This window comes from Scyliorhinus torazame, chromosome 11 (assembly GCF_047496885.1).
Source record: "Scyliorhinus torazame isolate Kashiwa2021f chromosome 11, sScyTor2.1, whole genome shotgun sequence".
In the NCBI taxonomy this organism is placed as follows: Eukaryota; Metazoa; Chordata; class Chondrichthyes; order Carcharhiniformes; family Scyliorhinidae; genus Scyliorhinus; species Scyliorhinus torazame.
This window is the reverse complement of record NC_092717.1, coordinates 109,554,428-110,368,436: the sequence shown is the minus strand read 5'-3', so window position 1 is coordinate 110,368,436 and position 814,009 is coordinate 109,554,428. Positions and strand designations below refer to the sequence as shown.

General features: G+C 50.1%; 1 protein-coding gene across 3 annotated transcripts; it reads left to right on the top strand.

Annotated features, from left to right (window-relative positions):
• The first annotated feature begins 355 nt into the window (after positions 1-355).
• On the top strand, positions 356-701,839 carry c11h8orf34 (chromosome 11 C8orf34 homolog). 3 transcript variants are annotated; one of them, XM_072467615.1, is made up of 14 exons: positions 356-697; positions 220,690-220,828; positions 224,333-224,464; positions 226,524-226,652; positions 262,322-262,347; positions 326,597-326,754; positions 333,142-333,308; positions 468,491-468,617; positions 524,574-524,665; positions 592,883-592,956; positions 624,791-624,908; positions 629,447-629,925; positions 678,396-678,489; positions 701,135-701,839. In XM_072467615.1, exons 1-14 carry the CDS (start codon positions 632-634, stop codon positions 701,137-701,139), a joined length of 1,806 nt encoding a protein of 601 aa, XP_072323716.1. In that variant the 5' UTR covers positions 356-631; the 3' UTR covers positions 701,140-701,839. The 3 variants fall into 3 exon arrangements, with proteins under 3 accessions (XP_072323716.1, XP_072323715.1, XP_072323717.1); XM_072467614.1 differs by having other exon boundaries at positions 468,491-468,626; XM_072467616.1 differs by having other exon boundaries at positions 681-814; positions 468,491-468,626.
• Positions 701,840-814,009: the final 112,170 nt, after the last annotated feature.

Sequence of the window (814,009 nt, the reverse complement as noted above, 5' to 3'; positions counted from 1 at the left end):
AAACTTCGTACTTTAAGTTAACATTCTTGATGAGTCAAGTGCATACTGCTTACACCAGCCATCAATAATTTACTGGGCGGACAACACATATAACCATGGGAGCAATTGGAAAATAAATGATAGGATTTCTCCACTGCCCAATTTCCCTCCCTCCCTCCAAACCCAGCAAGGGCAGCTCTGGTGCTTTTTGCCATGCAGCCACTGGGCGCAGTGAGGAGGCGGGCTTTGAGCGGGAGCTCGGTCTTCATTGGCCGGCAAGGCTGGCTGCGGATACCGGGTGGAAGGCCAATGAGCGAGGTGATTCTCTGCCGACTGTCTGAAAGGCCGTCGCTAGGGAGCAACCGGGAGACGCTCCGCCGCCGTGTGATCGCCAGGAAACGGCAACGAAACAACTTGAGCCTGTGAGAGAAAAGGCGATAAGCTCCCCTCTCGGCTTCCCCAACTTCAACATAACCACACAAGTAGAAAAAGTGTACCGTCCGTTGGTTCCATTCGGGAAACGTTGCACATGCAGTAAAAGAAAGTTATTCTTTCATTTTTTTCCCGCTTTTTACAATTTCCGTACATTTAAAAAAAATAAAAATAAAAACGGCGTTTGTTCCACCGTCCGAGAGAGGGGAGGATATTTTTGATGGCGTCTCAGCAGTCTCGAATTCAAACCTACCTGGAGCAGAACAAGATTGGTCCTCTGTTCGAGGTGAGACTGATTTCTAATCACATTTGACATGGGCGAGAGCGCGGCACACGACGAGGGAAAGGTGAACAAGAGTAGGCGTTGAAAGCTGGAGTTACTGGAGATGTCAATCTGGAAAGGGTAACACAACAATACATCAAACCACTGAGATGCATTCGGGCTGCTTACATGCAATGTGTAGCGAATTCTTAACAGAAGAGGGGCACTTTTGTAAAATGTTTGATCTGTTGGGACTCCAGCCCGCCTGAGATTTGGCTGCACATTATGTGGGGATTGCTCTTACTGGGCGGTCTGTTAGAAACCTGGCAGTGTAAATTGATGTGGTTTTTCACAAATTAAGTGACATCTAAAGTAGGAAATGGTTACTAGATAGTGCAGGAATTAGTTAATTTTCTTTCTGACCGAAATGGCCATATTAAACTTCCTTAGGTTAATAGATCAGGACCATTATTTGTTTTTAAATTATCTCACTACCCAGGCGTCCTGAACTTGTGGTTGTGTTGGAGAGACATGTCAGCACTCTGAAGGGGGACACGGGGGATAAGTGGAGAAACGCGCGACTTTGACGAGTAAAGCTTTCTCCTGCAACAAAAACAGAAAATGCTGGACAGTCTCGGCAGGTCTGGCAGCATCTGTGGAGGGAGAGAGGAGCTAACGTTTCGAGTCTGGATAAATCTTTGTCAAAGCTTTCTCCTGACCCCGACACTTTCACAACGTTACCCATCTCCATGTCAACTCGCTCTGGGATTTTCGCCCAATTAATGTCTTTATTTTCCCCTGGCTTTCATCTTTGGGTTTAAAACCCTTCGTGCGGTCATCGATAGGATAACCTGCCCCCCTCAGCCTGCGGGCGAAGCCATCTTTTTTTATTATTAAAAAGGGATATTTGTGCAGCAAGTAGATTTGAAGAAGCCAGCACAAAGTGCAGAGAGAGTCCCTTCAGTGAAAATGATGGGCTGGGGGAATGGACGCGTTTGCATGTGTCAGCGCGCACGCCTGTTTCAGCAGCAGCAGCTACAAGTCCATTGGATTGCCTTTTAAAGGGACACTGCCTCCGTCAAATAACTGAGTATTTTTCGTTTGATTACAATCACATAACCTGCTTTGAGGGGGGGGGGGGGCTGTTTTCAAAGCTCAGTGCCCTCCTGACGAATTGGTGACACTTCATTTTTAAGGAAAGGCAAATTGGGTTTGTCGAACACTTCTGAATGCGATGCCCTTTTATATCTGGGTATCCTTTTTATTCAGTCAGTATTTTCAGAGTCAGCAGATCGTCAAGAAAAATTATAATCACACAGCGCCGTGCGCTTGCTGTTTTAGCAATTAAAATGTGCAGGCACGGTCATTTATTTAAGCGCAACAGCTAAAATGCCATTATAGATAAAACTGTAGCTTGTTTCCAGAGGGGTTTTTCTTTGCTTCTACTTTTTTTCTTTCCTGTTTTATTTTTCCCCTCCAGATTGTTATTGACTTGTGCTCGTAAAAATCATGCTGCAAGCTATTTCTCAAAATCCTCCTTGTTTTATTCGGGTTGAATATTCAAGTTAGTTGAGGAATAGATTTTGTAAAAGTAAGACGAGTTTTAAAGAGGTTGACGTTGTTGGTGAATTGCCTGATGTCAATTTTTGAAGTTTTTTTAATGAAGGGCAGCACGGTAGCCTTGTGGATAGCACAATTGTTTTACAGCGCCAGGGTCCCAGGTTCGATTCTGGCTTGGGTCACTGTCTGTGCGGAGTCTGCACATCCTCCCCGTGTGTGCGTGGGTTTCCTCCGGGTGCTCCGGTTTCCTCCCACAGTCCAAAGATGCGCAGGTTAGGTGGATTGGCCATGATAAATTGCCCTTAGTGTCCAAAATTGCCCTTAGTGTTGGGTGGGGTTACTGGGTTATGGGGATAGGGTGGCGGTGTTGACCTTGGGTAGGGTGCTCTTTCCAAGAGCCGGTGCAGACTCGATGGGCTGAATGGCCTCCTTCTGCACTGTAAATTCTATGATAATACATTTGAATACTAATTCAAATCTTTGGGGCACAAACAATTATATGGAATGTTCTGGCATATTTTTTGAAGTGTTTCTGATTTGTCAATACATTGTCAATCAATAGTAAAACAAAGTTACACTATTACTAGTAAGGAGAGCATAAAAAGGAAGTCATTCTGTGCTCTGGATAAGACCTTTGCTGCTCATGGTTCAAGATCAATAATATTTTAAAATCTGCAATAATATTTTAAAATATGAGCATTGTTTGTAGCTTGTCACACAGCAGTAGGACATTTGTGCATTCTGCAATGTTATTGTCATTTGTGATTAACAGACTCCTGTTAGATAATTACAATCAATCATAATCGCAATAATAATAGGCTTTTAGTCAATTTTGTTAAAGATGACAACACATGTGGCTGCATGTACTGTCAATGTACTGACATAACAGCTTTGTGAACAAACTTATTGCAGTAGTAAATATAATTAGAAAATTGCACAAATTGCATTGCAGTCGTACAAATCTGGAGTAGCAAAGTAGAGTTTTTGGAGAGTGGTGAAATGTAGTACTTTGATTGATGTTCTGTAACATTTCAAAAATGTGAGATAGTTGTGCTTTTTGTTACAGTCAGTACAATATTTGAAAGACTAATCAAATAACAACTCTCATTATAAATGATAAACTAGATGCATGCAGATGAAGGTTTACTGGAAAATTACCAAAGAAACAACTTTCAAAGAACAGCTTATTATGGTCTGGAGTACTTTACAACCAATAATCTGCTTCTGAAATGCAGTTGTCATGTTTTATAGGCAAACACAGCAGCCAATTTACACCCGACAAAGTAATGCAATAAGTATATCCTTTTAGTTGAGGATGGCTGGCACCCAAAGCCTTCTGGTCTAAAATAGGGTTTATTTTCTATATTATGAAACTGTTTCATGTGCATCTTTTTAAAACCCCGCTTCATATTCACACATTTACTGAGCCACTTTCTGGCAACCTATTTTCACAGTATTGTTGCGAATATCTGGTTTATGGTTCGGAATATAAATTTTAGTTTTAGTGATTAACATTTTAACTGCGGATAAACTGGGACATCTGATTGAGAAACCTTGAAGTTAATTAAACTGAAAAGTTAACCTAATATCGTAGAATTACAAAAGCAATAAACAATAGGTGATCTTCTATTTTGTTTAACAGTACAGAAGGTCTCTGCTTACTTTAATAGACATGATGTGGAGATGCCGGCGTTGGACTGGGGTGAGCACAGTAAGAAGTCTTACAACACCAGGTTAAAGTCCAACAGGTTTGTTTCGATGTCACTAGCTTTCGGAGCGCTGCTCCTTCCTCAGGTGAATGAAGAGGTATGTTCCATCACCCTCCCCAATTCACCTCTTCATTCACCTGAGGAAGGAGCAGCGCTCCGAAAGCTAGTGACATCGAAACAAACCTGTTGGACTTTAACCTGGTGTTGTAAGACTTCTTACTGTACTTTAATAGAATATTTCAATTATGTACAGTACGAAGTCTTACAACACCAGGTTAAAGTCCAACAGGTTTGTTTCGATGTCACTAGCTTTCGGAGCGCTGCTCCTTCCTCAGGTGAATGAAGAGGTCTGTTCCAGAAACACATATATAGATAAATTCAAAGATGCCAAACAATGCTTGGAATGCGACCATTAGCAGGTGATTAAATCTTTACAGATCCAGAGATGGGGTAACCCCAGATTAAAGAGGTGTGAATTGTACCAAGCCAGGACAGTTGGTAGGATTTCGCAGGCCAGATGGTGGGGGATGAATGTAATGCGACATGAATCCCAGGTCCCGGTTGAGGCCGCACTCATGTGTGCAGAACTTGGCTATAAGTTTCTGCTCGGCGATTCTGCGTTGTCGCGGGTCCTGAAGGCCGCCTTGGAGAACGCTTACCCGGAGATCAGAGGCTGAATACCCTTGACTGCTGAAGTGTTCCCCGACTGGAAGGGAACATTCCTGCCTGGTGATTGTTGCGCGATGTCCGTTCATTCGTTGTCGCAGCGTCTGCATGGTCTCGCCAATGTACCATGCTTCGGGACATCCTTTCCTGCAGCGTATGAGGTAGACAACGTTGGCCGAGTCGCACGAGTATGTACCGCGTACCTGGTGGGTGGTGTTCTCACGTGTAATAGTGGTATCCATGTCGATGATCTGGCACGTCTTGCAGAGATTGCCATGACAGGGTTGTGTGGTGTCGAGGTCACTGTTCTGAAGACTGGGTAGTTTGCTGCAAACAATGGTTCGTTTGAGGTTGCGCGGTTGTTTGAAGGCAAGTAGTGGGGGTGTGGGGATGACCTTGGCAAGATGTTCATCGTCATCAATGACGTGTTGAAGGCTGTGAAGAAGATGACGTAGTTTCTCCGCTCCGGGGAAGTACTGGACGACGAAGGGTATTCTGTCGGATGTGTCCCATGTTTGTCTTCTGAGGAGGTCGGTCCGGTTTTTCGCTGTGGCGCGTTGGAACTGTCGATCGATGAGTCGAGTGCCATATCCCGTTCATACGAGGGCATCTTTCAACGTCTGTAGATGTCTGTTACGCTCCTCCTCGTCTGAGCAGATCCTGTGTATACGGAGCGCTTGTCCATAGGGGATGGCTTCTTTAATGTGTTTAGGGTGGAAGCTGGAGAAGTGGAGCATCATGAGGTTATCCGTGGGTTTGCGGTAAAGCGAAGTGCTGAGGTGACCGTCCTTGATGGAGACGAGTGTGCCCAAGAATGCAACTGATTTTGGAGAGTAGTCCATGGTGAGTCTGATGGTTGGATGGAACTTATTAATGTCATCGTGTCGTCGTTTCCGTGATTCTTCGCCGTGGGTCCAAAGGAAAAAAATGTCATCGATGCATCTGGTGTATAACATCGGTTGAAGGTCCTGTGCGGTGAGTAGGTCCTGTTCAAACTTGTGCATGAAGATGTTGGCGTATTGGGGTGCGAATTTGGTCCCCATGGCTGTTCCGTGCATCTGGATGAAGAACTTGTTGTCGAAGGTGAAGACGTTGTGATCCAGAATGAAGCGGATGAGTTGCAGAATTGCGTCTGGAGATTGGCAGTTGTCGGTGTTGAGTACTGAGGCTGTTGCAGCAATGCCGTCGTCATGGGGGATGCTGGTGTAGAGTGCCGAGACGTCCATTGTGACGAGGAATGTACCTGGTTCAACTGGTCCATGGGTGCTGAGTTTCTGTAGGAAGTCCGTCGTGTCGCGACAGAAGCTGGGTGTACCTTGTACGATGGGTTTCAAGATGCCCTCGATGTAGCCAGAGAGGTTCTCACACGGGGTCCCATTGCCTGAAACGATAGGGCGGCCTGGTGTGTTGGCCTTATGTATTTTCGGGAGGCAGTAGAGATCTCCAATGCGGGGAGTACGTGGGATGAGAGCACGTAGGGTGCTCTGAAGATCTGGATCCAAGGTCTTGATCAGTCTGTTAAGTTGGCGGATGTGTTCCTTGGTCGGATCTGCGGGTAACTGTCTGTAGTGTTCTTGGTTGTTCAGTTGTCGGTATACTTCTTTGCAGTAGTCCGTTCTGTTCAGTATGACAGTGGCCCCTCCTTTGTCTGCTGGTTTGATGACGATGCTGAGGTTGGTCTTGAGAGCGCGGATGGCATTGCGTTGTGCTTGGGTGACGTTCGGGGCTGTCTTGTGAATGCGACTGATGAATCTGGCATTGACGCGACTCCTGACGGCTTGAGCATACATGTCGAGTCTAAGGCAGCGGCCTTCCGGAGGGGTCCAATTCGACTCTTTCCTCTTTGGTTGCCGCACCTCAGATCTCTCGGTCTGCTGTTCCGGTTCATTGGTAGTCTGCTTGGGTTCGCTGTTGGCCTCTTGGGGTCTGTGGAAGAATTCCCGGAGCCTCATTCGCCTGATGAATTCCTCCGTGTCTGCCGCGAGACTGATGGGGTCCATTTTGGTGGTGGTGCAGAAATTAAGCCCTCTGCTGAGGACTTCGATTTCGTCTGGTTGAAGGGTGTAGTCTGACAAGTTGACAATAGATTTCCCTGTATTGTTTTCTACTGTGACACCGGGGGTGGCTTGGTTGCTGCTGGTGGTGATGCCAAGTTTCTCAAGCTTCCTGTTCTTGGTATGCATATGGGTGGCATAGTATTGTTGTCTCATCTGTTTGGCGGTGTTCCGCAGCTGGTCTGCTGCGTCCTGAGCGCAAGTTGAGAATATGGCCTCTATCTTGGTTTCCAGGTTGCGTCGTCTGCTGTAGAGCTGGCGGACGAGGTGGTTGAGGAGTGTGAGAGAGGTGCGACGGCAGAGTCTCTCAGCGTAGTCTGTGTTGTAGGTCGACTTGAGTGGGTTTGTGATCTGTAGCCCTTTCGGGATCTTGTCTGCTTTCTTGCATCTTTGTAGAAACTTAATATCAGTGTCTATATGCGCGATCTTCCTGGAGATCCTCTCCACTTTGAGCCGGCAGTTTGCGGTGTCGATGGTAGCCATGATGTGGAGATGCCGGCGTTGGACTGGGGTGAGCACAGTACGAAGTCTTACAACACCAGGTTAAAGTCCAACAGGTTTGTTTCGATGTCACTAGCTTTCGGAGCGCTGCTCCTTCCTCAGGTGAATGAAGAGGTCTGTTCCAGATTATGTAGGTGAGGCAAATGTAGCTGAACACAGCTTTGTAAACATGAAGTTTCTTTGTGTATCCAGGAAGTCTGCAGAAAAGGTCATAACACACTATTAACAATATACATTAGTCAAAAGTCAAAAATTATAATGAGAGGGGCTGTTTAGCACAAGGTTAAATCGCTGGCTTTGAAAGCAGACCAAGGCAGGCCAGCAGCACGGTTCAATTCCCGTAACAGCCTCCCCGAACAGGCGCCGGAATGTGGCGACTAGGGGCTTTTCAAGTAAACTTCATTTGAAGCCTACTTGTGACAATAAGCGATTTTCATTTCATTTCATTTCATTTCATTTCATTCATTTCAATCTGCCATCCTTACCTGGTCTGGCCTGAATATGACTTCAGATCCACAGCAATGTGATTGACTCTTAACTGCCCTTTCAAATGACTGAACAGTTGCTCAGCCCCATGAAAGAACAAATAAAAAAAAGGGTTACAAAATCAGAGGAGCATGGAAGGTAAAATAATTTATTTACATTTCTGTCTGAGAGGATCCCAAAGCATGATAATTGTCAAGGAGATGGGATGTGGAGGTAGAAAATTCCTTTCTTTAACTTATCTGTGTGTGTTTGCTGACAGAATCAAGCATTCAATTTGGGGGGTAGTTAGAGGCAGTTGCAGCTTTGGTCTAGGAGTAGACTGTAACTCACGGAGTTCGGAGGGCTAAAGGAAATAAATGTTAGTCAGGCCTGCATTTAAGCAGAGAAAATAGTAACTTTATTGTTCACTGCGCAGAATGCAGGTGAGGCTCGAACTCAGTTTGGAATTCAAGAAGGGAAAAGAAGCTGGAAGATTTGGTCTAACTTGCAGCTGGTGAAAGAAATCTAAAATTGTCCTCAGAGTCTTGTGGAAAAAAGCAGTCAGAATTTGCTTCGAAAATTGTGAAAAGGTGTTTGGCTATTTGCTGGCAACCCAAACACAGAGCTGAGGCATCCATAGTCATGGAGGTCAGTAAAAAAAAAGGCAGAGTGTCATGTAGCCAAAAAGGTAATGGAAGGACCACCATAGAATCCCACCTTGGAGAATAACTGGAAGACTTGTATGCCAAGGTATACAAGGCTAAGGGTTGGAAAATGGAATTATTAATATTAGAAGGCGTATTTTTGACTGGCGCAGATGTGATGGACCGAAGGACCTTTTCTGTGTTGTAGATCTTGCAACCTATTTCTGTCAGTTAATTGGGGAGGGTGATGGCATAGTGGTATTGTCACTGGACTAATAAACTAGTAGACCCAGGGTAATGCTCGGGGAACCCAGTTCAAATCCCTGCCACTACAGATGGTGAAATTTAAATTGAATAAAAATCTGGAATTGGAAGTCTACACATGACCGTGAATCCATTGTCGTAAAAACCCATCTGGCTCACTAATGTCCTTTAGGGAAGGAAATCTGTCGTCCTTACCTAGTCTGGCCTACATGTGACTCCAGACCCACAGCAATATGGTTGACTCTTAACTGCCCCCTCGAGGAGAATCAGGATGGGCAATAAATGCTGGTCATGCCTGCGATGCTCACGTCCTATGAACGAATAAAAGAAAATTACTGAATGTTGGGTGTTCGGGTTTTTTCTTTAAATCTTAACAGTCATAACCTGATCGTAACCACAACCATATTTTGGATGTAAGTTTATGAGGTTGGGAGTTTTACATGCTAACAAGAAACTGGTGGAGAGGCCAATGACTAGGAGGCATAAATTTAAGGTAAGAGGCAGGACGTTTAGAGAGGATGTGAGGAAAAATGTTTTTACCCAGAGTGTGGTGGGAGTTTGGATTTCGCTGCCTGAAAGGATGGTGGAGGAAGAGACCCTCATAACATTAGGAAGTATTTAGATGTGCACTTGCAATCCCAGGGTATACAAGGCTAGGGGCCAAGTGCTGGAAAATGGGGTTAGAATGGTTAGGTGGTTGTTTTTTGACTGGCAGACACAATGGGCCGAAGGGCCTTTTTGTGCTGTTTGACTCCATCAGCGGGATTCTCCGACCACCCGCCAGGTCGGAGAATACCCGGGGGCGGCCCCTAATCCCGCCCCGACACTGGCTGGCGTATTCTCCGGCTCCGTTTTTCGGGCGGGGGGGGGGTTCACGCCGCGCTTGTCGGGGGCTGTTGACAGCGGCCCCCCGGCAATTCTCCAGGCCCCGATGGGCTGAGCGGCCGTCTGTTTTTGGCCAGTCCCGCCGGCGTGGGTTACGCATGGTCCCACACAGCGGGACCTGGCAGGTAAGCCGGATGGGGCGATCCTCGGGGGGGCGGGGGGGGGGGACCCGACCCCGGCGGGTGTCCCCACAATGGCCTGGCCTGCGATCCGGGCCCACCGATCTGTGGGCGGGCCTGTGCCGTGGGGGCACTCCTTCCTTCTGCGCCGGCCATGGCGGAGCCCTACAGGGGCCGGCGCGGAAGAGAACCCACAATGGGCCGAAGGGCCTTTTTGTGCTGTTTGACTCCATCAGCGGGATTCTCCGACCACCCGCCAGGTCGGAGAATACCCGGGGGCGGCCCCTAATCCCGCCCCGACACTGGCTGGCGTATTCTCCGGCTCCGTTTTTCGGGCGGGGGCGGGGTTCACGCCGCGCTTGTCGGGGGCTGTTGACAGCGGCCCCCCGGCAATTCTCCAGGCCCCGATGGGCTGAGCGGCCGTCTGTTTTTGGCCAGTCCCGCCGGCGTGGGTTACGCATGGTCCCACACAGCGGGACCTGGCAGGTAAGGCGGATGGGGCGATCCTCGGGGGGGCGGGGGGGGGACCCGACCCCGGCGGGTGTCCCCACAATGGCCTGGCCTGCGATCCGGGCCCACCGATCTGTGGGCGGGCCTGTGCCGTGGGGGCACTCCTTCCTTCTGCGCCGGCCATGGCGGAGCCCTACAGGGGCCGGCGCGGAAGAGAACCCAAAACACGCTGGCGGTTCCGCGCATGCGCGAGATCGCGCCAGCCCTTCGGCGCCGGCTGGAGCGGCACCAACCCCTCCACCGTCCACCTAGCCCCCGAGACAGGTGAGAATTCCTCACCTGGGGGGCCCGTTGACGCCGGAGTGGTTGGCGCCGGTTTTCGCGCCAGAGTGGGGACTTAGTCCCCGGAAAGGAGAATCCCGGCTTATGACTAATAGTTATGAGCAATTAAAACTATTTCCACACCTTATGGTCAAAGGATGAATATATAATTACTTGTCACATTTCCTGATCATTGCAGAAAACCTTTCAAAATCGAAACTATATTTTTTTCCCTTTTTATTTGGACTAAATTGTCTTGGAGGGTATGACTTGTGCAACTTTAAGGACATTTACAGTGGAAGTCAGGAAAAGGTTTGTGAGAAACTTTGCCTATTGTATGTTGGCCCTTTGTTGTGATTTTACCATTACCCAACCTTCTCTTAATTGTGTTAAATGGGAGAAGAAGGCTTTTAAGTTCTTTAATAAACCAAAAGTTAATTATAAAAGGTAATGAAAGGGAATATCATTCAGGATTAATAATGTACTCTGGCTCTCTTCAGGAAAAGGTATCAGTTGATACATTGCTGCTCACTCAAGTGAAAAATCATCTGAATGGTAGGCCATATAATCGAGGCTAAGACTACTTGATCAACTTCATTGTAAGATAAGGTTTAAGATGAAAGCAAACCAATCAAATGGCAATGTAGAACTAATTTTAAGTGTTTAAATCCAAATAGTAAGTCTTAGAAAGACATGTTTCCAGCTCAGTGCAGCTCAACCTCACTCCACTGACTTATATTTGTTGTCCAAACAAGGGAAGGACTTAAAATATACCTACCATCTTTCGTTATTGTTTTTGAAGTGCAAGTCACAATCACTTAAAAGACTGATGTGAAGTTCCAATGATTACATAACGAATAGCAGAACAAAATTTCATGAATACGGGCAACACGGTAGCACAGTGGTTAGCACTATTGCTTCACAGCTCCAGGGTCCCAGGATCGATTCCCGGCTTGGGTCGCTGTCTGCACGTTCTCCCTGTGTCTGCCTGGGTTTTCTCCGGGTGCTCCGGTTTCCTCCCACAAGTCGCGAAAGACGTGCTTGTTAGGTAATTTGGACATTCAGAATTCTCCCTCCCTCCCGCAGAGGTGCCGGAATGTGGTGACTAGGAGCTTTTCACAGTAACCTCATTGCAATGTTAATATAAGCCTACTTGTGACAATAAAGATTATTATTTATTATTATGATTTATGTCTTTTGCTGTCAAACTAAATAAAACTAACATCAAACATTTACTTGGGCAATTAATGCACTCAACTACAGAAACGATATCCCTGCTTAACCTATTCACACAATGGAAACCCAATGCCGTGTTTATACATTGTACCAAATTCTTCCCAGAAACATTTCTAAGTATGGTAGCGAGCGGGAAATGCTGGGAGCTCTCTTTCTCACCCCCACCCCCCCCCCCCCGAGACCCTTCCTCCCCCTTGGGTGCAACCACCATCCCAGCTCTCCAAGCAACCCCAACCCCGCCTTCACACCCCCTTTCCCACCATTGTGAACCACACTTGTGGCTAACGGTGCTCTCTGTGTCTCTGAAGTAAACGTTCTCCCACAATCGGCAGGAGAGGGTCCAGACTGGCGGAGGAGTGCCAGACATATGGGGCGAAATTCTCCGACCCCCCACCGGGTTGGAGAATCGGCAGGGGCTGGCGTGAATCCCGCCCCCGTCGGTTGCCGAAGTCTCCGGCACCGGAGATTCGGCGGGGACGGGAATCGCGCCGCGCCGGTTGGCGGGCCCCCCCGCTCGATTCTCCGGCCCGGATGGGCCGAAGTCCCGTCGCTAAAATGCCTGTCCCGCCGGCATAAATTAAATCACCTACCTTACCAGCGGGACAAGGCGGCGCGGGCGGGCTCCGGGGTCCTGGGGGGAGGGGCGCGGGGCGATCTGGCCCCGGGGGGTGCCCCCATGGTGGCCTGGCCCGCGATCGGGGCCCACCGATCCGCGGGCGGGCCTGTGCCGTGGGGGCACTCTTTCCCTTCCGCCTCCGCCACGGTCTCCACCATGGCAGAAGCGGAAGAGACTCCCTCCACTGCGCATGCGTGAGAAGCTGTCAGCGGCAGCTGACGCTCCCGCGCATGCGCAGCCCGGAGATGTCATTTCCGTGCCAGCTGGCGGGGCACCAAAGGCCTTTTCCGCCAGCTGGCGGGGCAGAAATTTGTCCGGCGCCGACCTAGCCCCTCAATGTTGGGGCTCGGCCCCCAAAGATGCGGAGCATTCCGCACCTTTGGGGCGGCGCGATGCCTGTCTGATTGGCAACGTTTTGGGCGCCATTCGGCGGACATCGCGCCGTTTCCGGAGAATGTCGCCCAAGAATCCTCACTTCCTTCAAGGAGCGTGGCCTGGAGGTGACTGGTGTGGCCGAGGACAGATCGGTCAGCCGTGCGGGGTCTGGTTGCGCTGCAAAGGCGAGGAACCATTAGGCTCTACCCTGAGGACCTGTCAAACGGGAGTTGCTGTTGCCTTACTACTGAACCATCCCTCCCACTGACCACATGTCCATTTTCCCACAGGTCCTCCAGCCGACGGCGCCGGCCCAACCTGGGCAGCCCCCTCTCCTGACTCCAAGGAGAACACCGAGGAGGAAGCTCCGAGGATGCCACCATGGTCGCGGCATAGATTTCATCCCCTCCCCCGCCCCCCCCAATCGGCACAAATACACATATCTCGGTGGGAAACATTAGTGGATAGACTTATGGGGCACAATCTGGTGAGCACCATACTACTGATGATGCATTTCAGATGGAGGCAGGAACCCCCAGGCAAGACATCAGTCCGAGGTCTACTGGATCCCAGGACCCTGCTGGGTGCCAGCCTGATGCTGCGCTGTGGTACAGAGGTACTCGGAGCTGATGGTGATGATAGGGAGTGGCCGGGATGTTCAGAGGGAGATGTCAACGTTGCTCCAGCAGATCCATAGCAGATTGGAGGAGTCCCAGAGGCTAGGAGGTGTCGCCGGCAATGAGTGGCGCCGAGGCCTCACTGCTAGGGTGGCCAACATAGAGGAGAGTCTGGTGCACGACGACGACATCATGAATTAAGGTGTCCAAGGCATCGCGCATTCGGTGATGGCCATGGCTGAGGGCCTTGGCAGAATGACCGTCTTGCTGGGGGATGTCACCCAGCACCAGGCCGATCTTGATGAGGTTCTGCGGGGCACGTCCCGCTTTCAGATGGGCATGGCTGAGGCCCTGTGGAGCTTGTCCCAATCGCAGGTGGGCATGGCCAAGGCACTGCAGAGCATGTACCAGTCACTGAGGAGCATTGCCGAGGGCGTCGCCACCATGGTGCAGACCATGTGGAACCGCCAGGGCTGGCAGAACCAGGCGGTGCAGGGGCAGTCGACGCTCAAACCAGTTGCCCCTCTGTCCCAAGGTGGACCCCAGGTCCCTGCCAGGAACATCGAAGGCAACGGGTCAAGGTAAGCAGCTGACTGCTTCCACCTCTGATGTGCATCCTAGGGAATCACCACGATGTAGTGACAGAGCTGGGAGGGCCAACCATGTTGAGGATCACTGAGGGCACCAATGGGGCTCCACTGAGGGGTGGGAGGTAGGGGGTGGGGGTGTTGGGGGCTGTTGGGGTAGGGGGGGGCGGCATATTGGTAGTGGGATATTGTACAGCACATTAAACAGCTTTTTGCAGAACCATTAAGGTGCCTCTGGCACTTCCACAATGCGGGCTGACCCCCGGACCTTTTGCCCATCTCTCCAGACCTCCCCCGGTGGTGCTCACCCACCCTCCGGCCGTGGACATGTTCCCATAGCTGTGACCCATCCCCTGGGTGTTCAAATGTCCCGTGTGTCGTGTTGCCTCCCGCAGTGTTCAAGCACAGTGTCCAGGCATCAAGATGTGATTGGAATGGTTGCTAATGACCCCCACATGCTACACGGCCCGCCGACCCACGGGAATCCACTTGGCATGTGTCAAGTGCTCACTTAACAACGATTGCCAATTCCATATTAGCGATAGTCTTTAGCCATGCAGCCAGAGTCCTCAGCAGTCAGGGGCTGTGGGAGATCGGTGGAGCAGATAGGCAGAGACAAGGGTTGCACCCAGAACGGGTACACACGGTCCAGTGTTTGGCATGGTGGTGCTGCGAGCGATTGCCCCCCGGTTGTCCCCCAGCGCCTCTTCCCCTCCCCCACCCCCCCAAAACGTCCCACCCCTGCAGAGGGTCCCCCTGCCCCAGCTGAGCTCCCCCCCCCCCCCCACCCTGCCGAGCACCGGGTGGCAACCCCAGCACCCCTGGTCTCTTTCCCTGTGAGCAAAGATGGCTACACACCTCCTAGGTTCCCCACAGAAACCCTTCCCCCAGGTTCACATTTTTCAATAGGAGTACTAATCGGCGCCAGCGTCACCACTTGCTGGGGCGGCTGCTGAATGACGGCAGGCCGTTGGATATGAGGTTGCTCTTATTGATTGTATGGAAATGGGGTTTAAGCGGTGATAATTGGTTTCTCGCCATGCTACGGTGAGATCCCAATTTCGCCTATGGGAGTGGGCCGGTTGCATTGCAAACTGTTTGGCGCCCGGTGGGGCTCTCGTTTCTGGCCTCTCCCACTAGATACCAGCCTCGTTGTGCTTGAGTGAGAGCGCAACGAGGCCAGAGAATCACGCCCATGTTATCTTAAGTTTAAGTCCTCACCACATTAATCGTATTTCTTCTCACTGTTTTGCCAAGATGAATCTTTGTGTCCTTTTAAACCAAGTTCTCATCACTCAAACCTTTTGAGCATGTGGTAATACCAGGTATTGCGGTACCTGAGAGGTGGATGACCATTGGTTAGACCCAGGAGTCTACCATTGGCTGATGTACATAGCTCCGCCCTGAGAGGCGGAATATAAGAACCGGTGCTGTCCCAGCAGCCTTCACTTTCTGTATCGAAGCTGCTGGGGAAGAGTTCTAGCAGATTAAAGCCTTCAGTTATGAATCACTTCGTCTTGAGTAATTGATTGCGCATCAATTTAATCTGCTACAACTTCAGTTGAAAGGATGGTTCTCCGTATCAAACCGGAGTCCTTCAGCTCAGCACCCACGCGGACAACTCTGCTGCTATTTTCAAACATTAGCTGGCGTGCTTTAAGGGCTACCTCGACACGGCCGCCGACGCCCCCACGGAAGGACAAAAGGTGCATCTCCTACGCTCACGGGTCAGTCCTGGGATCTACCCTCTTATCGAGGAGGCGGCGAATTATGTTGCCACGATCGAGCTGCTAGAAGGACATTATATCCGCCCTGTGAACCAGGTCTACGCTCGTCACCTGCTGGCGACTAGGAGGCAAAGCCCCGAGGAAACGTTGGAAGACTTCTACCGAGCGATGCTGGTGCTGGGCCGAAACTGTGGCTGCCCACCAGTTTCGGGGAGCGAGCACATGGAACTTTTGATCAGGGTTGCTTTTGTGGCAGGTATGACCTCTCCCGATATCCGCTGAAGGCTCCTAGGAATGGACACTCTGGGACTTAGAGGCACGGGCTCTGGCAGGGTCCATGGACGTTGCCTATAAAAACGCGCTGTACTTTGCACCCGATCGCGCGGCGGCTCCCTGGGCTGCGTGGCACCCCGTGGCGGCAGCCTCTCAGACCTTTCCCCTGACCCCGCAAGCCTGCGCGGCGAGACGGCCCGCTAACGCCGCCGGACACCGCTGTTTCTTCTGCAGGCAGGCGAATCATCCCCGCCCGCGCTGCCCGGCCCGCACCGCCACCTGCAAAGGGTGCGGCAAGAAGGGCCACTATGTGGTGGTCTGCCAGGCCCGCGCTGTGGCCGCGGTCTCCAGCGACTATCGGCAACCCCCCTTTCAGGCCCCGACCGCCCAGCGCTCACCGCCACCCCCCTATCCTAAGGCCACGTGCGACCCGCGGGCGTGGCCATTTTGTCCCCCGGACACCACGCTGGACGGGTGGGCGCCGCCATTTTGTCCCTCGCCGCCGCCATCTTCTTCATCCCCGGACACCATGTGCAATCCATGGGTGACGCCATCTTGGATGGGGCCCCAGGCCCCCAGCACAGCCAACCACAGGCTGCCCGACCAGAACTCTCCATTACTGCAGCTGGCCTCGGTGACTCTGGACCAGAGTCGGCCCCGGACGCTTGCAAAAGCTACAACGACGATCTCCATCAACGGCCACGAGACGTCGTGCCTGATTGACTCTGGGAGCACGGAAAGCTTTGTTCACCCTGACACGGTAAGGCGCTGTTCTCTTGTCACCCATCCTGTAAATCAAAGGATCTCCCTGGCCTCCGGGTCACACTCGGTGGAGATAAAGGGGTTCTGCCTAGCGAACCTCACTGTCCAAGGCAGGGAATTCCACAATTTCCGCCTGTACATCCTGCCGCACCTCTGCGCAGCCACCCTCCTTGGGCTGGATTTCCAGTGCCATCTGCAAAGCCTGACTTTTAAATTCGGCAGCCCTATACCCCCCCTTACTGTCTGCGGCCTCGCGACCCTTAAGGTCGACCCGCCTTCCCTGTTTGCGAACCTCACCCCGGATTGCAAACCCGTCGCCACCAGGAGCAGACGGTACAGTGCCCAGGACCAGACCTTTATCAGGTCGGATGTCCAAAGGGTGCTGAGGGAAGAGGTCATCGAAGCGAGCAACAGTCCCTGGAGAGCTCAGGTAGTGGTGGTAAAGACCGGGGAGAAACATAGGATGGTCATTGACTACAGTCAGACCATCAACAGGTTTACGCAGCGGGATGCGTACCCTCTCCCCCGTATAGCCGACCTGGTGAACAGGATCGCACAATACAAGGTTTTCTCCACGGTGGATCTCAAGTCTGCCTACCACCAGCTACCCCTCCGTAATGGTGACCGCCAGTACACTGCCTTCGAAGCAGATGGGCGGCTCTATCACTTTTTAAGGGTTCCCTTTGGTGTCACGAACAGGGTCTCGGTCTTCCAGCGAGAGATGGACCGAATGGTTGACCGGTTCGGCTTACGTGCAACGTTACCGTATCTGGATAACATCACCATCTGCGGCCATGACCAGCAGGACCATGACACCAACCTCCGCAAATTTCTCCAGACCGCGAAAATCCTTAACTTGACATACAATAAGGATAAATGCGTGTTTAGCACTGACCGTCTAGCCATTCTAGGCTACGTAGTGCGAAGTGGAGTCATAGGCCCCAACCCTGAGCGCATGCGCCCCCTCATGGAGTTCCCCCTCCCTCACTGCCCCAAGGCCCTAAAGCGCTGCCTCGGGTTCTTCAACGATTATGCACAGTGGGTCCCCAATTACGCAGACAAAGCCCGACCCCATATCCAGTCCACAACCTTCCCCCTGTCGACGGAGGCCCGCCAGGCCTTCAGCCGCATCAAAGCAGACATTGCAAAAGCCACGATGCGCGCCATCGACGAGTCCCTCCCCTGCCAGGTCGAGAGCGATGCGTCCGATGTAGCTCTGGCGACCACCCTCAATCAAGCGGGCAGGCCTGTGGCTTTCTTCTCCCGTACTCTGCATGCGTCCGAAATTCGCCACTCCTCGGTCGAAAAGGAGGCCCAGGCTATAGTAGAAGCTGTGCGACACTGAAGGCATTACCTGGCCGTCAGGAGATTCACTCTCCTCACGGACCAACGGTCCTTTGCCTTCATGTTCGATAACGCACAGCGGGGCAAGATTAAAAACGACAAGATCTTGCGGTGGAGGATAGAACTCTCCACCTACAATTACGAGATCTTGTACCGTCCGGGGAAGCTGAACGAGCCTCCTGATGCCCTGTCCCGCGGCACTTGTGCCACTGCACAAGTGGACCGCCTCCGATCCCTCCACGAGAGATATACTCCACTCCCTGAGAGGCGGAGTATAAGAACCGGTGCCGTCACAGCAGCCTTCACTTTCTGTATCGAAGCTGCTGGGGAAGAGTTCTAGCAGATTAAAGCCTTCAGTTATGAATCACTTCGTCTTGAGAGTAATTGATTGCGCATCAGAGCATAATAGATTGGACTCCCCATTGTACGGTTTGACTGGATACCATGCTTTCTGATTTTTCACAATCTTTTGTTTCCTTAAATACGGGTGGGTTTCATCCTCACTAACCCTGCACTTGTTGTTTAATCCAAAAGTTGTCCTTCTGTTTAGCATAGCAGCACCTATTGTATGGTCTCTCCTGCCCTTTGGACTGACTGATTCGGAGAGGCTGCAGCAGTAAAGCAGGCTGCCTTTTCCTTTGTGTCCAGGTATTAAAGAATACATTTGCCTTCGAATAAGATTTCAATTTGAGTTTTTGCCTTCATTACTCCATTTTACCTTGAATTAAAGGCAACATTTAAACAGAACTATTGTATAAAACCTTGTATTCAGGTCATTTGAAGAACATCATCTTGGCTTCCCTAAGATCAAAGCATCTTTATGTCAACTTTTTATGCCACTGACATAAGTCTAGAAACTACCATGGATTTAGCATCAGGTTGCCTTCTGATAGATCACTCAGTATGGCTAAAGTCTGTCCCATTGTCTGATTAGATTGTTTAAACAAATTTGCTTTTTCAAAGACAAAACTGGACTTGTTAACTGGTGCTTTAATGAGGAAAAGCAATTTTACTCCCATCTGAGTCCTTTTTGTACTTTTTATGAAAAAACACATTTCTCAGTGATAACCTGCAGCAGGGTGAAGCCTCACTTCTGCCACAGTCCCATCATTTCAGCTCCGTTGAAAATTCTACCATTACATTACCTGGCAATTCTGGCTGCACTTATCCTTGAGGCACTCAACCAGATCTAAGAGTTCTCAGCAAAGTGTAAAATACAGTATCAAGAATTTGGCATCAAAGTAATCTGGAAACAGACACTGACTGATATGTAGTACCTGGTCTCTAGTTTTGAGCTTATAGCTGGTGTAAATTTTAAATATTTATGGTTATGGTGAGGGTTATTAATACTGGGAAATAGAACTCCCGAAGTAGATATAAAGCAGAGATCCTTCCAACTTGCATTAATCTCCCTGATATCACTTCCGTGCTGAACGTTATGCAATTTTGAGTTGAAGGTTGATTCCGAATGGGCGTTTGGAGACTGCCCAAACTCACTAAAGGTGGATTTTGAATATAAAATATCAAACTCTCTCATTAATTAAAAAGCATTTACACCATTGTTTGCATTAATTGGCTGGAGACTGGATGTCCATCCCTCACTCAAAGTATCACCTCAGAGAGCTGCTGGCCAATCATATTAGCACAACCTCGAATCGCAGCAGCACCAGTGGCAGCAATGGTCAGGACTGGAATTGCAAGCAGTCGCCAGATTCTAAATCCAGGATCGAGTAAGTGCAGGGGATTTTGCAGAGGGAATGTAAGGCCTGGAAAAGGGTGGTGGGAGTGGGTGTGGTACTAATGGTGGGGACTTTGATAAAGAGCACAGGGAATCAGGGAATACATGCATGGACAGACCTTGGCAGGGGTTGGGGGGGAGAGGGGGCGTGTCTTTCATTAATTAGGGTGAGGCACCTCTTTCTTGCTGGAGCACTTGAATCCCAAGCAGGATTATCTGTCAGGCTTCACCTTGCCCCTGAAATCCTTCCGCCAACCTCAGAATTAAGACCGGGTGGGAACCTGCTCTCAAAGCTATTTAAGGTTCTCAATTGGGGTAAGAGCTTACTCATCCCATGTAAACTTGCAGACAGCTCGGGGCAGGTAGGAAGGCAGTTAGTTGGTCACCCAGGGAATTCTACTGGCCCAATTTGCAGGTAGGGCCCATAAAATTCTGCCCATAAATTATCACGTTATTTTTTATCTAAAGACTTTACACAATATATTTTCACAGAATCATAGAATTTATAGTGCAGAAGAAGGCCATTTAGCCCATCAAGTCTATACCGGCCCTTGGAAAGAACACCCTACTTAAACCATTTTGTGAACTCTTCCCCAATATATAACATCTGCCAAAGGAAAACTTGCATAAATGCTCTGTTAATAAAACTCGCTCTCCCTCTCTCCATCCCTCTCTCCTTAATAACTGGCAAAATAATGGACTTGATCATTAGGAAAGTACTTTGGGAATAGCTTTTATAAAAAATAATTTGACATTAAATTTAGAAGAATCACAGGTAATCTCATTGAGTTTTGTAAGGGCCCCGAAGAATCCAGCACGAGTTTTAAGGATACAAAATAATAACGTTTATTTACTATAACAATATATACATAACAGTAGCAGTAACTTCCCTTGCTACCTTCTCCTTCCTCCTGGTTCCTGGACTGGCCAGCTTATTTATAGTAGGAGTTTCTCCGACCCCCTCATTGGGGAAGTTCATACTCCCATAGGATTGTGGGATAGTCATTAGTCCCCAGCCAATCGTCAGTAGGCAGGTTATAACGTCCCTCCCCCCCAAAGTCCAAGGAATCCACCGTAGGCCCTGGCGAAGGAAGGCGTCGAACTCGTTTGGCCGCAGGCCGGACGCCATTTGCACGCGGCGCTGGATCAGGCGGCGTATAACGAGACGGAGACCGGCGCTTCCGTGATGAACGGCGCGGTTGTACATCCACGGCCTGTGGACCCGAGGATTCCCCCTCTGATTCATCCTGTGTCTCCATCTCGGAGTCAGAGTCTGCTGCCTCCGTCATGTCAGCGTCTCTGTCCCCATTCGGTCCTGTCATGACCTGCGCAGGCTTCGAGTGAGGCACCAGTGGAAGATTTGGAGGACTACCTTCCCTGGTTTCTGGTCTTTGCCGCTGTTGAACTGAGCTCCGGGGGCGGGGAATCTTTTGCGGGGATGATCTTCTGGACCGGACGTGGTCTACATGTTTTCGCTGGAGACGACCCTGGGCTTGCATTTGGTACGATATAGGGCCCGTTTGGCGAAAGATTACACCAGGAACCCATTGGGCACCACCAGCAAAATTCCGCACGAATACTGGGTCACCGGGCGCAAACTGCCGAATCGGACGATGCCGAGACAATCCCGGTCCCTGCCGTTCTTGTGTGCGGCGTACTTTTGCGCCAATGTCCGGGAAGACCATACTAAGGCGGGTGCGAAGTCTCCGGCCCATTAGGAGTTCTGCGGGAGCTACCCCAGTCACTGTATGGGGGGTGGTCCAGTACGTAAACAAAAACCGAGCCAGTCTCGTGTCCATTGATCCGGAAGACTGCTTCTTTAGGCCTCTTTTGAATGTTTGCACTGCACGCTCTGCCAACCCATTTGAAGCCGGGTGGTAAGGGGCAGTGCGGATATGGCGGATGCCGTTCATCTTTGTAAACCTAGCAAACTCCTCACTCGTGAATGGAGTGCCATTATCCGTGACCAGCACCTCGAGGAGGCCATGCGTGCTAAATGATAAACGCATTTTTTCAATTGTTGCGCAGGACGTTGTCCCCTGCATCTTATGCACCTCCAGCCATTTGGACTGGGCGTCAATTAGTAGAAGGAACATGGATCCCTGAAAAGGGCCTGCGAAATCTGCATGTAAGCGTGCCCAAGGCCGCCCTGGCCATTCCCAGTGATGTAGGGGCGCGGCCGGCGGAAGCTTCTGATTCTCCTGGCAAATGGAGCAGTTTTGGGCCACCTTCTCAATGTCGGTGTCGAGGCCTGGCCAGCAGACATAACTCCGGGCCAACATTTTCATCTTGGTCACGCCCGGATGCCCATTGTGCAAGTCTGATAATATCAGCTCCTGGCCTTTTTCTGGGACAATCACACGCGTCCCCCACAAGAGGATGCCGTCTTCCACGCTGAACTCTGACAGCTTGGAGGAAAATGCCCGCAACTCGCCTGGGAGCTGTCTATGCTGCCCACCATACAGGACTATGTGCCGAACCTTTGACAGGGCTGGCTCCGTCTGGGTCCACTCACGGATCTGTGATGCCGTGACAGGCAAGGTGTCCATAAAATTTAGGGTTGCGACCACCTCACCGGTCGTGGGGGTCGACATGGGGCCGGTCGATAAAGGCAATCGGCTCAGTGCGTTGGCATTTGCTAGCTGCGTACCTGGTTTGTGCTCCAGAGAATACTCATATGCAGCAAGCAACAAAGCCCAGCGCTGGATCCGTGCAGAAGCAATGGGCGGTATTGGCTTATCCTCTCTGAAAAGTCCCAGCAGGGGCTTATGATCAGTCACGATAGTGAAATGGCGGCCGTACACATACTGATGGAAGCGTTTCACCGCGAAAACCACTGCCAGGCCCTCCTTCTCGATCTGCGCGTACTTCTTCTCCGCTGCAGTCAATGTGCGGGAGGCGAAAGCTATCGGTCGCTCTGCCCCGTTCTCCATCTTGTGGGACAGGACGGCCCCAATACCATACGGGGATGCATCACATGTGACGAGCAAAGGCTTTCCCGGATCATAGTGGGTTAGTAACCCAGACGACGACAATTGTTGCTTTACCCGCCGGAAAGCGGTTTCTTGCGGCTGACCCCAAACCCAGGTGTGATTTTTCTTTAGCAGCAGGTGTAAGGGGGCCAGCGTAGTTGCCAGATTGGGGAGGAACTTCCCGTAATAGTTTACGAGACCGAGAAAAGAACGAAGATGCGAAGTGTCAGTCGGGGTGGGGGCATGATGAATTGCACGCACCTTCTCTGCGACGGGGTGCAGACCCTCGCGGTCCACCCGATAACCTAGGTAGACTACTTCTTTTGCCTGAAATACGCACTTTGTGTGACGTAAACGGACTCCAGCCTCCGAAAGGCGTTTAAGGACAGCCTCCAGATTTTCCAAATGCTCTTGCTCCGACGTCCCTGTAATCAACACGTCATCTAGGTAGACAGCCACACGTGGTAAACCTCTCAAAATGCCCTCCATAACACGTTGAAAAATTGCGCAGGCAGAGGATACTCCAAAGGGCAACCGTGTATATTCATACAGGCCCCGGTGTGTGTTAATTGTTACATATGATCGGGAGGCAGGGTCCAGCTCCAACTGCAGGTAGGCGTGACTCATATCTAATTTTGTGAATGAGTCCGCCTGCAAGTTTCGCGTAGAGATCCTCCATGCGAGGCATTGGGTATCGGTCGAGTCGGGAAACTGTATTCACTGTAAGTTTATAGTCGCCACACAAGCGAACTGTGGCATCTGGCTTCATTACTGGTACAATTGGTGCTGCCCAGTCAGCAAAACGGACGGGCCTGATAATACCCAAACTCTCCAAACGAGTGAGCTCCCCTTCTACCTTCTCGAGCAAAGCGTAAGGCACTGGGCGCGCCCGGAAATAGCGCGGTGTGGCTCCTGGTTCAACTTGGATACGGGCTACGGCCCCTTTTATTTTCCCCAGACCAGGCTGGAATACCTCTGGGTATCGTCCTAGCACCTCAGTCAACCCTCCAGAAATTTTTGGAGGATGTGCTGCCATTGCAACCGCAAATGGCGCAACCAGTCCCGACCCAACAGGCTGGGCCCATGGCCACGCACTACGATAAGTGGGAAACGCCTCTCCTGGCGTCCATAGACAACGGGTCATTGTAGTTCCTGCAATGTCCAGTGGTTCCCCCGTGTAGGTGGCCAACCTGGCCTGTGAGTCAGTTAGTGTAAGGGTCTGTATACCCTGCTTGATGCGGTCGAATGTCCTCTGGGCGATCACGGAGACCGCTGCGCCAGTATCCAACTCCATCTCCAGCGGGTGGCCATTGACCCGTACTGTCACCTTAATGGGGGCCACACGGGGAGCTGCCACACAATGCAGCTGCAGGCAGTCGTCCTCCGTCTCCACGTCCTCAGGAGTGGTCGCCGCAGGTTCATCCACATGGAAGGTACGGCCTCTGGGGTGGTCCCAGTTACGGCCCCTGGACTGGTCCCAGTTTCGGTCGGAACAACGGCGCCTCTGGCGTCCCCAGGACCGCCGTCCGCGACGGGGTCGGCGCCTACAAGTCTGACACGGACATGGTTCCTCATCCATTGGCTCTGGAGAAGGCTCCCTTCGGGGAGGAATGTCCGATGGCCACTGGCGTCGGTCTGGTCGTTGCCTCGCCCAAGGTACCGCAGGAGTGCGGGGGGACGTTTTTGGGCGGAAAGGGTTGCGCCCCAAGGCATGCACTTCCATTCTCTGTAGCTCCTGTACTCCTCGCTCTGCGCTCTCTCGGGACAAGACTATTTGTATTGCCTGTTGAAAAGTCAATGTTGGCTCCGCTAACAACTTTCTCTGGGTGGCCGCATTGTTAATACCGCAAACCAAACGGTCGCGTAACATTTCTGACAAGGTCTCACCGTAGTCACAGTATTCCGCAATCCCGCGTAGCCTGGATAAAAAAAATCGGCAAGGGATTCTCCAGGGGTCCTCTCAGCGGTATTAAACCGGTAACGCTGGACTATCGTGGACGGGGTTGGGTTAAAGTGTTGCCCCACTATATTCACAAGTTCGTCAAACGTTTTGGTGTCCGGCGCAGCTGGGTACGTAAGGCTCCTAATCACCCCAAACGTATGCGGCCCGCAGGCGGTGAGCAATATGACCACCTGGCGCTCGTTTTCAGTGATATTGTTTGCCCGGAAATAGTAACGCATCCGTTGCGTGTACTGGTTCCAGCTTTCCAGCGCAGCATCAAAAACATCCAAACGTCCGTATAGAGGCATGGTATAAAAGATAAACAACTTCCAACCTGTATCCAACAAAAATCCAGGGAGGTGGCTTCAGCAGTGTAGACAGCTATTCACTTTTACCTTCGTCGCCAGTTTTGTAAGGGCCCTGAAGAATCCAGCACGAGTTTTAAGGATACAAAATAATAACGTTTATTTACTATAACAATATATACATAACAGTAGCAGTAACTTCCCTTGCTACCTTCTCCTTCCTCCTGGTTCCTGGACTGGCCAGCTTATTTATAGTAGGAGTTTCCCTGCCCCCCTCATTGGGGAAGTTCATACTCCCATAGGATTGTGGGATAGTCATTAGTCCCCAGCCAATCGTCAGTAGGCAGGTTATAACATTGACAATATAATATTCTTAAGTGGCTTGACAGGGTAAATTCCCCCTCATGGGAACGTCAAGGACCGGAGGGCATAGCCTTAGATAAGGAACAATTTCTTCTCTCAGAAAGTTGTGCTTCTTTGGAACTCCTTGCTGCATAGAGCTGTGGGGGCAGAGACCATGTATATATTTAAGGCTGAGGTGGATGGACGGGGATGGATGGATTTGTGATCAGTAAGGGAATTGAGGGCGGGAAAGGGGATGTGAGGAATGTCAGATCAGCCATGATCCGATACAATTGCAAAGTAGCATCGAGGGGCCGAATGGCCTACCACTGTTTCTATTTCTGATGGCTCTATAAGCCTTTCTAATTAGCCTTATTTTTTTCTGACGTGTCATGCAAAGTATATATTAGAAAGCACATGATGTAGTGTCTAGGGCCTTCAACAAACCATTTGGTAGAGTCCCACAGACTTGAAGCTATTTGAGGAATTGGCTGTTTGAGGAATTGGCTGAAGTGGATGTATTATTAGTTGACAGTGTGATGTGAAGCTGGAACAATCCGCAAGTGGAGCGGGCCCCTGTTTTTACTCAGTACAGCGTGTGCATACGCATGCATGTCTCCCAATTGTGGCAGGAGCTCACGTAGTCATCCAAGGAGCAAAGGAGGACCTCAATAAACCTTTGAATTGGGCACAGCATTAGCAGGTGAAATTTAATACCGGGACATGTATTATGAAAGAGTGTATTGCAGCACAGTGCTGTTGGTTATAACAGGTGTCTATCTTCCAAATCATATACTGTATCCTCCAGCCTCGTGCCAGAACTTGCTTAGCACCTAAATGTGACTGACCAATGCAAGGCCAATTAGTTTGTATATATTGGCACATGGACTACAACAGTTAAAGAAGCATTGCCATTTGTTTTTCGAGGGCAACTTGAGCTCAGCATTAAATTTTGAACTTGCAGTCATGCTATTATCCCAAGAATGAATAGAAGTAAAATTATTTAGCACTTCGAACAAGCATTCATAGCTTGCTGAAGACATGCCAATGTTTCAGGGCTGGGATTTATGGTGCTGACTGCTCTTGCTTTTGTTCTTAAAATTGTGCTACATTTTTGGCAGAAAAATAGTGGGGAGGAATTCCTCCATTCACCGACCAGGCATTTGAAGTCCTGCTGCACAACAGAATGAAAGGGACAATTTATTTCCTTGGGCGGGATTCTCCATCCTGGTATGCCCGGATCACGGTCCCCAACGGGACAGAGAAATGTGCATCGGGACACCGACCTGAGCACGATACTCCAACCCCCACTGGCATCGGGAACGAGGTCCACGCCACATGCCAGCAGGAGCATGGAAATAAATGCAAATGGGTCTTAATGACTTACTATGCTCCGGCCTCCCACAATTCTCCAGTCCCTGTGGCCGGGAATCACATGGGTACAGATCACTTGTAAGTATTACCAGCATGGGCCTTGCCCCCTTGGCCTTCCGCAAGGTCCACCACACCAGGGCTATGCTGGTAAACACCATCAGAGCCCATCCGAGGGCTACCCACCCCTCCCTCAACAATGCACGCATGCCCACGCCTCCTCTATCAATATTCTCTGCCCCCACAGGGACCCTTTTAATAGGAGAATCCCCCCACAGGGACTCCTGTAATTGGGGCCACCCCCACACACAGACCCCCCATCCCCCCTCCCCAGAAAAGGGACGCCTGTCTGGAAGCTAGAGAACAGTGGCAGTGGGAAGCATTATAGCTGTAATACATATTTTGCAGCTCCACGTCTCCAATTCTCTAAGCTGAGCAACTGTGCCTGCATCTGGTTCCCACAGATCCATTAGCTGCAAGATATTCATAGCTTTAGAGTAGAGGTCTGTGATTGACAGCTTCTACAAACCATCTGCAGCTTTGATTCATTCATAATCCTTCATGGTTCAGTGGCCTAAATGGTGAAATCCCAATGTTTGTAAACATTGTCCACATCAAAGAGATATAAGTGCATTCCAATCACTCAAGTGGGTGATTTCTCCCTATTACAGGGATTCCTGAGGGGGGCAGGTTGGGTCACCCTCGTACTTGAGGGTAAGGGGGCACCCAAGCAATCCGGGGTGGGGGGTTGCTGTTCGGGGCCAATTTGCAGTGGGGTGGGGCGGCCGGCTGTGGGATCTCGCTATCGGGCTGCCCGCTCAGGATGGCGGCCCGATAGTGGGATTCCCTGCGGAACATTGAATTGCATCCTGCCTCACAACTGGGATCGTAAAATTGTTGCAATTCAGTTCTGACTGGAGAATAGTCACCCGAACTAAGTATTTCTTTAAGTTGTATTTGGAAGGTGAGCAAAACCTCTTTAAAGGAACCAGATGGGAAGGGAGAGGAGCAGGGACCTCTGGCATGTGCCTGCCTTCCTTTGAGGGGAGGGGACGATAAGGAGACATGGTTAGTGAAGGGTCTGAGGAGATATAGATGGAAGGTAGGAATGCTTTGTTTGTGAAAGATTGGGAAATACAAGAGACAGGGGATAGAAAAGAAGGTTTTGTGGACTGACTGCCCCATTTTCCCTTTCATATTCACTGCAGTTAGTAATTTCTTGCTCTGCCATCATACAATGGCACCCACCATTTCTAATTAAAAGGGGGGTGGGAAAAAGCTCGAGAGAACGAAACAAGTAGATCCAGCGAGAATGAAGAGGAATATATGATGCAAAGAAATAGCAACATGACCCCAGCAGACCCAGATCAGACAGAGTCCATACTTGCTGACTTTGTGTGCAACATGATGGGAAATGGACTCGCAATAAAACGATTTGAATGCAAAAAACTATTCTATGTACCTTTCCCAATTAATTATTTACACAGCAGTTTGAATTGTCTTCAAATACTAAATATAGCCAAAAGCCACTGTTGTACTTTATAACTTTTTCTTGCTGTCTCAGCATTACCAGCTGCTATTATTTTGTTATGAACTTGCTGGTGTCCCAAATTAGTTCTACACGACTTCTTTTATACTAATCCAGGTCATTTCAGTTTATGGGACATGAGGGATGATTTTGTTAGACAACACACTGTGGAAATATTTCCTAATATTTTTTGTGGAAACCCTCCTGTGTAAACTAAAACCATGTGCAGGGCAGTGTTGATGCTAATGAAGGTAAATGTGAGTCAAATGGGACAGATGACTGCGGTGAAAACCAAATGCATTTATTTTTAGTAACAAGAAGGAAGTCACTCCAATTGCATTGTATTATTCTCAGTGGCTGAAAGTTGTAAATAAGGAATTTCTTTCCGACTTAAATTAGAGAGGGCATTGCGCAGAGATGTTGTTAGTACTGAAGAAGACTGTGACAAATAGAATACATTAATACACTTGCAGAAGAAATGTATAAATGGTAAATGAATTCAATATAACTGGTTAGAAGAATAAAATACCATGTATTCATTGAAAAATAAATTCAAATGTACAGAAGGGCCAAGGGATCTAGGAGGTATGGATGCACAACATTAAAAGTGGAAACATAAGTTAACAAGGCCATTAGAAAATACAATTGCAGTAAAAGCACTTGGTTCATTTCTAAACAAATGAAAATAGAAATTCGTGCAGATCCTTGGTTCAACCAACTCTTGCACTGTGTACCTTTTCTGGTATTCATGTTGCAAAAAGGACAGAGGCACTAGTGAATGTGGCAAAAAATATACGGGCTTGGTGCCAGAGTGAGTTGATGTCGATAGACAGAACCTTGCAAAGGCAACACGAGTCATGACTGCTGCTTGGAGAGCTGTGCTGTCTCTTTTCGAGAAAGCTTGCTGCATCTTGTGCCATCTGAGACACTTAACCGGCTAATGGCAAACCTTCTCCTGGGATCGAGGACCCCTGGAGCCAAAGTTCTGCCCATTGAGCATTTCTGGCCAATCAGAGGCTGGCAGCCCTGGGAGTTGACATGCAAACACACCAGAATTTGCTTGTTGTGCTCCCTCTATCGGAGTCCCCCGCCTATTGTTGGCCTAATACCAGTGGCAATGGCTGATGCTCTTAAATGGACAATAATTGCCCATTTGAGCAATCGGTGGTGGGGCTGGAAGGCCTTTCCTCTGGACTTAATTGGGGTGGAGGAGGAAGGTGGTGGGCTCTCCACCTGCCACCCTCCTGCCTGATTGAATGCCCTCCTACCACCACAACTCTCCATGGGAGAGGGCATAAAATTCCACCCCCTGTGTCTGCCTGGGAAGGTTGATTAGGCTGCAGTTCATTTCCCTGGAAATGAGAAAGCTGAGGGCTTCACTTAATAATAGAGATCTTTAAAATTATCAAGTTGCTTGCTTGGGTAGATGTTGAGAAAATGTTTCTACTTGTGGCCATGACATAAGATGGTTCCTAATAAAAACAAAAAAGAATTCAAGAGAAACGTCTTTATCTAAATCGTAGTGAGAATGTAGAACTTGCTATCATTTCGACTAGTTTGGCTAATGAGATAACAAGGGCAGAGAGGAGATGAAAGGTCATTGAGTTGAAACATCAACACTGACTGGCCTGGATTTTTGCTCAGGAGTTGGAAATTACCCAGTTTGCTACATCCGCTTCAGGAGAAACTCCCCCTAAAATGGGGTGATCTTCGCTCCAGGTGGAGCAAGCAGTGGGGCCTTTCATCTCCAAGAAAAGACTAGAAGCAGCCACAGGGGCTGCCAAGTGTCAAAGGTGGGCTGTTTAATATGTCCACCTTTTAAACCAAATTGGTTCTCTGGGTCGTTATCCCAATTATTTCCTTATCTTTTAGGTGCTCTATCCCTCATTCTTCACACCCCACTCTTTGTGCCTCCTCATGCCCCCAGTGGTCTCTCATAACCTGCATGTCAGCTCATACCTCCACCCAACGCCCTGTCACTTTATAACTCTCCAATACAGGTTTGTGAAAATCCACCTACCACCCTTTACCTTATACTGTCTGCAATTGTTGGTGAGGGAATCAACAAGAGGAAAAAGCTTATCTGACCTCACCACTCCATCTGTCACAGGTGCATCAGTTGATGGCAGTTTGGTAGGTTTAACCTTGTGGAGAGAAAATCCATTGAGGACACTCCAATATGCTAAATGGGAAAGATTTTGAACAGATCTAAAAACGCAAGACCACACACCCATAAGGTGCACTGTGTCATCAGCAGCAACAGAATTGTATACAGCCACAATCTGTAACCTCATGGCCTGGCATATCTCCCATTACAATCCAGCCGGAGTTCAACCCTGATTCAATGAAAAGTACAGGAGAGTATGCCAGGAGGGGCATAAGGTATACCTAAAAATGAGGTGGCAGTCTGGTGAAGCTGCAACTCAGGGCTACTTGCATGCAAAACCGTGAAAGCAGTGATAAATGGAGCTAAGTGGTCCCACAACCAAATGATCAGATTAAGCTCTGCAGTCCTGCATATCCAGCCGTGAATGGTGGTGGACAATTAAGCAACTCAATGGAGGAGCAAGCTCCACAAATACCCCCAATTCCAATGATGGGAGGGTCCAGTGCAAAAGACAATCTTCAGTCAGAAATGCCGAGTGATGATCCATTTCAGCCTCCTCCTGAGGTCCCCAGCATCACAGATGTTAGTCTTCAGCCAGTTTAATTGACTCCACGTGATAGCAAGGAACAGCTGAAGGCACTGTATTCCGCAAAGGCTTTGGGGTCTGACAATAGTACAGAAGACTTGCGCTCCAAAACCAGCTGCGATGCCCCTCACCAAGCTGTTCCAGTACAGCGACAATATCAGCATTTACGTGGAAATGTGGAAAGGCGCTCCGGTATATCCTATACACAAAAAGCAAGACAACTGTAGACACGAAAATACTCGCAAAGGTCTTGGCCAAAAGGCTGGAGAGCTGCGTACCAGAGGTGCTCGCAGAGGACCAAAAGGGCTTTGTCAAGGGTAGGCAACTCACTGCGAACATCAGGCGGTTGCTGAATGTAATAATGACCCCCCTTGGGGAGAGAACACCAAAGGTGATCGTCTCCCTGGATGCAGAAAAGGCCTTCGATGGAATCGAATGGAGGTACCTCCTCTAGGTCCTGGAATGGTTTGGGCTAGGAATGGGATTCACCGCCTGGATGAGACTCCTATACAGTGCTCCCAAAGCAAGCGTTCGAACCAACACCACCAGCTCTGAATACTTCCAGTTGCAATGAGGCACAAGGCAAGGATGTTCCTATTCCCCGCTCCTGTTCGCATTAGCAATTGAACCCCTGGTAAAGCCCTGCGGGACGCAAAAAGCTGGAAGGGCATTCAGAGAGGAGACAAAGCACAGAGTCTCACTCTATGTGGATGACTTGCTCCTGTATGTCTCGAAGCCATAGGAAGGACTGAAGACAGTCATGCAGATCCTGAAAGAAACTGTCTCTGGTGACAAACGCAACCTGGGCAAAAGCAAGGCATTCTCAGTGAACCCAAACGGGGGAGGGATAGAGCATGAGGGGCTCCCGTTTAAAACAGCCCAGAACAGATTCCGATACCTGGGGATCCAAATAGCCAGAGACTGGACACAGATCTACAAGTGGAACCTGACCAGCCTGGTGGAGGAAGTTATAAAGGACCTCCAGAGGTGGGGAACACCCTGGCGGGGAGAGTGCGGACAATGAAAATGAATGTGCTGCTGAGGTTCCTCTTCCTGTTTAGATCCATACCGACCTTCATTCCCAAGGCCTTCTTCTAAAACGTAGACAGCTTAATCATGGCATTTGTGTGGGGGGCAAGAACCTGAGAGTTCTGTCATGTGAGAGCACCTTTAAGAAATGGGTGTTTTTATAGAATAACTAGTGGGTGTACCTTTAAGAAATGGGTGTTTATCACTGCAGTGATGTCAGAGAGTGGGTGGAGCTGGGCTGTCTGTCAGCTTTTTACTTTCGCTTTCGGCTTTTTGCTGCAGGGTGGGTTTGGTTTCATTTTTAGTTTTGGAGAAGCTGCAAACACAGCAGGATGTGTGTGAATCTCTGCAAGCTTATATGAGTGTCCATTTGCTGATTTCAACGTGGTAACTGTTCTCAGTAATGAAATTAAGCCTGATGTCTTTCTGTAAAAAGGTAACAAAGTCTTATGGATGTTAAAAGGAAAGCTTAAAGGATTACTTAATGTTGTAGTCTTTGGGGGTTGTAATTGAATTAATGGTTGCTAAGATGGTCACTGTATGTTTTAAAAAGGTTAACTTGCCTTCATAGAATAAACATTGTTTTGCTTTAAAAAGTACTTTTCCATTTCTGCTGCACCACACCTGTAGAGTGGGCCGTGTGCTCCCCATACCACAATCTATTAAAAGTTGTGGGTCAGGTGAACTCCATGATACACTTTGGGGTCCTCTAAACCCTGGCCCATAACAGTTCCCAAACCAACACAGCAAAGGAGGAAAATCAAAGGTGGCCTGGCATTACCAAACCTGCAGTACTACCACTGGGCTGCAACGGTGGAAAGAGTGAGGGGATGGGTAAACAAACCCAATTCGGAGTGGGTGCGGATGGAGGAAGCCTCCTGCAGGGGGTCTGCCCTCCGGGCCCTGGCTAAGTAGCACTCCCATCCCCCTCGGCAAAATACACATCAAGCCCAGTGATAGTGGCTACACTGAAAACGTGGGCCCAATTAAGACAGCATTTTGGGCTGAGTCGGATGTCCCGCATGGTTCCCACCTGCGGCAATCAAATTCCCCCCAGCCTAGGAAATGGAGACGGGATGGGGGGGCACACTAACACTTAGGAACTTTTACGTAGGCACAGACTGGCGACACTGGACAAACTGATGGAGTAATAGGATCTGCCAACTGGACAGGAAATGAAACACCTGTAAATAAAGCACTTCCTCTGTAAAGAGACAGTAGGGTACCCTGGGGCCCTGGAGGCTACACTATTAGAGGACCTGATAAATACAGACAGTAAAGAAGGGGGACTCTGTGGGAAAATGCATGGACAGTGCAATAACCTGCACAGGACTCATCCAGCTGGGGATGATTGTTCCCCGTATTCAATTGGACTGAGTTAACCCAGCACTAGCATAAAGGGTAGCGGCCAGAGCAAAGTCAGATGCATCGCTCTCCACCTGGAACGGGATGGACCTGTCCACAGCGTGCATCGTGGCCTTGGCAATGTCTGCCTTGATGCGGTTGAAGGCTAGGCGGGCCTCTGCCGACAGAGGAAAAAGTGTGGATTTGATGAATGGACAGGCCTTGTCCGCATAGTTGGGGATCCACTGGGCATAGTATGAGAAGAACCCCAGGCATCTCTTCAGGGCCTTGGGGCAGTGGGGAAGGGGAAGTTGCAGGAGGGGGCGCATGCGGTCGGGATCGGGCCCTGACCACAACGTAGCCGAGGATGGCTAGGCGGGTCGTGCGGAAAACGTACTTCTCCTTATTATACGTAAGATTAAGGAGCTTGGCGGTGTGAAGGAAACGCTGGAAGTTAACATCATGGTCCTGCTGGTCATGGCCGCAGATGGTGACATTATCCAGATACGGGAACATGGCCCACAGCCCGTACTGGTCAACCATTCGGTCCATCTCCCGTTGGAAGACCGAGACCCCATTGATGACGCCGAAGGGGACCCTGAGGAAGTGGTAGAGACGCCCATCTGCCTTGGAGGAAGTGTATTGGCGGTCCTCCGGACGGATAAGGAGCTGGTGGTATGCGGACTTCAAGTCTACGTGGAGAAGACTCGGTACTGCTCAATCTGGTTGACCTTGTCAGATATGTGAGGAAGGGGGTACACATCGAGCTGCGTGTACCGGTTGATCGCCTGACTGTAGTCGACAACCATCCAGAGCTTCTCCCCAGTCTTGACGACCACCACTTGGGCTCTCCAGGGGCTGGTACTGGCCTCTATGATCCCTTCCCGCAGGAGTCGCTGGACCTCTGACCTGATAAAGGCCTTGGCCCGAGCACTGTATCGTCTGCTCCTGGTGGCGACGAGCTTACAATCCGGGGTGGGGTTAGCGAAGAGCGTGGGTGGGGCGACCTTAAGGTTCACGGGGCTACAGACGGTGAGAGGGGGCAGTGGTCCACCAGAAGTTAAGGTCAGGCTTCGGAGATGGCATTGGAAGTCTAAGCCTAATAAAAGGGGAGCGCAGAAATAGGGGAGGACGTAAGAGTTTAAAGTTAACGTACTCTACGTCACGTATCACAAGAGCTGCGCCACAGTACCCCCGGACCTCAACAGAGTGTGATCCGGAAGCCAGGGAGATTGGGACGCAGGAAAAATTCGGAGGGAGCAGCGCCTTACTTTATCCGGATGGACGAGGCTGTCCGTGCTCCTGGAGTCGAATAAGCAGGTCGTCTCGTGCCCGTTGATCCGGACGGTCATCATGGAGTTCTTGAGATGACGGGGCCGAGACTGGTCGAAGGTGACGGAGGCGAGCTGCGAAAGGTGACTGGTCTGGTCGGTGGTAGCGGGCGTCGTCGAAGATGGTGGCCAAGATGGCGGCCCCCATGAGTCGCACGTGGAGGGTCGCGTCGGAGATGGCGAACAGATGGCGGACTCCACGGGTCACATGAGGCGGATGACGCATTAGAAGGTGTCGGTCCCGACAGGCAAGATACCACGAGGCGGGATTTGGACGTTTTAGGCCGGGCCTGGCAGACTTTTGCAAAGTGGCCCTTCTTACCGCACTCGCTGCAGGTCGTGTTCCGAGCTGGGCAGTGTTGTCTGGAGTGCTGACCCTGGCCGCAGAAGTAGCAGGACGGTCCCCCGGAGTTGGCGGGCTGCTGTGCGGCACAGGCTTGTGACACCCCCGGATCGGGAGATGGCTGCGCCCAGGACGCCCACCAGGATGCCGCGTGGTCGGGCGTGAAGGCATCCATATTCTGGAAGGCCACTTCCAGGGTGTTCGTGAGCCGCACCGTGTCGTTTAGGTCGAGGGTACTCCCTTCGAGCAGGCGCTGACAGATGTAGTCAGACCTAACGCCGGCCACATAGGCGTCCCGGATCAGGAGCTCGGTATGTTGAACTGCCGTTACTGCCTGGCAGCTCCAATTCCAGGCGAGTATCCGCAGGTCACACAGGAACTCGGCCAAAAATTCTCCTGGGTGCTAACGCTTCATGGCGATGAGGTGCCGGGCGTACACCTCGTTTACCGCCCTCACGTACTGCCCTTTGAGGAGTGTAATCGCCTCGTTGTACGTGGCTGCGTCTCTAATGAGGGTAAATATTCGGTGGCTCACCCGGGCGTTGAGGACCCGAAGCTTGTGCTCCCCTGAGACGGCGTCAGTGGAAGAGTCGAGGTAGGCCTTGAAACAGCTTAGCCAATGCTGGAAGATCGCGGTGGTATCAGGCAAGATTTACAGCAGAAATGCACTTACACATTGGATGCTATTTCAGTCTCTGAAAGACGGGCAAGGTGTTCAATTTGATGCTCGGGAACCCAAAGATGTTTGAAAGATATACTTCCAATAGCGAGACAAAGGGAGGATGGGAATGCGTAATAGGCAGAAAGATATTTAAGGAATGGAATTTCCAGGCAGATTGATATTTAAAGAATGGATTTTCCAGGGAGGATGAAGGTTTGTAGGTGATTTGACGAAATGGATAATCATATCATAGAATTTACAGTGCAGAAGGAGGCCATTCGGCCCGTCGAGTCTACACAGGCTCTTGGAAAGAGCACCCTACCCAAGGTCAACACCTCCACCCTATCCCCATAACCCAGTAACCTCACCCAACACTAAGGGCAATTTTGGACACTAAGGGCAATTTATCATGGCCAATCCACCTAACCCGCACATCTTTGGACTGTGGGAGGAAACCGGAGCACCCGGAGGAAACCCACGCACACACGGGGAGGATGTGCAGACTCCGCACAGACAGTGGCCCAAGCCGGAATCGAACCTGGGACCCTGGAGCTGTGAAGCAATTGTGCTATCCACAATGCTACTGTGTTTGTACTGAATAAGGCCATTCGGCCCATCGACTCTGCACAGGCCCATGGAAAGATTACCCTATCTATGCCCACGCCTCCACAATATCCCCATAACACCATTTACCCTTTTTGTTGGGAGAGGGCCAAGACTGGCGGAGGTGTGCTGAATGTAGGAATCCTCACCTCCTTTGAAGAACGAGCCCTGGAGGTGACCGGGGTGGCTGAGGGTGGAGCGGCCAGCTATGTGGAACTTGGCGGAAGGTGCAGAGGTGAGGAACCACTGGGCCCACCTGGAGGACCTGTCAAACGTGAGTTGTTATTGTCTCACTGACTGACCCATCTCTCCCGCAGGTCCTCCAGCTGCGCCCCCTCCCCCCCTCCAACCTCCCATGAAACCACCTCGGAAGGGATCTCCAAGGAAGACATGATCGAGGGGTCACAGCTCTCATCCCCACTCTCCACCAACACAGATGCACGCACCTCCTTAGGGCAGCATGGTAGCACAAGTGGTTAGCATAGTTGCTTCATAGCTCCAGGGTCCCAGGTTCGATTCCCGGCTGGGTCACTGTCTGTGCGGAGTCTGCACGTTCTCCCCGTGTCTCCGTGGGTTTCCTCCGGGTACTCTGGTTTCCTTCCACAGTCCAAAGATGTGCAGGGTAGGTAGATTGGCCATTCTAAATTGCCCTTTGTGACCAAAAAAGGTTAGGTGGGGTTACGGGGATAGGGTGGAGGTGGGCTTAGCTAGGGTACTCTTTCTACGGGCCGGTGCAGACTCGATGGACAGGATGGCCTCTTTCTGCACTGTAAATTCTATGCACTGTGCACCTCAGTGGGAAATGGTAGTGGACAGGCTTCTGGGGCACAATCTGGTGAACACAACACTGCTGCTGATGTGCATCAGGTGGAGGCAGGAGCCCCCACGTGAGACAGTAGTCGGAGGTCTGCTGGATCCCAGGACCCAGCTGGTTCCCAGCTGAGCCTTTGGTACAGGATTACCCGGAGCTGATGGAGATGTTAGGGTGCAGTCAGGACATTCAGAGGGAGATGTCAGCGTCACTCCAGCAGGCCCATAGCCAATTAGAGGAGTCCCAGAGGCTACGGGCGCAGGAGATATCACCGGCGATGTGAGGCCAACACTGCTAGGGTGGCGACCACAGTAGAGAGCCTGGTGCACGACGCCGGAACCATTAGTAAAGTTGTCCAGGCGTTGTGAAGTCTGCTGAGCGTCTCGGCAGAATGTCCGACTCGCTGGAGGACATTACCCAGTACCAGGTGGACCTTGGTGAGGTTCTGTGGGACATGTCCGGCTCTCAAATGGGAATGACCGAGGCACTAGCGAGCTAGTTCCAGTCGCTTGTGAGCATCGACACGATGGTGCAGCCATTGGGAGTTTGCAGGGCTGGCAAGCCAGATGATGCAAGGGCAGCTGGGGCTCAAACCAGCTGGACTCCATCCCAAGGTGAACCCCAGGGCCCTATGGGCACCGAGCGGGAGGAGGGGGCGCTGGATGCCAACCCAGACCTGCCCAATGGAGTGGCGATGGTGGCCCCCGGGTTCTACCCCTGTAATGTGGCCGCGTCTCACAGTCCGTACACGGGACAGGGTGGCACGGCTGTGCATCTTCTGCCAAAAAGTTTGCCGGGGCACTCTGGCCCCAGAGCCCCCAGAGGATGCCCACCTGGGGCATCGAAGGCCACGGAATGAGGTAAGCAGCTGGCTGTCTCCACCTCTGATGTGCATCCAGGGAGACACCTAGATGGAACGGCGGAGCTAGGACGGCCAAGCACAACGAGTACCACAGGGTAGCGGGGAGGGTGGGAGGTAGGGAAGGGGTGAGGGCAAGGGTGGCACCATCAGGAGAGTGGGGAATTGTATAACGCATTGACCACCCTTGAGCACAACCAGTATGATGCCTCTGTCCCTTCTGCAATGCGGGCCGACCTCCAAATCCTTGGCCCATCTTTCCAGGCAACGCCCCCCCCCCCCCCCCCCCCCCCAACCCCAGGCACACCGCGTGCAGGTGACGGTCATGAGCGAGCACTCAACAGACAGGCAGGGATGAGACTATGGCATAGATTGAGGAGCATTAGAGCTCAGCTCTCTGCAGTTTATCATCATCCACCTGCCCTCGACAGTGATCCGGTACCCTGGGTGATGTGACACAGACCCTAGGTATTCGGATGTTAGCTACTGCGTGTGTGGTATTTTCTCCTGCAGTGTTCACGCACAGTGTCCAGGCAGCACTGTCTGACTGGTGTGCTAGGCAATTACTCCCACATGCCTCATGGCCAGTCCACCCACGTCTTTGCGCTTGGGATGTGTGATGTGCTCACTTAACTACGATTGTATTTGGTGCATTGTATGTTTTGTCGACCATGGAGTTAAGCTGTTTTGAAACCAAATCACACATCATCCAGAGTTTACTTGATCTGCATTGGGGAGAAATTAATAGCTTAACATTTGGAGAACTGTTTCAGATCATAAGGGAGTTTCATTGGTGTGTCCTCTATCCAGTTACCACACTTGTGCAAACAGGACACAGAGTCACTTTCATATTTAAAAAAAAAAAAAAAAAATAGACAGCAAGACCATTGAAGGAAGCAATTACCACCACTGGTTTTGTATAACTAGCTATAGCAGACATCTACAATTGATCGAGCTGGAGTAAAGTTGATTTTAAGAACTGCTTTAGGAATAAAGTTAACCTCCTCACAACAGGTGGGAAATGGGCAGAAGGGGCAGTTAAATCAACAAATATACAAAATCTGACCTGTATATATCACAAATGTGCTTTTTTCTGTTTTAATTGTGGCAACCTTTTAACATCCAAAGAGCTCGTTCTGGAGAAGTGGGTCTGTTCTTGCAGTTGCATAAGGGTCCATTCTTAATGTTTTGGCAGCCATTTGTAATATAAATATGATTGGTTGGCCATATTTTCCAGTGTTTGGAAACTGGAATGTTGCATGGCGATGGGTGCAGTTGGATCCTGCAGCAGAGTGATTCTGTTTAAATGCCAGAAGGAACAGGAATGCTTTTCGCGCAATCCACCTGACACTTCAAAAAATCTACTGCTGCCATTGATTATTGGCCTCGACTTTCTTTCGAGCCAGTAGCCGGCCACCAATGTATGAAGTTTTCTGGATGTTTCTGATGGAAGTTTTCTGCCTCAAAATTCTATCTCTGGCTTTTCTGCCCAGCCGCTGGACACCCTATAAATATTTCTAGGTGTTGGAGGAAAATAAATACAACAGTTTCTGCTGTTGAATTTGACTGGTGCCTGGATTTTTGTGGCATCATGGAGACTGAGTGGCATATCTAAAATCGCAGAGACCCAGTGTCTTGCTCCTATATCCATTTTTGGTTGGGGGATTGGGATGGGGTGGGAATCCTAAACTTTGTAGGGCCATTTGAATATGGTGCTGAGTACAAACTGACTCTGGAGCATGAGGCCTATTATACAGTGTGTGTGTTATCAATCTTCAGAGTAGACATAAATGCTTTGAATGGCAGAAAAGATCTGTAGAACTAACCCCCACCCTTTTATATTTCAAACAAAAGGGCAGTACGGTAGTTCAGTGGTTAGAACAGTTGCTTCACAGCTCCAGGGTCCCAGGTTCGATTCCCGGCTTGGGTCACTGTCTGTGCGGAATCTGCACTTTCTCCTCGTGTCTGCGTGGGTTTCCTCTGGGTGCTCCGGTTTCTTCCCACAGTCCAAAGATGTGCATGTTAGGTGGATTGGCCATGCTAAATTGCCCTTAGGTTAGGTGGGGTTACTGGCTTACGGGGATAGGGTGGTGTGGGCTAAAGTGGGGTGCTCCATCCAAGAGCCGATGCAGACTCATTGGGCCAAATGGCCTCCTGCACTGTAAGTTCTATGATTCTATAATGTTTGTTTTGATAAGGAATTAAGTACTTGAGGGGATTAAAAAAATTGAATGGGCTTTCATGAATTGGAGGGTTTTTTCCCCACATAATTAAGTCTATAATAGATATTAGGGACTTTATTCTATTTAATCATAGCATGGCCCCTGAGGTCTGTCGAAGTTGGATACTGGGTGAATTGGCATGGAACATGTAAGAGCAGAGTGGTTGGCATGTGTTGGTGCTAAGTTGACATGGAGGCGGTAAGAGGCATGAGTTGGAACTAAGTTGGCATCGGGTTATAAGGAGTCTTTGTGCATTGGGGCATGGTTTGGCATGAGTTAATATGTGTGGGCAAAGGAAGTGGGTGGTTGAGTGAGGAGTAAGGGCTAGATGGCCTGATGTTTAAGAAAGCAACTGGGACAAAGCCCCAGAGACTGAGGCAGGCCTTTTTAAACAGCCTGCCTCGACACTTGGCAGAGCCAGCTCCTCTGATCTGCATCTGGGGCTGGCATGCCACACTTCACCCTGCACACACCCTCCAGAATGAAGATCCTGCCATTCCAGGCGCTTTTTCTGAGTCAGTGGGGTGAGTTGGGAACCTTTGTTTTGCTGCACTGGATTCAATAATAATTTTCTTGTTCAAACTTGGAATGCTTAGTTATTGAGCTTTCGTAGTTCTTATTTACTACAAAAGTAATTAGTTAGCTGTAACGTTCTTTTGGGTTGTCTGCCTCTATGAAAGGCACAATGTTATTTTTTTAATAAACATTTTATTGGGGTATTTCTTTGGCAACAAAATCAACAATGTACAAAACAAGGAAAATCTTAACATAGCGCAAACACCACCTCCCTCTCCCACAGGTCCCACCATTAATTACCCCTCTAATCTATGCTAGCCTAACCCCCCCCCCCCTTCTGCTGACGATTAATTATCTGTGAAGAAGTCGATGAATGGTTGCCACCTCCGGGCAAACCCTAACAGAGACCCACTCATGGCGAACTTAATATTCTCCAGACAGAGGAAGCTAGCCATGTCAGATAGCCAGGTCTCCGATTTTGGGGGCTTCGAATCCCTCCATGCTAGTAATATCTGCCTCTGGACTACCAGGGAAGCAAAGGCCAGAACATCTGCCTCTTTCTCCTCCTGGATTCCCGGATATAAGAACATAAGAACTAGGAACAGGAGTAGGCCATCTGGCCCCTCGAGCCTGCTCCGCCATTCAATGAGATCATGGCTGATCTTTGTGGACTCAGCTCCACTCTCCGGCCCGTACACCATATCCCCGAATCCCTTTATTCTTTAGAAAGGTATCTATCTTTTTCTGAAAAATGTTTAAAGAAGGAGCCTCAACTGCTTCACTGGGCAAGGAGTTCCAGAGATTCACAACCCTTTGGGTGAAGAGGTTCCTCCTAAACTCGGTCCTAAATCTACTTCCCCTTATTTTGAGGCTATGCCCCCTAGTTCTGCTTTCCCCGACCAGTGGAAACAACATGCCCGCATCTATCCTATCTATTCCCTTCATAATTTTATATGTTTCAATAAGATCCCCCCGCATCCTTCTAAACTCCAATGAGTACAGTCCCAGTCTACTCAACCTCTCGTCATAATCTAATCCCCTCAACTCTGGGATCGACCTAGTGAATCTCCTCTGCACTCCCTCCAGTGCCAATATGTCCTTTCTCAGGTAAGGAGACCAAAACTGAACACAATACTCCAGATGTGGCCTCACCAACACCTTATACAATTGCAGCATAACCTCACTAGTCTTGAACTCCATCCCTCTAGCAATGAAAGACAAAACTCGATTAGCCTTCTTCATCACCTGTTGCACCTGCACACCAACCTTTTGCGACTCGTGCACCAGCACACCCAGGTCCCTCTGCACAGCAGCATGTTTTAACATCTTACCGTTTAAATAATGATCCATTCTGCTGTTATTCCTCCCCAAATGGATAGCCTCACACTTGGCAACATTGAATTCCATCTGCCAGACCCTAGCCCATTCACCTAACCAATCCAAATCCTTCTGCAGACTTCCGGTATCCTCTGCGCTTTTTGCTTTACCACTCATCTTAGTGTCGTCTGCAAACTTTGCCACAATGCACTTGGTCCCCAACTCCAAATCATCTATGTAAATTGTGAACAACTGCGGGCCCAACACTGATCCTTGAGGGACCCCACTAGTTACAGGTTGCCAACCAGAGAAACACCCATTTATCCCCATTCTCTGCTTTCTGTTAGTTAACCAATCCTCTACCCATGCTACCACTTTACCCTCAATGCCATGCATCTTTAGTTTATGCAGCAACCTTTTGTGTGGCACCTTGTCAAAAGCTTTCTGGAAATCCAGATATACCACATCCATTGGCTCCCTGTTATCTACTGCACTGGTAACGTCCTCAAAAAATTCTACCAAATTAGTCTGACACGACCTACCCTTTATGAACCCATGCTGCATCTGCCCAATGGGACAATTTCCCTCCAGGTGCCCCGCTATTTCCTCCTTAATGATAGATTCCAGCATTTTCCCTACAACCGAAGTTAGGCTTACCGGCCTGTAATTACCTGCTTTCTGACGACCTCCTTTTTTAAACAGTGGTGTCACGTTTGCTAGTTTCCAATCCTCTGGGACCACCCCAGAGTCTAGTGAATATTGATAAATTATCACTAGTGTATTTACAATTTCCCTAGCCATCTCTTTTAACACTCTGGGATGCATCCCATCAGGGCCAGGAGACTTGTCTACCTTTAGCCCCATTAGCTTGCCCAATACTGCCTCCTTAGTGATTACAATCATCTCAAGGTCCTCACCTATCATATCTTTATTTCCATCAGTCACTGACACGTTATTTGTGTCTTCCACTGTGAAGACTGACCCAAAAAACCTGTTCAGCTCCTCAGCCATTTCCCCGTCTCCTATTATTAAATCTCCCTTCTCATCTTCCAAAGGACCAATATTTAACTTAGCCACTCTTTTTTGTCTTATATATTTGTAGAAGCTTTTACTATCTGCTTTTATGTTCTGAGCAAGTTTACTTTCATAGTCTACCTTACTCTTCTTTATAGCTTTTTTAGTAGCTTTCTGTTGTCCCCTAAAGACTTCCCAGTCCTCTAGTCTCCCACTAATTTTTGCCACTTTGTATGTTTTTTTCTTCAATTTGATACTCTCCCTCACCTCCTTAGATATCCACGGTCGATTTCTCCCCTTTCTACCGTCTTTCTTTTTTGTCGGTATGAACCTTTTCTGAACACTGTGAAAGATCGCTCGGAAGGTTCTCCACTATTCCTCAACTGCTTCACCATGAAGTCTTTGCTCCCAGTCTACCTTCGCTAGTTCTTCTCTCATCCCATTGTAATCGCCTTTGTTTAAGCACAAAACACTAGTGTTTGATTTTACCTTGTCATCCTCCAACTGTATTTTAAATTCCACCATATTGTGGTCGCTCCTTCCAAGAGGATCCCGAACTATGAGATCATTAATCAATCCTGCCTCATTACACAGGACCAGATCTAGGACCGCTTGTTCTCTTGTAGGTTCCATTACATACTGTTCCAGGAAATTATCCCGGACACATTCTATAAACTCCTCCTCAAGGCTGCCTTTACCAACCTGGTTAAACCAATCGACATGCAGATTAAAATCTCCCATGATAACCGCTGTACCATTTCTACATGCATCCGTTATTTCTTTGCTTATTGCCTGCCCTACCATCCTGTTACTATTTGGTGGCCTATAGACTACTCCTATCAGTGACCTTTTCACCTTACTATTCCTGATTTCCACCCAAATTGATTCAACCTTGTCCTCCATAGCACCAATATCATCCCTTACTATTGCCCGGATGCCATCCTTTTTATTAAAAAAAAATGTTTTATTAAAGTTTTTTAACAACACAATTTTCCCCCTTACAAACAGTAACCCCCCCCCCCCCCCCCGGTAACAAAATAACGCAAAATCTCCCTGAGCAAGATATATACATGGCAAGATGGTATATTTACGTAGCTTTATACACTGGCTCTTGGCCGCACGTACCGTTTCCCCCCACCCTCCATGCTATCTCCCGCTCGTCCATCCCCTCAAACAATCTCTCGTTCCCCCTCCCCCAGGGTTGCTGCTGATCGACCTTCTTCTAACGCTCCGCGAGATATTCTAGGAACGGTTGCCACCGCCTGTCAAACCCCTGTGCAGACCCTCTCAAAGCAAACTTAATTCTCTCCAATTTTATGAACCACACCATGTCTTTAATCCAGGTCTCCTTCCACAATAGCAAGACCCTTCGCCGGCCTACTAGGGACGCAAAGGCCAGAATTCCTGCCTCTTTCGCCTCCTGCACTCCCGGCTCATCCACTACTCCAAATATTGCTAGTCCCCAGCTTGGCTTGACCCGGACTTTCACCACCTGGGATATTACTCCCGCCACACCTCTCCAGAACCCCTCCAATGCCGGGCATGACCAAAACATATGGACATGGTTCACCGGGCTCCCTGAACATCTTTCACATCTATCCTCTACCCCAAAGAACCTACTCAGCCTCGCCCTCGTCAAATGCGCTCTGTGAACCACCTTAAATAGTATCAGACTGAGCCTGCCCGGATGCCATCCTTAAACAACAAAGCTACACCACCGCCCTGACCGCCCATTCTATCGTTTCGTATAGTCTGATACCCTTGGATATTTAACTCCCAGTCGTGACCATCTTTTAACCATGTTTCAGTAATGGCCACTAAATCATAGTCATTCATGATGATTTGCGCCATCAACTCATTCACCTTATTCCGTATACTACGAGCATTCAGGTAAAGTACACTTATGCTGTTTTTTATGTCTTTGTTATGAATCCTAACACCTTGATCAGTAACTTTTCGCAAATTATTTTTCCTCTTACCCTTTCTCCTAATTTTCCTTGTCTTTGAACCCATATCTCTACATAATAACCTGTCACGTAACCTGCTGCCTTGCTCTCCATTAACCATTATACTGTCCATAGCTTTACCCTTCCCCCCAACTTGCTAGTTTAAAGTTCTTGTGACCAACCTATTTATCCTATTCGCTAGAACACTGGTCACAGAATGGTTCAGGTGAAGACCGTCCCAACGGTACAGGTCCCTCCTGCCCCAGTACTGATGCCAATGCCCCATGAAATGGAATCCCTCTTTCCCGCACCACTCCTTTAGCCACGTGTTAACTTCCCTAATTTTCTCAACCCTATGCCAATTGGCACGTGGCTCGGGTAGTAAACCAGAGATTATAACCCTGGAGGACCTGTTCTTTAATTTAGTCCCTAGTGTTTGATAATCCCCAAACAGGTCCTCTTTCCTAGTCTTACCTATGTTGTTAGTCCCAACGCGGACCACAACAATTGGATCCTCCCCCTCCCTCTCCAAAATCCTTTCAAGCCGATCAGAGATGTCCCTTACCCTGGCACCGGGCAGGCAACATACCATGCGGGACTCACGATCTGGCTTACAAAGGATGCCATCAACCCCCCTAATTATAGAATCCCCTACAACTACCACTTGTCTTTTTGCTCCCCCCTCTTGAATGGCTTCATGTACCACGGTGCAGTGGTCAGTCAACACATCCTCCCTACAGCCCTCTTCCTCATCCACACAGGGAGCAAGTACCTCATACCTGTTGGACAAGGGCTGAGGCTCCTCAACTCCTAAACTCAGGATCCCCCTACCTGCCTCCCTTGCAGTCACACCACTCTGTTCCTGACCACTGTCCGAATTAACAGTACTTATTCTACCGGGTGTGACTGTCTCCTGAAACAAAGCGTCCAGGTAATTTCCCCCTCCCTGATGTGCCGCAGTGTGTGCAGCTCAGTCTCCAGCTCATCAATTCTGAGCCGAAGTTCCTCGAGCAGCCAACACTTGCTGCAGATGTGGTCACTGACAGTCTCAATGGGATCCACCAGTTCCATCATCATACAGCAACAGCACATCACCTGTCCAGCCATATTCAACTAGTTAATTAATTTAAATAATTTTTAAAACATTTTTTTTAAATAGAACCTCAAGGATAAACCCGAACACCAACAAAAACACAGCCCTCTCTCGCCACTCACCCGAACTCAGTCACTCACCTAAACTCAGATGCACTCTGTTCCAATCAGCACTCCCGTGTCTAAAGGCACTTCTGCCACACCTTTTGTACCCTGCCTGATTTCCAATGAGCCAATAGGCCTGCTCCAGGAAGTGAAGTCTCTTTTAAATATGCACTCACCTCTCCATAGCAACCCTGCAGCCTGTGGCCTGCTCCAGGAACTGATGTCTCTTTTAAATATGCACTCACCTCTCCATAGCAACCCTGCAGCCTGTGGCCTGCTCTAGGAAGTGAAGTCTCTTTTAAATATGCACTCACCTCTCCCAGCAGCCCTGCAGCCTGTGGCCTGCTCTCGGAACTGAAGTCTCTTTTAAATATGCACTCACCTCTCCCAGCAACCCTGCAGCCTGTGGGATCCTGAGACACCCCGAAAATCGCCACCTCTGGACTCATTGCCACCCTCGTATTTAATACATGACGTCGGCAAACCCCTGCCAAAATCCCCTCAGTTTTGGACATGCCCAGAACATGGTTCGCTGGCCCCCCCACACACTTCGCACATCTGTCCTCCACCCCAAGAATCCATTCATGTGAGCCCGGTAAACGACCTTAAATTGGATCAGGCTGAGCCTGGCACATATTGCGGTCGCGTTGACCCTGCCCAACGCGTCCGCCCAGAGGCCCTCCTCTATCTCTCCCCCCCAGCTCCTCCTCCCACTTTTGCTTCAGCTCCTCGGTCTCCATCTTCTCCGAACCCATAAGCTCTTTATCTATGTCCGAGACGCTCCCCTCTCCTATCCATCCTCTAGAAACCACCCTATCCTGAATCCCCCTTAGCGGCAGGAGTGGGATGGTTGGTACCTGCCTCCGCAGAAAGTCCCGCAGATATTGAAATTAATTTCCCCCCGCCAATGCAGACTTCTCCTCCAGCACCCTCCTACTCGGGAAGCTTCCTTCTATAAACATGTCCCCCATCCTCTCAATCCTCGCTCTCCGCCAAATTCGGAACCCCCCCATCAATCCTCCCCGGGGCAAACCGGTGATTATCGCAGATTGGGGACCACACCGATGCCCCCTCTGCTCCCACATGTCTCCTCCACTGCCCCCAGACTCTCAGGGCCGCCACCACCACTGGACTGGTGGAGTATTGCGCCGGCAGGAATGGTAGAGGCGCTGTTACCAACGCCCCCAGACTTGTGCCCTCACAAGAAGCCGCCTCCATGCACACCCATGCCGGCTCCGCCCCCATTAGCCACCTCCTCACCATGGCTATATTAGCCGCTCAGTAATAATTGCTGAAATTCGGCAGCGCTAGCCCACCATCCCCCTGACTCCATTTGAGCATTACTCTCTTCACTCTCGGGGACCTGCACCCCCCACACAAAGCCCACAATAACTTTATTGATCCGCTTAAAAAAGGACCGTGGGATGAAGATGGGGAGGCATTGGAAAACGAATAGGAATCTCGGGAGGACGGTCATTTTTACCGATTGAACTCTGCCCGCCAGAGACAACGGGAGCGCATCCCATCTCCGGAAATCCTCCTTCATCTGCTCCACCAGCCTGGCCAAGTTCAATTTATATAGCCTGTCCCAATCCCTCGCCACTTGGATACCCAGGTACCTGAAGCTGTCCCCTACCACTCTGAACGGCAGCTCCCCAGTCGCCTCTCCTGACCCCTCGCCTGGACCACAAACATCCCGCTCTTCCCAATATTGAGCTTATATGGAGTCCAAAGATGTGCAGGTTAGGTGGATTGGCCATTCTAAATTGCCCTTAGTGTCCAAAATTGCCCTTAGTGTTGGGTGGGGTTACTGGGTTATGGGGATAGGGTCGAGGTGTGGATCTTGGGTAGGGTGCTCTTTCCAAGAGCCGGTGCAGACTCGATGGGCTGAATGGCCTCCTTCTGCACTAAATTCTATTAAATCTATGAAATCTATACCCCGAAAACCGGCCAAATTCCCCCAAAATTCCCATAATTTCATCCATCCCCTCCATTGGGTCTGATACATACAACAGTAGGTCATCCGCATACAGCGAGACCCTGTGCTCCACCCCCCCCCTCCCGGACCCGTCTGAAGTTGTCCTGTTTGTCCGTATACTGGCAACCGGAGCCCGGTACAGCCACTGAACACAGTCAATAAAGCCCCTCCCAAAACCGAACCTCCCATAAATAATCCCACTGAACCCGGTCAAAGGCTTTCTCCGCATCCATCGCGACCACTACCTCAACCTCCCTACTTTCCGGAGGCATCATGATCACGTTTAACAGCCTTCTTACATTGGCCACCAGCTGCCTATCCTTAACGAACCCCGCCGGATCCTCCACAATGACGTTTGGCACACAATCCTCAGTCCTGGAGGCCAATATTTTGGCCAGAAGTGTGGCACCTACGTTCAACAAGGAAATCGGCCTGTAAGACCCACATAGCTCCAGATCCTTGTCCCGTTTCAGGATGGGCGAGACTGTGGCCTGTGGCACAGTCTGGGGCAGAACCCCTCTTTCCTTAGCCTCATCAGCACCGGCCCCAATATTCCGGAGAACCTTTTAAAGAACTCGACTGGGTACCCGTCTGGTCCTGGGGCCTTATCCGACTGCATGGCCTTCAAAACCTCCACTATCTCCTCCAGCCCGATCGGGACCCCAACCCTTCTACCAGCTCCCCATCCACCTTCGGGAAAGTCAGCCCCGCCAGAAAGTGCCTCATCCCCTCCGGCCCCGCAGGGGGTTCCGACCTATACAACCTGCTATAAAAGTCCCGAATGGCCTTGCTCACCCCTGCTGAGTCCCCAACTAAGTTCCCATCCCCGTCAATAATCTTCCCTATTTCTCTAGCTGCCTACCTCTTTCTGAGCTGCTGTGCAAGCATCCTGTTGGCCTTCTCACCGTGCTCGTAAACCGCCCTCCTCGCTTTTCTGAGCTGTTTCACTGCCCTCCCTGTGGTTAACAAACCAAACTCCACCTGTAGCCTCCGGCGTTCCCTTAAGAGCTCTGCCTCTGGAGCCTCCGCATACCTCCTATCAACTCGTAGAATCTCTTTTACCAGTCAGTCCGTCACTGCCCTATCCGCCCTGTCCCTGTGAGTCCGGATCGAGATCAGCTCTCCTCTCACCACTGCCTTCATCGCTTCCCAGACCGCCGCTGCTGAGACCTCCCCTGCATCGTTTACCTGCAGGTAGTTCAACATGCACTTCCTCAGCCTCTCGCACACCACTTCGTCCGCCAACAGCCCTACATCCAACCTCCATTGCGGGCGCTGCTTGCTATCCATACTCACCTGCAGGTCCACCCAGTGCGGAGCATGGTCCGAGATCGTGATTGCCGAGTACCCAGTGTTTACCACCCCAGCCAGTAGGGCCCTACCCAAAACAAAGAAATCGATCCGAGAGTACACCTTATGTACGCGGGAGTAAAAAGAAAATTCCTTCGTCCTCGATGCCTAAATCTCCATGGGTCCACCCCCCCCCCCCCCCCAATCTGCTCCATGAACGCTTTCAGCTCTTTTGCCATTGCTGGCACCTTGCCCGTTCTCGAGGAATGACCGGTCCAGCCCGGGATCAATAACCGTATTAACATCCCCTCCCATGATCAGCTTGTGCGAGTCCAAGTCCGGAATCTTCCCTAGCACCCTCTTCATAAAATCCCCGTCATCCCAATTTGGCGCATATACATTGACCAGCACTACCTTCACCCCCTGCAGCTTGCCACTAACCATGATATGTCGACCTCAAATGTCACCCGCTTGTTTTTTTTTCAAAATATATTTTATTAAAGTTTTCAAACACAATTTTTTCCCTTACAAATCAAAAAAAAAAGGTAACATGACAACTGCAATATAACATTGTTTAACTAACATGGTAACCTAACCAAATAACACAAAGTAATACTCCCCCCCCCCCCCCCCCCCTCCCCCTGGGTTGCTGCTGCTGGCCATCTATCTTCCCTCTAACGTTCCGCTAGGTAGTCGAGGAACGGTTGCCACCGTCTGGTGAACCCTTGAGCCGATCCTCTCAGCGCAAACTTCATCTGCTCTAGTTTTATGAACCCCGCCATATCGTTTATCCAGGCCTCCAGTCCGGGGGGTTTCGCTTCCTTCCACATGAGTAAAATCCTACGCCGGGCTACTAGGGACGCAAAGGCCACGACATCGGCCTCTTTCGCCTCCTGCACTCCCGGCTCATCCGCTACTCCAAATGTAGCTAACCCCCAGCCTGGCTTGACCCGGACCTTCACCACCTTCGAGATCACTCCCGTCACTCCCCTCCAATACCCCTCCAGTGCCGGACACAACCAAAACATATGTGTGTGGTTCCCCCGCACCTCCCACACTTGTCCTCCACTCCGAAGAACCTGCTCAACCTTGCTCCCGTTATGTGTGCTCTATGCAGCACCTTAAATTGGATCAGGCTAAGCCTGGCACACGAGGAAGAGGAATTTACCCTGCTTAGGGCATCAGCCCACAAATCCTCCTCAATCTCCTCCCCAAGCTCTTCAGTTTCTCTTCAGTTCGCCCACCAACTCCTCCCCCTCTTCTCTCATCTCCCAGTATATCTCTGACACTTTGCCCTCCCCGACCCACACCCTGTCCTGGATCCCTTGTGTCGGGAGCAGCGGAAATTCCCTCACCAGTTGTTTCGTGAACGCTCTCACCTGCATATATCTAAAGAAATTTCCCCGGGGCAGCTCATACTTTTCCTCAAGCGCTCCCAAGCTCGCAAACGTCCCGTCTATAAATAAATCTCCCACTCTCCCCGGTGCCAGCTCTGGAATCCTCCGTCCAGCCTCCCTGGGGCAAACCTATGGTTGTTCCTGATCGGGGACCACACCGAGGCTCCCAGCACACCCCTCTGTCACCTCCATTGCCCCCAGATACTTAATGTTGCCACCACCACTGGGTTCGTGGTAAAATTTGTTTGGGGAGAGCGGTAGTGGCGCCGTCACCAGCGCTTTTAAACTCGTCCCTTTGCAGGACTTCATCTCCAACCTTTTCCACGCCGCTCCCTCTCCCTCTATCATCCATTTACGAATCATCGCCACGTTGGCGGCCCAGTAGTAGTTGCCCAAATTCAGCAACGCCAGTCCCCCTCTGTCTCTGCTACGTTGTAGGAACCCCCTCCTTACCCTCGGGGCCTTCCCTGCCCACACGAAGCTCGTGATGCTCCTATCTATTTTTTTGAAGAAGGCCTTAGTGATCAGTATAGGGAGACATTGGAACACAAATAGGAACCTCGGGAGGACCATTATCCTAATTGCCTGCACTCTGCCCGCCAGTGACAGCGGCTGCATGTCCCACCTTTTGAAATCTTCTTCCATTTGTTCCACCAGCCGTGTCAGATTGAGTCTGTGTAAGGTTCCCCAGCTCCTGGCTATCTGAATCCCCAGGTATCGAAAGTTTCTTTCCACTCTCCTTAGCGGTAGGCCATCTATCCCTCTACTCTGGTCCCCAGGGTGTATCACAAAAAGCCTATATCCCGAGAAATCTCCAAACTCCCTCAATATCTGCATGACCTCTGTCATCCCCCCCACTGGGTCCGTCACATACAGCAGTAGGTCATCCGTGTAGAGTGACACTCGGTGTTCCTCTCCCCCTCTAATCACCCCTCTCCATTTTCTGGAGTCTCTCAGCGCTATGGCCAGTGGTTCAATTGCCAACGCGAACAGTAATGGGGACAATGGGCATCCCTGTCTTGTTCCCCTGTGTAGTCGAAAATACTCCGACCTTTGCCGACCTGTGACCGCACTTGCCGTTGGGGCCCCATAGAGGAGTTTAACCCAGCTGACAAACCCGTCCCCGAACCCGAACCTCCTCAGCACCTCCCTTAGATACTCCCACTCCACCCTATCAAATGCCTTCTCTGCATCCATTGCCGCCACTATCTCTGCCTCCCCCTCTGCTGGGGGCATCATTATCACCCCTAATAGCCGTCGCACGTTGACATTTAGTTGTCTCCCCTTTACGAACCGTGTCTGGTCTTCGTGCACCACCCCCGGGACACAATCCTTTATCCTCGTTGCCAGCACCTTTGCTAGCAACTTGGCGTCCACATTTAGCAGTGAGATAGGCCTATAGGACCCGCACTGCAGCGGATCTTTATCCCGCTTCAAGATTAGCGATATCGTCGCCTCCAACATTGTCGGGGGTAGGGTCCCCCCTTCTCTGGCCTCGTTAAAGGTCCTTACCAGCAGCGGGGCCAACAAGTCCACATATTTTCTATAGAATTCCACCGGGAACCCATCTGGTCCCGGGGCCTTCCCTGCCTGCATGTTCCCCAGCCCCTTGGTAACCTCGTCCACCCCAATCGGCGCCCCCAGGCCTTCCACCTCCTGCTCCTCCACCCTCGGGAACCTTAATTGGTCCAAAAACTGCCGCATCTCCTCTTTTCCCTCCGGGGGTTGGGACCTATATAGTCTCTCGTAAAAGGTCTTAAACACCTCGTTTATCTTCCCTGCTCTCCGCACCGTAGCTCCCATTTCATCCCTAATTCCCCCTATCTCCCTCGTCGCTGTCCTCTTTCGCAGCTGATGGGCCAACAGGCGACTCGCCTTTTCCCCATATTCATATCTCATCCCCTGTGCCATCCTCCACTGTGCCTCCGCCCTCCTTGTGGTCAACAGGTCGAACTCCGTCTGGAGTCGTCGCCTCTCCCTGTATAGTCCTTCATCCGGGGCTTCCGTGTATTCTTTATCTACCCTCAAAATCTCCCCCAGTAGTCTTTCCCTTTCCTTGGCCTCTATTTTCCCCTTGTGGGCCCTGATGGAGATCAGCTCTCCTCTGACCACCGCCTTTAGTGCTTCCCATACTACTCCCACTCGGACCTCCCCGTCGTCATTGGCCTCCAGGTACCTTTCGATACATCCCCGCACCCTTCCGCAGACTCCCTCATCCGCCAGTAATCCCACATCCAGTCGCCAGAGTGAATGCTGCTCCCTCTCCTCTCCTAGTTCCAGGTCCACCCAGTGTGGGGCATGATCTGAAACAGCTATGGCTGAGTACTCAGTTCCTTCCACCCTCGAGATCAGTGACCTTCCCAAAACAAAGAAATCTATCCGGGAGTACACCTTGTGAACATGGGAGAAGAAGGAGAACTCTTTGGCCATCGGCCTAACAAATCGCCACGGATCCACTCCCCCCATTTGGTCCATAAACCCCCTAAGCACCTTGGCCGCTGCCGGCCTTCTTCTGGTCCTAGATCTAGATCTATCTAACCTTGGGTCCAACATGGTGTTGAAGTCCCCCCCCATTATCAGGTTTCCTACCTCCAGGTCCGGGATACGTCCCAGCATCCGCTTCATAAATCCCGCATCATCCCAATTCGGGGCATATACGTTAACCAACGTGACCTCCATTCCCTCCAGTCTGCCACTCACTATCACATATCTGCCTCCGCTGTCTGCTACAATGTTCCTAGCTTCGAATGACACCCGTTTCCCCACCAGTATGGCCACCCCTCTGTTCTTTGCATCCAGCCCTGAGTGGAACACCTGTCCCACCCATCCTTTCCTTAACCTAACTTGGTCCGCCACCTTCAGGTGCGTCTCCTGAAGCATGGCCACGTCTGCCCTCAGTCCTTTCAAGTGCGCGAACACTCGGGCCCTTTTAATCGGCCCATTTAGGCCTCTCACGTTCCATGTGATCAGCCGAACTGGGGGGCTGCCTGCCCCCCTCCCCTGTCGACTAGCCATCACCCTCTCTAGGCCAGTCCCACGTCCCAGTTCCGCGCACCCACCCGTTCCCCAGGTGGCGCATTCCCGCCCCGACCACCTTTTCTTTTACCAGTTCCTCTTCGATCTCTGCAACAGCAACCCAGTTACCCGCCCCCCCTGCTAGATCCCCATCTAGCATGATTACTCCCCCCATATTGCTTCCGAAAGTCAGCTGACTTCAACTGACCCCGGCTTCTCCCGCTCTCTCCTTGACCCCACCCCCGTGTGGGGAACTCCCATCTACCTTGCGCCTATCTTCCTGCCATCATCTTTCTGGCGCGGGAACAAGAACAATAAACCCCGTGTTCTCTAGAGCCGTCCCGCCCCTCATGGCGCAGCTCCCTCTGCCGCCCCACTCCCATTCCCCATCCCCCGCCTATGTCTCTTCTTTCCCCCCCACCGGCGCCCACATTTCTCAGTGTCCCCCCCTCCCTAATTTACATCTCTATATACATCAGCATTGTCGTTTCCCCTCCAACATCAGTCCCTCAGTTCTGATCCAGTTTCTCGTTTTTAATGAAGGTCCATGCTTCTTCTGCCGTTTCGAAGTAGTGATGCCTCTCCTGGTGCGTGACCCACAGTCGCGCCGGCTACAACATCCCGAACTTCATCTTGTGTAGCACCTCTTTGGCTCGATTAAAACTCGCCCTCCTTCTCGCCACCTCCGCACTCCAATCCTGGTACACCCGTACCACCGCATTCTCCCATCTACTACTTTGTACCTTTTTGGCCCATCTCAGAACCACCTCTCTGTCATTGAAGCGATGAAATTGCACGATCGTCGCCCTAGGTGGTTCTCCCGCCTTTGGTCTCCTCGCAGGGACCCGATGGGCCCCTTCCACTTCCAAGGGGCCCGAGGGGGCCTCAGCTCCCATTAGCGAGCGTAGCATCGTGCTCACGTAAGCCCCGCCGTCCGCTCCTTCCACTCCCTCGGGGAGACCCAGGATCCGAAGGTTCTTTCTCCGTGATCTGTTTTCTAGGACTTCAATCCTTTCAATGCACTTTTTGTGGAGCGCCACGTGCGTCTGCGTTTTGACCGCCAAGCGCAGGATCTCGTCCTCGTTCTCCGTCACCTTCTGCTCCACCACGCGGAGCTCCATCTCCTGGGTCTTTTGTGCCTCCTTAAGCCCCTCAATTGCTTGTAGCATCGGGGCCAGCACCTCCTTCTTAAGCAGCTCCACACACCGTCTCATAAATTCGTCTTGGTCCAGCCCCCATGTCGCCTGGGCTCCCTCCGCCGCCATCTTGCTCCTTTTTCCTTCTGCCCCTGTCCTCGAGGATTCTTCGCGATCTGGCCGCCGCCGCCGATATTTTTCTTTTTCGTTGGGGGGGGACTCCCTGTTGTCTCACCCCACACCGGGTTTCGTCCCGAAAAAATTCCCCGTTGGGGCTCTTAAAAGAGCCCGAAGGTCCGTTCGAGCTGGAGCCGCCGAAAGGTGCGGCTTAGCTGGTCATCGCCGCAACCGGAAGTCGTCACCCGCTTGTTAATCAAGATCGCAATCCCTCTACTCTTTGTATCCAGCCCGAGTGGAAAACCTGACTAATCCAGCCTTTCCTCAACCTGACCTGGTCCACTACTCTAGGGTGCGTCTACTGCAACATTACCACGTCTGCCTTCAGTCCCCACAGGTGCGCAAACAAGGTGCCCGCTTTACCGGCCCATTTACCCCCCGAACATTCCAGGTGATCAGCCTAGTTGGGGAAAACTGTCCCCCCCCACCCCCCGCCGATCAGCCATCCCCTTGCTTGGGCCCGCCTCCAGCCCCTGCGCCGCACCTCTTTTGGCCCGCCCCACTGCAGCCCCCACCCCTGATCTCCTCAGTGTCCCTTCACCGAAGTCCCTCTCTCGTCAGCAGAACCCATCCCCCCTTCCCTCCTCCAGCAACACTACTCTGAAACCTAACCCATCTAGTAAACTAAACGTATACACCCCCCCCACTGTGTTTCCGTGAGCTAGCTCACCCAGCTAGCTCGGTGGCCCCCGGCGCCAAGATGTCTCCCACCTATCGTTCCCTCGCTTCCCTCCCCCCGCTCATACAAACAAACTCCCTCATCTAACACTCCCCAAACAAACACCCAACAGCAAGAAAACACAAAAACAAAAGCACCACCCACGGAAACTCAAACAGGCACGTCTCCATCCCACAAAAGTGCACATCAATAAAAACAAAAGGGACATTGCCAACATCCACCGAGAAAAAGAGCCCAGAAACTAAAATTTGACTTTCCACCCCCCTCTTTTCTCATAAACAGATCCCCAAAAACAGACACGAAACAATAAGAGAAGGCATAACCAATTTAAAAACAGATAAACAAACACCCCCCCCCCCCACCCCCCAAAAACCCCCCAAGGGCAAAAAACAGAAAAAAGGGGCCCAATATAGGCCAACAAGTTGTCTCAAAGTTCGAGAGTTCTCAGACCCCCACCAGTCCTTTTCCTTTAGCAAAGTCCAGCGCCTCATCGGGTGACTCAAAATAGTGATGCTGGTCCTCATGTGTGACCCAAAGACGCGCCGGATACAGCAGACCGAACTTCACCTGCTTCTTGAAGAAAATAGACTTGACTTGGTTAAAGCCTGCTCTCTTCCTCGCCACCTCCACGCTCAGGTCCTGGTACACCCGCAGGATACTGTTGTCCCACTTACAACTCCGCATTCGCTTGGCCCACCGAAGAATGCATTCCCTGCCCAGGAACCTATGGAATCTCACCACTATTTCCCTCGGAGAGTCCCCCGCTCGCGGCTTCCTTGCAAGCGCTCGGTAAGCCCTGTCCACCTCCAACGGTCGGGGGAATGCACCCTCCCCCAGCAGTTTTTCGAACATATCCGTTACATATGCCCCAGCGTCTGCTCCCTCAGCCCCCTCCAAGAGCCCGACAACTCTTTTCTGCTGGCGGGACCGGTTCTCAAGGTCCTCCACCTTCTCCAGGAGCCTTTTCTGCTGTTCCCAAAGCATCCCCACCTCCAGCTCCACCGCTGTTTGATGCTCCTCCTGCTCAGCCAGCGCCTTCTCAACCTTCTGAATCGTCCAATCCTGAGCGTCCAATCTGCTCTCTAGCTGATCGATCAATTCTTTAATCGATCCAAGCATTCCCGCTTCTGCCTGGCAAAGCCATCCTGGATGGCCTGCATCACCGGGTCCGTTGGTCGCTGCGCTGCCACCTCAGGGGTCCGGTCCTCGGCCATACTGTCTCCCGCTGCAGTTTCAACACAGCTCGTGGCTAACATCTTATTTCTGCCCTTTCGTGCACTTCTGGTTCTTTGCTCCAGACACTAATACATGGAAACGGTGCCCAATTGCCTCAGCCTCCGAGTCCACAGTTCAAAACTAGAAAAAAGTCAGGGGGAAAGGTCCAAAACTCCAATCAGAGCGGGAGCCACCAAATGTGCAACTTACTCCTCCATAGCCGCCACCGGAAGTCCGAAAGGCACAATGTTAATGTATGTTTGTGTGTTTTTTATTCCTCTGAGTCATCAATTTGTAGGTTTATTTGTACACCTGAATTGTACACAAGTGAGCCGGGGCTTATTGATAGAACCCTGCTTCTGTGTCAGAAGGGAAAAGGTATGAGATCCACTCTACTCTATTTTTGAATGGATCCTAGAATATGTGGCTACTATCCAGCAAGGTCAATATATCCAGCCAATGTCAGAAGGGTTACGTTTGGGCCCCATTTCAGAGTGCCCAACTGAATAGAGCACAGGGCTTTGGACACTGGGTTGATATCTGAGGATACCTGCATCTAATGATTCAGGTGTTTTTTTTCAGCCCCATCTCCCCCCCCCCCCCCCCCCCCCCCCCCGCATCTACAGTGTAAAGGGTCTTTCACTTTCTCACCTCGGATGCACCTCCCTGCCTGAGATGAGGTACTCTGAAGATAAAAACCATGGGAAAAACAACATTAAACTTGCCGTGGCTACTCTTTCCCCAGTAAGTCGCCAGAATATCAAATGTGACATTTCAGTTGGGACCTGCCCTAGGGGGACTGTCAGATTCTGCTGGTAGAAAATATTTCCAAACTTTACTCTTCCTATAGCCAAAAGGAAACCTGCTGTGCAAATATGCACCTTGCTGTGAATTACTGGGAAATCCAATCCAATTAATTAAATTATGTCTGCTGAAACTCAAACTGATAGATATAATGCACTCTAAAATATGCATGATCAGGATTTTTAAAGTTCCAGGGGACATTATAGTAATTGGCATTACCTTGTGCTTCAACCATCGCTGGCATGGCAGATATTCAATTTTTGTCTTTACTGCCCAATTAGCTGTATTGCAAGTCATCCAGCAATTAATAGGATTTTCTGAGATGTAGGATGCTGCAGAAATCATGTGATTAAAATTTGCTGCAATTTCACAGTGCCACTGGATTATCAATATCAATTTGATCATGGTATAAAGGTTATTTGAATAATGGGGATAAAAGTGTTGATTGTTGGTTCGTCAGTCGATAGAGGCTAGAGCATAGAGCACAAAACTGATATATCAACCCACGCTCGGTCAACTAAATATGTCACCTCGCATATATATTGAAGGAGAGACTCTGGAATATGTTGAGTACCTCCCATACTCAAGCAGCCACCGCTCTCAAAAGGACCACCATTGATGAGGAAATCCAAAACTGGATCTGCTGTGCCAAACTAGCTCAGCAAGGTTTTTTAAAAAATGATCGTGTACAGAGCAACTGTTCGTCGCGGGGGGAGAAAAATTTGTACAAACTGTACAGTTGTGTGATGGGGAGTTGTGTGTTGGGAGTTTGCAATCGGAATTGTTTTTGTTTATGTTTTGTAACCTATATAAATTTGGAATAAAATGCAGTTTTTAAAAAATAGTCTGGAAAGGGATACAGACAGTTAAGTCTGCAATATTTAGCAATTGGACTATAATGTGAGCAAACATAATATTGTTCACTTTGGCAATAAGAATAGAAAAGCAGAATATGATTTAACTGGAGTGAGACTGCAGAATGCTGCAATACAAGAGGATCCATGTGTAATTGTACATGACTCTCAAAAACATTACTATACAAATACAGCAAGTAATTAGACAGCACATAGGACAGCCTTTATTGCAAGGGGAGTGGAGTATACAGGAAGAAAGGTCTTGCTACAACAGTGCAGGGCATTGACAAGACGGCACCTGGAATACTGTGTACAGTTTTGGTCTCCTTAAGGATGGATTTATTTGCATTGGAATCAGTTCAGAGAAGGTTCACTCAGCTGATTCCTGGGATGAAGGGGTTGTCTTTTGAGGGAAGGTTGTGCTGGTTGGGCCTATGCACATTGGAGTTTAGAAGAATGAGAGGTGAACGTCTTGAGCAATAAAAGATTCTGAGGGAGCTTGACCAGGTATATGCTGGGAGGATATTTCCCCTCCTTGTGCAATCTGGATCTAGGAGGACACTGTTTTAAAATAAGGGATCTCCCATTCAAGGTGGTGATGAGGAGGAATTTCACCTCTAAGGGTCAATAGTCCTTGGCATTCTCTTCCACAGAGAGCAATGAAGGCTCGGTCATTGAATATAGTTAGCGCTGAGTTTGACAGATTTTTAATCTATAAAGGAGTCTAACATTATGAGGTTCATTCAGAAACATTATAGTTAAGGCCACAATCAGGCCAGCCATGATCTTATTTACTGGCAGAGAAAGGACTGATGAACTGAATCGCCTACTTCTGCTCCCATTTCTTATGATCTTATGATTTATGAGAAAAAGAAGTGTGTTAGTGATATGAGTGGTGCAATGTGCAGGTCACAAGATGATGCACCATTTGATGGGCCTCACTGTGGATTGCTCATGCTTTTAGGGATGGGTGCATGAAGGATAATATGAGATCATTTCCTGTGTTGCTGCAAAAAGTGTGTCTTTACAGCCTTGCTGTAGACTACTATGGAGGTGAGAGGCAAATTGAGAGTTGCAAGACACACATTTTCCCAACCCTCAGTCATTAAAATTCTCCCTGCACTGTTTGTTGGTCCTGTTAATCACACTGCAGCTGATGACCACCTCTGCTCCCTCCAGCCATACCTGCCTTGATAAGCTGGCTGGCCTGCTTATTCGATTCTCCAGAAACAGCGTCTGCTGCATGCCCTCATCACCTGCAATATAACCTCCAGAGAGGCAATAGTGAAACGTGGTGCAGCCTTTCCCACTTTTGCTTACATATCCTGCATAAGGTGCTTGTCCAAATCTGCAGCAATCTGACATCAGCCACTGTGAAGCTACTGTTGAGTCGCATCCTATGAATGAGTATTAAAAAATGTATGCTATAAATAACGTCCTGTATTTTGGGGAAACCTACAATCTCTGGAGAAAAGTTACCTATAAAGAAAAGCTGATAGTTGAGCGACTACAGCATAGCTCATTAATTATGTCCCTTTGCCAGCCTGGAGACAGCTAGAGGCAAAAATATAGAGCTAACTTGCTTGCAGCTAGCTTCGCCATGCTTGCCTAGAGGATGGCTGCACCAGTCTCTTACTGCCTCACTGGAGAAGCATGGACTCCAGAAGAATTGCTATTCAGTTAACAATGCAGACTTTACATTTAATTGGGAGAGTAGAGGTGGGAGCAATCAATCCTCCCTACATCCTAACAATAGTTTTTCTGCATCGTTCATCTTACTGGAAATAGAAAAACCAATACTGGGATACCAGGCGGGAAGGAGGGGCAGGGGGCAGATAGCTCATTTGGCTAACCAGCTAGTATGTAGTTCTGAGTAACACCAACAGAGTGGGTTTGATTCCTGTTCCAGCTGAGGTAAACTTGGAACCTGCTTCTTCATGTCCAAGAGTAAAAGACAATGACAAACCACCACTGACAGAAGCTGCCAAGAAAATGTTTCATGATGAAGCAACCACAGGTAATTATCCAAGAATCTGCCTTTGGACAAAGCATATGTGAATGAATCAACCTGGAGGGACCACCATAAATCAAAGCAGTAAACTACTTGGCAACAATGGACCTTGGAAAGTTTACTCTTGGAAATGCTTTCACGTATCCAACTGCCTCTATTCATCAACAAATCACTTATTGCAGCCAAACATGAAATCAAATTTACTGTCTAGATTTGTTTTGGGTTATTCTAGTGTTCAGCATCACTGGTCCATTACTTACAAATCTCAAGAATGCAACAACATGACTTGGCTTCACTCTGTACACTGGCTGGTGGAATGAGCTTCCCTGTTCACTCTCCTGCCAGAACATCTGACTGGATAATCACATTTACTAAATTGTGACTACAAACCAATGTGGAGGGAGGGGATATCATGAAATAGACAAAATAATTGTACAGTTTAACACAGTGAAATATATTGTATACTTAACTGACAACGGAGCAATTTTCTTTCTAAATAATTGATCTGAGTCTGTATGAAGTTGAATAGAACAGCAGTTTAGCATTAAGGGTGTTCCTGAGCACTGCCGAGATGCAATGTGTGTTTGACAGTGGCACAAAATGTTTCAGATTATAAATAATGGCCCTCTGCATTGATTAACTAACATCAGATCGTCACTTTGGGTTGAAGCAATCTCCCATCTTTTAGTCTTTTCCCAGACAGCACACCTGCTTTGAGTTGGAATATGTGCACATGTGAATGAACTGAGGGATCTTGAATATTAATTATTTACCTGTTGCTCCAAGCAATACAAACTATAAGCTTAATTTAAGAAAAAAATGAAAGTAGACAAAAATTCATTGCAATAACATGGGGTTATCTCCTAAATCCTTTGCATAGATTTATAGATCAGAAAGGAATCATTTGGCCAATAATGGCTGTTTAAGCTCTTTGAAAGAGCTGCCCAGTTAGTTGCTTCCCCGCAGTCCTGAAAATCTATATTTTTAAAGTTTTTATCCACTTCCCTTTTGAAAATGACTGTTGAAATCTATTTCACCACCCTTTTGGGGAACACGTTCCAGATCTTTACAACTCGCTGAGTTTTCTCTCCATCTCTCTTGGCTTTGTGGCCACTTATCTTAATTCTGTGCCTCTCATTGTTGACTATCCTGCAAGTAGAAGGAACTTTCTTCCTATCTATTTTAAATCCCAAGATTTTGAACATCTCTGGTTAATCTCTCCTTAACTTCCTCTTTTCTAAGAAAAACAATCTTGGCTTCTCTCGTCTGTCCAACTAACCTGAATTCCCTCGTTCCTGGTACGATTGTGGTAAATCTCCTCTTGACCTTCTTCAAGACTTTGACGCCCTTTTTGATGTGCGGTGCCCAGGATTAAACACACTAATCCATCTGAGGTTAAACCAGTAATATCTAAAGGTTTACCGTCACCTTCTTGCTTTTTTTATTCCCATGGGGCTGATGTTCGTTCTGCAAGTGAATGGATTTCCATGAGGTAACATCTCAAACCCTGCCCAGAATTGTATGCACCCCCTGCCACTCCACTGCAACAGGTTTCAAACTGGAGGTGTTAAGTTTGAAATTAGTTCAATTTGAAATTGAACAAAGTCAAATTAAGCAATCTTGTACAAAAGGGAATGATCTTGTAATCCTCGAGTCTGAGCAGCATATCTGGGGTTAAGTAGAATTTTCTGAGTTGGTAATGGTTGGGGGCAGGAGGATTTGACTGAGAGTCAGGCAGGTATGGGGAGCCAGCATGCAGTGGTGGCCTTGGCTCTTGTTTTTGACAAGTATATCAAAGGGGAGGCAATGGTGTAGTGGTATTGCTTCTGGACCGTAATCCAGTAAACCCTGGATAAGGCTCTCAGGATCCAGGTTCAAATCCTATCATAGCAGATGGTGAAATTTGAATTCAATAAAAATCTTTTGTTGATTGTTGTAAAACAAACACCTCCTTCACTAATGCTCTTTCAGGAAGGAAATCTGTTGTCCTGACCTGGCATGGCCTTTGTGACTCCAGATCCACAGCATATGGATGCTCTCAGGGATGGGCAATAAATGTTAGTCCACATCCCATGAATGAATAAGAAAAAAGGTGCGAAGTACTAGGAGCAGTGTGGATGAGAAAACTGACTATGGCACCATTGTACAGCTCTTCAAGTGAGGTAGTGAAAATAAATCTGGCAGTGGCAGTCATAGGAGACAGCATAGTCTGGGGAATATAGGTACTGGCTGGATTCTCTGGTCCCCCAGCTGCGTGCTTCTCAATGGCACGCCGTTTACTGCTGGTGGAATTCACCAGTCCCGCCGCTTGTCAATGGGATTTCCCATTGAAGCCACCCCACACCGCCGGGAAATCCGCAGACGGGGTTGTGTTGCTGGCGGAAACAGAGAATCCCAACAGACGGAGATTTCACTGTTTTCTGTAGCTACAACTCCAAAAGGTCGCATTGCTTGTTTTGTGCTAGGGTTAAAGATATCTCCATGAGGCTGAGGGGGTGAACTTGGAATGGGAGGAGGAAGATCAACTGTTGCAATTCATGTAAGAACCAATGATGTAGGTAGAATTAGGAATGTACTTCTACTGAAAGTTCAGATCCAAATTAGAACACACGTCAAAGGTTCTCGGAATTTTTCCCTGAGCCATGCACCAATTGGCATAAACCACACAGATTAGAAAATAGATTGTGTGGCTCCAAGAGTGTTGTGGGAAGAAAGGGTTTTGATTCATAGTGCACCGGCACCAATACTGGTGAAAGAAAGCACTGCTCTTTGGGATGGGTTCCACTTAAACCTGTCAGAATCAGCGTTCTGGCAAATTTGTGCGTGTGACTTTAAACTAAAAGAGGAGTGGAGAGATCAGGTGAAGGAACATTTAGAAATCTAAAGAGAAAGGTTGAGGCAATGAATAGTGTAGCGATCTGGGTAAAGAACAGCAGAGTGGGACAGGAAGGGACAGAAATCAAGGATAAGAGTGTACCAGTAAATAAAGCCAATGCAAAGAATAATGATTTGAAACAATTAAAAGCTGTTTATCTGAATGCAAAATGCATTTGCAACAAAATATATGAACTAGTGTCGCAAATAGAGATAAATTGATTTGGGATAAGTACAATTACAATTGAGAAATAAATATTTTGAGGTTAGGGTTTTGAAAAGACAGGCAGAATGAAAGCTCTGACTGAAGAATGGCACAAGCCCAGTAATAAGGAAAATTTTGGTTCAGAACATCAGTAAGGGCGCGATTCACTGGCCGCATTGCGTTCTCCCTTGAGCGCGGTGTGGCCGATGAATGCTGGGAGAGCCCTCATGCGGCCTTCCCAACAGTCTTCATACCTCGTGAGATTCACCCAAGTCCCACGAGGCGTCCGAATCCAGTTGGGTGGGAGGGTGAACTGTGACGAGGATGCAGAGATCCTACAGCATGATCTGGACAGGTTGGACAAGTGGGCAAACCAATGGCAGATGCAGCATAATTTGGATAAGTGTGAGGTTATTCACTTTGGAAGCAAAAACAGGAAGGCAGGTTACTACCTGAACAGTTGTAAATTGGGAGAGGGGAGTGTGCAGAGTGACCTGGGTGTCCTTGTGCACCATTTGCTGAAGATAAGCATGTAGGTGTAGTAGGCTGTAAAGAAGGCTAATGGTATGTTGGCCATCATTGCGAGAGGTTTCGAGTACAGGAGCTGGGATGTGTTATTGCAATTATACAGGGCCTTGGCAAGGCCACACCTAGAATATTGTGTGCCGTTTTGGTCTCCTTTTCTGAGGAAGGATGTTCTTGCTCTCAAGGGAGTGCAGCGAAGGTTTACCAGACTGATTCCACGGACAGCGGGACTGTCATATGAGGAGAGATTGACTAGGTTACGATTGCTCTCACTGGAGTTCAGAAGAATGAGGGGGCAGCTCACAGAGGCTCATAAAATTCTAACAGGACTAGACAGGGTAGATGCAGGGAAGATGTTCCCGATGGTGGGTGAATCCAGAACCAGGGGTCACAGTCTGAGGATTCAGGGCGAAACATTTCGGACAGAGATGAGGAGACATTTCTTCACCCAAAGAGTGGTGAGCCTGTGGAATTCATTACCATAGGAAGTAGTTGATACCCAGGTGGCACTGCCAGGGTGTCAGGCTGGCAGTGCCAAGATGCCTGGGTGGCATCGGCAGTGTCAGGGTGCCACCCTGCTCAGATAGCAACCACCCAGGGGCCTCGTGTCACTTGGGAGAATCAACAAAGTGCCGTTCCATCTGGTCCTCAAGTTCTAGATTCCACCATGAGGAGAAATATTGATTCAGCATCTACCCTGTCAAGCCTCCTGCGACACCTAGGAAGAGCCCGCTGAGGATCCTGAGGATGGTGGCCAGGCAGAGGTGAGGGTGTGCATGGGTGCGAGGGCTGGAGGTGCTCTCATTACTTCACGGAGAAAAATGAGTGACAGCTTGACAATCTCACCCACCAGGCATCATAAATGTCTGCGACCGAGGATGAAGGTGGCCAACCTCTCAATCATCAGTGTGCTGCGGCTGGGGAGTCCTTCAGTACCTACTGCATTAGGGTGATGGTGACTCGCAGTGAGAATGGTCTGTGATGCATCTCAGCTACTGCTTATGCCTGACTCCTGTCTGTCTGTTGCCAGCACGATGACTCCCAGCTCATGTCTGAGTGAGGTTCTGCGCTACATTCCTTTCTCCATTTGCTCTAGAGGAGGTTAGGGGCAAGGATTTGGGGTTAAGTAAATCATGCTGAGTCCTCTGTCTGCAATTGAAACCTTGCTTTGAGAGGAGCTAACTGTCTGGTGGGCATGGAAGTCCACTGAAAATATCTGCGTCCCGATGGGGCGAAGTGCCATGCTAATGGGAGGTGGTTTAATGATGTTGAGGTGTTAAAATGATGAGCAACAATAATATTTTTAATGTGGTGAGATATCAAAATATGACAAGTGACAATGTCCCCCAACTGCTCGCGCCTAACTTCACCCATTCCCACGTTGTGCCACTGTAAATGTTTAGCTTGTGAACCCTCCCATTACCTTTGAGTGTGTTCCTGAGATGGTCTGCTGCCTTCCACACTTGTTGCCTGAGATAGCCTTGGTGGACCTCTGTAGGACTGGGACTTGGAGGGCCCCGGACTACTTTTAGATGCCACTGATATTACCACATCACCCTGTTCTGCACGCGGTGCCTGAGTTGCGCCGATCTCAGGAAGGGGAGGATTCATATTGGCTAGTCACTCCCAGGGTCTCCTGGGTGGAAGGCCCCGGGCTGTGCTCCAGTGGATCCTCCACCCTCCGGGTGCTCGTGCACCCATGGGTCACTCCATGGGATGGAGGAGCAGCTGGAGTGAGATCCAGAAGCCGCAACGTCATCTGGTGTTGCCAGTTCTGGAGGCCCACCATTGTCTGAACAATGTAGTTGAAACCGTTAACCATAGTCCTCAGGGACCATGCAGGACACTTTGGAGTTCTTCTGTCATGATTTTAACCTCACCCCAGGATTTCTACTGTGGACTCCACCATTGCAGTGTTGGCCTGGGTGCCACACATTGTCAGCACCGTCTCCTGTGACAAAAAGCTTTGGGACTCCTTCATTCGACCTCTGCAATCGCAGGAATTTTGCTGACACCCTCTCCTGTATTCCCAGGTGCATCTCCGGCAGCTGAGGGATGAATGCGTCCAGAGGCACAGAACCTGTTTGGGGTACAGCTGAGTCCTGGGGTCCACCTGTTTGGGGTACAGCTGAGTCCTGGGGTCCTCAGACTCCCTGATCTTTGGGACATTCCTGCCTCCACCTGATGTGCACAGAAGCAGTGTGGTGCTCACCAGATAGTGACCCAGAAGCCTGCCTGCTAAGGTTGCCCATCTGCAATGGTGGATGGTGCAGCTGATGGCTATGACCTTCATTCGTATCCACCTCCCAGGTGGTGTAGTGGGTGGGCAGTGAAACATTACTGGTGGATGGGCCAGGCTCTTCAAGTGATATTCTCGCAATGCAAGGGTCATGGTTTTAGTACATGGCCTGATCAAGGGTTTGGAACACACAATGCGCATGGGACTGGTCATCTGGATGAGAGTGCAGTGGCTCCTCATTTTTCTCTCTCGCAGGCCCACCTTGCTCTCAGTGCAGGCTCGCTCCTGCACGTCCTCTGCAACCTTCAGGGCTCTCTCCTTGCACAGAGTCAGGATCCTCAGCTCAGGCATCCCGCCGCCCATCTTCTCTCATTTGCGTCAGATGTAGGCAAGCTTCTCCTGCCAGAACACAAATAGGGATAATAAGCTGGCCACCTGGTGGGTCAGAGGTTGATGATACCTGGCATGTATGGGCACCGTGCATAAGCATGGGGGGGGGGTTCTGATGAGGAGTGCTGGGGTTGCGATGGAGCATGTTGTAAGTCAGGTGGGTGTTGAGGCCCTGCTGGGTGGCAGCATGTGGGAATGAGGTGACATTCTGTGGGGCGACAGAAGGGTGGAGTGCAGAGAGGAGACAGGGAGCACTTACTCTGGCTGTTTGGAGTAGGTCATTCATCTTTTTCCAGCATTGCACACTCGTCCTCTTGGTCAGGCTGCTGGTACTTACCAATACTGCGACTGTCTCCCAGGCGGGACTTGCCACCTTGCTAGAGGGCCCTCTGCCAGCCCAAGGGTATATTGTTACCCGCCACTCCTCCATTGCATTCACCATATGGATGAAGGCACTCTCCATGAATCGAGAAGCTGGTTTCCTCACTGGCATCTTCCTGGCTTGAGTGAGAGCAAGTGCTGTGGAGCCGTTTAAATGTAGCGCCCAAATCATTGAAGTGCTCACATGACCCCCGGGACAGACGAATCAGACACTTTGGGAGGGATTCGCTGATCGCCGACGGTGAAATTGTGTTCGGCGATTGGCCAGAGAATCCATTAATCCATTTTTACGCCGGAATTGGGGCGGTGCCGTTTTTCCGATGCTCCGCTCCATCAAAAACGGCATACTCGAGTACGCTGCATGCCATCGGAACGGCCTCAAGACATCAGCTGAGGGCCTCCCCGATGCTCCGCACCTGATGGGCAGAGTCCCCAATGGCGTGGGGGGGGGCGTGTCTTCCCACTTTCCGGGGGCCTCGCGTGGGGGTGGGGGGGGGAGCTGTTCCGCTGGCAGGGGAGGGCTTTGACGGGGGCTAGGGGGATTGGTAGGGGGTGGTCCGGGGGCTACAATGGTGCAATTTTTGGCAGGCCGCGTCTGCGCGCGGTCGGTGCCATGTTCTGCGGCGCTGCCGCCGCAGGTCGCCACCATGCGCATGTGTGGTCGCAGACCCAGCCTTTCTGCGTCTGTATCGGCAGGTAAAGCCGGGGGCTTTTCGTGGCACAACTGCTTCCCCCCCACCGGGCGGAGCATCGGTGCAGGGGTGGCAACGACATTTTGGTTGTAAGACCAGATAGATCCTACGGACATAGCTGCAGAATCAGAGAATCCAGTCCATTTTTCCGTGTCTAACAAAAATTCCAAGTGCCTGAAAATTGCGGCTCGGATTGCTGGGCCCATCAGGAATCGCACCATTTTTCTCTCTGCAATTGACTTCCAGAACTTTCCAGCTAATCACCCTGGCGGGATTTCCGGTCCCATTGCCAGTGCACCCCCACCAAGGGTTTCACAGCAGCGAGTGTTGTATTCAACAGGAAACTCCGCTGTATCCCGCTGCCAGCCAATGACAGGCCACCTCCTGCGATGGGTTGCGCGGTAGATCCTGCCCAATGTAATTTTTCCAGAAAATTCTGCTCATAATATATCTATTTGGTAATAAATATTTTTATTTGGTATCATTTTTGAATTCTTGGCACTTATGGTTTATTAATTTATGAAAGTAGAGAATAATATTTTTCGGCTGTCAATATCTGTATTCCAGAAAATGTTAATCTCAACATTTGGATTTACTTATATGATTATTGTACATGTTTTAGTTTAGCTGCTAGTTTATTTATGACATTCATTCGTACATTTAATGCATGCACTTCATTTTGTATGAATGCTGCATCTAGTTATAATGTAGTGCAATGTATTATATAAAGTGTTCTTTGAATTAAACCTACTGAAGTTATTCATGGAAAGAGTGCAAGAAACTTGTAAATGGAAATTGTTTGCTTATGGGGCGGCACGGTAGCACAGCTGCCTCACAGCGCCTGGGACCCGGGTTCAATTCCGGCCTTAGATCACTGTCTATGTGGAGTTTGCACTTCTCCCGTGTCTGCGTGGGTTTCCTCCGGGTGCTCCAGTTTCCTCCCACACTCCAAAGATGTACGGGATAGGTGGATTGGCCATGCTAAATTGCCCCTTAGTGTCTGGGGATGTGGAGGTTAGGTTGTGATGTTGCAGGGATAGGGTGAGACATCGGTGCAGACTTGATGGGCTGGGTAGCCTCCTTCTGCACTGAAGGGATTCTATTCATGACTTGATATTTTAAAAAACTAGTACTATATTTATAATTTGTATTTCATCAATTTAGCCCCATCCTCATTATAAGCTTTCCTTGTCTGGTCTCAACAACCAAGCAAGATCCCCAAAATCTTTTTTGGAAAAATTCTATTCTCTTTATTTTAGCATAATTAATGTTGGAGAATTGACATTTTGTCTTTTGTTTTATCTTGACCATAACCATTTTGATCAAATAATGCATTCCCATCATGTTTGGCGGTTCTAATCTTTCCCTTCAACTAATCTTCACAGTAACTTAATTGTAATTAATTGAATCATAATTTGATCAAGCAAGAAGTTAATTAGCCTTTGCTAAAAAGAAACACTTGAATTCAGCGGGAAGCCCAAAAATCGGTACTAGACTGGTGTGAATTTCCCGTGGGATCTTCTGGTCATGCCCACCACGGTGAATTGTGAAACGTGCTGGGAGGCCAGCATAATTTGTATCCTGCTAATGGGATGTAGATGAAAGACCGATCGGTATCATGTCTCAGCAACGCCAGCGGAAAAACACACTGGTCCAGAAAAAATCTGGAAAAACATGATATGCAAAAATCGGGACTTAGCTGACGGGTGCCTGGGGTTACCTCCAGAGTTCAGACTGGAGGCCACCAGCCACGGGGACGCTCGAACACTATAGCAGAGGGTGGCAGGGGAGTGTCTATTGAGTGGATTTTCCAGCTTCAATATCATTAAGGAAGTCCATCTTCCAGCCTCGACAATGTTCCTGCAGATCCATTGGGCTGAATTCTCTGCGGTTGGGATTCTCCGTTTTGCCAGCAGCCCAGGGGTTTCCCGACTGCGTGGAGGTGCCCCACAATGGGAGAAACCCCACTGACCAGCCGGCAAAACGGAGAGTCCTGATGGCATGCCCATTGTCTTTCTTTAGTAGGTCCATCTTCTTTATTCAGGAAATCCATCTTCTGTCTTCAGGAGATCCATCTTCTTTCTTCAATGGTGGGTCACTGATGTCAGGCATTTATTAAATATTGGCACCCAGATATAATGGTAGGACATGCAAAATCACGCCCACTCCACCACTGAATATGGCACGAAACCCACAGATGCATAATTCATGAGGTTGGGATTAGAAGAAAAGGCATGGGGCGGGATTCTCCGTTGCCCGACGCCAATATCATAATCGGCGATTCAGCGGAGAATCCGTGTTTACAACTGAATCGGGGACGGTGACTGTTTTCGCATTTTCTGTCCCCTCCAAAATGGGGTCACCGAGGAGTACTGCACACGCCATTGGGACCGCCTCAGGACATTACCTGAAGGCCCTTCCCAAATGCTCCGCCCCTGGTGGGCCGAGTTTCCGACGGCGCGGGACACGTGTGCTCTCAGTTTTCGTGGAACTGGCTGGGTGGCTGCGGACCGTGTCCAGCGCCGCCACAGTCGGGGGAGGGGGGGGAGCCGTGCCGCTGGCCAGGGGAGGCTTTTGAGAGGGCTGGGGGGACTGGTGGGTGACCCGAGGGTGGCGATGAGGTGTCCGGAAGCACTACCTGGCAGGTAAGGTCCACGCGCACGGCCGGAGCCATGTTGTACGGCGCAACCGCTGCAGGTCGTCGCCGGGCGCATGCGCGGCCAGGGAACTGCCAATTCTCCTGCCGTTTATTTCATGAAGGCTGTGTGTCTTACGTGGTGCGGCTGCTAGCCCCTCACCGGTCGGAGGGTCGGTGCTGGGACCTCACCGATTCTTTTGTCGCGAAACTAGATACTTCCTCCAGACATAGCCTCAAAATCGGAGAATCCAGCCACTGGGCTGGATTCTCCAATACCCGAAGCCGAAATTGCATCCGGCGACGGGGCGGAGAATCCCCGATGACGTCAAAATCGGGGCGGCGCTGCTTTCGCGATGCTCCGTCCCCGACCGGCCGAGTTCCCGACGGCGTGGGACACGTGTGGTCTCACCTATCGGGAACTCAGCGTGGCGGCTACGGACTCAGTCCAGCGCCACCACAGTCGGGGGAGGGCCGATCCGCGGGCAGCGGGGGGCTTCATTCGGGGCTGGGGGCACTGTTGGGAGGACGGTCCGGGGCGCGTGAGTGGCCGAAGGGGGGGGACTGATTTTGCAGTCCGGATCCGCGGGTTGCATCCGCCATGAAGCACGGTGTGGCCGCTCCAGGCCGCCATGCGCAGGCACTGACCTGGAAATGCTCCGGGCCATATCGGCAGCTAGAGCTGGGAGCTCTCCGCTATCTGGCGTGGGGACTTAGTCTCCCAAACGGAGAATCTAGCCCAAGATCTCTAATTAAAGTCAGCATTTGTTACAAGGGCTGAGCAGGACTTGAATTTTTGAGGCAATCACAGTAATGGAGAGGAGATTGAGAAGGCTATCCCTTGGGTGTCTCATTTTTAACTGGAAAGCCTACTGGAGGATTTGAGGGGCTGCAGTGAGGTGAACTCTTCCAAAGGTGAGAGGAAGAGGACAACCTCGTCAAAGAAGCAAGTATGGATGTAAATGGCTGAAAAAGGCCAGGTGCCAAACTCCACAATTTGACACTCTTGGCATTTTTCTGCAGAACATGACTCAGGTCAGCATATATTGCATCTGTGTATTCCTCTCTCTTCAGGCATCTGACATCCCCAAATGAATCACTAAGACTCAAACTCTCACAACCATGTCTCATCGTCACCACCACAAATCGTGTCCTTTTCTTCTCACAACTCCCTGCTTTCTCTCCTTGCCTGATCTTGGTGAGAGGCAGGGACTGGTGGGTGGAGAGTGATCTTGGCAATCATAGAGTCCCCACAGTGCATAAGGAGGTCATTTGGCCCATTGAGTCTGCACTGACATTCTGAAAAAGCATCCCTTCGAGACCTACGACCCGTTCCATCCCCATAACCCCACCTAACCTTTTGGACGCAAAGGGGACATTTTTTAGCATGACCAATCCACCTAACCTGCACATCTTTTGACTGTGGGAGGATGCCAGAGCACCCAATGGAAACCCACGCAGACACGGGGAGAATGTGTAAGCTACACACAAGACAGTCACCCAAGGTTGGAATCTAACCTGGGTCCGTGTGAGGCAGCAGTGCTAACCACTGTGCCACCATGCTGCCCATAGTGTCAGGTATCTTGTTGCCCATCGGCAATTATGCTCATTGTCAAGACCAGCCTTATTGAGTAAGGGTCACAACCATTCAACGCCTAGTGCGGAGAATTTCACAGGGGAGTTTTTCCAGGTAGAAAGAGTGTACTATGGATTGGCTCAAAGCATGTAACTAATGAAGCAACCTTTAAATAAAGCTTGTTTTTTCAACTTAAATCTCGGGTGTATATCTGCACAGCAATGTGTGCCCATGTGTCCCACTTTGAAGAAGCTCTTGTTCTTAGTGGTTAAAAATGTCAGTGAACCAGGCTTGATGCCTTGGTAAGATGGTAATGCTGGAGTGGAGAATATGCCGGGCCATGAAGTTACGGATTGTGATTTCGTACAGTTCTGCTGATGATGACTCGCACACTTTAAAGGTAACCAGTTATGACCTTTTAGATCTGTTCTGTATGTTTCTCATTAAGCTTGGGAGGGCAGTTTCTCAAAATGAAGATGAAACATCGTTTCCACAATGACTGTGTGGTGGTCGTCCCTACCAGTGCTATCGTAAACAGATGAACTTGTGATGAGAGGACAGGTTTCCCCTGTTTTGGTGTTCTCCATCACCTCCTGCAAGGCAGATATATCCTTCAGTGCTTTGCCACACAGTTTGGATTGGTACTACTATTTTGTGTTAACCAATTAACTAAATGAAACAAATTGAGAGAAAAAGTAAAGGGACGGCCCCTTAAACGGATACTGCATTGAACAAAATAAAGATCTACAAAGATAACCTTGATATGATTAGGGGATCAGTAAAGCACCCAATCCCCACAGTGCCCACTGGAGCTTATAGACTCTGCGTGCTCCCTCTTCAGGGTCATCTGACCGTAAATGTAGCCATGATAGAGAGGCAGTCAGGCCGGACAACCCCCTCGGTTGCCAGCTGCCTGGATCTGTTAATGGCGGGCTTTGTCAAGCCCTGGAGCAGGATCACAAGAAGGTTCTCCTCCTTCCCCACCCCGCTCCACACCAGGAGCCATGGACCAGGAGCATGGGACTGAAGTGCAAACAAAACTGTAACAAAAGGTATTTTAGGTAACTGAAAAGGGGGTGCAGTCTAACACAATTCATATGTGTGGCCCGCGGACTCTCCAAGACCACAAAATGTGCAGGCTCTTGGTGAAAGACATTGACATCCACCACCCAGAATACTTTTGCCAAGTGGTGTTCAATATGGGGAAAGTACTGATTCATCAACTGAATGAGGGTGGTCGGTGATAATCAGCAAGAGGTTTCTTTTCCCTGTTTGACCTGATACCATGAGTATTAATAGGGTGTGGAGTCAATTTTGGAGACTCCCAGGGTCCCTCCCTCCTGAGTGTGTACCACTTTGCTGCCATCTCTGGTGGATCAAGAGAATTCCTGACACTCTGCAGAAGATATGTCAGAATCTAAATGCTGGTCCATGAAAAAGATTATTAACTAGAGCACTTTGATCCATCTCCTTCTGTGTCTGTGCCATGTCAGCCATCGCCTGGGCAATGCTGCGCCAATGCTCTTAGCCGTGGCACGCAGTGACTGGGCACGCTCAAGAGCATCGCTGCCATGTCCAGGTGGCTCTGCCACATAGCTGCCTGGTGTAGGGACTCAATCCGCACCCCAACGGACGTCACCTGTGCGGTGTTGGCCTGGGTGGCTTGCATCGCCAGCACTACCTCCTGCTCCTGCACACAGTTGGACTCCTCCACCTGTGTCTGCACGTACTGGATGTTCGCCGTCAACCCCTCATTTAGTCCCTGGCGCTGCGAACTGCATCTCCACAATTGACGGGACTGTCCGTTCCAGAAGCCCGAAACCCGCCTGGACAGCAGCTAGTCCCTGGAGTTTGCCTGCTCTCTGACCATCCGCCCCCTCGGGAGTTCCAGCTCCACCTCATGTACCGGAGCATCTGTGTGATGCGCACCAGAGAGTCCGGATGGGGTTGCTGGTGGTGCTGACTGCCTCTGCCACTGCGTCCAGGCACGGCGAACAGCGGTGGCTGGCAGCCTCCTTCCCGGGTCGGGGTACAGGGTGGCCCACGTCTCCACCACGACGTCCAGGAGTGTCTCAAGCTCGGCTTCCGTGAATCGTGGGGCCACGCGCCTTGCTGCCATCTTGTCGGCTGGAATGGTGTGTGTGTGGAGTGAAATGTGTATATGCAGCTGCAGCTTGTCAGCCTCCTGCGTGTCAAGTGCGAATCTGGCAAATCCCGCACCGTTTCTCATTGGAATCGATTGTTTTCCATGTGGCACTTGTGCCAGCCCCTTAACAGTAGCTGAGAGGGACACTGGAGGAGAAGTTCGAGTTACCCCCGGGAAATGCCTTTAGATATATGCAGGTGAGGGCTTTTGTGAGGTGACAGGTGAGGGAATTCCCGTTGCTCCCGGCACAAGAAGTTCAAGATAGGGTGATCTCGGGGGTATGGGTCGGGGAGGGCAAGGTATCGGAAATACACCAGGTGTTGAAAGAAGAGGGGGAAGCGCTGGTAGAAGAGTTGAAGGGTAAATGGGAGGAGGAGCTGGGGGAGGAGATCGAGGAAGGTCTGTGGGCTGATGCCCTAGGTAGGGTTAATTCCTCCTCCTCGTGTGCCAGGCTCAGCCTGATACAATTTAAGGTGTTCCACAGAGCGCACTTGACGGGGGTGAGGTTGAGTAGGTTCTTTGGGGTAGAGGACAGATGTGGAAGGTGCTCAGGGAGCCCGGCGAACCATGTCCATATGTTTTGGTCATGTCCGGCACTGGAGGGGTTCTGGAGAGGAGTGGCGGGAGCAATATCTCAGGTGGTGAAAGTCCGGGTCAAGCCAAGCTGGGGGTTAGCAATATTTGGAGTAGTGGACGAACCGGGAGTGCAGGAGGCGAAAGAGGCCGGCATTCTGGCCTTTGCGTCCCTAGTAGCCTGGCGAAGGATCTTGCTAATGTGGAAGGAGGCGAAGCCCCCCAGCCTGGAGGCCTGGATAAATGATGTGGCTGGGTTCATAAAGTTGGAGAGGATTAAGTTCGCCTTGAGAGGGTCTGCGCAGGGGTTCTACAGGCGGTGGCAACCGTTCCTAGACTATCTCGCGGAGCGTTAGAGGAAGGTCGGTCAGCAGCAGCAGCAACCTTGGGGGGGTGGGGGTGGAGGGGACGTCCTGGGAGTGGGGGGGGGAAAGGGGGGACTGCCTGGGAAGGTGGATGAGCAAGAGATAACATGAAGGGTTGGGGAAACTGGCACGTACGGGTGAGGGGCAGTGTACAAAGCTGTGTAAATATATCATTTTGCCATGTATTTTTTGTTACGAGGGGGGGGGGGTTATTGTTTGTAAGGGAGAAAAATTGTGTTAAAAACCTTTAATAAATATATATATTTTTTAAAACAGTAGCTGAATCAGTCCAGGTGTGGCACCGGTTTTGCTGTCATGGAACTCCATGAATCCTGCCCATGCATCAACACTGAGTCTCAGGAACGAAGAATCCTGCTGGACGTCTGTGCTAAATTGATGGAGATTTAAAAAAAAAAACGAAAATAAATAATCTTTATTGTCACAAGTAGGCTTATATTAACACTGCAATGAAGTTACTATGAAAAGCCCCTAGTCGCCACATTCCGGCGTCTGTTCAGGTACAGGTCTGTTCAGACCCTCTCATGGCGAACTTAATTTTCTCCAGGCAAAGAAAGCTAGCCATGTCCGATAGCCAGGTCTCCGATTTCGGGGGCTTTGTGTCCCTCCATGCCAGTAATATCTGCCTCCAGGCTACCAGGGAAGCAAAGGCCAGAACATCTCCCTCTTTCTCCTCCTGGATTCCCGGATTCTGTGACACCCCGAAAATCGCCACCTCTGGACTCATTGCCACCTTCGTATTTAATACCTTGGACATGACGTCCGCAAACCCCTGCCAAAATCCCCTCAGCTTTGGACACGCCCAGAACATGTGGAAAAGGTTCGCTGGCCCCACTACACATTTCGCACATCTGGCTTCCACCCCAAAGAATCTACTCATCTGGGCCACCGTCATGTGAGCCCGGTGAACGATCTTAAATTGGATCAGGCTGAGCCTGGCACATGTTGCGGTCGCGTTGACCATACTCAGCGCGTCCGCCCAGAGGCCCTCCTCTAACTCTCCCCCCCAGCTCCTCCTCCACTTTTGCTTCAGCTCCTCGGTCTACGTCTCAACCGATCCCATAAGCTCTTTATCTATGTCCGAGACGCTCCCCTCTCCTAGCCATCCTCTAGAAACCACCCTATCCTGAATCCCCCTTAGCGGCAGGAGTGGGAAGGTTGGTACCTGCCTCCGCAGAAAGTCCCGCAGATATTGAAATTCGTTCCCCCCCGCCAATGCAAACTTCTCCTCCAGCGCCCTCCTACTCGGGAAGCTTCCTTCTATAAACATTATTACATTGGGCAGCACGGTAGCACAAGTGATTAGCACTGTGGCTTCACAGCGCCAGGGTCCCAGGTTCGATTCCCCGCTGGGTCACTGTCTGTGCGGAGTTTGCACGTTCTCCCCGTGTCCGCGTGGGTTTCCTCCGGGTGCTCCGGTTTCCTCCCACAGTCCAAAGACGTGCAGGTTAGGTGGATTGGCCATGATAAATTACCCGTAGTGTCCATAAGGGTTGGGAGGGGTTATTGGGTTGCGGGGATAAGGTGGAAGTGAGGGATTAATGTGGGTTGGTGCAGACTCGATGGGCCGAATGGCCTCCTTCTGCACTGTATGGTCTATGTCCCCCATCCTCTCAATCCTTGCTCTCCGCCAAATTCGGAACCCCCCCATCAATCCTCCCCGGGGCAAACCGGTGATCATCGCAGGTTGGGGACCAAACCGATGCCCCCTCTGCTCCCACATGTCTCCTCCACTGCCCCCAGACTCTCAGGGCCGCCATCACCACTGGACTGGCGGAGTACCGCGCCAGCGGGAACGGCAGAGGCGCTGTTACCAATGCCCCTAGACTTGTGCCCTTGCAAGAAGCCGCCTCCATGCACACCCACGCTGACTCCCTCCCCCCCACCCCCACCCCCACCAGCCACCTCCTCACCATGGCTATTTCAGCCGCCCAGTAATAATTGCTGAAATTCGGCAGCGCAGCCTGCCCTCTCCCCGACTCCGCTCAAGCATTACTCTCTTCACTCGCGGGGACTTGCCCCCCCCCCGATACAAAGCCCACAATCACTTTATTGACCCGCTTAAAAAAGGACCGCGAGATGAAGATGGGGAGGCATTGAAAAACAAATAGGAATCTTGGGAGGACCGTCATTTTTACCGTTTGAACTCTGCCCGCCAGAGACAACGGGAGCGCTTCCCATCTCCGGAAATTCTCCTTCATCTGATCCATCAGCCTGGCCAAGTTCAATTTATGTAGCCTGTCCCAATCCCTCGCCACTAGGATACCCAGGTACCTGAAACTGTCCCCTACCACTCTGAACGGGCAGTTCCCTCAGTCGCCTCTCCTGACCCCTCGCCTGGACCACAAACATCTTGCTCTTCCACATATTGAGCTTATACCCCGAAAACCGGCCGAATTCCCCTAAAATTCCAATAATTTCTTCCATCCCCTCCATAGGGTCTGAGACAAACAAAAGCAGGTCATCCGCATACAGCGAGACCCTGTGATCCCCCCCCCCCCCCGCCCCCCCCCGGACCAGCCCCTTCCAGCCCCTTGAGGCCCTCGGAGCAATTGCCAGTGGCTCTATAGCCAGCACAAACAGCAGTGTGGAGAGGGGGCATCCCTGTCTCGTCCCCCGGTGCAATCTAAAGTAGTCCGAAATCGTCCTATTCGTCCGTACACTGCAACCGGAGCCCGGTACAGCAACCTAACCCAGTCAATAAAGCCCCTCCCAAATCCGAACCGCTACAGCACCTCCCATAAATAATCCCACTCAACCCGGTCAAAAGCTTTCTCCACATCCATTGCGACCACTACCTCAACCTCTCTACTTTCCGGGGGCATCATGATCACATTTAACTGCCTACTTACATTGACCACCAGCTGCCTGCCCTAAACAAACCGTCTGATCCTCCACAATAACATCCGGTACTCAGTCTTCAATCCTGGAGGCCAAAATTTTGGCCAGCAGTTTGGCATCTACGTTCAACAAGGAAATCGGCCTATCAGACCCACATAGCTCCAGATCCTTGTCCCGTTTCAGGATTAGCGAGATCATGGCTTGTGACATTGTCTTGGGCAAAACCCCACTTTCCCTAGCCTCGTTAAACATCTTCAACAGCACCGGTCCCAATATTCCGGAGAACTTTTGTAGAACTAGACTGGGCACCCATCCGGTCCCGGGGCCTTACTCGACTGCGTGGCTTTCAAACCACCCACTATCTCCTCCAGCCCGATCGGAGCCCCCAGCCCTTCTACCAGCTCCCCGTCCACCCTCGGGAAAGTCAGCCCCTCCAGAAAGTGCCTCATCCCCTCCGGCACCGCAGGGGGTTCCGACCTATACAACCTGCTATAAAAGTCCCGGAAGGCCTTACTCACCCCTGCCGAGTCCCCAACTAAGTTCCCATCCCCGTCAATAACTTTCCCTATTTCTCTAGCTGCCTCTCTCTTTCTGAGCTGCTGTGCAAGCATCCTGCTAGCCTTCTCACCATGCTCGTAAATCACTCCCCTCGCCTTTCTGAGCTGTTCCACTGCCCGCCCTGTGGTAAGCAAGCCAAATTCTGCCTGTAGCCTCCGGCATTCCTTTAACAGCCCTGCCTCTGGAGCCTCCGCATACCTCCTATCAACTTGTAGAATCTCTTTTACTAGTCGGTCCGTCTCTGCTCATCCATCCTGTCCCTGTGAGCCTGGAACGAAATCAGCTCACCTCTCACCACTGCCTTCAGCGCTTTCCAGACCACCGCTGCTGAAACCTCTCCCGTATCATTCACCTGCAGGTAGTGCAACATACAATTTCTCAGCCTCTCGCACACCGCTTCGTCTGCCAGTAGCCCTACATCCAACCTCCATTGCGGGCGCTGCTTGCTATCTAGACTAACCTGCAGGTCCACCCAGTGTGGAGCATGGTCTGAGATCGTGATCGCCGAGTACCCAGTGTCCACCACCCCAACCAGTAGGGCCCTACCCACAACAAAGAAATCGATCCGAGAGTACACCTTATGTACGTGGGAGTTAAAAGAAAATTCCTTCGCCCTCGGCTGCCTAAATCTCCATGGATCCACCCCCCCCCCCCCCCACCTGTTCCATGAACCCTTTCAGCTCCTTTGCCATTGCTGGTACCCTGCCCGTTCTCGAGCAGGATCGACCCAGGCCGGGATCAATAATTGTATTAAAATCCCCTCCCATAATCAGCTTGTGCGAGTTCAGGTCCGGAATCGTCCCTAGCACCTTCTTTATAAAATCCCCATCGTCCCAATTTGGCGTATATACATTGGCCAGCACTACCTTCATCCACTGCAGCCTACCACTGACCATGATATATCGACCTCCCACATCCGAGACTATCCTTCCCACCTCAAATGTCACCCGCTTATTAACCAAGTTCGCAACCCCTCTAGTCTTTGTATCCAGCCCCAAGTGAAAAACCTGACTGATCAAGCCTTTCCTCAACCTGACCTGGTCCACTACTCTAAGGTGCCTCTCCTGCAACATTACCACGTCCGCCTTCAGTCCCCTCAGGTGCGCAAACACACATGCCCTCTGTACCGGCCCATTTAGCCCCCGAACATTCCAGGTGATCAGCCGAGTTGGGGGGCAAAGTGCCTCACCCCTCCGCCGATCAGCCATCCCCTTTCTTGGGCCCGCTCCAGCCCCAGCATTGCACCTCCTCCGGCCTGCCCCATGGCGGCCCCCACCCCCGGCCTCCCCACTGTTCCTTCACCGAAGTCCCTCCCTCGTCAGCAGAACCAATCCCCCCCTCCACCCCCCCCGCCCTCCCCCAACAACATTACTCTAAAACCTAACCCAGCTGCTAAACTAAACATATGCACCCCCCCCACTGCGCTTCCGTGAGCTAGCTCACCCAGCTAGCTTGTTGGCCCCCGCCCCCGGCGCCAAAAAGTCTCCCACTTATTGTTTCCTCGCTCCCCTCCCCCTGCTCATACAAACTAATTCCCTCATCTAACAATCCCTAGACAAACACCCAACAGCAAGAAAACACAAAAACAAATGCACCACCCACCGAAACTCAAACAGGCACATCTCCATCCCACAAAAGTGCACATCAATAAAAACAAAAGGAACATTGCCAACATCCACCGAGAAAAGAACCCTAAAACGAAAAATCGACTTCCCACCCCCCCTTTTTCTTATACAGAACCCCAAAAACAGAAATGAAACAGTAAGAGGAGGCATCACCAATTTAAAACAGGAAAGAAAACCCCACAAAACAAGGGGGAAAAAGGGCCCAATATAGGCAAACAAGTTGTCTCAAAGTCCAAGAATTGTCAGACCCCCACCAGTCCTTTTCTTTTAGCAAAGTCCAGCGCCTCATCGGGAATCGCGCCGCGCCGGTTGGTGGGCCCCCCCGCGCGATTCTCCGGCCCGGATGGGCCGAAGTCCCGCCGCTAAAATGCCTGTCCCACCGGCGTAAATTAAACCACCTATCTTACCGGCGGGACAAGGCGGCGCAGGCGGGCTCCGGGATCCTGGGGGGGGCGCGGGGCGATCTGGCCCCGGGGCGTGCCCCCACGGTGGCCTCGCCCGCGATCGGGGCCCACGGATCCGCGGGCGGGCCTGTGCCCTGGGGGCACTATTTCCCTTCCGCCTCCGCCACGGTCTCCACCATGGCGGAGGCGGAAGAGACTCTCTCCACTGCGCATGCGTGGGAAGCTGTCAGCGACCGCTAACGCTCCCGCGCATGCGCCGCCCGGAGATGTCATTTCCGCGCCAGCTGGCGGGCCACCAAAGGCCTTTTCCGCCAGCTGGCGGGGCGGACATTCGTCCGGCGCCGACCTAGCCCCTTAAGGTTGGGGCTCGGCCCCCAAAGATGCGGAGCATTCCGCACCTTTGGGGCGGCGCGTTGCCCGTCTGATTTGCGCCGTTTTGGGTGCCAGTCGGCGGACATCGCGCCGTTTCCGGAGAATTTCTCCCCTGGTTCTTTGCTCCGTACGCTAATAAGTGGAAACGGTGCCCAATTGTCTCAGCCTTCGAATTCACCGTTTAAAACCAGAAAAATGTCCTGGGGAAAGGTCCAAAAATCCGACCTTATCGGGAGCCACCAAATGTGCGACTTACTCCTTCATAGCCTCCAGCGGGAGTCCTTCTACTGGGGGTATTTAATGGGTAAGATGCTCTAGTTTTGTGGACTGAATTAACAACCCATAGCTTGTTCAAACCCTACCAGGGCAATTTGTAAAATTGAATTCTATGAGGTATGTAGTTTGTGGACTACCATTTGAAGAATATATATGAAGAGCTTCCAGATTGCTATCCATTTCTATCTGTGGGAGTTGCTTGCAAGGTCAGTATTAATTGCCCATCCCTAATTTCCTCCATTGAATGGAACCTACCTCTTGTTGTCTTCTGAAGTAGCAATGAAAAAGAAAAGCTACTGCAAAAATAAATCCTCATCACAGTAAGACTGCAGTAGTTCAAGTCTTCTAAAACCACCAGCTTCTCTGATCAGCTTAGTAAAGGCAGTGCATGTCTTCATCACCCACATGTTCAGCATGTGTAGCTGCAAACTTGCATTCAGAACAAAACTGGAACTGTAATTTTTGAGTGGGGTTTTAGCTCTAAGCCTCCCCAAACTATGTTCCACTTTGTTCACAATGAACATGCTGCAAAATGGAAAGTAGACATTTGAGTTTTTTGAGGTAATTTATTGCAAAACCAAAAAAAAAGATTAAATACCTGGGCTTCAGACTGAAGTTTAGCCACAGTGTCGTCATAATTCTGGTGACTGCAATAAATATGCATGACTTATAGGGCGTGCAGTGAAGTTCAAAAAGGGAGCTGCCAGATTGACAGAAACTAATTGGGGCTCACATCCATACTGCAAGAGAGGTGCAGGTTAATGAAGAATGCAATTATCAGGAAGGTCCATAATATTGAAATATCCCAGAGCAAATAATAAAATTAGCACTCTGGCATTTATGAATAAAAATTATGAAAATATTTTACTCCGTGAATGTTGCGAGTTAGGAAATATTTGTGTTTTATCGGTGTCTGTAACTCCATTTTGCAAATACTCAGTATTAACGGCTAAAAGATGGATCCACTCCATTAGATTTGGATAAACCCCTCCCACCCCCCACCCCCCGCGATGAACAACTTCTCCAACATGGTCACGAACATTCCCCACCTTTTCTCAAACCCCTCTGCTGAGCCCCCTGAGCTCATACTTTTATCTTTTCCAAACGCATTAAGTTGTACAGGTGATCCAACTAGGCCGCTACTTCCGTGGCGAGTCGACGGCCACTCCAGTAGAATTCGTCGCCAGGCAATCAGAGACATTGACCTTCCTCCTCTCAATGAGCCCCGGCTTTTCCGAAACACAAATATCGCCACCAAAGGGCCCAGGTCCACCTCCTCCTCCGCTATCCTTGCTAAGGCCGTGAACACTCCCACTCAGAATCTCTCCAATTTTTCACAACCCCAGAACATGTGCGCGTGAGTCGCCGGTCCCCACCCACCCCTCTCACACTCATCTGCCACCCCCTGGAAGAACCCATTCATTTTTGCCCGAGTCATATGTATCCTGTGTACAACCTTAAACTGTATCAGGCTCATCCTTGAGCACGAGGAGGTCCCGTTTATTCTACACAGTGCCTCACTTCACATTCCCCAGTTGATCTCCCCTCCCAACTCCCCTTCCCATTTTTCCTTCATCTTCCCCATCCGCTCGCCTCCCTGCTCTCCCAGCCACCTGTATATAGCCTGAATTCTTCCCTCCCCTTCCACATCCGGAAGCAGCAGTCGCTCCAGCAGGGTGTATCTCGGCAACCTAGGGAACTCCTTCTCGACCTTTCGTGCAAAGTCCTTCACCTGCAGGTACCTGAACTCACTACCCCTCAGTAGCTCTACCCTCTCCCTTAGCTCCTCCAAACTGGCAAACACTTTCTCCAAATACAAATCCCTCACCTTGACCAGCCCCAGTTCCCTCCACCTCCTGTATACACTGTCCATTCCCCCTTGGCTTAAACCCATGATTCTCACAGAACAGCGTTAACACCGACATCTCCTCCACCCTAAAACACCTCCTCAACTGGTACCAAATTTTATCGTGGATTGAGTACGGGCTCCCTGAATACCTACTCAACGCCAGTGTCAACACTGCCATCACCATGGCCCTTAGGCTGGATCCCTTACAAGATTCCTCCTCCATCCTAACCCATTCTACCCCTGTAGTATTATCATAACTATCAGCATTACAAGGGTTAATGTAGTACCATGAATATCCACTAGAGAGAGCTTCAGATACGACTATATAAAGCAATGATGCTAGACCTTCGGGGAGTAAGCAGGAGACAGCTAGAGAAAGGTCATCAGAGCAGTTAGTGTGAGAAGGTTAGATTATAGTTATACCAGTGAATGAGATTAGCAGTAGGTGAGTGTAGTTAGATGTTATTGATCAATTCTACATTCTAAAAGGACGGAGTGTTGAAACCCAGTTTAGTAGTGCAAATAAAATCATAGCTTTGTTATACTGTGGTCTTTGTGGAACGCTATAGAATACATCCCAAATAAGCAACACAAAGAATACCATATGGTACCAGGAGTGTTTTCCTTGAAAGAATCAGCAATTAGATTAGTGTAGAATAGCATTGGAGACTGAAGAAAGCAATCTAGAATCATAGAATTTACAGTGCAGAAGGAGGCCATTCGGCCCATCGAGTCTGCACCGGCTCTTGGAAAGAGCACCCTACTCAAGCCCACAACACCACCCTATCCCCATAGCCCAGTAACCCCACCCAACAGTAAGGGCAATTTTGGACACTAAGGGCAATTTATCATGGCCAATCCACCTAACCTGCACATCTTTGGACTGAGGGAGGAAACCGGACCACCTAGAGGAAACCCACACAGATAGGGGGAGAACGTGCAGACTCCGCACAGACAGTGACCCAAGCCGGGAATCGAACCTGGGACGCTGGAGCTGTGAAGCAACTGTGCTAACCACTGTGCTGCCCAATTTGGTGCATACACATTTACCAACACCACTGGTGCCCCTTCCAATACCCCACTCACCATCACAAGTCTCCCATCCGGATCCTTCACTTCCTTCGCACTCACAAATCCCATTTTCCTGCTCATTAAAATTGCCACTCCCCTCGATTTCAAATCAAACCCCGAGTGGAAAACCTGCCCGACCCACCCTTTCCTTAACCTAACCTGGTCCTTCACACGGAGGTGTGTCTCCTGCAAAAAGACCACCTCCGCTTTCAAGCTTGGATTTGATTTATTGTCACATGTACCAAAGTATTGTTTTGCGCCCGAGGGAACGTAAACAGTACGTACAAAAAGAATAATCAACAGAGTACATTAGTTACAGTGCGGAACAAGGGACCAAACAAAGCAAATACATGAGCAAGAGCAGCATAGGGCCTCAAACCTGTAAGAAAACATAGAAGAACATTGTTAGTAATTATATAAGAAGTGGAAAATAGTTTTAGTAGGTCAGAACGGTGATACGAGATAAAAGAAAAGGGACTGGGGGAGAGAGTTCGCAGAGTCGCCATGCGCAAACACCTGTGACCTTTTAACCGGCCATTCCATGTCACCTAGCGGACCAGAGGCTTATGCCTCCATTCCCCCCTACCGTCCGTCATCTTCCCCACTTAACTCCAGCCCTGTTAATTCCACCCTGTACCTACCCATCCCAAATGGCCTCTTACTCCACCCCTGACCATGTCATCTCTCATCCCCTGCTACGTCGCGTCAACCTCCCCTCCCCCACCCCCGCCCACTCCCCCCCACCCACCCTCAGCCACCTCTCTCGGCCACCTGTCTCGGCCACCTCTCTCGGCCTTCTCCCCCACATCACTTCCATCCACCAGCATTACTAGCTCATGTGGCAACTCCTGCCCAAAGGTTCCTCCCAATGACCTCCTCTCCCCCTCCCCAACTCCTCTGTTCAGGGAAGAAGGCTCCCTGCTGACCTTGCCCTCCCCGACCCAAACAACGACTTCTCCTGAACTCCAGGTTACCTCCGCGAAAAGCAAACAAACACTAAGCACAAATATCCCCATAAAACAGGAGGGGGGATGGGAACATCCATCCCCACATAAACTTTTCACCCCTTACTAACCCAACAGTAAACAGCCAACCCAAAAATAGGATCCCCTCCAAACCGGAGGGAATGAAAACCTCCCAATCCCTACCCTCACTTCAACCGTATTCCCAACCATTACAAAATGCCAGCACCCCAGTTCCCCTGCATTGTCCACTCAATTCTCCTCCAGTTTATGCTCCTTGATGAAGTCCTCGGCTGCTTCTGGGTACTCAAAGTTATATTCCCAGCCTTCAAACATCACCCATAATTTCGCTGGGTGGAGCACCCCAAATCTGATCCACTGCTGGTACAGCACCGCCTTGTCCTTGTTGAAACTTGCCCACCGTTTCGCCAACTCAGCTCCGATATCCTGATATATTCGGACCTTGTTCCCTTCCCATTCGCAGGTGCGTTTTTACCTGGCCCATCACAGAATTTTGGCTTTCTCCATGAACTTGTGGAGTCTCATGATCACCGCCCACGGTGGCTCCCCAGCTCTAGGCTTCTGCCTCAGGGACCTGTGCGCTCTGACCACTTCAGGGGCCTTATCTAGCACCCCCTCCGCCACCAGCCCCATCAGCATGGTCGAGATGTACCTCGTGGCACTCACACCTTCCACTCCTTCAGGCAGGCCTACTATTTGCAGGTTCTGCCATCCCGAGGTGTTCTCCTGCTCCTCCACCTTTGCTCTCAAAGTTTTGCAAAGGTCTCCTAAGGGCCCCACTGTTCCGCCTTCAGTGCCACCACACGATCGCTGTGGTCCAAGATCACTCCTTCGATCTCTCGAATCTGCGACCCCTGCATCTACAAGCACTTCTCCACCTGTTCCATTGAGCTCTTCAGGGGTGCCACAGCTCCTTCAATGGCATTCGAGTGATCTTCCTGCATCTCCTGCCTCTGCTTGCGGAATTCCTCCTTAATAAAAGCCATCAACTGCTCCATCTGGGGTTTTCCACCTTGCACCAGCCTTTCCCCCTTCCCCATCCTTCCACCGGCTGCTGCGCCACAGGTTTCTTCCAACTCTTTTGCCAGGTCTCTCACCGTCTTCCGCTGGGTTTGGTAGCCAGTGGACATACCACTCCTGGGGGAAAATACTCCTCCGACCTTCAACGACACCTTTTCGTTAGGGCGGCACGTGGCACAGTGATTAGCACTGCTGTCTACGGCGCTGAGGACCCGGGTTCGAATCCTTGCTCTGGGCCACTGTCCATGTGGAGTTTGCACATTCTCCCCGTGTCTGTGTGGGTTTCACCCCCACAACCCAAAGATGTGCAGGTTAGGTGGATTGGTCACGCTAAATTACCCCCTAAGTGGAAAAAAATAATTGAGTAATCTAAATTAATTTTTAAAAACCTACACCTTTTTGTCGCAATTACAGCCAATATCAGGTAAAAAGGGTTATTTCCTTTGCCTTCAAGCAGGAGCTGCCCTGTGTGTGACCACTCACACCATGGCCACCTCCGGAAGTCCACCTGAGTTCTCTTTCTAATTCAGCAGCTTGCTAACACTTTGTGACCAGGTTCCCAAATGAAGAGTTGCTATTTCTTGAAGCTCCCACTGCTTGTGGAACAGAATCTCTGCATGGGTTCCCCCATTTGGAAAAGGAGGGAAAGAAATTGAACAATCAAAGTAAACAAAGAGGACATAGGAACACACTGGAGACAATTTTCAAAAAGAATTCTCAGATGCAATAATACACTGGTGATATAAATGCAAATATGCTCCAATACTGGGCCTGTTAGTTCATCAAAGCTAATGCATTCTTGAGCTGTTTTCTATATGTGCCACAAATAAAGAATGGTAAATAACATGAATGAATATATTTTTATAAGTGGCAGGATTATTTCAAACTAGAAACAATGAGCTAATGACAAAGGGTCACCTGGGCTCGAAACATTAGCTCTTTTCTCTCCCTACAGATGCTGCTGAGAGTTTCCAGCATTTTCTTTTTGGAGCTAATGAAGCATCTATTTTGCTAAATCGGCAAAATGCATACTTAATATTTTAATTCTGGACTGAATTGTTCAGCCCATAATATTTCTCCAGTTTCTATAATATGGTGGAGTAAGAAATGCTGATGGAATTTCAAAACAGCAAGGATGTGAAGTTCTCCATGAATTTTTATACTTTTTCCAGCTTAAACTTGTAAGTGATAAATGTAAGAGCACGATCTTCCGAAAAAATTTCCAAGTGTGATAACGAGCAGGAATTGTCCCAAGTTTCCCGGTGCTCGGCCCAGTGAGGCCGACAACATTATTCAACGTTAATTGGTCCACTTAACGAGGCCTCACGGGATTCTCGCTCCGAATGCCAGCTCACCAGCTGATTCGCCGGGACCGTGCTCGCCAGCCCCCCGCTAACAACATCGAGCAGCACTTAAGCTGCACTTGCTCAGCCAACCCCATCCAGCTCGCAACAATAGCGCCGAGGGGACCGGCCCCAAGATTCAGGGATTCTGACCTAGGGAGGCCCCTGGATGCGGTGGAGGCCAGGAGGGATGTCCTGTTCCCCCAAGGGCCCCGGAGAGTCAGCCACAAGTCAGCCAGTGCTGGTAGTGTGGTGCTGGACATGAGAATCCTCATCTCCTTCGAGGAGCGGGCCCTGGAGGTGAAGGGTGTGGCCGAGGATAGGGCAGTCACCCACGCGGAGACTGGCAGACGCCCCAGAGGTGAGGAACCACCGGGCTCCACCCGGAGGACCTGTCAAACGTGAGTGGTGATTGCCATAATGACTGACCCATCCCTCCCACTGACCACATGTCCATTCTCCCACAGGTCCTCCAACCGACAATGCCTGCACATCTGGGGCGGCAATCTCTCCTGGCCCCAGTGAGAACACCTCAGAGGGGAGCTCCGAGGATGCAACTTTTATAGTCGCAGCATAGCTGTCATCCCCACCCTCCACCATTGAAGATACACACACCTCGGTGGGAAATGTTAGTGGACAGTCTTCTGGGACACAATCTGGTGAGCACCACACTGCTGATGATGTACATCTGGTGTCGGCAGGATCCCCCAGGTGAGACAGCTGTCGGAAGTCTGCTGGATCCCTGGATCCAGCTGGGTCCCAGCCTGATGTTGAGCCTCTGGGACAGAGTTACCCGGAGCTGATGGAGACGATAGGGACAAACCTGGACGTTCAGAGGGTGATGTCAGCGTCACTCTAGCAGATCCATAGCCGCTTGGAGGAGTCCCAGAGGCTACAGATGCAGGAAATGGCGCCGGCAATGAGTGGCATCGAGGCCAGCACTGCTTTGGTGGCAACCGCAGTGGAGAGCCTGGTGCACAACGTCATCACCATTAGTGAAGGTGTCCAAGGCGTCCCACAGTCAGTGACGGCCATGGCTGTGGGTCTCAGCAGTATGTCTGCCTCGCTGGGGAATGTCACCCAGTACCAGGCCGACCTTGATGAGTGATATACCTTCAATTCACCGAGAGGCAGAGAGAGCGATTTATATTATATATGGTTACAGTACAGTACCTGGAAGCAGCTCGTATCACCACTTCCAGGTCATAGGTTACAGTATCATGCATTATGTGAATACATTCATCACCATGAGGTTCTGCGGGAAATGTCCCACTCTCAGATGGGAATGGCTGAAGCGCTGCACAGCTTGCCCCAGTCACAGGTGGGCATTGCCGAGGCACTGTGGAGCCTGGCCTGGTCACTGAGGAGCATTGCCGAGCGGAACTGCCAGGGTTGGCAGAGTCATATGATGAAGGGGCAGCCGGAGCTCGAACCAGCTGCCCCTCTATCTCAAGGTGAACCTCAGGGCCCTATGGCCCATGACCGGGAAGAAGGGGTGCTGAGTAGCAGCCCTGACCCGTCCCATGGAGAGAGGATGGTGGCCACCAGCTCTCCTGGGTTCCACCCCTCCGATGAGGCCGCATCTTGGGGTCAGCACAAGGGACAGGGCACGGCTGTGCATGTGCAATTGACATGTGAGCCGGGGCCCTCCTGCCCCAGAGCCCCCCAAGGATGCCCGCCAGGGGTATCAAGGGCCATGGGACGAGATAAGCAGCTGGCTGCATCAACCTCAGATGTGCATCGTGGGGATACACCAAGATGTAGTGGTAGAGCTAGGAGGGCCAGGAGCACTGATGTCACTGGGGTAAGTTGCGGTGGGGAGAGGATTGGGGAGGCAACACTCTCGGGAATGAGGTATTGTACAGCACATTAAACAACCTTTTGCACAACCATTATGATACCTCTGTCACTTACATCCGCAACACGGGCTGACCCCCGGACCCTCTGCCCATCTCTCCAGGCAACCCCCCCCTATGCACTCTGTGGTGCCCAGCCAGCCTCCGGCCGTGGATATGTCCCCTGAGCTGTGTCTCATCACCTGCGTGGTTGGATGTCGGATGCTGCGTGTGTGGTGTTATCTCCCGCAGTGTTCAGATGCACAGTCCAAGCATCAAGGTGTGATTGGGATGCTAGGCAATGACTTCCATATGCTACATGGCCGGCGCTCACCCACAGGAATACACTTGGCATGTGTCAAGTGCTCACCTAACCACGATTGCCAATTCCCTACTAGCGATAGCCTTCAGCAGCGCAGCCAGAGTCCTCAGCAGTTGGTGGGGGATACGGGTGATCAGTGGGGGCAGACGGGCAGGGACAAGGGTTGCCCCCGGAATGGGGTTGGGATCCAGGAGTTGGCATGGTGCTGCGAGCGATTGCCCCCCATCTTCCCATAGCGGCACATCCCTGCAGAGGGCCCCCCCCCCCCAGCTGAGTGTCCACCACCCCCCGCTGAGCACAGGGGCACCAAGCCCCTTGCCCCCTGGCTTTTTTCCTGTGAGCATAGATGGCTACTCATCTCCTTGGCTCCCCACAGAAGTCTTTCCGCCAGGTTCACGTTTTTCAAAAGGAGTACTAATCGGCGCCACCGTGAGCACTTGTCGGGGAGGTCACTGAATGACGGGAGGCCGTTGGATAAGGGGTGGCTCCTGTTAATTGTATGGAAATGGGGCTTAAGTGGTGATAATTGGTTTCTCACCATGCTGTGACGAGATTCTGATTTCACCTACGGGAACTGGCCGGTTGCATCACAAGCTGTTTGGCGCCTGGCGCAGTTCCCATTTTTGGCCTCTCCCACTATTCACCGGCCTCGTTACGCTTGAGCGAGAGCGTACGAGGATGGAAGATCGTGCCCTAAGTCATTTTCATATGTGAAGGAAGTCATATTTTGATATATATTTTTTTTAAATTATGAAATTAGATGCTTTAAAGACACAACTTGGGTTTTATCAATTTATTTGTTTTTTTTCCAAATGCAGCATCTTAAAAATACAAGGACAACACATAAAAAGTGATGTTTGATCTAATCATAGAATCATAGAAGTTTACAGCATGGAAACAGGCCCTTCGGCCCAACCAGTCCATGCCGCCCAGTTTTTACCATTAAGCTAGTCCCAGTTGCCCGCACTTGGCCCATAACCCTCTATACCCATCTTACCCATGTAACCATCTAAATGCTTTTTGAAAGACACAATTGTACCCGCCTCTACTACTACCTCTGGCAGCCCATTCCAGACACTCACTACCCTCTGAGTGAAGAAATTGCCCCTCTGGGCCCTTCTGAATCTCTCCCCTCTCACCTTAAACCTATGCCCTCTAGTTTTAGACTCCCCTACCTTTGGGAAAAGATGTTGACTATCTACCTTATCTATGCCCCTCATTATTTTATAGACCTCTATAAGATCACCCCTAAGCCTCCTACGCTCCAGGGAAAAAAGTCCCAGTCTATCCAGCCTCTCCTTATAACTCAAACCATCAAGTCCCGGCAACATCCTAGTAAATCTTTTCTGCACTCTTTCTAGTTTAATAATATCCTTTCTATAATAGGGTGACCAGAACTGCACACAGTATTCCAAGTGTGGCCGTACCAATGTCTTGTACAACTTCAACAAGACGTCCCAACTCCTATATTCAATGTTCTGACCAATGAAACCAAGCATGCCGAATGCCTTCTTCACCACCCTGTCCACCTGTGACTCCACCTTCAAGGAGCTATGAACCTGTACTCCTAGATCTCTTTGTGGTGTGGATTCGGTTTTTGTGGCACAGGGAAAGAAATAGGTGCACCGGAAGGAATAGAACCAAGATAAAGACTTGCTAGAAGGTGAACGATAGAGCAAATGTAGTGAAGCAAAATTGGATGGCTGTTGATATACATCAAAAAGAAAGTTCAGTTTGGATACAAGCAGAAATTTGAGAACAGTGAGAGGTTAGACCATTTTGAGACTTGTAGAAGCCAAACGGGATGAACAACAGGAACACAAGGTGGCATAGAAACTGGTTTATTACGGTATACATAAAGCTACTACTCCTCACCCCAAAGGGCCACCCTCCTCGACCTGCACCCAGGTCAGGAAGTTTATACAGAGCAATTTTCCCTTGTTAAGGGGAAACCCCACCCCCAATTACCGGGGAGTTCATACTCAGCTGTGTCAGGGGGAAATCAAATGGAGCAAAGTCCTTGGCCCCTAAGGGGGTCATAACCCTCTTCCTCCACGACCCTCCCCCAAAGTCTGGAGAAACGGCCACGTCTTCAGGGTGAGGAGGCCCTCTTGTTCATTTGGGGATTGGACGGGGGTCAGGGAGGTGTGTAACACACCGGTGACTGACCTTTTTGGGCAGAGCGTCAGGGCGGGGGCGGTGCGGTTGACAATGGTGCCGGTGTTTTAGGCGGCTGGATGACCACGGTGGGCAGGCCTGTTTCCATGTCTCCAAGTCTGTGTCGGAGCCTTCTGATGAGGCATCTGGCATTTCAGCTTCTTGGGCTTCGACGGGCAGAGGCCACAGCGACCGATGTGGCAAACTAGGCGGTGACGGGGACCATGGGCGGACCTGGACTGGTGTATCCGGAGTTAGTTCTGGAGGATTGTGCATGCAGCAGCGGATGTGGTCCAGGCGGCAGCTGGCTTCATGTCCCTGTCTGGACCGATGAGCGCTGGCGCCAAAATTGCGAACTTATACAGCATCTCCCGTGTGCTGCTGCGATCATCGACCTGGGGATGGGCCCCAGCTCTGGGCACATGTCTGCGGCCGGGTGTGCGTGGGCAGTGCATGGCAGGTGGGGGAGGCGGCATGGCTGGGGGGGATGGGGCATGGGATTGGTTGTCGGCCAACATCATGGAATAAGGAGCCAGAGGCATCATGCTGGTTGTATTAAGGTTATCTTAATGTTCCTCGTCCAAGTGTACACCGGTGCCCCACTATCCCGATGGTGCCTCCCCCACAACCCCTTTCTCCCTCCCTCCACAATGCACATTCCACTCCTCACCCGCCCACCCCCCATCCCGGTGCCCTCAGTGGTGCTTGGCCTTCCTTGTTCGACCACTACATCCAAGTGTATCCCCAGAATGCACATCAGAGGTAGAGGCAGCCAGATGCTTACTTCATCTTGTGGCCTACAATGCCTCTGGCCGGTGTCTCCTGGGGCCGGAGGCCCATGCTCCTGAGTGATTGGGCAATACCCTGCAGTGAATCTGCCATGCCTGCGACTCGGACAAACTCTGCAGCGCCTCGGCCATTCCCATCTGAGAACAGGACATGTCCCGCAAAATCTCATCAAGGTCAGCCTGGTATTGGGTTAAGCCCCTCATCGAGTCGGACAGTCTGCTCAGGCTCTCAGCCATAGCCGTCATCAACTGCTCCACGCCTTGGACACCTTCACGCATGCTGCCGACATCATGCACTAGGTTCTCCACTGTGGTTGCCACCTTAGCAGTGTTGGCCTCGGTGCAACGCATTGCCGGTGACATCTCCTGCGTCCATTACCTCTGGGACTCCTCCAATCGGCTATTGACTTGCTGCAGTGTCGCTGACATCTCCTTCTGAATGTCCCGGCCGCACTGTAACGTCTCCATCAGCTCCGGGATGACCTCTTCCACAGGCTCAGCATCAAGCTTGGACCCAGCTGGGTCCTGGGATCCAGCAGCCCTTTGACTCCTGTCTCACCTGGGGGTTCCTGCCTCCACCTGCTATGTATCAGCAACTGTGTGGTGCTCACCAGATTGTGCCCCAGAAGCCTGACCATTAACAATTATCACTGAGGTGTGTATATCTGCGCTGATGGAGGGTGGGGGTGACAGCTGTGTTGCATCAACTGCGGCATCCTTGGAACTCTCCACCGAGGTGGCCTCGTGGGAGGCAGGGGAGAGAATGCCACCTTGGATGGGCCGGCGCTGTCGGCCTGAGGACCTGCGGAGGAATGAACACCTGGTCAGTGGGAGGGATGGGTCAGTCAGTAACACAATAACAACTCATAAGTGGCAGTCCATCCGGGTGGGGCCCGGTGGATCCTCACAGCATGCGCCGCCCATCCGGGTGGGGCCCGGTGGATCCTCACGGCATGCGCCGACGTCCGTATTGGTGACTGCGCTGTACTCGGCCACCCCCGTCTCCTCCAAGGCTTGTTCCCCAAATGTTGTGAGGAACTTGCGTCCAGCACCCCTCCGCCACTATGGGCCCTTTCCCGGTGATTGTGGGAGAGCTTCTCCTGCGGAGACACAGACAGGGCACCATTAGCCACACACAGTGGTCACAGTGCTGCGGAGGTGAAGGGAGCGGGGTGTGAAGGATAGGTTGGGAGAGGCAGTTGGAGGATTGGGAATGGCTGGTTGCATTGGGAGTGGGAAGGTTCTGGGGGCATGTCAACTCACCTGTGCTGCCTGGAGTAGGCCATTGACCATGCATCACTGGAGGCAAGTCCTCCTGGCCATGTTGCCTCAGCTTACGGCCGCAGCCACTTCGTCCCAGGCTGCCCTGAGGCTCACCCTCCGGATCCTCGGGGGAACAGGACATTCCTCCTGGCCTCCACCACATCGAGGTGCCTCCCCAGGTCCGCATCTCCAAAGCTTGGGGCCGGTCGTCTTTTTGCCATGGCTGCGAGCTGAGTGGGGCTGCTTGTGCAGGTGCTGCTCAACTGCTTCTCGACCTTATTAGTGGGGGGTTGGAGAGTGCAGTCCCAAGGAATTGGCTGGCGAGCCTTCATTTGTGGTGTGAAGCTCGTGAAGCCTTGTTAAGAGGACCAATTAACGTTGAATAGCGTTGTCGGCCTCACCGGGCCGAATGGCGGGAAGCTCACGACAATTCCCACTTGCAACCACACTTCGAAATCTTTCCAGAAAATCGGGCCCTTTGGGTGAAATCTTATCAGAATTTGGCAAAGTGTCGGGCTCAGACATAAAACTATCCTGTAACTTTCCAGTTGCACAGACCAGTTTTCCAGTGGAATCTTGAGCCACTTAGAGAAAAAAAGGAGCTGGTGTGGCTTACAACATCACTTTGGTGGAACCGTGATTTGGCTCCAAAGAGATCGGGGTGCCATCTTTAAAGGGCATCTCAATCAGGGTTATAGCCTTATGGCGTTCCAGCCCCCATTACGAAGGTATTGGGACTCTCACCTCCCCACCCCCACCCCACCCCACCTTTCACACTCAGATCCACCGCCGGCATTAAACCCCTCCACTAACACTGCGGAAATATAACTGACAAACCCTTGCACCACAAATCAATGCCCCCGCATGGGGTTTCCAGTAGGCCCTGTCCTAGCACTGCCTCCTGGCACATGTCTTTTGGCACAGGTTAACACTGTCAGGTTGGCACTGCACCAACCTGGCCATGCCAACCTGTACCAGGGGCAGTGTACCCCCTGCCCCAGTGGAGGGATCCCCCCAACTTCCTCATGCCTGGCCAAATCTGTTGTAAACCTCAGCCGGTGAGGTCTCAATATTAATTGAGGGGGGAGCATTTGGTGGGGTGGGGGGTGGCGGGGGGTGGGGGGGGAACACGCTAATATAATGTAAATCCATTCTAACGAATTAGAATGAGGCATGAACCTTGTGGCGTCACTGGCGAGGGGACAGGGAAAATTGGGAAACGTGATATCTCCCGAGAATCGTGTTTCCTGATTCTTACGAGACGTTCCTCCTGCACATACCGATCCCTTGGATGGCAAGCGCCTTAAAATCATCAGTGACAAGTTAACTGACCCTAAAACATGGGTCAATTTGGATAAATCAGTCAGTAAGTAATCATTCTGAGTGACATTCCCTCTAATAATAATAATCTTTATTAGTGTCTTACAAGTAGTCTTACATTAACACTGCAATGAAGTTACTGTGAAAATCCCCTAGGCGCCACATTCCGGCACCTGTTCAGGTACACAGAGGGAGAATTCAGAATGTCCAATTCACCTAACAGCACGTCTTTCGGGGCTTTGTGGGAGGAAACCCCGGAACACCCGGAGGGAACCCACACAGACACGGGGAGAAGGTGCAGACTCCGCACAGTGACCCAAGCAGGAATTGAACCCTGGACAGCTCTCAGAGTGTAAAATGGTGAGAGAATGCTGGTGATGATATTCAAAAGAAAATGAATTTTTTGTAACCTGCAGACTGAAGACTCAACAACTTTAGGTTATATTTGTATTAAATGTGCGATACACAAAGTACGAAGTATTAACTATGAATAAGTTGGCTAGATATGGGAACTGTCTGATAATTAATTAATATGTATGAGGTGAACAGCATTTTATACTGCTTTATGTTTCATTGAATCAGTCCTAACTTTTCATGTAGAATAAAATATATTTGTATGCTGCCAAGTATTGGGTTCAGAAAAAGACAGAAATGGAAAATGTCTGCTTCGCAGCACAGAACCATTGAATAGTAAGTATTGGGGATAATGAATTTGTGTTCTTTTTTTCAAATTCCCTCAGTACTTGACCCTTAAGCCGTTAATCAGATTAAAATATGCATTCTGAATAAAGATTAATGATTTATGATGAGCAAATTACAGTTTGAAATCTGGGGAAACAAAAGCAAGATTTATTTTTAAGTAATAGGTCCTTCGGCAGAATTAATTTGAACCTGGCCAAGACAAAAGGGACTAGACGGAATGGCACTCATTGGGGTCTCACAGGGGATTGGAGGCCCCCATCTGCATGCCCTTTGGGCAGGGTGGCGCCCTGGCACTATCAAGGTGTCCAGGTGGCACTGCCTGCTGCCAGGTGGCCACCCAGACCCAAGAAAACGCGGGGGGAAACCCCACCCAAACAATCACCCCTTACCCACAACCCTCATAACATACTGCAAACCATTAATTCGAGTCCAACTTCTCATTTTTTGATGAAAGTCCACGCCTCATCCGGCGTATCAAATAGTGGTTTACCAGTCCTGGTATGTGACCCACAGCCTCGCCGGCTGTAACACCCCGACCTTCACCCCCTTCCCGTGGAGGACCGCCTTGGCCCGATTGAATCCTGCCCGCTTCTTGGCCAGCTCTGCACTCCAATCCTGATAAATCCGGATCTCGGCGTTCTCCCACCTGCTGCTCCGCTCCTTCTTCGCCCATCGCAGGACACACTCCCTGTCGGTGAAGCGGTGGAACCTTACCACCATAGCCCTCGGCGGCTAGTTCGCCCTTGGCCTCCTGGCCAGGACTCAGTGCGCCCCATCCAGCTCCAGGGGCCTCGGGAAAGCCCCGGCGCCCATCAGCGCCACATACGCCCCAGCATCCGACCCCTCCACGCCTTCAGGGAGACCTAGAATCCGCAGGCTCTGCCTCCTCGGCCTATTCTCCAGGTCCTCCAGCTTCTCCTGCCATTTTTTTTGCAGCGCCTCGTGCACTTCCACTCTAACCGCCAGGCCCAGAATCTCGTCCTCATTCTCTGAGGCCTTCTGCTGCACCTCCTTGATCGCCGTCCCCTGCATCTTCTGGGTCTCCACCAGCCTGTCGATCGACGCCTTCATAGGGGCCAACATAGGGGCCTTCAAGTCCGTAAAGCAGCTTCTCAAAAACTCCTGCTGCTCCCGAGACCACTGGGCCCACGCTGCCTGATCACCGCCCGCCACCATCTTGTTTTTTCACACCCGTTCTCCTCTCTTCTCTAAAAGCCACTTTTTTGACTGCTCTACTCCTGGTCCACTCCATACAGCAATGGGGGACCCTCACTTTTTCCTTCCCACACCGGGAATCGTCATCCAAATGCTGCTGGAGCTCCTTAAAAGGGCCCAAAAGTCCGTTATTGGCGGGAGCTGCCAACTGTGCAACCTACCAAGCCTTAGCCGCAACTGGAAGTCGGGTGACCACCTTTTTGAGGTTCAGTTTTTTAAAACCGTTTTACTAGCTTTTGGAACTGGAAGGATCTTAAACCTTTGCCTATCAAAGTCAATGCTTCCAACAGGAAACACGACATCTGGCTATTCTACTTGCCTTCACAGAATGTTCTGAGCTTGTTCAGTAATGGCTTTTATCCTGGAATCAGGGAGGCAACACACCTTTTAGGACTCAGAGTTGTGTGTATATTCCTATAACAATTACATTTCTACTCTTTTCTGTGCCCTCCTGTACTTCCAAGTCTCCCTCAGGGATTTATTTCTGACAGCACTGACCTGAAACCTCCTCACTCTCCCTATTATTCAACACTAATTTACAAATGTCCCATTCGTAAGGATATTGCCTACCTGTTTTTCTTTGTCGGTCTAGTGGTCACCAATTCCCTTCTCCTGAAATCTCCAGCAGCAGGCTGACCATCTCCTGCAATGTGCTAGCCATAAAATTCTCAGCTTTTTGTATGCACTACTGTGATGTTGGGGAATCACCTCAAATATTTTAATTAAATCCCTCTATCTCTGAGCAGCTGGTACGTTCTCCATATGTAGCACAGTGTTACCACTGTTTCTTCACAGGGACCCGGGTTCGATTCCCGGCTTGGGTCACTGGCTGTGCGGAGTTTGCATATTCTCCCTGTGTCTGCGTTGGTTTCCTCTCGGTGCTCTGGATTCCTCCCACAAGTCCCGAAAGACGGCTTGTTAGGTGAATTGGACATTCTGAATTCTCCCTCGGTGTACCCGAACAGGCACCGGAATGTGGCGACTAGGGTATTTTCACAGTAACGTCATTGCAGTGTTAATGTAAGCCTACTTGTGACACTAATAAAGATTATTATTATTATATGTTGTTTTTCAGGGCACACTGTTCTGGAGTTTTCACAAGGCACAGGATGTATAAATGGTAGACCCCAACTGTGTTGCCCTATTATAAGAAATATTACAACACCAGGTTAAAGTCCAACTAGCTTTCAGAGCGTAGCTCCTTCAAAAGCTAGTGATTCCAAATAAACCTATTGGACTTTAACCTGGCGTTGTAAGACGTCTTACTGTGCTCACCCCAGTCCAACGCCGGCATCTCCACATCATGGCCATATTAAAAGAATTATTTAGAACTATTTGTTCAACTTTAAGGCTATCTAACTGTTTAATTAACACTAAAACATTAACCACTTAAATTTCTAACAAGTTAATAAAACACTAGCCTCTTAAAAAAATGAACCAGTGAATTAAGTATTCACCCTGACTTACTCTGCTGCTACTCCCTGTGTTGTGACTTTGCTGTCTCTTTGAGATCCACCATTCCTTGTTGCTCTTGCGATACTCTGTCTGCCATTGATGGTTCTCTCCTCTTTGCAAAGCTGCTCCTCAGGCCTTTTGCAATGTCCATAAAGTATTCCATTCTCATAAATACAAAAGTTGCCCAGGTACTGAAACTCGCAGATTAAATATGAAACTCTAGAGCTCCCAGAGAGACAGCCAAGACTGTAAAAGCTAAACCTCTTCCAGGAATTTCTGACAATTTTCAGATATATGCAAATTTGTATTACTTTATAAATGTTGCTTTTAGCTCCCCTAACTGGAGAAAAACATGGTGCATTGGAAGTAATTATGTAAGTGATTTGGTTAATTTGATGGTGCTGGTTGCTGTATTTGAAAAATAACTGCGTGAATTGATTGTGTAATGATGCTCAGCAAAGTTTCCTTGTTCCTTTTTGTATTACCTGCCTATCATTGACTGAATCAGCAGGGCTAGTTAGCATAACAATTAGCATGGAGGGAATGCGAGAAAAGAAGATTTTTGATGCTACAGGGATACATAAAATATAATGTTTTATACACAAGAATGGTGATTTTCTTCACCAATTGGGCTGAATTTTCCTGGCTGCCTGAAAGTGAATTTGGAGACATGGGGCCTGGGAAAATGTGGGTGGGATGGGGGGATGGAGGAGAAGAGCCGTGCCAGGATGGCTCCCTAATGTATTCCTGTTGCCAGGGAACTTTCTCAGGTGCAGGTCGCCTGCCTGCTCCATACAGAAGAGAAGCCAATTAACATTGTTAAGGTATCAGTGAGGGGAGATTTAGCAGCCTTGCTGCCAATTTTCAGGCATCTGAGGTGCGTCGCCTGCACACACCAAGGCCATCAGCTCAATGAAGGCAACCACCATACAGTAGGCTGAGGAATCATCAGTTCTGGAACCTTCGTGCTGCACAGGGTAGTCAGTGTGCATAAAAGACAGTCTGCAACCTTTTTATTTGCTTACTGTTTCAACCTTACGCTTTTTTTCAACCTGCTTCTGCAGCACCCACCTCTTCCAGTAGGGCTGCCGTGGCTCCAGAACTGCTGTGGTTGGGTGGGCACCCTCAAGGGTTTGCTAACTACTTAACTAGGTGCTCAGCATAGAGATGCCCAATTAGGAGTCCACCTCGGAGAAGATTGTTCTGCCAATCTTGCTCTCAGCCAATGCCAGCTTTGGACTCCCCATTTATCTTCAACACTGGGATCCTCAATTCTGCATTGAAATTCATCCCATTGGGAAAAAATTCAGGGGAGACTTTTGGTGGCCCGCGTACTCCATTCTAAACTCCTCGTACTCCATTCTAAACTCCTCGAGTCTAAACAGACTCGCTAGCGAGGGGCACACTGCCACCTATGCTAGCACAGGCCTCAATCCCGCTGATACCTAAGAAAGATAAAGATCCAACGGAATGTGGGTCATGCAGACCCATCTCACTGCTGAACGCAGGTGCCAAAATATTGGCCAAAATCCTAGCCAAAAGGCTAGAAGACTGTGTACCAGAGGTGGTCGCAGAGGACCAGCCGGGCTTTGTCAAAGGTAGACAGCACATAATACCCTACCAGTTACTTTATTCTAACTTTTTTTTTTGTTGATGCTTGTTTTGTTTTTTGTGCGTGTTCCCTTCTCTTCTATGTACATATACATGTATTCTATTTTGTGTGCATAACGGTAAATATATTTATTCAAAAACCATTTATAAAAAAAAGGCACAAATGAGGTAAATGAGGAAGGATAAAAGCTGATTTCTTGCTGTATCGCTTAGAGTCATAGAGTCATAGATGTTTACAGCATGGAAACAGGCCCTTCGGCCCAGCTTGTCCATGCCGCCCAGTTTCTATCACTAAACTGGTCCAACTTGCCCACATTTGGGCCATATCCCTCTATATCCACACTGCCCATGTAACTGTCTAACTGCTTTTCAAAAAAAATTGTTCCCGCCTCTACCACTGCCTCTGGCAGCCCGTTCCAGATGCTCACCACCTGTGTGAAGAAATTTCCCCTCTGGTCTCTTTTGTACCTCTCACCTTAATCCTATGCCCTCTAGTTCTAGACTCCTCTACCTTTGGGAAAGGATGTTGACTATCTTATCTATGCTCCTCATTATTTTACAGACCTCTATAAGATCACCCCTAAGCTCCTACAGTCCAGGGAAAAAAGTCACAGCCTATCCAGCCTCTCCTTATAGCTCAGACCATCAAGTCCTGGTAGCATCCTCGTAAATCTCTTCTGCACTCTTTCTAGTTTAACAATATCCTTCCTATAATAGGGTGACCAGAACTGAACACAGTATTCCATGTGTGGTTTTACCAATGTCTTGTACAACTTCAACAAGACGTCCCAAATACTGTATTCAATATTCTGACCAATAAAACATAGCATGCTGAATGCCTTCTTCACCACCCTGTCCACCTGCGACTCCACCTTCAAGGAGCTATGAACCTGTACCCCTAGATCTCTTTGTTCTGTAATTCTCCCCAACTCCCTAACATTAACTGAGTAGGTCCTGCCCTGATCTGGGGCGAGATTCTCCGACCCCCCGCCGGGTCGGAGAATCGCCGGGGGCTGGCGTGAATCCCGCCCCCGCCGGTTGCCGAATTCTCCGGCACCGGATATTTGGCGGGGGCGGGAATCGAGCCACGCCGGTTGGCGGGCCCCCCCACCCCGCGATTCTCCGGCCCAAATGGGCCGAAGTCCCGCTGCTAGAATACCTGTCCTGCCGGCGTAGATTAAACCACCTACCTTACCGGCGGGACAAGGCGGCACGGGTGGGCTCCGGGGTCCTGGAGGGGGCGCGGGGCGATCTGGCCCCGGGGGGTGCCCCCACGGTGGCCTGGCCCGCGATCGGGGCCCACCGATCCGCGGGCGGGCCTGTGCCGTGGGGGCACTCTTTTCCTTATGCCTTCGCCACGGTCTCCACCATGGCGGAGGTGGAAGAGACTCCCTCCACAGCGCATTCGCGGGGATGCCGTGAGCGGCCACTAACGCTCCCGCGCATGCGCCGCCCGGAGATGTCATTTCCGCGCCAGCTGGCGGGGCACCAAAGGCCTTTTACTGCCAGCTGGCGGGGCGGACATTCGTCCGGCGCGGGCCTAGCCCCTTAAGGTTGGGGCTCGGCCCCCCAAGATGCGGAGGATTCTGCACATTTGGGGCGGCGCGATGCCCGACTGATTTGCGCCGTTTTGGGCGCCGGTCGGCGGACATCGCCCCGATACCGGAGAATTTCGCCCCTGATCTACCAAAATGCATCACCTCACATTTATCCAAATTAAACTCCATCTACCATTCCACGGTCCACTGTCCCAATTGGTCAAGATCCTGTTGCAATCTTATATAATCTTCTTCACTATCCACTATGCCACCAATCTTAGTGTCATCTGCAAACTTACCATGCCTCCTACATTCTCATTCAAATAATTTATTTATATAACAAATAACAGCTTAAAGAGCTGTGGTGAATGTAAATACAGTTAATTCACTAGTTATGTTCTATGTTTGTAAATACAGTTAATTCACCAGTTATGTTCTATGTTATTAACCCTGTGTGGTAATACCAGGTATTGCAGTACCTGAGAGGTGGATGCCCATTGGCCAGACCTAGGAGTCTACCATTGGCCAACGTACGTAGCTCCGCCCTGAGAGGCGGGGTATAAGAACCCATGCCGTCCCAGCAGCCTTCACTTTCTGTATCGGAGCTGCTGGGTACAATTCTAGCTGATTAATGCCGATTAGTATGACTCTCCTTGTCTCGAGAGTAATTGACTGTGCATCACCCTGTGGGTTTTATCTGTGGGCCATTGTATGGCTTCACCCACAGGGGGAGATGTTGGAGGATGTTGGAGCATGTACGGGCTCTGCCCATGGCCCCGCCCTGTTGAAGGAGTATAAGAGTAGCTGGCCTGTGGGACTGTCCTCAGTATGTACCGTCGCAGGCAAAGTTGATAGTTAATTAAGACCACTGTTTTACTCCGACACGAGTCCTTGAGTGAATTGATGGTCGCATCAAGAGCAAAATTCAAATTCTGGCCATAGCATCCATTTTTTGAAAATCTTCAGCTAATATAGGAAGCCAACTTACAAAGTAACAAAGTATCACAGCAAAATAAAATACACTTGACGCATGTTCTCCAGCTGCGCTGAAAGTAATATGGATATCTGGCTCCAATATGCATATTATCTCACCTCGAGCAGGTAGCCCCAACATGCATATGATCTCACCTCTGGTAGGCAGATTATGTTGAACAGGGAATAGAAATGAACACCTTCTGGAGTATTGTCATGAGGCTATGCCTCCTTTTGTTTTTGAGAACATGATTTTTCAACTTTCAACTGACTGGAAATTTTAAAATTTGAACTGAGAGAAAACTGCTTAAAAATGCAAGGCGACATTCCAAGGTGAAGGTGAGAAACAAACAGATCCGTATGTGGGCCTGTGGAGAGAGAGAGGCATTTCCTGAAATCCAGACACCCATTGAAACGTGTAACTGCTTGAGGAAGAGATGATAAAAATGAAAAGTATTGGATATTGAAACAATGGCTGTCATAGACAGACCTACCCAAAACTTCTTGAAAATCCACAATTGTTAAAAGTATTTCAAGGCAAAGCTGCCCAGCTACTGGGGCAGGTTGTACATGACACAGGCGGTGTCAAGAACGTCTTTAGCAGAAGAAACAGACTGATGGCTGCTCTCTGTTTTGGAATAAGAGTGGCACCCAGTTGGGCAAACCAAGTCTACCAACATCTCCTGTATTTGACCACATCCAAGAAACCAGCTAACCCAAATCAGCCGCAACATTTAAAATCTATGCTTCAAGCACAATCAGAGGACACTCAATTGAATTTTTAAAAAAAAAATTTGAACTCTTATTTCACATATTTCTGTGCAGGTTGCATGCTTGATGTCATGTTGGTATTATTTTTTTCTTCCGTTTAGTGGTCAATAAATTTGCTCTTTCTTTAACTCAAGAAAACCATGGGCTGGATTCTCCGATTTGAAGACTAATTGCAGACGCCAGCTTGGGAACTGAGATACCCTCAATTACCCTCAAGGCTTTTATGATGGGCGGGTTCTTTGTCAGCCGGCGCCAAAATCGGGCAAGGCGATTGGACGGAGAATTGGTCTTGACGCCGAAGTCATGGCCGGTGCCGGGTTCACACCAAGTCGCAATTCTCCAGTGTCTCGACAGCGACATCAGTGCGTTCTACGCCGCACGTACAGTAAATATAATTTGTATATTATTTACAGGCTTGACCTGGTATTCTCTGGGATCTCCGCAATGCTCCGCCTCCACTGGGGGAATTCCTGACGGCAAGGTTCACTTGTGCTTTTAAAAAATCGGGAAACAGGCACCATGGCTGATGAGGGAGAGAGAGGAGATAGGGCACACAGAGGCGCGACCACGGGCTGCCAGTCCTGACACTTGCCGCCCTGGCTGAGGGAGGTGGGTTGGATGCCTGCCAGGGCTCAGGGGGGTGGTGGAGAGTGACCAGGGGGCAAGCATTGGGGCCGTCTCCGCAAGACTAGGGCATTGTCCAGGCACGGACCACCATTGCCCCGGCCTGCAAGGCAGGCCACAGTAGTCCCTATGGGGCAGGGAGGGGTGTGTGCCAGATAGGGTCCGCGAAGCGTACCGCTGGCAAGGGCAGCATCAGCCGATGGTACCCCTGGCAACAGGGACGGGCGGTAGGGCCAGAGGCCTCCATGCTGCCATGTACCCACGGTGCCAGGGGTGCAGAGATAGGGGAGGAAAGGGGACATCTGGGGGCAGGGTCCGCAGAGCCAACCGGGTCCCCTGTGTAGCCCATAGACCTGGTTGGGCATGGGGACACGCAGCATGCTAACATGTTGGCCTTGCCCCTTGCAGACAATGGATATTGGAATTTAGCCAGCAATAAATTTCAATTTTCTGGAAATTGTATTTTTGGAAATTGGAACCCATCCCCTGGGGAATGCACTGAGGCTGTACGAGCTAGAACTGCAAGAGGAGGAGGACGCTGCAGCAGCAGAGCCTGCCCAAGAGGAACAGGAGCCAGTGATGGCGGCCAGCTCTCCATCCAACAGGCCGAGGAGGAGGAGTTGTAAGGAGGCGGCGCATGAAGCCTCGTGTGAACCGGCATGTCATTCGAGGACCTGGTGGGCCGCAAATGCTGTTGAAGACACCGGCTGAGCAGGGAGACAGTGCAACATATCTGCCAGATATGGCGCACCGTGGACAAATGGGGGAGGACACCCGCTCCCGGTGGCCGTCAAGGTGATGGTCGTCCTAAACTATTACGCCACGGGCTCCTTCCAGGCGCCGAGTGGGGACCTGTCTGGAATCTCTCCAAGCTTGGTGCACAGGTGCATCCACGCTGTCACAGAGGCCCTATATGCCAAATCGGCAGAATATATTCACTTCAATGCTGACCGAGCCCAACAGGATGCCCGGGCAGCGGGGTTCACCGCTGACGCCAAGCACCCCGGGACCAGGGGTTGATCGACAGGATGCATGTCCCCCAGGAGCACCAGGTCACAGGGCATCTTCACAAAACGAAAGGGGGTCCACTCAATGAACATGCAGCTGGTGTGTGACCATAAGATGCACATCATGCACGCCTGCGCCCGATACCCGGGCAGTGTGCGTGACACCATCATCCTGGCGCACTCGACAATTCCTGACATGTTCAAGAGACTCCACCGGCTGAAGGGGTTGGCTCCTGGGCAACAGGAGCTATCCACTGCGGCCATGACTGATCACTCCTATCCAAAGGCCACAGATCGATGCGGAGACCCTCTACAACAATGCCCATACCATGACCATGATTGAGCGGTACTGCGGCATCGTGAAGATGCGGTTCAGGTGCCTGGACTGCTCTGGGGGGGGGGGCCCTCCAGTATAATGCTCCCACATCATGATGACTTGCTGCGTCCTCCAGAACATCGTGCAGTGGAGGGGCAATGTGCTGGAGCAGGAGGATGAATGCCAGTCATCGTCCGATGAGGAAGATTCAAGGGAGGGCTAGAATGAGCAGGACATGGGGCCCAAGCAGGCACGGGAACAGCACAATGTGTACGCCTGGGCCAACTTGCACAGGACGCTCTAATCGCCTCCAGCTTCACTGCCTGTGGGGGACTGTCCAGGGGCACAGACACAGCATCCCACCTCCAACACTCCCTCCCCCCTCCCCGGCCACGTGCTTGCAGTCCCCTCCGTGATTCCTACCTGCCTTGCTATGGGGTGCGGGCCCTTGGTTGGTAGTAACAGCGGGTCTGGCCCATGGAATGGAAGGCTCTGGGTGCTCCGCATTGTTTAACGACATCTGACTCCAGCCCACGGTACAACATTCCACCGTCCACCTGGATGATCTCTACATGCGAGCTGACCATTCCATCACACGGTCCCATTGAATCCCTGGGGTGGCAGAGGTGGGGACGGTGCGAGGGGTGGTGCCTGAATCCGTGCCAACGTAACTGGTGTATACTTTTCTGGCCTTACGGGCCCTAATGCTACATCTTGGCGGATCCCCAGATGGTACATCAGGAGTGGAGGTGGCCTGCTGTGATTCCCATCCTATGACCTGGGTCCACTTTGGCGGCCGTCTTCTGGGGCGACTGGGCCTGGATCGGCCCGGCTGCTGCCCGGGTGTCCCAGGTGGCGTAGTGCTTCCCTGTTCTGCCTGCTACCCATGGTATGTGTCAAGGACAGGAGGATGGGGAATCCGAGGTGCTGTCGTATTCTGGCAACTCCTCTGCAGGAGTCACCGGCACAGGCCCCATTAGTTCATCCTCCCTCGGGGTGCTCGGTAGCCCCCGGCCTAGTCCATGGGATGGGGGTGCGAGTGGAGTTAACCCCAGAGGCTCCTCCGCCACCTGGCGCTGCCAGTCCTGGAGGCCCGCTCTCGTCTTGACCAGGGCCTGCAAGCTCACGGCCATGGAGCACAGAGAATGGACCACCTCCATCTGGGACTGCACCACATCACGCTGTGGCTGTACCACCACCTTCTAGGTGTGTGCCACATGAGCCAGTGACTGCGCTATCTCCCTCTGGGACTGGGCCACCTCCCTCTGTGTCTGCACCACATCCGCTGGTGCCCGGGCACCGTTTCTCATTGGAATCGATTGTGTTCCACGTGGCGCCGGTGCTCGCCCCTTACCAGTCGCTGAATCGGTCCAGATGCGGCACCAGTTTTGCTGTCGTAGAACTCCACCAATCCTGAACGGTGTGAACACTTCCAGCTGATTAATTTCTATATGACTTTGCAGTACTGGATAACATGGAGAACAAATTGCTTTCTTTTGTTTCCATTTGTCGAAAGTTAGAATGTAGGTTTGAAGGTGGCATCGCATGGCAATTGTTTTTTTGCCACTTTATTTTCCTGCCAGTTTTTCTTCCCCTCCTCTTCAGGTTTGATGGCATTGCAACTTCGTATTGTTCCACATGTGTTGTCTGATTTCTGGAAATTTACTTTACTGCAATGCTTGATGCGGTGTAATGCCCCTCGAGCAATAAACCCCTGGCGACTGATTCCAGGAATAATTAGCTTCAGAAACCGACAAAAGTCTGACCTATGCACCATCAGGGTGTGGAAAGATTGAGAGGGAGAGCTTTCCTGAAAGTGCATACATGTAGATGGCATGCATGCTGTGGTAGTCACCACTGATGTATATATTGTATATATAGGATGTTGATATAGGTGCTTTACAGTAAGGCCCCTGTACTACAGGTACGGGGGTAGAGCCCTGCCTGCTATGCATGCCAACTTGCGAAGCTTGGAAAAGCTGATAAAACAGTTTCAAAATGGCTGATAACTCAAAGGGAAAGTGCACATCTGAAAAATCATGTTGACCAGCAACTGAATGCACTGCTTCAAGATCTCGATTGGAACATCGGGATCTTCAGCCAGTTTAAGATGGTCTTATATTAACACCAAAAACGAATCTTTTTAAGTATGATATTTAAATATATTTAGTTGGCATCAAAGTACTCTGGGGCATGAACATGATATGGCCAAGTTTCAGTTATTCCCAAAATGTTAAGCATAGCATTGAAGGGGGCGAGAAGGGAGAGACCACTGAAGTACACAAGTGCAATTTTTACATTTAGTAATTATCTGGAGGTGAACCTGAGGCCTGGAATTTTGTGGAAACCTGGCGACTGTGGTCTTGTACAAATGGCAGGAAGGACCTGGATGCAGCACCACCCAAAGCTGCAGACTGGCTGGCTGACATTTTGGAATTTCTGCACCTGGACCTGGATGATTCCTATTTCCAACAGATCCACCAGTCGGGGAACGGCAGTGGGACATGCCTCACATGAAGGGAAAATTAATCTTAGCAGGGCAATTTAAACTCCATGCAGGGTTCACCACATTTGTCAATTGTTGAATAAAAATAACTGTTTAAAATTCTGATCCTGCTTTCTTTTTTTTTTTGAAAATCTTTTTATTGGCTTTTCGCATATTTATAAACAGTTGTTACTTATATACATTACATTTTTTCTTGCATACGCTAATTTGCTTTATTTTACAGAGAGGTTTGTTTTGTCCTTCATTTGAATATCTGTATGTACATTTTGCTGCCCTCTGGATTGGTCGATGATTGGCCGAGCAGGATTCTCCGACGTGCGATTAGGGAAGCGAAAGCAAGGGCGTTGGCCCCCTTCCCCATCTGTAACTCTGGCTGCTCCGATACCCCGAAGATTGCCACTATTGGGCATGGCTTCACCCTCACCCCCACAATCTTGGACTTTGCCTCAGAGAAGGCTGTCCAGAACCTAGCAAGCTAGGGGCAAGCCCAAAACATGTGGGTGTGGTTGGTCGGGCCCCTCTGGCACCGTTCACATTTGTCCTCCACCTCCGGGAAGAACCTGCTCATTCGGGTTCTGGTCAGGTGCGCTCTGTGCACCACTTTGAGCTGCATTAGACTTAGCCTTGCGCAGGAGGAGGTAGAGCTCACCCTGCTCAGTGCTTGGCTCCAGAGTCCCCATCCTACCTCTGTCCCCCAGTTCGTCTTCCCATTTTTGGCTGGTCCCTTCCAGTGGTGTTCGGGCTCTGTCCAGTAGCTGTCCATATATTTTCCCACATAGCCGCCCCTTCTCGCTGCTTGTGCCTATCAGGTCCTCTACTAGTGTGCTTTCTGGGGCCCCGGGGTACCCTACTGTCTCTTTGCGGAGGAAGTGCTTTATTTGGAGTTGTCTCAATTCCTGTCCTCTTGTTAGTTTCCACTTCCTCGTCAGTTCGTCCAGTGTCTCTAGTCTGCGTCCTACGTTGAAGTCCCCGACCGTCAGTGTGCCCCCGTCCCGCCTCCATCTTTTGAAGGTGGTATCTAGCATGGCTGGGGGGAATCTGTGATTGATGCAGATGGGGGCCATAAGGGACATTTGGTTATCCCAAAGTGCTGTTTCAACTGGGTCCACGTTCTCAGCGTGGCTGATACCACTGGGCTCATTGTGTACTTTGTTGAGGAGGATGGGAGTGCTGCTGTGGCCAGGGTCCGGAGGGTCGTTCCTCTACAGGATGCCTCCTCCATTTGTACCCAATCTGTGTCTGGTTCTTGTATCCATCCCCTCACTTTTTCTGCCGTTGCTGCCCAGTCGTAATATTGTAGGTTCGGTAGAGCCAGGCCCCCTCTGACTTTCCATCTTTGCAGTGTCGGTTTGGGAATTCTCGGGTTCTTGTCCCCCCCCACACAAACGCCATGATTAGCCTGTCTATGTTTTGAAAAAAGGCCTTGGGGATGAAGATCAGGATGGATCTAAACAGGAAGAGGAACCTTGGCAGTACGTTCATCTTGATCGTCTGCACTCTTCCCGCCAGGGAGAGTGGGAGTGAGCCCCACCGTTGAAGGCCTTTTCTTACTTCCTCCACCAGGCTGGTCAGGTTCCACTTGTGGATCTGTGTTCAGTCTCTGGCTATTTGGATCCCCAGGTAATGGGATCTGTTCTGGGCCGTTTTGGACGGGAGCCCCTTCAGCTCTGTCCCTCCCCCTTTTGGGTTCACTGGGAATGTCTCGCTTTTGCCCACGTTAGGTTTGTAGCCCGAGAAGGTTCCAAACTCTTGCAGTATTGCCTTCAGGACCTCCTGTGGCTTCGAGACATAGAGGAGCAAGTCATCTGCATAGAGTGAGACTCTGTGCTCTCTGTCTCCTCTCCGGATTCCCTTCCAGCTTTTTGCGTCCCACAGGGCTTTCGCCAGTGGTTCGATCGCTAGCGCGAACAAGAGTGGGGACAGGGGGCAGCCCTGTCTTGTTCCTCTCTGTAGCTGGAAGTATTCAGAGCTGGTGGTGTTAGTTCGGACACTCGCTTTGGGAGCATTGTACAGGAGCCTCACCCAGGCGGTGAATTCCGCTCCTAGCCCAAATCGTTCCAGTACCTCGAGGAGGGAGCTCCATTCGACTCTGTCAAAGGCCTTTTCTGCGTCCAGGGAAACGATCACCTCTGGTGTTCTCTCCCCGGGGGGGGGGGGGGGGGGGGGGGTCACTATCACACTCTGATCCTGCTTTCTGACATGCTTTAGTTGGCCCCTAACTGAAGCAAGAGATGTGTTAACAAGCTACCTATTTTGCATGATCAAAACTGGCAAAGAAAGAGTAAAATGGACGTAAATTAGTGTCTACCCAGCTTGTGCAAGTCAGTTGATATGGGTTTCCACAGCTGAGGTCCTTGTTGTCGCCACATGCTGCAGATGATGTGGTGCTCTCCTTGCAGCTTCCCAGCCTTTATTTTACAAGAACTCCAACTTGTCCAAGACTCTGCTGCACTTTCTTTCGGTCTTTGCCCAAGTTTTGCTTATTTCTCAATCCAGTCCTCACTGGCCTACACTGCCCTCTGTGTCCCAGTGAAATATTTAAAATATAATGTAAATTTACCACTATAATGAGAGAACATTAAAGAAAATAGACATTTTATTATTACATGCAACAGAATAGGTTCAAACGACGTTCAGTGATATTAGCAGGTGTAGGAGAACATCATCACTTCGAAGTTCCTCTCCAGCTCTCACATCATTCAAACATGAACATATATTGACCAGTGCGGATCATGAGGATTGTCAGGATGCTGCCATGTGGGGGTGACAGTGGCCCCATGGAGGACGAATATGCTGTCCTCTCTCAGGATGACAATGTTTGTGCTTTCACTAATGCCACAATGCCAGTAACAGAGTCTGCTGATGCCCATGGCAAGGTAATGCAGTCCAAAATCGGGTCTTCTTATACCGGAACCACTCAAGGTAGTCCTGCAAGACCATCTGCAGACTCCCTCGTGAAACTCCACTCACCATGCTGCTGTTCTGGGTGCAACACTCTGTAGGACAATTAAGACAGGCAAGAGCCACTGCAAGATAGGGGCTAAGGAAATGTGCAATGGTGATAATGCATTGTTCCTTGTATAATTACCTATGTTGCTGGATAAAAATGTTTTGCAAAGGTTCTTCTTTGTGGCTTTTAGAATAATAATAATAATAATCACTTATTGTCACAAGTAGGCTTCAATGTAGTTACTGTGAAAAGCCCCTAGTCGCCACATTCCGGTGCCTGTTCAGGGAGGCCGGTACGGGAATTGAACCCACACTGCTGGCGTTGTTCTGCATTGCAAGCCAGCTATTTAGCCCACGGTGCTAAACCAGCCCCAGCTGGCTTATTGCTGAATATTGGGCGAGACGATGTTTTGATGAGGGTGAAATGGATGTATTGGTGACTATTGGTGGGTACATAATTGAGTCACGGTAGCATTGTGGATAGCACAATTGCTTCACAGCTCCAGGGTCCCAGGTTCGATTCCGGCTTGGGTCACTGTTTGTGCGGAGTCTGCACGTCCTCCCCGTGTGTGCGTGGGTTTCCTCCGGGTGCTCCGGTTTCCTCCCACAGTCCAAAGATGTGCAGGTTAGGTGGATTGGCCATGATAAATTGCCCTTAGTGTCCAAAATTGGCCTTAGTGTTGGGTGGGGTTGCTGGGTTGTGGGGATAGGGTGGAGGTGTTGACCTTGGGTAGGGTGCTCTTTCCAAGAGCCGGTGCAGACTCGATGGGTCGGGTGGCCTCCTTCTGCACTGTAAATTCTATGATTCTATGAGTCTTCCAGCTGTACTTGGCCTTGCTCTGATCTGAAATTGACTCCTCTAATAGAACTGGAGCTTGTGCGTTTCTGCATTTACATCTGGTTGCATATGTATATCAGGTTTTTACGCCTGGTTGTCCCCCCACGTTAGACTGATTGTCCTTCCATGCCCAGGGAGCATTGTCGGGGCAGTGCCAGGGAGGTTCTGTGGGGTTAGTGCCAGGGGTTCTGTGTCCATGGGTGGGGTTACTTTGTGGAGTCCTGAGGCTGGATTCTCCACCCCGCCGAATCACATTTCTGCCCGACCCGCCAGCGGGATTCCACGTTATGCCGGCCGGTGAATGGGGTTTCCCATTGTGGGGCAGCCCCACGCCGTCGGGAAGCCCCCAGGCGCCGGCAAAACGGGGAAGCCCGCCGACGGAGGATCCTGTCCCTTGTTTTTCCATTTTTTTACATCGGTCACCTTTTTGAGAGCCGAAGTTGGTGGCGGCAGACTCTCATGCCATCGTGGGACATAACTCCTGGTTTTTATTTTGTCTAAGTGTCAAAAAATATGGCAGGCAAAGTAGCCAGTGCAGTTGGCAGGCTACTCTGCTATTCCTGCCTGCGTTGGCACTTAAATCATAAAATTCCACTCATGGTATCTTTGCAACGGTAGTCTTTGATGTAATCAGTAAGGTAGGTAGATTGGTGTGTTTTGAATTAATAGAGTGGGGGCAGGCACTGTCTTTGTCTGTGAGAGACTCACCACAATTTTTACAATCTTCTACAGATATGGGGCTGGACTCTCCGATTGTGAGGCTATATCCTCACGCCGGCGTGGGAACTGTGGTGTTTTACGCCCAAAGATTCAGCACAAAACGGCCACCGATCCTCCGTGTAGCTGGAGGCTAGCATGCCGGCAATGTAGAGGACCCGGAGATTTGCCGGCTCGTGGCGATGCGTGCGCATGGCGGCGGCCTGCAGCGGCCACGCCGTGCAACATGGCGCCGGCCGCTCGTGGACCCGGCCTGAAAAATAGTGCCCCCTTTTGGCTGGCTCGTGAGCCCCAGACCACCCCACAACAATGCCTCCAGCCCCTGATAAAGTCCCCCTTGCCTGCGGATCAGCCCTCCCCTGACTGTGCCGGCACTGGACTGAGTCCGCAGCCGCCACGCCGAGTTCCCGACGGATGAGACCACACGCAACCGTGCCATCAGGAACTTGGCCGGTCAGGGATGGAGCATCGGGGGGGGGGTCTCAGACAATGTCCTGAGGCCGTCGGTACACTGCTTTGGAGCGGGCGGAGCATCTCGAAAGCGGTGCCGCCTCCGATTTGGTCGTGAACGGGGATTCTCAGGCCAATCGCCGAACGCGATTTTGGCGTCAGCGACCGGAGAATCCCGCACATGGTGTCCTGCACATTGATGGGTTGGGCAAGGGTTTGGGATAATGCTGTGAATATGTTGGGGGATAAATTGGGCAAATTGCTGCTGCACTACTCAATACTCCTGGACATTGGTTTCACTGGGGAGCTTTCTAACTTACCAAACATTTGATTGTGAAGGTCCATTGACCTTTTGGAGACTGGCCCTTCAAAGTCATCATCTGTTTTTTTTTCAGCACGACCAGTGTGCAATCTTGCCCCGTGGAGAGCTGGCTCTCCACTATCCTGTCCTGACTCTTGAAAATGAAAATCGCTTTATTGTCACAAGTAGGCTTCAAATTAAGTTACTGTGAAAAGCCCCTAGTCGCCACATTCCGGCGCCTGTTCGGGGAGGCTGGTACGGGAATTGAACCGTGCTGCTGGCGTGTCTTGGTCTGCTTTCAAAGCCAGCGATTTAGCCCTGTGCTAAACAGCCCCTTGCACACCTTGCACACCAATACTGCCTGATTGATGATGTGAGTGGGTGGGTGAGGTGGTACAGTGATTGAGCAGTGGATGAGGCTAGTGGAGCAGTTGGTAGAATATGCCATTTGAAGATCTAACTCTCTAACCTGGGGTGAAATTCTCTGGAAACGGCGCGATGTCCGCTGACTGGCGCCCAAAACGGCGCAAATCAGATGGGCATCGTGCCGCCCCAAAGGTGCGGAATGCTCCGCATCTTTGGGGGCCGAGCCCCAACTTTGAGGGGCTAGGTCGGCGCCGGAAGAATTTCCGCCCCGCCAGCTGGCGGAAAAGGCCTTTGGTGCCCCGCCAGCTGGCGCGGAAATGACATCTCCGGGCGGCGCATGCGCGGGAGCGTCAGCGGCCGCTGACGGCATTCCCGCGCATGCGCAGTGGACGGAGTCTCTTCCGCCTCCACCATGGTGGAGACTGTGGCGGAGGCGGAAGGGAAAGAGTGCCCCACTCGTGGGCCAGGCCACCATGGGGGCACCCCCCGGGGCCAGATCACCCCGCACCCCCCCCAGGACCCCAGAGCCCGCCCGCGCCACCTTGTCCCGCCGGTAAGGTAGGTGGTTTAATTTACAGGCATTTTAGCGGCGGGGCTTCGGCCCATCCGGGCCAGAGAATTGAGCGGGGGGGCCCGCCAACCGGCGCGGCGCGATTCCCGCCCCCGCCGAATATCCAGTGCCGGAGACTTCCAGAGACTGCCGGGGGCGGGATTCACGCCAGCCCCGGCGATTCTACGACCCGGCGGGGGGTCGGAGAATGTCGCCCCTGATGACTTTTGTCAGACCGTTAAATTTCTACCTGAAATTCACCACTGTTTCAAGTCCTCCAAGGCATTGGGTGCCATCAATCGGTCACGTTGCACCTGAAAAGTCAGTGTGCCACGCCGCAACATGGCCGGTAAATGGCGGGAGACCCCAGTCACGGGATCTACCCGGTTCGCTATGCTTCGCAACATCTAATCTGAGGTAACTGAGGTGTTGGTATCTATCCCCTTTGTCTTAGGGACCTTGGGCGAGATTCGTTCAGTACTGGTCCCCATTTACTCGTGGGAGCCTCGCAGGGGATTGGAGGCCTCCAGGTGCTTGTCTTCTGACCAAGGGTGCCACCCTGGCACTGCTGATGCCAGGCTGGCACTCTGGTAGTCCTAGCCTGGCAGTGCCACCTGGATGCCAGCCTTGCACTGCCAAGGTACCCAGGTGGTACTGCCAGCTGACAGGAGCACTGCCAGGGTACTAGATCGGCAATGCCAAGATGTGTTTTTTTTACTGACGGTTGGGCTTTGGGAGGGATTGAGGGTCATGTTGGGGGAGGGTTGATAGATCAGCATTCCCCGCTGAGGCCCTGTATCTAACCAGAGTCGCATTAGTTAACTTGTTCCAGCGCAGAGAAACACGCAGCTAAACAAGCTCATGATTGGACTCTGCTCACATTTGGTTAGATCGGGCCTATTGTCAGAAAACCTTGGTGCACACCATTCTTGGATTGAAACATCATAACAGAAACCTTCAAAATCAATTTATTTCCAGACAGCGCTCCTAGCAGTCACAATGCACCACCTGTTCAAAAGGCTACCTTGAAGCAGCATGAACCATCCAAGGTGGCTGAAAGAGTGGTGTGGGGAAGAGGGTTCCTTTTCATGGGACACTGGCATCAGTTTTGGGACAGGGGGGACCTATACCGTTGGGATGGTCTCCACCTGAACCGAGCTGGGACCAGTGTTCTGGCGAAAAGAGTAAATAGGATGGTCAATAGGACTTTAAACTAGAGATTGGGGGGGAAGGGAAAGTCAGGGAACCAAAAGGTGAAGTAATCAGTGGGAAGCGTAGCTGCTTAGGAATACAAAAAAGCACGAAAAGACAGAACTCAGGAGAGGTTACGATAGTCCCCATCTCACAAAATATGACACAGTGTATGGAAAGGCTCAGTAAACCAAGGTCCACCACACTAAGAAAACAAAAAGGGACGGTCAATAGAGAATTAAAGGTGCTATATTTAAATGCGCGCAGTGTACGGAACAAGGTAGATGAGCTTGTGGCCCAGATTGTGACGTGCAGGTATGATGTGGTGGGCATCACAGAGACGTGGTTGCAGGGGGTTCAGGACTGGCATTTAAACATCCAGGGATTCACAACCTATCGAAAAGACAGAGAGGTGGGCAGAGGGGGCGGGGTTGCCTTGTTAATTAGGAATGAAATTAAATCAATAGCACTAAACGACATAGGGTCAGATGATGTGGAGTCTGTGTGGGTAGAGTTGAGGAACCACAAAGGCAAAAAAAACCGTAATGGGAGTTATGTACAGGCCTCCTAACAGTGGTCAGGACCAGGGGCACAAAATGCACCACGAAATAGAAAGGGCATGTCAGAAAGACAAGGTCACAGTGATCATGGGGGACTTCAATATGCAGGTGGACTGGGTAAATAATGTTGCCAGTGGACTCAAAGAAAGGGAAATCATTGAATGTTTACAGGAGGGCTTTTTGGAACAGCTTGTGATGGAGCCCACGAGGGCATAGGCCATTCTGGACTTAGTGTTTTATAATGAGCCAGACTTGATAAAAGATCTTAAAGTAAGGGAACACTTAGGAGGCAGTGATCATAATATGGTAGAATTCAGTCTGCAATTTGAAAGAAAGAAGGTAGAATCAGATGTAAAGGTGTTACAGTTAAATAAAGGTAACTACAGGGGCATGAGGGAGGAAATGACGAAAATCGACTGGGAGCAGAGCCTAGTTGGAAAGACAGTAGAACAGCAATGGCAGGAGTTTCTGGGAGTAATTGAGGACACAGTACAGAGGTTCATCCCAAAGTAAAGAAAGGTTATCAGAGGGGGAATTAGGCAGCCATGGCTGACAAAGGAAGTCAGGGAATGCATCAAAGCAAAAGAGAAAGCCTATAATGTGGCAAAGAGTAGGGGAAGTCAGAAGATTGGGAAGGCTACAAAAACAAACAGAGGATAACAAAGAGAGAAATAAGGAAGGAGAGGATCAAATATGAAGGTAGGCTAGCCAGTAACATTAGGAATGATTGTAAAAGTTTTAAAAAATATATTAAAAATAAACGAGAGGCAAAAGTAGACATTGGGCCGCTCCAAAATGACGCTGGTAATCTAGTGATGGGAGACAAGGAAATAGCTGAGGAACTAAATAAGTACTTTGCGTCAGTCTTCACAGTGGAAGACATGAGTAATATCCCAACAATTCAGGAGAGTCAGGGGGCAGAGTTGAATATGGTAGCCATCACAAAGGAGAAAGTGCTAGAGAAACTAAGAGGTCTAAAAATTGATAAATCTCCGGGCCCAGATGGGCTACATCCTAGAGTTCTAACGGAGATAGCTGAAGAAATAATGGAGGCGTTAGTTATGATCTTTCAAAAGTCACTGGAGTCAGGGAAAGTCCCAGAGGATTGGAAAATCGCTGTTGTAACCCCCCTGTTCAAGAAGGGAAAAAGAAAAAAGATGGAAAATTATAGGCCAATTTGCCTAACCTCGGTTGTTGGCAAGATTCTAGAATCCATCGTTAAGGATGAGATTTCTAAATTCTTGGAAGTGCAGGGTCGGATTAGGACAAGTCAGCATGGATTTAGTAAGGGGAGGTCGTGCCTGACAAACCTGTTAGAGTTCTTTGAAGAGATAACAAATAGGTTAGACCAAGGAGAGCCAATGGATTTTATCTATCTTGACTTCCAAAAGGCCTTTGATAAGGTGCCTCACGGGAGACTGCTGAGTAAAATAAGGGCCCATGGTATTCGAGGCAAGGTCCTAACATGGATTGACGATTGGCTGTCAGGCAGAAGCCAGAGTTGGGATAAAAGGTTCTTTTTCGGAATGGCAACCGGTGACGAGTGGTGTCCCGCAGGGTTCAGTGTTGGGGCCACAGCTGTTCTCTTTATATATTAACGATCTAGATGATGGGACTGGGGACATTCTGGCTAAGTTTGCCGATGATACAAAGATAGGTGGAGGGGCAGGTAGTATTGAGGAGGTGGGGTGGCTGCTGAAAGATTTAGACAGTTTAAGAGAGTGATCCAAGAAATGGCTGATGAAATTCAACGTGGGCAAGTGCGAGGTTTTGCACTTTGGAAAAAAGAATAGAGGCATGGACTATTTTCTAAACGGTGACAAAATTCATAATGCTGAAGTGCAAAGGGACTTGGGAGTCCTAGTCCAGGATTCTCTAAAGGTAAACTTGCAGGTTGTGTCCGTAATTAAAAAAGCAAATGCAATGTTGTCAATTATCCCAAGAGGCTTGGAATATAAAAGCAGGGATGTACTTCTGAAGCTTTATAAAGCACTAGTTAGGCCCCATTTAGAATACTGTGAGCAATTTTGGGCCCCACATCTCAGGAAGGACATACTGGCACTGGAGCGGGTCCAGCGGAGATTCACACGGATGATCCCAGGAATGGTAGGCCTAACATACGATGAACGTCTGAGGATCCTGGGATTATATTCATTGGAGTTTAGGAGGTTGAGGGGAGATCTAATAGAAACTTACAAGATAATGAATGGCTTAGATAGGGTGGACGTAGGGAAGTTGTTTCCATTAGCAGGGGAGAAAAGGACCCGGGGGCACAGCCTTAGAATAAAAGGGAGTCACTTTAGAACAGAGATGAGGAGAAATTTCTTCAGCCAGAGAGTGGTGGGTCTGTGGAATTCATTGCCACAGAGGGCGGTGGAGGCCGGGACGTTGAGTGTCTTTAAGACAGAAGTTGATAAATTCTTGATTTCTCAAGGAATTAAGGGCTATGGAGAGCGGGTAAATGGATTTGAAATCAGCCATGATTGAATGGTGGAGTGGACTCGATGGGCCAAATGGCCTTACTTCCGCTCCTATGTCTTATGGTCTTATAAGGTACCAGATCCCTTGCTGATGCATGCAGTCAATGAAGAGCCAAGGTGAGTGCAGGCTACAGGCAGCAACTTTGGAAATCAGCAGGCAGCACAAATCTAACATTCAGCCTGCTGTAAAATGAATGGTAGTGGGTTAGTCACATACAGAGATCTCCTTTTTTTTCGCTCTTGTCTAATCTAACCCTGACTGTGATCACTTAAGACTTGGCAGACACTGTGCTAAATCCGAATTTAACTGATTTTTAATTTTGGATTAGTTCCATGTTTGGTTACCTGAGTGCTCTCCAGACTCATCAAAACAAAGGCGTATAATTGCTGTCACTATTCATTTCAGAAAATAAATATTTGTCCAGAATACTTGTCTTTTATTTTGAGTCAAGTGTAAGATTTACTGAATGGCATTCCAGTGATTTTCTTCTTGTTTCTACTTCCAGTTCATGTTGAGCTGATGTCCGTTCTCAATCTCCTTGCATTATTTACTTCTGTTGGCTGAAATTCAAGACACATAATTAATATAAGTATTTTTGTTGTTCCTTTTTATTTAAATATTTGTTGATAACATTGAAGGAACTAGTTTGAACGAGTTGATGAGCCTTGGCTGAGTATGCAGACTGAGTTGATAGCCTCAGTTGCAAGTAACACTGTTAATGTTAATTAATCTCCTTGACACAGATTACCAGTGACATAATACATGCAATCATTGTTTAAAGATAAATGTACTTTTAGAAAAATAATATACATTGTCCAGAGAGAGAATATGTAAACTGTTCAGAATTCTTAAGCATTTTAAAGGAGTAATAATGGCAATTGATTACTGCCACTCTACAGGCTATTCCTGTCTGTTCTACAGGAAAAAAAGTAAATAGAATTAGATGAAATGCATTAAAATGCTTTCTGAATACCATAATTAAGATCAAAGCCACACGGGAGGATTTTGCTGCAGGCACTGACATCAATCCTAGTTACCAATAGCAGGGTAATCTTAGTTTAATTCTATTCTTCAGTGTGCAGTAATGCTTACTCTTGCTACTTAAATAATTTAAACACATCAAACTGTAATTGTTTCAACTGGGGGTAGAAATTCTGCTACTCTCCTTGGAGTGTGAATGCTTCTGACATCACTAAGTCAGAACCTATGTTTCATTCTGTTAGTCAGTACAACAGGTGGTGAAATCACATGACTGTACAGAATAATTTTAAAAAGGAATTTCCTGCCTGTATTGCTGTTACACACTGTGAATAACACGTACAGAACACAATGGCCATATCTATAAAATTTATGTTGCTACATTTTGTAAAATAATTATTGAATGGAGTTGGTTGAAGGTAAAGCTGTTGATGTTCGAAATTGGAATGAGATTTTCTGCTGTCCCTAGCAATACTGATAGAGTTCCTTTGTTGAATGAAACACAAACATAATGTAATTATTTTATGTTGTATAAAAGCAAATTGTAATTTGTATCAAAAAAAATATTCATGAATCAAAGACTGAATTGTATGCCCCCTTCCCCGCACTGGCATTAAAAGTTGCCTGGGGGTGGGGGGCACCTGAAATTTATCCATGACAGGCTTGTAATGATATGTATACATGTATAGAACTAAAGGGTTATTTACAACATCTAATTGCAACACTACCACTAGAGGGCATTACAAAATCCACTATAAGTACCAGCTCCCAGAGGTTCTTGGTCTCTTTCAACCCAGGAGTGATTAGTAAGCAATAATGACGCTTAGAGATTAAATTGTAAAGAAGGCTTCATTAGACTAATAACTATGCTAGAGCTAGAGACGAGAGCTGACTGTTGCACAGACCATGAGGCAGCCCTTTATGTATGGCTCCCTGATGGGCGGAGCCAGAGGCGGAGTCCCCAGGGTTCCAAGCCCGGTCTTAAAGGGGACATCACCTTACACTGTCCTTACACTATCTCTTATACTGTCTCTGTCCTTGTCTGTGATTGGTTGTTGTGTTGTGTGTGCTGATTTGTCTGTTGGTCTGTCTATCATGATGTGTGTGTTTGAATATCATGACATCCCCCCTTTTTCACAAGATTATGTGCCTACGTGGTTATAAATATGAATGTGTCCTGAGTGCAGCTAAACGTGTGTATGCGTGATATTTACAGCATGTACATGTGGCGTAACTATATACATGGGGCGATGTCGGGTGTGTCATGCTAACGAGGTTGTACCATAACAAAACAAGAAGAAAAAACTTGTGGTCCGGTCAAACGAGATCTGGAATGATAAAACAGTAACATGTTACAATACAATAGTTTCTAAACTTTAACGTGTGAACAGTCTCATAAGTCCAATCTAGTAGGTGTGCGACGAATTCGGGTTGACCGCCTCAAGGGTGAGGTGCGAGCCTGGCCACGGGTGGCGATGGAAGGGGCATGGTCTGTGGCAGCTCCACGAAGTCACTCTCAGGAACCAGTGGAGGACCCGGCATGTGTGTACGGTTCCGTTGCGAGCGTGGAAGGCGGCAAAGGGCTCGCCGATTGCGCCTACGCACGGATCCATCCGGCATGCGTACTAGGAACGAGCGGGGAGCTACGCGTCGGAGAACTTCGGCAGGTGCTGACCAGCCACCATTTGGTAGACGAATGCGGACTTTATCCCCAGAGGCCAGGGGGGGAAGATCAGTTGCCCTTGTATCGTACAGACTCTTCTGGCGATCACGCTGCAGTTGCATCTTGTGCAGTACCGTAGCATGGTCCGTTGTTGGTGCCAGGATGGAAGGCACAGTTGTTCAGAGGGTGCGACCCATCAGTAGCTGTGCTGGCGAGAGACCCGTGGCTAGCGGGGCCGATCGATAGGCCAGCAGGGCGAGGTGAAAGTCCGATCCGGCAGCAGCAGCCTTGCAGAGGAGCCGCTTGGCAATGTGAACGCCCTTCTCCGCCTTTCCATTTGACTGGGGATGCAGAGGGCTGGACGTTACATGTGTGAAGCCATATGAGGCGGCAAAGGACGACCATTCATGGCTGGCAAAACAGGGCCCATTGTCCGACATGACAGTCATCGGAATGCCATGGCGAGCAAAGGTGTCCTTGCAGGCCCTGATGACCGCAGACGACGTCAGATCGTGTAGGCGTATGACTTCTGGGTAATTGGAGAAGTAGTCTATGATGATAACATAGTCCATGCCAAGCGCGTGAAATAGGTCGACACCCACCTTCGCCCAGGGGGACGTCACCAGCTCATGGGGCAGAAGCGTCTCAGGAGGTTGCGCCGGCTGAAACCTCTGGCAGGTTGTGCAGTTGAGCACCATGTTGGCAATATCGTCACTGATGCCCGGCCAATATACCGCCTCTCGGGCCCTCCGTCTGCACTTCTCGACCCCCAAGTGGCCTTCGTGTATTTGATTGAGAACCATCTGGCGCATACTGTGCGGAATGACGATCCTGTCTAGCTTCAGAAGGATCCCATCAATGATGGCTAGGTCGTCCCGTACATTATAGAACTGCGGGCACTGCCCTTTGAGCCATCCTCCCGTCATGTGGCGCATCACTTGCTGTAGAAGGGGGTCGGCCGCTGTCTCTGTGCGTATGCGGGCCAGACTGGAGTCGTTAGCCGGCAGATTTGCCGCTGTCAAGGCCACTTGTGCCTCAACTTGACATACAAACCCCTCCGCATCTGGTGGTGTACTCACTGCTCGGGATAGGGTATCCGCCACGATGAGGTCCTTCCCTGGAGTGTAGATCAGTTGGAAATCATACCTCCTGAGTTTAAGTAGGATGCGCTGGAGGCGAGGGGTCATGTCGTTCAGGTCCTTGTTTATTATGTTGACCAGGGGGCGGTGGTCAGTTTCGACCGTGAATCGTGGAAGACCATATACATAATCGTGGAACTTGTCCAAACCAGTTAGCAAGCCCAGGCATTCTTTTTCAATTTGCGCGTGGCGCTGTTCTGTGGGGGTCATGGCCCGTGATGCATAGGCAACCGGGGCCCATGACGACGTGTCATCTCTCTGCAGGAGCACTGCTCCAATACTGGATTGGCTGGCATCAGTTGAGATTTTGGTGGGACGAGACGTGTCGAAGAACGCCAACACTGGTGCCGTGACAAGTTTGTGTTTGAGCTTCTCCCATTCCAGCTGGTGTGTATGTTGCCACTGGAACTCTGTAGATTTTTTTACGAGATGGCGCAGAGCCGTTGTGTGGGAAGCAAGGTTGGGAATGAATTTCGCGAGGAAGTTGACCATGCCCAGGAAGCGTAGGACAGCTTTCTTGTCGGCCGGCCGCGGCATGGCTGTGATGGTGCTTACCTTGTCTGCATCGGGACGGACCCCTGATCGGGAGATGTGGTCCCCCAGGAACTTCAATTCGGTCTGGCCAAAGGAGCACTTGGCTCGGTTGAGGCGCAGGCCATTTTCCCGTATGTGGGCAAAAACGCGTTGGAGACGATGTATGTGCTCCTGCGGAGTGGTGGACCAGATGATGACATCGTCCACATATACGCGCACCCCTTCCATGCCTTCCATCATCTGCTCCATGATTCTATGGAAGACCTCGGATGCCGAGATGATGCCAAATGGCATCCGGTTGTAGCAGAATCTGCCGAAAGGGGTGTTAAAGGTGCATAGCTTTCGGCTGGACGGGTCCAGTTGGATCTGCCAAAATCCTTTGGAAGCATCCAGTTTGGTGAATATTTTGGCTTGGGCCATTTCACTGGTGATTTCCTCCCGTTTAGGTATGGGATAATGTTCCCGCATAATGTTATTATTTAGGTCTTTAGGGTCTATACAGATGCGGAGCTCGCCAGAGGGCTTCTTGACACACACCATGGAGCTGACCCGTGGCGTGGGCTCCGTGACCCTGGATAGGACCCCTTGGTCCTGGAGATCCTGCAGCTGCAACTTGAGGCGGTCTTTAAGTGGCGCAGGAACCCTGCGAGGTGCGTGAACGACCGGGATGGCGTCCGGTTTGAGGCGAATTTTGTATGTGTATGGCAGTGTTCCCATGCCTTCAAATGCCTCCTGGTTGTGAGCGAGGAGCGATTGGAGATTTGCGTTGAACTCAGCATCCGGGAAGTCAGATGTGTCGACTGGAGAGAGAGACATAATTCGCTGTACAAGGTGGAGAGCCTTACATGCCTGTGCGCCCAGCAAGGAATCCTTCGATGAGCCAACTATTTCAAACGAGAGAGTGTGGCCGTGTGCGTTTTGTGTGTCACCTGGAGCTGGCAAGATCCCATGGCCGGGATAACGTTCCCGTTGTAGTCAACCATCTTGCACCGGGATGGCTGGATAGGTGGTTTGACCTTCATGGCATGGAATGCTGAATATGCTATGAGGTTGGCGGATGCGCCAGTGTCCAGGCGGAAAGTGATCTGCGGCCGGTTGACCGTCAGGGTGGCACTCCATTCATCGGCCGGATTGATGGTGTTGACCCTGTTCACATCAATGACCGCAACCCGGAAGGCATCTTGGTCATCTGTGTCATTGGGCTGGATGTCCTGATGTGCGGGCTGGACGGTCCTTACGTGTCTGTGAGGTTGTCGGAGATGTGTAGGATCCATCGGTTGAACTGCTCGACAGTAGGCAGCGTCGTGGCCCATCTTGCCACAGCGTAGGCATTGTCGTTTTTTTGCAGGACATTGCCCTTTTAAATGCGCAGCTCCACAGTTGCCGCACGTCACGACGTCACGGCGTTCATTACGCCACTGCGCATGCGCAGTTCGGTCTTGCATCGGGCGCACCTGCGCAGTGCGTCCCTCGATGTTGCCGTTGGTTTTGGCGCGCACAAGCGTGGGAGACCTCGAAAAGCGCGCAAAACGGCCGCCCTCGTCCGGGCCGCGGGCCGGGAGATACTCGATTGCCTGGACGCGTTCGGCCTCGTGGGCGGCCTGGCTTGCCGATTCAATCGCTAGGGACCCCCTCCGTGCCGATTCGGTCGCCTGAAATTGGGCAAAGCAGCTGGTCGCATTTTCATGGAGGACACAGGCTTCCACCGCAGATGCTAAGGTCAGGCCTTTAATTTTAAGAAGCTGCTGGCGTAGGCCACTGGAGGCAACGCCAAAAATGATCTGGTCCCAGATCATGGACTCTGAGGTGGTGCCGTAACCGCAGGACTGCGCGAGTATGCGGAGGTGCGTCAGAAAGGGTTGAAAGAGCTCATCCTTACCTTGCAGGCGTTGCTGAAAGATACACCTTTCAAAGCTTTCATTTACCTCAACGTTAAAGTGCTGGTCGAGCTTGAGGTGGACCGTGTCATACTTGGATTGGTTCTCGCCTTCCGTGAACACCAATGAGTTGTATACATCGATGGCGTGCTGACCTGCGGTAGTGAGGAGCATCGCAATCTTTGTTTCGTCCGAGGCACTCTGTTTCTCGTTGGCTCGCATGTACAGTTCAAATCGCTGCTTGAAGAGCTTCCAATTGGTGCCCAGGTTCCCAGCGACTTGCAACGGCTGCGGTTTGTTGGTGATGTCCATGGCTCAGGATGGCAGCTTTGCCGGCAGGTATCGATCCACTCACTAGGTACCATGTGGTGTTGGGTGTTCTGATGTACAAATGAGCCAACACGGTTGCATTTGGTACAACGCTGTTTTATTCTAACATGCTATTTACAGTTCTGTTTTGATACTCTGCACGTGGTGACTCCCTGAGTGTGTTGTTAATCAGGTCCTGTCCTTGTCCTGGTCTCTAGATGGACTGGCCACCAGGTGTCGTGTTTCTTCTCTTATACCGTCTCTGTCCTTGTCTATGATTGGTTGTCGTGTTGTGTGTGCTGATTTGTCTGTTGGTCTGTCTATCATGATGTGTGTGTTTGAGTATCATGACAATACTGAGCGGAAATCCCAGTAACTTTAGGTGCACAGGCTGGTAGCGGGCAAGATTGGGGAGGGTCTGTAGACCGAGTGGTCAAGTGATGACAGAGCTACTTAACGGGTCATGTGTCAGTGGCATGAGAGTTCTCCTGGAGCGTGGGCAGAGACACAGCATAAAAAGCTCCACCGTTACTGTTACTAAACATATAGGGCATGATCTATTGGTTGCGTGCTGCTGGAATCGGGTTGGGACATGGCCGGCACGTCCAGTGAGAGGCCTCTCCCCGGATTCCCGACAGTCCTTACACCTCGCAAGATCTACCAACATCTTACGAAATGTCGCGATCTGGATCCCACCTACAATGGGTGGGACCCAGACTCACATAGTTGAAATAGCTTAAAAGTTAATTAAACTATGCTCACGCCGGATTGTACAGCCACCTGGCATCTATTGGTCTTGCTGAGGAGACAATCTCATCAGGTCTGACAGCACCTGTGGAGAGAGAATGGAGCTAATGTTTCAAGTCTGGATGACTGAAGTGTTTAAAGGAAACATAACAGTTCAGCGTTCATGACTAGTAACAGTAAAAATCAGACCAAAAGATGAAGGGAAATAACTCACTGACATTTAAAGCTGTTTGCTGTGAAGTAGTCGGGATATAAATTGAATGCAGTCACGCATGAAACAATGATTTACATTTGCCCAAACAATTGAAGAGCCAGCCTGCTAACTTGAGAAACTTACTTTGAGCCTTCTTAATATAATGAAAGAATTAATGCTCTCACATCTTTCCCATAGTGTTAACAATTACTCCGACAGAAAGTTGATCTCTGTGCATGTGTCCAAACACCATTACAATATGCTTTTGTTGTTAAGATCAATGTAACCAGTAATGAGGTGCAGTCAGCAGAGTGAATTAGATTTGGCATTTGCAAGATCTGATCTGCAGATATTATGAGAGCACTAACTTGTGGTATTATGGCACAAGGGACTGAACTTGGAATTGTTAGCAGAGTATTAAGTGCATTCCTGCTCATATCTCAAGAACGAAAACATGTCAGAGTAAGCAGGTGAAGCTACAACCTGATCACACATTTCCATTTTGATCTTCCCAGATCTAGGTCTAGAGAGCTGCTTGAAGCTGTGAAGCACACAAACAATATTATCTGACCATGAACTGTTCACAATTAGTAGATCTGCCAAATCATTGACATTGGTGGGCCAGGATTTTGAGTAGTGCTCAGATGTGGAGTTGGGAGGGGAAGGTTGGGGGGGGGGGGTGGTTGGAAGTCACTGAAAGAAGTTAGTGAATGATGTTGTGTCCATTTTGGACACCCAACTTTAGGAATAACGTAAGGGTGTTGGCTGAAGCTGCCCCCACCCTAATTGCTGAGAGGCAGTTATCTGTCAGTTACCTAAGGCCTGTTTAGTGGCACAAGGGTGTACATTGTATTCTTCTGTTTGAAGCTTAAGTAGTGTGACTCATCTTGTTTAGCTGAGTTCTGTATAAAAGACAGACACAAAGCGCACTCAGTAAGCTTTGCGCAGGTGAAGGAGACACATCCTGAGTGAGTGAGACACAGCCAGAGTGGGAATTGGAACTTGGTAATTTGGGCAGTGTGGTAATTCGGCGCGGAGTGGGAGGAGGTGCTGTTTCCCTTTTTGTTTTGTTTCCTTCATTTGGCTTTGGAACTGGTAATCTGCAGGGAGAGATCCAGAGTGCATTCCGGGAAGCATGGAGAAAACCAGGGAGCACCCTGAGAAGGCAGGTGATATAAAATCTTACCTCCAGGTTCCAGCGGCCTTCATTTTCGAGAGCGGGAGAGAGAGTCGGGAAGCAGCTTGGGAACAGGTAAGTGATAGATATTCTGCTAGTCTGAGTGATCCGATTGGGGGGGAGGGGGGGGAAAACTGAAAAGTGACGTCACAGGAAAGCTGTGACCTGATTGGCTGGTAGGGAATCTGCGCTAAATTTAAAAATTAAACATTGTTAAACTAATTAAACATAATTACTTAATCATAATTTAGAGGGGTGTCTAAGCCAGAGACCGGAGAGTACTGAATTTAGCATTTACATTTATAGTAGAAATCTAGTGCTAGGAAACATATAGTTAACAGTAACTTTTTAAAAAAAACATTTTAAATTTAATTTACTAATTAGTCAACGCAATGACAATTAGAGGGGTGCAGTGCTCTGACTGTGAGATGTGGCAGGTCCGGGAGGCTCCCAGCCCGGGATGGCTACATCTGCAGAAAGTGCACCCAAGTGGGGCTCCACAGAGACCGCATGGTTCGGTTGGAGCAGCAGTTGGATGCATTTAGGAGCATGCAGGTGGCGGAAAGCGTTATAGATAGCAGTTATATAGATGTCGTCACACCTAAGGTGCTGGCAGAGAAATGGGTGACCACCAGAAGGGGCAGGCAGTCAGTGCAGGAATCCCCTGTGGTTGTCCCCCCCTCGAACAGGTATATCCCTTTGGATACTTTCGGGGGGAATAGCTTTTCAGGGGAAAACAGCAGCAGCCAGAGCAGTGGCACCACGGCTGGCTCTGATGTTCAGCGGGGACAGTCAAAGCGCAGAAGAGCAATAGTCATAGGGGTCTCTATAGTCAGGGGCACAAATAGGCACTTCTGTGGACGTGAAAGAGACTCCAGGATGGTATGTTCCCTCCCTGGTGCCAGGGTCCAGGATGTCTTCGAACGGGTAGCAGGCACCCTGAAGGGGGAGGGCAAACAGGCAGAGGTCGTGGTACATATTGGTACTAACGACATAGGCAGGAAGGGGCATGAGGTCCTGCAGCAGGAGTTCAGGGAGCTAGGCAGAAAGTTAAAAGACAGGACCTAAAGGGTTGTAATCTCGGGACTACTTCCTGTGCCATGTGCCAGTGAGGCTAGAAATAGGAATGATGTGGAGATGCCGGCGTTGGACTGGGGTGAGCACAGTAAGAAGTCTTACAACACCAGGTTAAAGTCCAACAGGTTTGTCTCAATATCACTAGCTTTCGGAGCGCTGCTCCTTCCTCAGGTGAATGAAGAGGTATTTTCCAGAAACATATATATAGACAAATTCAAATATGCCAGACAATGCTTGGAATGTGAGCATTAGCAGGTGATTAAATCTTTACAGATCCAGAGATGGGGTAACCCCAGGTTAAAGAGGTGTGAATTGTGTCAAGCCAGGACAGTTGGTAGGATTTTGCAGGCCAGCTGGTGGCGGATGAATGTAATGCGACATGAATCCCAGGTCCCGGTTGAGGCCGCACTCATGTGTGCGGAACTTGGCTATAAGTTTCTGCTCGGCGATTCTGTGTTGTCGCGCGTCCTGAAGGCCGCCTTGGAGAACGCTTACCCGGAGATCAGAGGCTGAATGCCCTTGACTGCTGAAGTGTTCCCCGACTGGAAGGGAACATTCCTGCCTGGTGATTGTCGCGCGATGTCCGTTCATTCGTTGTTGCAGCGTCTGCATGGTCTCACCAATGTACCACGCTTCGGGACATCCTTTCCTGCAGCGTATGAGGTAGACAACGTTGGCCGAGTCGCACGAGTATGTACCGTGTACCTGGTGGGTGGTGTTCTCACGTATAATGGTGGTATCCATGTCGATGATCTGGCACGTCTTGCAGAGATTGCCATGACAGGGTTGTGTGGTGTCGTGGTCACTGTTCTGAAGACTGGGTAGTTTGCTGCAAACAATGGTTCGTTTGAGGTTGCGCGGTTGTTTGAAGGCAAGTAGTGGGGGTGTGGGGATGACCTTGGCAAGATGTTCATCTTCATCAATGACGTGTTGAAGGCTGTGAAGAACATGTCGTAGTTTCTCCGCTCCAGGAAAGTACTGGACAACGAAGGGTATTCTGTCGGTTGTGTCCCATGTTTGTCTTCGGAGGAGGTCGGTGCGGATTTTTGCTGTGGCACGTTGGAACTGTCGATAGATGAGTCGAGCGCCATATCCCGTTCGTACGAGGGCATCTTTCAACATCTGTAAATGTCTGTTACACTCCTCCTCGTCTGAGCAGATCCTGTGTATACGGAGAGCTTGTCCATGGGGGATGGCTTCTTTAATGTGTTAGGGTGGAAGCTGGAGAAGTGGAGCATCGTGAGGTTATCCGTGGGCTTGCGGTAAAGCCAAGTGCTGAGGTGACCGTACTTGATGGAGACGAGTGTGTCCAAGAATGCAACTGATTTTGGAGAGTAGTCCATGGTGAGTCTGATGGTTGGATGGAACTTATTGATGTCATTGTGTAGTCGTTTCAGTGATTCTTCGCCGTGGGTCCAAAGGAAAAAAATGTCATCGATGTATCTGGTGTATAACGTCGGTTGAAGGTCCTGTGCGGTGAGTAGGTCTTGTTCAAACTTGTGCATGAAGATGTTGGCGTATTGGGGTGCGAATTTGGTCCCCATGGCTGTTCCGTGCGTCTGGATGAAGAACTTGTTGTCGAAGGTGAAGACGTTGTGATCCAGAATGAAGCGGATGAGTTGCAGAATTGCGTCTGGAGATTAGCAGTTGTCGGTGTTGAGTACTGAAGCTGTTGCAGCAATGCCGTCGTCATGGGGGATGCTGGTATAGAGTGCTGAGACGTCCATTGTGACGAGGAATGTTCCTGGTTCAACTGGACCATGGGTGCTGAGTTTCCGTAGGAAGTCCGTCGTGTCGCGACAGAAGCTGGGCATACCTTGTACGATGGGTTTCACGATGCCCTTGATGTAGCCAGAGAGGTTCTCACACAGGGTCCCATTGCCTGAAACGATAGGACGGCCTGGTGTGTTGGCCTTGTGAATTTTCGGGAGGCAGTAGAGATCTCCAATGCGGGGAGTACGTGGGATGAGAGCACGTAGGGTGCTCTGAAGATCTGGATCCAAGGTCTTGATCAGTCTGTTAAGTTGGCGGATGTGTCGCCGAGCAGAATTGCCGAGCAGAAACTTACAGCTAAGTTCCGCACACATGAGTGAGGCCTCAACCGGGACCTGGGATTCATGTCGCATTACATTCATCCCCCACCATTTGGCCTGCGAAATCCTACCAACTGTCCTGGCTTGACACAATTCACACCTCTTTAACCTGAGGTTACCCCATCTCTGGATCTGTAAAGATTTAATCACCTGCTAATGCTCGCATTCCAACCATTGTCTGGCATCTTTGAATTTGTCTATATATATGTTTCTGGAAAATACCTCTTCATTCACCTGAGGAAGGAGCAGCGCTCCGAAAGCTAGTGATATCGAAACAAACCTGTTGGACTTTAACCTGGTGTTGTAAGACTTCTTACTAGAAATAGGAAGATAGAGCAGCTAAACACGTGGCTAAACAGCTGGTGTAGGAGGGAGGGTTTCAGTTATCTGGGACCATTGGGAGCTCTTCCGGGGCAGGTGTGACCTGTATAAGTAGGACGGGTAGCATCTAAACTGGAGAGGCATAAATATCCTGGCTTGAGGTTTGCTAGTGTCACACGTGAGGCTTTAACTAGTATGGCAGGGGGGTGGGTACTGGAGCAATAGGTCAGAAGGTGAAAAAATTGAGGGAGAACTAGGAAATAGGGCCACTGTGGCTCTGAGGAACAGCAGACGGGGAGATGTTGCTGAAAACAGCAGGACTGGTGGCCTGAAGTGCATATGTTTTAATGCAAGAAGTATAACAGGTAAGGCAGATGAACTTATTTGGATTAGTACTTGGAACTATGATGTTGTTGCCATTACAGAGACCTGGTTGAGGGAAGGACACGATTGGTAGCTAAACATTCCAGGATTTCGATGTTTCAGGCGAGATAGAGGCGGATGTAAAAGGGGTGGAGGAGTTGCGCTACTAGTTAGGGAGAATATCACAGCTGTACTGCAGGAAGACACCTCAGAGGGCAGTGAGGCTATATGGGTAGATATCAGGAATAAGAAGGATGCATTTCGGGAACAGTGACCACAATTCAGTAAGTTTGAAAGTGCTGGTGGACAAGGATAAGAGTGGGCCTAGAGTGAATGTGCAAAATTGAGGGACGGCTAATTATAACAATATTAGGCGGAAACTGAAGAACATAGTTTGGGGGCGGATGTTTGAGGGTAAATCAACATCTGACATGTGGGAGGCTTTCAAATCTCAGTTGAAAGGAATTCAGGACCGGCATGTTCCTGTGAGGAAGAAGGATAAATCTGGCAAATTTTGGGAACCTTGGATAATGAGAGATATTGTAGGCCTCGTCAAAAACAAAAAGGAGCCATTTGTTAGGGCTAGAAGGCTGGGAACAGACGAAGCCTGTGTGGAATATAATGAAAGTAGGAAGGAACTTAAGCAAGGAGTCAGGAGAGCTAAAAGGGGTCACGAAAAGTAATTGGCAAATAGGGTTCAGGAAAATCCCAAGGCTTTTTAAACGTACAAAAAAAGCATGAGGGTAGCCAGGGAAAGGGTTGGCCCACTGAAGGACAGGGGAGGGAATCTATGAGTGGAGCCGCCAGAGGAAATGGGTGAGGTACGAAATGAATACTTTGCATCAGTATTCACCAAAGAGAAGGAATTGGTGGATGTTGAGTCTGGAGAAGGGTGTGTAGATAGCCTGGGTCACATTGAGATCCAAAAAGACGAGGTGTTGGGCATCTTCAAAAATATTAAGGTGGATAAGTCCCCAGGGGCTGATGGGATCTACCCCAGAATACTGAAGGAGGCAAGAGAGGAAATTGCTGAGGCCTTGACAGAAATCTTTGGATCCTAACTGTCTTCAGGTGATAGGTGATGTCCCGGAGGACTGGAGAATAGCCAATGTTGTTCCTTTGTTTTAGAAGGGTAGCAAGGATAATCCAGTGAACTGCAGGCCGGTGAGCCTTTTGTCAGTGGTAGGGAAATTACTGGAGAGAATTCTTTGAGACAGGATCTACTCCCATTTGGAAGCAAGTAGTCGTATTAGCGAGAGGCAACGCGGTTTTGTGAAGGGGAGGTCGTGTCTCACTAACTTGATTGAGTTTTTTAAGGAGGTCACAAAGATGATTGATGCAGGTAGGGCAGTGGATGTTGTCTATATGGACTTCAGTAAGGCCTTTGACAAGATCCCTCATGGCAGACTGGTATTCACTCCAACTATGCAATTCTTGCTGTTTAGCTTCTTTGATAACTTTTTCATCTAATTGATTTGAAGCCACCAAAATCTCACGTGCATGTGGGCTTCTACTCCTATTAGTATTTGTAGTCTTACTCATGTTCCGAGATCTTGACAAACTACGTCCCCTCTCCCGCCTGGTATCTCGTTCTGTACTGCTACTGCTTGATCTTTCCCATCTGCTGTGGGATGTCCTTTCAGTCGTTCTCGACATTTTCCTGCGGACCTGTTCACTATCCGATGTACTATCTGAACTGGCACTGCGTTTCTGTGCCCTCCATTTTTGAACGTTGTTTTCCCAATCTATTGTCTTGACTCCTTCCCCTGAATTTTCCATTAGCAGGGGAGACTGGGACCCAGGGGCACAGTCTTAGAATAAAAGGGAGTCACTTTAGAACAGAGATGAGGAGAAATTTCTTCAGCCAGAGTGTGGTGGGTCTGTGGAATTCATTGCCACAGAGGGCAGTGGAGGCTGGGACGTTGAGTGTCTTTAAGACAGAAGTTGATAAATTCTTGATTTCTTGAGGAATTAAGGGCTATGGAGAGAGAGCGGGTAAATGGAGTTGAAATCAGCCATGATTGAATGGTGGAGTGGACTCGATGGGCCGAATGGCCTTACTTCCGCTCCTATGTCTTATGGTCTTAATGCTGTACATTCAACCCATGTTTATACTTCCAGTGGTCTTCCCTGCTCTACTAATAACAGTTGCATCCTTCCATTGACTAGACCCTTCAGGCAAGTATGTCACTTTTGTACCAACTTTTGGCAGTTACCCTTTCGGAAAAATGGCCTGGTCTAATTCATCAAAAGTGTTGTGTTCCTCCACAGAAACGCTGGCTATATCAGTTAATTGGTCCTCATAGTTCTGTAACACATGCGTACCAGATGACTCTGGTTCCTCGTCATGTCTGTATGCTCTGTCTAAATTTGAAAATTTGTAATCTGTACCCGTTATCCTTGATGAATGTCCCCGAACAGTTTGATTACCATGTTGCAAAATAATTGTTTTGCCATCTATGCCTATGATCTTCCCTGGGCCTTTCCATTCATTAGAATTGTCTCTCTTATAGTATACCATGCCTCCTTGCTGAAAAACGGCATCTGATGGCCGTACGTTATGTCTTAAAGCTCTGCGACTTCTTTCAGAGACTTCTGCTTCCAAAAAAGCTTTTCTACTGCTATGTAATGCATTTAAATGTTCAGCAAAACCAGAGCTAATTGTAGTCCCCTCCCAAGCTGGAGGCTGGTCATCCAAAATGGACGGAATTTTAGGATTTCTACCAAACACTAATTGATAAGGACTATAGCCCCCAACCATCTGCAATGAATTCTTTGCATGTACTGCCCATGCTAAAACTGAATTTAGCCTGCAATTTGGTCGATCTGCCAAAATGTTCCGAAGCATGTCATCGATGACAGCATGATTTCTTTCACAGACACCATTACTAAATGGGCTTTCTGCAGCCGTATTCATAACTCTGATATTCATGTTTTCACACATATCCCTAAACTCATCATGAGCAAATTCTCCCCCACTGTCCGTAAGGAATTTTGCTGGTGGACCCATTCCTGTCCCTATCCATTTTTCCACGATTTGATCCAGAATTACTCTCTTTTCTTTACTTCGTACAATCGTTGATTGACTAAATCTGGTTGCTAAATCTACAAAATGCAAAATAAATATATTATTTGCTTTATCCCAAGTATAGTCGTCAACCCTTACCCCTGCATCCTTTAATAAATTTTTCAGCCTCCGAGGAGACGGATGTGCAAATTGCCTATGCAGTTTTAATACCACGAGCTTTTTATCAGCTAAAGTCCCATTTTCAACTGCCATTAACACATCCTTAACCACTCTACTTGAAATATTATTTGTCAGTAATGGAATATAATAGTGTCCCGACTGTAAATTGTAAATCCACCGTCTTTCCAAAAACTGTTGCCTTATCCTGTTCCATATCCAGTTTCATGTGTGCTTTCTTAATCGAAGGTCTGCTCAGAAGCAAAGGTATCTCACTTGATACAACATCCGTGCTAATGAAATGATTCACTCCGGCAATATTGCAAGGGATCACCACTCTTTTCAGCGACTTCAGAGTATTATCATCCCCAAACCTGAAACTTGTGGAACTTTCAAATTCCTTAAACTTGTTACGATTTTCAGCATTCAAAGAGTCCAGGTAACATTTTAACCAGTCAATTCCACACACAGTAGATGTGCAGCCAATGTCCAATACAGCACAGTTGAAGGATTCTGCAACCAACACCCTCATTACCGGCGTAAAACTGCTTGTCAATAGGACAATGCCTTCTTTCTGGTCACTATCTTTTTCCTCTTCTGACTCTTCCGTGTCATGTGTCGCTTCAAACACTCTATCATAACGAGTTGGACAGTTGAAAGCATAATGGTATTGAGAGTCACATCGAAAACAGCGATTTATCATGTCCCGTGCATTTCTGGGGTTCATCTTCCTATTGTAGGTTCTAACTGGGTTTCTGGCTTCATAATTTCCTTGTCTCGGTCTCCTTCTATAGTCTTGAGCCCTGTTCGTAGCCATACGATTTCACTGTCCTGTTAGTAGTGTATCTTCCATATTCTGCCTTATTGTAGGCTGACCTATTTGGGTCATCAGAGCCATCGGAATCGAATGTTTCCCCACAAACTTTTGTAAAGCTTTTGTCATCTGTTCGAATAAGGTATCCTTTTTAAAAAAATATATTTTATTAAAGTTTTTCGATCAAACAAAAACAAAAATTTCCCATTTCACAACTTTGTAATAATATACACATTGATCGTTTTTAAATAAATAATATACTAACTAACGGCAGCTGCCAACAACAAAATAAGAAATAACAGAAATAGTAACTAAAATAGTAGCTTCGTAAAATCAATATAAATAACTAATATATAAACACACACATAAAACCCCTGAGGACCCACATGAGTCCCCCCCCCCGGGTTGCTGCTGCTGTCTTTCCTATTTTCCCTTATCGCTCTGCGAGATAGTCGAGGAACGGTTGCCACCGCCTGGTGAACCCTTGAGCCGAACCTCTTAGTGCGTGCTTCATCCGCTCCAATTTTATGAACCCTGCCATGTCGTTTATCCAGGCCTCTACGCCCGGGGGTTTAGCTTCTTTCCACATAAGTAGAATCCTTCGCCGGGCTACTAGGGACGCAAAGGCCAAAACATCGGCCTCTTTCGCCTCCTGCACTCCCGACTCATCTGCAACCCCAAATATAGCCAACCCCCAGCCTGGTTCGACCTGGACCCCCACCACTTTTGAAATCACTTTTGCCACACCCACCCAGAACCCATGAAATACCGGACATGACCAGAACATGTGGGTGTGGTTTCGCTGGGCTTCCCGCGCATCTCCCGCACCTATCCTCCACTCCAAAAAATCTACTCAGCCTTGCTCCAGTCATATGCGCCCTGTGTAGAACCTTGCATTGTATCAGGCTGAGCCTGGCACACGAGGACGAAGAGTTTACCCTACTTAGGGCATCTGCCCACAGCCCCTCCTCAATCTCTTCCCCCAGCTCCTCCTCCCATTTTCCCTTCAGCTCCTCTACCATCGTCTCCCCCTCGTCTCTCATTTCCCTATATATATCTGACACCCTGCCATCACCCACCCATGCCCCCAAAATCACTCTGTCCTGGATCTCTTGCACCGGGAGCTGCGGAAATTCCCTCACCTGTTGCCTCACAAATGCTCTCACTTGCATATAGCGAAATGCATTCCCAGGTGGCAGCCCATATTTTTCTGTCAGTGCTCCCAGCCTCGCGAACGTCCCGTCTAAGAACAAGTCCTTCAGTTTCACAATTCCTGCTCGCTGCCAAGATTTAAATCCCCCATCTATCCTTCCCAGGACGAACCTAGGATTGTTCCTTATCGGGGACCACACTGAGGCACCTGTCACTCCCTTATGTCCACTGCCCCCAAATTTTCAGAGTTGCCACCACCACTGGGTTTGTGGTGTATTTTTTCGGGGAGAACGGCAACGGCGCCGTCGCCAGTGCTTTTAGGCTAGTTCCCCTACAGGACGCCATCTCCAGTCTTTTCCACGCCGCTCCTTCCCCTTCCCTCATCCACTTACATATCATTGACACGTTGACGGCCCAATAATAATCACTTAGACTCGGAAGTGCCAGTCCCCCTCTGTCCCTACTGCGCTGCAGGAACCCCCTCTTTACTCTTGGGGTCTTTCCAGCCCACACAAAGCTCATAATACTCTTGTCCACCTTCTTAAAAAAGGCCTTTGTAATCAGTACAGGGAGACACTGGAACACGAAAAGAAACCTCGGAAGGACCACCATTTTAACCGCCTGCACCCTGCCCGCCAATGACAGGGGCGCCATGTCCCACCTCCTAAAGTCCTCGTCCATCTGCTCTACCAGTCATGCCAAGTTACGCTTGTGCAAGGTTCCCCAGTTCCTGGCCACCTGGATCCCTAAATACCGGAAATCCCTTGTTACCCTCCTCAACGGTAAATCATCTATTCCCGTGCCCTGTTCCCCGGGGTACATCACAAACAGTTCACTCTTCCCCATATTCAATTTATAGCCTGAAAATTCTCCAAACTCCCTGAGTGTCTGCATTATCTCAGACATCCCCTCCACTGGGTCTACGACATACAACAACAAATCGTCCGCGTATAACGACACCCGATGCTCTTTCCTCCTCTAAGTACCCCCCTCCACTTCCTAGAGCCCCTCAGCGCTATGGCCAATGGCTCAATTGCCAACGCAAACAGTGACGGGGACAAGGGACATCCCTGTCTTGTACCCCTATATAGTCGGAAGTGGTCAGATCGTTGCCTATTTGTGATCACACTTGCCACCGGGGCCCTGTACAGGAGCTGAACCCATCTAATGAACCCCTCTCCAAATCCAAATCTCCTCAATACTTCCCACAGGTACTCCACTATCAAATGCTTTCTCTGCATCCATTGCCACCACTATCTCTGCCTCCCCCTCCGGTGGGGGCATCATCATCACCCCCAGCAGCCTCCGTATATTAGCATTCAATTGCCTCCCTTTAACAAACCCCGTTTGATCATCGTGCACCACCCCAGGGACACAGTCCTCCATCCTCGTCGCCATCACCTTGGCCAGAAGCTTGGCATCTACGTTCAAGAGGGAAATAGGCCTGTATGACCCGCACTGCAGCGGGTCTTTGTCTCTTTTCAGGATCAGCGATATCGTCGCCTCCGACATCGTCGGGGGTAGTGCCCCCCTTTCCCTAGCCTCATTAAAGGTTCTCGTCAGAAGTGGGGCCAGCAGGTCCACGTATTTCCTATGGAACTCCACCGGGAACCCATCCGGTCCCGGGGCCTTCCCTGCCTGCATGTTCCCAATTCCTTTTACCACCTCCTCCACCTCAATCTGCGCTCCCAGTCCTGTCATCTCCTGTTCCTCAACCTTTGGGAACTCCAGCTGGTCTAGGAAACGCATCATTCCGTCTTTCCCTTCCAGGGGTTGAGCCTGATATAGCCTTTCGTAAAATACCTTAAACACCCCGTTCACCCTCTCGGCTCCCCGTTCCATCTTTCCCTCCTCGTCTCTAACCCCTCCGATCTCTCTCGCCGCCCCCCTCTTCCTAAGTTGTTGGGCCAGCAGCCGGCTCGCCTTCTCTCCATATTCATACTGCACTCCCTGTGCCTTCCTCCATTGTGCCTCCGCCTTACCCGTAGTCAACAAGTCAAAGTCCGTGTGCAATCTCCGTCTTTCCCTGTATAGCCCTTCATCTGGAGCCTCCGCATATTGCCTATCCACCCTCAAAATCTCCCTCAACAATCTCTCCCTTTCTTTACCCTCTTGTTTCCCCTTATGGGCCCTTATGGAGATCAGCTCCCCTCTAACCACTGCCTTCAGCGCCTCCCAGACCACTCCCATCTGGACCTCTCCGTCATCATTGGTCTCTAGGTACCTTTCAATACATCTCCTCACCCTTACACATACCCCCTCGTCCGCCAACAGTCCCATACCTAATCTCCAGAGTGGGCGCTGTTCCTTTTCCTCTCCTACTTCCAAATCTACCCAATGTGGGGCATGATCTGAAATGGCTATAGCCGAATACTCCGTACCTGCCACCTTCGGGATCAGCGCCCTTCCCAGGACAAAGAAGTCTATCCGGGAGTACACTTTGTGGACATTGGAGAAGAAGGAAAACTCTTTACTCCTTGGCCTAGTAAATCTCCAGGGATCCACTCCTCCCATCTGCTCCATAAAGCCCTTCAGCACCTTGGCCGCTGCCGGCCTCCTCCCGGTCCTAGATCTGGACCGGTCCAGCCCTGAGTCCAGCACCGTGTTGAAGTCCCCCCCCCCATTACCAACTTTCCCATCTCCAGGTCCGGGATGCGCCCCAACATACGCTTCATAAAGTTTGCGTCATCCCAGTTCGGGGTATACACATTCACCAGCACCACCGCCTCACCTTGCAGTCTGCTACTCACCATCACATATCTACCCCCACCGTCCGCCACTATGTTCTTCGCCTCAAACAATACCCGTTTCCCCACCAGTATTGCCACCCCTCTGTTTTTCGCATCCAAGCCCGAGTGGATTACCTGTCCCACCCATCCTTTCCTTAATCTGACCTGATCCGCCAGTTTCAGGTGCGTCTCCTGAAGCATGACCACGTCTGCCTTTAGCTTCTGTGTGCAAGTACCACCGCCCTCTTAATCGGCCCATTCAACCCTCTCAAGTTCCACGTGATCAACCGGGTTGGGGGCACTTTACCCCCCCCCCCTCGTCGACTAGCCATCCCCTTTTTTAGACCAGCTCCTCACCCGGTTCCCACGCACCCGCTTATCCCCCCGACGGCACCCTCCCGTCCCGACCATCCCGTCCCGTAACAGCTCCCCCTTCCCCTTAGCTGCAGCAACCCAGTTAAACCCCCCCCCCCCGCCCCCCCCCCCCCGGCTAGATCCCTCTCTAGCTTAGTTGCTCCCCCCATATTGCTTCCGGAAGTCATCAAACTCTGGCTGACCTCGGCTTCCCCCGTTTATCCTTAGCCTCCCATCATGTGAGGCCCCCTCCTTCCTGCGCCCCCTTTTCCCGCCACAATTTCCATAGTGCGGGGACAAAGCCTGCGCTTCCCTCTCGGCCCCGCCCCTGATGGCGCAGCTCCCTCTCTCCTTCCCCCTCCCCTTCCCCACCGGCGCCCACATTTCTTCGTGTGTCCCCCCTTTGAGGGGAAAGAGAATTTTCCCCCATCTGATTCACAGTCCCTTGCCACCACCTCACTACTTCATTTCAAACACTCTTTCTCCAATCTAGTCCAACTTCTCCTCTTCAATAAATGTTCACGCCTCTTCTGCCGTCTCAAAGTAGTGGTGTTTACCCTGGTGTGTAACCCACAGTCTTGCCGGCTGCAACATTCCAAACTTCACTTTCCTCTTGTGGAGCACCGCCTTGGCCCGATTGAAACTCGCCCTCCTTCTCGCCACCTTCCCACTCCAATCCTGATACACGCGGATCACCGCGTTCTCCCACCTGCTGCTCCGTGTCTTTTTCGCCCATCTCAGGACCATCTCCCTGTCCTTGTAGCGGTGAAACCTCACCACTATTGCTCAAGGTATTTCTCCTGCCTTTGGTCTTCTCACGAGGACTCGATATGCTCCCTCCACTTCCAGGGAGCCCGTCAGGGCCTCAGCTCCCATTAAGGTATGGAGCATCGTGCTCACATATGCCCCAACGTCCGCTCCCTCTGCCCCTTCGGGAAGACCCAAGATTCTTAAGTTCTTCCTCCTCGAGCTATTTTCCAGGGCTTCCAGTCTCTCCATACACCTCTTATGCAGTGCCTCGTGCGTCTCCGTCTTCACCACCAAGCCCTGTATCTCGTCCTCATTTTCGGCAGCTTTTGCCTTCACTCCACGGAGCTCCATCTCTTGGGTCTTCTGCGCCTCCTTTAGCCCCTCAATCGCCTGCAGCATCGGCACTAGCACCTCCATCTTGAGCTCCTCCACACATCGCCGGAGGAACTCCTGCTGTTCCAGGCCCCATACCAACTGGCCTCCCTCCGCCTCCATCTTGCTTCTCACTTCCCTTCTTTGCCGCTGCTCCAGAGGATCCTCCGCAATCTGGCCACTATTATCTCTTCTGTCCATTCACATCCGGGGGGACTCCCTTCTATGTCGCCTCACAGTGGGTTTATCCTTGGAAAATTGCCGTTGGGGTTCCCGATAAGAGCCCAAAAGTCCGTTAAAACGGGAGGTGCTGAAACGTGCGACTTAGCTGGTCATCGCCGCACCCGAAAGTCCCGAATAAGGAATCCTGATCAGTAAACTGAACTCCTGTCAAAACCAGGAGCCTATCCATGTTGCTCACTCTAGCACAGTCAAGTAATTTAAAGGCCAACACAGACTGTGGAAATTCCAGGTTGTGTTTCTGCAGCCTTTTATATAGTCTGCCAATTCCATTATATAGTCTTCCATGGAGATATCCTCCATTTTCCGCAACTTATCAAAATCCGACCATGCTTCATATGCACTTAACAAGTCATCTTTCTTATAAATCTTATGCATATAATGTAATAAAGACTCCAGACCTTTTTCTGAGTCTAACTCTTCCAATTCCAGCTCAGAAAGCACTTTGTTTCGGATTTTACTGCCATATGGTAGAGAAAGAGCCAATGCCATACCTTGTTTTCTCTTTCCCAAAGCAGTTACCTTAGTCCACATAACTACTGCACTTCTCCATTGGTCGTACGATTCCCTTCCAGAAAATAAGGGAGGATAGTCATAGCCAGCCATCTTTATCCTCGGTTCAGCCATATAACCCTTTATTTTTTTTTTCTTTTCTCACTCACTCCTTGGTTTGATCTGGAAAAGTTGTATCTTTCAACCCTTCACATTTACACAGCAACCATCCTCTGCTACCAATTGTCAGCCATTTTAGTTGCTGTGATATGAAAGGTCTAAAGTTCTGTTCCTTTTTCACCAACACACATTTATTCCATTCCAACAGCCTTTGCACAAAACTCTAATTATCCATCACCTGACAGAGGCCACCTGAAGCCCCTTTACATATCAGTGTCAATTAATGGATACTTAACATAAATGAGACAACTAATTGCAATGTCTCTTAACCCATTACTTAACACAATTACTAGGGGGCATAGGTTTAAGGTGGAAGGGGCAAGGTTTAGAGGAGATGTACGAGGTAAGTTTTTTACACAGAGGGTACTGGGTGCCTGGAACTCGCTGCTAGAGGAGGTGGTGGAAGCAGGGACAATAGTGACGTTTAAGGCGCATCTTGACAAATACATGAATAGGATGGGAATAAAGTGATACAGACCCCGGAAGTGTAGAAGACTTTAGTTTAGACGGGCAGCATGGTTGGCGCAGGCTTGGAGGGCCGAAGGGCCTGTTCCTGTGCTGTACTTTTCTTTGTTCTGTGCAAAAGATATTAATTACGGTAATCTTCAGGGTTGAGAAGCTTGAGTTATGTGGAGGGACTCGAGTAACTGGATTCTTATAAGTAGAAGATTAAGAGGAGACCTGTTCAAAATTTTGAGGATTTTGATCTGGTCAACTATTTCTGTTGACTAGTAATTTGCTGAGGGCATAAATTTAAGATTCTATGTTCTCTCTTTGTTCCGTTGATGGTTAGAACATATGGATAAATACTTGAGCAAGAAACATTTGAAAGATAATTGAGAAAGAACAGTGAAATTGGATGAAATGAATATTTCATTTGAACAACTGGCATGGGCACATTGTTCTTTGTGGTACCTTTTGGACATCAACTTGCATAACATGAAAAGGATTTTTCTGACTTTGATCATCAGTCAGGTGCTTACAGACAGCTAAGGATAGAAATGTTTTCGTACATTTTGCGAACACGTTTCAGTTTACAATGGCATTTACCTCTATCATATTAGGACTGCAAATTGTTGCCAGTTCTTTAAATTATTCATTATAACACTGACTATCAAAATGTCTCAATGGAGATGTTTGCTAGTTCTGGCGACCATTTCCCCTTAAGAAAAGGCTGCAGTGTAATATTATGAAATGCATTTCTCATATTTACGTGGATTCGTGAATGACCTTTCTTCAAAAACACTTATTGCTCAAAATCTTCACTTCCAGACATATATCATGCTTATTAAGATGTTGATATATGCAGGGTCCCCAACAGAAACGTAATATGGCTTCAGGGCTTGCCATCAATCATCATAAATAATTTTGTTTTATTTATCTATTTCCTTTTTATTGTGATTTTTGTGTGTCTAATTGGTACACTTTATTTTTAAAAAAATCTATTTTATTACAGACACGTATCAAAACAGGTTACAGCACATAAACACCCCGGGAAAAATACTTCCCACCAATCAACAATACAGTCTGTACAAAGTTTCCCCCCTCTTTCATGCCTCCCCTGCGACGAACAGCTCCTCAAACATGGTCACAAACATCCCCCACCTTTTCTCTAACCCCTCTGCAGAGCTGCTTAACTCACATTTTATCTTCTCCAACCGCAGGAAGTCGTACAGGTCACCCAGTCAAGCCACTAACCCCGGTGGCGATGCCGACCGCCACTCCAACAAAATTCGCCGCCGTGCAATCAGAGAGGCAAAGGCCACAGCATCGGCCTTCCTCCTCTCCATGAGCTCCGGCTTCTCTGAAACCCCACATATTGCCACCAAAGGGTCCGGGTCGACCTCCTTAATTGGTACACTTTATACAGGGAAACTATTTTGGTTCCTCAGTCTACACAATATGGGATAACTGAATTAACAAACACAGCAGGCTTCCAAAATCTTGGGCTGGATTTATTGCCTCACGACTCCGGAAACGCAAATCGCGATCGGGTGGAAAATTGGGCATCCGGCAAAAATCAGGGTTCGCACCTGCTGCTGATTTGAGCACCATGCTCCAGTCCCTCTCCGGCGGTGAAAACGAGGGTTGTGCCCTGCGCTGGCGGGGGCATATAAAACCAGCATTGGCATGCATTTAAATGTGATTCGTGGCTTGGACAAAACATTCTCCACCTTTCCGCAGTAGTCTACCTCTCTTGGGCGAAAGTCTCACGGCTGCAAATTACTACAAGTATTTACAAACGGGGACTGGGCGCCAAGGCTGTGGAGGGGGAACAGGAAGCTAAAGAAACAATGAAAAACCATTGAAAAGTGCTCACATTGCTGAGTGCTGCCTGTATCGTATAAATTCTCAGCAGGTCACTGGTCACCTGGGCGCTCACCCAGTCCGCCCCTCTGAATACCCTCATACCTCAGCTGTATCATCAAGGGAATGGGGATGACCAAGTTCAATCAGGGGCTCACCAGGTGTTGGCGCTCAGAAGAGCTGCCCCACCGCAGTTAATGGGCTAGCACTGGCACCACGTGGAACTAGTACAATTCCAATAATAAACTGTGTCTGATTCGCCAGGGTATGGATTGGTATACTGTTGCAACCCGCCTGATTACTATTGGCTGGGGACTATTGGGTATATAAGGAGTATGAGTTCCCCCAATGAGGAGGGCGGAGAAATCATTTGCAGTTTCACCTGCATAAATAGAGCTGACCAGGATGTTACCAGCTGGAGGAGTGAAGCAGTGGAGAAGTACTACTATTGCTGCTGTCTCTATGTAATTGTAAATAAAGCTATTTCTTTTGACTCGACAAACTCATGCTGGATTCTTCATGGCCCTCACACAACATACAAAAGGCTGACAAGCTGCAGCCGCAGAAAAGCGCTCCACTCCCCACACACAACCATTCCAGTCAACAAGATGGCAACCCACAGACTGGCACCTCGGTTCGCAGGTGCGGAGCTTGAGACCCTGCTGGGCAACATGGAGGAGAGACAGGGCACCTTGTTCCCCCACGTGGGGAGGAGGCTGCCACCATACACCGGGCCTTGGCGCAGGTGGCAGAGGTCGTGAGCATCGTGGGCCCCACTACCAGGACCAGCCAACAGTGCCAGAAAAAGTTGCACAACCTCCTCAGGGCAGACTGGGTGAGTAGCCATCACCATTGCCCTGGCACCAACTCCTATCCCACACACCCACAACCTCCCCCACCCCGCCCTCACCCAGAGGGCAACCTGCGGCCCCTCACCGTTGCAGAGTGGCGGGTACTGGACCTGGTTGGTGGGCTCGGAGAGATGGCAATCCCCGAGGGAGAGGTCGGCATCGGGGAACCAAGTGAGCTCCCGCTGAGTAGCAATGTCCCTGTGGCACATGTGGCACCACACCCACACCAGTCCACCCCGCCACACACCACCACACCACCCCTCCAGGTGGAGGGAGGAACCCCCTGAGCAGGCGGACGGTCGGAGGGCAGCCCTCACCCAGGGACTAGCTGCCATCCAGACTGCTTTCAGGCTTCTGGAATGGACGGTCCCATCGATTGTGGAGATGCAGTCGCAGAGCTAGGGACTACATGAGGGGTTGTCAGCAAGCATCCAGCACCTGCAGCTGCAATTGGAGGAGTCCAACCACCTGCAGGGGCAGCAGGTGCTAGCGACCAAGCCACCCAGGCCAACACCGCACGCGTGGCATCTGTGGTGGAGGCCTTGAGCCAAAGGTACTGGCCAAGGGTCAGGATGTCCAAGGCCTGGGCAATCTGTACAGGCGGTCACCAAGGCACATGACAGGGCGGCCCTGTCAGAAACAGTCATGTACCAGAGCCACCTGGACATTGCAGCGGTGCTTCAGAGCTTGGCCCAGTCACAATGGGTCATGGCTGCAAACGTTGACGGCATTGCCCGGGAGCTGGATGACCTGAGTCAGTCTCAGGCACGTGGTACAGTCCCAGAGGGAGGTGGCCCAGTCCCTATGCTTCATGGCGGTGAGCATGAGACCCTGGTCGAGTCGGGAGCGAGCCTCCAGAACCAGGCAGCGGCAGGTGGTGGGGGAGACCCCGGAGCCCGCTCCGGATGAACCCCTGTCCCAATGAGTAGCCCGGGAGCCATCGGGCACCCTAAGGGAGGAGAAGTTGATGGATCTCATACTGGTATCTGCGTTGGTCTGTGGCTTCCAGTTAGGTGTCATCAGCCACAACCATAGTGGGCAATGTTCAAGAACCAACCCCTCACTCAGGGTTGCGTTAGGAACCATCGTGTGGGCCAGTGTAGCGTTGTGCACACTGTATCGGGCGCAGACATGCATGATGTGCATCTCATGGTCACACAGCAGCTGCACTTTCATCGAGTGGAACTGAGAGCGGCCTGACATGGGCTGAGGGGACAGGCGTCCCATCGATCATCCCCTGAATAATAATAATCGTTATTATTTTCTCAAGTAGGCTCACATTAACACTGCAATAAAGTTAGTGTGGAAATCCCCTAGTCGCCACATTCTGGTGCCTGTTCGGGTACACTGAGGGAGAATTCAGAATGTTCAATTAACCTAACAAGCACATCTTTTGGGACTTGTGGGTGGAAACCTGGAGGAAACCCACGCAGACACGGGGAGAGCGTGCAGACTCCACACTGACAGTGACCCAATCGAACCTGGGACCCTGGCGCTGCGAAACAACAGTGTGAAGCTGGGGCACCCCAGCGTTGGTGGCGCACCCCGCTGCCTGGCAATCCTGGTGGGCTGATATATTGTGCCAACCAGGCATATGGGGCCTTCATACGCACCGAGGTCTGTGAGATCCCTGACAGGCCCCCACTCGATGCCTGGAAGGACCTCGTGATGATAAGGTCACCTTGACGGCCACCGAGAGCGGGTGCCCTCCCCCATTCTCCCGGGGTGCCAAGTACGCCATGATCTGGCAGATATGTCGCACTGTCCCTTGCTCAGTCGGAGTCTTCAATGGCATGCCCGGTCCAGCAGGTCCTCAAATGACAGACGCTGCTGGTACACACAAGGCCTGATGCAGTGCCTCCTTCCCACCGCGTCCTCAGCCTGTTGAGTGGCTGGCTACCCATGCTCACCAGTTGCCTCCTATTCCTCTGGGGCAGGCTCCACTGCTGCAGGGTTCCTCAAGCACCTCCAGCTCGTACAGCTTCAGTGAATCCCCCCCACAGCAATGGCAGTCCTTGCCTGGACAGCCTGGTCTCAGACAGACACTCCAATCGCAGGGCCCAAACCCTGCTCAACCCCTGCTAACCCCCCCCCCCCCCGGCAGGTGCCCCTCCTCCCAGGGAGCCATGTCAGTGGCAGGACCGCCAGCCCATGCTCATGCCTCTGGGAACGTGACCTACCTCCTCTCTCTACCTTAGCAGCCACTGAGCCTGTTTCCTGATTTTTTAAACCATAAGTGAGACTCGCTGTTGATAATTCCTCCTTGGCGGATGCAGAGCATCGCAGGAGCCCCGGAGAATACCAGGTTGGGTCCATTAATGATATGCCAATGCCGTTTAATGTATGTATGGTGTAAAGTACATTAATGCTGCAGTCGAGGGACTGGAGAATGGCATTCCATCGGGTGCCTGGTCCAGCCTCGATTTTCGGCTGACGTGTGATTCTCCACCCGATCGTGCCTCGCAATTCCGCGATCGCTGGTCGGAGAATTCCGCCCATGGTCTCCCAAACGGAAAATCATGGGGCGTCATTCTCCGACCCCCCTGCCGGGTTGGAGAATCGCCGGGGGCTGCCGTGAATCCCGCCCCTGCCGGTTGCCGAAGTCTCCGGTACCGGGTATTCGGCGGGAGCGGGAATCGGGCCGCGCCGGTTGGCGGGCCCCCCCCGCTCGATTCTCCGGCCTGGATGGGCCGAAGTCCCGCCGATAAATTGCCTATCTCGCCGGTGTAAATTAAAGTACCTTTCTTACCGGCGGGACAAGGCGGCGTGGGCAGGCTCCGGGGTCCTGGGGGGGGGCGCGGGGCGATCTGGCCCCGGGGGGTGCCCCCACGGTGGCCAGGCCCGCGATCGGGGCCCACCGATCCGCGGGCTGGACTGTGCCGTGGAGGCACTCTTTCCCTTCCGCCTCCGCCACGGTCTCCACCATGGCAGAGGCGGAAGAGACTCCCTCCACTGCGCATGCGCGGGGATGCCGTGAGCGGCCGCTGACGCTCCCGCGCATGCGCCGCCCCGATATGTCATTTCCGCGCCAGCTGGCGGGGCAACAAAGGCCATTTCCGCCAGCTGGCGGGGCAACAAAGGCCATTTCCGCCAGCTGGCGGGGTGGAAATCCCTCCGGCGCCGGCCTAGCCCCTCAATGTTGGTGCATTCCGCACCTTTGGGGCGGCGCGATGCCCGTCTGATTGGCGCCGTTTTGGGCGCCAGTTGGCGGACATCGCGCCGTTTGGGGAGAATTTCGCCCCTTGTCTCCAGTGTTTGAAATAATTCAACTTCTCCTGGTTTTTTTTCGTCTTCCTCTATTGGAGGATTGCTTTTCCATGCTTTCCCCAAACCAGTTACACTGAATCACTTTTAAACAAAAAACAAATGAAAGAAATGTTAAAGGCAATCATAATTTATTCTAAGTATTTGGCTTTTAATCAATGGAAACATTTGCTTTTGATGGTTTGCATTTAATTCTCACATGAAGATAAGCACTTTTTGTACCACTGTGTTGTGTTGTGGTGTGATGAAAAGTGGTGGAATAGTTCCTCTCTCTTTCTGCGACTCAGTTGACGGCCACAAGTGTTTCAAAAATAATTTGCTTGACAATTTAGTGAGTGCTTAATTATTGAAGTACTGAGGCGATAGAAAACACACACCGGCAAGTTTTCTGCTAAGTTTTAAAAGAAAAGGAAATAGCATTTCACGAGTGAGGAGTTCTCAGGGTTTTTGATGGCGAATGGTCTCTGGCACATTTGTTCCGGCCCGTGTCACCCGACTTCTAATGGTTTAGCAGAACAGGTGGTCAGGCATTCAAAAGAAGCCTCAAGAAGCAGTCTTCAGGTTTGATGGACGTAAGGCTGGCCCGTTTCTTATTTTGCTGCAGGACCACTCCACGCGCAGTGACCGGGGTGGCCCAGGCTGAAATGCTGATGGGGCGTAGACTTCGTACCCGCTTTAGTATGATTTTACCTGACATAGGTGCGAAAGTGCGCCACAACTAGGAGGTGAAAAATGAAATGAAAATCGCTTATTGTCACGAGTAGGCTTCAATGAAGTTACTGTGAAAAGCCCCTAGTCGCCACATTCCGGCGCCTGTTCGGGGAGGCTGGTACGGGAATTGAACCGTGTTGCTGGCCTGCCTTGGTCTGCTTTAAAAGCCAGCGATTTAGCCCTGTGCTAAACCAGCCCATGGTGCAAGGGCGTTTCCCCGTTTGTTGTCGACAACCCAGACGCTTTGTACCAGGTTATTCGCTGTATATTCAGAAGGCACCAGTCGGGAGGAGAGGGTGCAGAGTACCAAGCCAGACCCGTCCCATGGATAGCGACGATGGGCACCAGCTCCCCTGAGTTCCACCCCTCTGATGAGGTCAGGTCTCGAGGTCAGCATACGGGGCATGGCTGTGCATGTGCCGCCGACAAATGGGCCGGGGCCATCCAGCCCCAGAGCCCCCAGAGGGTACCCGCCAGGGGCATCGGAGGCCGCGGGACAAGGTAAGCAGCTGGCTGCCTCCACCTCTGATGTACATCCTGGGGAAACACCAAGATGTAGTGATAGAGCTAGGAGGGCCAAGCACGTCGAGGACCACTGAGGGCACCAGGAGAGGGGGTGGGGGTATAGGTGGGGTTTAGGGGTTGGGGGGCGGAACCATCGGGAATGCGGTTTGTACAGCACATTAAACACCTTTTTGCAAAACCATTATGATGCCTCTATCGCTTCCTTCTGCAATGCGGGCTGACGGCTGACCATCAGACATTTTGCCCCCCCCCCCCCCCCAGCGCACCTTCCCCCTCTCCCCCCCATGGCTGCCCACTCCTGCAGAGGGTCACCAAACCACCACTAAACACTGCGGTGGCAAGCCCAGCGATCCCAGGCTGTTTGCCTGTGGGCAAATATGGTTACTCACCTCCTTGGCCCCACACAGAAGCCTTTCTGCCAGGCTTGCGTTTTTCAAAAGCAGTACTAATCGGCGCCAGTGTGAGCACTTGCTAGAGAGGCCGCTGAATGACGGGAGGCCGTTGGACATGGGGTCGTTCTCGTTAATTGTATGGAAATGGGGCTTAAGTGGTGATAATTGTTTTCTCGCCGCGCTACGCCGAGATCCTGATTTCGCCTACGGAGCGGGCTAGTTGCATCGCAAACTGGCACCTGGCGCGGATCTTGTTTTTGGCCTCTCCAGCTATTCACCGGCCTCGTTAAGCTTGAATGAAGCCAGAGAATCGCACCCAATGTCTCTAATTAACTACTATGCAGAGCAACCTCTTAATATAAATAACAGTCCATTAGCCCAAACTTTTATGATGCTTTAATTGCACCTCTGGCTCCAAATACCCGAGCTATCTTGCTAACCAGCAATTTTAAAAACACTGCTGCAACAGTCATACACACAACCAGGATTTTAACTCTTCCTGCACCAAATACATAGAATATAATATATCTGAAATTCCTATATTCATCACAATAGGTTAAATTATTTGAGTGTCCAAAAGGAAGTCAGTCAAATATGGATCTTTAAATTGATGCATTGGTTGATTTCCAGTCTTGTTTGGTGACTTTTTCCTGGATTTTGCAAAGTGAGGATTAAAGTCTTGATGGAGGATGCATCTTTATCCTCTGAAGTCAGCAGTTGTTTGGTTTATATTAATGACGCTACCTACAGTGTTTGACTGGCTTTAAAGAGGCAGGGCACATACCTGCAGAATAGCTGGAGAGAAAAAGGGACAACAAGATGTCCACTCACCCACTCTCTGTGACTAATTTATTCTGGAAAAGCAGTTTTGTTTTCACACTTAGGGTTTGCTTGCTGCCACATGATCTTTATGCACAATCTGGCCAGTTACTAGATACAGTTACAGGAAGCTGGGGAACCCTCATTCCAGGTCCATTGTTATGTGTTAATTGCTTACCGAAGTGAGTTGTCCAAATGATCTGGGCAGAGACTCCCCTCAGCCAGGATCCATCGTCTAAAGTGATCAGATCAAATGGTTGGTGAAGCCTGTGTCAGCCAGGAGCCAATGTCCAAAGCTGATAAATTGGCAAACATCCAGATGAACACATTATGTCTGGATGTTTCTTGCTAGTCTAGGGGCAGAGCCATTCATATTCATTGAAGCCAATTGTTCTGGTCCATTTCCAGACAGCAAGTCTCCTTTCTGAAGGCTTTATCATTTGCAAGGTGAAGTCATGCAAATATTTGGCCATGTCAAAAACCGCTGTTTAAGCCAGGTACAAATACTGTTGTCAGCCTTTTAAAAACTTTCCCCATGGTTTCAGTCCACTCAAGAAAGAGTCATTTTTTTTGATAAAAACATGATTTTATAACAGTCACAATAAGTAAACCTGTCCCTTTTTGCTGCTGCCGCTCACTCTGTGGGCATGATTCAGCAATCATGCTGTGCCCAGCGGGGAGCTGGGCACGCTGGGTGAATCCCGGGAGAGTCCTAAATCGGGCTCCGGGCCAGGCCGATTGTGAATCACCCGACTCGCTATTAAGCTCATTTAAATACCTGATGCTGGATTCACATGGCGCCCAGGAGTCAACTGCCATGCCTACGAGGTCTCGCCAGGGCACTGTTCAATCCTGATCTACACAAATGTGGATCAGGTGGCAACGGCACCTCTGGTGTGGAGGGGGGGGGGGATCTGACAGGGCATTAGAGACCATCCAGGTGGTCGGGCCAGGGCAGGATGGTCCCCTAGTATGCCCTGTGGCACCTTGGCACTGCCAGCCTGGCATCCTGGCAATGCTGCCCGGGCACTCTGGGTGTCTATGTGCCAGGTTGGTACTTACCGGGGGGGAGGGGGTCTCTCCAATTGAAGGAAGGGGTGAAAGGGAGGTTCCGAGGGGCCTCGGCAAGGGGTCCAGAGAGGGGGGGGCATGCCCAAAACATGTGGACATGATTTGCCTCGCACGCCTATCCTCAACCCCGAAGAACTTACTCATCCTAGCCGCTGTCATGTGTGCCCGGTGGACTACCTTAAATTGTATCAGGCTAAGCCTGGCGCATGATGAGGAGGTATTAACCCTGCTTAGGGCATCTGCCCATAGACCCGCCTCTATCTCGCTTCCTAGCTCGTCCTCCCACTTGCCCTTAAGCTCCTCCTTTCCTCCGCCTCCGAAAGCTCCTGGTAAATATCCAATACCTTCTCCTCTTCCACCCAGGTACTGGAGACTACTCTATCCTGTATCCCCCGTGGCGGCAGCAGCGGAAAGGACAGCACCTGCTTTCTCAGGAAGTCTCGCACCTGCAAATACCTAAAACCATTCACTGCTGGCAATTTAAATTTATCCTCCAAAGCTTTCAAGCTGGGAAAGCTCCCGTCTATAAATAGATTCCCCCATGCTTCCAATTCCTTCCCTCTGCCAACTCCAGAACCCGCCATCTAGCCTACCTGATGCAAACCTGTGGTTATTATAAATCGGGGTCCAAATCGATGCTCCCTCCACTCTTATATCTCCTCCATTGCCCCCAGAACCTCAGAGCCGCCACTACCACCGGACTTTAGTAGGGAAGATGCTGGAATCTATCATCAAGGAAGAAATAGCGAGGCATCTGGATGGAAATTGTCCCATTGGGCAGACGCAGCATGGGTTCATAAAGGGCAGGTCGTGCCTAACTAATTTAGTGGAATTTGTTGAGGACATTACCAGTGCGGTAGATAACGGGGGGGGCCAATGGATGTGGTATATCTGGATTTGCAGAAAGCCTTTGACAAGGTACCACACAAAAGGTTGCTGCATAAGATAAAGATGCATGGCATTAAGGGTAAAGTAGTAGCATGGATAGAGGATTGGTTAATTAATAGAAAGCAAAGAGTGGGGATTAATGGGTGTTTCTCTGGTTGGCAATCAGTAGTTAGTGCTGTCCCTCAGGGATCAGTGTTGGGCCCACAATTGTTCACAATTTATACAGATGATTTGGAGTTGGGGACCAAGGGCAATGTGTCCAAGTTTGCAGACGACACTAAGATGAGTGGTAAAGCAAAAAGTGCAGAGGATACTGGAAGTCTGCAGAGGGATTTGGATAGGCTAAGTGAATGGGCTAGGGTCTGGCAGATGGAATACAATGTTGACAAATGTGAGGTTATCCATTTTGGTAGGAATAACAGCAAAAGGGATTACTTTTTAAATGATAAAATATTAAAATATGCTGCTGTGCAGAGACACCTGGGTGTGCTAGTGCATGAGTTGCAAACGGTTGGTTTACAGGTGCAACAGGTGATTAAGAAGGCAAATGGAGTTTTGTCCTTCATTGCTAGAGGGATGGAGTTTAAGACTAGGGAGGTTATGCTGCAATTGTATAAGGTGTTAGGCCACACCTGGAGTATTGTGTTCAGTTTTGGTCTCCTTACTTGAGAAAGGATGTACTGGCACTGGAGGGTGTGCAGAGGAGATTCACTAGGTTAATCCCAGAGCTGAAGGGGTTGGATTACGAGGAGAGGTGGAGTAGACTGGGACTGTACTCGTTGGAATTTAGAAGGATGAGGGGGGATCTTATAGAAACATATAAAATTAAGAAGGGAATAGATAGGATAGATGCGGGCAGGTTGTTTCCACTGGCGGGTGAAAGCAGAACTAGGGGGCATAGCCTCAAAATAAGGGGAAGTAGATTTAGGACTGAGCTTAGGAGGAACTTCTTCACCCAAAGGGTTGTCAATCTATGGAATTCCTTGCCCAGTGAAGCAGTAGAGGCTCCTTCATTAAATGTTTTTAAGATAAAGATAGATAGTTTTTTGAAGAATAAAGGGATTAAGGGTTATGGTGTTCGGGCCGGAAAGTGGAGCTGAGTCCACAAAAGATCAGCCATGATCTCATTGAATGGCAGAGCAGGCTCGAGGGGCCAGATGGCCTACTCCTGTTCCTAGTTCTTTTGTATCGGGCCGACGAGAACGGCAGAGGTGCCATTACCAATGCTCTGAGACTGGTGTCTTTACATGATGCCGCCTCCATCCGCTCCCATGCTGACCCCTCCCCCACCACCCACTTCCTAATCATGGCTATATTAGCCACCCAGTAGTAATTGCAGAAGTTTGGCAGCGCCAACTCACCCTTCCCCCGACTGCGCTCCAGCAACACTTTCTTCACTCGCGGGGTTTTACTCGCCCACGCAAAGCCCAAAATAATCTTATTCACCCGCTTGAAAAAGGCCTTAGGGATAAAATGGGGAGGCACTGAAAGACAAACTGAAATCTGAGAGGACCATCATTTTCACGGTCTGTACCCTCCCCGCCAGTGATAGCGGGAGTATGTCCCATCTCTTAAAGTCCCCTTCAATTTGTTCTACCAACCGGAATAGGTTTAACTTGTGTAGTACCTCTTATTTCCGGGCCACCTGGATTCCCAGATATCGAAAGCTCTTCCTTACCATTCTAAGCGGCAGCTCTCCTGGTCTCTTCTCCTGTCCTCTTGCCTGGATCGCGAACATCTCGCTTTTCCCGATGGTCAATTTATACCCTGAAAAATTGCCAAATTCCCCCAAGATTTGCATTTCTTCCCCCATCCCCTCCAACGGGTCCGAAATGTACAAGAGCAGGTCATCTGCGTAAAGCGAGATCCGGTAATCCCCCCCCCCGAACCAGCCCTTTCCAGTTCCTAGAGGCTCTTAACGCCATGACCAATGGCTCTATGGCCAGAGCAAACAGTAACGGAGAGAGGGGGGCACCCTTGCCTCGTCCCTCGGTGTAGTTTAAAATACCCCGACCTCAGCCGGTTCGTACGCACACTCGCTACTGGTGCCTGATAGAGCAACCGCACCCAATCAATAAAGCCCTCACCAAACCCAAACCTTCCCAGCACCTCCCAAAGGTAATTCCACTTGACCTGATCATAGCCTTCTCTGCATCCATCGCTACCACCACCCCTCCCCTCCTTCTGATGGCATCATAATAACATTTAGAAGCCTTCGAACATTGGCCTTGAGTTGCCTGCCCTTAACAACTCCCGTCTGGTCTTCCCCTATCACCCCCAGGACACAGTCCTCTATCCTTGCGGCCAGTATCTTAGCCAGCAGTTTGGCATCCACATTCGGTAGAGAAATCGGCCTGTATGAACCGCATTGCGCCGGATCCTTCTCTCGTTTCAGGATCAATAAAATTGAGGCCTGCGACATTGTTGGGGGCAGGGCTCCCTTCTCTCTTGCTTTGTTAAATGTCCTCAGCAGTAATGGGGTCAATATCTTTGAAAACTTCTTATAGCATTCCACCTGGTAGCCCTCCAGCCCCTTGATTATTTCCTCAATCTCAATTGGGGCTCCCAGCCCCTCCACCAGGTCCTCCTCCACCCTCAGGAACCTCAACTGATCCAGAGATTCCCTCATCCCCTCCACCCCAGCCGGGGGTTCCGATTCATATAATTTACTACAAAAGTCCTTAAACACCTCGTTCACCCCCGCTGGGTCCAGGACAGTATTACCGTCTCTACTCTTTACGTTACCTATCTCCCTGACCGCCTCTGTTTTCCTGAGCTGATGCGCCAACATTCTGCTTGCTTTTTCCCCGTACTCATTGATCGCCCCCCTTGCCTTCCTCAACTGTTCCACAGCATTCCCTGTGGTCAACAGCCCAAACTTCACCTGTAACCTCCGCCGCTTGCTCAGTAGCCCCGCGTCCGAGGCCTCCGGGTATCTCTCTCGCCCTCACTGTCACCCCCACACCACCCTCACCCTCACTCCCGCAACACTCTCACCACAGCCCCACACAGGACCTGCTGGAGATAGGGGCTGACCCATCTGGTGACCCCGCCCACAGCTAGTGCCACAGATCCCCTTCCCCGCCACCCCCACCGTGAGCCAAGCACCCCCGATAAGAGCAGCTAGGACACCAGCCCTACACCCGAGACACAGGACACCCCAGAGTGGGAGTCTGAGGATGACACTGATTTGCCGTCACAGCTGTCTCCAACACCCTCCACCATCCCAGAGACACTCACCATTTAGTGAAGAGGTTCCTGGGACACTATCTGGTGTGCACCACATATGTGATCCGGCACAGCAGGTGGAGGTAGGGGGGGGGAAGGTCGGAGGACGGGCCGACCCCAGGAAGTAGTTGCCATCTAGACGGGTTTCAGACTTCTGCAACGGACAGTCCCATCGATTGTGGAGATAGAGTCGCAAAGCCAGGGATTTCATGAGGGATTGTTGGCGAGCATCCAGCATCTGCAAGTGCAATTGGACGGGTCCAACCACGCAGGAGCAGGAGGTGGTGGTGACAATGTGTACCATCCAGGCCAAACCCCACAGGTGGTGTCCGCAGTGGAGGCATTGGGGGCAACGGTTTTGGCAATAGATCAGCTTGTCCAAGGCCTGGGGCATTCTGTGCAGGCACTGGCCGAGGCCCAGGACAGGGTTGCCACCTCACAGGCAGCCATGTGGCAGAGCCACTTGGACATTGGAGCTGCACTCCTGAACATGACCCAGTCACAGCAAGCCATGGCTGCGACCCTCGGCGGAATTGCCCAGGAATTGGTCGACATGGCGCAGACACAGAGGGAGGTGGCACAATCACTGACTGATGTGACACAGACCCAGAGGGTGGTGGCACAGTCAATGGATGATGTGGCGCAGTCCCAGATGGAAATGGTCCACTCCCTGTGCTCCAGAGCTGTGAGCATGCAGACCCTAGTTGAGGCCAGAGCGGGCCTCCCGCACTGGCAGAGCCAGGTGGCGGGAGAGCCTCCGGGGTTAGCTCTGCTCACACCCCTGTACCATAGCGTAGCCCGGGGGCCATCGGGCTCCCGAGGGAGGAGGAGGTGATGGGCGTCCGTATCGGTGACTCCCGCAGGAGAGGCGGCGTAACATCGCAGCATCTCAGACCCCCCCATTCCTTCGTGTCCCTGGTGCATCTAGTGGGCAGCGGGCAGAACAGGTAGACACCAGTTAATTTGCCACAGTTGCAGGGCACAGTTTAGTGATGGGGCTAGGGCACAAATCTGTATATACATTGTTCACCTTAAACATCTGTTACCACTCTTACAACCTTCCTCGGTGCTCTGTCAGAGGTGTGTGAGGAGTGGGCTGGTCGCAGATCGCGTTGTCATCATCCTCCAACCCATGGACCAGACCCAGTGGTACTGCCAACCCAGGGGCTGCACCCCATAGTGCGGCAAGTATGCATCACGGAGGGGGTTACAGGACGGGGGGGAGGGGAGGTGGAGGGGGGGCGGTCTCCATGTGCCTCACCTGTTTCCCCCTCCCCACCAGTTGGTGATCTGGCACGTTGGCCCAGTAACACACGTAGTGTGGTCTCCCGTGCCTGCCTGGGCCCCATGTCCTACCCACCATCCTCCTCGTTGGGCGAGGCCTGGGCTCCATCCTCCGCCTCCAGCACATCGCCCCTCTGCTGCGCGATATTGTGAAGAACGCAGCAGGCCGCCACGACGTGGGTGATCTTCTCAGCATCATACTAGAGGGCCTCTCCAGAGTGCTGCAGGCACCTGAACCATATCTTCAGGAGGCTGAAGCACTGCTCGATCACGCACCTGGTTGCTGAATGGGCGTCGTTGTAGCGAGTCTCCATGTCGGTCTGTGGCCTCCGGATAGGCGTCATCAGCCACCACCATAGTGGATAGCCCCTGTCACCCAGGAGCCAGCCCTCCAGCCAGGGAGGTGTCTCAAACTTGTCAAGAATCGTCGAGTGTGCTAGGAGGAAGGCGTTGTGCACACTGCCCGGGTGTCAGGCGCAGACCTGCATGATGGTCACATATCAGCTGCACTTTCATTGAGTGGAACCCCTTTCGGTTGGTGTAGGGTGGCCTGTCATCTGCAGGTACGGGGTATCCCGTCGATAACCCCGTGGACCTGGATTGTCATTAATGGTGGCGATCCCCACTGCCCGGGTATCTGGTGGGCTCAGTCCACAGTGAAATGGATGTACTGAGCTGAGTGGGCATAGAGGGGCCTCCATGTTGCACCTGTGCACAGAGGTCTGTGAGATCCTGGACAGGTCCCCACTCGGTACCTGGAACCCAACTCGGCTCCTGGAAGGACTGTCACCTAAAAATTCAGGCGAACATCACCTTAACGGCCACTGGGAGCGGGTGTCCTCCCCCATACCACCATGGTGCCAAGTTTACCATGATCTGGCAGATATGTTGCACTGTCTCCCTGTCTCAGCCTGTGTCTTCGACATGCCAGGTCCGACAGGTCCTCGACAGCCGGTACACAAGAGGCCTCATGCAGTGCCTCCTTGGCACCTCTTCCTCCTCAGCCTGTTGGGCAACTGGCTCTCCATCCTGGACGACTGCCATCTGCCCCTCTGCAGCCCGTTCCGCTGCCGACTGCTCCGATGCTGCAGCTTCCTCCTCGAGTAGCTCCAGCCCATACAACCGTAGGGCATCCCCCAGGGCTGCGGCAACTAGCAGAAGGCCACCATTGTTGGTTGAATTCCAATATCTATTGTCTGTAGGGGGTAAAAGGCCGACATGTTAGCATGGTGTGTTCCCTCGTGCTCAACCAAGTCCAACGGGCTACATGGTGCCCCTCGTTGGCACTGCAGGCTCCCACCTCACATCCCCGCCCCATCTCTGTACCCCTGGCCCCATCGTTGCATGGCGCCGTGGGGACTCTGGCCCTGATTCCCATCCCTGGTGCCAAGAGTACCGTCAGATAGCACTGCCCATACCAGTAGTGCGTAGCAAGGTGGCTGCCTAGCCCCAGCCACTCAGCCTGTTCCCCCATCAACCCCCTTCCCCCGGCCTGGGCAGGGCCTCCCCAAACCCCAGCCAGCCTGGCCAGTGCCCAGTCTGGCAGCCCACAGTCGCGCCTCTCTGTGCCCGACCTCCTCTTTCTCCCTCATTAACCACGTCGCAAGTTAGCGATTTTGAAATGCACAAGTGAATAGTGCAGTTGGCAACTTGGCCCATCAGAAGCGGAGAATCGCGGAGGCTCCGGAGAATACCGGTCAGGCCTGCTAATGACATGCAAACAGTGTTTATTGTACGTGTGTTCCGGTCCACTATTGAGGTGACGGAGAATTGACGCCACTATTGAGGTGACGGAGAATTGCAATTTGTCGTCAAATCGGCCCCCGTCGCAATTTTGCCGTCGGAACCTATTCTCCGCCCAATCGCATTTCTCAATTTCAGCATCAGCCGATGGAGAATCCTGTCCCTGCTCTTTTACCGGGTCTGCCGCGGTTGGTCCCACCACGGCAGGGTGAGGGCTGGAAATCCCAGCCTATAATTTTGTATATTTAATTTAGATATGTAGAATGTTACATAGTTGATTTTCAAATCTTTTTTCTGATGAACATTTAATAAACAAAATATTCTCAACTCTCAATTGCCTCCTCGAAGGTTCAGGTGCCATGTCTCAGAGGATGATTAGTGCACTGCATGTCCAGCAAACATTGATGCTGAATAGTGTAAAGGTAAAGTCGCCATAGTCCCAGATGGTCATAGGCTGCTTTCCCCTTTGCGGGGGAGAGCTGACTGCTGGTGGTTTAACGTGAGGATCACCACACCTCAGGCGAGGGGCAAGGTTGAGAAGGTGGGCCTTCATGAATAGTGTATCTGTACTCTAGGACTGTCAACACCACAGAGGTAGCTGCCAATAATCCAAACACTAAAGAGCAGAGCTTCACCTCTGAGGATCCTCTTGCGGCCAAACAGTAAGTGTCTGGATGAGCAGAAGGCAGCTAAGCTCGGCCTCCTTAATGTTCCTGGAAGAGGTCTGAGGTCTCAGAGCTCCTGTTCTGGCTGGCGGCGAGTGTGCAGAGCAATGTTTGCTAGCTCAGCTGGCTCGCTGGATGGCACTCTGGGAGAGTTGGGACAGTCATGGTAAGGGTGGGGATGATTTGGGGGATTTGAGGGTCCAAGGATGGAAGCCCGAACAAATTGGCGGTCTCTCTGCTTCTTCATTCCTTCCAGATAAAACTATGTTATCTGGGGCGAAATTCTCCGGAAACGGCGCGACGTCCGCCGACTGGCGCCCAAAACGGCGCCAATCAGACGGGCATCGCGCCGCCCCAAAGGTGCGGAATGCTCCGCATCTTTGGGGGCCGAGCCCCAACATTGAGGGGCTAGGCCGGCGCCGGAGGGATTTCCGCCCCTCCAGCTGGTGGAAACGGCGTTTGTTGCCCCGCCAGCTGGCGCGGAAATTACATCCCCGGGCGGCGCATGCGCGGGAGCGTCAGCGGCCACTGACAGTTTCCCGCGCATGCGCAGTGGGGAGTCTCTTCCGCCTCCGCCATGGTGGAGGCCGTTGCGGAGGCGGAAGGGAAAGAGTGCCCCTACGGCACAGGCCCGCCCGTGGATCGGTGAGCCCCGATCGCGGGCCAGGCCACCGTGGGGGCACCCCCCGAGGTCAGATCCCCCAGGACCCCGGAGCCCACCCACGCCGCCTTGTCCCACCGGTAAATACCTACTTTAATTTACGCCGGCGTGACAGGCAATTTCTCGGCGGGACTTCGGCCCATCCGGGCCGGAGAATCGAGCGGGGGGGCCCGCCAACCGGCGCGGCCCGATTTCCGCCCCCCCCCCGCCCAATCTCCGGTACCGGAGACTTCGGCAACCGGCGGGGGCGGGATTCACGGCGGCCAACGGCCATTCTCCGACCCGTTGGGGGGTCGGAGAATGACGCCCCTGATGTGGATCCCGCTGATCTGTCCTCGCTTTGCTTGTGGCAGCTGAGGTGGGCAGATGGCATAGAAGGCAGCAACAACAACACAGGGCTCGAGGCAGGTCCCATGTGCAGAGGGCCGCCGCACACCCTGAAGGCCTAACAACCCATCAGGCTGAGGATGGAGCCAGTAAGCGGGCCACCGATGGCAAAAGGTGTACAGGCCTTGTTGGTCATTCCATGAGCTGACAGATATCATATGCCGCAAAAGACTCCCTCTCAGCAGAGATACAGTGCAACACCTGTGCCACATTCTCACGGACATGGCACCCCATTGAGGAAGAGGACACCCGCTCCCGATGGTTGTGTAGGTCACTGCAGCCCTCAACCTCTATGCCACCGGGTCTGTCCAGGCGACCTGTGTGACATATCCCAATCTTCAGCCCACACGTGCATTAGGGAAGTGTCAGATTCTCTGTATGCCCAGGCATCAGGCTATATCATCTTTGACCTGGACCAGACCAACAAGATGCCCGAGCTGCAGGATGTCACAGTCCTCAGCCATGGTCATCACAGACTGAGCCACGCCTTGGGCACCACCACTAACACGCAGACATCATGCTCCATGTTTTCCGCTGCGGCCGCCACCCTTGCAGTGTTAACCTCGGTGCTATGCATTGTCGCCACTATCTCCTGCACCTGAAGGCTTTGGGACTCCTCCAATCGGCCTTGCCGTTACTGGAATGTCACTGATACCCTCTCCGGAATCTCATGGCTGAGTCCTATTATCTGCATCAGCTCTGGGAGAACCTTGTCGAGAGGCGCGACATCGGGCTGGGACTCAGCTGTGTCCTGCGATCCAGTAGACCTCTGACTCCTGTCTCCCTCCGATGTTCCTGCATCAATCTGGTGTGCTTCAACTGTGTGGTGCTCACGAGATTGTGTCCCAGTAGCCTGTCACTAATGTTGCCCACCAAGGTGTGTGGCTCTGCACTGGTGGAAGGTGCGGGTGATAGCTGATACCTTTCCGATAGTCTCCTCGGAGCTCTCCTCCAAGGTGTTCTCTTGGGTGGCAGGGTGGTGTTTGACTCTGCATGGCTTGGCCTCATCCTGTGAGTCAATGGACATGTGGTCAATGAGAGGGAAGGATCATTTTGTCTGACATGAACTAACTTGAGACAGGTCATTTGGATGAAGGAGCAGTGAATACTCAGCTCTCTGGCACAGGCCAACCTCGCTGATGGTGACTGCTCTTTCTTCAGGTAGCCCCGTGAATTCCAGGGCCTGTTCCTCATAAGGGATGAGGACTTGAATCTCTGGGGTTCCTTCCCCCATCTTGGCCCTTTCTTGTTTATTATAGACTACCTTCTCCTGTGGGGACAAGGAGAGGGCATTGTGAGTCACACCCTTGATGGGTCGGGGGGGAGGGGGGGTTTAAAGCAGGTGGCATGTGTGGACACCTCACCTGGACATGAAGGGGTTGTGCGTCAGAGGGTTCTGAGGAGCAAGCACAAAGACCGGATTGGGTGCGAGGTGTCAGCCAGTGATTTGTGGGGAGTGGGGTTGGGAATTTGAGGGGTGGCAGGCAGAACAGATGTCAGGAGAGGGGTGCTAACGTAGCCTTGCAGCTCGTTGGTCTTCTTCTGACATTGGACGGAGGTCCTCCTTGTCATCTGCCCCCACTGACAGCCGCTGCCTCTACCCCCCAGGAGGCATTGCTGACTTTGCTGCTGGTCCCCTGACCACCTCTGGGGATCAAGGTGCCCTGCTTTTCATCCACAGCGTCGAGAAGCCTTGTGAGGTCAGCATGCCCAAAGTGAGGGCTAGGGCTGCGCTCTCATGCTTGTGTGTTGACTGGGAGTGGTGACGGAATGTTTAAAAGCAGCTCCCCCTTAGTGGCGAGTAGCAAGTCGGGGAAATCTGACGGTGAGACAGTCAGTAATGTCAAGAATCTCATTGGGGCCTCATCTTTGGCATTAAATGCTGTTGAATTTGGGCCATGGTCTCGCTAATGCAGCCATTGTGAACCTCCTTGCCAAACTAGGCCAAAACTGGACTTTAGCTTTGGTCCACTGAACTGTTCCTATAATTTCCTCAAAGCATTCTTCCATTGTTTGTGTAATAACTCTCCAGTGTGTTTTACAAATTAAATGAGTACTGTATAATCCAGTCCCATTTCAGATTACCGATTTGTAGAAGCATAGAGAGAAGGAAATTATTGTTTACTTGCAGTGTGCTACGTATATTTCCACAATTTTGCTGCTGTAATAAACATTACCACATCATGAAATGAAAATCGCTTATTGTCACAAGTAGGCTTCAAATGAAGTTACTGTGAAAAGCCCCTAGTCGCCACATTCCGGCGCCTGTTCGGGGAGGCTGGTACGGCATTATGTTGTACCAAATAGAGCAAGCTCGAATAGATATAAATGGTCAGTATAACATTGCAATGTTGTATCTGTCCAATTCAGATACTTCAACCAGCTCCTTAATTAAATTTACCCAGCTGTCTTTATTGATGAGTAGAACAAAGTACAGACACGGATATAATGCAACACACTTTATTAGATATAGTTAACCTGCAAATTACCCACTATACATACACGAAACACCCAGGATTCGACTATTCTACCAGCAAAGGTGGTTTGGTATGTTGTAGATCCGATCCCTCTGGTTCCTCTTTGCAAAGCTGCCTCGCTGGCTGTTTCTTGCTTGCTTGCTTCCTTCTAGTCTGGACAGGGTCACCTCACACACTGAGTCTTTACTTCGAGTATTCTGCTTGCCTTCTGCAGCTTCTTCTGCTCCGAGATGCCTACTTTTATTCCCCTCCCTCACTTTTCCAGAAACTTCTCTGGCCTCCGGCCAATGAGGTCTCGGGAGGGGGTCCCAGCAGCCAATGGCCCAGTTGATGACTGACAGGCCACCTGAGCCCGCCCCAGGTGTGCTATCTATGATGGTGCGGGCTTCACATGATCTGTTCCCATATAAGGCAACAGTAGATACTCTCGGTGACGGAAAGTCTGGCTCGATCTGGGCTGTGAACAACAGACTTCCTGAGGTTTGACTGCAGTATGATTTTAAAATGACCACAGTATCAAGTAAAATATTGTTGACACAAATGCAGCAATTGAATCCCAAGGTTTGTGGTTCTTCAACTATTTTATTTTCACTCCTGTGGTCAAATACACTATTCAAAAACTTCAAGCTAACCATCGCCTTCACTTCAACCAACCGTTACCAAATATGCAAAGTTGTGCATGTGATACATACGTAGAAAACTAGAATCATTGTTATTGTAAGCTGAAATGCCATAAAAAAGCTACCTAAACGATTTCAACAATATAGTATTCGGGGATACATAGCCAAAACAGTAAAGCGTAGGCCTTGAATGAATCGAGGGAGCCTTTTCTGAACTGCTTCGAACACAATGTTTTCAAATTTCAAATAAAGATACACAATATTCAAGATGTGGGGCGGGATTTAACCAAATGGGAACAAAGTCGCATTGCCAGCGCGTTCCAGCCACATGTTTCCCGCCGCTTGCAGTGCCGAGAAACACAACCCTATTAAATGGCACCCACGCTAGATAGGGGGCTTCAGCGCCGAATGCACGGCCGAGGCCACACACAGCCCCGTTTTGTGCACTGAAGAGCCCCGCTCATCGGAACTCCTCAGTGTAGTGAGAGATCAAGGTGCCATTTTTAAATGGCGTCCTGATCTCTGGAGTCCCAGGTGGCACTATCAGGGTGCCAGGCTGGCCCTGCCAGGGTCCCCAGGTGGAATCAGTATGGGGCTTGGGGGTTTCGGGGGTTGCGTCTGTTGTGTTATGTAATTTGGAATAACACAAGCTGCCACTTGATGCAGTTTTGAGTAAAAGATGCTCCAGACTTTGAAGTGAGTTCAATGTGTCTTATTGCACTATTAGCTTTCTCAATGAGTTCGACTCTCTGCTAATCTAAATGTAGTAACTCAGTCTAACTGAACCAGCCTTGCTCTAAGCCACGTGCTGGGGTGTGATGCTGAGGATACACCCTGTCTCACTCTGTAGATGTTGGTCTGTGGAAAGAGGCGTGTCCTATTCTATGTGTTCATTCGCTGTATGTTTGCATATCATGACGTCTCCCCTTTTTTTAATGTTTTGTTGGTGTATGTGAACGTATTTACAGGTGAATGAGTCTGTCTAACGTGACTGACGGAGGACAATAGAACAGAGCAAACAAAACAAACATTCAAAAGTCCAGTCTCTGAGGCTTGCGTCTGATCCTGGTCGACCGCCGGAGAGGTGGAGGAGGGGATGACGGCGCCTTGACAGGCGGGATGGAAGCCTGACTGGGGCCTCGTGATGCGAGGTATCAGGAGGTGCCAATTCAACATATGGAAATGGAGGAGAAAGTGGTTGCGGGCAAGAAACTTTGTCCAGTGCCCGTCGATTCCTTCGCCTGAAGGAATCATCAGCCATACATACAACATAAGAGTGGGGCGCGGCCTGTCGAACAACGACAGCCGGGGCAGACCACCCATCATCCTGTATCTTGATCCTGACAGTGTCTGTTGAGGATAGCACGGCCAGATCGGTGGCATGGGCATCATAGCCCTGCTTTTGCCGGTCTCTGAGCTGTTGCATCACCGGGAGGTGATCCAGGTCGGCAGGTGTATGGCTGGAAGCGTCGTCCGCAGGTCCCTGTTCATCAGGAGTTGAGCCGGCGACATGCCAGTGGACAATGGAGTCACCCTGTACGTGAGCAGTGCAAGGTGTATGTCGGAAGCAGAGTTTGCGGCCTTGCAGATGAGCTGTTTCACAATGTGCACCCCTTTCTCGACTTTTCCATCGGACTGCGGATAGTGCGGACTGGAGATGACATGCTGGAAATTGTATGACCTGGCAAATGTGGACCATTCTCGACTGTTAAAGCACGGGCCATTGTCGCTCATGACTGTGATTGGGATGCCATGCCTTGAGAACGTCTCCTTACCGGCTTTGATGTCGGTCCGAGAGGTGAGGTCCGGGAGCTTCAGCACCTCAGGGTAATTCGAGAAATAGCCGATGATCAATACGTAGTCGCGACCATTCGCATGAAAGAGGTCGATGCCAACCTTGGACCACGGAGAGGTCACTATGTCATGCTGTTGGATCGTCTCCTTGCTCTGCGCTGGCTGGAACCGCTGACAGGTAGCACAGTTCAGGACCATGTTCGTGATGCCGGGCCAGTAGACAGCTTGCCGGGCTCTGCGTCTACACTTCTCGATGCCCAGGTGTCCCTCATGAATCTGGCGCAGCACCAAGCTCTGGAGACTGAGCGGAATTTAAATTCTGTCCAGCTTGAGGAGGATACCATCAATCACCGTCAGGTCATCCTTCACATTGTAAAATTGTGGGCACTGCCCTTTCTGCCAGCCATTGGTGAGGTTGTGGATGACGCGCTGCAAGAGGGGATCTTTGGCTGTTTCATCACGGATGAGAACTACCTTGTCATCAGTCGCTGGGATAGTGCTAGCACACAGCTGCACCTGCGATTTGATGTGCTGGATGATCTCCAGCGGCTCACTGGGCTAGGTGACCGAGCGGGACAATGCATCAGCGATGATGAGCCAGGTGTGTACACCAAGTTGAAGTCATATCTCCTAAGTTTAAGCAGGATTCTCTGCAACCGAGGCGTCATGTCGTTCAGGTCCTTGTGGATGATGTGGACCAGAGGCCTATGATCTGTCTCGACAGTGAATGTCGGCAGGCCGTAGACATAGTCGTGAAACTTGAGGATGCCGGTGAGAAGACCCAAGCACTCCTCAATCTGAGCATACCTGGTTTCAGTGGGCGTCATCGCCCTTGATGCGTAGGCTACTGGTGCCCAGGATGATGGCAGGACTGGTGCAGTGGTGAGCTTGGCTTTCAGCTCCAGCCACTCTGTCTGGTTTGCCGTCTTCCACTCAAAGGCAGTTGACTTTTTCACCAGGTTGCGTAGGGCCGTGGTGTGTGTGGCCATGTTTGGAATGAACTTGTCCAGAAAATTGACCATACCCAAGAAGCGCAGCACCACCTTTTTGTCCTCAGGGACCTTTATCGCCTCGAAAGCCTTGATTTTGCCTGTGTCCGGGCACACACCATGCTGTGAGATCTGGCCGCCTAGGAACTTGAGCGTTGATGTGCCAAAACAACATTTGGACCTGTTTAAATTTAGGCCGTTGGCATGTACACGGCGGAATACCTTCTGGAGCCGGGTCACATGTTCTTCAGGGGTCGTAGACCATATGATGATGTCGTCCACGTACACACGAACCCCTTCAATGCCTTCCATCATCCGCTCCATGATGCGACGGAATATCTCCGATGCCGAGATGATGCCAAATGGCATGCGATTGTCGCAGTATCTGCCAAAAGGCGTGTTGAAGGTGCAGAGCTTTCTGCTGGACTCTTCCAACTGGATTTGCCAAAATCTCTGTGATGCATCCAATTTGGTGAAGAAGCGCGCGTGTGCCATCTCACTTGTGAGTTCCTCATGCTTCGGGATGGGGTAGTGTTCCCGCATGATATTCTTATTGAGATACTTGGGATCAATGAAAATGCGCAGGTCCCGAAGGCTTCTTTACGCACACCATCGAGCTGACCCAGTCAGTCGGTTCGGTGACCTTGGATATGATGCCTTTTTGCTGAAGATCCTTGAGCTGTGCCTTCAGGCGCTCTCTCAGTGGAGCAGGGACACGACGTGGTGCGTGGACACTGGCTTGGCATCAGGTCATAGCAGAATCTTGTATCGATACGGCAACATGCCCATTCCGTTGAATACATCTGGATACTGGGCGAGGATGTCGTCGATGCCGGCCTGGAGATCCACATGGGAGGATGTTGTGGTGTAAACCCTTTGAATGAGGTTCAGCTGCTTGCAGGCGTGCGCACCTAGTAGGGATGCCCTGTCCGGCTTAATAATTTCAAAGCGTAACCGTGCTTGTGTGTGTCGGTTGGATACGTGCAGATGGCAGGATCCCAGTGCTGTGATGGCATTCCCGTTGTAATCCAGGAGCTTGCAGGCAGCTGGAAGGACCGTGGGGGGCTTCTTAATGCGTCTGAAGTCTGCCTGTGAGGGGAGGTTGGCAGAGGCACCTATATTCAGCTTGCACTGGATGGGGCAGTGGTTGACCTTCATCACTGCTCGCCAGTCGTCCTCGGAATCCACAGCTAGGATTGACTGGACTTGCGATTAGTCTGTACACACGTTGTAATAATGCCCACACGGTAGGCACTGTCCAGGCATTCATCATCTGGATCAGTTGCACTGCCGGGATCAGCATCCTGTAGGCATTGTTGCACACTCCGGATGCGCCATCGTCGGAATTGGGAGCGCTGGCTCCTGACTGGTGGTGCAGATCTGCACAGGGCTGCATAGTGGCCTGGCTTCCCGCAGTTTAAACATCGTCTGCCTCTTGCAGGACAGTGTTTCATTAAATGGGCGGTGCCACAGTTCGAACACGTCATGACGTCGGCGTCCTGACGCTCCGTGCGTCGTTGCACATGCGCAGTGCGGTTCTCAGACGTGTGCACCTGCGCAGTGCAGGTTTCGGCCGCTTTGTTATCCCATTCGCATCGCGCATGTGTCGGGGCCCCAGGAAGAGCGTGCAAAATGGCCACTTTCATCAATGTTGAGGCGCTGCATCCGGGTGATGGCCTGCACACTCTCTGCCTCGTGGGAGCCTAGTTTATCATTTTCTGCCATTTTGTACTGTGTATAGCGATTTTCACTGTGCATGTTTCAATCACGACTGGCAGGGTCATATGCTTGATCTTCAGTAACGGCTCTCTCAGAGGATCAGAGTGAATTCCAAAAATGATTTGGTCTCTGATCATGGAGTCAGTGATATCACCGAAATTGCAGGATTGCGCTAGCAGTCTAAGGTTAGTTAAATGTGAGTTGAAAGATTGGTCTTTACCTTGCAATCGCTGCTTGAATATGTAGGCGTTCAAAGATTTTGTTGGTGTCCACCTCACAGTTGCTGTCAAACTTGTCCAGGATGGTCTGAAACTTGGTCTTGTCCTGGTCTTCGGCGAAGTGAAAGGAGTTGAATATTTTCAAAGTGTGATCACCTGTTGTGGTGAGGAAAAGAGCTATCTTCCGTGCATCAGACACACCATTGAGGTCTGATGCTTCGATGTAAAGCTGAAATTTCTGCTTGAATGTCCGCCAGTTGGCACTGAGATTGCCGGTGGTCCTGAGCTGGTGAGGAGCCGGAATCTTTTCCATTGTGCCGGTATACATTTGCTGGTCGTCACGAATTTTGCTGAGTTGAACTAACTAGATTGAACAGACTCCTGGTATCATGTTGTGTTATGTAATTTGGAATAACACAAGCTGCCACTTGATGCAGTTTTGAGTAAAAGATGCTCCAGACTTTGAAGTGAGTTCAATGTGTTTTATTGGACTATTAGCACATTGTCAATGAGTTTGACTCTCTGCTAATCTGAATGTAGTAACTCAATCTGACTGAACCAGCCTTGTTCTAAGCCATGTGCTGGGGTGTGATGCTGAGGATACACCCTGTCTCACTCTGTAGATGTTGGTCTGTGGAAAGAGGCAGGGTGTGAGTGCCTCACCCCTTTTATAGTGAGATACCACCCTTGAGTGTCCTGACTGCTCATTGGTCATGTCCTATTCTATATGTTCATTAGCTGCATGTTTGCATATCATGACAGCGTCGGGGGCTCAAGAGACCAGGATGGCTGCCGGCAAAACGGAGCATCCCGCCAGCAGAGAATCCCGCCCCAGATTCTCACCAACTTAAAAACAGTTTGAAATTCTCCCAATGGCAAGCTAATGGCAGGTCGGTTTTCCTGCTGTCTGATGGTGTGAAGGCAATTTGCATCTCATTAAAACAGCTAATCGCTGAAATCTCATCAGTCCCTCCAATCTTGCATCACGGCAGCAGGAAATCATGTTGGCCTCAAACCCGTTTGAAAAAGAGTGCACAAGGCAGATTTCACTTCACTTCACTTGAGAATTTGTGACGAGTGCAACATTCATAGCCTACCTGTCATCGTGCTGCACCGCTCCTGTTATGCTGAATGCCACTCTGCTTGTGCCATCCAGCTAAGTGCCAAGCAGCTCTTCATGAACAGCATTGTGCTACTGGACTCATGGACCCTCACATTTCACTGACTCGGAACAGTACTGTGTCCAGGGCTCGGGGGTGCAGGGGCCTGCTGTTCCCGGTGCCACTCATTGTTCTCTGTCTGGACAGCACTGTGCTGTTGGATTCATGCAACCCCCCCCCCCACTCCAGAGGACCTAGGTTTGAGCTGGGTGGAGTGCGAGGTGAGGGGGATGAGGGGCTAATGATGATCAGGGAAACAATCAGGGCTGTTCAAGTGGGGGGGGGAAACACGAGGGGCAATGTGGAATGAGGGCTGTGCAAGGGCATCAGGCAAAGGGTGAGTAGGACACGATGGAAGGCAAGGAGATAGATGAGGATGACGGACAGAGAAAGGCAGAGGGAAGACAGAAGTCTGGGAAGCTGGACTCCAACAAGGCTACATGAAGCATTGACAAACAAGGGAGACCACATCATTTACTGGAAAGGGATGCATGTAGCCTCCAGAATGTGGGGTGCCAGCCTGTTAGTGTGGCACATTTGGGATGGTTTGTACCAACTCAAGACCAGGCTGCAGTGGTTTGGGAGGGTCACCGCTGTCCTTGGTCATCATCGGAAATGGGAACTACATCATGGTTCCCGCTTTAGTTCAGGGGCTGGAAGACAGGAGCCACAGAGTACAGACATTCCGGCTGCAAAATGGTAAGGAGTCATACAGATAACAGGCAGTAATGGAAAGGAAAGTCACCATAGTCCCAGATGACCGTAGGCTGCTTTCCCCTTTGAGGGAAGAGCTGACTGGTGATGATTTAACCTGAGTATCTGCACACCTCAGGCAATTGGCAAGGTTGAGAAGGTGAGCCTTCATGAATAACCTCAGCCGGTACAGGAATTAAACCCATGCTGCTGGTCTTGTTCTGCATCACATACCAGCTGTCTAGCCCACTGAGCTAAACCAGCTCCCATTAAATCATATCATAGAATTTACAGTGCAGAAGGAAGCCATTCGGCCCATCGAGTCTGCACCGGCTCTTGGAAAGAGCACCCTACCCAAGGTCAACACCGCCACCCTATCCCCATAACCCAGTAACCCCACCCAACACTAAGGGCAATTTTGGACACTAAGGGCAATTTATCATGGCCAATCCACCTAACCTGCACATCTTTGGACTGTGGGAGGAAACCGGAGCACCCGGAGGAAACCCATGTACACACGGGGAGGATGTGCAGACTCCGCACAGACAGTGACCTAAGTCGGAATTGAACCTGGGACCCTGGAGCTGTGAAGCAATTGTGCTATCCACAAGGCTACCGTGCTGCCTTGGCCAGGAATTGAACCCAGGCCTCCCACGTGGCAGGCAAGAATTTTACCACTGAGCCACCAATCCAGGAGCTATGTGAACGTTACAGTCAGACGTCAGAGATGTGAGACAGTGCAGTGGACTCACAGCAGGAGCAATCATTGGAAACATGGGTCGTAATTCTCCAAAAAACCCAAAATGCTACTACCAGCAGGAAAACCGATGCGTTTCCCGCTGGTCCTGGCAGCGCTAATCACTATTCAACAGAACTTGGAAATTTAAAGGGGAATGAAATTGACTGAACGAAGCACTGTTTCTAACACATCAAAGAGACGACTTTTACCTTCACTGTACAAATCTTTGAACTTGGCATATTGGGAACAACTCCTAAGGGGTCCAACACATCAGAGGGAAGATGTTGAACTAGAACTTGACATGGTGAAAAACAGTTTAATGATTTTCAAAGCTGCAGAGGGAAGACCTGCCACACATACCATATTTTGACAAAGATCCAACACCTGAACCCCTCCACCCAGCCTGAGCCCGAGCCCCCCCTGACCCCCAAAGTGTAGAGAGGGTACTCACCCCCTTGCCCCAACTTGGAGTCCATGGCGCCTTGTCAGGACCAGGTGATATTGGCACCTGTGGAACTTACAACTGGGGGAGGGAGGAGGGGGCATAACGAGAGTCCAGACAATTCGCCTCAAACCCGATAATTATATTTAGATGCATGTAGATAGCTGTAATCAGGATCTCGCCCACTTTGGGTGAATCTTGATTTGGCTCTCTTTATTTCAATGGCCATGGCGAATCCTGGTTGGGGCTAGCAGCCTCGGAGAATCACGGCCATGGTGTACTCTGGCAGCAGGAGGCGGGGCGGTAAAGTGTTGTGTGCTCCGCAGGGAAAATGCACAGCTTGGCGTGCAGGGCTGTCTTGCAGTCAATGTCCCTGGCCTTGGTGTCCTCTGTACTGGGCTGCAGAGGGAACGGTGATGGTCACTGGGGGATCTTCATCAGTAGATAGGGAAGACATAATACAGAAGGGGCACTGTGCGTATTGGTGCATACAGCCTCCGGATGGGATGGGTTGAAGTCCATGTGGCGCATGGGTGCCTTGCAGGTGATGAGCTTGGATGGTGGGGGGGGGGAGAGAGAGAGAGAGAGAGAGTGTGGGGCGGGGGGGGATTTGGTATGTCCACCATAACAACAGAGTCCAATATTAGTGGGGAGGCTGAAGAGCAACAGATGGCATTTGCACATCGCGAGGCTCCAGGAAAATCAGCGCCACATGGGGACTACAGAACTCTGTCCAGTAGTAAAGATGAAGCTTCACCATCATGAAGACCCAGAACATTGGCATTAAGCAAAACCGAAAGCCGGATCGGTCCTGTAAAGGAGGGGTGTGAGACAGTGGGGAGAACAAGTAAGTTTGCCTTCAGGGCTCCTTCTTTGGGTGCACACACACTTGTTGGTGCAGCTGCAGTGGACAGGATCCTGGTGCATGATACAGGACAGAGACGTCATTGGGCACCTTGGCACTGCCAGCCTGGCCCCTGGGCAATGCACCTGCCAGCTTGGAAGTGCCACCTGGGAACCTTGGCAGTGCCAGGGTGGTGATGCTAAGGTGCCAGCTGGGCAGTGCCAAGGTGCCGACGTTCCAGTGGGAGGTCCAGGAGGCCACCCTGCACTTACCCTGACCGCCCAAGGATTTCCGTGGGGAGCCAAAGAGGTGAGAAACCATCTTTGCTCCCAGTCAAAGACCCCGGGCGTGCTGGCTTGCCATCCCAGTGTTTGACTGGGGTGGGGGGAAGGTGCTGATAGACAACCGGGGGATGGGGGGGCAACCAGGTGCGGCACACCATGCCAACCCTGGATTGTGTTTACCCATTTTCTCCATGCCCATCTCGCCCACGACCACCCATAATCTATACTGACTGATGAGACCTCTGGCTGAAGGCTATTGCTAATAGGGAATTGGTAATCGTAGTTAAGTGAGCACTTCACACAACCCAAGTGGATTCCCGTGGGTTGGCGGGCCATGTAGCATGTGGCAGTCATTCCCTTGCATCCCAATCAAACTGTGATGCCTGAACACTGCAGGAGCCAACACCGCACATGCAACAGCCAACACCCGAACACCCATGGAATGGCCAGAGGGTGAATGAGTGCAACGTGGAGGGAATCACCACCTAGTCCAGGTGACGTTACGAGTGGGTATCCGGGGTACAGGGTCTGGGGTCCAGTGAGGGGGATCCCGCTGTGGCCGGGAGTGCGTGGAAAGGGCATTCCGGGGGGGGGGGGGATCAGTGGGGGAATGGATGGTCCCGGGGTGGGAGACACCACTGTTTGCCAGTCTAACACCCTCTCGCAATTCCTTACAGATATTGAATGCTGTGGCAAGGATATTGGATGCACAACTTGCCCTAGTGGTGCTGCTGCTAGGCCAGGCAGCCAGACGCCAGAGATGGTGGCAGCAGCATCAGTGCAAGCTGGACCCCGCCCCATATCCTGAGGTCTCGATTGCCCATCAGGCTAGGGAAGGACCCAGAGGGGGAGTCCCGCAATGGCCCAAGAGGTACAGGCATCGCTGGTTATTCGAAGAGATGACATTGCGTGCCGCAGGAAGCTCCGCCTCAGTCATGAGACAGTGCAGCACCTGTGCCATGTCCTCGCGGACTTGGCACCACATAGTGGAGGAGGGCACCCCCACCCGGTGGCAATCAAGGTCACCGCAGCCCTGAACTTTTACGGTTCAGGATCATTCCAGGGCCTCAACATACAGCTCGTGTGCAACCACTAGATGAAGATCATGCATGTGTGTGCACACTTGCTGGGGAGCGTCCATAGCAGCTACGTCCTGTAGGTTGAACATAGAACATAGAACATAGAACGATACAGCCTTTCCTCATAAGATTTTCCCTCCATACCAGACAATATCCTGGTAAATCTCCTCTGCACCCGCTCCAAAGCCTCCACGTCCTTCCTATAATGCGGTGACCAGAACTGTACGCAATACTCCAAATGCGGCCGTACCAGAGTTTTGTACAGCTGCAACATGACCTCATGACTCCGGAACTCAATCCCTCTACCAATAAAGGCCAACACTCCATAGGCCTTCTTCACAACCCTATCAACCTGGGTGGCAACTTTCAGGGATCTATGTACATGGACACCTAGATCCCTCTGCTCATCCACACTTCCAAGAACTTTACCATTAGCCAAATATTCCGCATTCCTGTTATTCCTTCCAAAGTGAATCACCTCACACTTTTCTACATTAAACTCCATTTGCCACCTCTCAGCCCAGCTCTGCAGCTTATCTATGTCCCTCTGTAACCTGCTACATCCTTCCACACTGTCGACAACACCACCGACTTTAGTGTCATCTGCAAATTTACTCACCCACCCTTCTGCACCTTCCTCTAGGTCATTGATAAAAATGACAAACAGCAACGGCCCCAGAACAGATCCTTGTGGTACGCCACTTGTAACTGAACTCCATTCTGAACATTTCCCATCAACCACCACCCTCTGTCTGCTTTCAGCTAGCCAATTTCTGATCCACATCTCTAAATCACCCTCAATCCCCAACCTCCGTATTTTCTGCAATAGCCTACCGTGGGGAACCTTATCAAACGCTTTACTGAAATCCATATACACCACACCAACTGCTCTACCCTCGTCTACCTGTTCAGTCACCTTCTCAAAGAACTCGATAAGGTTTGTGAGGCATGACCTACCCTTCACAAAGCCATGCTGACTACCCCTGATCATATTATTCCTATCTAGATGATTATAAATCTTGTCTCTTATAATCCCCTCCAAGACTTTACCCACTACAGACGTGAGGCTCACCGGTCTATAGTTGCTGGGGTTGTCTCTGCTCCCCTTTTTGAACAAAGGGACCACATTTTGCTATCCTCCAGTCCTCTGGCACTATTCCTGTAGCCAATGATGACATAAAAATCAAAGCCAAAGGTCCAGCAATCTCTTCCCTGGCCTCCCAGAGAATCCTAGGATAAATCCCATCAGGCCCCGGGGACTTATCTATTTTCCGCCTGTCCAGAATTGCCAACACCTCTTCCCTACGTACCTCAATGCCATCTATTCTAATAGCCTGGGTCTCAGCATTCTCCTCCACAACATTATCTTTTTCCTGAGTGAATACTGACGAAAAATATTCATTTAGTATCTCGCCTATCTCTTCAGACTCCACACACAACTTCCCATCCCTGTCCTTGACTGGTCCTACTCTTACCCTAGTCATTCGCTTATTCCTGACATACCTATCGAAAGCTTTTGGGTTTTCCTTGATCCTACCTGCCAAATACTTCTCATGTCCCCTCCTTGCTCGTCTTAGCTCTCTCTTTAGATCCTTCCTCTCTACCTTGTAACTATCCATCGCCCCAACTGAAACTTCACACCTCATCTTCACATAGGCCTCCTTCTTCCTCTTAACAAGAGATTCCACTTCTTTGGTAAACCACGGTTCCCTCGCTCTACGCCTTCCTCCCTGCCTGACCGGTACGTACTTATCAAGAACACGCAGTAGCTGATCCTTGAACAAGCTCCACTTATCCAGTGTGCCCAACACTTGCAGCCTACTTCTCCAACCTATCCCCCCCAAGTCACGTCTAATGGCATCATAATTGCCCTTCCCCCAGCTATAACTCTTGCCCTGCGGTGTATACTTATCCCTTTCCATCACTAACGTAAACGTCACCGAATTGTGGTCACTGTCCCCAAAGTGCTCTCCTACCTCCAAATCCAACACCTGGCCTGGTTCATTACCCAAAACCAAATCCAACGCCTCATTACCCAAAACCAAATCTATAGGCCTCTTGTTGGCCTGTCAATATATTGTGTCAGGAAACCCTCCTGCACACACTGTACAAAAAATGACCCATCTAATGTACTCGAACTATATCTTTTCCAGTCAATATTTGGAAAGTAAAAGTCTCCCATAATAACTACCCTGTTACTTTCGCTCTTATCCAGGATCATCCTCGCCATCCTTTCCTCTACATCCCTCGAACTATTTGGAGGCCTATAGAAAACTCCCAACAGGGTGACCTCTCCTTTCCTGTTTCTAACCTCAGCCCATACTACCTCGGAAGATGAGTCCCCATCTAGCATCCTCTCCGCCACCGTAAGACTGCTCTTGACTAGCAGCGCCACACCTCCCCCTCTTTTGTCCCCTTCTCTGAGCTTACTAAAACACCTAAACCCCGGAACCTGCAACATCCATTCCTGTCCCTGCTCTATCCATGTCTCCGAAATGGCCACAACATCCAAGTCCCAGGTACCAACCCATGCTGCCAGTTCCCCTACCTTATTTTGTATACTCCTGGCATTGAAGTAGACACACTTCAAACCACCTACCTGAACATTAAAGGGGGAGCTGGGGTGGAGAAAGAGTTGGGGGATTGAAGGGGGAGGAGGGTAGAGGGAGGGTTGGGGGTTGCATGGAGAGTTGGGAGGTGGATGCTCCTATGGGGGCGGAAAGGTCTTGGGGGGGGGGGGGGGGGGGGGGCTTGGTGACTACTGACTCGTGCTGTAGGTCATTGACCCTCTTCCTGGAGGCTAGTCCTCCTGGTCACTCTCCCCGAGCTCACTGCCGCCGCCATCTCGCTCCAGGCAGCACTGGTGGCACAATGGCTGACCCTCACTCGGGGGAACAGGACATCCCTCCTGGTCTCCACAGCATCTAGCAGCCCCCCCAGGTCAGCGTCCCCGAATCTTGAGACTGGTCTCCGTGGCGTCATTATTGCGAGCTGGCTGGGGTTGGCTGTGCAACTACAGTTTAAGTGCTGCTCGACCTTGTTAGCGGGGTGCTGGCGAGCGCAGTCCCGGTAAATCAGCTGACAAGCCTTCATTTGCAGCGGGACGCCCATGAGACCTCGTTAAGTGGACCAATTAACATTGAATCACGTTGCCGGCCTCGCTGATCTGAGCGCCGGGAAGCTCACGCCAATTCCTGCTTACTGCAACACTTAGAAATCTTTCCAGAGAATCCCGCCAATTGTTTTGAGTTTTCTTTGTGAAATTACTAAGAATGGTTTGGTTGTGTGTTTACCTTTACAATCAAACAGCTAACTTAGAAATAGTTAGTCAATAAAGCAGACAAAAGACGAAAGAATCTGCTTTTTGGATACAGTGAGACATTCTTTCTCATTTCTACATTATCTCACGTGAATAATTCTTATATATTTCTGTGTTAGCCAAGGGAAAAAGGGAGTGAGCGGTGCTCTAATTATAAACCATGAAAGCTCCTTGTATTGGAAAAAGGCCATATATTGGGCTGGAACAGTGCAGTATTCAGGATATTTGCTTGCTAAAGCTATTGTCATTGGCTAAAGTCACTGTGGAGTCCGGGGGGAGAAGCTTTGCTCTGTAGCGTATGTTTTTTAGATGCTAATTGATTCCTAAAGGTCACAAATTGGTCCTAGATGCCCACATACTTCTGACGGGAAGTTAGCTGTCAACATACTCATTGGATACATTGCGAATCTGTCTTTGGCTGGCAATGTGGCTGTGGGGAACACTATCACTGCATCTCTCATTTCATGATTCTTATAAGCAGCTCAATTCCTATTAGGCAAGTCAATCGTGGCATTAGGATTGGAAGCAACAAAAATATCTCTGACCTATTATCACTACCTCAAGTTAGTTTTTTTTTATATGTAGAAATTTTACATTAAAAATATCCATTCAACAAAAAAGGGAAATTATAGATTGTGGCATATGTTCCAATAGGAGATTTTTATGGAGGGTGATAGTTTACATGCACACTTATTTGCTTCTCTCAGAGTCAGTCATGGATGAGAGCAGAATGGTGAATGTTCTCTTCATAAACTCTACTTGACAAGTATCATTAGCGCAGCATCAGCAGACTGGGTAGATGTTCCTTCTGACAGAAGACCCAGTTAGACTGCTGGGCGCCCAGCCAAAATAGTTAACGGTTGACGAAGAAAGCCAGCACAAGCTAATTAGAGGCGGAGACATTAAAGAAATTTCTTATTTACAAAACTAAATATTTTGTTTACTGCAAAATTTATCACTGTTTTAAATAGACAAAATTAGTTTCCCAACATTACAACTGTCAGTGCACTTCAAAAGTGCCTCATTTAGTTACAAAATGCTTGGAGTGTTCTGAAATTGTGAGAGATACTACAAATGCAAACCCTTTTATTTTGTAATTTAGTAATTTAGTCAAAATTCAATAGCCGCGATCTTCCCAAAACGGAACAAAGACCCAAGCGCGCATGTTTAGCCGCATGTTTCCCGGTACTCGCAGTGCCGAGAAAAACCTGAGTACTCAATGTAACTCACTTTGAATAAGGGGCCTGAATGGGGAACGCGCGGCCGAGGTTGCAAATAGCCCCGTTGTTTACAAAGGGGAGCTTCCCTCGTCGGAACTCCCCGTTGTAGCGAGTGATTGGGACACCATTCTTTAATGACGTCCTGATCCAAGGGTGGGGGGGGGTGGTCATGCCCATGTGTGGGGACCAACAAACTCACTTCGAGATCAGGGCACCCTTTCGAAATGGTGACCCGATCTCTGAGTTCAGCTCCTTAGAGCTGAAAAAAATTCTGTGGGCAGGATTTACCGACCAACCCGCCACTGTTTTCCAGTGGTGGCGGTGGTGCTCCAGCGGGATTTACTGACCTCGCAGTTGTTAACGGGATTTCCCGGTGACTGCACCCCTCGTCCCAAGAAAACCCGTGCACCGCCATGAACAGCAGGGTTGTGCCCTGGCATTTCTGGTGCCACCTGGGTACTCTGGCACTGGCACCCTGGCAGTGCCCAGGTGGCACTTCTACCTGGCAGTAGTTGGCAGGGCCAAGCTGGCATTTTATGCGCATGCGTGATCGGGCAGGACTTGCCCGGAGTGGGTGTTGGGTGGTGCAGGAGTGGGGGCCGGGAGACCCTCCCATATTTGTGTTCGGGCTGGGGGGTGGGGGGGGTGGAAGTTGAGGATTCTTTCTGGGGCCTCGGAGATTGGGATGCCATTTTGAAATGACGTCCTGATCTTTTGCTACAAACATAAAAACATGCAAGATAGGAGCAGGAGGAGGCCATTCGGCCCTTCGGCCATGCGGAGATCCCCATTGTAAAAAAAAAAAAAACAGGGCTATGTGCTTTATTCAAAGCGAGTCACGTTGAATAGCCATATGTTCCGTGGCTAAACATGCTCGCTCGGGGACCTTTTTCTCGTTTGGGAAGATTGCGCTATGTCGTTAGATAGCGGCGGGGAACTCACCAGCAGAACCAGCGGGAAATTCCCAGCAAAATCCGCCACAAATGACGCTTAGAAACTTTTCCCTTAAATCGTGCCCTAAGTCTCATTTGTAACCTAATGTGAGGTCTCTAAAATTTTGGGATTTTTAACAGGCATTTCCAAACCAGATTGATTAATTATCAGTCCTTCTGTGCACATGTACTCAATTATTCACATCTCCGCAGACATCTGGGGCGAAATTCTCCCCCAACGGCGGGATGCCCGCCGACTGGCGCCAAAGCTGGCGCAAATCAGACGGGCATCGCGCCGGCAAAAAGGTGCGGAAGTCTCCGCATCTTTGGCGGCCTAGCCCCAACATTGAGGGGCTAGGCCGACGCCGGAGGGATTTCCGCCCCGCCAGCTGGCGCGGAAATGCGGCGCATGCGCGGGAGCGTCAGCGGCCGCTGTCAGTTTCCCCGCGCATGCGCGGGAGCGTCAGCGGCCGCTGAAAGTTTCCCGCGCATGCGCAGTGGGGAGAGTCTCTTCCGCCTCCGCCATGGTGGAGGCCGTAGCGGAGGCGGAAGGGAAAGAGTGCCCCCACGGCACAGGCCCGCCCGCGGATCGGTGGGCCCCGATCGCGGGCCAGGCCACCGTGGGGGCACCCCCCGGGGTCAGATCGCCCCGCGCCCCCCCCCAGGACCCCGGAGCCCGCCCACGCTGCCTGGTCCCGCCGGTAAATACCAGCTTTGATTTACGCCGGCGGGACAGGCAATTCCTGGGCGGGACTTCGGCCCATCCGGGCCGGAGAATCCAGCGGGGGGTCCCGCCAACCGGCGCGGCTGGATTCCCGCCCCCGCCCAATCTCCGGGAGCGGAGACTTCGGCGGGGGCGGGGGCGGGATTCACGGCGGCCAACGGCCATTCTCCGACCCGGCGGGGGGTCGGAGAATGACGCCCCTGAACTATGGAGAGCGAACTGCAGGAGAAACCAGAAGTGGGGGTCTACTGAAGCACAGGAGCCGCCTCCTTGAAGTGTATGAAGTCGGAGGCCTGATGTTGCTGCGATTGTGCTGGGCTTTGAAATTGTTTGCTGCTTGGAATTTGATACCTTTTGGCTGTGCTTTGTTCTGTAGTCCACTAGAAAAGTGTTTAGATTACTGCTTTAATTATTAACCTTAATAGTAATTTGTAGTGTTGTAGATTGCTGCTTTAATTGTTAAATTGTATTGTAAATTTAGTGTTGTGGATTGGTTCTTTAATTTGATCACTATTAATAAGTAGTAGTACTGTTGGAAATCAATCCTTATGCTTAAAATGTGGATTGATTGCAGCTTTGATCACAATTGTATTTTGAGTTTATATTAGGTGCATGTTATCAGAGGATGTAGAGCGATGAGACAGGGGCGAAATTCTCCCCAAACGGCGCAATGTCCGCCGACTGGCGCCCAAAACGGCGCCAATCAGATGGGCATCGCGCCGCCCCAAAGGTGCGGAATGCTCCGCATCTTTGGGGGCAGAGCCGCAACATTGAGGGGCTAGGCCGACGCCGGAGGGATTTCCGCCCCGCCAGCTGGCGGAAACGGCCTTTGTTGCCCCGCCAGCTGGCGCGGAAATGACATGTCGGGGCGGCGCATGCGCGGGAGCGTCAGCGGCCGCTGACAGTTTCCCGCACATTCGCAGTGGGGAGAGTCTCTTCCGCCTCCGCCATGGTGGAGACCGTTGTGGAGGCAGAAGGGAAAGAGTGCCCCCACGGCACAGGCCCGCCCGCGGATCGGTGGGCCCTGATTTCGGGCCAGGCCACCGTGGGGGCACCCCCCGGGTCAGATCGACCCGCGCCCCCCCCCCCAGGACCCCGGAGCCCGCCCACGCCGCCTTGTCCCGCCGGTAAATAGGTGCTTTAATTTACGCCGGCGGGACAGGCAATTTATCGGCGGGACTTCGGCCCATCCGGGCCGGAGAATCCAGCGGGGGGGCCCGCCAACCGGCGTGGCCCGATTCCCGCCCCCGCCGAATATCCGGTACCGGAGACTTTGGCAACCGGCGGGGGCGGGATTCACGGCAGCCAACGGCCATTCTCCGACCCGCTGGGGGGGTCGGAGAATGACGCCCCTGGTCTGGATTGAACATCTAGCTATGATTGACAGCTGATAAAAAGAGGAAGTGAAAGAAGTGAAAAAACTTATCTCCTAGATGTTTATAAGTATTGTGCTTCAGTTCACAGAAGGGTACTTGAGAAGCATTCAAGCGTGAAAGGAAATGAAATTAAACAATCCAGTCCCTTGGCTGTAAGGAAGCTATTACCCTGTCAATTACAGCCTACTAAAAATGATTTAATTTTGAAAGTGAATAGAAGCCTCACAGATCAAAGGATCTGAGGGGGTTTAAAGCCTTGTGTTATGTTTTGGCTTTCTATGAAGTAACAAGTGCTGCTTTTTATATTTCTGTCTAAAGCAGCAGGTGTAAGGGACAGGCAAGTGAAAAAGCAGTGATTTTTCACTGTTTCTGCCTGGACTGATCTTTAGCTTCCAGGCAGGAGTGACTGATGGGGGAGCAGGGGGGTCTCTGATAGGGGAGAGTCTCTGATATGTGGGGGGCTCTCTTATATGGGGGGGTCTCTGATATGGGTCTCTGAGGGGGTCTTTGATGGGGGTCTCTGATGGGGGTGCTGGGGCACATTGTGGGGTGAGGGGGCCCTCCGATGGACTTTGAGGACATGTACAAGAAATACCTACCCCTTAGCCCACCGAGAAGTCTATCGCATTAAGGCCATGTCGAGCATCACGGAGGCATGGAGAATCTGGGGTGGGACCCTCCGCCCCGCCAGCTCATATTCCTGCACATCATGCCCTAGTCGGCAGCATGATTCTCCGTTCGTGCAGTCGGCCAATGGGGACCACCCATGCCGTCAGGAAAAATGTGGGGCAGGGGAGCGCTGCCGGCGGGCCGGAAGATTCCACCGATGTAGAATCCCGCTGGTGTGGGGTTTGTAGCTCGTTGCTACTGCCGGAACTTCGGAACTTGTGCCGATCCCGTTTATTGCTCGATATATTATTTAATATTTAAATATATTACAAATCTACTCAAATGAGGTTCATGGCCTTTGTAGGCGTGAACATTGTGATGTCATCAGTGAGGGGTGGCGAAAATCGGGAAGTCTGATCACCCCAGAGAGAATTAACGTTTCCTGATTCTGGATTTTCCTCCTGCATCGCAATCCCATGCACGCTATATGGGCTCAAAATCACCCCCATTGTTACTGTTCCATTTAAAGAAAACAAAATTCAACTCCAGCAGAATCATAAGAAAGCGGATGCAAATTTAATATTAGTTGCTCTTTTGATCCCAGTGTTGGTGTAAGAGCTCAATGATTGATTGTATATTCATATTCTTTTAACTATCATTCAGTTAAAAAAAATTTAAAATCAAATAACATTTACTGTTGATGCTATTAATTTGTTTTTTGTAGGTGTGTGGCACTGCAGAATAGTTAGGAATTTCCAGATTTGTCACCTTGGGACATTTTAAAAATTTACAGCTGAACTTTGAAGTTTATTGCTGAATGAAAACTTTGATTTTTCGACTTGGAGCAACATAAAAGCTTGCCTTGATCTCCTTATCTGTAACTTTTAAAAGAAAGAAATCACTACAAAGCCAATGGAAAGAAAAGAAAACCATTGGACAAGATTTCACTTTTAAAATCTTTTATTGTAACAAACCAACTAAAATCAGCCTAATTCAAACATTAATTAACAGGTGAAGGATATTTCAAATTAAAAAATTGATTTAACTTTAAATAGGTGATACAATAAAGATACGTCTCATATAGATACAAGGACTTGCATTACTTCCTGCAAAACTGTGGGACCACATGAAATCTGTCTTTCAAGGTTTCATTTTGTAGGATTTTTCACTTTCTAACCTATCATTTTGGCCCTTGAATTGCAATCACCAGTGGCTGTATTCCATCTATAGTCCCTAGAAATGGTTATCACTGACAAGGCTCCCGTCTGTGGACCTTAGACAGCCTGGTGGGCTCTGGCAACACAAACAGCAGCAATGGTATTGTCCAATCCACAATCCTTCACCTTTAGGTTCTGTTCTTGCCAACTGTATAACACACAGTAACTGAGACTTCTATTCTCAGAGCTTTGCCTCAACACTAGGATCAGTTCTAAAACTGCAAAACCGGAAACTGTTCCATTTGGAGAGAACCTTGCTTGTTTTTACCTTAAATGAATTCTGTGCGTTTCGAACTGCCAAACAGAAAAGTCTGATTAAAACCCAAGCCACTACAACGTGCTTTCTATTTCCCTATGCTTCTTAGCTTTTTATCCCCATGGCAACCCCAGGCCACATGGGCATTTCTTGGCGCCTAATGATGTCATTATCAGAAAACCAATTGACCTTCACCAGAATACACCCCAGCCCACTTGGGACATCTGACTGAAAGAAAATATATGCTTCCAAAGGCAGATGGGTCATCACCCTCTTTTAATTGGATGTCCACACTGAAAGAAACTTTGGCACATTTTTGATCAGAAACCTTAGATTTACAAGCAGTTTTAAATGGCACAAGCACCCAGTGCATTTGGGTGCAATGGTCTCTTCTTCACATGATGAGCATGAATTAACTTCTGACTTTCCACAAAATATGTGTGATCACGTACTGGAGGCGATGTACCTGTGCAGCTTTTGTCAAAATGTCTTGCAGGAAGCACAACAAACATTGGCTATAGTATTATCAAAATAGAATATTCCAAGACATCTGCCTCATTCACCAGCTCAAAAAACAGTTATTATACCCGGTAAATATAATCCTCTGTTAAGATAGTATGGGCGACTGATAACAGGTAGAATTTTTAAGAAGGTTTTTGTGCAGCATTTTCAGATTTAGCAATGCATTTTGTTTTTAAAAAAGCTCTGACCTATTAGAGATTAAATAAGTCAGTAAAATGGTCCGTAAACCAACTGCCTATCTTTTTGGATTATATTTGAAAAACAGAATGAGTCCCCACATTGAATTGGCGTGATTGCAGAAGAGGTTTACAAGAATGATTCCAAAGTTGAGAAACTTCAGTTATGAGGATAGATTGGAAAGGTTGGGAATGTTCTCCAAGGAGAGAAGAAGGCTGAGATGAGATCTAATAGAGGTGTTCAAAATCACAAGGGGGCTGGACGGAGTAGATTGGGAGAAATTGTTATCCCTCGTAATAGGATCAAGAATGAGTGAGCACAGATTTAAGGTGATTTGCAAAAGAAGCAGATGTGATGTTAAAAAAAACATTTTCACACAAGTGATTTGGGTCTGGAATGCACTGCCTGGCAATGTAGTGGAGGCAGGTTCAATCAAGGTATTCAAGAAGGCATTAAACGATTATTTGAATAGAAAAAATGTGCAGGGGTAGGGGGAAAAGTCAGGGGAATGACACTAAGTCATGATCCCCATTTGGAGAGCCGTGCAGACACAATTGGCCAAATGGCCTCCTTCTGCGCTGTAACAATTCTGTGATACTAAATCTCTTGAACAAAAATGTGGCTCTTAAGTTGAGAAATGGGGTTGATATGCTTATGTATTAAAAAAATTAATGGAACTTTTAACGTGGAACCAATCTCAAAATTAACTAAACAAAGGTACCTTCGACAAATGGAATCAAGCTTCAGGCCTCACAATTCAAGTTGGTATTTTGTAGGGTCAGCTAACTGAGGAGTGGGCCAGCCATGAAGTAATGAAACAAATATGCCCTTAATAGTTGGCTTTGAAATAAATAAATATGCCTGTTCTAATTGAAGTTCATGCAGGATAGACCATTTGCAAATTAATAAATTAAATACATGTAAGTGTGAATTGGCTACAAGGGCCGGCCAGGATTTAATGAGTTAAATATGCTCTGAATTACTGCAGAACAAATCAAATTATATTTTTTGGCAAGCATCAGAAAAGCCATATATTAATTAACTAAATGTACCCTCAATAAATGCAGCACGACTTTGAGACAGAGTAGCTGCAAATTAATTAGATAAATAAATGGAGATTGAGTAAATGAAATTGAACTGTGTCCTTTCACCCAATCTTTGCTCTTCTTGGGCAAAATTCTCTGGAAACGGCGCGATGTCCGCCGGCTGGAGCCCAAAACGGCGCAAATCAGTCGGGCATTGCGCCGCCCCAAAGGTGCGGAATGCTCCGCACCTTTGGGGGCCGAGCCCCAACTTTAAGGGGCTAGGCCCGCGCCGGACGGATTTCCGCCCCGCCAGCTGGCGGAAATGGCGTTTGTTGCCCCGCCAGCTGGAGCGGAAATGACATCTCCGGGCGGCGCATGCGCGGGAGCGTCAGCGGCCACTGACGGCATTCCCGCGCATGCGCAGTGGAGGGAGTCTCTTCCGCCTCCGCCATGGTGGAGACCGTGGCGAAAGCGGAAGGGAAAGAGTGCCCCCACGGCACAGGCCCGCCCGCGGATTGGTGGGCCCCGATCGCGGGCCAGGCCACTGTGGGGGCACCCCCCGGGGCCAGACCGCCCCGTGCCCCCCCCCAGGATCCCGGAGCCCGCCCGTGGCGCCTTGTTCCGCCGGTAAGGTAAGTGGTTTAGGCATTTTAGCGGCGGGACTTCGGCCCATCCGGGCCGGAGAATCGCGGGGGGTGGGGGCGCCAACCGGCACGGCGCGATTTCCGCCCCCGCCGAATATCCAGTGGTGGAGAATTCGGCAACCGGTGGGGGCCGGATTCACGCCAGCCCCCGGCGATTCTCCGACCCGGCGGGGGGGTCGGTGAATCACGCCCATTCTACACTGAAGTATCACCTTAATTTGTAAGAAGAATTGCTTCCGCTCACCTTCAACCTTCATCCCTGAGCTGCCCCACCCATTCTTTAGATAGTCTTTTGATCTTTATGTGCTTATAAAACGCTTCTTTAACTTCTTTCATTTGAAAAAAAAGTATTTCATTAGGATATTTGTAGTTTTTATAATAATAACGATAACAGCAACATAAACATGGTACATAAAACATTTCCATCCCTATCATGTTCTTCACACCCCCAACAATGAAACAATAGCCTAACCCCCCCCCCCAAGATTTCTGCCTCTGCTGACATTTTAATTTTCTCCGAGAAAGTCGACGAACGGCTGCCACCTCCGGACGAACCCTAGCATTGACCCTCTTAGGGCGAACTTTATTTTCTCCAGACTGAGAAACCCAGCCAGGTCACAAACCCAGGTCTTTAATTTCGGGGGCTTCAAGTCCCTCCACATTAATAGAATCCGTCTCCGGGCTACCAGAGAGGCAAAGGCCAAAAGACAGCCTCTCTCGCTCCCTGGACTCCCGGCTCTTCCGACACTCCAAAGATCGACACCTCTGAACTCGGCACCACACGTAAGTACCGTGGACATAGCCTTAGCAAAACCCTGGCAAAATCCTCTAACATGCCCAAAACATGTGGACATGATTTGCTGGACTTCCCGCGCACCTCGCACACCTGTCCTCTACCCCAAAAAACCTGCTCATCCGGGCCACTGTCATGTGTGCCTGGTGGACTACCTTCAATTGTTCTGGAAACTACCCTGTCCTGTATCGCCCGCGGTGGCAGGAGCGGGAAGGCCAGAACCTACCTTCTCATAAAATCCCGTACCTGCAGATACCTAAACCCATTCCCTGCTGCCAGTTCAAATTTCTCCTCCAAATCCTTCAGGCTAGGGAAGCTCCCACCTATAAATAGATCTCCCATCCTCTCAATTCCTACTCTCTGTCATCTCTGAAACCCTCCATCCAGCCTTCCCGGTACAAACCGATGGTTATTGTAAATCGGGGCCCAGACCGATGCTCCATCTGCTCTCCTATATTTCCTCCACTGCCCTCAGACACTCAGAGCCGTCACTACCACCGGGCTTGTGGAGTACCGGGCCGGCAAGAATGGCAGAGGTACCCAAACTTGTGTTCGTACACGATGCCACCTCTACTCGCTCGCACACTGACTGACCCCCACATCCTAATCATGGCTATATTAGCCGCCCAGTAGTAGTTACAAAAGTTTGGCAGCGCCAACCCACCCCCCCCCCCCCCCCCCCCCGACTACTCTCCAACAACACTTTCTTCACTCACGAGGTTTTACCCGCCCACACAAAGCCCAAAATCACCTTATTCACCCGTTTAAAAAAGGCCCTCGGGATAAAGAAGGGGAGATACTGAAAGACAAACAGAAATCCGGGGAGGACCGTCATTTTCACGGTCTGTACCCACCCCGCCAGTGACAGCGGCAGCATGTCCCATCTTCTAAAATCCTCCTTCATTTGTTCTACAAGCCGAGACAAGTTTAACTTGTGCAATGTCTTCCATTCCCGTGCCACCTGGATTCCCAGATAGCAAAAGCTCCTTCCTACCATTCTAAATGGCAGCTCTCCCATTCTCCTCTCCTGCCCCCTGCCTGGATCGCGAGCATCTCACTTTTCCCCATATTCAATTTATACCTCGAAAACCTGTCAAATTCCCCTAAGATCCGCATAATCTCTCCCATCCCCTCTAATAGGTCCGGAATGTACAGGAGCAGGTCATCCGCGTAAAGTGAGACCGATGCTCCCCCCACGACCAGCCCTTTCCAGTTCCAGGAAGCCTTTAACGCCATAGCCAATAGCTTTATGGCTAGTGCAAACAACAGCGGGGAGAGGGGACACCCTTACCTTGTCCCTCGGTGCAGTTTAAAATAGTCCGACATCAGCCGATTCGTACGCACACTTGCTACTGGTGCCTGATACAGCAACCGCACCCAATCAATGAAGCCCTGTCGAAACCTGAACCTTCCTAACACCTCCGACAAATAATTCCACTCCACGCGATCAAAGGCCTTCTCCGCGTCCATTGCAACCACCACCTCCATTTCGCCCGACTCTGAGGGCATCATGATAACGTTTAAGAGCCTTCTAGCATTGGCCATGAGTTCCTAGCCCTTTACAAACCCCGTCTGGTCTTCCCCTATCACCCCCGGGACACAGTCCTCTATCTTTGTGGCTAATATCTTAGCCAGAAGTTTGGCGTCCACATCCAAAAGGGAGATCGGCCTCTATGACCCACATTGCTCAGGGTCCTTCTCCGTTTCAGAATCAATGAGATCGAGGCCTGCGACATTGTTGGGGGAAGGACTCCCCTCTCCCTTGCCTCATTAAATGTCCTCACCAGCAGTGGGCTCAATATTTACGAGAACTTCTTGTAGAATTCCACCGGGTAGCCGTCCAGCCCCGGGGCCTTACCCGACTGCATGACCTCCAGCCCTCCATTATTTCCTCAATTACTATTGGGGCTCCCAGCCCTTCCACCAGTTCTTCCTCCATCCTCGGGAACCTCAGCTGACCCAAGAACTGCCTCATTCCTTCCACCCCAACCGGGGGTTCCGACTCATATAACTTGCTACAAATGTCCTTAAACACCTCATTCACCCCCACTGGGTCCAGAACTGCATTCCCACCTCTGCTCTTTACTCTCCCTGTCTCCCTGACCGCCTCCCTTTTCCTCAGCTGGTGTGCTAGCATTCTACTGGCCTTTTCCCCACACTCATACACCACTCCCCTTGCCTTCCTCAGTTGTTCCACCACCTTCCCTGTAGATAACAACCCAAACACCACCTGTAACATCCGCCGCTCCTTCAGTAGCCCCGCATCCAGGGCTTCCAAATATCTCCTGTCCATCTGTAGTATCTCCCCAACCAACCTATCTCTCTCTGCTTGTTTCACCTTTTCCCTATGGGCCCATATCAAAATTAACTCCCCTCTAACCACTGACTTCAGAGCTTCCCACGCCGTTGCTACCGAGACTTCCCCAGTATCACTTATTTCCAAATAGTTCTGGATGGACTTGCTCACCCGCCCACACACACCCTCATCTGCTAATAGTCCCACATCCAGCCTCCATAACGGGCGCTGTCCTCTCTCCATACTAGCCCGTAGGTCCACCCAATGTGGGGCATGATCCGACACTGCGAATGCGGGTATCAACCACCCCCGGCAGTAGAGCCCTGCTCAGGATAAAAAAGTCGATCCGAGAATATACTTTGTGGACATGGGAGAAAAAAGAAAACTCCTTCACTCTTGGTCGCCCAAACCTCCATGGGTTTACTTCCCACATCTGCTCCATAAACCCCTTTAATTCCTTCGCTATGGCTGGCACCCTCCCTGTCCTAGATTTTGACTGGTCCAATCCTGGATCAATAACTATTGAAATCTGCCCCCATGATCAGATTATGTGACTCTAGGTCCGGCATCTTACCTCACACCCGCCTCATAAATTCCACATCATCCCAGTTTGGTGCATATACATTCACGAGTACCACCTGCACCCCCTCAAGCTTCCCACTCACCATAATGTACCTGCCCCCCCCGCATCTGACACGATTCTCCCTGCCTCGAATGCCACCCGTTTGTTAATCAGGATCACGACCCCCCTGGTCTTAAGAGTCCAGCCCTGAACAAAATACCTAGCCAACCCACCCCTTCCTCAATCTGGTCTGGTCTATAACCTTTAGATGTGTCTCTTGTAACATTGCCACGTCCGCCTTCATCCTCTCAGATGCGCATGCGCGATCACGCAAGCCCTCTTAACCGGCCCATTTAGCTCTCTGACGTTCCAAGTAGTCAGCCTAGTGTCCCCTCCCCCCCACCGCCCCCCTGCCCACCCTCGACCCCCGATTAGCCATCACCTGCCAGCCGCCAGCTAGCGTCCCTCGCCTCCTCAGGCCCGCCCTCGGGCATCCGCCGTCCCTGACCTCCTTCTTGTCCCCTCGCAACGGTTCCTCCCCTGTCAGCAGAGCAGCTCTCCCCCACCTCTCCCTCCCCACTAGTAACAGCACCAGAAACCCAACCCCCCCATATCAAACTTATCACCTGCTTTAACTTCTTTCATACTTCCTCTTTGGAATCTCTCTTTAATTTCCTTGCTACATTTTCTTTATTCTTCCTAATTATTTTAAGTCTTATGGCCCTAACTTTTATCAAATGTTTCTGTTGATGTTCAATCACTCTGTTTATCCATGGAATTCTCTACTTTGATGCACCCCATACTGACTCTGTAGAACAGGGGTTCCCAACTGGAGACCATGGAACCCCGGGGTTCAATGAGAGGCCTCAAGGGTTCTGATGAACCTCCAGCAGCCACATGACAAAAAGGCAGTACTTCTTTTAGTAAAAAAAAATGTGTACTAGCATGCATGCGTAAGTCTGTTGAACAAGCAAAGATTCGAGAAAGAGCAAGGGCTCTTTCACCCTTGGGCGCAATTCACCTGAAAAATGATTGTCATTTTGGACGGGCCAGGCTTTTGGGTTAGATCCAAACCTGTGTTCACCCACACTTAGGGCATGATTTACTAGCCGTAATCGGGATGGGACACGGTTGGTATCCTCTCCCAGGAGTTTAAGAACTCATTTAACTCTGCCAACGTCAGACGGACCCGGCTCCCGGGATCTACTGGTCTTGTCGAGGAGACCCCGGCTGGGTGCCGTACAGCACTGGTCCCCAAAAAGGGCCAGGCGGAACAGCAATTCAGGGAGTTTCCTAGGCGACCGGAAGCGCCGGGTAGCTAATATGTGGGCCGGATGGCAAGCTGCACAGCTGATGCCACACAGGCACCTTAGTACTGCCACCCTGGCAGTGGTATCTGGGCACTGGCAGTGCCACCCAGGTGCCAGCCTGGCACTGCCAAGGTGTCTAGTTGGCACTGCTAGGCTGGCAGTATCAAGGTGCCCATGTGACACTTTGCCTGTGATGGAGATCAGCCCGGGGTGCCCTGCTCGTGTGAGGTGGGGTCTGGGGGGCTCAAGGGAACCCGGACAGGTGAGTTGGTGTGTAGGAGGAGTCTGGGGGGTCAGGTCGGGGGCTTGTCGGAGCTCCTCGGTGCTGGAAATGATGCTGAGTACAGCCTCAGAGGCCCGGGGTGTTCGCCGCCAAAGCCCCGAAACACAACAGAGTGCCGTTATATAGCGGGGCTCTTCCCAGCACTATTGCCAGAATTGCACAGAATTGCGTACAATTCTGATTGTGACACTACCAGAAGGATGTGGATGGATGAGAGGGTACTGAAGAGGTTACCAGGATGTTCCCACATTCTGGACATAGTCAGTCTCTGATCATAGTCAACGTGGTGCATGAACAACCCAGGTCTACTCATTCTCGCTGCTATGTGTTTTCTGAATTTGAAAGGGGTTGTGTATTCACTGTCCGCTCCTTGTTATTTGGTGGCACAGATCCAGTAGGCCCAGTGATGTTCTGTCAGAGCCTCTGGACTGAGACGTCACAGCCTCCACTGCAACCTTTGGAGGATGGGCAGCTTGCAACCCAAATGCAACCATCAGGGGTTGCAACCCGCCCTTTGGGAAACCCTGGATACTGTCCTTTTAGTAATTTCTATGTCAAAGACTTCAAATTTACTTCTATTTATGTCTTTGGTTCCACATGGACCTTGACTTACATCTGCTCTTCCCTCCTTTTTTAGAGATTTTTAAAACCATTCTGTAATGCCCTTTGTTTTGGCACCTGGGAAGCAAAGTACCATTTATGACTCCCAATCAGAACTGCAGTAAGAATGTGCTATCATCTGACTATAGATTCTCAAAATAATCTTGGTCTCTAATGTTATTCACTCTTGAGATTTGCATTGCTGGCAAGTCTTTCCCATTCCTCAGTGTCTTTGAGCCAGTGGTAGTGAGCCAACTTCTTTTAACTGCTGCAGTTTACGTGGTGTAGATGCATCCATAGTCCTGTTAGGAAGAGTTCCAGGGTTTTGACCCAGTGATGGGAAAGGAATGACAATATATTTCCAAGTCAGGATGGTTTGTGATTTGGAGGGGAACTTGGAGGTGGTGGCATTTCTATGTGTCTGTGGCCATTAGGTGGTGGGCGCAGCAGGTTTGAGAGTTGCTGTTAGAGGAGATTTTTGAGTTGCTGCAGCGCATCTTGTAGATGGTACACATGGCTGTCACTGCCTTCTGTTGATGGGCAGAGTGAGTGATTAATGTGGTGGATGGGATGCCGATTAAACAGGGTACTTTGTCTTGGATGGTGTTGAGCTCCATGAGTGTTGTTGCAGCTGCACTCATTCATAGAGTCATAGATGTTTACAGCATGAAAACAGGCCCTTTGGCCCAGCTTGTTCATGCCGCCCAGTTTCTATCACTAAGCTACTCCCACTTGCCCGCATTTGGCCCATATCCCTCCATATCCACCCTGCCCATGTGACTGTCTAACTTTTTTTTAAGGAAAACATTGTACCCGCCTCTACCACTGCCTCTGGTAGCTCGGTACAGATACTCACCACCCTCTGTGTGAAAGAATTTCCCCCCTGGTCTCTTTTCGATTTCTCCCCTCTCACTTTAAACCTATGCCCTTTTGTTCTAGACTCTCCTACCTTTGGGAAAATATGTTTATTATCTACCTTATCTATGCCCCTCATTATTTTATAGAGCTCTATAAGATCACCCCTAAACCTCCTATGTCCAGGGAAAAACATCCCAGCCTATCCAGCCTCTCCTTATAGCTCAGACCATCAAGTCCTGGTAGCAAGTGAGGAGTATTCCATCACACTCCCGGCTGATGCCTTGTAGATGGTGGACAGGCTTATGGGAGTCAGGTGGTGCGTTACCTGCTGTAGAATCCCCAACCTCTCACCTGCTCATGTAACTACAGTATTTATATTCAGTTTCTGTCAATAGTAACCCCTAGGATGTTGATTGTGGGGAATTCAGTGATGGTAATGCAGTTGAATGTCATAGGGTGATGATTAGATTTTCTCTTGGGGGAGATGGTCATTGCCTGACACTTGTGTAGTGCGAATATTACTTGCCACTTATCAGCCCAAGCCTGAATGTTGTCAAGCTCTTGTTGCATACGGACATGATCTGCTTCAGTATCCGAGCAGTTGAGAATGGTCCTGAACACTGGTGCAGCATTTAGGACATGTCACCAAAATATCTTTCACTTTAACTGATGCAGCCTCATGTCATCAAAGGAGGTGCTTTATGGGTTGACCTAGCAAATCGGAGCAGTCATTGCCTCTATCTGATGGTTGCAGTAACCAAATACTGTTGTGCAAGAAATGACTCTGATCAAGGGCATGATTCAGTGGAAAAATTTTGGTATCTTTTTGGGTAAGTTTGACTGTATGTTTCGTGTCGGTTGCATTGGCGAGATCGCAGGCTGTATTCAACTGCACTTAGTCACAAAAATGAGCCCCCATGTGAATCTTGCCATGCCTGGCTCCCTTGCCATCTGATTCACACAACTCGCGCTTCAGCTAACAAGAGGGAGCTGCTTTTAAATGCTCCCTCCACTCTCCCTCCCAGTCAAGAAATGAGGATGGCAGTGCAGAGACCTGCTCCCCGCTTGGGGGATGCCGACTTGACCAGGCTTCTCAATGCAGTGGATGAGAGGCGGGGCACCCTGTTCCCCCAAGGGGGTTGGAGAACCAGCACAGGGTTAGCAATGCTGCCTAGGAGGCAGCGGCTGTCAGTGCGGGCAGCGTGACCAGGAGGACCGGCATCCAATGTCGGAAGACGACAAATATCCTCCAACAAGCTGCAAAAGTAAGTTGCCACCTCTCTCCTGGCATCAGTCCTGCCTGCCTCCCTTCAATTTGCCAAACCAACCCCCCCAATTCATTGGCTGACATCTTGCACCCTCGCAACATCCGACCTTCAAGCTTGTTCCTCAGAACCCCGTGGCACTCACCAGCTCAACCTTTTCATGTCTAGATGCAGTGTCCACACCTGCCATCTGCTATAGACCGCCATGACCCATCAACCGTGCGGCTCTCAATGCCCTCTCTTTTTCCCTGTGGGAGAAGATGGCCCATGATAAGACGGAAAAGGCCCTGGATATTGTGGTGTTGACCAAGAAGAGAGCAGTGAGTGGCACCGATTTTGGCCTGTGCCAAAGAGGTGAGGATCCACTGCCCCTTCATCCAGATGACCATAAATCGTGCCCCACCCTGCCACCCAAGTGAGCACCTCTGAGGAGAGCTCTGAGGAGAACACCGGTGATGTGTCACAGCTCTTATCCGCACCTTCCACCAGTACAGAGGCACACACCTTGGTGACCGTCATAGTGGACAGGCTTTGGGGGTACTATCCGGTGAACACCACATAGCTGCGATGCGCATCAGATGGAGGCAGGAACATCCAAGCGAGTTGGAGGTCTGCTGGATTCCAGGACTAAGCTGGGTCCTAGCCAGATGTTGAGCCTCTGGGCAAGGTTCTCCTTGAGTGGATGCAGATGATAGACCAGAGCCATGAAATTCAGGAGGTGATGCCAGTGACATTCCAGAGACTGCAAGGTTGATTGGAGGAATCCCAAAGCATTCAGGTGCAGGAGATGATGCCAGTAAAGCGTGGCACCCAGGCCAACACTTCTAGGGAGGTGACTGCAGTGGAAAACCTGGACATCCACACCTTGAGTGGTGTCCAAGGCATGGCACAGTTTTTGACGACCATGTCTGAGGACCTCGACATTATGTCCCAGTCAATGAAGGACATGTCCCAGACAGAGGTGGATATTACCGAGCCACTCGGGAGCGTGGCCCAGTCAATGAGGAGCATGGCTAAGGGCCATAAGATCCGAGGACATAGGAGCAGAATTAGGCCATTCGGCCCATCAAATCTGCTCCACTATTCAATCATGGCTGATATGTTTCTCATCCCCTTTCTCCTGCCTTCTGCCCATAACCCCTGATCCCTTATTAATCAAGAACCTATCTATTTTAGTCTTAAAGACACTCAGTGACTTGGCCTTCTATGGCAAAAAGTTCCACAGATTCACTCACTGGCTGAAGAAATTGCTCATCTCTGTTTTAAAGGATCGTCCCTTCAGTCTGAGACTGTGCCCTTGGATTCTAGTTTCTCCTACCAATGGAAACATCCTTTCCTCTATCTGGGCCTCTCAGTATTCTGTAAGTTTCAATGAGACCCCCCCTCACCCTTCTAAACTCCATCGAGTACAGACCCAGGTCCCCAACCACTCCTCATCTGGCAAGTCCTTCATTCCGAGGATCATTCTTGTGAACCTCCTCTGGATTCTCAGGCTGTTGACACCATGGTGCAGACAATGGGGAGCCTCCAAGCCTGGCAGAACCAGATGACTCTGAGGCTGTTGGAGCTCACTCCAGCTGCCCCACCTCCCCATGGAGTCACGCAGGGCTCTATGATCACCCTCAGGGATGAGGAAACGCTGGAGCCCAACTCAGGGCCTGCCACCAAGGAGACTATGGCGGTCTCCAGGTCTTCTGATTCCACCCCTCCCCTGATACCGGCGCAGCTCAAAGACAGCGGGAAGTACAGGGTGGCACTCCGACGCCTGTGACACCGGTAAATCGGCCGGCGCCCTCTGGCTCTAGGCCCTCCAGAGGATGTCTGCCAAGGGCATCATAGGCCACAGAATGCGGAAGGCAGTAGGCTGCCTCTACCTCTGATGTGCATCCTGGCGACACAACTAGACCAAGCACTGGACCACGAAAGGTCAAGATAAGCACTGAGTGGGCACTGGTGAGGTCACTGCCCAAAGCTAGGGGTATTGGAAATCTGTCACATTAAAACATTCACCATTAAAACATTTCACACCTGTACGCACTAAGAGGTTCGGCTCAAGGGTTCACCAGGCGGTGGCAACCGTTCCTCGACTATCTCGCAGAGCGATAAGGGAAAATAGGAAAGGTAGCAGCAGCAACCCGGGGGGGGGGGAGGGGGGGGGGGGGGAGGGCTCATTTGAGTCCTCAGGGGTTTTATGTGTGTGTTTATATATCAGTTATTTATATTAGATGTTCGAAGTTATTATTTTAGTTACTATTTCTGTTGTTTCTTATTTTGTTGTTGGCAGTTGCCGTTAGTTAGCATATTATTTATTTATTTTTTTTAAACGATAATGTATATATTATTACAAAGTTGTAAAATGGGAAATTTTTGTTTGATCGAAAAACTTTAATAAAATATATTTATTAAAAAAATGTTAAAAGACATTTCACACCTGATACATGTGAAGCCTGTCACTTTAATCTTCACAGCAGGCCTGCCCGCATCCCGACCCACTGTTCCCCCCGCTCCCCCCTGCCTCTCACCCTGGTCCGAGATCAAAATGCCCCGATGCAGACTCTTTCATGAGGACGGGTGTGAGCACGCTGTCAGCAGAAAGATAGGAGCCAGACTTTGTCAGATCCTGAGGAACACCACAGCTTTCCTCACAGGCTTTCCTCCTTGTATAGTGACCCGCTGACAGTGCCAACAGAGGCCCATCACCTTGGAGTGATGATTGACGAGGGGAAAATCAGGGAGCGAAATGGAGGGTTGTGGGGGGGTTGTTAAATTGATGGACACAGCCTCGGCCTAGGAAAATCTGGATATAATGAGGCCGTCCTGGCATGTTGGATCCTCTCTGCAACCTGTCCTCCATCCTCCAGCTCCTCGGGTTGTCCTCCAGCCCCTCCTGAACTGCCTCCTCTTTCGAGGAGGCTGTATGTCCTTCCTCCTGGTCCTGCACCTGCTCCAGCATGTCGCCCGACTGCTGCGCCAGATTGTGGAGGACACAGTAGACCATCACAAAGCGATAGACCATCGGGGCTTGGGGGAGGGGAATACTATAGGGCCCTGCCGGAGTGGTCAAGGCATCGGACCCTCATTTATAGCAGCCTGATGCACCGCTCAGTGACAGCATGGGTGACGGCGTGGGCCTCACTCTATCGGTTCTCCGCTTCGTCTCAGGCCTTTGCACCGGCGTCATCAGCGATGACTTTAGCAGCTTTCACTTTCCCCCATGAGCCAACCTGCCATCCTGGAGTGCTGGGGATCACAGTGCCCCAGTCTGTAGCTGTCATGCACACTCCCAGGTTAGCAGGCACACACATGCATGATTCTGAGGCGGTGGTCACACACAATCTGAACATTAAGAGAGTGGAACCCCTTCCAGTTAATGTAGGGCACTCATTCTGTTCCAGTGCTCACAGGACAACATGTGTATCATCGATCTCGAGGCTGGGGGCATATCCTACAGCCCGAGCATCTTGGTGGGCCTAATCCAGGTCGAAGGTGATATAGTCCGATGCCCAGGCATACAGAGCATCTGTCACCTCAAGGTACACCTGGGGGCTGATGTCTGTAATATGCCACACAGGTCTCCGTTCAAACCCTGGAATGACCCGGTGGCATAGAGATTTAGGGCTGCAATAACCTTCACGGTCACCAGGAGCAGGTGTCCTCATCCACAGGGTGCCATGTCTCCTTGCTAAAGTGGAGTCTTCTACGGCATATGTTATACTTCAGCTCATGGAAGGACCAACGATGCCTGTACGCCTTTGCCCGTTGCTGGCCTTCCCTTCTGGACCCCTCCTCAGCTTGATGGATGGCTGGGTCTTCAGGGTGCGCGGCGGCCCCCTGCACATGTGGTGCTGCCTTCAGCCTATGTTGTCGATGCTGCCATCTGTGATGTCTGCCCGCCTCGGATGCTTTAAGCACAGCGAGGGTAGCCTCCGCGGATCAACACCTGGAAGGAATTGGAGAAGGAAAGAGACCGACAATGAGTTTGAGCTTCCACCCCGGGACCCTCAAATCCACCAGACCTCCCCCACCCTTACCATGCCTGTCTACCTTCTCTCAGAGAGCCATCAGCGAGCCAGTTATGCAGGCTAACCTCTCTCTGCACACTCACCTCCGGCAAATCAGGAAACCCTAGATCCCAAATCTCTGTCAGCAACATTAGGGAGGCCGTGCTCATCTGCACTCCGCTCACCCAGACACTTACCTTTTACCCATGAGAGGCTCCTCAGTGGTGAAGCCCTGCTCTTTACTGTTTGATTGGTGGCAGCTGCCTCTGTGGTGCTGATGCTCCTAGTGTTCAGGCACACTGTTCACGCACCAAAGTTTGCAGGACATTCAGTCCACCAATCATCCTCTCAGACATGGCACCTGTGCCTTCGAGGAAGCACTTAAGAGTTCAGTAGTGTGAAGTGCTATCATAACTAACAAGACTAATTCCTCATTTGAAATAGCCTTCAGTTGAGAAGCTAGAGGCTTCTCACAGTCGAAGGGAGTGAAAGTGACTTTCATGAGATGAGCAATGGGGCTCTGACCTGGGAGGGTTTAGTAGGACTAATGGGCTGCAGCCGTTGTTGCTCTTGTTTTGGGTCTCCACAATATTTGAAGATGGCTTGAAGACGCAGAGCATCCTACACCCCCCCCCCCCCAAGGCCCACGGCCGATCCCCTGACCTAGAATGCTCCAGACCCCACTGAACAAACCCAGCCGCCCTGTAGGCCCCCTCCTGAGCACTGGCGAAGCAGTTCCGGTGCTCTTGAGCTGCATTATTTCGGTAAGTGGAAAGGGTTACTCATCTCCCGACTTCCCCGCAATAGCCATTGCATCAGATTCACGTTTTTGTGAAGGAGTACCAAATGATGCCCGCATAACTTCTCACTGGGGTGTCGGGTAACTCCCGGGAGACTTAATGAGCTTCTCGCCATTTTTAGGCGTGATCCGGAACTCGCCATCGAGAGCGAGTCGGGTGAATCGCAAAATGGTTCGCGCCTGACGCGAATATCGATTTTTGCCCTCTCCCTGATTCAACTGTCGTGCCCAGATCTGCGTGCGCAGTGGCTGAATTGTGCCCAAGTGTCCACATTTAGAGAAATGGGAAGGATTGAAACATCCCATGTTATGGTTGTTATTACCCCACAGTGCTCTCTTCTGGCTAAATTGATATATTCCTGATCTCTGTAACCACCTCCAACCTTGAAATCCTCTGAGATCTCTGCACTCCTCTAATCCTAGCCTCCTGCTCCACCTTTGGTAGCCATGCCTTTAGCTACCTAGGCCCCAAGCTCCGAAATTCCTTCCCTAAACCTTTTCCTCTCTCTATCTCCTATGCTTTAATTTGCCCTTTAAAACATACCTCTTTAACCAAGTTTTTGGTCACCTAATGTCATGTTAATATCAAGGAATGGCATGGTGGCACAGTGATTAGCACAGCGCTACCGGCCCGAGTTCAGTTCTGACCTTGGGCGACTGTGTGGAGTTTGCATATTCTCCCCATGTCTGTGTGGTGCTCTGGTTTCCTCCCACAGCCCCACAATGTGCAGGTTAGATGGATTGGTCGTGCTAAATTGCCCCTTAATGTCCAGGGATGTGTAGGTTAGGTTAAGGGGTCATTGAGATAGGGCGGGGAAGTGGGCTTGGGTAGGGTGCTCTTTTAGATGGTCGATGCAGACTCGATGGGCCAAATAGGCTTCTTCTACACTGTAGGGATTCTATGATTCTACGTTATGTGAGTTTCTGTCAAATTTTGTTGACAAATTGTTGCTATGTGAGATTGCATCAGTGACTCTTGTTCTTGATCAACCTATACTCCTAATGCCATCCCTCCTGACAACCTCAGTGTGTCCTTCCCTCCCCCAATACCCTCAGGGAGACCCGGTTCTCCTCCATCATTTCGGAACTGCTGATCAATTGCACAGTTGTAGATTTTTGTAGGAGTGTGCAAATACACCCTTGCACACTAACAATACCCTTTGCAGTATATAAAATTGTGGCTCTTATAAATTACTTCCAGTGGGAAATGTAGAACCATGTTATCTCCTTTAAAAACAATAAAAGGAATGGGAGTAAATTGTGTTGAGAGACATGAAATAACCTTCTGATTTGCTACTTTTGCTTTGTCAGATGTTTCACAGAAATAGATTACAGTATGGTTTGTATTGGGTGATTGCAGGCTGTGAAAACGCACTGTCTGTTTTCATCAAAAAGTGCATAACTCACCGTGCCTCAGGGGGTCAGCACAGTGCAAAATGAAGGAATTATTTATCACGAGCAACCCTGATTTGAGGATGGTGACTATTTTAGTCGTTCTCTAATAAATTATCAATGAGACAGGAGCCCGTGACAGTTTTATTTTGCTCTAGGAGAGTTTAAATGTATTTGCTAACTGTCTAATTAAACAGCCATATCTAATTAGTTTTATTTCTAGTTGCAACTTTATGTACCTATTTTCAAATCGATTTGAGCCAGCAAGTAATGTTAAATAATCATCCTGGAAAATGAAGCTGCATCAGTTAAGTTGTGTGTAATCATACATTAGAGATAGTCTCACTGAATTGGTACTAAATGTTTAACAGCGTATTCAATCTAAGTACCGTTGGTTTTTTTTCCCTGACAGAAAGTTCCATCTTAAAAACTGCACTCTACAGATAGAAAAGAGTATTTTGTATTTTATTTGGTATTTAATTCTCATTAAAACAGTTCATTCCAAGTCAGATACTTCATTATATTTGTGCTATTCTAAGCTAATGCTATATGTGATAATTTGATGTAATTTAACCTGTACACTTCAATTACTTTAAATGGATTGGTGGAAATGGTGGATTATTAATGAATGGTTATTTAAGATGGTTGATTTTCTGTCCCTTTGGCCTGATGCTTTTTAAATAGAATTTTTTATCAACTCCTTTTTGCCTTTCCTTTTCTTGGGGCAGGGTCTCAATGATTGCATTAACTCAAGTCCAAAGGTGTGCAGGTTTGTTGGATTGGACATGTTAAATTGCCCCTTAGTGTCCAAAAGATTAGATGGGGGTGACTGGGTTACGGGGATAGGGTGGAGGTGTGGGCTTAGGTAGGGTGCTGTTTCCAAAGGCCAGTGCAGACTCGATGGGCCAAATGGCCTCCTTCTGCACTGTAAATTCGATGATTCTATGATTCTGGATTGCTTTCTTCAGTCTCCAATGCTATTCTACACTAATCTAATTGCTGTTTCTTTCAAGGAAAGTACTCTTGGTACCATATGGTGTTCTTTGTATTGCTTATTTAGAATGGATTCTATAGTGTTCCACAAAGACCACAGTATAACAAAGCTATGATTTTATTTGCACTACTAAACTGGGTTTCAACACTTTGTCCTTTTAGAATGTAGGATTGATCAATAACATCTAACTACACTCACCTACTGCTAATCTCATTCACTGGTATAACTATAATCTAACCTTTTCACACTAACTGCTCTGATGACCTTTCTCTAGCTGTCTCCTGCTTACTCCTCGAAGGTCTAGCATCACTGCTTTATGCAGTCGTATCTGCAGCTCCCTCTGTGAACGTGGTAAATAATTTGTTACAGAACCTCCCCAATAGTGCTTGTAACAGACAACAGGGAGTCAAATAGAGCCAAATTAGAATGGAGATGACTGAGAGAGGGAGGAAAATTAAAAAACGCAAAACGCTGAAAATACTCAACCGGTCAGACAGCATCTGTGCAAAGAGAAACAGAGTTAATCTTACAGTCAACTACCATTCGTCAGAACAATTCTTAAGAAAGACAGTGAAAATAAGCGGGGGGTGGGGTGTAGAAAGGAAAGAATTAGCTGGAAGGTCATGTTAAATTGCCCCTTAAGTGTCCGGAGATGTGCAGGTTAGGTTATGGCGTTGCGGGGATAGGGCGAGGTAGATGGGGTAGAGTACTCTTTCAAAAGGCCATTGCAGATTTTATGGGCCAAATGGCCTCCTTCTGCACTCTAGAGATTCTATGATGACATGATTTATAATGAATTCATTTGTCAATGCAAACAATTACAGCTCCAGAGGATGTGGACAATTGAAACATCAAGATATGGGGCAAAATTCTCCCCCAACGGCGCGATGTCTGCCGACTGGCGCCCAAAACGGCGCCAATCAGATGGGCATCGCGCTGCCCCAAAGGTGCAGAATGCTCCGCATCTTTGGGGGCCGAGCCCCAACATTGAGAGGCTAGGCCGGCGCCGGAGGGATTTCCGCCCCACCAGCTGGCGGAAATGGCGTTTGTTGCCCCGCCAGCTGGCGCGGAAATGACATCTCCGGGCGGCGCATGCGCGGGAGCGTCAGCGGCCGCTGACAGTTTCCCGCGCATGCGCAGTGGGGAGAGTCACTTCCGCCTCCGCCATGGTGGAGGCCGTTGCGGAGGCGGAAGGGAAAGAGTGCCCCCACGGCACAGGCCCGCCCGCGGATCGGTGGGCCCCGATCGCGGGCCAGGCCACCATGGGGGCACCCCCCGGGGTCAGATCGCCCCGCGCCCCCCCCAGGACCCCGGAGCCCGCCCACGCCGCCTTGTCCCGCTGGTAAATACCTACTTTAATTTACGCCGGCGGGACAGGCAATTTCTTGGCGGGAGGTCGGCCCATCCGGGCCGGAGAATTGAGCGGGGGGGGGGCCCGCCAACCGGCGCGGCCCGATTCCCGCCCCCGCCGAATATCCGGTACCGGAGACTTCGGCGGGGGCGGGGGCGGGATTCACGGCAGCCAACGGCCATTCTCCGACCCGGCGGGGGGTCGGAGAATGGCGCCCCAGATGGCTCATTTTCTTTTTCTATGCTGCACCAGATGGCCTGTCACTCAAACAATTCCAGGAGCAAGTTAAAGCATCAGGCCATTTTATTCTATGTTAATGTACTGCAGACCTTTAAATCACTTCAAAACATGGCAGGAGATTTCCCAAGCTCAGGTTCCTATAGTTTTGAAAGCATAATGGCCCGTTTTCTTTGGGAAAGCATCTCAACAGGAACACAATGCTGTCAATGTAATGGCCAACTTAACTTTTCAAGATCCAGTGATCAATCACTGTAGTAAAACACATATATAACTGATAAGACAGCATCTAATGATGACATTTGAAGTTGTCAAAAGATTTAACACTTACCCGCCAGAATAGTCCTGCTTCTCTAGCAGGCCTTCCCCAAGGCTCCTGAGCTCACTCAACTTTCCCAATAGCTTCCAAAACCCACCCAACATAATAAAAATATGGTGGGACAGGAAAATTGCCCCTAGGCTTGCCAATAACAACTCCTCATCACAGGTTGTGCATTTGGGGTCATGACCTGCACAAAACAAAGAACCTTTGTACTCATGGGAATTTTGTGTGGGATGCTTTTTGAAGAGGAAATTCAAATTTCCAGGCCAATTGCCTTCGTTTTTCCAATTTGTTCACTCATTCTCAACTTTGTGGGGGCATGGATACCTAGCCCCATGCTTATCTTCCAGTTCAGATGGATGCAAAAGATTCCAAGGTATACCTTGCAAAATAGTGGCAGGCAAGGGAAAGAGGTGGTTCCTCCAATATCATGACAAATATTCATCCTCATTACCAAAACAATTTTAAGCAGTATTTAAAAAAAAAATATTCATTCATGGTATGCGAGGAGACCAACATTTATTGCGCATCCCTAATTGCCCTAGAGAAAATGGTGGTGAGCTACCTTAACATAGAACATAGAAAATACAGCACAGAACAGGCCCTTCGGCCCACGATGTTGTGCCGAACCTTTGTCCTAGATTAATCATAGATTATCATTGAATTTACAGTGCAGAAGGAGGCCATTCGGCCCCCCGAGTCCGCACCGGCTCTTGGAAAGAGCACCCTACCCAAACTCAACACCTTCACCCAACACCAAGGGCAATTTGGACATTAAGGGCAATTTATCATTGGCCAATTCACCTAACCTGCACATCTTTGGATTGTGGGAGGAAACCGGAGCACCCGGAGGAAACCCACGCAGACACGGGGAGGACGTGCAGACTCCGCACAGGCAGTGACCCAAGCCGGAATCGAACCTGGGACCCTGGAGCTGTGAAGCAATTGTGCTATCCACAATGCTACCGTGCTGTCCTTGAGAACAAATAAATCTACACTATATCATTTAACCGTAATCCATGTACCTATCCAATAGCTGCTTGAAGGTCCCTAATGTTTCCGACTCAACTACTTCCACAGGCAGTGCATTCCATGCCCCCACTACTCTCTGGGTAAAGAACCTACCTCTGATATCCCTCCTATATCTTCCACATTTCACCTTAAATTTATGTCCCCTTGTAATGGTTTGTTCCACCCGGGGAAAAAGTCTCTGACTGTCTACTCTATCTATTCCCCTGATCATCTTATAAACCTCTATCAAGTCGCCCCTCATCCTTCTCCGTTCTAATGAGAAAAGGCCTAGCACCCTCAACCTTTCCTCGTAAGACCTACTCTCCATTCCAGGCAACATCCTGGTAAATCTTCTTTGCACCTTTTCCAAAGCTTCCACATCCTTCCTAAAATGAGGCGACCAGAACTGTATACAGTACTCCAAATGTGGCCTTACCAAAGTTTTGTACAGCTGCATCATCACCTCACGGCTCTTAAATTCAATCCCTCTGTTAATGAACGCGAGCACACCATAGGCCTTCTTCACAGCTCTATCCACTTGAGTGGCAACTTTCAAAGATGTATGAACATAGACCCCAAGATCTCTCTGCTCCTCCACATTGCCAAGAACTCTACCGTTAACCCTGTATTCCGCATTCATATTTGTCCTTCCAAAATGGACAACCTCACACTTTTCAGGGTTAAACTCCATCTACCACTTCTCAGCCCAGCTCTGCATCCTATCTATGTCTCTTTGCAGCCGACAACAGCCCTCCTTACTATCCACAACTCCACCAATCTTCGTATCATCTGCAAATTTACTGACCCACCCTTCAACTCCCTCATCCAAGTCATTAATGAAAATCACAAACAGCAGAGGACCCAGAACTGATCCCTGCGGTACGCCACTGGTAACTGGGATCCAGGCTGAATATTTGCCATCCACCACCACTCTCTGACTTCTATCGGTTAGCCAGTTCGTTATCCAACTGGCCAAATTTCCCACTATCCCATGCCTCCTTACTTTCTGCATAAGCCTACCATGGGGAACTTTATCAAATGCCTTACTAAAATCCATGTACACTACATCCACTGCTTTACCTTCATCCACATGCTTGGTCACCTCCTCAAAGAATTCAATAAGATTTGTAAGGCAATACCTACCCCTCACAAATCCGTGCTGACTATCCCTAATCAAGCAGTGTCTTTCCAGATGCTCAGAAATCCGATCCTTCAGTACCCTTTCCATTACTTTGCCTACCACCGAAGTAAGACTAACTGGCCTGTAATTCCCAGGGTTATCCCTAGTCCCTTTTTTGAACAGGGGCACGACATTCGCCACTCTCCAATCCCCTGGTACCACCCCTGTTGACAGTGAGGACGAAAAGATCATTGCCAACGGCTCTGCAATTTCATCTCTTGCTTCCCATAGAATCCTTGGATATATCCTGTCAGGCCCGGGGGACTTGTCTATCCTCAAGTTTTTCAAAATGCCCAACACATCTTCCTTCCTAACAAGTATTTCCTCGAGCTTACCAATCTGTTTCACACTGTCCTCTCCAACAATATCGCCCCTCTCATTTGTAAATACAGAAGAAAAGTACTCGTTCAAGACCTCTCCTATCTCTTCAGACTCAATACACAATCTCCCGCTACTGTCCTTGATCGGACCTACCCTCGCTCTAGTCATTCTCATATTTCTCACATATGTGTAAAAGGCCTTGGGGTTTTCCTTGATCCTACCCGCCAAAGATTGTTCATGCCCTCTCTTAGCTCTCCTAATCCCTTTCTTCAGTTCCCTCCTGGCTATCTTGTATCCCTCCAATGCCCTGTCTGAACCTTGTTTCCTCAGCCTTACATAAGTCACCTTTTTCCTCTTAACAAGACATTCAACCTCTCTTGTCAACCATGGTTCCCTCACTCGACCATCTCTTCCCTGCCTGACAGGGACATACATATCAAGGACACGTAGCACCTGTTCCTTGAACAAGTTCCACATTTCATTTGTGTCCTTCCCTGCCAGCCTATGTTCCCAACTTATGCACTTCAATTCTTGTCTGACAACATCGTATTTACCCTTCCCCCAATTGTAAACCTTGCCCTGTTGCACGTACCTATCCCTCTCCATTACTAAAGTGAAAGTCACAGAATTGTGGTCACTATCTCCAAAATGCTCCCCCACTAACAAATCTATCACTTGCCCTGGCTCATTACCCAGTACTAAATCCAATATTGCCCCTCCTCTGGTCGGACAATCTACATACTGCGTTAGAAAAGCTTCCTGGACACACTGCACAAACACCACCCCATCCAAACTATTTGATCTAAAGAGTTTCCACTCAATATTTGGGAAGTTAAAGTCGCCCATGACTACTACCCTATGACTTCTGCACCTTTCCAAAATCTGTTTCCCAATCTGTTCCTCCACATCTCTGCTACTATTGGGGGGCCTATAGAAAACTCCTAACAAGGTGACTGCTCCTTTCCTATTTCTGACTTCAACCCATACTACCTCAGTAGGCTGATACTCCTCGAACTGCCTTTCTGCAGCTGTTATACTATCTCTAATTAATAATGCCACCCCCCCACCTCTTTTACCACCCTCCCTAATCTTATTGAAACATCTATAACCAGGGACCTCCAACAACCGTTTCTGCCCCTCTTCTATCCAAGTTTCCGTGATGGCCACCACATCGTAGTCCCAAGTACCGATCCATGCCTTAAGTTCACCCACCTTATTCCTGATGCTTCTTGCGTTGAAGTATACACACTTCAACCCCTCTCCGTGCCTGCAAGTACTCTCCTTTGTCAGTGTTCCCTTCCCCACTGCCTCATTACACGCTTTGGCGTCCTGAATATCGGCTACCTTAGTTGCTGGACTACAAATCCGGTTCCCATTCCCCTGCCAAATTAGTTTAAACCCTCCCGAAGAGTACTAGAAAACCTCCCTCCCAGGATATTGGTGCCCCTCTGGTTCAGATGCAACCCGTCCTGCTTGTACAGGTCCCACCTTCCCCAGAATGCGCTCCAATTATCCAAATACCTGAAGCCCTCCCTCCTACACCATTCCTGCAGCCACGTGTTCAACTGCACTCTCTCCCTATTCCTAGCCTCGCTATCACGTGGCACCGGCAACAAACCAGAGATGACAACTCTGTCTGTCCTGGCTTTTAACTTCCAGCCTAACTCCCTAAACTTGTTTATTACCTCCACACCCCTTTTCCTACCTATGTCGTTGGTACCAATGTGCACCACGACTTCTGGCTGCTCACCCTCCCCCTTAAGGATCCTGAAGACACGATCCGAGACATCCCTGGCCCTGGCACCCGGGAGGCAACATACCTTCCGGGAGTCTCGCTCGCGACCACAGAATCTCCTATCTATTCCCCTAACCATTGAATCTCCTACAACTATTGCTTTACTATTCTCCCCCCTTCCCTTCTGAGCCCCAGAGCCAGACTCAGTGCCAGAGACCTGGCCGCTAGGGCCTTCCCCCGGTAGGTCATCCCCCCCAACAGCATCCAAAACGGTATACTTGTTTTGAAGGGGAACGGCCACGAGGGATCCCTGCACTTTCTGACTGTTTGTTTTTTTCCCCCTGACAGTAACCCAGCTATTCTTGTCCTGTACCTTGGGTGTGGTTACCTCCTTGTAACTCTTCTCAATCACCCCCTCTGCCTCCCGGATGATCCGGAGTTCATCCAGCTTCAGCTCCAGTTCCCTAACACGGTCTTTGAGGAGCTGAAGTTGGGTGCACTTCCCGCAGGTATAGTCAGTGGGGACACCGGTGGTATCCCTCACCACCCACATCCTACAGGAGGAGCATGTAACTGGCCTAGCCTCCATCCCCTCTTACCTGACAGAATATAGCTGCCCTGTGGACTAACTAGATCTCCGCCCACCGACCCTGCTCCCAGTCAGCTACACTTTCTGTAAACTCCTGGCTCTCTTCGCACTCTTTGCGGAAATGTCGGAAACAAAATGAAAGGAGCGCCTTACTCCCTCCTCACCTAACTCCCTCGGTCACCAAACTCTCACTATCGCACTCAAATGCACCAAATTCAGCACTCCCTCGGTCACCAAACTCTCACTATCACACTCAAATGCACCAAATTCAGCACTCCCTCGGTCACCAAACTCTCACTATCGCACTCAAATGCACCAAATTCAGCACTCCCTCGGTCACCAAACTCTCACTATCACACTCAAATGCACCAAATTCAGCACTCCCTCGGTCACCAAACTCTCACTATCGCACTCAAATGCACCAAATTCAGCACTCAGTGCAAACAAAGTCTGCACTGTAGGGGATCACTTTTATACTGTGAATCTAGCCTCTGAAAACTGGCCTAATCCAATTAACTAATTAACAAGCTCCAGCTGCAAGTGCCTACAAGTAGAAGCCGGTTTAAAGCTTATTGAAAATTCACCTTCTTCTAAACCAAACAGCAACTTTTAAGCTAATTAACTAAATAAAAGAAAGACTAAACTTTAGATAAAAATGAAGCCTTATACTCCCTCGGTCACCGAACTCTTACTATCGCACTCAAATGCACCAAATTCAGCACTCAGTACCTTCTTGAATCACAGCAGTCCATGTGTGGTAGGAAAGCCCAGAGTGCTAACTTATCTCACTTTCCTTTCTTTAGGACCTTGGGCGGGATTCTCCGACCCCCCGCCGGGTCGGAGAATCGCCGGGGGGCGGCGTGAATCCCGCCGTCGCCGAATTCTCCGGCACCGAACGTTCGGCAGGGGCGGTCGGACGGCCCCCCCCCGCGATTCTCCGGCCCGCGATGGGCCGAAGTCCCGCTGCTGTCATGCCAGTCCCGCCGGCGTGAATCAAACCACCTACCTTACCGGCGGGACTAGCGGCGTGGGCGGGCTCCGGGGTCCTGGGGGGGGGGGGCGGGGACGATCTGGCCCCGGAGGGTGCACCCACAGTGGCCTGGGCCACGATCGGGGCCCACCGATCCGCGGTCCGGCCTGTGCCATGGGGGCACTCTTTTCCCTCCGCCTCGGCCACAGCCTCCGCGATGGCCGACGCGTAAGAGACACACCCCCCTGCGCATGTGCGGGGATGACGTCAGCAGCCGCTGACGCTCCCGCGCATGCGTGGACTTCCGCCGGCCGGCGAAGTTCTTTCGGCCCCGACTGGCGTGGCGCCAAAGGCCTTTCCCACCGGTCGGTGGCGCGCAAACCACTCCGGCGCGGGGCTAGCCCCTCAAGGTGAGGGCTTGGCCCCTAAAGGTGCGGAGAAATCCGCACCTTTGGGGCGGCCCGACACCGGAGTGGTTCATGCCATTTCATCCCGCCGGGACCCCCCGCCCCGCCGGGTAGGGGAGAATCCCGGCCCTTGTGTGTGAATTGGGTTCTGCATTTGTAAACTTAAAAATCACCACTAACCCTATCAACATTGTGAGGTTTACCATTGACCAGAAACTGAACTGGACTAGTTATACTGTGTTTACATGAGCTGGTCAGAGGCTAGAAATCCTACAATGAGTAACTCACTTCCTGACTCCCAACAACTGTCCACAATCTACAAGGCACAAGTAAGGAGTGTGATGGAATACTCTCCACTTGTCTGGATGAGTGTAGCTCCAACAGCTTTCAAGAAGCTTAATACCATCCAGGACAAAGCAGCGCACTTGATTGGCACCCTTCCACATACATTCACTCCCTCCACCACCACGCACAGTGGCAGCAGTATGTACCATCTACAAGATGCACATCAGGAATTCACCAAGGCTCCTTCCACAGCACTTTCCAAACCCACAACTGCTACCATTTTGAAGGACAAGGGCAGCAGGCACAAGGGAACACCACCACCCAGAAGTTCCCCTCCAAGTCACTCATCATCCTGACTTGTAAATATATTGCCATTCCTTCACTGTCAATGGGTCAAAATCCTGGAACGCCCCCGCCCAACAGCACTGTGGGTGTATGGTGTACCTACACAACGTGGACTGCAGTGGTTCAATAAAGACAGCTCCCCACCACATCCTCAGAGGCTGGAGACCCCATGGCCATCCATTCAGGTAACTCAGAGAGTGTGTAGCCAATCCTAATCTCCTCGGCTTATGACCCTATCACCTCCAGTTTTCAGGCTGAGGAAGGTGTACCTGACCCACAGCAAGGCACCCATAGCAGGCTGGAGTTCTCCAGTTCTCGACCCTTGAAGGACCCCCACCAAAGTCACCCAAGACAACAGGCTTATCAGTTAGCAGGCGGCCTTCACCTCTGCAGCTCGATGAAGTCGTAGAGTTAGAAGAATTAAGAAGCTTGGAAATTATTTCTGGGTCACCTGTGTTCAACCACTGAATATCATTCCAATTCTCTTCCTACACCTGGTGGTTTACTAAAGCAGACATTTGTCTGTTTCCTTAGCTAGAGGCTTGAGGGGTGCCACTCCACATTAAACATGGTTGACCAGGAGTCCATCCCATTCTTGCCACCAGTCATTGGCGTGTCGGATGGATTTTGTAGGTTGACGCTCAACCAGTTTGGCCGTGCTATAAATGCACCTTCCTTGGCCATCAAGTCCTGGTGCGAAACTCAAACCCAGAGTATCTGGCTACTCACTTTGCCACAAGACCTCCCATTGAATACCATGCACCTTTTCAAATACATTTGCTGTTCATGCGAGTGATGTCATCAGTTGAAAGCATTGTACATATGCATCTATGTGCCCTCTTATTGCGAGGTGATCCATGCTCCCACTCAATGTTCACCTCCCTTTGTGAGTCTCACATGGGATGTGTAAGTGTCTCATGGTAGTCACTCTATCCTTGTGTTATGTCAGGGAGATGTGTCAAACCCTTTATTGAAGTGTCTGCAAAATGCTTCTCAAAGGCGGCCACCACTGCATCAAGACGTTTAATACAGCATTTACATTCCGGCATCAATCCCTTCCCATAGTGCGCCAATGGAGTGTTCACCCTTTCCACTGAATTGAGCCTATTGAATCATGATGGTTAAATGTGCAAGCCGAATGTTGAAATTGCTTTTGATGTCATTGGTTGTAAAGGCCTTTCAGTCCTCTGGAATAGCACAAAGGATTGGCAGGGATCTAGCTATGTCCCACTGTACCTTAATCATTCTGGCTCTCAGTGTGGTATGGACACCTCTTTCACATCCTGATTCTTCGAGGGCACCCTCCGGTGGGAGCTGACCCTCATCTCCCAATTCAAGTTCCTGCCCTTCCTCCTCTTCATTGTCCAAGAAGCTCTCAGCCTCCTCTATGTCTACCTCTGGTATGGGGATCAGTCCCTTTGAGATCCCAGGTTGTAACGGGTGCAACTGACCACGATGAGGTGGGACACCCTCTCTGGAGAGTGCTGCTGAGGTCTCCCTGAGTGGTCCAAGCATCAGAAGCGCATTTCAGGATGCTAATCATCTGTTTGATGATGAATCATGTAGCCTAATACTCCTCATAGTATCTCTCCTCTGAGTGACTCAGAGGATGAGCATTAGTGTCATGAGCCAGCACATCTCCAAGCAGCCATCCCTGTAATCACTGAGGTCCTTTGAATATGTGAGGTGCCTAGGAGTAACTCAGGATGTATGAGTCATAGGAACTGCTCGGGTACTTGGCATGATGTGCTTCTGATGATTACACACCAGTTGAACATTGATGGAGTGGAACCCTTTGCAGTTACTGAACATCACGTGCTGGAGCCATGGAGTTCTCAGTGCCACGTGAGTGTGGTCAATTGTATCTTGTATTCTAGGGAAACTTGAGATATCTGCAAACCCCCCAAAATCTAGCAGCCTGGTTAGTTTCATTGAGTGTGAAGTTCACACAATGATAAACCGTATACCAAAGAACATCTATCACCTCCTGGATACATTTATGTGCTGAGGACTATGGGATCCCCGGAATGATCCGCAGGCAAAGAATGTGACAGATATGATCCACCGCCTCTCTTGACAAGCAAAGATGTGCACAGCATTGTCTGTCACTCATCTCCAGATAGGAGAGTCATCTTTGGTACATCCTTGGTCATCCGAGTTGCCTCCATGAGATGGGTCTAATCTCCTCAGACTCTGGTCATTGCTGAGATGGACCAAGGGCTGGGCCTCCTCCCGAAGCTGGGCTAAGCAGTGCCAGGCCCTTCTCCTCCTCAATTGGAGCAATGAAATCAAGAAGGTGACATTGACCACAGGGTTCATTAATCAATACTCCTCCATCCTGCGGAATGATAGCTGCAAGAGATTAATGAACACTGGTCAAATATAGTAGACCTCACCCGTGCAAACAGACAGACAATAATATACCCCAGAGCCGCATCTGTGCTAATAGCTTCTTGCCGATACAGTCATCCAGCTGAGGCACTCTCTCGGTACCCATGGTGCCAACCTTAATACTTTACATCTCAATCCCACAGAATGTTTGCGAGCTTTGGACACATTATGAAATGTGCGACCTTACCAAAGGAACTCCTGCAATCTATTACCTCATTTGCCAGTCAACCTTAACTTGCACATTAGCAAGGAATGAATGCCCTTTGCCTTGTGATCCATTCAAATAGGATAAAGCTCATATCAGGCTTTCATTGATGATCTGGCATACATGCAGTTTCTTTTATGCTTGTCCTCACTTCCATTCTCATACCTCTCTGTTGAAGCTGAAAGGGAACAATTGCATTGTGAAGCCATTGAGTCCTGCAGCTTCTCATTAAATCACAAAAAAGGCAATTGCTCTAATGGTACCTTCTCAAATCTTCCTCTTTTAGATCAGCACTGACTCCATTTCAGGTGAGGTTAGAGAGGGGTGGGAGACAATGGCATGCTGATGGGAGACTGAGGATGGGGACGCTGAAGCCCAAATTTAAAGGCTGAAACACAGACACAGTAGGTTGTGGAATGGGAACAGAACTGCACGAATTGGAGAGGATGCACACAGACTCCAGAAAACAAGAGGGGCTTGTGTTAGTGTGGTACAAGAGTGGTGACTTGTCCAGAGGCTCATGGAGGTGGGAAGCAACGGGAGGAAGGACACTGTGTTGTCAACAGTAAGGAAGGAATGGAAGAGCTCATTAAAAACAGTCACAGTCACTGGTTAGGGTGTGAGATTAAAGGCAATCCTGGGCTTTGTGGGCCATGCTACAATTCGTGGCACGCATGTCGTTCTCCTGTCCAGGGAGCGTGCACTTAAATCCAGAATGTGCTCTTATTCTTATCTCTGATATAAAGCAGAATTTACTTCAAAACACCCAAAATCTATAGGATAGCTGGACTACATACTAATTTATTCGCAGTGCATCATTCAATGGCTGGGAATTTCCACTCCCATTCGCGTCGGGCTGTTTCGATGACAGCAACGGAAAATAACGCAAGAAGGGCAAAGTCGCATTTTACATCGGCATGAAAAACTTGCCACTATTGTCCCCTCCTCCTGTCAGTGCAGGCCACGTTTCCTGTCACACTCTGGGTGAGAGGTGGTACTGGAATTTGACTTGGGGACACCAGGCTTGGTTGGGTTTTGACTCGGAGGTACCAGGCTTGACCCAGAGGTACAGGGGCCAAAACAGGAAGGGGAATTGGGGCCAAGACCAGGCCAAGACGGGAAAGGGTAACAGTGCAAAATGGGATAGGAGACTGGGCAAGATGGGAAGGGTACTGGGGGTTTGACTACATGATACCGTTAGGTTGACTCCAGGGTACCAGAGGATTGACTCCTGGGGAGCCCAGTGCTTGACTGTCAGCGATGAAAAGGACCTTTCTTGAGGATGCTTTCCTCTGCCCAGCCATGGACTTCCTAGAAGGGCCTCACACAAAAGGAATGAAAACTTGGGGCAGTGTGCTGGGGAAAGTTCATCATGGACTGACAGTTCTGGGGTGGGTGGGAGACTTATGAAAGTGGCATGTTACCAAGGGCAAGAGTAATTGAAAAACCTGTCTGTTATCAGTATCCTGTTGCAGCTGAGACAGTTCAGATGTAACTCAATTGACATGCCTGGAGTCAAACCCATCGCGCAATTGTACCCACTCAAGAACCACTTCGGTGTGGGAGTGCCACTGATTGCTGCTCTGCATTTAACCCATGGCTCACGACTTCCAAAATCAATGGTATCCATGGCATCCACTACCAGTGTTGCTGAAAGCTACTGCGGAACTCAATTTTTAAACAAATGGTTCCTTCCAGTGCTCCACAAGTGATATCTGTGCGATTTCACAAGCCTCTGCACACAGGTACATCCAAGAGGTGATGGATGCAATCTTCGCGAGGGCATACAGCTTTGTCCATTTTACCGGGATCAGACAAGCCAGGAGACAAGAGCGATGGGCTTTGCACAGATCTCTGGTTTTGCACGGGTGTGGGGAGCCATCAACTACACTCATGTGGCACTCAAATCTCTGGGACATCAAGCTGTGAACTATGTGAACCTCAGGTACTTCCACTCGATGAATGTTCAGCTGGTTGATGACCACACCAAACAAATCCTCCAGGTGTGTGCCTGGTTTGTGGGTGAGTGCACGATCCTTACATTCTGAGCTGCTCTCAGATCCCTGACATAATTCAGGGCCCACAGAGGCTGCAGTGCTGGCTACCCACTGAGGAGGTGGCTGATGCCACCTGTGCGTAGGTCACAGAGTGCTGTTCATAGATTCTCATAGAATTTACAGTGCAGAAGGAGGCCATTCGGCCCATCGAGTCTGCACAGGCTCTTGGAAAGAGCACCCTACCCAAGGGCAACACCTCCACCCTATCCCCATAACCCAATAACCCCACCCAACACTAAGGGCAATTTTGGACACTAAGGGCAATTTACCGTGGCCAATCCACCTAACCTGCACATCTTTGGACTGTGGGAGGAAACCGGAGCACCCGGAGGAAACCCACGCACACACGGGGAGGATGTGCAGACTCCGGTCAGACAGTGACCCAAGCCGGAATCGAACCTGGGACCCTGGAGCTGTGAAGCAATTGTGCCATCCACAATGCTACCGTGCTCGCTGTTGAGACAAGATACAATGAGCTCATGCTGCAACTCATACTTTGGTTGGAGCAGATAGTAGGGATGGACTGGGCTGATGGAGCCCTGCAGTACAATCTGCAGAGGGTGTCACATGTTGTCATTGTCTGCTATCCCCTACACAACCTTGTACTGCAACAGAGGGAGGAGATGGAGGTGCAGCATGTTTCCTCCGGTGAGGAGTACAGCGAAAGGGACGAGGCTGAGGAGGTCCTTAAGGGAGAGGATGTCGTCCATGAGGCAATGACGATGTCCAGATTAGGCAGACGAGCTTGGGACGTGCTCATTGCCACTCAGATTCACTGGATGATGAGGACATCCAGTGACGACATCCTATTATCTTCAACATTGTTTCTGTGAGCATTGCCCTCCCATCTGACTGATGGCAGCGCACACCCTCTGATAAGGCTCCTGTCATGGAGGTGCATCGGATGCCCATAGTCCCTACATTCCATGAGGATGATGATAACTCGCAGTGGGGACAGTGCATAGATCCTCACAGAGCTTCTGTGAATGTCTGTGAATGAAGGCAGCTTGCTTGCTCTCAATGACTAGAGTCATATCATGGTGATGCAGAGGGGAAAATGTCCCTTCTCCTGGCGCTTCACCATCCTTCATGAGCTGCACCCTTGAGGTTCAGTGTCACCGGAGGATGAAGTGGCTAGAATGGTGGTGGAGGGGGGGGGGGGGGGGTGGGCAGCTGCTGGAACTCAAAAGATGCAGAGAGCACACATGGACAATGACTGGACTGAGTAATGCTGGCCCTGTAGCTGCCCTAGGGCAGCACGGCAGCCTTGTGGATAGCACAATTGCTTCACAGCTCCAGGGTCCCAGGTTCGATTCCGGCTTGGGTCACTGTCTGTGCGGAGTCTGCACATCCTCCCCGTGTGTGCGTGGGTTTCCTCCGGGTGCTCCGGTTTCTTCCCACAGTCCAAAGATGTGCAGGTTAGGTGGATTGGCCATGATAAATTGCCCTTAGTGTCCAAAATTGCCCTTAGTGTTGGGTGGGGTTACTGGGTTATGGGGATAGGGTGGAGGTGTTGACCTTGGGTCGGGTGCTCTTTCCAAGAGCCGGTGCAGACTCGATGGGCCGAATGGCCTCCTTCTGCATTGTAAATTCTATGATAATCCTGTACATTGTAGAAGACTTCATTCCCTACGAGAGACACGCATGACTGTTGTGTTCAGTAACCATGAAGGGATGCTATCAATATGCTGGGAACCTTGCACAAAGCACATGGAGGAAGCCTTGGAGTGAGAACACTGTCTTTATCTTGTGCACAAATCAGGTTTTCAGGTCAGGATTACAGGAACACAGAAGAAGGAACCACAGGAAGGGTTCAATCAGTAGGAGTTTATTTCCAGAGGTGAACATTATGTACAATTGCCTAATACCCTTGCCCATGATGTGTATCTAGAGCTTCTTAATCTTTCTAATCCTGCCGCTACATCTTGGTGTCTTCCCAACATCCAGAGTGGAGATGGAGGCCGTCTGCTGTCTGCCACACCCTGTTGACTGGGATGACCGTGGCAGGCGTCCTCTGGAAGGCCGGGACCTGGGAGGCCTGGCCTGCATTTGGGGTCCTGCTATGTGGCTGTGCCACCATACTTGGCCTGTGGTGTTGGAGCTGAAGTAGTCACAGGAAGAGGGGATTTGAATGGGTGGGACATTCCTGGAGTCACTTGGGTGGATGGCCTAGGGTGTGAACCAGTTGCTCCTCCTCCCAATGGGTGCCCCTGGTGTCCTCCTTAGGAGCGAGCTCAAGAAGCCCTGCCGTCCTCTGGCATTGGCACTGATGGATCCCAGCAAGTGCCTGAATGTGTATGTCGTGCAGAAGTGCAGGACAAATGTCTTGCACCAAGCTCTCCACTGTGGCTGCTCTATTGACCTAGTTGCATTGGTGTGCCAGCACAGTCTCCTCAGACATAAGGCAGATATACTCCTCCATGCAGCCTTTCAAACGAGGAGGGTACGAAACATCCCTTCCTGATTTTTTCCGTCACCGGCCTTTGGAACTCCAGCAATTAAGGCACGACCAAGTCCAGAGGAACGCCATCTGAGGGACTTTGCAGATTTCTGGCTTCCAGCAATCCTCTGAGTGCCAGCACCCTTAGATGTCCCTGCCTTTGCCTGCTGTGGATCTGGAAGTGTAATGTGTTCAGCAGATTATGATGCCGAGGTTACTCTAGATCTAGGTCCCACCGAAGTGTGCATCTGCACTGCTGGAGGGTCTGCGTGTGTGTTGTGATGTGTCTTCAATGTCGGGGTCTGTGAATTCCTTTTCTGCACTGGGGCTCTTAGGGTTGGGTTGAGGACTTGCTGCTCGACTCACCCGAAAGGAAGGACAGATTATTAAGTGCATGGCCAGGACCTGAGAAACAGGAGATGTGATTTACAGCATTGCTGTATGATGGATGATGTAGTGCTGGATCCTCACTTATTTCATCACTTCACCATCAGCACCGGAACGGTTGACGTGCTCCTGGGCTAGTTGGATGGCTCTGTCCTCCAAGTCAACAATGACCTTTGGCTCTCGTATTCCTCTGCCCACCTGGTATCACTCCCTCTTTTTGTGTTCCAGCTTCTCCTGCATCAAAACAGGTGGAGGGAGTGTAAACAGGACACATGCCAGGGCAGATAATAAGGATGTCTGCAATGTGTGGATGGTGTGTGGGACCAGCGAGGTGATGAGGACATGACCCACAGGGGCGATGAAGATGTGTGTGGGAGAATGAGTGGTGGTGTCCTTTGAGGAATTTCCCTGTGGATGTGTAATGGGTTGTGAGGTGAGAGTGATGAGGAGAGTGACTTCCCCTGGCACAACGGAGGAGATCATTCAACCTCTTACGGCACTGGATAGCTGTTCTCTTCTGCAAGTTGTAAACGTTGACCACACCTGCCATTGCCCCCCATGCTGGGTTGGTGATCTTGTGGCAGGTCTGCGCCCAGAGCATGGGTATGTTACATTGTGGTGGGCCTCCACTTCATCCAGCCGTGCTCCAGGAAGGTGTTGGTGAAATGCGGGACAGTATGCTTCTTAATTTCGCAGCCATGATATCCCAATGGCAAGTGTGCTAGCTGTTGCAGTCTTTTTAAAAATAAATTTAGAGTACCCAATTCATTTTTTCCCAATTAAGGGGGAATTTGGCGTGGCCAATCTACCTAACCTGCACATTTTTGGATTGTGGGGGCGAAACCCACGCAAACACAGGGAGAATGTGCAAACTCCACATGGACAGTGACCCAGAGCCGGGATCGAACCTGGGACCTCGGTGCCGTGAGGGAGCAGGGCTAACCTACTGCGCCACCGGGCTGCCCTGCTGTTGCAGTCTTTAAATGTGCTGCCCATATAATTAAAGTGCTGAGGTGGTGGTGAGGCAGGCGAATCAGAGGCCATTCACCAGCAATACGGTGTGGAACCTGTGCATGAACGTTTTTGGCAATAAATGCCTCACTGTATGGGGTGAAAATGAGCCATTGTCGCCAGTAGGCTAGACATCGCTTCTCCCGCTCACCATCGGCCTGAGAAAATTTGTTTCTATGCTAGAAGTATATCTTTGTTCTTATTTATTTATTTTTAAAATAAATTTAGAGTACCCAATTCATTTTTTCCAATTCAGGGACAATTTTTGCATGGCCAGTCCATCCAGCCTGCACATCTTTGGGTTGTGGGGGCAAAACCAATGCAAATACAGGGAGAATGTGCAAACTCCATACGGACAGTGACCCAGAGCCGGGATCAAACCTGGAATCTCGGCGCCATGAAGCAGCAGTGCTAACCACTGCGCTACCGTGCTGCCCTCTTTGTTCTTATTTTTAACAAATGTTAATGATTCCAGCATTTATAGCTTTCAAACCAAATGCTACAGTTCCTGTTTCAATGCAGAATCAACAAGCTCCAATATCCAGTCTAGACACTGACACAAAGGGTGGGATTCTCCGACCCCCCCGCCGGGTTGGCGAATTGCCGGGGGGCAGCGTGAATCCCGCGCCCGCCGGCTACCGAATTCTCCGGCGCTGGAGATTTGGCAGGGGCGGGAATCGCGCCGAGCCGGTCGGGGGCCGCTAGCAGCGGACCCCCCCCCCCCCTGCGATTCTCCGGCCCGCAATGGGCCGAGTGGCCGCCCATGTTTTGCCGGCCCCTGCGGCGTAAATTAGAGTAGGTCCTTACCGGCGGGACCTGGTGGCGCAGGCGGTCTCCGGGGTTCTTGGGGGAGCATGGGGGGATCTGGCCCCGGGGGGGGGGGGGGGTGCCCCCATGGTGGCCTGGCCCGCAATCGGGGCCCACCGATCCGCGGGCGGGCCTATGCCGTGGGGGCACTCTATTCCTCTGCTTCGGCTGCTATTCCTCCGCCATTGCCGATGCGGAGATGATCCCCCCCTGCACATGCGCTGGGATGACACGCTGGCACATGCGGCAACTCGCGTCGCCCGGCGGAGGCCCTTCGGCACCGGTTGGCGTGGTGCCATGCCCCTTCCCCACTGGTCGGCGTGGCGCAAACCACTCCGGGGCCTGCCTAGCCCCTAAAGGTGCAGAGGATTCCGCACCTTTGGAGCGGCTCGACTCCGGAGTGGTTCACGCCACTCCTCGCCGCCGGGAATCCCCGCCCCACCGGGAAGGGGAGAATCCTGCCCAAGGTTTGTATGCAAAAGGTTCAACAGTATTAAACATTTTTAATAAGGTGTTTTTCATAAAGTATTCTGAAACAATTCATCTCCTAGAATCTGTACAATAAAGACAGCTGAAATTATATTCAGTGTTAAGTAAAAAAAATAGGTTGGCTGTGATCAGGTTATTTTGATTTATTTCAAGTGGAAAAACTATGCTGACAATGCTTTTGTGTAAATGTGTAATAGATGTTCATTGTACTTTAAAGTTTGAAGTTATTTTTGGGACAGGGATTTGTGGCACTCCCATGGGGGCACTTACGCTGCACATTTCCTCAATGTCAGCAAGTTTGGCTTTGAATCAAAGTGATTACGATTGAGTCACCAGAAAGTGGTGTAGAGCTGGCAATACTTCAAACCAGACAAGCCATGTCGTTCTAAGAGGTTACAGGCTCCAATAGGTGGAATTTAACTCCCACCCTCGGAGTGGGCTAAAAAATGGGGGCTTTGGGCTGTAGTATTGGGAGTGAAGGCAGGGGTTGGAGTGAAGGCAGAGGTGGTGGAAGGTGGATGACAGCCTCCCTCCTGGAGGAAAATTGAAGCCATTAACAGGCATTAGCAACTGACAGCCTTTTGAGGGGTGGGGTAATGGTGAGTTGTCTTTTGGGCTCCCATTGAAAGATCCTGGGCGCGATTCTCCGCTCCCGCGCCGGTTTGGAGAATCGCCTGGGTCGCCAAATTTTCCCACGACGCCGTTCCAACGCCCTCACGGAAGCGGCCAGATTGGCACAATCGCGTTTTGCGCGACGCAGTCCAGTGAATCGCCCGAGACAGCCAAAATGGCGATTCACAGGTACCCCCGTGATTCTCAGTGCCGGATGGGCCGAGCGGCCTGCCCAAAACGGCGGGTTCCCCCCGGCGCCGTCCACACCTGGTCGCTGCCGGCGGGAACAGCGCAGGAACGCTGGGGGGGGGGGGCCTGCGGGGCGGGCGAGGGGGGATCCTGCACCGGGGGTGGCCTCAAATGGGGTCTGGCCCGCGATCGGTGCCCACTGATCGTCGGGCCATCCTCTCTGAAGGAGGACCTCCTTCCGCAGCCCCGCAAGATCCGTCTGACATCTTCTTGCGGGGCGGACTCGGGGAGGACGGCAACCACACATGCGCGGGTTGGCGCCGGCCAACCGGCGCTTGCGGGGGTGACGCCAGTTATGCGGCGCCGGCCGCGTCATGTATGCGGCACAGCCTTTACGTGGCGCCAAGGCCTGGCGCGCGTAAATGATGCGGCGCCGCTCCTAGCCCATTTTCGGGCCCTGAATCGGTCGGGATAGGGGCCGTTTTGCGCCGTCGTGAACCTCAGCGGCGTTCACGATGGCGCGAACACTGTCTCCATTTCGGCGAATCGCGCCCCCTATCTGTTCTCCACAGTGACATATCCCACCCTGGAAAACCTGACAGGCCCCAGCAAGCCCTCCTACTTCCTGCACTTACGCTGGATAATTCCCCTCCCTACCCCATCCGTTAGATTGTTCATTCCCTTGTTCATTCTGCCGTCGTGAAAACGACAGGTAGCCCCGGGCGTGCACTTTGCGAGCACAGCCCGCCAGGTGAGTGCACTGGGGCTGGTTTAGCTCACTGGGCTAAATCGCTGGCTTTTAAAGCAGACCAAGGCAGGCCAGCAGCATGGTTCAATTCCCGGACAGGTGCCGGAATGTGGCGACTAGAGGCTTATCACAGTAACTTCATTGAAGCCTACTTGTGACAATAAGCGATTTTCATTTCATTTCATTTTTTCATCATGTCCAGGCCACTGACTGGGCACTGTCCCTAGCACTGCTTAGGAAATGCTGTGGGGGGTTCCCTGGAGGGGCGCTGGGGAGGAGGCGGGGGGGGATTTTGTGGGGTTGTTCCTTGATGTGGAGAGGGGTTGTTGAGGAGGCATTTTCTAATTTTAATTTCTTGTATTGGGGTGCCCGATCGTTTAAAGATGGCTACACCACTCTGTCTACTTTTGGGAAACCGCTGCCCATTGTGTGAGTAAATTTTATTGGTCAGTGTTGCTACCGGCCCTGGAGAACAACAGACTCATTTGTACATGTTTTAAAAATAATAAAAGAGGTACAAGTGGTGGTGCTAAATAACAAATATTTCAAAAGTCATTTTTCTATTTCCTTTTTCACTCAGGAAATGATGACAAAACTGATAACAGAGACACCAGACCAGCCAATTCCATTTCTAATAAGTCACTTACAAAATAAGCAAGGGAGTCGGAGCCAGCTTCAAAGAACACTTTCAGGCTCAGCTGCACTGTGGGCTCAAACTGGTAATGGCAAAATTGTCTTCAGCACAGTTCTTCAAACATGTAGAATCTAAATAATTTTCAAATGTCTTTCTATACTTAAAAGTTTAGATCATGCATAACAGGTCACTTTAGGATTTTCTGGCTTTGTTGTAAAGTTAAATTATGTAAATTGATACTGGACTAAAAATTCCACATCTTGATGAAAATTGTTGGCTGGGGAAGGACAGAACATTGAGGCATTATGCACTTCTGCTGGGTTTCTGCACTTTATTGGCACCCATGTGAACTTCAGATGGAAGCAGGAGTTGAGTATTTCTTCTTCCCATCCCTTTTGAAGATATCTGGCAGGATCCCAAGCTCTTCCGGATATCCTTCCTTCCAGTTACATCTTCTACAAACAACGTTAAATTCTGCTACATGAAGCAGGTCTACCTAAAGTGTATTGGGCTGCTCACTGAAGTTATTATTGAAGAACTGGTGGGTGTTCCAGGGACATAGGGCCAGCGGAAGGAAATCAGAGATCGGAAGAGGCAGTTGAAGGTGAGTACAAGGATGTTAAAGTTGAGTGAATGGGATATGCAGAGCTTGATGAAGATAGGGGTGATGGGAACACTGTCCTTACTACATGAAATCAGATTTCAGTCGCTGAAGTAAGTGGTAGGGACGGTGGTGGAGGAGTTCATTTAAAGTGTTTTTTAAAATATATTATTTCACAGGACATGGACATCGCTGGCTAGGCCAGCATTTATAGCCCACCCCTAATTGCTCTTGAGAAGGTGGTGGTGAGCTGCCTTTTTCAACTGTTGCAATCAGGGCAGCACAGTAGCATAGTGGTTAGCACAATTGCTTCACAGCTCCAGGGTCCCAGGTTTGATTCCCGGCTGGGTCACTGTCTGTGCGGAGTCTGCACATTCTCCTCGTGTGTGCGTGGGTTTCCTCCCACAGTCCAAATATGTGCAGGTTAGGTGGATTGGCCATGCTAAATTGCCCTTAGTGTCCAAAATTGCCCTTTGTGTTGGTTGAGTGGGGTTACGGGGTTATGGGGATAGGGTGGTGTGGGCTTGGGTAGGGTGCTCTTTCCAAGAGCCGGTGCAGACTCGATGGGCCGAATGGCCTCCTTCTGCACTGTAAATTTTATGATTTTATAATCACGGTGGCATAGTGGTTAATACTTGTACCTGGGTACAATTCCAGCCTTGTCTTTGTGGAGTTTGCACATTTTCCCTGTGGCTGCATGGATTTCCTCTGGGTGCTCCAGTTTCTTTCCTCAGTCCAAAGATGTGCAGGTTAGGTGGATTGGCCATGCTAAATTGCCCCTTAATGTCCAGGGATGTGCAGCTTAGTTTATGGGATAGGGCAGGGTGGCTGGGGCAGTGGACCTCGATAGAGTTCTCTTTCAGAGGGCTGGTGGAGACTTGGTGAGCTAAATGGCCTTCTTCTGCACTGTTGGGATTCTATGATTCCAAGTAGTGTGGGTACATCCAGTGCTGTTAGGATGGGATTTTGACCCAATGACACTGAAGAAGCAGCGATATAGTTCCAAGTCAGAATGGTGAGTGACTTTGAAGGGATCTTGCAAGTGGTGATGTTGCCATGCATCTGCTGCCCTTCTCCTTTGAGGTGGTAGAGGTTGCAGTTTTGAAAGCTGTTGTTGAAGGAACCTTGGTGAGTTGCTGCAGTGCATCTTATAGATTGTACACACTGCTGCATTGAGCGTCGGTGGTGGACAGAGTGAATGTTGAAGGTGGTCGGTGGGGTTCCAAATCAAGTAGCCCGTTTTATCTTGGATGGTGTCAAGCTTCTTGGTGTGGGCCAGACATCTAGGGGAGACCATTGCTCAAATGTCACATCGCAACAGAGATGGCAGTGGAGCGTAGAATTGAACTAAGGCTGGTAATGCACACACATTTGTAGATGTCAGAGAATTGTTTCAATTTTATGAACATTAACCTGGAATCAGATTGGCGGATGGGGGCATGATAGCAACATGTATGTGTTGATGGAGGAAGTGATGAACCAGAACTGGAAGCTGTCAGCGTACACATGATGGCTGACCCTGTACTCCGCGATAACATCCCCAAAAGATAACATAAATGATGAAGAGTAGAGGGAGTCAAGAATTACACCAAATGTGGAGATGGAAGGAGAAACTTTGGAGTTGAATTTGAGGTGAAAAATGGAGGTGAAGTAATGTGTATAGAGTGACTAATAGAAGTAGAATCAGGAGAGGGCAATGTCACCCTGGGCTGTGGAGAAAAGATACTTGGCGAGTGATTGAGAGTGGCAATGCAGAGAGTGCAAGTTTGCAGCAGCATTTAAAATGGCAAAAATATTCTGAACTGACCATTGGCAGGTTTCCTCATGATAGTGGGAATCCCTATGGGAATCCACCATGAATGTTTAATCATCACAGCGAATGGCTCAAGGTTGAGACACCTTCAGAGGGGCAGGTGGATACCTACCCCACGGAGTAGAACCTAACTTCATATATTCTGACGATATCTGATGTAAGGAAGGAGTTTTATAATGATATGTAGTTGGAATATTAAACAATTTGGGATACAACTGGGCCGTTAAATAATTTAATGCCAAAACCTCTGAGCATAATAAGCATGTGTAAACATTCACAGACTTATTTCATAAATGGCATTGTCACTTAGCTTAAAGCAAAATACCGTGGATACTGGAAATCTGAAATAAAACAGCAAACAGCAGGGCTGGTAGCATCTGTGGAGAGAGAAACAGAGGGCACGATTCAGCGGACTTGAGTTAAAGTTGGCATCGAAAAACATCCCGCTATTCACAGGACTTCTTTGTTTGTTTTGGCCTTGGAAAGATTCTGTCCACTGAGGCTGCACTTACAAGCATTTAGAGGGATTTCCTGCTGAAACTCGCCAGGCTCCTCACAGAGCGGGGTGCCACTTTGTCCGTCAGTCCCGATCTTTTCCCCCCCTTCCTTTCAACCGAATCCGCTAACCTTGGGGAGGCCTCCGGGCACCCTCCTCACCCTCACTCCACTTGGCAGCCCCCCACATGCCCTGGCTCGATCCCTGGCAGTGCCATTCTGGCGCCAAGGCACCCTGGGTACAGCTTGAGTGCTAGGCTGCCACCCTGCCCTGACCACCTGGGTATCTTCATTGGCCTGGAAGACCCTCCCCAAATTTGTGTGGACCACTACTAAATGGCGGCCTGGCGAGGTCTCCCACGTGTAGCTGGTGAGTTGTGGACATTGCGTGAATCCGGTGAACATATCACCCCCAGTGAGGACGAGATCCAGATCGCGATGTCAGAATCTTGTGAAACATTTTGAGTGTTGATCTCGCGAGGGGCCTATCAGGAGATTCAATGGCCTCGTCATGACACCAAGTCGGGCGTGACGAGGTTGCTGAATCATGCCCAGAGTTAATACTTTGACTCCCTAGAACTGTTTGTCATTAGTCTCAGTTTTTCCAGCATTTTCTATTTTTATTCACTTTGCTAGTTTCTAGTTTGTCCTTGTTGATTTAATGTTTGCTTTTCTTTCAGAAAACAAAGGGTCACGGCGTGATTGTAGAGGCTATGATAAACCATGGCTAACAAACGCCAAAAAACCTAAAAAGTCAAAGAGTGACCTTGCTGTCTCCAACATATCACCACCATCACCAGAATCAAAATCCCGTAAGCATGACTTTATTTAGCTGCACTTCCTTTCGGTTATTTACTTCATTTCAATGGTTAGTGCTGCACCTCTTGTGTCCTCTTGAAATGAAACCTGATATGCCTGTATTCCTAATATTGTGGGATGAATGGAATTCCATATAAAAATAGAAGTCCCTTGCTACTGGTTATTTAATACTTTCTTTTCTGGCTCTATTCCAGAACAATATAATGATGTGAGCTAGCTTGAATTTACCAACAATGCTATAAATACTGATAGTGAACCAAATAGTCTACATGCAAGCTGTTAATTAGACTCAAAATTGAATTGTATTGCTGATGTCTGAAAACTAGGGAAGAGGAGCTTCTGAAAATACTATTCCATCCAGCAGGCCAGTGTTATGGATAAAACAAATAAAATCCACATAGATAAAATAATGTACATGTGGTGAATGTAATGTTGTAGGGAAAAATCCCTTGTACCAGTGCAGTCAAGAGGCCGAGTCTCAAGGCAAGGTTCAAAGCATTGTTCTTTATTGTACAATTACTGAAGCCTTCAGGGAGACCCACGCAGCCAGCTCAGAAACAGTGGCTTGGTCCACGTTGCTCTCAACAATTACACATTCACTCTGGATTTTTATAGGAATCCAAATTCGAGCGGGAACATTTGCTCATACATAATAATTAAAGGGTAGTTTTGATTTAGATCTCTCAGACAGGTTTAAACTGAGGATATGCATCTTTGTCAATTTGCATCTGTATGGTGTGTGTCCGTGTTGATGAGATTATCTGTGCTCGCTCCGGTGTCCCTCCCTTGTCAATTTGCATCTGTATGGAGTGTGTTCGTGTTGATGAGATTATCTGTGCTTGCTCCGGTGTCCTTCCCTTCTTTAATGTGTTTCCCATTATCTCCCCGATGTGTCTCCTTAGCTAAATCGACCTCCGATGTCTGTGGCTGTGCTATGCTTTTGTTTCTGTGTTTGCTAGATGACGTGTTAATGTCATCTTTGTCCTGCTGTGTGTGTGGGGGATGCTAATCTAATCTATACATTTCTTTTATTCCTCCTATTCTGGTTTCTTTGCCTGCCTTGGCCATTTCATTAATATATTATTTCATTCTTTCATAAGTCTTTGCAATACAGTTGTGCCACATATCCCACTGCCAGGGTCTTGACTCGCAGATATCCCGATCTCCTGGCCATGGGGCTGTTTTAAGATGCAGCTTCGTGCTGTTGCTGGGCAGAACAAGTGTCTTCCATCAGTGCAGAAGGGGATTTAAACGAATGTCCATCCGGGTGTCCCCTTCTGCATTGTGGGCACATTATATCATAAACGGTGCCAATCAGTCCAATAAAACAGCCCAATAAATGCTAAACGGTGTCAATCAGTCCAATAAAACAGTTTCATAAATGAAGAATGTTTGATGAGATGAGATAAAAAATATGGTCTTGGAAAATGGCCTACTTCAGTAAATACAGTTAATTCACCAATTATGCGCTATGTTTGTAAATACAGTTAATTCACCAGTTATGTTCTATGTTATTAACCCTGGGGGTTTTATCTGTGGGCCATTGTATGGCTTCACCCACAGGGGGAGATGTTGGAGGATGTTGGAGCATGTACGGGCTCTGCCCATGGCCCCGCCCTGTTGAAGGAGTATAAGAGTAGCTGGCCTGTGGGACTGTCCTCAGTATGTACCGTCGCAGGCAGGCAAAGTTGATAGTTAATTAAAACCACTGTTTTACTCCGACACGAGTCCTTGAGTGAATTGATGGTCGCATCAGTACATAACCCTGTTAATGTAAATCAGAAATTAGTTTATCCTTTGAAAAGCATTCTCATCCAAATGTAAATATTTGCAAATTTCATGCAAATATATACAGTTCGATAAAATTAATTTCAAAGCTCATCTTTCCAATGGGGATTCATGTTCCAGATCATGCATTCTTTAGTTAAATTAGTTACTGGACAGTGTCAAATAAAGTTAACCCTCTATTCATGAAGAAAATATGCGCAGTGCCAGTGACATTCATGAAGAATAGTTGCTCACCTGAACTTACAATTTTCTTGATGTTTACAGTGCCAAGGTCAATAGAACATACTACATGGGACTGGCGAACAAAACCTGAAAGTCAGAACTTTGATGAACTGAATCACATCCTTCAGGAAAGCAAGAAATTAGGCAAGGCCCTGGAGAACCTTTCTCGTAGTGAGTATTATTTGTTATGCTTAGCATAGTGACAGGAAGTTTTACTCACCCCTTTTAAACAGGAGATCGCAATCATCCTATTGACATTTTACAAAATACTGCTACACGAGGCTGGAGCTTTATTTTCGTGCACTTAGGAACAACACATGTGATATTTTCAAGCTTTTCTGTGCCTGTGATCGAGTGAGGGGCAAAAGACTTTAGAATAACCCAGGAACAGGGGCAGACTACTTAGCCTCTTGAGCTCATTACAGCATGTGATAAGATCATGATTGTTCAATGACCTAACTCCATATTGGTTGATTGATTGATTGATTTATTGTCATATGTACATTAACAAATAGTGATTGGTTACAGTGCGGAACAAGGGCCAAACAAAGCAAATACATGAGCAAGAACAGCATAGGGCGTCGTGAATAGTGTTCTTACAGGGAGCAGATCACCCGCCTTTGCCGCATATCCCTTCATATCTTTGGTTAATAAATGTCAATCTCAGATTTAAGAATATCATTTGATCTAGAAACAGTTGCCATTGAGAGTTCCCAACTTCCACTGTTCTTGGTGTGTAGAAATGTTCCCTAATTTCGCTGCTGAAAGAGCTGGCTCTAATTTTTCTACAATGCCACCTAATCCGTGACTCTACAGCCAGTGAAAATAGTTTCGCTATATCTACCGTAACTGTTCCCCTTAATATCTTGAAAACATCTATCAAATCACTCCTTAACCATTTAACGTTCCCAAGGAATACAATTCAGTTTCAGTGATCTCTCCTCATACCTTAACCCTTCGAGCCCAAATACCGTTCCTGTAAATCTGTGCTGCTTTCCGAAGGCCATAATAGCCTTCCAAAAGTGTGTTGCCCAGGGCGGCCTCTGCTTCCCTGTATTATAGAGCCCCATTCCATCAGCTTTTTCGACTATTTTCTGCACTTGTTCATGACATTTTAATGATCAATGTACATGAACCCCAAGTCTCTTTGGTCCTCTACTATTTCCATAGAAGTACTCTCTTTTATCCATTTTAAGTCCGAAATGAATTACCCCACATGGTGCTTGTACTGAAATCCATTTGCCACAGTTTTGCCCATTCATGTAATTAATCAATATTTATTTGCAATGTCATGTTTCCACCTTTACTGCAACAACTGTGGTTCAGTGGCATAGTGGTTAGCCCTGCTATCTCACAATGCCAGAGACCCGGGTTCAATTCTGACCTTGGATGACTGTCTGTGGGGAGTTTGCAGGTTCTCCTCATGTCTGCGTGGGTTTCCATTGTGTGCTCCGGTTTCCTCCCACAGTCCAAAGATGTGCAGGTTAGGCGGATTGGCCATGTTAAATTTCCCCTTACTGTCCAGAGATGTGCAAGTTAGGTGGGGTTACGGGGATAGAGAGAGGGAGTGGGCTTTGCTAGAGTTCTCTTTTTAGAGGGTTGGTGTGGACTCGATGGGCCGAATGAGCTCCTTCTACATTGTAGGGATTCTATGATTCTGTCTTTGACAAATTTAGATGTTTGACTTTCTATCATATCATCTATGTCATTTAATCAAAGTGGTGAATACATGAGATCCTTGCAGGCACCACTAATCAGGAGTCTAGCAGGAGACGGCTCAGGGCACAGACCTCATTGCCAGCCACTCAGACAGTCACCATGTGCTGAGTACCAGAGTTTACTATGTCAATAGTTAAATGAAATAAAACAGCGTTGTACCATTTGCAACCGTGTTGGTTCGTCTGTGTCTCAGAGCACCCAACACTTCAGTGGTGATAATGACTAAGAAAGGTGCTGGCATTAAGAGATCAGATTGTGTTAATGGCAGAACAAAGGTATGCAGTGTGTCAAAGGGCTACTTGGAACAGGGGAAAGATGGCCTTAACGGGGTGGGGTGGGGAGACACAGTGGTGAACGAAAAACCATTTGATGGAAGAAATAAAAATAAATTGATAAAAATAAAAAATGGGGTGAAGGTGGAACAGTGTTCACAGAGGGCAGCACGGTAGCATGGTGGTTAGCACAATTGCTTCACAGCTCCAGGGTCCCAGGTTCGATTCCGGCTTGGGTCACTGCCTGTGCGGAGTCTGCACGTCCTCCCCGTGTGTGCGTGGGTTTCCTCCGGGTGCTCCGGTTTCCTCCCACAGTCCAAAGATGTGCAGGTTAGGTGGATTGGCCGTGATAAATTGCCCTTAGTGTCCAAAATTGCCCTTAGTGTTGGGTGGGGTTGTTGGGTTGTGGGGATGGGGTGGAGGTGTTGACCTTGGGTAGGGTGCTCTTTCCAAGAGCCGGTGCAGACTCGATGGGTCGGGTGGCCTCCTTCTGCACTGTAAATACTATGATCACATCTTGCCAATTAATGTTCCTGCCCATTATCCTGACTCTGATTCTTATCACTCAGTCCTAACCAGGAAGAAGATGCTATTCACCTTTAGCTTGGTTAGAGAACTTCAGCTTCACCTTTCCTTCTAGGCAGGAGGTTCAAGAGGATTACTCAAGGGAACCAATAATTTGTCATTTCTGAACCCTTCTCCATGTTGGGTTCTTCTCCTTTTATTATGTGCCTTCTGGTCTTGCAAGCAGTGATAGAAATCTTGAATGTTGTAAATTTAAGGAACAGATGCAGTGACTGACTAATGTTATGGGCAAGGCGTTTTCAGAACCCCAAAATGTATCATGGAGTTCAACCAACCTCTCCCTTTAATGGGTGTGTTGCTTTTCCTAGCACACAGCCTTTTTCCCTAGGTTGGAATTACAATTATGGACACGTGGGTTTTTAAACACAAAACACTGTTTATTCCATGAACTCATCTTAACATCTTAAAGAAACATTGGATCTCTTTACACCCCTTACTTCAAAGATAACTCAGAAAATATTGCAACACTAAATACTTCCTTTCCAAGAGACTTAACACCTTTAAGCAAAATCACATCAGGTTAAAGGCTTCACTATCAGAAGTTTAAATCACCGAAATGATCCAGAGATAGTCTTTCATGGGAGAGATCCAGCTCACTGCAAAACACCAACACATACACAAGCTGTTTTTAAACCTTGCAGCTCTCTGGAAACACACAGACACACTGTTTTTAAACTGAAACTAAAAACCTTCAAAATGGCTGACCTGACCTCAGCCACACCCACTCTCTGACATCACTGTTTTCTTCAAGGTACATTGCTTAAGCATCCATGTCTTAAAAGAACTCTCACATGACACCTCCCCCCAAGAAAAAAAAATAAACCATCAACTTCAAGATGGTTTCATTTTTCACTTTTGCACCATCCACTAAGAAATGTACACAGTAAATATAACTTTTCATTTAAAAAAAAACAACACATGCAAACAGGTATAATAATATAGTCCATTTTTCTTTGTTCTTCTTCCTCCAACCGAAAACCTTCTCGATTGACAGTCGTGCAGAGACAAAGGGCGAAATTCTCCCCCAACGGCGCGATGTCCGCCGACTGGCGGCAAACACGGCGCCAATCAGACGGGCATCGCGCCGGCCCAAAGGTGCGGAATGCTCCGCATCTTTGGCGGCCTAGCCCCAACATTGAGGGGCTAGGCCGACGCCGGAGGGATTTCCGCACCGCCAGCTGGCGGAAATGGCGTTTGTTGCCCCGCCAGCTGGCGCGGAAATGCGGCGCATGCGCGGGAGCGTCAGCGGCCGCTGACAGTTTCCCGGCGCATGCGCGGGAGCGTCAGCGGCCGCTGTCAGTTTCCCGCGCATGCGCAGTGGGGAGAGTCTCTTCCGCCTCCGCCATGGTGGAGGCCGTAGCGGAGGCGGAAGGGAAAGAGTGCCCCCACGGCACAGGCCCGCCCGCGGATCGGTGGGCCCCGATCGCGGGCCAGGCCACCGTGGGGGCACCCCCCGGGGTCAGATCGCCCCGCGCCCCCCCACAGAACCCCGGAGCCCGCCCACGCCGCCTGGTCCCAGGGACCAGGGACAGGCAATTTCTGGGTGGGACTTCGGCCCCGGAGAATCCAGCGGGGGGTCCCGCCAACCGGCGCGGCCCGATTCCCGCCCCTGCCCAATCTCCGGTACCGGAGACTTCGGCGGGGGCGGGGGCGGGATTCACGGCGGCCTACGGTCATTCTCCGACCCGGCGGGGGGTCGGAGAATGACGCCCATGGTCTCTGCACAATCCATCCATTCCTCTACTCGTTGGCATTTCTCTTTAGAATCAGATAATTTAGTTCAATCTGACTACAGAGCCCCTTGCAATTCTCCAATACAGGAACATTGATTACCACAGCTTTCAGGCAGTCAAATGCCTGTTGAAAGTCTGCTGTCCATTGAAGTTTTTTACATTTCTTCAGCAATTCCATCAGTGGAGTAATCACGCCACAAAACCTTTGCACAAAGGTTCGATCAAATTCATTCATGTTAAGAAATCGCATTATTTCCCTTTGTCTTGAGGATATCGGAAACTCCTCAAGGAAAGTGATTCGGATTCTCCAAATTCACTTTCGGCTAGGTTCATCACCAAACCCGCCTCCTGAAGTCGATCGAAGAACTCCATATGATGCTTTAAATGTTCTTTCCATGTCTGGAAGTTGTAAATAAAAGCAGATTGTCCCACTTTCTCCCTGCAATCCTTCAATGGTGGGACAGATAAGAGTCCGTTCTTGTAACTGCATTCACATTTCGATAGTTCACACACAACCGTTGGGTACCGTCTGGTTTAGGTACCATCACTATGAGTGAGCTCCATTGGCTGCAACCCATTTCAATTATGCCATTCTTTCGCATACTCTCAATCTCTCTGTTAACCTGTGCCAATTTTAAAGGATTAAGTCTACATGGATGTTGTTTGATAGGAACAGCATTTCCCGCATCTACATCATGTATAGCCATTTTAGTACTTCCCAATTTATCTCTACAAACTTGCCCATGTGATATTAATAACTCTTTCAGGTCAGTTTGTTTTTCCTCTGGAAGGTAACTTAATTCATCCCAATTTTTAAGAACATCCTCATTTTCCAATTTAATTTGAGGTATGTCAAATTCACAGTCATCTGGATTTGGTTCGTCACTTTGAGTTAGAATCATTAAAACCTCCTTTTTCTCTCCTTCCCTTTCAAAGTACCTTTTAAGCATATTCACATGACACACTCGGTGAGTCTTCCTTCTATCTGGTGCTTTTACCACATAATTCACCTCACTTAATTTCCTTTCAATCTGATACGGTCCATAAAACCTAGCTTTTAAAGGCTCCCCTACTACTGGTAACAACACTAAAACTTTATCCCCACTGGCAAAGCTACGAACTTTGGATTTCTTGTCCGCTACCCGTTTCATCACATTTTGTGCAACTTTCAAATGTTGTCTAGCCAATTCACCTGCTCTATTTAATCGTTCCCTAAAATTTGACACGTAATCCAATAGTGTAATTTCCGATTTCTCACCCACCAATTTTTCCTTAATCAATTTAAGTGGTCCTCTTACCTTACGAATGGGATTCCTTCATCCCAATTCTCTGGGTAATCTTGACAATACGCCCTCAACATTGTTTTTAATGATTGATGCCACCTTTCTAACGCTCCCTGCAATTCTGGATGATACGCAGTTGATTTAAATTGTTTTATTCCTAAGCTATCCATAACTTCTTTGAATAACTTTGAAGTAAAATTTGTTCCTTGATCCGATTGTATTTCTGTGGGTAGTCCATATCTAGTAAAGAATTTAAGTAACTCCTCCACAATCCTTTTAGCTGTAATATTACGTACTGGAATGGCCTCTGCAAACCTAGTAGACACATCCATTGCAGTCAAAAGATATTGATTCCCACTTTTTGTTTTAGGAAGCGGTCCTACACAATCGATTAGGATAAAAGGTTCCTCAAATGCTGGAATGGGTATTAAGGGCGCTGGTTTTATCGCTGCTTCAGGTTTCCCTATCACTTGACATGTGTGACATGATTGAGAAAATTTAACATCTTTATGTAGTCCAGGCCAATAAAAATGTTTCTGGATTTTAGCTTGAGTTTTCCTTATTCCCAAATGACCTCCCACTGGTACCTCATGTGCAACTCGCAACACCTCCTTTCTATACTCTACCGGCAATACTACTTGATGAACCTCTGCCCACTTTTCATCCACCTGCATATGTACAGGTCTCCGTTTTCTCATCAAGACATCATTTTTATGGTAATAACTCTCAGATTCCTCTTCCGTATATGCTTTCTGATATATCCGTTTTATTTCTACATCTTTCTGTTGTAACTCCGCCAATTTTCCTGAACTAAAAATATCCGCCTCATTTTCCACCTGTTCTTGTTCTACTCTCACATGACACTAACATGCAGCCCAACTTGTGCCATTAACTGGACATACAGCTAGTATGTGTCTCACTGAGAATCCTTAAGATTTTGTTGTGATAGTTTTAGATATGACAGTTGTGATTCAACCACCGCATTGCACCTGGCGTGAATCTGGGCAGGTCGAGTGAATAGCGGTAAATGGCAAAATCGAGATTCACGCTGGGTTTGATATCAGTTTGCAATTCACCTGACCAGCTCCCGATGGCGAGTTCCAGATCACGCCCAAAAATGGCGAGCATATCATTACCCTTACTTTGCATTCATTTAAAATTGATTTGGCGAGATTGAAGTCGAATACAGCGGCCTCTTGGGAATTAACCGACTCTCCAGCGAGAAATCATGTGGGTGTTGTTCAGTACTCTTTTCGAAAAATGTGAAGCTGGCGCAATGTCAACTGAGGGGAAGGGAGGAGGTGAGTAGCCATTTCCATTTTCTAGCATGCAACTCAAGGGCACCGGGCCTGCTGGCAGTGTTCCGGGAGGGGGTTGGGGGAGGAGTGGGTGTGCTGGTGGACCTCTCAGGGGGGTTAGGCTTGGTCTGGGGACTGAAACGTTCTAGGTCAGACGTTGCCCCTGGGCTGTGGGGAGGTGAGGGACTTTACGTCTGTGAGGCCTTCGAGCCATCTTTTAATATTGTGGAGACTCATAACAGGGGTAAGCTGTAGCCTGTGTTTACTGCTTGCTCCTGCTGGTGGGTGCAAATGCCTGGAGGCTGCTGTTGCTGTTTCCCTCCTTTTCTGTAGCTGGAAAAAAGGACAATTTTTGTAAGATACCTGGGAGCTGGATCACCGGGCTCAGAGGGATGTATGAGTCCAGAAAGCAATCCGGTTTGAAACAAGAAGACACTGCTGGACCTGGTGCGTGTCATTGTTCCAAATGGGCCACCTAGTGACACGGCTGAAGAAATATTTTTGCAGATTGCTGATGCTTTTGTTGCTGGTGGGGTGAGTGCTGCATGTAACTGGCAAGCCAAGACTGTTCAACTACACGTTGAAAGCCAGTGGAATATGTGGATGCCAGGATTTGATCCCGATGAGATTGGGCCATGTGGGGAAGGCCCTGCACAGCTGTAGCTCCTGGACGGAGAATGGCACTGATACGTGGAACAAGCAACACATTGATGTACAGGTCAATTTTATGACAAAGTTCTGGACATGATAACACATTCTCAGCCTTGTCCTCTGTTTTTGCTGAGGAAAGTGTGAGGGGTGATACCGTGTGTTTTGTTTTGTGAAAATGAGCTGATATAGTTTTGTATTGGCATCAATATGGAATGGGGATGTTTCATTGTTGTTTAATGGTTATTTTGATATGTGGAATGTTACTGTTGACCATTTAATAAACAAAATATTCTCAGGTGCTGCAGGTTGTGCTTCCCTCTTGGTCCTGCTGCTGGCTGAATATGCCTGAAGACCATTTGTTTGTTTGCTGCTGACTATTTTGCTTCTGTGGTCTTGAGTAAGGAAAGGGAGGATGCAAGATGACCTACTGCCAGCGCTGGAGAAGGGGAAGGGATGATTTTTCTCTCTTCTGGCATTCCTTGTGTCAGTTTGACTGTCCTGTGTGATTTGCCACTGTTGAGAGTCTGTTGCTGGGAGCTACAGATTGAGAGAGAGAGGCCATCGATCCGAATGCAGCTGTAGCTGCCTGGATGATGTGTTGTTTCGATTAAACAACTTGATGAAGGTGTTAAAGAAATGTTTTTGCAGATTGCAGGTAACTTGGTTGTACTGTTGATGGGCAGCATGGTAGCACAGTAGTTAGCACTGTTGCTTCGCAGGGTTCCAGGTTTCATTCCCGCTTGGGTCATTGTCTGTGCGGAATCTGCACGTTCTCCCCATGTCTGCGTGGGTTTCCTCCGGGTGCTCCGGTTTCCTCCCACAAGTGCCGAAAGACCTGCTTGTTAGGTGAAGTGGACATTCTGAATTCGTGCTGGAGTGTGGTGACTCGGGGATTTTCACAGTAACTTCATTGCAGTATTAATGTAAGCATATTTGTGACAATAAAGATTATTATTAATTATTATCAATATTTAAATGCCTGGAGGTAGTGTGTTTGTTTACTGCCACCCTTTTTGTTTCTCCATATTTTTGGGGTCCTGTGCGGATTGATACAGTGCGTTTAATTTTCTTTCTCCAAATGAACTGTTGCAGTTTTGTGTTTGTACTGATATTCTTTAGTGCAAAGGTACTTGCATGTATGGCAGGGTACCTTTTGCTTGTTGATTAATGGTTGTGTTTCATCTTTTTGTACACTGGTACCATTGATGTTTAATAAACAAAATCTTCTCAAGTGGCTGCAGGTTGTGTTTGCTGCTCGCTCCTGCTGGTAGCTACAAATGTCTGAAGGGGTTTGTTTGTTTGTTGCTGCCACTTTTGCTTCTGTGGCCTAGAGTAAGGAAAGGGAAGATGTAAGATGACCTACTCCCAGCGCTGGAGAAGGGGAAGTGGTGCTCTTACTCTTTTCTGGCGTGCTCTGTGTTGGTATGACTTTCCAGTTTGACTTTCCACTGTTGAGAAGCTACTGCTGTGAGCTGCGGTAGGGGAGAGAGAGGAGGATTGATTTGAATGAACGACTGGACAAAGGTGTTGAAGAAATGCTTTTGCAGCTTGCTGGTGACTTTATTGCACTGTTGACTGTTAATGTTTAATGCCTGGAGGCTGTGTGTTTGTTTGCTGATGCCTCTTCTGCTTCCGTGGCCTGGAATAAGGTAAGGGAGGATGTACGATGACCTGCTGTCAAAGCTGGAGAAAGGGAGGGGGTGCTATTTCTCTCTTCTGGCGTGTCGTGCATCGGTGTCACTTTCCACTGTTGAGAGTCTACTGTTGGGAGCTGCGGAGGGGCAGAGAGTGGCAGATTGATCAAACAAGCAACTGATTCAAGTGTTGAAGAAATGCTTTTGCAGTTTGCTGGTGACTTTATTGTACTGTTGACTGTTTAACGTTTAATGCCTGGAGGCTGTGTGTTGTCTGCCGATGACTCTTTTGCTTCCGTAGCCTGGAATAAGGTAAGGGATGTACGATGACCTGCTGTTAATTGTGACCAAAGGGTAAGTGTGTGGATCATGGGAGCGCACCAGAGCAAGGCCTCCCTAGTGTTCCCGGCAGAGATCTGGGATCTGGGGCGAAATTCTCTGTTATCGGCGCAAAGTCCGCCGACCGGCGGCAAAAAGGGCGCAAATCCCACTTGCATCACGCCGCCAAAAATGTCGCAAAGTCTCCGGCCCGGAATGGGCTAGCAGTGACGTGACGCTATCCGCGCTGGCTCATGCCGTGCGGCGTCATACACGCCGTGCGGGTGACGGCTCATTAAGGACGCGCTGCTCCCCCCACCCGACCAGAACACCCGACCGGATGGCCGCCCGCCGCTTAGCCCCGAGGTTCCAGCCTCGTGACATTGAGGCGCTCCTGGACGCAGTGGAGCAGAGGAGGGAGGCCCTGTATCCCGGGCACGGCCGCAGAGTTGCCCCACGCCACAGCCGGCGTCTGTGGAGGGCGATGGCAGAGGCCGTCACCGCTGTGGCCCTGACATCACGGACAGGCACCCAGTGCCACAAGAAGATGAACAACCTCGTCAGAGCAGCCAGGGTGAGCCTCCCTCCCCTGCCTGATATCCATATCCCCCATATCCCCCCTCCCCCATATCCCCCTTATCCCCCCTCCACTATATCCCCCTCCCCCATATCACCTGATCACTGCCTGTGTGTCTAACCATGCATGCTTCATTGTGTATCGCAGGAGCAAACGTCGAGGCACCCATCCCCGCAGATGCAGACCGCCCGCATGATGCCCCTCGGAGACCACGGGGGACGGAGAGACCCGGACCCTCTGGCATGCGACGCCCGCAGGATGCCCCTCGGAGACCACGGGGGACGGAGAGACCCGGACCCTCTGGCATGCGACGCCCGCAGGATGCCCCTCGGAGACCACGGGGGACGGAGAGACCCGGACCCTCTGGCATGCGACGCCCGCAGGATGCCCCTCGGAGACCACTGGAGATGGAGAGACCCGGACCCTCTGGCATGCGACGCCCGCAGGATGCCCCTCGGAGACCACTGGAGATGGAGAGACCTGGAGCAACAGGGAGATGACGCCCCCGTCTCGTGCGGGTGCGACGACGCAGGCGTGTGCCACCCAGCGACGAGAGGGGCAGCCACAGGCCCCCGTCACAGCCGAGCCACGAAACCACTACCCAGGACACCACTACCTCGGACACCACTACCCAGGAAACTGAAATACAGGACAGTGACACAGATTGGATGGGCGGAGACGAACTGCCACCCCAAAGTGCCATGGACTCAGAGTGGGAAGATGCGCACGACACAACGCCACTGCTGTCACCAACACCCTCCACCATCGCAGAGACGCGCACCTCGGTTGGGCACTTTAGTGATGAGGCGTCTGGTACACTCACTGGTGCGCACAACACAGCCGTCCTGGTACAGCAGGTGGAGGTAGGAGCAGCAGAGGGGCCGGGCGGTCGGAGGGCAGCCCAGCCCGAGCGAACATCTGCCGCCCAGATGGATCCTGGGTTCCTGGAGTTACCACACCCACATATAGATCCGATGCAACCATCGAACCAGAGACGAGCAAAGAGGGTGACGGCTGGCTTGCGGCGGCTGCAGTCGCAGGTGGAGGAGTCCACCCGTGTCCAGGAGCTGGGAGTGGTGCCGGTCATGCGTGCCACCCAGGCCGACACCGCATGGGTGGCGTCCGCGGTGGAGGCAATGGGTGCGACGGTGTCAGACATGGGGAACGGTTTGCGAGGCCTGGGGCTTTCCGTGCAGGCGGCGTCTGTGGCCCAGGACATGGCTGCCCTCTCACAGGAGGCCATGAGCCAGCGCCAGCGGCAGATGGCAGAGGCGCTCAACGCCATGGCCCAGTCTCAACAGTCCATAGCCCAGTCTCTGCAGGCCATGACCCAGTCTCAGCAGGCCATGGCTCAGTCTCAGCAGGCCATCGCTGAGGGCATCGGCGCCATTGCCCATGTGCGAGCTGGCGTCGCACAGTCACAGGCAGGGTTTGCCAATCCCCTGAGCTCCATGGCTGCAAACCTGCAGATCCCTGTCGATACCAGCACGGGCCTCCAGGACTGGCAGCGCCAGATGTCGGGGGGGCGTCGGATGGCCAGTCCGTTCGCATCCCCCACCCATGGAGAGGCCTGGGGGCCATCGGGCACCCCGAGGGAGGTGGAGGTGCTGTGGTTCGTCCCGGGTCCCCCTGTAGGGGAGGTCCCGGAACACCGCGACACCTCGGACTCCCCCCCCTTCCGTCCCAGGTGCATCGGGTGGGCAACGGGCAGGACAGGCTGGCAGCTCGCCATCCCAGCCGCCCAGGCCGCAGCCTGGCCCATCTAGGCCAGGACGCCCCAGGAAACGGCCTCCAAAGGGATCCTGTGTCAGAGGGCAGGAATCATAGGAGTCCACCTCCAGTTCTGCTGTACCGTCTGGGGAACCACGTAGATGTAGTCATAGGGTCCGTAAGGCCAAACAATTAGACACTGAGTAAGTTGGCACGGGTGCAGGGCACAGATGAGTTTTAGGGGCTAGGGCACGTGCATGAACTCCTTTGGTTATTAAAGTCAATGTTACACCTACAGAAGCTGCCTTTGTGCTCTGTCCAAAGCATGCGGGGTTGTCATGTATGTTGAGCGCAAGTGTGTGTGTGAGGGGTGGTCTTCCCTCAGCAGGTGAGTCTGCCCCCTTCCCCCTGGGCCGCCATCAACATCCCCCCGGGCAGAGAATGGGACCGTGCGCTGCAGTGTCACAGCCGCATGCAGGGATGGTCCGGGTGGATGGTGGTACTGTGGCAATGGGTCAGACATAGTCCAACGATGTGGAGCCAGGAGCTCATCGCAGGGCGGGTTGTCATCATCCTCCATGGCCTGCAATAGACACGCGTCCACCGGCAACTGTGTGTGCATGCGGGTGGGGTGGTTGGGGAGGGGGGTGAGGGTGCTGGGTGGGTGGATGGGTGGGGGGTGTAGGTGGTCGGCTGTTGCCATGGTGTGCGGTCTGTGGCCATACTACCCGATTCCCACGCCCATCTAGTCAGTGAAGCGGGCGGCTATCAGCCTGTCCCGTGCCCGCTGGCCCAGCCGGTAACGGTGGACAGCCATCCGCCCGTGTCTAGCCCGTCTGCCCTGACCATTGCCCCCATCCCCCTCATCTGGGAGGACTGCGCCTCTTCCTGCTGCTCCTCCACTCCGCCCTCCTCTGCCTGCGGCACATCGCCCCTCTGCTGGGCTATATTGTGCAGGACGCAGCACACCACAATGATGCGGCCGACCCTATCTGACCGATACTGGAGGGCGCCCCCAGAGAGGTCCAGGCACCTGAAACGCATCTTCAGCACGCCAAAGCACCTCTCTATCACTCCCCTTGTCGCTACATGGGCATTATTGTAGCGGTTCTCCGCCTCATTGCGTGGCCTCCGTACAGGCGTCATCAGCCACGATCGCAATGGGTAGCCCCTGTCGCCCAGCAACCAGCCCCTCAGCTGGGGATGACGTCCCTCGTACATGCTGGTGATGTATGACCGCGACAACACGTATGAGTCGTGTACATTGCCCGGGTAACGGGCGCAGACGTGCAGGATCATCATGCGGTGGTCGCAGACCACCTGTATGTTCATCGAATAGGTCCCCTTCCTATTAGTGAACACGGCCCTGTTATCTGCAGGTGGCCGCACGGCGACGTGCATCCCATGAATCGCGCCCTGGACCATGGGGAATCCGGCCACGGCAGAGAAGCCCACGGCCCGGGCATCTTGGCTGGCCCAGTCCACAGGGAAGCGGATGTAGCGGTGCGCCATGGCATATAGGGCGTCTGTCACTGCCCGGATGCACCGGTGCACCAATGTCTGCGATATGCCGGACAGGTCCCCACTCGGTGCCTGGAATGACCCCGTTGCATAAAAGTTCAGGGCCACCGTAACCTTGACGGACACGGGGAGAGTGTGTCCCCTGCCAGTGCCACGCGGTGACAGGTGCGCCAGCAGGTGGCAGATGTGTGCCACTGTTTCTCAGCTCATCCGGAGTCTCCTCCTGCATTCCAGGTCCGTGAGGTCCTGGTATGACTGCCGGGGCCGGTACACATGGGGCGCCCTCAGGTGCCTCCGTTGCCGTGGGGCCGGGACGTCCTCCTCCCCCTCCTCATCCTGTCGGTCAGGTGTCCCTCCAGCCTGGGCGGCTGCCGCCTGCCCCTCTGCGGCAGCCAGCGCCGCCTCTCTGGCACACTCCTCCTCATCCAGGGCAACATGGACATTAGCGGCTGCCGCCACGGCGGCCAACATCGCTGGCTGATTGGAAAACATGACGGCCTGGGAGGGGGGAGTGGGGGCTGGCGTGGGGGGGGGGGGGGGGAACGACGGCATGTCATCATTGCCCATACCCCCTCCTCCCCCCAGCCAGGTGGCATGGACCGCATGGGTCCGACTGTTGTAGGCTGGCACCTGGCCAGGTGGACCAACTCACTTGCCCCCCCCCCCCCACGCCACTCCCCGGCACGGACCCCGTCCCCCCATCCCCCTCCCCGGCACGGACCCCCCCCATCCCCCTCCCCGGCACGGACCCCATCCCCGGCACGGACCCCATCCTCATCCCCGGCACGGACCCCATCCTCCTCCCCGGCACGGACCCCATCCTCCTCCCCGGCATGGACCCCATCCCCCTCCCCGGCACGGACCCCATCGCCCTCCCCGGCACGGACCCCATCCCCCTCCCCGCCACAGACCCCCCCCCCCCCCACATCCCCCTCCCGGCACGGACCACATCCTCCTCCCCGGCACTCACGCCCCCTCCCGTCACTCCCCCGGAGCCCACCCACTCTAACCACCCCCCCCCCCCGCCGCACACACACACACAAAACCCTACACACACCTCTCCCCCACACATTCAGACTGCGGCCACGCCATTGCCTCTCCAGCGGCCAACCCCCCAGGCCGTCACCCACCTCCACGCTGGTCGGCGTAAACCTTGAGCACTGGTTGACGCCGATTGAAAGGTGGTTTGATTTACGCCGACGTGACCCATCATCACTTCGGCGGGACTTCGGCCCATCCGGACGGGAGGATATCGGCAGCCCCAAAATCCATTGCCTTGCGCCCACCCGTGCCATTCTCCGGGGTGTGCGGCGCCATTGACGCCCCGCCGACTTTTCTCCCTTTGGACACATCGGCGGGCGGCGGGAACGGAATTCACGGCGGCCAACGGCCATTCTCCAACCCGCTGGGGGGGTCAGAGAATCTCGCCCCTGGTGTCTGGGACCCAGGGTCTCCTGCTGTGGCAAGGGTTTGCCAGAAATTTGGTCAAATCACATTAATCATGATGTAGGCTGGAGGCAGCACCCCATGAGCAGTGGGCCGCCCCACAACCCGAATACCTGGCCGCCCATCAGGCCAAGTAGGAACCCAGAGGGGTAGGCCAGTGCCCAAGGTGTCCGGTGTCATTGGTCTTTTGATGAGATGATGGACAGCATGTGTTGCAGGAGACACCGTCTCAACAAAGAGACAGTGCGGCACCTGTGCCACGTCTACGTGGACATGGCACCCTGTGGAGGAGGAGGACACCTACTTCCAGTGAGCATGAAGGTCACCGCAGCCCTGAACATCTATGCAACCAGATCATTCCAGGGCTCGAGTGGGACCTGTGCACCATTTCTCATGCTACATCCCACAGGTGCATCCGGGAGGTCATGGATGCCCTGTATTCCTGGGCATCATATTATATCACTTTCAACCTGGTCCAAGCCGACCAGGATGCCCGGGCAGCAAGACTCTCCACCCTCACCAGGATGCCCCAGGTCCAGGGGGCAATAGATGGCACACATGACGCCTTGCACACACCGGGGCATCATGGAGTGCCTTTCATCAACAGGAAAGGGTTTCCACTCTCTGAATGTCCAAATGTGTATGACCACCACCTCCGTATCATGCATGTGTGTGCCCTCTACCTGGGGAGTGTGCATGGCAGCTACCTGCTGGAACACTCTGAGATCTCCAGTGTCTTCGAGGACCACCCCAAGATAACGGGTTGGCTCTTGGGAGATGACGGGTAACCACTGAGGCTGAAGACACCGGTACGAAAGCCTGAGACCAAGTGGAGACCCGATATAATGAGGCCCATGTTGCCACCCGTGCTGTCATTGAACAGTGCATCGGACTGCTCAAACTGCAGTTCCAATGCCTGGACCACTCTGACGGTGCCCTGCAGTATACCCTAGAGGGTCTCCCACTTGGTGGTGATCTGCTGTGCCATCCACAGCCTGGAACAACAGCGGTCGACATGCTGGAGGAGGAGCAGGAAGGACATGCAGCCTCATCTGAGGAGGAGTGGACCTGGAGGGGCTGGAGAACAAGCCCGGGGAGGAGCTGCAGGAAGTACCAGAGGATGGAGGCCAGGTGGCGGCAAAGGTCTGGCACGCCCGGAGGATTAGGGAGGCCTTCATCCACATCAGATTTACGCAGGAAGAAGCGATGTCTGTCAGCTCAATCCCTCCTTCCCATTTTTCTCCTTTTCCCCCCACATTTCCCTCCTTCCCCCAACCCCCCCCCCCAAAACCCTCTCCTCCCATTTCCCTCCTTCTCGCCAATTCCCCACTCCCCCATTTCCCTCCCTCCCCATCACACCATCCCTTACCCAACCACCCTGATCGATCCTCCAAGGGTCTGTGTAACATCACTCCAGGGTGATGGACCTGTGTCTCCACTGTCAGCATGTCAGTATACAAGGCAGAAGAGTGATCATAGCTCACTGTGAGGAAAGCTCATGTGCTACTCAGTTTATGCCAAGTTCTGCCTCCTGTCTTTGTGCTGACAGTGTGCTCACACTATCCACTGAATGAGGGTCTGCATTGGGAGTGTTTGATCTTGGGCCTCCATGCCCGAGGCGGGGGGGGGGGGGGGGGGGGGGGGGGGGGGGTGGACTGGAAGGCATCAGGGGGCAGGGGTGCAGACAGGCCCGCTGTGAAAATTAATATGACAGAGGCTTCACGTGTATCAGGTGTTGCCAGTTTTAATAGTGAACTAATGACATTTTCATTCCCCCTGCTACCGATAGTGAGTACCACTCCCCCCTCCCCCACCACCACCACTGTGCCCACTCAGTGTTGCTCAATGTTCTTGATCTTTTGTGGTCTACTGCTACATCTAGGTGTGTTCCCAGGATGCATATCAGAGGTTGAGACAGCCTGCTGCTTTTTGGGCCCTGTGGTCTTTGATGTCCTTGGCAGACATCTTCTGGCGGGCCTGGAGCCGATAGCCCCGGCTGACATATCGGTGTCACTGGAGTCACTGTGCTACTCTGTTCTGCCCACTGCCCTTGAGATGTGCCGGTGTAAGGAGGGGGGCGGGATTCAGGAGAACTGGAGACCACTGTCATCTCCTTGGTGAAAGGGCCCGGGTTGGCTTCCAGCATTTCCTCTCCCAGACGGTGCCTGTATGGCCCTGGCGTCTCGATGGGGTGGAGGGGTTGCTGGAATGAGCTCCAAAGGCCTCTGAGTCATTTGGCTTTGCCAGCCCTGCTGGCTCCCCATTGTCTGCACCCATGGTGTCGACGACCTCAGCGATGCTTCTCTGTTATTGGGCCACCTCTGGAGTGCTTCGGCAATGTCTATCTGTGTCTGGGACATGTCCCTCAGTGACTGGGACATGATGTTGAGGCCCTCAATCATGGTCATTGCAAACTGAACCATACCTTGTACATCATCACTTCAGGCGCCGCAGTCATCACACTAGCAATGTTGACCTCGGTGCCGCGCATGGTTAGCAACATCTCCTGCGACCAAAGCCTTTGGGACTCCTCCAATCGACTATGCAGTTGCTGGAATATATCTGACATCCCCTCCTGAATGTTATGGCTGTGTCCTGTCATCTGCATCAGCTCTGGGATAACCTGTCCAGAGCCTCGTTTGGGACCCAGCTAAGTGCTGGAATCCAGCAGACCTCTGACTGTGGCCTGCATTGGATGTTCCTGCCTCCACCTGATGTGCATCAGCAACTGTGTGGTGCTCACCAGATTGTGCTCACAAGCCTGTCCGCTGATGTCGCCCTCCAAGGTGTGTGTCTCTGCATTGGTGGAAGGTAGAGTGATAGGTGTGACACCCGTTGCTCATAGAGGGTGAGGGTTCAGATCTCTGGGTTTCCTCCCTCCTGCCTTGGCCCTTTTCCGTCTATTATGGGTTATTTTCTCCTGTGGGGACAAAGAGCGGGCATTGTGAGCTGCACACTTGATGCATCATGGGGTCGACAGCAGGTGGCATGTGTGGGCACTGCACCTGGATATGAAGGGATTGTGCTGGTGGGTGCCAGCGATGTGGAGGAACAAGCACTAAGATTGGTGTAGGGAGGGTGTGAGCCAGTGATTCGTGGGTGAGGGATTTGGATTTGGATTTGGATTTTGTTTATTGTCACGTGTGCCAAGGTACAGTGAAAAGTGAAAAGAGGGTCGTTTAGGAGTCTGGTAACAGCGGGGAAGAAGCTGTTTTTGAGTCTATTCATGCGTGTTCTCAGACTTTTGTATCGTCAGCAAACTTGTAGATGGAGTTGGAACCAAATTTTGCCACGCAGTCATGTCTGTACAGGGAATATAGTAGGGGGCTAAATACGCAGCCTTGCAGGGCCCCAGTATTGAGTACTATTGTGGAGGAGGTGCTGTTGCTTATTCTTACTGATTGTGGTCTGTGGGTTAGAAAGTCAAGGATCCAGTTGCAGGGTGAGGAGTCAAGTCCTAGGTTTTGGAGCTTTGATAAGAGCTTGACTGGGATTATGGTGTTGAAGGCAGAGCTGTAGTCAATAAATAGGAGTCTGAGGTAGGAGTCCTTGTTGTCGAGATGCTCTAGGGATGAGTGTAGGGCCAGGGAGATTGCGTTTGCTGTGGACCGGTTGCAGGGGTATGCGAATTGCAGTGGATCAGGGCGTTCTGGGAGAATGGAGGTGATACGCTTCATGGCCAACCTCTCGAAGCGCTTCATTACGACTGAAGTCAGGGCCACCGGACGGTTGAGGCACGTTGCCTGTTTTTTCTTTGACACCGGTATGAGTGGTCTTCTTGAAGCAGATGGGGATCTCGGAGCGGAGTAAGGACAGGTTAAAGATGTCTGCGAACACATCTGCCAGCTGGTCTGCGCAGGCTCTGAGTGCACGACCAGGGATCCCGTCTGGACCCGTCGCCTTCCGAGGGTTCACTTTCAGGAAAGCCGATCTGACTTCGGAAGCTGTGATGGTGGGTATGGGTATGTTATGGGCTGCTGGAGCAGTTGACAGCGGATCGTTGGTTTCCTGCTCGAACCGAGCATAGAATGCATTGAGTTCATCGGGGAGGGGTTCACTGCTCCCGGAGATACTGATCGGCATCGCTTTGTAGCCTGTTACGTTGTTCAGGCCTTGCCACAATCGCTGAGAGTCTGTAACAACGCTAGTCTGTGACTCTAGCTTGGTCTGATATTCTCTCTTGACATCTCGGATGTCTTTGCGGAGGTCGTACCTGGATTTCTTGTATAGATCAGGGTCGCCTGACTTGAACGCCTCAGACCTGTCCTTCAGTAGGGAGTCAATCTCATGATTGAGCCATGGTTTCCGGTTTGGGAACATATGTACTGCTTTCTTTGGTACGCAGTTGTCCACACGTTTGCTGATGAAGTCTGTGACGGTGGTGGCATACTCATTTAAGTTGGTCGCTGAGTTCTTAAATATGGACCAGTCCAATGTCTCCAAGCAGTCACGTACGAGCTCTTCTGTTTATTCGGACCAGCACTGCACGACCTTCTTGGCTGGATTCTCCCGCTTGAGTTTCTGCTTGTATGCCGGGAGAAGGAGCACCGTCTTATGGTCTGATTTTCCAAAGTGCGGTCGGGGGATGAACTGTAGGTGCCCTTGATTTTTGAGTAGCAGTGGTCAAGAGTGTTGTCGCCCTTGGTGGGACAGGAGATGTGCTGGTGGAAGTTTGGCAGAACACTCTTGAGGTTGGCCTAGTTGAAGTCCCCGGCCATGATGAACAAGGCCTCCGGGTGTTCTGTTTCGTAGTTGTTTATAACTGTACAGTTCGTCCAGCGCCTTCTTCACTTCTGTCTGGGGTGGTGTTATGGGCCAGGGTTTAGAGAACCCCAAAGTGTATCATGGCGTTCACCTGACCCACAACTTTTAATAGATTGTGGTATGGGGAGCACACGGCCCACTCTACAGGTGTGGTACAGCAGAAATGGAAAAGTATTTTGTAAAGCAAAATAATGTTTATTCTATGAACTCAAGTTAACCTTTTTAAAACAACCAATGAACATCTTAGCAACCATCAATTCAAATACAACCCTCAAAGAATACAACACTAAGTAATGCTTACGCTGTCCTTTTAACATCCAGAAGACTTTAAAAAAACATAACCTTTAACAGAAGCACATCAGGTTAATGTCACTTTCTGAATTCACCAAATGATCAAGAAATAGTCTTTTCATGGCAGAGAGAACAACAGTACACCTGCTTTGTCTGGCTACAGCTCCAACACTGAAAACGAAACTAAAACACACCCTGCAGCAAACAGCCTAAAACGAAAGTAAAAAAGCTGACAGCCCAGCTCCACCCACTCTCTGACATCACTGCAGTAATAAACACCCATTTTTTAAAGGTACTCTCACTACAGTTATTTATATACACACCCATTTATAAACATCCATTTCTTAAAGATACTCTCACATGACAGTGGAATGTAGACTGCTGTGATAATGGCTGAAGTGAACTCACGTGGAAGATAGCATGGGCGGCACTTCAGGGGCAGGTATTCCAGGTCCGGAGAGCAGTAGGTGCCCTGGGTCGCCACATTCAAGCACCAGGAGGAGTTGATGAGGCGGCAAACCCCTCCACCCTTCGCTTTGCCTGATGACCTGGTGTGGTCCGCCCAATGAATTGAGAAGCCTTCAGGTTGTATGGCAAAGTCCGGTGAGGCGGGGGTGAGCCATGTCTCTGTGAAACAGAGCATACAGCAGTCTCTTACTTCCCTCTGAGAGATAAGTCTAGTGTTAAGTTCATCCAGCTTGTTTTCGATCGCTTGTACGTTTGCCAGGAGTATGCTGGGGAGAGGGGTCTTGAAACCGCGTTGCTTCAGTCTCACCTGCAGACCGCCGGGTTGGGGTCTTGAGTTGGGGTTTGGGAATTTGAGGGGGGGCAGGCTGAGCTGATGCCAGGAGAGAGGAGGTAACTTACTTTTGCAGTTCGGTGGAACTTGTTGGTCTTCTTCCGATTGCGCTCCTCCTGGTCATGCTACCCACACTGACACCGCTGCCACTGCCTCCCAGGTGCCATTGCTGACCCTACTGCTGGACATCCAACCCCCTCAGCGTGACAGGGTGTCCCATCATGAAAAGGTTGGCCAGGTCGGCATCACCAAAGCAAGAAGCAGGTCTACGCATTTCCATGCTTGTATGCTGACTGGAAGTGAGTGGTCAGGGAGCACTTGTTAGCGATGAGACGCTGAGGCGCCAGTCTGGTGAATCATACGTACTGAGAGACAGCCAGTAATGGCGAGACTCACGTGAGGGCTCATTTTTGGCACTAAATGCCATTGAATATGGGCCGCAATCTCACCAATGCGGCCATTGTGGAACACCCCACCAAATTCACCCAAAATGACAGAAATGTTTCTGTCGAGAATCGCGCCCGACAGTTTTAGATATAGGTCTGAGCCTATAAATGTGCCATGCTCTGCATACTGTGCAATGAATGGGCTGAGAAAGATGACTAGCCACAGGTTAAACCTTTGAAGAATATTAAATGTATCCCTTTGTTCCAGGGAAGTCCAGGAATAATCGAACACCAGAAACTCTTTCCTTTAACCTGGCCCAACTGCGTTCCAAATGCTGATACCAGCAGCATAGAGCATATGTTTGTCTAAGTGTCTATTTATGTCAGTGACCTTTAAACCATAGTCGTGCTTTTTTCCTTCGGGCCAAATCAACAGAATATTAGCTAGTTTTGGTGGGAATCTGTTGAGCCATTGCTTCTAATTTCTTCTCTCACTTGAGAGATAATTTTCTATTTGTGCCCTCCAGTTTTGCAACCACGGTTTTAATAAACTGTTTACATTTGGGACAACTGCTTAAAGCCTTGGCTCTCTCAGTAAGCAGCTGGTGCCCTGCTGCAGTCACTTGGGTTATTATTTCATAAATCAGGATTTAGAGAGCCAGTTAAATTGTGTGCTTTTAAAAATATTCGTTCATGGAATATGGGCATCGCTGGCGAAGCCAGTATTTATTACCCATTCTTGAGAAGGTGATGGTGAACTGCCTCCTTGAACCACTGCAGTCCATGTTTTGTAGGAACACCCAGTACTCTTCTGGCATATGCTATGGGTTGGTTTTTTCAGCTTTATTTTAAGTTTTAAGTATGCTTTTGACATGCAGTTGCTTTTTTGTGTCTGGTACATGGGGCGCGATTCTCCGACCCCCCCCCCCCCACCGGGTCGGAGAATCGGCGGCGGCCGGCGTGAATACCGCCCCTGCCGTGTCCCGAATTCTCTGCCACCAGAGATTCGGCGGGGGCGGGAATTGCGTCGCGCTGGTCGGCGGGAATCGCGCCGGTCGGCGGGCCCACCCCCGGCGATTCTCCGGCCCGCGATGGGCCGAAGTCCCGCCACTGTCAACCCTCGCCAGCCGGCGTGGATTCAACCTCCTTTTGAACGCCGCGACAAGGCGGCGCGGGCAGGCTCCGGTGTCCTGGGGGGGGTGGGGGGTGGCGCGGGGCGATCTGGCCCAGGGGGGTGCCCCCACGATGGCCTGGCCCGCGATCGGGGCCCACCGATCCGCGGGCGGGCCTGTGCTCGGGGGGGCACTCTTTTTCTTCCACCATCGCCATGGTCTTCGCTATGGCAAAGGCGGAAGAGACCCCCTCCCCTGCGCATGCGCGGGGATGCCGTGAGCGGCCGCTGACGATCCTGTGCATGCGTCACCCGGCGAAGTCCTTTCGGCGCCTGGCGTGGCGCCAAAGGCCTTTCCCGCCAGCCGGCGGAGCGGAAACCGCTCCGGCGCGGGCCTATCCCCTCAAGGTGAGGGCTTGGCCCCTAAAGGTGCGGAGTATTGCGCACCTTTGGGGTGGCCCAACGCCGGACTGATCCGTGCCGTTTTTGGCGCCGGGTAGCGGACATCGCGCCGTTTGCGGAGAATCCTGCCCGTGATCTCAGATCTTCAGCAATTTCTTCAAGAATCCAACTGCCATGCACATCAGCCCACTGATGCTGGTAAGGAATCTTACTAGATTTATTGTTGTCATGAAAGTCAATATTCCCAACCATTTCATTCTGAGTCTGGCCGAAAAATTGACTATCCTAATTATCGGAACAATGCTGCTTTTTTTTAATGTATCTTTGTCTGTACTCAGTTTTGTGTTAACTGAAGCTGCCAGTGGTGAGATCCATCAGTTATCCCATCTCAAATCGTACATATTTCCTTGTGTACAAGACGGCGTCTGTTAGAACAATCTTGGGGTTTGTTAAAATCAGAAATGTTAGAGGAACTCAGCAGACTTGCAGTATCTTTCCATCAAACTGATAAATTAACAAAAATAATTACACCATCCATCAGACTGATTGACCTCATAAACTCCACTACTTGTGACATGTTTCCACTGCGGTTGGTTTTCTGACTCTTTTTGCATGCTCTATTACTTTTCATTAATTGAGTCATTTTAAAGGATTGATTAGAATCCAAGCTAATAAAAAGTCCAGAGATTTGGAAAAATGGCGCACACTACATTTAAATAGCACTGTGATAGTTTTATGTTTTATGTTTTCAGTAGCAGCTGTGGTAAATGTGGAAGCATGGGCTGAACTTTATGGGCCACCAACGGCAACAAAGCAGATAGGGGAACCCATAAATTAAGGCCCTGTGCCATTTCCAGCGTGCTTGGCATTGGTTGATTAACTCCGCAGGCCTCTAGCCAGATAAAGACGGTGGGGTACCTCTTGGTGGGGCCATGGTGGCAATCGGAGGTCCTCACCACAGTTCTAACTCCCCATGACCAGAATAATTTTATGCTCCTGCCTCGGTGAGTTTGAACATAAGAACATAAGAACTAGGAGCAGGAGTAGGCCATCTGGCCCCTTGAGCCTGCTCCGCCATTCAATGAGATCATGGCTGATCTTTTTTGGACTCAGCTCCACTTTCCGGCCCGAACACCATAACCCTTAATCGCTTTATTCTTCAAAAAACGATCTATCTTTATCTTAAACACATTTAATGAAGGAGCCTCTACTGCTTCACTGGGCAAGGAATTCCATAGATTCACAACCCTTTGGGTGAAGAAGTTCCTCCTAAGCTCAGTCCTAAATCTACTTCCCCTTATTTTGAGGCTATGCCCCATACTTCTGCTTTCACCCGCCAGTGGAAACAACCAGCCCGCATCTATCCTATCTATTCCCTTCATAATTTTATATGTTTCTATAAGATCCCCCCACATCCTTCTAAATTCCAACGAGTACAGTCCCAGTCTACCCTACCCCCCCTCATAATCCACCCCTTCAGCTCTGGGATTAACCTAGTGAATCTCCTCTGTACACCTTCCAGCGCCAGTACGTCCTTTCTCAGGTAAGGAGACCAAAACTGAACACACTACTCCAGGTGTAGCCTCACTAACACCTTATACAATTGTAGCATAACCTCCCTAGTCTTAAACTCCATCCCTCTAGCAATGAAGGGCAAAACTCTATTTGCCTTCGTAGTCACCTGTTGCACCAGGAAACCAACTTTTTGTGACTCATGCACTAGCACACCCAGGTCTCTCTGCACAGCAGCATGTTTTAATATTTTATCATTTAAATAATAATCCCTTTTGCTATTATTCCAACCAAAATGGATAACCTCAGATTTGTCAACATTGTATTCCATCTGCCAGACCTTAGCCCATTCACTTAAACTATCCAAATCCCTCTGCAGACTTCCGGTATCCTCTGCACTTTTTGCTTTACCACTCATCTTAGTGTCGTCTGCAAACTTGGACAAATTGCACTTGGTCCCCAACTCCAAATCATCTATGTAAATTGTGAACAATTGTGGGCCCAACACTGAACTCTGAGGGACACCACTATCTACTGATTGCCAACCAGAGAAACACCTATTAATCCCCACTCTTTGCTTTCTATTAATTAACCAATCCTCTATCCATGCTACGACTTGATCTTATGCAGCAATGTTTTGTGTGGCACCTTATCAAAAGCTTTCTGGAAATCCAGATATACCACATCCATTGGCTCCCCATTATCTACCGCACTGATAATGCCCTCAAAAAATTCCACTAAATTAGTGAGGCACGACCTGCCCTTTGTGAACCCAAGCTGCATCTGCCCAATGGGACAATTTCCATCCAGATGCCTCGCTATTTCTTCCTTGATGATAGATTCCAGCATCTTCCCTACTACCGAAGTTAAGCTAACTGGCCTATAATTACCCGCTTTCTGCCTACCTCGTTTTTTCAACAGTGGTGTCACGTTTGCTGATTTCCAATCTGCCGGGACCACCCCGGAGTCTAGTGAATTTTGGTAAATTATCACTAGTGCATTTGCAATTTCCCTCACCATCTCTTTTAGCACTCTGGGATGCATTCCATCAGGGCCAGGAGACTTGTCTACCTTTAGCCCCATTAGCTTGCCCATCACTACTTTCTTAGTGATAAAAATCATCTCAAGGTCCTCACCTGTCATAGCCTCATTTCCATCAGTCACTGGCATGTTATTTGTGTCTTCCACTGTGAAGACAGACCCAAAAAACCTGTTCAGTTCCTCAGCCATTTCCTCATCTCCCATTATTAAATCTCCCTTCTCATCCTCTAAAGGACCAATAATTACCTTAGCCACTCTTTTTTGTTTTATATATTTGTAGAAACTTTTACTATCTGTTTTTATATTCTGAGCAAGTTTACTCTCATAACCTATCTTACTCTTCTTTATAGCTTTTTTAGTAGCTTTCTGTTGCCCCTGAAAGATTTCCCAGTCCTCTAGTCTCCCACTAACTTTGCCAATTTGTATGCTTTTTCCTTCAATTTGATACTCTCCCGTATTTCCTTAGATATCCACGGTCAATTTTCCCTCTTTCTACCGTCCTTCCTTTTTGTTGGTATAAACCTTTGCTGAGCACTGTAAAAAATCGCTTGGAAGGTTCTCCAATGTTCCTCAACTGTTTCATCATAAAGTCTTTGCTCCCAGTCTACCTTAGCTAGCTCTTCTCTCATCCCATTGTAATCTCCTTTGTTTAAGCACAAAACACTAGTATTTGATTTTACGTTCTCACCCTACATCTGTATTTTAAATTCCACCATATTGAGATCGCTCCTTCTGAGAGGATCCCTAATTATGAGGTCATTAATCAATCCTGTCTCATTACACAGGACCAGATCTAGGACCGCTTGTTCCCTTGTAGGTTCCATTACATACTGTTCTAGGAAACTATGGCGGACATATTCTATAAACTCCTCCTCAAGCTGCATTGACCGAGTTCTGAGATGAGAGGGGGGTGGGGTGGAATTCGCTCCAGGATCCCTCCCACCCCAGCTCGGAGGCAATTTTACTGTGGGGCGGACAGGGCTTTGGATGGGAAGCCCGCCCTTGCCCCTGTTAAAGCCTAATGGGCATTGAAGGGCATTTTCCTGCCCAGCCTCAATTTTTAGTTTGGCAGGAGCCATTTGGATCAGGGTGGTAAATAGAAAAAGGCTTCACCCTCGATCTTGAGCGGGGAGTGGAGGGAGAGGGGGGTGTCTCAGTCTGAAGACCCTTTCAGATTTGGAGTCCCCTTCCCTCAGGGATCTGGGAGCTCCGCCCTACCCCGGCCTACCCCCCAACACCAAGATTGCCCGCCGCCTGACCCCTCAGGGCATTCGGAGCACTCGCCATTCAGAAAATTCAGGCCTATGGTTTATACAAGGGAGGTTGGCAATTGATGCTTCAATGGGTTTTCAATCTGTTCCAGTGCAAAATATGGAATTTTCAGTGTTCCCATGTTGATACATAAAATATTCTAAACCACATACTTGCAATGATACTTAAACATTGTAAGCGAATCCACTTAAGCGTCAGTACTTGTGCACAATCTATGAAATCAGAAGTTGAATTTTATGTATCCAGTTTATCAAGTATGAATCCTCGGGCAGACTTTTCAATCCGCATTAGCTGTCAGCGAGGATGGCGACCTGGATACAAAATCCTGCGAGAGTCGGAAATTAGATTCTAGCTGACAAGATCGCATTTCCCAATTTTCCATGCCTCTCACCAATGATGACACTTTAATAAATTATAATATCATCAGCGGTCCCTCCTACCTGGACTTCCCCCTCACTGAATATTCATTGCATGCTGCTGCTATACAACCACTGTATAAAATGAGAACCTGGAGACCTCACCTCTGAAGGGAATATCAGAGATGAGCTCTAATGCCGCAAGGTGGGATGGTCTCCCTCTGTCACAGGCGGGTCGGGTACAGGCGGTTAAAATGAACATGCTGCCGCAATTTCTGTTTATTTTCCAATGCCTGCCGATTTTTCTGCCAAAGGCATTTTTTAGAGAGATTGAAGGAATGATTACCTCGTTCATATGGGGAGGGAAGGTGGCCAGAATTAGAAAGGTGCTACTAAAGAGAGGAAGGCAGGCAGGGGGTTTGGGTCTTCCGAACCTGGGGCGGGATTCTCCGACCCCCTGCCGGGTCGGAGAATCGGCGGGGGTCAGCGTGAATCCCGCCCCCTGGCGGGATTCGGCGGGGGCAGGAATCGCGCCCTGCCGATTGGCGGGCCCCCCCCGGCGATTCACCGACCCGCGATGGGCCGAAATCCCGCTCGTTCTATGCAGGTCACGCCGGCGTAAATTAGAGTTGGTCCCTTGCCGGCGGGACCTGGCGGCGCGGGCGGGCTCCGGGGTCCTGGGGTGGGTGGGGGGGGGGGTGTGAGGCGATCTGGCCCTGGGGGGTGCCCCCACGGTGGCTTGGCCCGCGATCGGGGCCCACCAATCCGCAGGCGGGCCTGTGCCGTGGTGGCACTCTATTCCTGTGCGGCGGCCGTGTAAGCCTCCGCGATGGCCGACACGTAGGTGAACCCCCCCTACGCATGCACAGGGATGACGTCAGCAGCCGCTGACGCTCCCGCGCATGCGGGACCTGCGCCGGCAGGCGGAGTCCCTTTGGCCCTGGCTGGCGCGGCGCCAAAGGCCTTCCACGTCGGCCGGCGGGGCGCAAACCACTCCGGTGCCGGCCTAGCCCATGAAGGTGCGGAGGATTCCGCACCTTTGGGGCGGCCCAACGCCGGAGTGGTTCCCACCACTCGCCGTTTCTGCCCGCCCCGCCGATTCCTGGAAAATCCCGCCCCTGATATATTATTACTGGGCGGCAAATGTGGAGAAGGTATGGAGCTGGGTCATAGGGGTTGACTCCCAGTGGGTCAGAATGGAGGAGAGTTTGTGTAGGGGGTCGGGTTTAAAGGCGTTAGCAACAGCGCCGCTCCCGACAGCCCCGGGGAAATACTCAGGGAGTCCGGTAGTAATAGCTTCATTGAGAATTTGGAGGCAGTTTCGCGAGCACTTCAGGTTGGCGGCAGGGTCAAGGGAAAGTTGGGAACCGATTCAGGGGAACTATAGATTTGAGCCAGTGAAGTCCAATGGAAATTTTTGGAGATGGGAGGAGAAAGGAATTAGGACACTAAAAGATTTGTTTCTTAGGGGTCGGTTTGTAGGATTGAAGGAGCTGGGAGCGAAGTATGGGCTGGAGCAGGGGGAAATATTTAGATACATGCAGGTTCGAGACTTTGCCAGAAAGGAGATGCAGAGTTTCCCAGTAGAGCCGGCTTCCACATTGCTGGAGGAGGGGCTGACAATAGGGGGGTGGAGAAGGGGGTAATGTCGGCGGTTTATGGGGCTATTTTGGAAGAGGAAAAGGCACCGCTGGAAGGGATCAAGGCAAAGTGGGAGGAAGAGTTGGGAGAGGGCATGGAGGAGGGGTTCTGGTGCGGGGTGCTCCGGAGGGTTAACGCCTCCACCTCGTACGCGAGGTTGGGACTCATACTGCTGAAGGTGGTATATGGAGCACACCTCACAAAGGCGAGGATGAGTCGGCCCTTTGAGGGGGTATAAGATCTGTGTGAACGTTACGGGGGGGGCCTCGCAAACCACATTCATATGTTTTGGTCCTGTCCAAAGCTGGAGGATTACTGGAAGGAGATTTTTAGGGTAATCTCTAAAGTGGTGCACGTGAAACTGGATTCGGGCCCTCAGGAGGCCATATTTGGGGTGCAAGGCCAGCCGGGGTTGGAAACGGGTGCGGAGGCAGATGTTGTAGCCTGCTCCTCGTTGATCGCCCGAAGGCGGATCCTGTTGGGATGGAGATCAACCTCTCCACCCTGTGCCCTGGCGTGGCGGGGGAACCTGCTGGAATTCTTGACGCTTGAGAAGGTCAAATTTGAACTGAGGGGACGGCTGGAGGGGTTCTACAGTTCATGAGCGTTATTCATTATGCACTTTTGAGAATTGGATGACATCGAACATTGGGAGGGGTTGGGAGAGTTGGGGGAGGGGGGCTGTATGTGTAATGGTGACTATGGGTGATTCCTGATTCCTTTTTGTTATTTGTTTATGTTTAAATGTGGGCCAATGTCTGGGGTTTAGTAGGAGGATGGGATTGTTGTTATTGATATGGGGATTGACATTGCATTCGTTACTGATTATTATTTTATGTTGTGTGTAAATTTGGGAGAAAATGTGAAAAAAGGAGAATAAAAATATTTGAAAAAAAATAATGGAGTGCCTTGTCACATGACCACTGTCTCGAGATCGCATGGTGTGGCTGTACCACACCTGCTGGTTGGAGGTCGCACCACCAGCCATCTATGAAATTGTTTACAGGCATATCACCACACCTGGGACAACTCTGCCTCCGCCTGCTGTGGATCATCAGGTGTGAGGTCCTCACCAGTGAGTGATCTAGAAGTCTGCTTAATACTTATTCCTGCTGAGGTGCGAGTATCTGCACTGGTGACAGCTGTGAAACCTCTTCAATGCTGGTCTCTGAGATGTCTCCCTCGGAACTGCTCGAGTCCGTGGTGTCCAGGGGCTATGAGGATGGTCCTCACATGTTTGCTGATTGACCTGCAACAGAAGGGTGATGGTATTAGTGCGGGGCAGGGGAACACTGACAGGAGAAAGGTCACACACATAAGGCTTCTGTGGCATTATCAGGTATTGCAGTATCCGAGAGGCTGAAGACCATTGGTTAAACCTAGGAGTTTACCATTGGCTGTTTGGTATGTAGCTCCGCCCTGACAGGCAGGGTATAAGAACCGGTGCCGTCCCAGCAGCTCTCATTCTGTACCGAAGCTGCTGGGGAACAGTTCTAGTCTATTAAAGCCTTCAGTTATGTTACTACTTCGTCTTTAATCGTAATTGATTGTTCATCAGCTTCCGCCATGGCTGGATGTGTTTTTGGCTTCAACCTCATCCTCTGCACAAGTGCGATCCTTCGCCTCGCTAGCAAGCTCAAGGGGTTGTTCCTCAAATGGTGTTAGGGTCTTCAACTCTGATATCATTCCTGCTGGCTGTGCCTGCTCCCGCCTGTTGTGCTCAGGTTTGTCCTGCAATGAGGCAGATGGGGAGACTATAGGCAGGAGTCGTACCAGGTCAGATGGTAGTGTTTTGTGGTATGCAAGCAGGGTGAATGGCAGCAAGAGTGTGAGGATCAGAGGAGATACTTGGGGAGGGGGGGGGGGGGGGGATAATGGGCAGGGGGTTGTCGGCATGGCAGGTATTAGGGCCCCACGAGGTGGGTGGGAGTGAGATCTCCATGGAAGTGTTAGGGGGTGCTGTGGGACATGAGAGAAGGTAGATTCACCATGGCTGCTTGAAGAAGGTCATTCATCTTCTTACAACACTTTAGCTTTGTCCTCTTATGGAGTGAGCTGGTGCTCATGACCTCAGCAACAGCCTCCCAAGCGGGATTGGTGACTTTGCTGCTCGAAAGTCTGCCTGATTGAGGGTAAAGGGTCTCCTGCCTTTGCTGGACCCCATCCAGAAGCTTGCTGAGGACTCCGTCGGCAAAGCGTGGTGCAGCCTTTCTAGCAGCCATCCCCCAATTTGGATTTGGAACAAGTGTTGGGCAGCGCTGGGGAGGTGTTTAAATGGTGAGCCTCACTGATTGCAGCCATTAAATTGTGGTGGGGTTAGCGAATCAGTGGCAGGCTGCCATGGGCGTGGCATAAAACCTGTGGAAAAAAGCATTTTTGTTACAGAGTCTGAATATATAGCGACTGTCCGATTTTCTCGGTGGGACTGACATTTTGGGAAAAAATGTCGGAAAATTCCCCCCGTAGTTTTTATATTGGATTGTGGGAATACATTTTACAGCTGAAGGACAGTGAATTGAACTCATCATGCCATTGTGTCAAGGTGGGATGGGAACTTTACTACCTATTACATCACTGATTCCCTGATCTCAGATTTTTGAAGGAGCAGAGGCAACATTTTTTTCACAGAAAGGGGAGGAAGATCATCTAGACCAGGCATGTCTGAACATTTTGCCATCATTGGCCATGTTGGTGTTGTACCGGGGAAGCCAGTGGAGACGACGTGTCAAGTTTAAATCAATGTTTCCATTGTGTTGAATGCACCTCAAATATACCCTGATGATCATATTTAGATTTATCCACTAATGAGAAACGAACACTAAGAACACATCCTTTGCAAGCTGAAACAGTGAACATTAAGCTAGAATCACTTGTAATATAACCGTAAAGGAAATGGCGATGCATTTATTGTTGAATCCAGATTTTTGAGCCATATGTTGTTGTGTTTTTCTTCTCCTTGTGCTTACTTGGTAGATAAACATCAAGGTACTAACCAAGCGTAAGAAACTGGTTAACATAAACATATGTACATTCATTTATTAAGGATCCAAGAAGTTGGAAACAGTATTACATTGTTGGGGAACTTATAGACATATCTGTTTGGTTGAGAGAGTTGAATTTCCTCATAGTCTGTGGGAGTGCCATACAGGAATGTTGCTTTGGGTTTCACCTTGGATTTTGTCCTAGATGCATTGGAGATACACGGTGCTTAAGGATTTGGCACTTCACTGATTTGTCCTCTGTTCCATCTCACATTTGCAAAGGTGTGAGCACCCTGTATGACCATGGCTCTGGACAGGTCCTTGTCACTTCAGCTGGTTGCCACATGCCTTTTGTGGGATACTGAATTTGAACCTGTTGTCCTTTCTTTAAATTTGCAAACACAGACATACGAATTCTGAGCAGGAGTGAGTCATTTGGCCACTTGGACATTCCGCCATACAATAAGATCATGGCTCTAACTTCAGCCCCACATTTCTGCTTACCTCCGATAACCTTTCACCGCCTTGTTAATCAAGAGCTTTATGCCTCAGAAATATGCAGAGATGACACTCCAGTTTTTATGTCTGAACAGGAGTTTATGAAATGCATTAACATGCCTGCTCTCATGCTTACAGATTGATGCTTCAATTTAGTTTCTCTTTCTCAGCAACCATACCCTGACTTGACTAGCGGCACAGAGAACAGAAGAGTCAATAAACACACAAACAAACACCAAACAATTGAATTCTCTGATTGGCTGGCAGCTCTCAATAGGCAGCTCTTGGCAGTCGAGACTTCTGCCACTGTGGTCTTGATTCCAAGGCCTGCACCTGGCCTCACCACTGTTTGATTGGCATACAGCTTGGCCTTTCCAAAAAGATGCAACCAGATGAGAACCACAACGCCTCAAGGTTTGATCTGATGTTTTAATACATGCCAAATAAATGAGGATGATGAATGCTTATTGATAGTTACCTTGAGAGGAGATTTAATGTGGGCAGCAGGGTGGCACAGTGGGTAGCACCGTTGCTTCACAGCTCCAGGGTCCCAGGTTTGATTCCCGGCTTGTTCCGTCTGTGTGGAGTCTGCATGTTCTCCCCGTGTCTGCGTGGGTTTCCTCCGGGTGCTCCGGTTTCCTCCAACAAGTCCCGAAAGATGTGCTTGTTGGGTAATTTGGACATTCTGAATTCTCCCTCTGTGCACCCGAACAGGCGCCGGAATGTGGCGACGAGGGGATTTTCACAGTAACTTCATTGCAAGCTTACTTGTGACAATAAAGATTATTATTATGTAGGTGAGCAGATTGGATTGGGTACAGATCGTGGTGAGGGTGTTAAGTAGGCAAAAAAACAGAAGAGTTTAGTATGCCAGCTCCAACTTGCTGATTTCCAACATTTATTCAGGTGGGAAAACAGGTGGGCAACCAATCTACTCCTAGAAGGCAGATCAAACTTGCTCTCCATGTTTATCTAAGGCCTGCCAGGTTTCCCGCGACTCGCAAAACCCAGCAAATATAGCAAGCCAAGAACAGCTACATGATGCCCTCCAAGTGGACCTGGGAATGCTTCCTCCTGACACCCCCCATCCCCGACGTTTTCCCCAAATACTATCAAAAGACCTCACATAAAAAAACTCCAACCCAGGATCAGCTCAACCAACATTCATTCTAAGCTGCATAGCTGCATGACAATCCAGAACTTTAACGCTTAGGGGATGAACAGGCTATCTATGAGAATCGGCTCCTTTACGATATGTGCGTACTTGGCTATTTGTCAATCTTGGAGGCCATGCAGTGCAATCTGTGGGCTGTGCAATGCAAAGAGAAATTGGAAGGAACATTGCTCGAACTCCTTCAAGAAGGGAGAGGTATTTGACTCCATCCTTGGTTCCGACTTCCTCCCCTCTTGTTTTCCAGCCTCACTCACTCACTGCAAGTATTCCAAGTCTGCATAATTAAAGTTTGCCTATTTCTGTCTCTGTTTAATGCTACTATCCTTTGTTAGTCTTCAGGAACAGGAGCAGGCCATTCAGCCTCTCAAGCTGAAGGGTTTCATCTTCTGATGTTACTTCTGTTGGGTGCCAGAAGTGTCCAATCAAATCAGGACAATTGTATCCTAGGTAAGGAGTGGTATTATGGGAATGTTTGCTGGCCTGACCAGCAGTGGTGAACTCCCAAGCTTAGCAACACGGACAAAAAACAAATGTATCCCACAAGGGTATTTCAGAAGCATAGCTTTTTAGATGTTTTCAATGGAGTCCATGACTTAACCTTAAGCTACACCTTCAGTGGAAACAGCAAGTAAGACAATCATCAGCACATGAAGTACATCAGGGAGCAGTGATGGTGAAATATCCCAACATCCATTAAAATTTTTTGCTTTTGTCATTTAGAATTTTGTTTCTCATGGGATTTCCCATTGAAGCCACCCCACGCTGCCGGGAAACCTGCGGGCGGGGATGCGCTGCCAGCGGGAAAATAGAATCCCAACAGCCGGAGAATTCCCGTCTAGATGTTAGTCCAGCAGAAAACGTTACAGGTTACTGCTCCTGTACTAACCACCAATGTTCCGAGCTATTTCGTCACTCTTTATCATTAAACTGGTTTAAATTTCAGTTTAGTTTAAGAGTGTAAGCTAACATGGGGTTTCTGGGTTAAATATTGTTCTGCATGTGGCAGGCAAATAGTTTGGGAAATGGGGGGACAGAGATCATGTGGGATTCTCCAGTTCCCCAGCCACGTGTTTCTTGGCGGCGCGCCGTTCGCTGGCGGCGGGATTCTCTATTCCCGTCTCTTGTCAATGGGATTTCCCATCAAAACCACCCAACGCCGCCCGGAAACCCGTACGCATCGGGTGCGCTGCTAGCGGGAAAAGAGAACCCCAAAAGCCGGAGAATTCCGGCCCCTGTTTTATTATTAAGACCATGATAGTTCCCAATTAAAATCTGATTAAGGTGTTGAATTCCTTTTGAGCAGTAAAACCAGAAAACAAACAATAAAATATGAATAGCTGGCTGTAACGGTATTGATTTGGTAATGACAAATTAATTATGTAGTTTATAGCATTTTAGAATATATGCAGCTATTAAAATAGAATGCGAATACCAATTTTATCAATATCTTTCAAGTAAAAATTGAAGGCTGGTTGAAATCAGGATCCTGCTTCCTCTACCTACTCCACTTCACAAATCTGAAACCAACTTCGTTAAAAGTTGCACAGTGGTGAAAAATTACAAATTAGAAAAATTAATGGAAAACATGGGGCAAAGGTGAAGTGCAAATGTTTCAGAAGTGAGTTCCTGAAAGCAACATTGATATGATTGTGGTCCCCACCACTGATGGACAAATGGAGAGAGGAGATATTGTGCTCGTCTCTGCAATAAACTGTAAGATGAACACTGACTAAACTTTTTTCAAGCTCTTATCAGGTTTGAAAGCTGACCTACATTTCTCAGCTGCAATATCAGCTCTGAATTGTACTCCAGAATTTTAACATGCCTGTTGTGGTGTTCTTTGTGTTGCTTGTTTAGAATGGTTGGTGTAGTGTTCCACAAAGACCACAGTATAGCTTTTACTTAAACAAAGCTATGATTTTATTTACACTACTAAACTGGATATCGACACTTAATCCTTTCAGAATACAGAATTGATCAATAACATCTAACTACACTCATGTACTGCAAATCTCACTACTGGTATAAACTATAATCTAACCTTCTCACACTAACTGCTCTGATGACCTTTCTCTCCCTGTCTCCTGCATACACTGCTCCCCTAAGGTCTAGTAGGACTGCTTTATATAGTAGTATCTGCAGCTCCCTCTTGTGGCTATTCATGGTACTACATTAACCCGTGTAATGCCGATAGTTATGATAATACCACACCTGTCACCTCTGAATGGCGGAATTTATGCAGTTTAATTTGATGCAGACATTAAGTACAGAAAATGTTGTGAGCTACTATCCATGAACTTTTCATGTTGTTATTGTGATGCTATAAAATTTTGCCTTGCTTTAAGCATCTTTTCAAAGCTCCACATTGTAGTCTGCCAACTAATTTATATAGGTTGCAAGCTTCTGTAAACTGCAATAAATCTTTGGATTGTGTATTGGAGAGATAGCGCGGAGGTGGGCCCTGAGGAAGAAAGTAATTCTTCGATGGATGGAATATGATTGTAATTACAAAAACATTTATGGTTGTAAAATTGCTTAAATAAGATGTCGAGTAATGAGCAACAGATTTGTGGTTTCATTTGATGATGGTATGACATCTCTTCCCAGTACGTTAATAGTTAGATCTGCGTAAGAGTTGAAATTTAAAACAAACATTGACACTACACTTTGCAGACCTGGGAAGTGTAATTTATATTACATCACAATTTTCCCACTGGGAGGAATAACACTGCCACTGGTATTGCTTATAGTTCATTTCAATTTGTTTAACTTACGGTAGGAATTTATGTATGATCCAGAGACAATCCTTTGTCAAAATCCTTTTCAATTTATTTTGATTTGAATCTTTTTTTTTTGTTTGGTCAGGTATTGCCACTGATGAATTTGATCAGGTAAGTGTTTTTTTTTTGTACCTTCCTTTCATAAAACAGGAATAAAATTTGTAAAGTATTAATTCTTTTCACATTTACAGTTTAGTTTGCTGAAAACGTATAAGCGTGGATTTTAGTAACGCAGTGTTGCAAACCAAGAGTATGTTTTCATTTTTTTAAACTTATATGAACTGTACTAAATATTTTTAAGTATTGCTGAGAATTATATTTTCTTATATGGGAAAGGAACTGAAACGTAAGAGCATAAGAAATAGGAGCAGGAGTAGACCATACGGCCCATCAGGCCTGCTCCGCCATTCAATATGATCGTGGCTGACCATATCCTCTAATTCCCTGAGAGACCAAAACTCTGTCTATCTCAGCCTTAACTGTATTCAATGATGGAGCATCTAAGAGGAATATAAGAAGTCTAACATTGGAAGTCCTAGTGAGCTCATTACGTTTCGCCCTCCATTTTTGCCAGGCCTGAGGAACAATGCTCTACTATTTACATGTTTTGCAACCTCCCCTGCCAGAACATTGGGCACAGAGCAGCCATCTCTAGGGAATGCAATTTCCTTTCTTCTGCTCACTTGTTTTATGAGCACTTTCAACAAACCACTTGAAAACCTCAGATCTCTGGCTGCAGTCATCAGCAGTATGGGAAAATGAGTTGTAACATCCAACGTTGGGAAATTATCCCTTTCCTTTGGAGATTCGGGCTGCTTTTAAATGGAAAAACGCAGCCAAATGTTTCATCTTCTTAATCAATAAGCTGATTATAGTATGGGGGAGTAATGCTGAAAGCTCACCCTGAATATAATGAGAAGCAACTGGAGGCTCAGGGCTTGGGCAAAGGCTCTACAGGACCAAAATAGCTTCTGCTGACATTACAGGTCAGAAGGCCACAGAGCTGAAATGGCTTCTGCTGACGTTGCAGGTCAGAAGGCCACAGGACTAAAACGGGTTCTGCTGAATTATAGGTCACAAGGCCACATGACCAAAAAAAGGCATTTGCTGACGTGACAGCTCATAAGACTGAGCAACCTGGGACCAACAGCCACAGAAGGAACAAGGACCTTATGTTATTCGCTAAGTCTGAATAAAGATTGTAGACTTCCAGTTAACACAAATACTTTATTCAGTGGGTTCGTTCTGTTTCCAGAGCTTAACTAGATATAATACATTCAAGAGGTATGACCGGGGAAGCTAAGGTAAACTGCCTATGCTGAGCTGTCTCTGTCTGCTGCTGCTCACTAGCCCTGTGCTTCTGAAAGAGTCGGATCCTCCCTTGGGCTGGACCCTTTATACCCGTCTCTGATGCTGCCCTCTAGTGATGCTGTGGCTGTTACATCTGTCTGTAGTCCCTGGTGTATGTGCAGATGTATGTACAGATGTACAGATCACTACATCCCCCTCCCCCCTTTTATTTGACATGTTTTCTCGACTGGCCTCAAGAAAACTGTACATAACAAGTGGTGAGAATATGCAAATCTGCACACTGAAAATGATAAAAGTAATACAGAAACAATTAACTGTGTTGTTAGTCCATCGTGAGAAATGTCCATATTCGTCTTGTGCGTGTGTTGAAGTGTCGTTACAAATCTAGCTGGTCGGGTGCCTTACGGCTTCTGCTGGAGCGTCTTAACGGTGGTAGTAGGGATGATGGTTTAATGTCATCAGTAGTACTGTCTGATGTTGTGTGGCGAGGAACGTCCTGTGGACAAATGGACTCGGTCAAGTCCATTGTGGGAAATACTGGCGCTGTAGGTCGAATCTCTAACTGATCCCGGCGGTTATGGCAAAAAAGTACTCCCGCAGACGATTTGACAATGTAGGACCACGTTGCCTCCTGCCTGATCACCGTGGCTGACTCAGACCATCCGCCTTCTGGGTCCCTGATTCTGATGGTGTCACCTATTATCAGTGGCTTGAGTGGGATCGCATGTTGATCATAGTATAGTTTTTGTTTGGAGCATAGTGCCCGCATGTCGTTGAGACCGGTGCGTTGCCAGGGTCTCGGAATTGCTTTGCCGGTAGGGTTGTCCGGATGTCTCTGCCGAAGAGCATTTGCGCTGGCGACAGTCCTGAGCTCAATGGGGTTGCTCGGTACGATAACCGAGCTAGGTTGATGTCGGAACGTGACTCGGCTGCTTTGCTGATGATGTGGACACCTTTTTCCCCTGTTCCATTTGATTGCGGGTAGTGATTCTGTGTTGCACTGTTGTCTGACCTCGACTTTTTCCTGTGTTTGTGGTATTGATTCTGTATGTCATCGTTCATGCAAGCTGTTTTGCTCGTTTGTTCTGGAGCAGATGTGAATTTGTGAGATTCTTTATCATGCCATGGCATGTTTGTAGTCTTGTTATTGTTTTTTTTAAAAAATGTATTTAAAGCAACACCACCCACGTCCCTTGCAGCCTACCGCTCACCATTACATATCGCCCTCCATTGTCCGCTACAATAGTCTTGGCCTCAAATGACACCCGCTTTCCCACCAATATTGCCACCCCTCTATTCTTCGCGTCCAGTCCCGAGTGGAATACCTGTCCTACCCATCCCTTTCTTAACCTGACCTGGTCCGCCACCTTCAGATGTGTCTCTTGGAGCATGGCCACGTCCGCCTTCAGTCCCTTTAAGTGCGCGAACACTCGAGCCCTCTTCACCGGCCCATTCAGGCCCCTCACATTCCACGTTATCAGCCGGATTAGAGGGGCTCTCACCCCCACCACGCCCCGCTGACTAGCCATCTCCTTTTCTGGGCCAGTCCCGTGTCCACGCCTCCCTCACCCTCCAGTCCCCCAGAGGGGGGACCCCCGTCCCGACCACCTCTTCTGTGTCCCATTCCCTTTCGGCCAGTGCAGCAGCAACCCTCCCCCCCCCCTTCCCCCCCCCTCCCCTCCACCTGCTAGACCCCTATCTAGCTTTTTTGCTCCCCCCATGTCACTCCCGTAAGTCAGCTGACGCCTGCTGACCCCGGCTTCCCCCGCCGTCCCATTGACCTCCCCGCGTGGGAGTCTCCCAATCCATATGCATTCCTTCGTTCCCCTTCCCACCTTTCTTCCCGCGTGCGGGAAAAAAACCCGCTCTTTCCAAAGCCCGCTCCGCCCCCTCTGGCGCAGCTCCTGTCTCTCTTTGTCTCTCTCCCCCAGCCCATGTAACATTTCCTGCGCGTGATTGACCCCCTATATACAACAATCATCACACATCAAACCCCAAAACATCCCCCCCACCCTCACAAACCCTCAGTTAGAGTCCAACTTTTCGGCTTGTACAAAGGTCCACGCCTCCTCAGGCATTTCAAATAATAGTGTTGTCCCTTGTATGTGACCCACAGTCGCGCTGGCTGCAGCATTCCGAATTTCACTTCATTCCGGTACAACACCGCTTTGGCCCGGTTGAAACCCGCTCTCCGCTTTGCAACCTCCGTGCTCCAGTCCGGGTATATTCGGATCTCTGCATTGTCCCACTTACTGCTCCGCTCCTTCTTGGCCCATCTCAGGACCCACACTCTGTCCGTGAACCGGTGGAACCTCACCACCATCGCCCTTGGCGGCTCATTTGCCTGGGGCTTCTTCGCCAGCACCCGATGTGCCCCGTCCAACTCCAGCGGCCTCGAAGGGGCCTTCGTGCCCATCATCGTCTCGAGCATCATGCTCGCGTATGCCCCGGCATCAGCCCCCTCCACTCCCTCAGGGAGACCCAGGATTCGCTGATTCTTTCTCCTCGACCTGTTCTCCAGGTCTTCGAGTCTTCCCGCCCACCTCTTGTGTAAGCGCCTCGTCCTGCTCCACTCTCACCGCCAGGCCCACAAACTCGTCCTCGTTCTGACTGACTCTTTTCTGTACCTCCTGGATCTTAGCTTCGTGGGCCTTCTGCGTGATCCCAAGTCCTTCAATTGCCGAAAGCATAGGCGCCAACATCTCTTTGCGCACCTCCTCGTGCTGCTCCTCGAAGCAGCGCTTGATGAACTCCTGCAGCTCCCCTTTGTCCCTGGCCGCCGCCATTTTGTTTTCTTTCCCTCGCTTCTCCCGTTGCTCCAGTGCCGCTCCTTTGGCCGTTACACTTCTGGTCCGTTTCATAGAAGTTGGCAGTGTTTGCTTCACCAGTCTGCCCCAAAAAGTCTATGGAAACTCCTGAAAAAGGTCTAAGAGTCGGTTCCAGACGGGAGCTGCCGAATGCGCGACCTACTCCTCCATGGCCGCCACCAGAAGCCTCGTCCCCGCCTCTTCAATGGCCTTGGTAGATTTTTTCACAGTTGTTCCCTCTGCTGCTAGAATTCACCTTTGATAGAGTCAAGTCAGATTGCAGCTTTAAGCTTGCCCTTCCCTCGCCTGCATGCTGGAAGAGGCCTCTGTCTATTGCTGCAGCTCAAGCCAAATCCTTCACTGTTTCTGCCGGGTCTGGCAGCCAAAAGACACAACATTCCTGGGGGACACCATCAGGGGAATGCTGCAGTCTTCTTCCCACACCGGGAAATGTCAAATAAATGCCGTGGGGGCCCTGTAAAAGAGCCCAAAAGTCCGTTCCAAGCGGGAGCTGCCGAATATGCGACCTAGCTCTGCATAGCCGCACCCGGAAGAGTCTTGTCATTGTTTTGCAGTGTGCTGTGGCATTGTCCTTCACGTGCAGAGTTGTACCATGTTGTACAGGTTGTTGTTTCATTGTTGTTGTTTCTGTCGTTTCTGTCTTTGTTGTTTTCGTTGGCATTCTTGTTGTTCTTTTTGTCGCGCTAGTTGATTCTGTTTTCGTTGTTTTCGCTTTTATTCATGTTCTTTTTCTTGTCGTGCTTGTTGTTTCTGGGATGCTTGTTGCTTTTGTCGTTCTTGTTGCGCTGCATGTTATGTTTGTTGTTGCTGTTGTTGTTCTTGTTCTGCTGTGCTTCTTGTGGTTTTTGTTGTTCTTGTTGCGCTCAATGAGTGTGCCATGTGGATGATTTGAGTCATTGTCACAGTTATTTGTGTCAGTGTCCTTTTTGGTGTCTGCTACTTGAGCGTTTCTTCTTGAGAATTGTGAGAATGATCTGATGTTGGTGACATCAGTCACTTGTGGTGGATTCGATTCCTCTTCTTTGCTTACTTGGTACTCCTCTTCTAGAGTCATTTCTGGTTCACTTTAATCATCATTGATTTCTTGGTGCTCCTCTTTTGGAGTCATTTCAGGTTCATTTGGATCATCTGTGATCTCTTTATGCTCCTTTTCTGGAGTCAAAATCAGCACAATTTCATTTTGTTGTGGGTTGTGGTGCTCCTTTTCTGGATCAAAATCTTCAAAATTTCTATTGACGTGGTCTCTCTGGACTCTTGGATGGCTGTCCTCTGATTATCATAGAATTTACAGTGCAGAAGGAGGCCATTCGGCCCATCGAGTCTGCACCGGCTCTTGGAAAGAGCACCCTACCCAAGGTCAACACCGCCACCCTATCCCGATAACCCAGCAACCCCACCCAACACTAAGGGCAATTTTGGACACTAAGGGCAATTTATCATGGCCAATCCACCTAACCTGCACATCTTTGGACTGTGGGAGGAAACCGGAGCACCCGGAGGAAACCCACGCACACACAGGGAGGATGTGCAGACTCCGCACAGACAGTGACCCAAGCCGGAATCGAACCTGGGACCCTGGAGCTGTGAAGCAATTGTGCTATCCACAAGGCTACCGTGCTGCCCCATTATTGAGTGCTTCTGTGCAGACGAGCTGAGATATGTCAGTCTCGCTGTGATCCTGCACATCCTGTATGGGAATTGTGATTTCTTCGTCACTTGTCTCACATACAGTGGGTAGACATTCAATGTCTTCTTCTGGTGGTTCAAATAAGCTTGATAGATCTTCATGGTCTTGTTCATGCATGGCGTTCGCTATGTAGTGTTTGCTTGCTTCCATTTTTAAGTCTGTCACCGAGCTGTCTGTGGAGGCTTGCGTCACTCTCTTTGTGGAGGCTTGCGTCACTCTCTTTATGGAGGCTTGTATCGCTCTCTCTGTGGAGCCCTTCATCGCTCTGTCTGTGGAGTCCTTCATCGCTCTCTCTGTGGAGTTTGGTATCGCTCGCTCTGTGGAGTCTGTCATCGCTCTGTCTGTGGAGTCCTTCATCGCTCTCTCTGTGGAGTTTGGTATCGCTCTCTCTGTGGAGTCTGTCATCGCTCTCTTTGTGGAGTCATGCAGTGTTCTCACTGTAGAGTCGATCTGTGCTCTCTCAACAGAGTCGTTCTGTGCTCTCTGTGTGGCGTCGTCTTCGTCTTGGGTATTGCTGTCATTCAATGTATCGACGATCTGCCATGGCACCATGGTATTGGATTCATCTACCATGAGAATAGTCATAGTGAGCTTTTCAACCGTGTTGCTGATGCTGTGATCAGCATATCCGAATAACTCAGCCATGTCTGAGTAATATTGTGTGTATTGTTCGATAGACAAATCATCGCTTTTTGTTTCGGAGTTGTGCTCGTTCTCTTCATGTTCAATGAACAAATCATCTTCTTGTGTGGAGGCTGGGACTCTTCGTGGTGCGTGGACCACTCTCTGTTTCTTAGCATCAGGCCGCAGCATAATCCTGCACTCATGAGTCGGGATGTCATACATGCTGGGCTGAAGATTCCCATTCCGAAGAACTCATCGTCGGGGTCTTCACGGTACAACACCTCTAGTTGCAGTTCGGATTTGGTACTGGGGTAGCCATCTCCCAAGATGAAATCTTCGTCTGAGTCGCAGTCTACAAGGGCCATATCATCTTCTAGAGCGGTGCTAACTGCTTTTTCCAGGGTGTTGTGACAGTTATTTTCAACTGCTGGTGTAAGTTTGGGCATTGTTCTGTCTTTTGAGGCAAGAAAATTGGGTTTTGCAGCTTCAAATTTCTTTTTGTTCATTTTCGTGCATTTCCCTTTTAAGTGGACGTGGTCCTGATCCTCTGACATCATGACGCTCGTGACGTCATGCGTAGGACTTGATTGCCCATGCGCACACCGAGTTTCCTGTACTGTGCGCTCTTTTCGCAACTGAGCATGTGCGGCTCCTTTCTCAAGATGGCTGCCGCTCAGAACCTCCACCTTCCTCCGATTCAACCCTGCCTCCGCCTCGTGGTGAGTGTTCGCCCCATTTTTACCAATTTTGTTTTCTAAATGATGATTCTGTGTTTCTAGAGACTCAAAGTACTGATTTTGTTTTTGTTCAGAAGCAAGGCATTTTTGTATAGCGATTTCTAGAGTTAGATACTTATTTTGTGAAAGTTCTTCCCTCAAATTTTTATCAGATAGTCCAGTAATTAATTGGTGCATTATCACAGTGTCTCTGAAATCAGCATAATCACAGCCTTGTGGTATTAACTTGAGATTTGTAATAAAATCATAGATGGGCCCTCCGTTTCTCTGACAAGAGTTAAATCTTTCCAGCACCTCACCAGCCTGACTGTTACAGCGTTCATCAAATTTTTTGAGTTTCAAGTCTACTTTGGTGTTGTCCTCACCTTCTAAGTAATTAAAGCAATTATAGATTTCTCTAGCTTCATGCCCTCCTGTTGAGAGTAGTAGGGCTATTTTTGTTGCGTCAGAGGCAGTGCTTAAATCATTAGCTGGGTTAAATATTTGGAACAGCTGTTCAAACATTTTCCAGTTATAACTTAAATTACTGGTTGTTTCCAGCTGCCATAGAGTTCCAACAAGTTCCATCGAATCAGTTAGTCGTCGAGGATCCGTTTGCTGTGAAGTCTTCCACAGTTGAATATCCGGTTTAAGTTTTTCTTCTCTTGCTGGTGTCTAGCTAGCTTTCTGAAATCAGTTATGGTATCATATATTATTCGCTAAGTCTGAATAAAGATTGTAGACTTCCAGTTAACACAAATACTTTATTCAGTGGGTCTGTTCTGTTTCCAGAGCTTAACTAGATATAATACAGTCAAGAGGTCTGACCAGTAAAGCTAAGGTAAGCTGCCTATGCTGAGCTGTCTCTGTCTGCTGCTGCTCACTAGCCTTGTGCTTCTGAAAGAGGCGGATCCTCCCTTGGGCTGGACCCTTTATACCCGTCTCTGATGCTGCCTTCTAGTGATGCTGTGGCTGTTACATCTGTCTGTAGTCCCTGGTGTATGTGCAGATGTATGTACAGATGTACAGATCACCACATACCTGAGCAGGGCCTCAGTGAACAGAGACAACCGTCGATCAAGCGACTGGCCAAGCCTTGAAGGGGTAGTATCTTTTGTGCTTTGAGTAGTGAGTCTTAAAGCTAGTAAGCAATTATACGTAACTGTGTGTGTGTAAGTATTAGCAATAAAGAGAGATTTACTTTCATATTTGACTCAGAGTGTTATTCTGTCAGACATTACGTTACCTTACTGAGCAGACAGAGTGAACAGCTTGCACATAGCCTGCCTGTGTATGTGATATAGAAAAACAAGTCCTGAGAAAACAGTCCTGATGAAAGGTCGCTAAACTGAAACATTGGGCTAGAATTTATGCTCCCCTGCTGATGGGTTTGAAGTGGCTGGTGCGGCGGGGGGGGGGGGGGGGGGGGGGGGCGCGGGGGGGGCACATAAAATCTAGTTGGTGGCCTTCCTGCTGACTACCCACTCATCCAGACTTGGCTGGAATTTTACGGGGGAAAGGGGGAGGCGTAGGGCAAGCTGTCTGCCTGTCTGGCCTTAGGCCCATTGTGGTCCTTAACTGACCAATCAGGAGACACTTAAAGGCTTCATCCTGCTACCGGAGTGGGTACTTTTTACCCACTGTGAAGAAGGCCCATGCCATGCAGAAAGTCCAGAAGACTTAGCTGTTGGATTTGATGTTAGGCAAGAGGGATGGGGGAACCACCTTTGTGGACCAAATGGGCCCATCCGAGGGCCCACACTCACGCTTTAAGTCACAGACTATGTCCTCCTGAGCCCAACTCCCCCACCCCCCAAACCCCATACTCCCACTGCGCCCTCACTGAAACTCCCAATCCCAAACTTACCTGGACTCCTGAATGTGGTGGGACCACTTGTAGTCCCAGCAGTGGCCAGCACTCCTACTGGCAATGCGGAGACAACAGATATGTTGGCCTCCCAATTGGCTCTTTGAGATGGAAATTCCTCCTGAAGTAGAGGCGGAAGTCCTGCCTTAAAGCAATTAATGCTGCTCCTAGCACTAAATTGTTGTGAGGCACCTGTCAGGATCGTGGGTAGGCTTTCCTCCCCACATTTTAGCTGGGGGATGGGAAATGTGGCACTCTGTAAAATCCTGCCCGACTTGCTGAGCATTTTAAGTATTTTCTCTATAAAAATCAATGTAGTTATATCTGCTCCACAGACACGTGTGCACATGTGCAGTGCCCAGTTTTATCCCATAAGGCATGAATGAAATATTTATTCTTCTGAAATTGCAACTATGATTTACATCATCCATCAGACTACGCTCACCAAGAGTTGCCTAATGTCCACTGAAACTTTGTGTTACATCAATATTAGGCAAGATTGTATTAAACAGTTTTTAAGTAAATTCCAATGTTGCTTCTAGCAATAGGAATGCATGTTAAAGAAGAAATTGATGACTAATAATAATAATAATGGAGTAAATGAACTATGTCAGGCATTGAAAATGTGTAGTTAAACTATTGTGTCAACAGATGTCCAGATTTAATTTTTTTTAAATTTATTCTTTCATGGAATGTGGGTGGCATGGCAAGGTCAGCAAGTTTTCCTCATCCCTAATCGTCCTTGAGCTAAACGACTTCCCAGACAATTTCATAGGGCAGTTAACAGTCACATAACATAGAACATAGAACATAGAAAAATACAGCACAGAACAGGCCCTTCGGCCCACGATGTTGTGCCGAACCTTTGTCCTAGATTAATCATAGATCATCATTGAATTTACAGTGCAGAAGGAGGCCACTCGTCCCATTGAGTCTGCACCGGCTCTTGGAAAGAGCACCCTACCCAAAGTCAACACCTTCACCCAACACTAAGGGCAATTTTGGACACTAAGGGCAATTTATCATGGCCAATCCACCTAACCTGCACATCTTTGGACTGTGGGAGGAAACCGGAGCACCCGGAGGAAACCCACGCAGACGCGGGGAGGATGTGCAGACTCCGCACAGACAGTGACCCAAGCCGGAATCGAACCTGGGACCCTGGAGCTGTGAAGCAATTGTGCTATCCACAATGCTACCGTGCTGCCCTGAAGAACAAATAAATCTACACTATATCATTTTACCGTAATCCATGTACCTATCCAATAGCTGCTTGAAGGTCCCTAATGTTTCCGACTCAACTACTTCAACAGGCAGTGCATTCCATGCCCCCACTACTCTCTGGGTAAAGAACCTACCTCTGACATCCCCCCTATATCTTCCACCATTCACCTTAAATTTATGTCCCCTTGTAATGGTTTGTTCCACCCGGGGAAAAAGTCTCTGACTGTCTACTCGATCTATTCCCCTGATCATCTTATAAACCCCTATCAAGTCGCCCCTCATCCTTCTCCGTTCTAATGAGAAAAGGTCTCGCACCCTCAACCTTTCCTCGTAAGACCTACTCTCCATTCCAGGCAACATCCTGTTAAATCTCCTTTGCACCTTTTCCAAAGCTTCCACATCCTTCCTAAAAGAGGCGACCAGAACTGTACACAGTACTCCAAATGTGGCCTTACCAAAGTTTTGTACAGCTGCATCATCACCTCACGGCTCTTAAATTCAATCCCTCTGTTAATGAACGCTAGCACACCATAGGCCTTCTTCACAGCTCTATCCACTTGAGTGGCAACTTTCAAAGATGTATGAACATAGACCCCAAGATCTCTCTGCTCCTCCACATTGCCAAGAACTCTACCTTTAACCCTGTATTCCGCATTCATATTTGTCCTTCCAAAATGGACAACCTCACACTTTTCAGGGTTAAATTCCATCTGCCACTTCTCAGCCCAGCTCTGCATCCTATCTATGTCTCTTTGCAGCCGACAACAGCCCTCCTCACTATCCACAACTCCACCAATCTTCGTATCGTCTGCAAATGTACTGACCCACCCTTCATCTCCCTCATCCAAGTCATTAATGAAAATCACAAACAGCAGAGGACCCAGAACTGATCCCTGCGGTACGCCACTGGTAACTGGGATCCAGGCTGAATATTTGCCATCCACCACCACTCTCTGACTTCTATCGGTTAGCCAGTTCGTTATCCAACTGGCCAAATTTCCCACTATCCCATGCCTCCTTACTTTCTGCAGAAGCCTACCATGGGGAACCTTATCAAATGCCTTACTAAAATCCATGTACACTACATCCACTGCTTTACCTTCATCTACATGCTTGGTCATCTCCTCAAAGAATTCAATAAGAATTGTAAGGCAAGACCTACCCCTCACAAATCCGTGCTGACTATCCCTAATCAAGCAGTGTCTTTCCAGATGCTCAGAAATCCTATCCTTCAGTACCCTTTCCATGACTTTGCCTACCACAAGAGTAAGACTAACTGGCCTGTAATTCCCAGGGTTATCCCTAGTCCCTTTTTTGAACAGGGGCACGACATTCGCCACTCTCCAATCCCCTGGTACCACCCCTGTTGACAGTGAGGACGAAAAGATCATTGCCAACGGCTCTGCAATTTAATCTCTTGCTTCCCATAGAATCCTTGGATATATCTCGTCAGGCCCGGGGAACTTGTCTATCCTCAAGTTTTTCAAAATGCCCAACACATCTTCCTTCCGAACAAGTATTTCCTCAAGCTTACCAGTCTGTTTCACACTGTCCTCTCCAACAATATGGCCCCTCTCATTTGTAAATACAGAAGAAAAGTACTCGTTCAAGACCTCTCCTATCTCTTCAGACTCAATACACAATCTCCCGCTACTGTCCTTGATCGACCTACCCTCGCTCTAGTCATTCTCATATTTCTCACATATGTGTAAAAGGCCTTGGGGTTTTCCTTGATCCTACCCGCCAAAGATTGTTCATTACCTGTCTTAGCTCTCCTAATCCCTTTCTTCAGTTCCCTCCTGGCTACCTTGTATCCCTCCAACGCCCTGTCTGAACCTTGTTTCCTCAGCCTTACATAAGTCTCCTTTTTCCTCTTAACAAGACATTCAACCTCTCTTGTCAACCATGAGACATAGGTGTAGCTGTAGGTCTTGAGTCACGTGTAGGCCAAACTGGATAATGCTGGCACATTTACTTCCTGAAAGAACATTAGTGAGCCAAATGTTTTTTTATGACAATTGATGATAATTTCATGGTCATTATTACTGAAACTAGCTTTATATTCCAGATTGATTATTTGAATTTAAATTCTTCCCAGAGCCTGGGCCTCTGGATTACTAGTCTAGTGATTGCCACGAGACAACCACTCCACCTCGTGTGTAATATCAGCAGCGGCCACCACTTCCCGTAGCCCTACAGGTACTGGAGAGCTGCCCTTAATTCGCCAGCAGTTCTTGGTTTCCACTAGACTGGGAGCTTGAGTGTGTGGGAGGCCTGAGGCTTTCCAGGTAAGTGCCCAGTTACCTCATAATAGCATTGGGCCTCCCGAAGAGAAGTAACATGGGGTTCTTTTCTCCCTGCACCCTCCCCAACCACCTAGCCACCAATACTTGCATTCTGCCCCAGCTTCAGTAGTTAAGGGGTCCAACAGATAAAATATTAAATATGAGAGATTTAGAACAGAGAGCAGGAGAATGTTTTTTACACTGAGAAAATGTTGTGTTCATTTCAGAATTGTTTTGTGTCAACTCTATTTACATATAGAGAATGGCTAGTTACTGTTGGGTGAGAAAGATCAGTTTAAGGTGTTTCCCAACATCCAGAATTGAAAGCATCTTGAATTCCTTTATCAAGGTTGGACATGTTAGATTTTATTTATATATGTAGGCTGTGTAATGGATATATTCAGGTTTTAGAATCTCATTTAACCTAATTTGATATAAAAGATTTTTAAATAGCCCATTTATATTTCACCGGCTCTGCAAATCATAATAACTCAGGGATACTAATTCTGGATTGTGCAATATTTCAGCATTATTGGGATAATGTTGTGCAGGCAAGAAGATTTTCAAGTTCTTTTATTCTGTTTTTAATCAAAAAAACAGTTAAGTTGTTAAGCTGTAAGCATTTAAGGAATCGAAGCAGCAGGTGATATAGTCCAATGAGCAACATGATCTATTTTATCATTGAATAAAATCACTGCTTAGCTTCGATGCCAATTCCATCTTCTGTCCTAACTTCTTGATTCCCTTGGTGCACAACAATTGAGGATCCATCAATTATATATTTTTGCATTGAATTTTACAGACAATTAGGACTGGATTTTTGCAGAGTCAGCCCAACTCTGGAGGCATTAAAAAATAGTGGGTAGGACCCAATTCCCAGATTTCGGCCCCTGGGGCTGGCAATTTTTACAGATGCAGGTAGCCTGCCTGCACTTCAATTTGACAGTTCCCCTGCATGGGTTAGCATCTCATGCCCCCTGCAATTGCCATGGAGTCAGACCAGCCTCTAGCTTCATGGCCCCTCAAGAGGCAACCATGGACTGGACTCAGGAACCCATTGGAAGGTAAGTTTCAAATATATTATCCGTGCCCCTTCCATGGCCCTCCATGCCTCATGCAAACCCTTGATTCTCATTTGATGCCTCCCATGTCTCCTCCATGCCTACTTGCCCAGTATGCATGATGTACAGAGCCAATGAGATGTACAATAACAACGGCAAGTCCTGAAGTGCTGAGGGGAAAGAAAACACCCATTCAGAAATCTGCTTTGAAAAGAAAACTGCTGTTCTTACAACTCTATAAAAGTGTCAACCTGATAAAGCTCCATTCATAGTATCATCAACATCCCTCAGTTCACACCTTTCAATCTTGTCCAAATAAATGTGCAGGCATTGATAAGTCAGAATAAAGAAATAATAACTTGTTATAACCTCAGAAGAACATAGGAAATGGAGGCAGGAGCGGGCCATTCTTCCCCTTGAGACTGCTCTGCCATTCAATAAGATCATAGCTGCTCTGATTGTGGCCTCAACTCCATCTTGCTGCCTGCCCCATAACCCTCGATTCCCTTGCCATTCAAAAATCTATCCAACTCACACTTGAATATATTCAGTGACCCAGCATCGACAGCTCGATGCAAAGAGAATTCCAAACACTAACAACCCTCTGAGAGAAGAAATCTCTCCTCATCTCCATTATAAATGGGAGACCATTTATTTTGAAACTGTGCCCTTTAGTTTGAGATTCACATATGAGAGGAAATGTGCTCTCAGCATCTACCCTGTCAAACGTTCCCAGAATCTTACATGTATCAGTAAGATCACCACTCATTCTGCTAAACTCCAATGAGTTTCGGCATGATGTTCTCAACTTCTCCTCATAAGGCAAAACCTTCATCCTAGGAATTGGCCTGGGAAATCTTTTCTGAACAGCTTCCAATGTAAGTATGTCCCTCAAGTAAAGTGACCAAAACTGTACAGAGCACTCTTAAGTATGGTTTCAACAATGCCCCTTATAATTGTAGCAAACCTTCCCTACTGGTATACTCCATCTCCTTGAAATAAAGGCCCATCTTATATTTGCCTTCCTGACTACTTTTTGCACCTGCATGCTGATGTTTTGTGATTCACGTACAACGTCACTCAGATCCCTCTGCACAGCAGAATTCTGTAGTCTCCATTTAAATAATATTCTGTGTTTCCATTCTTCCTGCCAAAACAGGCATCCTCACATTTTCCCACATTGTACTCCATCTGCCAATTTTTTTCTCACTCATGCGACTTCTGTATATCCTTTGCAGAGGCTTTGTCTCCTCCTTACAACTTGAACTCCTGCCTATTTTCATATAATTAATAAACTTGGTTACAATACAGTTAGGGCTGGATTCTTCCGTCCCACCCACCGCAAGAAGGCCACAGGCGAGACTCGGACGGGATTCTCCGGTCGCCGGACGGACACGGCAGAGAATCCCACCATTAGTCTCTTCATCAAAGTCATTAATACAAATCGTAAATAGTTGAGACCGCAGCACTGAACTGTACGAAACTTCACCAATTCGCCATTTTGAAGATGACCCATTTATTTCCACTCTTTGTCTGCCAATCCTCTATCCATGCTAATATATCAACCCCATAAGTTCTAATCTTGTGTCATAACCCTACATGTGGCACCGTATTAAATGTTTTTGGAAATCCATATACACTACACCTGCTGGTTGAGTTTATTTACTCTGTTTATTACATCCTCAAAGAACTCCAATAAATCTGCCAAACACAAATCTTTTTCATAAAACCAGTTGACTTTGCCCATTGATATCATGATTTTCTAAATGTCTTGCTCCTATTTTTTCAATAATAGAACCTAGCATGTTCCCAGTGGCAATGTTAGGCTAACTGGGCCACAGTTTCATGCTTCTGTCTCCTCTCTTGAACAGAAGTGTTACATTTGTGGTTTTCCAATACACTGGGATTTTCCAGAATCTAGGCAATTTTGGAAGATTACGGCTAATTCACCACTTCTGCTCTGCCCTTAGGAGGTGGAGTGAGGGGAGCTACAGGACTCTCTAACAGGTAAGTTGGGGCGTTGAAGGGGTCCGGAGGCCGGGGTGGGGGTGCCAAGGGGGGATTGCGAGATCAGTATGGCTTTTAAAAATTACCTCATTAAATAATGTGGAAAGTGAAACCTCGGTGGGGTGCTCCCAACTGAGGCCGGAAAAAAAAGAGTCCCGTTTGATAGAGGGGTCGTTCTTGGTGCCTGCTAGAAACACCCCCCTAAAAGTGCCCAAAATGAGACTCTGCTTCTTGGGTGTTAAATCGCGGCCAGCATTTATTTTTGTTGGGATCCCCCTTCTCTTACATTGTACAATTGACCCTCATTGCAGTCTGTGACTAAACAGATTGTCCTGCTTTTGGGAACAGCTACTGCAAGCATTAATTAGTTGAGAAATTATCAATTTAGGATAAGGGTGTCAAACATTCAGCCCATGAAACAGTTTTATCCAGTCCGCAGTCACCTGGAATTGGTTATGGATTTTCCAGTCACGGCTTCTAGCAGTCCAGGATACCTACATGTGCTGAAATCTATGGTCCCCCTGCTGGTGTATTTGAAGGTGGGGAGGGCATTTAAAATAAAGCAGGTGACTAGCCCACCGCCATCTTCTCCCCAACCCTGACCTGTCCCCCCATAAAATGGCAATCTCAGACAGCCCGCCCTTCCTTAGACGTAGTGAGGCCCTCAAATTGACAATTAATTGCCACTTAAAGTCCTCTCTCTGTCTCCACCGTAATATTTTGATCCCTTGGGGCAATGAGAGGGTGAGGCGACCAGCCCAACATCTTTGACTGTGCAGGCTGCTGTTGGGCAGGAAGGGGACCTACATTCTTTGAAGGGCATTGGGGACAACTCCCTATGATCATACCCACCCTTTCTATCTCTTCCTCACTGGCCTCTATAACCAAATCCCCACTCCACTCCCCTCATTCTTTGCTGGGATCTCCCAGCCTGGGCAATATCAGATGTTTTAGTGCTCCAATGGATGTCTGGATGCTCTGCCAAGAATACTTATTGAGGCATGGCTGAGACCTGAGAAATCCATTATTCTGTTGAAGCGCCTGTGCCCCAGAGAAAACATTTCTCTGGCTCTTTGATCTCTGGTGTTAGCTTCACAACATTTATTCAAACAAAGTGAAGAGGTTTCAAGTGCTTGCAGTTTCAGCTGTTGAAACTTTAAAGGGTCTGAGTGATTGTTACTTATATTGCCTTGCAGTAAGAAGTGAGTTTTATTTTTAACAAAGTGGGAACTTATGAATGAATGACTGTTAAAATATTTTTGTTACATCTTTTTGTTATTATAGGGTTGAATAGTTCCATGCAGTTTATTCTGCACAGTGTGGCAATGGGTATGAACGTACCACAGCTTGAATGGGGGCATGAGTGAGTAAGAGGGGTCAATAGTTGGGCATAACCTGGAATGAGTTGCCATTTGGGCTGTTAGGGGGAATGAGGACACGCGAGATCATCGGGGTGTATGGCATGGGAATTGTGTAGGCAGTGAGGAACTGAGAATTGGAGGGCTGCCTTGTTTTTATTTTAACTGGGATGAGATCCCACAACACCGAGGTAGGCCTCTTAAACAGCCCACACAATAATAATAAAATGAATAGTGTCACAAGTAGGCTTACATTAACACTGCAATGAAGTCACTGTCAAACCACAGCTGGGAACATGTCATAAAACCTCACCTTCACATGGCCCATCTCTGACACTTCCCTTCCCCTCCGTGACCTTTCTATCTACATTGTTACGGCACCCTGGGCGAGTATGCAGTCAATTCCAGCCCCACAGACCCCAGAGTCCCAACTTAAGTGAATTAACCAATTTGTATATTTTCCTGAGAACTTTGACCCATGACAGCTCCAATGAGTTACAGTTGTAAGTAAAACATATTTTTAAAAAATTTATAACAAGGAAAAAGATGAATATATAATGTTAATAATGGAACAATGGCCCACTAATCTAACTAGTCTCCAAACCTCCTTCACCCAGGCACACACAAGTCAAACATATGGTTGAGGTAGGGAAAGGATTGAAAATAACAGGGATTAAAAGAGCCTGAGATGGTTCTTTGCTGCTGAACTGGCGGTCTTTGTAGATGGTGATCTTCCATGGACGCGAAGCTTGGCAATCATCCGTTGATTAGGATCTTCTCATGTCTAGTTTCAATTAGAGCAGGCAGGCTATCGAATCTGCTCTGAGGAGTCACTTTCACTTGACTGACCTCAGTCTCACACTGATGGTCCCCCCTGAGGTCTGTGCAATTGAAGCTTGCCTCTGCCTATCAGCCTCACTGAGTTGAAACTACAGTTCACATCATGAGGGTTTTAAATGGGCTCTTAAACAACCGCTCTCCTTGTTCTGAACCCTCAAGAAAAATCTAACAGAGGCGAGAGAATTTGGAGCACTAGCTTCACAGTTCTTAATCAGATAAAAATATCTACCTGCCCACAGCTCCTCTCGTAGGTCACTTTCACAGGCTAGCTGGAAGCATTTAAATCGGCAGGTCTTTCAAACAGAGTTCTACACTTTTGCCGAACTGGCTGGAGACATTTAAGGCAAAAGTTACTTCCCCAGGCTGTCTGGAAGCATTCAAATTGCCAGACCAAAATCTGATAGAGAGTCTTGCTGTGTGTTTCTTTCCAGGTATACACAGAGCTGAGAGGAACAAGGACGCTTGCCTTCTGACCAGCCTTTCTTCGAGAAGGTTCTGAAAGGTTCCACAAATCCCATTCAGAACAGCAGATGTCCCTGAATCTCAGAGGCACCGATTGGCTGCTTGCCAATCCATCAAAATGACATCACGGGCTACGCCAGAGTGCATCAAGGGAGAGGCCTGGGCCAGTCCATTAAACCAGGGGTGTTTTCAGTTTGAAACAAAATCTGCAATGTTGCAGGACAGGGATTAAAAAGAGACACACAAAACTGACAAGGATTTAGCCAGTTCCTTACACCATTTCATTTGATAGACTGACCATCAAAATTCATTACAAGCTCACCAACTCCCACAGCACCCTCAAATGCAGCTCCTCATATCCGGCTTCTTGTAAGAATTCCATTCCATTCTCCCAGTTTCTCCGCCTCCGTTGCATCTGTTTTGATAATGCCACTTTCAGAAATGGCGCTTCTGGCATGTCTCTGCATTTTTCCTTTATTGAGATTTGCCCTCCACTGTAGTTGACAGGGCACTCAACCGTGCCCCACCCATCTCCCACATCACCGCCCTAACCCCTTCCCCTCCCTTCCAGAATCATGATAAGGTCCCCCTTGTCCACACTTCTCACTTTACCAGCCTCCACATTCAAAGGGCCATCCTCGGCCAACTCCAGCATGCTGCCACCACAAAACACATCTTACTCTCAACTCCACTGCCAGTGTTCCGCAGGGACCGCTCCATGTGTGATGCCTTGCTCCATTCCTCTAACTCCTCATCCCCTTCCCAGGCACCTTCCCATGCAATCGCAAAAGGTGTAACACCTGCACCTTTCCTTCCCCCTCCTTACTGTCCAAGGGCCCAAATACTCCTTTCAGGTTCAACAGTGTTTCACTTTCACCTCCTTCAATTTGGTCTGCTGTATTCACTGCTCACAATGCAGTCTCCTCTACAATGGGGAGACTAAAAGCGGACTTGGTGACTGCTTTATGGAACACCGTCATTCTGTCTGCAGACATGACCCCAACCTTCCTGTTGCTTGCCATTTTCATTTAGAACCTTGCTCTCATTACCATATGCCCATCCTTGGTCTGCTGCAATGTTCCAATGAAACCCAACACAAACGGGACGAACAGAACCTCAATCTTCGAATTAGGCATGTTACAGCCTTTTGGATGCAACACTGAATGCAACAACTTTATACTGTGACCTTTCTCCTCTCTCCTCTATCTTGACCCTTTTATTAAATCCAAAAATGTTTTGTCCCAACACAACCACTCCCCCCCACACACCCACACCCACACCCAACCATCCTGCAGGGCCATCTGTCACTTGTTCTTTCATTTTGATTTCACTGAACACTGACCTTTGTTCTCTTATCAACACATTCTGCTATCCTACCTTCATGCCACTATCAGCACCTTCTGTAGTCCTTCATACTGTCATTAACACTTCCTTTGTCTTATGCCCTACACACCTTTGTTCAATTTGATTTGATTTGATTTATTGTCACATGTACCGAAGTACAGTGAAAAGTATTTTTCTGCGGCCGAGGGAATGTACACAATACGTACATAGTAGACAAAAGAATAATCAACAGAGAACATTGACAAATGGTACATCGACAAACAGTGATTTGTTACAGTGCGGAATAAGGGGCCAAACAAAGAAAATACATGAGCAAGAGCAGAATAGGGCATCGTGAATAGTGTTCTTACAGGGAACAGATCAGTCCGAGGGGGAGTCGTTGAGGAGTCTTGTAGCTGTGAGGAAGAAGCTGTTCCTATGTCTGGATGTGCGGGTCTTCAGACTTCTGTACCTTCTGCCTGATGGAAGGGTCTGGAAGAAGGTAATGCCTGGGTGGGAGGAGTCTCTGATAATGCTGTCTGCCTTTCTGAGGCAGCGGGAGGTGTATACTGAATCAATGTGGGGTGGCAAGCTTGTGTGATGCGTTGGGCTGAGTTCACCACATTCTGCAGTTTTTTTGCGATCTTGGACCAAGCAGTTACCATACCAGGCTGTGATGCAGCCGGATCGGATGCACTCGTATTGCACATCTGTAGACGTTTGTGAGAGTCAATGCAGACATGCCAAATTTCTTTAGCTTCCTTAGGAAGTAGATGTCATGATATGCACTCATGCACATAATGAGATACAGACAGACAGTGATAGAAACTCAGTACAGCCAATTAACACACAGGACAGAACACAACCAATCACCAGGCAGAACACTAGAGGGGGGTTTCCCACTATAAAACACACGAGGCATCAGCACTCTGCCTCTTTCCACTGGTGACAACTGTAGTGACAGTCAGGGTGTATATAACAGTTAGCACCTTCTACATGTGGCTCAGAGCTAGTCTGGTTTAGTTAGTTATAGTTAGCACGCTTAGATTAGTAGAGTGTCAACCCACAGCAAACTGTGTGCACTGCTCAGCAAGTTCAATAAAGCGTATTGAACTTACATCAAAGTTTGGTGTCTACTTTCAAGTACAACTGCATCCAGTTGCAGTCCGTGTTACCCCAGGGTGAACAACATGACATGGTACCAGTAGTCTACTTTATCTAAGTGGTTTACCTCGAGTGGTTCCGTGACGACCAGCAAGTGCCTTACAGCGGCATGGAGAAGATCCAGGCCCCTCAACAGCTCCGGATCTCCGGCAATCTCGGCGCCGACTGGCGGGTCTTCAAGCAGAGGTTCCTTCTCTACATTGAGGCGCAGGCCTCGAGGTTGCGTCCGATGCCAGAAACATCGTGCTGCTCCTATCAACTGCGAGGGACCAAGCCATCCAGATTTTCAACTTTCTTTTACCGACGGCGAGGACAAGACCAAATTCAAGACCATTTTAGCGAAGTTCGACAGTCACTGTGAAGTCGAAACAAACGAGAGCTTTGAGCGCTATGTCTTCCAGCAACGCCTTCAGGGTAAGGATGAGCCTTTCCAATCCTTTCTAACTCATCTCCGTACATTAGCGCAGTTCTGCAATTATGGCGATACCGCTGATTCCATCATAAGGGATCAGAACGTGTTTGGGGTGCATTCCGATTCTTTGCGGGAGCAACTCCTCAAAATTAAACACATGATCCCGCCAGTTGCAATCAAGACGTGTATAGTGCATGAGCATGCGAGAAATCGGTACTCCCGTTTCAAATCGGCAGAACATGAACAACTTGCTTCCCACGAGGCAGAGAGTGTACAGGCCATCGCCCGGATGCGGTGCCTCAGTATCGATGAAGGTGGCCATTTCGTGCGCTTTTCCCGGGGCCCCACGCATGCGCAGCACAAATGGGAGAACGAAGTGGCCGAAGACCAAACTGCGCAGGTGCGAACGTCGGCTGACCGCACTGTGCATGTGCGATGTCACACAGAGCGTAATGACGTCAACGTCATGACGTGCCTGAACTGCGGCACCGCCCACTTAAAGCAGCAATGCCCTGCAAAAGGCAGGCGATGTTTAAATTGTGGGAAGCCTGGACATTATGCAGCCTTGTGCAGGTCTGCACCTCCGGTCAAGGGCCAGCGATTCCATTTCCAACGCAAGCGCGTTCGATGTGTACAGCAAGGTCTACTGGATTCTGATCCTGGTAACACTGCAGATTCAAAGGATGACTGCCTAGAGTCCCCATATTGTGTGGGCATCATCACTACCTGTGAGTATGCCTCCTCAAATTCAGCATGACGCCTATCTATCCTCAATGTGGATTCTGCGGACGAATGGCGTGCTGTCATACACGTAAATCAATGCAGCATCCAGTTCAAGCTGGACACTGATGCTTCTGCCAATCTCATCTCTCAAGCTGATTTTAACCGCATTAAAAAGCAACCCAAAATTCTTCCGCCAGCCTGCCAGCTCCTTGATTATAATGGTAATGCCATAACTGCACTAGGATCTTGTCATTTATTTGTCTCCATCAAGACCATCAATGCCACACTGCGATTCGAAATCGTCAAGCCTGATAAGGCATCCCTACTTGGTGCCCATGCATGCAAGCTACTCAACCTCGTACAGCGAGTCCATGCCCTGTCTTCTTCTTCCAATGTGGATCTTCAGGCTGACATTGATGACATCCTTGCTTAATATCCGGATGTGTTTGATGGAATGGGTACGCTGCCATACTGCTACAAGATCTTACTCAGGCCTGATGCCACGCCTGTAATCCATGCACCACGCCGGGTGTCGGCTCCTCTAAAGGAACGTTTAAAGGCACAGCTACAGGAGCTCCAAGACCAGGGCAAAATCTCCAAAGTGAAGGAACCGACTGACTGGGTGAGCTCGATGGTCTGTGTGAAGAAGCCCTCAGGAGAGTTGCGTATATGGATACATCACAAAGACTTTAACCGGAACATAATGCGGGAACACTACCCGATCCCGAAGCGGGAGGAACTGACCAGTGAGATGGCACATGCCAAATTATTCACGAAGCTAGATGCAGCGCATGGTTTCTGGCAGATACAACTGGACGAGTCCAGCAGGAAGCTCTGCACGTTCAACACACCATTTGGCGGGTACTGTTATAACCATATGCCGTTCGGCATTGTCTCAGCCTCTCAAATCTTCCACAGGATAATGGAGCAGATGTTGGAGGGCATTGAAGGTGTGCGGTCTACATAGATTTTTATTTAAAAAATTTTTTATTAAGGTTTTCATAAAATATCAATAACAAAATGAAAAAGGAACCCAACAGGGTTAAGTACAAAACACGGTCTAGAAAAGCAACCCTTCCTACCCCCCTCCCCACTGTACATAAATAATAAATTAACATTAACACCCCGACTTAACACAACTGGTATACACACCCCCCTGGACCCTCCAGTGGAAATAACAGAAACTGAAATAAAGTAAACCGCCCCCCCCCCTCCGAGTTGCTGCTGCCATTGACCAATGTCTACCGTTCTGCCAGGAAGTCTAAGAACTGTTGCCACCGCCTAAAGAACCCTTGTACCGACCCTCTCAAGGCGAATTTCACCCTCTCCAATTTAATGAACCCCGCCATATCGTTGATCCAGGATTCCACGCTTGGGGGCCTCACATCCTTCCACTGAAGAAGAATCCTTCGCCGGGCTACCAGGGACGCAAAGGCCAGAATACCGGCCTCTTTCGCCTCCTGCACTCCCAGCTCCTCTGCCACCCCAAATATTGCGAACCCCAGCCCGGTTTGACCCTGGATCCTACCACCCTCGACACCGTCCTCGCTACGCCCTTCCAAAATTCCTCCAGCGTGGGCATGCCCAGAACATATGGGTGTGATTTGCTGGGCTCCCTGAGCACCTAACACACCTGTCCTCACCCCCAAAAAACCGTCTCATCCTTGTCCCGGTCATGTGTGCCCTGTGCAGCACCTTAAACTGTATGAGGCTGAGCCTCGCGCACGATGAGGAAGAGTTCACACTCCCTAGGGCATCTGCCCACATCCCTTCCTCAATCTCCTCTCCCAACTCCTCCTCCCACTTACCTTTCACCTCCACCACCGAGGCCTCCTCCTCCTCCTGCATCACCTGGTAAGTTTCCGAGATCTTCCCCACTCCCACCCACCCCCCCAAGAGCACCCTGTCCTGTACTGTGTGTGGCAGTAGCCGCAGGAATTCCACCACCTGCCGTCTGGCAAACGCCCTTACCTGTAAGTACCTGAAGGTGTTCTCCGGGGGGAGCCAGCTCACCCAGGCTCGCGAACTTCCCGTCCACAAACAGGTCACCCAACTTTCGTATCCCTGCCCTGTGCCACCCCGCGAACCCTCCACCTGTTCTCCCTGGGGCGAACCGGTGGTTCCCCCGTATTGGAGTCCACGCCGAGGCCCCAACTTCCCCCCTATGCCGCCTCCACTGCCCCCAGATTTTGAGGGCAGCCGCCACCACTGGGCTCGTGGTATACCTCCTTGGAGGGAGCGGCAGCGGCGCCGTTGCCAGCGCCCCCAGACTTGTACCCACACAGGACGCCGTCTCCAGCCTCTTCCATGCAGCCCCCTCCCCCTCCATCACCCACTTGCGCACCATCGGCACATTGGCGGCCCAGTAGTACCCACAGAGGTTGGGCAGCGCCAGTCCCCCCTTATCTCTACTCCGCTCCAGGAACATCCTTCTCACCCTCGGAGTCTCTCGCGTCCATACAAACCCCATTATACTCCTGTTAACCCGCCTAAAAAAAGCCTTCGGGATAAACACGGGGAGGCACTGGAACAGGAACAAAAACCTTGGGAGCACCGTCATTTTGATTGACTGCACCCTACCCGCCAAGGACAGCGGCAACACGTCCCACCTCTTGAACTCCTCCTCCATTTGCTCCACCAGCCTTGTGAAATTAAGCCTATGCGGGGCCCCCCAGCTCCTGGCCACATGGACCCCCAAATACCTGAAGCTCCTCTCTGCCCTTTTGAGTGGGAGCTCGCCAATCCCCCTCTCCTGGTCCTCTGTGTGAACCACGAACAGCTCACTCTTCCCCATGTTGAGCTTGTACCCCGAAAAGTCCCCGAATTGCCTAAGAATCCTCATTACCTCTGGCATTCCCCCCACCGGGTCCGCCACATAGAACAGCAGGTCGTCCGCATAGAGCGACACCCTATGCTCCTCCCCACCCCACACCAACCCCCTCCAGTTCCTTGACTCCCTCAGTGCCATAGCCAGGGGTTCAATCGCCAGTGCGAAGAGCAGGGGGGACAGGGGACACCCCTGCCTTGTCCATCGGTGCAACTGAAAGTACTTGAACCTCCTCCTGTTTGTGGCCACACTCGCCATCGGGACCTCATACAACAGCCTAACCCACCTGACAAACCCCTCCCCAAACCCGAACCTCCTCAGCACCTCCCACAGGTACCCCCACTCTACCCTATCGAAGGCTTTCTCAGCGTCCATCGGCACCACTATCTCCGCCTCCCCCCTCCCTCGCCGGCATCATGATAACGTTCAAAAGCCTCCGCACATTCGCATTCAACTGCCTCCCCTTCACAAACCCCGTCTGGTCTTCATGGATGATCTGCGGCACACAATCCTCAATCCTCGTGGCTAAGACCTTCGCCAGCACCTTGGCATCTACATTTAGCAACAAAATCGGTCTGTAAGACGCACACTGCAGGGGATCCTTGTCCCGCTTCAGGATCAAGGAGATCAGTGCCCGGGACATCGTCGGGGGCAAAGCCCCCCCCTCCCTTGCCTCATTAAAGGTCCTGACTAGCAACGGGCCCAACTGGTCCATATATTTTTGATAAAATTCGACCGGAAAACCGTCCGGCCCCGGTGCCTTCCCCGTCTGCATGCTTCCTATCCCTTTGGTCAGCTCCTCCAGCCCAATCGGGGCCTCCAATCCCGCCACCAGTCCCTATTCCACCTTTGGAAACCTCAACTGGTCCAGGAAGCGGCCCATCCCTCCCTCCTCCTGTGGGGGCTCGGATCGGTACAATTCCTCGTAAAAGTCCCTGAAGACCCCATTGATGCCAACCCCACTCCGCACCACACTCCCTCCCCTGTCCTTAACTCACCCGATCTCCCTAGCTGCGTCCCGCTTCCGAAGCTGATGCGCCAACATCCGGCTTGCCTTTTCCCCATACTCGTAAATCGCCCCCGGGCCTTCCTCCACTGCACCTCCGCCTTTCTGGTGGTCACCAGGTCGAATTCGGCCTGGAGGCTGCGCCTCTTCCTCAACAAACCTTCCTCGGGCACCTCTGCATACCTCCTGGCTACCCTCACCATCTCCCCCACCAGCCTCTCCCTCTCCACCCGTGCCCTCCGTTCCTTGTGGGCCCTAATGGAGATCGGCTCTCCCCTCACTACTGCCTTCATCGCCTCCCATACCATCCCCACTCGGACCTCCCCATTGTCGTTGGTCTCCAAGTACCTCTCTATGCTTCCTCGGACCTGCTCGCTCACCTCCTCGTCCGCCAACAGCCCCACCTCCAAGCGCCACAGCAGGCGCTGGTCCCTCTCCTCCCCCATCTCCAAGTCCACCCAATGCAGGGCGCGGTCCGAAATAGCTATTGCCGAATACTCAGTATCCTCTACACTCGCTATCAGCGCCCTACTCAAAACAAAAAAGTCGATTCGGGAATAAGCCTTATGGACATGTGAGAAGAATGAAAATTCCCTAGCCCCCGGCCTTGCAAATCTCCAAGGGTCCACCCCTCCATCTGGTCCATAAACCCCCTCAGCACTCTAGCCGCCGACGGCTTCCTACCCGTCCTAGACCTGCAGCGATCCAGTGCCGGATCCAGCACCGTGTTAAAGTCTCCTCCCATTATCAGGCCCCCCACTTCCAAGTCTGGGATCCGACCCAACATACGCCACATAAAACCCGCATCTTTCCCAATTCGGGGCATACACATTGACCAGTGCCACCCTCTCTCCCTGCAATTTACCACTTACCATTATGTACCTACCGCCATTATCTGCCACAATGCTCGACGCCTCGAATGACACCTTCTTTCCCACCAAGATCGCCACCCCTCGATTTTTGGCATCCAGCCCCGAGTGAAACACCTGACCTACCCACCCTTTCCTCAATCTTACCTGATCTGCCACCTTCAGGTGTGTCTCCTGGAGCATAACCACATCCGCCTTCAGCCCCTTCAGGTGCGCGAGCACGCGGGCCCACTTAACCGGCCCATTCAGTCCCCTTACATTCCAGGTTATCAGCCGGATCAGGGGGCTACCCGCCCCCCTCCCCCGCCGACTAGCCATAACCCCTCCTCGGCCAGCCACGGGCCCGCACCCCACACCCGACCCGGCGGCATACCCCCGTCTCGACCCCCCCCCCCCCCATTCGCTTCGGCTCCCCCTTGACCATAGCAGCAGCAACTCGATTCCGCCCCCCCCCCTCCCCCCCCCCCCCCCCCCCACCCGGCTAGGACCCATGCCAGCTGATTTACTCCCCCCATTGCACTTCCGCAAGTCAGCTGACTCCTGCTGACCCCGGCCACTCCCGCCTCTCCTTCGATTCCTCCCATTGTGTGGCACACCCTCCTCTCCCGTTCCCCATCCATAGGCTCTCTCCCTCCCCCTTCCACTCTAAGCGCGGGAAACAACCCTCGCTTCCCCGCCCCGGCCCCGCCCCCTCCAGTCTTCAGCGCGGGAAAAAGCCTGCGTTTTCCACCTACCCGGCCCCGCCACCTCTGACGCAGCTCCTTTTACAGACCCAGTCCTCACACCCCCGACTCGGGCCTCCCCCTCCCCTGCGGGGCCCCATCTCACCGCCGGCCACCACCCCTGTTCCGTTTACCTACCCCCCTCCAAAAGCCCCCCCGACCAACCCAACCAAAACAGTGCCCAACCCGCCCCAACCACCCCCCCTGACACGAAAGAGAAAAACACAGAGAAAAATAAACCAGGAGCAAAGCAAAGGTGTCGTCGTCCCCCCCCCCCCGTCCCCCCCCCCCCCCGCCCCCCGCTCCAAAAATCAAAAAAAAATGTTTTTAACATATCAACCTCAGTCCCCAAACACCCATCCCGACCCTCAATCTGTGTCAACTTCTCGGCCTGAACAAAGGCCCACGCCTCCTCCGGAGACTCAAAATAATGGTGCCGGTCCTTGTAGGTGACCCACAGTCACGCCGGCTGCAACATGCCAAACTTCACCCCCTTCCTGTGCAGCACCGCCTTCGCTCGATTTTACCCGGCCCTCCTCTTCGCCACCTCCGCACTCCAGTCCTGATATATCCCAACATCCACGTTCTCCCACCTGCTGTTCCTCTCATTCTTGGCCCACCTGAGTACACACTCCCGATCGGCGAACCGATGGAACCTCACCAGCGCCGCCCGCGGAGGCTCGTTAGCCTTGGGCCTCCTCGCCAGCACTCTATGGGCCCCTTCCAGCTCCAGGGGCCCCTGGAAGGACCCCGCTCCCATCAGCGAGTTCAACATGGTGACCACATAGGCCCCCATGTCCGGCCCCTCCAGCCCGTCCGGGAGGCCCAGAATCCGCAGATTCTTCCGCCTCAACCGATTCCCCATCTCCTCGAACCGCTCCTGTCATTTCATGTGGAGCGCCTCGTGCGCCTCCACCTTTACCGCCAGGGCTAAGATCTCATCCTCGTTGTCGGAGATCTTTTGTCGAGCCTCGCGGATCGCCACCCCCTGGGCCGTCTGTGTCTCCAGCAGCTTATCAATAGAAGCCTTCATCGGCTCTAGCAGGTCCGCTTTAATCTCTCTGAAGCAGCGCTGGATACCCTCCTGCTGCTCCTCCGCCCACTGCATCCACTCTGCCTGGTCTCCGCCCGCCGCCATTTTGTTCTTCTTCCCTTGCACCTTCTTCGCGTCCACCACCACCTTTTTAGTCGCCCCGCTCCTAGTAGTAGCCATATACTGTCGGGGAGCTGTTAGAATCTCCTTCTCACACCGGGAAACGTCGAAAAAGTGCCGTTGGGGGCCCTGAAAAGAGCCCAAAAGTCAGTTTTTGCGGGAGCCACCGAATGTGCTCCGCATAGCCGCAACCGGAAGTCGCGCGTCTACATAGATGATGTGATGATATGCTCCACGACCCCCGAGGAACACATATCTCGTCTCAAACAAGTATTTCGACGTGTCCATGCAAACGGCCTCAAGCTGAACAAGGCCCAGTGCTCCTCTGGCATGTCATCCATCAAGTTCTTGGGCGACCAAATATCCCAGCAGGGTGTGCGACCAGATTCGGACAACGTCGAGGCCATTAATGCCATGAAGACCCCGGAAGACAAAAAGGCGGTAGTGCGCTTCCTCAGTATGGTGAGCTTCTTGGGAAAATTAATTCCCAACCTGGCCTCACACATCATGGCTCTCAGGCATCTGGTGAAGAAGTCCACTGCATTCCAGTGGCTACCCACACATCAAGCAGAGTGGCTCGAGCTAAAGGCAATACTCACCACTGCTCCGGTACTCGCGTTTTTTGACCCGGACAGGGAAACAAAAATCTCCACGGACGCAAGCCAGGACGCCTTTGGTGCGGTGCTCCTCCAGAAGGATGACTCCTCGTCCTGGGCTACAGTTGCTTATGAGTCAAGGGCCATGACTCCTACTGAACAGAGGTATGCCTAGATAGAAAAAGAGTGCCTGGGCCTCCTAGTCGGCATTGTAAAATTCCATGACTACGTCTACGGTCCACCAACCTTCACAGTGGAGACTGACCACAGACCCTTGGTCCATATCATTCATAAGGACTTGAATGACATGATGCCCACGCTTCAGCGCATTCTCCTTTGACTCCGAAGGTACGATTTTGAGTTAGTATACACACCAGGCAAGGAGTTGATAATTGCGGATGCCCTGTCCTGCTCCATCACCTCGCCCTTTGAACAGGTTGACTTCATCCGCCAGATTGAGGCACAGGTGCAACTGTGTGCCAGCAACCTCCCGGCCTCAGATGAAAGAGCGATCAGCATTCGTGAAGAGACTGCCAAGGACCCTCTTCTGCAGCGTGTAATGCACCACCTCGCAAATGGCTGGCAAAAAGGGCAATGCCCTCAGTTCTTTAATGTAAAGGACAACCTGACAGCCATCGAGGGGATCCTCCTCAAGCTAGATCGTATTGTTATTCCTCACAGTCTGCAGAGCTTAGTGCTCAAACAAATCCACGAGGGACACCTAGGTGTCGAAAAGTGTAGGCGTAGGGCCCGGCAGGCTGTCTATTGACCTGGGATCAACCAGGACATATCCAACATGGTCCTCAATTGTGCGACCTGCCAGCATTTCCAGCCTGCCCAGGCCAAAGAAACACTCCAGCAACACGAGATTGTGACCTCTTCGTGGTCCAAGGTGGGAATCGACCTTTTTCACGCCAGTGGGCGTGACTATGTGCTCATCCTAGATTACTTCTCAAATTACCCGGAAGTTGTGAAGCTGTCAGACCTCACATCAAAGACAGTCATCAAGGCCTGCAAGGAGACATTTGCCAGGCATGGTATTCCACTCACTGTCATGAGTGACAATGGTCCCTGCTTCCACAGCCAAGAGTGGTTCAATTTCGCCAAGTTGTACCAATTCAAACACATTACCTCAAGCCCACACTACCCGCAGTCCAACGGGAAGGTCGAGAAAGAGGTCCATATAGTGAAGCAACTGCTCTGCAAGGCTGCGGACTCTGCTTCTGACTTCAACCTTGCGCTGCTGGCGTACAGGGCAACCCGTCTGACCACCGGCATGTCTCCGGCTCAACTCCTCATGAATAGAGACCTGCGGACGACTGTTCCGGCCATATACTTACCAGACCTGGATCACCTCCCAGTGCTGCAAAAGGTGCAGCAACCCGGGAACCGGCAAAAGCTGACGTACGATGCTCATGCTATCGATTTGCCTGTGCTATCTCCGGAAGATGCTGTTTGGATCAAGCTACCTGATGGAGGCTGGTCAGCTCCAGCTGTTGTTGTTTGATAGGCTGCTCCCAGATCATTTGTGGTTCGTATGGCTGATGGCTTAATTGTCAGGCGCAACAGAAGGGCACTGCGCAAACTTGCCTGCCCACCACCAAATCTTACTTTTCCAGATGTCGTTATGCCTCCTCCGGACATCACGCACCACGAGGCCACCAATCTGGCAGCAATCCCGCCTGGCAAGGCGCCGTCGTCCCCACCTCCACCTCAGGCGGTCGACAAGGATCCGACGCAAGCCCCAAAGATTGGACTTATAGACATTTATCTTGTAAATTTTATTCTGTATCTGCACGCTAGACACCTCTCATGTATATATTCATCCACTCGCCATTTAATGTAAATAGTCATACATGTACATACAGTCGCATATGCTCCAAGCAACCAACAAATTGTTTTTAAAAGGGGGGGATGTCATGATATGCACTCATGCACGTAATGAGATAGAGACAGGCAGTGACAGATACTCAGTACAGCCAATCAACACACAGGACAGAACACAACCAATCACCAGGCAGAACACTAGAGGGGTTTTCCCACTATAAAACACACGAGGCATCAGCACTCTGCCTCTTTCCACTGGTGACAACTGTAGTGACAGTCAGGGTGTATATATCAGTTAGCACCTTCTACACATGGCTCAGTGGTAGTCTGGTTTAGTTAGTTATAGTTAGCACGCTTAGATTAGTAGAGTGTCAACCCACAGCGAACTGTGTGCACTGCTCAGCAAGTTCAATAAAGCGAATTGAACTTACATCAAAGTTTGGTGTCTACTTTCAAGTACAACTGCATCCAGTTGCAGTCCGTGCTACCCCAGGGTGAACAACACGACAGTAGAGACGATGTTGGGCTTTCTTGACTGCTGCATCAACGTGAGTGGACCAGGACAGACTGTTGGTGATGGTGACCCCCAGGAAATTAAAGCTATCGACCATCGTCACTTTGGAGCCATTGATGCAGACAGGAGTGTGTGTCGTGCTACGCTTCCTGAAGTCGATCGTCAGTTCCTTGGTCTTTCCGACATTTAGAGAGAGGTTGTTTTCGGTATACCATGCAACCAAGTGATTTATCTTCTTCCTGTAGTCTGATTCTGAAGTGAAGGGGCTGTTTAGCACAGGACTAAATTGCTGGCTTTGAAAGCAGACCAAGGCAGGCCAGCAGCACGGTTCAATTCCCATACCAGCCTCCCCGAACAGGCGCTGGAATGTGGCGCCTCGGGGCTTTTCACAGTAACTTCATTTGAAGCCTACTTGTGACAATAAGTGATTTTCATTTAATTTCATTCATCGTTGTTTGAGATACGGCTCACCACAGTCGTATCGTCCACAAACTTGTAGATTGAGTTGGAGTTAAATCTTGCCACACAGTCATGTGTGTACAGGGAGTATAGTAGAGGACTGAGCACACATCCTTGTGGGGCCCCGGTGTTGAGGACTATTGTGGAGGAGGTGCTGTTGCCTATCCTGTTGGTTAGGAAGTCAAGGATCCAGTTGCACAGGGAGGGGTCAAGTCCAAGGTTGCAGAGTTTGGCTATTGGTCTTGTCAGGATAATGGTGTTGAATGTGGAGCTGTAGTCTTATGAACAGCAGTATTACATAGAATCATAGAACTTACTGTGCAGAAGGAGGCCATTCAGCTCATCGAGTCTGCACCTGCCCTTTTTTTGGAAAGAATACCCTACCTAAGCCCACACTCCCACCATATCCCCATAACCCAGTAACCCCACCCGACCTTATTGGACACTAAGGGCAGTTTAGCCATGGCCAATCCTCCTAACCTGCACATCTTTGGACCGTGGGAGGAAACCGGAGCACCCGGAGGAAACCCATGCAGACACGGGGAGAACGTGCAGACTCCGCGCAGACAGTGACCCAAGCCGGGACCCTGGAGCTGTGAAGCAACTGTGCTAACCACTGTGCTACCATGCCCCCCTTAAATAGGTGTCCTTTTTGTCGAGGTGTTGGAGTGTTGATTGTAGAGCCAGGGAGATAGCATCTGCTGTAGACCGGTTGCGGTGATAGGCAAACTGCAATGGATTGCGACAGTCTCTCCTTGCGTACATCTACCTCTGACCTACTTTGTACCACCTGTTCTTATACAATATATAATACATCACATTTCTCCCTCTCTTTAATCTGAAGAAGAGCCATATGGACTCGGAACATTTCCTCTGTTTCTCCCTCCACAGATGCTGCCAGGCCTGCTGAGTTTTTGCAGCATTTTCTTTTTATTTCAGAACAGGTTGTTATAAAGCACATAGTTGTGGAAGGGCTGATGTCAGATCTGAAAAGGGGTCCTTGAGATGTTTTTTTCTGCAAGAACAAAATCTGATGCTCCCTCATTGCAGAGGTGTGTGAAGGGACTAATCTGATAAAATGCAAATTTACTTTGATCATGAACACTTGATGGAAGCAAAACATGAATTAATTCCAATGAAATTATAAATATTAAGCTCACTCTGGAGAAATTAAACACATTAAATCACTGTTTCATTGTGGAGTAAATCAATTCAAATTAACTGCCACAAATTATTGTTAAATAAACTTCTCAGCAAGATATATTTCAAAACGAGGTCCTTAACCTGCTACATAAATCTAACAATGGATAGAACATGTACATTACTATTTCCTTTCATTGCTGCAAAAGTGATCATAATCTTGTCTGTGGTTTTTGAACATAGCAGCTATTCATGTGCCTGATTACCTTGCAGAATCATTGTCAGGTATGGTATGTTTTTATTTGCGGCTATCATGCAAAGGCACTGTGCAAAGGTGTTATTAGATTTCATGAATGCATCAAGCATTATTGCATCTTATGAGTCTGTGATCACTTTCTCTGTACTAAAATAATAAATAAACCATACTATTGAATCATAAATTCACACAGCACAGAAGGAGACCATTCACTCCATTTCCCTGTGCTGACCTCTTTGAAACAGACATTCAAATCGTCCCACTCCTCTACCCTTACTCCGTTACTTGACAAATGTTTTGTTTTCAAATACACACCCAATTCCCTCATGAAAGTTACTGTTGACTCTGCTTCCGCCTTCCTCTTGGGCAGTGCATTCCAAATCAGATCAACTCATCGCATGAAAAAATATCTCTACCGTTTTAATATACTTACATTTTATTCAATAAATGAGGCAGTTTGTTATAGATGGTCTTGAATTCCAATAAAATTATTTGCATAGACCAAAGAGTGTTGTTTAATTCCAGTTTCAATTCAAAACATGTCAAATCTGCCCTACAGCAATCTTTCATTCTTCTCGCGGAGTCCACGGAGGAGCAAATCTTAGGGAATCAGGACACCAGTACAATGCAATGAGCTGAAGTACAGTTCTAATTGCATTTATGAATAATGTATTTTCATAGTGCTTTGTTTTGCCTAATCTGACAATCTTATCTTGGAATGCGAGCCTGCAATTATTGTTTAATAAGCTGTATCTGAGATCTGGATCAGTATTTGACTGCTAAAGTTAAGAACAGCAAATTTTCAGACGAAGATGATGAGAACATTTTAAAATTTATCTTGAGAATTTTTCAAACTCATTTTGATTTTCCTGATAAGTCGAAATGCGTGATTCACTGGAAAGATTTATAAGTGTGGTAGCCGAGCGGGAACTGCCGCAAGCTTCCTGGCACTCGGCCCAGCGAGGTCGGCAACGCAATACAATGTTAATTGGTCCACTTAATGAGGCCCCACGGGCTTCACATCGCAAATGAAGGCTCACCAGCCAATTCGCAAGGATCTCGCTTGCCAGTACCCTGCTAACAAGGTTAAGAAGCACTTAAACCGCACTTGCACAACCAACCCTGCTCAGTTCGCAACCATGGCGCCGAGACGACCGGTTCCAAGATTTGGAAATGCAGACCTGAGGAGGCTCCTACTTGCGGCCGAGGCCAGAATTGACATCCTGTTCCCCCTTAGGGTGAGCCAGATGGAGGTCAGTGCGCCTAGGACAAAGTGGCAGGGGTCGTCAGCTCGGGAAGCGTGACCAGGATGATTGACCTCCAGTGCCGCAAGAAGGTCAGCGACGTACATCGGGCTCTCCACTGCGATCACCACCCTAGCAGCGTTGGCCTTTGTTGCCACTGACGAGTTGACACCCTGGAGGTTCGGGGAGAGGCCGAGGACAGAGTGGTCACCAGTGCGGATGTCAGTGCAAGTCGCAGAGGTGACGCTCCACCAAGCCCCACACAGAGGAATGTCAAACGCGAGTTGATTTTGCCATCCAGATTGACCCATCCCTCCCACTGACCATGTGGTCATTCGCCCACAGGCCTCCTCCCCGCCTCCCATGAGACTATCTTGCAGGAGAGCTCCGAGGTTGTCACAGCCGATGCGTCACAGCTGTCATCCCCACCCTCCACCAGTGCAGTGACATGCACCTCGGTGGGCAACGTTAGTGGTCAGGCCTCTGGGGCACATTCTGGTGAGCACCACATAGTCGATGATGCACATCAGGTGGAGGCAGGAACTCCCAGGTGAGACAGCAGTCGAAAGTCTCCTGGATCACAGGTCCCAGCTGATCCAATGGAACATACTATCCTGGAGCTGATGGAGACGTTAGGGAACTGCCGCGGCATACAGAGGGCAATGTCAGCAACACTCCAGCAGATCCACAGCCGATTGGAGGAGTCCCAGAGGCTACAGTGTAGCCATGTAAAATGGCTGACTCCCGATTAGAATGGCCAAACCCCGATTTAAAATGGCGAACGGAAGAGGCTGATGGGAAAATCAGCCAACAGGATTCAAACAGACAGCTGCAGGTAAAACAGTGTATTCGCCTCTGGGGAAGCCAGACCAAACCGATACCTGCAGCCATTAACATCACAACAACCCAGCAATCTGCATAGTAATCAGCCATCCCCGGGAACAATTGCTACAAATTAGCAACTCAAAGCCGACCCAGACCTTTCGGCGCCAGCAGGAGCTGACACGAAGAAAGGTAAACGACCACCCCTCGATCAAGGAATCGCTCCAGTATTGGAGCATATCGAACCAAGTGATTGGGACCAAGTCCAATCACTTGGAACCAGGTACAGGGTCCGCCCCGAGAGGCGGAAAGCCCCTGGGGACTATTAAGAATAGAGGCCAAGTTCAACTCGACCCTTCTTCTCCTCTCAGCACCCTTCGAGACCCTTGCTGAAAGAAACCGTAAGTTTTACTCCAACGATCGCTACCAGATAGACACTCCTGACTATCGACCTGTACCAGCTTTTGAATCCCGCAGGCTCAGAATCCATTTGAAAGACCATTCGTTTCCCTGACCTGGTGGGCCATTTTCAAAGTTAAGTATTGGCCTGTTAATGGTAGGTAGTAGTTTAGAAGTAGAATTATTGTATAAGTATTAATTGCTGTATATAATAAATGAGCGTTGATTTTACTCTTACTAAGCGGTGTGTTGGATTATTAATCATTACTCGGACTTAAACCACGTGGCGGTATCAGAAAGATACCTGGTGACTCAAGAGCAAAGGTGACAGAATTAGAGCAAATAAACTAAGGCTAAAACGAGCAACAACGGGTGCTGGAGATATTGTTGAAAATGTGTGGCACCGACGTAACACCTGATGAGGTGCTGAGGGACATGTCCCAGTCTCAGATGGGAATGGCCGAGGTGCCGCGGAACTTGTCCCAGTTGCAGGTGGGCAATGGCGAGGCACTGCTGAGCGTGGCCCAGTCACTGAGCAGGGCCAGATGACCAGGGGCAGCCAGTGCTCGATCCAGCAGCCCCTCTGTCCCAAGTTGAACCCCAGGGCTCTATGGGCACCGAGTGAGAGGATAGGACACAGGGTGGCAACCTGGACCCATCCTATGGACGGACGAATGGTAACCACCAGCTACCCTGAGTTACACCCCACTGATGAGGCTGTGTCTCGCAGCCAGAACCCGGAACAGGGCAGCATGGCTGTCCATTTGTCACCGACAAGTGAGTAGGGGCCTTCCGGCCCCAGAGACCCCAGAGGACGCCAGTCAGGCATCGAAAGCCATGGGATGAGGCAAGTAGCTGGCTGTCTCCACCTCTGATGTACAACATAGACATAGCGGTAGAGCAAGGAAGGCCAAGCACGTCGAGGATCACTGAAAGGGCAATGAGGAGTAGTAAATGGGAGGGTAAAAGGTAGAGTGTGCGTTGGGGGAGAGGGCGCATTTGGGGGTGTTTGAGGGTATGGAGGGATAGTGGGGCAGCACCATCGGGAAACTGGGGCAGTGTTGTACACTTGTCTGAGGAACATTAAAATACTCTCACCACAGCAAGCATGACACCTCTGGCTCTTTGGTCCGCAATGCGGGACGATCTCCAATCCCATGCCCCATCCATCCAAACATGGTTGCCCCCCTCCCCGCGCCCTCACACCCAACCGTGGACATGTGCCCGGGGCTGGGGCCCATTACCTGGGTGATCAAAGGTTGGCTGCTGCATCTGTGGTGCTGCCTCCCGCAGTGTTCAAGCACAGTGTCTGAGTATCATAGAGTGATTGGGATGCTAGGCAATGAACCCCACATGCTACAATCCCGCTCACCCACGGGGATCCAGTTGGGATGTGTGAAGTGGTCACTTAACCACTTTGCCCATTCCTTATTAGCAATAGACTTCAGCTGCATGGCCAGAGGCCTCTGCAGCCAGTGGGGGTTATGGGTGATCATTGGACAAACAGGCAGGGACTAGGGTTGGCCCCGGAACAGGAACACACGGTCCAGGATTTGACATGGAGGACCCATGAACGCTCATCCCCCTCCGCCTCCATCAGCGACGCCCCCAGTAGAACTCCCCTCAGGCTCGAGGCCCCCTGCCACCCATGACGGCCCACCCCAACCAGGGTTGCACCCACGGTCACTCCCCATCCCCTGAGCACAGGGGCGGAATGCTCAGTGCCCCCGGGCACTGTGAGTGAAGATGGCTACTCACCTCCTCGGCTCCTCACAGCAGCCAATCCGCCAGGTTCACATTTTTCAAAGGAGTACTAATCGGCGCCAGCGCGACCACTTGTCGGGGAGGCCTCTGGATCGCGCAAGGCCGTTGGCTATGGGGAGGATCCTATTAATTATATGTAAATTAGGCTTAAGTAGTGATAATTGGTTTCTCGCCACGCTACGTTGGATCTCAATTTCGCCTACGGGAGCGGGCCAGTGCATCACGAATAGTTTGGTGCCCGTCTTGGTTCTCATTTTTAGCCTCTCCCGCTATTCACCGGCTTTGATGTTCTCTTGCACGAGTGAAACGAGGCCAGAGAATCGCGCCCAAAGTAATTTGTTTGGGTTTTGGTGAGAATACAGAGATCCTTTAGTTAGCGTTGGCATTGCTGGTGGCAAGGCAAGTGTTCTCCGGTATCTCAGCAGTCCCAGCTCAGATATGCAGCTCATCTCACAATTATTCATTATTTACATACGAAAGCTCTGTTGTCCCCTTTTGTCTGCTCGCTCTTGAGATAGTGTCTCGGGTTTTTAAAGTATTTTTGTCCCCCACCTTATTCCCTTCAACTCAGAGCTGTATAGCCCTGGGAATTTAACACTCCTATGACAGCTACACCCGATCACATTTGTATATTTAAATATATATAAGGCAGGATTTTCATCTTGGAGGCAGGAATTGTGGGTCGGGTGATTTCTTGACGTCGTGATTCGGCCTCCTCACTGGCAGGGCCTGCCCATGCTCTTTTCATGGCGGGGGCATCAGGGATGGGAAGGAGTCAGATCTGCAGCCTCTGGCGACCGGCTTGTGGCGGAGATGGAGGTGTGCCATGGATGCCAAGTTGACCAGGTTAAAAGGGCCACCTCTGTCGCGGAGAAAACAGCCCTGTCCTGGAGATGAATGTGAAATGGGCAGACACATGATTAATGCAATCTATCACAGAGAAGAGCGAAGTAATACAAGGGAGGTAATAAGAACTTACTGGTACAATTTTAAAGGATGCGCAGAATCAGTGCGGCCTAAATGTGGCGGCTATTAAATGTGCAGTTGGGGTCTGTGGCCCTCCTTACCTCTGTAATCTCCTCCAATCCTTCAATCATCCAAGCTAACTTTGGTAAGGCCACATTTGGAGTACTGTGTACAGTTCTGGTCGCCTCGTTTTAGGAAGGATGTGGAAGCTTTGGAAAAGGTGCAAAGGAGATTTACCAGGATGTTGCCTGGAATGGAGAGTAGGTCTTACGAGGAAAGGTTGAGGGTGCGAGACCTTTTCTCATTAGAACGGAGAAGGATGAGGGCGACTTGATAGGGGTTTATAAGATGATCAGGGGAATAGATCGAGTAGACAGAGACTTTTTCCCCGGGTGGAACAAACGATTACAAGGGGACATAAATTTAAGGTGAATAGTGGAAGATATAGGGGGGATGTCAGAGGTAGGTTCTTTACCCAGAGAGTAGTGGGGGCATGGAATGCACTGCCTGTTGAAGTAGTTGAGTCGGAAACATTAGGGACCTTCAAGCAGCTATTGGATAGGTACATGGATTACGGTAAAATGATATAGTGTAGATTTATTTGTTCTTAAGGGCAGCACGGTAGCATTGTGGATAGCACAATTGCTTCACAGCTCCAGGGTCCCAGGTTCGATTCCGGCTTGGGTCACTGTCTGTGCGGAGTCTGCACATCCTCCCCGTGTCTGCGTGTGTTTCCTCCGGGTGCTCCGGTTTCCTCCCACAGTCCAAAGATGGTAAGGTGGATTGGCCATGATAAATTGCCCTTAGTGTCCAAAATTGCCCTTAGTGTTGGGTGGAGGTGTTGAGTTTGGGTAGGGTGCTCTTTCCAAGAGTCGGTGCAGACTCAATGGGCCGAATGGCCTCCTTCTGCACTGTAAATTCAATGATAATCTATGATTAATCTAGGACAAAGGTTCGGCACAACATCGTGGGCCGAAGGGCCTGTTCTGTGCTGTATTTTTCTATGTTCTATGTTCTAACTGCTTCCCTAATTCTGGCCTCTTTAGCATCCCTGACTTTAATTGCTCCACCACTGGTGGTCATGTCTTCAAGGCCAAAGCCTTAAACTCTCTGATTCCCTCATTAAGGTTCTCTGCAGCTTAATCACTCTTTCCTCCTTTAAGTCACAAATTAAAAGCCTATCTCTCTTCCCTAGTATCTGTAGCTATCTAAGATGGCCACCTGCAAAGGATCATGGGAATTATGGTCAACCCAGGACTCTGACAGATACACAGCCTGTGTGTATCTAAAACACAGGTAACCAGACCTGACCGAAACCCCGCTCGTTTACATTTCAATGGCCCATTTTCCCAGGACAATACAACTCCAATCAAGCAATCGGAACAGCCACAGACTGATCGGCGTCATTCCCTTGCTCAGAAAGCACAACTGCCAAGGTCAATGACCGCTAAGGACCCGCCCAGCTACAAAGGCACCCGCCCCTTTATTGGCCGAAATCGAAGACAGTGATCAGAGCCCTGTCGAACTATTGGGTCCAAGGTTAAGGACCGCCCCAAAGAGCGCAAAATCCCAGAGGGATAAAAGAGGACAGAGCCATGTCTCTTTTGCATGCGGCCTGTGCCAACTGAATTGCAGCAGGAACAGCCAGCTAAGTTCAAGACCAACGATCGCTACCTGATGGATGAGCCCAGCAGAGACAGAGCCACTTTCTTCGGACCAGCCAAGTGAAATCCAGATAAAGGCCTTATCCATTTGCACAGTGCCGGTCGCCCTGAAGTTAAGTGTAGGTTATTGTAGGTGTAGTGTAACTCGTAGTAGATATTGTGCTTGCATGTTGAGATAACTCTTGTGTATGTAAATAAACCATCTTTTGAACAAACTAACTGGTTGTGTGGTCATTTGTTCGATATAAGGGAAGGCTTGTGGTCCACTAAGATAAATAGAAATACCCACAGTATTGGCAATGCTGTTGGGACCGAAACAGAGCAACATATCTCAAGTGACTCATTATCAAACTTCGTTTGGGTTCACTTCGTTTGATAATGCTCCTGTGAAGCACCTTGAGTGATTTTACTGTGTCAAAGATGCTTCATAAATACACACTGTATTTTTGGGTCGTATAAGCCCATATCACTATTGAACACGGATGTGAAAGTATTGGCTAAGTTGTTGGCGGGGAGGATGAAGGATTGTGTCCCAGGGGTGGTTGCAGAAGATCAAACAGGCTTCGTGAAGGGCAGGCAGCTCGCAATTAATATAAGACGGCTGTTGAATGTGGTGATGAATCCGTCGAGAGCTCTGGTACCGGAGGTGGTGGTGTCCATGGACGCGGAGAAAGCATTTGATCGGGTGGAGTGGTGGTACTTGTTTGAAGCTTTGGGAAGGTTTGGGTTTGGACCGAGATTTGTGGCACGGGTGCGGTTGCTGAATGTGGCGCCAAGAACGAGGGTGAAGATGAATGATATGAGCTCACGATGCTTTGACTTACACAGGGGTACGAGGCAGGGGTGCCCGCCGTCGCTGCTGCTGTTTGCGCTAGCCATAGAGCCATTGCTGATGGCTCTCAGGGGGTCGGCAGAGTGGCAGGGGATAATGAGGGGACAGAGGGAGCATCGGGTGTCGCTCTATGCCGTTGACCTCTTGCTGTATGTTTCGGATCCGTTGGAGAGTATGGGAAGGATTATGGGCTTGTTGGGGAGGTTTGGCGGGTTCTCGGGATACAAGCTGTATGTCAGGAAAAGCGAGGTATTCCCGGTGAATGAGCTGGCACAGCGGGCTAATTTAGGGGGGGATGCCATTTACGGTAGCGAGGTACTTGGGGATTCAGGTAGCGAGGGAATGGACGGGGCTCCATAAGTGGAACTTAACGAAGCTGGTGGAGGAGGCCAGGGAGGATCTTAAAAGGTGAGATACACATCACTTAACGTTGGCGGGGAGGATCCAAGTGGTGAAAATGAATATTCTGCTGAGGTTCTTGTTTATCTTTCAGGCTCTCCCGATCTTTATACCAAAGGCCTTTTTTCGGAAAGTGGACACAATCATCTCTGACTTTGTATGGGCGGGATGGTGCCGAGGGTAGGAAGGACCTTGCTGCAGAGGCAGAGGCAGCAGGGGGGGTTGGCGTTGCTGAACTTGGGCAGCGAATGTGGACAAGGTGCGGCGGTGGTGGGAAGGAGAAGGGGCAGAGTGGGTTAGGATGGAGGAGGAATCTTGTCAGGGGTCTAGTTTGAGGGCTATGGTGACAGCAGCAATGCCAATGGCTCCGAGTAGGTATTCAGGGAGCGCAGTGGTGCAGTTCATGGTGAAGATATGGAATCAGCCGAGGAGGCATTTTAGGGTGGAAGGGATGTCGGTGCTAACGCCGCTGTGCGAGAATCATGGGTTTGAGCCGGGGGGGATGGATAGTGTATACTGGAGGTGGAGGGAAGTGGGGCTGGTCAAGGTGAGGGTTTTGTATTTGGAGGAAGGGTTCACCAGTCTGAAGGAGCTAAGGGAGAGGGTAGAGTTGCCGAGGGGTAGTGAGTTCAGGTATCTACAGGTTAGGGACTTTGCACGAAAGGTGTGGAAGGGGTTCCATAGATTGCTGGGATACATCCTGCTGGAGCGACTGCTGCTTCCGGATGTAGAAGGGGAGGGAAGAATTGGGGATATATGTAAGTGGCTGGGGGAGCAGGGAGGTGAGCAGGTGGTGAAGATCAAGGAGAAATGGGAAGCGGAGTTGGGAGGGGCAATCAATTGGGGAGTATGGAGTGAGGCATTGCGAAGGGTAAACGGGACCTCTTGTGCAAGAATGAGCCTGATACAATTTAAGGTGGTGCACAGGGTGCATATGACTCGGGCGAGAATGAGTGGGTTCTTTCAGGGGGTAGCAGATGAGTGTGAAAGGTGTGGGCGGGGGCCAGCGAATCACGCGCACATGTTTTGGGTTGTGAAAAATTGGGAAGATTCTGGGCGGGACTGTTCGCGGTCTTAGCCAGGATAGTGGAAGAGGGAGTGGACCCGGTGTGATAGTATGTATTAGGGGTCATGTGTGACTGTGAAGCCTTGATGCCATTGGCTGACAGATCCCGGGTCCTGGTTGGCTGTTGACTCCTGGCTCCGCCCTGAAGGCGGAGTATAAGAACCCGAGCTTCTCCCCGCCGCTCCACTCTGATGCTGAACTGCTGGGGACAAGTCTCGCTCAATAAAGCCTCATCGACTTCATCTCTACTCGTCTCTCTCGTAAGTCATTGTGCGCCACAATTTATTGAGCGAGCTTAAAGGACTATGGAGCTCCGGATCGCCCCGGAATGCCTGCGGATCAGCCCCCACGCAGTGAACTCGGCAGCAGTTTTTAAACACTGGCAAGCTTGTTTTGAAGGCTACCTCCGAACGGCCCCCGGCCGGATCACAGAAGACCAGAAACTGCAGGTCCTGCATTCGAGGGTAAGCCCGGAAGTTTACCCTCTCATAGAAGACGCAGAGGATTTCCCGACGGCGCTCGCAGCACTGAAGAGCATCTACATTCGGCCCGTGAACCAGGTCTACGCACGCTACCAACTCGCAACGAGATGGCAAAGTCCCGGAGAATCATTAGAGGAATTCTACGCCACGCTGTTAATTTTGGGACGGGGCTGCAGCTGCCCGCCGGTGAACGCGATTGAACACACGGACATGCTAATTCACGATGCGTTTGTGGCAGGTATGAACTCTCCCCAAATCCGCCAAAGACTTTTAGAAAAAGAGTCGCTAGGACTCTCAGAGGCACGGGCCCTGGCAGCTTCCCTAGATGTGTACTCGCAAAACGCCCGCGCCTACGGCCCCGACCGCGCGGCAGCCCCTTGGGCTCCGTGTACCCCCGTCGCGACAAACCTCCCCCCCCCCCTCCCTCACAGGCTTGCGCAGTTAAAGCGCCAGATCATCCCGGGGGGGCCCATTGCTATTTCTGCGGGCAAGCGAAACACCCCCGGCAGCGCTGCCCGGCCCGCGCAGCTGTTTGCAAGAGCTGCGGCAAGAAAGGCCATTACGCGGCGGTGTGCCGGTCCCGGGGGGTCGCCGCAATCCCCGGAGAAGAACGAGCCCAGCGCATCCCAAACGCTCCCCAACCCCCCCAGCGCCCCATGTGCGACCCACGGGCGCCGCCATTTTGGGTCCCGGCCACCACGAGGGGAGGATGGGCGCCGCCATCTTGTGACTCCCCAGCCACGTGCGATTCATGGGGGTGGCCATTTTGTCCACACCCGACCACGTGCGATCCATGGGGGCGGCCATTTTGTCCACCCCCGGCCGCATGCGATTCATGGACGCCGCCATCTTGGATGACAACAAAGGACCCCAGCATCGACAGCTCCACGGGGTCAGAAGAAGACGCCGAGACACTACGACCACGACTGGCCTCGGTGACGCTGGATCAATCACGGCCCCGAACGCTCCAGACGACGACAACAACGGTGCTGATCAACGGACACGAGACACCATGCCTGATCGACTCCGGGAGCACCGAAAGTTTCATCCACCCCGACAGGGTAAGACGCTGTTTTCTAACCATCCATCCAAGTACGCAAAAGATTTCCCTAGCTGCAGGATCCCACTCCGTAGAGATCAAAGGGTTCTGCATCGCGAACCTAACGGTGCAAGGGAGGGAGTTTAAAAACTACAGGCTCTATGTCCTTCCCCAACTCTGCGCGCTCACATTACTGGGATTAGATTTCCAGGGTAACCTGCAGAGCCTAACATTTCAATTCGGCGGCCCAATACACCCACTCACTATCTGCGGCCTCGCAACTCTCAAGGTTGAACCGCCGTCCTTGTTTGCAAACCTCACCCCGGATTGCAAACCCGTCGCCACTAGGAGCAGACGGTACAGCGCCCAGGACCGGATATTTATTCGGTCTGAAGTCCAGCGGTTGCTGAAGGAAGGCATAATCCAGGCCAGCAACAGTCCCTGGAGAGCCCAGGTGGTAGTAGTAAAGACCGGGGAGAAGCGAAGGATGGTCATAGACTATAGCCAGACCATCAACAGGTACACACAGCTAGATGCGTACCCCCTCCCCCGCATATGCGACATGGTAAATTGGATTGCCCGGTATAAGGTTTTCTCCACCGTGGACCTCAAGTCCGCCTACCACCAGCTCCCCATCCGCCCAGGTGACCACAAGTACACAGCCTTCGAGGCAGACGGGCGTCTATACCGCTTTCTAAGGGTCCCATTTGGTGTCACGAACTGGGTCTCGGTCTTCCAACGGGAGATGGACCGAATGGTTGACCAGCACGGGTAGCAGGCCACGTTCCCGTATCTCGACAACGTAACCATCTGCGGCCACGATCAGCAGGACCACGACGCCAACCTCCAAAAGTTCCTCCAGACCGCTAACGCCTTGAACCTCACATACAACGAGGAAAAGTGCGTTTTTAGCACAAACCGGCTGGCCATCCTGGGATACGTAGTGCACAATGGGATACTAGGCCCCGACCCCGAACGCATGCGCCCCCTCATGGAATTTCCCCTCCCCCACTGCTCCAAAGCACTGAAACGTTGCCTGGGGTTCTTTTCATATTAAGCCCAGTGGGTCCCCCAGTATGCAGACAAGGCCCGCCCGCTAATACAGACCACTACCTTCCCCCTGTCGACAGAGGCTCGCCAGGCCTTCAGCCGCATCAAAGCGGATATCGCAAAGGCCACGATGCGCGCCATCGACGAGTCCCTCCCCTTCCAGGTCGAGAGCGACGCCTCCAACGTAGCTCTGGCGGCCACCCTTAACCAATCGGGCAGACCCGTGGCCTTTTTCTCCCGAACCCTCCACGCCTCAGAAATCCGCCACTCCTCAGTGGAAAAGGAAGCCCAAGCCATAGTGGAAGCTGTGCGACATTGGAGGCATTACCTGGCCGGCAGGAGATTCACTCTCCTCACCGACCAACGGTCGGTAGCATTCATGTTCGATAATGCACAGCGGGGCAAAATTAAAAACGACAAGATCTTAAGGTGGAGGATCGAGCTCTCCACCTTCAACTACGAGATCTTGTACCGTCCCGGAAAGCTGAACGAGCCATCCGATGCCCTATCCCGCGGCACATGCGCCAACGCACAAATAGACCGTCTCCAAGCCCTCCACGAGGACCTCTGCCACCCGGGGGTCCTTGGTTCTACCATTTTATAAAGTCCCGCAACCTCCCCTACTCTGGAGAGGAGGTCCGTACAGTCACCAGGAACTGCCACATCTGCGCGGAGTGCAAACCGCACTTTTTCAGGCCGGATAGAGCGCACCTGATCAAGGCTTCCCGCCCCTTTGAACGCCTCAGTCTGGATTTCAAAGGGCCCCTCCCCTCCACCGACCGCAACACATACTTCCTGAACGTGGTGGACGAGTACTCCCGTTTCCCCTTCGCCATCCCCTGCCCCGACATGACAGCGGCGACAGTCATTAAAGCCCTTAGCACCATATTCACACTGTTCGGTTGCCCCGCATATATCCATAGCGACAGGGGGTCCTCCTTCATGAGTGACGAGCTGTGCCAGTTCCTGCTCAGCAAGGGCATAGCCTCGAGCAGGGGGACCAGCTACAACCCCCGGGGGAACGGGCAAGTAGAGAGGGAGAACGGCACGGTCTGGAAGACCGTCCTACTGGCCCTACGGTCCAGGGATCTCCCAGTTTCACGGTGGCAGGAGGTCCTCCCGGACGCTCTCCACTCCATCCGGTCGCTGCTGTGTACCACCACTAACCAAACGCCTCATGAGCGCCTCCTTGTCTTCCCCAGGAAGTCCTCCTCCGGAACGTCGCTGCCGACCTGGCTGGCGGCCCCAGGACCCATCTTGCTCCGGAAACATGTGCGGGCGCACAAGTCGGACCCGTTGGTCGAGAGGGTTCACCTCCTCCACGCGAACCCGCAGTACGCCTACGTGGCGTACCCCGACGGCCGACAGGACACGGTCTCCCTGCAAGACCTGGCGCCCGCCGGCAACACACACCCCCCCCGACACCGATCATCCCCTCCCTGCCACCGGCGCACCCCGCGACCGCCCCCTTCCCGGGAGGATCGGTCCTCCTCCCGTGTCCGCCCAGGAGTGAAACAGGAACAAACACCGAAACGCTCCCGGAGACGACAACGCCGGAACAAGCACCTGCACCACCACCGGGGCTGAGGCGATCGACGAGGAAGACCAGACCCCCCGCTCGACTCGTGGCATCGGCGTGACACCAAGAATGTTGTTGGACTGTAACAAAAAATTTTTTTTCTCTTGCTGATATTGTAAATAGTTTCACAAACCTTGTACATAGCCCAGTGTAGGGCTAAAACTGTAATGACATGCCCAAAATTTTCCTCCCAGGACCAGCCTTGTAAACCCCTACCACCATGCGAACCACCACCCCTCCGGGTTCATTTTTAACAAGGGGTGAATGTGGTAATATGTATTAGGGGTCATGTGGGACTGTGAAGCCGTGATGCCATTGGCTGACAGATCCCGGGTCCTGGTTGGCTGTTGACTCCTGGCTCCGCCCTTAAGGCAGAGTATAAGAACCCGAGCTTCTCCCCGCCGCTCCATTCTGTTGCTGAACTGCTGGGGACAAGTCTCGCTCAATAAAGCCTCATCGACTTCATCTCTACTCGTCTCTCTCGTAAGTCATTGTGCGCCACACCCGGCCCCTTTGGTGGCGATATTTGGGGTTTCAGAGAAGCTGGAGCTCATGGAGAGGAGGAAGGCCGATGTCTTGGCCTTCGCCTCTCTGATTGCACGGCGACAAATTTTGCTACAGTGGCGGTCGGCATCGCCACCGGGGGTAGCAGCATGGTTGGGTGACCTGCATGACTTCCTGCGGTTAGAGAAGATAAAGTATGAGTTAAGGGGTTCAGCAGGGGAATTTGAGAATAGGTGGGGGATGTTTGTGACCGTGTTTGAGGAGCTGTTCGTCGCAGTGGGGGGGGGGGGGGGGGGGTTGGGTGATGGGAGGGGGGGGTGCAAAAGGAGAAAAATCTGTACAAACTGTATAGTTGATTGTTGGGAAGAATGTTTCCTAAGGTGTTTATTTGCTGTAACCTACTTTGATACAAGTTTGTATAAAATGCGTTTAAAAAGAAAATATATACACTGTACTTGTTAAATAAACTACAAAAGCAAGGAAGTTCTGCTAAAGCTTTATAAAACACTGGTTGGATCTTGGGTGGAGTACTGTGATTAATTAAAAGCACCACACTTTAGGAAGGATGTCAAGGCCTTGGAGCGGGTGCAGGAAGGATTTACCAAAAAGAGGCAAGAAATGAGGGACTTTAGTGTTGTGGAGAGATTGAAGATACTAAATCAATAATCTTTATTGTTACAAGTAGGCTTACATTAACACTACAGTGAAGTTACTGTGAAAAGCCCCTAGGGTTCAGCAAAAATTTGCTAATATTGCTGAAAGTTTTGATAGAGTAAGTGACTGTTTCCAGTGGTGGAATGATTAGGAACCAGAGGTTGCAGATTTAACTTGTTTGGCAAAAGAACCAGAGACAATGTGAAAAGTCTTTTTTCAATTGGCAATTTCTCTAATTTTCTCTTGAATTGCCTGAAAAGGTAAATAAATCAGATTCAATGGTATGCTTCAGGAGGGAACTGGATAAATAATCGAATGGAAAATTTTACAGGGCATGGGAAGAGGACTAGTTGGGAAGCACGACCAAAGAATCAACAGAATTATAAGAAGTGAATGGCCTTCGGCTGTGCTTATGTCAGTACATAAATTAGGAATATGAGGGCCATGGGATGGCTGGAGTGAGAGTGGAAATTAAATTCAACCTTTACTGATGTCTATGGAATGGGTGAGAGTTATCTCAACCCATTGCTAAGTAAGATAGGCCTACTAAAATTAACAAATCCATTCGACAGGCTGATGGCTTAAGTGTGAGATCAGAGAAAAGGATAGAGCTGTTGCTAAGTTTGTTCCTAGGTTGGGTCTTGGGTCGTGCGCTGGACAGAGCAAAGGAAAATGAATTTTGTATCTAGGTTGGACTATACATGACCTTGGAGTTTTGGTTGCTCATATTGAGTGCCTGGAATTAAAAAAATATATATAAATTTCGAGTACCCAATTATTGTTTTTCCCAATTAAGGGGCAATTTAGCCTGGCCAATTCACCTACCTGCACATCTGGGTTGTGGTGGTGAAACCCATGCAAACACGGTGAGAATGTGCAAACTCCACAAAGGAGTGCCTGGAATAGGATGATACCAGCACTAACATCCATCATCTTTGTAAGCTTTAAAAAGTTACCAAAAAAAGTTTTTTTCCATCGTCGTTAGCAGCACGAGGATGATTCTAGATGTTTTCTACAATATTTATGCAATTTAACTGACAATATTATTTTTTTAAAGTATAATTTTCAAAAAACAGTTAAACAAATTAGACCTAATTTTAATATTTTTATGTTCTTGACTAATTTGAGATGTATTTATTCAAAAACAAGGACTAGCAAAAAGTGTGACTGGAAAGAGTTGTGGAACCCAGCAGGAAGAGAGATAAATAAATAATCATTAATCCAGCATATTACAGTGATCTTGACAGTTCTGTACATGCTGATTCAACTCTTATCAAAGGTGCTGAATTAACATCTGCATGTAAAATAATCACTACTAGAATGGCCTGGGTTGATGACTGTACATGTTCAGATATTAAGTTTTCCCCTGCTGAGTTCACTCGCTGCTCCCAGGGAATCACCTTTTCTTTCAAGCAGAACAAATGCCAAACATATTTTAATTGAGCCATGGGAATGAAAAGGTTGGTAAAATTAATTATAACTTGTTTTTCGTTTTCTGGTTGGGGGTCATCACTTTCAAGTCCAGGTCAGACAGATGTGTAAATTAATATGATTAAATGGATTAGATGAATGGCCAAAACTATGACCGAAGGTGTTCATTGTAGGGTTATGTAAGGTCATCTACTTTGAACCCAAGATAGATCAGAGTATTTTGTAAATGGTGTGAAGTTATGAACTGTGAAGTCATTCGGAGGTAAAGAATTCCTGAAAATAAATTAACAGGTTCATAAAACCATAATTGCAAAGGCTTATAGAACATTAGTGGACAGGCTTCTGGGGCACAATTTGGTGAGCACCACACAGTTGCTGAGACACATAATAATAATAATCTTCATTGTCACAAGTAGGCTTACATTAACACTGCAATGAAGTTACTGTGAAAATCCCCGAGTTGCCACATTCTGGCGCCTGTTCGGGTACACAGAGGGAGAATTCAGAATGTTCAAATTACCGAACAAGCACGTCTTTCGAGAGATGTGGGAGAAGACCGGAGCACCCGAGGAAACTCACTCAGACACGGGGAGAACATGCAGACTCTGCACAGACAGTGACCCAGGCCAGGAATTGAACCTGGGACCCTGAAGCTGTGAAGCAACAGTGCTAACCACTGTGCTACCATGCCGCCATCAGGTGGAGGCAGGAACATCCAAGGGATCCCTGGACCCTGAGTCCCAGTCAGATACTGAGCATCTGGACAAGGTTCACCCAGAGCTGATGCAGATGCTTGGATGTGGCCGTGAGAATCAGGGAGGGACGTCAGTGACATTCCTGCAAGTTCACAGCCAGTTGGAGAAGCCCCAAAGTCTACGAGCACAGGAAATTATGCCGACAATACATGGCACCGAGGCCAACACTGCTAGGATGGTGATCACAGTGGAAAGCCTGGAGTATGAGGCCAGCGCCTTGAATGGTGGTGTCCAAGGCATGGCTCAATCTGTGATGACCAGGGCTGATGGGCTCGACATCATGTTCCAGTCGCTGAAGGACATGTTCCATACACAGGTGGACATTGCCGAGGCACTGCAGAACGTGGCCCAGTCACTGAGGAACATCGCTGACGGCATCTACACAATGGTGCAGATAATGGGGAGGTGCCAAGACTGGCAGAGCCAGATGATGCAGAGGTCTCTGGAGCTCACTGCAGCTCCCTTCCATCGTATGGAGACCTCTGGGACCCGACGGGCATCATCAGGAAGGACGAAACTCTGGAGGCAAAGGTGGTTGCCAGTGCTTCCGAATCCTCTCCTCCTGACACTGGCACGTCAAGGACAGCAGGCAGAACAGGATGGCACAGCGACGCCTGTGACACCGGTAAGTAGGCCCGGGCCCTCCAGCTCCAGGCCCTCCAGAGGATGTCCACCAAGAGCATCAAAGGCCACAGGGTGTAGAAAGCTGCCTCCACCTCAGATTTGTGTCCTGGGGACACCGCTAGACTTAGCAGTAGACCACAAAAGATCAAGAAGAGAAGATGCTCACTACTTAGGCATGGTTGCGGAGTTGGGGGGGCACTATCTGTAGCTAGGAGGAATGGAAAAGTCCACTGTTCACTATTAAAACATGTTAGTGAAGCCACAGTCATGTTAATCTTCACAGCAGGCATACCTGCATCCCCAGGTCCTCTTGCCCTCTGCTCCTCCCACCCTCCACCCTTCTGAGCACAGTGTTCAAGAAAAACTGCCCCGATGCAGACCCCATTCAGAGATGGATGTGAATGCGCTGTCAGCAGAAAGACAGGTGTCAGACATTGGCATTAACTGAGGAGCGCCAAAGCTAACCTCACAGTGCGGGGGTGGTGGTGGTGGGGGCGGGGGGGGGGGGGGGTGGGGGAGGAGAGAAATGGGTGGGGGGAAGCAGGGGAATGAGGGCATGGAGGGGAAGGAAGGGAATGGTGGGGAATGTTGAGGTAAGGGGGGCGTGAGCTAATGTACAAAGTTTGTCCTATAAGAAGCGGGCAAGGATGAGGGCCTCCCTAGTCCTCCATTCTCCAGATCCTCCTGTGGCTCCTGACTGGGCTCGTCCAACATCCCCCCCTGGTCCAGCTCCTCCTCCTCCTCAGATGAGGCTGCATGTGCCTACTCCTCCAACATGTCACCCTGCTGCTGTGCCAAGTTGTGGCAGCAAAACCACAGCAGACTACCACAAAGCGGGAGACCCTCTGCAGAAGTGTATTGCAGTACAACACCAAAGCGGTCCAGGCATCGGAACTACATTCTGACAGTCAGATGCGCGGCTTAATGACAGCCTGGTTGGCAACGTGGGCCTTGTTGTATCGGATTTCTGCTCAGATCTCTTGCCCGCGCACTGGCGTCATCAGCCAGGTCCTCAATGGGTACCCATTATCCCCCAAGAGCCAACCCGGCATCCTGGGGGGCTCCTCGAAGATGCCTGGAACCTCTGAGTGTCCCAGGATGTAGTTGTCATGCGCGCTCCCTGGGAAGCGTGCACACATGTGCCGGGGGAGGTGGTGGAATAGTGATATTGTCACTGGACTAGTAATCCAGAGACCCAGGATAATGATGGAAGGCCCGGGTTCGAATCCCACCACGGCAGGTGATGGTACTTAAACTCAATAAAATATCTGTAATTAAAAGTCTAATGATGACCATGAAACCATTTTCAATTGTCGCAAAAAACCATCTCGCTCACTAATGTCCTTTGGGGGAGGAAATCTGCCATCCTTACCTGGACTGGCCTACATGTGACTCCAGACCCACAGCAATGTGATTGACTCTTAAATGCCCTCCGAAATGGCCTAGCAACCACTCAGTGGTATTCAACCGCTACGAAAATACAAAAAAGGAATGAAAACGGACGAACCACCGGGCATCGAATCAGGCACCGGAAATGACAATGGCAAACCCAGCTTTGCCGACCCTGCAACGTCCTCCTTACTAGCATTTGGGAGCTTGTGCCAAAGCTGGGAGAGATACCTCACAGACCAGTTAAGTAACAGCCTGACATGGTCATACTCATAGAATCATACCTTACAGACAATATTCCAGACATCGCTATATTCCAGACACCACTATCACCATTCCTGGGTATGCCCTGTCTCACTGGCAGGACAGACCCAGCAGAGGAGGCGGCACAGTGGTATACAGTCAGGAGGGAGTTGCCCTAGGAGCCCTCAATATCAACTCTGGACCCCATGAAGTTTCATGGCTTCAGGTTAAACATGGACATGGAAACCTCCTGCTGATTACCACATATCGGCCACCATCAGCTGATGAATCCGTACTCCTCCGTTTGGAGGAAGCACTGAGGGTGGCAAGGGCGCAGAATCTGGGTGGGGGCTTCAATATCCATCACCAAGTGTGGCTCAATAGTACCACCACAGACCAAGCTGGCCAGGTCCTAAAGGACATAGCTGCCAGACTGGGACTTCAGCAGGTGGTGAGGGAACCAACAAGAGTAAGAAACATACTTTTTTAAAAATATATATTTTATTCAAGTTTTTTGGCCAAACATAACAATACGTAGTGTTTCTTTTACACAACAATAAAGCAATATAAATAACCGTGGCCATAAGAAACATACTTTACCTCATCCTTACCAATCTGTCTGCTGCAGGTGCATCTGTCCATGAGTGTATCGGTAGAAGTGACCACCGCACAGTCCTTGTGAAGACAAAGTCCCGTCTTCATATTGAGGATACCCTCTTTTGTTTTGTGTGGCACTACCACCGTGCTAAATGGGATAGACTTCAAACAGGTTTAGCAACTCAAGACTGGGCATTCATGAGGCGCTGTGGACCACCAGCAGCAGCAGAATTGTATTCAATCACAATCTGCAACCTCCTGGCCTGGCATATCCCTCACTCTACCATTACCACCAAGCCCAGGGGATCAACCCTGGTTCAATGAAGAGTGCCAGGAGCAACATGATGGAGGAGCCCAGCATGTATGTGCAAAAGACAAGGCTGAGGCATTCACAACAATATTTAGCCAGAAGTGTTGAGTGGATGATCCATCTCGGTCTCCTCGGAGGTCCCCAGCATCACAGATGTCAGTTTTCAGCCAATACGATTCACTCCACATGATATCAAGAAACGGCTGAAGGCACTGAATACTACAAAGACTATGGGCCCTAACAATATCTAGGCAATAGTACTGAGGACTTGTGCTCTAGAACTTCCCGCATCCCTAGCCAAACTGTTCCAGTACAGCTGCAACACTGGCATCTACTCGGCAATGTGGAAAGTTGCCCAGGTGTGTCCTATACAAAAGAAACAGGACAAATCCAACCCAGCCAATTACCGCCCTGTCAGTCTACTCTCCATCATCAGCAAAGTGATGGAAGGAGTCATCAACAGTGCTATCAAGTGGCACTTACTCAGCAATAACCTGCTCACGAACGCTCAGTTTGGGTTCCGCCAGGATCACTCAGCTCCTGACATCATTACAGCGTTGGTTCAAACATGGACAAAAGAGCTAAATGCCAGATATGAGGTGAGAGTGACTGCCCTTAAAATCAAGGCAGCATGTGACCGAGTATGAGGGCAATCATCTCAACTCCAGGACATCACTGCAGGAGTTCCTCAGGGTAGTGTCCTGGGCCCAACCATCTTCAGCTGCTTCATCACTGACCTCCCTTCCATCATAAGGTCAGAAGTGGGGATGTTTGCGGATGATTGCACAATGTTCAGCACCATTCGGAACTCCTCAGGTAATGAAACAGTCCATGTCCAAATGCAGCAAGACCTGGAGAATATCCAGGCTTGAGTTGACTAGTGACAACTTACATTCGCGCCACACAAGTGCCAGGCAATGATCATAGAATAGAAGATCTAACCACCATCCCTTAACATTCAATGGCATTACCATCGCTGGATCCCCCATAATCAATATCCTGGGTGTTACCATTGATCAGAAACTGAACTGGACTAGCCACATTTATACTGTGGCAACCAGGGCAGGTCAAAAGGCTGGGAATTCTACGGCGAGTAACTCACCTCCTAAGCCTCCCCACAGCCTGTCCACTATCTACAAGGCACAAGTCAGGTGTGTAATGAAATACTCTCCACTTGCCTGGATGAGTGCAGCTCCAACAACACTCAAGAAGCTCAACATCATCAAAGACAAAGCAGTCCGAATGATTGCTCCCCCTTCCACAAACATTCAAACCGTCCATCACTGCTTGCCACAGGAGCTTCACCTACTTAGACTATCCGTTCCCTTTGGAATCTTCCAGTCTGACCGTGTCATTTGGCTGCAATGGTGAGAATCTTTTTGCGGATCTATCGTAAAATCCCTTTTGCCTCCTTTTTTGAGAGATTAGTTGCCTCTCTAACGTGCGGATCACTGGCTCTTGAGGAATATAGGGCAAGGTTGTCCTCAGTTGCCTGTTCATCAGCAACTGTGTTGACGAAAGCCCATTGATTAGTGGTGCTGAACGATAACAGGAGCGCGAGATAGGTGTCACCTCGGCTATCCAATACTTTTTTCAGGAGCTGTTTAACGATATGAACGCCCTTCTCAGCCTTACCGTTCGACTGAGAGTACAGAGGACTCGAGATGGCGTGTTTGAAGTGATACTGCCATGCAAATTCTGTTCACTCATAACTGTCGAAACAGGGACCATTGTCACTCATGACTATATTTGGTATCACGGTAGCACAGTGGTTAGCATCGTTGCTTCATAGCTTCAGGGTCCCCGGTTCGATTCTCGGTTTGGATCACTGTCTGTGCGGAGTCTGCACGTTCTCCCTGTGTCGGCGTGGGTTTTCTCCGGGTGCTCCGGTTCCCTCCCACAAGTCCCGAAAGAAGTCCGGTGAATTGGACATTCTGAATTCTCCCTCTGTGTACCCGAAAAGGCGCCGGAATGTGGCGACTAGGGGCTTTTCACAGTAACTTCATTGCAGTGTTAATGTAAGCCTACTTGTGACAATAAAGATTATTATTCTATCCCATGGCACCCAAAAATATCTTTAACTTGCTTAATTACACATCTAGCCTTGGAATTTGACAGCTGATCTACTTCCGGATCATTAGAAAAGTAGTCTCTGACCAGAAGGTATTTCTTTCCATTCAAGTGAAAGAGATCCATGCCAACCTTCTGCACGGAGTTATAACTATTTCACCCATCTGCATCGGCTTTTTGCTTTGTTTGCGTTGAAACTTTTGGCAGGTTTCACAGCTATTCACCATCATTTCAATATTGTGGTTTATCCCTGGCCAATAAACTGCACCCCTGGCTCTACGCTTGCACCGTGGGCTGGTTTAGCACAGGGCTAAATTGCTGGCTTTGAAAGCAGACCAAGGCAGGCCAGCAGCACGGTTCAATTCCCGTACCAGCCTCCCCGAACAGGCGCCGGAATGTGGCAACTAGGGGCTTTTCACAGTAACTTCATTTGAAGCCTACTTGTGACAATAAACGATTTTCATTTTCATTTCACTTTTCCATCCCCAAGTGCCCTTCATGGAGTTTTGTTAGGATCATTAACATTAATGACTGTTGAATCACAATTTGTTGTTTCCGCAGCAAAAAACCATTCGTATCACTTAACTCTGTTCGTACATTGTAAAAACTTGATCAGGGTCATGAATATTTTGCATCAGTATTCACCAAAGAGAAGGAATTGGTGGATGTTGAGTCTGGAGAAGGATGTGTAGATAGCCTGGGTCACACTGAGATCCAAAAAGACGAGGTGTTGGGCGTCTTGAAAAATATTAAGGTGGATAAGTCCCCAGGGCCTGATGGGATCTACCCCAGAATACTGAAGCAGGCAAGAGAGGAAATTGCTGAGGCCTTGACAGAAATCTTTGGATCCTCACTGTCTTCAGGTGATGTCCAGGAGGATTGGAGAATAGCCAATGTTGTTCCTTTATAAGAAGGGTAGCAAGGATAATCCAGGGAACTACAGGCCGGTGAGTTTTACGTCCGTGGTAGGGAAATTACTGGAGAGAATTCTTCGAGACAGGATCTACTCCCATTTGGAAGCAAGTGGACGTATTAGCGAGAGGCAGCACGGTTTTGTGAAGGGGAGGTTGTGTCTCAGTAACTTGATAGAGTTTTTCGAGGAGGTCACAAAGATGATTGATGCAGGTAGGGCAGTGGATGTTGTCTATATGGACTTCAGTAAGGCCTTTGACAAGGTTCCTCATGGCAGCCTGGTACAAAAGGTGAAGTCACACGGGATCAGAGGAAAACTGGCAAGATGGATACAGAACTGGCTAGGTCATAGAAGGCAGAGAGTAGCAATGGAAGGGTGCTTTTCTGATTGGAGGGCTGTGACTAGTGATGTTCCACAGGGATCAGTGCTGGGACCTTTGCTGTTCGTAGTATACATAAATGATTTGGAGGAGAATGTAACTGGTCTGATTAGTAAGTTTGCGGACGTCACAAAGGTTGGTGGAATTGCGGATAGCGATGAGGACTGTCAGAGGATGCAGCAGGATTTAGATCATTTGGAGACTTGGGCGGAGAGATGGAGTTTAATCCGAACAAATGTGAGGTAATGCATTTTGGAAGGTCTAATACAGGTAGGGAATATACAATGAATGGTAGAACCCTCAAGAGTATTGACAGTCGGAGAGATCTAGGTGTACAGGTCCACAGGTCACTGAAAGGGGCAACACAGGTGGAGAAGGTAGTCAAGAAGGCATACAGCATGCTTACCTTCATTGGCCGGGGCATTGAGTATAAAAATCGGCAAGTCATGTTGCAGGTGTATAGAACCTTAGTTAGGCCACACTTGGAGTTTAATGTTCAATTCTGGTCGCCACACTACCAGAAGGATGTGGAGGCTTTAGAGAGGGTGCAGAAGAGATTTACCAGGATGTTGTCTGGTATGGAGGGCATTGGCTATGAGGAGAGGTGGAATAAACCCGGTTTGTTCTCACTGCAACGAAAGAGGTTGAGGGGCGACCTGATAGAGGTCTACAAAAGTATGAGGGCATAGACAGAGTGGATAGTCAGAGACTTTTTCCCAGGGTAGAGGGGTTAATTACTAGGGGGCATAGGTTTCAGGTGCGAAGGGCAAGGTTTAGAGGCGAGGTACGTGGCAAGTTTTGTACACAGAGGGTAGTGGGTGCCTGGAACACACTGCCGGATGAAGCAGGGACGATAGTGACGTTTAAGGGGCAACTTGACAAATAAATTAATAGGATGGGAATAGAGGGATATGGACCCTGGAAGTGTAGAAGATTTTAGTTTAGACGGGCAGCATGGTCGGCGCGGGCTTGGAGGGCCGAAGGGCCTGTTCCTGTGCTGTACTTTTCTTTGTTCGTAGTCTTCATTCCACTTCTTGACACAGAGTTTACCTAGTTTGCCTAGTTTGTAGGTTCTCCAATCCGCTTAATTACACCTAAAGCTGTCATTCTCTCTAGCTCCATCTTTAATTTGTCTCTCAATGGAGCTGGCACCTGTCTCGGTGTGTGAACCACTGGCTTTGCGTTTTGTCATTGGATTTTGTACATGTAAGGCAAAATGCCAAAGTCTTGGAAAATCTCAGGAAAATCATTTAATATGGAGTCTCCTGAACCATGTGGGCTTGTTGCAGAGCTGTCTCCACTGTAAACCCGCATAACTAGCTGCAGTTCCTCACACGCTTCTACTTGTATCAGAGATTCACATCCACAATGGGAAATTTCGACATGTAAAATTCTGATTTTTACATTGACATTAAGTTCACATGCTCCTAATGTCATGATTTAATTTCCATTGTAATCCCTAAACAACACTGTTTTGTTTATTACTTTCAGTTTAATTCGCAGTTTTTTGACATCGGACAAATTGATGAGGTTGGCCCTCGCATCTGTGTTGAGTTTGAATGTTATTACTATGGCATTTATCATTAATGGCACTGTCCAATTTATCTTTGAGTTTCTGCATTTACTGCACTGTTGCTGCAAATTGTCATTGCAATATTGTTATTTTTCATGCAATGGCTATACTTTTACTCGTTAGAGCCCATGTCGACGAAGAACATGTCTTCGAGGCACATTTCATCAACTGTGTTGATGGCTTTCATTTGTTCCTCTTTTTGACGAGAAAAACATTGGCTAGCAAAATGATTTGTTCTTCCACATTTGGAGCATACCTTTCCAAATGCTGGGCATTGTCATGGCAAATGCCATTTGCCGTACCGCTGGCATGAAATGGCAGATCGGGTCAGCTGCTCAAAATGGCCGCCTGTGCTGGGACCAAATTTTTATTCGACTGTGTCACCACACTAATGGCGTCAGCTGCCTCTTCTACCTTTGTGCCAAAATGCCGGAGATTCAGTGTGCTGATCTGTTTGCTCCCAAGCGTGACATATTTGGATAGCATTTTCGTGTTGAAGCTCTGTTTCTCTTAGACGCCTCTCGGGTACCTATTCATTGGAGATCCCAAATACTACCTGATGACTGGAGGGTACTAAAATTGCACGACAGCACCTTCAACCGCAAGTCGGTGAGAAAACTATCAAATGCTTCGCCTGCATTCTGGGTGCGCATGTGCAAAATATGTAGCGCTCAAAGGTTTCAGATTTTTTTTTAGGAGAGCAATGCCGATCAATTTGCTTGAGAACTTTGTTGAAGTTCTTACTATCTGCCTCACTTTCGAAGACAAACGTTTTGAAACTTTCAATTGCTTGGCGACCTGCTACAGTGAGCAGCAACGCGATACATCTCTCATCAGGCTGTGCCTGCAGACCAAGGGCTGCAACATATAGTTTAAGCTGCTGTTTAAACATCCGCCTATTTTCGTCTACATTACTGGTAATCCAAAGCTGTTGAGGTGCCTTGATACCTCCCATTTACCGTGCATTGAGCACCAGTTGCCAGTAGCTTATCAGGTATTTTGTTTCTTCTTTTCAATGTTATTTTTAATTGTTCGGATCTGTGCATAACCTTCTTGTTCTTAGTCGATCATCGCTCTTGGTACCATGTCATGTTCTGTACACTGGCCAATATGAATGATGCATGACAGAACATCTAATTTAAATAATTTATTATGAAACAACTGCCTGTTAAACATACAGTGGAATAAATAAATAACAAACTTCTAACACTAACTAACTATTATAGAGTTACTGCAAAATATGTCTTTCCTTCAACATGACTTACTCCCAAATGTCTTGAGGCACAGAGCCACATGGTGGACTTACACTCTATTGGTCAGAGGTTGTGTATAATATTATATAGAGAATTGCTTTATGCATATCATCACAACTTCCTCCTTCACAGGGTTCCAAGTCATTTTAATCTTTATTATTATAGTCACAAGTTGGCTTTCATTAACACTGCAATGAAGTTACTGTGAAAATCCGGCGCTTGTCCAAGTATACCAAGAGAGAACAAAATGTCCAAATTACCGAACAGCACATCTTTCGGGACTTGTGGGAGGAAACTGGAGGAAACCCATGCAGACTTGGGGAGAATGTGCAGACTCCTCACAGTGACCCAAGCCGGGAATCGAACCTGGGACCTTGTCGCTGTAAAGCAACAATGCTAACCGCTGTGCTACCATGCCGTCCTTTGCGGACGTGACACAGGTGTTGCACTGTCTCTTTGTTGAAATGCAGTCTCCTGCAGCACATGCTGTCCGCCCTCTCCTCGAAAGATCAATGACGCCTGTACGCCTTGGGCCGTCTGAATTCCTCCTCGGCTGTGTGGCCAGGTCTTCAGGGTGTGCGGCGGCTCCCAGCACATGGCCTCCAGCCTGTGTCGATACTGCTGCTGCCTGACCACCCGGGTTTCCACCAGCACCACGAGGGCAGTCTCTCCGGGACCGACATAATCAGCCATATTGTTATACCTGCAAGGTCTTGGAGGAGATTGACCGACAATCAGTTAAGGCTTCCACACTGGAACCCTCAAATCCCCAAAGGCTCCCCAATCCTTAACTTGTCCCGCCTTCTCTCAGAGTGCCATCCACCGAGGCACTTGTGCTGGAAAACTTCGCTTTGCACACTCACCCCTGGCCACAGCAGGAGCCCCTGGACTCCAGCCCCCTCCTGGGAACATTAGGGAGGCTGTGCTCAGGTGCCCTTCCCTGATCCACACACACCCTGTGGTTGCGAGGATATCCCCAGTGGTGAAGCCCAGCTCGAGTGTTTGATTGTTGGTTGCAGCCTCTATGGTGCTGATGCTTCTAGAGTTCGGGCAAACTGTTCAGGCTTCAGAGTTTGCTTGAAATACCATGCAATAATCATTGTCTGCGACGTGTATGCATGAGATGCCACTGAGAATATTTTGTTTATTAAACAGTTAAAAGCAACAAAGATTTTGAAATCAGCTATGTAACATTCTGTGGTGTTATGCATCATTGTAAATACACAAGGAGTTCATGTAAATACACGTAGACTAGATAGACACTAGAGGGAGTACGAGAGACATGACACACAGACATTCAACCAACAGGTCAGTAAGATAGGACAAGGCCAATGGGCAGTCACGATACACACAGAGGTGACACTACCACAGGAGGGCATTACACCAACCCATATAAAAGGACACAGCACACATGATCTTCCTCTTTCCAGTGGAGACACTCAGTGAGTACAGACACAGGGTTGATTGAACATCACACCCACCATGTGGATTGTAGCAGACTGGTTCATCAGTCTGAGTAGCTATAGCAGGATTAACAGTCGAGTCGAATCCAAGTAGGAGAATTGTTAACAGTTTAATAAACGTGTTAAAGCTATCGCCAAGTCTGAACCTTCCTTTGTCAGAGTGCACATCAAGGAAGCAGCTTATGCTACGTCAAGAGCATTACAAAACACATTCCACATATCACACTAACAATTAAACAACAAGCAAACATCACTGTTCCATATTGGTACCAATACAAAGCTATGCCAGCTCATTTTCACACAAAGAACAAACACATGGTATCACCTCTCGCAGGTTCCCCAACAGAAACAGAGGATAAACCTGAGAATGTGAGGCAGCAGTGTTAACCACTGTGCCACCGTGCTGCCCAGCGGGGAGTTTTTAAAGGAATTGGGACTGCTGGGTCAGGAAGTTTGAACTTACTGTCCCCTCCACACAAATCTGGTCCATAATATTAAAAGGGATGCAAGACAAACGTGGACTATAATAGCAAAGTATAGAGCAGACGTGAAAATGAATGGCAGAATTATCATCAACTACCATCGCAAAATGGGAGCAGAGGTTAGGATCTGAAATTGTTGAATTCAATGCTGAATCCAGAGGTTGTGTCTAATTAAATAAATAGTAAAAAGATAGTATGAGAAGGGGTGGGACTGATTGGAAACTAATAAGGAGACCTACTTGTGGAGGCAGAGAGCATAGATGAGATGCTAAATCAGTACTTTCATTGTCAGAGTATAGTAAAAAAAAAATTCATAGAATTTACAGTGCAGAAGGAGGCCATTCGGCCCATCGAGTCTGCACCGGCTCTTGGAAAGAGCACCCTTCCCAACCGCACACCTCCACCCTAGCCCCATAACCCAGTAACCCCACCCAACACTAAGGGCAATTTAGCATGGCCAATCCACCTAAGTTACACATCTTTGGACTGTGGGAGGAAACCGGAGCACCCGGAGGAAACCCACGCACACACGGGGAGAACGTGCAGACTCCGCACAGACAGTGACCCAAGCTGGGAATCGAACCTGGGACCCTGGAGCTGTGAAGCAATTGTGCTAATCACTATGCTACCGTGCTGAGGAAGTAGTAGAGATACTCTCTTCCCCAAAAGGCAGTGGAAGCAGAGTCTTTGAATATTTTTAAGGCAGGGGTGGGTAGATTCTTGATTAACAAGGGAGTTAAAAGTTATCGGGGATAGACAGGAGGCTACAATCAGATCAGCCATGATTGTATTGATTGGTGGAGCAAGCTTCAGGGGCCAAGTAGCCTACAACTGTTCTTAATTTCTACGTTCATATTTTCAAATGTTCATATATTGGATAGGCTAATAATTGTTAAAGAGAAGATATTAGAAAGGCTGACTGTGCTTAAAGTTAATGGGTGGGATTCTCCATCTCGCCGCCCCCGTTTTCTGGTGCGGTGCGCCCCCGCCGGCAGCGGGATCCTCCGTCGCGGCAGACGGCAAACGGGGTTTCCCATTGTGGGCATCCCCACGCCGTTGGGAAATCCACGGGCGTGAGTGCGCTGCCAGAGAAGCGGAGGATCCCGCTGACGGAAAATCCAGCCCAATAAGTCTCCAAAACCAGGTGGGTTGCATTCAAGACAGAAATAAAGGTGGAAATTGCAGAGGTAATTTTGGCCACAATCATGCAAACATCCTTCGATACGAGGTTAGTGCCAGAGGATTGGAGGATGGCAAAAGTTACAGCATTGTTCAAAAAATGGTGCAATGATAAATCAAGCAACTACAGGTTTCCCACTTTACCTCGGTGATGGGAATGCTTTTAGAAATGATAATCAGAGACAAAATTAGTAGTCACTTAACAGGTGTAGATTAATTAATGAAAGCAGACATGGATTTATTAAAGACAAATGCTGTTTAACAATTGAGTTTTTAATTGGGTTTCAAAGAGGGTTACTGTGGTACAAGTGGACCTCCAAAAATGCATTTGATAAAGTGTCACACAATAGCCTTGCCAGCAAAGTTGAGGCCCTTGGAAAAAAATTGGACAGTGGCAGCATGGATGCAATATCGGCTGAGTAATGGAAAAGAGGGAACAGTGGTGAATGGTTGCTTTTCAGACTGGGAGGAAGGTATACAGTGGGAGAAAGGTCCCAAAGTAAACTGTGAGGAGGAGAGTGATAGACTTCCAAGTGGGCATAGGGTGGTGGAATGCACACATAGGTGTCAGATGAAATTTGAGGAGTATGAAGTGACACATTTTGGTCAGAAGGATGGGAGAAGCAATCTAAACTAAAAGATGCACCTAGCAGAGGGACCTGGGGGTCTACATGCACAAATTGTTTAAGTTGGAAGGGGATATTGAGAAAGTTGTTAAAAAGACAACAGGATCTTGAGTTTTAAAATTGAAGCATAGAGTACAAAAGCAAGGAGGTTATGATGAATCATTATAAAGCATTGGTTTGGTTTCACCTGGAGTATTGACTCCCATTCTGGGCACCACACGTTTGCAGGAGATGGCATTGGGAGCACACAGAGCAGAAACAACCTGACTCAAAGGATTGGAGTTGGGGGGCGACAGGGGAAGGCATGTACAAGAACAGGTTTTCAGGGAAAGGGCCGTGGAGTGGCTCTAGCTGAGTTGTGGTTGAAGAGAGCGCACTGAGTCAATGAGCCAAATGGCGCACTCCTGTGCTGTAACCATTTTATGCTTCTATGAGGTACGGTTCCTTGAGCTAACATTGTGATCCACTGAAAGTGTAGGAGGCTGAGGAGGTTGCACAAAGTTGCAGTAGGATAAATGAAAAAGTGAAATAAAATGGGAAGACTGGATGTTACACTGACTGCAATATACAAGTGCTTCACTTTCGAGAATTAGGTTTGAATCCAATTGAGACCTGTATCAGTCTTTTCTCTGTGTGAGGTCCTGTATGAAATGAGATTTAGGCTGTCTCGATTCAGCTAACTCAGCATCACTCTTCTCAGCTTAGATATAATAATCTTGTCCTATTAATGGCAATAGGCTAGGCAAACTATGCATAATCAGGTAAAATGCATTCATTGTGATTGACTAGGTAGCAACTTCCTCCAACTCCCTGGCCATTACTGATATATGCTAGAGTGCAAGAGAACACTATGAAGGTGATTCATCCAACACCCCACTCTCTCTCACGAAACCCCACAGGGTTAGATTTCCACCTAGTCAAGCTGCAGGGACAGGATCATTTTATTATTCAGGATAATAGTTCCACATCCGTTCAGGCATCAGCTGCAAAGAGATGCCAGAAAGTCAGAGTGACACCGTGCCAAAGACCAGTCTCATGTCAGAGATTAATAGTAAAAATAATAGCCAATGCCATATTTCCTGCCCCTCTTACTTAGATGTGCACCCTCAGTGTGCACATGCTGCATCTGGTCAGGCAGCTGGCTTCCCAGGCCATTTGGAGAGGCAGCTGGAAATTCAACTGAGTCTGGGGAGGGAATTCACTGACTGAAGATGAAATGTGTGCTGTAGCGTGCGCAGTAGCCTTTCTATTTGTTCGTTATTAATGTCCTTTCTTAAATTGAGTGTACGTTCTTGCACAATGATCAGGAAAAAATAACTACCTAATATTTCACTCTTTTTTTTTGTAGGACCTACAGGTTTATAATTCATCCCTTGTCAGACCAAGAGTGGTTGGTGAGTGGGTTGGTCGTGAGGAAACTGATGTTGATCCTTTGGCTGAAGAGATGCTGCAACCTCCAGTCCCCCGAATTAAAGATGAAAACGAGGACAGCCACAGCCCAGGAAGGTAACCACTAGGAAATATGTTACCAAGGTCCCCGGTGCCTGATATCCCAACCTAATTTTAATCTTGTCACATCTTTAAATGGTCAGTACTTTATGATTATAATACCAATAAATATTATCAATTGTAACAAGGTAAGATAGATAATTTTCTAAACACAGCTTTCAACTGCATTTAGCATCTTATTAACTTCTTTAGCATATTATCGAAATGTTTTTGTATTCACTGTGTAGCATTTGAGTGTGACATTAAGGAACTATAATAAATGAAGTGAATGGGTAATTTGGGGAAATGCTCCTCTGGTTGGTGTCTTACCACCACATTGGAAGATGGTTGTGGTTGTTACAGACCAATCATCTCAACTCCAGAGCGTTGTTGCAGGAGTTCCTTTGGGCAGTGTCCTAGACCCAGCTATCATTAGCTGCTTTCATCAATTACCTATCCTCCACCATAAAGTTCGAAAGTGGGTATGTTTGCGAATGATTTCAGTGTTCGGTAGAATTCACAACTTAGATATTGAAGTAGTCCATACAGATAGCAAGACCTGAACAATGTGGGTGGCACAGTGGTTAGCACTGCTGCCTCGCAGCTCCAGGTACCCAGGTTCAATTTCAACCTTGGGTCACTGTCTGTGTGGAGTTTGTCCATTCTCCCCGTGTCTGCGTGGGTTTCCTCTGTGCACTGGTTTCTTCCCTCAGTCCAAAGATGTGTAGGCTAGGTGGATTGACCATGCTAAATTGTCCCTTAGGATGGGGATACAGGAATAGGGCGGGGGATTGAGCCTGTGTAGGTGGTCTTTGGAAGGGGTGGTGCAGACTCGATGCACCAAATGGCCTCCTTCAGCACTGTCGTGATTCCATGATTCTATGAACATTCAAGACTGGCTTGAAATGATTGATATCCGTCAACCACAACCATCTTCCTAGTGTTTAGAAAATGATCTATCTTATCTGGTTACATTTACTAATATTTAAAAGTGGCAAGTAACATGTCACACAATTGCCAGGCAATGGCCATCTCCAACAAGTGAGTGCAGTTTCCTCCTTGACAATTCAACAGCATTACCATCACTAAAATACTCACCATCAACATCTTGAGGGTCACCATTGACCTGAAACTTAACTAGACCATCAACATAAGTGCTGTAGCTACAAGAACAAATTGGATGCTGGGTATTCTGTGGCATGTATTTCACCTCCTAATCTCACAGGCTGAATTTCTCCAGCCCGATAGTTGCAAGTTTGGAGGCCTGAAGGGGCTGTGACATGGCAGGAATCCTCATTAAGATGATGCCAATGCATTCCCATGCTGGGGATCTTTCTCCTGGAGTGGGATGGGAAACAGATCAGCAGTCTGGGCCACGGAGGTGGCAGCCAATTTGCATAGCTAGTGACCCAATTAGGGTGATTTTGCTGTCTCTCCGCCATTTATCGGTTGATGGAACAGCACCCTCCACCTCCTAACCTCGCTTAGCTTCCCTGTGGCAGGGTGGAGGGCCACTGGAACCTAAGGCTCCATACACAAAGTAGGGCTGAATTTTAAAAAGCTGCAAACTATGGCCCAGATGTATCCAATGGACTGGTATTCTTCCAAGCTGATTGTCCTTTGAGGAGCGATTGAGTAGATGAGATGTTTATTCCCTGCAGTTTAAAGGAATGAGAGGTGATCTAATTGAGACATCAAGGCCAGGATTCCCCGTTTGAGAGATGAGGTGCTGACGCCGAGACTGAATCACGAGAGTTCGATGTTGACGAGAGCGGTGCCAGTTCCTGAGCGATTCAGGACAAATTAATGGCTAGCATTGGTGCCATGTGGAACTACTGCATTTCCAACCAACGGCAGCATCTGATTCATCGGGCTCGGGATTGACACTCGAGAACCTGACAGGCTGCAGCCGTGTATAAGCACCCCACTCCCCACACATACTCATTCCAGTCAAGATGATGCCACCCTGAAGAGTGGCCCCGGGATTCGCAGATACGGAGTTGGAAACATTGCTGCATGGCAGTGCTCGTAGGGGGACAGGAGCCCTGTTGATCACCCCCTGGACGTTGGCCATCCTAGCGATGGTGGCAAACCCCACTGCCGTGCCACCTGATGGACTTGGTCCATATTCAGCTTGATGTATTGCGCCACACGGGAATACAAGGGGCGCGATTCTCCACTCCCACGCCGGTTGGGAGAATCGCCTGGGCTGCCAAAATTTCCAGCGACGCCGGTCCGACGCCCTCCCGCGATTCTCCCAAGCGCCGGGAACGGCACGGTCGAGTTTCGCGGGCCGCAGGCCGGAGAATCGCCCGAGACACCCAAAACGGCGATTCTCCGGCACCCCTGCTATTCTCAGGCTGAGCAGGGAGGAGGTGAGCGGACTGTAGCGCAGCGCCCGGAGACCGGGTTGGCTTCCCTAAGAAGGCTGCTGCCAAAGGGGGGGGGTGCGGGAGAGTGTGCAGGTGGGGGGGGGGGGGTGCGAGGGAGAGTGTGCAGGTGGGGGGGGGGAGGTGAGGGAACGGAGTGCAGGTGGGGGGGGGGGGGGCGAGGGAGAGTGTGCAGATGGGGGGGGGGGTGAGGGAGCGGAGTGCAGGTGGGAGGGGGGTGAGGGAGCGGAGTGCAGGTGGGGGGGGTGAGGGAGCGGAGTGCAGGTGGGAGGGGGAGGTGCGGGAGAGTGTTCAGGTGGGTGGGGGGGGGCGAGGGAGAGTGTGGATGGTATCGGCCATTCGCGGATGCCACATGTCAGCCGCCCTGATATGGCAGGACGGTGACGAGGACACGGCCGCAGGTTGCGCGTGGCTGATGGGCACAGGCGAGTGGCACACTGGTGAACTGACCGTTGGGCGCAGACAGTGACCAGGTGTTAGGCTGGCTGCGTGTCTGCAGCGCGACCAGGCCACCGGGGCACACAGGTATCCCAGGCAACCCGGCTGGTGAGGTGTGGAAGAACCTCCGTGTAACATGTCGTTTCTCCGCCCCCCACCACCCTCCTGCAGGTCACCATGTATGCCAACCAGACAGCGATGTTCACCGCCGTGGTTGGAGCCGCAGCTCTGGAGTTTGCCATCCGGCAGCGTAGAGTTGGACGGCCCACAGTGGCTGCAGATGCAGTGGTTGCCGGTGAAGCAGAGGGGATGGCCGCGGACTGGCCCGTCGTCGACACGCAGGCTGCAGGCGCTCAGGACCCCAATGTTCAGGGGGATGCCGAGGGGAACATTGACCGCCAGACGGCGAGGAATGCAGAGGAAGTGCTTGGGGGGGAGCAGGAGGAGGAGGAGGAGCAGGTGGAGCACGAGGATCCACTGACGGTGGTGCCAGGGCGCCACAGGCGTCCAGCAAGGCCGAGGGTGTATCGTGACAGAATGTCGTTCGAGGCCCTACCGGACATCACATGCAGGAGGAGACTACGGTTCAGCATGGAGACGGTCGCACATATATGCCAGCTTGTGGCGCACCTCGCACCACGTGGAATGGGAGGAGGACACGTGATACCAGTCTCTGTCAAGGTGACGGTGGCCCTAAACTTCTATGCGACCGGTTCCTTCCAGGCGCCGAGCGGGGAACCTATCCCGGATATCACAGGCATCGGTCCACAGGTGCATCAGGGCCGTCGCCTTGTACGCCATCGCGGACAGGTACATTCAATTCCCCGAGGACCGAGCACAACAGGAAGCACGGGCATGTGGATTCGCCAAGGTGGCCGGGATACCGATGGTCCAGGGTGTCATCGGTGGTGTGCACGTCCCCATGTGCCCACCTGCAGCCAACAGGGAAGTGTTCATGAACAGGAAGGGCGCGTACTCCATGAACATTCAGGTGGTGTGCGACCCCCACATGAAGATCATGCACGTGTGATTCTCCTTTCTCCTCCCAATCGTGCTTCGTGATTCCGGTGTCTCTGATTGGAAAATCCCGCCCCAAATTCTTAAAGACTTGACGAGGTGAACACTGAGAAAATGTTTACTATGGCTGGGAATATGGAACTCAGGACCACAGTCTCAGAAAAAGGACTTGAGATCGGGAGAAATGGTGAATCAAACTCATAGCACAAAATGGATTACTGCTGTTCCTAATTCTTGTGTGCTTATGTACTTTTTGAGACGATAAGAAAGTCTGCACCAGATTAGCAGGATAATGTGAGCAACGTTCCGTCCTCAAACTTTGAAGAGTTTTTCTCAAACTTGAAAGAGATGTTGCTATACCTGCAAATAGTTGCAAACCATTCCACTTGATAGTGCAATACTCTTTAAAGTGGCGGTACACAGTCTTCATTTATTCCTTGGGGTCAGACTGCACTGCGAGCCACTAACCGCATAACCTGTGTGTGATTCTCCATCAGTATCATGAGGAAACTCGGGCGAAATTCTCCCCCAACGGCGCGATGTCCGCCGACTGGCGCCCAAAACGGCGCCAATCAGACGTTCCGCACCTTTGGGGGCTGAGCCCCAACATTGAGGGGCTAGGCAGACGCCGGAGGGATTTCCGCCCCGCCAGCTGGCGGAAATGGCGTTTGTTGCCCCGCCAGCTGGCGCGGAAATGACATTCGGGGCGGCGCATGCGCGGGAGCGTCAGCGGCCGCTGACAGTTTCCCGCGCATGCGCAATGGGGAGAGTCTCTTCCGCCTCCGCCATGGTGGAGGCCGTGGCGGAGGCGGAAGGGAAAGAGTGCCCCCACGGCACAGGCCCGCCCGCGGATCGGTGGGCCCCGATCGCGGGCCAGGCCACCGTGGGGGCACCCCCCGGGGTCAGATTGCCCCGCGCCCCCCCCCAGGACCCCGGAGCCCGCCCACGCCGCCTTGTCCTGCCGGTAAATACCAGCTTTGATTTACGCCGGTGGGACAATTTCTTGGCGGGACTTCGGCCCATCCAGGCCGGAGAATTGAGCGGGGTGCCCGCCAACTGGCGCAGCCCGATTCCCGCCCCCCCCCCCAATCTCCGGTACTGGAGACTTCGGCGGGGCGGGGGCGGGATTCACGGTGGCCAACGGCCATTCTCCGACCCGGCTGGGGGTCAGAGAATGACGCCCCTCAAGTTCCACAGCAGTCCACAGTGCCATCTGTCCCTGGGGAATCTGACCGGAATTCTCTGGTCATTGGGAATCTCTTTTCTCGCTGGCAGCGCACACCCGGCCGTGGTGTGGCTTCAATGTGAAATCCCATTGACGAGCAGCGGGAAGAGAGAATCTTGTCACAAGCCAACGGCTCGCCACTGAGAAATACGTGGCTGGGAGATTGGAGGATCCAGTCCCCTGGGTTGTCAGCACTAGCCAAACAAGTTTTTCCTCCAGGAGGTCTTGACTGTTGATGTGTTGTGCAAACTTGGGCTGACTGCAACCATAAGTGGAATTTCCCAAAACTAATAGTCATTTCTGAGTTTTGAGCACACTCATCAATCCAATATTATCAGCAATTACTTGGAAGGCTTAAATTTTGCTGAAAGTATTTCTTGTGTAGGTCAGGGTCGCCTAACTTAATGCCACAGACCTGCGGCATGGTAGCACAGTGGTTAGCAGTTGTTGCTTCACAGCTTCAGGGTCGCTTGGGTGACTGTTTGTGCGGAGTCTGCACGTTCTCCCCGTGACTACGCGGATTTGCACGTTCTCCCTGTGACTACGCGGATTTCCTCCAAGTGCTCCTGTTTCCTCTCTCAGTCCAAGGATGTGCAGGTGGATTGGCCATGATAAATTGCCCTTAGTGTCCAAAAAAAAAGGTGAGGTGGTTATAGGGATATGGTGTTCAAAATGGTTAGATGAGGTTACTGGGTTACAGGGATAGGGTGGAGATGTGGGCTTAAGTAGGGTGCTCTTTACAAGGGCAGGTGCAGACATGCTGGGCCGAATGGCCTGTTCTACATTGTAAATTCTATAATTCTAGGTTATTTATAGTTAATGTTTATTTTGCATTCACTTAAAATGTTGCCTGCATGTTAACATACTAAAAATATAACATGGGGCGGGATTTAATGTTCCTATCATGGGCTTTGGTGGGAAGCCTACATTTTGTCATAGGAGGCCTGACTGAATTAAGTGCCTCCAAGCATCTAGCAGGCCAGCACCAGGCCTTCTCTGGGATCTAGGACTCTGCCAGAAGCACCACTGGGAGCAGTGGCTGCTGCTGATAATACAGTGAGGCCTTCATCAGAGATCATCATGGGATCCCTGGAGACAGGTGAATAAGGCAGGTGGGGGCTTTGTGTGGAGGGGGTCACCAATGAGGGGGAGGGCTCTGTCACAACCAGGGGCAGAGGGGTAGCTCTCAGTGTGCTCTAAATCTAACCCATGCTTTCATTGAAACAATTCAGAAGTCAAAAAGGGTTTCTTTTGTCTGTCATTTTGAACTACCTGTTGCATCTATTTTAGCTTGATCATTCAAAATGACCACGTTATTCCAAAATTTTCTTGCAGCACAAAGTTGGAGCAGAAGAGTAAAGGCTTAAGACAACAGCAGCAACAGCACAAGAAACTTTTAGCTGCAATGCTATCCCAGGATTCCTTTGACTCAGTGCACAGCGCTACACCATCTGTCCCAGAAGAAGACATAGAGGATGAGGACGATGCCATGGAATTACTAGGTAAGACACCTGGCTCTATCATAACTCCATTTATAGAAATGTATTCACAAGTGCCAAATTACAGATTTTGTTCAAAGAATTCCACATCTGTAAAAGGAAATATTTGGAGCATCCACAGTATTTTTGGTTTTGTAAAAAGATAAGCTCTTGTGATCCACAAGCGTTACATTCTTACTGCTCAATAAGAGGATATCTTCGATCTCAGCACAAATCCATGCAGTATGATACAACATCTAATTAAAGCCTTTCCTCTACCATCTATGATCTAAGAGTTGATATGAAATTTGAAAGTGCTGGACTTACCTCAGCAACTGGAAAGGTAAAATATGGATAACATTTTGGACAGAGCTCTTTTCATCTGAAAGTTTACAGGAGAGTCCCCTTTTAAATCTTTAGTAAAGCAAAGGAGAAGAAAAAGCAGTTCAAATTGAAAAGTGGAGCTCTGCTGATTACAGCTCCAAATGGCAGAATGTTTGTCTATGCCTACCATTCATGTGGAAAAGTTAAATTGAGCTTTCTGCATATTTAATTTCCCATGTGAATCTCAGAATTAAATAAACTTTTACAACTCATACAAATACTGGGTGGGATTTTCCATTAGCCGACGCCGAAATCGGGAAAGGTGATTGGGCAGAGAATCGGTTCTGACGCCGAAATCGCAGCAGGCGCTGATTTGATGCCAAATCGCATTGCTCCAGCACCTCGACAGCGGCGTCAATGCGTTCTGGAACGCACGTACAGTGGACACCGTTTGCATATCATTGGCGAGCCCGACACGGTATTCTCTGGGGCCTCCGCGATTCCCATCCTCCGATGGGCCGACTTCCTGACGGCGTGATTCATTTGGGCTTTTAAAAATTGTGAAACCGGCATGGCGGCTCCAGAGGGAAAAAGAGAGGGCGTCTGGAAGGTGTCCAACATCACCATAGTTTGCTGACAGTTGTGCCCCTGGCCGGGGGAGCTTCTGCCAGGGGCGAGTAGTTGGGGTGGCCAAGAGGTGGGGTGGGGTGGACGGCATGGAACACCATTGCCGCAGCTGGCAAGGTAGCCATGCAGCAGCACACACCGCAAACAGCCCACTGTGAACTGAGTGCCATGGGGTGCCCTCTGGCCCCAGCCAACCCAACAGCTGTATGGGCGCACTCCAGTGTGACCAGTGCCATCTTGTTGGCTGGGATGAGTGTGTGTGGGGAGTGTAATGTGTATGTGCGGCTGCAGCTTGTCAGCCTCCCAAGTATCAATCACGGACCCGGAGAATCCCGCACCCATTTTCATTGGAATCGATTGTTCCACGCGGCACCGGTGCTTGCCCCAAATGGTAGTGAAATCGGTCCAGGTGCGGCACCATTTTTCTGTCGTAAACGTCCACGGATTCTGTGTTGGTGTCAACACGTAGTCTCAGAAACGGAGAATCCTGCCCACTATGTGATTCTGGGTTAATAGCAGGTCTGTACTCGATGGAGTTTAGAAGGATGAAGGGGGATCTCATTGAAACTTACAGAATACTGACAGAACCAGGTAGAGTGAACATGGAGAGGGTGTTTCCACGTGTAGGAGAAACTAGAACCTGAGAGGACAATCTCAGACTGAAGAAACGATCCTTTAAAACAGAGATGAGGAGGTATTTCTTTTTTTTAAAAAAATTTTAGAGTACCCAATTCTTTTTTTCGAATTAAGGGGCAATTTAATGTGGCCAATCCACCTACCCTGCACATCATTCTGGGGTGAGACCCACCCAAACACGGGGAGAATGTGCAACTCCACACAGACAGTGACCCGGGTCCAGAATCAAACCCGGTCCGCCGTGGGACAGCAGTGCTAACCACTGTGCCGCCCCGAGGAGGTATTTCTTCAGCCAGAGGGTGGTGAATCTGTGGAAGTCTTTGCCGCAGAAGGCTGTTGAGACCAAGGGCGGAACTCTTTTCTACCCGGCGGGGCGGGCGGTCCCGGCGCCGAGGAGTGGCGTGAACCACTCCGGCGTTGGGCCGCCCAGAAGGTGCGGACGATGGGCTAGGCCGGCGCCGGTGGGGTTGGTGCCGCGCCAACCGACGCGGAAGGACCTCCGCCAGCCGGCGCATGCGCGGGAGCGCCAGCGTGTGCTGGCGTCATCCCAGCGCGTGCGCAGGGGGGGTTCGTCTCCGCACCGGCCATGGTGGAAGTCCACAGCAGCTGGTGCGGAGGGAAAGAGTGCCCCCACGGCACAGGCCCGCCCGCGGCTCGGAGGGCCCCGATCACGGGCCAGGCCACCGTGAACCCCATCCCGGATCCTGCCAAAACCCCGGCGCCGAAGAATTTGGCAGCCGGCGGGGATTGGGTTCATGCCGCCCCCCCGGCGATTCTCTGGCCCGGCGGGGGGCCGGACAATCCCACCCCAAGTCTTTAAGACAAAGATAGATAGGGTTTTGATTAATTAGTGGTTATGGGCAGAAGGCAGGAGAACGGGGATGAGAAAAATATTAGCCATGATTGAATGGCAGAGCAGACTCGATGGGCCGAGGGCCTAAATCTGCTCCTATGTCTTATGGTCTGAAAAGGTCACCCACTTTATTTTGTGAAGAATCTCCGAATTGGACATTTTACTTCAGCTTCGAGTTATGTATTGTGCTGGGTGTTATTTTCAATGCAAACTTTTGTTTGTTTGTTGAGGACGTTGGAGAAGAGTTTTGGTTGGAATCATATTTAGTTATTGCAATTACAATTTTAATATCTGAATACCCATCCTCTTTTTCAAGTGCTTATTAAAAAACAAAGACTGAGAAAAAGGGATATGGGGCATATATTGTCATATTAGTGACAAAGGGTCAAGCAGAGCTGGGAACCCGGCACTTGGATAATCTATGGGTTTCTGACCCTATGCTGTAACTGCAATGCATATTAGTTTGAAATGTAAATGCCCTAATTCGGTTGGCAGTGAAGTCAGCACCTAATTAGCAGAGCCAAGCATGTCGAGGAGGCAGGAGCTATCAGCAGAGCGCAAGCAACAAAGACTGACAGCAGTCATGGTGGGGCCTGTTGCTGGCTTGCAGAAGAGAGTCGGCAGTATCAGGGAGGAGAAATGGCATGAACACTCTCAACGGTGGCCATATGGCAAATGAAAGGTAATACGCGCAATTTGGCACAAGATACGATGGGTGGGATTTGCCAGCTGTTCATGCCGGCAACAATTCTGGTCCCACGCTAGCGTACGGGTTTCTGGCAAGGAGGGGTGCTGTCACTGGGCAATCCCGTTGACAAGGGCGGGCTCGGCAGGTCCCGCTGCCCGGCCGCCTCCGCCACAGCAAAATACGGGGTGGGGTGGTCGGTAAATCCCATCCCCCATCTCCCAAGACCCTTCATTGTATAAAAATAACCTCACCTGTACTGAACCCAACAGCTGCGCAATAAAGTGTCCCAGACTGGTCAGGTTGACTGAAATTACCACTGAAAATTACATTATTGTCTTCACTGACCCAGATACAAGCTCTTCAAGGAGCTGTGGTGGTATGTATTAGGGGTAATACGGTACACCATGAATGCCGAGGAGCTATTGGTGGACAGATGCTGGGTCCCGATTGGATCTGCCGCCTACCTGGGCCCCACCCAGATAGGCGGGGTATAAGAACCCGTTTTACTCCCCGCAGCTGCATTCTGTGACTGAGTTGCTGGGGAACAAGTCTGAACAAGTCTGCTCAATAAAACCTCGATTGAAGTTCTTTACGTCTCGCCTCGTGTGTGTGATCGATGGTGCTACAGGAGCTAAATGATTCCCTGGCCTGGATTCGCCATTGCGAGTTCGCCCCACTACCAGGGCTGGTGAGGACGGAGAATTTGGCGCTCAGCCAAATCTCCCATTCACTGCAATGGGACCGGAGAATCCCGCAGCCGTGAACAGACCGTGAATCCCACCCACTATTCCCTCCCCCAACTTTCGTTTGAAAATTGAGTGCGTCCTGGAGACATTGGGATCCAGAGACACTGACCGCAAATGTGATTATTAAATCCTGCCCACACCCATTCCCAACCTGTTAGTTATTGCAAATCCAGGGCTGGGTGCTTCCACTAACATGGGAGGAAAATGGAGGTTGATTTTTGTCCAACTTCTGGCTTCAGTTAAAGTCAGAAGTGGGCATTTTGGAGGTGGGTTTGGGTGATCAATCCGATTGCTCAGACCCCCACACCCAACCCAATGCCGGCTTGGCTTTATGTTTAAAATTCCCCTTAGATTCTTTCTAGCTTAATTGAAGCAGAATGCAAAAACGACTTCCTGGAAACCAGATAGAATGGAATACAATGGCTATTTTCTCTCTTTGTCACCATAGTTTTGCACTTATTTAGGGAAAAATGTGTTAATTGTATTTTTATAAACAAAACTAGTCCTACTTCTACAGTAGTCCCCATTCAAGCTGTCCCACTTTAATCAGTTAATAGAGCCCATATTTGCACTAAAGTTGGAAGTTTTGTTTTATCGTTGTTTTGTGCTGGGACTGACATAGGGTCATGTGACTTGACTGGTGCCATTTTGGAGCAGCTCCTTCTTGATGCCCATGATTGCTGCCAATCTTCCCTCTCACCTACGTCCTCTGTCGCTACTTATAGCTTCTCTCTGCAACCCTGCAACTCAAAGCTGCTCTCCTGCATCTCAGTGGTTATCTCCTCTGCCCTCACTCGCAGCGAGTGTTCAGGAGATAGAAATAGAGAGCAGGAGGTTTGACGAGAATGAGGGTCGGTGAGAGGGAGGGTCGATGAATACGATGAGCTGCAATTGGGAGATTCAGGGAATGGGAGAGGCCGTGAGCCAGAGGCTTGCGAAGCAGGAGAGATGGCGGGGCAGAAATTGGAGGAGCAGGAAAGGGGTGAGCTAGAGGATTGGCAAACGGGGGAGGCAGTGAGCTGGAGGGTTGACAAAAATAAAGATGAGGAAGCAGGCATAGCAGCAAACCAGAATGTCAGGGCGTGGGAAAGGCAGTAAACTGGAGGATCAAGGAACTGGAGGCTTGGGAAGTGTTGTGATCTCTGTATATGTGTACAGATAAAGGGTTAATGTTTAGTCAGAACTGTCAGATGATCACTCGACGGCAACACTAACAAGGGGTATAAATAACGGCCAATCTGTTTTTCCCGCTCTCTTCAGGTGTTGTGACTAGAGAACAGAAGTGTACAGTTAGCTCAGAGGGCAAGTATAATATTCATAGTTAATCTAATTCTATCTTGTTTAATTTTACTGCTAGTAAAAGTATTGAAGAATCAAACTCACAAGTTAATTGATTCGTTACTCAATAAATTATTTGTTATCATGGACGACTTTGAGGATTCATCATCATCAAAGTTAAAAACTTCTCGACATAAACAAATGAGAAACATATATTAGAACAAACAAAGAACAAAGAAATGTACAGCACAGGAACAGGCCCTTCGGCCCTCCAAGCCCGTGCCGACCATGCTGCCCAACTAAACTACAATCTTCTACACTTCCTGGATCCGTATCCCTCTATTCCCATCCTATTCATGTATTTGTCAAGATGCCCCTTAAATGTCCCTATCGTCCCTGCTTCCACCACCTCCTCCGGTAGCGAGTTCCAGGCACCCACTACCCTCTGCGTAAAAAACTTGCCTCGTACATCTACTCTAAGCCTTGCCCCTCTCACCTGAAACCTATGCCCCCTAGTAATTGACCCCTCTACCCTGGGGAAAAGCCTTACTTAAAGTAATATAACAGGAAGCAGGATAGTGCTGACCTAACTGACAGTGAATTGGAAGATTGTGGAACAGGCAGGACAGGGAGCCAGTCAATCGGGGACTGTGAACGGCAGTGAGCTGGAGGGTGAGGGAGTGGGAGAGGCAGTGAGCTGGATGGTGAGGCAGTGAGGTGGAGGGTGAGGGAGTGGGAGAGGCAGTGAGCTGGATGGTGAGGCAGTGAGGTGGAGGGTGAGGGAGTGGGAAAGGCAGTGAGGTGGAGGGTGAGGGAGTGGGAGAGGCAGTGAGGTGGAGGATGGGGAGTGGGAGAGGCAGTGAGGTGGAGGGTGAGGGAGTGGGAGAGGCAGTGAGGTGGAGGGTGAGGGAGTGGAGCGGCAGTGAGGTGGAGGGTGAGGGAGTGGGAGAGGCAGTGAGGTGGAGGGTGAGGGAGTGGGAGAGGCAGTGAGGTGGAGGGTGAGGGAGTGGAGAGGCAGTGAGGTGGAGGGTGAGGGAGTGGGAGAGGCAGTGAGGTGGAGGGAGAGGGAGTGGCAGAGGCAGTGAGGTGGAGGGTGAGGGAGTGGGAGGCAGTGAGGTGGAGGATGGGGAGTGGGAGAGTCAGTGAGGTGGAGGGTGAGGGAGTGGGAGAGGCAGTGAGGTGGTGGATGGGGAGTGGGAGAGGCAGTGAGGTGGAGGGTGAGGGAGTGGGAGAGGCAGTGAGGTGGAGGGTGAGGGAGTGGGAGAGGCAGTGAGGTGGAGGGTGAGGGAGTGGGAGAGGCAGTGAGGTGGAGAGTGAGGGAGTGGGAGAGGCAGTGAGGTGGAGGGTGAGGGAGTGGGAGAGGCAGTGAGGTGGAGGATGGGGAGTGGGAGAGGCAGTGAGGTGGAGGGTGAGGGAGTGGGAGAGGCAGTGAGGTGGCGTGTGAGGGAGTGGGAGAGGCAGTGAGGTGGATAGTGAGGGAGTGGGAGAGGCAGTGAGGTGGAGGATGGGGAGTGGGAGAGGCAGTGAGGTGGAGGGTGAGGGAGTGGGAGAGGCAGTGAGGTGGAAGGCGAGGGAGTGGGAGAGGCAGTGAGCTGGTGAGTGAGGGTGTGGGAGAGGCAGTGAGGTGGAGGGTGAGGGAGTGGGAGAGGCAGTGAGGTGGAGGGTGAGGGAGTGGGAGAGGCAGTGAGGTGGAGTGTGAGGGAGTGGGAAAGGCAGTGAGGTGGAGGGTGAGGGAGTGGGAGAGGCAGTGAGGTGGAGGGTGAGGGAGTGGGAGAGGCAGTGAGGTGGAGGGTGAGGGTGAGGGAGAGGCAGTGAGGTGGAGGGTGAGGGAGTGGAGAGGCAGTGAGGTGGAGGGTGAGGGAGTGGAGAGGCAGTGAGGTGGAGCGTGAGGGAGTGGGAGAGGCAGTGAGGTGGAGGGTGAGGGAGTGGGAGAGGCAGTGAGGTGGAGGGTGAGGCAGTGGGAGAGGCAGTGAGGTGGAGGGTGAGGGAGTGGGAGAGGCAGTGAGGTGGAGGGTGAGGGAGTGGGAGAGGCAGTGAGGTGGAGGGTGAGGGAGTGGGAGAGGCAGTGAGGTGGAGGATGGGGAGTGGGAGAGGCAGTGAGGTGGAGGGTGAGGCAGTGGGAGAGGCAGTGAGGTGGAGGGTGAGGGAGTGGGAGAGGCAGTGAGGTGGAGGGTGAGGCAGTGGGAGAGGCAGTGAGGTGGAGGGTGAGGGAGTGGGAGAGGCAGTGAGGTGGAGGGTGAGGCAGTGAAGTGGAGGGTGAGGCAGTGGGAGAGGCAGTGAGGTGGAGGGTGAGGCAGTGGGAGAGGCAGTGAGGTGGAGGGTGAGGCAGTGGGAGAGGCAGTGAGGTGGAGGGTGAGGGAGTGGGAGAGGCAGTGAGGTGGAGGGTGAGGCAGTGGGAGAGGCAGTGAGGTGGAGGGTGAGGCAGTGGGAGAGGCAGTGAGGTGGAGGGTGAGGCAGTGGGAGAGGCAGTGAGGTGGAGGGTGAGGCAGTGGGAGAGGCAGTGAGGTGGAGTGTGAGGCAGTGGGAGAGGCAGTGAGGTGGAGGGTGAGGCAGTGGGAGAGGCAGTGAGGTGGAGGGTGAGGCAGTGGGAGAGGCAGTGAGGTGGAGGGTGAGGCAGTGAGGTGGAGGGTGAGGCAGTGGGAGAGGCAGTGAGGTGGAGGGTGAGGCAGTGAGCTGGAGCATCAGGAGCGGGCACTTCATCATTCACCTCGTTGCCCCTCTGTCAGCCATCATGAGCCCTCACCTTACCCCCACTCCTAACTAAGGAACGCTTAATGCAGAAACATCCTCCTGTCTTCAGCGATGGGCCGGACAAGTTGATGGAGAGTACAAGATCAGACCTGACAAGGCAAGGGTCCAACGAAGATTGAATTGAAATTAAATGCTTTTCGATAAGTTTAAGGTGCTGAGAGGCAGCAGAAACCGACTATCAGATACATATGAGCCTGCACTCTGTGAAACGGCTGGCTTGCTAGGCGGTGAGAGCTGCTGGGAAGGTTGGGACCGGTTCGATAACGGAGCCGCAGCCCCGCCGGGACATTACAGAGAGAGGCCAGTGGAATGTGCAAAGTCCACACGGACAGTGACCCAGAGCCGGGATCAAACCTGGAACCTCGGTGCCGTGAGGCAGCAGTGCTAACCACTGCGCCACCGTGCTGCCCTCGCACTATGCTGTCCGTAAAGATCCGCTCGACATTGAGATGGAGAGCAGGAACCAATGTGTCCCAGCAGAGTGGTGTTTAGTGCATCAGGAGCAGTGCAGCACTATGGCAAAACAGCTTTGTCGCACTCACTTCGAAGTCTCTTGCCAACTGAGGACTGTCTTGTGCCTGCCACTCTTTAGCAATCAGGTTTGTCTTTGAAATGATTTTGATTTCCCTTTGGCTGGTGTGACACAAGATTGTACGGCCAGACGGGACACCGGCGGACAGCTGTTTTAATGCAAATGACGTTCGTGCCATCTGCCAGCGGGAAGACCATCCCACCAACCCACCATTAACCGGCTACTGGGAGAATTGCAACATGATTTGATGGCGGCAGCTTTCTGAAATTTGGCTCACACCATGATTCACCACTCACTGCCTCTCCCGCCACCGCCACCAAACTGATTGAGTTCAAGAAATGGCTGCACAAAAGTAACACCCACACTACAGTTATACCAGGAGATCTAATGACCTTTTCAAGTGTGCCTCAACAAATCATTTAAGGATAATATTTGTGCTGAATGAAATAGGTCACTGGTTGATGGAGAAAAATGCCGCCTGGAGCAGTGGCAGGGGCCGTCAGTTCGTTCAGCAAGACCAGGAGGACTGCCATTCAGTGCAAGAAGACAGCCAACGACCTCCACTGAACTCCAAGGGAAAGTGAACACCAGCCTCCTGGCATCAGTTCTGCCTGCCTCCCCCTGACCTCCAAGTGCCAGCGGTTGACACCACACACCACCTCACTCCTCCACATCCGATCACTGCGCTTGTGCCCCAGCACATCTTGGCACAATCCCTCAATGTCCAGTTGCGGTGCCCACACATGGAATCTACCATAGACCTCTACAGATGCATCAGGCAGGCGGGTCACAATGCCCCCTCTCTGTCCGCACAGGGGAAGTTAGCCCATAATAGGCCTGACAGGGCCCAGACGGACTGCGGAGTTCCAGACATCAGAATCTTCACCCCCTATGAGGAACAGGCCCTGGAGATCGCGGAGTTGGCCGAGGAGAGAGCAGTCACCAACAGCAAGGTTGGCCTGCGCCGCAGCGGTGAGGAACCATTGCCCTTTCACCCAGATGACCTGCGTCAATTGAATTGCCCATGCCAGACAAAATAATCCTTCCCTCTTCCTGAGCACATGTCCATTCTTTCGCTGGATCCCCCACCTGATGGAGCCGGGCTGTCCGGGGTCACCCTCCAGTAGGTTGTCTGCTGGCCTCAGCTGAGTCCCAGTCAGATGCTGAGGCTCTGGTTAAGGTTATCCCAGAGCTGATGCAGGCGCTAGGATACAGCCATGATATTCAGGAGGGGATGTCAGCAACATCCTAGTGAGTGCAAAGCCGAATGGAAGTGTCCCAAAGGCTACTGGTGCAGGAGATGACACCAGCAATGCGTGGCACTGAGGCCACCACTGCTCAGGTGGCGACCGCAGTGGAAAGCCTGCAGCACAACGTCAGTGCCTTGAGTGGTGGTGTACAAGGCGTGGCTCAGTCTGTGACAACCATGGCTGAGGGTCTTGACACCATGGGCGTCATTCTCCGACCCCCCAGCGGGTCGGAGAATGGCCGTTGGCCGCCGTGAATCCCGCCCCCGCCGGTTGCCAAAGATTGGGCGGGGGCGGGAATCGGGCCGCGCCGGTTGGCGGCCCCCCCCCCCCCCTCGATTCTCCAGCCCGTATGGGCCGAAGTCCCGCCGAGAAATTGCCTGTCCCACCGGCGTAAATTAAAGTAGGTATTTACCGGCGGGACAAGGCGGCGTGGGCGGGCTCCGGGGTCCTGGGGGGGGGGGGCGCAGGGCGATCTGACCCCGGGGGGTGCCCCCACGGTGGCCTGGCCCGCGATCGGGGCCCACCGATCCGCGGGCGGGCCTGTGCCGTGGGGGCACTCTTTCCCTTCCGCCTCCGCAACGGCCTCCACCATGGTGGAGGTGGAAGAGACTCTCCCCACTGCGCATGCGCGGGAAACTGTCAGCGGCCGCTGACACTCCCGCGCATGCGCCGCCTGTGGATGTCATTTCCGCGCCAGCTGGCGGGGCAACAAAGGCCGTTTCCGCCAGCTGGCGGGGCGGAAATCCCTCCAGCGTCGGCCTAGCCCCTCAATGTTGGCGCTCGGCCCCCAAAGATGCGGAGCATTCCGCACCTTTGGGGTGGCGCGCTGACTGTCTGATTGGCGCGGTTTTGGGCGCCAGTCGGCGGACATTGCGCTGTTGGGGGAGAATTTCGCCCCATGTCTCCGTCGTTGACGGACATGTCCCAGACATATGTCGACATTGCCGAGGCACTGCAGAACATGTCCCATACGTAAGTGGACATTGCTGAGGCACTCCAGGGGTTGGGTGGCTGGGGGTGTACTGAAGTGCCATCTGTGCAGTTCAGGCATCGGATCGCATTTTGAGCAGTCCGATGCACCCCTTAATGACAGCCGGGTGTCAGCATGGACTCCGTTATATCTCCCCCTCGGTATCTGGCCTCTGCACTGGCGTCGTCAGCCAAGACCTCAGTCTGTACCCCTTATCCCCCCCCAAGAGCCAACCCGTCATCCTGGGTGGTCGCAGATGCCGGGGATTTCCGAGTCGTGAAGGTCGCCAGAGCCCTAAACATTTATGCCACCAGTTCATTCCAGGGCTCGAGCGGGAACTTGTGCGGCATTTCCCAAGCTGCAGCCCACAAGTACGTCCGTGAGATCACTGATGCCCTGTATGCCCAGGCAGCAACTTTGAACTGGAGGTAGTGGTCACACACCAGTTGAACATTCAGGGAGTGGAACCTCTCTCTGATGCCCCGGTGCATGCAAAGTGACATGGGTGCCATCTATTACCCCTGGACCTGACAGACCCCGGCGATGGCAGAGAATCCTGCTGCCCGTCATCTTGATGGACTTGGCCCAGTTCAAAGTTGCTGCCTGGGCATACAGGGCATCAGTGACCTCACGGATGTATTTGTGGGCTGTAGCTTGGGAAATGCCGCACAAATCCCCACTCGAGCCCTGGAATGAACTGGTAGCATAAATGTGTAGGGCTGTGGCGACCTTCACGACTACCAGGCCTGGGTGTCCTTATCCTCCACTGGGGTGCCAAGTCTGCGACGACGTGGCACAGGTGCCGCACCATCTCCTTATTGAGGCGGAGTTTCCTGCGGCATATGCCGCCCGTCATCTCCTCGGACGACCAACGGCATCTGTACACCTTGGGCTATCACTGGCATCCCCCTCTGGTTCCCTCCTCCTGCAGAGTGTGCGGTGCCCCCCTGCACATTGGGTGCTGCCTCTAGCCTGCATCAACTCTGCTGCATTCTATGGCATCTGGCCGCCTGGAAGTCAGCAGCACTGCGAGGGCTGCCGCTGCGGGGTCAACAACACAATCCATATTGTTGTATCTATACGGAATTGGAGAGGGAGAGAGACCGACAATCAGCTGGGCTTCCACCTCTGGGATGCTCAAATGTGGACATGCCAAATTAATGTGGTCATGCCGAATTTCCTTAGTTTCCTGAGGAAGTATAGGTGCTGTTGTGCTTTCTTGGTGGTAGTGTCGACGTGGGTGGACCAGGACAGATTTTTGGAGATGTGTACCCCGAGGAATTTCAAGCTGCTCACCATCTCCACCTTGGCCCTGTTGATGCAGACAGGGGTGTGTACAGTACTTTGCTTCCTGAAGTCAATGGCCAGCTCTTTAGTTTTGCTGGCATTGAGGGAGAGATTGTTGTGTTAGCTTCCTGTTTTTAAAAAGGAGTGCTAAACTACGCCCGGGTGATCTTTCGCTAGTGAACGTGTTCGTTCCCGGGAGGCCGTTTGATTGGACTTGCATCTCGCTAATGAGATGGAGATTGGTCTTAATTGGTGTCAATGATCTTCCCGCCACGTTAGGGCGAGATCCGGAAACCGCCACCGGCCAGTTAAATGGTGAACCAATTTGGACTTCCGGGTGCGGCGATGACCAGCTAAGTCGCACGTTTCGGCAGCTCCCGGTGGAACGGACTTTTGGGCTCTTGATAGGAGCCCCAACGGCAATTTTAACGGCTGAAAACACCGTGCGGTAAACCAGAAGGGTGTTCCCCCTGGACACGGATGGAAAAAGGAGAGGAAAGTGGCCGGATTGCAGCGGATCCTTTGGAACAACGGCAAGGAAGGCAAGCAGAAACCAAGATGGCGTCGGAAGGTGGCAGTTTCATATGGGGCCCTGAACAACAAGAGTTCTTGAAACGCTGCGTGGAGGAGATAAAAAAGGAAATGAAGAAAGAGTTGTTGGCCCCGATATTACAGGCGATTGAAGGGCTGAAAGAGGAACAAAAGACCCAGGAGCAGGAGCTTCGGGTCGTGAAGGCGAAAGCAGCAGAGAATGAGAACGATATACAGGGTCTGGTGGTGAAATCGGAGATACAGGAGGCACACCAGAAACGATCTGTGGAGAGGTTGGAGGCACTGGAAAACAACGCAAGGAGGAACAACTTGAGGATTCTTGGCCTTCCTGAAGGTGTGGAGGGGGCGGACGTCGGGGCATATGTGAGCACGATGCTGCACTCGTTAATGGGAGTGGAGGCCCCGACGGGTCCGTTGGAGGTGGAGGGAGCATACCGAGTTATGGTGCGAGGATCGAGAGCAGGAGAAGCTCCCAGAGCCATAGTGGTGAGATTTCTCCGTTTTAAGGATAGAGAAATGGTCCTTAGATGGGCGAAGAAAACTCGGTGTAGTAAATGGGAGAACGCGGTGATCCGCGTCTACCAAGATTGGAGTGCGGAGGTGGCGAGAAGGAGGGCGAGCTTTAATCGGGCCAAAGCGGTACTTCACAAAAAAAAGATAAAATTTGGAATGCTGCAACCGGCAAGACTGTGGGTCACATATCAAGGGAGGCACCACTACTTTGAAACGGCGGATGAAGCGTGGACTTTTATTGTAGAAGAAAAATTGGAATGATTGGACTACGAAAATGAATGTTTGGACAAAGTGGTGGGACGAGTGGGGGGGGGGGGGCGAAGAGGGATTGTATGATTAATCCTGCGGTATGGTAACTTTTCTTTCTCCCACAGGTGGTGATGGGGGGAGGTGGGGAGGGAGAGGAGATGGAGCGTTGGCCATGGGAGGCGGGGCCGAGGGAGAAGCGCGGGCTTGGTTCCCGCGCTATGATAATTATGGCGGGAATAGAGAAGCAGGAAGGAGGGGGCGCCGCACGGGGCGAGCCGTGATCACGGGGGGATGCCGAGGTCAGCCAGAGTTTGCTGACTTCTGGGAGCAACATGGGGGGAGTAATTACGCTAGCGGGGGGTCTAGCGGGGGGGGGGGGGGGGAGGGGGGAATTACTGGGTTGCTGCTGCTGGGGAAAGGGGGGAGTGGGTACGGGAAAGGATGGGCGGGGGGGGGCACCGTCTGGGAGAAATACAGCTGCGTGGGAACTGGGCGAGAAGCTGGAAAAAGATGATGGCTAACCGGCAAGGGGGGGGGGTGGGAAGCCCCCCAACTCGGCTGATCACGTGGAACGTGAGGGGGCTTAACGGGCCGATAAAGAGGGCACGAGTACTCGCACACCTTAAGAAACTTAAAGCAGATGTGGTCATGTTACAGGAAACGCACCTGAAACTGATAGATCAGGTTAGGTTGCGCAAAGGATGGGTAGGGCAGGTGTTCCATTCGGGGCTGGATGCGAAAAACAGGGGGGTGGCTATATTAGTGGGGAAGCGGGTAATGTTCGAGGCAAAGACTATAGTGGCGGATAACGGGGGCAGATACGTGATGGTGAGTGGCAAATTACAGGGAGAGATGGTGGTGTTGGTAAACGTGTATGCCCCGAATTGGGACGATGCCAATTTTATGAGGCGAATGCTAGGACGCATCCCAAACCTAGAGACCGGAAAGCTGATAATGGGGGGAGACTTCAACACGGTGTTGGAACCAAGGCTGGATAGGTCGAAGTCCAGGACTGGTAGGAGGCCGGCAGCAGCCAAGGTGCTTAAGGATTTTATGGAGCAGATGGGAGGGGTGGACCCGTGGAGATTCAGTAGACCTAGGAGTAAGGAGTTCTCGTTTTTCTCCTATGTCCATAAAGTCTATTCACGTATAGACTTTTTTGTGTTGGGTAGGGCATTGATCCCGAGGGTGAGGGGAACGGAATATACGGCTATAGCCATTTCGGATCATGCCCCACACTGGGTAGACTTGGAGATAGGGGAGGAAACAAGAGGGCGTCCACCCTGGAGAATGGACATGGGACTAATGGCGGATGAGGGGGTGTGCTTAAGGGTGAGGGGATGCATTGAAAAGTACTTGGAACTCAATGACAATGGGGAGGTTCAGGTGGGAGTGGTCTGGGAGGCGTTGAAGGCGGTGGTTAGGGGGGAGCTGATATCAATAAGGACACATAAAGGGAAGCAGGAGAGTAAGGAACGGGAGTGGTTGCTGCAAGAACTTTTGAGGGTGGACAGACAGTATGCGGAAACACCGGAGGAGGGACTGTATAGGGAAAGGCAAAGGCTGCATGTGGAATTTGATTTGCTGACTACAGGCACTGCAGAGGCACAATGGAGGAAGGCGCAGGGTGTACAGTATGAATATGGAGAGAAGGCGAGCAGATTGCTGGCACACCAATTGAGGAAAAGGGGAGCAGCGAGGGAAATAGGGGGGGTGAGAGACGAAGATGGAGAGACGGAGCGGGGAGCGGAGAGAGTGAATGAAGTGTTCAAGACATTTTATAAAAAATTGTATGAAGCTCAACCCCCGGATGGGAGGGAGAGAATGATGGAGTTTTTGGATCGGCTGGAAATTCCCAAGGTGGAAGAGCAGGAAAGGATGGGATTGGGAGCACAGATCACGGTAGAAGAAGTGGTGAAAGGAATTAGGAACATGCAGACGGGAAAGGCCCCGGGACCGGACGGATTCCCAGTTGAATTTTACAGAAAATATTTGGACTTGCTCGCCCCGCTACTGACGAGGACCTTTAACGAGGCAAAGGAAAGGGGACAACTGCCCCCGACTATGTCAGAAGCAACGATATCGCTTCTTTTAAAGAAGGAAAAGGATCCGCTACAATGCGGGTCCTACAGGCCAATCTCCCTCCTCAATGTAGATGCCAAGGTCCTGGCCAAGGTAATGGCAATGAGAATAGAGGAATGTGTCCCGGGGGTGGTTCATGAGGACCAAACTGGGTTTGTGAAGGGGAGACAGCTGAACACGAACATACGGAGGTTGTTAGGGGTAATGATGATGGCCCCACCAGAGGGCGAAACGGAGATAGTAGTGGCGATGGATGCCGAGAAAGCATTTGATAGAGTGGAGTGGGATTATCTGTGGGAGGTGTTGAGGAGATTTGGGTTCGGAGAGGGGTATGTTAGATGGGTGCAGCTGTTGTATAGGGCCCCTGTGGCGAGTGTGGTCACGAATGGACGGGGATCGGCATATTTGCGGCTCCATAGAGGGACAAGGCAGGGATGTCCTCTGTCCCCATTACTGTTTGCACTGGCGATTGAGCCCCTGGCGATAGCGCTGAGAGGTTCCAAGAGTTGGAGGGGAATACTTAGGGGAGGAGAAGAACACCGGGTATCTTTATATGCGGATGATCTGCTACTATATGTGGCGGATCCAGCGGAGGGGATGCCAGAAATAATGCGGATACTTGGGGAGTTTGGGGATTTTTCAGGGTATAAATTGAACATGGGGAAGAGTGAGCTGTTTGTGGTGCATCCAGGGGAGCAGAGTAGAGAAATAGAAGACCTACCGTTGAGGAAGGTAACAAGAGACTTTCGTTACCTAGGGATCCAGATAGCTAAGAATTGGGGCACATTGCACAGGCTAAATTTGACGCGATTGGTAGAACAGATGGAGGAGGATTTCAAGAGATGGGATATGGTAGCATTGTCAATGGCAGGGAGGGTGCAGGCGGTTAAGATGGTGGTCCTCCCGAGATTCCTCTTTGTGTTTCAGTGTCTCCCGGTGGTGATCACGAAGGCTTTTTTCAAAAGGATAGAAAAGAGTATCATGGGTTTTGTTTGGGCCGGGAAGACTCCGAGAGTGAGGAAGGGATTCTTACAGCGTAGTGGGGATAGGGGGGGGCTGGCACTACCGAGCCTAAGTGAGTATTATTGGGCCGCTAATATTTCAATGGTGAGTAAGTGGATGGGAGAGGAGGAAGGAGCGGCGTGGAAGAGATTAGAGAGGGCGTCCTGTAGGGGGACCAGCCTGCAGGCTATGGTGACAGCCCCATTGCCGTTCTCACCAAGGAACTATACCACGGGTCCGGTGGTGGTAGCTACACTGAAGATTTGGGGACAGTGGAGACGACATAGGGGAAAGACCGGAGCACTGGGGGGGTCCCCGATAAGGAACAACCATAGGTTTGCCCCGGGGGGAATGGATGGGGGATATGGAATGTGGCAAAGAGCAGGTATAACACAATTGAAAGATCTATTTGTGGATGGGAAGTTTGCGAGTCTGGGAGCGCTGACCGAGAAATATGGGTTGCCCCAAGGGAATGCATTCAGGTACATGCAATTGAGGGCTTTTGCGAGGCAACAGGTGAGGGAATTCCCGCAGCTCCCAACACAAGAGGTGCAGGACAGAGTCATCTCAAAGAAATGGGTAGGGGACGGTAAGGTTTCGGATATATATAGGGAAATGAGAGACGAAGGGGAGACTATGATGGACGAACTAAAAGGGAAATGGGAAGAAGAGCTAGGGGAGGAGATTGAGGAGGGGATGTGGGCAGATGCCCTAAACAGGGTAAACTCGTCGTCCTCGTGCGCCAGGCTAAGCCTGATTCAGTTTAAGGTATTACACAGGGCACATATGACTGGAACACGGCTCAGTAAATTCTTTAGGGTGGAGGATAGGTGTGCGAGGTGCTCGAGAAGCCCAGCGAATCATACCCATATGTTTTGGTCATGCCCGGCACTACAGGGGTTTTGGACGGGGGTGACAAAGGTGCTTTCGAAAGTAGTAGGAGTCCGGGTCGAACCAAGCTGGGGGTTGGCTATATTTGGGGTTGCACAAGAGCCGGGAGTGCAGGAGGCGAAAGAGGCCGATGTTTTGGCCTTGCGTCCCTAGTAGCCCGGCGCAGAATATTGCTAATGTGGAAAGAAGCCAAGCCCCCGGGGGTGGAGACCTGGATAAATGATATGGCGGGGTTCATAAAGTTAGAGCGGATTAAGTTCATCCTAAGAGGGTCGGCTCAAGGGTTTACTAGGCGGTGGCAACCGTTCGTCGAATATCTTGCGGAAGGATAGATGGGAGAGTACAAAGTAGGCAGCAGCAGCGGCCCAGGACTTTGGGGGGGGGGGGGGGGGGGGGAGGGATGGGGGGGGATAGGGGGGTGTGGCCTGAGACAAGGCAGTTGCCAATTAGAGCTAGTTTTATTTTTTGTTATTTAATATTTATTTATTTGTTGTTGTTTTTGTTTAAATTAAAAAAAGGACATTATTATCTGTATTGTTACAATGTTGTGTAAAGGATACACAATGTACTGTGTTGGTTGACCAAAAATTTTCAATAAAATATTATTAAAAAAAAAAAAAAAATGGTGAACCAATTTGCACCTGGTCCAGATCCCGATTTGAGCCTCTCCCGCTATTTAACCTGAATGCCCGGATTCATGCCAGGCGCAACGCGGCCGTTATATTGTGCCCGTTATTGGTGTACAATCTGTCATCACATCATTCAAAAAGTGCAGAATATGCAATTTGATGGATGATTTATGGTGGAGTGATGATTCTAAAAGCAGAAGTGCCAATTCTGATCCAGAGTTGAATCCTTACAATGATACCATAGCCAAAGTGACTCAGAGTGAATCCCATATCTTCTGCAGTAGATGCCAGACAACTGAATTTGATGGGTTTTATGTGGTTTCATTGGGGTTAGAGGTATCTTTGTAAAATTCATTTATTCAATAAATTATGCCACATTAATTTAATATTAACTTTTGGTATTATGTGTTTTTTTCATATTTAATAATAGTGACCATTCTCACCAGTGGTTCATATTCTATACTCATTGTATAAATCGTCCCCTGCTTTTGGTATGATTTTTGGAAGCTTCAGAGGTCAATTTATCCATCGACATTTCTGGTAGTGAAAACTTTCACATCTACCTGCACTTCCTGTCAGCTTTTCCAATTAGAATTTCCTGTTCCCATAGTTATAATAAAAATTACACATGTAAACTATTCATGCTATAATTACGTTCTCTTGCCAGTCATGGCATTGCTGGGCTTACTTACAAAGGGCCACATTTATACAGGCAGTTTCAATTATAGGTCTAACCATAGAAATTATTAATGAAAGAATATATTGATGGGATATATCCAAGGATTCTTTGGGAGGCGAGGGATGAGATTGCAGAGCCTTTGGCTTTGATCTTTATGTCCTCACTGTCTACAGGAATAGTGCCAGAAGACTGGAGAGAGGCGAATGTTGTCCCCTTGTTCAAGAAAGGGAATAGGTATAACCCTGGGAATTATAGGCCTGTTAGTCTCACTTCGGTCATAGTTAAATTATTGGAAAAGGTCCTGAGGGATAGGATTTAGGATCATTTGGAAAGACACAGCTTAATCCAGGATAGTCAGCACGGATTTGTGAGGGATAAGTCTTGCCTCACAAGTTTGATTGTATTCTTTGAGGAGGTAACTAAGTACATAGATGAAGGTAGAGCAGTTGATGTCGTATACATGGATTTTAGTAAGCTGTTTGATAAGATGCCCCAGGGTCGGCTCATGCAGAACGTAAGGAGGCATGGCATAGAGGGAAATTTGGCCGATTGGATCAGTAACTGGCTATCACATAGAAGACAGAGGGTGGTGGTAGGTGGTAAATTTTCATCCTGGTGCCCAGTCACCAGCGGTGTACCACAGGGATCAGTGCTGGGTCCACTGCTATTTGTGATTTTTATCAATGACTTGGATGATGGAGTTGAAGGTTGGGTTAGTAAATTTGCTGATGACACCAAGATTACAAAGAACAAAGAACAAAGAAATGTACAGCACAGGAACAGGCCCTTCGGCCCTCCAAGCCCGTGCCGACCATACTGCCCGACTAAACTACAAACTTCTACACTTCCTGGGTCCGTATCCTTCTATTCCCATCCTATTCATATATTTGTCAAGATGCCCCTTAAATGTCCCTATCGTCCCTGCTTCCACTACCTCCTCCGGTAGTGAGTTCCAGGCACCCACTACCCTCTGCGTAAAAAACTTGCCTCGTACATCTACTCTAAACCTTGCCCCTCTCACCTTAAACCTATGCCCCCTAGTAATTGACCCCTCTACCCTGGGGAAAAGCCTCTGACTATCCACTCTGTCTATGCCCCTCATAATTTTGTATACCTCTATCAGGTCGCCCCTCAACCTCCTTCGTTCCAGTGAGAACAAACCGAGTTTATTCAATCGCTCCTCATAGCTTATGCCCTCCATACCAGGCAACATTCTGGTAAATCTCTTCTGCACCCTCTCTAAAGCCTCCACATCCTTCTGGTAGTGTGGCGACCAGAATTGAACACTATACTCCAAGTGTGGCCTAACTAAGGTTCTATACAGCTGCAACATGACTTGCCAATTCTTATACTCAATGCCCCGGCCAATGAAGGCAAGCATGCCGTATGCCTTCTTGACTACCTTCTCCACCTGTGTTGCCCCTTTCAATGACCTGTGGACCTGTACTCCTAGATCTCTTTGACTTTCAATACTCTTGAGGGTTCTACCATTCACTGTATATTCCCTACCTGCATTAGCCCTTCCAAAATGCATTACCTCACATTTGTCCGGATTAAACTCCATCTGCCATCTCTCCGCCCAAGTCTCCAGACAATCTAAATCCTGCTGTATCCTCAGACAGTCCTCATCGCTATCCGCAATTCCACCAACCTTTGTGTCATCTGCAAACTTACTAATCAGACCAGTTACATTTTCCTCCAAATCATTTATATATACTACAAAGAGCAAAGGTCCCAGCACTGATCCCTGTGGAACACCACTGGTCACAGCCCTCCAATTAGAAAAGCATCCCTCCATTGCTACCCTCTGCCTTCTATGGCCTAGCCAGTTCTGTATCCACCTTGCCAGTTCACCCCTGATCCCGTGTGACTTCACCTTTTGTACTAGTCTACCATGAGGGACCTTGTCAAAGGCCTTACTGAAGTCCATATAGACAACATCTACTGCCCTACCTGCATCAATCATCTTAGTGACCTCCTCGAAAAACTCTATCAAGTTAGTGAGACACGACCTCCCCTTCACAAAACCGTGCTGCCTCTCACTAATACGTCCATTTGCTTCCAAATGGGAGTCGATCCTGTCTCGAAGAATTCTCTCCAGTAATTTCCCTACCACTGAAGTAAGGCTCACCGGCCTGTAGTTCCCGCGATTATCCTTGCTACCCTTCTTAAACAGAGGAACAACATTGGCTATTCTCCAGTCCTCCGGGACATCCCCTGAAGACAGCGAGGATCCAAAGATTTCTGTCAAGGCCTCAGCAATTTCCTCTCCAGCCTCCTTCAGTATTCTGGGGTAGATCCCATCAGGCCCTGGGGACTTATCTACCTTAATATTTTTTAAGACACCCAACACCTCGTCTTTTTGGATCACAATGTGACCCAGGCTATCTACACCCCCTTCTCCAGACTCAACATCTACCAATTCCTTCTCTTTGGTGAATACTGATGCAAAGTATTCATTTAGTACCTCGCCCATTTCCTCTGGCTCCACACATAGATTCCCTTGCCTATCCTTCAGTGGGCCAACCCTTTCCCTGGCTACCCTCTTGCTTTTTATGTACGTGTAAAAAGCCTTGGGATTTTCCTTAACCCTATTTGCCAATGACTTTTCATGACCCCTTCTAGCCCTCCTGACTCCTTGCTTAAGTTCCTTCCTACTTTCCTTATATGCCACACAGGCTTCGTCTGTTCCCAGCCTTTTAGCCCTGACAAATGCCTCCTTTTTCTTTTTGACGAGGCCTACAATATCACTCGTCATCCAAGGTTCCCGAAAATTGCCGTATTTATCTTTCTTCCTCACAGGAACATGCCTGTCCTGTATTCCTTTCAACTGACACTTGAAAGCCTCCCACATGTCAGATGTTGATTTGCCCTCAAACATCCGCCCCCAATCTATGTTCCTCAGTTCCCGCCTAATATTGTTATAATTAGCCTTCCCCCAATTTGGCACATTCATCCTCGGACCACTCTTATCCTTGTCCACCAGTACTTTAAAACTTACTGAATTGTGGTCACTGTTACCGAAATGCTCCCCTACTGAAACATCTACCACCTGGCCGGGCTCATTCCCCAATACCAGGCCCAGTACCGCCCCTTCCCTAGTTGGACTGTTTACATATTGTTTTAAGAAGCCCTCCTGGATGCTCCTTACAAACTCCGCCCCGTCTAAGCCCCTGGCACTAAGTGAGTCCCAGTCAATATTGGGGATGTTGAAGTCTCCCATCACCACAACCCTGTTGTTTTTACTCTTTTCCAAAATCTGTCTACCTATCTGCTCCTCTATCTCCCGCTGGCTGTTGGGAGGCCTGTAGTATACCCCCAACATTGTGACTGCACCCTTCTTATTCCTGATTTCTACCCATATAGCCTCACTGCCCTCTGAGGTGTCCTCTCGCAGTATAGCTGTGATATTCTCCCGAACAAGTAGCGCAACTCCGCCTCCCCTTTTACATCCCCCTCTATCCCGCCTGAAACATCTAAATCCTGGAACGTTTAGCTGCCAATCCTGCCCTTCCCTCAACCAGGTCTCTGTAATGGCAACAACATCATAGTTCCAAGTAGTAATCCAAGCTCTAAGTTCATCTGCCTTACCCGTAATGCTCCTTGCATTAAAACATATGCACTTCAGGCCACCAGACCCGCTGTGTTCAGCAACTTCTCCCCGTCTGCTCTGCCTCAGAGCCACACTGTCCCTATTCCCTAGTTCTCCCTCAATGCTCTCACCTTCTGACCTATTGCTCCCGTGCCCACCCCCCTGCCATACTAGTTTAAACCCTCCCGTGTGACACTAGCAAACCTCGCGGCCAGGATATTTATGCCTCTCCGGTTTAGATGCAACCCGTCCATCTTATACAGGTCACACCTGCCCCGGAAGAGCTCCCAGCGGTCCAGATAACGGAAACCCTCCCTCCTACACCAGCTGTTTAGCCACGTGTTTGTCTGCTCTATCTTCCTATTTCTAGCCTCACTGGCACGTGGCACAGGGAGTAATCCCGAGATTACAACCCTCGAGGTCCTGTCTTTTAACTTTCTGCCTAGCTCCCTGAACGCCTGCTGCAGGACCTCATGCCCCTTCCTGCCTATGTCGTTAGTACCAATATGTACAACGACCTCTGCCTGTTTGCCCTCCCCCTTCAGGATTCCCTCTACCCGTTCGGAGACATCCTGGACCCTGGCACCAGGGAGGCAACATACCATCCTGGAGTCTCTTTCACGTCCACAGAAGCGCCTATCTGTGCCCCTGACTATAGAGTCCCCTATTACTATTACTCTTCTGCGCTTTGACCCTCCCTTCTGAACATCAGAGCCAGCCGTGGTGCCACTGCTCTGGCTGCTGCTGTTTTCCCCTGATAGGCTATCCCCCCCCCGACAGTATCCAAAGGGGTATATCTGTTCGAGAGGGGGACAACCACAGGGGATTCCTGCACTGACTGCCTGCCCTTTCTGGTGGTCACCCATTTCTCTGCCTGCACCTTGGGTGTGACCACATTTACATAACTGCGATCTATGACGCTTTCCGCCACCTGCATGCTCCTAAGTGCATCCAGTTGCTGCTCCAACCGAACCATGCGGTCTGTGAGGAGCTGCAGTTGGGTGCACTTTCTGCAGATGAAGCCATCCGGGACGCTGGAAGCCTCCCGGACCTGCCACATCTCACAGTCAGAGCACAGCACCCCTCTAACTGACATTGCGTCAATTAATTAAAATTAAAATTTGTCTTTTTTTTTTTTAATACTTTTTTTAAATTGCAAAGTTACTGTCAACTATCTGTTTCCTAGCACTAGATTTCTAATAGAAATGCGATAGCTAACTATAATACTCTCCGATCTCTGGCTTAGATATCCTCTAAATTATAATTAAGTTATTATGTTTAATTAGTTCCCAAATACTCAAATTTTTTTTAAATTTAGGTTAGAATCCCAACCAGCCACTCTGGCCACAGCTTTTCTGTGATGTCACTTCAGTTTCCCCCCGACACACACAATTTGAAAAAAGGTATAAAAGTAAAAATCACTTACTTACCTTCTGAGTGTCTGAGATGTTCTCAGGTTCTCTCGCTGACAGAGACTGCTCCTCCACCTCCGATCCTTGACCTGCACAATGCTAATAATATAATAATATAATATGGCACTTACCTTACACCAATGGGTCTTATTATTAGGTTAGAGGAGGAGGGCGGGTGGGAGACACTACACGTGTAGTGTCTCGGGTTTCCTCTCCACCAGAATTTATTGGTCGGGGGCGGGGGGGGGGGGGACTTGCCAGAGGTCGATTTCCGGTTCCCGCCTTATATAAAAACAAATAAAACAGAAAAGAAGAACAGACACGGGACCAGGCAAGGCTTTTTAAATTCACTACTCACCTCCCAGAAGGCCCCTGCGCACCGCTGCTGCCGAAATCCAAAGGGCTGCTCCTGTAAAGGTAAGAGCTTTTAAACTCACTACTCACCTCCCAGAAGGCCCCTGCGCACCGCTGCCGCCGAAATCCAAAGGGCTGCTCCTGTAAAGGTAAGAGCTTTTCAACTCACTACTCACCTCCCAGAAGGCCCCTGCGCACCGCTGCCGCCGAAATCCAAAGGGCTGCTCCTGTAAAGGTAAGAGCTTTTAAACTCACTACTCACCTCCCAGAAGGCCCCTGCGCACCGCTGCCGCCGAAATCCAAAGGGCTGCTCCTGTAAAGGTAAGAGCTTTTAAACTCACTACTCACCTCCCAGAAGGCCCCTGCGCACCGCTGCCGCCGAAATCCAAAGGGCTGCTCCTGTAAAGGTAAGAGCTTTTAAACTCACTACTCACCTCCCAGAAGGCCCCTGCGCACCGCTGCCGCCGAAATCCAAAGGGCTGCTCCTGTAAAGGTAAGAGCTTTTAAACTCACTACTCACCTCCCAGAAGGCCCCTGCGCACCGCTGCCGCCGAAATCCAAAGGGAATTGGTGGAGTAGTGGATGAGGTGGAGGGCTGTTGTAGGCTGCAAAGAGACATTGATAGGATGCAGAGCTGGGCTGAAAAGTGGCAGATGGAGTTTAACCCTGATAAGTGTGAGGCGATTCAGTTTGGTAGGACAAATTTGAATGCAGATTACAGGGTTAACGGCAGGATTCTGAAGAATGTGGAGGGGCAGAGAGATCTCGGAGTTCATGTCCATAGATCTCTGAAAGTTGTCACCCAAGTGGATAGAGCCGTGAAGAAAGCATATAGTGTGTTAGCATTTATTAACGGGATTGAGTTTAAGAGCCGTGAGGTTATGCTGCAACTGTACAAGACCTTGGTTAGACCACATTTGGAGTATTGTGTGCAGTTCTGGTCACCTCATTATAGGAAGGATGTGGAAGCATGGAAAGGGTGCAAAGGAGATTTACCAGGATGCTGTCTGGATTGGAGGGTAGGTCTTATGAGGAAAGGTTGAGGGAGCTAGGGCTTTTCTCATTGGAGCGAAGGAGGATGAGAGGTGACTTAATTGAGGTGTATAAGATGATGAGAGGGATAGATAGAGTGGACGTTCAGTGACTTTTTCCTCGGGTGTATGTAGCTCTTACAAGGGGGCATAACTATAAGGTTCATGGTGGAAGATATAGGAGGGATGTCAGAGGTAGGTTCTTTACTCAGAGAGTGGTTGGGGCGTGGAACGCACTCCCAGCTGTGGTAGTGGAGTTGGACACTTTAGGAACTTTCAAGCGGTTATTGGATAGGCATATGGAGTGCACTAGAATGATTGGGAGTAGGTTGATTTGATCTTAGTTTCAGACTAGTTCGGCACAACATCGTGGGCCGAAGGGCCTGTACTGTGCTGTACAGTTCTATGTTCTATGAATTGACAGAAAATACAAGATGTACACGTTCCTCCTCTCCAGCCACAGAAGAGCTTGGCAACATTTTCCTACACATCATTCAGACAGTAAGAAGTCTTACAACACCAGGTTAAAGTCCAACAGGTTTGTTTTGATATAACTAGCTTTCGGAGCACTGCTCCTTCCTCAGGTGAATGAAGAGGTATGTTCCAGAAACATATATACAGACAGATTCAAAGATGCCAGACAATGCTTGGAATACGAGCATTAGCAGGTGATTAAATCTTTACAGATCCAGAGATGGGGTAACCCCAGGTTAAAGAGGTGTGAATTGTGTCAAGCCAGGACAGTTGGTAGGATTTCGCAGGCCAGATGGTGGGGGATGAATGTAATGTGACATGAATCTCAGGTCCCGGTTGAGGCCGCACTCGTGTGTGCGGAACGTGGCTATAAGTTTCTGCTCGGTGATTCTGCGTTGTTGCACTTCCTAAAGGCCGCCTTGGAATACGCTTACCCGAAGATCAGAGGCTGAATGCCCGTGACTGCTGAAGTGTCCCTGACTGGAAGGGAACATTCCTGCCTGGTGATTGTCGCGCGATGTCCGTTCATTCGTTGTCGCAGCGTCTGCATGGTCCCGCCAATGTACCACGCTTCGGGACATCCTTTCCTGCAGCATATGAGGTAGACAATGTTGGCTGAGTCGCACGAGTATGTACCGCGTACCTGGTGGGTAGTGTTCTCACGTGTAACCTGGGGTTACCCCATCTCTGGATCTGTAAAGATTTAATCACCTGCTAATGCTCGTATTCCAAGCATTGTCTGGCATCTTTGAATCTGTCTATATATATGTTTCTGGATCATACCTCTTCATTCACCTGAGGAAGGAGCAGCGCTCCGAAAGCTAGTGATATCAAAACAAACCTGTTGGACTTTAACCTGGTGTTGTAAGACTTCTTACTGTGCTCACCCCAGTCCAACGCCGGCATCTCCACATCATCATTCAGACAGAAATCTTCTGGTTTCATATTTAATAACAAACACCAATTTTCACAGTAACTTCGTTGCAGTGTTAATGTAAGCCTATTATGATAATAAAGATTATTATTAATTCTGAGATCCTGGCATTTGCCCCTGTTATTCTAAATAAAAAGACGACAGAGTGTATGATGGTTTTCTTTAATTGGTAAGCCAGGAGCTTAGGAGACCTATCTCAAGTTCATTCTGTTTCCAGTTCCCATTTTTTGAAACCAGGCTTAATACGGACCACTTAAGAATAACTATACTTAAGAATAACAATATTGGAACTGACATTCTGGGAATGCCAATGACGGGAATTATTGTGATCTAGTTTCTTTTGAAGAACACTTACCTCAAAGCCATGTACAAACTCTATTCCAAAATTGTCTGACACATATTCCAATTCAAGGATATAATAACTTCTTTAAAAATATTTTGTCAAATATGTTTCAAATAAAGATTAAAAAGTAATTTGGATTTGGGAACCAAATACTCTGGTGTGGCTGCTTTGATCTAAGAATAGTGCTGCCTCCTGTTTTGAAAGTGATAAGATGAAATCAGGCTTGCAGCTCAGAGGAATTGCTTCTTGTTAAGCACACCTTGTTTGACAATTGTTTGCCTTTTCTGGGGATAAAATAGAAGAAATCTACAGCAAAAAGTTGCACGGTTGTGCTTTTTCGTAAGAGGTTTAGGAGGCTACTTGTTTGAGTACTCAACCAAATTCTCCACAATAATGTTCAATTCTTCTGCAGATGCAAATTCATTGCACCCTTCCTATTTTTACTCTGATTTGCTCCTCCTTTCTTATTGTTAAAGACATAGGGCAGAATTCTCCCAAAAACATTCTTGCGGTCGAGGTGCAATTCCTGCCGGGTGGATCAGCACTTTCCAGATCACAATCCACTCATGCTTAGGAACGTCTTTGAAGCCAGGGATGATTTGCGCCATAGGACCCGAAGAAGCTGGAAAGGCCGGATGCTTCAAAATCGGGGCGCCTTTTTCAAAGGGCGTGCGGTCTTAGAATAATCCTACAGCCCCCCTCCCAACCAATCACTGGCAAGGGCCCCCCACTTTCTGGCAAGGACCCCCGCCAATCGCTGGCATCAGGCTCCCTCCAAATGAATTACACCCTGCTGTGGGTTCTCCAAAGAACCACCCCCCTTTCAGGTTCCCCGCTTCAGGGCCCTGCCCCTTAACATTGCCCCCTGGCACCATGGAAGTGCCAACCTGATACTGCCCCGAGCACTATGGCTGTGTCAACCTGACCGTGTAAGTTTGGCACTGCCAGGGCACTGTCCAGCCATGCCACTGACCACCCTGGGTCTACAAAAGGCTCCAAGCTCCCTGGCATGGTCATCACGCCTCTCCAGAGAATTCAACAGTGACAGCAAAAACGTCCTTATTGAGGAGCCCTTGCACCTCAATGTCTGAGCGATGCCAACTGCTTCTATAGTGGAAAAGTTCCTCTGGTGAAAGCATGCTGTTTAGGCATCTGAGGTTGAAATAATCATAATAATAATGATAATCTTTATTAGTGTCACAAGTTGGCTTGCATTAACACTGCAATGAAGTTACTGTGAAAATCCCCTAGTCGCCACACACTCCAGCGCCTGTTCGGGTAGACTGAGGGAGAATTCAGAATGTCCAATTACCCTAACAAGCACGTCTTTTGGGACTTGTGGGAGGAAACTGGAATAACCCCCACGCAGACACGGGGAGAAGGTGCAGACTCCGCACAGACAGTCACCCAAGCTGGGAATCGAACCTGGGCCCCTGCCACTGTGAAGCAATAATGCCAACCACTGTGCTACCATGCCCCCCTCTACAGAAGATTTGCATCTACAGAAGTATTGAAAAAGATCCAGGCTAAAACAGAGACTCTCAGACCGTAAGAAGAACTTCAGAGTAAATCTCAGCAGAAAAAAACTGGTTAGAAACAACACCTGCTCTTTCCAGGAAACACTTTAGAACAAAGAAAAAGCCGCGATGAAAAAACTGCATTTAAAAACAACAACTGCTCAAAAGAGGAGGCATATCAGGGTTAATGGACCATGAAGAGCTATAAAAACAAAAGCTGCTCCCTCCTTTGAAGTAGCCTGGATCAATCAATCTTGTAAAAGGTAATGGACCATGAAATTAAATGTAAACAATGCAGTTGAAAGCTTTTAGGCTTCTCAGCAAACCCAGAGGCTTAAAAAAGTTCAAGGGGAATTAAATTGAATGTGAAACAAGCATTTCAAAGGTTTCCAACACATCAGAGGGAAGACATTTACCTTCATCTGACAGATCTTTGAACTTGACATGCTGGAAGAGACATCAAGAGTTTTCAAAGCTACAGAGGGATGACTTGATTCTCAGTGCAGAACAGATCCCCGACCTGAGCCTATCAAGCCCAGCCGAGCCCCCTGACCCCCGCCTCCCTTGAAAGACCCCCTTGGCACCCTGAAGGTAAGTGTAGAGAGTGCTGTCAATCATGACCGGCCCCCGCTTTTAGGGACCAGTCGTGATTCATGCCGGGGTGACTTCCCACTGGCCAGACGGGTGAATACCAAGAAGTCACTGCATTCAACTTTAATCTCATAATGAGTTAAATTGAATGCAAATGAGTTGTGATCAGGTTCTTGGTGAGATGCTGGCCGTGATTCAACGATAAACACGAGACCAAAAACGCGATCCGCGTCAGGCACCAAACAGTTTGCGATGCAACTGGCCCGCTCCCGTAGGCGAAATCAGGATCTCGCCGTAGCGTGGCAAGAAACCAATTATCACCATTTAAGCCACATCTCTCCAGGCCCCACCCCCAGCACTAATCCACCCTCTGGCTGTGGACATGTCCCCGGAGCTGTGTCCCATCCCCTGGGTGTTCGAATGTTGCATATTTCGTGTTGCCTCACGCAGTGTTCAGGCACAGTGTGCAGACATCAAGGTGTGATAGGGATGCTAGGCAATGACTCCCACCTGCTACATGGCTCACCCACACACAGTGATCCACTTGGGATCTGTGAAGTGCTCACTTAACCACGATTGCCAATTCTCTATTAACAATAGCCTTCAGCCACGCAGCCCGAGGCCTCGGCAGACTGTGAGGGTTATGTGTGGTTGGTGGGGAAGACGGGCAGGGACAGGGGTTGCCCCCAGAATGGGCACACACGATCCAGAGGTTGGCATGGTGATGCCACAAGCTGTTTCCCCCCAAATGCCCCCCCCCCCAGCGTACCCCCCACACCCTCCCATGGCAACCGCCCCTGCGGAGGATCCCCCACCCCCCACCGAGCAATCGGGTGGCACTCCCAGCACCCCCGGGCTCATATGCCTGTGAGCAAAGATGGCTACTCACATCCACGGCTCCCCACAAAAGCCCTCCACCAGGTTCACATTTGTCAAAAGGAGTTCTAATTGGCACTAGCGTGACACTTGCTGGGGAGGCTGCTGAATGACAGGAACCTGTTGGATATAGGGTGGCTCTTGTTAATTGTATGGAAAGTTGTTTAGTATGTTGTACACATCCCACTCCTGAACGTGCTGCCCACCCAACCCCCAGCCCCCCTCCCCACCCCTTACTGACCTATCATCTCCATCAGCTCTGTGTACCTCCGTACCTCGGGCTCAGCACCAGGCTGGAACCCAGGTTGGTCCTGGGATTCAGCAGCCATCCGACTGCTGTCTCACCTGGGGGTTCCTGCCTCCACCTGTTGTACATCATCAGCAGTGTGGTGCTCACCAGATTGTTCCCCCGAATCCTATCCACTAACATTTCCCACCGGGGTGTGTGTACCTGCGCAGGTGGAAGGTGGAGATGACAGCTGTGCCGCGACTATAACATGTGCATCCTCGGAACTCCCCTCCCAGGAGTTCTCCTTGGAGTCAGGAAAGGGTGCTGTCTGGCTGGAGAACCTGTGGGAGAATGGACATGTGGTCAGTGGGAGGGATGGGTCAGTCAGTAAGGCAATAAAAACTCATGTTTGCAGGTCCTCCAGGTGGTTCCTCACCTCTGCGGCGTTCACCAGCCTCCGCGTGGGTGACCGATCTGTCCTCGGCCACCCCAGTCACTTCTAGGGCAGGCTCCTCGAAGAAGGTGAGGATTCTTAAGTCGGACTCCCCTCCGCCGGTCTGGGCCCCCGCTCGGCGGTTATGAGAGAGCTTTTCCTGAGGAGACAGAGATAAGGCATTGTTAGCCACACACGTGGTTCACAATGGTGGGAGAGGGGGTGTGAAGGAGGGGTTGGGGGGGGGGGGGGGTTGATGAGGGAGGGGGTGGAGGAAGGGCTGGGGGTTGCATGGAGAGTTGAGTGGTGGATGCCTTCTTTGGGTGGGTGGGGGAGGTGTTGGTGTCTATTCACTTTTGCTGCCCAGTGTAGGTCATTGACTTTTTTCCAGCACAGGAGGCCAGTCCTCCTGGTCACACACCCTGTGCTGACAGCTACAGCCACCTCAACCCAGGCAGCACTGGCTGCCCTGTGGCTCACTGTCCTGGACCTGCGGGGGAGCAGGACATCCCTCCTGGCCTCCACGATCTCTAGCAGCCTTCGCAGGTCAGCGTTCACGAATCTTGGGGCCGGTCTCTTTGGCGCCATTGTTGCGAGCTGGCTGGGGCTGGCTGAGCAAGTGCAGCTTACGTGCTGTTCGACCTTGTTAGCAGGGGGCTGGCGAGTGCGATCCCGGCGAATCAGCTGGCGAGCCTTTGGGTGCGTTTATTGGGCTGTTTCCCGGCGCCTGCAGTGCCAAGAAAGACCCCACCATTTAACAGCACTTTGCTGTTTATTTTGGCCTTGGCGGGGAATGCTCCGTTGAGGTCGCACTTCAGTCATTTACTGAACTTGCAAGCTCATCTGACAGTATCACCCTAGCAGTCTCACTCTGCCACCCAGGCACCTTGGCAGTGCCAGATTGGTAGTGACAAGGTGCCCAGGTGGCAGTGGGAGCGTCATGGTGCCACCCTGCCCTGATCCGACCACTGGGGGGCTCCAATGGCCTGAGAGACCCTTCAGGTACCATTATTGGTCCATGTTTGTGTGGACCAGTACTAAATGGCACCATGACGCGATCTCCTCGGCACGGCCATTAGACCTGGGCACTGGGAGAAACTGGCGTATGCATATTTAAATGAGTCTAATGGCTCTTTTAATTATGCTGATCTGGAACTCGCCCAGCTGGGTGAGATCCAGATCACAAAGGCTTGCAAGGTTTGATTGAATCTCATGAGACGTCTCAGGGGTTGTGAATCTTGTGAGAGGCCTTTCGCGAGATTCTTTTTTTAATTTATAAATTTATAAATTTAGTTGTGGGGGTGAGACCCACACAGACACGGGGAGAATGTGCAAACTCTACACGGACATTGAACTGGGGCCAGGATCGAACCGGGGTCCTCGGTGCCGTGATGCAGCAGTGCTAACCACTGCACCACTGTGCCGCCCCTTTCGCGAGATTCAATTGTCTCACCGCAATACCATGTCGGGCACAATGAGGCCGTTAAATCGAGCCCCCTGATCGCGCAAATCCCATTTGGGGGCTCTCCTGCAATTCTCCCGACATAGTGGGAATTGAACCGGGCCAAAGAATTGCCCCATAGTTCCTGCAATCAATAAAACTGAACTGTGCCACAAAATAGAGATCTCGGCTATGAAATTCAATATAAGGTGCAAACAGGGATTACTATACGTGAAGCCATGATGCTTGCAGTCGACAAACCTCAGATTGCCTGCTCATTTAAAGGATTGCAGTGTGCAGCCAATGCTGGGCATGCTGTCGAGTAGCTGTATGCCAGGACAGGGGTGCCAAACCATAACAGGTTAGCATGTGTTCAAGTTAGTCTGCGTTGCTTAAAGCCAGCACACACCTCTGTCACCAGGGCTCAGACAGCTCTCATGCCAGCTTGGCCTGCTGCCAGGAAGGCTCAGATTTCTACCATCATAGCTTCAGATACCACTATTCAAACAAGTTTCCAGGGTGTCACTACAGTCCAGTAATCTGACCTCAAATTCATTGCCAGGAGTGGTGAGGTGCCAGCCTGGGAGAATGGTAGTAGCACCTGTTGTCCCCTCGCAGGATTCAGTACTCATTCTCTCACCAGTGTTCTTGTTGTTGTGATCAGCCAGCCAACCAAGACTGTCATCTGCCGTGCTGAGATGATGCAGCCTGAAGCCAGGCTTTCTCGGCCAATTTGTTTGAGCATGTTCTAGAAGGCCATCTGCAGTCTCTGCCGTTGAAAGCCAGCAGCCTTCCACCAGTCGTTCTGCAGCCACTGGAATAGCACTTGGCCAGGCAATAGCAAGGCAGGAAGCAAGGGAATGCACAAGGGTTATTAGCTAATATTTGTACTCAATATAGCAATACTTGATTTATAAATTTGGTTCGGAATGTTTGTTCTGTCGTATCTTTTAGTTTATCATCATAGCCAAGTAGATACTGTGGGGACCTCATAGGATAGACACAGTGGTTAGTTCCCCTGTCTCCGGAATCTAGAATACAGGGACACAGGCTCAGAGTAAGGGGCTGATCATTTCGGACTAAGGTGAGGAACAATTTATTTATGAAGAAAGTTGTAAGCCTTTGGAATTCTCATTTCCTGAAGCTTGAGGATGATCTATCATTGACTATATTTAAGGCTGCATTTATGAGTAAGACTGCATTTTGAAAAGAGGGGAAAACATAGTCATCTAGCAAACCAGGTAATTTTGTGATGGACAAAGGTTTATAAATTGCTGGTTGGGCCTCAAAATGGAGTATTGTTCTCACGTCTGGTCACTGCACGTTAGGAAGGATGTGAAGGCCCTGGAGAGGCTGCAGAGGGGATTCATAAGTATGTTAACTTCAGAAGATGGAATATTTTTCTTAGAAAAGAGAAGGTTAAAGGGAAATTTAAAACTATTATATTTCTTTGTTACCACAAAGAGAAAAGTTATGGAGCTGTCCACAGTTTGGATTCTTGTAAAACATGATGAAAGATTTATTAAGGGTTTTGCTCATACAGTCAAGCTGGTGATCTGCTCATAGCGCAAGTAAAACTCTGCTGATGTCATTACACATCACGTGATGCATAACCAGCAAGAATATATTCCCACTTTCTGTGGTAGACGTTTATTCCTTGATGGTAGAATTTGGCATTCTTGAACTCAGCTACTTGCGACCTCAGAAGCGTGCTCATTCCTTTCTGTAGATGGTACTTCTTGAGTGGTCATTTCAGTATCTGATACTGTAAGCATTGAAATGTCCTCAGAAACAGAATCTGAAGTTGTCACTCTCTGTTCCAAAGTTTAGCTCTCTAGATCTTCTAAAGGTAGAACCTTGTGAGAAGTTTCTGCTCACTTTGTGCAGCAAGTAATTGACGTCGGCAAACTCATCACAACTGGTCCCCATTTCTCGTTAGTAATGTACTTCCGAGCAAACACTTTCTCCCTGCTTCAATACTCGTCTTTCAGAGATTTTCTTCCTCCAAGCAATTTGTTTTTGTTGTCGCTTGACAATCTCTGAAGTATCAGGTGGAGTTAACAAATCAAACTATGTTTGCACTTTTCTCTTGGACAACAGCACTGACGATGAACTTTGTGTGGTAGCATGGTACAGTGTTCTGATAAGATATTAGAAATTTGTTTATTCTTCTTGATAATGTTCCCTGGTCTTTCGATGCTTTGATAAAATGCTTTAATGATTGCACAAAATGTTCAACTAATTCATTCATTTCTGGATGATATGGAGCTGACTTGATATGGTGTGTACTGTTCTCTTTCAAGTAGTCCTCAAACTTCTTTGCAGTAAACTGTGTACCATCATTACTGGCAATCTGCTCCAGAGTCCTGCAAATACTTTGTCTACTTTCACAATGATCTGTCAGTCGTCGTTGACTTCATTATCCTGATTTCTGGCCATTTTGAGTGCATGTGCACAATCACCAAGAACATGGGCGGGATTCGCTCAGTCCTGGGCTGGGCCGGAGAAACCCCGCGACCGGCGCGAATCGCGCCACGCCACCCCGACGCTGGCACACGATTCTCCGCAGAAGGCGCCGGCGTGGATGGTGCGGCGCCAACCAGGAGCCGCTCTCTGCGGCCGGCCCGCTGATTCTCAGCCGGGATGGGCCGAGCGGCCGTCATAAAAAAAACAAGTTCTGCTGGCGCCGTCCACACCTGCACTCAGCCGGCGGGAACTCGGCGTGGAAGGGTTGGGGGGTAGCCTGTGCGGGGTAGGAGGTGTCCGGCCCCGGGGGGGCCTCCGATGTGGACTGGTCGGCCTTTCATAGAATTTACAGAGCAGAAGGAGGCCATTCGGCCCATCGAGTCTGCACCGGCTCTTGGAAAGAGCACCCTACCCAAGGTCAACACCGCCACCCTATCCCCATAACCCAGTAACCCCACCCAACACTAAGGGCAATTTTGGACACTAAGGGCAATTTATCATGGCCAATCCACCTAACCCGCACATCTTTGGACTGTGGGAGGAAACCGGAGCACCCGGAGGAAACCCACGCACACACGGGGAGGATGTGCAGACTCCGCACAGACAGTGACCCAAGCCAGAATCGAACCTGGGACCCTGGAGCTGTGAAGCAATTGTGCTATCCACAAGGCTACCGTGCTGCCCCACGGAGGCCTCTATGGCTGGCGGCCTCCTTTCTTCTGCGCCAGCCCCTGTAGCTCTGAGCCATGTTGCGTCGGGCCGGAACTCCATTCTGTGCTGTACTCAAGCCTTTGTGTGATGTAGGGCTGGGGTCTGGATTTTTCTTATGAACCTCTGACAACGCTCCTTTTTGAACCAAGTCTATCGTCTTCCCCATCATTGGATCAGTTCTTATGTATCTATGAACTTGCGAAGAAGTCACAGGTACACTATCCACGAGCGAGAAATACAAGTATTGATGACATGTTCTTCTGGATCCCAGATACATAACACATATGTGTTAAAAATGATGGGCTTTGATAGAATATTGAGAAACTGTTTCCACTAGCAGAATGGTTGATAACCAGGGACACAGGATCAAAATAATTAGTGTGTGAACAAGGGGAAGGTAAAGTATCAGTCATGGCTAAATCGGCAGCACTCTCACCTCTGAATCACAAGGTCCTGGGTTCAATTCCTCTCCAGGGCTTGAGCAAAAACATCAAGGCTGATCCTACAAAGCAGTACTCTGAGAATACTGCACTGTTGGGGGTGCTGTTAATGGATGGGATGTTAAACTGAGGGCCTATGCAGGGAATTTATAGCTAGTGCCCTGGCCAATAATTATCCCTCAATCAACATCAGAGAAACAAATTATCTGGTCATTATCACATTGCTGTTTGTGGGAGTTTGCTGTGCTCATATTGCCTGCTGTGTTTCCAACATTACAACAGTGACTACACTTAGTATTTGATGGACTTAGTACTTCATCAGGGAAAGTGCTTTGAGATGCCCAGTGGTCATGAAAACGGCGATATAAATACAAGTCTTTCTTTTAGTGCAGCAGGTTACAGAGATCCGGAATGAATTGCCTGACAAAGTAATGGAAGCAGATTCAGTAGTTTCTTACAAAAGGGAATTGAATCAATACATGTAATGGGAATATTTGCAGGACTATGGGTAAGGAGCAGCTCAGGGAGTCGGATGAATTGGACTCATTCAAAGATCCAGCACAGGCTTGTTGAATACCTATCCAACCCCCAGTGTTCTATGAAATTAATAAAGGAATAAGAATGAATAATAAAACTAAATTGTTTATTTCTGTAAATATTTTGATTACAAGATCAATAGGATTTTAGCTTCAAAGACGTAGCTTGTTTCTGGTAATGATTTTGCAGAATTTCATGCTTAATGTAGCTTGAATGTTAAAATGTTCAATGTCAAGTGCTGTTTAATTTATACTTTATTGAGATGGGGAAACTGAAGTGAACCTAGTTCTAGGAGATAAATCGATTTAACAAGTAACATTATCAGAGTACGAACGTCTGTTTTCTCCCATCCCTCATGAAATAAAATGGATTCCTCTTAACTCGAAGAAGTGGGCTTAAATGATACAACCTGTGATACAAAGTATTTATTGCTTAAAAAAGAGACATGCTTTTGAAACTTGTTGTCTTGCACTCATCAGGACTGACACAACATGCCAAATTTCAAAGGAAGCAACAGTCTATAAGACATAAAAAGCATGCTGATTGGTCAAGGTATTGCCATAGAGAATGTACCAAGGAACTATTCTTCCCTAAACTTTTGTTTAATTCCAAAAAAGCTAGGTTGAGTGAGTTGCTACAATTAGTTCTGAGTGAGTTTTCCAAAGAAGGATTCCTTCAAATTTGCAAAGACTAAATTTGACCTGCATATCGTTCGATGCTGTGAGCCTATTCAATCATGTGCCACTTAAGGAAGCCACAGATATTTACTTTACATCAATATATCATGGCAATTTAGACTCGCTGCCATTTCTGAATCTGTATTCACTGAACCTATGAACTTAGCAAGTCATGCAGTTGAGTTCAACTTTAAGGACACTATGTGTACCCAAATAAATTGGGCTGTCATGGAATGCCCTCTAGCCGCAGCTTTCACTAACGTTCTTGTCAACTTCCATGAGTCATGTGTTTTCGATGAAATAACCGTCAACCTCCTACTTTTTGTATATTTCCGATGCATGGATGATACATGATACATTTGTTATATATCAATCTGCAGCTGCATGAACAAATTCCATACAAACCTTATGTGCTCCATCCTGCGTTCACCTTTGAAATGGAGCAGTGTAACGAGTTTCCTGTCCTCGATGTGCTGGTTGAGAAAGCTGCTGCACTGTCTCCTGTAAACATACCTTCACTGGCCAATATACATGTTGGCATTCCTACAGCTGCACACATTATAAGATTGGCCTTATTGGCAATCTCATGAATTGTGCCCAAAGTATTTTCTCACTGTGCTGACTTAATGCTGAAATAGGATGCATCTAAGCTATCCTGTGGGATAATGGCTAGCCTGATCAGATCATGGTACGCACAGACTCATAAATGGGCCTAAGGTCACCATTTTGGATCTGAAAAGTGACCAGTCTTCCTCAAATTTTCTTTGAAAGGTAAAGTATCTCAAGATTTGAGCCACAGGGAAGCTAGTCATTTCACACTGCTACTATGCCATAGCAACCCAAGTGATATCTTTCATTAACAGCTGTCAAACCAAACAGGCATTCTTCCTACCACACAAATGCGTACTGAGGTGAGTGAATTTCAGTGTCGGTGTAATGTCGGGTATTTGGCCGTATGGCATTGTGACTATATTAAACAACATGTCCCTTTAACTAATCGTAATAGACAGAGTAATGAGTGTACCAAACAGCTCGTGCTTGACCATAGACCATGGAATTTACAGTGCAGAAGGAGGCCATTTAGCCCATTGAGTCTGCACTGGCCCTTGGAAAGAGCACCTGACTTAAGCCCCACGCCTCCACCCTATCCCCCTAACCCAGTAACCCCACCCCGCTTGCAAAATTCTAAGCATAATATCTCATGTTAGATATGATTCCATGATTGGACAGCACTTACTGAACAATCCAGAGCTTGCTAAGAATTGCGCTGCCAACTAATTTAAGGTTATCAGTCGAGCTTGCAATGTGGCTCACTTGCATTTGCTCAAAGTATCATGGGCGCAATTCTCCCATCGGGAGATTAAGTCCCGACGCCGGAGTGAAAACCGGGGCGAAATTCTCCGTTATCGGCGGAAAGTCCGCCGATCGGCGCAAAAAACGGCGCAAATCCGACTTGCGTCACGTCGGAAAAATGGGTCGATAGTCTCCGGCCCGAAATGGGCTAGCAGCGACATAACGGGATCCGCGCTTTCGCAGTGGTTCACGCCGTGCAGCGTCATACGCGCCGCACGGCGTGACGGCTCATAAGGCCGCGCTGCTCCCCCCCACCCGACCGGAACACCCGACCGCAACACCCGACTTGATGGCTGGCCGCCGCTCAGCCCCGAGGTTCGAGTCACGCGATGTGGAGGCGCTCCTGGACACGGTGGAGCAGAGGAGGGACGCCCTGTATCCCGGGCACGGCCGCAGAGTTGCCCCACGCCACAGCTGGCGTCTGTGGAGGGAAGTGGCAGAGGCCGTCACCGCTGTGGCCCTGACACCACGGACAGGCACCCAGTGCCACAAGAAGGTGAACGACCTCGTCAGAGCAGGCAGGGTGAGCCTCCCCCATATCCCCCCTCCCCCATATCCCCCATATCCCCCCTCCCCCATATCCCCCCTCCCCATATCCCCCCCTCCCCATATCCTCCCTCCCCATATCCCCCCTCCCCCATATCCCCCCTCCCCATATCCCCCCTCCCCCATATCCCCCCTCCCCCATATCCCCCATATCCCCCCCTCCCCATATCCCCCCTCCCCCATATCCCCCCTCCCCATATCCCCCCTCCCCCATATCCCCCCTCCCCCATATCCCCCCTCCCCCATATCCCCCCCTCTCCCATATCCCCCCTCCCCCATATCCCCCCTCCCCCATATCCTCCCTCCCCATATCCCGCCCTCCCCCATAACCCCCCTCCCCCATATCCCCCATATCCCCCCTCCCCCATATCCCCCCTCCCCCATATCCCCCATATCCCCAAGTGAATCAGATGGCCTCTGCCATCTGGCGCTGGCACTGGCTCATGGCCTCCTGTGAGAGGGCAGCCATTTCCTGGGCCACAGACGCCGCCTGCACGGAAAGCCCCAGGCCTCGCATACCGTTCCCCATGTCTGACACCGTCGCACCCATTGCCTCCACCGCGGACAGCTGCCTTTGTGCTCTGTCCAAAGTGTGCGTGGTTGTCATGTACGTTGAGCGCAAGTGTGTGTGTGAGGGGTGGTCTTACCTCAGCCCCAGGTGAGTCTGCCCCCTTCCCACTGGGCCGCCATCAACATCCCCCGGGCAGAGGACGGGACCGTGCGCTGCAGTGTCACAGCCGCATGCAGGGATGGTCCGGGTGGATGGTGGTACTGTGGCCATGGGTCAGACATAGTCCAACGATGTAGAGCCAGGAGCTCACCGCAGGGCTGGTTGTCATCATCCTCCATGGCCTGCAGTAGACACGCGTCCACCCGCAACTGTGTGAGCTCGGCCCGTTGTGCCGCAGGTGTATCGGCAATGGGGGGGGGGGGGGTGTGCATGCGGGTGGGGTGGGTGGGGTTGGGGAGGGGGGTGAGGGTGCTGGGTGGGTGGATGGGTGGGGGGTGTGGGTGGTCGGCTGTTGCCATGGTGTGCGGTCTGTGGCCATACTACCCGATTCCCACGCCCATCTAGTCAGTGAAGCGGGCGTCTATCAGTCTGTTCCGTGCCCGCTGGGCCAGCCGGTAACGGTGGACAGCCACCCGCCTGTGTCTGCCCTGACCATTACCCCCATCCCCCTTATCTGGGGAGGACTGCACCTCTTCCTGCTGCTCCTCCACTCCGCCCTCCTCTGCCTGCGGCACATCGCCACTCTGCTGGGCTATGTTGTGCAGGACGCAGCACACCACAATGATGCGGCCGACCCTATCTGACCGATACTGGAGGGCGCCCCCAGAGAGGTCCAGGCACCTGAAACGCATCTTCAGCACGCCAAAGCACCTCTCGATCACTCCCCTTGTCGCTACATGGGCATCATTGTAGCGGTTCTCCGCCTCATTGCGTGGCCTCCGTATAGGTGTCATCAGCCACGATCTCAATGGGTAGCCCCTGTCGCCCAGCAACCAGCCCCTCAGCCGGGGATGGCGTCCCTCGTACATGCCGGGGATGGATGACCGCGACAACACGTATGAGTCGTGTACACTGCCTGGGTGACGGGCGCAGACGTGCAGAATCATCATGCGGTGGTCGCAGACCACCTGTACGTTCATCGAATAGGTCCCCTTCCTATTGGTGAACACGGCCCTGTTATCTGCTGTTGGCCGCACGGCGACGTGCATCCCATCGATCGCGCCCTGGACCATGGGGAACCCGGCCACGGCAGAGAAGCCCACGGCCCGGGCATCTTGGCTGGCCCGGTCCACGGGGAAGCGGATGTAGCGGTGCGCCATGGCATATAGGGCATCTGTCACTGCCCTGATGCACCGGTGCACCGATGTCTGCGATATGCCGGACAGGTCCCCACTCGGTGCCTGGAATGACCCCGTTGCATAAAAGTTCAGGGCCACCGTAACCTTGACGGACACGGGGAGAGGGTGTCCCCCGCCAGTGCCACGCGGTGACAGGTGTGCCAGCAGGTGGCAGATGTGTGCCACGGTTTCCCGGCTCATCCGGAGTCTCCTCCTGCATTCCCGGTCCGTGAGGTCCTGGTATGACTGCCGAGGCCGGTACACATGGGGCGCCCTCGGGTGCCTCCGTTGCCGTGGGGCCGCGATGTCCTCCTCCCCCTCCTCGTCCTGTCGGTCAGGTGTCCCTCCAGCCTGGGCGGCTGCCGCCTGCCCCTCTGCGGCAGCCTGCGCCGCCTCTCTGGCACGCTCCTCCTCCTCCTCCTCATCCAGGGCAACATAGACATGAGCTGCTGCCGCCACGGCGGCCAACATCGCTGGATGATCTGAAAACATGACGGCCTGGTGGGGGAGGGGAACGACGACATGTCATCATTGCCCATATCCCCTCCTCCCCCCAGCCAGGTGGCATGGACCGCATGGGTCCAACTGTTGGAGGCTGGCACCTGGCCAGGTGGACCAACTCACTTGCCCTCGCATCCCCCCTACCCGGCATGGACCCCCCCCCAACCTCCACCCCGGCACGGACCCCCCCATCCCCCTCCCCGGCACGGACCCCCCCCACCCCCAACCTCCACCCCGGCACGGACCCCCCCCCCCAACCTCCACCCCGGCACGGACCCCCGATCCCCCTCCCCGGCACGGACCCCCCCCCCAACCTCCACCCCGTCACGGACCCAACCTGCACCCCGGCACGGACCCCCCCCAACCTCCACCCCGGCACGGACCCCCCATCCCCCTCCCCGGCACAGACCCCCCCCAACCTCCACCCCTGCACGGACCCCCCATCCCCCTCCCCGGCACGGACCCCCCCCAACTTCCACCCCGGCACGGACCCAACCTCCACCCCGGCACGGACCCCCCACCCCCCTCCCCGGCACGGAGCCCCCCCCCCAACCTCCACCCTGGCACGGACCCCCTCCCGGCACTCCCCCGGAGCCCAGCCTACTCTAACCACCCCCCCCCCCCCCCCCCCCCCCGGCCGCACGCACACACACACACAACCCGAGACACACCTCTCCTCACGCATTCAGACTGCGGCCACGCCATCGCCTGCCCAGAGCCAACCCCCCAGGCCGTCACTCACCTCCACGCTGGTCGGCGTGAGCCTGGAGCACAGGGTCACGCCGATGAAAGGGAGGTTTAATTTACGTCGACGTGAACGGTCATCACGTCGACGGGACTTCGGCCCGTCCGGAAGGGAGAATATCGGCAGGCCGAAAATCGGCTGCCTTGCGCAGACCCATGACATTCTCCGACGGCAGCGGCGACATTAATGCCCCGCCGACTTTTCTCCCTTCGGAGACTTCGGCAACCGGCGGGGGCGGGATTCACGGCGGCCAACGGCCATTCTCCGACCCTCTGGGGGGGTAGGAGAAAGACGCCCCCGGAGTGTTTCACTCCGGCGTCGGAGGCCGTTCCCAGCCCCGTATTCTCCCGCCCCCGGGGGGGGCTAGGAGCGGCGGCGCATCATTTACGCGCGCCGGGCCTAGGCGCCGCGTAAAAGCAGCGCCGCGTAAATGGCGCGACCGGCGCCATGTAAATCACGTCACCTGCGCATGCGCGGTTGCCGTCCTCCCCGCGGCCGCCCCGCAAGAAGATGGTGGATCGATCTTGCGGGGCAGCGGAGGAAAGGAGATGCTCCTTCAGAGAGGCCGGCCCGCCGATCGGTGGGCACCGAGCGCGGGCCAGACCCCTTCAGAGCTCCCCCCCGGTGCAGGAACCCCGCTCGCCCCCCACAGGCCGCCCCCCCAGCGTTCCCCGCGCTGTTCCCGCCGGCAGCGTCCAGGTGTGGATGGCGCCGGCGGGAAGCCGTCACTTTGGGCAGGCCGCTCGGCCCATCCGGGCCGGCGAATCGCCGCTCGCCTATTACCAACGGCAAGCGGCGATTCTCCCAACGGCCAGCTGTGATTCGCGCCGCGCCAGTTTGGGGGAGGTGGGAGAATCGCGTGCAGGCGTCGGGACGGCGTGGCGGGACTCGCGCGGCGCCCGGGCGATTCTTCCACCCGGCGTGGGGGGGGGGGGTGGGGGGGGGGGGTGGGGGGCAAAATTCCACCCCATATTCATACATAGGAGCCTGTCCCTGCAGGTAAAATTAATGAGATTAAAGTTGAATGCAATTGCCTTCCGGTATTCACCGTTTTCCACCTGCCCCAGTGGGAAGTCACCTTTGAATGAATCACTCCTGGTTCCTAAAAGCAGTCACCAGGCAGGATGGACAGCAAGGGGAAGCAAGAGGGTAAGTACCGTCTCTGCACTTACCTCCAGCGCATCAAGGGGGTCCTTCAGAGAGGTAGGTGTCGAGGGAGCTTGGTCTCGGCTGGAGGGGCTCAGGTCTGGATCTTTTGGGGGTCGTGTGGTCAGTCTTTTCTCTGTAGCCTTGAAAACCTTTAAACTCTCTTTAAGCATGTCAATTTCAATAACCTGTCGGCTGAAGGTAAAAGTCTTCCCTCTGATGTGTCATAAACCTTTGAAGGGCTCGTTTCACATTCAATTTAATTCCCTTTTCCCTTTATCACGCTTCTGGGCTTGTTGAGAAGCCTAAATACCTTGAGCTGCATTGTTTACATTCAATTTCACAGTCCATGGGCGGGATTCTCCACTCCCGCGCCGAAGTGGCCGCGCCGTCGTTAACGCCGTCGAGGTTCACGGCGGCGCGAAACGGCCACGATCCCGACCGATTCAGGCCCTGACAATGGGCTAGGATCGGGGCCGCGTCATCTACACGCGCCAGGCCATTACATTAAATGACAATTAACGTAAAAGCAGCGCCGCATAGATGACGCGGCCGGCGCCGCATAACAGGCGTCATCCGCGCATGCGTGGTTGCCGTCCTCTCTAAGACCGTCCCGCAAGAAGATGGCGGACGGACCTTGTGGGGCAGCGGAAGGAAGGAGGTCCTCCTTCAGAGAGGACGGCCCGACGATCGGTGGGCACCGATCGCGGGCCACCCCACATTTGAGGTACCCCCCGGTGCAGGATCCCCCGCCCCGCCGCAGGCCGCCCCCCCCAGTGTTCACGCACCGCTCACGACGGCAGCGACCAGGTGTGACGGCGCCAGGGGAACCCGCCGTTTTGGCCTGGCCACTCGGCCCATCCGGGCCTCAGAATAGCGGGGGTGCCAGAGAATCGCCATTTTGGGTGTCTCCGGCGATTCTCCGGCTTGCAGCCCGCGAAACTCGACCGGGCCGTTCCCGCCGCTTGGGAGAATCGCGGGAGGGCGTCGGACCTGCGTCCCGGGAAATTTAGCAACAGTTGCTAATTGCCTGGTTCACATAAAATCACCCCCGGGAGTGAACTACTGGTCCTGGCTACTGAAAATGTTCAAAGTCCAGAATATTTCGCTCGATTTATTAATAAATGCTTGAATATTTCAAATGCCTGAATTCATTTTAATGAATTTAACATAGACACAAAACAAAAATGTGTGTTTAACACCCTTTCGTTAGTTACTCATGATAATGTGTTATGTTTAAACGAATAACATTGAACTAATTATATTTAATAGATTTCCACCACTCCCTAGCGTTCGACATCATCAGGGCAATAATGATGAAAACGCAGTGCATGATATCATTCTATCATTATTGTCTCATTTAAATATGCCTATCCAAGGGTGGCATGTGGTACATTGGTTAGCACTGGGACTACGGCACTGAGGATTCGGGTTTGAATCCCAGCCATGGGTCACTGTCTGTATGGAGTTTGCACATTCTCCCCGTGTCTGCGTGGGTTTCACCCCCACGACCCAAAGATGTGCAGGTTAGGTGGATTGGCCACGTTAAATTGCTCCTTGATTGGGAAAAAAATAATTGTGTACTCTAAATTTAAAGAAAGAAATATGCTTATCCATGTTATAATGCCACAAAACCTGACACAAATGGAATTGGATCTGGTAGGAGGTTTCCTGACCCATTTTCCACCACTACCTTCTCCTCTTTCTCCACCTGCATTGCTGGAAAACTGGAATATAAGTTGTAGAACATTTCACCCGTCATGTTCAATGTGATCTTTTATGTTATGTTTCTCTATATTTGCAGTGACCATACTATTCTAAGGTGAATGTTTACTTTGCTGTTTCTTATGTAATGTCATGTCTGATCCCCCAGTGAGGTTTCCCGAATTGTTATGTTCCCTGGTGAGGAGGGATGAACTGGCTCCCCTTCTTTTTTCAACCCCACCATGGGGGTTAGTCACAACAAGGTTAATTTCAAAAGGATCCCTTCCCTTATCCCAGTCCATGTGTATTTATGTTTCAAAAGGAACTAATTTAACCAGGTGTTCTTGAGTAAATAAGGAATCAGTTTATTCGTTATTAAAATGCAAGAAGAAAATAATAAAACGCAACATATACACACAGATTAGAAGTGAAAGTGCTTCCAAAAGTAAGTTTTAAAAAACATACAAAATAATCTTTGGCTTGTCCGTGAAGAGTAGATGGTGAAATGTTATGACTGATTGCGATGGTAATCATCTTCCATTATCTCCACAGGAGATTGCAGTTCTGTTTTTGCATTGCATCTCTTCCTTTGAAATGTCGCTGTCTGAAAATGAATGCAACATTCTCTTGTCTCTCTCGGGACTAACTACAATTCACATAGCAATTACAGCAAGTGATACTTTGCAGTCTCAGCCAGTTTTCGCTTGTATGTTTTTTAAAAAAAATATGGGCGTGTTTCTCCATCCCGCCGCACCAGATTTCCCATTGTGGGGCACCGTTGGGAAACTCCTGGGATGCTGGAAAAACGGAGAATCACGACGGCAGAGAATTCAGCCCCACGTGTCTTATTTAGTAGTTCCATCGGTCCATATGTAGGAGCTATGATCCATTGTCATGACAATTAATGTAAACTACTGCAGATTGTAAAATGCAATTTATTAAGCAATAGGAGCACTGACAAGTTATATTTTATATTTTACTGCGGATGCTGGAATCTGAAACCAAAGACAAAATTCTGGAAAATCTCAGCAGGTTTGGCAGCATCTGTAGGGAGAGAAAAGAGCTAATGTTTTGATAAAGGGTCATCTGGACTCGAAACGGTAGCCCTTTTCTCTCCCTACAGATGCTGCCAGACCTGCTGAGATTTTCCAGCATTTTCTCTTTGGTATTTTATATAACTATTGGGCCTGAACTCACTTTGAGTGGTAATCAGTGTCATTTTGCCATTCCATGCCCAATTTCTTTACCTTAGTCTTTTTTCGATCTTATCTCGCCCGGCCTTCCGGATCAGGCAGGGCAAGATCCCGGCAATGTAGCAGGTCCCCAGGGCCTGATGTTGAAGTGCAGCTGAAGTAAAGGGAACAAGGTCAAACACCCTTTTTTTTGCAGCATCAGCTACCCTAAACCAGTTACGTTAAAGGTCCATTGAGGTTTAATGGTCCCTGTCAGGTCAGAGAGAAGCTAAGCATCTGAGGTAAGTGGATAGGATTTGAGATGGGGGGGGGGGGATCTGAGGTAGGGTGTGTCAGAGGTTGGTGGGGGTGCGATTGGGAGTATGGTGCATGGCCTTGGGTCAGATTGGACCTGAGGGGTGGTTGAGCGGGCTGTTCAGGTGGTTATATGGGTTGGGATGCCACATGGGAGTTGGTGATCGGGGGTTGGGGAGATGGTCGTAATGGGGGGGTGTCAGAGGGGGAGGGGGGTGATGTGGTGAGATTCAGGCCTAACGGGTTGGGGGTGGAGGAATGGAAGAGTCCCCATGGGGGTGAGGAAATCCTCTTGTGGGTTGTGGAGTTCCTGTTGGGGGTTGTAGCTCCTTGATGTGGAGGAGTGGGGTGGAGGGGAGAAAGGGGAGACCAGTGAGTGGGGGTAGTTGTTGGGGGAATCGGGGAGGTGATACCTGGGGGGGGGGTTCAGGCGATTGACCTCTGGGTAGTCGGAAGCTTGTGTAGTCAGGATGCGGGCAGAGTCCCCAGGTCTGTCCAAATAGTTACCCAGAATTTAGAAGCGTTTTAATTCTTCTAACTTTTTCTGTGTGACTCATCCACTTTCCCACCCGGAAACTGAGCACCACACCTCCGAGACCCCACCCAACCTCCAACACTCCCCACCCTGACAACCTGATGGGACCCAATTGGAAACATCTGAAATTTGCGATTTAATTCACATTCTCAAAACTTTATTAGGTTAAATTTCCTGTTCCTTTACTGACATTGGTGTCATTGGCTGTGTCCGAGAATGGGTGCCTCGAAACTAGGGCAGATATAGAGTTTGCCACAGCTGTGGCATTCTTGAACGATATGTCATCTTGCAACTTGCCTTTAAGGTCAGGGTAGAGTGTTCCAACCTAAATTGCATGAAAATTTAATTTAAATGTAATAACGCAGTATAAAGAGATCAAACTGAGGATAGGCATGATCCTTTGATGCTCTTGCCAGTGCGTTGTGCACTTTATCCTTTTTAATAGGAAAGGCATGTTCTGGACTGACAAATCATGTTTAAAAGGGATCAAACAGAAATGTTCTTTGGAGCACAGAGTGGGCTTACCTTTGTTTCTTTGGACCTGAATTATTGAAATGAAAATGAAATGAAAATCGCTTATTGTCACAAGTAGGCTTCAAATGAAGTTACTGTGAAAAGCCCCTAGTCACCACATTCCGGCGCCTGTTCGGGGAGGCTGTTACAGGAATTATTCTGTATTTCTTCAGAGAAGCTTGTTTATTAGGCAACAAGATTTATATTTGCCCCGATTACCATCACATTCCTGATCTACTTGTCCAGCTGTCATGGTTTAATTATAAACAGTGCTTAGAATTAAGCTTTCTACACCCTCCATCCCTCGACTACAACCCCCCCACCGCTTGACTACACCCCCCACTCCTTGACTGCACCCCCCACGCCTCGACTACACCCCTCGACTACACCCCCCACCCCTTGACTGCAACCCCCACCCCTCGACTACACCCCCCACCCGTCGACTACACACCCCCACCCCTCGACTACACCCTCCACTCTCCGACTACATCATTCCCTGGCCTCAACTACACCTCCACTCCCCTGTCCCAGGCCTCGACTACCCTCCGATCCCCAAACTACTACCTCTCCCACATCTCTACTGCTCCTTATCCTGACCCACCCTTTCCCCTCACCCACATAATTTCTCTTTGGGCCCTTTAAACCTATTGGTGTGGGGCAGCTAGTGATGTAAAAATGGGGGGAAAGTGTTGGCCAGCCCAACATTCCTGCCTTACGAGGGAAGGACACTGGAGAAGGTATGTTCCACATTTCTCAAGCTTCCAATTCGGAAGTCCGGTGCAAAATGTGGAGCTCCAGTGCCAGATAAGAAAAAAGGAACAATGTGCCAATCGATGGTGATTGGCATTCCTCGGACGATTTGGTAAGTGAGACCATCCTTGCCTATTCTTTGCCCTGATTCAAGTGGCTGGTGTTTCCATGATGCCTCTGTAACTGGGATGTGGAAAGAGTATTGAAACTGCAGCTTAATTAGATATCTATACAAATTCAGCACGCTGGCCTTCTGCACTGTAAATTCTATGTAATCTATTAAACAGTGCTGATTTACAACATGACTGAATATTGTTTATTTTTATTATTCTTTGCATTGACTGGACTTGGTATTGAGTTTACAATCATTGCCAGATTTCTTCACGACTTTCCCCAAGTTCATCCAGCATCATTCACTCAATGTGGATATCCCTCATTTGTTTTCCAAATAATGATGCATTGTACCTATCTATTAAATTTCATATCACAGTTATGTGAAGTGGATTATAATCCTAGTGCTTTTTGGGGACTATATTGGATCAGGCTACCTCAGATGATCACTCACTTAAGGTTGAAAAAGACAGGCCTCACAGACACTTGAATGGATCTGAAGAACGAATCAAACTCTTCCTGAAAGAAACTAACAGAAAATATTATAACAACCCAGTTATTATAAGGCTCTAGACATCTCTCCACTACCATGTACCTCTCCACATACACAATAGACAAAAAAGAATAATAGATAGTTACAATGAATGCGAATGCGAAGTCGTACACAGTACATCAACAAATAAGTAATTGGTTACAGTGTGGAACAAGGGCCAAGCAAAGCAAATATGACATGAACAAGAGCAGCGTAGGGCATCGTGAATAGTGTCTTACAGGGAACAGATCAGTCCGAGGGGGAGTTGTTGAGGGGTCCAATAGCTGTGGGGAAGAAGCCGTTCCTCTGTGTGGATGTGCACATCTTCAGACTTCTGTATCTTCTGTCTGATGGAAGGGTCTTGAAGAGGGCAAAGCCTGGGTGCGAGGGGTCTCTGACAATGCTGCCTGCCTTCCTGAAGCAACGGGAGGTGTGGACAGAATCAATGGGAGGGTGACAAGCTTGTGTGATGCGTTGGGCTGAATTCACCACACTCTGCAGTTTCTTGCAATCTTGGGCCAAGCAGTTGCCATACCAGTGATGCAGCCGGATAGGATGCTCTCTATGGCACATCTGTAGAAGTTTGTGAGTGTCGATGCAGGCATGTCGAATTTCTTTCACTTCCGTCGGACGTGGAGACGTTGTTGGGCTTTCTTGACTGTTGCATCAATGTGAGTGGACCAGGAAGACTGTTGGCGATGGTGACTCCGAGGAACTTAAAGCTATCGACCATCTCGACTTCAGAGCCATTGATGTAGACGGGGGCGTGTGCGTACTGCTCTTCCTGAAGTTGATGATCAGTTCCTTGGTTTTGCTGACATTTAGATAGTGGTTGTTTTCGGTACACCTTGCGACCAAGTGATCTATCTCCCTTATGTAGTCTGCGTGCGTTTCTTCTCGGTGCTTTGATTTCCTCCCACAAAAGTCCCGAAAGACGTGGTTGTGTTAGGTGAATTGGACATTCTGAATTCTCCCTCAGTGAACCCGAACAGGCACTGGAGCATGCCGACTAGGGGATTTTCACAGTAACTTCATTGCAGTGTCAGTCAGCCTACTTGTGACACCAATAAAGATTATTATTATTAAATTCTGTGATTGGGAAATGTGTTCTGATATTTTTCATGACATAAGAACTGTTAATGCACAATGATGGAACGGATCTGTACACACCATTGAAATCCTATAGGTGTATGAAGTCTGGATGAATGAAACAGTTGCATTACAACTACAGTGGGTGTAGTTTAGTGTAAATGTCCTTGTGGGCTACTGTTTGGGGACCCAGATTCAATTCTGGCCTTGGACGATTGTCTGTGTGGAGTTTGCACTTTCTCCCTGTGGTTTCCTCTGGATGCTCTGGTTTCCTCCCACAGTCCAAAGGTGTGTAGGTTAGGTGGATTGGCCTGTTAAATTGCTCCTCAGTGTCCAAACGTTTAGGTGGGGTTACTGGGCTACGGGGATAGGGTAGGGTCGTGGGCTTAGGTAGGGTGCTCACACGGAGGGTTGGTGCAGCCCCGAATGGCCTCCTTCTGCACTGTAAGGATTCTATGATTCTAAGGATTAGATCATTGTTCTGTATAACTATCAATGTTGATGCTTTATAATTTCATATGTATGATTTGATTATTTAAAAAAATTTCCATTGATCAAATATAAATTGCAAGTCACATGGCGAAGTGATAATACTGAGCAGGGAATTTATTCAAAGTTTCACAATCTAGAAATTGCATTATGCATTGCTTATTTTACCTGTGTAAAGGATCTAAGGACTGAAGATCTAATATTGTGAGTGGCCTGTTCATACTCGTTCAGCACCATGCCCACTATGTTGGATTACAATAATCGAATGGTGTTGGAATATTTTAAAATTATCACATTTCAATAAAGGTCCTGGGTGGGATTCTGTGATCCTGAGGCTAAGTGTTGAGCTGTCGGAAACGCCGTCACATTTCCCAACGGCGTCAACATGGCCTCAGGATCAGCAATTCTGGCCCCTACAGGGGGTTAGCACGGCACTGGAGCGACCCTCGCCGCTCCAGCTCCTAATCCCGGCATCAACTGGGCGCCACGGGGTCCGCGCATGCGCAGTGGCACCGACGCCAACACGTGCATGCGCAGTGGCACCGACGCCAACGTGCGCATGCGCAGTGGCTCCCTTCTCCGTGCTGGCCCTGACGCAACATGGCGTAGGGCTACAGTGGCCAGCGCAGAAGAAACGAGACCCCCAGCACGAGAGGATGACCCGCCGATCGGTGGGCCCCGATCGTGGGCCAGTCCACAGCGGAGGCCCCCTCCAGGGCCGGATCCCCCTCCCCCTCACAGGGTGCCCCCGGACCCTTCCACGCTGAGGTCCCGACGGCTGAGAGCAGGTTAGAACAGCGCCGACGTCACTCGGGTTTTTTTGCTAGGGCTCCTCGGTCCATCTCGGGCCGAGAATCGGCTGGGAGGGGGCACGTAGAGCAGCCCCCAACCGGGACCACGCCGGTGCCAATGGTGCCGATTCTCTGCTCTGCGGAGAATCACGTCCAGGTGTTGGGGCGGCGTGGTGCGATTCGTGCCGGTCGCTGCAATTCTCCGGCCCGGCCCCGGGCTGAGAGAAGCCTGCCCCCTATGTAACCACCAAATATCTGAAAATCACTGACAGTGCACTCGAAAGTTTCCAATAAGCACTAGCGAGACACATGGTCCTGCTGATTGCATATAACCTCACTAAATATACCCTCAATGTAAAAACAGCTACATTCTCACCATTCCGTTTACCTTTTCTAAAACGTTACAATGTAGAAGAACATTTTTAATTTAAAAAGTAATAATGAATCACAGATTTATAACTTTCACTGATATAACGCATACATTACACTTCCTACAGAAACATTACTCTTGTTTATGGCCCTGGTTTTAGGCATGTTGCCACCTCAGAACACGAATATGTAACTAAAAATCTTGCACTTGCTAGTTGCAGGCCAGAATTCTCCAGCCGTTGGGTTTTTCTTTTCCCGCTGGCAATGCATCCCTGCTTCTGGTTTCCGGAGTGGAGAGGCTTCAATGGGAAATCCCATTGACAAGCGGCAGAAGAGAGAATCCCGCTGCCGAGAAACACGCAGCTGGGGGACCGGAGAATCCCACCCGGAATTTTACAGTGTTCAGCAGTAAAAGATTATCAATATCTTGCAGATCTTAACATTATTAATGCATCAGGAAACATTGCTATGATCCAGAAACTAGCTGCTGGAACAGCGATGTAAATAACAGTTTAGAATCGATCTGATAGAAGGAAGTTTACAAGCTGGCTGAACCAAACTAGGCTAAAGTGTTCTTATGCAGAAGTAAGTTGGCCCCCTCTGATGGTAACACGTGGAATGGCATCAGTATGTACCTTCTTCAAAACACCCAAACAATGCAAACATCTGTGGGCCTGATTTTTTCTGGTCACATATAAATGAGGAAGGCCATCGCGCCTTGTAGCCAGGTTGCACAGGTGCCCTTGAGCAGCATTATATGGAATACTTTACAGTTTGCTCATTATTTCTCTGACTTCTTTACCAACAGTTTATATATTTCAGCACTGTATAGAGCTCTGTGATGGCTGCTCTACATTGTCTGGACATTTTAGTGTCAGCAATGCCTTGATCGTTTTCAGCTGTGTCCATACCTATTTTAATGCTAATGATGTAGTAAAAGTGTCACCTATTTTTTTCTTTGTATTTGTAACATTTTACATTTTCTCCAGTTACTTCCACCTATTTTGCTTTGTCTGTTATGTAACCTACCCACCTTATTCTATGGTCTCTGAGCTGCTCCTTCCAATTTCACCGTCCTTCCTCATTTGGCTTTTCTTGAAAATTGGGCCACTTTGGCCTGAGTTTCTGAATTAAGTTCATTTTTGGAAATTAGAAATGGCAGTGGTTTCAGCTGCAAAATTCACATCCTCCGCTGAGTAAGTCCTGAGTACTCCAGAGCGTACAGCATTGGGAAAGGATGTGGCACCTTAAAGTTTAAATCTATGTGGCTGGCATTAAGGAGCTTTAATGCTACTCTGTGTACTCTTTCGACCACCCATGAAAAGATAGTGGAGCAAATTTGTCAGCAAATTGCAGAAAAATGCAAGAACTATAAAGTACTGTGTGAGGGACCTCACCTTGTATACTTTTTTCTAAAATTTATAGGGAAATGCTCACTGCTATCTCTGAAAATTTCAAACTGGGAAAACACCTAATATGGCTGAATCTATGTCTGTGACCCCAAAAAATGAAGCTACCTGGCAGTGTGAAAGAACTTGCACTTGTTCTCCCTGAAGAGGACTAACAACCCCTTGTGACCTGCACAGACCATTCAAAGAGACCTATAAAAAGGCCACCTGCATTTCATAACCGGGCTGGCCAACAGGAGTCTTCTCATTTGCTGAGACAAAAAAACCCGCAACCTTCTTTTCAATTTTTAAAAAATATATTTAGAGTAGCCAATTCATTTTTTCCAATTAAGGGGCAATTTTTTACTGTGGCCAATCCACCTACCCTGCACATCTTTGGATTGTGCAGGCGAAACCCACGCAAACACGGGGAGAATGTGCAAAACTCCACACGGACAGTGACCCAGAGCCGGGATCGAACCTGGGACCTCGGCGCCGTGAGGCAGTAATGCTAACCACTGCGCCACCGTGCTGCCCTGAATTTTTAATTGTTGAGACGTTTAACAATCTTGGAGACCCAGGAAGCTGTCTGAGATAGGACTGAGATAAGTAGATTTATTTTTCTCTGAGGATTGAAAGTCTGTTGAATTTCCTTTCCCAGAGAGCAGTGGACCATTACTTTCGAATGTGGGGGAACCCTCCCCAGATGTTCCCACATAACGTTTGTGTAAACTTCCGATGGTAAATTACCCTGCACAGGGAACGACCTGAAAATTGAATTTAAATTGCAAACTTCAAATAGCTCAAACTGTATTACATCAATAGTTATTCAGAAAATGTTTGAAGAACTAAAACCACTTCTAACTTCTGGGGAACTTCTGTACAGATCCACACCGACCCCCACAGTGCACCCCCAACACGCACAAACCCCCATGGGATTTCCCATCCCTTGACTACACCCCCACATATCCCCGCCCTTGAGGGGACTCACCCCCCCCACTCCATGGGGACTCTTTCCCTCCCCAATGCCTGACTCATACCCCCACCCAGCCCTGAACACCCTGACATGTACCTTTAAACTTAGCTGTTTTTAAAAAATGAGTGGTGTAAAAAATGGGGTGAGGCCTCCTTCCCTCAATGCAACAGTATTCAGCTGAAAGCTTCAGAGTGCACTGCACTGAAGAACTTGGGCGAGACTCGATCGAAAAAATTGCAAGGTAATGAAGCAGGAGAGAAGTGGCAATTTGACCCTGAATACCGCTCTGTGGAAGTTCAGGCCCAAGTTACTTAGTATAGTCAAGGCTGTGTGAGATCGAGTTTTGATCGACAAGGGAGTCGAGGGTTATGCGGGAGAGACATGAAAGTGGAGTTGAAGCCACAGTCAGGTCAGGCACATATGATTGAATGGCAGAGCAGGCTCGAGCGGCCAAATGGTCTCTCATTCTTAATTCTTGTGTTCTTTGATCTAGTGGATTAGAATCAAAGATCGGCATGTAAAACAGTGAATGAGCAATGATTCAATGGTTTAAGCACAGACAAGGCACAGTCCCATGTAGGGAACCACAAGGGCATCCCCAAATGACCAAAGAGATAAAGATTATAATGAAACAGAAAACGAGGGTTATGATAAATGTCCGGTTCCGAAATCAATAGAGATCTAAGATGAATATAGAAAGCACAGAAGAGAACAGAACGAGGAAATAAGAGGGCTACAATCGTGGATAACCTAAAAGGGAATTTAAAAGTCTCTTATAACAATAGATTGGTCATAATCTGATTATCCAGCAGCTCTAGCAATTCTAGAAGCACCAGAACTCCATCTTGAGCATTGCTGGGATTGCAAGCAATCGCACAATGAAGAGGGAATAGATGATGAACTCAGGCAAATATGGGGCAAGCTAGAGAAGGGGGATGGTGAGGGGGGTGTCATGATATGCACTCATGCACATAATGAGATACAGACAGGCAGTGCCAGACACCCAGTACAGCCAATCAACACACAGGACAGAATACAACCAATCACCAGGCAGAACACTAGAAGGTGGTCTCCCACTATAAAACACACGAGGCATCAACACTCTGCCTTTTTTTGCACTGGTGACAACTGGAGTGACAGTCAGGGTGTATATATCAGTTAGTACCTTCTATACGTGGCTCAGAGCTAGTCTGGTCTAGTTAGTTATAGTAAGCACGCTTAGATTAGTAGAGTGTGAAACCCACAATGAACTGTGTGCACTGCTTAACAAGTTCAATAAAGCGTATTGAACCAACACCAAAGTTTGGAGTCTACTTTCAAGTACAACTGCATCAAGTTGCAGTCCGTGTTACCCCAGGGTGATTAACATGACAGGGGGTGTGGCTTTTGGAGGCTAGGCAGGGAGGCACAAAGGGGGTTTTCACATTGGGGGTACTCCTGAGACACATAGGGCACCCCCAAAGAATGTAGCCCCTCTTCCTTCCTACTTTTTCACCTCAGGTAGTGGAAAATGTGGACTCCTCAGTCTCATGTATTATGGGATGGGCAGTGTAATGTTCGGGTCAGTTGACTTGTTGAAAAACTCAATTGCGTGTTCATGATTTTTTTAAATAGTGGGTTGGCTGTAATTTTGATGCCCGCACACTTAGTGTATTATGGGAAACCGATGTGTTGATGTCAGGTTCACGACCTGATGTTATCACGCCAGATTTTACACATGCGTGGGATTGCAATGGTAATGATTTGCAAATGTAAAATGCCAGCCCATATAAATAGTAAGAGAAGTCAAAGGAAAATGGGACCAATTGGGGACTATGAAGGTTTATTCTTGTGAAGGAAGAGGGAGTGGCTGAAGTACGAATGAAAAATTGGATGGGATAAATATAGTTAAAGAGAGAAGCACTTTGAGGTTTTGCTGAGCTCAAAGTAAGAACGTCAATCTGCCCAGATGGCACGCATCCTAGGTTGCTGAGGGAAGCAAAGGTGGAAATTGTGGTGACTTTGACCACAATATTTAAATCATCCTTCATTAAGCGAGTGGTGCTGGAGGATGGGAGGATTGCAAATGTTACACCCAAGTTCTTCTCAGACCAGAGAAGGTAGAGGAGGAATTTGATAGAGGTATGTAAAGTTTCGCTATGAGAAAACTTTTGACAAAGTATATAAGAAGAAGAACAAAGAATGTAAGAAGAACAAAGGCAGAAGAATCAATAATTCAGAGCAGACAGATTAAAGATAATTGGCCAAAGAAATGAGGAGCGACTAAGAGAACTTTTTTAAAAATTCAGTCATTTGTGACTTGGAATACACTGCTGGTAAGGATGGTGGAGGTGGAGATTTAATTAAATTTTTCTCTTTACTGCACATTTATTTTATGTAAGACTAACATTTGCTTAGTCAGAAATAGTTGGTTTGGGGAATTAATTTATCCCGAATGCTCAGAATTATTCTTTTTATATTTTATCAGTATTGAGTAAAGTAACTTTCCTGTTTTCAAACACCCTTGCCATCTCTTCACAAGAGCAAATGGTTACTCCTTATTTTGACCAGGTCTCCTGCAACATTTCCTTTTTGTAAACCTGGATTTTTTTCCCCCTATATTAGCATTGTTTCAGCAAAGTAATACATTTTGTAGCTGTCCACAGGATCAACTTCCTATACCTCTGAGGTATGTCAGACAGATAGTGCTACACCACCAATACTTTTGATCATTCTGTCTTCTCTAAACCCTCTAGGCCTGAACATTGTATTCATTTCCATCCTCAGGATGTTGCCGTGATTCTGAAATTTCCATTATACCATTGTATACTTGTCACATTAACCTTCAGTTCTGGCATCTTACTTTTAAGCCCCTAGAATTCATGTAATTACATCTGATTATAGATTTGCCTCCAATCACATTCACCAGTGGCAGCTTATTCCTAGTTTCTGCTTTATATAAACCTTTTTGACACTTTTGAGAAGGTCGGGTGCTCCCAAATGCAGCAATTTTTCTTTGGTTGGATAGATACTGAACATCCAGCTAATATACACATTGTTAGTGACTCATAGTATGAGAAGCATTTTGATTTTGTCAGTAGAATGAAGAGTTAAGGTTAGTTATTAAAGGCTAATTACCAAATCAGACAGATTAGTCGGAATACTCCGGCTGTTAGGATTCTCTTTTCCCGCCTGCAGCGCACCATGCCTGGGGGTCACCCGGCAGCGTGGGCTGACTTCAATGGGAAATCGCGTTGACAAGCGTTTGGAGTACAGAATCCCGCAATAGAACAGATGGCTGGGGGACTGGAGAATCCCGCCCATTGTATTTCTTTTGCACTATATTAAATAAAGGCAGTGCACGATTAAGATTTTATCTCAGTGTATTGGGAAGTATCAGTTATGAATAATATAGAAATTATTACATTGACATTGGCCTTTTGGGTCAGTCAGCCCATATTGGTGTTTATTCTCCACACAATCTGTACTCCTAACCCAATTTGCCCACTCAGTTTCTATGTCCCTTTTTTCCTTTCATCGAATCATTGAACAGTAGGAGGTCTTTCAGCCCATCGTGTGTCACTGCCAACTCTCTGGAAGAGCATCTTGCCTTGTCTCCTGCCTATTTGCTATTAGAGAAAAACATTTATTAAACAGTTCACAAGGTACCATTCTGCATAACTGCAATCTCATAAAATATACAACCATAACCGCTCCTGAAACCTCAACTACAGACACTGCAAGCAGGATGACACTTGTGTGCTGAGACGCAGCACTATGTGGGGCAGGAGCTCGGTTAGGGTGGATATTCCTGGAGACAGGAGGGTGCATAGCCACTGGCTCAGCAGCAGGTGCCACAATCAGACAACGTTCAACCAGTGAACTCCAACTTCAGTTACCGGTGTTCCCTCATCACTGGATACTCCACCATAACCTCACCACTTTCTGTTTGGAAAATAAGGTCAATATTTCAGGCTCTTTAGAACTTTTTATCGAATCCCCTTGTAGCCATGCAATTTTTTTCGCTCAGGTAATTATCCAATTTTCTTTTGAAGGCCTCAATTGAACCTGTCTTCACTATGCTCTCAGGTATTGCATTCCAGATCTTCGTCCCAGTCAAGGAATATTTTGATTTTAAAACTCTGATCCTTGTTTTCAAAACCCTCCTTTCTCTCACCTCTCTCTCTTTAAGTAATCTCCTCCAGCCCCACAACCCTGTGAGATATCTGCACTCATCTAATTCTGGCCTCTTGAGCATCCCAAATCTTAATCCATCATTTTGCTTTCCCTTGCCTGGGCCCTAAACTCTCGAATTGCCTCTCTGTATCTTAATACCTTTCCAAATTCACTGAACCCTCCTCGGTAGAAAAGCCTCTGAATGGCATGCTCTTCAGTCTGTGGTGGGGTAGGGTGAGATGTGTTGATGAGGACGTGGAGGGATTCCGAAAATGGGTGTGGGATGGAGTTGGTCATCCGAGCCTGGGAGACGATCGGAGGTGGCGACAGGGTAGCTAAGTGCTGAAGTTGACTGGTTAAAAGGCCTGCCTTTGTTCTCTTTGACTTTATTCAATTGTTTAGTTTTATTTTCGGCCCTCGTGCCCTCACTGTTCATACGTCAACATCTCACCAACTCAGTTTCACCCCTTATGGCCCCCATGCCAGTTCATGGCCTTTCTATGCCCCTTCACCCGCTGGATACTATGTACAATAAACCCAATAGTAACAGCATCATATGTGAAGCTACTTGGAGAAAAAAAAACATTCATAACTCTTGGGAAGATCCATAACCCTATAAAATTGTCAATCAACAGATTGTTGAAGTATCAATAAAAAAGATTTAAGTCCTTTACACCTCTTAATCTTCTGCAAGTAAACATTGAGACACTGATGAAATAGATCACAGGGAAAATAATTTTTTATTACCACATAAAGCTGTCAATCAAGCAGAATCAACAGATCCCTCCAGCTGTGACAAAAAACTGCCACTCACATAATCGCGATATGAGTCTGGATTTCAAACAATCTTGCATAATGGCCATCCTGATCTGATCATCGTAAACTGTGTATCACGCAAATCGTGAATGGACCTAAGGATGCAACGTTCGGTCCTGAGAAGTGCTCAGTCAACCTCCGATTACCCTGAAAGGGTAGGTATTAACTTTTCTGGTGAAGAGTCACATACCTATAGTGAGGTCAGCAGAGAGTATTTGCACAGGCTGTAGTTCTCCATTTTAGATTGTATGTGCAACATCCCTAAAAAAACCTCTCACCGTGTTTGTAAGAATCCAGAGAGTGGGCACCTCCATACTTCTTCTCCTTGCAGCAAACTCAAAGATATAACAAAAGAGAAAACTGGTGAAAAGGATTGAGACAAGAAAACGGAATTGCAGAACGGGAAAAAAACATCGACTAAATCAGTGGAGATAGGGTCAAGAGCGGAGAAAGATTCTCAGGATCGGTGTTTCGTGCACAAGTCGGGTGAAGCAAATGTTGATGCTGAAGGTTTTTTTTAAAAAATCGACTACAGCCGTAAATAAAGAAGAACAACAGTTTTAAAACTTGCTTCTGTTGAAGGGGTACAGTCTAGGTTGGGCAGCATGGTAGCACAAGTGGATAGCACCGTGGCTTCACAGCTCCAGGGTCCCAGGTTCGATTCCCCGCTGGGTCACTCTCTGTGAGGAGTCTGCACGTTCTCCCCGTGTGTGCATGGATTTCCTCCGGGTGCTCCGGTCTCCTCCCACAGTCCAAAGACGTGCAGGCTAGGTGAATTGGCCATGATAAATTGTCCTAAGTGACCAAAAAGGTTAGGAGGGGTTATTGGGTTACGGGGATAGGGTGGAAGTGAGGGCTTAAGTGGGTCGGAGCAGACTCGATGGGCCGAATGGCCTCCTTCTGCACTATATGTGCTATGTTCTAAAGCTAAACGGGCTGTGGGAACAGGGATTCAGAGGTTCACCGACTCTATACAGGCCATTACTCGGGAAAAAAATCAAGCCACAGTAAAACAAAAAGGGAAAAAATTCTAAGATACAGTATGGATAAGGGGATCGCTTGTGCCATAAATCCAAAATAATAAGTAGGAAGGCAGATGGTTGAAGTACAGACCATAGGATCCGGGATCCAAAATGGCGGGAAGAACAGGCACCATGAATGCATTTGATGAAGACTGTGAGACTTGGAACTCAACTGAGGAAAAATTCCAATTATATCTCATAGCGAATCAAACACCAGAGGAACAAAAGGTCGCAACTTTTCTCAGTTTGGTAGGGAGTAAAACTTTCATGCTGCTACAAAACCTGGTTCATCCAGCATCCGGGAGATAAGTCCAAATCAAACTAATGAAGAGTTTAGAATGGCCTTTCTCACCTACACCATAATTAATTGCAGAAAGTTTTTGGTTCCACTGCTACAGTCAGGAGGAAGGTGAAAGAATTTTATGATTCGTAGTGATTTTAAGAAGGTTGGCAATACACTGTAAATTTGGTGCAACACATGATAATACTCTTCATGATGGACTCCGCAATTAAGCTATTCAGAGGAAGCTGCTTACTGTAAGTGATTTAACTCTCAAAGCTGCTATGGATGTTACCACGCCTATGTGGTAAAATAATGAGGTTTTTGACTGGCAAAGGCACGATGGGCCGAAGGGCTTTTTCTGTGCTGTAGACCTCTTTGACTCTATGACTCTGGGACTTTAACAACCCCTGAAGTATGAGAAGGTGTTTGAAGATTCACTCGGCTCCATGACTGGAGTTAGAGGACAATTAAAGACCAAGCCAAACACACACTAAAATGTCTCAAAGCTAGAACCATGCCGTACACCATCAGGACAAAAGTCAGAGAAGAACTAGGAAGGCTAGTTCAAACAGGAGCCATTGAACCAGTTGCTACAAGTGCTAGTTCCTGTACTGAAACATGACGGCTCAGTGAGAATAACCCGGTATTGTGCTCAGATCACGATTCACTGCCACTGATTGAAGATTTGTTTGCTCAGCTTTCTAGAGGACAGAAATTCAGCAACATTGATTTATGACAGGCATTTTTACAAAATGAATGTAGCTGCAAAATCACAGCCGCTACTTACTATCCTGACACACAAAGGTCTGTTTTGTTACAGAAGACGTCCTTCTGGAATAACATCTGCTCCTGCCCTTTTTTATGGATCCATAGGTCAAATTCTGAGTGGGCTAAATGGGATGCAATGTTATTTGCGAATGGCCAGAAATCATTATCATGAAATCTATGATAACAGAACAAGCCATTGAGAAGCTAGACAAAATATTCACAAGATTTGGAATGTGATTTACAATGAACTCAGCTCACATCGAATGCGTTCGAGGCCTACCTGAAGGGAAACAGTATATGCCACATTAAATCAGCTCCGTATATCCTGCAACAAATGGGTTAGCCGAACGTTTTGTTCAATGATTAAAATATTCCATCAAGGTATTGAAGGACCAAAATACATTGGCAAGCAGAGTAAACAAATTCTTAATGTCTTACTGGAACACCGCGCACACAACAACACAGAGTTCACTAGCAATGCTGCTGTTCAGGAAGAAACTGCAAACGCAGTTTGATTTGTTATTACTGCCTGATATTTCTTGGATTGTCAAACAAGCACAGACTGCTAGGAGAGAACTGAACTCTAAAATGCGAACATTCAATCAAGAAGAGCGAGTGCTGGCCAGAAGCTACACCACCAGCGAGAAATGGGTACCTGCTGTCATCCTAGCAAAAACAGGTCCATTATCATACAGCGTACAGACGGATGACGGGTTTGGCATCGTCATTCTGACCAACTGCTAGCTTCACGAAGTGAAGTCGCTGAAACTTCTCACGGAGTATTTGCTGTGGAAAATTTAGTGAACAATACTTCGGAACAGTGATTGAACACAGAGAAAAGTGCAGGCTAAATAGCTGGCTTTTAAAGCAGACCATGGCAGGCCAGCAGCGCGGGTTCAATTCCCATACCGGCCTCCCTGAACAGGCGCTGGAATGTGGCGACTAGGGCTTTTCACAGTAACTTCATTTGAAGCCTAGTGACAAGACGTGATTTTCATTTCATTTCAGATATTGTTTCTGAGGACTTCCCAATACCTATTGTGATGGATACTGAAGTAACTTCCCAGGAAGTACCACCTACTAAAGGAAAAGAGGACACTTAGATCATTAGTAGTCAAGTAGGAATGGAATTCCAGGATTTTGACCCAGGAGGCCTGAAAGAATTGTGATTTAGCTCCAAGCCAGGATGTGTGTGGCTTGGACTGGAACTTAGTTGGTGGTGTTCCCATGTGTCTTATGTTCTTATCCTTGTGGGATGTGGTTTAGCTCAGTTGGCTAGACAGCTGGTTTGAGATGCAGAACAAGGCCAACAGTGCTGGTTCAATTCCCGCACCGGCTGAGATTATTCATGAAGGCCGCACCTTCTCAAGCTTCCCCCTCGCTTGAGGTCTGGTGATCCTCAAAGTTAAATCACCACCAGTCAGCTCTACCCCTCAAAGGGGAACTCAGCCTATGGTTATCTGAGACGATGGTGACTTTACTTTAGGTGGTCACAAATCTGGAAGATTCTGTTGAGGGACCTTGCCACGTTTCTGCAGTGCATGTTATAGATGACACACACTTGAGTGTTGTTGGAGCTGATCTACGTAAGCGGAGAATATTGTATCACACAATATGCCTTGCATTTGTAAACAAGCTTTGGGGAGTCAGGAGGTAAATTACTCATTGCAGAATTCCAATGTTCTCATCTGGTCTTGTAGTTGGAACGAACAAAGCCCCACTGTTGGAAAAAGATTGACTGAAGAAGATACAGGTAAACTGGCTGGAGTTATTTACGGTAGGGATCAGTAAGAAACATCTGATATTGAGAAAGTGAGCACAAAGTGGTCTTTAAGCAAGAAGGAGCAAATGATAAAATTGGGCACCAACAAGGCTGAATTCAAGATAAAGGACAATATACAGCCAATATTTCGCAAGGTTACACCACTGCTATATGCCCAGTTAGAGCAGAGAGTAAAGAGCTGAATATACAAGAAATAACCTGGGCAATAAGAAGTTGTAGAGCAGTGAATGGGCCTCCTCTATTGGGAACGTTCACAAAGCAAGCCATTCAGATTTGTGGAGATTATAAGCAATTGGCAAATAAAGTGATCAAGAATGATACCCACTACCTATAAGTGAAGATTTGTTTTCTAATTCAGCGAGTGAAAAGGTGTTCAGTAAGATAGATTTGTCAAATGTATATTTATAATTAGAAATATCTAACAAGAGCAAGAAATTACTTAACATTCGTACACACAAACTTTGTACCAGGTTACCATTTGAGGTGTCTACTGTTTCTGCAGTGTTTCAGGGTGACATGGATCATGTATTGAGTGGGATGAAAGGAGGAGTGTGCTCCTTTTTCAATGAGTTTCTAATTAGCAGCAAGACCAAGAAAGAGCACATTGAAAGAGTGAGCAAGTCCTCGATTGACTTCAAGAAGATGTCATCAAAGCTAAAAAGCACAAGTATTGTTTCATGGTGCCAAGTGTAACATATCTGGGTCACAAAATAGATGGTGAGGGTATCAAACCGAAATAGAAGGCGGAGGAGATTTTGAAAGCAAAGGGATCAGAGCACAAAGAAGAACTTAATACACTGGCCCCGGGGAGATACTCAGGGAGTCCGGTAGTAATAGCTTTGCTGAGAAATTGGAGGCAGTTTCGACAGCACTTCGGGTTGGGGCAGGGTCAAGGGAAACCATGGGGGGGATTCTCTCAGCCTGGGGCTGGGCAGGAGAACCGCCGCGACCGGCGTGAATTGTGCCACGCCACCCCGATGCCGGGACGTGATTCTCCGCCGAGCGGAGAATCGGCGCAAGCGCGGCGCCGGTCGGGGGCCGCTCTACAGGGCTCCCCCAGTGACTCTCGGCCCGGGATGGGCAGAGTGGCCGTAACAAAAAACCCAAGTCCCTCCGGCGCCGTTCTAACCTGGTATTACCCGGCGGGACCTCGGCGTTGAATGGTCCGGGGCGGCCTGTGGAGGGGAGGGGGGGGCCGACCCCGGGGGGGGCCTCCTCTGTGGCCTGGTCCGTGATCGGGGCCCACCAATCGGCAGGCCGGCCTCTCGGGCTGGGGGCCTCCTTTCTTCCGTGCCGGCACCTGTAGCCCCACGCCATGTTGTGTCGGGGCCGGCGCGGAGAAGGAAGCCACTGCGCATGCACGCGTTGGTGCCACTGCGCATGTGCGGACCCCGCGGCGCCCAGTTGACGCCGGGATCGGCAGCTGGAGCAGCGTGGGTCGCTCCAGTGCTGTGCTGGCCCCCTGTAGGTGCCAGAATTGCTGATCCTGAGGCCATATTGATGCCGTCGGGAAACGCGACGGCGTTTACGACGGTGTCAACACTTAGCCTCTGGATCAGAGAATCCTGCCCCATATATTTGAGCCAGGGAAGTGGGATGGAAATTTTCGGAGATGGGAGGAGAAAGGAATTAGGACACTAAAAGATTTGTTTTTTGGGGGTCATTTTGCGGAATTGAAGGAGCTGGGAGCGAAGTATGGGCTGGAGCAGGGGGAAATATTTAGATACATGCAGGTTCGTGACTTTGCCAGAAAGGAGATACAGAGCTTCCCAGTAGAGCCGGCTTCCACATTGCTGGAGGAGGTGCTGACGACGGGGGGACTGGAGAAGAGGATACTTGCAGCGGTTTACGGGGCTATTTTGGAGGAGCAGAAGGCCGCTGGAAGAGATCAAGGCAAAGTGGGAGGAAGAGTTGGAAGAGGGTATGGAGGAGAGGTTCTGGTGTGAGGTGGCCCGGAGTGCGAACGCCTCCACCTCGTGTGCGAGGATGGGGCTGATACAGCTGAAGGTGGTGTATAGAAGGTGGTATACAAGGGCGAGGATGAGCCGGCTTTTTGAGGGGCAGAAGATGTGTGTGAAAATTTCGGGGGGGGTCGCCGCAAACCACGTTCAGATGTTTTGGTCCTGTCCAAAGCTGGAGGATTACTTGAAGGAGGTGTTTAGGGTAATCTCTAATGCGCGTGAAATTGGACCCGGGCCCTCGGGAGGTCACATTCGGGGTATCGGACTAGCCGGGATTGGAAGCGGGCGCGGAGGCAGATGTTGTAGCCTTCGCCTCGTTGATCGCCCGAAGGCGGATCCTGTTAGGGTGGAGATCAACCTCTCCACCCTGTGCCCTGGCGTGGCGGGGGGACCTGCTGGAATTCTTGACTCTTGAGAAGGTCAAATTTGAACTGAGGGGAAGGCTGGAGGGGTTCTACAGTTCATGGGCGTTATTCATTATGCACTTTCGAGAATTGGATCACATCGAACATTAGGGGGGGGGTGGTTGGGAGGGTTGGGAGGAGGAGGCTGTATGTGTTAATGGCGACTGTGGGTGATTCCTGATTCCTTTTTGTCATTTGTTTGTGTGAACATGTGGGCTAATGTCTGGGGCTTGGTGGGAGAATGAGATCGTTATTGATATGGGGATTGTCATTACATTCGTTACTGATTATTGTTTATTGCTGGGTGTAAATTTGGGAGAAAATGTGAAAAAGAAGGAGAATAAAAAATATTTTTTTTTAAAAAAGAAAAACTTAATACACAACAATCTCTGCATGTTTTATTCTAAATTCTTCGCCAGCTTAGCTACATTCACTTCATTCTATCAATTTCTCAAAGATGGAATAAATTGGGAATGGTCTGTGGTGTAAGAAAGCATTTGATGAATGAAGAAAGTACTGACTAATTATGCTGTTTTGACCCACTATGATACCAAGGAACAATTTTTGTTACCACGCAATGCCTCACCACAGAGATTATGTGCTGGTATCTCACATAATGGAAGATAGTGTAAAGCCTATCGCATATGATTACTTTTTTTTGGAGTTGTTCATGGGATGTGGGTTTCACAGGCTGTGCCAGAATTTATTCCCTAATTGCCCTTGAGGGGCAGTTAAGAGGCAACCACATTGCTGTGGAACTGGAGCCACATTTAGGCCAGACCAGGTAAGGATGTCAGATTTCCTTCCCTAAAGGACGGTTGGTGAACCAGAAGGGTTTTTAGAACAATCGACAATGGTTTCATGGTCATCACTAGACTTTTAATTCTAGATTTTTTTTTAATTGAATTCAAATTTCTGCAGTGGTGAGATTTCAACCTGGGACCCCGGAGTCCTCGGGGTCTCTGGATTACTCATCCAGTGACAATACCACTACACCACCACCTCCCTCAGAGCAAAATTACTCAAGTTGAGAAAGATGCATGAGACCGAATAATCTTATCTAGTGTTACTAAGCTTCACAAGTACTTGTATGGTAGGAAGTTCACTTTGTCAACCGTCTGGCAATCCCTTTTGGTCATATTTGGTTCAAAGAAGGGAGTACCATCCCCAGCAGCAGCATAGTTTCAATTGAATTTGATGGCCCATCAGTATGATATTAAATATTGTTAGTCAGCAGATCATGTAATTACAGTCATTCTTGCAAGATTTCATCTGAGACTGATTCATTTCGAGCCACTGAGTTACCTGTAAGTTACTTTAATTACATAAATGATATGCCCATGTCTGCCAAAAAGTTAATGAAGAAACTTGCAAGGATATGGTGCTCAGTAAATTGCTCAATTATATCATGAATGACTAGCCTAAAGAGTGTGATAATGAGAAATTGCAGGAGTGTTTCACATGTCGAAATGAACGGACTGTAGATCAAGGCTGGCTCCTATGGGCTTTAACATTCATTATTTAATAAGGTTTTTAGAGCGAGATTTTTGAGGAACTTCATCAAATGCACACAGGGGTAATTTGTATGAAAGCAGTAGCAAGAAGCTATTTTTGATACTCCAAGGGAGAGATATTGAAAAGTTGGTGAAAATTTGTGAATTATGTCTCAGAATGAGAAATGATCCAACCAAGGTCCCTTTCGTTCCAATTCAATGACAAGAAAACCATGGGAAGGAGTACATGAAGCGGAAGGGAGAGGATGTTGTGTTTTGGTCAATAGCCAGAGCAAGTGGATAATGCTCCCAACACCACAAATGCCCAAACAGTTAAGATTTTGAGAAGCTGCTTTGCAATTAAAGGGTTTCCAGAACTGTTGGTGCCAGATAATGGCCCACAGTTTACATCAGAAAGTTTGAAATATTTCTGAGCAAGAATAGAGCCAAACACACTTTAATACCACCCAATATCAAATGGTGCTACAAACAGAAGTGTACAGATTGTGAAGAAGTCTTCATTTGTTGTCAAGTAATGATATTTTACTGGTATTGATGAAAAACATTTTTTTGCATCTAAATTACTTTGGTAATATTAGCCATATATGTTTTGGTGGTGATTACCATAAAAATAAGTATGCAACCCAACCTGTTACATTTTCAGATATTAAAATTGGTTTAGTTATATTGTGTTCTGGGAACTTATGTACACTTATGTACAACTTATGTACTTATGTACCATTTTACATTTCAATGTATATGTTCTTTTAAGTGGGGAGAAACTGTGTATATTGCAAGATCTGAGCATTATTGCCCTCTCTGCTGCTCTCTCTGTTGGAGAGTATGAAAGGTTACCATTTGAGGTGTCTACTGTTTTGGCAGTGTTTCAGAGTGTCATCTCATTAATTGGGCATCAGCGAAGAGCTTGTCGAATCTTGGGGCAGACAGCAATTCATTACCTCATGGGCTTGAAGGATCAGCAGATTAAAATAAAAAATTGAAGAGTCCGTTTGAAATCTGTCTTATGTCATGGCTCTGATATGTGAGTGCAGCAAAGTCCCATTGGAAGTGTGGCAGCTGTCTCAGAGACCCAGGTCCAGCAATTTCTGCTGGATTTGGACTTGGACCTGCATACCATTGCTCTACTAGTCATGAGTGGGATCCATCAGTATTGTCCTTTTCCTCAAGGAGTCAGGGAGGGGTCCTTGGGCACCCACAGGAAGGAGGAGCTTCAGCCTTGCATCAGGGGATCAAATAGCATGTCCTTACGAGTATAGTTCTTGGAAGTTTATTTATAATCCTAATGCAGCAGAACTTTCTCCGACCCACGCCGGGTCGGAGAATCGACGGGGACTGGCGTGAATCCGGCCCCCGCCGGTTGCCGAAGTCTCCGGCACCGGATATTCGGCGGGGGGGGGGGGGGGTCGCGCGCGCCGGTTGGCGGCCCCCCCGCTCGATTCTCCGGCCCGGATGGGCCGAAGTCCCGCCGATAAATTGCCTGTCCCGCCGGCGTAAATTAAATCACCTACCTTACCGGCGGGACAAGGCGGCGCGGGCGGCCTCCGGGGTCCTGGGGGGGGCGCGGGGCGATCTGACCCCGGGGGGGTGCCCCCACGGTGGCCTGGCCCACGATCGGGGCCCACCGATCCGCGGGCGGGCCTGTGCCGTGGGGGCACTCTTTCCCTTCCGCCTCCGCCACGGTCTCCACCATGGCGGAGGTGGAAGAGACTCCCTCCACTGTGCATGCGTGGGAAACTGCTAGCGGCCGCTGATGCTCCCGCGCATGCGCCGCCTAGATGTCATTTCCGCGCCAGCTGGTGGGGCAACAAAGGCCGTTTCCGCCAGCTTGCGGGGCGGAAATTCCTCCGGCGTCGGCCTAGCCCCTCAATGTTGGGGCTCGGCCCCCAAAGATGCGGAGCATTCCGCACCTTTGGGGCGGCGCGATGCCCATCTGATTGGCGCCGTTTTGGGCGCCAGTCGGCGGACATCGAGCCGTTTCCGGAGAATTTCGCCCCGAAGTCTGTTCTCTGTGTATGTTGTAGGTATTTATTGTGAATTGCCTTGGAGTCATTCCAACCAAGTGCATTTGTCAATGGCCTCCATGTAATGACTGTCAGGTTAGGGTTACAGTTCAATTAATCGTGGAGGACCTTCGGCTTTCTCGGCTTTTCGATGTGTTAACTCATCACCACCTTTACAGATGAAGCTTGCTCCTTTATTAATTCCCACTCTCCACATGCATGACGCAGAGCAATGAAAGTAGTTTTCATTTGGTGACTCTTGAAATGTCTGCTGGATGGCAATGATTATGTGCTGTTATGTATGTGTGTTTATCTCCTGATGTTGACCTATTACACGAGGATGCCAGTTCGCACCTGAAGATCTGGCTTGCGCGGCTTTATGGAATCCATGTGCTAGGTCTCAAAGGCGGATTGACTTGGACCTCTGAATGTGACAGTGCCATCGGTATATTCGGCTTCCTCATACTCATCGCACTCTGGTACAATGAAAATAATGCGATGCGATCTCCCATTGTACCTCCTACAAGCCTGCATTATTTGCTTTTAGTGATCACAGATCACATGTTGAGTGAGTGGAAGCCTTTTCTATTGATAAATCTTATTGGCTGATGCAAGGGAGCTCGTAAGGACACATGTGTGCAAACCATAGAAATGATACAGCACAGAAAGGGGCCATTCGGCCCATCTTGACCATGCCGTCACAACTGCAAATCCCATCCATGGGAAAGTGGAGCTAATTATATGCCTTTTTGAAAAAAGCGTTCGTGACCTCGCTTATGCATTTATGAGTGGAGTATTGCAACATTCTGCAGAGACCTTCATGGGAGCCCTGGAATGAGTTGGTTGCAAAAACATTAAGTGCGGCAGTCACTTTTAGAGTTACTGGTAATGGGTGATCTCCCGGTACACGTGGCGTCAGATCCTCCCAAAGAATGTGACAAATGTGAGCCACCACATCCCTTGATAAACAATGACATCTGTGGCATTGTCTCTCACTCATGTTCCTATGTAACAGATGCCTTCTATAGACGATGGGTCATGCAAGACACCTCAGTAGTGGAATTGGCCTTTCCTCCTCAGCTTCTGAGTTTTCATGGGGACCTATGAGCCCATGTTCCTTAGGGTGACGTTCTTCCCTAAGCCCTGCCATATGGTGACAGGCCCTTCTCCTCCTCAGCCAGATCCAAGCCACGAAGAAGGCAGTGTTAGTTACTCCCTGCACTCTGCACTCCTCCTGGTTTCTGTGAAGAAATCAAGTACAGACAGGACTGCACCCTACCTTGAAAAAAATCACCCTCCCCAACCAATCTAGGAAGCCATTGTGAAGCCGTTAAACTGTCCTCACTCCATACAAGCCAGCCTCAGGACAGCCCTTGCAGCCGGAGCACATCTCAAAGGATGACAGATGGATGAATTGGTCAATGAGACCAATCAAATGTAGCCCAATCCCTAATGGATTCGCCCAAGAATGCACACCATGCAGTCAGGTGCCCTGATCCTTCAATTGGCATTTGACTCATGTTAACATGTCTCAGCTAGAACTCTGATTTCCTTGATTACTTGTGGTAATTGGTGAGACCACATCTGGAATATTGTGTGCAGTACTGGTTTCTTTACTTCAAGGAAAGATGTTAAAAGCAGATCAGAGAAGGTTTATTCGAGTGATACCAGAAATTAGCAATTTGTCTCGTGACGAAAGATTGCAGAGGTTAGATTTGTATCCTGTAGAGTTTAGAAGAGTAAGAAGCGTCTCAAGGGACGATGTTTCCTTTTGTTGTAGAATCTAGAACCAGAGGTCACTGATAAAAATAAGGACGGGATTCTCTGTCCCGCCATACCCGTTTTCTGGCATGGCGCGCCCCCGCCAGCAACAGGATCCTCCGTCCCGGCAGCCGGCCAACGGGGTTTCCCATTGCTGCCATCCCCTTCGTGGTCGGGAAATTCACAGACGTGAGTGCACTGCCGGCGAAGCAGGGGATTCCGCCAACAGAGAATCCCACGCAAGGAGTCACTCATTTGAGACAGAGATGAAGGAAAATCTTTTCTTTGAGGGTTGTGATCTTTGGAACTCTTTTCTTCAAAAGGCAGTGGAAGCAGAATCTTTGAATAATTCTGAGGCAGAGGTGGATAGATTCTTGACTAAAAAGGGGGTGAAAAGTTATTCAGTAATAGGCAGCAATGTGGGGTTAAGGTTACAATTATATCAGCCTTGAACTTTTATTGAATGGCGGGGCAGGCTGGAGGGGCTGAGTGGCCTACGGCTGCTCCTAATTCGTAAGTTCATAAATCCATGTTTCCAGCTAATAATGATTAGGATGCCCCTTTAATTGACCAAAAAATTTAGTCGTCGATTCCTTGCACATGACCTTAGACCCCTCCCGTGGCGATTATTTTCCATGGCTATTTTTCAACTGCATTGGCATCAAGATGAAACTGCTACAATTCTAGTTCAAAGTCAGATTCCAACCTCTTCTAGGGGCATAGACAGAGTGGATAGTCAGAGACTTTTTCCCAGGGTAGAGGGGTCAATTACTAGGGGGCATAGGTTTAAGGTGTGAGGGCAAGGTTTAGAGGAGATGTACGAGGTAAGTTTTTTACACAGTGGGTAGTGGGTGCCTGGAACTCGCTGCCAGAGCAGGTGGTGGAAGCAGGGGCGATAGTGACGTTTAAGGGGCATCTTGACAAATACATGAATAGGATGGGAATAGAGGGATACTGATGCGACCATCAATTCACACGAAACCAGGAGTAGAAGTAAACTGTGGCTTTAATCAACTAGAACAGTGCCTGCCTGCGACTGATCTGTTAGTGGAAGCTGCCTACAGGGCGACTGCTCTTATACCTCCCCTCAAGGGGAGGAGCCCACACAGGCCCCAACATGCTACATCATAGGTAATACCGTACAATGGTCCATAGGTGGAGCCCACATGGGCAACAGCGTAATACAGATATGTACATGGTGAATTGTTACAGCAATACATTCACCCCCTGTTAAAAAAATGAAGTCCGGCGGGGGTGAAGGGTTCATAAGTTCAGCCTGTCCAGCGCACGGATTGTGCGCTGTGATCACCGAAGCTCTGGTATCGCAGCTGGCCCGGGCGTCGAACTCAGCCGTGCTGGCATCGGTAGTGAAGTCGCCGGTGCGGGCACAGACGTGGACTCCATGAGAGTGTCTTCTGGGGCTTCATTCCTGTGCGTCGGTGAAGGGGGAATGGCGGGCGGGAGGGGGTGCGGGTGCTATGTAGGAGTGGGGGCTCTGGTCAGCGTAGGTTGGGCGGGGTAAGATGGGGTGGCGGTTGTAGTGGAACCTGCGAGTGCCAGGTCCCGGAGGGAGACCGTATCCTGTCAGCCGTCGGGGTGTTTGATGTATGCGTACTGGGGGTTGGAGTGTAGGAGCTGGACCCTCTCAACCAGGAGGTCGGACTTATGGCTCCTGACGTGTTTGCGGAACAGGACACGCCCCGGTGTCGTCAGCCAGGGTGGAAGCGAGGCCCCGGAGGTGGATTTCCTGGGGAAAACAAATAGGCGGTCATGGGGGGTCTCGTTTGTGGCCGGGCAAAGTAGGGACCAAATAGAGTGGAGTGCGTCGGGGAGGACCTCCTGCCAGTGGGGAAGTGGGAGATTCCTAGACCGTAGGGCCAGGAGGACAGTCTTCCAGACCGTCGCGTTCTCCCTCTCCACCTGCCCGTTTCCCCATGGGAGATTCCTAGACCGTAGGGCCAGGAGGACGGTCTTCCAGACCGCCGCGTTCTCCCTCTCCACCTGCCCGTTTCCCCTAGGGTTATAACTGGTAGTTCTGCTCGAGGCGATGCCCTTACTGAGCAGGTACTGACGCAGTTCGTCGCTCATGAACGACGAGCCCGGTCACTGTGAACGTACGTGGGGAAACCAAACAGGGTGAAGACACTATGCAGGGCTTTAATGACGGTGGCCGCGGTCATGTCGGGGCAAGGGATTGCAAAGGGGAAGCGGGAGAACTCGTTGATGATGTTGAGGAAATATGTGTTGCGGTTGTTGGAGGGGAGGGGCCCTTGGAAATCGATACTGAGGCGCTCAAAGGGCCAGGATGCCTTTACCAGGTGGGCCTTATCCGGTCGATAGAAGTGCAGCTTACACTCCGCACAGATTTGGCAGTCCCTGGTCATGGCTCTGACCTCCTCGGTGGAGTAGGGCAGGTTGCGGGCCTTGATGTAGTGGAGAAGCCGGGTGACCCCCGGGTGGCAGAGGTCATCGTGGATAGCACATAGTCGGTCATCTTGCGCGCTGGCGAATGTGCCGCGGGACAAGGCATCTGGGGGCTCGTTGAGCTTCCCAGGACGATATACTATATCATAATTATAGGTGGAGAGTGCGATCCTCCACCTCAAGATCTTATCATTCTTGATCTTGCCCCGCTGCATATTATCGAACATGAAGGCTACCGATCGTTGGTCGGTGACGAGGGTATACCTCCTACCAGCGAGGTAGCGCCTCCAGTGTCGCACGGCTTCCACGATGGCTTGGGCTTCCTTTTCGACTGAGGAGTGTAGAATTTCGGAGGTGGTAAGGGTTCGTGAAAAAAACGCTACTGGCCTGCCTGATTGAGGGTAACGGCGAGGGTGACCTCTGATGCGTCGCTCTCCACCTGTAAGGGGACGGACTCATCCACCGCGTGCATCACGGCTTTGGCGACATCCGCCTTGATGCAGCTGAAGGCCTGGCGGGCCTCAGCCGCCAGTGGGAAGAAGGTGGCCTTGATTAGTGGGCGGGCTTTGTCCACCAAGTTGGGGACCCACTGTGCGTAATATCAAAAGAACCTGAGGCACCTTTTCAGGGCCTTGGGGCAGTGGGGAAGGGGAAGTTGCAGGAGGGGCGCATATGGTCGGGGTCGGGTCCTAGAACCCCGTTTTCCACGACGTAGCCGAGGATGGCTAGTCGCTAGTCTGGTTGTGCGGAAAACGCATTTCTCCTTGATGTAAGTTAGGTTAAGGGTTCGGGCGGTTTGGAGAAATCTCTGGAGATTGGCATCGTGGTACTGCTGATCATGGCTGCAGATGGTGACTTTGTCCAAGTACAGAAATGTGGCCCGCAGCCCATACTGGTCCACCATTCGGTCCATCGTTCTTTGGAAGAGCGAGACCCCGTTCGTGACGCCAAAGGAGACCCGGAGGAAGTGGAAGAGGCGGCCGTCTGCCTCAAAAGCCGTGTAGTGGCGGTCCCCCGGGCGGATTGGGAGCTGGTGGTACGTAGACTTCAGATCCACCGTGGAGAACACCCGGTAGTGCGCGATCTGATTAATCATGTATGCGATCCGGGGAAGGGGGTACGCATCGAGGTGTGTGCACCGGTTTATGGTTTGGCTGTAATCTACAACCATCCAGTTCTTTCCCCCGGCCCTGACGACCACCACCTGGGCTTTCCAGGGGCTATTGCTGGCCTCGATGATTCCCTCCCGCAAGAGTCGCTGGACCTCGGACCTGATAAAAGTCCTATCCTGGATGCTGTACCGCCTACTTCTGGTGGCGACTGGTTTACAGTCCGCGGTGAGATTTGCGAAGAACGGGGAGGGTTGACCTTTAGGGTCGCGAGGCTACATACGGTGAATGGGGGTAGGGGCCCGCCGAACTTCAGGGTTAGGTTCCTGAGGTTACATTGGAAATCCAGTCCCAATAGGAGAGGAGCGCAGAGGTTGGGGAGTACATATAATTTAAATTTGGCGTACTCGGCGCCCTGTATTGTGAGTGTTGCGGTAATGCACCCCCGGACCTGCACCGAGTGCGACCCGGAGGTGAGGGAGATGGTTTGATGCGCCGGGAGGATTGGGAGCGAGCAGCGTCTTACCATGTCTGGATGAATGAAGCTCTCCGTGCTCCCGGAGTCGAAGAGGCAAGGCGTTTCGTGTCCGTTTCCCCGGACGGTCATCATAGAGCTCCGGAGGTGTTTGGGTCGCGACTGGTCAAGGGTGACCGCGCTGAGTTGCGGGTAGCCGGCGTGGTCGGAGGTGCTGGAGCGGTCCCAAGATGGCTGCCCCCTTGGTTGCACGTGTCGGTCGGCGTTGCAGATGGCGGCCAAGTTGGCGGCCGCCGTCGGTCGCACGTGTCGGGCAGTGAAGAAGATGGCATCCAAGATGGCGGCCCCCATGAATCGCACGTGGCGGGCCGCGTGGGCAAGGATGGCCAAGATGGCAGCCCCCATGAGTCGCACGCGCTGTGCGGGCTGGAAGATGGCTGCCCCCACGGACAACACGAGGCCGATGACGTGTCCGGGGGGGGGGGGGGTGTGGAGCTGGCAGACACGCTGCCACACTGCGGGATCTGCGGCCCTGTGAGTCTGAGGGTCGGGTCTGCGATTTAGAGTTTTTGGACCTGGCCAGGCAAACTTTAGCAAAATGTCCTTTTCCCCCGCAGTCGCTGCAGTTCACGTTCCGTGTTAACGGTTTTAGTTACTGTGATAAGAAGAGTCTAATGTTTTTGTTCCTTTTCACCAAACAGCATTTATTTCACTTCCACAGCCTCTGCACAAAACTCTTAACAACACACCACCTGACAGAGGCCACCTGAAGCCCCTTTACATATCATTGTCAATTAATGGATACTTAACATAAATGAGACAACTAATTGCAATGTCTCTTAACCCATTACTTAACAGTGTCCCCTTCCTTGGAGAAAAAAAATAATTAGGTGAAAACGAAATTTCAAGAAACTCAAAAACACACATGATTTCCCCCCCTTTTTTTTTTTTTGTTTGGACGAGAAAGAAAAAAAAACAATCACAGAAACAAGCGCCCTTCATTAACAATATCCAAAAGTTTCTGTGAACTCATCCCTCTTTTCGTAAAACAGTCTGACAGTTGATAGCTCCTGTCGACCCATTTAATTTTTATTATTTCCCCTCTGTCCAACATCTGCTTCAAACTTGCGATGTCTATCCGTAACCTATTTTCATTGACACTTTTTGTAGAGTGCACATTTTACCACAGGGATTTATTGTCAATGTGACAGTCAATAGGTATATTACCCAAATCCCCTAATTTCTGTCAGTATCATACTTATATAAAAGGCCATATCCACCGCCTCTGCAAGGCTTAACATCTCAGCAGCCAAAGTGCGCTTTACCACTCTCCTTATTTTCTTTGGATTGGATTGAATTGGATTTGTTTATTGTCACGTGCACCGAGGTACAGTGAAAAGTATTTTTCTGCGAGCAGCTCAACAGATCATTAAGTACATGAGAAGAAAAGGGAATAAAAGAAAATACATAATAGGGCAACACAACATATACAATGTAACGACATAAGCACTGGCATCGGATGAAGCATACAGGGTGTAGTGTTAATGAAGTCAGTCCATAAGAGGGTCATTTAGGAGTCTGGTGACAGTGGGGAAGAAACTGTTTTTCTGTCTGTTCGTGCGTGTTCTCAGACTTCTGTATCTCCTGCCCGATGGAAGAAGTTGGAAGAGTGAGTAAGCCGGGTGGGAGGGACCTTTGATTATGCTGCCCGCTTTCCCCAGGCAGCGGGAGATGTTGATGGAGTCAATGGATGGGAGGCAGGTTTGTGTGATGGACTGGGCGGTGTGCATGACTCTCTGAAGTTTCTTGCGGTCCTTGGCCGAGCAGTTGCCATACCAGGCTGTGATGCAGCCTGATAGGATGCTTTCTATGGTGCATCTAAAAGTTGGTAAGAGTCAATGTGGACATGCCGAATTTCCTTAGTTTCCTGAGGAAGTATAGGCGCTGTTGTGCTTTCTTGGTGATAGCGTCGACGTGGGTGGACCAGGACAGATTTTTGGAGATGTGCACCATTAGGAATTTGAAACTGCTAACCATCTCCACCTCGGCCCCGTTGATGCTGACAGGGGTGTGTACAGTACTTTGCTTTCTGAAGTCAATTACCAGCTCTTTAGTTTTGCTGGCATTGAGGGAGAGATTGTTGTTGCTACACCACTCCACTAGGTTCCATATCTCCCTCCTGTATTCGGACTCATCGTTATTCGAGATCCGGCCCACTATGGTCGTATCGTCAGCAAACTTGTAGATGGAGTTGGAACCACGTTTTGCCACACAGGCGTGTGTGTACAGGGAGTAGAGTAGGGGGCTAAGTACGCCGCATTGTGGGGCGCCGGTGTTGAGGACTATTGTGGAGGAGGTGTTGTTGTTCATTCTTACTGATTGTGGTCTGTTGGTCAGAAAATCGAGGATCCAGTTTCAGAGTGGGGAGCCAAGTCCTAGGTTTTGGAGCTTTGATATGAGCTTGGCTGGGATTATGGTGTTGAAGGCGGAGCTGTAGTCAATAAATAGGAGTCTAATGTAGGAGTCCTTGTTTTCGAGATGCTCTCGGGATGAGTGTAGGGCCAGGGAAATGGTGTCTGATGTGGACCGGTTGCAGGGGTATGCGAATTGCAGTGGATCAGGGCGTTCTGGGAGTATGGAGGTGATGCGCTTCATGATCAACCTCTCGAAGCACTTCATTACGACTGAAGTCAGGGCCACTGGTCGGTAGTCATTGAGGCACGTTGCGTGGTTCTTTTTTGGTACCGGTATGATGGTACCAAAGGTTGCCCGCTTGTTTCCCACACAAGCGGGCAACATTTATCATTGTTCCCCAAAAGGAAAATTATGAAACCTCCTGCTCTTGAAACCCCATCACATAAATTTGCATAGGACACATCACTATAAACTATGAGTTTCAAGTGCTTAAGGTCACCTAAAACCGGGAACTTCAAAACACACTCCTGCATTTTTAGTTTGGCCAATGCTTTATTTGCTCTTATTATGTCTTCCACTTTGGGATCATTCATTTTTGTACTCAACTCTAAGACATCAAAACTCACGTCCGGTCTAGTCTGTCTACCTAACCAATTCAGTCGCCCAATTAAACTTCGCAGTTGCTCTTTTTCTAACTTTGAAACCATTGCGTCTTTTTGTGAAACTAGGCCACGACTAATTGCTATTGGGGTGATGCTTTCCAAATAAGATTGCTGACATAAAGGTGCCCCTAACTTAGTGTGTCCAATTTCCAGTCCAATATATTTAAATGCACCAGAAGCCTGACTTCCAACCCTGAATTCTTTCCTCAAACCAGAGATTACAATAGCTTCAAAATCACTAGTCCCACCCTACAAAAAATCATCGACATACATCATAAAAATGCTAGAAAGATTTCCTTTATAGTGCCAGTAAAACATTGCAGGATCTGCTTTCAACTGGCAACAGCCTAACTTTAACAAAGCTGACCTGACCGAAAAATACCAGACTCTAGACCCATCATTTAATCCATATACACATTTGTTCAACTTCCAGAATACCCTTTCTGCATTAGCTGCTTCTTTTGGAGGACGGAGAAAAATGTCTCTCTGGAGCTGATGCCCCTGCAAAAAGGCAGCTTTTATATCTATAGATTTGCATTCCCATGCCTTTGTGGCTAATAGAGCCAAGAAGATCTTTAAAATAACCTTTCCTGCTGTAGGTGAATCTACCCTTAAATCCTGATCTTCTAAGTTTTCTTCAAATCCCCTTGCCTCAAGCCTGGCCTTTGCCTTATCAGTTCCATCCAGAAGAACCTTTTCTGTGCAAATCCATCTGTGGGATAGAGCTCTTTGTCCCCTATCCGGTACTTCCGTGTATACCCCAAATTCACTCCAACTATGCAATTCTTGCTGTTTCGCTTCTTTAATAACTTTTTCATCTAATTTATTTGAAGCCACCAAAATCTCACGTGCATGTGGGCTTCTACTCCTATTAGTATTCGTAGTCTTACTCATGTTCCGAGATCTTGACAAACTACGTCCCCTCTCCCGCCTGGTATCTCGTTCTGTACTGCTACTGCTTGATCTTTCCCTTCTGCTGTGGGATGTCCTTTCAATAGTTCTCGACCTTTTCCTGTGGACCTGTTCACTATCCGATGTACTATCTGAACTGGCACTGCGTTTCTGTGCCCTCCATTTTTAAACTTTGTTTTCCCAATCCATTGTCTTGACTCCTTCCCCTGAATGCTGTACATTCAACCAATGTTTATACTTTCCAGTGGCCTTCCCTGCTCTACTAATAACAGTTGCCTCCTTCCATTGACTAGACCCTTCAGGCAAGTATGTCACTTTTGTACCAACTTTTGGCAGTTGCCCTTTCAGAAAAATGGCTTGTTCTAATTCACCAGAAGTGTTGTGTTTCTCCACAGAAACCCTGGCTATATCAGTTAACTGGTCCTCATAGTTCTGTAACTCATGCGTACCAGATGACTCTGGTTCCTCGTGATGTCTGTCTGCTCTGTCTAAATTTGAAAATGTGTAATCTGTACCCATTATCCTTGATGAATGGACCCTAACAGTTTGATTACCATGTTGCAAAATATTTGTTTTGCTCTCTATGCCTATGATCTTCCCTGGGCCGTTCCATTCATTAGAATTGTCTCCCTTATAGTAAACCATACCTCCTTGCTGAAAAACAGCATCTAATGGCCGTACGTTATGTCTTAAAGCTCTGCGAATTCTTTCTGAGACTTCTGCTTCCAAAAAAGCTTTTCTACTGCTATGTAATTATGTAATGCATTTAAATGTTCAGCAAAACCAGAGCTAATTGTAGTCCCCTCCCAAGCTGGAGGCTGGTCATCCAAAATGGATGGAATTTTAGGATTTCTACCAAACACTAATTGATAAGGACTATAGCCCCCAACCATCTGCAATGAATTCTTTGCATGTACTGCCCATGTTAAAGCTGAATTTAGCCTGCAATTTGGTCGATCAGCCAAAATTTTCCGAAGCATGTCATCGATGACAGCATGATTTCTTTCACAGACACATTACTAAATGGGCTTTCTGCAGCCGTATTCATAACTCTGATATTCATGTTTTCACACATATCCCTAAACTCATCATTAGCAAATTCTCCCCCATTGTCCGTAAGGAATTTTGCCGGTGGACCCATTCCTGTCCCTATCCATTTTTCCACGATTTGATCCAGAATTACTCTCTTTTCTTTACTTCGTACAATCGTTGATTGACTAAATCTGGTTGCTAAATCTACAAAATGCAAAATAAATATATTATTTGCTTTATCCCAGATCTTAAGGTCCATGGCCACAATGTTGTTAAAATCCCTGGCCAAAGGTAGGGTTACTATCGGTCGTGCTGGTGTCCTTCTGTACTTCCTACAAACTTCACAGCGGTCACTAACCTGTTCTATCAGTTTAGTATAGTCGTCATCCCTTACCCCTGCATCCTTTAATAAATTTTCAGCCTCCGAGGAGACGGATGTGCAAATTGCCTATGCAGTTTTAATACCACAAGTTTTTTATCAGCTAAAGTTCAATTTTCAACTGCCATTAACACATCCTTAACCACTCTACTTGAAAAATTATTTGTCAGTAATGGAATACAATAGTGTCCCGACTGTGTAAATTGTAAGTCCACCGTCTTTCCAAAAACTGTTGCCTTATCCTGTTCCATATCCAGTTTCATGTGTGCTTTCTTCATCGACGGTCTGCTGAGAAGCAAAGGTATCTCACTTGATACAACATCCGTGCTAATGAAATGATTCACTCCGGCAATATTGCAAGGGATCACCACTCTTTTCAGCGACTTCAGAGTATTATCATCCCCAAACCTGAAACTTGTGGAACTTTCAAATTCCTTAAACTTGTTACGATTTTCAGCATTCCAAAGAGTCCAGGGGCGAAATTCTCCCGAAACGGCGCGATGTCCGCCGACTGGCGCCCAAAACGGCGCCAATCAGACAGGCATCGCGCCGCCCCAAAGCTCCGCATCTTTGGGGGCCGAGCCCCAACATTGAGGGGCTAGGCCGGCGCCAGAGGAATTTCCGCCCCGCCAGCTGGCGGAAACGGCCTTTGTTGCCCCACCAGCCGGAGCGGAAATGACATCCCCGGGCGGCGCATGCGCGGGAGCGTCAGCGGCCCCTGACAGTTTCCCACGCATGCGCAGTGGAGGGCGTCTCTTCCGCCTCCGCCATGATGGAGACCGTGGCGGAGGCGGAAGTGAAAGAGTGCCCCCACGGCACAGGCCCGCCCGCGGATCGGTGTGCCCCGATCGCGGGCCAGGCCACCGTGGGGGCAACCCCCGGGGCCAGATCGCCCCGCGCCCCCCCAGGACCCCAGAGCCCGCCCACGCCGCCTTGTCCCGCCGTTCAAAAGGTGGTTTAATCCACGCCGGCGGGACAGGCAATTTATCGGCGGTACTTCGGCCGATTCGGGCCGGAGAATCGAGCGGGGGGGCCCGCCAACCAGCGCGGCGCGATTCCCGCCCCCGCCGAATCTCCGGCGGGGGGTCGGAGAATGACGCCCCAGGTAACATTTTAACCAGTCAATTCCACACACAGTAGATGTGCAGCCACTGTCCAATACAGCACAGTTGAAGGATTCTGCAACCAACACCCTCATTACCGGCGTAAAACTGCTTGTCAATAGGACAATGCCTTCTTTCTGGTCACTATCTTTTTCCTCTTCTGACTCTTCCGTGTCATGTGTCGCTTCAAACACTATCATAACGAGTTGGACAGTTGAAAGCATAATGGTATTGAGAGTCACATCGAAAACAGCGATTTATCATGCCCCGTGCATTTCTGGGGTTCATCTTCCTGTTGTAGGTTCTAACTGGGTTTCTGTCTTCATAATTTCCTTATCTCGGTCTCCTTCTATAGTCTTGAGCCCTGTTCGTAGCCATACGATTTTGCCATCCTATTACTCGTGTATCTTCCATATTCTGCCATATTGCAGGCTGACCTATTTGGGTCATCAGAGCCATCGGAATTGAATGTTTCCCCAGAAACGTTTGTAAAGCTTTTGTCATCTGTTCGAATAAGGTATCCTTATCAGTAAACTGAACTCCTGTCAAAACCAGGAGCCTATCCATGTTGCTCACTCTAGCACAGTCAAGTAATTTAAAGGCCAACACAGACTGTGGAAATTCCAGGTTGTGTTTCTGCAGCCTTTTATATAGTTTGCCAAATTCCATTATATAGTCTTCCATGGAGATATCCTCCATTTTCCGGAACTTATCAAAATCCAACCATGCTTCATACGCACTTAACAAGTCATCTTTCTTATAAATCTTATCCACATAATGTAATAAAGTCTCCAGACCTTCTTCTGAGTCTAACTCTTCCAATTCCAGCTCAGAAAGCACTTTGTTTCAGATTTTACTGTATTATGGTAGAGAAAGAGCCAATGCCATACCTTGTTTTCTCTTTCCCAAAGCAGTTACTTTCGTCCACATAACTACTGCACTGCTCCATTGGTCGTACTATTCACTTTCAGAAAATAAGGGAGGATAGTCATATCCAGCCATCTTTATCCTCGGTTCAGCCATATATCCCTTTTTTTTCTTTTCTCACTCACTCCTTGGTTTGATCTGGAAAAGTTGTATCTTTCAACCCTTCACATTTACACAGCAACCATCCTCTGCTACCAATTGTCAGCCGTTTTAGTTACTGTGATATGAAGAGTCTAAAGTTCTTGTTCCTTTTCACCAAACACCATTTATTTCACTCCCACAGCCTCTGCACAAAACCCTTAACAACACACCACCTGACAGAAGCCACCTGAAGCCCCTTTACATATCATTGTCAATTAATGGATACTTAACATAAATGAGACAACTAATTACAATGTCTCTTAACCCATTACTTAACATTCCGGGCCGGGCAGCGCTGCCGGGGGTGTTGAGGCTGGCCGCAGAAATAACAGAGTAGCCACCCATGTTGGGCAGGCAGCCACACGGCAGTGGACTGGGGTATTCTTTGGTCGGGGGTCCACGAGGGGGTCGCGTGATCGGACGGGAACGCGTTAAGGCTTTGGAACGCTACTTCCAGAGAGGAGGCTAATTTTACTGTCTCTTCCAGGTCTCGGGCACCTTTTTTGAGTAGGCGCTGTCTCAGGTAGTTGGACCTGACTCCAGCCACGTAGGTGTCCTGGATGGCGAGGTCCATATGTTGAGTGGCCGTGACGGCCTGGTAATTGCAGCTTCATGCCAGGACTTTGAGGTCGCGTAGGTACTCTTCCAGCGATTCCCCGGAACGCTGGCGGCGAGTGGTGAGGAGATGCCGCGCGTATACCTCATTCAGGGCCTTACGTAGAGGTGCTCTAGCATCGCGAAGGCGTCTGCGTAGGTGGAGGCTTCCTCGAGTTGAACAGAGATTCGATGGCTCACCCGTGCGTGGAGGAGACTCAGCTTCTGTTCATCGGTGACAGAAGGCGAGGAGGAGGCGGCGAGGTAGGCCTTGAAACAGCGGAGCCAGTGCGAAAAAATCTCTTTCACCTCCGCGGCCTGCGGATCGAGTTCCAGTCGGTCAGGTTTGAGGGGTGATTCCATAGTGGCGTTGTAGTTGATTAAATTGATGCGACCATCAATTCACACGAAACCAGGAGTAGAAGTAAACTGTGGCTTTAATCAACTAGAACAGTGCCTGCCTGCGACTGATCTGTTAGTGGGAGTCGCCTACAGGCGACTGCTCTTATACCTCCCCTCCAGGGGCAGAGCCCACACAGGCCCCAACATGCTACATCACAGGTAATACCTTACAATGGTCCATAGGTGGAGTCCACATGGGCAACAGCACAATACAGATATGTACATGGTGAATTGTTACAGCAATACTTTTGTAAGGGCCACGAAGAATCCAGCACGAGTTTTAAGGATACAAAGTAATAACATTTATTTACTATACCATATATACATAACAGTAGCAGTAACTTCCCTTGCTACATACTCCTTCCTGCTGGTTCCTGAACTGGCCAGCTTATTTACACTAGGAGGTTCTCCGCCCCCCTCATTGGGGAAGCTCATACCCCCAAAGGATTGTGGGATTGTCATTAGTCCCCAGCCAATGGTAAGTAGGCAGGTTATAACATCCCTCCCCCCCAAAGTCCAAGGAATCCACCGAAGACCCTGGCGAAGGAAGGCGTCGGACTCGTTTGGCCGCAGGCCGGATGCCATTTGCACGCGGTGCTGGATCAGGCGGCGTGTAACGAGACGGAGACCGCGCTTCCGTGATGAACGGCGCGGTTGTACATCCACGGCCTGTGGACCCGAGGATTCCCTCTCTGATCCATCCTGTGTCTCCATCTCGGAGTCAGAGTCTGCTGCCTCCGTCATGTCAGCGTCTCTATCTCCATTCGGTCCCGTAACGACCTGCGCAGGCTTCGAGTGAGGCACCAGTGGAAGATTGTGAGGACTACCTTTCCTTGTCTCTGGTCTCTGCGGCTGTTGAAATGAGCTCCGGGGGCGGGGAATCTTTTGAGGGGATGATCTTCTGGACTGAACGTGGTCTACATGTTTTCGCTGGACGCGACCCTGGGCTTGCACTTGGTACGATATAGGGCCCGTTTGGCGAAAGATTACACCAGGAACCCATTGGGCACCACCAGCAAAATTCCGAACGAATACTGGGTCACCGGGCGCAAACTGCCGAATCGGACGATGCCGAGAAAATCCCTGTCCCTGCCGTTCTTGTGTGCGGCGTACTTTTGCGCCAATGTCCGGGAAAACCATACTAAGGCGGGTGCGAAGTCTCCGGCCCATTAGGAGTTCTGCGGGAGCTACCCCAGTCACTGCATGGGGGGTGGTCCTGTACGTAAACAAAAAGCGAGCCAGTCTCGTGTCCATTGATCCGGAAGACTGCTTCTTTAGGCCTCTTTTGAATGTCTGCACTGCGCGCTCTGCCAACCCATTTGAAGCCGGGTGGTAAGGGGCAGTGCGGATATGGCGGATGCCGTTCATCTTTGTGAACCTAGCAAACTCCTCACTCGTGAATGGAGTGCCATTATCCGTGACCAGCACCTCAAGGAGGCCATGCGTTCTAAACGATAAACGCATCTTTTCAATTGTTGCGCAGGACGTTGTCCCCTGCATCTTATGCACCTCTAGCCATTTGGACTGGGCATCAATTAGTAGAAGGAACATGGATCCTTGAAAAGGGCCTGCGAAATCTGCATGCAAGCATGCCCAAGGCCGCCCTGGCCATTCCCAGTGATGTAGGGGCGCGGCCAGCGGAAGCATCTGATGCTCGTGGCAAATGGAGCAGTTTTGGGCCACCTTCTCAATGTCGGTGTTGAGGCCTGGCCACCAGACATAACTCCGGGCCAACATTTTCATTTTGGTCACGTCTGGATGCCCATTGTGCAAGTCTGATAGTATCAGCTCCTGGCCTTTTTCCGGGACAATCACACGCATCCCCCACAAGAGGATGCCGTCTTCCACGCTGAATTCTGACAGCTTGGAGGAAAATGCCCGCAACTCGCCTGGGAGCTGTCTATGCTGCCCACCATACAGGACTATGTGCCGAACCTTTGACAGGACTGGCTCCGTCTGGGTCCACTCACGGATCTGTGATGCCGTGACAGCCAAGGTGTCCATAAAATTTAGGGTTGCAACCACCTCACCGGTCGTGGGGGTCGACATGGGGCCGGTCGATAAAGGCAATTGGCTCAGTGCGTCGGCATTTGCTATCTGCGTACCTGGTTTGTGCTCCAGACAATATTCGTATGCAGCAAGCAACAAAGCCCAGCGCTGGATCCGTGCAGAAACAATGGGTGGTATTGGCTTATCCTCTCTGAAAAGTCCCAGCAGGGGCTTATGATTGGTCACGATAGTGAAATGGTGGCCGTACACGTACTGGTGGAAGCTTTTCACCGCAAAAACCACTGCCAGGCCCTCCTTCTCGATCTGCGCGTACTTTTTCTCCGCTGCAGTCAATGTGCGGGAGGCGAAAGCTATCGGTCGCTCGGCCCCGTTCTCCATCTTGTGGGACAGGACGGCCCCAATACCATACGGGGATGCATCACATGTGACGAGCAAAGGCTTTCCAGGATCATAGTGGGTTAGTAACCCAGACAACGACAATTGTTGCTTTACCCGCCGGAAAGCGGTTTCTTGCAGCTGACCCCAAACCCAGGTGTGATTTTTCTTTAGCAGAAGGTGCAAAGGGGCCAGCGTAGTTGCCCGATTGGGGAGGAACTTCCCATAATAGTTTACGAGACCGAGAAAAGAACGAAGATGCGAAGTGTCAGTCGGGGTGGGGGCATGTTGAATTGCACGCCCCTTCTCTGCGACGGGGTGCAGACCTTGGCGGTCCACCCGATAACCCAGGTAGACTACTTCCTTTGCCTGAAATACGCACTTTGTGCGACGTAAACGGACTCCAGCCTCCGAAAGGCGTCTAAGGACAGCCTCCAGATTTTCCAAATGTTCTTGCTCCGACGTCCCTGTAATCAAAACGTCATCTAGGTCGACAGCCACACGTGGTAAACCTCTCAAAATGCCCTCCATAACACGTTGAAAAATTGCGCAGGCAGAGGATACTCCAAAGGGCACCCGTGTATATTCATACAGGCCCCGGTGTGTATTAATCGTTACATATGGTCGGGAGGCAGGGTCCAGCTCCAACTGCTGGTAGGCGTGACTCATATCTAATTTTGTGAACGAGAGTCCACCTGCAAGTTTCGCGTAGAGCTCCTCTATGCGAGGCATTGGATATCGGTTGAGTCGGGAAACTGTATTCACTGTAAGTTTATAGTCGCCACACAAGCGAACTGTGGCATCTGGCTTCATTACAGGTACAATTGGTGCTGCCCAGTCAGCAAAACGGACGGGCCTGATAATACCCAAACGAGTGAGCTCCCCTTCTACCTTCTCGAGCAAGGCGTAAGGCACTGGGCGCACCCGGAAATAGCACGGCGTGGCTCCTGGTTCAACTTGGATACGGGCTACGGCCCCTTTTATTTTCCCCAAACCAGGCTGGAATACATCTGGGTATCGTCCTAGCACCTCAGTCAACCCTTCAGAAACTGTTTGGAGGATGTGCTGCCATTGCAACCGCAAATGGCACAACCAGTCCCGACCCAACAGGCTGGGCCCATGGCCGCGCACCACGATAAGTGGGAAACGCCCCTCCTGGCGTCCATGGACAACAGGGGTCATTGTAGTTCCTGCAATGTCCAGTGGTTCCTCCGTGTAGGTAGCCAACTTGGCCTGTGAGTCAGTTAATGTAAGGGTCTGTATACCCTGCTTGATGCGGTCGAACATCCTCTGGGCGATCACGGAGACCGCTGCGCCAGTATCCAACTCCATCTCAAGCGGGTGGCCATTGACCCATACTGTCACCTTAATGGGGGCCACACGGGGAGCTGCCACACAATGCAGCTGCAGGCAGTCGTCCTCCGTCTCCACGTCCTCAGGAGTAGTCACCGCAGGTTCATCCACATGGAAGGTACGGCCTCTGGGCTGGTCCCAGTTACGGCCCCTGGGCTGGTCCCAGTTTCGGTCGGAACGACGGCGCCTCTGGCGTCCCCAGGACCGCCGTCCGCGACGGGGTCGGCGCCTACAAGTCTGACACGGACATGGCTCCTCATCCATTGGCTCTGGAGAAGGCTCCCTTCGGGGAGGAATGTCCGATGGCCACCGGCGTCGGTCCGGACGTTGCCTCGCCCAAGGTACCGCAGGAGTGCGGGGGGACGTTTTTGGATGGAAAGGGTTGCGCCCCAAGGCATGCACTTCCATTCCCTGTAGCTCCTGTACTCCTCGCTCTGCGCTCTCTCGGGACAAGACTATTTGAATGGCCTGTTGAAAAGTCAATGTTGGCTCCGCTAACAACTTTCTCTGGGTGGCTGCATTGTTAATACCGCAAACCAAGCGGTCGCGTAACATTTCTGACAAGGTCTCACCATAGTCACAGTACGCCGCAATCCTGCGTAGCCTGGATAGAAAATCGGCAAGGGATTCTCCAGGGGTCCTCTCAGCGGTATTAAACCAGTAACGCTGGACTATCGTGGACGGGGTTGGGTTAAAGTGTTGCCCCACTATATTCACAAGTTCATCAAACGTTTTGGTGTCCGGCGCAGCTGGGTACGTAAGGCTCCTAATCACCCCAAATGTATGCGGGCCGCAGGCGGTGAGCAATATGACCACCTGGCGCTCCTTTTCGGTGATATTGTTAGCCCGGAAATAGTAACGTATCCGTTGTGTGTACTGGTTCCAGCTTTCCAGCGCAGCATCAAAAACATCCAAACGTCCGTACAGAGGCATGGTATAATAGAAAACAACTTCCAACCTGTATCCAACGAAAATCCAGGGAGGTGGCTTCAGCAGTGTAGACAGCTGTTCACTTTTACCTTCGTCGCCAGTTTTGTAAGGGCCACGAAGAATCCAGCACGAGTTTTAAGGATACAAAGTAATAACGTTTATTTACTATTAACATATAAACATAACAGTAGCAGTAACTTCCCTTGCTACATTATTCTTCCTGCTGGTTCCTGAACTGGCCAGCTTATTTATACTAGGAGTTTCTCCGCCCCCCTCATTGGGGAAGCTCATACTCCCAAAGGATTGTGGGATTGTCATTAGTCCCCAGCCAATGGTAAGTAGGCAGGTTATAACAAATACATTCACCACAGATACGGACCCTGGAAGTGTAGAAGATTTTAGTTTAGACGGTCAGCATGGTCGGCGCAGGCTTGGAGGCCCGAAGGGCCTGCTCCTGTGCTGTACTTTTCTTTGTTCTTTGTTCTTGTTACTGCCCAAGTGCTGTCCACTTCAAACCTCATAATGTTCAAGTTTCCTTTCCTCTCAATACTTTCCTGCATCCCCCTTTAACTCTGGATCCTATCATCAGCATTTCAGACATTCCTATTCTCTTTCCCAAGCCATTTGCTGTGGATGTTCTCATGCCCCATGTCGACTCCACTCCGCCCCATCACGAGGCCCTATGCACTATGACTCCGCTGCCTCTCCCCACCCTTCCTGATGAGACCATCGACTGGCTCCCCTGACCATACAGTGCCATCTGCAGCCCAATAGTAAGCTAACAACCCCCAGGACCCACTTGTGAATGACTGACCCCAGCCTGAACAGCAGGCTGTGCACAACCAACACTGCACAGATAGGCCTTCCCCATCCCTGGACTGGGACCAAGACATGCGTGTCAGGCATAGCCCTGTAGCATGGTCTGCGCTGTCCCCTGGACTGACACACTTTCCCCTTTTCCCTTGAACCACACCCGCCCAGTCATGTGTCTATGTTTAACCCTTCCTTCCCTTGCCCAGATCCACCCCGCCCCCCAGTTAAGCCTCTTCCTTCTACCCCTTCGCTTACTGCTGGCTTGACCTGAGGATGAGCAGCATGGGTGCAGAATCGGAGTGGCCATGAGATATGGCAGCTGCACAGTTCACAGTAGGTGAACTTCAAACTCCTCGGCGAAGTAACGGTCATCAGGTGCACACCTGGTTGTGAATCAGACCTGCTGCATGGCAATTAGATTTGGAGGGATAACATGATTCCGACAAGCTATTCATGAGATTGAAATGCATGCAAGTATGGTTCCTGGGCATCGATCAGCAGGAAAGTCAACCCGTCATGAAAGTTTGGAGGGGAAACTCCAACTTATTTTCATGCTGGCACCACATTGACTTTTGCCATCACACTAAAGTTTGTGCCCCTGCGGGAGAAGAAAATTCCACCCTTTGTTTTGTGTGGAGTCTGCACATCCTCCCCGTGTGTGCGTGGGTTTCCTCCGGGCACTCCGGTTTCCTCCCACAGTCCAAAGATGTGCAGGTTAGGTGGATTGGCCATGATAAATTGCCCTTAGTGTCCAAAATTGCCCTTAGTGTTGGGTGGGGTTGCTGGGTTATGGGGATAGGGTGGAGGTGTTGACCCTGGGTGGGGTGCTCTTTCCAAGAGCCGGTACAGACTCGATGGGCCGAATGGCCTCCTTCTGCACTGTAAATTCTACGATAATCTATGAAAATGCATCGGCCAAGATTCTTAGGATGGCAGGGTTTCCCCCGATGCTGCCTGCCCTGCAGCCATTTAATGCTGCAACAGCCATTCATTGGCTGAAGGTGGAACTTCTGCTACCCACTTGGGAGGAAGTCCCACTGTCAAAGTCAATATTTTCCCGCTTCTATGGTAGAAAAATTCAACACACTCGTTAAAACAGAATAACAAGCTTTATTTTCGAAAACAACTGCCTGCAGTTATGGCTGAAATGTGAAGTCAGAGCAGTCAACAAAACTGCTCAGTCTTTCACAAGTTCCGCGCTTTTCGCGGAGAATTAGATCAATATTTATACATTATCTTTATCAAGGTTATGTGACAACAGTATGGTCAGAAGTTTGATCAGAAATAGAAACGGAAGCAAAGACCAGACCATGTTTGGTCATATCACTCATACCATTATTTAGTCCTCGGAGGGAACATTGAAAGGTCAGAATAGACTTGTTTCTTCCTGAACTTATCTTTGCTTTAAATTCCTATGGCCCTGGCTTATGACGAGTTAGTTTTATCAGGAGTTGCCGAGGTTTGGTGTTTTGGAATGGCTCGACCTTCGCTGATCTTTTCAGACTTCAAGTTATGCAGAGTTGGCCTACGGCCATACTAGTCTGAAAATGGTTAGGGCAGCATTCTTTACCTGGGCCTGGGGAGCTGGAATGAGTAGTTTCAGTCTTTCTTGTATAGTATCAAACCTTTTGACCAGTCTTCCCATTGACCAGTTTTCCCGTCATGCCATTACTTAATTCGTACCATATCACACCACCTCGGAAAGCTACCAGCCAATCCGATTGGCCAGCAACTCTCTCGTCTCTGCAGTGCCAGAAGCATCAGTGGATGGGACTAAAATGACAAGCAGTCCCTAGGTGCCAGGATTCCAGAAGCAGGTAGGTTTTGGGAGTCTCATGATGGGAATGATGGGTGAGGCTTGGAGGAGAGGAGAGGGGGTGGGATGGGGTGAACTGATGAGGTGTGGTCAGTAATTGGCTTAAGGGCCTAGGCTTCACCCGTCCAGTGTAGGATTGATCAAGGTGGGCAGGAACCCAGTGGGAAATTTTATGCCTACCCCCATCGACAAACCTGCAGGTTGGGGAATGTAAAATTCTGCTCATTGTTAAAGCTCTCTTTGAAGAAGTATTTGGGGCGGGATTCTCCATCGGCTGACGCCGGATACGGGAAACGTGATTGGGCGGAGAATCGGATTTGACGCCAAAATTGTGGCATGGGCCAGTTTTCATCCCAAATCGCAATTCTCCAGTGCCTCGACAGCAGCGACAATGCAATCCATTTCGCACGTACAGCAAACACCCTTGGCATATCATTAGCGGGCCCGACCCGGTCTTCTCCGGGGCCTCCCCGATCTACGCTTGCACTGCGGCGAATTGCCGACGGCAAGGTTGACTTGTGCTTTTAAAAATCATGGAACAGGTGCCGTAGCTTCTGAGGGAGAGAGGGGGTACAGAAAGTTTGCTGACAGTCATGCCGGGGGGGGGCTTCTGCCAGGGCGAGGCGAGTATGGTCGGCACGGGCTTGGAGGGCCGAAGGGCCTGTTCCTGTGCTGTACTTTTCTTTGTTCTTTGTAGGCGGGGGTTGGCCAGGAGGTGGGCTGTGGGGTCGGGGTGGATGGACCCGGAACACCATTGCTGCGGCCTGCAAGGCAGCCATGCAGCTGCGCACGTCGCCGACTGCCCATTGTGAACTTAGGGCCACGGGTCATATGGGTGAGCCTCCAGGCCACCCCCCTAGGTTCCCTTTGGCCCTAGCTGACCCATCAGTAGGATGGGTATGCTCCAGCGCACCAAGTGCCATCTGGTTGGCTGGGATGAGTGTGTGTGGGGAGTGAATAATGTACATGTGGCTTCAGCTTGTCAGCCTCCCAAGTGTCAATCACGGACCCGGTGCGAATCCCGCACCTTTTCTCCTTGGATTCGATTGTGTCCCATGTGGCGCTGGGTCTAGTCCCTCAATGGTCACTGAATGATCCAGGTGCAGTGCCAGTTTTGCTGCCATGGGAGTCCGCGAATACTACCCTGGCTTCAACACTTAGGGTTGGATTCCACCTGAGATCTAACTTTGATTCTTCCTAGCCTTCCCCCATGAAGGTTCAATGCTCCTGCCAGCCTAAAAATTGAGGCTGGGCAGGAATCATAGAATCATAGAATTTACAGTGCAGAAGGAGGCCATTCAGCCCATCAAGTCTGCACTGGCCCTTGGAATGAGCACCCTACCTAAGCCCACATCTCCACCCTATCCCCGTAACCCATCTAACCTTTTTGGACACTAAGGGAAATTTAGCATGGCCAATCCACCTAATCTGCACATCTTTGGATTGTGGGAGTAAACCAGAGCACCCGGAGGAAATCCATGCAGATAGGAGGAGAACGTGCAGACTCCGCACAGATAGTAACCCAAGCCTGCCGGGAATTGAAGCTGGGACCCTGGAGCTGTGAAGCAACTGTGCTAACCACTGTGCTATCGTGCCATCCCTATAAGTGACCAGCTGTTTGGAAGTTGACAGCGTGGTGTTCTTGGTTAAATTCAGGATGGTTAGCGTAGTGTTCACAAAGACCACAAATAGCTTTTAAATTGAACAAAGCTATAAATTTATTAACACGACTTAATTGGATTCAACACTTACTCCTAGATAATACACAGTTGATAATTAACATATAAACTACACTCATCTACTACTAATCTCTCACTATTACATTAATTATGATCTGCTCTCATTCACACCATCTAGCTTTCCTTCAGTCTGTACTCTAATTATCTCCTTAACTTCTCCCCCTATAAGGCTTAACATAAGGCTTATAGACTTAAACATGTAGCTCCCCTAATGGTTGATTTATATATTCCGTTAACCCTTGCAATTGTTACATTTATGATGCTGTCACAGACAGGACATTGGTGTTGGTTTCAGATGCCACTCAAAGGGATACTCACCATTTCATGATTATTGCTGCTGGAGATATGAAGAGGATCTCTTAAAAACATGGGGAGACTTTCTGGGACACTTGGTCGAGATCAACACTCAAGAAACATTTATTCTGCAAATTGCTTGAGGATTTCACCAAAAAAGAGAAAGTGCTGTGTAACTCTGCTTTATTGGACACCTTTTAAGAGTCACTAGGAGAGAGGGAATGTTTGCTGAGCAGCTTGGTCTGGATGAGGCCTTTGAGGGTGACATGAAGTCAGGAACAGCAGCGCCAGCTGCTGCCTGAAAGAGTGACAGGACATCCCAACTCCTCTGGACCTCCTCCAGGGCTGCATCCAAGAACCTGTGGGCGATCTTTATCCCTGAACCACCCTACAGTGCTACAGTGTGCTGGCTGGATGATCCCGTACCTTCAATAGAAGTGGGTGCAAGATGCCCACGAAAGCTGCTCCACAAAAAAACAATACATGAGCGCTAAACCTGCATTATTTCAAAATGTTACTGTGTTGCGCCACTGGTGTCATGTGGAAGACCAGAGTCTAGAAAATGGCAGCTGAACCGCTTTCAGCCACTTCTGTCCATTTGTTGACGTGCTGTGAGTGTAAGGGTGTTAATGTGAGGTGCTGTGCATGTTCCCAAAATGTATGGAATGGGTTATTTCACTAATTTGCACATAGCCTTCCATTTTGGATTTTATAGGCGAGAGGCTCTTTAATGTCCTCTCCTAGCGGAACATGTATTCAGCTGCATGAGGGAACCTCCCTCTACCCCACCATCAGCACAGTTTTAAAGGATCTGCATGGGACTTTCATGAGAGGAGTTTCTGACTTTCTTTTGCTGCCTCAAGAGAGAGTGGAAATACACTGCTCAATGTTGTTGAAGTCAGAAAGGAGTGTTGCTGGACCTTTCCAAAGAGATTAGTGAAGTTTGAAAACTTGTCAATACTGAGTCTGTTAGCACTCAGAGGGGCTGTAATCACAGTCCCTCAAAAGGGAAATGGAGCATAGAGAGGGAAAGTGTGCACAGAGGAGGGGGAGCGCACTTGAAAAAAGACCGTACTCAGCTAAGTCTTCAGCACACGCTCCTCTTTTCTCCACTGAATGAGATGGCTATGATTCATGAAGGAGGTTTTAGAAATTATTTTATGGGATGTGGACATTGCTGGCAAGGCCAATATTTGTTGCCCATCCCTAATTCCCCTTCAGAAGGTGGTGATGATGCACCTCATTGAACCTCTGCAGTCTATCTGGTGTAGGCATATCTACAGGAGTATTAGAAGGGATTTCCAAGAATTTTGACCAAGTGACATTGAAGGAATGGTGATGTAGTCCCAGGTCAGGATGGTGTGTAGCTTGGAGGGGAACTTTCAGGTGGTGCTGTTCCCATGCACCTGCTGTCCCTGCCTTCAAGATGACAGAGGTACGGATGGCCACTGAACTGTACCATCTCCTCCAACCAGCCCTGCAACTATAGGACAGGACAATGACAGCACTGTCAGCAGCCGTGAAGGCCACCATCACCCTCAATTTCTTTGTAAGCAGAGGCTCCTAAGCAGAAACTGATGGCATTGTCACCATTTCACAGTTTACCATGCATCAGAGAAGTAACAGATGTCCTGTATACCAGGACGGGGGACCTCATAGTATAAGCAGAGAGAAGCAAGAGGAAGTGCATGTGGCTTTACCAGGGTAGTGGGGATCCCCATAATATAGGCTGCCATTGACCGCACGTACACGGCTCTGTGGACGCCACATTACTCACGGGGAGATGCACTGGAACTGCAAAGGATATCACTTCCTTAACGTCCAGTTGGTATGTGAACATGCATAGACTATCATGGTGAATCCCTGCTATCCAGCAGCTGTGATGCTTTTCCCCTAGGTTTGTTAGCCGATCCTGCCATATTTGAGCAACCACGACTGAATGAAGCAGCACTACATGTCCTGTTTTGCTTGCTGCAGTCGTGTGACCTCTGCCACGAGAGAAACTCTGTAAGCTGCCATCTTCCAATCAGTTCAAAAAGACATACAATGAGAAAGCACTGCAGTCATTAAACACAAAATAGGAGTTGTGTGAAGTGGCTCAACATGGTGATCCAAAAACGAAGCCCTCAAAATTAAGATTGAGGCTGTATGATGGCATGATACTCATACTGAGAGGACAAATTAGTCTGAAAACCCAATACAATGTAAGGAGGAGGATCTCGAGTTCCAGATCATAGTTGGGATGCAACAGCCACTGATCTCAGCTGAAGAAAGTCTAAAGCTTTGGCTGGTAGCTCTAAAGGTGCCAACAGCAATTCAACATGAAGCAGTAGCTTAACATGATCTGGAAGTCATAAACCCAGCAGAGATATTGAGTTTGACAAACGTCTTGCTCAAATCAAACAAAGTACCCAACAAGATGCAACTCTCTAAGTACTACAAGAAGCCATGGTGTGGAGATGACGGTGTTCGACTGGGGTGGGCACAGTAAGAAGTCTTACAACACCAGGTTAAGGTCCAATAGGATTATTTGGAATTCCAAATAAACCTGTTGATCTTTAACTTAGTGTTGTAGGACTTCTTACTGTATTACAGGAAGGAGTGATGAAATGATGGCTTGAGAGCATAAAGGACACACCTGTGGTTACAAGAGCATTTTGGACACACCAAGGTGAATTGACTGCCCAAGATGGCATTTTGTATAAAGGAAATAGAGTCGCCATCCCTAAGAATATGAGAGGGGATGCTGAAGCACATCCATGCAAGCCATTAAGAAATTGAATCGAACTTGAGAAAGGGGAGCAAAGTGCTCTATTCGCTAAATGTGCAATGAAATTAAAGACAATATTGGCCGTTGCAGTCTTTGTAACAAGTGACAATCTAAATAAGCTAGCAGGCCATTAATGACTCCTGACAGACCATGGATGAAATTGGGAATAGACCTCTTTATTGTCGCAGGATCTGATTTTCTTGTCAATGTAGCTACTATTCTGACTACTGGGAGGTAGACCAGTTGATATAAACAATGACAGAATAAACTGTATAATACCTGAAAGCACACTCCATTATCACACTCCAGACATTACGATGAGTGACAATGGCCTTCAGTTCACAAGTGAAGAATTCAGCCGATTCACAAAAGATTGGGAAATTCAACACTACAAATCATCCCACACTATCTCAGTTGAATGGAAAGGCTGAGGCAGCAGTGAAAATTGCCAAACGAATCATCACAAAATTGAGCACAGTTGTATACAGGGCAATCTCACGTGGAGAAACACACTGACTGTAGGCAGTCAGTTTAGTCATCCAGTCCAAAGACTAATGCCACCCTGCAAGCAAATAGCAAAGAAGATACTGAAACCAGAATTTGTAACAGGCGTGAGTGAAAAAAATCAATGGGAATTGGTAGAAAGTCAAATTTCAGTTTGACCAGGCTGCCAAACTATTACCAGGGCTGAGATAATGGAGAGCCAGTCAGGGTAGAAACCTTAAACGCTCTCAACAGGAGCCAGCCCACATGAAAACTTGGGAAATATGTAGAGAAATTGTCACCTCGATCGCATGTGATGGACGTTAGTGACCAAATATACTGGTACAACTGCAGCATTTATGCACAACTAGCAATGCTGTTCCTTCACAGCTCAAAACAGCTGCTTTACAGGAAAAAGGGATCTCACCAGCTGTGCTGAATAGAGAATTACCATCAATCCCAGAGGGCCATGTGTCCTCAGTAACCTCAGTGAAACAGTGACAGTTGCCACGGCAACATATACCATGGGAATGACACACTCCAGACAAGGAACATCATCCGGATGAACAGCCAATGACCACGCGTACACGTACCATTACGAGTCCACATGATTTAAAAACAATGTATGCAATGCAGGAGCAGAGACTAACTCGTAGAACAAATAGTTGTTAATACATGCAAATATGTCTTCTGTTCATTAGGCAAAGGGGGATGTTTAGAACTTGCGTATGTTATGAAAAGGGGAATGTTCTGGTTTTGAAATCCAATAGTACTACATGTCCTATCTTGCGTGTTGCAGTCATGTGGCCTGTGCCATGAGGAAATCTCAGTAAGCTGCCATCATACAATCAGTTCAATAAAGACCTACAATGGCTATGGCTACCTAGTTCCATTTCCTTATTGTGTCTGTTCGGTCCCCTATAATGAAATGAATGAAATGAAAATCGCTCATTGTCACAAGTAGGCTTCAAATGAAGTTACTGTGAAAAGCCCCTAGTCGCCATATTCCGGCGCCTGTTCGGGGAGGCTGGTACGGGAATTGAACCGTGCTGCTGGCCTGCCTTGGTCTGCTTTCAAAGCCAGCGATTTAGCCCTGTGCTAACCAGCTGTGGAAACATTGGACAGGATTTTCCGTTGGTGGACACTGAAATTGCGAAACACAATTGGGAGGAGAATAGGTTCTGATAAAATCAGGACAGGCGCCGATTTGTCGCCAATTCGCAATTCTCTGTAACCGCGACAGTGGCGTCAACGCGGTCCGGAACGCACGTACAATAAACACCATTTGCATGCCATTTGCGGGCCTGACCCGGTATTCTCCGGGGCCTCTATGATGCTCCGCCTCCAATCGGCCGAGCTCCTGACGGCACGGTTCACTTGTGCTTTTAAAAATCATGAAACCAGCGTCGTGGCTACTGAGGGAGAGAAAGGGGGGACTGAAAGTGTCCAACATCGCCATAGTTTGCTGACAGTTGTTCTTCCAGTGCCGGGTGGAGTAGCATGGAGGGTGGCCAGAAGGTGGGCTGTGGGGTCGGGGTAGATGAGCACGGAACACCATTGCCGCAGCCGGAAAGGCATCCATGCAGCTGCACACGCCGCTGACAGCCCACTGCGAACTTAGGGCCACGGGTGGTATAGTATTCTCCCCAGGGCACCCTCCTGGGTACCCTCTGGCCCCAGCTAACCTATCAGCGTGATGGGCGCACTCAAGCACAACCAGTGCCATCTTGTTGGCTGGGATGGTGTGTGTGGGGAGTGAAGTATGTATATACGGCTGAAGCTTGTCCCGAGTGTCAATCACGAACCCAGCAAATCCCGCACCGTTTTTTATTGGAATTGATTGTGTTCCACATGGCGCCAATGCTAGCCCCTCCAGTTGCTGAATCGATCCAGGTTCGGCGCCAGCTTTGCTGTCGTGAATATCCACGAATCCTGCATCGTAGTCAACACTTAGCCTCAGAAACGGATAATCCCACCCGAGACCTCTCTCCTCTTTTTGATTTTTGACTTCCTGGAATAAGACTCCCATCACTGCATCAGAGAACTTGAGAGCCCTATCTCTGGCCTGCTGTTCAATTGGTAGCCATTTTACTTCCCTGAAATATATTTTCACAAATAGTTATACCAGTTGATTCAGACTGAATGCACACTTCATATTAGAGGTGCAGGTTGACTTAAAGAGCTATAACCTCTGCTTGTCACGCAAACACCTGGGATTCCTGCTAAAGATGCAGCCAGTTAAAACTCCTCAATGTTTAAACTGCAGAATATTGCCACAAGAGGGAGTGATAGAATTAGTTTGTAGGGACTTTGTTATAAGCGATTGAATGTGTTCATTAAAATAGTGAGTGGATAATTTCACATTGACACACTTGTTCCTAAAAAGTTGTGGTACAAGTTTGAGGCCCAAGAGAGTGAGCATGTACTGGCAGCAGCTGACAGGACATTTTGGAAAGTTAGTATAAACTGGGTGGGTGAGATTCCAGACCACCAGCACATTCTGAACAAATTAATCACTATATTTATGCTTCAATTTAAAGAACAATTGTATTTTCTTCAATTTGTTCAACATAAGCATTCAAATAGTTTGTGTTTTCTATTTAGTTGCCAGTGGGACTTTAAATATCTTATACCTTGCTTCCCTTTGAATAAAGTGACTGCAGTTTAAAAATAAATGGCTGTAAAGTACTTTGGGATATCCTCAGCTTGTGACAAATATATAAATGCAAGTTCTTCCTTTCATGTTGAGGCAATGGGTGATAACAAGTAAACTGCTTGCATCTAATCCTAATCCCTGAGTAATTGGTTAGATAATGATTTTATCAATACTACCGACCTTACTGTACCATTTCTAAACTCTACCATACTCAGCAATTTTCCCAGTGTTGTCTGTGGTTTTGGTATTGTTAGATCATAGATTGAGATGTGAAGCTACTGTAGATTTTGTGATTTCACATTTGCAATTTTTAGACAATCTTAGACAGTTTGCCTCCAAAATAATGATATATTGGAAATGGATTGCTTTGGGGAGAACATCCTTTAGACATTTAAATTAAGAAGAGAAACCTCAAATAAACTGAACATGCTTTCTTCGGAGAAAGTGAATGAGAACATGATTATGGTCTTAAAAATGCTGAAATATATAGGTTATTTGATTTGATGGTGAGCACAGTAGCAGGTTTAAAACTAAGAATTTCCAAGCAGGATAGATAACAGACGGAACACTTTCCCATATGCAACTGCAGGTATATGCAATGGGCTCCAAGTAAAATCAGTTGAGGGGTAAGACCCTAGAGGGATTTAAACAAAAGGATGATGATTTTAAATATGAAGCTTTGGATACCAGGCACCAATGTGGGTCAGCAGGCACCATGGTTGATGGGTGAGTGGAATTTGGTGTAATGTAAGATATAGGCAGTCGAATGTGCTGCAATTTACAGAGGTTGGAGGATAACAGGGAGGTCAAGGAGAACATTGGCTGTGAATGAGGATTTCAAAGTTTGTGTTCTGCTTCACATGAGCCACTTTATCTGTTGCCTACTTCTGCTTATTCCCCATAGTCTTTAATACATAGATACATAGAAGATAGGAGCAGGAGGAAGTCTTTTGCCCCTTCGAGCCTGCTCCGCCATTCATCATGATCATGGCTGATCATCCAACTCAATAGCCTAATCCTGCTTTCTCCTCATAGCCTTTGATCCCACTCTCCGAAAGTGCTATATCTAGCCGCCTCTTGAATATATTCAAAATTTTAGCGTCAACTACTTCCTGTGGTAATGAATTCCACAGGCTCACCACTCTTTGTGCGAAGAAATGTCTTCTTATATCTGTCCAAAATGGTTTACCCTGAATCCTCAGACTGTGACCCCTGGTTCTGGACACACCCATCATTGGTGACATCTTCCCTGCATCTACCCTGTCTAGTCCTGTTAGAATTTTATATAAGTCTCTATGAGATTCCCCTCATTCTTCTGAACTCCAGTGAGAACAATCCCAACCTAGTCAATCTCTCCTCATATGACAGTCCCGCCATCCCTGGAATCAGTCTGGTAAACCTTAGCTGCACTCCGTCGAGAGCAAGAACATCCTATCTCAGAAAAGGAGACCAAAACTGCACACAATATTCTAGGTGTGGCCTCACCAAGGCCCTGTATAATTGCAGCAACACATCCCTGCTTCTATACTCGAAACCTCTCGCAACGAAGGCCAACATACCACTAGCCTTCATTACCGCCTGCTGCACCTGCATGCTTATCTTCACATCTGGTGCACAAGGACACCCAGGCCCCACTGCACACTCACCTCTCCCAATTTGTAAGCATTCAGGTAGTAATCTGCCTTCCTGTTTTTGTTTCCAAAGTGAATAACCTCACACTTATCCAAATTATACTGCATCTGCCATTGATTTGCCCACTCGCCCAACCTATCCAGATCATGCTGTAGGATCCCTGCATCCTCGTCACAATTCACCCTCCCATATCTCTATTTCTCATGCAACTATATAACTTAGTTTTAAAATAACTTATTGACTGCCTCACCAGTCATTTTCCGCAGAGAATTTCACATTCTAATTGCCCTCTGTGGAAAGATTTCATTCAGTGAAATATTTAGCATTATTTGCTTGATCAATAATCATTCATAATCTTGGTCATGTCACTATTTAATTTTCTGGCACAAAGCAGCAGTGCTATAATATGAGCTGAGCAAGCAATACCATCTGAGGTATCGGATTGAGACCTCCCATGCTCTGAGCCATCTCGTACATTAGGTTCATGGTTGCAGTGAATCTGCCTTCAGTAGTTTAGCTGGCTCTTTGTCAACTCCTGCAGCTTTGCTGTTCTTTGCTTCATTGGATATTCTGATACTTCCGGTAAAGATGACGAGCTTTTCTCATAATACTTGCCAATAATGTGTTATTTATAAATTGGTTCTTATATGTTTGATTGGCAGCAATAAGGGGAATTTGTAATTCACAAGATTTTGTATTCACTGTGAATAGAAGCATCCAAATTACCGAGAAAATAATAGCTACCTGTCACAAAGTGCAAAAGTTATTGTGATTTATTGCTGTCATCTGAACGCTAAGGTATAATTACAACCTGAAATCATTCCAAAAGGCAGATTTTTTACAGTCCACAGGGAAGTCTGTGGGGGAGGCATCTATTTAAGTCTTTTTATTTCCTAACTTACATTATTTTGAAAAAACATTGATCATGAATTTGAGGAAGTATTCAAAAATGGAGGAATTAAATACAACTTACAGGCTTATGAAAATTGACAATTTGGGGCTCCTTTCATTCTTAAACAGTTTAAATGAAGTGAAACCTGTGCCAAGGACAGGCCAGTTTATTGCAATAAGGGCCATAGACAGGCCCAGGAAATGATCTAAAATCTCTAGATTCCTAAGAAATCGTTCAATTTTCTGAATGCAATTGCAAGCCCAAGGGTGGTTTTGGTGGCTCTGGATCAAATTCCATTCAGTCTGAAGTGCTGGACGGATGATCCTTTAGGATGCTGAAGGTTCCTCCCTGTATCAAGTTTCACTGGAACAGCTTTGGAGGGAATTGGTCTTAAATGGTGGGTCTCCATGATGTCAGTGAATTGACCACTTGAAATTTTCTGACTTATTTGTGGAAAATGACTGGGAATGTTCTTTGAATAAAAATGTTCATTTCTATTTTTCTTAACCAACACGAATATACAAGCATATAAAATAGGAGTCTGAGTGCTGTGGCAACATTTTTATACATATATTGTAGTCTGGAGATAAGGGGCGTCATTCTCCGACCCCCCGCCGTAGGCCGCCGTGAATCCCGCCCCCGCCGAAGTCTCCGGTACCGGAGATTGGGCGGGGGCGGGAATCGGGCCGCGACGGTTGGCGGGACCCCCCGCTGGATTCTCCGGCCCGGATGGGCCGAAGTCCCGCCCAGAAATTGCCTGTCCCGCCGGCGTAAATCAAACCTGGTATTTACCGGCGGGACCAGGCGGCGTGGGCGGGCTCCGGGGGGGGGGTGGGCGCGGGACGATCTGACCCCGGGGGGTGCCCCCACGGTGGCCTGGCCCGCGATCGGGGACCACCGATCCGCGGGCGGGACTGTGCCATGGGGGCACTCTTTCCCTTCCGCCTCCGCTACGGCCTCCACCATGGCGGAGGCGGAAGAGACTCTCCCCACTGCGCATGCGCGGGAAACTGTCAGCGGCCGCTGACGCTCCCGCGCATGCGCCGCATTTCCGCGCCAGCTGGCGGGGCAACAAACGCCATTTCCGCCAGCTGGCGGGGTGGAAATCCCTCCGGCGTCGGCCTAGCCCCTCAATGTTGGGGCTAGGCCGCCAAAGATGCGGAGCATTCCGCACCTTTGGGCCGGCGCGATGCCCGTCTGATTGGCACCGGAGATTCGGCGGGGGCAGGAATCGCGCTGCGCAGGTTGGCGGGCCACCCCCAGCGATTCCCGGTCCCAGATGGGCCGAAGTCCCGCTGCTAGAATGCCTGACCCGCCGGCGTGGATTAAACCACCTCACTTACCGGCGGGACAAGGTGGCGCGGGCGGGCTCCGGGGTCCTGGGGGGGGGGCGCGGGGCGATCTGGCCCCAGGGGGTGCCCCCACGGTGGCCTGGCCCGCGATCGGGCCCCACCGATCCGCGGGTGGGCCTGTGCCGTGGGGGGACTCTTTTCCTTCCGCCTTTGTCACGGTCTCCACCATGGCGGAGGCGGAATAGACTCCCTCCATTGCGCATGCGCGGGGATGCCGTGAGCGGCCGCTGACGCTCCCGCGCATGCGCCGCCCGGCAATGTCATTTCCGCGCCAGCTAGCGGGGCACCAAAGGCCTTTCCCGCCAGTTGGTGGGGCAGAAATCAGTCCGGCTCGGGCCTAGCCCCTCAAGGTTAGGGCTCGGCCGGTCAAGATGCGGAGGATTCCGCACCTTTGGGGCGGCGCGATGCCGGACTGATTTGCGTCGTTTTTGGCGCCGGTCGGCAGACATCGCGCCGATTACGGAGAATTGCGCCCTATCCAAGATGATCTGCCCTGCTAAATACAGAAGGCTAAAAAAGTCAATGGTTTAGAATTAAAATGAGAAGATTTACATGTAATGTGTACATACATTGGCAGGAACTTTTTGGCCTTCTCGCTCGCGGGATCTTCCGATCCCGCCGACGGCGCACCTTTGCATCTCGAAGGCGAAGGGTGCATTCAACAGGAAACTCCGTTGACAATGGCAGGACCAGAAAATCCACCACTGGCCAATGGCAGGCCACCTCTACCGCTGCAAAACACGCAGTGGGTTGCATGGCAAATTCTGCCCATTATGTAGACTTTACCAGGCCTGATTCAATTCAAAGTTTGCAGCGAAGTACCTAGCCCATATGAAATCTTTATTGCCAAATTTGTGGCCTGATTATCATTAATAGAAATGGGGAGCCAATAATGTAATTCACTTCAAATCTCAGAATGGCCCATTCCACTGGTTGAAAACTTCCAGCACTCAATATTTTTATTACCCCCTTTTTTGTTGAGTTTCCATTGGAGGAACTGCATCTAGCCTATGCCTGATCAACAGTAACTAGTCTGCATCAGTGGCATTTGATACCTGTTCACCTTTTTGGGTCTGAAGGTCTAACGTCTCAGCTGTCTGACAAACAACAACAACCACTTTTATTTATATCGTGCCTTTAATGAAGCAAATCAACTCAAAAGTGCTTCCAAGTGATATCAAGCAATTTGCTTTGACAGGAGGAAATTTAAGGACAGATGACCAAAAGCTTGGTCAAAGAAGTAGGCTTTAAGGAGCATCTTAAAGGAAGAGTAGAGAGACAGAGAGGCCAAGGAGGTCATTAGAGCATAGGGTTAATTCAATTTATTGTATGGTTGCCAATGGCTTTTAAATAATTAATGTGCTTTTTGCACTGCAGTATTAATCCGGAGGAGGTTTCTGCAGAATCTTCCACTTGAACGTTTGTGTAAAAGGTTGTGTTGAGTTGGACTAGCCTGGTGGTTCTCAGTTATATTGTGGTTTTTCTGACTTCATGGAATTTGACGCCAGTTTTCTCTCCCTTTCTTTATTTTGATATACAGGAGGAGGGGAACGTGTCCAAGGAAATACTCTGGTACATCTCTCTCTCTCTGCATTTTTCTACTTTTTGTTTGTCCAACTTCTAATTTTTATCTTCCTACCCTGAATACCCACTCCCTCTTGTGGCCTGATCCTTTAGTTCTCTGTAAATTCCCACTTTCCCTCTAATCCTATCCAGTAAAAATGCTGTGACTTGTTACCTTGTGCTAACTGCCTCTGTGAATATTGTACATGAACTGGCCTCTTGTGGCTTTCTATGGCTTAGTACTTGTTAATATTCTCAGCTTTATTGTTGACTGGTTAATCTTGCTTCAGTCTTTCGACAGGTTACAGATTTGTAAGTTTTTTGTTGTTCCATTATTTTAATTTTGATGCAGAGCGTGACAGTTGACCTCTGTCTTTTTACCCCACAGTTGTATCTTGCCCATCTTTCTTAACTTGCTGCAGCTGTTCCAATTTTATTTGAAAGTTTTTTTAAAAATTGCAACCGCTGAAGAATTGAGTGGGAACAGATTAAATTAATTTCACATTGGATCCTTTTGTCCATCAGAGAGAGTAGAAGCTTTCATCTCAACAGTGGCTGAAATCAAACCTAGATACAAAGGATTGAATGCACATGGTGTAAATCTAATCTGCCACTCAGTGCATGTATCCAAAAAATAGTTTAACTTTGTGCAGTCATTTCAGGGTGAAAGGATTTCAGGAATTGGGCTAGGGCATGGTGTCTAGTTTCACTGCATCTTCACCCTGGATAACACTTTATTAGTGTGTTGGAATGTAACGCAAAGCCAAATAAGCTCCTTTGTGGCTTTCCAGACAGCAGACTCCCAGTAATTACTTCTTTCTGGAAATCTGACAGCTCTGGTAAATTCTGAAGAAGCGTCTCACAAATGGTGGCTGAATGGTTTCTGTAGTTACTGGATTTCTGGTTTTCCACAATAATTCTATTTATATCAAGTCAATAGGGTTGCTTTCTTTGCTGACTAGTTTTTAATATAACCAGCAAGATAGAATTCTTTTCATCAAATCATATGACAGATGACTTAATGCTGTTCTGCGGTAGTTGCAGAAAGATAGATGTACTGCTGTCTGGGAGAACTTAATGTTCATGGGATTGTTTTTAAATCAGCAGGCAAATAATGATTATGCAAAGTCATTGGATAGAAATTTGTAGGCACTGCGCGCTCTATTCAATATGCACCAAGCATTTGACCAAGCTTTTGGTCACCTACCTTAATATCTCCTTCTTTGCCCTGGGATTATTACAAAATTAAAGGTACAACATAAATCCAAGCAGCTGTTCGAAAGAGAAAATGTTTATTTTGTTACATCAATAAGACTTTCCAATGCCTGGTACATAAAGATCCATCCCCAAAGTTGCCATTGTGAATTTGCATTTATTTATTAATCGGAGAATCGCCGGGGGCTGGCGTGAATTTCGCCCCCGCCGTGTCCCAAATTCTCCGCTACCAGAGAATCGGCGGGGTCGGGAATCACGCCGCGCCAGTCGGCGGGCTCCCCCCGGCGATTCTCCAGCCCGCGATGGGCCGAAGTCCCGCCGCTGTCATCCTTCGCCAGCCGGTGTGGATTGAACCACCTACCTTACCGGCGGGAGCAGACGGCGGGGTGGGCTCCGGGGTACTGGGGGGGCGCGGAGCGATCTGGCCCCCATGGTGGCATGGCCCGCGATTGGGGTCCACCAATCCGCGGGCTGGCCTGTGCCGTGGGGGCACTCTTTTTCTTCCGCCTTCGCCATGGTCTTCACTATGGCGGAGGCGGAAGAGACCCCCTCCACTGCGCATGCGCGGGGATTCCGTGAGCGGCCGCTGACGCTCCCGCGCATGCGTCGCCCGGCGAAGTCCTTTCGGCACCGGCTGGCGTGGTGCCAAAGGCCTTTCCCGCCAGCCGGCGGGGCGGAAATCACACCGGCGCGGGCCTAGCCCCTCAAGGTGAGGCCCGACGCCAGAGTGGTTTCCGCCACTCCATTACGCCGGATTCCCCCGCCCCGCCGGGTAGGGGAGAATCCCGGCCCGGATCTTTATTAGGTCAGAGGTCCAAAGGCTACTGAGGGAAGGGGTCATTGAAGCCAGTAACAGCCCCTGGAGAGCTCAAATACTGGTGGTAAAGACCGGGGAGAAGCATAGGATGGTCATCGCCTAAAGTCAGACCATCAACAGGTTTACGCAGCTGGACGCGTACCCTCTTCCCCCGCATATCCGACCTGGTAAACAGGATTGCGCATTATAAGGTCTTCTCCATGGTGGATCTCAAGTCCGCCTACCACCAGCTCCCCATCCGTACTAGTGACCGCAAATACACTGCATTCGAGGCAGATGGGCGGCTCTATTACTTCTTAAGGGTTCCCTTCGGTGTCACCAACGGGGTCTCGGTATCCAGCGCGAGATGGACCGAATGGTTGACCGGTACGGTTTACAGGCAAGCTTCCCGTATCTCGATAATGTCACCATCTGCAGCCACGACCAGCAGGATCACGACACCAACCTCCAAAAAGTTTTCCAGACCACTAAAATCCTTAACCTTACATACAACAAGGATAAATGCATGTTTAGCACCGACCGTCTAGCCATTCTCGGCTACGTAGTACGAAATGGAGTTATAGGCCCCGACCCTGAATGCATGCGCCCCCTTATGGAGTTCCCCCTCCGTCACTGTCCTAGCCAGGGACTGCCAAATCTGTGCGGAGTGCAAACCGCACTTCTACATGCCAGAGAAAGCGTGCCTGATAAAGGCTTCCTGTCCCTTTGAACACCTCAACATGGACTTCAAAGGCCCCCTCCCCTCCACCGACCGCAACATGTACTTCCTGAACGTGATTGGCGAGTACTCCCGGTTCCCATTCGCCATCCCCTGCCCCGACATGACCGCAACCACCGTCATCAAGGCCCTCCATAGCATCTTTACACTGTTCGGGTTCCCCACTTACAGACACAGTGATAGGGGTCCTCCTTTATGAGCGACGAACTGCGTCAATTCCTGCTCAACAAGGGCATCGCCTCGAGCAGGACGACCAGTTACAACCCCCGGGGTAACGGACAGGTAGAGAGGGAGAACGGAACCTACGGTCCAGGAACCTCCCAGTATCCCGCTGGCAAGAAGTCCTCGCGGATGCCCTTCACTCCATCCGGTCACTGCTTTGTACGGCCACCAATCAGACACCTCACGAACGTCTCCTTGTCTCCCCTAAGAAGTCCTCCTCGGGGACCTCACTCCCGACCTGGCTGGCAGCACCCGGACCCATCCTGCTCCGAAAACACGTGCGGGCGCACAAGTCGGACCCGTTGGTCGAGAGGGTCCATCTGCTCCATGCTAACCCCCCAGTACGCCTACGTGGCGTACCCCGACAGCCGACAAGATACGGTCTCCCTACGGGACCTGCCGCCCGCCGGAACCCCACGCACACCCCAGCCACCAGTACCACCCTCCCCTCCACCAGGGCACCTTACAGGAGGATTGGTCCTTCCGCCGCCCCCGTCTAGGCCCCCCCACCCACCGATCCCCCCCGCGGGTGCTCCCTTCCCAGGTCTGCCGTTTTCCCCGCCAGCGCCATCTAGGGGTGACGAAGCTGCCATGGAGATCGAAGCCACGCTCCCGGAGCCACAGACGCCCGAGCCTCCACCGGAATCACCACCGAAGCTCCGACGATCACAGAGGACGACCAGGGCCCCCGATCGACTGATTGCTTCATTTTAACTGTAATCTGTAAATATAAACCATCAAATGTACATAGCTACCAGACTTGTAAATAGTTACTAAACATTGTACGGAGGTATTACTGTACCTCCATAACTAATTATACCATGTTGCTATGTTTTGTAGTTTCTGGCCACCACCCCAGCCGGACTCTTTTTTTAACAGGGGGTGAATGTGGTATTATAGGTATTACGGTACCTGATAGGCTAAAGCACCATTGGTGGAAACTGTTTGCTTTCTAGTGGTTAGAGTGCATGATAGCTCTGCCCTGATAGGCGGAGTATAAGAAGCCGTGCCGCCCCAGCAGCCCTCATTCTGTACCTGAGCTGCTGGGGGAAACATTAGCTTATTAAAGCCTTCAGTTGGACTACAACCTTGCTTTAGTGGTCATTAATCGTGCATCACACTGACACAATCAGAATTCCAGAGGTGAGGTGAGAGCAACTGCTGTTGACATCAGTGCAGAGTTCAGCTGAGGGTGGAATGATGAAACCTTAATAAAACTTAAGTCAATGATCATATTGGGGAAGCGTTTTCAGTGATCATATTGGGGAAGAGTTTCCAGTGACTGGAGTCAAACCTAACACAAAAGAAGCCGATTGTAGTTGTTGGAGTTTGACCATCTGCAGCTCCAGGACATTGGCGCAGGGCAGGGTCTGTGCCCAACACTCTTCAGCTGTTCCATCAATAACCTACCTTCCATCATATGGTCAGAAGTGACATTCGCTGATGATTTCACAGTATTTAGTCCTGTACAGAACGCCTCAGATAACAAAGAGTTCATGCCCGCTTGTAACAATACCTGGGTAACATTCAGGCTTGGGTTGGTAAGTGACAAGTAATGTTCATGCCACATAAGTGCTCCATCAAGAGCGATCCTCATCAAGAGCGATCCTCACCATCTCCATTTAAATTTTTTCTAGCATTATTTACATCAAGTCAATAAGATTGCTTTCTTTACTGACTAGTTTTCAATATAATCAGCAAGATAGAATTCTTTTCTCAAATCATATGACAGATGACTTAATGCTGTTCTGTGCTAGTTGCATAAAGATAGATATACTGCGGTCTGAGATAACCTCATGTTCATGGGACTGTTTTTAAATCAGCAGAAACTAGAACTATCCACCATTGGTCAGAAAGACAACTGATCCATGCATGCAAATGTTTTGTCTACTGGAGTTGGTCAAAAGCTGGTTATTCTGTTGAGTGGCTCACGTCTTATCTTCCCATCACCAACAATGTACGAGTTAGGTGTTTGATACAACATTCTTGACAATAGGGGTGAGTGCAGCTGCAACAAAACTCGAGAAGCTTAACATTATGCAGGAAAAAAACAGTGTGCTTCATCAGCACTTTTTCTAATAATCTAAACGTTCATTCTCTTCCATTATTGGTGTACAGTGGTTGCATTGTGTTCTATTTCCAGGATGCATTTCAGGGAATCAGTAAGACATCTAAAGCAGCACTTCCCAAAATTGAATCCTCCAATACCTTGGAAGAAAGGAGGGCACCTTCAAGTTAGCCTACCAGTCCCTCTTGACCATTTTTATTGTTTCTTCATTTTCCCAGGGTCATATTGCCGGAATTCCCTACCTAACAACTATTTTAGAACATGTTCACTGCATGGAGTGCATCTGTTCAAGAGGAATGTCCACCACCATCTTCTCAAAGGTGGCTAGATATCTGCAGTAAATACCAGACATTCAGCAATGTCCACAGCACAGTGATGAGTGAAATTGAAAGGCTTGTTAAACTTTGCCTCATTAGAGAACATAAGGAATGGAAAATGTGTATTGTATAGTCTAAGAAGTCAGTGTTAAATTCTGGTTCATGGAAGACTTGCATCCCCATCTTTTCTAATAGTCCATTATCTTTTTTATTCTCTACAATTTCACTTGTTATGGCTTTGGCATCCTGATGCTTTCTAATTGAGGAACCCGCAGGTTCAGACTCCCAGCTGATGTGGATATATATGGCATGATTCAGCGATCGCATTGCACCCAGCGTGGATCAGGGAACGTCGGGTGAATAGCGGGAGGGGCCAAAAACGAGAACTGTGCCAGGCGCCAAACAGTTTGCGATGTAACCGGCCGCTCCCTTGGGCGAAATCGGGATCTCACCGTAGCGTGGTGAGAAACCAATTGTCACCACTGAAGCCCCATTTCCATGGTATTAACGAGAGCTGCCCCATATCCAATGGCCTCCCGTCATTCAGCGGCCTCCCGCCATTCAGCGGCCTCCCCAGCAAGTGCCCATGCTGGTGCCGATTGGTGCTCCCTTTGAAAAACATGAACCTGGCGGAAGGGCTTCTGTGGGGAGCTGAGGAGATGAGTAGCCAATTTTCTCACAGGCAAAGAGCCCGGGGGTGCTGGGCTTGCTGCCCCTGTGCTCGGTGGGGGGTGGGGGACCCTCAGCTGAGTTGGAGGCTGCCAGCTGCTTACCTCGCCCCGCGGCCTTCGATGCTCTTGCTGGGCATCCTCTGGGGGCTCTGAGGCTGGAAAGCCCCGGCTCACCTGTCGGCACGCACGTATCCCGTGTGCTGGCTGGGGAACGTGGCCTAATTGGAGGGGTGGAACTCGGGGGAGCTGATGGGCACCATCGCCACTCCATGGGACGGGTCCGGCTTGCAACCCAGTGCCCCCTCCTCCTGATTGGTGCCCATAGGGCCCTGGGGTTCAGCATGGGATGGAGGGGCAGCTGGTTTGAGCCGCAGCTGCCCTTGCATTATCTGGCTCTGCCAGCCCTGGCGGTTCCCCATGGTCTGCACCATAGTGTCGACACCCTCAGTGATGCGTCTTAGTGATTGGGCCATGCTCCGCAGCGCCTCAGCCATGCCCACATGTGACTTGAACAGGTTCCGCAGCGTCTCGGCCATTCCCATCCGTGAGCAGGACATGTCCCGCAGAATCTCATCAAGATCGGCCTGGTACTGGGTGACATCCCCCAGCGAGTCAGACATTCTGCCCAGACCTCCGGCCATGACCGTCACCAACTACATGACGCCTTAGACACCTTCGCTCATGGTGCCGACGTTATGTACCAGGCTTTCCACTGTGGTCACCACCCTAGCAGTGTTGGCTTCGGTGCCACTCATTGCTGGCGCCAACTCCTGCGCCCTTAGCCTCTGGGACTCCTCCAAGCATCTTTGGATCTGCTGGAGTGACGCTGACATCTCCCGTGCATGTCCAGGTTGCTCCCTATCATCTGCGTGGCTGACCGATCTGTCCTCAGCTGACCGATCTGTCCTGGGCCCTCTCCTGATAGTTATAGGAGAGCTTTTCCTGAAGGGACCAGAGAGGGCATCATTAACCACACGCGTGGTTCACAGTGGTGGGAAGGGGGTGTGAACGAAGCGTTGGGGTGGGTTGAAGGGGAAGGAGGTTGGAGGAAGAACGGGGGGTCGCATGGGGATTGGTGAGTGGATGCTCCCTTCGGGGTGGGGTGGTAGGGGGCATTGGTGTCTACTTACTCGTGCTGCCCAGTGTAGGTATTTAACTTTTTTTCGGTCCTGAAGGCCAGTCCTCCCGGTCATACCCCCCGAACTGACAGATGCCACCACCTCGTCCCAGGCAGCATTGGCTGCCTTCTGGCGGACTCTCCGAGACCCTAGGGTAAACAGGACATCCCTCCTGGCCTCCATGGCGTCTAGCAACCTGCCCAGTTCAGCATCCCCGAATCTTAGGGCCAGTCTTCTGGGCGCCATTGTTGCGAGCTGGCTGGGGCTGGCAAACAAGTGCAGCTGAGGTGCTTCTCGACCTTGTTAGCAGAGGGCTGGTGAGCGCTGTCCTGGCGAATCAGCTGGCGAGCCTTCATTTGCGATGAGAAGCCCGTGAGGCTTTGTTAAGTGGACCAATTAACATTGAATTGTGCTGCTGGCCTCACTGGGCCGATCAGATCACCTGACACCTTGACACCTCAACGACCCTCTGTATGGGAGACAGGTCGGAGGTGAACAAAAAGGCAGCAGGCAGGCTCTATGCTGCGTCTTATAAGCCCCCTGCCTCCAGACACACTGGCAGAGGCCCATAAAATCCTATATTGGAAGAGTTTGGACAGGTGTGGAAGTTTTAATATAATTGATTTCAGCAATAAATGTGGCAAGTGAACATTAATTACTGAATATTGATAGTCTATGAAAAATGCTTGGCATATATCGAGTTGATTTTCATGTAGTATGCATCTTCTTGGTTCCACCATGCAGAATGTATGTTATAGCAGAAACCGTTCTTTTATCTGAAGTCTTTTCAATTTTAAGGAAATGAGTGGGTTTAACAATAAATTCTTGTTCCACATCTGCTACAGATACTTCAGTTTGCAATTTACTATCATGTTGATCAGTGCTTTGTCCATTGAATCTAATTTACATTCCTGAACTAAAAACATGTCATGTGAGAACAGGGATGAAGTCTTCAGTGATGGGTGGTCCATCGGTGTGATTTATGTGGCCTTTTTGCCAACAAACTCCTTGAACAGCCTGCAGACGTTATTAGATATTTTGCAATAATCATTTGTTTGACCTGAAGGTCAAAGTAATTTGGGCTGCAATTATCTCCAATGTCCTTTCGATCTTCATTAGATTAGGGCCTGAGCTGAAGTATAAAATACTCTCAAAGACTGAAACTACTCTTTCCATACCTGAGAATGTCACAATGATTTTAAGTTTCTCTGCAACAGGATACTTCCAGGTCACTGTAAGGACATACGCAAGATACAATGCTCTGCATCATCACCAAAACCAACACCAACCTTTGTATGCTGGACCATTTTTACATGTGAGAGGAACAAACATGCACCAAGGCAACTGCAGCACCATAGGAGTTGGAAGAGATGGTGAAGAAGGAAGACCTGGAGGGAATTAATGCATAGACAGGGAGATTTCTGCAGATCTCAAGAATTAATATCTTGCCACAGGTGTTGTGAAAGCCCACACATTAGGGGCCCTTTTCAGTACCAAAGGGAAGCCAGTTGGAGTGGACAGTAAAAGCCTGATTTTCATCGGAGATCTGGCAGTTTAACTACCGGGTTTAATTTGAATGCTGCCCGTTAGCTGTTCAGCTTGTCAGCCTCCAATCAGTTTGCACATATGTGTAGTGAACATATGTAAATGACAGGATAGAGCTTACATGTCAATATTCACAGGCATATGTTCCTGTAACTGACATAGATGTGCCGATGCACCAAGTGCAGTTTGAAATATGATAGATCAGGGCCCAAGGTCCAGGCCCTGTGCCATGTTGCTTCCTGAAGGATGTACAGATTTGAATGATGCTGTACAATAGCATTTGCAGGACATGTTGGATAAAACAACTTTGTTTGCCTTTATTTAATTGATGTTGGGCACGGTTTAGCGGCCTTGTCGCGCCCGACTTGGTGTTGGGACGAGGTCGTTGAAATATGCGAGACGCTCGAAACACCTCGCAAGGTTTAACAAAATCTCACAAGGCATCACGATCTGGATCTTGCCCTCACTGAGCCTGATCCATTAGGCTCATTTAAATATGCGTTTGCGGGATTCTCCCGGTGACTGGGACCTAACAGCCATGCCTGGGAGACGTTGCCAGGGCGTCGTTTAGAACTGGTTTCCACAAATGTGGACCAGTTGTAATGGCATCTGGGGCACGCTCCTGCTGGCATCTGGGCACCATGGCAGTGCCAGGGTGGCACTGGCAGGCTGGCAGGGACACTGCCAGGGTTCCAGGCTGGCAGTGCCAGGGTGCCCACCTGCCAGGTTGGCACTGCCAGGATCGGGCCTGGGGTGACTTACTTGGTGGAGGAGGCAGGGGGCCTCCCGAGGTGGGAGGGTGGTCAAAAATGGGAGAGAGGGGAAGATCGGGGGAGCCAGACAAAATGCCGCTCCAATCTGCGAGGAGCCTTTCCTGCTGGGCTCACCAGCAAGAAATGACTCACATGCGGCCTCAGCGGAGGGAAACTACCCGAGACTAAAAAAAACGGCAAAATGCCGTTGAATAGCGGGGTATTTCTCAGCGCTGCCGAGAGACAGCCTGCTAAACTCGCCCAAAACGGGACATCGATTTTTTTCCGTTTCATTTAATCTTTCAAAGATAACAGAAGTTTTTCTTAAAACGGAATAATTTTTTCAAATGGTAAGTACAGTGTAAGCTTTACTCAGATTTACTCAATTCTATGCAGTGAGTATAATTTGAGACTCATTTAAGTGTACTTTAAAACTGACACATTAACAACACGGAAAATAGTGTTCACTCAGAATGTCTTATAATAATTTAAAACAAAATCCCAACACCGATGTGGTGTGTGATTTTTAAAATCTTTGCTTTAGCTATGTCTCTTGGACTAATTACATCAGACGTCATTATCCCCTGTTTAAACATAATTTAGCAGACAGCCTTATTGAAAATGGCCATTGTTTAGTAATGAAGAATAGCACCGTTGGCCTCACCGAATACTATTTCTGTTTCCCTCATAAGAATTAAAGTTGGCAAACACAAAGTTGGATGGTTTGACGCAGCCCATATTGTGGGATCCAGAAAATATCTCAGTTTTCATGAGAATTGTCCAAATAAAGTTTATCTTCATTCATCTGGTCTCCGGATTTTAGACAAGGCAAATCTAAATAATCCTCAAAAGTTTATGTCAAAAGAACATTGTTGAAATAAGGGGAAATCAATCACCAGGGTATACAGTAAATGAAGAAAAATTCCTTTTTTGAGCTGGATGAGTCATTTTGTGTTCTTTCCTGTTTATCTAGCTTGCTGAAGGAATGATGGTAACTGTAGAGATTGGTTTCTAACACCTAACTAGTTGAAAGACAGCCTGAAAGTGATGAATTTGGACAGCTGGAATGGAAAGATCATTGTACAGTATCATGCCAAAGTATCAATAAGAAGCAGATGGAAGGAGTGCCCTGTATAGTTCCACACCTGCCTTTATTGTTAATGGTGCCTGTCACTATTTGAAAAAATGAGTACAGAAAAATGTTTTGGTATTGTACCAAAGTAAAATATGTCAGCATTAAAAGAGGATGTGTGACCTCAGTACAGGGACAATTCATATTCCAAATTGTTCCTGTGAGACAGGTTGAAGCAATGTGTTTTCTTATGCACGTAAAGAAAAGATTTTGCCCTGAACTTTGCTTCATGTAACCTCTCATTTAAACCCTGCAGTGTTAAAATGCAGCAGGCTATAGATAGCATTGTGTCTGGTATCGGTAGAGCAAATGGATTAAGGTGGTCAGTCTTGCCTAATCACACTGGAAATTTCATTCTGTAGAATCCATAAAATCCCTACAGTGCAGAAGGAAGCCATTGGCTCATCAAGTCTGCACTGACCCTCCAAAAGAGCACTCGACCCAGGTCCATGCCTCCGCTTCCTTGAAACACCTCACTAGCACTTTTTCCAATTCCAGTCTGGGGAACAGCACCATGCTTCACAGAGGGAGCCCTTACCAAACTTCTGGATGGTGTTGAGCAGAGGCGCGACATCCCGTACCTGTGATCGTCCAGACGTCCGGCAAACTAGGTCACCAACCCTGCCTGAGAGGCTGTGCCCGTGATAGCGAGTGCCAGCTCGCTCCATTAGAGGACGGGGCTACAGTGCCAAAAGATGAATTACATTCTTCGTGCAGCCAGGTTACGTCTGCCTCCTCATGGCTCACGTTGCACCCCTTAACACACCCATCACACCTCCACGGTGATTTCTCTCCCATCCATGTCACGGCTTCCCAACACTTGTCATGCATCACCACTCTCACAATCCCATTGGTCCCCCCAGTAGATACTCTGCTTCTCACATTCCTGCTTCCACTCACCTCCCATACATGCCAGACTTCGTCACCACCTGACCTGATATGACTCCCACCTACACTCCCCCCATCTGTCTCATTGCAGGACAAACTCGCGCACAACTGACATGAGTGACCCTGCCGGAGTCCTCATCCTCCACCAACGCGGTTACTTACACCTCAGTGGGATTAACTATAGGCAAGACTCTGGGTCACTGACTAGTGAGCAGCTCACAACTGAGGATCCACAGCAGGTGGAAGAAGGGACGTCCCAGGGAACCAGCATTTGAAGGGATGCCAAAGCCCAGGACTCTGCTGAGCCACAGGCTGATGATGTACCCCTTGGGAACGGTCATCCCAGAGCTGCTGGAGCTGCAAAGGCAGAGATGGGAGCATCTGAAGGGACGATAGCATCCCTCATAAAAGCAAATTACTGTGGATGCTGGAATCTGAATCCAAAAAGAGAAAATGCTGAAAAAGCTCAGCAGGTCTGGCAACATCTGTGAGGACACTCATTCCAGGTTAAGCAGCGTTTCACTTGCACCTCTTTCAATCTGGTCTATTGCATTTGCTGCTCCCAATGTGGTCTCCTCTGTATCGAAGAGACCAAACGCAGTCCTGGTGATCGCTTTGCTCAGCACCTTCGGTCTGTGCACATTCAGGACCCTGACCTTCCCGTTGCTTGCCATTTTAACACAAGGCCCTGCTCCCATGCCCATGTGTCTGTCCTTGGCCTGCTGCAATGTTCCAGTGAAGCTCAACGCAAACTGGAGCAATAACATCTCATCTTCCGGTTAGGCACGCTACAGCCTTCCGGTCTCAACATCGAATTCAACAACTTCAGATGATTAGCTCTACTCCACCTCGACCCCTTTGTTTTCATTCTGTTTCATTTTAACTGTCTTTTACCTTTTATTTCTTCCTTGTCTTTCTTTATATGTATATATTTTCCCCTAACTCTTTCCCCTACCTTATCCCCCTTTCCTTACCTTTTCTCCCTTTTGCTTCCCTCTTCCCCTCTTTTTCCCATTTTATCTCTCTCCCACCCATGTCCTCCCTCCCCCCATATCTACATCTGTCACAGCTTACCCTCTGATCTTAGTTTCTCTGCTGTTTGGCCTTTCACACCTTTTATTCTCTCTGGGGACTGCCATTAGAACTTTTTTCCTTTGGTTTCTGTGGCTATGACTCATCTTTCCTTCCCTCACCCTACAGTATAAATATTTCTATGCCTTTTAGCTTTGCGAAAGGGTCATCTGGACTCGAAACGTTAGCTCTTTTCTCTCCCTACAGATGCTGCCAGACCTGCTGAGATTTTTCAGCATCTTCTCTTTTGATAGCATCCCTCCTCAGACTGCAGGATCAACTGGAGGAGTCTCATCGCTTTCTGTTTGAGGAGATGGTGCTGTCACTCCTGCGCAATGAGGCCAATGCTTCAAAGGTGGCTTCCGCAGTGGAGATCTTGGTGCAGGAGGTGCACTGCATGGCTAGGATGTCTGCCATTGACCGCTATGACTGAGGACATGAACTCCATCGTGCAGGACTTCAACTGCATGGTCCAGGCATGAGTGGGACTCCATGAGAGTCAGCGCCAGAGGGCAGTGGGTCTTTTGGATCTCACTCTGGCTGCCCCTCTATCCCTTAGAGGAGCCCAGCGGGCTCACAGCCCCTGAAGGGAAGAGGATTGGCAGGAGCGCAAACTGGAGCCTTCAACCCAGGAGACCCAGGGGTGTCCAGCCCATCTGACACCCACTCCCTGTGAGCGACACACCTCCAGCCCCGCAGACCAAGGAGAGTAGCGATGCAACACCATTGCAGCCCGAAGGTAGGCCCGGACCCTCAAGATCCAGGCCTGCCAGGGGTCACCCGTTAAGGTCATCTCAGGCAACAGATTGGAGGTCTGAAGGCTGTCTCCCCCTCAGTTGTGGATCCTGGGAATACACCTAGATGTTGTGGAGGATGAGAAAGAGTAAGAAATGATAGACACTTAGTGGGCACAGATGAACCGAGGAACTGGTAGAGATAAGTCAGCATTGTAATAGCGCACTTGTATTCAAAATCACTTTGTTCACCCATAAAAACCCTCAATGCTGTCATGCCAGGGTACCATGCTCCGCAAACTCCCACATTCACTTGGTGCTTCATTCCTATTCAGTGTGAGAATGGCAGCACTCTTTCTCTGCCATCTCCCACACCGATGATGCAGTAAAATAGTGGCCTGTGGCATGAGTATCCCCGCAACCAATGAAGGATCCCACCCCACTCCCCCTCCCCAACATCAACACTCAGGCCTCTCATGGCTGCCAATATTTTCTAGTTATGAGGAGGTCAAAGCTGAAAACGTGTAGAGTCTGTCCACCTCATCAGTACGTGGAGAAAAACACAGGGACTCCTGATCTCGGAGGAGGCAGCAGCATGCCAGGGTACCTTGAAGCCCTGAAACGATCCATTGGCATAGACCTTTATAGCGGCCATAGCTTTTAAGGCCACGGGCAATGGGTGACCCCCCAGTCAATGTGGTGCCAACTCTTGCATCACCTGGCACAGGTGGTCCATCATCCCCCGCAACAGGCGCAGTCTTCGCCTCTGACATCTGGAGGTTGGAGGTTCTATGGCGAAAAAGCGTTAGTCCGGTAGTGTCCAGTACCTCCACAATCTGTTCCTGCCCCCAGAAGATAATGGTCCCCGCCACCCCTTCCTCTACAGGGTGCTGGTCCTGGCCAAACGCAGCGGCTCGTCGACGTCGCTGCTGCTGCTCGATTGCAATCAGAAGAATTTCCAGCTCGACTGGCTCCATGATTCTCCCAAATTACAAACTGAAAAGAGAGGGCACCAGAGTGGCGCAGTTAGTACTGCTGCCTCACGGCGCCGAGGACCCAGGTTCGATCCAGGCCCAGGGTCACTGTCCTTTTGGAGTTTGCACATTTTCCCCGTGTCTGCATGGGTCTCACCCCCACAACCCAAAGATAGGTAGGTGGATTGGCCATGTTAAATTGCTCCTTAATTGGAAAAAAAACTGAAGAGGAGAACATCAAAGTGAGCGATGAGGAATCCTGACAAACCCATGACCCTCAGCCCTCTCGGGTTCAGGGACATCCACCCATAGATATTCCCCTATGTGAGTGCCTTTCCAATGAGCCTCACTCCTTCCCCTGTCACACAACAGCCTCTTCACCACAGTTGTCCCCCTCAACTTCACCTTGAGAGCCTCAGCAGGCTGTGTGACTCACCCAAGGGTGAGGAGTGAGGCCAATTGAATGCATTCAATAGACCTGCATTCTGATAAAACGGGGAAACGAGACGCTGCCACCTATCATTACCCAGCGGCTAAAGCGGACTGAAAATTGCCCCTTGGTGTCAGAAGCAAACTAAATGCAACAATCGGCTTGCTGAAACCACTGACAGAGCTCAATTTGGAGGGCAATCTCACCGAAAACTAGAGGAGATTCCAGCAGAACTTTGAGCTGTACATCACAGTGATGGGCAGTTCATAAGAAAGTCCCACAGCTGCAGTCTTACATCTTTCTTCACGTAAAACGGGAAGAAGCCCTGGAAGTTTATAGCACATTCACGTTAAAGAGATTTGAAATTAAATTACTTGAAAGAAATAATGGAAAAATTTGAAGCTCACTGCATCCCTAAGAATAACAATACCTATGAAAGTTACAACTTTTTAGGTGCACGCTCGGCAGTGACATTAGTCAGTACATAACTGAGTTGAGAAACAAGCTAAATCATGCAAATTTGGAAAGCTTGAAAAGAATCACTGATTCGAGATAGAATCATTTTGGGAATCACAAATGATTCTCTGAGAGAAATGGATCTCACAATGGAGAAAGCTATAAATATCTGCCGAACCACAGAGACAACAAAATGCCAGGTTAAACAGATGATGGAAGATGTTTAGCCACACACAGTCAAGCAGTTAGATGCAGTTCAACAGAAACATGCTGGGGAAAAATAAATGAACAGCCTGAAGATAAAGTAACAACACTTAATAAAACATTTAATGGAGCATTCACCATGTAGTTGCCCAGCCTCTGGAAAGCAGGGTAGAGACTGATCAACTTACTTCACTAAGATGTGTACATTGAAGAATGTGCACACGATTGCAGATGATGATGGTGAATTTCAAGCTTGACACCTGTGCACAAGCTAATGTCACTCCCATATGTGCCTTTATCATAAGATAAGGAAAACAGCGATCTAAAACAAAAGTGAAACTGTCTACTTATACAAATAAAGAAATTGCTGTAGAAGACAAATGCACTCCTAAAATGAACTACAAAAAACAGCTTCAAGCACTTCTATTTATCGTGGTGAAAATGATGCAACACCCATTCCTGGAATCAAAGCATATGAAAAGCTGAAGCTAATCAAACTAATAATGACTGTCACCTCGGATAACATCTTGAGTGAGAACAAGGATGTGCCTAAAGGGAGAACATACTATCAAGATTGCCTAAACTGTGGCATCCAAAATACACCCACCCAGGAAAGTACTTGTACTTCCGACCAAAAGCAGAATGGAGAAACTTCACATCACCAAACAAATTGAAGAAAAGTCAAAGCGGGTTCTTCCAAATTGTAATTACAGAAAAATCAGATGGGAATCTGCAAGCCTGTCAGAGATCTAAACCAGGCAGTACAAAGAGAGCATTATCAGTTGTCCACAGCGGAAGAGATCATGTGGAAGCTAGCTGATGCTATATACTGTTCAGTCTTGATGCGAGTTCAGGCTGCTGGAGGTCAAGTTGGATGAATTCAGCTTGTATCCCTGTACCTTCAACACACCACCCTTCATACTCCCCCTCCACTGTCCTTTCATGGGCATGGCCCACCTCAGGCCCTGACCCTTGGCAGTGTCATCCTGGCACCCTGGCACTGCCACCTTGGCAGTGCTCCTGCCAGCTTTGCAGTGCCACCAGGCAAAATTCCTGCCTGGCGATTGTTGCGCGATGTCCGTTCATCCATTGTCACAGCTTCTGCATGGTCTCGCCAGGTGATCCGTCTGTTTTCATTCCTTTTTGTTGGCTTTCTAGTGGTTTGATACAGTGGCTTGCTGGGCCATGAATCGGATCACTTGTACATTGGCGAGACCATGCAGAAGCTGCAACAACGAATGAAAGGACATCGCGTGACAATCACCAGGCAGGAATGTTCCCTTCCAGTCGGGGAACACTTCAGCAGTCAAGGGCATTCAGCCTCTGATCTTTGGGTAAGCGTTCTCCAAGGCGGCCTTCAGGATGCGCGACAACGCAGAGTCGCCGAGCAGAAATCTATAGCCAAGTTCCGCACACATGAGTGCGGCCTCAACCGGGACCTGGGATTCATGTCGCATTACATTCATCCCCCACCATCTGGCCTGCGAAATCCTACCAACTGTCCTGGCTTGACACAATTCACACCTCTTTAACCTGTGATTATCCCTCTCTCCAGTTGCTCTGTTTGGACTTGTAAGATTTAATTACCTGCAAAGACTCCCATTCAAAGTATAGTCTTGCAGCTTTGACTTTGTCTATACAAATATTTCTGGAACCTACCTCTTCATTCACCTGAGGAAGGAGCAGCGCTCCGAAAGCTAGTGTTTCGAAACAAAGCTGTGTTGGACTTGAACCTGGTGTTGTAAGACCTCTTACTGTGCTCACCCCAGTCCAACGCCGGCATCTCCACATCAGGGGCGGGATTCTCTGACCCCCCCCGCCGGGCCAGAGAATCGCCGGGGGGGGGGACCGCCAACCGGCCCGGCGCGATTCCTACCCCCGCCGAATATCCGAAGCCGGAGAATTCGGCAACCGGCGGGGGCGGGATTCACGCCAGCCCCCGGAGATCAAACCACCTCTCTTACCGTCGGGACAGGCCCGCCCGTGGATCGGTGGGCCCTGATCGCGGGCCAGGCCAACGTGAGGGCACCCCCCGGGGCCAGATCGCCCCACGCCCCCCCCAGGACCCCGGAGCCCGCCCGCGCCGCCTTGTCCCGCCGGTAAGGTAGGTGGTTTAATTTACGTTGGCGGGACAGGCATTTTAGCGGTGGGACTTCGGCCCATCCGGGCCAGAGAATCGCGGGGAGGGGCCCGCCAACCGGCGCGGCGCGATTCCCGCCCCCGAAGTGGCTGTTACATTTCTCTTAGCGGCGCGGGCGGGCTCCGGGGTCCTGGGGGGGGGCGCGGGGTGATCTGGCCACGGGGGGTGCCCCCAAGGTGGGCTGGCCTGGGATCACCGCGGGCGGGCCTGTGCCGTGGGGGCACTCTTTTCCTTCCACCTTCGCCATGGTCTACACTATGGCGAAGGCGGAAGAGACCCCCTCCACTGCACATGCACGGGGATGCCGTGAGCGGCCGCTGACGCTCCCGCGCATGCGCTGCACGGCAAAGTCATTTCCGCGCCAGCTGGCGGGGCAGCAAAGGCCTTTCCCGCCAGCTGGCGGGGCGGACATCAGTCCGGCGCAGGCCTAGCCCCTCAAGATTAGGGCTCGGCCGCTCAAGGGGCGGAGAATTCCGCACCTTTGGGGTGGCGCGATGCCGGACTGATTCGCACCGTTTTTGGCGCCGTTCGGCGGACATCGCGCCGATTGCGGAGAATCCCGCCCCAGGACTTTAACCTGGTGTTGTAAGACTTCTTACTATGTTCCTCATCCTCATTCTCCTTCCACTTCCCCATAACCCCTGATCCTTGGTCATTTACTCAGAAAGATCACTGCAATTTCAGTCCTTGTTGGCAATTCATAATTTCCAATGTTGCAGCTATTTCAGTTGTTTTCTTGGGCGAAATTCTCCGGTATCGGCGCGATGTCCGCCGACTGGCGCCCAAAGTGGCGCAAATCAGTCGGGCATCGCGCCGCCCCAAAGGTGCGGAATGCTCCGCATCTTTGGGGGCCGAGCCCCAACCTTAAGGGGCTAGGCCCGCGCCGGACGAATTTCCGCCCCGCCAGCTGGCGGAAAAGGCCTTTGGTGCCCCGCCAGCTGGCGCGGAAATGACATATCCGGGCGGCGCATGCGCGGGAGCGTCAGCGGCCGCTGACGGCATTCCCGTGCATGCGCAGTGGAGGGAGTCTCTTCCGCCTCCGCCATGGTGGAGGCCGTGGCGAAGGCAGAAGGGAAAGAGTGCCCCCACGGCACAGGCCCGCCCGTGGTCGGTGGGCCCTGATCGCGGGCCAGGCCAACGTGAGGGCACCCCCCCGGGGCCAGATCGCCCCACGCCCCCCCCAGGACCCCGGAGCCCGCCCGCGCCGCCTTGTCCCGCCGGTAAGGTAGGTGGTTTAATTTACGTTGGCGGGACAGGCATTTTAGCGGTGGGACTTCGGCCCATCCGGGCCAGAGAATCGCGGGGAGGGGCCCGCCAACCGGCGCGGCGCGATTCCCGCCCCCGCCGAATATCCGGTGGTGGAGAATTCGGCAACCGGCGGGGGCGGGATTCACGCCAGCCCCCGGCGATTCTCCGACCCGGCGGGGGGTCGGAGAATCTCGCCCCTTGTCCTTTGCTAACTTTGCATCAGTAATATTACTTGGATCAGTTCTTTGATGAACTGGATCACTATTCAGCAATGAGATTACCCTTAAGCAATCCAGACTGATTCTCTTTTATTAGTCCATGCTTGTCGAAGTGGCTGTTACATTTCTCTTGAATTAATGTTTATAAAAGCTTCCCCAGCACTGATGTAAAAAACTGACTTGTACTTGGCAGGTTTATCTTAATCTCTGTTTTTGAACAAGGGTGTAACATTTGCAATCCATTGATCCTCTGGCACCGCCCTTCCATCTGAAAAGGATTGGAAATTGGTGACTAACACCTCTGTAATATCTACTCTCATTTCCTTCAGCAACTTCAGATGCGCCTCATCTGGATCTGACCCGGCCACTCATCTACTTTAAGTACTGCCAGTATCTCTCCTTCACCTATTTTGATCTTGTTCAACTATTTTGATCTTGTTCAACTATTTTGATCTCTTCTGGCAACCTCCTTGTTTACCATAGTTTTTGGAAATGTCTTTCTCGTTGGTAAATGCAAAATCAGTTTCAAAACAGTCAATGGAAAAGGCTTTTAGTGAAGGGTTGACGATGGTAATGTAACTGGACTAGCAATCCAGTGGACATGGGTTTGAATCCCATCATGGCAGATGGTGGAATTTAAATTCAGTTAATAAATCTAGAATTTTAAAAAAAACTAGTATTAGTAATGGCAACCATGAAACCATTATTGAGTTTTGTAAAAACCCATCTGATTCACTAATATCTTACAGGGAAGGAAATCTGCCATCCTTCCTTGGCCCGGCCGACATGTGAGGGTAAAGTTCGTCGTGGTCAGAATCGTCGGGGTGGGTCGAAAAATTTGATGGTTCATTTAAAGGTCTGTTGACCTTGGGTAAGAATTTCTGGTCTCGGGCCAGATGTGACCAGAAACCCCCGCCTATGACTCCAAACTCAGAGCATTGTGGTTGACTCACAGACATTCACTGAAATGGCCCAGCAAGCCACTGTATCAAACCACTAGAAAGCCAACAAAAAGGAATGAAAACAGACGGATCACCTGGCATCAACCAAGGTATTGGAAACAGCAGCTAGAAACCTGGCCCGGTCAACCCTGCCAAGTTCTCCTTATTAACATCTGGGGACTTCTATCAAAATTGGAGAACTGTCCCACAGAAGTTAAGCAACAGCCTGACACATTCATACTTACAGATTCATTCCTTATAGACACTGCCTCAGGCACCACCATCACCAGAGGTGCTGGCACAATGGTAAATAATTAAGAGGAAGTTGCCTGGGAGCATTCAAAATTGACTCTGAACCTCAGGAAGTCTCATGGCTTCAGGTCAAACATGGGCAAGGAAACCTACTACTGATTACCACATCCCATTCACTCTCAGCGATGAATTAGTACTCCTCCTTGTTGCACACCAATAGGGAGATGCATTCAAGATGGTATTGGCACAGAATGTACTCTGGGTGGGGGACTTCAATATCCATCGCCAAGAGGAGGTTGGTAGCACCACCACTGACTGAGCTGGGTGATCTCTAAAGGACATAGCTGCGAGGCTGGTCTGTGGCATGTGGTAAGTGAACCAACAAGACAAAAAGTCTTTTTGACCTTATTGTCACCAATCTACCCATCGTGGATGCATCTATCCATGACAGTATTGATAGGAGAAACCACTACACAATCCTTTACATTGAAGATGGCCTCCATCATGTTTTGTGGTACTGCCACCATGCTAAATAGGTTAGATTTTGAATTGAATTTGAACTGGCAACTCAAATCAAGGCATCCTCCAGGCACTGTAGGCCATCAGCGACAGAAGCAGAATTATATTCAACCACAATCTGTAACCTCATGGCCCGACATATTCCCTACTCTACTGTTACCATCAATCATCTTCAGCCATAAATGTCGAGTGGGTGATCCATTTTTGTCTCTTCCTAAAGTTCCTAACATCACAGGTGCCAGTCTTAAGCCAATTTGAATCATTCCATGTGATATCAAGAAATGTTTAAAGGTACAGCATACTGCAAAGACCACAGGCCCAGTCAACATTCCAGCAAAACAAGAACTAGCCACACTCCTAGACAAGTTGTTCCATTACAACTACAGCACTGGCATCTATCTATCGCTGTAAAAGTTCCTCAGGGTAGTGCCCTAAGCCCTACCATCTTCAGCTGCTGCATCAATGACCTTCTCTTCATCATAATGTCAAATGTGGAGATGTTTGTGGATGATTGCACGGTGTTCAGCACCATTCATCACTCCTCCTTGAGCTGACAAGTGGCAAGTAACATTCCTGTCACACAACAGCCAGGCATATCTTCAACAAGAGAGAATCTAACCATCTCCCACTGCCATTCAATGACCTTACCATTCTTGTATACTACACTATCAACCTCCAAAAGGTTACCACTGTGGTGATATGCACATATGCATATCTGTATATAACTGTACGTAATTGCACCAATCTATACAACTGTATCAAACATTATCAATGTATAAAGCTGATCATCAATACATGTAGTGACAGTTATGACCTCCTGCCAGTAGGCGGAACCAGACACTCATGGAACCAGATATAAGGTGATTTTGGAGGCTGGCCGAGGCAGTGGGAAATCATTAACCAGTCGGACTTAGCCTGTGAGACGAGACACAGGCAGTTGATAGCAGGAGGGACAACAGGACAGTTACGTTTCGCTGCAACTCTACAGTAACTTAGGTATGATTGTCTGTACATAGGTTGGTTGGTTACCTGTCCACATATTCAGTAATAAATACTTGTTATACCTCAACACACATGTTCTATACGTGTCTTCATGATCAGGGGAGCCATAGAACACAACAACTACTGAATTTGACCAGCCATATAAATATTCTGGCTACAAAAGCAAGTCAGAGGCTAGGATTCTGCAGAGAGTACCTCGTCTCCTGACGCCCCAAATCCTGTCCATCACCTACAAGGCACAAGTCTGGAATGTGGTGGAATAGTTTCCCCTCGCCTGGATGAGTGCTGCTCCAACAACGGTCAAGAAGCTCGACACCATCCAGGACAAAGCAGCTCACTGGATTGGCACCCCAGCCACCACCTTAAACATTCACTCCCTCCACCAGTGATGGACAGTAGCAGCAATCTGTACAATCTACAAGACGCACTGCAGCAGCTCACCAAGGTTCCTTCATCAGCACCTTCCAAAGTCATGTGCTCTACTCCAAGAAGGACAAGGGCAGTAGATGCATGGGAACTCCGTGACCTGCAGTTTCCCCCCAAAGCCACACACCACCCTGACTTGGAACTATGTCACCGTTCCTTCACTATCGCTGGGTCAAAATCCTGGGACTCCCCTCCTAACAGCACTGTAGGTGTACCTACTCCAAATGGACTGCAGCGGTTCAAGAGGTAGCTCACCACCACGTTCTCAAGGGCAATTAAGGATGGGCAATAAATATGGCCTCGCCCATGGTGCCCACATCTTACAAACGAATACATTTTAAAATATCTACCATTAATCCAGACAAAGAGATATTAGGACAGACAAACCATTATCCTCATCAAAGAGCTAGGTTGAAAGAAGAAGGAGTAAAGCAGAGAGTTTTAGGGGAGGTAATTTCAGAGCCTAATCAGCTAGAAATATGGGGCTCGGTTCTCCGGAAAGATTACTAAGTGTTGTAACAAGCGGGAACTGCCGCAAGCTTCCCAGCGCTCGGCCCAGCGAGGCCAGCAACTCTATTCAACGTTAATTAGTACACTTAACGAGGCCCCACGGGATTCTCGCCACAAATGAAGTCTTGCCAACTGATTGGCCGGCACCGCACTCGCTAGCCCCCCGCTAACAAGGTCGAGCAGCAGTTAAGCAGCATTTGCGCAGCCAACCCCAGCCCGCTCGCAATAATGACGCCCAGGGGATTGACTCCAAGATTCGCAGATGCAGATCTGGCCAGGCTCCTGGACGCAGTGGAGGCCAGGAGGGATGTCCTGATTCCCCCGAGGGTCCCGGAGAGTCAGCCATAGGACAGCCAGTTCTGCCTGGGAAAAGGTGGCAGTGGCTGTGAGCGCCGGGAGTGTGATCAGGAGGACTGACCTCCAGTGTCGTAAAAGGTCAATGACCTACACAGGGTAGCTTGAGTGGGTAGACACCCCCCCCCCCCCCCCCAATCCCCAACGTTCGAGGCGTCACAGCTGTCATCCTCACCCTCCATCAGTGCAGACACACGCACCTCAGTGGGAAATGTTAGTGATCAGGCTTCTGGCCACAATCTAATGAGCATCACACTGCTGCTGATATACATCAGGTGGACGCAGAAATCTCCAGGCGAGACAGCAGTCAGAGGTCTGCTGCACCCCAGGGCTGAGTTGGGTCCCAGCCTGATGCTGAGCCTGTGGAAGAGGTATTTCCGGAGCTGATGGAGACATAGGGAGCGGCCGGGACATTTAGAGGGAGATGTCAGCAACACTCCAGCAGGTCCATAGCTGCTTGGAGGAGTCCCAGAGGCTACAGGCGCAGGAGAATGAGTGGCACCGAGGCCAACACTGCAAGGGTGGCAACCACAGTGGAGAGTCTGGTGCACGGTGCCAGCGGCATTAGTGAAGGTGTCCAAGGCGTTGTGCAGCCGGTGATAGCCATGGCTAAGGGTCTCGGCAGAATATCCAGTACCAGGTTAACCTGGATGAGGTTCTGCGGGACAGGTCCCGCTCTCAGATGGGAATGGCCGAGGCGCTGCGGTGCCCAGTTACAGATGGGCATTGCCGAGGTGCTGCAGAGCATGTCCCAGTCACCGAGGAGCATCGCCGAGGGTGTTGACACGTTGATGCAGACCATGGGGAGCCGCCAGGGCTGGCAGAACCAGATGACGCAAGGGCAGCCAGGGCTCAAACCAGCTTGCCCTCCATCCCAAGGTGAACCCCAGGGCCATATGGGCACCGAGGAGGAGGTGCCAACCCGGACCCATCCCATGAAGTGGCAATGTTGACCACCTGCTCCCCCGAGTTCCTGCCCTCTGATGAGGCTGCATCTCACAGCCAACACAAGGATCCCTTCACCTCCGCTGACCACTTTGGTGGTAAACACATTGCCCCCGGGTTCTTTGCCTATGAGCAAAGGTGGCTGCTCACAGAGGCCGCTGAATGATGGGAGGCCGTTGGATATGGGGTGGCTCTCGTTAATTGTACGGCAATGGGGCTTAAGTGGTGGTTTCTCGGACGCCGTGGCGAGATCCCGAATTCGCCCACAGAAGCAGGCCAGTTGCATCACAAACTGTTTGCCGCCTGGCGTGGTTCTCGTTTTCAGTCTCTCTCGCTATTCACCGGCCTCGTTCACTCAAGCGAGAGCTCAGGAAGGCTGGAGAATCAGGCCCATGATCATCAATGATGGGAGGGAAGAAAACTGGAGATGCATAGGAGGCCAGAATTGGAAAAACATCGAGTTCTCAGAGAATTGTAAGGGAAGGAGATTACAAAGATAGAGGGAGACAAAGCCATGGAGGGATTTAAAAACAAGGATGAGCATTTTAATATCAAGGCATTGCCAGACTGGGAGCCAATGTAACATCACTTATTCTTTTGTTTTTACCTAAGTACTTGGTAGAGAAATAATTTTTCACATGTCTTTACTACAGTAATGGAACAAACATCATGAACTATCTCATTGCTGTTAAAAAAAAGTAGCACACATATTGAACCTTAAACTTGCGCAGGATGCCCCAAAGTGCTTTAAAGTAGTCACTATCATCGGTAAATATGGCATCCAGTTGCACAAAGCAAGATTCCACAAATGGACTAGAATCAGCCAACTAATCTGATTTTAAATCATGTTGGCTGAGAGGAATATTGCTCACACACTCCGGACAAAAACTATTTTAATCACTTTTGATCAAACTGGATTGTTCTTAGCTTGTGTTATTCCACTTGTTTGGTAACAAACTTGTTCTAAGCAGAATGTGATCGAAACATGAATTATGGTTTCCACCAGTAGAGGGAAGCGAAGCAACGTTCTGCATTGATCGCTTCACACATCCACTCTGACTTTTAAGTGAAACTTTTCTTGTTTTACTTTCCTTTTTACACATTTAGCTATTGATCCTACTGTCCAACAGTAGTCCAAACTGTTATTTTTTCTGGGTTTCGAACTTGAGAACAGCTTCCTGTTAATTATTTAGATATCTTTAGGTTTTGATTGCAGAACTTAACATTGGGTTATTTCAACTTGTTACTTGAACTAACAATTTAATTTGCTAACATTCTGCATGAACATTATTTTCTTTATACAAATCTTTTAACCTGAATATTTGAGATTTTCTTTCCAGAAAATTTAAATCCAAGTTTAAGTACTTGTGAAAAGCTCTCATCTCAGTTATACTGTTCAAATGGTACCAAAGAGGTTTCATTGTATTGCTGGTCTCGGTTACATGTTATATGATAGTTATTTTCAATTTATCTTCAAATAAAATTACTGGGCAGGATTCTCCATTTGCTGATGCCAAAATCAGGAAATGAAATTGAGCAGAGAATAGGCCCCGATGCCCAAATATGTGCGGGTGCTGATTTGAAGCCCAATTGTGATTCTCCGCCACCTTGAAAGCAGCGTTAATGCGTTCCAGAACACACGTACAGTAAACACCGTTTGCATATCATTAGCGAGCCCGACTCAGTGTTCTCCGCAATTCTCCTCCTCCGATGGGCGATTTTCCAACAGCACGGTTCACTTCTGCCTTTACAAATCGTGAAACCGGTGTGGTGGCTGAGGAAGGAGGGAGAGAGGAGGTAGGACACAGAGGGACGCGACCACGGTTTCCGTGCCAGACATGGGCGGGCTGGCTGGGGTGGGGAGGCCCTGCCAATGCAGGGGAGGGGGGGGGGGTGGGTGGAACAGGCCAAGTCGCCGGGGTGACCCCCCCATGGGACTGGGGCGGTGCCCAGGCACGGACTGCCATTACCGCAGCCATCTTGCTGCGCGCCCACTGACCAACCACCTTAGCCCCTGTTTCTACAGAGTGACATCGGCCATATGGGTGCCCCGACCCCCGCAGCCCACCCTCTACTACAACCCCCGCCCCCATCTGGCGACCCACATAGGACAACATCCACAGTAGCCCCTACAGGAGCCACGGTGCATACACCTAGTGAGGCAGGATCAGCTAACGGTACCCCAGGCATCAGACCTGGGCGCCAGGGCCAGAGGGCCCCACGGTGCCGGCTACCGACGGGCCAGGGAGGCAGGGATGGGGAAGAAGGGGGGAACATGTGGGTGCAGAGCCTGGTGGACCTTGTTAGGCACAGGGGTATGCAAGATGCTAATCTGTCGGCTTGTCACCTCCTGAAAACAATGGATATTGGAATTCAATCAGCAATAGTGGCCTTCCTCCGAGTCGCCGCAACCTTGGGGTATGACCTGCAGCTGTACGAGCGGGCACTGCTCGAGGAGGAAGGGGAAGCTGCGGCAGTGGAGGGGGCAACAGAAGAGCATGCCGCAGAGGGACAGATGGCAGACGCCCAGGTTGGAGAACTGACTGCCTCAACAGGCTGAGGAGTAGGACGTGCCAATGAGGCACCACATGAGGCCTCATGTGTACCGGCACCACCTGTCATTCGATGACCGTCGAAGACTCCGGCTGAGCAGAGAGACAGTGGCACCGCAGGGGTATGGCGGAGGACACCCCCTCCCGGTGACCGTCAAGGTGATGGTCGCCCTGAACCTTTACGCTATGGCCTCCTTTCAAGCACCAAGTGGGGACCTGACTGGGATCTCACAGACCGCGGTGCACAGCTGCATCTACGTCGTCATGGAGGCCCTATATGCCCAGGCGGCTTAATACATCCACTTGGATCGCTGCCATCGCCGGGATGCCCCAGGACCAGGGGGTGATTGGCGGGATGCATGTCCCCCTACAAGCACCTGCAGATGACAGGCCGCTCTGCACGAACTGAAAGGGGCTCCTCTCGATGAACGTGCAGCTGATATGTGACCATCAGCTGCGCATCATACATGTCTGCGCCTGATACCCGGGCAGCGTGCACAACGCCTTCATTCTGGCACACTTGACGATTCCTGAAATGTTCGAGATGCCTCCCGGCTGGGGGGGTTGGCTCTTGGGTGACAGGGGTTATCCACTGCAGTTGTGGCTGATGACACCTATCTGGAGGCCGCAGACTGACGTGGAGACCCGCTACAACGAAGCCCATACAGCAACCAGGAGTGTGATTGAGCAGTGCTTTGCCTCCAGAAGATGTAGTTAAAGTGCCTGGACTGCTCTGGAGGGGCCCTCCTGTTTGATGCTGAGAGGGTGCCCGCATTGTGGCGGCCTGCTGTGTCCTCCACAACATCGCTTAGCAGAGGGGCGACATGCTGGAGGAGAAGGAGGAACTGCTGGCCTCGTCCGACGAGGAGGATGCGGAGAAGGGCGAGGATGGGCGGAACATGGGGCCCAGGCAGGCACGGAAGGCCACATGATGTGTGCGGCAGGGGCAATGTGCACGGGATGCTCTGATCACGTCCAGGTTCACCAACTAGGGGAAGCGTGGAGGGCGGAATAGCCAGGGGCACGGATACCGCTTCCCACCCCCATAGCCTCTCACTCTCCCCCCACCCGGCCACACCCCGCTTGCAACTCCCTCTGTGATATATACCTGTCACATGGCAGGGTGGGGGCCCTGGGTTTGAAGTAACAGCGGGTTTGGTCCATGGGATAGAGGATGATGACAACCTGCTCTGCGATAAGCTCTGGTGCTCCACATCGTTTGACAACGTCTGACTCCTGCCCACGGTAGCACTTCCCACTGCCCACCTGGGTGATACCTGCATGCGAGCTGGTCACACCATCACATGGTGCCATCGAATCCCTGGAGTGGCAGAGGTGGGGACGGTCAGGGCGGGGGAACGGAGGGGGGCTGTGGAACCCGGGCTACCCACAGAGTCTGCCGATTCACCCCCCCCCCTCCCCAACCCCCCGCCAGCACAGACCAGCCCACCCCTCACACCCACCAGACATAGCACCGAGGCAGGTTGTAACGGTGGCAACAGGTGTTTAATGTGTCCGAATATACAGATTTGTATCCTAGCCCCGATAACTCAACTACCCTGCACCCATGCCAACTTAACTAGTGTCTAACTTCCTGGCCTGATGGGCCATAGCGCTGCATCTAGGTGGTTCCCCAAATGGTACAGCAGGAGTGGAGGCAGCCTGCTGTGTTCCTGCCCTGTGACCTTGGTCCCCATTGGCGGGTTTCCTTTGGGCTGGATGGGTCTGGATGGGCCTGGCTGCTGCTCGGGTGTCCCAGGTATCGTGGTGATGCCCCGTTCTGCACGCTGCCCACCAGATGCACAAGGGGCAGGAGGGGGTGGGGGGGAGGTGGTATCGGAGGTGCTGCGATGTGCCGGCAGCTCCCCTGTAGGAGTCACCGGCACAGGCCTGATCACCTCCAGCTCCATCGGGGTGCTCCATGGTGTTATATTACTGGTTTAGTAATATATTTTGTTACTAGTTGCTGTATATCCAGAAGGGTCTGATGATGTGATCCTAAAGAAACCAAGAGTCTTCAATTTAATGCAAACTAATTTATTAAGTAACGATGAATTATAATTGAGTTCGCCTGAGCAATGCCGCCGATGTTCCCTGCCATGGCCTGCTGTGACTGGGCCACGCTCCGGAACGCCATGGCAATTTCCAGGTGGCTTTTGGACATGGTTGCCTGTGAGGCGGTACCCTGTCCTGTGCCTCGGTCAGTGCCTGCACAGAATGCCCCAGACCTTGGACATGCTGATCCATAGCCGACACTGTCACCACCCAATGTCTCCACCGGGGATGCCACCCGTGGGTTTTTGGCCTTGCTGGCACTCACCGGAAATATCGCATTTCCTGATTTTCCCCAGCCCCTCACTTGTCACGAGATTCACGCTCAGGCGTCAACTTCACTTTAATGCATTTGTAACAGATCTAAATATTATTAGCACCTCCCCGGCAAAGGAACATCCTCACTAAATATTCATACCTCGCTGACATGATGTTACATTGGTGAGGTTTGCAACAGGTTCATTCAGATGTGAGGCAGTCAAGGGGATCCCCTCAGGGGCGCAGAGGTAAGCATAGCCCCAGGAGGAGAGGGCGACATACCCGGCACTGCCACGTGGCAGAGGTTGGCACTGCCAGGTTGGCACAATGTTAATCTGGCAGTGCCAACCAGTGCCAGGAGTTAGTTCCGTGCGAGGGCCCTAGTGGGAGCCCCATGAGGGAGGGGGGGGGGGGGTTGTTGCTGATACATTGATGGTGTGATGTGGTGGAATACTGGTTATACTTCCATGGTTGGCAACCCGGTGGATCAGTGGTTAGCACTGCTGCCTCACGGCGCCGAGGTCCCAGGTTCGATCCCAGCCCTGGGTCACTGTCCATGTGGAGTTTGCATATTCTCCCCGTGTTTGAGTGGGTTTTGCCCCCACAACCCAAAGATGTGCAGAGTAGGTGGATTGGCCACGCTAAATTGCCCCTTAAACGGAAAAAATGAATTGGGTACTCTAAATTTTTTTTTTTTATGTACTTCCGTGGTATTGGTGGGGGGGGAAGGGTTCAATGCCACCGGTGGATGTGGGGCTGTGGAGTGAGGGAGAAGACTGCTGGCAAGAATTGTCAGCGGGAGGTGGAGCCCCCGATACCTCCGTGAAAGGGGCTGGGAACCGTTAGGCAGCATCTTTAAAGGTGGTGTCCCGATTACTTTGGAGCAGGTTGCTGGTTCTATGAGGCCCCACCCTGCCAGAGCGATGGGATAAACCATGCCCACTCATTTCTTCTGTCTCAGAGACTCACGCTTCTGTTAGAAAACTGGCTTGTGCAACTGTAGAGTTAAACGCCAGTTTCCTGTCTGAGTCTGACGCTTTGTCAAATTCTGGCAAGATTCTGCCCAAGATGTAATTATATAGAGCATTTTACATCACAAAACAGTGAACAGGGTGACTATAAAATAAAATTTGACACTGAGCAACATAAGGAGATGTTAGGGCTTGATCAAAAGGGTTTTAAGGAGTACCTTAAAGGTGGAAAGAATGGTAGAGAGATGAAGAGATATGGGATGGAATTTCAGAGCTTAGTGTCCAGGCAGTTGAAGACATGGCCACCCACCGATGGTGATGTGATTAAAATTGCAGATGCTCAAGTGACCTGAATTTGGAAAGTGCAGATATTTTGGCGGATTCTGGAGCTGAAGTAATTTTTTAAAACTTTTAAAGACTTAACTTAAAAAAAACGGTTGAAAATTGTGACAGATCAGTTACAGAATATGGGGTGCGATTCTCCGACCCCCCACCGGGTCGGAGAATCGCCGGGGGCTGGCGTGAATCCCGCCCCCGCCGTGTCCCGAATTATCCGCCACCAGAGATTCGACGGGGGCGGGAATCGCGCCGCGCCAGTCGTCGGAAATCGAGCCGGTCGGCGGGCCCACCCCCGGCGATTCTCCGGTACGCGATGGGCCGAAGTCCCGCTGCTGTCAACCCACGCCAGCCGGCGTGGATTGAACCACCTTTTGAACGGCGGGACAAGGCGGCGCCGGCGGGCTCCGGGGTCCTGGGGGGGGGCGCGGGGCGATCTGGCCCCAGGGGATGCCCTCACAGTGGCCTGGTCCGCGATCGGGGCCCACCGATCCGCGGACAGGCCTCTGCCGTGGGCACTCTTTTCCTTCCGCCTACGCCATGGTCTTCACTATGGCGGAGGCGGAAGAGACCCCCTCCACTGCTCATGCGTGGGGATGCCGTGAGCGGCCGCTGACGCTCCCGCGCATGAGTCGCACGGAAAAGTCATTTCCGTGCCAGCTGGCGGGGCGCCAAAGGCCTTTCCCGCCAGCCGGCAGGGCGGAAATCACTCCGGCGCGGGCCTAGCCCCTCAAGGTGAGGGCTCGGCCCCTCAAGATGCAGAGAATTCCGCACCTTTGGGGCGGCGCAATGCCGGACTGATTCGCGCCGTTTTTGGCGCCAGTCGGCGGACATCGCGCCGATTGCGGAGAATCCATGTTTCTGAATGACTGGATTATGGTGCTGACTTCGCTTAGGGATAGAGTTCCACAAGAATCTGTACTAAGGTCTATTCCTAATAAATTAGAGGGCGATTACTTTAAGTCATATTGTACCATTTAACAGCATTAAGCCATATGGTCGGGTGACCAGTGTCCAGAACAGTGATGCATCCAAAAAGATCAGGTCACATGATGTTATGGAATTTAACATAGAAAAGTGTAATCGGATAGAAATGTGTTTTGGTGAACAATGGGCCAGGAAGCTTGAGGCCAGCCTCATTCTCATTATTTTACTGAGCTGTCAACAGCCTATTTGTGACACTAATAAAGATTATTATTATTATAACACCCATTCTGTGTCCACACGCACCTTGCCCTTTCCTAAAGATCATTAGAAGTCAGGAATATTGGGATGGAGCGGTAATGAGTGGGGGAGAAGGGAAATGGTGTGGTTTGGGGGTGCTGTGTTGCCAGGGAGCACACCTTCTCCTCCTGCATCCACAGCTTCTGAATTTTAAAGGTAAGAAACTTGCCTTCGATCCTTTCATTGGTGTTTGTGGAAGTCGCTGAAGCGACATGAGTAGAGCAGGCCTGACTCCTGTTTTGCTTATCACCAACCAGTTTCTGAAGGGAACCTAAAATAGGCTTTAGGCTGCTCATCTCTAAGGTTCTGATGCCTGTTTTGTACAGCTGCTAGAGATGACAGAAAAATAGGCCTGACAAATTTAGCTGTGATCCAAACCTGTGCACAGATTGGGTGCTGACCGTCCCACTACTAAGTTGGGGCATTATGCTCATAAAACAGATGTGAATTTAACCTCCATTATCCTGTTGAATTATTCTGAGTTACAAATAATTTAAATCCCTGAGGTAAAATTTGATTTCCACTGAATACAATGAGGTATCCTTTCTCTTTTTGACAATGATATAAATTTGATGCAGAATGGATTCTCTGTATAGTTATTAGTAAACTGTTAGGTTATTGTTTAGATAAGTTAGTTGAATAGGTGTAAGCAAAGCTTCACTAGTTTCCTATTGTTGTGTCTTTACCTTATTTCACCTGCAAACAGATCCTTCATTGAATTATCTTTGAATTACAGAGGACTTGGATGATTTGAGGATGGAGGGCATAACTGACCACGTGCCTTCTGGTAGCAGGTTTAGCCAAGGCCGAAGTGTGTACTGTGCAGAACCTCAAGCCAAAGTTACACTCAACATCTGCTCGAGGTGTGCCAGGTACAGTAGGAACCAATACAACACCTTACTGCCAGAATTGTTATCAGATGTAAAGCCACTGGGCTGGATTCTCCCGAAATGAGACTATGTTCCCACGCCGGCGTAAAAACGGTGGAGTTTTACTCCCGAAATTCCTTGAAATAAGTTAGACGAATTCATAGCCCTGCAGGGGTCTAGCAGGGACCCGGAGTGAATCTCGAAGGTTTTGCTGCAGATACGGGCCCTTGCACTTCTGGGTCGGAGGCCGTGCATGCGCACGGCGGTGGCCACCAGCGGCCGTGCTGTGCTCCGTGGCAGACTCGGACTGCGGACCCAGACAAAAAAAATAAACCTCCGGATCGGCCGCGTGCCCGAGCCTCAAACCCCGCATATTTAATTGCCCCCCCCTGTTCTCCGATTTGCCCGCCCCCGACCAGGGCGGCCGCAGACTGAGTCCTGACTGGCAATATGTGGTTAGTTCCACTTTGTCGGGAGCGGAGGATTGCTGGGCGGACCTCTGGCATTGGCCTCCCCGGCAGCACGGCATACTCCGCGGCAACGTCGATTTTCGGTGCCCGGAGAATCCCCGAACCGGCGCCGGCCCGATTATGCAGTGAAACTGGATTCTACGTCCCAGCATCGGCCGCGATTTTGGCGCGGGGCTGCGGAGAATCCTGCCCACTGTCTTTTCATTCCAAGTATGAAAGTCATTATACTTTCTGTACTTTGAGCAGCTAGTTTCTAGGTTCCACCAGAATGTTTGGGTTATATTTTTAAACAAAAAAATAGTCACGACCCCTCCCCCCATTCACTGCTATAATGTGTCTAGCTCTCTACCGATTACCATGTTACAGTATTATTTCTGTGGTGTTCTTTTTGATTCTTTTATCAGGATGGATGTTGTAGTGTTCACAAAGACCACAGATGCTAAGTTAGTTAACAAAGCTAATATTTATTTACACTATTTATTAAAGCTCGACCACTTAACTCCTACAGTAAACAATAATCTAGTAATCTACAATCTACACTCAACCAACACTAGTCTCTACACTCTATATAACTGTACTCTGATCTCTATCTCTACTCCTACGCTCTCCTCTCCAGCCTTCTCCCAGAAGCCTGTGAGTGCTTTATATAGTTCAGCATTCAGCTCCATCTAGTGGTTAATTATGGTATGACATTAACCCTTTGTGTTCTGAACATTTCCCAATAATGTCACAATTTCTACATTGTGGGGATTTCAGCAGTAGTAATTTCAGAGATTACGTGAAAAACTATCTTTGAGACCTTTATACTGAAACAATTATAAACACTGAAGTTTATTAATCTTTAGGTCTCTGTATTTTGAAATCCCTATGTTGACTTAACATATTTTCCAAATTCAGTCAGCAGTTCAGGCTTGCCCTCCTTGTCAACTTGACCCTTTTAGTATTGAGTATCATTGTCATTCCAGCTCTTCAACCTAATCTAAAGCTAGTTCATCTCCACACTTGTCTAAGAGCATCATCAATCTCCTCCATACTCTCAGCCAGTTTAGGGCAACCGTGGCATAATTGATGCAACTTAATGAAATGAAGTCAGTGAGTTTTATTCCATTCTAAGAAACAACAGTATCTCTGAGAAACAGATATAGATGGGCATGAATAGTGTACGGTTCATCTTGGCATTTGGCGCTTCCAGGTTAGAAGTGCAGGGTTAGGCAATTCCCAGCTCCACCAAATCCAAGCCGAGAGAAAGTCCCCAGAAGGATGAATTCTTGGACTGGGGGTGTTGGTTGAAAATGAGAGTCGTGATGGGCGACCCTGGAAAAGTGCGGAGGCTACTGGGTGCAGAGATGGGCTGGGTAGAGGGCCTGTCTTGGTACACTGGCACTGTGGGGAACAGGGTTCCACTTATGGTTCACAGTACCTCTGAGTTGGTGTGAACCATATCGTCTTCAGAAGCTAGCCCAACTCCATCAGAATTTAGTAAGTCTGAAATGGCCAGCTCCTCAATGAAGCCAGCAACACCAGGACCTTTGAATGAGGTCTCATGGCCTTCACTCTTATTCCACAACTCCATGCCTTGCTCCATATGTAATTTTGAGTGAGTGGTGTCCCTCAAGCTCTATAACCACTTGCCTCTCTCTCTAACAGGTTAGGTGGATTGGCCATGCTAAATTACCCTTAGTGTCCAAAAAAAGGTTAGGAGGGGTTATTGGGTTACGGGGCTAGGGTGGAAGTGAGGGCTTAAGTGGGTCGATGCAGACTCCATGGGCCGAATGGCCTCCTTCTCCTTCTATGTTCTATGAATGCCTATGGTCTCTTATGGACTGTGCCTAATTACCATAAATCTTGTGATACTCTTCTTCGCATTCCTACTTTCCTTTTTACTCCCTACCATTGTGTTTGCCGCATCTCTGTAGACATTTTGTAGTATTTATCTCTCGGTATCTGACTTAAGCTTCCCTTTTTGCCTTATCCTAGTCTGCATGCTCCAGGGGTCTAGATTTGTGAGGTCTACCCTTTTCTTGGTGGGAACATTATTTGTTTTGAACCCTTTCTACCTCGCCCTTGAATGCCTCCCACTGTTCTTCCACTGATTTGTCTTCAAGTAATTATTTCCAATCCACTTCTGTCAAATTACATTTCAGCTTGGCAAAATTGGCCTTTCCCAATTTTAAACTTTGACTCCAGGACTACCTCTATCCTTTCCCGTTACTCCTCTAAATCTAACTGAATTATGATCCCTGCCACTAAAATGTTCTCGTACTGATACTCCATTCTATCTTTTTGCTTCATTCTAAAAACCAAGTCCAGAACTGATCCTGCTCTTATTTTGCTTGCTTCCAGTTCATGATTTCAATGTCATCTATCTGAATAAATAATAATCAGCATAGATTTCGGAATTCCAAAGGGGAGAACCTTTTCTGAATCTTCTTTGAAGAAGTGACAACCCAAATGGACTGTGGGAATCCTTGTAACATGAAATTCATAGACTTTCAAAATGTATTTGATAAGGTTCCACATGAAAGGCACTGGTTAGGTCAATGCTAAATTTGAAAAGTGGGATAGGAAATAATTGGTGCTTATTAAGGAAGAAAGAGATAGAAAGTTCTAAGTCTAATAGACTCGGGCTCGGTGTTGGTACCTCTAGGAATATGAAAAGGCCATTTAGCCTCTTGAACCTGTTCCATCATTCAATGAGATTGTGGCTGATCTGCAACCTAATTATATATCTGCCTTTGTCCCATATCCCTCAATAACTTTCGTAAACAAAAATCTATTAATCTTAGGTTTAATATTAACAATTCAGCTATCATCAATTGCTGTTTGCAGAAGAGAGTTCCAAACTTTTACCACCATTTGTGTACAGGAATGTATCCCAATTTCACTCCATAAAGGTGGGATATGATGCCCCCCCTCCAGCATGGTTGCTGGTCAGGAGCTTGAGTTGTGATCACCAAGGCAGCAATAGCAGCTGTGGAGCTTGGACTGAGTTGAGACAACTGTGAGGCCCCTATAAATGTTCATGTTTCTTTGCTGTTGGTTGGTGTTGCTTGACTGGCTGTTCTCTGAGAGCTGATTACTGCTACAACCGCAGCCTGAAAAAGCATGGGTCATTTCATTTTTCGGGGCAAACCCAGCATTTTTAAACCCCCATCAACAAATATCCTCCATCCATGTGAACAACTCTTATGAACCCACCAGCCAACACCCCCCCCGCCGCCGCCCCCTCCACCGCCCCCTCCTCATCCCTGCCAAAATTCAACAGCTTGACTGAGAGTCCAGTCACCCATTACTCTTGTTGAAACATCTGTTCCCCAGAGAAGACATTGCTTGATCGATAGCTCTGGCTCTTCGATCTCTGTGGTCAATTTCACAATGTCTATTTACACAAAGTTAAGTGGTTTCAAGTGTTTGTGGTTTCTGTTATTGATGCTTGAAAGGGTCTGGACGATTGCCACTTTTATTGCCTTGTAGTATAATTACTTTTTAAAAAAGTAATGAATAAATTACTTTATAGAGAGCTTTTCTTCACACGACCTATGTCACTATAGGATTCATTGGTTCTAAAGTGTATAATGGGTTATTAATAATAATAATCTTTATTAGTGTCACAAGTAGAGTTACATTAACACTGCAATGAAGTTACTGTGAAAAGCCCCTAGTCACCACATTCCAGCGCCTGTTTGGGTACACAGAGGGAGAATTCAGAATGTCCAAATTACCTAAGAGCAAATCTTTCGGGACTTGTGGGAAGAAACCAGAGCACCCGGAGGAAACCCACGCAGACACAGGGAAAATGTGCAGACGCCACACAGACAGTGACCTAAGCGGGATTCGAAAATGGGACCCTGGCACAACAGTGCTGACCACTGTGATACCGTGCCAACCTGGGCATTGACATGCCATAGCTTGGCATAGGAAGCAGGAGGCTCACCGTTAGAACTCACCTTTTAATGGTCCGCTCATGTAGACCAATGTTCATGACTCTGAGATGCTGTGAACCATGACTCTTTTAAAAAACTGACCCAACTCCATGAAAATTGCACCACATTATGGAGGATGAGGAGATACCTATCTCCACAAAGGAGCCACCCAGGCCAGAAGTGCTGGGTATGGGTGTTTGCCCAGGTCCAGCCTCAAAAATCAGGGCCGCGATTCTCTGGTCCGGCGGCAGAATGCCGGCGCCGGCGCCAAAACGGGAGTACTTTACTCCGGCGCTCCAGCTGCCAGTCCTGGCGCCGCGGGGCCCACGCATGCGCTAGCTGGGCCGGCGCCAACTAGCGCATGCGCAGTGGCCTTCCCTGCACCGGCCCCGACGCCAAATGGCACAGGGATCCAGGAGCCGGCGCGGAGGAAAGGAGGCACCCTGACAGACAGGCCAGCCCGCCGATCGGTGGGCCCCGATCGCGGACCGGGCCACAACGGAATGCCTCCCCAGGGTTGGACCCCCCCCCCCCTCACAGGCCGCCCCCGGACCCTTCAACCCCGAGGTCCCGCCGGCCCAGAGCATGTTAGAAGGGTGCCGGCGGGACTCGGATTTTTTCGGACCGCCGCTCGGCCCATCCAGGCCGGAGAATCGCGGCGCCGCCGGAGGATTGCCGCTATGGCCGTTTGCGGCAATTCTCCGTGCGGCCTGGCGCCATGTGTGCCCGCCCGTTTTTTCACGGGCGGGAGAATGGCGTCGGGGCGGCGTGGCGCGATTCGCGCGGCCCCCCGGCGATTCTCCGGCCCAGCGGGGCGGTCGGAGAATCGCGCCCCAGAATGGGATAGGAAATCCTTGAATCGGGACCAGGCCGCCATTTTTAAAATGCTCCTGAGTCACCCCGACTCAGTAAAAATTTAGCTGTCAGTTTCTTTGGAGGAAATCTGATTTTCCTCTGCATTCAAAACTCTGCTCCATTTCCTCTGGTCTTTCGACAAGTTTGGACTGTGTAGTGTGCACTTGCCCCTGCTGAGGTTGGGTTTCCCATTTTATATAAGGGATGAAAATCAGATTACCCCCACAAACTATTTTTGTCCGGTGGTGCGGGGTTTTGGAAACCTAGCAGACCCAGGTTTGAGAACCCATGAAGAAAATGCTGAGGAGTCCATAACATTCTGAAACGTAATTGCAAAGTATTTCAAATGTCAATATTAGGTGCTGTATTGTAATCTAGATGTGTTTTTACTGCAATGATTCATCCTAGCGAGCGGGTCAGGTCCTATACACAACAGTCACCTCTCCATATGTGCCCACCCCTTTGGTCGGGGCCCCGCGCAGCAGTGCTGTGTGTTTTATTGAAAATCCGTCTCTGGGTGAAGAAGAACTGGACAGATTAGTAAGGACAGGAGGCATCGAACCTGTTGTTAAAAGTGATTTGGCGGCACCAATCATTTCTGTATTTCAACGGGATGGCTCAGTGAGAATTTGTGGAGATTTTAAAACTACTATTTACCCAGTTTTGTGCGTAGGTCATTATCCATTGCCACTGACTGAAGACTTCATTGCTGGACTTTCTGGAGGACAGAAATTCAGTAAAATTGATCTTTCACAGACATATCTGCAGATGAATGTGGCTGTCAAATCACAGCCACTACTCACCATAGCGACGCACAAAGGACTGTTTCATTACAGAAGACTTCTTTTTGGAATAACATCTGCGTCTGCTCATTTTCAAAGATCATTGGATCAAATTCTCAGTGGATTCAATGTTATTTCGATTACATTCTTATCACCGGTTCGAGCAACCAGGAACACTTGCCGAATTTGGAAGTTACCCTGAAGCAATTACAGAGCCACAACCTGAGAGTTAAGAAAGAAAAGTGTGACTCTTTCAAGTCATCCATAAATTACCCTGGTCATATTATCGACAAAGACGGTTTACACAAAGAACCAAAGAAAATGTCAACAATCTTAGAGGCACCATGTCCTCAAAATGCGACAAAATTAAGGTAGTTTTTAGGACTGATCAATTATTATGGTAAACTTGTCCCGAATTTTGAAATAAGATTGAAGCCTTTACACACGCTGCTGCGTGTCACACAGGCTTGGCACTGGTCAGAAGAATGTGAGGATGCAGACAATGAAGTGAAAGAAGCTTTACTGAAGTCAGAGCCATTGATTCATTACAATCCAACCCTATGGGGTTGGTGCAGTCAACTCGCACATTATGCCTTCAGGAGAGAACGGATAGTATTTGCTTCACGCACTCTTACTAGCACAGAGATGAATTATGCTCAGCTAGAAAAAGAAGCTTTGAGCATCATTTTTGGTGTAAGAAGGTTCTACTATTGCCTTTATGGCTGTCTTTTTACTGTTTTGACAGATCATTGACCCTTGACTGCAATTCTTGGGCTGTGTAAAGGTATACCTTCATTGGCAGCTGGTAGATTGCAGAGATGGTCATTGATATCGTCGGCACACACTTACGATATCCAGTATTGCAAGTCCGAGCAGCTTTCAAATGCTGATGCTTTATCACGATTGCCGTTACAAGACAAACATGACCTAGGAGAAAATTTTGTCAATATTTTGCATTTCTCACTCATGAATAGTGTACCTGTGACTTCCTCTCAAGTTCAAAGGTATACAAGAACCGATCCAGTGATGGGAAGGGGATGGACATGGTCCAAAAAGGAATGCTGTCAGATCTTCTTCAGAAAAATCCAGACCTCAAGCTCTACATCACATGAAGACTTGAGTTGACAGTACAGAATGGAGTTCTATTATGGGGAATTGGTGTGATTATTCCTCCGTAGTTACGAGCCCTTGACCAACTGCATTAAGGCCATCCTGGTGTGGTGAGGATGAGGAAATTAGCGCGCAGTTATTATTGGTAGCCAGGATTAGATGCTCAAATTGAAGATAAAGTTGGGCAATGCCAATCTTGTGCAAAACTAAGGAACACGCCACCATTACAATTGCATCTGTGGGAATGGCCGACTCAGCCATGGAAGATAATTCATATCGATTATCCAAATCAACTGAGGGACATATGTTCTTAGTGATTCTGAATGCACACTCAAAATGACCAGATGTCACGATAATGAAGTCAACAATGACGAGCAGACTATTGTGAAATTAGAAGAAATATTTGCAAGATTTGGAACACCAGAGCAGATTGTGAGTGATAATGGTATGCAGCTTACTTCAAAAGAGTTTGAGGACTACTTGAAAGGGAACGGTATTCACCATATCAAGTCAGCTCCATATCATCCAGCAACGACTGGATTGACTGAACGTTTTGTGTAATCATAGAATTTACAGTGCAGAAGGAGGCTATTCAGCCCATCGAGTCTGCACCGGTCCTTGGAAAGAGCACCCTACTTAAGCCCACACCTCCATCCTGTCCCAGTAACGCAGTAACGCCACCTAATGTTTTGGGCACTCAGGAGCAACTTACATGGCCAATCCATCTAACCTGCACATCTTTGGACTGTGAGAGGAAACCGGAACACCCACAGGAAACCCACGCAGACACGGGGAGAAAGTGCAACCTCCACACCGACAGTCATCCGAGGTTGGAATTGAGCCTGGGTCCCTGGAGCTGCGATGCAGCAGTGCTAACATTAAAGCATTCTATCAAAGCATTGAAGGATCATGAAACATTATAAAGAAGAGTAAAGAAATTTCTAATATCGTATTGGAATACTGTACATGCTACTACGCAGTGGTCACTGGCAATGCTGTTGTTTAAGAGGAAACACAGTTTGATTTGTTAACTCCACCTGATACTTCAGAGATTGTCTAACGGCAACAGCAAGCATAAATTGCTAGGAGGGAGAACATCTCTAAAAAACAAGTATTCAACCAGGGAGAGAGTACTAGCTAGGAGTTACACCACCAATGAGGAATGGGTACCAGCTGTGATCCAAGCAAAGACAGGTCCAATATCATTCACCGTTCAGATGGCTGGTGAAAAAGTTTGGCTACATTATGCTGATCAGTTACTTGCTGCATGAAGAGAGTTTGCAAAAACCTCTGAAGTGGTTCCACCTTCAGAAGATATAGAAACCTAAACTTCGGAATGGAAAACGGAGGCCGGAGACCAGAGTCAGTGACAAGAACAAATTCTTCTGTTTCTGAGGCCATTTCAATCCCTATAGTGACAGATACTGAAACAACTACTCAAGAAGTACCATCTACAGAGCACACCTCTGAGGTTGCAATTAGCTCAGTTCAAGAACACTGAATTCTACCAAATAAGAACAGACATCCACCATAGAGATTGTCTTATTGAATAGAATATACGTATAGAAATAACGGCCGGGATTCTCAAAAATTCACGGCTAAGTGTTGACGCAGGCGCAAACACCGGAGTGTTTCACGCCGGCATCAACTGGCCTCTTGGCCTAGCGATTCAGTGGGCCACAGGGGACCAGCATGGCGCCGGAGTGCTGCGTGCTGCTCTGGCGCCGATACGCGGCCCTGCACTGCCGCGCTGGCACCGCTCAACATGGTGTAGCAACACAGCGGGCCCGCGTGGAAGGAGAAAGGTCCCCTCCAGATCGCATGCGCCCGCCGATCGGTAGCCCCCAATCGTGGGCCTGGCCGTCGTGCAGGTCCCCCCCCCGAGTTCGATCCCCCCGCCACCCCCACCAGAACGGCCACTGCGGCCGCGGGTCTGATCTCCCGCCGGATGGTGCCAGGTTGGAACCACGCTGGTGGAACTCGGCGGGAACTCGGTCAGACAACCGCGGAGAATCGCCGCCAGCCCCCGACCGGCGCCGCGTCGACCGTGTGGGCGCGACTGCTGCCGATTGCAGGGTCTTGTTAGATATATGAATGAACATGGGCTGTCATCATCCATATTACCTCCTGATCTTGTGATTTGTAATGCCCCTCCAATGGGCTGTTCAAAATTGGTATCCCTAAAAATAAAATGGTATTCCCAGAAATGTTCAAGATCACCCCTGTTTGCCAATGATGGTATCACTTTCTTGTTAATTTTACCAGTTTTGTAATGATTACATTTTTTAGCCTCAATGGCTTCTCTCTGATTCCCTATGTCTTTCTTTGTGTTGTTTATATTGAAGCCAATCTATACTCAGCTGCTCCAGATGAAACTTCTAAATTATCTGTTTCCCTGAACTTTGATCTAACTTCAACACCACACCAGCCAGTTACATCTCATCATCAAGTGTACTCCTTCCTGAACCTCACCTTCCTTTGGTGCTTTGGATAACACGAGCAAGAGAATAACTGGAAAAAAATATTCAGAAAACTGATACACTGAGTACAATCTATGGGTGCGGTCCAATAGCCACACTATCCCAGTAAAACAGTTTGGTGCAGCGCATCGATCCAATAAAAGCCGGGAGACCCCGCTCCCGGGATCTACCCGGCTTGCAATGCCTCGCGAGATCCCACGCGATCTCACGAGACATTGCAAAATAAATTCCGCCCATTTGTGAGTGGGATCGCATTTTGGCAAATCTGCTATTAGAGCTAGACAGCTAGCCTCACCCTAAAGCGCAGATTCCCTCGGTACCTGAGGTTTTGGGATTCATCCCATCTGCCTCAGAGACTTCGGGCAAGTGCAATTCCGCACTGGTCCCCACAAACGGGGACCTGATGGAACATCACTGGTGGGGATCTCCCAGGGGATCAGAGGCCCCCAGGTGCATGCCCTTTGGGCAGTTTGGTGCCCTGGCACTGCTGGTGCCAGCTGGGCACCTTGGCAGTGCCAGCATGGCACCTTGGCAGTGCCATATCGGTGCCAGCTTGCCACTGCCAAGGTGCCCAGGTGGAACTGCCAACTGGCATGGGCAGTGCCAGATTGACACTGCCAAGGTGGCAAGCTGTCACGTTTTGCACACATGCGATCAGGCCAGGGCTGTTCCTACTTCTATTAACAAACCACAAGCTGCGAGTATGTTTCTTGTGTTGACCAAGTGACCACGTAACCAGTATGTTAAGTTCAAAAGACAGTTTATTATTAAACACAAAACTTATCTCTATGTGCAATGATACACGTGGCTACGCATTAAACTACATCTATCAACTAAGATGACCTTTACTTAACTTCTGGATGACCGGCTCTGTGCAGGTAGATAAGGCCTTTATCTGAATCCTCACGTGTGTCGGCTGGAAATCGTCAGGTTTGTCTCGGCTGCGGCTCGTCTCTCTCAGGTAGCGATCACGGGCTGGTCGTTATGCTGCAGTTGGTGTGGGCACAGGCCGGTCCCAAAAGAGACTGATCCATAGTTGCGCAGGGCCTCTTATCCTTCTCCTTTTTTCGCGCCCTTTTGGGCGGTGCTAACTCAGGATTCAATAGATCGACAGGGTCTCGATCACCCTAATCGATTCTGGCCAATTAGGGGCGGGTACTTCGATGGCTGGGCGGGTCCTAGTTACCATTGTCCCAAGTACGTATGCCTTTCCCAAATAAGGGGAAGCGGCGCCGGTGAGTCTTCTACTGTTGCTATTACTTGATTTGAGTCTATTGTCCTGTGGAAATCGGTGATTGATCTTTAACAGCTGCAAGTTTCAGTTCGGTCTGGTTTTCCTTTGCACAACACACAGGGGCTGTGTACTGTCTGTGTCCCAACTTGACAACAATTCCCATTATCCTTTGTGGGTGGCCATTTTAGATGGCCACAGAGGTACCCTGTGTGGGTTTTGGGGGGGCTGGGGACCCTGCCATACTGCGTTCGTGCTTGGACAGAGGTCGGGGGGGAGGTCGGGGATTGCTTTGCGGGCCTCGGAGATCAGGACGGCATTTAAACATGGCGTCTCGATCACTCGCTACACTGACAACTTCTGGTGAGCGGAGATCCCCACTGTACAAAACGGGGCTTGTGAGGCCCCTTATACAACATGAATCGTGTTGAATAGCCATGTGTTTCTCAGCACTGCGAGCGCCAGGAAACACGTGGCTAAACGCGCTTGCTACGGTAGAATTGCGCCCTATATTTCTGTACGTTTATAGATCAATAAGAAGGACCCTCAACCCCTAAAAAAGTTTTAACTTCTATGGGCATTTATTATTACGAATTAGATTTTAATATTGCATACCCAGTAGTGTTACCAAAAGTGATACTCTTCTGTAGATTTATAATTTAATCTTTTAAATACATGGCAATTCCTCAGAGTTGTATACTATCATTGCTTCCCCAGATGTGCACCATAAAAGCTGTTGACATGCATAAACTGGATTTCCACTGCACTCTGGTGAATTTCAGTCGGTCGGTCGAAAGAATCTCTGATGAATATTAGAGACATTGATATAGCTGTATACAGCGACAACCATTAAACCCAATTTATGTATAAAAGGGTGAGGAAAACCCATCAAGGCTATTGAGCAGAAGTAGGCAGGTTTTGCAATGATTTGCAAGGAATGTTTACACTCGATAACTGCTTCTTTCTGAAAATGTGTTGTTTTACTCACTCGGAATGGTACTTTTGTTTCGTGATTTTGGATGAAGGAAGAGGAACAGCAATAGCAGCAGGCTGAACAATCAGGAGACTTTTTCCCAGGGTAGAGGGGTCAATTACTAGGGGGCATAGGTTTAAGGTGCGAGGGGCAATGTTTAGAGGAGATGTACGAGGCAAGCACGGTAGCACAAGTGCATAGCTGTGGCTTCACAGCACCATGGTCCCAGGTTCGATTCCCTGTTGGGTCATTGTCTGTGCGGAGTCTGCACATTCTCCCCGTGTCTGCGTGGGTTTCCTCTGGGTGGTCCGGTTTCCTCCTACAGTCCAAAGACGTGCAGGTTAGGTGGATTGGTCATGATAAATTGCCCTTCGTGACCAAAAAGGGTAGATGGGGTTATTGGGTTACGGGGATAGGGTGGAAGTGAGGGCTTAAGTGGGTCGGTGCAGACTCGATGGGTCAAATGGCCTCGTTCTGCACTGTATGTTCTATGTTCTATAAGTTTTTTACACAGAGGGTAGTGGGTGACCGGAATTTGTTGCCGGAGGAGGTGGTGGAAGCAGGGACAATAGTGGCGTTTAAGGGGCATCTTGTGAATACATGAATAGGATGGGAATAGAGGGATATGGACCCCAGAAGAGTAGAAGATTTTAGATTAGACGGGCAGCATGGTCGGCGCATGCTTGGGGTGCTGAAGGGCCTGTTCCCGTGCTATACTTTTCTTTGTTCTTTGTTCTCTTTGTTCTTTGATGGGCCTGTTAGAAGACAGCAGCTGAGGGGAATAGCTCCTGGAAGGCCTGGCCCAGCCATAGGTGTAGCTCCATGTGAGGAGACTGTACTGTAACATCTCTGAAACCTTCTGCAATAAGACTAGCTAACTACTGGGACAAGTTGCCATGGTTTTCTAGTGACTATGAAAATCACTACTGATTTTTTTTCCTTTGCCTTGGGGTCATTCCAGAGTGTCTTGCAGGGTATCTCCCAGGCTACAGTGCACAGCTGTGGCAAGTAGTCACGAATATCCTATTTGACAAATAGCCAACGGATGTTTCCAGACAGAAATTCAAGATTTAGTATTTGTAGCAATGGTTTACTTTCCTTGTGTGCAGTTAGTTATAGCATGCACTCATGTAGCCAGCAAGACACCACCAGTCAGCAGCTTATTAGTAGGAAGAATTTAACTCCATTACTGCCCAATTAGTCTGTAAATACTTCAAAAGAATCATGACAGTAAGTGCAGTTTTGCAGGAAACTTTCACAACTTCTTATCTCTGTGACAGTCCACTATCACAACACTGCTGCACTCTGACAGAATGTCAGAAAGATGGTACATGGAGTTAATGGCAGAAATTCTGCACTTGTGTATTTACTGAGATCAGGGTGGTACATGATGCAAACAAGATGGGGAAGTATTAGATGGAAAGCAAGTGACTGGAGTGTAGGAAGCAGTCATGAGAGGATGTCATTGTTTTTGTTTTACTTTTTTTTACATTTGCTAACATGAGAACAGAATGCTGCTCGTGGTTACTGCGAAAGAAGGAAAAAGCAAATGAATGTGACCGGTAGAACAGTCTGCCCTTGTGATGGATGGAGATAGATCTGAAGCTGTGGAATGAATTGTTCAGACTTGTTGAAGAAGGAAGGGGGTGTTGCCAGGTGCTTTTGAGAGAGATGAAGAAATGAAGGGCTGTGTTTGCTCTCGCTACCTGTATCACGTCATTTAGCATTTGTTTCATTGAACCCAGGTCCTGGGGATGATGCTCTGGAAAAAACAGCCTCTGGCACCTGATTTATGTATGTCTTGGGAATCTTCTTCCCACTTGTAGGTTACAGAACTTCTCCACTTACCTTTAATATTAAAGCTCGAGGGAGACATCAGTAGATTTTCAGGCAGCCACATCTACCAAACATTAATGCAATCTGCTTCAGATAGACCTCAGTAAGCCTGTTGGAATTTCTGTCTGGATAGTGAACGACCAATTCCTGACATGATTAGGTGGGCAGCCTTCTAATCAGATGCAAGAGGCCCAGGAAATAAAAATAGCCTGGACCTCAAAACAGATGGCATTAGGTGAGTTGTCCCAACCCTAGTCCAAAACCTTCTGAAAGTCCTTCAATATGTTGTGGCCTCCCAAATCCATGACCATCCTTCTCACAACCCTCTAACTGAATCTCTGTAGTCAGATATCTGCACTTGTAACAGCATGCAAATCTCCCTCCACTCCAATGGCATCTGTGCCTTCCATCACTTTGAAACCAAGCTCTGCACTTGCCTCTCCGTTTGTTTCTGATTCTGTCTTGGAGGCTTGTTGTGATGTTTTTCTATGTTAAAAAGTAACAATATAAAGGTTAGGCGTTTTAGTAGCATATCCAGCAAATGTAATAAAAGTTTAATTCATCAACAAGTAAGAGACCCAGAAAGCACATTAGGAACTGTATCACCTGCCTTCTGTTTATTCCAAGTTAATTTTCAATCCAGTGTTCCAGTTTATCATAAGTTCCTGTCCTTTTATCTTTCTTATTGAACTTTATTGCAGATTTTTTAAAATAGCATTTGAAAACATAAATAAATCACATTTGCTCAGATGGTCTTTATCCATCAATTTAGTTACCTCCCCAAAGAATTCTTGCAGGTTCATGAGGCATGACTTATTGCTTGTAAAACCGGTTTTGTTCTATTTCTTCAGAGAAGCATTGATAGTATATCCCATAAAATTCCATTTAGCTTATTATAGGACTTGACAACAACTTGCATTTATAGAGTGCCTTTATGATAGAAAAATAACAACAGACCCAGAAGGAGACAACACGGACTCAAAAGAAGAGGTATTGGGAACAGTGATCAAAAGCTTGGTCAGAAAGATGGGTTTTATAGAAAGCCTTAAAGGTGGAGAGTTCAAGATGGGTTGTATTGCTGGAAAAGATTATAAAGGTGTTACGTTCTGGTGCTTGGCCGGTGGGAATGATGCACAGTAAAGCATCTAGTTCTTGACTACTTAAAGTATTTTATTATAAAATAAATGCATGGTAAAAAGTTAACCAGAGCAGTGGCACCACGGCTGGCTCTGATGTTCAGAAGGGAGGGTCAAAGCGCGGAAGACCAATAGTAATAGGGGACTCTATAGTCAGGGGCACGGATAGGCGCTTCTGTGGACGTGAAAGAGACTCCAGGATGGTATGTTGCCTCCCTGGTGCCAGAGTCCAGGATGTCTCCGAACGGGTAGAGGGCATCCTGAAGGGGGAGGGCAAACAGGCAGAGGTCGTTGTACATATTGGTACTAACAAAATAGGCAGGAAGGGGCATGAGGTCCTGCAGCAGGAGTTCAGGGAGCTAGGCAGAAAGTTAAAAGACAGGACTTCTAGGGTTGTAATCTCGGGATTACTCCCTGTGCCACGTGCCAGTGAGGCTAGAAATAGGAAGATAGAGCAGCTAAACACGTGGCTAAACAGCTGGTGTAGGAGGGAGGGTTTCCGTTATCTGGACCACTGGGAGCTCTTCCGGGGCAGGTGTGACCTATATAAGAAGGACGGGTTGCATCTAAACTGGAGAGGCATAAGTATCCTGGCCGCGAGGTTTGCTAGTGTCACACAGGAGGGTTTAAACTAGTATGGCAGGGGGGTGGGCATGGGAGCAATAGGTCAGAAGGTGAGAGCATTGAGGGAGAACTAGGGAATAGGGACAGTGTGGCTCTGAGGCAGAGCAGACAGGGAGAAGTTGCTGAACACAGCGGGTCTGGTGGCCTGAAGTGCATATGTTTTAATGCAAGAAGTATTACGGGTAAGGCAGATGAACTGAGAGCTTGGATTAGTACCTGGAACTATGATGTTGTTGCCATTACAGAGACCTGGTTGAGGGAAGGGCAGGATTGGCAGCTAAACGTTCCAGGATTTAGATGTTTCAGGCGGGATAGAGGGGGATGTAAAAGGGGTGGCGGAGTTGCGCTAATGGTTAGGGAGGATATCACAGCTGTACTACGGGAGGAGACCTCAGAGGGCAGTGAGGCTATATGAGTAGAGATCAGGAATAAGAAGGGTGCAGTCACAATGTTGGGGGTTTACTACAGGCCTCCCAACAGCCAGCGGGAGATAGAGGAGCAGATAGGTAGACAGATTTTGGAAAAGAGTAAAAACAACAGGGTTGTGGTGATGGGAGACTTCAACTTCCCCAATATTGACTGGGACTCACTTAGTGCCAGGGGCTTAGATGGGGCAGAGTTTGTAAGGAGCATCCAGGACGGCTTCTTAAAACAATATGTAGACAGTCCAACTAGGGAAGGGGTGGTACTGGACCTGGTATTGGGGAATGAGCCCGACCAGGTGGTAGAAGTTTCAGTAGGGGAGCATTTCGGGAACAGTGACCACAATTCAGTAAGTTTTAAAGTGCTGGTGGACAAGGATAAGAGTGGTCCTAGGGTGAATGTGCTAAATTGGGGGAAGGCTAATTATAACAATATTAGGCGGGAACTGAAGAACCTAGATTGGGGGCGGAGGTTTGAGGGCAAATCAACATCTGACATGTGGGAGGCTTTCAAGTGTCAGTTGAAAGGAATTCAGGACCGGCATGTTCCTGTGAGGAAGAAGGATAAATACGGCAATTTTCGGGAACCTTGGATAACGAGAGATATTGTAGGCCTCGTCAAAAAGAAAAAGGCATTTGTCAGGGCTAAAAGGCTGGGAACAGCCGAAGCCTGTGTGGAATATAAGGAAAGTAGGAAGGAACTTAAGCAAGGAGTCAGGAGGGCTAGAAGGGGTCACAAAAGGTCATTGGCAAATAGAGTTAAGGAAAATCCCAAGGCTTTTTACACGTACATAAAAAGCAAGAGGGTAGCCAGGGAAAGGGTTGGCCCACTGAAGGATAGGCAAGGGAATCTATGTGTGGAGCCAGAGGAAATGGGCGAGGTACTAAATGAATACTTTGCATCAGTATTCACCAAAGAGAAGGAATTGGTAGATGTTGAGTCTGGAGAAGGGTGTGTAGATAGCCTGGGTCACATTGAGATCCAAAAAGTCGAGGTGTTGGGCGTCTTAAAAAATATTAAGGTAGCTAAGTCCCCAAGGCCTGATGGGATCTACCCCAGAATACTGAAGGAGGCTGAGAGGAAATTGCTGAGGCCTTGACAGAAATCTTTGGATCCTCACTGTCTTCAGGTGATGTCCCGGAGGACTGGAGAATAGCCAATGTTGTTCCTCTGTTTAAGAAGGGTAGCAAGGATAATCCAGGGAACTAAAGGCCGGTGAGCCTTACTTCAGTGGTAGGAAATTTACTGGAGAGAATTCTTCGAGACAGGATCTACTCCCATTTGGAAGCAAATGGACGTATTAGTGAGAGGCAGCATGGTTTTGTGAAGGGGAGGTCGTGTCTCACTAACTTGATAGAGTTTTTCGAGGAGGTCACAAAGATGATTGATGCAGGTAGGGCAGTGGATGTTCTCTATGGACTTCAGTAAGGCCTTTGACAAGGTCCCTCATGGTAGACTAGTACAAAAGGTGAAGTCACACGGGATCAGGGGTGAGCTGGCAAGGTGGATACAGAACTGGCTAGGTCATAGAAGGCAGAGAGTAGTAATGGAAGGATGCTTTTCTAATTGGAGGGCTGTGACCAGTGGTGTTCCACAGGGATCAGTGCTGGGACCTTTGCTGTTTGTAGTATATATAAATGATTTGGAGGAAAATGTAACTGGTCTGATTAGTAAGTTTGCAGACGACACAAAGGTTGGTGGAATTGCGGATAGCGATGAAGACTGTCAGAGGATACAGCAGGATTTAGATTGTTTGGAGACTTGGGCGGAGAGATGGCAGGTGGAGTTTAATCCGGACAAATGTGAGGTAATGCATTTTGGAAGGTCTAATGCAGGTAGGGAATATACAGTGAATGGTAGAACCCTCAAGAGTATTGAAAGTCAGAGAGATCTAGGAGTACAGGTCCACAGGTCACCGAAAGGGGCAACACAGGTGGAGAAGGTAGTCAAGGCATACGGCATGCTTGCCTTCATTGGCCGGGGCATTGAGTATAAGAATTGGCAAGTCATGTTGCAGCTGTATAGAACCTTAGTTAGGCCACACTTGGAGTATAGTGTTCAATTCTGGTCTCCACACTACCAGAAGGATGTGGAGGTTTTAGAGAGGGTGCAGAAGAGATTTACCAGAATGTTGCCTGGTATGGAGGGCATTAGCTGTGAGGAGCGGTTGAATAAACTCGGTTTGTTCTCACTGGAACGACGGAGGTTGAGGGGCGACCTGATAGAGGTCTACAAAATTATGAGGGGCATAGACAGAGTGGATAGTCAGAGGCTTTTCCCCAGGGTAGAGGGGTCAATTACTAGGGGGCATTGGTTTAAGGTGAGAGGGGCAAGGTTTAGAGTAGATGTACGAGGCAAGTTTTTTACACAGAGGGTAGTGGGTGCCTGGAACTCGCTACCAGAGGAAGTAGTGGAAGCAGGGACGATAGTGACATTTAAGGGGCATCTTGACAAATACATGAATAGGATGGGAATAGAGGGATACGGACTCAGCAAGTGTAGAAGATTGTAGTTTAGTCCGGCAGCATGGTCGGCACGGGCTTGGAGGGCCGAAGGGCCTGTTCCTGTGCTATACATTTCTTTGTTCTTTGTTCTTTGTATAAGAAATATATTACAAACTACTAATACTTATAAATTATCCTAGAGCTACTGCAAGTATGACTATCCACTAAAACGACTAACTCCCAACTCCGCAAGGTACAGTTACATGGTAGATTTACATTGCCACCTGCTGGTCGGAGATCGTTTACATCATTATGTACATAATTGCTTTTGCATATCATCACATCCCCTTTCCTTTGGAAAAGTAACTATTTACATTCATGATTTTGTTTTACAATTCAATATGATATGCATAATTCTTTAGAACATTTAACTATTTGTGGGCAGCACGGTAGGACAAGTGGATAGCACTGTGGCTTCACAGCGCCAGGGTCCCAGGTTCAATTCCCCACTGGGTCACTGTCTGTGCGGAGTCTGCACGTTCTCCCCGCGTCTGCGTGGGTTTCCTCTGGGTGCTCCGGTTTCCTCCCACAGTCCAAAGACGTGCAGGTTAGGTGGATTGGCCATGTTAAATTGCCCTTAGGTTAGGAGGGGTTATTGGGTTATGGGGATGGGGTGGAAGTGAGGGCTTAGGTGGGTCGGTGCAGACTCGATGGGCCAAATGGCCTCCTTCTGCACTGTATGTTCTATGCTATATGTTCTATGGTCTATTGACAGTTCATCACAAATTCAGTCTCTCAGGTTTATGGCTTTGTTTTGTTGATCTTCTGAGCAGTGGTTGAACCTGTGACCGTGTTTCATCTTCATTTGTTGTTGCAGTTGTTTCTTGTTGTTCTTCTTGAATTTGTGCATTCTTACTTTGCTCTAGATCTGTTTGCTGAAATGTACCTTTTTCAACTGTCTTAGGATTGCTCACAATTGCTTCTTGTGGTTTCATAACAAAAGGTTGCTGAATTTTCAGCAGAGTTCTTCTGTTCCTCCTTAAGACTGTTCCGTCATCAGTGATGATCAGATACGAATGAGGACCTGCCTGTTGCAGTACATTAGCATACTTTAACCATCTATTCCCATCTGGACCTTCCAGCCTGACTGTCATCTGTTTGTCGTCCAGTCTCTTTTGCCTCCTTTTTTGAAAAATCAATTTCCTTTCTAATCTTCAATTGACTGGCTCCTTCGGAATACAAGCCAAGGTCATCCTAAGTTGTCTATTCATGAGCAGCTGAGCTGGTGAAAGCCCATTATTGATTAATGGTGCTGCATGATACCTCAGGAGCACAAGATATGTGTCTTCTCGGCTATCCATGGCTTCACATGAACACCCTTCCCTGCCTTTCCAATAGACTGAGGATACAGCGGACTCCAAGTGATGTGTTTGAAATCGTAATGACGTGCAAACTCTGTCCACTCATAACTATTGAAACAGGGGATTTTCAGCAGTCGCGGATCGAGGAGCTCCTGGGGCGGAACAAAGTTGCGTCCCGATCCTCGCCGAGAACTTGCAGCCAAGTGCGCAAATTCACCCGTTTGGGCTCCCCGCAACAAGAGAGGAGGGACGAAGGAAAACCCAGACTCCAAAGCGCATTAAAGCGGGAGACCTGGGCCGCATCCCCCCCCCCCAAACGCACAGCAGGAGAACGTGGGGGAAGGACAAACGGCGGCCCGGACCAAAGCGGGGACCAAGCCAGCAGCAGGGACCGAGCAAGCAGCAAAGATCCCCCCCGGCGGCGACTACCAAGAGACAGGCGGCGGAACAAAGAGGGACTCCTGGCCCAACCAGAAGCCTCTCTCTCTTGACCCTGGGTGAGTGAGGGAAAAGAAAAAAGAACTTCCCCTTTTTCAAAGAAAAGACTTTGAAAAGAAAACTTTTAAAGAGAAAGAAATTTTTTCCCTTTTAAAAAAAAAAAATTCTTGAAAAGAGTTTTATTTTTAAAAAGTGGTAAAGGAGAGAAGGGAGCGGAAAAGAAAAAGGGGGGGAAAGAAAAGAAAAAAAAGCCAGAAGGGAGCCAAAGCAGAGGGAGAAAGGGCACCCTTCAGACGAGCTAATCGGCGCACAAACCGGCGGGACGGAAGGTTCGCCGCAACAAAAAGAACTGGGCAGACAGGAGCATTTTCCCCCTGGGCCAGGGGGGGTCTGGAATTGGAAGGCAGCATTTGCCGAGGCGCTGAGGGAACATCAGCAGGAAAACAAGGCAGACGCCAGAGCAGACATAGAGGCCGCAGTGCAGGCAGCAATGGCCAAGGTCCTGGCAGAGGTGCAGCTCGCCCTGGACAGAGCAGAGGAGAAACTGGAAGGCCAAGAGGAGAAGCTGGAAGCCCAAGAACATAGAATATTACAGCGCTGTACAGGCCCTTCGGCCCTCGATGTTGCGCTGACCTGTGAAACCACTCTAAAGCCCATCTACACTATTCCCTTATCGTCCATATGTTTATCCAATGACCATTTAAATGCCCTTAATATTGGCGAGTCCACGACTGTTGCAGGCAGGGCATTCCACACCCTTACTACTCTCTGAGTAAAGAACCTACCCCTGACAGCTGTCCTATATCTATCTCCCCTCAATTTAAAACTATGTCCCCTCGTGCTGGACATCACCATCTGAGGAAAAAGGCTCTCACTGTCCATCCTATCTAATCCTCTGATCATCTTGTATGCCTCTATTAAGTCACCTCTTAACCTTCTTCGCTCAAACGAAAACAGCCTCAAGTCCCTCTGCCTTCCCTCATAAGATCTTCCCTCCATACCAGGCAACATCCTTGTAAATCTCCTATGCACCCTTTCCAATGCTTCCACATCCTTCCGATAATGCGGCGACCAGAATTGCACGCAATGCTCCAAATGCGGCCGCACCATAGTTTTGTACAGCTGCAACATGACCTCATGGCTCCGAAACTCAATCCCTTTCCCAATAAAAGCTAACACACCGTACGCCTTCTTAACAACCCTCTCAACCTGGGTGGCAACTTTCAGGGATCTATGTACATGGACACCGAGACCTCTCTGCTCATCCACACTACCAAGAATCTTACCATTAGCCCAGTACTCTGCCTTCCTGTTATTCCTTCCAAAATGAATCACCTCACACTTTTCTGCATTAAACTCCATTTGCCACCTCTCAGCCCAGCTCTGCAGCATATCTATGTCCCTCTGTAACTTGTAACATCCTTCCGCCCAGTCCACAACTCCACTGACTTTAGTGTCATCTGTAAATTTACTCACCCATCCTTCTACGCCCTCCTCCAGGTCATTTATAAAAATGCCAAACAGCAGTGGCCCCAAAACAGATCCTTGTGGTACACCACTAGTAACTGGACTCCAGGCTGAACATTTCCCATCAACCACCACCCTTTGTCTTCTTCCAGCTTGCCAATTTCTGATCCAAACTGCTAAATCACCCTGAATCTCATGCCTCCATATTTTCTGCAATAGCCTACCGTGGGGAACCTTATCAAACGCTTTACTGAAATCCATATACACCACATCAATTGCTTTACCCTCGTCCATCTGTTTGGTCACCTGCTCAAAGAACTCTATAAGGTTTGTGAGGCACGACCTACCCTTCACAAAACCGTGTTGACTATCTCTAATCAAATAATTCCTTTCCAGATGATTACACATCCTATATCTTGTCAACCTTTCCAAGACTTTGCCCACAACAGAAGTAAGGGTTGTCTCTACTCCCCTTCTTGAACAAGGGGACAACATTTGCTATCCTTCAGACTTCTGGCACTATTGCTGTAGACAAAGATGACTTAAAGATCAAAGCCAAAGGCTCAGCAATCCCCTCCCTAGCTGCCCAGAGAATCCTAGGATAAATCCCATCTGGCCCAGGGGACTTATCTATTTTCACACTTTCCAGAATTGCTAACACCTCCTTATGAACCTCAAGCCCTTCTAGTCTAGTAGCCTGTATCTCTGTATTCTCCTCGACAACATTGTCTTTTTCCTGTGTGAATACTGACGAAAAATATACATTTAGCACCTCTCCTATATCCTCGGACTCCACGCACAACTTCCCACTCCTGTCCTTGACTGGCCCTATTCTTACCCTAGTCATTCTTTTATTCCTGACATATCTATAGAAAGCTTTAGGGTTATCCTTGATCCTACCTGCCAAAGACTTCTCATGTCCCCTCCTGGCTCTTCTTAGCTCTCTCTTTAGATCCTTCTTAGCCAACTTGTAACTCTCGAACGCCCTAACTGAACATTCACATCTCATCTTGACATAAGCCTCCTTCTTCCTCTTGACAAGTGATTCAACTACTTTAGTAAACCATGTTTCCCTCGCTCGACCACTTCCTCCCTGCCTGACAGGTATATACATATCAAGGACACGCAGTAGCTGTTCCTTGAACAAGCTCCACATTTCAATTGTGCCCATCCTCTGCAGTTTCCCTCCCCATCCGATGCATCCTAAGTCTTGCCTCAGCACATCGTAATTGCCTTTCCACCAGATATAACTCTTGCCCTGCGGTAAACACCTATCCCTTTCCATCGCTAAAGTAAACGTAATTGAATTGTGGTCACTGTCAGCAAAGTGCTCACCTACCTCCAAATCTAACACCTGGCCTGGTTCATTACCCAGTACCAAATCCAATATGGCCTCGCCTCTCATTGGCCTATTTACATACTGTGTCAGGGAACCCTCCTGCACACATTGGACAAAAATGGACCCTTCTAAAGTACTCGAACTATAGCATTTCCAGTCAATATTTGGAAAGTTAAAGTCCCCCATAACAACTACCCTGTTACTTTCGCTCCTATCCAGAATCATCTTTGCAATCCTTTCCTCTACATCTCTGGAACTTTTCGGAGGCCTATATAAAACTCCTGACAGGGTTACCTCTCCTTTCCTGTTTCTACCCTCAGCCCATACGACCTCAATAGACGAGTCCTCATAAAACGTCCTTTCTGCCACCGTAATACTATCCTTGACTAACAATGTCACCCCTCCCCCTCTTTTACCACCTTCCCTGAGCTGACTGAAATATCTAAACCCGGCACCTGCAACAACCATTCCTGTCCCTGCTCTATCCATGTCTCCGAAATGGCCACAACATCGAAGTCCCAGGTACCAACCCATGCCGCAAGTTCACCCACCTTATTCCGGATGCTCCTGGCATTGAAGTAGACACACTTTAAACCACCTTCCTGCCTGCCGGTACATTCATGCAACTTTGAAACCTTACTCATGACCTCACTACTCTCAACCTCCTGTATACTGGAGCTACAATTCAGGTTCCCAGCCCCCTGCTGAACTAGTTTAAACCCTCCCGAAGAGCATTAGCAAATTTCCCCCCAGGATATTGGTACCCCTCTGGTCCAGGTGTAGACCAACCTGTTTGTGGAGGTCCCACCTACCCCAGAATGAGCCGCAATTATCCAGGTATCTGAAACCCTCCCTCCTGCACCATCACTGTAGCCACGTGTTCAAGTGCTCTCTCTCCCTATTCCTCGTCTCGCTAGCACGTGGCACGGGTAACAACCCAGAGATAATAACTTTGTTTGTTCTAGATCTAAGTTTCCACCCTAGCTCCCTGAATTCCTGCCTTACATCCCTATCCCTTTTCCTACCTATGTCGTTGGTGCCTATGTGGACCACGACTTGGGGCTGCTCCCCCTCCCTCTTAAGGATCCCGAAAACACGATCCGAGACATCGTGGCGACCATTAAGGAGCTGGAAAAAGCCGCGATTGACATGAGCGACCGGACCACGGCCCTGGAGAAGGAGGTGGCGAGACTGGGCACAACGCAGGGGAGCCTGAAGGGCAGAGCAGACGATCAGGAAAACCGCTCGAGAAGGCAAAATGCCAGGACACTGGGCCTACCAGAGGGGATTGAGGGTAGAAACCCCACGACATACGTGGCTGAGATGCTGGGCAACTTAGTGGGGAGAAAAACTTTCCCCAACCCACCAGAAACCGACACCGCACACTGGTCGCTGCGCCCGAAGCCTAAATCGGGGACCACCCGAGGGCAGTTGTAGCTAAACTGCACCGGTACCAAGACAGGGAAACAATCCTGCGCTGGGCCAGGAAAAACAGAACCTGCAAATGGGAAGGACACTTCATTAGACTTTACGAGGACATTGGGGCAGACCTAGCCAGGAGACGGGCTGAATTCGATAGAGCGAAAGCAGCTCTTCACAAGAGCGATGTGCGTTTTGGTACGCTGTACCCAGCGAAACTCTGGGTCACATACCAAGAAAGAGAATATTTCTTCACAGCCCCCGCCAAAGCAAACAAGTTTATCGAGGAACACGGGCTGGAAAACCAACAGCTAGGGTAGAAATAAGGGGCCCCTGGCAAGGGGCAACAACACGCCGACCGGGTTGGGCGGGGGGGGGGGGGGGGGCGGGGGGGGAGGTGAGGCAACGCCAGGCCCCCCCCCCCCCCCCACCACCATGGTGAGCACATCCTGAACAAAATGCAAACCACTACCCGAGGGACTGCTTCAGGTGGGAGGCCAGACCCCAGCACGAGGGAACGAGAGTAGCGGAGAAGGGAGAGCAAGCAAGAGGAGTGCAGGGTAGGATAGGGGAAGAGCGTGCAGAAAACCCGGGCAAGGGAGAAGCGAGACAGTAACTCCCGAGAGGGGGGGCCACCGCACTAGCAGGAAAGCTAGCGCCGGGGGCATGCAACAAAGCAGGGCCGCAACGCTCCCCAACAGGGGGAAAGGCGACAGGAGGGGGGGGGGGGACCATTCAACAGAGGCGGGAGAGCAAACAGGGATAGGAACAGGGGAAAGAGGAACAAAGGAGGGGTATACAGGAGAGGGGGGAAAAAGGGGGGGAAGGGGAGAGACTGGGCGGGGGGGACACAGGGAGGGACAGACCGGGGGGGACGACACACAGGGAAGGAGGGACAAACTAGGCTAGAAAAGGAATAGCAATAGGACTACACAGTGCCACAACCAAGGGCTCGAAACAAGGAATCGCTGCAAACATCCACCCAGTACTGTCTCTGGGCGAAGGGAAACCCCAGAGTGCAGGGGACTGCCCGCGTGGTGGACGCACAGTGGGCGGCCATATCGGTTGCCCCCTGGATAAAGGGAAACCCTGGAGCGCAGGGACCCGACCACATGGAGAGAGCAGTGACAGCAGCCAGCCTGGACGGCCCCCTAACAAATGGAAACCCTGGAGGGCAGGAGCGCGTCCACCAGGTAAATATGGTTAATCCCACAGGAGCGAGGGGACAGAAGCCCCCCACCAGGATAGTCACCTGGAACGTAAGGGGACTCAACGGCCCAGTGAAAAGATCCAGAGTCCTCACCCATCTAAGAAATATGAAGGCTGAAATAGTCTTCCTCCAAGAGACACACCTGAAAGAGCAGGACCGACTGCGGGTAAGAAAGGGCTGGGTGGGACAAACCTACCATTCCTGCTATGGGACAAGGTCCAGGGGGGTGGCGATATTGATCAGCAAGAGGACGATGTTTACGGCGACAAAGACAGTTACGGCCCAAGGGGGACGGTACGTCATGGTCAGCGAGGCCCTGGATGGGGCACTGGTAGTACTAATTAATGTGTACGCGCCCAACTGGGACGGCATGAGCTTCATCAAAAAGACCATGGCAAAAACCCCTGACATAGCGACGCACCGACTAATTATGGGGGGGGGGGGGACTTCAACTGTGTACAGGATCCAACGACTGACAGATCAAACCCCAAAACGGGAAAAACCTCAAGCATGGCAAGGGAACTCGGTCAATTTATGGAACAGATGGGAGCGGTGGACCCCTGGAGGTTCGCCCACCCAGGGAAGAAGGAGTTCTCCTTCTTCTCCCCAGTACGCAACGTATACACCAGAATTGACTTCTTTGTGGTGGGGAAAACGGTGCTTCCGGGGATAGACAAAGTGGAATACTCCGCAATTGTGGTATCCGACCATGCTCCACACTACATGGACGTGAGGCTGGAGACGGGCAGGGCCCAACGCCCCACATGGAGTTGGACATTGCCCTACTAGCTGACAAGGCCTTCAACGAAAAGATATCGCGAGCCACAGCAGAATACACAGAGAACAACCAGAACGGGGAGGTCTCACCCTCCACGTTCTGTGAAGCGCTAAAGGCCGTACTAAGAGGGGAAATCATCCCTTTCAAAGCGCGAAGAGATAGGGAGGAAAGGGCGGCTAGGCAGCAGCTGGTCGACTTCATACTGGAGGTAGACTGTAAATACTCTGAGGCCCTGACCGTAGAGCCCCTGCAGAGAGGAAAGAGCTACAATGGAACTTTGATCTGCTCTCCACCAGGAAAGCAGTGCACCAACTCCGCCAGACATGTGGGACCCTATACAAACACGGAGACAAAGCCAGCCGCCTGTTGGCACACCAGCTGAGAAAGCAGGCAGCCACCAGAGAAATTGCACAAATCAGGGATACCAGAGGCACAGTAGAAACAGAACCAGAAAAGATCAACAAAACCTTCATGGCCTTCTGCCAAGGGCTTCACACCTCAGAGCCCCCAATGGGGGAGTCCGGGATGAAACTGTTCCTTGATGGACTGGACATACCAGTCGTGGGGGAGGGCAGAAAATGGGGCCTGGAAGCACCACCAGCACTGGGAGAGATCATGGACAGCATTAGCTCCATGCAGGTGGGGAAGGCGCCGCGACCAGACGGGTTCCCGGCGGACTTCTACAAAATTTGCGACAGCACTGGCCTGCGGGAGATGTTCACAGACTCGCTGGCCAAGGGCACACTGCCACCCACGCTAGCACAGGCCTCAATCTCGCTGATACCTAAGAAAGATAAAGATCCAACGGAATGTGGGTTATACAGACCCATCTCACTGCTGAACGCAGATGCCAAAATATTGGCCAAAATCCTAGCCAAAAGGCTAGAAGACTGCGTACCAGAGGTGGTCGCAGAGGACCAGATGGGCTTTGTCAAAGGTAGACAGCTTACCTTGAACATCAGGCGCCCGCTGAACGTGATAATGACCCCCTCCGGGGGTCTCCCTAGATGCAGAAAAGGCTTTCAACAGAATCAAATGGAAATACCTCATAGAGGTATTGGAGCGGTTCAAGCTTGGAACAGGGTTCACCTCCTGGGTAAAACTCTTATAAATCACATTTCGGACCCACAAAGCAGCATGGACAGAATCATCGCGCTCCTGAAAGAGTTTGGCGTCTTCTCGGGCTACAAACTCAACATGAGTAAAAGCGAGATCCACAAGTAGGGGGGTAGCACTAACGGGACTGCCGTTTAAACAAGCCCGACACAAATTTCGCTACCTGGGGATCCAAATAGCCAATGACTGGAAAGGGATCCCCAAATGGAACCTCACCAGACTGACAGAGGAAGTAAAAAAGGACCTGCAAAGGTGGAACACACTCCCACACTTCCTCGCGAGGAGAGTCCAGACGATCAAAATGAACGTACTGCCCAGGTACCTCTTCCTATTTAGATCTATTCCGATCAACATCCCCAAGGCCTTTTTCAAAGCACTAGACAAACTAATCATGGTGTTTGTAATGGGGGGGGGGGGGGGGGGGGGGGGGGAGAAATGCTTGGATCCCAAAGAAGGTCCTACAAAAAACAAAATCCAGGGTGGAGCTAGCCCTCCCAAGCCTACAATTCTATCAGTGGGCGGCGACGGCCGAGCGAATAAGGGGATGGATCAAGGAGCCAGAAGCTGAGTGGGTGTACGTGGAAGAGGCCTCCTGTATGGGGACTTTCCTCCGGGCCCTCGCCATGGCTGCACTCCCATACCCAACCAAAAAACACTCCAGCAGCCCGGTGGTGATAGCCACCCTCCAGTCCTGGAACCAACTACGGCAGCAATTTAGCCTGACCAAAATGTCGAACAAAGCTCCCATCTGCAACAACCATAGGTTCACACCAGCGCTGACTGACTCCACCTTCAAAAGGTGGGGACAGGACGGAAGGACACTGACAGTCAGGGACCTATACATGGGCGGCAGGATCGCAACACTGGACAAACTGACAGAGAAATTCCACCTAGCCAGGGGGAATGAGCTAAGGTATCTACAACTCAAAAACTTCCCATGAAAGGAGATAAGGACGTACTCACAACCGCCACGGCAGACATTACTGGAAGAGTTACTGGACGCAAGCATCCTAGATAAAGGGACCTGTAGCGAAATGTAAGACCAACTGGTATAAAGGGCCGACACCGTACTGGACGCAACAAGAAAGAAATTGGAGGACGACCTGGGGATTGACATAGGGTGAGGACTCTGGAGCGAAGCACTGCATAGGGTCAACTCCACCTCTACGTGCGCAAGGCTCAGCCTGACGCAGCTAAAAGTGGTACATAGAGCCCACGTAACACAAACCCGTATGAGTAAGTTCTTCACGGAGGTGGAGGATAGATGTGAACGGTGCCAAGGAGGCCCGGCCAACCACGCCCACATGTTCTGGTCTTGCCCGAGACTTGCGGGGTACTGGACAGCCGCCTTTGAGGCAATGTCCAAAATAGTGGGGATGAGGATGGAGCCATGCCCGAAAGTGGCGGTCTTCGGGATTTCAGGCCAGCCAGATCTATTCCTGGGGAGGAGGGCGGACGCCCTTGCCTTTGCCTCGCTGATCGCCCACCGTAGAATCCTGTTCAGCTGGCGGTCAGCAGCACCACCCAAAGCTGCAGACTGGCTGTCCGACCTTTCAGAATCTCTCCAAATGGAGAAAATCAAATTCGCCATCCGAGTGTCAGACGACGGCTTCCACAGAACGTGGGAGCCATTCTGTTCCGGGACCTGTTTGTGGCCAACGAACAAGCGGAAGAATAGCCAGGTACCCAGAGTCAGGGGAAAGTAGCCAAAGCACGAGAGGGAGAGATAGACCGGGAGGGGGGGGGACAGGACAGCTAAACCTAAGAGGAAAGAAAGGTGAACCACAGGAGGGGAGGAGGGGGCAGAAGTGGGGGGGGGGGGGGGGAGAAGAGGGAAGAGACAGGGAACAAGAAAGGAGATCCAGGGAGGTGGGGGGGAGGCAGGGAAATGATAGCTGGAAGGAGGGCACGGGAAACGATAACAAACTTGGCATCTCCAGGAACAGAGAGCAAGAAGAATACAGGCGAATGACGGGAGGAATGGCTGAAGCGGAGGTGAACACAAGACGACAACGGCAGCGAAACCCGTCCAGGAGAAGCAAGTGACAACACCAACACCAGACCCATTCAAGTATTGCCCTCTGTAATTGTTTCTCCGGCACCCAAATGTATATTTACCTCCACAGTCTCCAACCCCCCCCCCCCCCCCCCCCCCCACCCCGCCCCCCCCGAATAGTTGCCGACTTATGTGTTGTAACTAATTTTGCCAGTTGTACAGAGTTGCTGCAGTTGAGTTGGTGCATAATACCTTACCAGTTATTTTATTTTATTTTTTATTATTACTTTTTTTTTTGGTATGTTTGCCTGTGCCCTTGTCTTCTATAAATATATATATATCTTATTTTGTGTACATAACGGTAAATATACTTTGCTCAAAAACCCAATAAAAATACATTTATGAAAAAAACTATTGAAATAGGGACCGTTGTCACTCATGACTATGTTAGATATCCCATGGTGCGCAAAAAATTCTTTAGCGGCTTTATTACACATCTAGCAGTGGAGTTTGCTAGCTGTGCTATTTCTGGATAATTGGGAAAGTAGTCAGTGACAAAAAGGTACTCCTTTCCTTGCAGACAAAAGAGATCCATGCCGACCTTCTGCCTCGGAGTTGTGATGATCTCACCCATCTGCATCGGCTCTTTCCTTTCTTTACGTTGAAACTTTTAACAGGTTTTGCAGTTCTCGGCATTACTTGAATATCATGGTTTATACCTGGCCAATAAACTGTATTCCTGGCTCTTCTCCTGCACGTTTCTATTCCCAAGTGCCCTTCATGGATTTTTTTTAAGAATCATCGACCTTAATGATTGTGGAATTACAGTTCTTTGTTGTTGAAGCAAAAACCCATTTGCTTCACTTAATTCTGCCCTAGCATTATAATAGCTGGAGCAGGAACCTTTAGGCCATCCCTTGTGGAGATGTGTTGTCACCTTTTGTAAGACTATGCCTTTGGTCGTTTCTTCCTTTATCAATCTTGATTTGTCATCAGATACAGGAAGGGACTCAGTGACAAGATTCACATGGGCTTGAACATTCTCATCTAGCTCATCCTTCAATCTATCTTTCAATGGAGCTGGTACACATCTTGGTGCATGTATTACTGGTTGCGTGTTCTCTTTTAACTGGATTCTGTACGTGAAAGGTAAAGTGCCAAAGCCTTGAAATACCCCAGGAAATTCCTTCAGTATGGAACCTACTGATGCATGTTGTCTGGTTACAGTACAGTCTGCACTGTAAACTAGCTTTACTAGCTCGAGTGCTTCACACGCTTCCACTCCTAGTAGAGACTCACGTTCTGCCTCGACAATGGAAAATGTTACTGTGTGAACTTTGTTCTTCACAGATACATCAAGCTCGCATGCTCTTAGTGTAGTAATTTCATTTCCGTTGTAGTTTTTCAGTAGTCCTGCTTTATTTAACACTTGCGGTTTAATTCTCAGCTCTTCTAAATCTGACAAACTGATAAGGTTGGCCTTCGCTCCCGTGTTGAGTTTAAAGTTAATTAATGTGTCATTAACCATTAATGGAACTGCCCATTTGTCTTTTGGAGTTTCTGAATTTACTTCACTGTTGCTGTGAATCGTCATTAAAAGGTTGTCATTTTGCTTATCTAGACTATCCTTGTACTCACTAGAAATCCTGTCGACGAAGAACGTGTCTCCGAGGTATACTTCATCAACAATGTTGATTGATTTTGTTTGTTTCGCATTTTTACTGGTAAAACATTGCTTAGCAAAATGACCTTTGCTTTTACATTTGGAGCATATCTTTCCAAACGCTGGACATTGATGTGGCAAATGTTGCTTGATCTCATTGCGGATCATCGAAGACTGAAGGGTAGCAAAATTACACGACTGCGCCTTCAATCGCAAATTGGTCAGGAAACTATCAAACTATCAAACTGCCTTCTGGGTTCGCGTGCAAAATATGTAACACTCGAATGTCCCATTTTTATTGAGAGCTATGCCGATCAAATTGCTTTAAAACTTCTTCAAAGTTCTTGCTATCTGCCTCGTTATCAAAAACAAACGTATTAAATATGTCTATCACTTGTGGACCTGCTACAGTGGGTCGCAACACTATTGCGCCTCTCATCAGGCTGTGCCTGCAGACCAAGGACAGCAACATAGAGTTTGAATTGCTTTTGAATACACACCAGTTCTCATCTACATTACCAATGACTCGAAGCTGGGGAGGTGCCTTCAGACCTTCCATCCTGGACTTCAAAGTCTATCAGCGGCAGTAGTTCATGAGATTAGAAAAAGATTTTTTCTTTTTTTTTTTACCGTCTTCTTTTTCAGACTTATCTTTAGTTGTTTGGTTCTTCAAAGAATCTTGGGCGAGATTCTCTGCCAACCGGCGGGACGGGCTGTACCGGTGCCGAGGAGTGGCGTAAACCACTCCAGCACGGGCCGCCCGAAAGGTGCGGAATCCTCCGCACCTTCAGGGGCTAGGCTGGCGCCGGTGGGGTTGGCGCCGCACCAGCCGGCACCGAAGGGCTTGGCGCCGTGCCAACCAGCGCCGAAGGGCCTCCGCCGGCCGGCGCGAGTTGGCGTATGCGCGGGAGCGCCAGCGTGTGCTGGCGTCATCCTAGCGCATGCGCAGGGGGGTTCTTTGAGCCAGCCATGGCGGATCGTTACACTGGCCGGCGCGGAGAGAGAGAGTGCCCCCACGGATCGGTGGGCCCGATCACGGGCCAAGCCACCGTGGGGCCGCCGGCCAGATCCCCCCGCATCCCCCAGAGGACTCTGCAGGCCGCCCGCAGAGCCAGGTCCCACCGGTGCGGACCTGGTGTAATATACGCCGGCGGGACCCGCCAAAAAAAACGGGCGGCCACTCGGCCCATCGCGGGCCGGAGAATCGCCGGAGGGGCCGCTGCCAACGGCCTCCGAATGGCACGCCGCGATTTCCACCCCCGTCAAAAAACCGGTGCCGGAGAGTCCGACGTCGGGGCGGGATTCACGCCACCCCCCGGCGATTCCCTGGCCCAGTGGGGGGTCGGAGAATCCCGCCCCTTGTTTCCTTAGTCAATCTTCACAAAAGGCAGAGAAGAGAAAAGCCTTGAAAGGATTTAATTGTGAGGATACTCAGGAATATGGTTTAGTCATGATATCGAAAGGAATTTGGGAAAACTAAATGAATATTGAAAGGAATATCTTCTAAATTATGATACATAAATAAGAACATAAGAAAGCAGAGATAAAGGGCGTGATCCTGTGTGTCCCTTAGTCGCCGGCAGAAATCCTGTAATGACTGCAAAATATCAGAAGAGGCCAAAAAAGTGATTTGTGCTGGCGAGATTTTGGAACCCGACCTTCCCAGGTCCTCCCCAATGACACAATCAGGTTCACGCCTAGGAAGGGCGAGAACCTGGGGCGGGATTCTCCGACGCCTTGCCGGGTCGGAGAATTGCCGAGGGCTGGCGTGAATCCCGCCCCCGCCGTGTCCCGAAGTCTCCGCCACCAGAGATTCGGCGGGGGCGGGAACCGTGCCGCGCCGGTCAGCGGGCCCACCCCCGCCGATTCTCCGGCCCGCGATCGGCCGCAGTCCCGCTGCTTGAATGCCTGTCCCGCCAGCGTGGATTAAACCACCTTTTGAACGGCGGGACAAGGCGACGCGAGCAGGCTCCGGGGTCCTGGGGGGCGCGCGGGGTGATCTGACCCTGGGGGGTGCACCCTCGGTGACCTGGCTCGCGATCGGGACCCACCGATCCGCGGGCGGGCCTGTGCTGTGGGGGCACTCTTTTTCTTCCGCCTTCGCTATGGTCTTCAGAGGCGTAAGAGACCCCCTCCCCTGCGCATGCGCGGGGATGACGTCAGCAGCCGCTGACGCTCCCGCGCATGCGACGACCCGCATCGCCCGGCGAAGACCTTTCGGCCCCGGCTGGCGTGGCGCCAAAGGCCTTTCCCGCCAGCCGGTGGAGCGCAAACCACTCCGGCGCGGGCCTAGCCCCTCAAGGTGAGGACTTGGCTCCTAAAGGTGTGGAGACTTCCGCACCTTTGGGGCGGCTCGACGTCGGAGTGGTTCCCGCCATTCCATTACGCCGGAACCCCCCCGCCCCGCCGGGTAGGGGAGCATCCCGCCCCTGATTTTAATCAATTTTAATATCATTAGCAAGCTTAAAGTCAAATCTTTGGACCTCATTGAATCTTTCCACCCATCAGCGTGAAATCACATAGGCAACTTAGTGAGGGAACCAGGTGACATGACCTCCAAGAAGGCGTAAGTAGGTGAGCCCCCCTCACTACCTTGCACTAGGGTATACAAGAGGACTGTTTCGCTGGCCAGCTTTAGAGGTGGATGGTTCCAGGGTGGTTTTGGGGGGCATTGGGCCTACTCTGGGATGGGGGGTGCAGCTGGTGTCAGTTTTCCTGAAGCCTACATGCTGTGTATTTTACAAAGTCTTCAGAGAACTGTGTCAGTCTGCGTGCTATTTTGTCAGCAAATGAAAATGAGGTTGTGGGTACGGGGCTCATGATCTGGGGGAAGGGTGTGATGAGACTGAGGGAGGCCGGTCAAAGAAGCCAGTTGGATGAGACCCTGAAACATAAGGCAGGAAGGTGACCAGCCTGGGAGGGGCGGGGCTGGTGGAGGAGGAGAGGATGAAGGTGGGGCGCAAAGGGGAGGTCTGGGTGGATGGGCAAGCATTTACAATTCAAGCTGTCCAGGAATCTTAAGTTCACTGATTAATGCCAGAGTCCTTCCAGTGTGTATGTTACTCTTGGTTGGAGTGGGCCTAACCTTTCCCCTTAATTGAGGGCTTGTGAGAAAAGCTGTGTCCAGATCGGGTGAAGAACTATCCCAGTGGGAGAATGGGCAAAGGGACTGAGGCCTTAAGATTGTGAACAACAAGAGGTTTTAATAAAGTAACAAGTGCAATTGTGACATTTCATTATGACCCACCTATCTGTACCTAACTTTATGCGTGTCCACTTAGTGCCCCTGACACTCCTTAGGTTTGCAAACCATCCCAACACTTGTTGGTATATTCCAAGGATGTACATCAGAAGTTGAGGTGGCCTGCTGTCTTCCACACCCTGTTGCCTGAGATGCTCTTGCCAGTTTTCTTCTGGAGGGCCCTTGCCTGATTGCGAATGGTACTGATGTTGCCATGTCACCCTGTTTTGCCCGCTGCTCCTGAGATGCACTGGTATCAGGAAGTGAGGACCCATAAAGACTGGCCACTCTGAGGCTCTCCTAGTTGGAAGGCCGCAAGAGGTTTTCCAGCCCTACCTCCTCCCTCCGGGTGCTCATAGGCCTCTGGATCACTGATTGGGATAGCTGGGCAGCTGGACTGAGCACCAGAATCCTCAAAGACATCTGCCACTGCCAGTTCATGGTGTTGAACCCCTCAGCCATGGTCCTCAACACCACTTCAGAAGAGATCTCAGAGAAGTACACAGGTGACACCCGCACCATCCACCATCACAAAGGCAAGCATCTCGGTGACTGAGACTTGCTTCAAAGTTCTCCAGTCATGGCTAAGATGTCTTGCCCCAGCCTTTTCACCCTTGCATTTTTGGCTTGGGTGCCACACAACGGCGGCGACATCTGAAACAGAAGGCTTTGGGCATCCTCCATTCGGCCTTGCAGTCACGGGAATGTTGCAGACAACCCTTCCTGGTATTCCCAGCTCTGCCTTTGCATCTCAAGCATCTAACGGATAAATATGCCCAGAGTCTCAGAACCTGGCTGGGGCACAACTGTGCCTCCAACTGTCTGATCCCTGGGACACTTCTGTCTCCACCTGATGCAATGTGGTGTTCACCAGATAGTGACCCAGAAACCTGTCTGCTATGTTCACCCACCGAGGTGCTTGCCTCTGCAGGTGGATGGTATGGGTGACAGCTGTGATGTGCCATCTGTGTACTCCTCAGAGATCGGGTACTGGGAACCTGCGAGCGTGGCAGCATGTGGGTTCAAGGTAACATTCTGGGACAGTAGGCTGGAGAGCCAAGGAGAGACGGGGGGGGGGGGGGGCACTTACCCTTGCAGATCGTAGTAGATCATTCAACATTTTTCGACATTGAACCCCTATGCTCCTGGTCAGGCTGCTGGCACTGAAATGGTCCTACCGCCATCTTCTAGGCAGAATTGGTGACCTTGGTGGGAGGCCCCTGCCAACCCCATGGGTAAATTGTGGCCTCTCCTCCACCAAATCGAGCAATCGAGTGAGGGTCCCCTCCAAAAATCTGGGAGCTAGTCTTCTAGCTGCCATCCTCCTGCTTGACTGTGAGCAACTGCTGTGGAGCCGTTTAAATGCAGCGCCCCCTGGACCGAAGTGCCCAGGTGACCCCTGGGGCGGACAAATCAGACTCTTCGTGCATCAGGCGTTTTTTTCGTGGGGAAAAGAATATTTACGAATTGCCTAAAGATTGCAATCCAGATTGCACCGCCGGGACTGACAGAATGTGCACCGGTTTTTGTGCCAAAAATGACGCTGCCATTTTTTTGGAAAGTTCTGGCCAATGAAAATGAATGGATATTCAGTGAAAAAAGTCTCACGGACAGTGATAGAGGGCTCAAAATCACCCCTGTTATTTTAATGTATTGGAATCGTTTTTAAGCATATTTTAATTACAGTTAGATCTCTGTGACAGAGTAAATTTCTTTCTTTTATTGTTTTCTTTCATTTATGTGTAATTTGTTAACAAATGAGAATGTACACAAAATGAATTTACGGATGGACAATAAAGTGACTTGATAATTGATTGATTGATATGGAGGAACTCACACAAAACTGAAAATAAAATTATTGGCAAGAAAGCCATCATTTCTGTGGCTTCTGATTGACCTTAGCAAAAATGAATAAAAGAGGAAAAAATTCAAACATTTCATTTTTTATTCTTTAGCTTGATCTTTAGAGGCAGTGATGAACATTACCTCACTAAGTTGCAGCAAAATTCTGATGTAGCTCACCAGCATCTATTTAACAATAACTGGACTTGTAAGCCTTAAAGGGACTTCTGTTTTAAAATCAGAATAATACATTATGTATTGCATGATACATCAGCATGATTTAATTCCCCTATTGATATAAAATTGTGTATTGTTGACCCTGAGCAACCATTAGAATTATGATATATTTGTGCTTTGTCAGTCACATGTCCGGCACCACATTTGACCTTACTGTTCCTTAATTAATTTTACAAACACGTCTACGTAATTGACTCAAATTTCATATCCATGAACATAATTGGATTTGTAACTAATTAAGAAATTCAAGAGGACAAATCAAAAAAGAACAGTTAGCAACAGTTACCAATAAAAACAATCTGGCTGTCCTCAACATCAACAGAATTTGTCTGAGGTTTAACACAAACATTATCACAGCTGTAAACCCCATCAACGGCTGAAATCATAACTCAGAAAGTAACATGGTCGTGCTTAGGACACGCATCTCAGCATAGGACACCATTACATGAGTTCCTCAGAACCATCCTTAGTCCAACCATTTTCAGTTGCTTCAACAATGAATTTCTATCGAGAACAGGTCCCCACTTGGTGACTGGAAGGACCCCATTGTGTAAAAGGTCAGGGCGACCATCACCTTCACGGCCACTGGGAGCGGGTGCCCTCCCCCATACACTCGTGGTGCCAGGTGTGCCATCATCTGGCAGATATGTTGCACTGTCTCCCTGCTCAGCCGGAGTCTTCAATGGCATATCCGGTGCGGCAGGTCCTCGAATGACAGGTACCAGTACACACGAGTTCCCATGCGGCGCCTCCTTGGCACCTCCTTCTCCTCCGCCTGTTGGGCAGCTCCCTGTCCCTCTGTGGCATGCTCCAGTGTTGCACCCTCCGCTGCTGCACACTCTGCTGCTGTAGCTTCCTCCTTCTCCTTGAGCAGCTCCCGCTCGTACAGCTGCAGGCATCCCCAGGGCTTCATCGACCACCATGAATGCCCCTTTGCTGGCTGAATTCCAATATCCATTGTCTGCAGGCAGTGAAAGGGTGACAGGTTAACATGGTGCGTACCCCCGTGCCCAACCAGGTCCGATGGCGACATGGTGGCCCAGATTGGCACCACGGGTTCTGCCCCCAGCATGTCGTCCCCCATCCCCGCACCCCTGGCCGGCACCATGGGGGCCTCTGGTCCTGGCGCCCATCCCTGATGCCAGGGCTACCGGCAGCTAACACTACTCCTGTCAGGCGTATGCACCGTGTGCCCCATAGGGGCTACGGTGAGTGTTGCCCTGGTTGAACCACCGGAGGGTGGTGGCCGGCTGGGAAGGATGTGGCGGGGGAGAGGGGGGTTTCAGGGAAGGGCATGGGGGTGTGGAAGTACCCTTACGGCCGGTATCGCTCTGCAGAACCAGGGGCCAAGGTGGTCAGTGGGTGCGCAGCAAGATGGTCATGGTAATGGCAGTCTGTGCCTCGGCACAGCCCCAGTCCCGTGGGTGGTCACCCCGGCCTCTCGGCCTGTTCGCCCTGTCAGTCCCCTCCCCCGGCTCTGGCAGTGCCCCCCCAGCCCGGCCAGTGTCTGGCCCGGCAGCCCACAGTCGCGCCTCTCTGTGTCCTATCTCCTCTCTCTCTCTCTCTCTCCTTCATCAGCTACCACGCCGGTTTCACAATTTTTATAAGCACCAGTGAACCAAGCCATCGGGAACTCTTCCCATTGGAGGAGGGGAATCGTGGAGACCCTTGGAGAATACCGGGTTGGGCACACTAATGATGTACAAACGTTGTTTACTGTACGTGCGTTCAGGTATGCATTGACGTCGCTGTTGAGGTGACGGAGAATCGCAATTTTGGTGTCGGCAAATGGAGAATGCCGCCCAGTATTTCTAAAATCTTGGGCGTCATTCTCCGACCCCCCGCCGGGTCGGAGAATGGCCGTTGGCCGCCGTGAATCCCGCCCCCGCCCCCGCCGAAGTCTCCGGTACCGGAGACCGAAACCGGTTGGCGGGACCCCCCGCTCAATTCTCCGGCCCGCATGGGCCGAAGTCCCGCCCAGAAATTGCCTGTCCCGCCGGCGTAAATCAAAGCTGGTATTTACCGGTGGGACCAGGTGGCGTGGGCGGGTTCCGGGGTCCTGGGGGGGGCGCGGGGCGATCTGACCCCGGGGGGTGTCCCCACGGTGGCCTGGCCCGCGATCGGGGCCCACCGATCCGCGGGCGGGCCTGTGCCGTGGGGGCACTCTTTCCCTTCCGCCTTCGCCACGGTCTCCACCATGGCGGAGGCGGAAGAGACTCCCTCCACTGCGCCTGTGCGGGAATGCCGTCAGCGGCCGCTGACGCTCCCGCACATGCGCCACCCGGAGATGTCATTTCCGCGCCAGCTGGCGGGGCACCAAAGGCCTTTTTCGCCAGCTGGCGGGGCGGAAATTTGTCCGGCGCGGGCCTAGCCCCTTAAGGTTGGGGCTCGGCCCCCAAAGATGCGGAGCATTCCGCACCTTTAGGGCGGCGCGATGCCCGACTGATTTGCGCCGTTTTGGGCGCCAGTCGGCGGACATCGCGCCGTTTCCGGAGAATTTCGCCCCTTGTAGTTATATATAAAACTTACTGTAGCAACTCACCATGGCCAACATCATCGTCAGATAGAGCAGAAAAAGCAACATATATGGTTTTGTCAGGGGGAGGGGACGGCAAGAACTGAGAAGTACGAGTGCCTTGTGATGTATCTCTATGGCCTGTTGCCCTTTCTCTGTCTTCCTTCTCACCTGCACTCCCCTGCTACCCTGATAGCCAAGATCTGGAGAGTACTTAGTTGCGTATCAGCTATGCCATCAAGCCAAGGTTTTCCCCCACCCTGTGTGAAGTGGCAGTCAGAGTAGACAGGCCATCAGTCTAGGTCAGCATACACTCACTTGCTGCAGCATCTGATTCTCCATGTAGCTAGCCATCAAGCTTGGAGTGTCCTATGCTCTGCAATGGGGATTCTCCAGTATTGTCTTTGTCTCCAGCACTAGTTCTTGCTCACATGTGGGGCGGGATTCTCCCAAAGGGAGTCCAAGTGCCGACGCCGGAGTAAAATCCGGAGTGTTTTACTCCGGCGTCAGCGCCCATTCCCAGACCCCTGGGCGGGATTCTCCACTCCCACGCCGAAGTGGCCGCGCCGTCGTGAACGCCGTTGAGGTTCACGACGGCGCGGAACGGCCCCGGTCCCGACCGATTCAGGCCCTGACAATGGGCCAGTATCGGGGCCGCGTCATCTACCCGCGCCAGGCCTTGTTGCCCGCGTAAAAGCGGCGCCGCATAGATGACGCGGCCGGCGCCGCATAACGGACGTCATCCGCGGGTTGGCCGGCGCCAACCCACTCATGCGTGGTTGCCGTCCTGTCCAAATCCGCCCCGCAAGAAGATGGGGGACGGATCTTGCGGGGCCGCGGAAGGAAGGAGATCCTCCTTCAGAGAGGACGGCCCAACGATCGGTGGGCACCGATCGCGGGCCACCCCACATTCAAGGTGAAGCCCGGTGCAGGATCCCCCCTCGCCCCCCCACAGGCCGCCCCCCCCCAGCGTTCACGCACCGCCCACGACTGCAGCGACCAGGTGTGGACGGCGCCGGGGGGAACCCGCCGTTTTGGCCTGGCCGCTCGGCCCATCCAGGCCTCAGAATAGCGGGGGTGCCGGAGAATCGCCATTTTGGGTGTCTCCGGCGATTCTCCGGCCTGCGGGCCGCGAAACTCGACCGGGCCGTTCCCGCCGCTTGGGAGAATCGCGGGAGGGCGTCGGCCCGGCGTCCCTGGAAATTTTGGTGGCCCAGGTAATTCTCCCAACCGGCGTCGGAGTGGAGAATCGCGCCCCCTATTCTCGCTCCATTTCGTGGGGCTAGCAGGGGTGTCGCGTGATTTACGGGGGCAGGGCCTCGGCGCGGCGTCAGAGACCCGGCGGCGCGTAAAAGACGCGGTGCCTTGGGTCCTGCTCATGCGCAGTTGGGCCGGCACCAACTAGTGCATGCGCGGTGGCTGTCCTCCCCCAGGCCGCCCCGCACAAACATGGCGGATGGATCCAGGCTCGCCGGTGGAAGAAAGGAGGCCTGCCGACAGAGAGGCCGGTCCGCCGATCGGTTGGTCCCGATTGCGTACCAGGCCACTCCGGAGGCCACCCCGGGAACGGAGCCCCCTCCCCACCCCCCCCTCCCCCCACCCCTCCCAACAGGCCGCCCCCCAAGCCTTCGCGACGAGTACCTGCCGGCAGCGACCAGGTGTGGACGGCGCCGGCGGGACTAGGCCGTTTACGTGCGGCCGCTCAGCCCATCCGGGCCGGAGAATCGCCGCTCGCCATTTGCGGCAAATCTCCGAGCGGCCCGGCACGATTCACGCGGCACTGGTTTCGGGGGGTGGGAGAATCGCAGTCGGGGCGGCGTGGCGCGATTCGCGCGGTGCCGCGCCGATTCTCCTACCTGGCGAGAATGTGACAACCTGGCTATCTCTACTGCAATATCCACTGAGGTGTGGGTATCTGCACTGGTGAAGGATGTGCATAAGTCATGTAATGGTGCACCCTCAGAGTGCTTGTTTTCCTCAAAGGACTCTTTGACCTCTTCCCACACTAGCTCCTCCATCACCCTGACATGGAGGAAGGATTCACACTTGATATCATAACAATTTGCGTGGATGTAATTGTCAAACGGCAGTGCATCATTTCATGCTATCACCAGGTCTGTGGGTGATCCCCATCTTTCGATCGTTAAAGACTACTGCCTGTGTAACCCTGCCAAATCTCTAAAGTATCCTCCATTGTGGTCAGAGTGCCATTGACTGCAGGTCCATTCCCTGGTTCTCTGCCTCTCCCTGGAGTTGCAGGATCACTTCCGCTACAATGAGAGAAGGCAGAGAGTTATGAGTGAGAAGTTGAATGTGTGTTGAGGATGGAATGAGAAACTTTGTGGAGGGTGACTGAGAGATGGATGTGAGAGGGCAAAGGGATGAGGGTGTGTGTTGTCTGTTGAGGTGAAGATTTGAGGAGGTGCCTGGAGAGAAAGAAACTTCTGGAAGTGCAAGGTGTGGTAGTAAGAGGAGTGCTGTGCCAGAGCATGCTAGGGAGGTCAGAGAGAGATGGTTGATATCTGGAAGTGTTATGCCTCTAACCTTTGCTGAAATGCTAAGGTCATTAAACATTTTGGAGCACTGTAGCCAAGTCCTAGGTACCACATTCCTGCTGCTCACAACCTCCACTACCTCTAGTCATGCCTGATTGTTGGGATGTCTGGTCTCTTTCTCCCATCCAGAGGAAATCAATTCGTCCCTTCTGGCCCTCACCACCTTCAGCATAATGTTTAGGATTGACTCAGAGAACTGGGGAGCAGCCTTTCTCCGTCTTCCTTCCATTTCTTTGACTGAGAGTTTCCAGCCCCACCATGCCAGACCTGCTAAGGGATGTAATGGACCTGCCAAAAACCCATTTACATTTGGCAGGACAAGGAGATCCTGATGGACGTGGCTGAAAATCCCAGCCAGCAGCCGTGGCATGTTTCACGGTGGCAGCCGACCATTGGCTGGTGGCGAGATATTCTGGGCCCGCCACTATCAACCGAGTTCCCCATTATTTCCTATTATGGGTTTCCAATTATGGGTGGCTGCCAACCAGAAACGGGCTTGCCCCTAGCTGTTATGTATGGGATCTGAACCACTGTACCCCTAACATAAATTCAACACAACATATGATGCAACCTAAAATAATGAGGAGCATAGATAAGCTAGATAGTCAACATCTTTTCCCAAAGGTAGAGGAGTCTAGAACTAGAGGGCATAGGTTTAACATGAGAGGGGAGAGATACAAATGAGACTAGCAGGGCAATTTCTTCACACAGGGTGGTGAGCATCTGGAACAGGCTGTCAGAGGCAGTGGCAGAGGCGGGTACAATTTTGTCATTTAAAATGCAGTTACGTGGACAGAATGGATATGGAGGGATATGGACCAAATGCGGGCAAGTGGGACTAGCTTAGTGATAGAAACTGGGCGGCATGGACTAGCTGGGTCGAAGGGCCTGTTTCCATGCTGTAAACATCGATGACTCTATGACTAACATAGAGGGAATACTCACTTTATTCAGGGCGATTGAGTGCTCGAGTACCATATTTGACAGCAGACTCTGCCGTTTGAAAGAAAACATTGGTTTACTTATAGCACGAGAGTACAGTGGTTAGCACTGTTGCTTCACAGGTCCAGGGTCGATTCTCGGCTTGGGTCACTGTCTGTGTGGAGTCTGTAAGTTCTCCTCGTGTCTGCGTGGGTTTCCTCTGGGTGCTCCGGTTTCCTCCCACAAGTCCTGAAAGACGTGCTGTAAGGTGAATTGGACATTCTGAATTCTCCCTCAGTTTGCCCGAACAGGCGCCGGAATGTGGCGACTATGGGATATTCACAGTAACTTCATTGCAGTGTTAATGTAAGCCGACTTGTGACACTAATAAAGATTATTATTATTTTGTGCACCCACCACCTCTGGGAAACCAAAGTTCGCTGTTGCGGAACTGGAAGATCCCGCTGGCGGGAATGGCTGGAAAATTCCAGCCTTTGTCTTTAACAACCTTCACGCCACAGGTTTCCTGTAGCCATTCTGACCTCGGCCGGCATCCCTTTAAATAGAAATCCTTCCTTTGACAGAATTGGCGCTTCATCCCGCCTGACCTTTTCAAATGATTGGGAAACCTGGAAACAGGATGCTCATGTCAAGACTGAGTTTAAGAGGCGTGGCAAAGCCCTCCTCGATTACAAATGGGTTCCCACTTCTGGACTTCCACTCTGCATGTGGGCCTGTTTAGGTAAAACTCCACCTCTAACATCAGCCAAGATTAAAATTTGAGCTCACTTATATGTCATAAATATCTCTCCCCTCCTGTCACTTAGGGTCACACAAAACTCACTTGTTTTATAAATTTCACATCCTCAGTGTTGTACTTAAGACATCCTCTGGTGCACCCACCAGAGTCTATTGTGAAAGATTGTTTATTGCTCAGGTCCTTGCAAAATGTTCTTCTCTTATCTCTGTCAATGATCCTTGGATGACTGGTTATTCTTTCTGCTTCATACAGTAGCAAACAGATTTGAGTTTTGATTTAAGATGCTGTTTTGTTTTCTCAATTCGTGCTCTGTTGAATACTGATCCCAGAGTTTGATAATCAGTGCTGGAGATACAGGTCACTTGTGAGTCGTCAGCCACATTCCCAGCACTTCATTCATCAGACAGCTGAGAAACATTTATCTTCAGTGCAAAACATTTGATTTTATTTACTGGCACTATTTTAAAGATCAAGAATTAAAGACTTGCCAATTTCACATGTGGTTTTACAGTTTGATTTCACTCAGGAAACGCCTTGTTTTGGGCACTTAGACTGAGCTTAATCATCATCACTTGCAAGTGAAGACAGTTCCACAAGAATGAATAAAGTCTTTCAAAACTGTGGTTAATAAAATAGCTTCGTAATTAAAATGTGTTTTGGTACGAAATGCTTCCTTCCTCTATAGACAAGTAGGTTCCTCAGTAAACTGGATAAGCAGTAACATACAGAGATTTGAATATTGACCTTAGTGTCAGAAGGGTTGATGACAAAATGTTTTCTCATAATAAGCAGCAGGCATCTGTTCTGAGACCACAGATATTGGCGTAATGCACTGAACTCTGCAGCTTATTTTTGCTGGTTTTTTTACATATAAGAAAGGCAAACTGCCTAACCACATGAATCATAGAATCATAGAATTTACAGTGCAGAAGGAGGCCATTCGGCCCATCGAGTCTGCACCGGCCCTTGGAAAGAGCACCCCATTTAAGCCCACACTTCCAACCTATCCCTTTAACCCAGTAACCGCACCTAACCTCTTTTGGACACTAAGGGCAATTTAGAATGGCCAATTCACCTAACCTGCACATCTTTGGACTGGGAGGAAACCGGAGCACCCGGAGGAAACCCACACAAACATGGGGAGAAAGTCCAAACTGCACACCCACAGTCACGCAAGGCTGGAATTGAACCCATGTTCCTGGCACTAGGCGGCAGCCCCCATGCCGTGAAAGGATGACTGACACAGAGAGGGGGCTCGGCTATTGGGAAACAGGAGCCATTGGCTCAGTGCAAGTGGCAGGGAGAGTGGCAGTAAGTTCTCAGACAGTGCAGGAGTTGTCACCCTCCTGATGTCATGGGGGCATAAGAGGAGGGGGCAAGCCTGCCAAATATAATTAGGGGACCATCTAAGCACAAGTCAGGCAGGATCTGGCACAAGTCTGGCATCAAGACCGACTCACAGCCCAATCGCTTTTCCCGATTTCGGCATCGGCTGACGGAGAATCCCGCCCATATTTTAAAATAAAAGCTAATTTCAACTGTGTTGCGACTCAGGGTGAAGTGGGGCTGGAATTGACTGCGCACTGACCCAGCATGTCGTACCAGGGAGGTGGTATAGGGTGCACAGGTAGTGCCAGTGTTGTAGGGGCAAACCTTAGCGCCAGCTTCCGTCTGACTAAGGAAAGTAAATTAGAGCAAAGTACTGCGGATACTTGAGATTCTATTGCTTGAATAGCTGTAATTTCACTACTTTAAAGTCCTTCTTTGATAGATTACATTCATTTTTCCTCACTCAGGTTCATACAAACTGACACAAAGCACTGAATTTTAACTTGCAGTAGAGCAGGGCTTTGGAAGTGGCTGGGAGCTTAAAAGTGGGACAATTGATCCCGCATTGGGAAACCAACTCCAACCCATTGATTTCCACCTTTGACTGCAGCATGTTAGACCACATGCATGAATGAACTTCGGGAGAGACGGGCTATCAATTTCAATATATTAATCATTCAATTACTGCAATGTTAACAAGGCTTTTGTAATTTAACTGTGGGTGTATGTGTTTTGCGAACTTCCTGGAACTTGCCAGTGAAAGCAAGGCAAGAACACAGCGGCAATTGAAAACTGAAGTCATGACAGGAAAATATACCGATAGGTACTGACAGCTCACAGCTTCTTTCTTGTCCGCTTGTGTGAAAAGCTTACTTGTGCTGAGAGGTTTCTTTCACAATCTGGGAGGTTACTTTGACAACTATACAGGTTTGTAACTTGCATCTCCACTTTTTAGCTCTTATCTAGATCAGCATGGGTGCCGCTAATACCATTTGACTTTAAAGCTCAACTGAGGCGCAAAATGACAAACCGTGTCAATAGGCGAAGCAGGAAGAGGACCAGCATGAGCAATAACAGCCTGCTACTCACCACCAGCAGTTCTATAGGAGAGAGCGGATGAGTAGAGAGAAACTGCTGGTAGGAGGCCCAAACCACAGCCCAGGGTCTACAGGCATATAATAATCTTCTTCGACATGTCAGCCACCAGTGTTCTGTAGGTTCAGGATCTGGTGGTGGCAGGTATTTACAGCCTGTTGGAATGAGACCTGCTTCCAAGAGGACCTGGTGGCTATACTTTATCAGTTGTTGTCAAAGTCACCCCTGTCCTCAACTTATTTGCCTCTGGATCCTTCCAGGATTCTGCTGAAGGCACTTGCAGGCCCTCAGAGTCAGCCTGCTATAATACATCGGGCAAGTGACCAATGGCTCATTTGGCAGAGCAAACAATTTTGTCACCTGAGCCACCATGATGTCCATTTGAGAGGGCACTCACGTGTGTGGTTCTGGTTAGCTTCCCTGCACAGCTGCAGGGGGTTTATCCTAAGACATGTACAATTAAGGCAACTTCAGATCATCCAAGAGTGTTCATCAATCTTGAAGGTTTCTACTCCATCAATGTACAGCTTGTCTGCAGCCACAAAAAGATGTTTCTATGCCTTCCATAAGATCCCAAGGCAGCAACCATGATGCTCTCATCCTGTGACATTCCATCCTCTCTAAACTCTTCCCACCTCAAGGCAGACTTGCAGGCTCGGAGAGGAGGATACCCACGTAAAACAAGGCTAATGGCACATGTAAGGAGCCCAACCAATGAGTTGCAGGAGCAATACTTTGAAAGCCACATGAAAAGCTAATGTGCCATTGAACAATTCATCAGCATGCTGAAAATGCTGCTCTTATTATTAAAAAAGGTACCTAAAGTGAGCAAATTGGATATAGAACATAGAACATAGAACATAGAAAATACAGCACAGAACAGGCCCTTCGGCCCACGATGTTGTGCCGAACCTTTGTCCTAGATTAATCATAGATTATCATTGAATTTACAGTGCAGAAGGAGGCCATTTGGCCCTTTGAGTCTGCACCAGCTCTTGGAAAGAGCACCCTACCCAAACTCAACACCTCCACCCAACACCAAGGGCAATTTGGACATTAAGGGCAATTTATCATTGGCCAATTCACCTAACCTATGTCCTTCAGTGTTCACCATTCAGCATCTCTGGAATGGTCATGGTTACCCTGCACAACACTGCACAGCGATGAGGTCTGGATCAGCTGAGGGAACAAACTGCAGAGCATAGAATCCCTTCGGACAGAGAAAGAGGAGGCAGAAAATGATGTGGCCATCGTAACATATTGCTGCTGGGAAGTTATTGTGAGGTTCACTTAGGTTTCATGAGTCCACCCAGCCTATTTCTCCTCCCCTTTCCTGCAACAATCCTGCAAGCCGCTATGCATCCTTTTCGTAACACCATCCCTCATCAACCTATTCTACAGCATCAATTTCTGTCTTATCATTCATCACAACTGAAAGGGTCATTTGCCTGACAGCAACTAAAAATGGGACATACTGGGATGTGGTGTGAACAAATAATATTTATGTGGCTCAAAATAGAAGTTCAACCTTCCAACAATGTGTAACACAGTCATGCAACTACACAGGGCAGCACGGTAGCATAGTGGTTAGCACAGGTGCTTTACAGCTCCAGGGTCCCAGGTTCGATTCCTGGCAGGCTTGGGTTATTATCTGTGCGGAGTCTGCACGTTCTCCCACAAAGATGTGCGGGTTAGGTGCATTGCCCTTAGTGTCCAAAAAAATGTTACGTCGGGGTTACTGGGTTACGGGATAGGGTAGATACGTGGTCTTCAGTAGGGTGCTCTTTGTAAGCTCAGGTGCAGACTTGATTGGCTGAATGGCCTCCTTCTGCACTGTAAATTCTATGATTCTATGATTTCCTCTTCCCTGCACATCTCCAGTTTGCAATCCCGGTGGTTCAATTATAAGTTGCTCAGACTCCCGCTTTAACTGCTCAGATGCTCTTGGCTGGATTTCGGAACTCATGAGGACCCTGTCAAAGACTGCTCTACCTGGGCCCTGTGCACTTCGCTGATGGCAATGAGCTGGAGAACACCTTGCTGCAGATCAGTGGGGTAATTAATGGTTAAGTCTAGAATTTCATTCATCCTTCATTCATCATTTTTAAGATGGCATTCATAGTGTGCACGCCATTGGTGAGGGCCTGCACGCACTCGTTTGATGGCCACCTTAGTTGCTGCATGCTGGTGGCCACTCTATCACATTGTCACAAAATCCTACAAATCATGCACATCAGGCTTGAGGCAGACTCTTCCACTCTCTTCTAGTGTTTACTGTGCAGCTACGAAGCCTGCGTACATAACACATTCTTTGTTACTGCTCCAGAATTAACCTCTTCTCTTATACTTCCCAAGGTCCAGCACCTGCATCCAGCTGAGCAGAGTTTAGAGCATTGTGCTCCTTCCAATGCAGACTTGCTTCTGTTGAGCCTGTCTCCACCATGTGCCATTTCTCACTTGTAAACTGTGGGTATCAGGTGAAAACAAATTTATATTTTTTACTGGTCCCACTGAATTGTGTGCATCTGAGCTCTTGCAAGATCGGCATGAGTTTTGTGATGGTGCACCTACAAAATGAGTAACCTCCTTTGAAGAATAGTCATCCTCCTGCTCTTGGATCACCCTCTGCAGGACAGTTTTGACTCTGTGAGAGATTGAAGACATGAATAAGCATTGTCAAGAGAAACATGCTTTAATGATTATCATGAACGTGATCATAATCGACTTCCGGTTGCGGCTATGCGGAGCTAAGTCGCACATTCAGCGGCTCCCGCAAAAACTGACTTTTGGGCTCTTTTCATGGCCCCCAACGGCACTTTTTCGACGTTTCCCAGTGTGGGAAGGAGATTACAACAATTCCCCGACAGTATATGGCTTCTACTAGGAGCGGGGTGACTAAAAAGGTGGTGGTGGACCCGAAGAAGGTGCAAGGGAAGAAGAATAAAATGGCGACGGGCGGAGACCAGGCAGCATGGATGCAGTGGGCGGAGGAGCAGCAGGAGGGTATCCAGCGCTACTTCAGAGAGATTAAAGCAGACCTGCTAGAGCCGATGAAGGCTTCTATTGATAAGCTGCTGGAGACACAGACGGCCCAGGGGGTGGCGATCCGCGAGGCTCGACAAAAGATCTCCGACAACGAGGAAGCGATGTTAGGCCTGGCGGTAAAGGTGGAGGCGCACGAGGCGCTCCACAAGAAATGGCAGGAGCGGTTCGAGGAGATGGAGAATCGGTCGAGGCGGAGGAATCTGCGGATTCTGGGCCTCCCGGAGGGGTTGGAGTGGCCGGACGTGGGGGCCTATGTGGTCACCATGTTGAACTCGCTGATGGGAGCGGGGTCCTTCCAGGGGCCCCTGGAGCTGGAAGGGGCCCATAGAGTGCTGGCGAGGAGGCCCAAGGCTAACGAGCCTCCGCGGACGGTGCTGTTGAGGTTCCATCGGTTCGTTGATCGGGAGTGTGTGCTCAAGTGGGCCAAGAAGGAGAGGAGCAGCAGGTGGGAGAACGTGGAGGTTCGAATATACCAGGACTGGAGTGCGGAGGTGGCGAAGAAGAGGACTGGGTACAATTGAGCGAAGGCGGTGCTGCACAGGAAGGGGGTGAAGTTTGGCATGTTGCAGCCGGTGCGACTGTGGGTCACCTACAAGGACCGGCACCGGAGGAGGCATGGGCCTTTGTTCAGGCCAAGTAGTTGGACACAGATTGAGGGTCGGGATGGGCGTTTGGGGACTGCGGTTCATAAGGTTTTTTTGCTCCTGGTTTCTTTTTCTCTGTGTTTTTCTCTTTCGGGTCGGTGAGGGTGGTTGGGGCGGGTTGGGCACTGTTTTGGTTGGGTTGGTCGGGGGGGCTCTTGGAGGGGGGTAGGTAAACGGAACAGGGGTGGTGGCCGGCGGTGAGATGGGGCCCCGCGGGGGAGGAGGAGGTCCGAGACAGGGGTGAGGGGACTGGGCCTGTAAAAGGAGCTGCGTCAGAGGTGGCGGGGCCGGGTAGGTGGAAAGCACGGGCTTTTTCCCGCGCTGAAGACTAGAGGGGGAGGGGCCGGGCCAGGGAAGCGAGGGTTCTTTCCCGCGCTTAGAATGGAAGGGGGAGGGGGAGAGCCTATGGATGGGGAACGGGAGAGGAGGGTCACATTGTGTCACACAATGGGAGGAGTCGAAAGAGAGGCGGGAGTGCCGGGGTCAGTAGGAGTCAGCTGACTTGCCGAAGTGCAATGGGGGGAGTAAATCAGCTAGCATGGGTCCTAGCCAGGGGGGGGGAGAACGTGGAGGTGTTGCAGTCCTGTTGCTGCTGCTATGGTCAAGGGGGAGCTGGAGCGAGTGGGGGGGGGGGGGGGTCGAGACGGGGGTATGCCGCCGTGGGGAACGGGCCGGGTGTGGGGTGCGGGCGCGTGGCTGGCCGAGGAGGGGTTATGTCTAGTCGGCGGGGGAGCGGGGCGGATAGTCCCCTGATCCGGCTGATAACCTGGAATGTAAGGGGACTGAATGGGCCGGTTAAGCGGGCCCGCGTGTTCGCGCACCTGAAGGGGCTCAAGGCGGATGTGGTTATGCTCCAGGAGACACACCTGAAGGTGGCAGACCAGGTAAGATTGAGGAAAGGGTGGGTAGGTCAGGTGTTTCACTCGGGGCTGGATGCCAAAAATCGAGGGGTGGCGATCTTGGTGGCAAAGAAGGTGTCATTCGAGGCGTCGAGCATTGTGGCAGATAATGGCGGTAGGTACGTAATGGTAAGTGGTAAGTTGCAGGGAGAGAGGGTGGTACTGGTCAATGTGTATGCCCCGAATTGGGACGATGGGGGTTTTATGCGGGGTATGTTGGGTCGGATCCCGGACTTGGAAGTGGGGGGCCTGATAATGGATGGAGACTTTAACACGTGCTGGATCCGGCACTGGATCGCTCCAGGTCTAGGACGGGTAGGAAGCCGGCGGCGGCTAGAGTGCTGAGGGGGTTTATGGACCAGATGGGAGGGGTGGACCCTTGGAGATTTGCAAGGCCAGTGGCTAGGGAATTTTCATTCTTCTCACATGTCCATAAGGCTTATTCCCAAATCGACTTTTTCATTTTGAGTAGGGTGCTGATAGCGAGAGTAGAGGATACTGAGTATTCGGCAATAGCCATTTCAGACCACGCCCCGCATTGGGTGGACTTGGAGATGGGGGAGGAGAGGGACCAGCGCCCGTTGTGGCGCTTGGAGGTGGGGCTGTTGGCGGACGAGGAGGTGAGCGAGCGGGTCCGAGGAAGTATAGAGAGGTACTTGGAGACCAACGACAACGGGGAGGTCCGAGTGGGGACGGTATGGGAGGCGCTGAAGGCAGTGGTGAGGGGAGAGCTGATCTCCATTAGGGCCCACAAGGATTGGAGGGAGCGGGGGGGAGAGGGAGAGGCTGGTGGGGGAGTTGGTGAGGGTAGACAGGAGGTATGCGGAGGTGCCCGAGGAAGGATTGTTGAGGAAGAGGCGCAGCCTCCAGGCTGAATTCGACCTGGTGACCACCAGGAAGGCGGAGGTGCAGTGGAGGAAGGCCCAGAGGGCGATTTACGAGTATGGGGGAAAGGCAAGCCGGATGCTGGCGCATCAGCTTCGGAAGCGGGACGCAGCTAGGGAGAACGGGGGAGTTAAGGACAGGGGAGGGAGTGTGGTGTGGAGTGGGGTTGGCATCAATGGGGTCTTCAGGGACTTTTACGAGGAATTGTACCGATCCGAGCCCCCACGGGAGGAGGGAGGGATGGCCCGCTTCCTGGACCAATTGAGGTTTCCAAGGGTGGAAGAGGGACTGGTGGCGGGATTGGGGGCCCCGATTGGGCTGGAGGAGCTGACCAAAGGGATAGGAAGCATGCAGGCGGGGAAGGCACCGGGGCCGGATGGTTTCCCATTCAAATTCTATAAAAAATATATGGACCTGTCGGGCCCGTTGCTAGTCAGGACCTTCAATGAGGCAAGGGAGGGGGGGGGCTTTGCCCCCGACGATGTCCCGGGCACTGATCTGCTTGATCCTGAAGCGGGACAAGGATCCCCTGCAATGTGGGTCTTACAGACCGATTTTGTTGCTAAATGTAGATGCCAAGTTGCTGGCAAAGGTCTTAGTCACGAGGATTGAGGATTGTGTGCCGCAGATCATCCATGAAGACCAGACGGGGTTTGTGAAGGGGAGGCAGTTGAACGCGAATGTGCGGAGGCTTTTGAACGTTATCATGATGCCGGCGAGGGAGGGGGAGGCGGAGATAGTGGTGGCGATGGACGCTGAGAAAGCCTTCGTTAGGGAAGAGTGGGGGTACCTGTGGGAGGTGCTGAAGAGGTTCGGGTTTGGGGAGGGGTTTGTCAGGTGGGTTAGGCTGTTGTATGAGGTCCCGATGACGAGTGTGGCCACAAACAGGAGGAGGTCCGAGTACTTTCGATTGCACCGAGGGACGAGGCAGGGATGTCCCCTGTCCCCCCTGCTCTTCGCACTGGCAATTGAACCTCTGGCTATGGCACTGAGGGAGTCAAGGAACTGGAGGGGGTTGGTGCGGGGTGGGGAGGAGCATAGGGTGTCGCTCTATGCGGACGACCTGCTGCTATATGTGGCGGACCCGGTGGGGGGAATGCCGGAGGTAATGAGGATTCTTTGGGAATTTGGGGACTTTTCGAGGTACAAGCTCAATATGGGGAAGAGCGAGTTGTTTGTGGTTCACCCGGCGGACCAGGAGAGGGGGATTGACGAGCTCCCACAAAAAGGGCGGAGAGGAGCTTCAGGTATTTGTGGGTCCAGGTGGCCAGGAGCTGGGGGGCCCTACATAGGCTTAATTTTACAAGGATGGTGGAGCAAATGGAGGAGGAGTTTAAGAGGTGGAACGCGTTGCCGCTGTTCTTGGCGGGTAGGGTGCAGTCAATCAAAATGACGGTGCTCCCAAGGTTTTTGTTCCTGTTCCAGTGCCTCCCCGTGTTTATCCCGAAGGCTTTTTTTAGGCGGGTTAACAGGAGTATAATGGGGTTTGTGTGGGCGCGAGGGATTCCGAGGGTGAGAAGGGTGTTCCTGGAGCAGAGTAGAGATAAGGGGGGACTGGCGCTGCCCAACCTATGTGGGTACTACTGGGCCGCCAATGCGACGATGATGCGCAAGTGGGTGATGGAGGGGGAGGGGGCTGCATGGAAGAGGCTGGAGACGGCGTCTTGTGTGGGTACGAGTCTGGGGGCGCTGGCAACGGCGCCGCTGCCGCTCCCTCCAAGGAGGTATACCACGAGCCCGGTGGTGGCAGCTGCCCTCAAAATCTGGGGGCAGTGGAGGCGGCACAGGGAGGAAGTTGGGGCCTCGGCGTGGACCCCAATACGGGGGAACCACCAGTTTGCCCCAGGGAGAACAGGTGGAGGGTTTTCAGGGTGGCACAGGGCAGGGATACGAAAGTTGGGGGACCTGTTTGTGGACGGGAAGTTCGTGATCCTGGGTGAGCTGGAGGAGAAGTACGGGCTCCCCCGGGGAACACCGTCAGGTACTTACAGGTAAGGGCGTTTGACAGACGGCAGGTGGTGGAATTCCCGCGGCTACTGCCACACACAGTACAGGACAGGGTGCTCTTGGGGGGGTGGGTGGGAGTGGGGAAGATCTCGGAAACTTACCAGGTGATGCAGGAGGAGGAGGAGGCCTCGGTGGTGGAGGTGAAAGGTAAGCGGGAGGAGGAGTTGGGAGAGGAGATTGAGGAAGGGATGTGGTCAGATGCCCTAGGGAGTGTGAACTCTTCCTCATCGTGCGCGAGGCTCAGCCTCATACAGTTTAAAGTGCTGCACAGGGCACACATGACCGGGACAAGGATGAGACGGTTTTTGGGGGGTGAGGACAGGTGTGTTAGGTGCTCAGGGAGCCCAGCAAATCACACCCATATGTTCCGGGCATGCCCAGCGCTGGAGGAAGTTTGGAAGAGCGTAGCGAGGACGGTGTCGAGGGTGGTAGGATCCAGGGTCAAATCGGGCTGGGGGCTCGCAATATTTGGGGTGGCAGAGGAGCCGGGAGTGCAGGAGGCGAAAGAGGCCGGTATTCTGGCCTTTGTGTCCCTGGTAGCCCGGCGAAGGATTCTTCTTCAGTGGAAGGATGCAAGGCCCCCAAGCGTGGAATCCTGGATCAACGATATGGCAGGGTTCATTAAATTGGAGAGGGTGAAATTCTCCTTGAGAGGGTCGGTACCAGGGTTCTTTAGGCGGTGACAACCATTCTTAGACTTCGTGGCAGAACGGTAGACATTGGTCAATGGCAGCAGCAACTCGGAGGGGGGGGGTGGGTTTACTTTATTTCTGTTTCTGTTAGTTACACTGGAGGTTCCAGGGGGGTGTTTATACCAGTTGTGTTAAGTCGGGGTATTAATGTTAATTTATTATTTATGTACACGGGGGAGGGGGGTAGGGAGGGTTGCTTTTCTAACTGTGTTTTGTACTGAAGCCTGTTGGGTTCCTTTTTCATTTTGTTATTGATATTTTATGAAAACCTTAATAAAAATTATTTAAAAAACAAAAAATGAATGTGATCATAATCCAATGGCTGTTGACATCAAGTCAACATAAATGAGTATTGAATGCCATGAGGCTGTGTGATATTTAACAACATCCTCAAGTGGCTGGGAGGCCCCATCTCGAATGGCCAAGCACACTGAGGCTTCATTAATGTCCAATACCACCTCCTCTGCAGCTATTAGTTCCACCATGACTGGAGGATCATCTTCAGCTCTCTGCCTTTCCCTTGTGTTCTGTGATTGTATCTCCTGTCAGAAGGAAAAGGAGGTATGGATAAGAGTAATAGCAAATGGATGTGTGAAGAGAATCTGTTGAGGATGCCTCTGAGGGAAAGACATGACATAGCCTCAAGGTGACATTGCGTGTTAGTGATATGTGATCAGATGGGTATGTGAGGAAGTGCAGAACCTGCAAGGTCAGTTGGTGTGAGGAGGGATGTGCTAGAGTCGACTTGAGAAGAAAGAGCAGGTTTAAATAATACATCATGATGTAGATGAATGTGCCACTGTTCCCACCTTTCCTGGTCTGCTTAGGTCATTAAACTACAATATTCAATCCACTAGTATACTATCACATTCCTGTTATGAACTCATGAGCAACCTCCAACTATGCCGTCTTTGCTTCACTGCTTGGTTTCACCCACTCATCAATGGACAGCAGCATCTCCTTTGGAGCCAAAAGAACCCCAGCGTCACACCCAGGAAGGCATCATTAAAACGAGGCGCAATCTTTGAAGGTGTGCAGTCTATTCTGTAAATGCCTTGTGTTCTTCTCCCAATTCCACAATCTATCAAATTTCATGTTTGCAATGACCCTTTAAATATTGGAGTTTAAATTGAGTCATATGTGTGCCATCATTAAACCCACTCAAGTTAATTGGTTGGGAAACCAGGAAACAAAATTATAAAACAGTGGTGGAGTTAAATTGCCACTGACAAGCACATTGCATTTTCACAAGCTACAGATGTTTCCCCACCTCACCTGGCTCCCAGTGCTCAGTAGCCTAAAACCCAGCCCACAGACACTCAAAAGAAACTGTAAAATATTCATGAAGATATTCATAAATCTGCAGATAACATGTACAAAAAAGTTGTAAAGTCTAATTACAACTCCAAAAGAAAGCCATAATTTTAAGACTATGTTGCCTACATAGGGCAGCACGGTAGCATTGTGGAGAACACAATTGCTTCACAGCTCCAGGGTCCCAGGTTCGATTCCGACTTGGGTAACTGTCTGTGCGGAGTCTGCACATCCTCCCTGTGTGTGCGTGGGTTTCCTCCCACAGTCCAAAGATGTGCAGGTTAGGTGGATTGGCCATGCTAAATTGCCCTTAGTGTCCAAAATTGCCCTTAGTGTTGGGTGGAGTTACTGGGTTATGGGGATAGGGTGGAGGTGTTGACCTTGGGTAGGGTGCTCTTTCCAAGAGCCGGTGCAGACTCGATGGGCCGAATGGCTTCCTTCTGCACTGTAAATTCTATGATAATCTACATTGTTTCTGTCATAAATGTCACCCATGAACGTAAGAATAATGCCAAAAAGATATTCTTATTGTTCATGACATCCTAACTGAAATGCTTCTATTGGGCAATTTTGGTATCTGTACTTCAGTATTACACACAAATCTTCCCCAAGGTTAGCTCAATGTACCATTATAATGAATTAGCCTTCTTGTATGAGTTTGTCTTCATGCAATTTTTTTTGTCTGATTTTGTCAATTTATTGTGAAAATATTTTGGATAGGTTCATATTCTTTCATCATTCAGAATCAAATTTAATTCACTCTACATAATCTGTTCGGGTAAGTCAACTGCCTTAAAATGCAGTGGCACTTTCAAATTCTGGATTCTATGATTTACTGAAATACAATGAAATTGAGTACAAAATTAATAATACGCGTTTATTTTGTTTTGCTTAGGTTCCAGGGAAATCGTTTAATGGAAGAATCTGATGATGGATCACAGATATCACACTCCCCTGAACAAGCAGTCCCTGAGCCCCAAACAGTGTGTAAGTAAGAATATTTTTATTCCAAAAAATAAAACTTATTTTGAATAAAGCAGTCTAATTTCTTGAGCAACAAGTAAGTTACCAACTCACAATGCTAGTCATCTCGCAAAAGTTGTCCTGGAATTAAAATTGGGCCTTGAGACTATTGTTTTATGTAAAATAGATAGTATTAGGTTCCACAAACTGTGAGGGTGCAGCATTTGGGCATGAATGTATGCTAAAAATCTTTATCCCCAAGTTCAATTCAGCACCAACAGATGAATTAATTACACAATGTCTGTCAAGCTTTAAATATTAAAATCAGTGATTTAGCTCCTCCAAAAGATATGGGGAGATCATGGATTTGCCAAAGAGTCCAAGTGGTCTATGGCAAAGCCACTCTTATAGTTCAAATATTCTTGAAAGCAATTAAGAATAACTTCCTTTGAAGATAATGTTTGTGCACCTGTCTCTGGCAAGGTTGTCCAGAGCCAGAAATGTCCTGGCCCATCGACCAAATGGTTGAGTCTGCAAATTGGTTCCCTGGCCTGCCTTTAAACCCACTTTTGTAGGCCTAGGAATATTCCACTAATTATCTTGTATTTATGTAGAACCTTGGTTAGATCATACATAGCTTACTCTGCACAATGCTGATCTACATATTATATGAAGGTTAGAAATACTCTAGAGAAGGTGCAAAACAGGTTTACAAGTACAATACCAGAACTGAGAGTTTATACTTACCAGGAAAGATAAAACAGGCTGGAGATTTTTTCTTGGAAATTAAAAGGCTGAGGGAAGGTCTGATATAGAGGCCTTGATATTTAGAGCAAGGTGGGAAGTGTGGCAGGAAGTATGGAGGAAAGGACAATCTGGGAACGCAGAAGCTCTGCTGAATTTCATGATGGATCCTATTCTAATCTTGCTGTTCCATTTCTTAAATTGCCGTCATTGGTTTTCCCTCGATTTGAGGATGACATCAACTCAGGATCATGAGATTCTTCCATCGGTCTTCATGAGGTTTAACAGGCTGATCCTCAACCTACAGATCTTTGGGCAAATGGCACAGGACATCACGTAGTAGTGGGATCCGGAGTGCTGGATTTGCTTCCTTTTCTTTTCTTCTTTGCTGCCACTCTGCCTCATCAATAAGACATTTGGACATAAAGCGCAATGCAGCTTGATGGAGAAGTTGTCACCATTTTGAATGATTGGTAGCACGCTCCTCCTAGTCATTAATATCAATGTTGCCACGCTTCAAGGAGAGTTTTGGCATGTCTTCGGCGTGTTTTCTTTGTCCTCCCATGGAACGCTGGTGCTTGAGAGTTTAGAAAATATCCCCTGGTGGGTAAATGCATTTGCCCATCCGGCCTAAGTGTCCAGCCCATTGATCTTCATTTTGCCGGAGTTTTGTCTGAATACTTGTGGAGCTGGCTTCAAGAAGGGCACTAGCATTTGTTTGTTGATCCTCCCATTGAATCCAGGGGATGCAGTGGAGGCATTACTGATGGAATTTATCTCGCGCTCTTCTGTGCCACTGATACAGCCACTGCAGTACAGGAGTACATTGACAACAAGTGCTCTGTAGGTGAGGACTTTTGTTGATTTGCGGAAGTCTTTGTTGTTAAACACTCACTACAATGGTTTTTGGAAGGTATAACTGACCCAGCTCATTCACTATTGGATCCCCCCCTGGAGACCTTTTGTGAGAGGAGGCTCCCAAAGTATGGGAAGAGCTCAACATATTCCAGAATCTCTGATTCAAAATATATGGGAATCAGCATATTTGGCTGACCAGGTGTGGATTGATGTCTGAGTTTTGTTTGTTTAATAATCAAGGACAGACTGAGTACCTTGCATACAAAATTGAAGCAATCAAGAGTGACTTGCAAATCTGATGCAGAGTGGGCAACAGCGCTACAGCCAACCTCAAATCATGTATGTCTATGGTGAAACGTTTATGTTTTGGAGATTGATATGTCTTCAATAAGTACACGACGAGTGATGAATGTAACTGAGGCTTTAATACACTAAACAGCAAGCCTCCTGGCCTCTGACCCGAACTGGGTCGGAGGCGGAGACCTGGCACTTTTATACATGAGCCCGAGGGGAGGAGCCACAGGCGGAGCCAGCCTGGACAAGCCCAGGCATGTACAACGCAACACAATGCAATACAATGCAATACCGTGGTTTACCACATTCACCCCCTGTTTAAAAAAAGAATCTGGCGGGGTGTGAAGTGGTCTTAAAGGCCAAGTCTGTCGGGGGCCTTGACCTTCGCCGTGATCGCCTCAGTCCCGGCTGTGGTGTGGCCACCGGTGTCAAGACCTGCGCGTCCGGGAGCGTGTTGTCTTCTTCTTCACCCCAATGTTGAGTCGGTGAAGGGGGGATGGTGTATGGGCAGAGGTGGTGGTGATTGTCGCCGGTGGGCCTGCGGGTGTGAGCTCGTGAGGTAGGTGGGCAGGGGAAGACGGTGCAGGATCGGGGGTGGTGGTGGTGGTTGCTGGGGAACCTGCAGGTGCCAAATCCCGAAGGGAGACTGTGTCCTGTTGCCCGTCCTGATGTGCCACATAGGCATATTGTGGATTTGCACGGAGGAGCAGGACCTTCTCGACGAGGGGGTCGGTTTTATGGCTCCTCATATGCTTCCGGAGGAGGATGGGCCCTGGTACTGCCAGCCAGGACGGGAGCGAGACCCCGGAAGTGGATTTCCTGGGGAAGGCAAACATACGCTCATGAGGAGTCTCGTTGGTGGCTGTACACAGGAGCGACCGGATGGAGTGGAACGTGTCGGAGAGGACCTTCTGCCAACGGGAGACTGGGAGACATTTAGACATTAGGGCCAGGAGGACGGGCTTCCAGACCATTGAGTTCTCCCTCTACACCTGTCCGTTTCCCCGGGGGTTATAGCTGGTCGTCCTGCTGGAGGCAATGCCCTTGTTGAGCAGGAACTGACGCAACTCGTCGCTCATGAAGGAGGATCCCCGATCACTATGTATGTAGGCGGGGAACCCGAACAGGGTGAAAAGACTGTGCAGGGCCTTGATGACGGAGGCAGAGGTCATGTCGGGGCATGGGATGGCAAAAGGGAATCTTGAGTACTCGTCAACAATGTTGAGGAAGTACACATTACGGTCAGTGGAGGGGAGGGGCCATTTGAAATCGATGCTGAGGCGCTCAAAGGGGCGAGAGGCCTTTACCATGTGTGCTCTGTCTGGCCGATAGAAGTGCGGTTTGCATTCCGCGTAGACCTGGCAGTCCCTGGTCACGGACCTGACCTCCTCGATGGAGTAAGGCAGGTTGCGAGCCTTGGTGAAGTGAAAACAACGCGTGACCGCGGGTGACAGAGGTCATTGTGGAGGGCCCGGAGTCAATCGACCTGTGTGCTGGCACATGTACCGCGGGATAGGGCATCTGGGGGCTCATTGAGCTTCCCGGATTGATACAAGATATCATAGCTGTAGGTGGAGAGCTCGATGCTCCACCTCAGAATCTTGTCATTCTTGATCTTGCCCCGCTGTGTGTTATTGAACATAAAGGCAACCGACCGTTGGTCAGTGAGGAGAGTGAATCGCCTGCCGGCCAGGTAATGCCTTCAATCTCACACAGCTTCTACGATGACTTGGGCTTCCTTTTCGACGGAGGAGTGTTGAATTTCGGAGGCATGGAGGGTACGGGAGAAGAAAGACACGGGCCTGCCCATCTGGTTGAGTGTAGCGGCCAGAGCAAAGTCAGACGCATCGCTCTCCACCTGGAATGGGATGGACACGTCCACAGCGTGTATCGCGGCTTCGGCAATATCTGCCTTGATGCGGTTGAAGGCCAGTCGGGCCTTAGCCATCAGGGAAAAAACGGTGGATTTGATCAGTGGACGGGCCTTGTCCGCATAGTTGGGGACCCACTGGGCATAGTACGAGAAGAACCCCAGGCATCTCTTCAGGACTTTGGGGCATTGGGGAAAGGGGATTTCCAGGAGGGGGCGCATGCAGTCGGGGTTGGGCCCTAGGACTCCGTGTTCCACGACGTAGCCGAGGATGGCTAGGCGGGTTGTGCGGAAGACGCATTTTTCTCCATTATAGATGAGGTTTAGGAGTTTAGCGGTGTAGAGGAAGTGCCGGTGGTTCTCGTCATGGTCCTGCTGGTCATAGCTGCAGATGGTGACATTGTCTAAGTACGGGAACGTGGCCCGCAGCCCGTACTGGTCAACCATTTGGTCCATTTCTCTTTGGAAGACCGAGACCCCATTGGTGACGCCGAAGGGGACCCTGAGGAAGTTGTAGAGACGGCCATCTGCCTTGAAGGCAGTGTATTGCCGGTCTTCTGGGCGGATAGGGAGCTGGTGGTACGCGGACTTCAAGTCAACCGTGGAGAAGACTCGATACTGCGCAATCTGATTGGCCATGTCAGATATGCGGGGGAGTGGGTACGCATCGAACTGCGTGTAACGGTTGATGGTCTGGCTGTAATCGATGACCATCTGGTGCTTCTCCCCAGTCTTGACGATCACCACTTGGGCTCTCCAGGGGCTGGTACTAGCCTCAATGATCCCCCCTCGCAGGAGTCGCTGGACCTCTGACCTGATAAAGGCCTTGTCCCGGGCACTGTATTGTTTGCTCCTGGTAGCGACGTGCTTACAGTCCGGGGTGAGATTTGCGAAGAGTGAGAGTGGGACGACCTTAAGGGGCAGGGGTCCGCCGAACTTTAAAGTAAGGCTCTGGAGGTGGCACTGGAAGTCGAGCCCCAGTAATAGGGCAGCGCAGAGATGGGGAAGGACGTAGAGCTTAAAGTTAGTGTACTCTACGCCTTGTACAGTAAGGGTGGCGACACAGTACCCCTGGATTTCTACTGCATGGGATCCGGAAGCCAGGGAGGTTTTCTGGGTCGCGGGTAGGAATGGGAGGGAGCAGCGCCTTACCGTATCTGGGTGTAGGAAGCTGTCTGTGCTCCCAGAATCGAAAAGGCAGGCCGTCTCGTGCCCGTTGATCCGGACGGTCATCATAGACTTCGCAAGGCGGTGTGGCCGGGACTGATCGAGCGTGATGGAGATGACCTTCAGAAGGCGGTTGGTAGGCCGGTCGGAGGTAGCGGCAGCCAGCGTACAGTCAGGTGAGCTGGGCTCCCGGGAGGCTGCGGTGTGGTCCCAAGATGGCGGCCCCCATGAGTCGCGCGTGGCGGCTGGCAGCGGTGATGGCGTCCAAGATGGGGGCCCTCGTGGGTCGCACGTGGCGGTTGGAGGATGCGTTAAAGATGGCGGCCCCCATGGGTTGCACGTGGCGGCCAAAATTGAAGATGGCTTCGCCCACCGGTCGCACATGGCGGGTGGCGCGGCAGCTGGGGGCAGCCCCGACAGGCAGCAGGCAGCGCTGCTGGGCCTAGAAGTTTTAGGGGTAGATCGGGCCTGGCGGGCTTTTGTAAAGTGGCCCTTCTTCCCACAGCCGTTGCAAGTTGCGTTCCGTGCCGGGCAGCGTTGTCTGGGATGATTACTCTGGCCGCAAAAATAGCACCTCGGGCCTGCGCCGTTAGTGGGCCGCTGCGCGGCACAGGCTTGCGTCACACCTGGGTCAGTTGATGCCTGCGCCCACGAGGGTACCGTGCGGTTGGAGGTGTCGGCCTCCATGTTCTGGGAGGCCACCTCCAGCGAGTTGGAGAGTTGCAGTGTCTCTGGGAGGCTGAGTGTCCCCCCTTCCAGTAATCGCTGGCGGATATAGTTTGATTTCATGCCTGCGACATAAGCGTCCCTGATCAGCAGCTCCGCGTGCTGGGTAGCCGATATCGCCCGGCAGTCACAGTTCCGGCAGAGTATGCACAAGGCACGGAGTTCTGCAAGGGATTCCCCAGGACATTGCCGTCTCATGGCAAGGTGGTGCCTAGCATACACCTCGTTAACGGATTTCACATATTGTCCCTTCAGTAGCATTATTGCCTCCGCATACGAGGGGGCATCCCTGATGAGGAGAAAGACTCTTGGGCTCCCCCATGCGTGGAGGACCTGCTTCTTCTGGAGGTCTGTGAAGTCTTCGGTGAAGGATGCGAGGTACGCTTCGAAGAAGCTTAGCCAGTGCTCAAAAGTTTCCGTGGCGTCGGATGCCTGTGGAGTCAACTCCAGGCGATCAGGCTTCAGTGATAAGTTCATCTTAAAGTTGAGTGTATTAAATTGATACGCCTTCAATAAGCACACAACGAGTGATGAATGTAACTGAGGCTTTAATACACTAAACAGCAAGCCTCCTGGCATCTGACCCGAACTGGGTCGGAGGTGGAGGCTAGCCACCTTTATACATGAGCCCGAGGGGAGGAGCCACAGGCGGAGCCAGCCCGGACAAGCCCAGGCAGGTACAACACAACATAATGCAATACAATGCAATACCGTGATTTACGACAGAGATCACTGAGGTTAAAGAGTGTTCCTAATAGGTGCCATTTAATACACACACCAGAATGCAAATGATCTTTGATGTGGTGAATAGGCACTGTCAGGCAGTTTGTAAATACTATGTTCGGACCCTTGCTTTTTCTGATTTATATCAATGACTTAGAAGTGAATGTTGAGGGCAAAATCTCTAAATTTGCAAATGATACTAAGCTAGGGAGAATAGTGAATTGTGAGGATGACACTGAGCGACTTCAGAGGGACATTGACAAGTTGGCCAAATGGGCGGGCACCTGGCAGATAAACTTTAATGCAGCGAAATGTGAGGTAATGTATTTTGGTAAAAGAACCATGGGGAGACAATATAGGCTCAATGGTACAATTTTGAGGGGAGTACAGGAGCAGAGGGACCTCGGGGTTCAAGTGCATAATTCTCTGAAGGTGGCCAAGCAAGTTGAAACAATTGTTAGGAAAACACATAGGATCCTTGGGTTTATAAATAGAGACATAGAGTATAAAAGCCTTCCCAAAACCTCGAACAAGTACCGCCACTCCACCCGATCAAATGCCTTCGCCGCATCCATGGACACCACCACCTCCGGTACTAGAGCCCCCTACGGATTCATCACCACATTCAGCAGCCGTCTTATATTACTCGCGAGCTGCCTGCACTTCACGATGCCTGTTTGATCTTCTGCAACCACCCCCGAGACACAGTCCTCCATCTTCCCCGCCAACAACTTAGCCAATACTTTCACATCTGTGTTCAATAGTGATATGGACCTATACGGCCCACATTCTACCGGGTCTTCTCCCCTTTTCGGGATTAGTGTGATTATTGTCTGTGTCATCATCTCCGGCACCTCCCCCTTCTTCAGTGCTTCATTAAAGCCCCAACAGATGTGGGGCCAGGTCCGTTGCAAATTCTTTATAAAATTCCGCCGGGTACCCATCAGGCCCAGGGGCCTTCCCCAACTTCATACCCCTATTATTATCGAGCACCTCCCTCAGCCCCAGGGACTCCTTCAACACCTGCTTCTTTGCTTCCTCCACCTGGGGAAATTCCAGCTCGTCCAGAAACCACCCCATATCCCCCTCCTCTCCCAAGGGTCCTCCTTGTAAAGTCCCCGGAAGTACTTCCTAAACCCCTCGTTTATCGTCCCTGTCGCCGACACCACAACCCCAGCCCCAGTCCGTATCTTCAATATTTCCCTGGATGCAGCCTGCCTCTGCAGCTGGTGCGTCAGCATGTAGCTCGCCTTCTCCCATACTCATACACACCCCTCTTTCTCTACGCAGTGCCCTACTGCCCTCCCCGTTGTCAGCCTGTCAAACTGCCCCTGCAATTCTGATTCAACTCCACATACTCCTTAATCACCGCCTGCACTTTATCACAAAAACCTCCATCCGCCAACAACCCCGAGTCAAACCTCCACCCCAGCCTCTGCTCTCGCCCCGTTCTAAACCGAATCTCCAGCCAGTGGGGCGCAAGGTCCGAGATAACTATCCCCGCATCCTCTGCCCCCTCCATCCTGTTATGCTATGCTGCTTCGGATAACAAAGACTGCTACTTGATGCAGTCTTAACTAAAGGATGCTCCAGACTCTGAAATGAGTGCAACGTGTTTATTGAACTATTAACACAGTTCTCAAATGAGTTCGACTCTCTGCTAATCTAACTGTAGTAACTCAGTCCAACTGTACCAGCTTGCTCTAAGCCACGTGCTGGAGTGTGATGCTGCTGATCAACCCTGTCTAAGTCTCAAGATGTCTGTCTGTGGAAAGAGGGAGGGTGTGAGTGCCTCATCCCTTTTATAGTGTTTATGTCATGCCCCCTTTTGGTGATGATTAAGAATAGGTCAATGGCAACCTTGGACCACGGAGAGATCTCTAGGCCATGTAGTTGGAGCGTCTCTTTGCTCTGCGCTGGTTGGAACCTCTGACAGGTTTCGCAGTTCAGGACCATGTCCGTGATGTCCTGGTTGATGCCGGGCCAGTAGACAGCTTGCCGGGCCTGCACCTGCACTTTTCTACACCCAGGTGATCCTCATGAATCTGCCACAGCACCATGCTCTGGAGACGTAGCGGGATGACTATCCTATCCAGCTTGAGCAGGATGCCGTCGATCAACGTCAGGTCGTCCTTGACGTTGTAGAATTGAGGGCATTGCCCTTTCTGCCAGCCATTGCTGAGGTTGTGGATGACTCGCTGCAACAGGGGTCTTTGGCCGTCTCTTCTCGGATGAGAATGATCATCTCATAAGAACATAAGAACATAAGAACTAGGAACAGGAGTAGGCCATCTGGCCCCTCGAGCCTGCTCCGCCATTTAATGAGATCATGGCTGATCTTTGTGGACTCAGCTCTACTCTCCGGCCCGTACACCATATCCCCAAATCCCTTTATTCTTTAGAAAGGTATCTATCTTTTTCTTAAAAACGTTTAAAGAAGGAGCCTCAGCTGCTTCACTGGGCAAGGAATTCCAGAGATTCACAACCCTTTGGGTGAAGAAGTTCCTCCTACACTCCGTCCTAAATCTACTTCCCCTTATTTTGAGGCTATGCCCCCTAGTTCTGCTTTCCCCGACCAGTGGAAACAACCTGCCCGCATTTATCCTATCTATTCCCTTCATAATTTTATGTTTCAATAAGATCCCCCCCGCATCCTTCTAAACTCCAATGAGTACAGTCCCAGTCTACTCAACCTCTCGTCATAATCTAATCCCCTCAGCTCTGGTATCAACCTAGTGAATCTCCTCTGCACTCCCTCCAGTGCCAATATGTCCTTTCTCAGGTAAGGAGACCAAAACTGAACACAATACTCCAGATGCGGTCTCACCAACACCCTATACAATTGCAGCATAACCTCCCTAGTCTTGAACTCCATCCCTCTAGCAATGAAAGACAAACTCGATTAGCCTTCTTAATCACCTGTTGCACCTGCACACCAACTTTTTGCGACTCGTGCACCAGCACACCCAGGTCCCTCTGCACAGCAGCATGTTTTAACATCTTACCGTTTAAATAATAATCCATTCTGTTGTTATTCCTCCCAAAATGGATAGCCTCACACTTGGCAACATTGAATTCCATCTGCCAGACCCTAGCCCATTCACCTAACCTATCCAAATCCTTCTGCAGACTTCCGGTGTCCTCTGCACTTTTTGCTTTACCACTCATCTTAGTGTCGTCTACAAACTTGGACACATTGCCCTTGGTCCCCAACTCAAAATCATCACAATATAAATTGTGAACAATTGTGAGCCCAACACTGATTCCTGAGGGACACCACTAGCTACAGGTTGCCAACCAGAGAAACACCCATTTATCCCCACTCTCTGCTTTCTGTTAGTTAACCAATCCTCTACCCATGCTACCACCTTACCCTCAATGCCATGCATCTTTAGTTTATGCAGCAACCTTTTGTGTGGCACCTTGTCAAAAGCTTTCTGGAAATCCAGATATACCACATCCATTGGCTCCCCGTTATCTACTGCACTGGTAACGTCCTCAAAAAATTCTACCAAATTAGTCAGACACGACCTACCCTTTGTGAACCCATGCTGCGCCTGCCCAATGGGACAATTTCCCTCCAGGTGCCCCGCTATTTCCTCCTTAATGATAGATTCCAGCATTTTCCCTACAACCGAAGTTAAGCTTACCGGCCTATAATTACCCGCTTTCTGATGACCTCCTTTTTTAAACAGTGGTGTCACGTTTGCTACTTTCCAATCCTCTGGGACCACCCCAGAGTCTAGTGAATTTTGATAAATTATCACTAGTGCGTTTACAATTTCCCTAGCCATCTCTTTTAACACTCTGGGATGCATCCCATCAGGGCCAGGAGACTTGTCTATCTTTAGCCCCATTAGCTTGCCCAATACTGCCTCCTTAGTGATTACAATCATCTCAAGGTCCTCACCTATCATATCTTTATTTCCATCAGTCACTGGCATGTTATTTGTGTCCTCCGCTGTGAAGACTGACCCAAAAAACCTGTTCAGCTCCTCAGCCATTTCCCCGTCACCTATTATTAAATCTCCCTTCTCATCTTCCAAAGGACCAATATTTACCTTAGCCACTCTTTTTTGTCTTATATATTTGTAGAAGCTTTTACTATCTGCTTTTATGTTCTGAGCCAGTTTACTTTCATAGTCTACCTTACTCTTCTTTATGGCTTTTTTAGTAGCTTTCTGTTGTCCCCTAAAGACTTCCCAGTCCTCTAGTCTCCCACTAAAATTTGCCACTTTGTATGTTTTTTCCTTCAATTTGATACTCTCCCTCACCTCCTTAGATATCCACGGTCGATTTTTCCCCTTTCTACCGTCTTTCTTTTTTGTCGGTATTAACCTTTTCTGAACACGGAAAGATCGCTCGGAAGGTTCTCCACTGTTCCTCAACTGCTTCACCATGAAGTCTTTGCTCCCAGTCTACCTTAGCTAGTTCTTCTCTCATCCCATTGTAATCACCTTTGTTTAAGCACAAAACACTAGTGTTTGATTTTACTTTGTCATCCTCCAACTGTATTTTTAATTCCACCACATTGTGGTCGCTCCTTCCAAGAGGATCCCGAACTATGAGATCATTAATCAATCCTGCCTCATTACACAGGACCAGATCTAGGACCGCTTGTTCCCTTGTAGGTTCCATTACATACTGTTCCAGGAAATTATCCTGGGCACATTCTATAAACTCCTCCTCAAGGCTGCCTTTACCAACCTGGTTAAACCAATCGATATGCAGATTAAAATCTCCCATGATAACCGCTGTACCATTTCTACATGCATCCGTTATTTCTTTGCTTATTGCCTGCCCTACCATCCTGTTACTATTTGGTGGCCTATAGACTACTCCTATCAGTGACCTTTTCACCTTACTATTCCTGATTTCCACCCAAATTGATTCAACCTTGTCCTCCATAGCACCAATATCATCCCTTACTATTGCCCGGATGCCATCCTTAAACAACAAAGCTACACCACCGCCCTGACCGTCCATTCTATCCTTTCGTATAGTCTGATACCCTTGGATATTTAACTCCCAGTCGTGACCATCTTTTAACCATGTTTCAGTAATGGCCACTAAATCATAGTCATTCACGATGATTTGCGCCATCAACTCATTTACCTTATTTCGTATACTACGAGCATTCAGGTAAAGTACACTTATGCTGTTTTTTATGTCTTTGTTATTAATCCTAACACCTTTCACAGTAACTTTTCGCAATTTATTTTTCCTCTTACCCTTTCTCCTAATTTTCCTTGTCTTTGAACCCATATCTCTATATAATAACCTGTCACGTAACCTACATAATAACCTGTCACGTAACCTTGATCTCCATTAACCATTATACTGTCCATAGCTTTACACTTCCCTTCCCCCCAACTTGCTAGTTTAAAGTCCTTGTGACCAACCTATTTATCCTATTCGCTAGAACACTGGTCCCAGAATGGTTCAGGTGAAGACCATCCCAACGGTACAGGTCCCTCCTGCCCCAGTACTGATGCCAATGCCCCATGAAATGGAATCCCTCTTTCCCGCACCACTCCTTTAGCCACGTGTTAACTTCCCTAATTTTCTCAACCCTATGCCAATTGGCACGTGGCTCGGGCAGTAATCCAGAGATTATAACCCTGGAGGACCTGTTCTTTAATTTAGTCCCTAGTGTTTGATAATCCCCAAACAGGTCTTCTTTCCTAGTCTTACCTATGTTGTTAGTCTCAACGCGGACCACAACAACTTGATCCTCCACCTCCCTCTCCAAAATCCTTTCAAGCCGATCAGAGATGTCCCTCACCCTGGCAGGCAAATACCATGCGGGATTCTTGATCTGGTTTACAAAGGATGCCATCAATCCCCCTAATTATAGAATCCCCTACAACTACCACTTGTCTTTTTGATTCCCTCCTCTTGAATGGCTTCCTGTACCACGGTGCAGCGGTCAGTCAACGCATCCTCCCTACAGCCCTCTTCCTCATCCACACAGGAGCAAGTACCTCATACCTGTTGGACAAGGTCAAGGGCTGAGGCTCCTCAACTCCTAAACTCAGGATCCCCCTACCTGCCTCCCTTGCAGTCACACCACTCTGTCCCTGACCACTGTCCGAATTAACAGTACTTATTCTACCGGGTGTGACTGCCTCCTGAAACAAAGCGTCCAGGTAATGTTCCCCCTCCCTGATGTGCCGCAGTGTGTGCAGCTCTGTCTCCAGCTCATCAATTCTGAGCCGAAGTTCCTCGAGCAGCCAACACTTGCTGCAGATGTGGTCACTGACGGTCTCAATGGGATCCACCAGTTCCATCATCATACAGCAACAGCACATCACCTGTCCAGCCATATTCAACTAGTTAATTAATTTAAATAATTTTTAAAAATGTTTTTATAGCACCTCAAGGATAAACTCGAACACCAACAAAATCACAGCCACTCACCCGAACTCAGTCACTCACCTAAACTCAGATGCACTCTGTTCCAATCAGCACTCCATGTCTAAAGGCACTCCTGTCACACCTTTTGTGCACTCACCTCTCCCAGCACGGTCCGGACTCTCTCCTCCCGCGCTTTTAAAATCTCCCGGCTCTCTCCTCACACGCTGTTTTCGCTGTCCCGGCTCTCTCTCCGCTCGCGCTGTTTCCGCTGTCCGGGCTCTCTCCTCCCGCGCTTTTAAAATCTCCCGGCTCTCTCCTCGCGCTGTTTTCGCCGTCCCGGCTCTCTCTCCGCTCGCGCTGTTTTCGCTGTCCGGGCTCTCTCCTACCGCGCTTTTTAAATCTCCCGGCTCTCTCCTCCCGCGCTGTTTTCGCTGTCCGGGCTCTCTCCTCCCACGCTTTTTAAATCTCCCGGCTCTCTCCTCCCGCGCTGTTTTCGCTGTCCGGGCTCTCTCCTCCCGCGCTTTTTAAATCTCCCGGCTCTCTCCTCCCGCGCTGTTTTCGCTGTCCCGGCTCTCTCCTCCCGCGCTTTTAAAATCTCCCGGCTCTCTCCTCCCGCACTGTTTTCGCTGTCCGGGCTCTCTCCTCCCACGCTGTTTTCGCTGTCCCGGCTCTCTCCTCCCGCGCTGTTTTCGCTGTCCGGGCTCTCTCCTACCGCGCTTTTTAAATCTCCCGGCTCTCTCCTCCCGCGCTGTTTTCGCTGTCCGGGCTCTCTCCTCCCATACTTTTTAAATCTCCCGGCTCTCTCCTCCCGCGCTGTTTTCGCTGTCCGGGCTCTCTCCTCCCGCGCTTTTTAAATCTCCCGGCTCTCTCCTCCTGCGCTGTTTTCGCTGTCCGGGCTCTCTCCTCCCATACTTTTTAAATCTCCCGGCTCTCTCCTCCCGCGCTGTTTTCGCTGTCCGGGCTCTCTCCTCCCATACTTTTTAAATCTCCCGGCTCTCTCCTCCCGCGCTGTTTTCGCTGTCCGGGCTCTCTCCTCCCGCGCTTTTTAAATCTCCCGGCTCTCTCCTCCCGCGCTTTTAAAATCTCCCGGCTCTCTCCTCCCGCGCTGTTTTCGCTGTCCGGGCTCTCTCCTCCCACGCTGTTTTCGCTGTCCCGGCTCTCTCCTCCCGCGCTGTTTTCGCTGTCCGGGCTCTCTCCTCCCGCGCTTTTTAAATCTCCCGGCTCTCTCCTCCCGCGCTGTTTTCGCTGTCCCGGCTCTCTCCTCCTGCGCTTTTAAAATCTCCCGGCTCTCTCCTCCCGCGCTGTTTTCGCTGTCCGGGCTCTCTCCTCCCGCGCTGTTCTCATCTGTTGCCGGGAGAGTGCTTACACACAGTTGTACCTGCAATTCAATGTGCTGGATGGTCTCCAGTGGTTTACTGGGTGAGTTGACGGAGCGGGACAATGCATCGGCGAATATGACCTCCTTGCCAGGGGTGTGCACCAAATTGAAATCATCTCTGGAGTTTGAGCAGAATTCTCTGCAAACAAGGTGTCATGTCGTTCAGGTCCTTTTGGATGATGTGGACCAGAGGCCTATGATCCGTCTCAACAGTAAATGTTGGCAAGCCCTCGACATAATCATGAAATTTGACGATGCCGGCGAGAAGACCTAAACACTCCTTCTCAATCTGCGCATATCGGGTCTCAGTGGGTGTCATTGCCCGTGACGCATATGCTACTGGTACCCAGGATGACGTGTCATCTCTTTGAAGCAACACCGCCCCAATGCCATCCTGATTCGCATCTGTGGAAATCTTGGTCTCTCCGTCTGGGTCAAAGAATGCAAGGACGGGTGCAGTGGTGAGCTTGGCTTTCAGCTCCAGCCACTCTGTTCAGTGCTCCGCCTTCCACTCAAAGGCAGTTGATTTTTTTCACCAGGTTGCGTAGGGCCGTGGTGTGTGTGGCCAAATTCGGGATGAACTTGCCAAGGAAATTGACCATTCCCAGGAAGCGCAGTACAGCCTTCTTGTCCTCGGGGACATTCATTGCCTCAATGACTTTAATTTTGTCTGCGTCCAGGCGCACACCGTGTTGGGAAATCTGATCGCCCAGGAACTTCAGCGTGGATGTCCCAAAACAGCACCTGGACCTGTTTAGCTTGAGGCCATGTTCATGTATGCGTCGGAATACTTTCTTGAGTCGCCACACATGATCCTCTAGGGTTGTGTACCAGATTACGATATCGTCAATGTAGACACGGCCCCTTCGATTCCCTCCATCATCTGTTCCATGATGCGATGGAAAATCTCTGATTCCGAGATTATGCCAAATGGCATTCGATTGTAGCAGAATCTGCCAAAAGGCGTGTTGAAGGTGCAGAGCCTTCTGCTGGATTCTTCAAGTTGGGTTTGCCAAAATCCTTGGGATGCGTCCAATTTTGTGAAGTAGCGTGCGTGCGCCATCTCACTCGTGATTTCTTCAGTCTTCAGGATGGGGTAATGTTCCCGCATAATGTTTTTGTTTAGACCCTTGGGCTCAATGCAGATGCGTAGGTCCCTCAAAGGCTTCTTTACGCACACCATCAAGCTGACCCAGTCGGTTGGTTCAGTGACCTTGGAGATGATGCCTTTTTGTTGTAGACTCATGAGCTCTGCCTTCAGGCGCTCTCTCAGTGGAGCAGGGACTCGTCGTGGTGCGTGAACCACTGGCTTGGCATCAGGCCGCAGTGGAATCTTGTACTCGTACGGCAGCGTGCCCATCCCACTAAATACATCTGGGTACTGGGTTAGGATGTCGTCGATGCTGGCCTGAAGATCCGAATGTGACGGCGTTGTGGTGTAGACCGTTTGAATGAGGTTCAGTTGCTTGCAGGCGTGCGCACCTAGCAGGGACGCCCTGTCTGGTTTAACAATCTCGAAGCGTAAGCTTGCTTGTGTGTGTCGGCTGGACACCTGCAGATGGCAGGACCCCAATGCCGTGATTGCGTTTCCAGGAGTTTGAAGGCAGCTGGAAGGATTGTGGGTGGCTTCTTGATTCTCTTGAACCTGCATAATCAGGTTGGCGGAGGCACCTGTGTCCAGTTTGAACTGGATGGGGCAGTGGTTGACCTTCATCACTGCATACCATTCGTCCTCGGAATCCACGCCCAGGATTGATTGGACTTGCGATGTGTCCGATATGGCATATTCGCACTTCGTAATAATGCCCACTCGGTCAGTGTTGTCCAGGTATTCATCATCTGGATCCGTCGCACTGCCTGGATCAGAGTCATGCTTTCGGTGTTGCACAGTTTTGATGCGCCACTGTCGGAATTGGGAACACTGGCTCCTGACTGGTGGTGCTGATCTGCACAGGGCTGCATAGTGGTTTGGTTTCCCACAGTTTAAACAGCGTTTGGATCTTGCATGGCAGTTTTTTTTAATATGGGCGGTGCCGCAGTTCACACATGTCATGACGGCATCATCATGACGCTCAGTGCGTCGTTGCGCATGCGCGGTGCGGTTCTTGGACGTCTGCACCTGCGTAGTACGGTTTTTGGCCGCTTCGTGTTCCCGATCGCATTGTGCATGTGTCGGGCCCCGGGAAGAGCGCGCAAAATGGCCGCTTTCGTCAATGTGGAGGCGCTGCATCCGGGAGATGGCCTGAACACTCTCCACCTCGTGGGAGGCATGTTTTCACTTTCTGCCATTTTGCACTGTGAATAGCGATTTTTAGAGTGCTCATTCACAGTACACGTTTCAATCGTGACTGGCAGGGTCATGTGCTTGATTTTCAACAATTGCTCTCACAGAGGATCAGAGTGGACTCCAAAAACGATTTGGTCTCTGATCATGGAGTCAGTGATATCACCGAAGTTGCAGGATCGCGCTAGCAGTCTAAGGTTAGTTAGATAGGAGGTGAAGGGTTCGTCTTTACCTTGCAAGTGGGGGGGGGGCTCCTTCACCGGAGGGGCCTCCGATGGGGTCTGGCCCGCGATCGGGGCCAACCATCGGGGGGCTGGCTTCTCCCCCCCACCCCCACCCCTCCCCCCCAGGCCTACTTTCTGGCGCGGCCGGCCCCTGAACACCGACGCCGTGTTGAGTCGGGGCTGGCGCGCTAAAGAAGTCCCCCGCGCATGCGCAGGTTGGCGCGGCCCAACTGCGCATGCGTGGGTTGGCGCGGTGGCCATTTGGCATCGGGAAGGGAGGCTGGAGCGGTGCTGGCCCCCTGTCATACCCAGGCCCGGTTCGCGCCGTTGTGAAACGCGACGGCATTCACGATGGCGCGAATGTTTATGTAATGCCCTCTTGTGGTGATGCCACCTCCTGACTGCCCATTGGTTGTGTCCTATTCTGAGTGTTCATTGGTTGCGTATTTGCATATCATGACATACCCCAACCAAAATCTCCCAACTCACCACAAAGTAATCAATCTTCGAATACACATTATAGACATGTGAAAACAAGGAATTCTCCCTTCCCCCCAGAGTTCTGAAAATGCCATGGATCTACCATGCCCATCCTCTCCATAAACCCCACCCCCCCATTCCCTTGCCATTCGTACCCTAACCACCCTTGGCTCTAGGACACAGTTAAAATCTCCTCCCGTAATCAACTGGTGTGTGTCCAAATCCGGGATCACTGGAAGCACCCACCCCCCTCATAAACCCACATCATCTCGATTTGGCGCATACACATTTACCAACACTACCGGTGCCCCTTCCAATACCCCACTCACAATCCTATATCTCCCAACCGGATCTCTCACCTCCTTCGCACTCACAAATCCCATTTTTTTTGCTCATCAAAGTCATCACTCCCCTCGATTTCGAATCAAGTCCCAAGGGAAAAACCTGCCTGACCCACCCCTTCCTTAACCTAACTTGGTCCTTCACACGGAGGTGCATCTCCTGCAGAAAGACCACCCCCGCTTTCAAGCTCCTAAGGTGCGCGAACACCCGCAACCTTTTAACCGGCCGTTCCACGTTACCAGCCTCACCAGAAGGTTACACCTCCAATCCCTTCTACCATCCGTCATCTTCCCCACTTAACTCCCGCCTCCTTAATCCCACCCTATACCTAGCCCATCCCAGACGACCCCTTTCTCTGCCCCTGATCATGTCATCTTTCACCCCTGCACATCGCAACAAACTCTCCCCCCTTCGCTCCCCCGCCCCACCCTAAACCCCACCCCGGCCACCCCTCTCGACCTTGTCCCCTACCACCTCACTTCCGTTCACCAGCATCATCTGCTAGCGCGGCAGCCCTTGCTCAAAGGCACCTCCCAATGACCTCCCCTTCCCCCCACTCCTCAGCTCAAGGAGGAAGGCCCCCTGCTGACCTTATCCTGCCCCATCCAAACAAAGACTTCTCCTGAGCTCCAAGCAGCCTTCCCAAAAGCAAACAAACACATGTTAAACACAATCAGTCCCATAAAACAGAAGGGCGGGACAGGAACATCCATCCCCACATAAATGTTTCACCCCTACAATCCCTTACAATTCCAACAGTAAACAGCAAACCCCAAACCCCTCCCCCCAACCAAAGACTAAAATCCCCCAATCCCTCCCCCCACTTCAAACATGCTCCCAGTCATTACAAAGTGCCTGTACCCTGGTTCCCAAGTATTGTCCGTTCAGTTTTCCTCAATTTATGCTCCGGAATGATGGGCGGGATTCTCCACTCCCGCGCCAAAGTGGCCGCGCCATCGTGAACGCCGTCGAGGTTCACAACGGCGTGAAATGGCCCCGATCCCGACCGATTCAGGCCCTGACAATGGGCCAGGATCGGGGCCGCGTCATCTACACGTGCCAGGCCTTGTCGCCCGCGTAAAGGCGGCGCCGCATAGATGACGCGGCCAGCGCCGCATAACGGGCGTCATCCGCGCATGCGCGGGTTGGCCGGCGCCAACCCGCGCATGCGTGGTTGCCGTCCTCTCTAAGTCCGCCCCGCAAGAAGGTGGGGGACGGATCTTGCGGGGCCGCGGAAGGAAGGAGGTCCTCCTTCAGAGAGGAGCACCCCACATTTGAGGTACCCCCCAGTGCAGGATCCCCCCTCGCCCCCCCGCAGGCCGCCCCTCCAGCGTTCATGCACCGTTCACGACGGCAGCGACCAGGTGTGGACGGCGCCGGGGGGAACCCGCTGTTTTGGCCTGGCCGCTCGGCCCATCCGGGCCTGAGAATAGCGGGGGGGCCATTTTGGGTGTCTCCGGCGATTCTCCGGCCTGCCGCCCGCGGAACTCGACCGGGCCGTTCCCGCTGCTTGGGAGAATCGCAGGAGGGCGTCGGACCGGGGTCCTGGGAAATTTCGGCAGCCCAGGCGATTCTCCCAACCGGCGCGGGAGTGGAGAATCTCGCCCGATGTCTTTGGCCGCTTCTGGGGTCTCAAAATAATACTCCCGGCCTCTGAACGTCACCCATAATTTCGCCGGGTAGAGCACCCCAAACCTGATCTGCCGCCGGTACAGCACCGCCTTGGCCTTGTTGAAGCCTGCCCACCGTTTTGCCAACTCGGCACCGATGTCCTGATAAATCCGGACGTTATTTCCCTCCCAGTCGCAGGTACGCTTCTCCCTGGCCCATTGCAAAATGTTCTCTTTCTCCACAAATTTGTGGAGTCTCACTGTCACCACCCGTGATGGCTCCCCAGCTCTAGGCTTCTGCCTCCGGGATCTATACGCTCGGTCCACTTCAGGCGCCTTATCTAGCACCCCATCTGCCACCAGCCCCACCAGCACCTTTGAGACGTAACTCGTGGCACTCACACCATCCGCTCCTTCAGGCAGGCCCACTATTCACAGGTTCTGCCTTCTTGAGGTATTCTCCTGCACCTCCACCTGTGCCTTCAACATTTTACAGAGGTCCCCTGGGAGCCCCACCTCCACCTCCAGAATTCAATTAAATTTGTTAGACATGACCTGCCCTTTACAAAGCCATGTGGACTGTGTAGTATTAACTTATTTTTCTCTACGTGTATATTTATCTCATCCCATGTTATGGCCTCCATCAGTTTTCCGACTATTGGTGTCATGCTGACAGGCCTGTAGTTTCCTGGATTGGCGTTTGCCCGTTTCTTAAACAATGGCGTCACATTTGCAATCCTCCAGTCCCCCGGACTAATCCTGTGTTCAGAGAGGCCTGGAAAATGTCTGTCAATGGCTCTGCATGTTCCCTTACCTCTCGCAGCAATCTAGAATGCATCCCATCCGGGCCTGGCGACTTCCCTACCTGGGTGCTGCCAGCCTTTTTAGCACCTTTTCCTGACCTACCACTATACTGCTCAGTTGCTCAACACCCACATTTTCAACCGGGCTATTGTCTCCATCTTTTACTTTGGTAAAGACAGAAGCAAAGAACTCATTTAGTACCACGGCCATACCCTCTGCTTCAGTGTGCAGTTTACCCTGCTTGTCCCTTATGGGTCCCACTACATCCTTCACTAATCTTTTACCATTCATATATTTGAAGAGCATTTTGCTATTTGTTTTAGCACAGCCTGCAATCCTTTCCTCGTGCTTCCTCTTAGTCTTCTTTATTCTACCCTTAGCCTCTCTCCTGCATTTGAGATACTCTTCCTCATTCCCATTGCTATTATTATTCCGGCATGCATCATATGCCTCTTTATTCTTGCTTGTCGCTGTATAACTGACAATAACTATTTCCTGGGTTGGAAATCTCTTCCCGATTTTTAAACTTTTGAACCTCCTGCTGAGCATCTCTACCTATCATTATAAACACTGCAGTGTTTGCCTAGATTAGGTGGTCAAATCCCTGAAGTGGGGTTTAAACTCACAACCTTCCGACTCACTAAACCATGGCCTATTCAATTGAAGCTAATTAAAGACCTTGATGCAACTAGTACTCTAATGAGTACCCTGTTCCATACTTCAGTATCGAACATGCTGAAACTTTTACCATAATCATATAATTGCTATCCTTGTGACGAAAAAAAAACTTGCCAGTACAATTGCTGGAAAAACACAGTTCATCTTGATATCGTCTTGTTAACTTGAAAATCCAACTGGACCGTCTGCAGAGTAAATTTGAGACTTGTATTAACTACAAAGGGGTCAAAATTCCGAGTGCTCAGTAATTGTAGCAAAAAGAAAATGGGCCCGGGTAAAGGGCGACAGAATGAGCATAAGAAGTGTAAATGAACTACTTTGACAATTCTTACCTCGTTAAAAATAGAATCCATTTCCTTTTGAAAAGCCTTTCCTTTTACCTTTTCTTCTGCCATTCTGCTATGCCCTCCTTTTCTTTCATTTCCAATTTCTTCACTTCTACTTGTAATTGAATTCTAGCTAATTATTTTTCTTTTGCTTTTCTCGTGGAGAGCAGGTCAAAGTCCATTTGTAGCTTTTTCCTCTCTGCCAGGAACTCTACGGCCGGGGCCTCGGAGTATTTACGGTCTGCCTCCAGTATGGAGTCGATCAACTACTGCCTAGCCATCCTTCTCTCCCTGTCTCTTCGCGCTCTGAAGGCGATAACTTCTCCTCTGATCACGGCCTTTAGTGCCTCCCAGAATGTGGAGGGTAAGACCTCCGTGTTTTGGTTGTTTTCCGTATACTCCGCTATGGCCTGTGATACCCTTTCGCTGAAAGCCATTTCGGCTCATCGGGCAGTGTCCAAACTCCTTGAGGGGCATTGCGCCCTGCCCGTCTCCAACATCACATCCATGTAATGCGGAGCGTGGTTGGAGATTACGATTGTGGAGTATTCCGCTTTAACCAGCCCTCGAAGCACCGATTTCCCCACCACAAGTAGTCAATCCTGGCACATACGTTGTGCACTGGGAAGAAGAAGGACAACTCTTTCTCCCCTGGGTGGGTGAACCTCCAAGGGTCCACCGCCCCCATCTGCTCCAGAAGCCGACCGAGTTCCTTCTCCATGTTTGAGGTCTTCCCTGTTTTGGGGTTTGACCTGTCTGTCCTTGGATCCTGTACACAGTTAAAGTCCCCCCCCCCCCCCCCCCCCCCCCCCCCCCATGATCAGTTGGTGCGTCTCTATGCCGGGGATTTCCGTCATGGTCTTTTAAATGAATTTTGTGTCGTCCCAGTTGGGAGCGTACACGTTAACAAGTACTACCGGTGCCCCGTCTAGGGCCCCACTGACCATGACGTACTGTCCCCCTGGATCCATAACCCCATCTTTGTCGCCTTAAACATCATCCTCTTATTGATCAGTATTGCCACCCCCCTGGCCCTCGTCCCATAGCAGAAATGGTAGGTCTGCCCCACCCAGCCCTTCCTTACCCACAGACGGTCCTGCTCTCTCAGGTGTGTCTCCTGGAGGAAGATTATGTTGGCTTTCATGTTTCTTAGGTAGGTGAAGACTCTGGATCATTTAACTGGCTCATTGAGTCCCCTGACGTTCCAGGTGACTATCCTGGCGGGGTCTTTTTGTCTCCCCGCTCCTGTGGGATTAACAATATTTACCTGGTGGCGCGCCCCTGCACTCCAACGTTTCCCTTTGTTAAGGGGCTGTCCAAGATGGCCACTGTCACTGCTCTCCACATGCGGTCAGGTCCCTGCGCTCTGGGGCTTCCCTTTGTCGAGGGGGCACCCAACATGGCTGCCAACTGTGCGTCCGCCACGTGGCTAGGTCCCTGTACTCCAGAGTCTCCCTTCGCCCAGAGACCGTACTGGGTGGTTATTGCAGTGCTTCTTTGCTCCGGGCCCCTAGTTGCGGCCCTTTGTAGCCATATTGCCGCTCTCGCTCTGGTCCTATTTCCCCCCCCCCCTCCCTATGTCCCCCCCACCCCCCAGACTCTCCACTTTATCCCCCCTTTGTCCCCCTTCCCCCAGCTCCTATCCTCTTTTTCTCCCACTCCCCTGTTGTGTGTACCTCCCCCCACCACCCCTCCCCGCCTGGCAGCCCCCGCCCCCCCTGTCAGGGATGTGCTGAGGCCTGAGTGCAGCAGCCAAATGTGAAAGCGAAAGCAAAATCACAGAGCCACAAACAAGCCCCAAACCAAAGTGAAAGTAAAACCAACTCCCAGAGCCACAGCCCAGCTCCACCCACACATTGACATCACTGAAGCCATGTGATAGACAAAAACATTTCTTAAAGGTTCACTCCCATGACAGTACACCATTTCTTGTACAGGGCTGCTTTTGCCCTATTGAACTCTGCCCGTTTCCTGGCCAGGTTAGCCCCAATGTCCTGGTATATCCTTATTCTATGTCCTTCCCAGCTAAAGGTCTTGGACTTCCTGACCCAGCGCAGGGTTCTTTCCCGGTCCTGGTACCGGTGCAGTTTGGCTATTACTGCCCTTGGTTGCTCCCCAGCTTTGGGTTTCGGGTGCAGCGACCAGTGTGCCCTGTCTATTTCTGGCAGGTTGGGGAAAGTTTCTCTTCCTGTCAGGTTGTCCAGCATTTCGGCCACATAGACCATGGGGTCCCTGCCTTCGGTCCCCTCTGGTAGGCCCACAATCCGCAGGTTTTGCCTTCTTGAGCAGTTCTCTTGATCCTCTACTTTACCCTTCAGACTGCCGTGCGTTGCGAGCATCCTCGCCATCTCTTTCTCCATCGCCACGATCCGATCACTCTGGTCGGTTGCTGCCTTTTCCATGTCCTTGCTGGGCGCCTCTTGGGCTTCCAGCCTATTCTCCGCTGTGCTCAAGGCGAGCTGTATTGGGGCCAGGGCCTCGGCCACCGGGTCCTTCACTGCAGCCTCAATGTCCGCTTTTGTCTCCACCCAACACCAGTGGGAAAAGTGAATCGCAACAAACAGAGAATTCCATCCCAATTTTCCTAAAATCCTCCATTCATCACAGATCATTCTCTTTTAATCTTATGTTTATTCCCCTTTCTTTATTTCCCTTTCAGTATCTGATTTGACCTTCAATTCAATATTATAGCCGTGATTAAGCCACCGCATAGCACCCAACACAGACCTGGTTACAGATGTCCTGTATGCCCGGGAAGTTGACTATATCAATTTTGTTGCTGGACTAAACCCATCAAGATGCCCGGGCAGCAAGATTCTCAGCCATCGCCGGGATGCGCCAGGTCCAGGGGTAATAGATGGCATGCATGTCACCTTTTTAAAAAAATATTTTATTGAAAATTTTTGGCCAACCATCACAGTATATTGTGTATCCTTCACACAGTAATATAACAATATAAATAACAATGACCAGTTTTATAAACAAGAAATAAATAATATATAAACAAAAACAAAACTAAATGGCAACTGCCTTGTTCCAGATAAATATTCTCCAAAAATATGTTTTAACAGTCCAATATACAATTATCTATAACAACAACCTATACATATTATACTTATATATTAACATCCCTGAGAATCCCTCTGGTTCCTCCTCACCACCACCCCCCCCCCCCCCCCCCCCGGGCTGCTGCTGCTGTCTTCTTCTTTTCCATTCCCTCTATCTTTCTGTGAGGTATTCGACGAACGGTTGCCACCGCCTGGTGAATTCTTGAGCCGATCCCCTTAGGACGAACTTAATCCGTTCCAGCTTTATAAACCCTGCCATGTCATTTATCCAGGTCTCCACACCCGCGGGCTTGGCTTCCTTCCACATCAACAGTATCCTGCGCCGGGCTACTAGGGACGCAAAGGCCAAAACATCAGCCTCTCTCGCCTCCTGCACTCCCGGCTCTTCTGCAACCCCAAATATAGCCAACCCCCAGCTTGGTTCGACCTGGACCCCCACTACCTTCGAAACACCTTTGTCACCCCCACCCAAAACCCCTGTAGTGCCGGACATGACCAGAACATGTGGGTGTGATTCGCTGGGCTTTTCGAGCATCTCGCACACCTATCCTCTACTCCAAAAAATTTGCTAAGCCGTGTTCCAGTCATATGCGCCCTGTGTAACACCTTAAATTGTATCAGGCTTAGCCTGGCACACGAGGACGATGAGTTTACCCTACTTAGGGCATCAGCCCACAGCCCCTCCTCAATCTCCTCCCCCAGCTCTTCTTCCTATTTCCCTTTCAGCTCGTCTACCATAATCTCCCCCTCGTCTCTCATCTCCCTATATATGTCTGACACCTTACCGTCCCCCACCCATGTCTTTGAGATCACTCTGTCCTGCACCTCCTGCGTCGGGAGCTGCGGGAATTCCCTCACCTGTTGCCTCGTAAAAGCCCTCAGTTGCATATACCGGAATACATTCCCTTGGGGCAACCCATATTTTTCGGTCAGCGCTCCCAGACTTGCAAACGTCCCATCTACAAACAGATCTCTCAATTGTGTTACTCCTGCTCTTTGCCATGTTCCAAATCTCCCATCCATTCTCCCCGGAGCAAACCTATGATTATTTCTTATCGGGGACCACACCGAGGCTCCCGTCTTTCCCCTATGCCGTCTCCATTGCCCCCAAATTTTCAGAGTAGCCACCACCACCGGGCTTGTGGTGTATTTCTTCGGTGAGAACGGCAATGGCGCCGTCACCATGGCTTGTAGGCAAGTCCCCCTACAGGACGCCTTCTCCAATCTCTTCCACGCCGCTCCCTCCTCTTCTCCCATCCACTTACATACCATTGAAATGTTGGCGGCCCAGTAGTACTCACTCAGGCTCGGTAGCGCCAGCCCCCCCCCCCCTATCCCTACTACGCTGCAAAAATCCCTTCCTCACTCTCGGGGTCTTCCCGGCCCACACAAAACTCATGATACTCTTCTCAATCCTTTTGAAAAAAGCCTTCGTGATCACCACCGGGAGGCACTGAAACACAAAGAGGAATCTCGGGAGGACCACCATTTTAACCGCTTGTACCCTCCCTGCCAGTGACAGGGATACCATGTCCCATCTCTTGAAGTCCTCCTCCATCTGTTCCACCAACCGCGTTAAGTTTAACCTTTGCAATGTACCCCAATTCTTGGCTATCTAGATCCCCAAGTAGCGAAAGTCCCTTGTTACCTTCCTCAGCGGTAAGTCCTCTATTTCTCTGCTCTGCTCCCCTGGATGCACCACAAACAGCTCACTTTTCCCCATGTTCAGCTTATATCCTGAAAATTCTCCAAACTCCCCAAGTATCCGCATTATCTCTGGCATCCCCTCCGCCGGGTCCGCCACATACACCAATAAATCGTCCGCGTAAAGAGATACCCGGTGTTCCTCTCCTCCCCTGAGTACTCCCCTCCACTTCCTGGAACCCCTCAATGCTATTGCCAGGGGCTCAATCGCCAGTGCAAACAATAATGGGGACAGAGGACATCCCTGCCTCGTCCCTCTATGGAGCCGAAAATACGCAGACCCCCGTCCATTCGTGACCACGCTCGCCATCGGGGCCCTATACAGCAGCTGTACCCATCTAATATACTCATCTCCAAAGCCAAATCTCCTCAACACCTCCCACAAATAATCCCACTCCACTCTATCAAATGCTTTCTCGGCATCCATCGCCACCACTATCTCCGCTTCCCCCTCTGGTGGGGGCATCATCATTACCCCTAGCAGCCTCCGTATATTCGTATTCAGCTGTCTCCCCTTCACAAACCCAGTTTGGTCCTCATGGACTACCCCGGGACACAATCTTCTATCCTCATTGCCATTACCTTGGCCAGAATCTTAGCGTCTACATTTAGGAGGGAAATAGGTCTATAGGACCCGCATTGCAGCGGGTCTTTTTCCTTCTTTAGGAGAAGCGATATCGTTGCCTCCGACATAGTCGGGGGCAGCTGTCCCCTTTCCTTCGCCTCATTAAAGGTTCTCATCAGTATCGGGGCAAGCAAGTCCACATATTTCCTATAAAATTCGACTGGAAATCCATCCGGTCCCGGAGCCTTCCCCGCCTGCATACTCCTAATTCCTTTCACTACTTCCTCTATCTCGATCTGTGCTCCCAGTCCCACCCTCTCCTGCTCCTCCACCTTAGGAAATTCCAGCCGGTCCAGGAAGCACATCATTCTCTCCTTCCCATCCGGGGGCCGAGCTTCGTATAATCTTTTATAGAATGCCCTGAACACTCCATTCACTCTCTCCGCTCCCCGCTCTATCTCTCCTTCCTCATCCCTCACTCCCCCTATTTCCCTCGCTGCTCCCCTTTTCCTCAATTGATGGGCCAGCAACCTGCTCGCCTTCTCTCCATACTCATACTGTACACCCTGTGCCTTCCTCCACTGTGCTTCTGCAGTACCCGTTGTCAGCAAGTCAAATTCTACGTGTAACCTTTGCCTTTCCCTGTACAGTCCCTCCTCCGGTGCCTCCGCATATTGCCTGTCCACCCTCAGAAGTTCTTGCAGCAACCGCTCCCGTTCCCTACTCTCCTGCTTTCCTTTATGTGCCCTTATTGATATCAGCTCCCCTCTAACCACTGCCTTCAGCGCCTCCCAGACCACTCCCACCTGGACCTCCCCGTTATCATTGAGTTCCAAGTATTTTTCAATGCACCCCCTCACCCTTAGACACACCCCTTCATCTGCCATTAGTCCCATGTCCATTCTCCAGGGTGGACGCCCTTCTGTTTCCTCCCCTATCTCCAAGTCTACCCAATGTGGAGTGTGATCCGAAATGGCTATAGCCGTATACTCCGTCCCCCTCACCTTCGAGATCAACGCCCTTCCCAAAACAAAAAAGTCGATTCGCAAATAAACTTTGTGGACATAGGAGAAAAACGAAAACTCCTTACTCCTAGGTCTGCTAAATCTCTACGGGTCTACTCCTCCCATCTGCTCCATAAAATCTTTAAGCACCTTGGCTGCAGCCGGCCTCCTTCCAGTCCTGGATCTCGACCTGTCCAGCCCTGGCTCCAGCACCGTATTAAAATCTCCCCCCATTACCAACTTTCCCACCTCTAGGTCCGGGATGCGTCCTAGCATGCGCCTCATAAAATTGGCATCATCCCAGTTTGGGGCATATACGTTTACCAAGACCACCGCCTCCCCCTGTAATTTGCCACTCACCATCACGTATCTGCCCCCGCTATCCGCCACTATGGTCTTTGCCTCAAACATAACCCGCTTCCCCACTAGTATAGCCATCCCCCTGTTTTTCGCATCTAGCCCCGAATGAAACACCTGCCCCACCCATCCTTTGCGTAGTCTAACCTGGTCTATAAGTTTCAAGTGTGTCTCTGTAACATAACCACGTCTGCCTTAAGTTTCTTAAGGTGTGCGAGTACTCGTGCCCTCTTTATCGGCCCGTTCAGCCCTCTCACATTCCACGTGATCAACCGGGTTGGGGGGCTTTTTACCCCCCCCCCCCTTGTCGATTAGCCATCCCCTTTTTCCAGCTCCTCACCCGGTTCCCACGCAGCTGTGTCCCCCCCAGGCGGCGCCCCCCCGCCCACCCCACCCCATTCCGGCACCCCCCTCTCCCCAGCAGCAGCAACCCAGTAACTCCCCCCTCCCCCCACCCCCCCCCCCACTAGATCCCCCACTAGCGTAGTTACACCCCCCCTGTTGCTCCCAGAAGTCAGCAAACTCTGGCCGACCTCGGCTTCCCCCCGTGACCTCGGCTCGCACCGTGCGACGCCCCCTCCTTCCTGCTTCCCTGTTCCCGCCATGATTATCATAGCGCGGGAACAAAGCCCGTGCTTCCCTTTTGGCCCCGCCCCCCATGGCCAACGCCCCATCTCCTCCACCTCCCTTCCTCCCTCCACCACCACCTGTGGAAGAGAGAAAAGTTACCGCATCGCAGGGTTAATAACATAAAACTCATCTTTCCCCCCCTTTTTCCCCCCTCTTCACCCCCATACTTGCCCCACCACTTTGTTTCAAACGTTCTTTTTTAGTAACCCGCTTATTCCAGTTTTTCTTCCACAATAAAAGTCCACTCCTCATCCGCCGTCTCAAAGTAGTGGTGCCTCCCTTGATATGTGACCCACAGTCTTGCCGGTTGCAGCATTCCAAATTTTATCTTCTTTTTGTGAAGCACCGCCTTGGCCCGATTAAAGCTCGCCCTCCTTCTCGCCACCTCCGTACTCCAGTCTTGAAATACGCGGATCACCGCGTTCTCCCACCTACTGCTCCGAGTTTTCTTTGCCCATCTAAGGACTATCTCTAAAACGGAGGAATCTCACCACTATGGCTCTGGGAATTTCTCCTGCTCTCGGTCCTCGCGCCATCACTCGATATGCTCCCTCCACCTCCAGCGGATCCGCCGGGGCCTCCGCTCCCATTAACGAGTGCAGCATCGTGCTCACATATGCCCCGACGTCTGCTCCTTCTGCACCTTCAGGAAGACCAAGAATCCTTAAATTATTCTCCAGCACCTCTAATCTTTCCACACATCGTTTATGGTGTGCCTCGTGCATCTCCGTCTTCACCACCAGGCCCTGTATATCGTCCTCGTTCTCGGCTGCCTTTGCCTTCACGACCCGAAGCTCCCGCTCCTGGGTCTTTTGCTCATCCTTTAGCCCTTCGATCGCCTGTAATATCGGGGCCAACAGCTCCTTCTTCATCTCCTTTTTAAGCTCTTCCACGCAGCGTTTCAAAAACTCGTGTTGTTCAGGGCCCCATATTAAACTGCCACCTTCCGATGCCATCTTGGTTTTTGCTTGCCTTCCTTGCCGCTGCTCTAAAGGATCCACCGCAATCCGGCCACTTTCCTCTCCTTTTTCCATCCGTATCCAGGGGAGATTCCCTTCTGGTTTACCGCACAGTGCTTTTAGCCGTTAAAATTGCCGTTGGGGCTCTTATTAAGAGCCCAAAAGTCCATTCCACCGGGAGCTGCCGAAACGTGCGACTTAGCTGGTCATCGCCGCACCCGGAAGTCTCGGCATGCATGTCACCTTGATACCGGGGCATCAGTGAGTGTCCTTCATTAACAGGAAGGAGTTTAACTCCCTGAATTATCAACTCAATTGTGACCACCACCTCCAGATCATGCACGTGTATGCACACTTCCCAGGGACCGTGCATGACAGCTACATCCTGGGACACTCGGAGATTCCTAGCGTCTTCGAGGACCACCGCAGAATGACAGGTTGGGTCTTTGGGTATAAGGGGTACCCGCTGAACTCCTGGCTGATGACAGTGTGGAGGCCGGAGACCGAGGCAGGGACCCAATATAACAATGCCCATGCTGCTAGCCATGCTGTAATTAAGCGGTGCATCGGACTGCTCAAAATGTGGTTCCAATGTCTCCACCGCTCTGGTGGTGCACTGCAGTACACTCCCCAGAGAGTCTCCTGCTTTGTTGTGGTCTGCTGTGCCCTCCACAACCTGGCACAGTAGCAGGGAGACATTCTGGAGGATGAGGAGGAGGGGCATGAGGGCTGGTCTGAGAAGGATGAGGAGGGGCTGGATCAGGAGGGGCTGGAGGATGAGCCGAGGGAGAACGCACCGGTGGAGTCGGAGGATGGAGGAGAGACAGCGGTGAAGGCCCGGCATGCCCAGAGGATGAGGGAGGCCCTCATCCTCACCCGCTTCTCATAGGACTGAGGCTTTGTCCATCAGCTCCCCCTCGCCCCTCTGCTTTCCTCCCCCGCCAACATGTATGTGGAGGGTACCCTTGTATATGTGGGGGAGTTTTTTTTGTAATAATCTTTATTGTCACCTGTGTGCATGGGAATTTATTTCCCGTGTACGTGGAGTGGGGCGGTGGGGGGGTGGGGGGCGTGTCATCCTGTGGGGTGGGTGCCTGTGTGCGTGTGGGGGGTCCCTGAGTCTTTTGGAGGGAGGGGATATCTTCATTTTTTCTTTTCCTGGAGATCAGGGTACCCTTTAAAAGTGGCACCCTGATCTCTGGAATCCTGACATTCCTGGCTCTTTCAGGTCTTTCAGGCCCTGCTCCTGTGACAGCGTGGGGCACACAGCCAGCAATTTATTCTTCTGAGCGCTGCACAATATGCCGAGAAAAGCTGGCTGTCGCTTTTCTCACCTGGTCGACCATGTCGAAGAAATAAATTCCGCCCAATATCTGTGGAGATGAATCTCAGTGCTTTCATAGAATCATAGCATTTACAGTGCAGTAGGAGGTCATTTGGCCATCGAGTCTGCACCGGCCCTTGGAAAGAGCACCCCAGCTAAGCCCACACCTCCACCCTATCCCCATAACCCAGTAACTCCACCTCACCTTTTTGACATAAAGGGCAATTTATCATGGCCAATCCACCAAACCTGCACATCTTTGGACTGTGGGAGGAAACCGGAGCACCCGGAGGAAACCCACGCACACACGGGGAGAACATGCAGACTCCGGACAGACAGTGACCCAAGCTGGGAATCGAACCTGGGACCCTGGAGCTGTGAAGCAACTGTGCTACCGTGCTGCCCACCTTTCTTTGCACTTGTTATGACTTTGCCCTGCATTGCTAATTTTAATGGTTTGTTAACCTTGGCCAGGATTTTCGGGCCATTCATGCTGTGGGATCTTATAGTCCTACCAACGGTCGTGGCGGCGAGGGCCAACGGTGGGACCTGAAGAGGGCAATTGGGCATCTTTAGATATTAGATATTACACTGCAACCAGTTAAAAAACTCTAGTTCAATTACTTACTGGAGAAGTTAAAATTTTCAGTTCTGACTGTGAGAGACAAGCTGCCAATTTGAGAAAGACACCACAAGGACAATCTGTGAGCTGAAGCCAGCTTCCAGGCAGAAACTCCACAGGTGTTCAAGCTCAACATTGGTATAACAATGTGGGACAGTCTATCATTTGCTCTGGCTCCAGGGTGTCTGCCGATAACAAAAGGGAGAGGTGATGGATAGCATCTATACCTTGAGAAGGGACATTAAACAGCAGGGAAGCAGGTGATTGATAGCGACACACCAGGGGCGTCACTCTCCGACCCCCCAGCGGGTCGGAGAATGGCCGTTGGCCGCCGTGAATCCCGCCCCCGCCGGATGCCGAAGTCTCCGAAGGGAGAAAAGTCGGCGGGGCGTTAATGGCGCCGCTGCCGTCGGAGAATGGCACGGGTGGGCGCAAGCCGGCCGATTTTGGGCCTGCGATATTCTCCCGTCCGGATGGGCCGAAGTCCCGTCGACGTGATGACCGGTCACATCGGCGTAAATCAAACCTCCTTTTAATCGGCGTCAACCTGTGCTCCAGGTTCACGCCGACCAGCGTGAAGGTGGGTGACGGCCTGGGGGGTTGGCCGCTGGGCAGGCGATGGCATGGCCGCAGTCTGAATGTGTGGGGAGAGGTGTGTGTAGGGTTGTGTGTGTGTGTGCGCGGCGGGGGGTGGTTAGAGTGGGCTGGCTCCGGGGGAGTGCCGGGAGGGGGGTCAGTGCCGGGGAGGGATATGGGGGGTCCGTGCCGGGGAGGAGGATGGGGCGTCCGTGCCGGGGGAGGAGGATGGGGGGCCCGTGCCGGGGAGGAGGATGGGGGGTCCGTGCCGGGGAGGAAGATGGGGTCCGTGCCGGGGGAGGGGATGGGGGGGGGGGCGTGCCGGGAGGAGGATGGGGTCCATGCCAGGGAGGAGGATGGGGGGGGGGGCTGTGCCGGGGAGGAGGATGGGGTCCGTGCGGGGAGGGGGATGGGGGGTGGGGGGGGGGGGGGGGGCCGTGCCGGGGAGGAGGATGGGGTCCGTGTCGGGGAGGGGGATGGGGGGTGGGGGGGGTCCGTGCCGGGGAGGAGGATGAGGTCCGTGCCGGGGGATGGGGGGGGCCGTGCCGGGGAGGAGGATGGGGTCCGTGCCGGGGAGGGGATGGGGGTGGGGGGGGGGGGGTCCGTGCCGGGGAGGAGGATGGGGTCCGTGCCAGGGAGGGGGATGGGGGGGGCGTCCGTGCCGGGGAGGAGGATGGAGGTCCGTGCCGTGGAGGGGGATTGGGGGGGAGGCCGTGCGGGGAGGAGGATGGGGTCCGTGCCGGGAATGGGGGATGGGGGGGGGAGGGGGGGGGGGTGTCCGTGCCGGGGGAGGAGGATGGGGTCCGTGCCAGGGAGGGGGATGGGGGGGGGGGGGGGGGGCCGTGCCGGGGAGGAGGATGGGGGGGTCCGTGCCGGGGATGGGGGGGGGGCCATGCCGGGGAGGAGGATGGGGTCCGTGCCGGGGAGGGGGATGGGGGGGGTCCGTGCCGGGGAGGAGGATGAGGTCCGTGCCGGGGATGGGGGGTGGGCCGTGCCGGGGAGGAGGATGGGGGTCCGTGCCGGGGAGGGGATGGGGGTGGGGGGGGGGGTCCGTGCCGGGGAGGAGGATGGGTCCGTGCCGGGGAGGGGGATGGGGGGGGGCCATGCCGGGGAGGAGGATGGGGGGTCCGTGCCGGGGAGGAGGATGGGGGGCCCGTGCCGGGGAGGGGGGGTGCGAGGGCAAATGAGTTGGTCCACCTGGCCAGGTGCCAGCCTCCAACAGTTGGACCCATGCGGTCCATGCCACCTGGCTGGGGGGAGGAGAGGGTATGGGCAATGATGACATGTCGTCGTTCCCCCCCCCCCCCCCCCCCCCCCAACCAGGCCGTCATGTTTTCCGATCATCCAGCGATGTCGGCCGCCATGGCGGCAGCCGCTAATGTCTATGTTGCCCTGGATGAGGAGGAGGAGCGTGCAAGAGAGGTGGCGCTGGCTGCCGCAGAGGGGCAGGCGGCAGCCGCCCAGGCTGGAGGGACACCTGACCGTCAGGACGAGGAAGGGGAGGAGGACGTCGCGGCCCCACGGCAACGGAGGCACCCGAGGGCGCCCAGTGTGTACCGGCCCCGGCAGTCATACCAGGACCTCACGGACCGGGAATGCAGGAGGAGACTCCGGATGAGGCGGGAAACCGTGGCACACATCTGCCACCTGCTGGCACACCTGTCACCGCGTGGCACTGGCGGGGGACACCCTCTCCCCGTGTTCACCAATAGGAAGGGGACCTATTCGATGAACATACAGGTGGTCTGCGACACCGCATGATGATCCTGCACGTCTGCGCCCGTCACCCGGGCAGTGTACACGACTCATACGTGTTGTCGCGGTCATCCATCACCGGCATGTACGAGGGACGCCATCCCCGACTGAGGGGCTGGTTGCTGGGCGACAAGGGCTACCCATTGCGATCGTGGCTGATGACGCCTATACGGAGGCCACGCAATGAGGCGGAGAACAGCTACAATGATGCCCATGTAGCGACAAGGGGAGTGATAGAGAGGTGCTTTGGCGTGCTGAAGATGCGTTTCAGGTGCCTGGACCTCTCTGGGGGCGCCCTCCAGTATCGGTCAGATAGGGTCGGCCGCATCATTGTTGTGTGCTGCGTCCTGCACAACATAGCCCAGCAGAGGGGCGATGTGCCGCAGGCAGAGGAGGGCGGAGTGGAGGAGCAGCTGGAAGAGGCGCAGTCCTCCCCAGATGAGGGGGCTGGGGGCAATGGTCAGGGCAGACGGGCTAGACACAGGCGGGTGGCTGTCCACCGTTAGCGGCTGGCCCAGCGGGCACGGGACAGGCTGATAGCCGCCCGCTTCACTGACTAGATGGGTGTGGGAATCGGGTAGTATGGCCACAGACTGCACACCATGGCAACAGCCGACCACCCACACCACCCACCCATCCACCCACCCAGCACCCTCACCCCCCTCCCCAACCCCACCCACCCCACCCGCATGCACACCACCCCCCCCCATTGCCGATCCACCTGCGGCACAACGGCCGGGCCTCACACAGTTGCGGGTGGACGCGTGTCTATTGCAGGCCATGGAGGATGATGACAACCCGCCTCCGATGAGCTCCTGGCTCCACATCGTTGGACTATGTCTGACCCATGGCCACAGTACCACCATCCACCCGGACCATCCCTGCATGCGGCTGTGACACTGCAGCGCACGGTCCCGTCTTCTGCCCGGGGGAAGGGGGCAGACTCACCTGGGGCTGAGGTAAGACCACCCCTCACAGACACACACTTGCGCTCAACTTACATGACACCCCCGCACACTTTGGACAGAGCACAAAGGCAGCTTCTGTAGGTGTACCATTGACTTTAATAACCAAAGGAGTTCATGCACCTGCCCTAGCCCCTAAAACTCATCTGTGCCCTGCACCCGTGCCAACTTACTCAGTGTCTAATTGTTTGGCCTTACGGGCCCTTTGACTACGTCTATGTGGTTCCCCAGACGGTACAGCAGAACTGGAGGTGGACTCCTGTGATTCCTGCCCTCTGACACGGGATCCCTTTGGCGGCCGTTTCCTGGGGCGCCCTGGCCTAGATGGGCCAGGCTGCGGCCCGGGCGACTGGGATGGCGAGCTGCCAGCCTGTCCTGCCCGTTGCCCACCCGATGCACCTGGGACGGAAGGGGTCCGAGGTGTCGCGGTGTTCCAGGACCTCCCCTACAGGGGGACCCGGGACGGACCACAGCACCTCCTCCTCCCTCGGGGTGCCCGATGGCCCCCAGGCCTCTACATGGGTGGGGGATGCGAACGGACTTGCTATCCGACGCCCCCCCGACAACTGGCGCTGCCAGTCCTGGAGGCCCGTGCTGGTATCGACAGGGGTCTGCAGGTTAGAAGCCAGGGAGCCCAGGGGATTGGCAAACCCTGTCTGTGACTGTGCGACGCCGGCTCGCACATGGCCAATGGCGCCGATGCCCTCAGCGATGGCCTGCAGAGACTGGGCTATGGCCTGCTGAGACTGGGCTATGGCCTGCTGAGACTGGGCCATGGCCTGCAGAGACTGGGCCATGGCCTGCAGAGACTGGGCTATGGCCTGCTGAGACTGGGCCATGGCCTGCAGAGACTGGGCTATGGCCTGCTGAGACTGGGCCATGGCCTGCTGAGACTGGGCCATGGCGTTGAGCGCCTCTGCCATCTGGCGCTGGCACTGGCTCATGGCCTCCTGTGAGAGGGCAGCCATGTCCTGGGCCACAGATGCCGCCTGCACGGAAAGCCCAGGCCTCGCAAACCGTTCCCCATGTCTGACACCGTCGCACCCATTGCCTCCACCGCGGACGCCACCCATGCGGTGTCGGCCTGGGTGGCACGTATGACCGGCACCACTGGACGCTCCTGGATGCGGGTGGACTCCTCCACCTGCGACTGCAGCCGCCACAAGCCGGCCGTCACCCTCTTTGCTCGTCTCCGGTTCGGTGGTTGCATCGGATCTATGGGTGGGTGTGGTAACTCCAGGAACCCGGGATCCATCTGGGCGGTAGATGTTCGCTTGGGCTGGGCTGCCCGCCGACCGCCCGGCCCCTCTGCTGCTCCTACCTCCACCTGCTGTACCGGGACGGCTGTGTTGCGCGCACCAGTGGGTGTACCAGACGCCTCATCACTAAAGTGCCCAACCGAGGTGCGTGTTTCTGCGATGGTGGAGGGTGTTGGTGACAGTAGTGGCGTTGTGTCGTGCTCTTCGTCCCACTCTGAGTCCATGGCACTTTGGGGTGGGGTTTCGTCTCCACCCATCCACTCTGTGTCACTGTCCGGTATTTCGTCTTCCTGGGTAGTGCTGTCCCGGGTAGGGGTGTCCCGGGTAGGGGTGTCCTGGGTAGTGGTGTCCTGGGTAGTGGTGTCCTGGGTAGTGGTGTCCTGGGTCGGATGTGACGGGGGCCTGTGGCTGCCCCTCTCGTCGCTGGGTGGCACACGCCTGCGTCGTCGCACCCGCACGTGACGGGGGCGACGTCTCCCTGTTGCTCCAGGTCTCTCCGTCTCCTGTGGTCTCCAAGGGACATCCTGCGGGCGTCGCATGCCGGAGGGTCCGGGTCTCTCCGTCTCCCGTGGTGTGCGAGGGGCATCCTGTGGGCGTCGCATGCCGGAGGGTCCGGGTCTCTCCGTCTCCAGTGGTCTCCGAGGGGCATCCTGTGGGCGTCGCATGCCGGAGGGTCCGGGTCTCTCCGTCTCCAGTGGCCTCCGAGGGGCATCCTGCGGGTGGTCTGCATCTGCGGGGATGGGTGCCTCGACGTTTTCTCCTGCGATACACAATGAAGCATGCATGGTTAGACACGCAGGCAGTGATCAGGTGATATTGGGGAGGGGGATATAGGGGAGGGGGGATATGGGTTGCGCTGTCGGTGGCTCACTTGCTAGTACGCCCCCAACCTCTGCATCAGCTACCTCCCGGTCCTCAGGTCCGCCAGCCAGTTCCAGGGCCCTTTCCTCGTGTTCGGTCAGTGGCCTCTCATCAGCGGGGCCTCCTCCAGTCCTCACATGCTCCCTGGTGTTGTGTGCGCGTTTCTCCTGTGGCGGGGGGGGGGTGGGGGGGTCGGGGGGGCGGGGGGGGGGGTGGTGGCAGGGGTAAAAGGCAACAGTGTTAGGCAGGTATATGAATGCACGCCATCGGTTGCGCGTGTATTGCAGAGGTTAAGGTTAGGGCTGGATTCACTTGGGGATATGGGGGAGGGGGGGATATGGGGGAGGGGGTATATGGGGGATATGGGGGGGGGATATGGGGGGATATGGGGAGGGGATATGGGGGAAGGGGGGATATGGGGAGGGGGACTATGGGGGAGGGGGGGTATGGGGAATATGGATATCGGGCAGGGTGGGATGCTCACCCTGCTGCTCTGACGAGGTTGTTCATCTTCTTGTGGCACTGGGTGCCTGTCCGTGGTGTCAGGGCCACAGCGGTGACAGCCTCTGCCACTTCCCTCCACAGACGCCGGCTGTGGTGTGGGGCAACTCTGCGGCCGTACCCGGGATACAGGGCCTCCCTCCTCTGCTCCACTGCATCCAGGAGCGCCTCCACATCCCGTGACTGGAACCTCGGGCTGAGCGGCGGCCGGCCATCCGGTCGGGTGTTTCCGGTCGGGTGTTCCGGTCGGGTGGGGGGGGAGCAGCGCGTCCTTATGAGCCGTCACGCCGTGTCGGCGTGTATGACGCTGCACAGCGTGAACCACGTGAGCAAGCGCGGATCCCGTTACGTCGCTGCTAGCCCATTTCGGGCCGGAGACTTCGCGACGATTTTTGCGGCGTGACGCAGGTCGGATTTACGCCGTTTTTTGCGCCGATCGGCGGACTTTGCGCCGATAACGGAGAATTTCGCCCCTTATATCAGACCACCCGATGTCACTAATTGCAAGACAGCATACGTGCCTTTGTAGTGATTGGTTAGTTCAATTAAGCATGCTGAACTTTAATGTGATTGGTTAATTCTCATATACTATGCATGATATAACCCTTAATCGATAGTCATGATTGGACATAGATAACTAGTAGCAAATGATTGGTATATGCTAATTTCTTGTGATCGAACTCGTACTAACCTTGAATCTGTGCTCTCTGGCATCCCAAGTTGGAATGCCAATTGTCCCTGATATAGCTTGTAATAAAGGACAAGTTTTTTCACTCCTGGGTCTTCATCTGGTTTATCGTGAGTGGAAGAGTGAAGTCGAGTAGCTGTACTTTTCTCCGCACAGACCAGAAGATCCAGACACTGGCGAGCTGGCCTCTGCAGAACAGACGAGGAAGAAAATCCCATCCTTAATCTGTAACCCTGAATCTCTTTGCACTTTTACCAATTAAGACTCCTATTTTCCAAGATAGTAACTGACTCCTTATTCTTCCAACCTAAATGCATTACCTCACTCATATCTATATTTCATGTCTATTTGGCAAGTTTATTAATATATTCATATTTTTAGTAAATAATTGTAGTAATATAAAATAATATATCCTATAATTTGTCACTGTTACTCAGTATTAACTGCACTTCCTAAATAGGTGTGATTTGTATACTTTGAATTTGTACATAGAGTACCAAACCGTTTAGATAATTGGTGAAAAAGCAGTGGTCCCAGCACCAGTCCATAGGCAACACCATTTCCAACCTTCTGCAGTCTGAATAACTTTCATTCCTACTCATTGATTTCTATTCTGAGCCCTATCTACCACCTATCCAATCTGCTGCTAGCCCTGGCTTTTATCCCTGAGGATAAGAAATAAGATCAGAAGTAGATCATAGCTTGCTGTACCACTTGGTAAGATCATGGGTTATCTTCGCCTCAACTCTTTTTTCCCATCCAATTCCTATGTCCCTTGATAGTGCAAAAATCAATCCATCTTACGTTGAATATACTCAATGACTGAACTTCCGGAGCCCTTTAAGGTAGAGAATTCCAAAGATTCACAACCCTCTAAGTGACGCGATTTCTCCTCAATTTCAATCTGAAATGGTTTACCCCTTTTCATGAGACTATGTCCCCTAATTCTAGACTTTCCAGCTGGGGGAAATAGCTTCTCAGTGTCAATCCTGACAATCCCTCTCAGAATCATATATCTTTCAAATAACTCGGGCGGGTTTCTCCGGTGGCCAGCTGCGTTTTCCGGCACAGTGCACCCTCACCGGCAGCGGGATTTTCCGTTCCCACAGCCAGCCAATGGGGTTTCCCATTGTGGCCACCCCACACCGACAGAAAACTCGCGGGCGTGGGTACGCTGGCAGCGAACTGAAGGGTCCCGCCGATGGAGAATTCCGCTGCTCATCTCTCACCCTTCTAAACTCCAGGCAGTGTAGGCCCATTTTAATTAATATCTCCTCAAAAGACAAATCTTCTCTCATAAGAAATAAAGCTAGCAAATTCTTGTTGCCCACCCCCCCCTTACTCTAAGTCTTTCGGGACAGAGACCAAAAATTGTACATAGTTTAAAAAAATGTTTTTACAGTACCCAATTCATTTTTTCCAATTAAGGGGCAATTCAACGTGGCCAATCCACCTACCCTGCACATCTTTGGGCTGTGGGGGTGAAACCCATGCAAACACGGGGAGAATGTGCAAACTCCACACGGACAGTGACCCAGAGCCGGGATTGAACCTGGGATCTCGGCACCGTGAGGCAGCAGTGCTAACCACTGCGCCACCGTGCTGCCCAAATTGTACATAGTTGTGGTCTTACCAAGGCTCTGTACAATTACTCCAAATTATTACTAAAGGCCAGTATTCCAGTTACCTTCCTAATTTCCTGCTATACCTGCATGCAAACATCTGTGTTTCATGTACTTGGACACCCAAATTCCTCCAAACACCAGCATTTATTAATTTCACACCATTTGAAAAATATTGATTTTCTTTTCTTCCTACTGTTACATATACCTAATTTCATAATTCATCGGCCGGATTCTCCGTCCTGAGACTTAAGTGTTGACGACGGGGCAGGATTCATGGAGTTTTATGACAGAAAAACTGGCACCACACCTGGATCGATTCAGCAAGCGTTGAGGGGCTAGCACTGGGGCCACGTGGAACACGATTGATTTCAATGGAAAATGGTGTTGAATTTGTGGGATCGACACTCGAGAGAGCCTGACAAGCTGCAGCCGCATATTAGCCCTCCACTCCCCACATACCAACAAGATGGCACTCGTTGCGCTGGAGCACGCCTAACCCGTTGGGTCATCAGGGGCCAGAGGGCACCTTGAGTGTTGGCTTGAGGTTACTCATATCACCCGTGGCATTAAGTTCGCAGGGCAGTCAGTGGCATGTGCAGCTGCATGGCTGCCTTGCGGCTGTGGCAATGCTGTTCCGTACCCGTCCACTCCTGGCCACCCCCCCGGCCCTTACAGAAGCCCCCCCCCCAGCCAGTAGCACAACTGTCAGCAAACTACGGCGATGTTGGACACATTCCGTACCCTCCCGCTCCCTCAGCAGCCATGGTGCCTGTTTCTCGATTTTTAAAAGCACAAGTGAACCTCGCCGTGGGGAATTCCGCTGGAGGCGGAGAATCGCAGAGATCCTGGAGAATATTGGGGTCAGGCCTGCTAATGATATGCAAACGGCGTTAACTGTACGTGTGGAGTGGAATGCATTGACACTGGTGTCGAGGAACTGGAGAATCGTGATTTGGTGAGAAACCGATTCTCCACCCAATCGCACTTTCCAATTTCGCCACTGTCCAGCGATGCCGGAATCGCGAGACGCGAATAGGCAGAGAATCGCGTGTGAACTAGAAATCGTAGCTGGCGCGTACGCCCAACAGAACGCCATGTTCTGGTGCCTCGACAGCAGCGTGAATGCATTCTACTCTGCACGCACAGTAAGCGTTGTTGGCATATCGTTAACGGGCCCAACCCGGTATTCGCTAGGGCTCCTGTGATGCTCTTCCTCCACCAGGAGGAATTACTGACGGTGAGGTTCACTTGTGGTTTTAAAAATTGGGAAACAGACACCGTGGCTGCTGAGAGAGTGGGAGGATCCCAAAGGCGCGACTGTGGGGTTCTGGTTCTACCGTTGGCAGAGCCAGCTGGGGGAGGGCATCTGCCAAGACCGGGGGGTGGGAACGGAGGGAAGTAGCGGGGGACGACCAGGGATGCGCTGTAGGGTCAGGTGACCCTCCTGGGACTGAGGTATCCAGGCACGGACCGCCATTGCCACGGCCTGCAAGACAGCCACCTTGCTGCGTACCTCACTACCACCCACCTTAACCCGTGGTTGCGCAGAGTTACACCGGTTGCATGGGTGCACCCACCCCCGCACTCCACTGTCCCCCACAACCGAGCACCACCCACTGGCGGGACATCGTGCAGCCCAACCAAGGGCAACGCCCACAGTAACACCGATTAGAAGGCGCCGAATGGGGATCGCAGAGCGAATCCCAAGCATGGGTAGGGCCAGCCACCGGTACCCTTGCTGGCAGAGACGGGTGCTGGGACCAGAGGTGTGGTGCAGACGATGGAGTGCTGGGGGAACGGCCGCGGATGGGTGTGAGGATGAGGGAGGAGGTGGAGGCCGGGTCCACCATGCCACCCATTGGACCATTTTGGACACTGGAGTACGCACCACGCTAACCTGTCTGCCTTTCACCCCCTGCAGACAATGGACTTCAGAATTCAACCAGGAATGGTGGCCTTCATCCGAGCCGCCGCAGCCCTGGGGGTCACACTGAGGCTAGACGAGCAGGAGCTGCTCAGGGAGGACCCTGCAGCAACGGAGCTTGGCCCAGAGGAACAGGAGGCAGCCACTGAGGATGGAGAGCCGGATGCCCAACAGGCCAAGGAGGAGGTGGGAAGGAGACGCCGCAGCAGGCCTTGTGTGTACAGGCAACGCCTGTCATCCGAGAACCTGCCGGACCAGTAACATTGCGCAGCAGAGGGGCGACGTGCTGGAGGAGGAGAATGATGGCCCTGTCTCATCCAACGAGGAGAATGCAGTGGAGGGCCAGGATGGTCAGGGCATGGGGCCTGGGCAGGCACTGCAGGCCGCAAAATTTGTGCACGATGGTCGACGGGCATTTGACGCTCTAATCACCCCCAGGTTCACCGACTAGGGGGCCTGGCCATTGGCAATGGCACGAATCTCCCACCTGATCCCCACACTCCCCCCTGGGCAACCGACCCCGCTCATGAATACCCCTCCACTCCACCGCAACCCCCTCCATGATTCCTACCTGCCTTACTATGGGGTGCAGGCCCTGGGTTGGCAGTAACAGCAGGCTTGGTCCATGGGATGGAAGATGATGACAACCTGCTCTGCGATGAGCTCTGGTGCTTCGCATTGTGTGACAAAGTCTGACTCGTGCCCACATCCATTTTCCACCGTCCACCTGGGAGATCCCCATATGCGAGCTAGCCATTCCATCACACGCTCCCACAGAACCCTTGGGGCAGCGGAGGTGGGACTGAAGTGTCGGAGAGGGTGCTTGGGGTTGTGAGGAAGGTGCAGAGGCCGTGTGTGGTGACTGACCTTGGGGCCCACGCCTGTGCCCATGCTTGTGCCCACCTCCAACGTCCGCCCATCTCCTCCTCCTCCCCCCCCCCCCCCGCCTCCGCACCCCATCTGCATCCAACTCAGCCCAGCCCTTACACTCTTCTGAAAGAGCATCGATGCATTTTGGACCTTTTGTACACAGGTGTTTATTTTGAACATTAGAAGTGAACATTTTGATAACGGTTTGTGCCTTAGCCCCTAACACTATCGTGTATGCTGCACCATGCCAACTTGACTGCTGTTTATCTTTCTGGCCTTATGGGCCCTAACGCTACATCTAGGTGGATCCACAGGTAGTACATCAGGAGTAGAGGTGGCCTGCTGTGGTTCCTGCTCTGTGACCTGGGTCCCCTTTGGCAGCCGTCCTCTCCGGAGCGACCATGCCTAGATATGCCTGGCAGTTGCTTGGATGTCTCAGGTGGTATGGTGCTACCCTGTTCTGCCAGCTGCCCACCGGATGCGCCAGGGACTCAGGGTGGGGGGGATGGGAGTCCAAGGCATTGTGGTGTTCCAGCACCTCCCCTATGGGAGTCACCGGCACAGACCCCATCACCTCCTCCCTCGTTGCGTGCTATTCCTTGGGACGACAGCGACCAAAGCGAATTCCTGGGGCTCCCCCACTACCTGCAGCTGCCAGTCCTGGTGGCTCGCTCTCGTCTCGACCAGGGTCTCCATGCTCGTGGAGCACCATGGAGCACTGGGACTGGACTACCTCCCTCTGGGACTATGCCACTTCATTCAGTGATCATGCCACTCTCTCTGGGACTGGCTCAGGACAGCCAGCGCCAGAGCAATGACGTCAATGCCCGCAGCCATAACCAGTTGCGACCGGGCCAAAATGTGGAGCGCCGCTGCAATGGCCCTGGTACATAGCTCCTGTGACAGGACTGCCCTGTTCTGTGCTTTGGCCACCACCCGCATAGAGTGCCCCAGGCATTGGTATCCTAACCTAAGGCCTCAAGGCTTCCACCTAAGATGCCAGCTTTGTGGTGTTGGCCTGGGTGGCACGCATGATTGGTGCCACTTCCTGCTCCTGCAGGCAGTTGGACTCCTTAATTTAAAACATTTCCTGAGATTGTAAATAACTGAGGCTCATTGCTGATACTTGCAGTATCTCACAGCATTACCATCACTGAAATCTCCACCATCAACATCCTGGAGGCTACTATTGACCAAAACTTAACTCAAACAGACATTAAAATATTGTGACTGCTAGAGCAGATCAGAGACTGGAGATTCTGCAGCCAGTAACTCACCTCCTGACCCTGCCAGAGCCTATCCACCATCTACAGAGCAAAAATCTTAGGAATGTAATGGAATCAATCAACCTTAGCCAATTCTTCATATTGGCACAGTTTTCATTGTTGAGATTTAAGATCCCAATTTTGGACTTGACTAAATCATTCTCAAACTCAATATAAAATTCTATCAATTTTTGATCTCTCTTCCCCACAATTTCCTTCACCACAATGTTGTACATACCCCCATTGTGTTACACAGTCCTATAAATAAAATAACCTGGGCAGGATTCTCTGACCCCGCCTCGGGTCGGAGAATCGCCGGGGGGGGGTCGGGAATCACGCGACTCCGCTCCAACGCCGGTCCGCAGATTCTCCGGTCGACGGAAAAAGCGGTGCCAAGGGGCCGGCGTGGTCTTCGGGGGGGTGCTCAATGCGGCCCCCCGGCTATTCTCCGTGCTCGACGGCTAAATGCCGCCGAGTTCTGCCGAGTCCCGCCGGCGCCGTTCGTGTGTGGTCCTACCCGGCGGGGCCTCGCCGTTCATGCTGCAGGGGCCGTCCTGGTGTGGGGGAGTGGGGGATCCGACTCCGGGGGGGGGGGGGGGGGGGGGGGGCCACCACGGTGACCTGGCTCGCGATCAGGGCCTACCGATCGGCGGGAGGGCTTATCCCAGGGAGGGCCTATGTTCCTCCGCGCCAGGCCCCTGTAGGGTTCCGCTATGTTGCCCGAGGGCGGCGTGGAGAAGGCAACCCACCCGCATGCGCGAACTCGCACCGGCCGTGACGCGCATGCGCAAACTTGCGCCAGCCATGCTGGCTCCCGTATCGGCAACTGGAGCTGCGTGAGGCGCTCCAGTGCCCTACTGGCCCACTGTGCGGCACAGGATCACTGATCCTAGGAGCCAGGTGACGCCGTCGTAAAAAGCTCCGGCGTTTACGACGGTGTCAACACTTAGCCCCAGGATCGGAGAATCCCGCCCCCTGTTCCTTCGTTAGTTGATTGATGTACCAATCTAGAAAACTATCTTGAATGCATTTGATGTAACAATAATAATAATAATAACCTTTATTTTCACAAGTCGGCTTACATTAACACTGCAATGAAGTTACTGTGAAAAGCCTAGTCGCCACATCCCAGCGCCTGTTTGGGTACACAGAGTGAGAATTCAGAATGGCCAATTCACCTAACACTCGCCTTTTGTGACTTGTGGGAGGAAACTGGAGCACCTGGAGGAAACCCACGCAGACACGGGGCGAACATGCAGTCTCCGCACAGTGACCCAAGCTGGGAATCGAACCTGGGTCCCTGGTGCTGTGAAGCAACAGCGCTAACCACTGTGCTATCATGCCACCCTACTTGTTCTCTGCAATATTACTGAAAATTTGGTTTGCCTAGTCTGCATGAAGATTAAAATCCCCATTGCCCCTCTTAGATTGCACCTCTGATTTCCTGAGTAATACGTCACCCAATTACTGCAACTAATTTTAGGGGACCTACAAACTACTCCACTTTAGTTTTCTCCCCCACCCAAACTGATTCTACATCTTGATTTTCTAAACTGAGATTCTTTTGTTCGACTGTGTTATCCCATCCTTTATTATCAGGACTATTCCAAAACCTCTCCTCTCACCTCCTCTTTTTCCAATTTGCCTATCACTAGTGTTCTGGAATGTTTCACTCGCAACTGTAGTCACTCTGAATGGCTCAGCAATGGTTATTAGATCTAACCCATTTATTTCGAGATGTGCTATTAATTCATCTATTTTGAAACAGATGTTGAAAATGCTTTGCGCATTTATATATGGGTGCCTTCAGATTTAACTTTTTTTATCTTTTTATCTGATGTCACCTGGGTTACTGTTAACCCTTACTGAGCCACTCTGATTATTTTTACATGAATCGCCATTTTGTTCCATAGCCTTGACTTTTCTCGTACTGTTTTTGAACTACGCTTTCTTGAATTCTGCCACCATTCTGCATCATTAGTTCAGGGCCCTAGCTACTGCCAGAGTTATTTTATTCACGAGGAGCTTGTTTCATCCTGTTTTAATTGAAGCTTGATCAGCTTTCTTTTCTTCAGAACTGGCACCAGTGCCCCAAGAATTGAAATTATTACCTCCCACAGTGAGGCACGATCAATTTGACTGGAGACGAAGTTGAATCCAAACTGAGGCTTTATTGGTATCAGATGTGTGGCCTCCCACAGCAGCTGATGAAATGGCTGCGAGCTGGAGGCCACGCATATTTATAACCCGGCTCCTGGGCGGAGCTAGCATGCAGGGGCCACAGGTGAACCTGTAGTTCAGGTTCTACCGCACAACCTCTAATATCAGAACACAGTGGTTTACCACATTCACCCCCTGTTAAAATTGAGTCCAGCGGGGGTGATGGATAACTATATACAATTAGAAATTTTAATATTTACAGAGCAGCAAAAAAATGTCTCTGGTCATCCAGCGGGCCGGTCAGAGGTTCAGCCGGTCCGGCGCCTTGATGGTCCTTTGAGATCGACGAAGCGGTGACGGCTATGTTGGCGCTGTCATGGTCGAAGTTTACTCCGGGAGCGTGCCGAAATCCTCTTCATCAACGGGGGTGGGCAGGGGAAGGACGGACGGTCCTAGGGGGGGTGATGGGGGCGGCGGGGGAGGGGAGGGTGGCGCCGGGTGCGACGGGGGTGGTGTGGGGGTGGAACCTGCTGGTGCCAGGTCCCTGAGGGAGACAGTATCCTGGCGGCTGGCGGGGAACGCCACGTAGGCGTACTGTGGGTTTGCTTGGAGCAGGTGCACCCTTTCCACCAACGGATCCGCCTTGTGGAGCCGCACATGTTTACAGAGAAGCACGGTTCCCAGAGCTGTGAGCCAAGGTGGGAGCGATACCCTGGATGTGGACTTTCTGGGTAAGGCAAAAAGACGTTCATGTGGTGTACTGTTAGTAGCAGTGCAGAGTAATGAGCGAATGGAATGTAGTGCATCAGGGAGGACCTCTTGCCAGCGGGGGGCCGGGAGGTTTCTGGACCGCAGGGCCAGCTGGACGGCCCTCCATACTATCCCATTCTCCCTTTCTACCTGTCCGTTTCCACGGGGGTTGTAGCTCGTTGTTCTGCTGGAGGCGATACCCCAGCTGAGCAGGAACTGTTGTAGCTCATCACTCATGAATGAGGATCTCCTGTCACTGTGGATGTAGGTGGGGAAGCCGAACAGAGTGAAGATAGAATTAAGAGCTTTAATGACGGTGGCAGACGTCATGTCGAGGCATGGGATGGCGAAGGGGAACCGGGAGTATTCATCGATCGCACTAAGGAAATATGTGTGTCGATCGGAGGAGGGGAGGGGGCCTTTGAAATCCACGCTGAGGTGTTCAAAGGGACGGGAGGCCTTCACCAGGTGCACGCGGTCCGGCTGGTAGAAGTGCAGCTTGCACTCTGCACAGACCTGGCAGTCCTTGGTGATCGTCCTTACTTCCTCGACGGAGTTGGGCAAATTTTGTGCCTTAATGAAATGGTACAACCGAGTGACCCCTGGGTGACAAAGGCTGTTGTGCAGGGCCCGGAGTCGGTCTACTTGTGCGCTGGCACATGTACCTCGGGATAGGGCGTCTGGGGGCTCGTTGAGTTTGCCAGGGCGATACTTAATCTTGTAATTAAAGGTGGAGAGCTCAATTCTCCACCGCAAGATTTTATCATTTTTGATCTTGCCCCGCTGTGTGTTGTTGAACATGAAGACTACCGACCGTTGGTCAGTGAGGAGAGTGAATCTCCTGCCGGCCAGGTAATGCCTCCAATGTCGCACAGCCTCAACGATAGCCTGAACCTCTTTTTCGACGGATGAGTGCCGAATATCGGAGGCACGGAGGGTGCGGGAAAAGAATGCCATGGGCCTGCCTGCCTAGTTGAGGGTGGCGGCAAGGGCAACGTCTGATGCGTCGCTTTCTACTTGGAAAGGAAGTGTTTCGTCCACAGCGTGCATTCCAGCTTTGGCAATATCAGCTCTGATCCGGGCGAATGCCTGTTGGGCCTCGGCCGTCAGGGGGAAATGAGTGGACTGTATGAGTGAGCGGGCCTTGTCCGCATAGTTTGGGACCCACTGCGCAAAATATGAGAAGAACCCCAGGCAGCGTTTGAGGGCCTTGGGGCAGTGGGGAGGGGGAGCTCCATGAGGGGACGCATGCGGTCGGGATTGACCCCCAGAACTCCGTTCTGGACCACGTAGCCGAGGATGGCTAAGCGGTTTGTACGGAACACACACTTCTCCTTGTTATATGTGAGGTTGAGGAAAGTGGCGGTGCAGAGAAATTTAGCGAGGTTAGCGTTGTGGTCCTGCTGACCATGGCCGCAGATGGTCACATTGTCTAGGTACGGAAACGTGGCCCGCAAGCCGTATCGGTCGACCATTCGGTCCATCTCCCTTTGGAAGACCGAAACCCCATTGGTGACGCCGAAGGGGACCCTAGGGAAGTGATATAGCCGCCCGTCTGCCTCAAAGGCGGTGTATGGACGGTCTGATTTACGGACGGGGAGCTGGTGGTAAGCGGATTTCAGGTCCACCGTTGAGAAGACCCGGTACTGTGCAACCTGGTTAACCATGTCATATATGCGCGGGAGGGGGTACGCGTCGAGCTGCGTGTACCTGTTGATGGTCTGGCTGTAGTCCATGACCATTCGTTTTTTCTCCCCAGACTTAACCACTACCACTTGAGCTCTCCAGGGGCTGTTGCTGGCCTCGATGACTCCCTCCCGAAGCAGCCGCTGGACCTCGGACCTGATGAAGGCCTTATCCTAGGTGCTGTACCGTCTGTTCCTGGTGGCGACAGGTTTTCAATCTGGAGTTAGATTGGCAAAGAGGGAAGGAGGATCGACCTTTAGGGTCGCAAGGCCGCACACAGTGAGGGGTGGTAAGGGTCCGCCGAATTTAAGGGTCAGGCTCTGGAGGTTGTACTGGAAGTCCAGGCCGAGGATAAGTGCAGCGCAGAGGTTAGGGAGGACGTAGAGGCGGAAGCTGTGGAACTGTACGCCTTGGACTGTGAGCGTGACCGTGCAGTACCCCCGGATCGCTGCGCGATGGGATCCGGAGGCCAGGGAGATACTTTGATTGGTAGGGTGTACCTTAAGGGAGCAGCGCTTTACCGTATTGGGTATACAAAGCTCTCGGTGCTCCCGGAGTCCAGTAGGCAGGAGGTCACATGGCCATTGACTTTCACGCTGGTGGATGCGTTGGTCAGATTATGTGGTCGGGACTGGTCGATTGCCATGGAGGCGAGCCGTGGTTGATGGTCGGGTAGTGAGGCGGCCGTTGAGTTGGGGTCCTGAAACGCCGTTGGTATCCATGTGCTGCGGGGTGGACAAGATGGCGACGCCCGGAGATCCTGGGGATTACAAAATGGCGGTGCCCATGGAACACACGTTGCGGGGGTGGAGCAAGATGGCAGCGCCCATGAAACGCACATGTTGTGCGGGGGAGACGATGGCAGCACCCATTGGTCGCACATGGCCAGGGGAGGAGAGGAGGATGGCGGCGCCCATTGTCCGTGACCGGGGGGGGGGGGGGGGTGATGGGGGCGACCGCGGCCACTGAGCGAGCCTGGCACACCGCAGTGAAGTTGACCTTCTTCCCGCAGGCCTTGCAAAGGGCAGTGCGGGCAGGGCAGCATTGGTGGGGGTGTTTTTGCTGGCTGCAAAAATAGCATCGGGGCCCCCCCGGAGATCACTGGCTGGCGCATAACGCAGGCGTATTGGGTGGGTAACGCCCCCGCTGGGGCAGCTGCCTGTGGGGCCCTTGAAGCGTAGGAGAAGTGGGCCGCGTGGTTGGGGGCGTAGGACTGGACATTGCACAGGGCGACCGTCATGGAAAGCGCTAGTGTTTTAGTCTCTGCGAGGTCACGCGTGGCCCCTTCTAGGAACTGCTGCCTGATAACATCAGACCCAATCCCAGTTACAAAAGCGTCCCGCACAAGGAGATTGGAGTGCTCCTTAGCTGTAACGTCCTGGCAGTCACAGTCCCGAACTAGTGGGATCAGGGCCCTCCAGAAGTCCTCGATTGACTCACCAGGTAGTTGAGTATGCATTGCGAGCACGCGTCTGGCGAAGAGCGTGTTCGTCTTCTGTTCATAATTTTCTTTGAGTCAAGTCATGGCATCAGCGTAATTGGGCGCATCCTGGATCAGCGGGAAAACTTTGGAGCTGAGTCTGGAGTACAATATTTGAATCTTCTGAGCCTCTGGAACAGGGGTCGGCGCCGCGTTGATATACGCTTCAAAGCAAGCTAGCCAGTGCTGGAAGTCCTTTCTGGCGTCGTTTGCGTGTGGATCCAGCTGCAGGCGATCTGGTTTAATCTGGAGGTCCATCTTCTGAATCTGATACTAATAAATTGAGGCACTATCAATTTGACTGGAGACGAAGTTGAATCCAAACTGAGGCTTTATTAGTATCAGATGTGTGGCCTCCCACAGCAGCTGACGAAATGGCTACGAGCTGGAGGCCACGCATATTTATTACCCGCCTCCTGGGCGGAGCTAGCATGCAGGGGCCACAGGTGAACCTGTAGTGCTGGTTCTACCGTACAACCTCTAATATCAGAACACAGTGGTTTACCACGCACAGCACCCTTTCAGCCACACATTTATCTTCGAATCTCTTTGTCCTGAAGCCATTTTGTGTGTGGGTCAGCAAACAGTCCAAACTCATTCAGTTTTAATTTGAACCCTAGCTCCTCAAACTCATACAGCAGAACCTCATTCCTAGTTCTACCTAAGGCTCTAAAGGCAACTGCTCACCAGATTGATCCCTGTGAAGAAAGGATTGTCCTGTGAGGTGAGCTGGTGTGTACTGCTCTCTGCAGTTGAGAGGAGTGAGAGGTGATTTCATTGAAACACATAAAATTCTGGGGACTCTGACAGACGTTGAGACTGATTACCCTGGCTGGAGAATCCAGAACCATGGGAACAGTCTGGGAATAAGAAGATTGTAATCACAGACTAAACAAGGAGAAACTTCTACATTTAGAAGGTTGTGAACTGGAATTTTCTAAGGCAGTTAAATGATGATGCCCAGTTGTTTAATATACTTGAGTCTGGACAGATGTATTTTGGATTATCAAAGAATATAGGGATCGGAAGGGAAAGTGGAGTTGAGGTTGAAGATCAGCCATAATCCAATGAAAAGGTGGAGCAGGTTCAAGGGACGTCTATTCTTGTTTCTTATGTTCTGCAGTCGCAAAGTGATGACCTGAGCCCTGGCAACAGACAAACAATATAACCATCTGGACTCCCAGTCATGACTGCAGAGAAAGCTACCTATCCCCTGACAATATTGTCTCCTACCACTACAACATTCCTTATTAGTCCTCTTTCTTGAATAACATCCTGTACCACAGTGCCATGGCTAGTATACTCACCCATCCTGCAGGGGTTTCCCTCACCTACAGAGACATCAAGAACCTTGCACTGAGGGCACTGCAACTGACTCCCCTTACCTGCCTGACTGGCAGTCTCACCATACTATGCCTAACCAGTAACCATACCAGTACCACCACCTAACCGAAGGGGGGGTCACTGTCTCTTGGATCAAACTTTCCAGTAACTCTTCCCTGACCTGATTCCATGCAATGTCTATATGTCAGACTCAAATAACTGAGCTGAAGTTCCTTGCAATTAAAATGCTTAGTGGTTTCCACGTCAGCAACATTGTCCTCAAACTTCCACTTTCATAAAAAAATTAATTGGATGTGGGTGTAAATGACTGAACCACCATTTATTGCCCATCCCTAATTGCACTTTGAACTGGGTAGCTGGCTAGGTCATTTAAGAGTCAACCACATTGCAATGGTCAGGAGTCACATGTAGACCAGACCAGGTAAGGACAGCAGATTTCCTTCTCGAAAGGCCCACAATGGCCCAGATGTGTTTTTAAGACAATCAATTCATGGTTATCATTAGACTTTTATTTCCAGATAGTTTTTAAATTGAATTAAAATTTCACCATCTGCCATGGTGGGATACAAACCCGGGGGCGCAATTCTCCCATCGGGTGTCTTAAGTGACGACGCCGGAGTGAAAACCGGAGTGTTTCACTCCGGCGTCGGAGCCCGCTCCCAGCCCCCTATTCTCTCGCTTCCAGGGGGCTAGGAGCGGCCCTTTGGTGCATGCGCGGACACGCGCAGTCCCTCCGGCGCCGGCTGGTGCGGCGCCAACCCCTCCGATGTCCAGCTAGCCCCCGGAAGTGCGGAGAATTCCGCTTCTTCCGGCCGGCCTGACGCCGGAATGGTTCGCGCCGTTTTTGACGCCGGTGTCAGGCCATCGTGCCGATTGCAGAGAATCCCGCTTCAGGTTTAAATTCTCTACTGAGAGCAGTTATCACTTTGAAATTATCCAAGTGATCTGGAGACAGTCTTTAGGTTGCAGAGAGATCCTAATACAGCTGCTTGCTTTTCCTGCAGCTATCCAGCTCTCAAAACATCACTAGAAACCCACAGACATACTCCAACTTTTGTTCAAAGCGAAAGTGAAAGACAGCCGGCCCAGCTCCCAGCTCCACCCACACTCTGACATCACTGCAGTTATTCGATAACTACCCATTTCTTAAAGGTATATCCACTGCAGCAATATTTAAAGTTGGTTGCTAATTCGCTGTCAGAGCATTTTGAGTTATTGTCGTTGACCAAATGGCCCCCATTTATTCTTGATGCCTCAAATGGAAGCAGCGAGGATTTTAATTTAAACAGTGCTGCGACTGCTCCATGCTATTCCAGATAAAGGTGATTCCTTTTGAATTGAAAGCAAAAGTTATTTTTCTAATTGGAAATTAACCCGTGGGGCAGCACGGTAGCATTGTGGTTAGCTCAATTGCTTCACAGCTCCAGGGTCCCAGGTTCGATTCCGGCTTGGGTCACTGTCTGTGCGGAGTCTGCACATCCTCCCATTGTCTGCGTGGGTTTCCTCCGGGTGCTCCGGTTTTCTCCCACAGTCCAAAGATGTGCAGGTTAGGTGGATTAGCTATGATAAATTGCCCTTAGTGTCCAAAAGTGCCCTTGGTGTTGGGTGGGGTTGCTGGGTTGTGGGGATGGGGTGGAGGTGTTGACCTTGGGTAGGGTGCTCTTTCCAAGAGCCGGTGCAGACTCGATGGGCCGAATGGCCTCCTGCACTGTAAATTCCATGAAATTCGATGAAACATTTGTTGATATCAGACAAAACAAATTAAAACATTGGATGAAGTTGATGCATTGATGCTGACCCCATGCAAGTTTGATCTGATGGGGGGAGGGCGATCAAGTCTAGGAATAAATCGGTTCTAAATAGTTGATGCAGATTTCACAAGAATAATAGAGCACTGATGGAACTCAGTTCTTCTGCGGATGGGCATTCCACCCTTTGCTGCCGGCCATCGCAGACATGGACGTGCAAACTCCCACAGTCACCCAAGGCCAGAATCGAACCCGGGTCCCAAGCGCTGTGAGGCAGAAGTGCTAACCACTGTGTCACCGTACTGCTCTTCCACCTGCCCCACGCCTCCACCCCGCAGCTACCTTCTTGATGCCAAGTCCTTCGAAAGGCAATGAGTGCCTTTGAACAATGGACCTTGTTCCCCAGGAGCCCACAAACAAACACACCGGGGTTTGATTGTCATGCTACCCATGTGGCGAAATCCCACCTGCAGCTGGGTTAATACAAATTGGCAGTGAGGTGGGAAAGCCACTTCCCTCCCCCACACTTAATCGGGGTGGAGGTGGAAAGGTGGTGGACCCTCACCCATCTCCACCACCAAATTTGGGGGAAGTACACAAGGGAGGTCCCTGAGAGGACTTTCTCAGCCACAGGAAGTAAGTGATCCAGGAGAATGTGTGTCAGGTTTACCCCGTAATGGACAAGCGGGAAATACCTCGATAGTTCCCACAGCATGATTTATCTCCCTTCTTGACTACAGTTGTATTCCTGAAGTTGGGGGAGAATTCTTTTTCATCCCAAATCTGTAAGATGAGTGCATGGACTATTAATGTGAGCACCAGTTTGAAGACCTCAGCTGAAATACTATCAGGGCTGCAGGCTTAGTTTTTTCTCCTCCATTTGATTGCTTGTTGCAACTCACCCATAGAATATAGTTCACACATAGGGTACTGGGGTAGCCTGGGGCGTATCAGCTGCCATTGTGGATTCATGGCTGAGGAAATGTTGAATGTATTCTTTACAGCATTAACAGTTGGCATAGCCATCTTTAAGTTGCCATCATGAATTGTTCTGCAAGGCAATGAAGGCTGCTAGTTTTTGTGATAGGAGGTTGTCATAATATACATCTATGTATATAATGGAGAGCACACAGGCAGTGATTGACACACAGGATGACCAGTAAGCACACAGAACAGAGCAGCCAATCGCCAGACAGGACACGACCACTATAAAGGCAGAGGGCACCAGTTTTCCCGCGCTCTCGGGACCCAGCCTCTGAGACAGTCAGAGTTAGTGAGCTGGTCAGTGCAAACACCATGTGGTAGCTAGTAAGTCTGGTTAGGCTAGTATCAGGTCTCCAGTCAAGTCAGCATAGTGTCAACCCACAGTTGAACATGTATAATAGTTTAGATGTTAAATAAAATCATGTTGCACCTTATCAAGTATTGGAGGTCTGTAACTCGCTACACTGCATCAAGTGCAGTCCACATCGACCCAGCATACCCAACACATCATGGTACCAGTGAGTGATGCTGAAAATTGACGGACCTACATTGAGTGAATCAGCGTTGACCAGCAAACAGACGGACGTACCTTGAGTGAATCAACGTTGACCAGCAAACAGCCATCCGGTGACATGGAAAACGTCTGCCCTCCTCCGCATCGCCGGCAACCTCAGTGCAAATTGGAAGATCCCCAAACAAAAGTTACAACTCTATCTAGAAGCCACCGACTTCGAGGCCGCATCGGACGCCAGGAAGATCGCACTATTGCTCTCCACCTCCGGGGACCACGCCATCCACATCGACAAACCCCTTACATTCGCTGAAGGCGAAGACAAGACAAAATTTAAAACATTCCTACTGAAGTTCGACAGCCACTGCGACATTGAGGTGAATGAGACCTTTGAACGGTACGTTTTCCAGCAGAGGCTTCAGGGTAAGGATGAACCTTTTAAATCCTTTCTGACCCATCTCCGCATCCTCGCGCAGTCATGTAATTATGACTCGACCACTGATTCCATGATCCGGGATCAGATCGTTTTCGGGGTCCACTCTGATTATCTTCGCAAGCAACTCCTGAAAGTCAAGCAGCTCACTCTCACCAACGCCATCGAAACGTGCGCTCTCCACGAACATGCTAACAATCGTTACTCCCACATCAGGGCGGCAGAAACGGCAAAGCTAACCTCCCACGAGGCGGAACGGGTGCAGGCCATCGCACAAATGCAGGGCCTAAGTATCAACGAGAGTGCTCATTCCACGTGCTTTTCCCAGGCCCCTGCGAATGCGCGCCACGACCGAGGGGACGGCGAGACCGACGACCAGACTGCGCAGGTGCGTACGTCGTTCGACCGCACTGCGCATGCGCGATAGTGCACGGAACGCGCTGACGTTGGCGTCAGCCAGGACGTTGCCAACACGATCCTCAACTGCCCCACATGTCAGAAATTTCAGCCAGCACTTCCGGTTGTGGCTATGCTGAGCTAAGTTGCACGTTCGGCAGCTCCCTCCAGAAACGGACTTTTGGGCTCTTTTGAGGGGCCCCAGCGGCATTTGTTCGACGGTTCCCAGTGTGGGAAGGTGACAGTACGATTTCCCCGGCACTGTATGGGTTGGACCAGGAGTGGAGCGGTGAAAAAAGTAATTTTGGTGCAGCGAAAAGTGCAAGGGAGCAAAGCCAAGATGGCGGCGGGTGGAGACCAGGCAGCGTGGGCGTAAGAGCAGCAGGAGTTTCTCAAGCGCTACTTCACGGAATTGAAAGCCGAGCTGCTGGAGCCGATGAAGGCTTCGATCGACATGCTGGTCGAGACCCAGAAGGCCCAAGGGGCGGCGATCCGGGAGGTGCGGCAGAAGGCCTCGGAGAATGAGGACGAGATATTGGGCCTGGAGGTGAAGGTGGAGGCGCACGAGGCGCTGCATAAGAAATGGCAGGAGAAGTTCGAGGACATGGAAAATCGGTCAAGGAAGAAGAATCTGGATTCTGGGTCTCCCGGAGGGAGTGGAGGGGTCAGATGCTGGAGCATATGTGGTCACGATGCTGAACACGTTGATGGGCGCGGGTGCCTTCCCAAGGCCCCTGGAGCTGGATGGGGCCCACCGAGTCCTGGCGAGGAGGCCCAAGTCTAATGAGCCACCGCTTGGTGGACAGGGAGAGTGTCCTAAGATGGGCAAAAAAGGAGCGGAGCAGCAGGTGGGAGAATGCAGAGGTCTGTATATACCAGGACTGGAGCGTGGAGGTGGCCAAGAAGAGGGCCGGGTACTATCGGGCTAAGGCGGTTCTGCATCGGAAGGGGGTGAAATTCAGGATGTTGCAGCCAGCGCGACTGTGGGTCACGTTTAAGGACCAGCACCATTACTTTGAGACGATGGAGGAGGCGTGGACCTTTATTCAAGCTGAAAAGTTGGACACGGACTGAGGGTCGGTTGTGAGGGGAGGTCGCGGGGGGCTACTGTGGTTACTGTGTGTTGGGGGATGTTCTGTTCTGTTCTGTATTGTTTCCTTGGGTGCTGGGTGGGGTAGGGTGAATTGGTTCGAAGGGGGGGTTTTGTGAGAGTGTGGGCGTCGGTCGTTGGAAGGAAAAAAAATGAAATGAAAATCGCTTATTGTGAAAAGCCCCTAGTCGCCACATTCCGGCGCCTGTTCGGGGAGGCTGATACGGGAATTGAACCGTGCTGCTGGCTTGCCTTGATCTGCTTTCAAAGCCAGCGATTTAGCCCTGTGCTAAACGGGGCCCCGTTGGGGGGAGGGGAGATGGGAGGCCCGAGGTGGGGGAGCTGGGATTAGGCCGCAAAAGGGAGCTGCGCCAGAGTGGGCGGGGCCGGTCTGATGGAAAGCACAGGCTTTTTCCCGCGCTAGGGAAGGAAGGGGGCAGGGCCAGGGGGAAGGGCGGTGTTGGAGAATAGCGCCCACTGATGGACAGGAGGGGGGGCGGGGGAAACTACCACACTGGGGGATCGATGGAGTGGCCGGGGTCAGCAGGAGTCAGCTGACTTACGGGAGTGCTATGCGGGGAGCAACGCAGCTAGAGGGGGACCTAGCTGGGAAGTGGGGGGGGGGAGGAGGGGAGGGGGGCGAGGGGGGAACTGGGTTGCTGCTGCATTGGCCAAAGGTGAGCTGGAGCTCGGAGAGAGAGTCGGGGCGGGGGTCTGCCGCTGGGGGGAATGGAGAGTGCGGGAGGTGCAGGCACGTGGCTGGCCTGGAAAAGGGGGTGGATAATCGGCAGGGGGGTGGGGGGGAAGCCCCCTTATCCGGCTGATAACTTGGAATGTGAGAGGCCTGAACGGGCCGGTCAAGAGGGCACGTGTGTTCGCGCACCTGAAGGGACTGAAGGCAGATGTGGTTATGCTTCAGGAGACGCATTTGAGGGTGGCGGATCAGGTTAGGCTGAGAAAGGGGTGGGTAGGGCAGGTTTTCCACTCGGGGTTGGACGTAAAGAATCGAGGGGTGGCGATTTTGGTGGGGAAGCGGGTGTCATTTGAGGTGCTGAACATCGTGGCAGACAATGGAGGTAGGTATGTGATGGTGAGTGGTAAGCTGCAGGGGGTGCGGGTGGTATTAGTGAATGTATATGCCCCGAACTGGGACAATGCCGGATTTATGCGCCGCATGTTGGGCCGGATTCCGGACCTGGAGGCAGGGAGCTTGATAATGGGGGAGGGACTTCAACACGGTACTGGATCCAGCATTGGACCGCTCCAGGTCCAGGACGGGTAAGAGGCCGGCGGCGGCCAAGGTGCTGAGGGGGTTTATGGACCAGATGGGAGGAGCGGACCCTTGGAGGTTTGTCAGGCAGGGGGGGGGCCAGGGAATTTTCTTTTTTCTCCCACATCCATAAAGCCTACTCCAGGATTGACTTCTTTGTTATGAGCAGGGCACTAATTCCGAGGGTGGAGGGCACGGCGTATTCGGCCATTAGCCATCTCAGAACATGCCCCGCATTGGGTGGAGTTGGAGCTAGGGGAGGAGAGGGACCAGCGCCCGCTGTGGCACCTGGATGTGGACTTGCTGGCAGATGAGGAGGTAAGCGGGCGGATCCGGGGGTGTATTGAAAGCTATCTAGAGGCTAACAATAATGGGGAGGTGCAGGTGGGGGTGGTCTGGGAGGCACTGAAGGCGTTGATTAGGGGAGAGCTAATTTCCACTAGGGCCCACAAAGAGAAGAAGGAGAGGAGAGAGAGGGAGAGATTGGTGGGGGAGATTTTACGGTGGATAGGAGGTATGCAGAGGTCCCCGAGGAGGGACTACTCAAGGAGCGACGAAGCCTCCAGGCCGAGTTCGACCTGTTGACCACCAAGAAGGCAGAGGTGCAGTGGAGGAAAGCGCAGGGGGCAGTGTATGAGTACGGAGAGAAGGCTAGCCGGATGTTTGCACACCAGCTTCGGAAGCGGGAGACAGCGAGGGAGATTGGGGGAGTTAGGGATAAAGGGGGGAACACGGTGCAGAGTGCGGTGGGAATAAATGGGATATTTAGAGACTTTTATGAGGGGCTGTATAGGTCTGATCTCTCGACGGAGATGGGGGGGATGCGTCGATTTTTGGATCGACCGAGGTTCCCAAGGGTGGAGGAGGAGCAGGTGGCTGGGCTTGGGGCACCGGTAGGGCTGGAGGAGCTGACTAAGGAGCTGGGGAGCATGCAGGCGGGGAAGGCACCGGGCCAGATGGGTTCCCGGTGGAATTTTACCGGAAGTACATGGACCTGCTGGGCCCTCTATTAGTGAGGACTTTCAATGAGGCGAGGGAGGGGGGGGGCCTACTCCTGACGATGTCCAGGGCGCTGATCTCGCTGATCTTGAAGCGGGACAAGGACCCATTACAGTGTGGGTCGTATAGGCCAATCTCTCTCCTCAACGTGGACACGCAGCTGTTAGCGAAGGTGTTGGCTACCAGAATTGAGCCTTTGATAGGGTGGAGTGGGGGTATCTCTGGGAAGTGTTGAGGAGGTTTGGGTTCAGGGAGGGGTTCATTAGTTGGGTTAGGCTCCTTTACGAAGCCCCAGTGGCGAGTGTGGCCACGAATCGGAGGAGGTCAGAATACTTTCGGCTGTACCGGGGGACGAGGCAGGGGTGCCCCCTATCCCCCTTGCTATTTGCATTGGCAATTGAGCCTTTGGCTATGGCTCTAAGGGAATCCAGGAACTGGAGGGGGCTGGTCCGGGGGGGGAGGAACACCGGGTTTCGTTGTCTGCCGATGACCTGTTACTGTATATGGCGGACCCAACGGGGGGGATGCCGGAGGTGATGCGGGTCCTCAGGAAGTTTCGGTACTTTTCCGGGTATAAGCTCAACGTGGGGAAGAGTGAGCTCTTTGTGGTACACCCAGGGGACCAGAGAAGGGGGATAGACGAGCTTCCACTGAAGAGGGCGGAAAGGGGTTTTCGGTATCTGGGGATCCAGGTGGCCAGGAGCTGGGGAGCCCTACACAAGCTCAACTTGACGAGGCTGGTGGAGCAGATGGAGGAGTTTAAAAGGTGGGATATGCTGCCACTCTCCTTGGCGGGTAAGGTACAGTCGGTGTAGATGACGGTGCTCCAGAGGTTCTTTTTTATATTCCAGTGCCTCCCCATCCTGATCCCTAAGACCTTTTTTAAGCAGGTCAGTAGGAGCATCATGGGATTTGTGTGGGTGAAAAGACCCCGAGGGTGAGAAGGGTGTTTCAGGAGCGGAGTAGGGACAGAGAAGGGTTAGCATTACCTAATCTGTGTGGGTATTACTGGGCTGCCAATGTGGCGATGGTACGCAAGTGGGTAATGGAGGAGGAGGGGGCGGTGTGGAAGAGGCTGGAGATGGCGTCCTGTGTGGGCACGAGTCTGGGAGCACTGGTGACAGCACCGCTGCCGCTCCCGCCGACTAGGTACACCACGAGTCCGGTGGTGGCGGCGACTTTGAAAATTTGGAGGCAGTGGAGGCGCCACAGGGGTGAGGTAGAGGCTTCGGTTTGGTCCCTGATCCGGGAGAACCATCGGTTCATTCTGGGGACAATGGATGAAGGGTTCCTGAGCTGGCACAGGGCAGGAATTAGAAGGATGGGGGACCTATTTTTAGATGGGACGTTTGCGAGCCTTGGGGCGCTGGAGGAACAATTTGGGCTTCCCGCCGGAAATGCCTTCAGGTACAAGTAGGTAAGGGCGTTTGTAAGACGACAGGTGAGAGAGTTCCCGCTGCTTCCAGCACTTAGGATCCAGGATAGGGTGCTCTCGGCGGTGTGGGTTGGAGAGGGCAGGGTCTCGGCGATCTACCAGGAGATGCAGGAGGAGGAGGAGACCTCGGTGCAGGAGCTAAAGGGTAAATGGGAGGAGGAGCTTGGGGAGGAGATAGACGAGGATATGTGGGCGGACGCCCTGGGTAGGGTTAATTCTTCCTCCTCTTGCGCCAGGCTTAGCCTGATACAATTTAAGGTTCTTCACAGAGCGCATATGACATGGGCGAGGCTGAGCAGGTTCTTTGGGGTGGAAGACACGTGTGTGAGATGCTCGGGGAGCCCAGCAAATCACGGCCATATGTTCTGGGCATGCCCGATGCTGGATGGGTTCTGGAGGGGCATTGCGAGGACGATGTCTAAGGTGGTGAACACCCAGGTTAAGCTGAGCTGGGGGTTAGCACTATTTGTGGTATCGGATGAGCCGGGAGTGCAGGAGGCGAAAGAGGCTGGTATTCTGGCCTTTGCGTCCCTGGTAGCCCGGCGGAGGATTCTGCTACAGTGGAAAGTTGCGAGGCCCCCAAGCGTGGAAGCCTGGATCAGCGACATGGCAGAATTCATTAAATTGGAGAGGGTAAAATTTGCCTTGAGAGGGTCTGTGCAAGGGTTCTGCAGGCTTAGACTTTCTAGCGGGGCGTTAGAAGGTGGTCAGCAGCAGCAACCCAGAGGGGGGGCGGTGTACTTTGTGTTTTCCACTGTGTTTATTATTGCTTAATGGGGGGGTTGTATATTGGGGGAATTCGTGATGTAGTTGTAAGATGTTTATTTATGTGTTCTTTGTTTTTCTTTTTTCTGTAAGGGGGGGGGGTTTGTTGAAATTATGTTAAAATTTGAATTAAAATATTTCTAAAAAAAAGAAGAAATTTCAGCCAGCTGAACCCAAAGAAACTCTGCAGCAACATGAGTGTGGTAATACCAGGCATTGCAGTACCTGAGAGGTGGATGACCATTGGCTAGACCTAGGAGTCTACCATTGGCTAACGTACATAGCTCCGCCCTGAGAGCCGGGGTATAGGAACCAATGCCATCCCAGCAGCCTTCACTTTCTGTATCGAAGCTGCTGGGTACAGTTCTAGCTGATTAAAGCCTATTAGTTATGACTCACCTTGTCTCGAGAGTAATTGATTGTGCATCAATTTAATCAGCTATTACTTCTGAAAGGATGGATCTGCGCATCAAGCCGGAGTGCCTTCAGCACAGCCCCCACGCAGACAACTCCGCTGCTATCTTCAAGCACTGGCTGGCATGTTTTAAGAGCTTCGTCGACACGGCCGCCGACACCCCCACGGAAAGGCAGAAAATGCACCTTCTACACTCCCGGGTCAACCCTGCACTCTACCCTCTGATCGAGGAGACGGAGAATTATGCTGCAGCTATCGAGCTGCTAGAAGGACACTACATCCGACCTGTGAACCAGGTCTGCGCCTGTCACCTGCTGGCAACTAGAAGGCAAAGCCCTGAAGAAACACTGGAAGACTTCTATCGGGCACTGCTAGTGCTGGGCCGGAACTGTGGATGCCCGCCAGTTTCGGGGAACGAGCACACGGAACTTTTGATTAGGGATGCTTTCGTGGCAGGTATGACTTCTCCCGATATCCGCCGAAGGCTCCTAGAAATGGACACACTGGGACTTACTGAGGCACGGGCCCTGGCGGGGTCTATGGACGTTGCATATAAAAACGCTCTGGCTTTTGCCCCCGGACGCGCAGCGCCCCCCTGGGCTGCGTGGCACCCCGTAACGGCAGCCCCCCAGACCTATTCCCTAACCCCGCAAACCTGCGCGACGAGACGGCCCACTATCGCTACCCGCCAACGCTGCTTTTTCTGCCGACAGGCGAATCATCCCCGCCCGCACTGCCCGGCCCGCACCGCCACCTGCAAAGGGTGCGGCAAGAAGGGCCACTATGTCGGGGTCTGCCAGGCCCGCGCCGTGGCCGCAGTCTCCAGCGACTATCGGCAGCCTTTAGTTCAGGTCCCGGCCGTCCAAAGCCCACCGCTGCCCTCCTATCCCCTGGCCGCGTGCGATCCACGGGCGTGGCCATTTTGCCCCCCCGGCCACCACGCTGGATGGGTGGGCGCCGCCATTTTGTCCCTCGCCGCTGCCATCTTCGGCATCCCCGGACTCCATGTGCGACCCGTGGCTGACGCCATCTTGGATAGGGCCTCAAGCCCCCAGCACAGCCGACTCCACGCTGCCTGACCAGAACTTCCCCTTGCTGCAGCTGGCCTCCGTTACCCTGGACCGGCCTCAAGCCCCAAGCACAGCCGACTCCACGCTGCCTGACCAGAACTTCCCCTTGCTGCAGCTGGCCTCCGTTACCCTGGACCAGAGTCGGCCCTGGACGCTAGCGAAAGCCACCACAACGATCGCCATCAACGGCCACGTGACGTCGTGCCTGATCAACTCCGGGAGCACGGAAAGCTTTGTCCACCCCGACACGGTAAGGCGCTGTTCTCTGGTCACCTATCCCATAAACCAACGGATCTCCCTGGCCTCCGGGTCACACGCAGTGGAGATAAAGGGGTTCTGCCTAGCGAACCTCACTTTCCAAGGCAGGGAATTCCGCAATTTCCGCCTGTACGTTCTGCCGCACCTCTGCGCAGCCACCCTTCTTTGGCTGGATTTCCAGTGCCACCTACAAAGCCTGACCTTTAAATTTGGCGGCCCTATACCCCCCCCTTACTGCCTGCGGCCTCGCAACCCTTAAGGTCGACCCGCCTTCCCTGTTTGCAAACCTCACCCCGGATTGCAAACCCGTCGCCACCAGGAGCAGACGGTACAGTGCCCAGGACAGGACCTTCATCAGGTCCGAGGTCCAAAGGCTGCTGAAGGAAGGGGTCATCGAAGCAACAGCCCCTGGAGGGTTCAGTTAGTGGTGGTAAAGACCGGGGAGAAACATAGGATGGTCATCGACTATAGCCAGACCATCAACAGGTTTACGCAACTGGACGCGTACCCTCTCCCCCGTATAGCCGACCTGGTGAACAGGATCGCGCAATACAAGGTTTTCTCCACGGTGGATCTCAAGTCTGCCTACCACCAGCTGCCCCTCAGTCATGGTGACCGCCAGTACACTGCCTTCGAAGCAGATGGGTGGCTCTATCACTTTTTAAGGGTTCCCTTCGGTGTCACGAACGGGGTCTCGGTCTTCCAACGTGAGATGGACCGAATGGTTGACCGGTACGGCTTACGCGCAACGGTCCCGTATCTTGATAACGTCACCATCTGCGGCCATGACCAGCAGGACCACGACACCAACCTCCGAAAATTTCTCCAGACCGCGAATATCCTTAATCTGACCTACAATAAGGATAAATGCGTGTTTAGCACCGACCGTCTAGCCATCCTAGGCTACGTAGTGCGAAATGGAGTCATAGGCCCCGACCCTGAACGCATGCGCCCCCTCATGGAGTTCCCCCTCCCTCACTGCCCCAAGGCCCTAAAGCGCTGCCTCGGCTTCTTTAGCTATTATGCACAATGGGTCCCTAATTACGCAGACAAGGCTCGACCCCTGATCCAGTCCACAACCTTGCCCCTGTCGACGGAGGCCCGCCAGGCCTTCTGCCGCATCAAAGCGGACATCGCAAAAGCCACGATGCGCGCCATCGACGAGTCCCTCCCCTTCCAGGTCGAGAGCGATGCGTCCGACGTAGCTCTGGCGGCCCCCCCTCAACCAGGCGGGCAGACCCGTGGCTTTCTTCTCCCGCACTCTCCATGCTTCCGAAATTCGCCACGCCTCGGTCGAAAAGGAGGCCCAGGCCATAGTAGAAGCTGTGAGACATTGGAGACATTACCTGGCCGGCAGGAGATTCACTCTCCTCACTGGCCAACGGTCGGTGGCCTTCATGTTCGATAATGCGCAGCGGGGCAAGATTAAAAACGACAAGATCTTACGGTGGAGGATAGAACTCTCCACCTACAATTACGAGATCTTGTACCGTCCCGGGAAGCTGAACGAGCCTCCTGATGCCCTGTCCCACGGCACTTGTGCCACCACACAAGTGGACCGCCTCCGAGCCCTCCATGAGGACCTCTGCCACCCGGGGGTCACTCGTTTCTTTCATTTCATTAGGACCCGCACGCAACCTGCCCTACTCCATCGAGGAGGTCAGGACTGCCACCAGGGACTGCCGAATCTGCGCGGAGTGCAAACCGCACTTCTACCGGCCAGAGAGAGCGCATCTGATAAAGGCTTCCCGTCCCTTTGAACGCCTCAGCATGGATTTCAAGGGCCCCCTCCCGTCCACCGACGGCAACACGTACTTCCTGAACGTGATTGACGAATACTCCCGGTTCCCATTTGCCATCCCCTGCCCCGACATGACCACGACCACCGTCATCAAGGACCTCCAGGGTATTTTTACACTGTTCGGTTTCCCCGCATACATTCACAGTGATAGGGGGTCCTCCTTTATGAGCGACAAACTGTGTCAATTCCTGCTCAGCAAAGGCATCGCCTCCAGCAGGACGACCAGTTACAACCCCCGGGGAAACGGGCAGGTAGTAAGGGAGAACGGAATGGTCTGGAAGACCGCCCTGCTGGCCCTTCGGTCCAGGAATCTCCAAGTCTCCCGTTGGCTTGAAGTCCTCACAGTGGCCCTTCACTCCATCCGGTCGCTGCTCTGTACTACCACAAACCAGACACCTCACGAACGTCTCCTTGTTTCCCCCAGGAAGTCCTCCTCCGGGACCTCGCTCCCAACCTGGCTAGCGACACCCGTCCTGCTGCAGAAACATGTGAGGGCGTACAAGTCGGACCCGGTGGTCGAGAGGGTCCACCTGCTGCATGCCAACCCCCAGTACGCCTACATAGCGTTCCCCGACGGCCGCCAAGACACGGTCTCCCTCTGGGACCTGGCGCTTGCCGGAGCCCCACGCGACCGCACCATTGCCCCCACCTTCACCCTCCCCGCAGCACCTGACTGATGCCCCTAGTACTGCCGCGGCCCCTACCCAGTGCTGAACAGGCACCGACACCCCCTACAGGCGCCCCTCCCCCTGCCCACTTTTCGCCCCAACAGCGCCGCCGAGGAGTGACAAAGCTGCCTGGGAGGAAGACACCACGTTCCCGGAGCCACAACCGCCGGGGCCCCCACCAGGATCATCGCCCAGATGCTCCAGAAGGACAACCAGGCCACCCGATCGTCTGATTGCTGCACCATAAAACAAAAAACACTTTTTCTGTTACCCTCGACATCACGGTACCTCCATACCTGGTCCTACCATGCAAAAGGCGACAGTAACGCTGGCCATCACCCCGCTGGGTTCTTTTTTAACAGGGGGTGAATGTGGTAATACCAGGTATTGCAGTACCTGAGAGGTGGATGACCATTGGCTAGACCTAGGAGTCTACCATTGGCTAACGTACATAGCTCCGCCCTGAGAGGCGGGGTATAAGAACCAATGCCGTCCCAGCAGCCTTCACTTTCTGTATCGAAGCTGCTGGGTACAGTTCTAGCTGATTAAAGCCTATTAGTTATGACTCACCTTGTCTCAAGAGTAATTGATTGTGCATCAATGAGATAGTGACCTCCCCATGGTCCAAAGTCGGTGTCGACCTTTTCCACGCCAAGGGGCGTAACTATGTCCTCCTGGTCGACTACTTTTCCAATTACCCAGAAGTGGTGAAACTGTCCGACCTCACATGGAAGGCGGTGATTAAAGCATGCAGAGAAACGTTTGCCAGGAATGGGATACCGCTCACGGTGATGAGTGACAACGGTCCCTGTTTTTACAGCCAGGAATGGTCTGAGTTTGCCCGCCTATACAGCTTTCGTCACGTAACCTCCAGCCCCCACTACCCGCAGTCAAACGGGAAGGCCGAAAAAGGGGTCCACATCGTCAAGAGATTACTATGCAAGGCTGCAGACACCGGCTCTGACTTCAACCTGGCGCTGTTGGCATACAGAGCATCCCCGCTGTCCACTGGGTTGCCTCCCGTGCAGATGCTCATGAATCGCACTCTGTGAAACACGGTTCCGGACATCCATGATCCAGACCTTGACCACCTCACGGTCATACAAAAGATGCAGCAGTCTCGGGCCCAACAGAAATCAGCATACAACGTTCATGCCACGGATCTCCCCGAGCTGGTCCCAACTGATGGTGTTCGTGTGGTGGTCAAGCAAATGGCCCCGAGATCGTTCCTCGCCCGCATGGCTGATGGCTCCTTCCTTCGACACAACTGACGGCGCTGCGCAGAGTTCCACGCCCGCCACCTAATCATAATGTCCCGCCTCACACAATGCTTCCTCCGGACGTGTCCCACCACGAAGCCACCGATCTACCAGCAATCCTGCCGACTTCTGCGACCACCGCATTGGCGGCGGTCCTGCCTATCCAAGTGCAGGCGGCCCCTGATCCACCCTTGAGGCGGTCAACCAGAGCTCGTCGCCCGTTGCAGAGACTAAACTTATAGAATGAACTGTTGCACAACTGTGTTACCTTATCGTTTTGACCTCTGTAAATATCGTTTTTACCATTTCATCTGCCCTATATCTGCACTAGCGACACCTTCCTATGTACATAAGTTCATTGTAGCACATTCTGTTTATAGTCACGTACATATACACATCCACACGCACATGCACCTTAATATTTATTATCTCAACACACAAAACAAAAACGAAGAAAAAAAAGGGGGGGGGAGATGTCATAATATACATCTATGTATATAATGGAGTGCAGACAGGCAGTGATTGACGCACAGGATGACCAGTGAGCACACAGAACAGAGCAGCCAATCACCAGACAGGCCACGACCACTATAAAGCCAGAGGACACCAGTTTTCCTGCTCTCTCGGGACCCAGCCTCTGAGACAGTCAGAGTTTGGTAGCTAGTAAGTCTGGTTAGGCTAGTATCAGGTCTCCAGTCAAGTCAGCATAGTGTCAACCCACAGTTGAACATGTATAATAGTTTAGATGTTAAATAAAATCGTGTTGCATCTTATCAAGTGTTAGAGGTCTGTCTCTCGCTACACTGCATCAAGTGCAGTCCACATCGACCCAGCCTACCCAACACATCAGTGGTCATGTATTTCAGCATTGTTTTCATTGATCCAATTGTGGTGCTGACAATGGGTGTGAATTGTCTGCCTCTCCAGCTAAGTGTCTCTTGGCGGTGCGGTGTCGCTGGCAGTGGGTTTCTCTATTCCTGCCACTGGCTAATGGGACTTCCCATTGTAGGCACCCCACACCGCCAGGCAACCGGCGGGCAGGGATGCGCTGCCGGCAATATGGAGAATCTTGCTGGTGTAGAATTCACCCCAATATCTGTCTGGGGACAGGAGTCCAGAACAATTGACTGAACTTGATCCCACTATTATGGAATTGAGTTGGAAGTGTGAAGAACCATCTATCACAATAGCAGGCCTTCAAATATCACGTCTGAGTCATCAGAATTTTTTCACATCTTTCTTTGTGACTAGGGGGCTGTGAGGCACTCTTTCACCAAACCTTTGGTGGAAAAATAAGAGTGAGGAATTTCCATTGGAAAGTTGATGGGTTGCACCGGTTGAGCTGGGGGATCAAGGAGGCAGTGAAGCAATTAGCACAAAGGATTATGAAAGTCTATCCAGCTTGACTCTCCCTTGTTTTCAGTATTAAATTACTCTAGGTTCTCCAAACACAAACCACTCCTCCCCCACTGTCCGTTGTTGTTCACTTTTGCTGCCATTTGCACTGATCTTTGATTTCCTATTAACACATTCTGCTTTCTTACCTACGGCACTATAAACACTCTTCAGTCCCGAATGGTACCATTAGCAGCCACATTATCTCATGACCAAGACATTATTGCCAATCTCTCCGTAGCTCCAACCTATCACTGACTTTCCATTCTTTCCCCCATCACCCTTTCATGTATATAATTCATCACATTTCTATCCCTTTTCAGATCGTTAGAAGAGTCATATGCAGTCAAAAGGTTAACTGCTTCTCTCTCCAGAGATGCTGCCAGACCTGCTAAGTTTATCCAGCATTTTCTATTTTTATTATGAAAGTCTTAGGTGGAAGCAGGAAATAAATACGAAAACTCAGAAAAATCAGTGCACGAATTACCTTTAACAGCAGAATGAACCTTATCGTTCACCTCCAGCAACCATGGTTTGCTATTATGTAGAGTTCTCATTAGTATGTTCTGCTGAAAGAACCAGGAATTATATTAGGATCTTAACTTTAATATTATATAAATATTATTAAAAATCTCTTGCCAGATTCTGGTGGGAAGTTCTATCACCTGCCTCAAATCTCTTCAGAAACCTTTGGCACACAAAATGGGCTCTCTCCATTACAACATGCATCGTGGGCCATTTGCACACTCCCGCCCTGCAGCCTTTCTGTGCTCATATCTAGAATACCAGAGACCAATACTGGAAATATCCTTTAATGCCTACTTTGGGGTCTTATTTATTTAACATACATGTTCATGACTATCCTGTTTGAAATTTATTATTATTATTAAAGATGATACGAGTGTTTAGAAATGAGTTATGTATTCTTTTGGAACAGCTCCATTGCTTGGGGTGGAAAAAGTGATGCAAGATGAAGAAGAATTTGAGAGTGCTTCTCAAGTGTCAGGGCCTGTAAGTAGATTGAATTACAGATGACTTTGTCTATCGTGATTGATGATCTGTCATGATAAAACTGCTTGCAAAATCCATTACCAGTCTGAAGTTTTGCTTGAATTGAATATTTGGTTAAATTTTATTGTAAGTATCATGCAAGCCTAAGGGGAGAAATGTGCATAGATTTTTGCATGATAAGATCAGTAATATCTGCAGACTGCTCGCCGGAAGCAGCTTGAATACATGAAATTGATAAAGAATCTTTGAAGACTAATTCTCTTTTCTTCAGACTTCTTTTCAAAGAGGAAGCATTTTTTGTCTATGTTTACTTTGTTAACAGAAATATGTAGCAAGCACATGTTGTACCCTCAGTCATTACATTTCTGTCCAGATATCATTGTGCCAACATTTCATTACTTAATTTTGTTTATGTGCATTTAAAAAATAAACATTAAAGAAAGAACTTCAACTATATTTGCACCTTTCATCTCCTCGGGGCATTCTAAAGCACTTCACAGCCAATTAAAGACTTTTTGAAGTGTAGGCTCTGTTGTAAGGTAGGCAAATATGGCATCAATTAATAGCAAGGCTCTACAAATAGCAATGATATAATTGATGAGCTAATTTAATTTATTATCGTAAACTGAAGGATAAATGGTGGTCAGATCAGCAGGAGGCCTCCACCCCCGCCCCGCCTCTCTCTGTTAGCGCCATTGTGGGTCTTAGATGGGGTTGTTCATGGTATGCATTTACAGATGTAGCTGGAGGCAAGATTGTTAGTTAACTATACCTTTTATTTAACATTATACAACTATGTACAATACAGACTTAATCATAGCATTTACAGTGCAGAAGGAGGCCATTCGGCCCATCGAGTCTGCACCGGCTCTTGGAAAGAGCACCCTACCCAAGGTCAACACCTCCACCCTATCCCCATAACCCAGTAACTCCACCCAACACTAAGGGCAATTTTGGACACTAAGGGCAATTTATCATAGCCAATCCACCTAACCTGCACATCTTTGGACTGTGGGAGGAAACCGGAGCACCCGGAGGAAACCCACGCACACACGGGGAGGATATGCAGACTCCGCACAGACAGTGACCCAAGCCGGAATCGAACCTGGGATCCTGGAGCTGTGAAGCAATTGTGCTATCCACAATGCTACCGTGCTGCCCCTAAAACATGAAGCTCTACATAGAACTACCTCTCTCCATGCTGTAGTTGTCATGTGATCTTACACCACTGATGATGTAGACTATATATTCATATATTTAACATTAACCATTTATACTACATCACACCCGCCTCCCAAGTCTCTGGGCTAAATTCTCCGCCCTGCGCCACCGATAGTGGAATTACTCAATGAGGTGAAGAATCCAACGTCGTGAGGGAAAATGGGATTGGGCCTTGTGACGATCCATTTCCGATGTTCCGGCCTGACACCCTCTAACCCAACCTAACCTGACCCCCAACCCCCCCTGACCTGGCCCCCACACCCAGGTCCCAGCCTCCAGCCCCTCACCCACCCGACCCACCACTCCCCCACCGACCCAACTAACTCCGACTGACCTGACCCACCCCGAAGTCCAACCACCCCCCCACCGATGTCTGATTCCCCCCAATGTCTGAGCCCCCAACCCCCGCAAAGGGCAGTACCCTAGCCCTGAGCTGATGTCCAACTACCCTACCCCACCCCACCCCCAATGTCCATTAACATCCAGTCCCCCTGATGTCTAACAGACCCTGCCCCCGATGTCCGACTCCCCACCCACGTCTGAACCCCCACCCTCCACATCCCATTCATTCACTTATCTTCGGCACCTAGCTTCTCCATGACGTATAATTTTCAATGGGACATTTATACTCACCTGCTTTATGGCTGCTAGTGCCATAAAAAAGGGGGAGTGTTGACCTTCGCTCGGCTCCTTTTATACTTTGACACCTACCACGAGTTTAGTCAGACGCAGAGTTTGAGGTGCCTGAGATTCACTGAGAAATTATCGCAGGACTGTGCCACCTCCTTCTGCAGCCAACAGCAGTGAGGATAGTACTACCAAAGGGCATCAAAGTTACAGTCATTCTAAACTTCTGTCTAACTGGGTCCTTCCAGATTGGAGCAGGCAACATTGCGGAAAGATACGACTTCAGTCACTCTATCAGGGAGGTAATTGGGGCCTGTATGTGAGGAGAGGTGAGGCGAGGAGAACGAAGCAGAATGTCTCCATATGTCAACATAGAGAGGCACAGGAACAGCAAGTAATTGCACTCCATGGATGGACAGTTTGTGTGCAACAATGCCACTCGTCATGTTGGTGAATATCCACTATTCTGGCAGCAGCTGGGATGCCCTCGTCCTGAGGCAGTTCCACTGTCTTCTATCAATCCAGACAAACGAAAAGCTTGTTGCTTAAAGCCAGGGATATTCCCTGTATAGATGACCGGCTAGCCATGAGCAGATAATAGGTCTACGAGATCTATGCTGCTCCCCAAAACATCATGAAACAGATCATCAGAGTTCTCCAGCAATGGTTCAGCTGCTTAGACCACTCAGAGCAAGCCCTTCAATAAATGCTGGATTCTGCCCCCAAGTTCATGGTTGGCTTCGGTGTTCTCCCCAACTCCACGGTTAGAACAGCATGATCATTGCTATCAGGCATATAGAGGCCACCTAAAGAGGAAGAAGAGGAGGAGGTTGGGAAGAGCCATTTGGGATCATCTCGTTTGAGTCAGTCTTATGTCTATGGTGAGCAAAATATTGGAAAGGATTCTGAGAGATAGGATTTATGATTATTTAGAAAACATAATTTGATTAAAGATAGTCAGCATGGCTTTGTGAAGGTCATTCCTCACAAGCCTCATTGAATTCTTTGAGGATATGACGAGACACAGGATGCTGCCTGGACTGGAGGGCATGTCTTATGAAGAAAGGTTGAGGCAGCTAGGGCTTTTCTCACTGGAGCGAAGAAGGAAAAGAGGTGACTTGATAGAGGTGTACAAGGTGATGAGAGGCATGGATAGAGTGGATAGCCAGAGACTTTTCCCCAGGGCGGAAATGGCTGTCACGAGGGGACATAATTTTAAGGTGTTTGGAGGAAGGTACAGGGGAGATGTCAGAGGTAGGTTCTTTACACAGAGAGTGGTGGGTGTGTGGAATGCACTGCCAGCAGAGATGGTGGAATCAGAGTCATTCGGGACATTTGAGCGACTCTTGGACAGGCACATGGACATCAGTAAATTGAAGGGGTGTAGGTTAGGTTGATCTTAGATTAGGATAAATGGTCGGCACAGCGTTGTGGGCCAAAGGGCCTGTACTGTGCTGTACTGTTCTATGTTCTATAAACATATTAATCACACTTATGCATTCCTGTAGTTTCTGTTTGTGGGTGCCTTTGCCTGGCCTAGTGCTTCTGCACAGTTCTACCACAATGACTACATGGCTGAGGAGCCATTGGAGAAGACTAGATGGTCTTCTAGAATGACCTCAAGCAGCTCTGGGCCTTCAGGGCCTGGTTCCAGACTGCACAACCTCAGAATGGGTGACAGCAGTCTGGACTGGCTGGTTAAAAGGTGACCAGCAGAATGTTGTGGTAGGATATCACAAAACAGCTGAAGGCACTGGTTACTGCAAAGTTTATGCACCTTAACAACATTCCAGAAATGCTACTGAAGACCTGTGCTCCAGAACTAGCTGTATCCCTGTCCTTGCTGTTCCAGTCCAGTTAGCTCACATATATTCACCTAGCAATGTGAAACATTGCCCAGCTATATCCTGTACACAAAAAGCAGGACAAATCCAGCCCAGCCAATTACCACCCCATCAGTCTACTCTCAATCATCAGCAATAACTTGCTCATGGGTGTTCATTTGGATTCCACTAGGGCCACTCAGCTCCTGACTTAATTACAGCCTTAGTCCAAACATGGACAAAATAACTGAACTCTAGAGGTGAGGGTGACTGCTCTTGACATCAAGGTAACATTTGACTGAGTGTAGCATCAACAGCCCTTGCAAAACTGAAGTCAATCAGAATCGGGGGGGAAACCCTCCATTGATTAGTCATGCCTAGCTGAAAGGAAGATGGTTGTGATTGTTGGAGGTCAATTATCTCAGTCGCAGGACATCACAACAGGAGTTTCTCAGTGCAGTTTTTGAGCCGAACCATCTTCAGCTGCTTCCCTCCATCATAAGGTCAGAAATGGGGGAATTTGCTGATCACTGCACAATGTTCAGCACCATTCATGACTCCCCAGATGCTGAAGCAGCCTATGTCCAAAGGCAGAAACACTTGGAAAATTTCCAGGCTTAGACTGGTAAGTAAGTGGCAAGCACCATTTCCAACAAGAGAGGATCTAATCTCACCTAGACATTCCATGACATTACCATCGCTGAATCCTCACTATCAACATTCACGGATTACCATTGACCAGAAAGTGAACTTGACCAGCCAAATAAATACTGTGGCAACAAGAGCAGGTTGGAGGCTGGGAATTTTGTGGAGAGTAACTCACCTCCTGACTCTGCAAAGCCTGTTCACCATCTAAAAGTCGCAAGTCAGGGGTGTGTTGGAATACTCTCCACTTCTCTGGATGAGTGCAAGCATTCAAGAAGCGCAACACTATCCAGGACAAAGCAGCTCGTTTGATTGGCATCAAGTCCACCATCTTAAACATTCACTCCACCACCGATTCACAGTGACACCAGTGTGTACCAGCTACAAGGCGCACTGCAGAAACTCATCCAGGCTCTTTTGACAGCAGCTTCGAAACCTGCGACCTCCACCACCTAGAAAGACAAGGGCAGCAGATTTCTGGGAACACCACTACCTGCAAATTCCTGTCCATTTCACACAGCGGCCTGACATGGAAATATATCACTGTGATGAACGGTTACTGCCTTATCATCATGTAAGGTGATGTCCCCTTTAAGACCAGGCTTGGAACCCTGGGGACTCCGCCTCTGGCTCCTGCCCATCTGGGAGCCATACATAAAGGCCTGCCTCATGGTCTGTATAGCAGTCAGCTCTCGTCCAAATCTGTAGCATAGTTATTAGCCTAATAAAGCCTTCTTTACAGTTTAATCTCTAAGCATCATTATTGAGGGTACCTCAATTTATTAGGCTAAACTAGATTCAGGATGGACGCAGGCCTAAAACCAGAGAAGCTCAATCTGGAAGCACGAACGCCGGAGGCAAAGGAAATATTTAAATACTAGCTGCGGTGCTTCGAGGCCTACCTGGACTCCGCAGAGACTCCCATCCTGGGGCCACGCAAGCTGCGTCTACTCCACTCCTGGGTGAGTCACGGAATCTCCGCCACGCTCGAAAAGGCGACGATTTATGAGGAAGCGATAGAGTTACTCCGCAAGCGGTTTGTCAAACCCGTCAATGAGGTGCACGCCCGGCATCTGCTCTCTACCTGCCGGCAGCGCTCGGGGGAATCGCTCGACGAGTTTGTTGAGAAACTCACCACGCTGGCCAGGGACTGTGACCATCAGGATGTGACAGGGGAAGTCCATATGAACTTGCACATCAGAGATTCTTTCGTGTCCGGCATCCGCTCGACCTACATCCGGCAGCGACTGCTCGAAAACGGGGCAAAAGACCTCCAGGAGACGCTAACGCTCGCCTCCTCGCTGGAGGTGGCCCGACATAACTTGGGTACGTACCCCGCGGACTCTGCCAGCCCCCCCCGGACTTCCTCAGACTTGCCCGTATTACAGGCCTGCGCCACGCAGCGACCCGCTCACCATGGGGGCACACCTTGCTACTTCTGCGGGCAGGGCCAGCACCCACGCCCACGCTGCCCAGCCCGCTCCGCGATCTGCAGCGACTGCGGGAAGAAAGGGCACTTTGCGAGGGTCTGCCTGGCCCCACCCAGGGGCCAGAAAAACAAAGAACAGCCGGCCCGAAAATCAGGCTCTCAGGCCCACAGGCCTCGCAATGCTGCTGCGCACCGACCCGACACGTCCTCTTCTGACGCGTCATCAGCCTCGTGCGAATCATGGGAGCGGCCATCTGGTCGGCGGCCATCTTCTCGACCCGACACGTGCGACCAATGGCAGCGGCCATTTTACGACTCCGACTACCCGCGACTGGGTGCGATCACCCTCGATCAAACTCGGCCAAAACACCTGCAGAACTCCATGATGCAGGTCTAGGTCAACGGGCACGACACTGCATGCCTCTTCGACTCCGGGAGCACGGAGAGCTTTATCCACCCTGAAACGGTAAGGCGCTGCTCCCTTCGCACCCATCCCACATCCCAAACCATAGCCCTCGCATCTGGGTCCCACTCGGTACAAATCACGGGGTACTGTATTGCGGATCTCTCGATCCAGGGTGCCAAATACACCCGTCTCAAATTTTATATCCTCCCTCACCTCTGTGCCCCCCTGCTGCTCAGACTGGATGTCCAGTGCAGCCACCGAAGCCTGACACTGAAGTTCGGCGGACCCTTGCCCCCCTCACGGTGTGCTGCCTTGCGACACTGAAAGTCGCACCCCCCTCGCTATTCGCTAACCTCACTCCCGACTGTAAGCCCGTCGCCACCAGGAGCCGGCGCTACAGTGCCCAAGATATGGCTTTTATCAAGTCAGAGGTCCAGCGTTTACTGGGAGAGGGGGTCATCGAGGCTAGCAACAGCCCTTGGAGAGCGCAAGTGGTGGTAGTCCGGTCCGGGGAGAAGAAACGGGTGGTCGTGGATTATAGCCAGACCATAAACCGATTCACGCAGCTTGATGCGTACCCCCTTCCTCGCATCGCGGAAATGGTAAATCGGATCGCCCAATACCGAGTCTTTTCCACGGTCGACCTCAAATCTGCCTACCACCAGCTCCCCATCCGACCAAAAGACCGCCTCTATATTGCCTTCGAAGCAGCCGGCCGGCTCTTCCACTTCCTCAGGGTCCCCTTTGGTGTCACAAATGGGGTCTCCATCTTTCAAAGGGCGATGGACCAAATGGTGGACCAGTACGGTTTGCGGGCTACATACCCGTACTTGGACAATGTCACCATCTGCGGCCATGATCAGCAGGACCATGACGCTAACCTCAAAAAGTTCCTCCAGACCGCCCGAGCCCTTAACCTGACCTATAACGAGGGCAAATGCGTTTTCCACACCACCCGGCTGGCCATCCTCGGCTATGTCGTGGAAGACGGGGTCCTAGGTCCCGACCCCGACCGCATGCGCCCCCTTAAGGAACTCCCTCTCCCCCGCAGCCTCAAGGCCCTCAAACGGTGCTTGGGGCTTTTCTCCTATTACGCCCAGTGGGTTCCCAAGTATGCGGACAAAGCCCGCCCACTCCTAAAGACCACCAGTTTTCCCCTCTCGGCTGAGGCTCAATTGGCCTTCAACCATATCAAGGCCGACATCATCAAGGCCGCCATGCACGCGGTGGACGAAACCATCCCTATCCAGGTAGAGAGCGATGCATCAGACATCGCCCTGGCTGCTACCCTCAATCAAGGAGGCAGACCAGTAGCGTACTTCTCCCGAACCCTCACCGCCTCCGAGATTCGACACTCTGCAGTCGAAAAGGAGGCACAAGCCATTGTGGAGGCTGTGCGGTGCTGGAGACACTACCTCGCCGGTAGGAGGTTTACCCTCATCACCGACCAACGGTCGGTCGCCTAAATGTTCGATAACACGCAACGGGGCAAAATAAAAAACGATAAAATTTTGAGGTGGAGGATCGAACTCTCCACCTACTCGTACGATATCAAGTATCGTCCAGGGGAGCTCAACGAGCCCCCAGATGCCCTGTCCCGGGGCACATGCGCCAACGCGCAGGAGGACCGCCTGCAAGCCATCCACAATGACCTCTGCCACCCGGGGGTTACCCGGCTCGTCCATTTTATCAAGTCCCGCAACCTACCTTACTCAACCAAGGAGGTCAAGGCCATGGTCAGGGCCTGCCAGGTCTGTGCGGAGTGCAAACCGCACTTCTATCGGCCAGACAAGGTTCGGCTCGTGAAGGCCTCGGGCCCCTTTGAGCGACTGAGCGTGGACTTCAAGGGGCCCCTCCCGTCCACCAACCGTTATGCCTATTTCCTCACCGTGATCGATGAGTTCTCCCGTTTCCCATTCGCCATTCCCTGCACCAACATGACCTCAGCCACGGTGATTAAGGCACTGCACAGCATCTTCACCCTGTTCGGTTTCCCTGCTTATATCCACAGCGACCGGGGTACATCGTTCATGAGCGATGAGCTGCATCAGTATCTGCTCAGCAAAGGCATCGCCTCGAGCAGAACGACCAGCTATAACCCACGGGGAAACGGGCAGGTGGAGAGGGAGAACGCGACCGTGTGGAAGGCTGTCCTTCTGGCCCTGCGGTCGAGAAATCTCCCAACCACCCGCTGGCAGGAGGTCCTACCCGATGCCCTACACTCCATTAGGTCACTCCTCTGCACGGCCACAAATGAGATCCCTCATGAGCGATTGTTTCTCTTCCCCAGGAAGTCTACCTCCGGGGTCTCGCTTCCACCTTGGCTGACGGCTCCGGGACCTGTTCTTCTCCGGAGGCACGCGAGGAGCCATAAAACGGACCCCCTAGTTGAAAAGGTCTGACTGCTCCACGCCAACCCCAGTTACGCCTACGTGGAGTACCCCGATGGCAGGCAAGATACGGTTTCCCTACGGGATCTGGCGCCCGCTGGATCCTCCACCACAGACGCCCCTTCCCGCGCCGCTCCCCTGCAGGACCCGTCGCCCCCTACAACACACCCCCTTCCGGCCCTACCACCCGTTGGTGAGCTCCTACCGTGCGTCCCCCCTTTACACACCCCGCCGGCGCCGGCTCCGCTACCCCCGGCCCTTCCTGGTTCCTCTGCCCCGACCCGGACCGAAGCTCCGACCGCTGTGCTCCCGGATGTGCCCTCAACCGGGACGTCCGTGCCCACCGCACCACCGCCCGAACTGAGGAGATCGAGGAGGACGATCCGGCCGCCGAGACGGATGGACCTATGATGGCACTTCACCCCCGCCGGACTCCTTTTTAAACAGGGGGTGAATGTGATGAACGGTTACTGCCTTATCATCATGTACGGTGATGTCCCCTTTAAGACCAGGCTTGGAACCCTGGGGACTCCGCCTCTGGCTCCGCCCATCTGGGAGCCATACATAAAGGCCTGCCTCATGGTCTGTATAGCAGTCAGCTCTCGTCCAAATCTGTAGCATAGTTATTAGCCTAATAAAGCCTTCTTTACAGTTTAATCTCTAAGCATCATTATTGAGGGTACCTCAATCACTATCCCTTCACTCTTGCTGGGTCCAAGTCCTGGAATTTCTTTCTTAACAGCACTGTAAGTGTACAGACACCACATGGACTACAGGGGTTCGCGAAGGTGGCTCACCACCATCTTCTTAAGGGGAATTAGGGATGAGCAAAAATGCTGCTCTAGCCGGTGATGCCCACATCTCGTGAATGAATAAATAACAAAAACTCACGAATGCTATCACCCTGAGAGAGATCAGCAGTCCATGTTCCACGCAGCCACTGCCACTCCCATCTATTTATTTATTGAGCGTGTGCATCGACACAGAGCCAAGAAATAGGTCTGTCAGTGGCTAGATGGAGTTGTTCAAGCCCGCCTCCAGGTTTAGTCAGTGGCCACTGTTGCCTCCCTGTTCCTCAAGGGTTCACAACTGACACATCACTCAATCTACACAACATTGATAGTATTCACTTAAAGACTCTTTATTCGCACTAATGTGTCACAGAGACTTTAAACTTGATAAATGTCCACAGACTCTTTTGTTAACTCAACAAATGTTGCTTAACTCTTTAATTCAATGAACGTCACACAGACTCTTTAACTCAATCTACTAATAAACATTTGGCGGCACAGTAGCACAGTGGTCAGCACTGTTGCTTCACAGCGCCCTGGTCCTGGGTTTGATTCTCGCTTGGGTCACTGTCTGTGCAGAGTCTGCACGTTCTGCCTGTGTTTGAGTGGGTTTCCTCCGAGTACTCCGGGGTCCTCCCACAGGTCCTGAAAGATATGATTGCTAGGTGAACTGGACATTCTGAATTCTCCCTCAGTTCACCTGAACAGTCGCCGGAGTGTGGCGACTAGGGGCTTTTCACAGTAACTTCATTGCAGTGTTAATGTAAGCCTACTTGTGACAATAATACAGATTATTATTAAATGTCACTCAACTCATGTGTCTCTGGAATGCCGGTGGGTGTTGGAGACAGCTGTGATGGGAAATCACTGTCATCCTCCGACTCGAGCACCAGGGTTTCCTGAGTCTCGGGCAGAGGACTGGTGTCCGGCTGCTCTCAGCGCCACTGCTCGGCTCATGGGGGGACTCCAGCTGTGAAGCTGGCATGGAGGGAGACGCCTGATGGGCCCACCCCATCCATAGCAGGTGCTGTAAGTCACAAGACAAGACGCATGATTAGACTGCGTACCAGGGGGGAGTGGGGGTGGACTTCCGGGTGCGGCGATGACCAGCTAAATCGCACGTTTCGGCAGCTCCCGGTGGAACGGACTTTTGGGCTATTAATAGGAGCCCCATCGGCAATTTTAACGGCAAATAACACTGTGCGGTAATCCAGAAGGGAATCCCCCTGGACACGGATGGAAAAAAGAGAGGAAAGTAGCCGGATTGCGGTGGATCCTCAAGAGCAGCGGCCAGGAAGGCAGGCACAAAGCAATATGGCGTCGGAAGGAGGCAGTTTAATATGGGGCCCTGACCAACAAGAGTTCCTGCGGCGTTGCGTAGATGAACTCAAAAAGGAGATGAAGAAGGAGCTAATGGCCCCGATACTACAAGCGATTGAGGGGCTAAAGGAGGAGCAAAAGACGCAGGAACAGGAGCTTCGGGTCGTGAAGGCAAAGGCTGCTGAGAATGAGGACGACATACAGGGCCTGGTGGTGAAAACGGAGATCCACGAGGCACAACACAAAAGGTGTGTGGAAAGGCTGGAGGTGCTGGAGAACAATGCGAGGAGGAAGAACTTAAGGATTCTTGGTCTTCCTGAAGGTGCAGAAGGGGCGGACGTCGGGGCATATGTGAGCACGATGCTGCATTTGTTAATGGGATCGGACGCCCCGACGGGTCCGCTGGAGGTGGAGTGAGCCTATCAGGTTATGGCGCGAAGACCGAGGGCTGGAGAAATTCCTCGAGCAATAGTTGTGAGATTTCTCCGATACAAGGACAGAGAGATGGTCCTCAGATGGGCCAAGAAAACTCGGAACAGTAGGTGGGAGAATGCGGTGATCCGCGTGTATCAAGATTGGAGTGCGGAGGTGGCGAGAAGGAGGGCAAGCTTTAATCGGGCCAAGGCGGTGTTGCATAAAAGGAAGGTCAAATTCGGAATGTTGCAACCGGCAAGACTGTGGGTCACACACCTAGGGAAACACCACTATTTCGAAACGGCAGACGAGGCGTGGACATTTATTGTCGAGGAGAAGCTGGAGTGAGCGGGCCAGAAAAAGAACGTTTGGGACAAAAGTGGGGGGGTGAATTTGTGGGATGAAGGGGGGAAAAGGGGGAAGAGAGGACTTCCCAGATTGTTAAACCTGCGACCCTGTAACTTCTCTCTCTTCCCCATGTCGTGGGGGAGGGGGTGAGGGAGGATGAGGAGCTGTGGGCACTGGCCATTGGGGGCGGGGCCAAAAGGCGAAGCGCGGGCTTTGTTCCCGCGCTATGGTAATCATGGCGGGAATAGGGAAGCAGGAAGGAGGGGGCCTCCCACAGTGTGAGCCGAGGTCACGGGGGGAAGCCGAGGTCGGCCAGAGTTTTCTGACTTCTGGGGGCAACATGGGGGGTGCAATTACGCTAGCTTGGGATCTCGCGGGGGGGGGGTTAACTGGGTTGCTGCTGCTGGGGAGAAGGGGGGGCTGGTATGGGAGGGGGGGTCGGGGCAGGGGGGCGCCGCCTGGGGGGGATACAGCTACGTGGGAACCGGGTGAGGAGCTGGATTGAAAAAGGAAATGGCTAGTCGTCAAGGGGGGGGCGGGGTAAAGAGCCCCCCAACCCGGTTGATCACGTGGAATGTGAGAGGGCTGAACGGGCCGATTAAGAGGGCACGGGTACTCGCACACCTAAAGAAGCTTAAGGCAGATGTAGTTATGCTTCAGGAAACGCATCTGAAGCTGACAGACCAGGTTAGACTTCGCAAAGGATGGGTGGGGCAGGTGTTTCATTCGGGGCTAGATGCAAAAAACAGGGGGGTGCCATACTAGTGGGGAAGCGGGTAATGTTTGAGGCAAAGACTATAGTGGCGGATAGTGGGGGCAGATACGTGATGGTGAGTGGCAAACTGCAAGGGGAGGCGGTGGTATTAGTGAACGTGTATGCCCCGAACTGGGATGATGCCAATTTTATGAGGCGTATGTTAGGATGAATCCCGGACCTAGAAGTGGGGAAGTTGGTAATGGGTGGAGACTTTAATACGGTGTTGGACCCAGGGCTGGACAGATCGAGGTCCAGGACCGGAAGGAGGCCGGCTGCAGCTAGGGTGCTTAAGCATTTTATGGTGCAGATGGGAGGAGTAGATCCCTGGAGATTTAGTAGACCTAGGAGTAAGGAGTTTTCGTTTTTCTCCTATGTACATAAAGTATTTTCACGAATAGATTTTTTTGTTTTGGGAAGGGCACTGATCCCAAAGGTGACGGGGACGGAGTACACGGTTATAGCCATCTCGGATCATGCTCCACACTGGGTGGACCTGGAGATAGGGGAAGAAAAACAACAGCTTCCACCCTGGAGAATGGACATGGGATTATTGGCAGATGAGGGGGTGTGTTTAAGGGTGAGGGGGTGTATTGAAAGGTACTTGGAAATTAATGATAATGGGGGGGTACAGGTGGGAGTGGTCTGGGAGGCACTGAAGGCAGTGGTTGGAGGGGAGCTGATATCTATTAGGGCACATAAAGGAAAGCAGGAGGGTAGGGAAAGGGAGCGGGTGTTGAAAGAACTGCTGAGGGTGGACAGACAATACGCGGAGGCACCGGAGGAGGGACTATACAGGGAAAGGCAAAGGCTACATGTAGAATTTGACTTGTTGACTACGGGTAAGGCAGAGGCACAATGGAGGAAGGCACAGGGTGTACAGTACGAATATGGGGAGAAGGCGAGTAGGTTGTTGGCCCACCAACTGAGGAAAAGGGGAGCAGCGAGGGAGATAGGGGGGGTGAGAGATGAGGAGGGAGAGATGGAGCGGGGAGCGGAGAGAGTGAATGGAGTGTTCAAGGCATTTTATGAAAGATTATATGAAGCGCAGCCCCCGGACGGGAAGGAGAGAATGATGTGCTTTCTGGATCAGCTGGAATTTCCTAAGGTGGAGGAACAGGAGAGAGTGGGGCTGGGAGCACAGATTGAGACGGAGGAAGTAGTGAAAGGGATTGGAAGCATGCAGGCGGGGAAGGCCCCGGGACCAGACGGATTCCCAGTTGAATTCTATAAGAAATATTTGGACTTGCTGGCCCCGCTACTGATGAGACGAGGGAAAGGGGGCAGCTGCCCCCGACTATGTCAGAGGCAACAATATCGCTCCTCCTAAAGAAGGAAAAAGACCGGCTGCAATGCGGGTCATACAGGCCCATTTCCCTGCTGAATGTGGATGCTAAGATTCTGGCCAAGGTAATGGCAATGAGGATAGAGGATTGTGTCCCGGGGGTGGTCCATGAGGACCAAACTGGGTGTGTGAAGGGGAGACAGCTAAATACAAATATACGGAGGCTGCTAGGGGTAACAATGATGCCCCCATCAGAGGGGGAAGCGGAGATAGTGGTGGCGATGGATGCCGAGAAAGCATTTGAAAGAGTGGAGTGGGATTATTTGTGGGAGGTGTTGAGGAGATTTGGTTTTGGGGACGGGTATATCAGGTGGGTACAGTTGCTGTATAGGCCCCCGATGGCGAGCGTGGTCACGAATGGACGGGGGTCTGACTATTTTCGGCTCCATAGAGGGACGAGGCAGGGATGTCCCCTGTCCCCGTTATTGTTTGCATTGGCGATTGAACCCCTGGCCATGGCACTGAGGGGTTCAAGGAAGTGGAGGGGAGTACTTAGGGGGGGGAGAAGAACACCGGGTATCTCTGTATGCGGATGATTTGTTGCTATATGTGGCGGACCCGGCGGAGGGGATGCCAGAGATAATGCGGATACTTGGGGAGTTTGGGGATTTTTCAGGGTATAAACTGAACATGGGGAAAAGTGAGCTATTTGTCGTGCATCCGGGGGAGCAGAGCAGAGAGATAGAGGAATTACCGTTGAGGAAGGTAACAAGGGACTTCCGGCACATGGGGATCCAGATAGCCAAGAATTGGGGTACATTACATAGGCTTAATTTAACACGGTTGGTGGAACAGATGGAGGAGGATTTCAAGAGATGGGACATGGTGTCCATGTCGTTGGCAGGTAGGGTGCAGGCGGTTAAAATGGTGGTCCTCCCGAGATTCCTTTTTGTGTTCCAGTGCCTCCCGGTGGTGATCACGAAGGCTTTTTCAAAAGAATTGAGAAGAGCATTATGAGTTTTGTGTGGGCTGGGAAGACCCCGAGAGTGAGGCGGGGATTCTTGCAGCGTAGTAGGGACAGGGGGGGGCTGGCACTACCGAGCCTAAGTGAGTACTACTGGGCCGCCAATGTTTCAATGGTGTGTAAGTGGATGGGAGAAGGGGAGGGAGCGGCGTGGAAGAGATTGGAGAGGGCGTCCTGCAGGGGGACTAGCCTGCAAGCAATGGTGACGGCGCCGTTGCCGTTCTCACCAAAGAAATACACCACAAGCCCGGTGGTGGTGGCTACATTGAAAGTTTGGGGGCAGTGGAGACAGCATAGAGGAGGGACGGGAGCTTCGGTGCGGTCCCCGATAAGAAACAATCATAGGTTCGTTCCGGGGAGAATGGATGGGGGATTTGGAGCATGGCAAAGAGCTGGGGTAGTACAATTAAGAGATCTATTTGTAGATGGGACGTTTGCTAGTCTGGGAGCGCTGACGGAGAAATATGGGTTGCCCCAAGGGAATGCATTTCGGTATATGCAATTGAGGGCTTTTGCGAGGCAACAGGTGAGGGAATTCCCGCAGCTCCCGACGCAGGAAGTGCAGGATAGAGTGATCTCAGAGACATGGGTGGGGGACGGTAAGGTGGCGGACATATACAGGGAGATGAGGGACGAGGGGAAGATCATGGTAGGTGAGCTGAAAGGGAAATGGGAAGAAGAACTGGGGGAGGAGATTGAGGAGGGGCTGTGGGCTGATGCCCTACGTAGGATAAACTCATCGTCCTCGTGTGCCAGGGTAAGCCTGATACAATTTAAGGTGCTACACAGGGCGCATATGACTGGAGCACGGCTTAGTAAATTTTTGGGGGTAGAGGATAGGTGTGCGAGATGCTCGAGAGGCCCAGCGAATCACACCCACATGTTCTGGTCATGCCCGGCACTACAGGGGTTCTGGGTGGGGATGGCAAAGGTGCTTTCGAAGGTGGTGGGGGTCCGGGTCGAACCAAGCTGGGGGTTGGCTATATTTGGGGTTGCAGAAGAGCCGGGAGTGCAGGAGGCGAGAGAGGCTGACGTGTTGGCCTTTGCGTCCCTTGTAGCCCGGCGCAGGATATTGTTAATGTGGAAGGAAGCCAAACCCCCGGGGGTGGAGACCTGGATAAACGATATGGCAGGGTTCATAAAGTTAGAACGGATTAAGTTCGTGTTAAGGGGTTCGGCTCAGGGGTTCACCAGGCGGTGGCAACCGTTCGTCGACTACCTCACAGAAAGATAGAGGGAATGGAAAAGAAGTAGATAACAGCAGCAACCCAGGGGGGAGGGGGGAGGGGGGGTGCGGGGGGGGAGGAATCGGACGGACTCTCAGGGATGTTATTGTATATGTATAGGTATTTGGTGTATGTAATTGTATATTGGATTGTTGGATTGTATTTTTGGAGAGTATTTATTTTGGACAAGGCAGTTGCCATTTAGTTTTGTTTTTTGTTTTTGTTTATATATTACTTATTTATCTGTTTAAAACTGGCCACGGTTATTTATATTGCTTTATTGTTGTGTAAAAGAAACACTACGTATTGTTATGTTTGGCCAAAAAACTTGAATAACATTTTTTTTTTTAAAAAGGGGGGAGTGAGGGTGGGCATGTGGGTGGGGCGGGGGTGGTGCTGGTGTGGAGGTGAAAGTGGTGTGTGGTATGGGTGGTGTGAGGGTGGTGTGGGGGTGAGGATGTTGTAGGGTCAGGGGATGGTATGCAGCAGGGTGAGGGGGATGTGGGGTTGAGGGTGGTGAGGGGTCTGGGGGAGGGGTGCTGTAGGGTGAGGGTGATGTTGGGGTGAGGGTGATGTAAGGGGGGGGTGGTGGGGGGACCCCTCCAGTCTTCTTCCGCTCCTGGCGGTTGTGCGCGGCTTTCTCCTGGGGCAGAGGATCAGAAAACGATAATGTTAGACAGTCCGACACACGCAGTCCAGGGGCTGGGTACCTGGTGGCCTCAGTGACCAGGTCACCAGGCCATGCCGGCCGGTAGGTTGCCGACATGTGGTGCAGGGTGGTTGTTCGGCCGCCCTCCGGGCAGTGGTGGGGTGTCGGGTTATGGGTGTGTGGGACACGGTTTAGTGCCAGGGGCACAGTGATGCCTACTCACTGAGGAGGTGGTGCACTGCTGGCCCATCTGGACAGCGTTGCGAACGGCGCTAAAGGCCTTTGCCATCTGCGCCCAGGCATGACAAACGGCGGCAGCTGGCAGCCTCCTTCCTGGACCGGGGAACAGGGTCATCTGCTGTTCCTCCACTGCATCCAAGAGGGTATCCAACTCGGCATTGGTAAACCGCGGGGCTGCTCTCCTCGCTGCCATCTTGTTGGATGGGATGGTGTGTGTGGGGAGTGAAGTGTGTATATGCAGCTTGTCAGCCTCCTTAGTGTCAATTGCGAAACTGGCAAATCCGGCATCATTTCCCATTAGAATCGAGTGTGCTTCACTTGGCGCCGGTGCTAGCCCCTTAACGGTAGCGGAATTGGACCAGGTGTGACGCCACTTTTTCTGTCGTTAAAATCCACAAATTCTGCGTTGGCATCAACATCAAGGGCGGGATTCTTCGATTAACGACGCCGAAATCGCGTTCGGCGATTGGCCGGAGAATTCGTTTTACGCCAAAATCGGGGGGCAGCGCCGTTTGTTGGATGCTCCAGCCCCTCAAAAACGGCGTAATCGCTGAGTACACCACACGCTGTTGGGACGGCCTTAGGACGTCACCTGCGACCCTCCTCCGGTGGGCCGACTTCCTGACAGCGTCGATCGCATGTCCTCTCAGTTTTCGGGGACCTCATGTGGCGGTTGCGGACCGTGTCCAGTGAGGGGGATTACAGGAGGGCACTATCTGGCATGCCGGGTCTGCGCCTGGCCGGCGCCACGTTGTACGGCTACGGACTCAGTTCATTACCGCCATAATGAAGGGCGGGCCGATCGGAGGGCAGGGGGCGCCTCATACGGCACCGGGGTAAATTGAGCGGGCAGTCCTGGTCTGGCGCGTGGCTGATCGGGGGCACTATGACCGCGGTCTCAGGCCACCATGGAGCACAGCGCAGCCGCTGGAGGCCGCCGCTATGCGCATGTGCGGCCTCTGACCCGGACGTGCGGTGGGCCATATCTGCAGCTGGAACTGCGAGCTCCACAATGGCTCCCTCCTAGCCTCCTGCAGGACTGTGAATCTGTGGCCTTTTGACGCCATTTTTCTGGCGTAAAAGACCATTGTTTTCACGACGGCATGGGTCGTAGCCCCTGAAACGGAGAATCCAGCCCATGATGTTGCTCGTGTTCTTCTTCCTAACATTGTGACTGGGCAGGCGCCACCTTTTGGGCGTCTGAAAGCAGAAAATCATAAGAGGCAAGTTGAGGTGAGGGAATGAGGTTTGGAGTGCAAAGTGAGTGGTCACTCATCAGCAGCTTGCACCAAATTCCAGATAGCAGGATGATGGTAAGGTGGAGTTTAGAAGAGATATAAGGCAGCAACATATCATCATCCTTAATATTCTCAGCAAAGTTAAATGCAATAGACTCTATCACAACTGGTTCCATGAAGTGGAGCACTATGACTTCCATAGAGATCAGGAGATACAGGAATGCCTGGTCCCTGCTCGTTCTGCTCTGCCCCCTGTAAATGTAAGCGACCTTACCCTGCAAATGTCGCTGATTATATTGCACAGTGTTTGAGTTATGCCACAACTGAATATGTGCATGTATGTGGAGGCTGTGAGAGGTGATTGTCATGCTTGAAGCCTTTGAATGTGCATTAGAGTGAGTTGGGGGATCTGAATGGCAGACCTGAATGTTAACGTTTGGAGACAGCTGATGAGAGAGTGATGGGGGCTGTCATGGTATCCAGATCAGCATATCATGGTGCAATCACACACACACTGATGGATAGGCAGTTGGACCAACCAGCACACACATAACATCGCAGCCAATCACCAGTGAGAGCACACGCACTACAAAACAGGGAACACCACAGTTCCCGCTCATTCTACCAGGAGATAGCTCAGAGCACAGAGCTCACAGCGCGCCACTCAGACATAGATCATGTGCTGAGTGCCTCACTAAGATAGTGATAGGGCTGGGGCCACAGGTTAGCTGGTGAAGCACGTACCCAAGCCAGTAGTTAGTTATTACTGTTGATTAGACAATAAAACAGTTGTACCATCTACAGCCGTGTTGGATCATTTGTGCATCAGAACACCCAACACGACATGATACCAGTAATGGACGCAAACCAGCGACTGAGACCTACCTGCACCCTTTCAGAAATCCGCCATCCTGCTCCATGGAAAACATCAGCCCGCCGCAGCCGCTACGAATCGCTGGTAATCTCGGCGTAAACTGGAAGCTGTTTAAACAGCGATTCCAGCTCTTCCTCAAAGCCACAGACAGGGAGAATGCATCGGACACCAGGAAGATTGCCCTCCTCCTCTCCACGGCTCGGCAACAGGTCATCCACATCTATAACTCCCTGGCATTCGCGGAAGGCGAAGACAAAACAAAATATAAGACGGTGCTTCTGAAGTTCGATGAACACTTCAGCGTGGAAGTCAATGAGAGCTTCGAGAGGTACCTGTTCCAGCAGCGCCGTCAGGGTAACGATGAGCCTTTCCAATCTTACTTAACACACCTCCGAATCCTTGCACAGTCCTGCGGCTATGAGGCCACCTCCGACTCCATGATACGGGATCAGATAGTTTTTGGGGTCATCTCGGACACCCTACGCCAGCAGCTCCTTAAAATAAAGCGACTCACCCTAGCGACTGCCATCGAGACCTGCGTCCTTCATGAGAACGCGACCAGCCGGTACTCCCAAATCCAGGCGGCCGAAACGGCACGGCACGGGCCCCACGAGGCGGAGCGGGTCCAGTCGATCGAGTTCCTCCCGGCCCGCGGCCCGGACGAGGGCGGCCATTTTGTGCTCTTTCCGAGGCCTCCCGCGCTTGTACGCGCCAAAAGAGGGGACGTAGACGCAGAGGACGTGATTGGATCAGTTGTGCATCAGAACACCCAACACGACAGGGGCGTTGTGCATTGAGCAGTGTGAGAGATTGGTGGTGCGATGTGTAGCTGATTTCCATTATAGATGTATTCACTGACTTTGATCATCCACGTGAGGTGATTGAATGTCTTGTGGCACTGCTGCCAGGTCCTCAGACCTTGATATAGGGAGTTGACCTCCTGGGTCATCTGCTCCCATTCCCTCCTGCAGGTGTCCTTCGAGCACCTCCTGATTTCTTTCCTACAGTTGACCTCTATCACTAAGGCATTGGCTTTTGATTTAGTTTTCTATTAATTGATCAGCTTAAAAAAGAATAAAACATATATTTTGATCGGGTGGATGAAGTAAATAGAGTGAGGTGATTTGTGTGGAGCATAAATGCCAGGTGGCTGATTTACTTATTTCTACAGTCTGCAAAGGAAGAGTGGAATATAAGTCATACGTCAATGGAATCTGTAGTCTCTTGTAGAATGTGCTTAATCCCTATCGATAGAGCAACACATTGAAACTGGTGCCTCCAAGCAGAATACATAATCTTTGTCCGAGTCCAAACTGATTCTTCTGATTACATTTTTTAAAAATGTTTGTTTCAGATCCGGTACAGAAAACAGTCTCAGAATTGCAATCTTCTTAAGAAGCACACAATTAGTTTCAGTAATGAGTCAGAGATTAACCGAATTGTTGATTGATTAAAAGGTTGCAGTGGCTATGTCATGTGTTTATGACTTCAGTGCAACTCCACATACACAATCCTTGCACATGTTCAGTTCCTCAGATGTGTCAAATCCTCTTAACAGAAATTGAATTGGTTTTAACAACGTAAAATCTGTAGGATAATAGAACTAGAATCATAGAATCATTACAGTGCAGAAGGATGTAATTCGGCCCATCGAGTCTGCACCAACCCTCCGAAAGAGCAGCCCCGCCCCTAAGCTCATGCCCCCACCCTATCCCCTTAACCTAGTAACCCCACCTAATCATTTTGGACACTAAGGGGCAACTTATCATGGCCAATCCCCCTAACCTGCACATCTTTGGACTGTGGGAGGAAACCGGAGCACCCAGAGGAAACCCATGCAGACGTGGGGAGAACATGCAGACTCCTCCCAGACAGACGGTCGTCCTGAACTTTGACTCGATGGGGGGACCTATTCAGGATCTCACAGACCTCGGTGCACAGATGCATCCATGCCATCATGGAGGACCTCTATGCCCAGCCGGCTCAATGCATCCACTTCAATGTAGACCGAGCCCACCAGGATGCCCGGGCAGCGGGGTACGCCACCATCGCCGGGATGTCCAGGACATAATCGATGGGATGCATGTCCCCCTATGAGCATCTGCAGATGACAGGCCGCTCTACACGAACAAAAAAGGGGTTCCACTCGATGAACTTGCAGCTGATATGTGATCATCAGCTGTGCATCATACACGTCTGCAACCAATACCCAGGCAGTGTGCACGATGCCTTCGTCCTGACACACTCAACGATTCTTGACATGTTCGAGAGGGCTCCTCGCTGACAGGGGTTATACACTGCGGTCGTGGCTGATGGCACCTATCCGTAGGCTACAGACTAACTCCGAAACCCGCTACAACGCCATCCATGCAGCAACCAGGTCCATGACCAAGCGGTGTTTCGGCCTCCTGAATAGGCAGTTCAGGTGCAATGGAAGGGCCCTCCAGTACGACGCTGGGAGGTCCACCCGCATCGTGGCGCCTGCTGTGCCCTCCACGACATCGCACAGCAGAGGGGTGATGTGCTGGAGAAGGAGGAGGAACGCCAGGCCTCGTCCGACGAGGAGGATGCGGAGGAGGGCGATGAAGGGCAGGATTTGCAACCCAGGCAGGCACGGGAGGCTGCATGACGTGTGCACCAGGGCTAACGTGCACAGGACACTCTGATTGCTTCAAGTGTTCACCGAGTGGCGGTTGGGGGGGAACTGGCCATGGCGGCCAGTAGGGGTGCTGGCATGTGGGACAGGGTGGGGGTTTGGCCGCCTTCTGGATTGGGGGGGGTAGGGTTACGGGTGTGTGGGACATGGGTTAGTGCCAGGGGCACAGTGCTGCCTACTCACCTTGGCCGTCCAGAGGCCTTCCTGCAGTTTCTTTCGGCACTGCTGCCGCTGACCACCTCTGCCACCTGCGCCCAGACACGACGATTGGTGGCAGCTGGCAGCCTCCTTCCTGGGCCAGAGTACAGGGTCACCCTCCACTCCTCCACAGTGTCCAGGAGGGTCTCCAGCTTAGCGTTGGTGAAACGGGGTGCTGCTCTGCTTGCTGCCACCTTGTTGGCCAGGATGGTGTCTGTGGGGAGTGAAGTGTGTATATGTGGTTGCAACTTGTCAGCCTCCTGAGTGGCAATCGCGGAACTAGCGATTCCAGCATCGTTTCTCATCAGGATTGATTGTGTTTCACTTGGCGTCGGTGCTAGCCCTTTAACAGTAGCAGAATCGGTTCAGGTGCGGCGCCAGTTTTATGTCGTGAAAGTCCTCGGATTCGGCGTTAGCATCAACTCTTGGTCTCAGCAACGAAGAATCCCGCCGAAGAAATGAAAGCAGAGGTAAACCACTTGGCCTCTGGAGCCCAATTCACCAATTAATAAGATCATGGCTGATCTGATGTGGCCTTAACCCCATTCTCCTGCCTGTCCCCCATAACTCTTAACTCCCTTCTCAATATAGAAATCTGTCTACCTCAGCCTTGAATATATTCAATGACCCATCCTCCACTGATCTCTGGGGAGAAAATTCAAATCAGTAACAACTCGCTGAGAAAAGAGATTTCTCCTCATCTCTGCCTTGAATAGGAAACCTCTTATTTGAATCTGACCCCTCGTTTTCTCTATCCTCTCAGTCTCCACCCTGTCTAGCCCCCACAGAACTTCAAAAACATAATCTCTCATTCTTCTGATATCCTGTTTGTCAACATTTTTTCATAAGACAGCCCCTTGATCCCAGGAATCAACCTTCTGAATCTTCTCTGAACTGCTTCCAGTGCAAGTTAATAAGCAGATTAAAACTGCACACAGTATTTTAGGTCCCACCTCCGCAATGCCCCATGCAGTTGAAGCAAGACTTTTATATTCAATTTCCCTTGTAATACATGCTATCATTCTGTTTGTCTCCTTATTTGTTTGCTGCTGACGTTTTGTGATTTACGGACAAGGATTCCTAGGTCTCTCTATACCAGAGCATCCTGCTGTCTCTTCATTTAATTAATAGTGCTTTTCTATTTTTCTTGTCAAAGTGGACAGTCTCACATTTTCCCTCATTATACTTCATCTGCCAAGATTTTTTTGAAACTCTTTTAACCTAGCTATGTGCATTTGCACTCGCTATATCCTCCTCTCACCTCGCGTTCAGACCTATCTTTTATCATCAACAAATTTGGCTACAATACAGTCTGTCCCTTCATCCAAATCATTAATATTGATTGTAATTGTTGAGGCTCCAGCACTGATCCCTACAGTGCTCCACAGATTATAGTTTGCCAAACTGAAACTGACCCATTTCCAGGATCTAGGGAATTTTAAACGATTACAACCAATTCATCCCCTATCTCTGCAGCGCGATGGGCTGAGTGCCCGGCGAGTTAGGCCGAGTCCCGCCGGCGCAGTTCTCGTATAGTCCTACCCGGCAGGACCTCGGCGTTCATGTTGCAGGGGGCGAGCTGGTGGGGGGGAGAGGGAGGTCCGACCCCGGAAGGGGGCCTCCACGGTGTCCTAGTCCGCGATCGAGGCCTACCGATCGGCGGGCAGGCTTATACGGTAGGGGCCTATGTTCCTCCGCGCCAGGCCCCTCCGCCATGTTGTGTCAGGGCCGGCGCGGAGAAGGCAACCCATGCGCATGTGTGAACCCACGCCGGCCATATTGCATATGCGTGAACCCACGCCTGCCGTAGTGCGCATGCGTGAACCCACGCCGGCCGTAGTGCGCATGCGTGAACCCGCTGTGCCCGTTCTGACGCCGGTATCGGCAGCTGGAACATTGTGAGGCTCTCCAGTGACGTGCTGGCCATCTGTGCAGCGCAGGATCGCTGCGCCTAGGGGCCTGTTGACATAAAACGCTCCGATGTTTACGACGGCGTCAACACTTAGCCCCAGGATCAGAGAATCCGCCCCATTTCTTTGACTTTGATATGACCCTTAACTTCCTCAGTTGATGTTAATAGCTTTCCTTTATTCCATTTATTTTAGGGTTCCATAAGTCCCCCAACTGAGGAAGACTAGTTTGGACCCCTTTGAAAATTCAGAACCTCCCTGTCTAGTATGGGTAAGGTACCTGTTAATACAAGAACGAGACCTCCGGTTTGGATCAATCAGTCTCCCCGTGATTCTTGCCGAATACGAGCTCCCCGTTGAGGGGCTGGAGAGCCCTAGATTATTCATGTTTCAGATCTGTATAAAGTCAGCCAAGCATGGAACCGACAGAGCAGACCCAGCTTGGATCTGATGTGTAATGTAAATATACCAAGTTTTCTTTTCGCTAATTCGGTATGGACTCATTTATGCTCTACAAAACTAGCAACGAAGATACAACTGGATTCCTGTTGACGCTGCTCCACCGTCGGATGAACCACCTCCTTTAGTCACTCGGTCCAGAGCGGGGTATCAATCCTGGGGGGGGCCAAGGTTGGAATTTTGTTTTTGAAAATTATTTGTTTGGAAGAGTGGACATGTTTGACGCTTGCTTAGAGGATTGGGCATAGTACACAGAATGCATGCGTTATTTATTCTGGGTGAAAACTATCACAGATGATGATCGAAAGACAGTAATATTGCTGACTGGCTGTAGAGCACATACTTATGGAGTGATTTCATATCCTGCAGCTCTGGACACTAAAACTTTTGAACAATTGGCAATGTGATGCGACCATCAATTCTCCGAGACGGAGAGTTGAAGTGAACAGTGGTTTTAATCAGCTAGAACTGTGCCTGCCTGCGACTGCTCTGCACTGAGAGCCACCTGTAGAGCAACAGATCTATATACCTCCCCCAAGGGGAGTGGAGTCAGAACGGAGCCCACAAGGGCACCAACATGATACAGTGTGGTGTAATGTGATACAATGGTTCATAGGTGGATCCCACAAGGACAACAACATAGTACAATGCAATACCGTGGTGAATGGTTGCCGTAATACATTCACCCCCTGTTAAAAAATTGAAGTCCAGCTGGGTTGAAGTGACTCACAGGTTGAGTCTGTCCGGCGCCTTGATCGTGTGCTGTGATCGCCTGAACTCTGGTTTTGCTGCAGGCACGGGTGTTGAACTCGTCACCGCGGGCACGTGTGTTGACTCCGGGAGCGTGTCTTCTGGAGCTTCATCCCTGTAGGTCGGCGATGGGGGGAAGGGGTGTAGGGGGGGGGTAGGTCATGCATGGGCGGGGGCACTGTTCGGTGTAGGTTGGGGGGGGGGGGAGGTAGATGATGGTTGCAGGGGATCCTGCGGGTGCCGGGTCCCGGAGGGAGACCGTATCTTGTTGACCGTCGGGGTGCGCCACGTAGGCATACTGGGGGTTGGCATGAAGGAGCTGGACCCTCTCGACCAGGGGTTCGGACTTATGCTCCAGAGGGGACGGAGCCGGCAGGCACGCAGCCACACTGCGGGCCTGTGAGTCTGAAGGTCGGGCCTGTGATTTAGAGGTTTTGGATCTGGCCAGGCAAACTTTGCAAAGTGTCCTTTCTTGCCGCAGTCGCTACAGGTCGCGTTCCGAGCCGGGCTGCGCTGCCTGGGGTGCTGGTGCTGGCCGCAGAAATAGCAGGGCAGCCCCCCCGGGTTGGGCGGGCAGCTGCGCAGCACAGGCCTGGGCCACCCTCTGGTCGGGTGTCCACGAGGGGGTCGCGTGGTCGGAGGGGAAAGCATTGAGGCTCTAGAATGCTACTTCTAGGGAGGTGGCTCATTTTACCGTCTCTTCTAGGTGGAGGGCTTCCCTTCTCGAGCAGGCGCTGTCTGACGTAGTTGGACCGGACTCCAGCCACATAGACGTCCCGGCTCGCGAGTTGTAGTTGCAGCTTCGCGCGAGTACTTTCAGGTCGCGTAGGTATTCCTCCAGCGATTCACCGGCGCGTTGATGAGTGGTGAGGAGATGCCGCGCGAACACTTCGTTCACAGGCCTCACATATTGCCTTTTCAGGATCGCGACTGCATCTGCGTACGTGGTCGCTTCCTCGATCTGCGCGGAGGTTCTGTGGCTCACCCGGGCGTGGAGGAGGTTCAGTTTCTGTTCCTCGGTGTCGGAGGGCGAGGAGGAGGCGGCGAGGTAGGCCTGAAAACAGCGGAGCCAGTGCAAAAAAATCCCTTTGGCTTCAGCGGCCTGTGGGTCGAGTTCCAGTCATCAGGTTTGAGGGCTGCTTCCATCGCGATGTTGTAGCTGATTAAATTGATACGACCCTCAATTCACATGAGACGGAGAGTTAAAGTGAACAGTAGTTTTAATCAGCTAGAACTGTGCCTGCCTGCAACTGCTCTGCACTGAGAGCCACCTGCAGGGCAGCAGATCTATATACCTCCCCAAGGGGGGGGGCGGAGCCTGGGGCGGAGCCCACAAGGGCACCAACATGATACAGTGCGATGTAATGTGATACAATGGTCCATAGGTGGAACCCACAAGGGCAACAACATAGTACAATGCAATACAGTGGTGAATGGTTGCCATAATACATTCACCACACAATGCTAGTGGTGCAACACTTCAAACCTAAACCATCCGTAATAGTGCAGAGATACCATTTCAATACGGTTTAGAGGACCCCTAGAAAGTCCATAACCAAGTTTTTGACAAAGCTATGAAAAAAAGCCAAATTTTGTGAATATGGAACTTCCCTTTCTGAAATGCTGCGTGATCGTTTGGCCTGTGGCGTAAATAGTTTGGCTACTCAAAGGAAGTTACTCGCTCAACCATGCCTAAACCTTCAGCACGCTGTACAAATTTTGCTTCCCCGTGAGTGCGCTGACAGAGCAGCACGGGAGATCCAAGGTATGGAGTTAAACAGCCGAGGACGTGCACCCTCCCAATGAGCAGCCCCCCCAGGACTGATACCCCGCTCTGGACCGAGTGCCGCAGGGGCCTGTTCCATTGGTTAAAGACCAAGTTGCCCTAATGGGATACCTCTCCGGAGTTTTTAGAGGGAGAACCAGGACATTGTGGGACATGTGGACGCAGGGGCCGAAGGGAGGGTAAGGCACAAGTCAACCTGAGACCCATGCACCCCAATCGAGCAGGCGCCAGCCACAGGCTCCCACTTTTCATCTGTACCAGCCAGGGGAGGAGTGAATGCAGCTGAATTGTGTTTTGGCACCGTGAGAGGCCCCCATCAAGATAACTGTGCAGATTAATGACCATCCAGTAGACATGGAACTAGACACGGGAGCTGCGGTTTCCGTTGTTGGAAAGCAGACTTTTGACAGGATAAAATCGGGGGTGCAGCAGTTAGATCTGAGGGTCGCTGTGGCAAGATTAGCAACATATCTCGGAGAACCGTTAGCCATTGCAGGAACCGTTATGATCCCAGTGGTTTACGGACAACAGACGGTGAGTCTCCTGCCCCAGCCTGCTCGGCTGCGATTGGCTAAAGCACCTACATCTGGACTGGCAGCAAATTTTCCAAATGGGATCCGGAGGCCTGTATGAAGTACAAGGAAAATAATCTGAGGCTTTCCAACTCAGACTGGGGAAAATAAAAGGGGCTATGGCAAAAATTCAGGTTGACGCAGATGCACATCCAACATATTTAGCAGTTTGGATCAGAAATTGGCTCGCTGGAAGAAGACAAAGGGTGGTGGTTGATGGGAAATGTTCAGACTGGAGTCCAGTTACTAGTGGTGTACCACAAGGATCTGTTTTGGGGCCACTGCTGTTTGTCATTTTTATAAATGACCTGGAGGAGGGCGTAGAAGGATGGGTGAGTAAATTTGCAGATGACCATAAAGTCGGTGGAGTTGTGGACAGTGCGGAAGGATGTTACAAGTTACAGAGGGATGTAGATAAGCTGCAGTGCTGGGCTGAGAGGGGCAAATGGAGTTTAATGCAGAAAAGTGTGAGGTGATTCACTTTGGAAGGAATAACAGGAAGACAGAGTACTGGGCTAATGGTAAGATTCTTGGCAGTGTGGATGAGCAGAGAGATCTCGGTGTCCAAGTACATGGATCCCTGAAAGTTGCCACCCAGGTTGAGAGGGTTGTTAAGAAGGCGTACGGTGTGTTAGCTTTTATTGGTAGAGGGATTGAGTTTCGGAGCCATGAGGTCATGTTGCAGCTGTACAAAACTCTGCTGCGGCTGCATTTGGAGTATTGCGTGCAATTCTGGTCTCCGCATTATAGGAAGGATGTGAAAGCATTGGAAAGGGTGCAGAGGAGATTTACCGGAATGCTGCCTGGTATGGAGGGAAGATCTTATGAGAAAAGGCTGAGGGACTTGAGGCTGTTTTCATTAAAGAGAAGAAGGTTAAGAGGTGACTTAATTGAGGCATACAAGATGATCAGAGGATTGGATAGGGTGGACAGTGAGAGCCTTTTTCCTCGGATGGTGATGTCTAGCACGAGGGGACATAGCTTTAAATTGAGGGGAGATAGATATAAGACAGATGTCAGAGGTAGGTTCTTTACTCAGAGAGTAGTAAGGGCGTGGAATGCCCTGCCTGCAACAGTAGTGGACTCGCCACACTAAGGGCATCCAAATGGTCATTGGATAGACATATGGACGATAAGGTAATAGTGTAGATGGGCTTTAGAGTGGTTTCACAGGTCGGCGCAACATCGAGGGCCGAAGGGCCTGTACTGCGCTGTAATGTTCTTTGTTCTATGTTCTATATTTCAGAGCTCACCCGGTCCCTTACGCTTTGTCAGCGAAAGTTGAGGCCAGCTCGAAAGACTTGCGCCGGTGGTCCCACTGCTCAAACCTGATATGACGATCAGGTTGTGTAGGGACTATATGTTAACGGCAGGGCCCCCAGGTTGGATTGTTATCCGATGCTCCGCCTCGAGGACCTATATGCAAAATTGGCCGGTGAATATTCATTTATCAGACTCGATATAAGCCGTGCATATTTGTAACTAGAATTGGACCCCGCCTCCTGTAAATACATCATTATAAACATCCATAGAACTGTATGAGTACATCCCCTAGACTACCCTTTGGAGTGACGTCGGCCCATGCTATATTCCAGAGGGTGATGGAACACATACTACGAGGGTTGCCACGAATGGCAGTATATCTAGATGATGTGTTGGTCACAGGGGAAACCGAACAGGAACATTGAAGTAATTTGGACGAGATGCTCCGTCATTTCTCGGAGACAGGTGTTCACCTGTGGAGAAAAAAGTGTGTTTTCCACACGAGGAAAATGGTGTACTGGGTTACCAAGTGAACCATGAGGGGTTACACCCGGTCGCAGAGAAGATGCGGGCTATTCAGCACCATGGAACTACGATCTTTTTGGGGATTGGTGAACAGCAAGTTCGTCCCAGCTTTCACACAAATAAAGAAACAATTGACTTCCTCCGGCTTGTTAACACATTATGATCCCTCCAAACAGCTAATTGTCACGTGTGATGAGTCATAGTATGGTGTTGATGCCATTTTATCACATCGCATGGAAGATGGCAGAGAGAGGCCAGTCACTTTCACCTCTCAGACACTGATCGTGGCCGAGCGCAATTATGTGCGAATTGAGAAAGAAGATTTGGCAGTTGTCTTCGCCGCGAAGAAAGTCCATCAATATATGCATGGTCGCGTTTCACAATCAAAATGGACCACAAGCCACTGCTCGGTCTTTTTAAAGAAGACAAGGCAAATCTGCCCATTGACTCCGCCAGGATCCAGCGTTGGGCCGTCCTGCTGGCCACCAGTCGAGTACACTCGTTTGTGCATGGCCCCGGCACTCGGATCGCAAATACGGATGCATTAAACTGACTGCCTTTGCCAATGTGCCCTTCTTCTCCTCCCAGGGTGGACGAGGTAGTGGACACGCTCAACTTTATGGATTTGTTGCCTGTTACAGCATCCCAAATCCATGAGTGGGTACTGACCAACCCAGTCCTTTCGAAAGTTCAATACATAGTCCTATATGGGGATCAGCATAGGCGGTTACAAGATGGGCATTCTCGATGAAGCTGTCCATGTTTAGCATGGAAGATGGCATCCTGTTATGGGTTTTGTGTATTGTTGTCTCCCAGGCAAGGCCCAGATCCTGAGGGATCTGCACAATGGGCACCCATGGGTGTCAATAATTAAAATGTTAGCACATAGCTACGTTTAGTGGTTAAGCCTGGATACTGAGATAGAGAGAGTAGCCTAGCAGCACGGTATATGTCAGGAGCACCAGAAGCTTCCACCAGCAGTGCCCCTTCACCCAGAGGGGTGACCGTGGGTGCGATTACACGCTATCTTTGCCAGCTCGTTTCAAGGCTCGATTTTCTTACTCTTGATAGATGATTACTGTAAGTGGTCAGAAGTCCAAAATATGTCGGTGACCACCTCTGGGCGACCATTGAAATATTGCTTTTATCCTTCAGTACACACGGTATCCTAGAAGTGTTGGTTCCTGACAATGGAACGCCTTTCACAAGAGAAGAGTTCTCGGGATTCCTGAAGGCTAACGGGATACGGCACATCCATATGGCTCATACCACTTGGCTTCAAATGGGCTGGCGGAAAGGATGTTTCAAACATGGACTAAAAAGCCAGACTTCAGGATCGATGGACACAAGACTGGCCAGGTTCTTGTTCTGCTATAGGTCCACTCGGCATGCCGCGACTGGGTTGGCGCTGGCTGAACTGTTAATGGATCAGAGGCTTCAAACTCATCTTAGTATGGTTTTCCCTGATATCGGCGGGAAAGTACACCACAACTAGGATTGGCAAGGCCATTGATCTGTTCGACGGAAACCACCCAGACTCTTTATACCAGACCATGCAGTCTATGTTTGAAAATTTGCAGATGGCGCCCAGTGGATCTCTGGGACAATTGTCTGCCAGACAGGGCCAGTATCTTATTAGGTTCAGGCACAAGGTCGCATCATGAGAAAGCACCTTGATCACATATGGTCGAGACGACCAGTTCTAGGCAAAGTTCCGTGGGAAAGGAAAATTACAGTCAAACAATCCAATGCCAGTAGAGGCGAAAGCATTACCCCAAGGGGTCAAGATGTTGAAATGAGAGAGGTCATGAATACAGATTCTGACATGAACCCAGGCATCGGAGGTCTCCAATGGGGAGCAAGCAGTACTGCAGCCTCAGACACTGAATCCACCACGACGTTCTGATCGGAAGCGACATTCATCATTCAGGAAAATGCCACCAAATTCAACATCGCAAGTGGATGAAGCACAGCCATGTGGGAAAAGAGCCCGGCACCCTCCTACTCTGCAGTTGTCAAAAGAGTCTTTTGACTTTGCTGGGGAGGGATGTTATAACCTGCATGAGACCTACTAGTTTGGAGCAATCTGTCCCCCCGTGAGTCTTTCGAATACGAGCTGCCCCGCTCAGGGGGTGGAAAGCCCTAGATCATTCATGGTTAAGATCTGTATAAAGTCAGCCAAGCATAGAACCGGCAGAGCAGACCCAGCTGGGGTCTGATGTATATTGTAAATATAATTGCTTTGCAATAGATCAAGTTTTTTTTCCGCTAACTCGGTTCGAACTCATTTGTGGTCTACAAAAGAACCAAAGAATGGCTGATATAGGTGGAATGGTGCTCCAATAGAAATCAGAGGGGTAGAACACAGGAACCATTTTGGCCATTTAGTGTTTTGATTCTGTTCCATACCATAATTGAGATCATGGCTGCTCTGTGATCTTCGCTCATATTCCTCAATACCTTTGGATAACAAAAATATATTAATTTCAGTTTTTAAATTAATAATTGACCTAGCTTCAATTGCTGTTGGCATGAAGAAGTGCTGCCTAATTTCAGTCCTGAAAGGGCTGGCTCTGATTGTTTGACTATGCCCTCTAGTCCCAAACTCCCCAGCCAGGGGAAACAGTTTCTCCGAATCTTACCCTATCTGTTCCCATTAATATCTTCATAAATTCAATCAAAACATTCCTTAACCTTCTAAATTCCAGTTTGTTAAATTTCTCCTCACAGCTTAACCATTGGAGTCCAGCTATCATTCTTGGAAATGTACAATGCATTCCCTCCAAGTCCATTATCTCCTTACTAAGGTGTGGTGTTCAGGTAGCTCACAGTGCTCCAGGTATGGTCTTACCATACTTCGTTCAGCTGAAGCATGAATTCTACACCCTGTATTTTCTTCCTCTTGCGTTTTTGATTATTTCAATAAATCATTTATTTAAATAATTTGAATAGTCAAATAAAGCTCACAAAATTGAATTCTAAGATGCATTCTCTATCTCGTGAATATTCAGCGCCAATCATTCTGGGAATCCTGCATATTGTCTGGCCAAAGTGGAGGATCTTTGAAACAGAAAGGAAAAGATTTCATGGCCTCAAAGGAATTGTTTGAAGTGGAGAAGTATCTCACTGGTATGTATGAATTCCTCCTCTATTTAGTTTTTTAAAAAGTAGATGTTATTACCTGTGAGTACCTCAATAATTATGAAAAATGTGCATGATAAATTCTGGATTATTATACAAAACAGTGGATTATTTCCACTGTAAATATATTGGTCCTGATAATTCCTGGCTCCTCCACCAGGGTCAATGAGGCAGCGCAGTTGCTACTTACCCTGCCAGGGAAGAACACGATGAAGTTGGGTTTAATACATTAATTACCGTATATTAGCATTGCTGTAAGATTTGAGTTCGGGAGACACAGATTATCCATAAAGGGCGTCAAGCCCATAGCTAATTTTAAAACTGTTTATTAAGAAGCAACAGTTAAAAAAATGATGACTAAGCTAAATAAATGGGAACATCATATGACCTGTGAAAGGTGAGAATGATTTATTGGACCAGGAAGACAAATGGAATGATGGCGTGAGGGTGAGCATTGATCTCTGTAGCTATTCGCCACAGCCTTTGGCTCTCCAGCAAAGTGTAGGAAGGTCTTCCTCTGTGCTTCCTCACTCTTACCAGGTGTTGTTCCAACTGAAGAAGGCAGCAGCTTTCCCTTCCAAACTCACGTTTAGTTACTTTATTTCTAGGCTCTGGCGGCTTATCCCATGTTGGATCATTTGTTTGATCCCATCTGACAAAATACCAAGGACAAGGACTTAAACTTTCCCCCTGTCCATCGTTGTACCCTAATGGCATCTTTCAGCTAATGCTGGGTGCCATTAGTTAACTCTTGCCAGACATTGGTCTCGAAAAGAGGGAACAAGATTCTGTCGGATCAACACGGAAACCTGTACCAGGAGACTCCAATATGAGACCCTTGAGAGCACCATTCACCTTGGCCTTTGTTTGGCTCTGTCACTGGTTGCTAAGAACTATTTTGTTAACATAGAGAGAAAAGAAACAATCTTCTATCAGGCAATAACAATACCATGCCTGTTAATTCTATGATATCCGTAAAGATATAATTTATTATAGGGCATACATCCCAGTGTGTTGGGCTCCTGATGCAGAAAGGAAAGCAGGAAACATGGAACCAACAGGCCACTGTGGGTGTGGGAGCTCTTTGTGGCCATCCAGTAGGTATAGGCCATTTGACTGATTTGTCTTCTTTCCAACAGGGCCTGACTAAAACTTTCCATTGTTTGATTTCAACCCTGCCAGGCCCAGTTTCCATCCTTGGCTAACCTGTGTATTGGCTCCATGGGGCAATAAGGAGGTAATGACTGAAGAAATTCATTGTGCGCAAAACCATTTCCCTCAGCTCTACTTCCTGTGCTATCTGAGGCCATGTTCAGGGAATTGCCAGTTCCCTTCATGAATACCATTGCATAATCCCCCACCATCAACATCCTGGGGGTTATAATTGAAGCTGAAACTGAACTGGACCAGCCATCTAGGTGGAGAATTTGTACATTTCCAGGGTCTGCTCAAATTAAGGATGGAAAATGTGACTAGAAGAGCAGGTCAAACACTGGGAATCCTGCAATGAGTAACTCATCTCATGACTCTCAAAGGCCTGTCTACAATCTACAAAGCACAAGTCAGGAGTGTATTGGAATACTCTCCACTTGCCTGAATGAGTGCAGCTCCAACAACACGCAAGAAGCTTGACTCCGTTCAGGACAACGCAGCTCACTTGATTGGCACCCCCATTCACCATCTTAAACATTCCACCACTCTACCACAGATGTGCCGTGGTAGCAGCAGTGTGCACTATATACAAGATGCACTGCAGCAACTCTTCAAATCTCGTCGATAGCATCTTCCAAACCTATGGGACGGGATTCTCCGTCAGCCGATGCCGGAATCGGGAAACACGATTGGGTGGAGAATTGGTTCCGACACCGAAATTGCGTTCCAGAAAGCACGTACAGTAAACACCGTTGGCATATCATTAGCGGGTCCCATCTGGTATTCTCTGGTGTCTCTGCAATTCTCTACCTCCAATGGGCCGAATTCCCGACAGTGAGGTTCACTTGTGCTTTTAAATATCATGAAACAGGTGCCGTGGCTGCTGACGGAGAGGTTACAGAAAGTGTCCAACATCGGCAACGTTTTCTGACAGTTGTGTCGCTGACCAGGGGCTTCTGCCAGGGCCGGGGGGAGTATCGGTAGGTGGCCAGCAGGTGGACTGTGGGGTCGAGGTGGATGGGCACACAACACCATTGCTGCAGCCTGCAAGGCAGCCATGCAACTGTGAACGCCGCTGACTGCTCATTGTGAACTTAGGGCCATGGGTCATATGGGTGTCCCCCAAGGCCACTCCCCTGGGTGCCCTCTGGCCCCAGCCGACCCATCAGCCGTATGGGCGTCCTCCAGCACAATCAGTGCCATCTTGTTGGCTTGGCTCGTGTGTGTGCGGAGTGAAGTGTGTATATACGGCTGCAGCTTGTCAGCCTCCCGCATGTCAATCACGAATCCGGCACCGTTTCTCATTGGAATCGATTGTGTTCCACGTGGCACCGGTGCTAGCCCCTTAACAGTCGCTGAATCGGTCCAGGTGCGGGGCAGTTTTGCTGTCGTGGAACTCCACGAATCCTGCCCCAGTATCAACAGTTTCAGGAACAGAGAATCCAGCCAATGATCTCTACCACCAAAAGGGACAGGTCAGCAGATACATGGGAATACCATCACTGGCAAGTTGTTTCGAAACCATCCTGATTCGGGACATTATCACTGTTCCTTCACCGTTGCTGGGTAAAAAGCCACAAACACCCTCCCTAAAAGCACGGTGGCTGCACCTACACCACATGGCCTGCAACGCTTCAAGAAGGTAACTCCCACTCCCTCCTCAAGGGCAATTAGGGATGAGAAACAAATGCTGGCCCAGCCAGTGATGCCCACCTCCCTAGAAAGAATAAAAAAGTCAGAGTACGATAATCTGTAACATTGCCCTCAGATAAAATGTCCAATTCCGATATGTGCATTAGTTCTATTTTATTAACTGTGGTTGTAAACTATTTTTTTTAGCTGTAGTAAGCGAAATGCAGCAGAACGAACCAATAAATCAACAAAAGGAAATGCAGCATACATAAAATGACCCATGAGTCACTCAAACTATGGATGTCCTATCTCACACTAACTCAGAATTCCATCTAGCTCAACCATCAGTTTCTCAATTACACAGGGAATGTCAGTGTTGGCAGCCCTTTTCAAATGAGACAAATCACTATTAATTTTGATATCCTTTTATTTTTTGCATACTTTGGTATTAACTGTAAGTACTGACAAACATTATTAGGGTAGATGCATTTATTAATCCAGTTATTTCAATGATGTTCTTAATTTGCTTGAATAGTATATGCCGAGAGCTCCATACTTTATCGGGAAAACAAGTTCAAGGAAGTGGCAGGTCTTTTCAGTGATTTGGAAATGGAGCTTGATATTGTTACCTTATATTGATAACCCTATTTTTCAATTAACATACATTTATATGCCCATGCAGGAAGAATAATTCAATTACCAATTTCACATACTTTTCCAAGTAAAGATAAACAAAAATAAAGTGGCACAAAAAATGTATCTTAAAATTCCAAGGGTTTCCCCCCAGGTCACTGTCTGTGTGGAGTTTGCACATTCTCCTCATGTTTGCGTGGGTTTCACCCCCACAACCTAAAAGATGTGCAGGGTAGGTGGATTGGCCATACTAAATTGCCCCTTAATTGGAAATTTGATAAAATAATTCCAAGGGTTTCTGTAGTTCCGAACAAGCCAATTTTTAAAAACAATAGGTAATCATGAAATTACTCAGGCAGCATTTTCTTAAGTGTGCTTTTCTTCCTGCTTTTTTGTCCTGTCTGACTCCCTTTCTCTGTATATCTCTCATTGCAGCTAATTTTAATTAGAAAGATTTTCATGTTAATTTTAACTAGAAAGATGATATTCTTTCAAGGGGCAGCACGGTAGCATTGTGGATAGCACAATTGCTTCACAGCTCCAGGGTCCCAGGTTCGATTCCGGCTTGGGTCACTGTCTGTGTGGAGTCTGCACATCCTCCCCGTGTGTGCGTGGGTTTCCTCCGGGTGCTCCGGTTTCCTCCCACAGTCCAAAGATGTGCAGGTTAGGTGGATTGGCCGTGATAAATTGCCCTTAGTGTCCAAAATTGCCCTTAGTGTTGGGTGGGGTTACTGGGTTATGGGGATAGGGTGGAGGTGTTGACCTTGGGTAGGGTGCTCTTTCCAAGAGCCGGTGCAGACTCGATGGGCCGAATGGCCTCCTTCTGCACTGTAAATTCTATGATATGAAGATGCCGGCGTTGGACTGGGGTGAACACAGTAAGAAGTCTTCCAACACCAGGTTAAAGTCGAACAGGTTGTTTTGATGTCACTAGCTTTCGGACAGGTGAAGTAGCAGCGCTCCGAAAGCTAGTGACATCGAAACAAACCTGTTGGACTTTAACCTGGTGTTGTAAGACTTCTTACTTAACTAGAAAGATGTTCTTGAAATGTTCATTTCACTGTTGTCTGGCTCTATGACTAAAGAAAACAAAACTGTTCCTATTGTAGAACTCGACAAGGATCTTGCTGCCATAGCACAAACAACTGAATCGGAAATGCAGCGGAGTTCGAATAGCCGAAGTAAATTAAACATGTCAAATTACCATGGAAATCTGTCGCAGACATTACTGGGCCAAAGTTCTCGACCTCAAACACCACCAGGTCGTTTTGGGAAAGAAATTCCATCTCAGAGCCAAAGAAATAAATTACCACAGAGCTCCAGTAACCAAAACAGTCAACCTCAGGCTCCCAACAGCCAGTTTAACAGGCCTCAAACACCATCAGCACAAGGAAGTAGACCTGGGACTCCTAGCAGTCAATTATTTCAAACTGCAATTTCTAACAATCCTGGCGGTAAAGAAGAAATCTTCAGCAATCCAAATCGAATGGCAACATCTCTCAGTCAAATTGGCAGACGCCTTAGTTCTCCAGTTAACCAGGCTGATGTAAATGCTGAGAATCTTTCACAAAGGAGCCATTTGTCTGAGGTGAGAGAATATATAAATTATTTTGATCGCTGGGAGTAAATTATTAAAAGAGTGAAGCAGGTTGCAAATTAGATTTGGAAATTAACATTTTTACCATGCAAGTTAATTTATGAGAACACTGTCAGAAAATAATTAAAATATAAAGAAACTTTGGAGAAAGGCTGCGGGATTCTCTGTTGGCGTAATCCTCCACTTCACCGGCAGCACACCCACGCTCGCGGGTTTCCCGGCGTTGTGGGGGTGGCCACAATGGGAAACCTCATTGGCTGGCTGCGGGAACAGAGAATCCCACTGCCGGTGAGGTGCGTCACGCCGAAAAACGGGGCTGGCGGGATGGAGAATCCCGCCCAGAGTGTCATTTTGATGTAATCTCTGCAGCTACATCAACCTAAATCGATATTAACGAGAAGCATTGCTTTCCTGCAATGTTGCCAAGGAATGCTCAAGCATACTTTGAAAGAACAACCTGAACACTTACTTTCACATGGGATATGAAAAATAACAGTATTAATTACAGAAAATAAAATATTCTTATTTTGCTGGCTCCACCATTAATCTTCATTCATCTATTGACCGCCTGATGTTGTTACACCTCATCTCAAATGTGATGCTCACATCATTTCTATAACTACATGAGAAGAATCTTGTTCTGGCATTGGGGGCATTTAATCAGGCACGAGGGTGGCGGGTGGGGAGCCCACCTCCTTCCCCCTCAACTCCAGTTAAAAGTCCATGGCAGGAAAACCCATGGGTAATCTTCCCATCCTCCTGCCAATTGAGACCCTTAAGTGGACAATTAATGGCCATTTAAGGGCCACCTCCCACTGCTGCTGGGAGGCTCACCGTGAGGGGAGCATGACAAGCAAAATCTGTGTGTTTGCTTGTGGGCTCCAGAGACGAGGGACGGAATTCTCTGATAATGGGGGTATGTCCTCACGCCCACGGGAAACGGGCGCAGTCCAGAGTGATTTTCCTACCTGAGGGGGGATGGCAGGACCCCTGAGTGCTCCTCGCAGCTCCAGCTGCCGATACAGGGCCCTGCGCTTCCAGCCGGGGGTCCACGCATGCACGCGGCAGCGGCCCTGAGCAACATGGCGGACCCACACCGTGGACCGGCCACGACAATATAGGCCCCCCCCAGATCGCGCGCGTCCACAGTTCGGTGGCCCCGATCGCGAGCCTGGCCGTTCTGGAGGCCCCCCCTCCCCGGTGACGGATCCCCCCTCGCCTCCTCCCAACCAAGGCGGCCGCGGACTGAGTCTGCAGCTGCCATTCCGAGTGCCCACCGGGTGGAGCCATGAGTAAACCACGCCGGCGGGAACTCAGCCACTTCCAGTTGCCGGCGGAGAATCACTGCGGGGGCCTCTTTCAATGGCCCCCAACCGGTCGAGCGCGATTATGGCACGGAGGCTCGGAGAATCCTGGCCGCGGTCTCTCGTTCAAAGGCATTCAGTGCCTAACCAAAGGATCCAGAATCAGGAAGGTGGGGCGGGGGTGGGGGTGGGGGGGATGCAGGGAGGCCCTTTGGCCCATTGTGTCTGTGCTGGCAATCAAGAATCTATTCCAATCCAATTTTCCATTACTTGGTCTGCCGCCTTGTATGCTCTGGCATTTCGAGTGCTCATCTAAATGCTTCTTAAATGTTGTGAGGATTCCGGCATTTACCACCCTTCCAGGCTGGGAGTTCCAGGTTCCCATCACCCTCTGGGTGAAAAGATTTTTAAAAATCCTCTCTAACCTTCTACTCCTTACCTTAAATCTATGCCCCCTGGTTATTGACTCCTCTACTAAGGGGAAATGTTTCTTCCTATTTACCCTAGCTATGTCCCTCATAATTTTCTACACCTCGATGAGGTTCCCCTTCAGCCTTCTCTGCTCTAAAGAATACAACCCCAACCTACCCAGCCTCTCTTCCAGTTGCGACATCCAAGCCCAGGCAACATCCTGGTGAATCTCCGCTGCACCCTTTCTAGTGCAATCGCATCGTTCCAATAGTGTGACGACCAGAACTGCACATAGTACTCTAGCTGTGGCCTGAGGAGTGTTACATGCAGCTCCATAATAACTTCCCATCTCTTTTATTCTATACCTCAGCTAATAATGGCAAGTATCTCAAATGCCATCTTAATTCCTCACCTGGAAGCAATCAGTCCCAGGACTTAGCCGGCAGCGATCGCACACTTACTACTCGGGGGGGGGGGGGGTCCTGGTTTCCCCAGTGCTCACGTGTGGGGGTGGGAAGGGTTGTGGGAGTAGGCTTGTTTTAGTACAGAGCCAGCAATGAGGCCTTGCTCCGCCAGCATGACAGTGTCAGAGATGTCTGCCGCATTTTGTTTTCTCTAAGTTCTGCAGTATCTGGCCAAGAAAAGCCAGAGAATAAAAATCGGAAATGTTCGCCCATTGGTTGGAGTTTTCTGATCCCACTCACGATGGACCCATCGAGGGCGGGATGGAAAATTCGGCAAACCAGCAAAACATCCATTGACTTCCGGAAAATCCCGGGTCATTGTTATTGCCTCTGTGAAAAAGATACCAAGGGATGCTTGTGGTTGATTGCATTCTACTAACCTAGTACATGTCAGCCACAGTGCGGGCAGGCATCTGCTCCAAATATGCTCTGAGTGTCTTGGCTGGCTGCCAGGCTATTCAAATGAAGGGAGGACCTTTGATCCCCACACACTTTGGCAAGGTCAGTGCTGGCTGGAGGACCTCGCTAAGCACATCCTGCAATTTATGCCAGGATACAACCCATGTAGATTTTCAGTCCCATTAGAAAAATAAAACTCATTTGTTTCAAACTGAACTTTCCGTTGACTTTATCTTAAATCTTAAATCTATTCAACAAGTACATCAATTTTGATGTTGCTCAAGAATTGTTTTCATGAAGCACAAACATGTTAACAGTACAAAAAACTAGTAGAAGGCATAGAAAATCAACCTGTTTCTGTGCAGCAGTTTCATAAAGAATCCAAAGACATGCAAAAGCCTTCCAACATATCAGTCAGATACTCAATACTTATCCTCACAGTCAGAGAATTCCCATAAATTGAATTTAATAAGAAAAATGTGTGCAATTTTAGGCTTTAAGAATTCAGATTAATCTTAAATCAGACAGATAAATATTTGTGGAAGTATATTTTGTGCTTGTGAATATACATTTTACCAAATGAAACATTATCGGGGGGGGGGGTTGGTGGGGGGGGCGTATTGCTGTCAATGGATTGGCTGGCATCTCTAACAGTCCCAGCAATGCCAGTATTCAGTAGTGGGCTGACAAAAAAGACAGCAATGGACCCTGGTCCCAGGTACGTCTGGGACTTTTGTTTGGTGGGGGGGGGGGGGTGCACCCAGTGGGGGGACGATTCTTGAGGAGAAGGGAGGCCAAGCAAGGAGCTATAAAGTGGGGTATAGCCATGGGGGAGTGGTGCCCCCAATGTCCACAAGACACCCTTCCCAAAGGATGTCCGCCCAGCCCCCTTCCTGCTTTTTCATCTCAGATGTGAAAAAGCACATTCCTGACTTGAATACGCCAACTGCATTATTCCATGGACAGTGTAATGTTGGGGCAAATTGACTTGTTAACAAGCTCAATGCCTGTTAATTATGTTTTTTAAAATGGTGGGTGGTCTGCTGATTTTGGCAACGGCCCACTTGCTGTTTTATGGGAAACCGTCATGTTGACGTGGATTTTGCAACCTGACACCATCACGCAGGATTTAACACATGAACAGGACAATAGCAGTCCCAATTGTGACATAGAAATGTTCAGTAAACAAAGAGTTAATGTCATGTTACAATTAACCACTAGATGGAACTAGATGCAGTACTATATAAAGCACTGACTCTCAGGCTTCTGGGAGAGGGAAGGCCGGAGTAGAGTGCATATGAGAGATCTAGAGAGGATAGAGTACAGTTAGAGTGTAGAGGCTAGTGTTAGTCGAGTGTAGAATACTATAATTATTGTTTACTATAGGAGTAAGTGGTTGAGCTTAATTTAAGTAGTGTAAATAAAAGTTAGCTTCGTTAATAAACTTAGATTCTGTGGTCGTTGTGAACACTACGACACCATCCAGATAACAGTATCACAAAGAACACCACACCAATCTTCAAATATAAAATCCAGCCCAATACATTGGATGGAACATCATGGAAGAAAATCCACTGCAGTGACAGTTTTCTGGGAAAATTAATGGTAAGTTCCTTTAGCAGTGAGTATTGTAATTCTTTTAGTACTGTGATAGTAGTACTGTAATTCTTTTTTGCACATGTCCGGTTGCATGTTCCAACTCCTGCATTATTTAAGCTGGTTACGTTTGTATTTGAGCTGTGGACAGTTCGTTATTTCTTTACTTTTTTTAATTTTAAAGAGTTCAGAGTACTCTTGGCCCTCGATTCTTGGTGTTATTAACTCCAAGCTCCAGCTTCCATTCACTTTTTAAAAAAAAATAACTTTTATTCAAATTTTCACAAAATATCAACAACAAAATACAGAAAGAAAAGAACCCCCCCCCCCATACATAAATAATAAATTAACAGCCTTCATCAACACAAAGGCAAAAATACACATCCACTCAAGAAAAACGAACCCCCCCCCACCGGGTTGCTGCTGCTGCTGACCACCTTATAACGTTCTGCCAGGAAGTCTAGGAACGGTTGCCACCGCCTGAAGAACCCTTGAAACGATCCCCTTAAGGCAAATTTCACCCTCTCCAATTTAATAAACCCCCCCACCATATCGTTGATCCAGGATTCCACGCTTGGGAGCCTTGCATCTTTCCACTGAAGAAGAATCCTTCGCCGGGCTACCAGGGACGCAAAGGCCAGAATACCGGCCTCTTTCGCCTCCTGCACTCCCGGCTCCTCTGCCACCCCAAATATTGCGAGCCCCCAGCCCGGCTTGACTCTGGAACCTACCACCCTCGACACCATCCTCGCTACACCCTTCCAAAAGTCCTCCAGCGCTGGGCAAGCCCAGAACATGTGGGTGTGATTTGCTGGGCTTCCTGAGCACCTAACACACCTGTCCTCACCCCCAAAGAACCGGCTTATCCTTGCCCCGGTCATGTGAGCCTTATGCAGCACCTTAAATTTTATGAGGCTGAACCTCGCGCAAGAGGAGGAAGAGCTCACCCTCCCCAGGGCATCCGCCCACATCCCCTCGTCAATCTCCTCACCCAACTCCTCCTCCCACTTACCCTTTAGCTCCTCCACCGAGGCCTCCTCCTCCTCCTGCATCACCTGATACGTTGCCGAGATCCTCCCCTCTCCAACCCACACCCCCAACAGCACCCTGTCCTGGTCCCCGCGTGGCAGCAACAGTGGGAACTCCACCAGATGCCCCCGAACAAACGCCCTTACCTGCATATATCTGAAGGTGTTCCCTGGGGGGAGCCCAAACTTCTCCTCCAGCTCACTCAGGCTCGCGAACTTCCCGTCCACAAACAGGTCCCCCATCCTTCTAATACCTACCCTGTGCCAGCTCAGAAACCCTCCATCTATACTCCCCGGTACAAACCGGTGGTTCCCCCGAATCGGGACCACACCGAGGCCCCCACTTCCCCCCTGTGACATCTCCATTGTCCCCAAAGTTTGAGGGTAGCCGCTACCACCGGGCTTGTGGTATACCTCGTTGAAGGAAGCGGCAGCGGTGCCGTCACCAGCGCCTCCAGGCTTGTGCCGACACAGGACACCATCTCCAGCTTCTTCCATGCCGCCTCATCCCCCTCCATCACCCACTTACGCACCATCGCCACATTGGCGGCCCAATAATACCCACAGAGGTTAGGCAGCGCCGAACCCGAACCTTTCCTACAGGTATCCCCACTCCACCCTATCAAAGGCCTTCTCCGGATCCATCACCGCCACTATCTCTGCCTCCCCTTCCATCGCCGGCATCATTATAACATTCAAGAGCCTCCGTACATTAGTATTCAACTACCTCCCTTTCACGAACCCCGTCTGATCCTCGTGTATGACCTGCGGTACACAGTCCTCTATCCTCATGGCCAAAATCTTTGCAGCAACTTTGCATCTACATTTAAGAGTGAGACCTACACTGTAGGGAATCCTTGTCCTGCTTCAGGATCAGGGAAATCAGCGCTCTAGACATCATCGGGGGCAGAGCCCCCCCCTTCTTTTTCCAGCTTTCATTCACAAGCAACCTTCTTGCACAGCATTTAATGCCAGCAGAACTTTGTGATTTTGTTAAAAACAGAAACATGTGGTAATTTGTATGGAGAAAATCATTCAGATGTGATATCCCTCAGTAAGGTTTGAGCCATGTCAGTGCCTGTTTTCAATTTTAACTGGAAACCTATTGGTACTTTAACTCTTTGAGAACTACGCTGATGTTTTTGCACCTTGATCAAAAAGCGGAAGGTTGGAACAGTCAGTTAGGTTTGATAATGCAACAGAAGCCCATTATTTCAGTCAGTCAGAGTACAGCTACAAAATTAGACGAGTGTCATTCTAAGCGTGAATGTGAATCCTTCCGGCCCTGTCGGTGCGATCTAGACCAGATTCCTTCAACATTTTGGGGGGAAAACGTTTCCCCACATGAAAAACGCCATGCCCGTGGCACTGTGTGTCCGATTCACCCGCCCTGAAGGTCATCTGGACAGTTCAATCAAGGAGGTGCTACATTTAAACGGGCCCACAGCACTTGCTCGCAGTCAAGCCTAGAGCATGGCAGCTAAGATTCCAGCTCCACGGTTAACAGAGAGGGCTCTGACATTAATGTTGGATGCCTTGGAGGAGCGAATCGCTCTCGAACCACCCTGCAGGTGGGCAGGGGACCCTCCGGTAAGGTCACCAACCCCACTTGGGAGGTTCTGGCCCTGCTGGTGAGTTCCAGCACTCTTTACAAGAGGACAGGGGTGTAGTACGGTCCATCATCATAATGTTGGTGACCCTCTGGAGGCTAAACTGCAGGACTCCACCTGACCTATTCAGGCAATGGAAGCGCATCTTAAGGATACTGATTGTCTGCTCTATCACTGCATGAATTGCAGTGTGTGCCTCGTTGTAGCGGGTCTCTGACCTCCGCACTGGCATCATCAGCATGGGTCCTTGTCCCTTATGAGGTATTCCTATATACTTGGATGTTCCTCAAAAGGGTCCGGGATCTGGGACTGACCAAGGATAAAGCTGTCATGGTCGCTCCCTGCATTATGTGCCGGGTGTGGTCACAGACCAATTGAACACTCAGGGAGTGGAATCCCTTATGGTTGATAAAAGGTACATCCTGATGCCGTGGGGAATGGAGAGGCACATGGATGCAATCAATTGCTCTCTGCACATGTGGCAGATCAGCTATTTGCCCAAACCCCGTGGATCGGTCATCCTGGCTCACTGCTCCAGGTAAAAGTGGATGTAGTCTCTTGCCCTGGCAAAGTTCGCATCCATTACCTCCCTGAGGCTCTTATGTGCAGATGCCTGGGAGCTGCCGCAAAGGTCTCCGGTGGACCACTGAAATGAGCCAGTTGTATAAAAGTTTAGTGCTGCCTTGACCTTAACGGCCAAAAATAGCGGGTGTCGTTCTGTGCCACGTGACGCCAAGTCTTGGAGGACACGGCAGAGGTCTCCGCTGGCAGATGGTCTTGGAGAGCACGAGAAACAAGAGCCTACGATGGTAGAGTCTCGCGTGTCTGCGTTGTCTTCACTGGCTGTTGTGGTCTCTGTCCGCTGATCATGGCCTGTGGCCCCCTGGTCCTCAGTGTGAATCTCCAGCATCAGTGCAGCCTATGTTGATGCTGAAGTCTTTCCTCCTCCATTGTTGTGATGAGAATAACAGCAAGCTCTACTGACTCCATCGGTATATCCAAAATAAACCTACGAGGGAAGAGACAGAGATTAGTTTACCACCAACGCTCATTACCATGCCCTGACCAGTTGGCCATCTTTACCTAGGAGCAGCCTGCTGCAGAACGTCGCGTGCAATGCCCGTACACTCGCACAATTCCAGTGTCTTATACAAAACAGGGTGGTTCCTGGAATTATCACTCTCCCACTCAGACTCGCGGCTGGGCATCAGCCTAGAGTTTCTTTCCCATTCATTTAGAACCACTGGAGGCTCTTTCAGGAGGAACAAGTGTTTTATCGTCGTATCTAGAGGTGGACATTTGCATAGTGAGGTGGGCATTGGTAAGGGAGATTAGGGACCCAAAGAACTGCACAGGCAGGAGTTGAGGGCTGAGGCTCTGCCTTGGATATGGCGCTGTGGGGAACTGATGGTAAGAAGGGCTTCCTCACCCCCCCTCACTATCCCAAGGAGGGAACTCCAATTAGCACTGCCTTATGGGCACACACCCACCCAGCCCAGCCCAGCTGGCCAGGCTGCATGGTACAGAACAGATTCCCCCAACCTCAGAGCACCCCCCTCCAAGTTCAGTGCGCCCCAAGGCTCTCCCCCACCCTCAAAACATCTACCCTCCCCATATGCTCCAGAGAACACCCCACCCACACAGACACCCACAGATGAGCGTTAATGCCTCTGAGAATGGACTTTAAGACCTTAAGAGGTCACTCCAACCCCCAACAGTCATCATCTTACTGCCCCCCTCGCCTCCCACCCCCACCCCCAGACCTGTCCAGTGCCCTCTTAAGCCTCCCTGGTGGATAGTGGTGACTTTGTGCCCATCTATAACCTTCCTCTCAGAGGTCATGGCGCTAGGTTCCTGTTTTGGAAAAGCAGTAGTAATTCGCGCCGGTGTGACGTCACGGCTGATGGGTGGGAAGATACATCGGGGCCATAAGTTGATTCGTGATGCCCGCTAATGACATGTTAATGCATGCTAATCAGTTTTGCATCCTCCTGGGCATGAACCTGATTGCGCTATCGGAGAGGGGCATGAAGCAAAATCTCGCGGATGCAAATCCTGGGCGGGATTCTCTGATCCTGAGGCTAAGGTTTTACGACGGCATCAACAGGCCCCCAGGATCAGCAATCCTGCGCCCTACAGGGGGCCAGCATTGCAGTGGAGCAACGCACGCTGCTCCAGCTGTCGATAGCGGCTTCAAACGGGCGCCGCAGGTCTGCGCATGCGCGCTGCGACCGGTGCAAACTCGCACATGCGTGCTAGTTGCCTTCTCCGTGCCGGCCCCGATGCAACATTGAGTAGACCTACAGGGGCCCGCGCGGATTAAAAGAGGCACCCACCAGGAGAAGCTGGCCCGCCGATCGGTAGGCCACAATTGTGGGCCAGGCCACGGTAGAGGCCTCCCCCCCGCCCCCGGGGTCGGACCCCCTCCCCCCCCCCCACCAGACCGCCCCCTGCAGGATGGAAGCCGAGTACAACCACACGTGAACGGCGCCGGCGGGACTCGGCCCATCTCGGCGGCCACTCGGCCCATCCTGCATGGAGAGTCGGCGGGGGAGGCCACGTAGAGAGGCCCCCCGACAAGAGCCGCGCCGGCGCCAATGGTGCCGATTCTCCGGACAACGGAGAATCAGCGGACCGGTGTCGCATGAATCGCCCGCCCCTCCCCCCGGCGATTCTCCGATCCGGCCCGGGGTCAGAGAATCTCGTCCCTGTTTTTGACCACTCGTGACGTTTAGCAGCCATTACAGGATTTGTACCCGTGGTTAACACAGCCACTATATATTGTGGAAAATAACTGCTCCTATTGTGTAATAAAACAGCATCCATTGCTTCCAATGCAGGCAGTATGCAGACCTTGTGCTGACTGCAGACTTTCATGATAGTTGTGTTCAGCAAACACTAAACATGCTACTGAATGACTGCACACCTGAACAAGGGGTGGGGTCAGGATTGTGTATGGCTAGAACCACTTAAAGCTAGCCTGCATTACTTAAAACCAGCCTTTTAAAGGGGAGGTGCATTCTGGCTGGAGAATGGTGCTAAAACATGTTGCAGAATTGGAGACTGTGATCAAAAAGAACAGGGAATTATGGCACAACGAGGAAGAGAGTTCTAAATTTCTCTTGACACTGTACTGAACGCCTGATGGAGGAATTGCAGAGGAGGAGAGAGACTCTCTATCCACGGGCAGCCAAGGGGTACTCCAGATAAACTCTGCGAATGCAGTGGGAGCAGATAGTTGTGATGGTCACTGTCAGGAGTCCAGCCCAAGGACCTGGATGTAGTGGCACAAGAAGTTTAATGACCTCACGTGAATAGTCAAGGTGAGTGAATTCATATTTAAAAGCAAAATCCCACTAACTGTACCATTAGCCTCATACATTATTCAATAAACCACACTCCTATCAGTCACCTCTAACATTACTCGGGTCAACTTACCTTAACTTGGCACTTCTGCAAATCTCACATTTGTGTCTCACAGCTTGCACACAATGCCAGTTATTCAACTATGACAGGGACATCATCCAAATACATTGCATCATACTCAATGATACTCTTATCAGTGATTACATCGCACTATGTGCGGGTGGCATACCTACCATGGTTGAATAGCTGGAATCATGTGAAGGCTGCAAGAGGTGGGGCTGAGGCTTGCTTCATTAGAACCTGTATGAAGTTGAGTTGGAGTCTGAATGTTCGACCTACTTCCTGATTGCAGGGGTCTGTTGCAGGGTAATTGATGTATTGAGAGGTTGGTGGAGCTGTGGATATGAGATATCCTTGGAAGTTGTATTTACTGACCTTGACCATGCATATGAGGTCATTAAAGTTCTTGCAGCATTGCTGCCAGAGCCTGATAGCCAGACTCTGGGAGTTTACCTCCATGGCCACCTGCACCCATTTCTTCTGAGGGTGGTCCTTGAGGGCCCCGATGAAAGCTCTCCTGTCCTGTCAACCTCCATCACTGTGTCCTGCAGTGCTGTATGTGTGAACCTGAGAGCCTTCTCCATTGAAGGTGTTTTGTTCATTTACCAACTTTCAGGCAATTGCACTACACGCAGTAACCAGCAGTTTCTTTCTGAAGAGTTTGGCTCCTCTTTAAGAGCAACACACTGCCTTAAAGAACTGCAAGGCAGTTGGGACACATTCTAGCCTTGCATGCTGTCAGGCTCCTTGTTCAGCATTCAACCATTTTTTTGTGTTCAGATCCTAGGATGGTTTGCATAGTGTTCAGAAAGATCACAACTAGCTTTTGTATCAAACAAAGCTAAAGATTTATTTGCACTCCTTAATTGAATTCAACTTCTTACTTCTAAATAATAAACAATTGACAATAAATATACAATCGACACTCATCTACCACTAATCTGTACACTAATGCAATAACTATGATCTGCTCTCACTCGCACTAGCTTTCCTACAGTCTTTCTCCTAGCCTTCTCCTCAACACTCTCCCAGAACACTTAGCATCGATGCTTAATATAGTTCTGCATCTAGCTCCTTCTAGTGGTTGATTCAGACATAACATTAACCCTTACAGTTCTCATAATGTCACAGGACAGGCAGGAGTGCAGCTCATGCTAGGCTGCAATCACGTTTATGAGAAGATAGCACAAACTCTGCATGCTGCCTCAACTGGACTGGGCATGGGCAAATCACAAATTCCGACCCCCAGAGCCAAAACTGGGAGGAAAACAATTTTTATCCTATAAACCTCCCCATACCTTACAAACTCTAGCAGCTCCCGGTTCCTATTCTATCCATCCTGACATGCCAGAATCGCAGATTTGGGACCAAAATCTCTCACACAGAAACCACAAGGATATGAAGAGTGGGGAATCTCACTTGATACAGATGCAAGTGTTTTCATAGAATTTTAAAAACATTTTTTACTGAGGCTGTGGTTAAGGCACATGTGCTTTGATACGAATACAGCCACGGTTTGCACATGTCTATCTAATATATTTGGAGTGCTTAATACTAACACTGGGTACCTGAATTACTTTTATATTTCTAAACACTGACATCTTTCTCTTTAAATTTAACAATTTAAAATAAATGTTTCTTCGTATCAGAGCTAAGGCCGATCAGTTTACATTAATGGAGTTCTAGCATAAGATTGCGAACATATTGTTCTCAAATCCTCTTATCATCATCATCTTTAGTGAAAGCTTGTTCTTTGGACTTTATTCTGCTGTGATGTTAGTGATAGGTTCCAGGCGGTATTTTACTCAGATCTGAATGTTTTTGATGTGAATGTTTGTGTAACTAAGACTTTAATGCTAATGCCATCCTGATATGGCTGACTGATATTAAGAGACAGTAATGTCAATGTCAATGTTTGTGAAATGAAAGTTTCAGTTTTGACGCAGCAGTAGCATTCTCTCCTCTGAGTCTTCAGGTCATGGGTTCAAAGATTCAAGTTTCACGCCAAAGACTTCAACATATAATTTAGGCTAACAATTCAGTACAGATGTGAAACTAAGGCTTCATTTTCCCCCTCATGTAATCATAAGAGCCGGGGTTCTCCGTTTCTGAGACTTCCACAACAGCAAAACTGTCGCCGCACCTGGACTGATTCTGCTACTGTTAAGGGGCTAGCACCGGCGCCATGTGGAACACAATCGATTCCAATGAGCAACGGTGCCAGATTTGCCGGTTTTGCGATTAACACTCAGGAGGCCGACAAGCTGCAGCCGCATATACACACTTCACTCCCCACACACACCACCCCAGCCAACAAGATGGCAGCAAGATGCGCACCCCCAAGATTCACCGACACTGAGCTGAAGACACTCCTGGACGTTGTGGAGGATGACCCTGTACCCCGGCCCAGGAAGGAGGCTGGCAGCTGCCACCATTCATCGTGTCAGGGTGCAGGCGGCAGAGGCATTGAGCGCCGTGGGTAACACCGCCTGGACCGACCAGCAGTGCCGAAAAAACTGCACAACCTCCTCAGGGCGGCCAGCGTGAGTCGGCAGCACTGTGCCCCTGGCACTAACTCTCGTCCCACAGACCTGTAACCCAACACCCCCCCCCCCGCACCTGGAGGGCAGCAGAACCCCCACCCTGCACCACATGCCGGCACACATACCAGCCGCCATGGCTGGGTGCCGTGGCCACTGAGGCCACCAGTTACCCAACCCCTGCGCTGCATGCATCGGTCTTTCTAACGCTGTTGTTTTCTTTCTCTCCCGCCCCCCCCCCCACCCCCCTGTTGTTTTCTTTCTCCCCCGCCACCACCACCACCCCCCCCACCCCCATCCCAATGAGAATGCCGCCAACAACCGCAGGAAAGTGGGAGAAGCCAGGAGGGGGACCGCTTGGTCCGTGACAGAGCAGAAGGTCCTGGATGCGGTCAGCGGTCTGGAGGAAAGGGAGGTTGCTAAGGTAGAGCTCGGCCGCGGACGAGGGAGTGAGACCCCGCTTAGTTGCGGTTCCCTGTAACGCGTATACCAACCTCCCATCCCAGCACCACCCTCACCCACACACCTCCCTCACCCAACACCACCCCCCACCTCCACCCACACCATGCAGTCTAATCATGCGTCTTGTCTTGTGTCTTGCAGGAGCTGCTGGAGATGGGGCGGGTCCATCCGGCATCCCCTGCCCCCAGCCAGTGCCAAAACCGGACCCCCCCCCCCACTCCTGTGTGCCGAGCAGCAATGAAAGCAGCTCGGATGGCAGCCCTCCATTGAGACTCAGGAGATCCCGGAGCTAGAGTCGGAGGATGACACTAACTTTTCATCACAGCTGTCTCCAACACCCTCCACCATCCCAGAGACACTCACCTCGGTTGTGCACTTTAGTGAAGAGGTTCCTGGGACACTATCGGGTGTGCACCACACAGCTGATCTGATACAGCAGGTGGAGATAGGAACACCCGAGGGGGCGGACAGTCGAAGGGCAGGCCGATCCCAGGAATTAGCTACCGTTCAGATGGGTATTGGCTTCTGGAGCAGACATTCCCGTCAATCGTGGAGGTGCAGTCGCACAATAAGGGATTATATGAGGGGTTGTTGGTGAGCATCCAGTACCTGCAGGCGCAGTTAGAGGAGTCCAACCACGTGCAGGAGCAGGAAATGGTGCCGACCATGCGTGCCACCCAGGCCAACACCGCATGGAGTCATTGGGGGCTACGGTTTTGGCTATGAATCAGCATGTCCAAGGCCTTCGGGCATTCTGTGCGAGCGCTGGCTGAGGCCCAGGGCAGGGTTGCCGCCTCACAGGCAACCACGTGGTATAGCCATCTGGACGTCGCAGTGGAGCTTCTGAGCTTGGCCAGTCACAGCAGGCCATGGCTGGGAATGTTGACGGCATTGCCCAAGTGCTGGCCGACGTGACACAGACACAGAGGGAGGTGGCCCAGTCCCAGAGGGAAATGGCAGAGTCACTGGCTGATGTGACACAAACCCAGAAGGTGGCGGCACAGTCAATGGGTGATGTGGCGCAGTCGCAGACGGAGATGGCCCATTCCCTGTGCTCCATGGTCACAACCATGCGGACGCTGGTCAGGACCAGAGTGGGTCTCCAGGACTGGCAGCGCCAGGTGGCAGTGGAGCCTCAGGGGACAGCTCCGCTCACACCTACGTCCCATGGAGTAGCCTGGGGGCCATTGGGTGTGAGGAGTGGGCTGGTCTGCTGGCCAAAGAGGAAGAGGAGGGGGGGGGGGTGAATGGACAGACGTTGTGGGTGGCCTGGACTCCCCACCCTCTACCCTCCCTGGTTCAAAAATGGACAAAAGAGCTGAATGCCAGAGGGGAGGTGAGAGTGACTACCCTTGACATCCTGGCACAAAGGAAGATGGTTCTGGTAGTTGGAGGTCAATCATCTCAACTCTAGGATGTCACTGCAGGAGTTTCCTAGGCCCAACCATCTTCAGCTGCTTCATCAATGACCTCCCTTCCATCATAAGGTCAGAAGTGGGGATCTTCGCGGATGACTGCAATGTTCAGCACCATTCGGGACTCCTCTGATAATGAAGCAATCCATGTCCAAATGCAGCACGATCTAGACAATATCCAGGCTTGGGCTGACAAGTTGTAAGTTACATTCATGCCACACAAGTGGCAGGCAATGACCATCTCCTACAGGAGAGGATCTAACCACATTAGTGTAGTCACATTAATACTGTGGCTACCAGGACAGGTTAAAGGCTAGGAAACTTATGGCGAGTAACTCACCTCCTGACCCCTCAAAGCCTGTCCACCATCTACAAAGCACAAGTCAAGAGTGCAAAGGAATACTCTCCACTTGTCTGGATGAGCGCAGCTCCAACAACACATAAGAAGTTCGTCACCATCCAGGACAAAGCAGCCCGCTTGATTGCTCCCCGTTCCACAAACATTCAAACCCTCCACCCCCGATGAACAGTGGCAGCTGTATGTACCATCTACAAGATGCACTGTAGTAACTCACCAAGATTCCTTAGACAACACCTTCCAAACCCACGATCACGACCATCCAGAAGGACAACACAAGAGTAGCAGATGCCTGGGAACCCCACCACTTGGAGGTTCCCTTCCAAGTCACTCACCACCCTGACTTGGAAAGATATCGCCGTTCCTTCACTGTCGCTGGAACAACATCCTGGAACTCCCTCCCTAACAGCACAGTGGGTCTACCTACACCTCAAAGACTGCAGTGGTTCAAGAAGGCAGTTCACCACCACCTTTTGAAGGGCAACGAGGGATGGGCAATAAATGCTGGCATAACCAGCGATGCTCACATCCTGTAAATTAATAAAAAATAAGCCCCCAACCATCCCCACCACCGTCACCCCAATGAGGGTGTGTGGAGGTGGGATGGGCAGTCCGTGCCCCTGGCCAGTCCCGTCCCCCTCCCAGTTGGTGAACCTTTAGGCGTGAGTGTCTCGTGCGCGTTGGCCCTGACGCACACCCCATGCAGCCTCCCATGCCTGCCTTGGCTCCATGTCCTGCCCATCCTTGCCCTCCCCCAATCCTCCTCGTCGGACGAGGCCTGGTGTTCCTCCTCCAGCACATCGGCCCTCTGCTGCGCAATGTTTGAAGGGGAGGTATGGTGGAGGGTGGCGTGGGGGGGTGGGGGCACCCATACGGCCGGTGTCACTCTGCAAAACCAGTGATCAAGGATGGTGATCATCGGGGTGTGCAGCAAGATGGCTGCCTTGCAGGCAGCGGTAATGGCAGCCTTTGACTGGACACCGCCCCAGTCCCATGCGGGGGTCACCCCAGCCACTCGGCCTGTTCCCTCCATCACCACCACCCCCACCGCCCAGGCCAGTGTCCGGCCCAGCAACCCACAGTCGCTCCTCTCTGTGTCCTACCTCCTCTCTCTCCACCTCCTAAGCCACAGCGCTGGTTTCACGATTCTTAAAAGCACAAGTGCACCACACTGTCGGGAACTCGCCCATCGGAGGAGGAGGAGAACCCGCTAATGATATGCAAATGGTGTTTACTGTACGTGCGTTCCGGAACGCATTGACAAGGTGATGGAGAATTGTGATTTGGAGTCAAATCAACGCCCGCCACGATTTTGGGGTTTGGAGCATTTCGCGATTTCGATGTCAGCCAATGGGAAATCCCAACCAAGAGAATCTGTGGCGATTTTCAAAGAATTGGGACGTTCTCCTGGTTTCCTCAGAAACATTTACCCCGGATACCATGAAAGCCGAATGTCTGGGCATTTATCACATTACTGTTCATGGAAACTTGCAGTTTGCTAATTAGTTGTCAGATTTCCTTCCAGTACAATGGTAAAACTCTGTTTATAAATTGATTTAGGAACTGCTTGCCCAAAATGGATGCCCCAAGGTAGCTTGCTGGATTTGAGCCCATGATGACCTCAGGCTGGCAGTCAAAGACATTGCCAGAGTGAGCGGGGCATGTTTTCATGGGTCATGTGAATTGAGAAGAAGGAGGTGCACAAAATAGGGACAGTCCAAATTTTCCTTATGGGACTCTGAACTCTCGGACTCCTCCACTGAGTGCCTGCCATATTTTACTGAGCAGCACATCTGCAGCTGAGTTCCACTCAGTAGACAGTAACATCACATTGGTGTTCTAATTGCATCATATGCCTAGGTTTACATGTATTTATCCTTGAGTCAGATGGGCAACTCAATCACAAACCACCACCACTTCATCCCATTCCTACCACCACTTGCCCACTCCCTAACATCATCTACCCACTCCCTAAGAACATGGCAGTGTTAAAGTAGCTATGGAGCAGGGCTAGGGAGAATTAAAATCCCTCTCTTTCAAATGGACGGAACAGCACAGTATTCAAAGCTGACATATTGTGATAACCCTCACGAAGACCATGAGGAGTCGTTCATTGATCTCCCTGTGGGGCTTATTGAGTACGGGTTCCCATGGTAACGGGCTGAGGCCTGGTCTGCTGGGACTCACTATTGAGCCTTTAAATACTGTCCCAGACCCCGGACTGGGAGTTCCTATTAGTCCCAGGCTGGCACAATAGTGTTGTACGCCGCAGGTGAGGCTTTACTTTTGAGTTAAAATACATTTTATTTAACCTTTATCTTCATGTCTCCTGGATTACTACACATATAATGAGAACTTTGATGTCCCAATCATTTTATCTTTTGTTTTGCACACTTCGCTCATTTAACTTCTCATTCACTCCCCTAAAATCAAGATTATCCAACTATAGCCTTGTACATCACACACTATACCCGAAGCAATAAATCATGTCATCTCAAAGAATTCATAATCTACTCCCACGTTTCCCGCAGCAACTCAAAACACTGCAGAAACTATCGTCAGCCTGAGGCCATCTTCAGTGCTCTCAATCATGACTGCAGTACAATCGGAGTCAAAATAATGGTTATAGATATACTGTTTTTTAGTGGTGTACAACTATGCTGATACGCCATGTACTTCACTGACTCACAAAGCTGTTGACATCAGGAAATGAAATTTACCACCAGGAAGAGTGACCCAAATGCAAGTCCATTTTAACATCGAGAATAATGTTCACTTTCCAGAATGGATAATATTGAAAGATTCCCATTTTTCAATGAATATGTGTGAGCTTGTGCAGACTTGTAAAAAACATTTTTGAAGGATGGATTCGGCAGTTTTATTTGATGGTACTACACTGAGTAAAATATATTTATGTTATAAAATTAACCTTTCATTCTTTCAAGTGAAAATTGTTTCCTAAGATGGAAACCAGTGTGTCATTTTATTTTTGTTTAACTGCTCCAATTTCTTTTCAGACATGTGACCCACTTGATCATGTCATTCGGGCCTTGAAATTATACAGAATAATTATACAGAACTTTTTTTCCGATGCTATTTTGGCTGGATCTTTAATCTGTTTATTTTAAATGAATTAGTATCTCCACTAACATAGCAAACTGAGAAAGTTCAGATGGCCATGTAAAGCATTCTACAGTATATTAACATCAAACCATATACTAATTATTGAGTAGAATATCATCCTGAAGGTCCATTATTATATCATCAGTTGTGAGAAATTGTGAGCTTACAGTCAGTATTTAAGCCATAGCATGTTTTCATAATTTATCAGAAGAATATTTTAATTTGATAGACTAGGGTGAATTTTGGTGGATCAATTGTTTGTTGCTCCCCTATCAGCTTTTTAAACTCCCAGCAACTGATTGAGCATCCAAATTCATACAAATTATTAATGTTCCACAGAGTGCTTGTGTATGTCACACACACAATTCCTGAAGTTCACTGCTCCAGTGGAGTAAATATTAGTCTTGCTGGTGTATCTGATATAAACATGTCAAACCATTTATCCAGTGAGGGAGTTTGATGAAGAGGGAAGGAGGTGATCCTTTCACTTTCTAGCTTTCCTCAGCCTCTAGTACCTTATTACGGGGGAAAGCTGATTGGCGAGTAATTGCTCAGTTATTCTGCTTATTCCAATTGGAATAAATAGCTTGTAAAATTAGGGGATGGCAGGTCAGTTTGGCCGAGTGGAATGTGCAACCTGCGACATGAGGCAGGTCATGGACGCACCATGTATCTGAGATGAACAGCAGTGCTAACCACTGTGCCTCCATGGTACAGTGGTTAGCACTGTTGCCTCACAGCGCCAGGAACCCGGGTTCAATTCTAGCCTTAGAGGACTGTTTGTGTGGAGTTTGCACATGTGTGTGCGTGGGTTTCCTCTGGGCCCTCCAGTTTCCTTCAACAGTCCAAAGATGTGCAGGTTAGGGGGATTGGCCATACTAAATTGCCCCTTCGTGTCCAGGGATGTTCAGGTTAGGTTATGAGGTGATGGGTATAGGGCTGGGTGGACCGGGGAGTTGACATGGGTAGAGTGCTCATTTGAAGGGTCGGTGCAGACTCGATGGGCCGAATGGCCTCTTCTGCACTGTAGGGATTCTATGATTTGCAGGAAATATCACTGGCAGCAGAAGCTTGAGACCTGGGGCACAATTTAACCATCGGATTGCGCCTAGTGCGGATGTGGGTGCACCGGTTAAATAGCGGGAAAGGCCAAAATCAAGATTTGCCACTGGCACAAATCAGTTTGTTATGTAACCGGCACAATCCGCTGCCGTGTTCTGGAACTCGCCAAAATATGGCGAGCATATCATTCACCCCAGTTTGCATTAATTTCCATCTCATTAGCGAAATTGAAGTCAAATGTAATGGCCTCCCAAGAATTAACCGACTCCCCAGTGAGAAATCATGCAGGCATTGTTTAATATTCCTTTTTAAAAACGTGAAGCTGTTTCAATGGCTTCTGAGAGGAACTGAGGAGGTGAGTAGCCATTTCAGTTTCCATTGCTCAAGGGCACTGGAGCTGCTGCCCAGTACTCGGCAGGGTGTTGGTGGGGGATCCTTCAGATGGGTTGGGCCTGGTTGTGGGGCTGAAGCGTCCCAGGTCAGGATTGCCCCTGGGCCAGGGTGGGGGTGGGAGGTTTTCATCTGTGACGCCTTCAATCCATCTTTAAATATTGTGGATACCCATAACAGGAGCAACTACAGTTGATACCTGCCTGTCCTACCAAACACCTCGAGGACAGAGTCGTACCCTTGGTTATATGCTAAAGGTCACTTTATCTCCCTTTGATTGTGAGCAGCCTCTAGATTCACAGATGAAGGCTATTGCTAACAAGGAATTGGCCTTGTTAGTTGTGAGAGCACTTCACAGCTGCAGGTTGTGTTTGCTGCTTGCTCCTGCTAGTGGCTGCAAATGCCTGAAGGCTCCTCGTGCTGTTTCCTACCTTTTCTGTGGCAGGAAAGAAGGATAAGTTTTTCTACAAAATCTGGGTCCTGGAAAACTGGGCTCAGGGAGATGTATGAGTCCAGAAGGCAATCAGGTTTGAAGCAAGAAGATGCTGCGGGACCTGGTGCAGGGCATTGATCCGAATGGGGCACCTGATGACGCCATTGAAGAAATATTTTTGCAGATTGCTGATGCTTTTGTGCTGGTGTGGTGAGTGCTGCATGTAACTGGGACATCACCATAGGTTAAACACGCTGGAAGTCAAGGATGTTTCAACTGCACCTTGAGCGCCAGTGGAATATGTGGATGCCAGAATTTGGTTTGGGTGAGATTGGGCCAATGCGTGGGAGGGCCTGCACAGCTGTGGATCCTGGACGGAGAATGGCATTGATACATGGAACAAGTCACACGTTGATGGACAGAACAATTCTACGACGATGTTCTGGATATGAGAACACATTCTCAGGCATATCCTCTGTTTCTGTTGAGGAACCTGAGAGGAGTGATACCGTGGGCAGGATTCTCCCCTGCCCGGCGGGGATTTTGCCCATATGGCCCTGTTGGCCCCCATGGCACAGGCCCGCCCGCGGATCGGTGGGCCCTGATCGCAGGCCAGGTCACCGTGGGGGCACCCCCCCCGGGGCCAGATCGCCCCGCACCCCCCCCCCCCGGAGCCCGCGCGCCTTGTCCCGCCGTTCAAAAGGTGGTTTAATCCACGCTGGCGGGACAGGCATTCCAGCAGCGGGACTTCGGCCCATCGCGGGCCGGAGAATCGGCGGGGGTGGGCCCGCCGACCGGCACGGTGCGATTTCCGCCCCCGCCGAATCTCTGGTGGCGGAGACTTTGGGACATGGCGGGGGCGGGAAGTGTTTGTTTTTTTGTGTGAAAATGAGCTTGTGTAGCTTTGTACTGCCACCAGTATGGAACGGTGCCATTTCCAGGTTGTTTCATGGTTAGTGGGATATGTGGAGTGTTATGTAATTGATTTTCAAATCTTTGTTACTGTTGACTATTTAATAAACAAAATATTCTCAAGTTGATTCCCATGGGTACACGTGCCATTTCTCAGACAATGATTATTGCATTGCATTTCAGTCGAACTTTGAAGCCTGAACCGTTTGCCTGACCTCTGGAAGCGTCAGCATCGTAAAGGCAGCAGCCAAAAATCAGACACTCAAGAACTGAGCTTCAGCACTGGGGATATCCTCGTTTCCAAATGGTGAGTGTGTGGATCAGGGAAGGGCACCTGAGTACGGTGTTCCTAATGTTCTCGGCAGGGGTCTGGGGGCTCCGACTGTGACAAGGGGCGAGTGTGTAGAGCGAGGTTTTCCAGAACAACTGGCTCGCTGGATGGCACTCTGAGAGAAGGCGGGACATGTAAGGGTGGGGAGGCTTGGGGAATTTGATAGTCCCGGGGTGAAAGCCCTAACTGATTGTCCGTCTCCATCTCCGTCTTGTTCGCCACTTCCTTACAGATACCATAATGAATGACAGTGTCGGTCCCACAGAGTATGCCCGCGTGATGCTGCTGTCAGCCCAGGCAGCCAGACACCAGACAATGCAGGAGCTTTGATGCAGGCTGGGGTTGGTACCCCATGTGCAGGGGACTGGTGCACATTCTGAAGATGCAGCCATCCATCAGACCTTGGAGGAACCCAGAGGGGACTGATGTACAAGCATCATTGGTCTTTCGAGGAGATGATGGGCAGCATGTGCCACAGGAGATTCTGTCTCAACAAAGAGACAGTGCGGCACATGTGCCAACTCCTCATGGACACTTCACCCCGTGGAGGAGGAGGACACCTGCTCCCAGTGGCCGTGAAGGACACTGCGGACATGAACCTCTCTGCCACCTGTTCATTCCAAGGCTCAAGCAGGGACTTGTACGGCATTTCACAAGCTACAGCCCACAAGTGAATCCGTGAGATCACGGAAGCTCTGCATGCTCGGGCATCAGACTGTATCAACTTTGAGCTGGACCAAGCCCATCAAGATGCCAGGCTGCAGGATTCTCCACCATCGCTGGGTTGGCCAGATCGGGGGCTAAATGATGGAACACATGTTGTCTTGCACGCACCGGGGCATCAGGGAGTGCCCTTCATTAACAGGAAGGGGTTCCACTCCCTGAATGTTCAACTCGTGTGTGACCACCACCTCCGGATCATGCATGTGTGTGCTCACTACCCAGGGAGCATGCGTGACAGCTACATCCTGGGACACTCGGTCGTCCCCGGAATCTTTGAGGATCACCCCAGGTTCACGGGTTGGCTCTTGGGGGATAAGGGGCACCCGCTGAGATCCTAGCTGATGACACCAATGCGGAGGCCGGACACTGAGGCGGAGACCAGGGGCGGGATTCTCAATAGGAATTTCCATTGTGGGCACCCCTACACCGTCGGAAAATCCGCGAGCGTGAGTGCACTGCCGGCAAAGCGGAGGATCCTGCCAACGGAGAATCCAGCCCCAGATATAACAAGGTCCATGTTGCCGGCCATGCTGTCATTGAGCAGTGCATCAGACTGCTGAAAACCCGGTTCCAATGCCTGGACCCCCAGGGGGTCTCCCGCTTTGTTATAGTCTGCTGTGCCTTCCACAACCTGGCACAACAGCGGGGTGACATGTTGGAGGAGGAGGGACATACAACCTCATCTGAGGAGGAGGAGAGGCCGGACCAGGAGGGAATGGAGTTCTAACCGAGGGCAAACCTGCAGAAGGAGGTCGAGGATGGAGGACAGATGGCAGCAAGGATCTGTCATGCCCAGAGGATCAGGGAGGTCCTCATCTTCATTCGGTTCTCATAGGATGAGGCTTTGTTCATCCACTCACCACCACCCCCCAATCTCCTCCTTCATCTCCCCCATTCCCCACCTTCCTTCCCCCATTCCCCACCTTCCTTCCCCCCATTCCCCTCCTTCCTCCCCCCCATTCTCCTCCTTCCGTCCCCCCATTCTCCTCCTTCCTCACCCCCATTCCCCACCTTCCTTCCCCCATTCCCCACCTTCCATCCACTCCATTCCCCACCTTCCTTCCCCCATTCCCCTCCTTCCACTTCCCCATTCCTCACCTTCCTTCCCCCATTCCCATCCTTCCTCCATCCCCATTCCCCACCTTCCTCCCCCCATTCCCCATCTTCCTTCCCCCCATTTCCCACCTTCCTCCCCACCTTCCTTCCCCCCCATTCCCCTCCTTCCTCTCCCCCATTCCCCACCTTCTTTCACCCCCATTCCCCACATTCCTCCCTTCCTTTCCCCGATTCCCCACCTTCTTTCACCCCCATTCCCCTCCTTCCTCCCTTCCTTCCCCCATTCCCCTCCTTCCTTCCCCCCACCTTCCTTCCCCCATACTCCTCCTTCCTCTCCCCCATTCCCCACCTTCCTCCCTTCCTTCCACCATTCCCCACCTTCCTCTCCCCCATTCCCCCCATTCCCCACCTTCCTCTCCCCCATTCCCTCCCATTCCCCACCTTCCTTCCCCCATTCCCCTCCTTCCTCCCCCCCCATTTCCCACATTCCTCCCCCCATTCCCCTCCTTCCTCCTTTCCTTCCCCCATTCCCCTCCTTCCTCCCCATTCTCCTCCTTCCTCTCCCCCATTCCCCACCTCCCTCCCCCCATTCCCCATCTTCCTCCCCCCCCATTCCCCATCTTCCTTCCCCCCATTCTCCTCCTTCCTCCCCCCATTTCCCCACCTTCCTTCCCGTCCTTCCCCTCCTTCCACTTCCCCATTCCTCACCTTCCTTCACCCATTCCCATCCTTCCTCCGTCCCCATTCCCCACCTTCCTCCCCCCATTCCCCACCTTCCTCTCCCCCATTCCCCACCTTCCTCTCCCCCATTCCCCACCTTCCTCTCCCCATTCCCCACCTTCTTTCACCCCCATTCCCCACCTTCCTCCCTTCCTTCCCCCATTCCCCTCCTTCCTTCCCCCACCTTCCTTCCCCCATACCCCTCCTTCCTCTCCCCCATTCCCCACCTTCCTCCCTTCCTTCTCCCATTCCCCACCTTCCTCTCCCCCATTCCCCACCTTCCTCTCCCCATTTCCTCCCATTCCCCACCTTCCTTCCACCCATTCCCCTCCTTCCTCCCCCCCCATCCCCCACCTTCCTCCCCCCATTCCCCACCTTCCTCCCCCCCATTCCCCTCCTCCTTTCCTTCCCCCATTCCCCTCCTTCCTCCCCCATTCTCCTCCTTCCTCTCCCCCATTCCCCATCTTCCTTCCCCCCATTCCCCATCTTCCTTCCCCCATTTTCCTCCTTCCTTCCCCCCATCCCCCATCTTCCTCCCCCCATTCCCCTCCTTCCTCCCTTCCTCCCCCCATCTCCTCCTTCGTCTCCCCCATTCCCCATCTTCCTTCCCCCCATTCCCCATCTTCCTTCCCCCATTTTCCACCTTCCTTCCCCATTCTCCTCCTTCCTCCCCCCCATTCCCCACCTTCCTTCCCCCATTCCCCACCTTCCATCCACCCCATTCCCCACCTTCCTTCCCCCATTCCCCTCCTTCCACTTCCCCATTCCTCACCTTCCTTCCCCCACTCCCATCCTTCCTCCATCCCCATTCCCCACCTTCCTCCCCTCCATTCCCCACCTTCCTTACCCCCATTTCCCACCTTCCTCCCCACCTTCCTTCCCCCCCCCCATTCCCCTCCTTCCTCTCCCCCATTCCCCACCTTCCTCTCCCCCATTCCCCACCTTCCTCTCCCCCATTCCCCACCTTCTTTCACCCCCATTCCCCACCTACCTCCCTTCCTTTCCCCCATTCCCCACCTTCTTTCACCCCCATTCCCCTCCTTCCTCCCTTCCTCCCCCATTCCCCTCCTTCCTTCCCCCCACCTTCCTTCCCCCATACCCCTCATTCCTCTCCCCATTCCCCACTTTCCCCCCCTTCCTTCCCCCATTCCCCACCTTCTTCCCCCCATTCCCCCCATTCCCCACCTTCCTCTCCCCATTCCCTCCCATTCACCACCTTCCTTCCCCCATTCCCCTCCTTCCTCCCCCCCCATTCCCCTCCTTCCTCCTTTCCTTCCCCCATTCCCCTCCTTCCTCCCCATTCTCCTCCTTCCTCTCCCCCATTCTCCTCCTTCCTTCCCCCCATTCCCCATCTTCCTTCCCTCATTTTCCTCCCTTCCCTCCCCCCATTCCCCACCTTCCTCTCCCCCATATCCCCCATTCCCCACCTTCCTCTCCCCATTCCCTCCCATTCCCCACCTTCCTTCCCCCCCATTCCCCACCTTCCTCTCCCCCATTCCCCACCTTCCTCTCCCCATTCCCCACCATCTTTCACCCCCATTCCCCACCTTCCTACCTTCCTTTCCCCCATTCCCCTCCTTCCTCCCTTCCTTCCCCCATTCCCCTCCTTCCTTCCCCCACCTTCCTTCCCCCATACCCCTCCTTCCTCTCCCCCATTCCCCACCTTCCTCCCTTCCTTCCCCCATTCCCCACCTTCCTCTCCCATTCCCCACCTTCTTCTCCCCCATTTCCTCCCATTCCCCACCTTCCTTCCCCCCATTCCCATCCTTCCTCCCCCCCATCCCCCACCTTCCTCCCCCATTCCCCACCTTCCTCCCCCCATTCCCCACCTTCCTCCCCCCCATTCCCCTCCTTCCTCCTTTCCTTCCCCCATTCCCCTCCTTCCTCCCCCATTTTCCTCCTTCCTCTCCCCCATTCCCCACCTTCCTTCCCCCCCATTCCCCATCTTCCTTCCCCCCATTCCCCATCTTCCTTCCCCCATTTTCCTCCTTCCTTCCCCCCATTCCCCATCTTCCTTCCCCCCATTCCCCTCCTTCCTTCCTTCCTCCCCCCAATCTCCTACTTCCTCTCCCCATTCCCCACCTTCCTCCCCCCATTCCCTTCCTTCCTCCTTTCCTTCCCCCATTTCCCTCCTTTCTCCCCCCATTCTCCTACTTCCTCTTCCCCATTCCCCACCGCCCTCCCCCTTCCCCATCTTCCCTCCCCCCATTCCCCACCTTCCTCTCCCCCATATCCCCCCATTCCCCACCTTCCTTCCCCCCATTCCCCTCCTTCCTCCCCCACCTTCCTCCCCCCCATTCCCCACCTTCCTCCCCCCCATTCCCCACCTTCCTCCCCCCATTCCCCTCCTTCCTCCTTTCCTTCCCCCATTCCCCTCCTTCCTCCCCCTTCCCCACCTTCCTTCCCCCCATTCCCCTCCTTCCTCCCCCCATCCCCCACCTTCCTCCCCCCATCCCCCACCTTCCTCCCCCCCATTCCCCACCTTCCTCCCCCCATTCCCCTCCTTCCTCCTTTCCTTCCCCCATTCCCCTCCTTCCTCCCCCTTCCCCACCTTCCTTCCCCCCATTCCCCTCCTTCCTCCCCCCATCCCCCACCTTCCTCCTCCCATTCCCCACCTTCCTCCCCCATTCCCCTCCTTCCTCCTTTCCTTCCCCCATTCCCCTCCTTCCTCCCCCTTCCCCATCTTCCTTCCCCCCATTCCCCATCTTCCTTCCCCCATTTTCCTCCTTCCTTCCCCCCATTCCCCATCTTCCTTCCCCCCCATTCCCCTCCTTCCTCCCTTCCTCCCCCCCAATCTCCTACTTCCTCTCCCCCATTCCCCACCTTCCTTCCCCCCTTCTCCCCTCCTTCCTCCGACCCCATTCGCCTCCTTCCTCCTACCCAGTGACCACTCTGTGCTCCTCAATCTCCTTGATCTAAGTGGTCTAGTGCTACACCTAGGTGTTTCCCCGGGATGCACATCAGAGATGGAGGCAACCTGCTGCTTTTTGCGCCCTGTGGCTTTTAATGTCCTTGGTGGACGTTCTCTAAAGGTCCTGGAGCTGGGGGTCCCGGCCGACTTACTGGTCGGTGTCTCTGGTTTTGCCATGCCAACCTGTTCTGCCCGCTTGTAGAAGCCAGGTATTTCGAATACAACTAGTATAGGTAAAAGATAGCTTTTTAAGCATAAATATTAGGCCCCAGTTTTAAATACCCATTTATACAGCATAATTCACTTTTACTGAGGTCCGTTGTTCTGGCAAATGCATATTTTCAATCTGTCCCTGAGATGCGCCGGTGTCAGGGGGGGCGAGTTCTGAAGAACTCGCGACCGCCATTGTCTACTTGGTGGCATGCCCCAGATTGGCCTCCAGGGCTTCCTCCTCGCTGATTTTGCACATATGGCCCTGTTGGCCTCCATGCGATGGAAGGGTAGCTGGATTGAGCTCCAGAGGCCTATGAACCATGTGGCTCTGCCAGTCCTGTCACCTCCCCCTTGCCTGCATTATTGAGTCGACGCCTCAAGTGATGCTCCTCAGGGACTGTGATGCCCTGGCAGTGTCTGCCTGTATGTGAGACATGCCCCTCAGCAACTGGGACATGTTCTGTAATGCCTTGGCAATGTCCATCTGCGAATAGGACATGTCTCTCAGCGACTGAGACATGGGGCTGGGTTTTCCGGTTCTGAGGCTATGTCCCCACGCTGGCGTGGGGACGGTGGCGCTTTACGACGGACAAAATAGCGTAAAACGGCCACCGATCCTCCTTTTGGCTGGGGTCTGGGTCCATGGCCGCGCGTGCGCATGGCGAAGGCCTGCAGCGGCCGCGCCGTGCTACATGGCGGAGGCCGCTCGTGGATCCGGCCCACAAAATAGTGCCCCCCTTTAGCCGGCTCGCACGCCCCGGACCAACCCCCCACCCCCACAGTGCCCCCAGCCCCTGCTCGCGATCGGCCCTCCCCGACTGAGTCTGCAGCTGCCATGTCGGGTTCCCGACCGATGAGACCACACGTGACGAACGCCGTCGGGAACGCCGAGTACGCCGCTTTGGAGGGGGCGGAGCATCGCAAAAGCGGCGCCGTCCCCGATTTGGTCGGGAACTTTGATTCTCCGGCTGATCACCGAATGCAAATTCGGCATCAGCAAACAGAGAATCCAGCCCTTGATGTCAACGCCCTCAGCCATGGTCGTCACAGACTGAGCCATGTCTTGGACACCGCCACTCAAGACGCTGACCGTGTGCTGCAGACTAGTCACTGCGGCGGCCACCCTAGCAGTGGTGGCCTCGGTGCTACACATTGTTGGCATCATCTCCTGTGCTTGTAGCCTTTGGGACTCCTCCAATTGGATACTCGCTGGAATGTTACTGACATCCCGTCCTGAACTTCACGGCCATGTCCGAGCATCTGCATCAGCTCTGGGATACCTTGTCCAGAGGCTCGGCATCTGACTGGGACTCAGAAGAGTCCTGGGATCCAGCAGTCCTCCGACTGCTGCCTCCACCTGATGTGCATCAGCAACTGTGTGGTGCTCACCAGATTGTACTCCAGAGGCCTGTCCACTAATGTTGCCCACCGAGGTGTGTGTCTCTGTGCTGGTGGAAGGAAGGGGGTGATAGCTGTGTCGCCTCAATGGTGGTCTCCACGGAGCTCTCCTTCAAGGTGGTCTCTTGGGTGGCAGGAGGGAGGGGGAGGGGGCTCCGGATGGCCTGGCCCCATCAGATGGAATTCCTGCGAGACGATGGACATGTGATCAGTGAGAGGGAAGGATAATTTTGTCTGACATGAACAACTAACTTGAGACAGATAATCTGGGTGAAGGGGGATCCTCACCTCTGCAGCGCAGGCCAACCTTGAAGGGTTCTGGAGAATGGGCAGGACAATGGAGTTGAGGCCAGGATGAGATCAGCCATGATCGAATGGTGGAGCAGACTCGATGGGACAAATGGCCTAATTCTGCTCCTATATCTTATGGACTTATGAACCTCACTGTCGGTGACTGCCCTCTCCTCGGACAACTCCACGATTTCCAGGGCCTGCTCCTCATAGGGCTGAGGACGTGAATCTCTGGTACTCCAGCCCCCTCTTGGCCCTTTCCTGCTTATTGTGGGCTTTCTTCTCCTGCGGGGACAAAGAGAGCCACATGCTTGATCGATCGGTGGGGCCTCTACCAGGTGAAATGTATGGGCACCGCAACTGGACATGAAAGGATTGTGCTGGTGGGTGCCAGGGGGTTCTGAGGACAAGAACCAAGATTGGTGTAGGGAGGGTGCGAGGTGTCAGCCATTGATTTGCGGCAGGGTAGTTGGGCATTTGAGGCATGGCAAGAGAGAGGTGATAACTCACCCTTGCAGCTCGGTGGAGGTGTTGGACTTCTTCCGACATTAGACGACAGTTCTCCTTGCCATGCTACCTGCGCTGACAGCCGCTGCCACTGCCTCCCAGGCGGTATGTTGGTCCTCCCACTCCCTCGGGAGAACAGGATGTTGCATCTTGCATCGATGGTGTCCAGAAGCCTATCCAGGTCAGCATTCCTAAAGCGTGGAGCAGTTCTGAGCGGGAGCAGTGTTGAGTGGGAGAGAGTGGTGAGGGAGCATTTAAAAGCAGCTCCCCCTTGTTATCATTGAATCATAGAATTTACAGTGCAGAAGGAGGTCATTCGGCCCATTAGGTCTGCACAAGCCCTTGGAAAGAGCACCCCACCTAAGCCCACATCTCCACCCTATCCCTGTAACCCAGTAACCCCACCTAACCCTTTTTGGACACTAAGGGCAATTCAGCATGGCCAATCCACCTAACCTGCACATCTTTGGACTATCGGAGGAAACCCACGCAGACACAGGGAGAATGTACAGACTCTGCTTAGACAGTGACCCAAGCGGGAATCGAACCCGGAACCCTGGAACTGGGAAGCAACAGTGCTAACCACTGTGCTACCGTGCCACCCATCGTGGCTGGCAGCTGATGTGCGACCTGGCAAATCAAACGGTGAGACAGCCAGTGGCAAGATGCTCGTGGGGGCTCATTTTTGGTACTAAGTGCAGTTAAATGCAGGCTGCGATCTCGTCAATGCAGCCGTCAAGAAACACCCAGTCAATCGCACCCAAAATGACACTGGGTTTTGGAACTTGAGTGGCCGCTGGAGTCACTGTTGTGCACCCATGAGGCAGAGAATCACACGGACAGCATGCAGGCAGAGAGGGAATGAGTGACAATCAGGCAGTCTAAACAATCCAGGAAGGTAGTGTAGGAGTCCCTTGAGTCTACCTTGCTTGCTCATCGGTTTTCCATTTTGCGTAGTGGTGAGGGCAATGGTTCCTCAAGGGAGTGCAGCATGAGCCAAGTCTGTGGCACCATGGGTGGCCCAGCTGCATGAGAGGAGAGGGAGAGCACAAGAGCAAGGAGGTTATGCTGAACTTGGAAAATACACTAGTTAAACCTCAGCTGGAATATTGTGTACGGTTCAGGGCACCACACTTTAGGAAGAAGGTGAACGCATTGAAGAGAGTGCAGAAGAGGTTTACAAGAATGGTCCCAGGGATGAGAAACTTTAGTTATGGAGATAGATTGCAGGAGTTGGGACTGTTCTCCTTGTGGAAGAGAGGTGTTCAAAACCATGAAGGGGCTGGACAGAGTAGGTAGGGGGAAACCTTTCTTGCTTGTAAAAGGATCGAGAACGAGAAAAGGCACAGAATTAAAGTGATTTGCAAAAGAAGCAACTGCAACGTAAGAAAAAACTTTTTCACACAGCGAATGGCTTGTGTCTGGAATGCAATCCCTGGAATTGTGGTGGAGGCAGGTTCAGTTGATGCATTCAAGAGAGCATTACATAATTATTTGAATTGATTATTGATTATTTATGATCATTTATGATTATTGATTGTTTAGGGTGGCACGTTAGCACAATGGTTAGCACTGTTGCTCCACAGCTCCAGGGACCCAGGTTCAATTCCCGGCTTGGGTCACTGTCTGGATTGGATTTGTTTATTGTCACGTGTACCGAGATACAGTGAAAAGTATTTTTCTGCGAGCATCTCAACAGATTATTAAGTACATGGGAAGAAAAGGAAATAAAAGAAAATACATAATAGGGCAACACCAACATATATAATGTAACTACATAAGTACTGGCATCGGATGAAGCATACAGGGTGTAGTGTTAATGAGGTCAGTCCAAAAGAGGGTCATTTAGGAGTCTGGTGACAGTGGGGAAGAAGCTGTTTTTGAGTCTGTTCGTGCGTGTTCTCAGACTTCTGTATCTCCTGCCCGATGGAAGAAGTTGGAAGAGTGAGTAAGCCGGGTGGGAGGGATCTTTGATTATGCTGCCTGCTTTCCCTGCCAGTGGGAGGTGTAGATGGAGTCAATGGATGGGAGGCAGGTTTGTGTGATGGACTGGGCGGTGTTCACGACTCTCTGAAATTTCTTGCGGTCCTGGACCGAGCAGTTGCCATACCAGGCTGTGATGCAGCCTGATAGGATGCTTTCTATGGTGCATCTGTAAAAGTTGGTAAGGGTTAATGTGGACATGCCGAATTTCCTTAGTTTCCTGAGAAAGTATAGGCGCTGTTGTGCTTTCTAGGTGGTAGCGTCGACGTGGGTGCACCCCTAGGAATTTGAAACTGCTAACCATCTCCACCTCGACCCCGTTGATGCTGACAGGGGTGTGTACAGTACTTTGCTTCCTGAAGTCAATGGCCAGCTCTTTAGTTTTGCTGGCATTGAGGGAGAGATTGTTGTCGCTACACCACTCCACTAGGTTCTCTATCTCCCGCCTGTATTCTGACTCGTCATTATTCGAGATCCGGCCCACTATGGTCGTATCGTCAGCAAACTTGTAAACGGAGTTGGAACCAAGTTTTGCCACGCAGTCGTGTGTGTACAGGGAGTAGAGTAGGGGGCTAAGTATGCAGCCTTGCGGGGCCCCGGTGTTGAGGACTATTGTGGAGGAGGTGTTGTTGTTCATTCTTACTGATTGTGGTCTGTTGGTCAGAAAATCGAGGATCCAGTTGCAGAGTGGGGAGCCAAGTCTTAGGTTTTGGAGCTTTGATATGAGCTTAGCTGGGATTATGGTGTTGAAGGCGGAGCTGTAGTCAATAAATAGGAGTCTGATGTTGGAGTCCTTGTTTTCGAGATGCTCTAGGGATGAGTGTAGGGCCAGGGAAATGGCGTCTGATGTGGACCGGTTGCAGCGGTTTGCGAATTAGAACATAGAACATAGAATAATACAGCGCAGTACAGGCCCTTCGGCCCACGATGTTGCACCAAAACAAAAGCCATCTAACCTACACTATACCATTATCATCCATATGTTTATCCAATAAACTTTTAAATGCCCTCAATGTTGGCGAGGTACAACGAATTGCAGTGGATCAGGGCGTTCTGGGAGTATGGAGGTGATACACTTCATGATCAACCTCTCGAAGCACTTCATTACAACTGAAGTCAGAGCCACTGGACGGTAGTCATTGAGGCACGTTGTCTGGTTCTTCTTTGGCACCAGTATGATGGTGGTCTTCTTGAAGCAGGTGGGGACCTCTGAGTGGAGTAGGGACAGATTAAAGATGTCCGCGAATACCTCTGCCAGCTGGTCCACGCAGGCTCTGAGTGCACGACCAGGGATCCTGGTCCGGGCCCGTCGCCTTCCGAGGGTTCACTTTCAGGAAGGCCAATCTGACGTCGGAAGCTGTGATGGTGGGTATGGGTGAATTATGGGCTGCTGGGGCACTCGACAGTGGATTGTTGGTTACCTGCTCGAACCGAGCATAGAATGCATTGAGTTCATCGGGGAGGGGTGCGCTGCTGCCAGAGATACTGTTCGGCTTTGCTTTGTAGCCCGTTATGTTGTTTAGTCCTTGCCACAACTGCCGAGACTCTGTGACTCTAGCTTGGTTTGATATTCTCTCTTGGCATCTCGGATGGCTTTGCGGAGGTCATACCTGGATTTCTTGTATAGGTCAGGGTCGTCTGTCTTAGACGCCTCAGACCTGTCCTTCAGTAGGGAGTCAATCTCGCGATTGAGCCATGGTTTCCGGTTGGGGAATGTACGTACTGGTTTCTTTGGTACGCAGTCGTCCACACATTTGCTGATGAAGTCTGTGACAGTGGTGGCATACTCATTTAAGTTGGTCACTGAGTTCTTAAATATGGACCAGTCCCCTGTCTCTAAGCAGTCACGTAAGAGCTCTTCTGTCTCCTCGGACCAGCACTGCACAACCTTCTTAGCTGGATTCTCCCGCTTGAGTTTCTGCTTGTATGCCGGGAGAAGGAGCACCGTCTTATGGTCTGATTTCCCAAAGTGCGGTCGGGGGATGGAACGGTAGGCGCCCTTGATTTTTGAGTAGCAGTGGTCAAGAGTGTTGTCGCCCCTGGTGGGTCAGGAGATGTGCTGGTGGAATTTTGGCAGTACACTCTTGAGGTTGGCCTAGTTGAAATCTCCGGCCACGATGTCTGTTCGGAGTCTACACATTCTCCCTGTGTCTGCGTGGGTTTCCTCCAGGTGCTCCGGTTTCCTCCCATAAGTCCAGAAAGACATGCTTGTCAGGTGAATTGGACATTCTGAATTCTCCCTCAGAGTGCCCAAACAGGCGCCGGAGTGTGGCGACTGGGGATTTTCACAGTAACTTCATTGCAGTGTTAATGTGAGCCTACTTGTGACAATAAAGATTATTATTATTCGAAACAATGGGAGGTGATTTTCCATCTCTGTTTTCGGCAGGTGGGAATGACGGCAAGGATGGAGAATCAAGGAGAAATCCCAAAGCGGCTTTTAGGTCGATGGGATTTTCCCGCTCGATTATCCCCCTGTCCCCACCAGTGACCTAATGAGGATCCCACCATGCAATGACAGGAATCCTATTTCAAACAATTTAAATATAATCAGTGGGCCTCCCCACTGGAAAATCTCCCCCATGAATGATAGTCCCAGCACACCACACTGCCATGGTTCCTGACAGGTTTTTACAAATGGGGAACAGGAGAACAGAACCCCCCGGGGACACACAAGTAGGTACATCCCCCAGGGGGAAGAGTGCTGTGTTCGGTGTTTGATGTCGAACAAGGAATCTACCAAACTTCTTGTGACTTGTCCAAACCAGGATCTTTATTAAGTCACATGTGGTAAGATAGCGATCTGTTACACAGCAAGCTATCATGGAGTTTATTTGTCATAGATTATCATAGAATTTACAGTGCAGAAGGAGGCCACCCGGCCCATCAAGTCTGCACCGCTCTTGGAAAGAGCACCCTACCCAAGGTCAACACCTCCACCCTATCCCCACAACCCAGCAACCCCACCCAACACTCAGGGCAATTTTGGACACTAAGGGCAATTTATCACGGCCAATCCACCTAACCTGCACATCTTTGGACTGTGGGAGGAAACCGGAGCACCCGGAGGAAACCCACGCACACACGGGGAGGACGTGCAGACTCCGCACAGACAGTGACCCAAACCGGAATCGAACCTGGGACCCTGGAGCTGTGAAGCAATTGTGCTATCCACAATGCTACCGTGCTGCCCTGGAACTAACCCTAGGCACGACTTTCCTCATGTATGTCTTATAACCATCTCCCGATCACCGGATGTGCCTGCACTTATATCTGAGTGCCTTGTCGCATGACCACTGTCTCGAGACAGCATGGTGGGTCTATACTGCCATCTACAATATTGCTTACAGGCATATCACCACAAAGAGGACCGTGACTGGGAAGTACCCTGGCACTGCCCCTGGGGGAGGTGCAAACAAAGTTAGTTCAATAATAGCTACCTGCAGTTGAGCATGCTCACCTGGTCTACTTGATAGAAACTCTGAGCCTCCAAAGGTACAAGTGTTTCACAGTGTGGTATTTGTGTGTCAGATGATTGCATCACCTCAGTTTAACTGAACTGTTCATGAACCAGGCTATCTCAGGCATCGCTGGCAGCTATGTGCTACTGGTGCCCTCACCACTTCATGCTCCTCCAAATAGGCAAAGTCTCATCATCATCTTCCTTCTGAAGCTCCACTGCTGTGCAATGTTGTGCAAGATGATTCATGACACTATCATTCTGAATACCAATGCTGATGCACATTGAAGAGTGCCTCCAGATATGTCTGGGCACCTGAATCACAAATTCAGCTTTCAGATTGCCTGCTCAATTGCAACTCTGGTGCTTAAATGACATCTGATCATACACTCCTTGGTGTCAGTGTTTGGACTTTTCACCTGTATCATCAGCTATGCCTTTGGAAGGTACCCAGTGTCTCCAAAGTAACTGCTTTGAGATTTGAATATCTCTGGGGGGGTTTGACAAGCACAGGATGAATACATCAGGCAGCTCCCTGGAAATCTTGTATAAACATACTTCATAGATGATTTGGAGTTGGGGACCAAGTGCAATGTGTCCAAGTTTGCAGACGACACTAAGATGAGTGGTAAAGCAAAAAGTGCAGAGGATACCGGATGTCTGCAGAGGGATTTGGGATAGGTTAAGTGAATGGGCTAGGGTCTGGCAGATGGAATACAATGTTGACAAATGTGAGGTTATCCATTTTGGTAGGGATAATAGCAAAAGGGATTATTATTTAAATGATAACATACTAAAACATGCTGCTGTGCAGAGAGACCTGAGTGTGCTAGTGCATGAGTCGCAGAAAGTTGGTTTACAGGGGCAACAGGTGATTAAGAAGGCAAATGGAGTTTTGTCCTTCATCGCTAGAGGGATGGAGTTTAAGACTAGGGAGGTTATGCTGCAATTGTATAAGGTGTTAGTGAGGCCAAACCTGGAGTATTGTGTTCAGTTTTGGTTTCCTTAACTGAGAAAGGACGTACTGGCGCTGGAGGGTGTACAGAGGAGATTCACTAGGTTAATCCCAGAGCTGAAGGGGTTGGATTACGAAGAGAGGTTGAGTAGACTGGGACTGTACTTGTTGGAATTTCGAAGGATGCGGGGGGATCTTATAGAAACATATAAAATTATGTCGGGAATAGATAGGATAGATGCGGACAGGTTGTTTCCACTGGCGGGTGAAAGCAGAACTAGGGGGCATAGCCTCAAAATAAGGGGAAGTAGATTTAGGACTGAGTTTAGGAGGAACTGCTTCACCCAAAGGGTTGTGAATCAATTGGATTCCTTGCCCAGTGAAGCATTTGAGGCTCCTTCATTAAATGTTTTTAAGATAAAGATAGATAGTTTTTTGAAGAATAAAGGGATTAAGGGTTATGGTGTTCGGGCCGGAAAGTGGGGCTGAGTCCACAAAAGATCAGCCATGATCTCATTGAATGGCGGAGCAGGCTCGAGGGGCCAGATGGCCTACTCCTGCTCCTAGTTCTTATGTTCTTATGATACTTTGGTGGTTGAATTTGAACATTGATGGAATGGGATCCATTTCTGTTGATGAGGTCTCTTGGGTAATCTGGGGGACCACTGATAGCCACACAAGTTCAGTTAATGATTCCCTGGATCTTTGCAAAGTATACATAGGTGCTGGCCTTGGTAAACATGGCATCAGTCACCTTGTTCGTAACAGATTATGAGATTCTACAAATGTCACTCGCAAATCTCTGTGAGAAGCCAGAGGCAAAGAAATTATGAGCTGTGGTAACTTTGACCATCATTGATAATGCATGCTCCACGAGGAGTATATAACCGTGCTGGAAAGCAAGGTGGGGATGGTGAACGACCGCCAGAAAAGAATGCAGGAGAAGCTGGAGGACCTGGAGAATAGGTTCAGGAGGCAGAATCTCAGAATTGTTGGCCTCCCTGAAGGCAGAGAGGGATCAGATGTGAGGGGCTATGGAACGGACATGTTGGAGAAGTTGATGGGGGCTGGGGCATTCCCTCGTGCCCTGGAATTGGACAGAGCGCACAGAGCCCTCATGAGGAAGCCCAGAGCGAACGAGCCGCCGAGGGCCACGATGGTACGTTTTCACCGTTTCATGGACAAGGAACAAGTTCTGCGGTGGGGCAAGAAAGAACGGAGCAGCAAGTGGGAGAACTGTGAGTTGCGCATTTTTCAGGACCTGGGAGCGGATTTGGCCAAGAGGTGAGCTGGGTTCAATCGGGCAAAACGACCCTCTTTAAAAAGGGGGTGAAGTTCGGGATGCTGTACCCAGCCCGTCTGTGGATCACACATGAGGAACGGGACTTCTACTTTGAAACGCCAGACGAAGTATAGACCTTTATTAAAGAAATGAAGCTGGAGGCGAATTAAAAGACAGTTAAGCCTTGGAGAAGTACTGTGGCAGCGATCTGTGGTGCTGGATTGTATGAATTAAAGTAGCTCTATGTGAAATAATGGGCTGTGTGGATGGTTAAAGGTTGATCTGTCTTGCAGGACCTTGTTAGAGGGGGGGATGGGCTTTGAATTTAGTTCTGCTTTTTGGGTGACTATTTTTCTAAAGTGACTGTTTCTTCACTGTTTTTTCTGTTGTTTGTTTACTGGGGAATGTGATGCTTTTAAAATGTTTATTCATGTGAGAGGAGAGTACAATAGGGAGACAGACTGCTTGGTGCCAGGGGCGGGAGCTATCGAGTCAGCATGGGTCAGCTGACTCTCGGAAGCGCAGTGTGGGGTGGACAGGTGTTAAGCTGGAGCTTGACTTGGGGGATTCGGTTTTTTGTGTTGCTGCTGGGGGGGGGGGGGGGGGGGGGCTGCTTTGCTGACAGGGGAGGAACTGTTATGAGGGGACAAATGGGAGGTCGGGAACGGCGACAGCCCGAGTGGGGACTCGAGGAAGCAGAGGGCACGAGCTCGAGGCTGGCCTAAAAAGGGTAATGGCTAGTCAGCAGGGGGGGAGTGGTTGGTCACATGGAACGCGAGAGCTGATCACATGGAACGCGAGAGGACTGAATGGGCCGGTCAAGAGGGCCCGCGTATTCGCACATTTGAGGGAACTGAAGGCGGACGTGGCAATGCTACAAGAGACACACCTAAAGGTTACAGACCGGACGAGATTGAGGAAGGGGTGGGTTGGCCAAGTGTTCCACTCAGGACTGGACTCAAAGACCAGGGGGGTAACGATCTTGATCAGCAAACGAGTGGCATTCGAGGCAGGGAGAATCGTGTCAGACAAGGGGGGTAGGTACATAATGGTGAGTGTGAAGGTGGAGGGGGTGCAAGTGGTACTTGTGAACATATATGCTCCGAATTGGGACAACGTGGAATTTATGAGGCGGGTGTTAGGTTAGATCCCAGACTTAGAGTCACATAACCTGATCATGGGAGGGGACTTCAACACAGTCATTGACCCGGAATTGAACCGGTCAAAATCCAGGACAGGGAGGAGGTCGGCTGCGGCAAAGGAATTGAAGGGTTTTATGGAACAGATGGGGGGAGTAGACCCATGGAGGTTTGCAATTTTTCGGGGTGTAAAAATTGGAGTTTTCCTGTTTTTCACATGTCCACAAGGTATACTCTCACATCGACTTTTTTGTTCTGAGCAGGGCGCTAATACCGGGGGTGGTGGATACTGAGTACTCGGCAATCGCAGTGTCGGATCATGCCCTGCACTGGGTGGATCTACGGGTTAGTGTGGGCCCGCTGTGGGGACTGGATGTGGGGTTGCTAGCGGACGAAGCGATCTGTGGGCGGGTTAACAAGTCCATCCAGAACTACCTGGAAAGAAATGATATGGGGGCGGTCTCTGCAGCGACAGTCTGGGATGCTTTGAAGGCAGTAGTCAGAGGAGAATTAATCTTGATACGGGCCCACAGAGAAAAGGTGGAACACGCTGAGAGAGATGGATTAGTAGAGGAGATACTCCAGATGGACAGGAGTTACTCGGAGGCCCGGACGCGGGGTTACTGAGGGAGCGGCAGAGGTCACAGGTGGAGTTTGGGCTGTTGACCACAGGGAAAGCAGTGGAACAATTGAGGAAGGCAAGGGGGGCGATCTATGAGTACGGGGAAAAGACAAGCAGAATGTTGGCGCACCAGCTCAGGAAAAGAGAGGCGGCCAGGGAGATGGGTAAAGTAAAGAGAAGAGACGGGAATACTGTCCTGGACCCAGCGGGGATGAACGAGGTCCTTAAACTCATCAAATTATATGAGTCGGAACCCCCGGCTGGGGTGGAGGGGATGAGGCAATTTCTGGATCAGTTGAGGTTCCCGAGGGTGGAGGAGGACCTGGTGGAGGGGCTGGGTGCCCCAATTGAGATTGAGGAAATAATCAAGGGGCTGGAGGGCATGCAGTCGGGCAAGGCCCTGGGGCCTGACGGCTACCTGGTGGAATTCTATAAGAAGTTTTCAGAGATATTGAGCCCACTGCTGGTCAGGTCATTTAACGAAGCAAGAGGGAAGGGAGTCCTCCCTTTAGCACAGGGCTAAATCGCTGGCTTTGAAAGCAGACCAAGGCAGGCCAGCAGCACGGTTCAATTCCCGTACCAGCCTCCCCGAACAGGCGCCGGAATGTGGCGACTAGGGGCTTTTCACAGTAACTTAATTTGAAGCCTACTTGTGATAATAAGCCATTTTTATTTTCATTTCATTTTTTTTTCAATGTCACAGGCCTCGATTTCATTGCTCCTGAAACGGGAGAAGGATCCGGAGCAATGCGGGTCATACAGTCCAATTTCTCTCCTGAATGTGGATGCCAAATTGCTGGCTAAGATACTGGACACAAGGATAGAGGACTATGTCCCAAGGGTGATAGGGGAAGACCAGACGGGATATGTTAAGGACAGGCAACTCAAGGCCAATGTTCGAAGGCTTCTAAATGTTATTATGATACCCTCAGAAGGAGAGGAGGTGGTGGTAGCGATGGATGCGGAGAAGGCTTTTGATCAGGTGGAGTGGAATTACCTGTGGGAGGCGCTGGGAAGGTTTGGGTTTGGTGAGGGCTTTATTGACTGTGTGCGGTTGCTCTATCAGGCACCAGTAGCGAGTGTGCGTATGAACCGGCTGAGGTCAGGGTATTTTGAACTACACCGAGGAACGTGGCAAGGGTGGCCCCTCTCCCCATTACTGTTTGCTCTGGCCATAGAGCCAATGGCCATGGCGTTAAGAGCTTCTAGGAACTGGAAAGGGCTGGTTCAAGCGGGGGGTGGGGTCGGGGGGGGGGGGGGATGGAGCACCGGGTCTCGCTCTATGCAGGCGACCTGCTCTTGTACATTTAGGACCCGTTGGAGGGAATGGGGGAAGTCATGCGAATCTTGGGGGAATTTGACAATTTTTCAGGGTATAAATTGAACATAGGGAAAAGTGAGATGTTTGCCATCCAGGCAAGAGGGCAGGAGAGACTTGGAGAGCTGCCGCTTAGAATGATAGGAAAGAGCTTTTGATATCTGGGAATCTAGGTGGCTCAGGAATGGGAGGTACTACACAACTACACAAGTTAAACCTATCCCGGTTGGTAGAACTAATTGAAGGGGACTTTAAGAGATGGGACATGCTCCCGCTATCACTGGCGGGGAGGGTACAGACCGTGAAAATGACAGTCCTCCCAGATTTCAGTTTGTCTTTCAGTGCCTCCCCATCTTTATCCCAAAGGCCTTTTTCAAGCGGGTGAATAAGGTTATTTTGGGCTTTGTGTGGGCGAGTAAAACCCCGCGAGTGAAGAAAGTGTTGCTGGAGCGCAGTCGGGGGATGGTGGATCGGCTCTGCCGAACTTATGCAATTACTACTGGGCGGCTAATATAGTCATGATTAGGAAGTGGGTAGTGGGGGAGGGGTCGGCATGGGAGTGAATGGAGGCGGCGTCATGTAAAGACACCAGTCTGGGAGCATTGGTAACGGCACCTCTGCCGTTCGCGCAGGCCCGATACTCCACAAGTCCGGTGGTAGTGGCGGCTCTGAGGGTCTGGGGGCAGTGTAGGAGATATAAGAGAGTGGAGGGAGCATCGATTTGGACCCCGATTTATAATAACCACAGGTTTGTACCGGGTAGGCTAGATGACGGGTTCCGGAGTTTGCAGAGGGCAGGAATTAGAAGGAAAGGGGATCTATTTATAGACGGGAGCTTTCCCAGCTTGAAAGCTTTGGAGGATAAATTTAAATTTCCAGCAGGGAAGGGTTTTAGGTATTTGCAGGTGCGAGACTTCCTGAGAAAACAGGTGTCGGCCTTTCCGCTGCTGCCACCATGGGGGTACAGGATAGAGTAGTTTCCAGTACCTGGGTTGGAGAAGGGAAGGTATCGGATATTTACCAGGAGATTTCGGAGGCGGAGGAAACTCCGGTGGAGGAGCTAACGGGCAAGTGGGAGGACGAGCGAGGAGGAGAGATAGAGGCGGGGCAATGGGCGGATGCCCTAAGCAGGGTTAATACCTCCTCATCATGCGCCAGGCTTAGCCTGATACAATTTAAGGTAGTCCACCGGGCACACATGACAGTGGCTAAGATGAGTAAGTTCTTTGGGGTTGAGGATAGGTGTGCGAGGTGCGCGGGAAGCCCAGCAAATCATGTCCACATGTTTTGGGCATGTCTGAAGCTTAGAGGGTTTTGGCAGGGTTTTGCTAAGGCAATGTCCATGGTGCTAAGAACACAGGTGGTGCCGAGTCCGGAGGTAGTGATCTTTGGAGTGTCGGGCGATCTAGGAGTTCAGGGGGTGAAAGCAGCCGACGTCTTGGCCTTTGCCTCCCTGGTAGCGGCGGGCGGATTGTTGTTGTATGGTTGAGGTGCGCGAAGATTGGGCTGGGGGGGGGGGGGGGGGGGGAATGTTTATTTTACCATGTTGATGTCATTGTTTATGTTACTGTTATAAAAATTTTCAAATACCTTAATAAAATATTATTTAAAAAAAAGATAATGCATGCTCACCTGATCTACTTGATTGAAACTTTGAGCCTCCAAAAGGTACTGGTTCTCATTCATGTCCGGGAAGGCTTATCCTCTGTCTTTACACCTAACGTTGAGGGTATCGTCCATGTGAGCTGGAGCTCCATGTTCATCCCTCTATCCTGTGGAGTAGATCTGACTGGTGCTGCTCCTGCTGTTGCTGATATTGCTGCTACTGCTGATCCTCTTGTTCCTCAAGGTAGAACTGTAGATCTAGGTCCTATGCTGGTCTTAAACCCAAAAGTACAGATCAAAGGTGAGAAAACATCAAGCTGACAGAAATAACCTTCAATCAGTGAAAGCACACTCTCAAACCAAGCCCTTGAAGCAAAACTCACTAAGGCTCCCTTGACAGCACCTTCCAACCCGTGAACTTTCCCACCTAGAAGGGTAAGGACTGTAGATGCATTGGACCACTACCCAAGTTCCCCACCAAACCACATACCAGCTGGAACTACATTAGTGTTCCTACACTGTCAATGGATCAAAATCCTGGAAATGCGCCCCTAACAGCACTGTGGGTGCTATCGACACCACATGGACTTCAGCAGTTCAAGAAGACAGCTCACCACTACCTTCTCAAGGGCAAGTAGGGATGGGCCTACCAAGTGAAAGAATCTCGTGAAGTGAACATCCCATGAAGGAATTTTTTAAAAGTCTTTCACCTAGGCTAGTAGATATTAGATCTCAGCTGCCCTCTTGTCTTGTTTTCCCTGGTAAGTTCCAAGAAACTTGGGCCACCTATGCATGCAGAGTTACATTCAGAAAATGGGTAATAGAAGCAGCTGATGAGCACTTTACAATAGCAGACTCATGGAGGTTTTCCAGGTTATGCAGATTGCACTCAGGTTAAAGGCAGAAGTCAGCAAGTACCTGCCAGTGCAACCCGACACTTCCAGCTGTTTCCATTTGCCCACTAGTTGGAAACTCACCCACCTTGGCAGGTTAAAATTTCTCTCTCCAAGTTAGATATTCTGCTCCTGGCTGTCCATTGTAATAGACAATGGGAACTCAAAAATGAACTTGATCGGGCGGGGGGGGCAGGGGCCTTCCCATAGTGCATTTGGGCTGTGGGGGTGGGGGGTAGAGGGGGGAGGTCGGCGATCTTTTCGAAGGCCTCGGAGATCGGGACGCCATCTCTCGCTACACTGGGGAGTTCAGCCGAGCGGAGCTCCCTCTGTACAAAACGAGGCTATGTGCAGCCTCGGCCATGCGTTGCCCGTTTAGGCCCCTTATTCAACATGAGTCACGTGTTTATCGCACTGCGAGCGCCAGGAAACACGCAGCTAAACGCGCTCGCTAGAGGACTTTGATCCCTTTTGGGAGAATCGTACCCAGTATCTGAGGAGCGCAACTACTTTTTATTCTCTAAAAAGGTCTCCACCCAAACATTGGTCTGCCTCTTCAAATACTGAAAGATTTGCTGAAGAAATTCCAGTATTTTATGTTTTTTCAAAAATATAAATTTAGAGTACCCAATTATTTTTTCCAATTAAGGTGCAATTTAGCGTGGCCAATCCACCTAACTTGCACATCTTTGGGTTGTGGGGGTGAAACCCACGCAGACAACGTGCAAACTCCACACGGACAGTGACCCAGGGCCGGGATTCAAACCCAGGTCCCCAGCGCCGTAGGGAGCAATGCTAACCACTGTGCCACCGTGCTGCCCTATGGTTTGATTCTTGAGTTATGTTTTGTTTCCAGTTTGACTCATTTTTAGAGACATACCTTCATACTTTTCCTCTTTGCATAAAGCAGGCGTCCAACTGAGAACTGGCAGACTGGTCAGGGGTTGCTAGAAGCAGAATGAGGCAACTCACTCCAGAACCTGTAGGCAGTGTTGCTCCTACTTTCACATGTCAAGTGAACTTTACAATGGACACGCTTAATGTTTTATGACACATACTGCAATGCAACCTATAGACCAACTCCATGACAGTGTCTGTTAGGATCATAGCTATCTTGAACTTTATGCTAAAGGATCAGGTGTGACCACAATTTCATACCATGCAAGGCTTTCTGTGGGGTTAAAGCACCTAAGGCTGTAATTAAAGGAACATTTTCAGGTATGAAGAACACTTTAAGATGGTGTGACAAGGAAATCAATAGAAATAAATGTAGTGCACGGGAGCACAGTTAGTACTGTTGCTTCACAGCACCAGGGTCCCAGGTTCGATTCCCGCCTTGAATCTCTGTGCGGAGTCTGCACGTGTCTGCGTGGGTTTCCTCCAGCTGCTCTGGTTTCCTCGCACAAGTCCCATGGTCTTTTTCATTCTTGTTTTCAAGTCCCTCTATGGTCTCAACCCTATTATCTCTGTAATCTCCACCAGTCGCACGTCCCTTCAAGATATCTGCATTGCCCTAATCCTGGCCTCTTGAACATTCTCGATTTTAATCACTCCACTATTGGTGGCCATGCCTTCAGTTACCTAGACCCTCCCTATTCCTCACTGACCCCTTCAAGACACCCCTTGAAACCTACCTTGTTGATCAGGCTGTTGGCCATTTGCCCTTAATATCTCCTTATATTGCTCAGTATCATATTTTGTTTCATAATCCACATGTGAAGCACTTTGCGGCATTCTATTAAGTTAAAGGGTCCCAGGTTCGATTACTGGCTTGGGGCTGGTTTAGCACAGTGGGCTAAATAGCTGGCTTGTACTGCAGAACAATGCCAGCAGCGTGGATTCAATTCCCGTACCGGCCTCCCTGAACAGGCGCCGGAATGTGGCGACTAGGGGATTTTCACAGTAACTTCATTGAAGCATACTTGTGACAATAAGCGATTATTATTAAAGGTTGTATATAAATATAAGTTTTTGTTGTTATTAATTCTAAACTGCAGAACCACCAGTACTTTTCCAATGTAATTTTGTCAGCTTCCCACATCAACCCCCTAATGCGAACAATGTTGACAATTTATTATTGAATTGTGCCAAACCATGGAAGATTTATAGATACTGAAAACTGGCTGTGGATGTTGCTTTTCATGTTGGGCCTTTACAGTCAGTAGATTGTAGAAGACTTTTAGCTAACTTGTTTGGGTTGGTCTTAAGTACAAGTACCAGAGCTCACTGTTCAATTGCTAATTCACAATGCCAACCAGTCTCTCCAGTCAATACATTTCGGGTTTATTTAAGGACGTTTTAATTGCAAGATAGCAATTATGAGATTTTTTTAAAAAATAGTGAAATACATTTTGAAATGAAATGCAAAATTATGTATTGCTCATTTGCATGATAAAGTGTCCATGACTACTGAGTATGTTTCAAGAAATGTAGAATTGTAATTCTAGTACAATCAACTGATCTCCAGCATGAATATGGGGCAAAAGTGGGTACAGGGTTAGCTCTCCTGTCATTGTTTCAGAAGACTTTACTTTCAAGTCACACTCCAGGACTTTGGCACATAATCTAGGTTGTTAGTGTCATTCTTAGCACACTTGGGCTTGTTCAGCCAGTGCCATCCATCACAGATTCACATCAAACATTAGACATTATGGATGGAATTCTCCCACCCTTCCCACAGCGGGTTTATTGATGGGCGGGGGCGGTGAATCAGGCAGGAGTCGAAAAGTCAGAAACCCACCAGCGTAAAATCATGCTGCAGTTCTCCCAATGATGGGTTAATGGCGGGATGCACCTCCTGCTGGCAGGTGGCATGGTCAGTGGGCTCGTTCTCCCAAAAAGTAATAAAGTGTCATTTTGGACAGGTTTGGCGGGTGATTCCCATTGGGTGTTTGGGCACGATCCAGGCTGGTATTCGCACACATTTAAGTTTTTTTTGAGCCTGCGGAGTTTCTCACTGAAAATTCCCGCACTTGGAATTTTTTCTGGAGTGGGGAACTAAAGGCGCTGTCAAGACCCGTTCCTCAGAGATCGGACACCATTTTTAAAGGGTGCTCAGATCTCAACGTGAGGTTGAGGGTCCCCACATCCCCGACTCACGGGCATCACGATCCGCCACAGACATGGGCAACACACCCAACCCTCGACCCCGGAGGGACAACCTCACCCCTCCATCATTAAAGTATGCATGACCCACCACCACCACCCCCAAACAACCCAGACATGAGGGTGATCTGGTCCCACACCCATTCATCCTGGTAGGCATTGGGGCATGGCCCCCCTCCCCCAAGTGTGCATACCTGCCCCCGCCCCCCACACCTTTTGGGCCCTGCCCCTTTTAGTCCCTCCCTTTTCTGGCCCCTACATTCAGACCCCGCCTTCATCCCCTCACCCTTCATTTCCCCCTTTTTATCACTGTTGCTTCACAGCACCAGGGGCCCAGGTTCGATTCCCAGCTTGGGCCACTGTCTGTGGAGTCTGCACGTCCTCCCCGTGTCTACGTGGGTTTCCTTCGGGCGCGGCGTGTTCCTCCCACAAGTCCCGAAAGACGTCCTTGTTAGGTAATTGGACATTCTGAATTCTCCCTCAGTGTACCCTAACAGACACTGTAGTGTGGCGACAAGGAGATTTTCACAGTAACGTCGTTGCAGTGTTAATGTAAGCCTACTTGTGACACTAATGAAGATTATTATTATTATCCCCTAGCAGTGCCAACCTGGCACTCATGCAGTGCTAACTGGGTACCTCTTCAGTGCCAAGTTGCGCATGATTTGCATTGTGGGGGGAGGGGCCCCTCCAAAGGGCTTTTGGGGGACACACCTTGAAGATTCTTTCATGGCCCAGCGCCCCAGCGCCACGCTGGGAAATACCTGCACCAATCCTCGGCCATGCAAATCCCAGCCCAGAGGACCAAAGAATCATTGAGGCATCAAGAATTCAATGCCCAGCTCGTTAATAGGATGCAAATGGATCAATTTGTCATATTTGCATTCTCCCGCTGGCATGGGCATGAACAGTGGACCGGAACATTGGAGGGCGCCGTTCCCATTTTTCCTCCAACGTTTGATTCCCCACCGCATCAGGAACTACCTCTACCGGTGGCAGAGAATCCAGCCCCACCATCAGTTAGGCAACCCAGATGTGCAGAGAGTCCCATATTCTCAGCTATTGCTATCCCTTGAGGACTAAGGGTTGAGAACTCACCCATCATAAACTCTGAATAAAGGATTGCACACATCTCCCTGACAACAGGCAAGTGTCTGGTATCACGTTGTTCTGAGATTGACATCACATGACTGTTAATCTTAAAAGGGGACAGTGAGTATGAAGAAGGCTGAACTTGGGAATAAGAGGATTGCAAAGATCCAAACCAAAATGCTATCATCTGACCATTACATTCACATACCCAAGGGGTAGAATTTTTAAGTTGGCTTGCCACCTGAGAATTGGTGTGTAACATGCTGCCGGTGACTCTCAGAAGCCCACAATCATTTCATGCTTAATTAAGTGTTGATTAGCAGTGAGCGGAACTTCCATTTGACCTCGGAAGGAGGTTTGCCTTGGAAAACCTATGGCCAATCTGATTGGTTAACAGCCCTCCAACCCCTCCAGGTACAGTGCTGCATTGGCCAGAAGAGGTCTGCTGTGTTCTGCCTGGAACTAAGTGCCAGGACCATTCCCAAGGTAAGTCCCCTGAGGCCCCATTAGTGGGATGGTTGGAGATACCCTGCGGAGTCAGGAGGAGGAATGACCATGGTATAGGGGGTTGGGGTAGGGGGGTAGGCTAGGGGTGCGAATCGGACTGGAATTCCCAGGGCCCAGAGAGGAATTTGCCCTAAATCTGAAGGGACCTTCAGATTGAGGCGCCCATACTCCTTCCCGCTGGGAATGAAGAATCATTGGAAAACAGATTTCCCGCCTTCCCAGTCTGCACATGTGACTACCTAAAAGTCGCATGGGCAGCGTAATATTTGGGAATTTAAAAAAATTTGTTCATGGGACATGGACGTTGCAGGCTGTGCCAGGATTTATTGCCCATCCCTATGTGCCCTTGAGGGGGCTGTTCAGAGTCAACCATGTTGTTGTGTGTCTGGAGTCACATGTAGGCCAGACTGGGTAAGGACAGCAGATTTCCTTCTCTAAAGAACATTAGTGAACCAGATGGTTTTCACGACAGTTGACAATGACTTCCTGGTCATCATTCGACTTTTAATTCCAGAATTTTATTAAATTAACATTTCACCATCTGCAGTGGCGTGATTTAAACCTGGATGCCGAGAGCATTACTCTGAGTCTCTGGTTTACTAGTCCAGTGACAATATCACTATGCCATTGCCTCCCCACAATAGGCAAGATAATCCCCTCAATTGGCTCATTAACTGTCAATGGGCACATTGTGGAACTGCACCTACAGCTGCTGAACAAAATATCACACATTGGGACATTGAAATGCTCAGAGTCCCCTGCCTATGCCCACACTAACTACAGCAGCGCAAGCTGCCAAGGGTGCTTCTGCCCTTATGAGGCCAGACACCTCCAGGGCTCAGACCACCAGAGGATGTCCAGCAAGATCATCGCAGGCATCAGGACATAGCAGTCAGCAGGCTGCCTCTGCCCCTGCTGCACATGTCAGAGCTGCACCAAAGCACGGTAGTAGAGTGAGGAAAGTGAAATAAATTTTACGTTATCTCAGGGTCACGTGTTTTCTCTATCACTTAATAAATTGCACTTTTTGAAAACCATTCCATGGGCAGAATTCTATGTGTTCTGGATGGGCATATGCCCAACCTGGAAGCATATAAAATAACACCTAATGACATCAGGCACGCATTTCAATGTCCCAATGTGTGATATTTTGTTCGACAGCTGTAGGTGCAGTTCCACAATGTGCCCGTTGACAGTTAATGAGCCAATTGAGGGGATTATCTTGCCTATTGCGGGGAGTGGCGGCGTAGTGGTATTGTCACTTGACTAGTAAACCAGAGTAATAGTTATATAAATACATTTCCCATGGCTACAGTTGTTTAATACAATTAAAATTAAAAGATAGTCTGATCATTTTGATCATGTTTTAATATTAATAGATGCATAAGTTCAAAAATATATTTTAATTTTTTTCTAGGATGCATCTTTTCAACAGCTATTAGTTACTCGTCAGCCATGGACATTACCAAGTGATACCGACAGTGAAGTTGTGGATCCAGGTCCGGACAAATGTGAGTACATACTTCACAGAGTTCTGGCACACAAGGGAAGGTTTATGCTCTTTATATTACTGCCAGTGGAGGTCCCAACGTTGATGGCAGCTGTCTAATAAAAATGATGGAGCACACCTGCTTCGCGTGGCTTGGAGCATCACTTCAGAAGTTGACATTTGCCTGCACTACCAGACCTATAGCACTAATGGCAAAAAGTGTTAAGCCTTCAGCTAAATCCCCATTTTTATTGCATGCCCTTACAGACTGTTGATTTGGTGCAACTCAGGTCTCTCACTGCTGGGCTGTATGAACCTTCTTTAGGCAATGAGGAGAGCCTGCAGGCAGTTAATGAAAGTCACAATTATTACTGTTAAGCAGCTGTATTTGTGTGAGCTCGTATATGTTCTCCATTGTAGCTGGTGCTGTGGAATCCCCCCACAATGTTAGGATAGGCAGACTACAGAGCAGTAGGAGCACTTGTCAATTGTTGAACCATTTTGAATGGAAGCAGTTTTGAAATGAGGTGAGGGAAATCAGTAACATTTATGTCAATGTTTTGAGATACTTATGCTTTAGCATTTCCTGCATGATATAATGCCTGAGTTCTAACTCAGGGCGAATATTGTTCGTACAGAATCTAAAAAGGAATCTAACTCTTCAGTAAGTATGTCTTTATCATTGAGATTTATCGACATTCACTGCCGAGGGATATAGAGGATTATCTTACCTGGTGAATGATGATGTTGAAAATCAGTCACTATAGCAGCAAGGATAGACATACCTGCCTTTGTCAAGACAACCTGAGGCGTTCAGAAAAGCAGTCAGTAATTGGAGATGTATCTTACTATCTCCAGCAGGTTCATAGGTACTCTGTCACCTCCAGACTGGATTATTCCGATGCTTTTTGACTGTCTGCCAATCCCTACACATTCAGCTCATCCAAAATTCTGCTGCCTATTTCCTATTCCACACAAAGGGCAGAATTTTTACTTCACTAAATGTATAAAACTCTGAAAGAGTTTGACAGGGTAAATGTTTCCTGTGGCTCACGAATCTAGAACACAGATGTACAGCCTCAGGAGGAGGAGTCAATCATGAGATGAGGAGACATTTCTTCACTCAAAGGGTTATGAACCTTTGAAATTCCAGAGGGTTGTGGATGCTGCATCATTGGGGCAGACAGATTTTTAATCTCTCAGGGGATCAAGGGATACTGGGAGCAATTGGAAAACGAGTTGAAGCCCAAGATCAGTCATGATCGTTCTGAATGGCGGGAGAAAGCTTGATAGGCAGAAGGTAGCAGAATGCTTGGCCATTGCTAATGCAGAAATGGGGCTCTCCCAAATGACTGGTGACAGAATTAAATGTTGCTGAAAAGAGAGAGATGCGGCTGAAGCTTTTCATCTTGCATTCATCCGGACAAACGCAACGCAAGAATGCCAAATTTCAAATGATCACAACAATTTATTTGACAGGAGAAAAGGGGTGCTGATTGGTTGGAAAGCCGATTCTGATTGGCCGAGGCACTGCCATTGGAGAAAGCAATGAGGATGTGTAGGCTCTCCAGGCTTCTGGGTAATTAAAAAGTTACAAGACACAAACACCTCCCTTCTGTTTGCACAGAACGGGCATCTGCACACGAATGTATGTCGCTCCTAGCAAGTGTAAATGCACCATGTCACAGGCTCAACTTTTACGAGTCACATGATGCCCCAGTCTTTGCACCTTTATACAGAATGAGCGGCTGCCTCTTTGGAGACAAGGTTAACCTCTGAGGACGTGGATGATGGCACCTGTGAAGGGCCCAACCACTGATCCAAAGAGAAAAGACAACTGGAGCAATATGAGCACTAAAGTGGTCAGAGAGCAAGCTGAAGATGTGATTCAGGTGCCCGGACAGAGCTGGGACATCCTTCATTTTGTACCAGCAGGAATGTCCAGAATTGTTGTGGACATGTATCTTGTACAAAATTGTGTGACAGAAAGGACTGGCACAGCAGGATGGGGACGGTCATGACTGGTCTGTATCCTCATGGAAGGGGGCAGATGAAAAGGAGAAGTGGCAACAGTGGCAGCAGTAGCCTGTTCGATCCAGGGTTCTTGTAGTTGCTCACCCAGCTGCCAGACTCATCCAGCCAAGATTCAGCTAACCTCAGACTGTGAAACCTTATGGAACAACAATGTTGAATCAACTGTAACCACCATGCTGTCTCCAAATCACAAATAATATCAGTCAGAATTTCCTCTATCTCATTACTTGTCTTCTACTCTGGTCATGCCATTCTTGTCCAGTTCAATGACTGGACAATGGAAACATGAGATAAAGGGCATGATTCATTGAGAAGAAACCCCACTTCCATGTTCTCCTTCTTTCCTCTCATGGTGTACCTGCAATTCCCTGCTAGTCAAGAGCTGGAAACGGTTTTCTGCACTTCGATGAGGTAGTGAGCAATGAAGGCGAGACTTTCCCCCATCCTATTTAAAGTGATAGATTGAGTCTGCAACTCATTGCACAGAGCAAGTATGCATTTGGTTGCCTGTCGTGTCTGATTCGCCATGTAGGTGGCCACTCTCTTCATGGAGGTGAACATCAATCCAAATGCCTGAAACACACATCTGGGTAATACAAAACAGCACAAGACTTGAGCATATTCCTTTTGTCTGCCTTTTAGGCTGAAGTAACTCTGGATAAGGGTGATTTCCGCCCAACAGTGAATTAGTCCATTGATCGTGCTGTAATTCCCAGAATCAACTTATAAGCATAATAGGCCATCAGCTCATCGTCTGTGTAACAAGGGAATTAAAGCCATTCGGGAGTGCGGAGGAGAGGGAACTTATTGCTGCTGACACTTGCACCCAGGGAATGAAAATGGAAAAGATAAAGATATTGGATTAAGTGACTGATGGAGTCCATGGGAACAGGAGGAGCAAAGAATGGCTAAGCACTCTCCTGTTTTCTGTCAAGACTGTGGAGTTAGGTTCCTTTGGCTGAGGAGGCCTGGGCTCCAGCCTTATGAGTCCTGCTAGGAAAGGGATGTTAAATGAGCAACACACCTATGTATCTGATTTCTTTCCCAAGATGTGCAGACGTTGAGTGGGGTCACAAGTGAGGCCACGTCCCTTATATGCAGCAACATCAGGGTGTTTTTTCCTGTTGAGGAACAGAAACCAGAATGCCCTGAGATTGATAGCTGGATGTACAGCTGCAGCTGTGCTCCATTTTGTTTTGCTCTTTTGAGGTAATATGTCTTTCCAGGCGGCAACCCTATAGCAGATGTGCTTTGGGCCATGTCCATGAAATTGGACAAAATAATCAGCTGCAACTAGGCCTAAACATGTGCAGTGCACCTGAGTGCATTGTGCCTGTCCAGCATCATGTAGAGAGCCATGAAAATCAGTGCCCATAATGTCATGTGGTTTGTGGAAATATGGTTCAACTCATAAGATCAAAATGAATTCAATATGTATTCATGTTCAGGAAATATAGAAAAACTATCAGGGGAGCATATGTCCAAAAGAGTTAGGATTTCAAAGAAGTTGAAAGGAAATGGGGAAAAGATGCACATAAGCTAGAGCTAAAGCAAATAAGAACACTGGGTTAATAAGAGAAACGCATTACAGACACCCAGTGAAAAGAAAGGGTAATACAGTGAATAATGTACCTACTCATTATTAATGGACAAGTAACAACAGCATCTCAGCTAACAAACATGGTACAAGGTGCTGCCTAATGCACTGAGGATGATGTTCACTTTGAATAGATTTTGGGCTGGTTGGGTGGAGCTCTCTCACTGCCCCATCCAAAGTTCTTTGGCAGCCAGATCTGTTTTGAGGCCGGATTTCCACATGTCGGGTGAGATGTGACATTAGGACCAGTACTGAAGGGCAACTGTAGGTTTTGTAGGGGGGAAGGGGCAACGGGAAGGTGTAGGGGGTGGTAAAATCTGGAACCTCCAATGTGGAGCCAAGCCAGGTGTAGGACTTAAAAGGGGGGAGGAAATTGTGGGAAGCGGTTCACACGGGATGGCTTGTCTGTTCATGCTTCTCTTGGCCCCACATACATTTCGACAGAAACATTTTATTTATCTATTTCTGAGGTCTGCAGCAGTCCCTTGAAATGCCACTGTCAGATCACTCAATTCCAAGTACAAATAAAGTAGGTAGTGCAAGTTCTTATGATATAGTTTCTTGGATTTTCAGATGACCGTTGACAAATGTCCACATCACAACAGATAGGGTCAGGTTCCAATTCTAATTCTCTACCCACACCTAGTGGTGCACTAAGGCAGACTTTTGTCTGTTTCCATAGCTCGTAATCCCAGGACAGGTCGCTAATCTGTCGCCAGGGCTTATAGCTCGAGGGATGCCGCTCCGCATCAAGCGTGGCTCACCAGGAGTCTCTCCTGCTCTTACCACCAGCCATTGGCATGTTGGAAGGATTTGAAGGTTGGCACACTCAACCTGCTTGACCGTGTTCTGAACACACCTTCTTTGGCCATCAAGTCCTAGGGTGGGACTCAAACCCAGAGCTTCTCACTACACCACAAGACCTCCTAATCGTCATGTTTCATAACCAATAATCCAGATGAATTTGCATTCAGATCCCACCATGGTTCTTTCCTGGGGACAATTTGAGAATTTGAATTCAGTTAGAATAAATATGGAAATGAACTGGTATCAAAAAGAAATGAGTTCCCTAATGTCCTTCAAGTAGGGAATCTCAATGAGTGGGATTTTCTGGCCTCACCCACCGGTGGAATCATTCGGTTCTGCGGAAGTCAATGGACTTTTTAACTGGCTCTCTGCATCCGCCATGCAGGGGAAGGAAAATCCTGGCCAATGTCTTATCAGGTCTGGCCTATGTATGATTCCCATCGCACATGTGCTTGGCTATTAAACTGCGCTCTGAAATGGCCAAGCAAATCATTCAGTTGTATCAAATCAAAACCAAGGATGGACAGGAAATCGGTACAGTAGCACAGGTTATACTACAGAGTTGGTGATTCAGGAGGCTGGACAAATGATTCAGAGTCAAGAATTTAAATCCCTTTATGGCAGTTATGGAATTTAAATCCAAATACTTAATTAAATCTGAACAAAACAACCATCAGTAATAGTGATGATAAAACAACTATTTGGTCCACTAATGGCCTTTACGGCAGGGGTTCTTAGCTATTTTGATTCCTGGATCACTCCCCACCAGCAACCCCCCACCCACCTTGTTATAAACATTCCACAGGCCCATTTTCGCTTCAAAAATAGTTAACAATTATTTTTTAAAATATATTTTTATTCAATATTTTCAATATTATATATAACAATAAAATCATAACAAACAACCCAGAACCTTGCCCCCCCCCACCCCGCAGCTACCCTCCCCCCCTCAAGCAACTACCCTCAACAAAAGAAACCCCAACTCCCTCCTCCCCTGCCTCCCTCCCCCTCCCTAGCAACTAACGGTGACCAGCTCTTTAAAGTACAGAATAAACACTGCCATCTCCGGTCAAACTCCTCAATTGTCCCCCTCATGGAGTAGTTGACTTTCTCGAGATACAAAAACTCCATAAGATTCCCCCAGCCATACTGAGGCACTGGGCGGAGAAGCTGATCTCCACCTCAGCAGCAGCCGCCTTTGAGCAATCAGCGAGGGGAAGGTCAGAACACCGGCTCCCGCCCACATCTGAAGCTCCGGCAGGTCTGACACCCCAAATATGGCCCCCAAGGGACAGGGCTTCAGTTCCATTTGCAGAGTCACCAGCATGGTGCTAAAGAAGGAGACCCGGAACCTCCGAGCTTAGGACACGACCAGAACATGTGCACATGGTTAGCCGGACCCCTCCCAGAATGCTCACACTTATCCTCCATTCCCGCAAACAACCTACTCATCCTTGACCTTATCAAATTGGCGTTATCTACTACCTTCAACTGTATCAACCCTACTCTCTTACGCAAAGACGTAGCATTCACCCTCCCCAGAGCCTCACACCACATCCCATTCACCAATTCCAACCCCAACTCGGCCTTGACCCCCTCACTGATACTACGTCCTCCGCCATAACCCTTCCATAAATCCCCAGGGTATTCCACCCTCCATCCTTGCAAGTGACAAAACCCTCTCCAACAACGAGGATGGCGGCAACACAGGGAACGTCGTAAAGACCTTTTTCGCGAGATTGTGAAACTGTAGATACTGAAATGCACCTAACTTTGAAAGCAGATAATAAGTCAAACTGTATCTGCAGCTTCTTCCCACCAGCCAGGAGTTCTGGAGTAGAGTCACTCAAAAAAGTTCCACCTTAATTCCAAAATTTCATGCACCAACCTATTACGTTCCTCCCTTGCCTCCCTGTCCACCTGCGCCTTAGGTAAGATTATCTCCCCTCTCATCACCGCCTTCAGGGTTTCCCACAAGAAGGGCAAAATCTCCCCACTTTTACTAAACCCCACAGACTCATCAATCTCCCTTGCCATCTTCACACAAAATCCCGAATCCACCAACAGTCCTACATGCAAATTTCTCTCCGGCTGCTGAATCGGCCCTACATCCATCAGGAGCGAGACCTCCTCATCATGACATAGTCAATATGGGAATACACGTTATGCACCAGAGAAAAAAAGGAGTATTCCCTACCCTCAGGATGCAAAACCCACCCACAGATCCTTTCCACACATCACCTTTATAAACGCCTTCAGTACCTTTGCTAGGCCGAAGGGGCCAACAACTTTGGCTTAGACCGATCCAATTTAAGATTCAAAACACAATTCAAATCTCCCCCCAAAATCAACTGGTGCGTGTGCGTGACTGGCATGTCAGCCATTATCCTCTTCATGAGCGCTACATCATCCCAATTTGGAGCATACATACTCACCAGAATCACCAACTTACCGTCCAACGTTCTTGTAATGATGGCATACCTACCACTCTGGTTCGCTTTCCCTTTCCCCATCTGAAACCAAACTCTTTTATTAATCAGTATCCCCCCCCCCGACCCCCCCGGGCCCAGCTGCCAAAGCCCGAGTGGAACACCTAACTCACCGAATCCTTACGGAGCCTAATCTGGTCCCTCACTCGCAAGTGGGCCTCCTGCAAAAGCAGCACATCCGCCCTCAGGCTCTTCAAATGAGAGAAAACTCTCACATGCTTTACTGGGCCCCCCAAACCCCGCATTTTCCACGTAACTAATCGAATCAGGGATCTCTCACCCCCCCTCAAATCAGCCATTTCCACTGGAAGGGATTATCCCCACCATCTCCCATATTCCAGAAACCAGAGCCCACCCAAGATGGCACCAGCCCCACCCAGCGGATGGAACAAAGAATAATCCCCCCAATCACCATCAGCAATATACCCCTCCCCCTCCCCTACCCCAGAAATCCCCCAGCAACTTCCTCCCGAACGAGCGCCTCTCTCCTCCATCCCCTTTCTCTCACCATTCACACCTTCTGGGCTCATCGAAACCTACCTAAACAGGTCTAGCCATCTGCAGCCCCTCCCCCCACCTCACTCCTGTTCACTAGCCAGCATCAGCATGCTAGTGAGGTAGCCCTCCCGCCAGAGCCCAACAAACAACAAAAGAAGAAATACAAACCCGTCCCAACCACCAGCAAAGTCTCATTCAAACCCCCTCAGTTCGGTCCAAGTGCTTGAGCTTCAATAAAAGCCTCCGCCGTATTGAAGAAATGGTTTTGGGAATTATTCGTGACTCTCAGCCTTGCTGGGTACACCACACCTAAATTCATGCCACTCTTATAAAGCACTGATTGCGCCCTGCTAAAGGTCGCATGCCTCCAGGCCAATTCTCCCACGGCTATCCTGATTTATACAAATGCTGCTGCCTTCCCACCGCACCTCCCGATTCTCCTTGGCCCACTTCAGGACCCTTTCCTCCATCTGATAGCTGTGAAAACTATCACCGCTCGTGGTGGCTCATTCGCCTGTGGCTAGCACCCTATCCAGCTCGATGGAGGGTGGGCGGGGACCTGCTCCTCCTCCCCCATCAACTTTGTAAACATCAATGCAAAATATTCAGTCGGCCTCGGACCCTGCAAACCCACGATCCTGATGTTCTGCCGCCTCAACCTATTTTCCAGTTCCTCGACCTAAGCCCTCAGGCCCTTGTTCCTTTCCTCCGCACTCCGCAGGTCGGCATCCAGTGAGGCCAACTGGTCACTGTGTTGTGACAGTGACTACTCCATCCCCATCATGCTCATACACTGTCTCCGAGGTCTTCACCAGGGCCTTCTTTATTGGGACCAATGCATCCCAACTGACTTCTTGAGGGTCATAGAATCATAGAATTTGCAGTGCAGAAAGAGGCCATTCGGCCCATTGAGTCTGCACTGGCTCTTGGAAAGAGCACCCTCCCAAGCCCACACCTCCACCCTATCCCCATAACCCAGTAACCCCACCCAAAACTAAGGGCAATTTTGGACACTAAGGGCAATTTAGCATGGCCAATCCATCTAACCTGCACATCTTTGGACTGTGGGAGGAAACCGGAGTACCCGGAGACAACTCACGCACACAAAGGGAGAACTTGCAGACTCCGCACAGACAGTGACCTGAATCGAACCTTGGACCCCGGAGCTGTGAAGCAATTGTGCTAACCACTATGCTACCGTGCTGTCCCATCATCTCCTTTGCGAAATGCTTACCGAATTGCTTTTCAAATTTGACAGCCACTATCCGTCAGCTTGTCCACCGTAATAGCTATGGCCCCATCTGATGAGCTAGACTCCACCACCGTCGAACTCAGCAGACTCTGCACTTTACTCAGCTCCTCAGGGGGGCTACCGCTCACACCTTTCTTCCCAATATTCTTTCTTGCATTTTTTGACATCCTCTTGTGAAAAGCTCTCAACTGGGATGAATCTGTTCACCAATTACCCCCGGAAACTGGGTGAAAAGGGCCAAAAACCAATGACTTAAGTGGGAGCTACCTTCCATGTGACCCCCTTCTACATGTCACCACTGGAAGTCACAGTTCTACAATTCAACACATATTTATTCTTATTCTTATTTTAATTACTTGACAGAATTGTTCCTCAGCAAGTTTCATGTTAAGATGTGGAAGTATCATCAAGGAGCACACGTATCCACGTCATGGTCAGTGCTTATCCTGGCATGTACTTTGTTTCCATTGGTATCATTGTTTCTTCACTTAACTAGGTTATTCTAAATAAAACCAACACTTTCAGTGCTGCAGAAAAGCTGTGGATTTTCAGCAGTGATATGACAGAAGGTGGCAGCTTAGCTCCAATTTTCATGCTAACAGGGTTTGTAGCCCATAGTGTGCAACAAATTGTCCCATTGTGAGTTCCAGCAGTCAGTAATGCCAGCTTATCCACATCTCAAGATTCAAAATATTTATTACAAACATCACCCCACGTGAGTCAATACATGATGAGCAGGTTAGATGGATTGGTCATGCTGAAATTACCTCTTAGTGTCCAGGGATGTTCAGGTTAGGTGGATTGGTCATGCTGAAATTACCTCTTAGTGTCCAGGGATGTGCAGGTTAGGCAGGGTTACAGGGATAGGCTGGGAGAGTGGGCCTAGGTAGGGCACTCTTTTTCAAGCGTAGATGCAGACTCGATGAGCTGAATGGCCTCCTATGGTTCTATTGTTCTAACATATCATCAAATACCTAACCTGGATTAGCAAAGCAAGACTGGAATTTACCCGAGAAGTCACAACCTTATTGTCTCCAGGTGAGTTGCTCGGACTACTGCATGCACCTCTTATCTCCAGAGGTGTTCATCACCTTCATTCACTACTTTACAATGACTTACCTTTGTAAAACTTCTACCTGCTGCTGATAGTTTGGTGTCTGCTTTCCAGTTACCTCAAGTACCGCAGTATGGAGTTGTGCCAATTTAAGAATGGCTGCCATCATATTTCATTCGCTAAAGTAAGGTATTACTTTTATTCCCACATTAGTGAATACCTTGAAACTGATACGTGGTCTGCGAATGCCTGCTTGATGGAATGAAACATATCCTCCTGACCTGGTCTAGCCTACAAGAGGGAAATACTAAAAAGAGGGATGGCACGGTGGCACAGTGGGTAGCACTGCTACCTCACATCGCCAGGGACCCAGGTTCGATCCCAACATTGGATGAGTTTGCACTTTCTCCCCGTGTTTGCGTGGATTTCCTCCGGGTGCTCTGGTTTCCTCCCAAAGTCCAAAGATGTGCAGATGAAATGGATTGGCCACAGAACATACAGTGCAGAAGGAGGCCATTCAGCCCATCGAGTCTGCACCGACCCACTTAAGCCCTCAATTCCACCCTATCCCCATAACCCAATAACCCCTCCTAACCTTTTTTTTTGGTCACTAAGGGAAATTTATCATGGCCAATCCACATAACCTGCACGTCTTTGGACTGTGGGAGGAAATCAGAGCACCCGGAGGAAACCCACTGTCATGTGAGAGTACCTTTAAGAAATGGGTGTTTATAAATGGGTGTGTATATAAATATCTGTAGTGAGAGTACCTTTAAGAAATGGGTGTTTACTACTGCAGTGATGTCAGAGAGTGGGTGGAGCTGGGCTGTCTGTCAGCTTTTTGCTTTTGTTTTAGGCTGTTTGCTGCAGGGTATGTTTTAGTTTCGTTTTCAGTGTTGGAGCTGAAGCCAGACAGAGCAGGTGTATTGTTGATCTCTCTGCCATGAAAAGACTATCTCTTGATCATTTGGTGAATTCATAATTATAAATGTTCTCAGTAGTAAATGTAAACCTAATGTGCTTCTGTTAAAAGGTGTTTCTTTTGTCTTTTGGACGTTGTTTGGGACGTTATTAAGGATTACTTAGTGTTGTATTCTTTGGGGGTTGTATTTGAATTAATGGTTGCTAACACTGGGTGTTTTAAAAAGGTTAACTTGAGTTCATAGAATAAACATTGTTTTGCTTGACAAAATAATTTTCCATTTCTGCTGTACCACACCTGTAGAGTGGCCCATGTGCTCCCCATACCACAATCTATTAAAAGTTGTGGGTCAGGTGAACTCCATGATGCACTTTGGGGTTCTCTAATCCCTGGCCCATAACACCACGCAGACACGGGGAGAACATGCAGACTCCGCACAGACAATGACCCAGAGGGCCAAAAGTAATACCTTACTTTAGCCATGCTAAATTGCTCCTTAGTGTCCAAAGGTTCGATGGGGTTGCAGGAATAGGACGCGGTAGTGGGCCTCGGTTCGGGTGCTCATTCAAAGGGTCGGGCAGATTTGATGGGCTGAATGGCCTCCTTCTGCACTGTAGTGATTCGATGTTTGGAACTTTTTTTTAAATTTAAGTACCCAATTCATTTTTCCAATTAAGGGGCAATTTAGCGTGGCCAATCCACCTACCCTGCACATCTTTGGGTTGTGAGGGCGAAACCCACGCAAACACGGGGAGAATGTGCAAACTCCACACGGCAGTGACCCAGATCCGGGATCGAACCTGGGGCCTCGGCGTCGTGAGACAGCAGTGCTAACCACTGCACCACCGTGCTGCCCTTCTATGTTCTACACTTGACCTTGTCCTCACCAATCTACTTTTGCTGGTGAATTTGTCTATGATGGTCTTGAAAGGAATGATTACCAAGTGCTGTAGAGACAAAGTCCTGTCTTCACACTGTGGATATCGTGTATCATACTGTGTGGCATTAACAACTGTGCTAAATGGCATTGATACAGAAAAATGTTAGGAACTCAAAAAACTGGACATCCATCAGGTGCTGTGGATCATCTGCAGTGCAGAATTGTATTTCATATCCATTATTATTAAACCAAGAAATCAATCTTTGGTTCAATTGAGGAGCATAGCCGAAGCTGCCCAGAGCAACACCAGCTTAAAAATGATGCACAAACCTGGTGAAGCTACAGCACAGCACTACACGCATGCTCAACAGCAGAAGCAACATGAGGTAGGTGGACTAAGCTGATGGATCATATCAGAACTGCTGCCACATTAACTTGTGAACAATTAAACATCTAACCACCAGAGGCACCATGAACATTACCATTCTACAATTGTGGTCGAGTCCAGCATGCAAATACAAGATACAAGGCTGAAATGTTTGTGAACAACTTCAGTTAGATGTACCAAGTGAATGATCCACATCAGCCTCCTCCTGAGGTTTCCAGTATAAGCTAGTCTTCAGCATATTCAATTTGTGCCTGTGTGATATGAAGAAATGGTTAAAGTCACTGGATATGGCAAAGGCTATGGATTCTAACAATATCCCAGCTGAAGTACTGAAGGCTCGTACTCCGGAACGAAATGCACTCATAGTCAAGGTGTTCCCGTGCTGCTAGAACACCACCCAGGCATATCCTGGCTTCAGAAATCCAATTTGGCCAAACCCACCCCATTACATGCACTGTAAATTGAGTGTAAATTGTGTGTATTAGCCTACTCTCAATCCTCAACAAAGTGATGGAAGGTGTCAGCAACAGTGTTATCAAGAAATGCTTGTTCATCAATAACATGCTAACTGATCCGCAGTTTGAGTTCCACCAGGATCACTCAGCTCCAGACTTCATCACAGTAAAAACATAGGCAAATAAGCTGAATTCCAGCAGTGAGGTGAGAGTGAGTGCCTTAATGTCAAGGCTGCTTTAAACGGAGTATAGCATCGAAGAGCCTGAGCAAAATTGAAGTTCAAAGGAATTGTGGGGAACTTTCCACTTGTTTGAGTCATACCTGTGGTGATATGCCTGTGGGATATATCATAGATGGATGGTGTGCGGCCTCCAACCAGCAGGTGGCGGGCGGTACAGATACACCATGCAGTTTCTAGACCAAGGCTATGTGACCTGTGACTCCCGTTTAAGGGGAGATACACCCGGTCATCTTCAGAAGAGGATTGAGAGGGTAATAAGCCATACGTGTGAATGGTCAGTGCTAGGTGCAAGTTCCAGAGGAGTAATTAACAGACTCCATGATAATGTCCTCTGTATCAGATTGCTATCTTACCACATGAGACTCAATAAAAGATTCTGGTTTGGACAAGTTGAACTGTTTGGTGGATTCCTTCGTAAGGCACAAAGGACCAAACACAACATGCTACCACGAGTGCTGAAGATTTAAAGATAGCGACGGCAGTGATAACATTAAGCATTCAGCTGGAAGACCAATCTGGTGAACTGCAGCCTGAGGCAACCCAACGCACTCGAAGATGTGGGAGCTACAGTTTCAAGAGGTCAGTAGACCCTGCCGCCTCCGGTTCACGGGTAATGTAGAACAAAATTGGCACTTCTTTAAGCAGTAATTCCAACTCTACCTTTTGGCCCTAGGCCTGCAGACACAGCCTAAAGGCAGGCTTCCCGCATCACTGTTAGAGGGAGTAGGTCCTCAGGCAGCAGAACTATCTAATACCTCTGCCTGTGGCGCTGAAGAGCAGAACAGAAGCTATGCTGAAGCATTAAAATATTTTGAATGGTATTGTTCCATGAAAGATGGCGAAGCATGTGACCATAATGTAGCAAGTACATGTACCCAGAAAAAAGGGCTTCAATCGGACCACCACATTGAAATGTGTCTTGTGGACGAGGTGCATTCACAGCAAAACAGCACACCCTGCTCAATCAATCTTGGCGCCAACTCAAAGGAAGATGCCAGCACCATTAATGCTGTGATGCATGTCATTAAGAAATGTGGTCTCAGTGTGGGCAGCCTGTAGTGATCTGCATATCTCTATATATATAAAGGGTCAATATACAGAAGTAACAGCTAGGTAACCACTAGATAGCAGCTCGAGAGATGGGTATAAAAGACAAGCTCAAGCCGAGTTCCTGCCTCTTCATGTTTGGAGTGACTAGTAACCAGAGGTAGAGAGAGATAGCTCAGAGTGCAGGTGTTGTTAATAATAGTTAATGTAAATTTAATCTTGTTAATTTAATCTCTAGTTTAGTTGTTGAAGAGAGAACAAATTCAGAGTTTATTTGTTAACGTTACTCAATAAACAATTTGCTTTAATTGGAGACTTTGAGTGTTAATGAACATCAAGTACAGGATTATCTTGGAAAGAAGGAAATGAGTAACATATATTACACAAGGTAATATGACATGGTACCAGAATATTGACTTCAAGAAAATTTATTGCTTAGATTAGATTAGAATCAGCGAGAAAAAAAGGAAAAAATTCATACCGACTACTCGACTGGGCAGGCTTCGCAGCATTCAGATCCTTTGAAGACAAATCACCTTGATGGACTACATTCATGTTCCACGTCAACTCAAGACAACCGGTAATCTTAACTCCAATTGGAAATTATTCAAACAGCAATTCCAAATTTATCTAGAAGCACATGATTTAACCACTGCTAATGAGGCTAGGAAAATAGCACTGCTTTTATCCATGGCAGGACAGCAGGCTATAGAAATATACAACACTTTCCTATACTCTGAAGGGGAGGACAAAAGCAAATTTAATTTGATAATTACCAAATTTGATGACCATTGCAAAACACAGACAAATGAAATCTTCGAGAGATTCAGGTTCAACAAACATTTGCAAAAACATGGGGAATCGTTCACCAGCTTTGTCACCGATTTAAAATTACTAGCACAAACTTGTAACTATGCAGCTTTGCATGATTCGTGATCTGGGATCAGATAGTGCATGGAATACGTGATGAGAGTTTAAGGGAAGCATTGTTAAGACAGCAAGATTTAACGCTGAAAATCGCAATTGAAAAGTGTTTACCTCATGAAAAGAGTAAAAACCAATATATTGAATCTTATCACCGTGAAAAAGGCGCGAAAGTCAACCACGAGGTCGAGGCTGTTAAAATGGTGCCGCAGGCAGTAAAGAAGACGTTTCGGACGGCAGCTATCTTGCGCGTGCACAATCCAGCCCGGGACATGCGCACTTCGCTCAAAAATGCGAGACTGAAGAAAAGAAGTCTGCGCATGCGCGAACGTGTCTCATGCATCAGAGAGATGACGTGTTACCGATGTGGCAATGTCCATTTAAAAAGGAAATGTCCGGCTCAAGGCACACAATGTTTAAAGTGTGGAAAACTCAATCACTATGCTTCACAATGCAGATCTACAGTGCAAAATCAATCTCCAAAACCAAAACAGAGGAACATCAACATTTGCAGCGTGGGTTCATCGGAGCAGAAAAAAATCTGAAGATAATTATTCATCCAAAGAGGACAATTTCTCATTAGAAAACACGTTTTTTGGTGGGAATAATTGAAAAAAGTGAGGAACCTAAAGCAATAACTGACGCTCCTCAACCAGTCAACATGATCAACTCCAACAGTGAATGGACTTCAACAGTGCAAGTTAACAATTTTCCATTATGTTCAGGTTTGACACTGGGCTTCAACTAATCTACTGGCAAACAAAGGTCTCAACACGATTCCAGGGGAACATGAGATGCTACCTGCTGCATGTAGGCTGAAAGACTACAATGGCAACCAGATCGCTTCAAGAGGATCATGCCACCTTAAAGTCACAAACAAGAAAGTAAAGAAGGCACTACAATTTGAGATTGTGGCAAATGAAAAATCTGTTGGGCGCTCAGGCTTGCAGAGACTTGCAGTTTATGCAAAGAATCTATATGACTACTCAGGATATGTCACGCATGGAAGATGAAATCCAGCATATCCTTCAAACGTATTTAAAGGTATGGGTACTTTACCTTACCAGTATATGATTTTGCTGAAAAAAGATGAAAAACCTGTAATTCATCTGCCGAGGAGGGTTCCAGCTCCTTTGCGAAAGAGGTTGAAACTTGAACTTAACCGACTACAATCACAAGGAATCATCTTGCGAGTCACGCAACCGACTGACTGGGTCAGCTCTCTAGTATGTGTTAAGAAACCAGCTGGAGATCTTCGAATTTGCATAGATCCAAAGGATTTAAACAAGAACATTCTGAGGGAACATTATCCCATCCCTAAGCATGAAAAGATCACATGCAAGATGGCCAATGCTCGTATCTTCACTAAACTCGACACTTCGCAGGGATTCTGCCAGATGCAGCTTGACAACTCTAGCAGATTATTGTGCACTTTCAATACTCCATTTGGATGCTTCTGCTTTAACTGCATGCCTTTTGGGATCATATCCACTTCAGAGATTTTCCATAGGATAATCGAGCAGATGAGTGAGGGTATCGATGGTGTAAGGGTATATGTCGATGACATAATCATCTGGTCCAGGACTGAAGAAGAACATATCGGTTGTTTAAAGAAGGTGTTTCACAGAATCCATGAGTATGGATTGAAACTAAACCAGTCAAAGAGCACGTTTGCACAAGCATCATTAAACTTCTTGAGAGATACCATATCCTCTCAAACTGTCAGACCAGATAATGTGAAAATCTCTGTGATACAAAATATAAAAACGCCAGAAGGTAAGAAAGCTGTTCTAAGATTTCTGGGTTTTTTTTAATTTCTTGGGCAAATTTATCTCAATCCTGTCCATAAGGATGCCAGCATTACGCAATCTGATAAGAAAGTCCACCACTTTTGAATGGACACAAAGTCATCAAAATGAATGGGTGGATCTTAAACATCAACTAATGACCGCACCAATTCTTGCTTTATTCGACCCGAATAGAGCAACATAGATCCCCACTGATGCAAGTCAGGATGGAATAGACACAGTTCTTCTACAGCAGAACGATCAATCTGATTGTGTTCCAGTTGCATACACTTCCAGGGCTATGACTGCAACAGAGTGCAGATATGCACAGATAGAAAAGAAATATCTCGGATTACTCACGGGAATACTGAAATTCCACAACTATGTGTATGGGCTTCCAACATTTCAAGTGGAAACGGATCACAGACCATTGGTCCATATATAATAGACAAGAATTTAAATGACATGTGTCATGATGAAGTTAAGGAGGTCTGACTTTAACATGATATACACTCCGGTAAAAGATCTCATCATTGCTGATACGTTATCCAGATCAATTGCTACAGAAAGTTCACCGCTTGAATTTATTCGAGACATCGAAGCTCAAACGCAGTTATGTACGGAGAATCTTCCGGCATCTGATGAGAAGCTACAACTGATTCGTCAAGAAACAAAGAAATATGCAACTTTGCAAAGGGTGATGCACCATCTCCAGCATGGTTGGCCAAAAGGACGATGTCCACAATATCAAAACATTAAGACCGAGTTAACAGTAGTTAATGGGCTACTGTTCCGAAATGACCAAATTGTAATTCCACAGAGTCTATGCTCAGAGATGCTAGACAAGATTCACGAGGGACATCTCGGAATCGTAAAAGGGGAGCACGACAGGCAGTTTACTGGCCTGGCATCAACAAAGAAATCACTGACGTGGTCATCACATGTGAAACCTGTCAGAAGCATCAACCTGCACAGTGTAAAGAAACACTTCAGCACCATGACTTAATAACACCATCATGGACATAAGTAGGAATCTATCTGTTCCATGCTACTGATCGTAATTACGTTTTCATCATGGACTGCTACTCAAACTTTCCAGAGGTTATGAAACTTCCTGATCTCACTTCTTCACCTGCCATAAAGGCATGTAAGGAAACATTTTTGTGATATGGGATTCCACAAACGGTAATGTCCGATAATGGTCCTTGTTTCGCTAGTTGGGAATGGACCGCGATGCCCTCCAACCTTAGGTGTTGCTGCCACTGTCCCCACACCCTAAAGGTCACCACCATCACCGGGCTTCTGGAGTACCTGGCCGGCGAGAACAGCAGACGCGCCGTCAACACTGCCCCTAAACCTGAGTCCTTACAAGTGGCTGCCTCAATCCTCACCCACACCGACCCCTCCCCCTCTATTCACTTCCTAACCATGGCTATATTTGCTGCCCAGTATTAGTTCATTAAGTTTGGCAAGGCCCGCCCCCCCCTACCCCCCACCAGCAGCATATTCTCACTCCAGCAGCACCTTCTTTACCCGGGGGGATTTCCCCACCCAAACAAACCCCAAAGTTAACTTAAGAAGGCTTTTGGGATAAAAATCAGAAGGTTCTGAAAAACGAATAGAAACCTCGGAAGCCCCGTCATTTTCACAGTTTGCAACCGCCCCACCAGCAACAGCGGAAGCACGTCCCACCTCTTAAAATCCCACTTCATTTGCTCTACCAACTCCAGGGGGTGAGAGAGGCTGACATCTTGGCCTTTGCCTCCCTGGTAGCCTGGAGATGGATATTGTTGGAATGAAGGGACAAGGGGGGGCCGAAACCGGGGGTGTGGGTGAACGACCTCGTGGAATTCCTGAAGCTGAAAAAAAATCAAGTTTGCCTTGAGAGGATCAGCGGGAGGGGGGTTTGCCTGGAGGTGGAAGCCTCTAATTGACTTCTTCAAGGATAGTTAAGACATCAGCCAGGTTCAATTTGTGCAATTGTTCCCATCCCCATGCCACCTGAATACCCAAGTATCTAAAGTTTGTCCCCACCACTTTAACGGCAGCTCGCCCAGCCTCCCCTCCTGTCCCCTTGCTTGAATCGGGAAAACCTCACTCTTTCCCATGTTTAAGCTATACCCGGAAAACCGGCCGAACTCTTCTAAGATGTTCATGATGCCCCCCAATGCCTCCTAACGGGTCCGAAATCTAAAGTAACAGATTATCCGCGTATAACAAAACTCTGTGTTCCACACCCCGCACTGTCCCTTCCAACTCCTCAACGCTCCTTGTCAATGGCTCTATCACCAGGGCAAAAAGCAACGGGGAGAGTGGGCATCCATGCCTTGTCCCACGATGCAATCCAAAATACCCGAGCTCACCTGATTCATCCTATATAGCAATGGAACCAATCCACAAACCCCTGCCCAAACCTGAACCCTCCCAGCACTTCCCACAGATATTCCCATTCTACCTGATCAAAGACTTTCTCCGCATCCATAGCAACCGCCACTTCCACCTCCACAGTCCTCGATCCGTGAGGCCAAGATCTTTGCCAACGGCTTGACGTCCCCATTTAGTAGTGAGACCAGGCGGTAGGACCCACACAGCTCCGGGGCTTTATCCTTCTTCAGAATTAAGGAATCAATGTCTTCGATAAGATAGGGGACAGCTCCCCCTTCTCCCTCGCCTCTTATACCCCCTTACCAGCAGGGGCCCCAGATCCCCAGGAACCTCTTATTAAATTCCACCGGGAATTCATCCGGGCCTGCGGCCTTCCCTGCCTGCATCGTCCCAATGGCCTCCATCAACCCCACCAGTCAAATGGGTGCCCCCCGAACTCCAACTCTTCTAGAAATTACCACATTCCCTCTCCCCCCCCCCCCCCCCCCAGCCGGGGACCCCGATACATATGACCTCCTATTAAACTCCTCAAACGCCCCATTCACCCCCACCGGGTCCAGGACAACCCTTTCCCTCATCTCCTTCACCCTCCGATCTCCCTCGTTGCCTCCTGATTCCTATGTTGGTGAGCCACCATCCTACTCGCCTTCTCCCCATGTTCATACACTGCCCCCCTGGCCATCCTTAATTGCCCCACTGCCTTTCCCGTTGACACCAACTCGTACTCCATCTGGAGTTGCTGCCACTCCTTCAATAAGCTTGCATCCGGGGACACCAAGTATCTCCTATCTACCCGCAGGATCTCCTCCACCAGCCCAGACATCTCAGCTCGCTCCGTCCTATCCCTGTGCCCCTGAATTGATATAAACTCTGCCCTGACCACTGCTTTGAGCGCCTCCCATAGCGTGGCAGCTGAAACCTCACCATGTCATTGAGCTGCACATACCCCCAAATGGCGGCCCTCACCCGCTCACACACCTCCTTGTTTGCTAACAACCCCACATTTAATCTCCAATGCGGACGCTGCCCTGCCCCCCCCCCCCCACACACACACAAACACACTGGTCTACTTGCAAGTCCACCCAGTGTGACGCGTGGTGAGAAACCACAATCACTGAATACCCAGAGTCGACCACCCCCGCCAGCAGCGTCTTATCCATCACAAAGTAATCGATCCGCGAGTACACCCTGTGCACATGGAGAAGTACGAAAATTCCTTCACACTCGGCCTCCCAAACCACCACGGGCCCACTCCTCCCATGCGCTCCCTTAGTTCCATCGCACCGTCGACACTCTCCCCGATCGAGTACTCGACCGGTTCAATCGCGGCTCGATAACCGTATTCAAATCCGCCCCCCCATGATCAACCGGTGTGAGTCCAGGTCTGGGATCTTCCCCAACACCCGCCTCATGAATTCAACATCATCCTAATTTGGGGCATAAACGTTCACCAGCACCACTGGCATCCCCTCCAATTTCCCGCTCACTATCACAAACCTCCCCCACCCCCCCCCCCCGGATCTGCCATTATGTTCGCCACCTCAAATGCTTCCCGCTTATTTATTAGCACTGTCACTCCCCGGGTCTTCATATCCAACCCCGAGTGAAAAACCTGAACAACCCACCCCTTCCTCAGCCTAATCTGGTCCCCAATCTTCAAATGCGCTTCCCGTAGAAATGCGACATCCGCCATTAAACTCCTCAGGTGTGCGAACACGCGCAACCGTTTGACTGGCCCATTCAGTCCTCTCACATTCCATGTGACCAGTCTGGTCGGGTGGCACCCCTTCCCCCTCCCATGGCGATCAACCATAACCTTTCTTGGGCCAGCCCCCAGATCGCGTCCTGCAGCCCGCCAGGTCCGCCCTTAGATGTCCATTGTCACCAACTCCGTTTCTTATTGCACATCAACTGCCCCACTCCTCCCCTGAACAAAACAACAATCCAACCCCCCTCTAAAACTCTAGCCATCTGATCGCCCCCCTCCCCCCCCCCCACTGCGCTCCCGAGAACAAGCTTGCCCAGCTAGCCTTGCAGCCACGATGCCAAGCACACTAACCCCCACTGATTCTCCCCCCCCCCCCCGCTCTTACCCCGCTCGCACTCTTCCATAGTGCAGCCAACAATAATAATGTAAAGAAAAAAAAGGTGGCCTCACCCTCCACCGTCCTCTGGTCTCCCACCAAAGAGCTCCATGTAAACGCTAAACAGCCTTTAAGAAAAGAAAAGTTCTCCCCTGGTCATCACCCAAAACAAAAGAAGCAGCACAATACAACAAAACTTGTAAACAAACAGAAAACCTTTAATTATCAACTGATTAACTCCAGCATTTTGTTGATAGTTAGAAAATGCAAGCATGATAATTACTTAAACCCATAAGACAATGAGAGGCAAAGTGTCTTTTTCCTTCAGTTCTGATGAAAGTCATTGACCCGAATTGTTAACTGTTTCCCTCTCCACAGATGCTGTCTAACTTGCTCAGTATTCCAAGCATTTTCCATTTTTATTTCAGATTTCCAGCATCTGCAGTATTTTCCTTCGGTATTGGTGGTTTTCTTTATCTGAATTTGAATAACTTTTAAAATTTGAAATGTAACATTTCAAAACAATTAGAGACAGAAAAACTCTTCTTACCATTTGGTTGTTGATAATTAGAAAATGTAAATATTCTCACTTTTGAAACTTGAAAGATACAAAGAGGAATGGGAAGATAGAAATATTCATCCAACATCCAGTCACCAGACATAAAATACTTGAGCTCTGAGATTGCACAGAGCCAGAATCCTCAAAGAATTGTTACTGCCCAATTCTAGCTTCCATCAATCCACTTTAGCCTTGCCCTACCATTACCCATGGAGTAAGCTTATTTCATACTCAGTGCAGTACAATTCGTGAATCTGATTCGTGTGCAGGATTTCCCTCCTCCTGTTCACAACCTTTACCAGGGACTCCTAGTGTACCGCCGTAGAACATGAGTATCGATTTGAACCTCCCCGTTGCCTGCAGCCAAAGTGCAACACCCTTTTAAGAGATATTTGCTGCCTTTATGCAGAATCAATGAAATTTGATTTCCTGCCCTCCCAAATAGACATACAGCCAATGAACAGTGCTGGCTGCATGCCTGAATGACTGTAATGAGCTCCCAACACCAATTCACATCCTGACTTCAGCATATGCCATCATTCTTTAATTGCAACATCATGGAATTCCCTACCCAACACCTTCATGCCAGCCTTACCACAAAAACTGAGGTGGTTGAAGGAAAAGGCAGTCTATCGTCACCTTCTCAGGGAAATACATGAAGCCTAACTAGTGCCACTTAAATCCTGAGAATTAAAGAATAATTCATGCAGTGACATGACAGCTGGATGTTAACTCAATTTGCTTCATTTAAGCTATTCAGATGTAATAATGTTGCAACATTCCTTTTTTAAAGTCTTTTTATTGATTTTACAATTATTTACAGTAACACTTGCCATGGGCAACACACAGTCATAAAAAAAAATAGAAGAAAAGAATGGAATCCACAAAATGGGGAAACAAAGGAGATGTGTTGTAACATTCCTAATGGCATTAGATGTGGAGCTGTACCCCATTAGTGGATTCCTAGCATAACTATGGCAGAAGTCCAGCAGAATTGCTCAGTATAAGCTTGGGAGCTGGATGAGTCAGGTCCTGACCTTAACTGGGAAATGCAACTTCCTTCTGCCTCTTAGAAAGCCAGCCATGTAAAAGAGGATAGGACTAGTCATGGGATCTCCCCACTCTGCTTTTTAAATTGTAATTGGAGTTGGCATAACACTGGAGACTCATAACTGGGGTGCATGAATTTGCTGTTTCAAGATAATTTGCCAGAATTCTATGTACTGTACAGTACCAACAATCTGTACTTTCTGTTTCTTCAAGGTTGATGACCTAAAGCAGAGACCGTCAAGATAGACGTGACACTGATTATGCAACTGAAGACAAAGGGAAAATTTGAATATCTTCTTTATATTGAAGCTACACAATTTTTTTAATGTTTTATAAGTACAACCACTGTTAATGAGGAATTATATAAAGAATATAATAGAATATGCCTTGCACTTACTGTGGCCTACTGCAATAAATCATTTCAATCAAATATGGCAGGGTCTCAAAATCCTGTTAGAAAGCCATGTATCTACACCGGGGAAATTTTAATATTTAATTTCAATGCATTGTCTTAAGTGTTCATTGTACAATCACACGTTTATTTCTACTGATCTTGTGCAAATCATCAGTGTCAAATGAAGATCTATTCATTAATTTTTAGTAGAAATTCCTTGCTTTAGGGGGAGTCCAGAAGACCTCAAACAACAGATTTATCTGTATATTAGATTTACTGCTGATTAATGGTTGATATGATGGTCTCTCCTTTGGCTATAATTACATATAAATAATGAAAAAAGCTTTTACTTGATTTAAAAAATGGTATGTTTGGCCAAAATATCAATGTGTTTTTATTTGGTAATTAAGCCGTAAAATAAAATTTGAGAAAAAAAAGACCATTGATTTAAATGTGTAGGCAATTTATTGTAGTTGCCCGGTTGTCCAGAATTACATGATGAGAATTAAAGTAAATTATTGAAATCCGTGGTGCAAAGTTCTGTTGAATACTTTTGTATTTTCCCACCAGGTTTTGTTGGAAAAAATCTGATCACTTTTCTGCCCATGAAACCTGCAAACACTAAATTCTGACATTTCCTTATTTTCTCACTTGCTACAACATAGCTCTAAATAAATATTGTACATTTAAGTACATCAGTACATTCTGAGGATTGAATGCAATTGCTATTATGCTATTTTTAAAAATATTTTCATCCTATGTTTGCAAATATTTTTTATATCATAAAATACATTGTTTTCCTAATTGCTCTGCAAACCCGACAGTTGCATCTTATATAAATGCAGATTCCCTCCTTCTTACAGTGGATCATGCCTGCCAATGACCACCAGAATATATAGGAGCAGGAGGTTGTCATCCAGTTAAATACTGTCATATGGCATCCAAACCATGAGAGGGGTCATCTTCAATTCCCACCAGCCCTCACAGACAAGAGAGACCACTGATGCTCTCCCAACATCCCTCATCTCGACAATGACCTCTGTTGTGAGAGGGTTGATATTATCATTAATTTGAAACATTTAGGGCACTATCCAATGGCTACGCTGCACCTGAAAAGCAGCTCACCGCGGCGCAGCGTGACCAATAAGAGCCAGGCGACCTTGCTCCCTGGATCTACCCAGCTTGCAACTCCTCGCAAGATTCAACGCAATCTCGCGAGACTGCGACATAAATGGGCGGGATCAGGTTTTGGCAAATCTGTATACGAGAGCGAGAGGCGAGTCTCACTCTAATGTGCAGATTCCCAAGGTATTTGAGGCTTTGGGATTCAATCCCTTTGTCACCACAAATGGTTTGGGCGGCGGCGGGGTTGTGGAGGGGCCTCCCATGTTGCATTCGGGCTGGAGGGAGGTTGGGATTTTTTTGTGGGCCTCAGAGAGCAGAGCGCCATTTTTAAATGGCGTCCCGATCTCTTGCACAACGAGGAGTTCCGGCAAGTGGAACTCTCCATTGTAAAAACGGGACTATGTGACACCTCGGCTGCGCGTTCTCCGTTTAAGACCCTTATTCAAAGCGAGTCGTGTTGAATAGCCATGTGTTTCTTGGCACTGCGGCTAAACGTGCCCGCTTGGGGACTTTGGGCGCGATCTTCCCAAAAGGGAACAATGATACCAATAACTCCGTCATAAGGACATAACTCAACAAGCACTATCTTCCGGAAAAACAAAGCCTACTTTGGGCCTTTCCCACGACGCACCCAGTGCGTCGGGATCAGCACCAGACACAATGCAGTGGAAAAAATCATGTACATTAAGTGTCACTATCAGTGATTGTTAAATTTTAAGAAGAAAGTTGAATTTCTAGTTGTTAGCTAACAGGATAACATGACAAGATCTCACATTTTACGGATTTTGCTGCAACAGACAAAAAGGTCTATAGACGCAACCTTACATTTGTAGTTTAAACTACAGAGCAAAAATTTTAATACCACCAAAAATCCCACTATGAGGTTTATGTTGTTATCCAACACCACTTACCCCCCACCCCCACCCCCCCCACCCCGCCCCTTCACCTGGAGAATTTCCCTCGCCGCTGCCTGTCGCCGCAGCTGGTGCGCCAGCATGCGACTCGCCTTCTCTCCATACTCATACTGCACCCCCCACACCCTCTGCAGCTGACCCACCGCCCTTCCCATCGTCAACCGGTCAAACCTACCTGAAAACTTCTTTCTTTTCACCAAAAACCCCTTTGTGGGGGCCACAGAGTACCTCCTATCCACCCCAACTATTACGTCCAAAAGTCTCCGATGCTCCTCCCTCCCCATCCGGTCCTTATGGGCCTTGAATAAAATAACTTCACCTCGGACCACCACCTCCAAGGCCTCCCAAAACGTGGCTGCTGACACCTCCCGATTCTGATTAAGCTCAACATATTTTTTAATCGCCACTGCCACCTTCCCACAGAACTCCTTGTCGGCCAAAAGCCCCGATTCCAACCTCCACCCAGCCTCTTTGCCTGACCCGAACAAAGACTCACATCTAGATAGTGTGAGGCGTGGTCCAAAATCCCGATTCCTGCATATTCCGCTCCTTCCAAACCCATCAGCACGCCATGGCTCACCACAAAAAAGTCAATTCGGGTATCTATCCTATGAACATGCAAGAGGAAGGAGTAATCCCTCTCTCCTGGGTACCCAAATCCCCACCCTTTCCATAAACCCTCTCAGCTCTCGCACCATTCTCAACCTCCCCATCGACTTAGGGCTTGACATATCCACCCTCGACTCCAAAACGCAATTAAAATTCCCTCCCCCCACAATCAGCTGGTGAGAGTCCAAATCTGGGATCACCCCGAATAGCCTCTTCATGAATCCAGCATTGTGCATACACATTCACCAACACCACCGGAGTCCCGACTAGCACCCCACTCACTATCACAAACCTCTGGCCCCCCCTCCACACCCCCACCCCCTGGGCCCCGCACCTCCCTAGTCCCCGTTAACTCATTTTTCTTATTCAACAGTATGGCGAACCCCCCCCCCCCGCATCGAGTTTGAGTCAAACTCCGAGTGAAACACTGTCCCCACCCATCTCTTCCTGAACCTCAACTGGGGCGCGATTCTCCGACCCCCCCACCGGGTCGGAGATACGCCGGGGGCTGGCATGAGTCGCGCCCCCGCCGTGTCCCGAATTCTCCGCCACCAGAGATTCGTGCTGCCCCCACAAAGCTACTGTGCTGCCCACACAGAAAGTCATTTGCCTCTGCCGGGGTGTTAAAATAATGTTCTTGATCCTGGTACGTAACCCAGAGTCTGGCCGGTAACAACATGCCAAATCGCGCTCCACTCTTGTAGAGCCACGCCGGTCGGCGGGGGGAGGGGGGGGGATTCACGCCGCGCCAGTCGGCGGGCCCACCCCTGGTGATTCTCCAGCCCATGATGGGCTGAAGTCCCGCCGCTGTCAACCCTCTCCCGCCGGCGTGGATTAAACCACCTTTTGAACGGCGGGACAAGGCGGCGTCTGCAGTCTCCGGGGTCCTGGGGGGGCCGTGGGGCGATCTGGCCCCGGGGGGTGCCCCCACGGTGGCCTGGCCCGCGATTGGGGCCCACCAATACGCGGGCGGGCCTGTGCCATGGGGCACTCTTTTTCTTCTGCCTTCGCCATGGTCTTCACTATGGCGGAAGCGGAAGAGACCCCCTCCCCTGCGCATGTGCGGGGATGACGTCAGCAGCTGCTGACGCTCCCGCACATGCGTCGCCCGGCGAAGACCTTTCGGCGCCGGCTGGCGTGGCGCCAAAGGCCTTTCCCGCCAGCCGGCAGAGCGGAAACCACTCCGGCGCGGGCCTAGCCCCTCAAGGTGAGGGCTTGGCCCCTAAAGGTGCGGAGACTTCCGCACCTTTGAGGCGGCCCGACGCCGGAGTGGTTCCCGCCACTCCATTACGCCGGATTCCCCCACCCCGCCGGGTAGGGGAGAATCGCGCCCCTGATCTTTCACCTGGAGGTACGCCTTCTGCAGGAAAATCACCTCTGCTCTCAAACTTTTCAAGTGCGCAAACACCCGGGACCGCTTAACCAGCCCGTTTAGCCTGTGGTCCATTTAGCCTGCGGACATTCCATGTCACCACTCTCACCGGAGGTTTCCGCCTCCCCTCGCTACAGTCTGCCATCATCACCCTTAGACCATTCCACCAAAATTCCCCAAAGTTTGGGAAAAAGGGGCGAAAACCAACACCTCCAAGCAGGTGCCATCCTCTGTGTGACCATTCACTCCATGGCGGCTACCGGAAGTCAGCTTGTCATTATTTATACGCATACCTAACTAATTAAACTAAATTCAATGTAGAAAATCATTTTTCATGTGACATGATTGAAGAGGAATTGAAATTTATAACCCAAATGCATTGATGCATCTTCAGTTCATTAATTGCAATTTCTGATCCTAGAAAGCTTGGAAACAGCCCTGACTATTGCAGTCGCCCAGTACGGGCTGGAGGAATTGGCAAATTTGATGAACAACAATAATAACTTATATTTTCTAGCACTTTCACATAATATGATGCCCCAAGGCACTTCACATGACATTATAAAACAAAGTACGACACCAAACCATACAAGAAGGTGTTAGATCAGATGAGCAAAAGCTTGGTTAAAGAGGCAGGTTTCACAAATAGTGATAGCAATAGACTGCAGGCTATATAGTAGCAGTGATTGAGCACAGGCTCCTTAGTTGAATAGGCACAAGTTAAAGTCACGCAGGAGGGTACAGAGATCAGAGTGATAAAACCCACCAGACCAAAACAGACCAATGTGAAACTTAAGTAACCCTGAAACTTGTCCTGAAAATTTCAGACACGAGTGACAGGTAGCCCTAGGATTCCTCAATAAAGATGATGAAGTTCTGTTAAATATTAGATGAATGCATTAATATACCACTGAAGACATAGTGGGGGGATACTTTGATGTGGAAATCTATTGAACAGTCAAACCAAAAGAAAAGCTAGATTCAGTATGAGCTGTCTTCCAATTCTGACACGAAGAGCATTTGTTACTGGCCCAAAGAGTGCACCCAAAATAAGCCAAGCTGTTAATGTGTAAATTGTCCAGCAGCTGGTTGGGCAAGGAAGAGCTAGACTGAATTGTGACTCAGTACAAGCTGCTGGACAAAATGAGCTGCTTTGCCTTTCACCTCGCAAAAACAGCAGCACACCCTTAACCTAAAGGTTTGATGTGGTTGCTCCATGTGCGCTTTAATTGTCAAATAAATTTGCTGCAGAAAATTAAGGTTGGAACTTAATAGTGCAAGTACCTTTTTAATGATGACGTTTATGTTTGTGTAATGCTGCTCCAACTCTCTGCACCAGAAAAGGATCTGTGGAGTGTCTCTTTTCTCTCTCACTCTCGATTCAATCTTTTTTCCCATGTTTCTCTTTCTGTGCGTTATTTCCTATTTAGAATATGAGGGGATTTGACAGGGTAGATGCTGAAAAGATGCTTTCCTTTTTGAGGGAGACTAGAACTAGGGAACACCATTCAAAAATAAGGGGTCTCCCATTTGAGACCGAGATAAGGAGAATTTTGTCCTCTCAGCGAGCCATCAGTTTGTGGAATTCTCTTCCCCGGAGAGCAGCGGAGGCTGGGTCCTTGGCCAGCATTTTGCGTCCAAAGTTAGGGCCTGCGTCCGACCCAGAAGCGTAAGCAATCATGCGAGAAGACAATGGGTGCACTTCCTGACGACATTGTGTACTTGCGCGATATCATGGTCAGCTGGCATACAGGAGACGCAAAACGTGCCCACCGACACTTGAGGAGGCAATTTAAATGAATTAAACACCAATTGAAAGGAATTTTACATTGCCCGTCTGCCTTTATGGTTGACAGGCTGGCCAATTGGCAAGACGGCCTTTACATTTAATTTGCAACCTCGATCCAGGGTGAGATGAAAGGTCAGGGCTCAAATAAAAGAGCATATGTGGTTTGTGTATGATTGTGCTGCCTAGGCACTAGCGGCATAGGTTTTATGGTGCTATTTAATTTTCACGGTTCAGCAGCTTCGTGAGACAGTGCAGTGGCTGTATCCCTGAGGGAGCACGTTGGAAGCGCCAGATCGCACCCTCTTTTTTCTTGGCTTCTGCCCTCTTACCGCCCTCCTTAGAAGTACTCAGCCTTTCACAGCACGTGAAATCGTGCTCTGAGGCTGATTTCTCGCCTACTTCTGGGCCCGCTGAGTGTACGTGCCTGTGGGTAGAAAGTTCAGGCCATTGAATATTTTTATGGCTGAGTTAGAGAGATTCTTGATTGACAAGGAAATCACAGAGTATAGGGGTAGAGAGGAAAGTATAGTTGAGGCCACCATCAGATCAGCCATGATCTTATCAAATGATGAAGCAGTCTCGAAGGACGAATGGCCTACTCCTGCTCAGAATTTGATTTCTTGTATGTATGAATTGACTCTAATTCCCCATATTCCCTTCTCTGTCTGTTTCTTTTGCAATCCTTAAATTTCATTAGCTCAGTGGCTAGACTCTTGGTCCCATTGCAAGATGCCTTCCTCCATAAAATCTGGGCCATTTAGTTTACTTGTTGATAAACAATAAATCACAGTAGGGCTTCAAAATAAAGGCTGTTTATTGAATGGAACTGTTAATCATACAAGTACTTTATAGTGAGAGAGAACAGCGGGAAGAACATCCTGTACTTGACGATGGATTCAAAATCACATCAACTTCAACCACAAAAGTTACACAGGCTCCTACCTAAACAGCACTCTGAAGTTGGGAGTCAACTTCATGATGGACATACGTGTTAGTTATGAGAACCTGGATTCAACAATTGGCAAGGTGCAAGCCTGGTAAACAGCATTGAGCTTGCATATATTAATGATTGGCATATCTGCAAAGCTATCGTAGACCTGGGGCGAGATTCTCTGACCCCCCGCCGGGTCGGAGAATCGCCAGGGGCTGGCGTGAATCCCGCCCCCGCCGGTTGCCAAATTGTCCGGCACCAGATATTCGGCGGGGGCGGGAATCGCGCCGGTTGGCAGGCGCCCCCCCTCCCCCCCGCGATTCTCCGACCCGGATGAGCCGAAGTCCCGCCGCTAAAATGCCTGCCCCACCGGCGTAGATTAAACCACCTACCTTACCGGACGGACAAGGCGGCGCGGGCGGGCTCCAGGGTCCTGGGGGGGCGCGGGGTGATCTGGCCCCGGGGAGGTGCCCCCACGGTGGCCTGGCCCGCGATCGGGGTCCACCGATCCGCAGGCGGGCCTGTGCCGTGGGGGCACTCTTTCCCTTCCGCCTTCGCCACGGTCTCCACCATGGCGGAGGCAGAAGAGACTCCCTCCACTGCGCATGCGCGGGAATGTCGTCAGCGGCCGCTAACGCTCCCACGCATGTGCCGCCCGGAGATGTCATTTCCGCGCCAGCTGGCGGGGCACCAAATGCCTTTTCCGCCAGCCCCTTAAGGTTGGGGCTCGGCCCCCAAAGATGCGGAGCATTCCGCACCTTTGGGGCGGCGCGATGCCCGACTGATTTGCGACATTTTGGGCGCCAGTTGGCGTACATCGCGCCGATACCGGAGGATTTCGCCCCAGATGAGGAAATTAGACACAAAGCTGTTGGAAGGCCTGAGCTGGGAGCTGTATGTGAGACCTTGCAGATTAATATCTCATAAGAAAATATCTCCTTTACCTTGGAAGTTCCACACCTCCAACTGCTGAAATCAACATTAAATGTTATATGGTGTGGAAACATCTGGTGATGGTGATGTGCTGAGCGGAAGCACATCAGGTGGCTCTCCTCCCAACTAGAACCAAAATAGTTAATTTCAGATAAATTTGGCCTGAAAAGCCAACAGAAAGAGCCCCCAAAGACAAGGATACACAGTGGTGAAGAAGATGCTGGCGAATGGTAGCTCGAGGGGCAGACGAGGGGGCAGAAGTGGCGGAAAAGGACACGACTAACAGGCAGATGAGCCGGTGGACCCACGAGGTGAGGTGGGAGCTCCAGCCGCCCAAGAGCGAGGAAGACCGGCAAGCCGAGCACTGGCGCCATTACGAGCACAACCTCCCCCTCCCCACCAGGAGACAGGTGGAGAAGATTCTTAAAAAAGGAACAGGCCGCCATGAAGAAGGCAATAAAAACGGAGATCCAAGCGGCGGTGAAGGAGGTGGTAACGGAGGCGATGGTCTCCCTCCAACGCACGATCGCTGATCTGGGGAAGAAAGTGGAGGCGCAGGAAAAAACAATCCTGGACCTCGAAAAAGCTTTGACGGACCAGTGCGGCAGGATTGTTGCTCTGGAGGCAGAAGTGAAAAGGTTGGTGGCGGCCCAGGAGAATTTGATGGGGAAGGGCGAGGACCAGGAGAATAGGTCCCGGAGACAGAACATTCGGATTGTGGGCCTGCCGGAAGGCATCAAGGGCAAAGAACAGACAGACTATATCGCGCAAATACTGGGCAACCTAGTCGGGAGAGACAGCTTCGCCAACCCCTCAGTACTCGGCAGGGCACACAGGTCTCTCCGGCCGAATCCCAAAGCAGGAGAGTAGCCGAGGGCGATCATAGCAAAGCTGCACCGGTACCAGGACCTGGAAAAGGTCCTGAAGCAGGCCAGGCAGAGAAAAGCGAGCTCGTGGGAAGGACACAGAATTGGTCTACCAGGACATTGGGGCAGACCTCGCAAACTAAAGGGCCGAGTTCAACAGGGCAAAATCGGGGCTCTGCAAGAGTGGAGTGCGATTTGGCATGTTGTTACCGGCCAGACTCTGGGTTACGTACCAGGATAAAGAACATTATTTTAACACCCCGGCAGAGGCAAACGACTTTCTGCGTGGGCAGTGTGGTGTTGGGTGTTCTGATGTACAGATGAACCAACACGGTTGTATTTGGTACAACGCTGTTTTATTTCAACTTGTTATTTACAGTTCTGTCTTGATACTCTGCACGTGGTGACTCCCTGTGTGTGATGTTAATCAGGTCCTGTCCTTGTCCTGGTCTCCAGATCTACTGGCCACCAGGTGTCGTGTTTCTTCTCTTATACTGTCTCTGTCCTTGTCTGTGATTGGTTGTCGTGTTGTGTATGCTGATTTGTCTGTTGGTCTGTCTATCATGATATGTGTGTTTGAATATCATGAGATCCCCCCCTTTTTTACAAAATTATGTGCCTACGTGGTTATAAATACGAATGTGTCGTGAGTGCATCTAAACGTGTGTGTGCGTGATATTTACAGCAGGTGCATGTGGCGTAACTATATACATGGGGCGATGTCGGTTGTGTCATGCTAACGAGGTTGTACCATAACAAAACAGGAAGACGAAAAACTTTGAAGTGTAGTCCGGTCAAACGATATCTGGAATGATAAAACAGTAACATGTTACAATACAATAGTGTTTCAACTTTAACGTGTGAACAGTCTCATAAGTCCAATCTAGTAGGTGGGCGACGAGTTTGGGTTGACCGTCTCAAGGGTGGGTCGAGAACCAGCAGCTGAGGTGCGAGCCTGGCCACGGGTGGCGATTGAAGGGGCATGATCTGTGGCAGCTCCACGAAGTCACTCTCAGGAACCAGTGGAGGACCCGGCGTGTGTGCACTGTTCGGTTGCGAGCGTGAAAGGCGGCGCAGGGCTCGCCGATTGCGGCGACGCACTGATCCATCCGGCATGCGTACCAGGAATGAGCGGGGAGCCACACGTCGGAGAACTTCGGCAGGTGCTGACCAGCCACCATTTGGCAGATGAATGCGGACTTTATCCCCGGAGGACAGGCGGGGGAAGATCAGTCGCCCTTGTATCGTACAGACTCTTCTGGCGATCACGCTGCAGTTGCATCTTGTGCAGTACCTTAGCATGGTCCGTTGTTGGTGTCAGGATGGAAGGCACAGTTGTCCTGAGGGTGCGACCCATCAGTAGCTGTGCTGGCGAGAGACCCGTGGCTAGCGGGGCCGATCGATAGGCCAGCAGGGCGAGGTGAAAGTCCGATCCGGCAGCAGCAGCCTTGCAGAGGAGCCGCTTGGCAATGTGAACGCCCTTTTCCGCCTTTCCATTTGACTGTGGATGTAGAGGGCTGGTTGTTACGTGTGTGAAACCATATGATGCGGCAAAGGACGACCATTCACGGCTGGCGAAACAGGGCCCATTGTCCGACATGACAGTCATCGGAATGCCGTGGCGAGCAAAGGTGTCCTTGCAGGCCCTGATGACTGCAGACGACGTCTGATCGTGTAGGGGTATGACTTCTGGGTAATTGGAGAAGTAGTCTATGATGATAATATAGTCCATGCCAAGCGCGTGAAATCGGTCGATACCCACCTTCGCCCAGGGGGACGTCACCAGCTCATGGGGCAGAAGCGTCTCAGGAGGTTGCGCCGGCTGAAACCTCTGGCAGGTTGTGCAATTGAGTACCATGTTGGCAATATCGTCATTAATGCCCGGCCAATATACCGCCTCTCGGGCCCTCCGTCTGCACTTCTCGACTCCCAAGTGGCCTTTGTGTATTTGATTGAGAATCATCTGGCGCATACTGTGCGGAATGACGATCCTGTCTAGCTTCAGAAGGATCCCATCAATGGTGGTTAGGTCATCTCGCACATTATAGAACTGCGGGCACTGCCCTTTGAGCCAACCTTCCGTCATGTGGCGCATCACTCGCTGTAGAAGGGGGTCGGCCGCTGTCTCTGCGCGTATGCGGGGCAGACTGGGGTCGTTAGCCGGCAGATTTGCCGCTGTCAAAGCCACGTGTGCCTCAACTTGACATACAAACCCCTCCGCATCTGGTGGTGTACTCACTGCTCGGGATAGGGTATCCGCCACGATGAGGTCCTTCCCTGGAGTGTAGACCAGTTGGAAATCATACCTCCTATGTTTAAGTAGGATGCGCTGGAGGCGAGGGGTCATGTCGTTCAGGTCCTTGTTTATTATGTTGACCAGGGGGCGGTGGTCAGTTTCGACCGTGAATCGTGGAAGACCATATACATAATCGTGGAACTTGTCCAAACCAGTTAGCAAGCCCAGGCATTCTTTTTCAATTTGCGCGTAGCGCTGTTCCGTAGGGGTCATGGCTCGTGATGCATAGGCAACCGGGGCCCATGACGACGTGTCATCTCTCTGCAGGAGCTCTGCTCCAATACCAGATTGGCTGGCATCAGTTGAGATTTTGGTGGGACGAGACGTGTCGAAGAACGCCAACACTGGTGCCGTGGCCAGTTTGTGTTTGAGCTTCTCCCATTCCAGCTCGTGTGTATGTTGCCACTGGAACTCTGTAGATTTCTTTACGAGATGGCGCAGAGCCGTTGTGTGGGAAGCAAGGTTGGGAATGAATTTCGCGAGGAAGTTGACCATGCCCAGGAATCGTAGCACAGCTTTCTTGTCGGCCGGCCGCGGCATGGCTGTGATGGCGCTTACCTTGTCCGCATCGGGACGGACCCCTGATCGGGAGATGTGGTCCCCCAGGAACTTCAATTCGGTCTGGCCAAAGGCACACTTGGCGCGGTTGAGGAGCAAGCCATTGTTCCGTATGCGGGCGAAAACGCGTTGGAGACGATGTATGTGCTCCTGCGGAGTGGTGGACCAGATGATGATATCGTCCACATATACGCGTACCCCTTCGATGCCTTCCATCATCTGCTCCATTATTCTGTGGAAGACCTCGGATGCCGAGATGATGCCAAATGGCATCCGGTTGCAGCAGAATCTGCCGAAAGGGGTGTTAAAAGTACATAGCTTTCAGCTGGACGGGTCCAGTTGGATCTGCCAAAATCCTTTAGAAGCATCCAGTTTGGTGAATATTTTGGCTTGAGCCATCTCACTGGTGATTTCCTCTCGTTTAGGTATGGGATAGTGTTCCCGCATAATGTTATTATTTAGGTCTTTAGGGTCTATACAGTTGCGGAGCTCGCCAGAGGGCTTCTAGACACACACCATGGAGCTGACCCATGGCGTGGGCTCCGTGACCCTGGATAGGACCCCTTGGTCCTGGAGATCCTGCAGCTGCAACTTGAGGCGGTCTTTAAGTGGCGCAGGAACCCTGCGAGATGCGTGAACGACCGGGATGGCGTCCGGTTTGAGGCGAATTTTGTATGTGTATGGCAGTGTCCCCATGCCTTCAAATACCTCCTGGTTGTGAGCAAGGAGGGATTGGAGATTTGCGTTGAAGTCAGCATCCAGGAAGTCGGATGTGTCGTCTGGAGAGAGAGACATAATTCGCTGTACAAGGTGAAGAGCCTTACATGCCTGTGCGCCCAGCAAGGAATCTTTCGATGAGCCAACTATTTCAAACGAGAGTGTGACCGTGTGCGTTTTGTGTGTCACCTGGAGCTGGCAAGATCCCATGGCCGGGATAACGTTCCCGTTGTAGTCAACCATCTTGCACCGGGATGGCTGGATAGGTGGTTTGACCTTCATGGCATGGAATGCTGAATATGCTATGAGGTTGGCGGATGCGCCAGTGTCCAGGCGGAAAGTGATCTGCGATCGGTTGACCGTCAGGGTGGCACTCCATTCATCGGCCGGATTGATGGTGTTGACCCGGTTCACATCAATGACTGAAACCCGGAAGGCACCTTGGTCATCTGTGTGATTTGGCTGGATGTCCTGATGTACGGGCTGGACGGTCCTGACGTGTCTGCGAGGTTGTCGGAGATGTGTAGGATCCATCGGTTGAACCGCTCGACAGTAGGCAGTGTAGTGGCCCATCTTGCCACATCGTAGGCATTGTCGGTTTTTAGCAGGACATTGCCCTTTTAAATGTACAGCTCCACAGTTGCCGCACGTCATGATGTCACGGCGTTCGTTACGCCACTGCGCATGCGCAGTTCGGTCTTGCATCGGGTGCGCCTGCGCAGTGCGTCCCTCGATGTTGCCGTTGGTTTTGGCGCGCACAAGCGCGGGAGACCGCGAAAAGCGTGGGAAACGGCCGCCCTCGTCCGGTCCGCGGGCCGGGAGATAATCAATTGCCTGGATGCGTTCGGCCTCGTGGGCGGCCTGGCTTGCCGATTCGACGGCTAGGGACCCCCTCCGTGCCGACTCAGTCGCCTGAAATTGGGCAAAACGGCTGGTCGCATTTTCATGGAGGACACAGGCTTCCACCGCAGACGCTAAGGTCAGGCCTTTAATTTTAAGAAGCTGCTGGCGTAGGCCACTGGAGGCAATGCCAAAAACAATCTGCTCCCGGATCATGGACTCTGAGGTGTTGCCGTAACCGCAGGACTGCGCGAGTATGCGGCGGTGTGTCAGAAAGGGTTGAAAGAGCTCATCCTTACCTTGCAGGCGTTGCTGAAAGATATACCTTTCAAAACTTTCATTCACTTCAACGTTGAAGTGCTGGTCGAGCTTGAGGAGGACCGTGTCATACTTGGATTGGTTCTCGCCTTCCGCGAACACCAGTGAGTTGAATACATCGATGGTGTGCTGACCTGCGGTGGTGAGGAGCATCGCAATCTTTGTTTCATCCGAGGCACTCTGTTTCATGTTGGCTCGCATGAGTCCTTCTGACACCATTATATATACTGATCATAATCCGTTGACGTTTTTGGAGCGATTCCGGAATAACAATGCAAGGCTGTTTCACTGGAGTTTATTGTTACAGCCATTTCATTTTAAAATAGTACATGTGGCAGGACGAGTAAATGTGATAGCCGATACTTTGTCACGAATGTGATGAATGGAAGCAGTTTCAGTTGGAGGAAGAAGAACAAAAAAAAAATTGGACTATATTATTATACCTGTTTGCGTGTGTTGTTTTTTGACACGAAAAAGTATATTTACTGTGTGCATTTGTTAAAGGATAGTGAAATGGTGAAAAATTAAACCATCTTGAAGTTGATGGTTTATTTTTTTTCTTTGGGGGAGGTGTCATGTGAGAGTACCTTTAAGAAATGGATGTTTACAAAATGTACCTTGAAGAAATGGGTGTTTATAAATGGGTGTGTCCAGTACTTTCCCGGAGCGGAGAAACTACGACATCTTCTTTAGAGCCTTCAACATGTCATCGATGAAGATGAACATCTTGCCAAGGTCATCCCCACACCCCCACTACTTGCCTTCAAACAACCGCGCAACCTCAAACAAATCATTGTTTGCAGCAAACTACCCAGCCTTCAGAACAGTGACCACGACACCACACAACCCTGCCGTGGCAATCTCTGCAAGACGTGCCAGATCATCGACATGGATACCACCATTACACGTGAGAACACCACCCACCAGGTACGTGGTACATACTCGTGCGACTCGGCCAACATTGTCTACCTCATATGCTGCAGGAAAGGATGTCCCGCAGCGTGGTACATTGGCGAGACCATGCAGACACTGCGACAACGAATGAACTGACATCGCGCGACAATCACCAGGCAGGAATGTTCCCTTCCAGTCGGGGAACACTTCAGCAGTCAAGGGCATTCAGCCTCTGATCTCCGGGTAAGCGTTCTCCAAGGCGGCCTTCAGGACACGCGACAACGCAGAATTGCCGAGCAGAAGCTTATTGCCAAGTTCTGCACACATGAGTGCGGCTTCAACCGGGACCTGGGATTCATGTCGCATTACATTCATCCGCCACCATCTGGCCTGCGAAATCCTACCAACTGTCCTGGCTTGAGACAATTCACACCTCTTTAACCTGGAGTTACCACATCTCTGGATCTGTAAAGATTTAATCACCTGCTAATGCTCGCATTCCAAGCATTGTCTGGCATCTTTGAATCTGTCTGTATATATGTTTCTGGAACATACCTCTTCATTCACCTGAGGAAGGAGCAGCGCTCCGAAAGCTAGTGATATCGAAACAAACCTGTTGGACTTTAACCTGGTGTTGTAAGACTTCTTACTGTCCTCACCCCAGTCCAACGCCGGCATCTCCACATCATAAATATTTGTTGTGTGAGTACCTTTAATAAATGGGTGTTTATTATGAGGGCATTTAAAAGTTTATTGGATAAGCATATGGATGATAATGGCATAGTGTAGGTTAGATGGCTTTTGTTTCGGTGCAACATCGTGGGCCGAAGGGCCTGTACTGCGCTGTATTGTTCTATGTTCTATGTTCTATGTTCTATGTACAGTTCAAATCGCTGCTTGAAAAGCTTCCAATTGGTGCCAAGGTTCCCAGCGACTTGCAACGGCTGCGGTTTGTTGGTGATGTCCATATCTCAGGATGGCAGGTTTGCCGCCAAGTATCGATCCACTCCTGTACCATGTAGCGTTGGGTGTTCTGATGTACAGATGAACCAACACGGTTGTAATTGGTACAACGCTGTTTTATTTCAACTTGTTATTTACAGTTCTGTTTTGATACTCTGCACGTGGTGACTCCCTGTGTGTGACGTTAATCAGGTCCTGTCCTTGTCCTGGTCTCCAGATCTACTGGCCACCAGGTGTCGTGTTTCTTCTCTTATACTGTCTCTGTCCTCGTCTATGATTGGTTGTGGTGTTGTGTGTGCTGATTTGTCTGTTGGTGTGTCTATCATGATGTGTGTGTTTGAATATCATGACAGGCAGCACGGTAGCATTGTGGGGGCAGCACGGTAGCATTGTGGGGGCAGCACGGTAGCATTGTGGGGGCAGCACGGTAGCATTGTGGGGGCAGCACGGTAGCATTGTGGGGGCAGCACGGTAGCATTGTGGGGGCAGCATGGTAGCATTGTGGATAGCACAATTGCTTCACAGCTCCAGGGTCCCATGTTCGATTCCGGCTTGGGTCACTGTCTGTGCGGAGTCTGCACATCCTCCCCGTGTGTGCGTGGGTTTCCTCCGGCTGCTCCGGTTTCCTCCCACAGTCCAAAGATGTGCAGGTTAGGTGATTGGCCATGATAAATTGCCCTTAGTGTCCAAAATTGCCCTTACTGTTGGGTGGGGTTACTGGGTTATGGGGGTAGGGTGGAGGTGCTGACCTTGGGTAGGGTGCTCTTTCCAAGAGCCGGCGCAGTCTCGATGGGCCGAATGGCCTCCTTCTGCACTGTAAATTCTATGATAAACGACCTGGACAGAGACCAAGCTCGGCAGCGATGAAGAAGTGTCCGGGAGGATCACTGGGGGGAAAAAAGAGATGAAATCAGAGACTATAGTCTGGACTATGTGTTTGCGCGGGACTGCATTGCCTCGTTATGAACAGAGAGACCGGGTACAGGAGGAAACGAGGACAGTGAAAGCAGGTGAGGGGGTGGAGAAGGGAATGCAGGCAGTCAGACCATACCTGCAAAGGGCTAGACCAGCCCTGGGAGGGTAGCCACCGTACTAGCAGGGAGGGCTAGCATGGGAAGACAGGCAGTAAGGGGTCCGCGGCGCACCTCGCGGGGGAGAGGGAGCTCTGCCCGGGGAGGGGGGGAGGTGGAAACACAGCAGTAGGGAGGGAGAACACAGGAGGCGGGCAGGGAGGGGGGGGGGGGGGTGGGGGGGAGGGAATACAGAAGAGACGGGACAGAACAGGGGAAAAGAGTTGGCAGCAAGATTGGCCTTGGCAGGCAGGGAGCAGGCCGAGGAATTAAGATGGCGTCGCAAGGAGCCACTTTGAAGGGTCTCTAAACAAAGGGAGACCCCGGAGTGCAGGGGCGCACCTACATGGTGAGAACGGTGACCGTGGCCATTTTGGACTGCCCCATAACAAAGAGAAACCCCGGAGTGCAGGGGCACATCCACCAGGTAAGTATGGTTGATCCCGCAGGAACGAGGGGCCAGAAACCCCTATCTGGATAGTCACCTGGAATTTAAGGGGACTTAACGGTCCGGTGAAAAGTTCCAGAGTCTTCGCCCACTTAAGGAGCCTGAACGTAATCTACTTGCAGGAGACACACCTGATGGAAAAGGACAACCTGCTGGTAAGGAAGAGCTGGGTGGGACAGACGTACCATTCATGCTACGAGGTACCATTCATGCTACGGGACAAGGGCTAGGGGACTAACCATACTGATCAGTAAGAGGACGAGGTTTACAGAGACCAGGATGGTTACAGACTGAGGGTGACAGTCATGGTGAGCATTGTACCAGACGGGGCACCGGTGGTATTGGTAAATGTGTCCGCGCACAACATAGGGACGGCCCTCTGGGCCCTCGCCACAGCAGCACTCCCATCCTCCCAACTAAGTACACATCCTGCCCAGTGGTGGTAGCCACACTATGGCTATGGAATCAAATGAGGCAACATTTTGGTCTGACTGAGATGACTCCCATGGCCCCCATCTGCGGAAACCACAAGTTTTCACCAGCCATGCTAGACACCACCTTCAAAAAATAGAGACAGGATGGGATGACGCTGACAGTCAGGGACTTTTCCATGGGAAACAGACTAGCGACACTGGGAGAACTGACGGAGGAGCTGGCACTACCGACACGACAGGAAACTAGGCGCTTATAAGTAAAGCACTTTCTCCGCAAGGAGACCGTAGGGTACCCCAGGGCCCCTGAGACCACACTGCCAGAGGACCTGATAAACACGGACAGTAAGGAAGGGGGAAACTGCAGGAAAACGTACGGACAGCTGCTGGACAGGACTCAAATGCCATTGGACGAGGCCAGACGGAAATGGGGAGACGAACTGGAGATAGAAGTGGGCTGGGGACTCTGGAGCGAAGCACTGAGCAGGGCCAACTCCACCTCCTCCAGCGCAAGGCTCAGCCTCATGTAGTTCAAAGTGGTGCACAGAGCGCACCTGACCGGAGATGGAGGATAAATGTGAACGGTGCCTTGAGGCCCGGCCAACCACACCCACATGTTTTGGGCCTGTCCCAAACCTGTCCGGTTCTGTACAGCCTTCTCTGAGGCAATGTCCAAGGCTGTGGGGGTGAGGGTGGAGCCATGCCCAAGAATGTCAACCTTCGGGGTATCCGAAGCTACACATGGGGAAGAGGGCCAATGCCCTAGCTTTCGCTTCCCTAATCTCACGCTAGAGAATCCTGCTCACGAGACAGTCAGCAGCACTATCCACAGCTGCAGACTGTCTGGCAGACCTGGTGGAATTTCTCCACTTGGAGAAGATCAAATACATCATCTGAGGGTCGGAGGAAGGCTTCCTCAAAGCATGGGGACAATTTGTCGGCCTGTTCCAAGACCTGTTTGAAGCCAACAGAGACGAGAGGAACAAGTGAGAGATGGGAGAAGACAGACAGGAATACACAACTCTGGGGGGGCGGGAGGGGGGGGGTGGAAGAGATAAGGGAACTTGGGGGAACTGAGGGGAGCAGCACAGACGGAGGGGGAGGAGGACACCCCTCCCCCCCCCCCAAACCCGCAAGGCAGGCACAGCAGAAAACACAAAGGGAAAAAGGGGGGAAAGGGGAGATCAGGAGCCAGGGGACAGTACACCCTGAACGAAGGGTGGGGGGGGGGGGGGGGGGGAGGAAGGCACACCAAGGCAGAAGATGCATACTGTAAATATTAAACAGAAAGTGCAACTCTGTAAAAATGAAAATACCAATAAAAATATTGTTTTAAAAAATGTTGTATGGTGTGTGTCTGAGCTATGGTCGGAAGAGTTTTGGCAATATCCTCACACATTTTATGAGGAGTTGGACTGCTCATCAAACCTGGTAGTTTCTGTCTGCTTATCAATAGCCAATGCCTTAAATCTGTGTTTCTAATGTGTCTGATATCCGAACAATAACTACTCATTTTGGCATCGATTTGGCTCTGTTGGTAGCACTCTCACCTCTGAGTGAGAAGGTTGTGGGTGCAATCCCCACCATGGATGTCAGAACATAGTTTAGGCTGGCACTCGTGCTAATGTTTTGCTGCATTGTTTGGAAAGTGCTTGGGACATCAATAAGATGCCACATGAATCAAAATTCTTTCTTTGAGGTGGGTAGGTAAGTGAGATCCAGGAATTCAGATTCAGAAATGACATGGCGGGAAATGGAGGAACTGCATCAACCTTCATTTGCAGATTTAGTGATTTGAAATCTCAGCCAGTCAAGTTCACAGTACTTCGGAATGCCTTTAAAGAGAGGTTGGGCCCGAGAGATCTGGAGGAGTGTGTAGTGATGTGCATCACTGTAAATACATGTAAGCTAGACAGACACTAGAGGGAGCACCAGAAACATCACACACACACATTCAACCAATAGATACGTTAGGTGGGAGGCGAGCAATGGACATTCACGATACACAAGGAGGTGTCACGACCACAGGGGGGCATTACACCAACCCATACATAAAGGACACCACACACATGATCAGCCCCCTTCGGCCAGTGGAGACAGTCAGTGAGGAGAGGCACAGGGTTGATTCATTATCACACCCACCACGTGGAAGACAGCAGCTGGTTAGTCAGTTTAGGTAGCTACAATAGGATTAGCAGTAGTGTCGAACTCAAGTTATAAAAGTGTACATAGTGTAAATAAATGAGTTGAAGTTATTTACACGTCTCGACCTTCCTTGACAAATGCAACACAAGGAAGCCGCTTATGTTACAAAGGAAACATAACGAAACATGGTACCAGTAGTGAACTGCTTAAATCCAGATAGCCATACCTCAGCGTACAGTGACAACCAGCAATACCCAGGCAAGATGTATGGGCTCCCGATTCCGCAGCCGCTCCAGTGCATCGGCGACCTCCGCGAGAACTGGCAGCGATTCCGGCAGGCGTTTGAATTCTACCTGGTGGCAGCCGAACTTAAAGACCTGGCCGATAATGAAAAAGTAGAGTTTCTCCTCACCATCGCCGGTGCAAGAGCAGAAGAAATCTTTTAAAAATTCAAGTTCTCCAAGGGGCAAAACAGGTACGACTTCCAGGCAGTCCTGGACAAATTCGGCAAATACTGTGAGGAAAACACACTCCAATCGGCAAGGAAAGGTAAGAGAAGCGCCAGTACTCACCTCGAGGCCGAGGGCCCCGACCAGAGTGCGATTTGGGTCTAGGTCGGCAGCCATCTTGCTAAGGAACTACACTAGCGCAGTTGCTTGAGAAGTGCGCAGAACCAGAAGGTTCGTTTGCGCATGCGCGAGACGCCGTGCATGCGCAATCAAGAAAATGGCGCAATCGCTTCCTACGTGCTACGTCACACGCATCATGACGTCCAAGGCCCCAGACCACACCAATTTAAAGGGGAAACATCCCAAATCAAAGAAAAAATCTTTTAAAGCTGTAAAACAATCTTCCTTCACCTGGAATGACAGCACAATGTCTCAAATTGAACCAGGAAATGAATTTAACCTCCGAAGAACCTTGCATCAAGCAGTTACCTACGCACAAACCGATGATACCGACCTTTACATTTTTTCTGGACCTCGCGAGCCCAATGACAGCTCCATGGTCCTATACGACTACGACTCAGACGAACCTTTCGTGTTGCACATTGGCGGCCCCCGCATTGAATCCAACGCAGATGCGGATTCATTTTTCGGATTTGAGGATCTTCAACCCAGCAGATATGACGTCCCAACTCATCAGTGCAGGATGATGCTGCAGCCTGAAATTAAGAGACAGAAAGCGGTACAAGCCCACAGAGAGCGGCCTGCTGCCACACAGAGCGTGGTCCACGCCCCACTCAGGGTTCCCGACTCTACGAAAGAAGACATGCAAGACTCCACACCGCAGTCCTTGCAGGAACAAGACGTGACTCCAGTGTCACAAGACTCCACAGCAAGCTCGTGGACAGACTCCACAATTGCAGAAACGCAAGACTCCAGAGCGCAGTCCTTGCATGAACAAGAAGTTACTCCAGAGTCACAAGCCTCCACAGCGAGCTCGTGGACAGACTCCACGATAGAAGGAATGCAAGACTCCAGAGCGCAGTCCTTGCACGAACAAGAAGTGACTCCAGAGTCACAAGCCTCCACAGCAAACTCGTGGACAGACTCCACAATTGCAGAAACGGAAGACTCCAGAGCGCAGTCCTTGCACGAACAAGAAGTGACTCCAGTGTCATAAGCCTCCACAGAGAGCTCGTGGACAGCCTCCACGATAGAAGCAACGCAAGACTCCAATGCGCAGTCCTTGCAGGAACAAGGCCATGAGGGTCTAGCAACCTCCTCTGACCAACTAGCAGCAAACGATGCAAGTCTGCCATGCTCACGTAAACAGCAAGAAGGCTATAACTGTCTACCACGCTCCACTGCACAACAGGACGACCATGACGGTCTATCATGCTACAATGAAGGGCACAGCGCTGATGACTGTTCAAGCCCAAATGAAGACAAGCCAAAGGAATCGCCTCTTCCAAGCCCGAAGAAAAAAGGATTATGCACTGACCTTCAGGATCATTCTAACCGAAGAGATATTAATAATGCTGCACAGTCACAGAAGGATGCTGAGGATTTGCTAAAGAAATTGCTGTATGTCTAACTTGCAAGGAGCAGACTGAAAATTGCCATTGCTTTAGTACGGATCGAAAAAATGGACAAGACATTGATCCTCATTTAATGGAAATAACACAACCTGAATCATATCTACAGCAGGGACAACTGTCTCCCTTCAACACAAAACCGCAAAGTCCCAACTTCAGAGACCAGCAGTTAGTCAGTAATGACTCTTCAACCCCTGATGGGAATATTAATCACATTGAACCTCTGCACACTCCACTGATAAATGAGCAGAACATTGGAGCAAGAATCCTGAGGACACCGACATCGAGTAGCCAGATAAAGCACTTAAAACCCGCAGCAGTTTCAAGTGAACCAATTGTGCTTTCCAGTGATGGTGAAGATGCAGATAAGGTCGACCCGATTATCCATTGTACCACACTAACCACAGAGATTAAGCATTTATGTCTGGGGAGTAGAATGTGGGCAATTGAGAACAGTAAAAGAGAGACTGTGACTGTGCCAGTCCCAGCAAAATCAGAGCCAGAGACTATGAAGGCATGTACATTAGAAAAGGATGCATATGAAGTAACTGAGAAGAAAATTGAAACAGACTGTTCTTTGGAAACTAGTACAATGACGAAAGAAGCATTGGATCTAACATTTGATGCCCTACATATGGGAGAAATTGAGGGAAATGAACAAGGTTCTGTAATGTCTGGGGGAAGATTTAAAATTCCAAAGAAGAAAAGCCCAAATGAAGGACAATGGCAAGACAATGACAGTCCACCCACATTGTTTGCACCACCAGATGAAAACTTTGACAATTTACCCAACCCTAGTGAACAGCAAGCAGCTACTGAGGATCTATCCACGGGATGTGAAACGAGTGACGACAGCATCCCACTTCCCATGCAAAAGGTGCAAAGTGACAGAGCTCAGCTAGTGCGTACAGAGGCACTCGACGATCACGGTGAGACCACTGGTGACTCCGGTGACACCACACTACTTCCACCCTCAATTGCTCGAACCTCTCCACTAGTCAATGCATTCCTGCATGTTCCGACTCCAGACATGCAGCTTCAAGAAATCTCAGCTGACTCCAGTGAACCTGCTAAGATTCCGGACGGGGAGCATCAACAAAAAACAGACCAGATTCCAGATGGGGAGCAACCAAACACCGACTCTGATTCACGTAAGCCAGACTTTACTCCAGACAGGCAGTGTCGCAACCTCAGTGATGGCACGCTCATGGTGACAGCAAATGTCACAACAACAGGAGATGGATCACGTGACAATCACACTGGGTCAGCAATAACAAGCAGCAGCTACAGTCCAAGAGGAATACACCAATTTTCACCACAGCTATGTCCACACATTTGTTCCACACCGACAGTGCGGCCAATGACAGCTCATGCTGGACAAACACAGTATTCAAGCCTGCAGCAGCCAGCAGTCTATGCAGCATATTCTCAAACAGGCCAGCACTACGGATTGCCCACTAATGGAGTCAAGACCGAAGGAGGACTACCGCCAGCGCAATCTGCACTACAGACTGGATGCCTTAGTTACTGCCCAGGATTTGCTGCACCACAGCCTGGCCAGACAGCATATTCCTATCAGATGCAAGGTTCTAGTTTCACACCATCACCAGACATTGATGCGAGCAGCAATTCTATCTCCAAATCGACATGCTTCAACGCTTCTGAGCAGAATCACCCTTCCAGCATAGCATGTGGCCAGAACCAGTATGCACAGTCTCATCCGACTTCAACATCTGGCACATCCATGACCTCGAATAATACTGTTGATGGTACCTCTTCAATGTCAACGACCTATCAGCTACAAGATGCCATCCGACAGCACCACCACAAACATAAAAAGAAAAAAAGAAAAAGACTCCAAAGTGGACAGCGCAGTGATTCGACCACTTCTTGGTTCCTGTTGATGGCATTCATAACCAAGAGAGACATTTGACCATGATGATTGATGGTTTATGGACTCACATGAATGATTTGAACTTATTGTTTAATCACCGTTCCCATGACTTGTATATACCTTACCTTCTCTACCTGTTCTTTGTTCAGTTTTTCTTCAAGTGTACAGAAAATATGAACATATAAAAAGGGGAGGATGTGGTGATGTGCATCACTGTAAATACATGTAAGCTAGACAGACACTAGAGGTAGCACCAGAAACATCACACACACACACACTCAACCAATATATATGTTAGGTGGGAGGCGACCAATGGACATTCACGATTCACAAGGAGGTGACACGACCACAGGGGGGCATTACACCAACCCATACATAAAGGACACCACACACATGATCAGCCCCCTTCGGCCAGTGGAGACAGTCAGTGAGGAGAGGCACAGGGTTGATTCATTATCACACCCACCACGTGGAAGACAGCAGCTGGTCAGTCAGTTTAGGTAGCTACAATAGGATTAGCAGTAGTGTCGAACTCAAGTTATAAAAGTGTACATAGTGTAAATAAATGAGTTGAAGTTACTTACACGTCTCGACCTTCCTTGACAAATGCAACACAAGGAAGCCGCTTATGTTACAAAGGAAACATAACAAAACAGAGTCGTCCGGTCATTGAGGTTTGGATTATTCCCACTTGGCTCCAGGTAAGCTTGCAATTGCCTTAATTGGTGGGAAGGTCCTAGTTGGAAGGAAGCATATCAGTTACAATTTAAAAAAATAAATCCAACCTAATAACTGGTAAATTGTATGAATTGGCCAAGTAAAATTGTAGCAATGTCCTTCACGTACTGACAAACCTGCACCTAAACCCTCTAGATTTAGCTAAATTATGTGATTTAAGAAGGAAAAGGAGTAATTTTCTAACTCAAATGCTTTGAAAACCATACGCAACATGCAGCAAATATTTGATATCTGCTCCTGGCTGCTGACAAGGTTCCCTGTCTGCAGTCTAAAATGTGCACACCACATTAGGTAAACAGATAACCCAGGCGAAGTTCTCAGTAGCTTAGTTGGAAACAATACAGCACAGTGATTGGATTCTGTGTGTTTAAGTTATCTGCCGAACCAAAAACAAAAATTAATTTGAAAGAACTATTAGACACAGTTTTTCAAAAAATATTTCTATAGAGAAGTATATGGACTCCTTTTGGCAGACAGCTGCAGTGATATAATTGAAAACTGGAGCTCGCTTTCTTGCAGACATGAACACTGCCATTCCATGGTCCACGTGTGCTGCAGAATTCCTAAAAGCAATTGATGGTGTGATGCTTGGTAAAATTACACGCCCATCATGTCAAATGATTAGCACAGCACTCAGTGACAGATATTTTGTTGCCAAATTGTTCCAACGATAGATCGAAATGTATTAAGCGAGTGTTGTGAATTATTTTTACACCAAAAGACAAGAAATCTCTTGAAAATGAGTAGTCAAATGGTTAAACAATTCTTTACAGTATAATTACAAAGTGCATGCAGTTACCACAACAAATGCTGAGAATAATACTTTTAAGAGTTGTTCGGAGCTCTGGAAAAGATTACAGTTCTAAACTTGTTTTGTGTTAACGACTGAACTCAAAATAGTGCTTCAAAGAAGAAACATACTTCAATGCACAAACTCCACATGTAAAGAAGGAGTGTCTGTTTTTAATGACTGCCTTACCCTATAATTTCAAACAGTCAGAAATCAAAGGTGCTGGGTATGCATTTCAAGCACTTTAGCTATTTTGAAATGTAGTATTAAATTTCCTTCAAAAAAATCTGCAATGTCACCAAGTATCTATGATAACATTTCACATGACGGACGTGTACATCGAGCCTGTCAAACCTGTTGTCTGTGCAGCAGTCAGTTGGTTTTCTTTCTCATTAATTTAAGTTTTTAAATCTCTTTTGGCTGTGCTTGGGTGAAACCATGGGCACGATTCTCCGCTCCCGCGACTAAGTGCCCACGCCGTTGTGAACGCTGTTGAGATTCACGACGGCGCGAAACGGCCCCGATCTCGACCGATTCAGGGCCCGAAAATGGGCTAGGATCGGGGCAGCGAGAAATTCGCGGGGCATGTCGCGAAAGCAGCGTCGTCAGCACGCGCCGGGCATTGGCGCCGAATAAAAGCGGCGCTGTCATCCACCGCGTAACTGACGTTACCCGCGCATGCGTGTTTGCCGTCCTCCCCGATGCCGCCCCGCAAGAAGATGTCGGATGGATCTTGCGGGGCGCGGAGGAAAGGAGGTCTTCCATCAGAGAGGCCGGCCCGCTGATCGGTGGGCACCGATCACGGGCCTGACCCCTTTTCAGTCCTACCCCGGTGAAAGAACCCCCCTCGCCCCCCCACAGGCCGCCCCCCCCCCCCAGCGTTCCCGCGCTGTTGCCGCCGGCAGCGACCAGGTGTGGATGGCGCCAGCGGGAAACCGTCGTTTTGGGCAGGCCGCTCGGCCCATCTGGGCCGGAGAATAGCGGGTGTAGCGGAGAATCGCCATTTTGGGTGTCCCGGGTGATTCTCCAGCCTGCGCCGCGCAGAACGCGACGGGGCCGTTCTCGCCGCTTGGGTGAATCGTGGGAGGGCGGAGGACCGGCGTCGTGGGGAAAAATGGCGCGATCGGCGATTCTCCCAACCGGCGCGGGAGCGGAGAATCGCGCCCCATGTGTGCTACATTAATGTACAAATACACACATTCATGAGAAATTCCTTTGTCAACTACTTTAATACAGGTGTTAATCCGTTTAAAATAAATGCCTACCTTAAAATAGTGAAAAGGAACATTTCCTCATGTGTTACACCTCACTTGATTTTGAAACCCATTTGGGTTGTTTTTTTTCAATTAATTACATGCTAGTTTTGTTCTGCACCAATCTTATTATCCAATTTCATTTCTGTCCTCAATCATTTTCCATCCAATTCTTTTTATCCAATCAGAGTAAATCAAAACAAGTTTTTTGCTACATATCCAGCCTAATGAACAGCCGTTATCTTAGGTACACAGTTTCTCATTAATTCTGGTCATAAAAGTACCAATTCCATAAATTAAATTTGTACAAGATGAAGCCACATTAAAGTTCACTGCCACTTGGCCCAACTACTTGGGGCCCTACTGGAACAACTTGTTAATCAAAAATGGCTTGGCTGCCTGTTATTTTATTACAATGTGTTCACCAAATTTCTCCCACGCCCACCAATTTAAAATGCCTCGGTGTGAAAACTATCAAATTTTAATAGCTCACTAATCTCATTGCATAATGCAGTTTCATCTGAACTCACAATTGTATTGAAGAACAGCAACTAAAAGTAACTCAAATAATAATCTGAGAGAGAAGCAGGGAATGTTTAGAGAGAGGCAATATGTGAATGGGGAAAAATGAATGTTAGCTGCCAAGCGGAGGTGAGCTCAGGTGCAGGGTTAAATCCCAGAATAGTGAGATTGGTCTAGGGATCCAACATGATTCTGTCCATTTCCAGATTTAAACCAGGGAGGTTTGCGAGTGCAGCTGTCATAAGTAATTAAGATATTCAAAGAAGCAATTAAAAGTGAATTCAACCTCGCATTCAGTCTGCCACAGCCAGTGCAAGGTTTCCTGAGTTGTGTGGAACTTGCCTAGGTCAAGGAGGCAAGGACACAGTGAGGGCTCCTGATCAATGAAACTGACAGGTTAGGAAGCCTTTAAAGAGTGACTTTACAAAGCTCATGGCCAGTCTCTTTGAAAAGCTTGTGCTTGCTGATTTGTTCTGAGAAGCCTGAAATCTCACCTTGGAGGGTCAATTCTTCATCTTATTATTATTATTATTCCAACTTCTAGTTGCTCTGAAGTTTACCCACCTTCATTTCAACTTCCTTGCTGTCTGTTTTCACTGTAGTATTACAGCAAAGCATGCAGCAGGATCTGGAACTCAGATGAAGAACCAAAAGAACAGCAAAAAAGGCGCTTTATTCTCTGTAGCCATTGTTTCTGCACATGATAGAGGAGGTAGGCACTGAAGTCCAGCTCATAGGAGGTGATACCCCCAACATTGGGTCTACAGACAGAAAGTCAGCTTCCTGGATGACTGAGCAACAGTGCCTCAGGAAGCTCAGGCTTTTTGTGGCAGGCTATTGCTGAAATCTGCAGCCTCCTGGAAGAAGAACACTTTCCAAGAGAACCAGGTGGACGCACGTTGTCAGTCACTACAGCCGTGAATTTCTTCACCTCAAGCACCATCCAGGGATCTGCTGACGCCATTTTAAAGATCTCTTAATCCACAGCCCCCAAGTGCGTCTCCCAATTTACCAATGCCTTTTTTCCTCCGTCACCACTTATGTGAACTTTGACACTGACCAAGCCAGTCAGACAGCGAGAGCTGTCAGCTTCACCACAGTGACAGGATTCCTACAGGCACAGGGAGTCAATGGTGGCACACCTGTGGCAATCATTGCATTATCAGATCATGCTGGAGTCTTCATTGATCACAAGGAATTAATTCCCCCAATGTTTAGGTATCTTGTGACCAGAAGGTTACAATAATAATCTTTATTGTCACAAGTAGGCTTACATTAACACTGCAATGAAGTTACTGTGCAAATCCCCGAGTCACCACATTCCGGAGTCTGTTCGGGTACACAGAGGGAGAATTCAGAATGTCCAAATCACCTAACAAGCACGTCTTTCGGGACTTGTGGGAGGAAACCGGAGCACCCGGAGGAAACCCACGCAGACACAGGGAGAACGTGCAGACTCCGCACAGACAGTGACCCAAGCCGGGAATCGAACCTGAGACCCCGACGCTGTGAAGCAACAGTGCTAACCACTGTGCTACCGTGCAGCTGTGTTAGGCATCCAGGGAGCTGCCATGATTCCATCATTCTGCCAGAGTCACATTTCCCTCAGGTTTTCGCACCTCCACAGAACCTTGTGAGTTGGGTCCTCGGAGACCAGAGCTACTCTGAAGACCTAGCTGATGACTCCTGAAAGAAACCCGCGCAGTAAACCAGAGGAGCTATACAACAGGAGATACATCATCACCAGGGAGATAATAAAATAAATGATTGGGTTGCTCAAAATGGTCTTCAGTCTGCCTCAACAAGATTTATGCACTCCACAAAGTTGAGAGGAGTGAAGCTAGAGTAAGTGGAAGGTGGAGAACAATCGGTACCGGAGAAGGAGGAAAAGTAGGAGGAGCCTGATGTTGCCATGGTACCTGCAGTCACTCACCTAATTTCAAGAGAAGCCTCTCACTGCGTCATCCAGGCACATTTCCCTTACTCTGTGTGTGTGAGACCATCTGATCATGCCACCATAATCCCAGTGCTCCCCCCCCCCACTCACTGCCCCCAACAGAGACAATTCATTATAACAGCGACCATCACATTGGGATCCTTTCATCTTCAAGAAACTGATCTTACCATTCACGGGAGGCTGCTATCCAGGGGAATGAGGAACGCAACAATGTAGAGACTAGGAGAATGAGTTCAAACAAAGGGTTTAAATAATTAAAATAAACATCAGAATAACTCCATAAGCATTGGTATAAGCACCCAAGTTAATCCCCTTGTGAAACTATTAAGCCTTTCGCATCTCCTTCCTCTGTCTCAATGTGGTACCGACCATGTTGCTTCAGCAGATTGTGAGACAAGCTGCTCATTACCCTGCCCTGTTGAATAAGACCCTGGGATGATGTTCTCTGGGAGCTGTTTGGAGCTTGTGAGGGCCCACAAAGGACTGCCCCACCCAGGGGAGAATGTGCAAACTCCACACAGGCAGTCATCCAAGGCCATTATTGAACCCGGGTCCCTGGTGCTGTGAAGCAGCAGTGCTAACCACTGTGACACCGTGCTGTCCCAATTGCTGAGAATACTTTTCTGCATTTCAGTGAGATGCTGAAGCACCAAGACTTCCCTCCATCCTATTTAAGATGGCTGAATAGGCTGGCCATTGGTCTGGACCAGCAGATACTCAGTGCCCTGCTGCATCTGATTCTCCGTGCTGATGGCATCTCTTTCAGGGAACTGGAGATCAGGGCAAATGCCTGAAACATCATGACACTCATTCAACAGATAACTACCTCCAGTCTCTCACCAAGTGTGCTCACTGCCTCTGGAAATTCTAGCAGACAAACACACATTTCCCACTGCAGCTTCACAAGTTCGCTTTTCATGGATGATCCCTCAGGTTCAGCATCTATCTGAGCAGAGTTTGGAGTGTCCTGCGACATCCGATTGGGACGCTCTAATACTGACAATGTCTTCACTGCCTGCTCCTGTTCACATGTGCTGTGGTCATCGCCATATGACAACCTCACTATCTCTACTGCAGTACCCATCAACATCAGATTCCACAGCAGTTTTCCAGATTCCAAATCAATTTCCCAGGTTCAAAAGCAGTTTCCCAGATTCAAAAACAGCTTCTTCCCCGCTGTTACCAGACTCCTAAACGACCCTCTTGTGGATTGACCTGATTAATACCACACTCCTGTATGCTTCACCTGATGCCGGTGTCTATGTATTTGCATTGTGGACCTTGTGTTGAGCTATTATGTATTTTCTTTTCTTTGCATGTACAAAATGATGTGTTTTGAGCTGCGCACAGAAAAATACTTTTCACTGTACCTTGGTACACATGACAATAAACAAATCCAATCCAATGTGTAGATCTGAGATCGTGGAGGGTGCACGACTCATGTGATGATGCATCCTCAGAGTGCTGGTCCTCCTCTGTGGACACACTTGACTTATTCCTTCATCAGCCCCTCTGTCACCCACAGAGGATTTATAAAAGATTAAAGGCATAAGTTAGTGCTGGAAAGGAGAAATGGTTCAAAATCAATTAAGTTCTTAGAGCTTTCAATTCAACAGGAGTGACAGGAGGCAAGTAGAAGTGCATCATCTAATGTTGCCACCATGTCAGTGGGTGATCCCTATATCTCAATCACCAACACTAATGCCTTTGCCACCCTATCAATTTCCAGAAACTTCTGCTCCATTGTGGTCAGGATGGCAATGGCTGTAGGCCCATCCCCGATTCTCTGACTCTCCTTGGGATAATTTCTCCCTCAATGAGAGAAGGCAGAGTGTTATGAGTTTGAGAAGTGAAATGTATGTTGTGGATGGAACAACAACATTTGTGGAGAATTACTGTGAGGGATGGATATAAGATGGAAAATTCAGGAAGCTGATTGTGAGGGATGAGTGTTCAGATTGTCATGATATGCAAACATGCAGCTAATGAACACATAGAATAGGACACGACCAATGAGCAGTCAGGACACTCAGGGGTGGTATCTCACTATAAAAGGGATGAGGCACTCACACCCCACCTTTTTTCACAGACCAATGTTATGGGCCAGGGTTTAGAGAACCCCAAAGTGCATCATGGAGTTCCCCTGACCCACAACATTTAATAGATTGTGGTATGGGGAGCACACGGCCCACTCGACAGGTGTGGTACAGCAGAAATGGAAAAGTATTTTTTAAAAGCAAAACAATGTTTATTCTATGAACTCAAGTTCACCTTTTTAAAACATACGGAGAACATCATGGCAACCATCAATTCAAATACAACCCCCAACGAATACAACACCAAGTAATCCTTAATAACTTTCCAAACAACATCCAGACAAAAGAAACACCTTTTAACAGAAGCACATTAGGTTTACATTCACTACTGAGAACATTTATAATTCTGAATTCACCAAATGATCAAGAGATAGTCTTTTGATGGTAGAGAGAACAGCAGTACACCTGCTTGGTCTGGCTTCAGCTCCAACACTGAAAACAAAACTAAAACACTCCCTGCAGCCTGCTCAAAAACGAAAATAAAAAGCTGACAGACAGCCCAGCTCCACCCACACTCTGACATCACTGATTAATCCATTTCTTAAAGGTACATTTCTTAAACACCCATTTCTTAAAGGTACTCTCACATGACACCAACATCTACAGAGTGAGACAGGGTGTACCCTCAGCATCACTCCCCAGCACGTGGCTTCGAGCAAGGCTGGTTCAGTCAGACTGAGTTACTACATTTAGATTAGCAGAGAGTCGAACTCATTGAGAACTGTGCTCATAGTTCAATAAAACACATTGAACTCACTTCAAAGTCTGGAGCATCTTTTACTCAAAACTGCATCAAGTGGCGGCTTGTGTTATTCCAAATTACATAACACAACATGATACCAGGAGTCTGTTCAATCTAGTTGGTTCAACTCAGCAAGATCCATGACGACCAGCGAATGTATACCTGCGCAACGGAAAAGATTCCGGCTCCTCGCCAGCTTAGAACCTCCGGCAATCTCAGTGCCAACTGGCGGACATTCAAGCAGAAATTTCAGCTTTACGTCGAAGCATCAGACCTCAATGCTGCGTCTGATGCACGGAAGATAGCTCTTTTCCTCACCACCGCGGGTGGTCACGCCTTGGAAATATTCAACTCCTTTCACTTCGCCGAAGACCAGGACAAGACAAAGTTTCAGACCATCCTGGACAGGTTTGACAGCCACTGTGAGGTGGACACCAACAAAATCTTCGAGCATTACATATTCAAGCAGCGATTGGAAGGTAAAGACGAATCCTTCAACTCACATTTAACTAACCTTAGACTGCTAGCGCATTCCTGCAAACTCGGTGATATCACTGACTCCATGATCAGAGACCAAATCATTTTTGGAGTTCACTCTGATCCTCTGAGAGAGCCGTTACTGAAGATCAAGCATATGACCCTGCCAGTCGCGATTGAAACATGCACAGTGCATGAGCACGCTGAAAATCGCGAAAATCGCAATTCCCAGTACAAAATGGCAGAAAATGATAAACTAGGCTCCCACGAGGCGGAGAGTGTGCAGGCCATCCCCCGGATGCAGCGCCTCAACATTGACGAAAGCGGCCATATCACACGCTCTTCCTGGGGCCCGACACATGCGCAATGCGAACGGGATAACAAAGCGGTCGAAACCCGCACTGCGCAGGTGCAGACATCTGAGAACCGCACTGCGCATGTGCAACGACGCACTGAGCGTCAGGACGCCGACGTCATGACATGTTCGAACTGTGGCACCGCCCATTTAAAGAAACACTGCCCTGCAAGAGGCAGACGCTGTTTAAACTACGGGAAGCCAGGCCACTATGCAGCCCTGTGCAGATCTGCACCACCAGTCTGGAGCCAGCGCTCCCAATTCCGACGACAGCGTATCCGGAGTGTGCAACAACGCCTACAGGATTCTGATCCCGGCAGTGCAACGGATCCAGATGCTGAATGCCTGGACAACGCCTATCGTGTGGGCATTGTTACAATGTGTGAATATGCCACACCAGACTCATCGCATGTCCAGTCAATCCTAGCTGTGGATTCTGAGGACGAAGGGCGAGCAGTGATAAAGCACTGCCCCATCTAGTTCAAGCTGGACACAGGTGCCTCTGCCAACCTCCTCTCACTGGCAGACTTCAGGCGTATTAAGAAGCCCCCCACGGTCCTCTCAGCTGCCTGCATTACAACGGGAATGCCATCACGGCACTGGGATCCTGCCATCTGCACGTATCCAACCGACACACACAAGCACGGTTACGCTTTGAAATTATTAAGCCGGACAGGGCATCCCTACAAGCAGCTGAACCTCATTCAAAGGGTTTACACCACAACATCCTCCCATGTGGATCGTCAGGCCGGCATCTACGACATCCTCGTGCAGTATCCAGATGTGTTCAACGGAATGGGCACGCTGCCATATCGATACAAGATTCTGCTACGACCTGATGCCAAGCCAGTGGTCCACGCACCACGCCGGGTTCCGGCTCCACTGAGAGAGCGCCTGAAGGCACAGCTCAAGGATCTTCAGCAAAAAGGCATCATATCCAAGGTCACCGAACCGACTGACTGGGTCAGTTCGATGGTGTGCGTAAAGAAGCCTTCGGGGGACCTGCGCATCTGCATTGATCCCAAGGATCTCAATAAGAATACCATGCAGGAACACTACCCCATCCCGAAGCGGGAGGAACTCACAAGTGAGATGGCACACGTGCGCTTCTTCACCAAATTGGATGCATCACAGGGATTTTGGCAAATCTAGCTGGAAGAGTCTAGCAGAAGGCTCTGCACCTTCAACACGCATTTTGGCAGGTACTGCTACAATCGCATGCCATTTGGCATCATCTCGACATCGGAGATATTCCATCGCATCATGGAGCAGATGATGGAAGGCATTGAAGGGATTTGTGTGTACGTGGATGACATCTTCATATGGTCCACGACCCCTGAAGAACATGTGTCCCGTCTTCAGAAGGTATTGCTCCGTGTACATACCAACGGCCTAAAATTAAACAGATCCAAATGTGGTTTTGGCACCTCGACGCTCAAGTTCCTAGACGACCAGATCTCACAGCATGGTGTGTGCCCGGGCACAGACAAAATCAAGGCCATCGAGGCGATGAAGGTCCCTGAGGACAAAAAGACGGTGCTACGCTTCTTGGGCATGGTCAATTTTCTGGGCAGGTTCATTCCAAACATGGCCACACACACCACGGCCCTACACAACCTGGTGAAAAAGTCAACTGCCTTTGAGTGGAAGGCGGCAAACCAGACGGAGTGGCTGGAGCTGAAAGCCAAGCTCACCACTGCACCAGTCCTGACATTCTTCAACCCGGACCGGGAGACAAAGATATCCACAGATGCGAGTCAGGATGGCATCGGTGCGGTGTTGCTTCAATGAGACGACACATCATCCTGGGCACCGGTAGCCTACGCATCAAGGGCAATGACGCCCACTGAAACCAGGTATGCTCAGATTGAGGAGTGCTTGGGTCTTCTCACGGGCATCCTCAAATTTCATGATTATGCCTGCAGCCTGCCGACATTCACTGTCGAGACAGATCATAGGCCCCTGGTCCACATCATCCACAAGGACCTGAACGACATGACGCCTTGGTTGCAGAGAATCCTGCTTAAACTTAGGAGGTATGACGTCAACTTGGTGTACACACCTGGCAAGGAGCTCATCGTTGCTGATGCATTGTCCCGCTCTGTCACCTCACCAATGAGCCGCTGGAGATCATCCAGCACATCAAATCGCAGGTGCAGCTGTGTGCTAGCACTCTCCCAGCGACTGATGACAAGGTAGTTCTCATCCGTGATGAGCCAGCCACAGACCCCCTCTTGCAGCGCGTCATCCACAACCTCACCAATGGCTGGGAGAAAGGGCAGTGCCCACAATTTTACAATGTGAAGGATGACCTGACGGTGATTGATAGTATCCTTCTCAAGGTGGACAGGATTGAAATTCCGCTCAGTCTCCAGAGTTTGGTGCTGCGCCAGATTCATGAGGGACACCTGGGCGTCGAGAAGTGCAGACGCAGAGCCCGGCAAGCTGTCTACTGGCCCAGCATCAACCAGGACATCACGAACATGGTCCTGAACTGTGCTACCAGTCAGCGGTTCCAGCCAGCGCAGAGCAAGGAAACGCTCAAACAGCATGACATAGTCGCCGTGGTCCAAGGTTGGCATCACCATTTCATGCGAATGGTCGCGACTACGTATTGATCATCGATTATTTCTCGAATTACCCTGAGGTGCTGAAGCTCCCGGACCTCACCTCTCGGACCGTCATCAAAGCCTGTAAGGAGACGTTCTCAAGGCATGGCATCCCAATCACAGTCATGAGCGACAATGGCCCGTGCTTTAACAGTCGAGAATGGTCCACGTTTGCCAGGTCATACAATTTCAAGCATGTCACCTCCAGTCCGCACTATCCGCAGTCCAATGGAAAAGTCGAGAAAGGGTGCACATTGTGAAACAGCCCATCTGCAAGGCCGCAAACTCTGCTTCCGACATACACCTTGCACTGCTCACGTACAGGGTGACTCCATTGTCCACTGGCATGTCGCCGGCTCAACTCCTGATGAACAGAGACCTGCAGACGACGCTTCCAGCCATACACCTGCCCAACAGTCGATGGGCCGAATGGCCTCCTTCTGCACTGTAAATTCTATGATAAACCTGGATCACCTCCCGGTGCTGCAAAAGATGCAGCAGCTCAGAGACCGTCAAAAGCAGGGCTATGACGCCCATGCCACCGATCTGGCCGTGCTATCCCCGGCAGACACTGTCAGGATCAAGATACCGGATGGTGGGTGGTCTGCCCCGGCTGTCGTTGTTCGACAGGCCGCGCCCCGCTCTTATGTTGTACGTATGGCTGATGGCTCCATCGTGCAAAGGAATCGATGGGCACTGCGTAAAGTTGCCTGCCCGCAACCACTTTCTCCTCCACTTCCATAGGTTGAATTGCCACCTCCTGATACCTCGCACCACGAGGCCACCAGTCAGGCTTCCATCCCACCTGTCAAGGCGCCGTCGTCCCCTCCGCCACCCCTCTGGCAGTCGACCAGGATCAGACGCAAGCCTCAGAGACTGGACTTGTGAACATTTGTTTTGTTTGCTCTGTTTTGTTGTCATCCGTCAGTCACGTTAGACAGACTCATTCACATGTAAATACATTCACATACGCCAATAATACATTAAAAAAAGGGGCGATGTCATGATATGCAAACATGCAGCGAATGAACACATAGAATAGGACATGACCAATGAGCAGTCAGGACACTCTGAGGTGGTATCTCACTATAAAAGGGATGAGGCACTCACACCCTGCCTCTGACAGGTCCACGTTTGCCAGGTCATACAATTTCAAGCATGTCACCTCCAGTCCACAGACCAACATCTACAGAGTGAGACAGGGTGTATCCTCAGCATCACACCCCAGCACGTGGCTTAGAGCAAGGCTGGTTCAGTTAGACTGAGTTACTACATTTAGATTAGCAGAGAGTCGAACTCATTGAGAACTGTGTTAATAGTTCAATAAAACACATTGAACTCACTTCAAAGTCTGGAGCATCTTTTACTCAAAACTGCATCAAGTGGCAGCTTGTGTTATTCCAAATTACTTAACACAACACAGATCATCTGATCTATTGTTCCTTTTAGAAACAGCTGCAGAACCTTTACATGCAGCTTTCTTTAAGAATTTACCTCAAGTGATTTCACCAGCATCCAAAATGACACTCAAATATTTCCCAAGTGGTTCATCTTTGTCTAATTACTCTAGAATATTTACCAAAGGGTCTATGCATCCCTGACAGTGCCAGAAGAAACGTGATGATATTCCAAGGTCAGCAAAGATGAGCGAGTGGCCAGCTGGTAAACAGGAATGTTCCTGGAACCACAGTTAGAAAGATGGATGCTGCCTGCATCAATATTCAATTCCTGACCTTTGCAGGAAAACACAAAACCTTGTTCCTTGCTCCAGCAGCAGAGTAACCCGGCATTACTTATTGATACATTAGTACATCCGTGCTTGTACATTGAAGGCTCACATGCAAAGTACTTTATCCCATCACCCCACCATACTACATTCCAAGAACACTGACAGATTGTCCATGTAATTATTGTGGGGATTGCTATATATGCTTAACCTGCAACCATTGCTTTGTGTTGCCTAGATGATTGGAGCGTACATCCAGTGCTAACACATTGCTGAGTGACTGCACTCTTGAGCAGAGGCCAAAATCATTAAAGTTTGCCTGTACTACTCAAAGCAGAAGTGCATTCTGGCTGGAGCAAGCCAGAACTATTTGCAGAAGAGAGTGAGAGTAAGAAAAATATTGTATTGTGACACAAAATGGCAGACGATGGACCTCAAGGTTTTCTGGCATTCCACTAGATGCCTTGATTGAGGAGGAGGAGGAGAAATGTGGGCGGGATTCTCTGGCCTCCCAACCAGGTGTTTCTCGGCAGGGCAAGGTGGCACGCCTTTTCCCTGGCAGCGGGATTCTCTACTTCTACCGTGGCCAATGGGAATTCCCATTGAAGTCACCCCACTCCTCTGGGAAACGCACGCTGTCGGCAGGACCAGAGAACGGCCAGAAAATTCCAGCCATGATCTATTTTCAGGGGAGCAGGACTAGTAATCCAGCGACCCAGAGTCATGCTTTGGGGTCCCGGTTTCAAATCCCGCCAGGACAGATGGTGACATTCGAATTCAACAACAAAATCTGGAATTAAAAGTCTAATGATGACCATGAAACCATTGCCAATTGTCGTAAAAACCCATCTAGTTCTTCCTTCAGGGAAGGAAATCTGCCATCCTTACCTGCTCTGGCCTACATGTGACTCCAGTTCCTAAGCAATGTGGTTGACTCTTAAATGCTCTCAGGGATGGACAACAAATGCTGGCCCAGTGACACTCACATCCCATACACAAAATAGAAAAAAAAAGGGCTGGATTCTCCGCTGTCGGATTCTCCGTTGCACCGGCAAAGCACCCACACCGGGGATTTCCTGACGACGTGGGGCTGCCCACAATGGGAAATCCCATTGGCCAGCTGGCAGGACAGACAATCCCGCTCCCGACAGGGGCGTGTCGCACTAAAAAACTGGTGTGGTGAGATGGAGAATCCCACCCAAAATGTTTGATGTGAATAGGTGAACATATTTCTATATGTTTTTGCCCTGGCACCTAACTCTATCTGCTGTCCCCGTAACTGGTGACTAAATTTCTGGTCTTACGGGTTCTAATGCTCTGTCTAGGTGGATCCCCAGGTGATACATCAAGGGTGGAGATGGCCTGTGGCGATTCCCGCCCTGTCACCTGAGTCCCCTTTGGCAGCCGTCCTTTGAAATGACCGGGTCTCGATGGGCCCGGCAGTGTCTCGGGTGTCCCTGGCGGCTCTGTTCTGCCCACTACCCATCAGATGCACCAGGGACAGGAAGGGGGCGGGGTTGGCTAAGGGGCTGTGGTGTTCTTGCACTTACCCTGCGGGGGTCACCAGCACATCATCTCTTCCTCCCTTGAGATGCCCTATGGCCCTGGGCTATTCCTTGGGACGGGGGTGAGGCCGGAGCCAGCTGGCGCTGCCAGTCCTGAAGACCCACTCTCGTCTCAAACACGGTCTCAATGTGTGCAGCCATGGAGAACAGGGGAAGAGCTATTTATTTGATTGAACTGCAATTATTTTAATGGATGGGAAAAAACTGTGCAAAGGCAATGGCAAGTGTTTTACTAGAAAGCACCTGAAAGAGAAAATTTAAGTTTTGAACCTGTTGTTTTGAACTCAGTATTGGGGGAACTAAGCTGAAAGGGGAGGCTGCATTTACTCTCTCTCTCCTTGTCTTGCCTGAAATACCAAATGTGTGGTTATCAACCTGCATCCAGGGAATCCTCATCTGAGTGCAACTTGTCTGCATTTGGAAACATGCAAAGCGGGACAAGAAGAATTGATCCTGCTCTATATTCTCCTCCATGCCAAGCTCCATTGGTGAGAACGACCAGACATCCACTGGGACCACACAAGGGAGCTCCAGATCAACAGCATTGAAACCTTGCAAACTTTATCCTTTATTTTATGAAGTCTATCCTCCAAAGCCCATCTCTACAGAGACCCGATGGCCAGAATTTTACATTGATCAAGTGGGCACATATGGGGGTGATGGAGGGGCCCAGCATATATGAGCAAAAGACAATGCTGAGGCATTTGCAACAATCTTCACGCAGAAGATGTCAGTCTTCAGCCATTACGATTCACTCCATGTGATATCAAGAAACGGCTGAAGGCACTGGATACTGAAAAGGCTATGGGCCCTGACAATATCCTGGCAATAGTACTGAAGACTTGTGCTCCAGAACTTGCCGCGCCCCTAGCCAGCTGTTCCAGTACAGCGACAACACTGGCATCTACCCGGCAATGTGGAAAATTGCCCAGGTGTGTCCTGTACACAAGAAACAGGACAAATCTGACCAGCCATTAAATAGAATTTAAATAGAATTTACAGTGCAGAAGGAGGCCATTCGGCCCATCGAGTCTGCACCGGCTCTTGGAAAGAGCAACATACTCAAGGTCAACACCACCCACCCTATCCCCATAACCCAGTAACCCCACCCAACACTAAGGGCAATTTTGGACACTAAGGGGCAATTTAACATGGCCAATCCACCTAACCTGCACATCTTTGGACTGTGGGAGGAAACCGGAGCACCCGGAGGAAACCCACGCACACACGGGGAGGACGTGCAGACTACGCACAGACAGTGATCTAAGCCGGAATCGAACCTGGGACCCTGGAGCTGTGAAGCAATTGTGCTATCCACAATGCTACCGTGCTGCCCAAACCATTACCACCCCATCAGTCGACTCTCCATCATCAGCAAAGTGATGGAAGGAGTCATCAACAGTATTATCAAACGGCACTTACTCAGCAATAATCTGCTCACAACGCTCAGTTTGGGTTCCGCCAGGGTCACTCAGCTCCTAACCTCAGTACAGCCTTGGTTCAAACATGGACAAAAGAGCTGAATGCCAGAGATGAGGTGAGAGTGAATGCCTTGACATCAAGACAAGATTTGACCGAGTACAGCACCAAGGAGCCCTCGCTAAACTGGAGTCAATGTGAATCAGGGGAAAACTCTCTTGGAGTCATACCAGGCACAAAGGAAGATGGTGGTGGTGGTTGGAGGTCAATCATCTCAACTCCAGGACATCACTGCAGGAGTTCCTCAGGGTAGTGTCCTAGGCCCAACCATGTTCAGCTGCTTAATCAATGACTTCCGTTCCATCATAAGGTCAGAAGTGGGGATGTTTGCGGCTGACTGCACAATATTCAGCATCATTCTCGCCTCCTCAGATAATGAAGCAGTCCATGTCCAAATGCAGCAAGACATGGGCAATATCCAGGCTTGGGCTGACAAGTGGCAAGTTACATTTGCGCCACATAAGTGCCAGGCAATGACCATCTTCTACAAGAGAGGATCTAACCATGCCCCTTGATATTCAATGGCATTACCATCGCTGAATCCCCCACAATCAACATCCTGGGGGTTACATTGATCAGAAACTGAACTGGACTCGTCATATTAATAATGTGGCTAACAGGGCAGCTCTTTGTTGACATTTTCCCAAGTGCTGTTATAATGTCATTGTGAATTTTTGCTGGAGTTTCAAACACTACAATTATCTCAGCAGGGGGCTCATAGGTCACAGTTTAATTTACAGTTTAAATACGCTATTGACGGATTAGCTGTCTTTGGTGTTGTGTTGAATAGACAGTTGTTTCTTTTTTAAGAGCTTAACCACTTGAAGAGATTTAAAAGTTTGAATGAATTTTAAGAGTGGGAGTTTTGTATTAAGGCAGCTTCAATGAATTGGGAAGTTTTCCAACTTGAGCTATTCACCTCAGTAGTGAAAATCTGGCCCAATAGGTCCAGAATCTGGAGACTTGTAGAGTCAGCGAATTCAATGTAATCCTCTTGCAGAAGAACTTTGCATATTATACCTGGGAATTGCAGATGACAGTCATTCATGGAGGTCTGAATTGAGAGAGAGAAGGAGAGAGAGAGGAGGGGTGAGGGAGAGACAGTGATACACTGATCACAAGGAAGCAAAAGAACAAAGATGTGAAAGTGGAATAAAAACAAAGCATGCTGGAAATACTCAGCAGGTCAGGCAGCAATTGTTAATGTTAACGTTTCAGGTTGATGTAAAGCCTTATTTATTGAGGAAAGGCTTTTAAAATGTTACCCCTTGGCTATCGGGCATTCAAATGATGATCTCAGGGGTTCCTGAAATAAAATGAAGCATGCTAACAGAGCAACAAACACATATGGAGGTTTAGCATAGCACTCTCCCAAGATTTCTCTGTATGTTAGATGCTGGAATAGCATCGGAACCACTGGCCTGCTGTGAGCCAACATCGAAGAGGGTTTTCACCTCATTGCAGGACAACCTAGAGAAAATGGCAACTCCATCTACACCCGCAAACCTTCCCCTGCACCATGAGAGATCCAGGCAAATCAATTAACCTAATGTAGCGGTACTGACTTCAGGCCTTGGCAGGAACAGATTGCTGAGTATATGTGGGGTATATCTCAGAGGGACAAGAGAGCAGTCCATTGGTCCAGAATATGAAAGATTTGACAGGTTTCATGAGGTCAAAGCATCCAGGAGTTCCTGCACCAACACCCTGTTCTGTGCCCCTCTGTCACAATCTACTCTATTGCACTCTCTTGTCATTTGATTTCTCAGTCCCATGCACCAGCTCAAATACTTTCAACCAGAGGGAACTAGGTATCATTAGGGGGGATGTTATTCTGGGTAATTCATTGAGTATGATTATGGCACAGAAATGTATGCCCCTCGGGAAGACCATGCTACCCTTGAGAAGCTGTCACTTTGGTGAAAATCAAAGTCCCTTGGATATTTTACACTCCAACGGCAATCAGATCTGTGTCCAAAGCTGTCTAAGTTCATGGCCAAACCATCTGATGCACAATCAATTACTCTCGAGACAAGGCGAGTCATAACTAATAGGCTTTAATCAGCTAGAGCTGTACCCAGCAGCTTCGATACAGAAAGGGAAGGCTGCTGGGACGGCATTGGTTCTTATACACCGCCTCTCAGAGTGGGGCTATGTACGTTAGCCAATGGTAGACTCCTAGGTCTAGCCAATGGTAACTTCACTAGGCAGAACCCCTTTATCTCCACTGCGTGTGACCCGGAGGCCAGGGAGATCCGTTAGTTTATGGGATGGGTGACAAGAGAACAGCGCCTTACCGTGTCAGGGTGGACAAAGCTTTCCGTGCTCCCGGAGTCGATCAGGCACGACATCACGTGGCCGTTGATGGCGATCGTTGTGGTGGCTTTCGCTAGCGTCCGGCGCCGACTCTGGTCCAGGGTAACGGAGGCCAGCTGCAGCAAGGGGAAGTTCTGGTCAGGCAGCGTGGAGTCGGCTGTGCTTGGGGCTTGAGGCCGGTCCAGGGTAACGGAGGCCAGCTGCAGCAAGGGGAAGTTCTGGTCAGGCAGCGTGGAGTCGGCTGTGCTGGGGGCTTGAGGCCCTATCCATGATGGCGTCAGCCACGGGGCGCACATGGAGTCCGGGGATGCCGAAGATGGCGGCGGCGAGGGACAAAATGGCGGCGCCCACCCATCCAGCGTGGTGGCCGGGGGGGGCAAAATGGCCACGCCCGTGGCTCGCACGCGGCCAGGGGATAGGAGGGCGGCGGTGGGCTTTGGACGGGACCTGAACTAAAGGCTGCCGATAGTCATTGGAGACTGCGGCCACGGCGCGGGCCTGGCAGATCCCGACATAGTGGCCCTTCTTGTCGCACCCTTTGCAGGTGGTGGTGCGGGCCAGGCAGCGCGGGCGGGGATGATTCGCCTGCCGGCAGAAAAAGCAGCGTTGGCCGGTAGCGATAGTGGGCCGTCTCGTCGCGCAGGTTTGCGGGGTTAGGGGATAGGTCTGGGGGGCTGCCGCTACGGGGTGCCACACAGCCCAGGGGGGCGCCGCGCGTCCGGGGGCAAAAGCCAGCGCGTTTTTATACGCAACGTCCATAGACCCCGCCAGGGCCCGTGCCTCAGTAAGTCCCAGTGTGTCCATTTCTAGGAGCCTTCGGCGGCTATCGGGAGAAGTCATACCTGCCACGAAAGCCACCCTAATCAAACGTTCTGTGTGCTCGTTCCCTGAAACTGGCGGGCATCCACTGTTCCAGCCCAGCACTTGCAGTGCCCGATAGAAGTCTTCCAGTGTTTCTTCAGGGCTTTGCCTTCTAGTTGCCAGCAGGTGACGGGCGCAGACCTAGTTCACAGGTCGGATATAGTGTCCTTCTAGCAGCTCGATAGCTGCAGCATAATTCTCCGTCTCCTTGATCAGAGGGTAGATTGCAGGGCTGACCCGGGAGTGTAGAAGGTGCATTTTCTGCCTTTCCGTGGGGGTGTCGGCGGCCGTGTCGATGAAGCTCATAAAACACGCCAGCCAGTGCTTGAAGATAGCAGCGGAGTTGTCTGCGTGGAGGCTGAGCTGAAGGCACTCCGGCTTGATGCGGAGATCCATCCTTTCAGAAGTAATAGCTGATTAAATTGATGCACAATCAATTACTCTCGAGACAAGGTGAGTCATACTAATCGGCTTTAATCAGCTAGAACTGTACCCAGCAGCTTCGATACAGAAAGTGAAGGCTGCTGGGACAGCATTGGTTCTTATACCCCGCCTCTCAGGGTAGGGCTATGTACGTTAGCCAATGGTAGACTCCTAGGTCTAGCCAATGGTCATCCACCTCTCAGGTACTGCAATACCTGGTATTACCACACCATCCCTCCGAAAAGGTGTTCTTACCTTTAATAATCTCTGTTCAAACATCCAGTAGTCTTCAGTCTCAAAACCTCCTCACCTCCACTAGTCTCAGCTAAACCTGGCAACAACTGGCTTAATTTTATCTTTCCAATTTACCACAGGTGCACTGAGAATGTAAATACGAAAGATCGGGGGCTGAATTGCTGCTGGCCCTCAGTTAAAGACATGGCAATTAAATATGTAGCGATTCGGTAAACAGGTCATGTGAAGGGCTGAATTGCAATCGGAAATTTGGGTTCTTAGTTTTTGAGATAGAAAACTGGAAGTAGCTTCAATTTGTTCAATTCAGAATAACAAAAATGGAACGGGATTTTGGGACCATGTCATTGAAATACTGTAATAAAAAGTAAGAAGAGTGCCAGCCATGTTTTTGTAGTGAACACGATAACTGTATTTGTCTCAATATAAATTCGACATTGATTACAAACTAGCATAGAGGAATGTTAGGTCAGAACAAAACTGTGCTCTGTTTTGATGGCCCCTTGATTAAGTTACCTGCTAACATTCACTTCCAAGGGTGATGAAAAGCACCCCTGGAACAACATGGAAACAGAAGGTGTGCCTCAGGAGGAGAAAAGCGGAGAAGATTTTCTCTTAAAATAACTACCAGTGAAATACAATGTTTATATATAAGCATGCCTAAGGCATAAAGCAACTGTGTGTGAACTGTGGCCTCTATCCACTGACATTTTGTGGTTTGCAGCAGATTTGCAGTCAAACTCAGACTCTGTAGGACATGAATATCACTGCTTAGCTTATTCAGTTTACTTCAACTGGAAAGGCTGCAGAGTTGCAAGCTTACTGAAGGACACTAGCAAAGAGAAGGACAATGCCACACAAGTGATGGATCTACAAGGAATTCTAGCCACGTTGGTCCATTATGTTTGCTGAAATCGTCAAGCTTGCTGTTAGGTTCAGAAAAAGGGACATTTAACTTAACAGTTTAGATGGTCCCTTTGGCTACAAAAGATTTGTAATACCATTCTTTAAATGGAGTTGTACATCGGGGAATAGAACCATTGTGGAGTTTGAGTCTGCGGGGTCAGTTTTTTGACTGTACACCTCAGAGACTTGAGCAAGAGTTAGGAGTAGATCTGGGGTGAAGTAATTGCCTATTTTCTGTTTGTAATAGTCTAGACATTTCAAATAAAAGATTTTATCTAAGTGAAAGTGCTATGCATTCTAAATGAGGTCTCTTTTGTGTTTAGGATGAGGCAGTTTGTGACAAAGATTAATCATTTTGTTGATCAGACTAAGTGGGTATCCTTTCACAGTGGGCCCCTCCCAGACATGCTGAAGCTGCTTTTTCATAAAAGTCAGGGTTGTCTCCACAGAAAGGGTTCAGTCTTCTCGTGACCAGTCTTTACTGTCTGGTGGTGACTGGATAGGAAATGCAAATAAGGGTCAGTTTGTGCAGTTCTTAGATTCCAAATTCTAGGAAACTGGTTTCCTTTCTAGTAACCATGGCACCTGGCCTTTTCTTCTGTAACACTGTAATGCTCTGGCAGAGGGAAAAATGAAGGTTAGAACATTCTTGAAATGTTCTAGACTTGGCTTCAGGCGGCTCACAGGTAAAAAGTGCGCATTTATTTCTCCCGGTTGAAAAATAATGGATTCTTTGTTTTTAACTAAAGAGCTCGCCTGTGGATGGGTATACACAATTTTCTTCTTTTTTTAAAGGGGGTTTTTGTGCATTAAAAAAAAATTGTTAAGTGTTATCACGTCAAGGATTTTTGATTCCTGCCTGGGAGATCATTTTTCTCAGGTGAAGAAAGCAAACTACATTTTTAAAATTTTAATTGGTTTTAGAACCCAACCTATTTTGAACTGGTTGCTTTACAATAGGAGTCAATGCTGCAGTCTTTCCTGGTCTTATCTTTTTCAAAAGACCAGTTCTGGCAGGAGATCGGATGAGATTTGATGGGAATTTCCACTAATTCAACAAATCTTACAGGAAGATCAGGCATTAAAACACTCCAGTGCACCAAACTAATATGATTCAATGATGGTAGACAGATGAGATTCCCATGCTCAATGCAGTATTCAATGGACAGTTTGAACTTTATGCATATAGTTACCTATAGAAATGTTAATCCTTCTCATAACTGGTTCAAACCTCAAATGTGGTTTTCTAAACATTCTTCACTGTGCTCCTTCTCCAGTTTTCCCATTATCTGAAGTACTTATTGTTCCACGAAGCTCATTTACCTGTCGTCACTGTTTAATAATATCTATTTATATGTGACTGTGAAAAGTGTCTGATGATAGTGTAAGTAATCTTTGCTTTGCCAAAGGCATAATTAAACAAATCTCATTCAAAAATGCAGCAGTAGTGAATTAAGTTACAGTCCAATTTTTCTTTGCACTCAGCTGGTTGCAGATCATGAAATTTAAGGGAGGGATTTGTTCCTGTTGGACTAAACTCCCAATGTGCAGCTCTAGATTGCATGAAGCCATTCTCAACATTACTGCCACCCAATTAACACCATTTATTGCTCCCTCCTAAAAACCATGAATGATTGAATTTCTGACGTGATCATTTCAAAAGCGATTTAAAGGCCTCCTGGTCAGCTCCCAGGTGACGCTGTATAGATCTTTTGGAGACATGTGTTTCCTGTACTGGTTTGTGGTTATTTAAATTTAAGGTTGATAAAAGTTCTCCGAATGGCTGTTGAAGGCTCTGAATCAATAAGGGGATTTTGGCATTGTGTTTTTATTTTCATAAGGGTTTTTTCTATGAATTCCCAGCCTTGAAATTGTAGGAAGTTCACTTTAGGAGCAAAAATGAGAAATGCTGGAAAACCTCAGCAGGCCTTGCAGCATCTGTGGAGAGAGAACCTTTCAAGTCTGTATGAGTCTTTTTCAGAGCCAAAGAGAGGGAGAATGTTTTCTGACAGAATGGTCAAATGACAGATAATTGGTAAAGAATCCTCGCTTCCTTGCCATCCTTCTTTTCATCAGAATCTATGGAAGAAGTTTGATGAATATCACTGCATGATTATTCAATAAACTTTGACTGAAAATTCTGCAGGGTTGTAAACTTACTGAAAGAGACCGCCAAAAAAGCAGAACAATGCCACAGAAGCAATGGATCTACAAGGAACTCTAGCCAGAGAGTGCATTCTGTTTACTGAAACCAACAATTTTCCACTAGGTTCTGAAAGGGAGATATTTAACTTAACAAAATTGATGGCCTCATTTGCGACAAAAGTGTGCGGTATCTTAATTAATATTGGGGTTCTAGGAAATAATACTGCCCGGGTATAAAATGTTGCATTGGAGATAAGCAATAAAGGTGTGCACCACTTTTCAAATCCAAGCAAAGAAAGAAATGATGTGTTGGAAAAGGCCAGCTAGACCATGAGGCCTGATCCTCATGTCCGTTGGTACATCACGACTATATCTTTACTTCACCGCATCAACCACGCCCCTCCCCCTCCCACACCAACTTAACAAGACCCCACGGGCTCCTCGCCGCAAATGTAGGCTCGCCAGCTGGTTCGCCGGCAACACGCTCGCTAGCCCCCCTCTAAAAAGGTCGAGCAGCACCTAAGTAGCACTTGCTCGACCAACCCCAGCCAGCTTGCAACAATAGCGCTCAGGAGACCAGCCACAAGATCTGGGGATGCAGATCTGGGGAGGCTCCTAAACCAGGCAAGATATCCTGTTCCCCTGAGGGTCCAAGAGGATCAGCCACAAGGCAGCCAGTGCTGCTTTGGATGAGGTGGCGGCAGCTGTGAGTGCCGGAGTGTGACCAGGAGGGCTGGCCTCCAGTGCCGGAAAAAGTTCAACGACCTACACCGGGCAGCTTCTGTGAGTAGATACCACCCCTCCCCCACTGAGCCATTTCCACCTCCACGCGAGCATCCACCCCCCTGACGCTCCATGCGACCCCCAGCCCACCCTCCACCCCCTCTCCCTTCAACTCCCCAACCTTTCCTTCTCCCCACCCTCTCCCTTCAACCCCCGCAACCCTTCCTTCACACCCCATCTCCCCCCAGTGAACCACACTTGTGGCTAATGATGCCCTCTCTGTATCTCCTCAGGAAAAGATCTCCCACAATCGCTTACTTAACCACAATTGGATTGGATTGGATTTGTTTATTGTCCCGTGTACCGAGGTACAGTGAAAAGTATTTTTCTGCGAGCAGCTCAACAGATCATTAAATACATGGGAAGAAAGGGAATAAAAGAAAATACATAATAGGGCAACACAACATATACAATGTAACTACATAAGCACTGGCATCAGATGTAGCATACAGGGTGTAGTGTTAATGAGGTCAGTCCATAAGAGGGTCATTTAGGAGTCTGGTGACAGTGGGAAAGAAGCTGTTTTTGAGTCTGTTCGTGCGTGTTCTCAGACTTCTGTATCTCCTGCCCGATGGAAGAAGTTGGAAGAGTGTGTAAGCCGGGTGGGAGGGATCTTTGATTATGCTGCCCGCTTTCCCCAGGCAGCGGGAGATGTTGATGGAGTCAATGGATGGGAGGCAGTTTTGTGTGATGGACTGGGCGTGGTCACGACTCTCTGAAGTTTCTTGCGGTCCTGGGCCGAGCAGTTGCCATACCAGGCTGTGATGCAGCCCGATAGGATGCTTTCTATGGTGCATCTATAAAAGTTGGTAAGGGTTAATGTGGACATGCCGAATTTCCTTAGTTTCCTGAGGAAGTATAGGCGCTGTTGTGCTTTCTTGGTGGTAGCGTCGACGTGGGTGGACCAGGACAGATTTTTGGAGATGTGCACCCCTAGGAATTTGAAACTGCTAACCATCTCCACCTCGGCCCCGTTGATGCTGACAGGGGTGTGTACAGTACTTTGCTTCCTGAAGTCAATGACCAGTTCTTTAGTTTTACTGGCATTGAGGGAGAGATTGTTGTCGCTACACCACTCCACTAGGTTCTCCACCTCCCGCCTATTGCCAATTCCCTATTAGCAATAGCCTTCAGCTGCATGGCCAGAGGCCTCGCCAGTCGGTCGGGGATTTGGGGGTCGGTGGGGCAGACGGGCAGGTAAAAGGGTTGCCCCCGGAATGGCTACACAGGATCAGGGGTTGGCATAGTGGTGCCACACGCAGTTGTCCCCCCGGTCGCCCCCCCCACCCTCCCATGGTGTCCCACCCCTGCAGAGGGTCCCCCCACACCCAACTGAGGGTCCACACCTCATGCCAAGCACTGGGATGGCAAGCCCAGCGCCCACAGACTGGTTGTCTGGGAGAAAAGATGCCTACTCACCTCCTCGACTCCCCACAGAAGCCCTTCCGCCAGGTTCACGTTTTTCAAAAGGAGTACGAATCGGCGCCAGTGTGAGCCCTTGCTGGGGAGGCCGCTGAATGAAGGGAGGCCGTTGGATAAGGGGTCACTCCCGTTAATTGTATGCAAATAGGGCTTAAGTGGTGATAATTGGTTTCTTACCACGTTTCGGCGATCCTGATTTTACCTACAGGAATGGGCCAGTTGCATCGTAAACCGGCCCAATTGCGGGAGAGGCCACAATTCTCGTTTTCGGCCTCTCCCGCTTTTCACCGACCACGTTTGGCTCAAGCGAGAGTGCAACGAGGCCAGAGACTCATGCTATAAAAAAGTGATACGGGAAAGAAATGGGTGTCGGGACAGACCACAATAAGAATAAGAGCTATGAATTTATTTGAGTCCAGTGACCAGAATCAAAAGTCTAATGGTGTATTCCTTCAGTGGGTAGCAGGCTGACTTTGCAGGGTGATCCATTTTTCCAGAAGCTAGGACTTCCATGCTGGGAGATGGCACAATGGGATGAATTAGTCTTGAAGACACAGAGAAAGTTCCACTATTCCAGTAGTCCACTGTGTAGATGAGGGTGAGGCAATTTTAAACCTGGAGAGCGCTCTTTCTGCTGCTTCCTGTTAGATGGTAAAATGGAAGGCTGTCTGGGATCAGTTCACACTTCAATATTACAGGTTCTAGCAGCATGAGGAGGTTACGTGACATACTGCCCAATTCTTCTCTTGGGAGTTGGACAAGTGGATGTATTTTCCAGGGCTGGGATCTTGAGATGTTTGATAGAGGAGTCGGAATCCCTTTTGTCCTGGAGACACAGCACCTCCGGTGACCAGAATTCTTCTTTAGAAATGTAAAGAAGCTTTGAGCAGTTCTGGGGGGTGGGCGTGCATTAGTGCCTTTTTAGATATAACAAGTCTCTGCTGTTTGACTGAAGGTTAGAAATTCCTCTGGCATGAACCATGGTTAGTCACGGCAAAGCCTTGGTCCATTTAAAAAGAAAATAATGATTTTATAGAATAGGTTGACGTAGATATATATTTTCCAGCTTGTCATCTGACTGGAACATGAGTTAGTGCTCCAGTTGTGCGTAATGCCAAGCGACACTTACACAACAGCAACTCAATACAAGAGGGCTCACATATATTCAGTTTGGGTTCTGCCAGGCTGACCCCGCCCCAGTCCCCACCGAAGTCCAGACGTCATTACAGTCTTAGGTCTTGGTCCAAGTATAGACCAAAGATCTAAACTCCAGAGATGGGATGAGAGTGACTGCTCTTTGCATTGAGGCAGTATTTGACTGAGTGTGGTAGCAAGGACTGCCAGTAATGGTGAAAGCAGTGGAATCAAGGAAAACTCGAGCATGAAGGAAGATTGTTGCAGTTATTACAGCTGCTGGACATCAAGTTCTTCAAGATGGTGTCCTAAGTCCAACCACCTTCAGTTGCTTCAACAATGACCCTTGCTCCAGCATATGGTCAGAAGTGGAGATGTTTGCTGCTGATTGCGCAATGTTCAGTCCCCTCTCCAACTCCTCAGATAATGAAGCAGGTGTGCAATAAGAACTGAACAACATCCAATCTGGTCCATGAGGTGGCAAGTAACATGTGTGCCACACAATTGCTGGTGTATGACCGTCTCCAATAAGAGTGAGTCTAATCACCTTCCTTTGGCATTCCTTTGGGTTTACCATTGCTGATTACCCACCACCAACATCCTAGGGTTACCACTGACCAGAAAAGTATCTGAACAAGTCACATAAATACTGTGGTTGCAAGAACAAGTCAGATGCTGGGTATTCTGTGGCCGATAGCTCATCCCCTGACTCCCCAAAGCTTCTCCACTATGTATAAGGCCTACCCTACCTGCATTTTTATTCTTCCTCAGTTTAAGGATGGGATTCTTCGGCCTCGCCGCCCGACGACCGGAAATTCCCACCTGAGGCCAATGGACCTTCACATGGTCCGCGTCCCACCCGTGGTGACCTTGCGGCGGGTGGAGTAGAGGAATCCAGCCCTAAATGTAAATGCAGGATCTCCTCCAGGTCCACACTGTAGGTCGGGTGATCACATGGACTCTAGGATGACACGGGTACAAAGGGAGTCACTTGCCAGCAGCTGCTCAGAATTATCAGTAAACCTTCATTGTTGTCAGTCTCTGTTTGCCAGTTACTGCGACTCGATACTTCCACAGTCACCATCCTGACTGTGCCATTCCTTCACTGGCTTCATGCTCTTCCAGCTACTTCTCTTCCACCACTTCCAGGCCAGCTTATAGCTCTTCTGTATTGGAAAGGAAAAAGGAACAAGTGTACAGTTGTGGTGAGTGGTTGGGGGGTGGGGGAGGCTCAGGCAGGAGGTGCATGCTTATACTATCAGCAGTTTGTAAATCAGACTAAATTGCGAGAAGAATGGGATGTGGAACATGTGAACCATAGAATCATAGAATCCCTACAGCGCAGAAGGAGGCCATTTGGCCCATCGAGTCTGCACCAACTCTCCAAAAGAGCATCCTACCCAGGCCCACTCCCCCACCCTATCCTCATAACCCCACCTAACCTTTGGACACTAAGGGGAATTTAGCATAGCCAATCCACCTAACCTGCACATAGAACATAGAAAATACAGCACAGAACAGGCCCTTCGGCCCACGATGTTGTGCCGAACCTTTGTCCTAGATTAATCATAGATTATCATTGAATTTACAGTGCAGAAGGAGGCCATTTGGCCCTTTGAGTCTGCACCGGCTCTTGGAAAGAGCACCCTACCCAAACTCAACACCTCCACCCAACACCAAGGGCAATTTATCATGGCCAATCCACCTAACCTGCACATCTTTGGAATGTGGGAGGAAACCAGAGCACCCGGAGGAAACCCACGCAGACACGGGGAGGATGTGCAGACTCCGCACAGACAGTGATCCAAGCCGGAATCGAACCTGGGACCCTGGAGCTGTGAAGCAATTGTGCTATCCACAATGCTACCGTGCTGCCCATAAGAACAAATAAATCTACACTATATCATTTTACCGTAATCCATGTACCTATCCAATAGCTGCTTGAAGGTCTCTAATGTTTCCGACTCAACTACTTCCACAGGCAGTGCATTCCATGCCCCCACTACTTTCTGGGTAAAGAACCTACCTCTGATATCCCTCCTATATCTTCCACCTTTCACCTTAAATTTATGTCCCCTTGTAATGGTTTGTTCCACCCGGGGAAAAAGTCTCTGACTGTCTACTCTATCTATTCCCCTGATCATCTTATAAATCTCTATCAAGTCGCCCCTCATCCTTCTCCGTTCGAATGAGAAAAGGCCTAGCACCCTCAAACTTTCCTTGTAAGACCTACTCTCCATTCCAGGCAACATCCTGGTAAATCTCCTTTGCACCTTTTCCAAAGCTTCCACATCCTTCCTAAAATGAGGCGACCAGAACTGTACACAGTACTCCAAATATGGCCTTACCAAAGTTTTGTACAGCTGCAACATCTCTTCACGGCTCTTAAATTCAATCCCTCTGTTAATGAACGCACACCATAGGCCTTCTTCACAGCTCTATCCACTTGAGTGGCAACTTTCAAAGATGTATGAACATAGACCCCAAGATCTCTCTGCTGCTCCACATTGCCAAGAACTCTACCGTTAACCCTGTATTCCGCATTCATATTTGTCCTTCCAAAATGGACAACCTCACACTTTTCAGGGTTAAACTCCATCTGCCACTTCTCAGCCCAGCTCTGCATCCTATCTATGTCTCTTTGCAGCTGACAACAGCCCTCCTTACTATCCACAACTCCACCAATCTTCGTATCGTCTGCAAATTTACTGACCCACCCTTCAACTCCCTCATCCAAGTCATTAATGAAAATCACAAACAGCAGAGGACCCAGAACTGATCCCTGCGGTGCGCCACTGGTAACTGGGATCCAGGCTGAATATTTGCCATCCACCACCACTCTCTGACTTCTATCGGTTAGCCAGTTCGTTATCCAACTGGCCAAATTTCCCACTGTCCCATGCCTCCTTACTTTCTGCAGAAGCCTACCATGGGGAACCTTATCAAATGCCTTACTAAAATCCATGTACACTACATCCACTGCTTTACCTTCATCCACATGCTTGGTCACCTCCTCAAAGAATTCAATAAGACTTGTAAGGCAAGACCTACCCCTCACAAATCCGTGCTGACTAGCCCTAATCAAGCAGTGTCTTTCCAGATGCTCAGAAATCCTATCCTTCAGTACCCTTTCCATTACTTTGCCTACCACCGAAGTAAGACTAACTGGCCTGTAATTCCCAGGGTTATCCCTAGTCCCTTTTTTGAACAGGGGCACGACATTCGCCACTCTCCAATCCCCTGGTACCACCCCTGTTGACAGTGAGGACGAAAAGATAATTGCCAACGGCTCTGCAGTTTCATCTCTTGCTTCCCATAGAATCCTTGGATATATCCCGTCAGGCCCGGGGGACTTGTCTATCCTCAAGTTTTTCAAAATGCCCAACACATCTTCCTTCCTAACAGGTATTTCCTCGAGCTTACCAATCTGTTTCACACTGTCCTCTCCAACAATATCGCCCCTCTCATTTGTAAATACTGAAGAAAAGTACTCGTTCAAGACCTCTCCTATCTCTTCAGACTCAATACACAATCTCTGTCTTGATTGGACCTACCCCCGCTCTAGTCATTCTCATATTTCTCACATATGTGTAAAAGGCCTTGGGGTTTTCCTTGATCCTACCTGCCAAAGATTGTTCATGCCCTCTCATAGCTCTCCTAATCCCTTTCTTCAGTTCCCTCCTGGCTATCTTGTATCCCTCCAATGCCCTGTCTGAACCTTGTTTCCTCAGCCTTACATAAATCTCCTTTTTCCTCTTAACAAGACATTCAACCTCTCTTGTCAACCATGGTTCCCTCACTCGACCATCTCTTCCCTGCCTGACAGGGACATACATATCAAGGACACGTAGTACCAGTTCCTTGAACAAGTTCCACATTTCACTTGTGTCCTTCCCTGACAGCCTAGGTTCCCAACTTATGCACTTCAATTCTTGCCTGACAACATCGTATTTACCCTTCCCCAATTGTAAACCTTGCCCTGTTGCACGCACCTATTCCTCTCCATTACTAAAGTGAAAGTCACAGAATTGTGGTCACTATCTCCAAAATGCTCCCCCACTAACAAATCTATCGCTTGCCCTGGTTCATTACCAAATACTAAATCCAATATTGTCCCTCCTCTGGTCGGACAATCTACATACTGTGTTAGAAAAGCTTCCTGGACACACTGCACAAACACCACCCCATCCAAGCTATTTGATCTAAAGAGTTTCCACTCAATATTTGGGAAGTTAAAGTCACCCATGACTACTACCCAGTGACTTCTGCACCTTTCCAAAATCTGTTTCCCAATCTGTTCCTCCACATCTCTGCTACTATTGGGGGGCCTATAGAAAACTCCTAACAAGGTGTCTGCTACTTTCCTATTTCTGACTTCAACCTATACTACCTCAGCAGGGTGATACTCCTTGAACTGCCTTTCTGCAGCTGTTATACTATCTCTAATTAACAATGCCACCCCCCCACCTCTTTTACCACCCTCCCTAATCTTATTGAAACATCTATAACCAGGGACCTCCAACAACCATTTCTGCCCCTCTTCTATCCAAGTTTCCGTGATGGCCACCACATCGTAGTCCCAAGTACCGATCCATGCCTTAAGTTCACCCACCTTATTCCTGATGCTTCTTGCGTTGAAGTATACACACTTCAACCCATCTCCGTGCCTGCAAGTACTCTCCTGTGTCAGTGTTCCCTTCCCCACTGCCTCATTACACGCTTTGGCGTCCTGAATATCGGCTACCTTAGTTGCTGGACTGCAAATCCGGTTCCCATTCCCCAGCCAAATTAGTTTAAACCCTCCCGAAGACTACTAGAAAACCTCCCTCCCAGGATATTGGTGCCCCTCTGGTTCAGATGCAACCCGTCCTGCTTGTACAGGTCCCACCTTCCCCAGAATGCGCTCCAATTATCCAAATACCTGAAGCCCTCCCTCCTACACCATTCCTGCAGCCACGTGTTCAGCTGCACTCTCTCCCTGTTCCTAGCCTCGCTATCACGTGGCACCGGCAACAAACCAGAGATGACAACTCTGTCTGTCCTGGCTTTTAACTTCCAGCCTAACTCCCTAATCTTGATTATTACCTCCACACCCCTTTTCCTACCTATGTCGTTGGTACCAATGTGCACCACGACTTCTGGCTGCTCCACCTCCCCCTTAAGGATCCTGAAGTCACGATCCGAGACATCCCTGGCCTGGCACCCGGGAGGCAACATACCTTCCGGGAGTCTTGCTCACGACCACAGAATCTCCTATCTATTCCCCTAACCATTGAATCTCCTACAACTATTGCTTTTCTATTCTCCCCCCTTCCCTTCTGAGCCCCAGAGCCAGACTCAGTGCCAGAGACCTGGCCGCTAGGGCCTTCCCCCGGTAGGTTATCCCCCCCAACAGCATCCAAAACGGTATACTTGTTTTGAAGGGGAACGGCCACGAGGGATTCCTGCACTGTCTGCCTGTTTGTTTTTTTCCCCCTGACTGTAACCCAGCTATTCTTGTCCTGTACCTTGGGTGTGGTTACCTCCCTGTAACTCTTCTCAATCTCCCCCTCTGCCTCCCGGATGATCCGAAGTTCATCCAGCTTCAGCTCCAGTTCCCTAACACGGTCTTTGCGGAGCTGAAGTTGGGGGCACTTCCCGCAGGTATAGTCAGCGGGGACACCGGTGGTATCCCTCACCACCCACATCCTACAGGAGGAGCATGTAACTGGCCTAGCCTCCATCCCCTCTTACCTGACAGAATATAACTGCCCTGTGGACTAACTAGATCTCCGCCCTCTGACTCTGCTCCCAGTCAGCTACACTTTCTGTAAACTCCTGGCTCTCTTCTCACTCTTTGCGGAAATGTCGGAAACAAAATGAAAGGACTGTGGGAGGAAACCGGAGCACTCGGAGGAAACCCACGCAGACACGGGGAAAAAGTGCAAACTCCACACAGACAGTCACCCAAGGCCGGAATTGAATCCGGGTCCCTGGTGTTGTGAGGCAGCAGTGCTAACAACTGTGCCACCACATGGAGAATCTTACCGTCAATGTCAGGTTGAAGCAAACAGTCGTATCTGAAAACGCTGACCTATTAACAGCACAGCAGGGTCCACCCCAGTCACAGCGCGAGGCATGGTCCTGTATGAAAACAGGAATCTTGCCAGCCGGGTATCCATCAAGCCAGCAGTCTGCTTCTTCAGCTCCTATTTGACCATCTGCACAGCCCACTCAACCAGACCATTCAACACTGGAAATGAAATGAAATGAAATGAAAATCGCTTATTGTCACAAGTAGGCTTCAAATAAAGTTACTGTGAAAGCCCCATTCCGGCGCCTGTTCAGGGAGGCTGGTACGGGAATTGAACCGTGCTGCTGGCCTGCCTTGGTCTGCTTTAAAAGCCAGCGATTTAGCCCTGTGCTAAACCAGCCTCTGGGTGATTAAGGGCGGCGTGGACATGGCGAGCCCTGTTGCATTTTGTAAAAACAGCAACCTCCTCAATCGTAAACTAGGTCCCATTATTGGTGCTGAGCACCTCAGGGATTCCTTGGACTGAAAATGAAGTATGCAGATATTCTATGGTCTCCCGGGACATGATGGACGTCATCCTGTAGACCTCCAGCCACTTTGAGTGGGCGTCCACCAGAATCAGAAACATTGACCCCAAAAGGACCAGCGAGGTCCGCATCGATGTGAGTCCAAGGGTGTCCTGGCCACTCACAGGGATGTAGGGGTGCCACTGCAAGGAGCTTTTGATGCGCCTGAAAAACTGGGTAGCGTGGGCCAATGCCTCAATATCTGCGTCCAACCCTGGCCACCTAACGTAGCTTCAGGCCAACATCTTCACCTTGGACACCCCAGGATGCCCTGCATAAAGGTCCTTCAAGACCAAAGCCTGCCTTCTTGCAGGGACGCGACCCTTGTGCCCATAGGAGTATACCGTCTTCGATGGTCACTTCTGACAACTTGGAGGAGAATCCCTTCTACTCCCCTGGCAGCCATTGCCATTGCCCACCGTACAACACCAAATGATGTACCTTAGCCAGCACAGGGTCAGCCTGCAACCAATCACGGACACAAGAGGCGGTCACAGGCAAAGAGTACCGGAGGTTAAGGACCGCAACAACTTTGTCCGCCGTGGTCGAGTCTGCTGCCATGATTGGCAGGGGAGTATGAATCAATGTGTCCATATGTGCAATTTGTGTCCCTGGGTGGTGCTTGAAAGAGTACTCAAACACAGCTAACAGCAAAGCTCAGCACTGGATCCGCGCGGATGCTAACAGTGGGGCTACTTTGTCCTCATGAAAGAGGCTGAGCACTGACCAATGGTCAGTTATGATGACAAAGTGGCGACCGTATATGCACTGGTTTAAACATTTGACGCCAGAAACGACTGCCAGGCCCTCTTTTCAATGTGCACAGACTTCTGGTCGGCTGCCATCAATGTCCGGGAAGCAAATGCAATCGGACGGCCATCACCCATCCTATCGAACAGGACAGCCGTATGGCGAGGCGTCACACATCATGTACAAGTGCTTTGTCAAGTCAAAATGAGCCAGCACCACCGAAGAGAATAATTGTCACTTTACTGATTCAATGGCCGCCACCTGGGCCGCATCGCAAACCCAGGGCCGGCACTTCATCAAAAGCAAATGGAGGGGTGGGGCCAGGAAGGGTAGCCAGGTTCAGAATGAACCACCCGTAGAAGTTTATCAGTCCCAAAAAGGAATGGAGCTCTGTGGCGTCACATGGCGACGGGGGTCAGCTTCATCACCTGTACCTTATCTGCCACTGGGTGTAGCCTCTCGCAATCAACCTGGTAACCAAAATACATCTCTTTTGCGTGAAAGACACATTTCTTCCAGCGCAGGCAGACTCCATAATTGGAAAACCTCTGTAGCACCGCCTCATCCGCAGATGCTCCTCCTCCGTGGCCCCCGTGATCAGGACGTCATCTAAATAGACAGAAACGCATGGCAAACTGCCCTCCATGGCGCAGTGAAACACTGCACACGCCGAGGACACACCAAACAGAAGCTGGGTTGACTTATACAGACCCTTGTGTGTGTTGATAGTTACATACTTCCGCGAGGCCTTATCCAAACGTAGCTGCAAGTATGCATTGCTCATGCTGAGCTTAGTGAACGTAGATCCACCAGCCAATGTAGAGTATTGATCTTCTGTCCTGGGCAGTGAATAACGGTCTAACCGAGAAGCTGTAACTTGTAATCGCCATGAAGGCGATCTGGTCCGATAAGCCCCCCGTCCCCACTTGAAGGACATATTGCCAATCAATTTCCTAGTAACACAGCCAGTCACAGCAAGCAGGTGCTATCACCCTGCACCATGATAAGGAGAAGGTGCAGTGACTGACTGCTGTAGGCCACTGGACCAAGTGTAGACCCCACTATATTTAAATGTTCACCCGGAGAGGTGGCTAACCGAGCTGCTGTGACTGTCAACAACAAGGTACTCAATCCCTGCTTGATCTGGTCAAAGGTGTGTTGTCTCACCACCGAAACAGTCACTCCTGTGTCCAACTCCAACGCGGGTAAATGTCCATTGACCTGCACCGAAATACGGATCGGGGCTACATGGGACGCAGTCATACAATTGAGATGCATCTCGGCCTCATTCTCAGTCTCCTCCGGGTCATCCAGATGTAAGGCCTTACCACGGGGCTGATGCCTATCACAACTGGGGCATCCAGGGCACCAGCCCTCTTGCTGCCAGTGATTACATCTAGCCCGATGTCCACATGTCAGTCATGGGGCGCAGTTGCCATCAGCTGAGTATGGGGATGGCATGCAGTGCGATTCCTGGCCCTTTGACCAAAGGCTGGAATTGCCACTGTGCTCCTTCTGAGCCAGAGAGGAAATGTATGGAGGGGGAAGCACGGGACAACATTCACCTCATACCCTGTGACTCCTGAACACCCCTTGCAGAGCTCTCTTGGGAAAGGGAGATTTACAGTGCCTGCTGCAACGTGAGGGAGTTTTCACCAGAAATTTCTTCTGAGTCTCATTGTCGCTTATCCCGCAGACTAGATGGTCACATGTCGTCCAATACAGCTGAACCAGAAACCTGGCGCGGCCGGACGGAGAATCCCGCCGGCGTGCTGAACCAAAAACCTGGCGGGACGGAGAATCCAGCCCGAGGTGTCCAAGTATTTTCCTGCATGTGCTGTTTAGATACACATATAGTTCACCATATTCAGTGATTTTCTGAAGTCTTGAAATGATCTATGCAACCGTCTCCCCGGTGGACCTTTCCGCCAGATTGAACCTGTATTGCTGAACGATGATTGACAGGGTTGGGTTGAAATGCTGTCCCACCAATATGACGAGCTGGTCACATGGCACTGTGTCGGGCACCGCCGGAAATGTGAGGCCCTGAATTACTCCAAACATGTGCTCTCCACAGGCCTTCAGCAGAATTCCGGCCTGCCGCTTGTTTTCCGTGATGTTATTGGCTCTGACAAGGTACCGCATCCACTCTGCATACTGATTCCAGGTTTCCATACCGGGGTCAAAAGCATCCAAAAGCCCAAACAGAGGCATTGTGAATTACCCAACCCTTCACCATGGCTAAAATAAAGTCAATGCGAAGAGGTGACTCAGCTGGATAGGTTGCACATCAATAGCACCAGGTTTATCCTCGTCGCCAGATTAGTAAAGACAAGGGGAGTTCACAGTGAGTAAAAGTAAAAGACATTTATTTACACAACAGATGTATACATGAGCCCCGGTTAAACCTCACCGGGTACTCTCGGTCGGTTCCACACTGGCTAACCTTTTATAGAAGTACAGGTAAGCTACCCCGCCACTAGTGGGAGAGGTCGTACAGTATAGGTACACGCATTGTGCTGTTACGGAGGGAGTTCCAGGGTTTTGACCCAGCGACAGTGAAGGAACAAAGATATATTTCCAAGTCAGCATGATGAGTGAACTGGAGGGGAACTTCCGGTGGTGGTGTTTCCAGATGTAGAATTTAGAACAGGTGTTCATAGTATAAATGTCTGGAAGACCCAAAGCCTAGTTACACCTCTCCTCTAAAGTAGACAGTGAATGTTAGCATGCAGTAGACATGAGGGGCTGGATTCTCCACTGTCGGGATGCTCCAGTTTGCCGGCAGTCCGGGGATTTTCCGACGGCTTGGGGCTGCCCCAGAGTGGGAAACCCCGTTGAGCAGCCGGCGAAACGGAGCATCCCGCTGGCGTGCTGAACCAGAAACCTGGCGCTGCCGGACAGAGAATCCAGCCCGAGGTGTCCAAGTATTTTCCTGCATGTGCTGTTTAGATACACATAGAGCCTTGTGACCAGGCATAAAATTGAAATGCATGCTTTCATGTAGTTTACATGTATCTAAAGTTGCTAATACTGATGATCTTGATGTTCTGATTTAGGATTTATGAACCAATGTGGCAACTGAGGCAGTAACCTCTGAAAGTTAAACTTGCAAGGCCTACAAAATTCAAACAAGATGGTGAACCAGAAAATGAGAAATATAAGCACAAAGTTATTAAGACTTGGGGCATATGGAGCGTTCAGGTTATAGGTGGGACACCACTTCAGTCGACCAGTTCTGCATTGACTTTAACTGTACAATATCAAGGAAAAGTAGCTGTGTCCCAGATATTCCTTTCAGTCCCTAAAGGGCTGACAACTTCTGAAAAGCCCCATCCCATAAAAATGGGTCAGGGTTCTGGTGAGGATGACAATCTGGGTGGAAGTCCCACCCCGACATTCCTCCATCTACCGAACCATTTTCACTTTTTAGCAAATGATATAGCACGTCTTTCATTAATTCAGGGCTATGAGCCAATGCCAATATTTGAATAGGATATGCCTTTTCTCAACACCGTATATGACGTGTTTGGTCTGAGTCCAGATAAAATGGGAATGTTTTCGAATGGTAGGTGGGATACTGATCCAAGGGAGCAACTTCCTGCTTGAAACTGCTCCATCTGGCCGCCACGACCCTTGCGGTCACTGTTTCTTTCAACATACCACAAAGGTCCGCTTGGTTGCAAACCAAGTTATGGTCAAACTGATCAACTAATATTTACATTTCTTTTCCCCCAACTTGTCATTGAATGATCCAGCACGCACATGCAGTGCTGTACATAAATCAGATTCAGCTATTGGAAATGTACAAAACCTAGCTCCTTGCTCAAATCATGGATGTCACCTTCAGGTGCTTGAATTCTGCCCAGAATTTGACAGCTCGGACACGTGGACTTGGATTGCCATCTTTCCCTGCCATATCCGAATAAATCTTTTGATATTGGCGGGCAGCCTACGTAGAAGGGTAAAATTTCCACTTTGAATGCAATCAGCGGTTCCAACACTAATTGCACCCAAATCTACACCCATTTTAAGAAGTTTTCTTTAACCTGCAAGCAACTGTCAGTAAAAGAAAGCTCTGCCTGAACAAGTGCAATCAGGCAACATTTTAAAATGCCATTTTTAAAAAATTGATGCAATCAAGGTATTGTGACTTAAGTGATTTGATAACGTAATGCAGAGAAACTGTGTCCTCTGAGGAAAATCCAGAATAAGAGTATAGAATCCAATGGAAGAGATGCAGGAATACACAATAGGATAAGAACGAACAAAGGTTTATTATGGTATAGACAATAATTACAATAGCAACAACTCCTCCCTGAAGGGCCACCCTCTCCGACCTGCACCCATACTGGGGTTTTATATTGGCAGGTTCCCGCTTGTTAAGAGGAAACCCCTCCCCCAACTACGGGGAGTTCATACTCTGAGGTGAAGGGGGGGTGGGGGGGGGGGGGGGGGGGGAATCGTATGGAGCATAGTCCTTGGCCCCCGAGGAGGTAATAACAAAGAAAACATAATCTTAAAATTAGATTCATTTACTGATCCCCTTCACCTCACTTCAGCTTTTGACATGATTGACTATCTGTCCTCCAAGGCCTCTCTTTCATTGTCTGATTCAGTGAGGTTGCCCTTGTTAGGTTCCATACTTGTCTATCCAGCCATATTCAACAATGGCTTCTCTTCCCTCTCCTTTGTTGTCTCTGGAACCCACCAAGGATCTCTTCTTGATTTCTTCCTCTTCCTTATCTGCAAATCACTCCTTGGTGGCTTCATCAAAAGCCCTGGGGCCAGCCCACACACAGCTTACATCGCTATTACCTTTCCTGTCTTGATCACGTCACTGTCTCGGTGCTGCCAGATTGCTTGTCTGACATCCAGTTTTGTATAAGCTGTAATTTGCTCCAGTTAATTATGAAGAAGTCTGAAACCAGGAACCCTGGCTGGATTCTCCATTGCCCGGCGCAAATATTGTAATCGGCGATCGGGCACAGAATCGACACCGATGCCCAAATCGGCGCAGGCACCGGTTTGACGCGGGTCAGCCATGCTCCGCCCCTTCAGAAATGGCATCATCGCGTGTGCGTCGTTGCAACGCCATTGGCTCGACACCGACATGCTCTCCCAAGATGCTCCACCCCCAATGGGCCGGGTTCCCGTCAGCGCGGGACACGTGTGATCTCAACAGTCAGGAACCCAGCGTGGTGGCTACAGACTGAGTCCAGCGCCGCCACACTCAGCCGGGGTCCATGCCACTGGCCAGGGGGGGCTTCCACGAGGGCTGGGGGGGACTCGTGGGGGTAACCACGGATTGGATTGGATTGGATTTGTTTATTGTCACGTGTACCGAGGTACAGTGAAAAGTATTTTTCTGCGAGCAGCTCAACAGATCATTAAGTACATGGGAAGAAAAGGGAAGAAAAGAAGATACATAATAGGGCAACACAACATATACAATGTAACTACATAAGCACCGGCATCGGATGAAGCAGACAGGATGTAGTGTTAATGAGGTCAGTCCATAAGAGGGCCATTTAGGAGTCTGGTAACAGCGGGGAAGAAGCTGTTTTTGAGTCTGTTCATGCGTGTTCTCAGACTTCTGTATCTCCTGCCCGATGGAAGAAGTTGGAAGAGTTGAAACCCGCCATCCGCGACACCACAGGCCACCCCCTGGCCACCCCAGATCTGAGATCTCAGATTTATTGTCACGTGTACCTGGTCACGCCTCAGATCTGAGGCGTTCAAGTCAGACGACCCTGACCTGTACAAGAAATCCAGGTACGACCTCCGCAAAGCCATCCCAGATGCCAAGAGAGAATATCAAACCAAGCTGGAGTCACAGACAGACTCTCGGCGATTGTGGCAAGGACTAAACAACATAACGGGCTACAAAGCGAAGCCGAACAGTATCTCTGGCAGCAGCACACCCCTCCCCGATGAACTCAATGCATTCTATGCTCAGTTCGAGCAGGTAACCAACAATCCGCTGTTGAGTGCTTCAGCAGCCCATAACTCACCCATACCCACCATCACAGCTTCCGAAGTCAGATCGGAGTTCCTGAAAGTGAACCCTCGGAAGGCGACGGGCCCGGACGGGAACCCTGGTCGTGCACTCAGAGCCTGCGCGGACCAGCTGGCAGAGGTGTACGCGGACATCTTTAACCTGTCCCGACTCCACTCCGAGGTCCCCACCTGCTTCAAGAAGACGAACACCATACCGGTGCCAAAGAATAACCAGGCAACGTGCCTCAATGACTACCGTCCGGTGGCCCTGACTTCAGTCGAATAAAGTCCTTCGAGAGGTTGATCATGAAGTGCATCACCTCCATACTCCCAGAACGCCTTGATCCACTGCAATTTGCATACCGTCGCAACCGGTCCGCAGCAGACGCCATTTCCCTGGCCCCGCACTCATCCCTAGAGCATCTCGAAAACAAGGACTCCTAGATCAGACTCCTATTTATTGACTACAGCTCCGCCTTCAACACCATAATCCCAGCCAAGCTCATATCAAAGCTCCAAAACCTAGGACTTGGCTCCCCACTCTGCAACTGGATCCTCGATTTTCTGACCAACAGACCACAATCAGTAACAATGAACAACAACACCTCCTCCACAATAGAACTCAATACTGGGGCCCCGCAAGGCTGCGTATTTAGTCCCCTACTCTACTCCCTGTACACACACGACTGCGTGGCAAAATTTGGTTCCTACTCCATCTACAGGTTTGCTGACGATACGACCATAGTGGGCCGGATCTCGAATAACGACAAGTCAGAATACAGGAGGAAGATGGAGAACCTAGTGGAGTGGTGCAGGGACACAATCTCGCCCTCAATGCCAGCAAAACTAAAGAGCTGGTCATTGACTTCAGGAAGCAAAATACTGTACACACCCCTGTCAGCATCAACGGGGCCGAGGTGGGGATGGTTAGCAGTTTCAAATTCCTAGGGGTGCACATCTCCAACAATCTGTCCTGGTCCACCCACGTCGACGCTACCACCAAGAAAGTACACCAGCGCCTATACTTCCTCAGGAAACTAAGGAAATTTGGCATGTCCACATTAACCCTTACCAACCTTTACAGATGCACCATAGAAAGCATCCTATCTGGCTGCATCACAGCCTGGTATGGCAACTGCTCGGCCCAGGACCGCAAGAAACGTCAGAGATTCATGAACACAGCCCAGTCCATCACACAAACCTGTCTCCCATCCATTGACTCCATCTACACCTCCTGCTGCCTCGGGAAAGCGGGCAGCATAAGCAAAGACCCCTCCCACCCGCCTTACTCACTCTTCCAACTTCTTCCATCGGGCAGGAGATACAGAAGTCTGAGAACACGCACGAACAGACTCAAAAACAGCTTCTTCCCCGCTGTTACCAGACTCCTAAATTACCCTCTTATGGACTGACCTCATTAACACTACACCCTGTATGCTTCATCCGATACCGGTGCTTATGTCATTACATTGTACATGTTGTGTTGCCCTATTATGTATTTTCTTTTCTTCCCATGTACTTAATGATCTGTTGAGCTGCTCGCAGAAAAATGCTTTTCACTGTACCTTGGTACACGTGACAATAAACAAATCCAATCCAAGGTGGACCAGTCGTGACAGTACCTGGGGGGCCCCTAGACCATTGGAGACCCATGGGTGGTCAGGCACAGGACAGTGTGGTACCTGGGCACCTTGGCACATCCAGCCTGGCATCCTGGCAGAGTCATCCTTGCACCCTGGCAGTGCCAGGGTGTTATTGTCAAGGTGCCAGGCTGACAGTGCCAGGGTGTCCAGGTGCCAGGTTAGCACTGCCATGGGTCGGGATGCTGAGGGGCTTTGCCAGATAGAGGGGGGTGAGGGGAAGTTCCCGAAGGCCTCCCCAAGGTTAGGGGGACGGAGGGGGGGTCACAAGCGTTGTGGGTGGCCAGTCTGAAAGGCCGGGGAGGGGTGGAAAGATCGGGCTGCCAGGTGAAATAGCGCCCCGAGCTGCAAGGAGCCTTTCCTGCTGGCGAGATGAAGCGCTGCCTTGGCGGGAGAAACTCCCCGAGGCAAAAAACCCGCAAAGTGTCATTGGACAGCGGAATGTTTCTCGGCGCTGCAGCCACCAAGAAGCAGCCCACTAAACACGCTGTTCAACGGTCTGCTCAATCGCGCCATTGTTAATGGCCTTTTCTGTATTTCCTGTTCAGGTGTAGGTTGAATATAGATTCTGTTTTTCTGATTTTCTTACTGGTTTCAATCTTAATGATCTCTGACCTTGGAGTCTCAGCTTCGCAAACAGCTTTCGCTGGATTCCAGGTTTTCATGTATAGTCTGTCCGCTCAACTACTCAGGGGACAGCTCAGCGTGTTTCTTCTTCTATCTGTGCATCCGTGAGTATTGTCTTACTGTTTCACTTAGAAGAGGTATCTTGCTGGGCAATTGGAGATGTATTTTCCTTGGCAGAGTTATCTTGTATTCTCTTCCATTAAATACCTCTGCTAGCGATTTCATGTATGCCTTGAGAGGTGCTGCATGTTGTGACAATAAGGTAAGGTTTGGGTCTTCCTTTGCTTCTCATCATTTCATTTGAGTTCTCTTGGCGAACTAGATGTGTCTTTCTATAACCTGTATCCCTTTGGGTAATGTGGTGATGAGGTGATGACATTCAACCCATACTGTTTCTTGGGATGTGAGTTGGGTTTCTGGAATCCCCTGTTCAGTAAACAGAACTTGTTCTGTTGAGGTAATTGTTATAGCTCTCAAAACTTTCACTTTCTGATGAATGAGAACTTTTCGTAGCAGTCTGCAACTATGAATTACCATTCTTGATTGTGTGTGAATGACTTGACTACCACAGTGTGCCACGGTGGTACTTCAATCGCTATCATCTCCTCTTTCTGCTGTGTATCTCCATCTTCTGGCAATCATTGGATGTAACAAGCAGAAGAATAGCCAGGTAGCCAAGAATCAGGGGAAAGTAGCCGAGGCGGGAGGGATAGATGGGGGGGGGGGGGTAACGGATAAACCTAAGAGAAAAGAAAGGCGAACCACAGGAGAAGGGGAGGGGGGAAGGGGCAGAAGGGGGGGAGGGGGGCAAGAGGGAGGAGACAGGGAACAATAGAGAGGAACTAGAGAGGTGGGGGGGAGGCAAGGGAATGACAGCTGGAAGGAGGGCAAAGGAAACGATAACAAACTTGGCATCTACAGGAGCAGAGAACAAGGAAAATCCGGGTGAAAGACGGGACGAACGGCTAAGCGGAGGTGAACGCGAGACGACAACGGCAGCGAAAACCATCCAGGAGAAGCAAGTTACAACACCAGACCCATTCACGTATTGCCCTCTGTGATTGTTCTGTAATTGTTTCTCCACTGCCCAAATGTATATGTACACCCCCCCCCCCCCCCACAAACAGATGCCAACTTATATGTTTAAAATATTATTGCCAATTGTACAGAGTTGCTGTTGTTGAGCTAGCACATGATACCTTACCAGTTATTTTATTCTAATTTTTTTGGGTTTTGTTTTGTTTTGTTTTGGGGGGGGTTCTGTGCGTGTTCCCTTCTCTTCTATATATATATATTTTATTCTGTGTAAATATACTTTGTTCAAAACCCCAATAAAAAACATTTATTTAAAAAAATCATTGGATGTAGACATACTTTCAATGCTTTTGGAGATGTCTATTGAGCACACAGTTGATCTGGTTCTGTACTTACACTTCTCTATTCCCATGCCATTGTTTATTCCATGTAGCCTTCCTTTGTCTCCTGGAGATATTTTTTTCTGTATTGTTATCTTCCAGGGTATGGGCGTATTGGTTTATTTTATTTGTCAATTGCCCTGTTGATTTGCCTCAGGTAACTCCTTTACCATTTTCTTTCTGTGTTCTGCACATCTCTTCCCAGTGATTGGGCTCTCCAAAATCTTTACAGTTTGATCAGTATGTGGGACATTTCCTTCTGTCTGTGAACTACAGTCATCCACAACTCTTGCCCACCTTTGCCGCTGTTTGGTGCTGTTTCATTGGATCAGCCTTGCTGCCTTTCCCTTGACTGAACTGAACCCATTTTCATCTGTGTACGTGTGGCTTCATGACAGTGTCAATGGCCTGGATTATTGTCAGTTTGTCTTTTCTAATCAGATTTTCTTTGTACTTCAGGATATGCATACACCTAAACGTTGCCTCAGAGCTGATCTACCAGCCTTTCATGTGTCTCCTTGAATTTATACTTGCTGGCTGAAATCCTCAATCTTGTTAAGAATTTTCCAACAGGTTCACCTGGTTCCAGCCTCAAACTCTGAAATTCATTTCAGCGGATCTAATGTTTTGACTTTGGCTATGCCCCCTCACCCCTACAAAACTAAGAAGCTCAGTACCCCTGTAACTCTGGCCTTTGTGGATCCGTTGATCCTGTCACCTACCACCAGGGCCTGTGCTGTCCTCTTTCCAGACCTGCACGTTGAAATGCCCTCCATAACCTCTACATTTTGGATTATCTCTCCATCTCCGTTTCGTCCTATAAGACCATCCTTAAACCTACATTTTTACCAAGCTTCTAGTGCCCCCTCTTAAAGAGTGGAATTCTCCAGACCACTGCAGTGGGGGCAGCTCACCATCGGCTGCCAACGGAATCTTCCGGCCCCGCTAAAGTTGTTGCCACGCCAGGAATTGATTTCAGAGGTACCAGAAAATGCCACTGATGGGAACTGCTGGTGAATTTCACCCAAAATCTTCTCCTTTTGCTCAACATCCCTTTTTATCTGTGAAGCGTCATGGAACATTTTTCCATGTTCAAAATGCATTTATATTTTTGCTGAACCACCATCAATGATGAATGCATAGGCTGAGAACTACTAGAAATAAGAGTCTACAGTCAGGTGGTACAGTGGGTAGCACTTCTGCCTCACAGCGCCAGGCACCCGGGTTCAATTTCGATCTTGGGTGACTGTGTGGAGTTTGCACGTTCTCCCTGTGCCTGTGTGGGTTTCCTTTGGCTGCTGTGGGTTTCTCCCACACTTCAAAGATGTGCAAATTAGGTGGATTGGCCATGCCAAATTACCTCTTAGCGTCCAGGGATGTGCGGGTTGGGTGGGGTTGCAGGGATAGGGCAAGAGCATGGTTAGGGTGCTATTTTACAGGGGCGGTGGAGACTCGATAGGCTGAATGGCCTCCTTTTGCACTGCAGGGATTCTATGATTCCAGGACTATTAAGGTAAGTGACACGTGCAGACACAAGTTCCTTAGAAACCCACTTTAATTTTATAGGAACAGGCAATTTCGACCAAGTGGATATAAACCATGCACCATGGGTTTTTCTAGTTTGCTCATACAGTACGATTGAATCACAGACTTCATGCTGAATCCTCACACTTCAACGCACCTTTTTACTGACATTATTTCCCTGATCTACACATGATGCAATCGGTAAGGAAACCATATATCCTCGTTAGATGTATTTATTTGCTGGTAGAAAAGGTTGCTCCCCTGGGGAAATCTGGGAGGTTTAGTAAACATTCTTAGTTCACATCAAAGAAGCAAGATAAACATACACAGCCCATTGAATTATTTCCAAATATAAGTTGGTTTCATTGATGTGGCCAGCACTTGGAGCGAGCAATGAAGCCAGCCATGGGACCGTGTTAACCCTTTGAGTACCAAAAGATCTTCAACATTCCTATTTTTACCTGGGAGGTATAGAGCTTTTTTGGACGACGAGTGTTTTTTATTTATTTTCATTTATATTTTCCATGGAGCACAGCTTCATGCATTTCTTCGATTAAATGAAAGAATTGGGAAAAAGAATTAGGGTGCACGTTCCAAAGAAATTGCAACCAGACTTGAGTGTAATGCAACTGAATGTATATAGCATTCAGAACAAAATCAGTGCCAACATAGAGGAATATCACATGGTGCCTCTACAAGAGACGGTGTTTAACTTTAGACTGAAATTGCCGGGTTGTAAGCTTTGCAAGAAAATTAGAAAGAGAAAAAGGGGGTGACATGGTAGTTTTAGCAAAAATAATTGTTTTCACGTCGCTACAACAAAGGATGCGCTGAGCGGTTGTATTAAAACAGAAGCCATTGTGATAGTGCAAAGAAACAGGAAGGGAAAATTATATAATACAAGGATGCATAGGTAAACATATCCGGAAAGGAATAACAGGTAGGATCTCATTTCTTTTGAAAAAAGAATTCTGAGTGTCGCCTAATAGGGGTCTTTAAAACTATGAGAGATTTTGACAGAATGGGTACAGAAAGAATGTTTCCTCTTGTACGGAAGAGCTTAACCAGAGACCATCAATATTACATAGTCATGAAGAAATCCCTGAGGAAATTCAGGAGAAATTTCTTTACCCAAAGTGCGGTGAGAATGTGAAACTCACAGGGACAGTCTAGAACAGTTTTTCAAACTACAGGTCATGATCCGCAGGTGGGTCACGGGCGGGTGTTGCGAAGGTCACCGATCAATTGGTTTCAGCATTTCCGGTCACGGGAGAAGCATCCAACAGTCGCGGCCAGCTTTTAAATTGAGAATGCCGGCAGTGACCGGCTTTTAACTGGGGCAATGCAGTCTTCCAGCCAGAAGCGGCAGCAGGGAGCAGGTCACACGCCCGGCATGTACACTGACATCATGGCTGGGATTCTCCTTTCTGGGGATTAAGTCCCCACGCCGGCAGGAAAACCATCGCCAACGACTCTGGCGTCAACGGGCCCCCAAGGTGAGGAATCCTCACCTGTCTCGAGGGCTAGGTGGATGCCGGAGTCGTTGGCACCGCTCTGGCCGGCGTTGAAGGGACTGCGCGAGTTCGCGCATGCACGGAACGGCCGTTGTGATCTCGCGCATGCGCGGAACCGCCGGCGTGATTCCGCGCATGCGCAGACACCGGCCGTCATATTTGTGGCGCCTGCGCAGGGGGTTCTCTTCTCCACGCCGGCCATGGCGGAGCTCTACAGGGTCCGGCGCGGAAGGAAGAAGTACCCCCATGGAACAGGCCCGCCCGCAGATCGGTGGGCCACCATGGAGGCCCCCCCCGCGCTCCCCCCGAGGACTGCCCACGCTGACTTATCTGCCAGGTCCCGCCATGTGGGACCATGCGTAACCCACGCCGGCGGAACTGGCCCAAAACGGACGGCCGCTCGGCCCATCGGGGCCCGGAGAATCGCCTGGGGTGCCGGTGCCAACGGTCCCCGATCGGCGTGATGTGAGTCCCGCCCCCACCTGAAAAACAGCCCCTGGTGGGGGGTCGGAGAATCCCATCCTACGTTCCCTGTACATCTGTGCTTTTGGCGCAAGGTCATGGAGGAGATTGCTCCATTTTCTTGCTGCTAGCAAGGCAACAGGACTGTGAAGAACTGAAGATGGATTGTTGTGTCATACGAAAGAGAAGGCCAGAGACTCAAACAGGCCAGTGTCTCACAACTGAGTCTAGGAGAGAGCTGCCCAGGAGAGTCCATGGCAGGACAAAGCGATGCTACTGTGAGCTGTAGACAGAGCTCCAGGGCTTCTGTTGAACAGCCAACAAAGAAAAAAACTGAAGTCGAGAACCAAGCCATATAAAGATGATTTCTTGAGGTGTGGCTTTGTTATATGAGGGAAGTTTTGGCAAATGAGAATTAAAACCCCTCAAAACCTGAAAGGCACTTGAAGACTAAGCCTGGGGAATTTGAGGGCAAACCTCGTGATTTTTTTCAAAGGATGCAGTGAGAACTTAAATTATCAGCTAACGTCCTTAACATAAATGTAACATTGAATAACAAAGCAAGAGAGATCATGAGGACCAAGCAGGCTCACCTGCCGCATTAAAGATAAACAAAAATGGTGTGTTGCGAAGGTGGGCCAGTGTGGGTCACAAGGGTCGGTCGGAATGGATCGTGAAAGTCGGCCGACGTGGGTCACGATGGTTGGCCGGTGTGGGGTGCAACTGTCAGCTGGTTGGTAAAAGTGAGTCCCGGGGAAAAAAGTTTGAAAAACGAAGGTCTAGAAGCATTTTGATGCAAGCTCAACAAGTATATGAGGGAGAAAGGGGTAAATGTTTACAGCGATAGATTTAGATGAAGAAAGATGGGAGGAGGCTTGTGTGAAGCATAAATGCTGACAAACACTGGTTGGGCCATAATCCTGCGCAGTACAGCAGAATTGAGTTCAAGTCCGCTGAACGGCACAATTAGTGAAGTCTTTCTCGGTGCCTGTAGCGCAGAGAAAGACCTCACTATTCAACAGCACTTGGCCATTTTCTTTACCTTGGCGAAGAACTGCCCGTTGAGTTCACTCTTAAGTAATTTCCTGCACTGGTGATCGGGGCACCATTTTTATTCATAAGATATTGGCATTGTCTTGAAAACACTAAAAGCTATGTTTGAATATTACTGCCAAGGTAATGCTGCAGGCTACAATGGGTTAAGAGAATCAGTGTTATACAGCTAATACTACAGACAAGGTTGAAGCTTCTGCAACCATCTTCAGCCGAAAGTGCCAAGTGGATGATCAATCTCAGCCTCCTTCTAAGGCCCCCAACATTACATGTGGCAGTTTTAAGTCAATTGAATTTACTCCACATGAGATCAAGAAACAGCTGAAGGTACTAGATACAGTAAAGCCTGGCAATATTCCAGAAATAGTATTGAAGACTTGTGCTCCAGTACTTGCTGCGTCCCTGGCCAAGCTGTTCCAATACAGCTACACACTGGCATCTGCCCAACAATGTAGAAAATTGCCCAGGTGTGGGCCTGTCCACAAGAAGCAGGACAAATCCAAACCGGCCAATTACCACCCCCACACTCAATCATCAGTAAGTGATGGGAGTTGTCATCAACAGTTCTATCAAGAGGCACTTACTCAGCAATAACCTCCTCACCAGTGCTCAGTTAGGGTTCCGCCAAGGTCAGTCAGCTCCTGACCTCATTGCAGCTTTGGTCCAGATATGAAAAAAAGAGTTGAATTCAAGAGGTGAGGTGAGATTGACAGCGTTTGACAGCGACTAAATTGGTGAATTAGGGGGAAGGAATCTCCACTCTTTGGAGTCATATCTGGCACAAAGGAAGACGGTTGTGATTATTAGAGGTCATAGAATCATAGAATTTACAGTGCAGAAGGAGGCCATTCGGCCCATCAATTCTGCAACGGCCTTTGGAAAGAGCACCCTACTTAAGCCCACACCTCCACTCTATCCCCTTAACCCAGTAACCTGACCTAACCCTTTTTGGACACTAAGGGCAATTTATCGTAGCCAAATCCACATAACCTGCACATCTTTGGACTGTGGGAGAAAACCGGAGCACCCGGAGGAAACCCACGCAAATACGGGGAAAATGTGCAGACTACGCACAGACAGTAACCCAAGCCGGGAATTGAACCTGGGACCCTGGAACTGTGAAGCACAGAGCTAACCACTGTGCTACTGTGCCACCACACGGTATCTCAGTCCCAGGAAATCACTGCAGGAGTTGCTCAGGGTGTGGTCCAGGTCCAGCCATCTGCAGCTGCTTCATTAATGACCTTCCTTTCATCATAAGGTCAGAAGTGGGGACAGATGCTTATGTTCTGTACCATTCAAAACTGTTAAGATACTGAAGCGGTCAATTTTCATATGCAGCAAGATTAGGACAACTTTCAGGCTTGGGCAGAAAAGGTGCAAGTACCATTCATGTCACATAAATGCCAGGTAATAACCATCTCCAACAAGAGAGAATCTATCCATCAACATTCAATGGCATTACCACCGCTGAATTCTCCATGATCAACATTCTGGGGTTTACCATTGACCAGAAATTAAACTGGACCATGCAGATAAACACTGTGGCTACAAGAGCAGACAGAGGCTGGGAATTCTACATAGAGTACTCACCCACAGACTCCACAGAGCCTGTCAACCACCTTCAAGGTACAAGCCAGGAGTGTGATGGAATACTCTCCATTTAGCTGGATGAGTCAGCTCCAACTATACATGAAAAGGTTTGATCCCATCCAGCATAAAACAGCCTGCTTGACTGGCACCTACCCACCACCTTAAACATCCACTCCCGCCACCACTGACGCACAGTGGCAGCAGTATATGCCATCTACAAGATACGCTGCAACAACTCACCAAAGCTTCTTTGACAGCGCCTTCCAAACCCGTGACCTCCACCACCTCAGATAAGGGCAGCAGACACATGAGAACGCCACCACCTGCAAGTTCTCCTCCAAACCATTCTGACTTGGAACTGTCGCTGTGTCAAAACCCTGGACCTCCCTTCCTCACAGCACTGTGGTGTACTCACACCTCCTGAACTGCTGAGGTTTAAGGAGGCGGTTCACCACTACCTTCTCAAGGGCAATTAGGGCTGAGCAACAAATGCTAAGTCTTGCCCGCCACACACAAACATGCTCTGTTTTGACTCTGGAAAATAAATTTAATAGATTTTAGATAAATATTTCAAATAATCCTGTACAATGTGGGTGTTATTACTCCTGATTTGCCTCTTCGACTCAAGCAATTATATCTCTTAAAAAGCTTAACTAATACCTTTCCTGACCTTCGAGGAAATGTGCATTGTGTAAGGACTGCATTGGCGGTTTCCCTTTTCTGCTGATTTTATTTTGTATTTTACTTTAAAATGTTTACAAGGGTAGAGTATATCAGCTTCAAATGAGGTTTGCTTATACTAATCTGCTGACTTGTCATTGTGCCGGACCATTAGGTTATTTGTCTAAAACACTAGCTGCATTGTGCTGCAGAATACCTAACTTGCACCGATTTAAAGTTCCTAAAGTGACACAGATTTGTTTATTATTCAACATATGCGTCGCCAATATCAAAGGGCAGAGGCAGAAAGGGCCCACTCTAATTCTTTAATCATGCTGAAACCTTCTGGGCCAAAGGGGTTACAACATTATGGAGAAGTCAGATTCTGGAAGGGGCATGCAAATGATTGTTAGTTCACTTGAAGGCACTCAATAGTTTGGGGTTTTGTTATAAAGCAGAATAAGACCAAACTCAAGTTTAAAATGGGAGCAGAGTCTGAAAATAGCCCCTTCATTTTTGCAGTTTATTTGGGACATGAAGCTGGAAACAGCACCAATGTCAGGCTGTCCTCGCTGCACAGGCTTTCCCAGAGCATTTTGTCACCAATTGCCAAGTCTGTGCGAAGGCGCAATGTTGAAGTGTACAAAGAGACCTGTGTTATTTAGGACACTTCAGCTGCCTTTTCAGGGGCTGGGACTTTTAATAGAACTGGAAATTAATTTTGTAGCTTGATCTGTTTTAATTAATTCCAATTAAATAATGTGCCTATTTACAATGTCTGGTATGTAAATTAAAATAGTCTGGCTGGTAGTAAAGCAAAGCTATGTTACTATTAATCAAACAGTGACAGTAACAGCACATTCATTGCCTTAGTACAGCTTCATTTCTGCAAGTTCAAACTTTAGTTGCTTTATAGCACAATGTTTGAGTGTTGCTAGGGGAGGGAAATTTAACATTGCTATGCCTGTTTCTTGGATATCGGGCGCGATCTAACAGGAGAAGCAGTGAGTGTAGTAGCGAGTAGGAATTGCCGTGTGCTTCCCGCCGGCCGACCCGGCGAGACCACGATCGGTATCAATTAGGGCCGGTAATGGTGCTCCACGTGCTTCACATCGGAAATGACTGTCCCACCAGCTGATTCCCCTGGACTGCGTCAGGCATATCCCTACTATTGAGGGGAAGCAGTTCTTGAACCGATGCCTCTGAGTAAAGTCCAGACAGCACGCAGCCATGCCACTGCACAGATCAGCTCCAGGTTTCAGAGATGGGCAGGGTGGAGTCGCAATGGGACACCCTGGGCTGGATTCTCTGCAGCCCAGCGCCAAAATTGCGGTTGCTGCAGGGCCTGAATCAAATTTCACGACAAAATCGGGCCCGGCGCCGGTCTGGCGATTCTCTGGGCCCCGAATATCCGCGCGTGAGTGAATTACTTCCAGAATTACTCAGTCCGCGGCCGCCCTGGTGGAGGCGGGGGGATCAGGCACGGGGTGGCAGGGGGGGGGGGGTCTTATCGGCGGCCAGGGGGGGGGCCTTATGGGCGACCGGGGGGGAGGGGGGCCTTATGGGCGGCCGGGGGAGGGGGGCCTTATGGGCGGCCGGGGGAGGGGGGGCCTTATGGGCGGCCGGGGGAGGGGGGCCTTATGGGCGGCCGGGGGAGAGACCGGACAGATCCTCGGGCGAGCGGCCTACATCTTCCAGATGCCTCCGCAGTCCTCGTCTGCCAATGGAAGTCGGCACGGCCGCTGGAGGCCGCCGCCATGCGCATGCGCGGACTCGGAACCGGACGTGCGGGGGCCCGTATCCAAAGCCAAAGCTGGGTGAAGCACTCTGGGGCCCTGCCAGCCCCCTAAAGGTAAGTGAATTGGATTGTATTTTTTTCAGGCAACTCAGGAGTGCAACGCCTGCGTTTTTACGCTGGCATGGGGATGTAGCCCCATTTTGGGAGAATCCAGCCCCCTGTTCCCCAAGGGTCAGCCACAGGTCAGCCAGTGCCGCCTGGGAGGCAGTAACAGCGGCCGTCACTATGAGAGTGTCACTCAGAGGACCGCCACCCATGCTGTAAGAAGCTCAGTGACCTCCATCGGGTCGCTAAGTTGGCATCGACTCCCTGGCACTAGTCCCGCCTGCCACCGTCCCCACCTGATAACCCAGTATTTGGCCCCACATGCCCCCCACCCCCAGCATAAGGCCGCACCTGTACCCCAGCACGCCCTGGCACCCACCTGCACACCCCACCCATGCCTAGCAGCAGTGCCACACCTGTCTCCTGCCAGAACCCCACGATGCATCATGCGTGTGGCTCACATTGTCCTGTCTCTGTTCCTGCAGGACAAGTTGGCCCATAACAGGTGGAAAATGACTCAGACGAGCACCGGGGTGCCAGACATCACCCTTTATGAGGAACAGGTCCTCACCCTTTATGAGGAACAGGTCCTGGAGGTCACAGGAGTGACCAAGGACAGAGCGGTCACTGACGTTGGGTTTGGCATGCACTGTAGTGGTGAGGACCCACCAGGCTCCTGTCACACGTGAGTTGTTCATGCCAGGCATAATGATTCATCCCACTGACCACATGTCCATTCTCCTGCAGGATCTCCATCTGATGGTGCCCGCCCATCTAGGTTGGCCCCCTCCCACCCCACCGCCTTCCTCGAGAACACCTCAAATGAGAGCTCCGAGGATGCCACCATCGAGGCATCCCAGCTGTCATTCCCAACTTCCCTCAGCGCAGGTGCACGCACCTTGGTGGGCGAAGGTAGTGGACAGGCTTCTGGGGCACAATCTAGTGAGCACCACATGGTTGCTGATGCACATCAGACAGAGGCAGAAACATACAGGGGGGACAGCAGTCAGGTGTCTGCTGGATACCAGGACCCAGCTGGGTCCTAGTACGATGCCAAACCTCTGGACAAGGTTATCCCGGAGCTGATGCAGATGTTAGGGCATGGCCGTGAGTTTCAGAGTGGGCGTGCCAGCGCCACTCCAGTGGTTCCAAAGGCTACGGTGCAGGGTATCACCGGCAATGTATGGCACCGAGGCCAAACTGCTAGGGTGGCGACCGCAGTGGATAGCCTGGAGCACAATGTCAGTACCATGACTGGTGGCGTCCAAGGCGTTGCTCAGTTATTGGCTTTGGACAGGCATATCGTCAGCATGTCCCAGGTGCTGGGGATGTGTCGCCAACGCAGGCGGAACTTGCCGAGGCGCCGTGATCCCCAGGGCCCTATGGGCACCGACTGGGAGGAGGGAGCACTGGAGGCCTCCCTCCAGGGAGACAACGGCAGTAACCAGCTATCCCGACTTACCCCCCCGGCCCTCTCTTGACAACGGTGCGTCTCGGGGTCAGCAGGTGGAACAGGATGGCACAGCAAGGCATGTGCCACCGGCAAGGCAGCCGGGGCCCTCCTGTCTCAGGGCTCCCAGAGGACACCCGCCAAGGGCATCAAAAGCCTCATGGCGCTGTAAGCAGCAGGTTGCCTCCACCTCTGATGTGCATCCTGGGACACATCTAGACATACCGGCAGAGCACAGAGGGCTGAGCAGTTTGAGGATCACTGGGAGGCCGCTGGGGGTGCACCATCAGTAGCTGGGGACAGTTAGGGTCACGATTATCCACCATTAAAACATGTTACATTTGAGACATGTGAAGCCTCTGTCATGTTGTTCCACACTGCTGGCCGGCCACAAGGGCGACAGGCCCTGTTGTCCTCGCCCTCCCCTGGACTCTGCCCTCGGGCATGGTAGTTCTAGATCGGGGCCACCCACCTACACCAAGGTACAGTATGTGTAAGGTGATGGGTATGAGCGCTCTAATAATAATAATAATAATAATCTTATTGTCACAAGTCGGTTTACATTAACACTGCAATGAAGTTACTGTGAAAAAATCCTAGTCGCCACATTCTGGCGCTTGTTCGTGTACACAGAGGGAGAATTCAGAATGTCCAAATTACCTCACAGCACGTCTTTTGGGACTTGTGGGAGGAAACCGGAGCACCCGGCGGAAACCCAAGCCGGGAATCGAATCTGGGACCCTGGCGCTGTGAAGCCATAGTGCTAACCACTATGCTACTGTGCTGCTCTGTCATCAGTTGAGGAGCACCAGAGCTCAGACACAGACACAGAATTTACAGTGCAGAAGGAAGTCATTTGGTCCATCGAGAGCACCCTACTTAAGACCACGCCTCCACCCTATCCATAAATCAATAACCCGACCTAACCTTTCGGACACGAAGGGGCAATTAGTGGCCAATCCACTGAACCTGCACATTTCTGGACTGTGGGAGGAAACCGGAGCACCTGGAGGAATCCCACGCAGACACGGGGAGAATGTGCAGACTCCGCACAGACAGTCACCTAAGACCGGAATCGAACCCGGGTCCCTGGAGCTAACCACTGTGCCACTCACCTCACAGCGAGTTATCATCACCCTCCTGCCTTGGATATTGACCCACTGACAGTGCTGACTCAGGCCCATCACCCTGGAGTGATGTAACACAGACCCTGGGAGGGTGGGACAGGGTAGTCGGGGAGTTAGGGAGGAGGAACTGGATGGGTGTGGGAATGGTTTGGAGGTAGGGAGAGGTGGTCAGAAGGGGGGATGGGGCGATGAGGGGGGGGGGATGGATGGGGTAGGGGGAGGCAGTGAGGTAATGCACAAAGCTGTGCCCTATGAGAAGCGGGCGAGGACAAGGGCCTCCCTGGTCCCCTGGGCATGCCGGACTCTCACCGCCACAGCCTGTCCTCTATCCTCTGGCTGCTCCCACGGGTCCTCCCCGGGCTCATCCTCCAGCCCCTACTGGTCAGGCCCTTCCTCATCCTCATCCTCAAATGAAGCCGCATGGGCCTCCTCCTCCAGCTCTACCTCCAGCGCGTCGCTACGCTGCTGTGCCATGTTGTGGATGGTAGGGTGGACCACGCACTGCACCACCAGAGCATTCGAGGCATTGGAACTGCATTTTCAGCAGTCTGATGCACTACTCAATGACAGCCTGGCCGGCCACATGGGCCTCGTTATTTTGGATTTCCCATCAGTCTCTGTCCTCCGTACTAGCATCATTCGTCAGAACCTTTGATAGGTGGACAAGAGCAATAAAAATAAACTAAACATATGAGGTGCTTCGGGAGATGATATTTTTATAGGAACTAAAGATTCACTTTGGAAGTAGAAGAGCAGAGATTTAAAATGGCTAGATAGGCTGCAGAATTGGCTGACAATTTGAAGTTGGTTCATAAAGCAATGTTTAGTGTCAGAGATCAATTTCAATCTGCGAAGGATAGAAACTGGGGACGTGAGAAGTTCAGAGGGGGTCCATACAGATGAGGTGTAGTTGCTTATGTTAAGGAGAGTGTGTCTCAGTGTAAAAAGGTATCCCATGATAGTGGTAGAGAGATAAGAGAACTGGGCATGTGAAGCAGCATTGTTGGTGGCTTAAGGAGAGTACTGGGAAGACAGACTGGAAAGAACAGGATAATCCTGATAAGATGGAGAGTGACGGGGGGGACAGGCCGTGGGGCCGGGATGAACCCCACAGGACTGGGGTATCCAGGCAGCAACCACCATTGCTGTGGCCTGCAAGGAAGCCATCTTGCTGCGCACCCCATTGACCACCTACCATGGCCCATGGTTCTGCAGAGTGCCACCGGCTGTATGGGTGCCCCCACCCCACCACCCCCTGCACCCCAGCCCCCACCCTCCACCCCACCACACCCCCATTCCACACCCCACCCACCACCCGGCCCACCCAACCCCGCATTCCACTCCCCTCACCCCCCACCCCACCATCCACCCTCCGCCACACCATTCCCCCCCCCTCCCCGCAAAAAGCTACCATCTGGTGGTGGGTCATCATGCAGCCCACCCAAGAGCAACAGCCACCGTAGGCCCTACAGGGGGGTGGCAGATGGGGCTGCAGAGCATACCCCTGGCAAGGGCAGTGGCAGCTGACAGTACCCCTGGCAGCAGGGATGGGTGCTAGGTCCAGAGGCCCCCGCGGTGTCGGGCACCGGTGGGCCAGGAGTGCGCAGGCAGGGGCCGCAGTGGCAACCGGGGCCCATTGGACCTGGTTGGGCACGAGGGTTTGCACCATGCAGACAATGGATATTGGAATTTAACCAGCAACGGAGGCCTTCCTCCTAGTTGCCGCATCCCTGAGTGTCCACGGAGACTTTACGAGCTGGAGCTGGTCGGGGAGGAGGATCATGCAGCAGCGGAGACTGCGCCAGAGGAACAGGAGGCAGCCAGTGAGGATGGAGAGCCGGCCGCCCAACAGACCGAGGAGGAGTAGGTAGGTACAAGGGAGGCGCCGCATGAGGCCTTGTGTGTATCAGCAGTGCCTGTCATTCAAGGACCTGCTGGACCAGGCATGCCATTGAGGACTCTGGCTGTTCAGGGGAACAGTGCGACATATGTGCCAGATCATGATGCACCTGGCACCATGGGGAATGAGGGAGGACACCACTCCCTGTGGCTGTCAAGGTGACGGTCGCCTGGAACCTTTATGCAGCGGAGTCTTTCCAGGCACCAAGTGAGGAACTATCAGGAAGCTCATAGACCTCGGTAAACAGGTGCATCTGTGCCGTCACGGAGGCCCTATATTACAGATCGGTGAAATACATCTATCTCAATGTGGACCAAGCCCACCAGGATGCCCGGGCAGCTGGTGTGTGACCATGAGCTGCACATCATGCACAGCTGTGTCCAATATCCGGGCAGCGTGCACGGCGCCTTCGTCCTGGCAGACTCGACGGTTCCTGACCTCTTTGAGGCGCCCCTCAGCTCCTGATTATGTGGTAACCCGATCACAAAGCCACAGGCTGAGACAGGAGGAAGAGAGTGTGAGGAGTGCCAATCAGGAGCTGAGAATGAATTGTCAAAAGCCATATTTGGTCAGACGGTTAGTCAAGACAAAGAGCAGCCGGTAATCAAACCAGCACCTTTAATGCCCATTTCTACATTCGAAAACTATTAAAAGTGCGATTTAGTGGGCCTTAGCAGCTCGAAAGGAAACCGAGTGAGGTAAATGATTTGATAATAACACCAAACAGAAGGAAGACTCACAGAGTATGTCATGTTAATATGCTAGAAAGTTATTTTGACAGAGAAGGAAAGAAAGAAGAAGTGCTGAGTCATTGTAACTCTGGGAGATGAGAAAAATTCAGACAATTCTGAATTTGACATTCCTCAAATTAAATTGGACAATGAAGAAACATTCAATATTTGGGATAAAATATTGAGTTACCGTCCAGAGGAAAATAACAATGATCTGAAAGAATAATTAAATCACATAGAGCTGCGTGGAGGGATAACTTAGGACGCACAAAAGTAATTAATCAAAATGTAGCTGTCCGAAATGATGTTCCCATTAAACAACACCCATGCAAGCTCAATCCGCTAACAACAGCACAGGAACAAATGGAGATAGCTGATGGAAGTAAATCAAAAATAGAACTCCTTGACAGAGGGAATGGAGAAATGAAGGCTAAGATGCAGCTGGCATGGGAATTTCATACAGCAGGAGGTATCAGTGATGGCTACACAGAAGAGAAAGCAAGTTTAGAAAGGCAAAGTCAGAGGAAAACTGAGGTCCAGCGTCAGATTGCACAGGAACTCCAGCATAGCAGCATTCATGAGATCGAAGAGGAGCAACCCCAATAAGGGAGAGAGCTACTCACAAGGCAGCAGGTTGTAATGAAAGAAAATGCAGGAATTGTGGAGCTCCATGAGTAGTCAGATTCTTATCATAATGCTGACACAGAAAGTGATGACACTAGGAACTGGTCAGGGGGTACAGATGAAGGACTAAAGCTGTTTCACCATTTCACAGAGACCATCATCCATGGTGGAATACAGAATATGGAGGCTGAAGAGCTGGTACAAATGTAGCCAGAATAGTCAGCAAACTTTCAATATGCAAAGACTGGTGTTTGACACTGTCCAAATACACCAACTGTAATCAATTATTTTGGCTATCCTCAACAGACCGCAAAGGAAGCAGGATATAAAACCATTGATAAATGTGACAAACTGATGATGAATGCTGCAAAAACAATCAACAATCTGTCATGCAATCAAGTAGAAAAACTCTGCTGGTAAAGCCAGACAACTCCATACAATTGAATTATTGATAGGGTTTTGTTGTGTGAAAGTATGGACACTGCCAGCAAGACCTCTTTTAGGTCCGATAGTGCCAGGACTGCTCGGACAGAAATGATGCAAAAGTGTCTGAAAGAAAATGTGATTGCTGATGCTCTATCATGCCTGTGATATGGGAAAAGTCTACAACGGATAATATTTATATGGGGTGGGATTCTCTGGCCCCCCGCCAGGCCGTAGAATCGCCGGGGGGGGGGGGGGGGTGAATCCCGCCCGTGCCGGCTGCCGAATTCTCTGGCACCGGGGTTTTGGCGAGGGCAGGAATCGTGGCGCGCCAGTTGGCGGCCGCTGGTAGCGGCCCCCCCGGTGCTTCTCCGGCCTGCAACGGGCCGAGCGGCCGCCCGTTTTAGGCTGGTCCCGCCGGCGTAAATTAGACCTCATACTTACCGGCGGGACCTGGCTCTGCAGGCGGCCTCTGGGGTCCTCGGGGGGTGCGGGGGGATCTGGCCCGGGGGGTGCCCCCACAGTTGCCTGGCCCGTGATCGGGGCCCACCGATCCTTGGGCGGGCCTGTGCCGTGGGGGCACTCTTTCCCTCCGCACCGACTGCTGTGGACCTCTGCCATGGCCGGTGCGGAGACAAACCCCCCTGCGCATGCGCTGGGATTACGCCAGCACACGCTGGCACTCCCGTGCATGAGCCAACTCACGCCGGCTGGCAGAGGCCCTTTGGCGCCGGTTTGGAGCGGCGCCAAGCCCCTTCCACGCCGGTTGGAGTGGCGCCAACCCCGCCGACGCCAGCCTAGCCCCTGAAGATGCCGGAGTGGTTCACGCCACTTCCCGGCGCTGGGACCGCCCGCCCCGCCGGGTAGGGGAGAATCCCGCCCATGATGTTTGCTTGTTTTTAAAAAGGGATGATATGTACCATATAGAATGTAAAATATATGTAATTTTAAGAAATGTTTAGAATTGAAAAGGGTTCATAAAATGTAGCCATCTGTGTATATTGATGGTTCATTTATTTTTCTAGGAAGGGAGGTGTCATGATAGGAAGATATTAGGAACTTGGGTCTGGAAATGGTGTCTAAGATGTAGCAGGCAATTTAGGGGTTAAACAGACTTAAGGAAAAGACTACTAGCAACCCACAGCCTGAGCTCCCTTGTCCCATTCAGACCTAACCTCGTTAATAGTAATACGCAGGATGCCGCGGTTCAGCCAGGATGATCCACTCAAGATCCATTGTCATTCGGGACAACATTGTTTGACCAGTCATCCGCCCATTACAGACTCTGATAACCTATTTAAATGTCAATGGAAGGTTAGTTGCATACACATGGCATAGCTCTGTTCTTTTGTATAAACGGGAGTGGGCAATCAGCCAAGATAACGAGAATAGATTCTGACCACCCCAGGCTGGAACTTTTGTAAGAGGGGTTGGGTGGAACATAGAGAGAGAGAGAGCAAGGGAGGAAATGCTGTTTGAACAGTTACAGAGGAGGCTGTGGAATCAACCAGAGGGGTGATGAAAATTGCCACCGAGGTAGGCCTGGAAAAAAGATTCTGAACAAATGTTCCTAACAGAAGGAAATTGCTTCATAAATGCAAGTATTGCCTTTGTCTGTCTGTGATAGTGGAAGAAGAGCTGCATTTTCAGGTACAGTGTGGTTTAATGGGAATTTGTGTGTTAAAGTTACAAAACTGCATTTAAGCTGTTAGTGTTAGAGCTGAAATAAAAGTTTAAATATTGTTTTGTTTTCTTTTCTTTTAATAAAGTTTGTTTATAAAATAACTAACCCCAATTTCGTATATCGTCACTCCCGGAACAAATCGATCTTTCCGCACCACCTTAAAATTTTAAAAATATTATGTGTGTCTAGTTCAGTATCGCACCCACTGTTGAGGGCTGACCAGGCATCCGTAAAACCTGGCAGTGCCAACCAGGCAGTACCAACCTGGCATTACCAGGGTTTCAGTGGGCAGTTCTAGATTGGCACTGCCAAGGGGCATGGCATGAAGGGGGGGGGGCCGGAACGGGTGACCCCATAGTGGGGTATTGCTCACCTGGCATTGGTGATTGGGGGTGGGGTGCTGATGCCGGTGATTGGGGGAGGTGAGGGGATGGTTTCTGTAGGGTTGTCTTAAAGGGCCCCCTAATCTCTGAGGAGCTGAACGTCTTCGCGTCTTTAGATCCCGCACACCTTATTAACGGAGCACATCACCCTAACCTCCAAAATCATTTCTACATTTGGGTGGATTGCGATATGGATTGTGCCAGCCCACCCGGCAGGAATTACATGGTGTTTTCCACTGGTGACAACACTTAGAAAATTATTTGGGAGAATTGCACCCAGAGTCTAATAAAAGTGAGGTGGGAATCCTGTCCACCCAGCAGTTTGCCCTTCTGAAGATGGCATCAGCAGGACTGGAAGTGGGCACAAAATAGTGAACTTTCCTTTACTATATTTAGGGCACTAACACCCTGCTTCCTGTTGTTAGTACTGGTGAAATCTCCTCTCAAAAGTCCTGTCCCAATGAAAGTGCAATTCCAACTATGCTGTGGTGCAGAAAGTGGTGGCGAGCTGATAAAGGTTGTGTTAACTCATTACTTCACCCAGCAGGACTGAGTGTGGATTCCAATGCCATCCACTGATTTCAAATGCATTTGCACCACTAACATATAATGGTGATAGGGCATTCACCACAGCTTGGCTACGCAAGGCAGAATGAATTCACCTCATGGATTTTGCTCTGTAAATTGGCTGTCTTAATGAAGTTTAAATGAGGTGCTCTTCGGATCTGTTGAGGATGTACAGATTGCTGTTGTTTTATGTACACTGATGTGAAGATTATTAAAGAATCTGCACGGTAGATGAGGCCCCCAAGAATGAGCATGCACATCATAAAGCATATCTGGTGAGATACTGATCAAAGCATACTTTAAAAATTGGGATTAATGACATTTCTAGATGCCAGCCATGGAACAATGAGCTTATTTTCTGTAGGCAACTTCACCAAAGGCATATTGAAGAAAAATCAATGACTGATTACTTCTTTTCAATGAATTCATTGTGAACGCCCAAGTTTTTTCTCTCTGAGACGCTTTGTGAAGTATTATACTGTCAGTTCCAAATTGAAAAATCAAAACCAGACAGTCAGTACATTCAGGACTAGACTGATCATTTTTACTTGACTTCGTATTTTTTTAATAAACTTTTGATGTACCAGTGTGAGATATTACTTGTGGATAGTCTCTCTTGATAGAAGGGATTTAATCTTTTTGCAACTGCTTTCAGTTACCTTCATGAAGACCAGAATCTTTAACTATTTTGTATTCCCTCAGAACTACATGAATGCTGTTATCTGTCAAACTGATTATGGTTTCGGTAGCAGCTGGTAAACAGCAGCTGAGGCCAGGGCAGACTTCCTTCTTGTCTGAGATAGCAGAGTTGTCAACTGGAACTTAAATATTTGTGAAGTTATAGAAAATAATACAAAGATTTGATGCACTGTCCCAAGGATAGATCGGTCTGGCTTTAGATGTAACCTTATTTTATTCAATGGTATGCAATCAGATCACTTTTATAAATGTTAACTGTTAACAAATCGAGCCATTTAGCAAAACAGCAAAGACACAAAGTTGATTTTATCAAATCAGAGATTAAAAAACATATGCTGGAGAATGGCCACTCCAGGAAAGCTTCTGCCAATGTTCTTGTCACCATCCAAAGGGTAGTCAAGCAAAACTCCAGAATTCCTTTATCATTTTCATCTTACCTTATTTTTCTCTGTTGCATTGACTTCCTTTGCTTGACATTTTCAAGGCCTCAACAGATCAGAAACCTTCAGGTGGGATTTTCCACTCTCCGCAGCATGTTTGGTGGTGGTGGAGGAGGCGCGCCATAGGCTGGCATCGTCCGATGTCACTGCTGTCAATAGGGTCTCTCATTGTTTGCACTGCGGTGGGATTCGCCATTGGCGGGCCGAGAAGATCCCACAGTGGGTATGGCCAGAAAATCCCACCATTCATGATTAAGCATTATTCAATAACTGTAACATCACATTTAGATTCATGTCTGTGGCATAGTGGGATTGTCAGTGACCTGGGAAGGTTTGGTGGGGGGGGGGGGGTTGTGTGTGTGTGTGGGGGGGGGGGGGGGGGGGGGTTGGAGGGGATGTAGGATAAAGGGTTAATCATAACTGTGATTTGCTAATGAGACATAACATCATCACAAGAAGTAATGCAATGCCACATGATCTTGCTCTCTCCTTTTGAACTTCAAGATAGGTCAGGCCACAGTAAATTGTTCCTTAATAATGTTAATGTTTTCCTGACCTCAGCAGGCTCTATAAACATTCCGTGTTTGATAGCGAGACCAAGAATACTGTGGTATACTTTTTCTACAATGAATGCCCAGGGAAATAGCAGCATTTTAATTTGGCACGGTTATTTTTTTTAACTGGTACTGGCCGTTGCAGAGATAAAGGCCCAGATTTTAAGAGGCTGGGTGGAGCACAAATTGGATGGAACATTGGTCTAATTTCCATAAATGTGCCCGGAGCCCCGCCAGAAATTCTGCATGGTGAAAATTTGTCACGGGTCAACAACGCTTATCCACATAGAACATAGAACATTACAGCGCAGTACAGGCCCTTCGGCCCTCGATGTTGCGCCGACCTGTGAAACCACTCTAAAGCCCATCTACACTATTCCCTTATCGTCCATATGTCTATCCAATGACCATTTGAATGCCCTTAGTGTTGGCGAGTCCACTACTGTTGCAGGCAGGGCATTCCACGCCCTTACTACTCTCTGAGTAAAGAACCTACCTCTGACATCTGTCTTATATCTATCTCCCCTCAATTTAAAGGTATGTCCCCTCGTGCTAGACATCACCATCCGAGGAAAAAGGCTCTCACTGTCCACCCTATCCAATCCTCTGATCATCTTATATGCCTCAATTAAGTCACCTCTTAACCTTCTTCTCTCTAACGAAAACAGCCTCAAGTCCCTCAGCCTTTCCTCATAAGATCTTCCCTCCATACCAGGCAACGTTCTGGTAAATCTCCTCTGCACCCTTTCCAATGCTTCCACATCCTTCCTATAATGCGGCGACCAGAATTGCACGCAATACTCCAAATGCGGCCGCACCAGAGTGTTGTATAGCTGCAACATGACCTCATGGCTCCTAAACTCAATCCCTCTACCAATAAAAGCTAACACACCGTACGCCTTCTTAACAACCCTCTCAACCTGGGTGACAACTTTCAGGGATCTATGTACATGGACACAGAGATCTCCCTGCTCATCCACACTGCCAAGAATCTTACCATTAGCCAGGCACTCTGTCTTCCTGTTATTCCCACTCTCTTTCTCTTATTGTGTTCCGTGATCTTGGCCGGCAAAGATTACACAGCGCACCTGGTACCATGTTGTGCTCCGTGATCTAGTCCGCCAATAATTACACAGCACTCCTGGTACCATGTTGTGTTCAGTGATCTTGTCCACCAATGATTACAAAGCACTCCTGGGGAGAGACTTTGGGGTGCTCCAGTGCAAAGGATCTGGGAGTCCTCATGCATGAGTCGCAGAAAACTAGCATGCAGGTACAGCAGGTAATGAAAAAAGTGAATGGGATGTTGCCATTTATAATAACTTATTGTCACAAGAAGGCTTCAATGACGTTTTCTGGCAACATTCTTTCCAAACTACATAATTCCTCATCTCTTACCATTAAAGATTGACTAGCCCCTGTATCTCTTAAAATTGTGACTTCTTCACCTGCTCCTCCTGATACACATGAGTAAACTTTACCCACACAAGTAAATTCTTTAAAGACATCTGGCACCTTCTCAACAATTACTTCTTGAACAGGCTGTACAATCGTTTGCACCTCCTTCACTTCCCTTGGGCTTTCCTTTATCACTTTAACAAACCCCACTGTCTCATCCTGTTTTACCACATCAGTCTTCCCAGTGCTTTTCTTCAACCACCAACACTGTGACTTTACATGGCCTAGTTTATTACAGTGGAAACATCTGAAACTTTTCATCTCTTTTCCACCCTCCTGGATTTCTTTTTTAATCTGAGGTACACTCTCTTTATTGTCTCCCATCAGATCACCTTTACCGTTACCACTTGAGTATTTCTCATGTCCCCAGTTTCTATCCCTCACCGACTGAAACTGATGTCGGAAACCAATCTTTGATTTATGAACTAATTCATAATCACCTGCCATTTCTGCTGCTAATCTCGCAGTTTTAACCCTCTGTTCTTCCACATGAGTTCTCACTACATCAGGAATTGAATTTTTAAACTCCTCCAAAAGTATAATTTCTCTGAGAGCTTCATACGTTTGATCTATTTTCAAAGCCCTTATCCACCTATCAAAATTACTCTGTTTGAGCCTTTCAAACTCCATGTATGTTTGACCAAATGCTTTCCTTAAATTTCTAAACCTTTGTCTGTAAGCTTCAGGCACTAGTTCATATGCACCTAAGATGAATTTTTTCACCTCCTCATACGCTCCAGATATCTCCTCCGGTAGTGATGCAAACACTAGCTCTACCTACCAGCTTTGTTTGAATCAGTAATACCCACATGTCCTGTGGCCATTTCAGTTGTTTAGCTACCTTATCAAATGAAATGAAAAAGGCTTCCACTTCTTTCTCGTCAAACCTTGGCAATGCTTGGACATATTTAAATAGATTCCCACCAAGCCTTCGACTATGGATGTTGTTTGATAGTGTTAGAGGCTGGGGCACAAACCTGTAGAACACCTGTTCACAAATGCTTCAATCTGCCTCGGTGCTCTGTGAGAATGGTATGAGACATGGGCTGGGCTGGGCTGGCTGCACAGCGGGCACTGGGAGAAGGGGTCATTATAGGTGGGTACAGGCCATTGCCCCACACACCGCCCCGGTACCCAGCCCCATCCCCACCTCCACCACCCCAAGGGTTTGTTTTGAGCGTGTGATGGATTGGCCAGCTCACATGCAGGGATCACCCAGGTGGACGGTGGAAAGTGCTGCCTTGGGCAGGAGTCAGACTTCGTCAAACAATGGGGAGCACCAGAGCTCATCGCAGAGCGGGTCGTCATCATCCTCCACCCCATAGACCAGACCCGCTGTTACTGTCAACCCAGGGCCTGCACCCCGTAGTGAGGCAGATAGGAACCATGGAGGGGGCTGCAGTTGCGGGGGGATAGGGGGTTGGTGCATGGAAAGTGGCCATGGGAGGAAGTGTTCGGCCAGGGGAGTGGAGTGGGGTGGGACAGGATGCTTGTGCTGCCGTCAGCCAAGTCCCCTAGTTGGCGGATCCAGAAACGATTAGAGCATCCCATGTGCTCCAGCCCTGACGCACACATTGTGCGGCCTCCTGTGGCATCCCGGGCCCCATGCCCTGCCCATCCTGGCTCTTCCACTCATCCTCCTCGTCAGACGAGGCCTGCTGCTCATCCCCATCCTCCAGCATGTCGCCACTTTGCTGCGCAATGTTGTGGAGGACACAGGATGCCACCACGATATTGGAGACTCTCCCAGTGCTATATTGGAGGGGCCCTCTAGAACGATCTAGGAACGTGAACTGCATCTTCAGGACGCCAATGCACTGCTCGATCATGGTGATGATCGTGGCATGGGTGTCATTTAAGCGGGTCTCCATGTTGGTCTGTGGCCCCCAGGTAGCGTCATTAGTCACGACCGCAGCGAATAACTCCTGTTGTCCAAGAGCCAACCCCTCAACCGGAGGAGCACTTTGAAGGTGTTGGGAACCATCGCGTGTACCAGGATGAAGGTAATGTGCACTCTACCCGGGTAGTGAGCGCAGACATGCACGATGTGCATCTCGTGGTCACACACCAGTTGCACGTTCATGGAGTGGAACCACTTTTGGTTTGTGAAGACCGCCCCTCATGCGCCGGTGCTTGTAGGAGGACCTGCGTCACGTCAATCACCACCTGAAGCTGGGATATCCCAGTGATGGCTGCGAACCCTGCTGTCTGGGCTGGGCTCGGTGCACATTGAACCTGATATATTGTGCTGAGTGGGCATGCAGGGCCTCCACAACGGCATGGACGCACCTCTGCACCGAGGTCTGTGAGATCCCAGAGAGGTCCTGGAAGGACCCCGTGGCAAAAAGGTTCAGGGCAACTGTCACCTTGACGGCCACTGGGAGCAGGTGTCCTGCCCATACCCCTGCGGTTCCAGGTGCGCATTAATTAGGCAGATATGCCGTACACCCGCTGCTCAGCCGGAGACTTCGACGACATGCCTGTTCCGGCTCTGACAGGCAAACCCGTACACATGAGGCCCAATGTGGCACCTCCTTCCCACCTCCTCGACAATCTGTTGGGCAGCTGGCTCTCCATTCTTACTGGCTGGCTCCTCTTCCTCTGGGGTCATGTCTGTTGCTGCAGGGTCCCCCTCGGAGCATCTCCAGCTTGTACAGCCTCAGTGCGTCCCCCAGGGCTGCAGCAACCAGGATGTAGACACCCATTCCTGGTTGGATTCTGAAATCCATTGTCTTCAGGGGGTGGAAGGCAGACATGTTAGCATGGTGCATACCCCCCTGCCCAGCCAGGTTAAATGGGCCACACGATGGCCCCAGCCTGCACTGCAGCCCCTGTCCCCACATGGTTCCCCCCTTCTCCACCATCCCCACAGCCACCCACGGCTGTTCCCCCTGGCACTCTGCCTCCACACCACACCCCTAGCCCAGTCGGTGTCAGGCACCACAGAGGCCTCTGTGCCCGGTACCCATCTCTACCGGCAGGGGTACTGGTGCCTGGCGCCACCCATGCCAGAGGTACTCCCTGCGGCACTCTCCAGTAGGTGCGACGATGGGCATTTGCCTGGAGTGGACCGCATGATGCCCAGCCGGCAGGTGGCGCCTGGTTGTGGGTGTCACCCAACATTAAGTCACCTCCTCTTTCAGCACCTTATCCAACCTACATTGTTGATCTGTTATCTGGTTATTCAGATCCATCTGATGATGCCTGCCTCAAACGGGTCACAAACTGAGGTACTGTTTCCCCCTGTTTCTGTCACATATAATGGAAAGCATATGTTTGGAGCCTGACATTTGGCGTCACCACATAGTAGTCCTTTAAAGCTTTCACTGCACATCCATAATCTGCCTTTTCTCCTGCGTCAGACAATGCCGAGAAAGTCTCCCTCACTGAGGCACTAGCATTGAACATAAGTGAGGCCCGTTGCTGTACTTTCCGCACCACTGTCACCCCATTCACTAACAGACCGCGACTAACAGCTAATGCTTCAAACTCCTGACCAGCACTCCTGGAGGAGGTGTGTATCAAAGAGAGTAAAGAATATTAGTGCGTGGCAGCAAAACATCACATTGTACTCACAGTCTCGCTGTCTGAAGGATCAGCAGGTGCAGGACCCTCACTTGGGTGTGCACCGCAGGTCTCACCATTGTCGCATTTCAGTCGTCATGGAGGAATCCGAAAAGTAGAGTCAAAAACAAAGGGTTGGATTCTTCGCAGCCCGACGCTGAAATCGAGATCGGCAATCGGGCAGAGAATGGATTCCGAAATCGGGCAGGCGCCGGTTCACAATGGTCCGCCCCCTCCAAACCGGCGTCATCGGGAACCGCGCCACGTGCAACCGCAAGGCCGTTGGCGCGTCATCGGCCGGTCCACCCCCGATTGAACCGAGTTCCCGACGGCGCGAGACATATGTGGTCCGAGCGGTTGGGATCCCAGCAACCCAGCTGCAGACTGTGTCCAGCGCCACCACACTCATCCGGGATACATGCCGCTGGCCGGGGGGGGGGGGACTTCTGCTAGGGCAGGGGGGACTGGTGGATCTTGCCAGAGGATGGGCTATGGGGTCGGGGTGGGCGGGATAGGGTTCCAGCACAGCCGGCGCCATGTTTTCCGGCGTGACCGGTGCAAGCCTTGCGCATGTGCGGCCCGGGACCCGGTGATTCTCCGGCCGTTTTCCGCGCGATCTGCATGTGGTTCACATGGCACCGGTGCTAGCCCCTCACCGGTACCGGAATCGGTGAGGGGTTTGCGTCGATATCCCCGTGTGAATGACCCACAGATTCTCTGTTGGGGCCGACACTTAGCCGCTGGAACGTAGAATTCTGCCCATAGTTTATTTATTAGAAGAAGTTATTTACAAGTAACAGTCCCAGTCCCAGTCGGGACTACTCTGCAGCTCAGCTCCTACCTGGGCCGGCTTTTGTAGTATTGAGTTAACTAACCGCTGAAGGGCCTCCGACCCTGAGCGAGGGAACTTGTACTCCACGAGGCTCACACGGAGATCACTCGGGTCATCCCCATGGGTGATATGAGGTTGTGTGGATGTGCCACATCCTGTTTGCCTTCATAAAACTTTGAAACTTGTCACTGGTGATCAGGGTGCTACTGTCTATGACTGGCACCTCCGAGATGCTGAAAGAGAGCCGTAGCTTCCCATCGTGGCCTTCAACAAGGTGGATGACATCTGATAGGCGTCTAGCCACTTGGAGTGATCATTCACTGCGAGTAAAACCATTGGAAGGGTGAGGCAAAGTTGGCATGCAGGCACACCCAAGGTCAGCCTGGCCATTTCCATGGGTACAGCAAGGCGGCAGGTGGGAACCTCTGCTGCTCCTGGCATGTGGTGCACTGTTGGGCCTTAAGATCGTGCCATTCAGGACTGGCCACCATGGATAACTTCTGGCCAACATCTTAATTTAAATACTCCTGAATGACAGTTGTGCAGATCCAGGAGAATCGCCTCTCTGCCCTGGCTTGGGACCACAACGCAAGCTTCCCACAGGAGGATGCTGTCTTCCACACTGAGCTCCTGCATCTTGACTTCAAAGGCCCGTAGATCCTCGGGCAGTTTCCCTTGCTGGCCGCTGTACAAGACGATCTGGCGTACTTTCACCAATAATAAGCCCTTTTGCAACTAGTTGCAAATCTGAGTGGTGGTGACCAGCAAGGTGTCCCGGGGGGGCCTTACGAATTGGTGTGAGGGGGTGCTCGGGGACCCACTAAGAGGTAAGTTGGGGAGTGGGGCTTCCAGAGGCCGTGGTGGAGGAGAAGGGTGGGGGGGGGGGGGTGGGTGGTGTGGTCGAAAGATCTGGTCAACATTTAAAAATGGCGGCTTGGTCCATGGGTAATCTTCCTGCCACGACGAGCTGACTTTGTCAGTGCAGGAAAGGAAGTAACTGCAACCTCAGCAGGGCGTTCCTCACCGAAACCATAACAAACAACAGAGTCCCGTTAGATAGCGGCCAGTAACACCCCGCTATACATACCAAAACGGAACTCTATTTTCTACGTTAAATCACGCACAGTGAGTTGCTACAAAAATGGCTTTGCCATCTTCTTCAGTGTCTACAGTGTCACTTGTTTCTATTTTACAGGTTCTGGGCAGGATTCTCCAATAATGGGGCTATGACCCCACATCCGCAAGAAAACAGGCGCAAATCACTCCGGACTTTTTTCGAGAAAGTCCAGGGTGATTCTCTGTTTTTAAGGGGGCTTGCAGGGCCCCGGAGTGCTCCACGCAGGTCAGGCTGCCGATACGGAGTCTGCACCTCCGGCCACGGGTCCGCCCGTCTGCGTGGCGGCTGCCTGCGGCGCCGGCCCTGCGCTACATGGCGGACCCACACAGCAGGCCAGCGCCGAAGAAGTAGGGCCCCCATAGATCGCACGTGCCCACGATCGGGGGCCCCTGACCGCGGGCCTGGCCGTCGTGGAGGCACCCGCCCGGTGACGGATCCCCGCCCCCCCACCAGGTCGGCCACCAGAGCCGGGTCGCCGAGCTCCCGCCAGGTGGAACCATACATCAACCACGCCGGCGGGAACTCGGCCGGTCATCTGCGGAGAATCGCCGCGGGGGCCTATTTGTTTCCATTGTTTTCCTTTTTACATTTTTGGCATTGCTTCTGCTTTTCAGTTGCTTTTATAATGTCACAGGCTATATTTTAAAAAATTGACGCGCAATCTGGACACAATAACAAGGGGGCTTCATTGTAATGTCACTTCAGTCCTCACTCTTAATCATTTGCCCTAAGAGGATTTGGCTCCTTGAAATAACATTTCAGGAGCCAATTTGTGAAGGAAAATTTTGGAGGCAATCCAGATGGAATGTCACAGGTTATTATGACTGAAATAACCTGTGGAAATGTTTTGGTATGTTAGCAGCAAAATAATTTATTTTCATTGAGTTCAGGTCAGTTTCATAAATTCAGTGGACCCAAAAACTAAACAATTCTATAAAAGGAATAGACATTAAGAGTAATAATAATAATAGCTTAGTGTCACAAGTAGGCTTCAATGAAGTTACTGTGAAAAGCCCCTAGTCGCCACATTCCGGCGCCTGTTCGGGGAGGCCGGCATGGGAATTGAACCCGCGCTGCTGGCCTTGTTCTGCATTACAAGCCAGCTGCTTCTCCCACTGTGCTAAACCAGACTCTAGTAGAAACAGAAAAGCTTGGACATTTTACTCCGTTCTACAACCTTCCCAAACCACTTTTTAAAAAACCAAGGCTTTAGAACAGAAAATAGCGAGTTATGGTAAAGGTTATCTTTCAGGCTGGCGGATGGTAGACCTCAGGGGTCTTCCCTGAGCCAGCTGTTTTTTTGATAAATAAATTGGATATTGGAATACGTTAAAGAGTAAAATTTCAAAAGTTGTCAATGATACCAAACTTGGGGATGTGGTAAACAATGAGATGATACCAATTGTCTCCCACAGGATGTAGATAGGTAAACCAATAGAACATAGAACATTACAGCGCAGTACAGGCCCTTCGGCCCTCGATGTTGCACCGACCTGTGAAACCACTCTAAAGTCCATCTACACTATTCCCTTATCGTCCATATGTCTATCCAATGACCATTTGAATGCCCTCAGTGTTGGCGAGTCCACTACTGTTGCAGGCAGGGCATTCCACGCCCTTACTACTCTCTGAGTAAAGAACCTATCTCTGACATCTGTCCTATATCTATCTCCCCTCAATTTAAAGCTATGTCCCCTCATGCTAGACATCACCATCCGAGGAAAAAGGCTCTCACTGTCCACCCTATCCAATCCTCTGATCATCTTGTATGCCTCAATTAAGTCACCTCTTAACCTTCTTCTCTCTAACGAAAACAGCCTTAAGTCCCATAGCCTTTCCTCACAAGATCTTCCCTCCATACCAGGCAGCATTCTGGTAAATCTCCTCTGCACCATTTCCAATGCTTCCACATCCTTCCTATAATGTGGCGACCAGAATTGCACGCAATACTCCAAATGCGGCCGCACCAGAGTTTTGTACAGCTGCAACATGACCTCATGGCTCCGAAACTCAATCCCTCTACCTATAAAAGTTAACACACCGTACGCCTTCTTAACAACCCTTTCAACCTGGGTGGCAACTTTCAGGGATCTATGTACATGGACACCAAGATCTCTCTGCTCATCCACACTGCCAAGAATCTTACCATTAGCCCAGTACTCTGTCTTCCTGTTATTCCTTCCAAAATGAATCACCTCACACTTTTCTGCATTAAACTCCATTTGCCACCTCTCAGTCCAGCGCTGCAGTTTATCTATGTCCCTCTGTAACTTGTAACATCCTTCCGCACTCTCCACAACTCCGCCGACTTTAGTGTCACCTGCAAATTTACTCACCCATCCTTCTACTCCCTCCTCCAGGTCATTTATAAAAATGACAAACAGCAGTGGCCCCAAAACAGATCCTTGTGGTACACCACTAGTAACTGGACTCCAGTCTGAACACTTCCCATCAACCACCAACCTTTGTCTTCTTCCAGCTCGCCAATTTCTGATCCAAACTGCTAAATCACCCTGAATCCCATGCCTCCATATTTTCTGCAGTAGCCTACCGTGGGGAACCTTATCAAATGCTTTACTGAAATCCATATACACCACATCAACTGCTTTACCCTCATCCACCTGTTTGGTCACCTGTGAGGCACAACCTACCCTTCACAAAACCATGTTGACTATCTCTAATCAAATTATTCCTTTCCAGATGATAATACATCCTATCTCTTATAAACCTTTCCAAGATTTTGCCCACAACAGAAGTAAGGCTCACTGGTCTATAGTTACCGGGGTTGTCTCTACTCCCCTTCTTGAACAAGGGGACAATATTTGCTATCCTCCAGTCTTCTGGCACTATTCCTGTCGACAAAGATGACTTAAAGATCAAAGCCAAAGGCTCAGCAATCTCCTCCCTAGCTTCCCAGAGAATCCTAGGATAAGTCCCATCCGGCCCAGGGGACCTATCTATTTTCACACTTTCCAGAATTGCTAACACCTCCTCCTTATGAACCTCAAGCCCTTCTAGTCTAGGAGCCTGAATCTCAGTATTCTCCTTGACAACATTGTCTTTTTCCTGTGTGAATACTGACGAAAAATATTCACTTAGCACCTCTCCTATCTCCTCGGGCTCCAAGCACAACTTCCCACTACTGTCCTTGACTGGCCCACTCTTACACTAGTCATTCTTTTATTCCTGACATATCTATAGAAAGCTTTAGGGTTATCCTTGATCCTACCTGCCAAAGACTTTTCATGTCCCCTCCTGGCTCTTCTTAGCTCTCTCTTTAGGTCCTTCCTAGCCAACTTGTAACTCTCGAGCGCCCTAACTGAACCTTCATGTCTCATCTTTACATAAGCCTCCTTCTTCCTCTTGACAAGTGTTTCGACTGCTTTAGTAAACCACGGTTCCCTTGCTCGACCACTTCCTCCCTGCCTGACAGGTACATACTTATCAAGGACAAGCAGTAGCTGTTCCTTGAAGAAGCTCCACATTTCCATTGTGCCCATCCCCTGCAGTTTTCCTCTCCACCCGATGCATCCTAAGTCTTGCCTCATCACATCATAATTGCCTTTCTCCCAGATATAACTCTTGCCCTGCGGTATATACCTATCCGTTTCCATCACTAAAGTAAACGTAATCGAATTGTGGTCACTATTATCAAAGTGCTCACCTACCTCCAAATCTAACACCTGTCCTGGTTCATTACCCAGTACCAAATCCAATATGGCCTCGCCTCTCGTTGGCCTATCTACGTATTGTGTCAGGAAACCCTCCTGCACACATTGGACAAAAAGGGACCCATCTAAAGTACTCGAACTATAGCATTTCCAGTCAATATTTTGAAAGTTAAAGTCCCACATAACAACTACCCTGTTGTTTTCCCTCCTATCCAGAATCATCTTTGCAATCCTTTCCTCTGCATCTCTGGAACTTTTCGGAGGCCTATAGAAAACCCCTAACAGGGTGACCTCTCCTTTCCTGTTTTGAACCTCAGCCCATACTACCTCAGTAGATGAGTCCTTCACTAACAATGCCACCCCTCCCCCTCTTTTACCACCTTCCCTGAGCTTACTGAAATATCTAAACCCCAGCACCTGCAACAACCATTCCTGTCCCTGCTCTATCCATGTCTCCGAAATGGCCACAACATTGAAGTCCTAGGTACCAACCTATGCCGCAAGTTCACCCACCTTATTCCAGATGCTCCTGGCATTGAAAAAGACACACTTTAAACCACCTTCCTGCCTGCCGGTACACTTCTGTAACTTTGAAACCTTACTCATGACCTCACTACTCTCAACCTCCTGTATACTGGAGCTACAATTCAGGTTCCCAAGCCCCTGCTGAACTAGTTTAAACCCTCCTGAAGAGCATTAGCAAATTTCCCCCCCAGGATATTGGTACCCCTCTCGTCCAGGTGTAGACCATCCCGTTTGTAGAGGTCCCACCGACCCCAGAATGAGCCCCAATTATCCAGAAATCTGAAACCCTCCCTCCTGCACCATGTCTGTAGCCACGTGTTCAACTCCTCTCTCTCCCTATTCCTCGTCTCGCTATCATGTGGCACGGGTAACAACCCAGAGATAATAACTCTGTTTTTCCAAGATCTAAGTTTCCACCCTACCTCCTTGAATTCCTGCCTTACATCCCTATCCCTTTTCCTACCTATGTCGTTGGTACCTATGTGGACCACGACTTGGGGCTGCTCCCCCTCCCCCTTAAGGATCCCGAAAACACGATCCGAGACATCACGCAACCTGGCACCTGGGAGGCAACACACCAACCGCGAGTCTCTCTCGTTCCCACAGAATCTTCTATCTATCCCCCTAACTATGGAGTCTCCAATGACTAATGCTCTACTCCTCTCCCCCTTCCCTTCTGAGCAACAGGGACAGACTCTGCCAGAGACCTGTACCCCATGGCTTACCCCTGGTATGTCCCCCCCCCCCAACAGAATCCAAAGCGGTACACTTGTTACTAAGGGGAACGACCACAGCGGATCCCTGTACTGACTGCTTGCTCCCCGCCCCTCTCACCGTCACCCATCTATCTTTATTCTTCGGAGTAACTACATCCTTGAATCTTCTATCTATGACCACCTCTGCCTTCAGAATGATCCGAAGTTCATCCAGCTCCAGTTCCCTAACGCGGTTTCTGAGGAGCTGGAGATGGGTGCACTTCCCACAGATGAAATCAGCAGGGACACTGACGGGTCCCTCACCTCAAACATTCTGCAGGAGGAACATTGCACTACCTTCCCTGCCATCCCCCTAGATAAAAAAAGAAAAAGAAAGAAAGAGCTTACCTGTTATTCACTCCCCTTCTCAGCCAGCCCTCACTCAGCAAATTCTGCGCCCCGCATGATAACACCTGAGGGCAAATATAAGAAAAACTACTTACCAATCACCAGCCAATCCCGTACCTGCAGGCTGTGATGTCACGGTTCAACTTCTTTCTACTTCTACCTGCCCTCGAACCTTCCTCTTGATCTTTACAGTGGTTGTTTTTTTTTTGGTTAGAGGAGGGGGTAGGGAGGGAAACACTGAAGAAGTGTTTCGGGTTTAAGTGTCATTTGACAACAGCTCCTCCACAAACCACCTTCACGTTAGGGTGAGCACACAGACATATGCAAATTTCCCCCACAACAGCCAATCAGCAGCTCCGCTCTACTGCCCTCTGCTGGATGCTTGTCTTCACTTGAACAGCGAGGGTCTCTTGCTCAAGTAACCTTCAATTTAGGGTGAGCACACGGACGTATGCAAATTTCCCCACAACAGCCAATCAGCAGCTCCGCTCTACTGCCTTCTGCTGGATGCTTGTCTTCACTTGAACAGCTAGGGTCTCTTGCTCAGGTACACCTTTAAGTTCGGGTGAGCACACGGACGTATGCAAATGTCCTCCCGCAGCAGCCAATCAGCAGCTCCGCTCTACTGCCCTCTGCTAGATCTACTAAATGGGACTACTAAATATCTCGATGGAGATCTAGCATAAACCCAATGGAGGCTGAATGACCTCCTCTATCATAATGACTCTCTGACTCCATGAATTAAGCATTTGGGGCCCAAATATTCCTCTACCCCGAGGTCCAAAGTGCATTGTGCCAGACCAGACCTAAACACCAAACCAGCTGCATTTCTGGGTTCCTTTCATCACCAAATTCCTTGAATGTGCTGTCATCTCCTAAAACCTCCAATCAGGTTTCTCCCCCTCTCTTCTGAACCTATACACGATGTTGCCTTTGTCAATTTGATTTATACAATCTATATAAAGAATAAAATATCCCATGGTAATTGCAGTCCCTTTCTCACAAGCCCTCATTATTTTTTGATTTATACTCTGTCCTTACAGTGCAATTACTATTCGGGGACTTGAACATACTGCGACCTGTGACATCTTTCCCTTTTCAGTTCTAATTTCCCACCTAATTCTACACCTTGATCTTCCAAGCCAATATCATTTCTCACGATTATATATATTTTTTAAATTTGGAGTACCCAATTAATTTTTTCCAATTAAGGGGCAATTTTGCATGGCCAATCCACCTAACCTGCACATCTTTGGGCTGTGGGGGCGAAAGCCACACAAACACGGGGAGAATGTGCAAACTCCACACAGACAGTGACCCAGAGCCGGGATCGAACCTGGGACCTCGGCGCTGTGAGGTTGCAGGGCTAACCCACTGCGCCACCGTGCTGCCCTTCTCACTATTATAATGATCACATCCTTTACTACCAGAGCTACACCACCTCTTTTTACTTTCTTTCTATCTTTCTGATATGTCAAATATGCTTGAATGTTCACTTCACAGCCTTGGTCACCTTGCAACCATGGGCATAAATTTGTGGAGCCTGCTGGATCGGGCAAGATAGTGCAGGGGCACAGAAGGTTTTGCAAAAGTCTGCAGATCAGGCACCTGACGGCGGAAAATCTATAACCGATTGAGTCAGCGATGGGAAGGTGACAAAACAGTAGATGTAGAAAGTCCCATGGCACTATTTGAAGAAGGGCAGGGAATTGTCCCTGGTATTTTGTCAACTTTTATTCCTTTACCAACATCCGCAAACAAATGAGCTGGTCATTAATTGAATTGCTGTCCGTGGAAGCTTGCTGAATGCAAATTAGTTGCTACACTTCCCAGAATACTGAAGGGACTGCACTCCAAAAAGAATATTGTTGATTGTAAAGTACTTTGGGCTGTCCTGAGGTTATTAAAGATGCAATGCAAATGCAAATCTTTATTTCTTGTATGAATCAATCTTCTTTAAGCCTGAGGCAGGAAATGTGCCTATAATTTTGACCATGGATTCTCTGGTCACCCAGCCGCTTTTTTCTCGGCTGCGCGCCATTCGCTGGCGGCGGGCTTCTATCTTCTCGACCCTTGTCAATGGGATTTTCCATTGTAACCACCCCCACACTGCCGGGAAACCTGCTGGTGGGGGTGCACTGCCGGCGGGAAAGTTTAATCACAACGGCCGGAGAATTCTGACCACTATTGTAGAAAGGATTTCTACTTTTGATGCTAAGTACACTTGGCACAGGGGATTGGTATTCCGGTTTACGTCAGTTACATGCATGTTTCGCCGACTTGACAATTCATGATAAATTTCAGTGGATTGCATGAGCATCTGGAAACTGAACGATTAGCAAAAAACACTGCAGAGAGGGAATTGGGTTTGGAACTGTGGAATTTCGGCTTTCCTGATTCAGAAGATAAATCAGGATAAACCACGCAAATTTACAAGCTAAACCTGCAGACAGAAGACTTGCTGCAGAGGTGACTGGGACATTCCTCCAAGGCCATATTAACTGGCTCTAAGATGATTGAAGGGGCCATGACATCCGATCCCCCACTGGTACAAAGTTTATATAAATGTGGAATTTTGTTAAAAGCAACTTCAGCTAAATGCAAATGTTATATTAGATTGTTTTACCTCCTCAGGAATGAAATTAACTGCAGTCCATTTTCATGGTAGCTTGCTCGCCTGACTTGAGTGTTGAAAACTAGTTGCATTCCACTTGTCTAGCCAAACAGCAGGGATTAATTAAAGTGTGTCAGAATGCACTGGATCAATATAAGATATCTGTGAAAGTATGTGTACACATATATATTAGGCATATTTCTAAATATTTTATATTTGATTTGTGATTCCTTCCATTATTATTAAAGTATGTAGAACACACAGAAGGCAACACAAGGTGACACGAAAAACTACTTCGGACTTAATGAATTGTATGTAACATACTGTAACTGAGGGGCAGCATGGTGGCGCAGTGGTTAGCACTGCGGCCTCACGGCGCCGAGGTCCCAGGTTCGATACCGGCTCTGGGTCACTGTCTGTGTGGAGTTTGCACAATCTCCCCATGTCTGCGTGGGTATCGCCCCCACAACCCAAAAGATGTGCAGGTTAGATGGATTGGCCACGCTAAATTGCCCCTTAATTGGAAAAAATAATTGGGTATTCTAAATTTTAAAAAAAATAACCATATCTGTATTCAAATAAAAACAGACAAAATGTGCAAATATTTAGCATTGGGATTGGATTCAAACTGAGTGGTACCATGTGTAACAATGTTACATTAATAATTTTGATCAAATACACATGTGAATCATTTAATTTTTTTACTATTTGCCTTTTTGGTATATCTTTCTTATCTGTATCAAAGGAAATGAAGAGACTTTAATTCGAGTTTGGTACAAATAAAGTACCCTTTTAATGTTGGTAAGTTTTGCCATTTTATTTTAATTTGTAGTTAGCTTAATTTCACAGAGTATTTTTAGTTTGAGTGCCCAGACGGTGAAATTCATGACCTATTTTTTCATTGAATCTTTATAATTGGGTCTATTAATCCTTTTCTAGTTTTTTTTAGTGTGTTTCTAGCAATGCGCCTGACAATACTGCAGTTCATCCTAGCCCCAGCTTCAATAAAAAAACAATCCATCATTCAAAAATGAGACAATTATCCTTACTAACAAAAAGTAGGATTGCAAGACAGTTCTTTTCTGTTCTGTAATGGTGCAGGTATTTCTCTAATTTCCCTAGTGAGGTGTAGCTTATGAACAGTTCAGAAGACACCTAACTCCATGAATAAAGTGCAACCTTTTTATCATTGAGAAACCCAGGAGATCTGCATGATTGAAAAGAGGAAAGGAGATCAAGTAAATCACAAAGTTGTGATTAGGTGAAACTAACCTTGGCTCCTAAAAGAATGCAGTTTGGAGGAGAAATGAAGTAACAATCCATTTGTCACCTGCAAACTGGGTGGCCAGAAGAGAGGGAGGCACTTTTGCTGCCCCACTGATGTGCAAGGTGCCTGATGCAAGGCCTCCAATTGGACAGGCAGGCAGCCTGTCTGAAAAGGTCCATTGCTGGTTTGGGGACGGTATTGCAAAGCTCCGGTACAGATTGGTACAATTTGTGCTGCACACATTCCACCCATTTGTACTAGATCTTGAGCTTTCTAACGAGCTATCTAACAAACAGTCCTTTGAGGGTCCAAACTGTGAGATCTGGGTCAGGATTCAGCCGCTCCTAAACAGCAAGCTCCAGCAGGACACTTGATTGATGTTCATAGTTCACTGCGTCTATTTAAAATAGATCCGAGGTTGCCTCATCTGTTAACTTATATCTTGGCACAAGCTCAAATTTTCCCCCAAAGGGCATCTAATCTAAACGTTAATTCATCTGTCACCTCCACAAATGTTGAATGAAATTCTGATTCCAACATTTTCTGCTTATGCTTCAGATTTCCAAGCACCTACATGTTTTTGTCATTTGCAATATACCATTAGGCTGCTGATGTGGCTCGGTGGCACAGTGGTTAGCACTACTGGCTCACAGTAGACTCTGGAACTGTCCCTGCAGATTGGAGGGTAGTTCATGTCACTCTGCTATTCAAAAAGGGAGATAGAGAGAAAGCAGGGAATTATAGACCAGTAAGCCTAACATCGGTAGTGGGGAAAATGCTTGAATCCATTATCAAGGACTTTACAGCGGAACATTTAGAAAGCAGTGGCAGGATCAGTCAGAGTCAGCATGGATTTATGAAGGGAAAATCATGTTTGACAAATCTGTTGGAATTCTTTGAAGATGTAACCAGTACAGTTGACAAGGGGGAGCCAGTCGATGTGCTTTATTTGAACTTTCAGAAGGCGTTTGACAAAGTCCCGCATAAGACATTATTGTGCAAAATAAAAGCGCATTGGATTGGGGGAAATATATTGAGGTGGATAGAAAACTGGTTGGCAGAGAGGAAACAAAGAGTAGGGATTAATGGGTCATTTTCAAATTGGCAGGTAGTAACTAATGGGGTGCCACAGGGATCGGTGCTGGGACTCCAGCTATTCACAATATATATTAATGATTTGGATGAGGGAACAAAATGTAACATCTCAAAGTTTGCAAATGATACCAAATTTGGTGGGAGGGTGAATTGTGACGAGGATGCAGGGATCCTACAACAAGATCTGGACAGGTTGGGCAGGTGTGGGCAAATCAATGGCAGATGCAGTATAATTTGGATAAGTGTTAGGTTATTCACTTTGGAAGCAAAAACAGGAAGGCAGATTACTACCTGAATGGCTGTAAATTGGGAGGGGGAGTGTGCAGTGGGACCTGTGTGTCCTTGTGCACCAGTCGCTGAAGGTAAGCATGCAGGTGCAGCAGGCGGTAAAGAAGGCTAATGGTATGTTGGCCATCATTGCGAGAGGTTTCGAGTGCAGAAGCAGGGATGTGTTGCTGCAATTGTACAGGGCCTTGGTGAGGCCACACCTAGAATATTGTGTGCAGTTTTGGTCTCCTTTTCTGAGATAGGATGTTCTTGCTCTCGACGGAGTGCAGCTAAGGTTTACCAGACTGATTCCAGGGATGGCGGGACTCTCATATGAGGAGAGATTGACTAGGTTGGGATTGTTCTCGCTAGAGTTCAGAAGAATGAGGGGAATCTCATAGAGACTTATAAAATTCTAACAGGACTAGACAGGGTAGATGCAGGGAAGTTTTTACCAATGATGGGTGTGTCCAGAACCAGGGGTCACAGTCTGAGGATTCAGGGTAAACCATTTTGGACAGAGATAAGGAGACATTTCTTCACACAGAATGGTGAGCCTGTGGAATTCATTACCACAGGAAGTAGTTGATGCTAAAACTTTGAATATATTCATGAGGTGGCTAGATATAGCACTTGGGGAGAATGGGATCAAAGGCTATGGGGAGAAAGCAGGATTAGGCTATTGAATTGGATGATCAGCCATGATCGTGATGAATGGCGAGGTGCAGGCTCGAAGGGCCAAAAGGTCTCCTCCGCTCCTATCTTCTATGCATCTATGTATCTCTGCACAGCGCCAAGGACCCAGGTTTGACTCCAGCCTTGTTTAGTGATATGCATTAACAAGTGTGTGTGTAAATGTATATAGCCTCCAACCAGATAGTCAAGCAGTTACTGAAGAAGGCTATGGACAGGAAAGATTAGCCATATTTAGCACTGCCAAGTTATCGAACATCTCCATTAAGTTGTGGTTTATCGCCAGCAGAAATGTTGATGAAACGCAAGCTACGAACAACTCTGCCATGCCACACCAAGCAAGGCTGACTGAGAAGATAAGGGATCAAATGGAATCTCAGAAGAAGAAACAAAAGGAATATTATGACAAGTCTACCAGGAGTCTGAAACCTTTGAAACCAAATGACACGGTGAGAGTGGAGGATCCTGTTGGCTGGTCAAAACGTGCTAAAGTATTGCAGAAAACAGGTCCAAGGTCCTATACTGCGCTAACTGAGCAAAGACAGGTTTTAAGGAGGAATAGACAAGCACTCTTAAATGTGAAACAACCTGTTGCTGAACAGCAAGGCGAGGATGTATATGAAAGTTTACATTCATCGAAACCGACACAAGCAGTTAATGAGCTAAATGTCAATATACAGAATGGTGTTCAGAGCAATGATACAATCATACTAGATGTGCCAACAGAAGTTCAGAACTATCCACAGATTCACCAGATTTACCAAAGTTGAGACGATCAACGAGAAACAGAAAGAAGCCAGAATGATTGGATCTGTGAATGGACAATATAACTGTTCATGATGTAAAGCATATTGTTATGCATATCATATGTAATATTTACTGAAATAATGTATTACATATTTTCTTCAAAATTTCAAGGAAAGGGGAGTAATGATATGCATTAACAAGTGTACATGTAAATATGTATAGCCTCCGACCAGTAAGTGTCAGGCAAGTAGTAGCACATGACACTGTGGCCTGCGGGGGTATCTTGAGGAGAAACCATCGTGGTCACTCGGGTTTGTATTAGTTCCAGTTTTATAGCATTAGTTTCCTGCCCACAGTTTATTATACTATAATAAAATAAACGAGTCTTGAGCTAGATGTTCTTTAGTACGCTGACTCAGTCATTGTTTCTGAACAAGAACATAACATCTTGGATCACTGTCTGTGCGGAGTCTGCGCGTCCTCCCCGTGTGTGCGTGGGTTTCCTTCGGGTGCTCCGGTTTCCTCCCACAGTCCAAAGATGTGCAGGTTAGGTGGAGTTACGGGGATGGGGCGGTGGAGTGCGCCTTGGTAAGGTGCTCTCTCAGTGGGTTTGTGCAGACTCGATTGGCTGAATGGCCTTCTTCTTCACTGTAGGAATTCTATAATTCTACAAAGTCAGTGCCATAATTTTGGTGGCACAGCAGGAAGCCCCAGCGATGGACGTGACGGCTGGAGGCAACTCCATCTCAGCCCTTTGTACCACCCTCAGGCAAATATTTGTGCAGTTCAGCCACTCTCCCTCACCCGAGAAGAGAGCCTGGTGAAAGGTTGGCAGCTTCGCAGTCTCAGCCATGCCATTGGGAATGCTGGCTGGGATATTGTCCAGAAGGGAGTACCACATGGAACGGGCCACCCTCCCTATCAATAAATGGGATTTCAGGACACCTGGTCAACAGTCAGGCAATTGGCAATGAGGCGGGGTGGGGGCGGCCGTGTTGAATGAGGACAAGGGGTTTTGCCATGGATTGGCCATTTCAGTACCAGGTTTCACCAAGTGGTTTCCCCACCTACTGCTGGTGAAGTGTCAGCGGTGATGCGATGAGGCCTTTGACTGGCCACTTGTGTGGTACAATTGGCCTCTGTGTGTGAGGGCACCCTTGCCTCTCTCGCCGCTGATAAAATGCCATGGCAGCGGGAAGGCGGTGGGTACCGCACATACACACCCCATCCCTCCCCCACCTTTCTGTGCCATTATAAAGGTACTCTTTCGAAACAGACTGGTGAAATCTAGCTCCCTGTGTGGAATTAAGAAGTTATTTTACAGATTGGAAGGTGCCCTTTTGTATCTAATTCAGTGTTTGATTTCTCAATTATTTTGTCATTTGTAGCAAAGTGCAAAACACAGACCACCCACTCCCCCATCCTCCACCCCCCCCACCCCCACAACACACACACACACACAGACATAAACACACTCTCACACACGCAAATACAAGTGCTGCAGCATTGCTTGTGATGAGCTCATGCTTGTGATGAAATGCTGTTTTATACCATTTAGGACATTATACATAATAATAATCTTTAAAAGTGTTACAAGTAGGCTTACACTGCAATGAAGTTACTGTGAAAAGCCCCTCGTCGCCACATTCCGGCGCTTGTTCGGGTACACTGAGAGAGGATTCAGAATATCCAATTCACCTAACAGCGGGCGTCATTCTCCGACCCCCCAGAGGGTCGGAGAATGGCCGTTGGCCGCCGTGAATCCCGCCCCCGCCGGTTGCCGAAGTCTCCGAAGGGAGAAAAGTCGGCGGGGCGTTAATGTCGCCGCTGCCGTCGGAGAATGTCACGGGTCTGCGCAAGGCAGCCGATTTTCGGCCTGCCGATATTCTCCCTTCCGGCTGGGCCGAAGTCCCGTCGACATGATGACCGTTCACGTCGACGTAAATTAAACCTCCTTTTCATCGGCGTGACCCTGTGCTCCAGGTTCACGCCGACCAGCGTGGAGGTGAGTGACGGCCTGGGGGGTTGGCTCTGGGCAGGCGATGGCGTGGCCGCAGTCTGAATGCGTGAGGAGAGGTGTGTCTCGAGTTGTGTGTGCGTGTGTGCGTCGCGGGGGGGGGTGGTTAGAGTAGGCTGGGCTCCGGGGGAGTGCCGGGAGGGGGTCCGTGACGGGGAGGGATTGGGGGTGTCCGTGCCGGGGTGGAGGTTGGGGGGGTCCTTGTCGGGGTTGAGGTTGGGAGGGGGTCCGTGCCGGGTTGGAGGTTGGGGGGGGTCCGTGCCGGGGAGGGGGATGGGGGGGTCCGTGCCGGGGTGGAGGTTGGGGGGGGGGTCCGTGCCGGGGTAGAGGTTGGGGGGGGGTCCGTGCCGGGGTGGAGGTTGGGGGGGGTGTCCGTGCCGGGGTGGAGGTTGGGGGGGGGGTCTGTGCCGGGGTGGAGGTTGGGGGGGGGGGTCCGTGCCGGGGAGGGGGATGGGGGTGTCTGTGCCGGGGTGGAGGTTGGGGGGGGGTCCGTGCCGGGGTAGATGTTGGGGGGGGGGGTCCGTGCCGGGGTGGAGGTTGGGGGGGGGTCCGTTCCGGGGAGGGGGATGGGGGGGTCCGTGCCGGGGTGGAGGTTGGGGGGGGGGTCCGTGCCGGGGTGGAGGTTGGGGGGGGGGGGTCCGTGCCGGGGAGGGGGATGGGGGGGTCCGTGCCGGGGTGGAGGTTGGGGGGGATCCGTGCCGGGGAGGGGGATGGGGGGGGTCCGTGCCGGGGTGGAGGGTGGGGGGGGGGGTCCGTGCCGGGGTGGAGGTTGGGGGGGTCCGTGCCAGGGAGGGGGATGGGGGGTCCGTGCCGGGGTGGAGGTTGGGGGGGGTCGTGCCGGGGAGGGGGATGGGGGGGGGTCCGTGCCGGGGTGGAGGTTGGAGGGGGGGGTCCGTGGCGGGGTGGAGGTTGGGGGGGGGGTCCGTGCCGGGGAGGGGGATGGGGGTGTCCGTGCCGGGGTGGAGGTTGGGGGGGGGGGGTCCGTGCCGGGGAGGGGGATGGGAGGGCAAGTGAGTTGGTCCACCTGGCCAGGTGCCAGCCTCCAACAGTTGGACCCATGTGGTCCATGCCACCTGGCTGGGGGGAGGAGGGGATATGGGCAATGATGACATGTCGTCGTTCCCCTCCCCCCACCAGGCCGTCATGTTTTCAGATCATCCAGCGATGTTGGCCGCCGTGGCGGCAGCCGCTCATGCCTATGTTGCCCTGGATGAGCAGGAGGAGGAGGAGGAGGAGCGTGCCAGAGAGGCGGCGCAGGCTGCTGCAGAGGGGCAGGCGGCAGCCGCCCAGGCTGGAGGAACACCCGACCGACAGGACGAGGAGGGGGAGGAGGACGTCGCGGCCCCACGGCAATGGAGGCACCCGAGGGCACCCCGTGTGTACCGGCCCAGGCAGTCATACCAGGACCTCACGGACCGGGAATGCAGGAGGAGACTCCGGATGAGCCGGGAAACCGTGGCACACATCTGCCACCTGCTGGCACTCCTGTCACCGCGTGGCACTGGCGGGGGGACACCCTCTCCCCATGTCCGTCAAGGTTACGGTGGCCCTGAACTTTTATGCAACGGGGTCATTCCAGGCACCGAGTGGGGACCTGTCCGGCATATCGCAGACATCGGTACACCGGTGCATCCGGGCAGTGACAGATGCCCTATATGCCATGGCGCACCGCTACATCCGCTTCCCCGTGGACTGGGCCAGCCAAGATGCCTGGGCCGTGGGCTTCTCTGCCGTGGCCGGGTTCCCCATGGTCCAGGGCGCGATCGATGGGATGCACGTCGCCGTGCGGCCACCTGCAGATAACAGGGCCGTGTTCACCAATAGGAAGGGGACCTATTCGATGAACGTACAGGTGGTCTGCGACCACCGCATGATGATCCTGCACGTCTGCGCCCGTCACCCAGGCAGTGTACACGACTCATTCGTGTTGTCGTGGTCATCCATCCCCGGCATGTACGAGGGACGCCATCCCCGGCTGAGGGGCTGGTTGCTGGGCGACAGGGGCTACCCATTGCGATCGTGGCTGATGACGCCTGTACGGAGGCCACGCAATGAGGCGGAGAACCACTACAATGATGCCCATGTAGCGACAAGGGGAGTGATAGAGAGGTGCTTTGGCGTGCTGAAGATGCGTTTCAGGTGCCTGGACCTCTCTGGGGGCGCCCTCCAGTATCGGTCAGATAGGGTCGGCCGCATCATTGTGGTGTGCTGCGTCCTGCACAACATAGCCCAACAGAGGGGCGATGTGCCGCAGGCAGAGGAGGGCGGAGTGGAGGAGCAGCAGGAAGAGGCGCAGTCCTCCCCAGATGAGGGGGATGGGGGTAATGGTCAGGGCAGACGGGGTAGACACAGGCGGGTGGCTGTCCACCGTTACCGGCTGGCCCAGCGGGCATGGGACAGACTGATAGACGCCCGCTTCACTGACTAGATGGGCGTGGGAATCGGGTAGTATGGCCACAGACCGCACACCATGGCAACAGCCGACCACCCACACCCCCCACCCATCCACCCACCCAGCACCCTCACCCCCCTCCCCAACCCCACCCACCCCACCCGCATGCACACCACCCCCCCCCCCCCCCCATTGCCGATCCACCTGCGGCACAACGGGCCGGGCTCACACAGTTGCGGGTGGACGCATGTCTATCGCAGGCCATGGAGGATGATGACAACCCGCCCTGCGGTGAGCTCCTGGCTCTACATCGTTGGACTATGTCTGACCCATGGCCACAGTACCACCATCCACCCGGACCATCCCTGCATGCGGCTGTGACACTGCAGCGCACAGTCCCGTCCTCTGCCCGGGGGATGTTGATGGCGGCCCAGGGGGAAGGGGGCAGACTCACCTGGGGCTGAAGTAAGACCACCCCTCACACACACACTTGCGCTCAACGTACATGACACCCCCGCACACTTTGGACAGAGCACAAAGGCAGCTTCTGTAGGTGTAACATTGACTTTAATAACCAAAGGAGTTCATGCACGTGCCCTAGCCCCTAAAACTCATCTGTGCCCTGCAACCGTGCCAACTTACTCAGTGTCTAATTGTTTGGCCTTACGGGCCCTTTGACTACGTCTACGTAGTTCCCCAGATGGTACAGCAGAACTGGAGGTGGACTCCTGTGATTCCTGCCCTCTGACACTGGATCCCTTTGGCGGCCGTTTCCTGGGGTGTCCTGGCCTAGATGGGCCAGGCTGCGGCTCGGGCGACTGGGATGGCGAGCTGCCAGCCTGTCCTGCCCGTTGCCCACCCGATGCACCTGGGACGGAAGGGGGGGAGTCCGAGGTGTCGCGGTGTACCGGGACCTCCCCTACAGAGGGAGCCGGGATGGACCACACCACCTCCTCCTCCCTCGGGGTGCCCGATGGCCCCCAGGCCTCTACATGGGTGGGGGATGCGAACGGACTGGCCATCCGACGCCCCCCCGACATCTGGTGCTGCCAGTCCTGGAGGCCCGTGCTGGTATCGACAGTGGTCTGCAGGTTTGCAGCCATGGAGCCCAGGGGGTTGGCAAACCCTGTCTGTGACAGTGCGACGCCGGCTCGCACATGGCCACTGGCGCCTCCACCTGCTGTACCGGGACGGCTGTGTTGTGCGCACCAGTGAGTGTACCAGACGCCTCATCACTAAAGTGCCCAACCGAGGTGAGTGTTTCTGCGATGGTGGAGGGTGTTGGTGACAGCAGTGGCATTGTGTCGTGCTCTTCGTCCCACTCTGAGTCCATGGCACTTTGGGGTGGGGGTTCGTCTCCACCCATCCACTCTGAATCACTGTCCGGTATTTCGTCTTCCTGGGTAGTGCTGTCCCGGGTACTGCTGTCCCGGGTAGTGGTGTCCCGGGTAGTGGTGTCCTGGGTAGTGGTGTCCTGAGTAGTGGTGTCCTGGGTAGTGGTGTCCTGGCTCGGATGTGACGGGGGCCTGTGGCTGCCCCCCTCATCGCTGGGTGGTCGCTCCCGCACGTGACGGGGGTGTCGTCTCCCTGTTGCTCCAGGTCTCTCCGTCTCCCGTGGTGTGCGAGGGGCATCCTGCGGGCGTCGCATGCCGGAGGGTGCGGGTCTCTCCGTCTCCCGTGGCCTCCGAGGGGCATCCTGCGGGCGGTCTGCATCTGCGGGGATGGGTGCCTGGACATTTGGTCCTGCGACACACAATGAAGCATGCATGGTTAGACATCAGGCAGTGATCAGGTGATACGGGGGAGGGGGTTATAGGGGAGGGGGGATATGGGGACGGGCTGTCGGTGGCTCACTTGCTACTACGCCCCCGACCTCTGCATCAGCAACCTCCCGGTCCTCAGGTCCACCAGCCAGTTCCAGGGCCCTTTCCTGGTGTTCGGTCAGTGGCCTCTCATCAGCGGGGCCTCCTCCAGTCCTCACATGCTCCCTATTGTTGTGTGCGCGCTTCTCCTGTGGGGGGGGGGGGGGCGGGGCAGGGGTAAAAGGCAACACTGTTAGGCAGGTATATGAATGCACGCCATCGGTTGCGTGTGCATTGCAGAGGTTAAGGTTAGGGCTGGATTCACTTGGGGATATGGGGGAGGGGGGGATATGGGGAGGGGGTATATAGGGGAGGGGGTATATGGGGGAGGGGGGATATGGGGGAGGGGGGATATGGGGGCGGGGGGATATGGGGGAGGGGGAGATATGGGGAGGGGGATATGGGGGAGGGGGGATATGGGGGGGATATGGGGGAGCGGGGGATATGGGGGAGGGGGGATATGGGGGTGGGGGGATATGGGGAGGGGGGATATGGGGGAGGGGGGATATGGGGGAGGGGGGATATGGGGAGGGGGGATATGGGGGAGGGGGGATATGGGGGAGGGGGGAATATGGGGGAGGGGGGAATATGGGGGAGGGGGGATATGGGGGAGGGGGGATATGGGGGAGGGGGGGATATGGGGGAGGGGGGATATGGGGAGGCTCACCCTGCCTGCTCTGACGAGGTCGTTCACCTTCTTGTGGCACTGGGTGCCTGTCCGTGGTGTCAGGGCCACAGCGGTGACGGCCTCTGCCACTTCCCTCCACAGACGCCGGCTGTGGCGTGGGGCAACTCTGCGGCCGTGCCCGGGATACAGGATGTCCCTCCTCTGCTCCACCGCGTCCAGGAGCGCCTCCACATCGCGTGACTCGAACCTCGGGGCTGAGCGGCGGCCAGCCATCCAGTAGGGCGTTGCGGTCGGGTGTTGCGGTCGGGTGGGGGGGAGCAGCGCGGCCTTATGAGCCGTCACGCCGTGCAGCGCGTATGACGCTGCACGGCGTGAACCACTGCGCAAGCGCGGATCCCGTTACGTCGCTGCTAGCCCATTTCGGGCCGGAGTCTATCGACCCATTTTTCCGACGTGACGCCAGTCGGATTTGCGCCGTTTTTTGCGCCGATCGGCGGACTTTCTGCCGATAACGGAGCATTTCGCCCAGCATGTCTTTCGTTACATGTGGGGGGAAACCAGAGCACCTGGAGTAAACCCACGCAGACATGGGGAGAACATGCAGACTCCGCACCCTAGCGCTGTGAAGAAACAGTGCTAACCACTGTGCTACCGTGCCGCCATATGGCACTATCACAAGGATAATAACCTTTCTGAATAAGTGAAATGCTCAATTTTCTGACATGGTGGGTGGGATTCTCCAATCCTGTGGCAGAGTGTTTTACGACGGCGTGAACGGGCTGCTCCCAGTACTAATTCTGGCCCCTACAGGGGGCCAGCATGGCGCTAGAGTGGTTCGCGCCGCTCCAGCCGCCGTCCCGGCCGAACAGTGCTCCGCGGAATCCGCGCATGCGCA

Excerpts from the sequence above, each read along its gene's own strand:
- c11h8orf34 (XM_072467614.1), top strand. The coding sequence starts at position 632 with ATGGCGTCTCAGCAGTCTCGAATTCAAACCTACCTGGAGCAGAACAAG. Across the intron at positions 698-220,689 it reads AGATTGGTCCTCTGTTCGAG|GAAATGATGACAAAACTGAT; the intron begins GTGAGACTGATT and ends TTTTTCACTCAG. Across the intron at positions 326,755-333,141 it reads GACAGCCACAGCCCAGGAAG|CACAAAGTTGGAGCAGAAGA; the intron begins GTAACCACTAGG and ends ATTTTCTTGCAG.